This window comes from Phaethon aethereus (assembly GCF_964289735.1).
Source record: "Phaethon aethereus genome assembly, chromosome: 3".
NCBI lineage: Eukaryota > Metazoa > Chordata > Aves > Phaethontiformes > Phaethontidae > Phaethon > Phaethon aethereus.
In genome coordinates, this window is record NC_138576.1 from 74,246,458 (window position 1) to 75,331,246 (window position 1,084,789).

The window sequence follows — 1,084,789 nt, forward strand, 5'->3', positions numbered from 1 at the left end:
CAGAAGGGAGATGTTTCCACCTAGAATTTCAAACAAGCAGCAAGAGCACAAGTGGTCAAGACCAACAGCTGAAGACCCAGTCATGCAGCCACAAGGGCTGTACTTAGACCTTTACTTTCTAGGGTAGGAAAGCTTTAGATGGCTGGAACTTTTGCGGCCTCTTCCTTGACTGCCAGGCTCCCAACGCTTCATCCCACAGCAGAGCGGCGGCACCGCATGCGGTTTTCTCCAGAGGGCATCCGGAACCGGGAGGGGTTGGAGCCAGGACTTCTGAGCTAGCTCTGTTGTCCTCTCCAACTCAGAGATTTCAGTGCCAACATTTACATCTATATTATTGTTTTCAAAACTTCTAAGACATTCTGTCCTCCTGGAAATGTAAGAAAAAAAAGAAAGAAAGAAAAAAAAAAAAGGCTGGGGTGGAAATCACCACTCTGTTGCACAGAAGTGGACTTGATGATCTTGAAGGTCCTTTCCAACCTAGTGATTCTGTGATTCTGTGAAGTGCCAGTAACCTTTCTTGAATTGCTGTGGAGGTCGGCAGCTCAGTTTTACTGTTTCACTCTGAAAATGGCACCTTTCAGCACTGAGGCAGAAGACGTGCTCTGTCCCGAGCAGGAGATGACATCTAGTGAGCCGGCGGGAGGAACACGGTGCTCCTCCATTTTTCTGATGCCTCCTGCCCGGCTGCTGCTCTCACCTCCGGCGCTTCAGCAGATGCGGCTTTGACATCACCGCTTAACAAGGCTGGCAGTCTCCACCTGCCGAAGACAGTTTTTCACTGTGTGATTTTGACCATCTGGATACAGCATCCTTGCTTTATTTCTTTTTTTGAAATACCTCTTTTCATGAATTCCCAGGAAATTGGGTTTTACTCTTCTGCTTGATTCAAGCTGACAAAATCATCTGTCGTTTTCTTCCAACCGGTTAAGCTTTTTCCTTCAAATTCTTTTGGCTTTGGGACAGATCATTCATCCCAGATTTTACTGGGTCTCTCCTCAACAATTTATAACCTGCCTTTGAAATAAGCTTCCGACACTTTCTCTGCAGACTACCTCCTTCCTACACAGAAGGTTTAATAAAACAGAATGCAAAAGCTTTTTTTGTTTACATAACTTAAGTTGTCACATACTGTCTAAACCGAATGCCCAGCACTATTGCTTACAATGCCAAAAGTAACTGTAAATGAGTTTGGCATTAGCACTCGAGCCTTAAAAAAACATTTTCATCGCTAAAAACACCATGAGGAACACTATTTCTCTTGGCAATAGATGTTTTAGTATATACTGTGAGCTTCAGCGACGAAGAAAATGTAAAGACATACCAAGAAGTGGTAAGGCACACATGGGAGGTGGAGATAAGTTGCGTAGGTCACTAATGGAGAATTATCCAAACTTAAAGAAGTGCCAAACTATACATGTAGGAATGTATGTGTATAGTATGCATATAGATATATGTATTCTATATTGGATTATGCCATCTCCTTTCTAATGAAAAAATTTACTAGTTACAAAAGTGTGTTTGACCCCTGTCAGCTTTTTATTTGCATGTGTCACTAATTTTTTTTTTTTTTTTAGGTCTGTCTCAAGTTTTAAATGGGGATGGGAGAAACACTCAGCTACAATAAAACAGAAAGATTCTTTTCAGAAAAGGATCTAAACATAAACCAGGCCAACAGGTTAGTACTCATAGCAACTCCATTTGTCATCCTACTCCATAGATTTTCCTGCATTATTTTCCTTAAAGATAGCATGCTGCTAGTCATCCTGAACCCTTATCTGCTTTTCCACCGCGGAAAAAAACAAATCCAACAATCAAAATTTATGTTGATTTTACTGAAAGTTTCCTGAACCTGGCTTTGAATCTGGCTTTACTCCTACACAATGTACAAAACTCTGCAGTCTAGTGTATTCACCTCAATTTGATCCAAATGAAATATATTCTGTAAGTGTTTTGCATTTTTACCTGGGCATGTTTAATCAACAATATATGAGAGTAGGTTAATTTTCCAATATTAGACATGGTGATCTGGGTTTGCATTGCAATATTGCTCTATAACCCCTCTTTATCTAGATACAGCGGTCCTGGGGATGAAGGACCTCTTCTCAGGGGACAGAAATACGTGATTTTCCCTAAGGTAGGAGTCTGTTCCTGCACATCTTCTTTCACAGAGTGTATAAAGCATTTACTCAGGTAAGGAGAAGAGAGGACTGTCCTCCAGCAAGTGTTGGATCATATGGGAACCCCAAGGAATTCTTGCACCACTTACAATGTAGAACTGGTGGTCAAGAAAGGTAAAGACGGACACTTGTGAACATCAATCTGAAAATATCACGATCAGCATTTTGGTCTCTGCGTTTAGACTCAGGTACACCATATGATAAAGATCATGGATTAAATCTCTTGTTCAGTTTGCTATACTGTATGGTATCTTGCATATGTTGTTAACTTGTGAATATGGTTCCTCAAACTCTATTAAATCCAGCACATGACTATAAGCATTACAGAAACTATGCATTAGATGTGCAAATCGAGTAATGTGCAGACATTTCACAGCTGAGTTCTACCCTGTGAAATCTGGGCAACAGGTCATGACAACACCATTTAAAGTATATCTATGTTGATCTATATATTCAAAAATTCATAACTCCCGGAGGGCTTGAGTCTGGTGTTGAGATGAAAAGTCAGTATGATTATAACAGACAGTTCAGTACTTTTAGAGAATAGCAGTCAACACCCTAAAGACTGAATTCCTGTGGTTTTCCATATCTAAGATATGGATGGTGTCATTCCCTCCAAACTGCCCTACCAACACAGCACTGCTTGGCTTTGGAGAGGCCCTTGGCAAGAGTTCTGGGCAAAAATTTTACCAGCACAACACCGAGACTTGGTAGCATGACACAGAGACAACCCACTAGCCTAGGTCAGGACTCAGCCAGGAGCTGTAACGCCCAGTGCAGAGCCAGACCAGAGCCAAAAAGCTTGCCCAGTGCCATGGGGCTGGCATGCCTGCCTGGGCAAAATGCTCTCACGGAATCACAGAATCATTAAGGTTGGAAAGGACCTTTAAGATCATCAAGTCCAACCATCAACCCAACACCACCACTCTCGCCATTATCCATGCTTTTTCACCATGCCAGTCTCTCTTACTGGGTAGTAACACCTCTTGGTGGGGTAGAGGTAGCTGTGTTTGGAAATGACTTAGACATAGTACATATAATGTAACGGTGCACAAACACAGCATCTTGCACTCTTCTGTAAGGCCTTGGCGGCAGGACAGGACCATGAAGCGCACTAGAAAACACGTAGTTATTCAAATGGGTACTGACTAGCTCCTAGATACTGCGGGAGTCTGTCCTCCTTGGTGTTATGCCCTTTGTTACTAACACGTGCACTTAAAAAAACCAAACAAAAAAAGAGCCCTGAAACCGCACCAAACATGAGCTCTATGGTAACGTTCAATAAACTCCAAGCCAAGACATGTACATTTTGTATCTTAATACTAGATGAATGCTGCAGGTCTTCTGCATTCTTATGAAAGCATTTTTTCACAACACAGAAAATTAATAAAATATTCTTTCACAGAAATAACTAAATGAAAGCTGTTGTGTGTTGGCTTATTGTGTGTGTGTGTCTGAAATCTTCAGTGGGAGATACAGAAAATTCACTAGGCCTGTTCCACATTCCATGAAAAGAGCTGCTTGAAACGTCATAAAGTTCATGAAGCATGATGATAAGTGACAGATGAATGATCTTGGTGGTTGCCAGTAGAAGATTGCACTTTCCTGAGGTGGGAAAGAAACCTGTGATGCTTTTGGCTTTTTTGGACCCCATTAGATTCTGAACAAGTCTGTTAATTACAGTTGAAAGCGAAGGGAGAAGAGAGCATCGTTTTTACGCAGTTTGTTACTCAACACGCCCATATGGGAGAAGGGACTTTAAAAAAAAAAAAAAAACAACAACAAACACACAAACAAGAAAACCTGCTTTCCTTTCTATTTTTAAAGAACCGCCTTCTTAAAACATGTCAGAGGTTCCCGGCGTTGAGCCTGCCCTGAAGAGCGCTGGCGGGCGGGGTGGTGGGGTGCGCGGTGCTGCGTGAGAGGGGGTATCGCCCCCGCAGCCCGAGTGCCGTCTGTGCGGGTAGCTGGCAGCACTGAGGCCTGGCAGAAGCTGGTGGGGGTGGCATCTGCCACGCGGCTCCACCCCAGGGGACCGCGCACGTCGCCAGGGAGCATTCTGGCTCTGCCAGACTGATCCTTTTGATATCCTAGCCCATAGATGCTGCTGTGAAAAGGTAGACGTGGACGGCGTCGGAGGAGTGTATTTGCTGGGCAGCTTTGGAGGTACGGTCAGCGCCGCAGAGGGAGCGAAGGAGAACGCTACGGTTCCCCCGCTGTTCGTTCCCTCCTCATGTCCCGGCCTCTCGTTTCAGCAAACGTGGTGTTTAAGCACATCACTGAGCGGGCAATGCAAACACCACGTTTGCTAGCCAGGCCCCAAAGCCGTCCCACCAAAAGTCAAGCTGTTGCAGGGCAGGAGGAGCAGGATGGAGATCGGTCTCTCTAGTCCCTCCGCTCTTGCTGGATTCCTGCGGCTGCCCGCAGGGACCACCCTGCAACAGCGCTGCGTGCGGGAGGAACAATTCCCGCATCATCATCTGTTTACAGGTGCTGTCACTTCTGTGCAGTGACTTAGAGAAATGATGCTCTTGTAAATCTTCCGAAGGTAAGGGATGGTAGAAATTACAGCCACCGGTAGCTCAGGTTAGGCTGAAGCCAACGGTCTCGTGCTCCCTGGAGCTATGACAGTCATAAAAAAAAACCAACGAGTAGCGTAGTCTTCATCCATTTTGTGACATTCATTTCCCCCCTCTCCTTTGGAAAAAACCTCCCTCTGACTTCCACAGCACAGAGAGAATTAGCTGCTGGTGAGAACTAAACCTCTTTTCCCCTCGTGCTATTGGCAGGGGTGGACGAGAGGCTGGTCCCCCACACCTCACAGCCACGTGCCTCATCCTCATTAGAAGGCATTATCTTTTCTTTAGTGGTATGAACTGTCCTAGTCTCTCTTGCCTTCTGCCATAGCTGCCAAAATTATTTTTCTTGTTGTAAGCATAACCCTGTTTACCGAGATTTAAGTGAACGGGAAACAATATACTTATATGTGTACTCCTTAGACCCATGATAAAGGTTCAGTTGCCTCTTAGCCTCAAAAGAAAAATAAAATCTCTCCCTACAGGTTCAGCATTGTGCAAGAAGTGTGCTTGCATCACCACAGACCATCTTGAACCCTTATACCCTGAAGCTGTAGCAGCTGATAGGTGATACCTGCCTTCCTAAGGGAAGAGGGAATGGTTTCGTTTTTATAGCTTAAAGATGATAATGCATTTATTAGTCACACAGCGATTCTTTACATCGACTTTGACACTTAAAATAATTTGTGACAACACGCTGATGGCCTATACAAGGCAGATTTCACCCCCTCTAATAAAAGACCTCACCCATTTTAAAAGCATAACTGCACTGACACTGATTTAATAACTGAAACAGCTGCCAACTTTTTTCCTCTTTAAAGTGGACCACTTAAAAATAGATGGGCAGTTACTCAATAAAATAGTTTATCATTCTGCTAAGTGACAGCACAGATCAAACCAGTCCAGAATAGGAACATTTAGGCATGTTTGTAATGCAAGGAAAATTACCTTGTGTTGCAAAGCACAGAACCCTATTACTAGCATACGCAGAATCACACAAGCATGGGTGAGAGAGAAACTGCCACTGGAGGGGAAAAGCAGATTTACAGGGCAGAAACTTAGTAGGAGAGAGCATAGACAAGAGGAAGAGGTCATTCAAGGAGTTACACAAGAGAAATATAAACCAATTACAAAGGGAGAGGAAAACATGCTAAGAGCTCTCCACCGCTGCTTGGACAACCAGAAGGAGTCAAATTGCAGTGAAAGCTTTCAGCCAAAGCTAGAAGACTCTAAAGCTGACTGATAATCGGTTAGTTTAAGAAGTCAAAGGACAGGGTGGGAGGGAAACACATAAAAATAAAAAAGGGAGAAAGAGGGAAGGAATGATCCTTCTGCAGACACAGGCTGAGGACTCACCCCCAGGGAGGGGAGCCAGCAGTTACCCCCTGCAGCACACCTTGCATCAAGCGCGTTAAAACAACAGCTCACACCCCACCTCAGCTCACCTTTGCCTTCCTGACAAAACACAATTTCATTTTTTCAAGGGTAAAGTACAAAAGTTTCCCCAAGACATACAGCTGAGCACAGATAACCGTTGCTGCTGCTGGACCCAGCAGCTGGCGAACACCTGGGGCGCATTTGGTTTGGGACAGAAGAGCCAGCATGACCCCGAGCCGGCTGCTTCCGACGCGCATCACCGGCCGCCGGCCGCCCCCCCGGTGCCCGCCCTGCCTGAAAGCGGGGACCCCCCCGCCCCGCCGCTGCTCTAGGTTAGGCTGCAGGTCTGAACGCTGCTGCAGGGCTTACCTGGCCGAAACCAGCGCAGGGCTCCCTCCCTACTTCTGACAGAGCCTCTGAGTTCCCTGCAAGCAAGAGCTAATTAGCAATTATCAACTGAGCCACACCCCCCCTTTTTTTTTTCTCCTTTTCTTCTCTCTTTTTTTTTCCCCCCCCACCAAACTGAGCGCAGCCTGGGTACAGGTGCCTTTGTACCCTCTGCCTGGCTCCTGGGGCTTGCTTCAGCCTTCACCCTCCCTGCTCCGTGCTCCCGCCTCTGCATCCAGCACCCGCATGCCCTTCCCCACGGATGATTTAGTATCTCCCCAGCCCCGAACTCTCTGCCGGCAGAGCCCCAGCATTTCCTGCAGATAGCCCCGGCGGCTGGCGGCGTTGGGGCCGGGCCGGCGGCTCCCTCGGTGGGACGCGCTCCCCGCGGCCCCGCAGCGGGCTCAGCAGTTCCCCCGGCAGCCACGCTGCCCCGCGGGGTCCTGGCGTTTTCCTGGTGCTCCAGAAAGCGATGGCATTTGTCTTCTGAGATGACTTCCCGTTATAAGTTTATGAAGCCACATTAAAAAAAATAAAAAATAGGGTCGCTTAAATTATCTGTGCAGACCAGTTCTTCCCTCCGGCGGGATCTTGCGGTTCATGTAACGTAACTGCGTTGTCCCTCCTGAGGAGCGCGCTGGAGGGAAAGCCAGAAACGTTGTGAAGAAGCCGTCCCACCTCGTTAAAGGAAGAACAGTGACCTTTTCCATTAACTACATGATGGGCGTGCACCACCTCTCACCTCTGCTTTCGGGGTCCTCGGCACAACCTCAGGTGATTTCTGGAACGTTCCCGCTGACCAGCGGGTTGAACGCATTCAGCTCCTACGTAAAAAGAGACGGTTTATAAGGCTGCCAGCCCCGCAACGCCCTCCCAGGGCTGTGAAAGACAAGCTGCGCTCTTCCCGGCGCCGACCGCCTCACCCGACCCCAGCCCGGCCGGATGCCTCGCAGTCACGGTGCAGCTGAAGTCTGGGAGAGCCGGGTGCAGCTGAGCACCGGCAGCTAGAAAAACCGTCTTTTTTTATTTTTAAATGAGCAGATCTGAGGTTTGAGTGACTGAAAACCAATAAATACGGATGTGGTTTTTTTACAGACTATCTTTTCAGAGTAGAGCTGGAGTTGGAGCTCTCAACTTCAGAAGCTGGGATGGAGCCATACCGTATATGCTTATGTGGCAGTACAGGAAGAAAGATTATCATGTTTTCATTAACCAAAAAGAAGTTTAGCCTGAAGTGTTAACTTTGTGCTAAACCAAGCTTCAGCTCCCTCTCCTCCCCTTACACTGTAAAGCAATTTCACACCATAAAAGTGAAGTTTGAAAACACAGCTGCTTGCCCTGACTCCCTGGTCAGAGTAGAGCCGAGCAAAAATAAATCTGGAGGAATTTAAATGTTATCTTTCTTCCTATTGAAAATTGCACTGAATACTCTAGCGGAGTCCTAACTGACCTCCAGAGCCAGCATCTGCGTGTGGCCGTCCGTTTTTCCCCCTCCCTGCTACCGAGGCATCGTTTTCCGTCGCCTACTTTGGCTCATGGGGATCTCTGGCAACGCTGCTCTGGGAACAGCACATCTCCAATAGCAAATCCACAAGCGTCTTTTATCTGGACACAGCTGTCTTCCTCCCCAGCTATTTACAGAATCCCAAGAAGTGTTAATCAGGAAGTTTCAAATAGTAAAGTATTTCCAGCTAAAAACAGCCTTGCCTGCAGGGGTAACTATTTGGGAGACTTTGGGAGCATCAACCTGAGAGCTCAAATTTGGAGTGAGCACAAAATCTGTCAGCTCATTTAGTTCATCTTTGTCATCCTCGAAACCCAGTAGAGTGGGATCTTTCAAAAAGAATGCGTTGTTGTTACCAAGATCTTTTGAGATAAAGATTATTAAAACAAAGACCCGATTCTCGTTGTAGGTTGTTTCAACTGTTTTGGGCTATCAATTTTATGGTTTTTCTGGAGGTTTTTCAAACTCCATGGTGTTCCATAATATCAGGTATCACATAGTAAGTTTTATATATTTCATCCTTATTTACACAGAATCACAGAATCACTTCAAGATCATCAAGTCCAACCATTAATCCAGCGCCACCATGTCCCCTAAACCATGTCCCGAAGTGCCGCATCCACACGTTTTTTGAACACTTCCAGAAATGGCGACTCCACCACCTCCCTGGGCAGCCTGTTCCAATGCCTGACCACCCTCTCAGTGAAGAAATTTTTCCTAATATCCAATCTAAACCTCCCCTGGCGCAACTTGAGGCCATTTCCTCTTGTCCTATCGCTAGTTACTTGGGAGAAGAGACCAACACCCTCATCGCCACAACCCCCTTTCAGGTAGTTGTAGAGAGCGATAAGGTCTCCCCTCAGCCTCCTCTTCTCCAGACTGAACAACCCCAGTTCCCTCAGCCGCTCCTCATAAGACATGTGCTCCAGCCCCCTCACCAGCTTCGTTGCCCTTCTCTGGACACGGTCCAGCACCTCAGCGTCCTTCTTGTAGTGAGGGGCCCAAAACTGAACACAGGATTCAAGCTTGCTTGTTAGTATCACAGTTTTGCAGATTGTTCGGTGCAAAATTCCTTCTAGGTTTTTTCTTCTTTCTGAACCTGCCATGCAGGAGTAATTCAGCTGATGAGAGGACTCGAAGGCAAGTTGTGTTCTGCTTCCTCATGTACAAATTCTGGCGTCAGCTCAGCTTTGACAAGCGCTTTCCTGAAAGCTGAAGAGTGCAGGACTTCAAGGCACAAGTGTGTTGTTCAAACAGCAATAAGTGAGATACCACTGCTACGGAACAAAGTTTGTCTGGCATCTGTCCTGACACTGGCAATTTGAGCAATAATTTCCTCCCCAGATGCTGTGCAGTTTGAGAGAGTTTGGCTCAAGAGGTTAAAAAAATAACAGTCTGGCAGTAAACAGCTTTTTAGAAATATTATTTGGAGACTTACTTAAACTTGTGCAATGCTTTGTCTACAGTAATAGGAATTGCAGCAAGTAATGGTATTAGATACACAATATGCATCTTTAAATGATCTACCTGAAAGAGAGAGCCCTGCTGGACTTTGGAAACTTTCTCTTAGGATGTAACCTCTTCAGCTTCTTTCTTTTTATCTTGCTTGAATCAGTGGATAACATAAGTCGAACACCCACAAACTTTGGGAAAACCTGAATCCGGGTCTAAACGTCAGGTTTTGGTTCTGTTCTACAGATCTGCACATTTATTTGCCTATAAAGAAATCTCACAGCTAATAAATAAAAGAAAGAAATGTTTAATGATCCTCCGAGCGATAAACAGCAGTCAGCTCCATTTCCTTCCTTCCCATCGAATTCAGTCACTGTTTAAAACCTGGTTTCTTTAAAGTCAATCAGCAAGAGGCAGACTTTTCCCCTACGAAGATGAACTATTACTCAGCCTGTGCAACCTGGTTTTCAGCCTAGCGCTTGGCCTAGCTGTGAGGCGAGGCGACAGCGGGGGGATGAAGCGTTCTTCAGCTCCTCGAGGGGTCCAGACCACCGAAAAGGTCAAACAAACAAAGTTGAAATAACCAAGAGACTTGCCGGCCGGCCAGCGCTCTGGGTCCAAGATCAGCAGTACTGCTGCTTGGTGACTAATGCAATTAAATCAGCTCTCGGTCCCCTTCTGCAGAAACAAACCTTATAGCGTAGCGTACTGCTGCCAGATGGATTGCTCAAGCTTGGAAAGCTCCCCCATGCACACATACTTAATCACGACCGGCCCCGTTCGTGGAAAAACATGGCACTGATGGAGGGATTTTTAGCCACTTTCCTGTAGAAAACAATGGCAGGGAGCAGACTTCGACGCGCCCGCTGCGGGCGGGGAACGCGGGCTCTGTGGGTTGCAAAGAGCTGTTTGTTTGTTGGGAAGGGCGTGCTGGGACGACTTGCTGGAGCGCGGGCCAGCGAGCGCTGCAGGGTGGCCACCGGCGCCGGGGATGGTCTGCCAGGGCCCCCTCCCAAGCCGTGGCAGCACCCAGCCTCGCCCAGAGACGGGCGCTGGAGGGCTGGTGGTGGCTGCCATGGTTGGTTGTCTCTGTTTTGTGCAGTCGCTTCGACCCTGAAAAATAGTAATTGGAATAACAGTGAGAAAGTAGATGTCTGGAATTTGTAAGGACATGTGAGCAAAGGTAACATCCAAGCCACGTTTATGTCACCCACTGCACAGACCAAAGTCTCCCCGTGGTGACCCTTGCAATGAAAACACTTCTGCTTCCTTTCCTTCTCATCAGGTACTCCTGGCTTTGTCACAAGACTCATTATCACATGGAAGGAGAAAACAAACAGCTGTTTAAGGCCATATATTAACACTAACCTCCATAAGCTGTATATGAAAATGGAGTGTCAGCGAGGAGAGATCATTCCTTGGCTGCTGCTGTTGGCACCAACTGAAGTTTGAGAAGTCCTATGGAGTAGCACACTAGTGAGCTACCCAGTTTTTGATGGAAAGGCCCCTTCCTATTCCATTTGAATTCAGAGTCATAGAATCAATAAGGTTGGAAAAGACCTTTAAGATCATCAAGTCCAACCATCAACCCAACACCACCATGCCCATTAAACCATGTCCCAAAGTGCCATGCCTACACGTTTTCTGAACACCTCTAGTGATGGTGACTCCACCACCTCCCTGGGCAGCCTGTTCCAATGCTTGACCACTCTCGCAGTAAAGAAATTTTTCCTAATATCCAATCTAAACCTCCCCTGGCACAACTTGAGGCCATTTCCTCTCGTCCTATCACTAGTTACTTGGGAGAAGAGACCAACACCCTCGTTGCCACAACCCCCTTTCAGGTAGTTGTAGAGAGCGATGAGGTCTCCCCTCAGCCTCCTCTTCTCCAGACTGAACAAGCCCAGTTCCCTCAGCCACTCCTCATAAGACTTGTGCTCCAGACCCCTCACCAGCTTCGTTGCTCTTCTCTGGACACTCTCCAGCAATTCTCACAAGCTTCTGGACAATTAAACTGGGATTTGAGGTACTGCAGATTGCTCTTAGCCAAAAGAAAAACGATCTCATATTTGACCACTGTGGCTAAATCCATGTTGTTACCGCTAGTCCAGACTACGGAAAAAAATGAGATACAAGGAGGAAAGCACAAGCTACACCTTCTAGTCTACCAGTTAGTCTCCCAAATGCGTTAACATAGGAACAGTTGTGTTAAGTCAGACGAAGGGTTTATTCATCTTGGTATCTTTCCTTCAGATGCATCCTAAACTATGTTTGTGGGAAGAGAGACCTTTTCCCCTGCACGCTCTCCCAGCTGTCTGTGGCTTAAGCGTGCCCTGTTGTAAAGCCTGCATTCACACCATAATCTTTTTAGCAGCCATAAATGAAGCTAAATGAAGCTATATTCCACAATCTCTCCAATTCCTTAATTCTTGTGGCCTCTGAAGCAGCTTGCTGTAAGGAATGCCACAATTTAACTACATGGTTATGAACAATTATTTCCTCTTGCTGATTTAGTATCAGTGTTTCGCTGTGTTGTGAAGACCCCGAGCTCTCCGTTCACATTTTCCTGGGCCATCATCATTTCACCGGCCTTCATCCTATCCCGCCTTGGTCTCGCCCTTCAGACCTCAGAGCTATATAGTCTCTCTTTGTACAAAAGCTGTGCCGCACTGAACATCCCTGCCCTCACCCTGTACGGCATGTACATCGTTTTCTGAGACAGCAGTAACCCTAAGGACATCCAGTAGGTAAGATACAGATTAACACGTAAACTCCACAGCTATTCAGCTAGGAAGCAAATGATTCAATTAAATATTACTAACTCAGATAACTGCACTGAAAGAACAGAGTCCCCGAGACCCGTATTTGCCTTACAGCAAGCCCAGAAGTGTCCTCTTGGACTCTTCCAATGGTGCCAAGGCACTCCTGGACTTGCCCTAGTGCAGAGACGGGTTTGCCCAAAACACGTGCCGCCCCAAAGAGGTGCCCCTCCAAGGGCACGAGACGGGCAGGGGCAGCCTGCTTGGTAGGACTAACGCTACGGCGAGGGAAGAAGAGGGGCAGTCACCAGGGGTAGGAACTTCGGGCGGTTAATTTTTAAGACAGTGGAGGCTAAAATAGGGTTAATATTGTGAAGGGGAAGTACTAAAGGCAAGGGTAATGATAGTAGCGGAAAAGAAAACATCTAGGGTCGCTGGAGCCCCTGGAAGACTTAGACGAGGACAGCATATAGAGAAATAGTGTGTTTGTGGATAAGGCAGGCTGAATATGCATATTTTGGGTAGGAAAAGTCTGTCTTTTTGTACTGAACACACTACTGAAGGCAAAGGATGCACAGAATAAATAAATAAATACACAAAACCATGCCTGGGTGACTATACCAAGCTATATGCTAGACTTCATTATGGCACCAGGGCCAGCAATAGGTTGGTTTATCGTTCTGATGAATCAAGACGGGCAGAAGCGCGTGCCTCCGTTTAGGGCAGCCCATGGAAGTATATCGCAGAATATCACTACTTTTGGTCGTTGTGAGGAGAAAGTAACAAAACTTAAATAACGTGTGAGCTTGGCTGTAGTCTCTGAATAAGATTATTAAAAGGTTTTGCAAAAAATAGTTCACAGGCTTCTCATTCTCCCACTCCCTCTGCAAAAGGCTTCAGCTTCTATGAGACAGAGCCGGCTGCCCGGGCAGCTCGCTTCGCTGTCTGTACCGCAGGCGGAGGCACGGGCTGACTCGGGATGAGGCAACGGGGCCACGAACACTCATTTTCAGACAAATATGAAGCAGCCGCTAGCAGCAGGACACAAAATCGAGAGAGCGATAACCCGCTGCTAAGCCCAGCTCTCCAGATCCGGGGACAGGGGAGCGTTCAAGCGGACACGGGACTTGCCCCGGTTTCGCATCTGCGCGTCGAACCGGGCGGCTGACCAGGCTCTGGCCGAGCCAGGAACACCGGAGGGCAGGGGGAGAGCTGCCGGCGGTGGGACACCCCTCGCCTGGGCACCCGGTGGGAGGGGGTCACGGTGGCACCCAAACGGCCCGGGCAGCGGGGCTGCGGGCGGCAGGTAAAAGGGCATGGCATGGCATGGAGCTACATGCAACGCTGTTGAACAGCAGCGAGTCACGGAGCTTTTTTTCTTCTGATGCCTCTCAGAAAATTTACTGGGCTGAAACACAGCACTATTTCTGAAGTCGGTGTCTCTTCCACACCGTCTCTCAGAGCTCTGCTTGGAAACTTCCCCAGCTCCCCACCCTTGTTTGCCTTTTTCTCTTTGTTTTCAAGAAATACGGTCTCATTGAAATAGAAAAATATCCAAACTGCTGCACAGAAAATTGAACCAATAGACCGATCTCCTGACTCGGAGCCTGGAGGATAACCATACCAATAGCAAAGTGATTTTTTTTCCCTCCCAGTCATACATTGCTCAGCGCTGAGTTTTACCTCTGTCTTAAGGGTTGCTACAGAGCGGAGAATGATCAAACTCAGATGGTGTGGTAGATTTTCTTGAGAGATGCAGCGTGCCCTTTATGAGAGGCAGAGAATAAACCCAATGACGTGCTTTGTTTTCAAGGAAAGGAGATTAGCAGAAACGTACTTTCTCCTGAAAAGGAAACCCCCAACTTAATGTGATAAACACTACTCTACTAAGTATTAGAGTCCAGCCCTGGGAGGACGGACTCCTCTGGTTATGCTGCAGACTGATCTGCTTTCTCCCCTAAGAAAAAACATTCAACCATTTAAGAAGAAGATTTAAGGAAAATTATATAACAACAACAACCACAACCCCTCAACTGTACTTATTCCTCTTTTGTCACTGAGCCCTTGCTGCCTCTTTGCTTTAGGATCACAGCTATTGGCAAAATCTTGGTCTCATCTCTTCTGTGATTTTTGTTTACTTGCTAAAAACTAAGTTAAATGATGAGAAGATTTTTTTATTTTGCACTGAGAATGGTCTAGCTTAGAGCGAGTCTTAGTGCTGGCTGCAGCCACTGTTCAGCAGAATTACCGTAAAGCTGCAGGATCTGAGCGGGACGTCCTCCGAAATGCCTTCCTTTCTCCTACGGCACCAGTTGAGCCTCGGCAGCAATGAGCGACTAAGTTGTCTTGAGTGAGATGCTCGTGTCTGTGGTGTTCAGCAGAGAGGAACAGGCTGGAACAAGGACCCCATAGGTGATCTAATGACAAGGTAAGCAAGGAGAGGTGATGAGGAGAAAAGGGGGAGTGAAAATACGGGATTGACACAGGACAGACGTAAAGATGGGGAGGAGGAAGCGGTGTAGGTGGGCAGAAGGACTCAGAAGAGCTGTGGTGGATGGAGAAAGTTCTTTTTGAAACACAGACAACCTTTCACTAATCTTCATCTGTCTTTTTAAACAAAGTGTCTGGTTTTTTCACGTTTTCTGTGTTACAGGCGTGACTCAAACCAGCCTCGACTGACACAGCCACGGAACCATTCCTTCTGTTACTGTACGTATCTGCCCCAAAATTCCTCAGTAATGCAGTCCACAGTCCTATAGATTTTTTTTTTTCTTTTAAATCTGCCACATGGACTGTTTCCTAATGTGGAGTCAGGTTCTGCAGCCATTGAGAGGAGCATCCTGGAGGAAACATGTTCAGCTCATCAAAGGCAGCTGTAGAACATGTGGTAGGGTGAGCTGAGGCTGCCCCACCAATTTTAATTCTTCTACTTCCTATCTTCTAAGAATATTTCACTTTATAGTATTTTTTTTTCTAATTGGAAGGCAGCAAGAGATTACTGTATATTAATAGGCTTAAACGCACAGAATCATTACACAGGCAAAAGGAGATGGGCAGAGGGAAGAAGCTTTAGATACTTAGTTTTAATTTGCCTTTGGCATAAATTCTGCTAGTAATAATTTTATCTCTCAGCAGTAATACTATTTAGCTATCCAGTAGCCATTCTTACAACTGTTAGACCACAAAGGTCACACAAATACAGAAGTTCAGGACTAAGAAAGCTTTAATCCTTAGCAATATTTTTTGCTGGCTGCTTATCTAGTAATTCCAGCTCTAAATGGACCATATATGCTCATTTTGAAGAAACATTTTTTTTAATTTTTGCAGTGCCTCACTCAATAAGTAATATTTATGTGGTCTAACTTTGAAGATAGTGAACACCAGAGGTTGCTTACCGTAACAGAGAAACAATTTTATAGGCCATCGCAGACTTCGATTAATTGTATAAAAGCAGGGAAAGTTAAAGCCAAAAATGCACAGGCAATATACTTCCCTACCATGCAATTATCTGTTTATTGGATTTTATTTCTTTATTCTCCAGTAGATGGCAATCCCGCACTTGGCCAATAAAACAATCATGTGAAGAGACTTCTCTGTATACAAGTCCGTGGGGGCTTTAGTTATATAGTCCAAGTGCAACCTCGGACCACAAATGTTATCCAAGTGAATCATTTGACTGGTGTTTTATTATATTGCTGGCCAGCACAAGACAACACCAGAACTAATAAGACTTGAGAAGTGCGTGTGGAAATGGCAGCGCCTTTCAGCAAAGGGGAAGGTGGTTGGACCTGATGATCTTAAACGTCTTTTCCAACCTTAAGGATTCTGTGATTTTAAAGGCTGCTGGTTGTTTTAGTGATGACAGTCTCCCACACTAATGTTTTTAGAATACTTGGGAGGTAAAAATGTAATTTTTGATGTCTACACGTTTGGAATTTTACTTGCTCTGGGAGTGGTGTAAATCCATTTCTTGTGTTTAAGAAAAAATTGCACAGAACTCCCTGAATCCTCTCCCTTCTGTTTGACCTTCTCTCCAGACCGTGGCTGTGTATCATACCAGTGTCTGTGCCCCTTCTGCTTGTTTAGATTGCTCCGGGGCCATTTCACAGAATCACAGAATCACAGAATCACTAAGGTTGGAAAGGACCTTCAAGATTATCAAGTCCAACCATTAATCCAGCACCACCATGTTCCCTAAACCATGTCCCGAAGTGCCGCATCCACACGTTTTTTGAACGCTTCCAGGGATGGCGACTCCACCACCTCCCTGGGCAGCCTGTTCCAATGCCTGACCACTCTCTCGGTGAAGAAATTTTTCCTAATATCCAATCTAAACCTTCCCTGGTGCAACTTGAGGCCATTTCCTCTCATCCTATCACTAGTTACTTGGGAGAAGAGACCAACACGCTCATTGCCACAACCCCCTTTCAGGTAGTTGTAGAGAGCGATGAGGTCTCCCCTCAGCCTCCTCTTCTCCAGACTGAACAAGCCCAGTTCCCTCAGCCGCTCCTCATAAGACTTGTGCTCCAGACCCCTCACCATCTTCGTTGCCCTTCTCTGGACACGGTCCAGCACCTCAGCGTCCTTCTTGTAGTGAGGGACCCAAAACTGAACACAGGATTCGAGGTGCGGCCTCACTAGTGCCGAGTACAGGGGCACGATCACTTCCCTACTCCTGCTGGCCACACTATTCCTGATACAGGCCAGGACACTGTTGGCCTTCTTGGCCACCTGGGCACACTGCTGGCTCGTGTTCAGCCGGCTGTCAACCAGCACCCCCAGGCCCCTTTCCGCCGGGCAGCTCTCCAGCCACTCCTCCCCAAGCCTGTAGCGTTGCGTGGGGTTGTTGTGGCCGAAGGGATTGTCACTGCAGGATCAAATCCACAAAACATGTCAGATTTGGCATGGACCCTGCCTCAGCTGATAGCCTAAGCTATTCACCCATCCCACCTGCCCGGGTCACTACAGCCTCTGGCAGAATTTGGGGCAGGTGAGCGTGGTGGTATTTCCCTCCAGAGCAAGGAGGTGTGGGACGTATAGATTTAGGGCCACCAGAAGGGACATCAGGGGGATCTATGCGTTGTGTGACACAGGGGTGGCTGAAGTGCTCCTCACCATCCCACAGCTCAGGGCTGCACGGGCAGGGAGAGCCGTAGTCCAGCTAGGTTACCTGAAGAGACGGAGGACACGTCCTTCTGTGAAAAAGGGCGACAAGTCAGCAACAAAGTGAAGGGAAGGCAGTGAATCAATAGAGGTTCAAGTGTATCTTGCCGATGTTAAATAACCTTTCCCATCTCTAAGTCCTCATAGGGTTTCTTCATCGTTTCATGTATGTGTTTGTTTTGAAGCTTTCTGATTTCTAAAAGTATGGATTGATAGAGGCAAAAATGGCCTTTTGTCAAATATTTGACCCTTCCATAAGAGAGATGAAAGCAGCAGCACTTGCAGAACAGTTTACATTTTCGGAGTCTTGTACCAACATCAATGACTGCTTGTCTTCCACTTTGGATCGAAGAGGAGCTGGAAGCAAACTGTAGCTTTGCATGGGATGCAGATCGCGGGCAGCAAGTGGCAGAGCTTCCATGCAAATGTGGTTCAGAGATGCTCATACTGTTTTTTGGCTAATTGGCTCATTAGCAACAAGTGTGGGGTTGCTGATTTGGTGTGCTCTCATTGTTTGGAGTTTGTTTTTTAAAAAGCCCTTGGGTTTTAGAGGTGGTTAACACAACGGTGATGACAAACCTTGTAGCTGCTGCTTTCTTTATAAGTCGAGCCAGGGAGCAGAAAACTGTATGTCTGGGAAAACTAACAATCTATTTTGTGTTCCCAGTGCTATGTGTGAGAAAGGATGAATCAGATGCTGTTGTGATCCAGAGTCAGCGACAGCCTGCTAGAAGAACATAGAAGAAGAGGACAGCGGTCCACGCTGGGAGCTGGACGTCTCATCTTGTCCAGCAGTAATTGTCCTGAGCCATGGGATGCTTGTTCTGGGGGATAACAACCGTAGTTCCCACAAGCATTTAGAAATAAATGAGAGCTTTCTTCTTTTCCTTCAATTCTTTATATATTTTTAGGTAGTTCCTCTTTGAAAAACATTGTCTTAAACTAACTCATTAAATGCATGGCACAGCCTTGTCTAACAGACACCAAATGTACGCCTGAGGATGCGAGACCTCCATGTTCCCAGCAGGTAGAGACACCGCCTTTTATTTTTATGACATTCACCAGCTTTCCACTAGTTTCTCCATCCAGCCCTTCCTTCTCCCCCTCCTCTCTCTCCCAGCAATCCTCACAACCACCTCGGCTGTTCCATGAGCAGCTTGATCCGTTTCCCTCCCCTCCGTGCCCCTAGCACAGCCAGAGCAAGCAGATGCCAGGGATGCTCCGGAGCCGGTTTTTCGCCCAGGCTGCTCGGAGTGACGGCCGCGCTCGGGTGGCGCGGGCACAGCCCGACGGGCACGAAGGGAGAGGAGAGGTGCCGCCCATAAATGTTATTCCCATGGCGCGCGCAGGGCTGAACAGAGCTAAGGAACGGGGATGATACTGGAAATAGTGGAAAACAAATTACAGAAGTCAAGTGTTTCCTACTCTGACGCGGTTCAAACCTCGCACAAGCGTCAGGCTGCAACCCGGCAGATTTTTTGCAGTTTGCTCTGAATAGGATTTATCTAGATGTACTTCACTTATATCAAAAAGACGGTGTCTAGGGGATGTCGCTGTCACCCACCCCACCCTCCTGCTCTCCTGGGCCTCTCACTGCTTGTGCCTCAGGACTGAACGCTCCTGGTAAAAGCAGCATTAGTCAGAATTAAAGAGTGAATCTGGCCTGGATGCTGCTCACTTACCCGGCTGAACTGAAGGTCTCATCTCCAAGTAGCATCTTGACCTCACGGAAGTTTACACAGGTGCTCAGCAAAGTAGATCCACCTGGAAAAAGGAGCAGAAGTAGTTACCAGCTCAGAGGGTCTCCAGCTGGTTGGTTTGTTTTCTCGCCTCTTTGCCATGTGAATGCGGGATTTTTGCGGGGCCCTGAGGAGGTACTGGCCGAATCGGTGTTGCGCTGGCTGCGCTTTACACCTCCGGTGCTCCTTGCGCGAGGGATCACAGAGCCGCTTCCGCTCGTGCGCACACCCGAGCAAGCACCGACCGATGAGCTGGAGACCAGAGCTTGACAAAACCTTGGCTTTGGTCTGCTCACACGCCGAACAACAGATGTGACAGCAGGATACAGTAGGGTGCTGCTTGAAAAGGTGCGAGGAGTGAGGCCGAATCTCTGCAGACAAGCTCGGACAAATGTGTTTCTTTTATGTGTTCCTGGGCACGAAACACCTATGGTTGGGAAGCATCACCCGCAAGGTTAAACGCTGTGTGTTACTGACCCTTGTCGGCTCCAGGGGAGGCGAATCTACACGCTGACAGGTACCGCGTGGGAGCTCGGGCCACTGCTTTTAATGTTAACTTGCATGAACCCTCATAGAATCAGGCGGAAGCCTCCCATATTCCTGAAGCAAGACACAACTGACCAAATTGCTAAAATGCACACAGAAGAAAAAAAAAGTAAGTTTTTTAGCACCTTCCGGAGGTTTTTTACTATGTGCCAAAAGCCACATTTTTGACTCGCACTTGCATGTATATTAGAAAGCAGCCTGAAACCCGCTCCCGCTTGGTCATCAGGTTGCAGAGGAGAAAACTGAGAAGGCAGCAATTGGTCCCAAGGAATGTGCTAAATCCAGCCTTTGGGGGATAAAAAAAAGTCTCTCTCAAATGGAAGAGGCTTAATGGATTGCGAGAGCCTCTCATCTCTCATCTCATGACTTTATTAAACACGTTAAGTGCTTATTTGTGCAATTGAATTTATCTAAGCCGTTTTTCTGCTCTTCAGAAACCGCACGCCGCTCCAAATCCGAAGCACCTTCTATTATGCTCATGATCTTGATGCTCATAAGCAAGTGCAGCCTGTGCCGCCCCGGAACAGCGGCAGACCTGAAGTGGGAGCAGGAGGGGAGCAGTCCTGCTTGCCACTATCAGCAAATAAGGTCTTCCTCATGCAGCAGCTCCTGTGGATGGCAGGTGTAATTTGGTGCTGCTAGGAGAAAATAAAAAGGTGTATAGAGTTTGCCTGTAGTTTTAGTGTGCTCAGCAGCATCACTAATCTCATTTTCAGTTAACCACTGTGACCTATAAAATTGCTCGCAGCTCAGGGTGTAGTAGGTGGTCCAAAATATTGCCAATTCTTCTCTTTTTCTGGCTTTGTGGAACTGCTAAGACCTCAACAGAGCTGGAAGTGGAACTAACCTCAGCTCTTGGTACCAAGCTAGTTTTAGTGGGGACTCTGGCACGCAGACATCAGAGTGAAAGGCAGGTGGTTTTAACACTGCTAGTGCTATACAGGAAAGGCTCACCGTATGGTTGAGGCGGCATTGCATTTTGTTTTGAGTCAACATTGACCTTGCAAGAGAGGCAATGCAGTTTCACCCTTCGAGGCTGAGAACTGTTGGGGGGAGGGTTGTTTGGCTACACTTAAATCAGAACTTTAAAAGTGAATGCTTGTATTAGGTAATAGCTTACCCGTGCTTCGGTAAAACATAAAAAAATTCTAACTTTCATGTTTAGTACCTGGTGAGTATATATTCAGGATCACAGGAGCCAGCAGAGCCAAAGAGCAAAAGAAATAGTAGCAGATTGATAGTCCAACTCTCAAGCGTGTCCGCTTAGGGCAGGATTTGTGGAGGTAAATACGGGTCTTGTTTTCGTAAACTTGCACAGCTGTGTATGTTTTTTGTGGCTAAATGGAGAAATAGAACTCGTTGGACTTTCAGAATAGCATGTGCCAATATAATGAACATAGAACTTGTCAGGGAAGCAAAGCACTCTGCCTACCTGGGATGGGATCCGCCTTGGAAAAGCCAAGTCTAGAACCTCCAAGCCTATGCAGGACTCGTCTCAGTGAAGTCAAAAGGCTGGATTCAATAAACAACAAAGCTGTTTGAAGTGCAAAATGGTAATCACAACTCACCCTTCTCTCCTACTCAAACCTGTCTAGTCTTGGAAGCAACTAATCCTACCAGGTGTCTTTCTGTTTGACCTTCGGCACCTAGAGTTTTTACAAACTCCAACCACAGCAGCCTAAGCATCAAGGTTCCCTTGAAAGAAGACCTACGGCTTTATTCTAGTCTGACTCTTTTTGGGAGCGTACCAATTCTGTAAACGTCCTGAAAAGTTTTTGAAGATGTTTTTGTGTGTGTTGAAGAGCACTATAAATTCACTTACCTGTATGCGTGCAAAATTTCTTCTACACAGAGCCAGGCCCAAACCCACTGGAAAGGATAGAATCTTGGTAGTACCAGAGCTTTGGGGTCAGGCCTTGAACATCACCAGTACGCTCACATCTGTAAGCACGGTCATGCAGGCATGGGTTCAGCATAAACTAACTGTGTTGCAGTCGAAGGAGAAAAATAGTTATGTCCATTCAAGCAATGAAAGACTGCAGTGCCTGCAAAAGGGCGAGCTTAAGAGCTAATAAGACTATTGCTTTATATCACTTCCTGAATGCTAAATGATTAACCTTCAGTAGTCCCACGAGGTGGCTCTGGTGGTATATGTACCGTTACACTCATAGCTTTTAAGTCTCCATGGGCTTACACGTGAACCTTCTGCTCAGGCATAGAGTTTTAGAAGCCTTAGTAGCAAGAATTTTAACACGTTTCTCCCACGTCTCTTTTTCTGGCGCAAACACTTCCTTGCGGAGAGAGAACTTTTAGAGCAAGGATAGGTATGCATGTGGCGGGGGGTGGCGGTGTTTGGTTTTGGCAGCGGCAATGGTGGTTAGCACAGGCTTGGACCAAAGGCCCTAGCAAAACGCTGAGAGCAATTAGATAGGGGCTGCGTGGTTCAGCTGCTCCCAAAGCAATCCTGGACCAGAGCAGTCTTGGAAGGGAAGCAATACTCCTTCCAGCTGCAGAAATGGCAAGAGCTCTGGCTTTTCATGTTGTGCAGTGTTTGTTTTGTTTTTATTTCTGTTTTGTTACTTGAGAGGCTCTTGGAAACGGCCTGTATCGGGCCGGCGGAGGCTCCCCTCCAGCCGGCGGAGCGGTGCCCTCTGGTGCGCGAGCACAGCAGCGGCCGGGTCCTCAGCTGAACCGAAAGATATTAATAGAGGAGAAAAAGTCCAAAGTTCCCATCTGACACACCACTTCATTCCCATGAACCGTTAGCCACGTTGTACAGTTCTGATGGGAGCGTTGCCGAAGCGGAACCTAAGATTCAGCTGTCTGGATCCAACCCAAGCGATAGATTTTTTTTGTTTGTTTTCTCTTTATGTCGTTTCCAGAGTTAAGCATCTGGTTAATGACAACTAATGCAGGCAGAATCCACCCTTGTTACTTAGGGCTAAATCCACAAAGGATTAACTTCTAGCTATGGTGCGCTGTTGCTATGCGGACCTGCCAGCACTCTCTTAGGTAGCTAAGTGTACCCCTTAATTACACAGCAAATTTAACCAGACCAACAAAGGCAACACACTAAGCAAGAAGTCACTAAAGTGGGCTAGAAGGCAGGCCGAGAGTCATGTCCTAAGGCTCCTTTGCCCTAAAACCTAGAGGACATTGGCGTCTTATTACTGGCTGCAGAGATAACCTGACGACTCAGGAGTCACAGCCGCCCTTGCCAGCCCAACAAAGTGGAGCTGCATTTGAAAACCAGGTTTGAAATCTCTTCTTTCAGGCAAGAGCTGCAACTACAGCTCCAGCGCGTTATACTCGCACACTCTTTCTCTGGTCCCACCGATTTTTAATTATTCCAATGCGAAGTGGAAAAGCTCCCAAGGGGAGACCTGGGAGACCTCCTGCACACATCTTCCTGAGCCCAGCAGCTGGACATTCATAGGATAGAAGAGACAAAGTTTGGACAGTGATGATCCACATCCCATGCAATCACATTTTGAGGGCTTCTTCTAGTCCTGGATTATCAGGGTGCTTAATCTTCTCTTCCCCTCCCCCCCCATTTTTTTCTGCTGTAGATACGTGTTGAGAGTGAGGTGGGGAACTACAGACTTGGTAAGCTGGAGGGAGAGGGCCCAGGATACAAGCAAAGAAATTAAATTGCTGGACACTGCTACCAGACCAGTAAATAGAAGTTAGCTAAATTAAAAACAAGCAAAGAAAGAGAGAGATCAAGGAAATTTATTTACTTTTTATCTATGAACAGTATGACATATAATTATAGACAAGTTTTGATACACAGGAAAATCCTTTTGTCAACCATTTTTTTTGCTAAATGAAACAGCACAATAATCTTTACACATTCATATTTTGTTTTTTCTTTTTTTTTTCTTTACAATACACAGCTCTCTTGGGTTGAAGCAAACTGCAGGACATATTGAGTACTGGTATATTACAGCTACTTACATCATTTAAGAACAGCAAATGGAGAAAAATAAGTTATTTAAATATTGATTTCATATACAGAAAGTGCAACTTTGTTAGTTGTTACATAACTTGCTTGACAGTTTTGATTCCCCAGAGGGTGTCAATTAAAGATAAAAGTATCTTGGACCAAAAGTATTATTCATTCTAAAAATAATATAGTACAACTGCACAGCTGTGACTTGGTGCATCGACCACTGTTGCTGCTCTTAGAGATGATGACCTGTTTGAATAACGCGATGTTTAATGCTTCTGATCGTGCTCCCAGTTCTCATCCAGAGCCAGGCTCGTAAGAGAGCACAGGGAGCTACGGCGTCATTGCCACCTGGGTCGTACCAGGGGGCTATTGACAGAAGCTTAGGGTTACGAAGGCATTCAGTCATAGTTTGGGCTTGCTGCTTCTATTGTTAAATAGCTGTTCTGTTTGAGCTACAACGGTACAATGGATAGATACTTAACATCGTTAGCCTGAGCAGAGCAGATTAGGATTCCAGCAGCAGGTTTCTTTTGTGCTTCCCAAGAGTCCACAAGCGAACTTTTGCTTAGAGCGCTACACAGATGCGAGGAAATATAAGAGGTTATGGCTCTCACCGCACCGCCTCAACCTGCTCGGGGAACACCGCAGGTCACTGAAACCACAGCTGGGAAGCTCAAACACTGAGAAGCTTAAGGCTTTTTTAGATTAAAATATAAACTAAAATTGTAATTCAAGTAAGACCACAGAGCATAGTCTTAAAAACAAAGCAACTATTAAAACTCACAGATCTCACACGGTTCACTCTAGTCCTGATGGGTGTGATTTGGATTCCCTGGGCTACATAATCATTTAAAAATCATGGATTTACAGAGAATGTTTGGCACACAGGTTCATCTTATTCCCATAATTCTCCTTCCTTTATTAAGAGAGGGGAAAGTAATTAGAGAGCACTTTATTATGTGACTTGACTTCCATGCAACACAAGGAAATTTGTTTCCATTTTTATTGCATATAGCCAGCTTGGACTTTCCCCTTGCTCCAATACAGCTGCTGTCTACTTGCTTTGACTCAGTTCTGGCCCCTGCCAGCAATCCCAGGAAGTCTCGATACCCTTTACATCTCCTGCTTACTGATAGTCACCATGCAAGCCTCGGAGACCACCACCACACAAATCATCATTATTAAAAAGACACTTAATTTTATCTTCTTTTTTTAAACTTTTTTCTTTCCTTTTTTTTGATTTTCACCAGCTGTGCAAAACTCCTATGCTGTATGTTCCCTGACGCTGTCACATTAGAACATGCTGATTATCCACACACCAAGGAGAATGTTACAAAAACAGATCCGGAAGAGCTTTGCATGAGAACAAATTCAAGTTACATCAGTGAACTGGTTGCCTTCACATGATGGTGTGCAGTAAATAGTGGTGAAATATGAAACAAAGAAAGTAAACCTAACACCGATCAATTCTACCAGCAGCCAAATTAATTATCATCTGTACTAAAACGCGCAGTTCATTTGACTTAAAGCATGACCATGAAGGGACCATATATAGCAAGGAATCACGGGGCACCCACAATTTTTCATTCATTAGCCTGACAGCATTTTATCAGGAAAAGTGTCATTATCTCAATGTGAGGCTGGGATAACTGAGGCACCAAACAGTGAAGTGCCTTGTCTGGTTTTATACAGTAAGTTGATGTCAGAACTGATACTGGAAACAGCCACACATGCTGGCCTGTGCCCAGGTTTCTATACTACCTCCCTTTACCTGCCACAGTAAGTTTGCTCTGTCTTCCATGAGTGTTTGTGCTGCAAGAAGCTGAAGGACACAGCATATCTAGACCCCAAAGAAAAAGTTAGTTATGCGCTATTCATTATAATCTGTATTTGGTATATAAAATGTGTACCCATATAGAAAAATAAAATCTGTCATTAGCCACATAGGAGAATGGAACATTTTACATAGATTTAGGCAGAAAAATATCATTACATCATGGAAAAGTGGTTCACCACATATGCCAGAACAATGGTCTCTCCCAGTGAGAGGTAACATTTATGCACAGTCATGAGGGATATCAACTGTTGTAAAATCACAGTGTAATTCAGAAGACTATATAGGATTTTTTTCATCCATGCAATGGAATTACTGGATCTCATGATTTCTATGGGACACAATTTGCTTTTTCGATGCATTTTATCTTCCACAAGTGAATTTTCTTTTGCAGAAACCCACTGTTTGGAATCAATATGGTCAGGATACCAAGTCAAAGCTGCAGCATAATGATTGACAATATAACACCATACACAGAATATGATTAAAATGAAAAGCAGTTACATATATACAAGGCAGGATATCTTGGAACAGTTTAGTAACAACAGTAAATGCAGACTGTAGTGAACAAGAAGTTAGCCTGGCAACTGAAACCTAGCATAACCCTGCATTTGTAAAAGCATTTCTACAACACAGAAGGTGTTACGATGAGGCATTTTATAGAAGCTACTTCAGCTGGAAATCACCCTAAGTGCAGCTTAAGGGTGACAGGCCAAAACAAGGCTTGCGAAACATGAATACAGGTAAGTGAACACTAGGTAACTGCTTAAAAGCTTATTTTAAGGCAAATAAAAAGCTGATTGCTAGAAAGCAGTTATAAAAATGACCTCAGCTCTGTACAAATAAAAAGAAGCTTTCTGACTCTCCGTGGGTTAGTTGCATTGGAGTGACAGAGATGGACCATACTGAAAACTAATTCCAGTCCATTAACTTTGGCCTAGCTAAAGGCTTTGTGGCATACTGGGACCTATACCACGCAACAGCGAAGATGACTGGGGGGTTGGTGTTTAGCTCTAGACTGCTAAAATAAACAAAAGGCATTTGCCAAACAGCTTCTACTGGAAGTTGCACATTGGCTTGTACCTGGTCTTTAGGACTGACTCCAGGTACCTGGAACCTACGTGTACAGAAGACCCGCAACCTAAGGAGCTCTCCATAGAAACAGGGCCTATCATTAGTATTACTTCCACAAACTTGAGGAAAATGTGCCTTAATTCTGTGAAGCTGTCTGATTCTCAGGCCAATCCTGTGCACTTTATGAAATAAGAATACTTTACAGGGGAATGAGGGGGAGGGAAGTACCACATCTATGTTAACCTGGTGGTTGCTTCTCTTCTCCTTCAGTTGCCAAAGACAGCAACAGAAACATTTCATATCCTTTGAAGAAGGAATCTGCCTGTCCTTGGGAGCCACTTCCTTGATCCCTTTAGCTATGTGAAGTAATTATAGCAATACTGGTGCAGGAAGAAGCAGTGGATTCTCGACCAGGCAATGCCACATTAATGGAGCATGTTAAACTGCTTCTGGATCAAGAGGTTTGAAGAGTCTTGCTGCTGCCAGGAGCTTGCTTATGTGCCTTTCCTCTGTGATGCCAGCTTCTTGTAGGCAAGTTTGTGACAGAGAAGGCACTTTGCTCAGTGTGTTGAATCCTGCTTCTGTGAGCAGGCTGCAATACATAGGTAGACCAATGGAAATCAGCCAGTCAGATACAGAGGTGATAAGTCCTGGGGATACAGGTTTTCGGCAAATTTCAGTGAGCCCTCCACTTGGAATCTGGACAGTAAAGAAAAAAAAAAAGAGAAAACAACCCTTAATTGTAAACGTAACTGCTTGTTTTACAGCAAGTTGTCTTCTGTTTTTTTCCAAACTGGTAGAATTTCATAGCAGATGTTTCAACTTCTCTCATGTCACATTTGTCAGCATGAGAGTGGTATGGTTTGAAAGGCTAAGATCCCTTGGCACAAGAGCAACACCAACAATTCTGGCAATGCAGATGCAGTGGGCAGTATCCAGTTGCTTGGGCGACCGTCACGTGCTGTTCTGAATTAGTTTAAGATCAGTAAAAAAATACCCAGCAACAAGACTTTCTAGGGTGATCCATTTAATTTCTCAGTAAGGCAAGAGAATACCAGTTTTGCCTATTATGTCCTCAAGACAGACCAAGTTCTCTTACAAAAAGCCATGAAAGCTTTTGACGGTTTCCCCCTTCTGCTTTTGCTACGGAAGAGCAGACTAGTATAGTATCGTTTAAGAAATAAAAAAGGAGTGTAAAAACTTTCAGATTTCAATACAGAAGCGTTTAATACATGCCACCCTTAGTGAGTAGGTCTGTCTTACCACTGCTTGCAGTCTGCTTAGGCTTTCAAGACTATTACTGAGTCAAAAGAGACGGCAATCTGCTCTCCTTTCAACTACTAACTGTACTCTTTTGGGACAGGGGGAGGTACCTCCTGCCCCTGAAGTACCCCCATCTACGTTGTACCTGGTGGGTGAACACAGGGAGCACTTTTATACCAGAACTTTGCAGGTATCTCCCTTTACCAGAAGTCAGTCCTTTTTACGTTTGCTTGTAAATAAGAAAATTTACTTTATGGAAATACTCACTGCCATGCGATGCTGCTTCCTCAGCTGCTTTACCCGGATTTGGTCCATGTTTGTGGCAACATCCTTTTCAGGCTGGTCTAAGTCTTCAGAGTACCTCTGTACCAAAGCCTCAGGAATGCCACAGCGACCATGCTGAATGTTCCCAGCCAGACACAAAGGAGAGAGGATAGATGAAAGAAGTGTATCAATACAGAGCAGTCAGTGCAAACACATAGAGAAATGCAGGATGGGAGCAAGAAGGAGCTTTCCTCGAGATTCCATGAAAACTGAAAAAGCAATCCCAAAAAGAAGGACTGCACCTTAGGACTCCTTCCTTCCCCTAATCACTATGCTGTCAATTCAGTTTTTCTTGGAAACATAAAATCTAATCATGACTCCCTTTTTCAGCTCTACTTCCCCACACCAGCAGAGAAAGAGACATTTCCATGCCCAGTGCCACCAAGGTACTAGTGGCCTAAAAAGATGAAAGTTCAGTATAAATCTGGGATTTCTCAGTCCTCTCACAACACAAGCGTTACTTTAGGCATCAGGCCTCATAGTAAAGACAAACATAGTTATAGAATGTCTAACGTACCAATGACTTATGGTTTATCTAGGCTGCTTACTCACAGAAACACAACAAATACAATAAATGAAAGACCATTCCTTGGAATGCTAGTAGAATAAAAACGTTGAAGCAATGTCCTCCACTTACCTTGTCAGAGTATGGTTCTTCAGTAAGATCAATGTCTTCAGACTGCAACTTGTTTTCTATTACCATTTCCAGATCCATTGCCCTGCTACAAGAGACTTTCCTTGCTGAAGCAGGACCTAGCTTTATCACATGCTGCTGAACACTAGCAGTCTCTGGGAGCTCTGACAGCCAAGGAGGCAGTGGGCTAGGAGGGGTACTGGGCTCCTGTTCAGAAGATGTCCTATGGACAGGTACTCCGTGACAATCAATGGGAGTGGATGAGCTGGTCTTTTTTACTGGCAAGCATGGTGCTTCTACACTTGAGTGGTTCCCACTTGCGGTCATGGGAGGATGATATAATCCATTAGAAAGGCGTTCTCGGCATTTTTTGGCAGGAACGGGTGGAGGCTGAGAAGGATTTTTTGGTTGCATTCTTGCCTCATTTGTGCCTTTTTGCTCAGCTTCTAGACCTCCCTTGAGGACTGGAGCATAATCAGCCTGTGCAAGGTCATGAAAGCTTTTACTCTGTATTTCCAGAGGCGTCCTTGTTGCAAGATGCATCACTAAGGCAGGCTGAGCATCACAGTTTTTCAGGGGGAATGGAGCAGGCTTTCCACCTGCAGTCGCCATTACAGAGCAGTCCAATTCCCTAGGTCTTCCCTTCTGAGAACTAGCAGCTCCTTTACCCTGCTTAGCCATCAAGTCATCTACCATACAGCTGCCTCCATGAGACTGAGGTGGCAGGGCTGAGCCAGTTGCCTTTTTTGCTATACCAAATGAATCCTGAGGAAAAGAACCTACTTCCTTGCTAGCATCCTGTAGGCTAGTACTGGATTCTCCCTTGAGATCATCCAGCGAGTGAGATCTTGGCCATGTATCTACACCTTGGGGGCCATCCAGAGTTTCATAGCTCCGACAGACGGCAACCGGTAAACTTCTACGGTTCTTCTTCAAACCTGTAACAGCTGGAGGTTTGACAGAGCTCTTCAGAGGACGATGTGCACAACTTAACCGGCTTTCTTTTTCCCCTTGCTGTAGAGTTTCTATTGACTTGGTCAGTGGAAGGGTAGGATAATTTGATAGCTGGTTTCTGCTGAAGTCTTTAAAGCTATGCTCACTTGCTGATTTTGAGGGCAGAAGACAGGTCCTTCGAGTTTTACCTAGAAGCAAATAAATCGTAATCCACCATTAAAAAAAATAAAAATCTGCAGTGTAAATGACAGATCACTTCTACATGTCTTTGAAACAAAATTATTTACTCTTTTTGTTAACTCTAAATGTACAAGAACTCAGTGCCAATTTAAGCATATGAATTTGTGAGCTTCAGCTTTATTAATGAAGAACTAGTAAATGTGACCATGTGGGGAAAATACATTTAAAATACTTAACATCATTCCCACTCCCCAGTTTGCAGAGATCTGAGCTTTAGCTCATGTAAACCTTTTTCAGTGTAGAAATATCCTAGTTAGAACTGATATCCTACACCCATTATATGAACTGGATTGACCTCACACAGAAATAATTCAGAAGGCTTACCATTGTTTTCTACTTTTCTTAATTTGTTTAGGATATTGATAATCATCTTCACTTTCTAATGAAATTTAATAGATTGCTGAGGAACGCTTTTTTTAAAAAAAAAAAAATCCTGTTTATTCATTTTATTTACAAAGCCTGCCAATAGTGTTATTCCATCTTTTAAATGAGCAGAAACTATCTGCAATGGCAAACCAGAGAGCAAAGTAGTGTTGGAAAACTGGTTTTGCACCAGTGGCTTTGTAAAGTTACTTTTAGGGGCAGCAGAATTTTACGGAAAAAGGTCTGATAGAGGTCCAGGAAGTTTTGCTGACTTCGTTAGAACTCGATTAGTCTGGTGTACATTTAAGCAATGGATGCTTTCTTCTCATACAGCTTGCCTTCAAAGCTTTATCCTGAAAGAAGCGCAATGATTGGCTTTTGAATAATATACACTGCTCGCTTTGAATATGAATGAAAGAACCTATTTAACCTGTAAGAGAAACAGTTTTCTTTCTCTTGCCTCTTTCTCTGTTCAAGGAGTCTAAAAGACAAAGTATCCAGAAAACTAGCAAAGAAAACGGAGGTTACATTTAAAAAGAAATAAGGAAAACGTTCCCCTCAAAAAAAGTTGGTTGTGTTTACTGGTATGCCAGCGAGGTTATTCTACCTAAAATCAAGGTGTGCCTACAAGGATGAATGCAAGCATACAGGAACTCCTTTCTCAGAAGCTGTATGGTTCACAGTTCAACTCAAGCTAAATATTACCATTTCCCCAAAATGCTAATAAAGACACATCACACATTAAGCTGGCTCCCTTGCTACTACCTTGATTCAGATAGCTCACAGAGGCAGCAGAAAAACTCTGCCCGCACCTTTCCATGGAGCTAAGCTACGACCTTCTGAAAATAACTTACAACCACATTAAAAAGACACATATAAGAAACGTTACATTCATTTTTTAGTGCCTTTAGGCACTAATGTCAATATATAATGAGTATGGAAAGGAGTGTTCTCTTTTCATTATTCATATTTGCTAGTACATGTCTGACTTGTGGAGTAATTCACCGTATGGTCTGGGGCTTGCTGTCATAGCTCGTAACAAAATCCATGTACCTTCTTTTCAATCTGAAATATTGATCAGAGGTTATACTGGTTTTAGGAAAGAACACTCAGGAACCTCCACTGAAAGAAAAGTTGTGAGAAATGCTACTACCGTGCAATATAAGTGGTTACTGAGGCCATCAGGGTATCTAGTAAACAACATTTCATTTCTTTCGAATTGGGATATATCTGTGTAAAGCCAGTAGCTTGGGAATGGAAAGAAGAAGAAATGGGGAATAGGAAAAGGAAGAAGAAAAAAAACAAGAAAAATGAGAAAAGAAGGATTTTGGGAAAGTAAAATCAAATCTTTAGTTCATTCCAGCCCTGTTTTGCATAAAAATACAAATGTGGAGAGAATGGAAGTTTAAAACATTTTTTCTATAAAATATATAACCTAACATGCAGTCTTTAAGCAGTCTGCTATAGAATGGTTTAAAAAAAGTGCTGGGTTCAATGCTACGGTTTTGTACAAAGGACAGGGGTTCATCATGTAATGTCTCTTACATAGATTTAAGTCAAGAGCAGTAGCAGAAGGGCAGCTGTGATTTCTCTTTTTCTAACTATTCCTTCCTTCCCTGTGACTGTCAGGTGTAATTTCATTATGCTTCTGAGACTTTCAGAAAGGAAGGTAGTATTTCCTGAAAACAGACTTTTAAATACCTTTTAAAGTGGTTTTCATAAAGTGAAGAGCTATATAGACAATGTCCACAAATGTAACATTCCCTCCCTATCTCAGAAAAAAATGAAAACACCTTGTAGGTGTATTAACTTCATTTTGGCATTGCTTTCTGTGGCTGTATTTTGCATGCTTTTCAAACAGCTCTGCTGATACAACCAAGATGATGGCATGGTAGACAATTCTAGCCTCATTGCTTTTTTAAATGATTACAAAACTATTAGAAATGCACACTACTAGTACAAATGGCAATGTGGCCACCTGTTCCACTGCTTCCTTTTCTGGTTAATTAGCACTGAATGCTTAAGTGCTTAAGGATGCCCAGTTGGCACTGGGGAAATCTGGGCTTCAGTTTCTGAACAAATCAGAGAACACCCTTCCCCCACCTGGTAAAGCCATGGTTTGCCTACCTCTTCAGCTCTGTGCACTGCATGTGCAATTCTCATCTCCTCACATCCCTTCTCTCCTTAAAAAAGCTATACAGCACAACAAGAAAAGTTTCAAAGAAGCCAGGCATGATCAGGGATGTGAATGACCTACAAGGAATAATTAACAGGCCTTCTCAGACTAGAAAAGAGATGACTTGGGAAGGAGTACGACAGAGGTCTATATGCAGACACTGTTAGGTATGGAGGTTGTAAGGAAGACTTGGGATGTTCATAAAGAGAAACAGTTTCAGGGAAACGGATGAATGCCAGGAAACAGTACCCAATTTTTGAAATCCTTATGTCCTTAAAGAGTCATTCCCCAAGAGTTCCCTGGGAAAGCATCAAATATGCTTGCTCAGTTCCTATACTGTTCTCTAGCTATCTGCTTTTGGCCAGTCCTGTGAGAACTTCATTTCCGATACGGTTTCCAAATGCATCTCAGACAGATGACGCCTGCACACAAAACAAGCCCAGTAACTGCACCGTTGTCAGAAGTCTAAAGGAGAGCTTGATCTCTCTGCCTTGTTTCAAACCAAGGACTGGACTATATGGACTAATAGTCTGATCATGGATGGTTGCTTTCTGTTCTTATGTTCTTCCTGTCTAACACTGAATAGGTCACAAGCTGTATGTTCCTCGCTTTCTGTAAACTGCAGCAAATTCACAATGCTGCTCTAAGTATGTTGTGAATACCTATGAGAATACCAAAGTATTTCTGCAGTGGGACCCTGAGAGGTACTTACAAACCACTGCCATAGCATGTAGCAGGCAATTTTCTAGCCAAAATGTAAGAGCAGTTCTGAAATCTTGAACTGATGCCAAAAGGTCTAGTATCAGCCCAAAACAGGACACTATACTAGTCATCAAAATATTATGCATAATCATTCCCCAGAAAAATCTGAAGACCAGTTTTTCAGAATGCAGTTCCCCTTTATGAAGTACAGTTTATTATTGCTGATCTGCACATTACGATGTTTACACTAGACAAATGACTGTCCTTATTTTTAGATGAGAATCCAATGTATTTTGAAAACAATACGCATATAAACAACTACGGTGCATGACATTTGCAAAGAAGGTGGAGCACATTTCAGATTAACCAGCCTTGACAAAATCTCTGAATGAATCCCATACCAAATGTTATTTTCATAATGGTTTTCAAAACAAGCACTAAATGCATTTGTGAGCAAAAATGATGCAGAAATGCAGCAAGGTATACACGAAAAGCAATAAAAAAAAATCATCAGTGGTATTTTACATTCTGCAAAACTCAGATAGAAATATTAGTTTAAATGTGATAGTAAGTATTAAAGCAGACAGGCAATGACAATTGCTTTCTAAAGATTTTATTATATTGTTAAAATAAGGAAAATGTACAGGGAGCAATTTAGCTTCAGTGCTACAGCTATGATTACAATGGCACTTAAAGATAAAAAGGAAATAAAATTGTCACATATGCCATATATTTAGCTATGATTATATTCCAGCATGCCTACTGTACGAAGATTCAAATTCAAGAAAAAAATACTCTCCACTTTCAGGCATTCAGCTTCGAAGCAAATAGCAATTTCTTCAATAAATGGTTATTTCTGAGTGGCAGGCTGACAGAAAATGCACATACTAAGAAAAAGGTCTTAAGCTCATATTTTAAATTGGAAAAACAGCCACTACAAGGGGCATAGAGTATCTCTATTCTGTTTTTGGTTTCCTGTTTATACTGGATGTTAGCAATGAAGCCAGGCAGTCTGAGGCCAAGCCATGGCTCAAATGTTTGCAGTCATAATGCCAAACTCAAACCGACTTCATCTATTTTAATATTTCATTCCTAATGACAAGTTTACACCAATCCCTCAAGTCAGCACAACCACCTGATTTCTTCAGAACAGAGTAACCTTTATTATTATGTGTCTTAGTAATTTTTCAATGCCTCATCTTTCACTGATGAAAGACAAGGTAATGGGAATTGATATCATAAGCATTCTTTTTCATAGTTTATTTCCTTGACAACTCAATTAATTTAACTTGCTAGTGTTCATACACTAAAAAGTCCTAAATCTCTGCAACTGGCTTCCAGTCAGAGGAGAATGCAACATGCAACCTCAGCAAACACAAAAAGATGGCCCAATTTTTTCTAAACAGTTTTTGCATGGGTTTAGAAGAAATTGTCCTAATCTCAGTGGCATTCAGTGATGTCTCCACTGCCAGTGGTCCCTTAGACATGGGCTGTTGGGTGTAAGTAGCGCAAGCCTCATGAGGCATGGCTGCATGAGAATATGATAGGGAGTGGAGAAGGCTGGGAATGGCAGTGAGAGTGCCTGTTGCCTTAGGACCACAAAATAAAAATGATTTGTGAAATGTGATCTGTTTCCTACCAATACAAATAAATAAATTAGAAATAGTAGCAATGAAAACCAATGGCTCAAGCCAAGAGGGGAAGAGGCAGTCAGAGCAAAGGAAAAAGTCAAGTATGAAGTAGCTGTGTTAGCCAGGAACAGAAGCAGAAAGTATACGAAGTTATCTACTGAAAAAAGGCTGCAGGGATTAGAAGGCTCATTACTGTAACCATTACCATTCTCCAGGTTTTCACTGCTTTCGTAGCAGCCAGAATCCCGAGGAGAGCATCCAGTTAGGCCTTGGCCTTCAATAAGAAGTTTCTCCTGAGATCCTGACTGGTCGCTGTTACCTAGAGGATGCAAGAATACAGTCAAAAACAAGCAAACAGAAAATCCGCCTGAACTTCTCAACCTTCCATTTCCAACACCATTATCTTCCCTATTGTATGAATTGTATCAGATCACTTATAAAAGAGTGCGCATTAGGGACAGCCATCACAAATGTTGGAAACATTCATCTTGTTTGGTAAAGGATTAAGCAACAGCCTCAGCACGAGTGTGAGGGAGCCATGTGGCATGTAATGAAAGCAGAATGGACTGCGTGTGTGCCTCAGCTGCCTTGGGACCAAGTCCTGCAACTTGCAACCATCAAAATTTATTTAAAATGACGGCGTCAAAGTTCTAAGACTTAAAGAAACCCCAACATCCAAAACAAATGCAGAAAGCACTGAAAAGAATCAAATCAAGTAAAAAAGCATAAAATCCTAACCCTGACCTACTTTCCAGAAGGGACCAAGAGGAAGGATCAGAAGTGGGTCTGGAAAAGTTAGATTCTGTCCCCCAACAACGGGGGAAACGACAAGGGAGGGGACTAGCAGTAAAAATTCCTTCCTTGGTGTGTGCAAAGAGCCAATGCTCAAGTGTGGTTCACCCAGGCTGCACAGGCTGGATTCCAGGAACTTACCCAGAATGTTTGGTCAGAAATCATAATTTTGTAAAGAAACTAAATCTAGAGCTGAAGATATAGAAAACCAACTTCAAGATGCAAGGATACAGTTTATGGTGTGTTTTTTTTGCCTGCAATAAAATGTCAGAAATGGCTATTCCGATTCCTATTCTCAGCACATGAAAAGTAATTATGGGGTGGAACTAAGTGCTGTTGCCCTTCCCAGGTTCCAGCTGTCTGGTCCCCACTTCTCTTTCTCCTCATCATCCTGACTTGGAGCTGGCATTTATACTTTCCAACCACCACATCACATAGTTCTTCAAGTTTTTAAACCAAAATTGAAGGTCCCTAAAAAAAACTATTACTTCATGGATGTAAGCATTCTAAATAGGTCTGCAAATAATGAAGAGAAGCTCATATTAGGTGATGAGAAGCTCCTCCGATATAAGTGAAAAGAATCTAATTCTGCAACTGCAGTTTTATTGGGGGGTAGAGGAGGGCGGAGAAAGTGTGGATGCCTCTTTGGGAAATGACATGAACAAGAAAGCTACATGTCAGTGAAAGCTCAAGCCAAACAGCACTGTTTAGAAATACTAGCCACACATCTTTCTACAACAGAATTAAGCATTGCCCACTTAATAAGCAGCTGTTTAAATTGCTGCTATGGCAGTTTAAGCTAAAACATGGATTTTGCACAGAAGCAGCTGAGAATGCCCTCACACAATCCATTTCACCGATTCTGCTCAGTGGGATACTAAACTTCTGCTGACACTTGGGGACAAAGGGGAAATTCAGTACTGTCTTAGGTTGCTGCAACTAGGTATTGAGCACATCTAAGTTCCTGTCTCAAGCCACACTTGCTTTTCACATGATTCTCTCTACCGTGACTCTACCATGACTACTGCATGGACGGTACAGCCCTGCTTCCCCCTCTGTGGCAAAGACGCCATCCAATTTGACTGACATGGATTACTCCGCTTTCCCTCATTTTTGCAACCATTTGCCTGAGACCATCTGTACAATGGGCAGAATTGCACTGCTTGCACCTTAGATAGTTGGGTCACTGTCTTTCACTCTTTGCACTGGACTGATATATTCTCTCCCTTTGAAAATTGCTGTGTTGTCATGTGTACAACCTGAAGCTACCTGTACAATCTTGCATGTCACAGTCCAAGAATCATATGCATGTGGAGGTAAAATAAGAGAAAGTTTAATTCACATTACACTTCTCCACAGCTCTCTGAGCTTTGATCTTTTTCTTACCCTTGATAACCTCAATCTCTTCTCTCTAGTCTAGAAGTTTCTTTTTTTCCTCAGCTTCTTATTTTGAGTAGGTTACCTCCAGATTTATTCCAGAACATCAGTATTCTAAAGGGTAGGGTTGTACACTTAACATCACTTGAATAAGTTGGGTAGCAGGGCTTACATGAACGAAGAATCCTGGCAGAACAAATACAAGTCTTAAGTCACTCCTCAAAAATCTACATGTTGTTACACAGGACTACCCTGGAAATAACTAGATTAGGGGGGAAAAAAAAAAAAGATCAAAATCCTGGAACCAGTTTTCCGCTTTAAGGGATTCACTAGGTTGTTGGCAGAGCTCTCGTAAAATTGAAAACCTCAAACATCCCACGTACTATCATATTCCTGTAGAAGTTCCACTGCTGTGAGGAGAACAGCTCTGTGCTCAGGATCTCGGATGTTCAGTTCATCCAAATCTTCTTCTTCTAAAAGCTTAAAGGTATCCAGATCTTCATAACCATTGAACAGAAAAGTAGGCATGTGCTCCTACAAAATGAGAAAGAAAAAACAAACAAAAAAAAGAGCAGCTGTAAGACAACATAGTTATTCAACTTAATTTGTCAATAAAGATACTAAAAGAGATTTTCACAACAAGCAAAAAAAGCAGTATCTTAGCAAACGCAAACCACTGTATAACAGCACAATTATAGGATTATAGCTTGCATAAACATTGCTCAGCGTTCATGCAGGTAGCTGTGCCAGAACTAGAATGCTGCACATACTTCTGTATTTGGAATCCACTATATTAAATGGCCTGGGTAGCATGCTACCCAGAAACACAGTATGGCACAGGTCTGTATGAAGGGAGAAGTACAAAGGGTGAACGACAGCCACACCAGTTTATCCCTAGCTCTTCTGAACAGAAATGTGGAAGAGATTCCTCTTTAAAGACAGGGTAACTATTGTTACTTTACATTTTTGCTTGCTTTTGAAGTGTGTTAGCTAGCAGCCACACTATGCAATGATTTACCGTCTCCACGTGCATACAACTTGCAGCCTGTAGCACTTCCATCAAGCCTGACAGGCAGTTCTGCATGGCCCCACATGTTTACACTCTGCAGCTAAGACCTGATTTTGCTAAATGGGATTATGAATCTGGTGTGAAGCTTTCAAAACTAACAACTCCAAAGGTGTGCCTCCCTTCCCACAAGCAAAACTGAAGGGTAAACAGAAAGACAGAATTTGAACCTTTAAGTTGATGCGATCCAAGAGATCCTCAACTGACTTGGGCTGGGGTGGTCTGCTTTTCCGGCGTCTCCTGGTGGGCCGCTTTGGCTTCTCTTCCTCTTCATTTAACACGTCCACATAGATAAATTTGAAAGTGCCAACTTTGTTGTTCAACAGGCCCATCCAAGTGCCCATGGGGGGTTTGCTGATTATATCAATGATGTCACCTTTCTGCAGACCAAAGAAGCAAGAAGCCATTTAGGCATGCTTTCCAATGGATATTCAAGCAAACACACCCACGTTCGCTTAGATTTTCCTGTACACAGAATGGACAACACTCTTTAGTTTTCGAAAGGTTAACCACAGCTCTAGCAAAAATATCTGATTATACTTGTTTTACAACTGGAAGAAAAGGGAATTAAGTGACATGCCTAACACCACTGAGCAGGTCAACAACAGAACCTGGAATGGACCCCAACTGTCCAGATTCACGAAGCTGCTTACACCCCAGTAGTGCATCACTGCTGTTTCGTACAAATGTCTCCAAGCTGTGCAACTACCTGAAATTGGTGCAAATAAGAACATGCTCAGTGTATATGGACACAATTTCACATCATATCTCCTGAGGAAAGGAGATGTATGCAGAAGGAACCATGCAACACTGTTGCTTTTCCTAATGTGCTCCTGACCATAACAAAGAAATGGACACACAACTGTTTTTGTATCCTTAAAGAGATTACCTTATGTACATCTACTTTAATAGGAATTAGCTGCCCACGCAATTTTAAGTAATGGATGTGATGAGTCAGATAGTTTGGATCAAATATGGGACAACTAAAACTAGTAAAAGCTGATATCCAGAAAAATTAAAGGGGGGGTGACAGCTCACAGTCAGCAAAGTAACTCAACATTAGCTCAAAACAAGTTATACTAACTGAAATGTCTTTAAAGAGACACTATGTGTAGGCGCATCCACATTTCTTCCAAGGACTTTGAAAATTTTTCCATTGATGGATTAATTTATTGTGGCAGACAAAGTATTTTTCCAATCTTTCAAGCAAAATCCTTGCAAAATGGAAATGAATTTGTGGCACATTTTTATTTTTCCAGAAATTAAAGACACAAGTGGCTTTCCCTGGATGTGGAGAAATACTAATATTTACTTATATTCTATAACATTTTGCTATAATTCAGGCAAATCTTAAATGTATCAAAATAAGACAGGTTAAAGGGCTTCAAAAAACACATGTAAACACATTAAAAGAATTATATAAGTTCTTGCAAAGAATTATATAGTTCTTGCAAAGACCTCTTAGTTAAGAATTTTGCCAAAATAAATGTTTGACCCCTTAAAAACAGATATAGCTAGTACCTTGAGCTTCAGAGAGTCTGTATCATAAGGACTTGGAGTAAAATCCGTGTGAACCCTGGCTCTTCCGCAAAAAGGTCCTCTGTAAGGAGGCTCTTCATCATCACCATCTTCTGATTTCACGCTCTCCCTGTTGCTGGTTGAGGAATCTGTTGTGCTCACTGTCTGACCACCTGTGTGAGAGACACAGTATCTATCAGTCCACAAAAAAGAATCTCTTTGTGAAAAAACTTCAGAAACAAAGGCAAGACAGAAAATGGGTCTTCTTTCTACAAAACATGCTAATCAAAATTAAAAGTCCTTAAATGCCGCTATTTCTAACATACACATATGATGGGAGAGTTAGTTAATCTACTTTGCACTCCTCTTTTCCCAAATTCAGCCCCTCAATATTTAACTGAGAAGCTGTTTAAGTAGTGTCTCATCTACGGTGCATTACAGGAGATGTAATTTTTCTGGGAAGTTTTGCCTACAAAAAAGCATAGTGGTGTGAGGAAAGTAAGCTCTGAATCCTGCATGAGGGTTCCAGAATCCCCCTCAGGTCTAGAAATTTGGTTTTATGGCAAGAATTTGTATGGATATTAAAAAAAAAAAAAGCAGCAGATGGTTTTCAGAATATACTTCCAGTTATTTAAAAATTGAGCTTTCTCTTCATTTTTTTCCCCCCGATACATTTGTGGTTTCTACTGGTCAGTACCTCATAGTGAAGCAAGTTCAGACCATGTGTGTCCTACTTAAGCTCTGTTTTGTGTAGACACAGTCTTAACCAGAGAGGTTTTAAATACTCCTCCTCTAAATAGTTAATGAGAGAACCTCAAGGTCTCTCTGGAGATGGGGTGGAAAGCCTCATCAGGAGTGCCTAGGAGAAATCTAGTGTAAAGATTACTGGCCAAGGATTGTAATTCTCACTCTACTCATTTGTCTTATAATAGCAGGATCCATCCAGAAAGCAGGATTTCACTTTTTCAGGGCTCTGTATAAACACAAAGGAAAAAAGACCATCTCTGCACCAAATAGCTTACAGTTCTTTGTAAGCCCTTAATGACTAACCTATCAGCCTTTCTACTTTTTAACCACTGCTTCTGCTTTGACATTCTCTGATTCTGCTTACTGGGGAGATCTCTGCTCCCTGAAGCCACAGTAATGGAGCAACGCAATTACAACCGAACTTACTCATTGAGCTCTGACCGCTTAAGGAGCTCCTCAGGCTCTCTACTGAGCCACCGGCTTTCAGCTTGGGTTTGTCCAGGGAGTCAGTGTCTGGTGGTGGTGACTGTGGAGAACCCGGCATGACCCCAGGGCTGGACTCCTGGAAGGGATTGAATGATTTCAGTTTGGTAAACAAACACAGGCACTGACAGGAGCTGCTCGTTCATCTCCAAGGAAAGATATTCTGTTTTCCTGCTCTTTACCAGACAGGATGAAACCTTCTACATTTATCTACTTATTTAGTGGTACTCAGCTGTGGCAGAAACCTCACTTTATTAGGCATGATAGTGGGGACAGGAGCAAATATTCCAGTCTGAAAAAGCTAGTAAGTAGAAAGAAACATTACACAAAACTGTCAATTCAAAGGTTTTAATGACACAATTACGTTTTTGCCAGCAGTACTTGCAAAACACCTAACATCAAATTCAGCTTTCTGAATCAGGATTTTGTACAAAGATGAATACAAACAGATCAGACAATGCAAGCGAGAAACACAGCAATGTACATTATTTTTGCAGTGAGTTGTTGACACCTTGGCTCATTTACCCTGAAGAAAAAAAGAATTAACCAGAAAACGCAGCCTATGCATAGTATAAATACTCATAAACATAAACACAGATATAAAAAGATTTTGCTACATGTGCAGTAGGTGAGGCAATTTCTCTTTTCATTCAGTCAAGCATTACAGAAAATCAAAAAGGGCCTTTACTAAATTGAAATTCTGTCAGCCTCCGTGAAGCACAGTTAAAGAAAAGCAGCAGATACTTGTGGCCAGAATAGCTTTTGCTTGTTTTTTTGAATGCAGAAAGAGTTACCAGCACATAGCTTGAGTCATGATGCCAGAAAGGTATAAATATTCTAAAAGAACTGTGCCAAGAAGTTCAAAAACAAAAGAACTGTAGCTTGCATACAAGCAGAGTTTTTGTGCAGATGTGTGGTCATAAAAATTTTAGATGAAAGCTATTATTTGCATGCTGCAGAATCATCAGAAAAAAAAGTCATCCCAGCATATTACTTCAGAGGTCATGTGAATCTTGGAGAAGGCTAGAGAGCAGAATCATTGCTAACTCACTGTAAACCCATTTCTCAGTATCCCTTTCTTACGCAGACTTTGCAGAGGGACACAGTTAAGGCCAGTCAGACACCAAAGCATCTTCTCACCAATATCAAATCATGTTAGACCTTAAAATGTTTTAATTGTAAATTTAAATTAAATAACTGCAACTGTAGCACTGCCCCTGGTTATGAGTAAGTATGGCTAATAGTCCATCAGAAAAAAAAGTCATCCCAGCATATTACTTCAGAGGTCATGTGAATCTTGGAGAAGGCTAGAGAGCAGAATCATTGCTAACTCACTGTAAACCCATTTCTCAGTATCCCTTTCTTAGGCAGACTTTGCAAGGGACACTGTTAAGGCCAGTCAGACACCAAAGCATCTTCTTACCAATATCAAATCATGTTAGACCTTAAAATGTTTTAATTGTAAATTTAAATTAAATAACTGCAACTGTAGCACTGCCCCTGGTTATGAGTAAGTATGGCTAATAGTCCTACAGGAAAGGGATTCTAATGTTACAAAGCATTGCATATAACTGGTCATGTTTCTGCCCCTCTATGCTGTCTCCAGATTCTGCAGTTCGGGGCTGTTATTTTGAATGTTACGAACTGCTCCTTTTACAGGCACTAACGTTTTGCATTAATACCAGAAGGCAGATCTGGTGGGGCATGACTCCCTTCCTCTATGGCCACAAGCATCCCCAGCGATCCAGCTGCCGGTACGAGGCCACTCGGGGGCGGCCGTTTGCCAGAGAGAGCTCTGCTTTCTCAGTGGCTTTCTAAGCCACTACTTGCACATTTCAATTGGCAAGATTGGTTTTCAACAAATGCTGAAGGATTTTTGACACTGCACCAAAGCAAGGAACCCAAAGAATACCAAAAGGGAAAAAGACAGCAATTGTTCCTAGGCCACTGAAATTCAAAGCCTAATTTACAACTAATGCACTTCAGGTCTGCCTTTAAGAATGAGCTATAAAAATCTGTAATGAAAGAATAATAGGAAAATCTTCTGTGGGATGCTGCTTTCTGACTACATTGTGCATCTGTTTTAATGGGCTACTGGAGAGGGCAAGCTATGATGGAGAAAAGATCTGTAATAGCAGAGAGGAACCATGTATATGAAGTTATGCTGGGAATTTAAACCAAGGTGTAAATTGCAGATTAAATATATTACTGTGACCTTGTGTCACAGATTGGTTCCCTTAATAAATAATGATGATAGATAAAGAAATGGAAATAGAGAGCAAGATGGGTAATGCTATCAACTACAGGCTTCTGCTGATGAGCTACTTGAATGAAAATCTGAAAATGCATTTTCATGGTTTGGTATCTATAGGAAGCTATTTCACAGTGAGGGATTTTATAAGAACATAGCAATAAGCCACACTACATAGTCTTGTTAGAAATTTCTTCAGAGATGCCTTGAAGCATGGGAATCAATACTGATTATCACTTCTACACTATTAAGTGGATTCTACTGCAGACTTTACATACCTGCTCGGACAGAGAGCTGCTATATTTTTTAGACATCCTTTTCTTCATGGTTTCTTTTACAGACTTCACTTTTTTGCCCAGAGATATACGGGAGGCAGAGGGTGATTTGATCACTTCTTTATAAACAAAGTCTCCTTCTTTGCCCTGCAAAATAAAATGGGGTTTAAGCCTATAAAATACAAGAGCTGTTTTTTTCCTCAGCCAGCAGTCACTGCAGAGGTATCCAGGCAGACACAGGATGGCAGTATGGTGTCCTGTTTACTGCTCTAAATTCACTGTTGAGACCCTGTGCAAAGCACTGTAGCAATCCACTGTACCTTACTCCTAAGACCTGATTTGTAACCTCTTCTGCAGGTATTGTGTGTAGATGTGCTGGGGTCTGTTAGTATACCTTTATCCCATTGAGTTTCAGGCAAGTATGTGACCTGAAAGGAAACTCCACAGTTTCAGGCTAAGCCCTCCTGCAACAGTAGTTGCGGCTCATGTTGGTCTACAGTTTACTACATACAGTTTAACAGGAGTAAAGGTATCTCTGAGATCCTAGCCAAACATGTATCTGTGTGTGTATATATATGGATACCTACATTTAGCTACCCAAATTTACTTTTTATCGTCAGACAGGCATTCAGCTAACCTCTCTTGATGACTGCCTCTGTGGTTTTACTGTGGATTGTTTATAAAAACAAACCACACATAAAAAAGCTACTAAATCCATCAACCATGGTAGGTTACACTTGCACAGCTATTCTTATGACACCCAACAGGTTACTGCCAAACTAAATTAGCTGGTCCATATAAAGTGGATGACAAAGGCCAGCCGCTTGGAATGCATTTAACCTTTTCTAAACCAGCTTAAGATACCTGGCATTTACTTATGCCACAAGCACACACAAAGAATTAACATGGATCAGCTGACATTTTGCCAGACTTACTTGTATGACTCAGCCCTTATTCAGATTGTCCAGGCAGCACGTTAAACACGGTCTTTCATTCTACAGTGTGTCAGGAAGCACAGCATAGCAGCTCTATTAGAGCTACTATCAGCACCCTCCGTTGGCAAGGGTGCATCAAAAAACACAACAGAAAAAGGACCAAAAACTGTTTGGCCAAATAGAGTGACTACTGAATTTGGTCTCTGACTTGGTTCAATAATCTGTCTGAGGAGAATTTAGGTTCGTAAGACAACAAACACCAAATAAGTGTACACTATATTCTAAATAAAATATTTATCTTTTTTTCTGAATTTATGTATGTTTGCTACTTTATTAATGTTCTCCCAAAAAGTTTCTCTGAAATTCAGCTGATACTTCATTTCGGACAATTCTGTATTTTTTCGTTTACAAGTCATTTGTGATTACAACTTCTTTGGTAACTTCTGGTCTTTTAGCAGAAATTAAGGACAGCTCTTTGCCTTATCTTTTTGGAAAAAAATTTCTACTTAATGGAGTTAAATGTTTTCAAGAAAAAAACCTCGATCTGCATACATTATTCTAGCACACTGCATCTCTCCCACTACTGATGCTAGTAGGGAAAAACGTAACATCTAGATTTCACATTTTCCTACATCAAAACCAATCTGAACAAAACATACCAAAGTATCTATGTTTAAAGATAAACACTGTAAGTTTGGAAGTTAACTTTTTGACTGAGTTGAAAATTGATCAATAAAATAACCACCCACAGTTTTGGCCAATTTAGGGGTAATTTATGATGTTAAAAAAAAAAATCAGAAAAACAACCCCCAAAAAACCCAGATGACATAAAAAATAATATAATGCTGGCATATAAAATGTTTCACAATTTAGACTTAAGTGAACAGAGAAATTATCAGATCCCATGTTGAAAGAGAAAAGAAAAACATATATGGGCAAAAGGAAAAAAAATGTTGGCAATTTCATTTGATATAATGTTCTGGCTCATTTCTGTTCTGTTATTTTTGGCCGCAGGCTGACCAACAGTAACACTGGGATCAACATGAGTAACATAAAATGGAATTAATACTCAGGGGAGGTGTTTTGGTTTTTTTTTTAAACACAAAGAGCTCTGAGATCAATTGCGTAGCATCTAGCACAATGGGATTCTGGTCTACTCCAGAGCTCTTAGATACAACGACAAAACAAATAATAAATCTCTTACATAATGACTTCCACCCAAATAACTTGCAGTTCTTCAGCAAATAAAAGTTTGCCTCATCATTCTGAACAATAAATATTTTTACCAAGAAAGTACAGTAATCATATGTTTTGCCTGGGGTGATGCTCCGAGGAAGTCAGACATAAGAACAGCCCACAGATGTGCCCCCAGGTCTGTGCTTTGATCACTTGTTCCTGTGTCTTTCCACATATGACATATAAATACTTATACATACATGGATATGGGTGGGTATGTTATTCTCAAAGCTAAGGAAATTTGAGGTTAACGAAGATACTCTGCTTTCTTGGATTCCCAAACTGTTATTACAGACCTAAATTACACTTCAGTCTAGAACAACTCTACTGCGCATTTCATTTTATGCTATTTCAAGTCTGCGCCTTGTCTTAAACTCACCATTTGGTCAGAACTATTTCCAATATGAAGGGAACGATTTGTCAAGTCAAATCCTCCAAAGCTACAGGTTCTCTGCAAAAAAAAGGACAAATACAGTTCTATCATAATGATTAGCTCACTCAAAATATCTGTGATTTGGAGAACACCAGTGAAAACACAAATGTCTGCAAAAATGGAAACAAACAAAAGGATGGGAGATTACAAATCAAGAAATCTTGATCATTGCTATAAAGGAATTTGAGTCATTTGTCTTTTCCACAGACAACTCCTTGGCCTAAGGTCTGCTGCTGTTGAGTCATCTATTGCCTACTCTTCTTTTTGACTTTTTGGTCTAAGGAAGCTGTTATCTTATGTATCAAGTTTTCCAGGGCGCTCACAACTCCACCTCAGCAATCCCATCTGCCTTCATAAGTAAGTCCACAGTAGCACTGAAACAGAGAACCTACCTTCTGGGAACAGCTGCACAGACTCCATTTCCCCTGAAATACAGGGAAACACTAGAGGTCTTCTAGGGCAAGCCCTTGGTAAGAGGAGCTAAAAACCAGCCCAGCTATCCATAAGCATTGTGCCCCCACAGCCTCAGCAAGCCCTAATTCCAGACTCGGTATTTACCATCACACCTGTGATAATACGTGGCAGCTCTGCTACTTAAGGGAGAAAGTATGCTATGTTTACGGTGCCACAATCACCTAGTGCAGCGACTTAGTTTTGGCTGAATGCACAGATGCAGTTTATCATAATCATCCTGAATAAAAAAAGAAAATCAGCACTATGACACTGCTTCCCTCCCAAGAGCAGAGGGCAACCAAACACAGTACAGTTGCATTTCCACAGCCAACCATTGTTTAACTGCAGCATATGACTCTCTGCTAAAGCTTTGGTATCAGTTGAAAAAAGACCAGACACTTAGGGGGCTCACAGAGAATCCAGCTTTTGCTTTGTAACCCAAAAGGTAAAACCTTTGACTTTTTATTTGGCCACTGAACAACCAGCTGTACAGTACTCAATTACCTGGCCCTGCTAGATGTCACAGGGCAATCCAGGGAAACGCAGTCATGACAGTTACAATTTACTTGCACAACTTCAACTCTGGCCTCTGAGTGGGTGTTGCGAGACAGGCAGATTGTCTGTTAGAAGTATTGTCTTCAGAGTTAGAGTTGAGACAAACAGGAGGCAGATGACCAACGACTGGCAAACCATAAGTTCTTAGGGCCTGAACTACCCAACAGAGTAACTTCAAAGACACCTTAAGACTCAGCTAAACATCAGATCAGACCTACAAAGGATTGTCCCATCAGTACCATGAGTGTGTACTTGGGAGTCAGTGAAAACCCACCACCCGAGAACTATCAGTCTGCTTTGACACTCTTATTAGGAAGAAGCAAGCTCTATAAACTGTGCCTATTAATAAAAAATTGTATCAATTAGTTCTATTAAAGTAAACAGTCTTCCTGCCCTGTTCACTGCTAATCACCATACATATTAATAGCTTTTAAAAAGTCTTCTTTCTCTAGCTTTTATGTGGGGTGCTGTGTACCTACAGTGCTTGGATGACAGTTTTGTACTCACCACAACTCTACTAGAACTCAAAGCCAGCTTTGTCTAGGCCCTACACATTAAAAAGTGTTGTGATGTAGATTTTTTTTAAGTGTAAAGCAATGTGACTATGGCATAGCTTTTAAAAGTTGTTTTTGGAAAGCATTTGAGACCAACCACAAGTAATAAGATCAGTTTTTAAAGCACAGCAGGTTTAACTATGAGTAATGTCATCCTTCTGTGAAGAGTCCATTGTAACTAATCCTACAGCGTATGGTAATCCCAACAACGAAGTGAGGACATCTGCAACTGCTCTGAGTAAACTTGTCTGTCAAACCAGCCAGAGCTCCTCCTAAAGCAGTCTTCTCACAAAGCAAAATGTCTATTCGTTGAAAACTTCTGAATAAAGGTACCATATCAAGGATGCTTATTGTTTCATTATGGACCTCCCCATACATTTAGCGTCTGCCTTCAGATTCCAGTAGCAACCCTGGCAATACTGTATCAAACAAAAGGTCTGTGGATGAGGAGAGGGATATTCAATGGAATGGCCATGCAATCAAAAGTATTATCATTTTGGGAGAAAAGAAAAAACTGATGCAATTTGAAAATTTCATGCATGTCCAGGTCACTGAAACAAATATAAATGACAAAAATGAATGGCAAGGCAAGACAGAGTGACCAATTCCACTGAATACATAGGCATTGCAATTTCCCTGAGGTTGCAGCAAACAAACATTAAGAGTTTCTAGGAAGGAGGAGTGGCATCAGTTGAAGCTTGCCAGCTTTTTTCAGTTTCAGGAAGAAGTGTGTTGAAAAAGCTAGTAAGAGCAGCAAGTCTCCACCATTTATCCCATTCAAATGAGGCTGGAGGAGCAGCTGACTGAAGAGTTCCTCAACAACAACAAAACATTTCTTCTCCATTTGTATCTCTGTGAATAAGCAAACCGTCCAGATGGTTTTCATAATGAAATTACTATAGCGAGATTACTTATTAGAAGAACTGAAAAGCTTGTTTCTGTCATCTGTATTTACAAAGACAGTTTTAGAGGGTATTTTTAATTATGGGACATCTCTAGCACATACAAGTATGCTCTCTTCCTGAGACACCCCTATTGTTCAACTCAGAGAAGGACAAGTAAGGTTTCTCTAATAATTGTAACATCCTTATGGGAAAACAATGTCTTTTGAATATAATGTCTGTGCAAATAAACAGTACCTTGTGAGTGGCAGGGCAAGCAGTCAATGCAGAAGAAATACTGAAGCAGCCAAGAGAGAACATTCATGGTATTGGGTAGGAAAAAAATGTTTTCTGTCCAAAGAGCAAAAAGTGAACCATGAAGGCCTGGTCACGTCCCACAGGTTATTCAGGGAGAACAAAGCTGCGACTCTTATACTGAGAATACCTCACACCTGAAGAAATGAAGCTGAGATGTCTCAAAATAGTAGTTCAAGAGGAAGAGCTGTTTCTACCGTATTGTTCACTGGAATATCTTGCTTAATGTTATGTGTGCACTGCTGTTTCCACTTACTGAAGTAGGGAACATACCTACATTGTCAACTAGACAACAGACTAGTTGGCTCAGCTTTTGAGATCTGGCTGGCCCCAAAGGCAAGTTCCTAGGAAACTCAGCATCATGGTTAAGGGAACTGTCAAAACTGGGTCATATAATCCGGAAGCAGCTTTGGATCTCTCTGGAGTGCTCAAATCACTTAATTTGCCATTGTACAGCACAATTTCCTTTTTTGGCCACCCCTTGTTCCCTTTCCACAACGCTCTGAGGGAAGGTGCCACATTCACCCCACGCTAGAAAGGAGCAGTGGCCAGGGACAGAGCAGAAGGGGCACTTCTGGTGGTGGTGAGCAGCAAGCAGGAGGGCAATGTCTACATAATGTAAAAATCCCTGTCTTTCTGCAGCTTGTGTGTGTAACGGAGAATACTGAGCTGGGTGGGTGAATTGATGAGATGCAAATTGAGAAGCAGAAGGCCAATATGAGGCAACAACAGAGAGCAGGAGAGAAACAGAGCACAGCTGACTAAGGATGCTCTAATCCTCTGAAAATGTTGTTCATCTCTCAGTATGCCTTTAAGAGAATATCGACTTCCAAAGCATCGCAAAAAACATTTTTATAGCATCTCAAAGCTCCTCTATTCATCAGTGATCTCAATTTCTGCACTAGATGAATTTAAAAAGCAGCATTTTGTTGTATTTGCTCTCTCTTATTGAGTTATTCTATACACATAGAAACTGCAGACTCAACAAAACTCTTGTCTGACAGGATTATATCAAACTCTTCCCTCTGAAGAACTCTTACAGCTGAATTACAGTGCTTAAGAGTTTCTAACTGCAAGGAAAGGAGAAGCACTGAATTTTATTTAAAAGTATAAAGCAGAAGAAGTGTTGACTGCAACCTCACAGAAACTGGAAGACCACCTTCATGGCAATTCTTTGACTCACAGACTTTTGATGGATTCTCAAGAGAACCCTTTTAGTACAGCGATCCACTGTGGCAGCCCACTTCCTCTTGGCCTCCTCATCCTCCTCCAGCAGGCATCTCCTCAGGTCCTGCTTGTCGGCCTTGCTCAGGGTCCTGTCAGTAACGGGACGCACCAGCTGTGAGAGGTTGAGGTGACTGTACAGGCTTCTCTCCACCACATAGGTAATATTGAACTCGCTGACAGAAGTGCGCCCTCGCAGCCTTCTGTTTGGGAAACCACAACCTCCACCCCCTTTCGTTTTGTGCCGCAGTAATTGTAGATCGCAAGTTGCGGGGGATGCTCCTTTCCTAGCAGGGCGCTGGCAAAGAAAAGCTCTGGAACAGGAATAGTTAGTATCCATTTTCTTCAATCGGATCTGCTTCCTTACACTCTGAATCTCCTCCAGGGACACCAGAAGATGGTGCTTGTGCCTGTTGCTGTCATAAAAGCAAATGCTTTCTGTACTTACCCCATGGCTCAGTGAGCCAAGGCTCTTCTTCATTTCCCCATCTGTCAAGGAGCGGCAAACTTTCTGGGTCTTCTCCTCTTCTGGGTAAGAGAAAAATGTCCCGAGTTTCTTGGGAGGCTTGATAAGGCCACGGCTATCAGTTTTGCTGAAGGTCTTCACCAGCTTCCGGTTAGCTCCCCACGTATCAAGACTGCTGGATGAAGGAGAAGTAGTAAGTGAGTCCGAGTCGTCCTCTGGCTGCTTTTCGCAGGAACCGTCAAAGTAGAATTGCTTCTTGTGAACTCCAGAGTAAAGTGCTGATCTGTCGTCCAGTATAGGAGAGTTGTCAATTGAGTGCTCTTCCACACCTATAGGGGACAAAAGCAGCACAAAGCGTGTCATCGTTCATAATTCTCCAAGATGTTTCCCTGTAGAGCCTTATTGTATTTATTTAAGATATCACCCACTTAAAATGGAAGAAAACTCTTCCTGATATAAGCAGTCCAGAATGTATTTGTGAGTGGATAAATCTGAAGCAGTTCCTTCCATTTGTGAAGTCAGAGCTCTGGGATGAGTTAACAATAGACAGACGACAGCATCCTGTAAGTAAACTCATTGTTATTTTAAGTCTCTCTCTTTCATCTGCAGCTAAGTTAGACCACAGATGCTCTCACTAAGAACTCCTTAAAAGCAGGAACTGGGATCAGCTTCTCATGTTTTCCTTCTGATACTTGCATATGATGCTCAGCTCTAGTGAGATTACAACAGGTCAGCAGCATACCCACATATTCAAAACCAAACAAGTAGCTCTCAAGTCCAGTTTTCCAATAGCCAGTGCTGCTGCTGCAAAAAAAAGCAGTGTTTTTCCCAGAAAGTTATGGAGCTGAGCTCCAGGATGAAATTAAAAGTTTTGCGTTCTTGATGCATGAAGAGGCACCAATTTTAATCACAGAGAATTTACTTAAACAGATGCAAAGGAAAAAAAGTAGGTCAAATTGCGGGTGTGCCAATTTCAACAGTGTCCTGGTAATGACAGAAACACTTGGTTTTTACTAAATACATATTTCACAGAAAGGGAAGAAGACTTTTTGCAATGCAAGTACTGGAGATGGGCAAACAGCCAGGTCTCCTTTTTGGAGTGGAGAGGAGGAAATAAAGGACCTGAAATTGCAATTCCTTTTCACATTTATCATTTAAGAAACTTTTCCCAGGTGTTTTCTTCTGAGAAAAGTATAGGCTCAGATATTAGATGCAGTAACAAGGGAAGAGTCAAACAAGAGTACACATCCTCTTCAGTCCTGCCTGACAAATTTCACAGCATTCGTAGGTATCAGAAACACACACAGAGATGTGACTGTATTTATTTCTTGCCAAAATAAATTTCTTTCCTGACCCAACATTGCCTTCATCTTTTATTGCTTCTACAGTCTTACAGCAGAGATAAATTTGAACCATTACCAAAATACCTATGATTTACTAAACCCACTCATTCAGTAACAGGGGACACATTTCAAGATGAAAGAAGATTCGTTGCCCTGTACAGGCTTCCTGTCTCACCTTCCATTCACTCTGTTTGCAAAATGTATTTGACGTATTTGCTGAAGCCTAAGACGCTATTTTAACAAGATAAAACTCACTGTGCCAGTGAAGGGATAGTGGATCACATCTGACACACAACACGCACTCTTGAGAACTTCTCTGGGGTAGGTTTGCAGATCGGAGTCTGATTTTGACAGCACTTTCACTGGACTGTCCCACTTGCTCTTCTTCCCCTCTACTTCTCAATTTGAACAGAAAATAGACATTCTCCTGGGACTGAATATGTGCTGATAAACAATTTTAGTCCTCTGAGTAAATATGTTTTTTAAACAGCTTGTAAAATATGCATTGTGTGTCAACACTGTAACAGATGTTATTTGGAGTGAGTCCATGACACAAAGCCATAATGACACAGATGTAGATGTGATTTGTTTTTAAATGCTATGTAAGAATGGTGCCCAGGAATTAGGAAGCTTCAGTTATTTAGCTCACTAAGACAAAACACAGAAAGATGCAGACATTGGCACATTCTAGTGAGTATCAGATCATCCAGATGTATATTTAGTGTGATAACAGAGTCAGTAGCGGAAATGTGGGAGAAGGATCTGGGACTGGTGTCCCTTTCTTTAAAAACTACAGGAATGTATAAGGGAAAGTTGGCAAAGTTGTTCTTTGTGAAGAAATTTTTGAGGAAGATTATGAGGAATCTTTCTTCTGGGGAACTGCACGTCAGATTTCAAACCAAGACTACTCTCACTTTGTTAAAGGCTGTTGAACACTGATGAATCTATTGAAATTTTACTGATGTTACTCAATCAAACTTTATAGCCAACTCCCTAAAACCTAGCCACCTAGCATTTCACATTACTTCACATTCGTAACACGGATTCAAATAACAGCAGCAAACAGCTCAAGAACCGATCCAGTCAACTGCAGGTAACTTGGAAGGCCACAGAGCAATCCCCAAAGCCGACCAAAGTATTTTTTGTGGTCTTGCAGAGCCCTCTGACATATCCAAACAGGAATACAGACCTCCATTATGAGATATGGGGATGGACAGCACATCTGAAGCACTTTTAATTTGCCACATAAGAACTTAGCTGTGGTAAGAATTTACTGAAAGAAAAGTCATAGATATCTACTCCTAATGTAGACTTGGCTACTTAAGGGGTCTTCTACTTATGTAGAAGTTATGTGGAAATAATCCATGTTGTTATTTAGCAATAATTGTTTTTGCTACAGAGTGTTCCCAGAGCCAATCTACAGAGGAACTCCAGAGTGCTAGATAAAGCACTAGATAACTGCTAGATAAAGTACAAACTCAGAGTTATAGCTTATTTAGAAAAGCATGGAGTTAAAACAGAGAATACAGGCAGGAGATGGAGAAAGAAGGAAGCACAGCAAGTTTTTTTTGGAGACAATTATTAATTCAGTGATTTTTTGGGGGAGGGGGCGGCAGGGGTGGAACACTGTGGAAGAAAAAATCTGGAAGGAACTGGGACACTTAAAGTGAAAGACTGAAGGAGAAAAGGAAATAAGGAGGTGAAGTGCTGTAAGAGAGGTAATAGAGAGCAAACCAGACAGTTAATGTGCTGAAGAGAAAGTCTGGTCAAACTGCAGGAAGGTGTCTGCATGCCCAGCAGCCCCAGGGCTGCCTGCTCCTGCAGCTGCTCCCACCCCTGGAGCCTCCGGCTGATTGCTCCCTGCAGCGTTTCCCAGGCCCACAGGGAGGGAGGGAGGGAGGGGGTAGGACAGGCCTCTCTGGGGTCCTTCTTTCCCCAGAGCAGCGATAAAATAGCGCTGCTTTGTTTGCCCCTTCTCATACACCATGCTGCTTCTTCCAAGGTAACCTTGCTTTATGCTCACCCTATGAGGTGACAAAACCTTTTCAGACCAAGACAGCTGCCTGGTCCAGAGCTCTAGACTGGCCATGCCTTTCACGTGCACCAGTAACACCATCATCACACAGGAGAGAGGCAGGCTACATCATAAATCTGCCAACAGCTTCCTGCCACATACCCAAGATGATGCACACGTTCTCTTTAAATGCACTAGGAAGGAATCACGACATGTCTCAGCTCACTGCAAAGCTGAAGGGAATCAGCATATGATGCCAGGAAGGCCACTAACATAGAGGGGTGCCCACAGTTCCAGTGAGGACTCAAGCAGGGCTGTGCAGAGAGGCTGCTGAGGCTCGGGCTCCATTAATCTGCCTGCTCACACGCGGATACAGGTCATCCGGAGTTAATTTTGCAGCATGGCGTTCCCAGGGGCTGAACTCTAGCTTCCCATTTCCCCACCCTCCTCCTCCTCCTCCCTTCCTTCCCCCTCTCTTGGCAGCAGGGCTCATTCAGGAGCCAAACTGCAAGCAGGCTCCCCTAGAAGTAGGAGTTAATATTACATGAGGCAGTCACTATCCCACAAGAATGTCTGATAGAGTTTCTGTACTTCTGCCACAGTATGATGCCATGTGGTGCAACTGCACCACCAACCAGCTGCTACCCTCCTAAAACTAGCGAGAGCTTCACCTGCATGCCGTCCCCAGCCTCAGAGGAGGGAGCAACGCGGTGGTGGCTCTGCTTACCTCCTTGCTGAGCCTGTGGGGCAGCCGGCTCAGATTGCTCCTAGTCTCGTTCCCTTCCCAGCACAGGGCATAAAACATAAGCCAAATTCTAATCTCTTAATGAGGGGCTCTCCAGTGCTGCTCTGGGGATACCAGGAGATCAGCAGTAACCACATCCTAGGCTGTCACTCTCCTCCTTCCATGGTCTCTAAATGCAATTACTTGGGTCAGGCATGCACCATAGACAAGGCAGTCTTTCCCACCGTCCCTTAAGAACACTCCATCCCTCCCTCCCTCAGCCATCCACTTTCTGTCCCCTCTCAACAGAAACATGTATTCACACATGCAGTTTTAACCATATGCACATTGCTTTTTTACCTTCTGTGCTGGGTTTTTTCATTTCTTCCACTCTTATGAGTTTCTTCCTGACTCTGCGAGTAGAATTCACCAGCTTGTGCAACCTCTTGAACTTCACCGACTCCTCTGTTTCATCATCGGATTGTTCTCTTGACTGGCAAAGAAACAAAGGGAGTATTAATAAAATAGTAGTTCCACGGCTTGCTCCTTCAAGTCAAGTTAACCCAGCTCATCTGCTGCGCTGTGTCAATGCAGCTCTGTAACTGGTGTTATATTTTCAGCCGAGGTCAGACAGAAACATTTAAATTACTGACGGTTTTCTTTTTTCTTTTTTTTTCTTTTTCCTTTTCTGAAAGCATGACATACCATTTTGATTTCTAAATCTGTGCAACGTAAGATCCTAGGCATTGAAATGCATTCCTGCCCTTGTCTTTCTTCCCATGCATTGTGTAATAACTACTTCCACGTCCTCTCTCAGTACGTTTCACGCAGGGCTCTTTCCCAGGGCTCTTCTTACCATACCAGTTATGCTCCTGTGGTTTGGGTCAGTCACTGGTCTGTCTGGCATCTCAGAAGTTGCTGTTTAAACCTGGTTATAAACAGCTCCTCCACACTGAAGCTCTGTCATTGACGACTTCTCTTCCCCCCCTCCCCCCCAGTCTTCCCAGAAAATCAAAAACAGCAGCACAAGAAAGGGTTGGGAAGGAAAAGGAAGGAGGAGACCTCATCTGCCTTGCTCACGAACTGCCACAGCTACAAAATATTCCTTTCCTCCTCCCTGCTCCCTACACTCCTCCTGAAGGCTCTCAAGGCTGGAATTAAGACGGACACAGCATTCCTCCAGCACTGACCAAGGGAAAACTCTGACCTTTTCAGATATACAGTGCAGTCCATATTCCCCAGCATCCCGTTTCGTTTTGCATCTGATCCAGTATGCTCAGTTCCAGCTGTTTTCCCTCAAGTATCAAACATTACAGAGACAAAAAAAAATTCCCCTCTCTCCAGCAGCAGTGACACAACAAGCTGAAACAATCCATTCCTTGTGAACGAGAAGACGACTTCGATTTTCGAGCCAGCTCCAACGTTCAATGTGCTACTTCCTCTGTTTTAATCAGTTCAGAATGTGGAAGGCAGTGGGGGGAAGGGAAGGGAAGGGAAGGGAAGGGAAGGGAAGGGAAGGGAAGGGAAGGGAAGGGAAGGGAAGGGAAGGGAAGGGAAGGGAAGGGAAGGGAAGGGAAGGGAAGGGAAGGGAAGGGAAGGGAAGGGAAGGGAAGGGAAGGGAAGGGAAGGGAAGGGAAGGGAAGGGAAGGGAAGGGAAGGGAAGGGAAGGGAAGGGAAGGGAAGGGAAGGGAAGGGAAGGGAAGGGAAGGGAAGGGAAGGGAAGGGAAGGGAAGGGAAGGGAAGGGAAGGGAAGGGAAGGGAAGGGAAGGGAAGGGAAGGGAAGGGAAGGGAAGGGAAGGGAAGGGAAGGGAAGGGAAGGGAAGGGAAGGGAAGGGAAGGGAAGGGAAGGGAAGGGAAGGGAAGGGAAGGGAAGGGAAGGGAAGGGAAGGGAAGGGAAGGGAAGGGAAGGGAAGGGAAGGGAAGGGAAGGCAGGACTCTGACTTGGCCACTGGCACCGTGCATCACTGCACATTCCTGCATGCGGCACAGGCCCCAGCTGGAGCGGGGTGTGGATTGCATACCTTACTTTGTTTTCACCCATGGTGCCAGCCAATTAGCTGCATTCCTAATGGTCAGCTCTAAAAACCTTGATGCAACTTCCTGTTGGCACAGTTATCTGGGTTTCCACAGCATGCTCATCCTTGTTTCTCTTTTCCTTGTTTCTCTTTCTCCTTCTCCTTAATTAAACTTTTAAAAAACCAAAAATCCCCAACAAATGTAGGCCAAAACAAAACAAAAAAAAGCACGCCACCCTCTCCTCTTTCCCAGCAAAAATGCTGTCTACTTATCTGGAGGGCTGAATAAAAGACAGGCCAAATATAAAAACACTTTCTGCTTTTCTAAGGCACTTAAGTATCAGGATGTGGTAATAATGGTAGATGCCAGGGGCAGGACACCAATTAGCAGTTGCACGGGTACACTTTCAAAGGCACAAACAGTGCCTGGAGGAGCCAGGGCAGCTCTGAAAGCCTACCTCGCAGGCATGCACCTCACAAGGCCAGCAGAACCACACCAGAGCAAAACTTCAGCCACTTTCTGCAAGGGCACTGTCAATTACCTACTTCCCACAAACTTTGTGCTACTCCAAACCAAGAAGGAATACCAAACGGGACACATATGGCAGTAGGAACTGCCATTCTGCCACCCGAGAGCCACAGGAATGCATTTACTATGGGCACAGGCTGGCTAGGTAATGAATAATCTTTCTTCAAGAAAAATAAGGGCTGTAAAGAGGAGTACCAGACTTGTTTGTATCAAGATAAATTAAGCAGCAAGATCAGCATTAATTCAGAGATTATGGCTGGGACAACTTCGTGACATGGCAAACAACAAGACAGACATATTTAGATAAGATGACGAATGGATTATTGACTGTAATCAAGAAGTTCAGTAAAGACTTCTTAGGCCATTAAGTGCATCCTGGCAAGCAACCATCATGCATACTCTCCACCCAAGATATGTTTATTTTAAATGCAACTACTCTAAGTCATTGCTTCCCTTCATTACTCTTCATACAACCCTGGTTTGTAAGACCGTTTGTGAAACGGTGAGCTCTATAAGACTTAGAGAATGGCTCGTACCTTGTCCTCCCACCCAGGATATTATCAAAGAATAAACAACTAGTCTTACTTTTGCACCACTGTATCCGATGAAGAACTGTCCCTCTCAGGGTTATGAAGACTCAGCAATGACAACAAAAGCTTTTACAATGTCTGACATTTGCATTCACGACTACCACCGCGAAAGCAAGCGCCAAAATAGCCTCAGCGCAAGGCACTGACGTCAAACCTGAGTGGATGGTACAGGGGTTCCGCACCACACTTCAAAATAAATAGAGTCCCACTGTAATCAAGTGCCAGCTGGTTTTCCCCACTGCCTCAGGACTACCGGCACCCTTTGAGCTGGGGTCCTCCATAGGCCACAACAGACCCTTCCTAGCACTGGTGCTCAGCCAAGAGAGGCAAGAACAGCTCGTGCTTAACAACAGGAGCCACTAGGTAATGACTAAAAACAAAGTCAGTCCCCCTCCAGCAGCCTATTTCCTAGTAGCACGTGGCATGGAAAATCTTCTGTAAAGGAAAAGGATGGCTAATAAGTTTATGCAGAAAGGCCTAAAAACATAGGTGACTATGTCAGGGGTGCTGCTCAGGAAACTTTCTTGTCAAATAATGCCGATTCCTTGAAAATGAAACCGTTTTGAAAAAGGGTTACTTTTGATTCACTTCCTCTTTTTGAAACATGTTTTTTTAAAAAAGGCCTTGAAATTATCAAAAGTTTCCATTTTGGCATATGGGAAACAGAGCTTAATTTTCCAGCTGAAGCAATGTTTTTTTTTATGGCTAATATTAAACAGAAAACAGAAATGCAAAGCATTCCAGCTGTAAGCGACATATTTGGAAATCATTGAACTTCAACGCTTTGACTTCCCCGACCCACTATACCCTCCCCGCTTCCACGGTGACAGAACTGCTTTTTTTGGTGGCTGTCCCTGACTTCAGATGGGAAAATCACCCCAATCTCCCCAACGCATCGTGGGCCGGGCAAATGGCTTCCTGGACTGCTCTGGCGGCTAGACCTTGGCACGGGGCTTTGACGCAGCCAGCTGCCAGCCCCGCTCTCGCCCTCTCTCCTCCCGTAACAAGCGTTTCAGTACGCTGCAGCACTGCAAAAGGGTAGACGTAGTCTGTTGAAGGGGGAACGATGTGTCTGCCAGAGGCTAGGCCGGAGGCTCCCCAGCACGGGAAGAGGCCATGCTGTACCCCCCCCTTCACCAATGCCTCCCACCCCCCGGCACACAGCCATCCTGTTTGGCCAAGCCTCGGCGTCGTCAGTGCACCAGTAAAACAGCCGGGGCCCCTCCATCTCCCTGTCCCCCCGCACGCCGCCGGAGCAGGCCTCTCCTGGTGCTCCAAGGGGAAAACAAACAGATTTGCAGTACTGTAAATAGGAACAACTTAACTTCCATCTCCTCTGCTCCAAATTTTTCCATCCGAAAGCCCATATGGCTCAACTTTTAATTATTTTGGCTAATGCTGTATGTAGTAATTCTGTGGTGAACGCTTAAGTGTTTCATTTCTGGTTTCCAGGGCAACATTACATCAGATTGCAGACAGCTGGCTCCGCAGCCTTAAACCATAACAAACTGGCCAAGCCAACGCACAAAAGTCGCGCTTGCTTTAAAGAGAGAGCGCAGGGCTCGGCCGGGCGGCCGGGGAGCTGCCGAAGCCTGCGGGGCCCCCTTGGCGGGGCCGGCCGGGCGGAGCCGCCTCTCCCCGCGCCGCTTGGAGCAAGTGCATCCCCGACATCTGCAATGCTCTCACGGTGCAGAAACCCGCCAGCTTGGAGAGCTCAGCCACACAAACGCGTGAAGGACTAGGGGAAACAGGGGCTAAATTAACAGCATCTGGAAATACCAAGGACGGCATGCAGAGGACTGCAGCCACCACGTACCACATGGCTGGAAAGCTACGGAGAGGCCAAGGCCCACCCCCACCACCCAGCTCTTCACTGCTAACAAACATGGCCACAAACCTATGAAGATGCTATCACATCCAGGAGAGACCAATCCCTTCTGCCATCTCTAGCATCTCTCCTGCCTGGAACGCCTTTTGTGCACCTCTAAAGGCCATGCTTTGCATCATCTCGTACGTAAGATCAAAGTCAAAAGCCTTTCGTTCACGCACAAATAGGAAATTAGCACATGTGCTTTGATATTCAGGGCGCTCTCTGTAGTTCTGCTCCCAGCGCCCTCTTTGCTTTCTCTCCCACTTTTCTCACGCAGGCTCTTTGCTGCTGCCTGCTCTGGAGGCAAGGCACATGCCTTGCTCTGCTGCGCTCTAACATCCAGCCCATTTCACACGCCATAGAAATAGCAATCCTAACCTCCCCCCTTGAATTAGTGCTTCACACATGCGCGCGCGCGCACACACACACACAGAGAAAACTAACATTTCTTAGGAATTAATTGGCAAAATGTAAACCCGAATTAAGCAGCTAGCTTTTGGCAGCACTATGTTTGGAAACACTTCAGGGTTATAGCAGCAGCCCTTAAAAAACACAAGATAGGCAAAGCCTGCTAGCCAGGTCCTAATAAAAGCGTTTAAGAAACACTAGGACAATATCCAGTTAAAGCTATCATAACTGATTAATCTGCTTCAGCTCCATAAACAAAAACATACATGATTTTTATATGAGTTGTGTGAAGCCATTTAGAGAGACGTTAAAATTTTACAATTTGCTTTATGCTCATTAATAGTTCATCCCAAAACCGAAATCTCTAGGAAATCTCCCATCTAAGAAACAGGGAAATCTCTTAATATCTGATTAAGTCCCAGCTGCAATTATTTTTGGCTATCAGACAATTCTTGTTCAGCAAAGTGGGCAAAAATACACATTCAGACTCATGGGCATATCAGATCACATCCCCCAGCCCTGGCTAGCTCACTTCAGAACTATGAGCTCTATAGTAAATGCAAAGAGATTTTGCTGTTCCCTTTAGGAGACGTGGCTACACGTGTCCTTTCTTCTTTCTCTCTAACAGGATTTACATCCACCAAAACCCACAACCATTCTAACTTTTAGAATTTTTTTATTAAAGATGCCTGGATAAAGTCAGAGGCAGGAAAATAGAACAGAAAAGAACTTAAAAGCCCAAGGAAAAGAAGAGTAGAACTGAGAAAAGCTATGCATGCTGTGCTGTGCCTAAGAATAACCACAAAAGCCTCTTCTCTTTCTCCCTCTCTGAAACAGGAGGCACATCCTCTCCACATCACACTACATGCTCAGTGACTTACCAGCTTCGGCATTTATAGGCCTAAAGCTCTGTTTCGAGTAATTCCCCCCGAGTTTTCAACTGCTGTCAGCTTCGTAACCCTAAAATTTAGGAGCAGACCCTTCTTCTTAAGTATTGTATTCACTCTGAATCCTGTGCACAAAATGCCTCTTCTCTGGAGTTACATTATCAGACACCAAACTGGCTCCGATTCCAGCGCTGAATATGTAAAGAAGAAAAAAGCTTGATGCTGGACTCAATTAGCTGTTTTCTGCTCACTGACTGATTCCCCCAGTTACTCGCTAGCTGCATAACTTGCAAGAAAGGCATAAGTCATCAGCTCTAAGCAAATCTTCTATTCACCACAAGGAAAAAAGGGAGTGTTGTACATGGCAAACAATCCCTGTTTTCACTGACGAAGGCTTGCTGACCTCTTGCTGGCCTCCAGTTCCTTAATTACTGTCTATGGAATTTCAGTGAAAGAAAAAAAATACAGAGAATCTCTGCAAAGCCAGGACGAAGACTGACCCTCAAACACCGCCACTAGAGTGGAGGCTCTGTCTATAGGAAATATAACTTAAGCCCTTTACCAGGCTTTTTTTTATTTTCACTTTTTAATTCTTTTGACAAAGTGTCCCCCTGAGAATTTCCCTTTATAAAGGGCTAATTTGACAGAAAAATAAACCTTGCTTAAATGTTTTTTAAATTAGTGAACTTATATATCTTTTTTTTTCTTTCCCCTTGGTTTCAGTGCTATAAAAAAGAACATCACTAAGAACTGGAAAGGCCAATGATGTTTCAGAAATCTCAGACTGGTCTAGAATTAGCCACATTGTGGCTTTATGAAGCATTGTAGCATGCTTTCCAACCTCCCTTCCTAATAAACAGACTCTGAGATGCTCAGGTAAATTGGCACTCCTCTTATAGTAAACCATACCTAATTCCAAACCTTGGGACAAATCCAGCGTTTGGACAAGAAAACACGGACCAAAACCTCTACTACCTAGGAGCACTGCTAACCAGTGATGGAAAGCAGTAGCAAAGGCATACCACAACAGCACCCTCTTTAAGCCAAGAAAAGATACCCCTTACTCAGGACCATATCATCAATAGCCAGTTAATCTGGATTTGCCGCAGATCAATCACACAGTGAAATCACAGCAGGACTAAACATCTACTTCCTTTTGATGACTGGTTGACTTTAATGAGCCACCTAGTCAAATATCCTTTTTCAATTTCTCCATCTTTGTACTAGTGACCGTACACAGCTTTTCTACTCCCTAGCGGTCATGTAAACTAGATTTATTGGTGTGTTGTAGCTGGGTTCTTACCCTTAAATTACTTCAGCCCCAAAACCCTGATGTAAAACCCTATGGAAAATTCTAACGTTCAGATAAAACCAGCTAGTGTTCTCCAATTTCAATAACATACCAGCCCACATCAAGTGAAACATGACAGCAACTTCCTTGAAATGTATCCCAGATTCCCTTAAAAGTTCATGGCCATGAGCAAAACTGATCTAAGTTTGGTCTTTGCAACTTGAGTTTTGAAGGTTTTGGGTTTCATTAAGAAAGTTTTGCAAACCTCTAATCCTTGCAGAGGCTGTTTATAGAAAATTGTATGAAGCTCAGATGTGATAATCCGCATCATACCCTGAGGTTACAAATAAAGGCCTCAAAAATTTTTAAGAAAATTAACAGACATCATAAATGTTTTTGCCACTTCACATAATTAATTGCAAGAGTATGAATTACAAAGGCTGTATAAGTCTAAAATGTCCGGTGGTAGTGTCAGCCCCCGCAGGTAAACTGAAGGAAACGGCAATCTCATGTCTGGGTTTGGTCTATGATTACTTACAAGGAAATCAAAGGAGCATCCAACAGCTACTTTAGTGAAAGATATATCACACATTAGCTGGTGACGACACTGCTTGCTGAAATTAGTGGGAAATATTTGTCATAAGTAATGAGAGCACAAAAATTTAATTCTCCCCGGAGGTCTGTCTTGATACTAGAATAGCTGCTTAGGCAAAATCCTAGATGTTAACTGTTTCCACGTTTTAGTTAAATAATTTTGAGAAGCACATTGCCGATGTTTGCATCTGCAAGCCAGACACATTTCCTCATGGCGAAGTGTTTCTCTCACTGATTAGCATAATTATTTTAATGGCAATACAACTGTACTCATGTACCACTTGTCATGGGTATATGCAGCAAAATAAAGTTCTGCATTACATTATTGTGTATACGTTATAATACAGCATTCCTTTCCAATTCTCCTGCATACTCCTCTACACATGGAGTATGTGTAGAGTCTCTAACAAGGCGCTCTCAACTGTATCTTGTGTTTTGGCAAAGCTAAGAGGGCCTGGGGAGAATCCCTATTCTTTGGTGTAGGCTGTACTATTAATGAATGGAGTACACCACCGGCGCTGGAAACCAACCTCCCTGCATTTTGGAAAACCAAGGGTGGAACAGCAATACATTAAACACAGTGAAATTCATATCAGAGGAGAAAAAAAAGGGAAAAAAAGAAGAGAATGAGAGCCCTTTAGTGAGAGTGTAGCTATTTAAATTACATTCTATACAGTATTTTCAAACAATCACACTATTAATGTTACTGTCCTAAGCGTGAGGAAGGAAACACCAGCGGTGGGGAAGGGGGGCAAGTGGTAACTGACAGGAGCACAATTAAAATTTTCTATTGTACCACAAGTAAAGATTATTCAGCCTGGGTCTGCCAAATAGGGCAGTGAAACACATGGCTTTTGAGATTCCTAATTCTTGAACTGAGCAAGGCTTTGTTCCAATTTAATAGGCTTGGTCTCAGAAAAGATGGGGGCAGGGAAACCACATTATGGATTACAGCATCTCCTGCTGGCTGATGCATGCAGGGAGAATAGTCATAGGAAAAAGCTGTTACCACCATCCCCCACCCTCTAGGTAATAAGCAGAGAAATTAGGCAGTTGCCCAAGGACAAAAAGGTATAAAAAATCCAAGGAATGTGTTAGAATTAATATTAATTTGCCTTCCCACCTCCCACCCTCCCCAAATACATGGCCAAACGTTTTGTGGTAAAGTAAGTCAATAGGGGTTGTCTGAATGCAGTCAAAACAGAAGTGGCTATGAACACGCTTAATTACCATCCCTGCCTGCGCGTTACTGTAAGCTCTCTTCTCTGAGTCATGATAGCAGGAAGATTTTTCTCAGAGACCTTATGACAGATTAATTACATCCAGCCTTTGCATCTGCAGGGGCAGATCCTACTGGCAGTGAGGAGGAGGTTTACTCAGGCTCCATCACTGCCAGCTGCTCACTACAATCCTGGGGTGACAACGTTTAGTCCCATTAGGGACACATACCTAGCCAAGTTGTATCTGATGACAACGTGGGCAGGTTTTGCACAGTAAATAATACTTAAAGAAATGATATAGTTTTTTTCCTAAATAAATTCATTTCTCCTGCAAATTCTAAAGCATTCTGGAAAATTTCAGATCAAATAGGTAAAAAACTCCTTACAGAGTTCTACAAAACCACATATAAACAAATTGATGGTCTTTTGCTCTGCTATCATCACTCGACAGCGCTGACCTGACTTGAAACTTTGTGTTGTGTCCTGGGAACTGTAATGACGATTTGCATTTCTCTCATGAAGGCTTTTGTATTATTATACCCATGGGAAACCTTGCTTTTATGCATGGATAGAGAGGGGGGAAGGTTCATAACAAAATATGCTGTAATTCTTTTGCTACTAGCTTTCACCGAGAGGTGCTGGACATCGTCCCTGAGATCAGTGGAAAAGGCACCTCCCAGGACAGGTCCCTGTGGTAGGCACATAGCGTGGGAATTTAGCACTATCATTTTGAAGCCATGTCTTACTATTGGCCCTTTCTTCATCATAACTGTTACTAAGCACTGACAGCATTGTAGAAGCTTGGACAGTAATAAGAAATATACCATCCAATACAATGGGGCACATCAGCGCCTTTCGGGAAATCAGGGTCTGCTCTTTGGAGCAAAGATGAAAGCTCTGCATTCATTCATAGCCATGCTCAGCATCAGCTCCCCTCTCTTACTTCAAAGAGCGTGCAGGGTCTGGAGGCAGCAACAAGCTCTCCGAGAACAACTGAAACACAGAAACATCCTCTTCCACCCTTTAGCCTTTCATGCAAAAAAGTATAATTTATGAAAACTGGTAAGTCCTGTGATAACAGCAAAAACCAGGCTAACATAGTGCATAGCTTTCAAAATGCTCCCAGTACCTATGCTGATTCAGTTTAAACACTACTGTTTAAAAAAAAAAAACAAAAAACACACAAAACCTCTCATCATACCCTAGTCACCACTGATATCCAACTCTGGTTCCCAATATATGTCAACTTTGAGCTTAGTTCTAACAAGGTAAACTGGCCATACCAAAAGAAGGGCTTTTTCCTGTTTACTATGAGTCCTGTAGTATGGGCAATAATAACGTTAACAAATGGTTAAAGATTTTAAGAATCCATCAGTAATATGAATAAAAATAAATTTAAAATTGCTGTATTTGGAAAGCGTCCACAATCTGAATCGCTGAAACACAGTATAACCCTGAATAACGTGGATTTGCTGTAGTTACAGTTAGAGGTAACAAAAGATTCTCTTGCTCCAGCTAGAGCTGTTGCTGTGCCGACGTAATTTGCTGCCGCCTGTTACAAAGCAGATCGATAGAAGACGGCGAAGAGCAGCAATGCAAGGGGGAGTTTTCCCCAACATCAGCCTCATGGCAGATGTAGATGTGCACGGCACACCTCCGGGTCTGCACAGCTGCTGGGACCATCCTCTGTGAAAACAAACAGGGTGCCAGTTTCCTACTGGTACTGGTGCCACGCCGACAGTCCTGGGTGAAGAAGTGTTGCGAGGGCAGGGAGGGAGATGCTGTTTTTGTTCTCCCTGCTCATAAATTTTATGGCCTCTCTCCTGAGGCTGCTAAGGCCACGTGTGGCAGCTGGGGAGGTCTCAGGGGAGCATGGCACAGCTCCCTAAGGCACCCTTCAAATGAAGGCCAGCTACACTACCTGGAAGCTCGTGTTAATGAGCTCTGGATGGCTGGCCATTATCTGCTGATCAAAACCGAAACACAGAAGCCTGACGAGACCAACAACACAGTTCAGCCCAGAGATAATTAGAACTTCATTTAACTTGCATCTACAAAAACTGTCAGAGAAGTTAATTAGTGGTTTGTTTCAGTGGCAGCACACGTATGATAAACACTTCTGTCACACCCTCCTGCTTCTCTCCTTTCCCCCACTCCCGCATCAAACATGGCAACTGGTACCAACCAGCAGTCTTTCAGCAGACGGCACAGGAAAGGATTTACAATGGTTTCTCCTGATGCTGGTCCTCCAAGCTGGGCTGGAGCTGTACCAGCGGGGCTCTGGGGACGAAGCAGCCCTGTTTTAGACGAACTGAGAATTTCAGCCCCCAAAAGTTATCAAATGAGCTTCTATCTTTAAGAAGCATAAAAGGCACCTCAGTGTAAAGAAAGAATGTGATACAATTTTGAAGTCCTGTCTTTCCCCGGACTTTCTGACTCCTGAGGACAAATAGGCCCTTATCTAAAATCCAGAAAGGGATCCATTTGTAATCTGCACCTGCTTTACATCCCAACGCTTGGCACAAGGCAATGAAAGCTTGTCTAGTGTTACTGTGAGCAGCTTTTATTCCAACAGAGATGAAAGATAAATATTCATAAATAAATTAGTAAAAAAATGACGAGCATTTTAGACTTTTGATACCTCTGACTAAAAAGAAAAACAGTTTCAACTGCATTCCCACATTAGCAAATAAATAACACACATACTTTGTTGTGAAACAAAGGGACCACAGTAGTGAGACTGAAAGCTACCAACTGCTCAAGTGGCAGAGAACCAAGTCACCTACTGACTTGGAAAGGCCTTTGTTTGTTTGTTTGTTTCTTAAGAGCAAACAAACAGGACATACAATTAACAGCACAGCAATGACATCAGGCTGCCTCCCTTTGGATCCCTGAGATGACAACCCTTCAATCCTTTGTGGTTCATCTTCAGGGTTTAGTTTTGTAAGGGTACAAAATGCAAGTTTCCATTTCCTGGTACAATAATTTAAAAGAGGAGGAGTTGGGAAAAAGAATCCTTAAATCAATCTTTAAACTGAGTTAAGGATCAACAACAGTGATGTTAGTCATAAACACATGATAGTTATACATGTTTTAAAAAAAAAAAAGTGGTCTTTTTTTTGTTTTCCCCTGAAAAGGAAAACAACAACAATATTTGCCCCTTAGATGTTATTTTCTAGGTGGCTGTTCTTACGCTGTGGATGGAGCTGACTTGAAGGCAATGGAGTACTAAGCCCTTAGAACACTCCAGACATTCTGCTTTCATTTTCAGATTCTCTGATTGCTTAGATTCTTTTTTTTTTTTTTCCTGAAATGTAGTCATTGGGCAAAGCTAGACCAAGATTGTTCACAAAAACCTAGTGACTTGTCCTCCCAAGTCCTCCTAACTACCAGCAGGTCTCTTTGCCTGGGAAGATAAAAGGAGAAGAGGGAAAAAAAAAAAAAAAAAGCCATTCTACTGGAGTCTTGGTATCTCTTAAATCCCCAGGGTTACCGAACAAACGTATAGCAAGGAAACTAGAAATTATTCTACTTCTAAATTCCCTCAATCTGCAATTATCCTGCAATTTGATTTATCATTTGTGCATACAAAATGTTTACAAAATGATCAAGTATGATGACAATGTTCCGTTAAAAACTGCCTAGTAACAAATTGGCCATGAGACTGGAAAAAAAAAAAAAAGAAATCAGAAAAAATGCCAACAGAACCAGAAGAGCCATTGCCCAAGGAGTTTTAATTCAAACCAGAAACTTCAATTTCAGTGACTCATTTTCAATTACTTTCTGAGGTTAGAAGGCAGTGGGCTATCTAACAAAATGTTTTTAATATATGGAAAAACAACTTTGCTTCATGGCCTCTATAAAATGAGCAGGATAGTTTTAAGTTGAGATGCAAAATTTGCAGAGTACAAATAACACAAATGGCATTGAAAGTCAAACCATTTGGCAAAGAAAGGGCTTGAAAACAGAATCATCTTTGCACCTCTCAAAAGCTGGTCATTTTAGATTAATAGAGATGTCCTTTGGCAAAACAGTCTGGGTGAACACACACCATATCTCTAGACATATCTGATAGTTTGTGCTGTTTGTTTTTCCCTCTTACATGTCAACTATAGCCCAAAGCCTTTCACCCTAGTTAACCCTAGTTTCTTTCTTGTGCACAAAAAAAGCAGTCAAACTGACTTTTGTTGTAACATGAAGTTTTATTTCTGCAGATGATCTGCTTTTCCTTTGAAGGCAAGCAGCTTCACAGCTTCTGTTAAATGTAACCAGGATAAAAATTAGGAGCAAGGGCAAAAATCCTGAGAGGTATCTACAGTGATGGAACAGAGAACTCCCATTGATATTATCAGGAAGATCATTCAAGCCCAACCAGAACAGCAGATAGAGGGAACAGAGCGCTTGTCTCAAAGTGCAAAGATGGCTGAGGAAAATAATTTTAGAGAAAAGGTGCCAAGGCCAACAGCGTCCTGGCCTGTATCAGGAATAGTGTGGCCAGCAGGAGTAGGGAAGTGATCGTGCCCCTGTACTCGGCACTGGTGAGGCCGCACCTTGAATACTGTGTTCAGTTTTGGGCCCCTCACTACAAGAAGGATGTTGAGGTGCTGGAGCGTGTCCAGAGAAGGGCAACGAAGATGGTGAGGGGTCTGGAGCACAAGTCTTATGAGGAGCAGCTGAGGGAACTGGGGTTGTTTAGTCTGGAGAAGAGGAGGCTGAGAGGAGACCTTATCGCTCTCTACAACTACCTGAAAGGGGGTTGTGGCGACGAGGGTGTTGGTCTCTTCTCCCAAGTAACTAGTGATAGGACAAGAGGAAATGGCCTCAAGTTGCGCCAGGGGAGGTTTAGATTGGATATTAGGAAAAATTTCTTCACGGAGAGGGTGGTCAGGCATTGGAACAGGCTGCCCAGGGAGGTGGTGGAGTCGCCATCCCTGGAAGTGTTCAAAAAACGTGTGGATGTGGCACTTCAGGACATGGTTTAGGGGACATGGTGGCGCTGGATTAATGGTTGGACTTGATGATCTTAAAGGTCCTTTCCAACCTAGTGATTCTGTGATTCTGTGAAGTCATTCCATTAGGGAGCAAATACTGAGTCATGTTCGGTCCTCAGAGGTATACACAGCTTTCAGTAACTTCAACACAAGTGTAAACCACTATCAGAAGATTTAAGAGAGAAATTCAGTATCCTTCTGAGATTTGACTAGGGTAAATGAGAGTTTTGAGACTTTTATGGTATAGGTACCTTAGCCAAAGGCCTTAAGAAAGTTCAGGCCATAAACACTAATTAGGAAAAGATCAAGACATATTTCAGCCGGCTAAACAATCAGTGCAGAAGAGTAAGGATCCTTCCTTCTCTCTTCCTTGGACATTGCTGATATATCAGAACAGAGTATAAGGCAACATCAGTCCCTCTCTGCTCCCATCTAACTGAAGATGGACAATTTTTTTTTTTTTTAAATACAAACAAGAAAATCTTTTTCCACCACAAAATATTTTAAACATCTCATAAAATGACATAGCATTCCTCTTTTCATTTAGGGAGGAGAAGCTAACTGTGTGCTGCAGTTAGCAGGAAATTCCATTGACAATAAAATAAATAAATCAATCAATGGTCTCAAAAGCCTATAATTCAATTATATGGGTTACAAAGAGCTTGGATTTGACAGCCGAATGCGTTCTTCTCTAAGATTTATCTGTGAACTTTCAATTAGAGAAACGAAGTGGAATAAACTACTCAGTGAAAATGAAGATATTTGGGAGGAAAAATTAATTAATTCAGTATGGCATGACACAAAGACTGTCTGGTGCCCATAAAAACAACAGAAGCTACACAGCTCAGAAGTAAAAATGAGGGAGGAAAGCTGCCTTACTCCTTATGGGACGGGCAAAAGCTGAAAACCCTCTGGGCTGAGAGTTAGCAAATGTAAAGATAGAGCTGTTTGAATGAGGCAGGCAGCTAGGACTTAGCCAGACCCTCATCTAGAATGTATCAACAAGGGTTAGGAAGGCCTAAGAAATGCAACTTCTCAGTTACTGTGAATCAGCTAAGTGAAACAGTTCCCTCTAAACAACCTAAAAAACCTTTTCTGTGCATTTAGGAACATGGGCATTTTTGCCTGGGATCACTTGTCCTTCAAAGCACAGTGACAAAGGGCCAGATTAAAAAAAAAAAGAGAGATTATACAATAAGACCATTAAAGTCTATGACAACAGACCTTGAAGATTTAAAGTCCATGTTAAATATTTTCTGCAGACAGAACACAGCATCACAAGGTCAAATGATACATTTGCTACTAAGGAAATCACCAGGCAAATCAGGATATTCTGCACTGCAACAGAAGAATTTAAATATTAAATGTTATTGGGGAGCTATATCAGAATGAGAGGTACTTACATTACAATTGGAAGACCCATCAAATGTTGAGTAAGAACCATCAGGCCATTCTGTAGCATCTACAATGCTTGATTGCCTGTGCTGGGCTTCATACTCCTTCAGCTGAAATTTGAAGAGACAGACAGAATATTTTCCAGCGTGAAGCAGCTATCAATCTTCATTAAAATAGCAAGAGTTAATGTTCTTTCAGGTTTTTTTTCCCAATATCATTGTGGAACTGGGAAAATCAGAATTTTTGCACTGCATGTCTCACTTGTTCAAAATAAATTAATTTGGTTTAGAATCAGATGTTTTAATGATGAAATTTTTTTTCTTAAAAAAATCTGTAAAAATACTAAATTTTGATGAACTGTCATTGGTAAAATATAAATCACACATCCCCATCTCAGAGGCACAGTTTACACTGGACAAACTAAATCACAACAGCCTGACAATTTCCTTCATAAAGAAAATGATCCGAAGTAAAGACTAGGAACCATCTTTTATAATTTTAAAACAAAAGACCATCTTTCCTGTTTTCCAATAAAAGCCTTAAGACATAAAAACAATCCTACTGGAGTCACAGTCTTGAGAGGATCATCAAAACCTGATGATATTAAAAAAAAAGTATCTCAGACCACTAGACAGAAACAGTACCAGCACATTTATGAACCATACAGAATAGGTACAACCCTCTCCCACAAAATTTTTAACAGCAGAGAAGCAAAAGAACTCCCAGTACTACCACCCAGTAATTTTAAAATTTTGCATTTTTTTCATGATATGATTCCCAGCAAAGCAGTATTTTCTTCAGACAGTAATATAACCTTATATTCTAGGATAATCTATTTCAAGATGTAGTATAACATTATAGAAATTTATCTGAGTGCCAATTCATAATCTAAATAATGTTTTCTGCAGCTCTAATGGAGCCCATACAGAATATCCTGTGTTCCATCACAGTGTTTTACACAAAGGTACAAACTCAAAAGTGGTGTGGAAACTTAATACTGACCTTTTGGCTCCTGAGAATTAACATCTCAGCCCTATTGCTGCACAAATACAATACCTTACAGTTATTTTTCTTGTGGTTTATTAACATTTACATTTTATAAAGTAACACTTGTGACAGCCACCGTACTTATCAAAAAATACATCTGCATTGATTTTAACGTCAAACGCCCAAAACGGCTGAATATGTTTTCTTGAAGGCTATTAAAACAAAACATCATTAAAGCCTTTGACAGCGTCTCCCACAGCATTCTCCTGGAGAAACTGGCGGCTCGAGGCTTAGACGGGTTTACTCTTCGCTGGGTGAGGAACTGGCTGGATGGCCGAGGCCAGAGAGTTGTGGTGAATGGCGTTAAATCCGGCTGGCGGCCGGTCACGAGTGGTGTTCCCCAGGGCTCGGTTCTGGGACCAGTCTTGTTCAATATCTTTATAGATGATCTGGATGAGGGAATCGAGTGCTCCCTCAGTAAGTTTGCAGATGACACCAAGCTGAGTGGGAGTGTTGATCTGCTGGAGGGTAGGAGGGCTCTGCAGAGGGATCTGGACAGGCTGGATCGATGGGCAGAGGCCAACTGTATGAGGTTTAATAAGGCCAAGTGCAGGGTCCTGCACTTTGGCCACAACAACCCCATGCAATGCTACAGGCTTGGGGAGGAGTGGCTGGAGAGCAGCCCGGCGGAAAGGGACCTGGGGGTGCTGGTTGACAGCCGGCTGAATATGAGCCGGCAGTGTGCCCAGGTGGCCAAGAAGGCCAACAGCGTCCTGGCCTGTATCAGGAATAGTGTGGCCAGCAGGAGCAGGGAAGTGATTGTGCCCCTGTACTCGGCACTGGTGAGGCCGCACCTTGAATACTGTGTTCAGTTTTGGGCCCCTCACTACAAGAAGGATGTTGAGGTGCTGGAGCGTGTCCAGAGAAGGGCAACGAAGCTGGTGAGGGGTCTGGAGCACATGTCATATGAGGAGCGGCTGAGGGAACTGGGGTTGTTTAGTCTGGAGAAGAGGAGGCTGAGGGGAGACCTTATCGCTCTCTACAACTACCTGAAAGGGGGTTGTGGCGATGAGGGTGTTGGTCTCTTCTCCCAAGTAACTAGTGATAGGACAAGAGGAAATGGCCTCAAGTTGCGCCAGGGGAGGTTTAGATTGGATATTAGGAAAAATTTCTTCACTGAGAGGGTGGTCAGGCATTGGAACAGGCTGCCCAGGGAGGTGGTGGAGTCGCCATCCCTGGAAGTGTTCAAAAAACGTGTGGATGTGGCGCTTCAGGACATGGTTTAGGGGACATGGTGGTTCTGGATTAATGGTTGGACTTGATGATCTTAAAGGTCCTTTCCAACCTAGTGATTCTGTGATTCTGTGATTCTGTGATCACCATTTTTGCTAAGAAACAAGCAAAATAAATTTTAATTTAAATGTTAGTATTTTTTAAAGTTTTAATTGCTGAAAATGGAAGGCTTCAATCAAACTGCCCTTCAGCCATTAGCAGCAGGAAAATAATAAGAAATATATGCATTCTGAAACAAATAGGCAAGCTTAGCAAAACTTGAATAGTTCCTTTTAGTACTTAAACAAACCTATGAACATACATGATAAATAAGGGCTAGTACAGGTAAGATTCCTGTCTCTTACTTTAGACAGCTGCAATGAAAGTGTCTACACTTGAGCTTTCTCTGATTAGTATCTTTTATTGCCAATGGAGAGAAACAAACGCTTTTAGGACTTGGTTAATTTATCAAGCACTGGACATCTATTTTTGATTGAGCTAAATTTCACTTTTCCTTGTAAACAAAGGAATTGCTATCTAATATATGCTACCTAATGCAATGGGACAAACAGGCAGGCTTCCTCCCCCTTCTCCTATGTTTTCTGAGCAAATGAAAACTCGGAATTGGTATACCCTGCATCCTGAAACATGTTTCTCAAGGAAACTGAAGTATGTACACATCATACCCTCGCAAGTGCTTCCTCAATGGTGATCATCTTCTCTTTGACCATCATCATCAGCTGGATCCGTTCCTCATCACTCATTGTGATCTCACTGGCCACGTACCCTACATCCTCTCCTGCAGGAAAAAGCACAGAGATAACAAGTACGTGTAAGAGGTCATGCACAGAGCGGGGTACATTGGAACTGAATTTTACCCGGTGCACTGAAATCCGGTGGCCATGTGGATCTGGCTAGCCAGAAACAGACCCTCCCCAGAGCAGACTCACAGAATGATTTCAGAGGACTGAATGATTCGGAAGTAACTGGGCAAAAAAAGAAAGTGAATTAGGGCTAGAAAACTAAGTCTACTTTGACACCGAAAGCAAGAGTGCATGACAAAGAGAAATAAAAAGTGACTGTCATCACACAGTGACAAGAATGACAAGAATCAAAAGAGAAATTGCTAATGCCAGAAAAGTCCTGCCCTCAGCCCTGAGGAATACTCTAGTCAGCTGCCAGAGCAGATGGGAAGCCCGTCCAGGAACAGGGTGCTGGGGCCTTGCAGCTGTCTGCTGCAGACAGCCACGTCCCCTGATCTATCCAGGCTATCTAATCGGCCACTGAGCTGCCACATGGTGCTAGATGTATTGGAGCTCTCAAGCCCAGGAGTTCTCCTTTTGGTATGTGCTTAGCATGTCAGCATAGACAATTAGAACTTCCCCTGAGAGCCAACAAGGACCCACACTTCACTGAGAGTATAAATGTGCCCCTGTTCAACCTCCTAAGTGGGCTCCTGTCATCTTTCACAATCTGTCTGAACACAGACATAGCGACACGGGGAAGCATCTGTTTGCAACACAAGGATCTAACAGATACACATAGGGAAAGAGAAATTTTCTGTGGGAAGAGAAATACTTTAAGCAACACACAGCTGTGTCTTTTGGAGAAGAACTAGAGAAAGACACCTGACAGTTTAAGTGGAATCGATCCTTCATTTGCACTAGTCACCAGATGCACTTTTACTACTCCTTCTTGCAGTGTCTTCTCCTACAATGAGAGGTTGGATTCAAGCCTAAAGCAAACAGGTCAAAATAACCAAAAGCCAAAGAAAGGAGAAACATCCTTCTAATTAAAAGGGAGCAGCATTTCTCTCATCAGATCAGGATCAGACCAAAAAAAAGCATCTCGTCTATTTACAGGTATTACTTATATCTTAACTGCACCACTTTGTGTGTGTGTGGGCCATCACTGACAGTCAGGACAGGAGGTGTCCCAGGCTCATGTAGATGCAGTCTCACAGAATATGACTCGTCTTTCTGAGCCCTGTCATGATGAACCAAACCTGCAATGCTTCCAGATCCACGCATGCCCAACTGCCACACTGTTGCAAAGGAATTTTACTCCTTTGTGATGCTGGCTCCTTCTATTTTATATGGATAGGTTCTGTGTCCTTAAAAAAGACTTACCTTTTGACGTCTGCCTCATTAGTCCTTTCTGGTTCTTTCGGAAATTCTGCCAAAAAAATTTGTTTTTCTTTTTCCAGTCTGCTTTCCCTAAGAGGAAAGTGGGGAGGGAAGATGAGGGGAAAGGGAAAAAGAATTTCAGAAAGAAACATTAGTTAGTAAATGCTAGAGAAGCTTTCAAGCATTAAGTTGCATCTTCTAAGGCAAAAACAAGAATAAAAAAAATCTCAAATTTTCTGTTTCTAGAACTATGCTGATGTAGCTTTTTCAGGGAAATTCACATTCTTTTAAAATTGCCAATGTTATAGAGGACTAAGATAAGCCCGTAACTCACATATTTTGAATTATAAAGAGAAAATATTTTACATTCATTTTGATATCTGTTCAGTTGTTAATGTCAAGTCTGGAAGTGTTTTTGACGTATTTTCTTGGTTTATTCTCTTTAACTGAACCACAATTACGCAGCCTAAGCCACAAATCAGATAAGCTATTTTCTAATACGTGTATGCATATCTATATAGAAAATAAATACTTTACATGCATGTACACACATATCCACAAACATACATGCACATTCTGCTACTTGGCATGAGAAAGTTTATAAGACCATCAACTCGTGCTCCCTGTATGCCTGGGCTGTACAAGGCTGGGTCTCCATGTCCACTAATATCAGATCTGCACATGGCTTGATGACCCAGAAGTAAATCATTTGTTCTGAAAAAGAAACGGGATCTGGCTCAAGGTAGGGCATATAACTGTGTTCTGTTGAATTAACCAGGGTACATGCTATAAAGTTTATGCCATCTGCAAGAGAACACACTGTGCCCAATCTGGCAGAAACGCTACTGATAAAGAGCTACTGCATCCCTCTGCTTTTCAAAAAATTCAAAGGAACACAGCTTATACTGTGCCGCTGAGTTTCAGCATGCATCTACAGTATTTCGCATCTCTCCTTAGAAGACCTAGAGCTTGGGTTAACTGACTGTCTGAACAGCTTAAGTTTACACTGTGTAGAAATGCCCCTGGAAAGAAAAAATTAAAAAGAAAGAAAGAAACAAAAAAATGCCCAAGTTTTGTTTTCCTCTCTAACAAGCAAAATGAAACTTGTCCAGAATTATATCAATATAATATAGTTGTTATATGAACTAATTATAGTAAATTGGGTGGGGGAGAATGTGAAAGACAATGGAAAGCAAATACATATTTAAGAATGCAAAATATTTCAGAAACAAAGGAAGAGACTCTGGTGTGACATGAACAAAAATAACAAAAACCCCAGTTATTTGCTGGTGGTGGTAATTTTCAGAATATAAATGGATAGGGTAGCAGTGATGTAACATGCAGACATTTGAAATTCAATATAACAAGTCAAAAGATGCATATTTATCATGTGACAGTGCTGGTTGGGCAGTCTCAGTGATCACTGAGACACCCAGCATCTAACTTAAAGCTGCTGAGTCTCGCCCGCGCCATACACACAAATGCTGCTGACTTCTGCCAGCATTGTGTTTACTCAGCTCTTCACAATCCAGCACAAGTCAAACTCAAAACCTGTTTAAGAATTCCATAGGAGTATCAAATAAAATGAAATATACTGACCTACAGAGCCTTCTTCCGAACTTGATTTATGAATGGAGAGCCTAGGACAAAAAAGAGAAATGGACTTATTGATGCAGGCTTCTCACATTTCATGGGAGCTGTCTGATTACAGTAAATTATAGTTTCCAAACAATATATCATGAGCTGTTTTCTCTTCCCTTTTCTTCCCAACACAGTAAGTTGGAAACAAAAACTGAACCCACTGGTCTGACCACAGTAACTGAGTTCCCCTCTTCAACATGCCTTTTGTGAGCAGCATAGAAAAATACATACTGACAGAAACCTATAGTTAAGCAAAGGAGTCTAGGGATCCCTCAGAAAAACGCTTTTTCACATACTTTCCCCCTGTCCATTTGTAATACAGTAACTTGGCTACCTTAGAAAATGTAGCATTGGGAGGCTGTATTTCTTTAGCTGTTTAACAGGTTTCAGCCTATTTGGTTTTTATCTGAAAATGTTTTATAAATATGCACTCATTAAACTTTCAGAAGCCACTGTGTGGAAGAGAGGAATAGAGATTTTTTTGAAGACAAAGTGAAGGAAGCTTGTCCAGACCCTATGAAACACAACCATACATGACTGCAGACTACAGCTCCTTTCTCCTGATTCTGTTCTGTGTGCTTTCCCACCAGTGTATACTCCCTTCCTCAAAAGCTAGCTAGAGAGACTTACTTTAACAGAACATGGACTTTACAAACAACCAACTAAAATAAGCAAATCTTTTGTTCTCAGTCTTTATGTTCATTGAACTAGTTTTCCATAATGGAATCCAACTCTGTGCCAACAGTTCATTGTGGGATCTCTGATGGGACATCACCCGCCTTCATTGCCTTTTCTTCTGTCTGTATAAATGGAGCTAATAGAAATTACCAAATCTTGTGCAATTCTTTGAAGCCTTCCTATGGGAATCACTATTTAAGCAAGCTGCGCCAAGCCAGTGAAATGACTTCTGCCAGCTTCAATGGCTTTGCTGGAGGCTCCAAGTGCAAAGCGTTACTGCAGTGTCTTTGCCGAGAGCTCGGCCCCGCGACATGACAATGCTCTATTGTGCGGTGGCTGTACTGCAGTCATGTAGAACGGAAAGACGTGTACTCCAGCATACCAAGAAGACCTCAAGCCAAATCGTTCTTTGAATAAGGCCATATAATAATACATGTATGCCATACTTGCTGTCCACAGTGTTTGCACAGGCTCCTTGCGTTTTCTTAGACCCCCAGAAGAGGGCAATGAAGAGTTTTTGATCTATTCAGTAAACCACTTGAAGGAAAATTTTAGTTCAAGGCAGTTCAGTTTAGAAGATGTAAGCAATTACAGGCCAACGTTTTGTAAGCATGAAAAACATGCTCATCAATTTGCAAAGACACCATTAAAAGGGAAATGAGACAGTGTGAAGTTTCATTTTGATTTAGTAATTCATCTAGACAAGGAGGGTTTGGCACAGTGAAGCTCTGAAAGTAACCTCTTCAACCTCAGACTGAAGAGAAGTTGAATCCAGCACAAACTGCAAACCCATTGAAACAACCAAATTTCAGATTTGTAGTGCACCAGGCGGAGGGAGACATTTAGTGTTTTCCTTGCTGATAAAGTTTACCCTTGAAGGGGAAAAGTTAATGATATAGGTGATATGCCACCAAATGCTTATTTTTTAAGAAGCCTGAGTAACAAATGCAGGATAAAAATACAAACCCGATACCTTCTGGGTAAAAACTCTAGAAAATCCAGTGTCAACATTCAAAGACTTTTGGCAGGGCCAGGATTTCATCCAGACACTTAAAAGTAAAGTTGTCAGCAAGTATTTTTCTAAATAAAGGTAAATCAGATTAAAAGTATGTGGACTTGTATATGGAGAAAACCAAGTAAAAGAAAGCCAAGTTCTGTTGGAACCGACAGAATTAATCCACTACATGTTTTGCACCTGAGCACAGACCTCACCCATTAAGCAGATATTCTATTTATCTTAAATGAATTTACTATCCATGAAATGCACCAAATTACCATCCTTTGAAAATGAAATCTGTTAACGATCAGAACTTTGCCTGACTAGAGAAATCAGCCTCGAAGTGGAGAGGCAGTCTCTTGTGCTCTTTGGCCTCCAAATCCATTTTAATCTTTCTCTTCTTTTGCGCAATTGCCAACAACGATGCAAGTAAGTAGCAGGTGTAGCTGCAATGTTTGTGATGTGGACATCTGTTCACTGGGAATTAGCGTGAGGCTACCAACTCATAGTACACTTGCCTCCAAAGAAGGGGAAGAGCAGTAGGAACAAACATCTCACGCACCTGAGATAGAGGTGGGGAGCAAAAGAGTAGGATCCACAGCAAGCAGAACGCTTTCTCATTTATAACTGATTTAAGAACTACGCTAAGTTTCATCAGAGGATGCAAATTCCAATTATAATTTCACGCATCCCTAAAGAGGAAATCTTCCATGCCTGGGCTGACCTTGAAAATGCTAACAGCTGGTCTGAAGAGATGGAAATGCCAACAAAACCTACCACATAGAGCCTGATAAGGCACTTGCTTTTTAGTTCCACCAGACAACTCTGACGCTTAAAAATCCTCAGTGAAATCAATCAAGCGTTTTACTTCCTAGATGTCTGGTGAAAAATTCCAGAGTACCTCGGAGTCACTGCATGTTTGATTTGCCAATTACACTCCCTTACTCTGTTAAATCTGCAGCTCCTCTGTGAACGTGCACTGAAAGTGATTTGTGCTCTTCCATTCATAGACTGATAACTTGTACTGAAAGTTAATGATGCAGTGACACTTGGCAGAAGTTTCAGCACTGCGTGTCTGAAAGGGAGCCAAATGCCATTACTCCACCGTGGAGGCCTTCATTTTTGTTGTGGTCTGATGTACAACTTCATTAGCAAGCGTTCACATGAAATGTACTCTGTCACAGCATATAGCAGAAGAAATGTATGGGTATATGTTCAGACAAGAAGGAAGAAAAAAAGATTTATGGCCAGAGGGAAGGAGTACTTTCTTATCAACCCATAATCTCTGGAAGTGAGCTGGAGAAGGGGTCAAAACTTTAATCCATTAATATCACAAATTCAGTACCATCTCTAGGCCAATACTCTGGGCCTCTTGGAGCTGAACTGCTGAAATAAATAAATGAAGGGGGGAAAAACAACAACAAAAAAAAGGCATCACAACAGCAAATCTCAAAGTAGAGCTACTTTTGGGAGTAACCAAATATTACTGCCTTAGAGAGTTGATGGGTTTCAGTGGAGTTTAGTAAATTACATCAGATCACTCAGTGATCAGTGACACAAAATTTAGTAGCAACACACAGAGTGGAGAACCTGGATCAGGAACTAGCTGATTAGAAAGACTGGCTTAACAGAAATGAGTTTGCATTAAACATTAAAATGTGCAAGTACACAAACTGGATGGACACAAAAGTCAGTCTTTCAAATGCTGGACGTTTGCAAATGACAGAGTACCTGGGGATACCAGCTGAAAAAGGATGACTGAGAAAAAAACAACACGTTAATCCTAAAAGGTGTAAGGATGGGAAATTCCAATGGCAGTACAAAAAATGAATATATATGGGAATAGCTGTACAACCATCATTACTCATGCTTAAGAAAGATGAATACAAACCAGAAGCGGTAAGGAGAAAAGCTGTTAGAATAGTCAGGGAACCGGATACCTTATCTTATGAGAGAAAGCTAAAAAAGTTTTGCCTGTTCAGTCTGTCAAAACTGAAAGCTGCAAGAAGATTTAATTTACTGCCTATTAAGGAACAAGTAGACATAAGCTGGAAAGAAATTAGAAAAGAGGGGTTAACATTTCCTAACTATTTGGACAAACTTCCAACAGTAGGAAAAGGGAGGGAAGATTTAGAAACTAACTGCTTTTAAGAAAGTGCTTGAAAGATAAGAGACCAGACCAGACATCTTTGACAACAAAGATCTGGACACGAGGACTGCCTCTGGAGGGCACTTCTGGTTCTTCTTTTGCAGCCTGTGGATTTTGTATGAACAATGGCAAAGCCAGGCATCCAAAGAGGTCTTTGAATCTGTCTTTCCATAAAAGTGCTGCAGTGGGGATGACCTTGCTATACCTAAGCGATCCCTACCTTCTAAAATGAACCCTTGAACCCTGGAGGTGGTCTTCAAAACTTGGAGCGCAAGAGAGAACCAATGCACACATTCGCGTCACAAGCCAAGCGAGACTGTATCCGATTATTAAGGTGGGTTTTAACTAGGCTGTATTGAGCTACTAGGCTACAGCTTTCCCTGTTAACTTTGGATTGATTCTGATCTCAGACTGAAAAACACCAGGGCTTATCTCGCAGACAGAGCGGTTGATTTTACAAGAGACACAGTTATACGTGCCCCGAGATGTGAGTGTGCTGGTATACCACAGAACTGGGAAAGGAAACAAATGACACCATGTGCTGCTTCCATGAATGCGCCTGTTGATTTCTGAAAGCTCATCATTCTCGAAACAGAAAAAACATGGGACCCGAGGATGACGGGATTTTTGACGGGTTTTTGTTTCAGCACTAAGTATTTTAAATGCAGATGTGCTTTAAAGCACGGCTGCATCTCATTTATGGACCATAAAATCCACAGGTGCATTGCACCATCTGATAACGAAACCACTACTGTTATCATCTTCTATAAACTGATAGTGGCCCTCTTATTCCTTCCCAATGACTATTTATAGCCCATTGAGGAAAATGCTTTGGATGGGATTTTCAATCTGCAAATATTATGCACATTCGTAGTGGTGAATAAATCAATGCAAAAGCCCAGGCAGGCTCTGCTGCAAAGCCATTTGGTTATCCGCGTGCATTAGAAACGGCCCAGTCACATAATTAGTATGAAAAACTGACAGACTTGTAACTGCTCCTGACTGAATACAAGATAATTTACCTAACCGGAGCTGGCACAGCGAAGAAAACAGGCCTTTGGTATTTTTATCAAATTTGCATGAACCTGAAGAGAAAGCAGGCCTGCAAGGTTCTGACCTTGCTGGCACCAGTGTGAGAAAGGGATGGAAAGCAAAGACGTTTCATTCAATTATCTTCTCATTAGGTTTCCATAGCAATGGCTCTTTAAGCAGGTCAAAACTTTCTCAGTGGAAACAAACACTGAGCTGCTCGCGGGCCGTGGGTGCATACGTGTGCCTGCTGCCGCCACCAGCACAGAAGCCGCCACGTTGGTCCCACGGGCTCGGTCCGGGGACCGGCAGCAGGCAGATGGGGCTACGTCACGTATTTAAGAGCTGACTGGTGGATCCGGGCCAGGAGGCAGATAATTGCCAGCTAAAAACTCCTTGGCGGCAAAGAGCAGGGCCCAACGTACCGCACGCAACGCGCCCCTGTCCTGCGCGCGCTGCTCGCTCCGTGCCGCCTCGACTAGCTGCGACAGTCGGGCTTTCTCATGAAAGGCGCCCTTCATGCTTTTTCGTACAAATCTACCAGGCCTGAAATCTTCTTCCAGCTGCTCAAAGGCGCACTGGTTTCCCTCCTCACGTGTCCCGGGCAGCGTTTGGCTGGCCTCTCGCTCCCATTGTGTGGGTTATTGTGGGAGTTTCCTGCCCTACTTCTCTTGAGGAGGCTGTTTAAAGGCAGCATGAATAATTTGGCTTTGACTAAATCAGGCCTCAAACAAGTGAAAACAGGGCCGTACACATTCACTGATTCTTTTCGATTCCTGTGAGCACAGGGTATAAAACCACGTATCTTAAATGCAGACATCTCAAGTACAGCGAGCTCTTATTTCTATTACTTCCAATCTTCCTTTCCATTTTTAAACTACGCAAAAAGTAACAATTTATTCTGTTAGTAATTAAGTGCAGCCTTTAGCATCCTTGGTTTGAGGGCCTGTTCGTTTTCTGCTTTGTTCTTCTCGGTTTCTGCCCTCTCTCTGTCTCATATCCTCTGTCAGAGCCACGCTGCTGTTTCTTTGCGGGTGAGCTTACAAATACCTGCCAGAGTTAATTTGGGCACCTTGAGAAGTTGCCAGAATCAAACATGATGGACTATTTAAGCCCCCCCATCCATGACCTGGAAGGATGATTTAATAATGTCCTTCATTCAAAGCTGGACTTGCAGTTTGGATGCTGTAGGAGAAGAGGATTAAAAAATCTAGTGTTAAAAACTATGAGCAAAGGCCAGTAGATGAGTGCACCAAAGGGGGCAGAATTGAGGCTTACATGAATCCTTTTGCAAAACGAAAGCTGTTTTTAAAGAGACCGTTGCTTTCACTGAAAATCACTGTGGAAGCTAGGAACACTGAACTCTCCCAGCCTTAGGCCGATTTGGAGTTCAAGTTTATACCACAGGACAGTGACTGGCTTTACTATGGCACATCCACTGCAGAAAACCCTTACAAATAGATTCAGTTCTTGGTTTCTCCTGCAGAGACAACAGCATGCAGATAGCAGCCGCTTGTGCCGTGGCTTCACTGGCTGCCTGCTAACAACCTCAGGGAAAGCCTTAAGGCCTGAGCAGCCTGCAGCTCCTCCTCTGACATACCCCACAAGCCATCAGGGATCTGGCCAAACTGTACGGACCCAATGTGTGAGGGGCTCAGTTTAAGATGTACATCCTGCACTCGCAGAGAGGATGACAAAGACACTCACTCTCAGGAGCAGCTGAAGCAGGGAGCTGAGGACACAGCTGCCAGAGGCAGAGCAGCTCCCCCACGCTGGGGGAATGCAAAGCCCCCGAGCAATGCTGCCCTGTGCCGCCTGCACCCCACACGTGCGTGCTTTTCTCCACCACCTTCCGCTCGACAAGTCTGTTTCTGCCCAGCTCCCTGCTCTGGCAGAGTCTGGGATTTACCTCCTGAGGATGACACGGTTGAGAAAACGTAAACCATACTGTGCCGCAGGCTGAGGAGTACAATAGGATGAATCGGGGTGCTTAATATGAAGTATGACCATTTACTTGGTCAGGAGTGTGCCTGAGTGGTACAGTTCAAGAAACAGCGGGTGATTCACGTAGGAGGTGACAATTTGTAACACCCACTGCCACGCGAAGGTGGTGGGAATGCCTGAGAAATGCCAGATACAGCCACAACTGCTATACCATGCGTTGTTTTTTGTCCTTCCTTTCTCTAGCAGCTGCAAAGAAGAAAAAAAAAAAAAGAGTATATAGCAGTGACTGTACCTCATCCTATCTGTATGCAGTGCTCTTAGGTCTCTCACCCACTTCCTTCTCTTTCCTGGCAGCTCTCTGATACACCACATTTGAAACTTGCCCAGAGGCTGCTGGAGCAAACAGTGACAGCAAACAGATCTATTTCCCAAGAGGGAAAATATACAACTACCCCTCTGAAACATCCCCAGTTCTTCTAAAAACAGGATGAGAGTCAGGATGCAGAAGCCTGAGTTCAGGGGACTGGGTTTAACCTGGATTTCCTGGCAAACATGCAGAGCTCATCAGTCTGTCATGTAGACCTGAATGCTCGAAAACGGGAACAGGCTAAAAGTTGGATTACATTGTTTTAAACGCTCTGTTTATAATTATGAGAAAACCCTGCTCAGTCCCCTGCCTGAGTAAACATCCTTGGGGCGTTGCCATCACTTGGAAATAATAGGGATTGTATATAGAATACCTCCCCAGATCAACATGGTATGGGGACAAAGAAGCAATAGTAACTGCTAAGAACACATTTACTGCATAGTTGTTACATTGATGAATCCTCCAGCTAAAGCAGAAGTCAGTGTCTATGTAGAAGCACCTGCGGTTCTGAGGAGATTTTTGTTTAAAATTAATAACATCACCATTAAAGATGCTGTTGCCACTTTGCTGAAGGCACACGGAGATTCTGCAAAGTTACACTAGCACCAAAACTGACAGCAAGACTGCAGTTTAAAAAACAGGAATTTTGGAAAGGGCAGAGGGAAGCGAAATTTATAATTCAGAGAAGAAAGCAACAAACATCTCAGTTCCATGCTTTGCGTTATTTGCTGAATACTGTATGACTCTGAAGCCTGACCCACTGTTTCAATTTACAGAAGGAACGCCAGTATGGCCAAAACATCAGAGCAATTGTGAGGTGAAGCTTGAACAAACATGACTTTGTTTTCTGTTGTTTACGGATAGCTTTTCAGGCCGCATCAGCACCCTTGCTGTTATTCACATAAATCTCAGAGGCCTTTGCTACAGTGACGATTCTTCTCTCTCTGTCAGAATCAAGCGAATGAAAACCATCTTTGGTAGGGCATTTATAATGCACAGAGCAGGTTCATATGTGCAGTCTTTTTTTGTAGCTTCATCTAATTAACAGGAACAGCGTTGTCAGCAACAGAGGAAGGTAGTATTGCCCCAAAAGCCTTCTGGAGGGACAATGACTTGAAGTGACAAGCAACTCTGCCTCCAGGCTTGTTTAACCCCTTTTGCCTGCCCCCAGGCACTACGACTGCTCTTCTGCGTTGCAGCACATCACCCACTAGACAAGATACTTGTTCAGCAACTTGCTGGACTGAGGGCACAGACTAATTTCACATTGGCTTTGAACAGGCTGGGCAGCAGAGTTAGTAAGGCTCAAGGCAAGACTGAACATAGATTGCTTGTCCACACAAACAGGATTTTTTCCTACGACGCAGCACCAAGGCTAATCTGTTTCCAGTGCGGTGTACAGTGGGGCCGGTCAGGCGCTCTCTTCGGTTGGGCACCACAGAAAAGGAAAATCAAACCAGGTGAAAACAAACATACCTTCTTCCAGACTCCCTTAGAGCCTCTTTCTGTCTGAAACCTCTCAACTCTGGCAAATTAAACAATCATCCAGGTGTGTTATTTTAAAACTTTAGACCTTGGTAGCATTAAGCTGCAGGGTGTGCAGGCAGCAGTGCTGGGTGAGGGAGCTACTGAGAGTGACCACGTTCCAGCCAGCCGCTGGCTCTCTCCTCCCCATCCCAACATGGCTTTTTCCTTGGGAATGCTTTTACTTTCTTAAGCAACCCACCCGGAACACCAGATCAGAAACAACTTGCCTCACCTCACCCTGGGAAAACATTTATATTTTCAGTATGCAGAAATATAACTTTTTCTTGGGCAAGCTTTTACTTGGTCTTTGGAAGAATATTCAACATCAGATTTCTCAGCTCCTGAAAATGTGGATGGCTATTTTGGGACAAATCTTTCCTTTTGTCCCCCAAATCTCTTTGTGAATGTGAGAAAGCAATGCACATCTGCATGAAGTTTCAGGTTTGGCAAACTGAGGTCTTCTCACAACAAAAGAATTTGTGTAAAAGGTTTACCCCAGATCTGTCACGCAGCATGAGAGGGCCACAAAAGCAGCATCCCCAAAGGGATAAGCTTTCCTGTCTCATAGCATGCCCATGCAGCAAATTCAGACAAAAGCCATAAACTAACAGTGAAACCAAAAAACACCTCTAGGGCCAACATGCCATCCTCCCCCGAAAAACATAAAATTCAGTATGTTAGTAGCATGTACAGATGTATTGGATGGACTTGAAGTGGTCATTTTTCTGCAGATCAATTTTATAGACTCTGCCTTCCCTGGAACAGGCATTTCCATGACAGTTCAGCCCTCCAAGCTAGAGGGATTAAGCCAGTATTGATGCGGCAGGCTGTCGCTAATAGGCACAGGCCTGTATAATTTAGGTTTTGAATAGTTTGTATGGTATTGACTAGATATCATTTATTGTTTTCAACACCTTGCCCAATTAGCACGCATCACGTTGCCTTGTTTCTTATTGCGCAAACATTTGACACAACCTGCCCTGCACCAGTTTCATGCATCGGATCAGCTTAATCACGTACGCCCTTCAGCTGACAGACAAGTCCTCAAACAGGACAGTTCCATTCTTGCAAGGTCCACAAAAATCTCAGGTCCTTTCCACTTGAACTAAGATAATGAGGTTATCTTCCTTTCAGTGAGGTAAATGGGGTCTCTCAGAATACAGTCACTCAAAAGATGTTTTTGTAGATACTGTCTTCTCACTCAGTTTTTTGTGGTACCACACCTACACAGACACACATTTTAGGAAACTGGCTAGAACTTGTACGAGGAGTTTATTCCCAGTTGTGTGTTGTCCTCCTGCAAGATCTTTATCTCATTACCACCTGAGGTGGGATGATGATATTTACCCATGGGGAAAGTGCTTTGAGACTGAGAGAAAAGTATGATGATTATAGGATAACCTTGGAGGCTTACTTCACAGATTACAGTTCTCTTAACGTTCTCATCCACTTGGCACTTCTGGTTTCATTATAATGTTAGACAGGGAGATACCCTTGAAGAAAACTTTTCCATGTTTCAATAGCTGAAGCACCACTTTTAAAGTCTAAGCCTTCTAGGCTTTCTCTGTTAACAGCATGTAACATGGGGGCAGTGATGATACCCAAAGTAAAATGCACCTTGTCTGTCTTGAGCTGTTTTGAAAATGAGAGTCTACCTCAAGCAACCATCGCTACTTTCTCTGTGAGCGACAAAAAGTGACAAGGCACCTCTAAAAGATAATTACTGCTTTCCAAGATCTTTAGCATAGATCAGCTTTCAGATGATCCCACAGGAAGTCCCCTAAGCAGCTGTTCCCTACCATACACCTGACTTTAACGTGGCTGGCACTCAGGCGAGTCCCATACCCTGCACCCACCACAGCTCCCTCTGCGACCGACACTCCTTTAACTGAACTAGCAAGAGCAAGGGTGGCAATTTCTTACAACCTTCCTATTACCATCCAGTGTTGAATCACTAGAAGATAAGTCAAATGTGGGACTGCAGAACCTTACAAAAGCACATCACATCATAACTGGATTCCATGTACTCCCTCTGAGCTAGTCCAGCTGGCACTACCCCATGAACTGCAGGCACTTGGAAATACAGTGTCAGTTGTCTTCATGCACTGCTGCACGTTACCCTTAGCAGTAGGGATCCAAGATCTTGGGATCAAAGGAAGGAGGCGCAGAAAACAAGCACACACATGGCAGCAGGAGGTGACAGTAAACAGAAACCCTCTCAGTCCTCACAGAGAGGTTTTTATTAAGGACTGCTAAAATTAAAGTTCCTTTTAACTTGGTTTTAAATACTTCATTCCCTTGGCACCTTCTTCAAAAGCACAGTTACAGGAGTGCACAGGAAAAGGAAAGTGATTTAAGTTTGTAACTCTCCCTTCCCCTTGCCTATCTCCTTTTGGCTGTATTTAGCTCTAGCCACAGAAAGTTGGGGGGTTTTTTAAGCAGGTTTAATTTGCAGAGAATGTGAAATAACTGATGTTCCTCAAAGATGACTACCAGTCATACTGGTGTATGCACACCACAAGTGCTCACAGAAGGGAGAAAAGATAACCCTCTCTTGATCTAAAAAACAAAATAATAGAAGGCCAAATGAGAACAAGAGACAGAGCAGGTTCCAAAACAGGTTTCATTAATAGCAGCTGGATCTGAAATCTTGAAACACCAATACAACCTAAAATGAATTTACTCCAGGGAAAAAGAAAATGCAACAAATTCCCCTCACCTCCTGTGCCTTTACTTACTTTCTTTCAGTGTCAGGTGTTGATGCGGTGCTGCTAAGACCAAGTGACTCCTGCAAGAGAAGACACATTGCTGTGAGAGCAGATGCGAGAGCAGCCTTTGCCCAATTTATGCAGAATATCAAATTAAAGAACAAACAAACAAAAATGGTTGATCAAAATCAAAGTGCTAACCTCAATCTGGGACCGCAGCTGTAGAGATGTGGGGCTGGCATCAGGTTTCTCCTAAAACAGAACAGATGTCAGGTTAATGAAATATCCAAACACTAGAAAGAAGAAATCTGACAGGGAGAAAAAGGGAAGAGGAAACAGGGTAACAGAACCTAGGACTACCTCCAAACTGTTCAAACGGGAAACATTAACCTCTCTAGAAGGAACCACTTTCAGAATAAATTCTGAAATACTCCAGTAAAACAGGTAATTCCATTATTATCACATGAGAATATAGAAGAAGGTAAAATTGCCAGACAGAAGTGATTTAAAACAAAACAGAACGAAGAATGTGTTATTTTCACTAGATCATCACACAATTTGTTAGATAAGTTCAAGTGCAATCTCCCAAAATTGACCTTCAAGAAGAATATACAGGGAAAATCTGGTATTAAAAGAGCATTCTCTGAGCTAAAAATGCTGAGAGGATTATGATACATTTCAGCATGGCCTGTTTCTCCAACAGAAATTTGGCAGCAGGACAGAATTCAAATCATCTTCCTTCAAACATCTAGGATATAACCATCTACTCCAGGATGCAGTCACCCAGGCTCCCTTTGCAGCTGATGGAGAGACAGGAACTCTTACAGAACAACTCACCCGATGGGTTTCAGCTGCCTCACGTTAAAGGAGGCGAGTCCCACTGGTGGTATCTAATTTAAGATTGCAAGCCAGCTGCCTAAAAGGCACCTACTATTAACAACAAGTCTAGCTGCAGTCAGTGGGAAAACTCCAATTAGAATGGAGGAAGAAATTATAGTTGTCAGTACTGAGAACTACACTTTGCTGGTTGATCTGCATGTGAAACCACGGGAGAACCTACTTACGGCTATTTTATTCTCAGCCAGTCCTACACCTAGTGAAGTTATTGTAAAGTGAGTCCTGTAACTGAAAGGCCATCAGAGCTGAGTAAGCAACCACAGTAGTATACGTGCTCCAAAAAAATAAAAAGAGGACGTGGATTTATTTCTCAATACTGGAGGTCTTTTTGTTCATGCATTCCTCAGCCCACATGTAAATCTCTTATCTCTGTGAAATTGTACTTCCTATGCCCTTTGTTTACACAAAGGGTGACAAAATGTTCCTAAGATTTAATACAAAAAAAGAAAACCAGACACAATTTTCTGGAAATGCATCCTTGTAATACTTAAACGGGAAATTACCACTGACTGCCACGAAGAGGTGTTGGATTAGGCTGCCCAGAAAGTTTGCAAGATCTGGAGTAGAGAGTAGCCTCCTCTGCCATCACGCGCCTGAGTCGGCTTGCACTGCTGGCCACGGCAGCCAGGAGGGCACAGGACGGCTCGTGGCCACGTGCTTGCTAATAAACAGGGCTGACACAGGGTTGTTGCCTAACTGGGGGATTTTGTCCGTCTATGTGTGGTCTGCATATCTGCTTTTGCTTTTGCTGATTTTATAGCACGAAAAGGGAACTCAAAAAAAGTTCTTGAGTGGAAGTCAGCATGAAAAGACAACCACGTTCTCTTACTAACAGATCCAACAGGACTCCTCTAGTCAAGCCGAAGCTGGACCGAGCCCAGGGAAATTCCACAGATGTTCACAGATCAGGAGAGTGAAATTAGCTATTTGGCACCAGGCACCCCTCTCTTTCTCCACTAGCTCTGTCAAAATGGAATCTGAGAAAGTTCTGCATCTGGAAAATACTGCAGGCACATCGCTGCGAATCCTCCTCGGGCACTCTCCCACCCCCGCCCAGCAGTCCGCAAGGAGGGAGGGAAAGAGAAGGCCCATGCTCCAAACACTCCCTGTTCATGAACACCTCGTTTGTCCACACACTGCTGCACAGATAAAAAAGGAGCATTTTATCAGCTATCCCATCTTAAACTTTCACTGTAGCCAGTCAGGAGAATCCACTGTGTCCCCAACATGTCTTTAGATCCCAACTTTCTGATGATTTATCTGTTGCCTTAAAGAGCTGCTTCCTGTAGTGTTTTTTTCAAAAATATGCTAGTCTTTGTAAACTATCATTCACAGACACTATCTGGGTTCCCCAGGCTTTACGGAAGTCTTTTGCTTGAGCAGTTGCTTGGGAAGTTGTAGCCTAAGATTGCAATTAGATGGAAAGTTTCTACTTTCAACCTAAAACTATTCAGCTGAATAGCCAGCTGCATCCCGTGTAACAAAATCCTAAAGAAGATGACTGTACTTGCTTTCTTTTTTCTCATTTACTATCAAGCCCACCCTGTTAGAATAGGAGTTTCACAGGATCAAGATGACTGTGGAGGACAGAAGTGAGGATAACTCTCCTTTCCCTCCTCAAAAGTGCCACATGCAAATGCTGCCTTGCAAAACACCTGGTAGTCCTGTACTGTTGTGATTTATATACCTACCTGACTTTCCAGCAGAATGGTATTTTTTCCTATTGCTATTAGACAAGAAACCAAAGGAAAATACTTAGGGAAATACTACTCTCGACTGAACCTCTGGCATGGATCTGTAACACAGATCACAGAACTTTTATCAGCCTCGGGCAATTCTATTTATTTAGGTTAAAATCCATTAAACCTCACATTAAATCTCACACTAAAATCCACAGGTTGTGTTGTCTTTAATCCAGCAGGGTCAGAGCCTTTTTTGTATCAAGGGCTAATTCTAGAAGGTTGAGTAAATGTTGTACCATTGGCATGCTCTCAAGCACGCTATAACATCTTTTCAAAAAATATTTTTAAAGATTAGTTTCATATATCTTTCACCCTTCTGAACCAAATCTTAAAAATTAAATAGAGGAGAGCTTGGGTTTATAAAACAGCCACTGCAGTAACAGACGTTCCTAGCCTGCATTTCCAGGTCTCTGGACTAGACAGAGCAGGCACCAGAGCTATAGGTATTTTTGTCCTAGCAGTTTGCTGCCCCAGAGAACTGCCCTCCACGTGTGCCCATACAGCTCATCTGAGGCGCACCAGACATTCACACCACCTACACGCTATGCAGCGTTGGTGCAAGAAACACAACAGTCTGACAAAGTACCCGAGGAATACAGATTCCTTAAGCTATCGGATCGATTCCCAAAATCTATTTTTTTCCCAAAAGCTATTTTGATTCCCAAAAGCATCGGATTTACTCACATGGCTTCCAGATTGAAGGGGCCCCGAGTCATCTGTTCTGTACCCAGACACTGTCAGTGTATATCACACACGTCTGATACGCTGTTGAATTACAGCAGCTAAGATCTGAATATTCTGGAAAAATTTGAGATATTCATACATAAGAGGGAAGGCAAATGGTGGATTAGCACCAGCTTGCCCAGCTCCCCTCGAGGTCCAAGGTTAGTGCAGCACAGAAACTCAAATACTCATAATAAAGCTAGAAGGAGCTGTTAAAAATTAATAATGCTAATATCCTGTAGAGTGAAGCTCACTGAATTTAAACTCGGGATTCCTCCATCAAGTCACCTACAGCCAATTTAAAACAATCTCAACTTGCAGAAGCATTTTGTTACCCCAGCTTTAAAGCCATATTCTTATCAGTGCTATCTTCTTGCTGTCTCCTCCTTCACCCAAAGCCGATGCCATGAAGAGGACGGCTGCAGGACAAGGCTCTGAGGTCCTGGCTGAAGCAGCTAGAGGAAGGGAAGGTCCGCAGGTATCGCGCTGCCCAGGTGCTGCCTGATATCACCAGCCCTTCTGCACTGCGGGCGCTGCAGAAAGCGACTGCGGAGCCGAACTAGTAAGGCTTGGGAGCTCTGGTGCAGAAGGGCGAATCGGCTAAGTACTTTTTACAAATCTCTCATTTTGAAAGAAAACGCCAGTTGTAAGCTTAACAAGCTGGATTTGTGGCTTATACTTCAAGCCTTAAGTTGTTCGCCTCAGGGCTCAAGAAAGAAGCTTCCTTCACAGGTAGCTTTTCTGCTTACTTTGTACACTGTGATTTATGTGATCGTTTTGATACATTTTCTTCTCAAATTATTGCAGACTTCTAAATACTGTGATTTTGGTTTTATATATTACCTTCCTTGTAAAAATCTTGCAAACAGTTTTACAATCATTTATGAGCGAAGCCTGAAAAAACGCATACGGGGAGAAAGTACAGAGCACAAAATACACGGGGAAGAAGCTGGAAACCCATTTGAATTCATGAGGGACTTTTCCTCCTGTGGTAACTTCAGTTCAGTTGTTCTGTATGTAACATAATAGATAAGGAACATCTCTGCCTATCTGAGAGTGTTGCTGTTCTCCTCCTGAAATACACAAGTATGGTAGAAGAGCATCCAAAAGGAAACATGGGCACCCAGGGTAGGGCTCACACGGTCTAGGGGGAATGCTGTTTTAATTAGCTAAACACTAAGCTTCATCTGTGCTCCACGACTTAGCTTAGGAAATTACATTCATCGAATGAATCCATTCTAATTAGAAATTCATGAACCTCTTCACAGCCTCTGCCACAGGAGCTGTATCCTTTTGAATTATAAATTTAAACACTCCTCTGCAGATCCCAAGACAGGATTAATCTCACTGTGCAGACAGCAACTGTGCAAAGTGAGACTCAGGTGAGTGCTGGGAAAATTCAGTGACATAACCACTGGAAAAGGAGATGGCTAAAATGCTTATAAATTTATAAATAATTTTATGAAACCATTTCAGCAGGTTTAAGTAAGGCACCTACAGCAGAAAACTTCTGAGAGAAAATTCTGCCAGTCTCTTCCCCCAAACATTTCCCCTGCTTGCTCCAAACACGTACTGCATGTTCTAGTCTAGCTTCTGAAATGATTAAACAAACCTATGTCTGAAAGGTAGCCGGAGCACCGAAGGTCTCTAAGAGTATGTTTTACTTTGAAAGCAATCATTCTGCCCCAAGTTCTCCACCACAGACCATATTTCAGTCTCTGCAGAGGTTCTGGAGAAGGTGAAGAGAAGCCCCTGTGCAGAGACAGTGCAGGTACACAGGTGTGTAATGGAAGTTACCTACAAGTAACTAGCTACGGTTCACACATCAGTATAAAGAAATAAAAAAGACCTATCCCTGTGGCAACCCCCTCAGTAAGCGTTTGAGGGAATTAACCAGCTCAGTGAGCTTCCAGTGGTACAGATTAGTATAAGTCCTATTTTGAGTTTCAAACTGCAACCTCTGGACCATCCCCTTAGTCATTTCAGCAAAGAGTGAAGGCTTTCTGCTCCATTACTCTCGCACCTTAGAGCCAGAGCTGCCACATGCTGTAACACCTCCAGCAGCAGCAAAACCCTGGATCAAGGAAATGAGCTGTGAGGGAGGAATGGCTAAAAAAATAGGATTTCAAACAATAAATACTTCTACACATGAAACAACAGTCCAAGTGTCTCGGTGCCTCGTACGGCAGCGCAGACATAGGTAAACACTTAGCTTAACTACTGATGAAATGTAGTTTCAGAGAGAACACGCTGCTACAGCGCCCGCGTGCCTGCTTTTAGTATTAGGCATGGAAGAAAAATCCTGCCCCTCAGCTTGACGCAAATGCTGGAATCTATCGAGCGTTAACACGTCACGGGGGAAGTGTTTGACACTCTCCCCTCTGACAACAATAAAAACAGAAGGGTTTTTTTGTGCATCTCAAATACATTGCATTCAACACTAAGGCTGGAAGCCACAGGGGCTGAAAAACATTCCACCATGATTTGGAAATACATAATTCATTAGCAATTACAAAGAAACTGCAGCTTTTGTAAAGCTCTGTAACAATGAAAAGTGAGGCAGTGCTAACTCACAAATCCACTTGTAACAAACAGGGACTGAATCCAGCGAAATGATGACACACAGACAAAAAACAGCAGCAGCAATTTGAGAGAAAGGAAAGTCGATATGGGAACCTGCCGTTCTGCAGCGGGCAATTCAAATATCTTCTGATCAATTTTCCAAACAAGATGAAGCAAGAACTACCCAGAACTATGATAGCTGTCTCTGTGCTAAAAACATGATAACATAAAGGTGTATATACACGACTGGAACACAGCAGGTCTTTGATTGATGTATTTTAGACCCACTACCCAAATGGTAAAATAGTAAAGCACTCTTGTGCTGGCACAACTACATTTATACTACAGCTCTTGCTGGTACAAACAGGACGAGTAAGACCTGCCATTTTTGCCTAAAATGCCTAGGTTTGTCAGCATCAAATGTTATTGTACAGGTAAGGCCAAAAGGAAGTTATGCAAAGGGAAATAATGACGGAAAACACAATGAAAGACGTGGGTTTCCAGGGAGGACTTGAAGACAGCGAGGGCGTTCGTGGCATTGGGAAGAGCTGCAATGTTTCAGAGTGATGGAAAAAAAAAACCCAAAACAAAACAAGAACAAACAAAAACCAACATCCCACCAAGAACGGTTAGATGTGAAGCCAGAGAGGGCTCAGGACACGATGCAGGCGAGGGAGGTGTGAGGCAAAGCCCAACTGGATGCTGCCCAAGGCAAGGGGCTCTTCTTGTGCAGCAGCTGACAAGGGGCCCAGGGAAGTCTCATCACTTCCCCCAGGGAGAGTGTTTTGGCATGTGGGAAAACAGTGCAAGGAAGGGAGAAAATAAATTAAACAAACAAACAAACAAACAGCAGTTTGTTACAGTGTACTCCGGAGTAGGGCCAGGCTGGTCAGTCAAGCACAGACTCCTCGCCCAGCTGCTGGCCCTTGGGCGAGGACGGCCATGGCAGGGCGCCGCACCTCAGCCTCAGTGAACCAATAACCTTGAACAATTAGGAAGTCAGCATCTCTCTGAATCCCCCCACCACCCTGCACCGTGCTTTCCTGTAGCCACAGGGTCAGGAGTTTGGAGTGCTTGTGAAGTGAAGAACTCATGGCATCGCTGGCAAGATGAAAATTATCCCTTGCCTTGAAAGCCGTGGCAGGATAGGCCAAACTTCGTTCTGAATATTGACAGTCCTGATCTCTTTTTATGTGCTCTTTCAATTCAGAACACCCATTCCTCAGGGTCGGCGACGTTCTCCATTTCCCCATGTGAAACATTTTTCAGATCTTACCGATTTTTCATTTTCACATACGCAAAGCTGTACTAAGCTTAATACAAAGCTGTATTAAGCTTATTTGCCATTTTCTCAATTTCTCTTCACTACTTTCAAGACCATCAAAAGATGCATTTTGTTTCTGAAAACTGGCAAGGAAAGAGAAGGAGAAGCCCAGGCTAAGACCAGTGCCTCCATGAAACTTCTACAGCTGTGCCATAAATCCTTTAAAACAGACGTACCACGGAAACACATTAGTTTACAGCACAGGTCCACTGCACACTGTGGATGATACTGTACAGATACTGTATTTGTGCACCTACAAGGCAATACCCTCGCCTCCAGCACATGACATTTCGGATAATCTATACTGCAAATGAACAGAAGCTTTCGTGCCAAATCAATCAATATGCTCAAGGCTCAGCGATTCTTGTGAAATGGGTTGTTACTGTCATACTGGTGAATTTTTACAAGTACACTCCCTTTCACATCATTGTTTATCACGCTAGCTAACATTTAAAAACTCTTCACTGTTTTCACTTTATATCGCGCCAAACAGGAAGTTACTAATGACTTATTCAGAAGATCTATAGCAGAAAACACAAACTACAGCTGACTTTGAGTTACTGAGGCCTTAAAAACCCTGGTGAAATTCAGGAGTAGGTAAACCAGAAGAAAGCATTACTCCTTAAGGAATCCACAAAGCAGGGGTTTTTTTTATTACCACTCAACAGCATTGTGGGCAGTGGAAGTTTCTCCACTTCGTAAGAAACCAGCCTTGCTTCTACAACTGCTACCCTTTGGGCGGCCAGTTGCTGCTATCAGTGCATCCTCTTCAGAGCTCATGACCTCCTCTTGCCTTCATCTGCCTCCAGGAAAATCTGCACCTGTATCCAAGTTTCCCATTTTAAAAAGTCAGTATGTACAGAGGCGCATACACCTTCTCTATGTTTTCTTTTAAATGTGAAATGAAGCCCTTTAGAACAGGACTAAAACCTTTATTTAATTAAAGAAAAATCTAGCTGATATAAGACTTTCTCACACCCAGCACAGAATTTCTGAAAGTGTTAGTGCTATTGCTCAGGAAATAGATTTTTCTTTTTAATTTTTAGAGAAGTGAAAGAATCCAATAGAAAAGAGGAAGAGGCAACAGAATCATGTAACAGAGAGTTAAACTGAGCCAGGACCTGAGCCACGTTATCCCCATTCTCAACAAGTAGTCTTATATGAGGCTACGCCTACATACACTTTTACTGTTTTTTTTCATCTTTCCATGAAGAAATTCAAAGAGCCTCCTGTTGCATCCTTTCATGCAAAAATAATTATGTCAAAACCTTACAAACATTTGGGCAAAATGGATTCTTGCTTTCCAACTGACAGTAAAACTGCACCTCTTTTTTCCTCTTTCAGAGGTTAAAAAACATAAAGAGCTGCAAGCTCAAAAATGCAGACATCCTGAACTCAGATCTTCGTCAGCAGAAAGCCTTGCAGCCTTACCTTTCAATCCATCCATTCTCAGTGTTTTAGACTCAGTAGGCCTCTTCTGCTGACTTGTACTTTCAGTTTAATGTTTTTAATTCAGTTTAGTCACCCCCCTTAGTGACTCCTTGTGTTCATCATTTCATGAGAAGACCCCAGTTGGAAAGCTGTAACGGCATGGGATACGCTGTGTATGTCATCACTTATAAACATACAGGACTGGTGAGCTCCAACAGTGGAAACAGCAGGAATACAAATGAGAAGAGGTTTTGAAAAAGCCTTTCTATCAGACAAACTTGTGTCAGCATATGGAGAACTGATGCTTTGCTAACATTTTTCATTACAATAAACTCATTCGGAAGGAACAGTTTCTTTCAGGATCCTTTTCAAGGAGACACACTGGAAGCAGGAAAGAAACTGACAATACTGAGAAAAGTTTTTATGTTGTGGGTGTTTTTTTTTTTTTTAATCTGACTTTTATAACCATTTAAAAAGCAAAATCAATGTCTAACTTGAAATCAAACTGGTTTGGTTTACTATGTGGGTATGTGAAACTGAACACCTGAAAATTAAGGCAGATAATATGAATTCATTCCCTAGAGCTAGGCACTGAACTGCTCACTCTCAACCTGCATAAACGCACTCCAGGAATGCGAGGGGGTGAGGGAAGAAAGACAAAGGTGGATAGTTGGATGCTAACTTCAAAGTCTCCTAGAAAGTGAGGGAGAAATTAATTTCTTGAACAAGAGAACTGCAAACAAATTAACCATATTAATGCAAAAAAGGATTAGCCCGCAAATTGCTAGTCTGTATTTATACATCCTCCCTGCTATAAGGACTGTCTTTGATAAAGAGACTTTTAAATTAGCCACTCTCTCTTCACCTTTGAAATTGAAGCCTGTATTTGATGGATGCTTTGGGACAGATCCATACTTATTTAAATCTTCATCACTGACCATCACATGATGATTATTACCAAACTGAATTTCAAATCAACTCTGATGCATTGTTGTATTGTATTGTATTTCTTAGGCCGAAAGACAACATGCAAGGTTTATCCCAGCAAAGGGAAGATTATTGAAGGCCATTATACCATTTGGCACAACTCTATGTATTTATGAAGAAGATGCACAGCATCCTTGTTTCATGATATTAAGAAGTAATTATTGCCTTCTACACATTCATGAAAGAAATCTGTGTCAACACAACTATTGACAGAAATAGTCTTAATTTTCTATTTGCATTTAAAATAAGACTGGACTAGAAACTCTTATGCCGTAGATGGAGTAGTTAACATAGGTAATGGCCAAGTGGTGGTGTAGCAAATGGAAGCTGTGATCTATGGGATTACTACTGCAGCAAGTTTTGCTTTGAAGGGCAATGGTGCAACAGTGACATCTGACAGCTCCAATACTAATCAGCACAACTGCTGGTACAGGGTTAAATTAAAGGCTTCAATCACACCATTAACAGCTCCTGCTGTTGGGACAGGCTCCAACCCAGCTGCAAACCTCAGCTATTCTGCTGAAAAGGTACAGGTGGGCTCCTGACACATAACCAGCACTTGGGATAGAAGGTGAGTTGCACCAACTCAAGTTGCTCCAGGGGAGGTTTAGACTAGATATGAGGAAAAATTTCTTTACTGTGAGAGCGGTCAAGCATTGGAACAGGCTGCCCAGGGAGGTGGTGGAGTCACCATCACTGGAAGTGTTCAAAAAACCATGTAGACATGGCACTTCAGGACATGGTTTAGTGGGTGTGGTGGTGTTGGGATGACAGTTGGACTGGGTGATCTTAAAGGTCTTTTCCAACCTTAACGATTCTGTGATACTGTGAATTTTGCCCTGGCACACTGGCCAGACAGCAGAGAAGTGGTCAATACAAGTTTCAGCGGTTCTTAACTTTAAAGGGCAACAAATCCAAACTCTGATGATCCATGAAATAACTGGAAAATGCTCATCCTTTCCTTTGTTCAAAGGAGAAGGTTGGGAGATTTTCCCCAGGAGAGGACAGTGGGTACCAGAACTCTCTTCCCAGGGCCACAGCAGCATCCTGGCGAGATCAGGCTTGTGCGATCCCTGGGGCTGACTCGTGCTCCCTCTGGCCCAGGGGCATCACACCGCTTTCAGGCTAGTGCAGGACGGTGATGCACAATTTTGCTTTGCCATGTGGTGTTTTTATGTGGCACGGTGGTTATCCCATCACAGACCGAGTCAGGGTCTTCTCTGAACAAAAGGCCAATTGCTGAATGATGAACAAACCTACTACCAAGAATGTCTGCAGACAAAAAATAATTATTTTTAATTACATTATGTGCTGCTTACAGAGAAAGCATTTGAACCTCAGCAAACAGTTGTCCTTCAGTAATCACAGAAAACTCAAACCTGTGGAATCTGCAAAGAAAGCTGCCACCACTGCTCCAAGCAAATCATCTGCAATCATCATCCACAACTATTCACCAGAGAATTAAGAGTGCTCCAGTAAAGCCTTACAAATTATACTCTCATGTAACATTTTCTCCCTGAGCAGTTAGACTACATACTCGCAATTCACCTGCTTAGACCATTTTATTCCAGAAGTGGCAACTACAGTGAGCTACAACTACAGTCCCAAGTTCCACTTGCAACTTCAGCCTTTCTCTCCACCAGACTGTGGGTCACATTTGACTTTAAGAAGGATGCACAGAATTGGCAATGCAGAAACAAACAAAGTACAAGTGCAGAGCAGTACACTCCAAGAGCCACCCTCGGTTTTTCAGTGATGCAGTGTGTACAAGTAGCACATTCCAGCAAAGCCTGTATCGCTTTGCACTCCCTCGTGCACCTTCTTATTTACCCTATCCACCCAGTGCCATATTTTACTATTAAAGGAGTATTGCAGTCACAGTTAATCAAATTATGGCACTAAAAATGCTGGCATGCATTGCTCTGGATTTTTATAACTTGTCTTCCAAACACACATAAGGAGAAACAGAGCCCTGAGCAACCAGTAGCTATTTCTGTTCAGAGGGTCATTCAAAACCCAGCCGCTTTGCTAACAGCGTGAACAGCGTGCTTGTGCAGCAGCACGTGAGTTGGCCATAAGTTATGGGGATGCCATGACGAACTAGGTAAAACCAGAGCATTAAGGGAGTATGCCTCATCTGTACTGCTGCAGAGGAGGTTCAGCCCTCCACATGCCTTCACAGAAATGAAAAACTAAGTAATTGGAAGGAGGTCACTTACAATGAATGGTAAAGGCAAGAAATGCCTTTGTAACCCTGGAGGCCAGCTAGCGCAAGCGTGCTCCATATTACGCCCAGTTGATTTAAGGACAATATAAAGGCCATCTTTTCCCATCTTCCTGCAGAAACTTGGGACTTCATCATCACTCCTACTTCACATAACTAAGCTTTCCCAATCGCCTTCTAAACAGGTGTGTACACTGAACAGAAATAGACCAAAACCAACCAACCAAAAACCCAGGGGGTAAATTAAATATTACGGGCAATAAAATAACAAGACTAGAAGTGACAAAGAAAATGTTGACAGCTGGGATGCAGGTATAGTACAAGAAAGAGCAAAACAGACTGTACACTGCAATCCTCAAAGTAAGAAGTGTTGAGCCAGACCTCATCCTGGAGACAGATAAAATACCTGGAATAAAGAATCATCAGCAAAACCACTAAACACCCCAACCAATTGCACAAACCCCTCAAAAGAGAAAGGCAGTAGCAAAGGTACAAAAGAAACATAAAACTCACAAACACCTAGTATATCAGACCTACAAGTCTAGAGACCCTGGTGCCTCTTAACAACATTGCAATATTGCTGCGAGTGATAACAACTCTCAATTTCAGTCTAAACCAAATAGCATTCAAAAGCTTTAGACTGGGAAAAATCTACTGAAGTCAAGTCATTTCAGTTAATAATTTGCTGCCAAGCACTTTCAGTGCTGCTTTGTCATTGCTGGCAAGCCCACGGAGCAAGCGCACCGCAAGCTGCCTGCCTGCAACAAGCAAAGGGATTGCTGTGGGAAGGGAGCGTGCTGCGTCTTGTCTCCTCTTCCCTCCAGCAAATATAAATTACGCATGCAAAACCCGGCGAACAAATGACCAAACACCCCGTCTTTGCAAATGTCTTTGTGTAAGCGTTATGACTCAGTTTGCTGGTAGGCCCTCCAACTAAATTAATTTACTGTGGTAAGGAAAATCAGAACAAAGTAAAATTTAAGGTGCACAAACACCTGCAAGAGTTTCTAAACGCCTGGGGTTCTGCAGGCAAGACCTGCTTGTTTGGGCAGGTGCTGCCACTGTTATGGGAGTGTCCATGGTACAAATTCCTCTGCTCAACTGTCTTCAGAAGGAAAAGCTGCCCTGGCATCTTGGAAACAAGTCTGCTGTAATCATGACAGCAACAAAATGTCTTGACCAAAACCTTCATTTTTTTCTGCACATACTCCCCTTAGTATTTTCCTTTTCTTCCCCCCCGGTTATGGCCTTAACAGGGTTTATTTACAACAGCTTGAGGCTCTCATCAGTGCATACAACATTTCTTCAAAAGTTTTTCTTGTTTCAGATGCAGCTCTAACACAAACTGCTCCTCAATAATATTTTCAGTCTCTTACTCAAGGTTATGTGAATAAGTGCATGCCAATGGATACAGAACGGGTTTTCAGTTACACAATTTTTTGTTAAAAACAAGTGAAATAAAAATTGTACATTAGTAAAAGTAGCTGAAACTACAGAACAATCTCCTGTATGCTACACTAGGCTTTCACAGATACAAACAGGTCCCGCTATACAAATTATATCAAGTATATTGCAATATCCTTAGGGTTCTACTTACTGCTATAAAGGAACTATGGTTTTATGTATTTCCACTGGCTTTCAAACCAGAAAGATACACATTGCAGTTCATCAGCATTGAGTTATCTTCCCTTTCTAGTCTGCTCTTCAGTTAGCTTAATCTATGATCATTCTTATATATACACGTTTGTAATACCAACTTCCAGAGAAACTGAGCGGTTATGACAGCAAAGTATTTAAGCACATGCCTGGCAACAGTACTCATGTTTAAATTCTGGCATGTTTTTGCATGCTTTACTAGATGGAGTCCTGATCCCACAGGACAGGGTACAAGCAGTAAGAGGAGGGTTAGTAAGTGATACAGGATACCTTCATTTTTCATAGAAAGGAATTGCAGCTCCCGTAGAAACTGCAGCTTTCTTGTTTCACCATGCATAAGCTGCAGTTTCTACACAACTAACCAAGCCCTTAGAAGACAGACAGGTCTTTTTAAATGTGGAAAAAGACTAAATCACTCACTGTACAAGCACATCCAGAGGCTGCTCTTTGACAGTTGATCGGATCACTCAGGAAAGAAGACAAGAGGCTGGAAATTGGTCAGCACTAGGAAAGAGTCGGGGCTGGAGCAATGAGATTACCTGAAGCCAGTTTCATTATTCACTATTCTTCACAAATGCACTGAAATCCTCACACCCAGGTATATCCTCATGCACTGAAATTCTGAGCAGGCTCCTATGACTGCTAAATTGCAAAGGCAGATGTAACATAATTCCTTAGACATCAGAGACCTACCGGTACTCTGCACTTCTGAAAACAAGCTCCAAATCTTGACGAAATTACAATGCCAAAACCAGATTCATTTCTGATTTGAAGCAATGCTTGACAAGTACCCAATTCTAGCTCCCTGTAAAAAATGTATGGCAAATGTATATACTGACACAGAGGCTGCATTTCAAATCACATGTAGCTTGCTAGAAGTTTAAAATGCCAAAATTTAAGCTCAAATAAGGGGAGAGCATTGATTTGCAATGATCTTTATCTTTACACTTTTTAAACAATAACTAAATTGCCTCCCAGATGTCAGCTTGAATTAGACACTATTAATTGTGTACACATAAACTCAATTATTAGCCTTTTATATTAACAGTTTTGTTTGCTCACTCCTTCAGTACCCTTCAAGATCTAATTAAGAAACAACTTTTAACACCACAATGTTGCACGTTTCAGAAGGCGTGCATTGAATGGATTCTTACAACTCTTCTGCAGCTGCCCTCCTTGACAAGGCCTTGAAGTGCGTGTAAAGATTCAAAGAGCTGCTGCTGTTGTTTAGGTACTAAAATGGGATGTTATCTCAGTAGATCACTCCCACTCCAGTCCCTTTGCTGGCTACGCAAGATATCTGCTGTAAAAACTGTTCTTCATGGCCTTTGCCTATTTGCTACTAAATTAATCTGTTTTCTTTGCACGTCCTTGGCTTCTCTAGCACTGGCAAATGCTCGTCTTTTATACCATCCCTTTCTATCACTTCAACTCTCAGTGTTAGAAGACAAAAAGACATTTTGCAGTTTACTCAAAAAAAAATGTTAGCTGGTCAGAATGAAAAAGGAATGATCTATTTGCTTTAATATCTTGACAATCAGTTTCTTGGTAGCTGTAACTGTGCTTGTAATCATTATTTTCAACACACTTGAAAGCAATGAAACTGTTTTGGTTAGCAGTCCATGTAAAATAGGAGGAGTTACAGAAAGAAGACCACTGCAGTTTTAGAGGCTGGCATGCCAGGCTAACTTGAGCCTGTTTCTCTCTTTCCAATTGCATTTCCCATCTCTCTAATTCCGGGCATACTGCAAGTCATAAATTTTTATGCCCTCCACATCAGGAAGAAGGAAGTTAAGAGTCTTCAAAGACAAAAAAAGAGTCTCCTCCAGAGTTTTCTTCTGCATATTTTGCACTTTGTACTGCCTCAAGCAAAATAATTGCTTTTTAGAGCTATTTTAACTATACACTGTCCTAGTCTCTGTGGGACCTGATCCCAAAGGATTTTTCCACAGCTACAAACTTAGAGAAGTGATTTATGTGGTGACGATGAAACACACAATGCACTGCTGTGTCCCCAGGAAGAGAAAAACTAAACCAAAACCTACTCAGCCTTGAGGCTATACCTCCCACCAGGACAGCCACTGGGTTCACGTCTGTCATACTGCTTTGAACTCTCTCATTCGTACTGCTGAAGAGCAGATCAGCAGCTCCATAGGCAAAATTGGGAAGAGCATGGTATGATGGTCAGAAGAGAACGCGGCACAAAGCCCAACCACACAGGAGACTGCTTCACAAGATGGCACTCCTTGGGGGGAAACAGCTTGAGACAAAATCAGCAGCACAGTGCTGATGTATCTGTAGATTACACTTGACATTACTCAGACTGCTGTGGTCTTCCAATGGACAGCAAAGCTCCTCACACCTACTGCTCCTCCTGCAATAAACTAGCTCAATGCAGCGCTGGGTGATTCTACGGTAGTTTCATCCAGCAAACCTACAAAGAAAAAAAAAATGCCTCTCTTATTTTCATGTGCTCTGGCTGCAAATACTCTGAAGAAACCTCTCTAGGATTTAGGAGCCTGAAATGAAATGACCCAGGCTATCACATCAAAAAAAGTAAAGGGTAGCTATTACTGCTGCCTGTTCTGCCTCAAATTGCCAAAAACATACATAACATGCCTTCTACAATGCCCAAAGACAACACAGAGAATTGTTTGTTACAAGCATATCCTCTGGGGGGGGTGAGACCCCAAACCCACCACTAACACGGCACAGAAACTAAAGCATTTCCCTTCTCACCTTCTGTGAATGGCATCCTCAAAACACTAAGAGAAAAACCTAGACATTAAAAATACCCAGCCCCTTTTCCAGTTCTGCTACAGTGCTTCTGCCTGTGTATTTTTATTAGACAGGCTAGATTTTAATCAGACTTGATCACTAAAGGCAGGGGTAGCTATCTCTAGGGGTCCAAGCAAGCAGAAAGAGACAACACAGGAGCTATTTTACAAATAGCCTTTGTGAAAGCAAAGTTGGCAAAGGCTTCAGCAAACAGATAAAGTTTTGTTGAGTAGGTTAAATAGTTCATCCTACCTTATTTAACTGCATGGCTATTGTCAGGTCCTCAGTTTTTAGAGTAAATAACCATTTTGAAAAAATAAAGGGGGTGGGGGGGACACGGACAGAAGAGTATAACTACGTTTTTATGACAATCCAATTCCCTGAAAACCCATTCTTCTCAATTTGCTCTGCTTTATTAAAAGCATGCATGCCAAGTTGAGATAACATCTCTTACCGTTATAATTTTGATCTACGCAGCAGTTCATGATTTGCTCTTTGTCAACTTTGGCTCTGACAGGATACACACACACGAGCAGCCCTGCAGACTTCATGTACTGCAACTATACTTCCATCACTCACATAAAAAACCCGAGTTACCCAACTTAATTTTTTTTCTCAAACTTCCCATTTTGAAAAAAACATTTAGTAATTGTGCTTTGAAAGCAGACTTTCAGGAGAATGTGCCAGCAGTTAGCACTCTGCCCCTAATTAAACCAACATATTTACGGTCTCCACAAATTCCCTCTGTAGCCATAATTTCACAGTATATGCAAATATTTTCGTATTATCAGCACTGCCTTGCTGACTGCTTAAGATAAGGTCCTCATCTAGCAATGCAAAGGAGACATAAGCTCTGTCTGCCATGTATTAAGGAGAAATGGGAACCATCCAGAGAGAGCCTTCCACTCCTCCAGCAAAGTGTCTCCTGACTGCACAAGAATATCACCTTTTCTAGATTATTTAAAGAGACAGCATTATGAATATACCGTTTTTTCCTTCTTCTGACCTAGCATCCCTTAAACAGAATGTCCTTCATTTTTGTTGCAACTCTTCAAATGCTAATTTATGTCCCTTTGGGACATAAACCAACAATCAGTTGGTTTCTGCACTCGAAGAGCCTTTCACATATATCTGAATGAACATCCTGAAATTTTCATCATCTTCAGAGAATGAACATTGCTATATTCAACACTTACAAGCTTAATTTATTTTCTTGCAATTTTGAGAAAATTTATCTTGGCAAATGAAAATCCAGAAATGGCCCACAGCCAGCTGTCAAGAAAAATGTGGAAACCAAAAGCAGCAGAACATCCTGTATGCCAAACACCAGGAACACCCGTTTGCTGTGTTATTTCTCAGTGTTGCTGAAGAGGCATAATTTGTCATTAGTCAAATCCAGTCACTGTCCCATCGTAGGCTAAATCCACACTCAATGAAGAGAATGAACTTTGTCAACAGGCACCAGATCAAAACCAAGTATTTCCAGCAAATTATTTAACTTCTGTATGCCTCTGCTTAACCAACTGCAAAATGGATATTCTAGCATCCATCTTTGTGCAATGCACAGATGCAAATCATATGTAACGATCATCTGCATACACAGTAATACCATGGCACAATGAAAGTAACCCCTCACAGTGCTTGAGGTACAGTCTGTACTTTTCAGGGCAATTATAAGCCACCACCTTAAAATGTATTTTCAGAAAGAGATGTCATGACATTGGTGAAGGACAGAAGCTATTTTACATCATATGCCCTCATACCTCTGAAATGACTTTTTACGGACAAATCAAGTGAGCACTGCAGAAGTCTCTTTTCCTGCATGGTTTTAAACTTCTTTTTGGAAAAGAATGGTATTTTCCACAGAAAAAGCAGGAGGGAAACATGAAAGTAATTTCACAAGCAGTGTTTGTGAACAGGGTACGATTTCATATTAATAAAAACCAGATCGTAAAATAGTCTGTGAACTAAGAAAGTGGCAGAAAAACACCTATATTAAAAACAAAAGAGCTTTCCCAATCACAAGACGTGTTCAGGATATTGTTTTTGAAACAATAAAAACTAAATCAGGATTTAAAATACAATTACATAGAACAACAGAATGTCTGACAATGGGAAACAAGTGACACAAATAATTGTGTTTCACAAAGCAATTATAGAACTGTAATTCTATACAATGTAGTTTGTATTTGATTTCAAAGTCATCAGGCACAGAGGAATGCAGCTGTGTTTGGTTTGCAAACATCTCAGGAAAATTTAAAAACATACCAAATTATCAGGTATTAATATTATAGAAAATTGAGAAAAAACAACAAACAATTACTTTTACAGCTCAGTTCTATTGAAAGGAAGGCTGGATGGCAGTCATGTTACTGCCTGAGTTGACCTCTTGTTTTTTCTTAACTGTAGCAAGTAACAAATAAGGCCTTCAGGGTTCAAGATCAAGTAATTCATTACTAAATTTATGGAAGGCTCCACTACAGAAATCTATAAGTAGTAGCTAAAGAAGGCATTATGAATAAAACAACTTCATAATACTGATAAGTCCACTTGTGAGGATGGCAAAAATTTTCTACATTGTAAGTAGATAACAAATCAATCCATGGAATATAATTTGCATTGAAGAAACTATTTAACATTTTGCACATGACCTCAGTGTTGAGACAGGTTAAGTTCTCTCCCAACTTTTTGCAAGGTCACATGTAAATACAAGGGGTTCTCTGGACCCTTCACTGTCACTCTTACTTACAGACTGACCCTTTTCTACAAATATCCCCAGTGGCATGTGCTTTTCAGGAGGAGTTGAAAAAATAGCGACATCAATTAAGACAACAAATGGAGCACATAATGGGACTGCCCAATTAAAAACTTCCACCCCAGAACCTTGCCTAATTTTTGCCAAAGTTAGCGTGATCAATATAAATACACACATATGTATTTTTTATATATATACACACATACACATATTAGATCAATAAATATATGCTTGATCTCTGCTGATAGATCAAACGAGAAAGGTGCAAAGACAGACTGTTGTCTACTTCTATTACCAAGGAGCAAAGGGCTGGAAGGTACTGTCACTATCCATTACACAGACAAAGGTTGTTTTCATGTAAGGCTCCATTCTAGAAAAACAAACATGTCAATCCACCACCACTGCTAGGGAAATAACTGATGAAAAAGCAGGTTATTCTGGCCTAATGTTTGGAAATCAGATGCTGTTCAGTATGGAGAACTGAAAGGTACTGCATTTAAACAGAATTACCCTGGCAAAGAGATCCAGGGTGGGGAACATCTGGAGAGCTAACAGGTTGACAGAAAAGGATGTAGGGATTACTATGAATCATTAACTAAGCGTGAGTCTTACTGTCATGCTGTTGCATAAAGAACCACCATTGTACTACAAATATAAACAAGATAATGGTGTGCTACCAACCCTTCTGCTCTCATCAGTCCTGCTAAGGCCTCACGTACAATGACGTGTTCAGTTTTTGGTACTGTTCAAAAAAGAGGCAGCAAATCGATCGAAGTCCAGAAAAAGAAACAACGGTATTTGTGAATGGTCTAAAAAAATAGGTGGTGTTGGAAATTAGCATTATTTAACCTGACGGGAGGAAAAAAAAGGAGAAAAGGGACAGGGAGGGAAAGAAGAAAACATAATGCCCTTCATAAATATAAAAAAAAAAGTTGCTGTGAAGAAGAACATTTTTGGCATCCACAGAAGACAGCAAAAGTTAAAGACAGATGTCTGCGAGACACCAATAAAAGCACTCAGTGGTAAGGACTATGCACACTAGAATAGTTTGCCTAGGGAGACGGTGGAACTAACATGCTGGGGCAGCTTTAAGGACAGGTCAGATCAACGTCTGTCAGGAATGATAAGCAGAGCTGAATCTGTCTTGGGGCAAAGGATGCACCAGGTGATTTTGCAAAATTATAAAGTGAAGCCAAGGTAAATTCTATGGAGTACCATGGTATTAAAAACCAGAGACTGAAGCAGCAAAAAACTTGAAAGAATATGTCTGGTAGCCCATCGTCAACCACAACAACAACACAAAAAAATCAGAATTGTGTTTCACTTCTGGTTTATACATTTCACACACAACTACAAAGAGAATTTCCACTCCTCCATTTGCAATGACAGGCAACTTTATCCCAGAACAGAGAGTTGCAACTTTAATCTGGTGTGGTTGAGATGCTTACTGTGATGCCTAATCCAAAACTGGGAGAAGCTAAATATACCAGCTTAACTTTACATTCATTTTGTGTTTCAAGAGACATTTTACATTAGCACCACCCTCAACTCATCAGTCTTCAAGGGCAGGTTTTTGCACAGATTTCTGATCTTTTACATTCTTGCTATTGCTATTCTGCAGGAGCAGCATAACTGCTTCCACAAAGCTCCAGCCATCCAACTCAAGGAGGCAATGAGAAAGAATAAGGAATGCAGAAGAGTGGAAGAAAAGTATGGTGCAGGAGGCACTCAAGGAAAAGAGAAAACAAAGCATGTGGCACAAGTGAATGGAGAAAGGGTGCTGCAGGGACTCTTCTACTCTGAGTACTGAAGTGAAAAAGGGCTGTGAAGCTTTGAAAAGATGCATGGATGAAGTGAAATGAGGAAGGCAAGAGGGCATAGGCTGAGCTGCTGAGGGAAGGGATGGAAAAGGAAGATGATAGGGACTAGTAGAAGAATAACAGCCTTGAGAATAAATATGGTGCCACAGAAGGAGAGTTATTACAGATAAGAGATGGAGGCTCCTCCCATAGCTTGCTACAGGAGTCTCCTGTAGCAAGGCAATACAGAGGCACTATCTGAACTATCACTGAGGGACAGACATGTGTTAATTCTGGAACAGCACTGCTTCCTCAGGTATTTTATACTACATTCGCTCTGGGAAAGAAGCTGACAAATCCAGTGTTGGTAATCAAAACCTTTCATCTGCCACTCAGCAGCTCTGTAACAGTGGTGGAAATAAAAGTCTTCTGCTCAAACCCAGAGATAAAAACCATTAGAGCAGTATAAATCCTTAACACGTGGTAATAGCCTATGACATCCTCCATTTTGAACATATCTTGCTGCTCAGCATAACTGCATCCAAGTCACTGAAGCTGTGGGTAACGGAAGGGATATAAAGATTGACATGCTTAGGTTTCAAGAAACTTTTTTGTGCTTGTGTGTGAAACCCCTTTCTGCAAGCTTATAAATTCTCATTCAAAAGGAGTTTACCATGTTCTGAAGATAATGAACCAGGTTAAGAAACAGGTGTGCCTTGCTCACCTATACAGTCCTCAGATAAGCAACAGCAGCTACTGACACCAGGATAAGCAGTGTGATTGACGCCAAGTAAAGTTCATTTTCTTAGTATGATACATAAGATGAATTTTTTCACACACTTCTTATAGATACCAAACTCCACCAAAGCTGGAGACCTGGACAGTCAAGACAGTCAATAGGTACCTTAAAAACTTCTAGTAAGCCACTTTTAATAAAAAGAGATATTAAAATTACATTAAATACTCATGAGTCACACTTATTCTCAAGAAGGCTCAATTTAATTTTCATTCTACTTTTCACAGAGCTGAAAGACCAATTTATGTAAAACACCCTTTTAGCTTTCCAAACCTCCTTTGCTGTTTCTATTAGCTGTTAAGTGAAATGTGCCCTCTCCCTCCAGTTAAAGAGGTGAGACAAGACGCAGCTCATCTTGTATCATTCCATTCTGGGTGTGTTTGGGGTATGAATAATGCAAGATTCTACGTGCTTCAGGGTCAGCATGTCTGTGTTACAAGTGTTACGTTACCTAAAGCATTGCCACAATAGAGTATGTGTTCATGTAGAAAAGGAATTGCATGAATGTTGCCATCAAATTTTTAGGTTTTACTTATTGACAAGATGTCTCTCCCTGCAAGTAAATGAAGCTGATAACTTTCAAGGTGTCCCTCAGGTAACAGAGATCAACCAGAGGGAATTGCATTAGCAGTAAGAAACAGAATGGCTGTGTCTTACCTATAAGATTAAATTCAGATTTTTTTTAAGAAGGAAATTGTTAGGCCTCGGGTCCTGGCAAACTGCTGTGACCTCATACAGGAAATACTATACTACTGTTTTCAAGCCTGCTAGAGGGTGAAAAAAGGCTGTGGTCATAAAATGATGAAAGGGAAATGGTGTCAAAAAAAACCCCATACCCCAGAGATCATGAAAAACAAAAAAAATCAGGAACTCTAGTTTTTTAAGAGAGTCAATAAGCTTATAGATAGAGATTTGAAAAATGCTATAATCCTCTCTAATGAAAACTTTAATACTTGAAGCACAGTTCAAGAGCTGCTACTGTACAACTAGAAATATCCTATCAAAGGAATCGCCTCAAACTATCTCAAAGATAGTGATAAAACATTCTTCAGTGCTAGGAGGACCCCAGGAATCAGCAGAGAAGAATTAAAGAAGCCATTTACATCAAAAGCTGAAAGGAAACAAACAGTTCATTTCCTATAAGCCAAATTATCTTGAGAGCCAATTGCAATGTCTTGCCCTAATTATACTCTTTTTATTGTCAAAGGCCACTATTGAATAATTCGTGTTTTAGAAATCTGAATAATTTCAGTCCGAAGAACCTCAATGCAACACTACTAAGAAGAGAAGATTAATTGTGTTTGCACTATTTAAAGAAAACAATAAGTATTTCCTCTTCCATGTAGCACAGAAGAAAAAAAAAAGTCTCTCCTACTCTACTTTGCTATGCTTCCCATGAAAGTGACTTTTGGCAAAATGCCTATCTCCTTAAACTTCATTACAGACCTTAGATTTTTGATATCACTAACTCAGCTAAACTATCTTCCTGCTTTCTTCTGCATTCGCTGCCTGAATCGAAATGTCAGGAAGAAATTTCTATTTCTGTAATTTTTAAGAGAGGAAGAAATGCATTAAAGATGCAAACTCTAGGGATATTCATGCCCTGCCATTGCTCCAAATGAGGCTATAATGCAATAAATACCTTTTGTATTCCAGGATCTTCTTAGGTTTTCACTGAAATTGTGCAGTTTATTCTTAAAAGTTAATAGTTTTAAGTCCTCCTGCCATTTTATGAAGCTGGACTAAGGTACGGCTAACTTCAACTTTTTCCCCCCGCCTTCGTTCTTTCAAGTGTGTAAACCACTCCACGAAGAAACTGTTCAACCTTTACATAATTCTATTCTTCAATCCTTTCATTTATCTTCTCTCATTTACTTAATCTTGGAGCTTGCAAAGTTTCAGAGCAACCTTTTGTGGGAATCAGAGCCTTGACTGTGGCTCACCGCTTCTCCTGCAGTACCTATAATGAAAAGGTCAAAACTGCTACTCAAAATCTCCTCCTTCGACCTCATGCCTCATCAAATCGAGCCCACATTATGGCCAGTGACCATGACAGATTCACAGAAAAAAAGTGTGCCGCTGAGTGATGATGTTTCTGGCAAGCCATGCCACCCATTCTAGCTCTAATAACAGAATTGCAACATTCTTCTATAAAAAGTGCCTTAAAATAACTGAAGTTTGTGCTGCGTTACTGTGGTTTTTTGGTTATTACTTATTATGATACTTTAAAATCATAGAATAGTTTGGTTCGAGGGGACCTTTCAAAGTTATCTAGTCCAACCCCCGGCAATGAGCAGGGACAGCTTCAACTAGACCATGTTGCTCAGAGCCCCGTCCAACCTGACCTGGAATGTTTCCAGGGATGGGGCATCAACCACCTCTCTGGGCAGCCTGTGCCAGTGTCTCACCACCCTCACTGTGAAACATTTCTTCCTTCTATCTAGTCGAAATCTACCCTCTGCATCTTGCTTTGGATGCAGCCCAGCATACAGTTGGCCTTCTGGACAGCAAGTGCACATTGCTGGCTCATATCCACCTTTTCATCCACCAGTAGCCCCAAGTCCTTCTTGTCAGGGCTGCTCTCAATCCCTTCATCCCCCAGCCTGTATTGATACCAGGGGTTGCCCCGACCCAGGTACAGGAGCCTACACTTGGGCTTGCTGAACCTCATGAGATTCACACAAACCCATTACCTCAAGCTTGACCAGGTCCCTCTGGATGGCAAGCCATCCCTCAGGTGTGTTAACCACACCACTCAGCTTGGTGTCATCTGCAAACTTGCTGAGGGTGCACTCGATCCCACTTTCTGTGTCATTGATGAAGATATTAAATTGGTCCCAATACAGACCCCTGAGGGACCACTTGTCACCAATCTCGATCTGGACATTGAGCCATTGACCACTACCCTCTGGATGCGACCATCCAACCAATTCGTCATCCACCCAACACTCCACCGACCAAATCCATCTCTCAAATTTAGAGAGAAGGATGTTTTGGGGTACCGTGTCAAAAGCCTTACAGAAGTCCAGACAGACGACATCTGTAGCTCTTCCATTGTCCGCTGATGTAGTCACTCCATCATAGAAGGCCACTAGGTTGGTCAGGCAGTTACACTGTTATGGTATCCTGACCAATACAGCCAGTTCAGAGCTCACATAAGCAAAAATAGCTTGCTGCTTTCTGGCAGTATTTTTCCCTTGCAGCCAGAGTGCATCACGTTTTTTACTTTACCCCACCTTAGTTTTCTAATAACCTACCCACTGAACCTTCTAGCATTTTTGAGCAAGCAATGATCAAATTCCCTTCCTTCTTCTTCTTCCACCTGATAAACACCATGAGAGGTCTCAGCTCCAGGGACACCTGCTCCAGACTCTCTTGGATTCCTTATTCTGCTCTCACTTGCCCAGTGCTGAGGCGCCTTTCTTCAGCGCTCATCACTCCTGTACCTGAAGGACTAATCTTAAGTATCACAACAAAACCTACAAGAGTGCAAAAATTGAGCAGAAAGCTCCAAAGACCGTGTCTAATTGCCAAAATTTATGTTCACCTTTCTCTCCTCCTAACCTCCTTTACTCCTTTTGCACCAATATTCAGTGGGACAAATTCATGTGGCTACTTAGCTTCTGTAATAACCATTTACCTTAGCCAAACTGTAATATACTGAAAAGTATATATTTAATTTTTTTTTCTACATGTTTCTAACAACACGTGTTCCACATCTAACTACCCCTTGCTATTCAGTCATGGCAAGCTTCCTGAGATACTTCATATTTCCACGTTATCAAAGACAAGTCTAAGAGTTGATGCGAATCATGGCATTTTTCCATTTCCATTGTTTAAAGACATTTTGAAGAACATTAACATTTCTTAGCAAACAGGATGACTGCTACATTTCTGTATACAGAATGTATACAGTACAATACTGTATATTTCAAGACCAAAGGTGTAAATTTACAGGTACCACCTGCAATTCAACAGCCACAACAAAACTAATGCACTAAGGCTAAACATAACTCGGTTCAAAGGAGGAAAAAACAAATAGAGTTATCAAATCTCCCAAAATGCTTATCCAGCCCAGCATTAAGCTAAGTTCTAGTCCTGCTGTTAACTTGGGATGCTACTCATAAACAGAGAGATCAAGTGAGATAATTTGCCTGCTATTGTCTGTCCTACAAATAAAAAGTTATCCAAATTAGTTACAGAGTCAAAAACAGCAATCAAGAAGATAAAGTTGAATTTTGCTAGAGGGTCAGCAGCTTGGCTCCTTTTTAGACCATTATTCCAATGTGAAGTAATCAAAACATGTAAAATAATAAAAAAGGAGCCAAAACCATTAGGCTGAGATTCATATTCCTACTCTGTTCCTAATAAAGCTGCTGAACTCTGTTTAAAATATTTAAATTATTTAACCTGCAAGTGAAGAAGAAAACATTCACTAGCTTTGTAGAGAAGATGTCTACCTGGAAGATGAGACACTAGTACTCCTATTGCTACACCAGGAACCGTTTTATATCTGCGAATAGGGTTGATCAACAGATAAGGTTAAGACGACTACAGAATATTAAATTGCAGAACTCTCTCCTTCAAGATAGGAGATAAGAGTTCAAGTTTCCTCAGGCAGAGGAGAGAACCAAACTTTGGTTTTGTATACCGCTGGATGAAACCATCCCTCCTACTGCTTCGCCCACCATGCCCGTCATTTCTCATACTTTCCCACAGGTGTTAAAAATGAAATATTTAGATTGGGGCTTAATGAAATAGCATTTTTTTTCAGCCATCACCAGCTAATGGTATTCCAGTGAAACTAATGCATTGTTGAAGAAATGTAAGCCTGCTCCACAGGGAAGCAGCACAGCTCTCCACCTCTGCATTTATATTAATATTATCCCTGCTGTATGTCAGACAGTTCTTTAAAGTAGAGGCAGGATGGTAGGAAGAGATGGCTGGCAGCGACCTATTGACCTAGACTCTTCACCAGACCTCCCTACACCAGAGCAGAACAGGACAGTTCTCTGAAAGACGCTAGATCAGGAACGCTATAGTAGTCTGGCACAATTTAAACGTACACTTGACTTCTGTTTTTTTGAAGTGTGGTCTTGTAGACCGGACTTCACGCTTGAGCTGTGGGTCACCTAGACTCGTCTGTCACTCACTGGTCATGCACTGCTCAAGTAGTTCTTGCGGCCAGTATGTTTACAGATACACTGGGGCAGACCCAGACCAATGCCACTGTCTGTTATTGTGTTGTTCTGAAGTCACTACAAATTTTGTGCTACTCTGTTAGTAGTAGCAAACTTAGTTACCAAGGAGGAATTAAGGAATTAAGTAAGTAATTCTTCACCAACAGCTGACTCTCAGGGAGGCAAGGCCTAAAGAGGGATAATGGTACTCAAATTATCAACCTCAAAGGACACAACAAAAGCTAATTAATGTTTTTAAAGGGCTTATGAGGGTGGAAAGTGCTACACAAAAGCTATTTTGTGAGCTTCTGTGCAGGCTAGCAACTGCAGGCTCCAATTATGTGGCTTTCAATAGTTAACCACACGCACATAATAAAGCAACTCTGATGACTGACTTCCTTCTTACTTACATGACTTTCAGCACCTCCTGCATGCTGCAAAACTTTAAAAGCTCTCTCTTCTGTCAAAATGGACTTGAACTATGGCTTAACCTTTGCTGGGACACCAGAATGAGGAGAAACCTGAACAGGTTTGTGGATGCACCAAGACAAAAAGCTGACCGAAGCCTAAAACATGTGACCCTTGGAGGTGAACGGGAGATGGACTTCTTTCAAATTCTGTTTATCAGCATAGTTTTCTTAAAGGAAGCTTCCAAATTCTGATTCTTCTTTTGCTGGATTTTTAATCTTGCGAATTTATCTGGATGGTTTGTGAATAAAGCTTTATACGATGAAAAGCTTGTCTATTCTTCCACAGCTATACCCTTTGATTTACTAAGACATTATTCCTGCAAACACTGCTTTCTTTACATCCTTAAATGAGGCTGGGTACACAACTGCACTGCTACTATTTTCACATGGAGGCTAAAGCAAATGATCATAACTGTGGTCTTATCAGGAACTTCAACAGCAACAAGCAAAAGACACAGACGTACAAAGAACTACCAGTGTTTTGTAAGGAATTTATGAATTCCAAATTTTGCTAATCATTTCAAGTCTTTCTTCTTTAGTTTCTAATCCATGACTGATTTTGTTCATGATGCCCAGCAACACAAGAACTTCATCCCTCTGATAAGGTACTGATTGAATCCATTTGCAAAATATTACAATTCACATACAAAAATATTCATTCTCATACATCTACTTTTACAGAATTATTGCCTTTCCCAACTCAATTTGCTTGAACAGCCAAAAAAGACCTGGAGTCAGGGCAAATCTGGATGTAGTAATCCCAAATTACTTTGTTCCCTTATGTAAGATCCAGCTGCAATCTATACTGTCGGGGAAAACTTACAAGTATAAATCAAGAGGGATATGACATATGGGGGTCAAGAAGAAGGGTTTCCAGCTGATAGCCATTCCTTTTTATTATTTTGTGGCAAACAGATTGATCAATCACGAAAGAAATCACATCTCTTCAAACTGCTTCAGTTCTCCTTCAAACACAAAATTCACAGACCATCTTGTCTGAAAGGGAGCATTTCTGTGTGTGCTTCAGGCGACACTGCTGAAACAGGAAACCTACACAACCCTGATAGAAGATAAAGCACGGAGAGATCAAAGGAGAATAGCTGTGCAGCATCAGAACCTACATCACGAAGAGCAGGGCCAGGCTGGCAAAGGGAAAAAAAAAAGGAAAGAAAAAGAAACCAATCCCTTTGAATTCACAGATGGAGGCTTTCCTTCCTCTGGGCATCTTTGCTGGAGGAACGTCCTTCTGCTGTGGAGAAACAGATGTTCCAAAGCACATCCAGATGTGCACAAATACTCATGCTGTGTGTCTCATTCTCATCACAACATGCTCTTGATTTATTCTTGATTAAGACCTGTTTGTTTTCTCTGATGACCTGCAAGGCTGTTACGGTTCTTACAGTGCAGTTTTTGAATACCTCACTAACTTCAAGACTTCTGTCTTGAGCAATGTCCTTACTATTCCTTGAGGACCCAGGTTGGTGTTCCTCTACCCAAGGACTTAGAAGTGCAAGCTAGTGCAACAATTGACATGCAAAGTTGCCATCAGCTGTCTTCACACCACAGAAACTGTTCACCACAGAGTTTGGGTGTTTTGTTTTTCTCCTCAGAGATGCATCTTCTTAAATGACAATTTAATTTGCTTTCTTTTTTAACAATTGTATCTTTTGCAATGAAATTTACCCAATGGTCCAGATAGCATGACACCGTACGTTTCCATTTTTGCTGTCATTTTTAAATTCAAAGAGGAGAACAGAAAAAAAGAAAATACACAAAGGGAGCTGAAGTTAGTCAACCAACTCGCCCCTCCCCGCAAAGTCCTCAGGCTTCGATGAGATTAAATCACAGTTAATACAAGTCTAGTCTGTCAGTTCCAGCAGACAGGCATTGCTTCTAGGATAAAAGAACAGCACAGTAAGAATATATTCAACTGATCTTAGGTTCAAAGTAAAAGTCCTACTGAATGTAAAGGGACAAGAAAATCACTACAGATGGTGCTAAAAGATTAAGAATAGCTAGAAATTTTTTTTTCATCATTTATAACATTGTAACATTAAAGGAGAATGTCCCCCCCACAATTAGCAGTCAGACTACCAGAAGCGAGTTATCTTTTCTATTTATAACATAAATATTATTTGTAACAGTATTGCCAGTTCAGAAAAAATAACAATTACCCTTGACAACATGTTCTTCCCATAACACATTGCCAAAAACGCAAACATTTTCAGAAGACCAGAAGTGTTAAACTGAAGATCCTGCCCCAAAAAGCAAGGACCCTCCAAATGTATGACAGGAAGATAAGGTCACCCAACCCACCACAGCCACGCAGCCTGTTGAGTCTCCAGCCTGTAAAGCCTCCCTATTCACAGACAGATTTTGCTTAAGGGATTATTCATAAATGGGCTTCCAACAAAAACAGTGGTGAGACTGCAGGAGATCATTAACTTACAGAAAGTTGAGAGATTTCTACTCAGTCTGCTAGTACTAAGCGGACTAAGAACTGTTTAAGAATGGTATTCGCTTTGCTGTGTATGGAACAAGCCTTGCTTTATTTTCATGTTTAATGCCAGCTCTGTGTTTAAATGCCTTTGCTGTCTTGGTGTGCGTTACATGAGATACTAAAAATAGCCCGTCTGTTCCAGAATTTCCATTGTGTCTACCTTTGAAAAGCTCTACTAATGATGAAAAAATTACTATGAATTTAACTTATGCAGATAAAGCCTAAAATGTTGAGAGACTGAGGCTGTACACATAATAAATCTCTATTATATTTTTTCTATGTAAATCTACTTTATGCACCTCATATTCAGGCAAACCCCCCTCTATTTCAAGCTATACTGGAGGGGAAAAAAATAATGCTTGAAACTCCATGTCTTTTACTGCTACTTTTTCTTTTTGTGTGTCTGCCTGATAAGGCCTGGAAATTCTCCAAAATTTAGGAAGTCTTATCTGTGTGTTTTCCAGCTCTTTTTTTTTATGCTGTAGATACCTTTTTAATCCAACTCAGATGTTGCTCATACTTTGGAGGGCCTCTTGCAGCCAGCAAGACAAAACAAAACAGTGGGATCCTGTTCCAGCAAGATACAGACGTGTCCTCTCAGGACAAAGGTAAAGCAGATAGCATTGCATTTGCAAAGCAGAGCTGATCATTTCATGGCAGGGAATAAGCAGTCCATTTTACAATCCTGAGATTTTAATGTATGTACGATGTAAGGAACAGCGGACGTGGCTAGAGTGGCTGTAGTGGAGGCACAAGGCAGACTCCTCAAAGACGTTCAGCATCCTAACTCCAGCTTCAGTGGCTAGAGAGATTTCTTAAATACACATCAATCACTGACTGCAACAGTTCTGGGTATTTTTGTCTCCTTCAGTGAAGGTTGGCTGGTTTCTCAAGTAGTCTTATGATATTGCCAACAAGTAACACAGTATCAGCCAAATACACTTCTAAAAAGGTTAAAGCCTAATTAGTCTATCACTTTAATTACTAATTACTCTACTTTTGCCACTTTTCCTCCACTCTGCCGTGCTGGATACGTGCCATTTATACAAGATAGCATTATCTAGGTGGTCAACTCCATTTGTGATCAAATAATTGGTTGCTGAGTACCTTTCAAAACCATGCACAGCCCAGACCTCTGAGGACTACATACATGCTGGGCAGCAAGGCAAGAAAGTTCTGTTGATTTTGTGCTCATTTCTATTTTCCGACTTCGCATCTGTACATGTGCAGATGTGTAAATGCAGGTACTGTACAAACACACAGTATTAGGCAAATTTTGATTGTTGAAGTTTCACTTGTCAAAAAAATGTGCTGTACTTTATCACCATGTATATAGAGAGATTCTGAATACCTCCTCTTTTACACAAGGAAATTAATTAAATGGATGGAGAAAAAAAACACCAAACTTGTGTGCCTTTTAGCTTTCCAGTGGCATTCATTTTAAATTTATGTAATTTACAAGTCAAAAGAGTGGCACAACTTTTCAGTGCCACAACCGTAGCTGTCAGAGTCCATCAGAAAACCTCAAGCTGTTCTTTGACTTCAAGATCACCAGCTACAATACAGACCTTGGCAGCAGCAGTTAGCTGGCCGCTGTCAGTGATGGACGAGACAACAGAATGCAGTTTGCTCTTTCACAGCTATATGAATGCCGTCGTGCCCTGCTGACAGGCAAGGCGAACCTGGTATTGTCAGTGAACCAAGTAGATATGATCCCAAAGACACAAAAGGAAGCAGATATGAGCAGTAACAAGGTGCCATCCTCACAGAGTCACTTTTCTGGCCGTAACTGCATTTTAGCAGATGTCCAGCCCAATATTACCAGTGATACATCCATTATGGGCCTGAAAACCCACTATATCTACTCTGACTGCAGTTTTTCCTCAGCCAAAAAAACACATGGTACACAGGAATAGGCCAAATGCTAGGAAATGTGGCCAACTCCCATGCTGTTCACAAACATTAATGTCCAAACCCAAGCACATTCTCCATTACAAAAACAGAGGCAAAATTCCAAATGCAAAACGCAGTTATCGTGGTTAGGGACAACTAACAATCCTTGACGGCACTACCATTTGGAAAAATACTGTGTGTTCAGCTCCATCTGCAGCTACTGTTTTGTTACAAAATACGCTACTCTTCCAAACAATTTTACTAAGTGATTTTTTTTAAAATTCAACTCCAGAGCAGGATATCCAGACTGAAATGGCAGTGGTCTGATAGGAAAGGTTGGTGAGCTGATTAGAAAGTACAATATACAATCAAGATATCAACACTTGCTCCCAAACAGCTTAAAATGATTTCAAAGTATACAGAAGCAGCAATAAACAGCACATATTTCTGTCCTTCTAGTGGACACGCTACAAAGGGCAATCTGGGCGAGCCGGTGCTAAGTACGTGTTTCTGGCAAAGCTGTGCCAGCTCAGGCACTTCTTTCTTAGTGCACTGCTCCTCCTGACGCAGCCTCTCTGTGCAACTTTCGGAGGACGCTTCGACCCTCGGGGTGACCCACCCTTTCTCTTTGTTCAGAGCATCCAGTAAAAGCAGCTCCAAACCTAATTTTGGCCTTTCGTGTTTCTGCTACGTGTTATTTATCACTCATACGGCATTTCAGAGGAAGACATCAGAACTGCCATCCAAAAGCGAAGCTACAGTCTCCCAGCTGCTGATTGCCTGATCTTTCATGATTATAAAAATCTAAATACGTATCCCAATACCTTTTGATTTATGAAATTTTTTGCACAAGCGATCTGTAGTTTGAGATAGCTGTCAAGAGGGACTCTCCCTCCCACCCCTTTATTCCTCACTTAGGCCTGATCTCAGTGCAGGGATTGGGTTTATCCTGTGGTACCCGCTTCTCATGATTCAGTAACCTTCACTCCAGCAAAACCCTGGAAATTTTCAGTAGCACTACATGCATATCAGCTCTGCTATGTTCTAGTACTTTGCTAAAGCCAGGGAGAAGCCAACTGAGGCTGGGGTGGAGGGTAAGAACAGCAGAACTACTGCCTACCTCCGGCTCTGGCACAGCCCCACTGCTGGGAAGAGAAGGTATGTAGACAGCACTGTTCCTCCTCACCTCTGCTAGGAAGGCAATGTACGGCAGAGCAAAGCCAGGCTAGACTAACAGACTAATAATACTGGTGCATAGTAATTTTGGGGCTGCATATATTTGCTATCTGGTGCGTATATTTTGCTATGATAGCACATATGGGATATGTTGTGAAGCTGGCATTTCCCCCAGCATTACACCCCATTCACTATTCCAAAACCTCTGCAAACATGCTACCTTTCCTCAAGCTGTAAAGAAAGGAAAAGCATCATGACAAATGAGTCACTCTTCTGTTCTGTCTTGCACATTAGTACTTTTGTGGTCATTTCAGCAGCTCTGCTGTTTAAACCAACTCCTGTTTCTGGAGCAGATTATAAACAGGCGTACTACTCTACCACACTGAAAACACATTCTAGTCAACATGACCATTTCCCACTCCCTGCGTATCTAAGTCAAGCCTGCCTACTTGTTGATGAGAGCAAGTTTCAGCTGCAGTCAGCACTGTTTGGATGCTGCTGTTGTGGAAGCATGCTAATATCTATAGTCTGATGCATTATCAGCAGAATGGCTACCCAATGTCCAGAAACTGTATTATAGTGGTGATGGTCGTAGCAAACACTAAGCACTAATTTCATTTTCAATTGCAGTATCTTTTCTCTGACCTGACAGTTCAAGAAGTCACGGACTGGACTACTAGAGTGAGCAAACTCAATATGAGAGCCACTGAAGAGGAAATCTCCAGGATGTCTTTTCACACAGCCACTTTCTCTGACTATAGCTTCTCTTGAGCAGAATGAGCTAGTGAATCACTCACTGGTCTGTCTTGGGTTAGCTCACATCTATTTAAATCAGCGTGAAGCTCCACACCTTTGATGTGAGTTAATTAAGCTCACATGGCTTTCCCCAGCCTGGCTTCTGCAGCTTCAAAAGTCAAGGGAGCCAAATTAGGCCCATCTGTCTAAATGGAAGGGAGTCCTCTCCCACCATAAGGCATGCTTCGTTACCCAGCACAGGAGCTACCTTCCAAGAGCACCAGGAAAGAGGGTTTTGTTGCTGCCAACAGCTACCCAGAATACCAGGTATGTTGAGCATGGGGGTTTTCACAAGAACCATGCTTCTGTGTCATCAGCTTCTTTGCACAGAAGCCTCAAGGGTCTGTCTACAAAGGGATTTCCTGAAATAACCTTTTGTTTAATACTTGGAACTTCTTGGCAGCAGTAGATCTGTAAAATATATTTGATTTTTTTTTTCTTTTAAAAATAAAGAAGGAACTAGTAAACTTCAGTGGGGCAGAGATGACTCTCTCCGCCTTGATCCTGCAGCCATTCATTGTGTAACTAAAGTTCGCAGTCCGTACAAGCTCTGGAAGCCTCTCAGTTGCTGAATTGGAATCCCAAGAAGAAAGAAAGTAGCCTTAAGCAATCCATATCATCAGGTAGAGCTACTAGACAAAGGATGCAAACCACTCTCTGCTGCTAGTCAGTGCTAGGATCTGGGGAAGCAAAGGTAGCAGACACAATTACGCAACTTCAGCTCCTGAATTTGCCTTAAAGGATTTGATCTTGTAGAGGAACTGCAGAACTGGGATCAGATCCTATGCTGGCTCTGCCACAGCACTGTGCCTCAGTAGCAGTATTAACCACACTTTGGCTATGAGTTTCTGTATGTGTTATGCAAAAGTTACCACCACAGCAAAACCGTAAGTGACAAAAAGATAATTCCTTCAGTAACCTGTTTTCTGCAAGACAAGACTTGAAAGAAATATCTGTAAGTCTGTATGCAAAAACACACAATACTTTTTGGAAACACAGACTTAACACTGAAAACCTAACAAAAACAGACCTAAAAGATTTTTTCTCTGTCACAGATGGTCTTCATGAATGTTATGAAAACTAGCAAAGAAGTTTACAATGAAAAAAGCACAGCAATCAGCAGTACATACCTACATACCCTAAGTAGTGACAAACATTTACTAATGTTACAGGACAGTAATGAAATTGTCCAACAAGTGAAAACACGTTGATTTTTTTTCTGAAAGGCCTCCTAAAAGGTTCCTTCATAAACCTAACAAAAAATGAGGTATGGAGATGACCTGCATATATATTAGTTTCGCCTAAACTGGGAGCCCCAGGAGTCTATGCAACTGAACAGGTGAAAAAACAGCTAGTTGGGCTTTCAGAGTAGTATTCGATGTGCTGTACTTGGAGGACAGTTAGAAGCAGAGTAGTGCAGGGGCCTATCCTGTTAGATACCTGAGGAGGAAATAAGAGGTAATCATCAAGGTAATGGATGATGTCCACCTCAGACTGCAGTCAATACGCTTGAGGGCAGGGCTGCCATTCAGAGTGGCCTGGCGGGAACCTCAGGAAATTCAACTTGGACAAATGCAAAGTCCTGCTCCTTAAGGAGGAGCAAGCTCATGCCCCAGCACAGGCTGGGGTCTGACTGCTGGGCCAGCCTGCTCTGCAGAAAAGGCCTGGGGGGCAGCAGACTTAGCACGAACCAGCAGCATGCCCAGGCAGCAATGACAGCCAGCAGCATCCCGCACCGTAGCCAGGAGATCAAAGGAAGCGATCCTTCCTCTTTCCCTAGCACCTGTCAGACCATGCTTGGACCACCACCTCTGGCTCTGCAGTCCTACACATTAGGCAGGCATTGATAAACTTGACTAAGTCTAGGGGAGGGCCTCCAAGATGCTCAAGGACTTGAACCCTTGCCCTGTAAGAAGAGCTGGGAGATTCAGCTTGGAGAAAAGACAGCTTCAAGGAGACCTACTGACAGACTGATGGTATTTCTGGAGAGGTTATCAAAAAGATGGAGCCTAGTTCTTCACAGTGGTGCATGGCATGAGAATAAGAGACAACAGGTATAAATTGCCATGGGGGGTGTCTTATAGCCTATCAGGAAAAAAAGAAAAGTTCACTGAAGACAGTAAAGCAGTAGAACAGGTTCCTCAGAGAGGCTGCAAAGCCTCCATCCTTGGAGGTCTTCAAACCCGATCAGATAAAGCCCTGAGCAACCTGGTTTGAATTCAATGTTGACACTGCTTTGAGCCGAATGTTGGATTAAAGACCTCCTGAGGTCCCTTCCAGCCTGCAAGACTCAGTGAGTCAATGTCCCCTCCCACAGGTTCTGTAACGTGTAATAATGAAAAAGGGTTCACAAAATTGAAGACTGCTTACATGCAAGAGCCTGAAACCAGTATTTGCACCTTGGAGTTCTGAGCAGTAGTACTTCAACAGTTTGTAGAGTGCAACTGACAAACAGCACACAGTTTCATTGTGCTCACCCTTGGAGGAAGAAAACAAGGCTTTTGTCAGACACTATCTTGCCTCTAAGAGTTGAGGTTTGCAAGCAAATGTGTGCAAGCAAAAGGTACTCTAATTAAAGAAGATCTAAGAAATGCAGACTCCAAGGCTTAATGAATCATAACAAATACCTAGAAAAAAAAAATCCTGCTAATTGAGTTGGCTAAAATGTTTGTGTGCGTGAACACAATCACATATAGTTATTTCCCCGGGTAGAACTCTTCAAGCTGAAACACTGATTCTTCATCTGGGGCATGAACAGCAATCGTTTGTTCATAAAGTCGTAACTCCTCTACATACCATATCAAGGTCTTGGGAAACCCTCCGTTTGCGCAGCTCTTCCATCCTCTCACACACATCTGTGAAGCAGGTGTTATAGTAGTCTGCATACTGCTGTGCCAGGTCATCAATGTTTCCCAGTGACCCATCCTATGGTAGAGATAAAGGGGAAAAAAAAAGTTTAATCAATTTTAAAATTCTGATTTAACAGTAAAACCACAATTGTGAGGGAGACTCTCTCCCTGCAGCACATCCAGCACACAGCTCTTGGGTCATCCTCTTAATCCCTAGCCCTGAGCACACAAGAACAGTTGGGAACTGTAGTACCACAGCAGCTCTGCAGAAACAGGTGAGTCCTTGCTAATTCCTACACAGAGAGAGAAGGCAGGGGCAGCAACACACAGCATATCCCCAGGCACTACCTGCTTCAATTCCTTCCCACCCACGTATATTCATATTCCATCTGGTTCTCCCCAGCAGCTGCCCACTCATCCACTAACCAGTCATTACATATGTTGCATTGACCTTATTTACTGGGAGTAGCCCTGCTCTCCTTGACAATGACTAACAGCAATTTAAATCATAAAATTTCTTGCTTACAAGCACAATCAGCCGGACTGTAAACAATTCCAGCCAAATGACTTTAACGGGTGAGTTTATGCCACCTACAAAGGTACTCTGCCAGTTGGTCTTGTAAGATATATCGGAGGTTGAAACATGGTTTGCTCAATCCCAAATGTCTGCTTTGCAGGATTGCTGCCCTGTTAATAAAATGGCTATAGCTAGGAATCTAATTCTAATAATCTGTTAATTACAGTCAAAATTCATACTTCTAAAATGATGGATAAATAAGGAAAAAACCCGCAAACCAAACCAAAAATCAGGCTGGATTTTAAGTGACATGAGAAATCCTTCTAAACTTCAGATATATATGCCATAGAGGGCTAGGCGAGGGGGTGGGCAGGGTGAATTAACAACAATATGCACACACTTAAAATAGATCCAAAAGGTGGGAAGGAGTAATTTTGTTTTTCTATTTGTCTAGTTTTTAAAAGAGCATACATGTTATTGTATACATTCTTTAAATGGTAACAGTCTACACTTTGTGCATATTCTGAGAGAAGAACAAGAATACACTGCAGTGTGTTATTTCATTGTTGCTCTTAGTAGATGTGACACATAATATTAAAGGCATAATTTTATATTTAAGAAAAAAGAAGCAATCAAAGAATCATTTAAAAATAATTATGCTAATAATATACTTAAGTTGCAATGCAGAGTTTTAGTATATGAGCTAGGAGGAAATCTTTTAATTAGAAACCACACCTTACTAAAACTGCTGCCATTTGGAAATAAGTACATGGTCCTGCTCTCAGGGTTCTTGACTATGCTGAAGAGGCAGAGCCATTTTAGCGAAGTATGACTTCTAGAGAATTGGAAAAAACATTCCAGTTTAAATCAAAGCGAAAGCCTGTTAAACCTCAGACTCTGTTTTTTTTAAAGTGCAATTCCACATGCACAACAGTTTTCTCAAATTCCCCAGAAAGTTTTGTAGAGCTCATGGTCCCAAAATACAGAACAGCTTGCAGTTTCTTTAGAACTACTGTGTACAGTACAGGTGGAAAACAACTTGCACGTCACTTGGTGGAGCACCAGAAGCAAAATAACTACACACACCCTCCTCTATACATACCTATGCATTTTTTACTGTATTCAACCTGCCAAAGATCTCAAACAGGAGATATTTCAACCATTACAAGACTGGGTTCCTTAGTGCAAACGCACTTCTGGGAACTTCAGACTTTCCAGAGCTTTGGACAAACAACTTTCCACACCACTAAGCGAGCGTGTGGTTTACTAGGACAAAACAACGGCATATTTGAGAGTGCGCCAGAGCTACCCTGCCTTTCTGCCGCCGCAGCAGCGCTACCGGCTCAGCGGGCAGCGAGCACGTGTCTTCCTGCAGCTGCCTCCTCACCATCCATCTCTCCTCAACAAGCTGGGGAAGAAACTTCGAGTCTCCGCCTGTGCCACAAACTCCACACCTCTGCCTGGGCAACCGGACACTGTCCCAGTAGTTGCCACAGGCTTGGCTGCAGGCGCGCTTGCTGATCGCATGACCCAACAAGCTGCTTTCACGAGGTTTGCACGCTCAGTGGGGATAACTAACACCATGGTGCTGGGGCGGGGGGGGGGCCCATGGAAAATGAACAGAAAAAGCAACCCCCGAACTTAACCTCCATTTACTCGCTGTTGCAGGCAATAAGAAAACCTGTGTGACTTCCAAAGAAACGATATGGCATCTGAATTCCAGCCACTCCATCAAAACAAACATCCCTCTCCAAGGGTTACCAAAAATTCCCACTTTGGAGTATCTTCCCCAGCCAGAGTCAGTTTATTCCTTGATAAGCTTTGCCAGTTAAGAGTATTGGAGCTGGAAACAGTAATGATACAAGGGCAAGACAGGAAACCATCATTTTATTAGAACAATATGAAATCTGCCTATTTACTTTGTCAGTCCCCCTCCTCTCTCAATTCTGGAAACCATTAAGTTTCACATAGTAAACCTGCTCAGAAATAGGTGAAGGTGTGAACTTACGAAGGTAAAGTCATGACTCAAACTAGAGTGACATACTCCAAATCCAAACATATGACATCAAGTTCAGCTTAGCAGAGAGGCAGGTGGAGCCAAGGTGAGGATCGCGCACGCTCCAGCGCTCCTCCGCACACCTTCCCACGTCCGCGGTCACGGGCCGCTCGTGGGATAGCGACGGCACTGCACAACGGATCAAACCAAGCGGAACGAGTTCTCGTTTTTCACTGATGTTGGCGCGTAGTTCACGGTGCTTTTTTTAAAGGCGGTCTCTACGAGGCTGAAGGCTTGTGACTGTCCCTAGAGCAAAATTAGCTCGATTGCAGCACCCCAATTACAGCCCGCAGAACGCGGGTGGCCGCACCGCCAGCGAGCACGTGGCTGCAAAGAAAGGCCTATTCACAAGCGACCCCGTCCGCCAGTGCCGTGGCGTCGAGAGATGTTGAGCTGCAGGCACCAGCCTGCCTGCCTGCCAGAAGGGACCATTGTCAATGCTCGGGGCTCAAATTAGGGTCGATGCTCCACGTACAGCTCATGCCAGCTCTCGGGGGGAAGACCACTCCTGTGTGAATGCAAGCTTAACGTCCAAAAAGAGATGACAGACCAGAAAAAACACAAGACCTTAGGGATGAGATTTGGTAACCAAAACATGTACTCATTGCAACCCTGTCATATGCTTTTGCTGGGTTACCAGACCGAGGGCGGCTAGCTTTACGGGCTAGCCACTCCACAAAAGTAGCATGCAACCTCCCAGCTAGGTGCAGCCAGCTTTGGGGTTTGAAGTTTCTAGCTTCAAAAAGAGAGAACAAAAATACAAACATTTGCACTTACATCTCAGCTTGCCAGGAAGCTGTACGGGAAGATTCAAGTTGAATCGTTTGTCTCTGGGGCAAAGAGCTTCTTTTATGAGTTCATGTGTGTGGGTATCCAGAAAACATTGATTTTGTCAAAGAAGAAACAGTTACACAAATCAACCCAAGCCAAAGACAGCAAGTATTTCACATCCTACAGCATCCACTCATGTTACACATAAGCAAATAACATCATAACTTAACAAAGGATTGTATATCTGATTCATATTACCTCAAATATTATCCCTACATATAGTAATCTCCATCATCCTCCTTTATTCTTCAAGTACTATTAAAAACATGGCAAAACTAAAAAAAAAAAACGCCAAAAAAACCCAAAAAAAGATGGTTCATTTTTCTACTGCACTGGTAATGGTCACAAGGACCTACTTTAGATATCATCAGACTGCAAGTACAACTGATCAGAAGATGAATTTTGAATTATGGTATTTTTCTCTGTCTATTCATTAAATTGACCCCCCAACTTCTCCAAACAGTTCTAAACTGTCTCACACAAAATCACCACCACTGTGCTTTGTATTTCTATTTTATTTTCAAGTTAATTATTTTAAAAATATTCATGTGCAAAACTTTAGCTCTAGCTTGAGAAGTCATTCATTCCCTTACAAAGCACAGTCAAAAGCATTGTCCGAAATGTTTAAAAAAAATCCCTAGTATTATTACTCAAATAGAGTAAAAGCATTCATAAGTAGTAATATTTTAAAAGGTCTCACTCTGATGCATAAAGAATAAGAGCCAATATTAATTTTCATAAAAGTTCCTTTCACTTTCTTGCTTTCATATGCAAGCCAAAACCTGGAGGATTTTTAAGATAATAGAAATAGAAGTCTAAGCCCATCAGTTTCTTCATTCCTCTTCTTCCTTACACATAGCCCTACATTATGGGCTTGGTTCCAATCCTAATACAGCATGGTCTAAAGAAACATGGACTGCCATTTTAGTTTCACAGGTAGGAAAATGCATACAGCTACTTGATACCAAAAATAATAAGCCAATGCAATTTATAACTAGCCTTCAGTTATGTGCCACTATGCCCCATTCTGACATAGACAGGTCCCATATTTGAAACAGCTTATGCGAGTAATGTAAAAAGACACAGCTTTCAAATTTATTCTTACCGATGTATCAGTAATTCAGTAGCCACTGATGTGCTCTTAACTGCTTTAGGTCAGTAATATTTTTAAAGCCAAGACCTCATTAATAAACTCTTTCTCATTTTGTTATAAATTTAACAGTTAAGTGAAGCCCTACCACAAAGACTGCTTTGCACCAGTTGTGTTTACTGCCATACAAACTGCAATGTTCCAGCTATATAATCCCACAGATCTTCTCTGGTGGAAAAAAATTCATAAGCAACACAAATATTGAGCAGAAATACCATTCCTGAAACGCTTTAATTTATTCATAAAAAGTTACAACATGCTTCTCCTAAGACTTCACTACGGGCTGAGATCCGTCCATGAAATACTCTGATAGCCAGGAAAGTAAACACCACACTAGTTTTAAAAGGTTAAACCTAAAATGAAGATTTAATAAAATATTCTAATGAAAACAGAAGTTACCTCAGATTTCTATTTTTGGTTGTCAAATACGTTCCTGAATTTCCATCTTATAATGCATGCGTGCAACATGTTTTGGCATCATAAAACACAGAGTAAATGATTAATTGCCTTGGAATTCCCAGAGAATTAGTTCTGATATGCATGTGAATACCAAAGGAATCCGTCGAGATTCCCGTTAGTGGAGTGACTACAGAGAGAAGTTGGAACGATTTGACACTTATTATAAAGTTAGGACTTATCGGTCACTGCACATCAGTTAGTTTAATGCGCTGGCAGAATCCTTTGTATTTGACATGTGAAAGCATAAAGGAGAAAACTGTTTTGTCAGAGAACTGTGCTGGCAATAAAATGAAGTAAAAATACATTAATATTTTAATAATAATAAAATAAAAAAACTATTAACACATGACGAATAATAGACTTTGCTAAGTAATGTATATGTTTCATGAACTTGCATATGGACGTAAATACTAGGCACTGGCACAGCATACATACTTTCTGCAAGTTTCCATGCAGAATAAGAGTTTTAGAAAAAAGCTACCAAAAAATGCAACTATTTGAGTTTGTAATACTTTGTGAGAATCTGAGATAGAAAAGTACCAAGGCTGCATATTCCAGCATATCCTCCTCCTATTCCAGCAGATGTTATGAATGTCAGGAAAGAGGTCTTGATTATCAAGATGTGTGTTCACTCTCCAAGCCACTGGGTAAAATTCATGTAACTGCATGAATCTCAAAAGTGTAAAAAAAGATGTCCATGCAACAAGCCCGTTTGGTCAGCAAGACAGACGGGTCTCCACCTGCACATGGCAAGGCAGATTACAGCACACAATGCAGCTACACAAGTTCCTTGCACACTTAAAAAACAAGTATACTTAAAAAGCACTCCAGCTATGGCCACAGCACGTGCATGAACTGGGGGGTTAGGAACTGGTCAGAAACTGGGGGGGGGTGTGGAATAGGACTTCTTCCTATTGAAGTATAAATGTATGTGAAAAGGGCACAGACCAAGAGAAGATGCTCTTTCACAACACTCTGCAATCATGCCCTGGCAAAGGCATGTTTTTGACCTTCATAGCCCAAGATGGGGGGGGGGGGGGGGAATCCATTTCCGTGCCTGAAACACAGCACTACTGTGTGGAGAGTCACTGTAAATATTAGCAGCTTATTTCTGGCAGTCAGATCTTAACAGGGACACCTACCAAAAATCTGTGGAACCTGACCCTGCATTTCAATAATACCTTTGGTTTGGATAGCTGTAAGAAGTATGTAAATGAAAGCCAGAACGTGGGTCAGAGCAAACAGTCTTGTTTGGGGAGGGGAAAGGGGTAAGAGGGAGGAGGGACCAAAAAAGTGATGAAATGAGAACATCTGCTGAAGGGAAACATGTTTGTGCCTAATAAACACATTGTTTTCAACAGGACTTTATCTCCATAGCATACATCCTACGAGATGTTTAAAGTTAAGCAGAACTGGCTTACCTAGAGAGCAAGGGATGCTTAGATTTCCCTGGGACAACTTTGAATAAGACACCAGTCCTTTTTAGGTATTTTTCCTAATGCAAGCTCATAGAAGTTTGAGAAACTTGAGCATCCTTCCCTAGGCAACCTCGGACTGGCAGTGTACCTCCCTGCACTACAAAACATACTAATACATGATTAATCTGAGAGACGCTGCATTTTACATTCCTCCACAGTTTTTTCCAGAGAGGCAGATCTAAAGCAGTTCCAAACCATTTCAGAACAGAAGAGTTAAACCTGTGTGCACCTCTCTGGCTAGGGCTTGCATCTCAATTTGCTACAGTAATACAGGCTGGCACAGAGAAGACAGGCACCCCTAGGAAAACCTGCAGAGCTTCATGGTAATTCTATCTGTTACACATTTCTGACCCCCTTACCTGTCCCTTACTAGCAATGTATTCCTGCCAGGAATAAGGCTGATGTTTTGCCTTCTGGCTGAGCTTCAAAATGGTTGCCATTAAAAATAAACTCAACAAGCTGCTAGAGAAACGTTCCTTTCTTTTCCTAGGGCTCGGAAAAGACAATCTTCCATTCAGCAGAAGTAACAATTCCACTATCCATGAAGCGACAGGTTCAAAGTCTGTCTTGACAGTCAACAGGGTCAGAAATGTGACTGAGACACAAGTGCGAGGACAGGCAGCCCAGCGCTTGCCTTCGTATTCAGGGGAAGGCATAAAATACTCAGTGTAGAAGTCATGACATTTTTATATTGAGAACAGCTATTTTAGAGGATGCTGAAGGGTTCTCATGGTTCCCTTGACCTCTATATAGCTGGACACTGAGAGAACAAAGAGAACATACAGATCAGACTGATTCAATAGGAGACTTTCCATTAATTTTTATGGCATCTGAGGGTTGAGTCATTAAGCTATGCGTCTTTACAGAGTTACAAAAATAGACCTAATAAAACTGTGTCAAGCTCTCTGCAGCATGGTTAAAACAGTTCTAGATGCTGTACAATATGCAGAATGTACAATAAATAGTACAGTTTGATATAAAAGCTTTTGCAGCAGTTATCTGAAATAACTGATACAGCTCACAGAGTTCAGAGCACAGTCACTCTAGACCCAGAAACTTTGTATTAAGCCACACACCTATGTAAGCTTTTGCTAATATATGTTGAAACCTTGCCCTATCTTTACCTCAAAAAAACCTCTTCCCTTTTTCAAAATTCTGCAAATCAAGTGTTTCCTTCACCATCAGCACCATCATCTTTTTCCCCCTCACTTTTCACTGTAAAGCCCTAAAGTCTTTGTCAAGAAGGTATAACAAAACATCTCTGGAAAAGCATTCTAAATGTGATTTACATTTTTCCCTTTGTAAATTAAAATTAATTTGAAAGCACACTACGGGGATCACTCTCTCTGGCATGCAACCAAGGAAGTCCTCTATGTAAAAAAAAATAAAAGTGTGTATGTATATATATATATGCATGCTAATGAAAAAGTTGTATCTATGCAAACGTACATTCCAACATACTTAAAAAGTAGGTATTTATCACAAGTAGAACCAGCTCTTTCACATGCTCGTTATGTTGACAGACAAGATTACATGCAAACTTTATTCAGGAAAAGTTAGTTCAAAGCACCCTTAATGTCCAGCTTCCCTAATAACAGTATATTATCTTCTATCCTCCTTTCCCCAAGGTGATCTGCACTAAGCTCATCAAAACTAACTCCAAAGTCTGGTCTACTCCGATACCTGCCAGGCCACCACTACCCACCAGGCTGGTCAGCAGTCAGGCACAGGTTATCATTGCCAGCTTGTAAAGCAGAATAAGTTAACAATTCCTTAAGCCATGTAATGGCCGCACCTGACATCACCTCTCATTAGTTTTGCTTCCCTTGCTCTTGCTGCTTCCTCCTTTTGCACGCTGCATGTGCTGAAACTTTTTCTCAAATTGAGTGGCAATGTGTCTCTTCACGCACGCCAGCTGCAGTGGGCTTCTATCCTGACACTTGGAGCAGAAACAAAATGGTGAACAGAAGAACAGCAAGAATTAAGAATTAAGCATGTGTGTGATTAAAGCACCATTACAGAGATGGAGATGAAATTCTTGTTTCAGAATTGGGAAATTTAGCATATGTTACAGGGTGGCTTCATGTTTGAGTTAAGTTAGAATCTAATGAAATAGATATGCAAAAGCCTGATCTCGGTGAACTGGTCATATCAACAGTAACAGTGAAGGAGATATCATTAAAACTCATATCCTTTATATATAATAGTAACACAATATGACAAAAACAAATCTTCTGTGACAGTTTAGGTCTACTCAACTGAGGTGTGAGCAACTCATTAAAATAGTAGCCTGAAAAAAACCCAAACAGGAAACATGTAAAAAAACCCCAAACAAAAAAAACAGTTGGATATTTAAAGACAAGACAAAAACTGAGAAGACAACAGTATCTCAGGACAACTGCGTAAGCCCAGCACATGTGGTTTACAGTATTTCCCATGGTGCTAGAGTTGCATGGTACATTCAGAAAAAGCAAACTTTAGTCACATTTATGGCCAAGTTTTGCTACCAAAAGCATAGTCAAAACTGATTTCTACTATATACCAATAATGACTATGAGGCATTCCCTCATAGATGGATGTATTGGTGAAACACAATAAAATGATAAAATGCACTAATCTAAGTCAATGAACCAAAAGGCACTGAAATCCTATTCAACAATGATTCAGCTGTATCAAATTCTGTTTTCACTTTCAACTGAGGAAAAAAAAGTCAGAAACTACTGTAAAATAAGGGTTTTGCTATGAGCATACTCCTAGGAGTATGCTGGCAAGTATTTGAAGGGTGATTTTATTTTCAGAATAGGCAATCATTTTTCTACTTGTTTTGCAACTCTATTTGTCAGTAAGTCAACCTCCATACATGAACAATAACCTATATGGGATTTTATTCTAACCTAATCCTTTTATCCTTTAAATGAAGTATCTTATCAACATCATAAAACAGCACCTACTAAACTTTGGATTTGTGAATCTCTATTGCACCAGCACATGGCAGTAAAACCTTTATAGCAGCCTACGTATTTACTGTGCAAGTTAATTCTTTCCCAAGACACAATATACACAGGTTCCTAACAGGTATATGCATAAGGGGCCTATACATTAATTGTCACCACACTACCCAAGGCAAAACAATTGCTTGTTTAGTAAAATAATGCTTTATCCAATTTGGTGGTCCCTAAATAGTTTCTCCAAATAGAACGCACTAAATTTGTTTTGGCCTATGAAATGTTTCTTTTTCTTTTTTTCCCCCAACACTAAGAAGCTCTTACAATCCATAATTTCTTTGTGGAAGAAATGGTATTTTATTCTGCCTTGTGCTAGGTGCTGTATAAAAATCCCAGTGACAGCGACAAGTATCTACTCTGACCTTTGTTCCTCTCTACTCATGTATTTTTCCAAACATCACCCTCTTTATCTTTAACTTTTCTACGCTTTTCAGTTTGGACAAGCAGGACATAACTTGGCCCAGAGAAAGGAAAGTTCACTCAAATAAATTTCTTACCCTTCTTTCTCTGTTCCCCCTGCCCCTTTCCCTGGCCTCTTCAGTGTACCATTGTGTGGTCCTCACCCCTTTATTTCCACTTATCTAAGTGGGGGAGGTCCATGTGTCGTCCCCCCCCGCCACGTTTTCAAGAGCCAGGCCTGAGATCCTGGAACAGGTCTCCTGCCTGGCCCTCCCGAAGGGCCACAGCTTCCCCTGGCCCCCTGAAACCTGGCACTACTGGCGTTGGGGATGCACCAGTAAAGGAGGAGAGCCCTCCATGCCTTCCCGAATTTCTCACCGCCTCAGCAGCCGAATCATGCCCTGGCACCTTTCCCCCCCCAGCTACAATTACTGGAGAGCAGAGGAGAGAGCACAGCCCTCTCCCGCTCTGCAGGGAAGCCAGCGCCCAGGGAAGCCCGGCGGGGACGCAGTCGCCCCGGGTCCCTTCTGGCTGGACCATCGCCTCATCTGCACTTAAACAGCAAGAGCTACGGGGCAGGACTGCGCCCTTAGTCACGCAGCTCAGCAAGGAGCATCCCGACGTTTAGAGACGCTGCTACGCAGTTACGAAGTTGGGCGTGACGGTAAGCACAACTACTTCTCCCTCCATGTGCCATTTCAGAGGCTTACTTCCAATAGACAGGCATTCTGCTGTCCATCTGAAGCCTCTGGAACAGGGGAAAGGGAATCTTGGCGTATCTGCCTTCACCCCCAAATCCAGTTTTTACAAAGCGTGAAAAAATACTGTTCTGCACACCAAGGCACGATAGGGTCTCTCCTCTGTTTTGGGAGCAGGTACAGAAATGAGTTATCCTGGCTGCCGCGCCCAGCGGTACAGGGCACCGTGCGCCCTACAGCCACAGCCCATCATTTGCGGCTGCGAGCGCCGAGGCAGCCTGGCTGTTAGCTGCGGAAAACGAGAACGCCAACGTTTAAACTGCTTTCTCAAACTCCGCTATTCTTCTGGTTTGTTTGTTTTGTTGTTTTTTTTTTTCCCCCCCCTGCTAGAAATTCAGCAGCTTGCAGCCTGGAGGATACACCCAACACTTCTGCGTACCCAGGGACTAACCTCGCCTTCACTCCTACCGCTTCCTGACGGGCCGCCTTTTACCAGGAAAGGAAACAACCGTAATTGGGCATGGCAGCAATCCATGTTTCCCCTTAGCAGCAGCAGAAATTGTTTCCTGTAGCTCCCGTAAGCAAGCTGCGCCCAGGTCCCCCCTCGCCGAGGCGGCCCACCCCACCTGCTCGTGCTCCCCCCCCACATCCTCGCTTCTGCAGGGACCGGGTGCCCGCCGCCAGCGCGGCGCAGGGGGGATTCCCACTCCTTGGTGGCCTTAATAAGCTCGCTTAAATAGACAGCCCACACTCATACAAATACAGTAAAACCAGAAAGACTGACGCTGTCTTGAAGCACTTCAGTGAAGTCTCGGCTTTTGGCTCCAGCAGAGGTACAGCAGGGCTAACACACACACTCAACCACTGCAAGGTGACATACAGAAGAACTCAGCACAGAGCTGCTCAGGCAAAACTTCCTAGTGCTGGGCTCAGGTTTTTTATCGCCTAAACTAAGCATCTTGAAGTCTCTTTGGAGAGTGTTTTATTTAGGAGCAGTAATGCAGAGTTATCAGGGGGTTTCGGTTCATTTAATTAAGTTGAATACAATTACACTCCAGTGGGTCTTAAAAATGCAAGAATCTATTAAAAGATACGCATCTAAATAATATTTAAACTACCACAGACTGCACAGGGCTTCATGTTTATATCAATTAGGCGTATCAACCTAGGAATAAGAACTCTATCTCTTGCCAGCTTCTAATCCTTTCTGCTCTGGGATCTCGTATTTTATTTGCTCGTTTCCCTTTATCTGTGTACAGTGAAGATGGGCTTTTTGCGTTCCTGTGTGCTCACATTGCTTCATCATTGCCAAAGTGCTTCCTAATTAAGCTAAATAGGCCTCTTACCCAAATAAAAGAGAAATATTTCTGCTTACCTCCAGAGCAAATCCTACAGAGTCTGGGCTTGAATAGCTGTGGTTGCCATATCTCCCAGGTGTTTCAACAACCTATTTCTCTAAAGGGGCAACATGCAATTTATCACTTACAGGATATTATGCGCTTGGTTCAAGAAGTGCTTAAGCCCGTGGGTGCTGTCAGTCCAGTGGCTACACTGGTAACAGACACAAGGACATGGAATGAAGCTGCATGAGGGGAAGTTCAGATCGGCCGCTAGGAAAAGGTTCTCCACAGACAGGGTGGTTGGTCACTGGAACAGGCTCCCCAGGGAAGTGGTCACAGCACCAAGCCTGTCCAAGTTCAAGGACCATATGGACAACGCTCTTAGTCATATGGTTTAGTTTTCAGTAGTCCTGCAAGGAGCAGGGAGTTGGACTCGATGATCATTATGGGTCCCTTCCAACTTGAGATATTCTATGATTCTATGCTGCTTTTAGAGACCGAACGCATTACTCAAGTGTTGCACATCACAGAGATACACCTCAAATTGAAGCATGAAACAATTTGAAGAGCCCCATGTGGCTAAAGAGATCATAAAAAGCAGAAGCTGGCAGAACCCCAATGTCAATAAAGCTTGCAAAAAATTGTGTGTCGCTACAAAACTCAGTAGCTGGTTCTGACCAAGCCAAGCCCCTGTACCACAGATTGAAAGACAAGTACAGATAAAGACACTTGGACTTGGAGGGTAAGCAAAGTTCTCACTTGAGCAACTTCTCTATGCATAGCAACTTGAACACCAAAAGGAAAACATTCTGCTAACTAACCATTTGTCAGGAGAGTTGTCATGCCAAAGAAAAACATCTCACCTAGGTGTAAAAGCAACTGTAACACAAGAAGAAAGAGTCCAATGGAAGGAGTTTCCTCACAGACTCTGCTTCTGAGATGAAAGAAGAGACTGCAGTGCCAGGGAACACCAAACCATGAAGCCAGCAAGAGCGGCGGGACAACCTACATACCGGGACACATTCACGGTATGTACCATTATCAGTTTCAAATCAAAGGATGTAGAGTAAATAAGCTGCCTCCTGCATAAAGAATCAGGACTTGAAAGGAAACAAAGATTTTGCTGTATGACTCTCAAGGAGAGAAGAGAATCACGTGTTTTCAGATGTGGAGATCTCTTCAAAGCTTGAGAGGTAGAAGCCGAAACACAAAGGCTGGTTCAGACTGAGTTACGTGTGACCAAGGAGTCAGGGCATCAGGCGGTCTCTAGCAAAATAGTAAATAGTGCTCTCATCTTCAGCCTGTTTGAGCTAACCAGCTCTCTGCTACAAATTACCCATTCGAAGCATCTGCTGGCAGTACTTGAATGGCGTAATTTTACATGACTCATGCACATCAGCAGTTACCCACCTATAGTCTGTGTTTGGCTTTAAGCAAAAACAAAACAAGGTGCAACCAACGAGACACCAAGACTTAGCTTTGCCCCTCCGATATCCCTACTCAGCACCTGGAGTGAACCCTGTCATGTCTGACCCAGACTGAAATCTCCAGTATTTGCTTCCCACGTGCTCCCTGCCCATCCACACCGCTCCACCACCTCCTCTGGGCCTCCCCGAAGCCGGCTGCGTGCTGACCTTCCCTGGCCAAGGTCCCGGTGCGTGCTCCGGCCACTTCCTGCTGTGAAGGTGGCAATTCTTCCTTTCACATGATCCTCCTAAATCCCTCTTCCTAACAGTTGCAAGTTACTCTTCTCGGCTGGGACTCTCTTTTCACTTTTCTAGCCACAGAAAAACAGTTCTGGATACTGAGTCACTGCACCTCCATCCCTTGTCATCCTCTGTTTCCTCTTCATATAAGAGGTATTTTCCTAAGGCATGAGTCTGGAAAAAAAACTTACTGCTTTAAAAAAAAAAAAGTTTTTAAACTGCTCAAACCCATACAGCAACAGATCTACCTAAGAAAGGCAAAAGGGCCAGAGAGGACCTAACATACCTTTTTACCCCTCTCCCCTCTCTTTTTCATGGCAGTTTACAAAATAACTAACTATCTGGAAGCATTTTGCAGTAATCCTAATTAGGTTTGGCAGATGAAAAAATGAAAAATTGTTCTAACTTTTGTATTCTAAGTACATTTGAGACAAGGATTAAAAACCACAAGTAACTTGGCAAAGATTACTTAAAGAAAGTATCGTTCTGTCAGAGAGAGAAAGTAACATTAAGAACATCCACCTCTTTCTTTTCTCTCAATTTTGGTAATTAGGAACTCAACCTCCCCACTGACCAAATCCAGTGAGACTCATCACGGCCAGGTCTGTAACAAGGACATGCAGAAGCATCCCCTTCCCTTCTCATTTATGCATGAACACACACCGTATGTGGTGTGAAGCTATTCTTCACCGCCATGCCACTATTTTGATTAAGTCCTTGACCTTACGTTCTCTGTTAACTTCCTGAGTTTAGACAGCCATCATGCAAAGCTTAGGTTTTACAAAGTTTATTCATCTGCACGTATATACCCACTCCCGGACGCAAAATCTAAACAATACATTGCTGGATCTGTGCTGAGAAAAAACAATATGCCTCACTGAGCTGACACACTCCCGTATCCCTTCAATTCAGTACACAACTGAACATGCCACCACAGTGGAGAGGGATGACACAGGATTAGACAGGATTTCATGCCTCATTGCAAAACGCTCAAAATTAAGGTAGCAGTAATTAAAGAGGAAAACAGAATTTTTAAGGATCGACAACCATCTTGCACTACCTACAATTGAGCAGTCTCCATTGACGAAGCAAGAAATAAAATAGATCTTTCCCCCCAAACCTCTCCAAACAACTGAACAGGACACATAATCACAAAATAAAATATAATGAAAAATATGCCATTTTTCAATTTTAATTTGTACAGTGCACAGCAAGCAAGGTGGTAACCACATAGAAGCTGGAACACTGACAGAGAAATTTAGATAACTAAGAAGAGACACCGGGAATTTGCCATTTTCCTCTATAAGGAAAACAACCTCAGAGAAACTTTAGAGAAGTATGGTATGTAAAAACACAGAGAAAAATGTCCAAAGAATTTGCCATGTATGGAGATTCACAACATGCCCCGCCAGCAGGAAATCTGCTTTTACTCAGCCCTTTTTCCCCAGTGAAATGAAAACAGACTTAAAGAAACGCGTCTGGGGGGCGAAGAGAGGTTTCTACCTGCTATTGCAGCCACACCAGCGCTCCAGCCACGCCGGAACGTCAGTGCCTGCACACCTTCACTGCAGTACCCAGAGGTACCTCTGCTGTCAACATTTTTCAAGGGATATAAGCAGCCTGTGAGCAACCTGTTCTTACTTCCACCAAAATCAGTGGCAAATTGCAAGGGACCTCAGGGAAAGCAGGAACACAAACAGCTTCTGCGGTGGAGATCCCCCACTGTGTTTGCCGTACTAAAAAAAACGTTTATATGGCAGAGATACTGCAAAAAGCAAATACCTGTTCTGAGTCTAATTAGTCCTCAGTCTGACACAAAGCATCACGTAAATACAACGAAGAACAGGTCAGCAAATGGCCAACGTGACTTAGTGCCACAGGTACCAGCATCCCTGCTCCACTGCCCATCAACTGCTGTATTTCATGGTATCCGCAATGTGACAGTTGACCATGAGCTTTTGATTGCTTGCTCGACTAGAGATTTCCTCACCGTAGCAGTTGTTTTGGTTTTGAAATACAGTATCTTTATTAGTCCTCCGGTGAAATGCTGCACGTGGAAATCTGTTCTCCCCAACTTTTGTGTAAAACGCGACATGTTCCCACAACACACTATGAAGCATTCAGGTTTTGAGGCATAAACATACAGTCATCCTGAAGATGGAAACTTAAAGACAGAAACCACAACTGACATACAATGTGCAGTCTGCCCCCCGCCTTTTCCCGTTTTATAATGGTTATGAATTCCAAGGTGGGAAAGAAGCGTAATAATGGAGTGGAAATCACAACCTGCAAGTTGTGCTGCATATTACGTATGAATACAAAAACACTCGTATAAAACAGGATTTTTCTTATTTTCATCCTTCCAGAGTGTTGATAAATGCTTTGTATTTAAATACAAAGCATTTATTGTCAGCTTTCAGAGGTACTGCATGAAGCTGGCCAACCACTGAAAGCTCCAAAACTCGCAAGTATTAAAAATTGTTCTGTATAAATGAAGGTCATGTCTAAGTCTACACTGTGATATCGATAACAATATGAAATATGTTTAACAGGGATGGTGAAAAAAGATGAGCCTCAATTTAGCAGTAGAAAATAAGTATCTTTGATTTGCACTTCACCCCTAGGACTCCACTAGGAATTTCTGGTGTAAAAAAACCCTTTCAGCTGAGTTGGAATATATGGGAAGCTCCTGCTGGAGGACTGCAAGCAGAAAATCCAAAGAGGATGAATGTGTTTCAGAACTGTAACAGATACAGATAAACGTTGCCAGAAAACAAGCATCCTAACAACTCCCCATTTGTAAGTGAATAAAACACAGAGATTCTACAGCAATGACATATCACTTCTAGAGGTATACATTATGACTGGTAAGATATTATTCTGGCAAGCAAAATACCTTAAAAGCCTAAAATGCTTTTTTCCTGAAGTGCAATGTAATGCTATGCAATCAGCCCTAGCACGTGTTTTCACCCAAGCTCCAGCTTGGAGTGTACATCCAGTGATGTACACTCACTGAATGAACTTTTAACAGGGCCACCAGGGTAAAATGAGCTCTCATGATAAGCACTCTCAAAGCCGTTTTTTCCTCCATCGAGTTAGGCTGGGGTTACAATCGAGCTGAGAGTGAGCTCTGCTCAGCAGGGTCGACTTGGTGCCAGCACTGAAAGGACCAGGAGGCTCAACTCATCCGACCTTGTGAAGGAATGACAGAAGTTGCTTTTTCCTTTCTTGTTTAAAACCCACGGGACAAGACAAGCACCGCTCCGGTGTAAATAAACTTTGTGCCTTAGGCTCACGAAGTGTTCATGTAAACAGGGTAGAAATTAGGGCTTTTATCTTTTGTTCTTTTCTTCATCTTTTGTTTCCATCATACCCATCAGCACTACACAAAGCACCTTCAGTTGCGAGAGGGTTAGGAACATCCAGCAATCAAGAGATCGCTCATGTGCTCTTGATTTAATATTCTAACAAGCATGGTACTGTCTTCACTCTCATCATGCCCGCTGCAAAGCTTTCGAAGTATTGCTTTTATTATTGTATTAGATAGTTACCTCATCTCCTTCACACACACTCTCCCACACACAGAGGACATACTGAAGATGGAGGACACCACAATAGAAAACATTAGTATGTTGTTACCAAAGAGCAAAAAGCCCTGTATATCATCATAAATACAGTGACAATAATGACAGAGATGTATTTATACTCCTGATAATTATATTACCATGCTTGTAAGCTTCAATGTATCTGTTTACCCATGCACATAAGAACAAACTTTTTTTTTCCATCTGGAGGCCTCATCATGTAAACTGATCTCAACAGCATGCCCCTGTGTTCACACAGGGCTACAGGGAAGTCAAATCAGCAAAATTTAATGGGCTTGCAGCAGAGCAGACCTGCAACGGCACTCCAACCACATCGCACCACGGATATTAAGAACCAGTTCTCCAAGTTATCGTATGACTTTCCATAAGAAAGCCTGAAAGTGTGATTTATAAATCATTGTTGCATTACATTCTTAAGCTTGTCCATCTAATTTTCTAGTTATACCCTGCTTAAAAGTGTTTTCCAGACAGGTTATACAATCCCCACTATCAATTTCAAAATCATAGGAAATGTGCCTCTAAATCTAGTAGCTCAAAAATGCTTATCCAGGTGTCATAAAAACTTAATGGTTTAAGTATTTTATTATACTAATCTCAGTTCAAATAAAAATAGCACATTACAGCTTTATGCTTCAAAACACAGCAGCAGACAAGAAAGGTCTGCTATTACCGTAAGCCAGGAAAAACGTTCCTCTCCTCTCAAACAGATCAAAGCAGAGCTGGCATGCCCACACCTGACCCACACCACAGCTCCTGCACTGCGGTGGGGGCAGCTCCTTTTATTTTTAGAGGAGCTGTTTTCCATAATGGAAATCTGTGTTGTGAACTCCTGGGTTTGAATGTGTTTCAGTGAACTGCGTTCTAACTTTTTCCTGCCAATGTTAAGTCTCTTGATGACACTGAGAAATAAAAGCCCTTTGTATCTCTTTATTTAATCACACAGCACGTGTCTATGCACTTCTTTAATGAAGAATATGCTTTTATAGTAGAAACTTCATTTTTACAGACTTGCACATATTAGACCTAGTTCCTTCTTTTTGTTCATTTCCTCACGAAACACCTGAGAATCCGAATTCTGGCAAAGACACCATTTCCGCAGTCACAACCACCACCTTCCTTCTCCTCCCACCGCCAATAATGGCAACAGGCAACGCAGCAGGTTCACTAGTCATTGCCTGCATCGCCTAATCGCAAAGGGGAAAATTATGAGCTGCACTTATGTTAAAACAGGTATTGTGACAAACCGCTTTACCGGGTCATTACAAAGTAATTCTTAATTCATCCTGCGTTACTGAACCTCCTAAAGCCTGAGCACAACGTCTGCTCTACAACCACTAATACCGTGACAACGAGGTAAGCGGAAAAGGAGAAAGCTTGTGCAGCTGCACCAAGGAAAAGCTGCCACCAGAGACTCCAAACGACGGAGGGAGACCCGGGAAGGCGCAGGCAGCAGGGCCGGGCGCATCCGCACCCTCTCCTCCACCGCACCACCTCTGGAGGGGAAAAAAGTCCTGAAGGAGCTGAGCCCGGGGCCAAAGCTGGACCAGTTCAACCAGGGTCCGGAAGGAGAGGGAAGTCCTTTCTCTCCTCCGACTCAAACTCCCCTGCCCGGGGCACTCACTGCCCGTTTGGCCCACCCCTCGGCCCGGCGCCACGTCCAGCAGCAGTCCCACTCTGCTACACCCGGTCCCTCCGCTCGCCTCGCGCGGCTTAACTCCTCTGTTTGCACAGCATCTGGTGCGGCCAGCGCTGGTTTACATCGCTTTCTACAAAGCATGAGAACAAGTTAGATTAATCATTATCTAGTTCCATAAAATGTCATTTGCTCTGAGATACACTAAAAATAGGAGTTTTTCACCTGACTATAGAAAATGGTAACCAGCACACATAGCATAATACATTGCATTTCACATAATAAAATCCCTTTAAGCACTCATTACCCTGCATGTGCAACACTTCATCTTCCACACCACTTTTCACATTTTCTTTCTATTCAGAGACTGCCATTTTTTCATGTCCACAAAAGGAAGGAGATAGACTTACAGGCAAAACCCGGCAATCTGGTATTCCACTGCTCTTAAAAGACAGAAAGCTTGGTTGATCGACTTTCAAAACATGAAAAAATAGGAGGTAAAAAAGTATTTCCAAATATTAACAATGGAGCCGGTATTCACAGCAAACCAGCAACACTCTGGAGAATAGAATTTATCATCAAGATTCCAGTTTACCTTAATTTTATAGTTATTCTTTAGTAAACAACAGTTCACAGGCGGACAAGGAACAGCTACATAAAAATCTTCCCTCCTTTTTCCTCTGTAATTCAAAGTCCAGGGAAACACAGAGTTTGCTTTCAAGGAAGAACGAGGAGGGCACCAGAACCAAAACCTCTTATCATTCCTGACTGCGTAGGGTCTTGTGGAGACTAAGCTCTCTGATGGAGACATCTGTTTTATGTGACCTGATGTGCAAGAAAAAACCTAGACCAAAGGTTATCTCTATGAACTGTCTTTCTTCATAAAGGGATTAGCGTTGCTAGGCGTAACACTGCATGGAGACAAGACAGAGGGAAGGGAGATGCAACAGGTTAAGTTTAAAATATAAAATCAAATCCAACACCTAAACTGACAGTCATTTTTCCATTTTGATTCCCTATCTGAAAGCAAAATATACTCCACTTTTTGGTTTTGTAAAATCGAAAAAAAACCAATACTTGTCAGTTTGAAAAGCAGAGGCCAGGCCTTCTGGGTTTATAACCGTTATGGCTAGGATATGCTTTAAAAATGCACTCCAAAGCAGAAGTCAGAACAAAAATGTTTTGAATCAGAATGTCCCAAAGTGCTTTTTGAGCTAATCATACAGTGCCGCAGACATTTTGCCAACGCATCAATAAAAATCAGGAAAAAATGAGTACACTTCCTTTTCAAAACAACATTCTACCTGGAGCAGCTACTCTATTGCCTGCGCTTTTCCGTAGAGCCGTGTCGTGTGCCGAGGGCTTCAGCTGGCACAGCCTCTCGGTGCCAAGCAGACATCAGCAAAACAGTCACCCGAGAGACCGGGAGGGAGATGGAGTAGAGAGATTTCCACGGGACGTCACAGCAAACTAACGATGGTTTAAGGAAGAGGAACCCTGGGAGAAGTCTGCAGCTGGTGTGAGCTGCTGTAACTCCTCCTGGCAGTCCTCTGACTGCTTTTATCGGTTTGGGATCTACTTCCCTGATCTCTCCAGATATCCAGGCTCCCTGGCTTGATATCAAATTCTTCTCCACAAAGTATGTTAGCCAGTATGTAATTACGTGTTATCACAGCAGTATTATCAGCTGGCATCTTTCTCTCTTTCAGTTTGTTTCTTTATTACTTTGATAAGAAATTCAAATAGTCACTGAAACACAGAGCGCGAGACAGATTATATATGTAAATATTAGGGCTCCCAGTACAAACCCAAGTGAGCTTTATTGTCCTCAAAAGACTTTGTTCTCTTTAGCTAACAGCAGATAGAGGGAAAACACTGATCTTCTCTTAGCATAATTGCAAAATACTACTAAAAATATTCTTTTTTTTCAACTCTTATTATTGATCCAATAGTTTGAAACAAGAAACTAGCTATCACTTTGAAACAAAAAGCTGGGAAGACTTCTAAATTCACTGCATCTCTTGCAAGTTCCTCCGTATCTTTTGCATCTTGGCCCTTGAAGACAAGAGCCCCTCACACAAATATATGTTTTCTTCAGTAAAATCCCTTCTCTATCAGAACTGATCACAGTTTTGCCAGTAATTTCATTAATGTCAGGATTTGATCAGATATCTGGTCCAGCTGTGATATGCAAGAAGGAAAAACATCCCATTAACAAGACAGACACCAGACTGTCTTCCCCATACTGAGGTCAATAGCCTGTGTTCTGAAAGCCCATCTTTAAAAGAATAAAGTTCATGATTTTCACTTCATATTACGATCTGTTCTCAGATCCGATTACATGCAAACCTGCAGACTCTTCACAACAAAGAGTTTGCTATCAACACATCAATGTATGATTCTATGCCAAAAACATCCCTTTTTATGGCGGTGTTTTGGGGATGCAGAGAATTTCTGTATTACTACTCATGATCCACCTACTGCAATCTCTAAAACCTTAATACACTTCCACCATCCATTGTTACTTTGAGACACTGCAAATTATAATTAACCAGTACATTCCAACATGTGCTTGCTACAGACTAAGCAAAAGCTTTTAAGTATAATTACGTTATCTAGTGAGCTCCATTAACAGCACAAATAGCTTTGAGGTGCTTACACCACAGCTGCAACTACGGAATATTTCATTAGAATAATGCAAAAGGGAAAAGTCTCATTTATTCCAGCAAAATCTCAGTACAGCTGCAAGTACACTCAATATTCGTCAAGTATAGAGAGAGTTATTATGTGACTTCAAAGTCCATAAAATATGCTGCTTACAAGCAGCACTTGAAAAGTATTTGCTTCCCCTCCAGACGTGGGATCTGCCATCACAGGTTCCTACTAATGAAGTCCTATTTTAAGGAACCTAACTAAATGTACACAATGAATGAAATATATTTATCCACCTGATTGAGGGGGGCTCAATTTGTATTTGAAGTAACTGCAGTACTGAATTTACCAGCTGGGCTGCCTTCCACAGCCTTGCCTCCTAAATCTGCACCTAGAGGAGACACCACCACAGCTACCACCGTGCCCCACAAGGCTCCCAGCAGGGCCAGCGGGAGGAAGGCAATACCTTCCCCTCCTCCTCCCCACTGCTGTAACTCCTCAGTATGAGGAGGACAGAATCAAGCATTTCATCATTTTCATGAAGAACATCTTTTTCACCGTAAGGACAGTGAAGCGGAAGAACAGGCTGCACAGAGAAGTTGCACGGTTTCTGTCCCTGGAGGTTTTCAAGACCCGACTAGAGAAAGCCCCGAGCAACCTCACCTGGCCTCAGAGCTCTCCCTGCTTCAGCTCAAGATCGGGCTAGATGCCGCCTGAGGTCCTTTCTAACCTGCATCATCCAACGATCATTACTTAAGAATGCAATTTTCTCTCTCCCATTCAATCAACAAACTTCTGACGATTACCTTCTTTCTTCATTTCATTCTAGTTTTCCCCTCCCAAGATCCTGGTTCTTCTCTCCTACCTCTTCCCCCTTGCTAGTGCATCCCTTTGGTAGCTTTCAAGCTGTTGCAGGGACAACCTAGCCAGCATACCACTGCACCAGCTTCATGGTTCATAGAGACGTTCTCAGTGAATCGCTCCAGCATCTCTTTTCATATTTATAATTGTGTTGGAACACAAAACACTGCAGTAAGGAAAGATAACAGTGCTGGGTGATATTTGCAACCGGTACCAACCAGCAACTTCATTGATGCAAGATAATTCCTTCCTGTAAAGCAGACCACTGTAAGACAAATGACTTGAGCTTAGTTTTATTAGAAAACGAATAATAATTAAATAACTCTCTCTTCCCAGGAAGGAAACTGGCTTGTACAGCCAGAAGAAACCTATTCAAATTATTAGTTGTGTGAGAATCAGATCTTTTTCTGCACTGAGCTCCAGCATGCTAGGCTGTTGGTTTGGCCTCCTCCAGCACTCCTTCCCAGGCATCCAATAGCACTTTTCTCTTACTAAATGCAGTACTGAAACCTGCCAGAAAAAGGAGAGAAAGAGGCTGTTCATAAAGTACCAACTGTGTGCTCCCTACAAACTGGCAGAACTGACTCTGCTTGCATTCTTAGATTAAAATCATTAACAGTGAAAAAGCGTACACAGCTGGGTGCTATTCAACTGAATGCCATGCCAATGGAGAATTTCTGTGAAGAGAAGGAATGAGGCAGATTTTTTAATCTTACTTTGAATATTAACAATAAAGTCCATGTGGAAAAAGCTGCAGCATAAAATACTAATTAAATTCTCTATTCAATTATATATCACTTCTGAATTAGACCCTACGGGTCTACCGTTCAGTATATTCCACAGTTTTCCAAAAGGTATTTCTCCTAATATTCTTTAATGTCCGTTGGTTAAATGTTAACAAAAATGAATACGCATCAAGCCTACCCATTTACTTTTAAAATGAATAAACAGGCACTCCGCTGTTGAGTACCACATTCCTGCGTCACTGGAAAGCTGCCAGCTCCCGTACGTATATAACATTAGTATTTGTTTTTTTGCTGAGTGGCAGTCCTCTGCGGTAATTATCATCTAGCACCTAAAGTAAATATTATTCTCTCCCTGCAAGTAGGAATCAAGAATCGACTCTTCCTGTATTTTTACTGTTCGCCATCCAGCCCGCCCTGTCGGCACGCTACGTGCCCAATAAATATAATTCCTTGGGCCCTCGCTACCGGGGCCGTCCCTTTTCTTTGTAACCCGCGAATGACCGGGATCAGTCCCTCCTCAGAAGATCACCAGCCCAGAAACTCCGCGGGTCGTAACCGAGCAACTCGCTTCCAAAAAAAACGACCGGGGACAAGAGCTCCAAAACCGGCATCCGAGAGCGCAACAGGGCACCGGGCAGCGCTGCTGGGCGGGCGGGGGACCGGGCCCCGGGCCCACGGGGCCCACGGGCGGGCAGCGCCCCCCACGCGCCAGGCCTCACCCGAGCCTGGCGCAGGGGACGCCGAAACACGTGCGTGGAAGATAAAAGGCAACAACAAACCAGCCTTTCGCCCAAATTTAACTAACTCCGCCAGCACGCCGGAGCAGCCGGCAACAACGCGCCCATTGACCAGCCTTGGGCGGGCGCTTCTGGGTGGGTCAACGGCCGCGGGGGCCGGTCTGCTCCGGTCAGCAGCCCCTGCCCCAGCCCCTGCCCCTCGGCCGTGTCAGGGCCGTGCCTCGGTCTCTCCTACAGCGACAGCCGAGAAAACCTGGAGTTTAGAGAGCTGACCCCGAACTGCGACTACAGCAGTCACCGACACGGGACGTGGAAGTTTTCCCGGGACGCACGAGCCCATACGGCGAGGACACCCGCCCAGCTCGGGCCAACTCCGCAGCAGGTGCCGGGGGGACCCGGCGTCCCGGCGAGGGCTTCGCGCCCGCCACCCCCGACGGGGGAAGCAGCGCTGGGGAGCGGCGCTCTGCACCCCACGCCGTCCCACGGCAGGCTCCCCCCAAACCCGACGCCGCCCCCAGCTCCCGTCCCGGCCGCACTCACCAGGATGCCCATCACGTCAGCCCACAGCTGGGCGAACGCCTCCGACGTGCCGCTCTCCGCCGCAGCGGCGGGGCCGCCCGCCCGCTCCCCCTCCATGCCCCGGCCCGGTCACCGGATCAGCGGCGGCTCCCCACCGCCGCCGGCCCGCCCCGCCCCACCATGCCTCCCCCGCCCCGCTCCCGGCCCGCCCCGGGACACCGCTGGCCGCGTCCCCGCCGCCGCCCCTCAAACTTTCGGCCCAGCGAGAGGAGGGCCGGCGGCGCGGCGGTGGCGCCCACCCGGCGGCGGGGGGGGGGGGGGGGAAGCCCCTCCTACCTCCGCTGCCGGCCGGTCGGCCGCCCCGCACCCCCGCCTGCCCGTGGGCTCGCCCGGCGCACGTGGCCGCCCCAGGGCGGCAACAAAGGGCGCCAGCGCCGCCCCGGCGAGGTCCCGGCCGCCGGCGGCTTCCCCCACCCCAAAAGACGAGAGCTGGGGCCGGGCTCGGCCGGGGAGGCTTTGCTGCTGACCGGGCCAACCCCCCGCCCCGTGCCGGCGCCTCACCTGAGCGCCGGCAGTGGAGTCAACGGCGTTGTCTTAACGCCGCGGAAAGATTAGCCGGGAAGCGGTGTCAGCCGCCGCGCTCGCTACGCGGCCGGCGGGGGAAGAGGCGCCCCGTCAGTTCACAGAATCATTAAGGTTGGAAAGGACCTTCAAGACCATCAAGTCCAACCGTTAATTCAAGAGTTTTAGTCCAAGTACCGGCGCCGCACCATGCTCCTGTGGAGAGATCCGTCACCAATGGCATCATGAAAGGCAAAACTCTCCTTGGGGAAGCACTGTGGGAGCGCTGCCTCCATCCATGTCTCCTGCTTCCTGTTGCTTCCCCCCCTCCTGTATTGCAATGAAAGTAAATAACGACTAATTATGGACAGCAGTAGGGATGCTCCTGCATCCTTCCTAGGAAACGGCCGAGCACCCGTGCACACACACTGGAGCCGCTTGCTGGAGGCGTGTTAAGTAATGGCGGCCAAAGCCCACTGCCCATGGGATGGAAGGAGTGGGAGGACGAGGCCCGGGAGTACGGTGCTTCTCCCGGCCTGGCCACCACCTCACACCTCACCCCCGGGACCAGCAGCAAAGAAATCCTTTACTCCTGGTGCTCACCCCTAAGCTTTGAAATGGTGCATCTGGCAAAGCTACAGTTTCAGGCTGTTGTTTGTTGCAAGCACCTGTCTGCACAGGGAAGGGGGGGAAAAAAGGGATGTGTTTAATGGATACCCAGCTGTCATGCACTGGCCAAGCATTTTAAGAGCTGACATCCCACCAGCCCCGCTTGCTGCTGGGCTGGATACCGTGTGCACTGCACCACCCAAACACAACCCAGGCCCTGGCCTGGCACCTGGGCTCCCCCCAGGCTCCCCGCTCAGCCTCGGGGTCCCCCCAGCCGGCCCCACAGCTGACACGGCTCGCACCGATTGCGCGGCGCTGGCAGCCTGGGAGGACTGGAGCAACAAATGACACCATTTGCTAGCAGAGCTAAAAATAGTTTCTGGAGAAGGCATAAAGCAGAAGTGGGATGACTATACGCTCCTCATCTCCTCTCCACATTCCCAGTGATGCTCTTTTTCTCTCCTCAAACCTAAGATTGCTTACTTTACTTTTCAGGCTAGCATCAGAGAGAAAAGCTGGTTGAAACGCTTCCTTTCTCGGCAACTGGCATGCAAAGAAAGGGTGAGACTTTTCTAAGCACTGTGCTACTGCAACTCTTGCTGGAGTGGAGAACAGCACACACAGAACAGATAAAACGAGGTGGAGGGCACAGGTACAAAAACTAAGAGTTATGCTGAAAGTGGTAAAGAAATCACCGATGATGTAGAAATATGCACATTTTCATCGACCCTTCTTTAGGATGCACATGTAGGATACACGCTATGTAATTCATCATATTATTGACTAGTAATGAGAAATAATGCAAGGCCAAAACCAGGTATAAAATCTCTACTAATTGACCTTTAAATTGTATGTGACTATGAGCCTATGAAGCATGAGGATCAAGGCGTGCCAGTGAAGTCTCTCTGTACTCTGAGAAGGCTTGCACAACTCAAAACTGTTTTAATTAGTCAGGGGTAATTTACTTAGTGACCCTCTGAAATCCATGTCGAACCACTTACAATAGTAATGTCAACCTACTTTCAAAATGTCTGAGTAAGACACACTGTTGATCTCCGGATTTAAATATGCTGAGCTCCTCTTGTGCATACTGTTTTATGTACGTTGTCTTTTTTATATATTGGAGGCATATTTAAAAAAAACAACCAAACAACAACAAACAAAAGCAAAACTCTGCAACACAAAGTCTAAAAACCCTCATTGTTCTGACTCCGGCAGCAATAGATTAAGATCAAGTAGATGCAAGCGGCAGCACTCCCACTTGCCTTGCCCCTCCCTGCCAATGGAGGTCATTGCTCCTGCGCAGCGATGACTACACTACTTACAGAAGCAGGTCCTGAATATCCGCACTTTTCAGCCTTGCAGTACAGGTAACAGAAACTAGATTATGAATTGTGGTGGTCCAAGACCTGCTTCCTGAGCCATTATGTCATCCCTTTCGTGGAGGCAGCGACTTTCATCAGAGGAGCATGACACATGGCTGCAGCAGTCTTCCCCTCAACCAGTTGACTTTAATTTATCTGAGACACAGCCTTTGATTTTAAAAAAGGAAGACAAGGAAAAACAGATCTAGCAAGATCACTTCACTCCAGGAGCAGTCATTTTAAGAAACAAATTGACATAAGAGAATTGCAACAAATCCATGGCAGTTTACAATAGCTACCATCTTCTATGGTCTTGGAATTACAGTATCTATTCATCTTTAGACATTCACAAGATGCTGTTTTCCCAAGACATTCAATGACTATGGCATGCTAAAATATTCCCTGCTCTCCTTCCCTCAGATAGACACCCCTCCCCCCTCTTCCAGATATCACAGGTTCCTCTATTTTAATGATGCCAATGTCCTGCAGTAATAAATCCCAGGGGCATTTTACCAAAAAAAAGCTGCAACCAGCGTATGGGATGTTTAGAACAAGCAGAAACTCAGATCTTACAAGGGTTTTGAAGCCCAGCTATGACTGCCATATTTGATTTGTGTTACAACTGCTGCTACAGAATTACAAATTAATTGCAGTTTAACATGTTACAATACAGTTTTTGTTTGCATTTTTATCTGTAGTTGTCTAGACGGTAACTCAAGCGCCCACAAAAGACCACGCTCTAGAAGCATGTTGTACTGGACCTCTGTAAGCAACTGGGAAGAAATAAATCTGGTCAATTTTTCTGAGACTTCTGGGACATCTCTCAGGAGCTCTGACCAGGCACTTAACATTTAGAAATCTTGGAAAAGGGTCACTGTGCACCTACAGGGCAGCACAAGGCAGTGGGGCAGCAATCCTGGTACAGCTCCTCGGCGTGTCGCACGCGCGGTGCAAGGGCTCGTGGTTGCTCTCACATACGCTCCAGTGCCCTCTGGATGGAAAGTCCCTCCACAGAGCAGCTATGAAACTCCCTGCAGTTGTTCTCCTGCAAATCTCTACACAGGAGACGGAAACGATCAACATGTATGCGGTGAATCTAGTTTCGCCCAGTTACGGCAGATGCACTCTGCATGTGAGTGTATCACACCACCAGCTACGTGTGGGCGTGCAGTTAATAAGAGTTTCCCACATCTACACACCAGGCAGGATTAGGATTAACCAATTTGGAGAGCACTTTTCTGTATTACAGAGAGAAGGACTTTCTTTCGGAGGGCTACTTGGAGCAGGATCCCAGTTCCAGGTTAAGGTGACAATACCAAAGCTCACCTTTCTCCTTTCTTCACTGAGGTTTTAGGGAGATTACCTTCACCAGGTCATACTCTTTCTCTGTGAATACTTCTTTACAAGCACAAACCTCAAACACAAACCTCTGAGATGACAATCTTTCTGTCCCAAAGTAGCGTGTATCATCTCACCAGTGTCACACAAAAGTGACACAATGGTTTCAAGAAAAAAACAAAATAGTGAAAAGTGGAAATATGCATCAAAATAAACTGGAAAAGCTGACAGGCACCATCAGAACGAGACTTTCATAAGTGCTGGCAACCACGTAAAAGGCATTTAATCCAATAAATCTATATGACAAAGAACCCCAAGCACTTTGATACCAATTTTAAAACACATGCAAGAGGCCGGGAGAGATCAGGTTGCCTTGGAAAGTGGATCAAGCCCCACAGTATAATGGACACCAAACTTCATGGGTTCCTGATAGATGACCTAAGGGAAACGCCTTCCTGCTCAGATGCCTGGTAATTAACTCTGCGTGCGTGAACAAAACACATGAGGTTTCTCAACATCACTAACAACACCCTGCCCAGTATATCAAGTCTAAATCAGAATATCAAAGCTTCGGAGAAATAAATAAGCAAGCCATTGTATGCACAGAGGGTGCAGGGAAAGGGAGAAATAAAAATTCCAGCTAGCCCTTACAGGTGACCCGCAAAAGCCCTAAAACTCTTAACACAAGCAAATTACAATGCAACACACTATTAGCGGTGATTGCGTCTCCTTTCAGCTCTTTCCCTCTTTCCCCTTGGTGGAGGTCATGAAATTGAGGCATGCAGAGTTTCACATCACAGCCTTTGATTGGACCTGCAACCCTTAGCCATCTTGTAACAATTTTACCTCATTGTTCTCACTACATTTTTTGGAAATTTCTTCTAAAATGTCCTTTCTTTTAATTCTCACCCATTACTTAATTTTTAAAGTATTACCCTCAAGAATTATTGAAGTATGATTATTATTTCTGGTAGCAGAGTGGGGTTCTCTGCATCACCCATATCAGCCAAAGGAGCCGGCAGCTGCTCTCCGGCAGAAAGCAGATGTGCCAGTGGCTGCCCCAGAAAGCCTCTAGCATGGGGCAGGATGGCGACCCCCACACCCAACCCATCAGCCATTCTGCCAAAGAGGCTGTCACTCCGTCTCAGACACTCTTGGTACGTACAGGCATCGACTGTGAGAGCGCGAGCTCCATCAAGTGCATTTGCACATCAGACTGCTGTATATTCCTGAAACGATCAGGTGTCAGCATCCTCTGCCAGCTAGATAACCACAGAAAATACTCCCAATTTTAAGAGTGATGAAAACATATATGGCTTTAAAATAGTATTTAGACCATACACTCTCTGCTGTACAGTCAGAAATCATTATTTGTTCTTCTAGAGGCTTAGCTGTGAGCTCCCAGTCTTATTGCCAGCCCCTTGACTACAGAGTACCACATACCACACCACAGCGAGAGCAGTACACTAATATGCCCAACACGAACCAGATGGAGTTAAGTATGTTTAATTCTATGAGTAGAAAGCAGTTACGAACAACTAATTGCTTTATTCTGATAAAAGTCCGAACTCTCCACATTACACCCGATCCATCATTCCCCTAGATATCAGTACCCTACTAGATTAAAAAAATAAGAAGGAGGGAGAGATGCATGCCCAGGAAAATCATTCCAGCAGTCTTAATGCTTCAGGCTAGCACCACGCTCAGCAGACATACAAATACTGCTAAGCTTGGCAGGCTTCATTTTAAAGTACGGTGTCTGTGACTTTGCAAGACAAATCGTACAAGGAAAAGCAATCTAAATACAGCACACAGTGAGTATCACAGCCCTTCTGGAAGGACACCTTTTGACTCATAGGGAGAAAGGAAAGGTTCCGATCCTCCCTTCCTGCCCGCAGATGTGCTCCACAAAGGCCTCTCATATCCTGCCCAGTTCCCCTCCCCACTGTGGAGCAAAGCACCGCGGCTTTTAACTGGGAGGCAGCAGCACTAGCTCAGCCAGCTGAGGGGCTCCAGGAGCCGGAGCGTGACCGGCGAGGAGCACACATCCCCACGGACAGCACAGCCATGATCCTGCTTAGGTGCACAGGGATCTGCTCCAAAACCACCCGCCGATCAGGACTCTATTGGCCTCCCATGGTGACAGGCGCTGTCTGAACAGCTTCCAAAATACACTAAGACTCTTGCTTCTTCACCTTACTTACTTCTGCCTTCTCCATCCAAACTCAGCATATCCCCTTCTCTAGCTGCATGGCAAAGCTAGCTTTGAAGCTTTGTTATTTCCTATCAACATTTAAATAGTGTTCATTTTCTATTTGTTTTCTACATCACTTTTTACAAAATGTTTTATAAACCTTAATTAATTTTTCAGACAGGACTTCAACATCTTTCAGGCTGTCTGGGGGTAATCTTTACACTGTTGGCCACAGGAGCTTGCTCAACTTCTTGCATGGTTTTTGTAAGCATCTGCTAGAAAGGGTGCATAAAAATCCTTTTTGTAAGAGGCTTACAAAATCCAGAGACAGAACTACTTAGCTCAGCATCCTTTGGCTGCTCTTATCCTAAATAATTTTAGAACTGGGGAAGTGAAGAAGGAGAAAAGCACGCCTCAGAACTGGGAATAGAACTTCAGCCTCTCCTTTTTCCAAACGCGGTGTCCTTTGATTCTTTTGTTGAAGCTCTTAGTAAATTACTAATAAAAAGGAGTCTGATGATCTCATCCTAGAGTGCATCATAAAACCAGCCAAGAATAAGGTACAACTTAGTAGCATGTGATAGCCGTATATTCCAGAGACGCTCAGTGCTGATGTAAATATCATGCCAAGTTGGCTGTAGTAAGGTGGGAGGGGCACCAGAGAGATGGCCAACTTCACGCAGTGACTGTTTCATTACTACTCACTTCATGGCCAGCTCAAATTTTTAAAATAATAGTGGATACACCTCAGAGAAGATGTTTATCACATCTCCCTTTGAAAGGAAAAATATCTTCCCTGAAAGTAATACTTTATAGAAAAAGAAAACCAAGAGCTTTCATTAATTGTATCTTTGCAAAAGCAGCCAATTATGAAATGTAAATATAGCTCTTAAAAATAGTTATCTACTTGCTATCAAGGGAGAGATAAAAAATTGCAGAGCTGCCCTAAGCAAAACATTACAGCAAAGTATACAACACAAACACGCCAAGGGTAGAGACTTGCAAGAAAACAAGAGAGGAAGGCTTGCTCAGCTTCTCTTCCAGAACAGACCACTTCCACCTAGAAGTCACCTCCTCTACACTCTACCTAACATCCACTCCCCAATTTTCAAATTAAATATTGTCCCAAAACAGAACACAAATTATTTCCTCCACTGTTTCTTTAAAAGTGACCCTTCTGAACAAGCAGCAAACAGCACCTACCAAAGCCTGACTTCCAGTCCAACAAGGATTCAGTACTGAACTCAGACTTTGTTCTTTTTCAGCCTGTGTCCCAAGTCACATAGATATATTATTAGTGAAGGAGTAGGTGGGCCTACTTAATGCAGAAGCCAACCAACCAAAGAAACCTGCTTGATGATCTCAGCTAGCCACAGGTGAAGGTAATAGACCAGATGGGATTATTTGATGTTTGCGTGCAGATCCTGTCAGCCTAGGGTCAATTCTCTCTGCTACTGAGAAGCATGTGCTGACTTCAACCTCTTCTTTCAGATGCTCCATCACCAGAGCTTCGCCTCTTGCCTCTGTCCCTGGAAACAGCTCTCATCAGCAGGCTCTGATGGATACAGAGCACTCAGTTTTCTCCCAGTTTCCAAAGAGCTGCCCTACCTTTCCTTTTAAATGCTTCGTGCACATTCCCCGGAGTACCAGATCAGACCAAAACATGGGTGTCCTCCCCATCTCAGAGTTGTGCCCCTGGGTTATCTGTGCACCACTCAGCAAGCCCAGACATGTACATTAAGGGATAATTTATGGAAAAACAAACAGCAGTTGACTAGCAAGCAGTTGTGTTACACATGGTGTTGCAATTTCTGTTGTAATGATAAGTGTTCAAAACTCACAGATGTCAGGCACCTGAAAATTATACTTTCATTTAAATACAATGGAATTTTAAAAGTAAGACTTTTGGAGTGCTTCAGCTTCACTTGTCTGAGTCATCAGGGTGCACTTAGGTCACATTTTTGTGCTTTTATTGGAAAATAAAAACCAGAATTTACATTTCCATTATTAAAGAAGCAGCAGCAAATTGAGGTTTTTACAACACTTGGCTCCAGGTGGTAGGATGTTAAATAAATCATCAAGCCAGTGATGAAATCAGGAGCATTCACAAGACTGTGACAATGCAGTCAAGATGATAAGTATTCATTTCAGCTGTGGCTGTAAACACAGGCATGAGTTTGATTCGCAGAGCCTGTGCTCTTCTGGAGAAGCCTTACTCTTCACTACCTTGCAAGCTGTACAATCATTCAAGCCTCTCCCTCTCAAATCAGAGTTTCAAATATAGTTAAAAATATATTAAAACCTGCCCTATGCTCACTAAACAAGAGTTAACAAGGAAGTGGAGAATCATATCCAATCTGTACCTTTCATTTTCCCTACATTGTTGACATGTTTCACTTCATAAAACTTCACTAAGTAATAGAGAAAGGAAAGAAACATCTTTCTACAGCCAGGCACACCTGAAGCCCTGGAACTGTGCATTTTATGTCCACAAATTCATTGAAGGGGCACGAGACACTACTTTTGTAACACAGCTAGGAGGGGGAGTAATTCCAAAAAGCAGCTGCTCCCAGTTAGGGCAACTCAGCTGGAAAGCAGAGGTGCCTGTCAAACTAATTAAAGCAAGGAGAAGCCGTCTATCTGAAACTCCAGCTTTTAAGTACTGGCCAACCCACTCCCAAAATATAATTAAAAAAAAAAAAAAAAGGCAAGCAAGAGAGACAAGTGAAAACAGGCTTAAGCATTGCTGAAAACATACCTCTGAGCAATTCTCTCAATAAATATTTTGGGAAGTTTGTGAACAGAAGGATTATTGTGACTGTGGTGGCGTGAGTGGGAGGAATTTACCCTCCACAACTCAACTAACTGCATCGATGATGATACAACAGCCCTTGAGGGCAATGATCTAACTGCATTGGCTCCGTGTCGACGAAGTTTTACAAGGAAGTAATTTTGTTTAAGTATATGTAGAGTAGGCTAGTATCTCTAGCTCTCAGAAAAATGAATCTTCATTTGCAAGGATTTAATAATTAGGCAATTTGGTTTGAAGATGGCCAATACGTTTCTGCAGTACAACATGTATCCTGTAGCAGCGTATGCCTAACAAAAAGTAATTGAGATTTGGGGTTTGCAAGTTATTAATACACTTGATTCTAGAAGTGCATCACATGTTCCTTTTGACTTCTGTGGGAAGATGTGATTTATGAGAATAAATGTAAACAAACAACTGTTGCTTGGCTAAATGAAGGTTAAACAGACTGGAAAGGATGCGGTGATTATCTGAAAGCACGAAGGGTGTGTAAACACCAAGGGGAAAGTCAGATTGCTGCAGAAAGCTCAAGAGGGTGTTACTCGGGGCAATGAGATAAATGTATGTGTTTTTAAGCCCTGAAATATTGGCTCCTAAAATGATGACATTATTTGTGTACACAAAAGAAGCTCTGGTCATTTCAGGAGTCACATATTTGTCACTGAGGACAAAATATGTGAAAGTGGACTAGAAGGAATGAAAGAAATTTGCTGTACTTGTGAGGAGAATATGAGAAATAGCACCAGTAACTCTGGACTTTCGGGGCAAGCCAGGTGACCTTCTGGAGTCACTTTATATTATCTGCCATCTCCACCACGGGGGAGGCAGCAGCAGCGGTGGGTGGTGAGCCCACAAGGCTCTGGGCTAGATATGATCCATGACTTAACTTCACATGGCTTGCAGCTACATTAATTATTCTGAGTTGTTTTTAATGGGTAATTCTAAGGGCTATGCTACCTGGGCAATTGCCTAAGAAGTCTGAAAAGTCTGTGTGGCCCTTAGGTTACCCATACTTGTTGAACATTTCTCAGCTAATCTTGATTACATATATGGCACTTAGGGAATACATACAAATGCGCTAAGATGCCAGCATGGTATTGGGCCTTATTTAGACCATTTTCATTACTCACCAGCTTTCATTTTTATAGGTAGAAATTTAAAACTCCTGGAGATAAAAATAATTACTATATTTATTTTTTATTACTATTTATCATATTCACGTATGTAAACTGCATAAGCAGACAGAGCTAAGAGAAGACTGCATTTTGACTTGTCAAAGAGGCAAATTCCTTAACTTCCTAAAAGTATTCTCCGAATGTTGTGGTACCTTTTTATCTTGTAGCATTTTCCAGCACATGGACTTCTTATGTTACAAAGGAAATAGAGTTTTTCTCTGGAGTTGTTGCTTAAAACAGCTTTCAGTGTATCAAACATGATTTAAACTTACGCCTTCTATTGCCTGTACTTGCCCAGCTATTGTTCATGTTTGTCTGCAACCAGAAAGGAATTCAAGGGACTTAGTTATTCGCAGCACCCCGTAACACACACAATGTTATCCCGATCCCTAACAAGTTCAAATGCATCCAAAGGTTTTGGCAAGGGAGAAACAGTTTTAAAATACTCCAGCACCTACTTTTTTTTTTTTTTTTAAGTGTATATATGTAGGTAACAAAGGTTACATAGCTGAATTGTTTTTATATGGATGTATGAGAAATTACTGTAACAGGCTCCACATATGACAGACAATTCATGTCAGTGTCAAAGGGCTAAACAGTATTAGAGGCTACTTAGCGTGCTTGGTGGTTTCAAATAAGCTTAACCTGTCCACGTTCATCCAAGAATGCCCAGGATTGGCTTTAAGATACAAAGATTTTGGCAGTAATAATGACTCCTGCCTCTGCCTCTTGTTCTCACTCCTGCACCCCAGTAATTACAAATGAGGGCTCATGAAGAGAGGAGTTCAAGAAGGCTAAGGGAGGGCAAGCATGGGGCTGGAAAGATACACGGACGAGTTATATAACATTTCTTTTTCCACTCTATTATCCTGTAAGTGTTTAAAACATCCAAATGGATTTGTCAAGAATTAATTGTGTCAAATCAATCTAATTTCCTTCCTTGGAGGATAATTGGTACTGGATAAGAAGTAGCAGCAGATGGAATACATATTGAATTTAATAAGGTTTCTACCTTATTCAACACAGTCAGCTGATACCATTATAAAGTGGTACACAACTGTTTGAAAAAAACACTTTCAGAGATTAGTTTTCAGTGGTTGGCAGCCAAAGTGAAAGAATATATTGAGTGGGGTTTTGCAAGGATCTGTTCTTCAATATTTTAATTAACAGCTTGGCTGGCAGAATAGAGAAGACGCTCACTAAATTTACAGATGACAGAAAGCTCGGAGAGCTTGGAAATAACTACTGAACATGAAACAAACAAGTCATCTTGTTGCAGAGCAGCAGGTTTCATAGTAGGACATACCCAGTGTAGCCAGTAGGATATACAACCACGTGCAAGATGAGTAGCGATCTATACTCTGCCCACCAAGCCCAAGCCGTCAGCTGGAGCACTGGGTCATGTTTTGACCCAGCAAGCCCCAGACCTCAAGGCAGTCATGGACTAATGGGAGAAAAATGTAGAGAGCAACTACATGAATGAGATGTTTATGAGCAGAGATTGAAAGGATGGGGATGCTTTATCCAAGACAAAAGAAGACTGCCACAGAATGGGAAAAGAATTTTCAAGTATGTAAAAGATTTGCTTCACTGAGAATAAATTTCTCTATCTTCTGGGGATAGGACAAGAATGAACAGGTTTAATTGCAGCAGAGGTGATGTTAGGTTAAACACTAGAAAAAGCTTTCTAACTGCAAGGTTTGTAAAAGTGGTGGAATTGATTGCCTGGGGTCAGTGTGGAGCCTTCATCACTGTTTAACCTGTTCTTGAGAGCCTCTCAACATCCCATTATTTTTGTACAACTGATTCTGCTCTGGGGCTTGGGGTTGGCTAAATAACCTCCTAAGATTCTTTCCAGTCTTTTTTTTTTAAACACTTTTTTGTGTTTTAATTCTTAAAACCAGACTGTGAAAGCCCTATGTACAGCAGCCAGCATTTATTCAAAAAGATATCTGAATGGCATTCATGCCAAAGGGCCAACATACAATGCCACAAGTTAGAATTAGGGCCTACTGGCATAAAGGATGCCACAAAGGGCTTGAAATGCTTTGTGTGCCAGTGCCACAGGAACAACTACAGACAACTGGAGAACTGGAGAAATTTTATGCAGGTTATCTGAAAATCTTGTGATTTTGATAGTGACCTGAAGATCTATCCCAGAGTTTGCTACCACCTGGCCTGCTTTTAATACTAACATTTGCACAAGATGTTTGAGTGGCTGTGGCAGCATGTAACTGATATGACTGAGGATGACAGTTGCCAGAGGGACAGGCTGCTGCACAAGGAAGCCAAGAATCTCAAACTCAATACCCTTCATAAGGATAATCCTAAACATTACAGCTGCTCAAGGGCAAGGGGTTTGTTAGTTCATTCATACTCCGACTGAAATGCATTAAATATTTGTTTGGGTGTTCCTACCCCTCTTGGTCATATGCAATGACAATCACACAGTCTAGCTACCTTTCCAGAAGCGAAATCATCGCCTGGTTTCTTTAAAGATGCAATTTCTGGGGAAGCATATGTGTCTATTGGGATTTAAATGCCGGAAGCACATTGCAAATGTGGTTTTCTTGTGTAAACCAGACCTGCAGAAGAGCGTACAACCTTTAGCAGAAGTTACACTCAAAAGTTATTCTGTGTTTTTCATATGAGACATAAGTATATGCAGGAACTGAGCATGATGGTGGCAGGCCAAGATTTGCTGAAGTTATTGGGACAGCTACGTTCTTCTCTGAGACCTTCACAGTCACCAGCCTTTTGGAAGTCAGACCCTCACTGTGTCTGGAATCCCCAACCGGACTTTTGCAAAATCCCTCCTTTGGGAACCTTAGAGGGTGAGGAGACAGGGGAAGACATGTGCATTCACCCATCTCCAGAGACAGCATTTCACAGACATCTTCATGTATTCTACACATATTCATATGTATGTCATTATGTGATTGCATAGACAGACAACATTGCTATTTACATTAAAATATATGCACACAATAGTATCTGTGGCTGCACATATGCATAATACGATGTATGGTAGCCAAGTCAACAGCAAGTGACCAACCAGCCAAAACGGCAAATTCAGCAGGAAAAAAATAATTTCCCTGGGTTATGAATTCCCAAGAGGCTTCACAAGCCAGTTAGCAAGTTATCACTCTGGCTCTTCACCTGGCAGTTAAGTGAGTTAAGCAAGTTGCTGATGAGGAAAAAGCGCTCTCCAAGACTCCACGGCCCACACTTTCCGAGGCAGGATGCACAGAGAGAGTTAGTAACATTCTGTCAATTAGATACAATAGTAAAATGGCATCCCATCTGCTCTACAAATGTCAAAGAGCTTCATGGCACCTGTCTGGGGGGAAAAAAAAATGTGCAAGAGTTTACCACAGGTTTGTATATTCCTGTGAAACAAAGGACTCTTTGTACTTGTGCTTTCTGCAGCAAAAGTCCTTTGGAAAAGCTTGGAATATTTTTTTACAGTAGTATTTTATATCAGAGGGTGAAAAAAGAAAAAACATATACATACCCTTTCCACACTAAATGCCTTACCACAAAAGTCAGAGTGAGTTTTGTTGTAACTTTGAAGGTGCAATAACTGTAGTTAAAGACTCCACTGGTAGGAAAACGCTCCTCTCCCTCAGAAACAAAGGTTGAAAGGAATGAAGTTGGCAACATACACTTTAAGTATCTCATTTCCCTGACAGGACAGAAAGGTCTAAACCCATTCCTTGTAAATTCTAAGTTTGCACATTGCAAAAGGTACAATGCCAATTGTAAATCTCCCACTCACTTCCCCTGGAACAAGAGCAGTTTCTGGAAAGGACAAGAGAGCAGCAAGAAGTTTCCTTTCTCCCTCGTAATCCAGGCGGGACCGGGGAGAGCCAGTCTGTTCTCCCTGTTGCACTGAACAACGTCTCCCCTGAAATCCCAGAGCTCCCTTCCTGCAGCCTCTCTGCACTAGCCACTGACTCTCGATTTAAAACTTCTGCAAACTAACCCAATTTGCACAAAACCCAGAAAATGAATGTCGACATGACTATAAAGTAATAACCAGAGCTTCTGAAAAGAGGGTTTTTTTTCTCCTTGGTATGACTATCTTCTGTGTTAAAAAACCAAATTCAATCTAAAATCATCAGTGCTCTGGCTTTATCATAGCTGACAGCTATCTTGGCAACTGTGAAAGGGAGCTGCCTCTTTTCTAAGCAACTTACTCTTGCTGCCTGAACTGCCACGATGCCAGCCATCCATAGTTCGAGATATTATAACTCTTGCAGTAATAATGAGTGCCAATGTTACCAAAGTTGGAGTTACCAAAGTCAGAGCAACATACAAAGTAAAACGGGAGCTTTTGTCCACACATAAGGTTCTGGAAAGTCTAGAAATACATAATGCAGGAATAAATTCAGGACCAGGAAATGACAGGTTTTGGGATCATGATGAAAATTTTCCTGACAAGTGTTTGCACAAATAGATCTTTTATGTTGTTCCAATTTCTGAATGTTTTGTTACTTCTTCAAATATTATCTAGCATTTAGTATGTATTTAGCGTTTATTACAGAAGCATCTGGACACCTCACCTAAAGAACAAGATCTTTCTTATTGTACTGAACACTGCATATAGATTATGGGAATTTTCACTCTACATCTGAGTTAGAAATAGTGGGTGAAGATGCACAAAGATGGAGTTATTTGTGCTGGGAAACACAACAAGTAAGTAGGAGAGCCAAAAAGGAAATCAGGGTCTTCCTGAATCGCAGTCCAGGGTACTGCTGACTGGACCTCACTGTAGTCTTCATGCTGTAAATAATCATGCACCAGTCCAGGCTGCACATCACATGTCCCATGACTCTAAGAAAGCAAAGATATCTTAGAAATTATCTGTTTTGCTGGGCAACTTTTATACAATGAGGCATAACAGAAATAAACCTGTTAAAAACATTTCAGCAACAATGACAGAAAATAGGCAGCTGTACGTAGACACTCTTGTAACTGGGAAGGGGAAATGCTCTGTAATGAAGTCCCAAACCATGTGAAGATGTGGGAGTGCTCGCTGGAAGGTAATACTTCTGTACTACAAAGTGCATGCAAAATGCAGAGTTTCACAGGAAACTGAACTGACATGTCAACAATTTTAAAGGCTTTCTTCAAGGAAACTTGGTATAGAATCAGAATCATTAAGGTTGGAAAAGACCTTTAGGATCATCAAGTCCAACCGTCAACCCAACACCACCAAGCCCACTACACCATGTCCCAAAGTGCCACGTCTACACGTTTTTTGAACACTTTCAGTGATGGTGACACCACCACTTCCCTGGGCAGCCTGCTCCAATGTTTGACCACTCTCCCAGTAAAGAAATTTTTCCTAACATCCAATCTAACATCTCCCCTGTCACAGCTTGAGGCCATTTCCTCTCATCCTATCGCTAGTTACTTGGAAGAAGAGACCAACACCCACAATATACACCATAGTATCTTAGAACTAAAAGCATTACAGTCATCTGAAGAACTTTATCAGCACCATGATCTTTCTGGAAGGGAGCACAGTGACAGGCAGTCATATTTCAATTGTATTTTCCCATGTAAAATTATATTAATTATAATTATAGAAGTAGTAGACACTATAGCATAGTGACCCATGGTCATAATTTGCTGACACAGTACGAAAAATGAAGAATCATGGCGCATTTGATTACAACCACACGAATCTAGGTTTATAAGAATCAGCAGAGTTTTATCTATCTTGATTTCAGGCTCTTGCATCTTTCTGGATTTCATGTTACCTCCTCCTATTGAAAACTATATGCCAATATGGTGGAAGGGGAGAAAGAGAAATGAGACATTTAGACTAATCCAGCTCCTGAAGTCCCCTCCATATTACAGCTTTTGAAACCTCTACTGCTAATCTTCACTGCTGAAGTTGACAGCAGATGCCTTCCTCTTATTTACTAGCAGAAATGCAGGTAACAGACACCGTGAATTCACCGTTAATTCCTTTCTGAAGCTGTGGTTTTCAGCTTGTGGTTCATGGACTTCTGAGGCCTTACTAAGTATCTTAATGAAGTCCTTATAAAGTAATTAAGAAAATTTCTTAGTTTTTAATAGCCTTAAATTCACCACAACGATTTCCATCTATGCCTAGACATCTTTAGGAATACAGAAAGGCTGTAAATCACTTTTGTTGAGTCTGAAACTAACTAGGTGAGTTACAGAAACAGATCAATGGTTAAACAGGCAGAATATACCATTAAATTATGGTATGTACCAATGGAAGCCATGGCTAATGTGTAGGAACTGTTGCAAGCAAAAAGTACGTGAGATAATTAGTTATTCTGGGGCAGTTTAGTAGTCAGTTCAACATGGCAAAGCCCTAGCGGTTAGGTGACTAAGTAGCACAGAGGCCCTCAAATGCACGTAAACTGCACTAGACTTCACAGTCTTTAAAGGAAGGAGGAAGAAGCAACCAAGAGGAGGAGGTGGCCACAACGTTTTCAAGGAAACGAGAAACTCCCTTTCAAGACATCGAAGCCCTTAGGGATGCAGAGTTTTTCTCCCAAGCTTTAAAAAAAGTACTTAGAAGTTTGTTTCCCTTTGTTAGGGTCTTGAGCCTCTTCCCTTGCCTGTTGTTTGCCCTTCAATTTATCAGGAGCGCAGCCCGAGCAGGAAGTGCTCCTGCTCCACTCCAGGTGTTTAGGCACCTTAGTGACCTCGCTCCATCCATACTTCTGGCCTCTTTCAGGAGGCCAAAAAGGTTCTCTTACTTCAAAAAACTGAGGAGGAAACGGACAGAAACAGAACCATGGATTTCTAGGGAAAGCGGGATTAATTTAGACAATAATTGGGCATAAGAGAGAAGGCACAGGGGCTCCCGAAGCATCACCTTAGACCCTACCAAACTAATGTAAAAGACCAGGCAGAGAAGAGGGGCACACACGGATGTGCATGCACACACGCAGACGCACGTTGGGGCTGTGCAGAGGCTGTGCAGATGATACTGCCAAGAGTGCTTTGACTTCTTTGATCATGGGATAATGGCTCCACGACAGATTCCCTGCTATTCTGCTGTTATCCATCTAGCAAAGAAAGACAGAAAACAACAAAGTGAACTAAATTCTCTCCTCTCAACCAAAACAATGCAGACAACGGTAAAAACCCAGGGAAGTGATGGAAAGGAGGAGAAAAAAGAGCACAAACTCTGAAGAGGGTAAGATAGATACTGGGGTTCACTGTAAGGTCACAAGAGGGACAGGAACAAATAGCAGCTCAGTCTGGCGAACATATTAATAGCTAGCAAAAGAGCTATGAGGAATAAAACAGGAGGAACTGGAAGTCTTAATGCATAATAAATGCATATGAGATTTAACTGGCCTAACAGAAACTTGCTGAGAACTCACACAACTGAAATATTAATACAGAAAATGTACAGCTTGTTTGGGAATGACAGGCAAGGGAGAGGCCTGCATTTGTATTTCAAAGGCAACCTACACTTGTCCCAAACTCTGGAAGGACAGAGCAGAAAGCCCTGTTGAGAGTTTTGGGGCATTAATAAGAGGGAAAAATAACAAAAGGGCTGGTACTGTTGAACACCTTCTATAGATGACTAAATCAGGTATAAAGCAGGGAGAATAAGGGTTATTTCTGAATAGTATCAACAAAGCAGAACCTGCCGGTGAGCAGAAAGACCAAACTACCAAAATGCTGCCAAGACACAAACTCCAGAGGCCACTAAGCATATCTTGGATATGTCAGTGAGAGAATGTGGCTAGAGGTGGCCACAGCAGATGGAGCCTGAGTGTGAAACAGGGAGAGAAAGTGAGCCCTACGCACCCCAAGAGAGGTGACCTGAGCAGTCTGGGTCCCCACAGACCCACCAGCCCCTCGCAAGGGCTGCCCCACGTAGCCGCCCTGCCCCACGCAGCCCCTACCCCCTGGCTGCCTCAGCCGCGGGCACTAAAATATTCCTGGCACAAGTCTGGCGAGGCCAACAGCATAGATCCAGGCACAGTGACACAGATGGCTAACGTTGCAGGAGACAGAAGAAAGGCAAGTGAAAGCTCACCTTTATGGGCCAAAAGTAGGGGGGGGCCCATCGACATTTCAGTCTGATCTAAATTTGACAGAAAAACTGCTTGGGAACAAAGAATCACACCTGCTATTTGTAGGTGGTGCACATAAAGATTTCAAGGTCACGTGCCTCTGTGAGAAACTATCTAAATTATTGTCAAATAAAGCTGATTTCTGTTCAAGAATACAATGATATACCTTACAAAGAAGAAGGAAGCAGATGAGATATATCTCCATTTCCATACGGTTCCCAATGCCGCTTCACATGGCATATTCATGAAGAGAACAGTCTACATGAAATTGTCACTCCCTGTTGGTGCATGACAGGGAAACCACATCAAAGAGTATTTATCAGTAGCTCAAGATGTATCAAGACATTTTGACACTATTCAATATTTTTACAGCATACTTGTTTAGGGGCTGTTTGCATTTTGAGAGTTGTGACCAAGATGCCCATTTTGAGGCTCTTCCAGGGCCAGTGACCACCCTCTCCAGACCGTGTTGCTCAGCAGCAACCTGCAAAAAGTGCATGAGCCTGCAGAGGCCAACAAAAAGCACTGGAAATCATGAGTAAGACAGGACCATGTGGTAGGCTAGCCTCTGATGTGGATGATGCCACCTCATTGCTGAGCTTTCAGATTGCACAAAGCTACAAGGAGCTGCAGACATGTCGGAGAGCATGATTAGATACACAGATGGGTATGGAAATTGGAGAAATGGGCTAAGAGAAACAGGAGGCAGTTTGCAAAAAGGACATACTGTTGCAAAATACTTCAGTTGGGAAGAAATAAGCTAGGAGGATGAGCAGGGGATGGGAGACAGCTGGCCCTGCGGCAGTTCTCACAAAAGGATCTGCAGGCTGAGCATGAGTCAACTTCTTTCTTGCTGTCATAAAAAAGCAACTATTGTATAAAGATTTACTAACGGACGGCAGGTAAGATAAATCTTTTGCTCTCCTCAGCATTGCAAGACCTCCATGGGCTACAAGACTCCTTGCTGACACTGCACTTCAAAAAGGATCTGAATCAATTACAGAGGGTCCAGAGAAGAGCACCTTAGATAACCTAGAAGCCTAGTTATTAGGTCTACAAAATGTGTCCTTAAAAAAACCCAACTGCCTGGGTGTTAGTGCTAGCTCAGTTGCAAGATCTTCTACCTAAGAATTTATGAAAGCTTGCATTTCCTTGCCCCTCTACAAATACATGAAGTTATGTGCACACAGTTTTTTTCTTTTTAATGGAAATGGAGATTAGGAGAAGGAAGTGGGAATTTTTAACCCTCTTGATTTTACAGTGCATGAAAATATAATTTCAGCACATCTCAAATACTAAAAAAATCCCCCCACCTGGTGTAAAAAGATACTAACAATTTATTGGGGAGAATTGCTTAAAGAAGAATTCTCATTATTCAGGAAGCTTGAGCTTGAGACCTAAGCTTGAGCAGCTGAGACCAAGAATACAGCCTATTTACAACAGACTATAAGAGGAAACAAATAGGAAGTATTAAAAAAAGATGATCTTCGTATTTCATGAAGAAAGAGGATAAAGCCAAGTTTCTTTAATTTTTTATTATTTTATCTTAAAATAGACAATCTACACTTAGAGATATATAATCCTCCCTGCATAGTGATATCTTCATACCATATCCAAGTGATATATTTCAAATACATTTAAAGCAAATGTATGGAGACACTACATTGTATTTCCTTTCTATTTACTTTGTCTACTCTCTCTGTTCAGAGAAATACATGTTTAGCTTCAGTCCCTTTAGGGTGCAGCAGTTCCAACTCATACAGCGAGGGATGCAAACAGCCAAGTCTTCACCAACCAGAATGACTCAAGTCCTATTTTTGTCAACATCGTTTTTCCCAGTGAGTCTTAAGAAAGTGTAGGGACTTGGAAAATGTATTTTCAATACTTCTCGGTGGGGATGCATTCTGTATTTAACACCACTGAAGGAACAGTAAAACCGAACAGTCCAGATTTTTTTTTCTTTCATCTTAAATTCTTATGTGCTAATATAATACCACAATATGTGAGATGATTACACTTGTGGAAACCTGCTTATTTAGTTGGAACAAGAGTATCTTCTGGAACTTTTAAAGTAACTTAGTTCAGTTTGACACATAATTCTAGGAATTAAGAATCTGAAGCTTGATTTTATACCATCTATTACAAAGTGTATATACTGTAAACTACTATATACTATAAAGTATACTTTATATGTTTAAAATTTTTAGAATTCATTTTGCTGAAGCATAGTCTGCAATTTTTTTGCAAACAGGGCTTCTGAGTTAGTTACCACTTGCTTATATAAAAGGCACTGACACTAAGAAAGTAGTAACTCCTCATCTCATTGCCAACAAAGAACTACACTTTCACAAGCTTTCACACAGCGAATTTGTAAGTCACGTAAGTTCCAGCTGAAACCCAAACATTGTCTGATTTTATTTTCCTAAAGCCCTTTGGTTTGATACCTAATTTAATTCCCAGAGAGCAAGAAGGGAATATCCTGCTTTATTGTGCTCTGGGATCTTAAAGCTCAGCGTGTTGCTAACATCCGTGCATCATTGGAAACAGGCCTTGCATGCCCCCAAGCACTTTTTTTCGCATCTTGACTGCATTTTCTCAACTGAATTACCCCCACCCATTTGGCAGACAAAAGGCTCAGAGGTACACTCTGATTCAAAGGCTTTACTATGTAAGGGAAAGTCACTCTTAATTGAGATTTCATTTCTTGTGCCATCCCTGGGGAGTACTAACAGCTTCAGTCACCCAATGAATCACTGAAGTTTTATGTTCTTGATATGGGCGCCCTGAACACAGAAGTGTATCTAGACCAAACGAATACATAGGAGGAACATTCAGTTTCTGTTGGCTCAAAATCGATGTGAATAGGTGAGTAATTAGGAAAGGTAGCAAGTGAGAAACAATCTGAATTCAAGCTGAATTCAAGAAGCAAGTTTTCACTAGTATTTAAAGCAGAGAGAAAAAAAAACGCAACGCACGACTACCCTTTATCCACATCCTGCTGTGCCTCATTTGTATTTATTGGTCTCTTTCCTTTCAATTTAAACACTCTCCGCCTTCATATTTATCCACAAATTGTATTTAAAGGGAGAAATTAAAAATATGAACCAACACTAAAATCTTACCTGTAATTATAACTAACTGTTTAATTTAATTTCTAGCTTTTCTGTAATTAGGAAGGTAGCAAGCAGCAGAACTGTTCACAAACAGAAATATCAGAAGTAACGTTTCTATTTGTCAGGGTGAAACCAGTTTGAAAGTAACTACTTATTTTCAGTCAAATATGCAATGCCTGTAACTATTAAATTCAGCTATAATTAACCATATAATAACTTTGTAAAAAGCATCAATGTAATCTGAATGTAGTTTGGAAATACAGGTAAATAGCTATAGAAATACGAGGATGGAGTGATCTAAATGACTTACCATCTGACATCAACGTAATAGCAACTGCCTCAATAGGGATTATTAAGCTAATTCTTCTTTGTAGCCTAGACTATTCTCCAAAGTATCTGTGCCACTCACTTCTCCACCAACTTCCAGACCCAGCAAGGGGAAAAAAATATCAGCCATCAAAACAGCACTTCATACTCCAGATGAAAAGCATCAGCAAGCCAAACGATCCCATTCGCGAAGAAGAGCCATACCTGCTAAAAACACTGGGTAACCACTCCCTAAAATACGAAAAAGGGTATTGACAGGTAGATACAAAGGCTCAGAGGAGCTGAGCCAAAGGCGTTGCTGTCTCCCCAGCACTACATGTCACACAAAGGCAGAGCCACCCAGCTGCAGTTGTCCAGCTGCTGGCCTTCCTTTGACAAACACCTTTTTCCCTTTCTGCTAGACATGTGTCATTTCCACCACTGCGCGCCGGCTGCCCGCTACCGCCGACTGCCAAAACACCAGTGCGGCGGGGCTGCGCATGGAACGCAAGGGTTTGCGAGAGGAGCGGCCAGCCCTGCTCCATAGCATCACCCCGACATCACCCGGGCATCACCCCAGCATCACCCCAGCACCACCCTGGCATCACCCCGAGGGTGCCCCTCACCCAGAGGTCGCAGTCTCGGCCCTGGTGCCCAGCCCAGGCTGGTCCCTTCGCAGCTTCCGCTCCAGCCTGGACCAACCCGAGTCCTGCCGGTTATGAAAACCGCTGATAAGGGTTGTATCGCCAATTTGTCGTGGCCCTCTGAATCTTATCTAGGACTAAATACAGAAAAAGCTTTGCAACTGCGCAAATGAAAGTGAACTTGCAGCACGGAAAGCAAGCAAATGTGTTGACAATTGTGACTCGTTCCTATATATACATATACACACAAATTTCTCTTAGACCCATGCACGCACACACTCACAGGAGATTTTAAATATTAGGCCTTTAGAAAGATCCCTGCATATAACTTTCAAAAATACCTTTCTAGTTCTATTTAGCAGCAAATTAAAAAATAAAATAGTCTATCAAAGACATATATCACTACGAGTTCAAAAGGGGTAAAATGATTCTGAGATGGAGTGCCATACATCAAGTCCCTCCCCACCGTGGTAAGTCACTGATACTCCTAGACTTTCCCTTTTCAGGTTAAAAATGTCTTGATTTCTTTCTCATATGACCATTGCTGTTTTGGAGGACTGGAAGAGCAGAACACAATTTTCTACAGATGATGGCGATTATGGTGATTTTACATAATTCCCCCCCACTCCATTACTTTCATTAGCTCACCTTTGCAGCTCAGCAATTCCTGCGTTTGCAAAGCAAAGCTGTGCTCTGGCAGCAGCAGCGGCAGCAGCTCTTTGCAGTTGCTGGAGGTGGCATTTCCCTCTGCAGCTGGCATAGTGGCGATTCCCGGAGGGTCTGGTTCTCCTACACTCCCAGGAGGAGAAACAGCGCCTGACCTCAGTGTTACAGGGACAAACAGCGTGGGCTAGAGCTGCACACCGTTCCGACCCCACTGACCATCCCTGCTGCTGGGCAAAGAGGAACAAGGGCTGAGGTTAAGCAAGATCCATGTAACAGCCACCATCCTCAGGCTCTGGGACAGGGATTTACACCCACATTTACACCCACTGACAATGGCCTTGGGGCAAAAGTGAGCAGAAGCAGCCTTAGCCCATCTGAGCACACCCCCGAATGTCCAAGGGGGCGAGAGGCAGGAGAACCGAGGGCAAGGGCAGCAGGTGGGCTGAACGGGGGTGCAGGGGGGTCGGGGCTGTGCCCAACAGCTGAGGATCCCTGGCAGGAACAACACGGGAAGGAAGCAGGAAACATGCTGTCGCCTATTCTCAGGATTTCATTTCAAGTGTTGAGAATCTCCTGTTTTTATTAAAAGAAAAGAAACCCCCCTGTTTCCCCCTTCTGGTATCAGAAAAAAAGATTAAAGTGAGAAAATTTTAAATGCTTCCTTACACCTCCACAGAGTTTAAAATTTAGAAGGTAAATACAAAGGCTTTACTGATCTATTTTTAACCTCAAGATTCAGCCTGATTCAAGTATTTCAAATGTTTGTATATGGCCATGGAGGAAACAAATCCTTCTTAACAAGACTTCCATATGGTTAATGTGTGTGTGAATTTTATATATGTTTAATGACAAATGTCCAATTAGACATATGCATGCATTCAAAAACAGGGCACAACTACCCCATACTAAGAAATCAAAAGCAGGAAAAGGACAAAAGGACAGTATAAACTACAGAATTTGTAAGATAGTGTCAGACAGAGAATTTTTGGTTTTGAAGTTGATCAATTTCCCCACTGAAAGTAGAGCTTTACAACCTCTGCTGAACAGCCACTGTGCCAAAAAAACAAAGGCTTAAGCTTTGAAATTTAAACTATGAGTGGGAAGTAAGCCAGTGAATTACCTTTGGCTGTTTCTCCCACCTTACACCCATTGGAAATAACAGAGGCACAATATATTTCCTGAGGAAATTTTATTGCTGTCAATCCTGTGAAGTGCACTGCTGAGGACAGTGTCACTGCATATGCTGCCTCCACCATGCATCGAATGATAAAAACGTGAGGAGAAAGGACCTGAGCTTCTCCCAGGGCCACACAGATTGTTCCTGCAGCTGACCATAGTGTCCCCATGCCAGCAACTGTGCATGTACCTCACGTCCTCCCAGTGTTGGCTTCTCTAATGCCTCCACACCATCCATGTCCCAGGTACCTTGTGCCTCCATCCCTTGATCCTCACTGGATGCCACAGCCTGTTCCAGATATAACATTTGTGTCCTCTCACATTCTCCCTCCATGGCTCCTGCCCTCTTGTACCAGGGCCTCCATCTCTTCCCATTTACCTCTCTCGCTAGATGCCTGTCAGCTCTCTCTTCCACATTTTTCCATGTCTCTTGGCCAAAGATTTTTTTAACGCACCTGGTGCAGCTGCCAGACTTCCGCATGCTTCCTCTTTCCTTCATGCACCCTGTCCTCCTCACTGCTTGTCTTCTCCATTTTTCCACCTCCCGCTGCAAGAGAAGAGCACTCCCGGGTGCCTGGGCATCAGCTTCTCGAACTGTAGCTGGTCACCATTGATGACTCTCAGCCACTTATTTATTTATCTGTCAACAAAGTTATTCTGTTATCTGTTATCTGTCAATAATGGAGAGAGATGTTCTGTGGTTTCCTTTAATTCCTCCACTATCAGTTTGCTTGCTTCAGGACAAAATCCCCAATTATTTATGTTTAAGACCATGAACTGAGGTGGTCACCCAATGTTTAGGCATTTAAACATAAATTTATGCATTGTTTATGCATTTAAACATAAACACATTAAATGTTAAATGCAGCGTTTGAACAGTCCTGCAATGTTTAAATGCGGCAGATGTGTAACCAGAAATGGTGACTAGTTGAATGAAAGATCTTCCAGACTGCCCACTTAAAATGAGGCTTACACATAGTCTTCAAATTGGAATAAGGATTGACTCCACGTCCCTCCCTGAAAAATCACAAGTGCAGACATTAAAACAAAAATGGCATGGAACAACCCAAGAAATTATGTCTCTAACAGAAGCAATCAATAATTTCAACAAGCAATTTTCTACCTAAAGTTCTCAATGTGCTTTTTCCAGGAGTGGGCTCAGGATAGCTAATCTGCTTATGATAACAGTGTATCTCATTTCATCCACAGTGGCTTTATTACTTGTCCCTTGCTGTGGCTGCCCAGACTGGAAAAAGGCAGCATGAGGAAAGCCTGAGGGTTTCAATAGACCCTCCCTCAGCTCTCCCACAGGCACGGCTCCCCGCAGCCATGCCTCCCCCAGCCAGAGGAGCGCCCAGTTGTCGTCCGTGACCAGGCGAGGAGGTTACCACCACACAGACCAGACAGACTCATTTCCCCTCAGCGGGGAGCTCAGGTGCTTTTGGGAGTGTGGGGATCCAGCTTCTCTTGATGCAGGTGTGAAATGTCTCCCCCCTTGACGCTTCAGCAAGCTCAAGGGCTGTTTCTCAGGCACAGCCAGCCTCTGCTTGCAGTAAGAAAAAAACCCCACATTGTTCCCAGGATCCATGCTGGCTTTTCTGTGTCCAGCAGACAGTATGGACTTCCAGTCCAAAAGATCAGAAAGGGCTCAAAATTTATATAATAAAAACTTTTTGAAGCTTTACTGAGTGTAAGCCTTGCAACAAACTGCTCTCTGAAAGTCCTGACAGCTTCATGCACCTTTCCAGCAGCCCTCTGGCCATGGACTCCCCCCGGACCCCCTGCCCGGCTGGCCGGGGCAGAAACCAGCGTGGCAGCCCACTGCAGGTGGGGCTCACAGCTCAGCATGCCCAGGCGCAGCAGCGTGCATCCCAGCTGCAGCCCACCGAGCGTCCTCCAGCCTAAATCCCACCTCGGGCTGAGACGGAGAGCGCAGTAAATACATGCACACATGCAGATGTCCTACTCTGTATGACTGTGTGAGCCCTGTTGTCCGGCTAGGAAAAACTCTGTTGTCTGCACGTTGAATGATCAATGAGCTGGTCTCGGTAAGCGATTGCTTATTGCCTCTTGGTTATTACTCTGCCCTCCGCGTAAAAGTCTCAGGCGTAATCGATCACGCAAGCACATAAGACTTTAGGGCCCGACTGCTTTAAAAATAGAGCTGGGTTAAGGGACCTGGTTACAAAATGGTTCCAATTTGTAGTGCCAACAGGACCTTAATAGTATCCTATAGGCAAGCACAAGCCCTAGGCTGTCTCATTTGTATTATTCCTTGTTCTGCTTTCTCTTTCTTTTTAAATAAGGAACAATACAAAGAATGAGAACTCAAAATCCAAGTCATGCTGTCAGGAAGAATAATGGATCTATTCTGTACAAAAATGCCTGTATTGTTGGTTTGTTTACTTCAGCTGTTTCATGGCCATGCTGCTGTCAGACCTCTGGAGACAAAGCCCCAGCTCTGAGCCTGCTTCTGGGTGCTGGGCAGGGAGATCTTCCCCCTCGGCTGCTTTTACCCGGGTGGCAACAGAAGTCGGTGTCGGAGAAGCACACTCCACCCACTCCCATGAGCCGTGAGATAAATCAGAGACATCCAGGCTTCCCATTAAATCCAGCCCTTCTACGAAGATCCAATCTCTCAATGGCAGATGGGGATTTATAGGCAAAAGCCTATTAAGCATGCAAGGGAGTTAGGCATGGCTAGTACAGCTCTGCACATCTGTGGGGAGGCTTAAACCTCGGTGTCTTTCACTGGAAGGGCGTCTCCAAACACTCTGCTCTGCTTCATGTCACCCCAGTAGTGACTAATACATTGTCGGAACGTCTGTATTAGATTGATGACAAGGAGGGGCTTTTAGAGAGTCCCAATTCAAATAAATAACTCAAGAAAAATAGTCTGTTCCCATATAGCTATAGCAACCACAATCTGCTAGGAACTTTCTAAACAAAACAGAGAGAGTTACAGTCCTACAAGAAATCTAAACAAGGATCTAAATAAGAAAACAAAGATGATGGGTAAAGGGAAGGGTAGATTGCACAATGTACAAAGAAAGAATCAGTACGGTGGACTGACATGCCTATTAATGGCTGTGTATTTTTGTTTTTGTGGGTTCTGATTTCTTCTAAAATCTATTTTTAAGCAGTTTTCTCAGTTTCTGGAATGATGAAAAAAAAAAAAAAACAAAAAGAAGTTTCAGTCATGGCTTAGAAAACTACAAGAAGAATAATTGCATCTGACTGGCAAGTTAAATCCCAGAATAGAGAAAGAGATTTCCACATCTCAGAACAGCCTATGGAAGAAACAATCCTGCTACTTTATTCTGATAATTTTTAAAGAAGGCATTCTCATACTAGTTAAGCAATCTGAGCTTCTTAAAGAAATAGCATCACAGCAGGCCGTTTTGACTAAAATAGGAGTAAGTGTATTTTCATAATCAGTTTCTTTAATTGCCAAGAAAAAGTCTAAATCTCTCCTGCCTGCAAGCACCGAAGAATTAGCTGTGCTGCTGCCACATTTGTGAAACAATACGTCAATAGAGTGGATGGAGATGCTCTTTCTGCAGCACAGAGCGTAACACAGCGGAGCTGTAAACAAGGCAGGGACCCAAAACAAAAACACCAAACATTTTGGTGGTAAATTTTATTTAGCTGAGCCGGCTTCGTGCAGTGTTATTTTAATTCAGTGTTACAAAAATACGCCTTCATGTGAAGTAATTTCAAACGCCTGTGACAATGTTAGTGTGAAAATTTCTTTAACTCATCCAGTTCATTCCTAGACGATGTTTCCTGCCAGCTACATTCACCACAAATGCTGTCTGGTAAATAGCAGCTGCAAAGGAAGGATAAGGATGCCAGGGTACACTTCAGTAAACACTCCTCCTCAGTAGCCCACTATATCCTGGGCCAAGCATGCTGATATACATTCAGCAGCCGTGTTTAAAAATCCTCAAACACAGCAGGACTTTGCTTTCCTAACTCCCCGAAAGGTGAGGCTAGGAAATCAAGGGTAAGGGCATGCCTGTACTTAGCGCTGCCTTTGGGTGAAGGGACTTGGGCCAGGGGCAGCGACCCGGGCCTGCAGCCTGCCCGTACCGCGCTGCAGCTCAGAAGGCGTTGGCCTCACGCGACGGCGGTTGCGCTTGCAGCACCTTCTTGCAGCAGCACATTGCAGGCTGGCCGCACACCCGGGGTGGGCACGCTCCCCCGCCACCCATCCCGGGCCGTGCGGGCTGCGCCCTGCCTTTTTGACTGGCAACGCTGAAATGCGAAGGCCTGGAATCAAACCGAGCTGTGCTCATGCCTCTTCTTGTTTCCTCACCTCGCCCGTCTTGTTTTCGCAAGCCGACACAGCTTTCCCCACGCGCTGCCAGGCAGCAGGGAGTAAACGGGGTGAAGAAGGCCGGGGTGGGGTGAGGAAGAAGGCTGTAGTGGGGTGAAGGCTGTGGTGGGGTGAAGGCCATGGTGAGCTGCAGCCAGGCTGGCTCAGCACGTGCCCTGCTCAGCGGGGCCGTAATGGCACCTAGGAAGGACGAGGCTGCCATCGAGCAGTGCTGCCCCAAGATCTTGTCCAGAAGCGGCTCCCCGGGGAGGCCTGCTGGAGCCGGACAAACCGCGGTGACCGGCCTGGGACACCCCTGCAGGCGCCTAGCGCCAGAAGCAGAGGCAGGGTTTCCAGGAGCCACACCTGTGGGGATAAACACGCACGCCGGGCAGGCAGCTCTCCCGGGGGAAAACATTACTGCGGGCTGGCGTCACCGCCTCCCTGCCGGGAGTTATCAGCCTCGCAAAGGCACTAAGGAAACTGCCGGTGTGAATGGCCCTAATCTGCTTCTCCTGCAGCCCCTGATAACCCCGGGGGAGTGGCCGGGCAGACAGCGCGCTTGCCCAGAGCTGCGAGGAGCTGAGGCAAAACCGCCTCTCACCACTGCGGAGGATGCAAAAGAGCAGGACCTATCCATAGCCCAACGCAAAGTTATCCTAGAGCTACGGTGACTGAGTGCCCTGTGGAGCACTGGCTTAAAGCACACGTATAAACCCCCCCTCAGTGGTTTTAGCTGACCCCGACTTAGGCAGGAGCCAGCTGAGGGGACGCTAGCGGGCGTGCAGCGCTATCCGGGAGCTTGTTCCTCCCACATCGCTACTGACTTTCCACTGCTGAAACCTTCCCTGCCTTCTCCCCGCTATCTTCAGCTATATAGTTGTTTCCCAAGGTGACTGCACGCCAATTTGTTTGATGAACCAGGCAGCAAGCAGGGCAGGAAAATTGTGGACTGCAAGGAGAAGAGACAAAAAAAGTAAAGAGAAATGGCATAATCAAGAAGTTGCATGACAGCTTTTGTCATACAAAAGCAGACAAAGGTTGGAGTGGGCAAAGGGCCTGGTCTGTAACAGAGGCAGAAGAATGAAAAGAAATTAAAAGAATAAAAAAAAAAAAAATCTTGTTGCTGCCCCTCTTCTCCCATTGCTCCCCACTCTGCCCCTCAAAGAAAACGAGGGGGAGAAAAGCAGACACACCAGCAACACTTCCAGAAGCTCACGGGGAGGAGAGCACACCTAATCTCCTCGTCGCGGCATGGCTGTAACCAAGTGAACTGCACTGAGGGGACAACAGATGATGAACCTTCGCTCCAGAGCACCCTGGTATGTCAAACCTAACGTGAAGTGAACATCACTGGTTCCACCTTCCCAGCAACAGTCTCGGACCATAAACAAGAGGTGTCAAAGGAGACCCTGTGGTTGCTAGTACAGCACCAGTATCTCTATGGCCTGAGGTACCCCGGTCATCAGTATTGCACTCTGTTAGTTAAACAACCTAAACTCATATACAAAAGAAACCCATGCTCCATGGCTTAGAAGCTTTTTAGCAGTGATAGCCACAGTCATCACTGGCACTGCTTGAATAGTACCTTGTGACAGAGATTTTAAAAGCAATTGACAAAAAATAGATAAATAACACAAAATCTCTGTAAATAAGATCAAGCTTTCCCACACAGAGCAAAGCAAGACTCTCACTGATAGGTACTGGGGGAAAGGAGAGAGGAAAATGTGGTGATATCATCACATAAAATAAAATTACTTCTACGCTGCAAAACTTTCAAGCATTTTTTTCTCCTTTTCTAGCTACCTCTCATATTTTAGGTTGCATTACTTATATGGCTGAACCCACTAAGGACTCAATTTCTAGCCATGTCACCTTCTCCAATAGTTTACTGACATTTATTACCTAAAACATAAAAGTCCAAACAGTTCAAAACAAAGAAAACACAGGTCAGGAGAGCTGAACAAAACTGAGAGTGTGGGAGGAAAACAGTCCTGTGAGAAGCTGCTTCAGCACTAGACAAATAAAATCCCCTCTCTCTAGATACAAAGACATAACTCTTATTTATGTGAATGGGAAACATGCTCATGCACTGAGGGGGGAATAACTACCATAGATCAGCAGAACGACTGCACTGGAGATAGCTAAAACCAGACTACATGTGCAATGAATGTGAAAACCATTTCAGCCATCTGGGCTATGTAATTTTTCACAGATGCTTTCAGAGCTGGATGGACCTTGTTGCCTCTCTTTTCCCTGACATTTCTCCAACGTTTGCAAATTGCTTTCTGTGACCTGTAGGACCGTACTCCATAAAAATTTAGTCTGTTCCTTTCTGCCATCATTCCAAGTGTTCAAATGGACCTCTGTAGCCAGTTTTCCTTCCAGAAGGGTTCTGCAAAACGCCCCGTTCAATCGGATGCAGCCGCCTGGCAGGTATTCAGTCCAATAATACGTCCACACAGACTGCAGTTACAACCACCTCCAGAGGTGGCTTCAAAAACCTCAAATTGCAAACAGCTTAACTCAAGCTTTTTCTTGAGTACCTAAAAAATACACCCCCCCAACAACTCTTTAAGATATAGGGATGCTGCTCTCTATAGCTCTATAGCTTAGTTGCTATAGCTACCAAAATTAACCATCTCCTCCTCCGTAAGAGAGGACCACCATGAAAACAAAACAAGAAACTGTTCAGTCATCTGCCTCAGAACAGTTCTGCAAGTCTGAGGCATTAAAAAAAAGTAGAGAAGACTGAATGCTAGACTTCATGAGCTACTGGCGTTTAGAGTTTGTTAGCTGGATTTTAACCAACTGGATTTAGCTGGGGAGAGTCTATTTTTTCTTTTTTTTCATTCCTTTTGTAGCTCTTCTGCAGAATATCAGGTTGTTCTCACACGATGTGGTGACTCTGGTTCTGGGGCACATAGTACCAAATAAAATAAAATCTAGCTATTTGACATAAAGCACTGAATCTGCCCAAACCTATATTTCTGGTTCTAATTTGTTTTAAAGTATTTCTGAAGGGTAACTTTTGTTCTGGCAAGCGTTACTCCTGACTAGGAACTGTCTGTCCTCTGAATCCAGAATAAACAGAAGGCTGAAATACACGCTGTTTTGCAGGCTTGGGCTAATTGAGTAACCATGTGCCCAAGTCTGATTCAGGACACATCTATGTTGCCAGTGGGTCTGGATCTGGTGTTGCGTAGACCTGATCTTAAGGGCGAGGTAAGCAGGATGGGTGCCTGTGGGACCACAGCGCTAGCACCACCCGTTCCGATGGTCACTTTTATTTACATCTGGAGGTCGCTTTTTTAGAGGCACAAAGCTGCTTCTGGATGGTATCCAATAACATCATGTTGAACTGTAACCAGCGTGGTTCATAGCAATGGTGCACAAAAGAAACAGATTAGGGTGAGTCTCATATTTGTACGCAATGGCTTTCCAATTTTGTAGAGGTTCTTCATGCATGCTGAAAGCAGCTGGCAATCTAGACCTGTGCTTTTGCACGTCATGCAGCTGGGACTGTGGTTCTTGGAGATTTCTCTGATGGCAGGTAGAGTTTAAACAGCCCTGTCTCACCTTCTTCTTTGGACATTGGTTCCCACCCCACTCCTCTCCCTGCACTCTGCCAAAGCCAACTATTTATGCAGCTGTGTGGTGAAATGTATCAAGGAGCTGATCTACGTGGGAAGAAAAGAAACCTGAAATAAAATTCTAGGCTATTTTTCTGTGATCAGGTGCATCAGGAAGCCACATGAACGCTTTTGTTGGCATAGCCTGGGGTGGGAGAGAGGGATGAGGGAAGGCTGCTTTATGAGAGGTGTTATTCAATCAGCACTGCTCCTGGATATGGAACAGCCAGAGCACTCTCCTAAGTCCCTGAGAAGTGGGATTTGTGTGCACAGTTCAGGCATTCATTAGTAATGGCTGGGCCCCCTCTTTAAACCTTCCTTCCTTCTCACGGGTGTGGGGGGAAACAGGCTCATGCGGTTCTGCTAGAATAAAGTTAAAGCCCTGTAAAGCTAAAGCTAGGCACCATTTTTATAAGCTTGGTAATAGTGCCCTGTGGAAACAGGCCATGATTACAACCATGGCAGTTTCTAAACGCATCTTTAAGCGGCGTCCCAAGTCTGTCACACTGATACTTTCAAAGGGCTTTGAAGCAAGAATGATCACTGTTGTTAAGACTAGGCAGTTTTATATCTTTTAAATTCCAGCCATCAATAAGACAAAACTAGGTAAGCATTTTATATAAATCTGCAGGAAACTGAAGAAGTTGAGGCTTGCTCCGTGACCTATCACAGTTACTATTAATCTTAATACACAAAACCAACTACATGTAACAGTTAAGCTTGACTCATTGCTCTCCCTCCCTTTACTTCAGAAAACTGTCTTGTGTCTACTGTTACATACACAAAACCTAGAAATTGTCGAAGAAAGAAAAAATCTTTTCCCCAATTCTAAAACCTCAACTTACAAAATCACTGTTGTTTGAAAGAACTAGAGCTTATCAGGAATAAGGCTGCTTGTGATGCCCGAGGTTAGCCAAGCTCCAAGAAGCTTCATTTCAAGCCTCTTCTCCCACTGTGGGGAATACTGCAAGCTAAAACTTCCTGGTATCTCCTCAAAGAAGGGCTGTCTCAATGGCAGGAACTGTTAAAAGGACGGGGTGCTTTTCTTGTACAATGTCAGAGGCCACATGACAAAGTACAGCTGAAACCTCAGCAACAAAAAGAAAAGGTGGAAGTCCAAATTTCCGTTCATTTGTGATATGGAAACACACTTTATTTAAAGGAAGCAAGAGGTGTTGGACAGTCCAAACGTTTTACAACTAACTGAATCAGCTGGTCTCACCCTTTGCATTGTGTATCGGTTTTGCAGATGGGAGCTGGAAGACTGTGGGAAGAGAAGAGCGGCAGAGAGATGTACCATAATGTGACAGAGATCAAGGCTCCTCTAAGTTGTGCTACAACTGTTTTGAAGCCTGTTAAGCAGCAAGACCATATAAAACTGAAGAACTAAATACTCGCTTTCCTCCTCCTACCACAGTTCACAAACAGAAAACAATTCACAAGCACTGCAAGCTCCTGCTGGGTGATTTTTAACTTGATTTTGTTTTCAGTCCAGAAACGATCACAAGCATGCGAACACAACACACAAAATTCATTGCTCCTCATGTGCTGGCTCTCTTCTTACTTAGAAATAAAATACTTCTCTCCAAATAAACCATCACTCCTACAATAATCTTAGATGTGTTGTAGCATTTAAGGACTTCTGAAGGAGTTTAAAGATTACATATAAAACTGACATTTAGACATGATAAAGTGAGACCACCACATTCAGCACTGAAACCTAATCCTGGCCGGGGCAGAATGCAGCGACTCTTTCCCAGCCGGAGCAGCACCACACCGGGCCTGATAAAAACATGTAGGTAAAAGCCAGCAGCGACCACTCGGAAGCGTGCGGGACGTGGGCCAGAGGTAGCTGCCCCACGATAGTTTATTTAACGCGGAGCAGCAGAGCATGTGTTCTCCGTGCTCGCAGCAGCACAACCCCTCGGCTCGCAGATGGTGAGCTGGAGGGAGCACCACTTTTGGCTGCGCAGGGCCCCCTGGAGCACGGGTTCAGAATTGGGACAGAGGAATATTGCTGCCCAGGCTCCCTGCTGCGGGCCAGTAATTCCTGCTGGATTTTTGAAATTGCCTTGCTCACAAACTGGCCACGCTCACCCACACCACTCACTGCCTTGAGCCTGCATTTTAAGATTCATTTTTTTGGTCTCGTTTTGGTCCTAGCAATGCAAACAGATAGGACCTCAACTACATTATGTTCCCAACTAAATCTTACACGCTTAGCATTTAAATGTTTGGATTCCTCCATTTCTGAAAACAGCACCACCTTCTGATTTTCCAAGCTGTTTTAAAAGAGCAGGAGGATGCTGCACATCACTTCTAACATGCATCCGGTGTTATCTGGAAGTGCCTTGTCCCCCAGCAACTTCATCTGTTCCCGCCTCACTCGGCAAAATAGGGTTTGCATAGACACAGCGAGTTGGCTACTCCTGTTTTATGTGCTACTCTGAGAAGCTAGCAAGGAACAACTGGTCTGTAATGCATATACCCTAGATTGTGGGTATCCCACTCTCAAATACTGCATTTCCCAATGTCCTACAGTGGCTTAAATTCATGTGTAAGATGCAGATTTCAGGGCTCTTTTTCCATTTGGCATTTTGCACCTCCAGAGTATATGTTTTCTAAGTCTTTGCAACAGCAAGGGCTGAATTTTACCACTGATGAAACTTCTCATTTATTTTATTTTAATGAAAGCTGTCTTGCTCATGTAATCACTATATTGAGTAACTACAGATTAGCAAAAATACCAAATGTCATGAGAAATCTAATAAAATGAAAAGAGACAACAATATTCACGACTTGTTCTACACTCCCACTATTGCTCTTGCCAGTGGATCTGGGCCAACAATTTAGATAATGGAAAACATTTGCAAAGAGGTCTTCATGCATAAAGAACACTTAACTTTTCGTATAATGGAATTCAGCAATATTTTCCTGACAGTGTGGGGCAGTGCTTCCCCAGTGAGGTTTGCTCTGAGTGCTTGCACAGCCTTACGTGACTGACAGAAGATCTGCTGGCTTAGAAAACTACTGCAGTAGCCAAGTGAGTCCACTGCATTTTTGCACAACAGGTAGGAACAACTGTTCCAAAGGGGATTTTTTTTTTCTTAGGGATGTAATTTCCAGTCCCCTAAGAATGAAGGGTAGTATCAACCATTTCAAAAAGAAACCGTGTTTTTTCTTAGGTTCCTTACAGAATACCTTTATAAATTTATCTTGCCAGATGAACTTTGACATGTGAAGAACAACAGTAAACAATCATGTATACTGGGCAAAAGTGAAAAGCTGTGGGTTTTTTTAAGTAAGATTCAGAGATGCATCAGTCAAAATGTAAATTACTCCATGGAGTAATTACTGTCTTAAAACTGGGCAAATACCTTCCCTGTACTTACATATCTTAACACTGAATCAAAGTGCAACCTGAGCTGTAAACTTCCTGTCTTTGGAGGCCTGACAAGAAAGTACAGTAGTTTAACTGTAGGGGCCAGGAAATGCTTTGATCCACAGTTCAAGAGGAACGTAAAGCAAACATGCACTACAGAGACCGCTAACGCATTTAAAGATTTTGTTGTTTCTGTTTCACTAACAATGTTAACTGTTATCAGGTGACTGACACCAGTAAGATGAGTGACAAAGGGGTGAGAATTCACATCAGATTAGGAAAAAGAAGAGGTTACAGACTACTTAGATAAATTGCATGTTTTCAAACAGGCTAGTTCAGGTTGAAGTTTACCCTAAGGAAGCCAGAGAATTGTCTGATGTGAGGTCGTTAGTGTTGCTGCTGGACCCTCCTGAGCAGAGGCTGGCATTACAGAGACCGTGAAAAGGCACGGTGCCTCATCTTGGTGCCTTCCCTTTAGACAGCACTTTGTTATCTCTCTTTCTGTCATAAACTTTAAAATGTAACCATTAATTCCTTCAAAAGCTCTCAAATTTAAATTCCCCTTGGGTTTGATAGTCTGAAAAAGATTACATCTCTTGCAGACCAGAGAATTTTTGATTTTGACAAAGCAGTAATTGCAGTGATGCTCATAATAATGGTAAGAGAGAGAATAAATGTAACTTCTTATCTTCTATATGCATTCCCAAATGTATGTACATTCTGAACTTTAAAAAATTGGTGCATTGCCAAGCAAGCAGAGGTTAAAAATAAGAGACTCTTAAAGCATTGCAGAATACAATAGAGTGTATAATTTACACCTGAGTTCTTGACACTTATTTGTCCTTCATATCATATGGTCTATAACTGAATAAATGAAAGAAAACCTTTTTGATAGCTGCCTCTAAGGTACTAACCTGCTTGCAAATAATTTGGCATAGCTGCTGACTAATAAAAACACAGAGTATTATTCAATACACATCATCCATTTCTCTTTAGAAATGCTGAGATGATAGAAATCCTTCAAAAATTATATGTAAAATACATGTCCATTCCTGAAGTTAATCCATGAAAAAAATAAGCACACAAACCATATGTCTTAATATAAAATAAATATTTTCCATTGAAAATGAGGATCTTATTTTTTCAGAAAAAAAATTATAATCAAATCAGTATTCCAAATATTGATATTGACTGATATACAGGATATAGAAAATCTTGGTGATATGGTCAATAAAAAGTCATGATCTGGTTTATTATCCTTATTCTTCTATGTTACATTCCCCAGTCAAAACTAGAAAGCTACTCTTTGTTGAGTATCAACTTTTTGAAAAGTTGAGAGAATGTACATTGTTAGTACTGGCAATACTACCTTTGGCCGTGGAAGGAACCCCATCGTTGAGAACAGTTACAAACAGAATTAAACATCAGCCGCTGTACTGTAATGGTGTTTCAACATGCATGAAACAAAAATTCCTTCAAGCAGCCAACCAATCAACGAAGAAATAAAAGCCCCATAATGGTGGACAAAACCAGTAGCCGTATAGCTGGATGTCCCGATATGCTTACAAGTGTAGTGTAGACATACCCATACATGTTTTACGTTACTTCGTTTTCCCAAGTAATAAAACAGTGTCTGGTTCTGACAAGATACAGGAAAAGTGCTGTGGTGCCAGTCCAACAGGACAATTGTACACGTATTTAAGAACAAAACCGTGGGTCATCTCAATTCAACTATTTATGTGATTACAATTAAATTCATGCTTAAATGCCATATCTTGTAAGATTGTGCTCTAGTTATGTTAGAAGAGGAAATAAGAGTCACTTGAGTACGTGGTTTAACAGTCTGAGCAAATCAACTGGTAGCATCCACAGCAGATTTCTCAGGGCTTGCAACAGGTCGTTCACCACTGCGCCCTGGGCACAGCCAGTGCAGCCAGCTCACTACCACTAAGCAAAAATTCTGTAAAAGTTGATGTATTTTTCTACACAAAAGCTTAATTATCTAATCTTATAGATGACAAATGTAGATTTCTCAGGGAGAACTTAAGGAGACAGTGCCCTTCCCTGATCTTACAGGTACACAGTAACACTGCTTCATGTGATGGCACAGCAGCCTCATCGTTGCATTGTTCTTTCTTCCTCCACTAATCTATGTGGCACCTTCATTTGGTCTGTTAGTGAGAACATATTTCATGTTAATAATTTGTACCTGAATAATTTAGTAAAATGATACTTACACTTTTGGCTATTTGTGTGCTGACTATTTCTCCTGGTCTCTATATACAGAGTAGAGATGATTAATGCCTGATGACAATCTGCAAAGCATGCAAGGCCAGAAATAACTTGTGAAATTTTGGGGATTTTGGAAATATTTTAAGTCAAATTCTATGAATACCAGATAATCTTACACACACACACACACCCCCTTAACTGTAGAGAGAAAACAAACAAAATAAATGTTAGAGATTAGTTAAATTTTTTCTCACAAATGTTGTCATGTTTCTTCAGTAACAGCATACATATAAGCATAAATTAATAATAACGGTGCAGTAGATTTTCTGCAAAAATACAGCTTGTGCAGTGGTAAAACATTCAAATAACAGTTTTCTTCCTTTTACATAAGCACTGCAGAAAGATTTAGAGGAGCGCAACAGCACATCCCTATCTCACCCCCAGGACAGCGCTCTCTCTCTGTCCTTTGTGCTCCTCTGCCACGAGATTGTCAGCAGCAGTGCCAGTGAGTCAAAACCAACGAATGTGTACTTAACTTTGATCAAAAATTAATTCAAGGAGAAGATGAATACAACCATCAAAAAATAACTTTCCATTCCTATTGATCTGGAGTGATCTGCATTTTCGGAGAAGGAAGAGTTGTCCACTAATCTACTTCCTTAACTGACTCCCAACGACCCATTACTCAAATGGTTTGAGCTATTGGTAATCTGTTAATTCTACCAATCAACTTTTTTGGTCCTTCAGTGTTAGGTGAAGACAAATAAGCCACCAAAAAAACCAAATAAAAAATCTGGCTGATCGCAAGGGAAAGATGGTCCCATGGCAATCTGCAGTCATTTTTGGCATACACCAAAATCTGACATCATTTAAGGGACGCTGGCAGGTTCTCAAAACACAACAAAATTTTGGATCCTCTAAAGAACGCATCACCTCCTGGCCAATACATCGTTACTTCAGTTATGGGAATCTCATGTAACATAATTTCTCTTAACACCATCACAATATTTATGGTCAGTGGACTTAGAGAAAAGAAAGTGGTAGCTGACTAGATCAGATTTTGCTCCTACTTTTCCGACAGCTCTGAAGGAAAGAAAGGAAGAAAGTTTCCCAGTGACTCTTACCCTAGCTTTCCAAAATCTTTTTAGCTTTCATTATTTCTCTTATAACGAAACAACAAAAATCCTTTTTTCCACTTTTGTCAGCTATTTGGCTCCCTATCCCTCACGTGGTTTAGTCACTGGATGTAACTCATACCTCCTGCAGGGAGTCAATCTTTGATTCACAGCCTCATTTCCTTAAAAATTAGGCTTATTGCCTCTCACAGTCTTGTCCTGTCCCAAGCAGACAGTCCAAAAGCAATCAACAAAGTGGTTGTCCGATCTCTCTTCATGCTAACCACTTTTTGAACTCAACATATATCTAGATGATTCAATTTTAATTTTTGTCACTGTTGTCCCAGATGCCAAGAAGAGACTTCATTTTACATGCTAATGCCAAAACAATGAACTAAACCAGCAAAGCAGTATAACTTTATTCATTAACTTTTTTAAGGAAGGGGAAACAGTCAGGGGCAGCTTCAAAGTGAATGACTAGCTACAGCAAAATGCTCTGTGCTTTGCTCAGCCACCTCTGGCATAAGCCGGTCCTTAAATACATCAAACTGCTGAGAAGCAAAATAAATGAGGAATTAGAAAAGCCAAAGGACTTAGATAATAATTATCATATGCTTTATATAGTTTTTAAATTTTCAGATACTGACATATTGCATTTTAATTTGCTAAAATGAGGTTTCCTTTCATGAAAAAAAATTCGGTCAATCACACATATGCTTAAAATGAGAAAGGATTATGAAAAAGCTACCTTGCTACTGGATTTTTTAATACATTTTGATGGTTACCAACAGGTAATACTGACCACTGTGTTCTGGTTACCTGAGAGGTAAAAATGCTCACGACATAAGTAATTTTTTGGTTTGTAGTAATACCAGATGAATCTGAGTCAGAACTGTACTGTATGAATTACAAATATGGGTTGGATCTACACAGTTGTAGTCTCTTGCACAGTAAGAGCAAATCTAAAATACATATTAAAGCCTGATACGAGGCTAACGAGGCACCAGCATGGCTAGAGACGTTAGGCCGTATTTTCAGCTGAAGGAGGAAGCAGCAGCGACCATTTAACTGAGTGAACATCTACCGCTTACGTGGGTGAGGCTGAAGAGAACAGTTCCTGATGCTGTGCAGCACGTTTCCTTGCTACCTGTGTAGTCCACTCTTTAAGCACATTATTCCTATCTTATTCTCCAACTAACAGTGTGAGGTGTTTTTAAAGAACAGAACGTGTATCTCGTATATCTCTCTTACTCCAAGGAAGAAGTTAATTGCTTGTAATTCCATCATATTTTATTTGAAAATGTACTTCCCAGCTGACTCATTTCTAGCGTATCAGCAATACTGATGTAATGCTCTTTAATGCAGATCTGTTTGCAATTCAGGACAGACGCATGCTATTTTTTTTTTTTTTCAGCCACAGGGATAGTCAAATCACTCTTAGTACAGTGTATAAAACAGAGCAATTGATTCCCGAGGCTTACTTAGCATTCCATCAAACTGTCAGTAAGCATGCGGAAAAATTAAGGCTTACAAACTAACTGATTTTAAAGAAAAAAATGTGGTTTGAAATGTATCCTCTTAAGAAATAAACAAAATGTTATGCTCTGCCATTGGGTGCCAGCCACACTGTACATTTTAAACATGTTCTAACTAGATGCTGTGATTCTGTTGTAGCGTAGTTGGAAGGCAACGTGTTTCAGAAGGAGTTATACGGTCTTGCAACTCAAGTCCTATCTTCAAAATCCATTTAAACACTAACTACTGGAGTTTTGAAAATCTAGAACGGAGCTCCAAAGGCACTGAAATCCTGTTCAGCAGTTAGGTTTCTCTTTAGCTTGAATAAAAGGCAATGACTCAAAAATTCCCGTTTATGAAAACTGAAAAGCATTATATATTTTAAAATGCGCTTGCAGTAATAAATATAGCAATGCTGACATCATACTTGTACAACAGCATCCATCTACAAAGCAGTGCTTTCTGCCTTCCTCCTGTACAGGACTAGCCATCATGCCTCATGGTAAAATATGTGTGAAAAAAAGTTTTGTGAAAAATGGTCAGAATTTCTGAAATGTTGCATAATACTTTCTGATTTTTTAAAAGCAAGCCGGACAAATTACTAATAACTAGTATACACTGAAAAAAGTCACACAAAAAGGAATATAAAAAAGTAAAATTGAAGATGGGTCCATTTCTCTTTCTCTAATATGTAAAAAAATCATCATTATAAAACTTTATAAATATAAAAATTATATAGCCACTTAATTGACTTTCCATGCTTAAAAATAAAACAATGAATGTATTTTTTAGATTACATGAGTAATTGAAAAAATGGCCTGTCTCTTCTAAAATTACGAGCAATGTGCCACCCAGTTCTTTTTCTTTAAAAAAAAACAAACATGCCAAACCCCCCCAAACCCCAAGTTAAAACGGAATGACGATCTCTTTACTTAAGGCTGTGATTTTTGAAGCCCCATTCCCTCTGGAGCGCAGGCTTCAGCCCCGCAGCCCGAGTCACGTCTCCCTGGGTGGAGCCCTGCCGCAGCCAGCGCAGCCTTGCTCCCCATCGAAGGCAGGAGAAGGCTACACGCACGCTCACCATATGGCTTCAAGACGTGCTCGCTTTTCACAGCTTCCAAAAGGAAAGTGTCTGCACTTGTATCTTACTCACCGATGCACATGACAAAGTTTGTTTCCTTCTTGGGATAGTCTTCTCTGCACCAGAGCTGGCCTTAGTCTTAAATTTGCTATTTGTGAAGCCCTTCCTTAGTGAAACCAGGATTTCTCTGGATAAAAGAAGTATAAATAAAAAATATTCTTATAGTATTATTTACTTGTGCAAATCCATGCTAGCCTTTATTCCACAGGGCTGGATCATGGCACTGAGGAACCTTTTCCCCAAACATTCACATCAAAGGAAATGTGGACTTTGCGAAGTGAAAATTTTAATGTGGTCCAGCCACGAAAACCTCAGTGTTTATGCACTGAAACAACAGAGAACGGCACTCGGCCAAAGACTGGAGAAGAAAGCAGTTCCAACATCCGCGCTGTTAGATTACAGATTACTGTTATTCTATCATTCACCTTTTTGAAAACACTGACTAGTGCCAGATCTTGAAGCCCCAGCATCCAATTTTTCTACTCTGAAAGGCTTTTGCCTGCGCTGGAATTTGCAGCTGGGAGGAATGGCCCACGAGCTAAGTCTATACGGCGAACTTTGGCATAAGGCAAAGGCAGGAACATCTGCTGCCATCATGAACAGCTTGTTGGCCGAGCTCAGCTGCAGAGGAGTGCCAAGCAACTGATCTGCTTTCCCACCTCTCCAATTTGGCTGGTAGACCCCATGTGACTTAATCTAAAACACTCAATATACTGAGCATAGCCTACTTGGTCTGGGAAGGACTGATCACAAAGGCATTATTTAGATTGTTTTCTCCAGAAAGCGAAGATTGAAGGATCTGCCTTTGCATTCTGAGAACCACATTCCTCAGATCACAGCTGCTTTCTCTGTCTTTCAACTTTACCTTTATTGCTCATTTTACTGCTGTTTGTGGGGTTTTTTTAATATACTTTTGAGATAAATTGTAGTCATTGTAACACTGAGAGCCAACTCCTACTTTCATTTGTGGAAATGGAAAACATTTTCTGATTTTATGGCAATTTATAGGTATACCCTGTCCTAAACATTTTTTTCAGACGGAAATAGGAACCATTTGGTTACCTTATCACTTCAATAGGCAAAACACTCATGCATTCCTCAAACCGTCCTCAAATCATTTTTACTGAAAGTGTAAAGATATTAGATTTAAAACACACATATAGCATAGCTTAGGTGACTGCATTAGCTACATTGCTAAGGAGAAGGATTGGAGAGTTTTTGTTTTGGCTCACTTCATGACTTACTGCATGGACCTCTGGAAAAAGCTGAAGCATTGTGTCTCAGTTTTTCTATCCTCAGTATAGTGGTCGTAATGTTCATCCCCCTCCTTTGCTGAAGTATTTGGAGGAATGCTTAATTAGCATACCCCTGTGCTGTGCATTAGATAATGTACATGGAAAGGATGCTTAGCATGTTTTCCTCATCTGTATAAAAGACAAGTTTTATGGGTGATGAAACTTTATACGTTTGTGTTAAATAGCTATATAGACAATGAATATGACTTAGAGGTGAGGTTACTTTCTTCCGTTGATTGCATTAATTCCATAGACTATGGGAACTAATTTTCCTGTCTATCCTCACATCGCCATTGCTTCTTAAACAAAAGTATGTGGAAATCTCGGAATGGTTCCTTTTTTTTTTAAAATAAAAAACAAAAAAACCCAACCCACTAAAAAAAATGACCCATCAATATACTGAGAGACCGAAGGTGGCACTGATACAGCCTGCCCTGCCCTGCTAGCTAGCAGCCTTGCAGAAAAGCACTGGGGGCTCCTGCTGGATGTCAAGTTGAACGTGGGCCAGCGATGCACCCTTACAGTGGTGGAGACTTGCTGTGTACCAGGTTGCATAAGCAAGAAAATAACCAGCAGGTCTAGGGAAAAGTTTTTTTCTCTTTTCTCTAGCACCTGAAACCACATCCAAAGCACTGTGGCCAGTTTGCTCCCCCAGCACAAGAGAAATGCAGTAGAGGCCAAAGAGTTGTGAGGCTGGACCCAACCCAAACACTGCCATGCTTTCTTACCCTGGCGAAGAGAAGGCAGAAAGGCAACCTAACTACGGTCTTCACCTACCAAAAGCAGGGTCATAGAAATGATAGAGCCAAACTCTTCTCAGAGATGCATGACAACAGGACAAGAGCCAACAGTCACAAATAGCAACAAGAGAAATTCTGATTAGATACAAGGACAAAATTCTCCACAGCGAAAGCGGTTCACCACTGGAAGGGGTGGCTGTGGAGGTAGCAGAATCAGCCTCCCTGAAGATAGCCAAAAGTTGACTGGATCTGATGTACCAGTTAAACCTGAAGTTAGCCCTGCTTCAAGTAGGCAGTTGGGACTAGATGGTCTCCATAAACTCCTTTCAACTTAAGCTATTATGTGATTCTATAATTTATGACTAATAAGAGGCATCGCTAATGTTCCCATTATTTGCTCTCTCTTCTCTCTTTCTCTCCCACTCCCTCCTTTCCCTAAGGGGGACATTGGCTCGCCAAGATGCACATAATATTCTAAAAGTACACACTGTCCATGTAAGGTGTCAAGTATGACACATTGGTGTTGGCAAAGAGCCAGATGCCAAAATATAAACTTCTAGAGCTCAGCTGGATTTTTCACTTGTCAGATCTGTGTCATAATTGCTGTTTATCCACATTCTTCTTTGCTGACACGTATTTGTAGTTTTGCGGTCCCACTGATTTAGCCGGTCATTTTGTGTCTGTAAGGAATTGTATAATTAAGTACTGTGATTTAAACCCTTCAAATACATTAATCACAGAATCATTAAGGTTGGAAAAGACCTTTAAGATCATCAAGTCCAACCATCAACCCAACACCACCATGCCCACTAAATCATGTCCCGAAATGCCACATCAATGTTACTTGCCAGTAAAGTTAAGCATGGGAAGGATGACATTTTCAGGGTCTGTTTTTATGTATTAGCTTTACATGTTTAAATGAATCTAAGCATCTTTTAGGGCCTGTTCCCACTGGCAAGTATATTTAAATTGAACATGATTCAGGAATAACTCAGTAGAAAAAATTAAATTCCAAAATAGGAATGCCTAAGTTTTGGAAATTACTTAAACACACTCTCCAAAGTATGAAAAAATCAGTATGAAGATGATATTCTTACTTTGAAATAAGCATGTCTACCTGTAGAAAGTTAACCAGGAATATTTTATCTGAAGTAATTTCTCCTTAATTATTACTGAGACAGCATTATTATCCAGGCAGACCGTGCAGGATCTACATGAAATTCAAGCAAAAAAAAGCCAAAGTTCGATTATGAATAAGATAATCATATTACTATATTTTAGAACAATGCCCAATTTCAAAGGTTAATAGCCTGCTTCGGTCCCTCTCAGGGCAGGTGGAGGATGCCTCCTCCCGTTGACTCCCAAGACTTCTCAGGCATTTCCAGCTCTCTCGCGTTCCAGCCTAGGAAGACACATGACTTCTTTGGTGTCTTACGATTGCCAGATAAATGCCATTCCACTGTTAACGAAGCACAAGGTAGCCCCAGACAAAGGTGAGAGTTAGACCTGTAATAGTTATGTTGCTTTGAAGAAACCCCAGTCTGATATTTTGTATTCAAGTTTCAGCTCAGAAGTAGGCAAACTTTTATGGCGGAGTTATTAACTCCTGAAAATAGAGTTCTGTAATGGAAATGCTGACAGTCGCTTTTAGTACAGCAGTGCTATTGGGCACTGCTATAGTCATCAGTTTTAATGAGAGCTGTTAATATCACCTCAATCAAAATGGTTGCCCTGGGCTGACGTCTCGGGCTGTGCACAGGTGCTCTCAGCCAAAAATGTAATGAAGGTTATTACATTATCAATGAGGCACAGATGTACATCCCATCTGAACTCAAGGTGGTGTTACTGCCAAGCAGGCATCTCTTTCAGCAGGTCCCAGGTCTGTTTATATCAATATGCTGTTCCAGCTCAGTGAACCCAAGCACAGCCTTCTGCTTCTCCATGGCATCGCCAGTGAGAGAAGGAGCAACTTTTAAGAACGCAAGAAGGATTTACCCCTGACTTGCAGGTGGATCACAAAAAATAAAACCACAACAAATCAAACACCACCATAGTGGTGGTTTGTGACAGTCTTTGAACTTGGAATTAATGCATTAGGGTCTGGAATGCTTCAGCATTTCAGAGGAGCTCCTTCTTTTCACCAAGCACAGTAACAATATTGGCTTGAGGGACAACACTTTCTCACATCTGTGTTCCCTCTTCTTTATCTCTTCTGAAATCAGATGTACTTTTCATTGGATTTGCATGCTTTCCAAGTCATGCTTCACACTTTGCTCATTAGTGCTTATGTTCACTTTGCTGTACAAATCACACAAGCAAGTCACATTTCTATTTTCTTAAAGCATCTCTTGCATTTGTAGTAAATATACACAAAATTTTCAGTCACGTCCTGAGTAATAGGATCTATACTGGCAGATGTGGATACTAGAATGGCTTACATCTCTACTGAGATAACACCTGGGCATTCAGAAGCCAATCTGAAATGAGCCATAACCTCTGCTGAAGCCATCCTTCTTCCTTTGCCCTCCCAGGACCCCGAACTGAGGGATGCGGTACTGCAAGAGAGAGCTGATGAAAATGAGAAATGGCATCTCATCAGAACAAAGAGCATGTTTGCTTTAGCAGAGGAGGACAGCTACTCACAGATCTCAGCTGGCACAGTGATGTTACTGTGCTCCGCAGAAGCATATGTTATACCTGGAAGGACTGACGCAAAGGTAAAGGAGCCAAGCGAGCATCACAAACTCTACTGTATCAAAGACTGAGTGTGTGGGTGTGTATCTGTGTGTGTATGTGCACATATATACATATATGTGCATGCACACAGGGAAGAGACAGAGTTGTCCAAGAAAGCCACTATTGCTTGGGCATCTTAAATATAATTCTTGATGGATTCTGCCTGGAGCACGATGAATGTGCTGCCTTCCCCCTAGCCTTCCTCTTCATCTTTGTCCACTTCAAACTTTACAAACCAATGCAATCAAAATGCTGCTCCTTATGATTTGACAACTGTCCCTCCATAATTTAAGGGACTGACAAAGATGAACGCTTTCCACCAGACTGCATCTGGGATCCCTAGCGTTGGTCCAACATAACTGGCAGGTTGAATGAGCTCTGTGCCAAAATCCCTGGCACTGTATTGCGCAGGTGATACCAGTGACTGCCTGGCATTAAAATCTGCGCTCTAGAACCACGCTGGAAGCTGAGTCCCCGCAACGAGAGGACAACATGGAGCTGAACAGTAGAGACAATCAGAGCAGAGCACAGGCTGCAGCGTGACAGCTAAAGGTAGAGGTAGGTACCCTGGAAACAGAGGTAGTGGTTACGGCATGACTGGATCATTCAGCTCTGGTCCTGGACCAGAGGTGCAAAGTAAGCACTGGTTCCCAAATATGCCCCAACACAATGTTTGGAAGGGATCTGACAAGTCAACCTGGAAACACAGCAAGAGAAGAAATCAATGAGTTTGATGGTTTGAGCTTTGAAATAAAACTGCTTTAGGTAATTATTTTCCTTAAAAAATACCAGCCTTGTTCTTGTAAAGGATTAGATGACTGTGATAAGCAAAGCTATATTTAGGTGAGAAATACTAAAAGTGGAAGGAAACAAGATGGGAGCTATTGCTTCAGCCAAGCAAAAGCAATACTGCCACTGAGCAGTGTTTTCAAGTCAGGAGATGCAGGCTAGGGCTGTTTTATTTCTAGCAAGAGTAAAGCTGCACTCCCTTATGCCTCCCTAGTTGAATGCCTAAGTGGATAAATGTTATGTGAATGGAGATGCTCATGTTCTGCATTTCTCCGCAGCAAGTATAGAGTAATCTAGTTTCAATTTATTCTGGCTACCTTAGCATGCTCCTGTATTCTTGTTACCATCCAGGTGGAAAGAATTCAATGTCTTAGTATGCACACACCTCCCCTCTGACAGCAGGCAGTCTACGTACACAGGGCTACATGCCTTAAGCTCTGTCTCTGTGACTATGTACACACGAATCCTGCGTGTGTACTGGATCTAAGCCTGAAAACAGACCACCACAAGACTTTAATGTTCTTAACCCATTTATACATTTCAAGCAAGGCTTCACAACAGACAAATAGCAAAACCCACTGCAAGTGACCCAGTTATATCCTAGAGGAAACTTATGTTGAGAGCAATTGTTACAAAGGAAACGTTCAGCTATCACGGTCTGAGTGACTTTGAACCTGGGGCTGAAGGGATAAGGGCAGACCTTTGCTGCTGGCCCTTCTCCACTGCTGCCACTTTTCTTTGTGCCACAAATCCCGCAGTGTCCCAGGAGGTGGCCACCAAGGGGTGCGAAAGCACAGGCTGGTTCAGGAGGAAAGTCATCAAAACCTGCCGAAGCTCCTTTTCCCTAATCGTTACATACACGTGAAACAGGCAACCCCAGACTTTACGTACAGCAAAGGCAGACAAGCATTTCAAAACAACAGTAGCAGCAGCAGTGAGAGCTCCCTCCCCACCCCAATATAATAAAACGCTTACCAGGAAATTAGGCTGCGATTTCCCTAAATGAAATATAATAACCTGATTAGCAAACAATCCTCGGTTTAAAAATGAGGGATTTCCGGCTCAATTTTTTTCAGTAATAATAAGGTATGCTGTAAGAGGATGATAACACATAGTAGTGTCAAGAAAAGCAAAACTCCTGGTGTTGCACAAGGAAACATTCGTTGAGAGGAGGGGCAGGAGGTGAGCTGACTTTCCTAAAACTTTTACTTTTTTATTTCCTTCCATCTCTCATGTGCATGTCTTCCTCTAATAGTTTAGAAATAAAGGATGCAATCTGTATTCCAGACAGATTGCATGAATAACTTTCTCTTATCACAGACCAGCCACGACTGTCCTTGGGTAGCTAACAAGAAACTACAGGAACTGCTCCAACTCCCAGCTGGAGGAAGCGTTAGGTTTATAAATACATTTTAGCATTTTAAACTCAACTGCAATGCAACCTCTTTTGCACTAATACATTGAAAATAAGCAGTACCTTCGTCTGTATCTTAAACGAAGACAAAAGACCTCACAGTGCTCAAGAATTTAGATCTGTACCGTCACACAGTAGAGCGGTTTCTATGAGTATCCAACTGGCACCAGGCTTCTCTTTCCTGTGATAACCCCTCTTAAAACAACGTTCTTCAACAATGTGCTTTTGCTGAGAGCCCAGGCGTGTCCCTGGGGGACTTCATTCTGCATGGGGCCTGAAATGCAGAATGATGCTGGAACCTCCTCTTTTGTCCCCCTGCAGCTCCTTGGGATCTGTGCCACCAACCTCACTGGTGCGGGTGTGCTCTGGCATTTTACTGGGAACAGAAAGGGGTGCAGAGGGAATGGAAGGAAAGTGTGGCTGCCCTCAAACCTGCCCCCCAGAAGCAGGGGCTGCCCTCACCTCCCCAGAAGGAACAGCCAGGTTGGCATCAGTAGCACCATCACACTTTGGGAGCAGAGGAAAGCAAAAGAAGAGGCACAGAGAGGGTGAGGAATGCATAATTCACTGATTTTTTTTTAGTTTTGTGAATGCCATGATAGTATTGGCAACTCCTAGTTTCCATGCTGTCCACCAACTAAGTCATGATACTGCCACGATATTTATGTGTGTCCGTCAAACTGACAGGCTGTCCAACGTGGGTAGTCCATAATGGTTCATTAAGAGACTTCTCATGGGTGCCCAGGACCTGGCAGCTTTCAGAGAAACAAACTTTGCTGCCAATCCTGAAAGAAACAGCAATGACTTTCAGCTGTGTCGGCTAAAACTAGTAACTTTCGTGTTAGTGTAAAGATTCTTAGAATGAACAGCTCTATGTAGCTATATCAACAGTGGCTGAGGAACAGCTTTTTCCTGAACTGTGGTCCAGGAAGGCATCAAGAGTAACACTAACCATTGCATTTGATTAGTTCCAAGTTGATACTGCATTTGTTTGTGCTAGTGAAATAAAAAAAGAGCAAGACGGAGAGAAAGACTGACATCTGTGGAAATTCAAGAGAGACAGCTATCATGAAATCTAGCCACCCAAAGAGGGAGCTTCCACCTACAGACTTATGGTACTAACTTACTTAAGGTACTAACGTTTTGCCTTATTTACGTTTTGCCTTGCCAACTTCTGCAATCTTCCAATTGCATTTTCTTTTAAAAATATAGGTATTTCTCCTACCCCACTGTTGTCTGAAAGACCTGTATAATCCAAGAACTAAAAACCATTTCAACAGGGCTATGTCATTAAACATCAGGCCTTTTACAGTTCTGTGTGAGAGTGGTTTAAATTAGCTGGCAACTGTTTCAGTTGCTGGGAGTTAACACTGTATTAATTTCATGAAAAAAAGCATTATTTAAGTATGAATTAGCTATCCAAGAAAATCTGTAATTCCTCACAATACTTTTCTGGTGCTGTTGACAATACCGCTTTCTATCACTCCAGCACCCATTTGGAGGTTGTGTTTGATTCCTTCACCCTTAGATACGTTGAAACCATCTCCAAATCCTGACACTTATCTCATTATCATCTTCAAAATCAGCCCTTGCATCTCCATCCTCCGAGTGCAACCCTTTGCTCCATCTCTTGCACGTATCCCATTTTGATTCCTGCAGCCTCCATCCCTCCTTGCTGGCTTCCCGTGTGCACAAAGGCATACAAATCAAAGTGCTGCCAAATAAACATGTGTTTCTTGCCTGGAAGTTTGATTGCCTCTTTTCCTTCCTCCCCGCCCCCGGCCCCATCCCTTTCTTAGCTTCACTGTTGGCTTCCCTCCAAAATCATAACAGACGTCAGCACCTTCCAAGTTCAGTGTAATTTTGGGTCCTTTTCATTTATCTTTCCCTTGCTAAGCTTTATCTTAACTTCTTACCCCCTGCCCATTTCCTCTGGTTCTCCCCAGCCGTCCTGCCTGCCAGGTTTTCGGAATTTGCTTGTCTTTTGCCCCGTATAACCCCTTTTGTTCAAATTTCACCTAAAGCCCTGCTTTACCTGAACCTGGCAGATCTCCTTGCGACATGCTGCTTATAAAAATACATTGATTTTTAAGCTGCTGAGTAATATTATTTCTTTTTGCCTTACCAGTTGTCCAAGCTGCCATCCTCAAGTGCTTAGCATCAAGCATACAGCTGGCACTCCTGCAAATATGTAACAGCAGCGACCCGGGCACAACACTGAAAACTGATTAAATGATATGCTAGGGGATACAGAAAACAGCTATCCCCAAAATGCTGCCAAATGTGTGAAGCAAGCAATTTGGAAGAAATGAATAGAAGAAAAAGTACTTCATATGCATTCGGTTACAGAAACTTTTGCTTCTATTTTTATGAAGAACTGCCGTTTCTTTTTCTAAAGAGCATGAATGTGATAGAATCATAGAATAGTTTGGGTTGGAAGGGACCTTTCAAGGCCATCTAGTCCAACCCCCGGCAATGAGCAGGGGCAGCTTCAACTAGACCAGGTTGCTCAGAGCCCCGTCCAACCTGACCTGGAATGTTTCCAGGGATGGGGCACCTACCACCTCTCTGGGCAACCTGTGCCAGTGTTTCACCACCCTCAGTGTGAAAAATGCCTTCCTTATATCTAGTCTAAATCTGCTCTCTTTTAGTTTCAAACTGTTACCGCTTGTCCTATCATTTCTACCTCCTCTGTTTATCTAGCAAAATCACTGCATCTATCACAGCAATTTATTTTTCTTCCATGTCTTAACCAACCTTCTTCAGTACACGTTTCCCTTTTACACTCTGGTAAAATTTATGCTAAAGACACTGTCTCAAGGGAGTTACTCTGGATTTACAGCACCGCAAGTGTTAACACAAGCTGAACCATACTCTTACAGGAATAGGAGAATATATCTATGACTCAAAATACCTACCCATCACTTTATTTAACAATTAACCTTAAACTGCAGCAAGTCCATCTCAGAAGTTGCCCGTTTACATCAATACAGGCATGAACATATCCATGCATGTGGACATTCAGACTTCAGCCTCTCTGCCAGACTCCTGTAAGGCTGCTGCTTCTGCCTGTGAGTAGTCTCTAGGAGTCGACCCTGTATCGGTCTAATTTTCGACCGTCCCTTCTAAAGGCATTATGGTAAGAACTTAAGCCATTGTAGAAGAGAAGGCCTCACACGTCTTATTTTTATAGCTGTTTAGTGTCTCAAAGGGGAAAAAAATCAGATTTGCTAAATGATCTATTTTCCTAACTATTAGCGGACACTTCAAAAAACTCATTAAAAAGTCACCTTTAGATGAACAAGCTTAAAATACCTTAGATTTGAAAATCTGAGCCCATGTGCCAATATCACATCACTTCCGTCCTTTTCTCAACATAGCTTTTCAAATCCTGTTAAGCTATATGATTTAATACCAAAGAGCCATCCACTTCTAAGACCACTGAGAGCCCACATAAGGTACCATCCTTTATTCAAGCAAATAAAAAATTTTAGGGTAGTTCTTCAGCCCCTGACTGTGCCAAGAAATGAGTTAACACTGTTTGTGTTGCCAAAGGGGAGAGATTGCATCAATCCTCCAGATTTAAAACCTCAGGAGCTTTCAGTATTTCTTCTCTTAAGCATGAGGCAGCTGTTTCTCCTGGGAAGGTTTCTGGAAGACATCTGAGATGAATGCAGAAGGTTGGAATGTGGGATGATGAAGGAATGCCAGGAGGGGACTTCCACTCTCAAGCAATACCCCCAGGTCTCCCTTTAACAGCTTTCACAGCCCTCCCAGCTGCTCAGCTTCAGCCCTTTCGCACCCTGACCCCCAGCAAATTGGAAATACAGCTGATCCTCCCGTCAAGGGGCAGACCTCTTCATTGTGCACCTTCCTCCAGCGGCCAATGGGCAAACACTGAGGGTGGCAGGAGGCCAGCCTTGGCAAGAGCCCCGCTCTGACTAATCCTCACGTGGTCACCCACTGCAAAGCAACTACCCAAGGCCTCCATGAGGAACCGCATGGAGGGGATTTTTCAATGAACTCAAGACACCCAGTTCAGAAGGTTCAGGGGTAGAGTTTATACGCAGGGACGTATAAACGTGCGTCCCTGTGTGTACATGGAACACAGCTACACTGTTGAAAAGCCACAGCACACATTCTCAGGTACATTTAGATTTGGGATTCTTTTAAAACATATCTAGAATGACTTAGAAGGCTAAAAGACGCAACTAGTGAGTTCGGATTAAAATACGGTCTTTTATTGTAACAGCATGCCTCGTGCTCCGAGCGGATACTGCTGGCAAAGGGGTCCGTAAAAGGGAAGTATGCGCTCTATGGCAGCGGTATGTAGCTGTAGGTCATTTAGTTTCAGGGGAAAAGCAGAAAACCTATGAAAGGATATGACTCCGTGACTGGAAAAATACAGTATTTAAAACAACAGGAACAACTGCTTATAAACTCGCATCCTAAAATGTGACTCAAACATTTGCCGCCCAGTTCCATAAGCAAGGAGCTCGCTCTGCCCTGCAGCAGCTTCTGGGGGTACGGAGCGGCGGCAGCGGCAGCGGCAGCGGCAGCAGCGGCAGCAGCGGCAGCAGCGGCAGCAGCGGCAGCAGCAGCGGCAGCAGCGGCAGCAGCAGCACGCCTCCTCTGATCCACCGCTAGAGGGGAACGGTAGAAGTGGAGAGAGATGGATTGTTAAAACAGATCGTGCTGTGACAAATAATAAAAAAGCCCTGAGCCAATTTTCTTTTTTTTTTTTTTTTTTTAATACAGGTGTGGAAAAAAGGAATCTCTCCCACTTTTTTGTTCCTTTTTATGTTTTGGGTCGGGTTTTTTGGGGGGGTGTTTTTTGTTTGTTTGTTTTTCTTTTTTTTTAAAAGCATTGCATGGTGGTAACAACAGAGGTTTATTCACGTGGCACACTGATAGTCCAGAGTGGTCCAAAGAACAGGTCTCCTCCCTTATCCCCCTCCCACACCAAGGAGAAAAAGCCTTCATCAGAGGAATCTGATGTCACCTGCTGCCAGACACATATCCTAGAATTGAATGTTTAGGGCTGATCTGGGTTGGTAAAACTCTGTAATTAAAACTAGTTTTCACATTCCCCCCCACCCCGCAAAACAAAGCCTTCCTCCACATCTGAACGGGTGGATTGTGCTGGCAGAGGGACGGGGGGAAGATCCAGAGAGCCCACTGGAGGCATGAAGATGGGAATATCTGTACAAAAATGACTTAATAAGAAATTGCCTCATTGTCTCACATAACACATGTAAGAAATTCCTCCTGCAGCTTTAATGATGGAGTGGGAAGCTAAAACCCACAGGAGTTCCTCCCTCTGTTTACCAGAAAGGCAAGATATGGGCTCCAGTGATGAAGTGTTCCATTAATATTAGTGCTACAGGAAATAAAGTGACTTAATTGTAAACTAACGACCTCATCCTAATAACCAAATTCTAAACAGAAAAAGCAGGAAAAAACCCCTACTTTCAGCCGTGCTGCCAACTCATAAATTAAGCAAATGACATTGGGATATAATTATACTAATTAGTACTGATGCCATACAACCACTATTTATGGATATGCATTCACCCCACTTCTAACCCTAGAGCCTAAATCTGAAATAGTAGCTCAATCAGAGCACACTTTGGAAATTCAGTGTAATTGTTTATGCCATTGTAGATCTAATTTAATCAATACCATATTCTCATTAAAGGCAAGCTCTGTTAAAGATGTTCCTTTCACAGGCCCCACAAATGAACTCTATTGGATTCGTCTCATTACATTATTGCTCTAGGCTTAACTATGCATCATTAACAGAAACAATATACAAGTTAAGTACAAGGCTCTATAGATCACCTTAAAACGACAAAGTCACACATGGTTATGGTCATAAGTGATAAAAGCTGGCCTCTGCAGTGATTGTCAGATGCTCGTTGGCTCTTTCACATCAAAAAGGATATCTGAATTCCCAGTGACCTTCATGGTGACAAAAGGGAAGATAACGGAGGTTGGCTTACTGTTTCCCAGATGCCATACTGCATGGGTTGAAATTTTTTTGTTTCCTGCTACCACTGGAAAATGCTGAGAATGGCATTTCTTACCCTGAATTTACCTCACAGCTTTTCACGTCCAGTCACAAAGAAAGGACTGTAGCACTATGGTGCAGTGAGTTTTAAGTGGTCAACACAAAGGTATCTCTATCATATATCCTGAAGAGATCAGTAAGCTCTATATCTTGAACTACTAAAAGTAAGAGTAGATTAATTTCTTCTTTTACTCCTTCCTAATTAATACCAAGATGCACGTTATAGACATGAAGAGTATACCAGCATTATTTAGCTTTGTGGGCTGCCTCCCTATTTTTTATTGCTTTTAGATATGACTGTACTTTTGTAGGTGCCATACCTACTACCTCTCTCTTAGTCTGTGTCCTGCTCAATGGCAGAGTATAATATACATGACACACACGGGCCTGTCAGGTTTACATTTGAAATAACCATTCATAGAAGAACTGCCAATAAAACTTTTCATTCATTTTGTTACGATGTTAAGAGACATTAAAGCTTGTACTGCCTTGCCAGCATCCAGTCACTTAAGTATGCGCTTAGTTGCAGACCTCTAGCAACTTCATTGGCTTCACCAGGTTTGGTTTTTTTGTTTGGTTTTGGTTTGGGTTTTTTCCCCTTCTTTTTCTTTTCCTAAAACTGGTCAACAAAGTCTGTGATTGTCATTTAACTGTTTACTGGAAACATATATATGTTTATATAGAGAGAGAGTGAGCACGCACAGAAAACAGCAGAAAATGCTGCCTGGTCAAAATTCTTTTCTTGATTATTTCTGCAGACCATTTCCACATAGAGTTCTTCACTGATTGTAATAGCTAGAAAATTGCATGTTTTTGCTTGTCCCTTTGGACAAATGGGCTGAAATTAGCGGTTGCACATATCTGCAGCTGACTGATATTACAACATAAAGCAGCCGACTGCAGGGCTTGGGGTTTTTTTGGATCTGTTATTTTAGGATGAAAATTGCTGAGTTGGCAGGCAGTCTGACCATATAAATCAAACAGCAACAGCATACTTTTAAAATGACATGGTGCATAATCAATTTAATATGTGATGTTTGAGGGAAAACAGCTTTATTGGGGAAGTACTGCTAATAAAAATTCAACCTATGGTACCTCTTAGGTCACTAAGGGCAAAACCACGGGCCAGTATTTATAACTAGCCTGTCCTTTGGATTGCTTCTGGATGAACAATAGCACCTAACAGGATTGATATAGACAGCAGAAAGAGACCACCGGTATCTAACGGAGTTACTGCTTTCATCAGCACTTGAGAAGGAATATGAGTATTATTAGAGTGCAAAACCAGCATGGATAGTTTTGCTGTGACTCCTTCTTGAAGACTTTTCCTCCACTTTGCAACAAGAAATCATGACCATCTCTTCAGTGTCATTCCCCAAGTCTTCCAGTTCCAAGGTAGCTTTTTGATTAATGCCTTACAGAGAAGCAGAAGGCTGGGAGGAAAGATGTATCATTCCCTTCTGCCCTGTGGTGGAGTGGCATGAACTGCAACTTCTATTCCTCCAGAGAGGCATCCTGAGAAGAGGAGGACTCGAGAGGGGCCCTGTTCATGAAGTCAAGGCGTCATATCGCACTAAGGAGCGACAATTGTCAAGTCTTGGGACAAGTTCACAACATTTTATGCGTGGGGAAAATTTCAAGCCTCTCTTTCACACAAATACTCCAGGGCAGGATTGGCATAAATCTTCTTAGGGTGGCCCCTTCAGGAGGCTGGAGTAGGGGATGGTCAGAAACAAAGCACTGCAAGATTGTACACAATTTTGTCAGTTATGGCTGTCAGGACACTTTACGAGGTTGGAAATTTTTGGATGGAAAGGTATAAAGATAAGGGGACCAGGCTGGGGGGGGGGCTGCATAATGGGACCCACAGCTCTTTCAACACCATTACCTGGAATGGCTAACATCCAGTAGGGCTCATGAAGCTCCCATCATCTGTCTCGCTACCTGGCCCTGTATTCAACAGCTGTTTAATGGAATTGCTTAGCCTCATGTCGTAGAAAAGCAAAAATCTGCTCATATATAAATGGTATATATGTTTTCTACTCAGTTATTGACAAACAAAACTGGAAAAATTAAATTAAAATATTATTTTTCAAGTATGACTGAAATTGGCAAGCTGGCCTAAAATTTGCCAAAGAAAAAGAGCAGAGAGTTAACACATAGTAAAAATTTTTGTTCAACAAATATATTTTGAAAACAGAACTGATCAGTTTAAAAGTACAGGGGACTAGCCCTTTTGTTTTCTATTAATCCGTGCATTATGGAAAACGTAGGGGCAGAGAGAAGACAACACAAAATTGGCTTCTTATCATGGAGAAACCGAGGTGTTCAGTGCATCCCACTTGGGTTTTTGACATCAGAAGCATCTAAGTTGAACTGATTAGATACAACCTATTTCTTGAATTCAAATATTGGAACATGGAAACAAGACAAAAATCTTGCAATCGTCAATGTATTTGACTGAAATGCTGCAAAGGCTTAGGGGTGGAGGAGAGGGAAGAAAAATCGAAGGCGCCCTGATTCCTGACAGGAACAGGGTAAGTGGGTCTGAATTAAAAGAGACAAAAATAAAATGGATAGATTTTGAATTTTAAAATATCTTCTGGAGTAATTTATTTATTTCTAACACTGATTTAACTGTAAGAGAAAAACATTCAAATATATAGAGATGGTTATTTGGAGTCTTCTGGTAAAGCAAAAGATACTGGGAAAAACAAAGAAGCAGGAAACCAACAACCCATTTAACATTAATAACTTCCTTTAAACTAACATCTGCTGTAAAAAAATAAAAATGAAAAATCCTCACTTTTAAGCAAATGAAAGTCCTCCTAAGAATCAACTATTTACTTTCATTCTGCAGAGAGCCTCATAGAAAGATACAAAATACGTTTTAAAGAGGAAAAAAAGGTTTCTTTCTAAAATATAATTCCCACTTTGGCATTCATTTTTAGTGCAGGTAATGGACATAAAACAAATTAAATGTTTAGAAAACGGCTTCTAAAAATAAAGTGCTTGTGCATCTTTTCTACTTTTTTTTTTGCATTAACAACATTATTCCCTGTTAATCAGAAGCAAAATTTTTAACATAAGGGGCTTCATCCATACTCTAAAACTAAAAGGAAGATTTAAGGGAAGATTTTCCAAATGCTGTGGGAATACAGCCCTGACTGATTTAATGAAAACTATATAGTTAGTAGCCTTTGGAATGGTTTGATGACATATCCCCTGAATAGGGTGTGATTAACAACATACCACTGATATCCAGGAAAAGAACTGTTACCGCACACAAATTCTAAGTCTGTACAGGAGCTACTAATTTCTCTAATTCTTTTTCCAGCACTCAACAGTATTGGCTTTAAAAACCATATTATCTTGTCATAGCAGTCGTTTTGCAATGTCTATTGCTACTGAGAATATGTGCCGTGAAAAAAAAATGAATTGGTAAAATGAATAAACTTCAAGAATCCAACGCATGCATATCTTGTTCTTAGAACTGTTTTCATCTTGGTTATTTTAAATCAAAACTTCAGAAAGACAGAGTAAGCAGTACCTGTTGATCAACACTTGCTGACTCTACGCAGTGCAGTGGAAATTACTACGCATTTGTCACAAACCTGACACTCCAGTTCTAGGACTGTAATTAAACCTGCTATTTAAATTACACTTGCTCAGTGCATCAGCTCAGTTTCTGCCCACTCTACAGGACCAGACATGTATGTGTATATGCAAGAAAGCTGGCTCTTGCTCACCTAGGTGGAGAATATTTTTCTCCAAGTTCAAAGGAGAAACTCAGGCAAATCATACTCGTCGTACCTGCTTTTAGATGAGATTTCCCCCCTGCCAAACTATTGCACTGATGATAGATGCAGAATTCTTATTTGCTACAGCTGTAACTCAACATTCACAGATTTTTTCAAAACCTCTCAATTGAGTTCTCAGGATGTCTGGATTCAGTAGGACCAGTTTTACAGTAACTGAGTGTATATATCGAAACCCATGTATTCAGCCATAGGCATCTATTACAGAGGGAAGAATAGCAACTATCACGTGGCATGAATACCTCTAGTGGATCCTCTTGATTTTCATACCTCTACAGCTCCAATTACTTTTACTTTGTAGACTCACATCATCTGTATTTCTTGTTCTTGGAGGACAAATTCTTCAGAGTTCAAACATTTTGAAGAACTATAAAAACCTAAATGCTATTTTCATAATTTCTACCATTTCATAAAAAGAGAGTTTTTATCCCCAAACACCCATCAAGAGAAGAAAATTGTTTGGTACCAAAATATTATTTAAGGAGCAACAGGATGCAACTTTCAGTTTTCTGGTGAAAAAAGATTTTGTCATGTCTGAGTCTCAGATTTCAAACATACATAGTGGTGCAGCGTGCAGGCCAGCCCCACGGCAAAGCTGCACTGGTGAAAACGCCCTGTGTGATGTTTTCTCATCGAGCAGACTCAAGTAACGCAGCTTAGAAGGTGCTCGGGGGAAGCAGCCTCTGTCATAAGCTCAGCACGGTGTATTTGGATACGTCTTTCTCAAGGCTTTTCCCACCCACGCTAAGGACTGCGAATTTTCTATGCCATTTCTGTGAAAAATGAGCTTTAAAAGATCTGAAAGGAATGTATCCATGCAGTTTAAAAGAGGTGTTTGGCTGACATGAGACTGTCTGGACCAGTGATTTCAAGGGGGAAGAAGTGGGGGGAGAGGGAAGGGAAAGAAAAAGTTCTCAGGGTCCCTCATCTTTCTTCTCTAATTGCCTCAGACTGTGGCTGGCTGTAAGAGGAAGGCATTTCCTGGCTTCAGTCTATAAATTGAGACAATAAAAAAATCCACATAAACTGAAAAGTGTAACCCAGCTGGATAGGTACCCCAATTTCTTAGGCCTTGAAGGAAGTGGTAGCAGGTAGCTCTCCCTCCTTTTTTCATCACTGTTGTTATAAAGATGGATGAGGGAAAAAAAGCTGGGGATGGAGGGAAGAGGGGAGTAAGGGATGGGAAAGGAAAACTAAGGTTGTTCTTGCATGCACCAAGGAGCACAGACAATCTCTGTAAGTCAAGAATTAGAGTGTCATGGCAAGCATCCCACCATCAGACAGGGGACTTATAGCGTTAGGGGGAACAAACATGAAAAATTGATGAAAACTGATGTGTGAAAATCCATCAGGGTTAACTATTTCATCTTCTCAGTCAAAAGGCTGATTTCTTTCTTCCCTGTGCTTTTTTGTCTGGTGAAACAAAAACAGGTCCTAATCATTACACGGACTTAAACATGAGGATAAAATATGAGGACTTAAAAATGAGGATACTGTGTTGTGGGTTTTTTTTAAAGTGTTATTAACTAATTAATTTCTGATATATCTTGTGATCCAGCAATCTGAGGCAATATTTTCACTCTCAAGAAAAAAAAAAGGGACCACATCTAAAAATTTACAAATGAAACAACAACAACAACAAAGTGATTAAGAAATTTAAAAGCACTGGCATGGGGAAAAAGAAAAAAAACAAACAAAACAAACAGATTTTCAGCTATGCTTTGAAATTAGATGGTGAACAGATGCTTCAGAAAGATAAAGGAGGGCTCCTTTCAGGCAGCACAAGTTTTAGGCAGCCTTTGGTAGGACCAAACGGCCTCTGATGCTAGATGAGAGAGGTGAGATCAGACACAAGCTGTGCGAAAGCAAGGTGACTTTGAAAGGGAGGGCCTTGGAGGAGAAAGAGAAATCTTTTGAGGGAGTTGCTGCGCATCTGTCCTGTTTATGCAGAACCACCTGCTGCCCACTACCACCTCCTACTACTGCTAGCAACGGAGTAGATGGAGGGTCTTGTCTTTGTCTGGCTTAACTTTCTTGTGTTTCCCTCATCTGCACCGTGACAGCTCCCCGTGCTCCACAGTTTCACAGGAACCGTATCAGAAAGGCACCTTTTGTGTCAGCTGCACGTGACAAAACCTTTCCAGCCAGGCAAAGCGATACGGCACTCCCCTCGCTGGAGCACGGGCAGGGACGACCATGCATCAGCTTCCAGAGGCTCCACTCTGCTTGACCGGTGCTCAGGCTAAAAACATCTGCTTGACATTTTTGTACGCTGCATCCAAGAGCTAAAATTTAAATACAGCTTTCCGGATGTTTGAAAGCTAAATGAAACTGCCAGAAAGCCTATAAAGATGAAAAAAACCCCCAAACCCTCTTGAAGTGATGATAATTTTTTCTCTTACTTTTCATTACACCATTACATTGCAAATAATGAAGTTTATCGCTAAAAGATAACCGACGGCAAAGAAATGCTAGGAAGAAGCAACTTGAGCCTGTTCAGCTGTTTGCAGGAAGTGAATTTTATAATTAGTTCAGAGCAAAAAATCCCCTTTATTAGCATATTAATCTTGTTGAATGATATTCATCTCTTTCACATCATTTTACGGTGTGCTATTCCTTTATCAATCATTCAATTATGACACAGTGAGATTATTGGAATTTAATGTAGGCACTTAACACAAAGTTTCTTTCCTCTTCCTTTCCCTCCAGACAGAGAATTTAGAAGAATTTGGGCCACATGCTATACAAATCAATGCCATTGCTCAACCCAGATTATACTGTAGCCTAGTCAATGTAACAGGTTTTCACCTTGCATCCTGAGCCCATGGGACCCAGACTCCTTAACCGTAAGTCCAGGGGAAGTGACTTCTAAGTGGGATTTTATCCACATTTTGCATGGATTTGAAGGGAGTGTTTTCAAGAGTAGAGCTAACTGCAATTTTTTTCCAATAAACACGTCCTATATTTATAAAAGATTTTAATTTGCCAAAACCAAAACTGATTGCAAAAGTCTGTATTTTCTGTGGCAGTACTTTTTTTGTTGTTTTGAAGGATTAGTAATTTTAGAGAAAAAAAATGGCAAAACAAGGTACAAAATGGAAGGGGAAGGGACAGAAAACAAAAAGAGATGTTGTGATTTATTTTTTATTTAGTTATTTTTGGTTTGTGAATTTATGCTGCTTCCCAAGATTTAGGCTTTCCATCCTACATTGAGAATGAAAAATGTGTTGAAATACTATAAATTCTCGCTGCATTAAAAGATTGCTTCTCTACTATGACCAGTGAGAAAAAACCCTTTCTAAGTTCAGAAAGGTCTCAGCTGTGTTGCAGCAACCCATTAATGCAAACCTTGCCTTATTTTCAGGTACTGGTAAGAGGGTCAGCCCTTCTTCTGGTTCACCGAGTACTTCTCTCCCAGCAGTTTTTGGAAAGACCTGTTGGGGACCACGCTGCCGGCTTCTCTTTCCATTTCCCAAGGGAACCCTAAGCTTTGGCTTTGCTTTGGTCCTTCGCTTTGGCAAACGTTTTAGGTGAGCACGCCATCACATCTTTCGAATAAAGATGCCAACCACGCCTAAGGGTGGCCAGATGTGACATGTTAATTGCAGCTGAGGAGTTATAAAGGGGTGGGCAAGATTTAATACAAGCTGTGACTTCACTTGTTAAGCTGACAGTGAGGAGTGACCAGTACGTGTGGTGACAGAGCGGTTCTGTCATCCTTGGCTTTGACTTTGTAACAGAACAATTTGGAGAGAAATACTCAATGAAGTCCAAAGGCAGGGTACGTCTAAGAAGGCAGAGATACTATTCTGATTTACAGATAAGAAGCATAGCATGACATCTTGTTCTCTGCTTGAGTTTCAAATGCAACACATCATTGTAAGGGGAAGTTTCAGCTCTGCATCACTGAAAATAACAAATATAGAGCTGGAAATGGATAAGCAGATAGTTTGTTCTTTTTTTGCTTTGTGTGGCAATAATAAAAGGCATCGCAGTGTTCTTGATGAGGTGAAAATTTACATGAGGTATGGGATACCTTCACTGAAGACAGCACAGAAATTCAGCATGTGTGGGATCACAGCTCTGCTTTGTACAGCGATTGCTGTTCAACAGTTAAAAAAAACCACCTACAACTGGTAGTATGTCTTGTCCCAGAGAAACGTCTGCTGCAGCTAGAAGAAATTAACTGACTTATCCCAGCACTTTCTTGCATATCAATATCTAACTTTTTAATCACAACCAGCCTGTGTAATATGGAAATTAAGAACAGCATAATTTTCCAGTAATTACCAGAAACATGCACATTTTCCAACAGGGTGGCATTATGTCATGAATTCCCTTGTCAAGAGGAAAAAAAGACAAAACATATCATACTTGTTTGAGAAGGCAACGTGATAGATTTGTCATGAGGGTAATCATCTATAAAAAAAATTTCCACTATTATCAACTTCCTGGATTTCTGAAAAGGGATTCATTTTTTTGCCTGAGCTAATAATGAACGTTTTTCTTCTATTCATCATCTTCAGTTATTTTCTCTCTTGAGATTCATTTATCACTAACTACTGAACCCAAGAAATAAAAAATAGGCAACATCCCCTTTTGAAGTAATGGCTTAGAAGACTACTAAATGAAGAGCCAAAAGATGGATTTCAAAGATATACATTAGAAATTCTTGTAACAGCTGCAGGTTTTTCACAGGGGATCTGCACCAGCGGTTTAGTAAAGGTATTGGGGAAAGTAAGTTCATCCTGTGACAGCAGAAAATGGTGAATAGTAAATTGTTTGGTGGGTGTCGGGGGTTTTTTTTGTTTTCCAGATAGAAGTCCGGACAAAAGGAATGACATTGCAGAAATAATGAGATCAATGTCACTATAAAGCGCAATTCATGTGCAGGAATTAGTCTAGTATGATAATTTAAGCACATTTTAAATCTAAAATAGCCCGTCTTTGGTCTTCCTATGGCACAGTGGTGCCTACAGCTCCGCCGAGGATCTTGGAGTCCCGGTGTTGCTGAGCTTTCCCTGCTGTTGGCATCCCTGCTCTTCGGCAGAGCTCAGAAACGGGACATTTCTGGAGAGGAAAGGAGGAAGACACGGAATTTGCACTTTAATTCTTCTCTTGTAAGATTCTGCTGTTGCATTATCTTGTTATCCCTAACTTGTATTTTCCAACAAAAAAGAGCCCTCATACCATGAGCCTGTAGAAACACGGGAAAGATGATCCCTTACAGAGAACAGATGGAAGAAGCAGGACTTTCTTCTTTATTTTTGAGTAGGATGGAGAGAAGACCTCCCCAAATTCCTGCTTACCTCATTCCCTTGCTCAACCTTTTCCGGCATGCCAAGTAAAAACCATACGAACAATCGCTGTTGGAGGCGCTTGCCTGATGCTAATGGACGCACTTTCGCAAGGTTATTGCATAAGCGCATTCAGATCACTCACTTGGGTCCTGGCAAAAATCTCTGGGCAAATCAACGAGTCTAACTTCCAGGAGGAGACTTCTGAGAGGTGTGCTTCAGCAACTCCAGGACACTAGGATTCACATCAAGGTACAGATTTCTGACATTAATTGGTTCCATACTTTCCATGCTGTCTCACTGGGATGCTGTCCAAACACAGCTTCTTGCTTGAACTTGCTATGCTAAAGCAAGCGTATGGGATTTGAGATAATCACTCTCTTAGATTCTAGCTTGTTGGTCGGAAGCCAAAATGCAGACAACACCTATGAAGTCCCAAAGCTAAGCAATTTTAGTATGCAAGGCTGCCTCTGTGCAGGAGAGGCTCAATTTCACCGGCTTGCAAGGCTGACAGCAAAGCACAGACCCTCTGCAACTTACTCCTATAGTGTTTCCAAAGCCATGAGGCAGCAGGAAGACATGGGTGTAAATTCGGTCTCCGCATTTGGACAGTGTGACAATATGCTTTTTGTTTTTATGAAGTCAACAGTTCATATGGATGTTCCCTTAGTCAAGCCAACACAGTGGCTTTCCTCTACAGATGAAGCTCATGGATTCCCTGCCTAGGAACCAGAGACATCTTTCAATAGCAAATTCTCATCTCGGTGTTGTATGAGCTAAGAGCAGGACTGGAGGAGGAGCAGAGTCTTCAACATCTGGTATTAATGGCATCAAATCATGTCACAGGTCAGCAAAACAATTTTATTCACTAGGTGATTTCTTGACACTGATTGCTCTAACACAGAGCTGCCAACAAGTCCAGCTATCCCTAGGCAGCACCCTAGAAGTAAATACTCACAGCTGTTTCTAGAATTTTGCACAGTGGGTATTGAAATGGATTCTCTACTTAACATAGCAGACAGCTAGCAAGAACAAAGCATGAAATCAAATTCCATCAATCCCTTAAATTTGTTTATGCAACCCATTGTTACTGCTCACAGAACAGCTTTGGCAGGCAAAGGCCACGACAAAACGTAGCCTCTGTTTATACAGAGCAATTTTTCCCATCTGCCATTTTTGTTGTCAGTTGTTTTATATTGATTTCTCTCCATGCAGTTCCAAGTTTAACCCGGGCACAGCCACATTGATCCAGGAAAGCTGAAGTAATTTGTCTCTTCTAGTGAATCAGAAACGGGGCAGGAGACGGTACCTATCACCATTTTTCTGGTAGGAATATGTTAGAAGCTCTTTCCTGTAGCACTGATGTAGATTAAGCCTGCACTTATGGCTTTTCATACAAATATTTCTGGTAATTCCATCTTATGTCTGGCAAGCGAGATGAAATTCACACCAAGGAGCATGTTCTCAAATAACTCCTTCCTCCACATGGGAATGAGCTGACTCAGCACATGAATTATGGAATCTCAACTACGTGGTGCCATATCACAGCCCTTAGATTTATAAAGGAGATTTTTCATTAACTATAAGCAGCATTGCTAGGGCTCTACAATAAAGGGAATTAACCTGCACCTACCTGGAGCCCCACTTTATTTATTTGCTGAGCTGGCCCACGGGATATGCCCTACAGGTCATTCTCAGTGGTCACAAGTGCCTATTTATTTCTGTGGGGTCCCTTCTTCAAAACCCTTCTGGTCACTGCACAGCCATGAAAGAGAAATTGTAAGCAGCCAGCGTAATTATGGCAACAGAGCATCTATCTTTCGTAGGTGAGGAATGGAGCAGAGGCTGTTGACCTTAGTAAAGCGGAGTCTGAGATGGAGACCTGCTCACACCAAGCAGAGGGAAGAAAACTACTTAAGTAAAAAACATCTCTCTGTAAAATGACCACAAAGGCATCCAAAATTAAATGGTTGTTGAAGCACTGAGGTTCAGGGGTGCCAGCCTAACTACCAGGAAGGCTCAGAAGGTTCCTCTCAGTCTTTTTGTTTCTGTGGTAGCTGTAGCCCTGACATGAACAATTCCCAGTGGCACAGGAGTACTAAAGATACATTTAAAAAAAATACAATGTAAATGATAGAAATCATTATATGCTGACAAGGAATTAATCTGGCTTAATTTTAAGGCTTTTCAATGAGAAGGCTCCACCGTGATGGTAAATGCTGTTAGAAAATGTGATCACTTCTATTCATAACCACCTTTCAATGCATTCTGAAGTCAGATGAAATCCAGTGGGTTTTATTTACCAGCAAAGCTTCACGGCAGATAAAGCCAGAAAGAAGATTTGCAAGAAACCTGCAATTCTTTTTTGCTAATGAGCATTGTTAGATTATTGTGTGACAGGAAGGATATGCCCAGGGAATACCCCCCCTGAACATTTCATACTCCTTGGAATATGCTTTTGCAAGATAAGTCGTAATAAATATAATGTGCCTGTTGTCTAACCTATTGAGAAAGAGCAGGTACAAAATCAACTCCGTGCAAATATGAGAGAACCTGCTGACAGGCACGGACATGGTTTAAATGCCATTTTCAATCAAAGCACTACAGGTGAAGGCCAGGCATGGAGCCCAATTGTATAATATCTGGAAATTGTCCTCTTCTTGTTGACAGGAATGACTGACAATGTTAAGTCACCTCTTACAACACCTGAAACAAAAATTCAGGAATTATCAAAATGGCCAGCAGAAAAAGGGAGGCTCAAACAGGCAACTGATAGGAGCCCAAAATGACTGATACTAGCTGAGAAATGCAAAATGTACCTTTGTAATATGGAATTCCAAACTTTAAGCATGCCATCAATGAGGGGCATGAAGTGACCCACATTTTAAAGGTCTAAAGACTACCTGGTTTATGCTTCCAAGTAGAAACTTTGAATTTATTGATTAAGAGAGTCAACTGATTTTTATTTGAAAAGGGTTAAGAGCATGATTCACATTTTCATTTTGCTGAGCACCCAATCAGCCTGTCCTTCCTTTCTCCCATTTGGATAGCCGTCATCAGACACAGCTTCTCTATCTGCTCCCAAACCATGCTGTCAAAGCTCTTCCCATTAGCTAAGCATATAAGAAAAAAGCTCCGACAGTTTCCAAGAGGAGAATGATAGAGAGGATGTTGAGTGGTAGATGAGGGTATTTGGAATACATCTGTGGACATATACTTTGTCATTTGCTACTCAGCGTATCTCCAGCTCAGAGGAATGGATTCTCTTACGCAGCAGCAGCTGTTATTGTTTGGATTGTAAATAGTCATGAGCCATATGGTGTGGCAGAAGAAAAAACTTCACACTTTCTCACATGGACAAATATTATTATTGCAAAGCATAAACACATCAATATATGTGTCTTGTCTCCGGGGAGGCATATAGTCTTCAACCTGATTCTAAAAAAATTATTGGCTTCCAGATGTGCAGATTACCTGTAAATATTAGATTTAGATTTTTAGAATTTGGATGACTTGACAGAAAATAAATGCAGGTATGCAGTAGATACAGCGCTTTCAGTTCCATGGATGGGATGAAAAAGAAACACAAAATATAAATTGAGGTAGTAAAATGGGGGTGAAAATGAGGAGGAAGGGAGAAAAAAGACATTCTATATGCAACTACTATGGAAAAATATATCTCAGTACCTTTAGCTATCTCCTACCTAACTATACAAAAAGCAGCAGGACTGTGACACATCATGCAAATGGATCAGCAGTTTCTTCATGCATGTGAACTTGAACTTTCCACCTGGTCAGTGATGCGTAAAGCATTTCAGGTGTTGGTGGACTGTATGCAGACAAGAGCTGGCCTCTCAAAAATGGTGGGATCTCTGCTTGTCAAGAGATGCTGGCCATAATCAGCATTCCCAGCACTCGGAACAAGGAGAAGACACAGCCCACTCCCTTGCTGTGCCTGAGCTTGCAAACCAGGCTTTCCCCCGTCTACACCTGAGACTGCAGAAGACCCACTGAGTTCAGAAGAAGGGTTGCTTTTTTTTTTTAAACCATGATTTCTTCAGTGTTCACGTATAAAACCTACTAGTGCTTTTATTGATGTTATTGCTAAAGCACATTTTGGCTTATCTTTTTACTTTAAGCACTTTAATTAAAGGAAAGTGTGATCACTCTTTCCATTGTGTGATGAAGCTGGCAACACACAGAGTTAACTCACAGTTTTTCAGAGCCAAGTTTCTGAACAACATCTCAAAAAATCTTAGCGGCGCAGAACCGCACTTCCCAATAGCACACACTGGCACATCCTATGCCTATGGTTAGACAGACCCCATGAACCTGCAACCCAGCAATTAACAGTTCTTCTCTTACGCTCTCCTTCTCCCAGCCTGTTTCAAACTCTGCCTTGACACCCGCTGGCACACCACAGCAGTCCTGAATTTATACGAAGAAAACCCTCTTCACTAAGGGATTTTGTTGGTGACTAGCTGCACCCCAGACGAAATAATCCAGCAGGTAAGGACGGCAGGGCATGCCGGAGCCCGAAGAGCGATGCCTGGGCTCAGGACACCGGCAGCCACAAAGAGACCTTCCACGTTCACCAGCCCTCCTTGAGAGTCACCGTTCAAACCCGACCCATAGATACAACCGAGAGGCAGCAAATCAGCGTCGAACAGGAGCTGAGGAAAAAACCCCAGTCTTTCCACAGGATTTGGTTGCTCCGCATCAAACAGCCATTTTGCTCTAATGGGCTCCCTCCCACTCCCCAGTTTTCAATGTAAGACGACTATAGGGTAAACAATTTCTGCCATCATTACACTTTCTATCCTGACATCATTAGCCACACTCCGGTTATCATGTGTTTCTTTACCCAAACTCAAAACTGGAACTGAGGTAAGCAAAATGCCTGTGATCAGGAGAATGGGTCCGCCACTGCCTTTGAAGCATTAGTGTGCCTCACAGTGTTTTCTTTTTATCTTTGACAGGGGACGTGGCTCAGTCCAATGATCCGATACAGACCAGCTATCCTGACTCACTCTCACCAGGCTGGCTAGGTAACCCCATCCTCAAGACGCATGGGGATCCAGCTCGCCAGCTTCCAGCGTTGAGATACTCTGCGGAGCGACTTGAGAATCCCCCCAGATCTCAGCCGAGCACGGCAGTGTTTCTGCAAACCTCGGTAAGAATGCGGACACCCGCATATCTTCTTTGTGACAATCAGCTAGCTTCTCCCACAGGAATGCAATGCATTTGCCGTTTTCTTTTGAAATGACAACCAGTATTTGCAGGCACCTTTGTTTTAAAATCCTTCCTGAAAATGACAGTTTTCAGACAACCATAGTAATATTTTTAAAAAAATAATTTTTGCTTCTTTGGACATTTTAAATGTCCAGTTTAATGTCCAATCCAGCACTAAGCCATGTTTAAGTGCAAAAAAAAAAAGAAGAAAATCGCATTGTCCTATAAAACAATACTGTGTGACAGGAAAACATTAGGACACGAGGACGCTTATTTGAAAATTTGATTTCAAGACATGGCAAATCCCATAGGCAGAAGTTTTCATTGCATCTTCTTCATGTAGTGTTTATAAAGCTCAGCTCTGAGCGCAGGGCTCTGCTCTTGGCAGAGAGAGCTCAGCCGAGAAGAGAGTACAGTCAGGTGAAGGTGAAAGTGCTACTATTCTGGGAGAAAGGCAGTAAAAAACCCCAGTCACTGCAAAAAAAGAACAAACTGAGCTGCACTCTCAGTTTTATTTTTAAAGAAATATTTCAAGCAGTTAGCAAATCATGAAGGAGACACTTTCCCAAAGCCACCACTGGACACAAGCTCATCTAAAATTCCTAAATTGCAAAGGTGACTTCCATGCATGGGAACTCACTCAGTTTGTGTGTTCAGACAACCACAGAGGTTGTCGTTACCCACAGACTCTTGGTTTACAACCAGACCACATGATCATAGCCTCGAGGTTCAACAGGATGATCATTTGCAAACCACTGTCATGAGCTAATGACGTTTGTACAAATCGTATATACAAGACAGCAAAATGAAGAACTTCATAGCTTGCAAACTTGAACTGAAATATCTGGAAAAAGATTAGCCTAACTCACACATCTCTAAAATGCAGGTTGCTTATGTACTCCTGTATTTTCAGCAGTTGGACAGCCAAACGGTTACTTCAGTTGCCTGTCTTAAAACAAGGAAATACATGTTAAGTCCTCGCAAATTTGAACAAGTTTTATATTAATCACTCTCTCCCAACTGCAGTGCTGCCTATGGAGGAAAGATCTAGAGATGGCTGAAACCGTGTCGTCAAAGACTAAACACACCAATGGAGTAAGAATCATAGCAGCCCTGTGAAGGAGACAAAAATTACTGATATTTTAAAAATATGGAATCGGAAAGATTTTTCCGGGGCACCTTACTGCATGAATAAAGTACAGTTCACCTTATAAGCAAGTGTAATAACGTTGGTTGTATGCTGGCTTCCTCAAACCTGTCTAAGGCTGCCTGTGGCAGTGCCCGAGACGATAAGCCAGACACACTGATTATACGCTTTACCAGCTAGATCACGCTGCCTCTCTCCCTCAGAAAAAGAAGTGTTCCTTAAGTTACTCTAGAAAACCTCTGGTTGATTTTCTCTTTTCATCAGGCTAATATGAATGTCCTGATTACCATCAGCAACAAGAGAAGGCACAATAAAGTTTACTTGTCCTAACCTGCAGCTATGCATATGGTTGCCTCCCTATACTTAAGCAGCATTATTTTGTCTGGCCTCTTTGCTCTTGTGGCCAAAACTTGGACTTAAAAAAGTCACCCCCTCTCTTTGGATGAAATCAATAATTCAACGACTGAAGTCTTACATGCATTTTGATGGTAAAAAAAAGAGAAAAAAGAAATAAAAGAAAATGGCTACTTACAGAACATGCAGAATACAGTTAACACAGAGAATACAGTTCCCAGAAAGAGAACAATAATAATTAGTCATGTAAAGTTTTCCCCCATCGAAGATTAAATTAGGTTTTGATTTTATTTTTCTTTCTTTTTTTAAGTAAAATAAATCCCTCTTTAAATATCTAGATAGCAATTCCACAAATTATTCTGAAAATCTAGGTTACTACTATGTAAAAGCAGCTGCTTAGACAAAATGCATCTATTTAATGAGCTGACATGTTTCCCTTTCAGAAGTAGTCAGATGAACTAACTGTGAATCAAATTTGTATCTTGATATTAAAAGAGAAATCGCATTCCACTTTCCCATGGAACACGACAGCAAGCGTGCCTGTTACTGTCTCACTCCTTCTTTAATCGTTATGTTATGTTTTCCACTTAATAAAAACCATATAACCCTGCAGTCAGAACACCAAAATCACTTCCATCTTCGTTTTCAGAAACTGCCGAGTGAAACTCGGAATAAAAATAATCCCTCCTTCCCCACTCGCGTGGTTTACTCACCATCACTTTATTCCAAAACTCAGTTTCACTTGAAAAATGATCCATAACAATGAAATTATTTCTTCCTTGTCAAAAGTATTGCTCCAATCATTTAAATTACTGAACGAAGAAGAGGAAACATTGTGCTCCACGGAGCACTCTAAACACGCACTGTTGTTTTCGCTGATGCAATGAGGCTTCTAAGCAAACGAGTTTGCGAGCAAGCTGGGTAGTGGCATTTTCCTTATGATTCAAAAGTGAAGCATGCCTCAGCTAACTGAATGCTTGCACAACGTGTAATAAAGGAACTCAGGGATTCATATATGTCTCTAATATAATCATTTGCAAAACTTCAACTCGTATTACCATCTATAACTCCGCCACACCTCAAAAATGACGTGCCAGATACGAACTTTTACTGGGTGCGATGTGCAGCCAAGAGAAAGATAGCTTCAAGCCAGAGGCTTGTATTTAAAAGTCTCTGAAGTGTAAGTCCCTAAGGTGGATGCAGTTACGTTCTGCATGTGGAACGTAACTGTGGATTCCTGCTTGCTACGTATATAAATATCATAAAGTTCATCATAAGCCACATGTTAAGAATATCGAGTCTGCCACAACGCATTACTGGACTAATGCACAAACCCGTTGCAATAGGAAGAAGTTACAAAAACATATTTAAATGCAGTTATAATTGCCACTTTTAACAATTAACGCTTCCCCTCCCCCAAACGCTACGAAAAACACAGAAGATTTTGCAGTGCATTTTTTGAGAAACGGGGATAACAAGATCCAGGGACAATCTAAATGCTGCGCCTTCTTTTCCATAGACACGCAGACCTGTTTGTGCCCGAGAAGAGAGGCTGGGGAGTTTAGTAACAGCTCTCTGCAGCAAATGGAAGGGGGGAAATACATAACAACCTAACAAGCGCCTGTTAGTCTGGAGAGTCCAGTGCAAGATCTGTCATTTATTTCATCTGCCTATCTTTAAAGCTTTCGGTCAGCTGTCTTCACAGGTAAACCTTGTGAAGGTTCAAAATCTTTCAAGTCCCACACCAAAAATATAATTCCAAGCAAATAAATGCTGTTGCAGACCTTTACATGACCATCAAGCCTTCACCAGATCCATCAGATGATAATCGTTTCTTCTTTGGCAAACTTGCCTTTTCTGACACATTGAGGTGTGAGGTAGTATTCACCCTAGATCTCTTGATGTTTCCTAATGAGATGGGACAACTGCAGGTACCGCAGTCCTTACTGGCTTGAAAATTGCCGAGACGATACAGATGAGCTTTGTCCACGGCTCTGAGTTTTACTAGTTAAAAGCTTTTGTTTCCTGCCAGGCTCCTGCCTTTAGCATCCTCCTACCTTTAACACCTCCCTCTGATGCCCTTGCCATTGCTCGTGGGCTCTTGGAACCACAAGCAGCGGACAGGCAAAACCAAGCAACAACGTGGCCGGCAGTGGGAGCAGTCCCCGGGGCGGCGGCGCACCCTCTGCGAGGGACGAGCCAGCCCCCGCTGGGGCTCACGTTCGTGCTGACGGCCGGAGGGACCCCTCAACAGCTGGGGTGCGGAACACCTACCCAGTGGTTTTCGCTGGGTAAGATAGTAGTAATGCCATTCCCCCGATAAGGCATTTAAAACGTAGGAAAAGCCTTCTGCCTTCTTATAGCTTAGGAAATTCCACCTATATTTATAACACAATATGCATATGAGAGTGCAATATCTATGCTATCAGGGCCTGAACTGCTTAAGCACTTTCTGACAGCATTTAATTAGATCAGTGGGACCAGATGAAAAGGGGAATTGAAATGCCATGTTTTCACCCAGTAGAGTTGCCCAGGCTAGTACAACATCTCTGCTGGACTCTGCATGCTTTGGCCTGGGCTGTGCTTGCGCTATTTAACACACCGATCAACATTTACCATCCAACGATCTGATTTCAGATTTCCCGAGCCTACGTCATCCCCAAACAATATGGGATAAATTTAGATGTGCCTTTTATCAGCACTTATTCCCCGTTAATCACTTCAGTGTTCTACTTATACAAACAAAATGAAATAAAACAGGATGCCGATCATCCTGTATCTGTCCAGAAAGAAATAATTACAAAGGATGTTGTTCAGCAATAAATCTATTATTAGTGCTTCTCAAGCTCCTTGATTTGCAAAAACTAGCAAACCGTTTCTTATCAGCATCTATGTTTTTCCTGCTTTATTCTGTGAATCCTGCAACTTGGCAAATGAATATAATTCTGGCCTTTTGGGAAACACAGACATCTTTGTCCTATTGCAAAGGATCCTTAACCCTCTGGGCTTTCCAGTTACAAGCAGGATGTCTCCAGTACTTTATCTGTTGTTTTGAACCATGTACGTTGAACCCAGTGGGTTGGAAATATGTCCTGTTGCTGAGCTCCACTGTAAGCTCTAAGGAATTTTTGGAGATCCATTACTTTACAATGATAATGGTACTTTATTTTACTTAGTCATTTTATTTTGAGGAGCATTTGAATTTGTGTTATGAAATTCAATTGACATGGAAAATGACCTCATGTTAGATTAGTTCTTTCAAAAACCAGAAAACAATTTTGACAGTTAAAAATACTGTGGTGAAAACGCTAAGTGACTGACTGCTTCGTTTCGAGCTAATATTTGAAGGGGGAGGGTGAAAAAGAAGAGCAAAGGGCGAGTGATGGCATCTTGTGCCTTACTGGATCTTATAAGCAGGAACTCGGGATAGAGGTGGCAAGGAAAACCACAGAGGTGAAATGGCACACAGTAGAAACCAACTTTAAAAGACCATTTTTTTTCTTTTTTGTCCCCTGATTTTCATACTACACAGCATAAAATCTGCCATCAGGATCATAATAAACATCTATCAAAGATCTTTCTCTGCTACCTTAACAGAAGGCCAAGTAATTCAGAGACCAGTTGAAGTTCAATTACATTTTTCTGCAGTAAGCTAGAAAAAGGTGAAAAGTAAATCATGTTTATGTACTCTTCCTGAAGTTCTTTTATATTGATCCCCCCTAGAAAACACGTTCTGAACATGTCCATCTTCTAGCTCCATGCTCCTGCCTGTACCAGTGAGACCCCCGCCCAACTTTGTATTTTAATTTCAGTACCTATATAAATAGATCCATATTAAAATCCTTATACTAATGTGATTTGTGAGAAAGATTCCCAAGGTTTGGCTTCTGTAGCAATGACAAGTAGATTCTGTTTTCAAGGAGCTGTTTCCGAAGCAGACCCGGGACCCACAGTCACACTCTAAGGACCCATCTCCTCTCTCTCGGCTGTGCAACCCCAGCGAGTGCCCACCTCTACCTACTGCAGGTTTCCCTTAACCCGTGGCTGATTAGGACAGCCCTCGTGACACTCCTGTGCCAAACATGACATCCACATGTGTCTTTGTCCCAAAATTTAAAGCACACCATTCTCGAGCATCAATCAGCCACGGCAGAGGAAGATTTCACTTTCTTTCACCCAGGTGAAAGACCTGGGTGAGGTCTGGCTTTTGCAGCATGAAATAAGGTTGCGGATCAACTTTTATTGACAGATGAAGTCTTACGCTAGCACAGAAGTCCGCCAGCCTGAATGTTAGGATCTAAAGTGAAATTCGTCTAACCGCTGACACAGGTATACGCATTGGCTAATATGACAGTTAATCATTTTGGACTTCACTAAAAGTAAATCACGTGCTCTTGGAAGGCAAGCAGCTAACCTGCAACAGAGGTCTACGTCCCCTGCAGCTCTTTGGAAAAAAACCCTGATCACCAGCAAAACTATTTTTAACTGCTCCAGAAGTATTAACAAAACGGAGATTTCTACTGTAGAAAATATGCTCTCTCCTATTCCTACACCACTGTGGCCTCTGAACTTGCTCATTCAAGTGGTGAGCAAGTATGGCTTTTAAACTGGTGGCACCACAAATATTTCTAGATATATTCTAGCTGAATACCTATTTTAAAAAAACTTAAAAACACACGTTATTGCGCATACCAACCCAACCACGCTCACGTCCCGGGCACAGGCAGAGCCTCTAGGGAACAGAGCAACACCCAACCCTGTTGCTAAAACCGGCCGGACAAGAGCTTTGCCATACGCCTGTGACCTGCCAGCATCTTGCTTCCGACTTGCAAGTGCCTGTTTGATGACTGCTGGGCGTAACCCCCCCCAACAGGGCTTGACGAAGTTATTCCTGGATGTGGCATCAGTAGTTTGATATTCTTTGTCTTAAGGGCCTTCAGCAACTTGCAAGCTAGGGAGCACTGCGTACCGGGAGTCTGGCTCGAATCAGCAGCATCCGAACGTGGCACACTCCTTCTCCCACTAGCGCCCGGCCGAGTGCTGTTGGGTCAAAGCCTTATCTACAGCAACGCAAGGCGCGTCTCGCTACGTCATGCAGAGAGGAACGTGAGGCACGTTGTGGCCGTCTCTTCGCTCAGGTTTGTAAGAAATGCCAGTTCACAGAAGAAGAGATTACGGATTTGGAAATTATATGAAGTGGCTGAACCCTTCCAAAGTACGCTTTAGGGGAACTGTAACATAAATACAGAATATTGCACAGGAAGAACTGAAAGCACAACTGAACTATTCATAACCTGCAATAGTCATTTAATAATCAATCCCTTATAAAAAAAACATCTAACACCAGCTGACACTGGGAGCTGACAGCACCTCCCCAATCAGTGCTAAATAATGTATCCGTAACAATTGCCTCTCACTTGGTTATGCTAATGTAGTTGATACTAGATGCAATTCCAAGATTATTGAAGTCAATGAGTGCTCTTCATTAATGCCAATGGAATTTGGATCAGACTCATCAAGTTAAAAACAGTGTGGTAGAGGCATAAGCGGCAATGGTGGTTCTAGACCTTGGAGATGAAAAATTATTGTATGCTGACTATGTATCATGGTATATAGTTGTTTTGGATTGTTCGTGATGAAGGTAAGTGGTCCAACACTACTCTGCTATAAATCCCCACTGTTAAGTGTGCAGATGATCTCCTTTTGACACTCCAAAATAATCTTTGAGTCATAAAATGCCAGGAGAGTTTTGACCATAAAATCCCACAGTTCTGAACTCGACATAAACTCTCCATATTGGATTCAATATTGAAATTGTAACAGTTCTAACTACAAAGTCTGAGGGATGAGAGGAATTCTTTTTCCTGTTTATTGCAGAGCAGTACATGAGGATACAACAGAAAGGACTCTGGTAATTGATAAAATAAAGAGGAAATGGGGCAGAGAGGTCTTTAACATATCTAACAGCAACTCCAAATGCAAACTATATAGTAAATTGGTAAATCTGGACATAGCTGTGCTAAGGGAACCTTCAGGGTCCTGCACTTTGGCCACAACAACCCCATGCAACGCTGCAGGCTTGGGGAGGAGTGTCTGGAGAGCCGCCCAGCGGAAAGGGACCTGGGGGTGCTGGTTGACACCCGGCTGAACATGAGCCAGCAGTGTGCCCAGGTGGCCAAGAAGGCCAACAGCGTCCTGGCCTGTGTCAGAACCAGTGTGGCCAGCAGGAGTAGGGAAGTGATTGTGCCCCTGTACTCGGCACTGGTGAGGCCGTACCTCGAATCCTGTGTTCAGTTTTGGGCCCCTCACTACAAGAAGGATGTTGAGGTGCTGGAGCGTGTTCAGAGAAGGGCAACGAAGGTGGTGAAGGGTCTGGAGCACAAGTCTTATGAGGAGTGGCTGAGGGAACTGGGGTTGTTTAGTCTGGAGAAGAGGAGGCTGAGGGGAGACCTTATCGCTCTCTACAACTACCTGAAAGGGGGTTGTGGCGACGAGGGTGTTGGTCTCTTCTCCCAAGTAACTAGTGATAGGACAAGAGGAAATGGCCTCAAGTTGCACCAGGGGAGGTTTAGTTTGGATATCAGGAAAAATTTCTTCACCGAGAGGGTGGTCAAGCATTGGAACAGGCTGCCCAGGGAGGTGGCGGAGTCACCATCTCTGGAAGTGTTCAAAAAACGTGCGGATGTGGCGCTTAGGGACATGGTTTAGGGGACACGGTGGTGCTGGATTAATGGTTGGACTTGATGATCCTGAAGGTCCTTTCCAACCTTAGTGATTCTGTGATACATTTTACCATTTGACTTTGCTTGTTATGCTACAGAGATTTGTAAGGATCAGGACAAAATTTGGCTAGGAAAAACTCCATCACCCCTTTACTGCATTTTCTTCAGTCCTCATTTTCATTCACTTGAAACACTGGAAGACTTCAGAGGGGTTGGGACACTAAGTGAGGACAGTAAAGTTCATGGCTGGTTTGGGGATTCAAAGCAGAGGTCACCATCTTCACCCTCTGGGAACCCCTACACAGGTCTTCAGCACCAATGAGTACCAAAACTTTGTCATGTTCCCAGATACTTCTGCCAAAATGGAGGAGCAAGGAAATGCTGCTTTTAGTTTTCTAACTATTTATGCTTTTTTTCCTCTGCTTCCTCCTCCTTGCAGGAACAATGCTGCCTTTTGAAATCAGGGCGCTGACAGGAAAAGTTCCTATTGCTCTTTTTCTCTTTATAGATCCTGTAGCAGAAAACCCTGGTGTGAATAAAAATTTGCAGCAGCAGGTGTCCTTTCACTGCTGAAACAAAGCTGGGACATCAAAATCAACTCCTATGGGAGCTGTGAGAAACATTTAAGAAATATTGCAAGCAGAAGAGCACAAAGGCATTCCCCTGGATCAGATCTCTGGTCTTTGGGGCTGCAGGTTGGACGTAGCAGATGGTGTTGCTCTCCATCTGGAGTCAGTCTAACTCAAGACATTTATCTGTGTACACATATCCCATGCACAGATCATGACACTTGGACACTAACACAAGCAAAGCAAGGGATTGCATGGTATGAAGGAGTGCGCAATAAAATATTCACTGTTTTAAAAATGCATTTTTAGCTACTTTCCAAGGAAGTATTCCTTTCTTAGCAGAGCTCATCAGCTTGGACAGACTGACAACAGCAACCATCTCCTCTTAAAAATATTTGATGTCTGCTAGCTGCTTCACTTTCACCCGACCTAAGTTTTGTGTACTTATGCTGTTGACAATACACACTGTGCTGACAGCGTACACAGAGTGCTGCCACTCCGGAGGGGAAGAGAAAACCACTGGGCAGCTCTGCTACCTCCGCAGGAGTGATGCCAGCCAACTCTGCGAAAAGTGGGTTTGTGCCTACATGAATTTCTTATACAGTGCATTATTCTACAATTTGCCCATGCTGGAAGGTAGGACAGAAAGCCACTGATGCTCTTTGTTCAGTCAGGTCTACCCAGACATGAATGTTGCATGTTTTCTGTAAACGACGCAGTGAAGGTTGACACTGGTTCTAAAAACAGTTACCACCTCGTTTATCAAAAACGACAGAGAGAGGAAAAAGTTGTCTTACTCTCAACTTTCCAGCAGCTCCATAAATGATGTTGGTGGCTTCCTACACAATTTTCTTACCCATTCATAGGAGGCTGCTACCCAGTTACTATCCTAAATCCTAGAAGCTAAAGTAGTTTTCAGTCAACAGATCTTGGCTGGTAACAAAAAAAAGTTGATTTGTTCTTGTATAAAGTCCCCCAGTAAACAACAGTAAACAACGCTCTTCCTCTCTCCAGTTTAGACTTGCAAACAGAGATTTTTAAACATCGTTTCCTCGTGCAGCACCATTTTCTCTCCACCTATGGCAGACAGTCCCTGTGTTCAACTTAATGCAGCAACGCAGCAGCACGGGAACAACATTCCTAGCCGAAGCGAGGTTGCAGCGCAGACTGATATGATTATCTGTCAAAAATAAGCCAGAATTATATAAAGTATATACAAAATCTGCAAGATATTTATCAAATATCAGGGTCAGGGTCTGATAGCTGATGGGAAAAAAATGTCCAAGGTGAGAAGTCAGTATAGGCCTGACCTGGCTCTTAGGAAATGCAGTGGTTGTATCCCCATCCCTCCCTCAGCATCTGGCTTTAATAGAAGAATATTAAGCAGGGTTGTTGGTCAGCTTCATTCCTGGTTATCTATATATAATATCCATAGATGCTTTGATAACTAAAAATGATGCACAAAACCCCCAAATAACAATACTATTATTTTATTAACATAACATTGAGCTTTCTCAAAGGTATATAACCATTGCTTTCTTTTTAAAGTTTCAGCTCCTGGAATCATGTTATTTATGAGAAGCCCAGTTTTCATGAAGAATATCATGATGACCTTAAGCACTCAGGGTTACAGAGAAAGCACATAAAGTCTGATGCCTGAAAGACAGAAGTGTAATAAGATAAACAAAACTGTTTAAAAGATCTGGCATGAGCAATGCAGAAACAAAAATCTCTTAGCACCAATGGAATCCTTTAGCGTTTTGTTTCGATCCACAGTTCTCTATCATAAAACACAAGGGACTCAGTTGCCTCATCTATTTCTGTCCACAATACCATAAACAACCCAGAACTTCCTCTCTCTTCCAATGTGCTCAGTTCCATTGATTTTAGAAAGGTGGTGTGGCATAGCAGGGAAGCACACGAAGAGACAACTTTTCTGTGCTATATACAGACTACTGATCTTGCAATGGTTAATACCAAAACCCAACGCAAGTGCTAGCAACCTTACAGGAGTGATTTTGGATATGAAGTGACTGTGAATGGCAAGTAAGTCTGTAGTTTCCAATCTAGGCCTCGAAAAAAAGCCAAAGGCATAACTTCATTTCAATGAACAGATGCTGGATAATTTGAGAGAACAGTTTGAATGGCTAAATTATTTAAGCCACATCATCATCCTTATCAGAAATATTTAATTTTTGGAAAAAAGCCCTGCAAGTAAAATTACGGTTATGAAGTCAGGACAAAATATATCAGCTCTTTCTGCTATATCATGTTTAAGTTGTGAACTTGCACATCAGAAAATTACACTTTCCATTCTCCTTTGTCCTGTTTTAAGTTGAGTTGTCCTACGGTTTTCTTCCTTGCTTCTTCATTTTGTCGGGGCTTTGAGGGGGGCTGCGGGTGCAAGAGGCTGTTCGGCCTGGACTTTTCGGCAGACACGGGGTATTCCTTCAGCAACCGTTTACTTCTTTGGAAATACAAAAGCAAACGACAATGCCGATCCCTCCCCTGTTACAGATATTGCGGGAGCCCCCAAAAGCCCCTGATCCCCAAAACCGGGCAGCCGGCTGCTCTGGGTGTCCCAGAGAGCACCGCCCCACACCTCCCCGCTGCACCCACCGGCGCCCGAGAGCTGCAACCGGGGCCGTGCCGGACCCCGGCAAGCACACGCGCTGCCCGCGACACGCTGCGCGGGTGGAGCATTCACCACCCTGGGGGCTTGCTCTCCTCCCCGGGCAACCGATAACCAAGGCCCCAGCCCCAGCTGCAGCCCAAAAGCCCTACCGTGTAAACCCGTTTAAACATTCTATAGGTTTTCTCCTTTTCCTTTTCCTTCCCTTCCCTTTTCCTTTCCCTCTTTGCTTTTATTTTCATTTTTTTATTTATTTCTTTATTTTGGTTTGAGGTTTTTTTTGTTTTGCTTGTTTGTTTGTTCCAGCGAGGAAAGTAGGCTACCGCCGCCGGAGGGACGAACGCCCCGGCCCCGGCGCGGTGGCCGCCGGCGGCCGCTAGGTGGCAGCCCGCGCTCGCGCCGGAGCTGCCCGGGGCGGGGGAGACCGGCCCGCGCCGGGGCGGGGGGGAACCGGCCCGGGCAGCCGTTACTGCATAAACCTCTCCCCAAATTTACAGGGACAGTCGGTGCAGTGTATGTAGTCACCTCCGCAGAGGACACGTGTGGGTACAACTTGCTACAGAACTTGCCCGTGGTCTGAAAGGTCGTTGTTTATAGCCCATACGGCGGCAGAAATACCGCGTCCGGGCTTGGTGCGTGGTTTATTATTGTTTTTTTTTTTTTTTTTTTTTTAAATCTAACAAAGGAAGTTTTGAACAAAACGTCCCCACCGCCGCTGTTTAGCCCAAGGGAGAGAGCAAGGGAGCGAGCTCCGTCACCGATGAAGGTGCACAGAGCCGGATCCTATGAGGTGCTGCACATACCGTGCGCTTTCCCCGAAACAGCTGCGGCTGCAAAAGCATCTCAGATTTTATGCACATGGCAGTAGTGCCTATCGGGTCGGAGACCCTGTCGGACTTCGCCAGCCTGGGCTGCCTCTTCACAAAAAAGCAACAAAGATCTGTCGGCGATCCGAAAAGACACAGCGCTGTTTTGCTTTGCATGTTGAAAGAAACAAGAATGAAATATTCCTGCCAAAAATCAGTCTCTGCAGAGTAAGAATAAAAAAAAAAAAAAATAAATACTCAACCAGACACAGCTTTTAAGAGAAAACAGAAGTGGGTGAATTTCAGCTGAGTGCTGCTCCCTAACCCCGGGAGGAAGGGAGGAAGGGAGGGAAAGCCAGCCAGAGCCTGGGTAAGGAGAGTAAGGAGAGGGGCTGGACCCGGCCGTTCCTACCCGCTAAGTCCATCTCCATCACCCTGTCCAGCAGTCTGACCAAGGACCAGACCAGACAGGTAGTGCAATCCATTTACGGTTAAAAAGCTACGGCTTGTCTCTCCTATCACCAGACAGCTAATGCTGAGAAAGTGGTATGGCTGGAAGAGGGAACAGAGATGACTACAGATAAAACATTAGCCTATCCCTTCATTTTTATGTCAGGGATATTGTATGCCTACGGTCACTCAAGTACACACAAATTCTGGAACACGGAAGGTAGGTTTAACACCAGCATCTATTAACGTTCATGCAGGTCTCTCTCTCTCCAGAGTGTACAAATCACAGCAGAGCACTTCCAAGCCTGTTGTAGGCCAGGGGGATGACTGCCAGATTATACCGTAGAAATAAATTGCCATCTAACTTCCAGTGTTGCGTTTGGATGCCTTTTTTGCAGTTCTTTATGACACAAATTTGAGGGTATATAAAGACGTTTGATTACCCTCATCGTATATCCTTGAGCTAAACTCACAATCTGAATTGTCCCATTTGAAATGAAGTACAGAAAAGATTGAATAGTAGGATTCAAACAGCTGCTTTTAACACCTGTATAATAGAGTTCCCACACATGATAGGCACTTTTTTCCCCCTCAGAGATAGATTGGTATAAGACAAGTAAGAGCAAATTATGCAAGCTGATGAACACACACAAAATATTCAGCAGTTCAGGAACACCCTGCAAAAAACACTAATCAAATAAATAACTCTGGTCCAGACAAGGCCAAGCATAGGAGTCTACATGTGGATGATGAAGAGATGAAGGGCAACCTAGTTTTAGCACAGATTTTATGGTTCCCTCCTCCCCTCTGCCCCCGCTTTTTTTTTCTTTATCTTATTCAGTATCCAACATCCAGTGCTGCCATTTTTTCTGAACCTGTTGTTAGCAAACATTGACAGTAAGAGCAGAGCCTGTCCCATAATGAACTGTGATAGCACACTGAAAAGTCAACTTCTTTATAATATCGCTCTGAATGAGATTTATCTTCCTCCAGCCAAGTCTTTGTAAGACAAATGACCTGAGAAGTGTTGTGAACCTTCCTACTTTAAAATCAATTATTTCTTCAAGTTGTAATAATCAGAGGTCACAAGGGTTTTTGAGGGGATTTACCCCGTTTTAGAAAGCTACTTTTTAGTGCATTAATACAAACAGAAACCTGCTTTGGGCAGTTACGGCTCTGGAATACTGCTCAGTAAGGGAAGAGAAGGGAGGGAAAAGTGGATTTGCTCCAGAAAAGCAGCCTGGCTGGGGAACGAACAACTTTTCAGTCCCTATCTCCTGGGAAATGCAACACAGCTGAGATAGTGACCCGACCTCCCAGCCTGTACAACTGGTGCAACTCATCTCTTCTCTGACGTTGTTATCACAACTCTTCGCAGAGTCGCGGACGTGCTGCTCCTCACCCTCGCAGGGCACAAACCAAGCCACAGAAGGACTGTCTTACCCAAGACCATAACAGAAAGTCTGCAGCAAAGCAAGGACTTAGAGCCAGGTCACTCATGCTTCCAGCTAGTCACCTCATCCCTTTCCCAGGCTTTCCCTCAGTCAGGAATCGCTCTGCAGCCACAGGAAGGGTGGAGAAAAAGAGGGGTGGTAGGAAAAGGGGTGGTGAGAAACTGAGTTAAGGATCAAAATCAGAAGCCTGCTGAATATTAACAGTTAAACTCATCTTTTTGTCAAATTGAACTGTGAAGGAAAGTTGTGATAGGAGATTTTCAAAAGCAGCTGGAGCTTATATACATAGGGAAATGATTTGACTTATGACTTAAAATGTTTATTTTCAGGGCGTTGATGGGAATGTGTGTCCTGCCTAAGGCCCTGGCACAGCTCGGCATTTTTTTTCACCATGAGCAATGCTGTCCTGAGCCTCTCAGATGGCAACCACCTGGCACGCACCAGCTGGCAAATGGCCTGGCTGTACTTGTATGGCAGCACATGGCCACGGTTACTCTGGTGTAAACTCCCTGCCCAAGCACTCCTCCTGAAACAAGAGTGACCAAAGGAGGAGTTACACCTGTGTAACTAGAGCAGTGTAATTACACTGGCAGATTTTCCCTGCAGACAAGCACTAAGAGAGCTAATTCTGACACTTTTCCAGGAGAAAATCACTCTGGATGTCTCTGCACCTTTGTGAAGTCCGTGACAGCTTACAGCACCTTCACCTGTAGCAGGAATAACCTGCAACCCTGGACTTTCCAGTTCCTATGGTTTTGGTTCAGAACACCCGAGTTGCCTGTGCTCACAATTCTGCAATAAGTATTCTGTATCTCTCAGAATACAGCTATTCGTTAAGAGATAATAACAAAAATATTAAAAAAGACACCCCCCCCGCAAATACCACATAAAACCCGCAGCAAATTAATGTCATTTTTTCACTACTGTTGTTGTACAAGGCTTAATTTTATTACCTATTAAAGCTTTTCCGTTCTCCTTGGAGAATTTCTGGACGCCAATAAAGAAACTAAGCCAACTGACCAAAAAAAAAAAAAAAAAAAAAGGAGACCGCACAGTACTAACCAGGAGCGTGCACGCAGCTTTATTAACAGCACGCTTGATGAAACGCAGCCCCGACTACTTCTTCTCTTCCAGCCTGGCACTGGTCCAAAGCAGACTCAACCCCAACAGCATGTGCCAAGCTGTGCCACAAGCTCATTACAAGGTCTCAGCCAGGTGACCTCCTGACACTTCCACTTGTTCCTGCTGCTTTGGAGGCAAGAGACCGAACACATACCTCCAGATCTTGTGCCTGAGACTTCAGCATCTTTCTTCACGATTTTAGAAGCAGCCTAAGCTAGACCTGAAGAAACTTAACGCTGGATGTCATACTGACACTAGCATTTAGGTTATGACCTAGGTTGTGACAGCTCCCCAGTCAGCAGCTTTCAAGCAGTACTAACCAAAAACTTGGACTTCCTAAATTAGACACACCTTATGTATCAAAGAGCAAATTTGATCCAATCCCATCCAATTAGATCCCATCTAAATCCATCTAAACCTGTGAAAAATTCACTTACTTGGAGAATTGCAACTTGTTATTAACCAACTCTAAATAGCTAGTAAAGGCTGAGTTAAAGGGAAGGTATCAGGTTTTACATGCAATAACCCTCTCAACTGAAATTCAAAGTATGAACCCTTAATCATGAATATGTGCAACACTTGGACTACTTGTCTCGAGTAACAGAGGTATTTGTGGGGGAGAAAAGTGTCGATCCCCATATAGCCTAAGAGTTTGAGCAAGTAAACTGCTTATTCAGGGATCAGAGTTCGCTGGCACTATTCTTGGCCCAAGATGATGGTTTCTGTGCTATGAAAACATAGGTGAATATTTGCTTTCTCTGGAAACGAGTTAGGGTTTGTGGACAGTCCAGTCTAAGGAAGTGTTACGGGATCCTTTTCCCTGTTTCTGTGTTCTTCACAGGTGAAGAAAAAAAAATCTGCCACGACTCAGCGCTAAAAGCGCGTTTAGAAAGTAGTGGAAACAAGAGTGACTAGAGCAAACCTGAAGGAAATGGCAACACTGACTGCACATGCTGTACGCTGACAAAATTACAAGGGCCTTACATGGAGTTACCAAAAAACTGCAGAAATACTCAGACTTTGGGCCAAACCATGATTTACACTACAGTAATTCTACTCATTTCATTAGATCAGCCCAGTTCCAAAGAAAGTTTATTTTAAGGTTTTTACATTTCTCCCCTTCATTATAACTTTCACGCATCTTCCATATTATAGCAACAACTTTAGACATAAGTCTTAAAAGTTCTCAACTCTCTGACATTTTCTTTTCAGAATAAAAACTATTTTGGCAAGAGTAAAAGGAGCTGAGATTTATGGATATAAAGCAATGCCAAGTAAATATCATCTTCTTATGATAGAAAGTAATTCTTCATGGTGAACAATGGTCAAACTAAGCGTTCACCTAATACTTGCCTTTCCAGAACCAGACATTCTTGACTTTCTCACAGAGGTTCACTGATGAATACAGTTTTCAAGATGATGCCATTATAGAGAAATGCAAAGTAATTATTCCTTTTGAACACACTTCTGCTGGTTTTGGCTTTGGACTGGAAGATTAAAAGATTCACCTTGTTACAGCAAGGTGAACAGAAAATGCACGTGCCTGCAGCGGGGAAGGGAAGCAGAAGGGCTGCAACCACGACCTCTCAGATGCCTCTTTGAATTAGGGAAGGAGTTACCAAAAAGGAGTAAATGAGCTTAAAACTAACAAGCTGTTGCTGCTGCCACTACACCCTCCACACAAAGATGGGCAACAGATCCTTGTTAGCAGGTTTAGCAAGGGGTGCCTGAAGCTGCTGGAAGGAGCCCAGCATGAGCGCGCTCCAAGGGGCTGTCCCAGAGGGCAGCTGGACAGCCTGCCAGCTGGGAGCTCTACCACATTTTACATACAGCTACAAAGCCTATAACTCAGGATTGCTGAGCCTGGAGCTATTATGTGCACGACTGGCAAATCTTTATCAGGGAGGAAGGCGTGACTTCTCCAAGAGATCTTGAAGCTTTACAGGGAAAAAAAGCCCCCACTCCCACCCCCCCCCCCCAAAAAAACCCCAAAACCAAACCACTGAAATTTTCTGGAGTATCAAAAAGGAGCTTGTGCTTCCCGCTGCTCATAGGGACTGTAAGACTTTGGTCTTGGTTTAGTTCTTCAAGCATCATTGTTTAGTTTTTCTGTGTTTCACTTGTTCATCCAGTGTCACTTTTATGTTTGCTCCTTTTCACCCACAGCCTGATTTCGTGCACAGATTTTAACACGTTGGAAGTGGATTCCTGTCATATGGGAACATGCCATTACATCTATGTGGTGCTGTTTGTGTGATTTGTGATACTTTTATGAATACGTCATCGGCAGCTGAGAACATGTTTTTTCACTAATTCTCCCAATATATGTGTAGAGAAATTAAAGAGGGAATGGTCTGATTCTGCATACGCTGCCTTCAATGCAGTTACCATTCGCCCTCTGCAATCAGGCTGCTCCGTTGTTTGAGCAGGCACCTGTTGGTCTGCTGAGTTTATTTTCCATCAGAAGAGCTTACATATGTATAATCCTGTTTCTTGGAGGTGTTTCAGTGAAACGCTGAAGCCGAATTTCTTTCCTTTTCAATGATGTTAAAAGTGTCTCCATTAGCTAAAGATGGAAAGAGCGAGATCCTGGCTCCTCTCTTTCCCCAAAGTCAGCTGGAGTTTTAGTATCAATCAGCTTCAATAACACTTCATCACTGTCGGGTAACAATTTTATTCACAGAACTGATTCTACAACAGAGCTGCAGCCAAACTGTTCTGTGCATTCTTCATTAGCTGATCTCAGTTAATGACTAGCAGAGATTACACAGGCATTTCATTGGTGTTTGAAATGGAAGAATTATTTGCAATTCTTTAATTTGCTGTGTTCATTGTTCTTCTAACATTGCATTTCATACTTCAATGACTTTTTAATAATAATTTTTAAAAATGTCTATTTTAATAGGGGGTCTAGTGTTTTTAGATAGCTGTCCCTGCATATCAATGCATTGTCACTATGCCTGGGTCGAGACTGTTACCTAAAGTAACACTTTGTGTTTCTCAAATACATCTAAGCATCGGTCCAGCAGTTTAACAGTCCCCACCCATTTAAGACACTTTTTTTGGGGTTTGGTGGTTGTTTGTTTTTTTTTTTTTTTAAATTTTTGGGTTTTTTTGTCTGGTTTTTAATCAGGCCTGCAGCCACTCCACAAATACAGTAAGAATTACAGTAACAGCTTCATTCCTAGATTAGGGAACCTACAAAAAGTTGCTTACAATATACATAATTGGAAGATAACTGGGTTTTTTTTCGGTGACCTCTTTACCTTTGCTGCAGCAGAGCGGAAGGACAACAGACAGGAAAGACTTAAAACATGAGAAACCAACAGCTCCAGCCCGTGCCCACCTGAACCACGCTGTAGGGCTCTGCTTTTTTGTCTGCAGTTGCGCCGGTTCATCTTCACACCTCTGATATTCCCAATATAGCTTCATGAGTGCATTGGCATGTCTTCCCCCTGGCCCCCCTCCTATTTCCTTGCATTACAAGTAGTAACTGGTTAGTAGATCTACTGTCTAGAAGAAAGACAGTAAACAGAAAATGGTTTGTAACTACACTCTCCTTGCTAAAACCACCTCAACTATTCCAACAGATATTCTCTAGACAGCCTCTGTCTCTGCTCTCTCCACTAATGCTTTTAACCTTGTCTGCCCTACCAAAAAACTGCCATTAAGTTAGTCCCATTCAGTTTGTTAAAAGAGCATATATATCAACTTTGGAAACTCTGGCTTAATTCACTGTAAAAAAGGAATGAATTTTTATTAAGAGAAGAAATCCATTTTACTGAGATAAAACTAAAGGCTCAGTACTTAGAATAGTTTTAGATATCATTTTAGTTTGCAGTGTTTGCAGGAGCAGAGTTGCCATATTTCTTTGCCCAAATCACTGTAAAGCACCGTCTTTGACAATGTTGGAGCTAACTTCTCTTTCAAGAGATTTCTTCTGGCGCGTTGTATCGTTGTATCATCACAGAAAGGTTTGGGTTGGAAACGACCATTGAAGATCACCTAGTCCAGCCCCGCCCCCCCGCCTCGAAATATTTTGTGTCCTCTCCCAGAAGTACTTCGAGGCACTTTCAATAACATTGTGCACAATGCAAAATACATCTGCAGTATGTAAAATAAAGTTGCCACTGTAAAGGAAGGATCTGAGGTGCCTGCGTTCGCAGTAACCTCTGTGAGCACATAAAACATCCGCAGCTCCCAATACAGTACGTGCACCCTTCTAACCTGCTGGCTTGGCCTGGCATTAGCTCTCCAGCACTGCTGCGAGCACGAGGTGTCCTTTTCTGCAAGCTCGCTCTCTGCTCGGGGTGAACCACCCTCAGATACACAGTAATGTAAGCAATTAAATGGTCTGGCTAGACATATGTGAAAGATATAAAAATATATATGTTTTCTTCATCTCAGCTTAAATATTTTGCAGTCTGGGAATTACAGAGAACTGATTTACTATATCTAATACCTGAATTACTATTGATAACAGTATTAAAAAAAAAAAAAGAAAGAAGAAGAAAAGCCTAACAAGAACCTTTAATCCAAACCTTCTCAACTTCATTGCCCTGAAAGTTCAAATAAAAACAAAACAAGGAAATTCTCTTGGAGATTTTGCAAAACCAAACCCTGACTGACAAGGTTTTACGAACATAGAAGCTCCCTTGGGCCATCTTTAAGTGCTCTGATTTATTACAGCTTTGTAGGTAATAATTACTTTCAGAGGGAAAAAGAAAAGGTAGTTCCAGTTTGTAAATTGTTGCTTCATGATGTGGAAGGACAGCAATAGCCAATATGGCTCACCGAGGTGTACTGCTTTAATAAAATGCAATGTTAGGACCTATAAGGGAACAGCTTTAACCCTGAGCAAAGCCCTCAGACCCCAGGCAGCCACTGGGCCAACAGCAATACTGCGTGCCTCACCGGGGATGCACGCTTGTGGGTAAGGGTGACAGCAAGCTGCAAAACGAAGATTAAAAATTACAGGTGCTAAAGGGATCCATCCAGTCCATCTACTTCTAACAATTTCTGAAAATGCAGTGCACGTCACAGACATAAAATCTGCATCCAGATAATTTTCTCAAATATTGCCTTGAGATATTTGTCAACTTCTAGACACTAAACATAGCAAAAACACAGGCAGGGGAAATGGACTGTTGTTAAATGAATCTGATCTTCCTCCCCCACATCAAAATAGATCATCTTCCTGAGTAATAGCTATGGAGTTAGCAAGGTTTCGTACTTGGCCATCGAACATACCAGGAAAGGACATGGCATACAATGGGCTCTTTGCAAACACTGTTGTGCTTTGGGCTATCATTCATTCTCCTGTATGACGAGAGTGATGGTTACACAGCCAGAACCATTAACAATATCACACGTATGGGAGTTTGGCTGCAACCTTCCCACCGGTACAGAGCCACTGACAAATGCAGTATTTGCGATTTTTTTCTGGTATATATAGCTTGCTGATTTTAGAATAACTGAATGTAATGCTTTGTAAAACCCAATACAGAGGCTGCTGAAGAGGGGTGCCTAACTAACGGATTTATGGAAAAGCAACTGCAAGAATACAGATACCACTGAAAGCAGCAGCCTGTTGTTTGGTGCTTGCACGTCTAAACAGTTTTAAATTGCATGAATTAAAAATAAGCCCATAATAAGCCCAAATACCCCAAGCTGTAAGGACATTTATATTCTTGATTTACTGTTTTTGAAAACACATGATTTGTATCAAAATTCTTCAAAAGGTTTATAGTTTTATACTTTCCATAATGGCTCTTGATATAACCTCTCTGCCATCCAGTACAACACGATCACAGAGAACATTCACGAATCACTGGGCAGCCTGTGTGTATGTTAAGACAATACTGAACTGCCTAATTGCAGCAATTTCCAATAACTCCAATAAGAAAGTGAAAGAAAAATTCTTACCACTAAAGTAAATATTTTCTTCCACAAAAAATAAAGCAATCATCTAATCGCTCGAGGAAAGACAATAACTGTTCTGAAATAACACTTGTTCCCTTATTCCTTGTTAACAAGTTGTTTATATTGTACAAGAAAGAGGTTCTAATTCTTTTCAGATACACAATTCTTACAGATCCTCTCTCACAATGCTTGTGATCATTATTAATTTGCTTATAAATGAAATTATAAACATTAGGCAAAAAAGCAAATCGTCATTCCCGTTCCACAGAAAAATATCAGGAAAAAGTCCAACCAGACCAAGTAGATGAAAACATGGTGAGAAAAGAATATATATCCCATGGAAAACATACCATCATTTTATCCTTTGCCCTTCCTTCAAAGGCTGCAACTATGTAAGTTTTAAAATTTCCCCTTACATACAGAAAGCAACTAATTGTAGGACATACAATAATACACCACAAATAAAGTTCTAACACTTTGCTATGGGCCAACTGTTTGCAGCTGGTATTCCTAAAGGGATTGCACCAACCCAACCAGTAGATAGAAATGAGGTATGTTTATACGATCGATGACTACTAGCTAATAAAGCCTGCAGGCTGAATATAAAATATTTTATAAGCAGAAATTGCACACAACCCAAAGAGTAAAAAACAAAACAAACAAAAAACAACCCCGCTAAAAAAAAAAAAAAAAAAAGGCCAGTAATTCTAAAGAATACCAAATTTTCAGAAATTACAATATGGTTGAGGACATTTGGTGAGCAGACACAGAGGCGAAATTCATCAAGAAAATTGTTCACTAAGCATTAGCATTACAGCTGTGTTTTGCCTCCCAAGACTTTTGCCTTTATTTGCAGTTGTGTTGATTATGCATATGCAAAATATTTTATCTGTTCTAGCTATCCCTTTTCCCTCTAAACGACGCACTAATCTGTAACGACAAGCATGGCGTGGCACACAGAAAACTCATCTTCAGGGCAAGCAAGTGCACTTGGTTCGTATCTAGCAACTTTCAAAAATCTGAATGCAGAATGAAATGGATATAAATCTTCTCTACCGTATAAATGTGCCGTGTTATACAAGAATGATGCTCTGGTTTTAGGAAACAGTTGTGGTATGTCAGTTGAATTCATCACCGATTATTCTGAAAGCATGACTGCGGCAGCAAACCGGCACTTCAATTTTAATTTGTGAGCCTTGTGCAGGGTGACAGACATTTGCATAAGAGTGACAGTAACTTTAATCCCCCTATACCCTTGACTTGTGTCTTGGTTTCTTTGAATGCATTTCTAAATAAGCAAAGCTTCAGTCAATTATGAATTATAATACTTCTTGGGAAAGAAAAAACGTTTTCAATCCCAATACAATTTCCTTGAAATAAATTATTTGCATACAGCACAGCCAGTGCCGGTAACTGTATTAAAATGCCATTGCTAATTAAATTGTATCCTTTAAAGCTTGACAGTTTTAAGCAGTAAAGGAGGGGAAAGTGTTAAATATATGTATAATTTCAAGCAATATTCTAAGCACACGTTACTTGACAAATATTTGCTGGATATTTCCTGAATAAAAACGCACAGTGATAGCTATTTCCTACTCCCTCGCACCAAAGGGCAGGACGACAAAGCAGCTGTCTGATTAGGGGCACTGTTGTCCTGAATCAATTACATCCCCAGCAGACAGCCCCGCTTAGGCACCTGTTTTTAAACAGAAAGCTTCTGTAGCTCCCAAGCCTTGTACAAGGGAGGTGGAGGAAGAAACCGTGAGGGAGAGAAACAATAATTCTGCTGAAGGTCAGCCAGGGCATCCCGCATCCCTCGCTCTCCACACTCACCGATTGCCTCCGAATAGGAAATCTGCCCAAATTCTCTGTTAGGATCAAGAAGGGAGGGGAGGAGATCCGTGTTGAACATGTGCCACTGTCACTCCCTTTTGAAGGAAAATAGTTATTGCGCTTAACTGACTGACTACCTCTTTGCCAGCGCTTTTTGAGCTGAAGCGGCTGCTCCTCCGGGCTGCAGCGTGCCTCCAGGTACCCACCAGCGCGTCCCCACCTCGCTCCCGCTCTCCCTCACCCTCCTGGCCAGGGCTGCTGCGTCACACTCCGCTCACAGCGGAGGGACCCTGCTACTCGCCCGCCTCTCCGCGCTCCAGGCCCACACCCACGGTTCCCGTTTACCTTCTAGCCGTAGGTGCTGTGCCCTAAAAAACGGCTGCAGCCCGAGAGCCCACAACATGTTTTTTTTTTTTGATGACCTCAAATCCAAACATGGGACTTTAATTAATTCCGTCCCGTAGCTTCTGGTAGACACCTTTCTACAAGAAATTCTCTACCACGTAGCACCTGGAATAAAAAGACTGTTCATTCAGTCTTCTACTATATGCATAAAGATTTCCATATAACATGCAATGTTTCTCCAGAGCATTTCCATTTACTACCTCTGACCTGTCTAAGCACGGGTTTTTCCTTTAATATTAACAAAGTCTTAGTCTTTCCTTCATACATATTTATTTTTTAACAGGATGAAGAAATTAGAATACATTGTTTTCTTGTTATCTGAATGCATGAAGAAAAATGGAATCGAACTGATGACGAAGAGTGGGCTTTGGCCAGGGCATCTGTTCTGCAGCTTGTGCACATACTCTGTTTTCATTTCCACCATTGACGTGAAAAGACCCTAAGCCCCTGTCTCCTTGCGTACACAGACGAGGACAACCAGACAGCTACCTTCACAAAAACTGCCGTATAAGTACTACAGAAGGAAGACACCCCCCCCCAATACACATAGAAGTATGTATTAATATAATTTCTGAATGCTCTTTGGTTTTCCATTTTGCTTTTACATGCAAAAAGGAGTCTGAGAAGTCTTTTGGACTTAAAGACCAGCCTTATGGGTTTTGTACTAAATATGGACAATAAAAATAGGGGCTGAAAAATTCTTAAACGCTATTTTATAAATCCTTTCAAAAATTTAATTTTTTGGGCCCGAGATATTAAATTATTAAGTAGATACAATCGTGCTATTTAGGCCCAAATATAAACATATATTTAATGATGGCAGCACTATGCAAGCTAAAATTGTACAGGGCACAAGCAGTCCAGGAAGTTTCTGGATTATATTGAAGAATTCACTCTGTGGTGGATCTGTCTTTCTCTACTGATGGTTGGAGGAATCTAGGACACTCCCTGACTACATGCTAAAGATGACTAATGTTGAGACAGGTAAAGTATCATGAAGATAGTTACCCGGCTGCTTTTAACAGTCCCCCTGCTTGCGTAAATCCTTCAGTACCTAAGGGGCTTTAGAAACACCACCTGCCTTATTGGAAAATGGAATTCAGTCAGTTCTTCAGTATTTTGGCATCAGAGACGCAAGTTTTTGTGCACACATGTACAGACACAGTGGAGTTTCTTAACTGCAAAAATTACATTTGGATCCCTAAACTGTGATAGTTTAGAGACTGCAACTACTTAGACATGAACTTTTGCTTTCTAATAGGACTTACCTGGACAGGATATCTGTAAGGACGCATTTAAAAATCAGCCTAAATGGAGTCTGCCTGAAGGCAGTTTCTGAGGCTGAAGGATGGCCTTTTTGAAAGATGATGCTATGAAAACAAAGCTTTCCTTTAGACTGTATTATAAGTTGTCTTTATAATTAATAGAGATAATTTCCACTACAGATACACATTTTTAAAAAGCCTAAAAGAGGGTCTGGCACAGCAAATTATTACTTATTGAACAAACGATGAAATTTTACTATTCCTTTCCTTAATAGTCTCTGCTACCTCTTTCATTAAATAGCAAATATCACTCATTCTGATTTTTACTCAATAAAACAAAAGTGAAAGGCCCCTCGTTAACAGAAGAGATTCTGGTCCAGTCAGTCAAAAAAGAGCTGCTTCTAAAATTTCTGAAGAACAGGGGTAAATGGTATCAGCAAAAATCATTTAAAATAAGGGAAACAATATGGATATTTTAGAAGCATAAGGCCGAATAAGGAAAAAAGTGGACACATTGGACTTCAGCGAGGCTTTCAACACATCTCCCACAATATTCTTGAACCCATGTTAGGATGTTACAGTCTACGTGGGTACAAAATTGATTGGCTGGTTGGGCTCAGAGGGTGATAGTCAATGGGTCACGGTCTGCCCGGAAACTGGTTATGAGCAGAGCACTACAAGGGTCTGTCTTGGGACCTGTCCTGGTTAACATCCTTGTCAGTGACCCAGAGGAGGTGGTGGAGCTCACCGTCATCAGGTTTGCAGCTCAATCCAAACCAGTGGAATCCATCAATACGCTTGGGAGTGGAGCTGCCATTCAGGGGGACCTAGACAAGCTGAAGGAGAGCACTGACAGGAGCCTTATGAAACTCAAGGACAAATGCAAAATCCTGCACCCGGGGAGGAATAACCTGCTACAATAATACTGTCTGGGGAGCAGCTCTGAGGACATTGCCCTGTGGGTGTGAGCAGAAGCCAGCAGTGGTCCTGGCAGCAAAGACGGCCAGTGACACCCAGGGCTGCGTGAACAGGAGCCCCACGGTCACAGTCCCCCTCTACTCAGCACTTCCTAGACCACAGTTTTAGGTCCTCCAATACACAAAAGGCACTGATAAACTGAAGCAATTTCAGAAGTGAGCCCCTAGTCAGGGCCTGAAGCACTTGCCTCATGAGGAAAGACTGAGGGAGCTGGGTTTGTTCAGCCTGGAGAAGAGACAGCCTTGGTGAGACCTGACAGCAGCTCCTAGTACTTATGAGGAAGTTATTGAGAAGATGGATTCAGGCTCTTCACAGTGGTGCATGGCAGAAGAACAGGAGACAACAGTCATAAGTTGAAATAAGAAGTCCAGACGGGATATCAGAGAAAGGTTTTTTCACAGTTTGGACAGTGAAGCAGTGGAATAGATTGCCCAGAGAGGCTACGCAGTCTTCATCCTTGGAGGTTTTCAAGACCAGCTGGACAAAACCTTGACCAACCTCATCTGAACTCATGACTCCTAGTTCACCCTACTTTGAGTAGGGGGTTGGAGTAGATGCTTCCTGATCTTTCCTCAAACCTGAATTATGCTGTGATATGTTCAAACCTCAATAAAGGAAAATGAGACCAATCTATTCTTGAATATTAAAAACCCCCAAATTTTCTAAATTATTGATAATAACTGCATAATTTTCTATTCATATCTCTTGATGATAATACCCGCCAAGAAATTAGGCACCTTGCTAACTTCACACCAACTGCCATGCGAAATCTGTTACTGAGAACATGTATAACTTAGGCCAACAGGCAAGAGAAATGCACTGCTTGGAAGGAGGAATGCATATTGACTCTTCCAAAGACTCATGATGAGATTATTTTATTCACCTTTCTTTGCCTAGTAAGGTTCAGTAAAATTGAGACCTTTGGTATGTATTAAGCGCCACATATTATAAATTTGTGCAGCATATAAAAACTACATGTCAAATTAAATTACAGTAGGTTTCTCAAAGCACCCATTATATTAAATGCAAATTGAAAGTGAAAAATCTGCTTGATTAGACAACGATAAACAAAGTATAAAAACCTATGCTTTTATACAGCCTGACACTTTAAAAAAAAAATCCATAGGCATTGTGCCCTGTAAAAGATTTAAAATATTCTTTGCCTTATGTTTCTATGCAAGAATGTTTTTTTTTGCAGAGTGGGTGTTCAGTTTATTTTGTCATTTGCTAAGTCAGCCTTAAATGTTGAAAGTTACGTGTTTGAGACTATGAGGCAGCATACAGCCAAGAGCAATATGCACAGATCAGAGATAGTTAAAGTACTGTATTGCTCACTCTCCCACAAATGTGCCTAAGAGGTAAATTGTACTGCCCCTATTTTAACATGGATGATACCACAGCACTGCTGTATTTAGACATAATGTCCTATTGCAATGTAAGTCCCTAAATCACTCAAAATCTAGAACTGTACTTCAAGAATAATACATATTTGTAGCATTCAGTTACTGGAAAATGAACAGCTTTGTAGCTCTCCGTAAAGGGAGACTTCCAGTTGCCTATTTAGACAATTTCAGTACCAGTCTTCCTGGAAGATCAAAACTAACACTCACTACTAACCTGTGCAGTCTAAATTAAAAACCGTGAGATTATATTTCCAAGACAACCATTTTGTATTCTATTCATCTGTGTACACCAGCTATAATTCATAAATACTTTCAAGAACAGAACAAGTGATTGACAAATCTATAAAAAAAGTGCTAGGGATTTAGAGGTCTAAAATATTTTGCAAAATCTATTCACACCAATCCTTAGGTGAAAAGGATCCCCGTGACACAATAACCCAAGTATTATTACGGGGTTTTTTCTAACTGGGACACACAGCTTGTATTCCTTTATACTATCTGCCAAGGGAGCAGCTAACACCATCAGGAAGTACATCTTAAACAGTAAGTGGCATATGAGATGTTCAATGACTCTTCACCATGTTAGTGAAAGGAAATGAGTAGAATAATATTTTTCTATTCTAATTATCTGTATACAGTAATTATTATAGCAACTGTGCTACTACTTACTTTCATGGTAACAATGATGAAATATGTCACGATGAAATATGTCACAATGAAATGGAAATAAAATTAGCTGAAAGAAGAGAGAGAAGAAATAGAGGAAATAACCCTTGAAATTACAGCTTGAAAGAAATACCTAAAAAGTCAATACCTAAAAAGTCATTCTCCCAGTCAGGGGCTCTGAAGCTGGGTGCACGCCAACGGCAGTACGTGCATCATACTTGCTGGTCTCTGCGCTTTTAAGGTTTGCTTAACCCGATGAGGTTGCAGCAATATCTGTATTTGACCTGCAAGAAAACGGTGCAGGTGCGTCCTGCATGTCTTTGCTCCGGCACAGCCAGCGTGAATAGCCTTTCTTTTTAATTTCAAGCGTACCCTTGCGGGAAATTATGCCCGAGTCACAAAATAAACCAGGCAAACTGGTAGCAGGCCTGCACCAAGGGGCAAATTAACATGAATAGAGAGTTAATAAGGTTTCATATTGCCCTGTTATTAAGCCTGCACCACAAGCCCCTGAAATTTCGCTGGAGCACAAGGTATGTCCACCCAGGTTGCAGCACAAGTAGTTGTAGTCAACTGAGCATTAGCTCAGTCAGGAAGCCGGTCGGCTTCGCTAGCCAGCGCCGCATGGCCACTGCGGCAAGCGGCTGAGCGTGGTCTAACCGGCCCGTGTCCCTGAGCAGGCTCACCCCAGGCGGCTGCCCGGCTCCGTGAGGGCGCCTGCCCCCAGGGCTGGTGGCCCAGCAGGCCTGTGACCCTCCCAGCCACCCCCGTGGAGGGGCGAGGCTGCAGTGCAGACACCAGAGAGGTTGGGCCGGGCCCACCGTCAGCGCGGGACTGCTGGCTTGGCAGAGGCGTGCCCAGCCAGGGCTTGTGTTCTGGATCTGAAATGCTGCTACAGGAACAAAACCCAGAAGTTGCCAGGCTGGGATTCAGGGGTGACGATGAGACCCTCTGCAGCCCGAAGACCCGTTCCCCGGCTGAAAGCTTTTTCTCCTCTCAGGCTGCTCTGGTGGATAAATACTACCGTGCTCAGGCACCATCTACACCCACTTTTCACAACTTTTACTTCTCCCAGACAGCACCTCTCTTCTTTCAGTGATATATGGGGATGGAAAACATCAGCAATAAAAGATGATAAGTGCAATGTCTCAGCCCTGACAAGGTTACATATTTTCAGCAATTCACAGCGTTCCCATGGGAGCCCAAAGCAGCTCGTACCATCGTATCTCCTTTCCTTCTCGAGGCAACAAACAAGTCAGGTGGCTGCCTCCAAAATCCGAGTTGCGTTTCCAAGTCCCTCTTCTCCTATTCTCCATGTAAATGTGTTATGCCCTGTAACTCTCTGTACTCTTTTCAACTCTGCCGGTTGCAGCTCCATTATCGCTGGAAGATGCTTTAACACCTGCCTCCTGCGCCAGCCAAAACAACACCATCTGTTGCACAGCCTGTAAGATCTATGAGCCACAGCGTTTCTCAATTTGCCTAAAATATAGCTAATTTCTCCCCAAGCAGGCCAGGCCCAGCAGCCTTCCCAGGGCTCTGCCGGGTGCTCGTTTCGCTCCCCTGGCTCCCTCCCGGGCACGGGGGCCGAGCCCCACGCCAGCTCACGGCGCTCGCTGCCCGAGAGGTCAGAACAAAACCTCCCCGAAAACAGCTTGCAAACACGTGCCAAATCCACAGCCAAGGCTGCATGAGGTTTCTAATTGCGGTCTGTGGGACAGAGCGTGATGTTTCAGACTCCTCGTTACTGCCCGATTTGGTTTTCCGACAGATGTCAAGGGAGTAGGTTAGCGACCGGCCAGACCTCGCACATGCGGGACTTGAGGCCCAGGCTCACCGGCACTGCTCTGCCTTCCCACTCTCCCCGTGCTCTGCCCCGCTCCCTCCTGTGTCCTTTCTAGTCCTTTCCTTTGCTCCTGCAGTGTCTCAGGCCTTCTTCCTCTTCTCACTTTAAGACTAATTGGCACTGGAGTAATTAATTCATTTATCAAGACGATAGAGAAGGATGGAGGTGGGATGAGGGAGTTGATACTTTCAAGTACTGTGCTCCAGACCGTCAGGAGGAAGATGATCCTAAACCCTTGCCTCAGGATTGTCCTTGTATTACCTGAAGATTTATCCTTTGTCTTACCTTAAAATTTGCACTTGCTTTACCTTCAGATTTGGGAAGTTTAAATTCAGATTTCCTAGCAGCCTGAGAAACGGTAGTGTTCTGTGGCATACAAAGGTTCATAAAGAGCACCTGGGTATTAAGGAGGAGTGAGCAGTCCAATCCATTTGTATTCGCGTCTCTCTGGATATTTTTATTTGTTGTCTTTTCTGCCTATTCACCTCAAACTAAGGAGAAGAGGAGAACTGGAAGCCAGCCAGCCCGCCCAACTGCCTACGCTTTGTTTCCTGGGAGGAAGCAGTCTAAGCAAAACTGGAAAAAGCTCAAACAAATATGAAAGGAAACAATAATTTTGCATGTTCTAATGTTTGTTTGAATTTAATGACTTCACTAAATCTCAAATATTACATTTAATAGAAACAAAAATTAGCTTTCTGGGAATCAGCTTGGCTGAACAGGCAACATTCAGATTAGCATAAAACAACATAAAAACAAGACTTGTCAGAAATCAGCACTACTTTCAAAGGAAGGGGGAGTCAGAGGGCTCAGATGAAAATCAATAGTCATGAGCAATTTTTCCAATAAACAGAGTCTTCTGCTTTCTCCCTGGCTAATGCACATTTCTCATCTGAAAGTGCAGGACTGTAAAACTTTGCATCTTTGCCACAATGAACGAAGCTCCCAGCTGCATGTAAGAGACAGTAATCCTTAAACACCCGCAATTATCAAGTAGGTAATGCTGCTGTCACGTACCATTACTTCTTTCCTACCTGTAATGTCCAGACTTTACGTTAAACACAAAAGGAGACCACTGAAAGCTGCAGGACTCCTCCCAAAGATCATGCAATCTGTGTGCATCAGTACTTAGGGATGAAGAGGTCTGCAGGGAGACATTTGTCATTTATGGAGGCTGCTGACCTGTCCAGCTGGCACACGTTGGTGGTAATGGGGAAGGCTCTGCTTCAGCCTGAGACAAATTACTCTTTTATAAGGCTAAGATTCTAGTTTACTTTACAGCTGGCCCTGATTCTCTACTGCTACCCATACAGGTGAAATTTAAACATCTTTCTCACCACAGCTTTCTGTCGACATCATCTGTGATTAGTAAACAGCAATCATTTTTAACGGTCTTTGGAAAATGTTTTGGCTGCATTTCAAGTGTTTTTATGTATTCTCATCATGATCTTTTCCCATAATTAAATTTAAGATAATTAACATTTTCCTTACAGTCTGTATCTGCACATCTTCTTACCCATGTTCCAGAACATTAAATTACATTTAGTAAAACCTTCACTGCATCCTAGAAAACAACTGAATCACTGAAGGTCAAAGTCTTATTTTTATTCCATGTAAATAATAAATGATAGTGCATACAATAATGCAATATTTACTCCAAATTCTCAAATGGCATTTGACTGGAAATTGTTTTTTTATAGCTATTTACTTCCCTTAATATCTAAGATGTACCAAATGTACTTTATAAATACTGAAGGTGATGTGAGTCACTAGCTCAACAGAGCAACCCACTGCGGATTTGATGATAATGCAAATAACCCTGGTACGGCTGTATTTATTCTTTTAAGTGTTAAAAGATCAGAAGAGGAAAATTTAATGTCATCAAAAAATCAATAGACACATCAGGAAAAACAAAAAATGCAATTGCAGGCTCTAACATTTGCATATTTCAGGCTTAAGATTTATCTAATACATATTTAATATGTGTATTTTAATGTAATTTCAGCTTTAACAGATTGCAGCATTTCCAGAAGAACTATCAAGAATTGTCTTTGTTGAAAGAAAGCTTAATTCCTACATTAGTATTTAAATTCACAGACTTCACCCCGATCTTTACAAGTCTCGTAAACTAATTCTCTGGTCCATCTGCATTCAACAAAACACTAAAGCAAACATGGAAAAATTTCTACTAGTAATTTTAAGAATAAGAAGTTTATAAATGTGATATATTTTTAAAAGAAATTAACAATTTCATAGCGCTGGTGCTAAGATTATGCAAAGAAATAATCTGTATAAACATCACTGATAATTGTTGATATATATTTTGATAAATCTATATTAAAAGAAAAAATAACCTGAAATGACTTCAAATAGCTAATGTTGCAGAAGAAGCTTTAGTAAAGAACCTTTAGTCAAAGTGATTACAGCCAGGAACAAAATTAAATGCACAAAAATTTGACTTGTCTGTGATAACAGGGTAACTCAAGTATTTTTCCAAACTTTTCCACAATATTTAAATAATACACAATCGTCACAAATATTTTACACGTTGAAGAATAGCCAGTAGAAAGAAACTTCTTTTTTGCCCCTAGAAAGGCAAATTGATGCTTCTTTTTATAGCAACAATTCAAGAGCTTCTGGATTCCTCTCAGAATTCTGTGTGTCAGTTTATAACCAGAACTTCAGTCATGCTGATTTTATTTTTTTTCAAAAGTCATGAAAAGGAGGAAATAATTTGTGCTCGTGTCCTTTACTGAGCAGAATATGCTCTAAAAATTGCTCAGCAACTTAAAACTGAGTAAAAGACCAACTATTAAGCACAACACTTCCTATATATTACAACGTAGGAAGTACTTATATTTAATGAACTACAAGGCACAGTAAAAATACGGAAAATATAAAGAAATGCAGTATAACTCTGTTGGTCCCTCTATTATTCTTATGCTGAAGGTTAACCATTACTAGAACTAGGGAAATAATTTTCCAGTCTGTTTTCTAAATAGTGTGACAACCATCATCTGAATTTATATGAATTCATCGAATGAATATTCAAAGCAAGCTGTTAAAACCCAGAACATCTTCTAGGGATTTTACACACCAACTGCAGCACAGCAAACCCACCCTTTATCAAGGTGTAGGCTGAGCAGCAGTACAGTCGGAAATTCCAATTGTGTTTTCATGGAGAAAAGGCTTGTCTTTCAACCCTTTACTTTCCAAACACACAAAGGCAATTTACTTGCAGGCACCGTATTCTGCTGAGTTTTTGAACTCACAAATGTTACTTGGTGTGTAATTATTTAAATAACTAATCTACAGTAGATAAATACGTAATTCAGAAAAGTTCCAAGTCACTAAGCATACTTAGGTATAGCTCCAATAGTTCCTCTAAAATGGAGGATTTTATTATTAAAACCACAAAAGCTTTTCTTTAAATGTTTATAACTGTGTAAAGTGCAAATAATTCCTTGAGCTCTCTAACACTATCATAGCTGTTCATAATGCTGAGGTATTCATCCTCCTGTCTTTTTATGTCCCTCCCCTTTTATTTTGAAGATGATTTTTTTTCCCCTAAAGTTGCAGGCTTTTGTAACATCAGCAGGAACGCAGCGGAAGATGGATGCCTCTCTCTTCCCCTAGCTAACACTGGGCCTGCCCCCCTGCCTTTGTGAGAGATGGGAGTCCAATATGCCCTGAACATCATACCTAAGAAACACAGCAAAAATCACATTAGAGCCTGCTGATGAGCTGATTGAAGGTGCCTTAGCCCTGGGTGAGATACAGGCAGGGCTTCTGCGGAGCCTGAAATCCCTCCCGTGCACGTAATCCCACCTGGAGCACCGGCTCGTACCGTTCACCCAAGTCCCACGCAAACCGCAGGCGAGATAGAAAACTAAATGCAATACTACAGAAGTTTGTATGTAATACCCAACTTCCATCCTCCTCTTTGTAAAACTTCTGTATTCCTCCTGACTAATAAGTAAAATGTAGTTGTGTATTGACACAGAGTTGAGATAACACCTGTCATAACAATCTGCAACTGATTTCTGTTTCTCAGTATTTGCTGACTTAACGTTTGTGCCAAAGCTCTGTCTCAGTACTCGGTTGGTTGCAATATTTAACACTGCTCTAATTCATCATGGGTTAACATCAGCCCGGTTCAATGCATCCTTAGCGTAGAAACGTTTTTGACGTTTTCTGCCATGTGATCTCTTTCTGACCCCAGAATTTTCACTCCTCCTTGTCTGTGGGACACAAGGGTGTCCTTGCAGGTTTATTTGTTCTACCCCATCCAAAACACACCCCTGCCCTGCAAGTTTCCAGTGTTACGTCCTCACATAGCAAATGTGTCCACAATTTTGAAGAAAACTATCAACTCATACAAGACAGCCTTTTAACGTTAATAAAAATAAAGGCCTTCCTTTCAAACATGTGGAACATTTGGCAGCTTTTACTAAATGCACGGCATGCTCCTACACTGAAAAAAGATCCTGCTACTTACATAGGAACCTATCTAAGATTAGCCTTTAAAAGCTTTTTTTAAGAATAAGAGAACACCTTTCTGAAGCACAGACTACTTACGTGACTAAATTAAGAGCATGCAGAAACATCTGCAAAATCAAGGCTTTTAAATAATGTAAGATGCAGTGGGTCAGTAACAAGCAGGAGTACCAAGGCAAGGTGCAAACAGTGCTCATAAGCAGGCGTGCGCAGGTTGCACCTCTGTCAGTCAAACTCTCTATGAAACTACATCATGAATCCAGCTGTTGAAAAACCCCAAAGAATAAAAACAATCCCAACAACATCAGGGACTAATTTTTTAAAGTGAAAATCCTATATGAAGTGGTTTTTAATTTCCATATTTACAAAGCAATTTAAATGGGCTCCTGCTAAGCAGCAGGCTGGCATTGCCCTTGACAACTGGTATCCATGGGTAGAGGTCACTCAGAACAGAACCCTGAGCAGGGTCTGCAGGAAATTGCTCTGTGGTGCTGAGTATAACACTTTATGACAGCAGGATAATAAATGGATCAGAGATGTTCTACATTTGGACCCTCTTTTACTTGCTTAAAACAAAGTTACTATCTGAAGCTTGAAGCAAAAGCAGAGACCCGTCTTTCTGAACAAGCAAGACTTCCAAGGAAAAGTAAACTACATAGAAAAGCATTATATTAATGAACTTTGATCATGATTCTTTGGTTTCTAAATCATCTACACTTACCTGAGTCTTTCTTCTTAAAAAAAAAAAAAAAAGAAGGAAGAGGATGAACAGAAACCCTCTGCTGATATCGCATGACAAGTTCAGCCGTTACGACACTTCTAAAGAGGTAAAAAGTTGCCCCAAAGAATCCACGTGGTGTTCTGGAGGAAGACTCATTTTATCAGTTTGAAGGATCAGACAGCTGGGCCACAGGAATCAGTTCTCAGGAGGAGAAAGTCCCAAACAGATGTGTCCTCTAACATCATTCCTGTAACACCAAGCTAAGGACTTGGTCGAATCAGTGATGTCAGAAATTGCATGATAGAAATGAACTTTCTTGCAAATTGGTGATAAAGACTTCCCATCCCCAAGGCTTGCTGTGTGCTCAGTTAGTTGGCTTCCTACACACTTTTTGCTATGGAAACAAATGAACCAGTAGTACTAGTAAGCAGCAGCTTGCCATCTGCTGACACATTTTCATCTGACACTGTCCCTTGCACTATATTTCATCTTGCATTTGTGTAAAAACATCTAACCATCCCCCCTACTAGACCTAGTATGACAGTTCCATGAATCTGCCTGTATGCAATGTATGAAGTATGGCAGTAAGTACTCCTTTAGCAATGCCTTGGTGCACGTGCAGTCAATCACATACTCTTGGGATTCTACCACATGTTTTCCTGGCTAGAGAAAGCAAAAGGTCATTGAAGCTGGAAAGCCATCACTTGAGTTGAAGTATCTTACTGTAAGATCAGAATGATCTTGAGCTACAGCCAAAGTAATGTGTTTAGATGATGAGGGGAGGGGAGGGAGACACTGATGATTGGAGCAGTGTAATATATTCAGAATAACACAAAACAGTAGTTTTTAGTAGCAGATTTAAAAAACAGAATTCAAGAGCACTCACAGACACATGCCATTCAGTGAAAGAAAACCAAGGAGTGACATTTTAATGTCAGAAAAAAGAAGCAAGTTGGCTGTATGTAGGCAAGAGCAAGAAATTAAAGACACACTCTATGGTCTGGATGAAAAGGCAGGTGCAGAAGTCTGATCTAAATGGCTTGTGTTGGGCTGATGAGCTCTGTGCCACTCTACTGATGTCTCACAAGGAAGGAGTTCATGGTCTCCCCTTGGCACAAAAGCTGGAGAACTACTGACTTGTTTCTACTATAGCATGGATACAACCTCCGAGACTGAAAAACCCCCCTTAGGACGATGTTATAGTGGCATCTTAACACGATAACTGAGTAACTGTTCAGCTGGGGGAATTTTAACAAGACTGTAATAAAGCTCTTACTATTGTTCAGTCTGATCTATTAGAGAGTCTTTTCTCCATCCAGCTTCATTTAAGCTTTTTTCCTCCCTGCCCCTCCACCCCTCTGTCCTCAAGTAAATCCAATCAACTAAGTAGCCATTTAGTTAAAATTCTCTCAGGGTCAGAGCCCTCAATTCCTTCAGGACTCACAGTCCTATCATCATTTCTTCAACTCTGTTTTTCTAGATCATTGATTTCCCTTCCCACCCCCCCCCGCCCCCGGGCCATTTGAAACTGCTCCTCTGGTAGCATTTGTGTAATAGCCCATTGTGTGGCAAGCACTGCCCAGGTCTGACACACACAGTTCCACACCAGAGTGTGCATCTGACAGTCCATTAGTCCATCTCTCTACTGCGGAGAGAACGGCATCAATTTTGATTGTTTTATTTAATTTTTTTTCCACCTTTCACATAGAGATTAATGCTGTAATTCTCTAAAGTCTGTTGAATAGCCTGGAGAATGTGCATGGGTCTAGCTGCTATCTTATAGCTGACAGTTGACTCTCACAGTAATGCAGTGTGAAACTGGAGGGTCCACTTAGCAGAAATTCACACAGATGTTTCTGGCACTTCAGTATATCTGGGATCTGCACAAATATCTGATATAAAACATGGGTTCTCTCAAAAGCCATTGCATTTTGCTCAACTGAAAACTGCAAGGACAAGACACGCACTGCTGGAAACCAACATCAGACCCAGACAGGACTTGCAGTAGCTAAGGAGAGAGAGAAGGCAAAAGCCAAACACCATGTGGGTTCTGGAGGCTACCATGAAAACAACAAGCAGCTGTGACAGGAAACTATGACCACAGATAGCAGGACATCACAAGAAGTAAGGGGCATTGCATGAAGTTGTCAACTAAGGTAGGCTCTTTTTATACAGAGGTAGGTGGTGGTATCAACCTGATCTTGAAGATCAGGTTTGAGACCACCTGAGGAACCTGAACATGCTCAAGTCTATGGGATCTGATGAGACGCATCCTAGAGTCCTGAGGGAATTGGCTGATGTACTTGCAGAGACACTCTCCATGATATTTGAAAAGTCATGGTGACGTACCTGGAGACTGGAAAAAGGGTAACATTGCACCCGTTTTTAAAAAAGGTAGCAAGGAGGACCCTGGGAACTACTGACCTGTCAGCCTCACCTCTGTGCCTGGGAAGATCCTCCTAGAAGCTGTGCTAAGCCATATGGAGGACAGGGAGGTGATTTGAGACAGTCAGCATGGCTTCACCAAGGGCAAGTTCTGCCTGACCAACCTAGTGGCCTTCTATGATAGAGTGACCACATCAGTGGACAAGGGAAGAGCTACCGATGTCATCCGTCTGGACTTCTGTAAGGCCTTTGACACGGTACCACAAAACATCCTTCCCTCTGAATTGGAGAGATACGGATTTTATGGGTGGACTGTTGGGTGGATGAGGAATTGGTTGGATGGTTGCATCCAGAGGGTAGTGGTTGATGGCTCAATGTTCAGATGGAGATTGGTGACAAGTGGTCCCTCAGGGGTCTGTATTGGGACCAGTACTCTTTAATATCTTCATCAATGACATAGCCAGTGGGATCGAGTGCACCCTCAGCAAGTTTGCAGATGACACCAAGCTGAGTGGTGCGCTTGACACGCCTGAGGGACGGGATGCCATCCAGAGGGACCTGCACAAGCTTGAGGCATGGGTCTGTGTGAATCTCATGAGGTTCAACAAGGCCAAATGCAGGCTCCTGCACCTGGGTTGGGGCAACCCCCGCTATCAATACAGGCTGGGGGATGAAGGAATCAAGAGCAGCCCTGATGAGAAGGACTTGGGGGTACTGGTGGATGAAAAGCTTAACATGAGCCGGCAATGTGCGCTCCCAGCCCAGAAGACCAGCTGTATCCTGGGCTGCATCCAAAGCAGCATGGCCAGCAGGTCAAGGGAGGTGATTCTGCCCCTCTGCTCCGCACTGGTGAGACCCCACCTGGAGTCCTGTGTCCAGCTCTGGAGCCCTCAGCACAGGAAAGACATAGAGCTGTTGGAGCTGGTCCAGAGAAGGGCCACAAAAACAATCAGAGGGATGGAACACCTCTCCTATGAGGACAGGCTGGGAGACTTGGGGTTGCTCAGCCTGGAGAAGAGAAGGCTCCAGGGAGACCTTATTGCAGCCTTCCAGTGCTTAAAGGGGGCTTATAAGAAAGATAGGGACAGAGTTTTTAGCAAGGCCTGTTGCGATAGGACAAGGGGTAATGGTTTTAAACTACAAGAGGGTAGATTTAGACTAGATCTAAGGAAGAAATTTTTCACAGTGAGTGTGGAGAAACACTGGCACAGGTTGCCCAGAGAGGTGGTAGATGCCCCATCCATGGAAACATTCCAGGTCAGGTTGGATGGGGCTCTGAGCAACCTGGTCTAGTTGAAGCTGTCCCTGCTCATTGCAGGGGTGTTGGACAAGATGACCTTAAAAGGTCCCTTCCAACCCAAAGATTCTATGATCTTTCTATCTGTGATATCATCTATTCTATGATCTTTCCCATATCCCAGAAGAATGGGATGCTGCTTTGCTTGAGAAAGTCGCAGGTGAGAACCACAGCAGGTGAAACTGCCGAGTTTGAGGCACAAGCAGAATTACCACAGTTAAGACTGCTCACACCCTCCTTTTACCTCAGGATAGCCCCATCAGTGAACACAAAACAGTGAAGGACCCCTCAGTGACTGATTATACATTGCCTTTTAGTTAGAACTGATGGATTGACTATCATTGTTTTCTTGTGTTTTCCAGTGGTATTACTGTTGTGTTTGGCTGGGAAATAAAAATGGGAGAAAGTGCTGTTAATAGGCCCTGGCATGCACTAATTGGAACAACATGTTATACAATACTGCTTATTACACTGCACTGCTCAGCCTGATTTTCTGGTATGGCACAAAGGACATGTGCCAAGCACCTTGGTTCCAAGTAATTATCCCCTAGCATGAGAACAAGAGTAGCCACAGCAGAATTGGATACGCTATAGCACATCTGTAACTCCAAACAACCCTCTCCTCTTCAGCTGCCCTCCTGGAGTGGCATTAAACAATGAGCTACAGGTTAAACTTTTGTCCTCTCTCAGAAAGAGCACAAGAGATTGAAAACCATCTATGTTAACAGAAATGGTGTTTTACCATCATAATTTAATAATCCAGGTATTGCGGGGTTGTGATGGTAGGCAATTGGAACTGTTTGAAGGCCAATCTTTAAAAACTAAATTGCCTTAAATGCAGTCCTTAATTTGGGATGTTAATAAAGTTGATTAATTTTCACAAATTCACATGAGGAAAAGAGTAGCTGAAAAGGCTGTTTTAAAAGCAAGGATGCTATCATTCTGGCCTCATGGCCATGTACAGATATACTCAGAAGTATTAGGTTGCTGAAATTTACTGCCCATAACTTCTTTCCTGTCTTGACTATGCTGCATTTAAATGCAACGATGAGCTAACATCTGTATATTCCACATAGGAGAAGGCTGATAAATATTAATGAAATTTGCTCCTCATGTATCTTATGAATTTTTATGTATTCTTTCATCTAGGGGCACCATTGTACAACTTTCACATAAATGATTGCAGAGATCCCATTTCAACCTTGAATTTCCACTTTGCACACAGGCCCCTGCAGAGGGAAAGCCAACAGAGCACGCACTTGGCTGACAACTCTGACTATTGAAGAGCCTCTAACCCTCACAGAAGAGGCCTTTTCTCATGTTTAAAGAACAGTGGTAAGATGAAGTCTCTCCCTAAACAGAGTAACTTAAACGCAGCAGCAGCGGAATGAGCCCTTGCTAGATTGCCTTCAGATAGGCACGCTGCTCCCTACACCTAACCAGGCAGCTCGCCACCATAACACCGACGCAACAGATCAACACTATTAAGCTACATTTCATGGTGTGTAAGAGGAAAGGAAGTAGAAAATCTCTACTGGTAAATAAGAACATTCTTGAATACACCAATATCTCTCAAATGCAAAATGCTCACTCTTCTCCTCCTTTTCCCCATTTCAAATTCATTCTGTAGACTCAGCGCTCAAAAGCCTTTTCACAGGAAAACAGGAAAAACTCTTTTTGATAACTGCAACCCACTCCAGTATACTGTGGGTGTCTGTCCCCTGCAGAAAGAAGCTTATACAAAAAAATGAAGTTAACTTTTGACCAATTGCAGCGTGTAGCTTGTGGTTTTTGCTCTAGGCATCCAAGGTTCACTCCCCACAGAACAATTTAATTATCCAAGAAAGTATGGGGTTTGTTTTTAAGCTTTTAAGCTCTCATAATTAATAAAGAGGAAAGAAGCAGCTATGTACACTATAAAATACAAAAACTATCTTGTGACAATTTCTACAGTGTCTTCTGAAGTTACAAACTGATCTTAGCATTTAATGCATTAAAATATGCAATCTTAAAATGACTTTTCCCAAACATATATGCATACCTCAAGATTTATTCCACTGAGTATTGTTTGCTGTTTCCAATCTTTCCTTAATCACAACAGTTGAACTCTTTAACCCTAGGGATCAGAACTTGTTTTGGGGTGACACTAAGCACACAATGCCCCCAACATGCACCACCTCAACCTTCAACTTCAGTGATTCCTTGGGATTCAGCCCTTTCATAGACAAGTGAACCACATGATGCATATGATGGAATCATGATTCTCTTTTCTTTCTTCATTTCCCTAAAGCTCCATTGTATTTACTTACATTACTGCTTTGCTATTAACAAATTCATCATTTATCCAAAATCAAGCTAAGATCTTGAACAAAATCTCAGTCATGCTGACCTGCACTGAAGTAGCTCAAACACACAACTTGGAAAACAGTGCACACACCAGAAAAATTGACTAAAGCCTACAGTAAAAGGCCACTCACGAAGGTGATCACTCAACTTCCGACATCAGGAGCAGACCCACTGAGCATGGAAGAGTTGGAGCAGACAACAGCATAGCTCTGTAAATGCATCTGCAGACACATGAGGAAGACCACAAGGGTGACTCACACATCTCTAAAATACATGCACTTGTACAGCACTCGCTGGCTCAAAAAGATGTTATTGTACCACGGTGTTTTCAAAGGCACAATGAGCCTGAAGAAAGTGGAAGCCAAACATATATTTTTTTTAAAAGCCATGCTAATAGCTATAGAACAAAAAGGTTTCTTACAAAGTCATGACTTTCCAGCTGCTTAAATAACTTATACCCAGATTCAATACTTGGACTATTGGACAATTTCTCTTTTGATGCAGAACTCTGTCTCTTCTAAAAATGCAATTCAATGTGACTGTTTAAAATTGCACTGATCTCCACCCCTGAAACATATTCCTCCTTTCAATGGAATTATATAAGAAAAAGAACAGTTGACTTACTGCAGTGTTCACCGTTCCACTATAAACAATTTATTGAAAATGATCAGCGCATAGGCAAAACCCATCAAAAGCCTTTCAGAAAATTCTACCCAAGATATTTTGATCTCTAAGTCTTCCAAACTGAGCAAAAGATACTATCATAGCCCTTGTTCAGATATTGTAGTAATAAAAAACAATTTGCATGAATTTTCAGCAATGGCATCATCATAAAGGCTGAAGTCTGCCATACTGAGATGACCTTTTTTTCCTTTTTTAATAAAGTGTTGGCTGTACAGTTGACATTGCAACCTCTCTCAATTAAAAAGCAAATAAGTAATACATTGATACGTGTCTGCATGACTTCCAGTAATAGCTGCATGGTATGTTGGGAAAGCAAAAGGCCTAAGAAGTCAACTATACTTCCACGCACAAGATGTAGGCAAACCCAGGACTGCTCTCACCTGTAGCAGAGATGGGGTATTTCTTTTTCTTCTTCCATTAGCTTGCTCTCTAGGGTAACTGAGAGCAGAGAGGTTACTGTCAGACAGCTATTGTCTTTTTCCTATTATCACTGATGCATGCCACTGAACTGAACCTCTAAATATTCCTCATTTTCCACAGAAGCTGTGGGAAGAGCCATATTACCCCAACACACTTAAGGGACCTGATAACCAAAGGCCCTAAATAATGGACTTTCTATCTGCTTTGAATGATTGAACAGGTCAGATTGAAAGAAAATACCAAACTGCCCAAACATTCTTATCTGCTGACATTTCCCAATATAGACTCTCTAGTTAAAACTGCATCCAGATTTCACGGAAAACATGATTTTGCTTGATAGCCACTAAAATGTTTCCTTTTGTTTTGTTTTGATTTTTCCTAAGCTTTAGATTCACAATTACTTTGGTACTGTGTTACCATAGAGGATTTTTGGTCAGCTGATTATTCAGCTGGAAAAGGCATTTTAGAGATGAGTTTGACTTTGAAAAGCAAACTCATTTCAGAGTTGAAAGGCCACAAACTTTATACAACCTTCACGAGGGCTGAGAAATCATCACCACAGACCCAATCCTACTAGCAATGAATTTGTCAGCACGCAGCCTGCACAATAGGCAGCATGTTCAGAAGCTGAATATAAAAGAACTGCATTTTTGCCTAAGACCAGTATGTAACAGCTGATTTAAACATACTTACAGTATGGGTAGTTCTGTTTGGAACATATTTGTGTTTTATAATGAAGAGAAAATAGATTTCTTAATATAGAACACATACTGTCCAGTTCTTTCCTTACGATGTTATATATTCATGAGAAAGCAGTATCAGCACTACCAGAGTAAGATTTGTGTTAGAAAGAAAAATCAAATCTACAGCATCTAAACTATTCAGTGTAACCTCAGAATATGGATGATGGTATTTTTCACCACCTTACAGTACAACATAGATCTCACTGGTAAGATCATTAAAAGGTTAAACAACACCCTCTGCCCCAGTCTGGGAAAAGTGAAGCCAATGTAATTTTATTTTAAAAGATTGCTTGTGTTTGACACCATTATACAAGTTAAACAGTCTTTCAGGTATGCATTCATATTGAAATTCTTCATAGGATTTAGCCTTGGAAACTGTGCCCAGTTCCTGCCAGTTCAGAATCTGTGGGAAGTCAGACAAAAATTAATATTCCCACAGTGTGCCCCTACGTTGTCTAATCCAAGATGACTACTAAACTAAAATCCTAGTAGATTAAATAATGTCAGCATTATAAAACATATAATTTATATCCATTTGAACTTACGATACCCTTTTGATTAATCATTCCTAATGTATTTTACATCAATAATTAAACGTCCTCCAAAAATGTCAATGCTTATCAGAAAATTACTTAGTTGGGAACACATTAGCCTTATAATTTACCTATTATTTATCTTTAATGCTTCAATTTATGATCCTATTTCTTAAAAAGATTAGTAGTGAAGTACATGTTTAAAACTTAGATCATGAACCTGCAGGAAAAAAAAAGGTGTAGGATGCTCTGAAGACCATCTGAGGTATGTTGCAAAGGATTATGGAATGAGTGTTATATGAAGAATTGTAGAAACAACTGGAACAGGTAAATAAAAAATAACAACATTAAAAAGAAGTGTCAGGAATATTCTAGCAGCAACATCATTTATTCAGTTGCCTACAACCAGGGTGAATAATCATTCTTGTCTTTCAACTGGCATGTAACAGGCTAGCCATGAAGAGAAATATGGTTATAAATTAGCAGTTAGATCTTTGTCCTGCTTTGAAAACAGAAAGAGTCTCTTTTTTTTTTTTTTAAGATGAATTTCTACTTCTTTTGAACAGCCACTACACAGAATTGACTTTTAAAAGAGCTAAGCTTGCAGAAGGATTAGTAAAGGGATTTGGCATTTATAGGACTAATATGAAGATCTACAATTACATTAAACAGAACAGAAATACTTCAAGGTATCCTGGGGTTAGAAAGGAACTTTCCCTTAGAGCAGTTTATTCCATAATTGTCCACTGTGGGAGTTTTATCACTTTTCTCCAAGATCTAATACTCTCCACTGCTGGAGATGGAAACACCGGGACAGGTATAAATTGTGCTTGGAAATACTTTTTTTTTAAATGGCAAAGGCTTGTCTACCCACTACATTTTTTGCAAGAATTGCTCATACTTAGTTTGAGGACTCAAACCAAATAGCAGCTCAGCACTGCTGAGCAAGCTGTAGGCGTAGCTGCCCTCCTAGCCGTTGCCATTAGTTGAAGCCACCTGTAAGCCAACTCTCCATGAAATGGTTCCATTCAACAGGATGTTTAAAACAAATGGCACCAGTTGTAGCTGGCCTATACCGTTTACACACAGAGCAGATGAAGCTTTAAAAATACAGTGGCTCTCATTATCAGAAGTTTCATGTTTCATTAGGAGAATACACAAACTAGCTATGTAGAAACATATTTTTAAAAACTTGGAGAGAGCATACAAATAGTATTTGCTGAAGGGAGAGTATCTCCGAGAATGTAATAACTTCCTCCTCATTTATTTCTCAAGTGTATTTTTGGTTATATTAATCACTTGGAAGCAGAAACAAATCCTGCCACAGTCAATATACTTTTTCCTCCTTCGCTGTTTTTCAACCTAAGACACCTCAAGTGCAGTCAGTATTTTTTGCTGTTGTTGCTGCTGCTGAAATTCTAGAGGGTATTCATCAGAAAATGTCAGGACAGGCAGTGACGTAGCTAATGAAAATGGAAGTTATTATTGTCTTGTCTGTATTCTCATAAAAAATAAACAACCAAAACTCTAGCGCAAGCATCCCTGTTTTGTAAAAGGAACCCAAGACATTAAAACCACTTGAGAAATAGAGAGAGATATAAACACCGCACCTCCTAGCCCCGGGGATTAAATATTCTAATGCTTGCTGGGAGCACATTGCCATTTCTCTCACTTCTGAGCATGAAGTACTTCAGGCACTGAATCTCCTTTATTAAAAAAAAAAAATCACACAGCATAGCTGCCGTCCACAGCCCTGACGAAGGCTCAGGAGACTAAGGCTCATTTTCAAGAGATCCATGCAAGGTGTGTGAGTAAAATATAGAGTGAAGGAATAGGCTTCAGGAATGATTACTAAAAAACCCCATGTTTATTAAAGTAGTAAGCGTAACTTAAGGCTTTATCTACCTTTACGTTACTACTAGGGCAGTCCAATGCTAACACTTTAAACCTAACACTAGCATAAACCTGTTTATCAAGTAGGAACTGTGACAGGTCTGAAAAAGGGATGAGGATGGCCAGAGATTAGAAATGCCCTCATCTTCCTCTATTCTGCTTTGTCCTCTAAGACAGCAGTTTCCAAGCCCAGGAAAATCAAATAATTGCAGAAACAGCAATATAAAATGTGAGAGCACTCAGACCAAACCCAGTCAGGGTCTTCACATCACCGTCCCTGATATACAGAACAGGCTTTGTGCCTAGCAGAAAGAAAAACTGCAGGAGAGTCTGGAAATACAGCAAAAGGCATTATTCCATAGTATAAAGAATGCACATAACAGACTTGAAGAGAAAGGTCGAGGGTGTATTATACACGATTTTTACAAGACTTTCATGGGAGATTAGAAGGAAGCTCTGCTATCTGTGGAACTAATGCCTGTTTGAATTAGAAAATATTGAGTGACATTCCACTACTGATGTAGTTTAGAAAATCTGTCCTTGATCGTGGTACATTTTGCCAGTGTTTATCACTATTAGAAGCAAGAACTATATTTCTCTCAATTTTGTCTAGGTTCCAGTTGTTAGATTTGTCAGCTGATTGCAAAGCCCTCTAACATCATGCTGCTGTTCTCTGCGTAAGTACTACTAAACTAATAATTTAGTTCTTTCTTGACCATTTTCTTGACCAACTGAACTAGTTAAGATCCTTTAGTCACCAACTGCAAGGCTCTTACCCAAGACCTTCCCAACTTGCTGGTTTCCTTCTTGTACCGGGGACATCAGAACTAGACACAGTACTCCAGCAGCAGTCATGCCAAGTTCAAAATCTAAAGTTGGTGAGTATCCACAGATCACAGATCATATTAGTCTCACTGTTGCCTTGGGAGATTATGTTAAACAGATGTCTGCTGTGATTAAGAGATGCAGAACTGCAGTTTCCCCAGATAACATCACCCAACCAGAGGACAACTGCTTATGTTTCTTCTCTTCACCATTTGAACTCCACCTCTGCAAGGGGAAGGAAGATTTCATCCTATTTACTGCAGTCACACATTCCTTGGTTTGCTGACCTATCAAAAGTTTGTTTTGGTAAAGAAAAACCTAATCAGCCCAAGACTCAAAAAGTATGAGGATACGTGAAATTACTTGTCTCACCTTGCCTAACCCTGTCATACAGAGAAGTCTCAGGGCTCTATATTAAACAGCAAGACACTCGCTCTGCCCTGGTAAGGCCAAAATACTCATATGAAAGAGGGCTCTTCATGAAAAGAGCTAAGAAGACAGAGGAATGGAGGGATAAGTGGGATTAAAGGGAGTTTGTCAGCCATGCAGAGCTTTTCATCAAATGGCTGAATGGATGTTTAAAGGCTAAAGAAAAATTTTTCTGGAGGCAAGGAAAAACTTCAGCAAATTTCACAATTAAATGCCATGTAACTTGGAAGTTGTAGACAACTGCCCAAATATTTTACAAACAAAGCAAAATGAAGGCATCTGCTGTGGAGAAAAACCACAGTGTTATGAGATTAAGACAACTCTCTAAAATACATTGCGCTCTTCCCTCCATAACGCGGGTGGCAGATTCACAACCTAAAGAATTACTTACTGCTAGGCTGCTGACAAATTTATGGCCATTGGTTTAGCACAGCCAGGCCAGAGACCAGGTACAACCCAAAGACCTGCACAGGGGTGGTAATAAAGTGTGTACCCACAAGAGAGAGAAGCTGAATCCACACCCCCACCATGACACTGGCCATCCAAAGCCAGGAAATGTCCACGCAAATACTTGCAGCTTTTGAAAAGCTGAATACCTCCTGAGGTTTGCTGTATATATGACTGATGTTACTTTGTACCAGGACTCACTCACTCACTCTCTCTCAAAAAAAAAAAAAAAAAAAAAAAAAAAGGACCAGTCTGAGGCCCTTGACTCTCAATCAACCCATCAAGATCGTGTGGATCAGCCTGAGCGGTGCGGAAAGCGGCAAACCTCATCCCTGATTTGGAGTGCTCAAAACTGGTGAGAAGCACTTTAAACCCAAGAAAGAAAATACACTGAGGAAGTACTTCACGCTGAATTGCAACATCTTGGCGGTTCAGAAAGACTGCAAATGGACATGCTATAGGGTTCTGCAGGCACCTGCTCAGGAAGGGGTGTTTCAAACACGTGCGCTCCTCTCCTAACTTTATGTACACAGCAAAATACAGTCCCAAGGCAGTCCAGTTCTCCTCTTCTAAAAAAGGAATTCACTAACAGTTTGGATACTATCTGACATTTGAAAGGCTGGCATTTCTCCTTGAAGTTTCAAAGGTAAAGAAAAAGCTGGGGTTTTAAGTTATGCTATTTTTCTGTCTCTTCTTCTACATTATAAAGGAACTAAGCGGCAGGGGCTATACTGTAAGTTGTTTGTGCAATTTCTTATTTGGCTGAAGCATGATTTTTTCCCAAGATATATTATTTTATATTTATCAGCAAAAGAATTTTAGCATGCCCTACCCCTGCAGAGAAAAAAACCCTATATATTCAATACTGTCCCTTTTCTCTTCTATTCCTTTTTAACCAACCATCATTCATTGTCCTCAGGGTGCTCATTAATTCTGATTAAAAGATATCCATCAGTAGTATCATAAATTCATAGATAGCTACAACAGGAATGTCTCTCTCTTTAAGCATGACTTTTTCTTTTATAGTTTAACCTTCTGTGTCTTGTAGCATCTTGTATGCAAATGGAAGAATTTCTTAGAGAAAGACCTTTTCTTAATATTTAACACATCCTTCCATGTCTCTCATCTCCAGAGCACAGAGAAATCACATTGTCTAACTGGCAGCACAGTAATTGTGCATGTGAATAGCTAGTAAAACACCTAAAAGTGCCTATATATTGGTAAAGTTTCAGTGCCATGTCTGGATTAAGCAGGGTAGGAGAAGATTAAAGCTTTTCAAAAACAGTCTGCGAAGTTTTAATTAACCCATGTTTTGAAGCCATCAGATTGTGACTTACAAGATGAAAATACTATTTGGAACATGTAATTTTGCCCCCAACTTGAAGAAAAAATGGTTTGTATAGGAGACTGTAAAGACGATTAGAATGATTCAAACAGCAATCTAATGAAAAAAAGATAAAACATTCTGTCATTTTGTAGACGCCTGTTAGGTTTCATGAAGTGAATAGTTTTCTGCTTCTCTACCCTCAACTAAAACCCTGCCCCAATTCACAGCCCAAGACTGTTGCAGATAGAAGGAGCTTTCTGAGTACTTAGTGCTTATCATCACTCCTTGAAAGTGAGCCCAAACTGCAACTCCAAACCATTTACTTCCAACTACCAGCATCTGCCAAATTCAAAGAGGATGTGTCAAACAGTGGCATTCAATATAAGCGATCTACAAATTGCGTAATCACCAATCCATTTACAGAATGTTAGTATAAAATAAGTTTACTTTTCCTGCCAGTTGAGCCACAATTTCAAATTCTTGTTAGCAGAGATCACAGATGGTGGAGCAGTAATCGTATAGCGTTACTGTAAACTAAAGGTGTAGCAACATAATTATAAAAGCGACAACCAGCATCTATGTTTTAGCAGCACTAATGGTATCTAAACAAAAGTGCAATTTCAAGTAGGGTAATTATTAAATGCCCATTCAACAGAAGCTAAACATATGAAGGAGCGGGAGAAGCAATTCCAGAGGCTCATCCATATTTCAAAATTACCAGTATGCCATTTTCCACCTCTCAGTGCTGCAATGCTTTACTACATACCATTGATGAAAATTGTTAAAGAACATGAAGGCCTAGCTCAGGTACAGTGAGGAACTACTGAAAGCAGTGGTGTAGCTGTGTAGCCAGATTTTCCTGAAAATTTTCCCAGATTGCACAGATTTCCCCTACCTTTCTGTTTACTTGCAATTTAATTTTGGAATGCTAAATTCTTTTGAGATACCCACACATGACATACACAGCTTTCCCAGCTTGAGACCTTAGGCTGAACAGCTTGCTTCAGTTCAATTATTATTCAAGCACTGATAGCCAGCATTATCCTAGATGAAATGGAAACCAAGTGAGAAACAGATTCCACATAAAAAATCTTGCGAGCTAAAAGAAAATGAAATCAATCCTCAGCTTTTCAACTCCTTAAAGTGATAGGCAATAACAGGGCTGCCAAACCAGACTAAACCTGAAAAGAAACATTTTGCGGCCCGTGATTGAAAGAGAACATAAAAGGATGTCAGGTAGATGGATGCTTTATTGCTATTTTATATTTGAAACCAGCAAACAAGGCCAGGTTGTAGCTGAAGACATGAAATTGCAACTCTTCCATCTATTTTAGGAGACCTGGCTAATATTGCTAACCTTGTTGTCTGATCGTGATCACACCCCTTCACCTTTCTTATACATTGATCAGCTGTTTCCTTTGGGAGCAACTTGTCACTAACACTTCTAGAGATATATATTTATATGCACATCCTTTTGTCCCCATTATATTTTTATTGCAAATAATCTACGAATACAACAAGTATGTCAGTAGTAAATATAGGTGCATAACAGGGAGGAGCTGATACCAAGTTCTTATCTCCAACGGGAGAGACTTGACCTTTTCCATTATTTCCAAAGTTAGGTCATCATAGACTGCGGTGGGATGATGCTGTCTGGCAGCTAAGCCCCCACTCAGTCCACTCACTCACTCCCCCACAGTGGGACGGGGCCGAGAATCGGAAGTGCAAGAGCAGGAAAAACTTGCTCTCACTCTTGCAGGTCGAGATAAAGACAGTCTAAAAAGTGACGAAAAAACCCACCAAAACAAACTAAGTGACACAAAGGCAGTCACCCACCACCTCCCACCAGCAGACTGACGCCCAGCCAGCCTCTGAGCAACATCTACTCTGGAAAAACCACCCACCCCCGTATTATTGCTGTGCATGATATTACAGCATGATGGGCTGCAATATCTCTTTTCTCAGTTCAGGTCGCCTGCCCCAGCCTCTTGCCCACCCCCAGCCTACTCGCTGGGGCAGCCCAGCGAGAAACAGAGGTGGCCGTGAAGCTGTGCGAGCTCTGCTCAGCAATAGCTAAAACATTTCTGTGTTATCCAGACTGTTTTGGCCACAAATCTAAAGCACAGCACAGTATAGGCTGCTCTGAAGAAAATTAACTCCATCCCAACCAGATCCAACACAAAGATCCATCCTGCAGCATCCTCGTCTTCTAGTTGCTCGCTCCCTCATCTCTTTCAGGAGAACAGATATTCAGACAACTCTCTGCTATGTTTTCCCAATTCTAACCTGTATTTCTCCAACCAGTTAAATGTTTTGTGGGTTTTTTTTTTCTTTTCCTGAAAAAGAGTGTGCTTTAATATTTCAAATACTTCTAATTTTAATTTAATAGGAAAAAAATAATAAAATTAACAAAAAAGAAAGAAGCAAAATATGCATGTTCCTGACTGCATCAAAAAGCAGCCTGCTGAGTGAGTCTACAAAAACATCTAGAACACTGCTCTGTAATCTCTCCCATTTAACTGAAGAGCCAAATAAATCAATCCTCTTCCAGTTCAGTTCCATAGTGAATTAATCAGGGAATTAATCACCTATCTGCACCAGAACTTCAAATTCAGTGAAACGGGAACAATCCAAGCTTCTTCCTTTTTGACCTCTCCTAGTGGAAATGGGACGGAAACTTTGACACCGAAGAAATGGGCCATGTGTGAAGTGGCCACAAATGCCACTTCCCTTTGGCCAAGGGATGGATTCTCATATGTTACAGACTGATTGCTGTGTCAAATGACTGAGAGCTATGGCTTAGCAAGGATGAAAAAAATGAAATCCTCTTCTCCTTGAGACCACCATGAGAGGAAGCTTTTTCCCCTGAAGATAAACAAGCGCTCTTTCTTGAACAAAAGCAGGCATGCTTATTCATCAGAGGTATGACCAGAAAATTGTCTGACCTGAGCGATAATGGAGGTGTGAACTTACATCTGTGTACACGTGGGTAACTGGTGACCATGTTAACCTGGTTCCTTTTATTGGTGCTTCCTCAGAGCGTCTGAGGTAACACGAGGACCTTCCAGTGCTGCAGAAGGGCCTTTGAGAGGATCTTACCATGAGTACAAATAGACCGAGCTCTCCTAATGACATATGACTGCATTAACAATCAGTGTCACAGGTTGCACATAGAGCTGTATTGCATTAGCATACTGTATTGTTGTACCCTGGCTCTATTCTGCCTTTTAACCTAGGCAGTAATGAAAACCATTTTTTCTCTTACGCAGTCTATAATGCTGACCATTTCTGAAGAGAAGATGTAGATGCCTGCCTGTCTGGGATGCAGTTTTGTGATCAGCATAAACCCCGAGAGTAGTCCACCACATGTTCATGTTGTCCTTCTCATGCTTGGGAACATAGTGATGAAAACCATTAGTTTCTTTTTCTTTCTAAATTAAAAAAAAAAAAACAAACAACCACCAACAAAAACCAACAGCCAAGTTATCAGATGTGAAGCTTTCAATTTTGTTTAACGTTTCCTTTTTCCTCTCTCTAGATGACTCTCAGCTCAGCATACTGGAGAACTGGTTCACTTTCAAAGCTTAGCACTTCTGAGTGTCAACTGAATCTCTCTACCTCTTGCTGCTACAGTCAACAGAGTGTTACCCATTGTTTTTACTGGGAAAAAAGATTTTCACTTTCTCTCTTTGGCATATTGCCCAAATAGTAATGTGAAAAACAAAAACAACTTAATGGATGAAAGAAAAGACATAGAAAAGGGTCAAATACTAAAAAAGAAGGAAAAGTTCATGAAAATGGAAATTAAAATTTTAGTTAGGAAATTTTGCAAGACTTTTTAATGAAAATTCCTTTTCAGAAGGAGGTAAACCTTTATCAGACAAGAGCTCTGAACAAGTACAAGCTACCTTTTATAAGGAATCAACAAAAAGAGCCTCTCTTGACAGTTTAGGAAGCCCTAGATCAAGCTTTCAGATAATAGACTAGGAAGGAAAAAGCAAAGCATGGCTGGATATCACATCTTTTATTCTACTCATCTAAGGCAAGTAGGGAACAGCCAGTGAGTCTCCAGAATCGGACTGAGACTTGGACTGGATTTCTAATGCTAAATTGATAGGTGTTCAGATACTAGCGTGATAAGTAGGCTATAAATACACAGAGGCTGACAGCTTAAATAGTTTGCTAAAATAGACAGCTCTAAGAGCTACTCTGGATAACCATTTATCTATCCATCCATCCAAACTCTCTCTCCAAGCTGTCAGTATGAGTTTTCAGACAGGATATTTTAGCAGGATAGCTTGTTGAAATATAGCTATAGTAGCTATAACAGAGAGATAGATAGCTAAAACAGATATGAAAGCTAAATTAGATACTTGCTAATACAGAGAGCGCTCCAGGAATCATGGAGGGGAATTAAAAAAAAAAAAAAGAGGATGAGTATGGACAACTGAAAAACAAGTTTGCACTTCAGAAAAGAAATAGAAATTAAAATCCTACTGATGGCAACTACATGTTCTCATAGTTTTCTGCTTTGGAAAGAAGGTGCCTTGAATATCAAAATTCAAAACAATCCCAACCCAATTCTCTCAGTAGTGACTGCACTGCAGGTACAGCATTTCCACCAGCATAGGTTTGTATGGAGTGTACACCTGCACTGGCACTCTCATTGAGCGACAGGGAAAATTGTTATCTCAGTTATTCCCCTGCTTTAAATGTTCAAGATTCTCATCAGCTCCAAAATTTATTTTATTTCCTTTCAACTATGCTTGTTGTTTCTGCAGTTTGCTGTATTTTATCCTTCTTTAATATTTGCCATGTAGCTTCCCACTCACTAATGACAGTGCAAATGTGTCCAGTGAAATATTTCTGCCACAGTTAGGAAACTGAACTTCCAGAACACAGTCCGTCCCCACTCCCTTTCAGCTCTTCACAGACTCATATCCCCACAGAAACCTTAAAACAATTAAAGCCATAACTGGATTTTACCAGCTAATTGGAGTTCTGGGTCTTGAATAATTTTGTGCATTCAATAGCAACATTTTAAAGTAAGTCACACTGCATCACAGCTAGATAGCAGAAGACATTTAAAGGTCTTTTATATAACAAGTTGCTAGTTGCCAGCTGTTTTGCTGATCTTTATGGTAAATCCTGCACTGACAGATTGCTGCCTAGAAGGCAGGAGCTGACAGTGATTTGAATCTACTAGCCATCTCTGTAGATCAGATGCCATTAATAGCAGTGGAATCAGTATTTCATTCACGTGCTCTTATTTTTCCCCCTTGGAAAATGCTTTACAAGGAATAATATGGAAGTATACATATTGACAGACTATGGTTACATATGCTGTTTATCCATTTACATGTTTCAGCATAGCTTTCTACTGGACTGTATATAGTATGCATTCACATTCTGTATCCTACCATAACACATATTTTTTATATACCTATCTTTCACCTAAATGATTCAACGAAGGTGTTCATTTAGTGGATAAATACTGCTATAGTCACTGGAATTTTGTTCCTCCTTTAGCATTTCTTTATTATCTTAAATATAGAAGAGCATTATAAATATAAATTATATATAAAGTAACGGCTATTCTGGTACAACTTTGATACATTGGAGATGACACATCAAGCAGAATAGAAGTTTTGAATTAGAAAAAGACCAATAAACAATTTTTTCATTTCTTTTTACATGCCAAGTTGCACCAGAATACATTGTCTTCAATACCTTGACCACCCACATCAGTGAAATGGAAATATGGAGGTGCTGACCAAATTAACCTCTCAGTGAGAGGTCAAAATTTTGGAATTAGCCATCGTAGCTAGTTAAAATTAAAAAAAAAAAAATTTGATCACCATCCAGGCACAAGGCAAGGATCCATGCATTTACACAGCCCAACATAAAAAAGGCTTAATATGATATGTACATAGTTCAGAGTGAGTTAATGCGTTTGTTTCAGCTCTTGGCTAAAGCTTTTGATGAGAGAATCTTGAGAGAGCAAAGCATGTGTGCTTTGACATAAATGGTAAACATCATACACATAAACATTAAAAGAAACAGGGAAAGGAGGTAAAAAATATGGAGCAAACAATACAATGATCAGATGTGTTAAAAATTAATCTTGCAACATTAAAAGAAATACAAGTCACAGAAAAAAGAAACCATCCTCTTGAAGACAGCAAATCATTACAGGGCACTAAAGATTTCTTAGTATGTTTGCCCACCCTTAGGGCTTCTTGAACATAATCCATTTCAATAACTATTCTCTTCTCCATTTTCTAGCACAAACAGTATTGCAGATTAGATCAAGCCAATTCTTATGGTAGCAGCATTGTTCTCCCAATACCCACTAAGGCGTACAGCTTAAGAGCAGGAGTGAGTCACAGATACGTTGCACAACCTGCTCATGAATTCTGCAATCTGCGGTTTAATCTGTTACATTACGCACACAACAGTAAAAGAAGGACAAAGCTACAGGTTAGATGCATCACAAAATCAATATTGCCTACTGGAGGCAGTGGAATTTGCAAAACCAGAAGTATTTAACATGTTTCTCTGCCCTCCCCAGCGGCTCCTGTTCAACGCCTTTAATTTTGCCTTCAAGTTATCAAAAACTTGGCATCTCAGGTCTGTTGCTCTAAGGCATTACGTTGCTCGCATCGCTACCCCTCTGCATCATGTTCATGCTCTAGTACACTTAAGAACTCTGCTGCTCCTGCCTTGGCTGCTCTCCTCTGGCACCACATCATTCCCCATCTCTTCTTCTTTTAGCAATTCTAGACTTCGTTGTACTTCTCATATGCACTTTCTTTGTGCTTCACATTCTTACTGTCCCTCATGGATGAGGTGCCTTTCCTGTGTTTAACTGTAGGACCATGGACTTCTCTTCCTGCAAGGCCCACTCCATCATGCCAACATACGGCTGTAGGGTGAAAGAGATGGCTGGCACTCAGATGAAACCTTATTTCTGTGGTTTAGGTTAAACAAGGTATACGGCATCCAAGCGCCTGAAATAATATTAATAATGCTACACATATTTGGGTACAGGGTGTGACGAACAACAAGGGTGGAGGGAAAATAGTGTTTCTGAAAGAAAAGCTGTACCCTGAGCTGGAGTTCACTTAACTGCAAAAGCCTGACACTTGTCACCTGCAGAGAAGACATATGCAGAAAGTGTTGTGGAGCAGCATTGTAGAACAAGCAGTAGTTCCTTTAAGAGACATCTACAGCTACTACTCTTCCTCTAGAAACTGGACTTTGTAACAAAAGTTTAGCAGGAAACTACAAGCTGGAAAGCTTCAACTGGTCTATACATATTCCAGAAATCAGAGATGGAAGGACATATTATGTCAGTCTTTCATTCTGTGGCCACGGGCAGATTATTCCCTATTACTACTCCTGAGCTCTTTGTCCACTGTAGTTTTAAATGACTCAAGTGCTTGGACTTCTACCACTTCCCTTGGGAGACTTACCTATTCCACAGTCTAATAGATCTCACTGTCAGGAAACGGCCTCCATTTGCCTTTGCTCAATCTTATTCCATTACTCCTAGTTATGGTAGTTTTTTCCTGTTGTGCCCTGAAACACCCTTATAATGGCTCTTACCCCAGAATCAGAGTGGAATAACAGCCATAGATGGAAACCTCTCGCCTTCCGTTAAGTGCTCCCTCGTCCCCTCGCTCCTGCAGCCTGGCACAACACACTGGGAGAGACAGGAGCAGTTGCAGCGAGCAGGACCTGGACTAATGCCACCGAGACAGGCCATTGCACAAGGCTCAGCCGTAATTATGGCACAATGGGACAGAGGGAACAGCGCGGGATAAAAGCAGTGTCAGCGGGCAGGGACACTTGCTTTTAACCCAGGCAGTCTTCAAGTTACGTGCTCAATTTTGTAAATAGCCCAATTTCGCAAATGGGCATTAATCATCTTAGCGAAATGTCTCATCAGCATCAGCGCTCCCGCGTGGTGTGCCTGTCTTGCTGCCTCGCTCCTCCCTTCTCATCTTTTTGCTGAACGGTAGCCAAACATTAGGCAGCGAACTGTACGACTAAACTTTCACTATTTTGGGAGCTCCTGTGAGACTGAATCCAAATGCCAGCACCACTTGCTTTTCAGTATGGCAAAGGTGAAGATGTGCATTAATGTAGCTCCCCAGTCTTACGCAGCAGAGATATGGTTCGTGTTAGTTAATGATCACACTTTAATTTAAAGGCATAAGTTGTTTGCTTTAATCTCTTCTTGGTCTTGAACAGTAATGACAGTAATAGTAATGTAGAGACAATGCTGGATGGCTACTAGCGCATAGAACGCCCCCAAACCAGCGGAGAAAAGCCCAAAAACATTGCCAGATGAAGAAAAGAATGGTGTACTCTAACAGATATAAGCCTTTCATCATCATGTGAGATGAAGATACGGTGTCACCTGGGTAACAAAGATATAAGCCGTTGGTACCAGCCAATCCAGATGTAACTACCAGGTCATGTTTTTTCCTGGACAGATTTTAGGCAGCAAACTAGATACAAGTTATTTTATTTACTCCACAAAAAGAAACTATCAGAGAAAAATGAACTTTACACAGATTTCTCAGGAAATCCAGATGCGGACAACTCCATTTCCTTTGTGTTTTTCTAATTTAAGACAGCTTCAGTCACTTCTGCTGCTCATCTCTTTCACGCATTATGTTCCTTTTAACTGTTTTGCTGAGATTATCTTACTCTGAAGCTTGGTTATTTTCAATGGGGGTTTTTTTTGAGAGTTTTTGTTTGTTTTGATTATTCCCTACCATAGCCCATTTTTATTTCTCCGCAACTTTCCCTGTGGTGTCCTTTGAAATACTCAATCTGCATATTATAATCTGGGGACTGATAGAGTAAAGAAAAACATAAATATTGGTGCCGAGTTGTCTGTAACGTATTATACCCTTTTTATAGACCTGGCTTTTATCAACTCCGGCACTACTTTGCTGTTTCATGTAAGAAAAATGAAGTAGCCAAGGGAGAGCTACTGGAAAATATATCTTCAAGTTATATTTTGGCCCTGAATAAAAACTATCAAAGCAAACAGTTTATGTAAGGGCGCTCTCTCTCTCTCGTACACAAAGAAATGCAGGTTCTTTCCAACAAACTCATTTCCCATCCACTGGAAGGTGTACAAAGTCTTTGAGTAGCAGGACAGATGCCATGTTATTAATTAAAAAAGGCCTCAAAATCTTTAAAGAAAAAGATGACCAAAAAAAGCACCTAAAATGCATAAAGAAATAAAAGCAGGAAAGGTCCAGGCCAAGATGTCTTGCACTTGAAATGCTGTGCAGGAAAAGGAAAGCAATACTCCCACACTCCACATTCCTGAATATTTTCTTAGGTACATTAAGGGACAATTGAAATTAAAGTAAAAATTTTTCTGCTCTTTCATAGCTTGTTTCATGGAAAATGAGGTGTGACTGCAGATAAAAGTAATCCACAAAAAGTCCAAAAGAAATTATTAACACAGAGCCACAAAAACCCCCAGCATAACAACCTCTCCTAATAAGTGGCACAAATGACTGGAAATACATAATTCAATTCCTTATTAAGATGAAGCTTTTTATGGCTACATATTTCACATCATGGTGGTGTTCACTGATGGTCTGAAACGTCACATGTTCTCTTCACCTCCATGCATCAGAAAGCCCTTAGTTTCCCTGCGGAGAAGGCAGACTCGTGTTCCTACCCAGATCCAACCACTAAACTCCCATTATTTTTACTGGGCATAAGGTCAAGCCCGTAAGATTCAACAAGCAAAGCCGGATGTTGTATTGGAAAAAAGATGCAGCACGACCGCTTAACGTTTTGGCTCTTTAGCTCAGCATGTCTGGAGGGCACAGCTTCACAACTGCTGTCCCCTCATTTTCATTCATTTACAGCCTTGCAGGCCAGAAAAGTGACAATGTTGTTGTTTGAGCACCCTGTTCTGCTTCTCTGGAGCACGTAATAAGGAATAAATACAACCCTGGTCATCCATGTATTTCTAACTGCGGTAAACACGTCTGATATGTACAAGATGTACTTTAGGCACCATTGCCTTGCTTCACTTTGCTCGTTACTCCACAGAAATTGGGGTTACCCAAGCTCCATGCCTGGCCCCCCAAGGCAGGGTTACGGTGTAGGGTGGGATCTGCACTTAATGCTGAGGCTGTACCAGTGCAGAAAGTGAAGCTGTTAACTTAGTGCCTAAATACCCCTTCGAGGATTTGATGACTTGATGTGTGAATTGTCTGTCATACCATTCACCTAGGATTTGCAAACCGGCTGTCTGTTTTTGACAAGAAAAACTGGGAGTGTAGTCCAAACTGACAGGAGAAGTGTATTTTTTTTTAAGCATCATTTTTTTTTTTACATTTAGTTGATATGTATAAATAAACATGAGGAGAACATTGCGGTAGACTTCATTATTAGTCTAGTGGAAAGTACTGTATTGCAAACGTAACCTTCTTTGGGGAGATTGCTCCTGACTGGCCAGCAAACCCAATCAAAATGCAACTTTTGCTTCAGCTTAACCATATTACACACTTTATCACCCAGTGTCTTGTGTAATAAATGTTACTGAAAAGACTAATTTAGGATCTGAATTTATTTTAATTAGTCTTTGTACTACTGCAGCAGATGTTAGCCTGTATAAAAGCAAACCTGCACTTGTGAGGAATCTCAATGAGAAGGTCCCCAACATTTGATATTCCCAGACATGCTGCCTCAGATTGCAACAGCAGACAGGAGGGGAGAAAGGAAACTAAAGAATGAACAAGATTCATTTTGTTATAAACATGTCCTGTTATCAGTCACGGCACTGTAAAGGTGAGGCTGCAGAGCACCATTAATAACTGACAGTTGTTGTTAACTACCAGGGAACACTAGATAACCTTCCTGAGAATATCTATACCCCCATCTTGGGCAGCAAAGTAATGAGTCCCAGTGGAAAGAAAACACTGGCCGTCTTTGTTGTAGCTATTGATCTCCTGATGTGATTTAGATAACGGAGGAAGAGATAATGGCATTGATTATTCTATTTAGGAGCCAGACCGAGACTAAACTCAAGTATAATACATAAAGACGAAGAATCCACACTCAATCACTCCTTGTCTGTTCTTTGCTGTTCAAGGCAATGCTAGGTGGTCACAACAACAGGGACACACATCTTCATAAACAGGTGGGTTTGGTTTCTGGGACAACTTGATGTAAATGAATACATGATGGGGGTTTTTTTTGTTTGTTTGTTTCTTCTTCCTTATTTTAATGAGCCTGCATTGTTTTCATAAAGAAAGCACAGGCAGAGTAGGTTGTTATCCTGCCAAGGAGGTTGACAGAAGCCAATGATGGAGATCTCGGGCTGACAGCAGGACACGCATAGCTGATTTTACTTTACGCTCCTCTATTGTGAAGGGTAGTCAGCTCAGGTCAGGCGGTTTACAGGGAAGAATCTTAAAAAAGACAAGAATGCTTATGCCCATCCACAGCAAGATGTAATTATTCTGACAAGCCTTAAATGCAGGTCACCTGGAGACATGGGCTAGAGCCTCAGGCCTCACCTCAGAGTTAAAAAGAATCCCTGTTGCATGTAAAAGCAGACATCAGTGAGATTTAGCAGTGCCTTAAAAGAACCCCCCCAAACCCAAACAAACCCGTTTCCAGTCTTTTTAAAACTGCTGAGCTTAAACTGCTTCTGAATATGTTAGCAGGTTACAGAAGCCACTGTTGTACCAAGGGCACCCAGTGAGGGGTAGGGTGGATTGACAGCCATACTCTGTTTCATATTCTCTTCAATACCGTCCTAGACCCGAAAACCAACATAAACTTGTACTTCTGTCCCCAGTGGAGGTTTCCAAACGTGAGAGTGAGGTTCTCTTAAAACCATGCGCGTTTAGACTAAGTACAAATTACTCATCTTGTACTGGTATGATTGATAGATTATGCTTTGTAAAATATAAAAGGAAAACCAGATAAATAAAGTATAAAATGTAGAAGCTAAAAATAAAAGCCTGTGTTCAGTTCTTAGATGCCACCATAAAGTTTCTGCATATGATGAAGACAGTACTTTAAGACAGTACTTTCACCACTCTGTGGCCCTGCCCTTGCCACTGTCATAGAGCTGTAATTCACATCAAGAAGAACTGGCCTGAAGATTTTTCAGGGAAGCAAGATTTATCTTTTAAAAATGAAACTTTAAAAAGTTAATCTTCACAGACTATTTACTGCTTTTTTTTGTGGAGTTTTTGGTTTGTTTGTTTGTATGTTTGGGGTTTTTTTTAAATGTTTTGGCTTTCTTGGACACAAGTCTGTTTAAGGAAAGCATGCCTGGCTTCCTGATGGATTTCCCTAGGCTGAGTAGGGAGAAAGATGATGGACGTTCCTGTACCTGCTCTAGTAAATTGGTGTTTTAGAGAGAAGCTAAAGAATGGACTTGAGGCATCCAAGCCCAATTTGATGTAAAGCAAGTTTTAGGTCCAAGCTGAAGTTTCCCACAAACCAAAAACCTTGTTTTTCTGACAGTTTTAGAGTGACCCTCTAAGATCTCAAGTCTTAGCAAGAGCGCAAAAGATTATTGTACAAAATCACAAAGCTCTCCAACATCTTTGTGCATTGCACTACTACTTTTTCACTGGACCTCAGCAAACTGAACGTGACTGACAAGCAGCTCAGACACAGAGGCTACTGGCACCATTATGGAGAGCACTCAAAACCTGCTCTGTACTATTTCAACACAGTCACTGGAAGACACAACACAACACAGACACAAGGTTGCATGGAGTACTGCACAACTGGTGCGAATCTGTATGTCAGGTCCTTGAATCACTATGAAATAAGAGAGCAGAAGTAGCGAGAACAACCAGTCTCATGTGGGCAGAAGCACAAACTGCAATGCTAAAACCTTGAAGGATTAATTGTAGTATGCATACCTCAAACATGAACTGCAGAGCAAACAGTCTGTGTGGGTCTAGTTGGCTTATGGGAAAAAAATCCCTCTAAATCCATTGCTATATATCACAGTAGAAATACTGACAGGTGAAAGAGGTACAGGTTTTCCTTTTCAAAAGGAAATTGATTGAGCCATGCAGGAAGGATGGATTTACTCATTTCTTTAACACAGAAAATAGGATCAGTAGTATTAGCGTTTGAAATAAAAAGCACCTCTATACTTTTCCCTGGACTCCAGGGGTTGTGCCAAAGAACAATGGAAGATTTAATAGCAGGGGGAGGAAATGCCTGGTGTGAAAAAAATACAACTTGGAATTTCATTACTGTGAATGAAAAGAAGAAAATACACAAAATCATTGGCACAAATCCTTTTTTCCCCCCCATGTATAGCCATAAAATACTATGACTGAGAAGTGATTTATGAATAGTGAGTGCATCCAGGATTTAGATATAGGCTTAGGTGGCCCCACAATCAGAAGTCATATTCTATGGCTCTTGTGAAAGACCATTAGGATAAGCCAAAATTCCAGGCATAAAACATGCCAAAATTTGGTAGGACCTTGTATATCTGAAATTAAATAGTTTTAGTTCTGAATAAGATGGAACCCTAATTTCAGAGCATCTTTAGAGTAACACTACAGCATCTGTGTTGGTCCAAGCAACTCCAACCTGATCTGCTGAAGCATTTAATTTTAGCCTTACTTTTCTTCTGATACAGAAATTTCTGTTCAGGTGAAAGTTGCCTTTAAATGTTCTTCGTGCTTCTAGCAATTTGGAAGATGATATTATGAAGTGTTAAAACAAAGCTGTGGCAGTTGACCCGTCTGTCAGCAGACATAAACCAAACCAAGTCATTAGATTAAACCAAAATCCTCCCCAGTGGGATCTTTAATTCCATTCAATTTTTTTCTTGCTCTAAGGCTATGGTGTGTGTTTTGACTGTATCACCACTTCTTTTTCTTTCATTGTTTGACAGATCTTTCAGAGTTAGGTGAATTATTAAAGAGATAATAATTAAAAATATTTGCAGAATCATTAAAGGAAAAGGTGAATTTCTTTACTACTGCTTTATAAATAGATTCATACCTTGCAGCTATAGGCACTAGAAATTTTAATATAGATTGCCCGTTTATACCATGATTCTCAGCCACTCCTAAGTCAAGTTGCTGTTTTCAATACAAACTGTCAAAATAAGACACACAAATCCTAGTGGAAGTGATTATGTTTCTAGCAGTATCTCTTGGGAATTATATTCTAACGGTTCTTTCATTTCACAAAGAATAATATTTTTCCCCGCTTCTAGATTTTGCAATTCTTTAGGCAAGAACTCTCAGATATATGGTTAAACACAAACTGGGTATCAGCTAAGCTTCACTTAAAGTTAACCGATGCTCTATCTTCTGCTTAATTGCCAGCTAGGCAGAGTTTCAGTTCCTCCAACTTCTACTTCATGCTACTGAAGTGATACTGAATGGTCCAGTCTGACGATAATTAATCAGTCTGCATAAGTTTTTCAATTAGTTTCACAGATAGTTAATACCCAGAAAATAATTTTGTTGCCAGGCAAATGATAAAGAGTTACAATGGAGCTTCCTAGTCCAGTTTGATTGTAGTTTTCAAGCAAACAGGGGAAATGCTATGTTACCAGGCACCTTTACTAGCTGTTGGGTTTAATTGGCAAATGTCCTTTAGGCCAATTCCTTTTGTTTAATGTTCCAGCCCTTTCTGGTTTCTAGGCAAGCTGAACAAACACTGAATCCAGCACAAGAAATGTCCTTTCATGCAATTCCCTTGGGCCTGCCCTCAAGCCAGCTTGAGTCCATGGGAACAACTGTTCAGTGCTCAGTTGAGTAAAGGTTCTGATCAAAACGCTACTACATGATGGCATTCATTTTTAAATGCATGGTTTGTTTTTTAGGAGACATATGTCAATTGTGCTAAAACCATTTCAATGGGACATGAGGGAAGTCATAACGCTATGTAAAATAAACCCAAATCTTGAGAGAAAAGAAACAAAAGTACATCTTTCTCACTTTAAGAATTTTTGAGAGGGAGGGAAATTGTGCTAGATATACGTGTATTCTTTCCACTTAATCATTCTTTGTCGTAAATACCTGCCTGCATATAGAAAGGATGAAAATAATCAGGGAACAGACATTTAGTTTCCAAAAGAACCATATTTTTAGTTTATCATAAAATGACGACTGAATAATTGCAATGCTAACATTTCTTGAAACTTAAAGGCCATACAAATGACTAGCCCTACAGAGAATATTCCACACATTATATATGCATGTGGTAAGGGCAATTGCAAGAGAAGATCACAAGACGCCGTATCTTAAGTTTAATAACCCATTTAATATTGCCTTTCAATTCCATTTCATGCTCAGTAAAGCAAGAATAACTGAACCTTTGACTGATGTTGGCCTTAGATGAACAGCTTTTGTTTTGAGGGCTTTGGTTGCAATGTTGTATCATGGTTGACAGTTATGGCCTTGTAGCAAGTGCCAGTGATAGTGTTAGAGGAACTGCTTCTGCACCTGAACAAGGATACTTCTTTAATGGGCTATTTTTCTTAACTAGGGTCATGCTGGCTGCTCATGTGCCTAGAAAAAAGGTATGGCATCCTCTGCCTTTGTGTCCTTTCCCCAGCACATTCCCCCATCCTTCTTGTAATGAAATATAGCGCCTGCAAATGGGCGAGGGGTGAAAACGTGCATGACATGCTGAAGTAAGCAAAACACAGAGCACTGTCCCATCAGAAAGGTTAATGGCAAAAAGAAGCAAGACATCTAAACTCATGACATGCTAAAAAGCCACTTTAAAAAGGTTAATGGTTATTGCTCCCACTGCTTGCTTAAAGAACAAACTGTGTTGGGACTCAGCCAACCGAGAGGGAAAAATATAAAAAGAATGAGCAATGGCTTGAATCAAAGATTACAAATTGAACCCCTACCAGAGCAGACAGCAAAGGTTTATAGCTCAGTTATGCACACAGTACAACATACCATTATCTTATACTGCTCATAAACAAAATTATTCGATCAGTAGATTAGGGAAATTGTACAGAATTTTGTATTTTGGGCCTATCTATACACCATAAGCAAGATGACAAGTCACTAATTCATCAGGAAATTCATAGCACATGGTTTGGTGTTTGCAGTATAAACTGGCTCCAGCTGTGCTACTCTAAAGCCTTTAAAGAACGGCAGGTGCCATATTTGCTTTCGCCTTTGTATAACCTACTGAGAAATCTTGTGTTTCACCTTGGAAAAGTGTCAATAAAATTATATGAAAATATATATGTCATTAAAATTCAGACAATGTAATATTATAAGTGTCTCAGCCATCTCACACTATTCTTATTATAACCAACACGAAATGGAAAATTAAAAGACTCAGTGAAGCTTGCTATAAACAACTACTAGAAATACAAAAAAATATTTCCTTGTAGACATGCAGCCTAGCTACAGATTTCAGCAGTTTAGAGACTTTGCATTAAAGTTCTACTAGGACAGAGGGGTAACCTACCTGCTTTGTAAAAGGCTGAAATTCTTACAGGTCATGTGTACCTCAATGAGTGACTGTTCCGCTTTGGTTATATCAGAGATACACATAGACTTCAGAGCAGTGCAGAGAAGCCGAAGCAGTCTCAGAGAAAACAATTCCCCCATTACCACCCCAGATGAATAAACATTTGTCTTTTATTTTCATGGAACCCTCTCATTGTGCAGTTTTGGTGTTTTTAATCCCCACTACTTTCACCAAAAAAAAAAAAAAAAAAAAAGCAAAAACCCACAAACCAACCAACAAACAAAAAACCCCCAAAACCTTTTTGACTCTATCTGTGCTTGTTACAGTGTTTTTTCCCTTTTTCTGGCACAGCTCTCCTCAATGCCTTTCCCATAGATGTTGCTCCCCCCTCTCCTCCTACACAGTTTCACATTCCTTTGCAGTCCCAGGACGTTCTGAGAAGACAACAGTTAATCTGACCATGTGTTCACATTTCCCCAAAATGTGATGGTCCACTCAACCACAATGCAGTAGTGCAACACTGCCACAAATTCCCCCCAAATTAGTGTGCAGACTTGTAGGTGGGATCTCTAGCAAAGGACTGGAGAGGCCATAGAGATTCATCAGCTAAAAAAAGATGAGTGTGCATCAAGTCAGAAGGGAAAGGGAAGATTATCAAAACAGAAAGTGATCAAGTTCAACTTTACAATCACAGGTTCTCTTACTTCTTTTTGATACAACCGCCAATTACAATTGATAAATCTGTGCTGGGATAAATATACCACGTTAAGGCGAAATCACATCTGTGAAATTGCCTTTAAAATATGAAGTACAATATTTGGAATAGTTAAAAAAGGGCATATCCAAGAAAATTTGGTTTGGAGAACATATATTACTTCACATGAAAAAACATGCTATTTGAGTCTACGGATAAAGCGGCAACTGTTTTCTCGCTGCAGTGCTAGTACTGCCTCTATTTGCAGGAGAACTGAGTTCTAGGAGGGGTGCCACCTTGAAACCTCCTGAGTAGCACAGGATGGACAGGGTTTAAAAAGCTCTTGTAATTCTATTTCCATGCAGGTTTTTTTTTTTTTAAACTTTTAGCTTCTTGTCATTCTTTTATGCTGCAACCCTAATGTCTATAAATTGCTTCAAATCATGTAAGACCAACCATCTCAACTTTTGAATAACATATAAACCATAATCATGTGTGGGGAAAAAAAATTAAAATACCAACTGATATGATCCTGTAACACGATAAATCTCCCTGATCTAATCTGTGCTTTTGAGAAGTGCTTGACAATTCTTATTTGCTCCGAAGTAAAGCAATCTTCCAACTAATTTGTTGGAGCAAAAGAAGGATTATGGGAAGGGATTTTGCTGCCTGATTTTATGGAGCCATTAATACTTTACATTCCCTCACATTATACGGAACTGTTTTGCAACACCAACCGTATCAGATGTGACAAAGCACCTATTCTTAACGCTGTCCTCCTCCTCTGATAAATGGCTTAGGCTTCTCAGAAAAAAGGTGACCTTCTGGTATTTTATTAAAGGCCTCTCACCTCAAATTAGTGACAAATTTGAAACTAAAGCAGTTGAGAAGAAAGGACAAACTTAAAACTAATATTCTTCCTCAATCCCACCAGTATCTCCATTTTGTTAAAACGCATTTTCAGTAACTAGTTTGTTACAAAATTGAATTCAACTCCTGTGCAGAGCTATTATCACTGCTGTGCGACTGTAGGTCTTCACGTAATTTTTTTTTGTTCTCTCCAAAAAAATACAAATATGTAATTTAATGTACAGATACACTTTGTGAACCTTCCTGTTTTTCTTCATAAGTTTACTAGCTTACACATTTGAAGTTATATATTTTTTGAAGTCAAGAAATTAAACCAAAACTTCCACAATAAGATGTTAAGATGATTGACACTTACTTTGTAAATCAGAAATGAAAGCTATTAATGCTGATAACATCAACAGGTAAAGAAAATACCATGGTCAAGAGAAGAAAACAAAGAAGTGCTCAGCAATAGGATCATTTAAAAGAACCTTCTGAAATCATGCAATAGTTTGGGAAATAAAAAAAGGAAAAAAGTGTTTATATATTTTCAGACAGAAGCTTTTTCAGATTTGTAAAATCTGTTATAAATCCAGAAAAGAGTCAAAACTAATCCAGTGCAAAGGGATTTTCATGACTATTCCTTGCTTCTGCACCAACAGTTACATACTGTATATATACGATGCTGTTTCCGTGTTGAACGATCCACTGCAGAAATCGTGAATCTTGAGTAGTTCTGCTGTCCAGCCCCCCCCCAGGGCGCATCGGTGTGGCAGATCTCAGCTGGGTCCCATGTGTCCCCAGGAGGGATGGCGAGGTGGGCTCCCTCCCACCACAGGCAGAGGAACAACGGAGCAGCCTTCCCCGGCCTCCCCCACCATCCTTCTGCTTTGAAGAACACAATCTAAGACAAAAACCCGACGAAAATAAACCCTAGGTATAATCAATGTCAGAGGGTCTTTTTAAAATAAAAATTAGTTTTTCCACAAAACAATAATTGTAATTAAATAAATTTAAATAAATAAGTAAATGCTGTAAATAAATCAGGTTATTAAGGCGCATGTTTTTTACTTTTGTACCTGAATTGCACACTGGGGCACTGTTTTCCTTCAGGTGTTATAAACCATGGTCTTTTCAACAGACCACAATCCTATGCAGCCCATTAGGCCTACATATTTTACAATAAAATTTGGAAACAAGACTATCTGTGAATTCAGAGGTTCCCATGAGCACATGTATGTGTCATCTGGTTATTTTTCAAGAATAAAAATTAAATCCTATTGCTGAAAAGGAGTCCAACTTTTCAAGGGAAAACAACCCATTTCAAAAAGCATATGAAATAGCACAGAAACAGGCAAATGCCTTTCACAAAGACCCACAGACTACAAGACATATGATAATGTGAATGTGGCTATTTATACTGACTTCTCCCTTAGTTGTTTTTTCTCTATAGTTTGATATTTCTTGGTGTTATAATATGAAGCTGAGATCTTTAGGGAAAACACGCATCATCAAGCATAATTATATTGACTTACGGTTCTGGCTGGTAACAAGATTTATTAGTCTTTCAGATAGAATAACGTCATGGATTTGCTGAAGTCAATATCTCTCATGCCAATAAATCTTGATATTGGCAAGAGAAGTCAATGCCTACTTAGGATTCTTCCAACCATTGACAAAGCATCCTGTTAATATCAGATCTGCAATCATGCAATAAGCAGTTCCTCTGATACTTCATTCTGGCAATGCAATCTGTTTTACTCAAAAAGCAAATTTCTTTCCAAGTCCCATCAGTGGCTTAGCTGATGATCAGCTTTCAAGCATACAGTCAAGCAGAGAGACACACAAAAGAAACATTGCTTCTATACCTGCAGAGGGGATGAATAGCGCATTCTTGTTCTTAAGCAAGGTGGACAGTACATCATGGTGCATAGTTCTTGGCAGTTCCTTACAAGTTGAACTTAGTGAAACAGTTTCTGAGACAGCTGCTTAGCCTCTTGGTATATAAAAATACAGATTTTTTTTTTTTTTTTTAGCATGATGTTTTGAAGGTGGAATACTCTTGTAAAGATTTGGAAAAAAATATTTATCCGGGTACAATGGCCAAAAACTGGAAGAACAAATTAAAGCTCTTTTTATTTGATAATAGCGAAATCTGAAACTCCTAGATACTTTTGCTGAAGTCATACTTGTTTGTTACAATTACATTTTCTTCAAAAATGCCATACTGTCCTTCCCCAATGACAACAGTGATATCTTTGATGTGAAATAAAATAACAATAACAATAATAATTTGGAATCTTTAATGTTAAAGCAACTTCTCTAACTTATTTGTTCACACTCTCTATTTCACTCCTGCTAGGTTAGTCCATCATACAACTGGTCATACCTTAAAACTAGAATTTTCCCTTATCATCCAATCTCATGCACCTTTTCCTGACCATATAACCTCTTTGTGAGAAGGGAATGCATTTTAAAAATAAAATCCTAACTTTATTCAAGACTAAAAAATATAAAATTTGTCAAAACACTTCAAATATTCCAACACTGGTTTCTGATTTAATTCTATACTTATTAATCTGTGCAACAATATACAGTGAAAGTCAATGTCTTGATGGATCACTCATGGAAAACTGAAGTAATTACCCTCATTCTAATATTCCTATTTAAATGCATGGAAAAATGATTAGCTGAAGGTTCTTTATGTAGCAGAAATGGCATCTGCTTAATATTTATGCTAATGTGAAATACCTTTTACCCTAAAGGTTAGGGGTGATGCATAAATGAAAAATGAAACCAAATAAAACCAAAACAAATACAAATTCCTGCTACATAATGGCACTTTAAAAAAATTTTTTTTTCCCCCTTATAGCACAAATTTAACATTCTTTCTTGGGAGTAACTCAGATTCTTGGAGATTTCTTTTGCTGATACAAGCAGAATCCTATGAAGGCTGTGTTTTGTTTTGTTTTGTTTCCCCCACCCCCCTCCTTTTGCTGGTAATACCTGTGAGACCTGAGTTGAGTTTAATCCAATGCATTAGGGAGGTCTGACAGTCTCTTTAGGGCATATTATTCAAATCCATTCCACATATGTGTGTGAGGTAAGAAATGGCTAACACTACCTGAGTATTGGATAACTCTCTACCTGTTCCGTGTCATACAAGCTCAGCAAAGAGACCAAGAACTACGCCAGCATTTTCTCTGTCCCATGTCTATCCCAGCTCATCCAAGGATTTGCACTTCAATGAACAGTCCTGAATCAATTCACTCTCCTTCTATAGATTGTAATGGCAAAGTATAAAAATGCTCACTTAAAAACGTTAAGGATGTTTCTGCCAGTCATTACAATTAGTAGGGTGTTCTCTTCCTTTCTCTTTCCCCCCGCTTTTATAATTTATATTGAGTTAAATAAATGAAGAAGTATTAAAACTAACAACTTGATCGTAGTTTTCAAATAAAAGTTTGACAGCTTAAGATAAGAATCTTATAGGTTGAATTTTAAACCGCAAAACATTTAAGAGGTGTAGGGAAAAAGAAGACTCCCTCCTTCCTCTTCTCCCCAGGCAAAACACCGGACACAGGCCCACTTCAGGTGCATTCTTGCCTTGATCTCAGGTGTTTCCTCCCTTTGCTCACAAATGACCCAGGACTTTTTTTCTTTTAAGATAAGCCCACTATTCCTAGTGTTCTCTTTGATAATAAGTTACAAACGGATTAAAACAACTTCTCTTAAACATAGCCTCCCTTTAAGGGCAATATGGTTATCGCACATAACAAAGTAAATTACAACTAAAAGAACCGAATTAAAGCCTGTGAATCCTTTGCCATGAGACCCACACGTTTATTCTCATCCACAATAGGAAAGGAACACGATCCAGCCCCAAAGCTCACTTCCAGTCCCAGCTTTCTCTAGTCCAGGGCTCAGGAGGGATGTGGGAGACGGGAAAAAAGAGAGGTTACAACTTCAGACGCAAGAATGGGCCAACATCTCATGGAAAATTTAAACAGTGATGAGAACAGTGAAATAAAGTAAGACTAAAAAAAGTTTACTGAAAGAATAATATTTTTTGAAAGACAAGTGAGTTTACTTGAATTCTCAGTTTATACAAGGTATTTCATGAGAAACGAGGGCTAAGTTTTACTTCACACTACGGGAACTGGCTGCTGCTTCTTTCAAAGACCCACAGCCAGTTTTCCTCTGGGTAACATCATATTTTTGACAGTAGGAACTTCTTTCTCCCATTTTAATACTGTTTCGATTTATGTGCATTTGTTTACTAAGAAAAATAAACTAAGAAAAAATTTTTCTCTTTTTTCTCACCAGCCACTGAATATTTTATATTTTGGGGGAGGAAGTGGGGTGAAAGATAAAAATATTAATTAGCAATGTAACAAGAACAATTTCCTTCAAGACCCAATGAGAAACCACTTCCTTGGGAATTCTACTCTGTTTACACGCACCGGTTCGCAATTTTAAACCTCTTCTGTGTATACCATATTAATTTTGAACTTTTAACCATGTAATTTCAAATCAAATGCCATGTAGAAGATTTAATACTGAATCATAAAAATCACTAAATGATTTAGGCTGGGAGGAACTTCTGAAGGTGACCTGGTCCAACCGGTTCAAAGCAGGGATGACTTTCAAGTTTAGATGCGATTTCAAAGCTAGACCAAGTTGCAAAGGGCCTTGTCCAGCCAAGTTTTGAAAATCTTTAAGGGTGGAGAGATGACAGCCTCCCTGGGCTTCTGTTCCAGTGCTGAGCCCTCACAGGGAAGATTCTCCTGCCCCCATATGTCCAACCAAATGTCTACTGCCACTTCTCCTTTCTCTGTGCACCTCCAAGAGGAATTAAATTTCTTTCTCTAAAACCTTCCTCCCTCACATGTTAACTGAAAATTGCAATTATATCCCTGATTATCTTTCTCTTCTTCAGGCTGTAACCCCCACCTCTCTCAGCCTCTCTTCTTGTATTATACTCACGAGCCCCCTAATCATTTTCATCATCCTCTGGGGTTTTTTTGAGCTTTTCAGTATTATTATTGTTTCATCTTTGAAGTGGAGTGTGATTAACAAGGCCACAGCTGACTTCTGCTCAGCAAACACCTCCAAAGTTTCACTTTGGAATTCAGTGTCCTAGAAGCAAGAGCCCTGAAGGGCAGAGCTGTTTGGTCTCCATATCTAGTGAAGCTCCCTGTAAAAATCTTCACAGAATCATTAAGGTTGGAAAAGACCTTTAAATTCATCAAGTTCAACCGTCAGCCCAACACCACAATGTCCCCTAAACCATGTTCTGCCACGTCTACACGTTTTTTGAACGCTTCCAGTGATGGTGACTCCACCACCTCCCTGGGCAGCCTGTTCCAATGCTTGACCACTCTCGCAGTGAAGAAATTTTTCCTAATATCTAGTCTAAACCTCACCTGGTGTAACTTGAGGCCATTTCCTCTCATCCTATCACTAGTTACTTGGGAGAAGAGACCAACACCCTCGTCGCCACAACCCCCTTTCAGGTAGTTGTAGAGAGCGATGAGGTCTCCTCTCAGCCTCCTCTTCTCCAGACTGAACAACCCCAGTTCCCTCAGCCGCTCCTCATAAGACTTGTGCTCCAGCCCCCTCACCAGCTTTGCTGCCCTTCTCTGGACATGCTCGAGCACCTCAACGTCATTCTTGTAGTGAAGGGCCCAAAACTGAACACTTCGAGGTGCGGCCTCACCAGTGCCGAGTACAGGGGCACGATCACTTCCCTACTCCTGCTGGCCACACTGGTTCTGATACAGGCCAGGATGCTGTCGGCCTTCTTGGCCACCTGGGCACACTGCCGGCTCATATTCAGCCGGCTGTCAACCAGCACCCCAGGTCCTTTTCCGCCCGGCAGCTCTCCAGCCACTCCTCCCCAAGCCTGTAGTGTTGCATGGGGTGGTTGTGACCAATGTGCAGGACCCTGCACTTGGCCTTAATAAACCTCATGCAGTTGACCTCTGCCCATCGATCTAGCCTGTCCAGATCCCTCTGCAGAGCCCTCCTACCCTCCAGCAGATCAACACTCCCACCCAACCTGGTGTCATCTGCAAACTTACTGAGGGAGCACTCGATCCCCTCATCCAGATCATCAATAAAGATATTGAACAGAACTGGCCCCAGAGCCGAGCCCTGGGGAACACCGCTTGTGACCGGCCGCCAGCCAGATTTAACGCCGTTCACCACAACTCTCTGGGCTCGGCTGTCCAGCTGGTTCTTTACCCAGCGAAGAGTAAACCTGTGTAAGCCACAAGTCACCGGTTTCTCTAGGAGAGTGCTGTGGGAGACAGTGTCAAAAGCTTTACTAAAGTCCAGGTGGACAACATCCACAGCCTTTCCCTCATCCACTAGATGGGTCACCTGGTCATAGAAGGAGATCAGGTTGGTCAAGCAAGACCTGCCTTTCATGAACCCATGCTGGTTGGGCCTGATCCCTTGGTTGTCCTGCACATGCCCTGTGAGCACCCTCAAGATGAACCGCTCCATGATCTTCCCCAGCATGGAGGTCAGGCTGACAGGCCTGTAGTTCCCAGGATCCTCCCTCCAACCTTTCTTGTAGATTGGTGTCACATTGGCAAGCCTCCAGTCATCTGGGACCTTCAAATTCCCTACCTGAATTTTATTCTTTTGGGGGCTGATGTTATTGTAGGCTACATACCACTAAACATGTGCTTTGGTGTTTTAAGAACTGCAAGGGATGGTTTTAAGTACTAGCAACACTGGGAAGTGCTAGAGAGAGCTTCTTTTAAAAAGCTTGGTACTTTTTCCGTAATGCATAGTTGTTTTATTTATATTTGCTACTATTAACCTACACTTTTGTCTATTCCTTTTAACTAGCTTGTCCTTCTGGCGATCTAGACATACAAGGTTATGGGAATTATCTGCTACCCACAGTCAGGCGGCGTGTAGGCTCTCCAGCATGTGACACGTCTCTAGACAGTAGGTTTGATCTCTGTCAAAACTTCTGTAAAATACTAGAAGCCCTTACTCAAACCCTACTTTACAAGGACTGAATACCTCAAAAAGAAGGGATATCAGAAGAGAAGATGCTCCCCCACAAAAGACCAAATAGGAGGACTGTTGGGAGTAGAAGAGCAACATCAAGAAAACCAGAGTGCTCAGAGATTGAAAAGAGCTAGGACTCATCTATAGACTCCACTGAAGAGATACTTGTGCAAAGCTTCAAGTTCCAGAAGTGAGCAACTGGGCTCAGAAAGAGTGAAAACTCAATGATTTCCTAAAATATCACAGGACTGAGAACTATGGAAGCACTATGCACTAAGTCAAGATGAGTTGGGCCGTGAATTCTCGTGAGTACATTGAAGACTACTGCATGAAATTTGAGCAGGTGGAGCCAAGGCTGGAAAAGGAAAACATGACAATTTTTTTGACTAAGCTTAAGCTAATGATGATGACACAATGATGACACAACAGAAGATTTAATGACAGAATCAGATAATGACTAGGAACAAAGATATAAAAAAGCTACTGAAAAACCTGGAAAATCTAGAATTAGGAAAAAGACATGGAGTTGTGTGCAGTCCTTCAGAAACAGAAATGCATGAAGTGTCTGTAGAGACTGTGTCTGTATATCTGACAACTAAATATAGAATCTTTACAATATTTCCAGCCCTAACATTTACACGATCACCAATGACAATTTTATAAGAAAAAAACTACATAGATAAAAGTTCCGTAAAACAGAGGGTGCCTAGTGGGGAGCTAACATCTACTGAATTACTGTATGACCACGAGTTGAAAATTAAAAGGAGCTGGTAGAATATTTATTACTGTTCAGTGCTATACAGAGTTTTAAAAATACCAGCAGAAACATATACCTTAAACAATCCATTGTGTGTCCTTCTGCAATTAAAAAAACTCATAGAAGAACCAGTGCTGGCACATAAGATAACATTAAGGTTATCACCTGAACCAGGCATTAATATTTACACACTGAGGTTACATTTTACTATTAAATTATTACTTGTATTTCCAGAGATTGCACTAAAGAGAAGCCTCACATAAAAACATATCTCGGCATGTATATGCTCAGTGAGCTAGAAATAGTTGTACCTGACAATGGCTTTCAGCTCAATGACCAGGACTTACAGAAATTTGTGATTTTAAACCTTCACCATCAAGTCCTAGACAGCTTCATGCAAAAGGTCTGAGGCATAATGGAGCTTAGATTATTTTTTTAAATTGCTAATAAATGAATAAAAGTATTTGAAATCCAATGACAGACCCATATTTGCCTATATTTGACATACAGTAGCATTTTTAGAACAGACTGTCAACTGCCAAAATTTGGCTTTGATCTTAAAGTCCAAATTCCCATCCTCATCAGAGGCCTAACAGAAACTGGAAACGAACTGAGTAAGCAGAGAACCTGTTGACTGTCAGAAAGAGCTCTTGCACATTATAAAAGTATCTAATTTTCAAAAAACATACCTACATAAAACACCGAAAAAGAAAAGCACAAAACAAAACATATTTCCCCCCTGCCCCATCCCCCAGCTAACCACTAGTTTTTATATAACCTTCTTTCTTCTAAGTCTTGCTTCTGCACATGCTTTAAGGCACTAAGTCCTTTATCAGAGCTAGTACAGTGGTTTTAAAAAGCACTAAAAAAAACCCCCAAAAATCAGAAGTCTTTCCAATCTTTATTTGTATTTCTTCTTTAAAACTTCTTTCTCTTTGTTTTTCTTAATAATTTATTTTAGTCAGGTGAAATTGGTCTCTTTCAATACTTAGAATTAAGTCCAAACCACTAACAGCACATGAGAATTTTAACCATACAGACCTAATTATTACTAATTTTTGTAAAGTGAGGAATTTTTTTTTCCAATTTCTTGTTTGTTAAAATGAGATTTTAGATGGACTTTATTGTTAGGTGTAACACTGAATTTTAGTACTGGAAATCAAAGTCTGGAATTTTTAGAAACAATGTTTAACACACTAGAATATTAGAATACTAGAACACAGAGCAACCACAGTCCCTCTGAAGTAAAGCAGTCACAGTTGCTAGCTAGTAGCTGCAATAGAACTGAAACGTATAGCTCTGTAGAATATAAGCAAAATGGATTAGTATTTTATTTCCACATAGAAGAAAGAATTCACACAGTAATAAGCATCCGTAGAAAGGATTCCATTCACTGGGAAATACCTTCACAGTTCACATGGGAGATGCAGTGTTGTTGAGTTATGAGAACTTATCTCACTTCAAATCCTGGGTGTGCCCTTTAGGTGCATCTACAGTTTTTATAATCTTTATAATCCTTTCAGTTTGTTAGCAGGCAATAATCTCATAGATTTAATACTGACACTATAGTGGTAGGTCATGTCAATCATTATGCCTGATGCACTGAAGAAGTCTAAAAACCTGCATTTTTAAATTCAAGTCTGCAATTTGTTAAAATTATTATATTTATCACTGAACATTTCTGTCAGCCACTGACTTATGAGGGTCCCTTATCACGTACATTCTACCACAGGCAGGTTTTTGAAGGGTTAAAAAGGCTGTCATATAGGTGAGGATGTTGCTCTATGAACTGTAAAATCAGTATTGAAAGCAGCTTGGCAAAGGATCTTAGGCCCTAGCTTAATTAAAGTTGAGCTTGTTGTGCAAGTAAACGGCGCACAGTCGGGATTTGCTCTCTGCATAATTTACACATCCCTTGTTGGCTTGCTCTCAAAGCAGAAGAAGAGGCTAATTCTAAGGCAAGCCTTCTCTGATTTGATTCAGGGATCATGTCACTGGAATAAAAAGAAAGAGAAATCATGCACTGATATGTTTAGGAAAGCTTAGCTCAAAGTTTCAAAGGCCTACACATTGTTAATCATAGTACGCAGAAGAAGTGACATATGGTTTAACAGTCTCTAGTAAAAGAGTTCAAGATTCTGCCCACAAAACAAGTGAAAGATTTGTAATAGTCTCACTCAGTTCAATAATAGCGTACTCTGTAGCAGAGATTTTTAGAGTGAAGTGTTATAACTACTTATTTTTAAATTATTATGGTTATAGAACCTTGAGTGATCATCTGAATGTAAATAAGAAAGCTACTGCAAATGCATTTTCATATTAAAAACTGTATACGTCCAACTGTACTTTTCACATTTCGTGGGTCAAATGAGATCTTAGATTCCAATTTCTCTAGTGAAAAAAAAATGTATAGTTCTGTGTGCTCTTGGGCCCATATGATAGTTTCATGCTTTTTGGCTTTCTACCAAGATAGTAAAGTTATTATGCTCTCCATCTGTTGTTCCTTACACTGTTGAAGTTTGGTAACTGGCAAGCCTCTTAAATACACGGGGTATTTAAATACAGAGGGTCTGTAAGCTATCTGCACTTGCTGGCAGAAGAAAATGTTTTCAAGTACTTGAAGCACAGAAGAATGAAAAAACTTGGAGCATAAACTGGGCTCACGTCACGTAAAGGAAAGTTACAAGTTTGTAATGTCATCGTGTTTTAGACCTGATCCATGCTTTTAAATCATTTGAGAGTCAATGAAAATGAAGTTTTCACAAAGACTGCAAACACCTATATCCTTTACTTACAAAGGACTAAATCCTACCTTTGATACAAAACCCAGGGGAGAAACACAGTTGCAGTTGTATCCGGCAGTAACTCAAAGGCAAGGGGCATAATCAGTGACAGCTTTACGGTGGTCCAGATCATTCCCACCTCTGTGTCAGCTCAGGCACACTGACTAGAAGAAAAGGGGCAGTGAGGAAGGGTGTCTCCCTCACTTCTCATCCATGCTTAGCAGCACTGGTTTGCTCCCTGCTAAGTTTAACTTACAGCTCAGGCCAGTGGTGCAGAAAACTTTGGGATTCTCTGTATGATCCTTCCTCTGGCAATAGGCATTGGCCACAACCTGGGTCAAAAATAAGCAAGGTGATACTTCGCTACTACGTGCCTAGTCTCGTGTTTAAAATATTATTGCATGGACGCAAATGTGAAATTCTATAAAGAACAAAAGAAAGAGAAAAAGCTTTTCTTTTTCTTTTAAAAGGTTTCAGTGTAAAATAGATACTTGGAAAATATGCAAGCAAAGATGTAAAAACTATTTAAACACAGATAAAGAACAAAGCAGTAAAGCAATTTAAAAGTATAAAAAGAAGGCCACAGAAAGAATACACCACTGAAAAAGATGAAATTTCCCTACTATATGCTGATCACAATCACAAAATGAATCTTGATTTATAACACAATCTTTGCAAAGAAACATTGTGCATTGGATTGTTCTAACAGGTCATGTTTTTTTATATGAAAGGAGGATTCTGAAGTCATAATGACAAAACTTAATGTACAGGCCTCGAGATTACTACTTGGTCATAAAACAAGGTGATTCCACTTGCTTAAAATGAATTAATCTTAGAAAGTCATTCTCCTCAAGATATAAGACATACTATTGCCATAGATTCTACCGCTCATTCTTTTGCCCTCTTCTCTGCAGGTCATTGCTCAGGTGGAATTTCTGTTTTCTTATAAAGTGGCTGCTGTGAACATATTCATAGGCAACTTTTATAATATATTTTTCACATGGCAGCAAGGGACTCAATGGGAACTGCATGTAGACCAAGTAGCATGTTAAAGGAAAACATCACAGAAAATGCCACATAATAGTAGCTCTCACCTTGGAAAATCTGCCTCTGTAAATATACAGTAATAGCATCATATATATTGTCATCAAATTATAAATTATTTTCCATAAGCAACATGCTAGACCTTGATGACCAGTATATTTTGCAACCTCCTCTATCAATACAGGCTGAAGGATGAAGGGGTTGAGAGCAGCCCTGCTGAGAAGGTTTTGGAGGTACTGGTGGATGAAAAGCTGGACATGAGACAGCAATGTGCGCTTGCAGCCCAGGTGGCCAGCCGTATCCTGGGCTGCATCAAAAGCAGTGTGGCCAGCAGGTCAAGGGAGGGGATTCTGCCCATCTACTCCGCTCTGGTGAGACCCCACCTGGAGTCCTGCATCCAGCTCTGGAGCCCTCAGCACAGGAAAGACCTGGACCTGTTGGAGCGGGTCCAGAGGAGGGCCACCAAAATGATCAGAGGGCTGGAGCAGCTCTCCTCTGAGGACAGGCTGAGACAGTTGGGCTTGTTCATCCTGGAGAAGAGAAGGCTCCGGGGAGACCTTCTTGCAGCCTTCCAGTACTTAAAGGGGGCCTATAGGAAAGATGGGGCAGACTTTTTAGCAGGGCCTGTTGCAATAGGACAAGGGGTAATGGTTTTAAACTAAAAGAGGGCAGATTTAGACTAGATCTAAGGAATAAATTTTTCACACTGAAGGTGGTGAAACACTGGCCCAGGTTGCCCAGAGAGGTGGCAGAAGCCCCATCCCTGGAAACACTCACAGTCAGGTTGGATGGGGCTCGAGTGACCTGGTCTATTTGAAGCTGTCCCTGCTCGTTACAGGGGGGTTGGACTAGATGACCTTAAAAGGTCCCTTCCAACCCAAACTAGTCTATGATTCATATAAAAAAACAATGAAATGGTCAGGTATATTCATATACTTGAAGTATTTTTCCAGTAGCAATTTTGACCACAGATCTTAACAGACTTTGTCTACCCTTATTTAATCCTAAATCTATAGAAAATCCAAAGAATTTATTGTTTATTAGACAATAGCTTCTAATTTCAGCAACAGCTCTGCTCTTAAAAGAAAAATGAGAAATACAGCTGAGATTAAAAAAAAAAATAAAAGAAAAAAACCACAAAAAAACAACGCAAAAAAGTTTTCTTTGTTTTATGAAAACATTCGTAAATTTTACTTTGCTAAAATTTGACAATGTGCACTGATAATCCCCCTTGGGAACATCTTTCTAGAGTTTAGCGCTCTATTTTAGATTCTAAAACAAATCCCAGATGTTTGAAATTAATAGAACTAGATGTGAAATATCATTAGTACCTTGATTCTGTCAATTACAGTATTTCTAATGCAAACCTTTTTATTAATACCCAGTGTTAGACATTAATGCTTTCTGCCATTTAAAGTTACAATTTCACTGTTACAGACGGCAGACATTGGTTCCATAACTAATAATTCTCCAGTTAACAGTCATCAACTGCATTAGCTTGCGAAGAACAGTAATAATCAGAGCAATAGAATTTTTTATCAATACAGTCACTCTTGGCTTTTTAAAGACATGTAGCATACATTGTTAGTCTCAATGGTGTGGAAGACATTAGATATACTTAAAAACAAACAAACAAACAAACAATGACCCATCAGGTTATAAGTTTTTAGGAACTAGTCCAGCACAAGCTCTCATGATTTTCTATCTTAATTTAGCATATTTATTAATCATAGAAAGGTTTCGGTTTGAAGGGACCTTTCAAGGTCACCTAGTCCAACCCCCTTGCAATGAACAGGGACATTGTCAGCTTGATCAAGTTTCTCAGAGCCCCGTCCAACCTGACCTGGAACGGTTGCAGGGGTGGGGCATCTACCACCTCTCTGGGCAACCTGGGCCAGGGTTTCACCCACCCTCATTGTCAAAAATTTCTTCCTTAGATCTAGTCTGAATCTGCCCTCTTTCAGTTTAAAACCTTTACCCCTTGTCCTATCACTACAGGCCCTGCTAAGAAGTCCATCCCCATCTTTCCTACAAGTCCCTTTAAGTACTGGCAGGCTGCAAGAAGGTCTCCTCAGAGCCTTCTCTTCTCCAGGCCAAACACCCCGAACTCTCACAGCCTGTCCTCACAGCAGAGGTGTTCTATCCCTTTGAGCATTTTGGTGTCCCTCCTCTGGACCTGCTCCAACAGGTCCACATCTTTCCTGTGCTGAGGGCTCCAGAGCTGGATGCAACACCGCAGGTGGGGTCTCCCACCCTTCTCCAGTCTTTCTCCAATCTTTCTCTGTAGGCCATTACTTATATATCATTACAGGGAACAGACTCAAAGTCATTCCAGCCAACACAAACAATTGTGAGGATAGATGTGCTGGTTTTGGCTGTGACAGAGTTAATTTTCTTCATAGTAGCTAGTGTGGGGCTATGTTTTGGATCTGTGCTCAAAACAGCATTGATAAGAGACATGTTTTCATTATTGCTGAGCAGTGCTTACACAGAGTCAAGGCCATTTCTGCTTTTCACATCACCCCACCAGCAAGTAGGCTGGGGGTGCACAAGAAGTTGCGAGGGGACACAGCCAGGACAGCTGAGCCTGACTGACCATACCATGGATATTCCCTACCGTATGATATCATGCTCAGCATATAAATCTGGTGTGGAGGAAGAAGGAAGGGGCAGGGGATGTTAGGAGTTACGGTGTTTGTCTTCCCAAGCAATCTTCAGGAGTGATGGAGCCCTGCTTTCCCTGGAATGGCTGAACAGCTGCCTGCCCATGGGGAGTGGTGAATGAATTCCTTGTTTTGCTTTGCTTGTGTGCGCAGCTTTTTCTTTACCCGTTAAACTGTCTTTATCTCAGCCGATGAGTTCTCACATTTACTCTTCTGATTCTCTCCCCCATCCCACTGGCAGGACAGTGAGAGAGTGGCTGTGTGGGGCTGAGGTAACTGAGGTTAAACCATGACAACATCTATGACACCAAATAACAGAGATTTCTTGTTTGATCATTGGTCATGTCCCACTGAGTATCTGTGTCTCTTTCTTTGAAGGAAGAGAAAACGTTCAGTCAGACACAACTGAGGTGAGGTTGTGGGGATTTGCTTCAGCATCTCCTTCCAAGAGGTAGTATGAATGAGGCAGCACCACTTAATGTCAACTTCTGGCAGGACCAGCTCTCCTGTTGGAGAAGTAGACTACTGCCATCTGTCATGCCCTTGACATTATGCCATAAACCACCAGTCTGGTGGGATGTGACTTAGCCTCCTCTCTATTTAAAGGTTACAAACTGAACTTCTCCTCTTCAGTCCCACACCCAATGCTCATATAAGTATGTCTAGGAGTGACAGAAGTGCCCCATGTAGACCAGGGGAGACCAATGTGTACATGGGGGGAATACCATCAAGTCAGTCCAGAGAGGGTTAATGTGAATGCTGTGGACTAGAGGCACTCTGGACCTCTTTATTCTGCAAGCCAGATTGCAGAGTAACCAATGATTTACTATTGTACGTTCAACTTATGATTTCCTCTTTCAGCACACATCTTTCTAGTGCCAAGGTGTGCAGCTTTGATGCTGTTGCACCAGATCCTGATAGTGCAAACTATATCCTACAAAGACATCCCCACCGTGACAAGATTTCTTTTTAAGTTAAAACGGCATGTTTTTTCTTACCTGTGCCATATAACAAATCTAAACTTGTTATTGCCTGTCTGTATTAGTAGTCTCTTCGCACTCCATTTCTTATTTTCTCTTCCAGTTTAGTAGAATCAACATGTTTTAGAAATACATGGCATCTTTCCCAAGAAATTACTACTGAAACTCTTCACTCAGTGTAAGCAGAGCTGCCAACAACCAGTGATGCCCTCAATGGATCCTCCTTCCTAAAGTCAGTGCACTGTCATTGATCATTCAGTAGTTTTGGATTATTGCCTGTCAGTTTTTCATCCAAAGGTTATTTAAATGTATGTCAATTGGAAATATATTTCCAAGTGACATTTTATATGATCTCATAGCAAATGAAAATTCATTAAATCTAGATAACTGTCTCCTAACTACAATGATGTGATCAAGTGAAAGAATGTAATGAAATAGAGGCCATCACTCCTCCTCTGTGTGGTTCCCATAGCTTGTTGGTGACTGAACAGATTAATTCCTTTCAACCTTATGACTTCATCATACTAAGAACTAACTTGAAATTTCTGGAAAGAACATTATACATAATGTAATATTTGGTAACTTGTGACTTCTCAGTTCCTTCTTACATTGTCCAAACACAAGACTGTCACAATTTTATTGAAATGCTCCACCTTGTTAAAAGCGTGCAAGAGTTAAAATTTTAACAGCAAGGTCACCAATTCAAACCAAATTTATTTCCAATAATCTGGTCTTATCATTATAGGTGTATGTAATAGCTGTAAACCTTCAGTGCAAACAGTTTATACCTGCAGTCTCAAGTTTCACTGTTAATGTGTTGAAAAAAATGTCTTAAGACAGCAGTCAGGCACGGAAAACTCCAAACCAGAAATTTAAATCTGGTAAAACTATAAGCTACAGGAAGTAGGCTTTAATAATGGAAAGCATTAGGCAACCTTATTTCCTTGCTAGCTTGCCTAAAATTATTCTGTCAGAAACGATTTGCCTATTTCCCCTTCAATACATATCCTTTAGGGAAGAAGAAACAATTATTTTACGAAATGCAGTAACACCAGACCATATTTTAGGAGAGGATATAATTACACTTTACAAGAATTGCAACATAGTCACAGGACCATTATGTAAAGTCATATTTGGTCTGGACATCACTAGTTGTCACTTCTGAAAGCAACTTACGAAAAGTAAAATAGAATACCAAAATCTTAAGTGACCAAACCTCAGATTTACAACTGTTCCAAGAGAATAAACTTTATGTAATGTTTTCTTAATGCAATCATTTACCCCCCCTTTGCCTTCACCAGCCAGAGTCCTTTGAATCATCTCAAGCTCCTGATAGATTTACCAACCAAGCAGGGACCAGCCTTCACTCTCACCATGATAAAGGGCTAGGCAGAGAAGACAACAAAACAATATGGCTATAATATACTTTATTTTCTGTAACATTGACACGGACCAGTAACGTTCAAAAAGCAGTCCTCTGACCAGTGGTTGAAGAAAAGAACAATGCATCTGCCTCATGTACTAGGCAGGCACTCAAATACCTCACAAAAGGAAGAGTCTTGTTATACCATGTTCCTTTACCCTTATTTAAGAGAAAGTGCCATAGCAAAGTCGTGTGGCAATGTCCCTTCTAACCTCTTGGGCTGCCCAGCTCCTCCCTCATTCTGGATTCCTCTAAGCCATAGCTCTGGATATGGAGCAAAGTATTTGCTCTTATTTTGCAACCCCTCTTGCCCTGCCCTGGTACAGTGCCATTTAAGCATATTTCTTTGAAACTGTTACCATTGCCCTAGTCTGTTTTTTTCTGAAAGTGCTCCTTCAGTAAAATGGTTTGGCTTGCAGACAGGTATGTATCTGCTCTTTCTCTGCACTTACCCCTATTTATAACGCAGGTGTTAGCAGCTGTGCTCTTGGAGTCATCAGACACAGCTACCTTAAATAATCTGCAGGTCTGAAAAAATACTGCTTCAGTGAATTCGCTGGCAAGGGGAGACTGATGGTAGGGTGGACAGTCACCACAAGTGCTTTATTTCAGACTTGCTCCGTTTTACCTACTAATTCTTCTTTCTTATAACCTGTCTCCAGGGAGGAATAAAATGCAAATCTTTTCTTCTATAGACTGCAGGTGACACTGCAACGGGAAAGAAAATTTCCCACTGTGACCAAGCACAGTAATTGGAATGCTCTCTGGAAGTTTATTAATTTATATAAGAGGCAAACTAATAATTTCATTTAATTTGTAAAGGCCCACCTAACTGGGAAAAAATAATAAACAAAAAGATCCAAGAGCTGGCTTCAGGTCAGCTAAATTTACAACTTCCTTTTACAAAAGCAAATTCTATACATACATCAGAATTTTAATTAAACCCAAATATGTTTTGTAATATCAATTAATGATATACAAGTATCTACAATACTCAGAAAATCTGATGGATTTGTAACTTGCTGTTTAATGATCACTTGGTGATCCATCTCCAAGTATATCAGTTCTCTTAAATGCTGGCTGTTAGATATAAAGTCTATAAGGGAAATGCTTAAATACTGGTATAAAAACGTCTGTGATAAAACCAGAAGCTCTGAATTTCATGGTATTTTAATGTTGCCTCTGAAGTAATGGAAAAGCCATTTTCCAGCACTTGCTTCAAGGACTCCGCTAATAACATTTTTCACAAAGGACCTACCTTTTCTTAAATAAGATATTGTGAAGTTATTCTAAAGTATTTGAAATCGTGCAACTAAATTAAAAGGATGAGAAGTTCTGATCAAATTCTGTTTAATGAAAGATTTCTTAAATGATTTTTCATCACAGTTTCTATTGCAACTTGCTATGCAGTCCAATAACAAGAATAGTATTACCAAGTTATTGCTTTAATATCATCTATGACTCTTCTGTACAACTTACTCTGCCAGCCCATCACCACGAACTAGTTTAAAAACCCATTTCTGGCCAAAGCTGAAAATTGATTTGGTGGCTTCAGACAAATCACTGTCATCTAACCTCCAACACACAAAAAAGATAAATTGTGCCGCTTGATGTTCAGCGGCTATTGCAAAGAAATAAGGGGGGCCTGCACAGGCCAAAATATGCTGACAGAGCTCTGCGTGAAAACACATACAAATATTCAGTGCTTGTCTGGAATATAGAGAGAGGGAAACCAAGTATTATAATGGAGAGTGCAGCAACTCGTCAGCCGCAATATGCATGTCCTGATAGCTCTGCATAGAGGATACACCCCGCTCCCCACCTTATCGCTGAAAGAGTCATGCTGCAACTACGTAAGTGTCGGCTCACCTTCAGCAGCCAATTAACTACTAAACCAAATTTTATTTGTCAGACAGCAGTGAAGACTATGCCGAATGAATAAAAAAAAAAAATGCAGACTAGAAATATAATTAAAGGGATTCTTCAACAAATGCTGACTTTCATTTTTCAAGAGACAGCAATTTCTTTTAATTTCTAGCACTGAATACATAAATTTATTTCCAGCCCAACCCATAAGGCCTGAATCTAATCAAGATTTAAAGTCTTTGGGCGTGAGGACTGTGCTTTCTCAAAAATAATTTGATGCAAAATTATTCACAAGCTGCCCTAACTGCTTTCAGAGACACGAGACCTAGACTGTTCTGTCTTCCAGGAATTTTAACAGAAGCTTAAGGGCCTTTGGATGTCCCTCATTCAATCTACCGAAAGAATATAAATCTGTGCTGTTCCTTCTTCTCATTTACAACCCATAACTGCATAGGTAAAGGCACCTTCCTATGTACTCTTCCAAATGAAAGCCTTAGAGCGGACAAAGGAGAAAACTGCAGAAGCCCGCATTTGCTTGCCTCCTGCCAAACGCGGTCTCTTCCACTTGAGCTTCATTCCCTCCAGCCCACAGAGGAGTGTTTTCTTGACAAAAGAAAGAGGTGCAGCTTTTCTCCTTCTCTGGGGTGCCAGGACACCCATTCCCTGCATACTTTTAGCTCCTTTAGTCTGAGAGGGTTAAAGAGGGAAGTTATTTTGCAGTATCCTGAAACACCAAAAGGCGTTTCCTTTACATTCTCCTTGTTTATCTAGCAGGTGGAACTCCAACAGTTGCCATAAAAACTGGCTGAAAAGATTCAAAACCATTAAAAACCCATACCCAGAAGAAAATAAACATATATTTTTTTAATAAAGTTTCAGAAAGTCTGAAATTTAAAGCCTACATCAGGACCTCTTTCTATCAACTGAATACTCAGACACAACGTTTTCATGAGTTTATTCAGTTTTCAAGTTGAAGAGCAGTTGAACTAATTTCTGATTTGCTAGGCAAGAGGTTTACTCACTACAAACATAATCAGCATTTACCATAAAGTGGGAGAAAGACAAAGTGACCATTTTCAAAGGGGAAAAAAAGTTATTTTACAGAGATTAATATCTGTATACAGTATCAGTTGCCCAGAAGCCCACCACCAATCTTCCATGACTCCATACCTTACCATTCTGTCCAGAGGAGACAAGGTCAGTGTGAAACAGAGTACAGCAAAAGTACTACATTGCAATTCAGAAAAATACCTTGTCAGCTGTTAAAAATGTAATGCAAGATTTTAATGTATTATGGCTACCAGTGAAATGTTGGGGACTGAAGTGAGTTGGCGAATCCTCCAGTTCATTATTGAGTAGCTTGACAGGTATAAAATTCTTTGCTATCTTGGGCTGGAGTGGTTCAAACTGATGACTGTTAAATGGTCAACACCACACAAAACAATAAAACATTACAGGATTATCTTGTGATTATTTCTTAATATATTCAGTCATATTCAAATTTTTAAAATTGCTTCTACATTTAAATTTATTCAATATGGAATAATATATTTGTAATATCTCAATCTATCTATATAAATATCTAGATATATTTTGTTAGCCTCATTTTCAATGAAAAGGTGAACCAGAGGTAACATTGGTAATACTAGAATTATATGGACAAAATGAGAAAGAGCCTCCTACAATTTTTTAATGGAATCTAAATCCACAATGAACTGATTAAAAAGAAGTCATAGTTTACTAGTCTTGCTCATGAATAGAAAAATTATAGCTATTTAATTTCTTCACAACAAAGCATGCTGATGTAATACAAAGGCTAAATTATTTCTTACCTGCACATCCACTAGCAATATTAGCTTCAAGTGTACGTGAGGTCTTTAGCTTAAGAGGTAATATACATATTCCACACAGGATACTGGTCTAAATTATCTAGGCACAGCATGGGTACCTTTGAACTTGGGGCCTTTGAGGTCTGTGTTTAGAATACGGATTTGTCCTCCACATGCAATTAACTAAATTCACATGGCATTCCCCCAAAGTATTTCTTGCGCTCCTCATTAATCAGAGATTAAAAGCCCTGAAGCCATATTTTCCAACATTATCAAAGAGAAACATCTACAGACGTAAAATCAATTTATGTGTAGTGTCAGACAGGTACAGCAAGCCAATATACACAGACCTTCAGCATAACTATACGCTGCTAAAGATAAATCTGAGAATGAGCATTTCTCTGCTGCAGCCCCAATACCGTTAGGATACCCCCCTGCCCGGCTACCCTTCCTAAATCTTTAAGCCAGTCTGGCAGATCCATAATTTTCTCACTAATTCAGAAATGGGCAGCACTTGGTGGCAGTATGACAGATGCAGGGAAAGGTCCGAGATGGATAGTTAGCCATATTTTTGGTGCTGCTAAGATAAACTGACCTTGCAGTAACAAACAAGTTTGCTTATCAAAATGCTACCAAGGAGTACCTGACCTTTAAGGGGCAGGTCTGCTGCATAATAGAAGGCGGAGGGGAATAAAAAAAGACACAGAAAAGTTTTTAGTTGAAGGTTGACATTATTAACATTTTCTATTTAATATATTACCCTATGACAAGGGGAAACTTCCTTGCCATATAATAGGCCACACTAATAGTGATGCGTTCAGTCTGACAAAATGACATTTTCGAATGGGGCAGACCTAGAGCTGAACTGCAGGATTTCCTGCAGACAGTGGGTGTTCACACAGCTCCGCAGGCGGCTGGGGCTGGTGGTAACTGCAATTACAGTCAGTGATCTTCTGTGCTTGCTTACTTTGGGGAAACTCCAAAAGCACATGCTATGTTAAAGAATCTGTGAATATTGACTGTACAAGTGTTCTGACATATCATATTAACAATGAGTTCCTTTAGGTCTGAACAGACAGCCTTTAGCTCCAGTTACAGAAAGGCACAGCCTTGTGAAAACTTGCCCTTGACCTAAGTGGAAGTCACAGTCCCAATATTCCAGGAAGACACAGTGGAAGTGCTGGCAGAGATGTGCCCTGGAGATCAGAAAAATCATTTCTTCCTATGGAAGTGACACTTATGGCCTTTCCGGGCTACTCACATACTGAAATAATAGTGTAACACCTACACAAAATGAAAGGTGTAATTCATATCTCTAAATATTACACTTATTGCTAGAACATGGGAAATGGCTCATTTGACTAATAAGGCTCCACTGCTATCCAACAGTATTAGGAGTACATTATTAAATGCTTTAACATTCTTACAGCACGCAGCAAGCCAAGAAGGAAGCAACACCCAAATAGAACAGAACCTAATCCAAGGAGAGAAAATATCTGGGAGTAACTATATATATATATATATATTAGATTTTTAATGAGTATCATTGATTTTCAGACAGCTCCATGAAAAGTTTTCTCTACACTTGCTGCTCTCCAGCACTATCATACTACATTTAGGGCTGCTTTTGAATGTGAGGGAGGACTGAAAATTTTCAAATTGTCAAGCTAGCAAATAATAGTGCTGATAAAGGAAAGTATTTAATATCATAAGGAAACCAATAATTATCAGGTTTCTTAATAAAAGATATTCCACACATAGTTCACATTATAGTAATCACTGTTTTGAGAGGAAATTGCTGAACAGAAAAATCAGATATCATACAATACAAATTAATCCATGGAAAAAACCGACATATTTGATTGCTGTTTTCAAATATTTGCTGGAAGTTGTTTATTGACTGAAGGTGCATCATTAATATAAACCAAAGTTGCAACTGCAAATCATCATTAATAATATAGACAGAATAAATAAATTCATCCAGAAATTTAAAGTTTCATGAATTTGGTTATTATTTAACAATGCTGGAAATGAAACATCCTTTAATACAAACACAGTATTTGAATTAGTCTTCAGATGTATACCACTTTCTAGCTAATTCTGTGCTATGTACAGAGAAGAAGGATCTATTTTAGTGTTCATTTCTAATTTTCAGATCTGGTAATCAGGCTTAGTCTACCCCAACTTATTATTTCTTGTACCTACCTAAAAGCAGTCAGGGTAACTTGAAAAGAAATTATGGTATTAAAAAAAAGAATTACACACCCAGAGCTTATGTAACTTTTTTCAGTGCTTTTGTTATATTTAGTTTCAGCGAAAAAGCTTTAAAACTTTCATTATGTGCTACCAAAATTTGATTTCTTCTTGAAACGGAAGACAATATATCCTTATTTGACTTGTCTGTATGGGCATAGGCTATTCAAAAAAGACTGAGCAACTGTCTTCTGTACTGTACTTCAAGAAGAAAAAAACCAAACCAAAACAAACCACCACAAAAAACCCCCAAAACAACACTAAAAACCTCCAACCCAAAAGCAAGATCCACTCCCACCAATCCTTCAGTATCTTTCCTTTGACCTGAAAAAACCAAACAACCCAACTTTCCATTACTGTTGGGTGGGTGCTCCGTTCAGTCAGTCGTCATTTGTGGGTAGTCCTACAGTCTCCATTCCTGACAATGATGTAAAGCAGATAATAAACAAGACGTGTCACATCGGCTGCTAACTGCATTAAATATCTTTAAAATTGACCAGATACTGCTTTTCTTCACTCTATATGTGAAATATGGTTGGATATCACGTACCTCCCCTTGAGGATGCCTAAAGATTACCAACACCCACAAAATTCTTCTATCATTTGTTTCAGGCTTGGGGTTCCCCCTGCCCCACCGAAAGCTGGAGAGATACTGCAGATTTAAAAAAATAAAATAAGAATCATGTCTTAAGGATGTTGCTATTGTTACATATTCACTGTGTGAGAAGTCTGAATACTGGACACATCAGAATCTTAACTTTCATAGATGGTTGAATGTTTGAACTTCACATTGTCTGGGTTCTCAGCTGAAGAGTCTGGCATTTGTAGAAGTGATGTAGGTCCAAGCTTCTTAGCTGTGGATCCAAGCGTGAGCTATATTTTGAACAAAACAGTACCCTGAGAAGCACGATTCCAGACATCTTGGATCAGGCAAATAAATGTAATTGCTATTTTTGACCATAATCTATTTGCCTCAGTTCCAGACTTCCTACTGCTCATAAACTAGCATTTTTGATGCTTTCTGTAATAAAAAACTCTGGAAAAACTAATTTTTATATGAGGATGATGATACCTATACCATTTCACAATTGTATTGTTGATAGTTTTATTACCATTTAAATGCTTGGACTGTGTAATGATAAAACACCTTAGAAAACTCACAAGGATATAAATTGTTTTATTTGAACAGGAATTGAATAACATGCAGTAAAGCAGGTACAGGAACTGTGCACAAAGAATGAACAGGAGAGGGGAAGAAAGGTGGAACAACCCTTCCCTAATGAATTAAGAATTTGGAGTTGAATAAAACAGTGTGTGCAGTATAATTACAATATACACACACAAGGAGATTAAACAGAGACCATTAAGAAAAACCTTCACAACATCTCCTAGCTCCTGAAAGCTAAATTTTATGACCTTAATAAGGCTACTTTAGCACTGCTTTTGTGTATGATATTATATAATCTTGGTTTATCTATGACTTATATGACGTCTACACACACACATTCATTCCCCAACAAGCATACCCTCACTTTATTATTTCATAGCACATATTTTATTATTTGTTTCACTTACACCTGGAATATTCTGGTTTATGCATCTGCCAGGTGCAAGAAGAACAGCAGATTACAACGCATTACATCACAGCATTTAAAGCACACTCATCTGTTTCTATACTACACTGCATTAAAAGTACGTGGTGCAGAAGTGCAAATCAGTCTAGTATCAACGTTCTCGTAGGAAGCCCTTACTGTCACCGTTACCTCCTCCTTCAGCTCACCTCAAGCTGACGCTGCCATTGCCCCATTCATTTGCACAAAGCTGTCCAGGCAGGGCAGCGCCTGATCTACGGGGCCCAGCAGAGTCCGAGGTCTGTTAGCCTGAGCACCCCCAAATGCTGCTGTGCTGCACTAGCACACTGGTGGGGAGGAGGGTGCTGTGCTGCGTCCTACCCTCCGTAATCTTGTGTTTTTCCCAGCTCTGCATCAGATCTATGAATGACCTCGGGTACCTCCCTCAGCTCACCAGAACACCAGCTTTACTTATAGTCTTTGCCTGGCCTATTTGTGATTTTTTTGGAGGACAGATGCTCATTAACATGCATAATGTCAAATACGATAAAGCCAATTTTGAAAGGAGCCTCTAGGTGCTACTATAATACAAAAAATAAATCATTTTTTCTCTATTCTTGACGAAGAGAGGCCAGAGCTCTTGATACTCTATATGCAAAGCCCCTGAGAATTTACTACGAATATCAAATCAGTTCCCCTCCTTTACTACTATTGCTAAAGAGAAGTTTTGGGGTTTTTTAAAATGTCTTTCCCTTTAACGACAACATCAAAGAACTAAAGAAAACAAATTTTGCATTAGGAAGGCTGTGACAAAAACATTTCACTCCAAACAAGGCACCACACATAAAGCTGACAAGATGAGAGATTTAAACACTAATTAGTATCAATTCCTTTATTGAATTATTATTTCAAGAAAATATTGTGTGACCCTCTGATTTAAATACTGTTTTCCCTTCAAACACATTTCTCATTGCCAAAATGGGTTCTTAGATTTATAGGCACAGACGGTACATTTTGAAAGTTTGATTCTCACAGATTAGCCTATATTTTGACATTTATAGCCAAAGGCTGTGAGGACTGTATTAATCACAATACGCATATTCAAGACCAGAACTGTTACAGAGTATGCAAGGCACTATCTCTTCATCACATTTCTATGTGAGAAATAAATAACTTCTTCATACACACTAAATGGGCAACAGAAAAGATGCAGTCTTTACTCTTTTTAACTACAAGACCCACCTGATGAGTAGGCAAACATGGTCTGGACTCCAGACTTCTCCAAGAAGGCTCTACAGCAATGGCAAAACTGCACATAAGTGGCTTCTCTTTTCTACAGACTTACCACAATCACCCATTTGTCTCGATGATCACACAGACGTAGATGTTCACAAAGGCGTTACAGGTTAATTCACATCTATCTCATGTAAATCCTTTTCCTTAATATTCATGTGTGAAAACCAGATTTAACGGATGAATGAACTTAAGGAGAAGTGGGAGCTATGAATGCTTCTTTCTGTACAGCTTTCCCACGTGTAGTGAGAAAGGAGATTTACACAGGGTAGATGAAAACCGACCTAAAACAATTTCATGATAGGAGGCCATACACAGAGTGAATGCTGGAAGTCTCAGTTCATAAGGATTACAAGCAGGTGTGTTGTGACTGAGATGCCAGAACATCAGAAAGGCACCCAGGGGACTAGCTCACCTCTATCCTAATGAGGTTTCCTTGACAAAGGAGAAATACGATGATACTGGCAGTCCATATATAATTTATGAATTCTGGGCATCATTATAATGTTGACATGTAATTGCTTTAAGGAGGAGTGTGTGTCTGTGGGAAAGGGGGCTGTAACACGCCTCTGCGGGAAGCAGGATCAGGTGAAGGGGTTAACTCTAACGTTGCTGCCCTGGCCCAAGAGTGGGCAGGCTAAGCAAGCTGCCGAGATGGGCATCCAGTTTGTCAAAGGCCCTGTGCAAAGGGGTGCTGATGGGGTCAGTGGAGACAACAGTGGTTTATAGCAAAGGAACTGAGCCCCTAAAGAGCATTAGCACAATACAGAAAGTGAAAAGCCTGCCTTCGTCTTAGCAGGTGGAATCCTGACTAAGTACAGGGTCAGACAAAGGGTGAAAGCAAGTGGGTTTAATACAGGAGAAGGGTTCCGAAGGGCCTTGAGGCAACTGAGAAAATACACTAAAGGGATTCCTATTTTTGCATTTCTTGTGCGAGTTAAAAAAAGTTATATTCTAATCCCATGCAACATAAACATATCTGTAAGTTACACCTTACCATGCACCCCTGAACAAATAAATTCTGAACATGGAGCATTCAGGGGGCACAGTACTAGACCATACAAGTTATTTCCAGGTCAGCCTGAAAGCACAGTTCTCATGAAGGGAAGGCAAGAACTTTTCCTCAGCAAACATGCACCACCACCACCCCCCAAACAAAACCAAAAGATAACACTTCCTCACTCCCTCCCTCCCCCCCCCAAAAAGGGGGGGGGGGGGCAAATGAAGAAAGAATCCTGTCATTTCATACGCCAAGAGAAAATTCAGAGCGCAACAGTCCAGTAAGTGAAGACGCAAACCAACAAACTAATGGTGCAACATTCAAAACACATACAACCCGTTTTCCTGCAATACTGGGCTGACTTTTAGATCTCAATGGCTTTAAGGAAAAGTCACAAATATAGTATAAACCAAAAACCAGGATGTAAGATCCTAGCTGATCATCCTGTGTGCTAAAGTGAATATTCAAAGTTTATAGAAAGAAGTAAATGAGAGTTTACTGTCTACATTTCCATTGCAGAAAAGTTAACTTGCAAAATAAAACACTTTATATATTTCATATATACTAAGCAGCTAATTCTGTGCTGAATTATGCCGGCACACCCTAGTATGTTTATCCAGAGGCACTAGAATATCTCCCTACATTGATATTCAGAGTAAGATACATAGAGAGATACTGAGGATTGCTGTGGTCCCTTCCCCACTCCACTTGCCTTACCACAGTTGGTAGTGTTATGTGCTTGCTGCTCAATGTCTTTTAATCACAGAATGGCTGTTTTCTACCCTGTGTATAAGGTGTGCCTGGCCTTTTAAACTAGCAATCTGCAGAAACAATTAGAACACTGTTTACCAGATCACATAAAATGTTCAAATGATACAGCACATCTATGCAAAGCACAGGCCTTGGAGATAAAAGGATTATTTCAAATTAAACAATCATGATTCTTTCTCCTCAATTTATACCACTGCATTGTGTGTTAGAATATTGAAAGCCTGCCTCAGCACTTTGGTCATAATGAGCTTTAGGACATAGAGGGACACATCTGTGACTTGTTTCAAAATATACAAGTTCTATTTTGCTGAACGATACCATGGTTTTATCCTCTGGTTCATTAGGAGGCACGGAAAAAAAGCCAATGAAAAATGTTTTGAATAATTTCAAGCACAAAGCAACAGATAAAAAAATCAGATGGCAAAATGCCAACAATTGTTTCAGAGGACCTGTCCTTCTGGAATGATCATAGATGTCTAGACTTGCAAGGAGACCTTGTATTATAAAAAAATAAAATATATTAGGAATGTGAATGGCCTCAATCCATTTAAAGTATTTTTCAACAGAGAGCTGAAGCGTATGCTAAAAAGTCAAAGCTATTGTAGAAAAATCAACTTGATTTTCAAAACACATTCAAAGCCCTAACCTGCTCTTGTTTTTCAGGGAAGAAGAAAAAAAAAAAAAAAAATCAAATCACAAACATCCCTGTGTGTGCCCTGTGGAGGGTGATTCTAGTGTTGTGGATTGCCGAGACAAAGAAGCAGCTAAATGCAGGCATTTATCCCATACGAAGTTAATGTTCCTTTTATGAACTATTTGTGTTCAGCTTTCACTGAAGCTCTAACAGATTCAAAAAGTAAAGTTGCCCAATTTATCCCAGAAATCCCAAGTGACAATACTATCATTCAGTGAGGCAAGAATTCAGCAACCTAAGAAACGCTCCTACCATGGAGCAGTACTGCAGTTTGAGGAAATTAATGTGGAAAGCTTAGGACTACATTCACTTTTACTTTCCAGAGCTAGTTTATACCACTCAGAGTGCAAATCCCAATATTCTAGCCCTAAATGACAGCAAAAATATCCAGGGAAGGTGTCCGTTTCCACTACTACAAAGTAGTGTAGTTGGCCACCGTATTACTTTCCCTGTGTAATGGAAATGGATAGTGAGTGACCGTACATCATCACAGATGGAGAAGACGGGTCAGGCTGTCAACAGGGTAAAATGCAGCTATGTGCTGCCAAATCTCAATATCCAGGATTGTAGACAAATAAGGCTCAGCTTTGCACACATAATCCCTGATTCTTTTCCCCCAGTCCCAGGCATACAAATCAGGTGGAAATTTCTTAGAATTACTGTAGTCTTGCTGATTCTTAAGATAAGCTTTATGGTACCACAAAGGCAGTGTAGCCTGCTGAGTAGAAAGACTTGCAGTTATTTCTTGGTGTTGATGGGTGTGCTTTTTCAGTGGATTTTTGGGTTTTTTCTTTTTTTTTTCCCCCTTCTTTTTTTTAATGTAAGAAAATACAGTCAGCCATACAAGAAAACTCATTTGATTTAACCCGAAGGATGGTAAGTATGAGGAATGTATCAAGATCATCTGCTTTCAGAACTGCCAATACAAGTAAATGAACACTTTATGTGGTATTTTGCTTTCATATGTTAATTTCAGATTCATAGTTGATAGCATATATTTGAAACTTAAATAAAGCATAAAAAGGTTAAAGATACAGACTCCACTGAATAAAAGCCAATGTATCTATCTAGTTAAGCTACATGAGATAATAAAAAAAATGACATCAAAGAAACTACCTCATTCAGGCCTTTCAAAATACTTGTCATTAAAAGATGGTTTGTTGAAACTTCAGACAGGCTAAATGTATGCCACATTTTGAGTGAAAGAATTACCCTTCCAGGGTTGCAATTACAACTGTACTTAGTTGTCATGGCAACCTGGCAACATATAGATGTTGTCAGATGAAGACATCAAGGGGCAGACAGCTATTTTCAAATCGCTGCATGCCAAGTATCATTTTTCACGGGTATATCTGTGCTCAGTTAGGAAAAAAGAGATTAAAAATGGAAAATTAGCATTTTAAAAAACAATGTTTAAATAGCATTCAGATTGCAATACCAATACCCCATTTTTCTGAGCTATTTTTGTCTGCTTTTTCTTCTTTTTTCAGTTATCAAGCTCCCAAAATATGAGCATGACATGGAGGTTGAAAGGCAAAGCTACGAAGGTTATCATGCTTTGGCGATTGCTTAAGTCCTGATATTATCTTCCCCTTTTCTTTCTGTTTTAATTGTCCTGCTGTCTTGACTTGGGTATTTTCAGTCAGATGCTCTTTTTGACCTGTACTCCAACTCCGTTTGAGACAGCAAAAGAAAACTGAATCTATACTAAAAGCCAGTATTGAGCGTGCCCCAGTGATGCGAAGTTCTGCAAATACTCCAGCTGTGATCTATTTGTAAAGGTTGAGGCAGAACCCAGAAAACATCCAGTACAAACACAGCTTTCAGGTCTCTTCAATAGGCACCTCATACTGTGGTGCCGTCACCTATACTACTATTTGTACTTTTACTGACCAAAGTGGCTTTGCTCTGTTGTATATTAAAGGTTCCAACAACAGTTTCTGGAGTTGGTGGTGTGTATTTACATGGGCTTCTCGTACCATGACGCTGTACTCAATGCCACGCCATATAGTACCAGTTTGAAATGGATAAAGCCTGAAGATACACTTGTGCATCCTTCCATCTAACCAGAGCGCATGCACGTGTTTATGCTGTAGCAAAACAGAGGCACCATTCCAGCATAGTCTTCCTGGATACCAAACAGTGTAAGCAAGCAGAAAGCACCCCACACAATCTGAGTCTTCTTTGGACAAAGTTATTCTTTCAGAGCTTTTAAACAAATTACAACTGAAATAGATTGTTCAACATTTACATGGTTGAGATGTTTTTGATCTAGTACTAAATCGTCTCAAAACCCAAATTCACCACCTTATCAATCCCCACCTTACTATAAATCTGCCCGGCTCTTTGAAACAGTACCCACACAGTACCAAACTAGACACTGAAAATGCAGAGTTGAAGCAAAAATTTGTTTAGCTCATTAGGTAAGAATAATTCACAGTTACTACACTTAGTAAGTACAAATTTGTTAAGACAAATGTCAACATGAGTTAGTTTGGTTTGATTTTTTTTTTAAACGAACTCAAAAGCACTTAATTTTGTTATTCCAAAACCACCTTCAGTAACCTGAATGATGTAACAGAACACTTTTCCTCTTCTGCAAAGGAAGAGACAGTGCCTACAGCAGAGTTAAATAACAAATATAATAAAAATTTAAGTAAAATGGATACAAGTACACACTGAAAAACAATTTCTTTTAATAGGAAATAGTTTTAGTTAGTATTTGTAACAAAAGCTTAGACTGTTCAAAGTATCTAGAAATTTCTCCATAAAATTATATGCTGATTTACATAGCGAGATGACTGGTTTTGTGCTTTCTGATTTTTGCTGTTAGAGTGCTGAAGAAGGATCATCAAGAAAGGTAAGAAGCACTCTCCCATATGTCTTTTCAGAATTGACTCAGTAGTTTTATTCCCTTTTTCTTAACAAATAATTCAGAAAAAGACACTAGTCTTATTGCCAAATTCTATCTCCTGCCAAGCTTGTAGAAATGAAAGCACAGACAAATTGAAGTAGTGAACTTTTTTCCTTCTCTTGTGCAACAACAATCGTATTAGTTCAGCTTCACACAACAGAACAATAACAACAAAAGTAATCTAAGGAAGACCCCAGAGCCCAAATACCCACTGTGTTGATACCATCATCAGAAAACAGAACATGGTCCATTCCTTACCAAACTCTGCATAAGAGAAAAAAGAATGACATTGGAAGTATGCATGCATATATGTACAAAGAAAGAAGTAAGCGTCTTTTATTAGTGCTAGTTCTATATGTGGCCTGCAGTGACATTTAAAATTAAAATGTATTGGGGATTTTCCCGACACTCAGCAAGTTAAATACAAAATCTGGTCAATAATTTGAAATTCCAATCTGAAAGGCCCTTCAGTCTTTCATTAATGAATGTTGACCAAGTCATAAGTCTATACGGCTTTTTTGAAATGTTTTTCTGGAATTCATACCTGTATCAGTTCTCCTCTAGCATTCCTGATTTGAAACAAAATAACCAACCCAAAATTTAACGAAATATTTGGTTTGTCCAAAGAATGAAATATGCCCTTACTTATGATCTTAACATGAAGACAATTTACATCAACCCTGGCTGAGTTGTGCCTTTGCCAACAAAAGAATCCACAGAGATATAGGTATTTGTCAGCCCAAGTTTAGCTTGAAAGACCCACCTCATTTTATACAAGCTCTCAAATAACCATCAGACTATAATACCCTCAGTTACTACTAACTACAGTGGGATACAAGTTGTCTCTGTATGGAGTTACTTATTAAGAGTTTATGTGCTTCCATGGTCAATCAAAGGTCATTGTTAAACTGCAGGTTGCCTGGGATTGCATTTATAGCTTACATCATTTGAAGCACCGTAACTTTCCCAGAAGATAAAATAGCATTTCTAAAAAATCTTACCAATCTTTCTTAATTTCTCTCCATCAGGAATTTTAAGAGGCAACACCAACATTTTTGAAAACAAGCAACCTTAGCATGCTAGCACGTTTTAGCCACAGCCTAAGACTTAAGGTACAACACAAAAAGAAGAAATGTCAGACCTACCAGAAAACTCTTTTTCCCTAGCTGGGGGACACAGAGGAAAATACAGCTGATTAAGAGGGACCTATACTTTCCAAGTAGGATCAAAAATTATCCTCCTGTACCAAGAGGGAAGAGTAACTGCAGATTACAAAAAAATTGCTCAAAACCCCTAATTTTTCTGAAATTAATAGGTGATAAAAAGGTACAGATGCAAAATTGAAACAGAAATTACTAAGGGCCAGCAAGAGTGCAGGCTAACCCTCTAGGAATGAAGCAGAAAGCCCTGCCCCCTGCCACCCCATTCATTTGCATAAATAAGAAAAAAAAGGACTCCAAAACCTGCTCAATTACAAAACAAGCTAAGATTTTAATGAACTTTCACACGTGCTCTTTCTCTCACAAGTAATGTCTCTTCAGTTTGACTTCAGAATGAAGCATGACTATAAAAGAGCACAGAATATGTTACATGAAATCAGAATACAAAGTACCAAAAGAATTTGCAAGAAATGTTTAAAACTTGAGAAGTCTACTTTCTAAAACATTTTTGTGCTAGAAAAAAGTGTCAGTATCTTTAACATTCAAGTGCTATTCATTATGGATATAATTTAATAGGTCAATCTTAAAATGTTGAGATTGGCTTTGATAGTAAACACTTCAGAAGAAGTAATAAGATAAGGATATCTACAAAAAAGTTCACAGAGTGAGTTACGGTAGTACTATTCCCAGCCTTAATATATATATAAAAATATATATGTATGGGAATGTTTTACACAGAGAGCAAACATTTCCAGAATGGATTAAAACCAAACATGTGTTCTATAAAGCAGTTTTTCCTCTTCCCAAACAATCATGGCCCACCAGGTCCCTAACAAGTTGTTCCTACAAAGAAGAAGAATCAGTCAGGTGTCACTAAATCAACAGAAAATTAAGTTCTACCCAGTTATCCCAGTATGGAGCCAAGTATCTTGCATTTGACTTAAAGCTTGCTCTGGAAGCATGAAAAAATACTATGAAGACATTTTAGCTTATGTACCACCAAGATGTCCGTAACCTGTAGGTGCTATCCTGAATTTCAACCTGCAGGATCTGGCAGAAAACTAAAGGGGATTGGAAAAGCTTCTGAGATTGAGCCTTAGAAATTATACTTAAATTTATGCTATGTTCTCCCCTTCTTCCTTCTGTACAAATCATAAAAATCATAGAATAGTTTGGGTTGGAAAGGACCTTTAAAGGTCATCTAGTCCAACCGCCCTGCAGTGAGCAGGGACAGCTTCAACTAGACCAGGTCAATCACAGCCCTGTCCAACCGGACCTGGAATGTTTCCAGGGATGAGGCATCTACCACCTCTCTGGGCAACCTGGGCCAGTGTCTCATCACCCATCACTGTGAAAAACATCTTCCTTCTATCTAGTCGAAGTCTGCCCTCTTTTAGTTTAAACCCATTATTCCTTGTCCTAACGCAACAGATCCTGCTAAAAAGTCTGTCCCCGTCTTTCCTATAGGCCCCCTTTAAGTACTGGAAGGCTGCAAGAAGGTCTCCCCGGAGCATTCTCTTCTCCAGGTTGTCCAACTCTCAGCCTGTCCTCAAAGGAGAGGCGTTCCATCCCTCTGATCATCTTTGTGGCCCTCCTCTGGACCCGCTCCAACAGGTCCAGGTCTTTCCTGTGCTGAAGGCTCTAGAGCTGGATGCAGGACTCCAGGTGGGGTCTCACCAGAGTGGAACAGAGGGGCAGAATCATCTCCCTCGACCTGCTGGCCACACTGCTTTGGATGCAGCCCAGGATACAGCTGGTCTTCTGGGCTGAGATTGCACACTGCTGGCTCATGTGCAGTTTTTCATCCAGCAGCACCCCCAACACCTTCTTAATCCCTTCATCCCCCAGCCCGTACTGGTACTGGGGGTTGCCCTGACTCAGGTGAACCTCATGAGGTTCACACAGACCCATTCCTCGAGCTTGTCCTGGTTCCTCTGGATGGCATCCCATCCCTCAGGCATGTCAACAGCACCACTCAGCTTGGTGTCATCTGCAAGCTTGCAGAGAGTGCACTTGATCCAACTGGCCATGTCATTGATAAAGATATTAGAGAGTACTGGTCCCAATATGGACCCTTGAGGGACACCGCTCATCACTGATCTCCATCTGGACATTGAGCCATCAACCACTACCCTCTGGATGCAACCATCCAACCAATTCCTCATCCACCCAACACTCCACTCAAAATCCATCTCTCGCAAATTTAGAGAGAAGAATAGTGTGGGGGACCATGTCAAAGGCCTTACAGAAATCCAGATAGACAACATCAGTAGCTCTTCCCTTGACCAGTGATGTGGTCACTCCATCATAGTAGGACACTAGGTTGGTCAGGCAGAACTTGCCCTTGGTGAAGCCATACTGACTGTCTCAAATCACCTCCCTGTCCTCCATGTGCCTTAGCACAGCTTCTAGGGGATCTGTTTCATGATCTTCCCAGGCACAGAGGTGAGGCTGACAGGTCAGTAGTTTCCAAGGTCTTCCTTGCTACCCTTTTTAAAAATGGGTGCAATGTTTCCCTTCTTCCAGTCTCCAGGGACTTCACCTGACTGCTGTGACTTTTCAAATGTCATGGAGAGTGTCTTGGCAACAACATCAGCCAATTCCCTCAGGACTCTGGGATGCATCTCATCAGGTCCCCAAATGTCACACTTGCCTGTCTCAGAGCTGCATACAAGATTAACTAAATGCTTTTGAAGTATACTCAAGGTCAAATTAAAAGCATTACATGTGTAATTGTTGTTTTGTGGTGTTTTGTTTTTTTAAACATGATTTCCCCACTTTCTTCATGCATCAGAAACAGTCACAACTTTCATCTGTTCTCTAAATATTGTCCGAGATCAAATCTGTTACTACATCCACAGGAGTTGTGAACAAGTAAAGTCCCTATGTCAAGTCTACACTTCTCTTCCAAGGCAGAGGTGGTGTTGGGAGGAGCCAAACTCAAGAGTCTGAAATATCACATGAGGAACAGAAGTAGTGCAAGGAGAAACCACAACAGAAATGAGACTTATGAAGATGAGATTCAAATTAGTACTTTGCAGAAGAGAGAACTGGTTTTATAACTCCAGGTGCAAGCAGCACATACTGCCATGAGCAGGAAGAACTAGTGAGGGGAAAAAAGACATCCCTTTCCTCAACACACATTTAGAAAATTAAGGTGTAGAAATTCTATTAATACTTTTTCTGTCAGCATCTTTTTTAAGCTTTCATTCTTTTCCCCTTGCAAGCCACACTGTGACTTTGGAAGTCATAGGGGTCTCTGGTGTCATTTACAAAGACATCTTGGCATAGGAAGTTACAAATCATCTACATAGGACACAGAAGTACTTACAAGAAGGAGAGGAATTTACTCGGCAATCTCTCAATCCATTAGTCAAAGTACCTCCAGGACTCATTTGAAGGCAGGTGAACTAAGAAAACCCAGCAAAGCAGCCATCAAGAGAGTGATCTTTCTTACTATAAGGATTTGTAGCCTTCCCTCCCATCCCATCCCCCATCAAAACATACAGACTTTAACTTACTGGCTCTTATCTCTCTCCCTACTATAATAAATCAGAGGTTGGAAAAGCTATTGGAGAGCAGAACAACAGGGTTGGAAATCATGACCTTTGTGTGTAGTAATTGAAAACCACAGAGAGTTCAGAGTGTAGAATGGACTTCTGGACACATCTATGCTGGGAGCTTTGAAGCCTGAAATTAGCCACTGTTATAACTCCAGGCTTACATAGCAGTGTTGTCAAATTGTAAACTGGGGGTGGGTTAAATAATTATGTTTCACAGCATTAGTAGGTAATTACAGAATCAAAAATACTATACAGCTATACTATTCTCTTTTTCAGAATAGCATTTTTTTTTTCCTTATCCTGGGCCAACCAAATGTTTGTACGACCTGTTAGGATATATCAGTTGTAGAAGTGTATACTGCAGTGTCTCTAAATAGCTTCAGAGGGCAGCTGTGTCTTTCTATACCAATGCTCCCACCATTGCATTTGTACAGACAGAAATAACACTGGGAAGATTAAAAAAAAAATCCAAGTGTAGTTAAAGACGAGGGTAACAATCAGAGTATTTAAAACATAGTTCTCTGTTAGTACCTCATCCTCTCTAACTTTGTTCTCGAGTAACTATCCTACTACTGCCCAGGCACAGGTTACACCACTCAGCCATAAAAAACTCTTGATGCTGCAACTTCTTCTATGTTGCCACCATAAGTGAAACAATGGCGTCAGCAGCTTCTGATTCTGGCTTAACTCACTAATGTATTCCATAAGATCCTTATTCTTCACTGTCAGATCACTCAAGTTAAAAGAAACGTAATTGTCTTGGCAACCCCACAATTAGAAGCTCACAATCCCTTTGCCTGTTACACCTTTCAGTGTAAATATTTTATCAATGCCTTTATCTTTTGAAGAAATGTTGTCTGACTGCAACGAGACAGACTTTTACTTTTATCAGTAAAAGGCTGAATGCCTTTTTATTTTTCAATAAGAATAATAAATTTCCTTTAATTGAAAAGACACTGTCTTCATAGGCAAATGAAATACTCCCGGGGAACACTTCTGCCTTCCGTGCTGTTCACCAGGAGGGTGCTGAATTTGGTACCTGGCTTTTTTTACATGAAGCAGTGCTAAACTCCAGTCTCTAAAGGCCTTAAATTTTTTTTTTAAATTACAATCCATTAAACTGCAAACACACACTGCAAAGGAATTAAAAGGCCAATAAACAAATTTAAACAAAAATATATTAAGAGAAAACATTTCAGGTTTAGATCACTAAATCAAAATGTTAAGCACAGTAAAAGAATAAATCTGAAGTAATATTTTCAGAGCAAAACAAAATATGATTAATTCTAAAAACCGCATTATTAACATTTTAGTGGAAATAAATATCCCACCCGCAATAACCTCTATTTTTTCTTTTTTTAAACACATAACTTTTCAGGAACAGTTTGGGGATGCTGCCACATCACACAATATTGTCATAGTTATTAGCTTGTGTTAGAAACCCATTTAAGCTGCATTTGCCTGAAATTGTTGCAAATCGATGCTAGTGCCACTAAAGTTGGTGCTAAATTTCAATTTCTGTAAATTAAAAACAGAGATGGTGCTAGAGAAAGATAATGAATAAGGCAAATCGTATCTAACCTCTGCAACCACAGACTGCAAGAATATTTCTCTTCTTCATTGTGCACCATGAAACAGAGTCATACTTGTCCCTATTAGCTTTCTTTTCCTCAGCATCTTCAACAGGAATTATTTTCCTCTTCCAGGGGAAACACTTTTCCCCCCCCCCATCTCAGCCTTTCCAAGTAAAAGCTAACAAGCCCACCTATCCCAAGTACCTCAGCTTCTCCACTTATACCAGTTTATTTGTCTGTAAACCCATTCAGACAGCCTGGCCATGTGTGCCACATGCTCTTACCAGTTGAGTTGAGAACGATGAACAAGGCTTTTTTGGACAGTAGACCAAGAAACTGAAATACCTATGCTATACAAGCAGAAGCCAGGAGTGGCATTTTCTTAGCTTCCGAGTTTCAATTCGCCTTTCCTCCCTCAAGGTGAAGGCTCCTTTCCTTTTTCTTCTCCTCATCAGTATTTCCCTTCACTTTTCCCGAACACTTCAGAAATTAACCATTTGCTAGAATAAACCATCTCAAACAGTTTTCCCCAGGGACAATTATGAAAAGAGAGCTTGGATGCAGTTCTTTTACACCATCAGTATCCTAGCTTTTTATAGATATGTCCAAACATGATTGCCTGATTATTCTTTTAATGTATAGTAACACTAAAATTTATAGACAAGTAACTTGTTTAGATGTTAAAAAGAAAAGTTTGTTTTAAACCTGGAATCTTTATATCCTCATATCAGTATACAGGCCCTTCAATCTGAGGTTCAAAAACGTACTTCCATTAAAATTTGAACACCATCTTTTTTCAAGACGATACGCAAGAGGAAATAAATTACACCTGCATCCTCTGAACATCATATTCACATCGGCATTTTATTATGCTTTTAAAGACTTACCCAATATTTGTATTTTATTGCTATGGAAAAACGTAGAATAAAAATAAGAAAATTTAAGTCCCTCAACTAATTTTTAAGTTGAGACAAAAAAACCCTTTTGATTTTAAAACCCTTAGCACAAATGTAGTTTCAGAACAAGGAAACAGTCAGGAACAGAACTGTACAAACACGCTGCCCATCCTTTTCAGATGTATCTGTGAATTCACTTTTGACAGACAGAGCTGATTTTACTTCTCTCTGCTCTGCTTATGTGTAGCAGTAGTTGTTACATGTGAAGGCTACAGTACAGTGATAATGTAATTTAGGCTTCTGTATGTTATCTGAGGCTGGTACGATAGCTGTCTCCACATTACCATCTTAGCACCATTAGTTTTATACTTTAAGACCTAAGAGCAGGCGCTACTTCCATATTTCCAACACTTCGCAGTTGCATTGAATGTTGCTTGCTAGATCACCTGAAGCAATTTTGATTACAAATTATTACAAGGTAATGACAGACTAGAGTGTAATGTCTGTAAAGTGTAGCATGTCTGTGCAAAGCTTGTGAACAACAGGGAAGCTGGAAAACTACAGAAACACAAAAAAACCCAATCCAAAGCACTGAGCTTGGGTGGGCTCATTTCTATTAGTACAAAGAGAAGAACCAAAAACAAGCATGAAAACACAAAATCCTTTGGGGGTAAAAAATTAAAGAGAAAAAAATGTCAAAGGAAAAATAATATAGCTTTAAAGACAGAATATGGCATAAGCTGGGCCCCCAAGTGCAGCAGGCAGGCACACAAGTAAAGGGCAGTTGTCAAAACCCTGACATCAAAGTAGGGGCAGGAAACCAGAAACGCTATGTTTAGAAATGTCATTGATACAATATCCATATCATATTTTATATGCAATTTAAGACATGCCACACAAGTTTAAAAACTGATATGGGACACACAGCAAGGAATCAAGTTCCCTGTAATTTAAGAAAACATAATTATTACAGAACAGATACTAGACTCTGTTACTTCCTCAGACTTATGAATCCAGTTCTGCCATTTTTCCCCCAGATCTTTGTCGGCCTTTCCCACAACTTAAAAATTTTCTCCTCTCTGGAAAGTACACAGACTGTGACTATAGCGGAGCCAGCCATGATTTTGGGGGGGGATCTGATCAAGTATTTGAAACACAGGATAACAGTAGTTTTGAAAGAGCCAGCCCGTGCAATGCAAAACAGAAAGAAAGTAAAAATGGTTTTAAATGCAGATGTTGAGGGTTCAGCTTGCTAGAAGTTTTAAAGACAGCACAACAGTAACTGCAAACATGTACGTGCAATAGCATCAGGATATCCCATTTCTTATACAAACATGCATTTATCTCACTTAAACGAAATGTCACCCATGTCAATGATAGATTAATATTTTTCTAAATAGTATTTTTATTTTTTGCAAAACATTCCAGTGGCTAAGTGTGCAATGCATTTCCCTGTGAGAAATATTAAATAAAGATCTGACAGAGAAAATTAAGTCAGCTGTCACTTCAATTTGCAGGACTGAAGTGCACCAAAGATAGTTTTGCTAGATTTCCAAGTGAAGTATGAATATAACTTCATTTTCAGCAACACACATCTGCTGAGCAAATACATTTGGTGGAGTTGAGTTTTGTTATCAGTTTTCTGGTGGTGCCTACTAGCAGCAATGATGTAGCTGATTTAAGGCCAACATCTTTGACTCAGAAAAGAAACTATGGTTTTGAGCATATTACATAATTTACATAGACCTTATTGCCGAAATGCTGTGCTGTTTCTATGTTTGGCCTTTTGAAAAAAAAAAAAGGCTTACTACAAAGGAATAATAAAGGTTTGAGGGGTTTATGATACTTAAAATACAGAACAGGAAGATCTCAGCAAACAGGCATCTTGCTTCTTTGACCAGCTAGATAGAAGACAGGCTGAAAGGATACACAGCTTTTACACAACTCCTACACAACTCAAAATGTAAACAGATACATATTCATTCTAGCTGTTGTTGCATTCCTGTTGGTTAGAGCTTTTTACCTTGGGAGTAAAGTTTATAAACCTTCTGAGCAGTTTAATAACTGCTTTAATTAGAGAGGACATACATTTTACTTATACAACATATTCTTGATGGTCTTCAGATTAATTTAAGAGTGCATTGCTCGTTAACCTTCAATAACATTTAATTTCAAATTACTTCCCTATTTCTACATAGTTTCACACTATTAAAAATACAGATCTATTACTTATTAATATTTAAAACTTGAAAACAAATTTATTTTGTCAGAAAAAAAAGAGATGACAATCTTGTACACCAAACCCTACATATATACAAGTTTTCCCATCTTTTTAGTACACTTCTGTGGCAGGCAAAACCTAGTTCAATAGTTAGGCTTAAGTCTCATCCAGCAAATGCATTCACAAGAAGCTTTTTTAGGACTGAATCTTTACTTCACTGAAATCAGAAGGGACAGCATAGTTTCAAGAAAGATTTATTCAAAGTCATGTGACCAAGACAAACAGATACTCGACAGATGAAATTTCTGCCTGAAAGAGAGTAATAGGCTGTACCAGCACTATCACTAACTCACTCAGAATAAGATCAGTTAGATATCATAGCTCTTTTTAGTCAGCATTGTTTTCACATTGATTGTCTTGTCAAGTTGCACAAGATTTCATCGTACTCTTAAAAACCCCTCTTATAAATTTGCAATTTTAGTTCTATCAGGATAAGGAATTATAGAGTATATTTAATTTACATAGATTTCTTTGAATAATAGCAGTATTATTATGTGCTTGATGAAACCTAGAAGTACTGAACCACTTCTAAACTTCAGGTGGATAGCTCCAAAGGCTATTAATGGCTCCGAAGTTGGCAGTTGAAACTGGTGTCATTAAAGGGCGCTAAACAGAATCACAGAATCACTAGGTTGGAAAGGACCTTTAAGATCATCAAGTCCAACCATTAATCCAGAACCACCATGTCCCCTAAACCATGTCCTGAAGCGCCACATCCAAACGTTTTTTGAACACTTCCAGGGATGGCGACTCCACCACCTCCCTGGGCAGCCTGTTCCAATGCCTGACCACCCTCTCAGTGAAGAAATTTTTCCTAATATCCAATCTAAACCTCCCCTGGCGCAACTTGAGGCCATTTCCTCTTGTCCTATCACTAGTTACTTGGGAGAAGAGACCAACACCCTCATCGCCACAACCCCCTTTCAGGTAGTTGTAGAGAGCGATAAGGTCTCCCCTCAGCCTCCTCTTCTCCAGACTAAACAACCCCAGTTCCCTCAGCCGCTCCTCATAAGACATGTGCTCCAGACCCCTCACCAGCTTCGTTGCCCTTCTCTGGACACGCTCCAGCACCTCAACATCCTTCTTGTAGTGAGGGGCCCAAAACTGAACACAGTATTCAAGGTGCGGCCTCACCAGTGCCGAGTACAGGGGCACAATCACTTCCCTACTCCTGCTGGCCACACTATTCCTGATACAGGCCAGGATGCTGTTGGCCTTCTTGGCCACCTGGGCACACTGCCGGCTCATATTCAGCCGGCTGTCAACCAGCACCCCCAGGTCCCTTTCCGCCGGGCTGCTCTCCAGCCACTCCTCCCCAAGCCTGTAGCATTGCATGGGGTTGTTGTGGCCAAAGTGCAGGACCCTGCACTTGGCCTTATTAAACCTCATACAGTTGGCCTCTGCCCATCGATCCAGCCTGTCCAGATCCCTCTGCAGAGCCCTCCTACCCTCCAGCAGATCAACACTCCCACTCAGCTTGGTGTCATCTGCAAACTTACTGAGGGAGCACTCAATTCCCTCATCCAGATCATCTATAAAGATATTGAACAAGACTGGTCCCATTGATCCTTTGTACAGTTTAAGCAACTGTAGATAACTCTAAGTTAGGAATAATAAATGTAGGTAACTCTGCAGATAAGCAGGGACATTAAAATAATTTACTGCTTCTTCCATACTAACTAATCATATATTGGTAAAAATAAACTCAGGAGAAGTACATACACAAACACATCTGATCATGAAGATCAATAAAGCAGGATACAAAATAGTAAAAGCTGCCAGTAAAAATTCACAGTAGAAAAAGCAAGTATTAATTTGCTTGTGGGAAAAAAAAAAATCTCTTAGCCACTGTCGTCTTGATGGAAATAACGTGGAAGCAACAAATCTGCAAATACACTTTAAGCTCCCTTACACACTTTCTACATGTGAGTGTGCAGCAGCATAGCAGATGGCTATCAAGGAAATGAAGCTGAGTGCAAACTGGTTGTAGGTGTTTGTGAAGTCACTTATATCTTCCACAAAATTTATTCAAGTTTTCCATACTGAAACCCACAGAAGCTGGTCATATAAATAAACTTCAAGAATCTGGGCTTTAATGAGTAACCAACATTATTTGTAGAAAATGCTAATAACAGGTGCAGCAATTGATCAGGGAAGTAATTTCTGAACTCCTGAAAAATATCCTCACTACCAGCTGCCTTCACTGAGTGCTGATAGAGAAGCCCACCTTGCCACCCTGGGCACCCTCAGAGAGCCCAGCACTTGCTAGGCAATGGGAAGGTCCCCAAGCATCCTCCCAAGCCATGAGCAGGGAAAGGCTCTTCTAGAGGGAAATCTGGGGGAGAAGCCGCCTAGGGACAGCTACAAAAGACCACCACTGTGGTAGTTAGTTTATGCAAACATTTCCCCGTCTAAACACCTTCTAAGTCAGTTTCCTATTACCTTAAAAAAATACTCATCAGTACAACCAAATCCCGAAAGGAGAAGGAGGGAAAGAAAAGTCAAGATTGTTTCACAGGACACACTGTGATCCATGACAAAAGGAAACATCCTAATGGAGATGTACTTTCTGAGCTTTGAAGAGTCTTCAGCTAAGGAAGTTTTGTTAGATTAAAAAAAAAAAAAGAAAAAAAATCACAACCACCACTTAAATGTGCCAGTTCAGTCTCTACCATGTTGTTACAATTAAAAGAGCCCCAATACCAACACCTTTTTCCATGACTAGCAAAGCTGACAGAAAATCATACATGCTCACAAAGTGCTTGAGATAGGTAGATTAGATGGATTCAGTTTAGCTAAGTCAAACTGGGGAGATAAAAACATGGTGAGGGGGAAGGGGGAACTAGATGAAAACTATTATTCCTGAAAGTGAGGCCCAGGCCAACAGGTGAGGCACCAAGAGGTTTGACAAAGCTTCCCTTACTCCTCAAGCCCAGAGCCACACTTCCCTCACAAGTGGCTTCTCTCACACTGGTGAGTTTGTAGAAGTATTTCTAGATCACCCTCAAGAAATTCAGCCAGAAAACTGGAAAAAGCTTAGGACTGATGAGCTGGCATTTACCTACTGCATTTTATCTCTATGTAGAAGCAACAGGAGTTGAAGTGTTAGCAGCTGGTTGCCTCCTTCTGATTTGATTAATAGCCAACACCGCAGTCGGGCAAAGAGCATTTCAAGATAGCAAAAAGTGCCTACAAAATTCCAAGGCTGAGACCCTGAGCTCCTAAGAGGAAAAAAATACTCCCTTTAATCTTTCAGACCATTACTCTGCAAAAGAAATTATAGACCACAGAAGTAGAGGCAGACTCAGAAGTTTTGCTTCTTGCTTTTCAGTAAACTGCAGGTGGAATCAAAGATGCAGAACTGTTTGTAAGTAACAAGCTGACAGAGGAAAGGTCAGATTGCTAAAGAATAAACCTGCTGAGACTTTTCCTTGTCATTGAGATTCAGCAGAGAGCTTTATATCTTGGGAATGCAGGAATATATAATCACAGATGGGAAATCTGCCAAGAACAAAGTCAAGAGGAAGGGAAAAAAAGGAGACAGTCACCAATTTTGCTTGCTGCTTTTGTTTATTTTTAAATGTTGGTTAAAAGCAAATAGAGTATCTAATTCTGTCACCATATAACATCTATATATGGGGAGATTAGTCAAAGGCAGTTTACGTCATTTTGGCTAATGTTAATATCTTTCTTTTATGTGCCGTTCTTGTTTTGAATTTGTTATAGATTCAGAAAATTATTAAAAAATCCTGTCCTGAGCAGGAAAGCAAGTGTTTATTCATTACTGAGAGCTTCCTAGTTTTCAAATCAAATAAATATAAGAAGAATTCTCCAAAAGACTTACTTATTCTTCTAATGTCTTTTAAGTCCTGATATTTTACATACAAAGAGTCAAAGCGACCCGAGGTAAGCACCATTAACTAGGCAAAAAGACACATATACCCCATCATGTTATCCACTTCGTGTTGGGGTTGCATGAAAGTCATATATTAAATAAGCATATAAAGAAACTTATAAACACTTATAGACTGGTTTAAAGATTAAAGCCAGGAAAGTTCTTCCTTATTGCCGGATCTTCCTGAAGCCTACCCACAGAAGAGGGGCTGGGGAGTGGGAGAGAGGAAGCATGATGAGACCAGGGCAGCCTTGTTCTGCCATTCACCCCACATGAACAACAGTCAGGTTCTCTGCTCCTTTAATTCCTCTGCTTCCTACAGCAATGCTTCTAGAAGCGAAGCTGAGAAGGCAGAATAGAAGTGGAAGCAATTAACCTGTTTAGGGATGGATTAAATGGCATAGAGGGAAGATAGGAAAAATATGAGGTGATGGCCACCTACCTTTTCACATCACTTCATGTGCTCAAGGACCTGTAACTTCTCAGCCAGATGGACACTGACAGGTTTGAGACAGTGCGCTGTCATCAAAACTGTTGATCCACCTCATTTCAAAAGGCAAATGAGACAGCTGGGTAACAATCTTACCAGTTATTCACAAAGCTGAAGAGTAAGAATCATGCAGTAAGAATCATGGAGTCTTCTGGTGAATGTGATACAGATGAAAGACAGTAATAATTTTTTTGAAGAAAGCAAGCAGGGGATGGTGGTGTTTGGTTTTTTTGGAGGATAATTGGTCATTTCCAGCAACTAACTCAGAAATGTCCTATTTTTCAATTAGACAAGAATCTCATTTGCACATTCTCAAAGACAACAGGATGTTCTCCCTATGGCTTTTAAATGGTGCGATATTATCCATATTTGTCCCTGCAAAAATATTTCACTTACGTTTTAAAACAAGTTGCCAGAACTTCCCTGCAATGGAACAAGGTAAAAATATATCAGATACAGGAGGAGAAATGATTGCAATCTCCAGTCCTACACTGAATTTAATTTCCTGCAACAGCTGCAGAAGAGTATTTGGGATGGGGGCAGGCAGTGCAAAGGTTTAGAGTTCAGTGGAAGGAAAAAAAAAAATCTATCCAGTATCCAGGTTTTGCTTAAAATATGTGCATATAAAGCTTTATATTTTATACTTAAAATTCAGGATTTCAAATGCAATAGCCTCTGATGCCAAAAAGAAATTCTGTGTATGTTATTCAAGTAGTAATTGTGGATCACAGAACCTTTAAGTCACGTTTAGCCCTTCCAAAGCCTAGGGCAGCTCTAACTCCATAATCATGCTCATCCTTGTGCTAGCAGTAAACAAAATCATGTGCCTCAGTATTTCCCTCCTCAAAATAGCACATTTGAAATACACACCAGAAGGATGATTCAACAGGAAATTCCCCTGCCTCCCCATTGCCAAGACTTGGAGCGGGGGGGAAATCACTTCCCTGCAGAGATACAGACACCGCGTGAACTTACCTCATTGCAGCATTCAAGAATGTCCTTGTATTCTATCCTAAAAATCACGTGAATCAGAGACCCAGAGCTATGCAAGAATTTCTCCCCTTTTTCTTTTTTAATCTCATTAGCATTGCCTTCACCATCTCTCAGAGGTGCTACCCTAGTTCTCTCAGGTCTGCTTCAACTCTTCTCTTTCTTACAATGCTCTGCTTTGAGCAGAAGCATTAACAATAGTAGTTATTCATTGCATTATAAAAATACATAGTTATGTCATGTTTAATATGTTGTTTGATTCTCCCATTATGCAAAGTTGCTGAGTAAACGGAAGGGAAAGAAGGGGGCATCACCAATAAATTGTCATGCACATGTTAAGAAAAACAACAAAACCCACCAAACCATGATTGTAAGGTCCAACAGGTTTTTGTTCTGCTGAACTGGGACCTATTTAAAACAAAATGATACATTTAAAATGATTTCCTAGTGGATTTGATTAGAGAAATAAATTAATGACTGCTATTAAATAAAACATTTTGGCACTGAATATTATGGTAACTTGATTTGCATAATTTAACAGTTGCAGGGACTTCGGGAAATAACAATGTAAATGAGTGCTGCAAGTGTGTATTAATGAAAGAGCACATTTTACCATGCGTAAGACTTTCCCCCATAATTTTATTTTAAGGTTATCTTTTCAATTCTTAATTACATTTGTAAATAAAGGTTAAAACAATTTATTGTCAACACCTCTGCTGTCACTTCATTCTGGTGTCATTATAGATATTTACAAGTTTCTCTTCCCTCTTTTACACAAAGGAAAAATTTAAGTTCTGAATACAGAAGAATGAGAGAAATCCTCACAGTTGGCAAAATTTAAAAAAAAATAAAAGCAGCTATTACTAACAAGCTATAAAATAGTATTTTACTGTTTCCTGTCAGACAAACCCTGAGGAAAATACATATTTCATATAATTAGGAAAGCACTCATTCAAGTAATAATCACAAAATAACAAATGTTTCACTTAAAAATTTCATAAATCATTTTAAAAATATGGATTTCAGTTGCAGTTCATAAATTCCACTTTGTTTCAAAAGAAGTTTCATGGCAGTAAAAGGCATAGATCAATACTTATGTGGCAATCCATGACATGATTGTTAATTTTTGCATGTTCTCAGCAATTAAATACTCTGGAGTTATTCTGCTCCATAAGCAATACCGTGATTCCTTTTCAACATCCGATTTTGATTGCAACACCAGATAATTTGACTTTCAGTTTGTCCTAACTAGCTGATGGAAAAAGTACAAAAATATCAAGACATTTTCAAGGCTTCATAAAATGTTTAAGGCTAGCTGGCTGCCCCATCAACACATAAGCAAGCAGATGCTTAGTTGCCATGTCCTGCTTTGACTGGCGTAAATAAGGGCAGGTAAACGTTGAGCTAAGTGCTCTCAACAGGATCTCAGTCAAATCTGAACGCTCCAATTTAACAAGAGAATGTGCCACCTCTAACTTCCTGCACACTGGGTTTGTACAAGGGACACCGAGCAAGCCAAAACAAGTACTCTGAAACCATATTGCACAGCGGCTCACTATTATTGCTGCCCGTAGCGCTTCTACTCTCTCTGTAGATCTTCTGGGACTGTACTATTTCCATACAAATTCACCCTTCACTTTCAAAGTTAAGAAACCAAAGACAAAAAAAGCTGCAGCTACATGCTTATTATTAAGCCTTTTGAATTAAATTTAATAGACTAGAAAGGACAATGATAAGCTTCTGACTGCAATCGCTCCGGACTGGACTTCTGAATTAACGCAACTAATGCGCTTTTTGCTTTATGGAATGCAACTCAGACTAATCCCACCAGGAACGTGGTAAGGTAAAGATGAGATCATGGACTACAAGAGATCACAATGCAATACAAAATGCCTGTGTATAAAATCAGAAAAGTAATATAGTTCTGACTGTCAAAACAACACATGGGAAAGTATAGTCTAGCTAGACTGCTATTATAAGCCTGCTTTGTTACATACAAGTTTACGCATACATGCATACTTATATCCACATGTATACAGTTTCAAAACTTATAGATTATTAATTTAATGATTTAGTTTAATGAAAGACACTGGGTCTTTCTCAGTGGAGGCTGAAGTTTCTTTGACAGATAACCTTAACCAGCCTGCTGCAGAAATAAGGCTGCTTAGGAAAATTTCAATAGTATGATCACGATAAGCAAAGTTAGATGTTACTTAACAGATTAACACAGTGGAAGGAAATTTATTAGGAGCAATGTGTCTTTGGAACAGATGTGAGATTAGCAAAGACAAGTCAGGGTGGTTTATTTGGTGAGAGTTTTTTTGTTAGTTTTGTTGGGTTTTTTTGGTGTCCCCCCAACACCTTGTACTGTCAGAAGGCTGAGATTTCATTTGCTTTGTTCTTAGTCATGAAACATCTTGAAATGCAATGATTTATCCTTTAAGATAAATGCTTAAAAAAGCGCTTTCTGGGATAAATTTTTTTTTTAAATCAATTTTGTTAATAAATATACAAAGAGTCTAGCAAAAACATTTTAGTAAAAATAGTTTGAGAAATGTAGCAAGTGAGAAAAAAACCACAACAACAAAAAAAAACAGAACCAAAACCAAAAAAACAGCACATCACCACAAAAAACCCCAACCACTCAACACTCCCCACCCCTAAAAGGTCATCAATCCAGGATTTTTGCTGAAAGGAAAGTTATCCCCTTAGCCAGACGGCAAAACTTTGTGATAGCCTTCATCCACCTAGGAATACATGCACTCCAGGCATGCCTCAGAATCATCTTCAGCTGAAGTAACCTGCTGAGCTGTTTGGAAGTGTTTTCGCCTCCCATATATAAGTAGCAAACTTCACAGGTCTAAAGCAATTGTTATGAATACCAAATCCAACATTTATTACTTGAAATGTTATTTTGAATAGCTGTTTTGAAACATAAGATTTTTGGTGTTTACAAGTTTTTTATAGTGTAATTTTACATTTGGTGTCTGCTTTGAGCAGCAGCAAAAGACACAGCTGTTTCTTTTGATGTTTTAATGTCTTTACTGTAGCCTTTGACTTCGCTATTAATGCAAGAGAACAAGCAACATGGCAACAGAAGCTGTAAACTAAAGTTTTTTTTAAAAAAGTTATCTGATTTCCAAAAATAAAACTAAACTTGATCAGTAAGACTGTAACAAGTGATTGAATATGGAAAAGTGACACTAGAAACATTCACAACCTACAATAATGATGACCAAGAAAGCCTGCGAAGCCAGATTAATTTAAATCTTGGATCGCTTATACACAGCAAACATTTTCCTTTCCCAGTTTCTACAGTACTATTTCATTTTGTTAAGGTTTCTCTACAGAAATTTAACAGTAACCTGAGCTTCAAAACGAATTGGAAAGTTTTGAATAGCTGCACTAATCCCAAATTCAGTTCTTCACATTTTGAAGATTGCTGAAGTACAATGCAAACTAAGAATATCTATTGCTGCCAGAAAAAAAAAAAATCTTGGTATCTAATGATTTTGAGTAAAAATGAGGACCACTTGGGGTAAAAAGTAGTAAAAAAAACCCCTATGACAAACTGTTAACTGCAGCTTTTACAGTAAGCAGTTTAAGTGTCAAGAACCAGCACTCTCAAATCAAACACCAGAGGAGAGACAGGCGTATCAGTACACCATTAACATTTGAAATGGGGTGCAGCTGTCCAACTGTGGGACTGTATAAGGTGATGAAAAGCCACAGCACAGGTTTGCCTTGACACTGGTGTGATTTGCTCTGACCAACCTCCTTTGAGGTAGCTCTTCAAACATCTGGATTTGTGTGCCCGTCGTTCTTAAAAGGGTTCAGAGCACAAGCATGAAACAGCCTACACAAGCACAAAACCTGACCTTATTCACCTTCCCATTTTTCTATTTTCTAATCTTTCTGGTCCTGTTTCTTTAATAGAAAAGAACGCTATAACAGGGTTTGAAACAGCATGGGGCATGGACCTCAATGTAGTATCTAAAGTAAGATGTGCTGTCCTTAGTACATTTCAAGAAAAAAATATTTGTCTGCCAGGAATTAATTTTTAAGTGTTTCTACCCAACAAGGAAATAAAATTTAAAAGCTGAAAAATAATGTGTAACTAGGCTCGACACCGACACAACTACGTTCTCAACCACACACTTTTCTTCATGCATAGACCACTGGTAACTCATCAGCAGAGTTTCTATATAATGTTACGCACACACACTGCTTCCTTCCCCCATTATGATAGGTATCACCAGCAGGAGAGTTTCTGGTCTTTCTAACCACACAGACAACTCTCAACTAAAGCAACAGGGATGACAATTTCCATGAGTTTGTTTATTCAACTTTGGCATGAAATGTTCTCCCATTTGGACATTTTCTACTGCTTAGAGTTGTCTGTTTTCTCCTCTACATCACCAGGCAATAAAATATTATTTGTGTTGGTAAGGAGTGACTGGATTTATTATTTTTTTTAGTTATTTGAATTTTTCTACCTGTCTCTTTGGACAACAAATTTAATCTTTTTTAGTTAGACCTCAAAAAAAAAAAAAAATCAAATATTTTAGCAAGTATTCAGTGAAAAAAGTAGGTGAGGAGAAAGGACATTTGAAGCAAATAAGTATTTTCCCATTCTAAACTAAAAATTTTAGAAAAAAGAAGCAAACATTCTTTATCAAGTCACTGAATCTTATTAAAAATCATTTTAATACAACCTACTTAAGACTTATATGTTATTGAAAGGTTTGTTTTGTGTTTAAGTTACTTTAAGCACTGGAATATTTTTGAACCACTGGACATTTTTAAATAAAAAGTTAATATGCTTATATATGTACATAATCACACATGTGTTGTGATTTTGTCTTCTGTACTAGCTCCTCCTTCACCCCGGTATTAACTCTGCAATTGCAATAATCTATAGTCTTTAATTTTTTTTTTTTTTCCACAATTTTAATCTAGATATAGTGTTGAGCAAGAGTTTCCCTTAAGCAAGAAAAAAACAACCACCAAAAAAGCGCAACTGGGTATCCTCCAACTAATTCACAAATTCCTTGAGTAAAACCTGAATTTTACAAGTACAGGCTTAACTATACAATGATCTTTTCCCACAGAAAATTGCCACGCCAGTGTAGATGGACTGTGCCAATCCTTTGTATGATCATTTTGAAGCAAGACATATTACAGCTCCACCACTTTCATATTTAATAACCAATTAAGTGTCACTATTGTTACCTTATACAAATAAATCAACCTCATTTGGTTAAAAAGGTGAACTATACTTTTCTGTTTTAGTGTACAAACTGCACACCTTAAAAAAAAAAACCTACTAAAAAAGCCATTTTAGTGAAGAGCTATTCTACACTAGCATAATCTTCCTTATCTGCACCCAAAAATACCATCAATATAAATAATGTTGTTGGCAAAAGGTTACGGTGCTGTATATGCTTAAAATACTACCACTTTAAGTAATGCATTTTTTAATCCAATATATAAATGAAAAACACATAGGATGAAGATTTATGGTTACAAAACCCCCAAGCCCCTCCACAAGAAACCAAAATCATGCAGGGTCATAAAATTTCATTTCAAAGCCACGACTGAATAGATGATGCTAGAATGCGAGATTGCAGTCCTTTCAACAGGAGGATTACACACATATTGTCATTCCCTGGACAATGCCAGAAACACAAAAGGAGGTTTCTCCCTCCTACAGTCCACTGCCTAATTGATCATGCACCTGCTTAAGCAAAAACAACTGTAGAATTTGCATGCCTCAAATAAGAAATTCCCCCCTTACCATCTAAAAATTAAATTCCTAAAAAAAATAGTCCATCCATCCTTCCCTTTCAATCAGCTGCAGTATATCAGGAAAAGTTACTGCACAAAAGCAAATTTAAGTATTCATTTTTACTTTGAAAGAACTCATGTTTAGATGTTCAATTATTTTTTTTCTCCTTTCATACACACATGCAACTTATAAAGTAATTTGCAATGAAAAAATGCATACAGCAATAAGTCTGAGACACTAACAATCAGAACTGTGCTACCACAAAGCACTGTGAAACAGTGCTAAAGGAGGTGAGGAAAACAACTTTTGCTACTACAACTGAACACATGAAATCTGAGGGACAAGTAGCCAAAACAGAAAGACAGGTAAACCGCTTCAGCAAATGAGCTTCCGTATTGTAAGACCAAACACAACATGACAAGCTAATGCTAAACCACAGCTACATGAATAAAACCGAGTGAGGATACCTGTGAGCTGTACAACTGAGCAGCCCTGCAGAGAACAGCCCATCTTCTGTATTCAAGCACACAACAACTTCTGTAAGAGAAGCAGCACGTGTGTGTATATATATGCAGCCTTCTTGAAACCATCCACTGCCACTTGTGAAGCCAATTTATGGTGTTAATTTACACACAGCAGATTTCTATGTACATGTGATGGAGACCACTTACCACAGCAATTGAACACGTCCCCAAGTCATTAAGAAAAAGCTTCCACTTACCTAAAAATAGAAAAAAAAAAAAAAAAGATTATGAAAATAGCATATCAGGAAATCTGTGTTACAGATCTGACATTTAGGGGAGGGAAAGAAGTTTTACTTCATCCAGTTTTGACTCTCCCTTCTTACCCCTCCACAAAAAAAAAAAAAAAAGGTACAATATGTTCTGCGGGGGGTAAGAAGCTATAGCAGTCTGCATGTGTACTACAACCAGCACAGACTTTTAATAAATACACATCATCATCAGTATGCCTCTTATCCAAAATGGTGCAGAAATTCAGAATACTGGGAAAGGCATATATAATTTAGGATGAGAGGGAGAATTGAGGTGAGGAGACAAACCCCATCCGACAGGGATGGACAGAATGGCTGCTCTGGGCAACTCCCTGCCCGAGCCAGCCCCCCAGCTCACCTGCCCACTCCCTCCCAGGGCTGCCTCGGGACTAATCCGTTAGACTTGATGATCTCGAAGGTTCTTTCCAACCATAATGATTCTGTGATTCTGCCTGGAGCAACAGCCAAAGGGTCACTCAGTTAAGGCACACCTGAGGCAGCTCCACCCCTCCTGAATGGGTTGAGATGGGTTAAGTGCTTTCAGTGGCCTTACTTGAGAGCAAGTGAAAACTGAACTCATGTGTTACTATAAAACCAACAACTATACAATTGGCATAGTATTTAATCCAGTACGCATAAAATAGTTCTTAATAAATGGATTCGTGTCAGAACAGAAGTCCTCCATAATTCATTAGCTTTGTAAGCAAAAATTGTGATAATAAATATGAATTTAGTGAAATCTGAAATGAGGTGTGTCCTGTTTCTGAAAGTAACTGGAACATGGGATTTTTAAAAAATAGAACATATTGTCTTCACTGTAAATGCGTATATGGACATTCAAAACCTTTCTAATTACTTGCATGTATTATCAAAGAAGGGGTAGTTTGAGAACACACCACTGTCAACCACATGAAACATGTAATGTATAAGGACACTTAAAAGAGTGGTTAGGAGGACAGAAAAAGGAAAAGAACAAAGCCCCTCATTTACAATTGATACCAACTTTGAACTGCACTGCTCCTTTTCTAAATTTGTCATCACAGGAAGTGTTTGAATCATTTAAAACATGATGTTGTGCATTTAAATAAGGAACTTTGAAAGCCTGTTAAGGAGAAACAAAGGATTTCCTACAGAGTATAGTTGACTATATAATAAAGCTCTAATTCTCAGATGATTTTAAATAGTTTGTATGCAGTTGTGCCCTTCCAACATGTATTTACAGTTCATCTTTTTTTTTTTAACACAGCAAGAATGTTCCTGTTATTTTGGAGACAGAGATGCCATCTACTTAGCACAAGGCTGTGTCACGCAGCACAGTTGCAGAGCCCCTGTCATCATAAAGCTGCAGAGAAAAATGGATGATGTGCCGCTCCCAGGTCCATAGGGACTGAGCTGCCCCTCACCGGAGCCTGGGCAGACCAGGGTACTTTCTCAGCAGCTCCATGATGGACTGCTCCTCCACCGGGACCTCCTGGCTGGGCAGCAGGGTACAGATCAGTGCTGGCACACCGTAGATGTTTTCTACTCATACCCAGCATTTGGCCGATTTCACCTGTTACCCCTTCATCCCTTTCACCTGTTACTCCTTCACCCCAAGGGAGAGAGGGGAGGAGGCAGAGGGAGGGGGTACTACACACAACACCAAAAAAACCCTCTGTCAATCTACATAAAGCTCTTTGTTAACTCTCATTTTTTCTAAAACTTGTATAATCTTTAACTAAACTAAAACCTTTTAAGAAATACATTTCCCCTCAACCTTTCACTTAATGCTTGCATATTACTCATAGCTAAGACACTGCTTTTCTCAAAATGGGCCCTAAACAAATGCTCATGTTTGGACAAAAAATTCATATTCATAATACATTTGACAACCCAGGATTTGGGACATTGAGCACAGGTCAGATACTGTTTCTAAGGTACCTCTTATTCCTACCACTATCTTATCACTACAGGATACTTAGAAATGCAGAACAACAGTTGACTTTTAACAAACGGGCAGATCGGGCAGTATCTGATACAGTTATCTGAATTATCTTACAATTCTGCTGCTGCTGCTCCTCCTGGGCAGTGCAATGCAGAGAGTGCAGAGAGCTGTGCTTTCCCCCTCCACATCACCCCACTGTTAGGTCACCTAACGTGCTGTTAGAAAAATCCCATATTTTACTTTTAATTAAAATAGTAAAATTAACAAAAGCAAAAAAGCAAAAGCATCTTTCTACACATTTTAGTTCTAGTAGTTCATTACAAAGCTTATTAACACTCTGTCCTCCCTCCAAACTATGACACACTGTGTATATTACTCCTATGTCAAATGTCCTATTACTGCGTATATTTAACATACAGACTACTCTTTATGAGACCTTGTATCATCATCCTATTCACGACTCTATTATTTTAAAAAAATCACAAACCAAACCCACAGTGCATAGGTACTGAAGGTGCTACCATCAAATTTATTAATACTAAAACAGGTATAGCTGTATCCAGAAGAGAGAAGCTGTGCTGCAAGATAAGCCCTTGGCATGGATGGCTTTCTGCCAAGTTTCCAGACTTCAGTCTCAGAGGAAGATAAGGACACCTTGAAATCCCAGCTCAGAAAAACTTGTGTGTAAAAGTTAACCTCGCTTCAGAGTCACTTCAGCTTCAAGTCTAACATGTTTTACCAAACTGAGATTTTAGAAAAACATAAGCTTAGTATGCTATGCAATGAGAGCTATCTTTTATTTAATTCTACTTAAAAAGAAAGCTAAATAACAGAAAGTTATGGCTATTGCACGTACGCAAGCACAGTTTGTTTCAGTCCAGAAGCAAAATAGTGCAAGCCATAAACAGGGAAAGCTTTTCTTGCCTTGAAATTGTTCCTATTCTACTGCCTGTAACACAGGTAAACCTGTCAACACCTACATATATTTTATTTTAAATAAAAACTGAAGTATCCTGAAGTCAGACTATTCCTCTTCTGCCGCTTCAATCCCAAGCAGTCTAGGCATCAACACATAGGACTCTGCTTTGCTGCTAAGTACTGCACACAAGGAAAACACCACAAACAACATTTTTCTTTCTAGCAAGCATATTCAGGAACATCTATAAACCGTTAGTCTGTATTGTAACCATCCAGTTTTATTCTCTTTCATTAGATTCAGTGCAAGGGGATTTGTTTCTGCACCAACTGTGGCGAACTCACAAAAAATGCCTGTAAGATGGAGATAAGCTACGACCACAGTTGCTGCTCTATTAGTTTGCTTGCATGGTGGATGTTTTTGTGATTATAGTTACTCTACTATTTAACGGTAGGAGGCTAATGGAAATGTTACTTGCTACAGTAGCAGGCTAAATCAGCTGGGAAAAGGAAAAGAAATGTGTTTACACTTGAAGATGTCACATAAAACAGTGGGATGCTCCCACCCCTGACACCAGCACTGGCATGCTCATTCAAGGACTCATCTGCATTATTACATGCTCCTTCACACTTAGAAATCTATTAATTTACAATTAGTTGTATTGATTTTCTAGCAGTTTTGAAAGTTCTGTAGTAATTTACGGACCACTGAAGAAATTAACTATGCCTCTTCCAAAGATAAGCATTATTGATAAAGAGGCCTTGGCATGAGATACTGAACACATCACTGACAGTCTGGATTTTCTGCTGTAAATTCTACATTAATTACAGCAGAACTGATTGGTAGATTCTATCTGTCCCACCAAGAGTTTCTTCCCTCACTCCTGGCAGTAATCCACCAGCAGGAAATGTAATCAGCCACTGGAGATAATGTCAGCTCAGCCTCTGATGCCTTGTTAAGTTAGAGAGACTTAAAATAATGTAGTTATTTCGTATACCATCTCACTGGCAAGGGCACTGTGTTCTCAAAAAATCCCAAACCAACAAAAAGGCAAAAAAGAAAATCTGAGAAGAAATGCTGTATAAAATACAATTTCATCATATTTTGAGAGCTGTAGCTACTGTGGCGCTGAAAAAACTGACAGAGACCTCGTGACTGAGAATGAACTACTTTTATACATACTGTATAAAACACAAGAATATGTTTCCCAGAACAATGCCTCTTGCTCACTATTTCATAAAATATTTTGTAAAGTTGGGGGTGGTGGTATTTGTATTATTTTAATAAAATAGTAAGCCATTTTATAAAATAGGCTTGGGAGTATTAGTTCTGGCATATTTTTTGCAATTCCTCCATAAAAATATGAAAAAAATTACTTCCATTAAAAATCAAATATTTAATTTTTCTGCTTTGCTCAGTACTTCACTCAGTGACAGTATGAACAGAATTAATTTCAATGTTGGGTGAATCCCTTTCAACAAACACTTAATGCCTGATTCATAAAACCATGCTACAGAAACCCCATACCAGTGCTAATCATAAAACCTCTGCCAAACATTGCCCGTCTTTGAGAAATCTTGTGGTTCTGTGTATATCTTCTTTAAAATAAAAACTCTCCTTTTCACTGACAGGCTTTCAGTAAGTTACTGAATATAACTTTGTAAACTCTTTGCATCTTGGCACCTAAATGACCTATTTATACATATAAATATAAAACCAAAAATAAATACCAAGTAGATAAAACTTGCATACATAAATATCTTTCACAACAGTAAAAGTATTGGTTGTGCAAAGTCAGTGCTGAAACCTTTATCGCCATGCAGCACCTGCTCAGTGGACAGTCAGAATTTATCTTTGTGAAATTGTGTGTTAGCTCGAGTTGTATTTATGGCACCCCAACCAAATCCTGGCAGAAGTGTTAAATTGTACATGGTTAGTCATATACTGTCCAATCACAGCAGAATCTAAGCGGGGCACAAACTCTGATGAACTTATCTTTGAACACTACTAAGAGGATATATATACATGCACACACATACTTAAGGTAGTTGTGCAACTGAAGGCATTAAAATTGTGCATATGGGTTGTCAAACTTCTAAATACGTGAACAAACAAGGCAGGTGATCTACTGTCAATGGCATTAGTTCTCCGTATAGCATTCATCAAGATCTTGAGTACTAGATGAGGCAGTGGCTTTCGGGGAGCAGGAAAAATAGGGGACGGCATGCTGCAATTCCAACAGACCAAGGAGCCGGCTGTAAGCTGCACAGACAGCCTGGGCAGCTGCACTTTTCACTTCTGAGCCCCTGACTTTGCAATGTCACTATGTTCTTTAAAACAGACTTTGTAAAGCTCTAGAGGCAGGGACCGACTTTTTGTTAAAATGTAGTAATGCATTAGCTCACCGGGGCCTTAGAAATACTGTACAGTGCAAACTGAACAAAACAGTACATTTTTCAATTATCTTAATATTCCTTAAAGTTAAGTATCACAACAAGTTCTTTGCTGTAAGAGAGCTGCTTGAAGATGAGAAAATGAACGTCTTAGAGTTACAAAATAATTTTTCCTGCAATATTTAGGGGCTTACCAATTAGCAATGTAACCCAGATCTTGACTGCCACCTGTGTTTCAAATGCAGTCCCACCTGTCCCCACGTGCCTGCTTTTAGCATATCTTTACCATAAGCAGGGAGCACACTCATAAACATGATAAAAGGGTGGAGAGAAGACATCACTTGCTTTTCATAGACCATGTCAATGTGCTAGACAGAATATTAGAATTTGTACAACCCCAAGAGAATGTCACCAAAAGGAAATCAAAGGAAATCAAAGGAAATATTACAGACAAGCGAAAATAATGTCTAACTGGACATCAGATACTATTCCATTCCATGTTCTTTTGACATACGCTAACAGCTGTAGACTGAGTGCACCTATAGGCAGCTTATAAATGCCTTTTATTGAAAGCATTTTCAATTTTCTCTAATTTTCATTAGAGGCATTGCCTAAAAGATTTATTTGAATAGTTTAGGCAGAGACATTCAGTAACCCAGTACTAACACATTCCAAGTGCTACTGGATAACGCCAGGCACTTGCTGTATATGTGCCTTGTAAAACCTCATATTATATTTCATGTCTGAAAATTTGTGAAGTGTAACATTGTTTGACTGTCTCATTTCTTAGCAGCACACAGCCCTGCTTTCCTCCATCATCGCCTGTTGCCATACTCTCACCTATCTCAATAACAAATGAGCCCTCAGTGTTTACTCTGATGAAAACTCATAGCTACAGCTAAATGCTGTGGCTCTGCACTCATCTACAGGAGTAAAACAGGCTGTGGGTCTGATTAGTGATCAGCTGGGCTATACATTGCTACTAAAAAATTCCACGTTGCTACTGACAGTCACAGTTCATTTAGGCCTCATTGTGATAGATGCAAAGACAGTCACGAAGAGAAGGTCGGGAGCCACTTACACATACTTAGACCATTAAAATGGTCTATAGGTAAATCAGAAAGAAACATGGCGAACAAGCAATATCATAAAACACTAGGTTTACTATATGGTAAAACATTATCATATGTCAAGGTCATCACACTTAAGAAGACAGAGTCTCCTAAAGACTCTCTAGATCAGGACAGAGACAGGCAGACACATAGGCAACGTGTTTGGTCTGTACAGGGGAGCTAGAAGTGACCTAACAGCCATAATCTACCCAAAAGCCAAGGCAGGAGATGGTTGCTTGGCAGGGGAGCTCAGAGGCACGCTTTCTGCTGTTGCAGTTCCTCCTGACCACTCTGCCAGTAGCTACTTAAAATTTTGGCCATCCTAAGTAATTTCATCCATTGCTGTTAAAGGACATGTCTCCTTACTGTTCTCATGATATAGGTCATAGAGTTTATTTAACTATCTGCACCAGTTTTGGCTGGGAATGAGTTAATTATCTTCATAATAGCTTATATGCTGCTATGTTTTGGATTTGTGATCAAAACAGTGTTGACAACCCAGGGATGTTTTACCTAGTGCTGAGCAGTGCTTACACAGAGTCAAGGCCTTTTCTGTCTCACTCCTCTCCCTCAGTGAGTAGGCTGGGGGTGCAGAAGAAGTTGGGAGGGGACACAGCTGGGACCTCTGGCCCCAACTGACCAAAGGGGTATATTCCATACCATGTGATGTTGTATTCAGCAATAAAAGCTGGGGGAAGAAAGAGGAAAGAAGGACATTCAGAGTTATGCCATTTGTCTTCCCAAGTAACCGTTACGTGTGACGGAGCCCTGCTTTCTTGGAGGTGGCTGAACACCTGCCTGCCAATGGGAATTAGTGAATTAGTTCCTTATTTTGCTTTGCTTGTGTGTGCAGCTTTTTATTTAGCTAAATAAAGTGTCTTATCTCAACCCAAGAGGTTTCTCACTTTTACTCTTTGGATTCTTTCCCCCCTACCACTGGCGGGGGAGGGAGCGAGTAGCTGTGTGGGTCTGAGCTGCGGGCCAGTGCTAAACCACAACACTATCCTAACTTAAAACTCAATCATGGGGGTCTTCTAAGGGACAACAGAGCTACACTGTGGTCAGAAAGGTGTCTAGAAGTGATACAGGGTGTTGCCCAAACAGACAAGGAGGTGGATGAGAAGTCTGAATCTCTCAGAAATATGATATATCTCCAGGATATGTTTGGTTCGGAAGGAGGAACAAAACACATAGCTTTAGGAAGGAAGGAATGCAAGTGCTCCTTGCACAGAACAAGTGTCCTTGCATATAAATAAGGACAGAAAATTGAAGAACATAAGCAGTTACATAATGAAGAAAGTTCAACCTCGAGGAGAAAATCTGCACAACACAGTAGTTAGGATCAGGAAAGAGCTGGAAGGCTGGATCAGCAGAATATTGTTTTCAGTGCAGGGAGCTATTTACACACATCACATCAGACTGTGATGTTATCTGTGAAATGCCAGATAGCCACAGTAGCAGTGACCACACAGCACTCTATTAATACAAATGCCTGTTCAGCTCTGCATGGGCCCAGACGTAACAGCTCTGCCCAGAGGGAACAGACCCATTTCTGGAACCAATGCTAAATGTGTATCTAAGGAGGGCAATATTGAGCTTCACTGTAAATATCACAAACACCACTTAAATGGTTTCTTGCAATGTGACTGGAATGAAGATCACGAAAAAGGAGGAAGAGCTGACTCTGACACCAAGAAAACTTAAGATATCAAGTTGCTTAAGCATTGTGGAAAAACAAACAAACAAAGACCCCAAACCTACCTCTAAGAAGCTATCACAAATTTCCTTTTCCCACAACTCAGGCCTGTCACCTGTCACCTGCCCATATTAAAACTACAGACCAGCTCATTAATTGCCTCAGCTCTACTCTCAAGAACAATAAATCTGTATGTAAATGGAAAGCACCTAAAAGAAATTATGAATTACAGAAACCCTCAGAGGTATTGCATTTTTTGTCTAATTTTTGTGTAGTATTAATATGCTCCAAACACTGTTAGTTGAAGCCAAAATGCAGCTTGTGGAATGGTAAAGGGCAGATGTCTGCAAAAGAAAACCTGCACAACTCTAACGTCTTATTGTCAAGAACCTCCACTGAAGTTATCCGCTGTAAATGTAACAGCATTATATATAAGCTTGGTATTTAATAAATCAGTGTGTGCACACATATACATACGCACACACACAAAACCACAAAAAGTTATTTCATTTCCTCACTTCAATTTATTATTTTAAAATTATACTAGATTTTTAAAAATTATACCTAAATGCTTACTTTAGTCATGAGAGAGTAAAAATATTGAAAGATCAATAGGCTCTGGATGTGCAAGACGAGTCCATGGATGATGTGGATGACGGTGCAGCTACACCAGAGATGTTGCCAAGGTCAGAAAGGACTACCCTTATATCATGACCACCCCCACAATGAAGAAAAGATGGGTTATAGTTGTAGGCGACTCCCTTCTCAGAGGAACAAGAGGTCCAATATGCTGAACAGATCCTCCTGTTATGGAAGTCTCTGCTTGCTGCCTGGGGCCTGGGTTAAGGCCATCACTAGGAAGCTTCCTAGCCTTGTGCAGCCCTCGGACTATTACTGACTACTTCTTTTCCACGTGGGTTGCAAGGAAGCTGCAACTCATAGTCCAACGGCAATCAAAAGAGACTTCAGGGCCTTGTGACAGCTGGTTAGGGAATCTGGTGCACAGGTTATTTTTTCCTCTTTCCTTCCAGTCACAGGCAGCGACATAGGAAGAAACAGACGGGCCCATCTATTAATACATGGCTCCGTGACTGGTGCCACTGCCACAATTTTGAGTTTTTTGATAATGGGATGGTCTACACGGCACTTAGCTTGCTGGCAGCAGATGGGATTAACCTTTCTCAAAGGGGGAAGTGGGTCTTTTCTCGCAAGTTAGCACAGCTTATTGACACGGCTTTAAACTAGACTCAAAAGGGAAGGAGGATAATATGAGGCTTACCCATGACAAGCTGTGGGATGACACGCCAAGGTTAGAGGGATGGAGTGCTAGCAAGGGCACTCAGCTTGTTGCTCTGAGATGTGCTGCGTACACTGCAGCACACTTGAAGTCTTATAGGGATGAGGCAGGGGCTCCTGAGATAATAGGAGCCAACAGGGAAACACAGGTGAAAGACCTCAAAGGAACTAAGGGGTGTTCCTTTGAGATGGTGACACAGCCGACAGCCCAACTGAAGTGCCTCTACACCAATGTACGCAGCATGCGCAACAAACAGGAGGAGCTGGAAGCCATGACCTTGTTCCCATTATTGAAACTTGGTGGGATGAATCCCACAACTGGAGTGTGGCTATCAATGGCTACAGGCTGTTCAGAAGTGACAGGCATGGAAGGAAGGGTGGAGGCGTTGCCCTCTACCTCAAGAAATGGACAGAGTGCAAAGAGCTGCCTCTGATGATTAGCCACGAGCAGGTCAAAAGCTTATGGGTAAAAATCAGGGACTGAGGCAACAAAGGGAACCTTCTGGTTTGGTGTCTACTACAGGCTGCCTGATCAGGGGGAGTCTATTGATGAAGCCTTCTCACTCCAGCTACAGGAGGCATCATGCTCACAGGCTCTCATCCTGCTGGGGGACTTCAACCACCCCAATGTCTGCTGGAAAAGTGGCACGGCAATCTGTAGGCAATTCTCCTACAGACTCTCTCCAGAGACTCCTGGAGTGCACTGAGAATAACTTTTTACACCCGCTAATAGACAGCCCTACCAGAGGGGATGCCATACTGGACTTGTTGGTCACCAGTGTATGTGAGCTAATTGGTGATGTCAAGATTGGAGGCATCCTGGGCTGCAGTGATCATGCACTGGCGGAGTTTGCAGCCCTGAGGGCTATGGGGCAGGTGAAGAGTAAAGTCAGGACCCTGAATTTTAGGAAAGCAAACTTCCAGCTCTTCAGGGAGTTAGTCAATAGGAGCCCTTGGGAAATTGCCCTCAGGGACAAGGGAGCAGAACAGAGCTGGCAGATCTTTAAGGACACTTTCCACAGAGCACAAGAGTTCTCGATCCCCAGGTGTCAGAAGTCAGGAAAGGACGGCAAAAGGCAAGCATGGCTGAGTGCAGACCTGATGGGCAAACTAAAGGGCAACAAGGAAATGCAGAAGCAGTGGAAGGTATCCTGGGATGAGTACAGGGAAGCTGCCCGGTTGTGTAGGGATGGGGACAGGAAGGCCAAGGTGTGGCTAGAGCTGAACTTGGCAATGGATGCAAAGAATAATAAGAAGGGCTTCTACAGGTATGTCAGCCAGAAAAGGAAGGTCAAAGAAAGCATACCCCCCTGTGATGAGCAAGACTGGCAGACTGGTAACTGGATGAAGAGAAGGCTGAGGTACTCAATGACTTCTTTGCCTCAGTCTTGACTGGCAGTCTCTCTTCCCACATGTCTTGAGTGGATGAACTGCAAGACGGGGACTGGAGGAGCGAAGTCCCTCTCACTGTAAGAGAAGATCAGGTTTGAGACCACCTGAGGAACCTGAACATACATAAGTCTATGGGACCTGACAAGATGCATCCCAGAGTCCTGTGGGAATTGCCTGATGTAGTTGCCAAGACACTCTCCATGACATTTAAAAAGTCATGGTAGTCAGATGAAGTCCCTTGAGACTGGAAGAAGGGAAACATTGCACCCATTTTTAAAAAGGTAGCAGGAGGACCCTGGGAACTACTAACCTCTCAGTCTCACCTCTGTGCCTGAACAGATCCTCCTAGAAGCTGTGCTAAGGCACGTGGAGGGCAGGGAGGCAATTCAAGACAGTCAGCATGGCTTCACCAAGGGCAAGTCCTGCCTGACCAACCTAGTGTCCTACTATGATGGAGTGACCACATCACTGGTTGGACTAGATGGCCTTTAAAGGTCCTTTCCAACCCAATCTATTCCATGATTCTATGATCAAGAGACCACACAGTAAAGAAAATGTCCCGCTTTTATACAGAATCACACTATGTTTCTGAATATTCACAGTTGCAATTGGTGTACCTTTCAAAAGCATTCTAGGTTAAATAAATGAAGCCTCATGAGTCCTGTATGTCAAAATGCACAGAGCCAAGATAAACAGCTTCTCACTGAAGATTGTTAAAGCCATAATTTGGAATAAAGGAAAGCGATATATAGAGATTCATTATATTTTTTTCCCATAAACTCCAGTTTAGAGAGAACTGAAAACACAGAACAAGAATACAATTTTAGAACTGTAGCATATACTATAAATTAAATTCTTGCAGCTCCTTCTGTTTTCCCTTATTCTGTCAGCATATGCACACAGACTGTAATACCCAACAACTGAGGTGTATGAATTCTCTATCAGTCAGTACGGTAGCAACATGTTTTGGAAATACTGTTTTCTAAAAGCAGATGTTTTGAGCTCACCTTTGCTGGTTAATACTTCACAGTAAACCTCCACCCTGAACTATTCTTTTATGGCTGATAAAGATTTTAAACCACTCGGTTATCATCCATGTGCCTGGAGTATCATTTTGGAAATGGCAGAAATACCTTGGTGGCGTGAGGGATAAGTAAAAAGTGTACCGAGTAACTTGCAGATGTACAAATAGTGAGGGCTACAGACAAGAAAACAGGGAAACAAAAAAATGAGGCTGATAAAACGCTGGGTAAGAGAACAACAACAAAAAAACCCTAAGCCCTTACCACACCCCCACCATTCCCCATAATCAAGGCTCAAACATGTTGAAAGCTACTATTCAGCAGAATACTCAATTATCAGCACACTTTTGGGATTTAGTGTTCATTCAGCAAGATTTTGGTTTGCATTGTCCCATCTGTGAGCCAAAAACCTCTATAAAGGGAATAGTTGGGTTTACTCTGCAAATTCTTTGTTAAAGACAGCAAGGTTCACCTAAGGAAACACAAGAGGAACTGTGCGGTGTTGCAACAATATTTCACACTGAAGAATCTCCAAACATCAAACCAAAAGTCCCAGTGCCAACCAGAAAACAGTATTTAGGTACCTGCAATGCACAGGTCACACTTCTACTAAAATACTCCCAGCTTTATATCTTAATACACAGCAAATGTTTAAAAACAAGTTTGTTTTACCAATAGTTGATGCCTATAAAGAATTTGTCTTTACATGATACCTCACAAATGTGTCTTAAGACTTTTTAAAAAATGTTTGTACAACTTTTGGATGACAAATATACAAAATTAGCAATATTGCTTATTTTAATCAAATATACTCTTCTTTTACATAAATAATGAAAAGCTGCTTTGACACTTAAGTAAGTTCTACACATTGTTTCCTGCACAGGAAAATGCTGTTAGCACACAATATCACACCGCTTACGAAGCGATTTATGCCAGGAACTCAGGTCAGGCTTCTAACACGAGTCACCTGATGACTAATTTAAGGTGTCCACATGGAGTGGAGTGAGCAGGAAGGAGGTTTATTGTCTTCACTCAAGGAACTTCAAAGCAAAGAGGAGGCAAATAAGTTGCTAAAGACCATACAGAGCTGAGAATAGTGCTGCAAATCCCCCATATTCTCATGGTGCATTGCCTGCAAAATTCTACACTAAAGGTTGTATTAAGGTGTTGTGATTTTGGGGCTGTGCTCATACCGGGAAACAGAGCTCTTCTGGTGGGTACTAGAAGGTGCTGGCACAATGAATCAAGGTATCAGTTTATATCAGAACATGATTATTTCCCACATGAGTAGGCTTAGAAAAGGTGTGACTTTAAAACGTGATTAACCAAAAAATTTTGTAGGACATATCAGCAGCAAGAATTAAATCTTTACAGAATGGATTCTACAGGAGCATTTTCCAATTGAGATGTCCACTGTGATTCAAATAAGGACTTCTAAACTTGCATTTAGAATTTTCTCAATTTAAATATAGTAAATAAAACCTGCCAAATAAAACAGCTCATTGCAAGAACAAAAAGCCACATCTTCCTAAACTGTTTATCTAAGAACCAACAGGCATAGTTTTATGAATCATCACAGAGTCCTATAAATTATAACATTATGAGAGTTTAAAACTGAAAAAAAATCAAGATTTGAATTGACAAGCCAAGTCATATTAAAGTGTAAGGGGCAATATTCCTGAGGCATGATATTGAAATAGATAAACACTGCTGACTCACATAGTAGAAGCCAGTATCTTCAATAAAACCCACTGAAGCAGCAAGTATAAGAATTTGTACTAGATGGTTAGATCCTATCTAGTCAAGGGCATATTGGCTGCTAAGGCAAAATAAAGCAACTGTAAAGATGGCTTCATGCTTTTCATCTAAATTTTGTTAGTCTGTCTTGCTCTGGTGGCTCGGATTTGTTGCTTTTGAGCAATGTGTTTTAACCATCTTCTAGAAACCACGTCGGAAAAATTAATGTGCAAGGAATTATCAGGAAAAAGTAATAGCATGCTTTACATATCTGCTCATTAAAACACAACATTTAGGATGCTGGGGAAGTATCACTTCAGCAGAACACTCTAGAATGATGCAGCACTTTGGAACAGAGGGCAGCAGTAATAAACAATTACTCTTCTACAGTAATGACAAAAATCACTAGTAATTTATAAGGAGGTCACAAGCACTTCAAACAATGGCGTTCCAGTTCACACTTGTTCTCCAGTCAAGAGCACTCATAATTAGTTATTCCTACAGTCATTTCCCCATTTTCCTGCCTAAAATCTTGTCCTCAATGGTGTCTAAGTTTCCCAGTAACTTAGTCAAATGAATATAGAAAATATGCAAAGGTGATGAGTACATGACTTCCTCCAGCTTTACCCAGTTTTCTGATAGCTTGCCGTGATCTGAGTAGAGCCAAGTATTTTAGTTCTTCATATTCCTTCAGAGAAAGGAAACTGGATGAACTCTTCCTAATTTCCTACATATTTGTTAAATATTTCATGATATATATTCACAATAAGTATAAAATACCCCAAAATATGTGCTATATTGTTGTGCTTTGATATTGGTGTAATGGGACCAGAATTGGGATGTATTTCAGAAATCTCATGTCAGATTTTCCATGAGGGGCAAAAAACGTAAAAACATCAACTGAAAGAGATAATAGGAAGGAGAGGGAAATAGGGAGCCACTTGTCACCTCTACCAGCTTTAAAAAAATCAATATTTCTTATGAAAAATCTCATTGCCAAATCCATAATGTGGCATTCATATACACTGAAACACACTCTTTAGGTCCACTGTAATTAGACCTCTTCCACAAGCTCTAATTTAGAGCTTAAATTGTTTGGGTTCACTGGCATTGAAATGCTATCCCCAAGTGTATGTTACCCAAGGCCTTCTTTGAATTTGTTTGGTTTTTTTTTTCATTTTCCTATTTACATTTTTCCCCCTCCTTTCGGAAACACTGTCACTTCCAAGGGGTATTTTACAGAACTTGACTAGGTTAACTTTTCTATTAGTCATAGAAAATCTTGTTTGTATGCAATTTCTAGCATGCCTGTTGCAAATTGAGGCCTTTCAACAATATTGCCCTTTCCTCGTATGATTTGGAGTTACTTAAGGAGCAATTCATTGTGTTCTCTGGTTTGATTCAATAGTTTGTGATATGTCCCAGCAGTGGTCCCTCCCGTGCTTTAATAGCTAGCACATTGATATATTTGCGTTCAAAAACCTATGATTCTAAGTTATCAAAACTTGTAATTATAACATCTCATGTAGAACATGTAAATCATGCCTAAATCATTGTTTTAAGGTCAGGAATAATTGTCTTATGTCAGGAGTGATTTCTCTTTGTTTATAAAAGAAAAAAAAAAGGAAATGTAAAGAGAGGAAGGGCAAAGATTAGGATCTGTTTTCATTAACTTTTCAAGAATAGAAAGAATTTTGTTGGTTTATTTACATTTGTCAAAACTTTTGTCCTTCAAGTAGAAGCATAGCAACTAAAGTAGTACTAAGTTGATCTAACATTTTCAGAGTGCGTTGACCCATGAAGTACAATACAGCTAATTCTTACTTGCAAATATGCTTTCAATCGGTTGGTTCTTATCTACAAGGATAACCAGCATACTGCATCATGTGGTAATGGTCTTGCATTCAGCTTGATTTTCTAGTGCATCCAGGATCAAATCAATCATAACCTTTTCTCCAGTTCCTTGATCCTCAGTGCACAGGTCATCAGATTTTTCCCTCCTCTTACTTTTTATCAGTTATTTGAGTCAAGCCTAGGAGTAAAATAATTCCTTTTATTATTTCCATTTGTACAGCTTTATAGCATCAGTATATATTTGGAAGACATGTACAAAATCCTGTTGTTGTCTACCCTCTTATTTTCTTGTTTATTGCTAAGGACATGTCTTTCAGTACAGTTATCAAACATATGCTGGTTTCAAATTCTATTTTCATTTCTCTATTTCACTCTGTGGTGCTGATATATGTCACCAGCACTGATGGGAATATACTTATAAGGAACTAAAAAAGACCCCAACAACCTACAGCCCCGAATAGGATGAATCCATCCCAGTTAGAATTCCTAAGGGATGACAAAAGAAATACTAACTTGAGTGCTTAAATGGGGACTTTTTCTTCTAGATGAAAAAAAATGCATAAATTCAGCTGTAAGTTGCATTTTAATGTCTTTTGCGGCTGGATCCAAACTACAAAAGCATACATTCTAAAAAATAAAAAAAAAAAATTTACACCATAAACAGGTGGGATTGATGTGAATGAAAAAAAAATGGTTAGCATTTTGACCTTGTTCTTGCTTTGCTGCTAATTATGATTAATTATTCTGAATAGTGATTCTCTTTGAGAAATAATACACATACACAATGCAGCATGACACAGCCCTTTCACAGGATCAGTGGTTGTAATATAATAAAGGAGGCTGCTGCAGCTTAGACTGTCCTTCCCATGGCTCACATTTTACAGGAGGACACTACAAACTCAAATATAACCATACAGTTTTCAAAAGGAAATTTAAAACTATCCATAGCTGCACACATGTGTAGTCCTTAATAGAGCTGTATAAAACACAGGCATTTATGAATGAATGAGGAAGGAAGTGCATGAAGGAAAGAAGATTCTCAAATATTTTCAAATTAAGTGTGTGCAAAGTATTACAGTTATTTTACAATAAATCCATTGCATGGTGTAACATTCGTTGTTAAAAATGTAGTCAACCTTTACTCATTATCTCATACAGTGAAACACATCTGACGGTGTTTTGCCAATTAGGAATAAGGTAATTGTACTAAACCTTTACATATAAGCCATAAGACAAAGATGTAATAAATTGCACAGTGCAAGGAAAGAAGAATTTTATTATCATCTCAACTGTATTCGGGTATTTTCCTCCACAAATGGATTTTTGATCTGTCTAGCTTCCCTCATATTTTGTTCTTTCCTGTTGGTTCTGTGGACATAAAGGGATTTCACAAAAGTTATGAACATTTCAACATCACTTCAAAACAAGGATTTAACTGAAAAGGTGTATTTAACCGGGGCTTTTACAGGTGCTTTACTGTAATACTTGCAACAAATTACCAGTATCTTATTATTGAAGGTAACAATGAACATTACTTCAGAACTTTTCCACTAGCATCTCTGTACTGTTTCTTTGAACAGAATTAAATCCTGTGGGATACGTCCCCTAATAGCCCTGAGCAAAGATTCAGTCAGGCCAGCAGAATCTCCTATTAGCAGATGCACTAGTTTCCACTCTATGTCTTTTCCAGTTTAAACTTGCTTATAGCTCTTAGTGCTCAGCAGCCAAAAGAGAGGCTTTCAAAGTGTAAAGGGCTGTTTTCACACAATAGCATGGCAGAACTAAAAGAGCACATACAACTTACACTGATGCTGCTGGCTTTAGTCCCCCAAATTAGCTGCCTGGATACTGAAGAATATCCACAAGAGCAACAAGGAACTTATGACAACTTGAGGAACTTAACTTAACTTATATGACAACTTAAGGAACAATAAATAGTTACTTCAGCAGTCATAAAAGTGAACTACTAATGCAGAAGGCTATTAAATCCTATGAGATCAGTGAGGCTGATGTGTTGAATAAATTAGTAACAACAACTTTCCCCCCTCCCCAAGCACATTTAGAGAGGAATCTCATCTTCAAAAGCATTGCTGTGGAATTCTGCATAGGGAAAGACCAAAACATTCAAGAGGAGGAAAATTTGTCTTGAGCTCTTCACACAAACGTACTCAGAAAAAAAGTGATGAGAGAAAATCGTGCAGTGAGGATGTATCCAGCTATTGTATTGAATACAGCATGCAACAGCAAGAAATTATCTTATGGGGTAAATCCTAACAGCTGCTTTTGTGGCCATCTATTTTGCAGCTGAATTCTGCACTTGCCTTTCAGGTTTAAAAACTTCTTAAACTAAACTGAATTTGCAATACCATCTACCATGGCACTCTTTCTCTTTTCCCTGGCAGGGAGAGTTCAATTCATAGGGTACTTAGACCTCTCTTTTGATCCAGATTTTCCTGTCTGCCATCATCTGCCATTGAATCTTACGTAAAGAGGCAAAGTAATTTTCGGTGTATGAGACAATGAGAAATTTTTTCTAAGTTACACAAGTGGCTTAAAAGCTGCAAGTTCCCATCACTTTCAGAGTGCCTAAGGTTACAGGATGGTCAAACTGTTAAGTAGCTGCATCTTTGCGTAGGCTCCTCCGTCCACATTGAGTTTCAGGATCTACCCCACAAATCAATAACATTCAGATGCACATGACTCCAAAATCCTGCCAGGCATTCACTGCATCTTTAGGCACCCCACAATCTTGTCCTAATTGCTTAAGCTAGTTTTTAAGAAGGAACATGGAAATGCTAAGTATCAAATGATGATTCTTAAAACACACAATCATTCTCGAGGTAAATTTCAATCAAGTAACGTTGACTTAAATTTCATCCAATGTAGTCAACATGCTGTTTTTAGAAGTTGCCTATAATTCAGTAGTAAAACAGTTTCTTCTGCAATGCACTTTAAAACATTGCCAGTTCTCGTATGCAACAAATTTACTTCAGTTATAGTATAGTAGCACTTCTAAAGCTGCTGAGTATGAAACCGATGAAAGTTAAAGGTTTTGGAGACCAAGGACACATTTCTAGCTCTCTACATCAGCAAGCCTTAATTCTGATGGTTTATATTTCCTTTTTTTTTCTACACTCCACTCTATTCTCATAACAGGTAAGACGACATAACTAACAAGAATACCTTGCTTCTCAGGCTAAATCTCTTTTCTGTAAGTGATACACATTTTTTACATTACATTGATGAAGACTGCCACCTGCTTTGAAGGTACACATGGATTGTCTACTTAGAGGATAATACATATTTGCATTTCAAAATTGATAGACATCTTCCTAAGCACAGATTTATACACTTTATACAGCATATGCAAATTAACACAGGAATACTATGAAGACATTGGACCATATTTAAAGCAGTGCAATTCCCTACTGTTTTATCTGTGTAAGAGAACACCGTTTTTTCCTGGCACGTATTCCTTTGAAGTTCTAAACATCAGCATGAAGAACTGGCTACAATAAGCACAATTCAGAAAGCTGTTCTACATCTGCTGGACCACCACCCAAAGCCACTCAGACAGTGTGGGGGCAAGCCTGTGAATTTTATTTCATCAGACGACACAGAAACCTTACATCATCTCTATCCCTCTTCCAAATGAAGTATCTCTTTACTCATATTTTCTTCCCAAGGTAAAATGGAATTTACTGAAAACAATTTATATGAACCATAAAAACAAACAAACAAGTAAAAGTAATTTGAAGAAATTCTGTGGAAAAAACCCCACAAAAATTGCACAAAAATAAAGACAAAAAGATTTTTTTCCACCAGCAGTTCCCTTACACCATGCATTTAGCACTGCAAACCTCAGTAACAAAATACTGCATATCTATACAGGATAGGAAAAGTGACAGAGATCACAAGGACCCTACTTTTTATTTTTCTGGCCTCTATGTATTTACATTTTTATCCATATCCTAATGTTTGTTTTCCATAAAATTTCATGTAGCTTTCATAAAATGAATCAGAGAGAAGGAAAGATATGAGGAATAATTCAATCGGAACAGAAAAAAAATAATCTTTCTTTGATTCATGTTAAGACATTTTTTGTGCACCAGTTAATAATTGAGTAGATTTTGCAACAGCAAAAAAAAATGTATTTATGTTATACAATTAGAGAGAAGGAATTGTATTCCATACATTTTAAAGGCATGAATATTCAAATAGCTAGTTTAGATCACTTAAGATTTGTCAATTCCCCAATTGTTAGCACTCATTCTCCATAAAAGGGTCTCCTTACATAACCTCAGCTCAAGCATTAGAAAATGCAATTCCCCAACGCATTAGTCACTTCTTAAAATTTAGGTCAGAGAAGATTTCTACACTTCAACATCAAAATGATATTTCTCTGAAAACTCACAGGGATTTGATTCGATTTCCTTGAAAAGTTCTACTGAATACAACAGAAAGCAAAGTGCTATCATCAAAACTTCACCGGGGCCTCATGCCTGCACGTCAGAGAAAAAGCTCAAAGAGAGAACTGGAAGGATGAGACCTCTCAGGTGATGTATGTGAAGTGTGGAAAAGTATCATACTTATTTTCATCAACTAGACTCCACAAGTACTTTCTTTAATTGCAGAGCATGTCCTCTCTACTTACCACCCTAGAAAAGCTATAGCTGGTTTGATATTTGGCTGAAGTATGGTTTCTAAGAGCATATCAGAAATGCATATGAATAAAACCAAAAATACTCCTCCCAGCCATTCCATGACTCCTCTGGGTCATGGAAGTTACAACCTTATGGATTACATACATTATAAGCGAGTGACCCTTGTCTGTTAAACCTCCCTTCTAAATCAAGTAAAAGTTAAATATAGATGCATGGGGGGGAAAGCTGAATTTTGCTTTTTATTTTTAAATACGTAAGTAACAGGTGAAGGTTCACAGAACTCAATGATAAGTGATATCACTGCCAAGTTCCTGCTAATAATGTGCAACTGGTAAACCACATCATTAAAGAAAAAGAAACAAACAAACAAAACCCCAGCAGGGTGATGATAATCTCACAACCTAGTGCTGTGGCCTCATGCAACTCGGCTGTTATATCCTTTCTCCCTCTCCCAAGTAAAGCAATACTATCTACATGTGCTCCCACTTTACCTGTAACCTTCAACTTTGTTTCTACCTCTACAGTCTAAAATGTGTGACTTTAAAGAGGTGAGGGAAAGTATGGAAGTGTCATGATCGCCACCTTTAAAAATCTATTCTCTCACTAAGAGTTTGCTACCTTCGCTACCAAGAAATAAGACCCAGAAAAGTATTTTGAAGGTCTGGGTTTTAGTGCAGATTTTAGAATCCTTTGTTAGGACTTCAACTGAGACTTTTGCCATCAGACAGAAATTTCACTATCCATCTATGACTCTGTTTCTAGCTTGAGAAAGATCAGCAGAGACTAAATGAAGGTTAGTCTGCTCAGTTATATAATTACTTAAGGGAAATTATACTATAAAGACAACTGAGAAAAAAGAAGTCTATCAAAAAAGTGAGTGAAAAGCCCAAATTATTGTTCATTTTAAAGCCCCTCTCTGGAGATACACTTACATAATCATAAAATGTATAAATTAAAAAAATAGTGTCAGTAGATCAGAACTGAGTTTTAAAAAGCATTTGCACACTAGAGATACTGCAAGTATTTAACTATGACTTTAGTACTTCTGCTGCAACAAACGTAAGAAAGATGTGCTTCCTCACGTGGCTTGTAATATCCACAGAACGCAACTGTGGAGATTACAACTTCTCCTTGTAAACCTTAAAGGAGAAAGGAATGTGATATTAATAACCTTTTTTTCAAGAACTACTGAGGGATCAAAAGAAGGTTTGCAGATTAATATGCCATCTGAAAATTAATGTGCTTTTTAAAAAAAAAGTCACATGTAAAACATGCATTTTTTTATATATAGAATGTAGCTGCAAATCTGCGAGAGACTCCTGATGAAGTTCATACATTTTGAAAATTGATCCTTCTTTGTCTGGTAGCAGCACCCTTGCATATTATTTCCTGAACCCAATTAATTTTTCTCCCACCCTTGTGCTCCTTGAATTGAATTGCCTAAATTCTGGCTTGCTTTTAATTTCCACTTGTTCCAATCAGTTAACTGTGAGTAAAAAAGAACAGCCTCTATTTAACATGGAGTTTCCATTTCCTGCTGCATTGAATCTTTATCTGCATAAAGTCAGAAATTCACCTAAATAACCAAATTATCCCACCCATTCATAGAATCACATATCTGACTAAGTTAAGAGCAAACAGAACTATTTTTCTGCTCTTATTCTCCTTTGGTCTTGACATTTGAAGGAGGAAAGCAACTATCTTTTGAGTGTTTTATTTTCTTCCTCAGAGTTATATTACAGTACTATCAGAATGTTCTTCCTTCACACAATTCAGTGACAGATATATATAACTTCTATATCCACGCTGCGATGCTCAAGTTGAAAGCCACCCTAGAATCTTCAAATTATGCCCTAGGAGGTTACAAACACCACTAATAAGTACTAGTCCTGGTAGCTCTCATGTACTATTATAACATGACACTGCATACAAACATTAATAGCTCCCTTTTGTACACTGGAATTACTTTGATGAAAACTTTTCTGTGCTATTTTTCTTTTTTAAGGCATAACTAAAAAGTGCAGTAGCTTTTACTGTAGAGCTTGCACAATATCAATTGTTTTTAGAAGTAAAACATACCTGAGGTAAAGAAATGCTTTGAACTTCCATAACATCTCTGTCAAAACTTTTCTAAATTAAGCCTTTGGGACACTACTATCTATAATGATAACATCAGCTAAATTTAATGTTTAATGTGAGAGGTAGTCTGGCAAATTTTCCTGTAAAATGCTGTATCACAAACACCACAAAACACATCGGACAAAAAGTTCTCTCTTAATTTTAGGATACTGTGGATAATTATACTGCATTGAAAACAATTTTCTTATGTAAAAACATTGAGATGTACAGCCTGAATTACAGTCTACTTTCATATTACGTATGTGTGGATAACTTTATATGGTAGAAAAGTATAGGTAGTTCATAGTTTGTGCTCCATTTACCCCTCGAATGATTTAAAATATTTACCTGTGGAGGCATTATGCCTGCTTGTCCCACACATACATATTCTTTATTAAAAACTTTTTCTTTGTCTTCTAGGAGATTTTTATCTGCACACAACCAAATTTAAGCAGGCTTTTTTTTTAAAAAAACAGGTTTTTCACTTGATACTCTGTCACATTAAACAAACACAGAAGCTTGTCCTTTATAATTCCAAGAAAGATTGCATTCTTCTGTCAGGTCATCAAGCAATTAGGGCATAAAAGACAAGCTTTCTCCAAATCTATTGTAATTCTTTGAAATTCCTGACAGAGGTATTCCACAAAATCTTAGGTAAAGTGTGACACCAATAAGATCCTCCACAAAGCCTCACGAGAAGCAGTGTGGAAAATTATGAGCCTCTGCCAGTCTCCTGCACAGGATCAGAACAAAAGCCACTGTCTCCTTTGTGCCCCCCGCAGTGGCATGATAGAGGCACGGCTAATGATGAATCAGAGCAAAAAATGTTATATGGTAACTATCTATAGAATAAACTGCATTTTTTGTGCAGTAGACCCACTTGATAAATTGCTTTTGCTGTGCACCTTGGGCTATCTTCACCTGCCCTCTGCCCAAAAATTCTTATCTCTCTCTGCTATTTCTGACATCCCTAGGTATCAAGCCATAAGGCACAGCTACTATTTAAAAATTATCACCCATCTAAAAGCAAATCCTTGGTTTCTCAAAACCCACAAGTTTTCTTCCAAAAGAACTTAAAAACCCCACAGCAATTAACTTGAGCACATGGAAGCATCACTGAACCCTCAGCACACAATGCTCTCAAACTCGGTATTTCTGTACACTTTCCACAGCTGAGGGAATGGTTGACAGAAATGCCACTTAACTTTACACTCCTAGGGAGTGACAATTTCTAGATGACTTTTATTGTCAGTGGAAAGAAACAGACACTTCTGTTGTATTTTTGGCTCTAACCTTAGGATGATCTTGACAACATCCTAGAAAGGCCTTTTTCTCTTCACTGAGTCCAAAGCAGTGGTCTACACCACTGGTTCACTTGTGGATGCCTACGTAGGGAATATTTTATGTTAAGTAAGATATACCCTACCCTCAGTGTAAAACAATGAGGCAGCTCTGTCCTGTTTAGCATTGCTGTGTTACATAATACAGAAGAGTATATGGATAAAATATAGTGACTGCTTTGCTTAGCAACAGGTAGAGGAACACAATTCACATACCATGGCTGTGACATACAAAACACTTGCTGTGTCTGGAAGGGAGTCTTACAACAACTGATTATTGAAAAACTACAGCTTAAAAAACCAAAGCTGTCATCTTCAACAAGAGTGTTATTTCCACTTTCACACAAAAAGGAGATCTACAGAAAAAACAGATGCTTAAGTACTTTCAAATGTTGCAGGAAAATATGAAATATTAAATGGTTTGTAGCAAAAGCAAATATTCTAAGATAATAACTCCTCACCATCATTAATCAAAAAACCCACAAAAAAGCAATGCTGGACAAGCATAAAAATTCTGCTCTGAAAAATGTATCCCTGTACAGAGAAAAAGAAATAAAGAAAGAATAAAAGACAGCAGATGAAAGCATTTCTCAAATAGCACCTAGGTCCTATAATTCCTTTCTCCCTCTTTCAAATGCAAATATAGTTAGATCCTTGTTTGTACTCCCCATGTTGTTTAGCAGGATGAGGAAGGCCCAGAAAGGAGCCAGAAGTTTATTTAATATAAAAATGCCATTAGTAGAAAACAACAACTAGTAATAGAACTAGAATGGAGATAAGAATCAAACTCGAAAACAGCAAGTTTACGTTCTCTAAAATAACTTAATTCAAACAAAATCATCTTGTTTAACATCTGAAGATAACATTGATGCAGTACTTCATGTAATGCTGCTGCTGCATAATTTTCAGGGGACAACCTTTTACCTGAAAAAAACTCTTATCCATCCCTCTTCATGCTCACAATTTAAGTAGAGCAATGGTTTTGTAAAGCTGACTTAATAACATGCAGCAGAGACTGAAAGACCAAGAAAACAGAGCCAAAATATTAGAGAGAAGCCTCCTCCCCAAAATCTTATCAAGCAGCCAGCTGTCTGTAATAAGGGTTGTAGAGAGCAAACAAACTGAAGATCATCGTGCAACAGCAAGCTTTTCAGCACCAGCACAAAAGCTTCAGTTTAATGTGTTGTAAAGCTAGCTTCCCAATAAATGTAAGAAAAGGTCATTTTTGATTGAAAACAGCATTTTGATAACAAAAATTATCTAATCAACTTCTGAACATGCTTTTGTGTTTTTACCAAGATAATAATAACTAATAAGCAAAGGACCATTTGTAGAATGGAGGTTTCCATTTAACAGATTTTTCGTAAGTTATATTCAAGGAAGTGATCCAGCATAGTTTTTCCTACCTCCTGTTATGGTGGATATGGCAGAGCTTTGACTGATAAGTAGTGAAAACTAAGGAAACATTTTCATTTTACATGCATTTACTATCTGCAAAACCTGAAAGTGATATATTATGTAATGCATGTCAGCAGTTCTCTTCCCTTTCCCTCAAATTTATCACCTTTTACCCATATTTAAAATAGCAGTGTAATGGTTGTAGCTGAGCTAGGGTTAATTTTCTTCACAGAAGCTAGTGTGAGGCTATGTGTTGGATTTGGGATGAAAAAATGTTGATAACGTACTGATGTGTTGGGTTGTTGCTAAGCAGTCAAGGACCGTCCAGCTTTTCATACTGGCCTTCCAGTGAGGAGGCTGGGGGTGCACGGGGAGCTGGGAGGGGACACAGCCAGGACAGCTGACCCAGGCTGGCCAAAGGGATATTCCATACCATATGACGTCATGCGTGGTATATAAAGCTGGGATGAAGAAGAAGGAAGGGGTGAGGGGACATTTGGAGTTATGGCGTCTGTCTTCCCAAGAAACCATTACGCATGGTGGAGCCCGGCTTCCCTGGAGATGGCTGAACACCTGCCTGCCCATGGGGAGTGATGAATTAATTCCTTGTTTTGCTCTGCTTGCATGCGTGGCTTTTGCTTTACCTGTTAAATTGTCTTTGTCTCAATGCATGAGTTTTCTCACTTTTACTCTGCCGATTCTCTCCCCCGTCCCACCGTGGAGGAGTGAGTGAGCGGCTGCGTGGGGCTTAGTTGCTGACTGGGGTTAAAACATGACACACAGTGTAGTATATAATACAATTATATACAATACAATTCACATTCACACAGAAAACTCTGCATTATATAAAAAGAACCATTAAAAGCAAAAAGCTACCACACCAAATCCAGCGTATTTTTTAGGTTTTGACAGCTGGTTCCAGCAGACACCACAGCTAGTTTCCCAAGTCACCTGCTAAAGACTGTCTTTTGCAAACCCAGCTCCTTGCTCCTGCTCCTTTCTTCCTCCCACACAGATTTCATAGATGTTTCTCATTGAGACTTCTGTGCAAGTCTCTGCCCTACTCGCATGTGAGCAATCCCAGGCCATGTTGGACCACTGCCTTTTGGCTCTGACTGCACAAACATCTGATTTTTCTCCAATACCATTGAATTACTATTATAGAGGCATAAAAATAAATACATCCGTATAAGAAAGATCTACACACATAGTCTTGTAGGCCTAAATGATAACAACTTCTTTTAGAGGGACTGATTAGATGACTATTACAATAGAATATACTATTAAAGAAGTATTTAAAGTTACAAAATTAGCAATTTCACTCAATATTAATGTTATCACGGGACAAATTCAATCTACATTTCACACAGTTATGCCTATACCAAGGGACAGGGAGAGATTTCTGCACCAAAACTAGGCCCAGGCACATGCCACAACACAGGCCTGAAGAGAGTTACAGAACGTATTTCAAACCAGACACCACTGAATGTTTCACATATTCTGGTTCATAGATACTTCTATGTAATTTTTTAAATTAAATTTTGAATAGAAGTTAATTTTACAAGCCAGTCAAAGGAGGTTGTTCTGTAGGCTGAAGCAAACTTCATCTCCTTCTCCCCTCATTTCCAACTAATACTTTCACAGAGCTTCCTCTGACAGCACCTCCCAAAGAGGGAGAAAAGATCGCCATGCAAACTTACAAACAAATACTGTGGAAAGAAACATTAGTGGCTGAAGAATTATAGTGTCAGAATATCTGGGGTAAAGTTATATCAAAGGGGAGGTGAATGGCTTTCGTGGTGGGCAGAGGACATGGATTGCACAGAAGATTTCCCATTAAGTCTTCACTGTACCTTTTTCCAGTACTTCTTACTCCTCCTCCTGGGAATTCTCACGAAGGTCTGTACGTCAGAGACACAGTTTGAGCACACTGAAAGGCACTGAAGAAGAACTCTCAGGACACAGAAGTTGGTCTAAGATACTGGCTCTTGGGTAAAGGGGGGAGAGAGCATTAGCTGTTTAGTTTTTACACATGAATTTTTTAAACAAAGTTCAGGAAACTTTGTAATGGTTCAAGTCGCTACTGGATGACTGCCATCATGTAGCAGAGACCAGGCATGTAACTGTGCCTACTTACAGACCAAGTGTAATCTACCAGATGATGTGGATGTGCACAAGTCTGGCAGGAGCCACCAAGAAGCATCACCTTGAGGGGCTCAGTACAGGCAGGCTTCAAAAGCTTTATTTCACTTTTTAAACATTTCTACAAGTGCACCAGAAGGCAGTTTAAAAATTAGCTCTGTTTTCCACTCTAATGAAGCTTTTAAAACACTGAATATTGGTAAGCAAATTCTTCACATACTCAGAGCCAAGGAGCTACAATATGCTAACCTAATGATGTGAACATAGAGTATCCTGAATGTGTCTTCTGAATATGACCATTAGTTTTCCAGAGTAGTTTATTATGCAGGTATTTTACACAGTACCTCTTGTGTTTGACAACCAGCAGTAAATGAAGGCAGAGTCAAGAGTTTCTGGAACAGACTGAATTATTTCCTTAACTACCAGTAATCACGGATACTGTATTTCCACAAAAGCAGCAGTAGAATTTGATATATTTCTATCCACAAGTTGATGCAGTGTTATAGCAAGGAAGTGTGAGACAACCTTTCAAACTGCTCTGCACACTACAATCAGGATGAAGTGAAAACACCACAGCTCAGATGATAGCAGTGGCTATCTATTTGCTAATTCAGTGTTTTTCAGCCTTCTCTGATTTGTAGATACAAAAGAGTTTTCCGTGGAAGATACAGCTCCTTTTAAAAGATTAATATACACGTATCTCTGAACGCACTATGTTCATTTGAGTTTTGTATTTCCCAACAGACAGGCCTCAAAAGCAGCACAGGGACCCCCTCGAGGCTGCGGACGCCAGGCAGGGACAGCAGCGCAGGAAGGGCAGCCGCTGCGCTCCGGGGGAGGCGAGCCTGCTGCTGCCTGGCTGCCTGCTCCCACCGTGCTCCCTCCCTCCCGATCCCATCTTCCGCGTATGAGCTTCAACAAATCCCTATGCCCAGGAGGTATTTGTATACGTCTATACAATGTAACAAACTTTAAGCCATGTATTTGCAGAGACTACAGCGTAAAAACAGAAGATGCACATCATGTCAACACCCCGCATGGCAGTCATGCCACAAGAGAAAGGTGGCACTGCCCAGGGCACAAACCCCGCACCCCCCCCAACTTTTTGGGGCCACCCTTCCTGGTCGTTGCGGAAGCATGGCCTGCCTGGCCAGCAAGGTCCCACTGACCACCCGAGGCAGGGCTGCATGTCTGCTCCAGGCCAGGCCAGGCCACCCTCCTCCCAGCCGTAGGCCAGGCCCATTACCATAACCCCCACCCACTCAGCCCAAACCCACATTTCCAACCCTTTCTATGTACCCAGCTCTCCCAAGGACAACCTGCAGCCTCTCCCCACCCCAAAAGTACAGGGCTTCGCTTCAGCCCCTCTTCTTTGCATGTGGGCCCCAGAGGCAGAGGTGGGCTACTCCGGAGAAGGCCACAGATGGGCGACGTAGCCGGAGAAAGGCACGTGCCTCCACGTGCACGTGCCTCCACGTGAACGTGCCCCTGGGGTGGCGGAGCGAAAGCCGGGTGCGCAGGGGCATTCACAAGGCCTGTCTGCGCTGCCTCTTCACCGGGGAGAAGGCGCGGGCAGAAATATGGCCAGCTCAGGTGTGACCAGAGCCCTCCTCCCTGCCAGGCACCAGCAGCTCTCGGGCTTCCGAGGGATCACCTCTTCAGGAGACAAGTCCTGCATTTCATCTACCTTGCTGGGGGAAAGAAAGATTTTACCACTACCAAACTCCAAGAAAGACATAAACTGCACAGACACCCCCCCCACCTGAAACGCCGCACCGGAGAGGAGGCACAGCACGCACCCTTCAGCACAGCGTGACTGCTCCTGCATGCTACAGCCCCCCTCTTTTTTTTTATCTCTCATTGCCCGATTTTACATTTCTTGCAACCCCCAGCAATTTAATAGCTGTTTTTGCAAACAGTCAAATATGCAAACCCTGCTTGAGTTATATGGTATCTCCTTGTTTTAAGATTCATCTCACAACTGCAGTGGGCACTTAGGATGGTTGTATGCATCTAAGTAATGATTTGAAATATGAGAGAAATACAAAATATTATTTAAGTAGATTGAGAAATGGTCAATATTTTTCATTTTAGTAACATTCTTAGTGAGAATGACTAAGAAATATATGACAACACAGTCTAATGTTTTGAAGACGGCTCTTGTGGTTTTGGGTTGGGTGTTGTGTTTTTTTTTTTCCCAGACATAAGGTAAAATAACTGGATGGTATCTATTTGATCCAGTTGTAAGAATTGCTCTGAAAAACCATAAATCATGCAAATCAGCTTAACTTACTTTCAAACAATTTCCCAGGCTGAATTCACCTATGATATAAGCAGAGATTGACTCTTTGAGTGGCATCAGCACAGGATTTTACTATTAGTTGTCTTGATAGCTCCTCCAACGGGGCAAACCAACCACCTGCTCTGCCCCCGAAAAATCTATGCAGCAAATTGAGATGCATTAACACTAGACTAACACACAACAAGCTTTATAATTAAAAGCTCTTTAGAAAATGACGGAGGCAATCTAGCCCTGGAAGGACACCTATCTCAGCCTTTATAGACTCTAGCGCAGGGAAGGAAACTTGGGACTGTGTCCATCACTACCTGATGCTGGCTCTCAGCAGCCAGGCTCCAGTGAGGTAGATCATGCTGACTTCTACTGGCACCACTGCCTCTGCCCTGCATCCTTCACATCTAATGGGTCATCTTGGCAGAGGATGCTGTTCTGCTAGACTCCACATTCAAACTCCTCCGCTGACCTTTCAATTTGTCTTGAGAGACTCACTTTACCATCTTTTTCTTGTTTATTTTGATTTTAGGACTTTAGGCAGAGACTATTTCAGTGATGTCATGGCACATGTGGTTTGATGCCATAGCCACTGGCACATAGCAGCAGCTCCTACTGCCAGAGGCACAGGAGCAACCATCACTTCATCACATCACAATCAGTTCCTTCAGAACAAACTCAAAACAGCAGAGTGGACTGCAGCAGGGTCACAAAGCTTCACACAGAAAGCAGAGCAGCCCCTGCAAGGCCAACAGCTCGTGTTTTGTTCGGGTGCAGCTGGAGGAACCACGCTGGCAGCATCAGCTAATTTGAAACCCAGGCTCAGCTTCAGGCAGGCACTGGGGCTGTGGATGCTGGAGGGAGAGAGTGTGCTCCTGTGATTCCTTCCAGCGGTGCTGCTGGAGCTGCTCAGGGCGCTGACCTCTCACGCTGAGGAGGGCAGCAGCCAACTAAGGCCTGTCTGCAGGGCTTTGCCTCAGCGGCATATGACGGCTAGCTAAGCTGTTTTCTGACACCTTTCTCACTTTCTCACTCAGCTGCACTTTTCTTACATCTCTTTATGTAGGCTGTTTCGTTTTTTCTACAATGTTGAATATTTTAGCTGGGATCCTTAAATAAACTTTCATCACATGGCTGCAAAGAGGGGAAATTGAATGAAAGTTAAAAGAACCACAAGATTTTGCAAGTAGCTTTGATGTTCCCTAGCTTTTTATTTATAGAATACAGATTAACTTCCTTTTGTTAACATCTATTGTTGTTTTATAATGGGCGCTGCAAATGCTTTGATAAATGAATTGAAAGAGTTTGCTGCAGCTCCTGCTAAGTGCCCTCACTTGCTAAAAATTGGGTTCTGTAAAAATGTGTTTCTGGCTGAAAAATAGAAAAAGAAAATTTCATCTGATTTTCTATGGTTATGAAATGAAGCAACTGCTTTGAAGCTGTGAAATGCAATTTATTTACTTACACGTAACCCATAAAATTCAGCCTCAACCTAACCCACATATCTGCGTTGGACAAATGCGATCAGTAAGTCTACTCTTTAGCTATTTACCCTTCTTTATATAACTACATTGTTTTGCTAAGACTCTACACATCCCTCCTCTTCTGCCTCTTGCATCTCTATTATCAGTATCTCCTTATAAAACATTGGGATATTTTGCTTCTGAGGTGGATGTCAGACTCTTTCTTCATTAAATATGGACCTGTTTGAGATTTTCTGCAGATGGCTAGAATCAGCCCAAAGGTAGCAAGTATTCTGAGACCTCCTAGGATCACTAGAAAGAATTAGTAGTGAAATCTATTATGAATGAGGCCAGGTATGTGCACCCTAGCAGTAGTGGCTACTGGGTGGCTACTGCTATTTTCCTTCTTATTTCCATTCAGCCTCATCATGTTGTTTTCATACTCATTGCTGTCCTCAGTGCCACTGTTCCTAAAACAGTGCTTTGGTCAGAAGAGGTTTTCAATTCAGTACTTTCACAAACTGACAGATAAACTCAAGTGACAAAGGTCTAAAACAGCACAAGCGCTGAGGCACTTAATATGTAGTTTAAGTGGAAGATAGTGGCCCGGATCCACGAAGGATGTTTCACAAACTTCCAGCTGTCCTCACAAGGCATATTTGTACCAATAAATTAAACAGGCATAACCTCAAGGTCTGCTAGTAGGTAGGTAGTAGTTATTTATAGCAAAAAGTCAGAAAGCAGTCATAGATAAAACACCCTTTTCAGTCTGTATGGTGTTCAAACAGCCATCTCCCATCACGAAGCCTGCAAATGACTTATCTTTTCCATCACTCTCCCTTTTGATTGCTCATTTTCTGGTATCCCACAGCTGCATTCAGCACAATGGTGCAGCTCCTTTTACTGAACCCAGATGTCCTCTTGCAAGGTAGCAAGGTAGCAATGTACATTTGAGTCTTCTCAGGCCATAGAGGAAACTGAAGCCATGGCTTGAGAGCACTGGATGAGTCCTCCAACTGCAAGGCTAAACATGTAAAGGTCAGCAACTTGACTGTATAAAAGAAAAAATTAGGTATTTGTCCATACTCAAAAGGACCACTTTCAGGGATTAATTCCAAATCTGGGGTTATGAATTTCAACCTTTAAAGTTCCCAACTCAAGTGTTGAAGGAGATATCTAATTTGTAAAAAATACCTCCTCCACAGCTTAAATTGGTAAATTTTCTTATCAGTTTTTTTCCTCATATTTATACGATCATATGACTATAATCCTTTGTTATTTGCTCTTCTCACTAGCTGTAAGTGCAATAGCAGTGTGATTCACCGCTTCATCATCCGAAGATACCACTTAATGACATACAATAAACCTTGGGTTACTACAATGCCCAGCTTACTTCTCTTGTTTTTTTCGAAAACAAGAATCTCTCCTTCCAGTCTAGTACATTATTCTCATTTAGTTGATTTCATCTGCAGGGTGATTTCAGAATAGAAAAGCATCTTGCCTTTTTAAAATTTGTTTGTAGGTTCTTTAAGCTATTCAGGGCTCCTTTCTCAGCCACCTCTTCTATCTAATTGGCCAGATGAGTAAAAGGCACTCAAGTAATTTGCACATTCCTTTTATTCAAATTTAACACCACGTCATTTTCAGTATTTAATGATTTCCAGCTCAGTTTTGAGAAAATAGTATTTGGGGAATTGGACATGCTAGTTAGCTGCCATTCCGCTCCTCTTTCAGCTGCTTCCTGCTCTTTTCTGCAGCAGAACACTCTCTTTTCATCTCAGCTTTTTAACCCCAAGGACTTGAACTCTATTTTTAGCCTTTGTATGAATTTCCAATCTAATGCATTTAAAGAACCTAGCACAGATGTCTAAAACCTTGGAAGTAATTAATTAAGTCCTGCTATTTCCAGACTACACCAAAACAATTTGTCATTGCATGTAAAATGGTATAATCGAGTAGTATAAATGTTTTCAGGCCAAGTCTTGCTATGAATTATTTAGTTCATCTCTCCTAATTAAAGACCTATTGGAGGATTAATGTCTCATAACCTGACAAACTACTTTACTAAGTAACAAATTATCCATATAATGACCTCAAACTAAATTTATATAACTCGAGTAATAATTTGCATAAGTATACAAAATCCATTAAAATAGAGGATATTGATAGAGGATAATAGAGGATTTCTTGATATTCAAAACATAGATTTTCAATCTCCATTCAAGAGAAGAATTTGGACCAAATTTAAATCTATACTGGAAAAAAAAATTCACTGGATGTCTGTTTTTTTTAGCATCTACATAAATATCAGTTTATAAGGACTGCTTCTATGAATACAGCAAGACAACATAGTTATGCTGTGAAGTGAAAGCACATATGCCCTCATGGAAATATGACTTATTTTCCTTTGTAATGCATGTAACATACATTTCCTGGTTATAGAATCTGTATTATAAACCTACAGCATATGCTACTCACCTGAAAGTGGTTGTGAAAAGAAAACAATGTCAATGGTTCAAAAAGGTAGTGAAAGATGAAATAGGTCAATACAGAAATATAGGTCAATGTAGAAAGATGAAATATTGGGTCAATATAGAATAACTGCCCATATTAATAGAAGGAGGAAAGCAGGATGCAATGCTATGCTTCCACAAACAAAATATTCAGAAGTGTTTAGTTGCCAAAAATTGATAAAGCTAAATATCAACAGCAAAAAAAATAGCCTATAGTAAAAACAGACAGCGATGCTTTGTAAGCTCCCCTCTCCGTCTCCTAGGGCCCTGGCCGCCTGTGTTTCCAGGACTGGAGGCCCAGCTCTGATCCAGCCCAACTGTGTAACTGTGTCTCCAGTTTCTGAGAAAATTACTAAGTTGGGAGAAAGAGCTGTGTTAAAGAGCAGAAAGATAAGAAAAGAAGAATTACAAATGGGGTACAGTTATAGAGATGGGGCCTGTTAGTAGCTCAAGGATTCAAGAGGGAAAGGTAAGCCAACTTTCAAGAGGGAAAGGTCGACCAACATGGAAAGTATGAAATCCTAAAGGGAAAAGCCAAAGCTTGCTGGTCAAGCGAGTTGGGAATCATCAAGTCACCGGTCTGAGCTGCCAGCAACAGCACTGAGGACAGAGCTGGTGGCAGACGGCAGCTCAGCAGCGCTGCTGAGCCAGTGCTGGGGGCTGCAGAGGCTGACCCTTCCCCGCCAGGCTCATGCTGGCCAGAGGTGCTGCATGCTTAGCCTAATAGCTAATGCTAATGCTTACGGACTGATGCTTAGCCTAATAGCTCATTAAATCCCATCTGTCTTCTGTGTACTTGTTAGACAATAATTGCTTTATACTTCATGCTATATAGACGTCGTATCCTACAGTTTTTCTACTGGCTAACGACACCTGAACAAACTGATCCAAACTGGCAAAAATGTCTGCCACTTTTATATTTCTTCCCCAGAATACATGACCTATTTCTGTTAAGCACAGCAGACCAGGCTGTGACCGGACAACTTCTGACTCTCAGATTTTCAGACTCTAAGCCCAATTAAACCTTACTTCTGGTTTCTTTTTGTCCTGCTTTCACCAGGACACAGTTCTCTCTTAAGTATTTTGAGTAAAATGAAAAACAAATGTCAACCCTTCTTGTCTCCCTTTAGCATCTGCAGAAGAAATTACAATCAACATACATATTCCAGTCTGACTGGAGACAAATAAGAGCTTAGAGTGCAGAGAGAAGAGAATTTATTAGATCTCTCTGTCTTTGATCCTGCAAACTCTGCTATAATACACATAACAGACAACGCTGAGCAAAAAAACCCTATACTCTTATATATACCAAATGCCTGCAAGAAAGATGAAAAAAAGCCAGTCAGAACATCTTACTTGGTTCGTAAATAGAAAGGGACAAATGAATGTGGAACTGACTTCTGCAGTTTTGGAGAGAGCACATAAAGAAACATTTTTTTACTGAAGAACACATACCAGGGAAGGCTAGCAAATTCCCCAAATCCACAACAAACATGATTTTAGTACTCACCCAAATCCAAAAGTAAAACAGAGAAAAAATCTAAAACAGAGTGAAATTTAAAACAGTCCTCCCTGACCAGGCGTTTAACAAGCCTCTGAATTACCTAACCTTAGGTAAAAAGGTAAAAATTGCGTCTTAGGAGGAAAAAGCCCTTAAGGTAATAGAACAGATGCCTCTGAAAATCAGGCAATAGTTAAAATGCATAAATGTTAGCAAACCTAACAGAGCGGTCTTTAGGGTTTGGTTTGTTGCACTCTTGAAATCGAGCATGGCATTACTTCCAATACATAACGAAGGATTTTAAAAATTCCCATATGAAAAATGGAACAGAGGAAAAATAAAACACCTGTACCATATTCTAGACGTGAAAAAATGTTACAGCCTGTTAAAACTACTGGAGAAGTCTATTTTTAAAAGTCAGAATAATCACAATGCAAAATACACTGCATTTCTTTGAGTTAATGCTCAATAAAATGTAGAGAATACCATGGAAAATATAGTGCCTTCAAATCAATTATAACTGTCTTTGTGTTACATATTCCCTACTTAGGAATATCTACACTTCTATAAAAATAACCCGTCCATCTTTAGAATTCAGGAAGCATCAGCTTCACTGTAGGTCTATGCTCTGTGTTTTGTATAAGCTACATATGCGCACAAGCCCTTCTGCAGAGTTGAAGGCAAAACCCAAAGTTTTGCAGGGTTCACATTTCTCAAGGTCCCGCTCTTTATATATCTCCTATACAACTAGTTTTTATAAGACCCAGTGCCTGACCTCTGTGCCATTCAGTTTGGCTGAGGACGGTGACAAAATGCACACCTGCTACCTCAACTGGCAGTTAAAACCTACTTATAATACAGCCTACTCTATCTAGACTGCTTCTGCCCTATCCCAGTAATCCCCACTACCAAGTTCAGCTTGGCACATGGCACAGCTCCTTCCTAGACAGAAATTTAGGGAGATGTGAGGCTAGCAAATGGTGCAAATGAGGACTGAAGAATTAATTTTGATGGACTGCTGTATTATTTTAACTATTTCCAGAAGGATCACATTGAGTTGTATAATTGGTTACCTTCAATACAGAGATTGTATTTTAAATACTTCCATGGTGTGTTTTGGATATATTTGTGAAGGTTTGATCCTAGAATTATGGAGGGCACAACAACTTCTTGAAAACAGCATGGGAAAAACATGACAAGACACACTCTTGTGTTTTCTACTGAGAGTTGCAACGTCAATGCTGATTTAATTGAGATCTGGGGAGCACAGCTTTACCCAGAGGTATAAAAGAGAAAGATGGTACAAGGAGTTTTCTTCTCACGAAATTTTCAATTCAATCAATATGAAAACTACACATTTGGATCAAAAATGGCAGGGAATCCTCAAGGACTCTTCTTACAAAGAGCTCAGATAATCTTGAAGCAGCCTTTGATAGCCTGAGAGAGATCATTTTGTGGCTCTGAAAATGTTGAAACGTTTGAAAAGATATCAGTGTTGCTGGGATTTTTACTTTAAAATTAATGCCAGGCAGAGACATTTCTAACTATTTTGAGTACTTCCATGCTAATTTCTTTCTTCGCCCATAAGGCTCTTCACAGGCATGCTATGAGTCGTCTAAGTCGTAATGAGGGTACTTGAAAGAACATGAGGCAAAGGTGGAGTGCCACCTTAGGACAAGTCAATATATTTTACTCCGATTAAGAGTTTCTGCTAGAAAAATGTTTAGCGTCCCAGTATGTTTAGTGTCTCTTTCTCTCTTTTTTTTTTGCAATATGTATTTTAAAGAAAGTCCTGACTGATTTTTGTCCTTCAAAGGCTAAATTAAAACAAAGAAACAAACAAAAAAACCAAGCAAAGGTTACTTAAGTACCCTCAGCAAGTTTGCAGATGACACCAAGCTGAGTGGGGCGGTTGACACACCTGAGGAAGAGACTGGATGCCATCCAGAGGGACCTGGACAAGATCAAGGAATGGGCCCATGTGAACCTCATGAGGTTCAACAAGGCCAAGTGCAGGGTCCTGCACCTGGGTCAGGGCAACCCCCAGTACCAGTACAGGCTTGGGGACGAAGGGATTGAGAGCAGCCCTGCTGAGAAGGGCTTGGGGGTACTGGTGGATGAAAAGCTTGATGTGAGCCAGCAGTGAGTGCACAGCCCAGAAGGACAACTGTATCCTGGGCTGCATCCAAAGAAGTGTGGCCAGCAGGTTGAAGCAGGTGATTCTGCCCCTCTACTCCGCTCTGGTGAGACCCCACCTGGAGTCCTGTGTCCAGCTCTGGTGCCCTCAGCACAGGAAAGACATGGACCTGTTATAGAGGGCCAGAGGAGGGCCACCAAAATGATCAGAGGGATGGAGCAGCTCTCCTCTGAGGACAGGCTGAGAGAGTTGGACAGCTTGGAGAAGAGAAGGCTCCAGGGAGACCTTCTTGCAGCCTTCCAGCACTTAAAGGGGGCCTACAGGAAAGATGGGGCAGACTTCTTAGCAGAGCCTGTTATGATAGGACAAGGGGTAATGGTTTTAAACTACAAGAGGGCAGATTTAGACTAGATCTAAGGAAGACATTTTTCCCAATGAGGGTGGTGAAACCCTGGCACAGGTTGCCCAGAGAGGTGGTAGATGCCCCATCCCTGGAAACATTCCAGGTCAGGTTGGACGGGGCTCTGAGTCACCTGGTCTAGTTGAAGCTGTCCCTGCTCATTGCAGGCGGATTGGACTAGATGACGTTGAAAGGTCCTTTCCAACCCAAAGATTCTATGATTCTGTGATGATTCTACCATGATTCTATGATTGTCATTGCTGTATTGAAATATTTCCATCTATAGCATCATTTCAGTTGGCTGTGTTTTCACATAAACTTATGAACATGTATATAAACATATAAACTAATACTAACACCAAAGCTGTTTCCTCCTAACCCCATTTTAGACCAAATTATACAGCTCTGTATCAAAGCAGGCCTCATATTAGTAGCTGCACTCGTCTGAATATTGGGAATTTTATTTGAATTTGACTTGCAGTTTTTTGAATCAGCTTACAGTAAGTGAAAAGATGTATATAGTGTACACAATTTTTTATTACATTCTTATTAAATGCATTGTATATATTTACATTTATAGTTTATATTCTAATTATTTATCACATTTTTAAATACAAAAAAGTGAAAAATCCACCTAGAAAATAAAGGAACAGTGTTTAAAATTAGCTGAGATTTGTGAACTACAACATTAAGTGCATTTAAATCTTGTTACTGAAACATATTTACTTTGCTTTATTTATATCACAGTTTATTTTGGAGTGCAGCAGCATTGGTAATCTCTTTGAAGAGATATGTGCTCAAAATCTATCACTCAAAACCCAAACCATTTAAAATTAAATAACTGTCGGGGGCATGTGTAATAAAGTGAACATTAAAAAAATTCTAAGATGATTCTGTGCTTATTTATACATTTTCTTTCCCTGTGTGGAATAAATGGATATGCAATTTGCTTTGGATTTATGTTTAGATTTAATCTACATTTGAAAAAAGGTTGCTTAATGCATTTCTGGGATAACTAGAAAATCAAACCAAATTAAACCACTCATTGGTCTTACCAGATTTGTCTACTCTTTATACATATATATGCACACACAGACACAGTTATATATGAACCCTCCAATTCATCATTCACTCTGCTTTCTTGCCTCATTATGATACTGTCAACTCTGCATCCCACAAAATGGGTCTGTTGCATCTTCCGTACCGGACTGCAGTGAAGTCACATGAAAAGGCTGTATCACCATTGGCCAGGTCACCATCACCAGTTACAAAATTTAAATTTTTTTTTTTAAAAAGACTGTATTTTTCCAGCAAAAGCATCTCATAAGTGGTAAATAACTCATACAGCATAGTATTATTGCCAGATACTGCGTGTGTTTGAGTCTGGATGCAAAAGCCTGAGAAATAATGGATCTCCATTGTTTGGCAGTAGTGCCACCATTTGCCACTTCTTAAAACCGTGACATTTACTACCAGGAAAACTGCATGTACATATAGCTGAGTCAAAATAATGTAGCTCACATGCCAGGGGAGAGTAAAACAGGAGGTACATGGAAGATCTGGGAAACTGTTATTTTAAATACAAATATTTGTTGACTTCATGAATTTACCAAGCTCTAACATTTCTGACTGCTGTTGATTCAGAGGATACTAGTAGGGATGGAGTATATATGGCACCATAACTTATGGATGTGACTGAAATAAAGCAGATACTGTGATGGGGCAGAGACCTAATATACTTAATTAAATAATGAAGAAGAACCTCCCAAATAACTCTTTGGACTTAAACTTTGGTCAAAATTTAAGAGTCATTGACCATTAGAGATCAAAAGTATTATTGAAAGACTGTAGGACAAGACAGATAGATAAACAATATAGATGGTGTGAGATTTTAATTTGACTGACTGACTGCTTGAATGAAATCATTAACACTTTGTCACTGTGAGAGAAGACATAAAAGCTCAAGGCCTGACAATGAAAGAGAATATAGCTACAACCTGAAATGCCAAATAAAAGGGAAAAAAGTGCCTTTGCTTGTACTGGCATGGAAAGTAGCTCCCCAAAAGTATCACCAGATTTAAAACATGACTAGCAGTAAGTGACCTACCTTTTATTTTAACTATCATCTGAACTTTTCACAGCCCCAGAGGCTAAGCATGAACTTTCATGCAACCAGAACCGAGTGCATCGCACACACTTCCTAAAAGGCAGTTGTATAAAAAGATAAGTAACAACCACAGGAAACCACCACAGAAAGCCTCTCCTTCCCCAAGCAAAAAAATGAACCTTGTTCTGCACTGTAATCTTTAGATGAGACCAATTTTTGCTACCGATCAGTCAGATCCAGGCCTTTCTCATCCTTTCTTCTGTCCTTCCAGATTTATCAATTTAGCAATTTGAAAGGTTTAAGAATCAAGTGGTTTATTCAGTCAATTCCAGTCTCAAAAACCTTCTTGTAGAGGCCGAGACCAGCGTCATGTGAAGAAACTGTATCTGTTCTGCAGAAGTAACAGAAATAACTGAGGTTCAGAAAAATTAATCTCCTCCTTTTACTTCTCTGTAGGCATGAAGTCACACACAATCTGTGTCAGCCACAAAGCCAGGGCACTTGGGTCAATTTGATGTCTTAACATCTCATTTTGGGGAATATTCACCTTAACATTAACATGGGACAATGAGGAAGTAGAAGGACTAAGAAGCAGGGAAGACTGAGGCAAATACTCCTTGTAATGACTTCTGAGAGTCAATCAGGAGTCATGAAATCATACATATAAATTCAATAGCCATATTAAGAATAAAGTATTTGTTCTCCACTACAAGAGTGGTTAAAATTTAGACATTTGTAACTGAAATCTAGTGAAGGAGCTGAAACAGCTGCTTTTGATGTTGGGTAAGATGAATAGCAAATGTTTAGAGGAAGATTGTCCTTCCTACTAACATAATTATAAGTTTCTTATATTGGACTAAGACTCTCTGGACACCTCTGATGTTTCATTGCCTCTGGTGGCTCTGCTAGCCTGCACCCCATCATGTGCTCTCAGAATTGTCCCCATCCATGTTAGTGGTGCAGGGAGAAGAAGGGCAAATGCCTCCAGTTCATTCAAGTGTGCCTCCTCTCCTGGTCCTGCACCAGCAGAATAAACTAAAGCACGAAAGAACTGAGAATTGGTGATTGGTGTGCTCTCTCTCACACATCCATCTTTTTTGTGCCCAAGATCTGCTAAATGAAGTGGAGAAATGTCCCTTCCTGATCTGTCACGTATCTTTTCAGTGTGAGAAGATTCAAGATTCTTTTTGCATTTAATATTATGTGAAACTATGCAAGAGTTATAGTAGAAGAACATTAAACAGTGAGAAAAATTGGAAGTGAAACACGTAGAATAGGGAGCAGGTCATCATCTTGATCCTTAATCTCTAATTGAGCCTTACTACTACCCCTAAAAATAATGTTAAGTCATGTAGAATATTATAGAAATGTCACCTAACAAAAAATAAAATCCTTTTAAGATTTTCAAATGGCAAACGCCTTGAGCAATTGACAATAGGTTTGTCCCAGAGAAACAACTTGGCTAGACAGAGGAGTCAGGATTACTGGAGCTAGCTGTCAGGCAGCTCTGTGAACTTTCTATATTTCTGTTAGCTGAGGGTATTGGCCCGTGCTGACCTTCTGTACTCTGCTTGAGGCAATCACATCAAACTCCCTTTCTGATGAGCCAATGTGAATGACACTCTGCTAATGACCCTTCCTGCCATGTTTCAAGATTCATGACAGTTACAGCCAAAGGAATTATGGACTCCATATCTTTTGCCTGCAATTAATGAAATCCTTTCAGTTCAAAGACCCTTAACTTTAATGCTAATTCAAAGGATATAAAAGTAATTGATAGTCTGCATGAATAAATCTGTGTGCTTTAAAATACTTAACCTTCAAAAAACCCATCAATTTATAATCATGGTGCCTTAAAATGGTAAAATCAGTAATCAGAAGAAATTCCTGAGCATTACACATACAGTTGGTTAACCCATATTAGGAAAAGGAGTTAATTTCCTCATCATCTGATTTCACAGAGGAAACTCAAACAGCAAGTAACTACATCCTGCTTCTTCTATATGGGAGCTCTTACTTGACCTCTGCTCAGAAAATTTCTGCTCAAAGCCAGTTCCATAGCTTGCATTTCCAGTGCTACTCCTGATTAAAAAAATCCAAACTAATTAGCATGTAACAACCAACATTATCAACATATGCTGGGACATAAACGAACTCCTAATTTGTAAAATGTTCTCAAGGATGCTGTATTATTGATTAAAAATTAACATTTTCTTTTGCTCTGGAGCAATTAGTGAAAATGTAAGATAATGAATATTTATAAAGCTAAGGTAAAAACTTGATCATACTCTAAGACACCGATTTGTGCTTAATAGAAACCAGCAAACTGCTGGCAAGCAGATCTTATATATTAGGTTTTCAGGGCAGAAGTTTGTTTATTGCAGTCTGCTGTACAGCTAGAGCTGAGAATGCAAGAAAAGGGCAATTTCCCTCACAAAAGCCAATAGGCAGCAGCAATAGCACCAAATAAAGCACAAAAAGTCAAGTCAAGCTAACTTCTAGTGCATATTCCCAAGTGTTTGTCATCAGAAGAGAAAGGTCAAACTGTCAAGTTAGCCTTCGATAAAGTCAACAGCAATGCTAGTTACAGCTTTGCAGTTTCAGTTCAGGAAAACAGCATGTGCGTGCTGCATTGCACTGATTTGCTAGGACTCCTTTGATGGAGCACAAGGCCACAGCTAGACATCTTTACTGCGCTGACAAAGGTGAGATTTGGCCTATCCTTCAGTCTTAAAAACAGCAGCTTATTTTTATGAGCTAGCTGTTCAGCTAGCTATGTACTTCACTCTAAACTCATTACAACAATTATAGCTATTAGTAGCTATATAGCTACTAGCTATTATATATGTATATATAGTGCAAATATAGCTATTAGCACTTTGTCTTATATCAACTTTCCTTCCCTACAAGATTTAATCCTTCCATAGCCCAGTCTGGGTTGTCAACAAAACCTTTTTATTTGGTATTTTCTCATTCTGGTTCTCTTAACCCAGCAGATTTCACATGTACCAAAAACTCCTTTATACTTTTTAAAGAGATTGCCCCATAATAAAAGGATTGACATATCCCAGGTGATAAAACAAAGATGTAAAACCTTGAAGGCATATATATTTCAGATATATTCAACACTCAGAAATTAGTTATATTGGAAGAAACACTTCAAAGTAGTTGCTAAGGCTAGAGGTGCTAACTTCTGGGAATTACAACAGAAGAAAATACAAAGGAACAGCTGTCACCAGGGCTTTTCCTCGAGATCAAGAAAAATATTATTGTTGTGTATCCCATAGTCTTTAGAAACAGAGATATATTAGATGGCCACCAGGCAGGGAAAAAAATCTGCCTGTAAAGGACACCATATCCATTCAAAATTATAAATATATCCCTAGCAAACCCTCATCTACAGCCTGAATGGAAACCTTGGTGTACAGGCAAGCAGGTGAGTATTAAATTTCTTGCTTACTCCTTTTTCCGACCAGATGGGAATTCAAACTCTTTTTGAGACTTGCCATCTCAATCTTTCCATAGGCAACTGGGACTTCATGTGTCATGCTGAGCGCTCAAAGTATTAAGTTCTTCATCAAAACAAATGCATTTCTCTTTGAAGAAGAGTTTTACATAATAGCTATGGCAGCAGAATCTGCTGATCACAGCTGTGGCTGCAGTACTTGTCTAGCTGCAGCCATCACAGAAATGCTTCTGACAGTGTGGGAAAGGTTGTTCAAAGCTGTGTCTGTCACAAACTTAAGCACTGTAGAAAGAGGGTTTTTTAATAGCTTGAACCGTTCTGGAGCTATTGGAGATGGTTTGGTTTGGGTTTTTTTCTTGCTTTTTTCTATAATGAGTAGGTTATATCTATAAAAATAGAATGAAGAAAAATCCTAAAATTAGGCTGCAATGTTCTCTCTCCTCCTTATTTGCTAACTCCATAGCCCTGCTTCTCTCAGGTGAAGCCACAGGTTCATAGTAATTAAAATATTAACACCCAATTCTGACAAAAAGGAAAGATTCAATGCTTTTGTAATGTAACTCAGAAAAAAAACCTTTTATCAGCACTTTTTAAAATAGTATTTACTTCTTTTTGAAGTATTTATAATGTATGTTAATATGAAGGTTTTAAAAATTAAGTCCTTGACTGCAGAAGGGCTGACTATAGCATTACCAATCACAAAGGAAATGCTGAATGACAGAAGCTCACTACATCATATGCATTTCCTCTTGTTAACTTCAGTAGATGTTACCAGTATTCAGTAGACCTATCGAAGGACATTGCTTCATATTTCCTCATTCGGAAGGAAACAACTAAATCTGTTCTTGGCAGACTATAGTTTTAGCGGAGAAGATTTCTTGCTTTCTTATTTATTTTTTTATCACAAACCTAGTGAACTCAAAATTAGGAAGCAATGTCTCATCCTTTACTCGATTTGGATAGAGAAAATCTGAAAAGTTGTAAAGCAAGGCTGAGCATCCATGTGCTCCAGTATGAGAAAGAGTGAAACCTCCTGTTAAATCCACTGGAGACCTCACCTGTGAATTACATGTCTGTTGAAATCCCAAGTGTGTCAGAGATGATACTCAGCCACAAACTGTGATGTGCGGGAAAGAAGTGAAGCTGTTCAAGATGAAACACAAACGCTGCTTGAAGAGACCCACAGACTATATCTTTAATCAGGCAGAAACACTATAGGCTCCCATGGTCTCTGGAGAGCAGCCTGGAGATGGGTGAAGAAGGGAGCTCCCCAACATTGCCCTGCCCCTCCAGCTTGGAGGAATCGTGCCTCTGCTCCTTCTAGTGTGTATGTAGTCTTGTGCTGCCGTGAGCTCAAGACCCTCAATTTTTTTGTCTGGTCCTCCCACAAACTCAAAACTCCTCCCAAATATTATTTTGTATTGTTGTCCTCTGGTGTTAGGGGTCATATTATAGTTAATTACTTTCTACTCTGCACCTATCCTGATTTTGTAGCAAATGGGGAAAAAAATTGTTTTCACTTGCAGTCAGGCAAGCCTCAAGGGACTGACTATCTGATTGACATTACAGCCACAAAAGTTTTGTTAGGATAATTGAACAGTTTTGGAAGAGGAGGAAGTACCTGGAGCTCTTCTGTCTACTTCAGTTGATCTTATTGAACGATTACCCTTTGAACACACCGTTTGTGTCCTTTATCCACCTGTTTTTGTCAGGCACTTGTATAATTCTTCTAGGACATTCTCTAATTTCTGATCGTACTAACTATTGCAAATGAACATCAACCAAGGTTCTAATGTATTATAGAGATGAGTAACTGAATTACAAATCAGAAGCTAAGAGACTTAAAAGTATATCCTGTGATTTTCTTTTCTCATGTCAGAATGCAAAACTATGTGTTCAAAATCATGTAATCAAAGAAAAAGAATTCTATCTTAGCTTCATAAGAATTACAGATAAAATGATTTACAATGATATCTTGTATAGGACAAGTTAATTCCTAATACAGCTGTCTATTCCAGATTAGGTAAACATAAGAATTTTAATTAATGCTATCTTTATAAACTTCTTACAGTTTTAATTATTGTTTACTTACGTGTAAAACCAGCAAAACCAAGAGATATGTAGCCCTGCTGCCAGCAGTTGTTATTCTTTAGTGTTCTTGATGTAGTTTTCACCACATGATAGGTGAATCCTTCACTGTGGTTTCCAATTGTCTATAAATTGCTGTTCTACTAGGCTTAATTTTCAGTTACCTCTCCCTTAAGATCAGCATGGCAACTGGGCATCAGCAGAAGACGGCTTCAGCTATGTCCCATAGGGAACAAATTGGGTAACTATAGGGTAATTCTCATTTCAGATGTTTTATTCTTAAATGAAATTATTAAAGAGAAGATGTAATAGAAACCAGAGGAATGTCTGCAAGTCTTGTACTGCTCTAATTCACCATAGCTTTACACCTGAATTTAAATTTAATTTAATGGATTTAGTGCATGTCACAATATTATTGTTACTTAACCGAGTTATGCGATGACCATTAAGATACGATGAAATATTAAACATAGAAGATAGACACCCAAACCTTTTTACGATTCTTTAACTCAGAAAAAATGGGGGAAACACATAAGGGAAAAACATTTTTCATCCAAAGGACTTCTGCTATAAAATTGTTTCTTATATCTTTAGTGACTTTTGTGGTAAAAGACCTTTCATACACTTATGCTTAGTTTCAACTGTGCAAACTACATGGCTAATTTGAACCATTAAACTTAAAGCAGTACAGACCAGCAAAATTCTTTTGCCAATATTAAGTAATGGTAGAAAAATAAAGTTTAACATCTTCTATTAAGCATTTTAAGCTCTAATGTAATGCAATACTGATAGCACTAACATATGGCCTTTGCCACTATGTCTAAATTAATCAGAGCCCATGTTCTTAGTGTTTTTACAGTTGAAAAAAAGAGGTTTTACGGTTTCTTTTCCTTTAAAATCTTGGTGATTCTAACAGAAAAATAAGGAGCCAGGAAAGGAGGGTGGTTATCACAAATAAAACAAGAACACACTTAGGCAACAGGTGAACACTCGAATAGTCAAGCGGTTCAAGACATGAATTACCGCTGTGATAATTAACATCATTACAGCCAAGTCAGGTATAAAGCTGAGGCCACTCTGTAAATATCCTAAGATGGACTGAACTGAATTGTGATTGTACCAACTACTGTTCGCCAGTATTGCTCCTCAGTTACCAGGATACACAGCCACAGTTTCTGTGGGTTTGTTTTTGAAAGGAGCTGAGTATAAGCTATGGAAAATCCGTGTCTCCAGTACTCTGCAGTTCCCTGTGAATTTTGATGAAATTGGGAACACCTTACACCTTGAAAAAGCATTATGTAGTTGGCAAGTTAAAGCTCCTGTTTTTAAGAGTGCTCAATACAAACCACCAGGGACAGAGTTGCAATTAACTGGTAAATTTGCAGGCCTCTCTTCAGAATTAGTTGTCAACTACAAACCTAGAGAAATTCAGTGCTGTATTTCAAGTTCCATAAGCTAGAATTTATTGTGTAATAAGAGTTTCCCAGCAATACAACTTAGACTGTTGCTTCTTAGTTTAAAAAAAAATCAAGTGTCAAACCAGAACAGAATCTGCGCAAGTTTTCAGGAAAGGTGACTTGTTATATTTCCATTATGTTCTAAATCAGCATTGCCCAGGCTGACTCAACCCAAGGGTTTTGCTGTCTGACTCTGACTGAAATTACTATCTTTTTTTCACTAATTCATGCCTAGAAACCTTCTGAATTAATTACTCTCTGGCCAGTGTCAAAGGTGTCATATAATATAAACACTTGCTTAGAGTTATCACTATTATCCTTAATTTATTGAGATAAATAAGGAATCCCTTGGCACAACTACTATTTTACACCATAAAGAGCAGACTATTTTGACAACAGTCAGCATTATGGGTTCATGAGTAATTACTGACATAAATCAATAGATGTTGGAAATATTGATTATACATTCACAGTTAATTTTCTGTCACCGTATCCCTAGGATACAATATCTTTCAAGTCTTAAGTCTTCCAAAAAAGGCTAGAAATAAATATAGAATTTCAGGCTCTGGCAAAGATTAAATAATCAGTTAATGACTCTTCAGAGAAAACCTTTGTATGTCACTGCATCATCAGACTTTGAACGATCCATGAAGTAATTTATTATCTCCTTCTCAATTAGTGTAAGATGTTAATAGGGGTTAAAGGGAACTTTCCAACAAAATGAGAGAAATATGATAACTGTCATAGGGTTTCCTGGTTGCACTTTTCCCAGTTCTGGTGAATGGTAGTTAAATGTCATCTCCACCTTTAATGTGTTCTACTTTGATTGAATTGGGCAGGAAGAATATGTTAAAAGATGAGCATTTTATATTACTTCATGAAAGGAGAGTTTTTTAGCCTGAGTTCCTAGCATTGGGCAGTATAATTTCAGAAAGCTTAAATGGGTTTAAATGGGAAAGAGGAGGATTTAATTGTAAGGGATAAGAGCAGAGTGATTAATTATAATGGGCTTTTTTTGTGAATTAGGGTATGTAATATATGACATATATTTATGTCAAGGAAAATTCTGCCAGATGAGGAAGGTAGAAGCTAGACTGGACACACAAATAATATAAGGAACCAGAGGGACACTTGGGAGCACAGGCAGTAGCGAAGAGCAAAAGACATCAAAGCAAACTGCTCATGTTGGCAAGAGAAAAAATGAGTATAAGATAACTACAAATAAATTTAGTCTGGGAATTAAAAGGAAACTACTAGTCTGTGTACGCAAGGGAGGCAACTGTTCTAATTAGTTTTCAGATGGAACTTGATGAATTTATTACCAATAATCCATCAAGCTGTAGCTGTAATCACTGGAAACTGAAATCAGTTTTTCCCTGCTGAAGCACCTCCCCTAAGCTTGCTTTCCCCAAGCACAGTGGTCTCCTGGATTTTCACCCTGAAAATGTGTAGTTCTATTTTGTGTCTGCAAGCACCACCAACCCTCTTTTTCTAATGAGAATTCTCCTGTCTTAGAGAATTTCTTAGCCTTTTCTAAGAAATACCAGCTGTATTTGCACTGCCACCGTTCAAGCGTCTGCCCTAGGTCAGGCACACACATTTCTGCAGAGTAGCCACCCATAGCTTTTCAGAGCAGTGTTTCTTAGCAAGGCTGCAGCAGGACCACCTCAACAGGAAGTACTTTTGATCAGATCTAATAAAGAATTGAACTGCTGAGAACTGAAATTTTAGTATTGTAGATGCTTTGCTTAGTCAGACCAGACCCGGGGCCCTTCCAGAGCCACTTCTCACTTAGGTAGACCCTGATGCAGCCCTGAGCTGGGGCATTTTCTTAGTATAACGTGTTTATTTACAAAAAGTTATTTACAAACTCTCTCAAGCACAGAGGTTACTTAGGATGTGTATAAATGTGCTGGTGCAGGAATACACCCTTGTGCTTTCTCTCTGATTGTCACAAGGCTGTTAAATAGTGCTTATCCCACAAAAAGAGAGGTCACTCTCTTCATCGTTGTAAGAAAGCTATAATGATCACTGCCCTGGTAAGACAATGGAGAGCAATGCAATCCCAGTCTCCAAAGTCACTCAGAGCTGTGTGTAGCACAACACAAATTAAAATTCCCATGTAATTCATGCAATGACCAGGCAGACAAGAGCCTTTAGACTGAAAATGGGACCTATAAGATTTGTCTGAATCTGAATCATGAATATGGCATGTAATGCATACACAGTCAGATGCCTTGGTTTAAAATATATTGTCAGACTGCATATTAAATTAATTTTACCAGATTTATTTCATTCATTTTAAAGAACTGTATACTCATCTCTGCTACAAAGTGTACATCTTCTTTGGCTATATTGTACATGCTTTAAAAGTAATAAAATTAAACTGCAGATGATCTCTTTTTGATTCTATTGATTCCTTCTTAAATCTGGGAAAAACGTGTTACATAATGTTTTATGTCTGCACTTTGAAATGATGACTTTCACTACCTTTTAGTCTGTGCACTGCAATAAATGAAATTTTAACAGTAGACCAAAACTGATTAATGCGATCCAGTTCATTTTAAAATACAAGTAAGTCAAGTTCATTCCAGATGACAGCCTGATTCGCTGTCTTTCCCTTGTATTTTTGCTCTACTTCACACTGAATATGGCAGGCTATCCTTTTTAACTAGGAAAGTAGATGACATCTGTACTTCGTAGAATTTACCTCTGGCCAAATACCATCACACCTGCTTTTGGCGATGTCAGGTTTGACTGACAGTGACAGTCAAAGGTCTGTCCAGAAAGGGACGGCAGCAACCCCATAGCCCCAGCTGTGATCTTCCAAAGGCAACTAGACATGGATGGAAGGAGGACAACTTGAGACATGAATTATTTTGTACACTTGCACTTGCACCAACCCTCGAAACACCAGCTTTTCTGTTTGGTGCTGGAACCAGACTAGAATTGAAAACCAGTTACCTGGCTATTTATAATAGCCTATTGTACGAGGCAGCCTATTTTTACACGTGCCAAGTACATAAACAGGCTGCTTGTCAGGTAGTATCTCTCAAATACTAAAAGGCTTCTGGGACACTCCTTGCAACTATGTTTTTTACCAAAGATGAAGCAATCCTCTAAAGCCAGGTAAAAAATGCCCCATGTGCATATATGCTCATGTTTTACTTCATGACAGAACCTCTGTAGAAGAGCCAGCATCTGCATAATCAGCAGCTGTTGACCAAGAAGTCTGTGCTCTTGCAACAGATGGGACTGCTAATGACAGTGAGCATGACCTCCTCCTCCTCCAAAAATACTTATTTTACATAGGCACCTTTTAGACTTTTCAAATCAAAAGGTACAACACAGAAGTTACTCTGCAATTCTTACTTTGCAGTTAAATTTTGGTCTTCGTGCATACAGCCTGCCCAAGAAAACTTTCTTTTTCCTTTTTTAATAAAATACATAATGTATTTGGTATTCATACTCCATTATTAGATTACAGTTGGCCTTTAAATTACACTTTTGAAGAAAGCAAAAATATCAACATGGGCTGTTTCCAAAAAAGCTATTACCTTCTTGTTTGTTTGTTTGTTTTTTACAATTTTTGATGTAAAATAAGAATGTCTATCAAACTGTTAGTTAGTTATAAGTGCCTACACAACCACAGGAGTGTTATGATTGCTTCCACAGAATTCTGCTAAATTCACACTGTCTCACACGCTGCTCATTTCTGAAATACTCCAACATAAAATGGTTTCAGAGAAAGAATGTGGTCCTAGGTAGCAGATTCAATCCAGCTCCAGAATGTTTTGAATTCTTCTTTTGGGACCATAAATAAAGTTGATGCTGGGAATTGAAAAATTGTTGACATATAATTTGTCGCTGAGATGCACTGTGAACTGACTCAGCTGTTGCAGCCACAAAACAATAAAACCTTCTGATGTAACCTACCCTGCTTTTGGCATCATGTTTCATACCTCTCTCTAGAAAATCTCACTTAAATCTAAGATGTTTGTGGATTTTCTTCCTTCTCAATATGGGAGAAACATCCTTTCCCCCGTAGTCCCAACCTCAGATCAGTTCTAAAATCTGGAACAGAAACCACAGACCTCACTTTAATGAGGAAATCTAGTCCAATTCCCATTTAGACATAGTGCCCTGGCTATATTCCCATCATGTTAACCACCCTATTCATCTATATCCATCAATCTCAATGGATGAAACAAGTACTGACACTAATAACTTTGCTTCCAGTTTCTGAATGCTGCTGAATGGAAGGAGAGTAAATGCGGCTGAACTCTTCTGCGGAATGTGGGCTTTATCCTGTTCTCCTCCCCTGAAAATATTTTACAGTGTTTTTGACAGAAGGATTCTGAAGACGCTGCACTGATGTTATTTAACAGTAGGCATTATAATCACCTGTGTTCTCAGAAATTTTCTGATACCCATTTTCTATACAACATGACATTGCACAGGCTTCTTGAAATCAGCAAAAGAGGCTGTTCTGACCTATGAGGTAACACCTTCTGAAACATCATCTAAAAGTCCTGCCTAGAAAGCTTCAGGTCAGTTCTTACGCACTTTGCAAGAAGACTAACTGCTATATTAATATATTATGAAGAGGTGGAAGACTGACTGAGCTCCCGCCTCGCTCTACTCTCAGTCATATCATTAACAGTTCTTTCTTTCTTTCAACACTATCAAGTCTAACTATTTCCAGCTTCCCATTATATATATTAATATTATATATGTAACATTGTGTCCTATGTACACTTACATACATCCTATAAATACTGGTTAATCCCTATCCTTGGCTGTCTTCCATATATCATGCCTATTGTTACAACCTTTCAAGGCTCAAATGCTGCTTGTAACAGTAATTATCATTTTTTTCAGTCACAGATCAACCACTAACAAAGTCTAACTGCTTTCCTAGACCAGCTGAGTGAGACCTTATTAAACAAGCAGCATAACTTTGGGCAAAATATTTGCATTTGCTAATAAAAAACCCAGGTATTAGACTATCTCATTTAGCAGAATTTGGGCATTATCTGCCTCCCTCTGCAAATTACAGTATTTGATCTTTGCCAAAAGCAGAAGTACACAGTTTAATATGATAATATAGGACCTGTTGTGAGGTAACACAATCAAAAACACTCGTAAGGAAGTCATGAAAGTTAAAATGCAAAAGGAAGGAAATGCCTGTTATTCATCTTCCAGGCAGTATTCAGACATTCATGAAATTGAAAGTTAATGTACCAGGGACTTTCATTATCTGACCCATTCTATGCTATCCATTAGAATCCCATAGTACTGGAGACAGAGGACCAATATGTCACTAATACAAGATGGAAAAGGTCACAAAAACTAAGCATCAATAAGACATTACTACTCTATTAGATTTCACAACACTCAGCAGAAAACACACTTGCTCAAACCAGAATATTTTGTTATGTAATGCAGGTAAACTGAGAGTACCAAGGCAAGGGCATAATGATTAGTTGTCGAGTGAAAATAATGACTTTTTTTCCTCCATTTCCTCATTAAAGACATTTTGTTTGTTTACAGAAAAAGAAAAGTATTGCAGGGTTTGTTTTGCTTTTTAAGGCTATTTCTTACAATTGAAATATATTGTTCCTTTGGCTATAGCAAAGGTTTCCTTTCACGCCACTGAAAATACAATATTTATTGGTATGTTTTGAAGTCAAAACAAATTTGCTTTCCGTTTCCTCTAGTGGAATATTTCATTTATTTAGAATAGCTTTCAGTAAGAACAATATCACTACTACCGCAACATCATTTTCATGTAGAAAGATGATGTACTGATTCCCTTGAGCTTTCTCCATCCCATTTCTCCCCTAATGTTGTTGCCCATCCCCTCCATACACATTGCTCTTACTAGACAGCTGAGAAAAATGCACAGCAGAAACTGTGATGTGTGATTAAATTATTGTGAAGCAACTTATAAAAACACTCTAACTTTACCATTTGCTATTACAGAAAATACATGAACATTCAGAATATTTATTTTAAGTGCTGGAACTAGTTTGTGAGGCAAATCTCACTGTCAAAGACCTTGGGACCCACTTAGATGATAACCTCTTTCCTCATGCCAGTCTACCCAGTAATGGGTAAAGAGGAGGAGTCCTCACAGTAGACCACTCATCTATGTAAGTGAAGAGCATGCAGGCAGGTGGTTATGTGCTGGTGGACATTGGGCCATAGGATTTCATTCACCACTTTGTGACTTTTGGGGAATGCCACATGAACAAATGGTTACAGCTGGCCAATTTCTATCTTGATACATTGGTTTAAGGGTGTTATGATTTTACAGTATCACCAATAAACACCTGGAGACTGGGATAAATATTTTATTATTTGAAAGTAAACAAACACACCCAACTCTCTCAGCAAAACAATCTCTATTAAAATTATTTGAAAAAGGTATAAAAGCAGTCTGTACACTGACTAGAGTACTTAAGGTGTTATAAAGAAGATAGATACAAAAATGAAAATAAGATGACATTAAGGAAAGGAGATCATAGGGAGGAAATTTTAATTTGAGATTCCTAACAGTAGACTGGACAAAGTGACACAACATACTACAGCATGCCTGACTTAAAGAACGACTCTAAAGTGGGTGGATAAGAGGACAATAGATCACTACCGTCTCCCTGCCTGACCCCCCTACCCTCGTCTGTCAGGATGGTTTGAATTTCAGGTTAATGGTGCAAACCAGCGAGTGGATGAAGAAAAGCCTGACATAATTTCAAGTCAGCTTCGAGCCCTGGAATACAACTTCCTCCCTCTTTCTTTCAAGCATCCTTAAAGACACCAAATATTTGCACTCTTTAAGTAGAGATTTGCAGTCTCTAAGACTTTTTTTTTTTTAAATTGAAGAAATACTAGGAAAAGATAATTGCAGCTAAAGAAATGCAGAACTGCTGAGTGACAAAAGGTAAACAAGAAGGCTAGAGGATAAACTATTGTCTTGCCTTCAGCTCAGAAACTCTCAGTGTCTAGGTTTAAACTCTTTGCCATTGTATCAGAGGGCACACGAAAGCCCTGCTTCTTTTCATCAGCTTGGGGACTGCGCTTCCCAGTGCCCACCATGTTCCAGCCTTCCCTGGGTCTCTGCGGCTGTGCCACAGCTGAAGCCTCCTTCTGGCTGACCTGCTCTACTCTGCCATGAGTGACAAAAGTGGAAGCTTGATGGCTCTTCGGAAAGAGAAACCTTGTCCAGAATCCTCTCCAGAAGCCTAACCCAAGGAACGGTAACCAGCTCAAAGGGAGAACCATCATCCCTCTCTCCTGTCTTTCCTTAATGATTTAAAATTTAGTATTTAAACAGTATATATGAACAAACATCTAAAAAGTTCTACTGCTTATCAAAGAACACTATATCCAATTATGATATTAATTATAGGGCACATTTAAATCATCTGCATTTATTTAAAATTAAACCCACTGTTTAAGGAGGAGACAGAAGGGCACATTTTAGATATTTTTCACTCTTGCTTTGGTAAACACTTTGCAATGGACTGTGACACAATTTTTATTTACAAAGTTGTCTTTTTAACTGTGCCTGAAAGACAGAATCAATAGTAACACAGACAAGGTTAGCAGTTACTGGCTAACCTCTCTCCAAGCTAGCAAGCCCCTGAGGCACATGGAATTTATGCAAAATCAAAGTTAATAGTGCTGAAAAAAAAATAAATCCGTGAATCCCTGCTACTTGATGTTGCCTCCTATCCAATGTGCTCAATGTGTTTGAGATAACAGAGAAGATAATGCAACAGTCCTTTCCCATCCTAATCTCCTAATCACCATTTTTTTTTTTTTTTTTGGCAACACATTATTATATAACTGAAAGCCAAAATCACAGAAAGAAATTATGACTGAATTTTGTTAAAATTAACTTGGGAAAGGCAAGAAAGGTTGTGGGTTTTTTACATTATTGGAATGCCTTGAAATGAAATATCTGGATAAAATGGTAGTTGCATCTCTGTGCCCACTAACCTTTAATAAGGGCTAGACTGAACTGGAGCATTACATGACGTGACTGCTCATATAAGAATCAATCTGAAGTTTTAAACTCTCCTTTGAAATAAGGCTGTTTTTCACATGACATCTGCTGCCTGTGAGTGTGCTGTTCTGGAGTGACCCCAACACATAAAGACAGAAGACTCTGAATTGCAGCCCGAAGATTTTAAGTTTGGTGATACAATTCCTTACTAATTTATTCAGCCTCTGCTCATGACAAATTTAGAAAACTAAGAGAAAATGTCCAAGCACTGCAATTCTAAAGAATTGCTTCTCTCTTAGTAGATTACAGTGAACCCATCCCATATGTCTTTACATAAAGACATCAGTATTATGGTACTAAGCATCAGAACCTGGAATCTATATTACCCAAAAGAAAATGACAGCTAAGATAACTCAGCCAGCTACACTTCAATAATAGGGTAGGCCATACTGTTTTTTTAACTGAGAAGAAAATACATAAAAGTAAAGCTTTGGTTTAGACTTAATGCGACTGTACTCCCAAAAATAATTAACCATGACCAAAAAAAAGAAAAATCTCTTAAAATAACAAGTCACTACACATCATGCAAAATACAGCGCTGCACAATGTTACAGCTTGAACAGGCTATAAAAAACATTCAAGAAAGTCTCTCGAGATACCTATTTATTTATTTATTTGACATGCTTCCATGTATTACTGCCACCATTTACTACTATTTACTTTAATTAGATACTCCTGCCAAAATTTATTATAGAACGATCTGGTACAATGAAGAAGAAGAATAAATTTATTTATTCTGTTCATTTATATGTCTTTAAATTATTTTGCTCCTACAGAGCAAATTATTTTGTTTTACAGAACAGAAATATATTTCCTATCTTGGCTGCTAGTTAAGAGAGTGCAAAACCAGTCACAACAGTTCTTTCAAAATCTTCTGTCAGTCATAGCTGACTTCACATGATCTATTGCTAGAATATTACTTGGGTTACCCTGGCTCCCAGTGATATCCAGGGTGATATTGTTTGAACTTTCTCACCAAATTTCCACCAAGAGTAAATGGAAATATTACAAAAATTTTCAAGGAGGTTAGAGGATACAGTGAGCAAAGATGGGAATCTCCTGTTCTACTTTAAACTAGACTCTTACTCCAAATTAATTCCTGCAGGAAATGTCAGGATCCCACGGTGCAGGCTGCAGCCCAGAGCACTTAGGGGACCCTCTCTACATTCTCGCTTCCCCTTAGGTACAGGATTGCCTCCCTGTGCCAGTTCCCCGCCCTGTGACAAGACAAAAATGACAGCTCTCTCTGTAGTGGGTTGACCCAGGCTGGGCACCAGGTGCCCACCAAAGCTGCTCTATCACTCCCCTCCTCAGCTGGGCAGGGGAGAGAAAATATAATGGAAGGCTCGTGGGTCAAGATAAGGGCAGGAAGAGATAATTCACCAATTACCATCAGGGGCAAAAGAGACTTGACTCGGGGAAAATTAATTTAATTTATTGCTAATCAAATCAGAGTAGGATAATAAGAACTAAAACCAAATTTCAAAACACCTTCTCCCCAGCCCTCCCTTCTTCCTGGGCTCAACTTCACTCCCAATTTCTCTCCCTCCTCCCTGCCAGTGGCACAGGGGGACGGGGAATGGGGGTTGTGGTCAGTGCATCACACGCTGTCTCTGCCGCTTCCTCCTCCTCAGGGGGAGGACTCCTCACACTCTGCCCCTGCTCCAGCGTGGGGTCCCTCTCACGGGAGACAGTCCTCCATGAACTTCTCCAGTGAGTCCTTCCCACAGGCTGCAGGACTTCATGAACTGCTCCAGCCTGGGTCCCCCCATGGGGTACCATCCTTCAGAAACAGACTGCTCCCCCTGCTCCAGGGGTCACACATCCTGACAGCAAACCTGCTCCATCCTGGGCTCCTCAGGTCCTGCCAGGTGCCTGCTCCAGCACAGGCTTCCCATGGTGTCACAGCCTCTTTTGGGCATCCCCCTGCTCTGGCGTGGGGTCCTCCCCAGGCTGCAGGTGGAGATCTGCTCCAGCGTGGAGCTCCATGGCTGCAGGGGCACAGCCGGCCTCACCATGGGCTTCACCAAGGGCTGCCAGGGAACCTCTGCTCCGGCGCCTGGAGCCCCTCCTGCCCCTCCTGCTGCTGTGACCTGAGTGTCTGCAGAGCTGTTCCTCTCATATTCTCACTCCTCTCTTTGACTGCAGTTGTGCAGTTTCTTTGGTGTTGGTTTTTTTTTTTGTTTGTTTGTTGGTTCCTTCCCCTCCTTCTTAAATACATGATCCCAGAGGCACTACCACTGTCGCTGATGGGCTTGGCCTTGGCCAGCAGTGGATCTGTCTTGAAGCCGGCTGGCATTGTCTCTGTCAGACATAGGAGAAGCTTCTAGCAGCTTCTCACAGAAGCCACCCCACTACCAAAACCTTTCCACCCAAACCCAATACACTCTTCTGGCACTTCAAGAGAAGGACAACCTTCTACTGGCTAAGAAAAAAAGGACAGGAATATGGCTCATCACCAGCCCCTCTCTCCCTCCATTTACGTAAAACTGCTCAGCTCCTAGGACACAGGTGGAGCACAGGTGGAGCACAGGTGGAGCTGTGCAATCTCAAGGGAGCATTTCCTGCATACCAAATTGCAGATTTCATACCACACCCTTTATTTAACTTTATTATTGTCTTCTACCACCATGGAAGAAAAAGATAAAACAAAATACTAAGACTTCTTTTTCCTGCAAGTCATGAAAAAAATAAAATGCCTTGCTATCCTTTCACATGATCTCTGTCTTCCATCAGTGGGCTGCACTCCAAGAGCAAGCATGGGTAGGAAGAGAGACTAAAGGTACAAAAAAAGAGCAATACAGAATGCTGCTAGAGATAGAAGTTAAAGAAAGAGAAGAAGGAGAAGTGAGGAAGCAGGTATATTCCCACAGTCTACTAGATGAGAACAACGTTTATAACTACCCTTTGTGCCTCATCCTTCTTCCCGGGCATGGAAAGGCAGTATCAAATAGTTTCTGAACTGCTGAGAAGAAGGGGCAGCAGGCTTAAGTAAATAGAAATAAATGGTGCCCTGGAGGCCTGCTACTTATCCAGGGCGCAGTTTCATGTAACAGCAGAGAAGACCTGAGGAAGGAGTGGAGGCCAGCATTAATTAATTTGATTTGGCCAAGATACTAGAATTAACTGACTTCATTTGGCTGGATACAATTCACTTACAAAAGGGTTAAGCTGATTATTTTGAACACAGAAATTATTTATTTCAGAGAAGTAAAGATATATGGATGGAAATTAACCACAGAAATGCAGGAAGGGGAACAGGTAGCATCACAGAATTTCTCATCCCCTTTTAGGTAAACTGGCTTAATACTTTAACTCTTGGGGTCCAGGAGATTTTCGGAAGAATCCTTAGAAAACAGCATCTATAAATACTTGGCTTGCTTAAAGTCTTGGCAAAACACTTTTCTAAACAATCCAGCTAAGTAAACAAATGTTCCAATTTTGAGTCAGTCTGAAGCTGGGCACCAAATGGTACACATAAGGATGATTGTGTGCACAGTCACCTAACTTATGCATGGCAATGAATGCTTGTTAAAAAGTACTTGAATAATTTCAGATGCCTGAGACCCTTCTGAAAATATGGCGTCCATATTTTACTGAATTGCTTATTTTTCCAAGTAGATTTAATGCCAGATAACGTCATGTGTGCATGAATTTTTCACATGTAAAACTTTTAATTGCATGGCACCTATATTATAGAGCAGAATAAAGGAATGCTGTCTTGAATGAAATACTCCAAATGCCCACAGGTTTGTTGGAAATAATTTCCTCTCCCCTCTTTGTGCTTTTACATGGCAAAGATAAAAATCAGCATCAATCATACACTGGCAAACAGCTCAGAGTATATAGTTTGAGCAGACTGGTAGGACTCATCTCAAGTGGATGTGAATCTAAGTGCACGAAGAGTGAATAAGACACTCTTGTCGGCAAGTGAGCACGAGGGATGCTGGCACCTTTCTCCGTGGTGGCAGTAGGTGTAAGGTGGCAGGCAGTATTAATTCTATGGGGTGTGACTTTGTTTCTCACTTTCAGAATTTGCATTTTATCCAACGTCTGTATGAGAATAGCTGCTGCTTACCCAAAAGTACTGTATATATATAAGAAGCTTCCACAGTGTTAAATTCAGACTCTGTTTTCTGTTTAGGGTTAATGCCAGAAGAAAAGCTAACATTAGTTCTAAATATACCTTCCCTCACCTTGAACTTGAAGAGTGGGATCCTTATGTTCCTGAGAACCAATTCATTTCACCCAAACAAATCAATCTCTGTTTGCAGTCTGAGCTAATTTGTCACAATTTCATGAAATGTCTTTATTTGTCCTAATTCTTTTAGCTCATGTCATTTTCTCTTCTACACTTTTCCCTGGCCAAGGAAGATGATCTGATTAAGACTCCTGTTAAAAGTAGCATGGTGTTGGCTGAAGCCTTCTTTTGTACCCTTGCCAGCAGAGAATAACCGACATTAGTAATAACCCATATTGTAGCTAGTCTCAATCATGAAAGCAAAGCAATGGCTGATGCAAAGACAGGACCAGCATTTTGAAACAGGCAGGGAAACAAAATGCGGCCACATACCTGGGAGCAATAAGAGTCCCTTTACTGATGGATAGGAATAAATATAAAGGCTGATAGCACAGTAATAAAACAATGATGATAACCCAAAATTATTTATTACAAGGCTAGAACACTGCTGCCTGCTCATGCTCTGCAGTAAATGGAAGCCGACATCAATGGATGACTCTTGGCGAGAAAACATAGCCCATTTTAATTTGGGAAGTGTCATCTAATTTTTTAACGTGAAAGCCATTATCAGAGGTGACAATGATCTATAGTGAATAAAAAGAAACAATAAAACCCCATACTTAACCCCTCAGTCCAGTACATTTGCTACCCATGGCGACTTCCTTACAAAAACCAAAATGACATCTTGGGAAGTTGAAAACCACCAACACCTTCTCAGAAACCAGAAGTCCTATCGGGTTTATTAAAGAAGGACCAGAAGTGATACTGATAAACTATTTTCTTTGAAGATAATACAATTGGCCAATAGTATTCAGAGAATGACTACCACTGAAAAATAGGATACCCCATCAGAAATAATGAAAGAGCACAGAATAAAAACCTGGAATAAAGTAAAATTCAGATGAATTGTGTTTAGTAACTCTTAGAGAGTCTAGCCACCAAGGGAAACATTTCTTCTCACTTACCTGCCTTAATTTAGCTAAACCTATACTGACATATTTAAGACAGATAATGCGCAAAACCAGCCTTATGGCACATCCTGTATAAGTTCTATGGCCTCCAGTAAAATGTAACCATAGAAACACGTGTTTTCTATGTCAAGGTGTACTTTTGCAAAGGACCTGGGGGTAAACATTCAGATTCCCATGGCAACTGTTGTGTCCAAAGGCTGCAGTACCATGTGTCAGTGTCTTTTCGAGCAGCATGCAGGAGAAAGAAGAAAAAGAAAAAAAACCCACCCAATATTTTCTCCACTGGAACTGGTAATCAGAGCTGGTAAACGTTCAAGGCACCTACCTGAAGGTGGAACAGCTACAGACAGTATCTCAAGTTAAAAACTGTGTGTGAGTGGGGTAATAAAGCAATGGAAAAATAAAGGAGAAAAGTGGTAGTGATTAAAATGGCAGTGAATAATCTGAAGCACTCTCAGTGAGTAACACCTGTTGGGACTTTATGTTTTTTAAAGTTAGAAGAGGGTCTCAAAATGTCCCCAGACATGCTTAATACCAAAAGAACTACAGTACAAAAAATATCAGAGTCCTTTTTACCCATCAAATTATATATTATATAAAAATATATAAGACAATAAATTATTTTCCTGTCATGCATGCAAACACCACTGCTTGGTGGGAACAGATCTCAAAGACGCTCCTTGACAAAGGTGAAGAGTAAGACTATGCTGAAGGAGGGCTACACATTTCTTATACTTCAGCAGCTTGCTTATCAGGTAATCTAGAGCAGCCCTGTGGAAATCCTAGCAAACAGCAAACATTTATTAAAAGGAGACTGCCAGATAGTACTTGTATTTTTAAATGACGTTAAGTCCTTCTCCCTTCTACTGACAAAACAGAAGATATTTCTGAGAACAATGTCTCTGGCCATCCTGCTATTATTTTCTCAGGTTCAGGTGAACCAAAATTATCAATCCTCCTCCCATGAAATCTAAGAAATCAAAATGATCTACATTTCATGTACGGCTAAATAGGTCTTCCCATGGGAACCGTTTCATTCTCTTTCATTTTTTCCCCCTAGTTAGCTATACATTTGGAGTACTGTTAATAATTATTTAACAAATTGTCCTAGACACTCTCTTGTTAAAAAGCATGCTGAACAAGGAAAAGTATTGCCTTCACTAATGTGGATATAGTGCTCCATGATCCTTTATAGTGGGTCAACGTTACATCTTGGAGTAAAAATATACAAATGAGGGAAAAGGATAGGTTTTTTTCTTTTGTTAGAGTCTTTTGTGATCCCTGGTGTGGGTTTTTTTTTTATTCATTTCCTCTGTTTTGAACCTTTTAAAATATGATTGCATGTTTTAGTATTCTGTGTTTAAGTGTTTTAAATGTGCTTTAAAAGGGAGTGACGTTTTTATACATCACCTGGATAGAGGACTAAGACTCACATAAGTGTCACCTTTTTTCCTGAAAGTGGAGGTATAAAGAACATTTTAAGCAGCAGAAATCAGATAGGCAACCAGTATGTCTAGAACTCAAAGCCAGTCCCAGCAGCAGATGAGTCCTGCCCAGCTGGGAAGATAGCAAATGCTGGAGGAGGAAGAATGGGTGGAGAAGTCTGGGAGAGCAGAGGCAGGAAGACAGGGATTGTGAGGATGTAATAGTGCCATTCATTGAACAACTTGTATTTTTCTTCATCTCCTCACTTTTTTAAAGTGCCAAGTGCAGAAATGCACTGAAAATATAGAAGCCAAGGAACAAATTTATAAAATTGAAACATTGCTCTTCTTTGCCCAAGAACCAGCCCTGTTCTTTAAGTGAGCAAGGGTAGCCTTGTATGAAGCATTACATGCACTCAAGAAGTTTTAGCTATATAGATTGAAAGTAGTGGACAGTGGTTGGCGGTACCTACTAGCCGTAATTTTTCTCTTCAGTGATAACTGTTGCATTAATTTGCTTCTGCCAACCAAAGTTGCAGTCAACTAGTGCAGTTGTGAAAATCCTAGAACAGAGAGAGACAGGTAGATGTGTTTTAATTCCAACCAAACTTTTTACAGGATAGAAAATCCTGGTTTTGGCCTGAGATCCACAGTATGCAAAGGTAAAATGTGCACATAAGGATTCCAGGTACATAACCTGTCAATACATGCTAACAGTATGGGCCTACTATAACTGTTAATAGGAAATGTTTGAATAGGAATTTCTTTTTTAAAAAAGTCTCCCATCTCTAAATTTATCAAGGGTTCAGAGAATAATGAAAGTGAAATGATTAAGTACAATGTTTTCCTGCTGGAATTCTCTATACTTATTCTTGCAGACTTAGTTTAAGAATTTGGGAATTAGTTTAAGAATTTGGGAAATTACAACATGCTGAGGAAAATGATCCAGAACTGGAAGGAATATTAAAGAATGCTTCTTCCATTGAAACCCAAAACTTCAGAAAACTAGGATATGGGTACAATTAACAGTACAGGAACACTAATGTATTCCTCAGCTGAATTTTGAAATCTTGTCCTTTCTGGAACACAATAAAGGTCAGGTTCTTTAATGAACTCCTTACTCAAAAAAATGCATATTTTCTAAGGTTGATTGAGAAATACAACAACGCTTATTGTCTGGAAGGTAAATCGCTCAGTTTCTTGTCTTGAAGCCTAAGATATGAATGTCTAGAGTCTGAGAGAAAACTGCTTGTGGATGCTGAATTGGTATCTGTTAAAACTCTAATAGTAACTGAATTATTACCTTTCTGTGAACTGTCTAGGGACTGTTATTCTCATTTTTATGAATCCTATTGGATCTGGTAAAACCTCTGACATTTTTTGTTCAGATATAGACACTTGTAATTAGTCGCCTGTTTTCTGAGGTCCTTGAAATGATCTTTAATGAGAACTTGGAAAGTAACCAGCATTATATCTGGTCACTGTCAAAGTAAATGGAATTCCTTGAGAGCAAATACTTAGAACTTCTTAGAAAAAAAGCAATGGGATTTTTTTCTTTTGTACCTGAACTAAAACTAGGAATATTTTTTTAGAATAGCCAAACCTGGGCTGAGAATAAAGGAACCCTTCCTAAAATGATGAAAAAGCTGAAAAGTGTCTTCAACTGAAAGATTCTGTCACTACACACAGATGTTATCATTATCAACAAGTTGCTTATGCATTTCCTGTCACAATCTAGACACATGTTGCAGACAGAAAAAAACCAAAGAGGACTAAAAGGCATTGCCTGGAATCAGTCTACACTATGGCAAAGTTCAAGAAGGACTGGTGACTCAGATAAACTAATACAGAAGAGCAAGCTTCCTTTTAGGATTATGAAAAATCATGAAACTCCAGGACATAAATATTTTTAGTTCCAAACCAGGGAGGCCCAGATTCTGTGAAGAAAAGGTTCTTCCAATAAGCTGGGAAGAGTCAATACTGTGCAAAACTCTCCTTCTGTTACAAAGAAACTTAAACACAACACTCCAGAATCCCTTCTGGGGAAAAAAAAAAGGTAAATATTTCTGGCAAAATCAAGTCCCAGCTCTATCCTTCACTGCCTCTTTTGTAAAGGTTAAATAGTTGTGAAATGCATCTCTCTGATGTGGATTATTAAATTTTATTTTCAATTCTTGAAATCTTAAGAGCTCTCTTCAAAGGAAAGCATATACTTGAAGCAATTTCATGCCATGAAATCTAGTCCCCTGCTATACCAGACAAGCAGTTGTGTCACATAATCGTGTTTATAACCTTATCAAGTGTCATCTTAAATCTGGTTAGATTTCCTATTCCCACTGGAAAGCTAGTGCAATGGTCGTCTCAGCACTTGCAGAAATTTTCTAGGCAAGAGGTACACAGAACTGGCTGAAATCCATTTGTTCTTGAACAAACTTGTCCTTTCCATGATAAGCTGCAATCCTAGGAGTCCTTATTTGCAGTGATTTCAATATCATTTTCACACTTCTTGAAGACAGACATGTCCATGGCATTTCAGAAGGAACCCCATCTAGATTTTAAATAGTTGATACTACTCAGTACTAGGGCTAGAAATACCTTACCCTATGCCTCTTGCTACTTTGTTTTGCACAGACAAATCTCATTAGTATTTCATAAACATCCTATGACTGCCTAATGCACTTAAGTCTTTTTTATTCTAACTGATGAGAGCTCAGAATATAGCAGAAATTACTACCTGCTTCTGATGCACAGCTTTGTCTTTTCTACTATTAAAATCCATGTCTTTTTATTCATTTCAGCTCTCGATATTACTCAGTTCATCCTACTTGTTATTCAGCTCCTCCTCTGCATTGAGATTGACCCCACCTCTGCTTTATCAGCAAATTTCATTCATGAGTCAAGGTCATTAAGGAGACTATTAAATAAGATTGTTCACTTGATGAACTCCTCTAATATCCTTTTTCCCTGAAAAACTTCCACTTTCAAGATAACCCATCATCCTGGGTAGATAAGGAGCATACATGTAAAAGATAAAAGGTCAGGAATGAACTTGATTGCTTGGAGCCTCTTCCTGGAACAGCAATAAACTGAAACCTGTTAGTATTATCAAAGGTATTACGTATTAATGTTACTGTGGTATTGATGGTACCAGACCTGTGCCTCATTCTGTAGTCCCACACACAGTCTGGCCCTTCGCTAAGCCATTTTGTTATGCCAAACTCATCTCAGCCTGGGCCAAGCATGGGGACAGTACTGCAAGCACGGCTTGTGCATGCCAGCAAAAGGGGCTTCTCCCAGCAAAATGCCATGTGTGGGGTCAGGGGCTGCTGAAGGGACCTGGAGGCAAGCTGGGGGGGGGGAGCACTGATGAGAGAGAGGGAGTCCTCACAAGCTGCAGCAAAAGAGCTGATAATATAAAGCAAAATCTCCCATCGAAATGTCTTCATGTCCACAATAAAACCAAGACTGTCTGAAAGACAGAATGTTATTGAGGAAAGACAGACCCCCAGACTCTTAAAACATAATCTAAATAGTTTCATAGCATCATATATTTTGCAGTATCATGATTCTTACTTTTAGTATCTATATTATGAAAGGTTCAGATTATATTATGTATCCTAGTACAGTAACATTCCACAATTCTTACAGCTTTGCTGAATGATTTTATAGCTGTGCAACAAAATATTGCCCTCTTGTCCTTTAGTGCTGACAGGTTCACAGCCATTCAGCCAGTCCACTGGAGCTGGCAGGCCAATGGGGTAAGAAATTAGACACGCTCAGCAATGTTCCTTAGATAAAAGCCATTGCTAGGCTTAGTAAGATTGCAGGCTAAGCCAATCTGGCACAAATAAAGAGGAACTGGAAAGAAAGGGGAAAAGAAAAAAAAAGGTTAATTGAGCCTTTTCAAGCATATTCCAGTTACTTTTGTGCCTATTGGCCTATGAAGACTGGCAGTACAGGCAATGGCAGTAAAAGCAGGTGTAGAGACGAGATGGTCCCCCTAAGCCCAAACGGCAGCCATGCAGGCTCACAGACCGTACTGGAGCTTTCTGGGCTGTAGTTGAACCATGAGGCAGAAAATGAAGGAGGGAAAAGCAACAGTAAAATGGAGAACTGAAGTAGACTGATTGTATGAGAGTGACCTTGATTCGAGCACACTGCCTCATGATATATGGAAGTACAAATTGACTTTTGAAGCATGTTGGTCTATTTTATAAGAATTTATTGTCAAAAATTGTGTTTCAGTTGCAACTAGGTTACTAGGAGTTCACGCAGAAACTTGATACAAGCAAGTAAATTCTTGCATGTCTTGTTCCTCTGCTGAAGCACAGAAACCCTCAGCTGCCGTACAGATACATCCCAAACAGAGATAGGTTGTCAGCTTACTTACAGAAAGCAAACTTACAGAACAGCCTGATGGTATGACTCAGGTTTTTGGGTCAGTTTGAGGAACTTACAATTTTGAGTTCAGGCTAAGCTTTGAAGAATAGTTATAAATTGAGTTTTAAAAGCCCAAGTACCTCTAAGAAAGATACCTGTAAAATCCAGTTAAACAAAATTTAATTTATTTGAAGGTAGACATTAATAGTATAACAGAAAAAGAGCTGTGCAGTCAATAGCCAAATGAATCAAGATTTAATGTGGGATTTTCATAGGACCTTGAAGAATTAGGTGAGCCTCTGAAATCTCTTTGAAAAATAGATAAGAACTAGGCCTTCAAAGAAAAGTCAGTTGTCAATCAGTCTCCAAGATGTTGCATGCAAATACAAAATGTCAGCATTCAAGGTCAGGGTTTTAACTAGATAGTCTCATTCATTATCTATTTTCCTTGGATATTAATCAATGTGAGAAAGCCATAACAGATGTCTAGCAATGATCAAAGTATGATCTGAAATAAGTTTCTAATGAGAGCACCAAGAGCAGTATCAGCACTGATACGGTACTTGATTATAAAATCCTTATGCAAGGGAACTTTAGATTCAAGGATACTCAGTGATTAAGGATTCTACCAAAAGTCTGCAAGAACAGGTTGTAAAGATATGCAACATCTCTCAGTAATTTCATTGTTTTAAAAACTATTATACTGATGCTCCTTCCTTTGGGCCTTCATTGGTTACATATTAGTACTATGAAATAGATAAAAATGAGAAAAGTTCTCTGTTTCACTTCAAATGTAGTCTTGCACAAGTTTCTTAGAACACTGTGGCTGGAAAATATTGTACGTATAAAAAACCAACCACCCTCAACCATCAAAAAAACCAGCAGACGTAATTCACAGGAGGGGGGAGATATTAGGTGCTTTTTAGAAATGGATATGGATTATTGGCTGTTTTAAAGGCAGTCACATCATCTTACAAATCAGGACACAGTTGCAAGAATTCTTTCTTTTCACCTGCCTCATCCTGCATTTGGAGAGTGCAGTACAATGGAGAGGACCTGTAGCTGTCCAAGTAAAGATAAGTCATAACAGGGAAATCACGTTTGGATAAAGTAGGGGCAGAGAAAGAAAGGCTGGAAACTCTGCCTCCCTAACAGAGGTAATCAGCTTCTCACAGAGCGAAACTGAAATGTTCTGTTGTAAGAATAATTACCAGTTCTGCAACATAGCATTCAAGACATAATATTATCTCGGTGTACTATTCTTATTTAAGTTCTTCCTGCCACTCAATTAAAGAAATTAAAGCATGATTTTATTAATCAATATTTTAATTTCATATGCTGCGACCTATTCCTGAGACCTATTTTAGAGCAAACTACTCTTCCATAGTAGGCACCATTCTCCAGGTTTTGCAATTTTCCTTTTCTATGTCTGCTATTTTTACCATCTACGTAAATGTAGTTACAAGCACACAATCTATTGACCTCTTTATGAGAAAAATCTAATGTGTAAATTAGTAAGACATCCTAAGGTTTAGTAAGTAAAAGTGACATGAAATTCCCTTTTGCTTTTTAAGCTAATTACCTAATTGATGCATTTGCTTCATTAAGCTTTAGGGTTTTTTTCTTTTTTCAAGTAGCCAAATGCTAGCTACCATGCATTTTAAAAAGGTATCTGTTTCAACTGAATGGTTTAAGGCACATTTTAAAGCAATGTTTCTTAGAAGCTTTCAGCAAGTAGGAGTTTGATTATGATTTATAACAACAGCATACAGATCAATGTTTAAAAAGTTGCACAAATACTATTCAGAAGAACACAAACTGCGTTACCCACCTTGAATGTCTTGACACTAGTTGTGCACAATAGAAGTTCTTTTCCTGTTGCAAGATGTAGGGACTTTTAAAGTACAGCTTTACAAAATTAAGAAGTCAGGCAATTCAAGTTAATATACATACACACAAAAATTACTATGCACATTTTTGCAAAGGAGAAAAATTAGTACCAGATAAATGTAGTTATTAAAGCCAGTAAAAGAAATTGAACCATGTGTGAAAAGCCTCTTTTCTTGTAACAGGTGAAAAGTCTTTTCAACATGAATTAAAGTTAATCATATCAGGATACGACACATATTCAATAGAATAATGGTTACTTCCTTATTTGAGCTGTCATAAGGGATATTATTGCTTTTCCACAACACTGTTCTTTTTGTTGAACTTTATTAATAATAGTATTGAATGCAATCATTAAATGTCATTAAATTGTATAGTAGCACCACACAGACTATTGAATCTGCTTCCTAGGTTTAAATCCATTTTTTAGGTAAGAACAAAGCAGCAACACTATTTTACATAGGTTTGGAGGCATGTGTTGTTTGTTCTACATGCAACTCACTATCCACTCTGCCTGTATCATTACAGAGGATTATGGCTACTTTTCGTTGAAGTTTCTGTTTCAGAAGCAGATTAGAACACAGAACAGACTGCAAAATATCTTAGGTTTGTGAAGGTAAAAGTGCTCACATGCAATTAATGGAATTTTCAATCAGCCTTGAGTAACTACTAGTAAGGTCTATCTAAATGGAGGCAGACAGGCTTCCAGCTACAGCTGCTTTTTCCAGTTTCCATAAACAACAATATAATCACACAGGATGGAACAAGGTGTCTCTTCTATATTAAAGCAGCTGGAGAGGTAAGACTGGTGCTAAAAGATGTCAGAATGCAAAGGAATACTATTTTGGAGGTGTGACAAAGAGAAAGACTGTCTATTTGAAAGATGCATTAACTGTTGAGCAAAACCTACAAGCAAAGGGACAAAAATCTGTTTTAAATTTTACTCTTGTCAAACATCCTCTTTTCATCTACACGCACATGTTTTTCGAGTGTCAGGGTGAAAGGCAAAGCCCGTATCTCTTTGGTGTGCAGACCAGAGCCCATTCAGGAAGGTGGGTGTTCAATCCACAACATCCTTCCAGCTGCAGCATGGAAGGACCCATTGCCTGATTGGAGATCTGTGTGCAGCCTTCTTTGAGCAATCTATCTTATTAGCAGAAATTAGACTTTTATTGTGAAGTGTCCTTACTCTGATTCAAGTTTCCTTAATAGGTCATGTGCTATGGCAACAAATCTGAAATCCATATAAGTAAACATTTGTTGATTTATTCATAACTGATTTATGGATTTTACTTTGAGGGTCCAGAAGAATTCCATTAAATCCATCATCTGTTTTACGAGATTTCATTATATCAATGACTCTGATGCCCCTCCTTCTTCTCCTTTGATTTCACAGACAGAATGAGCAGAGAGTATATGGAAGGGAGTATGTACCTGAAATCTCCAAGCTTCTGCCTCTGCAGGCTTCCAAAGTCTGTTAAAAAATGCAGATACTAATAGGATGCTCCAGCGCATGGCTTTTGGAAAAGTTAGCATAGTGTTAAAACGGGTGGTGTTGAAAGAACATAAATGTCACCAGATATGTCATTATCTTGACTTTTCTCCTTCTGTAGCGAGAGCACCTTTCTGGGGCACCTCTCAAGTATATACTATGGACTGGGAACAATTTTGTCTGGATTAGAAGGGGGAATGGTATCATTGGGAGTTCAGTGAGCTACTGTGGAGGAGGTTTCTGCTATTTCTGAATAAATTATCAAAAGTCCAGGAGTATTTCCACCCTGCATTGCAGCCTCCTTTCCTGTCTCATCTATAACCCATAGCATCTACACAGTTATACAAGATAGAACTAGGTTTTGCCACTATATTGAGTAACTAGAAAAGTAAGAAGGGTCCTAAAAGATGTCAGAACATAACAAAAATTTATTTTGTTTGGACGATTGGATGCCTGATAAAAGCTTGCACTTCAGTTGAGTGGCTGAATCTGTGTTATGCTTAGGAGAGCAGAACATTCAGAAAAGCCTAAAAATGACACACAGAAAAGACACAATAAGAAAAAAAAAAATCTGGATTTCCTTCTATGCTTTGTGGCTGTCTTTAGAATAACAGGTTCAAGGATACACAGATCCACTTCTGAAAAGAAATTCTCAGTCTGTGAGACCCAAGAGCTAAGTCGTTAGTCTACATCAGCACGTATTTTGGACATGGTCTTTTGCTCATGGCTTTGGCTTTCCTAAACCCATCCCTGTGCACTTGGACAGTGTTTCTATATCCCTCCTGAGTCAGCTATGCCTGCTTCCACCTCTTGTATGCTACTTTTTTTATGTTTGGGTTCTGTCAGGACTTCCTTGTTCATCCATGCATCCATGCTAACATTGCCTGACTTCCTGCACATCAGGCTGGACCATTACGGAGCTTGGAAGAGGAGATCTTTGAAAATCAACCAGCTCTCCTGGACTCCTCTTCTCTCCAGGGCCATATCCCATGGGATCCTTCCAAGCAGGTCCATCCAAAAGCCTATTCTCCTGAAGCCCAGTGTTGTGATCCTGGTTTTTGCCTTGTTACCTCCTTGCAGGATCCTGAACTTCTCCATTTCATGATCACTGGAGCCAAGACTGCCCCTGGCCTTCAAATTCCCAATCAATTCTTTCTTGATTGTAAGTATGTGGTCCAGCACAGTGTTTTCCTTTGTTGGCTCATTGATCATTTGTGTCATAAATGAATCTCTCTTTCCTTCAATTCACCCATTTTTCCTTCACTATGTCTCTGCTCAGGAAAACTTGCAAGGCAAAACTATCAGAATCATAAAGAATGAGAAACAGAGGTTGAGATGAATTATAAAGCAAGTCAGTGGTATGGTTTCCTATTTAAGCATTCATGCAGCTTTTACAGAAACAGCATACATTAAAATGCAGTCAGATACTTTCATGGAGAAACTAAGGCAATAGACAAGTTCATCTCCAGCTGTCCAGCAGGCTTAAGTTAATTTTTTCCAGCATCTCCTGTGGTGGCTACTCTGCTGGTATGCCTAAATTAAGAAATAGTGCAATGGAAGATTCAGTGATCTGTTTATGTCTGGTTATCTAACACAACATTGCATGGTGAAGGTGTTTGTCTCCTGTTCTGTGTGACAGGAGCACCCATTCTTTGCCCTGTCTCTTGGACAGGTTTAGGAAGTGAGCTGCAAAACTCACTGGCACTCAGTCAAATTCTGCAGTGGACCAGACGGCAAAAAATAGTTCAGAATTCAGTCAGGTTTGCAGTCTACAGGTTTAACTGCTATACTGTGTCACTGTGCTCAGCAAACCACTTAAAATGGTCCGTTCAGACTGCCATTACATTTCTCATTTTGATTCCGCACTTATAATACCTTCATTTACAGTCCAAATTATGCAATGCATTAAAACATCTTGAAAGTGGGAAACAAACAGGCACCAAAAATTAGTTTCAGTAACCCTTGCTGTGCGGAAATTGAATGATAACACCCCCTGCAGGGGTGCAGAGATTTACAACTAATCATATCTGTTCGTACCAACTATTCAGATCCTGGATGAAATGTAAATACCAGGCTCCCTATAGTGTATATAATAATTTGCCTATGCTCACTTTCAGCTAATAGTTTCTTCTTCCCCAAAACAATTTTATAAGCTGTAAAAGTTTGGTTCAAATCAGATTTGAAGATTTGTGGATAGGAAGACAAAGGATTTGGGGTTTAGCCCTACACACAACATAACTAAGTACTTTAAATAATCTCTAATTAAAAACAAAACAGAGAGAAAACCTGTACTACACAGCACGAAAGCCTTTAAAAATTCATTAATCTATCACTTAACTTTGCTGTATGTGATTTCTTTTGACAAATATGAACTTAATAAGAGAAAACTTGAGAAGAATTTGGGGCTTTGAAGGATTTTAGCTACATTGTGCAATGCCTCCCATACATGGCATGATGGTAAGTTGTGGGTGCTAAGATCAGACACAGGTTTGTAGTTCAAGAGTTGTGTGTGTACAAAAAGTATATATTTTATTGATGTGGTAAGGAGAAAAGAGACAGTTACCATTAACCATTTGCCTACCCCTTTGTGACTCTAAATCTCTCAGACTAATACATAATGACAGAAACTCCAACATACTTTTCCTTTTTTCCCTCTTTTTTGCTGGCATCTCAACCATTGATAATGTCCATGGCTTTTTGTTCACTTTAGATAAAATACAGTTTTAGCAACTTTGCCTTAGAAAGAAGCAGATCTCTCAATCAAAAATACGTTACTTAAAGACACACACACACACACCCCCCCTCACCAAGACAGAGCCACCGCATCTCATCTACATGAACAACCCTGTCATGACCAGCTTGCTCACTTGCAACTTCTGGCTTCTAGCTTCTCCACTTCCAGGGGAGACATTTCATGCTTTCACATAGGCAAAAGAACTTTCATACAGCTTTCAGGTTTTCTTTGAAAGATTCCTCATCTTTCACTGACCGAGTCAACATAAACCTTTTCCTGAAAACATTACAGTCTTTATCCCTGCTGGCTCCATCTCCCTTCTGCCTACTCACTGCTAAACACAGCCACTTCCAGGTAAGTTTGAGAAAGTGAAAATAAAGTAAACCCACATGTTGGCATGCCGTGTATCACTTTTACTATGCAAATGATTGTTTAGAGAAGAATAAAAAGCTGTAAATATTTTGAGAAGTGGGCCCCCGGTGCCTCTTCAGTATGCCAAATGGCACTGTGCGCTTCATAATTATGTAATATAGAGAATACCAGCTGGTTTGAATCGTTCTCAGGGGCTTTGGATGATATCGAAATGCTCAGCTACCCCAGTGAGAGCTATAATCAAGCAAGTAATACCGTAAAGTCAGACCAAATTGACATTGAGTTGTTGGCTCTTACCACACTTTAAACCAGATGTTAATGCTGTACACTGTGATTTTAAAGTTTTTGGGACTCTTTTTTTAGATAAAGCATTATTTCTATGACAAAGTAATATTCTGGTATGTAGACAGTCTTAGAAGTTGCATTTTATATTTTCTGAAGAGACAAATAGCCAGATGTTTATTTTCCACTGCTAGGGCAAAGAATGGAAGGGTACTTGTTTTGTTGTCACAAAGTAGTGTAGGGAGGCAGCCAGCACACACGTTGTTATGTATGCGGCATTACAACTGCTTAAAGCAAAGTCTTGGGAGCAAACTTGTCAATTCTTGATAGTGGCACTAACTGAGACACGGTAGCTTCTTTTTGTTAAAATGTAAAAATACGTAAGCGTCTCCATTTAGAAAATTTTTGCAATTGGTTCTCTAGTGCTTTACGAAGTAATAACCACCTAGTATTTCTCCAGAGCTCGCGGTCTTTAGCTCTTTACAAAAATGTAGTATGAAACTAATAAAAGAACTAGAGTCTATAAAATTATATCCATTTTGTGCAATCTAATATAGAAGCAGAAAAAGCTCTCAAGTTGTTGGTACAACTACTCCCCTACTGAAGCATTACAGCTAACTCACTTCCTTTCCACAGAGATTATGTCTTCATCATATTCTTAATAATTTTTTACAGCCGTGCTGAGACAACTTTCAATTTTTATGGCAGGGCAAAGAGCTCCTTCCCTTTACATACCACAACCCTCCCAGGTCAAGGACCCTATAAGCCAAAGAATAAATCATGAACGATTTAGCATGTTTTCTATGCCTATGACTGTTAGTGGAGCTGAACATAACTGGAGAGGCTGCTCTTCTTTCTATTTACAGTAGCAAGTGAAGAAACCACATCTCCCCTCCTGCAGGTGTCTGATGCAATAGTATGATTGTCCTAACAGAAAACTCCACTTTGCAGTGTGGGCTGAAAGCCCAGCAATCAGGGCGCAGCCCACTGCCCGAGTGCTCCATAGCCAACCCTCCTGCACAACCAATGAATATTTTACACAATGCTCACGCAAATCCTGTTCACAATTTATAATTTTCTCACAGTGTTAGCCAAAAATCTGCCAAGTCTGAAGGACCCAAGGACCTAAGCATGGCTGCCATGTGTCACACATGATCATGAGATCAGTCCATGTTCCTCTTCATCCTTCCTCCCCTCCTCATAGCCTTACCAGTTGGCCACTCTGATCCCTTGACAGCCATTCCGCTGGTTTTAAGCTGCTTTGCATGCTGCTGTCTGATCTGAGATGTGGGAAACAGAGAGTGCTAGAAGATTACAACTGCTGTTAAACAAAGCTGCTGCATGAGCGATAGAGTTCAGCAACTGCTCGGCTGAAAGAAAATGAGAGGAATGCAAAAAATGTACTGACTGCCTACTGTATATTATAATATCCCAAGGTGAACCATAGTGACATTTCTTCCCTGAGACACTAATATAGCACAGATTTTGTATAAATATGTAGCAATTCTCCACCAAAAATCAGTATAATACCCTTTTATCCTCTTGAATAAGCACTAAATAATGTTTTACATATTATCAGTAGCCTCCTTCCAGACAGCTATGTTAAAACAGCAATTAGATAAGCCCTTAGGTAATAGGAATAAGCATGAGCAATTATGTTATCAATTATTCAGATGGATAACTACTTTAAGGAAGACAACACAGCTGCTTTAATAATTAATAATATTTAGGACACTAACAATGTCACTTAAAAAGATTTTTATGGCCCACTGGGCAAATATTTTTTTGAGGAACATGTAAAAATAAAGGAGCATTTGAGAGACTTGGGTTATAGAAAGATTGTATCAACATTTCTGGTTAGACTGCAGTTTTAAAGTTACTTTCCACAACAATCTTCTATCCCAAATAAACTGTTCTAAAAAAAAATGTGGTAGTCTTTTACTTCGATAGTTAATACTTTGTTTTCTACTGAGTCTATCTTTTTGAGATTCCTTTTTCTTATCAGTTACATTATTTTCAATATATCAAAAATTGGCTTTCAATCCTTCTTTTCCCAATGGGAGTCTGTGAAAAACCCATATCAAAATGGAAATTTGTTGGGAATGGGTGCTAAGATAAACCTGTTGCTTGGAGTTTGCTGGAAATTTAAGAAAATAAGAACAAGAAAATATCCATTCAGCTCTTGTATTCATAAAAAAAAATTATTTTTGAGGAGCTTAACAAAAATATGCAATTGCATTTTTGTACCTAGGATACTAGCTCTACTTTCCTTATCTGTTCTATTAGTTTATGTTAGTTCCATTTATCCGAGGTAGAGGAAGGAATAAAGGGTTTTGCTCTGAACAGCACTCAGAATTTTCTTTACAGCAGTGCCTAAAGATAGGCTCCTAAATCTATACTTGGGTATCTAAGAGGTTTGGCTTTTGGGCATGCAGCACAAACAGCTCTCTTTGAAGGCATTCACCACCTTTTAAAATAACTGAAGGCAGGTTTTTATTCAATGTCAATTAAAGAATTGAAGAATATCTAATTTAGTAGGACAAGTCTTGTATCATTTAACATTAAAATTGTGACTACAGACCTGTGCCTTTTTAAGACCAAGATACTGTAGCAGGTTCAATACACGTAATTTCAAGAATTAACCTGCAGCTGATTGTGGGATCAGAGCTACAGTTTTCTTGTTTACATTTTCCCCTCTAAAACGTAGCCATCCCCCAGCTTGCTTTCCCAGAATCATCTCCTGCAACCACGCTTCACTGATTGCTTATGATTCAAGGACATGACTGTGCAGGCATTTCGTCACAGCAGGCTGGAGGGGTGATCCATTTATGTTCAAAAAACCGCAGGCTCCATGGTAATATGTCTTCAGACTTGCCCCAGCACAGTAACAACAGAGCAAACAGCTTCTCAGAAAATATCAACACCTGACTTCCAGAGGGAGCAAAAAGCAACGTGGTTTTTGATTCACGGTGTGACACCTGGCCCACTGATACAGGCTTATTTAGAAAAGGATCTGCACATGGAAATGATTTAACTACACCGAAGTTTAAAGTAATAAAAGCTTGTTTCAAAAGATACACACAATCTTTATGTCAGGCCTTAACTATCTGCAAAAGCAATGTGTGATTTCTTTGGCTAAACTGATAATTATGGTTACTTTCCTAAATTTTATTTTACATCTATTTTTGATATTTAAAAAAAATCCTTTACTTCGGGATTATTTATTACATCTGCTTCTCTCATGATTTTTAGGAGCTCATTTAATATTAATCAGAAAATTCTATGCAAACAACAAAATATTAAATATCTCACTGCTTTGGTAAACCTAAAAATAAGCAAAGATTATCTTTATTCAAATGCAACTATACAGGGACTGAATTGCAACTACTTACAGGATTCAACTGGTTGGTATTTCTCCCTTTCTACCCCCATCTCCCCAAGGGCTGTAGCTAATGCCAAATGCATACCAGAGATTTTGGCTTGGAGAATGATAAAATAAGAGGGAAATTATTTACCTATCATTACCATTGGGATGGATGTTATTAGAAACACGAGGATGAGATCAAAGATCAACCAGAATCAAATCCCAGTTGGCAGGTATACAGCCATTACAAAAAAGTCTTTAAAATATAGTAACAAGAGAAGACTTAGCAAGAGTAAAAACTTCAATTATAGATGGAAATAATAAAACTTCACAACAAGCCGATGATACTTGTATTTGCAAAAAGCAGAATGTGGTACTCATCACATGAGAATGATGAATGATTTTGCCATCATGTGAGTAACATAGATGAATAAATACCTAACATGGACCAGGGATAAGGATTACTAAATCAGCTTCTTTTTCTAATGACCTTCCAAAGCTCAATGGAGATGGTTGGAGAGATATTTCAACCACTATTACCAGCTTTTATATAAACCTTGTAATACTTAGGAAACTTAAGAAATTTGGAAGCATGCCAATATTTCAGTATGCAACGAACGCAAATAAAGAAGTATGAACGCTGTGCATGATAAAAGAAAAGATTGCCAAAGATTTGGTTTCTAGAGGACGGGAGTACAATTAAACACTACATTTGGGTTCACATAATGAAAGTCTTGGCAGACATACTAGTTCTAGTATTTTAGGTGATTAGAAATTGCTAACTATGAAGTTGGGATATTCTTAGAATTCTGTATTGGTTCAGTTAGAAACAATTAGTTAACTAACTAACCATTAGTTAACTACTAATTAGAAAATACTAGTTTATAGTAAATTTGTCTAATTATAAACACTTAGAAAAGCATATATTCAGAATACTAATTGATCTAAAATTATCTAATACTGAATCATTCTCAAAATGCTGAGTGTGCAATTTTGTAATGTTGAGTACCAGAGACAATCCCATTAAACATTTAAAAAATAATCTAGGAGTAAATAACTTTTTAAAAATTGCTAATTTTTCAAATTGCACATATACTGCTTGTAAACTCTGATATGGAGAAGGAAGCAGTGCATAGAAACCAGTTACTGGGAAGGTAAACACACCTAGGAACTGAGAATACAGGCCATGCTAACAGAACAGGACGTTTGAACCCCGGAAAATCATAGAATCATTAAAGTTGGAAAGGACCTCTAAGATCATCAAGTCCAGCTGTTAACCCAACACCACCATGCCCCTAAACCATGTCCCGAAGCGCCACATCCACACATTTTTTGAACACCTCCAGAGATGGCGACTCCACCACCTCCCTGGGCAGCCTGTTCCAATGCCTGACCACTCTCTCGGTGAAGAAATTTTTCCTAATATCCAATCTAAACCTCCCCTGGCGCAACTTGAGGCCATTTCCTCTCATCCTATCACTAGTTATTTGGGAGAAGAGACCAACACCCTCATCGCCACAACCCCCTCTCAGGTAGTTGTAGAGAGCGATAAGGTCTCCCCTCAGCCTCCTCTTCTCCAGACTGAACAACCCCAGTTCCCTCAGCCGCTCCTCATAAGACTTGTGCTCCAGACCCCTCATCAGCTTCGTTGCCCTTCTTTGGACATGCTCAAGCACCTCAATGTCCTTCTTGTAGTGAGGCGCCCAAAACTGAACACAGGATTCAAGGTGCGGCCTCACCAGTGCCAAGTACAGGGGCACAATCACTTCCCTACTCCTGCTGGCCACACTAGTTCTGATACAGGCCAGGATGCTGTTGGCCTTCTTGGCCACCTGGACACACTGCCGGCTCATGTTCAGCCAGCTGTCAACCAGCACCCCCAGGTCCTTTTCCGCCCGGCAGCTCTCCAGCCACTCCTCCCCAAGCCTGTAGCATTGCATGGGGTTGTGACCGAAGTGCAGGACCCGGCACTTGACCTTATTAAACCTCATACAGTTGACCTCGGCCCATCGATCCAGCCTGTCCAGATCCCTCTCCAGAGCCCTCCTACCCTTCAGCAGATCAACACTCTCACCCAACCTGGTGTCATCTGCAAACTTACTGAGGGAGCACTCGATCCCCTCATCCAGATCATCTATAAAGATATTGAACAAGACCGGCCCCAGAACCGAGCCCTGGGGAACACAGCTTGTGACCAGCCGCCAGCCGGATTTAACTCCATTCACCACAACTCTCTGGGCTCGGCCATCCAGCCAGTTCTTTACTCAGCGAAGAGTAAACCTGTCTAAGCCACGAGCCGCCAGTTTCTCCAGGAGAATGCTGTGGGAGACGCTATCAAAGGCTTTACTAATGTCCAGGTAGACAACATCCACAGCCTTTCCCTCGTCCACTAGTCACCTGGTCATAGAAGGAGATCACGTTGGTCAAGCAGGACCTGCCTTTCATGAACCCATGCTGGCTGGGCCTGATCCCTTGGTTGTCCTTCACATGCCCTGTGATCTCTCTCAAGATGAACCACTGCATGATCTTCCCCGGCATGGAGGTCAGGCTGACAGGCCTGTAGTTCCCAGGATCCTCCTTCCAGCCTTTCTTGTAGATGGGTGTCACATTGGCAAGCCTCCAGTCACCTGGGACCTCCTCTGCTAACCAGGACTGCTGCTAAGTGATGGAAAGTGGCTTGGCAAGCTCCTCAGCCAGCTCTCTCAGTACTCTTGGCTGGATCCCATCAGGCTCCATAGACTTGTGGGTGTCCAGGTGGCTTAACAGGTCCTTAACTGTTTCCTGTTGGATTATGAGGAGTTTATTGTGCCCTCCATCTTCCAGCTCAGGGGGGCAAATACCCTGCGGATACCTGGTCTGGCTATTAAAGACTGAGGCAAAGAAGGCATTAAGTACCTCAACCTTGTCCTCATGCTTGGTGACAATGTTCCCTGCTATATCCAATAAGGGATGGAGATTCTCCTTGCCTCTCTTTTTGTTATTAATATATTTGTAGAAGTGTTTTTTGTTATCCTTTACGACTGAGCTCTAGCTGGGCTTTTGCCTTTCTAATTTTGTCTCTGCTTGACCTAACGAGATCCTTGTACTCTTTGTGAGTCGCCTTGTCCTTCTTCCAGAGGTGATAAACTCTCCTCTTTTCCCCGAGTCCCAGCAAAATCTCCCTGTTCAGCCAGGCCGGTCGTCTTCCCTGCCAACTCTTCTTATGATACATGGGGACCGCCTGCTCCTGCACCGTTAAGATTTCCTTCTTGAAGACTGTCCAGCCTTCCTGGACTCTTTTGCCCTTCAGGACTGTCTCCCAAGGGACTCTCTCCACAAGTGACCTGAACAGGCCAAAGTCTGCCCTCTGGAAGTCCACGGTAGCAGTTTTACTGATGCCTCTCCTTACTTCGCTCACAACTGAGAATCCTATCATGTCACGGTTGCTAAGCCCAAGACAGCCTCCAACCACCACATCTCTCACCAGTCCTTCTCCGTTTGTAAACAGCAGGAGGTCCAGCAAGGCACCTCCGCTGGTGGGCTCACTTACCAGCTGTGTCAGGAAGTTATCCTGCACACACTCCAGGAACCTCCTAGACTGTTTCCTCTCTGCTGTGTTATACTTCCAGCAGATGTCCGGTAGATTGAAGTCCCCTACAAGAACAAGGGCCAGCGATTGTGAGACTTCTGCCAGTGAAGTATAGAATGTACAGTACAGAATGTACAAACCACTGCATTTTTATGAAAAAACCTAAATGCAGATGGGTTGGTGGGGAATGGACTGTGACTGTTTATAAATTGAATTAAACTCTGAGGTAGCATCCATTTTAAAGTTTGCCTTCCACTTTAATCTGTTTCTACTTTTGCACACAGAAAGCTTGGTGAAAGTTGGAGGAATTGAAAAGAACCAGCACAATACACATTCATTTCAGACTCCTGTATGCACTTGGCCTTGTTGAGCCTCATACAGTTGGCGTGAGCCCATTGAACCAGCCTGTCCAGATGCTTCTGTAGAGCCTTTCTACCCTAAAGCAGATCAACACTCCTATCCAACTTGGTGTCATCTGCAAACTTACTGAGGGAGGACTCGATCCCCTCGTCCAGGTCATTGATAAGATATTACACAGAACTAGCCCCAATACTGAGCCCTGAGGCTCAAAAACATCCTGTTTGTTCAGCTGTCCCCACCATCTATGAATGCTCCAACCTCACTGTTTTAGGTTTTTTTCTTACTCAGGACAGCACAGTATCTGTGGGGTTTGTCCTTTGTATATTCATAGGACTGAAAACAGTACCAGTGAAGCAACACATCACAGATTTGTCAGTATTACTTATGGCTGCTTGTGAAAGGTGCTGGCAACAGTTCAAAAGCTCTGTCTGCCAGCCAAAGATGGTTATTATTCGTTATCTGCTAGTACTGATATAAACCATGTTTTGGGACTGTGAGAGAGAACTATGATTGAAATAATTTTTAGGGCCATTTTAGCTCCTTCACTTTAACACATAACACCTTGGGCCAGAGCAGAGTTTTGTTCTGTGTCAAGGAGTTCCATGACTGGTGAAAAACTGACCCCTTTTACTGTTCCAGACCTGCCTTCTGCCAGCTTCAGTTCAACTCCCTCATACTTATAGAGGAAGATGTGATCAGCCTGTCCAGGTCACTCTTGGTTCTCTCGAGTATTAATGGTGAGCTCAATGCCTTCATTTTCTGTATGAAGTTCAGACTTTTTTCTATGCGTATCACTTGGTATCTCTTTACATTGCATTTCATTTGGCATTTCACTGCTCAATCACTGATTCTTATAAGTTCATCTTATAGTTTGTTACTGATGAACCTTGTCTTTACTATGCTGAGTTAAATTTAATACCATCAACAGACTTGGTCATATCTATATTAATTCTAGTTATTTGCATTCCTTGGTTTCTGCCTTTTGATCCACTACCTGTCTGTGCAAGGAACTGTATAGGCAGCAACCCTTTAGCCATTTCATTTCCTTAAAACTTTTGGGAAAGAAGTCTTGTTGAAGGCCGCTTGGAAATTATGACAATCACCTTTACCCACGTACTTGCTGACAACTTTGAAGAATTCCAGTGGCTTTGAGAGTCAAACACTCCATTTAAAAAGCAACCATGAATGTTGATCATATTTATCCATGTGTCCTTTAATTCTATTTTTCCACAGTTTTTATCCATTTCCCTGAAAATTGTATTTGTCTGTTACCGACTAACACCTGTATAGATTACAGGTCTATAACAACCCTGACTTCCCAGAAAGCCTTTTTAAAATCTGGTGTCACTTTTACCACCTTCCAATCCTCAGGTACCAGAGTGGTGTATGTGATGAATTATAGGCTGCTGTTAGTTACACAACAGTGATGAATAAACGGCTTTTAAAAACAAAACAAGTAATTTTCAGCTAATGATGTGTCTAAAGGATTTAGAGCTGTTGCTCTACTTTCTCTCAGCTGCACCCAACTGCTTATGTACTTTATCCACTTAAAGTTGAAAGTACTATCCCTCTCAATTATCCAAAGATAGATATTTTCTGATTTACTGATTATGGCCAAAACCTGCTTTTTTATGCAGTACTTGCTAGTATGTCTCTCTCACTACTGGCAAAAACAACCACAAGAACACAAACCTTAAACAGCATCCTTCCCAGGAATTCCTGCTTAAATTTAATTGGATATGATGCCTTCCTGTTGTTTCCAGACTTTGGCATAATTAGGTTCATATTTAATTGTAATTGAAAAGAGCTAAATTTCCATTTGAGAGTTGTTTAGGTGTGAACTTTTGGCATCTTAAAGCCCTCAAACAAAAAACTGAAATGAATTTAACAGAACTGAATATCTCTGATGTAGATACCCATCATCTATATCAGTGCTTCTCAATAAATCCATCTAAACAGTTTTGTTCTCCTGCCTCACCAGCAACTGAAGTCATCAGGCAGTTGGACTAGATAATCATTGTAGGTCTCTTCCAATTGAATCAATATTCTATTCTATTCTGCTCTATTCTACTACCACTACTCTGGATTACTTCTATGAAATACAAACTTAAATTATGTACAGAAAACATGCATTAGCCACAAATGCAATGCTATCTACAAATGTTCATACTAGGTTAGGTTACTCTTTGTGCAAAGAACATTTGTTCTACTATGCAATATATGAGGAAAACATTACTGTAGATAATATATCCACATAAATGACCAAATGATGTTTAATATATTGAAAATAGTCTGTACATACACAATCTCATTTTATTCCAGTTACAAAAGTTGTCTCTAATAAAGACACAATAAATGGCACATGACTGAAACATGAACACATTTTCTTCCAGCCCTGATTTGAGGAGGGTTCTTTATGCTTCACCAAGCAGAGAAAGATGGTTTTCTTCCTTGCATCTGACACAAGCAAGTAGAAGTTTTTGTACATTTGTCTCATGACAACATTTCATCTTAACACAATCTGGTCACAGCAGCTACTGCAGAAAATTGCTCACAGTTTGCTGGCACCTTGGGAGACCATCATTACTGACAAGATTGAGAAACCCATCAATGACAATTCAGGACTCCATCTAACTGTGGCATCCAAGCGCTGTGCTTTTCTATTAGAACTATTTTCTTGCATCTCTTTAATTCTTATTCATGTCCATTGGTCCTTGACTCACATTGCGATTCAATGCAATAAAGGCTTCAGCTTAACTGAATTCAATCTCAGAAATCATCAAAAAGTAAGATTTATGTAGTACTTTTTAGAAAACCTTATGACAGACACCAATTCAGGTGAGGAGATGTAAGCTCTTCTTCAACAGTATTATGAAGACGTTCACCTATCTCCTTCACAAAGGAATCACACAAGGCATACTATTCTGTATCATGTTGTGATGACATAAGTCACTTTGTGAATGTTTGGCAGAAACCAGTTACCACCTGTGCCAGCAACTTTGTTTAATTGAAACTCATCTATCATACGGTAGTTTTTTACAGAAAAAAATAAATTCACCTTTCATCTTCATGATCACTAACTCCAAATCTTACTAAAGCCATCACTGCTCCTAAAAATTATTTAAATAACGTACAGAACTATTCTTTTGAAAACATATGACTTGCTGAGCTTGCAGATGTCATACAACAACCAGTAGAAAGCAAGAACCGAAAAACACAGGTCTATCTGATGTAGTTGAAGATGTCCCTGCTCATTGCAGGGGGATTGGGCTTGATGACCTTAAAAGATCCCTTCCAACCCAAATATTCTATGATTTCTTGTCATGAATATGGCATAAGACACAAAGATTCATACTGTCTTCAGCTGAAGTTGATGCACCTGTCATTCTTATGCTGCACCAGTTCTCTGGTCTTCATCTGCAGTACAAATTTGATTTCATAAAAATCTATCATTCCATACAGTGGCAAAAATTTACAGCTAGCTTTTCCCAAAGCAGAGTTAATCAAATCTGTAATCAGAATCTCATTTGCAGAGGAAAAAAAAAAAAAGAAAAAACAAGTGGGATTCTTCTTATTTATTGTTTTCTTATACTAAGCTTCAGTCCCTATTTGGAAGATCACTCAAAAAAACTACATTCCCAGTCTCTCACTGGTAAGTGGTAGGGTATTCTAGCTTTTGATTTTCATCAGTTACAGGAAAAAAAAAAACCTTTAAATACACTCAAAACACCTTATTTACAAATGTAAGGTATTTAAGTAGTAATAATAATTAAAAAAAAATCTGGCTGACCTTCTTTTGTAGCTTAAAGCTGGTTCCATCCCAAGTGAAGTCATCACAGACTAGGTTCATTATGGACATCACATTAAGCTATCATGTAATTAAACAAGCAGAGTGAATTAGATCAATGCTAAGAAACAATTCCTCTCTCTCTTTCATCATTACATTACACAGATCCAAAAAGAGATACCAGACAGATCATGATCCAAAGCCAGTATTGGCAAAACCACTAGCAGCCCAGCAAGACACAGACAAACTTTCATCTGGGAAAGCGATACTGTGCAAATGGAAAAACACATCTGTGTGCTAGGGCACGATGACCTGTTCTGAAACATATGTTCAAATGACTCTCAAACAAAGCAGGTGGCAAGACCTATTCATTCTTTACGTTGGTAAAATAAATGTAGAGAACACAACAAATAAAAACATATCCGGCACTTAATTACAGTCAGGAAATAGAATAAGTAGACATACAGTTAAAAAAAGCCAGCATTTTTTTTTTCCCCAGATCAATTTCCTTATGTGATTTTTCTTCTTTTTCTAGTCCCCATCTGTTTTTAATCTTTAGAGTGTGAACTGTCCTTTTGCCTCTTTACATTCCTCACTATGATCTTTTCTTCACTGAAATCTTTGAGTGATACAGTGGAATAATTATTACTAATAATATACATAAGATTCTTTTTTCCTTCTGGTACTTCTGAACTATTCAATTTTTACTAATTTTTAGGCTGTGATTTCAATATTCATGTGTTTGTTTACTTTTTGAAAAAAATTATACTGGGCAAAGATAATTTCACTTAGCTCACAGGTTCCTTTTTATCAGGTACATTTAAACTTGCAGTAAACGGTACTTACACTGAAATGGTGGAAAACACAGTATATATATATATTACTATTGAGTTTTGAAGCCTCAGATTTAAGTATAAACTAATACAAAATTGTCAGCTTCACATACACACACGTGTGTATATGTACACACACATTTTTAATTGTTTTATTTGAAACAGAATATACACGGTCTTAAGTAAAGTCATTCTAAGAGTTACTAGGAAGATCAGACTTTTGAAAGGGATATTTTTCCCATCATTAAAGACTACAACTGTGATTAAAATCAGGGGCATGCCCCATTAGAGTTTCATCTGTAGATTCTACAGGTCTTCATTAGGTGAACATCTAGCAATAAAATCAGAAAGGAAAAGAAAAACATTTTTCCTTTTTAAAAAAGCTTGAAATTTATGTCACTGATTCTTGTATCCTATGTTCACATGAGGATTTGCAAAGCAGAATAAGCTTACTCTTGTCCTAACTAATTTTGCATCCAGTTTTCAAATAGGAAGAAGTGGATTCCACAGGCTAAATACAATGTTACTATTTTAACTATGGAAAAAGAAAAAAAAGTAATCAATAGACTGAACAAAAATCTATTAGGTTCCAAAGTTACAAAATTAACTGTTCCTTAACCTGAAGTACAATGGAGCTGTATGAATTTCCCCACTGGAAAGACCTAGTGTTTTTTTAGTGTGAGATGCGTATTTATATGGCACTCTGTTGAGGGAAAAGTACTCACAGAAGCCAGTCACAGAGAAGGGTGAAGCTAGCTGTATTAACAGTGGCTTTAGATAGCAAATGTACTAACTATGATGCAAAAACACATTTACACTGCATTTCTGTTCATCGCAGCAAATACCATATTTGTAAAATGATCAGATTGCACGTGACAAATCTGTACAGAAATACTACAAGTCTCTTCCAAAATACAGTTCAACATACTCTGATTCTTTTCCCCAAATCCACTCTGCAGCACTGGGGTATGCACATGTGCTTCATCACAGATACACAGAACTTCACATGTGCCCATCCCAATCAACTATTCCCGGACACAGGAAAATAGTGATGTAACCTAAGCTGTTCAGGCTAGACAAATAACTTATGTAGAAGATTAACAAAATGCTGGAATATATTAGGTACTTGTGGAGTCAAAGTTAAAATTGGATTGCTTGAGATCCTTTTACATACATTGAGAATATGAATAGAAAAGAATTTGCTGCCCTTAAATGTCTTTAACTGCTCACGCTTCCTCATGGCAACAAAAACTACTCATGTGCAGGACATTTTTTCCTCATTTTGTTAATCCTTTCTAGTCAAAACAAAAGCTCTGGAAAAATTTTGTCTAAAGCACATGTCTACTAAAAAGTGCCCTGCCCACATTTGGAGGAATTAATTGAAAGGAAAATTATTTGATTGGTGAAGCTATCCTAAGTTTTAGGTAAATCTTAAGTTCATTCACTCTTCAGGTGTTTCTGGGGTCAGTAGTTTCCTGTCAGATGAGAATCACATCAGTGTCATGCTGCTATTGCATGAAGCTAATTTTGGTTGTCTTTTTATAATTTGGAAAAAGATAATAAATAATCACACATACAATTAGAGCAGTGAGAGACTGCCATTATAAGTATTCAACATATGTCTAGTTGCTCAACTAGGATAAATGCAGTCTCTCTTTAACACAAATCTAATTAAAAACAGCTTACGTTGAGCGTCTCCAGAGTATGCTGAGACAATATGGAAAATATGCACATTTAAAATCCCTGGATTTAAAAGTAGCAGAGCAAAGAATGCAAAAGAACGTAGAAGGCGTACTTTCAAAGAAATTTAGAATGCCATGTATTTTTTTCTATTTTGCAGGTAGGATCTTAGGTTATTTGGGCACATTTGACAAATTTATCTTTGGTCTATAAAACACGTTTTCCAGCTGGGTCTCAAATTCTGTAGACAACACCCCAGATGAGTAACCTGTCTATTATCATCACAAATATTATGTGATAGAAGAACTGGAGCTTTACATAATTCTGGTCATTCTTTGGAAGACCCAGGAAGATCTTGTGAAGAAGCACATTCTCTATTAAGCATAAGTGACTGAAAATGTACCCCTAAATAAGGGTCCCTCTCTCAAACACTGTGGTGCAAAGCAATTTCTGAACAGCATCTAGCACCAGGAAGAAAATAAAATTACAGAAAATCGTCTGAGCAGGAAAGATGAAAACATCTGGATATATGGAAGGCATCTGCAAGAGATCTGAAACACATTCTGTATTTTAAGGAATGGGTGCTGGTGAAAAGAAAAACATTCAGAGAATAGTCTGATAGCAGCAGATTCCTGTGTTGTTGATGTGTTTTGGTTGGCAGTCACGCAGAAGGAGCTAACTATGCAAGTGCTTTGCATGTAGCTGTGAAGAGTCATATCTCATGTAAGACCGACACATTTGTTTTAAAACATGTAAGTTTTAATCTTAAGGACAGAAGATAAATTAAACCTTGAGAAAGGTTTGTGGCTGATCTAAGGCTGAAAAGCTATTTGCAACTCTGAGAGGATTAGCTGAGATAAAAGACCAACTCTTGATCAGACTACAGGACAGAAATCTAAGAGGGAGATTTCAAGGAGACTTAGAATTAGTCCTTCATTAGGTGATTCTCATTTTCCCAGCAGCAGCCACCATGTTGACCATGGTGAAGTTTCAGACCCTGTAGGCAAGAATAAAACTGCAAAGGTATCACAAGGAAGGGCTGGAAGCAAAAAGCAAGTGGAGCTGGTTCAATGTATATTTAATAATACCTGAAGCTTGCACAAAGTGCGAAATTGGGATAATGTAACGAAGCAAAAAAATACAAGGAATGTCATTTATTTTTAAGACAGGGTACCAATATGCAGAGTCAGATGACATACAGAAGGTGTGGTGGCAGCACTGTGACTGTATGACACCATACACCAATCGCCTACAGTCCATTAGGGTCTCAAAGTAGGCACACTTGGACAGTTTACTCTTATGCTCATTTTTCATTTTCAGAAATGCAGAGTCAAGAAACAATTTCCTAGCCACAAAACAGATATCTTTGCTTATGGAGAAGGACCTTATTCTGTGGAGAGGCATCTATCTGTCATCTAAGCTCTGGTGTACCTACCTCCACCTAAATTCCCCAAAGAAATAAAGTCAGTAGATGTGTTTAGAACAAATCACTGGCAAATGACTAAGGCAGCCTGCACTGACTGAAACAGGAAGCTCACACTGGGCAGAAGCAGCCGTGCCTACCTCTGTGGTGCATCAAGTAGTTAGCACAGTTGCTGACAAAGGCATTCCCAGGCTGAGAGTATTTGAACCCCACCGCTCAGGAGTGCCCTGCTCATCTGACAAGAGGCAGCACAAGAGGGATCTGTCTCCTCTCAGAGCTGGGAAGCCAAGAATGGAAGAGGCAAAGGGCTAAAGAGAGAATGAGTGTGAGAAAGGCTGATACAGTAGCTCTGGTCCCATTCAAGGATCATTGCATACACCTTAAAAATGGGTTTGAGAACAGGGACCAGCATCCTGAACTCCAGAGGAGTTTGTTCTTCACTAGACCGTATGTTGCGTACTTGACATTTAACTTTAAATTTTATAGCCTACTATTTCGGTAGACTATAGTTTGCAATTTGCAGCTACAATTTCCTGGGAAACCATCACAATAACTTACAGAAGTCTAAGCAGCAGCTTAAAGTGCTCATAGTCTGGTCTGCCTGAGCACTTGACTATACCAATGAAAAAACAGCAATTTATGAATGCTTAAATACATAGGTAGAAGAAGATGGGGCAAGGTCATACAACTGTAGTTTGCATTTCTGATTTTATACAGAAGCAAAATATGCAGGGCAGCTCTCCGAAGTTTTATATGTCATTCAGTTCTGCTGCTGACCTGCTTAAAAACTTGAACTTTATTCTCATGGAATGACTGAGAAAAGAGTGTGAAGCTGCATTTTCCTTGGTAGTTCAGATCTCATCAGGAAATGTGCAGTTGCTGAGTCAGTAAGTTTTTTAAAAAGCTTCTCCATAAAGCAGCTCTAATACTGGATTACTTCCAGTCTACTTTTTTGTCCCCTTGTTGAATTATGGTGCATGGACTTTTCAAACAAAGCCCTCACTGCCTGCCATTAATCCGTTTGGGTAAGCAAATCAGCAAGCCTTTTAATCACTGAGATTGATACAATCACTCCTAGCAAAGCATCACAAACCATCTGCCAATTTCACAACTATCAGATCCATGAGTGAATGAAAGTACAAGATAAACAGCATGGTACAGAATGCCACAGCTGAATAAAAAATTAGAACCATCACAGGGGAGATGGATTACTGCTTTATTGTACTACAATCCACAGAGCAGTTAAATTTCAGCATATCATTCCTATTATGGTAGTCTCTGCTCCAAACTGCAAGTCTAAGGATAAACACATTTCTGTGTATTATGAGAACAGAAGAATGCAGTCACATACCTAACAAATATGAATATAATGTACTTTTTCACAGGCTACCTTGTTCCCATTGCCTACAATCATGCTATATCTGAAACAGCACTTCAAAATAAAGAAAAGTCTTTGTACCCTTCTCACTCACAAATGTTGCAATTTGTGGCCTATATATAACCAAAACTGCTCAATGGGATTTGAAATACTGTTTCAGGCCAATCTCACAGTAGAGTAGTTGCTAAAACTAGGTGCAAAACAAAATCCAGGGCAGGTCTCTTTTGAAACAGTCAAATCTGAAGGATTTCAGGGGAGGGGAGGGGGAGAGAAGGAAGGGTCACAGTTCTCCCTCTGCACATTTGGATTGGAATAATTTATCCATTTTTTTTTAAAATACCTAATCCTTCTAGAGAAAATAATAAAGGAGGAAACCACCTAAACTATGTTGAAATCTAAGCTCACTGGAAAAAAAAAAAAAAAAGAGTATGTCTAACCACCATCACAACTCATAAGAATCAATGCTGGCTCCAAGCAGAACAAAGGAAACAGCTTGGAGCTCAGGTCAGAAACACTGCCAACCAGTCCTCTGGGGCCCTTTCTGAGCCTCTCTGAACCTTGTAAAGATCAAAATACTCACCTCAAGCCTTTCCAGTGTAAGTTCAAAACTCAGAGAGCCAACTGTTTAACAGTTACAACCAGAAAAAAAAAAAGCCAGCAGCAAATATAAACTGTAAAAATTGTAATTGCTGTTTCTCTTCCCCTTGTCCCAGGCAGAGATTTCCACCTCCATAGACAGCAGTTGCATCAAAAGTTTAAAACAGCAGTTGATTGGGCATTAACCACAGATTACAATTGACAGGTATAAACTTCCAGTGGGAAGAGAAGACAGTGAGAAGGGAGAGACTCTCCTGCACTAGTTTGGCTGCACCTCCCCAAGCCTCTGGCACCGCAAAAAGCAGCCGCTCACCCCCTTGGCTGAGTAGGCTCATCCCCAGTGCCGTTCCTCAGGGCTGAGGGAAAAGCCACCACTGGCAGGGCGGAAGCAGGCAAGAATCTCTTAAACTGATGCTCAACCAATCACAGCTTATGAAAATGAGAATAAATAAGGGAGCTGCTGGTGAACAGCTCTGGCCAAACATTGAGAAGAGAGTCAACCTGGACCCGCAGATCCTGGATGAGTTCCTAAGGCTAAGGCAATCAGTAAAAAGGCAGAAGGTCACACAGACCTGTAGCCCAGTCTCCACCAGCAGCACGTGGTATCTGCAGCCGCAATTACATGAGGTGCTCCACTGGCCGTCACTTGTTTGGGATCTTCTGCGGCACTCAGTGGATCAGGTCCCTCTGAAAATTCAGGGAGAGGATGGCCTTCTTTCCGTACCTTGACTTAGAACAGGCACCAGATGAATTAGAAACACAGGTTCCCTCCATGATGCTGAATACAGGATGGTCAGAAACTGCTCCATTCATGTTCGCATTGCTCAGGACCCTCCACCACAGCTGCATCTGGGGCAGAGCTAACTGGAGAGGCTAAAACCATGCCTGGGGCTGTTCCTAGGAGCAGTGTGGAGGCCCTTAGACAAGGTCATGTCCTTGGCCTCTTTGTAACCTGTATCAATGTACCCACAGAGAGCACAACAGACATTCTTACTGAGAAAAAAACCCCAAAGCATTAAAACTGATTGTTTTTTGTTTGCATTTTTCCCTAAAAAGCACCAAACCATTGCTGGCATGATGTAAAAGTTTGGCCAGTGCTTTCAAATTTGCATGGCCAAGTTGTATGAAAATGGAAGCAGACTGACTTACAGAAATTTAATTAATTACATTTCTACAATTTGGAACCTTGGGCAATCAACTTAAGTGTTACTTTCTCATGTATAAATGTGGACTTAGACACCTTACTTAAGTATCTCAGTAAGAAAATGGCAGCATGAGTATACAATGTCCAAACAGAAGGTCTTCATTAAAATTAGTTTATCTAATTCCAATTCTTGAAGGACATTTATCTGCAGAACACATGCAAAACCTATTCCAATTAAAAATTGATGATATTAACTTAAAAAACGTCTATGACTTCAGTGGCAGAAGTCAGCAGGCTAAATGGCAACATTAGTACCACAGAGAGTTATCCAGAAATGTATTTATTTATTGTCAGCTGTGTCTGAGAAATCAGAGCAAATCACTCAAGAAGAGAAAGAGTTACTAGGTGCTGACTGTCTAATACTGTTGAATCTATTTATTGCGCACAACTACAATTTTTAATAATACTTTGTTATATTTTAAGTTTAAGGCTTACTTGGTTTACATTATTTATTTATTTATTATCTGAGGAGTCATTACTGGATGCACCGTGCCCTTCCTGGAAATTAATGACCAATGAGGTAAACAGAGACTACAGGGAGGTATTAACCTTTTCAGATGACAGAAGTACCCCTTTGAGGTAATTTACAGAAATTTTGCTGCTGTAAGAAATTCAGAGATAAAAACTTTCTGCTTTTTAGAAGAACTATATTTGAGAAGAGCTACAGTTTTGTTCGTTGCTACCCTTTCCTAAAGCCTTAGAAAGACCTTCCTGATGTGCTGGGTCTTTCTGAAGGCTTTAGGCTCTGAAATTTAGCACATTCAGCCTCAATTACATTTTCTAATGTTCTGCCAACTGAACCTGCAGTTTTAAGCATCAGGGTGGATATATGCTTTGTTATGTTGGGTCAGTTGTCTTGCTCCTACTGGAGCAAAGGCTTTGGTATATTTATGGAAGGACCAACCTATAATCTGGCTTCAGGTTTACTATTATCTCTTGAATCTTAGAAGTCATCATTATTGTTAGATTCTGTGAAATATTTATATAAGTAAACCCAGAAAGTTACAGTCTCCTACAGGCAGAGCCTCCCAAACTTCCAGAATGGTCCTTCTACCCTCTATATATTCTACCTTTCTGACATTTTCTCAGTGCCTTTTACCTTCCACATCCCCCATTCAACCACCATCTCTTATCCTCTCTGCAAAACAATAATGGGGCCATTATACACTCTTCATTATTTGAATTTTCATAGTTTTAAACATATTTCTTATTTAAGACTCTTGTGAAGTGTAAGGAAAAATGAATACGTGTTGTAGAGTTCAAGATTTGAAGAACAAAAGGGTTGAAGGCCAAATCAGCTAATACCCAAATCAAAAGAAGACTGATTACCCTTGTAGACATGGACCAAAACGGTATTGCCTTCACATTGATATTGTGCCATTGCTTTAACAGTGGAATCCAGGCTGCAGAATAAGGTGGTTTGCTCTATAGCGATTGTAACGGTTATATAAATTGCAGAGGCACTAACCTTGCTCTATTCTTAACCCATACCTCAACCAAGCCTTGTCCTCAACTCTGACAGGAGGAAGGGGAGACAAGTACTCCATGTGGCTTCATGACGTATCCCAGGTTAAATCCGCTCTGCCACCCAAAGCAGCACTCCTGCCCACCCCACACATCTGCACTCCTTTTTCTCCTCCTTCCCTTGGATTAGTATATAATTTTTGCAAAGGTACTAGAACTTTTGGGGAAAAAAAAGAAAGACATAACAGTAATTCTGATCCAACTTAAAAGACTAGAAAAACTGGAGGAAGAACATCAATTAAAGTGAGCATATTTGCTGGCAGGTTTATGTAAAATCCCTACGTAGTCCAAGACACAAGGAGCAGAACCCGAGTAAGGATATGCAGGAAGCTGCCCAGCACAGCCCATGCTTGCATGCAGCCTCCTGGTCTATGTCACTTGTAGTCTCAGCACTTTCTTAAACTCATCTAAGTCCATGCCAATCCTGAAAAGGGCAATTCAACTCCTCTCTGCACTCTCTGCTTAGGGTATCTACCCTCCCCTCCAGCCAGCCTCAAAGCTTGGGCAATCGCCTACAGGTTTTGAAGGGGGAAGATGCATTTTCACTGTATCAAGTCTTGAAGCATTCACCTAAACAAAAGTCACTGCTGCAACATCAGGTTATTTGTGACTTACTTGAAAGATGCTGGACACTTCCAGGCACTTAGATAAAAATAATACATATAGTTTGGTATTCCTGGTTCCTGTAGTGAACCACTACAAAACTATGATTTACAATCAATGTCTTCACATCTCAAGAGAGTGCTATGCCTTTTACTGGTGATTACTACTGAATAAAGTTACTTAGATGCTGAAAGGATGCATAAAAAACAATACAGTTGCTTTGTGAAGTCTGAAGCCCTATTGTAAAACCATGAAATGCATTTCCCTACAGTTATTGTGAATATAGTTGAAAAGAACGCAGTTTATTTTTTATGATAGAGTATTCCATGCCAGAAATAAGGAAGTGAAGATGAAAATTGCTATCAGATTAGAATCCCCACAATCAAGCACTCATTAGAAACTCAAAGGTACCCTATATGCAGATATACATGTATATTTCTTACATTTTACATCTTAAAGACTACTCAGAGGATGAATTTTGTGTATCAACTTTGAATCCTTTGAAAACTTTCAAACACATCCTTACAGTAATTGTATGACCTTGTAGGTTTGTTCCATTTTACATTATAGCCATTTGCAACTGAAGACTAGACTGAGTGAAAGAACCATCAGTCAGTACAATCTTAGAGCATTTTAGAGCACTACGTAAGCAGGAGTAAACTTTCTCCTTTCATTAAGCGAACATGAATAAGAAGTGACACTATGGCAGCTGCAGTATACCGCCTTTATCTTCTTCATCAAGGCTTTCTTCTCAGTTTTTCTCCATCAGTTGTGTACTTCCATAGACTTTTAAGCAGGCTATTGTAAAACCATGGTAATGACCTAGTCAGTACTCTCTTGGATGGCCAGACCTCTAATACATGGCCATACCTATTGCCTCACACGTGATCTAAAGCCCACTGAGTCTGTCTAGTGACTAACAATACCTTGTGGTCCTAAAGTTCTCAAACACACTATCATTTCTGGCATCTCAGAAACAATGGGGATCAGTCATCTTTGTAAGTCCAGCCAGAGCATCTTCTACTTTGTGACTTAGATGTTTAGATACATTCCCCCAAAATGTATGGATAATAGGGCTGGGAATAGGCTCCAGCACCACTCTGTGATCACTTATTGTCAAAGTTCTAACTAATACCTTGTCTGGTGCTTTTGGCTCACACCAGATAGCACTGGTGTGACTGGGTAAGGGCCTGATAGTAGCAGAGCCCAGAGACTGTTCTGAAAAGGCTGTGGTGGATGAGGCCAAGATATTTTTTTGAGGAAGAAAGTTAGCTATATGGGGGTAAACTCTATTGTGCCACTTGAGCTTAGGGCCAGGGAATGAGTCCTTGTCCATAGACACCGCCCCTACATAATCTACTTCTCTGCAAATGAGTGAAACGTCCTGGAGTAACATGGCAAGAAGGCAAAGAATGGAGTCTCAGCAATCAAGTTTCTGAACTTTATAACACCTGTGTCTGAACAAAATATATTGGTGAATTATCAGACTGACAAAGAGCCATGAAAAGTGTATACTCATTACGTGGCACTGATCCCTTTGCTAATGAGTTTCATCAGGCTATGCAGCTAAGCCTGCCTGTGAGGATCTGGCTAGCTATGATTACTTCTCATCAGAGATTTTCGGGGTTTTACCTTTTCCATACTCCCTTCCCTCAAACACCCACACATACATATTCCCCTTTATTTTCTGTGAAGAGTGATTAATAAATGAGAAACTAACATTGTCATAGGGAAATGTCTTTCAGTCAAAGGCCTTTTATTGCACAGTGACCGCTTGGAGCCTGTCACTCCACTAGCTGTCAAGCATCTGTGACAAAATTGTTGCTGTAACCCACCCCAACAGTGAAGATGACACTGCAAAGGGAAGACTGCAATGCAGAGAGCTAAATGCTTGAAACAAAATGGCAGTTTACCAACCTGACACATTCTGACTACAGCAGGGTGTTACTTTTTCGTATTACTGGAGGTTTTTGTTCAGAATGCTGTTTTCTTGATCTAAGATTCAAAACTCTTAAAGTATTGTATTTTCTTCCTTACCCTTTCTTGATACATGTCCCTACTCAAACACATGATTGTGGATGGTTTATTGACCACCTTGCATATGGGTGGCATACACTATCCTCTTCCTTTTTGCTATGCTTTTTAAAAATATAAAATCTTAAGATACTCTCCAGAAGAACCAGTAACAAAGAAGAATCCTGTATCAGTCTTATGAGTATGACAGAAGCCAGAAACCCATTAGCGTGGTGAGAAAGCTCTCAAGATTGGGCTCTTCTTTTAAAAAGTCCTCCCAATTTCTTCTTTACCTTCTTCTTCTTCTATTATACTTCTAAGTAAACCCTTATAATCAACACATCACTCTTGCATATGAAAAACTACACATCAGCTGTCAAGGAAAACACTTATCAGCGTGCTTAAAATCCTCATTCTAGAGCAGCTACATTTCTGAAAGTGTGCATATACACTAACCTAATAGCATGAGCAAAGAAACAGACAATGTAACTTCAAAACCTTACCCTTCTTTAAAAAAAGGAAATGAAAAATCAAGCTCATACTCAAAGATCCAATTATTTAACTATGTAATGTAACTCAGGCAAATGTGGTCATCAATCCTTTTCTTCATTAAATGAATATAGACTTTAAGGATCAGATGTCTATTTTGCCTAGCAAGCACCCACAGTAATTGAAGATGCTGCTGTTCCACAGCAATGTGTTACCGCCTCGATGCTGGAGGTTATTGCATTGCCCTGCATTCGTCAACCACTTAGCGTGAAATCCAGCAGCTTAGCCCAAGCCACATTTCCATGACAGTATAAAATAAAACCACTTAACTTTGCACTGGTTGAGGAACTCTCACATGGCCTGTTGACACAGCTATCTGGCAGGAGCAGGTAATTGGTAGGTTGTTATTAAGCTTTTGCAGCTGATTGCCATGTGACATGCTTAAGACTTTAATTGTAAAAAGCTGAGAATTAAATGCAAGCTTAAAAGTTGTACCCCTAATTTGCTCCTTCAGAAGCCAGGCTGCTCTCTGGAGCACTTCTTGGTCTAGTTTGCAAGTAGGATAGCTCACAAGTCTAGAATTGGTGCTTCAGACCTTTCTACATCCAGCCCAAAATTAATACATAGGTTCTCATCTTCCAACAAGAAAAAAGGGTTTGGTTTTTTTTTTTTTTTTTAGAATACAGTCAGTGTATGGATTTCATTACTCAATCTCTTTCTGCTACAGACTCCAAACAAGCGACTTCAAACAAGGAAACTTGACAATTATGGTTTGCCCTGAGGCAAAAGCCCTAAAGAGATATGGATTGCAGAACTAAAGCTGTGACAATCTGTACAATATACATAACTGTAAAAAAAGTGATTGAGTGAAATCATCAAGCATCTGAAAAGCAAAAAATAAAATTCCATTCTTTCCATCACAAGTTATCAGTACAGCACTACTACTATACTACAGTATACAAAGCTTACATGATTGAATTAAGCATATATGACATTCAGACTGATGGAAAAGAAGATGCTTATAACCATGTCCTATATTGTCTGAACAGTAGTTCGGGACACAGTTTTCTAATAGTCACAGTGGAGAAATATGCAAATGGCAGGGGACCTGAGGAAAAAATGCCATTTTCAATAATTTATTTGGTCTGCTCCTACACTACACAGCATAATCACTTCTATAAATTACGAAAACTTTACTCTTGTTGTAATGACTTAGTAATAAGCCCAAATGCATTGGAGCATGATATAATACCCAAACCATTACAAGACGTGTAAAAGATCATTACCTGGTTCAGATATTATTATTGTAAATAACATCTTGTGCAAACAATTAACAATCTCCATTGCATTTGTAAAATGACAAGTCACTTTCAGGTGCCCTATACATTGCTTCTCTAACATTTGTGTATTATTGTGAATCAAAGACACCTTTATAGTTAGAGCCAAAACTCTTGAAAATTTGGAATGTATGTGTTTGAGGAAGAGAGAATGTGGATATCTTCGCTGGATGTTGTCTGTTCGCAGTATGTGTTGAACTTCAGGATGCAAGAACCTCCGACACTCTCTGAACTGGATATACATTTGATAATTTTCTGCTCAGCAGAAAATAGTCTAGATGTAGGTCCTAGCTATCATATGCTATCCACATGCTTCTTATCTATAATCAAAACATAAGAAACTAGTTTCATCATAAAATAAACTTGTGGAATTTGGGGGAAAAGGCTTTTAGATCAATGCATAATGAAAGCTGTCTTCTCTGCCCTCTTCCTTAGGGGCACAGGACAATTTCAGTTTTTAATACCACACAGCTGGAAAACTTCTTATAAGATTTCTGGGAGCACAAAATCCATTTTTATTTTGATACTTTATGGTTTTGGAATCTAAACCATCAGTGTTAGTATTTTTAGTGAAAAGATAATATGACTACAGTGACAGTGTCCAACTGATGACAGCATGGTCCTCTTTTTTAAGATCATTTATGAAGTGAAACATTGAAAAACCTAGCATTTTGCAACCCTTTTATGTTGAGTAAAGTAAAGTAACCAAAGTGACAGTTCCAATCTCCCATGCTTCACCAAAGCACCTCAGTAATAAAAAACAAGAAAGGATTTTCTCCAACTGGAGGAATATCTGCAGCAAGTTCTGTCCTTGTCTTAAGGCCAGGAATGCACTACTCACAGGATACTGCACAGGTGCTCATTACACTGTTACTGCATTTTAACAAGTTTCAGTAGCTTCTTGGTCTGCATTACTTACTTTTCTACCCCCTCCTTTCTCACATCTCTCCATCTTTATTCTCAGTGTATAGAAAACACGCTAAATGCAATTACACTGACTCTTGAGTTTTCGTTCTGTATTTCAAGATTTGGGCACATGTCTGTTTCTGAAACAGAATCTTGGTACTCTAATTATAGCCACAATCAGGGAATGTTACCTTATTTCTTTAAATAAATTCATTCACGTTACCATACTTTGTAAGTCAGACACAAAATGCAGATCTGTGTTCCTAAAGAAAAATGGGGTGTTTATATATCTATATGTGTATATGAGAAGTATAACCCACTGCTCCTTAGATCTTCATAATATATGACATCTAGAAATAACAAGAAATCAGATGAGCAGCAAAACCAGTCTTGACAACAGAAACTATGTCCTGTTTCCACTGCCTCTTTATCTAAAATCCAAATCACAGTCAAACTGAATATTTTTTGAGCTTTAAAAAACTTAGCTAGGTTTTTCCCATCAGCATTTTCTTTTTCTATGATCTCTAGATCCCAGGAATATCAGACAAAATGCAGAGCTTGTGGTCGGACTGATGAGAAGCAGAGAAGGTTTCTTTTCAGTTGTGCTGGGCTGGTTTGTGGAGTCAATATGTTCAGTGACTGAATGATCTTCTAGTTTTCTGCAAACATATTAAAATTGACATTCTCCCAGAATAATAGGACAGGCAACGCTTGAATTCTATCAAGTGCCACTTTTATTAGCTAACAGCTCCATTCAAAATCTGTGAAGAACAACAAGACCTGCTTTACACAAATCCACAGCCCAAACCACTAGCCACTGTTCTTATAACCAAGCAGCTATTCCAGAGACTTAACCAGCCTTTTTAATATGTAACATTGACTGTTACGAAGATTGGGCCAAAGCCCCCTTAATGTCTTTAAGGCATTTCTGGAATGCTAGTTCTTACTCCTATTGAGTAAATAACTGCAGTACAGCTGAACAGTTCCTGGAGGTGCAATCTGGGAAGCCATTCGTTTATGACCACAGTCTTAAAATCCCTCTGACAGGGCCACACGAGATGCGTGTGGAATACCAGACACATTCAGTATGCTTAGGCAGTGAGATTTCATGAGAAAGTATGCGACTGAACTACATCCCAAAACAGAGATTCGCTAAAGCAAGGTTGTGAAGCTTTGACACATAGCTGATATATACAATCAAGTCAGTAGCTTTTCCAGATTCTCCTTTCAGGGTGGGTACAGACACCTTGTGAGTGTCGTCTTCAGTGAGAGCAAATAGAAAAATACTCCAAGATCACAGTGTGATCCTGGTACAGGTAAGCTGGATAATGCATCACCTCATACACAATAATTATTCTTCTACTCTATGGATCTACAATTGTAGGTGCCTTCTGAATCACATACCACGCTGTAATTTAAATGACTAACTGTCCACACCATATAGCTCATTAGTAAAAGAGCAAAGCTGAACTCACTCCAACTTGCTGTTTCCTTAATTAGAGGAAAATCTGCTCTCTCTCACTGCTATAATGTATATTAATGAGATATATTTAATTCATTTACTAATTTATTACAAGATTTTTATTTAAAAAACTGGATTCTGAAAGGAAGAGTCATGATTACTGTTGTTTTCACTGTTCAGTTTTTTGATCATCTGATAGTTAGGAAACACAGTAGGAGATGCCTTTTTTCAGGGAGGTAACAAGGGACTTACCAAATCAGAGGATTTATCTGTAGTTAGTTGTGCTATCAATAAAACAACAGAGCTCCTGCTAGGGAAGCAGTTTGTTGGGGGCATGTAGCACAGTAGGAACACCATGTCTATCTTTAAAGGTGACCTAAAAAAAATTATGTGATACTGCTGAGCTGTTTGTTATGGGGCCTGTTCATTTTACAGCAGAAAACCTGTCACACTCAAAAATTACTCCAAAATGTTACTCCAGAAATACTGGCTTGAGAAAACCTGCACAAACTGCACACACTGATGAAATACATATTTAATTGCCACAAAAAGTAAGGATAAATACAACACGATTTTACCAGGAGCTACAATGCATGTCTTTAACTTTTTATTTTGGCAAAAATGTCATCTGTCTTTGAAATGGAAAAATAAAAATGTCTGGTGAGAGCATATCCCACCTAGAATGTGGCCCTCTGCACCAAGGTCATACAGTTATGAAGATGTTTTTCCTCCATTAGAGCACAGTGCCATTATGATTTATGACTGCAAAAACCTTGTCAAATTAAGATTTGTTTGATTGTCTGTTTCCATTAAGGGTATTGTAATAGTATTTTTCCCTTTTCCAAACAAATGTTCTACACAGCCTAGCATCCACAAGACATGCACAAGGATGTGACAGTGATTAATTTCTGTTGCAGAATTCTTTATTTCCAATAACTAATTTAAGATAGTCACCACTTTTTTATAACTAAAAGATATAAATTCTGCAGGGTATTTTTGCTTAGGTAATTGATAAAACATCTTCATATTAATGACTGTAAAATATGACTGTATTACATAAATCTGTCTCCTCGGAAGTCTCCTGTAGAACACAAGCAGTATAGGCAGTTGCTGTGCACTGAGGTATAAAATTTATAGTATGGAAAAGAAAACATAACCACAAGGCCAGAAGTTGTCTGAACAAATATAAATAAAAATAGTTTTTTCTGCTTGAATTTTATCTGGATGATGAAGTTCTGATGACAACATATATAACTGATATAAGTTATATATACGGTTGTTGAGACTCATTGAATATCATCTTACCATATGAAATAGCAAAAGCACAATTTGTTTTGGGTTTTTAAAAGCAAATTAGACAAACTACTGGAAAATTGCCTGTGGAGAACAATGGTGCAGTGGCAGACAGAAGGACTGGTAACAACAGAACTTTCCTATTATCTAAGAATTTTTCAACCTCTGGTCCTTCCTTATGTAAAACTATAATCAAATATACACAAATTTGGATACAATTGCAAAAATAAACGGTAAACTAACTCTCCATTCTTAAAGCAAGCTCATAAAAAATTTATCCTTGCTCCCGTAGGATCCTTTCTTAAAGCTGAGGTCCACATTAGAAGATTAAAAAATTTTCTTGTGTAGTACCATATGTTATACATGCTGAAAAACACCTCAATGTTTAGAAGACAATTTGGTCCTATGACTTCTGTAGGTATACCCAACTGTTTCTGAAGAAGCTGTGTGAAGTTTTTCCAGACAGTGATGAACCCCAGTCATAGTACAGATGGATAATAAGACTTGAGAGAATAAGAAGCTAAGTTTGGTTCCACCAGTTCATTCATCTGTAAACCACTAAATCCTCCAGAAATAATTTAGCAGCAGTCAAAATATTTTGATATTTCATCCTATATTAGTATCCATAGGTTCTTATTCAATTTTATTGTGCCTTACAGAAAATTATAGTCCAAATATTCGGGTTAATATAGGTCAAGATGATTTCCCATAGTGAACATAAGCCTAAGAGAAAGACATGTTGAACAGAAACCCATTCATATGAAATATTTTGTCAAATATTCTCTGCTAAGAACAACGTCTCTCTGGGCATTTGACCAGACCACAGAGGAGAGTAAGAAGTAGTTCTTCAGATACTCAACATCTATTCTTTGTTGTTTATTTTACTGGGATTCAAAGACGACAATATTTCAATAATGCATATAATCACAAGTACTGCATCTATGCAGAGTGAAGACACGGTTATCATTTATTCGTACTGCACTATCTTTGGTTATATTGCAGCTATCCTTTATAGTTGCACAGAAACAGCAGGAGCTATGGAAGATACAAGGACACTGACACAGTTACTTCATCATACCATACTTGGACACCTATATTATACTGGTGATTAAAATCTCTCTAGACTCTCTTTCCGAGAAACATATAACTTCTATTCATGCTACTGCCTGCCATGTTTTGTGTGTATAGGATTTTATGGATTATCAAAAAAAACCCACTACGAAGTTCTGGCCAAACAACTCCTCTTGGACAATACACAGGACAGCAGAGACCTTGTGTGTGAATATGCAGCTGAATTTTAACATCCATGGAAGAGACAACAGAGAAAGGGTAGCAAAAGGGAGAGGACCCAGTCTACAGGCCAGTATACAAAAATATTATCCTTCAAATATCTAAGTGCTTCTCAGACATGCTTATAATAGCATTATTGTCTTAGTCAAATTTAATAAGAAAGAGAATTCAGCTGATGCTGTGAGAAGAGACTATTACTATTTTTTAGCATTCTGTCCTTTTAGCAATATCATGGGATTTATTCAGTGCCAGTCAGTCATGTCTTTCAGGGACTGAAAGTCTTCCTGTAAGCGACAAAGGCATTGTGTTACATTATTTTTGTACTGTAAAGCAATTTACCAGGCATGGAGCAGCATAATAAAAGAAAATTACAGTAATTCTCAAACTGACCAGGATGAACGTGCTCCTACTTTAAGTACACGGTGAGTACCACTGAAAGGAGAGCTCTGAATTCCAAACAAACCTTGACATGCCTCAGTCTGCAGCTGAATACACCCTCCTTCCTCTTCACTCTTACTCAGAGGAGCTATGCTGGAGTTACCCCAGGCTAGACGCTTTGCTGGGGTCAATTTTGTCTTACTCCAACAAGGCTATTATGTAGGAAAATTTTAGTTTTCAAATTGCTGCAAGTATAAACACCGCCCTGTTTTTGCAAACAATAATGTAATTAGAGGCTATTATAAAATAATAAACTCTGAACCATAATTTTGCATGTTTTCACTAAAAGTGCACGGACTGTAATTTTGAAGTACTGTAATTATTGCTTTTATCATTCAAGTAATGTTTCATGGAAAAGCTTCACTAGAAGCAAATTCTGAAAGACCTGATACCTTGAACAGTCACAAAGTCATAAATTAACTAACAGTTCCTGCCTGTACCTTAAGATTTTACAAAAGATTTGTGCTAAAAGCCTTGAAAAAGACACAGATGGTGTTTTGTATCAGTATGTCTCAGAAGTAACAAAAAAAAAAAAAAAAAAAAGGAAGAAAAAACCCCCATAGGTTAAGGAGTAATTTTAGGAGAGTAGCAATGCTCCTTACACTGGTAATAGGCATCTTTTAACAGTTTCTCTCTAAGCAAAACCTTTGGTCTGACAGTAGACAAAACTCTGAGTATGTCATATCATACAGAAGATTCAAATTAGTGAAAACTTTCTGATAAACCAATCTTTAAAATATGTAAATGTATGCTAATGTATGCCATATTTTACTTTTGCTTTTAAGAATTTATTAAAGAATGGACTTCCATCTCAACATCTTCTTTTCTTGCTCAATCCAACACTGAAAATACAATGGAAGATAGGTACCTATTCCAAATCCAAGGACTTAACTGGAATGAAACTTCAGGACAGACAGGTACCTACAGCTGAGGAATGAAGCAGCCACACAACGTATCATATGGAAGGAAATACTATCAAAATATGAAGTTTCATAAAATCCCCACAAATTAGCAAATTCTGAATCCTTCACTTTCTAGGAAAGCCTAACAAAGATACTCAAGTATCCTATAATTTCCACCTATTATTTAATCTAAATTTAAATATCATCTACATTTACCTTAAAGACTATATCTTTAATTTTAATGTACAAATATAAAAGCAGTCCAGAAAGGTACTACTCCACAGTTAAACCCTAAACCTTCTGGTTTTAAGTGAGAATTGAACAGATGAGTACCACAGTCTCAGAATCCTACAGCCCAAGGCAGATCTCCCCAGGAAATGATTGCCACAGGTTTTCCTCAGCTGACAAGTGGCCAAGAGAACAGTCACCATGAATAAGTGGAAATGGACTTGAGATTTAAAAGAGAGATACATGAAATATTTGTACATTTTATACTTACAAATGTACCACGTGCATTGAAAATAATTTAAAAATGCATAAGCAAAATTAGAGAAGGTAGATTTGAGAAATATGGCAGTGAGAACTATGAAGATTTGAAGGGAGTTTTGCCATTCACTTCAATGGAACTGAAAATGTTATCTAATTAAATTAATAAATGTTCCCTTTAAGTATTAAGATCAAAAGCACACCACAGGGTAACAGTTTTCCATCTCTTTTTAGTAGCAATATCTGGTAGCAGCATGAATGAGATGTTTTGCCACAACACTAGGCTTTATTTATTTATTAATAAAGTAACTTGTCCGCAAGTATCTCATGTTGCGATCAAAAAAGCCTGATGGCTTGCCTACCTCTGACAATGAATTTCCTTCAAAATCTAGGAAAAAAACAGAAGACAAGGTAACACAGATGAGTCTGCCTAATCCTGGTATAGCAAGATGAGTTCTTATAATACTTTGATTTGTATGTCTGATGGCAGCAGACAGAGAGAGCTATCAGAACAGAAAAAAAAATGCTGTGTTAGGCTACTACAGTGCATCAACCTTCTAGAAGGCAGCAAAAACTGCTTTTAATGCCTTGCTGTGCTTTGTTTTAATAGTCACTTGGAACATTTCATAACCAGTAATTTGATTTTAAAATCCTAACACCTCATGCATTTATGATGTACAAACCTTAACTAATATCCTTGGTTTAATTAAAAGACTAGCCAAAAGGTAAGTTCTCAGTATAACTAGACACTTGGCTGCCAATACAATCCAGTCTATGGCCACATGGAAAGAATCAAGCATGGAGTAAACAACACACCCTCACTCGCTTCCTCCTGAAAAGGACATTACAGCGTGACATGTGCTGCATGCACAGAGTGACATGTTGCGTCTGCTATTATTCTGTTCCTCTTGGATGTTACGCCTTTTCCCTGCCTTAGCTTTTTCTGGTCAATATTGCAAGCTCTGAAGAGACCTTCTACAAAGCATTCACAATGAAGCTTTGGATAAGACGACTGCACTGATTCTGCATTTGGTTTGACCTTAAATGCAGCTTTATCAAGGAGAAATTTGATCACTAGGCAGGTAGGAGAATTCGTTTAGAATAGAAATTAAAACTGGACAATGCAGAACAGCTGTTCCACATCTCCTACAAATACTGCCACTGCTCTTATTGTCTTTATGTGTATCCACACATGCCAATTCAACTTGCCACAATCTTTTTTCTTAAGAACCATTATAGCTAAGAGATGTTCATTAAACTATTTTTACATAAAATGTGGGGGGAAAAAATGCGTTTAATTTCCTGCACATTTCATTTATTTTTCTCTTTTTAATGTCTATCTTATTAGAAATCTTTCTCCATTCTAACCATATTATTTCCTTTTCTTCTTATTTTCCTTTGTTATGCAATCCTTTATTGCCCCCAACTACCATTATTTCCTGATGTTGCAATTGCTGTGCCTGTAACTAAAGGTATTTCAGTCTCAGTCTGTGTCTTTCCTGAACTACCCTTTTCTCTTATCTAGCGTCTGCATGGTCCAAGTCCTTCCTTTCTTCCATTAGTATTACTTCCTAACACTCTGAAAATATGATGCTACTTTCACATTATCATGTATTTTTCCTATTTTTCAGTTCTCCCAAGTCTAAAACAAACATCTCTAGCAAACTTCAAAATAATCCCTGAATTTCTTGCTTGTATTTATGCTTGCCCTTACCATGTGCTAGAATTTAACTCTCTTCCTTGTATGACTCACATAGTGGCTACATCACCAAAGAAAGGCACCATTACAGATCTCCCAGCAGAGTTAAGAAGAAGAGAAAGGCTGAATGAGGCCTTCTCTCAACATGCTATGCTGGAGCACATTCTGTGATATGCCATGGGGGCACAGATAATTAAAGCAATAGACAATTCTGTAGGACACAACAGGGAGCAAATAAAGTAGCATGCATATTACTCAGCAGGCATTACTGAGTGTGCCCCAGAGAAAGTATTTTGGGATACAGACAGGAAACAAAAAGGGGACACCCACTGGTGTACACAGAGAAAGAATTTATTTGAGTATGAGGGTGCCTTCTTCCAGTTGTGGAACATGACATGACACTAATGGGCAAGAGCACACCCTGTCCTTGTCAGATTTCCAAACTAAAGGAAGAAAAAGAGCTTTCACTTTTTTTACTGCTTTTACTGCACTGACCATCACTGACATAATCTGGAAAAAGACAATTTGTGAGGGCAGTGTCCTGCTATATTTTAACTGCTGTTCTCATGTGATTGATGAGAATAATTTCCTATAGATACAATTGAAGATATTTTCAGAATTATTTGAGTAAGACGCTGCTGCCCACACAATTCTCACTCCCAGTTCACAGCATGAGCAAAGTTCCTTGAGATAAGCTCAGAGAAAACACAACGCTCCCAGAGTTCACCTTGTGGTCTGGCAGAGAGTTAAAATTTGCTAAGCTTCCTGTAAGGACTTTACAACTATCATTCAATAGTTTCCATATTTCAGTTTTTACTATACAAAGGTAAAACATAAAAATGAAGGATAAATTTGGGTTTTTACAGGCTTTTCAGATCATGAATGTTTCCGATGTTTCTAGAAATGCATACTTACCTACGCCAAATACACATCTTTCCTCTCATGTCCCTTCTTATAGGTAACTGAGGAAGAATGTATGTTTCTCCTGCTAAATCTTTCAAGTACATGTGAAAAAAACCTTTTCAAATGCTATAATACAGTACATGGCTATAAAGCACTGTAGCCTTAAAACACGTAACAAGACAAGAAGAAGGAAAGTATGAAAGGTATGGGTTTTGCTTTATTTTGTTTTGTTTCCTTCAAAGGACAAGCACAGGAACATTTACAGGTTGGGCCATCTGACTTAATTTCATTTCTTGTTGACTAGAAAGAAAATTGCTTTATTTCATTTCATTTTCAGCAACCTAGCATTTAATGTAGAAGATCATAGAAAAGCTGCAGCACAGTCAAAGATAAGCCTTCAGCTTCTAAAGTGAGGTCTAAAAATGTAATGAGTCCTTCCTTGTAATAAATTTATATTCCCAATTTTGAGTAACTAGCACCACCACGAGAGACTATATAATACATAGTTGCATCAGAAGAGGATCAGGTTTATTTCCTTGCATAACTTACTTCAGGTAAATATAACGGACACATGTTAAAAAAATAAGTCTAAGATTCTGTCTCAAAACAGAGATGATCTGTGATACAGTCTGTGTGTGCACAACTAGGAGAAAACAAGCATGCAAAAAAAAAAAAAAAAAGATAGGTATCCAAGCCAATAAGAAAAGAGATGCATCCTGGTGAACACCAGCAATAACATTCATGCATACAAAGTGTAAAATGTTCATTTTATAACAGTGTTGCATAGTCAACTTAATAGGGTGTTTTTTTTTATGTCATGTTATTTCCATACAATATTAATAACAGTTACTTTCAAAATTCAACTTTTTTTAAAGGGCCCCCAGGAGAAAGTCAGATTTAAAGTCTGAGACCTTGAGCACTGGCTACCTCACTTTTGGATATTGGCCTTTGAATAGATTTTAGAGCCAAAACAATTCAGTTTCTCTGCATTCTTGTGTCAAGGATTCTTGTCTCTGCCTTGTGTCAGATTTAGTGAATTATGAAACTACATGGTGAGTTAGTTCAGTTGGCTCATCCTGTGGAAAACTAACTCTGCCAACACAGAAAAATAGAAGGAAAGTTTTCTGATGGATAAACAAGATACATCAACTCACCTTCTAGTGATAAAATCACTCGATCCAATGCAAAGTAGAGAAGTGGGAACATGGTATTGGGGTAGGAGAGCAAACAGACTGCTCCTTTAGTAGTCGCTTGCCACAGGGTCAGCTGAACCATAATACCCTTCACGTGTCCCCACCATATGGGTCATTCCTTAAATTTTACCATTAGAGATTTCTTCCTTGGCTGTAACCTAGCAGTACTGTCTACTCCTTTTTCTGGGGAAGGTGAGATTGTGCCCAATGACTTCAGTGTGCTTACAGCACTCTTTGTCAACAGATGAGTTTTTCTAATGTTGTTGTGTGTATGTTATTAAAAAAAATTGTGATACCTCTCCAAAATTATCCATGATTATTTATCTTTGCAACTAATCCTTTGATAAGTTCTTAAACCCTAACTTAGGAGGTGGATTAAGTGTGGAAAGCACCCTGTGAGGAGTGCCTCATAAATCTGGAGAGGCACCATTATTAAAAAAGGTCTTCCTGTGACGTACTCCTTGCCTTCTAGTGACTGACACTGAAAAAATAGAGGTATGAAAGGCAACCATGTACTTCAATTCCTCTGAGAGAGACCTTGGAATAAAAGGATCATTTAAAAGAACTTCCTTTGAAAGAAATTCACAATCCAGTGAGACTTGGACATCCAAGGCCTATAGGGCTCCTGAAGAAGCTGAGAATAGATGATCTGTTGCTGTAAAGAAAACGTCCCCTTTTTCATCTTCTGAAAATGGCCTAATGTATTGCCTCCTTCTATGAGATCTGTGATGGAGAAGTGACTGGAGAGAGCACCCTGGCTTCTTTTCAGAGACAGATGAAACAGAGACAAATTCATCCACTGAGGGCCTGGATCTGCAGAGTCCAAATTTTACCTCATGCTGTTGTTTTAAGTGGAATTGGAGCTGGCAACTACCTGAATATCATAACTTTCACATGAAGTTTAGGAGTGCAGATTTCAACACTGAACTAACTCAGAAGCTTGACCAACATCCTGAGCAGCTTCAGTGATGAGATGTTCACTGCTGAGCTATGTGGCCTGATGAGTGATGACTGGTGCTAATACCAAATCTGTGGAAATCACAGGTGTCCGTGTCTGAGATGCTGCAGAGGGGAAAACACCAGAGACAGCATAACCCTTTGAGACAAAGAAAAGATTCATGCTTATAGGCATAGGTCTTGGAATAATAAGCCTAGGATCAAGAACAGCTCCTGACAACAGCAACCTTGAAGTTTTTCCTGGCTTCTCAGAAACACTTGGTTTGGAGCCTCTAGCAGCAATAGCTTAATTGTTAACTGTCTTCAGAGCTGAAGAAGCCACAGAAGTGTTTGCATGCTGAAGAACATGGCAGGCAGGCTTAAAAGCCAGGGGACTAGTGATCTGCCACAATGACTAAAGTAGCCTCTGAAAAGGGCAGTCAGAACGGAGAAGCCAGGTGTACAGCTAAATGTAAAGTTAATTATTTTCCTTCCAAAAAACAAATTTATAGAAGCTCAAAGAATAGGAGAAATAAAATCCAATCACGAAATGAGAATGCAACTGTCCTTCATGTGAGTAAGCTCTGTCACAGAAGAAACAGCACACGCAGACAGCACTTGGTCTCACATTAAGCTTGACTTGTTGGTCTTTTGTTGTGGTCAACAACCATTTCTTCACTGTGATGTACTCTCACCATCTATGTGAACATTCATGTGAGAACAGACAGACATTTGAAGAACAAACACAATTACAAGTCAACTAAGCAAATTAACACAACTGAAAGGTGGTGACTAATTCTCTTTGAAGTTCTTCTCTCTCTTGAATGTATACTTCACCACAAACATTACGGTAGTCTCATAATTGATTTGTTTTCTCAGCTCAAAGCCTCTGGTTACTATATGTGGACACTGATTTAACAGGGTTAATTCAAGGGAGCATTTTAGGATCTTCTTAAAATATTTTGTAGTCTCCCCTGCAGGACTACTTTTAATTATGCTGTCCTTGCATAACTTCCTCTCCTGAGCTGATCAAATATCTCCAGCTTCTCTTTTGCTGCTTAGGTAACTGGCAGCAAAAGTGACTTTTGAGAATCCTAGACTTCCTTCTTCTGTGTATACTCAGCCCAATGCAAATGAAACCCTAGATCACATCCAATACTGAAGGTCATGACAGTAAAACTCCAGAATCCAGTACAGGCTGTGCTACTCCCACAGCTCAAGATGTTGAATATAGTGAATGTACAGAATCCAAGACTCATATTGAAATGCAAAAAGTATAGTCCCATTGTATGTCAAGTGAAGTGAAAATGAGATCTGTATTTTTCCTCACAACTAAAAGATTAATTATCTTTGAAAGTCAGAAGACAGATTTCATTGTCATTTTCTACTGATCTGAGTGCAGCCAACATACATAAAGCTGGTGATGAGTTTGATCCTTTTTCTGCTAACTAGTGGTGGCACAGATGACCTGGGGGAGATTGAAATATGCCTTCAGCTTCTCTGACCATGAGACTGAAGTCATTGAACAATGCTGATAAGTGGTTGAAGATATGCTGCACATTTTCTGTGGGGTGTGCAGCAATTTCACAACCTCCAGCAACTAAGACCATCTCTGGATTTAGATTTATCTTCTGATGTTGGTTGTTCACTTCCACAATGACCAGCGTATGTTCCATTTGACAGCCTGAGAATGCTGAGGGCAGCATCACCAAGAAGAGCGAAAGGATCAGAGCTGCTGATGAGAAAGTTCTCTGGATTTGACTACATGATTATACCAGAACCTACAGTCACTGAGGTAGCAGATGGGGTTACAGAATAGTGCATATGAGGACAGACCAGTTTTTTGAGGATCTTTCCAAGTCACTGCACCTTCTGTCAAAATACTTATCTAGGACTATCTTATCAACAATTCTGCAGCCAGCACATAACTGCTTTTGCTCTGAAGAAGTACTTTGTCAACAGAAAGCAAGTTTTTAGATAAGCCAGGAATTTTCAACAGCAGCATCATCCATGGCCACAATATTTACAGTAGTACTCAAAATAAATCTAGTCTCCTGTACATGAGTCACTCATGAACCAAATATAGAACCTTTGTAGACATTAATTCAAAGAAGAAACAACAGAAGAATTAAGTTTTCCATATAGAGGACCACAAACATCAGCCATTGGTTCTTAATGCTAAGAAAAGAATTAATTCATACTTTCTCCAAAAAAAGCAATATTAAAAATAGCCCAGAAATTTAAAAATGGAACAACAAAATACACAAGTTTAAAATAAAAAGCTATGAAAAATTTGGATTGAATATTCAAGAACAATTTTTCATTCAAAAATACCACAGGGCTGCCGCAATGCTGCCATAGACATTAGCGTGGATATACAGCATGTTCTGACCTTTAAATTGAAAATGATCTAAATCATTGCTAATTGTATGTCTACAAGATGCTCCTTTTCCTATCCTACCACTTTCCTGAAATTTAAAGTAAAGAAAACTTAAAAAAAGGGAGCAGGATTTAGACTTGGTAATTTTGTTTGCTATTGGTCTTTTCCATACTTCCTTCCATGCTCATTTTTTAGTATTTGCATTTTTGATATGCAATCTCAGCAGACCTGAACGCAGGGCAGAGAATTATGGAAAGGAGAGCAAATTACACAAAAAGCAGAGCTATACACAATAGTTAAGGGAAGAACAAATATTGTAATCATACTACATATTATTGTGAAACTATACAGAAAAAAAATCACCACGTAATTTTCCATTATATCAAAGAAAGTATCTACTTTCTATACAATAAGTATGGTTTTTATCCAGAACTTTTTCTCCTAAACAAACCCCAACTTTTTAACAAATCATATACAATTCCACAGGAAACAAAAATCTGTGGTTTTGACCAGTTCTAGACTTGCATAATCAGTGCTGCTCTGGAAGCACAACAGAGACTACCTGTATCTCCAACAGTTTGAAAGGGCATTCCTGGCATTCCCCTCATGCCTCCTATCAGAAATACTAATTGAGTGCTGCAGGTAACACTGTTAGATAAAACACGAGATGGTTTTCCTGTTGCAGTCGAAGTACGATGGTGCTGAACTTCTGCTTTTTACAAGGCAATATCTAACTATGAAGGAGGTGAGAGTAATGGAATAATATGACTAAATAATGTAGATGTGGCTTCTTTATTTTGAAAGCCCATAATATTCAGCAGAGGAACAACATACTTATGGAGGGAAAATTCTGTTCATTAGAAATGTCAATACATCTTATTACAGTGACAGCACAATAGCATGGCTTTGATATTATTAAATTCACAGCTTTGATAAACAGCTTACAAATTACCTCTTGAAGGGAGCTGCATAACAATACCTGAAGCGTAAAGAGAGGAAATGGAGTTTAATTAAGTGTTGCCCAGCTAAATCACACCGAGAAAAGCGTAGGGAGGTGGGGAGAATACTGAGGACTTCAGCTCTGCACAGAGGTGGTAAGACAGAGCCGTCAGGCTAAAGGCTGCATCTGAAAACATGCTGAAGCTAGAGTGGGTTACACATCAGCGGTTTCTGATGAGCAAATGCACCCATTCACACTCCTCTCCACATAGTCCCTTTCACCATACAATATTCATTTTCCCTTGTACACAAAGGGAGAAAAGCAGTATTATAAAACAAGGGAAAATGAGTAAGGCTGAATTGCATGTGTTCTAATTCATATTTAATACTTCAAAAAATACAAAGCTCTACTGCAATGTGCATTTAGTAGGCCAGCAGGAAAGTCCTATGTCAGAAAAACCATAAAGGCAGATGGAACCATTGTACAGAAAAGCTGCCAGTATTATACTGGGGCTGGAAAGTGATGGTACTCAAACACATGTAGCAGAATTGCTGGGTGTTTTAGATTAAATGGTCAGGATTGGCATGATGCTAAATACTAGCATTGAACACTATTTTCCTTAGGTATCACAATTAATACTCCAGGATTACCACTGATCACCTAGAACTATCTAGCTGCCCACTAAAATCAAAAGCAACGTATTCTAATGCATTTGGAAAGTATACATTATTATCTTTAGTTTTTTAGGACTCCAACTTCTGCAGGAACAGGTAGATTCACCAAAAGCATGTTGCCACGGTGCTCCAGTACTTACTGACATCTCACAGATTAAAATGAGTTTGCGTTCAACTTTGTCTCTCTACCGATAATCCTTGACTCAGAACATTTCATTTTGCATTAATGTTCTATTCCCTAAATAAATGAACTTTAAGAAGCAGACAACAGATTAACAGTGTCCTAAATTTAGTGGCATTTTTTAAAATTCCCTTTGTGAGCAACAATTCAGCTATTTAATATAAATTTCTAGGATTTTATGACTGTGAGAAATCATTCCAGCTATTTTTCTCTCCCCACTCTGATCTCTAAATTGAAATGTGCCTTAAATATATATGAGAGTACACACAATGTCTGATAGTTCGAAAGTGGAGTCCAGACATGAATTTAATATGTAACTAACTTCATAGAAAGACCATCCCAATTGCAATGCACACTAATAATCCAAGCAAGTTCGCATTGAAGTCAAGGAAAGTTTTGCAGCTCACTCCAGAGCAATGCACTTGCCCTTTACAAACAAGCACAGGCAGATATTGTAACATCTCTTGCAGTTTTGCCTTTGCTTAATCAACGAATGAAAGTTCTTTGAAGTGTTTTATATAATTTTTTTTATATATATATATATATATAATCCCACAGAAATATTTATTCACAGAAATTTCACATTTCTTGAGAACGTCCATTGGCCAAGTGCTAACCTAAAGCTCCGAGAAGGCAACCGTTACACTGCTTGTGCTTCCGTAGTGATGCTGACTCTTAACTGGAGACTGAGCAGCTGAAACAGAAAAGAAGTTCACCAGCGAATTGCCTGTGCTAATAATAGACACAAGGCATCATCTACTAATTAACACACCAATAATTGAATATTGATTAGAGTTTGTCACTTTTAAAATAATTGAATCCATCTCAATTCTAAGAGCCAAGAGACTCTTAAAGATTTGTAATAAACAAAGGATCTTCAATCCAGGCATGCTTTGTCAGCTTTCCTATTGTGCTCTCTACACTGAAAGATGCATTCAAATATTTCCTCCTATTTGATAATTTTCCCTATTTTTCAGTTACCAAAGAGAAGACATCTGGGATATTCTGAGTGCATAAAATTAATGCAGAGCATTTTGTTCCCAGGTAAAAAAGTAGATCCAAGTACAAAGGAATTAAGAGAAGTAAGACCTGGTGATACTGCTAAATGTTACACAATTTACTGGAAATTTAAGATAAAATTGTAAGGGTTGCACAGCAGCTATGAAAGGTCAGTAACACAAAACAGAAGGGTTTTTTTGTTGTGGTTTTTTTTTTCCTCAGTTATTTTTTTGGAAACTGAATTTTCAAAGAGATGGTTAAAGTATAAATTGTGCATCTACCAAAAGCTCCATGTGATTCCATGGAGCTATTGAATCCTGAGAAATGGCAGCACTTGAAATAAACTGGAAGAATAATGTCTAGGAAGGTATCTGCATGGTTAACAACAGTAACGAGTTAAGGGTATAATCCTGTCCCGGGAACAGAAAGGCCATCAATCTTCAAATGTTTTCTTCTTGGGAGTGTGAGGAATATAAGGATATAAGACAAAAAAGCCTAAATAGGAGAAATTACAGCAAATGGAATGCTGTTCAGAAATACCTCCTTTGAGTGCTTTTAAGTCTTCATGAGTTCCCTCAGTTTCAAGTGTCTGTAGTCCTTAACAGTAAGGCCTCACAAAACACAAGATTGGTTCTAAAACAGTTCCTTTTAAAATAATACCCATGACCTTATCATCCTTCATCTGTTTTTCACCATTTCATGTTTTCAAGAGAGTTTCCTTTCTTTGTAAGTTAAAAATTCACTTCTGAGAAAATATATATACACACGTGATTTGCCAAGATAATTTTTAAATGAATGAATATTAATTTCATTCAGTACTAATTTAATTTTATTTAAAAATTGAGGTTTTTCTACAACAGGGATTCAAGAAATGCATTTATTAAAAAAAAGGTCATCCTGATTCCACCATTTTGTACTAAACCAAGTAATTATGTGATATTTGCTTCCCAGATCTTGAAGTACAGGGAAACTGGTAACTGAAACTGCCTGTTTACACTAGTGACGTCTCAGATCTGTATTCTCCAACCTGAGAGTAGCGCAGGGGCTTAACCAAACCATAATGCATGAAAAGCAATTTCTATGGTAAATGGTACTTTAGATGTAACAAAATGAGGTGTTACTGGTCAAATAAATAAATAAATATGTTTTATCATGTTTAACTACTGCATCATTCCATAGGTATTCCTTTGCTATTCCACATTTCTTACAATACTGAAGTGAGGGGCCCTCTGCAACTTACGCAGCAGTTGAGGAGAAATGGTGACACATATCCCGCCAAATACCCCTTCCTCCCTCACAGAAGTCTCTTCTGTGCATGGATTTTGGGGGAGAATATTCTGGATGAAAAAGTCAATTTTTCATTAGAAGTCACCGAAGCTCATCTTTATATTGGTGCCAAAAATGGCTCTTGCATTGTGACCTTTTGTGTCCAGATTCATCACGTAGGGAATTTTTACAGCAAATTCCACACCTCCTGGAAAGCATGGTTTAAAATGGAAGCTCCGACATAACATTAGCAATGGCCATGCTATGATAAGAGAGAAGAGAATACAATAATTGTTATCGTTTGCTAAGCTCCACCTGGAGGACCTGGTGGCTAAATGGATTATTCGCTGACTTTTCACCTCTGAGATTCCAGCCCTGATTGGAGTGACTGAAAATCATTCTGATCAGTCAAGCGAAAAAAGGACCAAAGTGAAATTAGACTGGTGGTTTCAGCTCGGTTCCCCCAGTGCTGTACTTTCAAATCACAAAACCACAGCACGTTGAACACTGCTAGCAGGGGAGAAAGTGAGAGGCTTTGAGGCTTAATGAGGATGAATCCAGCTGCTTATCCAGCTTGCAAACACCTTAACATAGGCTATAACCACCCCATACAAACAGGCGCACAGTAGAATAAATGGCTGTGGATTACCATACAAATTAATCAGAAGCAACCCTTTGTGAATGTGTATTGAAATGTCTGCACTGCATATCACAACAATACAACTATTAATGATAGTAGATTAACTCTGACAGACAGATTATACTTCGGTAAATGTTTAAAGAAAGTCTAACAGTATTTCAGTATTTCTATTTACAAATATATGCCTTTCTATTTTCATTGCACTCACAAACACTAAATAATCCCAGCATATCCCATGACCTATGTGTGCAAGAATTATTTCAATTTAAAAATGGAGAGACTGGGGAACAGAGAGGTTGAAGTGCTTTATCCAGAGATTTTTGAGGCCAGAAAAGGACATAATGATCATCTAATCTGACATTACGCTTCCCATCGCCTCTGTACAATGCTGGACAGTGAGAATCAATGAAAAGAACTGCTGTTAGGATGCAGGAATTCAAGATTTCAAAGCCCAAGCTCAATTCCCTATTAATTTATAGAAATAGCCATAGAAAATTTGCCTTGAAGCCAGTGTTTTACTGCAGATAAAACAGTCTTGCCCTGTGCTGCTGTCTTTAGCTGTAGCTCAAGCCAACAAAGACAAAATCCCTCTTGCTCCAGTGAGACAATTTAAATGGGAAAGAGAGCTGGCATACATTAAAAGTGTACGGAAAGCACCTCATTAAATTACTGCTCAGAAATAATCAGGAGAAAGATCTCTGTCATAGTTTGAATAATTCAGGGTTAGTTTTTTTGTTTGGCTGTTTTATTTTCCTTATCTTAAATAATTTTATAAGACTGCTGTTTTATGGCAGAACCTGCAGAAAATACTAATTTACTACATGAATATGAGTGACAGTGTAGGTATAGAAGAAACTGTGATTTTGTAGGCTGAAGCTAAGATGTCTCAAAAAGAAGTCTCATAAAGAATGCTGCCTATAAAAATGAACATTTTTACTTATGAGATTATTATTTGGAGGCATCTAGCACATTGTCACGATTTTCAATAAACAAAAAAATCAATTGAGGAAAAACAGAGCCTGTGAATTTCTCTAGGGGATCGGGCATTGTTCCTCACTCAAAAGCGATGTTGGTTTTGCACTTCAGAGCTTTCTCAATTCTCACATCAGAGCAACAAACAGGACAGGAGTTCTTATAAAACAGCCACAGCAGCTGAACTTCTGCTCACAGAAGTCTCTGACATTATTTTCCTCCCCTACCTACTATCCATCTTCCATGCTCTGTTTAATGTGATTAGGGAATATTAGCAAATATGCAACATTGGACTGTTGTGAAAATGTGTAAGAAAAATTTAGAAGTCGATTGAAACATCCTGTGTACGTGGAGAATTTTCAAATATGGCTCACTGCAGAAGGCTTGATTAGCTCGATATGATTGCAATCACTAATTCTCTTCTTTAGGGTCATATGACTGCTCAGATGCCCAGGAAATATCAACTATAACACAACGCTGTGTGTGCTCCACAACTGTTTTGCTAATATAATACTGAAAAGCTTTCTTAAATACTGTATTTGCCCATAGCTTTTACAAAGAATTTTATGCTTTGGAACTATTTGTCTTTATTTATTAATAATTGCTTTATAGGATTTTCTTTTTGGTTTATTTTAAAACGGTATACAATGTAAAATTGCTCATAGAACTTTTGTAAAACTTACATTTAATGAAACAGTATGCTAAAAGACGTTCTAGAAGCCTGAAAACAGTTAAAACACCTGATAGCTACTTGGTTATTGGCAAAATACACAATTCTACAAATTAATTTATTTCATGTATTGCATACACCTTATACTGCAAGGCCTCTTAAGCTCGCTGCCTGTTACACTATTAAAAGGAGACTGTATCCATATAGCAGACTTTCTTTTTTTGGATCAGTCTTTGACAACTGGGACCTGAATTACTTACTGTAGTCTATCGAGTTAGGCTGCTACTGAAAACCATGTGACATTATTTTTCTCTGGCAAGTCATATGCATTATAATAAAAAATGGTTCAGTGAGAACGTCAGTAAAAACTAGTCTGAAATTAATTGTTCTCCATACAGACACCAATATGAGACAAAGGACCTGATACACTATCATAAAGTGAAGATCAGATTTGCTAATGGCATTTACTGCTATGCAAAATTAAGAATTTAGATGCAAGTTAACTGTATCTGATGTTTCATCTATTTCTTCATAGAAACACTTCATGTGCTCTGCCTTAGAAGAGCACCAGTATAGAAAATGATGTTATCTTTCTTTTGATGCATCAACAGAAATTGAAAATGGCTTTTTAAAGAGTCTGTTGGGGAACCAACTTATTTTCCACAGTTTTTTCAACCTTTATTTCCCCAAAATGGATTTTCTTATTGATTTGGAGCTATCATACATTGTAGTTCACAGTAGCCTGGCACACTGAAACGTTGCTGGGCACGTCTATTTCTTTTGCTCTCTGCTATTTAGATTTTGCATTATATAGCTATTCATCTCCCAGTGTGCAAGTCTACATCATTTCCATCTGGGAAATCTATTAATAATTTTTAGCTATACTTTCACATCAACCCTTTTTCTTACCAAGGTTGGTAAGTCTTAATTAAAAATAAAAATCTAAAAATCTACTCAAAATAGTTTTAAATAAACCTATAACATTTTGTTTCACGTCAAAAGGAACATACTCATTTAACTGCTATTTTGCTATTTTACACTTGCAGCAGTATCCAACAAAATACCACTGCTCTAACAGTTACAGCTAATATAAAAAAAAGTTCTTCCAAAATATTGCTTCCAAACACACCGCCTCTTCAGAATGGCTATCAGTAAATCAAGTTTCATTCAAGAGCTAGTAATGAGTCAGATGCATTTTTCTCATTTAAATGCATGCTTGCATAACGAATCATTAGCTGTCTACATTTGTACAGAAAATGTAGCGCTTGGAGCATGAACAACCTGAGCTTTGAGCTACTGCCTGTGAATCAGATGGAAGGGTATACCTTAGAACGGGCTAACGCTACTGCAGGGCATTGCTAAAATGTTAAGACCTAGTTACACATTCTTCTTCCCGCCTGGATGTGAGATTACAACCTGATACCACATCCAGGTTTGCGTTTCTAGAGGTTAGCCCATTGCATTCAGTAGTCCTTCAGGGATATCATTAAGGCATTCTAACTGACCCTCTTCTGCAGAAAAGCCATGGAGGGAGGAAAATGCAACAGCATCCTTGGCACCCTAGGCAGGTTTGGACACGTAACAAAACCTGCATCTTCAAATCAGGGCTCCACTCAACAAAAAAAGCCTAGGAGAAAGAGTCTGTATTAAGACTGGATCCCAGCTGTGATGTCATGTAAGTGTCCTAACAATGTGTAACAAGATGTAACAGAGAGAAAAATATTTCAAATTAATTAATCAAAAGACCAGGAAGATATGAGCTTGATTTGCCTGTATTTTGTGATCTCAAATTCTAATACGTGTGTTAATAATATATTTACCACTGTCTTAAGTATTAACATCTTCATTTTATGTGAACATCCATCTTTCTTTAAGGATGTTTTTCTAATTCATCATTCCATACCTACAGCTATGGTTACTTGGGGAATCCACAGCTATCACAGTACCCAACACCAAAGTACAGTAGTCAAAAGCAGGAGGGCTCCTGCGCAGAGTTGCCATGGCTGATGTGGCTACAGAGAACTCAAGGCATCATTCAGAACAGAATGCCTTCCAACAGCCAGCCTCGGCCAGAGAGGCAGGGAGAGTGGGAGAATGCCTAAACCCCTGTGCTTGTAACATTTTTCCTAATGTTACCTAAAAGGTAGTCTTTTAGTTTATTTACAATTCTTTGCAACATATATTAGCTTTTCGCCAGCTTCTTTGTACAGTGGGGACTGTACACAAGCAATGGTTAGAAGCTCCCATTCCCTGAATCTCTCACTACTGTGATGAGGTGCTTCAAGTGGAGGCATAAAAGTTGGCCCCATTACACTGCAGTGTCACTACCCCAGGGTTTCTGAGAGGCATAATTCTCCTCTCTCACAAAAAACCACCCCAGTAAAACACATTTAATATGCCAAGAGGAGACCATCTCCCTACCAGCTATCTTTGCCAGAAGGGCCCTTGAGCACCCTTGAGTTCATTTATGCTGCTGATACTGGCAAGGCTTTGTTTTCCTCTTACTGGTGATGCTACTTTAGGGGAAATGCTGTTCGAAACAAAAGCACTTGTAATCACCGACACTTCATAAAGTGCCCTCAGGCACAAAAGCAGCCAAACAATGGATGCCTCTTCATACATTTGCATATATTGGATCTCTTTATTCAGAGGAAAAGTTATTAGACATACGTAATGTTTGAGAGTGCCAACATATAAAGATAATTGCATGATATATTTAAATTAGCTTCCCCCCCAGTAATATTGCTTGGAATGGGTATTTTTAATATAGCACAAACAGAAATTTCACAAGACTAGACTGTCATGAACAACTGAGATTATAGCAGCATATCCTACAAATAACAGCCCAGGTTGGTAGATGTCTAGACACGGTCACAAATGAATCAACTTTTCCACCACTGGTAACATTGGATGTACAGCCCCAAACCCCCAGGTGCTACCCTGAAAACTCTTAAGTCTCTCCCACTAAAATAACAAATCTTTTTTTAACATAATAGCAGGGTTTTTTTTCCCTGAAGAACAATACATTTTTACTCTATTACTGACCTTCTTCCTCTAGAATTTGCCCAGTTATCAGATCATTGTACAGTAAAAGGAGACCATAACTGGTCACAAGTTCTCTAAAAGCAAATGTTCCTAAATCCTAAATACTCCCCTTCCCCAAATAGTATCTCCAAGAGCTGCAAAAGGTAGCAGCATCCAAAATAAGACTGCCAAATTAATTGTGGCATTGAGTATTATTGTGCTACTACAGGTTGGGAAATACTTTTGTTTGGTAAACTTTGGTTAACCTAATATTATTCTTTTTATACCTGAAAGAACTTCAGAAATCACAATCCCCAGAACTACTGTAAAATTAAATAAAAAGGCGAGGGGAAAATACAGCATTAAATATTCCTACGTATCAAATAGGCTCTCTTAAAAGAACACTCTAATTACAAATACATAAAATATTAATCAACTTTTACAAAAAATAAACCCGCAAATTGTAGCCAATTTATATCACACATCTCATACTCCCTATAAAACCATTACCATTTTGTAGTTGTAATTAAGACCATATAGGATTTATGCAATTAATTTCAGTGTGAACACACAAAGAATTTGAATTTTCTTTAGGAACATAAGCTCATGCTATATCCTAGTTAAAATGAAAGAAACATGAATTCTTGGGGATATTACTGGGTTTCCATGGTATGAGAACAAATAAGCTTAGATTTATTTCAAAACTACATTTCACCTTTGAAAAAGGTTGGCAGTAAAAGTGGGAAGACACTGGCATTTTATAGAAGGTACTTTGTGTCACTCAAACTTGATTTTTAAATCACAAAGATTTCATTAATAACTAAAATATAAAAAAAAGGTTATTTGCATTGTTTTCACATAATTTGTTCAACCTGACGTAGACAGAGTTTTTATTCTTTAGCACTAGAGGATCACTGAGTGTTTTCAGCTTCTTCTCAGTGCAGCTTCATCTGAGAAAACTAAAGACTACTGTCAGTATTGTCCTGAATGTTTGATGTTCATGCTTATTTTTCTTGCAATGGCCAAACAGTTTTGCTCATTCTGCTAAACAAAAATAAGATGATAAACCTGTAAGGAACAGCCCAGGGAGCGCAAGCAATTCCATCTTTCAAACTCCTGTGCTGATCACTGGTCCTTCCACAAATCGCCACTGATCCATTGTAAAACTAAGCATTTTTTTTGCTCCCTCTGTTGCTCTTGGCAGGTTGCGCCAGAACCCTATCTGTCTCATGGTGAGAAATCTCCTGCCCCAAATATATTCAGGGACAGTTACATTCATTTTGCTCTTTTGCTACCACTGCCCTTTAGCTGAAACAGTTATTTCATTTCCTACTCTGCTGTCTGCCCCTGAAGGAGTAATCACAGTCCTCAGCCTTAATTGTACTACATTTAACAAGCCAAGCTCTTTTTGCCCCCTCCACATGGCAAACTTTCCATTTTCTTAATTACCCTAGCTCCAGCTGTCCCAGTTCAAATTCATTTTTCATGAACACGGCTAAACAAAACTGTCAGGTGAAGTCTCTCCACTGGCCTGTACAACATCACTAATGCTCCCCTCTCTCTACCAAAATGCACTGTTTCCCAGTGGCTAATACTACAGCCTGATTTACGGACTCAGCATGCAAGTACCTCTGGTACATGGAGTCTAGCAGGTCTTTTTTTCTTACATGTTAATTTGCGATTGAAGGGGGCACCTCAGTGCAGAAACTGGTAGCCTGTAAGGCTAAAGAAAACAAGTCCCAGGACTTCTCTACCCCTAAAGCCGCATACACACTAGACAGCATTAGAGTCTAAGTCTGGGCATATTTTGGTCCTCTTTGGCCCAAGGACATGATGACGATGATGACGACAACAGTGACTATAATTGTTACTATTAGTATTATTACTATTGTTGTTGTGTGAGTTTTTTTCAGTTTAAAGCACCTGAAATAATGAGAACCACATGTTGTAGCCCACCATTGCAGTATTTTTATGGCACAAAATGGAGGTTATGTATACTGTGCAGCATGAAAATATATGGGAACATTCGAAAGTGCAAAGCCTGTGAGTGTTAAGTGGTGTCAACGCTGATAATGTCTTCTCCAAGCTGGCTGTCAGGAATGGTGTTTGGACCGCACTATTCCCTGAGCCATAACTGACCACTGTCATGAAGAGGCCTAGCTGGCATGGCCTAAAACCACATCAGGCGGCATGCTAAAAATTAGGGACCATGCTAAAAATCAAGCAGTACAATCCGTAGTCACTGCCCTATCTCATGACCTACTTTATTTTATTTAGCAGTCTACATGTAATCTACAGGAATGATCCTGCATTTCCTACAACTGAATTTAATCATATTTTTGTTATTATAATCTTCAAGTTCATCCGGTTCTTCCCATCCCACTATCTCAATCCTCTTTCTCTGTTGACAATCCCTCCTAAATTTGTGTCAACTGCAACAGCAGAACACTACAACTTGCTACAATATTATTAATGAAAATATGAACAAGTCCATTAACTTCTTAATCTTTGGGAAATTCCACTGCTTCTTCCCCCTCAAGGCAGCATTTTCTTTTTCAATACAATCCATGGTCATGTCCCGTTAGTCAGCTCTTCCACTTCCTAATATTTCACATACTAAGTCCCATCTTCCCCAGTTTTGTAAATAGTTTTTGTCATTCCCCTCTAAAAATAATTTGCTATGCTTCAATATTATTCCTGTCATTGTAGATTCCTTCAAAATTATTATTTCCAAACTAGAAATCTTATTTGAAAATTTCCTTAGAAGTCTGGGGTATAACGTATGCAATTCTCCAGAACTGAGCACATTAAGCTCTGGAAACTCAGATGCAGTAATTCCCATTCTCACACAGTCCACAGCTCCTTGAGCTTAATCTCAATGCAGCCTTATAGTGCAGAAAATCCAATTCTTCATTATACCTTTATTTACAGAGTTGAAAAACTTATTTCTAAAGTTTTATAGGGTTTTCAAAAGTAGTGTGAAAGTTCCAAAATTAGTCTTCTACAATACTCCAACTTCATTTTTATTACACCTTCATGGCAAAGTCTTTTCAGTGCTGTCTTAATACTCTTCAATTAAATAGTTATTTAAACATATGCTTAGGTTCAGAACCTCACAATAATGGTAATGTAGGTTCACAGCAATTAACAGATGAAACTCTTTGAGCTTTTCAAATCCTGACCCTACTGATGAGCTGCTGCTGAGTCCAAATTGTACTGTTAACATAAGAACAAAATTGAACTTGATTTTAACTTTACATTTATATTGATATTATTTTAAGCATCCTTTAATGAAGCAACTGTAATACCTACTAGCAAGGAAGTATTTAGGCTTAAGAATTCTTGATTTGATTAAAAGTGTTCTTTCCCTTAAAAGTAAATGGTATCAAACATAATGCTATCAATTCTTTATAACCTGTTGCTGAAAGGTATATTTTCTTTCTATCACTTAGGTTTTGAGCAATTAAATGATTACTTTTTAAAAATAAACATTCTACTTCAGTACAAACTTCTCAGCTATTCTCCCCAGCTACTTGCAAGAGCTCCTAAATTTAACATATCTCTAACACAAGTAACTGAAGAACCAGAAGGTGAAATAGCGCATTTATCAGAGGGAGAGCGCAGAGGTTATATACTAATAAGATGTTTCACTATTTTACATCTGTAAGCTTGCCAAAGATCACTGGCTACAATGAAGTGGTGAGCTCCTGATTCATTCCAGGATGTACTCTGCTTTCTGGCAGTTCAGACTGGTTATTTTTTTCAGTTATTTGCTTTGTGGGAAAAAAATCATATTTGTTCCATTTTTTCTACAAGGGGAATGGGTTCAACAGTGGCATGTCTCCAGGAAGCACCTCTCACCTCCAGCAACTCTCCAACTGGACACCAGATTCAGTGAAACTTTCTTCCTATCTTAAATGCATTTGTGCCAGATACATTCCAAAAGAGACTATACAAAGGTGAGTTTAAAGAGTTTTGTGCCTCTAGATTGTGGTGCGGCTTGACTTTTTTTTGTTTGTTTTTGTTTTTAACAGGAGGAAAGGACTTGCTTTTTCTTCATTCATTGAGATGTATAAAAATCCCTCTAAGAATACTTCTTCTCTTTTCTTTGCCTCTTGTTCTCTCAACTAAAAGACACAGTATAACAAAAAGCATATTCTGATTAGTATTCCACAAAATAACCAGCCCCCTGAACTTATTGTCCTCTCAACAGCTGAAGGAAAAAGATAGGAGCTAGAGCCTTTTTATCATAAAAAGCTGTCTTTCTGTGCTAAGAGGCAGTTTATTTATTATTTGTACACTCTTCCATTCATTCCAGCAGCCCCTTTGACCATAAGAATTATTTACACCTGCAAAACTAATTCTTAAAAGTTGTTTTTGGTCCCTCCTCTGCCAGTACCTCCTGACCCAGCTTCCTCTGTCTCTCTGAAATTAAATGAGAGCCATATGCTGAAAACATGTAACTTGAACTCTTTCAACGTTAGAAACCTTATGACTTGCACCATCAGAACAATGCTTAGAGGAAAAACCAGCTACTGCAGTATCGTCTTTTCAGAAGTACTGCACACATCCTGACCTACCGCCACTATGTAGAAGCACAGAAAAATTGTTTTTGGAGACAGACCTACCAAGTAACCTGATGGATATTCCTCCCCTCCTCCCAAAGACAGCTAACTGTAGGATTCTTCTGCAGGAGAAAAAATATTCCCATGTATATAGAGAGAGGTAAAAACATAGTCTATTTACGATCTGACTGAGAATACCTGCGTAGACAGAAACACATAGTGCACCTTGCTAGATTTATTTTCTGACATGAGATGCAAAACAATAATGTGTGAGCATGTGGTTTGCACAGGAGGATCACTTTAATAAAAAAGAAGAACCAACAAATGCTTCAATATGCTCCATCTCAGCAATACAGTCCAACAGCACAATCATTTCTGAGAAGTGTGTTCTCACACAGAAGGACCAAGGAAACTGATCCTTTTATACCAGAAAGCTCTGGTCAAACCGAAATCCCTCATTTCCAGGGTGGATTCTATCATAAACAAACTCCTAAAGAGAAGTCATACAAGAGTGAGTTGTGGCTTTTAGAACATTTCTTTCCTATTTTAGCAGACAGACATTTTAGGTCTGCTACATGTATCATAAAACTAAATTCAATTTTTTTAAAAGCCATACTAGTCTATAGAAAATGGAAAATAAACTCCTATCAGGTGCATAAATACTTATTCTTTTGGAGTGCCGTTTCCTAAATAGTGAAGATTTGCACATACTCCACTTCTACTAGAGGTGGTGGTAATCCTGGTGATACTCTCAGAAGTTTCATCATCTACATCTATTTTTAAAGAATATTAACAACTTCCATATTATGGTAACTCCAACAAGTAAACATATTTTTAAAAAACAAACCTTTTTTTCCCAAAGATATGACTACAGAAAATGAGACTTTCCTTATATGTTGGTGTTAATGATTTTGCATAAGTATATGGTCATTATCACCTACAATTCTTCCTCTGGTGGTTCACTGTATTTTAGCTACAGTTCCCAACCTGCTGAGAATGGATGTAGGTTCACTTCCCCAGAAGGTGATCAAAATATCTAATTTTCTTTCAGTAGGAGCTTTTCTCACAAAAGATTTTTTGCCTGAATGCCCTTCTCTAAAGTCTCAATAAAGCTTTTCACAGGCAAAATGATCTTTTGCCATTTATAGTTTCTTTTCTTTTAATTAATAACCCAGGATATAATTGCAATACGACATTTCAGAAAGTGCAATTATAGTTTAATAAACCATGCAGGACATTTAAAGGCAAAGTGCCCCAGGTTTTCAAGTACTCTGCATTATTTGCATACTCTTTGACATGCTTTGTGGCTTAGTCTGATGTGGCTTTTCTAATTAGAAATAAACGTAAGTTAATCATTCAGGAGGCAATAGCAAAGGGAGAGGCAGAAAAATATATCTATTTTGCAGTTACATCTTAATTCCATGGAGTAATTTAGACATAATTTATCCTTTCTTTCTATTTTTTTCCTAATAGACTGAAAAATTAGAGTGAGACTGACAAGGGCGGATGATGACACACCAAACAGATAATTTACAAACGTTAATGCAGGAAAAAAGTTCTGTTAATATTTATTAACACCTCTGTCCACACTGGGTTTTCTGAGCAATACTTTGTAGCATTCTTCCATAGGGAACAATAAACACAATTAGTTAACCACATGATTCAGAAAAGAAGAATTTGATAAGGATACCACCCAGGTTGTAAATGGAATCTGCATGACTCATTTGTCACTTAAGAAAGTCTATGAGTATCATTCCATTACTCATTTCCTAATATTTTGGGACTGTCTAACTCTAGTGGAGATAATTACTTGGGAAAAAAAGTACAATCAAATTATCTATGAACAAGGTCAGATGTCCACACAACCCAAAGACTTTATTAAATAAAACAGCTGTTCAGCGGCTGTCTTGTGGAAGCTCAGAAAAGATAAGGAAGCTGTGTGCATGCAAAGAGTTTGACACACTTCATAGTACTGAGTGGAAAACACTTAAAATAGTCACCCTACCGACCAGGACTGCCTCAAAATTACTAACTTTGATGAACAAGTCCTCCTGAAAATATGGTCTCTTTCTACTTCAGATTACTTCTGAAGTCAGCTATTTTTACAACACATTATTTGTGATGCATCATGATCTGAATGAGGAGAAAATGAAGAAACAGGATCAATTCACTAAGGAAGCTCATTAGGAATCTGATCAAAATGAGAAATTTTTTTTTTATTATAGTCCTGACAGGAAACTATATTATTTTTTTCAGTTCTCTACTTACCCATCCTGTAAAAGCTTACCTTCAAATAGATTTTCAACTATTATCCAAATAAATTTCTAATAGTTCTTACTAAATGTGTGTAAATTAGCAAGCTAAGGGTTCTGTGAAGCATGCAGTGTGTCTTCATTCTTGCCGTACGTATATATTCCAGAAGTGTTAACTTTTATTTATTTGACTACTTCTTTCTTTTACTTCTTGTATATTTAGTATTGTGTGTGCTTAAGTGTTTTTCCAGAATAAGCCCTCAGGAATAACCATTATTCACTTGAGCCCTTAACATTCTCACCACTAATTTAGTAATCTCAAAACAAAGAATTGCAAGGTACGGTTAGTTATGTTTAGGACTACACGTATTATTCAATCAAAAGACACCTCATTGTGATATACCAGAGCCTTGAAAGAGCTTTGTTTCACTTTTCTTTGTTTTGTAACTCTCATGTAATACAGAATCTTTCAAATGCAGCAATTTTAAATCCACAGCTGCTAGGAGGACTATAGAAAAGCCCCTGACCACCAGGTGCCTACCTTATGCTTGAACTGGGAGACTTTCCTTTGCTAAATTCCCATGGAACTTTTAATGAAGTATTTTGGTTCAGATGGTGGTCCAAAGTGGTTGGTATTTTTATAATGAGAGAACAACCCCCAGTTCCAGTAAACAGAAACTATTTGCTATATGTCCTCATCTTCCCAGCACCTGAGGGAGCTGCTACCAAAGCAGATGGCTAAGAGGAGGCTGAAAAGACAATGGATGAAGGAAAGAAGGAACCAGACAGACAAGCCAAGATGGCATTTATCTAATTCTTCCTGGTTCTTTTCTCCTGTTTCCTCCCTTCTACCTCTCTGTCTGTTCCAGTCTGAAAATCAGTTGACCTTCTTCAGGACATTTTACAATTTTACAAGCACACTAGATGAACATATTAATTCTGCTTTTACAGGGCTCCAAATAGTGAGCAAAATAAATGTTCATTTATAATAGCAAAAATGCTAAACAAAACAGGTGTTTATGCCTGCAATAAAATGGCTGATTATGTGATTCTCCCATCATATAAGCAAAAAATGGTTTCACAACAATTCAAAGACATTTATAAATTTATCTTCCTCAATTCCTATCTGCCCCTGCATTTTACCTCTGTTTCTCAACCTCCTTACTCCATTCCTGTAACCTGTTCTAATACACGTGTAAACCGTTACTAAAAAGCATATAATTAGACTTAAATCAATAGCTGGATATCTGGATTGTGCAGTTGCAAAAGTCAGGCAATTCCACAGAAATAGCCCCTGAGGAATATCCTCTGCTGCTCTATGTGGTTTTAGATTTTACTTTCTGCATTTTGACTGATTAACACAAAATGTACCTTGGCATTTTTGCTGCTTATAATGCAAAAGGTTTGCAACATTCTGCAAGATATACTTCTATATTTGCCCAATATTTCTAATACAAACACTGCCTTAAATTTTCTGAATTACAGCAGCAGATTTTTATTAGGCTTTTTTTCCCCTCTGTTGGTAAAAGCAGTAGCTATGCAATTTTTTTAAATGAGAATTAAAAATCTGTTTATTTGATTTAATCAGCTCATTGAGCATTCTCTTTGTACCTCTAATCCCTTGAATAGGGATGTCAAGGCATGTGATAGCACGTAGCTGTAACAATAATCTCAGGAGCTTTTCCATCGCTGCCATTTATAATAAGTAATGCATTTTAGTACTAAAGAGACAGCTATACTCCTTACAGGGGAAATCTACTCCTCCCCATGCATAAAAGCAGCAACAGCAGCTGGCTTTGGGCAAGGAATTATGCAGGCCTTCAAGGTACAGAACCCATTTCCAAAGCAGGAGCTGGCTCTGTAGCCCTCCACAAAGGCCCTGCTACTCCATCGCCTTTTTTTCTTCAGCCTCTAGACTAAGGAGCAACTGATAGTTACCTCTTACTCAGTTTACCTCCAGAGCTTCCTTCTGTTATACCACATTCAGAGGATGCCGTGGATCCACCACTCTACTTTGCCACTAAGTATGAGCACTATCGGACCTGCCAGCAAAAAGAGCTTTCCATATCAAGTTATGGATGGCCCTCAGCATATACATGTATGTGGTATATACAGCATTAGACCTTGAATGAATGGCTGTGTGCATAAAAAACACACCCATCTTTACTTCAGAATTGAGCACCTTCAATTAGCCATCCCTGCAAAAGTAACTGTTTTCAGAGGCGTTGAGTAATGGCTCTAGCAAAGGCTGCGAGAAAATTAATGGCAACAAACCAATTTCAGCTGTTTCAATAAAATTTTAGTTTCTTGCACTCAAAATGTAATATTTTTGGCCACAATCTGTAGATACACATATCTACAAGCTAGGTTAGAGAAAAATATGCTGCAACAGCAAAAATTTTTCATCTGGAGATGGAAACAGTCTGTCCCACTTATTATGTGCAAAATTTTTTTTTTAACAATCAGTTTCTTCCCACTCCAGTCTCCCATTCACTACAATCATTTTTCCTGATACTCACCCTGCTTCTCTTTACAAACTCATCAGTGCCTGAAGTTGCAGTTCATGATGGAAAAAAAAAAATTAGTAACATGCTTCAAAGGACTGTGCAATGTTGACTAGTATTCATTTGAACGACATGTCCACTCAACAAGGCAGGTAAAAATAAGTCAGTAAGGTTATCATGATTGCTCAGTCATTCTGTCTCTGAAGAACTACACAATCATTTCAAGTAAGGCAATTTTTACCTCTTTTCTTAACTTACTGAGATACGAACAGTTGAGCCATTACCCCTTCTACCTCAAGAGAGAAGATGACTCGGTTTTCCCACCAAATTTCAGCTCTGAACTTTCGAAGAACAATGAAAAACCAGACTGTTAGTGCTAGCTTTGAAGGACCATGAAGTCTTCCAGGGTTTATCACTGTCAGGTTTGAACTGCATTTTGGTGGGTGTTTTTCGAATGCAACAGTTATTTGCAGCTGTAACACTTTTATAATTCTTTTACGCTTCGTCTTTATGAGGGACATGTGGTTGCCTTTAACTACAAAACTGAAAACGCTTCTGGGATTTCTACTGAACCTTAAGTCTGCTGCCATTATTTGAACATGTATATTTATGTTCAAGCTTTACAGCTGCAGAAACAGTGTGAATATCAATCACAAAATTCCCATCTCAAAGCAGCACCACCATATAACCTCTGTGAAGCGACTAGACCCTTACTAATTGTCAGCTTGAGGTAGCAGGACCAGTTCTGTTCAGCTACGTGTAGAAGAATAATAAATTCTTTAAATGCAGCAGAGTTACCCGAGAGTCTTACTCAGTGACACCGAGATAGCAGCAGATGAGACAGCACAGTATATGGTATATGCAGTGATGCTTATCTGTTTGTGCTAGAGCTGAGACTGATCTAAAAGATGTATTAGTACAGAACTATGCTATCCAAATTCCCATTGACTTCTAGAGATAAATCTCAAAGGCTGCAGAGTCAGACTCACGTTTTATGCAATAAATGGATGTTTTTAAGCCTTCATTTACTAACCACATGATCATACAGAACAAAGCAGCAACCAAGGATACTACAACGTATTTTATAAAGAGAGGATAATTTCCATACCACATTTTTTGAGTGACATTTAATGGCTGCTCAGTCATCAGACTGAAACTTGACTTTGATCTGGTGTTCACTCCAGTGAAAGCATCTTTGAAGAAAGCATCCCCTTCCCTCTGCACTGGCAATTGCACTCACTAGAAAGAACTGTAGCTCCCCACGAGAGCTGGTTCAGGAATTCATTCACTATAACAAGAGGTAGGTTTGAAATCAGCTTGGGACCCTGACTCACTCCACTAACTGAAGTAAATACTCCTCCTGGTAAAATACTCAGGGCTTCTTAAGGAACAGAAAGAAATTATGAAAGCAATTAAAGATGGCTCAAGTGTCAATTTAACCATGATACAGTCTAGTAAGAATGGAGTATCTCACAGATACCTGTTGTACCCCTTCAAAAGAACCCACATGCACAATAAACTTTAAGGTAACAAATTCAGGTAGGTAAAAGTGACAGACACCAGGGTTGCCTTGTGCAGTGAAGCATGCAGAGAAGAGGAGCTTCTTCCACCAGCTGTAATGAATTCTGTGTAAGCACATTAACAAGCCACTTGCTCCTATTCCGATTTATCTTTGCCATCAATTAGATAACTTTTATTTATGCCTTAGGGCTGTGCTGTGTTGGCACTTGCTGTGCAGTCTTTCCCCAGTGAATTTATTAGCCAAAGATGTAATTTAATCAGTGATTTCAATTTAGCACTAGCAAATCACATTTACCATCATTATTTCCAATAATACTGTTTTTAAACAATGCGGTGCTTTGTTGTGTCTCATTTTTAAATAGTGTCTTCAGTACTGTCAATCAAGTCAACATGCATGTCAAAAATATAATCAAAATTTAAACTAATGCCTCAAGACAGTTGCTTGTCTACCTTTTCCTGCCCTGTTGACATTTATCCTAAAAAGCACTCACATAAAAAGGACTGAATCAGAACATCATATGTGCTCTGGTGAGACCCCACCTGGCATACTGCCTCCAGCTCTGGAGCCCTCAGCACAGGGAAGACATGGACCTGTTGGAGAGAGTCCAGAGGAGGGCCACAAAAAATTATGAGAGGGATGGAACACCTCTCCTCTGAGGACAGGCTGAGAGAGTTGGGGTTGTTCAGCCTGGAGAAGAGAAGGCTCTGGGGAGACCTTCTTGCAGCCTGCCAGTACTTAAAGGGGGCTTATAAGAAAGATGGGGACAGGCTTTTTATCAGGACTGTTGCGATAGGACAAGGGGTAATGGTTTTAAACTAAAAGAGGGCAGATTTCAACTAGATATAAGGAAGACATTTTTCACAGTGAGGATAGTGAAACCCTGGCCCAGGTTGCCCAGAAAGGTGGTAGATGCCCCATATCTGGAAACATTCCAGGCCAGGTTGGATGGAGCAATGAGCAACCTGGTCTAGTTGAAGCTGTCCCTGCTCATTGCAGGGGAGTTGGACTAAATGGCCTTTAAAGGTCCCTTACCAACACAAACTATTCTATGATTCTATGGTTAAATTATTTCTATACCTCAGTTACAGTCCTGTTACTTTCTTGGATATGGATCTCAATGGTCTCATCAAAATAACTCAAGATGCAGCCACCAGATCAATGAAACCTGTTTGAGTAGGTAGAGGAGCTGCTGCTCTGTTTGAGCTCTTCCTCAGGCACCTTTTATCATGACTTTGTGATATTAACATTCCTTGTGATTCATGGGCATGCCTAGGACAGAAGCTAAAGTAGCCAAGTACCATAATAAACATACCATCTGATTTCCATGGATATCTGAGTTTATTATGCCAAAGAACCCCTCAAGTGGCTTATATTTTGTAGTAACTGCAGCAGGAAAGACTTTGTGAAGCTCCCACCTGCTGACACTACTAACAGCCTACCATGGGGAACAGACTGCAAAAGGTGAGAAGGGCCCTAAAGTCACAACAAAAGAAGTCCCTAACTAGGGATCCTACAGGCTCTGCAAAAATGGCAACAGACTTCCTCAGCGATTTTCTTCGTCTATAATGTTGAAAGCCTACGTGTGTGGCTTAAGGGTAATTACTTGCCATTCTTAAGGCTTTTAATTCCTTTGTTACCCGCTTTTCTGTGGCATGGGGAAGCAAGGATCATTATGATTTTTTTATCCATAAATAAAACAAAACCAAGGGAAGACTGAAGAGCTTCCTCCAAATAAATGTGACATTTATAATTTTTAAAATGCAGGCCAATCTGAATATCTGATAGTTTTGCAATAAGCTCAAGGCACCGAGCAAAAAGGTGCTGCAACAATGATCTTCAAAAGAAAAGAAAGAAAAAAGAAGAGATGAATGGTGAAAGATGAACAAGTAATGAATTAATTAGCAATTAAAAGATGTACTTACTCATTAAAAATAGGTTCTCTCTTTCCAATCATTCATGATTCTCTTTATTTGATATTAAAATGAAACCATTAATTACAGATTATTGTTTCTAGATTATTTGGTATGTGCATAAACTCATCAATTCAGATGTTGAACATCAGGCTGTTACTGAAAAGTATTTTGTGTTTTATTGGTTGTGTAAACATAATTTTTTACTGTGGTTTTATATACTCTGCTTAGGGTTAAAAGTTACCATTTTTTCATTCAGTACTAGGGAATGTGGACTTCCTTGAAATTACTAGCTGATATGGTTAATGGTTCTCAAAAATCTCATATGAGAAAAACCTCTGAATAGCAGTATTTTATACCCCTTTTTTAATGAATAAAAACTGTAAATATCAGCAATGAACTCGATGAGTGCAAGTATTTGTAGATATTAGTCTTTTTTTTCCTACAATTTAGTTCTTCAAATGCACATTTATAATCAGCAGGAATTATGGAAAGCAAAGAAAATCTAACCCCTTAGGTATCATTGAACTGGAATATGCTTTTCCTGAGGTTCAAAAGGCTTCTTAACATGGTGAGTGAGGATGCAAAATCTGAATTCTTCAAACTAAAGGGACAGGTATCTCTTTATCAGCAGTCCTGGCTAACTGGGGAAGTCCCAGTTGATTGGAAGTTAGCAAATGTGATGCCCATCTACAAGAAGGACTGGAAGGCGTAACCAGGGAACTACAGGCCTGTCAGTCTGACCTCAGTGCTGGGGAAGGTTATGGAGCAGATCATCTTGAGTGCCATCACGTGGCGTGTACAGGACAAGCGGGTAATCAGGCCCAGTCAGCAAGTCCTGTTTGACCAACCTGATCTCCTTCTATGATGAGATGACCTGCTTAGTAGATGAGGGAAAGGCTGTGGATGTTGTCTATCTAGACTTTAGTAAAGGCTTTGACACCATTTCCCACAGCATTCTCCTGGAGAAACTGGCTGCTCATGGCTTGGATGGGTGTAATCTTTGCTGGGTACAAAACTGGATGAAAGGCCAGGCCACCACCCAGTTGTGGTGAACTGAGTTAAATCCAGGTAACAGCTGGTCACAAGTGGTGTTCCCCAGGGCTCAGTATTGAGACCAGTTCTGTTTAATACCTTTATCAATGATCTGGACAAGGGGATCAAGTGCACCCTCAGTAAGTTTGCAGAGGACACCAAGTCGGGCAGGAGTGTTGATCTGCTTTAGGGTAGAAAGTGTCTACAGAGGGATCTGAACAGGCTGTATCAATGGGCTGAGGCCAACTGTATGTGGTTCAACAAGGCCAAGTGCTGGGTCCTGCACTTGAGTCACAACAACCTCATGCAATGCTACAGGCTTGGGGAAGAGTGGCTGGAGAGCTGCCTGGTGGAAAAGGACCTGTCAACAGCTGACAACATGAGCCAGCAGTGGTGCCCAGGCGGCCAAGGCCAATAGCATCCTGGCCTGTATCAGAAATAGCATGGCCAGCAGGACTAGGGACATGATCGTGCCCCTGTACTCGGCACTGGTGAAGCCCATATAGCCCAATAGCTTCACGAGGCTTATTACTTTAAATAACCTGGGTCAAACCATCAGATGCAACAACCTGCCTTTTTGGCAGGTCAACAGGGACAGATTGTGGGCAGATCGTCCCACCTGGCATATCTAACCTTTACCTCTCTATCACCCAATGTAACAAATACGCTAAAGGAAATAAGATAATATGGCCAGGGCTCTATTTTACTGAGTATTGTAGTCAATTTATGCACAGAACAGACTCAAAGAAAGACTGTACTATGCCCACATTGGCACAGGCTTTTATCAGAATCAGGAGCTGTAGCCAAGCATTTTTGAGTAGCTAGAAATCCAGGCCACTGTCTTTTTTTTGGAAGTAGCTTTGGTTATCTGCCTGCTGTCATCACCAACCTGCAGCATATTCATAAAATGAATTAAGGTCCCAGGTTATCATTCTGTGCAATAATAAAATGAGATTTCAGTTGCAAGGATACAATCCCATGGAAGATCCTTTAAAGTGAACTAAAGCCAATGGGGCAAGAACAAAAAACCTTACAAGCCCTCAGAGGACAAACCATGATGCTTTCTGAATCTTACTCCTTAGTTCACAGCATAGTGTAATGGACTTGTGGCTGATTTACTATAAATTTAATTCCTTACTTGACCTTTTCTTTCATCTGTAACACAGAAAAAATTAAGTTCTTCACAATATATTTAATTTATGCTCACACTCATCTTCCTATTGAAAAACTAAATAATTGGTTTCTAAGTGAACCAAAGTTTGAGAACACTGAATTAAACAAACAAACAACAGAATCAACAATAACAACCACCAGCCTCAGAGCTTTCCAGATATCCAGACAGGACTATGAGTTGGGAAGTGAAATTTTCCTGCATTATGTGCCTTCAGAAGTCCGAAGATAGAGGCATACTACCACACAGCATATCCTGAATCATCTTGATGCTAACAAACAATAAAGATTGGGCATTAGAGACTTCAGAGGTATTACCACAAAAAATAACCCTTTGTGCTTCATCACTGCACTGAAAATAACATCCAAAGAGACAATTTAGGTTTGCAGCTCTCAGAAGAATGGAAACAAATTATATTGCATTCTCAGGAAAATTTGTCTGAGAGAGTCCACTCTTGATCAATGGTCCTATGTATTTAGGGTTTGCATATACATTATGAGTTATCTGAGGGACCTGTGTACAATGCTAATTGGGCCAATAAAGTGTGGACTAGTATAAAGTTATTCACTTTGATACTTAAAAAATGAAAATGTTTTAATCAGAAATCATCAAAATGCAAAGCTAACACACTAACTCAGCAGCTAAACAGTTAATGACTTCCACCTGTATGCTGCCCTTTTAACTTACCAATTTCCAATACAGTGGTTAGAATAATAATGCATTGCAGGGCAGCACAAACTTTTTGAGGGCATGAAGAGCCCACTGAGGGGAGTGGGAGGCAGCACTCCGCACCTTGCAGGATCAGTCCTGGAAGTTTCACTTGAAGCTAGTGGGAACTCCTTGGATGGTTAAAATACAAGGCATCTTTGGATAGGGATGCAGTGAAAAAGCTCAGATCCTTTTTTGATGAGAAAAATGAGGGGGAATGAAGGGAAGCATCTGTTCAGATGAAGACCAAACACCCTCAAAATACATAGTCTCAGCCTGCCAGAAACAGAGAATATATGAAGACAGCACGCTGGCTTCTACATTACTTTTTGAATATGTTACTGCAAAATGAAAAACTCAGCAAATTCATTTCCTTGAGGGGTATCCAAAAATTTCGGCTCCCAAAGGATGAGATCTACAAAACAATAAATGTCCTTTGTAAAAAGTTCTTTAAAGATGTATGAAAAGGAAGCTCAGCCTAATTCACCATTTAGGCTGTTAAGGAGTGTGTCCTCCAAGGACTCCTCTATGGCTTATGTCAACCTCATTATTTTTAATACGATAAGGATGCCTTGATACATGTTTCATTTTCTGTAATAGTCAAAACTGGTGATGCTGGAAAAGCTTTTCAGGCACATGACCTTCCTCTACATAACTGCAAGTCAGCTCTTGTTTACAAGTGCTGGTATTGTGTTACGCTGGTATCGTTAGCTATATTATCTAAAGCATAAATTGCTCTACAGAACTCATTTGTAATGACTTATTTTTTGGATGAAAATTCTGTTTGGATGATACCACAGAAAACTCTCCAGGAAAAACAATATTGGCAAGTTTTAATTTTTCTATTTCACTATTACTAATAGTGCTTCATATTTCTGCCACAAGTCATTCAGTGGTACCCAAGTGCTATCTAAACGGTAATTAATTAGGTTTCTCAACATGCTGGTGAGGTACCATGGCTATTATTTCCGTCATACCAAGAGATTAAATGACTTGTTCAAGGACACAGAAACAAATCAGAGATTCACGTAGAAGGTTTGAATCCTATGCTCCTGCTTTTAATGGTGACCAGCACTTCCTCTCCCTTTACTGGAGAGAAGTCATCATAAAAATTTTAATGAGTAATCTGTTAAACATCTAATAGTGCATTACGCAGACTATCAGTATCAGTGCACATAAATATATGGTCTCCAAGCACTTCATCTTCACTCCAAGACAAATAACCAACAATAACGAAGAAGGAGATGTATCAGAAAAAGAGATCAGAGGTTAATTGTTATCACATTAAACTCTAAAAATATGCTCCCCTTTAATACCTCATGACAGATGCCAGAAAAGCAGACAGAATCTGTCACAAGGGAACAAAAGATGTTAATTTGCAGATAAGCCAACTATAGTCTACAGTAATAAAGTCAGTTCTTGTTTCTTAATAATGAGCTGTCAGATGTCAGGATTATAGTGTGGTTCGACACCAAACTACTTCTCACGGAGAGCCACAGCATTGTGACGACACTCATTTCTTACACTCCACTAGGATATTTCAGTTCCATTAGTTATAAAACGGAAACCAATCGCCTACATAGTACAAACCAACTCTGAAACCTTTAGCGTAATTCTGTGGGGTGGGTGGGCATGAGGGAAACCACTTCGTAGGCAAACAAAATCACATTACTAATTACAATTTCTCACAAATCGACTCCCTACTCTGCCTGGTACCCTCTCTCTTTTTCCCCTTGCCCCAGGGCCCAACACAGTACTGTGTAGCATATTGCCTTATGAATCTTCTTCAAGTACCCAATTATCCTTGCGCGCCAGACTTGTCATTACCATGACAGCTGTGTGCAGTATGCAGTACATGCTGTCAGAGGTGAAAGATTGTACACAGGCATCCTGCATTTCCATTACAACGTGGAAAGTGAAGGGGAAGGAAAAGATAGACACAAAACACCCCCCCCCCCCAACAAACAACTTTGCTAAAGATGCTGATTAAAAGCAGAGGTTAAGATCTTTTTTAAGTGGTAATATAATTGCCAGACATTCTGGTGCTGTCTCTGCCTCCAGCAAAATTCCCCCTGTGTATTTTTTGTCATGATAATCAATGAGGTCGTGTAAGTACATTTTGAGCACTTTTAACAGAGTTGAATAAAACAGTCCATCAGTCTGCAGTTCCTCCAGAAGGAGAATTCAGGTTTGTATTTTCCTCCTCTGACCAGTTTTCTTCTTTTTGAAAGCTAAATAACCCCATCACCACGCACAGAGCCATCCACCCACAAAACCCCGAGGGCTGTCACCGCAGTAATTGAGCTGTGCTGGCTGAAACAGGCTCCCACGTACACGAAGGGGTACAGAAGCAATATAGGACACTCACCCTCTAGATGAACAGTACTAGCTGAGCCCAGAGATCTGATCCAGGACACATGTGGGAAACTGCATTGTGATGGATCAAAGCTGGCACTTGCATGGCAGGAGGTAACTGCTGTTACCCTCTGAGCATATGTTCATTCAAGTTGATGTATGCCCTCAGTTCCTACTAGTATCAATGAGAACTGTACCCTGCAAGCATCACGGTCAATCTCTCACAAGATCAGGCCTTTAAGGACAAATATGTGGTGCAGATGAGTGGTCACAGTTCGTAAGAACGTGCTGCAGATTTTCTAATTAAACAGTGTTCGGCACTTACGTTCTGCGTCTCACTTCCTCCTTCCTGAACTATCCCCAGCAGGCCCCTACCAATTCTTCATGTGATCATGCAGTTCATTACAGCTGTAAGTATAAACGTCCTTTTTTCACAACCTATCATTATTAGGAAGCCAGATGGGAAAAAATATCCAGACTAACAGTAGACATACTGAGATTTCTTCTTCCCATAGTAATGGATTTTCTGTATTAAAACAATGAATAATAAGCTTGTAGAAAACAATAATTACAGTATGTATAGCTAAGACAGTTAAGGATGTTTTCTAAAGGCAAGCAGGCAGAAAAGGCTGTGTAATTGAAATAACTCATCATTCAAAATTAATTTTATCTACATCAATAGAGACAAATGGAAGCAACCTGAAACCTCTGGTCAAGTATTCTAATACCAGCACTCCAGGAGATATATCTTCACAGTCTGAAATGGAGAAGGAGAGCAGCTGTGGAGAGAGAAGGGAAGAAAACAGAGAACTCCCACATCTCCTTTGCAAAGTGGGAATGAGGTGTTTATTACTCAGCATCATCTGCTTGCTTTTCATAGGATGATATAACACACAAAATTACTGAACAAGATCTAGAGTTAATAACCTGTGCAGACACTCAGCACATTTGTCTAGCTAGAGGACCTGGGAGGCTGAGCTTATGGGGAGTGAGTGTTGCCTAGTAAGATGCCTTTTGCTCAGCTCTACATATAGCTAAAGGACAAACTTTGGTTCCCTGAAAGAGCTATACAAAAGACTGCTCTCTGTAATCAGTGTCCTATGATGAATCGTGATCCATGTTGTTCTCTTGTTTGGTAAACACCACTGCTTACAGGACAATAAGCCATCAGATAAGCAATCGCACTTTTATTTCAGAGTTAATAACACAAAAGACATAAAAAATTGGTACACAAGGCATAATCCCTGAAAGGTAAGGATTCAGAGAAATGTTAAAAAATAGGAATTAGAACACTCTTCAGTATCAAATATTCACCCTTTCATAATTTTTCTCCCCTGCAAAGGTACAGGAGCATCACTTTATCACCTTCTTCACAGTGTAGTCATGCCAATTTTGACAACAGACTTAAGCCTGTTTGAAAAAAGATCTTTGGAGATAGGGTAGGAATGATTACAGCGAGATAATGGCGTGGAAAGCAGGGAGGGGAAGAAAGAATAAATAACAGTAGCAATAACAGAGCAAGCTCTAAAAAGATGATCTTAATACTTGTATCTTATCCTGGAACAGCAGCTCTGACAAAAACCTAACCCAGCAGTTAATCTGACAAATATAAAATAAGCATAATTTTTACTAGTTATGAAAAGTGCAGCTGTTTTACAGCAGAAGGTTATAAATTTCGATATGGTTTAATTATTATAATTTCCTTAAAATTCTACAGCAAACTAACAACCAAGTGTAATTCTCATCTCTTTGATAATGACATTTTTCTATGTAAGGCTAATTGCTTTCATTTTAAATGCTACGCTATCTTTTTTTTTCAAAAACTAATACTTATAAAACTTTACAAACACATGGTTTATCACACTTTCTTAAACTAAACATCCTCTTATGAAGCTGCAAGGTCAGAGGCATAAAATGCATTCATGACCATGTCAGTGGTAAGACAGAGCTATAAATATCTTAATTAATTTTATTACTAATCTTCCTCCCAAGCTCCCTTCAATTTGTTGAAGTTAGTGAATCTTCTTCATGTTGTAGAAGCTTTGTAAATGGTAGCACTACATGGCCGGAGGATGTAACAACTTTTCAGTTATAAGGATATGCTTCATAATACCTGGACAGCACCTATGTGAAGGTTGAAGGAAGGCAGAGAGCTCTGTCTTCAGCTTTTTAAGGTCATTTAGTGTGACAAAGTTCCAGTACAACTTAGCTCTACAAAATGACTGTCAAGCATCAGATTTGTTTTTTCTTTTCTTTTTTTTTACATCTATTTTACCTCTTGGCATTTTGGTACTTCTGAATCATCTGTAATTCTGGCTGTCAAAACCAACTTTGATAGCCTGGGATTAACACTCTTGAATGACATTGTGCATTTTGCTAAACACATAAAAATCTCTTCCTAATGTGCTATGTAGGAAACCAGAGACGCTAAATGCAACTTCCATGCCAAAAACCAACACTGTAAAATTAGGGTATATCTGTCTGAATCTTGCAGAAAGGCAAAAATAATGTACTATTTTGATTAACAGAATGAGAAATTCAGAAATATTTGGTGATGAAAAGATCAATTTCCTTGAAAGGAGGAGGAAATTGCTCACTGAATATTTAGTCCCTTGCCTCTCTGCACACAGTCTAATCCCAACAACAGAAATTAAAGATACCGCTCTGTTAAGTTACCAGAACGCATGGGAACATTCACAGTCCATGAACCACTGATAGCAGCAGCTCTCTACATGTATACCAACAAAGACATATCACAGCTCCCTTTCAGGAAGTTTTCTTATTTTAATTCTGATTAAAATCGAGCTTATGATTTTGAAGGCAAGCATATTATCCCAAACCTGAACTTCCATTACTATTACCATCATTCAAATTGCTAATGAAATTGTCAACATCTAAAGCTATTCTTAATGTATACTTTAAAATTACTTAATACAACAAAAGCAATTCAGCAATGGAAATTATCAGTTTTTTGATTTGAAGAAGGAAGGGGAAAAAAAAGCATGTATGATTAAATTTAAAAATATTTAAAATAGTATTTCCCCATTATCTCAGTATACCTGTAGGACTATGTTGTATTCATACCTTGTTAGCTGTAATTATTATTGCTGTCAATATTAAAAATTACACAAAAACCTAATAGAGGTTAGTGAAAGAGGACAACAAATTGTAACTAAGATGTTCTACTTCAGTAAAACTGATAGTGAATACTCTGCTTGTGTAAAGAATTAGTTGGAGCCTTTCAAAATCCTTCTGTAGAACATGCAATGCTGGCAGACCGTGGTGCTATTCTGTGTGAGATGTCAGCTATTCCCGCTGATCTTGTACTTCAACAACAGAAATGACTACCTTTTGCTGACTTCCAGGTTTTGTCCCTTTAATTTGCTGTTATGTTTTATTTCAGTATTAGGCCTCCCCTACATAAACCCACCCAACGGATACCTGCAGGTCACACTCAGGAGACTGAGAAATAGTTTGAGGAGTGTTTGTAGAACCAAATATTCTAACAAGCTGTGTATGTACAAGTGATAAATTCTGGCTGATTTATAGCAAGGTTCAAAACATGGAGCTCAATGGGTTAGAACTCAGCCAGAGCTGCTATTTGAGCAGTCAACAGAAGGTGCTCTATACTGTGACAGTGTACACCTTCAAACTGATGTAGCCACCTCGCACTACAGAAATAAGGTGGTTTCGTTCACTAAACCTATGGTGAAACCAACCTGAAGGTCAAAGCCTTAAAAGAAATTATTTATATACCTGTAGGGGAAGCGCTGCTGCAACCTGCTGCTTGGGGTAACGTTAGGCATTGAAACAGTCTTCTTTTTTTCATCACAATATTATGATATAAATTGAATTGGCAGAAGTTTTTAAAAAAATATCAAATGCAGCACCATATTAGAAAGGTTTGAATGTATTAGCAATGTAAGTCTTCTGGAAAATTGCCTTCACGCATAGACAGTCTTGTAATTTCCAGCTTTTCTGTTCTTCTCTTAAGTGCCTTTTAATAATGTGGCATATTTAAACTGCCACGGGACAAAAACATTTATTAGGAGAAATACCTGATAGTAATAAAGCTAGGATGAAAGTTATCTACCTTCCTTAACTGTGTTGCAGAGCAGCAGCCCCTTTCTTTCTCCCATAGAATAGTTTGGGTTGGAATGGACCTTTTAAGGTCACACTGGTTTATAGGATTGCACAGACATGCCTGAAAAGATGGTCTGTTCCTTGCAGGTACACTCTCCATAAGATCCCCGAAATATTTTAGTCTTCCAATGCAGGAGCATAACACAGACTCTTACCAACATGATCAAATCTGGCGGTGTGAAAGAAAAAGGAAAAATAGCTTTGTATGCAGTAGAATTTCACTCTCCAGGCTATGTTCTCAACATTTCTTTTCAAAGTTTTTTTAGTACATCCTTCTGAGCAAAAATATTCTGCATTTGTTTCTATCAGTCTGACATTTAAGAACACTTACAGAGGCAAAAAATGCAACCCCGTTTGGTGCAACTGATAGACAACAGAAATAAAAATTATTTATGAATTTTGAATCTAATCACAGCAAATTGCATAGATGACTGACATAAACCAGGACACCGCTTGCTTGGCTTTTAAAGATTTTTTTTTTTTCCCCCCACCCCATTTACAGTAAACAGCAGAAATGTTTTTAGCATTTAAGAAATGTTAAGGTTGTCTGGGAAACTGTTCTCAATTTAAATTCTATCACCATTTAAAAAAAGGAGAGGTAGCGGTAGAATATGAATTCTCCGTATCAGAGGAATTACATCCAACAAATGGCAAAACAAATTGTGACATGTAGCACGCGTTGCCCAATTGCTTTTCAGTCACGGCTTGGGGCCAAGCATCACTTGTCTACTTGTTTTGCACTAACAGCTGGACACACTTATCCATGGTAAACTGCCTTCCTAATGAATTACGTTTAACAACATAATTTATAGATCTTCTCCAAAACCAAAATGGAGACACTACAGAAACTTAAGATGCATTACAAGCAGAGACTAACTTTCTCTCTTACAAGGGCCCACACAAATGGAGGTGTGCACGGTGAGTATTTCTGATCACGTAAGAGATGGGCTGTGCCAGTCCTCTCCAAATGTGGGGAGGGAAGACAAGTAGCCTTCTAGCAGGACTTTCTTCAGCATGGGGCTATTGCTAGGAAGCACACACAGCTGCAGTACAGTGCAGCAGTCTCCAAGATAAGAGGCAGATGTATGAGCTTCTCTCTCTGGTATGCAGGGTCACACACTGAAAGAAAGGCCAGTGTCATCCTTCAAACCTGCAGGATATCATCCTAGCTTGGGAGAAGCTGGACACAGAAGCACATCTCACATGTACTAGGTTGGGCAGGACTGAGATGAAGCTGTGCATTTAAAAAAGTTTGCAGCTGATGTAGAAATGGTGCTGCAGAGGCCTTGTCACAGTGCCCATGCAGACACCGTATGTGTCTTAGCCACAGCTCTGAGTGACGTTGCTTCTGGTATGCAGTTCCTCTTGTGGGTCTAATACCCTCTCTCTCCTCCTCATGTCCATGCATGCTCCTACTTCACTGCAGTCTGTAATTTAAAGATGCATTTTAGGACACAATATCTGAGTGTAGAAGAATATGGCAACTATGTCCCAAATACATTCTTCACATTTCAGAACTTTAAGCTCAGTTATACACTGGGAGCTGGGGTGTAGCTTCTACTCTTTTGCAAGAAAGTCTTTCATTAATAATTTTAAGGATATAAAAAGACAGCATGAATATTGAGACCATTACTGTCAAAAGAACCTGAAGTTATCAAGGCATCTGTTTTGGTCAGAGTACTTAACTCTGAGTCCTTTAAAAAAATTCAACACAATTCATTAGCCATCTACTAGATAGCAATGTTGGAAAGTTCTCATAGCTCGAAATCTCCAAAGAGGACAACTTTTTTTTTTTTTTATACAATGTGCACATGAGTTTGAGTCATGTGTGTGCTCTGAAAAAGGGTAACGCTCAGTGAGATCTCTTTTTCCAAGCAATATTCTAAAAATAATGCAGAATAGAGAGACAGCAGTAGCCTAGAAGAAGACTTATTAGAGGTACTCCTTGGTTACACTTACAGTAGTAAATTTTACTGTGCCAAGGAATATTCCTGGGTACCAAACCTTAGTTGCCCCTACTATTAAATCACCAGCATACGCTTTTGGGCTGTGATGACCAGTATGCTCCCTAACAATTTCTTGTAATGGTTCAGGGGTTAGTATACACTAAAGACTGTTCCTAATAGGCAGTCTGCATACAACCACGGTGCCTCTGCTTTGGAGGACATGAAAAGAGTGTGAAAAGGTATTATGAATGTATTGATGTGCCATAACAGGTCTTGGCATGTTTAATTGAGTAATCACAGTGTCTGTCAGTTATAGCAGATTCCAGCAGTTGACTGAGCAAGCAATACTATGTTCAGCAAAAGATAAATGTTTTAATCTTTTTAAATACATGTTTACCTTTGCACAGCTGGTATGTCTAAATGGCCGCCATAAAAGAAAACAGGAGACATGAACCATTACTAAAGAAGTAAAAATTACCAAAAATTTGCATACATTTACAGAAACAGTAAGTGTATTAAACTATGTTTCTGGGCCCAGCCCATGAAGTTTATTTGCAATCATCATTTCAGGGTAAAGATTTTTAACAGAAAGGAGCTTCCTACAGTAGCAATCTTTGTATATTGCAGATACATAACCTGAGAAAAAAGTGCGTTGCTCTTGCGTGGAATAAACCAACTAATTTAACACAGTAATTGTCATGAACTTTTTAAAGGTCACTGCTTTGAGCACTGAGTGAAAATAACCAATGTGAAAACAGAGATTCAAGTATACTGTCTGCATTGGTTTTACTTGTTTAGGATATAAAGGAACTTTTGTTCTTGAGAAGAAAAGAGAATTGGCAACATTTCACCAAACGTTCTTATGTGCTCCACCTCAGGGGTCCGGCCAGTAACTTTATTTTGCTTTTGTTTTGTCTTTACATAAGGGTCTCCATATGCTTTACCAACATATCCATATGCCTCTTCTTTGTGCCTCCAAATAAAGCATTTGGGATTTTCTTTTTTTAACTAACGAAGATGTTAACATTTAGCTGATGTGAAATGAGAGCATGAAATGGAAATACATTTAAAAAAATCTAACCAGCTTTCTTTTCACCTCTGGAAGCCCACAAATGGCGAATCTTTTGCTACCATTCTCAATACTCAGAAGTCAGTTCTAATACTTGGAGTGTAGCCCATGATCATGTATTTTAGGGAATTTGGGACAGAGCCTCCTAAACAATATCTCCTCAAAATATATGGCTAAATTCTGCTTCTCAGAACATATAAACAATTTGAAAAAAGCATCTATTTCAGAAAAAATATGGTATACAATTTTGCTTGAATGCCTGTCTTTACACATATTGGTTTTGCTAAAACTTTAAAAGCAATGGCCTTAAAAAGTTACCAGTAACTACTATATTGCAGTTTATTACATGCAGTGTACTTTTTTCCAGGCCGTGCATCTGCTATTCCTCTTTTTTTTGTAGATTTGTGGACTACTACTACATCAAAAGATGGAACAGAATAATCACAAGTAAAATTCCATTCTCTTTCAAGGTCTCTCACTTAAGTCCATTCAAATAATACTAGTTTGGACATAGGGGACGAACTGGCAAGTGTTTACCAAAACATAATTGGTAATAATAATGGGAGATTTTAGAATTTAATATGAAGAATAAAGACACAAGCCAGGGAGACAGACCTTCTTGTATGGAATAACTTCTCTTAATTTGGGTTTCTGTCTTCCACATCTCTAAGTCCTTTCTAATATATCATCTCCTGTTTCCTATCCATTGTGGTTTGGAGGGGGGAGGGTTGTTTTGTTTCGTTTTACAATTCCTATACATACAGCATTTAGCCATCTTATTATGCAGTGACATTTTAGGTATTTATGTATATATGTGTATAGACACTGAAAAAGCTGAAAAAGATTGCCTTACTCATACGTGGTGAACATCTGCAGCTGGTCACCCATACACTTGACATCAGTAACACTTGTAGACTGAGAAGTTAAAGTACCAAGGCTTTTTCTCCTGAATCTTAATAATACGGGACCTGGACAAGCTCTAGGAATGGGCCCGTGTGAACCTCATGAAGTTCAACAAGACCAAGTGCAGGGTCCTGCACCTTGGTAGAGGCAACCCCCAGTACCAGTACAGGCTTGGGAATGAAGAGATTGAGAGCAGCCCTGCTGAGAAGGACTTGGGGATACTGGGGGATGAAAAACTTGACATGAGCTGGCAATGTGTGCTCACAGCCCAGAAGGCCACCTGAATCCTGGGCTGCATCAAAAGAAGTGTGGTCAGCAGGTCGAAGCAGGTGATTCTACCCCTCTGCTCTGGTGAGACCCCACCTGGCATACTGCCTCCAGCTCTGGAGCCCTCAGCACAGGGAAGACATGGACCTGCTGGAGAAGGTCCAGAGGAGGGCCACAAAAAATTATGAGAGGAAAGGAACCTCTCCTCTGAGGACAGGCTGAGAGAGTTGGGGTTGTTCAGCCTGGAGAAGAGAAGGCTCCGGGGAGACCTTCTTGCAGCCTGCCAGTACTTAAAGGGGGCCTATAAGAAAGATGGGGACAGACTATTTAGCAGGGCCCGTTACGATAGGACAAGGGGTAATGGTTCTAAAACTACAAGAGGGTAGATTTCGACTAGATATAAGGAAGACGTTTTTCACAGTGAGGGTGGTGAGACACTGGCCCAGGTTGCCCAGAGAGGTGGTAGATGCCCCATCCCTGGAAACATTCCAGGTCAGGTTGGATGGAGCTCTGAGTGACCTGGTCTAGTTGAAGCTGTCCCTTGCTCATTGTAGGGGGGTTGGACTAGATGACCTTGAAAGTTCCCTTCCAACCCAAAGATTCTATGATTCTATAATAACTGATCCTTGCTATTGTGGAAGAGCCTTTACGTTACATATCACTGTTTCAGTCTGCATTTTAAATATTTACTTTTCAGAGCTTAAAACTCCTGCATATTACATTTACTTTGTAGAAAAATGTGAATAATTTGTAAGTTCACAGAATATGACTTAGTATGACAGATAGATACTTATTTCATTCTGAACTTACAGCCATTTCCCTTGTGAGTTTTCCCTTCCCATGTTGTCCTCTCCAAGATACTTCCATGGAAAAGGAATATGAACCCTACAATGACATCATCACTGAATAACGTGACTTTGTAAACTGAAAGCTGGATTATGTAATCAGTAGCTACACTGAGAGATAAGAAAAAAAAGTGAGTTAATAATGCTTAGAAATCTTCACTGTGCATGTTTGAAAGTAAAGAAATCACCATCACAAGGAAGCATCTGCAAAACTACATTGTTCTTCCAACGAAAACACATGGTGTATCTGTGCAAATGCTTTAAGTTCCATCTCCCCTTAAAACACAGTTGATGGATATTCACAAAGTCTCTGTAACCTATCAAAATAAAAACGCAACCAAACATGTTCATGTTCAGACTGGCCATAAGTCAATACAGCTCCTGCCCTCTAATTTTATTTGCAGTAACTGCCAATGACTCCCAGGAAGCCTGTGATTTATATCACGACCTCTCTTTCCTCCCTCTGCCTTCATGCATCAGATACTCTGTCTTAAAGGAAGTTTTCTGTTAGTCCTGTCCCACTCGCCATTAATTGCTGTGAAAACCAGCACCTTCTAGTTACCACGAGCAAGTGCAACATGGAATTTAAGGCTGCTTGTGCCATTACAGTAGAGAAAGGGTTATCTTGTCTCTTCCATTACCCTACCTTCAGGGTTACGTTTGTGAAGTAATGTGAACTTTTCTACTTCTTAAAGCAGCAACCCATAAACACCCAAGACAGCCAGAGAGAACTGTAGTACATTTCACTATGAGAGCTTAGACAAGAGATATGCTGCAATAGCAGGGGGAATTAAAAGCTTGTGTGAAAGCCCATAGTCAGGGAGAGAATATTTCACTCGTCTGACATTCAGTCACCACATTATTCGGATGGTAATATAAAATAAATAGATGTGTTTCATAAAGCTCAAGGATAAGAAAAGAATCACAAAAAAGACAGGCTGGCAGACCATAATTTTTTGTTATGCAGTGAGACTGGTTAAAATCATCTGTGATTGGCTTTCCATATATTCTTATGTTGGCAACAATTTTAGACTATCTTTGATATCTCTTATCTGTTAATATTTTACCTGTTAATTTGATTTTTGTAGGATTCTTTTTTTGCTTTCTAAGCTTTTTTAATAACATGCACAATTATAACTTGCAACAGAATAATTTTTGTGACAGACTTCATACCCTGTAAGTTAAGCAAGCAGGAAAAAAGGTATATGGAGAAATCTGGAGAAAACAAACACTTCATAATTTTCAAATATTTGTCTGACATTAGCCAAGAAGAAAGAGTCCCTCAGACTTCAGAGAAGCTAAGAGGTGAGATACAGGCTGATGAAATGGGCAACTTCTCATTGGTACTGCCTCATAATTAGATGCCCAGCCAAAGACAACCCTTCTGAAATTACTTGGTTAGAAAACCCTCCTGATAAGAGAGAGTTGTGGCTTTGAAACCCAGTATTCTATTAGGATGCTTCAAAAAAATCTCCTTAAGCCTTGACTCCCCACTCCCAAACAAACAAAAAAAATCCCCTAAAAAAACCCCACAATCAATTACAAGCAACAAGAAAAAATAACTTCTAAAACTACTATGCTGCTGTGGTTTGTGCCAGCTCTTTGTGTTTGGTTAAGTCTTTGCGCCTCAGACAAGGGTGCTTCTGGCAGCACATGGAAGACAACTGAAATATCTTAGAACTTTACATGAGGTACTAAAATGGTTTTGATTGCCTTTGAGTTTTCTATAGCCCTTTCTTCAGACAGAGAGCCTAGATTTCACTTGAACACAGCTTCTCTGTATCTCACTGACTTCTGAGACATGAAATGAACTTCTTCCCATCAGTAAAATTCATGTGGCTTTGCTCTTAGTTTTTAACCCAGTTCATGGTGAATTAAATTTTCTTTCCTAAAATCCTCTTGTGTTTTCCACAGTGTACACAGTTCTGCTCTGCCCTGTTGATGACTTCCACACAGTGGAAGATTTGCCTTGTGTCGTTGTCCTATATCCTGGAAAACTGAAGTGAAAGACGTTGCAGTTCCAGCTTTATTTTTCATTGTCCGGTTACAAAGTACATGGATATTATATAACACTGTTGCAACAGTATCCACATCTTTCCTTATAAACATTTTGTTTCCACCTTTCCACTTCTTTATGAAAGATGACAGTTCAACTCATTTCACCATCACTTATACTTGCAATCTCAGAGTTAATTTCCACTTTGCTCTTCCCTCTACCACGCAGCTGAGTCACACTCCAATTGTACTGCTACTTCATTCTTAACATCTCCAGGATCCTGCTTGTGTTTCCTATAGACAAAGTCTCTTACTCTGACCCTCATTATATCCCACCCGGAGCACTGGTAAATCCTGTTACGTGACTTGCCAAAAGACTCCCCTCATTCCATGCAAAACACAGCTGCAACAGCCATCTTCCTCACCTGTCGATTTGATCACGTCAAGTTACTCCCTCATTGAAGCCTTCCACTTCTATCACATCAAATTTAAGCTTGTCATCACCTTCAAAGCTTTAAATTGCCTGTCACTGTCCCCCTGTTCCCCTGACCTGTTTTCCTTATGCTGTGAGTTCCCTAGAGCAAAGAATGTCCTCCTTGAACACTTGTAAAGTGATTAGTTGTATGACAGAGGCTATTACCACAAATAAACCACAAACAATAAAGATTGCACCAAACCTCATTTTTTATTTCACTGTTAACTTCACAAGCTAATTCCTACAGCTCAGACAATAGAGAGACAAATTTCACTTTCTGGATGACATCTGCAAAATTTCTAAATTATTGGCCAAAAAAATCTCTTCCCCAGAGTGACAGAGAAAATTGCAGTGTAGAAACAGAGAAACGTGCAGAATGCAGGGAAATTTTTTCACTAACAAAATTGAGGACAAAAGAACCAATATAAATTCTCCTCAAAGGAGGTTTATGCAACAACAAATGCTCTTTTACTTCTAAATAAAACCCTACAGAAGAGTTTTATGACTCTCTATGCACATTACATCACATCATGAACTAATTGCTTTCCTACATGCCACTCTGCAGAGTAGTCCCCTTTCTCAGGTGTGTCAAATGTGGAAGAAAATTTTACACCTGCTTTCACTGCTTTATAAGATCATTCTGCATAGTAATATAGCTACTTTATGTGCTTTCTGATCTACTTTAATATAAAATTCATACCTGAGTAATACATATATGGTAGTAGTACACTTCTGTGGTGCATGATAGACTGGAAGCAAAGACTTCAAAACTGGGAAAGCTGTGAATCTCCTTGCTATTTCTTCACCATTTTTGATTTCCACAGTTTTGCAATAGTTTGCTACAAATATTAGGCACAACAACTTCTTTACAAATGGGCTTTTTGTGGATACACAGATTCCTTAACCTTAAATGCTGAAAAAATGAGACAATTGTGCTTACTCACCCAACTCTTCTGTCCAAAGGTATGTTTGTCTGAATTTGAGATGAGAGCAAGCTGGCTAACTAGCTGAAAGATTCTATATCTGCTCTGAAGAACTTTCCTCTTTATGTTTATTCCAGCTTTCTGTGTGTTAATTAAGACAAGCTAGATTTCCACTTGAGCTAACTGCAATATGTCAACATATGTAACAGATTTAAGCCTTTTTCTGTAGCTGCCATTACATCAAATGCATGCTATATTTTGATCAATTCCCTGCTTACTCATAACAGAATCAAACACCCATGACAGCTCAGCATAAAGGGAGGATTCAAGCTTTTGAGAATTCCAGCAAGTGCCACTGGGAAACCTCCTTAGGCCCCCACACTACCCTACAGCTTTCACATTTCCTCTGTGTCAGTGAAAGTACCTGATGTTCTTACCACTACACACTCCTCTCCTTTTATTATTTAAATATTTCATTCACACACTGAAATTATCCTGTGATGTTTATTTTGCATAAGCAGCATCAGAATCTTATCAGTATCTGTAATGTTCATGTAAATATTTCAGGGAAGGCAGAGGAATTCAAATGGGAAAACATCCAGTAAAATCTATTGTGCTTTTTTTCTGTAGCAGCTGTAATTTTCAAAACTCTGCCACAAGTTCACAGAGATCATAAAAAAGTGCAATGATAGCACAGTCTGGCAGGTGAATGGTTCCTGAGCTAATTCTCAGCTCTCTACTGCTACTGGCTTCTCTGTACCTCTGTTTCCTGGCCTTGGCTTTACCTGCTCCTCCAGTTATGGTGCTAGGGAGAAGTGACACATTATGACCCAAGCTGATCTAAAGTATGCTGCTACTGAAGAAGGAGCTCCCAGAATTGCCAGCTCTTCTGCCATTTTCTCCCTTGATCCCAGTCATTTCATCTGCCCCTCATCCTCCTTTGCACCACATCAAGTGCTTGTCCAATTTTGCACTGGGTAGAGTCATTAATCAGAAAAGAAGCCTGAGAAAAGAAACTGAAGAACTTTCTGCTGAATTTGCAAGTTAAACAAATTAAATGAAAAGCTGGTGAGAGCCAAAGCTGTGGCAAAAGAGATGGGTAGAACCGTGTGGTTAGCAGTAGACAGGAGGAGCAAGGGAGGACTCCTCTCTACACCTCTAGATGAGCTCAGCTGTAACATGTAACTGCACCTCCAGGGTGAGGCTCTACGGCAGGCTAAACAAACCAGCTACCAGCTACTTGGACTAGTGTTTTACTGGCTTGGTGTGGTTAAATACAGGTTTGATGAATACAAGAATTGGCACAAGTGAATGGGATACCGTGCAGCAAAGAAAGGAGGAGAATGGGACTATGCAGCCAGCAGTGAGATCAACTTAAATTCCATTAGGTGCTTACAAGTACTTCAGTTACTTTTCTGAGACAGGAATTTGTCTCATCTGCATTCATACAATACAACTTCAAACTCAATGAGGCCATTAAGTGCAATCACACTGGAAAAATACAATAAAATAGATAAAATAAGACGACATCAAAGTGAACATGCTGCTTGTAATGTTTGCTGAACTGTCCATATTCTTAGTCAGTGATAGCATCAGATGCATCACAGATTTTGCTTGGAAAATACCTCAGTATATTTGACAGGCCTCCTACAGACATTGAAAATGGCAGAGTCCAACATGAAGTGCTTTCATTTTGGAAGATCTATGGGCATTAGAGAGTCATAAATTCTTTATTTTTTGTTTCCAGGCTATTTTTTGTAAGACAAATAGGAAAGATGTATCAAGTTAAATATACTGCACTAATGTAGCAATGTGTGGGACCTTGTTTAGCAAACTGATGCTCTTTCTGTGATGATTTCTAACCCTTTTTAAAGGCTCTTCAAAGTTTAAATAAAATCTGACAGTTTTCTTCCTACCATATGTAGAGGTAATGAATCTATCAAGTCTCTTGAGGCAGCCAGCAATTATCTCTGACATTAGATACAACACACTTGCATTCACCCACACAAGCATAATTTTAACTACAGGCAAGAATAATTAAAACTTTGGAAGCTACTCTGAAGTAAGAGCAGAACAGCTGGTGAAATGGAAGAGCACTGCAAGTATATTTAAAAACTGCAATGTGCTGAATTTCTCCTGATTACATTTGTGTCAGTTAAGGATGTCCATCAAAAGATGTTCAATGTGACAGTTTGGCCCAGTCCACCACTGAACAGCTAAAGCATCTGCAGACCCATTAGCTCTTAACAGATCCAACTCTCTCCACATCTGACATATACCTCCTCTGAATATTTTGGTGCCACTTTGAACTCACTCTTCCTCAGTCCTTACCCTGACTGCAGGCTCCTCTTGTTCCTAGTTTTACCAATTCTGGCTAAAGAGGAGAATTATTTAATCACAGCCACTATGTTCTGAAGGGTTTGGAAATTCTAATTCAAACCATAATAATAAAGGTACTGGGCTTGCCCACCCTCATCTAATCTCACTGTTCCCCGAGTCTCAAAATTTCTAATGTTCTGGGGCAGGGAAAGTGTCTCTTGTTTTCTTGTTCTCCAGTCATCTTTGCACAGGGATCATCAACTAACCCTTGAAGTCTCTCTCTGTTACATAGGAAGGCTGAGAAGTGTCAGATGTTATTAGTCATCCAGTGATGCTTCCACAGAAAATTCACCGTCCCTGTTAGCTGGGCCAACTTTTGAAAGACAAGCCAAATTGATGTCCAGGATCACCTTGTGACGGCCCTCAGGGACAAGATGTCAAGTGCCCCTCTCAGCAGGTAAACTGTCTGCAATACACTGTCTTGGGCAAGGCTAGATGTGTTCTTGCTGTAAATGCAAGATGGAGATCCTAACAGAAGGTGGAGTGACAGTTTGACACAGATGTATCTTACCGTCATTCTTGGAAATTGGTAGTTTCAGGCCTAATCAAGTTACAGCTAGACAGTGATTTCCACTATGCAACCCAGCGAGAAGCTTCACATTTCTTACTTTTCATCTTTATCTGGGCTATCAAGTCCTCAAGCCTGCATCACAGGAGAAACTTGGACTGCTTTCTCCTTTACTGCAGGTAAGCAGAACTTTGTTTCCAGACAGCTGCATATACTAGCCAGACTTCCTTTGTGCATAGCATATATCCTGTTTGTATATGTCAACAACTACCTGTGAGCAAAGAGATAGAAAAATTAAAGATATTTTATCCTTAGAAAGCTAAGGATAAAATGCAGCTATTGACGTGCCTGCTCCTGCTCATGTCACCTCTGGCATCCTTCAGCAGTGGTACAAGTCAAGCACTAGACCTCTTCCATAGCAGTGCTCAATCCTGCAATGAAGTACTGTGTATGCATATCAGACAGTGAAGTCCATTTTCACTGTAGTGCTCACATCTCTGTATGGACACATTATGCCTTTGGATATACAGGGTCTATTGTATAGGACAGATACAGATCAGGAGCCTGGCATTGCAACTGGGGGGGAAGGGAGGGAGAGTAAGACGGTGACTATTTTCATGAGACAGCATGTCTACACTACAGCTGAGAAACACAGCTCTATTTTTAAATTACTTTTAATTTCCTTCACCCACTCCCTGGAACTCATGAATGCTAGAGACCCCTGAAGTCAGAGTTTCCTGGCACGGAACATCAAGCCTGCCTGGGTTATGCTCACTTTGGAAAATCCCTGTTGTCAGCACCATGGCAGTTCTTCAGGCTCGCTTGAAAAATGTTGCTTTTACTCTCCCTACAAGACAGACTCCCCCCCGCCCCCACCACTGTGCAGTTATAAACCCACCATATGTTTGAAATAGACATGGGTAAATTAATATTTGCCTCATAAGCTCACTAAGCCTTCAGAATGGTTATAGTTAAAATTTATTTCGATCACCCATACAGCTTTCCATTGTGAGAGCTTGATGAAAATAAAACAGATTTGATGTATATTATGGAGGTACATGTTAACTTTTGTACCTACCTGACACAGCAACTGGAGGGAGAAGCGGAACGGTAATTAACAAAATATCTGGATGTTGTGGCAGTGTTAATTAGATACGGCAAAAGCTGATTTACCTCCACAACAATTTTCACTGAGGCAGTCACTTCAAGCACTTCTTAAGGGGTCTTTCTGTCAACCATATGAAGAGATTTCTGATTTGCTTCTTTTTTTTCCTAAACTGTCATAACATACTTAAATTGGCACACAAAAGAATAGAGATCAAACTATGCCTCATCTCATTGTCTCTACAATAAAAACAAACTCAATACTTGACAATCCAGGCTTATTTAACTTGTGCAGAATATGTTCCAGTGCAGCCATATTCAATTGTGGAATGATTTAATATACCGGGCCATAGGGCAAAACAAGTTCAGTCACTGCTTCCACTCTATTCCTCAGAGGTGATCTACATAAACCCCAAAATTTTTAAAGAAATCTACATGTTTTACACTGGAAGAGAAAAGGAGGCAGATCTAAAAAAGCAAGACAGATTTTCTGTGAGAGAATAAAACTGTCAGGCTTGTAGTTCTAATGTACCAAGCACGCGAGACATGTCATGTCCACAAATTGTTGCACTTGTAGCTGGCATTTTAGAATGAATTAGGTGGGTGGATGGTTAAATGACAACAAGTACTGTATATCTTTAGCCCTCAAGGAAGAGAGTACTTCAGATCCCCTTACAAGTCTTTTTTTTTTTTTTTTCTCTTCTTCTTTTAGGTAATAAATTTTTCCAGGAAAAGGTCAGGCCAGTGTGACAGAAAATCATTCTGATTTGAAGGCTGTTAGGAGTCATGAAAGTAACTCATCCTGCTATGTTCAGCCTGGCTGGATGTGTGCAGAAACCTGCACAACACAAAAACATGGGGTGGGGCGGGGGGAAAGAAACAAAATCCCTGCAAAGAAAATTTTATCACAAATGCAACCAACAAGGGCAGAAAAGAGAGACAACGGTACTTGCTTTTGCACACAAAGCCTCCTGTATCTCTTCCAGCCCCATTTTCCACATGAAAATAGCTATTTCTTTAGAGTATTTTGGAACAAGTTGGGCTAAATGCATTTTTGAATGGCAGTAAAGCTTTCAAAAAGCATGGAGGGCCCAGCTGTGTGGTGACTTGAATGTCTTCCCTTAAAACGTGTTGACCAGAAGAGGTGAGCTAATGCAGCAGGGAGATAAGCAGTGGCAGGTTTAAAGCTCGTGATAACACAGTGATCTAACTCCAAGACACGTACAACAAAGCTTCTTCGAAGACTTATTTCACTGCATTCTTTACCAAACAAGGAAATCTCCTCTAATCTGCAAGTAAAGGAAATGACAAATGTGAACAAAAAAAATGAGCTGGTTACAGACTATTCAACCTTAGATTATATTACTCTGAACTGTTAATTAAACTCTTTTTATAACTCTCTCCTGTGTCTGCCTGGGGCTATACCTTTAAATTACCTTTTAATGGGAAATTGATGTGAACAGCACGCAGCCACAAGACCACGGAAATGTGTCCCCATTCTTAGGATGTCTGCTGTACACATCAATGGGCATGAGGGGTCTATATACAACTGTTACCTCTATTCTTGGCTGCATGAAGAGCTGCAATTAATTGGCTGTCAGGAAATGCACACAGCACTATAACACTCAGATGGAAAATGAGAAAGAGCATACAAATCAGTAAAAAAGAATACAAGATAAGCAGGTCACCTATCACAAAAGTGTGAAAAGGAAAAATAGCTACTGGAAATACATGAACACAGTGGCTCATTCTTTCAATTCACTAGAGTTATACTGAGATAGGCTTGGCCAACATGTTTATGCAATGACATATATCATGCTGTGATATATTCTGGAATATTTCCAAAAGCTTGATTTACACCTAAAAGATAACCCCTGGTAGCACATGTCAGATGAATGGTGTAAATGAGATTACTGATATGATAAACTGTTACAAAAGAAAACTGAGAGAAATAGCAATGGCTTTATTTTATAGTTTTAAATAAATATTAGGAATATAGGGTAATGCTAAAGGTTTGACGGGGTTTTGTTTCATTATTATGGCCATCTCACTTTGCAGAAAATATAGGTCTGATACAGGCAGTAGCTTTAGCATCTCAAAGCTCTTTTGTCAAAGGCAGCATTTTCCATTAGGTCTATCCTTAGAATATCCAGGTGAAACGCAAAGATATAAGACACAAGGTATAAATTTATATCTATACAAAGGCAAACTGCAAACTGTGTCAAATAGGTCACTGTTAGAAAGAAAGGAAATCAAGCTAAGTTCTGCCCTCATGTTGCATCACAGAAAAATCAGCTTTCACACAGAGTACAAATGCACTCAGGGAAAGACTTTAACTCAGACCAACAGGACTGGTAGAAAACGCTAGGAACTCCACAACTTAAAGAAAGTCAACGGTCACCTTTTTTGAACAAACTACCTGAAAAAAAATCACTACATGACATATAAATGGTTGAGGTCTTGGTTTAGCTTCAGCAGCGATATAAATCAGAATAGCTATGATGGGATCTGAATTCATGACAGAATTACAGGTCAGGCCAGTACTGCACTGCCCAGACATTCCCAGGACTGAGGAAGCAAAAATAAAATAGCTCTAAGGAATCATTACTGAAACAATATTTTTTAAATATTTACTCAGCTTCATTAAATACTCTTATCCTTAACTGACATACAACGTACAGTACAAAAACCAAAAACCAAAGCATTTTTTCAGAGTTGCAGGGCAGGTTTTACTCTTTACTAAAATCAAAACTATAAATCTAAAAATCTTGTTAAATTTTGAATCTCATAGTTGTTGATATTTAGACAGAAATCATAGTAATAATTTCATCATGCTGCATCAGTGCAGCATCATGCTGTGCATTTCTGTTCTTAGTCGTTTCTAAATGAACACCACAATTTTAACTAAGAAGCATGAAGCTAATCACATGCAGTAGAGCAGAAACAGGCCTAAGATCACAAGCCTGAGAATCTTGGTTCTGCAACAGCAATGGTTATAAGACAGCATTAAGGATAGATTACAATAAAAAGTCTGCTTCATTAAGCATGTCTGAAATAGGGCTCATATCTTCGGTTTGAACACACAAGGGCCGATCATCAGATAAAAAAGGAGATAATTCAGCATTTCACATTCAACATCTTATCCTCTTTTTTTTTCCTCTTTAAGCAGAGCCAGCAGGAGAGGGAGTAATAATTTGCTATTCCAACAGGTTATCAGCTAATTTCTGTAGTCTTAGAGGTAAGAAGGAGCAAGGAGGGAACTGTAGGGATGGACCACATCCTGCTGACTCAATGCAGCTTGAAGAAAAAACCCTTTATTTGAAGCAGGAATGCAAACGCTCATGATGGATAAATTCCTTGCCATTTCCTCAATGAAAAGAAATGTGATATTCACATGCAAACGGCATCCTCATGAATGATCCTTTCCATACTGTATTTCAGGATGTTGACATGCTAACTGATCTTTAAAATTCCTGAATATGACTCCATTGACCCATATCTGTCTTTACTGACATTATACTGCAATTGCCAAGAAACTGCATTTCTCTTGAGAGAACCTCAGCAAAGGTAATCATGTGGCACACAATAAAAAGTTAGGGGCCAAGTTCCCCTCCTAGGAAAGATGTATCTTTCTTGAGAAGATCACTGACCACCCGAAAAAACACAATAAAATGTAGACTCAATAGGCTGAGGGTTTAGCCGACCTAGTCATTTTGAAGCAGATAAGTGGAACATTTTACTGCACAAAATCTACAATGAACAGCTGGAAGCAAAAGAGTAAGTGCACACCATTTAAACCTCCAAGTGGTTAAAGGCATATGGAGACATCAAATAGGATGTAAACAGATTTTGTTAGAATTTAAGAGAGGTAATCTAAGAAGCATCCTTCTCATGGAGGGGTTATCTGTAGTGGAGTCTAACTTTTAAATGGCATGATTTTGCTCTTTACTGTCATAGTCACTAATGCTGATAAAATGCCACCGCAAGGAGAAAAGGAATCTTTACAGCAGGCAAATGGCTTTGCCAATGGCAATGCTGAGAAAGTAACTGTTAATAGACAATCAGTTATAATTGTAACAAGTTACCAGATTTTTTTTTTTTTACTCACTCTAATTTCAGACTACTTTAAAATGTAATCAAGCATAGTTAATTACTTTCAGTTACTTTTTCTTACACTGTGCATTGGTACCTGTTGATCAGAAAGATTGCTAACACACATGGATGCTTCCTCACTCCCTCCCCCAGGAAAGAGGAAGATTCAAGGATCCAGGGAAGAAGAGAGGCTGCTGCCGGCCACTATCTCAAATTGCACTGTGTCACTCTTCCATTCACCTGTATAAAAGCAAGCTACAAAATGAAAAACATTACTGATAATCCCAGTGCACCTAAGTAGAACATGCATTTTACTTCTATACATTTTTCCTGATTTTGAATGCTGATGTCCACAGAGCCTTTACAACAGAATTTTCCATTTGTATTCCTTGTGGGGAGAAAGACTGGGGGAAGGAAAAGGATACACAGACTACCTACAGAAATAACAGAAAACCCTTCAAACTAAAAGCTCACCATTTCAGACAGCTTTTAGTCAGGATAAATACAAAGCACAAGAATATTTGCTCACCATTTTACTTAGGAGAAATTTCTTCAGAAAACTCTACCTATTCTCTTCCCTCTAATCCCCTTAAAATCCTAAAGTCACATCTATCAGAGCTTGATAATGGTGTAATGCATTAGTGCAGAACTATTCATAACCTTGAATTTTACAATTTATCACAGAATGTAGGAATACACATTGATTCATACATATTTTTCCCTATGCATAGTATTCCTAACAGAATTTATTTTAAAGCATGATTTACAGATACACACAAAACTGTAGAAAGCATATTTTTAAAAATAACATTTAAAAACTCTAGAACGCACACAGCGTCAAAAGTCTGCCTTCAGAAAGAGCTGTGTGCTGGCATGAATGCAGCCACAGCCTAACAAGCAAGGAGGATATCCATCCGCAGGCATCTCATGTGGCATTCTCCCCTCTCCTCCTCCCAGGTGCTAGCATAGACCCCACCTGGAGTCCTGCGTCCAGCTCTGGAGCTCTCAGCACGGGAAAGACATGGACCTGTTGGAGAGGGTCCAGAGGAGGGCCACAAAAATGATCAGAAGGATGGAACACGTCTCCTGTGAGGACAGGCTGAGATAGTTGGGGTTGTTCATCCTGGAGAAGAGAAGGCTCCGGGGAGACCTTATTGCAGCCTTCCAGTACTTAAAGGGGGCCTATATGAAAGGTGGGGACAGACATTTTAGCAGGGCCCATTACGACAGGACAAGGGGTAATGGTTTTAAACTACAAGGGGGCACATTTTGACTAGATATAAGGAAGAAATTTTTCACAGTGAGGATGGGTGAAACACTGGCACAGGTTGCCCAGAGAGGTGGTAAATGCCCCATCCCTGGAAACATTCCAGGTCAGGTTTGACGGGGCTCTGATTGACCTGGTCTAGTTGAAGTTGTCCCTGCTCATTGCAGGGGGGTTGGACTAGATAACCTTGAAAGGTCCCTTCCAACCCAAACTACTCTATAATTCAATGATTCTGTAGCTTACACTCTCTTACTAAACAGTGTATATGGCTGTCTAGATAGTTCAGGCATTTCTTTTTTCTACACAGTGATGTTATATACCGGTTTAGAACACATCACATAACTTTAGCCTGCTACCTTTAATAGCCATATTAAAAACATCAGCTAACAAAAATATCAAAAAGGGAACAATGACCTGAATTTGAGATTAGTGTCCAGGTACTTTTTTGAGTCCCTCATGTTCCAGGTACACAATGAATCCTCCTTAGGTTCAGAAATGATCACAAATACCATAGTTTTCCAAGATGTTTAATCTGAAGGAACAGTTTACTGACCTGATAAGCTATAAAAAACCCTTTATATTCATTAAAATAATATATTTAGATCAACTTTGCCATATGTTTTATCCTAATGCACTATCAGACTTCCTCTGCTACACACAATGGGAAAGATGCAGAAAGGCATGCAACACTAAAGGTTTTATCCCCATGTCATATTACCCATTTTAAGACTGATACCTGAGGGACTCAAGCAACTGGATAGTAAAACATGGCAGAAAGCCCAACAAAGCTACTGCCATTACAACAAAATAGTCTTAAGCACTAGAGGGAGCATCTGCCTTTACAGTCACTGAACAAAAGTTTCTATGTGCCTACAACATATTCCATGTAATATGCAAAAGTTATTTTGTATATTATATATAAGGTACAACTCCTACTTTTCTCAAAAAAATAAATAAGGAAATACCAATATTACTTAACCATCATTTTAAATAAATGCACTTTCTCATCAACTTAACTTACTGAACCATCATTTAAAATTTTCTTAAAGTTCAGACTCTGAAAGTAAACTTTTTTGTGCAATTATCTAAATAGCCTAATAGTGTTAGAATGTCATAGCTTGCATTGTTCAGGAAATGAAAGCAATGACATTTTATTTTAAGGACACAGCTTCAGACTTCTGCAACGCAGACATTGACATCTTGGCTAGCTGCCTAGACTCACCATGAGAGAAGGGCATTTCTGGGCTGTGATTCACCTGACCAGCTCTAGACATCTGTCAGAGGATGAATGTGTGAATCATTTTCTCCAAGTGTCACTTCTATGAACTGCAAAGGTAGGTGAATTCACATGTGGATGTGTACACCACAGATGGTTAGCTCATAGGATCCCCACCCAAAAACATAAACAGAACACACTAAGCAAAAATATGCATAATATTAGTGACTATAAAATGGGGGGAGGGGGCAGTGAGAGCACATATAATATTAGAGCCATTAAGACTAACTAACCTTCCTGAATTACCAACACTAAGGTGAATCGTTTAAAATGGAAATGAGTTACAGGTAGCACTGCTACTATGAGAGAGTCACAAAGCCTTAAGAAAACATAGTGGCAACTAAAGAGTATCATTCTCAGCAGAGGACTGTATCAGCCAGTTACCTGGAGCACACTGGCACCATGAACTCATTGTACATTTTCTAGTATTATGAAACTTTTCATTCTTGCTACATGCAACAGATTCAGTTAAGAAAGTGAAAGGAAGAGACAAACATCAGAAATTCTTTATTACAGCCTGTAAGAAATAAGAGAACCTATACACCTACCAAGGTTGTGTACAGGTCCATTTGAAACGTTATTTTTTCCCCTGAAAATGATAGAAAACAAAAAGTATCTACCACCATTTGAAATATCATTTTTTCCCCTGAAAATGATAGGAAACAAAAAGTATTTACCACCTATGTTTCTCTTTAGTGCCTCAGCCTTCTTATGAATTCCCTTGCTGACTGGCAGGTATACATGCTCACTTCAAGATAGCCCTCAGCTCTCTGCCTGTCTAGATGCTCATACCTGAAACACTGCTGAGAATCATAGCTTACTTTAGGCAGTTTAGTAGCCATTGTTTTAATATCAGTCATTACGCTCCCAGACTGTGTGCCAAGCTCTAAGACAGGAAATTCTATTTTCAGATCCATCACATTGGTACTGCTGCAGTCAAGACCATTAAATTATGTAGTTTTAGTTTGTTGTGTGGTTTCTTACTTTTGTCTACAATCATTAGCTACATAAGACAGGCTGCAAATTTTGGGCAGAAATATAATCTCCACTTATGTCCTCTGAACAAAGTACAGTGACTGTGGTTCTCTGGAATTTTCATTAGAAAGCTCCTTTCTTCTTCCCCTCAGCATGAAGGTCCTTGCTCACTTATAAACAACGAACACTGCACAGTGCAAAGGCAAAGCTGCAGTGGTATCTTCAGTTATCCATCCAAATTAGCAAAGCAAAGTGATCTCCACATATGACTTCTACTGAAACAGCATAAGATACCAGCAGCCTCCAAAATCTTAACTTTCTAATACTGCTAAGAACATTCAAAGCTGGAAGATCTTGCAAACCCTCTAGTTTGGGTTCTGATAAAGCTGACCAGAAATTAGTTTACCAAAAGGATTCTGAGCATCTGAAATTTCAAATCTCGTTTAAAGCGTTTCTCTTTGCACTTCGAACATTTCTGCAGTAGCGTACCAAAGCCTCCACAGAACTAATACAAGCACTTATCATTAAAGTAGTAATAAAAAGAATATAGAAAAAAACCACAAAAATAGAGGTTAAAAGATAAAATTTTCAAGATGTAGCAGATATACAGGGTTTCAGAATATAAAAATCTCTCAATATACAATAAAATTTGCCTTGTAGTCCTATGGTTAGCTCCTTTGGGGCTGCAGTCAGAAGGCAGATGGAGATTCCCATCAGCATTGGGGCTTGTTAGTCACAAAGACTGTGTCTGAACTGCAGGACACCTGACCTGAGCATGTGTGGGTGCAGGGAAAAGATGAAAAAAAAGGGCAACAGGAGTAGGAGGAATTACTGTGTGGTCTAGACTTGTCCCAACATGAAGCTGGAACATTACAAGACTCATAATGTAGAGATGAGCAGAGGTGAACAAATAGGCTTCCATCTTTCTCACCTTCTCCATTCACCCAGTGTGAGCTTCAGCACAAACAAAAGTGCCCAGTTGCCTCAAGTTACATATGCAATATATTCATCCTACAAGAAGAAAAGCTGTTCTTAAAATGGTACGAGGACTTATATTCATTGGACAAAAGATGGTTATTCTGAGCAACGAAGATGCACAGTAATCCAAATCTTTGACTAACTACTATGTGGGAGACATGCTGTTGGTCACTGAACCTAGCCCTGAGGCAGAGATGATCACACTCAAGCATGAATCAACCGAGGAATCAGACAATCTCATTTTTTTCCCTTGTGGAAGTGAAACACAAAAAGTTACAGTGACAAGTAATATTATGCTAGGAAGGCAGAATATTTTAAGTCTAGGAAATGACTCCTTCCCATTGCTAGTCCTTCCTAACCAGCCTAGTGGCCTTCTATGAGGGAGTTACCATGTCAGCGGACAAGGGAAGAGCTACTGATGTTGTCTATCTGGACTTCACAGAATCACAGAATCGTTAAGGTTGGAAAAGATCTTTAAGATCATCAAGTCCAACCATCAGCTGGACTAAACCATATTCTGAATTGCCATGTCCACCGATTTTTGAATGCTTCCAGTGATGGTGACTCCACCACCTCCCTGGGCAGCCTGTTCCAATGCTTGACCACTCTCCCAGTGAATAAATTTTTCCTAATATCTAGTCTAAACCTCACCTGGCATGACTTGAGACCATTTCCTCTCGTCCCATCGCTAGTTACTTGGGAGAAGAGGCCAACACCCATCTCACCACAACCCCCTTTCAGGTAGTCATAGGGAGCGATGAGGTCTCCCCTCAGCCTCCTCTTCTCCAGATTAAACAACCCCAGCTCCCTCAGCTGCTCCTCGTAAGACTTGTGCTCTAGAGTCTTCACCAGCTTCATTGCCCTTCTCTGGACACGCTCCAGCAACTCAACATCCTTCTTGTAGTGAGAAGCCCAAACCTGAACATAGTATTGGGCAGGGTACAGGGGCACAGTCACTTCCCCACTCCTGCTGGCCGCACTATTTCTGATATAGGCCAGGATGCTGTCGGCCTTCTTGGCCACCTGGACACACTGCTGGCTCATGTTCAGATGGCTGTCAACCAGCACCCTCAGGTCCTTTTCCACTGGGAAGCTTTCTAGCCACTGTTCCCCAAGCCTGTAGCATTGCATGGGGTTCTTGTGACCAAAATGCAGGACCCAGACTTCTCTAAGGCCTTTGACACAGTCCCACATAACATGCTTCTCTCTAAATTGGAGAGATAGGGATTTGATGAGTGGACTGCTGGGTGAATGAGGAATTGGTTGGATGGTCACTTCCAGAAGGTAGTGGTCAATGGCTCAACGTCCAGATGGAGCTCAGGGGTCCCAGTACCGGGACCAGTACTCTTTAATATCTTCATCAATGACATAGACAGTGGGATCAAGTGCACCCTCAGCAAGTTTGCAGATGACACCAAGCTGAGTGGTGTGGCTGACATGCCTGAGGGATGGGATGCCATCCAGAGGGACCTGGACAAGCTCGAGGAATGGGCCCATGTGAACCTCATGAGGTTCAACAAAGCCAAGTGCAGCGTTCTGCACCTGCATCAGGGCAAACCCAGTATCAATGCAGGCTGTGTGGTGAATGATTGAGAGCAGCCCAGAAGGCCACCTGTATCCTGGGCTGCATCAAAAGAAGCATGGCCAGAAGGTTGAAGGAGGCAATTCTACCCCTCTGCTCTGGTGAGACCCCACCTGGAGTCGTGTGTCCAGCTCTGGAGCCCTCAGCACAGGAAAGACACAGATCTGTTGGAGAGGGTCCAGAGGAGGGCCACAAAAAGTGATCAGAGGGATAGAACACCTCTCCTGTGAGGACAGGCTGAGAGAGTTGGGGTTGTTCAGCCTGGAGAAGAGACGGCGCTGAGGAGACCTCAGAGCAGCCTTCCAGTAACTTAAAGGGGGCTGATAAGACAGATGGGGACAGACATTTTAGCTGGGCCTCTTGCGATAGGACAAGGGGTAATGGTTTTAAACTACAAGGGGTTAGATTTCGACTAGATATAAGGAAGAAATTTTTCCCAATGAGGATGGTGAGACCCTGGCACAGGTTGCCCAGAGAGGTGGTAGATGCCCCATCCCTGGAAACATTCCAGGTCAGGTTGGACAGGGCTCTCAGCCACCTGATCTAGTTGAAGCTGCCCCTGCTCGTTGCAGGGAGGGGTTGGACTAGATGGCCTTCAAAGGTCCCTTCCAACCCAAACTATTCTATGATTCTATGATTCCTATCTGCTTTTTAAAAAGCAGGCACAACTCCTTCCTGTAACAACATCCTAGGGATGTGACTTACTGTCACATCTTAGGGATAAGACTTACTGTCTTAGAAGCAATCCATAAATATGTATTAGTAGTTTATAAATATGTATTGTATTACAAACGAAGAAAACAACTGAATAGAAGACCTCATAATTGGTACAATCCTTTATCTAAAAATAAAAAAGAATTACATAATTCCACAAAGAATTACTTTTCATGTAAGCATAGAAAGATAGTATAGCAAAATAGTCTCTAGTTCTTTGTACTTTCATGTAGCATTTGCGGGTTTGGGGTGTTTTTTTGGTTTGGTTTTGGGGTGTTGTTTTTTGGGGTTTTGGGTTTTTTGGGGTTTGGGTTTTTTTTTTTTTTAGTTCTGTGACTTACAAACTGAGGTACTAGTGCAAGTCAAAGGAGGCAGAATGAGCTATCAGGGTTGTTGGAAGAAGGAAGGAAGATAAGGTCTGGTTTGTATCCATCCACATGGCTACAATGCTCATGCAAGCCCATAGTATCTCGCATCTTGATTATTTTATTAACTTTTTTTCTAAGGCTGGTAAATGTAACAGTGCTCAGTTGTGACTGTTTCCTCAAGCTATTGCTTTCAGTATGCCATCCACATATTGCATCTCTCATTTTCTATTGCACTGAAAGAAGCAAATGTAGAAACATGACTGTGATTTTATGCAAGTTCTTCCTATCAAGCAAGCTGATCAGCTATTTGAAGTCAGGCCATATACTTTGAAGTTCATAAATACCAGAGAAAAAAATTAGTTGGTTAAACTTCCCTTAGAAAAGTATGTGTTTTGTCGCATCTATTATGTCCATCTAAAATATTCCCAATATAAAAAGGTATTCACAGATCAGCCAGATACTGCACACCCCTCAGAAAATGCTGGGCAGAGTCACTGGTGAAAGAATCCCGAGCTGCTGGCTCAGCTGACTGGGTACTGGTGTGAGCTGTCGGAAGAGATGCACACAGGTCCATTAGTTTAGGCTGTTGAATCCTGGACATTAAGTGAAAACATCATGAATCTGAATCAACAAGAGAGGAAGAAGTTTGAAGCCAAAGACTAGCCACCTAGAAAACTAAACTTAATAACATTCTGCTTTAGTGCAGAATTAGAAGTCATAAGAATGTACTGTGTATAGTTTTTTAAATAAAATTAACCAGTGGTAATACCAGTAAATATGTCAATTCTTTCCTATTTTTAAAAATAGAATGAACAAATAAGGATTATAATGAATGAATGAGACTCATTATTCACGGGCAATATCATCTGTACATCAGTTTATCTATTAGACATTATCCAACTGCATGAAGCTGTATCAAAAGCGTGCTTTATAGATATTGAAGCTCTCTAACCAATTGTTAACAGATGTGTTGCAGGCTGGTTTTCCAAAGATCAGAGTGTACAATTAAGATTCATAACATAAGCATGGTACCTAGACAGGGATATAATTAGAATCACCTCCATGCCTAACAACATGATCTTCAGACTCTATCTTGTGTCTGATGCCATTTGCAAAGGTAATTCTACCTCCAATCCCAGGGTTAAGCCTAAAGAATTTCAAACCCACGAGGCAAGTTTTGAGCAAATGTGATGCTGCAGCCTGACGATCCAGCTCAAAGTGAGCTGCTCTACTCCAGAAAGAGAACCAGAAAAAAGCCAATCACTTGAATTACAGGAGAAGCTTGTGAATTGTCCTAACACCATTGCGCCCAAATCATCTTGCCTCCATGTAGCTTTACAGAGGAGAGGTGAAATTTCGGAGAGAGGTGTCTAATACTTCCATAGCATCCATCACTCTTTCATTAATTCTCATACATAAAATCAATGCAGATTAGGGAGCTCTTTAGAAAAGCATGTCAAAGACCGGGCACGCTATGGAGAAGGGCCATCACCTAGAATGTTACAAAAAGTGACACAGTCACAGAATGTGACCGTATCTTCCATGTAAGGCAACAAGAGCATAAAGGAAGCAGGGGGCCAGGGCGGAGCGGGGCCCCATCTTTCTATGGGACTATCTATTCTTTCGTAGCAGAGGAAGATCTGTGTCTTGGGCTGTATGTCTTCTATTTTCAGAAAAAAAATGGCACTGCCATCTGAGTATAGCATATCACTGTTGTTTAATGTTCTGTAATTTAAATGAAAACAAAAGCACACTTTGCAATTCAGTAACTTGAGGTTCTGAATTAATGAAAGCGAGATGATGAGAGGGGAATATAAATGAAAGGGCTCAGTACTAGAATTCCCACAAATAAAGATCTAAAGATTTGTGAGAAGCAATTTCCAAAAAGATCTGATTATTTCAATGTTATCCTTCAGTAAAGGCTAGAAATATAGTGCCATTTTCTAGCAATCCACTAATGTGTATCTTTATTGAAACTAAGTGTTTTATTACAAAATGAAAAGATAATTTACTGGGAGTTTATGAGTAAGAAATTATTTTACACTTTCTAATCTCCCTCCCACCCAAATACCATAAATGTCTCATTGTTCTCCCGAGAGCACATCTCTAGTGGAATATAAAGATGGTGCTTACAGCAGCATTTTGAGAGAGTTAGTAGTTAATCATATGTAACACTGTTAAAAACCAAGGGACCAAATAATTTTTAAACCTCCCTCATGCATTCTGTAATTGTACCATGGGAGTCTGACAGCCTGATGAATAGTGGGTCAAAGTTTTGCGGAATGCACAGTGTTTAGGTGACTGAGTAGGTAACAGAGTAATAACATAATGGAAACTACAAGGGAAAAAAGGTTTCCAAAAAATATGACTACAGGAAATGTAGACACATTTAAGCATGTTCCTCAGGAAATTCAGGTCTTGGGCTGGCAAACAGAACCAAGGGTTCTAAAAATCAAATGTCTGTTCAGAGTTACAGCAACACAAGAAGAGCAAGCACTGTATGTTGTATTTAACACACCTCCTTACTATCACACTGAAATGGGTTGCAAGAATTGTCTCCAACATCTCATGAGATTTAAGCCTTTCCTTCATTTCCCTTTTTCCTGTTCACCTATCAGGACTGATTGCCACTTCATTTTTTGACTCTTTGGATTCCTATTTGACTCCTGTTTTGGGCTGATTGTTCCACTCAAATACATGCAGTGCAGCCTGCATTTCTTATGTATTCAGGCCCCACTGGAAAAGTAAACTAAGTGAAGTTTACCAGAAGAGAAGACATTCTCTCATAGAAGTACATGCGCTATGGTGACCAGAGGACCCGTGTTCAACAAAGTTCAACAAGGACAAGTGTAAGGTCTTACACCTGGGGAAACATAATCCAGGAGTGCAGCACAGGCTGGGATCTACCTGGCTGGTGAGCAGCTCCATGGAAAGGGACCTCAGGGTCCTGTTGGACAACAAGCTCAGCATAAGTAAGCAGTGTGCTGCTGCGGCTAAGAAAGCCAACAGGATGCTGGGTTGCATCAGCAAGGGCATCACCAGCAGAGATAAAGAAGTCATTATCCCACTCTACTCAGCGCTTGTCAGGCCACATCGGGAACACTGTTCAGTTTTGGTCTCCGCTGTGCAAAAAAGATGTGGACAGGCTAGAGAGGGTGCAGAAAAGAGACACAAAGATGATCAAAGGACTGGGAAGCCTGCCATATGAGGAAAGGCTGAGACAAGCCTTGAGAAAAGAAGGCTTAGGCGAGACCCTATCACCATGTTCCAGTATTTGAAGGGTGGCTACAAAGAAGGTGGAGACTCCCCTTTTTACAAGGAGTCACATGGAAAAGATGAGGGGTAATGGGTACAAGTTACTCGTGGGGAGATTCTGATTGGACACAAGAAGAAAATTTTTCACAACGAGAACAATCAGCCATTGGAATAATCTCCCCAGGGAAGCGGTGGATTCCCCAACATTGGACACTTTTTAAGATTTGGCTGGATGGTGTGCTAGGCCATCTTGTCTAGACCATGCTTTTGCCAAGAAACATTGGACCAGATGATCTTTGAGGTCACTTCCAGCCTGGTATTCTATGATTCTATGTTAATCATCATTAAAGGATGACCTTTATGTTCTGAACACAGTCTCTGGAAAGTATTTTGTCCCACATAGAGTCCATCAAGAAAAGTTTTTCCCATTTCCCTCTGCCAAACAATAGATTTAGGGACTTATCCATTCCCAGCCTCAACAGGAAGGCAGGAGACAGGCAACCTAGCATTAGCCTGATCGTCTTGTCATGAAAGCTGTTGCTCATCATGTAATTTGTTGTAGGGGAGGGAAATCCCTCAACTGATGATCCTGCATCTCATTAAAAAAAATTTCTCATCTTTCTACAGTAGAGTAACAATACTCAAAAGATGAAAAAAAAATGGGGCCAAAGTCCAAGGATGCGAGCTTCATAGGTTGTGAAAACAATGGGGGTGCCACACCACAGGAGCTACATTGCACTCCCTTTGGAAAAAAAAAGAAATCCTGCAAAGCCCCACAGCCTATACTCCATGCCCATTTCCACCGAGAGAAGCCAGCAGAGGTTGGGTTTTGTTGGTTTGCTTCTAGCACACCATGGTTAGCAGGGCAGCTCCATCAGCTCACTGTGAGCAACCTTTGACTTCTTGACTGCCTGCTCCTTTCAGACATGCAAAGAATTGTATGATTTCAACAATCAAAAAAGCCTTTGGAAGCCACACTGATTCCCTTACCACATCAGGCAATAAAAGATGACACCTCAGCCTCCTCCTGAAATCACCTATATTTGAGCACAATTTGTTTCTAACTTGTCTTCTAAGACTAACTTGTTGAAATCAAAATTCCAACATTTTAGTATGAGTTACCTATAGAGACTGTGAACCACATTCACTGACTTGCTCAAGAAGGAAAAAGGGGCAAAAAGAAGCCTAAAACCAAAACTAATTCACCTGGATTGTTGGAAGTCCTGTCAACATTACAGTGTGAGGTTTTGCACTTAAGTAGCATGGCTATACACATGAAGCTATATAAATGTATTTTCATTTTTTCCATATTATATAGTAGTATTTTCAAATGTGTCAAAAATAATCATCAAATTATTCTTCCTGGACCTTCAGTAAGTCTGATCATCTTTGCACAGTACCTGGCTATTAAATGTGGAAACTACCTTTTCACCTTGTACAGCACTGAAAAAAACTGTTAACACAATTTATTCTTTACTTTTCACATTTCGGGACTAAAAGGAAAGAAAAATATTAATAATAATATTCAGAACAGCATACTCAGTACTTTGGAAATGCAAAAGAGAACAGCTCTAAAATCTGGCCATGTCACACAGAAGTGAAAAACGTGTCTATACTTACTACTCAGCTGGCAAAGAAGCTGCTTGTGTGAATGCCAAAGAAAATTAAATAATATTCATTTGGAAGCCATTCAGGATTTAGTTTCACATGATTATAATGAATTAAATGCAGCCAGGATTCACAGCATCAAAGCACTCAATCAAAATAAAACAATGAGAAAATAGGCAAGCGAGCTCTATGATTTAAATATGAACAATTATATCACAGAACAAATATTTTTCAGTGACACAGCTGGGGGAAAATAGGTAAACCCCCTACATTATGCATTTTGCCTTTTGGTATTTTTGCACCTACTGTAGAATGAACAGCATTTGTTTGGAAATATATAATACTACATTAAAAAGTGAAACAGACTTGATTGACAGAGAGGGACAGAGACTAAAATCCCCAAGGTTTACTAGCCTAAAGGCAGCCATGACAAACTGCTGCCAGTTGCCCAAAGCCTGCACAGCTACTCGAGCACACAATCCTCAAAATAGTCATATGTGGCTGAGGACAATCCCTGCTGTGCAGAGCTGAATTTCAAACTGGGCTCAAGAGAAGGGAAAACATCAACACAATCACACACCAGTCACTCACATCTTACATTCATTATCAGGTTTTTCAAAGGAATCCCCAAGGCGGCTATATTTCACAGAATTGAAGATTTAAAATAAAAGAAAAAGAAAAACAAAGCAACTCCTCTATTCAAAACTGTATTTATGCTAGTTTGTAAACTCACAATAAAACATACGACATAGAATTTTTCAAATAGATTTTAAGACAAAAAGAGGTTTTGGAAAGTGAAAAATAAATACTAAGAGTATAGGTAACAGGAATGATACTGCTACCAGGCAACTGAATGCCATCCAATACACAGATTCTTAGCTGAATGCTATATACTTATAAGAACCTTACTTTCCAGGAAAACTGCAAAGAGATTTTGATTTGCTGTACAGAAGGCATAGCTACTGATCTTGCCCTTTCCTCTGTAAAAATTCTATGTAACACCGCAAGTAAATATAATGTATCAGCAGTAGGATGGGATATGTTAATGTGCACTAATTTCCATTACTTCAGCTGAACTGATGTGTGAAGAAATTTAAAGTCTGTGCATTAGACAGATTAATAGAGTCTAGGAATGAATAAAATATGCAATTAGAAAATTCTGTTTAAATTAAGAAGAGAATTTGCAGAGAGAAAGGCACATTATATTAATGTGAATTGTAATCTACTGAGTTTTTTTGTGCTTTCTGGTGTGACTTAAATTTTCTTTACTAGGGTACCCTGAAAAGAAAAGGGTGGGAAAAGATTAATATGGATTTCAGAAGCATTTATATATACTTTACTGATGTGGGTATAACGTACTTCAAGAAAGCCAGTAGTAGTCAAAAATAAGGCAACATTTACCAGTAGCTCCTGCAGATAGTAATCCAAACAAACATACATCTCTTATTGATACATCACGTGTATAGATGACAATGTTAAATACAGACTGGGATTTGCTGGTTGTTTTTCTCTTTGTTTTAATGTGAGACATCTGTAGCCCCCATACAGCACTGCACTGTCCTAGTGAGACCCCTTCTTCCACATTGCCCTTCTTCACTAGTAGGAAGTATTTAATAAGAAAACCCTGAGATAAAACAGATCAGAGCATTCAGTGAGACTGATTGCAGCCAGCAAAGTCATTGTCACTACCCCATCCTATGACTTGCCCATCACTGTCACAAAAGAAATGGGGCAACTGGCAAACCCTGGTTGTGTCAGGCACAGATGGGAAAGCTCTCTCCATCTGCTAATTGACTGGGAAGAAAACTCATTAAATAGCATTTTTCACCTGTCACAGTCCAAGAGCAAACTCAGCAGCCCTCTCGGCTGCCCACCTGTTGGGAAAAGCATCACTGATGCTACACTGGATTCTCTCCTGCTACTAAACAAATGCCTTGCTGCTCGACACGAAAGAGCAACAGATCATCCCTCTGACAACTAAGCTCCTGTAAACCACAATGTCATATGCACCATTAAGTTCCATCTCCACCATAAAAAAATAATCTCCAAGTTTCATAGGCAGTAAATAACAAATAAGCTAGAGGATGAGTTCTGTATTTTGTTAGGGCCTTTCCCATCCCCTTTAAAGCACTGTCAGCACAATGAAGCCTTATGAAAAGACATTTTACTTAAAAAAATAAGAAAATGCATGAATTGTTTCCATGTGACCTTTCCTTTTTTCATAAAACAGGTTCACCACTACTATTTCCACTTATTAGAAAAGAATGTAAAAAATACTACTAAGAGATTTTATTTCTGCTTTGTGTTCTATTTTATTAGTATGCTTAATGTAATAACAGCACAACTTTGCAAAGTCCAAAGAACCAAGGGCATCTATGGACACTAGTGTAAATCCATGCTAGACCGGCAAATCCTTAACTTCTGTGTTACACTGGTATAAAACAGAACAGGATTTGGCTTGTGGCATTTGCTGGAATAGTTAAAATAGTTCCTAGACACTTGTGCTACTTCACTGGGTTGTGAAACTTGCCAAGTTGGACTTAAAGAGCAACACGCTTAAATACCGCACCTAAAAATTAATATGTGATTGTAACGTTAGGTTCAGAGTGGATATTGACACTCTATAAAGGAAGAACCTACCACCATAATGATATATACTCATAGATAGACAATGCTAGGGAAAAATGAAAAAAAAGGAAAAACAAAATCAGAGCTATAAATCTCACAAGAAATAATACATATGGTTACTTCAGAGTACAACAGCAATCAGCAAGAACATGCAGTTCTCATCGAGGGGCCAGTGGAGAAAGGGTAGTGAAGGGTTTTAGTGAAGGGTTTTAGTGAAGGGCTTTGTGCAACCTCAGAAGCACCCAGGGTGCCCCATCCCAAAATACAGTTTTAAAGGGAGTTCCACCAGTTTCCTGTCAACCAGATCAGCAAAGTGGGAGAGTGGGCATACATCAGATCTATAATCAAAATTTCTCCCACTGCTGCTCTTCCCCCACTTCTCCTACCCCAAAGAAAACCCCACTAACTTATCTGTACAGCTATATATCATGGCTGGTCCTTCCTGCGCACAAACCTATCCTCGTATGTTAAATGAGCAGGGTTGCAGGAAGAACAGAATTTTACTTCAAAGCAGTGCTGCTTTCAAGAGCTGCTTAACTAGCAGTTTGTTTTAATTTTAAGATTTGCATGCCAACTTTAAACGACAAAAGAATTTTCTCTCACAAGAACTGGAGATAGATATTTAGGGTGCTGACACTGAAATTGAAAGAACAATGAAGAGAGATAGTCCTGAAATAAATCATATTGTAAAGAACGGTGCCATGTAGCATTGGTTCTAAAAGGACTGGCCCTGATACCTCATCCACTTTTCTAATTTAGCACTTTTTCTGAGTGCTGTTCTCCTTATCACTCCACTCTGTCCTTCCTTAATGCAACATGCTAACAAATACAAGTAAGACGACTTACTTTCTGCCTTAGCCATGGATCAAGATCTCACTGTTGCAGAAAACAGAATGAAGAACAAAAGGATAGTCCTTCCTTTTAGTAAAATCTTATCCATAGAATAATAGGGAAGAGGGATTTGGAGAGATGGAAGTCCAATAAAACAGAAAGTGGAAGCAGTGTGGGTCAGCTCAACAGTCACCTACAAAGTCTGTTTCCATAGACCTCATGGTGAAGGACAGCTTAAAGGAGGGACATAAAGGAGAGCAATGAAGTAGTTATGCAGCTCTTCATGATGAGCTCCAGCCAAATATAGAAAGCTGCATGTGAGAAACTGCAATGGCTGTTCCTTTGAGAATCTCTTTAAGTAGGCAACGGAGACAGAGATCATAGAGTAACGCAAGGGAGAAGACGATGAACCCAAGAGCAGTTTCATGTTAGACCTATCCAGTGCAAGAGCAGGCTGCTGCCAAATGGGAACAGATCACAAATAACAAGCAAAGACAAGCATCTACGTAGTAGAAAAGAAGGACCAAGTGCACAGACTCAAAGAGTAGCACAATCAATGCAACAGGCCAGGAAAAGGACAAACCATGCAGCAATGGTTTCATTACTGAAATGAAGACAAGCAAGCTTCATTTACACAGGCAAAGAGAAGCATGAGTGCCTACAGAGGAGACAGGATGAATACTAAGTTTGTCCTCCTTTTTCCTGCCTGCTCCAAGAGCTGTTGAAGAAGCTATGAATAGAAAACAACTAAGTAAAATATGAAAAGATATGACTCAAAATGTCATTTTTGGATTCACAATTCACACTTTACTGTTTGCCCACAGAGTAGAAAGGCTACAGGACTAAGCTGCTTTCTCTCTTCTTAAATTTCTTTCCATAAGATATGATGGCAACAATCATCAGGTTAGGCCAAATTTGCCGCATAGACTAGTTTTCCCTATTTTTCTACTCTGTGTCCTACTTTAACTGACAATGCTCCAAACAAAACTATTGTGTAAGCTCTTTGGTTTGGTTGGGCTTTGTAAAGATTACCACAATGTTATAAAACATCTAAAAGAACACAAACCAATATTGTGCGGAGTTATTCGGTCATTGCCAACCTATTTGAAATGCTTTTTTCGTTCCTTCCTTGACTTCAGATGGAGTGGCCCCATTATGTTTTCAGATGTCAGATATGGTTATGGAACACAATGCTGTCGAACTATGATGGACAAAGATTTATTTTTTTTTTCCATAATGTGTTTTGCTTGCATGAAGAACTGTGCCAAGGATCTGCTAAGTTGTATCATTTCCTTCAATGAAACTAACTTACAAGGAAAATGAATCATGGGAAAGGCAAAGAAGATATCAACTATTCTACATCCACCCTGTTCCTTCCTGTATCTGTGCCTGGAAAAACTGCAACAGAAGCACAATAGGCTGAACTCAGATCTGGTGTAATGCAATTGAACTCAATGATGTTACGGCATGAATGAATCTGGCATAGTATCAATTTAATTTTTAGCACTGCTGAAACCAATCCTAGCATGTAAAGGTCTGCCAATTACTTGACAACATGAAGACAACTTTTGTGTTAAAAGGACAATACACTGCATCCATTCTGACTGGAAATTTGCAAGTAAGTGGAAGGCATACCATATACTTAGAGCTAAGTTAATGCTGCAGGAAAACAACAAAATAACCGCTCTAACAAGCTGCATGAAGGATTAGCAGTAACAGCAGCAATGTATTGCCACAACCAAACAAAATCCAATCTTGTTTGCTACATCCAGTACACAGACTTTAGGATTGGAGGGTCAATGTCATAGCTATGACTGAGAAGCCATTTTTATCATAAGTCCCCATGTCAGGCATTTACATACATTTCCTTAGGAAGGTCATCCTTCGGGATAAAATTTCTTATGCTTGATTTGTTCCCATGATTTCTGAGGATATTTGTCATTCTTGTAAAATTGCATATTAAAAAACAAAACAACAACAAAAACAACAGGAAAAAAAAAACCCACACCAAAAAAACACCACAGAAAACACCCAAGCATAAAAATCCTCTATCACCAATTTAAGAATTATACAGGTGCTTTTTTCTCCCTGCTTTAGTATCTCAAATGTAAAAGTATTTTAAAACTGAAATTTAGTCTTAATTACAAAGATGAATCACATAGCAAAAGCCTACATAATGCCTCTTTGACTTATTTTTTTTCCTCCACGGTGTGTCACTAGTAAAAAAACTAGTTTTGTGTTAAAAAAAAAAAAAGTGTGGACATGGTGCTTCAGGACATGGTTTAAGGGGCACGGTGGTGTTGGGTTAACAGTTGGACTTGATGATCTTGAAGGTCTTTTCCAACCTTAATGATTCTGTGATAGTAAAATGCTCACCAAATGCCACTAAAGGCAATGATTTGCCATAGCTTGTAAGACGGTGCAGACAGAGATGATACAAACATTGTCGCAAAAACAGATGAGAGGTAGGTAGGCCTGGATCAAAAGTTATGCTGATGGACAATTTATGAAAGTTTTTTTACTTACTCTGGAATTATTTAAAGATTTTTGAAGTGCATGCTCATGATGAGCAGCAATGAGACTAGTTTGGTGTTTGTTTTTTTACATCAGTGAAGAATACATGGTTTCCCAGACTCCCATCCACTCCTCACACATTCCCTTTTGCAGCATACTGAAGTAAACTCCATACCCATGTAGATCATACCCACCACTTCAGTTTCAGAACAATTGCATGTCACCTGCCTTCAAGTCCATATAAATCTAAATGCCCATTTGAGTATCTCTAAAAATCTTGTCAAGTACTGACATTATTTAATTTGTGTTCACAGGGCTGTATGGGGTGTAATATTACATCCCTGGATTGCCTTCCCTGAGCAATGTCACACGGCAAACAGATTCTTTCATCTGAGCTGCAGCAACTGTGTTTGCCACTGCTATCAATGACTTAAAAAAAACACACACACACAAGACATAGCAACTTCTAACTCCACCTTTTAAAATTAAGCTTTTATACCCTTATTGTTGAAAACTGATTTTAGATTAAGAATGTGTAAGCATAAAGACTATTATGGAAATACATCAACCTTTGTCAAATGGTAAAAAAGTTTGAAAAACTAACTGGTAAGGAAGAAACAGAGATGGATCAGGTTAAAAATGAAAACAGATGGCTAAAAACACAAGACAAGAACTGATTCCTGAATATGACATATATTTCACAGCATTAAAGAAATTAAAAAATCTTTCATAACATAATAGGAACAAACAGACCATTCACACAGTGCTCTTATGTATCCAAAGAGCACTTGAATCAATCCCACTTTCATTGACAACAGATGGGCCAAACAGAAGTTAATGGCCTATTGTACTGTGTGTCGGGCTGACATGGGGGACTAAGACCTGCCACTGCCTCACTGACCTAGACATATCACTTTGCCACTTTGTGCCTCAATTTCCCAGTCTTCAAAATGAAGGCCATTGGCAGTAACATTACGGAAGTGCTTTCAGATTTCCTCAGGACAAGCACTACAAATGCTAGGAGCTGGGTGTTGTTGCAATTAGCAGTATGTCACATGTTTTCAATCATACAAGCTTTACTACTTAGGACTAAAATATAGCCTCATGCAGGAGAGTTCTGCAAATAAAACCACTCTGGTCCCTGTTAAGTGCCTAAAATGGCTTTTTTTTTTTTTTTTCTAAATTTGCAGTCAATGCAGGTCACAAGCAAGTAGGACTCAGTTGTGCAGCCTCAGAAACAGTCTAAGATGGAGTCTGGCTTAGTTTGTATTCCTCTCCTCCTTGTGCTCCCAAAGGGAGAAAAGTGTACAAAATCCGCATTGTTGCAATATATGGTCCCTAACGCTCTTCTAACGCATTGCATTGAGGGGAACACAGCACAAACTCATCTGAAAGTATATACTACATTATCCAGTTCCTTAGGTGGAGGGCTGCTTTCTTTTGTAGGTCCAGTTTCTATTCTTGTTTTCCTACCAGCAACTCAAGTAAGAGTCAGCTGTAAAAGGACATCTCTATCCATTCCCCATGAAGCCATTCCCCATTTCTGAGTGTTGTTTGCAGCGTTTCAAAAAACAAATCTGAGCCATGCACTCATTGCATAAAAAGGGCTGTAGTCCACACTTCGCTTACTGTGATACCACAAAACTTAGTGATTGTACTTCAAGAAAAAGATTGAATTTAAAAATTGTACATAAAAAGAGCAAGAAAACCTTGAGGAAGGGAGATAAAAGAAATGGAAGAAATACATATAAAAGAGAGGAATAAACAGGAATAGTTATGGCTCCAGATATTTTTTAGGGACTACCAAATATAAAAGAAGTAGAAAAAAAAGTTTTTAAATTGATTTCATAAATGTAATGTGGTAAAATATACTATATTGCCAATGAAAAAAGGCTACAGCTTAGGATGTTACTGTTAAAATAACAGTAAATATACTCCTTTCAAGTCTCTGCTAAAACAATATTTGAGCTACAACAGCTTGATTCCAAAGTATAGCACTATTTGTCCAGAAACTTATCACAGCCACAAACATAAAGAAATGAAGTAAGGCAGACAGCCAACATTTACTGAAGAGAAATAAGTAACAGTATCTAAAACAACTCCAAATATACACAACAATATAGCCTTAGATCTAGGAAAAAAAGTAGCTAATCAATGCTTACAAACAACTTCAGCTAGAAATATTGGTATTTACTTTTTAACCAAATAACATTCGCATACATGCACATGCAAAAATAGTTAATAGTACTGAAAATATAATGTGTTTTCTTGAACTTGTACAGTAACATGCAATACCATCTTAATCATTCCCTAGGTTTGTTGGCAGCAGGGCAACACAAGTGGGAGTTGCAATTGAATTTTCTTTTGTAAAGACTAAATCAGCTTTTAAGGGTTTAGAAAGGAGAAGTCCTGAAGCAGCTTATTATGTATGAAACTATTTGTTCATCAACAGAAAACAAAACAGGTTCCTTTTTATTTAGAGGCCATTATGGAACACAACCTATTAAATTCATTTTTTAGAGGTTTACATTTAATTAAAATACTCTCTTAAATATCACTTAACGGTGATTTTTGCAGCATTATGAACAGTAAGTTCACTTTACTGAAATGAAGCATAGACACATACCGAAGTGATAACAAGAGTACATGTATTTTACCCCCCCGAAGTAGTTATGCATTCCTCACTAGATTTTTCTTCCCAGAACACCACACACAGAGCGAATGTTTACCTCGCTGAACTCCCTTCTATATACTTTTAATACCATTTAGATTACCAGAATGACACATTTTTCACATTCACTGTACCTATATTTGTTAAGTTTAGGAAATTAGCATTATTTAACACTATACAGAACATTATCATGTAGTATATTAGGCATAAAGCAAGCATCTACCTACTTGCCGGTGACTGAAAACCACTAGCAAAATTATACTACCTTTAGTGTAAGATAATCATCCAGAGAAATAATTTTGACCCACATAACTCATTAATCCTAATCAGCCTTACTGCTAAATTCTTTCACATTGGACTAAACCACAATGTTTAAGGGGTATTTCCTACAGTATAAAGCCCTGCTATGTGCACTCATTGCAATTAGCTCTAAAAACACAAAAGATCTCATCGAATTCAGTTCAGGGGTAAGCATCTGCACTGCTCCATACTGTTAATTACTCCACACCAACAGGTCCAGGCCCTTACTGCAAGTTCCATCAGTCCAGAAGAAGAGACTCCCACTATTGTATCTGAACAGCACTGTTTTGCAAAAAACATGCAAAAAAACACCCAAACCCCATAAAGAATTCCAACAGGATTCTCTTCTTTTTATTTTCAAACTGAAAAAAATGTAATACATTTTTAAAAGGAGCACTTCCAGACTTGCTTGGCTTTTGATGACAGATCAAATTATTTCACTTTTACTCCCCCGCCCCAAAAAGCAAGGAGGTGGTCTGCTTAAAATAGTTACTTAAAACAGGCTATTGTTTCCTTCCCCTCCGAGACCACCCAGATTTTCAATACTGAATCATCTTTGCACTACACAGATGAGACTACTACCACAGCTCTCTGTGCAAAGATCTGCTACTCTGCAGTATCTTTATCGCTATTTACCACCATCACTGCATAAACAGAGCATACTGTGCTGGCTAAATGCATACACATAAGAACAGACAGTAAAAGTTGGGGGAGGGGGGGAATGAAGTCTCAGCCGTTTGCAGAGGGGAGAACCATGACTAAGGCCCTCTTCAAAGCTCAGGAGACTATGTTTAAAAGTAGGCTTTCCTTTAGAGACTGGATGTAAAGCCCTTTATTTTTCTTTACACATTTAGAGTTTTGAGTCTTATATGTTCAAGCTGGGGTTTTAATTAAAATTTAAAAAGGAAATGGAAGTTATAACATAATAACCTAATTCCAAGCTCTAGCATTTCTAAGAACCAAAAAATAAAATATCGCTAAAGGATTCATGTTACAGTTTGTCCTAGAGGTTAGGGCAGTACATTAGGAATTAGAAAATACAGATTCTAATTATGGCTTTCTTGTTATCTGCTTCGACTCTCAGCTCATGATGCTTGTTTCCTACCCAGAAACTGGTATATTGCTACTGGTCTCCACTGTGTTTTGAAACCCGTAAATGAGAGGTAGATGGTATGGAAAGAACTATGCTATTATGAAAATGAAGTTGGGAATCACACAAGGGATAGATACTGCTTAGGGGCAGGATTTATCTATCTAGTTTTGGCCAGCTTTCTAGAAAAAAAAAAAAAAAAGATAATCCATCCAAGGCAACAAAATAAAGCAGAATTATATACATGAAAAACATGTCAGGCATTTGTACTTGGCTCAAAGCACCACACTGGCACCAGTGTTGTACTGTATTTTATCACATTTAGCATAATGAATTTTTACTGTGATCAGCTGTACATATTCATTACTAATCATGAACTTGCCACCCCACACTTTATGTAAGCAGCACAGAAATGATCCTATAAATTACAGCAGCTGCTCAGCAGTGAAGTGGGGCAGGCAAAGGACTGCCTAAAAGGATAATCAAGAGAAGGCACTTCTTTCTGTTATGATATGTACCAAGGAGCATGTGAAGACAAAGTTATGTTTAAACTGAAGACATGTAATTATCAAATGTAAATAACTAGTATCAACACAGAGTTAGACTGGAAATTGTAACAAGGAGGAAAGGTATACACTAGACTGCTAAATGTAATGACATTTAGAGTCTATCTGGATGTGGGTTACATTTTAATATCATATTAAGATATGCATTTTTTAAACCAGGGAAAAAATCAGATAGAAAATTCTTGCTCTGTTGCTACTGGTATTTAATATGACACATAAGCAAAATGCTGCACTTTAGATGTTGTTTCTGTATTCTTGTTTTCTTGTTCTGAGTCCCTGCAAAACTGAGTCAGAATGTGCAGCTCCTCTTGGAAACAAGGCTGCTTGCTCTTTCTTTCCATTACAGTCAGCATGGATACAATAACATGGCAACATAAGCTAGTTAAATTGGGGGGTAGGGGGAAGGAACAGGACACACGTGACTTTTCTGAGAAACACACAGGGGCAGGACGAGTGACAGTGACTCGGGCTGGAATACAGGAAATTCCAGTGAGGTATTAGGAAATCAGTTTTCACAATGAAACAGCCGAGCACTGGAACAGGGGCCCAGTCAAGTTGTTGAATACTCATCTTTGGAGATGCCCAAAACTGGTTTGGATGAGGCCCTGGGCAACCTGCTGTAGTTGGTCCTGCTTGGAGCGGAGGACTGGACTTCAGTCTTCAGAGGTCCCTTCCAACCTAAATTACTCTGATTCTAAACCACCTTGAAACATCTTTGCTTTTAAATGGCTACTATTTCTAGGCTGTTTAAAACGGCTACAGTTAACAACAAGGTACTGTTGCCAGTGTTTCCATCACATGTATTTCTGCTTCTCAGGTGGGCAAACAACCTGTGCACCAGTGACCTAGGAGGCTGCCTTGAACACCTTAAGCTTGCTCAACAAAAAGTGATTTGTTTCTCACAGTCTTGGCATGCTTTGTTTCCCCTCCATCCCTATCCCCAGCTGCGGCCTACGATGAATTTTCTGCCTGTAAAATAATCAGTGGCGTTAGTTCTTTGTGATAACTACATCACACTTTTGCCAACTTACAGTTTTTAACAAGGTTTGCTGCTGTCCACTTCCAGCCTGGGCTTTGAACCCTCCACATGCAGACAAGAAAAAAAAAATTTTTGTGCTTCTGTAACTCAAGTTTAACTGCTCAGAAATAAGTTATTTGTTGGGATGGGCTGTGCCCCAAAATAGATGCCTCAAAATATAATGGCATATAGCTCAAAGGAAGGTGGTTGATAGGCTTTCTACCACTCCCATAGCTACACTGGCTCATACTAACTCTCCAATAAAATCATACACACATCCAGAATCTATGCAAAATTTCAAAATAGCAGTATAGTTTCTGGGAAGACAGTTGTTCCTCTTCTCCACTTTAGTCCAACATAATTTCACAGAAATCAGCCCAATAGTAAAAGGTCAAATGGCAATGATATTTCACAAATATTGAAAGTAGTTTGACTGAAAATGTTCCTGCCATTTTTTGCCAACCCTCAGTTTACTCCTAACTTGGTAATATGGCAAGAAAAACAACCTCACAGGCGTCTGGCATTGACAACTGCATCAGATTAGGCTTTGGACAGTAATAAAGTAGTCTTCATTATCATCATGATTGTTGTGATGCTGTATATTCATCAGCTACTGGGCTTTTGCACACTTCAGGGCAGCACAAATATTGGTAATGTTACCAATACCAAACCCATCTGCATGAGCAAGGAGTCACAAGAGGAGCAAAACAGAACACAGGGAGATATTTAAACTATGAGAAAATGCTCAAGTGGAACGCTGGTTGTTGCTTTGAAAATATTTTAGGGCTAGAGCATATGCAAACTTACATATTTATGGCATTGACTTTGTCAATTGAATGTTAGCAGTTTTTTCATGTCATTCATAACAATTTCTTCTTATATCTAAGAAATATAACCTTACCATATTTTTCCCTCCATTCATAATTTCCAATATGAAAAGCTAGCTTAATACAATATTAATGCTAGATCAAGTTGGAAGTGGTTTTGCTGTCACACAAAATTTCAATTTTTTTTTTTTCAAACTATGAATAAAACATAAAAAATCCAAACATGGCCTCAAGCCAAAAGTACTCCTAAATCAATTGAAATGTTTTCTTTTGATGGCTGCAGTTTTTTTTGTTTTGCTGAAAATTATTATAGATTTTGAAATAAATACCAGAGTAAAGCAGAACTGTTTCATTTAAATGGTGCGAAATTAGAATGTCACAACAATTTGAAAACTCCATCAAAAACATTTCAAAGCAGGAAATTCCTGACCACTTCCTATTAAGGCTGAAGCCAGGAAAATTCTGGTATAGTTTCCTACTTAGGCTGGCCTTCGTGCGTATGACATGAAATATTTCTATTACAGAACTGCAGTAAAGAGATAGCATTCCAAACTCAACCATTTTAGAAATTGGAATGTACTGTGAAGCACATTCTATAAACTATATTTACATAAATGAATTGTCACTGAATCAGAAGAGCTTAAGAAACAAAAGAAAAACCAGAAACTGTCTGTATATAGCTATGAGAAGCAATATTACAGTGCTTTATGCTTTGATTTTTAATTCATTACTTTTATCATTGCAAAAAGTATTTGAAAAATGAATGAAAAACTAATGAGCTTCTGTTGTATACTCTGGGTAGTGAGTCAATCTCACACACTAAAACATCCACAGGCATAATGAAATACAACAGAAAGGGATGCAGTAGATCTGTGGCTCAGCATTGAATGAATTATTCTGTCCCTGGATCACCACATTTAATTGTCAGATGTGTTACAGCTGGTCTCAAGATTTACTGTAAATTCTTCAGATGTACAGGAGTTAAAAGTCTTGCTATATTTTAGAGAAGACTATCTGGAAAAAGTAAAATCTCTGGCTCTTCAACCACCATGTTATCATAGAATGGTTTTGGTTGGAAGGGAACTTTCAAGGTCATCTAGTCCAACCCCCCTGCAATAAGCAGGGACAGCTTCAACTAGACCAGGCTGCTCAGAGCCCTGTCCAACCTGACCTGGAATGTTTCCAGGGACGGGGCATCTACCACCTCTCTGGGCAACCTGTGCCAGTGTTTCACCACCCTCATTGTGAAAAATTTCTTCCTTATATCTAGTCTATACATCTACCTTCTTTTATTTTAAAACCAGTACCCCTTGTCCTATTGCAATAGAGCCTACTAATAAGTCTGTCCCCACCTCTCCAATTTAAAGAGAAGGATGTTGTGGGGGACCATATCAAAGCCCTTACAGAAGTCAAGATAGACAACAGCCGTAGCTCTTCCCTTGCCCACTGATGCAGTCTCTCCCTCACAGAAGGCCACTAGGTTGGCCAGGCAGGACCTGCCCTTGGTGAAGCCATGATGGCTGTCTTAAATCACTTCCCTGTCCATGTGCCTTAGCATAACTTCTAGGAGGATATGTTATATGTGGACATGTTTAGCACCCGCTGCCTCCTTTGTCCTGGTACTCTGCAATTTTCAGAGGGCTAATGTTAATTATGAAGTTGAAGTGTTTAGGTAGGCTGCAAATCCTGACTTACAAATGAAGTTTGCAGGTTATTTTCTTTTGGACAGAGAATACAACTTGATAAATAGATACAGCTCCTGTGCAGCTGAGCTACCTGCTGCCTAGATTTCATTGCCAAATTTTCAGGCACCATCCTTACAGTCCTGAGCTGAGTACCTGTACACAGCACTTTGCATTCTCAGGGAAAGGAGGTACCTCACAAGACACTCTCAGAAACCAGCAACCTCTCCAGGGAGATGCCACAGTTAAATAATGGGAACCTAATGGTACATCTTCAACCCAACTCCCCTGTGTGTGTTGCAATGTGTCCATTTAAACAACCTGGAATGTAGTCCAAGAGATAGATACACAAACATTAAAAAATATAAACTCTTTTTAGGTAAGTTTCGTATCTTTGTGTGTGCAAAAAGCAGTTTCAACTGAGGACTGTCCCTCAACCCAGATGAGTGTCATCTGCAAGGCAGGACACTTTCCTGCAGAGTCTGGGCTAGCACATTCCCAGATGGAAGAAAGAAATGATCTTCAATCTCTCACATCCTTGCTGAGCTCTCTAAAACAGACATGGGAAGGCTGCCCGCCCCCCCTCCCCTCATTTTTTGGTGTGGTTGTTCTTTGGGGTTTTTTCTTTTCAGCCCCATTGTCATTTTTTAGTGTAGGACAGGAATAATCATGTGGATATGGCAGACCCTTTAATGCCTAGGCAGAAACAGAACTTCCAACTCTCAGATAACGAAAATCTGAGCACTAATTGACTTGAGACATGTGTGTGGTTAGACATATCTTAAGAACATACTTAGGCTTCTAAATTTCTTTTCTGTCTAGTTTTGGGCCCACTCAGGCTTGGATCTCAGTACTGGAATGGATGCAAATGGAAACAGATGGTGTGAAGCAGCAGAAAGTAGTTTGTCAGTGAACACTTTGAAGTACGTATGGAGCGCAAGATGCCCCGCACTGTCCAAGAGTAATGAAGGACATTTTCTGTCGCATGATGTCCCAGAGCAGAATTTTTTACATATTTAAAGTGTTCAGCATTATATATCCTTCCATATATAGGACTGTTGTCCTATATATCCCAAACACAAATGCTTTTACTTGAAGCCTGACACAGTCACGAAAGACAGAAATGGAGGCCCAGGACTGCACAACTTTCAAAAGTCCTGTAGCAGAACTGGGAGGCCATTCACAGATTAAACCTTCCTTAACAATCCTCAGGTGGTACCTAAGGTATTAGGTGGTTTTACAGAATTCATAATATCTTAGCTATTAAATACTCAACAGGTTTATTACAGCCGGAAAAAGAGCAAACAACAGCTTTTTAAGAATCTTCACGTTCTGGAGGAAACAGCATTCTTCATACTTGACAGATCTCTGACATGGGCTTTTATTTGCTTCATTTTGTCAATGAAGTTGCTAGTTCGTAGGCATCTTTTAGTGGTAGTCGGACTTGAGAAATTAACTTCAGTTGTCTCAAGGTACTAGTAATGAACATCAGTCCCACCTAGTTTTATAGCAGAACAAAAGCAGCATCTATGGCTACAGGAATTTGTTGCAATAGAAACACATCGCTGGAGTGTTCACAGCAACTAACACACCGTGCTCCTACTATTTTCCCCAGAAAGTTATTCCCTTATTAGAAACAAATAAGCAAACAAACAAACTACTTATTCCATACCTCTGGAACTGGCGGGGGTTTTTTGGATTTCTTTTTTTTCCTAGGTTGTGTTTTGGGGAGCTCTTCCCCCTTGTTTAACTACAGCAAGGATGAAATAGGTAGTTTAAACTGCTGAATAGCAATCTCAACAGAATTGCTGGTTCATGTAAATTACCTACCCCCTGTGGCATGTTTACTAACCAATCAAAATATTTTCTTCAGACAAAGCACTGCAATAAATTTAAATGACAATAAGGACAACCACAACCCAAGACACATAAGAGATTTGTGCAGAGCATGGAAAGTATCTTATAAGTAAGAAAATTATGTTCATGCATTACAGTGCAGAGTTTTCAGAATAATATAGCATATTTATCATTTGCTGCAGCACAGTTATTTCCAACAACTTAATGAAAAAACTCCAGTTATAAGTTGCTATTGGACTCGCTGGGAATAAAAAATTAATCTGAGCAAAGCATTTGAAAAATCATGCGTATTCTATCAGAGCAGGTCTTTTGTCATAGTCTTTACTATAAAGAACACTTACTGAAATGCACATTGGAACCCTGCAAGAAAATTCAGTCCGGTGATTTCTGGGGTTCGTCACAAGTGCAGATGGAGTATAATACAGCTCTCATCAAAAATTATGGGAGAGGGGGCAAATACCAGCTGAACAGCAAGGATTTATAAATACCCTGCAAAATGACTTCACAACCCTTCCACAGACTGATGTTAAAGACCTTCATTGCTAGCAAGCTCAGAAAGTCTGTTTCTTGGTTTTCATCTGCTTATTATAGAAATGCGACACCCAGAACAGCATACGAAACTACACCTTCGGAAAATGACATTGATCCCAACACAGGGTGGAAAGCATTGCATAAAATACCTCTGCATCTTCTTCTAAGAGGTACAGTCCTTTGGCCTGCTTTGGTCTGTGAATTGACAGTCCCAGCATCTTTCCATGCAGCTTTTCCCTTTGGCTTAATTACTATGTCATATACATAAATATAAATATACACACACACATATATATAAATAAAAGAACCTATGCTGACATCTCAAGTGAGATTTCATCCCTCTTCAAATCCCGTTTTCCAACGTGTTAGCATTTGGCAGAACTCACCTGCTACCACAGCGCAGGGCTGCCTCTTTCAGACTTCTTGTCATGGGACCCTCTAACGTGTGCAGCTGAAGTAGACGACTGCCTACAGCGGCGGACTGCTGGGGGCAGAAAAATAGTCCTGCCCTGCTGCCTGCTTTCCCATGCCAGGTCTCTGAGGAGCCGGAGGTGCTGGCGGTGATGCCGAGGAAGGGCGCAAGGCATGGCAGTGACTCCTGCCTGGGGTAGAAAGAGCCAGGCCTGCCCTCCTGGGCAGAATGCCTGCCCAAGCTCCCTCGTCTCTCTGTCTCTCCAGCACTGCCCCTCACCTCTAGGGGAGGAAAGTTTGGATTTGCTTGGAGGGATGATCCCGTTAGACCTGGAGACCTGGACCTTTGCAGGCCCTGCAGCTGAGGCCGAGGAGCCTCCCACATCGCAGCCCCCGCTGCCCCCCAGCCTACCCACTGCGCGTGTCTGACAGGCCCCGGCCCGGCTGGGTCTGTCAGGCTGGGCCTCCAGCTGCCTGTGACAAATGACCAACTGCAAATCCATCTTCAAACACAAGTAGCATTCACATTGCCTCTAGAAAAAAAGGCATTTCGATGTGAAACTGTTGATAACGCAGAGACTGACTGTTGTCCACAGGTAATCTAGGAAAGGCCTCAGACGAGCCCCGCCAGCATCCCAGCTTGACTCTCCAGTTCCCCTCAGCAAAAACAGTCACACCCTCTCTTAAGCAGGCACCTTCCCTCAGCTCCCCACCACATTGCCACTTGCCCTGTCCTGTCGCTCTCCAACGACAGTTCTCAGCCATTTGTACAGAAGCAGTTTACTTTCTGATAGTCATTTGCGTTACTGCTTATTTATCCTCCAACAGCTCCCTGCGAAGCTGAAGCTGTACAGTCAAGCAGTAAACATATCAACCAGCTACCAATATACTTAGTTATGCAATCCAGGCTCACCAAAGAGCAGTTCAAATTCAAGGCCGAACGTTTGAGATACTTTAAAACAGAGAGGACATGATGGACTAGCGGGGACAACGCAGAGGCAAATAAGAGGCATACGCAGCTGGGTGTCATGCGAAAGGGAAAAGGGAGAGGCCTTACATGCAATGATCTGTCATGGCCCATCCACTCACCTCACCTGCACCATTCTGATGTAGGGAACTGGGAAAACCTGATAGCATGAAGCTGAAGAGGCTGACGTGTTCTTTTTGCTTTGTTCAAGCAAGAGAGTAAGAACAGCTAGGATATGAAAGTAAAATACCAATTGCACAGAGACGTTAGAACCAGAGTCTCCTGTCTTGCAATACAACAACGAGGAGTCATGCAATGAAACTGAAGGCAGAGAAATTCAGAAATAAAAGAAGTGATCAGTATTGTTTTACAGAAAAAACGACAAATCAAAATAAGAGCAAGGATGTATCTGAAGTTTTGACAGCCATATCTAACTTGCACAGCTGTCATAGATACTCAGATTCAGATTTTGTGAAACCGACATAACATTTTGAAAGGCTATTGAAGTTTCATGGTTTATGGTTTTAAACCTGTCTTTAAATATCTGTAATCAGGGTGAAAACAGTTGTGAAAAAGAAATTATCTGCCTACTGTGCCATTTTTACAACTTCAGTTATCTGATGCTGTCAAATGCACCGTCAGAGCCAGGACACCAGCCAAGGCAGCACTGGGAACTGGTATTCCCACAAACAAAGGGCTCATTCCTCATCACTGAGATTTCCCATAGCCATGGTTCTGCAAACTCAGTGGTTCTCAAATAAATAGGGCTTCACAGCCCAAAGGAGCAACTGGATAATGATGATGGAACTGGATTCACAAACACCAGAAAACTGGAAAGCACTGATCTGCACGCTGTACTTCATTAAGTATGCTGGATTTTGGTTAAAAGTTTAGACATGAAATTATGGTATACAGAATATAAAAAGGATATATTTTGAAAAACAAAACCAAAAAACCCTTATGTATGCTTTTAATTCCATCTCCTTTTTTTTCCCTGAACTGGGAAAGGGTTAAAAAAAAAAAAAAGCATACAACATCTTTGGCTTAAGTAAGTATTACAACATCATGACAGCTTTAGCTATTCAGTGTAAAACAAGAGCTGTATCATCCAAACTCAAAATCAAGCCCAGAGCTGAAGTGAGGAATTATGCCTTGGAATGGTAAGAAAAAACAACAAAAAGACTGATTCCTGTCAAGTCCTGAGGTTTTTATTTTTTAATATTATTCTTTTGTATGGAAACTTATAATTATCCCAAGCATCTTTTAAATACTGCAATTTGTGTATTATCTCCAAGTACATATACAAGAACAAACCATTTCAGTCCAGAAAATTAATGAAAAATAAAATAAGCTCTGACCTTTTTGTATTACCAATAGTTTAATGTTTTTACTGAATCTTGGCTGAAACATCCTCACCTCCACAGAGACAAAAGGTTAACTTGAGTCTGGATATCTTGAATCCTGACTAGTTAGCACAGCTGGCAGTGTGGCTTAGAGCCCAGGATCTAGTTTAAACCAAGTTAGCACTTGCTCATTTTGTAGTGAGAATACAAACAACACTAAGAATCCTCCAGTCCCCTCCTGCAGTCCCTGTTTCCCCATAGGAAAGGCTAGTTTTCCACATCTGGCTGGGATAACCTTAGGGCATCTCAGGTCTGTGGCATATATTTGCAGACATGTGCTCAGTCCACACAGTTCATCAACCAGTACAATAGCTACATTTAAAAAAAAAAAAAAAAAAAGATAAACTAAAGCTTAAGGTTACAAGCATAGACTTACCATAGCTGAAATCTGTGTGTCCCGCTCTCCATCACCTTGGATGAACCAGTCTGGCTATCTGTATATATAAGTGTTTCTGATTAACTCCATGCATAGGCACCCCTATTGCGAGGGTCTGGATGTGGAGCTGATCAGACACAGCTATTACACTCTAAATTCACACTCTGCTATAATGGGAAACATTTGGAAAGGGAGCTAAGGCTGAATTTTCAGAAGTATTGAGGCCTCAGGTGGCTGACAACTGGGATATGACTGAGATCAGCCAGTGGGAGCTCCACAGCTCTGAAAATTACAGTAGCTGGTCAGCTGTATCTGCAGACATGGAAGTGGGCCGGCTGGTCAGTAAGTGGAGATCCTACACAACCTTTCCCATGGGCAAGATGCCCTACAGCTGGCAGTGCTGGGGAAGCAACAACGCTTGTCCACTTCTAGAAAATCCATGCCTGCCTAGAGGCTTTCCAAAACGGGCACCTGAATTTCCATATAGGTCCATTCTTCATCTGTGGAGCTCTGTGTAGTGCTTGCAGCATTCAGCCTTATCAAAGAAAAAGTAGTAAGGTAGTCAGTACCTTTTCACTTTTTACTCTCCTTTTACTAACACTGTTTAGAATTGTACATGTTCCTATTTCAAGTCCTCCAGTGGCTTTTGAGGGGTAAACATGGAAAAACCTGACTACTTACAGCACTACACTGACTTTAAAAGGGGAATGAAATCATACAAGCTATAAACGTACTAGAAAATGTAAAACCTAAGAAAATATATAAAATCTCAACCATTTCTGTTGTTTAATATGCTTATTAAAATAAATCATTTACAGTAGCTTCTAGTTTTCATACCAGTATTTACAAATGACTTTTCACCTTCCATTCCCTTACCATGTTTTAACCTCTAGTTAAGTGCAGCTTCTCATAACCTTCAATAAACTTTTCCTTCCAGATATCTGGCAGGCAGGCAAGTGCTATTCTCCCATGCTTCATAAATATGGTGCCTGGAAACTCATTATTAGAACCATTTTTGTGAATGCTTGAGTTGTAATTCATGACTTCTCTGAAACTATTTAATGAAACCAAGATGTCTGATAGTCAAGAAAGTTCTTCCAATGGGCATGAGCAACAGATCTTTCACAACCTGTTAGAAGATGTGCCAAGACTAGTTCCTTTCCTGTGTAATAGAAGCCACAGGAATCAAAGTTTCTGATCAAAGTCCAACACCTCAGCACTGCCAAAAGCTGACAAGCCCTTTTTCCCCCCCCTCTTTCCTGAAAACAGCTCTGTAATCACACTGGATTTTAATAGGATAACTATCTCTTGGACTCAAGCTGAACTTGGTTGTATTAAGCTATGATTAAACCATATGACGGTTGCTACATATAGCATTACTTCATATATTTATTTTTAAAATGTGCTGAGATTCTTATGCAACCTACTACCACAGTCCAGGGTATTTGGGTTTTTCTATACAAAGATATTTTTCCTCTGTCGGGGACATCGTATTAAGCATGAAACAAAATATTCAAGCAGTGAAGTGACAATTCTGCTGTATTCACTGAATGCCAGTCCAGAATATACAGGCTGGATTTAATGAAGCTATTTTGTTTTGATCAGCATATGTGTGAAGAGATTTTAACACTTGGAAACAAATTCTGCTGTACATTCTTCCACTCTGTGGAGCAGTGCAGAATAACTACTAACCTTTTCATAGCCACAGTTCTTGGGAAATTGTCCCGGCTACAAAATTCCCGCACCAAGATTTAGGACTGAAATAACAAACTGACCATGCAGAAAACCAGTACAGGTCTGGCAAGGTTTACTTGCTCACATTTTGCATTGCACCTCACAAGCAGTTTGTTTCCAGCTCACCAGTGAGGCACACCCCACTGGTGGGAGACGTAACCTGAGGCCATGTGAAGTTGTCTTTAAAATGTGAAAGTGGGGTAGAACTGTCCCTGAGTAAGAACGGGCCTTACCAGGGTCTCATGTAGGCAAAAGAAAGGAGATTTATATATAATATTCCGAACAGCCATTTCATACTCAAGCCATGCAAAGAGTGGCGAGGAGGAAGGACATTGAGATCTATGCGCGTGGCCGTCCACAGCTATGCTGATGCAGCGCTGCTCGCAGAGCAGAGGCACAACCACACGCAGAGACTGAGCAACTCAAGCCTTCGTTGAGGAACTCGCGTGGACAAGTGCCGCGCCAGCCCGCCAGCGTCCTGCATCAGCAACACACCCGATTTTCTTAACTAATTTCATGCCACTGAGATCCTTTAAAAACTAAGACTTCTGCCAGTTGTTCTCATACAAACTGGTAAAACTGCTTACCACTTTTGGATGTATAGCTAACCTTTAGATGTTATTTAATTAGATGTACTGGAGGAAATAGTTCATTAGTAACTTACGGCAGTCTGAACTTCTGAATTTCTCTCTCTTTGTATTACTGATTTGGTGTACAGCCACAGCAATACCCCAGAGCTTGCTGGTGCTTCAGTTACCAGGAGAAAGTAAACCACTGTCCAAAGTGTAACGTTTAATTAACATTTGCAAACTACCTTGACAGCCTCGTTGAAAGATTCTCTGGAACTGCAAATTCCAGGATAGTTAAGTTTGTGAGTTTCTGATCACTGAAAAGGAAGCGTACTGCATGTCTTGAGTTTCATTCTGGAATTTAACTGTAAAAATGCTCCAAAGTGAATAGTCACAAGCTTCAGCTTAAAAGCTTGAGCTCAGCTCCTTGAGTGTGCCCAGCCATAGCAGTTATCCTGGCCAAACAGTGTGTCTGGTGGGAAGGGGAGAAGTATGCTCTGGTACAAAAAGGTCTAGTTGTACTCTAAAGGAAGGACAGTAACCACAACATGTAGCCTATGATGAAAAGTCAGAAGGACTTCAGTACGCAGAAAGCTGCTATTTTCCTCAGGGGGCAAAGAAACAGTTCCAGTTCTTCTGTTTGAGTCAAATCACTGTTAAATGTGTGTGCCAATGACCTAATTCTGTTTTCTAAAGATGTATTACTTACGCAAGAGAGACCATAACAACCTCTTCACAACTCTTCCCAGTCAACTGCGGAGTTACATATTTGCAATATGTACAATTCATAGTGAAACTCAACAGTAAGAAAATATGCAGAACCCAATTTAGCAGAGGGATTATAACAGGTCAATAGAGCCTCAGTTACATCTCAATTTGGTAAAAACAAATCTATCCGATTTCACGCCACACATTTATGGAAATTTTAGCACCTACAGAGAAAGTGAGTTAGCTTCCTGAAGCACTGATATTTTAAAATTTAAGATGTTATAGGAGCATAAAAATACCACCAATAAACGATAAAATAAACTTCTAATTTAGCATCATTTTTCTTTTAAACTTACCAGATGGGGAAAGAACCTATTTTCTCTTACGGCTGTCTTTGTTCAATAGTTACTTATATGCCCACAATATTCTTCAACTAAATAGGATCTAACAACTTGCAATAGCACGATCACCACAGTTAATATTTTGAGAGAGTTTCTATAGGAAAGTTTCTATAATTTTCACTGTATGCTTGGACTTGTATTAAGAATAGTTCTTGTGAGTCTAATATTTCGTGTTGATTCAGCTGCAAAATGCTGACATAAAGCCCTACAACTAGTTTCATTGGCTAAATTCTCAGCGAGGACTAAATCACACTGAGGTATAACAGGTTTGGCTATGACATACCATTGTCTTGAATTGTAATTTTGTGGCAGACCTAGTAAAACTGTCATTGCAACCTAACCTAAAGATAAACAGACTTCTTATGCCTGCCTACACCTACTCACAAGTTGCTTCTTATGGGCAGGAATGATGGGAACATGCAACAGACTCCTCTGTATCTGGTGATACGTAGGTCTGTTTGGAGCAGTTCCAGTCAGCCCAGTGCTTCCAGCATGCGGCTGACACATGCAGCCTCCCAGCAGTCGTCGTGCGAGAAAATGCCATGGACTTGGACACAAGTGGAACCAGCTTGGTGTCAGAGCATGGTTCATTTTTTCCTACCCATTCTTGGCCTGATACTCTTCCCAGACAAGTTCATGGGTTCTTCCTACTGATTTCAGTGAGAGGAGAATTTTAATCCAAAAATACTCTCATTATTTTAAAAAACCTTCACATAAAACACCCAAGCACCATAAAACTGGAAAAGGGAGTGTTTCTCTAAATGCAGAAACCTTATATTCACAGAAACAATTTGAAAAAAGCCCACTCTGAAAGGTACCATTTACAATGAAAAAGTTAACATGCATTGCAAACCTCAGTGGGTTTTACTCCACACGTTACATCTAAAGTGTAGCTGTTCACAGTCTTGGCACAACCCAACCAGCCAGGAAAACGTCTGTGCTTTGCTGTTGTGCCAACAGTTACTTTATAGCTTGAGCAGGTATTTACATTGCTTCCCATTAGCTTGAGTGTTAATTTAGCTGAAAAAGCCAGCAGACAAAACTCTTCTCTTGCTGAAACCGTCTTTACTCCCCTCACCCCACCATCACAAATAGACACACGAACCCACCCCTTTCCCCTTCCTGATGGCTGACTTCGCTTGGAAATTCTTCATGGTGTAATCCTAGCGCGGGAGAAGGAATGCGCATCCCTCTGTCAGCCTTCCTGCTTGGCCAGGGCGCAGGAAACAGTTCCCTTCGCGCTGCTTCGGAGGAGGCAGATTATCTCACGTTATTGCCAAATGCAGGACGTTAAAAGTCACAACAACTGATCATGTGCCTGATAATGTTTGTACACATAAAGATCACACTTCCTAGTAAACTAATTAGGATATTTTGGCATGCTTACATCCATAAATGTGTTACAAGACATCTATGCTTAGAAATTTATAGGAGAAACTACCTGCCATCATGAAAAACACCCATACGGCTAGAAAGAATTGAGAAGTCAGGGAGCTGTTTTCCACGTTAGTTCTGTTAAGAAACAGAAAAGGTTAAAAAGAGCTAAAATTTAGGTATGCCTTGCTACATACTCGCCTTGCAGCCAGGCAGGAATAATCTACTAACCTAGTGGACAGTGTAATCCTATAATCCCTGTGCTGCAACCCAAAACCAAAGTGCCAGCAAAAGTACGTGGCTCACTCAGAACAGAGGACCACTTGGTTTTCAACATGACTGGATCTTTCTCCTAACTACTCCTTTGTTGCAGTTTATTACTAAAATAATGCTTGAAAATGAGATGTGAAAATAAAGGCTTTTTAGAATTCTCATATCGAGTGTTAAAAGCCCAGACACATTCATTCATCACGTCTTGGAATTAAAGCTACCATTATTTATGAGGTTTCAAATAGTAAAGTATACTGGTACAGTAATGAACAAGGAAGTGGATAAAGACTGCCAATTTGATGTACACAAGAAAAATAGTAAAATTCATATTGTAGAATTAGAAGTGAATAAAACAAATTTCCTGCATTTTTCTTCAACTGCATGACAAGAAGAATAGCAAAAAAAAAAAAAAAAAAAAGAGTTGAAAAATATTTTTTTTTTTGCCAATTCTAGAGACCAATAGACCCTAAGAATATCTCCACATGTTTAGGCAAAATTCTGCCAATGCCAAACCATAATATGTTGTTTTTCTTCTCTCTTGCTGGAAGACACACAAATTTATGGTGAACAGGAAATGTTTACTGTACCTCACATCACATACTTCTGAGATTAGATGGGCAGGGATGAAGGAATATTCATTCAGAATTACAATTTTCTTGAAACCTTACTGCCCCATAAAGCAGCAGCAGCACTGCAGTAAGTCTTTCCTCACACACATATTAAAAACTTCCAGATATAAAGAGATGAGCTCGTTAACGAACTGAAGACAAGGAAAATGGAGCATCCCAAAATGCTTATTTCCCCATTAATTGTTTTGACATTACAAGATAAAAAAAAAAAAAAAAAAATCTGTGAAGAGACTTTCACAGCAAAGCAGTGTCTGTAAAGCATTTTGTAAAGATAGTAAGTCTTTAGACATCAGATTTTGGTCTGGGTCCCCAAGATGCTACCTATTTCAGTTTGTCAAATAAAACAGATAACTAAATAGCTAAGAAATTAAATCAGCATTAGTGTATGCTTAAATTTTTAAGCTCTGAGAATTGTTATAGATGTAATGTCAACCATATGCTTAGTATCTGGCTGAATTATTATCAGTTTATCTAATGGTAATTAAGAATTCCCATGCACATGTTGAAGAAATCTAACTATTTGCATATTGCATAAACCATAGTGCATTATGGCTTAATCAAAAAAGAAAACCCCACGCATTCATTTTTTTCCTGGCTAAACTGAACTAGGCTTCTTCAGAGAAATTACCTCATATCATGTGCAGCTTTTTAACTTACATCAACTACTTCATAATATGCCTGGTTGAAATACCAATGAGTGTTGATATTTTGTTGCCCAGTCATTCTAATTTCTTATCTCCCCTATCAAGAGAAATCAATAACTCATTGCAAAAATGTGTACTTCACATTAGTTTCCAGCAGTCATTACACTGCCACTTAACTAAACTGGAGATGGCCATAATACAGTCTTGACAAGTACCCATCTCATTAATGCCTTTTTAATCATCAAAGATGACATCCCTGTCAAGGTCCAGATAAATTATGTCAAAACACATTCAACACAAAAGCATCATTCTCTCATACATTTGAGTATAAAAGGGTTTATTACAGAAACCTGAAATTAAAAAGCAGTAGGCCACAATATAGGAAAATAGTAAAAGAAAACATGTAAAAACAAGGGTTTTAGTGACATGTTGAAGAACCGAGGGGTTTTTGTTTGGTTGGTTGGTTGGTTTGGTTTTGGGGTTGTTTCTTGGGATTTTTTTAGGTTTAGTGGGGTTTTGTTTTCTCCAATCCCTATCTTCCCCCGTATCACAAAAAGATACGAACTATCAGGATTACTATTCCTTTTTCCTCCCACTGCCGATGTTCCACCGCCACTGAAACGCTTCAGCCCTGCTCCTTCCCTCCTGCTTTGCACACTCCTGTCTGACAGCTTCTTCCTCAGCATCGCCTCAGGGCCAGCACAGGGTTCACCACCAGCACAGCAAGATGGGGGCTCTGATTTCGGTTTCAGTGCTAGTGCTTCAGCCAGGAGCAGCAACGGCAGTAAAATGAATCCAACTTTAATGATGTAGCTCCAGGCTAAAGCGTGTTAAGTATCTCAGGGGGGTTGATATGTGTGCAGACCGGTCAGCACTAGGAGAACTAAAAGGTGCAGAAAAATGCTCACACACAATTTTCAGAGAATTCAGGAAACCTTAAAAGGAGTATTCACCAGGGCTAACTTCAGTCAACTGAGTTTTCTCCCCCTTGACTTCCTCCAGAAGTAATGAAAGAAGAGGGCAACTCAGCAGGAACCTAACTTTGATCTTTTGAATCAGCCCTGGAAGAACTTGTCTGCCATTAACTACAGAGAAGATTAGCCTTTTTCAATACCTTCCTTTTGTCTCTATTCAGCCCATGCAAGCAGACTTTCAAAGTTTGTAATTTGGCAAATGAATATTGAAAGACATACCCCTGACAAAAAGGCCACCTGCTCTGAAATTTCAAGGCTGTGCTCCTAATTATGGAACTTGGTAGACAAAGCCACTAATAAAAGCTGATGGAAATACTTTAAGTGTAAAACATTTTTTTCTCCTCATCTCATTTCCAGAAACTGTGTAGCCATTTTGTCCAAAACTTTAAAAAAAACACTAAAAATAAAAATTCAGCTGTAACAGAAAGTTTAAAACACACATGTATACACATGCAGTGCTCAGTCCCATGAAGAATATTGTGTCTTGGCTCCCACAGGTCATTCCAGTGAGGTATAAAATTGTCTTAAGCCAAACAATGGCAAATTACCACACCTCCAAATACATGCCATATTGAGAAAAAACCTACAGGGATTAATTGAGGATTATTACACACTACATTATAACGTCATGCAACACGGAGGAGTCATGCAGAATGATCTATTCACAGGGGCCACTCTGCAGCACTACTAAATGTTATCATTACTAAGCACATACAATACTTTTTGACCCAGACCCTTATCTTTAGAAAGGAAACTAAAGAATGTGGAGGCTGAAAGCTCTGCTAAGTGTCCATCCTCAAGATCTGTCCCGATAAAAATATGTCCCTCCCCATCAAAAAAGCACCCCCACTAAAGCCCCCACACATACCCCTCCTCACTTCCCCCCCGCCCCAAGAAAAGGGAATAGCATTGCAGGAACAAACACTAACTTAGCTGCATTTCACCAGATGCTTTTTAGGTAAAAATCTGTACCTTTGATTACTGCTGTTATCACAAAATGAGACCATAAATATATTCAGACCGCACAAAATTGTTACTCAAGCCTTAATTTTAGCAATTTCTGTATTCAAAAGTTTAACCAAGTAAACGCATTTCATGAACACGTGCTTTTTACTGTTTTTCTAAATGGATTAACTGACCACATCGCAAAATTTTCATTACAAAAGTCTCTTAATATTTTAAGATCTTTAAAATGTATTTTCAAAAAGCTGTGTAGACTAGTCAAGGTGAAGTAAGACAACAAACACACAACTGAAGGAAACTTCAAACTGAGTTTTCACTTCTTTTCTATATACCACCTGTTTCAATAAAGTGCAACTAAGATATAAGTTGACTTTGTTGATAATAAGTCATGAAACAAACTTTCTTGTTATTATCTGCGAGTGGCATTTGGAAAAGTTCACGGGGAAGCTGACAGACAAGTGGTAGCTTTAATGTATTTTATTTTTTGAAACATTAAAAAGAGTAAGATCATTAATACATTCATATTCACTGAAGGCTTCTAGGCATGCCTTCAAAATAAAGTTTTGAACATCTGTCAGACGAGTGAAATTGCGTATCTTCATCTGACTCATATTGGCTACATATCTACTCTTCTCACTAACACTATAACTGGAATTCTATCACTCAGGCTTTCTGATTATCATCCACAACTCCCCCTTCCCTCTGTAAGAGATTATAGCCCTTTCTTACATGCAAGCTTTTGAAAATAGAAAATATTATTTTCTTGTATTTCACAATGACCAGGAGAAAAAGAAAATCCAGTGAAATATGTTGATACCAAAAAAAAAAATATCAACCCTAAAGAATTCCCGCTTTTCCAGATATCACCCCTTTTGGTGTTTATTAGGTTCTGTCTTCTGAACTTAATGGCATTGCATGAATGTATCTGAAAAGAGAATTTGGCTAAGAGTGGTTAGAAAGTATGGCAGTGGGTCAATATCTAGTCTTCTCTGCCAAGGGCAACACAGTGTTGAATATTATAAACATTCTGCTGAGTTTCAGTGTCGCCGTATGCCAAGTTGTTCCCTTCCCACATATGGGCCATAAACCTCTGGAAGCAGAGGCGGCAATCGGGGCTCTAAAGCAGCTTACGACAGTTACAGCCACTGAATGCCCCATTGACTGGGCATTTAATTCCTTTTACTCCCTCTAAAAAGCTCAGCTTTCTTGCTCCTAACATAAAGCATGCCATACATATAATGTTCCCATACATCAGATTTCTAAAGTTATTCAGCTGTCTCAGTGCTTAATGGGATTGTCAAAAGCACGGAGTAATTTAACATGTATTGATTTCAACGGAGGTAAGCATTCACATGATTATCTGCATCTGTAAGTATACAAACATCTATAATTTAAGTGGACTTATTATGAGATCACCTAATTGGATACTCTGATTTTGTCACTGCTAGTGGTGTGACTTCCAAAGATGCTGAGTCTTTGCAAATCCATGTGACTCAGAGCTTTGTCGATGCTCAGCACTTCTGAAAAGGCAGGCTCTAAGCACACCTGCCCTAATCAGAAGTGGAAGGCTACCTTTGATCAACTATGCCTGACACAGCATGTTTATTTAAAGTGCTGAAGTATCATGCACCGTATGCTGAGAGAGTCTGCCTAAACAGGAGACTAAGGGGCCCTTCCTCTTTCATTCAAAACTGACTTGACATTCCAGGAGCTGTGTGTAGGTAGGCTGGAAGAACAAAAAGTTATTCATATTTCAAGGATCCCTACCACACGCATTAAAAAAAAAAAAGAAGGTTCAAACTTGGTTGCCTTTAAAAACTTGTCTTTGCCAAACACAGGGTTGCCTCCATGCTGTCCTACTCTCTGAAGAAATGGGACCAAAGGTACAAATCCATTTCTTCGGAGTTGCCAACCAGTTCGGAAAGCTGGCTGGCACGCCACTGTCTCCCAGCTTTCAAAAGGATCTTGTTATTCACATAGCAAGAACCTACTGTACTCGTGACCATCCTGACAAAGTAGAAGTTTGTCTAAACAATACAAATAGCTAGCATCAAAGGAATGAAACAGAGCAGGGTGGTGAGAAACTCAAGCGCGCAGAGGAGTTTGGCAGGGAGGTAAAGACTACCATTTCTTGAAACAATCTCACCTTTGAGGTATGCTTTTAACCTATGCTCTTCAGAGAGTTCTGAACCCTAGCTGAAAGTGGAGCTCATTGCAACAAGTTACCTACTTTGTCCATTCTAGAAGGAAGTTTCTCATTAGTTGTGGAGATCATAAAACTGTATTTCTTCAGCACTTAATGTGGAAATCTATAATAGAGAACAGATATAAACAAGATGGGGAAAAGGTTCTATCTTAGTAGTCTTTATTAGTGCTACTGTAAGATGCAGAATAATATAGCAGTAATAGCTATGTGGTGCTTTTTTTTGTAAGTAGGCTAAAGAGATTGCAGTAAATGTTACAAACACAGCTTTGGTTAGGACACAAAAAGGGGAAATAAAGACACTAACAGAGCCAAGATTACAAAAGGACCTTTTGATTTCACTGCCAGGAAACAATTTCAAAGGCACAAAATACAATTACATGCTCCAAACTGCCTTGTAGATCAGCAGAACTTGGATAGGTCTTAATTCTGACTCTGAAAACTTCTAGACCCAGGGTTTGGACCGCTCTGGTTATCCTTGAATTTGAATCCATGAAAACAGTGAGGCTGAGGTTGGATAGCAAGATTTCTCAAATGCTTTTACACTGTTAAGCATTAAGACTGTGTCTTAACATATTCTTATGTTTCTTAAGCATATATACTTCCTTTCATAGGCACAGCTAGCTTTCATTTTCCATTCACAAGTCATATAATATCTTTTCAATGACTATATAAATTGCTCACATAAGAGAGAAATATTGGCAATGTGGTTTTGTCTTCCTTCTAATGCAATTTTAAAATTGAAAATGAAGAGGACAGTTAAAACCATACAATTAGCTAGCTCTCTAAGGATCAAATACTTGCCATATACTTCCCAGACCACCAATAACTAGTGAACCACAGAGTGAAAACCTCTATGATACAGTGGGAAGTCAAGATACAAGTAGGCAAACAGTGAGTTTTGCTCATTTCACTTTACTAATCAAACAATTCTTAGCCCTGTTGCCTTAAATCCACACAATATATAAGGACAAATACAAGTCCTTGCAAGTGGCTAAAATTCTACAACTAGGTAACGAGTTGAGCTTAGCAGGGTGTGTGTGCATGAGAGAGACAGAAACTTTTCCAGTTTCTGATCAGCCAGATTCCAAAGATTCTTTAGAGAAAATATTCAAGGTGCAACTATACAAAGCTCTCCAACACCACTATGATTTGGTTTAGGGGAGGTTATTCTTCTCTATTATATGCTTGCATAGTTAAGGTTTTGTTGTCAGGGTTTGTTAGTTTTGGCTTGGGGGGGAGGGGGTTAAATAATCAAGGAATGATTTTCACAGTTCTAAGAATACAAACATATTATACAAATTACAAGAAAAGAAAACCCACAAAATACTACCTGTTCAGCTGCCACTGAAAGGTTTTCAATTAATGACAGGACAGATTTATTTTTTAAATCCCAGCAAAAGAATTTAGAGCAACAGGAACACTGACTTTTTTTTTTTTTTATGTGAGCTAAATAAAACTTTTGCCCTTGAAGCACACTGAGGCTTTTCCTAATTCAGAAGAATTTTGTAGAGCTAGGTTTTCTATTTTCTTCCTTTAATAGAATCAGGATTTATTTCCTCGGCTGTTCAGCATTCTTTCCATTTTCCAGGTAGTCCCCTTTGCTTGGGTTAGCCACACGCAGACAGATATTGATACAGTGCAACCGTAGGGTTCTGCACAACACAGTCCAGACAAACACTTAGCAATTATCTCTAGCTCAGTCTATAGCTAGAAACAGAATTATACCCCTGCTCAGTCTTCAGTTCCCAGAACTCAGCTGGAAACTGAGCCAATGTAATCTCAAAGCTCCCCAAAATATCCCTGTTAACACTAAATTAGATGGACAGAAGCTGAAGGAACCTGAACAAGATGTTTCCTGAGTAAAGCCAGTTTCACTCAGGTCTGAGCTCCTACTAAGTTTTATTTAAAGTAGTTGTTTCTTGTTGCCAATAGTTTGCATAAGCTCAATGCCAGCTGGCAAAACCCAGCCTGTCACCTCAGTAGAACTACCTTCCCAAGCAGCACAAGCCTCCAGCAAAATGTCACTACAGACAAACTCCAATTGAGAACATACACCCTCGGCTCTTCTGACACCGTCCTTTCCCAGTGTAGCACCTTGCTCAGCAAGGACGCACGGCACTGGGAAAAGCGGCCAACTCTGCATGTCTTCCAGTAACACAGCAGCGTTGGCAGCTGTGGGCTGGCAAGTTCTGGAGTCTTATATTCCTGTGTTGGTGTGCATCAGAGGTGTGGACTGCGTCCTAGGATTTTAATTAAAATGAACACAATTTTCTTGAGGCTTAAATTCCTCCTCCTTAGCTCCCTACCTGATAAACGAAGGGGGAGGGAATTCTAAGAGAAAGGAGCGAGAGGAGAAATAAAATAGGTCCTTGTCTGCGAGGGAGACAATGTGCTAGCAAAAATGCAGCCGTGGCAGCTTAGCAGTTACATTATAGCCTGTTGTACGATAATTAGAACTGACGAGGTAATTTATACTTTGGCTTCTACAGAAGAGAGAGGGAAGCATGATCACCAGTTTCATTACTTTTAGATGACTAAGATTTCATTACTGAATAAACTGAGAACTGTTTTAGTCCTGAAACAAAAGAATCGAAATATCAAGATGTAATATTTAATTTTGGAAACCCCACTTTTTGAAAAGAATTACAAACCAGGCAGACCAGCAAACACGCGCAGCACACCCTATGTATTTCAGTAGGCACAGAAACTTTTTTTTTGTCAAACACGTGCACACAAAGATTTGCGTAGTGGGTGGTCAAAGCACTTCCCATTCCCACAACAGTATCTGTCAAATTAATCCAGACGACTTTGCCGGACTTGACCCAAACGACAGCCTGTTTTCAAGCCGCACTGCAAGAGAGCACGCTGCAGGTACGAGTACGCCTTTGGGAATGACCCAGCGCACGCTGCTTTCAGACAGGTGGGTCTCCCCGTACCGACGACAAAGAAGGACAACACGTAATCTCTAGGTGAAAGCAGGCGTAACAACTTTCCCCATCCTTGCACACGTGTAATTTGAAAGGGAGAAGAGATGAGCATGTGGGAGGGCTGCTGGCAGGTTCACCAGATCTTTAGCAATGGCTTTTTGCCCCAAAGTTTTGAACAAAATAGTGACCTTGGGCTCAGCCAGCATGTTCCCATTCAGTAGTAAGGAAAATACCAAACAATCCAAGTAAATGCAAGAGTTCAGCAGCAGGCGTATTGTGGTAAGATCATGACTTACTGGCACAAGGTTAAGTTGGTTTTTGAAATTGAAAGCAATTAAGCTATTCGCACGTTTATATGGCAACAATCATTTTTGCAAGAGCTTTTTCTGGGTCATTGGAAAGAAGGCATTTGAATAACAACCCCTTAGATTTTAATCACATATTATCTATTCACAAGTATGTCAGGTGGCTGAATGGAAAAAATAACCAATGATAATTAAAAACAGATTTTTACTCAGAGGAAAAGACAAAAAGACAACTCTCGTACTTTAATAAATCCAGCTCCTGTTTAATACACAACCAAACAAATGAAAGATTCTAGTTCTTGCTTTACAAAAATTCAACAACTAATATTGCTGCTCAAGGGACAGTATCTCAGTAGACATCTGGAGAACCTACTGATTAATTAATAGATTCATTAATTAGACAGCTGTAGTGCTAGAAGAGAATTTAATTGTTTTGATTAATAACCCTACTAATTAGTCCTAAAGAAAATAATCATCAACCCATAGAGTTGAGAAAATGCTGACTACCTAAATGCCCATCTACATGATTAACTTTACGTTTCTAGAACACGTTAGCTAACTACTGACTGACTTATAAGACCGTATGTGCTATGGGAACATCCAGAGCAACTCTAAAAGCAGTGATATTTCTGGTCTCTAGCATATATACCACTGGAGACAAATGCTATTAAAATTCATTTACCTATTTCTTGATACTAAAGTATGGCACCGATGTGGGAATCAGAGAAAAACAATTATAAAAACCAAGCCTGCGAGGGGATACATAAATCATGAGGTAGCTTATGAACGTTACTTAATGTAAAATCATCAAGGTACGCAATCAATACACAACAGCAGAGAAGCCTATGCAAAACCGTGACAGGGCTGCAGTGTTTGTGAATAACCTTATTTAATTGTCTTGCCAATTAAAGAAGGTGAGCACATCCCCTTTCCACAAAAGAAATATTGTAATTTTATGAGGTATTTCATATGAACCATAATCCTCTACAGTGTGTGACAGCCAGCTTAGACTGCTGTCTAGTAACGAGCTAAAGACCTCATTCAAGAATGTTCCTGTCATCATAGCTGAATCTGACCGTATGTCTATACGACGTTAAATATGCTAAAAATTCTGACAGTGGTTTGCCTCCTTTGTGTCTAAGTTACCCAAATGTATAATGGAGATAGTACATCAAAGGATACCGTGAAAATAAATTAATGAACTTTGCAAAGCACAAAGATGCTTCACTGACATCCACCTTAAAAGCTCACAGATAAATGAATAATTTTGCATTAAACATAGTTTAATTAGCATACAAAAATGTACTAGGGATATAGTGAGGAAAGTAACACTTAGCACCTCACATATCCCATGTGATGAAAAAAGTTTATGACCAGTTTAAAAAAAATAATTTTCCATGAAATAGCATACACATGGAAGGAGAGGAGAAAGTGTAAAGAAGTTAAAACTGCACAGGTAGTCACAACTTGGTATCTTCTCCATTCTGAGTACTTGTTTCTGCAGCCATAATATTTTCTTCCTGCATTCCTGAATCCTTTAGCTTCAGTCTTTGCATGCTGGTTTTTTTTTGAAAACTAGGTGTATTGCCAAAGCCCAAGACTGAAAGAAAACACTCCACATCAGGTTTTAAAAGCTACTTAGTAAAATAAAAACTCACCGAAGTGCCTGGTAGAATCTCAACAGGTGAGAACTACCAAGGATTTTATTAAATCCTACTGCATCACTTCATGCTCAACTCCCTGTGGCCCAGGAATTCAAAGAAAACTCTTCATGAAGGAGTGTCACATTATTATACCAGACTAAATGACAACAGGAAAGAAATCTAATTTATAACTGAAGTGAAACTATCACTTAAATATATACATATATACAATATATACATATCTATGATACTTGTCGTTAGTTTTGGTTGGGGTGCTTATTTTACCTGCAATGTAATGCTTGGATATTACTATCAAACCCCAAATTCCTCCTCACAAATGCCCCAAAATTCTGCAGTTGTATGATAAATAAGAAATTTCTTAACAGAATATCAATGAAGTAAGTTTGGCTGATACTTGCCATTAACTTAAGCCCTACCAAGTAGCTGCACGCTTGTGTGTACTGTAAGGCCAGGGTTTCTAAAACACATTACATCTCACCAAGAACACAATCTGCAGAAGGAGAACTGAGTAGATGGCAGGAAGAGTGCTCAGAGAAGCCTTCAGAGACCACTTGGGTAAAGATGGAGTAGAAGCAAGTGTTTCAGTTTTTGCACAACATGAAAACAAATAATGGTAGTAATAATGTAGAGGTTTGGTAGGGAAGGGTATTTTTGGTGGAAAATACTAGTCAATATACCGTTATAGTTGCAAGACTATAGAGTTGAAAGGGCAGCAGATGACCTGTGACATCTAAGATCACACACCCAAAGAGAATCTGAAGCAATGCAGAAACTATACCCTTCCCCACTGCTTGTATGTAATACATGGTCCATCTTCTAGTTTTCTCCCAGCCTGGGTCTGGGAATTTTAAGAAATAAGTCCAAAATATAGCAAAATATGCTCAAAGGAACATTGTCTTATGGGAAACCACCTCCTTGCCTTCTGTAAGTATTCCAAAAGTTAACAAAAACACTCTAGACAAAACCAAACATTAAAACCTATGGCAGGAAAAATTCTCTAAGTAGATTTACTTCAGGGATAAAACCCACAAATTCCTATTACATGGTGTTAGGAAAAGACAGATATCCATTTAGATTGCTGTGACTGCAGTCAATAAATGTATTTCATCACTGCTACTGCCAAAATAGTCCGTACAGAAATGCGTCTGAAAAGCACAAAGAGAACTAATTGAATGACTTATTGTTTGCATGACATTAATAACTGAAGTGTCGGGAGAAAGATGGATCAAATGGGATCAACTGGTTAAAAATAAATCATCAATACTGCATTTTTTAAAATAACCTTTAACCATAACTTATATTGTGACTTTTCATATTACTTTTTCCTCCGCATTTGACACCCTTTCCTCCTGATGCCTATTAGAAAGTATCATGTACAGTCAGTAAGTCTCTTTCCCTGACTCGCAGAAAAAAATCCCTAACATAGCAGTTACCAAATAATACATTTAAATTGCAAACATCAGCTAGAAGTAGATTATTTTCTGAGCATGGAAAATCCTAATTGAACAGAAAAGTAATTTAAAGGAGAATGTCTTAAACCAAACTACCGGAATTAAAGCGCAGGAACACTATTGGTGAATTAAGTAGCACCTCTATGGTCCTTCAGCTTTCCCTTTTTCCTTCTATTGTTTTGCATTTTAAAAAATATATAATTCAAACTACGTAATTATTTAGGGTGGTACAAATTAAGTTAAAAGATTCTTTTGTTTTCCCCTTCAACTGAAGCATCGGGAGGGAAAACTTGAACTTCTAGCTATGTTGGAATATAACGGCATTCAGCCTTTAGTAACTGGTCAGCATCAGCAGACGACAGGTGATCCGTCAGCCAGCAGATTAAGATAAAGCTAAATGTCCTTGCTACTATTGCAAATGCTTTCTGTAATGACCATTTTTTTTCTAAACATATTTAGAAAATATTGTTACCACTACAGTTGAAGTTATTGGAATACCTCTTGTAGCTGAACTAATTATTATTAAAACACTCTCTCCTTAAATTGCTTGCATTATTATGCTGTATTGAGAATAGGAAGGCGCACTAAAACCCAATTCACCAAGCCAACAAACATGCATTTGTTTTAAGAGAGGCTAATTTTTATGATGGTAGAATATACGAGAAAGGAAAGGAAGTTTATATGAGGGAAAAACAATGGTCACACAAAATAAAAATTTTAAAAGACTGAACACTCTACTATGTGGGAAAAGAGAAATATGGGACAATGATGTTTTTATACCTGTACTTGACCATAAAAGTCTTGTGACACCAGTATATTTAAATGTGATTCTCACGTCTTTGTTTAGATATTACTAATGGTTGGGATTTTTTTTTCTTGTTTTTTTTTTTTGTTTTTAATATGCATGTCAGCCAAATAATTTAGTGTCAAAATATAAGAGTCAAAGTTAGCCTGCCTTCTCTGTCAAGAATATAAGAGGGGATATGAGCATGTTGCCAATTTCTACAACACTGTCGGAAGTGCTATCAGCGCTTCTTTTTTTCCTGAGGCATATGGTTAAGTGACAATCCAACGAGCATCCACTCTTTAATAATATGTTCTTTGTAGCTGGGTGAAAAGCTTAAAAAGCTCAAAAGCAAAAACAATAGACAAATTTCAGACGAACTGAAAGAACATGAATTGTTCTCATGATCTTCAGTCAATTTTCTTACTTCTTTTTGAGTGGTAATACAGATGTGGTGGCCTGAAGAGCAAATAAAGGGCTGCTGCACTCTCAGTAAGATCTGTGGATGGCAGTGCCCTAAACCTAGTCAGGGAGTTGAAATAATGAAAAGTCACCATCAAGAGGACACATACCACCAAGGTGAACATGGCATCAGTCTCCAGTACGTGCACCTCCTGCAGATAGAAAAACATGCCAGCTCCTCACCCCATCCAGCATCAGAAAAAGGGGGGAAAAAAAAGGAAAAAAGAGAGAGAGAGAGATTTCCTGCAGAATCCACTATGTCCCTCATAGGTAAGAATGAGGGTGACAAACCAAGTCAGGTTTTTGAGCAGGTATCTAAACAGGCCTCTGCAGCAAATAGCTTCCACTGCCCAGAGCTGGGTTAAATTATGCCCACTGCTGGACCGGCACTCCTATTCTCGAGAACACAACTGAGATCTTCTGGCATGAGCATATGATGATTTAGCAATATTGTTGTTCAGAAACATTTAGAGGCAGATCTATTACACATACCTATATACGTGGTAACAGGGCTGGGCTTTTTCCTTTTTGAAAAAAACCAAACAATTGTACTCATTGCCATTATACAGTCCCTGGTTCCCAAAGAGACCACAGAGAACGGAATTAAAACACAACCTGTAAGTCATGAGGATAGCACCCTTTCCCCCAGTTCACGTCATCTTCCTCATGGCATGAATTCTCTGACTGTGCTCCGGGCAACAAATCTGGTCCTGCTGAAAAGTAATACACATTTCTGTATTTTCACTTCTTTATACTTACTGTATCCCAGACAACTACCTCACGGGTTTCTATAAATAAAGCTTTAGAAAGAAAGTCACTGCTCTGCAATGGATTCTTATCTCAGAAGTCCCAGGTCTTTCTATGGGACTTTCTGTCAAGGTATGTCAATGGAAAATAACTAAAACTGCACCAGAAACAAACACATCCACATCTACACAATGCCGAGGGTTCATTTAATGTGCACATCAAGTATAACTACACTTTCACCGCCTGCTCCATCTTCAGATCACAAATGCATGAAAATATTGAAAACTATCATAAAAAGTAGCAATTATGGTTCTTTAATGCTTGCATTTCTCATTTTCAAGGGGGAGGGCAGCCTGCATTAGCACTTTCCTGAAACAGAGCAGCATTTTTCACGGCTCTGCAGTACGCTCTATTATGGAGTATCTTATAAATCAAATCAAGAAAATGTATACATCAGTGTAATATAGATACAATTCCTTTTGGATTAATCTCTACCATGTAAAAGACTGTCTTTACATATATTCACTGTGCATTAATTAAAAAAAACAAACAACAAAGAACAAAACAGAAAACCTGCCACGACAACAGGCTAGCTTTTAGGAATAAATGTGTTCAAGTAAGGTCACAAACAGCCAACATTTAATTCTCAATTCCCTTTTTAATGGTCTCAAGTTACATGATGCTTGCTAATTAAGTAGCAATACAAATAAAGGAAACAAAAACACATTGGAGAGAAAAGGTATTGCAATAAAAAAGTTCTGAAGCAACTATTACATTTAAATGCAGTTGCCCTGGAGTTATTTCAATTCAGCTGTGGACAGTATTGAACCCTCTGGAGTCCTCTACTTCTTGCCATAAATTTCAGTCTCTACATCTGCAAATCAGCTTGCTGCTGGAAGTACAAATAATGAGATTTATGGTACACGGGAAAATAGCAACAAACATCTCCAAGGCCTTTGAATCAGCAAAAGTATTCTCTTTTTTCAGGAGCTACTAAATGATATAATGAAAAGGAATGGAAGACATCTTTCTGAGTATAATTCCAGCCATTTACATTTTCACTTCCAAGAATTTGGCAGAACATTTCTTTGCATTCGGGCAGCGGATAATACATGTAAATCTTCCACAATATTTGCACCAAAATATTATACTCCACATGCTGTGACACTTAAGCCATGATAATTTGCTGTATCATAGGGACTGGTAAACGTTGCAGCCTTAGGGTACTTTTCTCCCTCTCAGCAAGCCATTGTTTTCCATTTGGTCCCATCCTTGTAGGACACCACACCATTTTGGGAATGGTAGCCAGAGTGGTCCCAGGTTCTGCTCCCCTCCTCTTGTTAGAGCTCTTCAGTGTGTTCTACACTCATACAGCTCTGTACCACCCAGAGTCAAAAGATACTCCTCAAATCACACACACAAACCAACCCCAGACAAAAGATCCCAACCCAGCGAAACAACTCATATTTTTACAGCACCGCGTTTCTAGGTTTTGGTTTTGGTCTGTTTCATTCTGGTTTTTATCTCCCCTTCATTTTGTGCTTCTCATGTTTTGGAAAAGCACGAGGCAAAAACTATTTTGTCAGGAATTCGTAAATCCTCTTAAAATTTTAATCTCTCTTCCTCCTGCCCTGGCAACAGCCCCCCCAATATGGGATGATGGCTGTTCTTCATATTGCAGCATGCAGCTGGGAAAAGGATAGATTTACAGACAAATCGTTCTATTTCTGTACTACAAATTCCCATTATATGTTATTGCAATAATTTATTCTTAGAAGCAGTAACGCACAGATTAAATGAATAGACACAGTCACTCCCCGGTAAGACACAGCATGTAAATTTTAGTTCTGAGATATTTAAAAAATCGTAGGGTGCTCTGTATCCCTCTGAGCTGATTTGTGATGACATGGGAAAGTAGGTCCAAACCGGGAAGCACGTCTGAAATCAAAGCAACACGCCACTGTGTTAACTGCTGCCAACAGCGGCTGCGAAAGCGTTTGTGCAGCAGTCATAGGATTTCTGCGTAAACAAGCAAGGCATGTGCCCTCTCTCAGCTGAGCTGGCTCATAAGCATCTGACTGACAGCTTGCTGCCTTTAATGAACTGGAAAACTGTACGTTTCCTGCCTCTGCAGATTTGGGCAAATTCAGCTCTCTGAGAAATTATGAGCCGCTTTCCTTACCTTTGCCCTCTCCCTCATCCCACTCCTTTCAACAGCACACTCTGGGTAATTAAAAAGACAAAAGCTTGTTTTGCATTTCGTAGGTTTTCTTGACTCCTAAGACATATCACTTTATCTTCACTGTAGCTTTATGTCATTCAGACAGAAGATTCACGTATGTTTGGAAGCTACAAGGCCTCACTGAAGAAAAGCTTTTAGTCCCATATGAAAGGGGGTCTTCCTTTTTCTTCTTAATATATGTTTGTACTCATTAGCAAGATGACATTTTCCACAAAACTGCATCTACAGAATGGAGCATATCGTATTCGGGGCATGAACGCCCTACAAATAATCACGCTGACTCAGGACTGCTGGAGCCAATATTCACATAGTGTGCAAAAAAACATTTTTGCACATTATGGAATAAAGATAACGGACTTGCCTATCATCTAATTTTAACTCCAACTTTTTTTTTTTTCTCGTTATGGTTATTGGAAGTAGGAAAGGCATTTTGATGTAAAAAAATGGTGGGGGGCGATGGGGAAGCTGCTTCCTGAGCAAGGCACTGCTAGACAGGACGTGGAGGTTGCTGCAGTTTTTGCTTGCTGTGAAATTAAATTAGTCTCAATTTAGAGCTGACTAAATGCTGCAACTGGTACCACTTAACTGTGCGGCAAGAACCTAAAGTTCATATCTCGCTCTACCTTTTTGTAAAGTTGCTTTTAATTTCTATTCTTCATCACTCCCTCGCTTTTGTGGTTTTCACCATGTGTTCCCAGGTAAGTGTGCCTGATTTCTGTCTGCAGCGGCCCAAGGTAGGTTTTGCCTCACAAGGCAGGGTACGCCGCTCCTGACGCTCCTCCTCGAGATGGAGCACCTCGCACGAGAACTTGCGGAGGGCCACTGCAATCCTTGCTGGCGTTTCATTGCTGCCGAAGGAGGAGGAATACTGTTTGTGATGGAGGTTTCTGAATTTGTGCGCCGACACTAGAATAAGAGTAGAACCTGCCACTCTTTGTAGCTGCAAGTCTCAAAGCCTCCGAGTTCTACTTTACTGGACCTCAGACCACACAGCCCTGGACTTCCCCTCTTTTGGTAGTTTTCTAACACTGTCGGTGCATGGAACAGCCATTCCCTCCAGAGGCCCCTGTGACATCTGCTGAAACATCTGCTTCATTTTCTATTCTGTAAAATATCCATTAAAGAAGCACTCAAAAAAACCCCACAATAAAGCATTTTCATTTTTTACACTTCTAACCAAAGCACACAGCGTTTGTAGAACTTTTAACAACTTGTTCTCATTTTGAGTAAGATAGTACCGTGTTTTACAGGGAGAGGAGGGTGCACTTAACACCCGTATGCCCAGTCTATCCTATGTCATTTACTTTATCAGTTCCAAGGAAAACACACACATATACACTGCACAACAGAAAGTGGAAAAACACGTATCTCATCATGAGTCTACATTTGCAACACTGCCAAACTAAACATAATCAAAGGTAACCGAACACTACTACTTTCATCATAGCCTGACTTTCTTCCCGCACTTGTCCTATGCTTATTCCTTTAGCACACACAAGGACAAGAACTCAAGGATTTTTCAGCAAAGGTCTGTAGCTCTCTGTGCTCTGCTTCATCCCTAGAAATAAAAATCAAACCAATTAGTATGCTTATTACACTCTTATAAGCGATTCCTGTTTGTGAAATTTTAGAAGTAATGCACTGATGGGAAATCATATTTATGTATTTTAAAGCAAGAGTCGTAAGAAAATTTCATAACTGAGGAAGTTCAGGGTTTGTCCTTGTTCTTATAAAAGTCTTCTGTAATAATGAATTTAGTACTTAGAAAAGATTTGGGGTTTGCAGTTTTAAAAATAGTCTATTTATCGAGGGAAAAGAGAGAACATAAACAAATGATGCATGTTTTTAAACTCAGCCCACCCTAGTGCAGAGGCATCATGCCTAGGCTGCGAAGGGACATAAAATTAGGTTTTTTTGTTGCATGGATAGAGGCTACTAAAAAAGTCACTGAGATCCAACATCCATGTCGTACAGTTCCTCAAATGTGTCCCTATCCACTAGTACTGACAAAGATGAACTTGCGACCTCAAGGTTAAAAACTTTGTCTTACTGTTGACAATCCCTTACTTCCCATTTTCCCTGTACGTGCACAGGTGAACGGTGTAATCTGCCATAAGAAGGTTAGATGAAGAAACAGCTTCTCAATAAAACAAAGTGTTTTAAGGATAGAAATATTAAAAATTATTCTCAAAAAAACACTGTTCAAATGAAGTTTAGCCCAGTGGAGCTTAGGAAAACAAGCTGCCTTCTTCAGCTAAACATGTGGGTTTTTTTACACTGTTCTTCAAATCACACTCTTCCTTTTCCAGACCTGCCAAACCCCCAAGTTTGACCCGGACCACACAAGTTTCAAGGAGCTTTTCAGGTACCCAAAGTAAGCACAGCCCATGAAAAACCCACATGCTGCACTTGTATCACCTGGACATGGCCTCTTTTGGGGACATGACGCCAGGGGACATGCTCCAAATCCTCCAGCTACCTGAACAGCTGCAGTTCAAAAGCATCTGAGGATGTCTGGGCACCAAGCGGAACAGCTCCGAAACAGGCCACGTGCCGGGCTTCCCAGAGCACGGCTTACAGCACGAGACATAGCCTGGTGCTACCCGGACGGGGGTCCGCACAACCCAGGAAGCCTAGTCCTTTGCACCACCCCGTTCAGTTCACCTTACTTGACCAGCCAGCATCTCAAACCCTTCATCCTCCCGTAACACTATTTTGAGGATCGTACTGTTCAATGCAAAGGGGGTAAGGTGGAGTCTTCTCCACGCCGACCAGCATTGTACTATATAAAAAACTTAAGAAAAGCAACGCACAAGGTCTGCTGGGAAATCTTGGCCTTTTTAATACGGCCAAAAGTGCTTCTATTTTAAAACTTAGCCAATGTTACACCTACCCCTCCTCCTGATTTTGAAAACAAGACGTTTTGAAACAGCCTCAGGAAGAGCAAGTTACAGTCAGCATAAGGATCCTAAGTCATAAGCATAAAACTATGCACTACTCCATCCCTGTAAGTATACACGCATGTTATTTTATCCCCAAATTCTCAATGAAACTCATTTGCAAGTGCTAGCTCTCTTCCAAAACGGTATTTCCTACTACAGAGCGTACTGATTTTCAAGGATGAGGATTCTGAAAGGAGAAGTAATTTTGTTATTTTTCAAGTTCTGTTGACAGAAAAAATTTGAAAAGCAAAACTTGATGAGCTGTACCTCATTTCTAATGTATCAACCCTTATTAAACTGATGCAGGTATTAAGTAGCTCTTTTATTCCCAAGCAACTGCTCATCTCAAACAAAACATGGGATTACCATACTAAGTCATTTAACGCAGCTTTTCATTTTCTAAATTAACATTTTTTGTTAGCTTCACAGAAACAAACGGGTTTTGTCTCCTTAAAGAAAAATTCAATTTTCACTATTAAGAAACACGATGTGTAAGGCATCATAATACAACATGAAATAAAATATTAATTACATTGCAAGCTTCCCTAATAATTATCATCAACAAATCCTTAAACTAACCTGTCAGGATTCTGAAATCTTTAACAAAAGCAAATGCCAACTAATACATTTTGACAAGTGGTAGACTGGAAGAAGAACATTTTGAAGTACTGTGAGAAATAAGAGACCACATAAACTGTTGTGTAAATAGCTGTATTTCAGAATGCACAGATTATCTCTTGAAATACCATCTATTTAATAGACCTATTAGTTTGATGCATTTGATTTTTAATAATTTACTTAATATTGCTGTACAGATCTCCAGGGTCTCTCTGTTCTGGGCTATTTGGACACAGAATTTGAGAATTTTAATTTAACTTCCGTTTTAAACATATAGCCTTTTAAATATACAGCTATGCACATTATATTTGTTTCATGCTGCAGCTTGACACGACATTCCATTTGCTTTAAAAAGGTCCTTTTATCAAAGTTGTTGCCTTGATTTTTAATGAAGTACACAGCTCAGAAAAGAGTGAAATACAGGGTTTGCAAAGAGTCCAAGCCATTGTTCAACTAGATTTTCTTCACTTAGTGTAACACTTTGTCTGTAACACGCAAGACTGAAGTAGGAAAGACTTTTTCTTATTTTTAGCAGCTTAAGTAGACAATATTCAGCCACTGCTTTTAATACCATTCAGAAGGACACTGTAGGCAACTGCAGTTTGTCATGTTCAACTGCATCCTGCTTTCTGGGACGGATTTAAATTCAACCACACAATTTTGTTTCCAATTTTCTATTAAATTTTATCTTATTTTTAAGCTAACAGAAAACAAAGAACTACGATCAGTTTATTCAGGGCAACACAGTGTTAGAGCCACCCACTAGAGTGTTTCTGAATATATTTGCAATATTACACCTCAGCGGAAACATTGAGCAAAATGGTTGTATGTTATATCCATTGAAGCAGACACGGCTTGGTATTAAAACTTATGATCCTGAATAAAATCTTGAGAGGGCGCAAATATAGGAACGACTTCTGGATGAACTGAAGGAAAACAATATAATAAGCAGAGGAGCTAAAAGGGCAAGGTAAAATGATGGAAAAGGAAAGCGTACAGTATCCATGCCACATAAATTGATCAGTGAGACACAGGAATGATCTACAATAACACAAGACAATCCAATTTAACTGCTCTTAACATACACCAGGAGCCTGAGGAGAGATCTAATTATACCAATTGTGCTACACAATTGGTTTGGAAGAGCTGGTGGCTTTCACGATAAACATTGGATGCTAGGATGGCTGGACCTCCAACAGACAAAAGTTTCCTTTCTAAGTGAGAGGACAAAAGATCCTCATGAAGGTAAAACCTCACAAAATATTCCATTTTGTGTTTGTTGTGGGGTTTTGTGAGGTTTTTTTTTTTTTTATTTTACACAAACTCTAGTTTCACGTTCAGAGTCATGTGATTTTTTTTTTTATTTTCTTCTTATTTTTCCTACATTTGTAGGTTACTGAGTTTTTCACATCATAAATAACATAGGGAAAAAACAACCGATCAAGATACTTTAGGTAAGAGAGCTTACACAACACAGGAAGGCGTAAATGGAACAGCAAAGAGGCACCTGCAACACCTGTGCAGAGCAGTCCCCAACAGCAGCCTGGGGTGGTAGAGCCCACCCCGCCTACTGCCAGCAGGTCTGTCTGCCTCTGGTTGAGCTAATCTCAAAACTGGGTAATCTGCCCCGGGTTAATCAAAACCAGACCACAGCAAACCAAGACACAGAAATAGCATTTTATTTCATTCAAAGCCTGGGTAGAGGGATGCAAAGATTGAGCAGGGGAGGGGAAGACTTTCAAGAAGAGTCAGCAGACAATATTCAAACTTTTCTTTCAGCAGTCTAACATCTGAACGAAATTAATATTTTCTTCTCCTGAAAACCACGACCCAGTTCCTGAACATCATCTGAAATTGTTCTTTAATTACTGTTATCTTTTACCTAGTATTTATAGACACCATTACACTGAAACTTTTTTGTAAAAATAAACTGTTTCATTACCTTAGAAGCATGAGTTGGTTTGGTTTTTTTCTTTTTTCCTAATTAAAAACACTGAAAATAATGTAAGCAACAATTATTTTATATTTGCTTTTGATACAATAACCTCCTATATGTAGTCCAGTTCAGGAAAGAAATGAACATAACTTCACAAATTCAGTATTAAGACATTTATACATTTTTTCCCATGTTTGTGCTGATTATATGCTCACCCTTAATTACAAAATGCACACTGCCCCTAAGCAACCTGAAAAATTATTGATAATCACATTTAAAGTTTGTTCAGGGCTTCTCCTTTATAATTAATCTTCTTACAGCAAATAGAATATTAGACATATAGTAGCATGATATTTGATTGCTTTTTGACTTATATGAGGCCAGACCTTAAATTATCTCACTAACATAAGATTACATAAACCAGTGCATTCTGCAAAACTTTATTTTTCTGAAAGATTAAAAAAAACTATCAAGTAACCTGATTTGTAACTAGCTATTAACAGTCATAAAGATAATGACTACTTCCACAGAGACCCCATCATCTTAAAAGTTGTTTTTATTTGATGCTTACAATTCATAAAACAGTCAAATTCTGATCAACTAATACAACCAAGTGATTAGAATTTGGTATTTATAGAAATTACTTGTTTTAGAAACTGAATGTATAGATTTAATTGAAAATCTTGAATTTTATCCAGCTAATAAAGGTTACACTTAGTATGGCTAATACAGAACAAGCAAGATTAATCCAGGTTATTTAAAATAAAAGCATCCAATCTGGTGGAAGGATTGTCAGTATGGGAGCTGAAGGCTGTAAAGGTGAAAAGTCAAGGCCTATCACTTAAAAATCAATCACATCCTAATACATGCATTTCAAGAACATTAACAAGTTAAACTCATGCAGAACCACCTGTGCTAGGTTTCAGATCTTTTTGGTTAAATTCTCATCTCAAAGTAACACACACTCTTTAGAGCTTATCATGAAGTGCTTCAACTTGTTTCTACAGCCGGATTTTCTCCTCTCATCTGTTTCAGTACACTGGAAGGGGATGGGAAAGGAAGTGGCATGTAAAACAAATATTTGAATGAGACTGAATTTATTTCGAAGGTACTTTTCTACTCCAATTAACAGTAATTTGACTAGATCGCAAAATACATTCATATGTTCTTCAGCACATGTTCAAATTTATTGAATGCATTAACTATTTTCTCCCCTTATTTAACACACTCCTTATGGAGAATATGTTAGGTTTTGTTGTTTGCATATTGCCTCCCATATTTCTCATTTCTGGGGCTTTTAGATGCAACTCTCCACGCTCTTCTCCCCTCAGTCTCTACCCCTTCCATTCAGAAGGCTAACAGAATACATTTACCTTCCATTTTTCCAGGGGCATAGACTCTTCAGGTTACTGAAAATATTTAGAATTTTTTTTTTAGTTTTGGTATTTTGGGGGGTTTTAGTTTTGGGTGTTTCCTGAGTTTTGACCTAGTGAAGCTTCTGGCACCAGACTGGAAGGGAAGGATCCACAGATGCATCTACTTGGGTAAAATGTAGTATGGAGCTACAAAAATGAAAGCCTGGTAGCAAATCATCTCACAATGTCTTTTGAAACAAAATTGTAACTACACAGGAGCATGCCAAAGCACGTAAAACTGCAGCACATTAAACAAAATAAAATGAGGAAGCCACTATTAAGGCAGGTGATTGCAAAGCAAGGTATTTTGTTTTTATTTCTTCGTCCTAATTGTAAGAATTAAGGATGGCTGTTAACATAAGTTTCATGATGAAACTGACTGTAGCTATAGCTCAAGCGACAGTTTTAACTCCTTTTTATTGAAAATTACCATTTTGCTTGAAAACACTGTGGTTTACCTTTAGTTAAAAAATAATTTATTTATGATAGGCTCAGTAGAATTCTTGGAAGATCGTTTCAGTGTAAGAATGGGAATTGTGTTTTTACCCTCTTTGTACGTCCCAGATACTGCACATAAAGTATGTTCCTTCCCTGCACATGCAATCAGCTAATTTAAAAAAAAAGACATTTTATTTTTTATTTTTAAGTTTCACAATGGACTATGAGAACTCAATCATCTATCTTTGACTCTAGAAGGAGAGGCCTCAATTATCTGTACACCTGTGATTCACCTTGTCCCGTCAGCATTTTACATCTTCATTTTAACATTTGACAAATTATACCTTTTTGTTAATAAACACAAGGCCTCCCACATCACTGTCGGCTGGAGCTGGCACATAGCTGCAGGCCATTCCCACCAGCCTACACCTGCTTTGCTCACACTTAGTCACAAGCATGATTTGCTTTCAGTGGCAGCCCAATCAATATTCAAGAGAAAACAACAACGGTAATCACCAAAGATTTCTTTTCCTTTCAGAATATGAGCCCATTGTCCAAAGCTTGGAAACCAAATTTCTGTATACAATTATCTCCCTGTTCATTGAAGATACAGAGGGTCTGAGAGCTGCCCAAACCATGCAGGTTCTTTCCAAGGAACAGTGAGGGACAATTGCTGCCATCATTGGACTAATATGTTGATCTTGCAGGAATAAAAACTATAAGCTACGAAATTCTTCAAGTCATGGTAAAACTAAAGTTATTCAAACTATCTGAAAAGTTGTGCTTCTCGTGTTGGTTTCTCTAGACGGACCAAGTTTCAAGATCCTTATTCTTATGAGTAAGCAGCTTATACATGGAATTTGGAAATACTTCAAGGACAAGGTGTTACTCAATGAAAATAATGCCATCAAGTATAGTTCTACTGCAACCATAGCTTTAAGTAAAGAGACAGACAGGAAAAAAGAACATATTTATGCTGTCTAAAAAGACTAAACAAATTGCTTCAGATATACAAGTCCTTCAAAAAAAAAAAAAAAAAGCAACAGGGAAATACTTTCAGGACAGTATTTAGGTAAAACTGAAGACTCCACACACTCTTATGTAAGCACTTGCATTGTTGAACAAGCCCCAGAATGATTTTTCAGGGACTGGGCAGATTTCCCTGTTTTTAGAGGATTTTAGTGAATTAAGCCATTAGTATATGAACTAGCTGCTAAGAATGTTAAACACTTAGAACCATTAAAGCAAATACAGAAAACAGTGACACGCCTGACATTCGGTCCCAGGAATGTACTATTTTATCCTGTACATATTTGAAAGACTGTTTGATTTTTGAAATAAATGTTGTCATTTTTATAAAAGTCATGATACAAAATACAACCATAAAAGATTTTTCCGGTCTTAAATTATGTTTAAAAGTTTATTTCCTTCCTAATGTTCCAGTGGAATGACTTTTTGGCAGAACTAGCTGGAAAGTAGAAATCAGATTTAAATGCAGAGTTTAACCCATTTATTTCTGATCTGAAATTAGTATTAACATTCATAAATTTCTGAAGTCTTCCCAAAGGTATAAGTTACAGGAATATTTTTTTAGTCACTTAGTTTGCCTTTTGATACTTATTGCCCTGAGAAGTTCAGGGGAGTTTACTTGAGAAACTAGCTAGAATCCAACTGTCCTTTTTTTTTTTTCCCCCTCAGCTGTTTGACTTGTTTCTTTGTATGACTCTCAATAGCACTTTTGAGCAGGAAAAATTACTACTGGCCTGATTCTGTAGCGTACGTTAATGTGCACTATCCATGGCAGCACTATAGTGTTTTGTCTTAAGAACTGCAGAAACAGGAGTAAGAAATAAATATATGCATTTATCAAACATATGTAGAATACACTCTATTCCATAACTCGAGTTGATCACTGACTGTGGCATACAGGTATTGGCCCAAGACCAAAGTGGAAAAAATTGGAATTAATATTGTCCAGTTTGGTATCACACTCCACAACAAAAGTGAAGATGCCTGAAGCTTAATGAAAAAAGAAATGTCAGTTAAGCATAAGCAACACATAAAACAGACATGCTCACAAAAAGAATATAAACACACAAAAGCCCCCAAAAACTCCACCCCAGTCCAAACCTTCTCTTCGGAAAAGCACTTTCTTGTGGGATATGCAAAAATGTGATAACCACAGTTTTATACTAACTCCCATTCCAGCAAACAACCTGCACGGGATTATCACTTCAAACAGTTGACTATTTCCTTAACTTTAGACATGAGTGAGAAATAGTTTTTCCTTGAGTGGAACAGCTCACTTGTATAAAACCAAGCTAACGTCATTAGTGTTTATGGACCCTTGCTGTACAAAGCCAGTTAACTGCTCAGTGTATCAGTTTTATTAGTGGCTATATCCTTCACTAGCTATATCCATTCCCACAGCAGTATATTTCACTGTAAGTCACTTAGACATTTCCAAAAGCCTATGCATCCATCGTCCCTACCAACTGTTCCTTCTACATTACAGAGGAGTAAATAATATAAATTGTAAAAAAATCCTTCTTATATGCAAGTAATAGCTGAAATGCACCCAGGATTTTGCCGAGTTTTACATGGCGGTCCTGCGGCATTTCTTGGAACTGTTTAGCACAGGGATCTGTAGTTCTAAGCAAACACTTTGGTATTAACTAAAAAGTAAGCCAAAGCTCTACTGTAGAGCTTTCATCACATAAGGTTGCCATTTGTTTATTTTGAATTAAATGCTTGTAGTTTTACAAAAACAGGTGTGTCTTCTTTCTGTAGAAATAGTATTAAAGTGAAACATAGAAGTAGCAATGATGAACTTCCACAGAGAGACTGAGAAAATACCAGCCAGGTTGCGTATGGCACTCAGCTATTCAGGGCACAGTAACCATCACCTTTTCTGCCCTCAGACGCTAATGTGGGCAGAGGAGAAGCGAGTGCCTTTGCCCCATGCAGATTTAATTTGGACACCCTTGCTATGTCAGAAAGTTGAAAGTGAAATTCTTTTCTGAATTGCACTTTCAAGGCAGTATATAAAATGGGTTATTGCCTTCATAGCGGGTGTAAACTCTCCCCAGCTTCATTTGTTCTTTTTTATGCGCTCCTACAAGAACGCGACTTACCAAGAGCACTGCAAGCTCAGCAAGTGGGTTCACACGTGCTACTGATGAATTTCAACTTGCATCCCATCGTCAAACTTGGCTTTACTGTTTCAACTAACAGTATACTAAATACAGCTTCAGGATGGACAACAAAGAGCACAGCTCTCAAAGTGATGGAAATGATGGTGGTTGACACAGATAAGCCATTTATTACAGTAAAATTGATTCTTGGCAGAAACTATTGTCTTACAGTTCTGTAAATATCATGTGTGGATACGTGTATGGACCAGCATTTGTAATAATAAATACTGAACACTTCCACAGCATCCGTGCAACTTCTACAACAAAAGTGACATGTTATCACTATAAATCCCTCCTATCATATAGGGTCGTGTAATTAAATAGTTCAAGCCACTTAAATTGCAATACTCAAATAAAAGGGAAATGGCACAGAATACTCCGTGGCTAGTGGCAGCTTTAAGTGTCTTCAAACAATACTCTATTCTAGTTAAAGCCACACACACTGACAGAAAACAAATTATTTCTGTATGCGTGATTCTCAACAATTACTTCACACATTTCATGATCATTTCTCCATTTAATTACTTTCCTTGGGGATTACTTTATACTCCAATACTTTGTATTCTATTTCATTTCAAAGACGGATTTTGAAAGCCAGACCTCTTACATCATTGTTCCCTGCTTCTAGGCCTTCTGAAAGAGCCTTACCAAGGGCCCATTCCTCCTACCTTCCTTCCAAAAAAAGGAAAGTGACTTAAATACAGAGATATTTTCTTCTAGAAAAATACGCATCACAAACATTCCTAACTGATAATGAAATTCACTTCTACGTTGCACTCAACTAAAAGCAGCTAAGCTAGCGAACACAGAAATCCACTGTATCATATTTTATTACTGAAATCCACCAAGGAAACGCTAAGCATGCACTGGAAAATGTGTATATAAGTTACATAATTTTATGTGCTGCGTTATCACGGCATAGATATCCATGGCACTGTAATTAATAACCAGCTGTCAACACACTGGAGTGGCTTTGGAACACATTAAACATAGGTTGCTTAAATACTTTTAAATTCTTTTTGTTAGCATGCTGCTTCGAAGAAGCAGGAGTTTTACATAAGCACTGTATTATTATGAATGCCTGAACAGGATTAAGAGGCTTTCTGGAAACGGAGAGAGCCAGTGGATTTCATCTGCCGTGTGGGAAGCCAGCGCTGTTCGGGGGCTTCTCAGGTTTATATTACATTCATTATCTTCCAGCACTGTTGGGTGTTGACAGTTTTAACTGCCTTCATTGGAATGACGGCCCCTGCAAAACTGAAAGCGAGCCCAATTTACGATTTACCGCCCATCCCTCAAGGCTGAAAGTCAGCCCTTCAGAAACGCGCGTCACTCTTCGGGGGGAGGCGCGAGGGGAAGGGGTCTGGGGAGAGGACCCCAGCACTCCCCATGAGCTATAACTGATCAGCCACACTCGCCTCGCTGCAGATCACACAAACTCCCAGGCATCAACAAAAATATCTTACCGAGAGGCTGACTAATAGCTTAAATGGAGCGTAAGCCAGTGCCTCAGTTTGCTGTTCGGGAGGAGTCAGCATGAGCGTACACTTTGATAAAGACTTCCAGTAGTAGAGGCACAGGTAAAATCGGGAGAGATTCCTTGGTCGGTGATATGCAGATGTTTAGATGATCGTGTGCTCTGTTACTGCCCAAACCCCAGGAACACCTTCCCCTTATTTTACTATTAAAAGCCATCCAACATATTCTGAAGTATTCTTAGACTTTTTTAATTCCCTCCCCCATCAAGAACATAATCTTTGTCTATAGACCGCATCAAGTTTTTTCAAAGCACACTCAGATATATTAAAAAACTATTTTTCTAATTTTCTTGTTATATTATTGTAAATTGCATTAAACCAACGAACAATTTTTAGGGATCGAAAAAGTCACACTTGAAATAATTGCCTGCTGGTGCCAATATGTTAACTATCAGGCTGTTATTAATTGAGCTGGTATCCTACCAAATTATGTAGTGCAACCACAAAATGCTAGATGGATTACAGTTTCACTCACGCGTCTTTTCAAACTACTGCTTATGGCATTTAAAAAATATATATTAAAATACTGAACTAAGGGAAATTTAAAAAATAAATCAATGTTTTAATACAATACAAAAATGGCATTCTGTTGTTCCATACAAAAAACCCCACTATCCATCTTTTGCTAATGAAATTCATTGATAAGGAATGAACTGTAATATTTCAAAGACACAAAAAATAATGTTTTATCTTAAGTCACATTGATAGCGAGACAAAAGCCAAATATGAAACGTAAAACTTAAAGAACTTGCAGTGGATGTCTACAGCACACATTGTTGTATTTAATTTTTTAAAACATGTAAGTGAAACAACAACAAAAAAAAAGCCCTGATGTCTGCTCTTGGGGGAAAAAAAAAAAATAATCCTTTGAAAGGGCCCTCCAGTACCTGAGAGCTTTTCTCTAGTTCTGTTCCGTTCTGTAACTATCTTAGAAAGAAGACTCCTGCATAAGCATACACAAGGTAAGTAGCTTTGAAGTCAAAAGAACAAGTCACAGCCTATGTTAGGTATTTAAGTAACTGATTTAAGTGCAATCCAGAAATATGATCCTGTGAAGGCCTATAGTTATGCTTAACTCTCCATAATAAACACGCTCCTACTGCTGGGCTGCTCACAGCATGCATCAAGTCAAACGTTTTCACAGAGGATAACCCAAATTTTGCTGTACCAAATTCATCTTAAACACAAATCTGGAGCTACGAGTGACGAATGGTGTTTCATTGAAGAAGCCACAAATAACAGAGTTATCTCAATAACTGAATCTACCACATAGAAATTAATGAAAACATAGAACTAGTAACAGCAAGGCATAGTGGCTAGAAGACATAGAAAACTGATTCTTTTCATCAGTCATTAATAAAAGTTTTGGGAGGACGGTGTTTAAATTTAAGATATGGACTTCGTCTCAGTTTTCAATAGCAGAGGATAGAGAACATGAGGGCAGGAGACATGAACAACAGAGGATGAACTCCTAGACTAATCGAGGCAAAGGTTTATGCTTGAATTTGGAGAACTAGATGATCTGCATTCCATAATTGCGAGCAGGAATTAAAGTTATCAGGTCAGTGGGAAGATTTTTGCACAAACCTCACAGATCACTTGTGGCAGAACAAGAAAAATGTCCCAATGGTTCAGACCACTGGTCTGTTTAGCCCCATATTCTGTCCCCAGCAGCCGCTATAGGAAAGGGGTATTGAGGGACCACGCATGGGAACGGCCACTTCCTGCAGTCCATCTCCCTCCCTGTTGTGCAGACAGGCAGTTTTAGAACTACTTGCTGTGTCAGAAATGCTTTCTTTATCCATTTTACACCCACCCCCTGCAAGTTTTGAGTCCACTGTAGTTTTCATGTCACAAGATTTGGTGACTAGCAAATCCACTCTGTCATGTTGTGATGCCCCCGAGTTGTAACTAGCATTTCCAAGTTCAGAAACGGGTAGACCTGGTTTGAACTATTCTTCCCCTCAATGCACTACTTACATATTTTTCTACACTAAACCTACCTGTTGCCTTTTTGCCCACTTGGTTCAGTGAAGCTCCTCCTGCAAGTCTCCAACATCACCACGGCATTTTACCATTCAAGAAAACAACAGTCTTAACATCATCCCCAAGATTGGAGATTTTACTGTTTCAGCTCTTCTTCACGTGATTGAAGATGACACTGATCAAAACCTGTCCCAGTATAAATCCCGGTGTGAACCCCTATGACTTCTCCAACCTGAAAATTGACTATTAGCCCCCAACTCTTTCCTTCCTGCCCCTTAACCCATAAAGCACCTTTCTTCCAATTCCACAACAGCTTGGCTTCCAGCGTTCGGTGTGGAACCACAGAGTGTTTCTGAAAGGCCAACAAACTTATGTTCACAGGATCCCCTCCTTCACACACCACATACACATGCAAAATCCTTGCTGGATTTCCCTTTACGGAAGCTGTGCTCACCTTCTCCCCAAAGTATTTTGCCATCTTCTCACTGATCTTACCCTTTATCACATGCTCTACCATTTTATGATGGATACAGTCAGACTTACTGGTCCCTAGTTTCCAGGACGGCCAATTAAGCCTTTTTTGTAGGCAGGAGCCGTACTGGGAATCTGCAGAGCGGCCAGCAGAAATGGGATGTTACTCAGCTTGGCCAGCGGCTCAGCAATTTTGCATGTCGCAGTCGAGTCCCTTCAGTACCCTTCGGTGCACGGCATCTGGTCCTGGTGAAGTGTTCACACCTCATCTGTTCAGTCTCACATTTTCTCCGTATTTACATCAAATCCATCTAGGTTCCTACAGGGACAGCAGGGCGACTAGTACATGAATTTGAAGGCAGTCAGAGACATAGCGAGGTTATAATGAAAAGGGAACTACGCAATGTAAACAAGGTTGTTGCTGGTGTTCTTCAACGATCAGTCCCAAGACTGATCTCATTTAGTATTTTCCCCAACATGAAAAAAGGAGCAAGTGGAACTTGTGAACCTCAGGAAGCAGGGGAGGTTCACCAACACACAGGAGAGTCAGTCTCACGCAGAACTGAGTGATCTCAAGAATTACTGTATGGAAAGGGGAACAGCTACAACACTACAGCGTGCAAGGTCAGTTTACATCAAAACATTAGAGGAGGAAAGACCTGAGTATATACATCAAACCGAATTGACTGTGAGTGTCAGCAGGGCACCACCCCCCACAGGAAAAGCAAATATAATCCAGTGATGGATCAGCGACATATATACAATGGAAATATTCAATTTCAGCTGAAATAAATCCAATTTATGCATAGGGGGCATTCATGTTAAGATGGAAATAAAAGTTTAATCCCACTTCAGAATGACTTCCTTTAGTCTGTGCTGGAGGCCAAGAAAACCAGTCTTAGAGCTTTTTCAATAAGGCAATACTGAGACCTCTACTCAGTCTTTAAAAAAAGAAAAACCCAAACCCAAACTTTACAGAAAAAGAGATCAATCTCACTTTATACTATAAACCAAACCCCCTGCATTTTTTTTTTAAACATTCTTTTAAACCATAAAGATTGATGTTGTCATTGGAGAAGAGACAGCTTTGTCTGACTGAATTTAAAAATGATATTAACATTTTAGATAATTAGGAATATTAATGATACTTATATAATAAAATATGACCTTGAAGATAATTATATTAACCTTGCAGATAATTAGAATAATTAGTGTTTGCAAAGAGCCATGAGCAGGCAAGCACTATATATAGCACTATACGCACACACATATGCTACCTGTTACTATTTTTAGTACCTGCCAGCTATTCTTTTCAGGAAAAAAAATGAAGTTTCAGGAAAAAAATGGCTATACAAGGACTTATTTTTTATTGGAAAGAAAACAAGAGAGAGTGGCACAGGAATAGAGTTTTTTATTCCCAGATCTTCAACAGATCTAATGAGCACATTCAGGTGATTTATTTTGCTACTATTCATAAGTTTCATCACCTGTCAAATGGTACTTATTTCCATTGTAAAACACTTGAGATCTACTGATGAAGAGCTTTACATATTCAAGTATGTTCAGTTCAGTAAGTAGGCATCTAGGTCAAGAGATTACAGAATCTACAGATTACAGGAACCAAAAAAAAAAAATTCTCATGCAATATTGAAAAGTATTCCCACAGCCTTGAGAGTATCACTGCTGAAGTAATACAGGTTAAAAACAATCCAAAACCCTACTAAAATAATTGTTCCCTCTTTGTAAGAAAAGCATTTTGTTGGAAAGTGATTAATTTCCCAAAAGTCATCTATCGTTTTCCTGAAAAAGAAAAATAAATCTCTTAATGCAGCTAAATATTAATTTAGATTTGTATATATTTTTTCTGCTTCAGAAGTATGACTGCACTGGCTGGAAAACCAAGAAACTATGCACTGGCCCTTTCTCAACTCCCGTGAAACCCAAACTGCTGGAACATTAAACACTAACTTGAAACCATTGATACTGAGCAACAATGTTATTTAAAATAAAAAACAAAAAAAAAACCCCCAAAAAACCCAACAAAACACACACACCACTATTTATCAGAAACAAAAGCCAACAGTAGCACACAAAGTAGTTTGTAATTCTGTTTTACAGAACTACTGTATTGCCATCTCTGGGGACATATTACTAAATCTTTGCTTACTTGGAAACAAACATAACAAAGGCATTTTCGTCGATGATACTATTTTATTTACGCCCAGGTTATTCAATCACTGGAAACAGTGTGTACAACACTCGAAAACTTTACATTTGCCAAGTGAGAAAATTGGCTCTGCCATGGAAAGGGTTGGAAGCATGAAGCAAAGTGACACTGTTTGCAGGGCGAAAAGGAGAAGCAGAGGGGAACTGGGAGGCTGCCCCCCCGCTCATCCAGCCACCGCTGTTACCTGCGCAAAGGGGGAAACAGGAACGTTCCCGGGTTGTTTCTGTATACTCCAAGCAAGATAAAACACTATGTCACTTGGCACAATGGCAACACCAGATCAGACTATATCCCATGACAAACCATCAGGCTTCATACATTAAGAATCAGCCAAAAAGAAGATTCCTGGAAGAAAAAACACGGGACTGATAAACCAAGGACAGGAGTAGCTAGCAGAATGGTCCCCATTTCCCTTTATCAAGAGTTAGTATGGCTTTGAAGATGGGTTATCAATCTGGAAAATCTTGTCCCACGTCTTATATTCATCAGCTCTTCACCTTTTTTTCTGTTTCATAGTTCATCTTGCCTATTCAGATGCTAAGTCCAAGCAACAGTCTCCTCAACATATTTGTAAAGCAGCATGGAAGCAAGTGCTAACCTGGTACAAAGATAATTCTCATTAACAAATACCACAAACACCCTGTACCATACCAGAAACGTTTCAGCCTGCCACTTCGGGTCGTAGATCCTGTAGGCTACATTGGAGCCTGGATGATACTCAAGTATGGAATAATAAGTTCAACAAGTCTCCACTAGCTTGCAGGTCAGTTCTTTATCAGTAGTCCCCCAAACCACTCACTGTTGGCCAAACTTGGTACATTTAAATTATAAAGGATATGAGAACTATCTAAGATTTACTGCAGCAAAACACTCACCTACAATAATTGTACCTTAATGAATCATGGAGGTGGTTTTGTCTGGACTTTTTTAGGTTTTTTTAAATGGCAGTAGATTCCCCTCTCACATTGATCACTCAGTTCAAGCCCAAAAAGCTTCCTATGAAAGGCTGGTCCACACTTTAACCTCCAGTTCCTCCTTCTACCATCCTCAAAAATTTATCTTCTGAGAGCTGTTGCTTCTAGTTGGAAAACCAACACACGATGTATAGAACAATCTTGTGCGGAGGATAGCATAAATTCTGTGCACTGATTAACTCTGAAGTCCTGGGCTGAAGTAGTGCAGAAGAAATTTTAAAAATGCATAGAAACCCACATTACACAAATACATATTAAACATCCCATTCAATTGCACTTACGTATCTATTTTCCTGACTCCAGCTCCAGGACTTCAATCACTTTCTTCAGTTATTTAAAGATGGAACACTGCAGCACCTTTTAGTTCTTAAGTAAAACTTGGAACGCTTAAAACTAAAGAATAGTAATTTTTTTTAAAAAGCAATGTCCACTTCAGTAAACATTCCTAGTGTTGGTTTTTATGACTCAGGAAACAGTCTTCATTCCCAAATGCCTTGCTTTTTCACATATATGGCAATGGGGAGTTCAACCAAGTCTGCTATTTGAGAAGATTTTATTTTTTTTAGTATAGAATTTAACTGCATCCATTTATCTCTGTTACAGCCCTTCTGCCATCTGTGGCATATCATATTTCTTGAATTCATCATCAGGAGATGACTTATTTCATATGTTACCTCTTTATGCTGCCGTACATGCATTCCAATCACTGATATTTTACCACTAGGAAAATAATCTTCTGATTTCAAGACGCAGAGGGAGACTAATGACAGAGCCCTCAGCAGGACACTGCATCTCCTCGACACCAATCAGAGATTACATTTCCTGCCTTCCACTGCAGCAGGGAAGCACCGGCTGAGCAGCTCAGAGGAGATCCAAGTAGCTTAGGAAAAAAACCCCAACAACAACAACCAGAGCCAATCACAACTGCCTACTGGACACAGCGGTCGCAAAGAACTGGATTAGTATGCAGAGCAGGATGAAGGTGCAAGATAATAAATAACTCAGTCATCTGGGTGCCTTATTAAACAACTGGAGAGGAGGCAAAAGAGAGAGAATGTGATAAAAATAGAATGTTAGAAAGAAAAAAAAAATCCCCCTCTCCTATGACAAAGATTAAATTGGTTGGCACAGCTATTCAAATATCAGTGCTCTTAGACTAATGATACAACTACTCTGCTGTCTTATCTCCACATGGATTTCTTTGAGGGCCAGGAGGATCCAAGAGTCAGCTCCCCTCCCAAGTATGCCAACCTGCAGAGAAAGGGCAAAGGTTGGAAAGACATGGGCCTGAGACCCTCAGCTAAATAGCCTCATGATCAATAAAAGGTCATCTTGTCCAGACAAATGGAAATCTAACCTGAGGCAGGCACCATTCTTAGGTTGGGATGCGTCCTTCATAGTGTATCAACAACAATAACCATCTGCAACAGGTTATCAAAACTGGCATATATAAAATGGGAGAATCTCATTCCTGAAACAATCTAGATGAGGAGGTGCAACAAGTAGAGTTTCTCTGCACATCACCTACACAAGTCAGCCTGAACAGCTTGATGGTATAAAGAAAACCAAAGTTCGCAGTATAACTTGAAATGTTGCTATAACTAGAGTAATTTGATTAGAATGGAAATTGCATCAATTGAGATCCCACACAGCAGTCAAGGTCTGATTTAATTTCCGAGTTGTAGGAACATAATGAGACCTGTTCCATGCAAACTTTGTGTAATGTATTGTATGCACAACCTGGAGTAAAGACCTGGTTTGGGACGTATGTGAAGGAGGAAAAACGACGGGGAAAAAGTTGCTATCTTTCATCACAGATTGGAAGGGAATCCAGAAGCAATCAATTGGAACAAATCATGATCAAAAGGAGTTTAGGATGTCAGAGACACAAACAGTCATGTAACGCCCAAGTTTGTTTTGCAATAATGACACGCAAACCTTGAGGGTAGAAACAAACACACAGAGATGTAGATATGCTTTAGAAGATTCCAGTTATCTCAACCAAGTCAAATATCCTTATCCGACAGCATTTAGCTATCGCTGTTCAAACATGCAGCAAGGATGCATCAGTTTATATGGTAGGCCACAGCTTTATTTAATTCCCATATGATGAAACAAACTCCCTCAAAATTCAGCCATACTCAGGCACACGCTAGTTTTGGTACTATGGCATAGGATGGCTCTACTAACCTATACTTCCATCTCAGGCTTCTTTGTATTCCCTTTACTCTGCAACATTTCCTTCTCAGTTTCCAAAAGAGAAAGAATAAGCTTGCAATGACTCTCCTGGGTGGCTTCCATCCTGTCATATCCCTTACTTCCGTCTCCCACATTCTTCAGCTTGCAAGTCTTGCATCAGCACCAGCTAAGTTTCTTTATGTCAAAAGGAAAAGAACTCTCACTTCCATTTTCCAGAAAAGAATCTCATCGTTTCCATAGGGGATAAAAACAAAACAAGACAGACCCTCAAAACACAACACATTCATTTGATGTCCAGGCTTATTCAAGTAAAATGAAGTACTCTGTTACAAATTGACCACTTAAAGTCTTTTTTAAAACTGAAACATTCCAAAAATGCTACAGGATCAAATCCCATATACTTAACCAAAAAAACCTGCTTCACTAGGATATTGCCAGAAAAAAATTTCAGCCAGCTTTACTGTACAATTAAGTATAACAGCAGCTGGTTTTAAAATTTGGACAAGAGAAGCCACAGGCTTCTGAAGTTTTAGGATTATAACCAGGTGCAGAAAACTCTGCCTAAAGAACAGAGGACCGTAACAACAACATGTAGATTCCAAGGAGCTCATTTATGTGTCGGTGACAACTAGCAGGACAAATAAAACTTAGCTGCTCACAGCACTATACATTTGCCACAACAAAAAACCCAACGCAATGTCTTCCCTGGTCCTTGTGAGGCGGAGTAGTCTGTTTGTACCACACTTCTCTGCCTCATTTATATTTGGGACAAGAGAGTATTAAAGTTGCAGTCTGCTTTTTCCTCAGTCACTGTATTGCCTCACTGTGCACTCATGAGATGTCCTTGGCAACTAGTGATTTACCTCACCTGTTACAGGAACAAGCTGATTGTAATAAATTAGTCTGGACTTCAACACTACTTCTCCACCGATATGGCCCCTAGTATGCACTCATCATTTATCTACAAGGTTTTCCAAAACAAGCAGTGCTGGTGATGGAAACGCTCACACAGTAAAATAACATTTCCACTTATTTAAGAGGCAAGATTTTGAATGAATAATAGATGTTCACTTGCTAAGCTTCAATACTGAACATGTCCTAGGACTGATCAGTCACCTATGTCTATGGTTCCAACTGAGCCTCTAAAAGTGCACCTTTTAATGTTACTCTTAGGCCAATCACTGAAATAAAGTGTTTACTACATATTACTTCACAGACAAGTGACGGCACTACTGCTGTAGGACCCAATACACCAGGCATTAATGATGTAGACATTTACTATGATCACAAGACAATTTCAATTTCACACTTGAAATTATCGAAGACCATGCCAGCTGCTGCCACTTCACACATGTACTCAATTGCTCAATTTCCCTATTTTAATAATTTTGAAAACCTCGTAAGTAAACAAAAATATAACTTCGTCACAATTCCTTACCTCCCTTTCACACCTTTGCCATATAAGCCTCATATATCAGTCGCTGGTGTAATGTGTCTGCATGCTTTGGCACTGCCTGCTTACTGAAAAACATACAGTAGAAGTTCATACATTGCACAGACAGATCATCTGCAATGTAATAAGAGGGAAACCAGTAAGAGGGAAAGAGACTGGTGTGAGCCATCATTTTTCTCACACTTCTGCAGATCATTACACAGATGACTATAAAAAGATTACTATATTTTACAGAAGTCATGCTAGGACAAAGAAAGTAAAATTCTGATTCAATAAGAAACAGGAGGGATGGCTGTGATGCAGTGCTATGACTATATCCAGAATAATTAAAGAATTAGCCCAAAAGCAATTAAGGCAGTCCTTCAATTTTCAAGTCCCCATAAATCTCTCTCATGACAGTATTATTTACCAAACATCATGCCTTAAAATTTACAGTATCTAAAACATAAATATACATTCGTTTTACTGAATATTGTTCATCCTGCTACTACTGTTTTAAGGTTAAAAGACACACAGGACAAAACACACCAGATTCAACTCTGCAGGGACTCCACAAAAATTTTGTACTTTACAACAGGGACTGATCCTGCCTCTCAAGTTTTGTCAGCGGTCAAGCAAGAAAAGCCATCCCTATATACTGTCAGCCATACAGGTACACAGACAGAATACATCTACATCTCTCCAGAAGCAACTAGGAAAAAAAAGCACCAATCCCTTGGGTAGCCTGAGAGTTAGCATGCACTCGTGCGAGGTCACGGCAGCCTGCTGCCTCCCGGTTTTGCATGTGTACTTGCTGTGAAAGGGCACGGAGCCCCGCACAGTCTCAGGCTGCTGGTGTGGAAAGCAGGGTACCAAAGCTCTCCAACTGCCTCAGGTGTGATGCTCTTCAACATCAGAGACTAGATGTTCCTCTACTATCAGCAAACTGAGCCTGCCCAGACATCTGAACTGCAGCAAACATGGCAGCTTCCGCTGCTGGTGCTCCTCAGGGCCCTGACTGGTGTTAGCAGGTACCCAACAGAGCTCCCAAGCAACCTATACAGAATTTGTAATGTAAAGAAGTCATAGAATTATTATGGTTGGAAAAGACCTTTGAGATCATCAAGTCCAACCATCAACCCAACACCAACATACCCACTAAACCATGTCCCAAAGCGCCACATCCACACATTTTCTGAACACCTCCAGAGACGGCGACTCCACCACCTCCCTGAGCAGCCTGTTGAAATGCTTGACCACTCTCTCAGTGAAGAAGTTTTTCCTAATATCCAATCTAAACCTCCCCTGGCACAACTTGAGGCCATTTCCTCCCGTCCTATCACTAGTTACTTGGGAGAAGAGACCAACACTCACCTCACCACAACCCCCTTTCAGGTAGTTGTAGAGAGCGATAAGGTCTCCCCTCAGCCTCCTCTTCTCCAGACTGAACAACCCCAGCTCCCTCAGCCGCTCCTAAGACTTGTGCTCCAGACCCCTCACCAGCTTTGTTGCCCTTCTCTGGACACGCTCCAGCACCTCAACGTCCTTCTCGTAGCGAGGGACCCAAAACTGAACACAGGATTCGAGGTGCGGCCTCACCAGTGCCGAGTACAGGGGCACGATCGCTGCCCTAAGTCAATATAAGTGACTGGAACTTTTGTTGATAAGTTATATTAAACTATCCCAACAAGTTATACTCCAATCTCATATGCAGTCACTGTAAAATAGTTCAAACTTGTGTTTTATATTTGCCACAAGAAAATACGTTCAAATAAAGTTCGTGTAAGTCTTCACACAAGAAGACTCTACCTCCTAGCAGACTTAAAGATCTCCTTTAGGCACAAAGACTAACCCCACCAGTACCTTCAGAAAATTCCCTATCACCTTATATTACTTCTGAGATTAATAAATAGTCAGTTTATCCCTGTCTACACCAGTTTAGCCCAGGTGCTTCAAGCACCCTTTCTGAGCCCAAAGGCTTACCCAGCAGTCTACCTCTGCAGAACAATGAAGATTTAGCTAATTATGCTAATTAACTAAACTAATTAGGCATCATCAGCTAACACACATAAATGCAGCTGATTTCAGAAAATTTCATCTTAAAAGACTAACGTAATCCAACATGACTGAAGGCAGACAGTCACTTTTATAGTAAGTGTTAACAAACAGCTGGAGCAGGTTGTTTTGCACAGCAAACTTGCTGTACTCCCACAGCGAGAAATGCTCCGGGGACTCAACAGTACTTAGCAAACAGAAAACACTAAGCTTAGCTCCAGAACAGCAAAAGTGTAACTTGCACATCTACCTAGCGTACATGCCTTGCTGCCCAGAAAATTCCCAGCAGAATTTCACAGTCGACACTGAAGTCTGAACTGCGATATTACTGCTATCATCTAGCTAGCTTTAATCTGAAAAAAGTCTGATTTTGCCTATGTGTTTGTTAGAGAGCCATGGGTCTGTTTTGCCTTATAGAGCGCAAGTGCCTTATTTGAGCTTCACAAGCTGAACGATCAATATGGAATTAGCATGATATTATATACTCTGGGTTTACATATTCAATCCCTTTTGGAACAGAGTATCACAAATACTTCAGTGTTAAAGATGCGTTAGCATGTCGTTGATTTTGCTAACATAAAGATTAGCTATGGATTACTACTGTCCCTTGAAGGTCCAAAGGCCTCAAATGTAATCTCTGTTGCTAGGCTGAGCTTCAAGTAATAGAGTTATTTGAAGTCTGTCCATTTTACATTTTCGTAAGCCATTTGCAAGTGCAAAGTATACCTCTTCCTAATCTTGCTGCATAAAAGCATTAAGATGACATTAAAAAAAATAATATCAGTATTAGGGTGGATGATCATAAGGCTAGAGAAAATGAAAGCAGCAGAAGAAACATCCAAACTGAAACTCTGACCTATGTTCACTTCGGGTGATTACTACAAGGATGGAAGACCAACAGCCTTTAAGACTAGAACCTGAGACCCTATATTTTGGTAGAAAAAAGGCACTAAGATCTTAGCAAGAAAGAATTCAATGCGATAAGTGACAGTTACGATTAAATAAAACCAAGAGCGGCAGCATACTGGCAGTCTATCCCACTTTTGCTTGCTGTTTATCTTATTTCCTTGTCATTAAGGAAATACCTCTTTTCCCTACATGGAACTGTAGTGACATTTGACAAAGTAATTAAGAGAAGGATGATCATGATCGGCTGCCTTTGCCCCGTTACCAAACACAGTCAATACACAGTTCATGACTCCAGCAGATGTTCGTGCTTTACAGACTTATTGGGAACTTAAAGTCTTACTTTTTCTGTCCTTCCTGTATTACATGGAAAACAGAGTCTAAACAGAGAAATCACTGAATTACTAGCAGCAAGTATTAACCCATCCGGCACAATCCCCTATACAAATCGACAAAGAATAAACTCTGTCCATCAGTTTTATTTCTGCAAATCCACAACTATTTTGAAACTGGCAGGCTTGAACTCTCTTGACAAATGGAAAAAAAAGCTAGTTGGAGCAAAGGACTCTGTCAGGGCTGTTTGCTGCTCATCCATCACTGGCCACCCCTTCCAGTTAATACTTGCCTGAAATAATCCTGCTCACAAAACATGAATCTACAGCACACAGGATGGAAGGTCACATATTTTAAGGAGGCAGAGGCAAACCCTGACTCTGAAAAAGCATTCATGAATTCCCCCCATCCCTCATGTCCTCGTTTCCGCCTCTATTCCGTCTCCTAATGCTCCTTATGCCACCTGTCTTTGCATGATCGTAGACCTGTGCATACCATAGGAGTAATCCATGTCAAAACTAATCCTTCTCACACCAAGAGGAGGTTTTGTGTGTGTGTGTACAAGAGAGGAAGGCAGCACAGATTTAAAGTCAACTGCCCAAGAAAGGAGATTTTTTTTTTTTTTTTAAACACACATCCAGGTTAAACTGCTTGTAAAACAAGGGCCTAATTCTGATTCTGACTATTTCAGCTAATGCAATGAAAGTACAGTCATTAAAACCTGATTTGGCAAAAAACCATCTCCAGTTATGCAAGAATGCAATCCCATTGAGTAGCCGTGAGGGCTTGCAGGATACGTGGCTCCTGGGCAACCTCTCCCCTCTCCCTGACAATCAACTCCTGGACTTCAAACACTGAAGTGTTGGCTACACAACTGAAACCCGCCTGGGCTTCAACAATATATCAGAGACTGGCTGCAGAAACGGGCCAGACACCAGCTAGGGATTCTCAGGTCCTCCAGTAAGGAAGAAGATGAGAAGGAGCAATGAACAGAGGAGGCTTTACAGACCAGAGATTCTGCTGGAATCCTGGGCCAAGTTTCATCAGAAACCAAAAGTCCAAAAGTTCACTCAACCTGGAATAAACCAAATGAAACATTTCAGACTCTTAACTTTAATAAGAAAATAATCTGACAATCTCTAGACCTGAATACATCATGGTGAAAAAAAAAAAAACCCAGAAAACTACCCTCTTTTCAGCTGACGATTTGTGTTTCATCTCACCTGCTTGCTTTTACAAATGCTTAAGTCCTTAACCACTATAAAATAAAGATAAAATCTTGCCATTCTAGTTTTCTGGTACACCTCATCTCACACTATTCTAACTACCTACACAAGGTGGTAAGGTGGAAAGAATCTGCCAGTGTGTGCAAACCCTAAAGCAACTAGTACCAAGGTGGTCTCTGCTGCATTTCAAAACTCTGTTTCAGACAAAGAATTTTGACAAGGAGAATTTCCAAAGGCCAGCACTTAAGATATTTTGCAAACAGTAAGATGAATACAATTGTTAAAGCAAGATACTGATTAAACTTTAGTCAAGTATGGATTTCACATAAAAGACAAACTGAAGTACTGTAAGTTTATTCTAGTAACACCATTGATCAAAAATAAATGGGAGCCTTTCCATGCAAGCTTGTAGAAATAAACCACAGTCATCCAACAGTTCAGAAACTTCTCTAGTTTTCAGTTTTAGAGTCAGTATTTCTAACAAAGAGCTATATAATCAGTAACTATGCCAGTATGTTTTACATCGTGACTTGACTGCTAATGTACCCGATCGCTATCTTATCTTAGTTAAAATCCAGGTTTAAAGGAACGGGAAAGCGCTGTTCATGCTAATGCTTGAGAATGTTCTAAAGAAACACGTTATTGTTAAAATAGCTTTAACTCTTATGGTTTCCAAATGCAAAGCCCAATCCAGAAATAATATTTCTTAGAGGTGATAATCTTTTCTCCTTGAGCTTTGAAGCATGAAGTTATTGGAAAAGAGGAAATATTCAGGAAAGGAAGAAAATGGACAGAAAGGAGAAGCGTGAGCAAAAAGCCTCCATATTCTTACCTTATGCCAAAAGTACTTAATTATTTGCAGGTAAAGTGTGCCGTCCCTCTTTCTATATGATTTTGTATGTTCACAATTATAGTTTATTAGCTACCTTTTTATTAAATGATACATACCTAGATATGCATTTGGGGTATGGGAGAGGGGTGAAGAACAGGACTTATTTACATTACTTGCTAGACAGAAATGAGTCTGGCAGCTAACCCTAAAATTCTTGGACTGTAATAGAAAGTAAAAGGGAAAAAAAAAAACAAACCCTACGTGACTCTGGCTGTTGTAGTCCAGCTACATTTTAGTTGTAATTAATTTGCAGCAACAAAAGAAGATACAAAGGGCTACATATGTATTCTTTAATGTACAAGATTATAATTAATATAATGTCTGTTTTAAATTTACTGCTATCATCTATTAAAGAATAAATAATTTTACAGCTTTCTAACGTGTAGCTCCTGAGCTCTAAATCACTGACCATAACTAATAAGCAGTGTAATAGCATGAGTATCTGAAGTAAAACCACGGACTGCAGTTTTGCTGATTGTAAATCATCATCATTTTTAATGCAAAAGCAACAGCAAATCTCTGTAATTACTGGGTGCATTTTGAATCACTTTTATGATTACTGCTCTATACCCATTAAAAATCCAAAACAGTGAACTGCACAGGGTATAAAACTAGAATTATGATACACTACAAGCTATAATTGAAAACCATAAATTTCCATACTAGTGTTCAAGATTATTTTGTTGCCAAGAATTGCAGCCCTGCAGAATTAACTTTAAAAACATTTATTTGATCTAACAGAGTGGTAGCGCCAGGGACAGTAGTAGTTGCTTTGGCATATTAAAAAAAAATAATTTAAAATGTTGAGGATCAGATTTGGCTCTCCCGCTTGTTTGTATAATACATTTGGCCCTCAAAATCATGACACTTAAAAAAATTTGCTCTAAGTGTTATAAATAAAAACTGAAGAGGCTAGCAGTGGTATACATATAGTTTGGTCCTGTAATTACAAGCTTCAAGACACAGCTTATAACACCTGGTATGACTTACCACCTACAGCACTGCCCAAGTACATTCCTCAGAGTAGTAAAACACTGTAGATTAAATTTTAATTTTTTTTTTTAAAGTGCTCACACACTACTTGAGCAATCTATTGCATCTCTTTGGTAATAAGAAGAAATTTGGCTCCTACAAATACATTTTTTCTAGGAGCAGTGGAAAGGAAATGAGAAAAATCAAATACCTCATTACAGGAAAAGTCTGTAAAGTATATGCTAGAATACTAGAATAAAAATTAACCTGGAATAAACCCACATTAAAAAAAAAAAGCGGTAATACAAACTTAGATGGCTGCAGGAAAGGGATATCAGGATGTTCATGGATTTGGACAGCCCAGTTTACAAGGAGACACTGGAAGAGCTTTCCTTTTTGAGCTATCAGAATAAGGAGAGAGAAGAGAGATGACTGGTCTCATCATGCTGGTCAGTCTGGGGTATTCCTTGAATGGGAACTACTGTGTGGGTGCAACAAAGCTCTACTTGCGAGGAGATACAGCCATATGGGAGACTACACACAGGTGGAGGGGCACTGTATTGTTCTTCTTTCTACACTGTAGCCTACTTAAGAGTCATCACTAATTTAAAAAAAAGGAATGAAAATAACTAACAAATATGGGTCAGAAATTAGAAGACAGTTCTTATTTAAAAAAAGAAAGGAAAAAACCCACAACAGTTTTGAGGATCTTGAAGCGCTTCTGTTCAGAATAATAGGAATAAATCGGTTTCCTAAATCAGAAAGATTCTTCCATGCCTATATACTGATGTCATTGTCTGCTTCCACTGGTCACCAACGTTTTTTGTCACATAGGTAACAATCGTTTTTTCCTAAATTAAAGAGATGGGGGTGTGGGTGTGTGGGTGTGCGCGTGTGTAAAATCAGTAAGAGACAGTTTGCATTCATCCTGCAGAACTTCCAGGGACGGAATTTGAACAGAACAAAGTAAAAACTATAGTTTGTCCTCCCTCTCCCCCATAACTTTAACATGGAAATTTCTACATGACCAGATTACAACACCCTATTATGAGCCACAGTCATGGTTGAAGAAGCATTCTCTAATCTAAAAGTCCCTTTTCCACTGATTTATGACCTCACTTAAATTACTTCCTAATTTTCCCAAAGCTCCAAGTGAGGAGCAACCATGCAAAATATTTCCCCTGAAAGTAATATATTGAACTGTTTGTTTTCAGCAACAGTGTGCTGGAAGTGGGTAACATCAGCATTGTTTGAGAATGATTTCAGCTATTCAAAAATAAACTGTTGAAAATGCCAAACTTCACGTAAGTATATGTACACAAATGTGCGGTTCAGTAATTAAGCATAATCTCCAGTATGCTGCAGCTTGCCTCCTTCGCATTAAGATCAGCATTTGCGAATCAAAGCATATTCAGTCCATTAGGAAGATAATGCAGACAACACTTAAAGACACTAAATGGGTTCCCACTGTATTAACCAGAAGATCTGCCAATTACACAGGTAGGGAGTAAGATATACAGCACTAGCGAGAAGCAGACACGGGGATGCAGATGCTGCTTTTCCCCACTTGCCCCTTCCATTGCTAAGGCTTGAGGAAAGACAAGAGTCACTCGGCTCTGGTTTGGAGAGTTTAAATGCCCAGGCAAGAGCAGAGCTTTTCCACGAACTTCATTCCTTTCGGCTATGTTTCAGGATGCTGTGCGTGCGACTGAGCACTTGTTTTAGGGTCAGGAAAGGATTTCTTCTCATTAGGCCAAATGCTTAGGGTGTGATAGTCAACTGCTCCTCCTTCTGCCTTTTGCAACATCACAGCAGGTAGACCCTCACAACGTACGGCCGTTATGCAGCGCAATCAATGGAGGAAGAGCCGTTCTTTAGACATAATGGTATCAGAGATTTTGTTACTGGACCACTGTTGACAGAAGAGGAGATTTACAATAATCCTGCTGCGACTCTCCCATGTAAGGGGCAGGTTAGGTGGGTTTAAAAAGGGATGGAGTTCCTAGGGATTAGAAGCACAAATCATGAATTCCTGGCAAAACTACACCACGATGCACAAACAGGAAAGGAGAAGGCAGCTTTTCTCTGCACAGAATGAAGGAAAGCTGCGATGTAAGTCTGCTCCTGTGTCAGCCATTCAGTTGCTCATAGCTGTACAGCAGGCTACCCCGGGGCCTTCGTCCCCGATGTGTTGTGTCAACCAGAGCAAACTAATCAACTGGTTTCTGTTGGTTTGGTTTTTAGTCTACCCTGTCTAAACAAAAAACCCAAAACCCACAAACAAACTGCAGGATATCTATCTGCCCACTGCCAGGCCTACAAGACCTTGAGGTTTTGATGTAAGAGGAAAAACTTAGAACAGCAGATACTCCTTAGGAAGGACCAATCTGCAGGTTATCCGGAGATAGAGAGGAAGGGAAGAAGATATCCTTGCAAGTATATAGTAAAATCCCAAAGGCCCACAATTAAAACCACATTAGTCGTACCCCTAGTGACCCCCCTGAGTCAGGTCAGTATGTCTGCAGGGAGATGTAGAACAGACATTTATTTTTACATGACATGCCTGGGAGGAAAAGTGTTTCCTACAGTTTATACTTTTGAGTCAGACTAACATAGACTAAGGATACGTCAGAGGGTTGAGAAATTCAATCGTGATTCATGTGTGACCCAGGCACGTTATTGCTTTCTTCAGCTACTTCCTGAAGGACAGAACGAATGCAACACAGCATTCAACACACATCAGGCCGGACCCTTGGCCGTGGCCAAAACGCACGCAGCGCTCCCCAGGAGATGATTTATGTGAGTGTCTCAAGGCCTTCCTTTGCAGACCCTGCTTTTGCACGTGCACATTCCTGTAGTGCCTACAGACAAACTCCTTGGGCACAAAGTGCAGCACAGAGTTGTCCTCAGCTCCCTCCCGCCAGAAACCTAGCAGGAGCTGAACTGCAGAGGACACATAGGTGTCTGTCAATATAGACTTGTCAAGAACTAATTATGTCAAATCAGCCTAATCTCTCTGTATAACAGACAACAAATCTCCAGGAAAAGAGGAAATATGTAGATGCCAAAAATCTTGACTTTATTACATCTTTTGATACTATTTCACAAGACATTTCTATTAGCAAACTAGGGAAGTACAGCCTAAATGAAAATAACAAATGACTACAAAATATGAGGAAAACCATATTTACAAACTATATATGCCAAAATTTGAAGAGGTATCAAAAGAAGGTTTGCAGAAGGCTGTCCTCAGTAGAGCAATAATCATTATTTTTAGTACTGATCTGGGTAGTGAAACACTTTTTTAAAATATCAACAGGCCACGCTGGCTGGAGCATTAGTGCACAGGAGTACAGGCTTAGACTTCAAAATGGCCTTAAATTGGAGGGAGAGCCTGGTAAATACAGGGATGTTATTCATCAGGTATAACAGCAAGAAAGCACACCTGACTGAATCATTACATACACCAATAATGGGAAACAAATGTCTAACTCCGCTACCTAAAGGTCTCAGGGCATGAGTCTCCAGTATCACAGAATCACAGAATCGTTAAAGTTGGAAAAGACCTTTAAGATTGTCAAGTCCAACCATCAACCCAACACCACCATGCCCACTAAATGTCCCGAAGTGCCACATCCACGTGTTTTTTTGAACACTTCCAGTGATGGTGACTCCACCACCTCCCTGGGCAGCCCGTTCCAATGCCTGACCACTCTCTCGGTGAAGAAATTTTTCCTAATATCCAGTCTAAACCTCCCCGAGCACAACTTGAGGCCATTTCCTCTCATCCTACTGCTAGTTACTTGGGAGAAGAGACCAACACCCACCTCACCACAACCTCCTTTCAGGTAGTTGCAGAGAACGATGAGGTCTCCCCTCAGCCTCCTCTTCTCCAGACTGAACAACCCCAGTTCCCTCAGCCGCTCCTCATAAGACTTCTGCTCCAGACCCCTCACCAGCTTCATTGCCCTTCTCTGGACACGCTCCAGCAACTCAATGTCCTTCTTGTAGTGAGGGGCCCAAAACTGAACACAGGATTCGAGGTGCGGCCTCACCAGTGCCGAGTACAGGGGCACAATCACTTCCCTACTCCTGCTGGCCACACTAGTTCTGATACAGGCCAGGACGCTGTTGGCCACCTTGGCCACCTGGGCACACTATCGGTTCCTGTTCAGCCGGCTGCCAACCAGCACCCCTAGGTCCTTTTCCACCGGGCTGCTCTCCAGCCACTCCTCCCCAAGCGAGGAGGAGTCATATCATAACATGACAGAAAGGGTAACAGCCATATGGGGATAAACAAACCCAGTTATCAACCGCAAAGACAAAGTAACTTATGTTCTGCCCAACACCAGCAAGGCCCCCGCTGGGGTACCATGTCCAGACCCCTTCAGACCAAGGAGGGGAAGACTACAGAAGGGACCAGCTTCAAAGAATGAGAATTGGTCTAGAAAGCGTAACCTAAAAGATGACGGTTCATCAGTTCTCCTTTATTTTAGCAGAGACATTTAGGTAGGACTTATTAGTACCCTCAGTGGTACCAGAGGAGAAGGAAAAACCTGCTTTTCTCAATTACACTGAGACACGGCAAGAAGTAAGCTAAAATTGTTGCATGGAAGATTTAGGTAAGATACTAGGAAAAAAATTCTAATGGCAAAGACAGCTTAGCATTGTAAAAAGATTAATAGCCAAGATTAAGATTGCCAGTAATGCAACCTCTGTAAAGTTAGACAACTGCTAGTCAATCAGTAGTTTCAAAATCTAGCTCACACTTGAGGAAAATGCTTTCCACTACACCATCTCTATTCAGAGGTATTGGCCAAGTATTTCAATCACAAAAACAACTAAGGGTTGGTACTACCAATTAGCCAAACATCAGAAGGACATTTAACTCCCAGGGTGGATCTGATGTCACGCGAACAGAATTATTTTTACAACTTCAGCAATATGCATTTAGTCAAACCTCAGATATATTGACAGGGAACACATGGAAAACTGCTACACCAATTTCACTACTTTTTCTGCTCTTTGGAGATACGCGGTTGCTTCAGTTCCACAGAGCACTACCACTCATTTGTACAGCGGAAAAGAAACTTGAATAAAACTGCAGGAGTCTTTTTCTAAAGATACTCTTCAGCTGCAAGCTGTCTAAACAACATCCAGAGCTGCGATTTAAACATGAACCTATGAAAGAAAACAATGCTTTTCTCTTCCAACTTTTTCTTGCCTTTAGAAGACACTGACAGTATTTGGAAACCCAAGGTTTAAGTATTCTTTATACAGAGTTTTGGGAATATAGAAAGAAAACCCCGTAAGGGTATTATTCAAATACCTTTTTAGGCCTTCTTTTTTCCCCCCAGGCTGACAAAATGGTCTACATGGGCTAACAGGTCTGGAAACGTGTATGTTTTTCAGGAAAGGGAACAGAAAGCAGAGATTCTGAAGAAAAAGTGAGGGAGCGTATGGGCAGCCAGCCAGCAACTCCTCTGACACATCACTTTAAATTAAAAAAAGAACAGGAAATTAGTTACAGTGTCTGCCAAATTTCTACCTTTAGGATTGACTGAACATGCAAGTACACCAATCTACCTGTCTGCAAACAAATCCCACCATTTCAAAGTCAAAGAGATCTCCTCCTTGGGGCACAGAGTTCCAAAACAATGTGATACAAACTCGCAGCCTAAAAACTTTTTTCTCAGCCTGGCTGCTCTTGAGGTTTCTTTACCACAGCTCATACCTCCTTTCCAAGTTAAGCTCCTCCCAGACAGTTTAAGCCCAGTAAGGCACCAATAATTAACATCTAGGATTACTCTTAAATAGTTTGAAAATCCTTTTGAAAGGGCTATGCAGCATCAGTAAATAATTATAGCACAATTATCAACTTTTTCAATGTCTGCCTTCTAAATATTTTTCATGTACCAAAAAGCATCTCATTCTTACTAATTATGTTTTCTACTCCCTTACTTCTAGCTGAAGAATGGAAAACCACCCAGAATTTCACCACACTGTTTGACAGGCTAGGACGTACTTCACAAGTCTCCAAACTGCAAAAAGGAAGGGGGAAGGGAACAAGAGGAAAGCAAGAAAGGAAGAAAACCCAAGAGAGAAAAGAGGTACAGATCAATTTGACAGTATTTGGATGGCAACATTACCTGGGAGAGTGGGGGGTTGGACACAGACACACACACCCACAATCTCAGCAGCTCATTCCAAAGAGAAAGGACTTTTACCAGCTGATGAAAATAGCACCTAGTAAAAATATATGTAAAAAGCCACTTAAATCAAGGCTAGGTTTCAACCAGAAACCATAACAGCCACATTTTTTGATACAGTACTTTGAAAGCAGAATTGTAGGTCCTTGGCAAAAATCTCAGCCTGTTCACAACAAAATCAATAGCAAAATCTCACCGACTTTCATGATAGGGGGTAATGGAGCCAGAGCCTGACAGAATCTATTGTATGGTTTTACTTTTGAAAATTGTACTATAGAAGAGGCAACTGATAACACTTGCTGCTTAAACTGCAGAAGTTTCCTCTTATAGAGCTATTTACCTACCAATGTACATGTTTCAATTATATATTCTGCACATCTCCCTTTCAAGCAGCTAGCAAACAGGCTGCAGGAAAATACACAAAGACAAAAATTCAGTGCTGCAGTCTGTTTAGAAACCATTACAAAAATCCCTAAAACTAAAATCTAAATATTCATGTTGATAACAATTCAAATACCATGCTTAATTTGAAGGACAAACAATGCTACCACTTCAGTTAAAAATAGCACATCTTGAAAATTTAAAATTAGACACTTATGAACTGAAAACTATCAAGTACATGAAGTGTATATTCATACTGCATAAACTGTCAGGGAAAACAATAAAAAAAAAGGAAGATCATGAAGTTAGAATGTGCTAAGTAAAATAATGAAATTGGTTTTGTCCAGGTGTATAGCAGATTCAAATTAGAAAATGACATTTTTTCTGTGGTAAATATGACGAGAGGCAAGGAGAAGAAAAGGAAAATATGCTCTTGAAATTCCTTCACTACCTTTGCCTTGAATTTAATTCATACTAATTGTACATAGGAAGCAATTTCTTATTAAGATGATGGTGCTCATTTCCTTATCCCTATAGGAAGAAGTGTCCTCAACACAAAGGAATTGCTCCCTTATTTTCCATATTCTAGATCAATACTATTAGCCATTACATCAATTCGAGCCACTGAGAAATCTATAAAACAAGTTCTCATAGAAACAATTAGTTCTCCTGGACAAATCTGTGCTCCTTCCAAAACCAAAACCATCACACAGACAGAGGAAGGATATACTGCAATGGCTTATTTCCTGTTAGACACCATAGGAATTGATTTAATGAATCCAGCAGTTGCATAAGCAGCTCTTTTTAATATACACGAGTTTAGAATATAAATTCTCTTCTAAGTAAGTTTCCAGCTCTAAGATGAAATAATTCCTTAGGGAAACACCTCAATCCTTTACAACTTCCTATATAGGTGAATTAATACCTGCTACTGAAGGCTCATACGAAAACCACATGATTTCGTAAGTGCTATAATATTTTCACCCACACTATCACATACTTGCTACAATATCAAGCCAACTTCAACAAAAGATTAAGACTGCCTCCAATTATGATAATCTCTGCTTTCAGAAATATGCATAAAACTTACCTCTGACAAGTGGTATTGCAGATTATCTAAACTCCATTGGAAAAATATCCCAAACTGGTTCAATCCTACACAGTGCTACTCATCCTTACAGAAGTAAACGAGCACTGAGGCCAGTAGCCTGGGAGTACCCAGGAGCAAGCCTGGCTCAGCTGATTTCCATCGCAGCCTGGCTCAGATGATTTTCATTGCTACCTGATAGCAATTAAGTTAGTTCCCTTCCTTCCACTTTGCAGCACGTGCATGTGTTTCTATCAAAAAGAATAAAGTCATTTTCCTGGGGAATTATTGCATCAGGACCCAAAGTACTACTGAAAGGAGAATTTTTCAGCATTGCTTCAAGCACTGAGTTTTCAGACCACAAATCTGGGAAATATAGTCAACTTTTTAGGAGAATTCTGCCATAACCTTTGCCAGGGATACCAACGTTACTTCTTGAAGAGATACAAAATGAGTGACTGTGGGTTTTGTTTGGTTTTGACATTATTGGCACACACACATTTTATTCCTTCTAGTCACTGGCTGCATGAAGCATGTTCTTATTGCAATTTTTAGAGCTAGACAGAAGCCAGCTAATAGTATTCTTGTCAAACTTCCTCTTGCTCCATCCTACTCCACAAGCTACAGAGCATTATTTTTACCACTGTGTAAATACCAAGTATATGTGAAAATCCTCTCTCTGAAATACTCCCTTGGCAAAAACTTATTTAGAAGTTATCACAGGAAAGTCCAATAAATTTTCTTCACATGAAAATAACAAAGCAGGTGAAATCAAAACTACTCTTTTTCCAGATCAGTACTTAAAAGGGGCCTATAAGAAAGATGGGGACGGACTATTTAGCAGGGCCTGTAGTGACAGGACAAGGGCTGATGGTTTTAAACTACAAGAGGGCAGATTTAGACTAGATCTAAGGAAGAAATTTTTCACAGTGAGGGTGGTGAAACACTGGCCCAGGTTGCCCAGAGAGGTGGTAGATGCCCCATCCCTGGAAACATTCCAGGTCAGGTTGGACGGGGCTCTGAGCAACCTGGTCTAGTTGAAGCTGCCCCTGCTCACTGCAGGGGGGTTGGACTAGATGGCCTTTAAAGGTCCCTTCAACCCAAACTATTCTATGATTCTATGATCTCTTGGTATATAGTTTCAGTCACACTTCTTTATTTTCTGTTTTTCTCCTTTTTTGTACATTAACACCTTAAAATGAACAAACCTTCTTGGTTAGTAATTTCCACATTCTCTTTATTAACCCTTGAGTTTCTTCAGGTTAGTGTTTAAAATGAGATTTCCTTGTGATGGTCTGATATGAGAGAGAATGTAGACTCACGGGCTGAAATAGTGACTCATTCTTATCTTTAGGTTGAAATTTTTAGCCTAGGGACTAGCACATGAAGATCTGTGACAGACCTTCTCAAGGGCAAATCTGATTCTTGATGATTCTTTATTCTGGTACTTCTCATTCCCTAGCTATGGAAAAACCCCTGCTAAACTAATAGCTGGATATTTTGGGGGAAACCTTAAGTACAAGGTATAAAAAAGATGAGAGATGCACTTGTATAAAAATTCTCAATGCAGTACAACACAAGCAGTTATCAGTAGAGCAAATTTAAACAAAATTTGTAGAAAAACATTTTAGCAACCACTAAACAATTGGACAAGAATTCAAAGATACTGCAATTAGAAGCAATTACCATGATCACATGATAAGCACTAAAAAATTATGCCAAAAAAATATTTCAACATTTTTCCACTGAACTCATAACTTTTTATGAGGTTACAACTTATTTTTTTAACAATATGTTCAGTCTTGCTTCAAAAAGACCAAGTCAGTCCCATAGAGACACTCCACAGCTATACTACATCCTCCTTTTCTTACATCGATCCCTTCTTTCTGCCGCAGAACTGGGGCTGGAGGGACTGTGGATAACTGCAACTTGTGGCAGTTTTAAGACTGAAGTTTTTAAGATCGAAGTCTAGAGCTTTTGAGAACTACTTGGGCTCAGCCACCTGTGTTGGTGGATGGGAAGGCTGCTGGGGACACTGAGCGCAAAGGAGAGAGAAGGGACAGCCCCACTCTCCCAAGTGGGAGAGAAAGCTTCTCATCAGATAGGGGGGGGGACAGAGAAGGACCCAACTTACAGCCCAAGACGCTGGGGCAGCAGGAGAGAAAGATGCAATGGAACTCATACAGGGCTTGGGGTGGGATGGGATTGGGTGGGGTGGGATGGGATCAAGTGAGAAAGACACAGCATTGTCTCAAGCTCTACAAAGAGGTATTGCTGCATCAGTTCTGTCTTCCCACCCAAACAGACCATGGTTAATGCTCCTCAGATTTGTTGAGTGAATGTAGATTGGGGGGAAAAATGTTAGGGAGACCTAAGGCAAAATATGTACATTCTTGAGTGGGAAAGAGATTGCTCTTAGGGAAGAAGACAGAGTGCCTTGAGGCAGACTTGGGGGAGATGATTTAGAAGAAGTCGGGGAATGGGTACACAGAGGGCTCTGGGACAGCAGGGCTGGGAGATGTGGAGCCAAGGGACAGGAGCTTGCTAATGCAGAAGAGTCACTCCCAGAAACATTATCCACAAACCAAAGGCACTGATGCAGAACTGGCTCCCACTCCTAGTTTTGGTTTTTGAGTTGTTGTTTTTTTCTCTATGGAATATTGACTTAATTAAGTTTTTGGTTTATACTGGCTTTTGGCCGCCTTCACAGCATGAATAGCCTAGCTCCAGCTCTCAGCCACTGAAGTTCTCAATGCCTTTTTCTGCTAATAAAAATACTTCCTTCCGTGCATGTGAGAGTATGGCCAAGTGGCCACTTAACTAACTCTGGGAAAAAAACAGTACAAGCTTTTCTTAGTCCCTGACTGAAAGGCAAGGTTTTTTCCAGCTTTTTAACTCTTTCCTTAACCACACCAAATTTACCGTGTGGTTTCGGAGGCACAGACATCAGAACCAGACAATTTTCCCATAAAGTTCCAACTGACATGATATGCAGCGATAGCACCACATCCCTGCTTCAGGCTATGGATCCTCAAAATCAACACAATTCTTCTTGGGGAAAAAAAGAACTTGTGGAAGGCATACATTTGTACCCAGTTGTAAGTCTTACTTGCTATATATTATTGCCGTTTCTCCCTGATTTTAAGTTGCTGAGAGGGCAGCTGTAAATGACTGTGTACTTGACTCCAGCCAATCCACATCAGTGGCGATTTCAGAGAATATTTACTAAACATTTATTCTAGCACAAACCTGTAAGATCGATGCTCAGAAGTCTGCCTCGCTGCTGTTCAAGCTGCTAACGGTGATATTTAAATCCCTGAAAAGTTCTGATTCTTTTTTTTTGCATGCTACTGCTGGGTTTATCGTTCTCATCTCATGTCATCCTGTTCTCAACCACCACCACTATTGCAGTCGGTGAGGGGGTGCTTGTTGGCAGACTTAAATTCGAACACTTCACGCCAAACCCAGCAGCACATGAAGTCACTGGCAAAACCCCCACTGACTTCACTGGGAATGCGACCAACTGGAGGAGCAAGGCTCCCGCGAGAGGCATGCGTCACTGCCACGCACCGTCATTCGCATCCTGCTGGGTTTGTGAGAACCAGGACGGACGAGATGCTGTTTGAAGGCCCTTCTACTTGTGTTTCACGTGACGCACCACTTCTCTTTTGTTCTGCAAAATCGTAAGAAAAGGTTTTTGCTATCTGCAAGTAACAAACCGAAGAGGCTGGATGAGGCACTGGAGACAGTTTTGGGCCAGCTCGGCTCGCAGCCTGCCAGTGTCAGGGAAGGTTCACTCGATTCTCTCCTTCCTTCTGCGCAGCCGGTCCCAAAATAACGCGGCAGCGCTAAACATAGCGCCGCCGTGCTCTTTTAATAAACGACAATTCTTGCAGCGTGTACAAGCCACCACGTTTGTCAAGATAAGCACATCAATACGAGATGTCATTAGCCTAGACAAGGAGATTGAACCAGACAGCTTTGTCAAACACCAAGCAAAAGGGCTCATTCAAACTGACAAAGCAAGAAATTTAAAAGTTGAACCTACCAGTCTAGTCCTCTCCTGCTTTGAATGAGTCTCAAACCAGTAAGCGAGCTCCTCTAACTGATATAATAAATTCATTCCTAATCTGCAATAACAATATTCCTGTCACTTCAAACCCCTCTGCTGCACTTTTCAAAAATTCTGTAATAGCTGTTAGTATGTTTCAGATGATACATATGGATCTATATACCTTTAGTGGATAGGGACTCTTCATAATGGCATATGCACATGGGGTATGATTAACACGAAAAATTAGCAGGCATAACTAATTGCCATATAGCCAAGTAACTGGTAATTCCTCGATAGCTCTTCTGTTGCTTACACGTAAGGGAGTTTACTCTTAACTGTAAGGCAACGGACAAAGATGCTGCAATAGTGGGTCCCAATGCTTCATCTGTCTAAAATTTTTCACGACTTTAGGCAAATTTTTCAATTTCGAATCTGAAAGCAGGGACACAGCTGCCCTGTATATTATATGTGAGATAGTGGTATTGGTCATAAACAAAACTAGAAACATGGTTCACAAGATTACTTTGTCGGTGAGAAATTATCTTGGGTTCTTTGGTATTCCACACACGCGGTTGTGTGCAGGGGCTTCATCATCCTCCATATGGCGGAGACAGAAGCTCTGGGGGTGGAGGTATCAACAGAAATATTTTCCTTAAAATGGGTTTTTGCCTCAGGAAGACCAAACTATGATCACTAAACTTATTTAAAACAAGACAGGTTTATTGGTGTGCGGGAGTGAAACTGGTAGCTAGACTTTTGCCACACCAGTGGTGGTGTCCATGTTGAGGGGCAGTACACACACAAAACCCCACATTATGTGAGAAAATTCAGTGCAGCTTTGCACCACAGAGGTCTGACTGAATCATGTTCTTTGGGGGAAGAAGAAGCCTTCAGGGAACCACCAGAGGCCAGGCATTTCCCTTGTGCCAGGGACCTGCAAGTTTAGCTTTCCCTTCAAACTTAAGGCGGTGTGGAGGACGAAGGAAGGATGCCCCTCGCAGCCGCAGGCGGCTCAGCCCCGCACAGCTCCTCGGAGCTGGGAGCCACACGCTCCCCTTCTCCTCCGCCAGCCCCACTGCCACCAGGGCCGAGCAAAGACACCGACCATGATCGCAGAAAGGGGATGAGAAGGCTGTGGAGCTGACACCATCCTCCCTCGGGACTCCACCTTTAATATACCCTGATGAGATCTTCCTCCCCTCAAAACTGAGAGATAATGAAACCCAGAAAGATTTACATTCAACGTTTCCAGAGGAGATTGAATACACTTTAAAATATTCAGGAACAAGTCAAATGTAAATATGGCACAGTAACATATTATTCATATTCTGCAACGTTTCACCTTAATGGTCTGATTGGAAGAAGTTCTTTTCCAGTTTGTTTCCTGTGTGGTTAATAAACTGGGACTTTGAAACAACTGCTCAATAAACGAGGTGGTATATTTTCTTTAAAAGAAAAGAGAGTTATGAAGTCAAAGGCAAATTCAGTGGTTTACTTATATAAAATACCTTTTCACTTCCTGAACATTGCCTGTAGCTTTGCTAATTTATTGCCATGAAAATATTGTTACTACTTAATGCACTAGTACTTCTGTCAATAGGCAGCCTTCCCCAAGGCATATTTGAGAACGCTTTGCTAATCAGAGTTGATGCAGTTATTCCAAAGCAGCCAGGTCTTTAGAAGAAGGTTCATGTTTAATTCTAGTACGGGTGAGTGTTGCCATTTCTTCAAAGCACAATATTTTTAATTCGCTGAATTCACTTCTGTAGATATCTGAAGCGCTGACTACATTATCCAGCCTCAGACTCAGCTTGAACCAGTATATTTCAAAGCAGCATTGCTGGCATCTCTACCTCTTAACATTTAACTTATGTGAAATATTCCTCATTTTGTGGTGGCAAGGATTAAACAAAGATTTAATCACAACCACAAATCTGTGCTATATTATTAGCACGGAACCTAAAAATATGTGGTCGGGTATCTACGCAGATGCTCACTTGGAACTGACTTCCTACTTTTTTTACATCTGCTTGAACTCTTGAGATCATGACCTCAAATGCAGCTGAATTTTTAGTCTTTGTTTTCCAAGCATGCTGATAATCATGAACAGCAGTGAGTGACAATGAGGTCACGCACACATACATATGTCACACTACAGTTTTATTCTCTCTAATAAATATTGAAACCTACATGAGTGTAGCTTCACTAAGGCTAAGCAAATTGTCTTAATTGGTGTGGGAGCTTTTAATGCATGTATGTTTTTAGTGATTTTTAATGCATTTGCAATTCTCTGCAGATGAAAAATTGAATAAAGTTCCTCAAGAAACAGGTCAGGCCATTTATTTCAATTAGAAACAGTAATGAAATTCCAGTAAACTATTAAATGTCACTTAATCTATATTTGAGATAAATAGAATACTTAATTTCTGTTGGCATGTTCCACAACAAGGTACCTTACTTGTCTTTATATTGACAAAATTGGTGCTCCTCTGCTTTCCCTACCACAGTGACATTTAGTTGACATTACTCCTGCTCAAACCCAGCATGGACATAATCCATTTTGCAACAAGCCCACCAAGGCAAGAAGTGTCTCCGTACGGAGGTAAAGGCTCTAATTCCTCTGATCCAGCTGGTGCAGGTCAGTGCTGCACCTTCCTTCATTCATCTTGACGGGAGGCGGGGGGGCTGCTCATTTTGGTTTCCTTCTGCCATCAGTTCATCCCCCAAAACTTCTACATGGCAAAAGAACATTAATGCTATTCCTACACTGGACACAATTAAGTTCCTAATTAAGGACAGAATTACAAGGATAATTTTTTAAAGCAGCTGGATGTTTTGAGATGACACAGATGTTTCACTTGACTCAGAGAGGTACCACGGGTTCTTGTTCGAAGGGCATGCAAGCCCATCACCTCCTCAAGAAGTTTCTTAGATATATGAGACTTCTGAGGCTACCAGCCAGCAACAGCAGGAGTGAAACTAAAACAGAAGGCTTTGAGTATTAAGGAGCATTACCAACATGGAACAAAATCTGACTTCTGTAGAGTTCTCCTCAGTTACAGTCATATTCCTTGGTTGATACCTGAAAAATATATAAGATGTAATTTGAGGAGGTGAGGCCTTGTTCTAATTCTCCATGGAAATAATCAAGATGGCTTGTGATAATTCTCCATGTCTGAAGTCGCCCACACACATGGCTTCAATTCAAAGTTTGCATGTCTAAGAGATTTATAGTAAGCTCTGCTAAGTAGTTGTTAGTCATTTCTGCTGACTGCAATCAAACTAAGTTAAACTAAAATTTACCATGCCAATATATTTCTATCCTTCCCACTCTGCAGTTTCACCCTTCATCTGAAAATACAGCAACAACACTGGAAGGACAGCAAAAGGACGCTTTTAACACCTCCACAGCCACATCCAATACTCATTTTTATCTTTTGACACACCTACAGCTCAGGCAGCTAGCAAAAGGCTGTAAACAAGACAGAGGAGGAGCACTTCCAGTTCTCAGGGACTTTTTCAAACAAAATTCCAAAATTGTCGGAGAACTGCTAACCGAACAAATGAAGTTTTCTTCAGGAAACAAGTAAAATGCATATACATATATACATACCCACACAAACATGCTCCTCCATTCATCGATACTACTTTCCATTCATAGACATTAAGAGAAAAGATGATGGCATTCTCTGTGTAAGCCATGGAGGGAAGCAGAAAGCTAGTTAGCTGCTCAGCAGCACCAGAAATCCAAATACATGTCAAATAGGTCAGTGTCTAGTGTCCTGCTCCAGAATACCCACAGGACCATCTGTAGATGGACATGTGATAAATGCATTCAAAAAACTTGACACAAACCTCAAGCTGATTCTTTAATCCTGTGCACAGCAGAGAATGCGTCCAGTTTCTTTTGACATGCAGAAGTCCGTACACTGCATATTGTATACGAAAAGTATAATCCAGGTTGCTTTAATTACATCCACAATTTTCTAAAGTTCTGGGGGTTTTTTTGGTTTTGGTTTTGTTTTTAAAGACACTGTTGTTATAATATGGGTCTTTCCCAAATGAAAGAATACAATATTTCATTTTTCTTTCTCTAAACAACATCCAATGAATAATGTACAGTGACGTGATCTTTGGCTATTCCCTTTAAGCCATTTTGGAGATGGATTGCTACAGTGGGTGGCATTCAGAATAACACATTTGCCCAGCCAAAGCCAGGACACACATGTTGAGCAACACACACTCAAATCTTGCCAGCTTTATGGTTTCTTACAACATGCTATGATGTGAAGTGATTCACACTGAGGAGATGGAGAAAGTTTTTCTATTACTGTAAAAAAATGATGTTATATGCATTTATCATCCAAAATAAATACATTGACACCACAGGCTGAAATAAAACTAGGAAAGTAAGCTTGGTTCCTCTTTCTATTTCAAAATACTGCATTTAGATTTAAACCAATTAAAGCTGAGTGATGCTTTCTGTGTAAGACGAGCTTGCCCTGACAGTTAATCTACACTATTATCAGACCCATCGAATTAAAATAAGGTGAGCTAAAGAAGAAATCAACGCCAAAAATTTGAATTTCCTTGATGTCATATGTTGGCATCTTAGAAATGTTATAATTCCTATGGAGGAAGTATAGAAGGGAGAAGGCAGAAGATCCACTTGGTAAAACAGAATTGGTGACTATGAACAAAGTCAAAAGGAAGAAGTGAAATGTAGCTATGGAGGTGGGTAATGTGCTGCAGGCACGCGGACAAGCCAGAACTCCCACCGAAGTTCTTTCATAAAAGACATGTAATGGTAATTTCAGAAGGGTATCGGTCCAGACTTCAAAGGGAGAGGAAAAAAAATCTCTCCAAAATGATGCATTAACTTTCGGAAGATGCTGTACTTAGACTAGATGTTCATGGATGTTTTGTTAGGTTTGGCTACTGCCCTATCAGATACCATACACTGTCTCTGACAATGTCATCAGCCAGATGTTTCAGGAAAGGAGAACAAATAAATTACTCAAACCAGTCAGCTGTGCTGTGCTTGTGAACTGACTACTGGCCCTCTACCACCAACCTGTTTAAAAATTGAAGTCCTGAAACTTAGTGTCCTACCAGTCTTACTATCTGCACTTCCACATTGTTATCCAAGTTGAATTTCACTCATTATCCTCACACCCAGGTCCCCTACTGCAGATAATTCATTCTCAATTTTAATTCCTCACGTTTCTGTAAACCCAGACCTGCAGACTTCCCCATCACCTTGCTTCCATACCTTCATAAGCTTTTCAGCGGTAAAAAGTACCCAGAAGCTGAAGGTCAACTGCAACTGCTCAGTCTTGCTGAAAAATCAGACTTCAAATCATTAATAAAAATAAAGGCAACCTGGGTCATCAAACAACTTTGAGGCACTTCATTCTGAACTCTGAAGCAACCATGCATTATAATACCTTGTTTTCTTTCACAAATCATTTTCTCCCCCATGGTATTACCCATTTAATTCTGTCGCTTTATTTATTCTGCGTATGATGTTTTCAGCAGAAAACGTACAGAAGACTTTCGACAAAATAATTTCCATCTTCCAAACTACATTAATCTCAGGTTTTAACCTTTTCAAAGGATAAGAATTAGGTAAATATTGGGGTTTCATCAAATTGGAATATGGAAACTTCTGAGACCTGCACTTCCCTGGCCTTTTCGCAGACTCTCTGTTCTGGATGTAGACCGACCCGCGCTGGAGCGGCTGAGGAAGAGTTTTGACATTCACCAATCACTACTCTCCTCCAGTAAATAAATCCAGGCAACAGAAGGAGCTGTTCCTCAGCCACATTACCGCTTGTTTCATGAGCCATTTCGCCAACAGAAACTGACACTAAAATATGACCTTTAAGCAAAGATGAGAGGAGCCATCGCTCTCCCTACACAATGGAAAAGTTTCACAGAAAAGAAAAACAAACAAACAAAACCACAACCATTAAGAAACGTGTCAGTTTCTGCCTTCATGCCCCAAAACTAGAGTGGAATAAAAGAACTGGTTAATGAAAATAAAAATTGAGGCGACACTGAACCACAGCGCAATGCTGCCAAACCACCCTCTATGTCCGCACCAGGCCAACAAGCGTTGGTGGGTCTGACCTGCATTGGCCCCGCTCCTCTTCACACCTGGCTGGTGATAAGTCCCGAAAACGGCAGGGGCACAGCTGAGACACACACTGAGGACCCCCTCATCTCCAGCTGGAGGTCACCCAACCGCGGCCCGGCCCGTGGGAGGACTTGTCCAGCTGCTGCCACCACTGCCCCACCACGCTGGGACCACGGCCCCTCCGGGGGCGCGGCCGGCGGGGCCCCGCTTACCTTGTTGGAGTAGGGGGCTTTACTCAGGTTGATGCCGTCGCGGATGAGCTTGTCCCGGATCATGATCTTCAGCTTCAGCCTGGGGTATGCGGCCAGCCCCCCGCCGCCGGGGCGGTTCCGGGGGGTCGCGCCCCGCCGGACCCCCCCCTGCCCCGCCACCCGGCGGGGGCAGCCCCCGGCGGGGGGCGGCGGCGGCGGCGGCTCCAGGGTGAAGTACAGCCCCGCCGCCGCCTCGTCCGCTGCCCTCAGCCGCCGCACCGCTTCGTGGATCCGGCGCCGGTGGTGGGGCACGGCCACGCCGATGGCGTCCAGGTCCGGGTCCCCGATCTGCTTGCAGACCTCCAGGTCGTCGTAGCCATTATCGACGAAGGACTCGGCGTACTGGGGGAGCTGCAGGGTTTTCAGCCACTCGTAGACTATGTTGGTGCACATGCTGGCTCCAAAATAATAGTGACTGCAACTTTCAGCACCGTAGCCAGCCTCCCCCTTTCCACTCCTCGCCGAAGGAAATAAAAACAAAAGCCAAAAGCTGCGATGCAACTAAAAGGTCTCAAAATCAAGGTCAAGAAATCAACATCCACCAGGGAAAAAAAAAAATAAATCCTTAAAGCAGATCAGTAGGGCATCGCAAGCACTGCTGAACGAATCACTCCTGCTTATTCCTCCTTCTGTTTTCCTACCAGCAAGTACAGCCGCTTTCTGCCACCGGAGAAGGGAGGCTCAGAGTAGAGAGAAGCAAAACGTAAGGGTGCATCCCCTAAAATCCCAAGCCGCTGCTGCACAACATCCACCCACTTTCTCTGGAAGTAATTCGCAGTCGCTGTCTCTTTTTTTCCCCCCCCTCTTCCTTTCAGTGTTAGTTTCTCTTTCTGCTTCTGTCTCACCTTCCTGCGCTCTGTCGCATGATGAATCTGTTTACTATGCGTAGCTGCTTTGGTACCCGAGCACGCTGGGGGAGAGGCGAGCGCAGGATCCCGCACCCTCGCCCGGCACGGGCCCGCAGGGTGCCGGTGTGCTGCGCCCTCCGCTCCCGGACCCCACCCGGCTGCGGGTGCGCCCGGCGGCTTTTGCTTTCCTTTTAAACGGGCCCTTTCGGATTGGGAGGAAAAAAACAAGGAATTAAAAAAAAAAAAAAAAAAGACTCCCACTCACTTTTCCGAGTTACTTTCCCAGTTCCCCTTCATCCCTGGGATAAGGATGGCTAAATGCGCTCCGCCGGCAGCAAGCCCAGGATCCGCTTTACAACCCCACTTTCTTCGCGCCGATGCCGGCGCTTGCCCTGCGGCCGCTCCGGGGCACGCACCCTGTGCCCGGCTTCCCCCGCTTCCCCCTCTCGCCCCGGTCCTCCCGCCGCTGCCCGCAGCCGCCCTGGGCAGGAGGCGACGGGGCGGGGCGGCAGCCGCCGCTCCGGGCACCCTCCGGCGGCGGCGGAGCCGGTCCGCGGCAGGTCACCGGCGCTCCCCCCGCCTGCCCCGGCTGGTGTCGGTGCTTTCCCCTCCCTGCCCGCCGTATCCCGGAGCGGTGCGCCCCTCCCGGGTCCTCCTTCCTCCCCTACCCCCGAGGCGCCTGACGCGCCACCGGCAAGATTTCCTCCGGCTCCTCCCGGTGCGGCTTCTCCCCGCTCCTCCTCCGCGCCCGTCACCCCGCTGCCAGCCCCCCCTGCCCCGGCTCTCCCCAGCGTCTTCCCAACTTTCCCCGCTGCCAGCCCGCGGTCTCTGCCGCCGGCCGCCTCCCTGCCCGACCCACCGGGGGACAAGGCAGCCCGGCCGGGCAGCGGCAGAGGGGGGCTTGCTCCCCTCGGAAAGCTACCCGGAGGGAGTGCCCGTCCGCATTCCCCCGGCAAGGCAGAGGCACCGGCGCCGAGGGGTCACGGCCCGGGGAGTTGCCCCCCAGCGCCCTTGGGACGGCGCGACTGACGGTGGCAGCGGCTCCCTCCGAGCCCCGTCGCGGCCTAAAGGCGACCCTTTCGGGGAGGGGGGGACATACACGGGGCTGTCGGCGGGGCGAGCGTTCCCCCGCACCTCCGGGAAGCTGTGAGGAGGGGCGGGAGGCGCTGGCCCGGCGCTCCCAGCCGCCGCGGGCTGCCCGGGGCCGGCGCAGGTCCCGCAACGCCGGGCTCGCAGCGCCCCCGCCAGGCCGCCGCAGAAAGCGCCGCCCGGCCCGGCCCGACCCCGCCGCCCCACCCGGCCCGGCGGGCGGCGGGGCCAGGATGGCCGGGGCTCCCCGCTCCCCTCGCCGAGCCCCAGAGCGGAGCAAGGCGTGGACGCCGGCGCCATTTTCATTTAAAACCGGTTGAAACTTGTTTTCTTACGAAAGTCCTTCTCCCACCGCAGATCGGTCAGCCCCGAGGCATGGGGTGCTCAGGGCGCCGGAGCATTTCGGGCTGGCTCTGCCTGTCGGGTCCCGTCGGAAGGGGCAGAGGCGCGGGGGCGGGGACAGCCTTACTGGGGCTGCGGGGAGCTGGGGACCGACGGCGGGGACACCCACCCTGCCTCCCCGCAACACAGGGGTGCCGGGGGGAGGGACACGCTCTCTTTTGTAATTTGATGGGGTTTATTTGTAACAGGTTTCCTGAAGGATCTTTTTTAGCCGATTTGTCCCCACATTTGGGACTTCATGGTAGTTCACCACAGGATTATGTAGCACAGCAGCATTCTCACAAAAAGCATAATACGGCAAGGTGTTTTGAAAAGGTTAGATACTCAGAAGTGGTTAAAATGCAGCCTCGGGGTGTAAAGCCTAGAGACCAGAGATTCATGTGCTAAAAGGAGAGAAAGGGAGGAACGGCATTTTATTCCTTCTAAAATCTCCTTCCATTCCTCCTCTTTTTCTGCATCTTATTCTTCCTTCCAGGCCACATAATATTTCAGACCCTCTTCTCGGGCCAGAGACAGACATTGAAGCAGCAGTTATCTTCTCTTCACAGACCTGGTGAAAGACTGACAATGCCAGAGAAATTAGCAGGGAGGTTCTGTGAACTGGAGTTGGAATTGATGGTGTGAGGGATAGCAAAACCTGAATGGTACAGCCCATATTCATTGGGCTTATTGATGGTACATACAGAATTATATAATTTTGATGTGTGCATTTTTAGAAGAGTCTTGGAAGATTTTTAAGGTATTGCAAATGTTATGATTCAGATGTGCTTGGTAAACTGCAGGTCTCCTGCCTGTAAAACGGAAGGATCTTGGCTTCTGAGGTGACCGCTGGAGGAGAAGTCGTGCACCCCCACGGGAGCGTGGAGTTTGGCATTGTGAAACTCTCTCTGGTTGTGTTTGTCATTGATTTTAGTTTCACAGAATGAGTTCATCTGGTGGCAAATACAGCAAAGTTTTATGTGACTTTGAAATACAAAAATAAACAACAATTAAAATGAAAATGTTATGACTACTTCTAAAAAGGACAATCAGAAGGCCAAAGATCAGTCCACCTCACCTCAGTCCCCAGGAAAGCTTTGGAGCAAATCTTCATGAAGCTTTGGTGGGTGGTTAGAAGGGGCATTCCTCAGGGGTTGATACTGGGGCCAGCACTGTACAACATCTTCACTGATGCCCTCAGTGACAAGGTGGAGTGCATCCTCAGCAAGTTCCCAGATGACACCAAGTTGGGAAGGGTAGTCAATATGCTGGGAAGCTAATTTGAGAGTGAAAAAGGAGAAAGGTCACAGAGAAGGGGTGCAGGAAATGGAGGCATGTTCTGAGTGACAATAGCACACTCAGTTTGAAAACCTCCTTTACGTGCTTTTATTAAATGCAAAATTATTATTAAAAATTATTAAATGCAAAAAATGTTAATTTCTGAGACATTGAACTGTGATTTCAGTCCAGCTGAAACCTAAGACTGTGCTTGCTGATTGTAAAGCCCCACCTATCTTTTGTATCTATTTACTCCCACACCTATCTATTGTGTCTATAGAACTATTAAATCAATAGGGCAGTATCACTCTAAACAGTATTTCTGTAAATGAAAGGAGCACAAGCAGACAACTAGTAAGGGTGAGATAAAGCAGGTACAGGTAAGTCTGCCTTCAAGTTCCAGGATAAACAGCAGAAAGAAGCTATGATGAGTTAAAAAGTAAATATATTAGCGCCACACATCCTGGCTTTCTTCATTTAGCATCATACTCTACTCGCATCGCGCAAATAATCATCCTCTTTCCTAGGATTACCAAAGCCTGTGCACAGGCTTATGGAAGGGTCTGTTGTCTCTGACCTTGCCAATGGACTACGTATGGAAAGATAAGCCTCCCAGAAGAAACCTGAACTGCATTGTCCTAGGAGAGACATGCAGCATGTAATAAATAATATTCTCTTACCTGTTATGAACAGGTGAAAAGAGGACACTCCGCCCCGCTTTCCATACTTTGTCATTCAAGTAAAGACCACTTCTTTCCAAGTTTATCCAAGCTTATGTTAATCAGTTCACAGTTTGATTGGAATCTATTTGAACTGTGTGGACTGTTGAATATTTGACACAATGAGCCCATAATTTCTGAAGTGCTCTGCATGGATGGATTGTCTCCACTATTTCCAAACTCAGTCTTGACTTTCTTTTTCAAATTCAACAGATAAATAAAGGTGGGAAGATATATTAGAAGTCACACCGATGATACGGGATTGCTATGTTGCAGCCACAATATATATACACATGTATGAAAAGTAAGTACAGAAGTGTTTGATATGAAGTCGCTGGTGGTTTTTACGTGTAAGCAGTTTGGTAGTGGAGGGTAAAGGACCAGATTTTTGCATTTAAGGGTAGCTTCCAGCAAAATGGATAAAAGTTATTTCTAACTTGTAATCAGAAGAATCAAGTCCAGATGAGATGCATGGCAGAAAAAAATACTGTTTTTCCTGAGGATTTTTTTCTGCTCTGAAAGCTTTGCGGGCCCACTCTGAGGAAAAACTGAGATTCCTGGCAGGTTTCACCATGTCAGACTATATTATTCATGTAATACAACATAAATGTGGTTGATACTGCCAAAAAGAATACAACACAACAATGTCAGATTTGCTTAGTAAATGTAAAGGATATTTTAAATGCATCATTGATTTAGACACCCTTTAAAGAGAGGGCATCCTACATTTACAGTGTACCAAGAAATGAAAGAGTTTAATCCTTGAAGTTCTGTTCTACTAAAATAATGTAATCCAATAGATAATCATGTATCTGACAATAATATGTGATAGATTTTGCAAAGCTATGATCACGTATTTTCTATACCATGAATATAGTATAGAAACGTGTGTGTGTGTATATATATATTATATAGTAATTTTGCTTGGGATGAGATAAATAAAAATGTAGCTGAATGCTAACTTACACTTAGGTACAAAATATATTCAGGAATCCTTAGAGCTGTTTATTTTTTGCCACCTTTATCAATACTTACTCGATTTTTGACACATTAAGGAAGCAGTGTGGGCCTTTGCTCTGGATATGTAAATACTTTTTAGTGTTTTGAACCATACATCGATGTATTTCATGGTTGAAACAAAGATAGACAAGAACACAGACACTTAGAGGAGTAATCACATAGTGGGTGAATGAGAGGAAGACCCTGAAATTAATACAATTCTGTTAAGATATTTGTGAAATTGTTCAGCTAGAAAAGGAAAGTCAGATTCACACGCAGAGTGAGGGAGTACCACATGATTGTGTTGCAATGAATAATGTGCAATGAGTGACTGCAAGCTAATGCTTCTGCACTTTTCTGAAACAACAGAAGCAGGTTCTCAAATACTTTTCTAGGTTTTCCACTAGGGCACGAGGTGAAAAACTCACACGAATGAATGGAACTGCTCATACACAACAGCAAATATTTGCAGAATCAGGCTAGTAGTTCAGGTAAATAGAGCTATTTATATGTCTGTGTAAAATGTTGCAATTATCTGACTGTACCTGGAGTACCTTGGCAAAGAGTCCAGAGGAAAGTAATGATGATGGTGAGAGAAGGTATGAAAATATCTCTCATCTAAAGTGTAAATCCTAAAGAATACATAGCAACAAAACTCAGCATCTAAAGGAAGATTTGCTTATCACAGAATCACTAAGGTTGGAAAGGACCTTCAAGATCATCAAGTCCAACCATTAATCCAGTGCCACCATGTCCCCTAAACCATGTCCTGAAGTGCCGCATCCACACGTTTTTTGAACACTTCCAGAGATGGTGACTCCACCACATCCCTGGGCAGCCTGTTCCAATGCTTAAACACTCAGTGAAGAAATTTTTCCTAATATCCAATCTAAACCTCCCCTGGCGCAACTTGAGGCCATTTCCTCTCGTCCTATCACTAGTTAGCTGGGAGAAGAGACCAACACCCACGTCGCCACAACCCCTTCTCAGGTAGTTGTAGAGAGCAATAAGGTCTCCCTTCAGCCTCCTCTTCTCCAGACTGAACAAGCCCAGTTCCCTCAGCCGCTCCTCATAAGACTTGTGCTCCAGACCCCTCACCAGCTTTGTTGCCCTTCTTTGGAAGGACTATTGAAACTCTGCAGAGAAATAAGCTTATGTATAAAGCTTAGAACTTAAAAAAATTGGTACACATCATGTCAACTGTACTAACATGAGCTGTACTAACTCTAATGAATAGTACTGACTGCTAAATATGCTGGAGATTTACTTTTCCTCATTAAAAAAACAGATTACCATTATTTTAAGTACTCTTTCATAGAAGATTAGGAAAATTTAGTTTGGAAAGGACCCCTGGGGGTCACCCAGTTCCATACCCTGCTCAGAGAAGGGCTAACTGTGAACTCGCATCAGGTTGCAGATGGGTTTGCCCAGCTGACTTCTGAAAATCTGCAGGGATGTAGATTCCTCGGCCTCTCTGGGTGGTCTCTTCCAGCACTGACCTACTCTCACCAAGAAGAATTTCTTCCTCCTGTCTGGTCAAAGCAAGTGTGACCGTTGTCTTGTGTCTTTTTGCTAAGCACTTCTAAGAAGGGCTTCGCTTTGTCTTCTCTACAGCTTTCCCCATGGATAGTGAAAGATAGCAGTTCAGTTCCCTTTGCCTTGACATCTCTAGGCTGAACAAACCAAGTTTAAAATATACAAAACTTTAAAATATACAAAAATGTGACCTCCTGCTCCAAATTTACTCACTACATTCACATTTGTAATAATTTAATGTTCACTGAGACTATCTAACTGGGAATGTAAAAGGGTATAGCTGATGAAGCATTTTTTCTCTGTCATGAAGATAGATAAAATTATTTTGGATACGAGAGTGCATTTGAAACAGAGTGGCTACTTTATTTACTGCGGTGCTCCTTCCCCATTAAAAAAAATGCAGCCATTAATTTAAGATCAAGTCTGTGATAACTAGAAGATCACTTTCTGAATGCTAGAGAAATAGAGAAGCAAATTGAATAGAAATGGGAATAAATATCCAAATCAAGGCTGTTCTTTTCCTCAGACCAAGTCCTGTAACCAGAATTCAGTCTAAAAATGTGGCCTCTTTTTCCTCAGTAACAGAAGGAGAAGATATAAGAGCCAAATTTCTTCCATGGAGCAGACAGCTCTCTATTCACCAGTCAACCTCCAACATTTTTTTTGTATGTCACTGTCAATAAGAAACTAAAACCAGCTTGCACAAATACTAGCTTCTTGGCCTTTCATGGCAAAGACTCTAGCCTGAAAGAAAACAAAATGAAAGAAAACTCTCTGAGGGAAGACCTTATCGCTCTCTACAACTACCTGAAAGGGGGTTGTGGCGATGAGGGTGTTGGTCTCTTCTCCCAAGTAACTAGTGATAGGACAAGAGGAAATGGCCTCAAGTTGCGCCAGGGGAGGTTTAGATTGGATATTAGGAAAAATTTCTTCACTGAGAGGGTGGTCAGGCATTGGAACAGGCTGCCCAGGGAGGTGGTGGAGTCGCCATCCCTGGAAGTGTTCAAAAAACGTGTGGATGTGGCGCTTCAGGACATGGTTTAGGGGACATGGTGGTTCTGGATTAATGGTTGGACTTGATGATCTTAAAGGTCCTTTCCAACCTAGTGATTCTGTGATTCTGTGAAAATTATCCTAAAGCAAAACCAAACCACATTATTTCCCTAGAAATATATTGTGACTGCTATTTTACCAGCTGCTGCGAGACACCTATTTTCATAAAGAAACAGTCCCCTACAATAATTCAGAGTGGGTTTGTCTTTACAAACTTAAAACACTGACCAACTCTCACTACTATTGGCTTTGAGCCAGAAGATAATGCTGATATGGTATATGTGCATGGTTGAATTTTACCTGTTATTCAAAACATTTTGCTTCATGCTGAGTGCTGTTTAAATGCACTATTTGTTGCAGGTAAATACAAGAAGAAATCCTAAATTACTAATAGTAATGTTCCTGCTACTACTTACGTTGTGGAAGTCCCTAGAAATATCAACTGAGTATCAACATAGTGGGTAGAAATCTAGTAATTATTTACCTCTTCACAATTTACAATCTAGCACTTCCATGTGATACCATCTTGGAATCATAATGAACAAAAAGCTGAAAACTTTGCTCACTTGGACATTCACTGTTAGCTTCTGTCTCCTTCCTTTCTATGAACTTCCACATACTACTCTTCACGGAGAAGAGCTTCTTCATCAGACACATGCACAAACCATGAAACAACAATATTTATGCAGCTTTCAAGTTGTTTTTGGTTTTTTTTCCAGTGAGAAATTGAATTTAGAGCATACAGCTCCTGCCTAATAAAATTGAATTCACTTACAGTCAGCATAGTCATATGTCTTAAACAAATACATTTTGAAAATTCACAAACATCAGGCACCAGGTTTCCAGGACACCAAAGTATTTTCTGGAGGAGAAAAAAAAAAGGGGGGGAATTTAATAAAACAGATCCATCATTTCTAACTAGCCTGTGAAGCTTGCCCAAAAAATTGTGTCACTAACTGTAATTACCAGCTGTAATTACCGTGGGACAGTAAGTGTACGTCAGGGAAGGGAAGAACCCTTCAACCGTTCAGAAATTATACTCTCCATTCCAAGAGGGTCCTCCAATGTCCTAGGACTGCAAGGTACTATCTATCCTGACCCCAGGGGAAATTAGGGAAAAAACACTGCCATTCAGTTCAGAACAGCTGAGGCTTCTGTGCACTCCTGGAGCAGTGTCACCCATTTGTTTTACAGAGCTATCGGAAAAGCTGCTGTGTGACAGCCAGGCCCTAGTTTCTCCCATGTTTGTTTCTACTCTGCCTCTCTTCAGCAGCATATAGGAAAAGACCCAGATTTTTAAGGTATTTAGGGAAAGATGATAGAAAATCACGATATTTTCAGAAGTACTCAAAACCCAGACTCTCTTAAGTACATAAGCATTAAAACTGTGTTCTTAAGCTCCTTTCTATTATGTACATAGCTGACAGTAGAGACTGGCTGTTCTTATTACCTGCTGGCATATGCTTGATTCCCGTATTCCATAGGCTCTTTGTCTAACTGCTCCATTCATCCATCCTTCTTCTATGTCTACTATCCCAACCAATTTCCTGCAGCTCTACCTGCCTCGACTGTGTTTTTCATCATCTCCTATTTCCACAATTCTCCCCTTTTCCTTCACGACTTCTCTGCTTTTTTTGTTAACACTCCTCACTTTCAGTTATTTTCTCCCTTGCTTGCTATGTCCAGATCTGATTCTTTCCCCCAACTCCTCCAACAAAAATAGTTATGTTGGAAAATTTCCTTGTAATGTTTGCTCTGTGTATATACTCATTTTTCGCTTAGGCACCTGCTACCTAGACAGGATATTGAGCTAGAAGGATTGTCTGATTCAGCATGGCCATTGCTATGTATAGTTTTTGTGAAGGACAAAAGCACTATCCTAGCTTTCCCTTTCCCTCTTGAGCTCAGCTGCTGTAGATGGTATAAACACACAGATCTTCCTGAACAGCACTTGAGACATAAAGCATAAAAGCAGGAGCCATGCAAGGTAGAAATCAGCAAGAGTAAAGCAGCGCATACTTATTCTATTTCTTGAGGGTCATCAAGCATAAATGCAGGAAGAAGTCAAGATTATCATCCAGGTGGCTATGAGGTAAATATTCCTGGAGGCAAGCAGCACTGCAGGTTAGCGGTCATGATTTTTTCTCTTAGGGCCAGAGCCCAACACATCAGCAGGACCTCTAGTGCTAGAGGAGGAGGAGGAGGAGGTGGAGGAAGAGGAGGGGGAGGAGGAGAAGAAGGAACTAGCTGTCATGAAAGGGTACAGCATGACCCAAGTAAGTTAGACCCTCTGAAGCAGCTAAGGATTTGGCTGCTGGCTGTGACCTAAAGAGTCCTGATAGTGCTGAGACTCTGAAGAACCTCCACCAAGAAATTAGAAAGCTCCCGCTGTGCTATTCCAAAACAAAGCCAAGATAAAGTGTTTGGATTTATGCAAAAGCTTCTCTCCAAATAATCAATGTTTGCAAGAATCAAATATTTCCCTGAATTCCCCCCAGACAGTCCTATTCTGGATGAGTAACGAGAAATTAATCATCCTGTCAGAATATATGCTGTGAGACCTTTTAGTCATACTTGCCCCTTTCACCGTAATAGAATTTTGTCAGTCATTCAACTAGGTCTCCCAAAAGACAGTTCTGCATCCCAGCTCCCGCCTTTTGTGTGGTCTTTTTTTCCAGCTGGGACCCATTCCGCCATCCCTTGGCATGTCAGGAGTCAATCATGCATCACAGGAGGCCGGCCCACCATGCCCGCCTTGCCTCCGCTGACTGCCGCGCCGCACCGACTCTTCATTAAGTCAGTGTTGATTCCAGTCCTCCTGCAGCTGATACCCAGTACCTTCCTGACACAGGCAGTCACAGCTGGTGCATCTGTGGGGCTTTAACTGCTTAGGTGGATAAATAGAAGACTAGCAGAATGTTGTAAGATCAGGGAATTAACATACAGAAGTTTTTTTCACAATCATATGAATTCATTTACACCACACATTATTTCTGCTAAAGTTGATATAACAGTATAATTAGAAATGCAAGGAAGAAAAAATGAAGTAACATGTTTCCTGTCCTTCTGAGACACTTTTTCCTTGTTATAAGGAATCATGCCAGCTAAAAGAACCCAGAGTTTTTCCATAGATACAAAATCATGATGATGGGTTTCATCTCCAGGAAACATATACAATTTTATATTTTTCATGTATTATTTTTTAATTCCTTTTTCAACAACCAGTAGCTCAACAGAAGTTTTTTATCATTGTATTATTGAGTCATCATTTTTCTATATCAAGAACGCAGTTTTCATTCATGTCCAAACACTTTCATTTGAGTGAACCCTCATCCATCTTTAATCATCAGCTTATATTTGAAGTGAATCTGGGAAGACTGCTGAGGGGTAAAGATGTTGGCTGCAGAAAGATAGACAGATCTGTGGGTTAACCTCTGCACCTCTGGTGGGAGAAGATGGGAGAAAGCAGAGCTATAAAGCAAATAACTCTCAAATTTCAAAAATACTGTATGTGCAGATCGCTAATGCATGTTAACCCTGGAAGTGTTGGTAGGGGAGAAAAAAATGCTTTCTTTCCTTCCAGGCTTCTGTGGGCTTTCATGTCTCACCCACTTCAGCTGAGTATGTAATGTAGAGTGGACGGTTGTGTAAGTGAAAAGGGGCTGCACATGTGAGAAGATGCAAGCTGTGACACCAACTCTGATCTAGGCATGGGTCAAACCTAGTCCAGAAACAGCCTGATTCACACCACCTTGGCACTTGTCAACATCCTGATTCTTGTTGCCATTTCAGGTTGCCAAATTCAGAAGATGCAGTTCCAAGTCTATAGCTCTGCCTTTTGAGTGTCAGAGAAAAGCTGTATTTGAGCTCAGTGGACAAAGGACATTTCTGAGCTCCCAGGTATCCAGTTGAATTCTTTATCTGTGTCACAACCTCTTACCAGACTAGAATTTGGGGGTCCAGGTAGTTATCTTTGCATTAACTCATGCTAAGAACAGCAGTCACACAGCCTGGAAGACAGCTATAGCTCATGTCAACCAAAACCTTGATGGTTGAGAGACCAGGACTCAGAAGTGTGCCATGAAGCACAACTAACTTTCCATCCAACTGCAGCCTCTGCGTTTTAGTCTTCCTAATGATTTGAGAGAGGTTAAATCATGTCCTCATCAAGTTCAAGACTCTGATTTGGAATTAAGATCCAAGGTTTGATCTAAATCTAATATTAATAAAATAATGGTGAATTAGCTTAATTTGAATTAGTCAAATATTAGGGCAATTCCTGTTTCATTCAAGCCCAGCTGAAGACGCAGGTAGAAAATTAACGCATCTTTCTCTCTGACCAGTCTTAGCCTCATAGAATCAGCATTGGGTCAGACTGGTCAGCTGGAATGTCAGAATTATTCTGCAGAGATGTGCTGTAATGGATTATTTTCCCTCTCTCCAGATAATATAAAAAGCCAACTCTTTCTAGGGATGCCAGTCAGTAAATTTATGGGGCAATCTGTAGTTTACCCTTCCATTAGCAGGCATATAATTTACTGTTGCAGACATCCCCTGTCTTTTTACAGCAAAATCTTACCTTTCTGATGGCAGCAAAAATCAAACTGAACAAATCTTCATCATCTCCAGCCTGTGCAAAATGCTCTAATCCCAGTGCAGGGCTCATGGGTTTTGGGTTACAAGCTTTTAGCAAAATTCCATCTCACCCAAATGAGCTCTCTTTTACTTTCAGGAAAAGATAGTCCTCTACAGATGCTTTCAATCAGAGCTTTTAAACTCCTAAAGTCCCTATTTCATAGATGTTTTCTCCTTTACCCACTGCTATGCTGAGCTACGCACTGCACGCCTACTGTAATTGTAGAAGGGATCATTGGAAGTGGCACATCGTTGAAGTTAAGCAAGAGCAAGACAGATGCTAAAGATTTTTGTGAATTAGGTAAGGAATACAAAATGGAAGATCCTGTCAATGAGATGAAAGAAAACTGTGGAAGTGAAACAAATATGTCTCTGTGGTCTGCCTAGTAATTCAACCTTAACACAAGAACATAATTTTTAATGAATAATTAATTTAATTAATAGTTTTTAATGACATTTTGAAGGTGCTTTTTACAAAGCATGTGCATAAACCTTTGCTATGCTAGAAGACTTCATTGAACTTCTAGAATAAACTAAATTTGAACACTAGCTTACTCATAATTGTGGTGTATAGCAATGAACAGTATTTATAGATGCCAGGCCAAGGATGTTAGGAGTTTCAGAGCTCTGAAGAGTAATGATGGAATGCCGTATTAACTTCGTTTTGCCTCTGCCTGAAGTACAAATAGAAAACTCTGTCTTTTTCCATTGCAAACCACAGATATTTAATGCTGGTCTTTTAATATTGGCTGATCTGACCTATGCTCCAACATTCTCTGCAGCTCCCCTGAGGTGAGACAGAGGTGTAACACCTCTAAACCATCGCAGTGGTCATCAGTCAAAGATGTGGTTTCTAAAGTGCTAATTCTGATTGCTGTTTAAAGACAGATTTCTCCATTAAAATATCACAATTGCTTGTCAGACGTGGCTTTTTTGTTTTGTTTTATATACTAAAATAAACATAAAGAAGGACATGTTGCTTTATTTACTTACTTTCCCCTCAAGGAATGGCAGGCACCTCAAGCTCATGGAATTGCACATCTATTGGAAATCTTCCTGCAGAGGTTGCAGCAGTATATGTGGTACCTATCTATTTGCATTTAATGTAATTGTATTAAGAGATGGCTGTAGCAAAGCCTTATTACAAAAAAGTAACACACTGAACAGGAATATTTACTATAATTTTGGCAGTGCACAGTTCAACTTAATTTTGGAGATTTTCATTTCATGAGGCAGAATGGAAAAGCTTCCTTATTTCCTCAAGTTTTTGTTCCTAGACTGAAGAAGGAAGAGAGAGGACTTGTGGCAATCATTATTGACAGCAGTGCACTGTAAAAATGATGATAATAATACTCAGAAACTGGTAATGGCAATATAGTTTTATACTTTACAATGGGAACACCACAAATACATGGCTCTATTAATATAGTCAGCTCTGCTAGTAAGCCAAAGCAAGTAACTATAAAGTGTAGCATTCTGAAGATCACTTAAATGAACAAGTCTTACGATGAGTGATTGAGGGAACTGGGATTGTTTAGTCTGGAGAAGAAGAGGCTGAGGGGAGACCTTATCGCTCTCTACAAAACACTTAATAAACATCGATAAACCAAACTTTAGCATACTATTGCTGTATACATGAAAAACAGTTAGATATTACTAGATTAGCAATTGTTTCTGGACTTCTTTGCTTCTCATTTGAATGCCAGAATAAACACCCAGGGACCCAAAAAAGCTGGAGGAGGGAAACCCTCTGGAAATTTGATCCTGTCCGTGGCAGTGGCAGGCTGCGCTAAGCCAAGGCTACCCCATGGTTTCATCCCTCTTTCAGCTCTGACCCCCCGGATACCCAGCACAGGCACGGGGCTTTGCCTGCATAGCTGTTCCTGGGAGAGGACAGAAATAACCATTACTGTTCCCCTGCTTTCCCTCCACCACAAGCAGCCCAGCAGTCATCTGAGTAGCAAGGACTTCTCATGCTTTCCTTCATCAATAGTGAAATGGAAATCTTGATTGCCATTAAAGAAGATTTTTTTTTTACATTTTTGCTAGGCTGTAACAAGCATTTCAACTGTTCATTCGTGTTAATGTTGCAAGATAGGGTGTAACCTGTAGACTAACTAATTAAATGCTCTTTGATTTTGAGTGAAGTGTTTGGTATAGTTTAGACAATGGAGTCTAATTAGCGCTGGATGTTTAATGGAACTAAAGACCCATGAAAAGCAAAAGGTGCTGAAATAAAAAGCCAGTGAGAGAGATGTGAAGATAAATGAAGGTAAAATAAGGAAAAGAAAATAACCCTTTGCTGTGCTAGAAATACCATTCCCTCAGAAAACCCTGTATTAATTATGAAAAATTGATAAAATCTTATCAATTCAAATGTCCAGCTGTTCAGGGTAATATAATGGAAAGATATCCAAAACACATTACGTCAGCAAGCAACAGATTAAGGTATTTCACACTACCTCACTACATTTCATTTATTCCAGGCATCAAATTCACCCCAGTATTTTTACAATAAAATAAAAACTTGTACGTATTGCTTTGTGCGCTATGATTCACAGCCTCTCAGTAGGAAATAGAACGTATGCCTTAGCAGCACCTTCTTCTGTCAGTAAATGTAGCCAATGTATGGTTTTCCTTGGCTGAGAAAAATGTGTATGCAACTTTCTACCAGTATGTAGTTAAGCCCACAAACTTAAAAAAAATAGAAATCTCGATAGATGGGTCTACAGTAGAGCTTTAAAACAGTAAACTTTTATGCAATGCATGTGTCCTTTCTAAGAAGGGATTAAGCTGAATAGTTTAGAAATAAAGTCTAGACTGCGTCCTCAGCTCTGCACTAATTCCTTGGTACTATCATCTGCTGAAGACCTGGGAGCAAGGTGTACCAAAGCAACTCTAAAAGCCATGGCCCATTTAGTTTTTCAGCACCTCTGGTTCCCAGGCACCACCTTTTTTTGTAATGGGGAGTTAGTTTTAATTTTAGGTTTGATGGGGCTCTTGGGTTTTTAATCTTTTAGGGCTTTTCAGTGTATTTTCAATTCATTATTCTGAAGGAAGGAAGGTGAACAGCCAAGTCAGGAGGCTGCTGGTACATTTATGTTTACACTACCACCACTAGTCCCTGAATAAGGGTGGTTTAAAAAAAAAAAGCACCCAGAGTAATTGCAGTACAGACACAGATGCCTTAATCCTGCAGCAGCAACATATCAGTAAACATAGAACACAGCCCTCGCTAAGAAATAACATTTGCCTAATGATGTGCAACATCCGTATCTGGTGGTGTATGGTAGGGCAAGGATGCCTACAAGGGCAAAGCTTCCCAAGGAGGGACATGTGAGCTGTGCTCTGCAGCAGGCTGCAAGGGAGCATAGCTGTGGTATGGCTTGGTGCAATGCAGAAGTGGTGCCTGGCCCCCATCAGACATGGGGACCAGTAGCTTGAGCAGTTCAGACCTTATGTGTAGCTGTCATGGGGCAGGAATAAAAATGGTCCAGTGGTTCTGGAAGCCTCTCTCTGCCTCTGATCCCTATGCCCTGTCTCCTCACACCTCGCTGCCCACATACAGCGTCAGACAATGTTTGCCTTTTACACACACACACACACTGTACCCTCTTCTTTCTCTTCAAAACACAAAAATCAGGACAAAATATTCCCCAGGGCTGGACTCCAGTGCAGCGGCGAGGCATGCTCTTTGGAAGAGGCTCCAGAAACTTTGGCCAATGTTGCTGGGCAGGGCTTGCTCATGGTCCCCGGGAGGTGTTCCAGTCATTGAAAAACTCGCAGGGGAGTTTGGAATTGCAGCCTCACACAAGCTTATATGGAGCCCAGGCCCAAAACCCAGTGAGTCACGTATGACCAGAACGTCTGACATGGGCTCCATACCAAAGATCTCCATGCAAAAACAAAGGCAGTATGTTCTGCTGTGCTATGGCTGTGTTTTTCTTCCTGGGCTTCAGGTAGGCTGCCTTTTTGTGTTTGGATTGGCATCCTGCACCGTTAGAGTGAAAGCCAGCATCAAGCAGTTGCTGAGCTGCCTTCTTACACTGCTGCTTGAAGCAAGATCCAAGTCACAACAACTGCAAGCTAGAACGTTGAAGTCACCGAACCCCTGTGGTCCTTTGGCCATTGGTACAGAAATGACTGGCTGCTTCACAGCCCACCACAGGCAACTTTTTACAGCACGATGTCCATGTGTGTCGTATGGAGACTTGTATGTGGCTTATGAGTGAAAGAGGCCACAAAGGTTGCTGGGATATTTTTGGAAGATTACATCAGTCTTAGAAAGCCAAACAGTTTTGTTTACATCTGCACTGCATCTACAGGCACGGAGCTTGGCATTAGCAGCCCTCTCATCACAGCCATGCTTTCTTGCCAAAGGAAACGGTTAGTTCAAACCCACTTCAAAGCCAGGGCATGAATTAACAATTCACAGTTTGGACATCTGTAGGAAAATGAACCGGATATTAGATTGCACACTTTGCTACAGACAAGAAGTTTGGCATTTATAGGGTGTGCTTACCTTTATTATCTCACAATTTTTCCTGCTTACCTCTTTGATAAACTTGATAGAGATTTGCAAATGCTTGGTGGGCATCACAGAGCAGCCTTGGAGCACAGGAGCTGGTTTCCATCTGGTCAAAACTAAACAAAAATACATGCTCCGGCAACACATGCAATGTGCTTCATCTGCTATTCATCTTCTGCTGGGGTTCAGCCCAGGGGACCAGAATCAACCTAGTCCAAAGCAACCCCCCGACTTGGGTATAGTCTGAAAGTCAGATCTTTAACACTGGGCGTTTCTCTCTAGAAATATCTTTCTATTGGGCAATACTATTTTCTAATGCAGCTGTAGCCACAGTGCTCTGACACCGGGTTAAATGTTTTCACCTTCCCTACTTGTCAGTCTTGGAGCTACTGCCATCGCAGAGGAAAGGAAAGAACTGACTCAGCAGTTAACAGCAGCAGGGTTTTATACAGATCAGCATAGCACACAAGGTGGCACCATATGTTCCTGCCCTTCAGCATCTAACAAATATCAATTAATTCCAGCAGGCACCAACACAGAAGCAAATACTAATTAGAGATTTGGAGAAAGAGGTAGTATTAGCTGTCTGAATATTGGGGAAAATTCATGCTATGCTTAGAGGCACTTGAAGGAGGACAAACTGAAGGTCATTTGCGTATTTGCATTAAAAAACTGTGACAGCAGTCAGTCCCCCTCCCTCCACTCCCCCCTACATACTAAGCCAGAGTTAGCTTGGTCAGAGTTACATTACAGGAGATATGGAAAACAGGCATAGAAGCTCATATTCGGTACAATGAAGAACAGCAAATCAGTGAAGGCTCTCATGTGAGTGGCTAAAATCAATGAAACATTGAGCTACAAGAAAGATACCTCCTTCCCTCTGGAGTTTTGTGAATGTCACAGAGCACCTTGGTGCTAGTGATATGTAACTAAGTAAGAAAATAACAAACAATAATTTCTCCAAATGTACAAATTTATGTAATTTTAATTATTTTGGGGAATCCATCACTAGTTATAAGTACATTAAATTTTAACTTGGATTTACTGCAGTCTTTATAAGGCATTTATTCTTAGTGGCTAGGAAGCTTTCATGGTCACAAAGAAGAAGGATTTACTTTTAGGCTTAAGAGCTCTTTTATCCTCTGGATAGTGACAAAGCAGAGTTCTATCTTTTTTTCTTTTTTTAGGGGCCACGTGTTATATATACAAGCAAAATCTGCTGATTTCTTTAAAGTCTTAAGTACCATGACTTGGTAACAAGACTCTACTGCCAACAGGAGAGTGGAAGTTGCAGGTAGGGGCTCTGTTTAGGTGAGTTCTAGCAGTGGATGGAAACACTTTAAGGACAAAGTTCAGCCTTAAGATGTTGGATACCCAAGTTCTTTCAATGATCCCAGTCCAGAGAATTAGAATATCATCAGCAGTGACATCCTCTTCAATCTAGTGCAGTTGATTTAAAAAAAAAAAAACAAAACAAACAAACAAAAAAACCAAAACCCAACACAAATTTAAATGCAAGTCCATATGTTGAAAGGCAGCAAGAGGAAGAAGGGACAGAGTGCCCAAAGCCATGGGAAAACGGCTTTCATAACAGTGACCACAACTTAACAAAGTCATTGACTTTTATGAACTTCCACCACATAATGTGCAACCTGTCAGACCATTTCTATTGCAATGTACGCTGGCAACCATAATTATTTGCACAGAAAAAAATAGAAATAATTACTGAATTTCCAGGTGCATTTTCATAGAACTTAGAGATTTTCTTTTCCTCCAGTGCCAGCACCGGTGAAGTCTCTGGAGGCCAACAATACAAGTATTTCTCTTGGAGCAGAGGAAAGTGATGCCACTGGTGGCATGTCTGTCTCCATCAACTATTGTTTTCTGAGGTAGGTAAATGCAGTTCTTTGTTTTTCTGGGTTTTTTTCTGTAGTATCTTTGTTGATGCTAGAGGGCAAATGATGAAGAGGTAGTTCAAGCTGAGAAGACGAGAAATGTGGAAAACTTTACTCCAAGGCTGGTTTTCATGATTGATTAAATAAAAACAACTGGAGCAACAAGGCTACTGCTAGGTCTGCATGTCATCTGCTATTCACATGGATTAGTGCTGAGAATGAAGAAATTAAATGGATGAAGCTCAGAAATGTAGACAGTACCCTGGAACACTGCTCATGTAATTTGTTGAAATGAAAGTCCTCAAAGTTGAATTAATATCTGGTGCTGGGTGTTGTTTCTGAAGTCACAGCTGTTGCTTTATGAGCAGGGAGGCGAGGGGAGGGAGACTTCAGTATTGCTGTTTGTGCTTAACTTGCTGCAGTAATACCAGATCTGTGAAATTAAATCACAGCCACAAACTATGGCCTTTTCACTGTCCATCAATTCATATTGCTTTGAAGACTGGGAATGGCACAAGGTCACCCAACTTGAAAAAGCATACAAAAAGCCCTTTAAATGCTTACAAGAGGGAAAACACTGATGTTTAGGAGAGAAACTTTTGCACCATAAAGAGCATTCACAAGAACACACCATCTCCTAATCCTAAAAAACTGAAGGCCGTGTGAGACATGGCTTCAGGCCAGTTTAGTGGTTAGACAAAAATGGAAATAAAATATCAAAACAAATAGTCATTATACCCAACGTGGACTACAGTTTCCAGTGCTTTTTTTTTTCCTTCCCCATTGCCTTTCTCAGCCCAGTGGCTCCTTGAAGACTTTACACATCAAATCATCTACCTTAAAGGCAGGTAGGGCCTGGCTTTGTGCCAGTCACTACCAGCAGTTTTCATATTCACTCTAATAGGCCAGCATTGACTTTCTGCTAGCTTAGGTCTTTCCTTTGATCCAAGGACGCCAAAATTCCTAGCACTAAGCTTTGTTGGTCTTTTGAAAGAGCGGGTAATATTCAGGTGGTTTACTGAGCCCAACCCTACTGTCTAGAAGAAAAGACAATATTCACAGGATGGCCAGAGCCCATTTTCCTTTCAAGAGACCATTTTATTCATGATCTAGACCAAGGAAAATTCTGAGATCTTCAAGGAAGGTTAAGTACATAGGCTTCCAGGTAGCTGAGAAGTTCTGTCTCTCATATGAAAACAAATCTAGAAGACAGCAATGGATGTTAACCATGCAGTACAAACCAGTAAGTACACTTGCAGTCACACATTATGGTGTTATAAACACCTAAAATATAAATTGGGCTTTCAATTCACATTGCAAACCTCACTGGAGGGGGGTTAAAAATCTTAAACTCCAAGCCTGGCCTCCAGGCATGTTTTGTCCTTGGTGGAAGACACTGGAGGTGTTTGAACTGTCAAAAGACTCTTAAGTAACGAATGGAAAAATTTCATTTGTATGGATATCCTGCTCTCAGGAGGATGAAATTCAGTAGCAGAAAGTAAATGTTTTTGGTTTTTTTTTCTTTCTGAAAAGACTCATAATTTGTGATAGAAATTCTAAAATGCTTAATCCTAATTAAGATATAACTCTATGATATTTGGTAAATATGTGATATGGAAAGAAATGGAATTACTGCATTACTTGTCCAGGAAAATTCTTAAGATACTTCGGGCTTTGAAAGAGTCTCACAGGAGAGTTTGGTGGAGAGTGATGCTTTTCTGATCCGACTGACAGCTGGAAAGGCAGCAGCAATTTTCCTATTGAATTCAGACTGGGGTATGATAAATGCTGTTTTAAACTGAAAGCTTGAAATATGACTGTAAATTGATTGCATCAAGAAAAGCATTGCTGACCAAAGGACATGTGCAAGGCAGCACACGTTATCAAAATGGTATCACCCCCATCCTGCTGTCTTTAGCGATTCTGTATCTAACAAGAAATCAAAGGAAAGGTTTGATTCATCTTGTTTTGTGAACAAATTGTAATTTGCATTTGTATAGGCCAACAGATTATGGAATTGGGATTTGTAATTAGATCAGAACAATGAGTGCTCACCTCTGTGGCAGAGGCACTGGGGGAATGCCTGTGTTTCATTTTGTTTCCTTACCAGTTGCTTCAGGAGTCTGAGGTTTGTAGCTCACTACAACATGGTACTGAGATGAACAAAACATTTGCCATATTCAGGGCTAAATACACAAGCCACTTCTTTCACCTCCTGTCTGAAGAAAGAAGTAAATGGAATTTTTCCATACTCAGTAGTTCTGAGAGGTGCTGGGATGTTAATCATCTGTATAAGGACCTCAATCAATAAATTGCAAGACAAAAGCAAAAAGGAAAAAACCCCCAACCACCTAGCACAGAAAGCTCTGCTGAGGCTGCACTCAAGGTGCCTTTATAACATAAATAACAAAAGCAATTTTACGGCTTGGTGACTGAAAGGACATGACTGTATGGAGCAATTATTAAAGTGGACAAAAAGCAGATTTTCCCACAGGGGCCAGCTTAGACCCATCACTAGGGCTGTGCAAAGAGTTGGGGTGGAGGAGGGGATAGAGCATTTTACACCTGGCAGCGGGCTTTCTGGTGAAAGGAGGGCTCCTGGTCTTCAGAGTGAGCCTTAGTCATTCTTCTTGGTGTTCAAAGGTGGGGAATCAATGAAAATAAAATTATTTGCTAAAACTTGCCCATTCAATTCATCAAATGCTTATCAAGGTTTGTTTATTTTCAGGCAGAAAATTATTGGTTCAACACTTTTGGGGTTGAAGGAGGGTTAGCTGGGGCTGGGAAGCCAACACCAGACTATGGAACTGGAGAAAAAACCTGAATATTGCAGGATCTGAAGAAAGTCAGGTCGGCAGAAACTATAAAAGATTGACAAGATGGGAGACTAGAGAGGGAGCAGACTGCCCTAGAGAAAAGGGCAGGGCCTAGCAAGGGTACAGACACTGGAGATTTGGGGATAATCAGCAAAGCAGTGTTAATAGGATCCTATCTGGACCTTCTAAGGTCCTCCTGGTGTGAAGGCAGGAGAGATGAGAGCATGGCTGAGAGGCATGAGGTGCTGCAGTGGTAGCTGGTGAGATGAGCTGCAGGGCAGAAGGAGCAACAGGATGGGTATGGTGGGGACAAAGCGCTGCTCCGGTGAGGGCCCGCAGTCCCCAGCAGTCTCCAGACGGCTAGCCCAGGGCACTCGGGCAGGCCGGGGCAGCACTGGTGAGGATGGGCACTGGCAGAAAACCTGGCGTGTGTGAACAGGGCAAGAAAAGAAAACATACATACAAAGCAAAGCTATTTTGTCTTAAGTGGCTTAAATTTTCACTGCCCAAAATAGGAACACAAGCTGTTCTGACCTGTTTGCCATGTTTCAGGTTAGCATAAAAACATATAAAACATAAAGGATTAGCGTAATTACATCTAAAGTTCCACTTTCCATCATAGCGGTCTGCATTTCAGTTCTAGCTTTGAAAGAAAAAAAAAAAATCACTCTGTTTTAAGCCAGTTTGTTTTCCCTCAAAGGATTTCCTTCATAATAAGCTGTGCTGACCCATCTGCCCACTGATCTTTGTGACCTGAAGTGGCTTAACTTCCCACCTATCATTATACCAGCATTTACTAAATTTCCTAGAAATTTTTGAGAGCAGAGAAAAAGGGAATGGCAACTAGGAAACCTCCAAGCACTTATCCTGGATCAACAGATTCTGGGGGGAGTTTGAAGGAAAATGGATAGCAGGCACAGCTTCTCTATCAACATGGGTTTTTCCTTCCTTGGCTTTTAATTCAGTACAATCTTTGTTAAACGCTCTTTACCATTAGTTCTATTTGTCAAGATTCAAACTACAGGTGTACGCTCCTAATAGCTGAATGAGTAATTATAAGTAAAATAAATAGTACACAAGCTTGGGCATGGCAACCAGGCCATGGCAACACAAATTGATAAGAAGGATTGCAAACCCTTCAGCCTGACACAAAAGAGAATTTGCTGATGAGTGTGACAAGAAGGGTTGTGAGTGAAATGAATTGAATCCAGACTCCCTGTCTCTGTTTTGCAGAAATCTGAAGTAACTTGTCAGATAGAAACTGTTAGGAGACAGTATGATCATAACAATACATTGAAGAGAACTCTAAGGAAAAAACCTCTCGTCATACAACCAGCACATTCAACTCTTGGGTTGTTGCTCATAAATACTAAGTGCAAAGCAGCTGTATGACCACCACAGGTTGACAAACTTTACTTACCCTGGGGAAAACTGTATTTTTCAGAGTTGGTCCTACCAGGGGTGTACGTTCCAGCACAGAGTACAGCATTTATGCCACTGTGGCACAGAGGTCTTGTTCTGAAATGCAGGGAAAGTGCAAATGAAAACATAAAATGTCTGTACAGTCATTTTCCTGGGGTCACAAACAATTGCTTTGCTTGACATGAAGACTTAATGTAGTCCCTCAAATCCAGAGAAAGAAAAGAAATGGAGGCTACACAGGGTATTGTGGGGAGCTGTCTCTAAAAAAAGTTCCTGATTCTGCTTTTGCTTTCCAGTAATGGCCTTTGATTAATTTATTGCAGTTTTTAAAATTGTTTTTTTCCTTTGCTTATAATAGCAGTGATTATACCACAACAGGGAGGAAAACCAGCCATGTGTGGCATGGGGTGTGCTGTCCTTGGCTGGTGGTTGTCCTTTGCTGGTGGAGGAGGAGTGGGGCTGAGCTGGCAATGGCCCTGTCATCCCCGTCTGTGTGGCAGCCCTCCTGTCCAGGTCCCCATCTCCCTGCCCACCCTTCTTCTCCAGGGAGGGAAATGGAGCACCTCAGCCTCACCAAACCATCCTGTGTCACCCCACGAAGCTGGCTCCATCACTGCCTGGCTCCCAGTGAGACCGCATCTACCATTTCAGATAGCAGCTGTGTTGGCACTGCAGTTTAAGCTTGCAATTAAATTGCAGGTTGAGGTCTTTTATGAAAAAAAAAAAAAAAGAATGATCACAAACAATCATATAAGACAGACATCTCTAGCACAAGGGGGCTGCTGCTGCTTGTTGGTGTGTCAGGGAAATTGTTCAAGTACTAATCAGCTGTGATATCATTTACCTCTTGTGATTTAATGAGATCATAGCTCCATAAGCAAGAGTCTTAGTGATATGTAGACACCCAAGATATGTAGGCACCCAATGGGTGGTGCTCAAAATCCTCAGTTCACAGCTGCCAGAGACAGCTTTGAAAATTCAGTGCTTAAGTGCTTCTGAAAATTCCCCAAGAAGCAAAGCTTTCCAGGTAAGCACGACCTAATATCCACTAATTTCAAAGAGCATCAAGCAGCCAAATATCTTTCAGGATCTGGTCCTAACTGCTTTATGGCATGGGGCATAAGACAAAGCCAGACTCTAAGCTTGTACTGCTTTGTGTTTTCCTTAGCAGTGACTAGTTGACTGGTTTACATAGGGGTGCTCACAGGAGAACTCCAGAATGATTTTACATATTGCCAAATGTTACGTAGATCACACTTGGATTGATTGGTACACTGTTCTCGTGTGTTTCATGTTCATAATATTTTGTCATAGAATTTGAAGATCTTTTGCTAAATAGTCTCTCTCTGTCACATCTGCACTTCAAGAGAAACATCTAAACCTCACTTTTTTTATGTACCAATAGAACTGAAACTAGCAAGTTGCTACTTTGCGGCTGGCATTAAATGAATCTACACCCTGTATGTCTTCTACCAGCCAAGAAGCTCTGCCATAATGCACAAAACTATGGAAATGTGATTGGGATTGCACAGGGAGAACTGAAATAAAAACAAGCAGCTCTGGGAGAACATGGTCTGTTCTAGAAATGCCATGTTAGTAAACAGGATCTGCAACCCAAGTAAAATGCCTGAGTAGACTGAAGCAAGGATGAGACATGATACAAACTCCACTGGCCTCTGGCTGTCCCAGGGGACAAAGTGTGAGTTGTTGATGCCCACAGTAGCTGCTTGCGGCAGAAATATGTTAATGAGCATTGCTCATATGGAAACTCAGCAGATCTCCTGTCTCAGCAAAATCATTTGAGAATAGGGTTTATCATAAGCCACTGCTGCTACACACTATCATATCAAGACATTGAAAGGCATTAATTTCTTTTCTTTAGAACAACTGCAGGAGACACACCTGATGGGTAGATGGCCTTGCTATGTGGGAGGAAAAATTCATGTGCCTCTTTTGTCAGGAATGCATAAGTAATTATTTGCACTTGCTCATTCTGGAAGAGAGAAGTTGTTTGCATATGAGCAATAATAAATAACGCATTTTAAATATTTGATCCTCTGCTGTCAGAAAAATGTCAATACAAAAGCAGTTTCCAGTAACTAAGATTTGCAATAGAAATTCCAACCCTGCATGGGAAAGGCCTTGGATTTAAGGATCTCCTCTTTTTCTGTAGTGGAAAAATAAGTAAGAATATTGTCTATTTAGGTAAATCTATACGCTTGATAAAAACTTTATAGGTTTTCCACTGGCTATTAGGTTTAGAATGAAGCCATTTAAACATTGTTATTCTTCCCCTTATCCTTAGCTGAAATGCTGGATTTTGCTAATGCACATGGCTGGTTAATGGGGTCACCACAATATTGAAAGAGTAATTGTCAGAAACAGGGTAAATTGTTTTCTCTGTGGTTTATTGTTACCATTACTGTTTTGAGATGTATATCAAAGTTACCTAAATTGCCTCTGAGAACCTCATTGCAACATGATGGATTCCTACAATTTAGCTGGAAGAACAGATTGCCTTGTGGTCCTAACACACTGCTCTGCTTCCCCCCGCCTCGACATTTTGGTTTAGTTTCTGAATAAAAAGTTACAGCTGTGCTACTTTGCCTTCATCACAGGGCTGTGACTATAAGTACTTCAAGCAGACTTTCTATATTTTTTAATAATTTCCCAGGGCAAGAACAATAATGGAGGTTATAATCATAGTTTCTACAAAATACTTTATAGTAACCCTTATGAAGAGGGTATCCATGTAAAACTGAAGGAAAAGTACACAAGACTTAACTGAGTCCTGCAGTAAAAACTTAAAGAATGTTTCTTCTGGAGTGCAGTTATGTAAAAGTGACTTCTGATTTCCGACTGAATAGATCCTTACAATACCCAGCCACATCTGCTTAGTTGTTTGACGTAAGTGACTTTTATTGCCTCTACCCCTTGAGATACAGTATGTACCAATGCTGTTTTAACAGTCTCTTTTCAGCGCAGAACTGCGTCTCACAGCCAGAAAGAGACAAAGACCCCAGCAAGCCCTTTCAGACCAGCCCGGCTCTCCTCTCCTCCTGCCTGGGCACACTCGCTATAAAGATGATCTTTCTCTAAATTTCTTTTTTTGTTGTACAACTTGTAATTCATTGCAAGTATCCAGAGAGGTAAATTGACAGGCAGCTGCATGTTAGGGTGATATTTCTCTCCTGACAACGCTAGATGGACCCAGACATAGGAAACAACGTGGTATCATGAGATATTTTTGCTGAATATGATGCTTTCAACTGAGCATCTTCAAGACTGCTTCAGCTTTAAATCTGAATTTACCAGATATGACAAGGATTTGACATAGACCCTTCACCTGACAGTATGTTTTTTATCTTTTAATAACATACAGTAGTGTTGTGTTGTGATTTCAGGAGGCTCTTTGAGTAAACAAATCATATTCATTGCGTGGAGACTAACGTGTCTTCCCAGGGTCTATAAAGATGAGACATAAGCTGAAAGATAGGTTTGCAAAAGTTTTTGGCCAGCTAACAGAATTCTTCTTAGGCGTACATTGCTGCACCACTTAGAAATTAATGTTTAAAATGGTATTTTTTAAGGTATAGATAGCTATATGATCTCTTGAATTGATTTCTTGATATTGTTTGATCCAACTGTACTGAGGATTTCAAACTGAGTCTTTAGCTCCGTTTCTCAGGAAAACAAGTTTTATGTGGTCATATAGTCTAGCTGCCTATGCTAAGCAAATTGTTTTTGAACTTCAATTTACAATTTCACTTAAATTTCACATCACGCTAAAAGCAATTCCCTCCAAATTCTGATTCATTCTCTGTTCATCAACAGTTAGAAAGAGAAAAGCAGACTCTAATATCATACTCCCCACCCCATGGCAGAAATGCTGAGGCGTGGATAATTTTTGGTCTGGTCTGGGCAGAAATGAGTGAGGGTGGGGAAGGTCAGTATTACAGTGAAATAAAGCTTTTAGACAGTGATGCTTTTAAACAGAAAATGAAGACTGCACCAATAAAATTGAGGATTTTTCTTCAAAAGAGATTCTTGCAATAGGTTTCCAGGGGAAATTGCCATTGAAGTGCAAAACCAACACAGGCAGCAAATGCTGCACCTACCTCTGGGTCCTCCCAGCAGAGAGCAGCACGGACTTTCCTCCAGATCCAATTTTGGATGACAGCTGCCACTTACAGGAACTTTGGTTGGCATCTGGTGGTAGGAATGAAACATGGACATGCACAGCAGGACGACAAAAAATTAATTAACTGTGGGCTAGCTTAGGAAATCAGCTGACTGAGGGGAAGCAGCAAGATTTGTCTAAAGTTTGAGGAATAACAGCGAAATATTTTAGAATATGGGAGGGGGGGCAGGGGGGGCATGAGCATACTGGCCAGCTGAGAAGGGTTTCCAAGTATGTATTTGGAAAATGAAGGCAGAAAGACACACATAACATTGAAGAACTGAGGACTGAGCATCACGCACATTGTCTACATATATGTCTTGAAATTTCTAATGAGAGTTTTGAAACTGTGTTCAAACTGGAAGGGAATATTTTTGTGTAACACAGCGGAGAATAATTACTGACAGACTGGAACAACCAGCACGCGTATTGTACCATTTATTTTATCAATTGAACTCTATGATTTGTTCCTCATCCTACAGTCTTGTAATGGCATTAAGTGATAATTGTGTGCTAGCATGGGTAATCAGAATGAAAATTAGGCTATTTCAGTTGAATTAATTGTCCCTATTTATTCTGCTTCCAATTCAGTTTTTAGCTATTATTTATAGTCTATTTAAGAAAGATTGCATCTCTTCTGCAAAACCACTGTCTTCAGCAAAACCACTGTCAGAAATAAGAGCAGCTTTACAAAAACTTAAATAACGCAGCATTTCTCATTTCAGTTGGATGTGCCTTCCATACTTAGTTTTTGGCTTGAAAAGCAAGCCATTATATTCAGATAATAGTTTTCCCAGCCAAAAGTGTGCACTCATATGGAAAAGATCGACTGTTAAACTCTAGCAAATTCTGTAATCTACGCACAATGACATTTTACAATAGCAGTCTGTGCTAAGTAAAGGCATTTTGTTTTTATTTTTAAAAACTCCTGAGAAACCACAGGGTTGACGTATCTGAACCCAGACCAGGAGCCTAATGTCTCATTGTGCTCTTGACAAAAGCTGATTTGTTCAGTGCTAGAAAAGACTGGGACAGTTGTGTCAGAGTTGTTGCAATACAGCAAAGGTTGCTATCTGTAAAACCTTCATCTTTTGTAGGAGCTGGGTACACTAATTTGTGAAGTGTTTATTATTGATCAAGCACAGCAATTGCTAAATGGCCCAAGGCTCACTTCATTACAGTCAGACCTAGGTAAAAATCCACACTGTTGCCTTCATTATGTATTTTGAGGCAAATCTTTCCCCTTGCCCTGACTCTCTGCCTCCCCCAGACAGGCAGTAGTCACAGACCTGTGTAAAGCACTCTCCAAGAAACAAGAATTTCCTAGCAAACACAAGTTAGCAGTGAGTAGGATTTATACAAGGTGCAGCATCCACAAGCGTTTGATTCAGTCAGATTTTGGGTGACCCACGTGCTGTGCTGTGGTGCCTGTCCTTGGGGGATTTTCTCAAAGCTTAAGAGAGGTAAAAGGCTGTGTGCATAACTGGCCCCTCTATTGTACTCCGTTGGTTAGAGGATGAGTTTAAATTGAAAACAAATAACATGAGTCGGAAGAGTCAGAGAAGCCAAACTGCTTCTCATGAGTCTCCAGTGATGCCTCATGTTTGCAAAATAGGACACTAGGTCCCGGCAAGCCAAGCCCCGTTCTGCTCTGCAGTCATGGCAGCGACTCTCCCCACGCAGACCTTTCTCTTCCTGTCGTTCTTGGCCCACCTCCCCCAAATCCAAACTCGCCAGCTGCCTGCCGCCATGTTGGCAATCCACAGGCTGCTTCTCGTCTCCCAGTCATCCCGCACCTGTCCAAAGCACAGCTGCTCCCTGCCTGGGCTCCAGCAGAGACAGCCAGGGCCCTGCCCAGCCCCTTCCCATGCTTGAAACACCACCACGGCCGAGCCCGGGTCCCTCCAGCTATTCCCTTCCTGGGCACCCCAGCACATCAGGGACATGTCGGCATCCTGCCCCACCTGAGGTGTCCCCTCCTGTGCCTGGGAGGGGACCTGGCCAGCATCAGCTGCGCAAAACCTTCCCCATTCTGCCATGCAGCCTTTCATCTCTCTTTCTCCTCCCAGTGTAAACACCGTGCTCTTCACCCACCCGGTGGGAAAATGGCAGCTGTTCCTGAAGAGAGAAAGTCTCAGAGGAGTTTTCCACAAGGTTCCTCTCCCATGCCTCCACCCCATGGCCCGGCTGCATTTATTTGCCTGGCACAATGAGCAAGGAAAACCCTCCACAACAACCTGTCGTGCTGCTCCACAAAAAAATGGAGCACAGCTTTTGGGAAAGATTTTACTGTAGCTCACACACAAGTAGGAAAAGTTAAAAAAAAAAAAAAAAAGAGGTGTGAATCTTAAGTGACCCTATCAAAGCAAAAGTTTCTAGAGACCCATATTTTAGTTATATGATTATATGGGAACTTTTTATGGGAAGCTTTACTACGGCGTATACTAGTTACTGTATTACAGAGATACTCAAAGGACTAAAGGATAACACTATTGGGAAGACATACAACTCACGATTGCCTACTCAGTAAATCTTCCAGTGGAGGGGAAGAGGAGTTTGCAATTTCAGTCATCCTTAGTGCCCTGTGATGTACCAGCACAGCTTTTAATTAAAACTATGGAGCAGGAGGTGTTTATTGTTCCACTCCAGAGCAGGACAGGTGGCAATGATGAGAAGGGGATGGCTCTTTACTGATTAATTTGCAATATTACAAGTACCCCTCCTATGAACATCCATCTGGTGCCCGAGAGCCACAGGGCTTATTACTTACAGGGCACGTTCTCTGCTGAGCCTGTGAGTTTGCTGCAGATCCTGCTCACAGCAACCTGGCAGCAGAAGCTCGTGAATTTGGCATGCCCACAAAGCCCCGTCTCGTGAGTCTTCAGCTGGAATGTGACACTTCTCTGTAAGCTCTGGGAATACATGAAAAAAGATGCTCCTGTTACGTGCGTTGCCTTCAGGGAGCAGGAGTCCCGAGGTGAGGCAGACCTGCAGAACAGCAACTGTGAAGCCCCAAAGCTACTTGAAGGGCACTCTGCACCTCACCGTTTCTTCACAGGAGAGGGTGCTTGCATCTGCAATGCCCTATGGACAGATGTGGCCAGTGCACTGAAGGAAGCTGCACACGTTGTGCCTTAGTTACATTAAGCAACATTGGCAGTTAATTTGGCCCAAAGCAGTGGTTTGGGGTTTTTGTTTGTTTGGGTTTTGTTTGTTTGTTTTTTCTCTTAAAGAAAAATATCTATAAAATCAAAGGCTGATTAATTTTCACCTTCCCTGCTAAAGAAACCCTAAAAGAAAACCTGTCTTTTAATGTTCGTTTCAGAGCCACCTTGGGAAGCCTCGGGGGTCAAAGCCCTGGTGTCAGCATAAGAGCAGCCAGCAGGGCCACACAAGGGGTCCCGACTCACCTCCCACCAGCCGTGAAGGGCAAGGAGCCCACTTGTATTGCTTTGAGGAGGACAGGGATCCTGGTCTGGATGCTGGGGAGGAGGCAGCAACGTCAGACTCTTGCTCTCAGTTTCCTCCCTGCCGGCAGAGGAGCACTGGGTCCGTGCTCTCCTCGCCCTGGCTGCCTGACAGATCCGAGGCCCGTCACTGCTGGGCTGTCACAGGCCGCAGCGCCGCTCCAGGTGCGGCCGCACTGGGAAACGCGCGGCCCAGCCTGTATCTGGCGGTGTCCGTATGCGAAGCCACGCCTGGGATAACGTGGGTTGTCTGTGGGGTCAAGCAGGTCTCTCCTCAGGCATCATTTCCAGCTACTCTCCCCAGGCAACGGGGCTGCCTGCTGTCTCACAGGCCCTTTTTGTGCACCGCGCCTAAAGCGAGGCCTGTCGCGTACGTCTCCGTGACAAAGCTTCACAGCGGCGCTCGTTTAGATCCTTTCCTCTGCCTCTGACAAATGCCACCCTGCAACACACAGCTGCAAAGACCATTTCGGAGCCTGCTGTGTCCTGCTTGTTGCTTCCCCCTGCGCTGCCTTCCCTTTGCCCCCCTCCCTCCTTGACAGCAGCAAACACAAGCAGCTTGTCTCCACGTTTACCGCCTTCTCAGCACCCCGTCCCCTGCAGAGCTATGGCTGAGCCTTTAGTAGGATGCCAAACCTCATGACTGGTGAACTATGCCGAACATCATCAGTCCTGGTGAGATATTTCAAACAGTTCCCCCTCACTTTTTCCACGCTGTTGTTTAGGTCAGATAGCAATTCCCTGTAAATGTCCAAACAGCCACTTCCATTCATTTTAAATGCATTCTTAAAAGCTTTTCTTTGCCACAATAACTGCAAAAACATGGCAAGACGAGAACAGGTGTTGTGCCAACCAGCTCAGCCAAACCTTGATGTCCCTGTTTCTGCCCCCTTGCCTCTCTGACCCACATCAGTCTTCCTTTTACCAGGCTGAAGCCTACGGGGCCAGGCTCAGATCAACTTTTTTTTCCCATGTCTTTACACCGCCTGTAATAATAAGGTAGTAGACCATGAGCAGGGCTCTCAATAGCAATACATGCAGCTCTCACTCTGACCAAGAGCAAATCACAACCTTATAGTTTATAATACAAATGCAAAGAAATTCCTTTCAACAACTACAGGAGAAATTTTAGGTTATTGCTTGCCATCAGTCTGATGGAGGACTATGGCAAACCGCCATTATTGACATCGGCTTTGCCTTTTCCCCAGGTTACATCACAAGGCCTGGGGTTTTCAGGCTTGAAATTGGTGCTCGAGGATGTGGTACGAGGCCAATCCTTGTCACTGTTGACAGTGGAAGACCACATCTATTCTTTGCTTGAAGGTCTGTATTAAAGCCCTCAGTAAACTATGCATCCACTTTAGACTGGCAGCCATTTACAATTCCCAGTATTCAAACACAGTGAGATAGCGAAAGGCCTCGTATGCAATGCTCCCCGGTTCTGATGTGGTATGAGCCCTAAGGCGTTGCACTGTACCCTGCAGAGGGCACATGGGGAGATTTTTGGTTGGCCCTGAGGGCATAATCTGCTAAATACATTCAAATAGTTGTGATACCGGTATCAGAGCCTCCTAGCCAGCAATGCTTAGATATTTTTCAGTGACTACAGTCCACAAGCTACTTGCCAAAATTGGTGCACACAGGATGACTGGACTACTGGAGAGCAGGTAGCTGCTTCCACAAGAATCCCAAAAAGAACAAGCAGTTGCACGTTAGACATTTAGAGCCAAACCAACTACTGGCCTTTTACAACCAGAGGAAAACCTCTAGAGGTCAATGCATCTTCCATGGATCCTGCTCTGGCAATAAATTACATTTAAAAATGTATTAAATTTTTCTAAAGGGGTTTAACTGGAACAGTAGAATAGAAGAATTTATTTCTATCTTCCAGGTGCCTCACAGGTTTCCTTCAAGAGATGCTGGAAGCTCTAAAGAACAACCAGAAAATGCTGTGCTTAAAGACAAAATGGAAAGTAGGTGAATATGCGGGCCTCCTACATTCACAGGTAGAATTGACTCTGAATTTGAGCATATTAGACAGAAAACCTGATACAATGACCTTGATTAGTCCTCTTTTAATAATTATTAAATTTTGTCATCTTTAAATCCATCCCATTCATAGGGGATGGATGTAAAAAAGTCCCAATCCTTCCTTATATTAATTAGTAGTATGTTGTGATAGAGATCTTCAGCAACAGGCAAGCGCATACTCAGTCTAAAGACATTAACTGCAATGAAGAGAAGCCTCATGAGGGCCTGGCCCACTGTGCTATGTGCTTTGAGATCCCAGAAGAAAAAGCACCATAGCTGGTAGGTGACACTGACATTCAGATAAAAGGTACTTACTGAAGTGGTGCTGAGACACTTGCAGGTACCCAAGAGAATTAGGAGATACCAGCATGAAATTCTTTTCTGTTCACTCCCACACAGGAGACTGCATTCCGTATTATTTTTTCTAGGAGTCTCTTGTGCCGCAGAAATTGCAGTTATATAAAATTTCTCATTATGTCTGCTTAATTAGGCAGAGGAGTTGGTAAACTTATCAAAACATAAGCAGTCTGACATTTTGATTGCAAACCCCTTCAAACGATCAACTCCCTGTGAAGTCCTGCTTACACTGTGACTGCAGCAAGATGGCAGAAAAGCTGTTATCTGCTCCAAAACAGAACATCAGTCTTACCACTTACCTCTTGACTGAGGCTTTTACTACAGTTCTCCATCACCCCTTCTGAGTAGTTTTGGAGTCAAACAGCTCTAAATAAGTGTTTGAGGCTAAAGGACGGCTCCCCAGGTCTCAGCCAGCTGGAGGGTACAGCTCCCACCCACCCGCCTGAGCAGCCTGTGCACAAACCTCAGTCCAGGCTGTCTCCTGTCCCTGAAAAATGCAGAAAACTGTTTGCTAGAGCAACTGCACAGAACTCTGCTACTCTAACGCGTTGCATCTGCAAGCCCCCAAGCCATTACTAAAGGAGCATTAATTACATGTTATGAAAAATCAGCCAGGAACCTAGAAAGTAAGAAGCTTGCGGTTGCTGGCATTCTGCTCTCAGGGGTTTATCTCAGTGCAGGACCGTGGGGAAAAAACATCTTATTTCCTTAGGCCAGACTGGGATGTTTCTAGCAAGGCTGCTACCCTTTCTCCTGGAAGGAAACAGCCAGTGCCTCTTGCTTGGCAGCTGCACAGCCAAGGGAGCAGCTCAGGTGCACCGCGGCAGGAGGAGGGAGCAGGCAAGACCAGGGCTAGGATGCCACTGCCACCCGCAGGCCAGGGGGCAACAAGGAGGAGCTGATTTGGTGACCCAGCCTGGATGAAAAGGCTGCCTCCAAAAGCTGGGACACAAGCCTAGTCCCTACATCTGTACTCAGTCCTCAGCAGCGCCCAATTTACAGTCATTCTGTACTGGACCTCAGCTGCCTTGTCTTTACGGAGCTTCCTAGCCTCCTCCCAGGCAGACTTGGCCAGGGACCATTCCCAGCAAACAATATGTATCAGGAAAACTTTTGGAGGGTGGCACAGTTTAATACTAAAGGGCAAACTGCCATGTGTCTGTAGGTTCTAGATGCATTTAATTTCCAGCACATTGGCACTGGAACTGTTGTAACACATGACATGCAAAGGGACCAAGTTTGATACAGGTCTCATCAACTATCAGCTTTCACTAAATCAAAGTGCTTCACTTTGCACCCTCAGCCTGACAATCCCCTCCTCTTGTCAGTCCATCGATGCTGTGTGCAGCCCTGCAGCCCCCGCAGGGAGGGAGCTATTCTTGCCTTGTTACTAGCAATGGCAGAGATGGCCAGAGCTAGTGAGCAGCTGGAGGCAGTGCGACCATTCCAAATACCTTTGATTTAATTGGAATGAAGTTAAAACAATTTTTTATTCCACTGCATCATCCTCTTTACAGCTCCATGTGCTGCAGAGCTTAAAGTTCAGAATGCATAACTATCAGATATTAGAGAAAAAAAATGGAAGGTGGGAGAGGTCTGGAACCAGCAGACTTTTCCCACAGATCAAACTGCATCCTCACTACATCAATCACACACTAAAACAACCAGCACTGAAATATTTTACTACTTGGCATCATGAGATTCCAAACATTTTCACTGAGGTGCAGCAATTTCAATTCTCAGAATTACTGTCTCCCAGTCTCTCTTCAGGTTCAATATTTTTGCATCATTCAGAGCATGTTTACAAAGGTGTGGGTTTTTTTTCCTCCCACAACAGCAGAAGACAGAAAATTTAATAGGCTGCAAGCTAGAAATTGGTCTGTGGCAAAGCTGAGCCTCAACCAAAAAAAAATAATACATCTGCTGTGTCGCAAATATGGCAAAGAAAAAACCAAAAACTTCATCTCTTCTCCTCGTGCACCTTGGATTCTTACCTTAATGAACACTGTCAAAATGCAGCTACAGAAAATATTTTGCTTTACGGCGTCTTTGCAGTATGAATGACCTCAACTTTTCCAATAGCTTAAAAGGATAACAGGACTTCACATTGCCACAGAGACATGCATTTCAGAACATTTTTTAGACCTGCTTGGGACCATCACCACAGACAAACCTCTTTGCCTTTTGTGCTCCTCAGGGGCTACTCACTGTCAGCCTGGCTGCTAGCGCTTCAAGTGCATACTGCTCCGCTCGTGATGAAGGGCACCTCACGAAACCTTCAGCAAAATGAAACAGCCTCTTTTGGCAAGGAGTCACTGCATGCTCCAGCCAGCAGCAAAAGAACTGCTTAGGAAGAAAAGGAGTAAGCCCCACTCGTTTCAGGAGAGATTTGAATAGTTTATTTTGCCCAATCAGAGCCCTTCAGCATAATGACACATTCATATACATATATATGAACATTTTTTTCTGAAACATTAACATATAATACATTGTAAGTTTAAAATACCAACTGCACAGGTGTTTTTATTTACAAAAATATTCCATACTTAATTTTTTAACTTTGTTATGATGACATAGTTCAGTTCAAGTACATGTAAGTAAAATAACTCTATGCAATCTAACATAGTTGTGTCTGTAACAGTACAGTTCGCAGTTCATATGAAACTATATTTGTAGACAGATGGATTTGCAACCCTACCTAAAATGCATATTCCAGTAATCACCCTCAGAAGAGCTAGTGGGGCTCAGCAAGACTTAACTGAAGAATAAGTTGCAGTGAACAAAAAGAAAAAAGGAAACACACATGTACACACTAAGATATACATAAACAAGAACTGCTACACAACAAGCATGCTTACCCACAAGTGGGCAATGTTAGAAAAATTTATTCATTTTTTAAAATTATTTTTTCCCCCCATGGTGCTGGTACAATGAAACAGTAGCATAAGTAGAAAGCAGCATCTTTTCCTAGTTCTAACCACTACAAATAGCAGAGCTCAGGTCTAAAGTAACACAGTATTGTTTATTTACAATTCTGTTTTAACAGGGAATATTTAAAACATGTTCCCACCCCTCTCCCTTTGCATCACCTATTACTGAATGCTAGTGGTAATCCACATACAACTCCTTACATGTTTTCAACTGAAACAGTTTAACTTCTAGTTAGTATTTGCCTGGTAATAGGTAACTTAGGTACTAACAAAAACAAATACAACTGTCAAAGAAACCTACAACTGTATGACAAACATTTCTAGGCGCTTTACAGGAAAAAACTAAAAGGAAAACTGACTGACATCTTTCATTTGATTGTTCTACATTTCTGTCGTCTTTTTTTTTTTTAAATGAATGCCCACATCTTTAAGCCTAAACTTTCGAAAGTGTAAACACGGAACCCAGAAACACAGTAGACTCATCTGGCTTGAAACAGTAGTAAAGTAGATGATATCCAGCACATCTTTATAATATGCATAAGAGGGAGAAATAGGCCCAGTTTAACTTAGCTTTTCAATGAAAACTGAAATAAAATCGGTTTAGCTGATTTGCCTACACTACACATCTTTTTCCTGTTTTACTTACTTCCTCCCTTCAAACATCATTAATGGCTGTCTACAAAGTATTTGAAGATTTTGTGGTAGTAGCAAAGCTATCAACATCCATCCAAAAAGATTCACATATGTTATACAGGAAATTGGCTCGAATGAAGAACAAGTTCAACTGACAAGTTACCCTGCAACTCGGAGACGGAGGCAAGGCTTTGCACTCCTTCTCCACCTCGAACTTCAGCTGCTATCAATGCCCACCTGGGTATGCTAAACCATGAAGAAAAAGAGGGCACTGCAGCCACAGGCTGTAAGTTTTCCAACACACATTTGGTATACAAAAAAAAGTTGTTGTTTTACATGTAAAGAGCTGATGTATATAATCAAGATTCATACATTACTCAAAGAAAATACTTATTGGACAAACTTCACTTCAATTTTGAGGAATTTTAAAAGTCTGAGGAATAGAGCTGAAAAAAAACTCTTTCACATGTATACAAAAAAAAATCATAGAAACCCAGTCAGCCACAGACTGCAGCTATTGAGAAAACTTTTACATCAGGTTAGTTTTCTGAATGTACTATCTTCCCTCCCCATACTTAGGGAATTATCTAAGAATGTTCAAACTGGGAAGTAAAAATAAATGTTTATTTTCTGCAAAGCAAAATGGGCTATTTTTTTTCATTGCTTAGAATTGTATCATCTCGATATGAGATATGAATGTATTCATAAGCTTAAAACAACTTCTTCTATGGATAATATACATACTTTAAGTACTTTGACTTAAAAATTGAACATAAGTCTTTTTAAAATTAAAGGTAGAAGTATACATATAAAAATTATTTAAAACTGAAAGTATATTCTTAAGCAGTATGTATAAATATAACAGATTTCATTGTATTATCTAGTAACAAATCTGAAAGTGTTGCAGTAATTTATAAACTAAATGCTGACACAGGATACGTGCCTTTTGTTAGATTCTATATTGTATATACATATTTTGCTAAGAAAACACACATTCTAAATGATAGTCACATAATTAGCATATGTGCCTGAAAGCAATCTGTTCTAAAGTCTTTATTGAACATGTGTGTTTATATACAAATAATGAACCTGAACTGCACAAGTGTAGAAACAAAATTAAGGAATAAATACCATGATTGAATTAAAGTGCAGGAAGAATTCAAGTTTAAAAAGTTCAGGTAAGATCAGTGCCATTAATTAAGCAAAAAATCCAAGAAGATAAAAGGAAAACAAAAAGGAAAAGAGGAAATGAACCTGTTTCCGAAAATCCTCCTTTGGACATAGCTTTCCAACATCACCTGCCATGCAAGTACCACCTCAGGCAAAAATCTTTGCATAAAGACAGACGAGGAACACAGCTATATATTACTATATTTTATAACTGACTGTTTGCTGAAGAACAAATCACTGGAGATGCCTGTGGTGTAACACTTTCAGATTATTTGGAATACACACATATTTACACATATCAACATTCAAAAGTTACAATTTGGCAGGACTAAGGTGAAGAAAAGCTTCAGTTTACAGTTCCTAATGAGACACACTACAAATAAACAGATAGTTAGCAGCAGTTTCTTACACTTCCATCAAAAAAATAAAAAAGTAATAGCTCAATTGTATTTTATAGTTTTCTAGACACTCTAAAAAAGTTTCACACAACTAAAATGCTAGCGAAAAAAACAGGGGTGCTTCCCCCCAAGAATTTCAATACACTTTGCTGTACAAAAGGTGCACCACCAATAGCAGAGTAAGATGCAACAAGGTGTGTACGATCAAATTCCTTCCACAGAGAAGGAAAAAGGAACGTTTTAGACTAAAATTGTACATAGCCCCTTTTATTGACCAAGAACCATTTGTGTATTCATCTCATGAGCAATCATTTTTTTAGTTTTCAAATCTAGAAGCATGCTCCGAACATATGCAATAGAAAAAAGATTCAACTATGATAAATTCTATAATACCAAATAAGCCACTACTCTTCTTGTACTGGCAGATGGTCTCTCGCTGCCTCTTATTTTTTTGCTTGCTGGTGGTTGTCAAATGTTTCTTGATGGGAAAGTTAAGTACGCTTCCCTTTCAAGCCAAGGTCATCTTCCATTGAACCGATACCACGATTTACTGAAGAGTACTTTGGCCATCCTCTCCCCCAGAGCCTGACCAGAACAACTTTCCAGGATTCTGTTGCTCTGAAATATAGTTCATCTTCACCAGGTCAAATAATAACCAGTCATCTCAATTTATAAATGTGAGATAAGGAAGGGGACAAGTGTCAGCTAGGGTGTTTTATTTTTAGAAATGGTAGGGACAGCAATTTATCTAGTTTTCTTCTACCGGATTTTTAACAAGACTGTATTTGTTTGTATGCATTAATTAGACATTAAAGAAATTAACATGCCAAGGCAAAAATTGCATGGCAAGCTGAGTTAAATAACTGGAGTTAACATGGCCTCAGTAGGTATGGGACAGTGCCATCAAGAAATCAGGCTGCTTGTTCAAATTGTCATGCTCTCATCTGTCAAATTCTTTGAACAGGCATGCCCTCATACTGGCAACAGAATTCACTTGTCTTTTTTAATTAAATGTTACTATATGCAAAATAAGAAAATTTATCAGTCTGTGCTACAAAGCCCAAACATATTTGCCTTTCATTTGAAAAGTGAATTAAAGGCTGCAAAATATTGAAGTTACTGATGGTCCTTAAGTGTTTCGGAAGGTTGCCTTATCCATGTACCTGTAACATCACTTTACAATACATATATAACCAAGGTTTTGCTTTGGGAACATTCAGAAAGTGTGTGAAAAAAACCACACAGAATGTGATGCTTGAAGAAGCAAACCCAAATGATTTATTTTAAACAGTGTGGACCTAGCAGCTTCTAAGTACTCCCTTTTATTAAAAAAAAAAACCCAGACAGTAACTATTCCTGCTTTGAGGAAAAAAGTCAAAATAAATTTTTGAAAGCAAACATTTATTTTAAGGAATCCTCTCTTTTAAAAAGAGCTCCAGTCATTCCCACTGTTAAAGCTTTAGTGCAGCAGCCATTAACAATTTAACTCAGCTATATTATTTACCTCACCCAAACTGAACATTATTTCACCAATTCCTAAAGTTTTAGTGGACACTTACCACTGCCTACACTGAAAACACTGCTTTAGAGACTAAATCCAAACTTTAGCCCAACTGCCTTTAGTGCTGGGTGGGGCTGAAATAGGCATTTGTAAAATAGCTTTACTAGCAGGATTTTGAAATTTGCTAAACAATATACTGACAATTATTAAATATTCGATGCTTGCCATTATTCATGCATCAGCACCTCCACGGAGTGTAAAACTGTTTGAAAACCTGAGTCCAAGATTATCTGATTTCACAGTAAAGGACTAAAGGGGCATCTAGAACTTAAATTTTGAGCAAAATTATCTCAGCTATTTTAATTAGTGGCTGTTAAGCATTTATAAAAGATCACAGCATGAATGGAACCCACAGCCAATTCTGAATGTTATACAAACTGAACCAATAACTACTTTTGGCAAAAAATAGTATCTAACTGAACAGAAGTTGAAGTATTCTTACCACAATGAAGATGCTGCCACATTTCACATTGCACAGCCATAACACAAATGAAAACTCACAGCATGACACATTCCAGTCATATTATTCACTCGACTTTTTTAATGCAAAAATTGTGTATTCTCTTGTTTTGCACTTCACAGAATATGATGTGAATACAAGAATACTAGATTAGGGGTCCAAGAAAAGACTATGCACACATCAACTATGTATACAATTTTCAAGAAGAAATCTTGCAAGCTTCCAGCTTTTCCAATGAAAGAAGCAACAGAAAACTTCAATTCTTCTTCGATAATGGTAAATACAGTGAGTCCTAGAGAGGGTAAGTGTAAGTCAGCTACAGTCCAGCAAGACAAACAACTTTGCTCCAGCTCTGGGACCCCTGATTTATTGCCTCTCCTCACAGGAGGGTATAACACTGGCAGAAATCGCAATAGCACAAAAACTTTTGGCATATGAAATATTAACACAGGATTGACCCTGCATTGCCCCTGCCCATCTCACACTATGTTTTCCCTTTACTCTCTTTTGCACATGTTCTAGTTACCTTCTCTGTTCCAACTCTCAGCTAACCCACAGCTAAGAAACACTCACGTTTGGGGTTTTTTTATGTGTGTTTCTTTTAAATATAAAGCTCCTCAGTTAAAGCCACAACTGAGGTAAAACAGTGTGTGATTTGTGCTAGGAAACAACAGTATCCAATGGTGAATACTTCTTTAAATTTCAATGGTCCTGCCAAAATTAATGAAAAACCAAGATTTTTTTCATCAGAACAAAATTAAACAGCTGTAATTGATGAGTGTCATCAGAATTGGTACCACTTCTTGTCTTTGTACTTCAGCATCATCTAAAAAAACAAGAAACAATTTCTAATTACTGTGTCTAATGTGCCAAAAAAGTACAATGATAGAAACAAATTATATGCCTACAAATCAGCATGAGAAAGAGGGACTTTAGGCTTGTCAAAACTGCAACAACATTGCTGAACAGTGAGGGTTTCGCATGATGCATTTTGTAATGGTAGCATCACTGCTGATGACCTGGCCTCAGACAGAAGAAAAAACATTCTTGGGAGAATGGGAAGGTTGCACAGGAATTTAGGGGATGGAAAGAGATATGCATGCACATGGAAGAGAACAGCCAGCCCATGTAGTTACCAAGGAATAAAGTTAACTTGGACTTATGGGGTTTGCATACAACAATTGGATCTTTCTTAAGAACCACAGGAATCTCACACAGAGCACTGCTGCTCTTGTCTAATTCAGTGACAAATTCTTTAAGTAATGGGAAAGAAGCTGCACTTTTGGAAGCCTATATGCCACTCAGACAGAGGGTATGCTCTAGGCCAATGTGCCACAAGACAAAGCTCTTTACATTAATACTTAATTATTAGGACTAATGATTGATTATTGAATTGTCCTTTATCAATGATACTGGATTCCATCTAGATATCTCAAACATGCCTTTGCAGAAGTCAGTTACTTACAAACTTGCATTTATTTGATAGAAAATCAGTTTAATGTTCAGTTTAACATGCAGACTCACCTCATGAGCGTGTTTAGAGAAAGAATCAGCACTATAAAGCATAGCTGCAGTTTTTTCTTCCAGTTCTCCAAGTTTCTGTCCTCTTTCATCTAGTGCCAGCCGGGCTCGTGCTAGTTCACCAACTACACCAGATGCTGCTCCTTTGACACCTTCAATACCCCCAGGCCCTGGAATATGCTGGGCAAGACTCCTTGATGCCTTCCCAGATGCCGACTCTCCAACTGAAGGCATTTGGAAAGCAGAAAAAACAGAATAGTAAGGTGTTCTATCATTATTACACAAATACCAATGCAACTAGTTTACAAGGAGGTGTCATTGCTTTGCATGGACACCAAACACCTAATCATAGGCATGACTATAAATAATACTCACTACTCAATGCTACTAGATGTTACTATTTGATAAAATTGAGATTTTTCCAACATATTTCCAAGCTTCCAGGCAGGTTATGAAATTATAAACTTTTCACAGCTGAAGTGTGAAATTAAAACACTTGAGTGCTGGCATCACAGCCATCAACAGAAATGTGCTGGTGAAGTGGTTTTTAACAATATAGCTTACTTAACAGGGAAATTGTTGGGAGTTCAGCAGACAAAGCAAGAGAATTTTGAAAACAGTTCTGGAAGTGCTTTGCTGGTGTAGCCAGCCAGTATGACTCCACCAGCAAAAGTTTCCTTTGATGGAAGTTCAGTTTTAGATGCAGATACTTGAAGATTAGGTGCCTATACTCTCATTACTGTAAAAAATCTTGTAAAAAAAAAAAAGAGTAATGTAAGTCATGAAAAGGCAGTACAGCTGTAAGAACAAATCAGCTCATCCTAAACAACTCTCTAGACTCCAGTGACTGCACTGACTACATCTCCTTTGTTCATAATGGGGCGTCAGCCACCTAGTTCAGCCTAGACACTTAATGGACATGTCAATCTCATGCTGAATTGTATACTCTAAGTGAAGGCCAAAACATTTTTGGATGCTGAAATCAAACCAAATAAATAATCTTTATTTTTTTTTTTAAACAATGAAATGATGGTTTAAATATTTTCTTTTTTTCACGTCTAGGAAAAATAATATTAACTTATTTAACGAGTTTTGTTGCAGTATTTCAAGATTTTCTGATTTGATTTTATGCTTCTAGTAAGAACGATTTAGACTTCAACTAACACTAAAAACATCTTTCTGTGAATTCCCAAGAATAAAAAAGGAAATAATTTCACTTATTGCAGATTCTGCTGTGACCCTCATGTTAAATGTGACTATTTTAAAGGCATTTTCAGATGTCTTTTGAATTGTCACTGAATTCACTTTCAGGCTACAATTCATTAGGCTTTTTTCTCCCATTCAATACTATCTTCCTTCTGACGATCAGAGCCAAAACTTGATAGTGAAGACTTGAAATGATGTAAAGAAATAGCTTCTAAAGTTACAAGAGTGCTTTTCTGTTGCTGTGAAAAAGCAGTTTTCCCCTGTCCCAGTCATACTAATTAAACACCTAACTTGTGCACACAAATTTCTCTAATAGAATACTTGATCAACCTTTCAAAGTATTACACATATAAATACAAATGGCATTTTTAACACAGAAAGTGACCTCTAAATATTTGATATTTGTTCAAAATGCACAAGCACAAGTAGTAAAGGGTAATTTAATTTTTACTGGACAGATCAAAAGAACCAATAAAAAAGAAAGGATTGCCAGGGAGCCTTGTCTGTTTTAACAGCTACGTTTCATGTCAGAAAGGAAACTGTTCTTACAAATAAAGCTGCATAATATGGTGTTTCATCTAGCAAATACGTGAATAAGTGGAAATTATTTTCCTTAAATATATTAAAATGCTGCCTGCCACCACAGTAAAAAAAGCTGTAATCAAAAAACAATGAGAAAATGATAAAGCAATAAAAACTTCGCCAAATCTGAAATTTACTGTGCTATAAACAGAGGACTGAATTGAACTATCATACAGTTCTGTCCTTGCTCTCATTCCTAAGGCATCTCTGCACAAGTTGAATGAGGAAAAAGAATCTAGCAAGTGAACTGAAGTAGAATGAAGTTTTCATTTTCTTACTGTCCACAATAGTGCCCTCCAGAACCAGCTCCTTTCAGTTTAATAGCATTATGAAAATTAGTCAGTACTATACACTTCATAAAGATGAAGAAAAGTCAGATCAGTTGTCCCACTTCTTATTTTATAATATATTCCGAAGTGAGGTAAAGGAGCCTGTGAGAAAACAGTACCAAACTTTTCTGATCTTGCTGGTAAGTCGTACAACACATAAAAGCTATGAAAAAGTATGTCATTCCCTTTTTTACTTTCTTCTTTCCAAATGTAATGTTCTATTAACGCAGATAACACATTTCTCAAGGACCACTGGCTTCCTTAGGTAGAAATACAAGAAAAATAACAAATACTAAAAACTTACAGAGTTCTTCTCTGTCAAGTGACTGTGCCCCACCTCCAAATAGGCCTTTAAAGAACCCCCTGTTCGGTGCTTCTGGTGTTTCTACAGGAGTGAAGAGCTCACCCAACATTTCCTTTGCAATGAAGAGACAACAAGGCATACATTATTTCACACACAAATCAATGGAATTTCACTTCTTTCACTTTAAAGGGCTTATTTTGTGGATTTGAATTTCAAAATGAATATGCTTTAATAGGCATCTGCCTTTGCAAGGCAACTTAGGAAATAAAAAAACCCCACATATTAAGAAATCTGTCCAAACCTTCTGTTTTGATAGTTGTAAGCTTATAGCTCATGAAATTCAGTAGCAAAGAAATGGGTTCAAGTTAAGCTGCATCTTCCCTTCAACAACTTGGGCAACACTCCTGATTTTGTTCTGTTGAAACTGTATCTACAAATACTCTTATCCATTCATGGTACCAAAGTACTGCTATTTCAGTATTCTATACAACTTCCAAGTTGAAGCATGACTGAGAATCTTTTCAAGCTGTTAATATCCCTGAAACATAATAGCTTCCTTCAAGTATCCTAAGTTAGCATTCCCTCCTTATGTCAGCATGTGCGTCCAACCAACATGAATCGAACAAGGGAGTTTTGTTAACTACACATGCTAAACAAGGAATTTCCTATCGATCAAAAAGGAAATTAAGAAACTGTTTCAAATACAAGAGGATGGATGAAACAGTAAAATTTAAGAGTAGAAGTTATTCACCCTGAATCAGACTCTACAGTGAGAAAAACAAAGCATGAAAGCCAAAATGCTCAGCTTTATGACAAACTTAATCACTCTAAGTATTGTGAATCTAGAAGCCAAGAACCTCAGAGTATATCTAAGAAAATAGTAATTATTTTTTTTTAATTCATTACCTGAAGATTTTCACATGTTTCTTGACTGTAGGTGAGCCTCTGTATTTCAGTTGGCGAGACGAGATAGAGTGCTTGTCCATTATTGGTGAAGCAGAATGTTCTGGCTATTCGCATATTGGTGAGTGGCAGGTAATATACATCCAACAATGGCCTTAAACTTGGCAAACTTAAGAAAAAGAATGAAAAAAACCACCATTAAATGTAGCAGGATTGTCTATTATTAATCAAATAGCTAATTTTTAAACTGCAATACCTTATTTTTCTCTTCACCATCTGCAAAAAGTACCACATAAACAGGGTATCATGAAATTACAAAATCTCAAAACATGAGAGATTTTTCAAGGTAGCACCTCCAAAGTGAAATTTAGACACCTGTATCACAGATGTGTTTAAAAGCATCATTTAAATGACACTGAGCATGTAAATCACAGATACACTTAATGCATTATTCTGTAATTACTAACGAAGTATTTTGATATGTATCTAACCAAAGGTTTACAATTAAACATCCTGCCTCTTCTCTCAGATGAAGAATTTCTCCTTGACCAAAAATACAAGTCTAAAAGATTTCTCAAGAAAACTTAGAAATTTGTAGAGGTGTGCTTTCAAAGCAAAACAGTTCAGTAGCCTCAATCTTATGAATTACGTCCACCTTTTTTGTCTTGACTGCATATTTAAGAGGAAGTCCTCTTAGAGCAAAGTTTGCTTACCTTGTATTTTCTGATTCTGCACATGTAACTGCAGTACTTACTGCATCAAGCTACTGAAGAACAGATGCAGCACACTCAGGCTGTAACAATGCTCTTGCTACCAAACATTCCTCTCCCTCAAAGTAATAATAAATGCAAGTAAGAAGTGACTGAATACCTGACATCTTGATACACAGAACCAAAAATAAACCACTGTGTCAAAAACATCACCTGTGAAATTATTGTAGAAAACATAATTTACGCAAGATGTTAGCTGCAAATGCACCAACAATACATTAAGCAGCTTCCGCTGCAAATACCATCTGCATAAGATTATTACTTCTAGAAACTAAAAAAGCAAGTCAAGGGGCAAAGAGAGCCAAAAGCGATGAAAAAGAAAGTGGTAGTAACTGCAACACAATAAGTGGGTTCCCCCCCCCCCGCCCGGTTTGTGTTGGGTTGGGGTTTTTTTGTATGATACTGAGATTTCTAAATGTTAAGTTTGCATTTTACAGATTGTGGATTATCTCTTAGCAGAAAACTTCATCTATGACAAACAAAAGGAAGGAGAACTAGTAACATGACTTTGGAGACAAATTCTACAGGTAAGAAATAAAAAGCAAATCTTCTCTTGTAAGCACATCACTCAGAAATGACACTTCTGCCGTACACGTATCTAAAATAAGACTATTCCTAAAAGTGAGTTAGTAACAGGGAAGTGCTTTGCTTCAGACCGATGGAAGCATAAAACATCCTCACAGCTTCAAGACAAAAGACAAAAACATTATATCAGATAGAACAAGCATGACATTCATGAGAGCATTTTCATAGTATCAAACTAATCTGTTACAGAATCGTTAAGTCCTATCTAAATTTATATCAGTAGGTAAACACTGGGCTTCTTGGGTATCATATAATACTGACAAATTTACAGACGTTAAATCCACTTCCCAGCAGCAATTCATGTTTATGAAATGGAGTTAATCCTTGGGAATTCAACTTCCCTACAAAATGTAACAATTCAATCTTTATAATTTAGCACCTACCTCTATGCAAAGTTCATTAGAAAACAAAATGAATCCTGAGGAAAACAGGATTTGTTTCAATGTATACCTGAACATTATTAAGTTCAGTTTTAATCAGGGGAAAACAACAGTGCTTGCCCTGCAAGGTAAGCAGCATTTTGTAGAGAAGTTTAAAATATATGTTGGGATATACATCAATGGAGTTAACAGACCTAACAATCAAAACTTATTTTTTAATTGTAGTATGCATCAGCTTTAGTTTTGTTCCTCACAACCTCCTGAAGGGTATCTTTTTAGAGAACTGCCCAAGCTGAGAGCCTGTCTTCGCAACTTTAAAAATAACCTTTTAGGAATTTTAGTGGCACAATTTTATAATGCCATGTTCCATATGTATCTTAGCATTAGCCATGACTAAAATATAGATGCAATGGTATAGGTATATAATTCAGAATAAAATAGCATTTGGAAATGTTCAAGAAAAAGGACATGTTAAAATTACACACGTGACATGTAAGTACATTCAAACACTTTTACACATTTAAACTCATAACTTAAACCACTTTAGATGACTTATTTCTACACTACAACTGCTAGCAATTAATCTTGCCTTTATAGCCTGAGTTTAAGGCCTTTAAGACATGAGCAAGCTAAACAAAATGGTAAGCTTGAGGCAGGAGAGTGATGCAAAGAGCTGCACAAAAATATGCAGAGCTGTGGTAAGGTACCAGCTGAAGGCCTGACTCAACACAGTTTTCTCCGTCAGGGAGTAAATTCATCTTTGAGACAAACTTCATCAACTCATGGACCTACATCACACGTTTGGAACTATTTGTTGAATCGGGGTAGCTTGAGCTTTTTCATGGGTTAAAGGCATAACTAATAGGCATGCATAATCAAAATTATCCAGGCCCAAGTGTAAGAGGTTCATCAACAACGAATGAATGTACTTTTTTTTAATTCATATTCTTATGGAAATGGAAACTTTTTATCTAGCAGAAGATTATGTTTTTCTTTTTATATTTAAGTTACTATCAAACAGGTCTTACCTAAAAGTCATAATATGTCCATTGGCACAGAAACATGCAAGGCAGATACTATTACTCAACGACACTATGTCTCCACGAAGAACAAAAGAAGTCTCTGTTATGTTTTGCTTATAAATACAGTTCTGGGATGGCAGCGAGATAACTTTTGCTTGCTTTTCTGAACATATCACTGCATATTGGTTTTCACTGATTTCCTGAGAGGAAGAAGGGGACACTGAAACAGGTCGCCGCTTTTTCGATTTATCTTTTTCATCTTTATCTTCAGGAACATTGTGTTCCCTCCAGGGTTCATGTGCTGGTGGGACCAAAGATCCTGTGGTATCCAGAAAAGCCATTCTTAAGATTGCCCCTTTTAGCCTCAGGATGGTTCCTAGGGAAAAAAAGAAGTTGAGCACATTTCTAAAACAGTTCTATTAAATTGTCTTTCAAGCTACAAAATATTCCTTTAAGAAGTTAGCACAATGAAATGAAAACAAGAACTTAGGCTTGCCTCTGTAGCAAAACAAAGCCTTTGGACATTTATCTAAACCAATAAAGCACATATGTGTTCAAAAAAATGTTAAACCATATAAATTCATTAGGAGAGACAAGCTGGAATGCACATTTGTATTCAAGTTCGGTGTCACAAATGCAACTCATTCCATACCCTCCCAAGGAGTACACAGTATGCTTAATACCAACAATAAATGTTATTAGTCAAAGGTGAGCACCTCCTTTTTCTTCAACACAGACAGGTTCAGAAGCAAGGAACATGTGGGTTTTTCTGCCACTGCAGTTCACGCTTGAATCCACTTCTCCAGCATAAAATGAAAGAGGAAAAGTTTCCCCTCCCCGCTGTTTAAATCACTGTCTCTGTAGGCCCAATACAATTAAGCTACTGTATGTCTCAAGCAAATAAATTTCTTATTTTACTTATATTTATTGACACATAAGTAAAAGCATGAACATCTGCTAAGTACACAAAAATCATACACATGGCAGTATCTTTTAAGGATTATGCTGCAGATCCAGTGATTACACGTACTGTCTAGTCTGCAGCCTGGCATTTACAATCGATTATTACCAAATCTGAATCCTGCTGCCAATACCAGACTCGATAAGCACAAATCACATATATGGTCTAGAGATGACATTATTCCTAATCACTATTTCAATCAAATAGCATTGCAATTTGCATGTCCTGATACCATCTGTGTGAGCGAAGTGGAACAGAGCAGCACGTTCTGCACAAGACAGTGGTAGCAGGAAAGCCAAATGTATGCCTAAAAACATATTCAGCATACCATTAATACATAATTGCAACAAAATCAGTTGCTGTGGATCAGAAAAACAAGCTACAAGACCTCTCACAGCAATCCAAAGGAATATTTTATCACTAATATTTAAAGCTAGTTGTTCTGTATAGAACCTTTAATTTGTATTCCACTTTCATGATGCAGGAAAACTGAAAGTTACCAATCTCACGACTGAAAAAAATAAATTGAGCATATGAAATACTCTTCTGCTATCTGTGTCTAACAATTGCCAGCTTAGCAAACATGCTTTTCTCAGAAAGTATACTTTAAAGTGGTATTTTTATATAATATGATATTTTCAACTTTCAACTTAAACTCTGGTAAAGAAGTAACCAATCTAGACAGTTAACCTTAGTAATCAGATTAATGGAGTGTTTTTTTTTAATTAATCCATAATTGAGAAAAACAGTTTCATTAAAAATATAAAGAATGACAACAATACTTTACCAAAGTACACTTTAGCCTGTCTGCTTTGTACATACCACTAGGAGAAACAATTACTGGCTGAAGAAGTCTTTGCTCTCCTCCTGGGGGTAAGTTCAGTACAATGACAAGCACTGTACCCAGCGTGGTCCCAACCCACAGGCATGGGGAAGGTGATGTGTCAGCCTTTCTTGTGAAAGTCTCACAAAAATGAAGAGCTGAAATTGCCTCACGTGACTCTTTATCAATGCTAGTTACACTAGAACTCCGGGAGCGACTGACAGAGTTGTCTTTGACATCTGAAAATAAATCAGTATGAATTAAAAAAAAAGAATGGCAAAATGCAGGGATTAAGAGAATTCCAATTTTTTTTTTTTTTTTGGTTCTTTAGCATGAAGTATTTACTAACTACCATTCTATTGATTACTACTCCTGTATTCTTTCTCAGTCGTATTTCCTTTCAGCCCACGTCCTGAACAAAGTGCCCAATCTTTCTGTCTTCTTGGGACAGAGAATAAGTCAAACAGGACTCCTTTAAAAAAAATGAATTACAAACCTCTCTGCCAATTAGTTCATTGATCAGATTAAAAGACATTGGCTTCCATGGAACACAGTTTAATAATCTTAAGAAGATGCAACTATTTTACTTTAAGAACTGCAGTGACATCCAGACAGCATAACATGTAACCTGAAATGACTCACAATAATATTGTCCCATTTTAGGAAACTGTATGGAGGAGGTCTAACAGGCTATTTACACACAGCCAAACTTTTAGTAAGAGAAACATCAAATGCTACCAAATGCCACCTGGCACTGGTATGCAAAGCTGAAGATTTCCATTTTGAGTAGTGCAGTGCCGGAAATGGTAATAAAACTTTTCAGGACATCTTGCTCACTGCTTAGCAAATAAGGTTCTTGTAACACAGAATGAATTCTAATATTAACAAAAGCTCAAACCAGTAAACATGCTCCCCCATTCTAGCTGTGCGCTGTCTCTACTTGTGGCAAAACTTAACACATCAGCATGTTCAAGTTTACCTGTGCATTCACAAATTAACGCTTTACTTTAACTCATCATTCCAAAATTTTAGCACAAGACAATCCTTACAGGTGAAAGTTTGACGCAATTTTTATCACGACTTTAAAAAGGTATTACAAAGTTATTGTTTTGGGTCTTTGGGTAGGGTATAGATGCAATTGGCATCTTTAAAGCAAGATTAAGAGCTAAAGAGCAACATTTAACCACATACTTCCTGCAACTATCACTATGCTAATTTCATTGAATTATTGCAAAACTTCCTACAAAGAACATCTAACATGCATTTGAAAAGCATACAAACTGGATTTTAGATTTCAACCGACTAAATACAGACATCTACTCAATACAAACAGTGAATCTTCTCAGGAGATATTTGTCTCATTCCAACAAGGATAGAAAAATTATTGTCCTGCCAAATTTTAGCTAAGTCAAATATAAAACATGGATTATAGAAAGAAACTAGGTCAACTACTCATCAGATGTTGACATCCTAAGTTTTCATATTTTAAAAAAAAAATCAAATCCAGAGCAAAACAATGAAAACAATTATTTGTTTTCACACTTCTAATGACCACAACCTCTTAAGGTGTTTGTTTCTTCAGGCTTGAGTATTTACCAGCTTAATGTTTTTTCAACTCTAACATGGATTAATCAGTCTGAATATAATCATACATTAATTGCAATAGGCATAAACTTAAATGTGCATTTGTTGAATTGCAACTGGTTGAATATGTGAAGAGCATGTGTAACAAATTCCAGAAGCATTGGAATGGACATGAAAAACCCCATAGAAATTAACTTGCCAGACAATTCGGGCATTGTGGAGCGAGCTGATGGTAAAGACTTTAACTGCTTTAGTGCATATTATTTATCCTGAATTCAAGGAAGAATCTATGGTTTCTTAATGGATTAGTTTCAGATGAAGAGGAAGGAACCACAGTGTGATGACTGACTACACAACACTTCATCAGAAGAATGAAAAGTTGAGGCTCTTTTGAGCAACTATGACAATGGTACCTTAATCATCTGGATTACAACATTGAAAAGCAATGGTATAATGCAGACTAGAGTATGTTCAAGATAACTTCTGTTTTAGAAAATGGAGAATAAATACAGAAGCACACGCTCTAGATTTTGTTTTGGCTATTTATGGAGGAAAAGGGGTAGGTTAAAGATCTAAAAACAGAAAAGTAATTTGAAAGAACAAGATCATGGAAGAGTAAGTTTCAAGAAGCCATGGAAAGAAAGGAGAGAAAATGATAAGGATAACGAACATGGGAGAAAGGAAGTTCAGCTGTCTCCTAGAGCCAGTAGATCTGGCCACAAAAAGATACAAGCAAGCTGACAATCTTTCAAGAACACTATGCAAAAGCTATCCTGCTAGGAGAAAGGATAGAAGTAAAATAAAAAAAGATTATAATTGCCTAAGGAAGTTATTTACAGACCTGAAAACCTAGAAGAATTTTACACAGACCAAAATGAGGCACTGAAGTGCAGATAGCCACACACGTGCAAAGTCAAGTAAAACCAGTCAAAGACTATTACAATTCAGAAGGTACAAACTATTTTATGAGCATACCAAAAGCGAGATGACAAAAGAAATTCCCATTATTTCAGTAGAAAGAACAACAAATATTAAAATGATGTAGCAAATGCTGTAACTCTTTCAGGATCAGAAAATACTGAAAGAATGTCAGCATTGTCTTCTCTCCAGCCTTCATTAAAAAAACCCAAACATTTCTAAGTACTTATTTGTATCAAAGAATTGGGAGTAAAACAACAGTAGAATTAAAACGAATTGCATAATATTTAAGTACAAATGTGTTTCAGTTTGCAAAGTATGATAATTCACCCTAAACTGAAGTCATCCCTAAACTATTAGTAAACATAGTAAGAAAGAACAGAAACAGATTGAAAAGACAAATAAAATTTTTCTGCTCTTTCATGCCAACAAGGCCACAGTTCTGTGCACAAGAGTTTTAGAAAGATGAGGAAGAATTCCAAGTCTGGAGGAGATTAACAGAAGCTACTCTAGATTTATACAGCATACCTAAAAAAGGAGAAGGAACTGAATTTTGTAAAAAAAAAAATCCGCAAAAATTAAGGTTAGAATGATGACAGCTTTCAACAGCATAAAAGATGGCTAACAAAAAGATAGGGAACACTTGTTATCCCTGTTCATTGTGGAAAGGACAAGAAAAAGTTAATAAGGCAGCAAGGAAGAGTGATTAAATAACAGAAAATGTGCCTAACACTCAAACATTGAACTTTCTTTCTGGGATTTTTCTAAAAACTTATTTATTGGAGTGTCATGAATAGACGAGAGGTTAAATTGTCAGACTTCTGGATCCTTGCCATAGCAATGGATTAAAGGATCTCTGAGGGTTCCTTCCAACTTCACATTTCTGAGTGGAGCAAGCTGTAATCGTAAATTGTAAATCAGGGTGGTCCAGCTCAGTTTCAGGATATCCCAGTGCCATGGACTCTTTCCTTGCCAATAGCAGCAGTTGTCAAACACAGTTCCACAGCTGCCAGTCTGATCCTGGTCTGTCTTTTGCAGGGCTGTGGTAGCAATTCTGCTGCAGGAGGGGGAACAGGCTGTGGCAGGCAGAAAGCAGATTTCACATCCAGGCTGCATCCACTGCTGTAGGTCTACAGCTGTCCCCCATCATCTTTAGAGAACAAGGCAGGGGAGCTGGATCTGATCTACAAGCTGGCAGTCAAAGTACTAAAAAAATAATAAATCTACCCATTTGGATGCTGTTGTAGTTATGCATTATATGCATTTAGTACTACAGCCTTCACAACTGAACTGTTTCTTATATAAAAAGGTACTATGGTTTTTCAAGAAAAATTAAATTCCCAGACTGGTCATCCATCCAAACAGCTGTATATTATTTTCATTTAGAGAGAGTGGTCACAAGACAATTAACATTTGTAAAACTATGTCCAACTATTTGTTGAGTAGACCTCAACATATTCTGTTATTCTTTAAATATTTCATTTTTCAATTTAAAATGTATCAGATGGTTCTAAACAGGCAACAATTTTCCTTACATTCATGCTTTTGCTATCACAGCACTACTGCTAAAGTGAGTGACAGATGCCTAAAAATTATGACAAGTGTGATAAGCCACGTACAAGATTTGCAGGCTTACCTTATGATGACAGCAATGACATTTTGTGCCTGAGTGCCCCCAAAAAGAGTGGAATTAAAATTTCAGTTCTACACTTCAGATAAATGCAACAAAGTCATGATAGTTTACATAATTTAGGACTGTTACTTTAATGTACTCACATTCTCTAAAGCAGTTGTAGTAACAATAAAATCAACTATGTAAACTTACCTAAATCAGGCTTTAACTCAGTTGGCAAACTTAGCTTCCTGGACATCTTTGCTGAAAAGTGAAGTATATCTTTTTTTTAAAAAGAATAAACATGATTCTGCTGGCCTTTATTCTTTCCCAATATTTAATATATCATTGTTTATTATATTAATTGCAGTACTTAACAGGATTTCTACTAAAGCAGAGCCTCACTTCCACAAGGGAGGGGTGCAAAGTAAAGCATGGAAAATACCAAAACCCCTAAATAGAGCATTTTGTGACTTTTGCCAAGCTTCATTACTCCTCAGGCTTCAGGCAGAACTTGATGGATTGGATGAATTTTCTTTTGGCTCAACCTCAAGTTTTATCTCCTCAGGTAAGAGGACAGAACACAGACTCTTGGCTATTACGAGAATGTGCACTGAAGTTTACAGAAAGTTAACATCCCATCCCTTCTTCTGCCCTACTTCCTGTTCAAACCCGAGATATTTAAAATAGAGAAAAGATGAACTTTTAATCATGCTAAAACATTAATGCACATGTGTAAAAAGCTAGTAATCTGAGCTGCAATCTGCAACCTTAGAAGAATGAAGACATTACAGAGAATAATTATAAAATCAGCAGCATACAAACATTTGCAATATTGTCAAACAAAAGATAGTATGATTTTTATAATATTGCTGAAGCAAGAAATAGCACTTGAACTCATCCCTGACTTGGAAAGTTCTCTTGACAGTACTAACAAATGTTGCTATAATACAAGTCACTATAAAACTAGTAGCCATACATCCCTCTTCCATCTTTCAACAAGTACTGGAGAAGGAATAATTTTGGTGTAGCTTAACTACTAGACCAGGGCTAGGCTCTGAATTTATTTTCCAGACACGTGCTTGAATTTTGATGTATCATTTAATTCTTCACTATCTTGTAAGGGTAATAGTTCTCTACCTAAAGTAGATGTTGAGAACAGCCTTATAATTCTAGAAGTACCGTGTAATGGATACCAGTCATAAAGCAGCCTGAATCTTGCCGCTTCTCTCAGCTAAAAATGGAGTTAACTCATTCTAATTATCGTTTTAACAGAAATCATTTCATTTTCTACATACCGTGAAGCATGTGATTTAAAGTTCCACTCCTTCAAAAAGTGAAATACTTCATTGTATCATCAATTATGCTCATCAATATTGCAAATGCTAGTTACCTGAATAGCTGAACAGTTTTATTCCTGTCATACATTATAAAAATGTGAGAATAAGACTCCAGAAATAATCTTCTAATTTCCTTCATGTGTCAGTGTTACAAAGTATGTCCTACTCAGATTAAATTGAAGTGACTTACTCTCAGACTGAAACGCTAGTCACTAACTTAAGTGCAGGCTGAAACCAAAAAGGGCAGTCTGACTACATGTTTTCTACCCTCATCCTTGCACTGGCATTTGCCCGGCTTAATGGTGAGGCCCAAACTCATCTAAATGAAGTTTCTGCAAAGTTTTCAACAAGATTAACTCCTGTTTCAGGTCAGAGCTCAGCTATACAGACAGAAAACCAGGAGCCCATCTTTTTGCTGTCAGCTTGAACTTAACATCAGCTTGAAGAGAGATCATATAACCTCATTTGGAATTGTGAATTACAAGATGGGTGTTCCTCATCGTAAGACTTGTTTTCTGTGTTAGACATATAAATCATAAAAGCTGAGATACTGAACAAAAGCTCAAGAATGCACACAGAAAATAATCTGAGTTATTTTTGGCCTTTCACAGCTTTTCCAGGTGTGACTCTCAGCAATGATTAGTTAATTTAGTCACTTTGAAGAACAGAGAAGTCACTTTTGGCTTTTCAAATACAAGTGTTTAAGACACAATTTCAACAACTTGGAAAAAACTGACAAAAAAGGTAACAGGTAATATAGCAGGTAATAACGAGTACAGGCAAGTGTGTTGGATTTTAAGAGTCAATCCACAGTTTTAGCCTTTTGCTCCTTAGTGAAAGGCCAGCTGTGTGGACTAGGTTGATAAGGTAAAACAAATTTACCAGACATAATTTTCTACAAACACTAAACTATGCCTCATTAATAGGACATGGGGATATGTGAATTGTTAAAAAGGATGCCATTGCTAAAAATCATGAACTAATGTGCTATGCAAAAAACCCATTTCAAAATATTCATTGTGTCAACAACCACAACACTTCAAATGTAAACAGGAAACAAGAACCTATTGAAATAGCAGTAGCACCACCTTGTGTTTAAAGAAAAAAGTGCCTACAGATGCAATAAGAAAATAGCAATATTACGCCAGAGAAGCTGTTTTAAGCTAACATTACCTAGTATAAAAAAAACCCTCCTGCCCTGCCTGTATTCATATCTGGCTTATGGTTTACAATAGTTTTGGAAAATACAGTTTTGCTATGCCGCAGATGAAAAAGTAGCCAGACAACTTCTACAACACACAAGAGAAATCCGAAAATGGAGAAGATAGGATGGAGATTTACAGAGGCAGCACTCAATGTCAGGCTTTTTACTCCAGTTGTACAACAGGGAAAAGGTGACAGTGACCGATCCTCCTGGGTGTGGCTGACTTCAAGCAGTAGCTGTCATGTCAGAGTTTAATACCTCTCTTGGTGGTGGTGGTGCATTTACAGCCAAGACCACCCTTCTGCAGCTGGTGGGAGACAAGGAGACAAGAGAGTGGGGAGCTGTGTTGCTCCTCCTAGCACACTGCTCCTCTAAGGCAACAATGAGTATTTTGCCTGTGTTTAGACCTACGTTCAATACTTCTCTAACGTAGAAAACCTAGAGTCACACACAGGTACACAGACATTCTTTCTTTTGCTAATACATGTAATTAATATCATATGAAAGTATGTTATTAGAGAACTGTCCAAAACCAACATTCAGGATTCTTGGAGATTTCTCATAGGTCAGGCTTGAGGGGCCGGGTGTTAAAATATGAAAGGTTACCTTGGCATAGTGTGTTGTATTTCAGCATAGCAGGCTAAACAAATTCAATGAAGAACACCTGAAGACTGAGACAAGACTGAACTATCAATAGGAAGCTGTGGCTTACAAGTAATAGTTACATTTTGGTTGCAATGGGTTATACTGAGCTGATAATGTATACAACATCAGTTTGAAAGCTATCGAGTGATTTCTTACCCATTCCTTATTTAAGAAAACAACTCTTTAAAAAAATTCTAAAGATTATAAAGGAGACAAGTGTCTTAGTGTTTTGACAGACAAGAGAACAGTTTACATAAAGCCTATTTAATTTAGTATTTCACGAGAAGTAACTAAGCAGCTTAGAGTTAGCTAGACATACTAAAGTTCACAAATTATTCATCTGACAACTACATAGAAGTTAGACTTACATTACTGATTTCAAGATGCTTAAAGAATTGAATATTGTACTGGTGACAGTTCAGTGAAATAGATTATCAATTATGAAATCTCTAAATTTGATATAAGAATAATAAAACCATTTTACAAGAGATTGTAAGAAAAGTTGTACTTTATATATCCAAAGTATTAAAAGGATATTGGATGAAACAGTCTTACTTTGGCATTAGGGCAAATAACAACTAACTATGAGCATCTTAAGATTTTTTAATTCCAATAAAACCAGCATTAACAGTCAATGACTTTAGCACTGTTTGAAAAATTTAGGTGTACACTTAGAATATAAAAGATGTGAGAAACCATATGTCAACTGTAACAGCAGGGATTATAGAAGTTTGAAGTTAAAGCTGCTCTGCTTAGATCTGCTACTAATATTGTTTGCAATTGTTTTTAAATTTATAAACGGCAGAAAATAAAACCAGTTTTCCTGAAAAGTATTTGACAGGTAGCCTACTAGAACAGTTATGAAGGTCTTTGAGTCTACAATACTTTGCATGCACCTTTTAGTTAAGCTTCTTCCAGAAATGGACATTACAATAACTCTTAATTTCTGACCTGATTTGTAGCTATATATATTTAATAGCATGTATCTTCATGCCAAACAATTAACTGAGCAAAGTATGAGTAAAACAGCTTAAGATTTTGCTTCCACTGAAGTTGGATCACAAAACCTTTCTATAAAAGTGACATGGCCTTAGAAATTAAATACTTCCTACCATTTCTTCTTCCTATAAGTTCACCTACATTTGGTAGACTTCTCAGTAGTACTTCACAGCACGTTATTCATACTTTCAAATATTTGCTCTTCCTAAGAGAAATGGCTGGTTCTAGTAATGGCCACAGTATTTTCTATAATTTCTAGAAACAGTTAAACCAAGTATCTCCATATATCCAAGGTAACAGCAACTTTTCCAAAGTTTATCTCTTACGCAAATAAAAGGGAAATGTGACGCAAAAGCAACATATTTGCAATAGGTCTTTAACTTGATTTACTATCCATTCCTTAGCACAGAACATTCACAAGTGAGTAGAAAAAACCAGAAGACCAACTGATCCTAACAATATATATGGCAAAGCTGAAATATTGGTACATGAAGCATTTACATTTTATTTATGCTATTGTTGCAGCCTTAGATGGTTTTTGATCCTTTAACGAAGCAAGGATCCTTGTCTGATACTGTCACTAATGATAGAAAACTGTAGAAATGAAGATGTCTCTATATAAGTTTCAATAAAGTGATTGACAGTGGCTTCATGTATTATGTTAGACCTTACAGCCCTATGACTGAAATGCAATTACTTCTCACTTTGCAGGCAGTATTCCCTTACTCACTGTTCTCATGTGACAAAAAACACAGGAGTGCTATCAACAGCAACTGAAATTATCAGTGTAAATAATTCTTGTTCTGTTTTGCAATCCATTTGACAGGTTATATTTCACACATTAACAAAGAATGGAACGAACTTGAACTGACTGCACTATATGCCAGTGCAAAGAGCTACAACCATGCTACATACATCAAATTCATCCATATGAACACAGTTGATGGTAAACAATTTGTTTCATACAACATGGTGAAGTTAATGACAGTAAGTGACACACACTTTACAAAACTCATTGTCCATTCACAGTTAGTTGGCAATTCAGTTTAAAAAATGAAATGCAAAACCATGCAACTTAACACAGAAGAAGAGGTATTTCAATTATGTGGAAAGGCTTAGAATGTAAGTTCAGAAAGAGCCATGCAGAATAAACACGCCACATAAGGTATAGAAAAGACAGCAATGAAAAAACATTCAGTGCACGGTATCAAACCACTCAAAACATTAACAGAAAGCAGATGAAAAAATTAAGTTTCTTTAAACCTCCAATAAACTCTGCAAGTTACACAAATCACAGTATAGGCTGACTGGGAGGCGCTTATGAATTACATGTCAGATGCATTAGTGTCTCAATTAACTCTGCATTTAACTTACACCCTGAAGAATACAGTACTTGTAAATAAATGCTTTGCTTTTTTAGCTGTGAAAAACATTCACAATACTTTCAGTTGAAAGGCTTCAAGCTGAAACAGATGTCAATAGTTTTACAGAATTGTCATTAGCATGTTTTAGTAGTATTGTAATATTACTCTTCAAAAAAGTGGAAAAAAATGAAGTCACACTCAAACTTACTATGTTTTTTGCCTAAGATAGTCTGTCTTAAGTTCAGCAAAAACTGCTTTGGGACAAAAGGGAACATTAGCTCATACAACCTGCACAAGGTTAATTGTTGGTTTTTCCTCATCAGAAGTGCTGAACATAAATTTCTAGTTAGCCTGAATTTCCTTTAGGAGAATATGTTAATCAATACTCATGTAAATGATACTCAATTTTTTTAATTACCAATGAATTGACATAATATATTATTGACGGGCATTTGCTTTCTTGAATTATATACAGGCTTCCACTGTCTCAGGACTCATCTTCCCTAACCTTTCTGTTACCACTGCAAGGAGGGCTCAAAATAGTACTGAGAAAAAGGCATATTCTTGCTCTTCCACATTCTGTACCTCAGATTCCAAAGACGATTTCATCATACTCATATTCATCTCACTGAATTTTGAATTATTCTTCTTCTCAATTACTGAATTGCGGTGAAAGGGATTAATGGTTTAGGATAAAAGTTAAATTGCCAACAGCAAATCGAAGTGAGACTACAGGAAAAGTAATCTCTTCCTCCCTAGTCTTAATCTATGGTTCCACACAACCTATGAAACAGTAGTTTATCAAAGAGTTTTACTACATAGTTTCAACCTTTTGATCCGACTAAAGAGACAAAATGAAAATGTCCTACAATGATATACTAATGTGCTAAATGAAAACAAAATGAACTATTAACACAGTGATTCTTAAATGAAAATAACCATATCCCAGTTAAGGAAGAGTCCCTCTCCCAAAATTAAGTTATACAGCCTCTTGCCTTCATTTATTTAATAACCCAGTTGTCAGAAGAAGAGTTAATTTCCATTCCAATCATAAAAGGGTTCAATCTGCCTGCATACAACATATTCCAAGGCAATTTTGTCACCAAATTGTTAAGACACAAGTCTGGAGCAGGTAGGGTACTGCGTCACTGTTAGATGCAGAAAAGTAAATACAGTTCTGGAACAGTCATGGGGTGTACACACACACACACACACATATATATATATATATATATATATATATATATATGACCAAGTCCTCTTCCAGATGATTAAATGAAAACATGATACTACCTCTACCTTGACCATAGTCATATGGAAATCTGACCATATGGCTATGAATGCAACACATAATAAGAAATTACATGAGCCACATGTTCTCAAAAGACAGTGTACCTTTGCAAGAGTAGAGGAATAATGTTGTGACTTGCATAGACTGAACTCCTAGTACGGATTAGAATTTCATCCATCCAGAAAATAGAGAAGTACAATTGTAAAATCAGAGAATTCAAGCCACCAATATCATTGATTTTTTTTAAAAATTATTGTGCTCAGTGTATTTAGTACAGAAGCAGCCCAAAGAATTACCAATTAGCATAAAGAATGAATAAATTAATAACTTAATGCATTGAAATTTGAATTTTATTCTGTTTTTTTGCTCCTGGGTTAGTGTTGCATAGAGTAAGGCACTGGATTAGGAACAGAGCAGAATTTTTCTAGTTCCTACCTATGTCATTGGCTACCATCTTGGAAAATTTTCTGCTTTTGGTCTTCACTGTAAATAACATTTTAATAAAAAAAGATCAATCTAAGTGTATCAAAGGATGAACTGAAAAAAAAAGACTATAGAAAAGAAAAATACTGTACCCTTTTCTATAAAATTATTCATTTTTTGATCATCATCAGAATTGTTTGGTGAACCAGAACCTATGAGCGAAGACAGAATGAAATGGATATACAAACATATATCTGACACAAAACCAATGTACTAATACAAGCTCTGAGTTTATGGCAGATACAAAGATGTATTAAAATATCAAACACTGATACTGGTATTCTCTGTAGCTGTACTAGATACTATAAAGTCCAATTTATTTTGGTCTGACAGGAATTCTGCCATATTGAGATTAACCACAAAAATTATAATGCAAGGTACAGTGTTGCACAGTGCAGAAAGCTTATTGCTAGAAATATTACCCTCACTGAATAAAACGTTTACATTGAATAACTAGATTGCTGTCCTAATCATGGTTCTAGACACAAAGATGAACCTAAATTATGATTCACAGAACACTGCTGTAACAATAAACTCAAGTTTGGAAATTTGTGTTTTTTTCCCCAATGCAGTAAGTCACTGTTGGGCCACAGTTCTTCAACTATTCAGCAGAAAACTCAGAGCCAAAGCTGCCGACTGGGATTTTTATGAATCCTTAATACTGAAAAACCAGTGGTGGCTATAGGCCACAACTTGAGGCTTATCATTGTCATGAAATTAAAACATAGTTCAACTAAAAAAAAAATGTCAAAATAATTGGATTTTATATTGTGGAAGTGTAAAATAAGAACAGAACGCAAACATTTGGACACTTGTGAACACAAAAACTTGACACTGTATAGCATTGTAAACTGTCTTACAGGTCTGTATGAGAAGTTGCAAAGTCCTTGACTTGTTGCTGAGCAGTGCTTACACTAACTGAAACATTAGTGTTATCAACATTCTCATTCTAAATCCAAAACACAGCACTATACCAGCTACTAGGAAGAAAATTAACTCTATCCCAGCTGAAACCAGGACAATTCTGTTGAAAAAGTAGGAGATAAAGTTATTATTTCTCTTGCATTTTCACAGTATTTCTATAGATCTCTGTATCAAAACTGTAGGATACTCTCCTAACTTGCATAGGCAGGTAGTCCATTTCACAGTCCTCTCAACTGTGTAACTGCCCACTGGAAGAAGTCTAATGGAAGTTAGAAAAGCTAGAAGAGGTAGAAGATTTAGATCACTTGAGCAAATGCAGACTTCAGCCCAAACAGTGGCTGGTCTGTTTTACAGATCATATTGTAACAATCAAAGCCAATAACACACTCAATTGCCAATCCCATCTTCCAATCTTAAAGCTGCAAACTTTTTGTGCTACTGTATTTTCCTCTTAACTAGAGAGCCTGTAGACTTAGTTCATTTAAATGTAGCCTCTGTCCAGCATCTCAAGCTCACCAATACTATGCAGTTCATTTCTCCAAAATGTCTTCTTATGTCTCTGAAAAGAGAATGCCATTTTTTCTTTAAAAAAGCCAAAGCTTCTTTCCAGTCTTGTGCTCTTGCCCAGAAAAGACATAAAACTTAAACCAAACATAAGGAACTGCAGCTCTTCTCTCTTCACAAGCATCACCAAATGATTTCCGTATCAGGGAGGTGCCTCCTGCTGAGTACCTTTCTCAAAGGAAAGCTAGAGAAGCCTGCCATGAACCTTATCTCATTCACCAAGAGCTGGGAGGAGAGGACAGAAAAAGGGAAGCAAGGCACAGTCCAGTCTCATTACTTCAAGATTTTATTTTACAGGGGAACGCAATAGTCGTTTTCCCCCTTCATCTTTTGTCCATTCACTATTTTTGCTACCTCAGACTTATTTTTCTTCAGTATTGTGCATGTACCTAAAACATTATATACTCTTTTCACAGAACATTCAGTTCTCCAAACTTCTAGATTTTATTCTAATATGAACTAAGTTCAAAATAGTTTCTCAGACAGTCAACTGAAATTGGAGATTGATTCCTACCTCTATAGGATTAGGAATTTCCCACAATTCTGTTTCCTTTCAGGACAATTGAATCCATCTGTTCTAAGTTGTCTCCTTTTTCAATCTTTTAAAGAAATATCCAAATTGCATTAATTTTTAACGTACTTCAGCTAACACAACTCAGTCAGGAGGGAGGGGAGGCAAATTGTTAAATTCAGGATTTTTCCATGTAAATCTTGATTTTAATCTTTGGGCTTGCTTTCATTGCACTGTTAGTGGAAACAGTGAATTGAGTTTTATTCTACTTCAACTCCAAATTATGAAAGGAACCCTCTAATTCAAATTAAATAGTGTTTTAAGTTTTAGTAGTACCAGTTGGAAGTGGTTTGGGCTGACATTTGAGTGATGCTGGAGCAAGGGGGAAAAAAGGATACAGATTACAGAAGAAGTGTGACGAGTCATTAGCTGTTCATTGTACACTCTTTATAGTGGTCTACCAGAAACTAGACTTAGCCCATACTTTTAAAGTGGGTCAAATTCAAGTAATTTGGTAAGAATTATCACCAGCCTCCTCAATCTTGACAGAGAAAATGATTTACTGCAATTGCAGCTGTACACAGCAAGTTGTTACAGACATTACAGATATTTAAAAAAGAAATAGGAAAGATGCACTTTATTCTGAACACATTCTAAAAAAATGCTGGCATTAAAAATGATGCTGAAGCTCACAACTTCAGCTTGCCAGTACTTAGCATTACATGGGTTTGTCATGAAATCATATCTTAAGACTTTTAATTAAAATTTCCAGCCAAATTTTGTTTAATTATAAATAAATCTAATTTACTCTAAGAAAGGGTTAGTAAAAAAGAAAATAACATTGACTAATCTAGTTAAGGGTTTTGCTCAATTTAAAATTAACATAAAAAGACAGCAGTTGTCAAATCAGAAATTAAAATTTATGTTAAAATTTCTACTAGAGCTACAAACAGGATACTTTGTTTTGTTATGCTTTCAACTTGGCTTTGAAAGGTACAGGCTGCAACAGAAAAGGAATCTATCTTTAGATTCCTATATCGATTACTATTTTGCACTACAATGCAAAGAGTGCACATACCACTTTAGGTGCTTGAGTAAACCTCCAATTTTGTCCTTTAACTTTGAGTACAGCCTTGAATGAAACAGATAAAGTGACATATTGCTTTAACAGTTTTCTCAAGAGTAATGGTGAAGATAAATGACAAATTATCTACTACATGAATTATTAATCTCAAATACTATATAACAACAGGTACTATTAAGTATTTACATGGCTATAGCCTCAACTAGCCAATATTAAACAAAATTCTAAATAATATTACATATTCAAGACTGGGCTCTGAGCAACCTGATCTAGTTGAAGATGTCCCCGCTCATTGCAGGGCAGTTGGACTAGATGACCTTGAAAGGTCCCTTCCAACCCAACTATTCTATGATTCTACATTGCTAAAGTTTTCATTTAAAATAGTCACATACAGTAGTGGCCACCTAAAAAAAAAAGGGCGTGTGTTGCTAGCTTCTGAAGACCTCTGATTCAAAAGTAATATAGCAATTCACCACTTATGAGGAAGTAGAATTAAACTAGCACTTTTTACAGAAATAATTTTTACCGCTTTTGAGGGCTCTGAAACAGTCACATGAACTATTAGAAGAATTTGTGCATCTCTTATCAATGTTTCAAAATTCCATTGTGCAGTATTTTCCCTGAGGCATGAATATTTCAGATTATATCTCTTCACTCATCTTTATGACATATTTCTATTGCATCTCTTAAATCAGCCTTCTTTTAAAAATGCAGATGTGCAACACAGCAAAATTTATGACAGCTCAAACAATTTGTGAGAAGACAACAGGTTTTATATAATTACTTAACTAGTAAATGTTGACTTAAAGCATGCCATCTTCTGGGCAAATAAGAAGGTGAAGATCAGAGAAAGTTATGATTACCTGAAGTGGGTGATTTGCAGCGATCTTCTGGCACCATTGTACCTTCATTAATATCACAAAGACCTGCTGGAACACAAAAACAGCGTATAATAAATACAGCTGCTATTTTACCCTTTATTCCACTGCAGTTAGGAACTTCATTGCTTATTAGCTACAAACCAGCCAGTTGCGACAGAATTTCTGTTACGTATTACTTTTTTACTTTTATTTGGACACATTCAAAATAGCCCACAGTGACTGTAGAGTCACTTACTTACTCCTACCAATGTTTTCTTTACAAAATACACTTCATTAAATTTTAGTGAAAACCACATTTTCAGCAAGGCAGACTTATCAAACCAGTGAATTATTTACATGCTACAGATAGGTATTAAGTACAAGTTATCATTTCTCTTGAAAAAATTCTTGTTACATTAAAAATGTAATTGTAAAAGAAAGTCAGATGAAAGAGGATCTTGAAGATTACAGACATGTATGCAGTATGTTGTGTGAAACTACAGTGCCTTCTTTCAAATTATTTTCCCATTATTATTGTGATATGCTTTGTATTTGCTATTGTATTGACAAGTTCGTTTAGGTTCTAGGGTGCTTATGAAAAAACGTCCTTCCTTACATGGGGGAATTTCCCTAGATTCTTACATTGTCAAAACTGATCACTTGAATAACTACAATATGTTATTACCTAAAAGCTCACTTCTCCCATTCCAGTGAAAGAAATAAAGCATAGGAGTCCACAATCAGATGCTAAAGATGGAAGCTGCCTCATAAGGGTGCTAAATATTATTCCATAGCACTAACTAGAAGTATACAAGGAAAATTTATCTATTTTCCTTTTTGACTAGAAATTGCTGTCAAGACTGCCCATGATTAAGAAAAGTGAATTTTATTGATATGTTAAAGCTAGTAATGCATCTTTAGATTTATATAATAAAGTTTTCCTTCAGAAATTTCATTATGTGACACTAATGCAAACAACAGTGATAGTTAAGAAATATTTGTTGAAATGAAAGGTTTTTGCATGCACACAAATATTTCAAATAGTCAAAGAGCTTGATAGGTGTAATGGTAATGGCTAAGGCAACAAGGGCTCACACTTGCAAAGTTTGTCTATTCAGTGGTATTCTACACAGTGCATCTGTACACATCTGTTAACAGACAACAAAAACATATGAGAACAGCACTAATCTCCTGTGACAGCTTTAGAATTTCCAAATACTAAAACAGAAGTTAATAATTTAAAGGAAAAAGGTTCTCCTGAAATGTCATATCAAAATGGAACACATTAAAAGTCATATTCACGCAGAGTTTCATTTACGCAAAGTAGTCTTTTTCAAGGTTACTAAGAGCATGTACTGCTTTAACCTCGAAACTCAATGACTAGAATTGATGTGAAATTGTCTAATGACTGTAAGGCTTGGTTAAGCCTACATTTAACAGTCCAGGAACTGATTTCAATTATAAAATGTATGATGAAATTCCAGGTGGAAGCTACACCTTTCCACTACACAGGAGAAAGAAAAAACCAATTTACTCATCTATCAGTAAATCAATGAGCACTATGGGATAGCTGTGGTACATATTCTCTAACACAGTATGATTTGACCTCTGAAAGCAGCAGAGTTTTAGACACATATGGGAGTCTAAATGTTTTTTACTAGACAGGTTATGTAAAAAGATTTTTTTCAGAAATCCAGGTGCTGCTCTCTCAACAAGCAATACAAGCTTTAGACAGTAGCACTGCTGGCAGGACAAACCTGTACTCTGTTTTTAGAAATAGCTGTGTTTCTAGATCATGCTCCTTTGGGAGCCAAACTGTACAAATCAACACATGCAGTTGAGGAACTTAAGTTCTTCTTCCCATAAATGTTTTAACTCCTCATCTTCACAGGAAGGGTTTAACTTCTTACACTAGTTTTCCTATGAAAAGTGAAATCCTGCATTGACAGGGATAATCTTTAGCCAAGAATGAAGTCATATACCTACATGCTTGATTTCTTTGTCAGAAGTCTTGAGGCTACAATTTGATTAATATACACCTTAATGAATAATTCTCATCAATTGACCCAACAGAAAACCACCAAAACGTTCTCTCATCAGAAACCTATACACTAATTTTATGCATTGAGAAAGATCTATCTCACTAAAGAGTAACTGTGATTTATGACAATCATTATGGCACATAAACCTTGGAAATCTAAGCATAGCCATCACTGCTACTATTTAAGAGAGAGAAGAAGGGAGAAGAATATATAAAAATTAATAGATAAAAGTTACTGTATTACTGATTAAACTAAGCAGAGGTTAACAAGAGTGACCTGAGTTAAGTCTGATCTATTAGGGTCTGTCCATGACCAATGAGAAGAAACTGGTGTAACAATCGTTATTGCTGCTCATCTTAAAACCACAGGTACCCTGATAGAAGCAGTGTGTGCATTTACAGTAAGACAGCTCTCCTGGAAATGTTCTCTAGTTTCAGGCTTACAGCGTATGTGCAAATTTCTATGGCTTACAAAAACAAATTGATCCAAGATTTTTCTACTTCAGAACTGAAGACTACAGAAAGACTACAACATGACTAGAACACAAACATATGGAAAAGTGATCTTCTAATAAACTTTTAGCTTCTCTTTGAACTCAAGTAGAAACCCCCCAAAATTAATTAAAAAAATCAAATGTCACTAAAATTACCATGACACAAAAGTTACCATGTTGCATTAAAAACTCCCTAGAATTACAGCTGAAATTAACTGATGTATAAAGCAAGTTTCATGAGACATTTATCAGTTTTACACATAAGTTTCAGGTAGATATATCTCTGAGGAAACTACGAGTGGACTGGAAACCAGCCTAATTAAAAATTACAACTAGAACTAGCTTGATGTGAAGATATAAAAGTTAGAATTAAAAACAATTAACCTGAAAAATGGAGAAAAGAATCCCTAAATCCAACAATTAAACTTCCTAATTCAGTTCTGGACTTGGCTTAGCCACAGCTGATGTTGGCCTCGTTTAGTTGACATTTAATTTAAAAAATTCAAATAGAGTTCACATCCAGATCCAGCTGAAGGAGAAAGGGTATAGAGAAAACAATTAGAACAAGCAACCCCAAAAGAGTTCTAGGTACCTATTTTCTGCAAGTTTGACTCAACCTCCTTTCTGAAACCCTTGCAGATTACATTGAAAAAAGGCTTTTTGATGTATAATAAAAATGTTAAAGAGTCACATGCATGCAAGAACTGCTTCTATTTTGTCAGAATCCTAAACTGCCTCTGGTAGAACTACGAAATACTAACTTAGAAGAAGTTGTATTATATTGTACCAATTGAGAAGTCACATAAAACCTGGTAACTCCCACCAATAGTAAGTTGCAAAAGAGTTAAGATTGGTGTCCTGTGTGAACTTAATTATGGCACTAAGCAAGGAAAAATAACAGCTGTTCATAAGGTTTGGTGTTTAGTCATAAAATTACAAATTGTTTGATAATTTGATACCAGCATCAGCTTTCTTCTTAATGGCTCCTGTCATATTTAGTAAACAGTATATCAAGCAAAGGTGTCTAAACAGGGTAAGCCTCCACTGTGTATAGAGTTTTCACACTACACAGCTTTTACTCACACATGTTGTCTCTTTTGGCACATGGCCAAGGTTGGTTCCCCCCCCTACTATTATGACCTGAAGGCAATAGTTGACTTTGTTTTTATCTTTGATAAGCACCTGATGACACTGTCTAGAAGGCCTTCACAAAACACAAACTGCATGCTTCACAAACTATATATTGCCACCCAAAACATGTGAGTAATATACCTGGTATGAATCACTGATAAATTCCAAAACACGATCCCAACTGGGAGCTTGTATCTGTTGAGCTAGCCTGAAATGACAGTTTACAGTCTAGCTAGTGTAGAGAGCCTTGTCTCTAAATAGATGCTGCTTTAAGACGGGAATCTGAATTTCTTTTCTGAGTAGAAAAAAAATAAGATGACAGAAACATACATCATATTCTTGCAACACAAGTGAAGGGAAAATCTTGCATTTTTTATAAAGTCTTTTTAAATTTTCAATTGGTTGACTCAGGACATGCCATTTACTAAATTATAAATATGTAAGCAGATACCGATGATCTATTAAATAGGCATTTATGCTGGAACATAGAGAATAGCAGGGTTCTTAATGAGGAAGGACCAATTCTTGCAGTGTTTTTTTGGACAAAACCTATGGAAGTGGTTGAATAACAGCAAATGTTTTTCTACTCCCCTCTATATTGAAACAATTTATTTTTTTGGTTCTGCCAATCTGGGGATACAATGTACAATAACAATACACTGCTCTGTTGCATGCTGTCTGAACCTGAACTTAATGTAATTAAGAACTTGTCCGCATGCATAGGCTAGTAGAATTTTTTTTTGTGGTTGTCTCAAAGAGAATGCAAAATAGACTCAGTTTCCCTAAAACAAACACATTAAGTAAGCACTTTTTCTAGAAAGATTTAGAAATTAAGTACTAATACTCTCTGAAGGTTATTAGAGATGTATAGTAGTTAAAAATGTCTTCCTCACAGAAAACTAAATTTAGAAGTATTAAACAACAAATGTATTAAAAATAAAGATTTCAATGAAGGCATATCTTTCAAAACAAAACCAAGGAAGCATAAGTCCCTTGCATCTTTGAAGACACTAAATACAGATATTAATGTTCAAGAAAGGGAGAGTGCCAAATCCAAAAGTGTTCTAACACTTACAGTTCCAATCCTTTAAATATAGCAAAGGATAGTTCTTTAATGTAACAGACTTATTTGTGGAAAATTACACAGCAATAATGCTTTATTATTTAAGCTATTGAAGTCTGGGCAACACATTACATTGAAAGAATTACTAATAATGAGAAATACTAAATGATAACTCTAGAGAAATTATTTTCAGTTTTTAAAAAGACAGTAGCTTCAGCTAATCAAGATATTGGAAGGATGGTAGAGGGAAAGAGAATTAAATACATTGTTGAGAAATTAACTCTTCTGTACAGAACCTGTTTTAACTTATTCCTAAATTAAATATTCCAGGTAAATACAGCTTTACAGTCATTGGCTTCAGAAACCAGTTTTGGGACCTTTGCCCATCTTTTGTTTCCCTTCACAATAATAAATCAGTGGCAAATCCTGGTTTTCAGTTCTGTGTCATCCTAAGGTGGAAGCATTTCTTTTATGCCTAGCTCTCTTTCTCCCTTGGGATAAGATGGAAGACTACACAGAAAGCAGTATTTGGCTATTGCACCTACCCTCTCTGAAATGTACTTTTTTCTTCTTGGGGAAAAAAAAATAATAGCAGAACTAAACAGCATTGGACCACAATCTCAAGACTTTTTTTTTGTAATTAACTCCGGGTCATTCTTCCATTAGTTTAGTCTACTCTCCTTCATTAAAAAATGGGGTGAGATTACCTACCTCTGCCCAAGGGCTGGAGAAAACTGGTATCCTAGGGAAAGGAACAATGTTATGCTTTTAAAAAAGTCAGCTTTACGTTCCCCAAATTCTTGGATGCTGTGAACGATGGAATAAGTCAGAGAAGCCCTCAGTAAATCATGGTTCTGATGGGCTACCTCCCTTGCACAGGCACCTGAACTTCAGAACTGCTTGGAAACCCCACAGGGCTGTGCAATACAGAAACACCTCCACTCAATCCCTAGGAATAACATCTTTGTAGAAGCAAATTTTCATTTGTAATAGATAAATCACCATCTTCTACAGTGTTAAATATTATTATTAATAACCATAATGTAACACTAGAGTTCTGAAGCTTTTTCTGCCAAAGGGGACCAAGCAAGGGAAGCTTCTAGCCGCCGATTTCAAAGCAATGCTAAGTTTGGTGAGCAAGATCTTGGGTCTGTAGACATCAGTAACTTCCAAGACAGGATCTCCTTTTGATTTTGATATTTATTTATTTAAAAACACAAAATACAGAGACTGTTATGATTTTTTCCTTCAAGTTTCTTTTAAAGATGCCATGAACAAGAAACACAATAGATGCGTGATGAAATTAGAAATCTGTTTCTAAAAGTAAAACAATTACTTAAAACAGACTAACAAAAATATTTACGGGGAGTGAACAAGTCAAAAAAAACCAAATTCAGATGCTCAAAAATATTTTATTGCCATGAGATGACTTACTTATATAAGAGGTGCGAAGCTTTTTCACAGACTCTGAATATAAGTTAGAAAGGCCGCACATGCAAGAAGCCACAGTCAGCATACCTTTACGAAGCAATGAGAAAAGGAAAGACGGAGACACTAACAGTACATTTGAGACACAAAAGCCAGCAGAATAACTAGTATAACCAAGTTTATAAAATGCTCTTGCCATGCAGATCGTTAGTATTAAAATATACAATGAAAAAATACATGATTTCATGTAACAGCTATATTCATGAGCAAAAAGGATTTCATTCATGAACATCTTACAGACACAGTTGTAACTCAAGAGTTATGTGGATCCAATACATTAAAACAACAAAAGCCAAGAAAACAAAGCAAATCATGTTTAACACTCCAAAAGGCAGTTTATAATCTAAATGTGTGAAGCAGAATTTTAAGCCCTTTACTCCCAAGAGGAATTAACACAGTCAAACAGCAAAGTTATTTCTTTGTCTCTTCCAAAGTGATTTTTTTTTTTTAATAAAGTTTTTATTTATTAGAAGAAAATACTTTGACAGGCTACCAATTGTGTATGTTCTGTTCTACATTAATAATTTTTAGACAGTTTCCTCAGTTGAAATAAACTGACTCGGGCTAACTGGATCCTTCTCAAACTAATGATTTACTAAAATACATCTTAGAGCATCCATTTCAATTTGAATAAAATATTATCTAAAGAACTTACCTGGACTTTATTCCGGATATCAAAATAAAACAACCAACACTAGAGCATGAAGAAGTTTTTTGAAGTTTATTTCCTATTGAAAAATAATAATTTGGGGCAGCAGTGACATTGTTTATCACTCTGTCTTTATCCATTTTCCAAATTATATTAAGAGTATCCACTACCTAACAAGAAGGAGAAAATTACTTAAAAATATTAAATTTTCCTTTTGGCAATAAAAAGGTTGGAATTTTGACCAAAATATCACTTTCTTCCTCAGCTGCAAAGAAACACCCTTCTTCATTATATTTTTAATTCAAAGTCCTTTTTTCAAAAAAAGATTTATTTTACCAGTTTGTATTTGGAAATTTATTTGGTTCATTTAAATCAAAGGCTTCCTCTCAAGCATAACATAACAGCATAGACAACATGGTTTAGCTCATCAGGGACATTTCTAATCAAAGTTTAAATTTGGAAGCCGAAAGATCCCAGCAGATACACTGGCCATCTGCAAACATTAATGGGTTTATACAAGCATGTGATATGGTACCATGTTTATCAGAAATACCAGAATACTTCTACTTCTTCATCCTGTTTAAGTTAAAATTTTGTGAACTGCATAACTCCATTGTACATTTATGCTTATATCTATTCACACAGATAATGTTTTCCCATTGAAACATTTTTTCTTAAGCTTTTTCTTAAAACATACATTACACTGAAAAAATAAGTAATGATATTGGGCTTCAGTAGATTCCACTGAACAGTTTTGAAGGGAACAGGAAGTAACAAGCTTGCAATAGTGACATTAGGGACAGATCAAGAAGAAAATAAGAAACCACAGTGGAGAAAAGTATGCTTGTATTCAAAGGATATACACTAATAGACCAGCTAAGCTCAGAAGAAAGGCACAGTTGGTTAAAACAAGTTTTGGGTTACTCACCTCCAGATGGTTGCCGAGTTTTTCGGGGAGATCGTGGCTCCCTGCGATAAGGATCATTGGAGCCATACAGTTCAATAGTGCCTAGATTCAAGAGCACTGTCTTCTGGAGGTAATCAACCATGGCAATACCACTACAGTTTCCAAAAACTACTCTGGAAAAAGAGAAGTGGAAGAAAATGTGGTGTTAATCAAATGTTGGTAAAGTTTCATATCTGTATTTTCTGCTGTTCAGAATTTTAAGGCTTCCTAATTTTTATGAATTACCCTAAATTACACTTATTTATAAATTACTATCTTAGAATGCAGTATTGTTTAATTGTTCTCTTATAAAAACACATGACACTGAGTAGAACAGATCACCATCACTGTACTTGCCAACCTATCTGACAGAGTCTTAAATGTCATTTACCATTGGCTGTACAGTTCCAGGTGAGGAAATGTGATGCTGACTTGTTTCTGATGTTAGCATCATCGGGATCTGCTATGACCCAAAAAGAATTATCTTTTAAGCACAGGAGACTGATTGCCTTTCTTGTGTTGCTGTGCAGGTCATGTGAACACACAGAGACTTAATTTTTAATAGGCAATTTTAAACCACTTTAACAGAATAATGAAAAAACTCTGTAGAATGTACTTACAGGCCATACGCTGAGTTAACTGCTAAGCTGGTTATCTGTTGAGGAGGTTCTCCACTCACCCACACTAGCTGGATAACTAGCTCAATTTGGTAGCCGGGAGACTGCTTGAGAGGAGAGTTTTTAACTCTGCAAAGTAAACAAAACATGGTATCTTTTTATGATTCTCCACAGTCTCAATTTTTAGTTTATCGGCTCAGAATTCATTAAATTCTACACCACACTGGACATTCTAAAGTTGGAAAATTGCAAAGAATCAAACACATAAAAGAAGAAATCCACATTGAAACTGGCCATTTGCTTCTTTGATTCATTACCTAATTGAAAATTGAGTGATGATCACAAATATTTCATGCCTCTTCAGAGCAAGGCATAAGAGCATTAGCATGCTGTATAATGCTAAGGTGTTCAGTGTCTAAAAGGAAGGTGTTACCAATTCTTCTCAGAGTTCCCAAAAAACCTCTGATTTAGAGAAGGAAGGGGGTGAGAGGTGCATGTGGAGAAAGCATAATGAGAAGGGAAATGGAAGCACAACGTATTGAGACCAACACAAACAAAAAGCTGACAATATGGTAGAAAGAAAAAAAATGAAAGGAAGGTAAATTGTATCAGTAGACCAGTTGTATAGAAGGAACCTGGGAATGGCGGAATTGAAGCTCCTGGAAAGATTTTGTGTGCACATTCATGAACAAGCTTATGTATACCCTGCAGAAAGGATTAGGTCTTTCATCTTTTAAGGTGGAAAAGTTCAATAGAACATAAGCTCCTCTAGTTCCTGAATTACCCTTATTTTACTGTTCCCATTAATGCATATTTTGGTTTGCCAATATTTTAAAATTCATAATCTTCCACTTTTTCTACTCAGTTCCGTTTTCTTTAGAACTTCCTGTCTTTAGAAAGACACTTCTGCAACTCATTACAACCTATGAGACACGAAAACGCCCACCCAGAGAAAAAAAAAACCCATCAGAATTAGTTATTTTGTTATTTTGTGGATGAATGCACTCAGAATTAAAACTTCAGAAAACAGAAGGTAGATACATATCTTAACATTGTACCTGAAAATGAAGTTCAATGTACATTTTGTAACTAAAAGGTGATCATCTAGAGGCCTCATAATGCACTCTAGTAGAAAAGTAAAAGACTGTCTTCTTTTAGCCTTCATTTCTCAAATGAGTACAAGTTCACATGTGAAGAACCTTAAGAAAAAGCTCCCAATTTAAACAATCAGGAAACTGCTCAAAGACCTACACTGCAAGCACCAGGAGGCATCATGCAAAATGAGGATCCATGAGAATGGGACATTTAATTGTTTTCTGTTGCCAAAATACAAAGTAGTTCCCTTAGAGTTACGAAAAAAACATGTTTATAACCCTAAAAAGAGTTACCTCTCAGTTATGTGTAAGCATTTTCATTGCTTTCGATTTGGCTCTAAACATCTAAGGCTCTGGAAAACTAACAGGTAAAATCTACTCAGACATACTTGGCCTAAAGGTAAGGAGAGGCACAAAAAACATTAAGCTGCCTATTCATTTCAATAGACAATAAGATTTCAAAGTAACTATATTGCTGCTATTGAAAATGTTTACTCTAAAGAATGAGCTTAACTGCACTGACATCTATGCCAAAACTTCCTAAAGCAAGCAGCAGTCACAAGGTAATAATTTTCAGATTTTTTAAAAAAATCAGCTTAAGTTTAAAGAAACTAAGATTGCAATATTAATTTCTTAAAACAGAACTGAACTTTAAGATATTTTTACCAACAATTACATTTCTGTAATAATACTGAAGTACATGTATTCTCATCACATATTCTTGTAAACTTTCACATTCAACAAGAGTATAACAGAATATACTTACTTTAAACATGGGACATTATCACGAAGTCCATCAGATGAACTGCTACTAGTAGATGGATGAGACTGAGGAACAACGGATTGAGGATTAGAACCTGTGCCTGGAGTTGGTAAAGGTGGCACCTGCTCACCATCTGGAGATTCAACATCATTTATTTCATATAACAGACGCACTTCCAGCATCTGTAAATGAAAGAAAAAAATTATCAGTAAATTCTGCTTTCAAAAAACCTATATATGAAATAAATGAAGTGCAACTGAAGATACTAGTGATAGAAGTGACATCCAGGACTTTTCCATGTTTTAAAAGATAGCAGTAGTTTAATAAACAATGTAACCTAAACATACGTGGTCTTCAGAAATACAGAGTCATACTAACTACTACAGACTGAAGATTTGGAGATTGTTAAAACTTGAAAATCTAATCTATTTCCCAATATTTAAAAATTTGATGCTTAATATTGGAAAGAAATTAAATAGTGGATACAAGGCCCATTTAATTCTCATTCCGTGCACATAGCTTCTCAGTTATAAAGATGACTTGTTTTATGTAGTTCAGGAATGCTAAAACTACGAAGAGCTGAAGGCATGTGGACAGCTACACTTTATACTGTTGTAGCACTTAGTTCAATGTTTAATGTTGCACTGAACTAGACCACACATTTTAAAGAGCTAAGTTCATCATGATTTCAGATTTCCTTCTGCTGGGTCTATAACAATACTGGTATTAATTGTAGTGAAGTGTAAAGACAGTTTTCTGCTGTTTTATTCTCATCATCTGCAAAGTAGAACTTAATTCATGGACTGAAAGAGAACCATACAGGTTTTTTTAAAGCATTCCTAGTACTGAAGAATAGTTAGCTAGGAACCGATTTGTAAAAATCATTTAGAAAAACTATTCTGTCAGAAGGGAATGTACTTGTACATAAGAAACACCAGAAGGAAAAAAAACATGCCCAATTTTACCTTTGCAACAGCCAAGGTTGATCCATTATTTGCGTTGATAGATAGAACAAAGAACTATTGCCTGCAAAACCTGAAAAAGCTAATGAAAACCAAAATCTTCATGTGCAATTTTCACTTTTGCTGCATTTCTTAATTTATTATTTTTCCTCCACAAAAATACATCTCCTCATTTTGAGGCAATTGTTTTTGTCCATTTTGAAAGACGACAATGAACTAAATTGCTACAACAGTCTTATTACAGGTAAATCCTACAAAGTTAAAAAATGGTTATACTAATTACCGGAATAACTTCTGTAGTGACTTCCTGCTTGCTGAACCTGTAAATAATGACATGTGCAGAAACTCCAGCTATGCACAGCATTCTACTTTCTGGACACCATGAGATGATCTGAATAGCATATGGATCTTCATCTACTATATCTGTGTTTGGCCTGTCATCTTTATTCCGTGATTTTTCAAATACTTTGGCTGTTTTTAGCTTATAGAGTACTTGCAGCGTTACTAGGAACAAACCAAAAGAGATAAAAATTAGTTTTGATCTAAGCAGGTATTTTTCTCATTAATTTTTCTAATTTAGAAACTTATCTTCATAGATAAAACCACTACATTCAATAAAAAGAGAGCAGAATAGAAGCACTGAATATGTTCGTTGACTCTGTCTGTGCAGTGCACCACTTGCCCAATGCAGGATCAGTTATTATAAAAAAAAAACCCCAAAACAACACTTTCCCTGAGATATACATGAAGTTTCAGTTATTAACTAAGCCCTCAGATTCTCAAGACTTAATTGTACTTAGGGATCCCTTTATAACAGTAACATCTAGTTACATGTGCCACACCTACAACTTAAGCCTACCTATGGCAGAGAAAGTGAAGCCCCTTTCCTTTCTCCTTACAGCATTTCAAATCCATGGCCTCTCGCCTGTGTTCTCAGACTTAACAACCACAGTACCTCCAATTTTTATTTTGTCCTGCCTGATCATTCAAAAGCACTGCCCTCTAAGTCCATATGCCTCTTGATAGCGTGTTTCCTAGAACTGTTTTAGTTCTGAGACTAAATTTAAACTTGAGGCATTGCCACAGTTTAAAATTGTGAAAGAATTACTCCAGGTTGGTTTTACAGATGTTCTCATTTATCCCAATGATTTTTTTTTTTTGTGCAACACTGACACTGTAATCCATTAGACCTCCAATTTTTTTCCCCCCAAAACTTAAGTTCTGAGTGTAAATCATTGAACCTATATTCAAATAAATTGTCTTGGATGCTATTCAAGAATTAGCAATACCGTTCTCAATTGTAATTCTTTCTTATATTTTCTTTAAACTGTCTCGGTGTTGCTTTAAAACTTCACAGGCCTATTCTCTAGTCAACAGCCAAAAATGACTGCTACAAACATTGTATCATTAGGAAAACTTATTTTATAGCACTCTTACTCCTCTTCCATATTTCAGTGGTTTTACCTGAATCACACTTCCCCAGTTCATCTGTTAGACTGTGCTATTAGAGAGATTTAGAAGTTTTAATATCAAGATACAGGATATCTGCAGTTTCTCCCTTAACAGTTTTGTTTATTTGTTTTAGAAAGAAACTAAATGTCTTTAACAGGATCTCCTTTAGACAGATCTATGCTGAATAGAATTTTTATGCACACTGAATCAATCAGGTTTGTTTTATTCCCTTCCCTCTCTCCCAGGTTCCACACCCATCCCAAACTGAAATTCACGATCTACAACACTCCAAATACTCCTCCTTCCAGTTTTTAAACATATACATCTGTTCCTTTCCACGCCCACACACTCCTTAGCATTTTGGAATCTCACAAGTCTTCCACAAGTTTTCAAAGACAACTGATAATGATTCCAAGATTGCTTCAGACAGCTTTTAAGTACCAAGAGTAAGGTTAGGCAGAACTAGATTTAATTAAAACATCTAACTCTGTGTAGTCCATTCTAATTTGAATTCTAACTGCATTTCTCACTGTTAGCTCTGCAGACCAGATGCAATTGACCCTTTAACTGAAATGTAAAAGGGTATCAGACTCTTCAGGCCTGTTCAGTGCTCCAAAGAAACATGTCTTTATTTTACTTTTCTACTGCATTTCTTCACAAATGCCTAGATCATTTTATTAGCACAAACTACTACTTGTTCCAATTCTCATATCTTTAGATACTGTAATTTATGATGGGCTGATGTCTTACAAACACAGGCCTCTCCTGTCTAAAAAGACAGAAATAACTTACTGAAATTCAAGTGTACTAAAAAGGAATGCATTTGCCTGTCATGCATCTCTATGCTCAATAAAGTTCTGAAGATGCTCCTAAAAAATTTTAGAACTCTTCCATTCTCATTGACCGTTGGACTACCAGTGCATTTTCACCGGAGGTGGTAAAAACAGTGAAACAATTAACTTTGAAATAATGTTAAATTTTATTTAATTTTAAATCAGTTTCCTATGGAGTTACTGACTCTATATGAAGCAGGAAATGAGAATGACTAGTCTGCAATTACATTCCATTAGAGAAATCAGTAAGTTTAGAAAACTCTTACTGCACAGGCAAAAAATCTCTACTGAAAACACTTACTTGCTGAGGCATCCCAAAACTTGATTGACCCATCAGCATGCCTATGAAATATTAAAAAGTTAAGATGGTAAAATGGTTAGTTGGTGTGTTAGACCTCTTTGCTAGTTATTAGAAAATATATGGCTAACATTCTACTTTTATTAGTATTCCTAGTGACACTTTCTTTCACAATTTATTGGAAGCCAGTATTTTACGAACATGTGTCCCAATTACTTTAGAAAGAAGGGATTAAAACAACATTTGGAGGCTAGCTCCCTGAAAATACCACTGTACTAATACTAATTTACCATTTTGAACACTGCTTTAAGTTACCTGTGTTTCCCATAAGCAGTTTGGTGTACCTTCCCATGTGTTGTTTCTTAAAAGATGCCCTTTATTTGGAGTTACACTTGTAAAGGAGATGCCTAAATATACTGTATTTCAGTGTATGTAAATGAGTCAAATAACTTGTTTATTTAGCCTCGAAATTGAGAATCAGATGACTACATTTTTTTCAGGACTGTCTCTCAAAGTCTCTGCAATGTGTAGTATAAAGTGTCAGTAATCCTCATTAGGGCTAAAGGGCTGCTCTAAAAAAAACTTTAGCAGTGCTCTCACGTTCAGTGATACACACTGCATGGTCGTAAATTAAATTTTGTTTATGCTCCTTAGAGTAATATTAGAAGGACCAGTCTCAAGAGATCAAAATGAACAGATTTAAGTATTTGGTTGTCCTTTTGGAAATAAACTTGGCTTCCCTTTAAGAACTGAACTCTAATTATTTAATAGACTTACTATGTTTTAAAACACTATGCAACCATTTTCCAAAAGTTAAAGATAAATTTCATCCAGGATATGTTTGATAGCAAGCAGGCATAATCACAATATCACATCATAATTATAATCCCTCTAAAACACCTGCTATAATTTTGTTCCTACCTTCTCTTCCACATTTTGCTTTACTTTCTTGTTAAGCCTCAAGAATATTACACAAATGACTTGCCTAGTGAACATAATTTCTGCAATCATTCAAACCACTTGTAGAACATTGTTTTCTATATAAGGAACACTTCTACTTAATCAGCTAAGAAAGTTATTGTTATACTATGGTGTCACTTACCCCGTAATAATTATCTCTGGATAGCTCTGAGTGATCAAACCCCAGTTGCCTCCACTGATAGGCCATTCCTGGAAGATTAACAAATACACTGAGGAAGAAAGTACCATACAGCGCAAAGTTAAGCCATTGAAATTACTGCAGATACTGCAGATTCCAGTATTTCACATGACTTCACAAAGTAATTAGACATGTCCACTGCAGAGGAAAAAAAAAAGAAATCAACAGGACTATAAACACCACCCCTGCTCCAGGAAGTCCTGTAGCGTCCAGTGATATGGCAATTGATGGGAACACATCAGGAAAGCAGTACTATAGGCTTGACATATGCTATATCATCTATAGTCATCTGCTATTAGCCACTGCCAAAGACAAGATAACAAATTAGATGGAGCTTTGGTCTTAGTATGGCCACTCTTACATTGTTTAGAGCTGTTGACTTTCAGTGTTTTCAAATATATATGTATGTACTAGGTGTTGTACCTTCTTACTGTAACCTTGACGTTTCTGTCGAGCGCCAATTGAATAGAGTGCAGGTATGAGGTCCACTGGACAATCCGCAAAATATTCACAACAGGTAACCGGAGATTCATGTATAGTCAAAGGATAGGGATTCTCAAATATAGGGTACCTTTAATGGATGAAAGGGGAAGACTGTTAGTCTAAGAAAAACTAGTTTTTTTTTTAAATGCAAACCACAAGTAAAACACTGAAGACTAAGTTTGCATTCTTTTTGTACAGAGGAAAATAAATGCATATCAAATTAGATGATGAACAAATATATTATGAAACTTCACTGCTTATCCAGTACTCTATCAAGATACTATAGTACACTAGATGGAACCTGAAGTTTGGACCGTTTTTAGAATATTTCTAGAACACCGCTATTCCCTGTAGCTTTATATTTTTAAAAGCTTACTATTTTAATGGCCTGGGGAAAAACTGAAGTTACCAAGTCATAATTGTAGTAATGTGGAGCTATGAATTTATTTTTAACTCTTCAGTCTATTCTTCCAGGTAGAAAGACAGGAAGACTCCACTTCTCACTTTGTATTATTATACTCTTCTTAGACATAAGTTTGTCCAGCATTTTTCATAATCTACTTGCAACTCCAAGATCACTTTCTGGAAGTTATAGGTAGCAACTCTCAGTTACCAATTAGAAGCAAACACACACACAAAACTCCACCACTACCTCCATCAGAAAAGTGACAGAGCCTTAATGAGGAAAAAAGCCAATAATAACAAAGAGATAAATATATGTGTTCAAAGAACATTTATGTCCAGTAAAATGCACACTATGCATATGCTTTTTTTTGCCCCCCTTTTTTTGAGGTGCAAAAAGGGACACAGCTTCTCATCCCACCTGAAGGAAAAGCAAGCAACAGATGAGAACAGCTCTGTACAAAGTTATTAGTACGTAGCATATCCGGAAAGCTTAAACAATCTTCTAAAAATTGAATGAAAAGGAGCCTTAATTTTAACAAAATTAGTAATTCATATGACACAGGGCAAAAGGAAACCTCCTGTAGCAAAAATCTATTAATTTTTTTGCTTTTTCTCAGGTGTGAAACCATTAATACTTTGCAATTCAATCATAACAAAGACCATTTTAATCTTCTAAAAACATAACTGAAGATTTTTTAACAGGAAATGGAACAAGCCTTAACATAACTTTAAATTTCAGGCATTGCAAACTATTTCACTTAAGAAAAAAAGCCTTGTACAAACCTTTTTAGTTCAAGCTTATTAAAACTTGTTTTAATCTTTCAACATGTTGGAAGCTTAATGCCATTGGCATATCAGTAACAAGTTTTGGATACAGCATGTGGCCATGTAACACTAGGAAAATCTAAAAGAAATTGCTCAGTAGCTACAGAGATATTAGGACTAAACTTGACCTCCTTCCAAATTCAATAGAGTCTTCAGTATCTAAGGTATCACCGTTGACTATGAAAATACATATTTACAGGTTTTTGTTTTGCCCTAGAAGGATGTACTTCACAGGGTGTTTTTTTTCCTTCATTGACTACTAGTGACTTTTAAACAGGAACACTACAAAGATCTTATCCATCAGGTTCCTCTGCTACTAGTCCCTTAACAGGTAGTTGTTGCTACCAATGCTAATTTCAAAACCCTTGATAAAAAAATTTGGAGGATCCAGAATTTCTAATCACCACCTAAAAAGAGTACATGGACTGTTCCACGGACAAAGTAACAACAGACTCAAAGTGTGTTAGGCAAGTATTAATTGTGAAAACTGTAACAGGATACTACTTTTAAGCACCTCTTACCACAGTAGTAAACCAGGGAGTAGATGTTACCATTCCAACTTTATGTATATGGTATTTATTGCATCAGTATTGATTTACTTTAAGCAATACAGATAGCAATTCATTTGGCAATAAAAGCAGCGAACACTTAAGTGATGACAACACTCGGTATCAGCCAAAATTAACTGGCTTATCTGAACAGTTGCTCCCCCTGCTCCCTTCCCCAAAATTCTGAGCTCCCCTTATAGCACTATCAAATTCAAAATAAACTGTGATAATTAAAAAGCAGCAGTGATCTATGAATAATTTCTGTCAGTCAATCAAGCCTAGAAAAATATCCTACTCATCTACTACATACAAACTTGAGAAAAGCTGATCTACAAGATTCTCAGTTCTGCTGAAGAAATATTCAATATTTAATATTCTGGACATGGTGGTATTATGGTAGGTTAAAAAGCTACAGAGCAGAACAATAGGCTGATGATTAAAAAGACTACATAAGATTCTTACCCATTTTGTGCAAGGTCAATCAGTACTAAGTCCTTTTCTAGGAGAACAACTACAGCATATGGTTCCTGAAAGTCTGAAAACAAGAAAGAAGTTACTTATTGGTAAATGTAGTTATTGCATGCACAGCCGCAAGAATGTGATCAGTCCTTGCACTCTATCAGCCAAGAGTAGAAAGGCCACTTAGATGATTATGCAGTTTCTGAAGATATTTTATACACTCACCCCCTCAAAATACTCAAGTTCGGAAAAGCCATGTTCTCCCTTTAATTCAGCATTCTCAACTCTCTTCCAATTTGCTAGAACCATTTAAACAGCTCAAATAACAGGAAAAGGAACAGGCAGAGGAACTTGTATAAGCAGTATTTTTGAGAAAGAGCCAATTGCTGAACATAACATCCTCCCACCCACAAACTTCTTTTCCTTATATTCAGTGGGGTTTAAATTCTAATTGCTTACAGAATGGATTGAAAGACAGCTGACTTGAAACTAAAATAAGAAAATTGAAAGAGTTCCCAAAGTTTATCTTGCCCTCTTTCAGGCAGACCTCAAATTCTGAGCTAAACAGTTTTATACACTCTGATGGAAGTTGACAGCTAAAAACTTTGGAGCCACTAGAAATGTAATACTACTAATCTGGGACAACTACCTAAACCATGATAAAAAAATCCCCTTCTGCAGAAGGGAGATTACAGGTTAGTGATGAACTTCATGTGAGTATTGGAATGAATAAAGTCACTAAAAGTTAACTGTACTACGCAAATGCTAATCAAAACTTAGCATTGACTGTAAAGGTCTTATGTGCTCAAATAAGTACTGATGAACACACCTGCTGCGGTAACTACAGCTTAAAATTGTAGTGCTACCTTTTGTCTGCACATGCTTTTGGGATTAAAAAAAGGAAAAGCCATGCAACCAGTAATCAACATTCTTCTAGAAACAAAATCGGTTTTATAATAAACTATTCTATTATGATGCTTTGGGAAGCAAAACAGACTTCAGACAATAGTGAAAACAGATGCTGCTGCTTGCAGCCTGATCCCCAGAGGTAAAACAGAAAGGCAATAGTAAAGAATATTCCGAGAGGATAACACTCCAGAAAGAAGAGGTCGAAGTATTGAGAAAAGTCTTAAAGAGCCTACCATTAGGATATGGTGTTTCGCAGAGGGTTAGAAAATCAACAATAGAATAATCCATTTCTAGCACAGCAGTACTTTTCCCATGCATAACTGTTAAACAGGGTCTTCTTCCTACAGTGTCATATGATAAGCCTCCTGAGAGAATGATGAAAGGCTCCCTGGAATAAAGCAGAGGCATTTAGGATCAAGCCAAGATAATACATAATAAGAGACTGGGCAGTTTTTGTAACATTATAATAAAGTTCAATGAGATATCATCAAGCAGAAATACATTGAGAATAATGCAAACTACCTCTCCATGCAACATGTAGCTTGGGTAAGTGTTTCAAAACTTAAAAACCAAGAGTTAGAAGACTACAACTCAAGTCTCTTCCATCAAAAGACATCTCTTCCAAATCTTTTCTTCTATATTGCTTATTTAACCAATCTTTGCAACAGTTTGCCAAGGTGAGATTTTAAAAATTTTATTAAAGTTTAGAATTGTTTCTTTTCTACTGAACTGTGGATTAAGATTTGCCAACAGCCTCACTTATCCGTAATATAGAATATTCCAGCAGGATGAGGAAGAAAGAGTCCCATTTACTTCCTGTACAGAATTACCCTAGAATTTGCAGGATGAACAATTTTGCAAACAGTAAATAATCAATAAAGTAATTTTGCAGTCACAATAACATGACTACCTTGGAGAAAACCAGCTGCTTTATAAACTTCAAAGACCTAACACCTTTTAAGAAGCAAGGACATAAACAAATGCCCAAAGTTCTCTCATCACACATTTACTCTAGATGTTTTATCCATTTCCTGCCCTACCGTCATGCACAAAGTTGAAGAAACTACTTCTATGTCATAGACGACTACTACTGCATAAGTAAATGGCCAAGTACAGCAAAGCAAAAAAACTTCTAGTCTTGAGAAAAGAGAATAGAGTTTCCGTTCAAAACTTTTTAAAAGTCTTTATGGAAACATTTTTAAATACATCCACATCTTCTCCATTATGCACAAAATATACAGTTTAGTATTTCATTTATTGAAAACCACAATGAAGTAAATATATTCATTTAATCAGGAAAGAAGAAAATACTTCGTTATGAGAAGTCATCACTCATTTTAATACTGTTTGTTTTTAAAATAGGACATAATATCTTTTAAAGAGCAGACTGGCTGTTTATAAGTCTACATTTCAAGAATTTTCAGCCCATTATTGACTATTGCCTCAAATTCCACATTATATTTCTGGAGGAAAAATAAGGCACTTAAAGTGCGAGATCCCTCTAATCTACTTTTATGCTCACTTTAGGTAGGAAACCTACTCTTTGTTTGTGTATACATTGGAAGCAGCTAGTATGTCAGTATCTGGAGAAAATTTGTAGGGGGGAAAAAAGCCATCCTGACATATTGTGAAAAGGAGGCTCAAGAGATCTTTTATTTTTTGTCTTTTCCTATAATACCATCTTTCCCATACTGTCTAAATGGCTTTCACTAGTTAGCCTTGAAACACAAATATGACAAATTAGGTACATCTTTCTTCTTGAAAACTGTGCATGAAGGGTTTAGTTTATGCATATGCTGCCCTTCATGAGTTTAAGGCTTGGCTGAAACGTGCTCTGTGTAGCACTGGAGGTAAAGCAGACTGAGATAAGCTTTTAGCTTCTACAATTATTTCAGAGTCTACCTGATCCTTTAGAAAGCCCTATGACTGAAGAGTTGATAGAATCAAAGACTTCTGCTGTCTGAGGAAGAGACCCCAAAGAATGGCCCTAAATTAGACCATGGTTCCACTGAGTTCAATATCCTGCCTCCAACAGTAGCTGAACGTGTATTTCTAGAAAAGGAGTAAGTTTTCACGAAGTTTTCATTTAATCTCAATTCTTCATTCAGAACTTAACACAGTCTTTTATGGACAGGCCCATGGAGTAATTTCAGGAAGAGGACAGACTGTAATTTAACCTGATATTTTTCAGGAAGTCAATGAAGAGAAAAATACTGGTGTGATGTACTCGCAGTATCACATTGTGCTGGAATGATTTATTGCAGTATTTTTCATCTTCACAAAATCATTAGTTTTAAAAAAAAATAATGCTGCCAGGACAATCTGCAGTAAGTTAGACTTGCAGGTTCACCAGGATCAACTGACAATAACAAGCGACAAATTTCAGTTTCTAAGTTCCATATATCACAGTGAAAATTGTATGCTGATTTCTCCTGGTTTTATTTCTCAAGGTAATTGGCTTGCTTTGGGCGGGCTTGCCAGAGTCTGTATCCTTATGAAGCAAACAAAGGAAGAGCTAAGAATAGATTACATGGATCTGTCACACTGGTATTTTGCAGATGAGTCAAAGATTAAAGTTGACTTTAGTCTGCCAGAAAGACTAATACAGGCTTGTGTATGAACTTTTCATATTTTAATGAAACCATGGACTTAACGATGAACACAAGCTGTGTGTTTTCTAATTAAATACTTAAAGTGCTGTCATACAGTTGTGACACATATTAAAAGGTTAGTGCACATGAATGTTAAATAGAAATGCATAATTTAAAAGAAAAAATAGTGTACTTTACATAATAGATGAGACTGATCCCAGTTTGATAGTTACATTTCACCTACCTCAAACAATGGAAAACATTTAACAAAAAGCAGTGCTCAGCTCTTAGAGAATTGATATACAGTATTTTTTTTTGCAGCTGCTAATACAGAGATACTTCTTTGAAACAGTTCTGCTTCAGCAGGTACGGAAACACTCCTTTTACATTGATTTCCTCATCAGTTAAATACAAAATCTCTTGGGGAACACCAAAAAATTCACTATGAAAAGGGGCAATGTTTCATTAAAAAAAAAAATATCATAAGACACAGGATTAGGACTTCCAGTGTATGAAAACATAATACAACTGAGAGATGAGTGGTTCACATCCCTGGAGGATGTTTCTGCTCAATTTCAGAAGTGAACTGTCAAACGTCAGCCAGTTTTTGGCAATCTAGATGCAAGAGAACAGTATATACGAAGACAGGCCATTGGTACTGGTTGGCTTACTTTTCAAACCATGGGTGAATTTGTCAAGAAGTTAATCCCTAGTCATAAAGGTGGAAAAGACTTCAAGAATTAGTCTGTCTTAAGACTGGAAATCTTGAAGAAAAATTTGTGAAGAAAAATTACAAATTAATTTTGGGAAGAGTGCTTTTGAACTGACAAGCTCACACAACAAAATAGTACTATTCAAACTAAATTAACAGATCGAGAACTTTTACTTAACTAGAGAACTCATTATTATTGTAACCTCTGTGTCCCAATTATATACATCCATTGTTAAGAGGTACTGCTCTACAGTTAATCAATGAGAGCTGCATTAGCTAACCAGACAATAACCTTTCAGGTTATGTTTTACAGGGAGACTTTTGAGCTGTAATTTCTATTATTGCAGAGCTCTAGTAGCAAAGAATAAGTTTGGGTAATTTTACCATAATGCTAATATCAACCAGAGTAAATACTATAAGGGACTGAATCTGGAGGGGTGGGAAATGGCATTAGGAAGCTCAAAAGCTTCTCTGGATTCACTTTAGACAGAAAAGTACGCATAAAAGACAACATGGAAACCATTTCAGCAAGCTCAAAAGGTAATCTACCTTGGAAATCATTGCTTCAAAGAGATGGAGTATTTTAAATGAAAATAAATGTCTGGAGAACAGTGACATTATGCTTTGGGACTGGAAAATTATGCCAGTTTGCTCTAGCAATACACCAAGAACTGGCCTTTTGACCCCCTATGCCAGATACAGGATGACTGTTAATAGTAACCTTTCTGCATATATTCTGGCAGAAATAAAGCTACAGACATATTATTGTTGTAGGGTAAATAACTTTGGCTTTGGAAACTTCACAGGCACTATCTGCAGTAGACTTAAACCCCAAAAAAACCAGCAACAGAAAAACTACAAACTTAAGACAAATAGATAGTCTGTAAGAACAAGAAAAAGTCTTATGTCCCCCTGTTTCCGTGGCTCCAGCTTCACAATATGGAGAACATAATGGGAGAAAAAAGTGAGAAGGGATTAATAAGAGCTGCAACAGAAGAAAGAATAGTTTCCATAGCCCCTACTACAACCCCTAGGTTGCAGTTATGTTCCTTCCTTCTGTGTGGTTCTGGACACCTTTCTCAAAATAAGTTTGTTAGAAGCAGTAAAGCAAACAAGATCACATCAGTGAAGTGTTTTCCACATGAGGAGATACTGTAACAAACCTGGATCCTAGACAACTCTGAGTACTGGAGGAACAAGAAAGAAAGGGTGACAGAAAGATGTTAGAGTTCCATATAAAGCATGGAAAAAAAAGTGAGCACAGAACAGTTACTCACTGTTTTCACAATAAAGAAGTTAAGTGAATAAACTTAAACGTACATTAAACAGTACCTCAAATATGTTGTAAGCTTCTTGGTTTTGTTTTCTTTTGTGGTTTTTTGTTTGTTTTTGAAGAACAGGTAGAAGCAAGTTTATTTGTTTCTTGTATTCTTTCACTAGCTAGAAAAACTTTGGTCCTGTCCAGGAATGATTCTCCTCTGTGCTACAGACATTAAACTATGAACAACAAATGCATCAAAATGTTCCATATGGATGAACACTGGAAAATGAGAGGTATAACAGAAAAAAAGCCCATACTAGGAAAAAGTAGTCTTCCCAAAGAGCTATGTATTCTTAGAAATTATACTACAAAAAGCTCCTCTTTAAGCTGTGTGAAAAGTCAACTAGTTTTCACATTGTAATATAATTGCATAGAACAAGCCTCAAACTAATCTTTTCCTTCAGAATGACTATTCATAACAGAAGGCTTTTGATTGCAGAAATTGTAAGTGGCTGAAGCTAAGACTACCCTTGGTTATCTGTATCTTTAGATCAGCTTTTGACATTTCAGTTGAGAAAGGAATATGCAGACAGATGTAAACTGCTGCAAGTAAAATGTGGCTTTCCAACTGATTATAGACATTTATACATTGGGGAATTAGCACAGTCTTAAATTTCTATTTACCTCACTTTTAGCAAGCAATAAAAATACACAAAGCCACTGATATTATATGTATGGGTATACCAATATATAGTACAAAACTATATTACATCAATTAAGTAATCATCTTCTATAGATCTGAATGCCTGGAAAGCAAATGAAAAAAAAAAATATATAACCCACCCAAAAGTCAATGAAAAGAAAAAAAAAAACCAGTGTTTGCAAATAGCTGAACAGGTTTCCATGAATATTTTATCTTTATATTGCGCTTCTTAAAGAGTTTAAAACACTTTAGAACCATAAATAAGGAAATTCCATACAGTTCCTGAAATCCTTCAATCCTAGTTGGAGTCTTGGTAAGAAAACATGCTACTCAAAAGACTAATTCCATCTGAGCCCCTTTGTTGCAAGTACTGCTTTGTTACATTCTCAATGTGCATAATTAGGTACAATTCACTGCATAAATTACTGCACTCTACCAGCAAAGCTTCTATCAGTAACACTTCTGAGGGAGGAACACGTATTCAGAACTTAGAATATTCACACCAGGCTACTAGTTGTCAAAGTTCAGCTTTTCTGATCTGTGCTTCAGTGTCTTCTGTGCCTCATGAGTCTTTTCTTCTTCAATATTCTCAAAAATTTGAGCAAAAAATACACGAGTTCAGTAGCATGGAAGAAGTAGGTAGATAATGCATTAGCAGTATCTTTACCTAAGTTAAGATTTGTAAATAGCAATTTGTTCACATATGTTTTTGTAGTTTATTCAGCAATATCTGATTTACCAAAACTATTTCAGCTGTTTTACCATAGCTCAGTGCCATCAGGATATGTATCCCAACAACTGGGAAACAAAGTACAAATCCCAGAGAGCTGCATTTATTTTACATATGTTAATTTTGCATACAGAACAAGTCTTACCCAGCTCGAGTTGTTTTATATTCCACCTTAAGGATAGGTTTGCAGGGTTCTGGCTTCTTTCCATCCTTCAGCTGCTTTCCTAAAGTGAATTATTTTCTTGTAGTTAATCTTACAGTTTAATTTGAATTAACAACAGAATTATTCATCTTACAGTTCCATAACATGATGGCAAATTATGACATTCACTATGCAACTTGCAAAGTAGAACATTCATATGAACATATATTCAACACCTCTAATTATAGAATATGCCTTGGAATAATATCATTAAAGACTTGGTAAAACTCTCAATACACTAACCTAGAATATTTAGGTTTAGAGTTTTCTTTTCCTTTTTTTTTTTGTAGAAAATTTGTTCTAAAAAAATATAATCCTCCCATAAAAAAAAGTTGGTTTACGCAGCACTGGGAGATTTCTCTCACGTCTACCATTTTGCAATCAAAATTGGTCATCTTACAAGTAAAAAGAGGTTCTGACTGTTATCCTTAAGGGCTAAGACTGGAATTTGAACATGAAGGCCTGCTCTTTCTCTACTGTGCAATACTATCAACTAAAGTTTCTACAGATACAATTAACCATGGAGTCAGAAATTGAATACGGTGTAAATAAGCATCTTTTCTATCTGAGCATTGATAAAGTCTGATACAACCATAAACCTCTGCAGAAAATTTAATTTGCAGCCCAAGATCAAAAATATATATTAAAAGAGGCCAAAACATATTAAAAAGTTAGTCTTGTCTAACTAGTTTTACTACTACAGTAGCAGTCAGGGTTTTTTTTTTTTTTACTGCTACAGGATCATATAGAAATCCACAGTTTCCTTTTTCCACTCTAGTCCACAACTTGCTGGAGGCTCAGATAGGTAAATCAGAATGCTTAACTACAGCATCTTGTACTACAACTGTAACCCCACAGATTATCCCCACTGTTACATTTACGCTTAATCTGAGGCAAATAAGATGCTAAGACATGACTTAGACACATGCACACCATGTAAACCTGGCATTTGTACAGAACTTTTTTGAAAAGTGGCAGCATCTTTCACAGAAGAACAACATACAATGTTAATTTTCTAGATTAACATTAATGCAAGATGTCTCAGAAGTAGGAACATCTTACCAGATGCTAGTCTTACTCTGCTGCAAACCTTTCCAAGAATTTATATCATACTCCACACATTTATACATGAAACAGATGCTTGCTTATATGTATTTTAAATAACATATGGGATTGTAATGTCAAGCAAAAAGCAAACCCTGCAAAACATGCATTATTTAATTTTGAGATCAATGCCATTGTGTGAAAGGCCAGCTTAAAGTTCAGAGATTTAGACAAAATTGCAGTGATTTGAATTCTTACTTCATAAAGACCAGGCTTTTTTTTTTTTTTAAATGAAATCTGTCAGAATTTGATATCACAGAGAAAGTTTCTTACTAGCACTGCAAGTGCATTTTTAATACTTGGTTTTGCAAAACACACTTCTATTAAAAATAAGTTCTCTGTTTTAAGAGCTGTCAAACACAGTGGGTATCCATTTTCATCTTACCATGTGGAGTGATTGTCTGGAATGGTTTGGTAGGAGATTTTACATTCCATATGGTCAAGGTACCATCTGAGTGACTACAAATAAATTGTTTTCCTTCGTGATGCCAAGCCACTGAGTGTATAGCCTATGCAAGAAAAGAGAAAAAACAGAACAGTCAAGTATCTTAGTATCACTTTATCCTTACTCCTTCCTCAATGACATAAAACAGCAAAAGAAAATTAGAGAAAGTACTATTAAATCATACCGCTCTTAGTAAGTCCTAATTTACCCATGGCAAGCTTTCCTTTTTAAGTACTTCTTTCAGACACATTTATATCCATCAAAAATACTGTCTTCATTGTAGCGACATGTTTAAAGGGGGGGAAAAGTCCTCCTCAGAGTATAGTATTAAAGTGTTTTTCAACAACAGGTAGCATGCAGAGAATAACTGCAAGCACTTACTTGAGCTTTGCTAACCAAAATTTATTATTGTGAAAAATACACTGTCCATGCAAAAAATCCATGATGTGATTAAGTAAAAGTTTTAAATGGCATTTTGAGATGTCTATGTGGATATGCACAGGAGGCAAGCATGGGCTGAGAATGTAAGTAAAATAAGAATCAAAGTAATATTTTTTGGAAATGATGAATGATGATGAAAATGAAATATTAGCTTGAATAAGCATTGTAATGTTGCAACATCAGTTTTGAGGTACAGGAAAGTGTAGGAATCTGCTAGTAAATCTTTCCATGAATACAGAAACATCTTTATATTCATAAAATTAGGAATTGAATGATTAAGCCATGCCACATGAAATCTTACTTAAGGTGAGAGAAAAGTAAGCAACAAAGCAAAGAGTACAAATAAGGCAAAGAGATTAACTAGTAAGAAAAAATTGGTGCCACTTCTCTTTTCCGCATCTCTGTTAGTACATGGAGACATGATGAAACTATTAGGTGATGTTCCAGGGAATTTTAGTTACAACATGAAAATATCAATAATGAAAACCCAAAGTATTTCTCTACTACCCAAAAAGGTGCAGAAGGAAGTATTACCTACTAGAAGTATGGAACTTTGATATTACTGAGAAGGTACATTTGCCTAATACTTATGGTAAAGACATTACTCTAGATAAACTGAAAGCAGGACCTGAATATGTGAAAGCTGATGGGCTGTACAATACCATCTTTTGCGTGGATACCCTCAGTAGAGTTTGTCTGCAAGCAGGGCTTAGACTTACTCCAGGTCCTCAGGTGCCTAGGGATTTCCTCCATGAGGCAACCTGGGCATGTGAGTAGTAGGGAACCTAACTACTAGTGAAAGCTAAGGCAGTAAATTACTAGGTGAAGAGCAAATCACACAAGACCGCTCTAACTAGCTTTACCTAAATTGATTATACACAGATCGGATTGTCACAGCTCATGACATTATACAAAGACAATAGTTTCCAGCAATACGACTCGGAGAATCCAGAAATTGACAGAGGAAAACATTAAGTGACAGACTATACTACATGAGTGTAGAGCCTCCAGTAATAATTTTTTCAACTTTTAGTAGAAGATCAGGATGTCTGTAAACTACAGATTAAGTATGTTTATTATTACTTAGTTTTAATCTTGTTCCCTATGTACTGTGGAATCACTATAGATATTGTTAGAAGACAGACTCCGTGTACCAATATCACATCTACACATATGTAGCTCAAACCTAGACATCTCACAAAGTCTCCTAGAGTCAAAGTGAAATAGTCTTGCTCCTTCTGTCTGTAAGAAATTTTTATGTAGCAAATAAAAACAGGTATTATAAAAGAAATTTTGCATACATACTGAAGATCTGTTTTTATTCATCAAGGTAGTACCAAACAAAGCCAGGGATCAGCAAGTTTGAAAGTGCACACTTGGTAAAACAAAGGTTGCATTTCAAAAAGCTCTTTTCACTAAGAAAAATTATCTATACTATGATTATACAATCAAATTATATATACATATATACAAAGTATGTTTTAAATACTCTCCCATGTCTAACCTTGAGTCTAACCCTGAGAACAGTAAGTAGCCCATAGTGTAAACTGAATAGTTCGGGATACACATTTATGTAGAAATAGGTCTTAAGAACTAGTAAGAAAGCAAGCTTTATAGAAGGAAGGCTAAATCCGAGAAATTAACACTTTTGCCTTTTCTTGCAAAAGAAGGTCAAGAGGAAGGAAGTGCAACAACCCATTAGTGTTGAAATGGCATTAATGCTTATGAAGATAAAAAGACCTGATAAACTGAGCACAAAGGAGAAGGAAGACTGCTATCACTTAATTTCTGCAAGGAACTTGATGGAATGGAAAGAATGCTGAAAGAGAATGAGGCCTTTGGCTTTATGGCTATTTATTGTCTAGTTTTACATAGCATCTGGTTATATTTAGCAATGCTGCTAAATATTATTTAAAGTATGCCAAAAAAACATGTTTTATGTATTTTCAAAATAATCCAACTAACAATTCTGTGGGCTGAGCGTGATAAACTTTGGTACAGAGCACTATCCTTTGCTAGTACACAATTCACAACTTTTGGTGAGCCTGAAAAATAAAGCCAGACATGTAAGTGGCTGTAGCATAATCTCTAGGTATAAAACAGACTAGTATATCTACAGTGACAAGTCAGTTACAGTGAAAAAAGTACAGTAACTTTAGGTGGCACTAGTTGGTTGATATCAAGAGCCTCAATCACCAAAACAAAACTGATTTCTGAAAAAATATCCCAATACTCCAGAGTAAGACCTTTGACATTTTTCCATTGTTAATATTAATGCCAGAATTTGAAGGAAAACATAATATCCAAGATAGAAAAATCAGGCAGAATCCACTGAGGCTGCAAATCTGAACACCGTCTCTTAGACACTAAAAAGGCCCTAGGAGTAATACATTTTTTCCAATATTTTTTACACAAAATTTACTGGTCCAGAAGAAAACTCTCCAAGTTTTAATCATAAATCTCATCTTGATTTAAAACTTCATCTGGTACCCTTCTGGTACCATAATGCAGCAGTATGCTTAAATCAGCTGGTACTGATTCAGCTGTGTCTCAAATATTTTTTTGAAATATGTAACTGGTCATATGGATCCCAAACAGACAGTAATCCCCTATGACAATACCATGCACTAGTACCACAGAGGACTGTTGATATATTTAAGGCACAAGGCATTTGTATCCTTAGGAGGAGTTGTCTGCATAGGTAACCCAAGTCCTGACCTCACTAACATTCTGAATCCTTCCATTTACAAAGATGCACAGAATACAGGGCATCTTTACATGAACTTACACACAGAATGCTCTCTAAAATACCCAAACAACTTTATCTAAATAAATCTTTACGTTTACTTAATTATAACTAAAGGTTTCTTACTAAAAGTATTCCTACTACCCCCCTCACTTTGATTTGAAATCAAGGTAGCTGTTTGGGACTACATGGAAGTTTGTTTCAAAACAGTTATGTGTTTTTTAGGGGAAAAAGCCCCACCAAATCTTTTTTGAATAACAAAGCCAGCATGGTTGACTGTGCTGTCCTACATATGCCAAAACTTAACCACAAATATAGAAACTAACCCTCCTAGAGTATTATGTAGAGACAGGCTGTGCACAAAGAAGCCTCACTTTCACCAGATGTTCCAGAAGGATTATCCTGTGTGGAAAAGTGACTGCTATACTGACTGCAAAAAAGGTGAATATACCTGATTTTCAGAAGGAAACATTCTTGCAATGACTGCAAGAGTTACCTGAGGGAGACTGGAGAACTGTGAAGCACAATCACAAATAAGAAACTGAAGAAGTCTGAGGAACAAAATTAAATCATTTATATGCAAGTATCTTACAGAAATATCTTAAGTAGATCACTAGCTTTTAACGAGATTAATGCACACTTAAAAACATTTTATGAAATGCAGTTTTACTGCTGCAATCACTTAATATCCCTGGAAATCACTATTATTTCTTGGTTCTTTAAAGAGGTACAAAAATTAATAATTCTAAACACAACTTTACAACTTAAGAGACAAGTTCATCAGTAAAGACTGAAGTTTTGATTGTATTTTTCCACCAATGGGATTCAACTGTTTCAAGTCATAGAATACATATACAATAAAATACCTTTCTTTTCAATTTCTACACACTTATTTTAACCCTACAGCTGATTATATGCATACCATTTCATATCAGGTTGAGACTGCTCTTTGTATCCTATTTTCCTGCAAGACAAGATACATGCAGAAATTTATCGATACTTTGATGTGAATACAACAGCTACTAATTTAAGTAATGTCCCCTGTTTCCAAGAGATTTTTTTTAACCCACTTTTCTAATACCAACTTTAGACTACTGCAAACACAGTTGCTATAACTCAGAACAGGAATAAAAATATTTAAGTAAACTGGCCTTTTTTTTTTTTAACAGTATGCACCTCTGTTTGCTTTTCAAGTATTACACAATCTTTGGCAAAATGTTTCTCTGCATACTTTCCCACAGGAATGCAGCAAAATCATGGAGAATTCTTTTCATCATTCTTTGCATTTGACCATGACCCTTTACTCTTTTGTACCATTAAATGAGCTTGAAATACATTGTGCATGACTGGTAAGGTCCATGATATGAGATAGTTATTCTGAAAACCAGACTGCTTATCATAGCCTGTTCAGATTTCACCGTCTTATTACGGTAGTCCTCCATTTCCACACATGGACAGTATTTTCTGGTAAACTTGAATGGATGGTGATACTGAGTCATTTCATACGGGTTTACCAAAATATTCAAAAGCAAGCATAGTAACTTGGCAGTACCTATACTAACACTCTTGTCAACAGCTTAAGAAAGAAAGGGTAAAAAATGCTGCAAAAGGGAAAAAAAGAACATAGGTACTAAGGCTCAAATGGCAATATATCATGAAGATCGTTCTGATGCAATGAAATGTGCAAGTGCCTAACGACTGAATTGACATGCTGTGGTTTCTGGCAAGTCACATATCAGGGTTGCTTTTTTTTTTCCTCCTCCTCTTAATCCCACAGGCTACTTTGGCATGTTTTTAATGCTGTAAAATAATCTCTTACACTCAGGCATCTACTAGAACATTGAGCCTAAAAATAGTAATCTATAATACATTTGCTGAGTTAATGCTATCAAAGCTTACTTTAGATCAGAACAAAATACTACTTGAAGAATGGATTTTATTAAAAAACCTAGTTTTAGTTTTCAGAAGTTGCACTTCCTTTTTTTTTTTTTTAGAAAAAAACTAGTAGTTGAGAAATTTGTTTTATTTCTTTCGTGGCTGAAAGTATAGTATAGGAAACATTTGCAGTATAAACTGTATCCCACATAAGAAACGCATAACTTTCTTGTTTTTAAATCCCCAATGTTTGAACATAAATGGCTTAAAAATGGTGCAAAAAGAATTTACAGTCTTATTTTTCCACCGAGCCTGCCCAAGACAAAAGGGACATTTTGAGGAAAGGGTTTCAAAGAAATTTTCTAAAGAGGAGTTCATTCACAACTGCAGTTCCATTATGTCACAGATAATTTTCTCGAAATTCTCTGAAAATGAACGTTACATTTGTGCATTCTTCTAAATAATTCTCAAATTGCAATATATTGCTATTATAATAAAAATTATACATTACTGGAAGTTCAGGATCTCATTTGTAATACAGAAGAAAAGTCAGGAACAAATTCTAAGTAAATTCCCTGTTATGAACTAGAACATTGTAGAGGGAAGAATATGCCAGCAGCTGGCACTGATACTAAGTCATGACCAAGAGCTGTCTCCCCCAGCCATGTTTAAGCAGAAATATGATTACAAAGGTTTTAGGGATGGTGGTGTTGCCCAGCCTACAAGCATTCCTGTCCTTGGGATGAGTGCTCCTAGTGTTCTTGTGCTGCAACTATCAGAGCAGGGTGTTGGGCAGGCAGACATGTTCAGACAGGAAAAAAGCATGGATAGTGTTCCATGACTAACCTTCAGGTTAGTCTAGCTAAGTCAGGTTAGTCAGTCAGACTAACCTCCATTGACCTAATGCGACAAATTATCATGCAACAAATGAGACTGCCCCACCACAACATGGAAATTTGTTTCAAGAAAGTCTCCTAAAGGTCAGGTAGTTTGGAATGAAACCAAGCAGGAAGTGACAAAAAGATGTAACAGGATTCAGTTTCTTCTGGGGACACCACACAGGTATCTTCCCATAAACCTCTGGTCATGCAGGAAGTTTTGACCCTTACTGTTCCTTAGCAGAGAAAGATCATAAAGGATGGGAGGGCATTTGGACCCCTTGACACACCTGAAGTTTTGAGTCAAAAAGTTGCATGAAAGGGTGGCAGTAGACTGCACAGCCCCTCAAGTTACATGTTTTCAGAACAACATCAACTACAAAGTGATGAGAGAAGAGGAGACTAATTCAATGGCAAAGTTTCCAGCAGTCTTTATGGTCTCAGTGTGCCTGGCCATCCTGTTCATGATGCCTGATGAAGCCTAGTGACCCATTAACAGCCACCATCACTCAAACAAAATAGATAAGTGTGTTTCACACCACTGCTACACAAAGAAGACTGCACAGTTGGAGAGGATGCAGTTCCAGGGTCCTGACAGCTACATCTTTTGCCTCGACATCATGCAGAACTACAGCTGTGCTGTAGAAATGAGCTCTGCTGATGTCAATCCTATGACTCCCAGCAGCAACAAACCTCACATGCCAAGTAAACCAATTTCTAATAGGTACAGAATCAGCCACCACCTTTGCAATGACTGGTGACGGATTTTGAGACTGACGGGACTACACAATTAAGCAGTACCAGAAGTATTTTTTTTTCAATAAAGTTAGAACCAGACAGCATTTCCTGTGTTTGATGAACAGCTCTGCACCAGATCTCAAGTGTGACAAGAATAGACTAAGTTGCTCTCTTCTTACTCGTTGTCAACTCCACATTCAGAAGAGCTCTCATCAAGAACAAGTGGAGAACCAAGGATATAAACCCTGAGGTTTAAAAACCTGCTCTTGCTACAGGGGAGAACATGCATTACCCTTTGAGAGGTGGTGAAACCTGTTCATGAAGAATATGCCTTTCATAAGGCGTATGAAAGAAGCCTCTGGCAATGCCACTGAACCAGGAAATCAATAAGAAACAAGAGCTAGAAAAATTCTGTCTACGGAAGTATTCAAATTTACAAGGTTTGCTAGCAGGAAAGAAAATGGCAGATAGCTTTCTCTGCTTTGTGCCACACATCACAGAATCTTTAGCTTGAAAGGTCCCTTTCAAGCTAATCTAGTCCAACCCCCCTGCAATGAGCAGGGATATCAGAAGCAGAGGAGAGATGTCATGACATAAGGCATTATTCCACCGCTGCTAGACTCTGTGTATGCACAAGGTAAGTTTCTTGAGCAAGGAAACCACTACATTGCCAGAAATTTTGAAGATTTTTCTTGAACCTTAAGTTTTCATGTGCAATGGGTCTTTCTGACTGATACTTTTCTTGGGTGTACAGGAAGAGGGTAAGAGTTAATTATACTGTGACTTGTTGTCTTGTCATACAGCCACAACTAATAATGGAAAGACACTGCTGGGGTGGTCAGGGTAAGACTGCCTTTGTGGGCAGCAACACAACCTTAGACTAGACTAAGCTAGACATTAAAGGTCTTGGCAAGACATTACAATATTTCAATAATTATGATATGTCCCCCTACTTATTTGTTATTGGGAATAGAAGGGGAGAAAGAGCTAAATAAGGAATGAACACGGGCACCAATTTTTTAGGCTCCTTTATAAAAGGGAACAAATGTCTTAGCGCTCCAGTCAGCAAGAGAAGATATTCCAGAAAACCATTCAGGAGCAAGCTTAACTCTAAAAGTTATGAATTGTTACATCCTGGCTACAACATCCTTTTAAAAATACTTTGGTTACTTTTATTACGTATCTTAAAAATCAGATTGTGTTGCATCTTCTTGACCAAAGTTTTTCAACTCTGAGGTTAGTATTACATGTTAAGAGAACAAAACTAATATCAGTCTCAATTGTGGAAAAAAAAAATAAAGATGCAATCAAATTTAGAATGGACACACATTAAATTATTTCTGCTTAGAACTGTCTACTAGCTACTCTTCTCGTGCCCAAAACCTTGGTTAGCTGAACCTTCCACGTGTCCCACTCAACTCAGTCAATTTCCCTGGTTTCTTATTTTTCCATGCTACCTTAAAATCTACACAACTGTACTAGCCTGCCACTGAAAACAACTATTTGCTTGCTATACATATACAGACGTTTCATTTTTGGCTAAGTATTGGAATTGCTAATTTATTCAACTAGAATGAACAGGTTACCTTATTATCAGAATTCCAACAATGCCAGTCAGCATTTTTCACAGTATCAGTTATGCTGTTACTTATCTAAGACTCAAAAAGTTACCCACCTTTCCACAGTAAACTCTTTCAGCACTAAGTGAGGATGCTTCTCTCTTTTCTGTTAAGGAAGCAGCAAAGTTTTTATTATCTGGCAATATGATTTTGTTCTTGCAAAATGCAATTAAGAAACCTATTTCTTCTGAATTTCTTAACATTTTACATCCACTTAACTTGAAACTGTGCTAGCTGAAAAACAGCAAGAACAGTATATTTATATAGGCCACTAGTTAGCACTGATCATAATATGATTAGAAAGATAACGTTATGGAGTTATTGATAAAGAAATAATGAATATTCCTTTCACTTACAAACTGAGGGAGATCCTCCATTTTTGCAGCTAAATACAAAACTGAGAGGCACTGAAGAATAAAATGAAAAAGAAAGATACAGGAGAAGCCCCATCTCACCTGACTCGAACTAAAAAAAAGGAGGACAGATATATATAGCACACATATAATCATCCACTTTATGCAGCTTTCTATTCATTATCTTTTCTGTATCTGATAGGATCTTCTCTCAAGGCCATCGGTCCAGAAACAATTACAGCACTCTGCAACCTTTCAAGAAACACGTATTTTTCAATTCTGTTAGACAAAACAAATAATTTTGTTTCTATGCCATTCAGGCCAGAATCCAGAAGAACTTGAAACTGCCTAACTGTATCAAATCCAAATTCAAGAAACATGACATTATTCTATTCTGCCTTTCTCCTTAGAAGATTAGATCCAAATAACTTGACCATTGAAGAAGAAATTCCTTGACATACAATGTTAAATGGATGCGAACCAACAAATTATTACTGAATACAGTTAATTCTTTTTCCAAAGAGTATTTTCTTAAAGGGCAATCTGAATTCATTGAAAAAGCATACTTCAACTTCTAAGACTTGAATGGCCAGTATTTCTTTTAAGCAACTTTAGTGTATGTTCATTCTCACTGATGAGAACAGTTAAACTCATCAAGTTCAGTCCATAGATCTTCATTTTTTTTTCTCAAGTTCACTCCATAGATCTTCATTTTTTTCCCTCATCCTTTCCTATTTGTTCCCAACTTATGACAACACACATTTCTTTACCAAAGGATCTGACCCAAGGTATTTCGTTACCTCTTCTGCAATCAAAAAAACAAACCAAACACATTCACTTGTAAATTCTAAAGGAAATCAAAGATGAAACAGCTGGACTATTCACTGCTGTTTGCAACTTCTCAAATAAGGTTTGGTTCAGGAAGATAAGGTGTAGAGTCAGTTTTTAAACCAACGGACCACAAAACCCAAAGAAAACAGAATAAGCAGCATAGTGTCTTCCCTGGGTAAGTTTCTAGAAACTGCAGCAAAACTTTATTAAAGAACAGATATCAATGCATGGATGAGTATAATATAGCAGGTAAGAGAAGTCAACATGCTTTTGTAAAAGGAAATCATATCCAACAAACCTCCAAAAATGTTAACAAGCATGTGGCTAATGGAAACACCCGTTAAGCTGCCTACACAATTTTTAAAGTCTTTCAACAACATCTCTCAAAGGAAACTAAAACCAAATAGCCTAAAAATCCTTGAACAGATGAATAATTGGTTAAGGTACCAGGAAGTAAAGCAAGCTAGAATAAATACAGGCTGGCAGTAAGTGATTAGTTCATGGATGAAGGTAATTGGTACAGACCCTCAGGGATTTGTCATGCTCAGTTTATTCATAACTGGGAAAATTAGAACCAGCACATTAAGGTAAGTCTGCTGACAGTACCAAAACTTATTCACGGTAGAAATCAGGATTCCAGTGAAGAACTGCAGAAAGACTTAAAAAATCTTTGTTGTCTAACTATGTAAGCATGAAGCTATGCGTAAATGCAATAGACTTTGAGCTGACAATTGATACTGAAGAATGAGTTTTATAGTAGGTTGCTCCAAGGAAGTATCTGCTCAATGCTTGCAGCATCAAAAAGTTAATCCAGTATCAAGGTCAAGAGAGAAAACAAAAAAACCCAAACAATTATTCCACATCATAAATCCAGCATGCCCACATCTTGAATATACTGTGTTGTTTTATGAAAAAGAAACTCAAAGATAAAATTGAATGGTTAAAAAAGTTAGAGAAGAGCAAGAAGAATAAGAGATATAGGAAGAACGATTAAGGCTAGAAAAAGGTGATGGAGATATGAGTAAGTTTATGAAACAAAGCAACAAAAGGAATTAATTTTAGGTGCATGCAATGACACTGGAAGGTAAAAAACTGACCTTCACATATCATGCTTTGAGGCTTATACAGACAGTTCTAAGCACACAATGAAATCTCATTTAGCTCTGATGTTCTAATACAGCTCTGATCATCTAAGGCTTAGACTACTTCAGAGACTCCCCCTTCAAAGAAACTTTTCATTGGTAGAGCTAACAAGCATGAGTAATGAGCCAGAACCACCACAAAAAAAACCTCAGAACCTGTCTTGTGAGAAGTTCAGCACAGAGCCAAGGAAAACAACCCACTGTGATACAAGAAACAGGCCTAGCTGGCACTGAACCATGATACAGACATTTTACAACCAATGAAATACAAATCAAGTCCAATTTTATGTTGTTTTAAATAAAATACGTCAACTCGCATATTATGTTGAATGATTCTTCTTAATCTCAGTCTTTCAAAAAGTCTACATTCTCTGAAGAATAAAGTTTTAAAGAAATAATGCCACTGAATGCCATTGTTTTTTTAAAACCTCCCTGATTTTATTTCAAAACTTGATCTTATCCTACAAAGAAAAGATGTGTTTATAGAAGTGTCCCAGCAAGACTATTTACCAGTTTCTTTTCCCACCCCACACTTTTCAGAGTATGTAAAAGATTCCAAGTAACAGAAATTGCTAAGCCATCTTGTTTCAATTGAAGACTCAAGCTCTTGACACAGGTGAAAGTCATGCTACTCAGTAACAGAAAAAAGATCTGAAAGCTTCCTCCCCTCAGCCCCTGGAATCAGTAAAGAAATCCAATCCATGGCACCATTCATTCCTCCACAAACTTCAACTCAGGGAATACTTATTCGGTCTGAAGCTTCCATTATTCAAATTATGGCTCTTTTAGAGAGAAATTAAAGTACTTGTGATTTCAAAGAGACCTATTTATTGATCCACTGGTAAGAGAAGCAGGAGAAGAAATGAAAAAAAAGAATAAAAATTGCTATTAGAAGAACAAATGATATCCTCTTAATAAGTAATACAGATGAAAAATGTTACCTCATCATGTGTGTATCTGTAATCTGCCTTCTTTGACTTCAGATCCCATAGTACCACTGTTCCAGACTCAAAGCCAATCAGAAGCTGCAATAATAAGCAGATATATTAACTCTTTATAAGGGTAAGTAAACTAATACCATTTGCAGTCCCTCTAGTTCTTGCCCCCATCTACATGGAGATGCAGCATACTACGTGTGGTAACTGCAAGTAATTATGAAGACAAAAATTAGTGAGAAGTGGTAAAGACCTCATGTTAGAGGTTTACTTTGTACTGGTCATTCCCCTAAACTTCCAGCTAATAAAACTGATAATAAAGGCATTCTTCTGAAGAGTCCTTTTGAGTTCCAGAAAGGTCAACATTAAACTTTCCTAAGTGTATTCCTTCCTGAGTGAAATGGGGGGGATGGAAAAAAGAGAACTTTTTATTGTGCATTTTCTTCACTGCAATTTGTTCTGCTTAGATTTGCTGGAAGAACATACTATCCTTCCTGAAGTTCTAGGTAATGGTTCGTTGTCTATAAAGAAACTATGAAATCTAAGTTTTCTCCAGATGTTAAATCACAATTGAGATAACTGACTAAAGGAACCAAGAACATTAATTGTTAAGAAGAGGAAAGCTAGAGAGAAGTTAAACAAGATAATTTTCCAAATAATCTTTTCACTAGAAGCAAGATTAAACCATTTCTGCAGGGAGTGAAGATTCAAATTGCTTGTAATAATTGGTCTAACACATTGTTGAATATCTAAGTGTTTTGCTCTCCCATCTTAAGTGACACTTCTCTTAATGAAAAGAAAACAAGGCCAACATCAGACAGCAGTAACAGCCTTGGCATTTGTTATATAGAAGGTGGCAAAGCATCTTCATCTTTCATAGCTGCTGGATCTACTACAGCAAGATCTTTCCTTCGAGCAATGTTGGTACAGGAGAAGCAGCTCCTAGCATGAAGTAGCATGCCTTCATTCCCACTTCTTTTTCCCAGCATGGACATACAATAAAGGAGTAGTTGGCTGCTGGGATTTTCTCGCTGGTGAAACAGCCTATTTCCTGTGAGCAAACAGAAGTTCCCTGAGGAGTGTCCTCTGTATTACAAGTTAGAAAACACTGCCTTCACACACGTGCCATCGTAGTCAAGGACAGAGATCTAAATCAATATGGTCTATTACCATACCTAGAGTTTTGACTGGACAGTCTTTTCAGCATGTGAAAATTTTCAAGGTTATTTACAGTATGAAAAATAACAGAGAATCTCCTGGCAGCTTACACATAAAATACTTGATCCAGTAAAAGTGAATATTAGATTTTTTCCTCACTACAGCATCATGTACACTATTATTTCAAATCATCTTGCTTATCATAAGCCATATTTTATAATTTTTCTATTTTAACTTTAAACATTAGAAAAATCATAGTATTTGAAGGCTCATAACACGAATGAATTTTCTAAGTGAGTACACAGGAGGTTCTTGCAACTGCACAGGTTTTTTTCAGCAGTATTTTTGTTACATGAAAGAAGAGGAGTGTAAGGTCAGATTCTAAAACACTGACTGATAAGAACAGTAATTCTTAAACTTTAATTGACAATAATTAAATGGGGAGGGGAATACACCAGAATAAATATATCATTTGCCTTTTCTGAAGTTACCATAGCTTCATTGCATTCATATTCTAGGGTCCATGATTCTGGTAAGTGATTTAAACCTAATTCTACAGAGAGACCCATTAGTTATGTACTTCTTGCAGTGAGCTTCATCCCAATGAAAAAAACTCTGCTCATGAAATTCTCCTTGTTGGACTGAAACCCAAGGTGTCTAGGATACAAGCCTATAACTAGCTATTAAAACATTCAAACAACTGGTGAGACAATAGTATCATTCTGTCTCTCCTCAGTTTCATCCACCACTAACATGTCAAATGAAAAGCAAGTAAACAAAAAAACCCTATTTTTCCCTGCATATGTGGAACAGCAGTAAGGAAAATTATTTTCTCTCCTTGAAGATTCTTCACAAATGGGAGTTCAAAACTCTAGGATATTTCTGAGACATTACACTGAAAAAAAATAATAATTCAGACTTCAGTTCATCAATCTATTCAATCACTTATGCCTTATTAATCTAGAGTGGAGTCATTAATGAAAATCTATTTAAAGTGGCATCAAGGTCGCTCTGGTTAAGTTACAACCATACTTTTGTCAGGGCTCTACAGACTTTTGGAAGAGACTGACATTTTCAAATCCTTCATTCATATTTTGCTTTATTCCTATTGTCAAAATTAATGAGAAATCCCTCCTGCTTACTCACCAGTGTGGACCAAGGGATCTGAACAAAAGTTGCAGTAGACCACTGATCTGCTGGATAACTATATGGGGCACGCAAGCTAAAGCAGCTGAAGATTCTTCATAGAGTGGGTGAGTCATGTGATCCCATCTACAAGTCTTGTAAAGAGGTCTGTTGCCTGAAGCACAGACTTAGTCTTGCAACCGTGACTTAAGTGTGGAAGGTATGATCTGGTACTACAGTAATTGCTGCCACCTAGATAAGGCATACTAACATTTTAACTCCTTGCTTTCTCTTTTAATTCATGAAGCCTTCACTGTGAACTAAAGTTATGCATTCTACATTGGTTTTGCATGAGCCTCATAACAGATGTCCCAAAGCAAAGGGTAATACCTGCAGACTTACTTTAATAATACAGAAGGAACTTACGACCATTAAGTTCATAGCTTAAGTTCTTTGTGGCTGCTATGTCACAGGACAAAAATTGTTGTCCTGTGAGGACTTCAAAAATGTGTACTGTAAAATTTTTTGTCAAGGTAAAAAAGATGATTATGTTAACACTATCTCAAAAGAAGGAAAAGACAAGCCTACTACATAGCTCGTTCTTACAAGTTTTAGTTGAGTTGACTTTTCTGAAGTATCTAGTTGTTCTACAAGCCAGTTAGGTTTTAAAGCAGTTTATTATAATCACTAGATGCTGTCTGCTAAATGAGACTATGTCAGATAGACCTCAAATCCCATAAAAACTGCTGCCTTGAATTAGCTAAAAACGAAGTACGCAGCACACTATATAAATACGCTATCTAAATAAGCATTTTAAAGTTGTGAAACAGCAACATCCAAGAGCATTACAATGTTTATTTAATTTCTATCCCAGTATTTCTGCACTCAAGATTATGATTGGGTTTTTCTGGTAACATCTTAATTTTTACCGCCATAAGTAAAGTTATTTGCTTTTGTTTTTAAGAATTTTCACAATTAACCACTTTCAGCTGTGTTTTCAAAAGTTGCTGATTACAAGATGCATTCAATTATTCCAGTAGTGTGTCCTACAGTCATGTCTGTACCTTGCATCATATTATTTTCAGAGCCTAAAACCTTGATTTAGCCTTCCTTTATGCTTTCATTGTCCTTATCTACTTAAGCCTTCCTTAAAAAGCAGTAAGACATTTTTTAAAAAAAAGACTTTTTAAAAAAAGTCTTGCATGAAAAATAACATACTGAATAGTCTTTAAAAACATCCTACCTTTCCTTCATCCATTGGATTGTCACTAATGTGGACAACAGGTCCTGGGTGAGATTTGGATGACCTAAACAAGAAATACTTCCAATTAAAAAAAATAATGCCCCTGCCCAAAACTGCATCTGAAAATGATTGCAAGTAGTACAGATTCTGCAGATATAGACTTCGTGTAAGCAAACTACTGACATTTCAGCATGCAGTCACTTTTATCTTCAAGCCCATACTTTCTTTGTATTTTTAGGCACTTAGCAGTAAATAAGTCTTTCCTTCCAATGTAAAGATAGAAACTTATTTGCAACACAGGAAACAATTGCCATTAACTTCACAATATCTAAATGTTTGTTGTTACAGAATTGACACAGTTGGATAAAATGTTTATTTTTATGCTGAAAACAGGTCTTGCAACATTCATAAACTGCTAAAGCTGGACATTGTTAAAACAACACAGAGTTAAGACTTAATATTGACTTCTTGCTATTGAAGATGGACTAATGAAGAGCTGTGTTTGTTTCAACAGCCTTTGGCAAGTGAAGGACTTCATGTATGTTTTGAAGATAGACATAACATTCTGGGAACAAAACAGCATGGGAACAGCAGCACACAAGTATATGTTTTCACCCACAAAACACTGTATTTGCATAACCAAATCTATTATGGAAAAAGGAGGAGCAACAATAGCTGTAAAAAAATATACTTCACTCTTGGAATAGGCTTATTTAAGTTTACACTTTCAGACAGCAATTTTATACTCAGCATGCATCAGCCCTCTTACAATGCATATCTTTATACTTTGGGCTTTAACCCCAAAACTCTAGAAGTGACATGCCTGCCTAAGTACCAGCCACATCATATTTTAACGTATATTATTTTTAGTTCTTTATCACCACAGATAATGATTTTTATATCTATTTTTATATTGCCTATTTTTATGTCTATTCCAGTCATAACATATTTCTGTCTATAACACTTTTATTGTAAACCTTAACACTTCACAATTATGAGAATAAAAAGTATTTACATCACAATTTATGTACTTTGTATATTTGGTGTAGTAAGACAATATGGAGGCCACTCTAGGTACCAATGACATTTCTGCAACTGATGTTAATATCTGGGACACTTCTCTCCCCTCAACAGACAATACTTGATTAAACTCACAGTTCAATGGCTTTATTCCACATGATGACATAGCCTGAGAGAGCAAATGATTCCACATTGACAATATGAATGTTTCCTCTTTCAGTGCCCACATATAGCCATTTACTTTGGAAAGGCAGATGACAAAATGTTATCCTGAAAGAGAAAGCCACAAAAAAAAAAATTAAAGAACAGTCTTTTAGATATCCTACACTTCAAGGTCTACTTTGTCAAAAGGTAGAAGAAAGGCAATAGGCACACAGGAAGAAATAAGACAAGTTACAGGTAGAGAAAAGTAGTAAAGCCAGTACATGACAAAAGCAAGAGATGCACAGGCAATGTAAAAAGTTAAGAGTGAACAAGAAATATAAAACCAAGGTATTCTAAAACTATTAAGTCATTCAGATAAAAAGCACACAGGCACCTTTGAATATTATATTTAATGTATTTGCTCAAGATTGCCATCATTTCAAACTCAAAATACTCCCATTTTATAATCTATAAATTTCCCTTTGAAATCTATCTAATTTCAAGTTCTAAAGAACAAAGGATTTTTAGAAGTAGCCTTTTGCAGATTAATCTGGTTTCAAGTGAGGAGACAAAGGCAGAAAATAAAGCATAAGAAATGTAAGTTTACAGGTAACCCAAAGTATGCCCTAAAAAGCAAACCTAAAACCAATTCTAAACAATTATAAAAGTAATTTTAGAAGTAGGTAATATGTGGGGCTATTTTATTTAAACCACATTTTAATTTTCTGCCTTATATTTTTCTCTTCTGCTAGAAGGAAGTACCTGAACAAAACTCAAAAGCTAATGACTGTACCAGCAGCAAACTCTTCTTTGACCATAGGTCCAGCACAAATACTAGTATTTTAAAACTTTGTTATTTCTGTCCTCTTGGGACCTGCTTATTGTTTACTATTTCTTCAAAATTGATAAGGAAATAATGTCTGTAGGAACTGAAGCTTCTAAAGTATCTGATTTTTCTACACAACAGAAATACTAACTTGCAATTAGAGTCTGGAAACTGTAAACTCTAAACCATTTTAATCTGACAGGGTACAATATTGTTAGAAATTGCCAAACTACTTGGACTATCAAACTTGGACTTTCAGAAGTGTTTCAGTGATAAAAGTAAAATAATTATTCAATGGAAATTTGTTCTGTTGACTCTAATCCTTAGCTTTACAGATTTTTTTGTTCCCGTTTTCTCCCAATTGGGCTCCCTTCTTGCCAAATCCATGCATCACTTCACATGCCTGTTCATTATTTATGCAAAGCAGATGCTTTACATTAGATGCTGTATATACACACTAAACTTCAGTACAAAAACAAAGGCTAACAGCAGCAATGAAAAAATTGCTAATGGCTCAAAAGATGTTAATTTGTATTACACATTTCAAAAGCTAAGACTTCTGTAGTAATACTACCTGGATCAAAAGTGTACCACTTCATATATCACTAACTTTTTTCTAGTTAAGGAATGCAGTTTGCTCAACCAAATCTTTAATTTATCCATTTTCTAACTTCCTTTATTTCTTGTACTTGAATACTTAAGCTAAAAGGTTGCACTAACTTTTTTCATTGTTTTTTCACAGAAAAAAAGGACTATATATATAAAGATTTAAAATGTTCTTCCAACTCATTGAGCTTATAGAGGTTGCAACATTTTTACTAGGAACAGTAATCTGCAGACACCACAGGTTAAACACTCAGTTTCCCCAATGTCCTTGAAAAAAATACTTTATTGGAAGCTAAAGCACATACATCTGTACATGCACTTCCTAGACAGGCCCCCAAACCTTACTGCCCTGTAACAGAGCTCTCCCACTACAAGCAGGTCATAGGGAAGGGGAAAGAAATGCAGCATGAAAACATAAACCCTCAGCACTCTGCAACACCACAGCCACTTTTTGTGCCAGGATTCCACATGCCAAAAGCAGCTGGCAGCCAGATCAGTTGGATCTAAAAACATGTCCTAGCAGCCAGAAATAATATTCAGGGGCAGGGTCATGGGCCTATTTGTCTTGACCCGTGAGTTGATATTGTCAATTACAGTTGTCCAACACTTTCATTATAAAAAACAATCTATTTCATACCATTTAAAGGTGGGAAAAAATATAATTTGGGGCTTCAACTTTGATTGCTACAGCAAAAGGGCAACACTTAAAGAAGTGTCCAGCTCCTCAAGACTCTTAATACTCTTCTTGAATATGCAGCCATATTCAATTCACTGTCTCGTCTGTGCAAGTGAGATTAATTTTGTCAAGCTATAGCAAGCAATTAAATGATTCCACACCAAGAGTAAAATAGAGTTGAACAAGTTGACTTCACAAAATATTTACAAACTCTCAAAGGCAGGAGGTTGAAGAGACTTCAAAATTGTTATGTATAGGCACATATAAAACAGGTTCTTAACCTTATCTTTCAAAGTAAGCTTTACCAGTCTTCTACAATCAGAAAGTCTTGTATGATTTTTATATAACCTAAAAAATATTCTTAGAGCTTTTATGTTTCACAGAACAGCTGATGACTAGTTAAATCCAAAAGGAATTTGTCATGTTGATCCTGCTATACTGCAAGAATCACCATTTCACCTTGAATGAGGTGTTAGTCCATTTGCAAATATAATTTTATTTGCTATATCTTCATTTTCTCAACAGAAAAAGTATGACTTCCAACTTTCAGAAATTCAATTATATTTTTGTCTAAAATAATTCATTTCAGATAACTGCATTTACTTTAGCAATTCACAGAATAACATTTCCAACATTAAAGTCCATGTACTGACCTTCTCTCTTTTCTGTGATTAAGGATTCACATTTTAAACAACATTGGAAATGTTACAGCCCTCTTAAAAATTGACCATCTGAAGGACCAGGGATGACTTACTAGCATGTCAACATACAGACTACATTTGGTGGCCTCGCTGGCTCCATTGAAAATTGGACTGAGGATTAAAGGGATTCAAACTTGTTTTGCAGGATGCAAACAAAAAGGACAGGGTCATCTTGGTGGTGAGGCAATACTTGCTGTGGTGGGCTGACCCTGGCTGGATGCCAGGTGCTCACCAAAGCTGCTCTATCACTCCCCTCCTCAGCTGGGCAGGGGAGAGAAAATATAACAAAAGGCTCATGGATTGAGATAAGAGCAGGGAGAGATCACTCACCAGTTACCGTCACAGGCAAAACAAACTTGACTTGGGGAAATTAATTTATTACCAATCAAATCAGAGTAGGGTAATAAGAAATAAAACTACAACTTCAAACACCTTCCCCCCAGGCTCAGCTTTACTCCCAAATTCTCTACATCCTCCCCCTCAAGCAGCACAGCGGGACAGGGAATGGGGGTTGTGGTCAGTTCATCACACATTGCCACTCGTTCCTCCTCGGGGGAGGACTCCTCATGCTCTGCCCTGCTCCAGTGTGGGGTCCCTTCCACAGGAGACAGTCATCCACGAACTTCTCCAAAGTTGAGTCCCTCCCACAGGCTGTAGTTCTTCATGAACTGCTCCAGCCTGGGTCCCTTCCACTGGGTCACAAGACCTGCCAGCAAACCTGCTCCAGCATGGGCTCCTGTCTCCACAGGCCACAGATCCTGCCACGAGCCTGCGCCAGCGTAGCGCTACCACCATTGCGGATGGGCTCGGCCTTGGCCAGCAGCAGGTCTGTCCTGGAGTCAGCTGGCACTGGCTCTGTTGGACACAGGGGAACCTTCTAGCAGCTTCTCACAGAAGCCACCCCTGTATCCCACCACTACCAAAACCTTGCCATGCAAACCCAATACACTTGCTTATTTAATGCTTGGCCAAGGATAGCATTTTTTTTTTCTGAAAAGCGCAGATTTTTTCCAGAAACCTACCTTTCTGACACCACTAGATTAAAATAATATACTCCATCCATAACATATTTTAAGATCAACAGAAGTGGAAGTTGCCATGTAATGCTCTGGCCATTTCTACAACTCAAGCATTCTTGCCCCTTTCTCCCTACCCATAAATGGATACATACATAAATGTAGAAAATACAATCAATTGTTGGGAATCAATCAGAAGGACTACAGATGCATTCAACCCAAGTAAAAGAATTTTGCAAGTCTTTCTTGCACACAAACCCCCGCTGCTCAAAAACAATGTATCAGTCAAAATCAGAGTACCATACTCTTCCTCTCCTGTATCAATACTTTCCGGCCAAAAATACTAGAACAGAAGCATCTATAAAAAAGACCAGTTTTGTGCATCTAAAGAGACAGCCTGGGACTGTTTGAGCCAGTGATCTCAGAAGGCAGGCTTTTACAGGCAGCTCTTTCATGGCACAACAGATTCCTCACATTATCTGCAAGGAAATTTCATCTACCTCAGTAAATATAGTACATTTTGTGAGGCAGATTGATCTTTAAGCATAATGCAAGTATTCTGCACAGCACTTTATTCCAAATATTTCACATCCCATACCTGTACAAAGAAAAAAAATCCCTTTACAGAAAAAAGCAATGCTTTAAAGAGGTTTGGTTTGCTTTTTTTTAATCTGAATCTTCAGTATGATTTTAAAGTATGCTAACATCACTGCTAAAATGAGGTAGTGTTATGCAACTCTAAAACAGTCAGGGTAATTCTAAATTCTACTGTAGCTCTACTTTTTCCTAAGCACAAAAATCTTCCTCCTCACTGCATACATCTTTGCAAAGCCACTCCTTCCCCGTCCCTATCCTCCCCCCGCAAAAAAAACCCACAAGAAATTTCACTTTCCTATGAAATAAATTTCTAAGAGTTGAACCAATAGTTCAAGAAAACAAAATTATATACAGAAAACCCAGTGGTACATAAGCAGTGGAAAACACTGATAAAAGAAAAACCCTGACAAAACATTTCTTCTTCTGACTGTACTTAAAATATAATTTGTGCTATTGCTTATGGGAGAGTATTAGCAGTGACAGGAAAGTCTTTAAGAAGCAGTTTGTAAACCTACTGAAAGGATTTAATTTAACTGCAGATCACGTGTCTCTTCTAATAATCTGTCAAACTTAGTTAAGAAAAACCTTAAATGCGATTGTTTCACAATGTATATCAAAATAATTATAGCAAGTGATAGTATTTGCTAGAAGAATTTAATTACAGAAATATCAAGGAATACAATTTACTAAATTAATATGCAAGTCAAAGAATTAGGCTTTTAAGGGAAATAGTAAGTAAAAGTGACAGGCTGTTATCTTGAATGTATTATGACAACAGAAATCCTTCTAAATTAATCTTTACCTTTCTTTAGTCTACCGCATTATGAAGTATTATAGGTTCTTCAGAATTTTACACTGCTTTAAAGCACAGTGACAAATACTTTGATGAATGACAAACACTGATAACAGGTTTTATATTTAAGGCGCCAAACTATTTCTAGAAGTTCAGGCTACCATTATAGGTTTGCAGTTACTGTAATCACACTAGCTGCTCACATTATTGTATATGCAAAATAGTTTTTTTCTAAAAAGAAAAGTGTTAAACTACCAAAGTTGTATTCTTCATACTTCTATCTTCAACTTTTCATGCATGAGATAGCCACCACATAAAATTCAGATGCTGACAAGTTTAATTCTTATGTTAGCCTAGACTCCATGTCCATGGCCTCTTGTCTTCAATGGGCAGAAAAAGTTGAGAGCCAGTGTCAGAATGACATACTGATGGAAGCAAGCAGTGGCTGTGACTTTGCCCGACTGCTGCAAGGGGTCTATTTCCAGATCTGGTAACTGCAATAAGCTTAAAATACCTACTTGTATGAAAAAAGGCCTGAAGGGGCAGAGGAATTCTTCTTCAACACATCCCAAAATTGTCCCCCCACAAAGGCCATGTGGATAAATGCAGTATATCATAGAAACTGGACCAGGTACTTCAATTCCATTTATACCCTATAACAGCACTCCAAATGATGCTTCTCCAAATATGTTCACTCAAAGGGCTGCCTCTAAAGGCAGCTGAGAAGTACCTATGTTCATTATCTGAGTTGTGGTGACACTAGTAGTGTCAAGATGGAGTAATGGGGAAGGAAAAAGCCAAGAATGGCAGCAAAATTGTCACCGCTGATGTGATCAATACTAGGGTCATGCAGATGATTTTCCAGAAAAAGGCTAAATTTTAAAAGGTTTTTTAGGTTGCTGCAGGTACTTATATCTTTACGATGATTTGTAAACTAAGAAAAATTTTTAATATTTAAGGAATTCACACCAAATGCCCTAAAGATGCATGAATTTCTTACCACTGATAAAATCCTCTGCACTCCGTATTTATGAGCTCCTGTTGGTGTATCTGACATGACTCAAAATGTAACCAGACCTTTGGCATCAAAAGACACTTGGGTAGCTTGCTCTAACACATGCAGTTCAGGTTGAACATTCCATTTGTGAAGTCACACACTGCAACTTAAAAAAGCAGCCATGTCAAAGACATAGCTTTCCCATGGGAGACAGAAGAATTATGCCCACGACTGATGGTGAAAAGTCTGTCAGATAGGCACGTCTTAAAGACTTGAGCTTGAATTCTGCCCAGGAATGCAGCACTTGGCCATTATGTGCCTCACACCACTGTGAAAGTCAGCATGCAAGGAAAACAACTAACAGGACAGCAGAGACAATTTTTAAAAACTGTTTCTTAGAAACTTGAAATCTCAGAAAAATAGGGCTCAGCACTTTGGTTCTGCCTCAGTGCCAAAGGCAAAAGAAGGCAACTGATACAACTGGAGTTCCATCAACTGCACTGACACGTGGGACTCTGCGTGCATGTGCGGCCTCAAGAAAACATTTTTTCAAAGGAACCTGATCTTGCATGAAAGAGACATTCACATCTGCAGCAAATACACAGAGTCAAAAGTTTATTTTCTCCTGAAAACTTCTTGAAACAAGATAAAACTCCTTCTAAATACATCATCTAGTGGATCATCATTGAGTAACATTTTTAAGCCCATCAGGTATGAGAAGGCTTTATACGACACCATAAAGGCAAGCAGACCCAATGATCATTTCCTTTCATTCTTAAGAAAGCCAGTTTAAAAAGTGTAAAAAAAAAAAAACTTGTGTCATACCTTAAACTTGTACTTGGTATATCACTGACTCTGCAAAGCCTCCAAATATTTAACTTCTCAAAAGTACTGTTTGGATATATATCTGTAATCTTGTTAGTTACACTATAATCCTACCCCAAAAAAACATAGTGCAAAGGGAGAAAAGCCAGTCCTCAAAGAACGGCTGGAAGTAAGACATACTGATACACAGAAAGGGGAAGTAAAAAAAACGACACAACGAAAAACCTATGAACAATGTCTATCATCACCTGCTCTCACAGGCAAGAAAACCTGTATGTCCCCTCCTATCCACAAAGTGGCAGAATTGGTCAGTTTATAAATTCAGTGAGGTAGAAGGAGAAATTCCCTCACAAATAATGGCTGCTAATGCATGGGCTGGGTAGAGTTACAGTATGTCTCATAAAAGTTAAGTCTTGTTTATTAATAAGTAAATACAAGTGGGATTTTTAACTCAATCATTGCAGACAGAGTTTGTGTTTTAAACACAATGCTAAAGTTGCATTTGCAGCAGGATACAAAACCAGCAATACTAAAAGCATCATTTTGCAACTCCAAATTGTGTAGTTTCATGCTGAGGGAAACTATTTAAGTCCCACAGCACAAAAGTTGGCATATTAAAAATTAAACTGCTATCAATGCATTCAGTGATCAACATGCAAAGAACTCACACACTAAACACTCAGTTCTACTTTTATGCTATGATTCTGGTTCTTGTCTTTATGCTAAGTCACAAAGCAGGTAAACTATTTCTTTTGTCATTAGAACAGGGAATCCCACTTAGGAAGGATGCAAGTCTTGGATAACTAAATAAATTTTTCATACTTGTACGTAAAGCTGATTGGTTTGCAGCAAAGGAGACTCAAATTTGTCAACCCACACCACTTTTTTTTTTTTTAAGTTAGTCACTTCACCCTTTCAAATTGGTTCTGTGAAAGTCCCTGGCTCATTAGTGATGTGTGTTTGATGTGTCACACCTTAGATCAGCACAAAGTTTAATAGTTCCTGCATGGCAAGAAAACTAAAGCCAGCCTGGATATCTATCTCACAACATGCTTTCAATATTTACTCTAATAAGAAGCATTAACTATGCTTATTTCAGAGTTAATCTAGTCTAACATTAACATTTGCTATGAAGTCCAAAGAAGTTTGACATGAGGCTTGCATTACTTGTGAACACGTAACAATTTTATTATGTGTAGGATATTTACACAGGTATGTAGATGACAAAGAAACTACATTGTAATTCACTGAAGAGGTCTTAGCGAAGTACAAAACCTAGTATACTAAATATGTTCACAGGCTGAATTGCACATTCTGCAAAGATGTACTACTTACACACTTTTAACTTGCATGACAAGTCATGCAAGCAACATCCCCCCATGTAAGCATCATTATGCTCTTTTTTATCCTCACCCCTACACACCGCTTCCTGCAGTCAAGGAACAGTGGCCGAGCATAGCATGACATTGGTTTAATATCTTCTAACTTTTGACTGGTAACTAGAATATGAAGCAGCTGCAAAACTCACAAATGCAACAGGAACAAAAGGCTAGAAAACTTGCAAAACTACCTTGTTTTGCACTATGCTTCCAACATCTGCCAGTAATTTCAACTCACAGATTTGTAATACATCAAAAACTTTAATCATCAGTTCAGAAGACTTGCTTCAAATTATGAACCATCACTGGTACAAAAGGCAGCGAAGAGCTACAAATCTAGTAAATGGCCGGTTTCTTATCTACAGATACTCAACTTATTAGAAGTTTAACAGAAAGCAGCATCTTTAAAGACTCTTGGCCATTACGTTAAAGAAATATTTTGCTCAAACCAAAAAAGGTGCAAGCTACCCAGTGAAAACTTTTTCCACAGCTCAGAATGAAGTCTGTAATAGGCATAGAATTATTTTAAAAGAAAGAGCAACTCTTTCTCACCACTCCCTGTTCTTAAAATTCACAAGTAGAAAAGCAAGAATTCACAACATTTGACAGTCATATACTAGGGGCTGCATTTCGAATTAATTTACAGGTAATTTAATACTCTAATTGAATTTTCAGGTAAGTATACAAAACACTTAATACATGACACAAGCATCTATAAACAACCTATGTCTGTTTTTTATTCCTTATTTGGAAGACGTTCAACACAGGCCTGAAAACAAACTAGCCAAACTAGATTACTAACAGGAGAAACAAATATGAAATCTAGAAATTGCGTTGTTAAACATTGGGCAGTAATTCTTCCATATGGCTAAAAGCAGAGAATTAGCCAGAGCTGATAAAAGGCTGTGCCAGAAGAATAAAGAATCATTAACAAATCATAGCCCTATCATTTATTTTTTTAATTTTATTTTTTTTAAACATAGTTCAAGAATAGTTTTCAAGACTAGAATATCCTTTAATCTCGGTAGCTAACTGCTTCAGTTAGCTTTCCATGCTACAACCAACTAGTTCACATCTAATCCTTACACATTAAACTCTGATTTGGATACAGAATCTGAATAAAAATTGGCCTGTGACACATTGACCTCAACTCCTATTAAACAGGATACAAATACTGCTTTGCCACAGTGTCAACACACTTCAAGGTAGTCCCAATCAGGCATATAATTTTAAACCTTAGCATCCACAAGGTCCTACAGCAAATACTGATATAACTGTAATAGTTGCTTCAGTCATATAGTAAGATTTGGCATTGTTTCCCCTCCAAGGACATTTTTTCCAGTTTAACTTATTTATTCTTTTACTCAAACTGATTTCCAAGATATTGAAGTTCCCTACACAAGCGGGCAAATTAAAGCATTATTAGAGAAGATATTGCTGCAAGGCTCTGTTACAGTATTTAATATTTTAAATAACTCCTGTTTGAGAAGTTAGTCGTCCTTATGAGCAAATCTTAATCCCACAACATAAATTATTTCAAAGATTTTATTAATTAGGTATCCAACAGCCTGGAGCTTGCGAATTGAGCAGACCCTGTTTTATTCATGAACACTCTTCTCAAACTTAGTAGTTAATATACTTCATAAAACTGACCTAAGCAAAGGCCATTTACTTCAAATTCGCATAACATCAAACCTATTAGGCCTAATTAATTACTAAGCACTCTAAGACACCTATTTAGAATTACTCAACAGTGAATTTGTACAATTCTCTGAAGTTCAAAATAATTCCCTAGTAATAAGATTACACTTTGTTTTATAAAGCTTTGTTTTATAAACTAGTCAAAAGAAAACAGAATATTTTAACACAGTTAACAGTCATCCAGCATAAGTTAGTAAGTGGCTATGACAATGTACAGTTCTGGGATCTTAAGTGTTCTGTCTACTTCTATATGCTATTAGAATGGATACTGTAAGATTAAAATTACCAGAAGAGTAAGCCTGTGCCTCAAACTATACCTTCACCACTTTTGGTAACTATGGTGCTCTCATTACTTATTTTAGCAGGACACAGGCTTTCTTGGAAAAACCTCAGTACTCTGACCAAAATTAATAACAAGTAGCACCACTGAAGTGATCTGAGCGACCTAGACTCCTTTCCATTCTCACCCCTCTTTCTGGTAAGAGTACAGAATCACAGAATCACTAAGTTGGAAAGGACCTTCAAGATCATCAAGTCCAACCATTAATCCAGTGCCACCATGTCCCCTAAACCATGTCCTGAAGCGCCACATCCACACGTTTTTTGAACACTTCCAGAGATGGCAACTCCACCACCTCCCTGGGCACGCTGTTCCAATGCCTGACCACCCTCTCAGTGAAGAAATTTTTCCTAATATCCAAAGAAATTTTTCCTAATATCCACACACAGTTCAACTCCCTGTGACAGGTTTTGCTAGTCAGAACACCACATTTACAGGAAAAGGATGGTTTAAAGCGTCCAGTCTGTTTAACCAAAGATATCCATACATCTTAGACTCTACATCAGCCTCCAATAGATTTGCACACAATCAGAATCACCTCCTCAGATATTTATTTTAAAGCACTAGTTAGAATCCAATGTCCAAGTGTGGTTTCAGGCTGCACATCTGTATTTTATATTGACACTTAAGTGCTACAGGTAAAGAAAAGCCATTTAAGAAAGAAGGGGAAGGGAGAGGGAGAAAGTTTGGTTTGCATAGACCACTGCATCTCCTATAGTTGGACAATCCTTAAACTAGAGGTTGAGAACTACATTTCTCTCCATTTGACTTTTATGCTGCATGCATAAAGGAACACCATCACTCCCCCGGGGCAGAGGATTTTACTCTGTCAGAGCTTTGTTTTGTGCGTAACAGTTTAGAATCACAGAATATTTGGGGTCTGAAGGGGCCTTTAAAGACCACCTAGTCAAATCCACCCGCTGTGGGCAGGGACATCTTTAAATAGACCAATGTTGCTCAAAGCCTTATCCAACCTGACCTTGAACACTTCCAAGGATAGGGCATCCACAACTTTTCTGGGCAACCTGTTCCAGTGTCTCACCACCCTCAAAGTAAAGAATTTCTTCCTTATACCTAATTTAAACCTAACCTCTTTCTGTTTAAAACCACTACCCCTTGTCCTATCCCTACAGGCCCTGGTAAAAAGTTTATGCATGGTGATCACAGAAACAACCTGAAAAGGGACTTAGAATCACTTCATCTTCTACCTCCAAAAAAATTTAGTAATCTGCATTTATGTTACTGCTGACAAATTTGTTTATACCCTGCTCTTTAAAACCACTAAGTTACTCCATAACCCACCTGACAGTCTGTTTAGCACTTTGTATGACATTACATTAGGTTTTTACATAAATATTTACCTTACCTCTTTTTGTTGCTACCCATTACTTAAAGCTTATTATTTCATGCCCTATTCAGAGCTACAAGTCACAGATTGTTCCGTGTTCTTGCTAGTATCATTTGAGCTCCCCAAGCAATCCATCTCTGAAGCACACTTCTCAAAAGTAGACATAGCATTCCAGTGGAGACTTTACCCATACTGAAAAAAAGGACTACTTCCCAAAAGGGAAGGACTACTTGTTATTAAAAAAGGCACACTTTTCTTGCGGAAATTGTTTCAACTGTCTTTTGGAAATTTAATCTAAAACATCTCCCTAGCTTGCTTAAAACACCATTACTTCAGTCTCAAAATTGATAGTCGGAATGCATGTTGTTTTCAGCTTCTCCGATACACACAGAAGCTCTAACACTGTAGAATTCCAATTTGTCATTGAGGGGACGAAAAGCTTCCAGTTAGAAAATTGAACTTGTTTTCCTGTCGTTTTTTTGGTGCACACACATACACCCACTTTCTTTTGTTCCAAAGCTCCTCTGGAGACATACATTGAAAGTCTTCTCTCCCCTCCACATTTTAAAGATGGGAAAATGGATGTTGAGCAATGCAATATGCAAAGTGATAGAAAAGTCATCTCAGTTTAGGTCACTAGTGTGTCTACTCACAAGTTCTCTGGGCCACTCAAATCCAATGTAAATCTAGTTTCAATTAATTAACAAGTTATGAATTGGACTGCATTAATAAATCTGATCTTAAAATAGCACATAGTGTGATGGTAAGAGGTAAATCAATGATCTTCCAATCCCTACCGTTCTCGGTTAAATTTGAGTGAATGAAGTATAGCAGGTCTCTTCTGACGTAAGTTCCACAGGTGTAAGGTGTCATCAGCCAAGGCACTCACAAGAGCTCCCTGTGAGAAAGAAAAAATTTTAGTCAACTTCTTTTCATAACCCTAGTATCAGCATATCATTATTATAGTGGAAATATATTACATATTTGCTACCAGGATGAAAAAAATATTTATAAGCACACACATCAACAGCATAGCATAGATAAGTTTTAAGTAGTAGTAATGAGATAACTGATGTGATCACACGTCACTGAATGCTCACTAACGTTTGCTTCAGTGTTATACTGAGAGGTGATGGGGAAGAAGGTGTTTCCGGTGCGTGCACATCAGTTCCCTCACGCTGAACTCTGCAGAGACGTTACGCAAAGAACTCAACTGTTATTATCTATGTGCTGACAAAGCTAGTGAGGTTTGACTTCGTTGTTCCTCTGTCCCCAGCTAGCTGAAGAACAGCACTACTGTCAGATCTCAGTTGCTACACCCCTAGGAAAAACACACCTGAAATTACTGAGGGATCACATTAGGGATCATTGCTCAGCTCATGTCTAAAACAGTAATTTCATTTGATAGAGTTAACTATGTACTGAAACTGTTAGTACTGTTGAAAACATACTTTACTACTTCAAGAGATAACTTGCAATGTTCAACAACATAAATGTTCCTAGCAAAAAATTCTTGCTTATAGCAAGAAGAGTACTCTAGACAAAGATATTTTCAGCAGTTAGTCAAGCATTTTCTAAAATTAAGAAATTCAATGTATTTATAATTATTACTGTTCGCCATTCATGTTAAGAGTCACTTGTGTTAGCTTATTTTGATACTTGCTTAATGAGAAGTTGAAGAATTTATCTTCTCTGAATTATGGAATATGTATATAATTTTACTAACCTCATTAATCAGGAACTGAAGCTGGATTACTGCAGCTCCACTGTCATGTTGGCAGTAGCATTCAACTCCTGGCCGACCAAAGCTGGAATCGGTACCATTAAGGAATAATTGTTGTATGTAACATAGGAAAAAAACAAACACCATAACCAACATCTTCACTATCACTAATAACACATTTAAACAAGTTAACATTCTGCTTCTAGTGAGTGCAGTCAACATATTTAACCAAGTAGATTTTGAGTGATTACCAAAAAAAAAAATTTATAAACAACAAAGTAACACAAAGAAGTTAAAAAGCCAATCTTATTTATCTCCATGGAAAATGAAAGTTATGTATTTCTGCTTAACTTATATAAGGAATTCTTCATCAACAAGAACATAACAGAATAATGAAGCAGTTACTTTAGTAGTGTTAACTATCATGACTAGTATAAAAGGAAGTTAATCTAAATAAGCATCATAATCAAATGATCACTTTTTTGAAGTGCTAAATGAGCTTTCTCTCCTTTTTAAACATTGCTTGAAGATGAAAGAAGAGCTGAATAATGCAAGGCATGTTAAAAAAATCTGCTGTGACAGAGATAAAAAGATCAGTAGCCAAAATATGGACAAGTCAATGGGAAGTTATGCACACTGTAAATTTCCAGGACCTCTGTATCAAGACTTCCTGGATTCACACCAACTATGAGATAACAAAAGCTTGTTTGTTTTCCCTCCCACATATAAATCAGTCCTGTACTTCCATAATGAATATCAAATAGAAGCAGCAACACAGATTCTTTCAATTCTCCATACTTGATTCATTTATTAGTTGCAAAGATTGTGTACTTCAAATGTGGTTATTGCCTTTCTTCTGTTATGAAATTAAAGAAATTCTCCAACCTCTTGAACACAGAGCAGAAATAACACAAGTCCAGATGAATTATGCAAAGCAGTCAGTGTTTTATCATTGTAGTATGCCCAGGGATTCTGGAGTATAATTTTTCAAAGAGCTGCACACCTCTTGTTTTAAACAGGGCACCTTAGTTTTTAGAAGAAAGGAAATCATTCCAAAGATGTATGAAAAACAGGGAATAGAATGTACAATTAGTTGTCTCAGTACACACTAGAAGTTAATAAAGCAGTACAATTCTCACCCATTCTGCAAGTTTTCTATTTATGGAGAAATTGTTGATCAAAAAGAAAGTGGACATAATACTCTTAAAAGAACGTATGCATTCACACTAGAGACAGTTGAAAGGCTGAAAAGACTATTAGGTTGCACACAAATCAAAACTCAAACGCATCTCCTGCTCAACCTCTAAGCTGGAAAGATGGAATGCAAGTATAACTACAATGGGATCAAGCCTGCTTCAACACACCATAATATTTTAATTTTTAAACTTCAATCACGTTCTTCTAGACTAATGAATCTGCACAACATCCAGCTAAATAATGAGAGATACACTAAACAGATGTTGAATAATTCAGCAAACTTAATACCAGCTTTCTTCCCCAAACAGAATTAGTAATTTAATTTTGTTCTGGCATTGAAGTGCTTAAAGAGCCAGCTTGCCTCACCTGTTTTTTCCCCTTATATTTTTAAATGCTTATCAACATGTTTCCTGTACAAAGAAGTCACTTGTATTCCACTGACAGTTTATAGCTCTTTAAAAACAAAAAGAAAAGAATGACAGAGCTTAAAACTTGGGGGGTGGAGTAGATTATCCCCATAAATGACACATTCTACACAAACACAGAATACTTTTAATGTAAAATCATTGCTTTTGCTTTGGCTATGGATTGACTACACAAATTGCCAGATTGGGAAAAAAATATCCCCACATAGAACACCAGAAGTTTCAGAGCAGATTTGCTCCAGCCTTGCTCATGCTTCTGCATTCACTTGAATTAATAATTATTTGCAGAAATAGACAAAAAGTCCACTTCTGAAAGTGAAATTCAGATTCTTAAAGGAACTGTATTTTAAAATTTGTTATTTATCTGCACCGACACAGGTAATTTTCTAACAAAAGAAGATTTCCCCAGCCCCTCCCCTGAACATCAGCTTCCAACATAATTAAATGTAACCCTTGTTCATCCACCCACCCACCCACAGTTTATTTGGAATCGAGGCTTTACAGCTAACTTGCCCCAAAACAAGAGGACTATGACCCAGAAAAACAGAGAAGCCTGTGGATTCCTCAAGTTACTCCAACCTTCAAATTCTAGGCCTCAAAAGTTTTCTTTAAGCACTTCTGATACAAATATTTCTGGAAGCACTGTTATAATTAGTCAGTAAAAATTTCAATATTAAGAATACATGAACACTTCTTTAAACAAAAAAATCCTTCTGCATTTTCCAGGACACTTGAACCAGTTCTCTCTCCAGAAGTCACTAAATATGCAATATTCGGAGTAAGTTTGCATAAGCTTCAAACATTCAGAGCAAGTTTCTTTTTGACAAATTAGTGGAAGGCTCATATGCAGATCTGAAAATAAAGAGTTTGGCCTCCTTTATAGTGCTTACAGTTATAAAAAAAATGAAAATAGTCGTTGAAGCTAGTCCCATTTAGTTCCTTTACCCAAGGATTATGTCATCTTCACTTTTTCACCTAGTAGCTAAAATTATTCTTCTCATCACAAATTAATATCCTCCTCCTAATCAGCATTAATCTTCTTTTCTAAAGCAATGCAAAGCCTCCCAGTTTTGTGGGGCATGCCGAGTTGAAAAAGCATGTCACTTAAATACTGAATGTAGAAGGATAATAATACACGCCCATTTCACTACATGTTAAGCATTTCTCATCCACACAAACCAGGCAGCATCCCAGGGAATATAGTTCAACCAAATCCTCTATGCTTGCATATGTGTGCTTAAGGCAAGACGGCTCACTGTACTAAACAGTGATCACCTACCTCATCGTAGTTCCCCAAACCAGGCAAAAGTTATAATGAATAATGACAAGATGGGCAAAGCATTTTAATTTTGTAGACAGGAAAAACTCCCTGCCAAAGACCTAGGGTAGCTCTAGAGGAAATAGTCTGCTCTGAGCGGTCTTCTAATTAAAGACTCATCCTTCTTCCTTCATTTCCAAGCATTTCTTTCTACTATTCCTGCTTCATCCCCTATTCCAAATATTAACAAGTTCCAATCTGTTAATTAAATTAATAGCTTCTCAGCTGTACCTTTGAATATTGCTTCTGCATTCCCCCCTGCCATTAGGAAATTAACCCTGGAAAACCCTAGTATTTCATTGTCTTCACTGCATGGTTGTTTGTTTTTTTTTTCCAAAAAGCAAGTAAGAGACAAAAGCTGTGGCTGAGAGGAGGAAGAGAACATACTCATGTCTTAACATCAGTGTTCATTTTCATAACTGTTAGAAGTGCATGATGTTAGAAATGACGGTGAGATTTCCAAATAGTAAGAAGAGAGACTTTTAATCTTTATATACTTAACATACTCATCATTGCCATCTCTGGATACAATCCAACAACAGATTAAAAAAAGACATAATTTACATCAAGTTACAGAACACCATAAAGTCCTGGTGATACATCTAAGCAGGACCAAAGCAGTAGAAGAGCAGCTTCACACAACTTTCCCGTTTGTCAATCTTACTTGCACTTAGACTAATCTGTACTATTACTTGCACATAGAAAAGCATGAGCTCTCACAAACAACCTCATAAAGAACAATCTATCAAGATACACAGCTATTTAGCAAGAGTTATTCAAAAAGTCAGAAAGTACTACAGTCAACACTGTCTACAAAACTAACTTTGACCTTTCACACCCATGTAACAAGATAAAAATCCACAAAATACTTTTAGACTTCATACCAACCCTGATATGGTATCATATCACTATTGTTCAACAACTTTAGGATTATAGAGTTTCCTTCTAAAGTTTTAGGCCTGCATAGCAACTTGCTATGTTTATATCACTTAGCTAAGTGGGTCTTTATTCCTCCCCATGTCTCAATATTTGTCTGCAAAAGTATACAATATTTTTGTCAACATTACAGATCCACTTTCCTATATGTAAATAACAGCACCAAGCAACAACAAACTAGGGCTTTAAAGCTGAAATTACAGTTCATCAGGTGGAAATACTATCAAATTACGGGTAACATCTTACTACGGGAATTCCAGCCAGACCATTGTGATGCATTCTCCTTCTGCCAACTAAGAAGAGTGAGAAGGCAAGAAAACTGACAGTAAGAAAACAGGATAAGGAAGCAAATGTTAGATACAGACAGTCAGAAGACACTGGCTGCAACTTCCATGCAAATATAGCACTTGTGAATTAGCCAATACTTAGACAGTTTGACCTCAGCACTTGGACAGAAAAGTCAACATTACATATTATACTTGGACACCAAATCAAGCGTCCCCTAGAGAGTAAAGAACTAACTTCCAGTCAAAAGAAATAATCTACATTCAGCTTCAATCTTTTAGTCATAAGGATGAACATAATGCAAGGCACCTCAGAGATGAAGAGGCTAGGATTTCAGTCCTGGAAGGTTTCCAAAAAGGTTTTTCCCAAAGGTCTTCCCTTCTCTTGGAGAAGGAGGTGGGGGAAGACAGGAAGATAAATTGGAAGAGATTATTTACACTCCAAAATATTGGAAAATACATTATTTTTCTCATTTTCCAGGAATCTTAACATGATACGAAGTTCCCAAATATTTTTGAGAGCACAACAGTATTGACTGTTCAGTGTTTTAGTTTTTTAAATCAACTTCCCTAATAATTCACTTCATTTATAAAGCAATGCTCAGCTCCTTTAAACATCAGAAACCAATTGATTCAATGTTAACTTAAAAAAAATCTTAGACTGATAGGATGAAAAAGGAGCTCTGTTTTGAAAAATACTAAAGTACATAGATCTCAGTTAAAGTTCATTAACTAGTTTCTGCATACAGGAAGTTGCAGCAATTTTAAAGCACAAAACCACTTTTTTTTTTGCTCAAATTAGTATAAGTTATATATTTTAAAATTAAACAACTATTGAACTAATTTGCAAGGAAACAGATAGAAAATGGATAGTGAGCAGATATTTATATCTGATCCATTTTCTAACAACAATAATAGCTAAGATATACTTCGACTCCTAAACTTCCAAGTTGCTTACATAAATATGCACAAAGACAGTATTTCCCAGGCAGCTATGAAAAGTGCCAGCAAGTTTTCTGTAAAGGCTGTATTTGGTAGATTTTCTCATAGTTGCCAGTGAGAGGCAATCGTCATTAGAACAAGATCTAATGAAGTATTACAAATGCCAACAGGATTAAAAATCTGCAATTCAAAATCAAACAAGAAACAAAGTCATTTTTCTGTATGCACAATTCACAGATAGTAAAGCATGCTGTTAAATGAAGAGGTAAAAACATCAATTTAGACTAAACATAGTATATTCAAAAAGCTAACAAGGCTGCAGTCTTTCCTTTATTCTACTCACTTGGTTTTCTGATCCAAGTTCTACTACTAAGTCTAAAAACTGTATTTCAGCACTAACAATGCAAACAAGGTCACCAATATGGTACTTTTTCGGGTGGGATGGAAGGGAAGGAGAATGGTAGAACACAAGGGGAAAGAGTAGGAAATTGCTACAAATACATCTGCATAATAGGCTCCTCTGACTACATAAGATGCAGTGAAATGGGTGGTAGCTGCTAACTGACTAAAGTTTTTTCAAAGACCATATACAGAAATTAAACCCAGGAAATAACTCTGTATTTTGAAAGTTCTTCATCAAAATTCAGAGGTAAAATTCTGTCGCATACTTACAAGTCCTGATCATCTGTCATCCATTTAAATGAGTTTAATAACACGTTAAAATTTGACATTAAAATTACAGACATCCTACTTCACCCATCTGTTTGGTAGCACATACTACATCACAATATTAATTATTAACCAGGCTTTTCCTATTATGTCCATAGTTTCCTATTTGTAAATAGTTCTTTGCCTAGAACTAGGGAATACTTGGAATAAGAATGATGTCTTTCCAGTGGCCAAAGATTTTGTACAGACGTTGCCAACAGCAGCATTAATAAATGTAATGCTGTGAACTAGACCTTAAGTGAATTTGTATACCTATTTAATTTAACTTCTGAAAGCATAAAAAACTCTATGAACCATAACCATAAGAACTTATTATGTTATCTAATAAGAAGGACAACTCCATATTTTCAAATAACATAGACAATCCTTGCCCAATCAATTATTGTCTGTCAACACTTATTTCTGACTGCAAAGCAACTCTTTGCTAGGTCGAGAAGTCTCTCTCATCATTCACACAGCATGATCTAAAATACTTCCCTTAACTCTTGCCCACCAAACAAATACTCTTTATTTATTTTAAAGCCACCGATTACTGGATATTCGTGACAGAAGACATTAACTATAATCTATAATATACTATAATCTAACTATAATATAACTATAATCTAACTATAATTGAGTTATTCCATCTCAATTTTTCTCTCCTTTTACAGAAATTGTTATTCTCACATCATCTTTCCTTTTGGCACCAATGCCTTATTTCTCAAATTGACTATTAAACCCTTTTAACTGTTCTTTTATCCCAAACCAGGTTTTGCTCCATCCTTCACCTTTGCTATTCAATTTACCATTCTTTATACATCCATTATTACTCACTTGCTTTGAGAAAGAAGGCATAAAAAGCAGGTCACTAAAGCAGACTGAACTAAAAATATTATCAACATTTGTTGGCAGATGTGGATGAGGAAAAGGTCTTAAAGACCACTTTAAGTTAAAATTTAAGTTGGTCACACATATGAATTTCCCCCAGATTTTGCTGTGGTCTCTCTCTCAGTACCGATATTAGCTCCTCCCTTTGGACACAATCCTTCAACACTTAACTTGTGGATGAGGCTTAAATTCACCCTTCTGCTTCCCCACACCATTTTGCCTTGTACCAATGATGGAAGTAACTCCCTCTTCCAAACACTCCTTTAGAGAAAGTTTAGTTCATCACTAGTTTTACCAATACAGTGGTATGGTACACATCGCAATACAGTGATGCAGATAAAGCATGTTTTTTGCTTATGCAGCTTTTTGAAGTATTTACTAGCAAAGTGTTAAGAGGGTCACACATAAGAATTACCAACACTTCCATTATACAGACAAAAAGTAAAAACTTAGACCCCAAATCAAGGCAGTAGATACAAGTTTACCTCTCTGTCTATACCAACTTGACATGACAATCTGGGCACAGTCATAGTGGTAGTGGTCACAAGCTGGAATCTTCCAAATACCCAAAGTGATGTTCACAAGCAGTACTGCTGTTATTGCTTTTTAAGTATTTCAGCTACCAGTACCTAAATCCTAATCCAAACATAATGCAATAAATGGGTCTCAGGAGAGAGTTTCCTGGAAGTCTACTCAAAAGCATTAAGCAGAGAGACATCTTAAGTCTTCTCCATTCAAAAAGGCACTTAAGACTTTTAAAATCAGCCTCAAACATATAAGAGCCACCAATAACTATCCTCTTATTGCTACTATATTTTGCAATAAAGTCTGAGAAAAATGTTTTCGGTTTTATTTTAAGCCTCCTCAGGTTCCACTATAGCATAATTTTTAGTTTTGCAAACCACCAAAGGGGCTGAGAAACTTACTATTTCAATACTTTCAAAATGGTAGTGACAATTTTATAGGTTTGCTCAAAATTACTGCCACAAATGAAACACTAAGGTACAACTCAAGCAATTCAGTAGATGGCACTCTTCCACCAAAAGAGGAAACCATGTTCTCACATAAACAAGGGGTACCTTGGAGATGAAATTCTTATTTCTAATATGCAAAACCAGTTCCTACTCATTATGGTGCTTTTCATGGAACTTTGAAAAATAGTTTGTCGCATGACAAAATATTAAGAGGGATTACTATGTTTTGTTGAAATACCTGTGATTTTACTTAGCTATCTTATCCAGCCATTTGTGCTATTACACATAGCTCCATTTCACACCACAAAAGCAACTGCATATCAGTGTTGCATGAAGAGGTATTTTTGTGGCTTGTGTTTACCAGAAATCCAACTTGAGATGGACTATTAAAAGGTTGACATTGTCCCTAGAGGTTGCTTACACAACCTTAATTCCTATCTCAAGTATACTATGGTAATTCATTTTTAAAAGTTTATGCACTATCTCAACATCTCCATCTGGAGTACTGGGTCCAGCTCTGGAGCCCTCAGCACAGAAAAGACATCGACCTGTTGGAGCGGGTCCAGAGGAGGGCCACAAAAATGATCTGAGGGGTGGAAAACCTCTCCTGTGAGGACAGGCTGAGAGAGTTGGGGTTGTTCAGCCTGGAGGAGAGGAGGCTCTGGGGACACCATACTGCAGCCTTCCAGTACTTAAAGGGGGCTTACAAGAAAGATGGGGACAGACTTTTTAGCAAGGCCTGTTGTGATAGGACAAGGGATTAACAGTTTTAAACTAAAAGAGGCCAGATTTCGACTAGATCTAAGGAAGAAATGTTTCACAGTAAGGTTGGTGAAACCCTGGCACAGGTTGCCCAGAGAGGTGGTAGATGCCCCATCCCTGGAAACATTCAAGGCCAGGTTGGACGAGGCTCTGGGCAATCTGGTCTAGTTGAAGATGTCCCTGCTCATTGCAGGCCTTTAAAGGTCCCTTCCAATCCAAACTATTCTATGATTATATGAACATCACTAGTAAATGTTTTGCATTATTTAGCTTAAATTTTATTTTAAAATAGTGTCAGAGATATAAATGGCCATTAGAAAAGCCTAAAATTAAGTTGCCAGATTAAAAAAAAAGTACTAAAACATGCAGTTCTTCAATATCATTAAAATGAGAAGCATAGCATTAAAAATAACACTGCCAAATCCATCTTAACTCTTCTTTTAAGAGTTGTTGCAGATGACACTTCAGATCCTGTAGTTTGTTCTCTCTCGGTGTACTTGAGGACTTCAGATTGGTCATCAGTGCTAAAGAGTTCCCATGAGAGTATAAACACAGAGCTACCGTTTGGTACAGGCTGTGGATGTCAGAAACAAACAGCTTTTATTAGCACTGGGAAGGAGATGATTCAGACAATGTTATGAGGTTTCCAAGTACCCACAGCACAGTTTAAGACTGCAAAAGGATGGAAAACAGTTCATCAACAGAAAACCACAGTCCAAGGTAGTTCTCCTGTGCATCTTTCCTGCAGTTTTTCTAGTAGGCACTTTAACTACTAGATGGACAGAAGGTATTACTGTGCAACTCTAGCCTCAGTGACTTTTTTTTTGATGCTTTAGAGAATCTGCTCATCTCAGCCTTGTGTACTTCCACTTCCTGTCAGATTCTAAGTAGTGTCTGATACTTCAGGCAGTGCTCATCTGCCCTGCTATTATAAGAACATTTTTTTTCCTTGTTTGTCATCACTAGTAATTTCTGAGACTGAAGAGCTGTTTTGATCAACTTTGACAGAAGGGAAGAAGTCTTGCAGATAATACTTTGCTGTAAGTTTTATGAAAATTGGAAGCTAGGAAGAGGGAAGAAACCCAGGTTAGGTCCATATCCCATCAAAAGGAAGAAGGTAGCAGCATTACCCCCACATCCTAAAATAGAGGATCTGTATAAAATGCTGCAATCACATGAAACATTTCAAAAGTTACACCACACAGGTAATTATACTACAAGATAGAGCCATATGATAGCAGGTTTCACAAAAATGTCTGTTTCTTTCCTTTAGATAAAAGTATCCAAAATAATGAATATCCATATATTACAACTCAGTTCCTATAACTGAAACTGTTCCAGTTCCAAGGGAAGGGGAAACCCCTTGGAACCCCTTCTCTTCATATGACAGCATGAAGGAAGTTTTATACAGAAAGTCACGGTTTCAAGCCCTTCAAAGATGCACAGCTATGCCTCTTTATGCCACTCCGCACTTCCAAGGTTCCTCCACAATCCTGTAGCTTAATTAAAATATCTAACAATAATGCTGCAAGAATGAGATTGTCTTAAAAAACACACCCTGAAATTTAATAGTTCGACCTCTGATTTATTAGAAGCAAGGAAAGAGGAGGGGGGGTAAAGCAAGCTGAGCATTTGTCTACACTTGCCGCATAGTCAAGGAAAGGCTCCAGAAAGAATACAGGTTTTCCTTCCCACACAGTGCTGCTGTCTCCACTACTACCCTGCTCCCCAAATGCCAAGAGAAGACATTCATATTTCCACTTTTTTAAATGGTAAAAAGGCAGCAAGGTAAAGAGCAAGTCTGCACAAAGATGTACTTGAAGAGAAATACAGCTGGATTCCTCAGAAAATTACTACCTTCAAAATAGCTGTTGTTGAAGTACAAAACTAAGGAAGTTTGGACTTCTTAAGCAATTTGGTTCCCACTGGAATCCTCAGCAACTTATTTACACATGAGAACCACTCCAAGAGAGTGAAATGGCTCCCGCTTACTTAAAAGTATTTCAAAATCTAGCAATCATGTATCTTCCAAAAAAAGTAACCTCTATCATCACTAGCCACAGTACAACCCCTGCAAATAAAAAGTTTAAAGAGACATTAAAAAAAAAAAAATCAAACACTCACTGTTTGAGTTAGACTATCACAGTCCAGAGCTTTACTGAGGTTTTAATGTCAAAGCCTGAAGTTACACACATCAAATAGACAGGGCTACCCACCTTCTCCAGGCAAATCTCTAGCTGTGGAAAGCAGTGCTTCAGAAATGCTACAACATGAAACTATCCAGCGGCTCAGACAATAGAAAAGTATTGTCTGGAACAGGACTCTTCATCCAACCTCAAGATGGTTTTCTAAGCAGAAAAATCCAGATTATTAAAATTAATGTGGCATTGTAGCCTAGTCAGGTCAGACCTGCTTTGAGTCAGGCAAACCTCCATTGATACAGTGTAATTCACTGCTTAAAATGTTTTGATTAAAACATTTTAATGTTTTGAGTGTCAGCTTTTTTTCCCTCAGCAATAGAGAAGATGAAATTAGTTTTGAAAGTTCACTTCTGTAACACCTTCTTGTCAAAAAATACAAGGGGAAACCAGCGATGTAACTCTCAGCCAGCTACTGCAACTCCTTAGAGGTTGCAACATGTGGAAGTTTTACATATGCTCTGCATGATGAGGAGTAAAAATACAGAGGGCTCATATATAAGCTGGAGTAGTAAGCATTCGAGTTTATACCTGTCAGACTAAATCACTTGTGATGTTCCTTTTTAAAATTTACTGGAAAGAAAAACCAACCAAAACACAGGGGAAAACTATCGATTCCATGGTTTGGCTAGAAAAGCTTGAAGAGAATAAATACTATCATTACAAAGTACCATTCAAAGTTTATTTCTTCTTTTAAATGTTAGCATAGCAGAATGGCAATCTTAAACAGGAACAAATAATCATCTCGTATATTTACAGTGGTCAGTAGCTCTGGGTGAACTGAAAAAACACACACACACTTCAAGAAAAGCTTTAGCCTAGTATTCCAGAGCTAAATTCAAGTCACATATGGTCTTAAGAGAAAAAGCTACATGTATCTTATCTTCCGTTACCAAAAGAGAATCTTTACTGACCAACTGCATGCAGATTCACTTTAATGGTCTGAAGCATTACAAGTCTGGAAACATGTTGCTTGCAAAGTATCCCAACATCTTTTGCAACAAAGGACTTAACCCCCCCCCCCCCGACATATATGCTAGCACTGCAACCTTAAGTCTGATTACTACTCCTTTTTCCCCATGAATGTCCAGGTTCCCAACTTCAGCCTCCAGGAAAGGCTGGAAGAAGTAGGCTGTTTAATCAAGAATCACCTACAAATCCCCACACACATTCTGAGTCTGCTCGACCCTCTGAACTTGGTGAGCCTGCAGAGAACAGGTAGGCCTCAAATTCACTGTGCGGTAACAAGGCTGCACAGTCAGGAAAAAAAGAAACATTTCAACAGAATGAAGCCCTATCCCTCCTCAGAAGCCGCATACATACACATACTTGATCCTCTTGAATCAGAGAAGGAGGAAAGAGTTAAACCATTCCCTCCCAGACCACCTGAGATGGCCTCTGCCATGATGGATACATTCTTGGAAGCTAATCATGGACAAGAGCTACAATTAACTCCACCAGAAGCAGCACTGTACTAAAGCCCACCTGAAAACTGTGGAAGTATTTTTGAAGAATCATTTAGTGAGAAATACATCAGTCACGTACAGACACCAAAAATTGCATATGTTTAAGATAATGACAGACTAACTAGGTTTCAAAAGACAAGCAGAGATATTTCCATTAACCCATAATTCCCAATAACTCAAAATAGCAACTATAAAAGGAACAATCTCTTCAAATAATCTCCTCAAATACAAGTGAAAGAAGGAACATTAACTAGTGGCCTGTTGTACAAACCCAGGATGAAGCCTGTTTTACTAAAACCCACCACAGACTGATACATGCATTCCAGTCAAACATCAACAAAAATAGTATGCTGAAAGGCATTTATTAGTAGTCATCTAAAAAAAGACAGACAAGTAACATAACAAATGATAGCTGTGACCAGCACTGAGGTACTAAGATATTTTACATTATGAAATATTTTTAAAAGTTCTTATTAGGAGCTGAAAATAATATATTTCTAATGATTTACTCATACAGAATGCACTCGTGATCATTTTAAAGAGCCTCCATTAATACACTAAGACAACACTAACAACAAGCACCCCTAACAGTTTAATTTCATCAGAAGTGAACTCTCCCCAAATTAAGTACGTTTGTATAATTTACAATTCTAAGCTTTTAATGTACTATATTGGTCAATGATATGTTTCAGAATACAGAGAATTCTCTACTTTTTTTTTGGGGGGGGGAGTGTAGAACAAACTATGTGGACAAAGTTTTCAAACTATTCTTTTAAGTATTTTACCTGTTTTGTAACTGAAATCTGCTAATTTTAAGCTTGACACTAAATATAATTTCAGGAATATTTTACAAGAACATTCTCTTTAAATGAGCTTTCCTACAGCAGGTGAGATTATATTCTTGAAAGTGACAATCCATTAATCTAGATTAGAACGGCAAGCATTAGTAGCATCATCTTTGTCAAATTGAATATGACTACTGTAATAGCACACTATGATATCTGAAGAATGTCACAAGGTAGTTTTCCCCCATCAAAACTTACTCAAGGCCATTGTTTTCTGAACTTGCCCACCACTCTAACTGCAACAGTAAGCTCCACTGCAGACAAAAAAAGCAAAGGCAGAGAACATTATCAGATCACAGTGCGATTACCATACTTGAGTTTTCATACCAGCTTCCTTGATATTAAAACTCACCTCTACACCACATCAACACTCTTGGCATCGTACGTTTTACTATACCATAGAAACTGTTTCATCAGCTGTTCAGGCATCTGATAAATTTTGCTTAAGCAGCAAAGATTATTTCCTTGCTAACAAACCACAGAAGCTGAGAAAATTTCAAGTTGTGTTTATAAAAATGATTACAACATAAAGTACTGAGTTGAAATGAAGAAGTCTGTACAAACATACTGTTGAACAACTTCATAGTTAAGGAATTCTTTCCTCTGACAGTCAGACTAACAGCAGAGGAGCCACCATAGATGACTCAAGCCAGAGGTCCATGCAGCCCAGCACTACCTCCTACGACAGCAATCAACGTTATTTAAACTTATTTAAGTAGAGCACACAAGCCCGGCCACTTTGCACCCTATTCCCTTTCCACTCCCAAACCAAATCCTCTTAGTGGATTAGGTATGATAGAGGACAAATCCCACTCTAGTCCCTTCAGCATTTGCTGATTGAGCCATTGTCCACAAGTTTGTCCATTCCCCTCCTGACTGAGCTGGTAAGGCCTGCCGACACCACCTCCCACACGCACAAATTCTAGAATTTCACTACTCATTATATTCAAACTAAAAACTGCTTTTTATCTTTTGAATCAGTCGAATGGTACTTTAGTGAATGCCCCCTAGTTTTTGCACTGCAAACTTGCGAAATGACAGCTCAGCAGGCATTTTAACCAGTGTCCCCTTGATTTTGCAACCCTTGATCATATTTACCCCTTCTCCTCCTCTCTAAACTGAGGAGACCAAGTGTTGTTAATCCTCTTGTAAGGCAGACACTCTATTCTCAATAATTCTAGTTTCCCTCCACTAAATCCATGCCACTTAAGATGCAGAAACCAAGAAAACACAGGACTCAAATGTGGACGCACCATTGCTCTATATGACAGCGAAATGATGCTTTTTTGTTCACCATGCTCTTCAAAGTTTGTTGGGCAGATTTGGTACAACAAATCAAACAGCCAAGTTTTAGGTGATTCAGAGAAAATACATACCCTCTTATCCACCAGTCTGAAGCTTTGTACTTTGACTGCTGTGATCTTTATTCCTCAGCAAAGACCTAGTTTAAGCTAATCCTATTTTTCTTTAATACACTGTATTTATTACGTACAGTACATTAAATACATTTCTAAACATATAATACACTATTACATATATATGTATCAAGTAAATATCAGCTTAATTCACCTGTCTGAATTCATGAAAATATACACAAAACTTACAAACTAAACATTTAAGTAGAATTCTGGCAATTGAAGTGGTGTCTCCCAAGTTTCTGCAGCCTTACTAAGAATCGAATCTTCCCCTCTCAGGTCAATTTTGAAAATAGAGGAAGACTACATTTGTAAAGAACGACCCAACTTTGAGTTACGAAAGCCTGTAGGTAGGCACCAACTAGATACTTCCCTCCTCCCAGTTTTATAAACTATCCTTCTTTAAAAGGTTTTCACTAGGGTAAGAGCTAAAGTCTGTATGTATTCTGCCCAGGCCAGGGTACACTAGACACAGACAAGTTAAGGTCACTTCTGAGCACTTAAGGGAGAAAAGCCTGTCCATAACCTTAACAAAATAACAAGGATCTCTACAGCTTCTGCCTACTGAAATGAAATACAGGCAGCTCCTATTTGCCAGAGGAACTGGTGACACTGATCACCTCTACTGCTTATTATGCCAAGGCAAACGACCTTAGCTTCAGGTGCAAGAGTAATAACAGTCTCATTTTTAGCAATTTTATAATATAGAAAACCCATCAAGACAATTTTTTTAGTGACTACCATATACTCACATTTAAACCACACTACCACATTTCTGGCTGCTTTGTAGTTGTAATTTCTGGTACTAAAGTAGAGCTAGCTTTAAAGTCTGCTACAAAGTAGGGGACCAAACAGATACTGATGCATTCAAATATTGATCACTTAGCTCTCCAATTATAGCTATGCACCAGCTGCAATATCTATGTACTTGTAGATCTGTAGAAGTTAAGGTTTTATTTCTGTAGAGCTGTATCTGCAAACTGCTGTAACAGAGGCCTTTAGGGCTGTTAGCACTAGTACTACACTGAACATAATGCAGGAAAGTTACCTGTAACAAGAAATGTGTTTACCAAGTTTCAGTCAGTTTATCTACAGAAAACTACAGGAGGTAAAAGAGGTCACACAAGCGTCGTCAAAAAACCTGGTCTGGAAATGACAGAATGCACTGTTAGTTATGCACAACAAGACTGTCAAAGTACCAGACCTGCTTCTGGTTACAATATGCTAAAACACAAAACTGCAGTTCCTAAGTATTTTGTAACCAAATTTCATTGTTAGCACCTTCTGATGTGCTGCTTCTCTCTCTGGGAATTGCCAGCAGAAAAAACAATCATCAAAAGTCAGTAAAGTTTGCTCAGGAAATGCCACCTCCTCCCCACATTTTTTTTTTTCTTTTTATCCATAACAGCATTTATTTGATTTGGAAATTACTGGCAGAGTTCATGTAGTGGGGGGGAAAAAAAACAAACCCACAGTTCTTTTAAACTGCCATAGTTCAAAAGTTAAATAGTTTTCCTCCTTTGCTACTCAAGTAAGAAAAGAAACAATATTAGAGAGTTAACTCCTCCTGCCTCTTCCTCACAGCATCCCCTAAAGGCTATATAAATCCCATTCTATTTTACTTTTTTCTTTTACTATCCCTTTGACTATTAACATAATTGGGGCTATATTCACAGTACTTCCATGGGCATACAAGTGTTATGTTTCCCACCTAATTATTTTAAAGAATGAGGGGATATTCACCATGCCAGCAAGAAATCTCATATGTAATCACTTAAATGGAAGTCTGTTGGGGGCTTTTTTTGGCAACTTTGCTTTTTATCTGACATTTAAGGGCAGCTGTGAGGCTACTCACTGGACCTATTTACTGCACAAGTTTGGAACACATATAAAAGGGAATGCCAGACAAGTTATTGCTCTGCAGCCCATTCTGCATATTAATAAGCATCACTAAAGCTTAGTAACTGTACTTCTAATATCAACACTACAAAGTTCAGTCAAGAATGTTTTTCAACTGTGAAGAGGAACATCTGCTCTTTTTAACAAGGTAGTAAGACTGGATAGAGCATATGCTCAAAAAATACAGGCAAGCTATTCCTATCAATTTAACATTAAGTGATCACAAAAAATTAACATTCTGTTCTATCTCTGTAATGAGAAAGTAGAAAAATGCAAATTGCTTTTGTCCACCTGCTGCTGAATACAAGTTGGTGTTACTAGGTGGGAAAGATGCAGGACCTTTAGTAGAAAGTTATCAGAAACATTGGATACCAGCTGGATTACCTCTTTGGTTGGCTACTCCTGAAGTGTTAAATATATCATCTTAACATAACCAAAGATATTTGTTTCACATGTTCTAATTAGCTCAATCAGCACAACCTAGCATTTGACAAAGCATTTAGTCCTGCACTTTGTTTCCTATACTAGCAGACACACATTTTACATTTCATCTACTTCCACTATTCTTGACACTTAAGATAAAATGCAAAGCAAAGGAAAAATCTGTAAGTACAGAACCACTGATGCAGAGTAGAATTACTGTGGACAAATGACTAGGGAAGGTCTATTCCTGAACTGCAATGAAAAATTTTTACTACTACAATATCAGAATCAATCTTAATTGAGCAATTGATATAGCTGCCTCAGTGCAAGTGCTATCAATAACTACTTTTTTTTTTTTAAGAGAAGCTGAGGTATTCAAAACAGACTAAGTCTTTGCAGGAAGTGATTAAGTTAGAACAACTAGTATGCAGACTAAGGCTGTCACCAAATTGTACAGGTTTCAGATATAAAAGCAGTTTTGGAATCTCTTACCCAAGGAGAGATTTTAACTGTAAGACAAAATGGTTCTCATTTGTGGCAGAGAGTCTTAAATTGAACATCAACATACCAGATCAGGCTAAATGATAGCCACAGAAGCAGTAATTTCATGAAAGCATCGTAAAAATCAAAATGAATCAGGATTCAGTATGAGTCTCCAGAGGCTAACAGAACTGCTACATATTTCAGAAATCTACTCAGTAAGGAATTCTACCACTCTAAGACAGTCCTCACTAGTGAAATATTTCAGTTTTAGCTATTTCCAAGTCCTTCATTGTTTTAAACAGTGACTAAATTAAGTGATAAAAATATCACTGCCAGAGATTTAATTTAAGTCATTAGACCGTCACCTGTATTTGCACTGGAAGTCAAAAGACGTAGTAAGTTAGTGCTCCCTTTGATAATCATGTAAGCTGTATTATTATCAAATGCCTATGATAGAAGTGTTGACATGAAAAAGGTCACTCAAATTATCACTAGTTGAATACTAAGAGGCTATGCTTGATTAGCAATTCAAGTACCAATTACGATACCATGATTTAAACATGGTTCAGCAAAATATGGTAACTTCAAAAACTGAAAGACAGCACACTGGCAGTGGGTAAGCAATGTGCTCTCATATGTGGTTTTGGTTCACAAGCACCACAAACTTCTTCCTTGGGCTGGCAAACAGATAAATATAAAACATGTCTAAGAATTTGATCTCCGGAAAAGTCTCGTCTACTCAACTAGATATATTTTGCAGGATTAAGAATCTGGATTTTTCCCAAAAAAATGTAATGATCAGTTTGATGGTACACTCCAGATGGGCCACATCAAGAGTAGCAACAGGAAAAGAAAAGATCCAAGAGATAAAAGATAAAGATCTATCACAGTATTAACCTCTCAAAACTCCTAAGGACTCTATTTTTTCCATATGTGAAGCCATTACCAGTTGGCTAAGATTAAGAACAAAGTGAACTGTTCCCAAAATCCACATCCTCCAGTTTTGACTTCATATAGAATGTAATAATTCACAAGTCTTATTTTCATTGAGCTTCTATGTAGATAACCCTACAAAAACAGATGTGCTATGGGAACCCTGATAAATAATGTGAGTTTTCACTGTTCCATTAAACTGAGAAACAAAAAACAGTTCTAGAAGAGCAATAGGAAATACACATATAACAACTGAGGGCACTGCTAGTGACCTTAAAGGTAATGTGTAAGAATGCTTATCCTTCCCTTGTAAAGAGAGACCTCGACACTTAGAAGAAGTCTAATGCAGTTACAAAATTTCTGCCAAACAGGAAGTTTTGTTAGGAAGGGTTTGTAATCTTGGTTTGTGCTTTCAAGCTGTCTTTATCACATCTCAAATTGTGAGCTGCTTCTACTTTCCCAGACATGACTTTACTGAAACTGCTCATTTCTTCTCCTGCAGCCATAATGCTACTTCAGTTCTAAAAGCCCTTCCACAGTGACTGAGAAGGAACGAATCCCGTAAAACGTCAAATTAAGAGCCCAGTGAATTGAGCACAGAACTCTGAAAGCCTAATTTGTCCAATTGCCTGTTACATTTTAACACCATCAGAACACACAATCCATACCACCCCAGTGTTTCACAAATAGCTACTAGGTACAAGGAAACAGGTTAGCCTAGTGCTACAGTAACACCTGCAGCCTTGCAAGCTTTGCACACTTCCAAAGACACTTCCTTCCCCAAGCTCAATATGACGCAGCAAGTTTGAAGCTTGCAAGGCTATATCCATTAGGCTTCTACTCTCCCAGTAAAATACCTACAGGGAAGAAAAGTTTTCCTTCTAAAGTTCATTTTTATAAGTTACAGTACAAGATTTAATACAGTTATGCATCAGGTATTTTCAACAAAAGCAATTACGACTAAAAGCCATTCAGTAGAATTGTATCAAAAAGGTCAAAGACCTACTGCAGCACAGACTTATCCACAGCCACAGTTCCTTCAGAAGTAAACCTGCTCCAACATGGCCTTACCCATGGCTGCAGTCCCTCCACAGGTATACCTGCTCTGTCACGGGCTTATCCATGGCCACACACTTTGAGGTGCGCAGCATGACCCCATGCACAGCCACTGATGCTTCAAGATGTATGTTCTCCCACATGGACTTATTCTTGGGCTACAATCCCTTCAGAGGTATACCTGCTGCAACACAGACATAACTGCAGCCACATGAAATGTATCTGCTCTGGTGTGGGCTTATCTGCAGTCACAGATGCTTCAGGGTGTCCTACTCCCATACGGGTTCATCCACAGGTCAGAATCCCTTCGACTCAAGTTCACACTGGAGTTCCAGCCTGTCCGGTACAGCAGCACAGAAACAGCAGCGATGCCCTGTCCATCTGCCAGCCCAAGGCACATCACCATGGCTGTTACCAAAATGTTCCTAGGCACAGCAGTCTGAAGATAAGCAGCAGAGCAAGCAGGGAAAGCAAAAAGCAGCCACTAATGAGCACTACACTCTACTATACAGTAAGGGAAGCAAGCCCCATGGCAAGCACAGGAGCCTGTCAATTAATAGCTAAACAGTAATAACAGCTATAAATTCAATCTAGCACATTCCAATCAAACCTGTCATTATCTCAAACCCTTCGAGTCCCACGTTGGGCATCAAAAAGGACTATCATGGTTTAACCCCAGCCAGCAATTAAGCACCACACAGCCAGTCACTCACTCCCCTGCCAGTGGGATGGGGGAAGAGAATCAGAAGAGAAAAAGTGAGAAAACGCATGGGTCGAGTTAAAGACAGTTTAATAGGTAAAGCAAAAGCCGCGCATGCAAGAAAAGCAAAACAAAACAAGGAATTAATTCATCACTTCTCATCAGCAGGCAGGTGTTCATCCATCTCCAGCAAAGCAGGGCTCCATCGCACATAACAGTTACTTTGGAAGATGAAACGTCCTAACACCAAACGCTCCCCCTCTTCCTTCTTCCCTCAGCTTTATATGCTGAGCATGACATTGTATGGTATTGAATATCCCTTCGGCCAGTTGGGGTCAGCTGTCCTGGCTGTGTCCCCTCCCAACTTCTTGTGCACCCCCAGCCTGCTCACTGGGGGGGTGGAGTGAAGAGACCTTAACTCTGTGTAAGCACTGCTCAGCAATAACAAAAACATCCCTGTATTATTGACAGTTTCCAGTACAAATCCAAAACTACTATGAAGATTAACTCTATCCCAGGCAAAAACAGCACACCAAGTCTCCCAACAAGTGTAACCATGGATTTAAAAAGTACACCAGCTTACTTATTATGAAGAAATCAATCATAGCTTTCTCTGTGTAGGACTGACTTGCTGTAATTCCATACATTTTTAAGAGTTACCTGTCTCAATGGCATTTTGGCCTTATTTCATTTCAGAATATCCAAAGGTAGTTGATTTTCTTCATTAAGGAGTGGGGATTTTTCATTGAAAGAGAGTTAATGATACCCACATGAACTAAGTGTTGCAAGATATGATAAAATATGTGGTAGTGTTAAAAGAAATAGATATGTGATGAGTAATGTATGTTTTAAAAAAACTACTTTGCTTAAACTACTCTGTGAATTGGGTGGCAAGGTAGCCAATAAACATTTTCTTATTAACAGATAATCAGAGTCTCTCTGGCATGACAGTATTGCAGTATTTTTAGTAGCTTTAACAATGTACTCTTCCCAAAACAGGAAGATTTGTTCAAAGTCCAGACGAATGTTGGCAAAGGTTGAGACTATTCTCTTCAGTGTCCAAATGCCAAAAAAAACCCTAACAATCCACAAAACAGTAGTGTAGTTCAAGATGGTATAGAATAGACAGGCTCACAGAATAATTTTGGTTGGAAAGGACCTCCCAAGTTCATCTGGTCCAGTTTCCCACTTGAAGCTGTGCCAACTTCAGTCAGATGCTCAATTTGAAAAACTGAAATCTCTGCTCTGCATACTGTAAACACAGTTCCAGCCATTGCCCTACTGCCCTTTCTCCAGAAGGGAGAAAGAAAAGGTGTAGAGCTACTTCAACAAAACAAAACCAACAACAAAAAAAAACCCAAACATCATCATCTCAAGCTGATGTTTCCATGAGAGGGATTAAAAAAAACAATCCAACAAATACATCCCCAGTCAGACTGCCAGACTGGCTTGCATAGTCTGAATGATCCAAAGGAAAAATATTTCTGATGGATATAAATCACATCACAAGTTTGAAATGGAATTTTGTTAGAACTTCAGAGAATCCACTAAGCACTTGAATTTGTTGGTATACATCTACAGCTAAACTATCCATATGCTGCAACATAAACATTTCACCAGAAACTGACTGCATGGAACCACACATCCAGGCTTTGAGTTATTTTGATCAAAGAATAACAGTTGTGAGTTCTGCTCACAAAGGCCAGAAAATGAAACTCACAAAGCAAGTTTTACACACCTCAAATACATGAAAACTACTTTTATGTAAGCAAATAGCTGAAGTTTTTTACTACTGAAAAGAATGGGGGGAAATGAACAGATGCTGACATGCAGAATAATTGGGATTTTCAGATATTTAGTGATAGAATGATGAACTAGTTTTTCTTCTTCCTGTGAACTGTGTTTGAAACAAACCACAAACTTAGCCTATTCTGCTTGGGAATAAAGAGTCCTAGGGACAATTTGGTCTGTGTGGAAGACACAACACTTATGCTACAGGTATCCCCTATAGTCAAGAATTTCTAGTGGAAATGGTCTTTCTTTTTAGAACTCCCTCTATCAAAAGCAGGGCTGAGCTTCAAGCTGTAAATGAGTATTTTTAAGGCATGAAGCACCAATAAAGGTATTGCATTCATGTTGGCAGACAATCAAAATAAGTCTCATTTGACATACTGTCCTAGTTTAGCTATTGAGAAATTAAAGCACAGAAAACTGAAGAAACTTGTTTAAGATGGAGCAGTTAAACAGCAGAGAGCAGGAGGATTCCTTCAATTTTTCTGCTTTAGCTTCAAAGCTTATTCTACCTCCTATAGAAGCAAACAGAAAAGCTCATCCAACTATTAAGTCCAGGGCCCTGTACAATTAGTAATTTAAAGTTTGGAGGAAGCAACATCATAAGGACAGACAATTCCCAATAAAGTCCATTTTGCTTTTCTCAAACCTCTTTATAGTTTAAATGCTACGCTGTTCAGATCACATTCAACTTCTAGAGGGACTTTAAAGCAGAAGAGTGAAAAAAACAGACAGCACTGAAGCAGTACTCTTACCTATGACACTGAATGCTGTCAGGATGCCACAGGGTAAAGTCTACTCAATCACACCATTCAGGTAAGTTAAAACTTGAGTACATATACTCAATTCTAACTCATTAGAAGGTTTTGATATCTTCTGGGAAAACAAAGCACCGTCAATCATGCACAAAACTTCCTAAAGACTATATATAAAGACTTCCATAAGACTATAGTCTTATGTGTCCTGCTGTAATAGTTCAGGTATGCAGAGGAAAGAAGCAAGGCACAGATAAGCTTTTAACTACTTGATATCCAACACATTTAGGATAGGAGATCAAAAGGTGAAAGCCACCCTGGTAACAATGGCCAAACCCTTTTAAGTATGGATAAGGTCAAAGATACTGGCCTGCAGTGACAAATGAGGCCTCCAGCAGCTTACACTGACTCTTGCAGTTTGAAATCAATAGCAAGCACAATTGCTCCTTGTGGGGAACACATCCACAAATACCCAACACTGTGCAGAAGGGTGAGCCTGAGGCAGAATTGCCACACATAAGAGCCAGGCCACCAGCCAAGACTCAAGCACCTCGAGGAGCTGGAACAAGTGTCCTCCGATCAGCACCACAAACTCAGAGCAACAACTCTATCAGCATGAGCAGATGAGTATGGGTGTATGTGAGAAATAAACTTAAGATTTTATGTCACTCAGCACTCTGCTTCTGCTCTTATGCCTACCTCATGACTCAATTTCCCCTGCAACACAGAACACAGAATCAAACAGCTATTTTCAACAGAACCTAACGTCAGGGAGAGGGTCACATCAGCTGGCTGTTCTACAGTCAGGAGTAGCAAGTGGGTCCAGCATCTGGCCTCTTCCCAAGGTTTGTATTCTACTTCCTAACTTTTCCTTATACACAGTAAAGGAACCAAGTTGCTGTCCATAGCTGAAAACAGAACAGAGCCTTTGTTATTAATTGTTCTGAGCGTTCCTTTCTATGGAGGGCACAAAATACCTCTCTAAGGATAATACCTGAACAGTAGCAGTCTGCTTGAGAAACCTTTGCTTTTAAGTCTCCTAGCTAAATCAGAAATATTTCTAAGTAACTCTGGGAATAGAATCGAGGTTTGTTTGTTTGTTTTTTTTTTTTTTTTTTTTTTTTTTTTTAAGGAATGCAAGGGATACACCGCTCAAGTTAAGCTAGTAAATAATCCCAAACTGTAACTCCGGTGACTCATAGGGCTTAAGTTCCACACTAAAAGCAATCTCTTAATATTTTTATGGACTTCTCTTCCTCTTAAAGCTGCAAAGTCTAGAACCAACTGCTGCTTATGGGCACAGAACAGCAAAGTCCTGCCTCTGTCACACTAAGTCACCAACTTCACAATGCTCTCAGATTTTAACCCCCAGGTTTTAACGCCTAGGATCAGGGAAAAAGAATATTAACAGAGTAGTAATTCTACTTCTAAACCCATTAGTGAAACATGCTACATATAGTTTAGGTATTTCCATTTTCACAATTACTTCGTGGATTCAGAGAATTCAATACAGTGTTGATGTTATTTTGTCATTATTTACCTCTAATTGGTAAATATACTAAGTCAATGAACTCCCAGTATATTCGTATCCACAGATTTTGGTTCTTCAGAAGAAGCTTAGTTCTATTTTTACATGTCGTTGTACCAATACTAGAGACAATATTTAGTATTTGTGTATTAGAATTCTCTGTGTTCCTTCACAAGTGGTTACAGAGCCCTCAAAGAAGAATGAAATGGAAGTGTGGTTAAGAAAATTCCTGCTCATATTTATCTGTTCCAATCAATACTGATTTTGAAATTAAAATACCCAAACTGCAGACTGCTCAAATACAGAGAGCATGTTCTGTGAAGGGGTTAAATAATAAATGGCCCAAAGTCAATCAGGACTGTAATATTAATTTCTTCACATATTAATAAAATCTAAAACAGGTTAGCTCATTCCTTGATTTAAGAATAGCTTATCTTTAATACCCTTCCTAAAAGGGAAAAACTTGCTTCACAATTCATTGCAATAGGAAGGAAGTGAAAGCTTGACAAGATGCACCTCTACTTGAAGATGCAAGGAAAACACTTATACCCAGCTCCCACCTGCTGGTAGGCAATGAAAGAAGCTTTATCATTCCTTTACTTCTATACTTTCACAACATGAATGCAGAAGAAAACAAGGATTGACTTTTCTCCCACTTTTAGTATTTACTTCTCAATGAATACCTTTTTATTGACTCTCAGTCTTTCTAGTCCACACCTCATTTCACTTAAAAACACTTTTTGCAGTTCTAAAGAGTAAGTGGCTCCCACTTCAACGAATCCTTGTGCGTAATTTATTGTTCCTAAAAACCTTAGCAGGTAAAACATCCTGTAGGTCAACAAGCACTTTTTGGTTGTGTTTTTATCTTTGAGCAATAGAATGAAATAAGCAGTTCTTACAGGTTTGACTCCTTACCAAAGAGTGCTTTTCAAACCCGTTTCACTAGGCAGAAAGCAAGAGGCTGGTTTTACATTGAGAATGTGTCCATGTCTACCACTTCTGCCTACACTACTCCAGCCCAAAGAGCAAGGAATCACAGGAGATGCAACATCTGCACTGTCGTTGGGTTACAGGACTAACCTATCAGCTGAGCTGAGCGCCTTTAACCAGTTCTTCCGAGAACCAAGACCTGTATCAAAGTATGGAGAAGCATATTCATCTTCATCAAGTTAGGGGAGCACCAACATCTCAGCCTCTGCAGGAAACTTCTTCCCTTCCCTTAAGAAATACATTTTCTGTCAATCTTACTGCTTCCTCTCACAGTAAGTGTTTCTTCCCTCACAATCTTGCAGTACTTCTCTCGATTATTTAGAACGCAATTTACACTCTGAGAACTCACAAGTGTAATTATGGACGAGTGCCAGTAAAAAGGTTTTATCAAGTCATCATTACCCAAATTGCAACATCACATTGCCCAAAATTACAGGCAAGTAAGGTCTAAACAGGTGCACTTTGATCTCTCCTTTTCCTCAAACCCAAATCCTTACTTTTAGGTCTCTCTGTTTTCTTAGTCTACCAATATGAAAGTAATTAACAGCACCACCCAGCCACACTTCATTCTTCATTTAAATTAACATTATCACCTTTTTAAAACCAAAATTTATGGAGTTAATGCCATATTTGAAACTACCCTTAAGAGCACTGCATAGTCATTACTATTACTCATACATTGAATTAAGAGATCTTGGGAGTTCATAATAGACATCATTATAGATACCATAGAAGCTACTTCAGCCTCTTCGTAAAGCCTCGGATTTGATGCTGAAGTTCTAATTCTTAAACTTGTAAAAGACAATCCTCGTAAGGCAATTAACCTTACAGACAGAGTAGTGATGTTACAGAAGAAAACAAAAAGAGAGGTCTACTTGCAGACTAGAATAAGCAGAAAAGGAAAAGATGAGATTTACCTACAGTTTAAAGAGGATTAAGTCATTTTTTCTCTAGCAAGATAGCCTAAGCCTTCCCCCAAAAAAGTCAGAGTTCAGTCCATTTCAGGACAACAGAGAATCCAATTTATTCTCTTCTCCTGAAGAGTAAGATTTGGGTGATGGCAGTGTGGATTAAAGAATCTACAGGGCATCATCTTTTAAAAATAAAAGTTTAAACACATATGTTGTTACATGGCTTGGATAGTACCATATGGCTACGGTACCATATGGCTACGAACATATGGCTAGTTCACTTTTTAGTGAACAAAAAGAAGCAGGGTTACTAGTACTTTATTCCACAATTTCGTTCTGCTCATCTCAGTCACTTGGAAACTATTAGTGAGATACAATTCCTGTAACCTTTAGTATCCCCACTTGAAACCATCTTTTGGCAACACAAAAGCAGTAGCAGGTAACTACAGTATTACAAAGCTTATATCAAGAAGATGACCAGAAAAACAAAACCCCCCACCAAGAAGCATGGAATTTTTCCATCCCAGAGCACACAGCAGAGCAACAAAACAGAGCTCAGCCCATGTCTCTCTCTAGATTTGCAGTCAGCTGCTGTAAACTGTGAGCACACTAGTAACCCTCTACAAAATGTATATATTAGAGATAATGGGGACTGAGCAGCCATACCTCACATCATTAACACAGCTTGAACTGATACAAAGAACAACCAGAACAGCCAAGCCACCCACCAACAGAAAACAAAGCTTTTTTTCCCCTCCCTTCCCCTCCTGCATACCTGGTTCCCACCAGACTTCTGAACGGTTCCAGCAGCTGAATCAAAACGGCACTTGCATGAGGTGCACTAAATCCTCTTCAGAATATAAAAGGATACAGCCTTAGTGCTCCAGTCTGAGTCCCGATGGCCAGTATTTTCTGAACAGGATCAAATGCCAAGGCTGAAGGTTGATAGGGGAAACCATGGCGTACAGTCTAACAAGTCAGAGGATAACAGTAATAATGGGTCAAGCAGCAGACCAAAACCAAACAGAATCAAAAATCATATGTTAGGGAACAGGCTTCAGTGTTAATCACAATTAAGAAAGAAACTACAAAGAATTTTAACAGATTGAGAAAATCAGCTGTCTTAAATGAATCAATTATAAAGGATGTTTTTAGTGAGACAAACTTAATTTGAATCTTACATTTCTTCTGTACAAAGACTGTATCAACTCAGCGTTTTATTTTCTCATCTACCTAATTCTCTGAGTAATCTTACTTTGAGCTCTAGCAAAGACACCAAAATACTAAAACCTGAGATGTTCGTAGGAAGTTTGGCTACAAAGACAGACTTGACATTAGAGCTACTACAAATTACTAGACCTGCTTTTCTGAGAATCACTTCAGTTTCAATCCAACAGGCCCCCCATGACATTGCAACCTCTCTCAGCACGTTATGAAAAAATCCCAAAAAACTCAAGTGCCACAGAACCAATCTCTCACCCTCCGCTTCCCCCAAAGAGAAAAAACAGCCCCCAAAATACACAACACCAAAAAACACCCCACCGAACAAAGCAAAAAACCCTAAAGCATGGGATTCCTTCTTAATATGAAGCTATTGGCACACTTAGCTTTCTGGTTAGCCAAGACTAATTTGGTAATTGACCAAGCAATAACTCCACTACACTTCTCGGGCTGCAATTAATCAGAATCAAGAACATTTAATAAAAGTGTCACCTACTCTTATTTCCATTATAAACATACACAACATAAGCCACACAAAGGCTAGGTTTTCCATTTCAAAACCTTTAGTTTAAAGAAGAGTTACTTTTGGACCTCATGAATGCATAGTAAACTTCTGATATACTCCTTTTACTTCACTGAAGTTGCAGGCATACCCTACAACTCTCAGAATTTCAGTGAATAAAATCTAACTGGTAACACCTCTGCTCTCTTCCACGTCCTTCATGAACAACTTGCAGAAGTGGCAGAAACGCCTGCAATACTAGATAAAAGAAGCAGAAGAATCCACAAACAAGCTCATCCACATCAAGCTAGGCCATGGGTGCTTTGTAAAGATAAAAATGGGTATTGATATTCAAATCAGTTTTTATTCCTCTTGGTACAGCTGGTGGATTAATTCGCTGCATCATTTTTTGAAGCGTACAGACACGAACTGCAGTTATTGTATCACGCACAAGCAAATTAAAAAAAAACAGGAACTTTTCCTCTGTCTCTGGAGAACACTTGCAAATAGCAGCATTGGCAACTTGGCAACACACTGCAGCGAAATCACCACAAACGTCTACAGCCTCTTCCAGGCGCAAAGGACCAGGATAAATGCATTTCCAAATAATGCAGAGCGACAGATCTCCTGTCCTTCGGGCCCACGAGCAGAGGCTTCTACTCGGATGCCGCGATAATCTGATCTGCACTACAGCTGGGTATCACTCCTTCCCTCATCCATCCCGCTCTTTCTACGATGCCTTCACGAACACGGCCAATATTACACGCGTGAAAGCACCTAGAAAACGACAAACCCTGAAAGTCTCCAGGAAAGATGACTATGGAAACCCAGTAAGACCTATACAGCTACACCCACCGCTTCCCCCCCCCCCCCCCGCAATAATAAAGCTAAACAAGTAAACAGGAGCGGGAGGCAGGCTCGGCGAGGTCGGCCCCGAGGGGCGAAGCCCGCAGCGCCCGCCGCGGCGTGCGCCCCCTTCCCCGGCCGCCACCCGGCGCGGGGCTGCAGCACTCGTTCACCTTGCAGAGCTGGAAGTGCTCCGACTGGAGCGTCTCCTGGATTTCGGTCTCCCGGTTCCCCGCCTGCTGCTGCTGCGCGGCGGACGACGCCGAGGCGGCGGAGGACACCGCCGTCAGGCCGTCCAGCACCTTCCTGATGTTAAATTTCCTCATGGTCTGCGGCGGCAGCGCTCCCCGCTCCCCCGGCCTCGCCGCCGCGCCGTCACCGCCGCCCGCCGCGCCGCCCGCCCCGCAGGCGGCAGACGAGCCCCCGCCGTGGAGGGCGGTGCAGGGGCGGCCCGCGATCGGGGCGCCGCGCTCTCCGCCACGGGGCAGCCCTCCTCCTCGGCCGCTGAGAGGGCGGCGAGGCGTCAGTCCGGCAACGCAGGGGCGCTCCTCATCGGGGCCCGCGGGCTCGGAGACGGAGACTGGAGCCAAGCAAACAGGAGCCGGTCAGACCACCGGCGCCGCCACCGCCGGTCCCACGCTCGCCGCCCGCGGCCGCTCCGCGCCCCGCCCGCCGGGGCGCACGGCTCGCCCCGGGCCCGGCCGGTCCCGCCCCGCCCCGGCCGCCCCTCCCGCCGCCGGGGCTGTGCGGTTTGCCTGTGCTCTCCGCGGAGCCGCCGCGTCCCCCCGCGCAGCCCGCCTCACATCGTGACAGCCGCGACCGCCGCTGCCATCCGTCTCTGCGTGCGTGTGTGTGTGCCGGCCCCCTCCCGCCGCCGCAGTCTCTCCCCCCTTCGCAGGCGCCCGCCCCGCGGCGCGGCTCAGGCACCCTCCGTCTCCTCAGAGCTGCGTGTGCCGCCAGCCAGTCATCAGCGGGGCTTCTCCCGGCTGTTGCCAGCGGCTGCCGCCGCCCGCCCCCACAACCATCCTCCTCCGCCTCCTGCCGCCGCCACGGAGGGCGCCTCCCCCGCCTCACGGTCGCTCCCCCTTGCCTGACAACGCGGAAGCGCAGCGCCCCAGGGAGGAGGAGCGGCGGCGGCGGCACCAGCGACTCCCGCGGCGCCCTACCTCGCAGCGGCGGGGGGGCCGCGCATGCGCCCTAAGAGCGCCGGCACCCGGATGTGGCGGTGCCCGTTCCCCCCCGCCGCGCCGCGCCGCGCGGGGGCCGGGGCGGCGTGAGGGGTGCCTGGCCTGCGGGTGGGGCGCGGCGACGAGAGCACACTGGGTGTTGGCCTCCGGCCAGGCGGAGGCAGGAGCAGGTAACAGGTGGTGGCGGCGGCGGCCGGAGGCTCCCCGCCGCTAGCACGGCGCTGGAGGCGCACCGAGGCTCTCGCTGCCGTGGCGAGAGCCGCGCGTCCCGCGTGGTTACAACGAGGAAGATCCGCCAGCGGCTGCGGGGCGGAGGGGCTGCGCCTCGTCCCACGGCGGCGGCCCGGACGCCGTGGCGGGTGTCAGCCAGGGCCGGTGGTTTCCGTGTGGCGCTGCCTCCCGGTGCGGCGGCGGGGTCGGCGTCGAGGCGAGGCGAGAGGAGCGTTTCCAACGGCAGTAACGGTTAACGGCGGGGTGCGATTGCCCCCCGTACCCCTCACCCTAACCACCAGAGCCGCGCAGGTGGTGCGGCCCCGGCCCGGGAGCGGTAGCTGTGCATAGCCGAAACCGGCTGAACTGAGGGCTGCGGGGAGCCAGCCACCTCCGGCTGAAGGGGTCACCGCGGCCCTGGCGCTGCGAGGCGAGCCGCTGGGGTTACGAAGGTGCTGCCATTCCTTCCTATGGCAGCAAAACTAATGTAAGCAGGTGGCAGAGAGTTAAACGTTGCTTTCTGCTAGCCGCTGTTATATAGTATTATGTATTCTGCTTTTGTTTTTCTTTTAGTTTGCAGTTTTGGATTATCTAGTCCATGGTCAGGTAATAGATATTACTCGTGTCTCAGTTGTTGTTATATTGCTGAAGGTAGTTATTATTTGTGACACTTTCCTGAACTTTCATTTCAAGTAAAATGAACTGGAAGATCAGTCATCGCTTTTGGAGGGAAAACTTGTAGAGATGTGATTCAAGACGTTGGCTCGCATCTCCTGGCTACAGCATGAATGCCTTAGCAGTAAAAGGCTCCACACACAGTAAAACGGTCCTCTTAAGTGATGTTTTCAGCCTCATAGCCAGGCGTGCTTTATTGGCACAGTAAATGTAATAGTGCACAGAGGGGTAAGCGTAATCAGAATGCAGCAAGCTGGTTATGGTGCAGCCATCGTCATAACCTCAAAAGTAAAAATGCCACAAGCTCTTCTTAGACCTGTAACCCCATGTCAATTTACAGCCATATTCCTGGCAGATATATGATGTATAAGCATTTGCAAGGAACCAAGACAGTTTCCATATTCTTACAAAGCGACTCAGTCATGAACTTACAGAGCTGTTCCCCTGTGTTACCAGGACTGTTGGACACTTCCTCAATTCATTTTGGTAAAATGTGAAAGAATGCTTCCAGAGATGGCAGAAGTCCTAGAAATAAAAGAAGAAGATGTAAATAGGAATCAGTAAATATCTGAAGAGAAATGTATGTATTTTCAGTATGTCTTTAATTATCCGTTACATATTTTAGCTAACAGTTTATAAGTTACAGAAATAATGTCTGATTTTTCCATCTATTCACACATGATTATTCTAACACACTAGACTGGGAAGAAAACTTCTAGAACTTGGCCATGCTTGACTAAATAGTAAACGCAGACTGTTACAGGTAAAGACATGTGTACAGGTGTCACTTTAAGAATAGAAATTGTAGTCCATTGGAGTCCTGTTGTCAGGATATGTTAGGCAGGGCCCTGCAAACACTCCTAGTTATAACTTTTGTAGCACAATTAGCCTCATTATTTATGGTAATATTAATCACAGCCAAAAAAACCCTCAAAACTGGATGAGGGATTAAAGGCCTTTAAAAGCACTCTTTGCATACTAGTCACTTTCCTTTTCTTACCTTCTATGTGTGTGGCTCTTGAATCAATTCTTTAACTGGACTATACATTTTTAGAGGAGAGATTGGAATTCATTTTCTGTTTACATTAGCACCTAACACAAGGAGAACCTCATTCATTATTGTAATGTTGTACCCATACTCACAAACTTTTAGGAAAATGGTATAATATACACAAGGTTGGGACAACAGCAGTTCTCTTCCCTCACACTTTCTAGTTGATGCCATTCAACAAATCAACGCTTTCTGGGACTTGAGCTCTGCATGTAAAAAATTAGTGGCAACCTTCCCTCTCACTGGGACATCAGTGGGAACAGTAGTAGGCCTTTTAATTTCATAATTCAGCAAACATCCCCCTTATCTTTCAGGATTTGGGTGCTGTATTTCAGAGCTTCTTCGGGGCCTTCAGCTCTTACCCAATAACCACATCCTGTTTACAAACAAGACTGATTCTGTGTAACCTCCTTATTTCATGTTGCCCACTCAGACCTTCCGGCCTCTGATGTCTGAAATCTCTTGCCAGTGTTTTATACCCCAGTCCAAAGTCCAAGTGTCTTGCACAGCTGGGGAAGAAGCAATCAGACCCAACTAGCTTGCAACATCTTTGTACTCAGCTATGACAGTCCAACTTTCAGAGCCACTGTTAAATATTGACGAGTCACTTAGGTCCCAGCAGTGCATCTTCACTGGCCACACAAATTCCTCCTACCAAATGAATCCACTTGGCTTTGGTCTTCTTTGCCCACCTTTTCTTACTGTTCGTGTTACTTACTGCTCCAAGAAAATGAGAGAAGAGGTGACCTGCTCATTTTTTAATCAGTATTCTACAGATACAACATAGCAACCACTATTCCTAATAGGTATTTGAGGCAATGGAGCATGTAGCATTGTCCTACACACCAGTGTGATCCTACAGACCATTAGTTGGTGCAGGTCAGTCTTGTTGGGTCTTTTGCTTCAAGACAATCACAGTAATTTCATGGATAACTGCAGAGTGCAGCCATCACTCTGCTTATGGGCTTTAACTGCAGAGTGCAGCCATCACTGTGCTTTTTTTTTTCCTACTTTTTTTTGTCGGGTAGCATGAAGAAGAGCAAGCATGATGGTAGTTCCACATGAGCCAGAATGCGTAAAAGCCCACCCAGTTACAGTGCATGCTAAGATTTGGTGGAATAACCCCAAAGCAGCGGGTAGGTAGTGAAGTGGCAGGTCCACTCATGGTGTTTGTCATTAGTTTGTACATAAGCCCCACAAGTGTTACAGGTTGTATCCAGAGAAGGCGGTGTACTCCAAGTGATTTGCACACCATAATAATTATTGCACTACTCAGCATGGATGGGAAAAGGACCATCTGAAATGACCTCAAGATCTCTGTTTGGCCTCTAACTGCACCAAAGCTTTTGACAGTCAGTCAGTCCAGGCTTTGAAGACTAACTCAGATGCTTAGCTTTCCTGAGAACTTCATGGTGCTTAGTCACTTACACTGCAGAGTCAGAATCGACTGAGCCCTAGCCAAACATTTCCTTGCCATAAATAGAAGGAAGCTGGGAAACATTTCTGAACTAATCCTATTCAGGTTGTTCTAACTCAAATGTAGAGTAGAACAGCTCCAAGTGAGTTTTGGAATCTTTCCTGGCTGCTGGGAAACTGCTCAAGCTTTCTAGACTCAGAGCTGTTGCCAAAAAACATCTGTGATTTTATCCCCCCCAATAATACGCAGTGGTGACAAAACCTAAGGAGGACTTCTAGCTACAGGTGAACTTTCTGATATTTCTGCAGCTTAATTTGAATAAGCTGTAAACAAGAAGGAAATGAAGAGCATGTGTCAATTAGCTAGTCAGCTCCTGGAAAGAAGCTATGCTTGTACTTACCATAACCTTAATTGTAGATGAACTGCCTGCTGTTTGTAAATTCACGCATTTCAGAACATCCTGATTGACCATGCCTGTACTGATATGATGAGTTCCTCCATCGGGAAGCCTGTGTGGTCTTTGGCAGGCTCACAGATCATAGGCATCTTTTAAAAAAAGACACATAGAACAGCATGACCAACACTCTATATATGGATGCCATTAGGCTGTATGGACATGCATGGCAGAGAGAGGGCACATCCTACTGCTGCAGAGACTGCACCGAGATTCAGCTCAGGTCAGCAAGCACGTGACAAGTGCATACATTGGTTGTTGAAGTATGAATTGGAAGGGCTCTGCAGCATTGACCTACACAACTAGTATAGATAATAATACACAAGTGCCCATGTAGCTGTTGTGTGTTGAGGTAGAGCATGGCAAAAGAAAAAGGCATGACTATCTTAGGAAGAATTTAAGGAATTGTTACCAGCTGACCACTGTGGGTCTCTGACTGCTGGCCACTACCAGTGGTATGTGACAGGAGGTGAATAGCTACAGTGCAGGAGCAAGGGAGAGCACATAAGGCAAAAGGAATGAATGACAACAGCACTATGCAATGGAACTGTGAGACTTGTGGAAGAGGTTGTGCACCATCCTCCTTTGCTCACATGCCTATTTGCGCTTCTGTCCCACCACTGTCGTCTTGGACCAGGCAAAGGTGGTGTCAGCTATTAAACTGTACACAAAAAATTACTGTATCTAATGAAAATACATTTATTGCTTATTATATTAATATATTAATATATTTATATATATTTATATATATTAATATATTATATTATATGAGCTATTTACATATTATTCGCATTGTCATTGATGATACACAGTCCCTTCAAAAAGTGTTGTACTTAAGCATCCATCTGTCTTTTTTTCATGAGTTAAAGACTCTTTAAATAAAAAATAAGTAAGACCAAAGAAATATTTAAGGAGGATGTTAACACCACTTTTTTTGTTTTCAAATTTTCATTATTTCCATCTGCGTCTTCAGTACCTAAGGTTATGTTATCCTAGCAGCATGGTCTGACTGATTTGACTCCAGCGAATCCTTTCCTTTTGCCACTCTCTGAAGGAGCAATTTATTTTTCTGCTTATCCAAATCTTCTTTGGCCAGTGCAGGCATTTAATTAATTTTGTTCTTATGCTGTACTAAAAATGCACAGTTCTCTTTTGTTCATGCAGTCTGTTGATTTCTTCTGCTTTCCATATCACATTTTACTTGAGCCTGGGCCAGCTCTCTGTTAAGAACAGGCATATTTCAACCCTAGCATCTACTCTACTTTCCTGCTTCATGCTTTTAGTTACAACAGCTTACTCCGTTGTCCTGTACCCTTTAAGTTAATTTCTCATGCAATCAAAACAGGCAGTTTTGGTGGCAGAGTATTTCTTCTTTTTTGTTCATGATTTTCTAGGGTATAGCTGATAAGCTGTCCTAGGAGCAGGGTTCACAATTCAGGATGCCTCCCTTCCAAGCCGATACTCTGTAAGCTGCAGGGATCATCTCCTTCTGTCACTTACTTTCTTCTTGGAAAAAAATCAGTAAGTAGAGGATAGATTCTCTTTCCAGGATATTTTCCTCTGGATTGTGTCTACTCATTAAGTGGAAAGTGGGGTGTCTGAATTAAAATTCTCATTTCCTTGTCACGAATAAGCACCACCAGGACTAGGTAGCCACAGAGTGAGCAGTTTTGAAGTGCAGTGTTGTGCTTAGGCTCCTAAAATCCACATCTGTTATACTTTGGATCTGACCCTTTGTCAATTTTTTCCATTCCTAACTACTTATGTTCTTATGGATGCTTTCTTGTGTATGGATTCATCTCATAATGTTTCTCTCTCACTTGAAGTGTTTTGGGGTTTCAGTCTCTGTATACTTATATGAAAATCATTGCTCAGGTACTGCTAGTGGATTGTAATGACTTACAGGAGGAGCGTGTAATATGTACATTCAACATTTAGGTTTGCTTAGTATGTTTTAGTTGTTCTTCAGATACGGAAGCAAAATTGCAAATAATGATACTAAGGAATTTCTAATTTTAACGCAATCCATTCAACATGTAAATAACCTTAGGTTTCCTTCTATGCAATCTGTGCACCTTTTTAACAGTATGTGTAAGCTTAAGCCACATCAGGAGAAAACATGACTTACTCAACTGATAGTATGACGTACTTGTCATCAGTGCAAAACTTGCATCATTACTTGCCTTATATCTTATTGCATCTGCAATTTGATCTATTCTGATGGATACTTGAAACATATTAATGCAGAATCATATAAGCACAGAATAACTGAGATGAGAAGGCATGTCTGATGGTCACCTGGTCCGTTCTCCAGTCAGTCATAAATTGGATCCAACTTCAAAGTCAGATCATGTTGCTCAGAATCATGTCTAATTTTTGCGTATTTCTGAAGATGGAGAATCTGTAACCTCTGCTTTTTGCATTGTTACAAAATAAAATTACAATTTCACATCCCATGTGCTGCCTTTCTGTTTTCTCAGTTTTACATTAATAGTAGGCCTAAGCTAGGACTAAAACCTCAGACATACAATGCTAGTATAGTCAGAACAGGTTTTAAATGAGGTAAGACTTTTATCCATCTAGAAAAATATGGCTGATACTGAATAATAAATGTTGTTTCATATGAATTTATCATACACATTTTATGGTATTCGGTCAAGTATAATACAAGTGCTTCTTATTACAGTGCCACTTTAAGACCTGCATAAGAGTGAAGTAAATATGAAACACAATCTGTCTCCATTAAAAGGCAGCAAAATATTACAAGTGAAATCAACACAAGCTTTTTAAAATAGCCAAATTAGGATGAAGTATGAGTGTCTGCCAAGTGAGGAAGGATTTTCTTGGACTAAATAAATTAAAGCTAAAATATGATGGACAAAACTCATTTATCCATTCTTAAAACAATTATAGTGCTGCAATTTAAAAAATGTCTTTCAAATGTGGTGATCTGTTTATATACAGTATTTCGTACGAAGTGTAGCATTTCAGACAGGATCTTTTATCAATGGTTCATTTTAACTGACTGCCCACTACAAGAAAAAAAAAACCCTCACATATTTTATTACTGTCATGGTAATTACAATGCATTAGTTGGAAGGGGATTCCTGTTGTACAGTAGTTTAACAATCTAGACAAGTACTCATTTAGACCACAGAAACGTTAGGCCTTTGTTGAAAATGGCTACTATTGCTACTGGTATTTTTTCTTCTTACTTGAAATTAAAAGCAGTGAATTGCATGAACTGGAAGTCTAAGCATGCAAGCAAGCCAGTGGACAATCCCTTCAATGATGTTGAAGCTAGAAGATCCAAAATGCATGTATGTTTCATTTAATTTTAGGCTTTTTTTTTTTCCGTGCATTTATTTTCGTTCATGTTACCATTTTTCTGTGAATGTAAACCTTTCTTGTAACACCAGTTCAGAAATAGTAATACCAGATACATATTTAAATTTTCTGATTAGCTCAGTTGTGTGAGAAAATTTCATATTTCAAGACAATTAAAAGATTTCCCATAAAAACAAGAGTATTCTATTCTGAGCATGGCAAACAGTACCTCTTTCCGCATGTTCCCCCCTCCCTCCCAACGAGTGAAAGAGGAGGTGAAATGCAAGGACTTTCCAAAGAAAATGTTCGTGCCCTCCAATTTAAGAACACCACAATAATTTGAAATAATTGTTTCAGAGAAAGTAAATGCGTAAAGGCAAGTGGGTGGGAGAAGCCTAGACTACACAGGACAGATTCCAGTTTATTAAAGTCAATAAGGTTGACTATTCTCATTTCTCCCATTCTTTATTTTTTTTTAGGTTCTGTCCCAAGACAATAGTCAATGAGCTTCTTGAGTAGGCTTTAGGTCCAGTTGGTGACTTAATCTAAGACTTTTTGAAAACCTAATTGAGGCAATTGAACTTTGGCATCTAGTAACTGATTGAATTAAAGCCTAGAGGAAATTGTAAGTTTTAATTAGACCAGCTTAGCAAGCCCTATAGGGTATGACATTGTCCTGACCAGAATTTAGACTTACTGCTAGCATTAGGTTCAGCAACTTGATATATTATCACAGTTTTGAGCTTTGCTTCAGGCAAGGTGTGTAAGGAGTCATTAATATCTGCTCCTTCAAATCTCCCTGTGAGTCACCATCCCTTCTGCCATAGCATCCCAGTAAGGGCTGGGTACAGTGCCAAGTTAGGAATAGCCAACATTCATTAATTATACCTATGTTTTATAGTGCATTACCATGTAGATGCTCAGGCCAAAAAGACGCTTTCTGAGAAACAGTGAGAGAAAGGCTATTGGCACAGAGGCCCACCTCTTTATGCAAGACGGACAGATTAATGGGAAAAAAGAGATTATCTTCATTTTAGCAACTGGAAATTGAGACGCACACACAAGTAAAGCTGTGCTGGCTTAGCTGTGTATCTGGTACAATTTGTACGGCTTCACAGGGCTACACCTAAATTACGATCTGCAGTGGAAGCTGTTTAATTTTTGTGTGTAAAAGTTCAGCAAAAGCAAAATTTTTTAAAGAGAAAAATATATCTCATAAATAATCCTTGCTGTATATTTGGTGTGGACATACATTCTTAGTCCTAGAAGGACTTTTTTTGGAAAAAATACATAAAGTTGCTCCAGTCACAAATTTAAAACTGGAAAATCTGGCAACAGCTATGTAATGTGAGTGATATTATTAAAGTTGTTTATTTTGTTTCACTTATTGTGAAAATGAGTTTAAGATTTATATTGTGCAATGTCACTTAGTTCCTATTACAGATGTAAATGGAAAGATCTTTTCACTCTCAGTCTTCTAACTCCCAAGAAAGGGAATATGTTTTTGTGGGAGCTGATTTAAGAATAAATAAAACCTGGGCTTTTCTGATTTGCATCAGTTAGCCTGTCTGTCTCACTTGTTGCCTATTTTCATTTGACTGCATAGTTTTTGCCTCCTGCTTATTTTCAACACTACGTAGTGACTTCACAAGTGGCAATGAAAGGAAACAGAACTTGTAAGGGGTCATCACAAATAAGTGCAAAAAAGCAGTTTTCTTTTATTTGCTATTTATTTTGCATTGTAAGCCTAACATGGATTTGGAGAATTATCTGTGTGCATCTTAAAATTAAAGAAATGCTGTATGTTAGGGAGTGCTTATGAAAGATTTCCCAAATCCTTTTTGCTACTCTTGCTCCATTGCCCTCAGTCTTACAAGAAATAGTGTGTAGTCCCTAGAACTAGCTTTTAGTATAGTTTGTTCCCTTGAAATTGAGCAAATCCATCAGGGACTACCAATGGCTAGGCTAGGCTAAGCTAGGCATCGGGTCACTTACATTTCCACCACTTGCATGTTGCTCAATTCCTAACGAGGTATTTGGGAATTCTCCATATATGAGATGCTATATCCATGTCTGCAGGCTTCGTCCGGGCTACTCCATTCAGGTTTGGAGGCACTCATAGACACACTGTGTTTTAGGAATCCCCTAGAACCACCACATAACCAGAAGCCACCACATGTTTAGAAAAGTCTTGAGGCTGCTCTATCTCTTCTTAGGTGCTTTGACATACCTTTGTCTATCCCACTGGTCCTGCCCTAAACACAGGTTTTTTAGATCCAAGAGTTTAGGCCATTGAATAGTATTTTCAAGGAATTATTCTCATTTAAGCATAAAGTTGGATTTAAGCATAAAGTTGGTAAACATATCTCATCTGGATTCATAACGCCTGTGACTTTGGAGCTTTTGGATGTGGACAGATGTCGTGGTTTAACCCCAGCCAGCAGCTAAGCCCCACACAGTTGCTCGCTCACTCCCCCATGGTGGGACGGGGAGAAAATCGGAAAAGTGAAGAAACTCATGGTTTGAGGTAAAGACAGTTTAACAGGTAAAGCAAAAGCCACGCACACAAGCAAAGCAAAACAAAGAATCCATTCACCACTCCCCATGGGCAGGCAGGTGTTCAGCCATCTCCAGGGAAGCCGGGCTCCATCACGCATAATGGTTTCTTGGGAAGACAAACACCATCACTCCAAACGTCCCTCCACCACTTCTTTCTTCTTCGTCCCAACTTTATATACTAGGCATGACGTCGTATGGTATGGAATATCTCTCTGGCCAGTCTGGGTCAGCTGTCCTGGCTGTGTCCCCTCCCAGCTCCCCGTGCACCCCCAGCCTGCTCGCGGGCAGGCCAACACGACAAGCTGGACTGTCCTTGACTGCTGAGCAACAACTCAAAACATCAGCACGTTATCAACATTTTCTCATCCCAAATCCAAAACATAGCCTCACGCTAGCTTCTATGAAGAAAATTAACTCTACCCTGTCTGAAACCAGGACAGCAGATGTATTGAAAAGGCATCTTCTCGGGAAAAAAAAGCATGTTAGAGTTACACTATGATAAAACTTCAGCTCTTCCCAAATGCAACATATAATCATTAACAAACATTGCCCCCAAAAACCCTGTACATGAAACTGTTCACATAAAACTGTTCACATAATGCTGAAGAATAGTGCTTTCTTCCTCACATCTTTTGAAAGCATGGTATCTTTGAGCTAAGTAAATGATTAAGTGAAATAAGAAGTTTATTTTGTCTCCCTATTCTGTTCTGCATAGGTTCTTATTACCACTGTCGCCACGGTCGCTGTTGAGGGAACATCAGTTCTGCATTCAGCATTGTAACTCTCATCTGTTGTATGAAGCTTGTTTTCTCACAGTCTCTAAGGAAAACTATGTGAGCAGTATAATGTTTTCCTTTGGTAGTTTTCTTTGAGGTGGAAGTTGGTTGCACATACACACTGCTGGTTTTTTATGCAAGAGGAAGTATGATCAAATAAATGTGCCTTACAATTCAAGCAGAAAATGATAATGTTTGTGACAAACCGTATTTCATCAAAACTGTAAATTAAATTAGTGAAAAAATAGAACTTTGTTTAAACAATAAAGAAAAAGCTTTCATAAAAGTGAAAGCAGAGAGACATATTTCTTCTAAGAACATAAATAGAATATGTGAATACTTAAAAAATGGGAATGTTTTTTAAACAAACTTTCCCCATGGAACTCTTGCTACCCAAAAACTGCAGGATAGTTCAAACAGTGAAACTCACGCAGAGTAGAACTAAAACATTCTAAAATTTAATAGTAGCAAAACATGCTCATGTATTTTCATGCTGGAAAATACCAAAATTAAACAAATTAAAGGAAAGCATAAATGGGGAGAAGCAAGGTTCTGCTTTGCTTTTTATCTGCTTTGAAAAAATAGTAATCTACCACTGCCTAACATTTAATTGCTGAAGTAATTATGGGCATTGCGTAGTGTTTGTGAAATAAACATACAACTTGAAACAGTGTTAAGATATCACATCCTCCCCAGTCAGAACGAGCTGTACAATTCTTTTATATAATACGAATTATGTAATTGGGTAAAATACAGTGTGACCCGGAGGTCAGTGACTTCCAGCACCAGTGGATTAACAGAGAAACACATGCCAAGATTGAAGATCCTTTGGTGGAGATCTCTTCCTTCGGCTCCTGCCTGACTGAATGTGGAATTGTGAGTATGAGTGCTTCAGCTGACCTCAACTGTCACACTATTACATGAGTAAGAACTATGCAAACGATGATGCAAACCCCCTCCACCCCATATTTTTATGCATTTTTCTCTTAGAGTTGTTTTCCTCAACGCTCGTGCCCCTCAACTGTTCCGTTGTTGCTCTAATGTAAAGGTATAGGTGATACTTGGAAATCCAAGGGAAAAGTATTAAGAAATTACTTTCAGTTCTATGAAAATCTTTGAACCAGAAAGGATTTTACAGACATAATTTATTGTGTTGATAAAATCTGAGAACTTTCCAGTAACAGGGTAACAAAAGATTCAAAAATATTATTTCAAGTGTCTGAGGTTGCTCCAAGTCTATTTGCTTTCTTGACATTCAGGGATGCTGAGAACAGCCTCAAGGTGGAGATGCACTTACTTTACCTTTAAAAGTGAAAAAAACCCCAAATAAATCCAATAAAAGCATAATAAAAACCCCAGCTTCACTATTTTGAATATTTTAGTGAAATGCAGATTGTCAAAGGAACTTAGTTTCTCTTAGTCTTTACTGACGTCCATCTCAACAGCTATTTATGTAAAAAAAAAAGTCATTGAGTAGACCGGCATGAAAGACAAGAAATGAAAGTAAAAAGAAACAGAAGTAAGTAGTAAATTAAAAACAATAATAATGCCAACAGAATAGTCCACGATATGCTTAATGTATTTATTGATATATTAGATATTTATTAATGGTATGGAAAAGACAGTTTATGACATCTAGGTGAGAGAACTAGTCAGAAGACTTCACAAAGCTAAGAAGCATCATATGTCCAGCAAAATAAAATGCTGGTAAATTAATATATAAAGTGGGAAAATTTCAAATACAAATATGAATATTTATTTTCACGTTTTAAATTACTAGCACTGTAAGAAAGCTCAGAGATAATCTGTGCTTGGTAATAGCAAACAAATAAATTGTTACTGTGCACAATCAGTGGAATATATTTCTAAAACAATACTAATGGCATATTGAATTGAGACTTAATTTTGTCTTTCTAAACATTTTTAAATGAAAATAGGTAAGGAGAGTGTGACCTGTTTAGGAAAACTGTACTAGAATATTGGAGAGTAGATCTACTTCATTCAGGAAAGAGATGAATTAAAGAGGCATCAGTTATATATACAATAATAGTGAAAAAGAGAAGGTTATGAGGGGGTATGAGAAGAGAATGAGTCTATTTTATACATGGTCATGCAAGAAAAAAATGACAAATCTTTAGCTAAGTTTTTAACAAATTAAAAATTTTCAACAGGGAATATCTCTTATACTACACAAAATGAAGTGTTGGAGTTCAATGCAAAAATATTAGTCAACAGCTTTGAAAGATTTTAGAAGAAGCTATTTGGATGGTTGATAAGAACATCTACTGATAATTAGCCGACGACTTTGAAAAATATTGCATATAGGCATTCATGGCTAAATTAATCAGAATTTAGCTGAAGTAAGGAAGGAATTTCCTCTACAGTGAGATCAGTTGTATTTCTCAATTTTGGAGTTTTTTCTAACTTCCTGTAACTATCAAATATTGTCCACTGTCAGAAACAGGATTATATGGACTACTGATTTAATTCCGTTGGTAAACTGCTGTTCTCCTCCCAGCTAAGGCAGCATTTATTTCTCTTGTGATAGCTTTTTACTTATGACTGAGTTTCCTTCTGCTTGCAATATTTATAAGCATCTCACTTTCTTTATTGTTAGCAGGGACTGAACCTCTGTGCAAGAGCATTTCTGTTTCTGAAATTATTCTCTGAATTCTGAAATTTCCCTTCATATCTTGGAACAAGCATTTCCTACACTCTAAACAAGGTTAATGGGAAGATTCGTCACTTCATAAGTAATATAAATAAGAAAATTTCCCTGTATTGTTTGTATATGTTTGAGAAGCCACGTTAAACTTTTTATACATTTGGCAAACACAGTATCTGACATTTAAAACCTTATTAATATTTGGACAAGAATCCTGGAAGACACTTGAAATCCAAGCAGCAAATATGCCCGGATATCTGTAGGAAATTTTCACTGCACATAAAGAAACTGCTTCTTCTATGAAACATTTGCAGTGTTTCAGGATTGAAGGGAGTTACAGAGAATGTGCATTTCTGACTCGAAGTAAAGATTCTTTACTATATTATAGACTTAACGTGACTAGTGACATACATAATTTTAATACCGTGTGTCTGTTTTTCAGCTGTGTTGAGCTTTGAGAGTGAACACTAGACTGGTTATTTCACTTACAAGTTTTCATATTATCACAACGCTTTTTTACCCCAAAACATTGCAATGAAATTCACCCTTGAATTATTTGTTTGAAAGCATGCAAATACTATCATTATATATATATATGTATATATGTATATTTTATATATACTTTTTATATATTTTTAAATGTAATTTATGAGCATTGGTTTTGTTGAATATTTTTATTGTGGAGATTGAAAATAAAAACAAGAAGGAAAAGAGTGAATCAAATGCTAATCTGAAAAATCAGGGCATCGTGCCCTGGAGGGTCTGAGATTCGGGCCTTCAAGGGCAGCACATCCCAATGGTAGGATCACTGAAGTGAGAAATTCCTGCCACTGGATATGACTGAATTCAACGTTGATAAGAAGCAGGAGTAACTCCATAACCGCTCAGTTACTAGAGTGGCAGGAGCTCTATAAAACCCCTAATTAGGGAGAGAGCCTGGTGTTCGACACGCGCGTTGACTTACGCCTGCCGCTGGCTGTGCGCCGTTCGGCGGGAGAGCTGGGAGCCCTCCGGCTGCCCTGCAGTCGTTCTCGGCTGCCAGGGCTTCAGTCATCCTCAACACCCGCAGCTTGGAAACAACTCCTCTCACCCTGCAAGTAAAACTCGGTGTGGAGGTAAAAGCTAATACACAAGGAACGGGGCAGAAAAAACTTCTGCCGGCTCCCCTAAATGCCTTTCTACCACCAAACTTCACTCTGGACTGAGCTGTCCCTTGCTGTTAGATCTGGCAAAGGAATGGGAAATTCAGAATTTGTGTTTAATGAAAAAGCATTGGAGATATTAGAGGCACTATGGAAGTAGGAATCCCTTTGGGTTTTTTTCATAACTCACCAGAGAAGAGTCAAAAGAGAGTACAGTCAGTTCTTCTGGAAAGGGTTCAAGGAACAAATCAATTCTCTAGCAGTCTGGAATTCCCTTTCAAAGTGAAATCCCTGAAATACATCTGCGTAGGCCAGGAATACATTATGGTCAATGGTGAGAAGACCTAAAAAATCAGGACAATTACTTCTGATTCTTGCTGTGAGGAAACTTTCCATCAAGCTTAATATTCTGTTAATCTGTACGGACTGATTAAGATAAAATAAAATGAAGTCTCTATATCATAGAGTCGTAGAATCACAGAATCGTTTAGGTTGGAAAAGACCTTTAAGATGTGTTTATACTTAGCCACCTCACACCATTTGAGATAGCTCTCTAAAAGGAATAGGTGCCAGGCAGGACAATAATTTGTGAATGTGTTGCTATCCAAAGATAGCTGGAAAGAAGATACAACCATTGCATGCTTGAGCGTGGTCAGCAGCTTGTCCTTATGAAAGGAGGCATTAACAATTCTCAGCAATAATATCTTTCTGATTATTAGTGTGTCTCTGCTAACTTTAGTCAGCCATGAAGAACATAGTTAATGATGGTGAGATGGTGCATAATGATGTAGGTCTGAAATTTTTAACAGAAGTTCTCTGTGTGACAAATGATGTATTAACTTTAAGTTGGACTGGGTCTTTAATATCCTGCCCGGTGAAAGAATTTCAGGGCTCTTATGGGTAGGACCAATTTTACAGCCAACTTTCTCATAATATGAAAAGATGACTTAGTCTTTAGAGTTTTCTCAGTTTGGTCTTGCATCTGGTAAGGAAATTAGTTAATTTTGAGGGGTGAACAACCTCCCAAATTTGTGTGTATATGTTTTACTTTCCTAAATATACCAAGAGACCAGGGTAGTAGTTGTTGCAGTCTCTGCACTGTGAATTGTACGTATGTGCATTTGAGAATAGTATCAAAAGAAGCTTGTTTGCATAAAGAAACTTCCTTTCCTTGCATGAAATACTAGGAGGATGCACTTCTCAAGCAGACAACATGAACTTTACAAAACTGGTGCCTCTTGATATTCAGGTGATAAATGACATTTTTTAAATATTGCATTTGCTAGGCTTGTGTTCAAGTTTGTTGATTCTGTTCTGAAAATTAGAATTCCGTGTTTATTGACTGTCTGTGCTTTTTTGGTAAAATTTGCCAAGTTTATAGGTAAAAAAGATTTTTCTATTTGGCAGCAAAGCATACTACTTTAAGAGATGTGAAAACCAAGATTGGTGTTTTAGTGACTCACGTGTCATGCTAACGGACCACCCCTTTGGCACTCTAAGCATATTAGAAATAGTTGTTTTGCCTCTAATTACACTGTTGTAATCACACAGTACATAAGGAAGACGGAATAAGTGTTTTGCTTATTGGCAATATAGAATCTGGTTCACTTTCCCATTGTCTTGTTGGATCTGTGACAAAACTAAGAAATAAAACGTCTATTGTAAAAAAATTGATGTGATGTATCTGACTAAAAGCAGAGAGCACAGCTGAAGTGATGCCTCATGTTATGCAGCAGAATAGAGAAGTACACATTAAATGCAAAACCAAAATCTGAACCTAGCAAGTAAGTGTTAGTATTAGGCTGTTGGAAAAACTGAAAGTTTGAGTGTCTGTTCCACGTATGGAAAAGGATGCAAACATGCTTAAATTTACCTCTAAAACAGGAAAAGCCAATCCTTCCCAAGAATTATTTTTTAACGGTACTGCGTAGAAATCATTAAGTTTGTTTCTAACTTATGCAATGTAAAAGCAGAGTTTATGTAAAGAGTAAATGTAGGGACAATTTTGCCACAGGCCATTGCCAAGCCTAATAATAACCCTAAAGACATCAGCCAGAATCATATGCCCATGATACACAAATTACAGGCACCAAACCCATTCTCACTATAAAACTAGTAAGTTGTTTGTCTTGAGCAGATTTTAAGATGTCAGAATTTTTTTTTTATGCGTGTGGCTTTAAGGAAAATGGTCTAAATGCCAGCGGATATAGTGTTGCATTCATCAGTGCTTTAGCCTAAAACAATAGCTGTAAGTTGTGTTATTAGCTCCATTTCTCCAAACTATGACTTATTTGTAAATACCATTATTTCAGAATACTAACATTGACAATGTCGTTAGTAGACTCCAATTCTTACCTTATGTGGTTGGTTACCATAGCAGTCAGAGAGGCAACAGATTAAAGGTATTCAGCTGCTCAGTTTTGGTGTTCTCCCTTTCTTAATATTACTTAGCAGGTGCTGCACTGTTCTTGTGGGAGGTGTCAAGGAAGGAAAAGTGGGGACAGTAGGCACAGGGGACATCTTATGTGTCCTGGATGGGCTGAGGCACTTCTTGAGTTTTGTCTGCTGTGAAAATACATTTCAAACTCTCAAATATTACACTTCTGAGGGAACGGTGACTTTTGTTTGCAGCTGCCAGAAAAAAGTGCCCTTTGTTTGCAGCCTGTCAATAGAATGACCTTTCCCTCTTGCCAATTTATGCTCAAGAAATACACGTGATTGTTTTCCCTTTGCTGAATGTTTCAAGAATCTTCCAAATTTGTTTGATCAATGGTTCAGAAGCCTTCAAACTGACATGAGAAAATACACATTTTTGCAGACTCATTTTCAGTTGGACCTGAAGCAGCTGAAGCTAGAGATCAGCTAGAATTAATCTGCACTTAGTGAAGGAAACTTGCTGAATTTCTGTAAATGCTTGCCTATGACACATATCCAGAGTTACATAAGAGGACTGCCATTTATGCAATCTGCTTTGGCAATATTTATATTTGTATTCAAATCTTTTCCCTTGTGAAAATGAATAAATCAAAACCTTGTAATTGCCTTTCAGACAATTACCTGCATTTTGGAATGCATATGGCTACCTCAAAGGCAAGAACAGGCTTCAAAAGCCACTTTCGGGTTTTCAGGGTTGGTCTAGCCAGCAACGCTTACCTCCTGCTATGTTCAAAGCAGATGCTGTCTTTCTCTTTAATGAAACAACGCAGATGCACCATAATTTTATATAACTGCAACGAAAATTTAAAAAGTAAATTTAGATGCATTTTTGTCCGTGTGCCTATGTGGCAGTTATAGATATACTCAAATGACTTTTGCCTGTACCCCAGGTTCTCTGGAAATCACATAGCCATGTTAGAATGGCATTGTACCCAAGCTGCAAATCTCTGCTAAAAAGAGGCATATGTTATCCTGCGCACATGTTGCATGTTAACATTGTGGTAATGCGGCTGATCTACATCTGATCCACATTCAGCCTTCTGGGAGCAGCGTAGAGCTCCTACTGAGCTCTCTTCCTTCTCTGAAGGTAAATGAGATGCAAAATTGGCATCAGGTCCTCTTCCTCACTGCACCATACTGGCAGTACATTTCACGTCGGCAGTATCAGTTAGCTGCTATTGCACCGGGCCATGCCCGAGGCTATCGCAGTGGCAGCTCATACGTGTTATGCTCTTGCACACAGACAACCAGTTATGCCAGTTCTTTATATCTTAAGTCCCTTTAAGAAAACAAGTCTTAGAAATGGTTGCCTGCACTACCACGCATGTTCTTTAGGAGGCAGGAATTGCGGGGTCAGATTTTTAGGAGATTTTTTAAAAGACTGCTTGTTTGGATGGGGCCACACCTCTCCACTAAGCTGCCTGATTCCTGATGGATTTTAGCAGGTACCATGCTAGCTAGACTCCTGTGCAGTGCACGGGACAGGTTACTTGCCTAATTTGCCGAGTAGGAAGCCATGGTTGCATTACCTGCATCATGTACTAATGGATTCGTACTTCCCCGCTGATCTTAAATCTAAAAATCTACATTATGTAAATTTTATGAAAGCTAGGGCACATGCAGAACTCGTAAATCTCATTGACTCAGAGGGGATGGGTTATGCATCAAAGTCAGAGCCGTGACAAACAGTGGTGAAGTCCCCCAGCCTAAGCCTCAAAGAATGAAGTTGAAGTGAATTTTTACCAAACAGTAACATGCATGAGGAGCAAATGCAGGAACGGCTACAGCGGAGGAATTTGTTCTGTTGTAGTAAATTTGGATGGTGTCTCTGAGCCTGTAGTAGCCTGTGACCAGAAGCTGAATTCCTCTTGCCTTACACGTGGTATCTCACAGAGGTGCACTGTGCCTCTCAGCTGTGTTTCGATGAGAGCCGTACTGCTCTTCCACCCTCTGGCAGCTGCAACCGGACCTCTTCCAAAAGCATCTTAAAATATTATCAGCTTACCCAGTAATATGGAGGTCTTGACATTGCCATTTACAGCCAAATATGTATTTAGCATATGCTAAGCTAACCTGTGCTTTCAGGCAGTAACAGCTTTGTTGCACTAGTATCCTAACTAACTCCCAGCTGTTCCTGACTGCTCAGTGGTCTTTCGCTGCTGCTTCTGCCCAGTCTATTCTCAAACAAATGGTAGCCTTAGCTGCATAAACTCTTAGCTGAAATTGCTTCTCTACTGCAAGCACTGAATCATGTTGCTCCTCCAGGTTTGCCCTGGAGAAGAAGGCAGCAAGCACTCCCACAGGCAAGGAAAGACCTTTCCTGGAAGGTGCACGGAGCACCCTTCAGCTTTTTGTTGTGGCCTCCCAGGTGAGAGTGCTGCCCGAGTTGTGCATGTTTCTCCTTCACTGCATTTCAGTGCAAAGTGCCAGTGATTTAAGGCCAGCCTTTGAGGGCACAGCCCTTAAACAAACATGGCCTCTTGCATTGGGAGGCAATTCAAGAAGTTGCTCAACTGTTAGTTACTGGTTCCCGGTGAGAACTGATAAAAGATAATGCAAGTATTCCTAGTCCCTGAAGCTGACTTTGCCTTAAACAGAATGGATTACTTGGGCAGCTACGTGGAAAGGAACAGTAAGCGAAGAGGCAGTAAACATCATAATCTTAAACACCTCCTGGTTGCACTCCTCAAGATTACGGTCTTATGCCTCCCTTTCAGCATCCACATGTCAAGACATGCATTCTCGGGACAAGTGTTGGTACAGGTGATTATTAATGGCATTTGCCCATATTGCTACTGAGAACTACATGGCACTGGAGTGCTGCCACGTTTGTACCAAGTGTCAGGCCTCAGAATGAGGCTTTGTGCCAAAATGCGAGGGTATGGGACATGCCACAGGTGCCAGGTATGCCCTGAAATATGCCCTGAGCTGCTCTCTCTACCAACTTACAATCCTTTAGCATCTTCAGGGCTGTGACGTGAGCTAAGGCTCTGAGCAGCTTGCAATCTGGGAGGTGGAAGCATCATTTAGTCTGCTAGCAGATGCCATCAGATGGAGAAAAAGGATATGTCTGTAGTGCAAAGGGGAGCATGGTCCACACTATAGTCATATCATCACAGTGTCATCCCAAGCTCATTAGGCTTGCTGAGATGTAAAGCTTATTAGTTCATGCGCATTGGCTTCCTTTCACTGCCAGACTGCTTCCTGAGGCTAAACTAGCATGCTGGCACATGTGCCACACCATATTGTCATACAGCTCATTTCACAGAAGTTCAGACAGCTACGCACTCCTCTCCTTGTGCACTGTAGCTCTACTCTCGGTACCTGGGAGGGTAAGTAGGGACTGAACTGTGGCTTTTGACACTAGTACTTGCATGATGCTGATAAGCATCTATGATCCTGCCCTTACTGTCTTTAAAAGTCTAGTCCTAGATGTATGTAGGTTTCCAGACTCGATAGCTGATACTAGCCTGATGACTGCAGGAATAGTCACTTTCGTCAATACAAGAGATATTTTTGTGGGCCACTGGTATAGCTTCCTTTACAAGATGTGAATCATTCTTTCCCAGCTCACATTGATGCTCACAACAGAAAGGTGTGAGTGCATACATCTAGACAATATGATCTTCCATCAACACCTCTCTTAATGAAACACACATATTACTGGTAGTCTCAGGACAATGTACACTTTTAGAACAATTTCTGGACCTTTGCTTTCCTTTATGTTTCTTTTTAACCTTGTTTGTGTTCAGGTTAATTACGCTCAGGCTTCTTCATTTGTTAGACATCACCATTTAGAAATCCATATCCTAGCAGCTATGACTTTAGCAGCCACTGCTCGATGACCTTCCTCTTAGGAGCTAGCTAGAATACCTGCCTGTTTAGCAAGAGCTGATCCTCTTTCTGCCATAGCAAGTAGGCTGGGAGTGTGCTGTCCTTCAGAGACAACTAGCCAAGTAAATAAAATACATAGAGTCAAAAAGCCACACACTGTGCCACTAGAAGCTTTCCCACATTTCATAAATGCTCTCCTTCCAGTTCCCCTCTGCCTGCTTTGAAGCCCTTCTACTTCAGCCAGATAAGTTGCACTCCTACTGCCTATTTCCCTTGTTATCCTCAAACTAGCTCCAGTAGTTCCATGGCAAGATGCCATTTTGCCACCCCCAAATTGAGCATTATTATTTCAAAGTTTTCCTTCTTACTACTACTGAAAATCTAGAGTTTTGGATGGTGAATAGGGTCAGGTACAGGTAATCGTTGTATCTAGATCATAACCACAATACTGCACCATGTAAATGCTTTTCATTTATTTTGTTACTTTTTGTTTTCCTTTTTTGTTCTCATTATTTGATCTCTTTTCTTTCCTCTTCTCATGTAAAAGAAAAAAAAGAGATTGCTTCAGAACTTTTAGAAAACTGCAAAAAACCCCCACTCTAAAAATCCTTCCATACTGTTAATTTCACATCTGCAAAAGTATGAAAAACCTCTACCACCCACCTTTGGTCAATAAATATCATTACTGCAAACAAGCATGAATTGTAGGAGCTGAACAAATCAAGATGCGCTTTTGACAGGTTCATTTGGCAGTGTAGGAGGATATTCTACAATTCTAAAAATATGTTCTATTTTCACAGAGATTTTGAGATGTCTCTGTAAGTTCTCTTACGGAAGATGGCCCAGGGCCCATATGGTGCAAGTCAATCTGACAGATGTTATATAATAATCTTCCTTGATTAAACTGGTACAAGACATTCTCTTCTCACCAACCAAATAAACAAGAAAAACCCCATCTATTCTGAAATCAAACACCACCAACTAGATAGACATGATAGAGCTAGAGGCCCTGCTGTAAGGAACGCTGTGGTCATGTTTGGGAAAACCTTGACCCTCTATTTCACGCGAAGAGTCTGTTATCAGATGAGGTAAAGTAACAAACAGGATTTATTAGTTCTAGAGGTTATATCCATGTTACTAGTTTGAAAGTCAGATTAGGGAATAGCAATATACACCAAAAGGGACATATTACAGCACTGATAATAATTTAATTACTTTGCACAGAGAAACTGAAAAGCACCTCATTTACAGAGAAAGTTTGCATGATATTTTGTGGGAATAGAAAGGTTCTTCAGAGATTTTGTATCAGACATTGCAGGAATAGGAATCAGATATCTTTTGAAATAGGAACATTCTGTTACTTTTTTTACCATATCCATGCATATAAAGGGCACATTGGGATATTTTCCCAAGGGAGCTTACTGAAGTCGCCTTAGGCAAGCAGCATCTTCTAGGAGTTCATTATAAATATCACAAAATAAGTCTTTAAGCTTTTCTTCAAGTTGCTCAAAACTGCATCCGAGTGTCCAAAGTTGTTGATGAGAGGGAAAAGGATGTAATGAGACCATGCCTATACTGCCAAAAAAAGACAATTTAACTCTGAAACATCTGTGCTGATCACCTAAATTAAACATGCAAGAGAAGTTGCATGTCTTTAACGACTATGGCAGAAAAATCTTCAAGCTTTTGCACGTAGACATTTGATTTTCTTATACCAAATATGCTCATGGAGGCTGCAGTTTCTAGTTTTCCCTTGTTTTTTGAGCTGTTAAAATTGTTTTAAACATTTCAATGTATTTTATGTATGTTACATGTATTTTATGTATGCAGAGCCTCACCATATTGTGTTATGATTTGGACCTATTTTTGCAAGCCTGCTTTTTTGGTATTTTATTTATATTAGTAGTCATGTGGTGATGACTATAATTCATTACTCTCATGAACAAATCTGTACAGAATTGGATCTTTAGTCTAGATCCAGTAAAACTGAAATCGACGGGCATTTTATACCATAATGCTTTTGTGGATCTAGAAATTTGTTACTTTTTAGAATTTCTTTCTCTCCTCCTCCCTCTCAGAACAGTTAATCATCCTATCTTGTTTAATTGCTCAAAACTGTATGTTTATGTTTACAGAGCAACCTCAGAGACTGAAGACAGGAAAAGAAAACCCTCTGGTCTAGTGATATAGCACTATATCTTGTTCAGCGTTGTCAGTCAGCACTCTCAATTTCATGCTATTTATTCTGATGTAAAGGCATTTAAACATGTAGGAAGACTCCCGTTCACTTTATTGGTCTTGGCATGCTTGTCTAAGTCTCAGCTAAAGCAACAATCTTCTGTTCATCTTGTGTGAAATTTGACTTCATCTTATTGTACCAAAACTCCTGGGAACTAATTACGAGTCTATTTTTATGGTAAAACAAACATATTAAAAGTTTACAAATGGGTGTATGTTTACTCTCCTTAGCTCACATATTGTGCTCTGGATTATTGCTCCCATATGTAAACAGCACTGCAAATATAAATTGCCTGAGTGGCTCCCTGTTGTCAGAAACAGCTGTTCAGTGTGGTAGTTTCTTCGTATTTTTTTCAAGAAACAGACACTAAACCCCTGAACTACTATATTCTCCTTCAAGTGAGTTTCAAAGTGGAATACTGTAGTCATTATTTTCTTTACTGACTTTTTTTTAATTGGAAAGTAAGTGTCCATTCATAAAATGAATATACTAATGTTGATTGAGCAAAATATAAAATCATGGGCTTAAGTTTAAGCACTCAAGGGTGTATGACACTCATGTGCTTAAAGCTGAGCATGTGTTTTAGTATAGTCATAAAGGGAGTTCTAACGCATCAGCTTTCCCCACCTCCTTGTGAATGGATGAGGATAAATTTGATTCTCATAGTACTCACAGACTATGTTTTGAACGTTGAGGTATGCTTTTGTCATTCTTTGAGAGGTGGGTGGTTTTTTCTCAAATGCAAGGGCCAGGTATATTTCCATTTGTTAAAATAAAAAATTTTATTTGGTAATACCAGGTGACTGGATTTAAAAGAAACACCAGACACTATGAGACTCATGATAAAAATATGGCTTTCCAGAAAGGGAGAAGGAAGTCACTGCTACATTGCAGATAAGGGGACAGTGCAGTTGTGTGGATACTCATATCTCTGTGTGCGACCAGGGTAAGAACAACACACCAGATGCACAAATGCTAAAAGACACAACTTCCTTGATATCTTTGTACCTCTCTGGCAACACTCTAAGCCGGTAACTGCTTTCACCTCCTCTAACATTCGATGCTATAGAGATCATAGACAGTATGCAAGAACCATCAGCAGCCACCACCAGTGGAATATTAAGATTTAAGCACTTTGATACTGTATTATTAATCTCAGAAATCAACTTTGGTATTCTCCAGACTAATTCTGTGGAAATAATGACTGTTCATTTTTGGTACACTTATTCTAGCAGAAGTCTCAGCAGGAGTAGTTTTTATCTAGGTGGGAATTTCAGAGCTGAGACCACTGAAAATGAAACGTCTCACAATGAGATCATTGAATTGATGTTAATGGGTGCATGTGTGGTGACGGAGTAGCCCAGTGTATACTGTAGGTACTATGACACCTATACATTGTTCTGAGCAAACTGGAAAACCTTAAGTACTTTGCAACAAGTAGCATAATAATTAAAACATTAGAAGGATTAACTGACACAGTGGAGCAGGGCCTTCCCCTTGATATCGAGGGTGTGGTATACGTATTTAAACAGGCACTCCTTAAAAACAGTCCCAGTTGTACCTGTAGTGAACAAACAGGCTTGACTGACCAAACCTTAAAAACCATGTCAATAGTAGCACGGATGTTGTACGTGACTTTCTCAGGAGACTAATTAATACTAGCCACGAATGTTAATTCCCTTAGTTATTGTTGCCTAGAGAAGTATTCCCATAGACTTACAAAGATTACATCAAGTCTGGTAAGAAAAAGCATAATCGAAAAAGCATAATCAAAATACCTGTTTTTTCAAAAAGTTATTGTTAGAGGATGATCCAAATAGTGACCAATGGATGAATCCACTCCAGCCTAATTAAGGTTTTCTGCTACAGGCTTAAAACAGATGTGGAACAGCCCGGCATCTGAACGCCTGTGGCAGCCGTGTAGGCACTGGGAGCGGTTCAGGAAGGGCCTCTGGTTTCCAGCCTGGAAAAGCAGTTGGCTCCACCATGCTCCATGGATAGTGCTAGGAAGGGCCATTATTACGCTTCACGTCGGAGCTACACACAGAAGGAGTCTGCCTTTACAAGAAAACAAATCTCAAAATAAAATACACACAACGCTCTCTGTCATTTTTCACTATTGTTGTTTCCAGTTATTTATCTGGCGAGGTATATTTCAGGTTTTAATGCCTTTGGTTTGGAGCTCTCTTCCTTTCTGAGGAAGACCTGTGCTGTCCATATGTTTGAAAAGTCCCTTGAGTATTGGGGCCTCCTTTATTTGGCCTCTGGTTTGGACCCTAATACAAGTCTGTGTAAATAACTGAACTGAACCACCATAAATATACACAAATAAAATCATATAGACATAAATGTATTAGTAAGTATTACATGTTATTCATAATTTTAATACCACTACAAATAAGATAAACTGGTAAAATCTGTTACTACAATATTTAAAATTTATTGTTATAAATAGAGTACAGTATATATAAGTTAGTGAAGAAATTTATATTAATGCTCAGAAAACTACAGAAAGAGAACTAGTGGAGCTGTACAGTGATCAGAGTAAAAATTCTGAGAGCTATAATTAGGAGAGAAACCTTAATGGATGTGTCGCTTTATCGCTTTATCCAGAAATCCACAGGACTCTCTTAAAAAATGCCTTTTAGAGCCATCTTGGGGAGCAGGCGGGAGATGTAATATCAAACAATAAAATAAATGCATATTCTTTTTGTTCATTAGTATGAACAATAAATTCCTAAAATTCACGAGTGTATTCAAGAATAACTAACTTCCCTGAGAGCGAAGGACCCTCTACAGGCTCTGTGCAGATGCCTAAATGGAGTTGTATTTTCGGGATAGAAAACCTCACTCTGTACAAACCATTTTCAGCGTGGCCAGTCCGGGGAAAAGAATAAAATCAGCATGATTTATCAAGAAGAACAATTTCCTTTCTGAATGATAGCTACTTTTGACCTCTCATTTTGAAGTTGGATATCTTCAAATATTAATATGTTTTTCGGATTTCAGACTGAAAGCATGCGTGAAGGTTTCAGGAGGTGAAAAGCAAATAAACGCTCGGGTGGCAGTGGAAGCAGTTGTTGACAGTGCTGCATTGTCTGAACGTAACTGCAAACGAGAGGGAATGGCTTACAGCATCGCCGGCCGAAGGGGACATGCTGCTGTCCCCAAAGGCAGGCATGCAGAGGTTAGTTGTAGTGATGTGCCTAGAAGATTTGGAGCAGAGTGAAGCGTGAAACTGAGACCTGCCAGTGCTGCTCCTATCTAGAGCACAGCCACGTACTTGCTACCAGAGAGTCTGTGGCTAGCATGCAGTGAGATGTGCGCTGAGGACTGAACCGATCATTTGGGGTCTTAGGTCACATAAGTATCAAGATGTACAATTTTAAGACCAAGACACCCAAAAGGCAAGAGCCCCTTTAAATACAAAGGTGGGTCTAGGCAGTTGAAAATTAAGGAAAATTTGGAAACGATGGAAAAGCACCCATGTATCACATACCCCATGTATCACAACAGATACTTTTTAATAATGAAAAGAATGGAAAAATTCTGATACTTATAGAGGTTTGCAAATTTTTAACATGCATTTTTTTAGCATTTGACATTTTTTAAAAAGGCAGCTTTTCTGACAGTATATAAAATACAATTAGAAGGCCAAACTGTGTATTTACCCCGTTGTGATGAGGGCCTGTTTCATCCATGGATGCAGAAGTGGGACAAGGTCATTGTTTTATGAACTACTACAGGTGCTTCCTGGGGAGGGGAAAAAGAAAAGCTGCTTTTGCTTCTTTTTTCTTACCGATATCAAGCTTATGCATTCTTAATCTGGGACTAACGGAGATAAAGTGAGGAGGAACCAGTTTTGGATTGGCAAAGGGATACATCTTACGATTACATTTCTCATGCAGAGACTGATGTGGAAAAATTGCTGAGTAAAATGCTAAATGCTAAACAGATCTCATTCTTCTTTCACCCAGGCCTTCCTTAAAGAAAATGTCTTCTGGGGCTCTGCAAGGAATATTTGGTTTTCCTTGTCGATTCATTTTTTAAAGTAAAATCTGCAAAGTTTTACTGTTACTAAGGTGTGAAAGTTTTTGAAACAAAAATATAGTTCATTTTTAAATAGAAGCTCTGCCTTAATCATTCTCATTCATAATTACCTCAGATTTTCATAAACCATGCCTGAGATTATCCCTAATATGGTTTTTTCTTCCTGATGTCTGGGAGGATTGCCTCAGAGTACCTCGCTGCAGCACTGACTAGGATACCAGTGATGTGTTGTTTTCCTCATGAGTTTCTGAGACAGAGCTTGGTCCTAATTCAGTGACTGCACATTTTCTCTTGTGAGGCCTAAATCTAATTGGGCTGCATGCAGTTCAACCCATGGAACTGATCAGAACGCAATTTCTTGAAACAAACCCAGATATTTAAACAGCCTGGAGAGAGGAAAGAAGATTGGGTCATCACCACCGAGGATGTGGACTCCTCGCTGGCTGAGGCCGCAGCAGAAGTAACCTTCAGTGGGGGATGCCTGAGCAAGGCCCAGGCGAACTTTTCTCCAGTAACACCCCGCTATTGGGATGTATCACCCTCAGACTGGTTTGTCCATGCAGTTCCATGCCCAAGGTAACAAGGTAAGGAGTACGTCAACGTACCGGCGCAATCCCACGGAGGCCTGCCAGGATGATAAGGGGGCTGGAGCCCATGGTGTACAAAGGAGAGGCTGAGACAAGGCTCAGCCTTAAGAAGAGAAGGCTCAGGGGAGACCTTTCTGCTGTCCAAAACGAGAAGCTGACTCTTCTTTGAGGTACACAGTGGAAGAGTAAGAAGCACTGGACCCAAGTGGAAACACAACAAAATCTTACTCAATGAAAGGAAAAAGATGAAATATAAACTTCTGCAAGGAAAGAATTGCTGACAGTATGGTCATAGCATGTGTATGGAGATAGATTAAAATAAAATACAAAAAGCATTTAAATAATTTCAGGAACATTTCAAAGGTCTGAGGGATGGCGGAAGACGATACCTTTGCATAACATTTTAGCTTGTCTGGCATTTTAGAGAGGTTTCTGGTGGCACATCCCTCTCTCATTCTGTAAACCATGTTCATTTAGAGCAAACCAAGCCCTGGAACTACCAAAACTCTCCTTTAAAGATTAATTTCTACTACCTTGTTACTTATGCTTTTGTGACAGAGGAGCACATTCTGTGTTTTCAAACATCAAAAATATCTGAAAATCCATCTGCAGAAGACTCATTATTTCTGCTTAACAACCTCTGTATGCAATTTCTCTTCGAAATTCTGTTTCAACTCTATTTTGCCTACTCTATATGCCCCAAGTTCAGGTACTATTTTTTAAAAAGAGTGATTCAAATGTGGCATTAGCATTAAAATATTCAGTTACAGGGTTAGAAATTTGTTTTTCACAAACTAGTTCTAGCATTCTCCGAAATATAATGGTTTTCTGAGAATGAAATACTGCTACCTTGTGATCAAGGGTATTCAAGATGATCCCAGGAATGTAATTCACTGGAAGGAAAAATGAACAATGAAAAGACCCTTTTCCCCATGTTCTCCAACAGGAAAATATTACGACTGTTTCCAGTAATGGGAAAAGTACCTTGATGCTTTTTATTTTCCCCTCATGATGCCATCTTAATTTCTATTCTTTTTCCTCAAACCTAATGCTTATTGTGCCTTTCCCCTATATTTCTGCTACCATGCTCTCTCATTCACCTACAGTCAAATGTTCTTTCAATCAATCAATAGGATTTAAAAACTGTTGTGAATTCAGGCTCAGCTCCATTTTGAGTCCCATTTGCATCGCTCCTGTCACAAAAGGAAAAATGAAAGCTCTCATTGTATCAGGGGTTCAAACCTGTCCTACTACTAAGGATTACTCAAGCGCTGTGGAGCTCTATAGGTGCCTTCAGGATCATGCTTTCATAAGTGTCCCGTCTTTTCAGACACGTCTGATTCGGTAGTAGTGCACCCTTAAAAAATGGCAGCCGATATCGAAATTAGGTACACTTCAGAGTGATGCAGACACTACTCCCCAAACTGTTAGTGGTAGAGCAAGAAAAAAAAAAGAAAATTTCCTTTAAGAGAGTCCTAACTAGGACTCCTCCTTTGCCCCTTCAGCCTTTATCAACCAAAGACGCTGTTCCAATCCGGAAGAACGATTAAACCAGAATTTCAAAGCTACTTAGGCATGCAGATGAGGAGAGTTTACGAAAGTGCCTGAGTGATTATGTAAACTTGCAGATTTTCCTGGTGTGTCTCTGTATCCCTAAATAGCTTTGCTAATCTGAGTCTAAGGAACCAGTTTGCCTATTAAGCAATAGCAATATTCAGGTGGCTGTGTGATTAAAATTTCATTACTGCTTACTTTATTTCTCATGAAGTTTACATTTTCATTCAACATTAATGTGAGCTATCTAGTCTAGGCAGAATGTATGTGACCAAGTGATGTTATAAAGCATGTATCCTGGATTGCTTCATATGTAGACACCAGTTGACAGCAGTAAGAGATAGTAGTACTACAGGATAGTGCATGAAAGACACAGGAATTGACTGCCTTAGCAAATCTTGCTGAATATTTTTTCTCATTAGGCAGCAGACATTTTCAAAAGGAATTTAGCAGAAACCAAGTAGTATCTTTATCCCCATTTGAAAATTGGCCATGTGTTCATCCAGCATGTTTCGATTCATATTCTTAACCTAATAACTCTTCTCAGTTACTAGTTTCCTCATTTAATCTTTGGACCAACTGCTCTGCTACCTCACCTGTTATATGAATGCAGAACATTTTCTCCAAGCTGGTAGTCTGAAATACAGAATTAGAAATAGCTCCTGCCTGTTATTCTATTTTTAAAAAACAAACATTAAAAAAAAAAAATTTGCTGTCAGTTGGACAGCTCTGAACTACAAATCTGAAGCATAAATAAAATTCAAACACCCCCATCTCTTCTTTATTTCAGAATCTCACATGTACACATCATCTTGACCTTACTATATGAAATAATCAGTGTTGAGCTAGGCTTATAGTGTGGAGGTTCTATAGTGTGAAATTAATGAGCTGGATGGGATCCCTTATATTCGGGAGGCAGAAGGAAGTTCTGTGGGGAGGTGTGAAGTCTACTCATGTCAGTGGAAATGTGTTGTGTGGGCACTGAGGTGCCTTTAAGAGGAGTTCCGTAATCTGACATTTTCTTGCTTTCAAGAGTTTTCTCCGCATGGTTGTCATACTTACTCAGCCTTAACTGATTCAGATGAAGTTCTTCTCTATGGGAATATGCACAGTGAGTAGGGAAGACGCAAAGTAAGGCTGATGAAACCAGTCGTAGGTTCTGACGCCACAAGAAGCTAAATTCAGCACTGGTGTGAGCAAGCTTGCAACATACCGAACCTAACCTAGTCTGAATTTGGAGCAGAAAAATCCCATTAGTCAACATTTGGACACAATATAGTTCCTGCTACCTGACAGTATAGTTAGTATGAATGGGATTAAAACTGTTCAAAATCCTTTATCATCATCTGAAAGCATGCAAACCTTATCTACCAAGGCTGCATTTTTTGTGTTTTGGTTTGTTGGCCTTCTTCAGCTTTGGAGTCTGTTTTCTTATAACCTTGAACATCAACCTTACTTTGGCTTAAAGTTCATGACACTTCAGAACAAGCGTGGGTCCACTAAGGGTATGTGCATGTATCAGCAACATGACTGTTGAGAAGCAGATTTGTGCTTTCTGGATGGAAGTTCATGTAGAATTTTTTACTTTGACTTCTTTTTTGTATTGCTGGACTTTGATGCAGACTTTATTTCAGGTGATTTATGAATGCAACATGAAGAAAAGACCAGGAAAAAAGCTCCTAATTAGTACCACTATAGTCAGTACATTCCTCAGCCATCATCTCTCAACTTTTACCTTCTCTTTAACCCCCAAAGGGAATACAATAACCAAATATGTGTTTGAAAATAAAATAAAATAAAAAAAAATACTACTGGGTAGATATCAAATTAATTTTGCCTTGTTAAACTTTTCACAAGAACTAAAGGAGAATTTTTGTGCTTTTGTGCATTTCAGCTCAGCATCTGCAAATAAGTGTTGAATAGGCAGGTACTGCAACTTCGGGAATGCTTTGTGCAGATGTCTGCAGCATGGGTAACCCTGCCCAACAAGGAGTATAGTAACTTTTAACGCTGGGTTAAAATTATACTTTCATAAAGTCTTACATTTAATTCTACCTCTTTTTCCAGTGAGCACATACTACAGGTAGTCTCACTTTATTATACCAGCCTGTTATTTGATTATACTGCCAACTAAAGCTTTGGTTGAGGCAGCATAATCATTTCACTTTTTACTCAGTTATTCTCAAACTCAGAAAAAATCAACTTTTGGCTGGAGTATTCCTTGCTTGGTTTCTACACAAAAAGATTTTTGAAAATGTTTGATCAGAAATTCTTTTCAGAGTATGAGCATGGGAAAATAGACAGACATTTCTCATAATAAAAAAGGCAGTGGTGTTATTTTGAATATCTGTACAACTGTAATGGAGAGACATTAAAAGCTGAAATTGAGTGAAAAATTGTTTTGATTTGCTTGAGTTATAGGCTTTTGAAAACAGGATTCTGCATTTGGTCAAAGCAATTTTTTTTTTCACTAACATAGCATGCTGAGATGCTTTTATGGCTAATATGCTAAAGAGCCAGGGGCTGAGGGAGCATTTCTGTGCATTTTTAGCTGGAGCTGACAAAAAAAAGTCTGCAAAATGGGAAATGACTTTCAACAAAAATGATTTGCCCTTCACTGAAAATGTTCATTGAAATAAGACAAGTCCAAGTGCAGTCATTTTTAATCTTTAAAAAAAAGAGGGGGTTTTGGGTTTGATTTTTTTTGGCAAACATCTGAACTACTACTAAGAGGAAAAAATCACCTTCAAAATGGAATGGGACTTCTGTGCTACTTGTCATATTTCAGGAGTCCAAGAAGCAGTACTGCTACTACAATCAATTCTTTCTGTTTACCAAAGGTATACACAGCTAGGTCATCCAGTAATGACGGCTACTATTTAGGAACATGGGATTGGTGATGCTGGAGCAGATCTGAGGTGTACTGCACACAAACTTCCATCTGTCAGCCGAGGTACAAAAACCACCAGAACAGGCAATTATGAAACATCCCAGTAAAATTATCCCATACTCAGGTAACTACAGGTTATACCCAGGGGCATGGTTTTAAAATTAGATGTAGATTGTATCAATCACCCTTACTTCTACTGAATTTATTGAGGTGTTTGCCTTGCAACAGAGCACACAGGGAAAATTTCGGTATAACATGTAACTTGGTGTAAATAAACTAATTTTATTCAAAAGAAGGCAGAGTTGATTAGGACAACAGAGCATAAGGTATGAAAATTTTGGTCAGGATATAGGTACTGGGTGACAGAATTGTTTTGATACCTGGACTTCTAATGAGTCATCTGCAAAGTAAAGTTGTGCTAATAATATGAAAACAGAATGTTGCGATCAGTGCTGACTTCAGCTGCTGTAAGTTGAAGTCACTAATTTGCTAGCAGTATACAAAATGGTTAAGATGTACCTAGGACATAAATATGAAAAGTAAATAGAAGAACATAGTAAAAGAATATTTAGGAGAAATAGTCATTGGTGGAGGAGTTAGCTTTCTGTAGTATGATGTGTCATGATGTTAGGCTGCACTAAAATAAAACATGAACAAGATTTTGCACATGGAAGGATATAACAAAACACCTACAGATTGCTGTGGAGGGTTTGATGGGAGATAACTGTTGATATTAGCAATAAAAGAACATTAAACTTACCAACAGCTCTCTGAAGTAAACCTGAGAACTTGTAATTATTTGTAAAATATTCAGAGACTAATTAACAGAAAATAAAAACTACTGACTCTCATTAATTTCAGTCTAACAGGGTATTCAATGAAAAGCTTTAAAATTTTGTTTCATAAATTTTTGTTTCATTAAAGGAGAGTAAATCCTTTTTCTGCATTTTGTGCAAAAAAAATTCTGTGGGTGGGGTGGACTGGATTATAGGATGATGTTAGCATATCTTCTATACAGTTTTCCATTCCATTTTGACTTCCTTTTTTACATATGTTTTATTTTAAATACATGAAGATTTCCATTGATTAACAATGTATTGTTGAAAACATACTGAAGAAAAAGGAATCTTATGATGGAACTCTGATAAGTTTCTGGGTTTTTATGGATGTAACCATTTACTGTGATAAAAAAGACTAGTTGAGTTTTACTCTTTTCTTACTCTCATTTATTTCCATAATAATGTATTCGCTTCTTGAAACATCACTATTTCTCTCTCTTCCAAGCACATTATATAGTGTCACTGCTATTTATGTCTTATTTGCTTTTAAATATAAATTACGGTCTGATAATCATAGAGTTATTTTGCCCCTCTGAGTCATGATATCTTTTACTTTAGTAAAGGCATTTTTGTGTGACACATTGTGGGATTACTTCCTTCATTTAAATCAAAATAAACTATTAATAATTTGTCTGAAAAACCTTTGCTTCTTCCACCTATATTTTTAGATACATCTACTTAAAGTTCAGCACTGTAGCTCTCACACGAGAACACCTTCCAACTCTCTCACCTACAACTGCAGGAAGAAAACTAAAGCTATTGGCTTCTATCCATGGGGCCTCTAATTGCTTAGCTGCTTAATGCATGAGGGTTTTATTCCTTTACTTGAAACTCGACCCTTCTTGAAGTAGAAGAATAACTGGCAAGAGGGTCAGAAACTTTCAAAGTTGTACCAGAGCACTTTGGTAGAGAAAGTTAGGGCTGGCCCCCCCAAAAAAAAGTAAAAATCAAGGTCTTTAATTGTTTGTTTACAGATGTTTCCATGAACTAAATATTCTGTGTGAGGATAAAACATAAAGGCTTCACTTATGTATTAGGTCATCTCAGGACAATCTGTAAAGTATTATGTTCCCATTTCAAGATCTTCGGCTGCTTATTCCAATTTCTTAATGTTCATAATTACACCAAAGGAAAGCATCAACTTTATATGGGCATGCTTGAAAATTACTGATTCATGTCTATTGTAATCCACATAGTCTTAAAGTGTACATACCATTCCTCACCATACATCCTTAAAAAATCAAAAGGGTGTAGATTAACTGGTTTCAAGAAACAACTATGATTTTTCAGGCTTTGTGTTTTGGGTGGCAGTTCTATATGACCATAAAAAGCCTTTATATGGGAGTATTATTCTTTTAATTACTCCATATAATATATAAACTCCTAGAAGATTAATCCTCCCAATCATATACAACGCATGCCTATCATTTAAAGAACGATGGCTGGAGGGTCACTAACACCATTGTATTTACAGGTATGAAATTAATTCAGGTGCCACATCACAAGTGGATGTGAGCATTCACTGGAATTACAAAATTCCCCTCATCTACTTTAGAAACACACAGCTGCTTTATGAAATTTTAATTTGCTCCTTTTTATTCCAGGCTTTATAATTGCTCTGACATTAGCCAAAGTACTATACAAACAGGAACAGATTACTGCAATATACTCAGTTTATCTTTAATTGTCCATTCTGGAAATGGGAGATTCTCCAAATAAACCTGCAGCATTACAAATGTCATGAAGGTCATGTTTACTGTGCTGATGTAAAGGAAACTACAAACTTCCCCAAACCATAAGAAACCAAAAGCAACATCCAAACCCCTATAGAACTTGATAAACTACTAGGTCTCAATCTTTCATTCAAAATATGCCCTTCAGTCTGTGCAGAATGCCACTGATATCCACGGGAAACTTTACCCTTCATGCCTGCATCTCTGTGTGGGATTCTCACTGTGAATAAAGGCTTGGTGCATTATTCCTGGGGAGCTACACGTATGAAGGTAACTTAGGGACCTGTACGCCATGGTGACCCGCAGGTTACTGTGCAAGATCAGGGGTGAGGAGGAGTTTATCAGCCACCTCATTCCCTGGAAATGCAGTGCCCAAAAGCCAGCAGAGATCAGAGAAGTGCTCTGGCATCAAGTCCCACACTTTCTAGACCTCACTAGGTTTGTCATTTTTTAAGGACAAACCATAGAAACTGAACTTTCCCTTGAAAAGGCATATAAAAGGTCTTTGAACTTAGATGAATTTTGCTCTCATTGTGGGGGCGGGAAGTGATGTACATTATTATATTGTTGTTGAGAAAACTCTTCCCATATTGTTTTGCTATTTGAATACAGAGCAAGAGCTGATTTACAGTGATGAGTTTAATTACTTGTCCTGGATAATAGTAACTGCATTAGCTCCTGGGCTAATATATTAGACACTCTGTGTTTAAAATAAAGATGTGAACAACAAAAAATGAGGTAAGTTTGTAATGAAGTCAAGAGGGAGTCACGCAGAGTAACAGGAAATTACAAAAGCTTCCAAATTAATTGTTATTCTGAATTCACGTATTGACTGGCACAAGTAGAATTCCCTCTTGCGAATATACAGCCCCTGGAGTTGAGAGCAGGCACAGTGCGCTGGCCGTTTCTCCATCCTTCTCATTCATCCAGCTCCACACACAGTTGGTTGAAACCATAATTAAAACAGGGTTTAATATAAACCCGCTAGTCCCATTGAAATTTGGGATTAGCTAATCTGCATTAGCTAACTGATGACATGATTACTGCTGCTTGTGTGATCTGCTGATGTCTAACCATAAGGTCTGGGAACATCATTTAGAAGGCAATTACACATAGTGTAACACTACTTACATTCTTCACTGATTTTTCAAGGCATCAGCAGCTTTGTCTAAAAGCCTTTCTGACTTCTGATGAGAGGACATCTAAATCCCATGTGTTTGTCTTGCTGTCTTCCTATGGCTGGCTTGAGCCACCACTTATTCTTGTGTGAAGGTTCTGACATTGCTGAAGAGAGGTTTTGTAAAGAGTTTACAAATTATGATTAATTGATTGTGATTTCCAGTCAAATGTGCCAAGAATTTGTGTTTGGATATATATAATACACAGCATATGCAAATGAATAATTATTTAATTGAGTAGAGTGCTAGATCTGTTGGCATGGGCTCTCCTTGTTGGTATGCATTGTTGTCATTACCGTATTACTCACATGTTTACTGTCTGCCAACTCTATTTTTTTGGAATAGAAGATATACTCTCTTTTACAGTTTAGCATTTTTTAAACAAGTTAAAACAGTCATCTGTGAGGACTGGCTTCTTTTTGATTTGGTTTTTGTTTGGGTTTTTTAATTATTTTATTTTATTTTTAGAGGAAAGGCTATTTTGGAGTTGGTTGATTTCAAAAGAAGCACACCCAAAAATTTCACAAATGAAAGTAATTTTTCATACTCTAGGATTAGTCAGGAAAGGCCAAGTGGAATTTTATCAAATTTTATAAAAATTCACTTCCAAGCAGAGAAAAGTCAGAACAGAAAAACTTTTTTCTCCTCTAAAATTATAAGGACTTAATGATAGAGGTTTTAATGAAGACGTCTCATCAACTGTAAAGTCTTTTAATTGACAAACTGCTTGATGAACTCTGAAGCTATAGAACATGCAAGGAGTATTAAATTGAGGAAGGGTCCCTAATGATTTTACAATCTTGCAATCCCCAGCTGAAGTTATAACTTTAGGAGAGATGACCTTTGATCCTTGGGGAAAAAGGTTCTCAAAAGGCAGTTTGGATAATTTTCCTCTGAGAAGAGTGATAAGGATGCCGATTAAATAAAGACCTGATCTCTTCAAGCAGACTACAGAGACCTTCATAAGGATCCTTTCTGCCAAGAGCATATTTGTTCAGTTCACATGTTCCAGGTGGTCACAACAGAAATTTGGTTAATTAGAAATAAATTACTTTTTCCCCTAAAATCTTAGATTAGACTGGCAAGCTAAAAATGAAAGGAATGAAATTGGGACTTGCAAGAAATGAGCTTATATTTGATTAAATACAACTCTAATAATCATGGATAGATTTATTAGTTGTGTCTAGGAATGGTAATTATTCTTGGGCAGAATAAAAATCTCACCTCCGTTTGTACATATGACACCAAAAGATTGGTCCTTGGATGGTACATCCAGCCTGACTTACTTACTTCGGTGATTATTTATGATGCATGTGTGACCAGAGGCAATGATTTCTCATTATTAGTATTAGCAGTATTTTCTCTGTTCCTTGTTTTTGGGAGATATGGACTGAAAGATACAAAGGAAAAGGGGAACATTGAAATAAGTAGAGAAGATAGAAAAATATGAAAGAAAAACAAGGAAAGGAGGAAAGAAGTATAGATCTTTAGGAAGATATATTTATGGATATATATCAATGGAGGGTAAAAGGGAGCCCAATGAGGTCCATTTAGAAAAAGAACAGCTGAGGACAGTAAAGAGAAAAAAAAGTATCATGAAAGAAATGACACTGAGGAGAACATTCATACTATATATAACACTTTGAAAATGATGCATTGGCAGCAGATGAATGGTGCAGATATTTGTATTTCCTGAATGGCATTATTTCCGTAACAGATTTCCCTTGCTCCTATGTAAAACAAAAGACCTGCTCCATTGGTTTTATGAATGCTCTACTCAATGTGCCATGAAACATCACATTAATTTAATGTTGACTCACCTACCCCAGCAACTGGCAACTCCTTTCTACAGGTTTTCCAGCAAACCTCTAGGCTGGTACTTGGAACATGCTAATTAACTACTTATTTAAAATATAATACAATTAAATATATGGCTCAGGACATTCAGATTTTGGAAATAGTGGGCTGGCTGGGATAAACCGGTCCATTCTGAAGACTTTTACCAATTTGCACAAACCAAGGATTTGGCCTATAGAAAGGAATAAACTTGCTTCATTTAATGTGTATTGTTTTATGTTTAGAAGTGGGGTTTTTTTTTTCTTTTTAATACAATTGTGTGTTCTACAAGAACAGCATGGACTCTCCAGAGTAGAGCTTTTGAACTTAATTTCCAAAGATTTATGTAAATTCTCTGAGGGTAAATCATTTTAATTTGAAGGAAGAGCCGTACCCAGCTGTGCTGCAGATTTTAAGTAAATAAATTTTTCCAGGGGTAGCAAACAAACAGCTCCCAAAGAAAGTTGGAGAATTAACACCATAGAACAAATACTATTTCTGAGCACTCTGATAAGGCCCCTGTCCCTATTACTTCAGAATGAAATCTTAGAAGTCATTGTAACTTTAGATATGTTTGATCAAAAGCAGAAGAGACTTGCCTACCAAGTGGGAAAATTGTTGAATCTGGAGAGGTTGATAAACAAATCCCATCATAGGTAATTATGCAGATTAAACACACATGACACTATTAAACAGGTACAGCAAGCAGTGCTGTAGAAAAAAATAAGGTCAGGAAGATGTAAACTATGTCAAGACATAGCCTCCAAATAAACCAGTCTGATGGTTTCATAGTTCATGATTAACACAGGCCTTTATCCAGCAAACTCTGAAGTACATTCTTAAATGTGCAAGTAGTACATTTAAAGCACATGCTCCTATAGTTAAAGTTAAGAATATACTTAAATAGTTCGGTGGATCACTGTTATTAGTAATTCCTTGTGTTGCTTTTAAGCTGGTGGTGTGTACTAAAAACTTGAGCAATGGGGAAAAAAGAAACTCTGTGATTTACTGGTTAGCAAGCTTTCTTCCTTCAGAAGAAAGCTCTCATATATATATTCTTATATATTATTCTCCCACTTGCATTCTTCTCCATACCCGCTCTGTTAGAAGCCACATACCTGAAAAGCCAGCCAGTCTTTCTCAGCTTCCCATATAGTTGATGGAGAGAGAAGCGCTCTCATAGGGCAATTTGCAGCAGGAGTTGTGTCTGGGAGGGTTGCCTTCTGGAACAGGGCTTTCTGCCCTCTTGCTTACAGAGGTTTATGAGATTACCAGCCAACAAAGATGACTACACTTGAGTAGCTGAAGTATGTTCTCAATACAGCTTGAAACCTCAATGAAAATTGTAAACTATTACAAAAAAAAGGTTAGCACTCAGCACTATGAGAATTTAACTCATCTCTTTCTTGAGTTATGTAATTTTATGGAATTTTATGTAGTGCAAACCCCATGTGAACGTAACAGGACCTTTGCATTCAGTGAGTTTGTGAAGCCACATGGCTTTTTTTTCTAAATTTGGTGAGTTTTGCTAGATTAAATTTGCTTTTTAAACCCAGTTTTTTGTTTTTTATGTCTGTGTCTATACTGACAGGTTGAGTAACATGGATTTTCATACATATGTGTAGTATCTGCAGAGATCCACACTGCATTCTTGTGGGTTGCAGTGCCCGACAGTGAGGATACATCATATTCCTGAAAGGGGACAGAATGTGTTTCCTGGATAAGTTACACTTTGGCTATTTACAGTAATTTTCTGCCTTTGTGATGATAAGGGAGGGTTTGAAGGCTGCCTTTCCCCTGCTGAGAAGTTCAGCCAGAATGAGTTGCTGCTTTTAGCAGTCCTCTCCACCTTTCTTCTTGCCCTCACACTGAACACCAACTTTTACTTTCTCTCTTCATTACTATGAAGATACAGTGCAAGATCCCAGCCTTCCCTTACCCTCTATGACAAATACAGTTATGAGTCCTTTCCCTTCATTTCTGGACATGAAGAAGAAGGGTGGCCATGACCTCCCTAGGTCCCTATGATGCTAATCCAGATGGAGAACTCACACCTCACTCTGACAGGGCAGAAATGCATGCTTTTTTGGCTCGTTACCTCAGTTAATAGAAGGATTGCCTCAAAGATTTAGTACCGATTTAAACATAGAAGAGTATCCCCTTGCTGGCTTGTGCTGCTACCAACAGGCAATTTAAAAATTGGTTCTTAATCATCAACTGGTTGGATGGTTCATTTACTTTAGTTTACACCCTTGTATTGCCATCAGGACCCCAGCATTCCCAGCTGTTACATTCTTAAGGCAAATACCATGGTATCTTCTCCTTGGGCTGCAGTTTACCACCTCAGTACTTCTGTCCTAAGTACAGCTGCCTTTGTAGCAGAAGTGCATTTTCATGGGTCTCCATCAAGTAAAATTCTTGAACAGAGGACCAGACCAGGGAAGTGTACACTTTTAGGCTAACATAATTACCCATAGATAGACACAGACCACCTCTTTCCCTTCCTACTCTAATTTCTCCAAGTGACTTCAGGACTTAAATCTTAAGAAAATGGACTGAGAAAAGCTAAGTGTTAGTAGGAGTATGTCATCGATACATGCTCTCCCACAAGCTCACTCTTCATTTCTTTCCCTTTATCAACTAGACCTTTCTGTTCTTTGGTTCCAGAGTCCCAGAGATCCCAGCCTGCTTGCTCACTCTAACAACATGTACAGGACTAGCTGAACAAATCCTTAAATCAATAAAATCACTATTTTAGAGAAAAGCAAAGAAAAAAATTGTCTGGGAAAGCAAGAAATATTAGAAAAATGCACAGGGAATATTTTCGAAACCTTGCTTGATTCAACTGTTGTTCAGCTGAGCTGAACTTGAACTAATTACTGAACTAAATAATTTTCAAAGAACGTCAGAATATATCTCGTACCTCAAACACATCTATCTCCGAATACTTTAGTCTGCAGATTGATGTAGAGGCTCCAGTAGACAGAGACATAGAATTTTTAAGTAGCAAATGGCTCAGCTGTCCAGACCCAAACTTACCTACTGAATGCAAACACTAAGTGTTTAGCTATTAACCCAATTTGCCATTTATCTGCTGGTAATATGTAAAGGGTGTTTTCAGCCACCAATAAATAAGACATTATTGGACCAGCAAATATCATTAATGCCAAAACAGAGCCTAACATAATTAATCCATCAGCAAATGCCATTTGACCAGATCTACTTACTATCTGTATGACAGCCATCTCCAAAATTGTATGAATGGCACAATGGCTTGCAGTATAATATGAGATTTCCTTGTAACATTATTGTGTTCTCTTGAAAGAAAAAAAGGCAGAAAAAAACCTTGCTGACTTGGCTTGTATGGCCACTCATGATTACCTCCACTTCACCATGCAAAGATTATTGGGAGAGACCATTTTTTCTAAAATGAAATACGATGTATTGCTCAGTAAGCGAGATTCCCATGGTCTGAAGTTCTTTGAAAAGCTACAAAACCCGTTACCATATAGACAGTTTTCAAACAGTGCAGTGAAATCATATGGATGGATGTGACATTTTCTACTAAAAGCTCACATTTATTGGATGAGAACAGGATATCCATAATTTGAAATTGTTTTCATGAAGTCCATTACCAGACCATGGTGCTACTGAGTATCTTACCAGAATGCCAGAAAGTCAGTGTTTCTGCCATTCTGTATGGTTACTTATGATGAAGTTAGGAAAGCTACAGCCCAAATGGAACTGAATCTGGCCAGGGATGTCAAAGGCAACAAGAAGGGCTTCTGTAAGTACATAGGTGGCAAAAGGAAGACTAGGGAAAGTGTGGTCCCACTGCTCAGTGAGACAGGAGACCTGGTTATGCAGGACATGGAAAAGGCTGAAGTACTGAATGCTGCCTTTGCCTCAGTCTTTACTAGCCAGACCAGCCTTCAGGAATCCCAGGTCTCAGGGGAAAGGCTGGTGCAAGGAAGGTGTACCCTTGGTTGGAAAAGGATAAAGTCAAGGGGTACTTAAGCAAACTGGATACACATAAATTCATGGGCCCTGATGCAATGCACCCACAAATGTTGAGGAAGCTGGCAGATATCATTGCAAGGTAATTCTTGATAATCTATAATCAATCACGGTGACTGGGAGAAGTTCCCAAAGACTGGAGGAAAGCAAATGTCACTCCCATCTTTAAGAAGGGAGAGAAGGAAGACCCAGGGAACTACAGACCAGTCAGCCTCACTTCAATCCCTGAGAGGATGATGGAGCATCTAATCCTGGAAACAATGTCCAGGCACGTTAAGGACAAGGAAATCATCAGGAGTAGTCAGCATGGCTTCGCCAAGGGGAAATCACACTTGACCAACTTGATAAACTTCTATGATGAAGTGGCTGGCTGGGTAGATGAGGGTAGAGCAGTGAATATTGTATACCAAGACTTCAATAAGGCCTTTGACATTGTCTCCCATAAGATCCTCATAGACAAGCTCTTGATGTATGGGCTGGATGAGCAGACAGTGAAGTGGGTTGAAAACTGGCTAAATGACCAGGCCCAGAGTGTGGTTATCAGCAGCAAAAATTCTCATTGGAGGCCAGAAACTAGCGGTGTAGCCCAAGTAGGTACACCAGTGGTGTATTGGGTCCGATCATGTTTAACATCTTCACCAATGATCTAGATGATGGGACAGAGTGTACTTGCAGCAAGTTGTTGATGACACAAAACTGGGTAGAGTGGCTGATATGCCAGAGGGTCATCTTGCCATCCAGAGGAACCTCAACAGGCTGGAGAAATGGGCCTACAGGAACCTCACAAAGTTCAACAAGGAAAAGTGCAAAGCCCTGCATCTGGGGAGGAACAACCCCATGCACCAATCTATGCCGGAGGCCAACCAACTGGAAAGAAGCTTGGCAGAAAATGATTTTGAGGGTTGTGGTGGACACCATGTTGAACATAAGCCAGCAATGGGCCCTTGCAGCAAAGAAGTCTAATAGTATCCTCCATTAGACAAAATATTTCCAGCAGGTCGAGGGGAGTGATCCTTCCTATCTACTCAGCACTGGTGGCCACACCTGGAGCACTGTGTCCAGTTCTGGGCTCCATGGTACAAGAGAGACATGGACATACTGGAGAGAATCCAATGAAGGGCCATAAAGATGATGACAAGACTGGAGCATCTCACATATGAGGAAAGGCTGGGAGAGTTGGGACTGTTTATCCTAGGCTCAGAAGTGTCTTATCAATGTATATGAATACCTGAAGGGAGGGTGCAAAGAGGAGCCAGCTGCTTTTCAGCAGTGACAGGACAAGGGGCAATGGGCACAAACTGAAACACAAGAGGTTCCCTCTGAACATCAGGAAACACTTTTTCACTGTGAGGGTGACCGAGCACTGGCATAAGTTGCCCAGTGAGGTTGTGGAGTTTCCATCCTTGAAGGTATTTAAAATCCATCCGGACACAGTCCTGGGTAACTGGTTCTAGGTAACCCTGCTTAAGCAGGGGAGGTTGGACCAGGTGATGTCCAGAGGTGCCTTCCAACCTCAACCGTTCTGTGATTTTGTGAAGTTAAGAACGTAACAAATTGTATTTGAAGCAAAGTATCAGTGTATTGCACTCGGGCAGCCTAACAGAAGCAGCACCGGGCAGTGTTAAACTGGGAACTTCCTGCGGGTTCGTGTGTGCTTTGGGCTCCTGCCAGCTGAGAAGGGTGGAAAGCTCTTAGCGGCTTCTGAAAACAAGGCTAATTCCAGAGGGCACAGATCTGAGTACCACATTTGATCTTTGGTTCTGGAAAAGCTTGCTGTATTTGTTATTTGTAAAGGAGAAGGAAGAGATATTTTTATGTAAAGCTGTTTTAAAAAGAAAACATGGCTTGCCTTGGAAGACATTCGTGGGTTGGGATTATCAAAATAATAGTGGAGTTTGCCTCTCCCTTTGGTTTGTGCAGGCAAAAAATGAAAAATCCACTTAAGATAAAGATAAGATTTTTATTCAAGAGTGCTCGATTCTTCCGCTGTGAATAAACTTTTCAAATTTAGTGTTTTCTCTTCCTCCAGAGAAAGGTAAATTTGCAAATTCAGCATTATGACTAATGTCACTTGTGAAGCATTAACTTAGTCCTCACAGTTAATGTCATCCTCAACCCAAGATGTCTTTGACCCAGTCACCTATAAACTTACCTTTATCCTTCATTTACTCTCTCTTCCGATGCACTTGAGTGAGGTCACGTTGTTTTTCTCCATGCTGCCTGGACATGAAAGCAGAGACAGCTGCTTTCGGTTCCTCGTATTCCCATGGCTCCCGTATTCCCGTGGCTCAGACCAGAGCCACGCACGACAGACGAAGAACAAGCTCAGGCATTTCTCTTCGCCCAAGAGTCCCGAACTGGTTTATTCTCAGTGTGACAGAATCGTGGGGGTGTTTAACTGGAATCCTCAAAGAACTTTCCATTGAGCATGGACGTTTTGAAAGGCTTTTAATTTCTATTTGAGCAGAGTTTTCCTAAGGGACAGCTCCTCTGCTCCTGAGTCGGCTCCCTTGTCAAAGAAACACAGTGGTGTCGGAGTTGCTTAACTAAATGGTTGAAAGAGTACTTTGAAAATGGTAGAGCACGATATTTTCTTTTAGTCCCACGGTCAGAAACAGCTGATTGATTTTTTTCCTCCCACTAAACATTCATTCAAAAGCAGACACCCACATTATAATATTATAGTTTAAAGGAAAAAAATTGGCATGCCTGCAAATACTTCAAGGCACAGCCTTGTTCCGGAAAGTATTGGGCAACCTTCACTTTGTGATTACTGGTAACCTTATCTGTTATATATATTTCATGCCAATAGTTTATTATGTAAACGCATGCTTACCTCTAAAGCCTGGAAATATCTTTTAACCACAGCAGTACTTATTTTAAGTTTAGTGCTCTTAATTCAGTCAAAAAACAGGCAAAATACTCATGTTAAATTACGTACATGTTTTTATCTGGTTTCTGCTAGCTATCATAGCTGTAATTTAATTTTTAATGTTTTTTTCATATTGACCAAAACTCTATTGCAAAACAGTATTTCAGGGCCCTCCAGCGTACCTATTGCATGAACAGACCCAGTGATTCACCCGGGCTGCTCACGGGTGTGAGGCTGCAGGAGGGCTGTACGCAAAACGAGCTGTGCGGCTTATCTCCCTTTACTGTAGGTGCCCTCGTACTCCGGTGCCACGAGATGGAAAGACTGCTGGATTGATTCTCTGATTTGCAGTGCCAGCATCCTTTAATACTTCTATAGAACACCAAATTAAATGTCAGTAAATAATTAATAAAAATAAAATAGCAATTGTATTTTGATCATAGCAAGGGTTTTGTGTGCCAAAAAGAGGCAAGAAGTCTCTAGGAAGAGAAGGATGGATCCTTGCTTCTGAATTGATGGGTTTGAGAGGTATCAGCCGAGTTTTACTACTTTGCGTTCGGCATGGTGGGGGGCCGGGGGATGGCGGGGGGGTGCAGGCCCTGCATGGAAAGGCGGCTGTGTCTGAGGAGGTGGCGGTGTTGTGTAACCACACTGACAGAGTGCGTCACAACGTGTGACATGTGGCAGCAGAACAGCCTTAAATAGCTCTCACCGTCTTTTCTCCTCTGGAGGTTTTGAGGAAAATTTGGTTTTCTGAGTAATGTTTTATCCTTCCTAAAATCACCTGATAATATGGCTCAAACTCCTCTAGAGGACATCTTCCTGTCAGAGAGTTTTAGCGTAGAACGGGTGGGGATCTTGGTCTTTTAAGTCCAAATGTTAAAAGAATATTCCTGGGACTACGGGATGAATACATGTTCATTAATCCTGCTGTTAAAATTGATCAACGTCCCTCCATGACCTCTACTGTAACAGAAGCTAGTGGTTGAATTAATTCCTGCTTGCACTGAACTCATTATTAGAAAAGTGTCTGACAATGACTAAAAAATTTTCAGTGATAAAGGATTCATTACAAAATATAAAGTTTTGTTTTAACAGTTAATTATCTTTTCTACTGAAATTTAAACTTTGTTCTTGAAGGTTCAGGAACTTATCTGGATTCATCACCTGCTCAGGATTTTGTTATTTATTGGTCTGCTAGACTTCAGAGACTTTATTACCACATTTCTGTTCTTTACTCTCGTACTTACAGACTGCGACCAAGTCACTGTTTATCTCTGTAAGCTAAATATATTGAGTTCCTTCACTCTTTCTCTCCAGGAGTTGTTTCTGCATGATCCTCATTTCTCTGATCTCTCTCCAATTTATCTGTGTAGTTTCTGATCTGTAACACCAAGTCTGGACTAAGTATTCTGTTAGCGGCTCTGCAAATGAGGAAAACCGTGGAAACACAATGTGAGTAGTGCTACTCAATACTCCCCTTTTATTCTCCCCAGAACTATACTGATTATATAGGTATGCTGAGTCCTCGTGTCCAGTTCATCAGTGCCCTGAATCTTTTTCAGAGCCATTGTGTCCTGGGACCTCCTTCCTGTAACCATGGCTTTCATTTTTCGTTTCTGGTTGAATAACTTTGCGTGTGGCTACTAAAATGCAGGCTGTTGCCCATAGCCAATGGTCATGTGTTCCAATGACCTATGCCCTTCCTGCTTTACTACACCTCAGACTTTGGCATGAACTCACAGCTTCTGTAAATTGACTTCCTTCCTGATGTACAGAAACAGCCAATAACCTCCCCAAAACCTGCTGGGAAGCCCAGACCTCCCAGGGCTCAGCCTAGAGCCCCTTTCCCCCCTGGAGCTGTGCTCCTCCCTTGCCAGAGGGAAAACCCATTGCCCAATGTACTGTTTCTCCACGTCTCAGCCTGAGCCAAATTCACATCATAGATCAGCATTTATTACTGATCCTCAGCAAGATATCTTCTATCTCAAAGCGGGCTCTTGCAGCTGGCCTGCCAGGCCTGCTGAGACACAGCCTTGTGAAAGATAGTTCAGTGCTGGTTAGACCCATTCAGAGTTCATGTTTCACAAGCATGGATCTTCTTATAATGAAACTTATTAAGCTGAGACACAGTCTTTCAACATCAAGTGTCAGAAAACATAACAGAAGTTGGACTTCTCATCCATGTTCAGCACTCAGCATCACCAGGCCAAGGATGGGGCATAGGCTGTGGCTGTCAGTAATCTGTGGGGTGGGGTCTAGGGCGCACAGATGGTCTTTGGGATTTAGGGTGAAGGCGGGAAGGTAGAAGCCACCCTGGAGGAGTTTGCTCCTTTTCAAGCTGCACAGGCAACAAGGTCATGTGGAATATTGCTACTGAGGCCATGGGTGACAGCTAGGAAGAGAAAGGCAACTGCTGGATGGGTGAGAACCATCATGAAAGAAAATGTTTTAAGGGGCAGGAAATCAGGAATCAGTGACTGTGAGCTGAGAGCAGAGACTGAGGCAGCTACAGAGCGGAGATGAGCTTGGGCTCCCCCCCCCCCTTTCTCTTATTTCCCTCTCTTCTAACCCCACATTAGCAACTTTTTCTCCAGGCACTCCTTGCAGACAGCATCAAAGCTGTGCATCCAGAAGGAAAAGGACTGCTGGAAACAGCCTGTAGGTAAGCTATCCTGGACAAATAAATGTATTTTCTACACATGCTCTGGCCATTCAGCTACTTAGGGATGGTATTTGTCTATTTCTGACTCTTTCTTTCCTTTTCCCTCTGACCCGTTCTTTCCTGAAAGAGAAAGAAGATTGGCTTCAACACAACACCACTGTCTGTCATAGCAAACGAGATACATGAAAGGCAATAAAGGAAGAAGGCAGTATCCTCCTGTTTGCTTCCAACCCTTCCCACCACTATGCCCAACTTCATTTGCCACGCAGCAGCAGTCTTTCATAAAACTTCTCTCAATATACTGCTCAGTGAATAAGCATTAATTAAAAGAATAAGAAGATGGAGGTCAATATTGATTTATAGACAGAAGACAGGGAGTTAAACTTGCATGGATAAATAGCTCTGAAATGAAATCTAGCTCTAGAAAGTGGCTGGAAAGAAAAGAACGAAGTATCTGTCAGGTTCTTGTAGTGGAAAAGTACGAGCCAAATTCTGCTTGGACCCAGAATTTGCACGAGTCTGATGAAAAGGGCCGGACCAGACAGTTTGCAGGATACCGCTGGCAATGATGAGCAGGGTGGAGGTACATCAGAAACAGCTGGTTTCTTTTCTGGGCTACTTTTTTTACTTCAAGTTAAGAAAACTTTTTCCTCCCTGGTGTGCTGTCATGCAGCCTGCAAAATGCTCCCAGTGATTTCTGAAACGTGTTCCTCACGAGAACTTTCTCTCCACCTTTGCCCCTACAGGTTCTTCCTTTCAAACACTGAAAAAATTTTTATTTCTAGGATTCCCTTCTCATCACAAAAATATAACCTGATTGCTTCCAACTTCTCCACCCATGTCTTTCTCTCTCTCTAATCCTGAAAAGAATATGACACATTTCCACTGTGGTATATGAATGTCATACAGAGGGCAGTGCTGCCTCTTCCCAGGCTCTCCTGCTTCCAAATGTTACACTGCTCCCTATGATATTTTTTTTAGCAGGATTTGCTACTTTTTAAGCCAAAGAGGGATCCACTGCAGGAAAGAATATACGCTGGCCTTGTGCCACCTGATCTTGAGAACCGAGACACGGAGTTCAACGTTTCTGAGGCAAACTGTACTGTGTTAAAGGCAGTAGCTTAACTTCTAAGGAGGGAGCGAAGTTGTTTGAATGGCAACAGTAAGTAGTGGAAGCAATATTTTAAAAAAAGACCTGGGCCAGCTGAAACAAAACCACCCCCTCTTAGAAAGCGGTGGCAAAGATTTGCATTTTGCCTTTCAGGAAAGAGTTTTTCAAATGACAAAATGTTCCAAATTCTGCTTCTCAGTCACAAAGCCCATGATTTGCACCATGATTTGATGCTTGGTGCACGAACATCTGTGCATCTGAAGACTGAACAGGCATAGCAGTGAGTTCCAGTAACTCTGAGTGTTATATAAGTGCAGTTTCTCCAAGGGAAATAAGACTTTACGCTGCAAGAGGTCCCCCAACCACTGAAAGTACAGGTTGCTGGAGGCCCCATTGAATTGCTATTACAATGAACCTTCAGCTGTGCTGTTCTCTACCCTGGCTCTCGCGTCTTTTGTAGCTCCTCAGCAGGCTCCCTCATTATTTTGGAGGAAAATGCAGTCAACAGATTGAAGATCAAAAAGAGTCAAAAGCAAGATGCGAAATATCAGCCCAGTCAGAACTGAACAAATGCCATTTGATTTTCTCTTCAGAGGAAGCAGTCTAGCGACAAACATACAGCTGTGCCTACTGTTTGGCACACGTTGGGAAGTGTTTGATCACTTCTTGCCCATCAGCTGTTAGATTTGTTTTCAGGGTAGTGATAGGTGAGGGGAACGTCAGTGTCACCCAGGGCTGTTCCAGAGAAAGAGCAAGGGATGGACAGAGATGTTTCCTCGTCTGCTGACTATAATTGGTTTCCTCTGTTCAAAGCTAGAGTCACTACCCTCCTTCTCCTTCCTTATATTTCCAGCTGCTGTCACATTGTGTTCCTGTGTGCCATTCTCATGGTGGAGTGTAAAACAGGTGTTCTGGCCTGAAATTAGACAAACAAGAGAGGTGCAGCCTGCCCCACAGTTTCAGATATAGCAGAACTGGCTCTGAACAAGTCTTCAAGGGCTGTGCAGCGATGGTAAGTAAGCCCTGTCCCCAAACTTTCAGTCCAAGTGACACCACTGTTATGGCTGTACAGGAACCCTTTATCTGCACTGACAGGAGTTTCTGATAGCTAGACATGACCCCACTGCAGAGCTGCTGCAGCCGGACTAGGTGATCCCAAGAGGTGCCTTCCAGCCTCCGCTGTTCCGTGAGTCTGTATCCCAAAAGAGAAGCCAGACTTGGTGGGATTTACTGTTCTCAACACACTTGACAGGTACCCAGCTTTGACAAGAGATACTAGCAACATTTTTATAGGAGCAAGTAAACAAAAACTAACTGCGAAAATCAAGAGCTCAGGAGTTTTAACAGGCTTTCCCATTTAGTAATATAAGCGTTTAATTTTTCTGCTTGGCAGCTTTGTACAAACAGGTGGAGAGGAAAGCTCTGGGCTGGCTTAACTTGTGTTTTTTGACACAGCCAAATGTCAATAATCAGAAGTGTGTTGTGCAAATCAAAGCCTCAGATCTGAATGGCTCCAGTCTTGAGGAAGTTTGCACAGACATCCAGATTTTACAGATGGCTTCTATCTTTACGATGATCTGGCAAAGGCCTCGGGGCTGAACTTCAGCATAGTCTAGAGCTTCATGCTGCACACTGAACTCATCTGAAAATTTATGGGTGAGGAAAGAAAGTGGTTATTGCTCTCAAATACAAAAATAGCCTTTCCTTGCACTGAAAGATGATGTTGTCCTAGTAGCCAATATTTCTTACAATAAAGTACATATTAAAATGGCATTCAGCTGTGCCCAGGACAACATACAATGAACAAAAGGGAAGATGCAATTCCAACTTCTAGCTAGTAAATGTACATTGAACACATGGATTCATTGCATATGGATTTTGAGGCATAAAGTCATGAGCGGTCCAAGTGAAAAACAATCATAGCAATAACAAAGTAATTCTCCCTGAACAGTCTCGTGAGCAACACTGAAAGCAAAAGGAAGAATATGAGCTACATCAGAGGCGGCTCAGAAGCTGAAACAAAAATCCAGTAGCCAGAATCTACTACAGTTTCCTGTGAAACGTTCCCATTCATCTGCATGAACCTTTTACAGAGCAGACAAATGTGAACAAACCTTTGTGGAGTTCCTGGTGCCCTAAGGCCAAGCGCATTAACAGCAGGCTTTGCATATGCCAAAAAAAGAGAGTTTCTCTGCCATTACTGAGCTAGGCTTCTGCATTAAAGACTCATTCAAACACAAGGTTAGTTTCATTCCACTTCATAGGTTTTGAAATGGATAGAGGTAAAGTAACACAAGCACATGCTAGGACACATATGCCCAGAAACAGATTATAAGGATGCGGTTACGCGCCTAGGTTAGTAATAGCTTTCTATAAATTCTCTCAGGCTAGGTCGCGTACTGACTTTACGGTCAATAGATAAACTCATCTCCACTCCTGACACTAAATATGTATTCCCCTATAAGGAGATGAATACTGAGATAATGGAAATAACCAAGTAGGGACAAAGACTGGATCTGTAGTTAGAGCAGGTACTGGGAACAGTTCCCCTGATCCCATATGCCCCTGTGGTCGCCCTACACAACCTGTTTTAACAAAATCTTTGGGGGTATAAATGTGCCTGTGTCCTACTGATCTAATTTTTTTCAGGAGGGGTTATTTGGAATTAAGTATCTAAATATGCAGATCTTAGCCTTCCAATACATCATTTTCTCCACTAATAAATAAGAGCAGCAGCACTACATGTCCTCACAGCACAGCTAGAGAGCAATTGGTTTAAAGCTTATGAGGTTCTGAGGTGGAGGTAATGGACACTGCACAGATATCGCACATTGAATATATAATGGTGTGTATTGCACCCACTTCCTACCTACACCCTGAGGGGACTTTTCACAGAGACAGCATGGAAATTATGTCATATCAATCACTTGCAAAAGTCTGACCAGGCAAATTAATATACTTCCTCCTGGTGTCCAAGGAGGTAGGCACAGGACTTGTTACTCTTTAATTTTGCATGTTGAAAATCACAGCACTGAAGAGAAGGTATCTTGGCAAAATCTGAGCCCTGATGTCCATTGTCATTATTCTTGGTGTTTTGGGGGGTGAGCTAAAGAGAAACAATCCTCCTCTGATTTTCTAGCTGTGAAAGTCTGTGTGGCTACAGTCTCACCAAGAATTCTCTTTGTTTTCTGTTAACCAGAAGTGTGTCATCACTGGCTTACAGCTGGCTAATCTTTTTATTTGCAAGTTATTTCAGCAGCTTAGAAAACCTCTGAATAAGGGCATCCTGTGGCCAGCTTGGCTGTGTCCATTCCTGCTTGGCAATGCCATTTTAATTATTGCATTGCCCTGCCTCCGGGCCATCCAGCTCCTACCATGAGAAAGCCAGAACGTGAACACTGCCTCGGCCTCTTGGCAGTTTCCAATGTTTCATCAATTAGGATCCTGTGTCATTGATCTATTCATGCATATGGATTTTAAACAAATCAAGCCTAAGATATATTTGTAACCCAAACAAAACATTTTAGAAGAGCATACATTAGCTTTTAGTCATTCTGGCTGCACTGTGTACAATCAATGTCACAGGGAAAAAAAATCTAGTTGTGATTAATTGTGAGGTGTGACAAGCCCTTGCGTGTGTCAGCAGCTAAAACAATTATTTCGGTAATAAGCAAATACAGAAAGTTAAAGAAACAGGGAGAGTATCCTTCTAAACAGTTTCTAATAGGAATGTAATTTTAGCCAGCGTAGCTGACCTCTCTTTCTTCCATCTCTCTCATTCATTCATTTGATCATTTCTTACAGATTGAGTTTATGAAAAGAAAATCCTCAGAGGGATTAGTGGTGGGAGAGTGCATTTGAAAGCGAGGGCAGTGGTATAGAAAGCATAAGAAACCTTTGTTCCTAGCTTGGATGCTTTTGCCTGTTTTCCCTCACTCCCTCTTGCTACACTGTATTTGCAAATAAGCCCTCCGACTGATTCTTGCTATGAGGAATAGAACCATTTTCTTTGTAACTAACCTGCTTCCTCATTCTATAATGAAAATGGGTTAGCATAAACATGCTAATGGCCTTACCCGAGGCAGGCATTTCAAGAAAACATAACTGAGCGTGGTGTACAGTTTGAGTTCAGAGCTTCCTGTTTCAAAGCATGCACAGATTTCTATTTTTGTAAAGCAAAGAAAAAACTAACGAGCTTTAGACGTAAAGCATTTGGTAGCATCATGCAGCTGCTGTATGCCAGAAATGCTGACAAACCTGTTTGTAAGTCTGCAAGAACCACATGACAGAGTATGATTCACATTCATGTTGACCTTTGTCTTGTTTGTGATTGAAAACAATTAAAATTACCAGAGTCAACAGAGTGCAAACAATGTAGAGTAATTGGGTTTGGTTATCTATGCCTTTAACTGTATTTCTGTGTTTCATCATTCTGGCTTTCATGTACACAGAAGCTACTGAACCATTCATGCGTGCTCATGCGCAGATGTAGATTCAGCGTGTTTGACAGCTCAGGAAAGTCATAAAGCAACGTTGTCAAACAATTGCACAGAAGATGCAAGAGGCATTAGCTAAACTGTCAATAAGCTACAACATTAATGTAAATTATCAAATCAAATTTGTTGAGCTAAACCCAGTGTAAACATGCATTTATCTTAATGGAACAGCATTTGGTATTTGATGATGAAGTTCTCTTCTAAGACAGCAGGCTAGAAGTACATATTGTATTAATGTTTCCCTTACAGTGTCTTTAAGTATTTATTCAGGAATTATTTGTCTAGGATACCTTATTTTTAAGGAACACCTTGATCACAGGGCAATTTCTTCCTTGCTCACATGATTTCCTTCAATTGGGTGTCCAACACAAATACACGGTGGGGCCTCCTAGTGCTGGTGGAAGGTGATAACAGCCCCTAAGTGGGATTCAAACGGAGACATTTTTGCCAACGGGTAACGAGAACGACTAGGTGTACATCAATGTGCATGAATTAGAACAAGTTGCTGGCATTCAGGTGGCCTCAGTCATCCTTGGTGCATCCTTTCCTTCTGTATTTGCAAGATACGCAGAAGATCCAGGGACCTATCCCTACTAGGGATTCACAAACTAGCCTGGTACGACATATTAATAAGAATAATCATATTCCTTCAAGTGGGAGCTTATCTTCTCTCTATCAACAATGGTTTCAGGATTCAGATAGTCTCTCTTCAGGTAGCGTTGCTTTAAATGAGAGCTCAAAGGCCTTTTCTTAATTGCAGCTATTATGTGATACGAAAAACGCAAGAAACAGCATGTCTGAAGCCTTGTATTTCCCTGAGCAGGGACACTGTGTTTCCCTGAGGTGAGCTCAGTGCCAGAGTTTGCTGCGGTGAGTAAGCAGACGGGCAGCCTAGAGTCTTCAGATATTGTACCTCTGAATGTCATCTTACAGTGTCAGAAATCTCAAAAGGAAAGTGTGCTGCTATTGCAATTATCTAGAAAATAAATAACACTGGCCAAATTAATTTATGTCAGTATGAAGGGGTTTTATTAGCACTTCTCCACAGCAGGTTATCAGATTGTATGGCATAGTCAAAGATAAGACCTCTAGCTCAGGAAGTCCCTAAGCTCTTCTTATCTTAATGGTGTAACCCTTCCAAGAACTTTACACATGGACAGGTTACACACATGTGTTAGTCAAACGAGGTTAGAAGCTTCATGTTAGGAAAACATAAAACAAAATCAGTGGGAGGAAGATTATTGACATGAGGAAGTTCAAGAGCCCTCAGCTTTTCTGAAAGTACAGTTAAGGAAAGTAGCCTTACAGATTTCTTTCTTTTTCAAGTATTTGCTTCTGCTTTGTTTTCATTGCTCTATGCAAAGACATTTCTTCATGCTTGAGCACTTTTTAAAAGGGAGTAAATTTGCACTTTATGTTTTATACCTCTCTAGTTTCCATTAATTGATACTACAGTGAGCGAATTAAGAGACATAACATACTTACAATGTTACACATTACACAGACACAGTAAGTGATAGTGTCTGTAAATATAGGCTTTTAGCTTTGACTTAGAACATTTTTTCATAGCAAACCTGTCATTTATTTGTCTTTTTGTTATGTCCTTTTCTTTCAAGAATGTCTCTACATATGCTGACATTTGCATTTGTCATCCCTTAGACCTAGTAGTCTCTTTATTTGCTTCCTAGTGCCACCGAGTTCATTCATATAGCCATTTCTTTTTATTGCTATACACACTCAGGCTTTTCCATCATGCTTCTCCCTGTAGCATTCCATTGACTTACAGAAAAAAAAAGAAAATCTCAATTTTAACAAGAGTTCTAAGCCATCATTGCCTTGGGTAATTTTCTCCTTTTCTACCAATGACTATTCATGTCATGAGTAGTTTTATCTTTGACTTTATCTTTATCTTTATCATCTTTATCTTTATCTTTATCTTTATCTTTATCTTTATCTTACTTTAACTTACTGAGCTTATCCAGTTTAATATCACTGTGTTTTTGCCATTACTCCTACTATTTTGTTGGTAATTAATGTGCACCTTATTTCCAAATCTCTGTTCTAATATTTCTGTTCTTTGCTTTTCCTAATGAGAAGAGATGGGGGAACATGATGAAACGTATAACAAAGATTATGTTTCTGGTTTGTTTTCTTTTAGTTGTCTCTCCCTCTAAAATCTCCAAAGCCGGAACTATAGTCATACATAAAATAACTTACAGGAAGGATTGTTTTTCCTTTGAGAAAGTGAGTGCTTTTGGATCTTCATGCTTCAGCATATAAACCAGTGATGAACTAATAGGATTAAACAAACTTTCTATCATATTTTTTACATAATTCTCCTCTACAGAGTTTTCCTAATCTTCCCCTGAAGCAGCCAGCAGTTTTTACAGGACAAGACAAACTGAAGTCTGATGTGGAGGAGGATTTCCTTGGGCATATAAAATAGAAATGTACAATGGGAAATCCCAATGCAAAAGTCAATCGTGGCTTCCTTAAGGCTTTACCATGAAAATGCCCTAGGACACATTACTTCCTAATTCAAGCTTCTGAAATCCTGCTTATCTATCTGTTTCATGGGTAGAGACCTACTCGTGGGGAATACAAGTTACTATTCAGAATATTATATTATTTAGGTGCCTAATTCATGGACAAAGACCCATTGTCCTTGGCACTACAGAAATAGGGACCACAAGTCATTCTCTGCCTCTGAGAGAGCTTAGGCTAAGTGAGGAGACTAATAAAAGAGTAAAGTAATAGTATTTATTGATCAACATAAGCTCTGAGCATGCTGCTGTCAACAGTTTAGAGGCATCAGAGCAAAGGAAAATTTTAAGGAAGATAGGTAAGAAAAATAATGAGGTAGCTCTGTGACTAGTTATGGACCTTTCTTGTAGAGTAGGAAGGGAGCCGGAGAAAAGCACAAAGACTCTGTGTTTGAGGGTTAACAAGAGAAGTGGAGGCTGGCATTGTATCTGGCCAGAGATTAGGATTTTTAAAAGAAATGAGAATAAGTGCATATGGCTGGGATGGGCATCAGCAGTCTTACAGAAGGAAACCAAGCAATGTCGTCAGTGAAACAGAGGATGGAAGCCCAGAGATGGGGTGGACAGGGAAATCTCGATGGTCAATGTCAAAGGAGAAAGACCTTTACAGCATGTGGGGTGGATGGCAGTAAGGTTGAGACCGCATTCCACAAGGAAAGAAAAGAGTGTTGCAGTAATTGATGGGTGAGATAAGGGCCTCGCTTTAAGGAGGACGAGAAAGGTATTTTCTTAGAAAGGTAGCGTAGGAATAATTTCTAAATTTTTTACGCAAAGAAGTGTTAAAATTTTGAGAGAGCGCCAAGTTGAAGATGACATACTCTTCACAGGCCTAGAAGACAGGGTTTTAGCCATACTAAAAAAATTAAGAAAGAAGTGGCTATTTTATATCATGACCTGTTAGATTAACGTGGACTTTTTGTTGCCTGCTGTGGCTAATTTTATTTTCTGAGATGTAAATGGTGTCATCGCAGTGCAAGCTAAAGACGAAGAATTGATAATCTGTTCTTTAAGAAGCATACTTCCTAGGAAGAAATGTTCCAGAGATTATTAGCTATGCACTGATTTAATTGTTTTGGTACCTTCTAGCTGATGTTAGACAAATCTTCACATCAGTGCTGTCACATTAATTATATTAACATCATACATTTTTTCATTGTTAGAGTTTTATACTAAATAGCTGCCTTCCTATGAATAGGTGTTAGTCCATACTTCTGCCCAGCATGTACCTTAGCTGCATGCTGGTAATGCTGCCAGAACATATATGAGAACATAAATATATAGATCTCATCTATATATTTTAAAATGTATTTATATTGTTAATAGTATCCAAGACAAAGTACATGAACAAAAACTTGTTAGGGATTCCCAATACCTAGAGTACATCTGTACTATCCTGTCAGCTGCACTTCCCTCATTAGGTCTTCAGACTTACCAGGTCATATTTGTTCTTGTGTCCAAATTTATAACAAAAGGCTGTCTTGAATTTTTCAGTTTGTGCAAATGCAAAGGTCAATGAATGACAGATTCTGGCGGCTGTGCAGATACAGGAAAAAAACCAGGAAAGGTTTTGATAAAAAAGCAGATGTCACTTGGAAACAGTCCCATTTTCATACTTGTGAAATTAGACAACTCTAATGATACAATAGAGTTTTGGATCCTCCCTGCTTACTAATTTTTTATATAGGACAAACAAAGGGGCATTCAGTAGCTCACATAATCAGATTTTTAAAAATGGAGTTTTGTTTTGTAAATCCTTGAAGGTACATCTGTTCAAAGGACAAATAATCAATCAAAATACCTCATTTACTGTGTTCTGCATAAAATGAAATTATACATGAAATAAGTAGCGTTTCTTAGGCATTAACAGAAGCCATCAAAAAGCAATATGGGCGGAGGGGGAAGGAGACTCCTTGGGCAGCATTTACCAGCATGACATGATGTTTTTTTACAGAAAGGTGTGAAACACCATAAAATAGTACCAGTTTTCATGCATGATGATTTACTAAGTATATCAGCATCTCAATCTAGGTTTTTACTTCAGAAAACAGGTTTTGTTTTTGTAAATATTTTGGAAATGGAGCAACAGAAAAGACTTAAATTTAGAGGAGGAAGATAATTTTCAGCTTCAATTATGCATTATTCTAAACTTAACAAAGGCTCTGAAATACAATACTTAAGAAAACGTAGTCCCAAAACTGCAAACTGTTTTTTTGTTTCTAGAATTGCAAAATTGCAAGACTTTGCAAGGCACTAGAAGAACTCTCCTAAAGGTAAAAGTTAATACTTTTTTGGATGTAGTTTAAGACTGGAAGGGTAAAGTGCACTCCAGATCCTGCAAGTTCTCATCTCCATTGTTAACTTTAAAATTATGGTCAATTTTGGAGAATTTCATGAGACTTTTCAGGGGAGTAAGGTTAAATAAATGCACAAACCCTGGCAGCACAGGAGTGAGAGAGATGACAGCATTGCCTAGAACAAAAGACTGTAAGAAAACTGGAATTTGCCATTTTCAGTGGTGTTTCCCATCAGCTTTGGTTTTTGCCATGCTTTCAGAACATACCAGGGAAATGCAGGCTTAAGAAATTCTGGTGTAGTCCCTTTGTTTTACAATGCTGGTATGGTTGTTAAAACATATGTTTAGAGATACATTTTGACAAATGTAGAAGCTACTTTTGAAGGATTATTTTTTGGCTCTCATTTAAAATAACAAATTTATTTAGCCTGAGTCTCTGATCCTGATATCACGTCCAGCTGTTTACCGAAAGACTATGTGCTTTTCTTGCTGCCTCTTATTTTACATCTGTTTATTGTAGAATAATAATCAGTTCTATCTTTCCTTTCAAAAAGCATAACACACTCAAAGCTTTTACTATAAAGTACTAATAAAATAAAGAGAACATACCAATAAAACACAATGAATAATGGTAATGCAATAAACTAAAAAGTACCTTTTTACTTGCTTGCATTAAGGTCCAGGAACTTTAGCTAATTTTTACACATGCACGTATGCACAAAATAGTTTTCTGAAATGCTGAGCCATGTAACAAAGAATTAATGGTGTCTTCCAAATGAGAGTTGTCAGGATTAAATATTTTTGTTCTGACACGGTTAATTTTCTATACTGTCTTCATAAAAAAGTTATCAGCCATTTTCATTTCTCAGAGCAAACGTATACAAATCCATATTTGCTACATCCATTCAATTTTTTTTTTCTGAAATCTTTAAGAGGCAAAACACTAGCTGCTTTTGTCTCTCCCGTGCTGTTTCTCTGGTGGCACTCATATTGTGCTTAGAAAATATTAAGTCATCAAATACTATCTGAAGTGTCCATAAAAACTTGAGAAATTCTTCGAAATGGTCCTTACGGACACTATTTCTGCAGGTTTCTACATTTCCTGGAAATAAAAGTCATCAGCCTCCACACGTGTGAGGTATGTACAACAGCGTGCCCTTGCTGACTTCAGTGGGGACAGTGAGCCTTGCTCTAGGTAATGACCTGCCCAAATCTAACCCTGTTTTACCTGGAAAAAAAAATAATGGAAAGAATGGAGAAGAAATACATTATTTACATGTGCTTGTGGACGGCAAGAGGAGTATTGTCATGAGGAAGAGGTACTGAGTCAAACCTTCTTGGTATCTGTTCAGTTGTCTTCTACATAAGCCTGGCAAATCAGCGTTTCCTGAGCTCCACATCTTTGTTGTGGTAACACCTTGCCTCCGGCCATCCTTCCTGCCTATTTTAACTGGACACCCTTCAGTGCAGAAACTCTCTTGGCTGTTTGAGCAGCTTCCAGCTCGATGGGGGCTGATGCTGCCCCAGGGACTGGCCTAATAAGCCATTTACGTACCACTTGCCACTCAAATTGAGCTTTGTCCACCCCTGCTCTGAAATAGGCAGTGAACTGGAGATGATGGTTTTAAGAAAACTGTAACTGGTAATTACAGCTGACAAAACAAAGCCGATCGGCCAGGTCTCTTCTCTGCCACTGGAGGATGTCGGGGTAACTCAATTAAGCATAACTGAATTACACTGAAGCAGAGGAATGGAAAATAAGGACGGATGCACGCAAAAAAGAATGTTTGGCAGAGGAGCAGGGACCCAGACTGTGTCTGAGCTAAAGATTGCTGGCGAAGTGGCTGTAAAGTTAGTTGAGAGGGGATGTTAAGTGTGAGATGAAGGTCAAGCTGAATCAGCGTATTTGCAGGGAGAACATTAAATACCAGTGAAGTGGCAAGATGAGGACAATGCAGATTAGCCTCTGGAGACAAAATTAGTTGTGCTGTTTTATCTGACTTGAAAGGGTGAGGGGGGGAGATGATAATACTGCATTAGAAGGACATAAATAAGATGGTTTCTTCACACTACCAGAAAAGCCCAACACATCCAAGCCAAATAATATACAAATGCTGGTAGTATATTGGGATTATAGGCTCACATTATAGACCTCATTTTTGTGGTATCACCTCTTTAGTTTATGGGCTTTATTTTAATAGAAAACACTTCTTGTATAGCTATGCATATGCTTTCCCCTTTCAAAATGGCAAGCTTTCACCTGGCTCTGATTTCACTCATTGTCATAAAAAGCTTATTTTTAAAATATATTTCCAAAGCTATCAATGCTTCATGGGGGTGTGAAAAGCAGCTAGTTCAGAAGCACTGTGTATCTTGTATCAGTCTGTCCAGCTTGCCTCTGCTCAAAGGGTAGAGCATCAGCATCTGTTGGCAGTGGTACCCAGGGCGAGCTGTGCCCACATCACAAAATGCAGCATCTCAGACACCAAATATTGCTTCTCAGGCAGATCTGTTGCTTCTTAAACAAGAGCCCATGGAAAGAAGAAGGGGGTCTGCAGAAGGACCTCAGCCCCAGCTTGTTGGTGTGCTCAGGGGCAAGCAATGCTGCTGAGACGCGAAACCTCCCCTGGCAGTTCCTCCACCCCAGGAGGTACTGGGCCTGCTGGGGGGGACCGATGCTTTTCCAACTGGTCTTACAGGCTTCGCTAGGCTGTGGAGGAAAGGCTGTCTTTTCATTTATGAAAGAGAGTTTTTTTGGAAGGCAACCATCTCCAATGTAAAGTTTGTTCTTTGTTTGTTCATTCGCTTTTTCTCTTTCCCTTTCCAACCAGAAACACTCCTCAAGAGAGCTGCTGTCTCAAGGGCAGCTCAAAGGTGTACAACCCCCAATCTCCCACCCCATCCCAAACACACACAGTGCTCGCACCGTGTAACACTACACATGCCAAACACCACGAAGTACTGCTTCATCAATAGCTCTCTCCACTGGGGCTGAGCCCTCACGTCTGTGTTTGCTGGGTGTTTTAATATAAACCAGGAATTTGCTCTGTGTCAGCTGTTTTAATACAAATGCTGGTGGCTGTCGAAGGTGCCAATCAGACTGACAAGCCTACAAGTGCAGGTCTCACTCTTCGCAACTTAAGTAGTAACATACTATTTCTGTTATTGTATTGAGGCAGCTGTCAGAAACTAATCCTGCACGCCGGCCTCATCCTACAAGGTAGAGCGCATACCTTACATAGGAATTGAAAACCTGAGTGTAACAGAAGTAATGGAAAATGTCTGCTGAACCAGGAGGGGGTACAGGGCGGTAACGATGGCTCAATACTAGTTAGCCTGAAATGAAGTAACTGCAGCTTTGCTGCCTGAATTTTAACAAGCATATGCTTTTTGTCAACATTAAGACAAGAGGCAGTTTTGAAGGAGTTTTTGGAGGCCTCTTCTTACATGAGGAAAACACAAGACTGGTATTATTGGCAAAGCTGAGGAAGGGGTTGACAACAGAAAAAAGGAGATAGTCTAGGAAGGTATCACAGCAGAGGAAGAGAAAGATTTTGTACTGGATCATAGCTGAAGTGACAAGTAGTGCTGTGATAATTTTTTTTTTAGATGAATAGTTCATTCTACCAGTGAATGCAACCTCTCCGCCCTCCTCAAGACAGTACTGACAAACCAGCCAGAAAAAGGATTGTTGCAGCAGCTTTCTGGTCATAGCAGGGTAATAAGAAATTTCTCTGTGAGGGTGGAGAGGAGAGGTAGCCAATTATCAGAAGGTTATGGAGGGACTAAGGGGAAAACTTCAGCTCTGATGCAGCTTTAGGATCAAGGAGAGAACTATTGCAAGGAGCAAACCAGCAAGGAAGATGGAGCGGTTTCTGCAAAAGAAAAAACAGACTTGTCAGGGAAAGATTGTGAGCTCTGTTTTGTGCCTGTGGTGGCAGGACATCCATGAAGAGACTTAGAGACTCAGGCCAATATTAAGACATGATGAAACAAGGATTAATTTAAGTTAATCAAGGTAAGCAGAAGAAATTACACAAACTACCTCTGTGCCCAGTTTCAAGGCTGTGAGTGTCCGTATCCTGAGCTGCATCATAAGAAGTGTGGCTAGTAGGTTGAGGGAGGTGATTCTGCCCTGCTACTCTGCTCTGATGAGACCTCACCTGGGGTCCTGCATCCAGCTCTGGAGCCCTCAGCACCAGAAAGACATGGACCTGTTGGAGAGGGTCCAGAGGAGGGCCACCAAAATGATCAGAGGGGTGGAACACCTCTCCTATGAAGAAAGGCTGAGAGAGTTGGGGTTGTTCAGCCTGGAGAAGAGAAGGTTCCACGGAGACCTTCTTGCAGCCTTCCAGTACTTAAAGGGGGCTTATGAGAAAAATGGGGACAGAGTTTTTAGCAGGGCCTGTTGTGATAGGACAAGGGGTAATGGTTTTAAACTACAAGAGGGTAGATTTCGACTAGATATAAGGAAGAAGTTTTTCACAGTGAGGGTGGTGAGACACTGGCACAGATTGCCCAGAGAGATGGTAGATGCCCCATCCCTGGAAACATTCCAGGTCAGGTTGGACGGGGCTCTGAGGGACCTGGTCTAGTTGAAGCTGTCTCTGCTCATTGCAGGGAGGTTGGACTAGATGGCCTTTAAAGGTCCCTCCCAACCCAAACTATTCTACGATTCTAAGTGAGTTGAAGTGATGTAAACAAGAATATTGCTGCAGTTACCTTGTTCCATGTCTAATTTGTCAACTGCAGTCATTACTCTCCATGGCACCATCACAACCTCCACAGCAAATGACTGCAGTGTTACAGACCGAGGTGTTTATGAGGAATAAGCAGCAGGAAAAGATTAATCCATCATTAATAATTTTGTCTCTTGGAGTGTGTGTGCCCTGAGAGGAAGAAAAATTCTACTCAGAAGTTGTCTTTACATGTCATGTATTTTATATTTTCAGGAAGGTTTTGTTAATTTTTTACAGGTGTTAGTGAAGGTTTTGCCTTTACTGTCTCTCAGCAACATCTGTTTGACTGTGTTCTCTGAGTCCAGCAAACCTAAGCTCAAGCTGAAAGTTGTATCCTCTGCGGTAATAAGGACCATCAGTCGAAGTGTAACTCTTACCCATGAATCGCAGTATAGCTCAACTCACCTTCCTATCGTGGCGTTGGTTTTACAAATGAGAATGTTAGTGAGAACTTTTTAGGCAGAAAAAATATGCCAATGGAGAAGACTCATTCAGCAAGAATTACATACAAATAGTACCAGTTGTTTTCAGGACCATAAACAGACTCTTTGCTGTACACGTGATCAGTGCAAACACAAAAGAAAGACAAAGGGCAAAACTTACATGGAGACTTCTGCCATAAAGGACTTCAAATGCCGCACTAATTGCACCACCTGAGCAGGCAGTGAAGGAAGTATGATATTTTTCAGGAGAAATTTCATAAATCTGAAAAGTAGCTTTTGGTTTTCTGTAGGAATTTTATTTCTTTAGAAAAAAAATTATGTTTGTGAATTTTTTATGCATTTCAGTTGTGGTCCAACTATCATGTTATGAAAGAGGAAATTAATCAAAATATCTTATAATTAACAAAACAATTCTTCCAAAAGACCTTCAAAACATTTTTTTCTTCTGTATATTGTCTAGTTAGTGAAGGAGACCACTTTCAAGCATAGGGATACATTTCTGCAGAGGAGCTACCACTTAAGTTGTGTGCAGCTCTCACTGTAACTCAGTGATTTCTACGTCCTTGAAACAAATTGTCTGGCAGCTGCTTGCAATCTAGCAAGTGTGTCAGCAAAAGTGACCCATATGTCAACCTTTCACTTTGCAACCCTCTGCTGATTGTGAAAGAGGTGTGAAAAAATTCCAAAAGGTTCCATTTCCCTCACTTTAAGGACTACCACATGTGGGTGTTTCAGATCTACAAGTTCTGGAGTTATTAAAAAAAAAGTGGAAATTTTCATAAGGACAAATGTTTGCAAGATTTTGTATAATTCTCCTCCTTCTCAGGAGGTGTTTCATATCAGTAACCTTACCGAAGGTACAGTGGGCATCTTTTAATGTGTAACCTCTATCTTCTTCATTACTTATAATGTTTTAGGATTCCTTGTAGCTAGCAAATAGCAATGAGAAGTGTGATTTTCAAAGGGTCCCCTTGTACTTCAGTGCTCAACTCTTTCAACTCAGTTGAAACAGGACCTGAGTGCCTGACATCTTTTTCATGGTTCTACTGGCATTTTGTACTGGCAGGTACTGGTTGTACTAATTCTAGTCCCAAGTGTGACCAAATGAAAAGATACACAGGAGCTAAGGGAGGAAAGACAAAAAGATAGATTTTATTTCTCAAAATTCATGACCAGTTTGCTTAGATTCTTTTACATACTTCTTCAAAAGCAGATGGTAAACTTTTTAAACTTTTATGCCATTTGACAGTAAACTATTTTGTGGTTATAAGTAGGTAACATGGCTAGTGCCACACTAAAGTTAATATCTCAGAATAAAACAATGCCAAAAGTTAACAGAGATCACATAAAAGCTACTTTTCTGTTGAGTAAGACAGTTTTGGCTTGTTAGGTTTCTTGAATAATTACTGTGTTATCTTTCATTTTGAAGGCTGAAGTTCTAAAAAATTTCAAAACCTTGTTCAGCCAATTTGCATGAAATTATTCAAGGCCTTGTTCTGAATCCTTAAAAACCCACTGAAACCAGTAGGATCCTCTCCATTTCTGTGTTTCTTTGTTGGTCTATGTAGGTTTTTCTTTGCAGATGGCTTTGTAGACACTACATAATCTCTTTACAGAAAGTACATTCAGGGCACCGCATTCTGTCAGCAATGTTTCCTTGGCTCATCGGGTTAGAGGGTGACACGCTGGCTTTCACACATGCACATATTGGACCAGCATTGCACGCAGGGCACCTCAAGGTAGAAACCAGACCACTGACCCAAGGAAGAAGGGGTCACTGAAATGATGCATCAGAGATGGTACTGCACTCCACCTGATATACAAAACCAATCCAACATAATAACGTGCTCCTGTGAAAAGACACTGCCAGTGAAGTGGCACGTGAAGGAATCACAATAACAGGGTGAAGTATAACTATCATTTTGTCAAAGATATTACTAGGACAGTGTGTATGTATTGTTGCCTGACTCTATGCATGGCACTTTCAGGGACTGCGTGTTATTTTTCATGGCATGAGAAGACGTGTAAAGTACTTACAAGTAATCAGAAGACTATTTTCTGCCAGCATGATGACAGATGCAACTTTTCCTCCATGAACTTTGGATTCTTCCTGTAAAGCTCTGTTCTTACTACGGATAATGCTGGATGTGGCGAGACTAGCCACAAAGTTGCTGCCATAATATATGCAAAACTGAAAAGTTACTCACCCCTTTCGGGTCTTTTCCACAGCAGACAGGAGAAGCTAGATTTTTTCCAAGAGATTTTATCCTCTTTTTTTTCCTGGAGCTTGTTTTCCCCGGAGCATTTATTTCCTCTGGCTGTACAATAGTAATCATTCTGCATGGATACATCTGTGACCCTATCAGAAAGGTGAGTGCAAAATGGACAACCATAAATTCTATTTAAGGAACAGTGGCCAGGAATAAAATGAAAGTAACAAAACTGGCCAGAAGGCACTGACATTAAAAGAGAGTCTTAATATTCTTCCAAATCTCACTGAAGTTTTAAAGTCTTGGAAAATGTCCTTCAGGGTAAGTTTAATGTGCAGCAAATAAAGGCTTATCCACATGACCCTCATTAGCATTTATGGAGAGTTGTTTTGGCTCTCGTTCTGGGAACCTTGCTGTTGGAGCCCGCAAAGCGTTGCAGGGGAGCACGATTTATGAGTTACAAGCACAAGTTACAAGGATGACAGAAGCTTCTCGTTGCCTTTCACAGGGGAGAGTGCTGACAAGCAGGCATGTAGGAGAAAGCTTTCCTGGAGTCACTGCCGAAGAAGCCACCATTTAGGCCTTGTAGCTCTAGACCTTTTTTTCCTGAAGAGCAGCACCTGCCATTCAGAAGGCGATGGAGATTTCCTAGCTACTCCTTTCTAAGATACAACTGCAGCCCATGTAAACCGTATTTGAGGTAACCACATAAAATAAACCACGAACAGAATAATCATGAACATAATGTAGGATGCAGAGATTTGCTGGGTAAGTACTTGGGGGTTAGGCTCGCTCTGAGCTCCACTCCATCCTGGTAGCACTGCTACCTTCTAGGTAGCCCAGCTCGGCCCGAGGGACAAGAGCAGGGAGAGAAAACTGCAAGGTCGGCTCAGGGCAAACCCTGAAAGCAAAAAGAGCCAGCAGGACCAGCATCTTCTGATGGGAAGGTAGAGGTGTTTGGCCTCTGAGATGGGTAAAGAAAAAGTCGTCTGAACGCCGTCCCAGCTCCCCCTCTCCCTGGCATCGCCGTCGCCACCAAGGTCTGCCTGGGAGCGCCCGCAGCGCGCCCTGACATCCCCATCGGGGCGATAACCGCGCGCCTGCGCAAGGCGGCCGGGCGCTCCCTCAGCATCACCACTCTTCACACCTTTTAACTAGCTTCCTTTCTTCTGAAGGGTTATGTTTTACGAGCTGAAGGCAGGATTTGGAGTATAAGGGGACTTGAGATACCAGGTTTGGTACGGAGAAACAGACTACCTCCTTTATTTGCATTCTGCTGTAGCAACAGCCTCTCACTATGCAATGGATGAGAACAGAAGATGAAAAGTCCCTTTTGAGACTGTGTCTGGAATTCACTCTACAGCTGTTGCTCTTAACATACTGCTTTTAAACCAAATCAATTTTTTTTTTCAAATTTCACACTCATTCTACCTTGCTTCTAGAGCTTGCAAGTCATGATTCCAGCTCAACAAAAGATACAATGCTATATCCAAGAAAAGAAAAACTTGTTCAACTTAAATTTTAACAAGAAGCCTGTGCAACAGGCTTCTTACAGCCCAGTTTTTCTGACTAAACCCAACTAACACACACACACTCACCTGGCGAGAATTTAATAGATGTAAAAGATACAGCAGTACCTTGATTCGCAAGCAGCAGCCAGGATAAAACTTTCCAGACTGGTTTGCGGAACTATATAGTTCCAGGTATTTTGGGAGTCCCCGTGGACATCCAAAACTTACTTACATTTTTATGCATGAAGACGAGTGACATTTTGAGATTTCCATTTACGATTATTTGCTGTGCTTGCATATGTAGCTCTCAGTGGTTGCAAATTAATCTAAAATTTCATGGCATTACTGGGATTTTTGTTTTTAAGTTTGTCCCTTAAAACCAACAAATAGCCATCAGCTTTGCAAACTCTTCGTTTATAGTGCCCCATGTGCTTTATGACTCCTTGAGACTTCAGGTTTTTTTCCCCAGGTATTTAAATATTTGTTTATTTAATCTTGACTCATTCCACTTCCTTCACTGAAGAAAGAAGATATTGCAAAGTCACCTTATAAAATGCATATAAAAAATATTCCAAGGGACTGGAAGGTGCCTCCCTAGTTGCCCCTTAGGACTTGGGGTGGGATGTGAACCCCTTGGATGTCACAGTTTGCCGTTCTGCTTGAAAAAGGAGTATTGGTAGTTTGATATGTGACAGTAGAGGCGATGAACAGCTGCAAGGTGGCAGAGAAGGAGGAAAACCAAAGACTCTGCAAGCAGCCATGCGGTGAAAGCAGGCACCAGCACTGGGGCTGGCAGGGGGGACCTTCTCGCACCCTCCATGGGAGCAGCGGCGGCGGCAGCAGCAGCAGCAGCAGCAGCAGCAGCAGCAGCAGCAGCAGCAGCGGCGGCAGCTCCTCTCAGGCAAAGGGGGTTGCTGGCTGGCTCACTGGCCAGACTGCCCTGGGCTAGCGGGACAGCCTTCAAAGCCAGTGCTGGCATTTTTACCAGTTGCTGCTGGGTATATGACTGGTTGGAAAATTTCTGACAGAATAATGTTTCCATTAAAGAGACAGTTCTATTAAAATTGACACGTTTCACAGAAAAATGACAGCATTGATTCATTTGGACTCTTCTCATTTGAAAAATGACCCTTCTCATTTCGATTCTACATTATGAAAACAGCTCATCTCAACTTCACCACTTTGATTTACTGTGCATTTAAATACTAAATGAGCTGTTACATACACATAATACAGATAGATAATATATTGACATTAAAGTGACCTAGTGATTTAACTTTATGAAAAAGGTTTCACCGTATCAAAAATCAAACATTTTGACAGCAGATTCACACCGCAGTTTCCACAGTCTCTATTCATAGGAAGTGTGAAAGATGAGGTTTTACAGTACAAAACTAGACATCAGATTTGCCTATGCAATGTGGTTTCTGACCATGGGAACCACTGTCTGAAGCTGTCATGTTCTGCAGGGCAGATGCTTGGAGGAGTCTCCTGATTTCCATGGCTTGATCATTGCCCACAGCCAAGCTAAGGAGCCAGCAGGACTATTGCTTTCTTTCCTCTCCACTCGAATCTACTGCCAGTACATTCTGCTCTGATGGAAGGCCAGCGAGGCGCAGGACTGACCACAGCTCCTCTCATCAACTAGCCCTCAAGTCCTTCTCCCTCCACTGACTTTCAAACTGGGATGCAACCTTTTAGTTAGTGGCTGGCCAAACACAGCTGTTAGAAAGGCGATGTCGCAGCAAGGCTGCAGGACCCAGCGACGTGGGTGTAATTGAATAATAATGATTGAGGTGTAGGGCATTTCCTGGGGAACTGATAACCAGCTGGGAGGAGTTAATGGCCCACATTGTGCTTTGGCTCATTAACCACTAGCAGATATTAATCCTCAGAGAACATTCCTGATGGATGTTGGTGTTGCTGTTTGAAAGGAGGTGAGTCTGTATTTTGTTTTCTTTATGCCTACCTGGGGTTTTTTTGCCACCTGTGTTATGGGTTTGATGGTTATCTCCTCCTCTTTGTTAGAGAGAGCTGTAGGGGTCCTAAATCTCCTCCACGTGCCCTAGTAAGGGTCTTGAAGTCACCAGATGGTAACGGGCTGTTCCCACACAGCAATGCCTGTGGGGTACCCAGCACTGTCCCCACACTAACTGTGCTAACTCATGGCCTGTGGGCTGACCTCAGATTCCGTTACTGCAAGGGAACTGCTCAGTTCCACACTGGCATGGGTGTTTTCTCCTTTTCCACAGGCAATGCAATAGGAGTATGAGAAAGGGAAATGGAGAGAGAATGACTTATGTTGTCTTCTAACTTATTCAGGGAAACTTCATGAGTCCTGTAATTTATAAGCTAAAATTAATTATTCTTTAAAGGGAGCTGTCCTGCAAACTGTTTCTGAGAAGGAAAAGGTGTGAAGCAAGTAACCAGCTATTTTTAGAGGATATAGAAATATAATAACAGGAGTTATTGATGGGTGTACTCTTATCAAAAAAGCTCAATAACATTATCAACTAAATCACATCCCTAGTCTTTTACAGCTTCCCAACAGTAATGGAAGCTAGCCTCTTACTTTTACTTAGTCCAATAAAAGAGATTGCATACAGTTTTATGTCACTTTTTGTACATTTAAAAATTATTTTATTTTCTACTCAGAAGGGAAATACTGACTGGAAACATCATACTGAAAAATCAAAACCCTTTCCAGTCTCTCCCCTAAAAAAAATCAGCATCAGTGTGAAGAGCTCCTGCTGGCTGTCCACTGTGAACTATTGGAAAGTCATTTCTTGTGGAACTCTGTTGACCATGATAAATTTACACCAAAAGTGAATTTGGTCCTGGCTACAAGGAGGAAAGCCAGAATCACTGTGGATACTGTGGTACTTGGATCTGAACATTTGGCTTACTGTTGTCTTTGTATCTGTGCCGGGAACATGAGGGAAAATCATTAATGATAGGAGGAATTAAAATGACAGAGTCTAAGAGCAGCTATCCAGTGAGATGCAGCCCGTTATCTATGTACCCAGAGCACTTGCTGTGAACTCATTTTAAAAGACTTCACGGTTTTATAGCTGGTGCTAGAGAGAAATGCTCATTTGGATTACTTTGCAGCAACAGTGCTTTTCATATTAAAGGTCAGATAAACTTAGGCTCCTGTTGCAGAAAATTTCCACTCAATAACAGGGCTGTCTTTGAAAGACAAGATGTTTGAGAAGGGTTTTTTGTTCAGTTTCCTTGTACTGGTTGCCTTGGCAAGGCAGGGTTGGCTTTATTCAACAAGAGCAAAGTGGTTGTGGTAAGGCTGAGTGAATTCTGGGCACCTAGGTTGTGTTGGACTGGAGAGGGTATGAGCAGACAGGAGAACAACCAGCCAACCTGATCTGGTCTAACCGATTTCCCAAGGGAAGCTGCAGATGCACAAGGAATGTTTTATAGGTAGAGTTTTGACCCTCAATAAGCCAAGCAGTTATTAAGACTGGGACTGTGGGGCACTCTGCTGAAGCAATGGGTTTTGTTCCCTTTTATATATACAACTGTATTGTATTTTTTCCAAATAAAGTTGTTTGCCATTTCATCTTCTAAAAGACTCTCCTGTGATCTTAAAAGGTTGAAGAATACCTGGAAAGCAACTAGGAAGGTCATAGCTTCAGTCCCTGAACCATGAGAATAGACACATTTTTGGACAGGCAAGATTTAAAGCAAGACCATTGAGAAAACTGAGTCTGACTCTAGCAGTAACCACTGACATCTGGTACAAAGTCACAAAATAAAAAGGGAGAGAGACTGAAACATATGACCCCAATGAAATAACTGTTCCTGTGGCATGGTGGATGGGTGGAATAGTATGAGATAAATGTACTTACAGTAAGAAAATGGATTGACCACTACTCTCAGGGTGTTATAAAATGCAGTAAAGTAGTATTCTTCACTCTTAAACTTTGTAAGTGTATTACAAATAGAATGAGCACTGAACTTTAAACAGAATAATACTTTAAGGGACAAATAATAAGAAATTGGTTTCTTTATTCTTTTTGTTATATTGTCTCATGCCACTTTTATTGTTCCTCGTCTAAAGTGCAAGAAGGTCTTGATATGTCCATGTGATGCCAAAATACATTTTGGATTTAGAATTAATATTCTACCCTTACAGCAGCAGAACAGTAATTTGAAAACTATCATAAATGATATACCTAATACCATAAAGCACTTCTGAGAGTGGGTGAAGTGAGGGCTTGAGGCTTCTTTTTTTTTTTTGTTTTTTGAGTGCTTATAGGTCTCCCACTGCCACAGTATCTTAAACTCATGATGTTAAGAATTTATTCTTCTCGTACTTAGATGTTATTATAAAGTCCAAGGAGCAAGTCCATGAGAAGTGACAACTTGGAATCCTAGAGTCTTGATGGTGCTCCTCAAGTTGTCTGCTTACTTCTTTGAGAAAGTTAAAAACAATAGACATCTTTCATTTTCACCGATTTTTTTTTTTTTTTTTCCCCCCCCCCACTGATTTTCACTTTCACCCTGAAGTTTTGCTTCTGCTTAACTCTAAAGCAAGTTCTCCATCTCACAGTCTCAGCAAATCTATTTCATTCCCAAAATTGGACAGGTTCCTCAGATGTTTCTTGGCCATAGTGAACCAGACCTAGCAGCCATCCTCAGCACACTCTTTAGAAAACATATACATTACATAAGTAGGTTTGATTCCCCAGTCACAACAGTGCTGGAAGCTGTATTTGTTCAAAGCTACAGAAAAAGAAAGAGGAAAATGACATTGAGTATCCCTTCCTCACCATATAAACATGTGCATACTTACTCCCTCCAGTAGTAGGGAGTATCCTAATTATGAGCTAATTCACATTGGATTTGCTGTCTCTAGCCTTGGGATACACAAAAAAGGCCTCAGCTGGTATAGTACTCCCATCCTGACTCTTGAACATAGCCTTCCATTATACAGATGTTAAATCCCTAGGCAGTAAGAACACATCTTTCAGAGTCTCAAAGTACTAACTTGAGTTCAGTCCCCTAATGCCTGTTAATGCTTTTCATTCATTCATTATTTGTCATCCAATATATGCCTGGATGAGGTTAGTTCATACTAGTAGGACTCTCTCAGGGATGGCTGTTTTAAATAAAGAAGAATTATGCCTCCTGAGTCTTTTAGGGTCCCAGCTCTGGGAAGTGATTTGAACCTCCAGACCACAAGGCTAAATAGTCTAAGTAACATCTGGAGTCCTGTATCAAGTGAAGCTGTATGTGATTCAGAAGGGTAAGGTTTAAGATACAAACTTGTGTCTGACGCATTTCCTATTTACACGTTCAATGCTCAAGCTATTGCAAAGATCCCATCAAAGTACTATCTTCCCAAGGGAGGAGAGGGGATTCAAGGTTGTTACTGTTTAAGCACCAGATTCAAAGCTGTGGTTTCAAATTGTGAATTGGAGTCATGGAAACACAGCAGGTGAGTTCTTTTTCAGCTTTAGCCCTATGTGACTTTTCAACTATCCCAACTATGTAGGGAATGGAAAGAAAGGCTGCAAAAATGGCTACTTTAAGATGGAGCTGGGTCATTCACACTAAGGAAGAACCACCTAAGTCATGGTTAGCCATAATAAAGTTAGATATCTACTATTGTCATGTACATAGCTCCTTAGCTGGTGGAAGAGATAAAGGCTGAACAAATTATTCTTAAGAAGTGCCTGCATGGTTTATAGTAAGAGCCTAGGTGAATGACCTGGAGTAACTTTTTGATGACTACAGATGGAAAAGACAGATCCCATTTCTTTGTGATTAACATTATCAAAAGGAGATGCTAAGGCAATGCTGTCAAACACCTGGTTTTCATCAGGAAGAAATCTACCATTGATACATCAGTCATATGTATGCTTACTTAGGCCAATAGCCAAATGACGCAGCCATAAAGTCAGAGACACCTCCCTAGCACGAAAACAGTCTTTGTTTAGAAGTGGTGATAGGTTAGATAATAGCACCTGGCCTAGTTGAAATCTCACTGGTTTTTTTTGATTAGGGGACATACAAATGCTTCTTTGATAAAAGAAGAAAACCTGCTTTAGGGAGCTTTTTGTTTAAAAAAAATTGTTAAAAAAATACATCTCAAAATGTGTGCAATAAACCCCCATGAGCCTCCACCAGACAAAAGGGGGGGCGGGGCTTGTGTTGTGCTTTCACACATGGTTTGCATATAATGTGAATGTCAATGACAGTATTTAGCTGGTTGAAAGAATGTGTTTTCCTGTGTCGTCTTCTAAAATTCTGTTTTCCAGCAAACTCCTTAGATACAGTCTCTCAGAATAGAGCCAAAGGATTGCTAAAAACCGTGAAAACAAAATGACTGTCACCACTGATTAATGAAAATAATATGGATGCTGGTAGGCGCATACTTACTAATCACATTTTGCGTATACAAGTCCTAATCTTATATTTACATTCAAAAATACTTATTTTGCATAAAAGGGAACAACAAAAGAATCTAAAAGTAAATACTCTGTGGGAGAATACAGTCTGCATCTCCTCTACAACAGTCTGTGTCTGAACTGAAGATGTGACAGTAGCATTCTCCAGCTGATACCAGATCCCTAGTGACTGAATGGGGTTATACAGAGAAAAGATCTTGATCTTTCCTACACATCATCACAGTCTTGAGTTCTCCAGACTAGGAAAATATTGCTTTGATAAAAGTGACAGATAACAAATTGATGAAAGCTAAGCATGAGGAAGCAACTCTTTCTTTGATCTTTTCACAAAATTAAACCCTCCAACTCTCAAAAATAAACACACTCAGAAGGACAGGACTGATGTAATTCACTGCATCATGCATGTTTAGACAGTACAAATTTTACCATGGAAAAATTCCAGCCACGTGCTTTCAGTACCAGGTTCTCCACCTTTCTTCTTTCCTAACAGTCTCAGCAACTTCCAAAGGCTGAGCATGTCCCATCTGTAGCTAGGAAAACAACAAAAGCCATGCACACAGAACAGTGGTCATCCTCTCCCCTTCTCCATAGTTTAGCCCTGAGTCCAGTTGGCACCAGCCACCTCATTGTGCAGATGGTGGCCTTCCCACTCCTCCTGCGGTCTTTTTTCTTCCTTGACACTGACTGCCAGCTTTCTGGTGAGAATTTAAATTAATTTATCTAGTGGAGTGATGTCACCTCTTTAGTCCTATGGTGAGGCCCTGCTGAATGAAAAACAAAAGGAAAGGAGTCGAGGCTTGAGGAACATGGTGGGTTTTTTTCCTTTCATTCTCCACTTTCTGCTACAAGGCTGCAGGCATAACAGCCTTTGGAAAATGGATTAGGTTTAATGAGAAACCAACCTTCAACCAAACCTGTATTTGTATGGTACATCACAAATAGCCTTTTTTGTCTTTTCAGTATTTCGCTGAAACTCAGAGCATGTGGAAATGACAAGTACTAATAGCTGAGCAGCTAGCACTTCCATAGCTGGCTGGACCTCTCTTACATTCAAAATCTTCTGAATTCCTGTCTCACAGTGTACCTGAACCAAAATCTCAGATCTAAACTTCTTGAACTTTGCAAAGCTAAAGTCTGGTGCTGAACTGTGCAGTGGTAGACCAACGTCTGCAAATGGGAAGGCACTCAAAATAGCTCTAGGTGAGAGGCCTGGTTTTCCTGGCCATTATAAAGTATCTTTATCTCTTAATTACATTTGGGTAACTGGTTCTGTGAGTTAGAAAGGAATGCAAACAGCCCTCCTGCAAAGGAGTCACAACACCTTCTCTCCTATGTGCCACGGTTTCTGCCCCCACCATACAAGCCAGTGAGACACAGCTGTGGCACCACTGAGGTACTTCACCGTAACTTCAGATGTGAGATGGGAATCTTGTCGTTTCCTCTGCCTTTGCAACGTGATAAAGTGAGACATGAAATGGCTAGCTAGCAAGCAGGTTTTTCTCCACCCTTTTAATAAACCTATGTGTGCACTCGGTGGTTTTTTGCTATTTGAGGAAATTATTCTTTCTCTTTGGCCCCCAGACCAGTATGGTACAGATCGCAGTTTATATCCAATCATAAACTTGACCTAAAAGAAACTCTGAGAGCATATGATCCCACTCAGAGTTTCTTTTAGGTTGGTGTATTCATCCTCCACTAGCGAGCACAGCAAACCCAAAGTTTTCATGAGGGAAGTATCTGGTTTGGCATGGACACAATGGGAGTGTTGTGTGGTAAGTTCAGGTGTCCTTTGGCCACACCACTGAGGAATGTACTCTCGCTTCATATAAATATATATATACAGTCACTGACCTCTTTCCTAGCGTCCAGGTTGTCTGAAATCAAACTATTGAAGGAAGACCTGCATTTTTGCTATTGCTGAACGCCTGTCAGTCATTTATAGCCACTCACTTCTGGCTATAGCAGAAAACAAGGGTCTGCTTTTTTGTAAATAACTCCCTGAGGTGTGAAGCATCAAAGAAACAGGCTCTGTTTTACGCTGCTAGCTAGTCATTGCCAGCTATTCAGCCATACAAAGTATCAGCTCTGTGAGAAATTATATAATTAAGTCTGCTTTTAAATTTGCATTTACAGAAGGACTTGAAATTCCTCTGGTTTTAGTTTTAAAAAATTATTTTATATTTCGCACAGTGGTACTTATTTAGGACAGATTTTTCTTCCTTTTTGAGGAGAGACATGTTTTTCCCTTTTCTTTGAGTTCTTCTAACTTCCAAGATAAATGTTCATGGATTTACATTTCAAGTGACAATTTTTCTTTACAATGTTTTTGACCCAGACAAAAAGAGCAGAAATATTGAAGTTCTAAAGTTATTGCTAGCATTTTTCATAGGTGAGTTTCTAAGGAAAGCCAATATCAAGTAAAGGTTCTTTATTTCTAACAGCTTGATTTTGGAGCTGCGCTCCTGATGGAAATTGTACTGAAGAAATAGTAGAGACATTGGAAAGGGGAGGCCGTAAGCAAAGGAAATAATTTTGAATAGGAAGGAGATGGAAGAGCCTGGGTCATCCAGGGACATTACCATAGAAAACCTGGAAAAGAGTGAAATTACCCATAATCTGTCATTTTGTCTTTTGAATAGACAGCGGTTAAGACGACAACATTGATTTGGTTTGGCCTTAGAAAGAACGCTGACTCTTCTTTTGCAAAGAATCACCCATTATCAGTTCATTAAAAATCTCATCAACTCAAGCACCAGCCAGCACTCTGAGGGCTGTACATGTTTAATTGCAAGCTGTTTTTAAAACTATCACTGAAGTCCCATTTTCCTCTACATTTTGGTAAGAACTACCATTTTCCCAAGACTTAAGATTAATGCATTTCAGTGAGATTAGGGACAGTCTATGTGCACACACCATGAGAGAAAGCAGGTGGGAAAGGAGTGGGAATTGGATATGGAGGACAATTAATGGCCTGGACTACATGTGGTCACTACACCTTTGAGGAAGAGTAACCAGGAGCAATATTTACTGAGGTTGGGAAGATGGGAATGCTTTTTGGGTTTGGTTGGGTTTTTTGGAAGTTAACAAGCATATCCATATGGCAAAATAGAAAGCATAATGTAAAAACTTGATTTGGTTACTATAAGAAAGAGCCTCCTCTTCCTGTACAAGAAGTAGATATTTTTCTTTTTTTGTCAAGAATAATCCATTTTTTTAGCTTTAGATTATGTAATCCTTTAATGCTTTTCTGGTCTTTTAATTAGTCTGTTATCACTATCTTTCAAGTAGCGTTTCTGAGCAATTCTGCATGCCTTTTAATCCTGTCTGTTCAGTGTCGCCTCTGTGACTTGTTTTCTACACAAGTATTTTCCAAATGAAAACCCTCCACCCTCCTTTGTGCCTTAAATATCCCCTCTGCAGCAGAAAGAAGATACCAGACAGTAAGTGCAGCAATTCTAACCTTCTCAGGTATTTGTAAGTCTGTGAAATACTGCAAAAAATCAAAAGCACTTGAGCAGAAATCTTAAAGGCATGTGGAGAACGTAAGCTAGTTTAAAAGTTTTCAGTGATTGGTACATCTAACAAGCAATACCCTACCATGACCTTTTAAAAGCATCAAACACCTAGTGAAAAATACCAAGCAACAAGGATGCCAATTTTTATGGGTTTTGTGTGTGGCCTCTCTTTGTAGAGGAGGGGCAAAGACAAGTTCTTACCTTAAAAGCACTCTTTTAAGAGGGACTCTGCAGCTGTAGCTGTGCCGTGTCTCTCCCTAAATTAAACAGCAAATTTCTGCAATTACCTAAAGTGGTAAATGCTGAATTTTAAACCTTAGCTAGGTCTTTTGTAAACTACTACTTTTTTTTTCTGCTTTCAGGGAGCTCTGGCTTCTCTGTAACCACCAGAGCACAGAAAGAAAAGCAGAGTATAAAGGTGAATTCATTAGTTTCTTCTCCAACAACAAAGCAGTACTAGAGCTGCAGCTTTTGGAGAAAGAAAAGAGATACAAGACGAAGGGTAGGCTTAAGACAGGTTCCTGGGAAAAGCCCTGTTTTTAGCCTTTCCATTTGAGACCAAGCATTTGTTAGCTGGGTTACTCTGGGCTCAGTTATGACTACTGTAAAGATCCAGACTTTCAAAAATCATTTGCACCGGGAACAGGAATTCTGAAAATCACTGCAGGAGGCACAAGTAGTGAAAATATTGTCTGTAACACAGTGGTCCCAGGTGACTGGAGGCTTGCCAATGTGATGCCTATCTACAAGAAGGGACAGAAGGAGGATCCTAGGAACTACAGCCCTGTCAGCCTGACCTTGGTACCAGGGGATATTATGGAGAGGTTCATCTTGAGGGTGCTCACAGGGCATGTGCAGGACAACCAAGGTATCAGGCCCAACCAGCATGGGTTCATGAAAGGCAGGTCTTGACTGACCAACGTGATCTCCTTCTATAACCAGATGACCCGCCTAGTGGATGAGGGAAAGACTGTGGACGTTGTCTACCTGGACTTTAGTAAAGACTTTGACACTGTCTCCCACAGCATTCTCCTGAAGAAACTGGCGGCTCGTGGCTTAGACAGGTTTACTCTTCACTGGGTGAAGAACTGGCTGGATGGCCAATCCCAGAGAGTTGTGGTGAATGTAGTTAAATCCAGCTGGCGGCTGGTCACAAGTGGTGTTCTCCAGGGCTTGGTTCTGGGGCCAGTTTTGTTCAATATCTTTATTGATGATCTGGAGAGGGGATCAAGTGCTCCCTCAGTAAGTTTGCAGATGTCACCAAGTTGGGTGGGAGTGTTGATCTGCTGGAGGGTAGGAGGGCTCTGCAGAGAGATCTGGACAGGCTGGATCGATTGGCAAAGGTCAACTGTATGAGGTTTAATAAGGCCAAGTGCCAGGTCCTGCACTTTGGTCAAAACAACCCCATGCAACACTACAGGCTTGGGGAGGAGTGGCTGGAGAGCTGCCTGGTGGAAAGGGACCTGGGGGTGCTAGTTGACAGCCAGTTGAATATGAGCCGGCAGTGTGCCCAGGTGGCCAAGAAGGCCAACAGCGTCCTGGCCTGTATCAGAAATAGTGTGGCCAGCAGGAATAGGGAAGTGATAGTGCCCCTGCACTCAGCACTGGTGAGGCCGCACCTCGAACACTATGTTCAGTTTTGGGCCCCTCACTACAAGAAGGACATGAGTTGCTGGAGCGTGTCCAGAGAAGGGCAACGAAGCTGGTGAGGGGTCTGGAGCACAAGTCTTATGAGGAGTGGCTGAGGAAACTGGGGTTGTTCAGTCTGGAGGAGTCTTGAGGGGCGACCTCATCGCTCTCTGCAACTACCTGAAAGGGGGTTGTGGCGAGGTGGGTGTTGGTCTCTTCTCCCAAGTAACTAGCGATAGAACAAGAGGAAATGGCCTCAAGTTGCACCAGAGGAGGTTTAGATTGGATATTAGGAAAAATTTCTTCACCGAGAGAGTGGTCAAGCATTGGAACAGGCTGCCCAGGGAGGTGGTGGAGTCACCATCACTGGAAGTATGGTGACTAGACGTGGCACTTCAAGACATGGTTTAGTGGGCATGGTGGTGTTGGGTTGATGGTTGGACTTGATGATCTTAGAGGTCTTTTCCAACCTTAATGAGTCTAATGATTCTATAATAACTCTCTGGAGCAATTAGCATACATACATAACCGTATCCAAGTTTGCATCTAACCCTGTGGTTTACTTGGGGAAAAATCTGCCCTGTTGCACACACACACTGAGCCCTGCAGACCATGCTTGCTGCAGGGCAGCTGTAGACATGCAGGCTATAGGGGCTGCCCCATAGCTGTGGCTGCGAGCCAGAAGGGGGCATGGCTGTAAGGCACAGCCCTTGCTCCTATGTGGGCTGGCACCTATCCTCACCAGTAAGGATGGTTTCTTCTTAGCAGTTGCCAGCCCCTTCCCACATGCTACTCTGGTGCAGAAGCAGCAAGCTGGTTCCTTTGCAGCTCCAGCTGAGTAAACTCCATTCTAACAACAGTCATGGAGCTAGACTGTGTTTTTTAGTGGGTTGCGCTTTGTTTATATGCTTCTTTTGCTTGCATATGTATTTTAAACTTTCATCCTCAATAATTTTTTTAAGCTGTTTTATTGAAGTAGCTTTCTGCTCTGCTGGTTCCCTATCAGCTGTGCAGTCAATAGTCCTTTTACCATGTGAGTCACATACACGCTGTCTGTGAGTTTGTGGCCTAGGAGCTAACCTGCTTCTGATACTCTATAGGAAGACTCCAGTAAGACTAGAGTTCAGATTGGTGTAAAGCACTGTGGTCTGACTTGCTCCAGGTTAGCGCATTCTTCCCATTTTGAAGTCCATGGCCTGTTTGTCCTGTATTAGACATGACACGAGCACCACTAGCCTCCCCTCCAGGCAGTGCATCAGCTCAGCGGGCTGCTGGCTCGGCTTACGTCCTATGTCACATGTTTGATTTGCTGCTTCGGGTCTGATCCAAGTTTAAAGGTCAGGTCCTGTGGGTTTAAGTTGAAGGCATTTTGTTGTTGTTTGTCAAGTCTGAAATATTTTCTTTCCTGATACTCATGAACTGACTTCTTGTCAGCATGTTCTCTCTTTACTTTAAAAGCCCACAATCCCTTGCTAAAACCAGTGACAACTGTTTAAAAACATTGCTAATATTTTTTTCAGAAATGTGGTGTATTTTAATCTGGATCTTTGTATGTAAGTGAAAATTCATGGAAGAAACCACTGCTTCTGGATGCCATCAATTCTGCATTCATGACTTGTCGCACTAAGGAAGCTTGTTTTTCCCCAGCATAAACGCTCAGCACTCTTCGAGAAGGTAGAGATCCAGAAAACCTCTAAACACATTTTGAAAGTTTCAAACTTGTCAAACTTGTTTACATTAAGATCTCGGCCTTACAGTTCTTTATCAGAGCTCCCTTTCATTTTAGCCGATGTCTGATACCAAGCCGGTTTTGCTTCCCCTCCTACCTTCTGCAGCTATAACGATTTTAAGCTCTTTGGCACAGGACCCATCTCTCCATGCTCCCATGCTGCCCGTAGCACACTCCGAGTGCTGTGGCTGTAAACAGGGCACAGGAACAGAAGTACTGATCTTCGTCTTGCCCGTGTCCAGCCTTCACTGTACCACTCCAAATTCCAGCACCCTGCTGCAAGCTTCAGCACTGAAGATACAGGTCTGACGTTGCAGGGGAACTAAGATTTTGGTAGGAGAACTACCAGCTGGAGCTTGGAGATACAAACTCCAAGATGATGAATTATTCTTCCTCCAAATTGATTTCCTCAGCCTGCTCTACACAGAGGTGGTTGTGCAGCATAGCTCCTTATGTTAACCCCTGGTAAAGCTGTTGTGTGGTGCTGTAAGCGACTGACAGCAATGCCAGCAGGCAGCCAGCCGGCTTTTCCATGGCACCACTCCCTTCTCTCCTGCTGTTTCTGTGAACGTGGTAGAGCTTCATAGACCCGCTGGCAGCGAGTACCTGCAATATTACAGCAATACGGCTCCCAAACCCCCACCCCAGCTACAGGGACAAAGTTTTGGCTCCAAGAGGTGTCAAACGGAAGAAGAGACACTACGTGCTTGTTTTACAGGATTACACCAATAGACCTTTTTAATAGATTTTCTTTGTGGGATCAGTGGCTCTTTAAACCGTATGCCTCTCATCGGCGCTGTGTTAACACCAATGCCCAGGCTCGTTAATTTGGCATCCTGTGCATCGAGGCACTGAGCAGGTTTCCTCTTCAGCTGTGCTACCTGACTGTGTGGAGGAGTGGCAGCTGGACCTGGAAGGTGCGATGTCCCTTGCAGACTGCCATGAACCAGCTCTCAGGGGCCGCCGTGGCAGCATGCTGTCCCTCAGTCACTGCCCGGAGAAGCGCTTTTTTTCTGTGCTTTTTTTTGACTCAGCAGGGCGGGGTGCAGGCAGACAGTAGCCCAGAAATAGTAGAAACTATTTGCTGCAAGAGAATTTTAAAAGCCGTTGGAAACTTTTGAAGCTGTATCATGCCAAAAATAAGACAGAATAGACTAGTACCTGGAGAAGATGACTTAGAGGAAGCCTGTACCTCTCCACAGATTTATCCCTGATTCAAATCTCATTATTGCTCTCCTTTTCCCTCAACATCTTCGCAATCCTTCCTCTCGGCAGTTTTCTGGAGATAGGGCATGACCTATGCGGATGAGACAGCAGAAATCCTCTTCCCTTGTTAATAAGGCGAGACAAATATTGGAAGGCCTTTGCTGGGTACTTGCCACCTGCAAGTCCTCCTGCAAGCATCAAGTACGGGGGGGTGCAAGAGACCTAAAATGGCAGGGCATCAAAGAAGCCAGACCTCCCGAGGCCGCTCCTGTCTGCGAGTGCCAGAGTAGCTAAGGGTGCAGCAGCTCTTCCCTTCAGACGAGCAGCTTGACTTTAAGAAAGCGGCTCTTGAGGAGGTGTGGGTCTAGCCGACCCCTTGCCAGGGGACGCACTTGGCCGCACGGGCCTGCAGGTGCGGCCCAGGCAGAGCAGCCCCGGCCGCACTGCAGGGAAGGGCTCTGCTCACCCCCCGGCTCAGCAGGGCCACGCACCAGGCTGCGCCGGCACCCGTGGCCATGCCTACGCCCCCATCATCCTTCTCCGGACAGCCAAATGCTGTCGGCGCCACTTGCCGGGTGGGGATCACATCCTGCTGGCTCACCACGGTGGGCAGGGACCTGCCGTGTTACTGCTGGCACCTGAGCGTAGACAAACGCCTCCTAAGAGTTTAGGGACCAGAGAAGAAACCTGCGCCATCCTTACCCCCGAACACATTTTTCCTGCTCTACCTTACAAGTCACAGTGTCAGAGAAACCCAAGCATCATTTACTCCTCTCATCAGCCTGCTTGCACGGAGCAGCTTTGTGGTGGCCGCTAAACCCCCAGCAGGCTGGAGGGACAGGAGCCCACCCGTGCTCGCTGAGGCACACACCAATCCCCAGCTGTCAGCGAGCGGGAAGACATGGCCCCTGTTTGAAGAGAATCTCATATCTGAGCAAGTCATGCTTTTTTTTGCAGAGAGCACTCAAAGACTTAAGCCAACCCAAACCTGGGTGGAATTTTCCCACTGAAGCTAGGGGAAGGAGTAAAAAACTCATTTCCTGTGAGTTAATCTTAGGAAAACCACAGCTCATTATGGGATTGGAGAGGTGCTCTTAAGAAACGTTCTCGGTTATATTTGTGTCAGATGCAGAGTGGGGAGGTAGAAACTCAGAGGCACAGCTGGTGGTCTTGCCTCAGGAAAAAAAGTCACCTGTTGTTAATGAGCTGGTGAAATACCAGTTACCCAGAAAGGTTTGAAGATAGCCTCTTTTCCAGGTTTGTATTCTGATGTTCTTGTTATCTGGGAAGCGTGTCCTAAGAGATCAAAGACTACCATTCTTTCAAGCATCGAAGCGGAACTGAAAGCGAGTCAGAGCCGGGATGTTACTGGACTGAAAGAGACAATTCAAAAACAATAGTAGAGTTTTTTCTGAGAAAAGCCTTAATTTTTACTTATGGAATATACTTTTTTCAAGGATGAGAAAATCTTTGTCCAGAAATCCAGTCTTTTCACCAGATACCCTGTTTGTGATCTGCGAATAGTTACGTGCTGCTTTGATTTATACGGATAATGCCTGGTATGCGGCACCTGAGGTGGAAGAACAGCCACGTCCCTCCAGCTCATCTGTGTGACGCCGCGTCAAGGCGAGGCAGGAGAGCAAGGAGCAGCAGGCAGCGATGCTTCCAGCGCGGCGACCGGCACCCATCGTCAGCTGTTATCCCTTGAGCCCTGAATGCTCAGAAGATTACATCTATGACTAAGGGTCCTTTGGGCCACAGTTTAATGATCTTTTAAGTAATTCTGGATCAGTCTTGATCATGCTTTCAGTACTGGATAGTCATCCGAGGCCTTGATTGTATTTAACTAGCCATTTACCTGTCCCCACCAAAATATGAATATTTTCCAAGTGTTCAAATATACATACATGCATCTGTGAATTGGATCTACTTTAAATTCCCAGCTTCCTTTTTTTTTCTTCAATATAATGTCAACACACTGAATGTCTGCGGATGTACTCAAAGTTTGCTAGAGAACAGTCAATTACACTCAATTCTGAACATAAAATGTCTCCCCTCTTGTTTGAAATGGAAAATAACCTGAAAGCCTTCCCCTGGTAATAAACTAAGGTCCATGACATCCATTTTTAAAATATGAAAGAAATTATGGAGTAGTCACAAAGAAAGATACTTCATCATGATATCAAAAATAATACATACTCCTAAGCACCGGTTATAACAGTATTCTCTCTGATTAATAGGAATTGCTCCATTTTTAAGCAGGAAGCACCTAATGAGGAGACACAGGCCGGCAAATCAAACTCTTGGAGTATTTGCATCACCACCTCAAGCTGCCAGCAGGTTTTACCCACACATTGTATTTCAATATACACTCATGACTGATTAGTTCAGATTTCTCTCCTTGACTAGCATTTTATCCTTGTTCTTCTTTATTTATTGCCTTATTTAATTTAATGGATCTTTGGTTTATTCTTAGACTGCAGTACTTAGTAGGGGGAGGAAGAATTTTGTTTTTAATTTAACAAAGCAAAACAATAATCATGTGAAAATGTGTGGCACATTAAGAACAGCTGTCTGCAGTCTTCTCCTGTTCCTTCATGCATCCTATTCTCTCTTTCAGCTTGGGAAAATTTCATTTGAATTTAATGACAACCATCCCCCTCCAGCCCCAAACTAGAAACCACGTTTTGTTAGAAAACCACTAAAGAAGATGGTGTGGCCATTTAGAATAGACTTCACTTTTGTGTGAAGAATTCAGGACTCCACACAAGCGAAAGAGGCCAGAGGTGTCCAACAACCTGTAGACTGCTAATTTCAGCATTAATGTTGCTTTAAAAAATTGGCTGTTCCTTTCATGTAGCATCATCAGGTTGGCTCTGCTTTCATTAGTTGTTCTATGAAATGGTAGTCCCCCTTAAGTGACTAGCAGCAATATATGATTACAGCAGTCCATGGGGGTTGGGGTAGAGGAAGAGAGCTTTAGAAAACAAATCTACACTAATTAAAAAGATGAAACAAGCAATTCTTTGCTAATTAAACATGCCTAATTTTTACTTAGTTACTAAAACTGGCTGGAAAATAACAAAACCAAACAAAATCTGATGTTGTTGGATGGCAGGGTTTTAATGAAACTCAAAAAACAAAAAGGTGTCAAATCACAAGGCTTATAGTTTGAATAAAACCTTCATTTTAAGGCAGAGCTATTAAAAATAAATGCAAAATTTTCTACAACAACAGCAGCCCCCAATGTATTTCCCTTTTCACAGCACAAGGTCAGATTCACAACACAGTGCAAATACACTAAATAGATAGAAAAAAACCAAAATGTGTATGTGACTCAATCAAGCATATTGTATCTATTATTCCTTATTTTTGACATTTCCAGTTCCCACCTATAAGTGCTTTTAAGGCTGTAGAAGACCTCATTCAATTTATGTGTCTTTAGAGGCTTCCTTGCCATACCTAATTTACACATACAAACAGCTCATACTCCCTATACAGACTGTGCCACCTTGAGAGGGAGCTCACCAGCTCACCACGAATATAACGGAGGTCTGATTCATTCTTTAAAACAAGACTTTTTCTCATGACTAGCTGTATCAGAAGTCTGTTTCCTAACCTAGGTTGTTCTTTAGTGGACATGATTCTACAGTTTTTCTTTTTCCCAGGCTGTCAGGGAGCACCAGCCCTGCAAGAGAGCCCATCCTCACATGTGCTTGGTTCAGTTCTGCAGCCAGACACCCTATCTGGAGAGCATAGGCTTTGGTTGTGACACAGATTATCTTCCTTACTCCACTATGCTTTAATTATATATGCAGTTCACCAGTCTCAAGATGACAAGAACACATGAAACCAATGGCATTTTCAAGGAAACTTGATATTTGTAAGGAACGGACATCATTATTTTTCTGAAAAGTCTAAGTTGGGCTGAACCAGAGGTAGACAAGAGCAAGGTAAGAATGAAAAGCCTGAGCCCAAACAAATATTTGAGATAAGCTTGCAAGTATTTGTATACATATCCAAGATCTTTTAAAGTTATTATGCTCATTTTTAACTCCCGATATAAACAAAGACAGACGTGATTGTCTGATACTCTTTCATGAACTGGAATTACTAAAGCATTTGTGCAGCCTTAGGTCAGGTTAAAATATGAGCCTTGCAGGCCATGCAAGTAAATTAAATTAATTTCTGGACTAATGCTGCTAAACGTGTTTTTGTTAGGGGTTTTGTTTGTTTCTTTTACGAGGTTCAACTTACCTTGATTCAATGTGAAGTTCTGATTTCTCTCTCTCCTCTTGATACCAACAGAAACTTCAGAAACCTTACCATTTCCCTGTCCTTTTAGGTAGATCATGTCTTGGCTAAGGGAAGATGAAGGTAGTAGTCTTCTGTTTGTTTGTTTACTTGTGAAGCTTAACTAGGACAGCATTCCATAACTTGCCAGTAATAAAGAACAGAATTTGTTTTTCCTCTCAAAAACTACTGCTCATCGCACCAACTGTTTCAAGGTACAGCAGTTTTTATCAGTGTTATCTGAGCCACAAAACCTATGCAAAGAGGACCACCACAAAACCTTTGAACTCTGTTGCCTTACAAGTTCTTATCAGCTTCAAGAGCCTTTGTCAACTTTTAGAAAGAAAGGCATGTGAAATATAGGTCAATTATTATCTGGCTTTAAGAACAAAGCTATACTTCTGTTTTGCACTGAATGAAAAAGAGTGTTTCTAAACTCTTCTGAAATCCTAATATTGTCAAGGGGAATACTTTATTTTATGAAACTTAATAGTTATGAAAATGTTTTATAACACAGCCCCAGTATCAGGCTTTTGGAAACAGCACCACATTAGGGCCAATGTGGTTTCTGTGGATGCAAATAGCTGGAGATAAAAGAGATGTCGTTTTAATGCCAGGACTGTAGGCATCCCAGTGACACTGAGCAACTCACAGACAGCAGAGAAAAATGGCATGCCTCTCTTTAAATGCAGAGCCTCATAAGTAACGTGTGCAATGTGAATAACAAGTACTACCTTCCCCCTCAAGCACTCATCAACTGATTTCCGTAATCAGAAAACACGTCTCCCACGCCTATACACACAAGGCGTTACATTGCCCCCGTGCACACTCACCCAACTTCGCACGTGTGGCCTGGGTTATTTAAAGTCAAGGAAATGGATCCAGTCATAACTCCCCTGTGCATCTCAAGCCAGACTGTTTGTGTCTTCACAGCTGTGGAAATTTGCCTTTATAAGGCAGATGTAAGAGGCACCTGCATGTACCTCCTTTTCCAACCAATGCTCAAAGAGAGGCTCAGTGAAGGAAGCAGCAGCCCACCACGAGTGACACCCTGCTGCCTTCGGCACTTGCTGAGGGCTTGCAAACCCCACCACTTCTGCCCCCAAATGGGACTGCTTGGGACAAACCTTATCAGAAATCTCTCCTGAGCTTATTCATAGTAGCATTTGAGGTAGCTCCCTTTAGCATATTTGGAAAGAACATTTTGCAATTAATTTCCAGAGTTAGTTGCAGCACATGCTCAGTAACACTCAGGTAAAACACTGCACCTCCAAAGCTGCCTTGACTCTGCTTGACAGTCCCAGCAGAGCTCCACAATTCAGCTATAATTCACCAGCAGCCACAGCTTGATGATAAGATTGGGCTAAATTTCAATGAACCTTGACCAGGTTTTCTGCAATATGCTTCCAGGAACGGCTATGGTTTATGACCGAGAAGAATTGGTGACCATAGCTAAGTTTTGATGCAAGTTTTTGAGTTTTCATACTGAGCCGCAAAAACAAAGTACAGACTAAAATACTCAGTGCTTCTTGAAAGCCAAGGTAGCAATGTTTCTACTAGAGCTAGAGTTTCTTGTAGCATGTGAAAGAGACCTAGTATCAGCAGGGTGCCTTCTGAGGTGCTGTGGATAGCCAAGTGTCCATTTCATCACACAACGGAAAAAACATTTTCCGTACACCTCCACAAAGTGTTTCTACCTTACTTGATCGCCATTCAACAGAAGCACTGATGACAGCTTAAACTAAGGTTGCCTTTCTCTACCTAAGGCCTCAGAAAGAATGAACCACACAGAACGTTCAGAGAATAAATAAGTAAATGTATCAGACAGGGGAAAGTCAAGATGTTTGAGATTTTGAATGTTGCAATATTATAATTTAAAGCTAACAGTGAAGTAGCTCTGTCTTATCAGGGCAAACTTTCCCCTGGACAAGTCAGACTATCCGTGTGCATCCCACTCACCTCTCCTGCTCTGTACTTGCCTCCATATAATTGTTGTGGCACAAATCTTGCATTTACACTGTATTAGGTCCTGTGGATTATTTTACTTTCAGACTCACAAAGAGACAGTATGATGGGTCACAGTGTGAGGTTTCTTAGCTTGTTAAGTACTGATGTATTAAACCCTCGTGGAAGACTAGCGAAACATTTTTATCTCTATCACATCAGAGTTCAATTTGGCCTAGAAATTTCAAGCAATTTCAAGTCTACTGAACATTTTTCCTCCAAACTCAGAAAGCTCCTAGCAATTTTATATCACTGATCACTCCTTTGCAAATTTGTTTCTATGCACATAGTCCATGCAGGAATGCAGCCTTTTGCCACTTCCATTAAATTTTTCATTCCAATTTTCTACAGTGAAGGAGTATTCTGACCATCCAGTCTGCTCAGTCAAGCAGAGTAAGCTCTTGTAACTGCTGACAAAAAGGTCACTTTGCTAGCACATTGTTATTCAGTGTCTATTCTAAGTCTTGATTTTTAACTCAACACTAAAATAAGGCGTTTTGTGTTGGCGTTTTGCCTCAAAGGTTGCCAAACTGCTTTTGGAGCAATTAGAATAATTTATTTTGAAGGTGATGGCTGAGACTTTTTGCATGTACTGACAATACTGAATCGTGGTTATTCTGATGTCTGCCCATGGAAGAATGTACATGCTCTCCTCTTCCTATCATACTCTAGACACAGGTTAAGATAAAAATAAAATGTAAGGGGCTACTTTTATTAAGTAAAATCAAAGATCCCATAGGGAACCAGAGTTTATTCAGAACTGTAGTCTTATAAATCAATCTGACAGTATTTTTCACAGAAGTGAGGTGCTACCCTCCACCACTCTGGCCAACTTCTTGGTCTTGTCGATAATGTTTTTTCCAATCCGTTTCTTAATCCACTTTCTATGGTAAAGCCAGTCTTCACTGCCCATCCCAAACCACATTGTAGTATTGCAATTAGGCTGGTAAACAATTGCAACATGATCTCCTCAGGCAAAGTGCACAGAAGATCAACAGTGCAATCTGTGCTTATTGTCTTGTATATCACGCTACATCACTGAAGCTTTTTGCTTCTATAGAATACGGGTTTCTAGTAGGAGCCTGCAGGTCTTTTGGCTGTGCTTGCAGTACCATGAATATAAACACACACTGCTAGTGCTTGTTTTGATGAGAAAGGAGCTCAATTTGCCCTTCCAGTAGGATGTCAGAAAGACTGTCCCCTCCCCAAATGGGGACCATCTTCTTGCCCAAAACATTGGGCAAAAACCCCCCAACAACTTCTTTTTCTTATTTATCATTTTAATTAGATCACACATAGTCTAAATGCTCAATTTATTTCAGATTATTCAAGCTGAAGTAGGTTTTACAACTTCTCAGGGTACTATGCCTTACTTTTCACTGCGAAGCACTGCAGACTTCTGCCCAGAACTCTGCCTGCATGAGTGGGACTTTAGAGCACTAGAAAAGATACAGTCTCTACTGGTTAAATGCTGGAACAGATTCCAGCTTCTGCTTATGCAATTGGGGGAAAAGAGTGAACTGCAGATTTATTTTTAGTGGCACAGACGCATCTACTGTCTCTCATTGAGACTGGCACGAAGACACAATGGCACATTCCCAAACTGAGACAGCATCTGTCCTCAAGTGTTTTTCCTCTTTAAATCAAGAGGACTCTCTCCTTTTTCACCCTCTGTCTTTCCTATATTTAAGGCTGGGAAAGGTCAGCACATGGGCTCTTTCCACCTACTAATCTAAGCAAAGTTTGCCACAGATACTCCTCTAAAACTGGGCAAAAGCAGCAGCTGATGCCAATTTTCAGGTTCAATACCTTCATTCAGCTTGGAGTTGAGAAAGAGAACCTCCTCCACCTGTTATGGCTTTTGCTGAATTCAGTTTCCTCTAGGAATCTCCCCCAAGAGACATGCTATATAAATCCACCAGCTGGGAGTTCTCCCTTCTGCTGACTCTGGGCCTACGGGGTGTAGCTGCCTTCCTGAGCCCTTACAGGACCCATCCACCCTGCCAGAGGGACATTTAGGGTAAAGCCATTTCAACTATGGTCCCAAAACACTAAGATTTTGGTTCAGATTTGCATTAAGAAAAAGCAAGAATGGGAATTATATATAGAGATGGAGTACCCACAAGCCAGGTACAAGTGAAATTCTTGAAGAAACCAATGCATTTGAAATGAAGGCACAGGACAACTCACTCCCCAGAGTTTTGGGGAAAGCAACGAATGACATGCCATGTTTACATGGGAAATGGGGGTCAGCAGTGTTATCTGACTGGAGATTAGCAAACACAATGCCTTTACCTAATAAAGGCACCACAAATCATGTTAGCAGCAATGGAGCCATTTGTTGGACCTCGCGTCTACCAAACCTTAAGTGAATTTTAAAGAAAAGAATCATTATAGACATGGAAGGAAATAGGTAACAGCAACTGGGACAAGACACACTGTGAATTTGCCAGTGTTAGATCAGTTTAGACTGATTTCTTTCTCTGGTGAGATAATTAGTATTCACACAGGGAAATATATGGCTGATCTAGCATCAGAAAATTATTTAAATTGCTACCACATAGGAATTTATTAATTAAACTGGAGAGGATAGGGAATACCTATGAGAATTGTAACCTGCAAGAAATGGGCTAAAGAGGGTGACTTGGAAGGGAGGATCAAGCTGGAAGGAAACAAGGCACGCAGTTCCTCAGCAGTTGGTCTTTTGGTCTCATCTTACATTATGTTCTCGTTAGTATTTGGAGCGTGCTGGTGAAGTTTGCTGACCCTGTGAAGTTGGGAGGCGTTACAGAGATGTAATAGGGTTAGACAATTGTACTGGAAGAAATGGATGATGTTGCAGGCTACAGTAATAGAAATTGTACGAGTGAATGTCATTCCACATATAAAACTTATTCATTTCAAGACAGACAGCAAAAATTTCTGCTTTAAGGGACGGATATCAACAAGAAATGATAGGAGAGGAGAAAGACCTGGTTGTTTCCAAGCGTGGGATCACCACTGTCCTCTCTGATGACAAGGAAAAGCATTTCTGTAACGCTGCCACAGTCAGCCATCTTTGCAGTAGGACAGAGTTTTTCGTGCCAGGCCTTTTCCATGCACTCAGAGGAGCGGCGCATTAGGAGGCTGGCGTTCAAAACACGGTGACAGGGCACTGTGGTGAATGGAACACTCATACCTTCGCAAAGCTATTCTCTCAGGTTCCTGAAAACGCAAGCACGCATAGTACCCCACTGCCACTACTCAGGTTTTAGAGCTTTCTCAGTCACCATGTTAGAGACTATTTAAACAGAAAGAAACCAGATTCTTGGGAACAAGATGTCAGTGAGAAAGAAGTGCCAATATGCTATTCTGTGTTAGATCAGCTGAATGCGACCTTGGAATGAAACCATATCCAAACATTTTATACATCTGGCCAGCATGCTTACCTTGAAACTAATTCTTCTTGGGTTCCTAGCTTTTTTATTTGCCCTGCTTAAATTCAGATGAAATAAAAGCACAGAATGTCAAAGCAAGGTACACTGCAAGACAAGACTTTATAAATTATTAAAGATAAGGGTTGCCACAGCAGAAATCCTGTCTCTGTACTTTCTAAGGCTGTCACATTAAACTTTATGAAGGGCCAGTTGGAAATTGGGGAAGACATTTATTCTGAAATGAACTTCCAAAAAAAAAAAAAAACAACCCAACAACAACAACAAAGTGCTGCTTCCAAGCCACATGGAAGGTACATCTCTTGAACTTGGTCTTCTGTAGCATAATCACATAGTTTTGCAAGTATTAATTCAAGTAAATCTAAAATACCCCCACAAAATGCAAGAGAACTTTTTCCTTCACTTCAGACCAGAGCAGGACCCATCCTGCCAAAATAAGAAGCTTCCTAAACACATTTGTGTCTCAAGGGAGGCGATGAAAAGACAGACACTCAATAGGCATGATCACATTGCTTAATACATTATTAAAAGGGTGCTCAAAGTGAAAACTATAGAATAAAAAAAAAAAAAACAAACACCTTCAGAAACACAACCAGAGACTGTATTGCCACCTAGAAAAATATGTACAAATGGATAAGATTAACTAAAATACATTTTAAAGATTAGTGAGGGAAAGCTCTTGATTTCCTAACAGAAGGAAAAACGTGAATTATTAATGGAGCTGGAATACTGACTGCTGTTGAAATTGAAAGTAGGCCTGCAAACTCAGACATTTGGCCCTGAGCATGGCTACACTCCAAGTCTGGGAGAAGACAAGAAGAGAGAAGCTTTGGCAAACAGACAAATACACTTTTCATTGGAAATACTTCCACCATAGCAGAGGATCAGTTCAGTTCCCCAGTTCTGTCTACCCCAGGGTCGCCCTATGACAAATGTCCCATGAATTACTGCATTTTTCTAAACACTCCACAGCTAGATGCGTTTGGGAAGGATGGAGTCTGGTGAACTGATCAATCAATGAAAAGATTAGTCTGGTTCATAACAAACATTCTTAAAAGAGAAAGAGCTAGAGAATAACCACCGTGTTTGATTACCAAACCGTTTATCCGTTAGACACACTTTTCCCAAAACTCCTGTTCAAATTTTGCAACTTAAGCAGATCTGAGCAAATAGAAGGAGGATCAGGCGTGACTTAGAGCTGAGCTCTGCTCCTTCACCTGCTGCAAGGTGTCTTTGTGGGCAGTGGGACATCACATCTCTGGGCATCAGAAGAGTACATCTCTCCAGACAGCTGGAGTGGCAAACCAGCCTACCATTCATTGCCTGCTTTGTCATTGCAATAGCCCTGGGTGGTGGGGCTGGTATCATCCCTACTGCTAAGGAAGGGCTCAGGTTATTGCTGGGGTCTGTAGCAGCAGTTAACTCTCCCCTTCCTCATTCAGCCTTGGAAGTAGCAGTAGGGCTAGATCTGCCAGCACCTCCCACAGCCACCTTCCATCTCAGCCCTGCTCCTCTCTAAGCCCCTGCCTCCCCATCCTCTTCCTACAGCAGCAGTTGCCTGGCCCTGGTCCCACATCCTTGTGGTAGCAAAATTCAATTTTGCCTCTTCTATCTAAAAGTCCAAATGAGTGCTGAAATCTGCAAGGCCTACAGGGTTTGGTACCGAGGACTAGTACTGGTATAGTTTAATGACGTTTTGCATTTCAAAGAGGAGGGCATGACTTTCTGAACATATGCAACAATAGGGCTAGATCAAGTCTCAGTGAAAGACTGCAGGAGTCTCAGATATTCCTGGGATAAGGAGGACTTGAGTCAGAGAAGGAGCAGTTGTTGGTTCCAAAGGAGGTGGCATTTCCTCTGTGAGCTTTGTCATGATCACTTGTGAGTACACCAGGTATTTCTGGGAGTGCTTTTCGGGTCAGAAAAGCCAGAGGCTTCAGAGCCCAAATCACTGCTACTTTCTGTGGGGCTACAGGGCAGAAAGGGGAAGTTTCCTTAGGTGTCCCATAGAGGTAAAAGAACCCCCATGTATTTCTGGCTATTAAAAATGATAGGGAGAGAACCAGCCTTACAGCAAGATACCTACAACCTAAAGCATTCCTTAAAAGATGGAAAAGGTTGAGGGTAACTGGTAAGACTTCAGTTTTCAATGCCTGAGTTTCACCCCTTTGGGTTTGGTGGCAGTGCTTAGTTCCAGAAGCAGAAAGCCTCTGGAGCCCAAGTCACCCCTGCCGAGGCTTTCAAGGGTAGAGAAGCAGGATGGGGATTAAAACGAAGTTGCTCTTATACAGGACTTCAGTTATTTAGTGGTGGTCCCATGACAGATTATGTATATCTAGGGTCTGAACCCCTTCCGATTTGAGCATGACTGTATTACTATTTTGAATGCCTTGTGCCAATTTAAACAGAGAGAAAGAAAATATAGTCAAGCTCTAAGGTCACTTCACTGCTAAGGTGTGTTGCCCTCCCCTCCATACGCCAGTGTGGTACCCCCTTCCACTTCTTGGTTATTCCCTTACATGGTGCACGCCATAACTTGCAAGCTTAGGGAAAAAATGGCATCTAGAAAACAAGGTTTCTGCAAACCCCCCAAAATTTTGCAAGGCATTTGCATTATTGCTGTGATTATGGAAGAGTTGCACCTGTCATTACAGGTGGTCATTAGGAGAAAAACAGTGAGTGAAAAACTGCAGCGGGGTAAAGCACAAGAGTTGAACATCAACAAAATGAACAAGGAACAGTGTATGATTTCTGTCTCTAACCCTCTGCAATGTAAACAAGTTGAATAGATACATTTTTCAGATATGCTTTAGTAAGTTGTCATTAAACAGAGCAACCCATGTCAGGGTTGGGTCTCGGAACAAATAGTTTCAGCTTCATGTACTGTTGTACAAGGTAGTAAAAGTTGTACAATTACCAGCTGTACAAGGTAGTGCAGAATAAAACTGAACTGTTCCAGCTCACAGTCAAACTTCTGATCAGGATGAGGTTAAAAACTAGAATTAAAGACAGATCAAATTTGTGCTTAAACTTCATGCAGCATGTTGAAAACTCAAACATACTGAAACAGCTCCTTTTCACCTAGAACTGAGAAAGTTGTGTTCTTTTCACATACAGACACATAAATGATCTTCAACATATGCAGAACAAAACACCACAGTCAAGGTGAGTAAATGCTGATTTTAGGAAGCCAGGCTTCTCAGATGCATCTGAAAAACCCAACTAGCATTTACCTTCCTGTCTACACAGCATCATGACTTTGAAAAATCTGACCTCACACCTCATTTGGGACTTAGGTACTTTGAAAGTTTTACCTCTCAGCAGCACATACCAAATTCAGACATTCCTTCTAATCCTGTTGTTGCAAGTTTCACAGAAATCCTGGTATCACTGCCATTTATGATCACATTTGGCTTGAATTGAGCTTTTTGAGTTTCCCCTGTAGCTTGGCAGCAGAGCTCAAGCAGCAGAACAAGGACTGCAAAGTTGATACGTGTGAATAGACATTTTTAGGAAAGGGATAAGAATACTTTGCAATCAATAGCACACTCACCTGGATCTGGGGTTTTGATTATACTGAGATGCCAAGTGATGCGAAACACAATGTGTTTCTGTTCTTTCCCCTCAGAGACCTGCACTGTATGAGTGAGATTATAGCAAAAGGCTTGGCGTGTGAATCATTTATTTGAAGGATATCATTAACAACTTGCTGTGTTCTCAGTCAACTGGCTGTTCCTATCCACCTTGATATTTGTTAAGCATTGTATATTGGTTTCATTTTAGAATAGTCCTTTATGTAGTTGTGTGTAGGAAATGAATTTGTTATGCATATTACCCAGATTCTTCAGCATTAATATACATTAGTTCCAACTTCTTTTCTAAGTGGAGTGTGACAAGTCTTTTCTTCTCCACACTCTTTCGGGGGGGCTAGACGATTCCTTAGTTTAACTGGATGTAATACGAGCTTTATGACAGTTCTAATGCACAAGAAACACCTTATACTATATGCAGCAGGTAAGAGGGATTTTCTTGCAAGAGTCCTCAGCATTGTTATTGCTGTAACACGCTAGTAATATCCAAACTCTTTTTGGGTGAGTTCAACCATAAAACAGTTATTTTCAAAAACAAGTTTTCCCACCCTGCCCTGATTGCTATTGTTGAGGAGATGCAGAATCCTAACACATCTGCATTTTAGTTGCTGATACATAGAGAAGTCCCTTGGTAGCACATATTAGCTAGAAAAGGGGTGGCAACTCTTTAAGCAGAACGCAATTCTTCTGCCCTGCTTATTTTTTAAAAAAATTTTAAACAGAAACCATAAAATCTAAGATAAAAGCAGTGTACAAGGGTAGGAAGACCTTGCGTATTTGCACACGGTTCATTTCTGGGTGTCTCACTGCAGTAAGAACTGCAACAAAAATATCACCATAAACCCTAAAAAAAGTATATTGCCTAAAGCATGTTAGCACCCAGCTCTCAATGCAATGTACTTTTCGGAGTCAGAAAAAGATCATGAAGAAGGAATCTGTAAGTCCTGAATATCCAGCTGCTCTAAAGTTACACCAGCCATTTAGCTTGTATAACTGATGCTGCTATCCAGCCCATACTTGGAGGGTTTACTACCGGCATACCTTAGTAGTAGTAAATGGCAGGTGAGATAGCAACCGTGTTTAGCTAAGCAGGTTTGAAATTCTGCTGTGAATCTCACCCTATCAGGAGGTGTAGTAGTACAACAAGCACGTGCCTTGGAGCATCACAAAACTTTCTTTGCTGCTGGAGAAAGTTCAACTTGAATATAGATGCTTATGTAGCCATCTGAATACTTTCAATATGTCTTCATAAAGCTTTAACTCTATTGCATACTAAGAGTTATTTGAATGTATGACATGTTGCTTAGCTGGCCTTGTACCAATACAGATGCATACAGTCTTAGAAAGAATATGGTTTCTGCACACAGATCACAAAGGACTTCATAAATAGCAAAGGAGTTATGCAAGGGTGTGATACATGTGATTATATCATCACAGTGCTGTTCACCTAGCATTGCCTCTATCAGTTTAAATGCACACATTTCCAAAACTACACAGCTATTGCATCATTATGTTTAACGTCATAGTACTTGAACATATTTTTCTTCTATTTACAGAGAAAGGTGGGAGGAGAAGTAGGGTACTTTAGAGGAAGCGAAATACAAATTTTCTGGAAATGTTTATGGAATTTTTTCTATCTCAATATCCTCTCTGTAAAGTGGTAAGATGAAAAAAGGATGCTCCTTATATACTTCCTTCATGACTGCAAAAAGAGTTGTTTAGCTTTAAAACGTCTCTCCAAAAACGATAAATGGATTTCAGTTTATCCAGTTGTTAACAACATAGCTTTTGGGAACATGCTATTTTCCTGAATTATTCTTGTATTGGATTGGACAAAGGGAAACCAAATAGATGTGTGATACAGTACAGACAGAAGAAAATAACACTCTAGGGGCTGCAATTCAAGAGGCCTGGCTTTGGTTTTGGATTTCTGAAGTCAGAAGCAAGACACGCTTGTATGGAAATGCACTGTTGCAGACACATTCTCCACCAGCCTGATGCCAGGCGGTGTCTTCCCTCTGGGAGAAGGGGACATTCAGGATCAGCTTTATCCTACAAAAACATTTCTGCTACCCATAGATGCTATGGAGGGCAATTAAATATCTGCTTCAGTTGCACAGTGGACTAGATAGAAGTTGAAGCTCTTCCAATTGCCTTTGCATTTTAGACTGAAGGACCAAGCCTGAAAATTTCTGGCAAACACAGGAAAACAGAAACTTAGTGTATTTAACAGCTCTGCAAACAAGCTGTGGATCATTCATCACTGCTTCAGTTTAATATGTCATATAGGACTACCGAAGCCATACATGTATTCATTCCATCTGTGATGGGCTTAAAAAAAAAAAAAAGTAGAGATATTGCAAAATGAAGACCAGTGATTCTATGTGTACCAACTCAAGTGAAATTAGGGAGGAATTAGATTTGTTGTATAAAACTGTTGGGGGAAACCCCTAAAACAAAAAATCCAACCCCTCTTGACCACCTTTATCCCTAGATATGATTTGAGCCAGTTCAAGTAGCACAATTGTTAGTATTGACTGTGGGGCTGATCATATTACTTACTATCAGGAGATAACACATCTCAACACATTCATCTGTGCCCTGTCCCTTACACAGATAGCCCTTCCTTTGGGAAAATCTGGTGCAGGAAAGTGTTGTCTCAATGCCAATAGCAAAACAACCATTACCTTAATCTGGGTCAGGGCTTCACCAACTGTCTACCTGTTGACCTTAACTGGCCAAGACAAGGTCAACTCACAACTTCAACTAGCCTTTGGACAAATTTATTTTATACAAAATGCTACATGGTAAATTGCAAAAACACAATGCGTAAGGGAAGGGTGAACAGAACTCCAACCCAGACAGACTCCTTGCACGGAAAAGACACACTCATCTTCTCTGCACTGGTGAACACAGAGTCTGAAGTTGTGCTGAACCTTAGCTCCCAATGTGAAAGTTTTTTGACTTTGTGTGTGGCAGCGTTTAAGGTATTTCCAACTCTACAGCATCTTTTTCATCGAGTATAAGTGCCAAAAGCCCCACCAGGCTGAAGTATCACCACTTGGAACAAATCCTGGTGGGAATCTCTGGGTTCCCAAGTAGTCTTCTGACTGTTGGTGCAAAAGAAATGAACAGCAAGTTCAGCAGAAAAATGTGCACAAGGTGTCGGCCCATGTGCAGGCATATGCACACAGATGTGTATATATATACACCTTTAGACTATAGTTAGCCTTATTCATGACATACCTGTTTAAAAGTGATTCCTACATTATTATCATATTTCTTGATGATAGGTCTAATTTATCAGATCCAGAAATAATCTGCAAAACAAGTCAACTTGGGGACTCATGGTCCTAGTGCTAATCCCATCAAACTCCCAGACTGCTTCCAATTAGGAAAAATGTTAATATGGGAACACAGGATCTAGAAAGCTCAAATATGAGAGAAGATGAACACTGCCTTTCATTAATTGATTAGAAGCAAGTGCTTGCCAGCTGAAAGAAGTCTGACTCTGTACATACTGAGCCATCCAAACAGCCAAACAAAACCTGAAGCCATAAAAGAAACTTTGTAGACTTCCACATTAAAATGTTGTAATTCCTCCACATTTTTCACGTTTTTTAATTGAGAACACATGGGTATATATTTCATTTTTTAATTAATTTGAAATAAATACTTGAAGCTTTTTTTTTTAAAAAAAGATAATATTAAATGGTACATAATTTAATAAGCACAAGAAATAACATAACAGGGTGCTTACACTACCTATTATCCAGAAGTGAAACTCAAGGAGATTCAGTTACTATTCTTACAGAGTTTCCAAGTTATATATGCCTGCCATATTTGTATTACATCAATAAAAGTAGTTAAACCAGGAACAACTAGGAGATTAATATGCCACAAAACAAGTCGCCCTCTTCCCTAGAAAGTGAGGTAGGGAACATGCACACATTCTTTTACTGTGTAAATATGAATAGTGTAAGTAAGCCAGCTTCAAAATGTTACTGAAAAAACCAACTGGATTGTAAACTTGAATTTCTAAAAACCATTTCTTTTTGCTTGGCTTCCCCCGCAAACTGGGTACCAGAGCTCGTCTGTGGTGACTTGTGAAAGTTTTCAGCCACAACAATCAAAGAGAAAGCTGTTGCATTAGGCAATATAAAGCCTGTTCTCCGAAATCAATGACATGCACTTCACCAGACCATGACGGTAGCCAGTGGCAGCTAGAACGCCTCTCTCTTGTACAGAGTTATTTTCAGTGGCTTTCAGGTCCTCTTGCCTTTGTCACAGAGCAGCTCTGCCAAGTTTTCCAGGACCACAAGCAGTTGTTATTTAATAGGAACTGTAAGCTGGCCAAACACGAATGCAAGCGCTATGACTGACAGCAAGATCAAGTTTTCCAAGAACAATCTTCCTAATAAGCAAAGAGTCTGGGAGCAAGCGGGTGCTCTGTGCAACTCCGTTACGTTGCCTCGGAGTGAATGGTTTTGGGGCTGTTTCTACAGGCCAGGCTGGAGCTGCACGCTGGCCTGCCCCATGGGCTACGGTGATGCCGTATCCGTTTGCCAGGCGGTTCCGCTGCGCTGCGATGGAGCCGGCGGCCCCACTCTCGCAGCAGCAATGTTCTGTCTTAACTCTGGGGCAAGCGATCCCCTCATGGAGGCAAATGTGGGAAAAACTCACGTGCCAGGCTGCTTCGATAGCTAGCTGCAGGCAGAAGGAGCAAAGATGCTATTTTAGCTACTGATTCAAAAGATTACCTGGCTGATGGGGATATGTTTCCCTTAAACTTCGGCTGGAGATGTTCCCATTAGACTCTAAATCCAGAAGACTGGCAGTTTCTTGTTTCATTAGAGTGATCAAGAAGGAGCCTGAAACTCTAAAAGTGTATTTTTTTTCCCCCCTCCCCCTTCATTACTCTCAGATTGCATATCTCCAGTATGCGTATTAAATACAATGTGCTTTTAGATGCTCGTTTAAAATTTATTTTGTGGGTGGGTATTCTGTGAACTTAATTAGCTATATACTGTATCTGGACTCAGACCAGCCAAATCTTGTTCACTTTTTCAGGCAAGATCCTCTGAATTTGACAGGAATTAACTTGTGAAAAGTGACTAAATAACCCAGATTTTATTCATATCAAATATATCAAGCAGTGTGTGGAAAATTAAAGGTCTTTATTACAAATGTTTTTCTGCCTTCTCAATTGTCTTGCACTTGTGACACCAATTATTTAGTTAAAATTGAAATTTTGAAATATAATTTAGAATTTTACTGTCAGTTCATAAAGTCTACTCTCTTTTCAGTTCTGAGTCATTCTTCCCACTTAGTAATAATCTTGCAAGAGTGACTTGAGTCACAACTGAAATACAATTTAATTTACATGTAAATTAAATTAAGTCCAATTATGTTTCATAATTACCAACTTGCAACTGAAAGTGCCTCTTTCAGAAACTCAATAGAAATAATTTCTCAGCAATTTCTTCTTTGTAGTTAAGAGAAACTTGGTTAAAAAAATAATCCTCCTGGCTAGACATCCCTTGCAGACAGTACTTGTGTATGAAATGGTATCATCTGCTGCACAGCAATTTAACTCACACCATTTTACACTCTTCTTTCTGCTTTTGAGGTTTCTCACCAGTTTGCCTCAATTTTGAGATGGCTGTATACAGGAAGACACTACAGATGCTGGGTCCTGGGATTTGGGGGGGGGGGGTGTTTGTTTTTGGGGGTTTTTTTCCAAACTCATTGGCAGTGCAGTTGGCCGTACCAGCTCTTACCCAACAGGACTACTTGGAAATGATCACTTGTTGCGTAGCTGGGATTATGGAAGAAGGTAGGCGGGGAAGGCATTTTCTGCTAATGACTCCTCACTTCTGTTACCATTTCAGGCCACAGCAAGTGATAATCCCCAGAGCTGGCAGGTGCTGGAAGCCATTAGATTTTCATTGCTGGAGAAGGAAGTCTTCCTTCAGCTTTCAGATGTTCACAATCCTTCCTAAAGGACATATTGGTGCCACATCAAGGGGGAAGCAGGAATCACTTTGAGCACTGTAATCCCTGCTGGGAAGAAGCTGAAAATGCTTTCACCTTTCTGCATAACCAGGTGTAAGTGATAAGACAGTTAGATATCTTCTGTCTCCTCCCTTTCCAACCTCCAAACTTATTTGCTGCATTCTAACTTTAACACTCATAAAGTGATTTCACCACTAAATAGCTTGAGGGCTATAGGGCCAGGAGATAGAAGTATAATTGTAGAAGCAAACTGTCAGGTGCTAACATTGCAGTGCCATTCAATACCTGAACATGTTTGTATGGGAAGCTTATGTAGCAGAGACAGTCAAGGTGGGAGTGAGACTCCCTTGGGTGCATTTTGTTTTTTCCTCCAGGGTGCCTCCAAGATGATATAAAATGTCTTTGACTTCTTTTCCCAAGAGGCAGCCTCTAGCCATATATTTAACTCACCAGTCCACATGGTGAGAGATAGTTGCAGTTCATAAAAAGTTTGAGATGTCTCCCATGATTTTCCATCACAGTCTCTGAACGCTTTGCTGTCCCTTTGCTTTGTAAGGGAGAGAAGTTTTTCCTAGTACTCCTAGTAGACGTATCCTCAAATCTTAAGTTACTACCTCAGAAAGGCCATTCACTTGGAGAGCAGAATCTTCCTCCATAAGCAATTTAGCATTTTATGAAGAGAAAATTATGAAGAGAAAAGTGGCGCAGTCATACATTGGGAAAGATCAGACATGATGTATTTAAAGAAACCATGCACGTTAACATGGATGGACATTTTATATTCAGCAAATAGTAACTGTTTGCCTGTTGATAAGGCTGATACAACAAGATGCAGTTTGTAAGGAAGTCTGTTGTGGATTATAGATTAAGAGCAGTGGACAACACTGTTTTTGCACAGATCGAAAGTAAAAAGATGGCATAGCATTACCCCATGCCTGAGAAAACATCATGGCTTAGCCAGCAAATGAAAGAAGTAGAGGTCTCTTGACCTACCCGCACAGATTAATCCTATCAGAGGATTGTTGCAGTCCTAATCCTTCAACTACACCCCTGATTTTATGTGCCCAACTTAAAGCCATTTATAAGCTGGACACGTAGCCAACAGAAAAAAAGAAAGCTTACTCCACGGGCCAATCTGTCACATCCAAATGGAGGCAACTTCGGCGCATGAGAAGAATCAAGCACTGGAAGTACTTTCCTCTGTGCATCAACTACAGACATCCAAAACAACTTGCCTAGACTAGTTTCAGAGAACAAAGTTCAGGCAAAATAAATCCTATTTCACCATATGCAGTGCATCTAATAAATGAGCAGGCAAATTTAACTTCACTAAAAGTCATATTCAAGTGGCTGAAAATACCATCACAGTTTCTCATTGGTCTAGCAACAGCTGCAAGCCATTAAGGCATATAACACAAAATTAAACCATCTCACTGAAAAATAAACTATTACTTGCAACAGCATTTATGCTGGTATTAGAATTAGAGCCCAGAAGAAATGTTAAGTTATGATTCTACCACCACTGAAAGAGATCAGAAAGTCCTTGTAAATCAACATCTGATCAAGGGAAAGAAAATGAGAATAAGACAGTGATTGCAAAGTTTTCTATGAATGCCTACACACTGTATTATATAATATAGTGTACGTACTTGCAAGTGCTGGTCATACTATGTCAAGACTTATCTACAGGGAATGATCATATCCCCTCTCCTCGGATGACAGCAGTAGCTGGAGGGACTCGGGCATATTCACTTCGGTTTGGCACTGCTCTCAGAGGGGTGCCCGCAGTGGGTGTCCTCTGCACGACACCCTGCCTGCTATTCTGGTCGCAGCACAACACAGCATTAAAAGCCGGTTCAAATACTCAACGTTAGAAATTCTATTTTAGTGTAAAAGAAGAGCTCACTGGATAAAATTGAACTAAAATGTCTCAACCTTACCACAATTAAATTGTGTTTTGACCTTCCTGAGATTAAGCATTTCAACAGAACCTAAAAAAAAAAAAAAAAACACCCCAAACAGTTGAGTTTGGCAAATAAACCTTTTTGGACTTGTTTGGTGACACATTCTGACCACTTGCAGTGTGCAGACAGGGCATAACGCTCACTGCTAATGGCCCAGTAGGATCAAAGCATTAGATGCAAAACCTGTCATTGCTAGGAAGATGACAGCATGTCTTCCTTTACTCATCTCGTTACCAGGCATTTTCCTCATCTTTCACAGGAAGACGAGGATTTATGTGTAGCACGCAAGAATGTGCCCACAAGTCAGCTAGACTTGTAGCATTAGGAAAGCAGATATAAACTGAGAAGTTTTTAATTACTTTTAATAATTACATTTAAAACTCTGATGCAATTCTTCTGCTGTTTTAATCAGACTTAAAGATGTAACTGCACAGGACTGTTCTGGTTCAAATACATGGCAACATTTCAGGAAGCCCACATGCATAGAGCTGTTACCAGCAGATAATATTGCCTGTGTTTCTTAGTAACTGGATAAAATTGTTAATTTACAAGCAGGAAGCCTCACTGAGTACCCTTTGCTTTATGTTAAGATCCCCCTAAAGATATGCTCTAAGACAGGCCATATACAACCAGAGGAAGCAAAGCTCAGGTTAGACCAGTACTCTCCCTAACTGCCTGTTTTAGAACGACAAAATCAAATAACTTCAAAGCAAATGATGCTGTTAGGGATTAAAATAATTTCTTGTGTATTTTTAAATTCTCACACTTATCTTTTCCTTTTTACTGAGAAGGCCTGCTTGGTGCTTAGCAACTATGAGCTATCTGAACTGTTCATTGCAGTCACTGCTATCCAATGAGAGAGACTTATAGAAAAACATTAAAAGGTTATGGAACAAGCCCATCAGGAACTTGTTTATTATATGAAGTCATAAAAATGATCCAGAATTAGCCAATTCATGCCATGCGGTGCTACTGATTCAGAACACAACACAAATTCCTTTTTATTCATGTGTATGTATATTTTATTTAAACATAAAATATATATGTGTATATATATGGGGTGGGTTTCCCCCCCCCGCAGTGTTCAGTGATTGTATAAAGGACCTAAGTGGCTACATAATTATTGCTGATATCTAGAACAAGTTTTAAGGTAAAAAAGCAAGGAATCCCTGACCCAGAGCTGAAGAAGTGAAAACTCTTCTTCCTCTTAGCAGAAAAATTACTTGCGAAAAGTCAATATTCTATGTAAAATTAAAGAAAAACTTGTTAAAGACAAGGTAGAGCTAAAAGAATTACATCCATACACTCAAAGTTGTGTAAAGCCACCATATTGAAAGCATGGGTCCAAAAAATACCATCTGCTGAGAAAGGGAGCAAAAGGAGTTCAATATTGCTACTTGGTACATTAACAGAAGCAGCCCTAAGAAAGCTGAAGAGGTGTGTCCAAATGAGCTGAATAAAAAGGATCATGAACTCCTGCAGATTGAAACCTAAATACACAGTGAAGCAGACAAAAATACCTTTTATCAATTGTGCCTCAAAGTATCAGTAATAAATCTACTTTTAAGTACATGAGGAGCGGAAAACCTGTCAAAGATTACAAGGAGACAATTGATCATAATGTAAGAGCAGAAACCTATGGAGAGAAGACACGTTATTTCTTGCATAGCTGTTCGTTCTGGGAGAAGCTGGCAAAATTCACATGTCAAAACAAAAAAGTGGGGGGGGTCTTTTTTTTTTATTTTAATGAGCAACTCGGAGGAGCTGTCTGAAATTGAAGTGACTGTAGAATAAGTTTTGTCAATTTGGCCCACCATGAACTTAACAAATTGACAAGACCAGGTGGTGTTCACCCAGGAGCTCTAAAGGTACTCAAGGATGAAATAACTGAATTACCAAGGGTAGCGTGCAGCCTGTCATTGCATCAGTACCTAAGGAACGTGACAAATGTGACAGGAATTTTTAACAGTTTCAAGGAAACCCCAGGCCTCTTGACCTGGTGTTTGTAGTGGACAAGTAAGTGGCAACTTCAATTAAAAAAAAACAAATTAATAGGCATCTGAATGATCAACTTCAGGAGTCAACCTGGCTTTGATGACAAGTTATACCTTGCAAAACTATATTTTGAAGGGGACAAGAAACTCTATGGATAAGAATGATAAAGCTGATAACATCTACTTAGATTTCCAAAAAGATACTTTATTAAAGTGGTAGAAACAAGCAACTACAGCATAAAAGAAGAAGGTGTTAGCATAGACAAATAATCACTTGAAAGGAGTGGAAACAGAGGTTGGAAGTAAATGATTATTTCTTGCTGACTACTGGTTCTACCTGGACTCATTCATGCTGGTTCTCATCCTGCTGAAGGACCTGAGAGAGGCTGCACAATGCAGTGAGAACGTCGTCTTATTTTGTAATTAGTTATGGCTGAGGGCCAACAGAAAAACAGCAGGACCAGAGAGCTGAATGGACAGTAAAGGAGCAGGGGAAGTTCAGTGTAGGTGGTAATAAAGGCTACACAGAATAAAAAGCACAACCCCAGCTTCACATATAAATGATGGCCCTTACCACTGAGCTGACCATTACCACTCAGAAGTGGAATCCTGAGACTATAACAGGAATAGGAACATAACATAAAACTATATAAATTTAATAGGAAGCTCCATGAAAACACCAGCTCAATACTTTGCAATGCTTAAAAGCTTAAAGTTTAGGCACTACTGGGGGATAAACAGAGAACAAAATGAGACCATTGTTATGCCATGGTTCATTTGGATCAGGAATATTATGTGCAGTTTCCTCATCTCCCATGGGAGCCTGGAACAGATTCAGAGGTGGGAAGCAACAAAGAGTAAGGATACAGGATTGGACTGCTCAGTCACAAAAAGAGATGACCAAAGGGGGATATAGCGGTGGTCTACAAAATCATGAAGGTCATGAATAGGTTACAAAGGGATCACCTGTTTGCCCTCTGCCAGTAAAATAAATGAGGCATTAAAGCAAGCCATTTGGAGTGAGGTTCAGAGCAAACAAAAGGATAAGAAATGTTGCATAATGAACCTTAAGACACTTATAGTTGTAGCTGGGAGAATATTTGGGGTTACCCATGTTTGCACTGTTTTCACTTTTCCACATGCCTCCATTTGTGGCCACTCTAGTAGCTAGGATAGAAAGATAGAGGGAACCTTAATCTGACCTGTAGTCTCTTTTCTATTGTCATATTAAGTTGAAGATGCATAGCACCTTACTTGTAGATTAATTCAGATACATCTGAACTACACATCAAGAACAGCAGCTTATCTGGATTTCAGGATAAGTATGGACACTGTTTACCACAACCATCATCTTTTCAAGGAGGAGGTATCATGGATCTGAATATCATCTCTATAACAGCATGCATGTAACAGATGAAGATACTTTAAAAGGAGAGGGATCTCTTGAAATCTAAGAGATAATTGCTTTACTGTGCTTTCCTCTTGGCAATTAACTATCAGATTTTCAGTAGCTAAATATCAGTAGAGCTTCTGTCATTTCACTGCAGCTCCCCAGGAAAACCCAGCAAAGAGTCTCAGAAAAGGAATACTGGTGCTGTCTGTCCTCATTAATTAAATAATGCTTGAGATTGTTCCTGGGAATGGGAATGTGATGGTCTATACTGTTAAGTTGTTAGTAAGGTCCTATCAAATAGCACCATGCCAAAAACTCATAGGCACACTTCTAAACCTAAGATGTTCCAGGGACCCTTGCCAGGTCAGTTTGCAAGAGGACATCCTGCTTTGAGGTCAAGGGAGAAGACGGGACTTTTCCACCAAAGAAAAGGTGGGGGCAGGAGGAAAGGAAGGGAGGCAGGAAGGAGAAGGTGAAGAACTTCTTTATTCTTTCATTGCCATAAATCTGTGCTCAAATTTCATGCTACTGTTTCATTTCCCATCCCACATATTTTTCTCTTGCCTTCCTGCCTTCGTATCCTGGCAAGCCCTATTGCTCAAACCCTTTGGCCTTTCCCCTTCAACTGGTCTAAGGGCAGCAGCCCTTCACTCATGTATTGTTCTGCTTGGAACCCTGACATCCCCTCTCTTCCCAATTGCCACGTCACCTGCAGCCTCCCCAGTGCAGGAAAAGCTATCAGTATAGGAGAGGAGGCCCGTTTGGTTTCATTGGTGTTCCCTGCACAAAGGCTAGAAAAGCTGGCAAATTTCAGGAATATTCCAGTATTTGTAGACATGAAATAGTAGGAAGCCATGTTTCTAGGATCTATATCTATTTAATGAACTGTGTTTTCAATTTCCTAGTGTCCCTTGCATTTGAGGTAGTATGTATAGCAGAACTCTACAGTGACCTACAGATGGTATTCAGCTTGCCCACTTTTCCAGCTGAGTATATTTCTGGCTTGCCTTTTTCTGTCAACTTCCAAAGTGGCAAAAGACTTAATTGAGACTATGTGCTGCATAACACACGTGCTATGTGCCCAGAACTTGTGTGGCCATGGAAAGGCTGGGTGTACAGCTGTCACCCACTCCAGGAGAGAGCTACGCAGCTGCGAGTAGTATGTCACTGGTATGTAGTAGAGAGACAAGAGATCAGCAGTTTCAGTCTGAAGTGCATTTCCTTTTGTTATAGATAAGCATTACATGATCTGTCAATATAAAGGAGCTTTCTAGCATCCTTACCACCCTCCACAATCCTCTAGAAATCCCATTCGTGAAATGTGTGATTCCTCCAAAGCCAGTGAGAAGCCATGGATGAGGGAAAGTGTGTTTGTCTCATTTACACTCTCCAGTAGTTTTGGCAACTGATTTGATCCTACTGAAATCTTGACTGTGATGGAGACCGAAGTCTTTATGCTATTAATATTTCTGTTGCTTACTTAGCAGTAAAACAATAATATACCAACTTTCATAAATGGGTCAAAGGGCAGCAAGTTCAGTTCAGTCCAAGTTAACCAAGTAAACTTCAGGAATAACATCACACACCACAAACACCACATTAAATAGCTGAAGAAATACATTTTGTCTCCAGATATAAACCGTGACAAATATCATCCCAATAAAACTTAATTATTGCTTATTAAAAAAAAAAAAGCCAGTCTAAGTTCTGTGTACGGACCCTACAATTTTCTCTCATCTCATTAGAGGATGCTAGAAATCTTTCCCTCCTTTCAGCCACATTTATCTCCGTGCCTATTCAAGCCTCTTGGACATTGACTCAATACTAGCCCAGCTGAGCCTTCCTTCCAGCTCTCCTGTTCTCTGTTCTTGGGAAACTCCACCCAATTAATATAGCTCAGTTTATGAGCATATGAGGCCATTAAGAGTGTCGAGCTTTTTGTAGTTCTTATGCGATGAAGTCTGGCATTTACTTGTACATGATGAAAGGTGCTTTTACACACCACTTGAATACAAATATTCTAGCCAAGTCATGCAGAACTTTTGGAGGTAGCTCAGAAATAGTATCAATTACTGATTCACTCCTAAATTGTTATGCTATAGGCACTTGTAGAAATTAAACTAGCCTGAGTAAAAGTGATTTACCTTCTTCCCACATATGTCAATATATTAAAAAAAAATATAATCCCACATGTAGGCAAGACCTCACTCCAGTTGCTCCTTCCACTACCACGAGCAACCTGCTCTGAGCAAATCTGTTCCCTCCTTTATTCTCTGCAGCACAGAAGAGCACCTAGACTTGGAGTGGGCTGGAGGTCCTTATCTGACACACAGTGGAGGGACTCATGGCAAGACAGCCACTCAAAGCCTCTTCCTAATCTTGTGGGCAGGGAATCCAAGGGAATTATCTTGCTGCCAGAGGTACTGCTTTGCATTTATACAAGTATACACCTTGAATTATGGTTGTGGGTTTTTTTATTTCCCCTGCTTGAGAGCTGAAGAATCCACTTCTGCCCAACCTCTTCCCCCCACAAAGACAGCCTGGCTAATCTCAGGGCAGTCTTCACACTCTATTCTGCATCTACTGTTCCTGAACAGAATGGGGACCTCTTGGTAGATGCAGTTTAGTCTGTCAGTTTAAGGAGGGGAAAAAAAACCCCAACAAAAATAAAAGATTATGCTTTACCTTCTCAATCAAATTAATTTATCTGCCAGTTTGCTTACATTAAGTAGAAATGCTAAAATGAACCGATTCAAATAGAATTATCCATGTAACAGACTTCAAAATCTGTTAACTCTGCTGTAAGCATAAGAACCTATATATTTACCTTCGGAAGTTTTATTTTTTGCAAAGTAAACAACAGTTGGGCAATTTAATTTCAAGGGAAGTGACATTTGTTGGTTTGGTTTGTTGTTGTTGGTTTTTTGTTTTGGTTTGGTTTTGTTTTTTGGGTTTTTTGTGGGGGTTTTTTTTGTTGGTTTGTTTTCTTTTTTTTTTAACAGAGATTCCTGCAACAAACTGAAATTTAAAGTCAACATTTTCTTCTTGGCAAAATGCCCTGGAAAAAGATGAATAAAATCTGGGCTAAGAATAAAATTGAGATCTGCATGGAAAAGAGAATACCATTCCCTGTCAAAGAGCTTAAAGATTCCCAAATCAAAAGTAGTCTTATATAAACAGAGATTTAGATAGGAGGGCCAAGTATCTACTCTGTTCTGGGAAAGCACTGTAAATCTCTCTTAACCAGAGACTTGATGCCAGGAAAAAGACATTGTCAATGGCAGAAACGAGCACTGAGAAAGGATAGAAAAAATTGCTTTGAGTACAAGTGAAGACTAGGTCTTTTCTAAAAATACTCCTGAAGAAAAACAACTCACCTCCACATCAGCTGTATGAGTCTTGAAATGACTGAGCATCCCTTTTCTTTTGAGAGCAAAATGTTTTGTGTTTTTGATATTGTTTTTAAAAATAAAATGTTGACAGATTCTGGCACGCAGTCATTCTACCATATTAACTTTACAGTAAAGTTAATGTGAAGAGACTACAAAACCACAGAACTATGCTGAACATTAAGACAGGTCAGGGAAACCATAATTTTGGAACGAGCAGCCCCTTCAGTAAATAAAATAATTTAAACATAATCAGAGAAAAAAACTATTAACTTGGCATCATCCATGGTGAATGAGGTTCAGATAGATCCAAACCCTTTTCTTCCACCTGTGGAGGAAGTGTCTTGGGGTAGCATGACTTTGAATAATATCATAAATATAAAGAGCTTCCTCATTGCATCACGATTTTTGCAGCAGTGCACCACTTTGCTTCTCATACGCGTCAAAATTTCTGTCCTTGTTACCTCGTCCCAGCACTTGCCAAGTGTTTAAAAACCAGAAACCTCTTCCTGGCCTATCCGGTCCCCATGGCTTGCAGCAGTGCAGCACCAATGGGGCAGTTGCTGCACTACCCACCTGAATCACAAGCATTTTTGCAGGGAGCCTGAGCGTTTCCAGCTCATGTTCACGGGCACAGAGAAAAGCCTGAGAAATGTTTGGGAGGAAGTTTAAGAATTAACCCCATTGCAGTGCCTTCTCAGCAAGGTGATAAAATGGGGTGTGATAATTATTGACCTTTCAGAGAAAACAAACTCCACCCCCTGTCCCAAAACTGCAATCATATCCAAGTTGCTTAGCTGTATTAGAGAGCCTGGGCTTTATCTTCCAAAAGCTTTCTGGGCACAGCAGCACACATTTAGGTGCCTTTTCATTAAAGCAGCAAAAGTCTATTAGCATATCTGTCCCACTGAGATTTTCTTTTTGCCGGAGGACAATTACGTCCCACATCTCTGAACTGTCATCCAGCTTTACAAAAACAGCTTCCCACATGTGTCCCACAGAATTTTCTAAGGGAATAACTCAGTGTGGGGAGGTCAAGCCATCACTTCAGTAGAGGATCAATTCACTAGAGTAATTATTTTCAGACAAAGTACAGAGATCATATTCATGTCAGCTGAGATCATTGTCAGTATTACAAGAGGTCCTCCTAGGATTTGTGGTCCCACTGTGCAGGATGAGGTACAGAACAAGCAACCCAGGAACACCTCAGCATAAATGGGGTCCCTGTAAGGTACAAGAAGCAGGGGCCTGAAAATAAACAAGCGCTTTTATTTCTGATGTCTGGGAACTAACTCTAAGTTGCATGTATTAATAAAGTATGTGATTTTGAAATGTCATACTATTGGGGTTATACTCACTAAAAAAGAAAGCAAGAAGATATTAATGAGAGGTCACCTGCCTACACAAACAGGAATTCTGCCTGGTTTGGCCCAATGCTATTAATGAAATCAAGACAGGAAAGACTGGAATGGCATATGGCTGACAGATGCAAGCATGTAATTTGATGGTGCAGTGGAAAGAATTACTCAGTACATCATTATCAATTTAGTATTTTCCAATTTCTTAGGAGAAAAAGACCTCACTTCTGGTTCAGCTATTTAGAAGTTAACCTTTCCATGAAGGCAATGTGTGTGTTGCTTTCCAAATGTAAGCTTCATGCATAAGTTACAGCACTATCCAATAAGATGGTTAGAAAGGACTTCAAAAGTCACATAGTGTGTGCCCAGGACCGTCTTCAGTTTTGTAAGTTCTGATTTATGTTTGCCCAACCTGTTCTTAAAGAAGTTCCACAGCTTCCAAAATCTAAGACAGTATCTTATTTACTTTTAGATCATTGTTTTGGTTTGATTTTTTTTCCAAGGGCCTGATCTCTACCTCTGTTGTTGCAATTAAAGCCCACTGAGTAAAATGCTCAATTAACTCTGAGGTTTTTGCTCTATTTTCAAAAGGTTGAGATCAGATTATTCCATCATGTTTTGCAAAAAAACCCCACAAACCTAAACATCCTTTCATATGAAGAAACCAACCTGATACCTCCTTCTATTTTGAAGCTGAAACATTGATAACCACATTCAGAGCACAGCTTATCTGGAGATAATAAATTTTTCACCCAACCCAGTTTCTAAAGACCACGTTTCCCTACTTAATTCACAGGAATTTGATGTGAAATAATGTCAAAATATATCTTTCCTTTTAGGCCATCATCATGCTGTCCAGCCAGAACTCTAAGTTCACAGACAAATATTTAATGCTCTAGCTAAGTTAACTGCAGGCTATGGGAAGATGGCCAATAGACCATTCAAACTATTTTTCATTATTAAAAATTGTAGGCACTGACCCTGCATGTCTTCTCTTTCTTGCTCCATCTTTGTTTTACAGGATGCATCTCTTGGAGAAAAGCCCAGAAAGATTATGGGATGGTCATATACAACTAAACAGGTCCACTACACTTTTTGGCCAACATATTTCAGTCTAATCCAGTCTCCCCTCACATCACTGAAGTTGGTACTTGACTTTCACTTGGCATTGCAAAGTGAGCAGCAGCTTGAATTTTGAATCATATGGCAGGGATACTCTCCAAAACTGTTGAATTCAAAGTTTCATCCTCTCCACCTTTCCTGTCTTTCTCCCACCCTTTTAAACATGGGTGGTTGTAGAAGACTGAAAGAGGAATTCTTCTGTTCAGAAGTGAATATACTGCAGACATTTTGTTTTCAGAAGGGCATGAACTGTTCACTACATTAACAGCTTTGATATCAATCTCAATAACAAGTATAGGTTTTCTTGCCTGGTAAATCACATACACCCTGGAATATTAAATTACAACAACCTGAAAGCATAGGGAAATGGGATTTGATACCTGAAGCCAAGGTCCAGCCCTAGTTTCCTTAAATTTAAATTACCTTAATCAATTATTTTCCAAAGACAGATTCATCACATTTAGCTGGTTTAGCTGCAAGTATTGCTTCACTGGTAGCTAATATACACTTTTAATAATGTGGTGGGTTGAGCTTGGCTGGATGCCAGGTACCTACCAAGCTGCTCTCTCACTCCCTTCCTCAGCTGGACAGAGGAGAGAAAATATAACTGAAAGATCGTGGGTTGAAATAAGGGCAGGAATAGATCACTCAGCAATTACTGTCACCGACAAAACAGACTTGACATGGGGAAATTAGTTTAATTTATTAGCAATCAAAAATCAGAGTAGGATAACAAGAAAATAAAAACTAAATCTTAAAACACTTTCCCCCCATCCCTCCCTTCTTCCCATGGCTAACTTCACACCCAAATTGTCTACATCCTCCCCCTCGAGCAGCGCAGGGGGACAGGGAATGGGGGTTGTGGTCAGTTCATCACAGGTTGTCTCTGCCGCTCCTTCCTCCTCAGGGGGAGGACTCCTCACACTCTTCACCTGCTCCAGCCTGGGGGCCCTCCCACGGGAGACAGTCCTCCATGAACTTCTCCAGTGAGTCCCTCCCATGGGCTGCAGTTCTTCACGAACTGCTCCAGCCTGGGTCCCCCCACGGGTGCCGTCCTTCAGGAACAGACGGCTCCAGCGTGGGTCCCCCACGGGGTCACAAGTCCTGCCAGCAAACCTGCTCCAGCCTGGGCTCCTCAGGTCCTGCCAGGTGCCTGCTCCAGCATGGGCTTCCCACAGGGACACAGCCTCCTTTGGGCATCCACCTGCTCTGGCATGGGGTCCTCCACGGGCTGCAGGTGGAGATCTGATCCAGCATGGAGCTCCCTGGTCTGCAGGGGCACAGCCGGCCTCACCGTGGGCTTCATCCCAGGCTGCAGGGACATCTCTGCTCCGGCGCCTGGAGCCCCTCCTGCCCCTCCTTCTGCACTGACCTGAGTGTCTGCAGAGCTGTTCCTCTCGTATTCTCTCTCCTCTCTTCGGCTGCAGTTGTGCAGTTTCTTTGGGTTTGTTTGGTTTTTTTGTTTGTCCCCCCCTCCACCCGCCTTTCCTAAGTACATGATCCCAGAGGCACTACCAGGGTCACTGATGGGCTCGGCCTTGGCCAGTAGCAGGTCTGTCTTGGAGCCGGCTGGCACTGGCACCATTGGACATAGGAGAAGCTTCTAGAAGCTTCTCACAGAAGCCACCTCTGTAGCCCCCCACTACCAAAACCTTGCCATGCAAACACAATACAAACAATTAGAAAAGCACTCTACTAGATGTTAATTACTTGGTTTTTTTTCTCTACTCCAACATGTAGCTCAATTAGATATTTAGCTGTGTTTAGACCAAGTAGTTGGTGTATCCATCCAGAAGCTTAGCTGTAAGCAACTAAGAGGTGATTCTGCAAGATCTGTTCTGTCTGTAATCGGACATATCTAAAGGCAGAGTTGCAGCTCACATATCCTTCACATCCTGAGGGAACCAGATGAGTCCCTACACATTTTTCTAGATTGAAGTGAAATTCAAACAAAAGCAAAGGGGCACAACTCCTAAGGATTCTCTTTATTCTTAGCTGAACCTATTCTAACTTGCCCATCCCATGCCTTTACTGCATCCCGCATCTGCTTTTTAATCTGATTTCAGAAACATGGCTTCGGTACGTGACCTCCTGCGCAGGTGCACACCACCATACTGCTGTAGGCAAAGCCCAGTGATGAGAGGTTGTTTCACTAGCAATGCTTCCAGCCCTTTTCAAGCAGGGTATACAACTGTGTGACCTGTAGTGAACTTCCCCGTATGATTCACAGGCTTAATTTCCACCCATCCCCTCTCCCCCTTCCCATTGACAAGCCACCCCAGAGGGGAAAAAAGTAGAGAGGGAGAAGTGGCAACGTTTCTGCCTCGCTGAATTCTGCACATGCCCCGACTCAAAAGCATTAATGGAGAAGGAGTATGAGAAGTGCTCTTGCAAAGCTGCCTTTTTGCACTGGTTTAGATTGCAGAGAGATGGGTCAGGTATTGCTCTTGTTAGCTGTTACACTCCCTGTGCTGAAGCACAACATTTTCTGACCACTGCTCACATTTTGGCAGCTACAAAAAGAGGATATGACTGGAGCTAATGTCTGAATCTGAGGAACAGCCTTGAAGGAATTTGCTTGTTTTGCCTTCCATACAGCAAATCAGATTAACTCTAGCTTAAGCCTGATGATTTACATTAACATGTCATTTGTCTACATACCATGAAAAAAATGTTCCTTAAGTTAGAGAAGGGCCATGCTTGGGGTCACTAGTTTCAAAGTCTGGAAATGAATCAGCAGTTTTGAAATTACACAGACAGACCAGCCAAGCACTGCAGCAAATCATGGCCTGGGACAGCTCTTCTGCTTGCCTCTCCTGTAAAAAAACACCATGAGACAAAGCTCTTGTCTAAAAACAATCCTTGGGTATTTCAGTAGAAAGGAAGTGATTCAGGATCACATGCCCTTAGGCTGAGGTTTGCAAAAAATCTGATGATACATGGTTGTGCCAAACAGAACAGCTGTGAACAAACCTTCCCCAGGAAGGGAAGGGGCTGAATCGCAGAACAACAGAAACAGGAGTGAAACCCTGTGCCTTTATCCTAAATTTACAGAATACCTCTGTGAAAGATCTGGGTTATTATTCAGAAAGGTTCTTCCTGAGCCATCTCCTTGGATGAGATAGCCCTCTACTTTGCCCAGTTCCAAATAATGACATCTTTGAAATCCTAATCAGAGGTGTTGACAGAAGGAGACAAATCCCATGCCAAGCCCATAAAAGGGCTACCAGTGTTTAAACAGATGTCTCCTCCACCAGCACAGCTTTGATGAAAATAGTGTCTGGAGGCCCACAAGGGTCATGATGCCACTGGCTCTCACATACCGTAGAGCTGGGCATCCACACCTCACACAGGGAACCACGTCCTTCAGTTTTGTAGTGTCCCAGGGCCTGGCCAGAAAGGACTCCCTAGCTAGGAGACAACAGTCCTCCTGGCAATATGTGACACTTCGACTCCAGCCAGCTATGGTGTGCTATCTAGGGACATTGGTGGAGAACAGCAAAATCAAGTTCAAAAGCACCGTCCCTGTTCAACTTCTTAACTGAGGCTGCTCAGGCAGAGAGGTATGGCTCGGTACAGAGACAACCCTTGCAGCTAAAGAACTGAATTCTCATTTGTATCCTCTTACATTCAAAAGCTTTTGTCCTGAGTGCTCACATCATCATTTTTACACTTATTGTGTCATACCCTCTTTAAATGTGGGGAGGGATAAGAAGGAGGTCTCCCTTTTAAATTGCAAGTTGGCTTTGGCCATGAACCATTCACATTAACCCAGAGATATCTGGTACGCATCCAGACAAAGCCTTGCTAATAACTTATCCCAACTCTTTATTGCCCAGCAAATAACAATCAATGATAAGTACTCATTTCTGGAAGTAATGCAGATATTCCCCCTGAGCTACTGCTCCATAAACTGGCAGCTATGATGAAAGGCCAAATAACTAGTTGGGCTGGGTGCTACCAATGAAACCCTTATAAGGCTGAAACAATCAAGTCCAAAAACCAAGCATCACAAGAAGAGAGGTATACACTCCATTGTCTCCAAATTTATAACCATCCAGGTGATAGCTATCAAATGGCTGCCAGACAATAAAGACATGCCTTTTTTTCATCTGTTCCAAATCATAGACTGAAATGTTTAAGCATTATTACCTTGCAATCCTCATCCAAATGAATACAGAAGAATCATTATCTACAATAGTACTTCACTCTGAAAATGGGGGGTTTCCCCCCAGCCCTCGAGACTGTGGCCTCCTCCTTTATACACAGGAAGACTGTGTTTCTTTCAACAAAAATTATTGAACCTACCAAAATTAGGTAGGAATACAAACCCAGAACTGGACATTGACTGAACAGGATTTTAAAAGGAATTTTGTGGCTCTTTGTCCATTGAAAGAGAAGACAGAGATGTTGAGAGTTTAAATGTGTAATTGCCTAAAGGCGGATGAAGGAAGCCATGCAAGTGACTTGTTTCCAAATGATTTTAGCAGGTCTTCAACCTTGCAGCTCTTATTGAGCATATGCTCAGCATGTTGTACAGCAGCACTCCTCATATAATTTAGTAGTCTGTAGACAGGGATCTCTCTAGCATCCAGTTCCCACTTCTTAATTCCTTGGACACAGTTTTCTCTCATTAATTCAGCTAGTAGTTAAACAAAACCTTACAGAGAAGCTAATGTAAGAAAATATTAGCTCGGGTGCAGAAACCCACAAATAAAAATAGAAGTCTATTACACAGTTGTATTTTTCTTCCCTTTTGTGTATTGCAGCTCAGTCCATGTTACCAGTTTCCCTTATAGTTCACCTCTGCCCTAATCAGTGATAGGGCAAATATGAACTAGCGCAAGAAAACCTAGGACAGATGACAAGCAAGCAGCAGATTGAGAATATAGCTTGTGCTTTTCCTGCAGCTTTAAAGGTCTTTTTTAGTCCTTTCAATGTAATAAATTTCATAGCCGATGAACAACTTGGCTGCAGAATTTAAGAAAACCAAGAGCCTAAAGCATAACATTAATCAACTCAACCATTATAACAGTCCTTATTTACCTTTGTCTTTTTTTTTAAACACAAAAAAATCTACAACATAACTTGAAAACTAGAGAAAACCGTGACCACCATGGTAGCAACACAATAGATTACAAACAGACTATAAATAGACTGTTATTTTTAGAGCTCTGTGTTTCTTAATTGCCTATAAACTTACCCAGTTGTGAGCACTTTGTGAAGACTCTGATAAAAGAGCACACTCTCCAAATTTCCACAGGGCATAGAAAGTCTACATTATATCCTGTGGATAGGACACTGACATTAACTGACAGAAGCAGAAACAGCAAGACAGATATTTTTAAATGAGAGAGGAGAGGAAGAAGGAGCCCTATTAGTTGTCCCCCCACCCCCAGCTCTGCTCCACCTGGCTCAGCTGTGGTTCACAGCTGCAAAGAGCTGAGGGTGCCCATCAGACCTCAACCCTGGCTGAATTTCAAAGTGCCTCTGGTGGGACCTGCATCTCTATGGATTTGCATGTACCAAAGAGAACTGAAGGCAGATGGGAACATCCTAGTGAAAATTCCTAGAAACCAGCTTGTGTCCTCACCAGGCATAGACCCCACTGATGATTTATGCAGCACGCAGCCTCAGTCAAATAGTAAAATCCTTTTCACCTTGGGAACAGTCGTTTTGGGACAAAAAGTGTCTGTGTGTCTGCTTCTGTATGCCTACTCATCATCAACAGACACATTGAAGTGACCGATGTCACAATTTTAATAACAGAAGCCAGAAACACCAGCAAAACATTGACAAGTGGAATTTGTTTGCAGAGGTTTTACAAGACCCTTGGGAGAAAAAACAACCTTAACAAAGACAGATGCAATTATCGAGAAAATTACTGGGTGTTATGTGCTGTTTCTTTCAGTCCATGGCACCAGCGAGGTGAATACTTCAGACTGGACCAGCAGTCTTCTGAGAGGTGCTGCTTCTTCCCGGGGAACGAATAACCACTGCTGAGTGGCCCGTGGCCCTCCCTTGCTGGCCTCCTCTGGGCACACTTGCCTGCCCGTCTGCTGTACCTGTCACAGCCCTTCTCATTTCCCTCCAGCCTTGCTGCCCCTCAACACTCCACATGTGTTTCTACCTTGGCTTTTCAAGTGCTTCCACCATTTTTTCTGCTGGTGAGTCTCCTTTTGTTTCCAAGGCATTCTCCCTGTCCTCTAAAGTTCTTCAGCTTTACCTCAACTACCCTCTTCACCCTGGTTTTGCAACCTGATGACCATGTAGTTTTAAAAAGATATTTTTTTTACTAGAACTGAAGCACGCCCTTGGTTTGTGTGGCTCAGGTGGCTTTGCACACATTTGGTCTTGTAGTGCCCGTCTAACCTCTCCAACAGCGCTCATGGGCTCTGAGATGGACTCCATGTGGCCCGTGCACCAGTAACCTTGAAAGCATCAACTGCTCAGCAGAGCAGTCACTGACAAAAAAGCATGGCTATTCACTTTAAAGTATTCAATTACTTCGTTTTTGCAACAGATGTATTCAGACAACGTGCAAACAACCCTCTTTCTCAGGAATTTGAACAGTTCTCTAAGGCCAGATCTGTCTCAAGTATTTTCTTTGGTTGGATAGGTGAGGTGGGGAGCCAATGCCTTGTTTTTGGCCAGGGACATTTCACTAGAAAATGAGCAGCAATGCAGAATTTATTCAAAGATGTAGCAAGCTTTCCACAGCTGTAAAGAGAAGTTTTATCACTATGAGTAACAGTGCCATCTGCTGACTCCCGCTATAACCATATTGGGAGGTTTCCATAATAGATAATTAAGCAATAAATTTTTCCAAAATCCAATCTTTTCACAGAAAACAGCTGCTGTTAGGGTTTTTTTAAGTCATCTTATAGGGTTCCGGGGTAAAAATAATTTTCAATATGACTTCTGAAGTCAAAAAATCCTCAGCTCTTTTCCTATGGACCTAAGAGACAGCAGAGTTTTTTATTAAATATTACTCTGACGTCTGTAGGATATTTGAATTACTTTATTACACAAATCATTGGAAAGCTTTGCACAGCTCTCCCCAGTTTGCCACCTCTCTAAGTGATTTTCTGGGCCTGATGAACTGAGTGCCTACCTTTCCAGATGGAAGCAGGACCCTTGAGGTTTTAGAAACTCAAAACAGCAGTGTCTGAGCTCAGGTATTTGGAAGAGAAAATGCTGTCACATTTTGCAAAATTATAAAAACAGAAACAAAACCAAAAATTGTTATGTACACTGAGCCTGCCAGTCTCTGGAGGCTAAAACCAAATTATTAGTCCCAAGGGATCCAACACAGTGGGGACTGATGCTGATGAGATCCACTTTTAGGTGCCAGTCTCCAAAGTCCTGATCACAGCCTTCTTCATGTTCAGGCACATTAGTTGTTTTTATTATGATTTTTAAGCTAGTAATCAGTTATTTTTCAATCAAAGTGTGCCTGATGGAGCATTCCTTTCTAAATAAGGAAGATTACTTCCATACTTGTATCATCCTTGTTCTTGCCAGGGGAAAGCATTTGTCTACCGTTCACTTTGCCACAATTAGTTTCATGCAAAAGATTTTGAAGATGAACCCAAAAGAAAAACAGAGGTAAAAAAAATGATCCTGGTGTGGGGAAGCAGTATAGCTGCAAGACCTGCTGAGTCAACCCAAATCCTCACGTAAATGATGCTTTATCACATATTTCTTAGCAGTCGGGAAAAATTTGCCACTATTGCTAGGCTGATGTGGGCTGACTGCAAACAGAAGATGTGATTTGCTGCTTCTTCAGATGTTCCTTTCCTGCCACCCCAGATGGCTGAGTAGCATCTACAGCTTACACACTATAGAGACCTTTGCTGTGGGGCTGGCATCACTATATACTACTATCATCAATTCTAAAACATTATCATATCATCATATCAAGTTTGCTAGACCCAAACTGGCAGAAAACACAAACAAGGCAGATTTACTTGTCTAACGTTTATTCTGTGTTAATGTGACAAAGCTTGGATGAGCTAAGCATATGTAAATTAAAAGGCTGAGACAAAAAGAGCAGAAAATAAAGAGCAGAAACTGCATACAAGGTCTACCTTAGAGATTAGGGATAAGTCTCGGGCTTGTACAGTGTTGGGCTTTGTGTGATACAGCCAAATTCTGAGATTACGAGGACCACAGTGGTGGCTAGGGGTGAGTGTAGGAAGGTAAATAGCAAGCAATTTTCTGGCTGCCAAGGAGGGATTTCACTGAAGGCTTTGGCAGAGGTTTTTGGAGCCCTGACTGAGATGCTGTTAGAGAGTTTATACAAAATAATTAAATAAGAGAAGATTGAAAATAATAATCCAATTGAAGAGAGACCTTTGACTATGCAGCCATGCACACTAGCCTGCAAATACACTGGAAGCGGTTTATGTGGTAACCTCTTCTTCTGGGTCTGCTCCACTTGAGTCAATGAGCATTCTGCAATTCCTTCCAGAGGGTGCAGAGCAAAACTGACACCGGGCCAACGTTCGTATGTGTACATTGTTGCTTCCATCTGGTAATGTGAGAGGAGGCTGTCTGCTTTTCCTTCCAGGCTGGAAAAGGGAACTTAGGAGGTAGATTGAACTGTCATAATCAGTTTGATGGTAAATGAGGCAATAACTCTATCTCTGCCTTCAATTTCTCCCTTTTCAGTACTATTTGCTGTGCACAGAATTAATCTTATTTATCAGTTTTTCTCCTCATCTGGCTTGCTCATTCAAACAAGAGAGAATGGAGGATTTTGATGCTTAGAAGAGGCCCAGTTGAGTAAATCCTACTTGAACATCCACTGCCAATCCAGTCAAGTGTTATTTCATGTGTCTTTCAAGTTGTGCTCCAGTAAGCACATCCCAGCATGAAACATGCTATTTTGTTTTCAGTATGATGTCTCTGACTCCTGGTCAGCTCATAACCCTCTGAAATTACTAGCAGAATTCATCCCTGGAAAGCTTCTACTCATGCAATTCATATGCATTCCTGTATTTCTGCCTTGGCCCACCTTACTCTTCCATATCTTGTGTCATTTTGAAGGGGGTCTTCAATTCATCACATTTTTCAAATTAATTTTGAATTATCATTCTGTTCTCTGGCATATCTACAGTTCTTCCCAGGCTGGTGCAACCTGCAAATTTAATACACTTATGACGATGTTGCCTGTGACAAGATGTTGCTGTCTTCTGTGCTGGCACTTCAAAGATCCAGGCTGGACTGCCAGCCCATGAAATCACTTAGAGAGTTGTGAAAAAACATAATGCTAATTCTGGAATTTGTACCCGGGCTTACTGGGTAAATGAGGTCTGTTCACAGAATCACAGAATGGTAGGGGTTGGAAGGGACCTCTGAAGATCATCTGGTCCAACCCCTCTGCCAAGGCAGGATCACCTAAGGCAGGTTGCACAGGAACACGTCCAGTTGGGTTTTGAAGGTCTACAGAGAAGGAGACTCCACAACTTCTCTGGGCAGCCTGTTCCAGTGCTCCGTCACCCGTTCAGCAGGATGTAGTGGGTAGGATCCAGTGCTGCCCACATAACCATACGATAGATACTGGTCTTGCTGGGAACTGTGGCAGGGCACCTCAGCTAGTCCGTGAGAGATCCAGGAGAATGGTTCTGGAGTTCCTCCCAGGAATGCAGGAAATGCCACATACCTGGACTTTGATAAAATCCAGCCCAGACTTATTCACAAAACATATATACATCATTCTGCTCTGTATTATTCAGCAGTGACCCTGTGACTATATAGCAGTGTGTGTGGGCCAGGTGCGGGGTGGCTCTTCCAACTATATTTGTACATGAAACGTTCAGTGTGTGCCCCAGAAGTTGGACAGGTATCCACAGAGGCTTCCAAAGACTCTGTCAGTGGCATGGAGTCTATCTCAACACCTTCATTTCTGTGATGAGCATATGATGCCTCTCATTCATAATTACAATTTTTAATGTATTTTGATAGGATGAAAGACAAAGTTAAACACTTGTTAATTTAACTGCCCTCTTTTAATCCATCACAGAAAACTCCTTCCTGCTAGAGCCACTTTTATACCAAGCAGCTTCAATGCTATCTTAGGCATGACAGAGCCATTATCAGCAACTCCTGAACCAAAGCATATGAATCCTTTACTCTTCAAAACTTCCTTTGTATAGTAACCTTTATAGTCATCCACTTACCTTCTCATAGCAATAAGATGTGTTCATGTCTCCTTCCTTACCAATACTCACTTTTGTCAATCCATCCTGTTTAAAGTCAGTGTGCAGGACATCATTGTGTATCAATTTACATTAACAAGAAACTGGTGAGCAGTCACAGTGGTTTTAGGTACTGGTAATAATTTTTACTCATTGAAAGAGTTCCTTTTCCTTGAATGAATTATAGCTGGGATTTTATCATGATCATTATCACTTGAAAGCTAATAATCCTTTTTTAACCAGAAATAGAACTCCCTGTGGACCTACTGCTAATCTGATGGCAGGACTGCTACTGGCTGCTATGCATGAGGAGTGAAATCAGTGTAGTCATGGTACAATGAGTCCTACTACTGTAATACAAAACAGGCTCTTGTGCAGATACCTATCTGCAATGTGAGCGGCAATATTCAGTACTGTGTGTACACAGTGGCAATTTTTCTGTGGAACCCATATAGCAAAATAAATTCTCTAATTTCTATGCCAATCCATTTCTCCACTTAGAGGCAAAAAAGTGCTCAGAGAACAGGTCAGTCCTAATATCTATTGCCTAACAAAATATCTATCTATCTGATGTCTTTTGATCTTCAAAGTAGACAGACTATTAAACATACAACACATCCTAAAACTGGAAAGTCTCACCTGGACCCAGGAGCAGATGTTGGAATCTCCTTTCACAGCTGTGGTTACCCTATATGCAGTAGATAGAAAAGCTAAGGCTTGGGGGTCTGAAGTGGGGTCGCAGTCCCATCACACATGAATACTTTGATGCTGGATCATAGTTTTGCCCATCATGGAGATAAAGGAATTTGGAGCTAGATCTACAGTCTTTGTTTATGATCTTTATTTTGATGACTGACTTGTCAATTTAGATTTATCAGTCTGCGAGGACCACAGATTCTGAGTTAAGCCCCTGTACTATTATCTGGAGTTGTCTATTTTTTTTAACAGAATATTACAGTGGAGAGAATACAAAGGACAAGGCACCGGTCAGTATGCTGCGGAGGTGCTATTATTCTGGCACAAGTTTTTGCTTTATTTTTGGCTGTTCACTGAATTCTCCATTTTGCACGTCAGATTATTCAACACAGAACGAATCAGCAAACTGACATTCTTCTCCTTTAGTACCTGAGTGTGAGTTTTAACCCCCAAATTTCTATTTATAAAACTGAACACAATTTAGTCAAAAAGAAGAGACTGCATCTACAAAGATTAATAAATTATGAAAAGCTATTTCAGCTACTTTGACTAAGAAACTACTCAAGCTAGGAACTACTCCGCACTTAAAACTGAATCCAATGTATTTACTTCATGCACAAAATCCATTCAAGACTATAAAAACTAACTGCTTATTCTGGATATTTCAAAAAAAAAAACATATAGTGAGTCAGAAATGTTTGCAACCCCCTGTTGGCTCACTACAACCCACGAGTTCGGGATTTTTCGTTTGTTGGTTCTTGTTTCTCCATGCCACCTTCTGTAGCAGAGCTTGGCTGCACTGCAGGCAGCACTCAGTGCTTTGCAACCCCTCCCCCAGGTACAGCGGTACCACGTCCCCACATTCCTGGGGGCTCCATCCATTTGCCATGGTAGCAACCATCCATGGAGCTGGTACTGCTCCTTTTTAAGTCAAACCTCCCAACTGGGAACTGTGGGGTGAAGTAGGAGACCCTGGTGGGAAGACATGGAGGCAATGCTTATAGCTACCAAACTGACCCTGTTCTTTCAGTGCTCTTCCTACACTGAAGGTCAGCAGCATTATCCACGTGGGGACGTTATCCAGCTGCTTAGGTCCAGTGCTGCATGCAGAAGGACTCATCCTCAGAGCGGGACCGCATCTGAAGTCGGCCATGGTGCTCGCCAGCTCCTTGCTGCAGACGACTTCAGCTGAGGCCCTGCTCTGAGGCAGCTTGAGCCTCTATTTTTGTCCCTTTTCATTTGCTAGTGAAGTCATGAACACAAGATTGTTTCTTCAGATGTCAGCAATACATGTCAGTGATTATTCCCTTGCTCGCTTATAACTGTTTAGTAGCTGAATCACTTCCCAGCCAGCAATTGTGAGCTCAGAGATGGAGGCATCTGTTCACACAAACTGAGGTGTGGGAACAAATTAACTCTAGGTTTGGAAAGGGGAAGACTCATTTTAAATACAAGCATCTCAGGCAGGCAAGACAGTGCAGAAAAATGCCCCACACTGCCCTGCAATGCTATTTCAAATGGACTTCTCAAAATCACACAGAATCAGTTTTTGAGCTTGCTAATAAAAAAGCCACAAAAAGCACTAAAGCTGTAGGGTTGCACCTTATTATTGTCTGTTGCCAGTCCAGTTCAGAACTTCATTTTGTAGCTTGGCCCAAATAGTTTACCAGATTCTGTTGCTATGCGTGGCAAAATGATTTGATATTTATTCTGGTGCAGAAAAGCTTTCACCGGTGTGAGATGATTAAGGACTCATCACTCTGGAATTGCTGGGTTGTGCTGGCTGAGGTGCCCCTAAGCCTTTGAGCCACTAAACAGAGAGCCCTGTTGGCTTTTTCCATTTCTTTTGCTCTCCTATATAGTTGTTCTCTGTATTTCCTAAATGCAACAGACCGCCTCTCAGCATCCGAGCTGGCTTCCCACCCCTCCTTCTCTGGTGGAAGCCTATTCAAGAACAGTCCGCACGAGCTTTCCCCAAAGCCGTTATGTGGTCTAATAAAAGCTTCATGGACAAACACACAATCGGCCACTTAAAAGCATCTTTTCCAGGGGAATACTCTGCCTTCCTGATGGCAGTTTTCCTGAGGTTAATTAGAATATGTCCAATTTTCATTGTATTTCCATCACCACAGCTTCCCTGCGAGCCGCTATAAAGCAGCACAGACCTTTACAGCTCTTACCTCTCACAGTGACAGCTTTAGACTTGGCAAAGTATGAGCAGGGAGGAGAAAGGAGAATGGCCAAGCCTGAAGGAGAAGCAACGGTGAGCATCTGTAACCTTGCAGAACTCACCCCTGCAGCCTTTCACACAAAGTCCTTCCCTTGGAGACTGATGCACGCGCACACCCCCCCGTGCACCCCGCAGCCGGCGTTGGATAGCAAAACAGACCAAACCCCCAAACAAACAAAACCCCCGAGGTCCGGCATAACTTTAAAATAAAAGAACGAGGCCTCAAAAGCAGATTTTGCAACCTATTTCTTGCAACGTGCCTGATCTGGACAGCTTCAGGCTCTTTCTGAAAGAGTTGCCACATACGTATCTTCGGTGTGTAATTGCCCTCACCAGTGGATATGTGCCAGTGTTCCTGCAATTTTTTATATCCGTGTGCATTAGCGTCCGGAGCTCTGAGGGATGGTTAACGATTTCTTGCCTCCAAATCCACAGACGCAAGAAACAGAGACACTTCGTTGTGCGGTTCGGGCTGCGGTGTGTGCACGTGGTGCTGTGGGCCCGCGTCTGGTTAGGTTCCACGGGCAAACGGCTGCGCCCTCCAGCACACGCGCGCTGTGACGCAATCGACGGTTACCGCCTTCTTCCTTCCAGGTTCAGAAGCGGAAGCAGAAAATTAAATGTTGCTCCACTGCTGCCACTTCTAAAACCACGGGAAGACTTGCACACGCAGCTGACTCTGAACGAATTCTCACAGCAGCTCCCGAAAAAGGGGGAGAGCCGGGGGGGCTCTGGCTGTTCATCCTGGTAAGGGCTCCGGAAACAGGGGAGCTCTGCAAAGGCACAGGCCACACTGCTGCACTTCGCGGGGAAGAGAATCGGGCCTGGGGCCACTGGGATCCCAAGGAAACACGTAACAGAGGCGCCGAGAACCTTCTCACAGAGAAACCTCCGCTGGGGCCTCACTTGCAGCCCATGCTTCAAAGCAAGATGGCGCAGCTGCAGGATTTGGCCTCGGACAGACAACCCGGTGAAAGGCCGGGATTTGGTGTGCATTAGGACTAGAGATGACAGGTCACTACTGTGACTTACTGCCTTCTTTCTTAATTAACTGGCTTATGAGTAAAATGAACTAATGCAAAAGAAAACCAGACCCGCCTTCCCTTGTCAGTAGGTTGTACCTTCAGTAGCGGTACAAACGCCTCTTTCCCTGTCTGACAACTTTTGAAAGCATAGGGAAACTGCAAGTTTTGTGAGCTCCATGCTTCCAGCAAATTTGGCCAAAACTGGCCAGGCAATGAAAAGGCGATGGGCAGAATCACTGGCCAACCTGCAAGGCATCCAGGCCTCACCGCCACAGAAAACTAGTCTCAAGAGCTCTTCTGCCCAATGCAGGTATTCAGGTGAGCTCCAAAACTGAATCAGAGCATCTCTGTGTCAGCCCTGTCCTCCACTTGGGCTCAGTTCTGCAGACAGACAATTTCAGACACCAGATGTAGGGTGACTCAGGAGTTTTGTGAACTAGATGGGCTTGAAATGACATCCTCCAGAAGAAGACTTTGCAAACAGGCAGCTCTGAATTCCCATCAGCTGTTGCATGTCTGCTCAAAGGTCAGGCACCAGGGCAAAGTCAAGGGAGAAACACAAAACTCTCTTAAGAGGCTTTTCTTCCGAGTCAAAAATGTAGGTAGGGATTCACAGAGGATTGGTATTATGATAAGCAAAAATTATTACCTTACTGGCACCCAGATACTTAGGTGTTTATTCATCTTCCACTCTTGATAAAGTTAATTAACAGATCTCAGGATAAATGGTTTAGTTATTTACTGGAGAGCTGGCTATTTATGTGATAATCACCCTCACTATTCGTATTCAGTTGATTAATCTCTAGAATAAGCTGAGGCCCTGTGTGAATTGATAACTGCAGGTCCTCATGCTGGGTGGGGTGCTCGTCAGCCCAAAATGTCAGCGGCTCTCCAACGTGCCAGCAATCACAAGGTGAAAAAAAAGAAAAAAGGGTTTAGAGAATGAGGAAGTCAATGCCTTGGTAGACCTCACAAATCTTTTTCCTCAGGAAAAGAAGAACTATGATCTCCCCTTGTTATCTTTGGAAAGGTTAGCAGTTAATGAAGGCGAGCAAATTTGTGCTGATAAGCTGAGCTGGAACAGTACAGCACTACTGCAGTCAAAAGAGCAAGAAAATCTTTATCGGTTCTCAGGAAGCCTGTTGTTTGTGAGATTGCTTTAAAACAAAATTATATCAGAAAAGTGAATGGGAGACTTTGGGAGTTAAAGCCAAAACAGAATATAAGAACTTCCTGGCACTTGCCTGCTCTGCAAAAATGCTGTGGTTTCCTCCGTCCAGACATAGCACAACTGCTTCAGCTGCACCTAAACCAACACCACCACCACAAAGGAACAGTGAAGAAAGCCGTTCTGAAACGTTCTGACATTTTGAGTCTGCAGTTGGAGTTGCAAGAGATGATCACTGGGCATTTGCAACTGTTTCTGGAGGAGCCGTTTAAAGAACGTTCCTCATCCAGCATCTTAGCTGTGCAGAGTTGGGCTGCAAAGTTTAATCCTGAAATATCCCATGATGAAGAAAAGTCTCAGATGATAATAAGCTGGCAATTAAATTTGTATTGACGAAAGTCATATTGGATCACACATACATTACATATTAGTCTTCAGAGAACAATAGAGACGAAGGGATTTAAACCAAATTTGTCAATGTATTTTATTTCTGCATTTAACAACATTGTATATTTCAATACATTGAACCAAAATTTATGCACATACCAGGAAAACTCCTCCTAAAACTTATTTTAGTTGTTTCTCACTGTCTTCTGTTAGTCCTTTCAGGGAAACAAAGACCTTCTGGGCACTATAAAACAGAACATAGCAGTCATTATGCCAGCAAACTTTGCTAGAACAAGGAATTCCACCAGCATGGAACTAGGAAAGCCTACGTTCCCATAGATCAGTGTCAGATAACCCCTGATTGCTCTGGCCATAATAGTTCTTGCTTTCTATATCTTCCCAGTATTCCCATTATGGACCATAAATATTTCCCAAAGCCATATATATTTTCCCACTCCTTTCGTGCTTGGAGGTAGTGGTTTGCATCTGCCCATAAGACATTCCTCTCTGCTAACTTGGCATCAGATATCACTAGCTCTCAAAATTGTCCAAGCAGCTCAGAGGAAACAATACTCTCCTGTTCTTGCTAAGTCAAAACCACAAGTTGCATGGTAGCTAGTGCAAGTCCACCTTATCATGCAATCACCACAGAACATCTCTTAACTGAATCTGAGATCACCTTTCATTGTTATAAACAAAGAAAATTATGCCAATTAGTCAAGTGTATTTTATCAAAGCAAGTGGTTAATCAGTTGAATAAAGAATTGGAAATAAAGAACATTTTAACTGTAATTACTTATCCTTCCTTGGTTTTGAGACTCATTTTTTTCCCCTCTTCTCCCTTGTTTTGCTTAAAATGTGTTTCCATTGCACTCCTTAGAAACAATTTGTTACGGGAAACATAGATTGTGAAACACCTCATTTGACTCATTGCTTTTAATTCGCTCTAAGTTCTGCACAGAAAATAGATAAGATGACTTAATATTACAAGCAGACTTTTGTTCTTTGGCTTCCCTCTTCTCATCACTAACTTTAGGGGCCCTGCACTCACACACACTGCAATATCCTCAGTCCTACCTGCAGTGCTGCCAGTTCCCCAGCTCCACTTCCACCCCTGCTGCAGCTCTCTTGCTCCTGCACCCAGCATCCTGCAATCCCTCTGTGCCAGCACCACCTTACCGGCCTCTGGCCTCTCGAACGGACAAAAAGCAGGAAATAATTGGACAAAAAGCAGCAAACAACTGAAGCAACTGGGAGCGGTGTGTGTAATGACTGGCCAGCGAGCGGCTGTCTCAGGGCGACAGCTAAAGCCTGCCTCTCCCTCAATGCAGGCTCTAGTAGGGTCTCTGCCTCTGATTTTGGCAAAAACTGTGGGAACTTAGTATCTCTGTGATATTGCCCCTCAATTCCTTTGACAAATTTGACTGAGGTGATTCAGCTGATGAAAAAGAAGGGGAAGGGCAAGGGGAAGGAAGGAGAAGATTGGGGAAAAAGAAACAGGCAGAGCTGTCACATCATCTTCGCTTTGTTAGGAAAACAGACTACCGCTCCCAGCCAACTCCGAAAACACTGTATCCTCAGATGCTGGGCTGTGTTCTGTTTGTCCTCTCCTTCCCAATGGTTTTACTGAGAGTGAATAACCAGAGGAGAGGCAGTTTAATCATCCACACTGAAGGATGGGAAGAGAAGTCTCTCTGAAGCAGAATGTACGTACGTTCCTCCATTCAGCCAATATCCATCCTTGCAGTATCTGAATGAGATGCAACAACGACTGGACCTTAAAGTATCTTTCATACATCCAAATTATCACAGCTTGATTCCACTCACCACACAAGTGGTTTATAATTTGAAAACAAGCTCTCTGGTGGCATGACAAAGACCAAGATGTCAGATTCTGGTTGCACTGATATTCATTGTTGTGTTGCCATTAATACTCCTAACCTATGCCAGTGCAAACGATGCCCTTGCATTAACAACAGATGCAGCAGACAACTAAGGGGATTACTTCTAGCAAGGCAACCGCTCCCTGCCCCCCACCAAGAACTGCCTGTTCTCCTGGGGAACGAAGGGGTCCCAGAAACATCCTTCAAGTCCGCATGGAGCGCTTTTAGCTGTGGTGCGAGCTGAGGCAGAGTAGAGAGAGTGCTTGGAAATATGAACTATCCCAGCATTTAACCACATTGATCTGGGTTGTGGGTTTTTTCATTATGGGGGGGGATAGGTAAAGATGAAGGGAGCCAGCTAAGTTCTTCGCAGGCACATGAGGAGGGAAGGCCCTCATTGCCCTGCCCAGTTATTGCTCGGAGGGCAATGGGCACCGCGGCGTGTGCAAAGTTCTGTGCGGCTTTCTTCTCCCGTCACGGCTGGTTTTCTGTGCTTGTCCTCTGAACTTCTTCCTCTCACCTCTGGTCTGGTTCTCGCTGAGATGAATCACACACTTTTTGCATACTGCACATCCCCAGGCAAAATATCTCATGGAAATGCAACCACAGTTTAGTCACAGTTTGACTTAGATCCACTCAAGCACACACTGGGGGGGGGGTTGTTGATTTGTTTGTTGCATATATTATGGCTGTTAATTTTTATTGCTTGTAAACTTTCACTCTACAAAATCTGTGTGAAAGCTGGACTACCATGTTAAAGGAAAGTTACCAGATGGGGAAAATATGGTTGATTAAAATGGCTGTTTCCATGTTTGCTCAGTGTTGTGACACATCTTCACATTAGGCAAGGTGATTGGCAGAGGAACAACAGCAATGAGCACTGATGAGTGTATGCGTCATGTATAAATGCCTGGAGCTCAGTAGGGTTTGGGTTTTGCAAACTTCACAGAGCTCCCGAGTCTGATTTATTGTAGGTTTGCTGCAAAAATGAAGGAAAAAAAAAAAAAGTGTCACCAATCCTGCTTTAGACTACTGAATGCAAAATGAAGAAAAAGCAGGGAGGCTGTCTCAGGCAGGGAATTAAGGTTATTTTAATACTACAAGTAATCTACGAAAGGTACAATCCTATTTATTCCTGTGTATTAGCTTCCTTCTTTCCATTCCCGGAAGGAGGGATTGTTTTCTTGTTAACCCTGGGGGTTTAGGCTGATTTCCAGATTTATCATCACAGATGTTGAGTCTGACCTGAAACCCATGTCATCTCCTGTTCCTTCAGCACCCATCTATAAAATGCGGATAACACTTCTCCCACCTTAGGCTTGAACCTTGCATGTTTTGAGTGCAGTTTATTCTATGTATATGTGTGTGTGTGCCAAGATACATATACCAAGATATAGACAGAAGTATAGAGCCTGGTCCCAGTCATCTCAGGGTCTGATTTTGCAGGCCTCCGGCTGGTATTATAAAGTGAGAATAAATGGCGTTTAGTAAGGAGCAAGTATGATGGACAATCCGTTAACTCTACAAATGGACACCAGTTAGACCTGTAAGCACTGGTTTCCATGATGTCCTGCAGGTAACAAACAGAGACGCGATGGACAGGTTTCAAGAAGATTTACACCTTGAGGTATTTAAACATTTTAAAAGGGCTTGTTTTATTAAAGAGGGGCATCAGTGTTAGCCATCTCTAACTGCTGGGGTAACAAGCCCAAACACATCCCTGCCTAAACTGCTCCCTGCATGCAGAAGCCACTGCGCTGGTTACCCGGATGCTGTTGGACACCTTGGCCCCGTGACACAGAAGGACACTGGCAGCTGGTCCCATTGTTACTGCATTGCTTATGGCAGGCATTGCTTCAGTCCCTGTGAATGCTGTACCAGCTGCTGTTTGTCTCATCTCACACTCATCCTGAAAGACTGTTCTTCAGACTTTCAGCCTGTACCCAGTCATCTTCTCCCTTCATCAATAGCCTCTCATAGTTTAACTCTTCTCTCAATTCCTTTACTCACAGCAGCTAACCTAGAGCTGTCTTTTCTTCGGCCCCAAATATACCTTGATGCCAAGGCAGAAGCCCCTGAGGTCCAGTTTGTATTTGCTGCTGGCCTGAGACAAGGCTTAGTTTTGTGCAGTCCCTTCACCAGGCATTGCTCACTTTCTCCATTCAGCTTTCTTCCACTAAGTCCCAGCTTTTATGGAAGGTCCTAACTTGTCCAAGGATTGAGGTTTTTCTGAGCTAATGTCAGGACAGAGGTCCCAGAGAGGTTTCCCCCTCCTGGCTGGCACATCATCGCATGGGGCAGAGCAGGGATGCAGCACTTGGGAAGCAGAGCTGGGGCAGAGCAGGGAATTAAGGAAGTGTTTAGACAAGAGTTTCTTCTGAGCCAATGGACCCCAGGTTTGTATGGAGGAGGGTAAGGTAACCATTTGAGCCTTGCCTGACTCTAAATCTTGGGACCAGCGTGCCATGAAATCCACTCATGCAGCACCAAAGCCTGTGAGCTGCTGGTTACAGCTTCCCTAGCAGCACCTGTGCATTGCCGAATTCACGGAAGGGCTTTAGTTAGGTTGTTATATGGGGAATTAAGTGCCCGGATAACCCCGTGGGGTCTCACTGAAAACACGGTCTCAGTGAAATACTCCCCAGTCTCTGCATTTGCATTCAGTTATTGCAACTGCAGCTAGCAAAGCTCTATGGGGGAAAAAGTCAGCTGAAATGAAAGAAGAAAAATGTTTGTAGCTGTGCAGGGAACACCTGCAGGGAGGGAAGCTGCTCTCCAATTGCATCAAAAGCTGTGCCGGACTGGTATGTACTGTGCAACAAAAAGCTCTTCAGCTGGGCAGAACAGGGGAACAAGCTAAATCTAGGTGGTGATGAGCTGTATTTCAGAAGAATTCCCAATGGTGGTGATGAAATGAAGCTTGGCTGAAAGACTATGGGAGGGCAGGACCAGCTTCCGAATTTCCCAAACAAAAATCAAAGTGAAATAAGGACAAACAACCCGAAGTTTATCATAATGTTAAGCTGATACGATTATTTGTAGACCTCACTGTATAATATGAGAGACTTTTGCTGTTCAGGGAAAATGGTTATGCTGGTGGCTGGGTGACGGTCCCCTGCCCCCAAGCCCCAGAGGCAGCAGAAACACCAAACAGCTGGAGGCCAAAAGTGGGCACTGAGGTTGGTGCTGGTGCAAGGGACGTTTCTGATGAACACAACTTTCTTCCACTTCTGCCACCAATGTTTTTGTCCACCAAACCCTGCTTGAGACCCAAACAGCCACGCTGCCTGCTGAAAGGTTTTGCAGCGCATACTCATTTATAGAGAACCAACTGTCAATGTGCAAACTGTGGTGAGGAATTTTATTTTAAATATTCTTATAAATGGAAGAATAATCAGACTTGCTTTGGCTTGGCATGTTATGAGGTAGCCGACAGGCAATAGCTTATGTCTTCCCTTAGAGGGCATGAAGTGCTTTCTGCCAAAATCATCAGTCCTTCAGACATTTTTTAGCTTGTATAAGCTAGGATTTTCCTCTTGGGCTTGTTAGCAAAGGATGCCTGCCCATTCTAGGCATGTTCCAAAAGGTAAAATATGGTATGGGATAATTTCTGTGCAAGAATATGAAATGCAATTTAACTTGGCAGCAAGATGTCAGGCAAAATAATTCTCTTCAAGGGAGGATTTGCCATCACAGCAGTTCAATATTCAAATGTAGCCACTGGCCAAGAATTCAGTCACCAAGGTGTCTCCTTTTTGGGCTTACCTTTCAGGGCCTGATATGGACAGACACCCTTCCTTTGACAATTCTCCCTCAGTCACTCTGAAAATCTTAGCTAAAGCTTTTGTTTTCAGCACCACCCCAATGAGGCTGCTTCTGTCGGTTGCCAGCTAACAAGAAGAAAAAGAAAAAAGGGGGAGGGAGGAAGCAATTTTTGGGATTGTTAAATAATAATTTGCCACTGAACTTTGCAGAAAATTTGGAGTTATGGAAAATGTGTATCCAAAATTAAGTGTATGTCCAAAAAAAGCAAAACATGTTCATAAATTATTACAGTGTTTGGTTCTAGATGTGGAGACAGTCTTAAAAACAAAAAAACCTCATTCTGCACTGATTTTGCTCCCATGTACGAATAACATAACTGATGGGAATGAGTTATTTCACCTTTTTGCCCAAGTTCAGAGTAGAATCTGTTCATTTGCCAGGTCTATTTAGGCTACAGAAATAGAGATTTTGCAAAACATCCTTGACCTTACCACCATGTTTTCCCAATATTTGCTGAATTTGAGTGAAAAAGAGACATAGTCTGCTGGGGAATGACTGGGAGAAGGAGAATAATGCCGCTCTGGTGCTAGCAGTGGGTAAAACAGTGAAGCAGATTAAAAAATTTCAAATTAAATTTGAGTTTTACAGCACCACAGGAATTGATTAAATGTATACCTTCTTCTGATACCGTATTCTGTTTGCTCACTCTGCTGACGAGGGAGGTACCAGGGACAGGACTCCAGTCTGCTGCTGCACGGCGAATAACACTGCTCTCATCGCCTGGACCTCCCTTGTTTCCAGTGAGACTGTCTGTGGCATGGCCTCTCCTCATTAGCACCGTCCTCACGGGGAAAGAGTGCTTCAAATCCTGGCCAAAAAGTGTATAACTGAGCACGTGTGACAAGCAAAGCTTTCCACTTTTGCTCAGAAGAGGGAAAGCCTGCACAGTGCCCATGCAGACCTGAAAGCATCTGCAAGCCCTCCCTTGCCCCTTGCCACATCTCATCTGTGGACAAGGGGACAACCCAGCCTCTCAGCCCACTCATTTATCTTTTCTGCAGCATAGCTGAAAGCCATTTGCCTTGTGGCAACTTACTCACTACAGCCTTGAGCCAAACCCTGCTGAAATCCCAGGGAGACCTGCTGCTGATCCCATGGGTCCCCACGACTGGGATTGAAACAGCCCCATCCTCCTAAAAATACACTCCCTTCTAGCCTGAGAACACCCTGTTTGAGCTGTGTTTTTTTTTTCCCTGATCTCATTTATTTCCCATCACTGTGCCTGTGATTACTCTCCCTCAAACCATCTCTCTCCCTCTCACCAGCATGCCTTGCCTAATTCCTCCCGAGACGTTATCAGCTGGGATGATGAGCAGCTGAGCTCCCGGTATTACTGCTGACGCAGGCGGGCTGACAAATGAAAGAGCCTTTACAAGGAGCGGGAGAGGGCGGCTGGCGGGCTGGCAAATGGCGAGAGCCGGCGGCTCTTGATCGCCCTTCCCTTTGAGGCTCCAGGTGCCACAGGGCAAAGACCCATGTGCTTCATTGCCCTCGGCTTGCCAAGAGGCCCTGACTACCCGGCTGACCCGAGCCCTGCCCAGCGCACGCCGTTACGCAGCCAGCTGGCAGCTTTGCAAAGGGATTTAGTGCTTTTTATTAGGTTGTTTGTTGGGGCTTTTTTTTGCCTTGCATGCACCTCTAGGATAAAGAAACGTGCGTGGCGTGACTGCCCAAGGCCTGCTCTAGCAGAAAACGCTGTGAGGCAGTGGGAGGTGAAGCACCATTTAAAGAATGATGAAGCATGCCCTTAGTTCCCCCCCCTAGAAGAGGGACTGGATCCTCAAATTTTCACAACACAGTCCCTGTGACCACAGGAGCAAATCAGCGAGCAGCCAGGGACACGGTTTGATTCTGCTTGTTCAAAAGCTCTACTGCAAACTGGTGTGTCCTGCACGATATAGGATGCGCCGGTGCACAGAGCAAATCTAGGATTAGCCGTGTTCATCTTTGTGCAGCACAGAGAGAGCGTGGCATAGTTCAGGAGGAGGAGGGTGATGATCGGGGAGCCCAGGTTCTCAGGTTCTTGCACCTTTTTCAGTGCTGTACTGGCTGCTGGCAGCAGCGTTAGTGCTACCATACTCACAGGGTGAGCGACCGGGCGGGTGGCGGCAGGTCAGCCCCGACAGATACAGAGCCACGCAGGGCTGTCTGGTTAAAGGATCTGGCATAAAAGAAAGGCAACAGCACCAAGCCAGGAGACAGGCTGAGGACAATCCTAAGAAAGGGTGAGAGGGAGGAAAGGAATACTTCTGCTCTGGGAGAAGTCCTTTGCTCTCTGTGACTAGAGCATCCTTTGCCAATAGAGCATCCTTTGCTCACAGCTTCAAGTGCAGAACAAGAAATGTGCCTTTTCTTAAGCACAGGAGTGCCTCTCTGGCACTGAACTGATGGCAAGACACATGGAACAACATGGTCCCAGGGATCAGAGGGACCAGCCATGCTTCTTCCCCTGCAGGTTCCAAAGGGCCATTGGGCTCTTGTCATTTTGAGGTGTGATTCCTCCTCAGAGGAGCAGTGGAGTTAAAAGGGCGAGCATAGGCCTGAGTCTTTTCTCCATTGATACAGCCCACAGACCTTGTTCCAGCAGAAGGGAAGGGTGGTAAGATGCTGTGATCTTTCTGTTCATACTGTCCATGGTGGGACCAGGGCTACAAGGCCATGTAGCTCTCCTTCCTCCATCCATCAGTCCCTACACAACTCTCCTGATTTTAGCACTTGGGATTTTTCTTAAGCCTCAGTCCTTGGCATCAGCTGAAAATATGGGAAGTTCACCTCTGTCCTAAAAAAGAACGGTTTCCATTTCTGCACTTGAAAATGTGCACAGTACACGCACTGTGTAAGTAATTTTACAACACGATGATTTCTAGGTGACTTGTGGGCATTCAAAGTCAGCTTTTCCTCAGAAGACCGGCACAACACCTTGAGCTGGTCTTGTTGCATTGCAATTACTGGGATGAACTGCCAGCAAGTCAAATCAGGAAAATTATACATAACCATCCAGTATTTCTCCAGTCCGCTTTGTTACCAGCTCAGCCACCTTTCCCTGTGCGTTCCTCTGCTAGTGATGCTTCTGTTGAGAAGGTGTCTCTTCTTTCATATTTGACCGATTTAAAGAGAATTATGATGTTTATGCTCTGCTTCACTAATGAATCTGGTTTTATGTGTGAAAGAAAGCAAAAGCATTTGGGAAAAAAACTACTCTAAAATGCAAAGATCTTGAACGTCTATTCGTGCAATGGACACGTTACACAATATAACAAGTAAATAAAGCTTTAAACGGTCCTTTATCCTGTAAAATTCTCACTTAACTCCTAGGGAGCAAGGCTGATGCTGGTGGTCACTGTACCCAGACAAACAGACCCTTTCTGTACCTCATCACAGGGACAGAAAAACCTCAGGCAGAGAGCCATTAGTGCCTGCTCCTTGCTTAACTGTGGTCGACTCGTATTGTTTTCCATTAGCCTGCATAAAATAAGTCCCACAAGGACAAAAGCTAAAGTAAGCGTGACCACATACATTCTGCATTAAGTTGTTCGAATGCAGCAGAAACAAAATGTGTGGCTCAATGGTCTGCATGGAAACCAGTGGGCAGATATGGTGGCTCTTGGGGTGTGATCGAGTGGGTTTGTTTCACCACTAGATGACACTCGTGTTTCTTGAAAAGCATCCTGCCGCCCTGCCGCTGGCTGCAGGTAGCAGCAACGTTGAAATCTGAGATTAACCTGGTGTCTCCTCTCCAGGTGGGAGCTCTTTGAGTGCCTCTCAGACAGAGTCACTGCCTGATTAATGCAAGTGGTTGCACATTAGGAAGCCTCACTTTTTATTTTGCAAAAGTAGGGTGAGAAAAAACAATGAGTTGACTTCTCAAATTTTGGTTTCCCTCCCAACAGAAGGAAGGTAATGTGCACTCAGCAAGAAGATTTCTCCTGAGTTGTGGAGCATGGCTATGGATTAATGAGAGAAGGCATTGATCTGGTTGTCAAAAGCATGGTGTGCCCACGGCCCAGGTCCTGCAAGACCCCAGACGCACCATGAAACCATGGCCATGCTGCACCTCCCACCTAACACCGCTTTCAAAAGGCCGCAATGCTTATGTGGTATTACTGCTAATACCCAAATTACTCTCTGCAAAACTGGGACAACTCCTTGCCACCCAGCGCTCTGGGGAGACAGAAACCATTCCTGTCAGCAACTGCTCAAATACTGTAGGGTGACATGCTGTAGCCACCACTATGATGGAAAACTTTCTGAGTGATAGTCTCTGTCCTGTTTCAGTGTTTGGCTATAAGAATTTCATACTGCATGTTTTGGAAAGAGGAGCCAGTAAAAAAAAGCCTGAGATTAAAACACTGGTACAGCTTTAGGTTAACACAGCCATCGTGTAGCAGAGGACACAGGAAAGCGTAGGACATGGTGTTGAAGGACAGCTGTAATTGTATTTCTGAAAACTCTCCATGAAGAAATGTCCATATACTTCTGATTGTGGATATATGTGCTCACTGATGCCCAGACAAATACTGAAAGGGTGAAGACCCCAGTTCTCCCAGAAATGAGTGAATACAACAACATTCAAACACAGCCTGAGAATGCAGCCCTAATGCCATCCTCTGATCACCTCTGAACGGGCTGGTAGGGCTATGCAGAATCCCATGGGATTGTACTTCCACAGATCTGCTTGTAAAATGAGAGATTCATGTTTTTTACAGCTTTGAACATGATTATGGAGATAATGGGGGCAATTTGTCAGCAGGCTAACCTTTAGAGAAACTTCCTAACATGAAGATCTTCCTTTCACATTGTGCATCTTAACATGAATAATGATAGTCTCATGAATTTTGCTGTTTCAGGTTTTCCCCGGCTTAAGGTCTTTGTTTCCTCTTTTTCTACAAAAATGGAAAGCTGCTTCCCAAACATATTTCCTCAGTTGCAGTGCTGGACAAGCAATTAACAACTTCACCCACAATCAATACACAGAGTTTTTCTGAGTATATAATGCAGTAGGTAAGGAAATGAAGATAGATTTTTCCTGTGTAAGCTTTCCACAATAAACCTGAGTATTTACTTCTCTTGCAGTAAATCTACTTACCTCCTTTTAATCATGATAATGAAATCAGTTAAAGATATTTTACTTGACTGTCCAAAACCTAATGAGGAGAAGATTTACAGGCAAGCAGGGTCTTCTTGATAGTGAATTATTGAATAGAGACTCAAGAGACTCAAGCTAGCCCCTAAATCTGCCAGCCCAAAAAGTCTAGTTAAGACTTTTACAGTGCTGGACAAGTCTGAGAATACTCCAGACCACTGCTCCCTTAAGCCTTACTTTGTTCCTGTGGCAGAACAAAGCAAAAGCTGTATGTTTGATTAGAGCTATTACCATACAAAGGGGAAACCAGTCCATATTAGGGAGCCAATTTACAGGAACAGATTGTTTACTTTCGGACAAACAGTACTGCCTATAAGAGCCCCGACTCAAGTACAGCTCCTGCTGACTTCAGTAGGAATCTGGTATGAGTCAAAAGTGGAGGCTCAGTGGTGCTCTATAGAGAAACATAATCATAATTATAGCAAGGATTATAATTGGAGACTTTCAAAGTCAATCAGACTGCTTCTGTTAATATCAATAGCTGTCTGGTGGCTAAATTGCCTAGTCTAATTCTTTTTTAACACCTCAGCCATAAGACTCATCATTAGACAAATGCCGTATTCTAATATATACTGCAGCTTAAACACGAGAGCTTCAATCTGTTTTTTAATCTCTGTGATATTCTGTCTTGTTGCCCACATACTGTGAAAAAAAAAGTTTATTGTAGGCAGAAGACTGCACAGACTGTTCCCCATCAGAAGGTTCTTGCAGTCTTCTTGTCCCTGAGAAATGATGGGCTCCTGCAGACCTCTGGTGCATGCTGACGTTTGAAAAGTAAGTAATAAACAAAACTTGAAGCAGATATAAGTGGTTTGCTGCAGCTCTCAGTGCTGCAACTCAAAAATTTGCTGAAAGAAAACAACATACTAATATCTATCGGATTCATCAATAGAAGGAAAATGTCAATCCGCTGTTCAAAAACCTCAGCAGCCCCTGGTATGATTCAACTTACTTGTACACAGGAAGCTACTCAGTCTGTGCAACAGTACTTGGAGGGCAGAAAAACAGATCCTCGCTTATCCCAGTCCCCTATTTCCCTCTTGTACAACATGCAGAGTGCAGATTTGGTGTCCCAGCTGGAGGACTTGTCCAGGGTGAAGCAGGTGCACATCCAGTGGAGATGGCACTTGTATCGTGCCTTCATTCAAGGTGAGGGCCTTCAGGTCATGCTCCTCATTGGTGCAGGCAGGGTCAGTGCCAATCAGTAGTACCCTTGAAGTTGTCTGGAATATTTTTATCCTTGTTCATTCCCTGGTTCTGTGTTAAAAAGCAAGTGTTGTACTCGGAGATGGCAGCCCGTGTTTTCAAAGCTAGACTCCACCAGCAGTTAATTCCAACTGGCCTGATTTTCAGTGCCCCAATTTGAAGGAAGTTCCTCAGCTCCTCACAAAATCAAGGCATTTTTAGTTAGAGACCTACCTTTTGGTAACTGATTGAGAACATTATGACCTGCCTTTAAAGTGTAATGTGTTACAAAATTAGAGGGACAATTTATGGAACAGCAGATACTTCCCTTTGCAAGTTACCGACTCCCCCATGCATTATACCCATATAATGAGTCAATAAACCAAGTCACAGCTGCAGCACAATGAATGTCAAGAGGCGCAATGGGCAGCAGGTATTTTTAATGATTTACTCTGTCAGCTTTCTGAAGAAGCACTTGTACTTTTCAGAAGTTCACTGTCCTACACTGTACAAGGCAAGTGACTATCGGTATTTCGGCCGCACCTCTTGTACTGCAGTGAGATCAATACTGTGCACCGCTGTCAACCTTGCCGGAGGGGACAGGTCAGCTGAGCAGTCACCTGGCCTGAGGACAAGCACTGAAAACAAAAAGCAGAAGAGTCTTCCAGGACTCAACGGCTTGAGGCAGCTAAAGCTAGACACACGGGCAGCGTCTGCATTCCGGGGGGTTGCAGCAGTGGAGAGTCATGCACTGGTTAGCTGAGCTGTGTTTGAGATTTATGGTGGAGCAGCTACACATACGGTCTTTGAATGGGCAGAGGGATTGAAAGCCAGGCTAAATCCTTCCAGTTCACAGAGATTCATTCCCCTTCACAAGTAGAACAGGGCAAGACAGGGCACGGATTTGAAGCTGAAAACACTAAGCTTTTGTTATTTTGCAGACCAGTGCCTTTCAGTTGTTTGTGGTTTGTTTTTTTTTTTTTTTACTTTATTTATAGCACTGCTCAAAACTGAGTACATATTTTGCTGTGGGGTAAATAAGAGACTAAAAAGATAGCTATCCTCGCCTGCAGTCTCTCAGAAATAAGCCCAGGTCAGCTAGAAATTCAGCATTTCTCTTTTGCAGCTGCGAATTGCTTGGAGACCAGGCTTGGTGGAGCCCGGCCAGGACACGGCCCTGAGCAGCAACTGCCCTGGGCTCCCCCCGACCCCCCAAATTTGCAGTGCGGCGGCTGGACAAGTGTGAGGGACAAGTGTGAGTGAAGGGGGGCGGGGTTGGAGGCGCAGCCCCCGCAAACGCCGGAGGGCCCGCGGCCGGGCCGGCAGCCCGCTGAGGCCGGCGGCAGGCCCCGAAACGCCTCCCTCTAGTGAGCAGATCCGGCAAGCGCTGCCGGGCTCTAACGGGCGGTTGCGCCACCCCGCGGGCTGCGTGTCGCCTCGGCTGCCCAGCGGGCCCTTTGGCCTCGGTTCGGGCGCAGGCAGGCCCCGCAGGCCCCGGAGGCCCCGCAGGCCGCTGTGCCCGGTGCTACCTCTGGCAGCAGCCGGAGCTCCCGGTCCCAGGCCGGAGCCTCGGCCAGCTGGGCTCTGCAGCAACAAGCAGCCCTTAGGGGCGAGGGGGTCTTAATAATTGACAGATTCAGGAGAAGAGATGAGCGCATCTGGTCCAGGATTTTGGGGAGCTTGTGCTGGGATCTAAGGTAGTGGTGGAAAGGCACTTCTTTCTGCAACCGCTCTGGAAAAAATACATCTTCGGTTTGGCAAAGAAGCACTGAGAGTGCACTCAGGTGTTTGCCTGGTTTGTATTTTTATGAGGCCTAGAAACACCTGATAGGGGTAGAAGGTGTTAGGCTCCTCAGAATGACTGTAAAGCTGTTACATTTTGTTTTAATAAATAAAACATTTTAGATTTTTACATGAGAAAACAGCATCAGGACTACACAAAAAATTACAAGCCATTTAGTAAGCTAAATACTCTCTTAATTACCTTATTCACAGTGTATATTACCTGTTGGCATTAACACAATTCATATCTCGTTTTAGAAATTCCTCCAGGCAACAATCATCATTATGAATTTTTAAAAGTGGCTGAATGACTCAGCCTCCAAATTTAGTTGGCCAGTTCTGCATTCCCTCTATACTATCTGTACTATCTTTGATAAAAAAAATGACTGTGGCACAACCTTTCTGTAGGTTTCTATTTAAGTGAAGTCCTGGCCTCTAGCAAAACTCCAGCTGAATTCCACTGAGCAGGGACTTTATCTTATAAAATGTCTCACACCTGATTTGCAATTGTTCTGCACTGCACGTCGGCATTGTTGTGCCAGTGCTGACTGTGTGTTAAATTATATAGATGATATACTCAGCACACGTGCGCTGATAGATACATGGGAGAAAATCTAGCTCTTGCTAAGGTCAGTGAGAAGACTGGAAATAGAATGGCACCTCATCTTGACTTGCTTTTCTGTGCATCCAATTTGTAAATGGTATGACAGGGAAGTACATTCTTCCCATCTTAGCCAGGTTTCCAGATGTAGATATATTTTTTTTTTTGGATGTGGTGAATAAATCAGAGTCTTTAAGAGAAAGCCGGTATGGATATAGGCAGACAAACACCCTAAACAGCAGCTGAATATCTCAGTCTATACATAAATGGTATTTCAGAGCATCAGTTATCAAAACAGTTTCCAGCTGCAACATCGGAGCTGCAATGTGTTAAGCCAGTGATATATATGGGAGAAAAAACAAAAACAAAAAAGCTAAGATGTCAGTGAAGTCTTTGGAAGTGTTAATGCTGAATAGTTTGGGTGAAAGCCACGTAAGCAAGTCTAAGAAATGTGCTTTTGGGAAACCCACCTTTTGCACTGGAATAATAGAAAAGCATTCCCTTGCTTTTTGTAATGCTTTTGATGATGACAGGATGTGCTGTGAAACTCCTTCTATGAAGAGTAAGGACAAGGTGAGAGGAAGTAGCTTCTCATTCCTTCCTTAGCTGAACCTCAATCCCTTCATGCCACATTTCTGTGGTGTAAGAAGAGAAGAGTATGAGCATTGCTTTAGGCATTTGTGATTAATTTCTGATCTCTTATCTTTCATCAGTTCCCAAAAGTCATATTTTTATAGGATATGTAAAACCCTGTGACATATAAGTTTTCATCCCCTTGTCTACCCAGATGGCTGGGAGTGGAGCTGCTTTAGTCTTTCCTGCATTTCTAGATCGACAATTCTAGCCTCTGCCAACAACTGTGTCCAGAGCCAACTCAAGGTTTCTCTGTTGTGGAAAGGAAAAAAAAAAAAAAAAAAAAAGAATTTTGAGAATTTTGTGGCCTTAAAGCTGAAGAGGTGGAATTGCATTGTGGTCTCTGGCATGGGCAGAGTAGAGAAGAGGAAGGATGGATTTTTCACTGCCGCTTTGTGTCCCTTTAGGCACTTTCCGCTTTCTGTGTGTCTGAAGTAGTTCTGGTTGCTGCTAGCCATGCCACAGCTGAGTGCTTTGACTCCCTCGGCACCCTGTCTGTAGCTGATGTCATCTGGGTTTTGCCACCTGTAGAATGTCAAGCCATGGGAAGGAAATTAAATCTAGGACACTCCAGGCCACAAAACAGTGGTCTCTTTTTAGCAAGACACTTCCTTATTTGAGTTATTAGCGAGGTAAACCTTACCACCATCCCTGAACATCCAGCAGCTGTATTCCTGCTTCTTGCACGTTCCAGCTTTGCAACAAGTTGGCTTGTACGCAGAGTCAGGCTCTCTCTTGCTGTGCTCTGTGTCTTGTGAGCATTGCATGGTGGTCCCAGCTCAAGGGTAGCTGGGAAAGATATCTGTGATGCCCTGCTGAGTGGGACACCCACTTCAGCTTCCTTAGGCTGAGGGTACAGAAGCCTGGCTGTTGCCTTCCATGGATTGGGCTGCACCCACTGGGCTACTATGTGCAAGGCAAACACCTCTTTTGTGTCCTTGAAAGAGTGAGCGTTTTGGTGCTTGCCCTTAGGGAGAAGTCCAGGTGTCGGGCAGAGGGAACCAGGATTCAGGGAGGAGTGTGCACCCAGACCTGACCCAAAGTGACATGTGTCTGTACATGATCTCATTTTCAGATGAGCCTGCCAGTCCCTGAACCACTGGCCCTAACCACATTCATTTTGCCACAGAAATCAAAGGTCCCGAGTCTGACCTGGCCACCCCCATCTCTTTTCTCTTATTTTAGCTAGTAACATCTTCAACACACCTTTCTTTTGTGCTATTGTCTCACTTCATACAATGCAGACTGTTTCCTCTCCTTCCCTGACTACTTTCTACTTCTTTCCTGTCTTTGTCCTCCTTTGAGACGGAGGACAACAGCATCTTGGTTTTCTGCAAATAACAATAATATTTAAATCACTGAAACATTACCTGGACTGTGAATTAGGGCCAATTCAAGAAATGAATGAGAGGAAAAAAGGGCTCTGAAAGTGAGATTTCTTTTATTCTGCAAACTGCTGTGTGATTATGCAAAGCTGTTCTCTTATGTTTTCTGCCAGACAAAATATGTAGACACTTTTCTTGCCTTTTGGAGGGGAAATGCTGTGCATGTGCATAAATGCTGTGTCTGTTCCTTGAATTAAAATGAGACCTTACATAGCTGCTAAATTGCACATTGCCGGGGTGAGCAGACTGGCAGCTCTGAACTGAGCCCGATTTCGCAGCACATTGCTTGTCTCAGCAGCGAGGCATCCTGGAATGGGCTTGGTCTGGTTTTTGGTCTGTAACGCATTGTGTAAATGCCAGCCAAATTAAAGCAAAGCAGATGGGACAAGTCATTTGAAGATTAATGAAGCTATTCGCATTAAAAAGCAACTTTAGTTATGTATTTTACTGAAAAAGATCCTTTCTAGTTCCTAATAGCTGGTCAAAAGAAAAGGATCAAGCAGTGAAAACCGCTAAAGCTTAGCAGAACACACCTACAAAGAATTATTAGAAGTGATTAACTCTTTACAGAGTTAATCCCCATTAAACTGAATTATCAAGTCAAAGACTTAATTTCTTTCTCAGGTACCTGCATCGCTTTGTGAATGCCACTTTTTCCCTAAAATGTAGCAGTAAAAGCAAGCAAACTCTAAGGAATTCTTTAAGGATTATTCACAATACAGTCTAACATGTTGAAAAGTTTTCACTCTCCTGTGGCATTTGCAGTTTCCATCAAAACTTTGCAAAGCTTCTGCTGAACAGTGACATTTTCCTTTGCATAACTGGCTATACTTCATATGAAAGAGAAATGAACATCAGGAATTAGTACAGTAAATGAATTCTTTTTGTTTTACCACTACAAAAATGCAGCTCAACATTAAAGATGCTCTGAAAGATGTCCTCCTGCTCTAAAGAATCTTTAACTCTTTAATCAAAATTCCAGCCAATCACAAAGTGTAATTGTAAAATATTTCCAGTATTGCCCTGAGCTCTGAGCTCATCAGGTCTCTCAAACTGCATAGTCAGTCCACAGGAGGAAAGCCAGGCTTGTCTCTCACATGCCGCTATGCTGATTCCTGAAACCGCTTCTCCTTGTGCAAGTCCTCAGCAATGACCAGATACTGAGAGACTGTCCTACGGCATTTTAACCAGAGATAGAAATTAGCTCTGCATTTGGCTGATGAGTTGGAAGTACTTAAGTTGTGAGAGAATCGCACAGAAAGAAAATCTTATCAGACTATTGGGCACTGGCTCTCTAAGAAGCACACAGTCTTCTGCCAAAGACAGATCAGGATTTCTAAGCTGTTGGAGTACCCCATGCTCTTCATCTATGTAGAGATGGCTATTGCCATACTCTTCTTCAGGGGTCATACTCGGCATTTCAGGGGAGAAGTATGTAACTCTCCAAGGCACAAGACAACTAAACTCCAACATTTAGAGTTGTTCTTCATATACAGTCTTCCATGAACAAAAATTATAGGCTGTGTAAGTAAGCGACAAACTATGCAGACTTTCTCAAGGATGATTTTCTGTAAGAAACGTTAGAAGGCAACTGTTCAGCCCTTGCTTCCACTCCCCCAAACTCAAACCCTCTCTTCTGTGACTTGCAGCCACCAGATACCGGGTAAAGTATGCTTTGATGCAGCCATTCCTCTACTGCACCTCTAAAACGACTGTCATCTTAAAAGATGGAGCAATCATCTCTTGATTCAGAAAATCTTTGCCTATCTATTCTGTTCTGTAAAGGGCTTGACCTCATGTTTCAGTCCTTTGCTAAAGTCCTGTACTGAACACGAAAGCACATAATTTAAAGCTTGTCCTTGCGCCCCTACTGAATCCGGCCCTGAATGGCCAAGCTGAGTATAAGCAGGAACAATGACTATCCAAATTCCAGAGCTTTTATTACCAGAAACCCTAAGAAAATATGAATGCTTGATGCAATATGGCATATTTCTGAAACGTACAATCTGTAAAAACAGAATTTGAGCAATTTCTTATCCTGAATACAGGCAGTAAATTCCTTCGATATAAAGGCTAGTTGAATTTCCTAAAATTATGGTGCTTAAAAGCTGTCTTACTCCTAAAGGGAAAAAGTGCTTTATCCATGTGAACACACAATTTGACTTTTGGACAAGCTTGGTCTACAAACTCGAGGCAACAATCATATCTATTAAACCACAACATATAGTTTCACTTATTTGTTTTTCTTACAGTAAAGTGCTAAACTTGATGGCTCCTTAAATTACTGCAAATGGCTATTTTGAAATACAGTCACATTTTGCTTTACTTTTTGTACATCTTTCTGCACTAACCTAGCCTGTAATATAGTGCACCATGTAAAAAGCTGCCGTGTTGATGTAAAAATGATGCATATAAAATTTCATCAGTCATCTGTTTCTGGGTCCAGTGTATGTAAGTTCTTTGGCACAGTCCGAACAAGGCCTTTTCTCTCCCAGGTTTCATTATGAGGTAAGTGGACATTTTGCTCTTCTGGAATATGCATGGGAATTTAATAAAAACTGCTACTGTGTGTCCCTTGAAACATTACATACTCCAAAGTACATGCAATTAAACAATGTGACAGGAATTAATTCCCTCATCATATCTGTGTTGTTGAAATGATAAATAAGCCAATAGAGACATTCATAAACCACAGAGCAGATTCTGATGATGCCACATTACTCTTTACAATGAGGAAATTATGAAACTTGGAATTGTGTATAACATCAGAACTAGATTTGATAATGTAGATCCGAGTACACTGTGTCTGAGCTTAAGTCTGTTTATAGCTGATTGCATGCAGGGATGGGTTGTGATCATGCAGATTATTAGCTGAATTTTTGACATTTAGATGTCGATTATGCTGGCTTTTGGAATCGGAATGATTTTACAACAGAATGTCATTATAGCGCTTGCAGTGACATCGAGAACAGAACTTCAGCTTGATCTTCCTCTACAGAAGCTCATTAGAGATTCACACAAGAAGACAACCAACACGTGCTATTGCCATGGAAACAAGATGGAATATTATGAAGCAGTATAGCCCATATTCCAAAATAGAGAGGACAAAGTCAGAGCAGTTATAGCACAAGACTGCCAGGCTTTTTATTTGCAGCCTGTATGGGTCAAAGCAAAACTTAGCTCCTGCTCTTTGAAATGAAAATCACCAGTGCAGCTTTAGGACTCTGGTTTAAATTCCTCCTTTTCAAAGATGAAAACTCAAGTCAGTTAGTTCAGTTTATGTTGTATGGGAGGAAGGAGGCCGAGTGGAGGCAGAGGCATCACAGCAGGTGTGTAGGTGTGATGATATACAAAGAACAGATATCGCAAAACTGATAAGAGGAGTGAGTCAAGTTCAAGCCAAGCAGTGAGGTACTGATAGCACAGAGGTGAGCAAAACCAGCAGAAACTGAACATCTGGTATGTCATTAAGATGCAGAAGAAAGGCTAGTTTCAAATGCAGTGGCTAGCCAGTACCAGTGGCCAGAATGCAAAGGATAACATTTCTTGTGATTAGCATTAAATAGGCAAGTCCCGTGGTTTCTCATGTTGCCTAGACAATGAAATGCTTTTGGACATCCTGGACATACTGTATGTATACAATATGTAGGTAGTCTAACTTCCCAAGCTTCTGTTTGTGACTGCATACACAGGAAGTTCTTTAAGCCATTTACAACAGCTCTGTCTGGTCTAGAGAGAGTTTTCATAATTTTAAGAGTTTTGACCATTGTCTCTGAGTACAGAGTACTAGCTAGTGAGTATGAATGCATGTATTTTTTTTTGTGTTAGATGACAATACCAAAAAAATACAAATCCTATGCTAATGGAAGCTTAGAGGAAATATTTTACCCTTCATGTAGAAAGCCTGTGATTGCCACTTCATTCACACACTGCTTCTATCTTTAAGAAACATTTTTAAATTCCAGCCAAAGGTCTAGGAGCCAAGGGTACTCATTTTGGGCAAAGCCACCATTGGCAAAACAAAGCTTAGGAAAGATAAAGAAGAAAGAGAGTAACAGGGTTTTAAGGAGTATTCAACAAGCCTTGGAGGGTTGTGCCATGAGTTTGCCACTACAGAGAGTTACTGTGAGATTCAAAAACACTTAAGAGAATGATGAAAGGGAAGAATAGTACAGTACACAGAAAGCTTGTGAGTGCCTACTGAACCAGGCTTTGGGAAGCCTTCCAGTGCCTGCATATGAATAGTGCGGTATGCCACTGTTTAATTATTATAAATGCCATAAATTGTCATCCACTTAAGGAGCTCGTGTTTCTGCCAAGTTAAATGACTTCAAAACTGATAGGTTACATTCACTGTTTCAACTCCGATTCATTCTTGTCTGGTTCTGTTTTGACTGGAAAAAGAGGACTAAACACACTGTGATTTTGGCAGAAGAATCTGAATTGAATATGAATTTTTGTTGCAAAATTTTATTCCAGTAAAACATACAAACTTTAATAGTAGTGAGTACCTTTATGAGAAGCAAAATACCAAACACTTTGTTAAAAAGAATACTAGATCAATTTTTTCACTAGCAGCAGGCAAAGAGATAAAATGTGATATAGTTGACAAAAATACTGGAAAATAACAAACATTCTTCCTCATCTTTGCATATAAACTTTCTTTCCCAAACTGTAAATACAATTCAGTAGTGCTAGCAACTACTTTTTTTTCCCTAAGCCCTTTCCTTGCTTCTTTTTGTGTGCATTCAGTGTCTTCGTCTCTTGCTCTGCTTGCAGGACTGCCTCATGAGCTGCCAGCTCTTCTTGTTTTCTGTGCTCGGCCTCTAGCAGCGCACTTCGGTATGCTTCCCGAATGCTGTGAACTCTGCCTCGTGTTTCATCTAAGGATGCCTAGCCACAAACAAACAGCAATACCCCCCACCTACACATGAATCTTGATTTTATCACAAGCAACTGCATTCTATATGTTGTGTTTCACTTTATTACTCTGTAAGTACAGGGAGGGCATCTCTCCTTTTTATGTGTATTTTTATTGATTTGTCCCAGTGACACAGCTATATGTCAATCTGTTCACCACGAAGAAGAACAGAAAGTTCATGAAAATCCTTTTTAAATTGCTGGCATAATAAGCTAATTGTGTGAAAGGAGGATAGGGCAACAGACTAGTTACCCATCTGGGTCTAATCCCTATTCAGTTACTGGCTTGCTTTGTTGTCTTAAGTCCCTTAAAAACTAGTTTTCAGAAATGCTGAAATGGTTTAGAAGCTCTAGTCTTCGAAGAGACTAAAGGAGCCTAGATCACATTCACCTTCAAGGAGACTCATGGCAAGTGGGACTTGGACACTTCTGAGAACTTTTTCCTTACATTTCCATCCTGGAAAATGGGGATACCTGGATACCTTTAGATAGTTCTCTGTGGTCTGCAGATGAAAAAACTCTGAAAGTGCTAATCAGCACAGTATGCATATTCACAAGTAACTCTCATTTTAAATTAGTACTGTGAAACATCTTTAATGGACATACTTTATAGAAAGAGCCAGGGAACTACTCTTAATAAAAAATTTCCCTTCTAATATATGATATGCTAGGTATCCAAAATCATAGCAACATCTGAAAACTTGGACATGCATTCTTATCAGGGATCAATCAGTCACTGGTAGAGAACTATGGCTCCTTGCAGACTTGTAGTCTAGTAGACCAGTATAAGTAATATAAAACAGGCTGTCTGGGAGCTTGTTAAGGAGATGTTTTCAAGTGATTTCTGTAAGTAGGTTGGTTTGGTGTAAAATTATTTTTACTGTCTCTTAGCCAGTTTTAAGAGTCCTGAATAGTCATTAGCTGATTATTAGTGGTTATTGTATCACTACTGTGTAACAAAATATTTTGTTCCTGTTTACACTCAAGGATTAAGACAATTTTGTTAAGATATTTGTACCAATGTCATGTGCAATGTATTGGCTGGGTTAATCCTAACAATGGATCCTACACTAATGCTACCAAATTTGTTATTTATAGACATACTCTTTTAAGGCTTAATAATTCTAATTTTTTGCTTGTTGTCATCATGCATATTTCAGGAAAACTGTGTTCTCTAACTTTGCTGTTAAGACACATTAGGAGCAACTGATCCTCCTATGTAAATTATCTTGTTCTTTGTTACTTGCCAAAAAGCCCTATACAATTCTATAACCAACAAAATAGCCTAACCAGACATGTTTTATCTAATATGCATCTGGTCATAAATATCAAATGTTCAAATTATGCTCACTTTTATCTATCTTTTGACGGTGACATTCTTAAGATAGTATTTTTGCAAAGAGCTGTATGAAGAAAGTACTAAGAATATCATATTGTGTAGTACTATATTTTTCCCCTAGAACCTTTAGTTTTAACATTTGCCCAAGCGAAAGTTCAAGCTTATTCACTGTTTCTAACTACTGGTACTGAATACAAAAGTCTTAAGAATGGTTCATCAAGACACTCATACTAGTGGTGGGTATTACAGTAATAGTTATTGGAAAGTAATCTTGAAAACCTACCTGCAGATTCTCATACATCTCAAGTATATTTTGCTTCAATAAAGATCTGGCATTTTGTTCTTTTTCTCTTTGTTCCAAAGCCAGCTCTCGAAGTTCCCTAAAATGGTTGATTTTTTCCGTTTTACGTATCTCTTGCTGTTGAATGATAGACTCATTTCTTAGCACAGACTTAGACATAGTTTTTCTGAAGGAAATACAAAGACATTTGTCTCATTTCAAATACAGTTTGGGGTGGTATGTATTTTGCTTAACACCTATATGCATATATTTGGCTTATATACTGCAATGTCACCATCGTATGGTTAGATATGGTTAAGGAGATACTTTTCTTCTGCCTGTATATAACCCCGATGAGAAAGTACATTCCTGAGTCCAGGTCTTCTTATACTTAAGTGTTTATTTTAAAAATATTTGTAAAATCATGCTCATCTTTGAGCATATGACACTTATCTTTAATTTGCAAGAAATATCATATTTGCGTAAGTTTTTGATACTATAATTTAGCATTGAGACAAGTGTAATTTTTTTTTTTTTGCCATTGGCATAATGGCAGCTAAGTGCATCATATATTTTTGTAATTTGACTTAAATGACTAGTGTAAAAGTCAAGCAGTTGAAGACAAAATGCTTACAAGCCTGTGGAAGCTATTTTGCCATATTTTCTACTGTTTTAATCACTTCAATATAACACCAGTTTCCGTTTCAATTTAAAATTCAATTTGGGGATTTTTTCAGCATGTTCTAAGGTCTTTTGAAAATCAATGAGCTGCATAAATGCCACACTGAATACAAATAGACCTAAGCATGAACCGGGTTCTAGCTGTAGCACAACAAACATGCAGGTGCATGTGTATTAGCTAGATAGATAGGTTCATATCAACACATGTAATAAACAATACAGCTCTTTTGAATACAGAATATAATTAATACAATTATTTCAGCTATTAACTATTATTTTTAACTCAACTGCATTTGTTAAGGAAAGTATATTATTTGAATCTAGCATCACATCCTGACAAACTTTGTATGCGCTTCTTTCAAGATGACCACTGAAATAAACATATTTGCCTGCACATGCATTTTCTGCAGATTTTTATGTCACATTCTCATTACATGTAATGCAGTGATTCAGCTCCTTTGACATGTATTATGTTAAGGAAAGGATGTAAATTGTAAATGGATATAGGAAAGCACAGATTTTAAAACACATCCATGCCAGGAAAAATCAAAGCTGAAAACTGTATCTTGATGCCATCTACACTTCTGCATTGACTACTGCGTAATTTTGTGTACACAGCATAAAGGACAGATAAAACACGGGCCAGGATTTTCACAGCAACTTTAACAAGCATGTGACAGAATTGTAGCTTACTTCAATGATATGTGAAGGATAAAGTCTAAATTCATGTCAATCATACAAACGCATTAAAAATATATTGCATTTACTAGTTCCTATATATGAAAAACCTTAGGCAGTCTTTCATTTTGGTGTTTCACTGGGACTTAATTGATCTTGCTGCAGTTTACCTCATGTAAGGACTAAGGTCTATAGGATCCCATTTTTTTTGCTGTGTTTGTAAGCTTGAGTCCATAGCTGCTTGTGATGCTTTCTTTCCTGTGATAAGAGAATCTACAACAGAACAGATTAAACTGGTTATTCAGTTATGCTAGGAGGCTCCATCTAAATACTTCTATATTTTTTTTTCCTCTCTTGTCTCAGCAAAATACATTATTAAATGAGAATATGGGTTAGAAAGGATATAATAGTTCTGCCTTTTTATTTTATTTTCCAACGCTAATGATAGAATAAAAAATGCTGCCAAACCCCCACGTATGCTAGGTTGAAACTAATTTATGTATTTTAGCTAAATCCACAGCACTTAAGAAGGTTTGTAAACCTAAGCAAGAACATTCACTTTCAAGTGAAGATTCACTTTCAAAGAATGTAAGAACAACTTCTAATCAGCAAGGAATCACGTTCTTTTATTAAAAAAAAAAAATCAATAAAAATCCAAGTGTCAGTCCTGGCTGTATTTTAAAAAAACTATATTCACTTTTGGGCAGAAATTTAGTTTGGGAAATGCCAGTCTAAAGAAAAAAGATGCAATGACAACTTAAAATTGTCATTCTTAAGTCTTAGATTTTTTTTAAACTATGTGGATAGTAACCATCTTATGCTTTAGTGTAGCATTCTCACAATACAATGACATATCTGATATTTAGCATGCCACTGGGCTAAGCTGTGTTGTGATTATTCCACTGTTTCCTTCTTTCAGTTCATCTGCATGTGCTGAAAATGCGTGTGAAATTTGATGAGATTTAACAATGACTGCAGTAATTTCTTACAATAAAAACTCTCTATTACTCTACTTATTGTAATAATCAATTGAAACTTTTAAAAACTATTACTGGAATGTTCTCACCAAAAGTAGGAAAGAGGTTTCTGAGCATTAAAAAAATTTACTGTCTATATATTTACTGTTTATACATAGACAAATATAGCAGCCTTCTCTCTTGGTCTAGAAGGGTGAATGGACTTTGGAACTGCCTAAGACACTGCCCATCAGAAAAGTATTATCCAGAACATAAAAATTCTCATTAAGATACCAACTATTGCATAAATGTTCAAGCACATTATTGCCTATTGCTGCACTCTATGGAACCGAACCATTAACAACTTAATGTCACTGGTGTATCACCTCTTGACTTCATGAGTCTTTGTATTTGACTCCAAATGCTTAGTTTGGAACAAAGCTCCTGGTAGACAACCACTAATTTTGAAGTCCTTATCCAATAATTTAAAGGAAATAATATTTTTTCAAGTTCCTTTGGAATGCAAGAAGTAACTAATGATCTGTTAGCTTATGGCATAAGGTCTGCTTGTGTTCCAACTACGTCTGCTTTAAGTTCTGAAACATTCCCAGCATCGTTACTTACCTGACTGGAAAAAATACTGATCTTAACAAGTTATGTACTAGTCACAGGTTCTAGTTCCATGCACATGAGCCATGAACAGATACTGTCACAATCAGACTGGGTACTATACTTTGTTTTGTGATGTCCTGATCTCAGCATTATTATCAGAAGAAAAGAAACAACAAATACCCGTGCAGCCTTGCACCCAGTCCAAATTTTCAGCAGAGTCCGGTGGTTGCCAGGGAATACAAATGAAGAAACCACAGCAGTTGTAACCACTAAATAAAATCAGACAACACTTACGGAAGCTGATGCTACTCAGTATGCACTTCTTGAAACCTCACTTCCAGAACACTGTCCATGAACATTAACACAAAATGGACATTAGAAGTGTAAGTGTCTTACTGACATGCTACTTCAGCTGCTAAACAATTTTTAAATATTTCTATACTAATGACCTCTGGTACCCAACTTGGAATTGAGGGAGCAGGTACTTCCAAAAATTTCAGGTTAATTGAGGGTTAGAATTCTAGTACAGAAGGACTGTTTAAAGTTTGCTTAAGGGTAACTATTGGCAGCCTCCAAGAGCTGTGAGGCTATATCTGCGTCTGAAAATACAGCAATGCAACAATTAAAGCAAAAAGGGGATAGAGAACGTAGAAACTAAACACGCCATTGTGCATCCAGACACCTTTATCAGGGCTGTTCTATCCATTTACTACCAGTATGTAATGCAGAAGTCTTTTCTAAGAAGCTGAACATGATGAACATGAACAGATGACATACTTGACAGAAAGTTATACCCTTACCTCTTTCTCCTGAATCAGGTGTTAAACTGTCAGTCTCAGCCCCAGCTATGGGCTCCTCTGAATCTCTCACAGCATACTTATTAATAAACCGCATGCGCTCCTGAAAAGCCTAGAGATCAAAGTTTTAGTCCAGATAAGAAAACTTCTACTGCACACTTTAAATCCCAAAGAATTTTCAAAGCCAGGAATCTCGAAGTGGTCAATAAGGCAGTAAATCTTCAAAGCCAGTGCATGTGAGATATGATGCTACTTCATATTACCGGTAAGTGTATTTCACTGGTTTGATCTATGAAAACATCACCTCTAACAACAGGAATACCATTAGCGAGTCACTGGGGAGAAAAAAAGATAAATATGAGAGGACCACATTCCATGTCAGAGTCATATTCAAGCCATCTCTCCAACAGGTATTTTTTTTCTGAAGTAATAACCTGTCAACATTAAACATGCAATTTTTTTGAGTAAAATTTTGGAACCTTTATTTGTTTCGTTTTAATGTGTTGTATAAGGGAGAAATAAATTAGCAGTAGTGGTTAAAGTTCATTTTTAATTTATATCAAGTGTGTCTTGAGTATATGAATAAGAACCCCTAAGTAAACCTTTGTGAGAGGGTAGTTCAGTGAAATGAAAAGTAGGCAGTATACTTGGAATGGTTTCAGTCCACTTAATGCATACTGGCTATATTTAGCACTTATCCTAATTGAGAAAACGATGCCTGTCAATAACAATCCTAACACCAGAGTGCAGTATGCAACTCTGCCTGGGGCTGGAATCCGAAAAGATGCTAGGGTTCCCAGTGAAACAGTCCTGAGATGCTGCGTACTTACACTAAAGATCATCAAGCAGTGAAATACTGGAAAATCACCGATCTCTGGGCAGTTTAAAATAATCTTTGGATTTAAAAAAAAACCAAAAAACAAACAAAATACCTGAAGTGCAAGGTCTGTTCCCCCATAGCTGAATGTATGGTCAAATAACATTCAGCTACTGCACCTCCTTAGGGGAGTATCTCTTCCTCTTAGGAGCTCCTATAGCCTGGTGATTTAGACTTCCTCCTGCGCAATGGGAGCTATGGGTGCAAACCCTTTCAGACTCAATTGCCTTTGATGCCAAAGTCTTTTCTACCTGTCTTTTCAGAAGGTGCCTTGGCCTCACTGGACTTTCTCTTAAGGGCTCAGATTGCCAGAATGGATGGAGAAGCCAAAAGTCAGCCTGGAGTCAGGCACCTAATTCCCAGAGTCACAGGGCATGTGACCCCTGCAACAGGCCCATGTTGGGGCAGGGTGATCAGGAAGAAAAGAGGGAAGCTACTTGGTCTGGATATCAGACCCACAAGTTAGACCTTCTATTTTTTAGCATATTACATGTAGTTGCTGCAATTTTCTTAACGATTGCCGTTTTGGAAAAATGTCACAGACCTAAGGGGCTTTTAAAATGGAACCTGCAGCTGTAATTCGGTTGTTTTTCAGATCAAAAAAGGCAACGGTGATAGAACCAGCGCTCTGAAGAGACTCTTTACACATCAAAGGGGATTCATTTCCAGCTAATCTTTAGGATGCTGTACTTGCATTTTCAGTCTCAGCACAGCCAATCAAAGCTGCAGAGTAATGCATCTCTCCTCAGATCAGAATTTAATAAAGTAGTGTCAGAAAAAATTTTGAGCTTTGGGTACACTGCACAGAACTGAGAAAAATCTGAAAGTGTAACTGGGAAGACCTGTGTCTGAGGTTCATTTCTGAAAGGTAATATAAAAAAAGGCAAAATGGTTCTGAGCTGGGGTTTCTGGCCAAATACCCCTCAAAGGTCATTGGTGGTGGTGGTGATAGGAGATGACTGCTAGATAACTTTTAAGATTGCATTTTCTTCTTTTATTTTCTTTTTTTTTTTTTTGTAATGATGCTTCCAATTCTCAATCAGTAGCTTAAATTTTTGCTTTGCTAGAAAGAACTTGTATTATTTTTCCATCTTAAGCATACCTCATATCAAAAGAGCCCAGCTACAGCTGACATCTGAATTAGTATTGCTTCTCCAAAACCGTGAATTCATACAGAGCAGCATGTACAGGTTCATGGGTAACCTGCAACCCAGAATGAAATTGGGAATCCTGGCTGCAGGGCACAATTTGAGTGATGATATGGCCAGGTGCCAGTTTTTCAAGAGAAATCTTTTTGGCATGTTTATAGCAGTGTGTTTCCCACTGGAATCTGTTCATGCTAAACATTAAACTTGTCACAAGATGCAGTTTTGCAATTGAGTAGAGGTAGTGGGCTAAGGAGAAACTCTTCTCAGTTTGGCAGAGTGGAATCTAAAGTCTCAGTGATCTACAGAAGTCTAAAGGAGGTGATTTGGATTCCTGCCCAGAATTCATGCACATGATCACTTTTGATTCTTTAACCTGTGTAAAATTCCCTGTCTTCCACAGAGTGGTGAAGGGGACAGCCATATGAAGTCAGGTCTCTGTTGTGGCAACTGCTCTACCATCACAGCAGCTCCTGGAACTTGTGAAGAAACATTACTGCAAAGATTGCACTCTGATATTACCTTTACAGCTCTTCCTGGCTCTGCAGACTCCCATGCTTGTTTCATGGCTTTGATCTCATCTGCTCGCTGAGTGTCTTTCTTCACCTCTAGAACGTCTGCCTCTCTTTGTTCACTAACTAGATGCAAAGTCCAGTATGGTTTGTTTGAAGCAGCTTGCTGAAAGTGAAGTACCATAAACATAATGCATTGATTGGTATGCATCTACTGCTGCTATTTAGGATAGTTATGTTTCTGTATCCTGGTGATTTTCCTGATTGATATACATTATACATTGGTAGACTTTAACATACAGTATTATACAGTGGCTGCCAAAGGAAAGGAACGTATTTTGTTTATGTGCTCCCCCTCAATCCCATAGAGCATGCTCCACACTCCCAGTTCTTATCAACAGTCTGTGTGAACAGGAGTATTTTGTAGTGATTATTGTCTTATCTTCTTGTCAAGCTTTTTTCTTTTCCTTTCTTCCTTTCCTTTCCTTCCTTCCACAAGTTTTTTTTACTAGAAATTTTATTATCTTTAACTAGGCTTTTTGTGTACAAATACATCTTAGTCTGTCTTATGAGGCACCCGTTTTCTTCCAATCACTTCCCAAATTCCCTAAGCCACCTTAATGCATAGCTTCTCCAGAACCACAGGGTACAAGTAGTGCCTCAGGTGTAGGAGACTGTTCTGCTGTCTGACCGATGAATGAGATACTGTGCTGCATATATTCCTGGAAACCATACCATCCACAGAAGCTTTAAGCCCAATATTTAGAAGTAGAGATAGGAGCTCAGCTTTTATTTGAGACTAAAGGTGGGCATCTTCTTTATCTGCAAGCAGTTCCATCTTGAACCTTGCATCTGTTTTAGTGGCAGACTGAAACTGAAACTCCCAAGAGCTATCATCCCAGCACTCCGAGTGTACCCCATCACTGGAGCTGAAAGCAGAAATGTGAAACAGCCTGAAGCTGCGTTGCATTTCTGTGGCCAACAATCTCAACTGCAGCCACTCAGACTGCTCCGAAAGAAGGGTTAAGACACTACTAGTCCGGAACTCTATATAATTAGATGTGGATGTGAATCAGAGGCTAGTTTGCTGTGCAGCAGGTTTAGTCAACAAAACAGTTCTTCAGAGATTTCTTCATTCAAAACTCTTTGGAGATGCCCTCCCCTTGAACTACCTGCCATGAGGCAGCAAAATTCCCAGCAAAAGCAATACCATTAAAGGAGGAACTGCCAGTTTCTTCTTTGCCTTCCATTAATCTGTTTGCAATCCATAAAGTCAATTATTCCTTTTCAGGCATACAGGCTGGCAGTAGCCTTTTGGTCAACCACAGAGCACTCAGATCATCCCACCACAGATGAGAAGAATTTGCAAGTAGGCAAATAAGTACCAATTTTTCTGCCACTAATTTCTGCTTGTGTGCAAGCTAATGACAATTGCGACATATGAAACAGGAACTGACTATAGAAGAAAGACCTACTTCATCGTCCTGGGAGCCCATGAAAACCATTACAATGAGTGACTAATGGGACATAAGTATGGTGAATTCACGGAATCTAGTAAAGCTTCAGCAGAGACAGAAGCTAGACCAAAAAAGGAACAACCGGTAGTTGTTCATAACATACATAAACAAAGAAATGAGCACATTACATCTCTCAAGCAGGATGCACGTCTATTACATGTGTAATTCAATCTCTCTCATGTATAAAGCTAAAAAGGTGGCAAAACAGGGCATAGAGAAACACAAGGGATACATTAGAAGTGCTAGTAATACTGACCCGCAGACCTGAAAATATCTTTACACTCAATAAAATGACGGCACATTCAGCAAATCCCGTTTCTTGGATTTGTTCTCACCTGAGATTCAGGTCGAGATGCAACAGATACAAGTGATCCTCGTTCTTTATTGGACTTTTCTTTCTCTGACTTCTCAGATGCTTTATCTTTTGCTCTTTTGCTTGGTTTAGGAACACTTGCAGACTTTTGTCCTTCAAAATAATTGAGCATTAGGGGAAAGCTGTGCTCCTCATGCTTTTCCCCATGTACTGTTCAGATGTAGTTATGATGCATGATGAATTAGAGGATACCATTGTCATCCATAAATATATTTCCCCATATAATATCCAGGGAGGAATAACAGCACAAAACAGCCATGCAGAAAGACAAAGAAAAGTCAGTTAATTAGTTGACACTTTCAAGTACTACACTAACATTTATTGGTGGACCAAGAAAGAATTTAAGGACAAAACAACTTTTAAAAACAGACTTACAAGGTGGACACACTGTGACAGCCTTATCTGTCCTAAACAGCACTTCACCCAGGGCTTAACTGCGAGTTTGCCATGGTCCCTGCACATCAGTCACCGCACCGCTGCCTTGTGTGTGAGTCAGTCCAAAGATTGCAATGTACAGAATCACAGTCTGACTCTTATTTCCCTTGTATAGTCTCATACAATCTCTGTCAGTGTTCTGCACCAGGCAGGCGAGAAGCTCAAAGTAGGTAAAGTCATTGTTCTCACTGTCTCATATCCCTGTAAGCCTGAAAGTCTGAAGAGCAGAAGGAAAGACAGGCCCCACCAAAAGTGCAAGGAAGTTAAGGCAAAGAAACATATTTGAGATTTGATGCATGTTTAAGACATTCAAAACTATCATTCTCAGAACTATCTGAGAAAAACCTGGATTAATTATTTGATTAGTACATCTTTTGAATTAAAAGATGCTGAGAATTTACATTTGTAACATTTATTCAGCACTGTCTTATCCGATGGAAGCTGTTAACAAGACTTTTTGCATGTCATATTCTTGTTAAAATAAATAAATATATAAATACTGTAATAGCATATAGCTTTACAAGCATAAGGAGCATGTCAGTTGAAACAACTTGGGATGGACCCACAACACTGTGAAAAAGATTGAAAATCTGAGTCTGAAATCTCTGTTTCCCTCCACCTGTATACTGCTTGAAACATTAAAACAAATGCTGAAAACCTAGATTTAGTCAATACAATAAAACTGGGGATTTCTCTTAGAAAAAAGAGGAAATGAGTGACTCTTACAATCTGCCAATAATAACAAGGTACCTTTCACTTAATGCTATGCCTTCTAACCCCTTTCCACTGAGGACAAATCACTGTGCTGCATGATTTGATCCAAAGCCCACTGAAGAGATTCCACTGGCTTTAAGGAGCTTTGGATGAGATCTGCAATGTCGTGGCTGAGGTTATATGGATATATGTAACTGTAACTATTAAATATATATAAACATATTTGTGTCACACATATACCTACACATACAAATATGTATTATATGACATATATGTGTATTACATACATTATACAAGTGTTTTTGTATAAATTGTATTATTATCATCTCCTCATGCTACTTAAATAATGTACAATGGCACCAAAGTGCTACGCTTAAATTGATTCAGTGCTACCAAAGCATACATCAAAGAATGAAAGCAAAAATTACAGCGGTCTCCACAAATATTGAAGATACTGAAACAACTCCAGAGGAAATGCAAATATAAAATAAATAGTGATTAAATTATTTGAAGTTACAATATCATTACATAAATGGCTTTCCATTTAATTTCACATTATCGTAACATTATAGCACCATAAATCAGGCTGCTGTACATGCATTATTCAGTGAATTATTAATTTTTAAAGATAAATTATTTATTGTTTATACAAACACTCAAGAGACATTCAGTGTCATTAGTTACATGATAGATTTGTCTTGATACAAGACAAAGACTTTCTGTGTCATGGGATAGCACAAGCTTTGTCTGTCTTCTATAAATATTTTACAACTATAAATTTTAGTATTTTGATGCTCTGGACTTCTTGCATACACTGAGAAGTCAGTAAATAACAAGCAAGCGTATGAAATGACAGTGCTACAATCAGGTATCCTGCTTTAACCCCTGATACAGAGGCTTAGGACAGAATTCAGTTAACACTACGCTGCACTGTCCAGGTTCCCCTGGCCCTTGCCTTCCCTCAGCAGAGGGGGCAGCCTCCCCGGTTTTGGGATCAACCTCCAGGTATTCCTGGAGGGGCCTCTGGCTGCAGTTTGGCAATATGGAGTGCATCCCACTGACAAGAAGGGAGACGTGAGTAGTTCCTCGGGGCTTTTTCCAGGGATGTATGGGATGGGATAAGAAGAAAGGTGGGGAGGTGGTGCAGAAGGTAAAAAGGCCATGGCTGAATTCTAGCGCAGAACTTATGCATCAATCGTCACAAACTCTCAGCAGCAGAGAGTTTGTGACTTCTGGCACCAAGAAGAGCTTGGGCATCACACCAATTGAGAGTGATGACAAACAGCTGATAGCAACTGTTAAAATTAGCTTCTCTACTGCTTTTCAATCATTTACTCAGAGATTCATTTACTGTAATGCCAGAAGGGACCATAGTGATCATCCAGTCTGATGTCCTGTTTATGACAAGCTAAATAATTACACCAAATTATTCCTATCTGGAACTCATAACTTCAGATTGAGATACAACAGTTCTCTTTTTTTAGGCAAGATAGATAGCTAGTCCTGATTTATGAAATTCAAATTACAGAGAATGTATCTTATTCATAGGTAAAATACAGAAGAGTCTTTTGAAGTTTTCTTTGAGAAGATATCATGCTCCTGCTATTGAAATAGGCTCTGAGCATTTAGTGGGATTACCCAGTAGTTGTCAGAAATGACTGTTACTTACCCCATGAGAGACTTTCAGATTTGATTAGGAAATGACCGAGAAGTTGAGATGTTGCTTTTCCTGTCTCTGCCTGGACCCTCAGAAGCATTCTTGAAAGATAGCAACCTCAAAAATCTTTCCAAAGTTGGGCTCACCCAGACACTAAAGTTGCAGTAAAACTGCACCAGGATAGAAGAAACCACCAATATGGTTCAGTGGTAGGGTGGGGTTAGAGCATGGCTTATACCATGCAGGTATTTAAAGACCATACAGGTCTTTAAACTCTAGCACCATCACGTATCCTCCATGACCTATTTTCTCACTGAACACCAGGCAAATGATTAATCACTACAGACAGGCAAGGTGGGAAAGAGATAAAGAGAGGGAGAACCGAACATCCTGTTAAACATCCTGCCCTTGGCAGGAGCCAGCAAGTTCTCCTGCGTGAAGAGAAAACCTGTCGGAAAACCTTTCCCAGCTCTGGAGAAAAAAAAGGAATATTCCAAAGGATACTGCCTCTCCTACCCTTTCAAACCTACCTCTACTACCTGGGTTGGGTGCCCTATCTCCGCCCCGCTCTCCCAGTTGGATAGACAGCCTTCTCTCATCATCAGCTAACACTCTTGAGTTGACTTAAGGCAATATATAAACTACATACTGCAGTCAGCATTCAGTGCACACTGATGATTCAACAATGGGTTGTGACAACTGCACAATAAAACTTCTGATCTCACTGCAAGAAAAGTAAAACCAAAGAACCCAAAAAGGCAATAGCTGAAAGTCATATATAGAAAATTAATCTTAGAATAATTTTGTTTGCACAGTCAAGCAACTTAAATGGTATTAGCCATTGCAAGATTGCCCGCTAATTTTTCCCCTTTTACACAAGAATTATGATCCAGACCTTACTTTTTTTTTTACTATTTTTCCATTGAAGTCTTGCCCCATTAACAGTTCCCAGTGGAAGGAAAAAAAGAAAAATAAAAAGAGAGAAAAGAATGAAGACTATATAATACACTAGCTGACACTTCCTAATTTCTGTGTACTTGGGTTTTCCTGGTTAATGCCTTTTTAATGTTTTGTTTGTGCAATGTGCTCTTTAATAAAGCATTTAATGAGATTTCATATATAATAAATGTGACTAAATATTAGTCATGAAATAACTTTTGCTAACACAGTTCTTTTTACAAGTATGTCAAACGGAAGTATTAATGATCTTGAAGAAAGAAAAGAATAACAAACATCAACAAATACAAAATACAGAATTATCATAGCATCTGTATGCTGGAAAACTTACTTTCTTCAAAAATGTTCTTAATAAATATTTATAATAACAATGAATATTGATAGCACAATAATATGGGTCTTCGTTTAAAGGGAGAGTAGCTTAAAAGACTTTAGTAAATGCTAATACAAAGCTGAAATATGCTTTTGCTATGATAAATTAGCTTTAATATAAAGCTAACTCCAGATGGCACTGTTGGCTTACATGAAAAAGTGATATTTCACCTGAAGTGGTGAAAATTTGCTGCAGGAATTTTCCACCTGGCTCGCTGCAGCTTTCTTAAAAATCACATGGTGAGAGGATGCCACCAACATTGCTATTAGATTAATTGTGTGTTTGATAACTGGTGCTGGAAGCTTTAAATGGTAAAGCTCAGTTTTCAAATTGGTTTAGGACTAGTTCACAACCAGAAAAAGATTCAAAGATTAAATGTTGTTTTTTCCAAAATACTTACCTGTAGTAATCACTCTAGATAAATATTGCTGTTAATAGGGGTACATAAAATAAATGCTAAGTAGTAAATACAGGAAGTGTTGGTTGTTTATGATATATGTTGTTTTTGAACTTTGTTGGTGGCCTGGGCAATCTGTTGGTATCCTTACATAAACAGAAACACCCAGTTAACATGAACTGTGAAATGGATTTCTGTTACTTTGAAAGGCAGCGATTAGGAGAGAACACAGAAATCAGAACATTTAAAAAGAATCCTAAGAGAAGAGTGCTCGTTATCACTGACTGTGGCTTGAGGCTGACTGGAAATGAGCCACAGCATCGGTTCGCATGGGGAAGGGAAGCCATCACCTGGAATACTGCTACCTTGAACGAAACATGGGAAACTCATGACATTGATGTGCTTCAGTAGTAACAGCTGAGAACTGGTGAGGAAACTCAGAGGTGAGGTGACCTCCTCTGACCTGCAGTTTTACAGACCATGGTGATAGCCGCATGAAAGGACAGACACCGGTAGCATGGCTGGGGTGTAAAGTGCAAGCTGTTACTGCGTAGACGATTGGGAAGGGTAAGACAACGTATAGGATGCCTGTCGTAAGAACCAGTCTATCATTAAGGGGAAAATGAGGAGAATAAATGGAGTAATCTAGGAAGAAAAGACAATTTTGTGAAGAATGCAACAAGCTAGAAGCAGGTGAAATGACCACTAGAACCGCTGTCGTCGTACAGGCCTGTAAGGCTACATGACATAGCTCCTCAAGTATTACTAAAACTGACTAGGGACTACAGTAAACCAACAAGATTTTTCTTTGTAAAGTTCTGTACCGCTAGCTGAAAAAAGACTGCAAAAAATCTCAAATGTTGCACTCAAATACAAGAAAAGAAATAATGTATGTCAGCAATCACTGCTGATGAATCTAACTTCAGTCCAGGGTAATAGAAACGAAAAAAAACCTGACAACCAGACATTAAAAAGAAATATGTAACCAGAGTAAAAGGTGAGAAAATACCACTAATAAATAAAGATCAAATCTTCCTAAGAAAATTTACGGGTATTAGCAAGTGTATATATGTGAGGAAGGATAATGCAAATAATTTCTCCTTATCTCATATTTTAAAGATTGAGTTATAGAATTTTAATATTAATGACACAGGAAATTTACGGAGCGGTGGAACTGGGGCAGAATTTTAGGTTCTGCAGGAACCTAGGGGTGAGAGCACAGGCCAGTCAGCTACTGGACCTGGGAAGTCCTGATCAGCTGCGTGCATGTGTGCGCGCGCGCGTACGTGATGGTCTGCGCCAGCAGCTGGAGTAGGGCTGCAGCCTCAGCAGCTCATATGGGGTCCTGGGCAGAGTAGTGTCCAAGCCCAGCTGCTGGAAGGATCCACCTTATACATACACACACACGCACACACACACATATATATATATAGTTTCACTAGTGGACTTCTGTCCAGCCGGAGAGGGGAGCAGGATGAGGCCATTGGTGCTTTCTGTGTTTGTGTGAGTGCTCTGAGTGTCTGTCTGTGATTTGTGTGGCTGGCAACGTATGTATGTATATTCGTAGTGCGTATGTGTGCTCTGTGTGGGCGTGTGCCTGCTGGCACTACATCTTCAGCCTGGCTCCTGGTTGGACCTGGGACATGGAGTGGCAGCAGCCTCGCCTCTGTTGGGCTGTTCGATCCAGCATGATAAATTTTCCTCTAACATTTTTGAGACCGAAATCATTACCAGTGGTAAAAGGAGAAGCAAATATGAGACATCTGTCTAATTTCTGAGACACTGACTAGCATTCTACCTGCTTTTAATACGTATTGGGGTTTTTTCTGTCCATTAACAAGAAATGTTAAGAGAATCTGGGGAGAAAAAAAAGAAAAGTTTCTGTAATTTCTCTGTCCCCTTCCTGGCTTGAACGCACAGTCTGTCCTTGGGACCTTTCCTAGTCTTGCCTCCTGCCTAAACTCTTCTCCCAGAAGTAATACATATCCCAAAACAGGCCTTTTTCTCCCCTCCTGTCAGTGCATGTTCTTAAATTATCAGCAGGTGTGTTTCTCTAGTTTTGGTAGAAACTTCTGGGTTTGGATGTACTTTGTCAGGGCACCGTGCCTTTGTATTACACTTCATAGGTCTCTCTGACTGCAGAAGCAGTCATACAACTGTTCCACATCCCTACCTAAAGTTAAGCCCTAACAAGCTCAGGTGAGTTTTGCAGAATATTCTCTGCTTTCTATATAATTTGTGAACTGAAGGTACAGTTCACAGCAATCAAACTTCATTTCTACAAACCACAGAACAAAGAGCTTTGTTGCTTAATTATTTCACTCAAGCCGTGAATAAAAGAAAAAAATATCATATGGTCTTGGCTTGTAGCAATATAACATTTTTTTAAAAAATCGGTAACATGATGCATTTGACTAAATACATACTTAGATCGAACCAACCTTTAATTTCATTTTTCTCCATTTCTTTCAGTGCCTGAACAAACAGAGACTGACTCTCAGTAAGTGGCCAAGTATTATATAGCACCAATGCTTGTATGATGTACTTGTGAGACTGTGAAAGAAAATGCTGTATGTTAACATGCTGAAGACATAACAATTATAGTAAGCGTTCAAAAGTCTTGTAGGTGAGTAAACTGCCAGCTATTGAATTCAGCAAATAAAACACATAATTAATTTACAAGTTTGCACATTATAGTATTCACAAGAAGCTTAAAAAATTAGTGTTAATTCCACAGATTTTGTTTTAATTCCCATGAAATTAAACAATTACTCATGTATTTATCAAGTGAAACTAAACTGGGCTATACAATAAGGAGCTACATTCCTTTAAGATTTCCATGTAACTTTCCTATGTATGCCATGTGCTAAAACAAAGACTTTTGTCTTTGAGTTTAAGACTTACTAAAGAGCTTTGAGCCCTAATACTAGCACTCAATAATGTCTTAATTTGAGGTAGAGGTAAAAGGGTCCGTGGGTTATTTTAAACATTGTCTATACTGAACAAGAAATGATTTCTCTTTAAAAATTGTTTTCCAAATTCTAAAGCCAGTTCTGAGTCAAAGAACAACCCTGGAATTTATTTCTCAATGAATTTTTTTTTTTTCCTTGGAATATTTTGTTGCAATTGAACTCAATTATCAGGAAAAATCACAGTTAGAGTAACACTTGGGGACAGACAAACAAGAACTGTTTTAGAAAATAAATGTTATTTTTCTAAGATATACAAATAATACTAGGTGAAATTAAGAAAAATCCACGTTTTTGACATCCCTCTCTGAAAAACTCGGCTCAAGTAGCAGTTGTTGTTTTTGTGTGTTACTAAAGCTTTCAGCTGACTGGCAATAAGTGTTTCTCTATTAAAACTATTAAAGATGGCCTTCTCTTACATCGTATTTCAAAGAAAACTCGCACTGAAGCACCAGAAGTTTAACTTCATTACTGGTAGTTTTTGGCCCTTAGCTGAAAGACTGTACTTGAACTGGACTTAGCAAATGAAGAACATTTAAAGATTGAATATATCACCTTGATTTGAAAACAAAAATGATCCCTTGTTATTTGGTTATTAATATATGTACATTATCCTTTCTCCATAGCCTCATTCAGAAGCTACCAACAGTCTTAATTTTGGATTCCTTGTTCTTGCCTCAGGATATCAGATTTCCACATGTACCAAAAGAATTATCCATACCCCATCATTGTTTAGTGGGTTTTTTTCCCAAGTCCCAATGATTTGAAATGTCTTACTTGTTGTGGACTTCCATCATTATCTTGAAAGTTTTCCAAGAGAAAAGATTCATCTTCTAATATAGCTGGATCTTCTCGTACAAGTCCGGGCTTGAAAGAAGTTTTGGTGTCCTTTGAAGATGAAATATGACCTTTTTTTTTGGATCCTGCAGTTTCTGATTCCTTCTTCATACTACTTTGAATAACCTGGGTTTTGCTTGCTGCAAGATGATAAAAAATGTCAGTGTTAACTTCAAGAAATTCTGTGAATTATTGGTATGAGGTAAACAGATGCCTCCAGAAATACAAGAAAGAATTACCATAGTCAATTTTCTCATGCTGTATTACGCTCACTAGGTTCCAATTAAAATGACACTTATTCCAAATACTATCCTGATTTCATTTGGCATGCAAATCACAAATCTCTTCAAAGTACATAATGAGAAATTTGAAAGACTGTATACATAACTGTTGCTACTGTTTATAAAATGTGTAATTTTTTCCCCCAAAACTCCACACTTCTTTCCAGCACTAACTACCACAGCGCCATGCTATACAGTACCTAACACAGGTAGGCTTGTACACTGTAAGGTGGGATCTCTGTGTAGCTAACTTCTAATTTTAGAGGCTGTGTGCACCTGTGGAAGGCAGGGAGCAGTGCACTGGCCACAGTTCTGGCCACTCCTACCCTTCCAGCAGTCTCTTATGTTAACTTGCCACAAAGATTATGGCTGACTAAAGTTTAAAAAAAGCCAATCTTGAAAAGAGCTTTAGAATTATTTGTGGTCTATCATTTTTAAAGTTATATCATTGTCTCCTAGGGAAGGAATTGATGTGGAAAAATCGTGAAACCAGGAACATGCTAAAGAAGAGCTGGAACAGAAGTATTAATCCAGAAAACGTAAACTTGTTAATTTTTAACGCCACTGATATTTATGATATTATCTCACCCGAGTGTCTACAGGGAAAGGAAAGAGAATTTTAGAAAGGAATATCTCATAGAAAATTGAATAAGGGCAAAAATGACACCTCTGGGGAAGCAGCTTCACCTGTGTTACACTAATAATACCTGGACCATCAACTGGAAAAGAGAGATCTTTTTGACTTTACTGGAGACAAAAGGCTTCACTCTTCCCAAGGTTTACTGTAGAAGCAAAGGATGATACTGTATCATTGCAACACTTCAAAACAAAAATGTACAGAGTTTCGTGTGTGTTGACAAAACATCCAGGGAAGTTCACAGGAGTTGACAGGACTGTTAGACCAGATTCAGCAAATTTTACAGGTGGTGTGTAAGTGTATAAATGCCAAATAAAAGATTAAGTGTGCCACCAGAAACTCAAAGGGAGCCAGGAAGTAGTTTCTTATGGAAGTCAAATGCCACAGAACACTTGCTATCCCACCTTTCCTCTGCATAAGGCAGTGTTTCCTTTTTTCCTAAGAAAATCAGTAGAAGTCAGGAAATGAAAACAAGACCGTGCACAGATGCTTTCTTCAAGATGTCTCAAACTCCTCATCACAAGCTATGAGTTGCTCTTCTGCATGACATTCAGAATCTTTAGCACCTGAGCTATCCCTGTTGCTGTCCCCATGGTAAGAAGGGTAAGCCTGTGAGAGAGACTTGAAGGAAGACAACACTTGGTTTCTTCTAACCCATTTTCTTCTAACACACCACTCCAAGTGTTGTTTTGTAAAAGATATGCCTAAGAAAACCTGTATCTGTGGAATAGTTTCTCACTCAAATAGAGCCTGCTGAGCTTTCCAGGTATCGGTTAGCTTCCCATTCTGTGAAGGTGAGAGAAGACATAACTCACAGTAGTTAGATTATCAAGTCATCCACCAGAGGGAACCAAAATCATGAGGCTTTCATTCAAGAGAAGTGCATTTGGATGAAGAAGAAACACTATCCAGGGACCAGAGTCTTGCACATTCTTTTACATCTGTGTGAAAACCTGCAGCAAAGAAACAATTTGGATTCCAAATGGAAAAATACCTTTACATACCCATATTTTCCACTTGGGTAACTTGTCTTTAGAGTACTATTTAAAGTTTCTAATCAGGAAGGATCTTCAATACCTGCCTGAGCACTGTTATCAAGGGGCAGTGCAAATCATTTATAAAAAGGCAGCTTTAAAGAAGTGAGGCCAACTGAATGTACTCCTCCTTGTAGTCAACAAAGAGGTGAGCTTCTCTCCAGGAGGTCTGATTTCTGGGCTTTACGAGCTGTGCGCTGCCCTCTGAAAGAGCCTACCTCTACCTACCAAGGTAGGTGGGCTTCAAGGGAGGTTGTATTCATTAGGTTCTAATTAGCTTTCATGAATGCCTCACTATTCCCCTATTCTCTCTCTCCTAAACCTGAAGAGCGTAAGTATTGAAGAATTCTATAATTGTTTGCCGAGAGGATGATCCTGCCATGAAGATAATTCAGCTCAGAATGGTGGAATCCTGCATAAGACTCATTCTGCCCTTGCTGGAAAGATGACTCGGAAAGTTCCCAAAAATTCACACATAACCAAAATAATAGTTCTAGCAATAGTCACCAGGCGGTGCTGTGACACCAAGTTTCTCTTCTTACCGCATAGGTAAATACTCTCGTTTTTCCTAAGCAAAGCTCTGCCTAGAAGGGACTCGTACTTACCTTGGTTCCCAATTCAAACAAATATCTGAATGAGATTTTGATACTTTGAGACTGGACTGTATCAGACTGCTACTACGGAAAATAAAAGGATTATGAGCATTCACTTGTCCACCTGTGCTACAGGACTGCTGTGCTTGTATCAACAAAACAAGTTGCACTTGCAACATGTCAATATTTAACTCCTTTATTGGCAAGCGAATGTTCAAGATCCATGTCATCCACTACATCTCAGAAGAGGTACATATATTAAAAATCAACTGAATGTAGTTTTTGAGCTATAAAAGACATTTATAAAACAGCTGTGACTGGAGATGAATTAGCAGATTGTGGGTGGGAAAGGGGAATAACGTTTTATGGGTGATATTTGCACAATAATTTCACTTAAGAATACCTCTGTCAACACAGTGATCAATTCTATGAGAGGCAGAACATGTGCGATACTGAATAGGTCTCAAATGTGAGGATTGTGTCTTGCCTAACTAACAAGTTTGGTGCTGGTGGTATAGCACTGGTTTCTGATTATTCCTATTCTGTGAAAACACACTTTTCTAGAGAACAACTAGATCCTGATGGTATGAATCTTGTATTGAATGTCGATTGTACAAATCCCCACCTGAACTTGGCATCAGTATTTATGGAGGTTCCTATATTGTTATTGTACAGGCCATAATTTCCTAACACTTTTGACAATGCCAAAGAAACGTGCTTTTGCAATGCCATAAATTGCACCTCCAGACACTCAGCAGGTTGGGTAATATGATACTGTCATATTGGTTATACTTCAGTACATTTCATAATGTTTTCATTGCATTTGGATGGTCAGAAAGATCTGGAACACTTACATAAAATGTCATCTTTGTGATATACAGGCTGCATATAGATAGAAAAAGAACTTCATTGTTAAGGTCACTTGGTCTAGTATTGTAAAAATAATAGTAATAGTAAAAAAAAAACCCCCACACAGTGGCAGCTTCACAGTCATTCCTTCCAAATGACAGCTCTCTATACACTAAGACACACTTAAATGGCATCAGAATACTCATTTCACTTTCAAATACGGTCTAAAATCATAACACTTTTTTTACAGTCAGTTTGCTGGGTCTAGAAACTCTTTGAAATTCCCTTTGAAATAAAGTACCTTTCATCACCACTTTTTCCAGTTAGAATTCACTGACTCCAGTGCTGAATAGGAACCTGATACAACAACTCTCCTATTTTCAATCAGGTTAATATAACAGATATTTAATTGGATGATTTGCAATGTATTAAAATAATATAGCAGAAATTATTTGTATCACAGCACATAAGAATAAGAGATAAAAGCCTAATGTGTGTCTGATTTCTGAGGGTATTTTGAAAAATTGTTCTCACCTACATCCCCTGCTAGTCTGGCAAAGACAAAAAAGTCCTTCTTAGTTATTCTGCCCCATCCTCTCCCTTCCAGCATGTATTGGAATCCATTTGTCTCTTCTTTCATGTGATTGTGCCTTTTACCTTATTTCAGTTTTTAGACTGTGATCTTTGCCAACAAGCTGATCTCCTAAAAGAAAGTTTCTTCTTCACTTTACTGAGGGTAACTTGGCAATTTATTTCAAGTATTTGTGATGCTCACCCTAATCTGAGCTATCTTACAGCTTTCCTGCTTCTATTTCCACCAGTCTACTATTAAGTTTACTGACCTATTCCCACATTCCAAAAACAGTAACCAAAATAGCTACTGATTATCTTGGCAACTCGCTCACAGAATCATGACAGCTTCTCCATAACTTCCTTTAAAACCACAACGTTATCAACTGATGAATTACACTTTAAGAGCATGGTCTCCATAGTATTTAATTTTACATTTCTGGTAATAACAAGGTGCAGTTGAGACAGAAATCAAAATGTTTCATAATCATGATTAAATTACTTATTTTCCACCCACATGTTGGAAATTTAGATAAAACATTTTTTTAAAGGATGTTGTTAGAAAACTACACAGTTCGAAATATGATGCTATTTTGGGCTTTAGCAAAGCAGTAATACAGTATTTGAACAACTTGTCTTTGCTTCAGGTTCTGAATATGCTCAAACAGGCAGAAACTCATTGATTTACAGAAGATTTATTGTTTTAAAGTCTTCATAAAAGGACTGAAGATTTCAATATCTTACAACTTTGATGTAGAGTGGTATATGTGGTATATATGCATATATATATGTATAGTCTCCATGGAGAGTACAGTAGCTGACTTGGTTTCCTTATAAACAGCAGCTTTATTTAAGCAAACTTGTAATGCTTATGAAGAATACATATTTTTAAAATTAAACCCATAATGAAAAATTCAAAATAGTATACAATCTTACAAATAAAATGGAAATAGCTTGATTAAGAATTGAAGTTAAGACGGCATGGCAGCAGCATCTAAAATCTATTACATATAATAAGTGTTGTGGGAGCAGGTAGAAGGTACTTCATTTTTGTTAAAAATGACCTGAGCACTACAGAGCCAATTTTTGAAAATATGCCTAAGAATGAGGTACCTCATTAAGCTGTATTTATTGCTTCTGAGCAGTAAAATTAAACATCACTTAAAAATCAAGTGTCAATCAACTGGCTGAGTGTACTTTCAGACGACAAAATTTTCATTCCAGTTTTGTTTTAGCTTCTTTTGTAGCCCAGCCCTGCTGTTATCAAACAATAAAAATGCCAGTAACAAACAGCTGATGTTGTCTGATTGTAGCTCTTGAATACAGAGTGTGGCAGAACTCGTAACTTCCAAAAGCCTGGAAGTGAAGCATGAAAGAGGATGTCCGGATAACCTAACTCTGCCCTCTAAGATGGTGCAGGAAGTTATCTTGCTGCATCAGAGGGGGATGATGGCAGAGCACTGCCACAATCTCAAGCTGAAGGCTCTCTCTATTAAGTCCGGTTGTAAATGAGAACCTGTTTCGTTGGACAGCACATCCAAGGAAACTGGATTATTTGTGTATCATTAAGAAAAAAACCAAGAAACATAAGCCTTAACTACTAACTGGTATCACAGGATCACAGAAGGCTGAGTGGTCCTCGCAGAGGCTGGAAGACGCCTCTGGAGATCACTTAGTTCAACCCCATTGCTAAAAGCAAGGTCAGCTAGGGCAGGTTGCTCACGGCCATGTACAGTTGGGTTTTGATTATCTCCAAGGATGAAAACTCCAAAACCTCTCTGGGCAACCTGTTCCAGTGTTTGGCACTCTAAGAGTAAAAATGAAACCAAAAAACAAAACAAAAAAACCTCTTCCTCCAAATTACCTTTTCTAATGCTTAAATTATATTTTCTATATTTCAGTTTGTGCCCATTGCCTCTTGTCTTCTCACTGGGTGTCACTGAAAAGAGTTTGGCTTCATTTTCTTTACTTCCCTGTCCCTTCCCCAAGTATTTATATACTGCCAGGCTTGGGCATACATTAGATTCAAAGTGGCAGTGTGCTGGACTACAGAACATCAGTTTTGACTGATGCCAGCTGGATTTTTGTTAGGCACAATCAATAGTTTCAAAGTACTTTGAGAGAATACATGGATTTTAGCATACTTATGAAAGGTAGCCTTTGAACACACACTGGTTCTCACCTTTAACAAAAGCTGAGCTGACAAGACTGCGATGTAACGAATGTCAATAAAATTTAAAATTAAAAAAAAAAAAAGTAATTTTGAGGAAATAAACTTCTCAGATTCAACTGTTTAGCCAAAAATGAGTGAGGTGTTTGCTGTAACTTTCAAATAAATTTGTTTCAAAAGAAATGTTATTTAAATTCATATATTCCCATAAGGGATAATTTTTCTCAGTATTTCAGTTGCTATCGTAAATAATTGACAATGGCATAATGGGCATTTATGAACTTTGTCTGGGGCAAGTAGCTCTTCCTTTGGTGTCTTCTATTTCCATGAATATCATTGTGAAGCAGTAGCAGAGGCAGAGTCAAAAATGGAGAGTTTTTCATAAGGATAAACACCATATCTTTTATTCAAGAGGCTTTTGCCTTGTACTCTGGGGCTCATATGATGGATAGGAAGCCAATAAAATGTGTGCTTCTGCTAAAAGGAGTGATGCTCAAGATGATGCATTTAAACCATAGGGCTCATTGTACTCTGAATTATCTACCATGTCTCATGGTCTGAGCATCAGTTTCCTAACAGCCAAAATCTTTTGAACTTTAAGATCAAACTAATAAAGGCAAGATCATGAAAATAAAACATATTTCAATTCTCAAGGACAAGACAAGTATACACATAAAATTGTCAGAACTGAGAAGCTACTTCAATTATCCACAAAAATTTTTACTCAGTTACAAAACAAGACCAAAAGGCAGGGGAAGAAAATGAGGCTGGACACCTCATTTCAATCAATCCTTTTGGTACCTTTCCTCATTGCTGAGGACCAAGGACTCGTGTTGATTGCTCAAAAACGTAGCTGATTTCACTTAATCACAAAGCAATTATGGATTCATTGAAAAAATAGGAAAAAATAATATCTTCTGTGATTACCTAAAGTTACTCTAAGAATGTATGTCCCTCAGTGAATAAAATTATCAAATACAGAATACAATACTTACAGTGGGAACTCAAAAGCATTTCATTACTCAAGAAATGAAAAGCAGGGATGACTGCATGGCCCTTTCCAGTGACACTCACAATTTCTTCCTCATTATCTAGGACTTGAAGTTTAATGAACACATCTGATTTAGAGGTTTGTACCTGCACTGTAGCAATATGTGATGCTGTGACTTTTACTGAATACCTAAAGAGGAAGAAAAAAATCATAGCAATATAACCAACTGTGCCAGATCATTCTTTTTTAGGAAAGTACCTGAATGTTGTGTGGACCTGGAAGCAATTAAAACTGAGTTTGTAGTCAACGGTTTTCCTGCAATCTGATGGGCTAAGCTTCCTGTAGTGAAGTTTAGTGCAGTGAATCTATGATCAAAGTAAGTGCTGCTGCTGCAAGAAGGGGTGGTCTTGCCGTTTCTTTTTTTTCACTGCCTTATCAAATGACCAGATTTACATTTTCCCTCCTGCTGTACTAGTATGTGTTGAAAAACATGGTTAGCCAGATGAGGGAACTGTTTCAATTAAAAAGTAACTGAGCAAAAGAAAAGAAAAAGAAATATTTGCTTTCAAAAGAGTTACCTCGTTTGATAGCAGCTGCTACTCTGGTGAACTTAAAGTCTGTGGAATTAGAGTCTTGGGAGGAAATTTAAATAATATTTCTGTTGCGAGTCATAAATTTATATATTATTTGCTTTTTGTCCATAAATTCAACATTTTTAAGATTGGCAACATCACAGGGGAAAAAAGAAAAAAACAACACAAACTCATATAGAGTGTACAGAATTTGAGACCATTTGTTATATTTCCATTATATGCTTTCTTCATTTATATTGAACCTAATTCCTATTGTTGACTAGACCTCTATCCTGAGAATAATCCATTTATTTGAAAGATTGATAGAAATTGTCATGAATCAAGGCAAAATGTTCTAGAATTAATCTTCAAAATATATATGTGTATTCAGCTCTCAGCACGGGGCCTGTTTTACTGCAGTATGTAGTCCTTTGTGTGAAAACATAAGCATAGGGATTTAGTCAGGTCAGTTCTGAACTCAAACTCAACTAGAATAAATTGAATTTAATAAACTTCAAACAATTAGAAAAGCATTAATAAAAATTGAATTATGATGTTTTTATTAAATATGTTCTCCTAAAAGAATCAGCATGCTAAAATAGAATGTATATAATTTTTTCTGCCAGCACTGCAAGATGGAAATTGGTCTGATATATGAGAAAAGACAGTGTTGTATTTCTAGATTTTGTTTAGAGCTTTACCTGAATAGCTGAAAAAATGCATCAAACTTATGTCTCCTCCCCACCTGCAAAATCTCGATACTTAATCCCCAAAAGTACTATGGAATTTTGGTAATTAATGTACACGTAAGATTTCAAGATTGCGCCTACAGAACTGCAAAATACTGTTATTAGGATTTTAAAGTTATAGCCTGTGTACGTCATATCTGTTCTTCATTAAGCAGTGACCATATTTCAGAAAATAACATTTTCATAAATGAAATGTTAAATTTGGTATTGCACATTGACGGCCCATAAAATTCAGACATTTGCTTTAACACCTTCCCCTTCTAAGAAAGAGGAAATAACATTTTTCTGTCAGGGATGGTCCATATAAAAAGCAGAATTTAATCATTCTTCTCTCAATATTTACCTGAACATTACATGCTTGTCATTGGGTATGTAATACTCTTTAATTTCTTTAGTAGAATAGACATTATTTACAGCCTCACGAGAGAGAACTGGGAGCGGACTACGAGAACCGATGAGCCGGAGCTTCCATCTTCCAGCTGCCATAGGTAGGTCACCAGTACATGCTTCAGCCATAAATGTGTATCCTTTCTGAAAGGAGAAAACATGTCATTTTTACTTGGAAATAACACTACTCAAAAAGCACTCTATCACTACATGCAACACACTTTTTGTCCACGTTACACTTACTAATGGAATCAGATGTCCTTCATAAGCAAGGAGGACTATAGTCCTCTTACTATAGTTCTATTATAGTCTATAGACTATATAGTTCTATTATAGTCTAACTTATGAAGCATCTCATATTACAGGAATCTGCATGTGGCAAAAAGTTACACAGCAAGTCAAATCCAATCTCATCTAACTTCAAAGTTGGCCTTATTTTTAAGGGCAGGTACAATCAAACTCTTGAGGTTACTTTCTAATCAAATTACTTGATGGCTGTAAGTTGTTCAAGAAAGTCTAATTTAAGAAATACTAATGAGTTCTTACTCTTTTATTTAAGCACGTGCAGTATTCTATTCTGAAAAGTCTTATAACGTGACCAAAGTTCAGTAAAACATATTCAATGTATTTTCTTGCTTTGTACATCATACTACTACGCAAACACATACTACTATGATGTACTTTGTACATCATACTACTACTACTATCCCAGATCAAACACATCTATACATCTCTAGGTTCTGTAATATTACCATTCTTTTTCTTGTAAAACCATCAGCAATAGTATCAATCAAAGTCTTTTCACGTGGTACAAAATATTTTTTCCCTGTTGTTATCCGAACAAAACTATATGTGGTGGTAGTGGTGGTGATAGTAGTAGTAGTAATAGTAGTAGTAGATATACCGAAGAAAGAGTTAAAGACTGGATAAGCCAAGAACTTCCACGCCAACTCTGAGACAATCACATCAAGCCCTCTTCTCTACTATTGCTGGGAAACATCTAGCCTCTATGCCAGATGTAAGAAAGACGTGTATTGTAAAGTATTGATGTGTTTGAAAACTGTGCAACAATTTTGAGATTATACATACTTGTAAGTCCAAAGGTGACCAGAGCTGAAGATAAGGAAACTATTATTTTGGCAATTCATGCCACATTCACAAGACATTTAGCAAAAGTTAGCAGTCCTCACATGTAAGAAAACTAAATTAGATAAAAATAAAATGTAAACATGAAAATAACTGCATTCACTGATAAACCAGAGATTTAAAAATGTCTCTTCATGCTGTAAGGCAGAGTGAAACTATGGGTGAATGCAATTTGCTGCATCAAAATCTAGAGATCAGATTCATTCCGTGTTAAAATTTGAGGTTAAATTAATATTGCCCTTACTTTTAATAATGTCATTGCAAGTACAGTGTTAAATATCAGGATATTAATCTTATTTTTATGATTATGTTGATTTAACAAAAAACATATTTCTACTATTAGAAAAATCAAATTAAACATTAATGAAAAATGCAACATGCAATAAGCCTGATGCAGATTCAGCCGCTCTTTATGAATCCTGAGAAGAGGAATATGGGAAACCAAAATATAATTTAAAAGGTTTCAAAATTTGATTTTATTTTGTATTTGAAAAAAGAAGGCAATATGAATGTGATTACCTGAAAGACAGGGCAGGGGAAAAGGGATATAATGAGTGCAATGGCCAATTGCAATGTAACAGGGGAACTCGGGATGAAGTCCCTTCTTCAAATCCTCCATACCAGCCCTAGCAACTTGCTTTTTCAAACATTAAAATTTCATGTTCCATCCAAGTAAGAGTCCTGATGAAAATTCTTTGAAAGGTTTTCTCTCTTTGTAGTCCTCTGCTAAATTTCAGCTAAAAGAAATCAGTATTTACCTGTAAAAATGCTTTGTTGAAAAATTCTTGTAATAAATACGGTTGTGCATTCAGCACTATCCGATAATGCAGGGCTGTGACTCAGGACTACTGAATATTTAGAATGAAAGTAAAAGAAATGATTCATGTTTCCAATTTGTGCAATTGTAACTGTAAAGCACTTTATACCCTTTAATCACTACAAGGTAATAGCAACCATTCAAAGCTATGATTCAACTGAACTCACTTATTTAGATATCTATTTAAGCATACAGTTAAAGTCCCCCCGTTCTTAACAAGTACACTTGGAAACTAAGAGGGGTTTAGCCAGATACTCAAGTGCTTTCTGACAGCATGGTGTACCTGAGAAAAACACTCTCTGTTGTATACCTGTTTACAAAGATAAGGTTATACAATCTTAATGTTCACTATAAATATGCAGAAAATTTAGATTTAAGATTAAAAAATTGTTTAAGTGTGCACTTTCTGAATACTATAAAGCAATTGGCACAATAACTGAATTTTGTGGCTGGTAGGAACACAGAGTAATCATCAGTCACTACTGAGAAATAAACCTACAGATCTAGACAACCCCATCAGTTTTATGTCTCTGTCTTAAAAATCTTCGAAAGGTTTCATTACCTACTTAGGTATCTTGTTACAATTCACTGTCTCTAAAATCAGAAAGGGTTGTTTTCTAATATACCACCTAAACTAACTTTTTGGTAAAGAAAGATGGTTTCCTTATGTCCTTCTATGACTAGTCAAGAAGATAACTAATCAGTGTCCTTGCTCAAATAGGTGTCTACTTTCTAGACTAGATGTGTTGTTAGTGATGCTTTCTTAACCTCTTATCTTTGTTGGTCAGCTGAAGCTTGAGGAATGCTTATCTTTATCGTTTTCTACAATCTATTCAAAAGACTTGTGAATAATAGAGTAGAAGTAAAAGAAAACCCAGACACAACTGTATCTGTCAGTACAAAGAATTACCATGAAAGAAGAAAATTTAATGCAAAAAAAAATCCAAATAATGCAAAGCAAGTAGCTAGTTTCTCTCTAGATTGTAACGTCTGCAGAAAGAAGACAGACATTATTGCCAGTGTGCAGATTTTATCCTTATTGTCAAACATTCTGAAATGAACAATAATGTGTTCCAGGAGTGTCTCTGCAGCAGAATTACAGTATCTGTTGATAGGATTTCTTTTTAGCTCTGTCGTAAATTGCTGACTCATTGTTTTGAATCAGAATAACTAACTGGTAGGTTTGTTTTAAAAAAAAAAATTTTTTTCTTTATTAGTATGTATATTTAGGAATTTGGGCATACTGTACAATTTCTTACTTGATGCATTACATTATTGACTTTGTCTTTTACAAAATACTGTTAAAAAGAAAGGTAACATTAAAATACCACCACTGTATTCTTTGTTTCATAATAATTGCATAATGTCTTCTCAAAACATCAATAGAGCTTTCAATAGCTTTTGCAGGTCCACTGAAACATTAACAAACCATTTACAAGTAGGAAGAAAACAAGCTAAATTTTACAGTATGGGGTTATGTTCTTACTGAGAAACTCAGCAGCAGTGATTATGAAATGTAGTAAGAACAAGTAGAAAAATATAGCATACCTGCACAATTCTGTTGTAATACTCTTAAACCAAAATCACTCTTTTCTGATATTAACCACGTTTAATATTTTAAAATGTGCATCATTAGTCTAAAGAATAATAACACAAATGTCTGCTTTAGAGTGTGGACTTCTTCAATAAGGAAGGACAGGACTAAAATAAAAAGGGCCATTCTCATTAGTTAATGACAGAATCACTGAGGCTATTGTGCGGTACCCATGAAAAAAATAATATTATGGAACATACCAGGTGGGGTAGCACATAGCAATACAAGCATTTCCAATATTAAAACCACTGTACTGCACAAAGTGTTCATAAGACCTTATTTGGAACATTGTGTACAATTCTGGACATCTTTATTCAAGAAAGGTATCTTAAATGGGAGGAGATCCAAGAAAAAATTAGTAAAATAATGGAAATGGAAAACCTGCCTTACAAGACAGAACTGGACAGCTGTATCCTGCTAAGCAGGACAAATGCTGAGATCTGAAATAAATCTGAAGTTGCGATTGTCCTTTCCACAACCCATCACTTTCCTGAAAACAGTAAGTAGTGTTCACCACTGAACATTACTTTTTGCATCCTGACATTTGCCACTGTTGGATTCTGATTTTTCCTGTCTGGTGGAATCCAGAACCCCATCTGTGAGGATCCCAAATTAGTTTTGAGAACTTGAAAAGTTTGTCTGCAACCCTTCTTTTTAAAGCATATTCCTCCAGCAGGAACAGTCCTTATCTGTCACATTCAGCTAACATTCACTATAAACACTAGATAAGGCAAGTTCATTCTAGTGAAAAAAAAAAGGTCTGATGAAATTGGAAGTTACAAAACAAAGTCAAGAAAACTACTCCTACAGTGTTAGACTGTAACTAACTTCAAATTCCTTGTTATTGACAGATGAGACTGAGAAGACTAAAATGTGAACCTGTCTTCATGAAAAGGTCAACTGTGAACACGTGGCTAGAATAGTTAATATTAGGGGTAATATTAAAGAGGTAAGAGGCAGGCCAGCATAGGAAAAGAAGTAGTAAGTGATTATATAAAGTTTTGGATTAGTTAGGTCTGATGAACTTCTGAACTGTCTGAAGGATAATTAAATAACAGGTTAAAACAACCACAAAACTTTAAAATTATATTTGACAACTGATGGTGGACAGATAAGGTACTGGAAGACTATAGAACTGCAATGTTGTGTTTTTTTTAGATGGACAAAGGTGTCTAGAACATTATCACTCAGCATAACTCCAACAGGAAACAACTAATAAAATGAACTCCTTGCAATGTCCTCAACATAGCAAAGGGACTGCAAAAACCAACGCCTATCAAATCCCTCAAGCTTCCTTCTATAGGAAAGAACACTATGGGAATGAAGGAGACACCTGACACTGTCTCTCTGATCATTCTTCTAAGCCTAAGGAAATGCTGTCATAATGAAGAAACTAGGATGGCTGTTGGACAGTCACATCCAGAAAGTACATACTCATGGCTCCTTTTGGAAGAGCAGTATGCAATCATTGAGATTTCAAAGATCTAACCTGAACCTGACTTCACTCAATATTTTTATTAGTAATGTGGATGGTGGAATGGAGAACATATATGTTTAATTAGCTGATACCACATACTAAGAAGGATTGTAACTTTAGAGGAAGAGAAAATAAGAATTCAAGATTATTTTGAACTAGGTAAATTGGTCTAAAAAAATAGCATTAAAATCAGTAGTGAAATGCACTAGATTTAGTCAAGAATAATGAGCTACAAGATTCAATTCTTCAGGAAAGCACTTAGGGTTACGGAAATACATGAGTCAACAATGGTGTTGCAAAATAGGGCAAGCATCACAGTTGGATATATAAGCAGAAATAAAGCCCACAAGACATGTAAACTAATTGTTCCTTACTCATCATTTGTATGGCCACAAGTTAATCCTTGGGCAAAGTTTACTGTGCTCAGTGTTGTGCATGATAAACAAGAAAAAAACCAGCAGTGATTGGAAAGACTCTAGAGGAGAGAGTAATCAAGAGTGTAGAATATGTAACATGCAAGGAAAGACTGAGCAAACCGTCTTTTTTAGTCTAAAGGTAAAAAGGCAGGAGGAGAGGAAGCTGTGATAATTATTTAAAATTACAGTTATTTTTTTAGAAGCAATTTACAGTAATGCTTCTGAGATAACATACAGGCTTTGAGGGGGAGCATATCTAAAGCTGTATTTGGCATCAATGTTGCAATTATCATTAGCACCTGAAGATACATGTTAACTTAATTATTGTCAGCATGACCTATAAAAGGCTATTCAAATTCATTCTTAGTTTGGCCCCTCGCTCCTGAAGGTTGTTCTGTCAGATGAACAGCATCAGCAGCAACCATATTGTCACTGAGTAGCACAGCACAGGGAAGTTGGATAATATTCCTCCATTTAGTGACAGTAAAAAATATCAAAGAAAATTAAGGCTATTCCTTCACTGCAAAAAGTTTAGCACAGAAGCAGATCAGTGATAGTCTCTGTTCAAGCTTGCTAATAAATAAGGGCACACTTCTAAGTAGAACATAATGACATAGCTGAAAATGTCCACAGAATTTATTTTCTTATTAATTTAAAAATTATACTTTTCACGACTTTTTGCATTTACCTTATTTTTGGGATAAACACAAGGTGCCACTTTGAAAAAGACATGTGGCATTTCCTCCAGTGTGTCATTGTCAATGACATGAAGTCTACAGGAAGGGATAGTGGTATACATCTTTGGCACTACAAGCATGTCTTCTGGAACAATAAATATTTCTCTAAAGAAAAAGAAACTAAAATTATATTAAAATTATTTTCACAAAAAGATTTGTGTAACATGAAGTAAAAGTATACATTAAAATTTAAAGAAAGTATACTTATGTACAATTACATTTTTAAAGCAGGTTAGTGAAAAACCACAGTGTATTAATACTACTTTCTCGTAAGTGTTACACAGGGCTGTATGAAACTCACCTAAAAACGACAAACCACACATTTGGTGGCTGATCGGCATACGTTACAGCATAGTCAGCAAAAGAGATCTTACACCATTCATCTCCATAACAAGGAAACTTTTCAATTGACTTACTGTTTCTTTTAAACATTTCTCTGGAAGCAGAAAACAAGATAAATACTTAAATCTAATCAGAAGGGCACACACTTCTTGACTTTAACTTATGCTAATCATGAAGAAAACTGCTTTGTGCATGAATGTAAAACAATGATATAAAATGCTGTTCACTCTCAAAAAATAATAAATCAGCATAACTTATATTCCTTTATATGAAGCTGTCATCTTAAAGCTGTGTTATCATTAGGAGATTTAAAAAACCTTTATTTTCTTTTCAAACTTTTTTGAACAAGAAAGGAATAAAAGCAAAAACAAATAAATTTAAAATGAGATGAAAGACATTCCTTTCACCCAGGAAGGAACCTAAACTGCATTTCAGAAGTTATTTGTAAGACTAATAAACTCACAGGTGTTATGAAGTTCTGTGAAAGTAGAGCTAACCTCACTGGCACCTAACTGACACCATGAATTTTTATTTATCATATTGCAGCATCAAAAATTAATGTTCCTCTGGACAAAGCAATGTGAAGACTAGCACAAAAAATTCACCGTTCTGTAAACAGGTTGTTGGGTGAAGGGCAGAAGAAAAATGACGGGTCTCATTCCATCTTTTGGCTCCATCCAGTGATTTTCTCTGGAGATTGTGAGTGAAAATAGGCCTACATAGAGGTGAAGGAAATGATACCCTTCTCTCTGCCACCCCCTCTGTCTTCCTTTATTCTTTAACTACCTGCTTTCTGCAGTAAGTAAACAATATATCTTTTCTGCTATCTTTTAATTCCTCTAATTCAAAGTTTGGTTTATATGGTTTATGTAAGCCGATAGTCTAATGAAACCTCACAACATCTATTGTCGGTGATACCTGTTTTCTTTTCTGTGTCAAATACGAACATGTTCAGGTTCTTCAACTGCAAAAGTTTTGTCCACAGAATTTGGACAATGCTACTCTAATGTTCTGTTATTCCTATATAGTAATTGGAATTACAGAAAAAATCTCCACATTCATGTTTTCAGCAACAATAATAGCTGACCTTGACATTTAATTAAGGTGAGTCACAGAATGAATGCAAATATTGCCAGAAGTAATTTAAAGCAGAACAGTTTGAAATCTTAGTCCATGAAGCTTTGCAAAGGTTCCTTCCACCGCTGATAAACAGCACACACAGAGACAGAAAAAGACCCTCACAAACCTCCAATTTTTAATTAATTGAAAATTATAGTAGGGACAAACATAGATGAGCTTATATGCGATGTATAATAAGAAAGAGGTGGCAACCCTAGCACAAATTGAGAGGTTTTAGGTCATTTTAAACTGGTGTTTGTGTTGTAAAATGGTACTGCTTCTGGCCTCCAGTAAGTCTGGGTTAGAGAACGGGAAAGTTGAACTTCCAAAATTCCTCCACATTACTTTATTGGCCAAGGTGCTAACTTGTTTTATTGAATGCAAGTCTGTCAGCTGTTAGAAAAAAATGAAACAAAATCACATTAGCATGATTTTAACACTCAAATGTATCTCTTGGAACAATGCCTAAGAATCAGTCCCATAAGTCCTGATTCCATCAACATAAACAGGTTTTGCAGGACTAGAAACACTGAAAAGTGAAATAAAATTATAGCCCATATGAGTGTTCCTCCAATTGCTGGTTATAAGGAGTGAGGATTCATACCCACAGCCAGTAATTATTGCCACTTCTCACTCCTCACCCCTGGCAGGTGACCTGCTAGGTCAGTTGTGTGAACCCTTGCAGAGAAATTTTTGAAGGACTTAATGAAAATACATGATCCCCGAAGAGTGTCATGCTTGCAAATGACTTCCGGAACACTGTTGAAATTAGAGTAGCTATCTTGGCAAAAGCTGTAATTAAATACCAGGGAAAGCATCTACCTAGAAATACACCTACTTTCCTTCAAGCAACTGCTACAAACAAATGCTCTGATGATATAAACTGTAGTACAGTTAAATAGCATGGTTATCTCCTTTCTAAGGCCAACCAGGGTTCCTTAACAGATAGCATGAATCAAAATGCTTCTTTAAATCAGCTAGTTAGCTCTTGAACCAAGGAATCAGTATCAGATTTATCCTTATGAAACAGCCTACAGGATATTGAAAAATTAAATACAGGAGAAAGGTAATATTCTAGCTCAGGCTGTAGGAAAAAACCTGTAACACATACCTAAAAATTACATTTGCTACAGTTTTACTCATGTAGGGTACACAGAATAAAGCATAGCATATCTTCACTAAAAACATCTTATCCCTTCCAAAAGAGATTTTTGTAATTTTAAAACTAGTAATGCTCTTACAATATTTATTTTGCAAACCAGTAATTTACAGCAATTCTATGGTACTGGCTGCAATAAAATAGTTTAATTTATTACATGATTACCTTAACAGCATTACAGCACACTGTTCAAAATTTAACTCAATCGCAGTCCATAATTTTTGCAAGGTTTCTTTGACATTAGTGTTTTCTTTAGTACCTGGAAATAATAAAATAAATTAGAAAAATATAGCATCTAACTTTGTATTGTTCTAAACATAAATCTGCTAAATACATGTGAAAAATGCCACTCACGCAAGTAAATTGCCTTATGAATCACTAGTTTTTATTTGGAATTTTACAGAAGTCTCACTGAGCTGAAAACTAATTTCTCCTTTGACAAGAGGAAATTCCCTTCATCATCACCTTTGTACTTTTCAGCATTTCTACACCTGCAAAAACGATGTGATCAACATTTTCTCTGATTTACAGTTTTTTCACTGTAACATGTTGTAGTGATAGGAGGCTATGAGGTGATCTTCGTCCTTGGAGAATACAGTGTTTAGCTCCGAGCACCTTTTATTTGCAGACACTATGAAGGGGCAGGTATGTGCCTGGGCAATCTGTGTAGCTAAAAAGAAAAGAATTGGGCAGGTCCAGCAGGTAATTCATCCCACCCATGTTTAATACATCTCAGATGACAGGATGTGTTGTCATCTCAAGGTGTCTACTTCTATCCACAGAATACAGATGAAGACTAGGCAACTCGTTTACACCTGTTGTCTAACTTTCCAAGATTAAAGTTAGGTGAAATCCTTCCTTATTGCATAAGCCATTAATGACAGAAATAGAGGGGGAAAACAAAAAAAAAAAAAGGGGGGGGGGAGTAGTAACACTTCACTGTATTGACAAGTAAGAGAGAAAAAAATTATAGCTAACTGGGGAGAGGATGAGAAGAATAGTATGCCTGAAAAAAACCCAAAACCCACAGTAAAGCACTGTAAAGAAAATACCAGAATTAAAGGTAACGGAGTATTGATAAATCAGAAGAAGTTAAGAAAGACTTTATAGACAGTGGAAGAAAAGTCTGCTCAAGTGTCAAAAATCTAAAATCTAGAATTCAGAAAAACAGCTTCTGGGCTCTGGGATTTGTAGGAATTAATAATACCAGTGAAAATTTACAGAAATTCATAATTTACAGGGTATTTCATAAACAAAAATAGGAGGTTACTAGACTACTTAGTAGGAAAGCTTAAGCAAGACTGGACTACCGGCGATAGTTTGGGAGAGAGGCAGCACCAGATTTACTGATAAGGAGATGAAGGTGCAAAAGATAGCTTGAAGAGATCAGCTGGTGCACGTAAATACAAGGCAAAAGAACCCCAGCAATGACAGTAATTCAAGAAGGACCTTCCAGCAGAATGAGTATGACTTACTAAAAAGGGAATGTATATCTCTCAATTGGAGCAGTTTTCTTTGTCACAGTCCTCAGGCATTCATATACTGCGAGGCTACAAGAAATCATTGTGATCTAACTTTCTGTGTAACAGTCCTGTTAGCATATTAATTGCTATTTCATCATGTATGAATGATGAATTAATCCTCTTTGAATTTGATGAGTATCTGTTTGATTTTTAAAGTTTTCAGCAGTACAACACAAATCTTAGTTTATTCCAAAAAATACCTTATCCTTTTAAAAATGAATGCCACTTTTTCTAGCTTGAATGTGTCTGGATTCAACTCACAATCTCTGAAGCTCAGACTAAAGACCTTCTTGTTAACCCTTTGGATCTCAGACTAAAGTACTTACAGATTACAATGAAGTCATTCTTAATCTTAGCTTTTTTAAATTACAAACTAACAGCCTGCGAGTACAAGACCCTTCTTTAATCCTGATCATTACAATTCTACCCAGAATTTCTCAGTTGTTACCTGTCTTTCTTATTGGACTGTGGACACCGCACTCAGACACCATATTCCAGCTGAGATAATAGAATTGCTGAGTAAGAAATGTAACACAAGTCTTCAACTGCTATGTAAGATTCCTCTATTTATATACATAAGAATGACGGATGGTATCAGCACAGTATCTTTTGAACACAGTATCAGGCTTTGATGTTGTGTTCTGCTGATTATCCGTTATGACACTTAGGTTCTTGTATGGACTTCACTTACCTTTCCAGAAAAAGTAATTAGAGCCCAGCTCTAAGCTAAATCTACATTAATGCAGATTCTGGTTTAATATCTATGAAAACCTAGGTGAGGGTGTTTTTGCTCTACTTTTTAGTATCATATGTGCTAATTGAGTGGTTAGGTTGAGCGCTATTCTTAATTTTATATGAGGTCAGCGATTCAACTATAACATTCTATTGCATTTCAGTTCATTTTTACTAGACGTTAATTAGTACCAAAATCCTGACAGCGAATATTTGAATAAGGTAAAGTATGAAACATTTTTTAAAAAGGCTTTTTTTTTTTAAGGACATACCTGGTTTTCTGCTGTTCATTACTTTCCTAACATAGGTCCCTCTCCAGAAGGCTTGAAGTATAAGAGCTGCTGCTGCTGCTTCAGAAGTGGGAGTTTGGTTCTGCCAGTTGCTAAGGGAAGTCTTCTCACAACTCTCTGAAAGAAGGGGAGGAGAATGAACAACATCAATAAAGCTGGAAGTCCTGTAGCTGCTTGCAATGAAGTTAAAAAAACAACACAAAAAACTCACAAAACAACGACAGTGCTATATTCCAGAAAGAGTGGTTCCTGCATAAAACTTCCATTTATGACAAAAATACCACTCTTAAAATTTTGCTATTATCATGATAAAATTAGACAAAATATACTGCGTAATTACACAAAGTCAGCTTGCAACTACTATGCTAATTCCAAATACTAAATCACTGAATTAATATTTCTCTTTACGGACAGCTATTGCAGTGCATTTTTTAAAATCAAGCCTCCTAATGTAATTTCAAAATATCCTTCCAAATATGAACCAACAGGATTTGATACATTAAAGCCTGTCTCTGAATACAGCTTAAAAGAGCTTCAGAAGATTTTAAGTGCTTCTGTCTCTCAATCTGATCATTTTATTAAGTAATACCCTAAACATCAATGTACCAAACATTTTATTCAACCTTTGCAAAGGAGCCATAGGATAAGGATAAGATCTATGATCATAGAATCACAGAATCATAGAATCATTTAGATTGGGAAAAACCTTTAAGATCATCAAGTCCAACTGTTAACTTAGCACTACCAAGTCCACCAGTAAGCCACGTCCCTAAGCACCACATCTACACATCTCTTAAATACCTCCAGGGATGGTGACTCGACCACTTCCCTGGGCAGCCTGTTCCAATGCTTGACAACCCTTTTGGTGAAGAAATTTTTCCTAATATCCAATCTAAACCTCCCCTGGTGCAACTTGAGGCCACTTGCTCTCGTCCTATCACTAGTTACTTGGGAGAAGAGACCAACACCCACGTCACCACAACCCCCTCTCAGGTAGTTGGAGAGAGCGATAAGGTCTCCCATCAGCCTCCTCTTCTCCAGGCCGAACAACCCCAGTTCTCTCACCCGCTCCTCATAAGACTTGTGCTCCAGACCCCTCACCAGCTTCGTTGCACTTCTCTGGACATGCTCCAGCAACTCAACATGGTTCTTGTAGCGAGGGGCCCAACACTGAACACAGGATTCGAGGTGTGGCCTCACCAGTGCCGAGTACAGGGGCACAATCACTTCCCTACTCCTGCTGGCCACACTATTCCTGATACAGGCCAGGACGCTGTTGGCCTTCTTGGACACCTGGGCACACTGCCGGCTCATGTTCAGCTGGCTGTCAACCAGCATCCCCAGGTCCCTTTCCGCCGGGCAGCTCTCCAGCCACTCCTCCCCAAACCTGTAGCGTTGCATGGGGTTGTTGTGACCCAAGTGCAGGACCTGGCACTTGGCCTTATTAAACCTCATACAGTTGACCTCAGCCCATCAATCCAGCCTGTCCAGATCCCTCTGTCGGATTGTCTCATATTAGACAGTGTTGTATTAGTAGATTGTCTCATTATTGTCTCATTTCTAAACCCAAGAAAGCCTCTGTAATATTTAGTGACTCTGAAATGTTACACAAGCCCACTTCAACAGACAACAGATTAAAACTCATCAATATAAATGGCACAACCACTTTTATAAAATAGAAGCCTGTAATCACAGAATAATATAAGTCTGGAGGAGACCACTGATGGTCATCTGGTCCAATCCCACATACAGACCAGGATAAACTTAGAGCAGGTTGCTTACTGTCTTGAGCAAATGTCCAATTCAGTTTTGTAGTATCTCCAGGGATGGAGACTCCACAACCTCTCTGGGCAATCTCTTCCATTTTTTTACTAGTCTCATGGTGAAAAATGTTTTCCTAGTATCCATATGGAATTTAACATGTTCTAAGATGTATTGTGTCCCTCTGCACCTCTGAGAAGAGTCTGACTCTTATCTTCTCCTATTTATTCATCAAAAGAATCCATATTTCAAAATGAATTTGTCTCATCTACAAGCTTGTCTCTTTGCTAATTAAATAATCCAGTGGAAAAATGTTGTGCTTTGCCTTTTGGCCCCACTAATCATGGTTTTCAAGAAAAGGAAATAGACTTCTATTTTCAGTAGGTGTTTTAGCTCAGAAAAATAGTCTCCGCTGCAGAGCTAACAGCCCCCATTTAAGGCAAAATAATATATTATAACTATGTATATAATATACAATATAAATATGTTATAAAGTAAGTAAATGTTGAATACTTTTTATATGATCACACAGTTACATAGACTGACCTAGCAAGTAAGGAGACCCTAACACTGAACCTGAATCCATAATATATAAAATTGTGACTATGTCTAACGTTACTCCTAGTTCATCTAAGCATCTCTTGGTCTAAAAAGATCAGAACATGATCTGCATTTAATCAATAGCTTATATTGTATTTCAGTATTTGTATTGCCGGCAACAACACTCATAATACCCAGAGAATTGTGAACTGCCTATAAGCAGTTCTCTATAAGCAGCAGACTCTCAGGCTCCATAAGTGACTAAAATTGACTTAGATATCATGATTCTTATTTTTTCTTATTATTGGGTTATGTTTGCCAACTTAGCAGGCTAAATCAGCCAGCACAAGCTTTGTTCAGTGCTGGAGCTGCAGGAAGGTGTGGGGATAGCACTGCAACAGCCTGCAATTACACTGGTTGAAGCTGCTGTGGAAAATCAGCTTCAGGTTTGCTTGGGAAGGAGAGTAAGTATTTATAGCTGCGGTCAGCAATTACAGAGTTTTACTCTTCTACTGTAGAGAAGGTTATTCAAAGACAGAGGAGCTGAAAGGGCTTGCGTTTTCCGAAAGCTGAAAATCAGAGCACCATAAGCACTTATAACAGCACTTACATTTTCATATACTGCTATTGATTACAGAACTGTTCACCTATACCAGTTTAGATCTAGCCCAATAGATGTTACCCATCTGTGTGGCCTTTGTATGAGACCAGGCTGATGAGTTCAAATTCCAGCTCACCTGTCACTGAACCAAGACCTCCTTATCCCTATTACTCTCTCAGAACAGAGCTGTGAAATGCTGATAGGGGAATACACACAGAGTGTTGGCTTCTCCAGAGTCCTCTGGATGGCATCCTGTCCCTCAGGCGTGTCAATTGCACCACCCAGCTTGGTGTCATCCGCAAACTTGCTGAGGGTGCACTCGATCCCACTATGTCATCGACAAAGATATTAAACAGTACTGGTCCCAGTACAGACCCCTGAGGGACACTGCTTGTCACCAATCTCCATCGGGACCTTGAGCCATTGACCACTACCCTCTGGATGCAACCATCCAACCAAGTCCTCGTCCACTGAACAGCCCACACATCAAATCCATATCTCTCCAGTTTAGAGAGAAGGATGTTATGTGGGACTGTGTCAAAGGCCTTAAAATATTCTTGCCCTCAGTAAATCTTGAGAGGAATACAGCACACAGTTCAAAATGAATAAGCTATATAAAATGGAGGTAGCATTGAAACAAAAAAAAAAAGCTCAGATTTGACCCAATCTACCCTCAGACAAAGACAACAAAAACATTTCATTCATCTGCTATGGTAGCTTACACTGATGACTGTTAGGTCCAAAGGGTTTTAACTCAAGCCTTGACAAGGTCTGAGCAACTAACCTGATAATGCAGCACTGCTAACGTGGGCCAGGCAAATCAGGTGATGCCAGTCCTACTTGGCCTTCCTACAATGCATTTCTCACCTGTCTTCTCCTGCTATCTACCTATTTTTTCCTGACACTTAACGTGTTGTATGCTTTTTTGAATTCAGCTGTCTGCATTCCTTTAGAGTTCTGGGATGGAACCGAAACAAAAGCATGCATTTATTCCAATGCAACCTTTATTAAGCAGTATAAGTATTATATTAAGTATATCCAAGGTTAATAAAGCCAAAGGGAAACAATACACTTTCCAGTCCAATAGGAATCTTTTGTAATTTAAGTCTGGCAAAGCAACTAAATTGAAAAGATATATTGGACACTGAAGGAAATCAAACTGAAACAAACTCTTTTCCTCCATAAATTTATTCCACTTTTTTGATTTTCCCCCAAATCCTAAAAAAGTTCTGCCACAGTGGATCTCATAATTCAGTAATATATATGAGGTCTTTGCTACAACCTTCAACTGTGCTAATTATTCAAATCTAATTAAAAAATACCTTCTCTTCTATTGCTGACAAGTATTAAAGGTTTTTTTGGGGAATACAGAAATCAGTAGCACAGTCATCTTGAAAAATGTGACAGGTGTTGTTGACTTCAAGTTACAAATGTCAATATGCTGACCCTTATAAATTATACGTTTGCCACAGGATATAATTCTGTGAAAAATGCAATGAGTTGTTCAGTCATTCTAGATGACCCTTTATGTCTGACATCTCACAGAAGACTAACCTTCAGAAGAGAGATTTGGAGGAAAGTCCCCATTAAAGAGAGACAGAAAAGTATATGTGCTTTCTTAAAGAACAAGAGTATTACATCATTTTGTCAGTAAAGATATTTGTGTAAATTTTAATGAAGTTTGTTTATACTGATTTTCCAAAATAAACTGACTAATGAAAGGAAGTTAATAACATACTGATTGACGTAGGAGGAAGACTTTATACTGTAAGTTCATAACAACAGAAGGAAAAGCTAAGTCACCCTGAAAGAATGGCCTTCAAATTTTTTCAGGTGAATTCTTTTTCTGTCATAATATGAAAGCATATACATAAAGCTTCTATTAATATATTAAACATTAATATTAATAGAATTTACAGTTACACAGACTGCAAAATAAGTCTTTTAAAATGGAAAAGAGACATATATTTGGATGACAGGCAAACTTAATTCTAACTGCTTATGCCTCCAGCCTGCATACAAAATGAGGCAAAGAACCTGTGGGAAGAGAATTACCCCTGCTCGTAATAAATCCATTTGTCTTCCAATGGCTCCTCCCATAGTACCTTCAGGTATAGAGCACACCCTAATCACAGGCTGGAGAAGAGGTGGATGGTCCTATAGCTAGTTCCCCACTACATGTGTGTGACTAGCCAGCTAACTAGCCAGCCAACATGATAATTTGCCACATAACAGGCTTAAAAATCAATCAATCAAGCAAGCAAGCAAAAAACAAAATACCCCCCACAAACAAACAAAAAACCCTCAACCTATCACCAAGAAATAGTTGAACTTTCAATTAAGGTACTAACTTGAGTCTTCCTTCACTCTCATTTCATGAACCATATATGCATTTAAGGTCTTTGCTGCTGCTAATTTGAACAAAAGCCATGATCTGCAGTACATTAAGTAAAAAAAAGCATCTGTAGATGCTTGTTAATGCTTGTCAATACTAACAAATGCAAGCCAAGGAAGACAAAGGTCAATTTTATAAATTTTATAAATTAACAAAACATGAAAAGACTTTCTGGAACAAAGAAAAGGATCATTTCTATTCTGAGATGAGTCTCAGACATGCTGTCAACAGTAGAAGGCTTAGCCACGAACCATGCTTCCTTATGCAAGAAAGCACAAGATTAGTGAAGAGTACGCTTCCTTGAAAATAAGAATGGGCATATATATTTGAAGTAATTAGCAATACTAATACAGTACCTGAAGACACAGTGTCATCCTCAGAAACCTCAGTGTCTTTAAAATCCAAAGTGAAGGACCTGAAGGCAAATTTATAGCTGTAAGGAGCCTTCTTGCCTAATACATATTTGATCAAATGCCAAAATGCACCGTTAAAAACCTAAAATCAAAAAGAGGAAAAGCATTCAAAGAATGACTGATTTTTAAAATCTGATTTATATTGCTTCTCATTATTGTTTCAAAAACTGTTTAAATCTTTTCTTTTTTTCATGTAAAAATGAAGTCTTTAACTTCATCTAACAAATACAGTACCTGAAAATTAGTCCCAGCTGTAGGAGTATAATGCTTCGAGCCAACAATCAAGAGAAAACCTGTTTCACGCCTGGCTTATTAAAAATAGGACTGATTCTACAGTGTAAGTTTTTATTTGGTATCTTAGTAGTTTATGTGAAGCGAGTTGATGGTCTCATACCAGAGGGCAGAAGAACACATGATAATCACCATCATGACAACGGACATTCTAATTAGAGGCTTCAGAACAGAGACCAACAACCTAATAGACATGCTTACTGATTTAGGAGGTGGCACCACAAGGAAAAGTAGGAATTTATTGATGGGCAAAAGGGGAAGATTTGGTGTCCTACTTGTACTAGGACAAAACTGATGGCTCTATTTTTATCCTTGGCATATTGGTGCTCTTTAAAGGGCAGAAATCCAGTCTCTTTTTCCTTCATCCAATAGATGGAAATTTTAGAGTGTTTTTTCAGAGCTTGTTTCATAATTTGAATTGAAGAACATAGTAATAACTCAATGGAAAACAGGTAATTTTCCCCTTCATTGTCCTTATTTTCAGATTTTTCTGCTTTCTGGAAACATTTTATCCTGAGTTACGTATTTTAATATTAATAAAAACTTCCTTTATTTTGAAATATTTAAGACTGGTGAAGAAAGAATCTACTATAATACATGCTTATGTTCAGAACAATTTTTCACTCTTTGTATTAAAGATAGATCATTTATATATTTTCATCCTTGAATCACTGTTGGCTCAGTGCCTCTCATTTGTCTCATTTCTGGTTTTTTATTGCTTTACAACTATACACTGGTCTTCTTGGAGGGGGAGACACAAGAGATATGTATGTTCATGCTTACTGAATTTTTCTTAAAGTTCCTAAGTTTTACACATATTTCATATGAACATATACATTTCAAATTTGTATTTCCCATGCCAGAGAGGTCAAATAGATTTTTTCTTTACATACGTGTTTATTAAAATTGTTTGTTCACCTTGAAGTGTTCTTTAGCCATTCCAGTACTATGGAGGCCAGGAGGACAGTGAGTTAGTTCCAAATCCTTCAGGGCTGTATAAAGTTCAGGCTTACTGCTGAAATTATTTATCACATTTCCAACAGCTTTCAGGATAGCTGTAGCCTGTTCTATAAACCGGTTGCTCTCCTGGAGAGAGAGAGAAGAAACACAACCATTGTTAGAAAGATTGCTTTAAGATTTTAATTTGTTTTCTTTCTAGGCTCTGACAGCATACAAGCATTTTTTATGTGCTGAAGTACAAAACTTTTCCTAAGTCAACCAACTGTTATTAATTTTACAAACTGTAAAATCAATTAGGCTTCTGGTATTCAAAAGCATACAAAATTTTCACTAATTTTAGCCATTGAAATAAAAATGTTACAACACTATAACAGGCAGCATAACATATATCTGTTAAGGATTTTATTTTTCCTGTATCATTAGCTGTAGAACATTTAATAAAAAATAAGATTCACACAGAGACTTTTTACTGCTGTGATAATAAGACTCTTGTTAGCTGAAATGCACAGCATCTCTTCTACTATGAAAGGACAGATGAGTATTTGTATCCTGCTGAAAACAACATCCAAATACACGCTGTTTAAAGCATCATTACTCTTCATCAGGATTTCTGTGCAAGAGTGTGGACACTGTCCTGCAAATGACACTCTGCAGAGAAATTGCAGTCTTCAAAAAAAAGTGCAGAGAAGACCCCAGAATATAATTCTGCTTTATTTCCTTCAACGAGGAATAGCTTTTCATCCACAGTCTGAAGACAAGGGGATAGTACAGCCACAAGACGTTTTTAATGACGCAACTTCTTATAATTAAACTTCTTTGCTACAATAAATGTAATAAATTTGCGTAAGCTGCTTTAATGTTGCATTATTAGGACCTTGAATGTGCATTGCTATATAAATTTGCTGTTACACTCACCTTTCAAAATATTTTTGCACAATTGTGCTCTAGAAGCTATACTTCCTCCCCCCAGTGCCCATGACAAGTATTTGAGCCTACTGCTTGCCAGAGAAGTCTTGAGAATATGGATGGCGCTGATATCTGTCTGGATTGTAGGCAACAAAGAACAAAAGCTATAGTTATTACTCCCCTGAGCCTCCTACCTGAGCTGTGAAAAATTGTTTAAATGAATTGTTCACTTTAGGTATAAAAGCTGCACTGGGACCCAGTGAGTAATATGTGACCTCATGAGACAAACCAAACTTTACTGATGTGACAGCTTATTTTACTAGGCAGGTATTTTTGAATATTAATTAATATCTGTACATGCATTTTATCACACGCCTCAAAAAGAGGGCTTATACACTACCACTGGCATATGTATTTCAACAAGAGTATTTTTAACATTCCATTTTATGCTGCTGTTCTACATAAACCACAATACTACCCAACGCTTACTTACAGTTATGTAAGACAATTATTGCAATATGCATCTCAGTGCCTGCTGTGCTGTAAAACACACTTCTTTTATGTATTCATCCATTTCTTAGTGAAATTAATATTATGCCATTAAATATAATAACTCTAAATGAAGATCCAACAGTACTTCACTTTAAAACCAAATAATAGTCAGAAACATCTTTATCACAACGTTTGACTAGTTCTGATTGTGCATACCTTTTCAAGACCTGGCATCACAGTATCCTCTTCTCCAAAGACACATGGCACCATGCTACACAGATGAATATGGTGCCCTATGGGAGAACTTACTGTGAAGAGCAATATGTGTCGCCTACATTCAAGAAAAAGAAAAAGAAATCAAAAAAGCATTTCTTCTTTTTTTTTTTTTTTAAATCACAGCAATTCTTAAGCTTTTCATTTTATACATTTGGCAAAAATGAAATCCATTCCTACCAACTCTTAAAATCCTGCATTTCTATCTCCTTGCTTCTCAAAAACCTCCAAACAAAGGTAGTAGGTGAAAAGAGAAAAGTCACTATTATTTTATTTTTATCTGATTTGTTCATAAATAAACATAGCAAATTAATTTGTTATTTATTTATGTATTTAGGCTTTCTTTAGCAAAATAGATAGTTTCACTATTTCAGATGGATACAAACTAAAATTTTTTTTTACAGGATTATATTTAGCTACCTTAAAAACATATTTGCTCTAGAAAGCTTAGAGAAGAAGTGTTCTGGTCATACATTACTTAAGTCATAATTTCCATGTTTGCATTGACAGAAACCAGAAAAAGTTACCACATAATCGTGTCAGGCTAGATGAAAGGCACAGAGTGACCGTTTTATGGAGCAACTGTGGGCCAAACCACTCAACCGTAACCTCCTAAGGTGGCAAACAACAGAAATTCATTATGTCTTATTGAGATACACTCATCTCTCATGGTTCTTGTTTGCCTGATTGTATTCTATTACAGATTCCCACCATAAAAGAAAACATTCCTAACTATAGTTATACAACACAGGGGGTTCATCCTCTTCTCTCCAGTCAGCCATGTCCTGCAGACCTACTGAAACACTTGAGGAGCTTGCTGATATCAAATGGTGAAGCTTCACAGTCTTGTATCATGGTCAGAATGGCATTTAGCTGGAGAAGTTCATCAAGGCCACAACTTCAGTGTTAACCAGAGATCAGGCAGTGACAGTAAGAAAGGAGAGTTGCACACACACTTGCACTTTTTTTAATTGCATCTTCTCGTGAGAGAAATTTGAAACGCCCACTGACCACCAATGGGCAGAGGGAAGAAAGTCCCTTCCTGGCTTAGCAAGTCATTTCTCATTTGGAATGAAATGGCGGAGTGGTTAATAAGCCCATTTGTCTCCCACACCCACTTCCTGAAAGCCTGCTGGCTCTGGCAGGAGTAGAGAGAATCAAAGGTGAGAGGCTTATCAATTTGAGCTGCCTCTACCTCTGGTAGCTTTGAAATTTGCAGGTGCAAAAAGACACATGCTTCTGGCTTCCCTACAGGACAGAGATATGCAACTTTTGGAAACTACACTAAGAATGTGGTGGCAGAACTGATCTATAAACACAATAATAACTTTTCCATTTCCAGTTTGAATCAAAACAAATAGAGGGCACTATTATTTCATTTAATAATAATGAAATTATTATTATGAGAATGAAATTATTATTATTATTAAATGAAATTATTATAATGAGGGCACTTTCTTTCATTTAATATCAATGTGCTAGTATCTGGTATTTTCTTTCTATGCCTATTTATTTGAAACCTTATTTGATATTTTTAAAATACATCTCTCTCTCTGAGATTAAACTGGTGATTTTCTGTTTTTGGAAGAGTAGAAGGCCTCCATGAGTAAGTCAGCAACTTTATGCTTATGGCAACATATGAGGACGTCATCTTCCTTGTTTCACTGGAAGCATTTTCAGAAACTAACAAATATCAAAGGCTCTTGCCTTTTATCTATTTATTTATTTAAACAATCAAGCAATGCTCTGCACTGAATATCTAGAATTATATGCAAAGAGAAAAAAAGGTATTAAGCACTACATGAATACGAAGTAAGAGATGCAAGGATGCATGGATAACCTCAGAATTTCTCCTGTCATGTTTCATAAATCCCGTTTCACGAAAAGCTATGAAACCTCCTATGGTATCATCATTCTTTTACAGTTCCACTAAAAATCCTAATTCTTTAATTTTTGTTGGTAGTCCAGGAAACATCTCAAAATCATTCTAGTTGTAAATTCCCACTTAAAAGTGTTTCTATTCTAGTTTATTTTTTAGAAAGTCACTGTGATTTTTCTTGCTAAATGTTTTTCAGTAAGAGTAAAGTCGTCAAAATCTTTATAAAGGTTTTGGTAAGTATTTTAAATTCATAGCAGTTTTGCAGTCTTACCAAATCTCAGCTATCAACCAATTTGATATTCCAAAAACTTATGTTTTAGTATATAAACTCTCTGTTACTGTACAAAGTAAAAGATCATCTCAAGCCTTAAGACTGAAGTGTTAGGACAGAAACGAAGCCTCATACGTACCCAACAGGAAGATTTAACACAGTAGCTTTGGTTGCGGATGTATGCATCTTTAACAGAAGTTCTCCGGGAGTCACACATTTCCAAGAGAAATGTTCAACCATCAGCACACCCTTTGAAATACTAGAACATTCTCGTTTAGTACCTAGATTAAGAAAGAAAAAAACTCACCACAATTGTGGGGAGAATAACAGCAAAAGTAAGACAAATACATTTATGCAGAATTTGTATCTACTTCACAATCATTGAAGTCTTCATTTAGGCTTTGATAACTCAGAGAAAAGAGCCAGTCATTTAAAATGCATAGGTGGTGTAGAATATGGCTTATTTGTAATATTTACAAGAAAATAATGGTTGAAAGAGTGTGTTAGGAGGATGTGTAAATCAGACATCTTCCAAGTCACTTAAGGCTACTCCAAAAATCCATAAAAATCCATTCTATCCACATGCAAAGGAAGCAAACAGTCATACAAAGCTTGTATTTATATTATAGTTTAATTATTTTAACAGGATGGTCAGTTTGGGTTTTTTAAGCTTTCTTTTGGTTCTATCTACTTTACTCTAGATACACTAAAATTATGTTCATACCCAAAGTTTAAATATCTGTTCAATTTAAGGCAATTGTCATAACATTCATTAGCTTTTCTGAATACCATTCCATGTATTCTATAAAATACAAGTGATTTTTATTAAATTCATCCAAGCTGTTGGATCTTGAAATACGCCAGCTGTAAATATACTTAAGAGCTTACAGTGTGCACCAGTTTAAAAAACACTTCAAAAATAAACTTTGGTCATATTGCTTATTTTACTGCATTTTGATCAGCTAAGGCATAAAGTAGTTTGCAAGAATCGAATTTGTAGGAAAAAACCCAACTAAGAAACACAAGGAAATCCATACTAGAAATATATTGATGAAAAGCTTGCAGCAAATCATAATAAACAGTAAAGGGAGGGATGCTTTCAAGAAAATATTTATCATCAATATGAAATAACAAGGAAGTATTGCTTGAGTATTAGTGTATTTCACAAAATCAATTTTACTATTTAATGCTAAACTCTCAAACTGTGCCAAAATACACCACAGCCAAACACAACAGTATGGACATATTCAAGAATGGGAAAACACAACATTAACATACACTTTCCTGTGTTGGCCTTACCTCCAGCATCATCCCAGTGTACTAATGCAGAAAAGCTAACCAGGATTTCAGTGGGCATCAGGCTGTCCACAAGTAAATAATAGGAGACTCGATCATCAGTAGACTGCACAGAAAAACAGACATTTGTTCATCTTTCATTTGCGTTAAATGCTGTCCACCTGGGCTTATACAAAGTGTGATCAAGGCTTTGGATACTGTGACCCCAGATATGGTATGGGAAGTAAGTAATTAACTGTTCTACTTCTTACAAATTTCAGACATGTCATTTAAGCCCAGAGCCTCATGCTGTATGTATAAACCATAATGTCCAATTAAGAGAGAAAAGGAAACAGAAAAGTTTCTTGAATGAGAATTTATCTACCTTTATATTACATTCTTTATATGTACCTCAATTTAGTAGTTCTACATGCCAAACAGCATTCAATGGAAGACCAAAAATTTTGTTTTGTGCCGCAACTTTCTGATTCTAATTAGTTACACTAAGCTTGAAAGAAATAGGCACTCTCTTAATTTGTAACACATGACTGATTCCGCCTCATTAGGGTTTTTTTCCTACAAAAATATATGGAGGAAGCATTTTTCACTCTCAACTTTAATGCCTAATTCCTGTGCCAATATTAGAAACTATAGAATGATTCTACTGTTCCTACAAATTCTTCAAAATCTGTAGATAAATGAGCTGCTTTGCTTCAGAACTGTTTAATACACACTGTCTTACATTTTCCCAGAGTCATATCAATACATTTTTGGTATTTGATCCTGGAATACCATTACTATTATCTTCATAGCATAATATAAAAGTTTTATTTCACAAGTCTGATACAGAATTTACCTAACAGTGTAAACACCTCAGCTGTGTTCCCTTCCCGACTGCTTGTGCACCCAGCCTACCTGCTGGTGGGGTGAGGTGAGAAGCAGAAAACGTCCTTGACCCTGTGTAAGCACTGCTCAGTAGTCACTAAAACATCCCTGTATTATCAACACAGCACAAATCCAAAACATAGCCCCGTACTAGCTACTATGAAGAAAATTAACTTTATCCCAGCTAAAACCAGCACACAATGTAAAAACATAGAATGGTTTTACAGCAAAGGATTAGTTTTTCAGCACACCACCACACAGGCTTACGTAGTCTTGATGCTGATTATGGCTTCTGAAAGTATATCATGCAGTGATTGGGAAAATGTCTTGTGATGTGATTACAAACAGAGAGGTGTGAAGTTGCAGCTATACTACAGTTATGAAGCATAATCCATGTAGTTAACTTTCTCAATACAGGACTTTACGTAAAGTTCACTCCTGGAGTTTACGTTTCAGTACTCTACAATTACACTGCAGTTACAGTATGAAACTAGAGCTGGAACAGCATATTCAAGCATATTGAATAACCTTCTGATAATATGAACTAATGGCAGGTTTGAAGAAAAACTGTAATTTCAGTGTAACTAACTGGTATTTCTAATCCCTGCAACAGAATCTTGTAAGCTACTAAAGGACTTAGCAAATAAAGAGAAAATGGAGGGCTACACTATACAGACTCCAGATTTGGATTTTAGGTGACAGGTTAAGATGAAGGAGAATTGAAGGGCAGATTCTGCAGCTGAATAATCATTAAATTTAATTTAAACTCTAAACTGTTATAAGGTAGATCTAAGTCAAGATAAAGAGAGGATGCAGATCTGATTCACTGTAATATATACTCTCACTACCAACTTTCATGATTTACATACTCAATTTTTTTATTATCATAAAAGAGCATTCCGTAACATTTTTTTCTTGTCTTAAACACAGTGAAATACTTTTGGATATTTGCTAGCAAACATTACCTTTATATTAACTATAGTAATCTTAATGCATTATTATTTTTTCAGTAATAACAGTTTTAGGTGATGTGCTGATATAATTTAGGATATATGTATTATCTAATTATGTAAGACGTGGACAAAGGTAAAAAGAAGCACATGAAAACTCAGTACAGTCATATACCTTAAAATCCGTCTTCTGATAGTTATAAGCATATGTATGTGGCTTGTGGAAAACATACAGGTTCCTAGGAAGAAAATAAAATAAAAATACATGTAGGAAAACAAACTCAGTAAAAACGATATATTTCAGGAAAATGTCTATTTCATAACATAAGATACTAATTTTATTTTCATAAATCAGACTCCCAGCTATTTCTCAAAAATGGTTCATTTTTAGTTTCAAAAAAGGTGAATAAAATTCATCTCCAGAGAAAGCAGCTGACATTAATTTTGATCTTTGCTGAACTTCTACAGTTTTCCATTGGAGGTTAGGCCACTAATTTGTCCAGTTTGAATCTATAAATGGTAATAAGCTAATATTACTCTAAAACTTCCATGCCTACCTGCAAATTACTGTAATAAAGTTATCTATAAAGTATCACTGTAAGGAAGAACTCTTTTGTATAGTTTATTAATGTGCTTTTTCAATTCTGTTTGCACACCTTCAGAAAGCTACTTAGCTCCTGACAACAATTTTTTCTAACCTTGATTTAACCAAGGGCAACATAAATTACTTCAGCTTTAATTGAGGATGGAATCAGATGCTAAGACCAATGTTGTTCTTAAAATAAATGCTTTGATTACTCAGAAACTTCACAGGGATCCTGATCCATTGCTGATATATCAACCCCTACAATGACTAAAATTTTCCTCATTTCTCCAAGTTGATATGAACTCTGAATATTCATCTTATTTTCACTGTATCTGAGATACAGGCATTTCAGACAAGAAAATGCTTTCAACAGAACTGACTGGTAAAATGAAAATCTTAGGTGTCTAATTTCTTCTGAGTGATAAATTCTTCAAAGGTCAATCAAAATGCTTTGTTACCAGCTACTTTATCAGTTCACTGTGAAAATAAGTAAACTCTTGCCTGTCTAGGGACAGGAATAAGAAACTGAAAAATGCTCTATACATTAACCAATATTACTGCGGTCTACAAAAGATCAAAAGTACTTTAACATTTGGCTGACAAGTTAAAAAGTTCGTATTTTACATTCTCTCTGTATGACACTGTGAGTAAGACTTTAAAAGGAAAGGAAATTAATTTGCTTGTGATGCATCTTCTGAAGGCCCCATATTCCTGGACCCGGGTCTCCCTAAAATTAGTCAGGCAAACCTTAACAAGGTCTACAGTGATCTATGATCTTTTATTCCTAAAGTTCCTGTAGTGGTGCTGGGATAAAAGTTACACATTCTCCCTCAGAGAAGGAGAGAGTTTAATATCTGCTCAAGAAAACACTAATTTATGAAAATACAAGCTTCACAAAGAAATCTCAGTTACTACTTCAAATGAAAAAAACCTGGGTGAATTTTCTCTGACAAAATTATTCCCCTCAACAACGTCAGATTCTCTAAAGGACCTATATTGTACCAGGCTTCTTAAAGCTGAAAGACAGAAGCTAAAGATATTATGCGACAATTACACCTGCTTTTTTATGTTTGCAGAGGTATAAATGCCTTGGAATCATATTGAAAAGGGAGTGAAAGAAAGCACCTAGCTAACCAAGCTGAGCTATGCTGCTGGCAACAGAAGATTTCCACTTCTTTTGCCTTAGAATTGTGTTGTTCAGATGCAGAGTGTGTCTGTCCAGTGGCTGATGGGTTGGGCATGTGAGCGCCCTAATGCTGCATGCTCCATGACCTACCATCTTCCACCCACATTTCAGTCTGACAGATGCTTTATGAAGCTGGTGGTTGTGTTCTCCGCTGTAGTCTGGAGGACATACCCAAGACACAGCGTGGGGCTGCACCTACAGACTCACTGTCAACAGGGATAGCAAGTCTGGTCTGAAGAATAACCTTGGCACTGCTCTGAAAGGCAAGATAGTTATACAAAGAAGATATGTTGAGAAGATACAGTTTTTATATAGTCACATTTCGCATTTTACCATTGTTACATAGTATATTTTATGGAATAAGACCCAAAACTTCTGTTCCTTACTGGAAACAAACACAGAAGTCTTCAAAACTAATCCAGGTTTCCCTGGAAACAGAAGTCCTTTCTGACTCCATTTCTTCCTTTGATTTATCCACTCTCTGGCTGTTCATACCAGTATCAGCTGTTTCTGACATTCGTTTTGCATTAAAACTGATATTTTCATTTAATTTTTCTGCAGACGTAAGAAGACACACAGAGTCAATACAGTGACAATATGCGCATTAAACTAGTATCATTCATATATTGAAAAATTATCCTAAAATTACCAGGATATTTTCCATACAATTCAGAGTTTAAAAATAAAAACTAAACCACTAACCTAAAAAGCTCAAAAGGTGACTGAAACAACTCTGTATAGGTATTTGTTGTTTACATCTGCAACTGCTTAAGTATTCTGCCTCAATATACTATCACATATTGAACTGTGCACTAGAACCTTGAATATGAGCATGTTAGGCGAACATAGATACGAATTCTGCAAACCTAAAGTCATCTATATGGAGAAAAATACAACCCCCTAAAGCTGCTATTCAGTGAAAAGCTGATGGGGCAGTATCATAAAATTTTTACAACCCACATAATGTAAAAAATACACAGAATTGTGGAGGACACAAAGACCTATCCTTGCCTCTGGTGCTTACATAGTACCCCCTGTGATGCTATTCATACAAGTCAGTCTAACTACTTGTAAACAGAAATAGATTTGAACTACATTATATGAATTTTCTTGTAGGAAAATCAGAACTACTCTCAGATTCATACCAACATATAAACACGCAACTGTAGACACATTTTGCAATCATTTAATAACTTTTAAAGTTGTGTGTAATGTCACTTTCTCTGCCTTTATTGTGTGAGATTCATATAAATAGTTATTAAAGATGTTTAATCTGGCCCAAAAAGAAGTTTTGAGAATAGCTCAAAACAGCTGAGAACAGTCAAACAGAACAGTTCAAACATGAACAGCTATTAATTCAGAATGTTTGCTGAGGAAAAAGATGAGGTAATATCCAAACAGGTAAGGTATAAGAAAGCTAATAAGAAAGCTAATTAGAAAAATACATAATTTATATTTAAATATGTGCTTTGTAATATTGCACAATCAGCAAGACACATAGTGATGTGCTGGATAACTAATGACCTTACAAGATGTAGGTGTCTCTAAATTAGTTTGCAACTATTTTTCAAGATTTGAAAGAAATGTAATGTTAGAAAATGCACCAAGGACCTTTTCCTCTTCCATACACTATGGAAAAACTACCTGAAAGCTATAAAATCTAGGCTTTTCCTTAGATTTAAGTTAGCGTGAGTTTTAGGCCTCCACTGAAATAATCGCAGTGCTTGGCTTACAAATGTGCATAACACAAAGAGGATGATGAAAGGGTCGCCAAAGCAGAACTATGCCCAATGTCATCTTCCTGTGTCTCAGTGTTGCTCCTCTTTGTTCATTTGGAATGTGAGTACTAGAGTACTATCAATAGACCCTCTTCAGGATCAATAAGGTCAGTAGATCTCTGCAGCCTTCAAATAGAAGATATACTCCACCCTAATTAGAAGCCAATATGTAAACCTCTCTGATGATTATGTATGCAGGCTGGGGTCAGAGGGAAGAAGCAAAACCAGTGTCAACAAACTGGCTGAAGTTTCCCCACTTCTCTTTGAAGAAGTAATAAGAATCTTGTGAGAATGTCATCAAAAAGCGAATTTTATTCTTTTTGATCTATGCAGTCCACAGACAGTGCTGTTCAGAGCTTCCTGATAAAATTATATGAAAAAAGTAAATCAAACTGCTAACTATAGTTTACCTTACATGCAAGAAGTCTAGCTATGAGAAAGTGCAAACACCGCGTGACATAATGAAGATATAATTTGTGGCTACAAGGTACTACTGTTTTCGGTGCTACCATTTATTCATTATCTGGACACTTTGTTTCTGGCTTTTTTTAGTCATGAGCTAGCTCTTTAGGAAAACACAATAATAACAAAATAAGACATTTGCTAGCCAAGTAAATGAAAAAGCCCAAGAAAATACCACCTTGTAAAGAAAATGTTCAAAATGGTTCAAAATTGAAGTGATTCCCCTGCCTCAGTTTTCAGTAAGAAGGGATAGAAAGGCTGGCTTATTGGAATAGAGGTACAAAACCAGAAATTTCCCATTTACAGCAGAAATGGCAAGAACGTAACACACTGAATATGGAGGATGTAGCTAATTTCTGTAACAGAGCACGCAGACAATGGCACAGCAACTCTCCAACCCACAAAATGGTACTTAAGATATCTTTAAATGAAGTTTTCTACCATGAGTTTGAAGATGAGCAAGTGTTTTACAGAAAATATGAAGAGTGATCTAACCAACTACAGATTATGTAGTCCAACGCCAATAAACTAAACTTCCAATGCAGGCAAATGGGTAGACGCATTGAAAGACAAAATAACTTTATCCAGGTAGAACATGTCAGACTATCTTAGGGTTTGGGGTTAGGATTTTTTGGGGAGGGGGAGATTTTTTGATTTAAAAGAACATACAAAGAAACAAAAATATCATACATGCTCTGCCTTAAGATGAATTCCATTTTCATTATGAAAAAAGTGCTACATAATGCTGCAAAGCTGAAGGCAATCAACCTATGAACTTTAGGTCCACTTTAACAGAAAGTCAAATTCTAGCTACTTTTATGGAAAATATAAAGATTGTCCATCTGATCAAAGAAATTTGCCACCTTACTGTGTACTACTACAATATATCATCTATACATTGTATAGTAATGTCATACTTAATCCTAGCGTGCTTATTTGAAATTTCACTTTCTAGTTTTTTCATTTTCAGCCTGTATTTTTGCTTCATTATGTCTCTGGACAAATACTGGAACAGCAAGATTTCTGTGAGATAACAGATGATCATGGGAATAATGTGATACTACAAACAACTTCATCAGATCCAGCATCTGCACCAAAAGCAATTGGAAATCACAGAAAAGCACTTCATCTAGAGACTACAACTGCTTTACTATAACAAAAACACAGACAGAATAAGTGCAAATGTACAAATTTTCATTTTACAACAAAGCACAATTAAGTGTGATTATATATTTTAGGACAAATTTTTTGTTCTAGTGGATTTGCAAAGCTATGATTTCCTACTCAGGACATTCTAGAGAAAGACAGTGATGCACTATACTTTTACAAAAAAATTTCATTGCATTTGGTAAACTTTAATAGCACAAAATTTCAACAGACTTTAGCACCCTAAGTAGTTTAATGAGAATATATTAAGCTTTTTTATTTTAAACTTTTTTTTTTAAACAAACATAAAAGGACAGCGATTCCTAAACCAAAAGGCTGAAATATTGAAAAGCAATTATTTATCCAGGAAATAATTTGTTTATATGTGTGAGTTTACTTATAAAATATCACTGTTCTCAATAGGAATGTGCTTCAAATCTGCTTCAAGTGAACAGAAAGAACTTTCCTTACATTAGACTATTCTAATATTGACTATAGACTATATAAGACTATATATTGAACTGTCTAATGACCTGTAAACAAATTCTGAAGAGATAAAGTTACTGAATTCTCATTCATGTACTTTGCAAAATTTGAGCAATTTTCAGCCATGTTAAAAAATGCATTCAAATCCCCATACGTATAAATAAAACATTTAAAAAAAATATTTCTCTGTTTCTCTCAGTTTTGGTTCATGATTCATGCTCTCAGATATTCTGTGGAGTTGAAAGACTCACAATGAATCGTTTTGAAGTAACAGTAATATGAAGTAACCTTCATAACCTACAGTGTATGGCACCATGCAAAGCATTAAGCCAAGATATATTACTAAGCCTCCTTTCCCACTGATTTATTTTTTTAAAGATACTTTTTTTTTTAGTTCATAAAGAAAAGCAATCATACCTGCACCACCTAATAAGAGCATAGAGCTCCAGTCTTTGAATCTTGTAACAATTAGTAATATTTTCTATGTAAAGTTGGAATAAATGGGTTTTGCATAGAGAAATGACAACATATGGGTTGAGATGGCCTGGAGATTGTGAAGAGAACCTGATTACAACACATTTTCTTATAGTAGTGATGTGAATTATTAGTACTATAGGACACAGGATGGAAATAAGTCCACTTCATCCTTTTCCTTGGTTGTGGTATGGCAGCTTTTCTTTAAGTAGACTTTTGAGTGAGCAGAAAAGAGGGCAATCTGGCTAAGATTAAGATACACTGACTTCAGAATTAATTAATAGCGACAGCTACAAAAGTACTTCAAGATCTCAACACATGCAGGCTTAAAGAGTCACCTACTGCAAACTACTGTATTTCTACTAGGTTTTGGCATTGAGCTGTGAGAGAATAACTGGATATATTTCCAGCTCATTAACTTGTAGCATTTTGATACAGTGAGATTCTTTTCATTTGGTTCTTTTTTTTTACTGGGATGTTATTAATAAAAATAAGACTTTATAAGAAAAGACATTCAAGCACTATAGTACTTGAAACCATTATCACTTCTTAAAAGTATAACCTCAAAATTATATCCTTTGCCTGTACTGAATATATGTCTATCAAATTTGTTTTAAAACTATTTATTAGTATAAGTTTTGGAGAAGTATGATTTACATTTCCTTCGAGATATTTAGGAATCATAAATGTATTCTTACTCTTCATTATACTTTTAGTATGACCCAGGTTTTTGGCTGTTTTTGTTTCCCTCTCTCTTTATGACCTTATTATGTATTACCCTATTTGGGGGTTACTATAGATGGTTAATAGGTTGCACATTTTTCCAGAATAAAGATACTGTTAAAAACTGTGAAAATATCTAAACATCTTGGGCAAAATTACCGGGTTTAATTACTGTATAAGTTAGGAAGTTGTGCACATGCTTTAACTGAGAGGGTATTTATTGTATTACTATTAGAATAAGGGATCATAGATATTTTACAGAGAACAAAATAAAAATTTAAAAATGTTGTTAAAAGATGTCATTCTATGCCTCCCCCCCCATGAGAATCAACCTTCAGAAATGCTTAAAAAGCAAAGGCGCATTGCACAGGCTTCTACAGGGACTGAAGAGTTGACAACCAAAGCCAAGATGAGTGTCACATCTATGAATCATGGTGTAAATAAAGCATGAAACCTATTCACAGGTTTAACATGTTCTTCAACTCTGAGATTCACTTTCAGAACTCTGGTAAAAGGAAAGGTGTTTCCTAGCAGTCAGTTTTAGGAGAGGGTCATTGTGCACCAAGCAAATCTAGTCACTTTTAAACAGAAGGCTCTTACTAACTTCTCCTGACCAAATCCTTAAACATTCACTTAAACAAAGTAGTACTCATTTTGAAAAAAATAATCAGTTTGAATACTCTTCAAATATTTATCTAAAACACATTAAAAAAGTAGCATTTATTAAAATGGCAGTTGTCCTTTATGCTTGCCTTTTATTTCAGGAAAAAAAAAGTGTAACTCACGTGAAAAAGAGCTCTGCATACAAAATCCAGTATATTTTACTGGAGAGTAACTTATGAGAAGTGTTATTTTTTTCAAAATATTCTCGTAAACTAGGGATTTTTAATACCAATCTGAAAATTCTACTCTATGTAATTATACATGCTATCACCAGTTCTTCAAAATTTTTTCCCATTAAAAAAAAACAACATAAATAAGTAAGACTGTTGATATTTGTACACGAGGACTAACACTGAGGCCAAACAATATGGGAACAACAGAAGTCTGAATATAAACTTTAAACACTCTTACCGTTATTGGATCTCTCTGCATTTTGCTGCCGAAAGAGGGTGGTCTCCTATACGGTGAAAAAAAAAACAAACCACAAAAAAAACACAAAAACCAACAATGGTGATTACAAACTTGCATTATTTTGTTAAAGAAAATACTTGGGTTTGGGGTAGTCCTTCCCGAGATGGAGAAACAAACCAGTAAGTTATCATTGTAGTATTACTTTTTTAAAAGAAAAATAGAAATAATAACATTTACCATAATCCCTACATATACATCACCAATAGACAGATTGATATTTTTTCTAGAGAAGCGTATGGTATCTGGAGTCTGGGATAAAAGCCTTTCCACATGCCTACTCCTCTGCTCTTAAAAAATGTTCTTTGATATTACTGTTCTTTGACAATAAAATAAGTTCTATTCTAAGATCTAATTAGTCCTATTGTATAACCAGTTCTGTTCTTTTATATTCTAAGTTTCCATTCTTGGAAAGTATATGGAGGGTTCCTTTTCCAAAAAGCATTTCTTGCTGTGCAAGTGTACACAACTGTCACTGGAAACAGCATGCCTAACTGCTACAGCTTCTTTTGTTTTCTATCAGCTGAACAAATAAAAAAGTAGCCTGCTCTTTTTTTTCATGTTTTTGGCAAACAACTTTATCCTGGTCAGTCCCATTTCCAAGCTAGAGCTGCTGAACTAATATTAATGCAATATCTACTTACATTTGAAGTTGAAATCAAGTCAGCCAGCCTTTCAGAAAGTCCACTCATCAAATTTGCAAGGACAGGGTCCTTTTCTCTGAGAGATTCAAATCTTTCATACTGTTAAAAATGCATGCCTAGTCATCCTTCCTTCTGACTGCCCTCTTACCTGCAATATGACACACTCTGCTCAAGACTCACTTGCACTTTTTTTTCTCCTTTTTTTTCTTTTTTACAAGGGAGGGAGAGCAGGAGAAAGACATTTCACAGTTCCCAGCTTATTTCCTATTTGAATGTGGTACTATTAACAGGTTAACTGGACTAGCTTTGCCTTTGCAAAGATAAATATTAAAGCCTAAAAAAGCTACTGCAAATAAATTTGAAAGCTTCTTTTCATTCCAGGTCTCCTTTTAACAAGATTTGTCATGCCTCTCCCCACCCAAACTCCTCATATATACACCTGCTGAAACTTGATAGCATTGAGCTGGCCAACATCTAGACACACACAGTGATTTTCTGTTCTGTGTTTCAAAGAGGAGTTGTGGGAGCTATACTGGCTTGGAGCTGCTTTTATACTTTCTCAATACAATCTACAAACATTTTTTGAGAGGCAGACTGACATAATTTAGAGAGTCTGAGTAAGTTAGACTGGATGTCAGGTCACAACGGTACCTAAAGCTTGCACAAGGTCGCTGTGCTATAACTCCAGGTCTGCCTCAACCCTCCTGTTACAGACTACCCTGCATACACAATATGCAGGAAGCTATGATTGCTTCCTTAGAGGAAAGCCTTATGGCTTTCTACCTTAATTCCTAGCTGCAGAAAAATTCTTCCTGCAATGTTTTACAGCACTTACACGGGCCCAGAATAGGCTCAGGAATCTCACCTCTGTCAAAATTTTAGGTGTTTGATCTTCTCTGACCTAACTAAAGGAAAGAGTTGAGAGAATACACTACAGATGTAAGAGTCTCTGTTCCAAAACAGGAAGTACCAAATAACTTAATACTTATAACTGCAGTATTTTTAATTGAGAGAATTTGAAAGTCCCATTTTTTCACAGTACAAATCCTAGATTATATTCCAAATCTGTTGTGGGTTTTTTAAAGAATGTTCATGAGTCAAAGCTGGGGACAGATCTAATATAAACAGCAATTAAGAGAAAAATACATACATTGCTGAAATTGTTAATGGTTGAACAATTTGGTAGTTGAATATACTATGCCTTACACCTCCCTTTTTAGATTACTTTCTTGCTTTTCTAGAGTGAGCTGAAAAGGACACAATAGGATTTTGCAATTGCCCGTGTACTTCAACTCCTGTTTTCAGACTTCTCTACATACAACTGTGCAAAACAAAAGGCAAGCTGTGATCACTTGTCACATGACATTGACATTCATGCCTCAGCATTTGATGTAAAAAATCTCTAGTAATACATGGACTATCTCTTCCCTTTAAAATGTGACTTCAGAAGTACTCATGCACACAGCTGTCATATTTCTGCATGGCAGTCTACAATGTGCAAGATTCCAATATTGCCAAATTTCTTGTTTGAGTCACAGGATCTACCAAACAGGTACATGTCAACTGTACAATTTCTCAAGTTTCTTCTCAGAAATCCTGGGCATGTCCAAAGTATAAAAATTATCAGATCTGCTGTCCAAGCCTTGGAGACTGTAATGTTTGCACCATGAGCCTAGAACTTTCTGCTAGACTTACTGTTCATGGACAGTACACACGAACCATGCTTCTAGTACAGACATGTGGCAGCTTACTACAGAGCTACTTATTTGGTATTAACAGCTGGAAGCAGGAAGGCCTGTAGAGATACAGAAAATTCTCAAACACTGCTTCAATAGAATTTTCAGGAAAGGAGGAGAACGTACCCTGGAACATCTGGATGCTTAGCAAGGTTACTTTAGCCAGTTTGAGCTGTGAAATCAATCTAACCACAGCTGTGTAGAGTCTCCTGTAGGCTCATTTACTCAGTTTTTGGAGCGCAAACGTAACAGTCAAAAGCTGTCTGCTTCTCTAATGGTGCGGGATGTGTCCACCTACTGAAACCTCCAATTCTGAGAGAACTGGGAGTGTCAAGGAAGTTCTCATTCTGTTATGCTATTGCCTCAGCTACAGCAACTAAGACATTGGCACAGAAAGAGAAACTAAAGGCATTTTTCCTCCTTAATGAACATACATTGTCTGAAAGGTCAACTCTGCTGCCACAGCATCTGATAAAGAAAAAAATAAAGACAGACTTGGATCCAGCTGTGAAACATGAAAGGATGCACACAGTTAGGTTCAGGGAGGATTTATTTACTTACTGTTCTTCCAGTAATCAATGGTGTGCTGGTTTTGGCTGGAATAGAGTTAATTTTCTTCATAGTAGCTAGTATGGGGCTATTCTTTTGAATTTGTGATGAAAACAGTGTGAATAATTTAGGGATGTTTTAGTTACTGCTGAGCAGTTCTCACATAGAGTCAAGGTCTCTTCTACTTCTCACTCCACCCCACCAGTGAGTAGGCTGGGGGTGCACAAGAAGTTGTGAGGGGACACAGCTGGGACAGCTGACCCCAACTGACTAAAGGGATATTCCATATCATATGACGTCATGCTCGGTATATAAAGCTGGAGAAAGAAAAAGGAAGGAGGGGATGTCCGGAGTGATGGCATTTGTCTTCCCAAGTAACCATTACATGTGATGGAGCCCTGCTTCCCTGGAGTGGCTGAACACCTGCCTGACGATGGGAAGTGGTGAACGAACTCCTCGCTTTGCTCTGCTTGCCTGTGTAGCTTTTGTTTTACGTATTAAACTGTTCTTATCTCAACCCATGCGTTTTCTCACTTTCACCCTTCTGATTCTCTCTCCCATGCCACCGCGAGGAGTGTGCATGCGGCTGTGTGGTGCTTAGTTGCCAGCTGGGGTTAAACCACAGCAAATGTTAAATCTTAACACAAAATCTGAGGAAAATTACTTGTTTAACTTAAAAATCACAAATCTAATTTATTGTCTATTATGTTTTATAATAATTAACATATAATTGCAAAAATAATGGTAATTCATAAATATATAGCTATCTTGTTACTTTTGCGGCTTCACTTGTATTTTTCAGCCTCCTGACATTAGCTATGTCATTATTTTATTCAAATCCACCAAATAATATGTTTTAAAATCCATCTGATATTTTTATAAAACCAGTATCCTTTTCTATTGTAGAAATGATGCATGGCAAAACTTTTCACACCAATTTTTCCGTAAAAAACACCAGTCTTCCAAAAATAAGCTCTCTGGATATAATGGCACATGAAGGCATAAAGCTTCAAATACATAATTTTTAAGATCAGAAATCCATTTTAAATCTACCTCCAAAATGACAAAGATGACCAAAAATATTTCTTAAGATCCGACCCTGTATTAAATTTCCAGGTTTGATGTTGACCTGAGAGTTGTATCATCAAAGGGCTTTGCATCTCTAGTCACTTGGACACAATCTGTTCTGCCTGCTCCTGAGTCACTGTTTTCACTAAATGGAGTGTCAGTTCTCGGTTTAGCTGTGATGTGGAAGAAGGTAACAGAGGTGGCTTTTGAAAAAAGGCAGTGGTACAAAAGAATAAAACAGCTGCAAAGTTGTGCACAGACTAAGGTATAGGAATGGCTTAAAAATACTGGATTACCAATTCGGCTTCTTTTTTATTCAGTCTCTAGTGTTGGAGCTGTCCCAATCTATAAGCAAGTAGATATTTGTGGGCACATCAGAAAGATTCTCTATACCACAAATATCTAAATTTGTGTCGCCCTTCTTAAGTCCCTCTTCTAATTCATGTGCCTCATATCTCATGTATACTTTTTTCCTGAAAAAATAAGCAAGGATTTTTCATTTTGTGCAGATTGAAGTAACTTTCAAAAAAAAATCTGTAAAGAAAATAGAATTTTTTATTTTCTACCTAGCCCTCCTGTTGACTCAATACCAATGCACTGGGCTTATGAAATATATCTTAAGAAGGAATAGAATAAGGAGAAGAAAAATCTTGTTATGAAACAACAGTATGGAATGTTTATGGGGAACTTGAAAAAAAGTACACAACTGAGCATGCAAACTAAATTGACTGGTGTCAACTATAAAGCAGAAGGTAAGACTGAGCTTGCATATATAAAAGGATGGCACTGAAGTAAGAAAACTGAGGTAAATATGAACTTTAAAGAAAAAGTGTATTGTGTTTATGTCACTGGGAGAGAGTGGCGATTTTAACCTTCTGCTCTAGAAAGCAGCATTGCCAGGGAGCTGAAGAAGCTGAAGAAGCCACAAAGAAAAATCAGAGTGTTCTGCTTCGGATTTCTGAACATCACAATCAGGTCAGTCTATTAAAATACATAGTAGCCATTGCAAATTTTGATGGTAAACGTATTTGGATTAGATTTTTCTTGTTTTGTCACTGCTCAACATTTCCTCAAACAGAATGCAAAGAGCTTTCTTCTCAATGGAATTGGAGATAACTTGTATTAAAGAATTCATCACAATGAAGAATATTCAAGTAGGCTTTTGAATGGCAGAGCTACAAGGAAACACTATTCCAGGATAATATTTTTCTCAAAAGAGTTTTCCAAAATTACTGTTCCAGAAAACTGCAAGACACTGTGCAATTTTACATAGGATGACTTTTTTCCTGACCACAGAATTGTATAAGCCATAAAAATGGAAGGAAAAATCAGGTTCTGAAAACCTTCTAGTTCAAGAAGCCATTATTCCACAAATAATTTTTTCCAACCAAATGGCACAAGCCAAAAATCTACTTTCAAAGGCATTCCAATGCATCTTACACATATAAATTACTTACCTTCCTATTGAAGAAGAATAAAAAGAGAGCCTCTTCCTTACAGAACTGGGCCCTATTTTACAGAGGTTTTTAAATGAAAAATTCACAAAATGTATTTTCTTAAAAACATTTAAGATGATTCAAGATCATTTTAACTATCAAAAATACATGTTTTTAAAGATTTTTTTTTTTTTTTTTACTAATGCAAATCCACAAAGCTTTTAGAACTGTAAAATCAGAGGGAATGGGAAATTCAGGGGAAAAAAAAGTTTGAAAAGATCAATAATAAAGCATTTCTATTCTTTGCCATGAGTACTTTGGGGACACAAGGGATAATGCCATGTCTTTCAACCTGATATTCTTCACAGGCGACACATCCAGCTCCTAAAATGTTATCTTTCATTTATAACTAGTCTCTGTTTCTGTGACAACAGACCTTAGGAACAGTGAATCAGATATTCAGTAATGTACCTTCATACAGTTTACATTGGAGTGAATTGAAATATGCCAATTTAAACTTGCTGAGGATATCGCACAGAAGCTGACTGAATTTCAGTCAGCTTAAAGCATAGAACAGCTGCATCCCAAAGATTTACCAAATCTGTATCAAAGTTTTTAAGGAAGACATCTCATGAATAGCAACCACACATGGAGACAGTACTATTCACACAGTATACTACAATACAAAATACTACAAATTAGCAATAACCTAGTGAGATGGGGATATCAAAGTTTCTCTTTCAGTGTTTGCTTATTTAATCACTAATTCATTTAATGAAAAAAAAGTACAGATGTATATTGTTATTTCAAGTTTTAAAACTATGGAAAGAAAGCTCTCCCATAATGAATCTCACAGAACTATCTACATAATTTTGTTGATTGAAAGATTTAATACGTGAAATAAAGAAGATTGTTCTGCAAGTTAAAAAGATTTTCTTTTGCAATCCATGCAAATGCAGTCCTACTTACGAATTGCAGCTATTAATAGGCATAGCATTTTTCACCTGAGATTTAAATTGAGGCAAAAGTAAGGTTCAAGTAGAAATCAATTAGTTGCTCATGACTTCCTACATTTCATGTCTGAATCAGACTGTGCTCAGACTAAGTCACGCTCATGTCTTCTTCCAACCCTTCCAGTTTTATCAATGTCTGTCTCTCTTGTATTTCCTTACTTGCCCTTGGCTCTCCTTGACTGCAAGTCACAGAATCACAGAATCACTGAGGCTGGAAAGGACCTTCAAGATCATCAAGTCCAACCATTAACCCAACGTCACCATGTTCCCTAAACCATGTCCTGAAGCACCACATCCACACGTTTTTTGAACACTTCCAGAGATGGTGACTCTACCACCTCCCTGGGCAGCCTGTTCCAATGCCTGACCACCCTCTCAGTGAAGAAATTTTTCCTAATATCCAATCTAAACCTCCCCTGGCGCAACTTGAGGCCATTTCCTCTCGTCCTATCGCTAGTTACTTGGGAGAAGAGACCAACACCCACCTCGCCACAACCCCCTTTCAGGTAGCTGTAGAGAGCGATAAGGTCTCCCCTCAGCCTCCTCTTCTCCAGACTAAACAAGCCCAGTTCCCTCAGCCGCTCCTCATAAGACTTGTGCTCCAGACGCCTCACCAGCTTTGCTGCCCTTCTCTGGACATGCTCCAGCACCTCAACATGCTTCTTGTAGTGAGGGGCCCAACACTGAACACAATATTCAAGCTGTGGCCTCACCAGTGCCGAGTACAGGGACACAATTACTTCCCTACTCCTGATGGCCACACTAGTTCTGATACAGGCCAGGACGCTGTCGGCCGCCTTGGCCACCTGGGCACACTGGTGGCTACATATTCCGCCGGCTGTCAACCAGCATCCCCAGGTCCCTTTCCGCCGGGCTGCTCTCCAGCAACTCCTCCCCAAGCCTGTAGCATTGCATGGGGTTGTTGTGGCCAAAGTGCAGGACCCAGCACTTGGCCTTATTAAAACTCATGCAGCTGACCTCCACCCATTGATCCAGCCTGTCCAGATCCCGCTGCAGAGCCCTCCTACCCTCCAGCAGATCAACACTTGACCCAACTTGGGTCATCTGCAAACTTACTGAGCGAGCACTCAATCCCCTCATCCAGATCATCAATAAAGATATTGAACAAGACCAGGCCCACAGCCAAGCCCTGGGGAACACCGCTTGTGACTGGCCGCCAGCTGGATTTATCTCCATTCACCACAACTCTCTGGGCTCGGCCATCCAGCCAGTTCTTTACCCAGCGAAGAGTACACCTGTCTCAGCCACAAGCTGCCAGTTTCTCCAGGAGAATGCTTTGGGAGACACTGCCAAAGGCTTTACTAAAGTCCAGGCAGACAACGTCCACAGCCTTTCCCTCATCCACTAGGTGGGTCACCTGGTCATAAAAGGAGATCAGGTTGGTCAAGCAGAACCTGCCTTTCATGAACCCATGCTGGCTGGGCCTGATCCCTTGGTTGTCCTGCACATGCCCTGTGAGCGCCGTCAAGACGAACCGCTCCATGATCTTCCCCAGTACAGAGGTCAGGCTGACAGGCCTGTAGTTCCCAGGATCCTCCTTCCAGCCTTTCTTGTAGATGGGAAGTCCTACTGTGACAGACCAGCTTTCTACAATCATATGGTTCTAACACTCTCTGACTAGGGGGGAAAATCAAAGTGATGTTCCAAACTACTTTTATGCTTCCAGAACATAAACATGTATTAATTTGTAACTAAGTAAATCTGTACTTGTACAGCTAGAGAGACTGAAGTCATGCAACCAATAATTATTATATATTTTAAGATGCTACTTAGAGCTCCTTTTTACCCTGCTGCTTCTGTAATGATTTTCATAAGTTGCAATTATTAAAAAGACTTTTAAAGAAGTACTAATAAAATACTAATCAAACTATTGTTTATAAAATGTTTATAAACTACTGTTTATAAAATACAGAACAGTTAAATATATACTCTATTGCAAAGAATTCTCCTTCACTACAGAATTGCCTTATTTTAAAATCATAAATACCCAATAACTATATCCACACATGTACATTTTCTATACGCACAATAGATATAGAACAGTTTAAAACAAATGAGTTTCAGATCTGAAATGTAAAAATGGTGTAACAGTATGCTCTGAAGAGGAAACATATAAATAGGCACTCCAAAAATTACATAGAAAATTATTTCCCTTTAACTTCAAAACTTCCCAAACTAAATTTTGGGTTGTTTGTTCATGAAGATACCTCATGACATACTATCCTTAACAGTATATCTTTGGTCTTCAAACACATTTTATAACACTACAGGCAGTCACTATACATGAACCAAATACCACAAATGTTATCCCCAAGTATATTAATCAGTTTGTCCCAGAAAAGTACAATAGAAATTTTAAAATAATTAGGTTATCTTTACTACAGGATTGTGTGGATAAGGACTTTGTTACTGGTTTTCCTTTACACAGCACTATGGATGGACACATTTTATAGGTTCTTTTAAATTATTTTCTATATTGTAATCATGTTGAATGTAACAGATATGAAAGAAGTACTCATTCTCTACTTGGGATAGAAAATAAATGTAAAGGGGAGAACTGCAGTAAACATTTGCAAGTTGAAACTACATCTTCCCCAAAATATAATTGGTTTATTGAGTCAGATCCAGATTTTGAGTGTAATCTCATTGAAAGCTTTTGTATTGCTGCCTAACTGCTTTTTCCCCTCAATGTTCTTAAAGTCAAAAAGATAAATGCTATCAGATGCTCTTATGAGCAGTGTTTGCTGCAATAAGTATGAAATGGAAGAGACACTGGCGCTGCCATGTTGGGTTCTTTTGTAGGTGTTGAGCAAATAAAATAACTTCAGTGGAGCTCTGTTTGTTTGAGTATTTAAGTCTCTGCTTCTCTATGCTGTGTATTATTTCCCCATACAAAATATTTTGCATGAAATAGTGTAGTCCAGAAGCTCTTTGAAAGTATACTTCATTCTCTGTTCAACATTCAGATTTAAATGTTACAAGGAGCATTTTGTTAAAGGTTTATCTGAAAGCAGGCTTTGGTAGCACATGTAAATAACAAGGTACATACCAATTTAAAACAGCAACAAGAAAAAAAACAGTAGTTAGAACTGCACAAAGTCATCCTGGTAATATGTTACTGATCTTCAGTAAGATTCATCTTGCCTATCTTGGAAAACTACAGTGGAGACTACCTTGTAACCAACATTTCCTGGGCTAGCTTGGGCAACCTGAGGTCAGCATGCTGCATCTAGTGAACCTGTAGGGAGGAGTGTCACTCTCTTATGGTGTCACTCAGGAAGCTTGAGCATCTAATTCATGGCTGAGGATTCCATTAGAAGGCAAAGCTTCTGAGATATAAGAGCAGGCAAACTCAGCATTGAAGCCTTAACTCTTTTTCTAGATCTAGCCTGAAGTCTTTCAATTAAGAACCAAATGAGGATGCCGTTTTAAGTCAGGTATTTATAGAGTTTACATTTTTCAAGCAGCCATGTGCCTAGGTACATCCTTCCCTATAGATGAAATACACAAATCGTAACATTGATGAAATCATAACATAAATGAAATAAACATTTATTTATAAAGATCCCTGACTATCTTCTTAAGACTCTTCCATCAAATTGATTTTAAAGAGCAAAATCAAAATATTTTATAGTGTTAGCACTAGGACTTTTAGAATCCGAGAAATAAATCATGAAACAAGTTTAAAAAGAAAAGCATTACACCCAATACACATGAACTATGAAGTGGAAAGAGCATGGAAGTTATTTAAATACCAGGGGAAAAAAGCTCACTGAAAAGTCTTTCTATTTTGCTTTTCACTATCCTTTGGAATATGAAATTAGGTCAAGTTAAAAAAAATTAGGAAAATTGTTACCCGGGAATGATCTTCTGCATTTGAGTGTCTCCCACTTTGATTCATATCCACATTACTGTCATTTATATTTTCATCACTTTCAGTAACAGAAGGGAGACAGGATAGGGAATGAAATCCTTTTTTGATGGTACGCTGTGGAAAGTAGCTAAATAATAAAAGAAAAATCAAACATTTTACTCCATACATTTACTTTCAAATCACAAGTCTTCATAACTACTATTTTAACAGAATTTTGTCAAAATAATTTGTGCTTCCTTTATTTTGACAGATTAATAGGGCGGCACAAAAATCTTTATATATATACATTTCTTATCATTACTGGCTTGACACTACACACATATCAATGCTTGAAAGACCTGAACTGTTGCACTCTTAACGATCCCTCAAAAAACCAAAACCCAAGTCAGCTGAGGAAAACTAGATGATAACACCAGAAGTGAATAAATTGCTATGGCCCCTAGACAAGAAAAAAAAAAAAGTATAATGTGCACTACTTAAATAGAGGTAGGGCAAAAAAAGTGTTCTGTGTCAGAATAGTTTTTTGTCTTTTCTCTCAATATGGGTCTCCATAGCTACCACACAGCTAAAACACACGATAACCAAGGAAACCTGTGCAAGCCCTATTCTGGCTATAGTAAAAGAAAGCTGTTGCTGACTTCAGTGGAGGCAGAAGTAAAAACTCATGGGAATATAAATAACTCTGCTTGTTAAGCGAACTAGGAGAACAAAATCAAAACAATGTTGCACACATGCCAATTAAACATAAATACATAATTGTGTTATTGCAGCAATAAAGAACAGAGAAAACTGTAAGCACGTGTTATCTAACCCCTTTCTTAAGGATTGAGAAAATGAAATATCAAGATCTTTAGCAGTAACGCAGTCACAATTATTTTCCCTTTGAGTGTTTCAAAAGATTTTATTGAATAAAAACAAGTGATTAAAAACAGTTTCAGTCCCAACTGTGTATCTAAGACCCTTATCTTATTTAGGCAGCTGTATTACTTTAATGAAATGCTAATACTTGCTATATATTTTTGGTTACTACCTGTTAATTAAACCACAGGAGATTAAATTAGCTGATTGTCATGGAAACTTAGCACATTAAATAAACTGTCCTTGACAAAATGGGCTAAGTTGACCATGAAGCAATCTATTAAATATGAAAACACAATATAAAATATGTTAACATGCAAATACTGCAACACCTTTTTTATTATTATCTCATTCTTTTAATAACCTATTAATGGATATTGCTTAGAGCATTTTTATGTATTTCTACTCCTACTCTTTGGGGGGAAAAAAAAAAAAAAGGTAATTTAATGTCTTTTTAACCAGTAAAATGCAACTGTATCAGCAAAACAATGATATTCCAAGAATATTCCAAGGTAATTTCTTCCACGGACAAATGTTGCTCTACAAAAAAAATAAAAACCTAACTGGTTTATTATCAACCCATCCAATGATGATGATCAAAATGCAGAACCTGTCAAATGCATAATTTATTCAGTTTACATAAAGATGTACTTATCAAAAGGTGTACACACCTTAAAACATACACACACCTCCAACAATTTACAAATTGTTGTTGGACTCAGTCTCAGGATAAGAAATATCCTCCAAAGTAACATAAACCTTTTGGTGCTCACTTGGTATGTGATACATTCAATGCTTCCTCTGTCAGGGGTTCAGTCAGAATAAAAAAGAGGAGATTAATAATTTTAGCAGTTGTCTACTGAATGTCCACATCGAAAGCTGAAGCCTAACAGTCATGTATTATGCAGTGGGTCACAGGAAAAACAAAAAGGCCCTGATACCCTTAATGGTGGTAATCCCTTTTTTGTCAGTGAGCAAGTATTTTGCTGAATATTGAATATTGACTAGAAGTGGTGTATATATCAATTTCTGAAACTCCTTCTCTAAGATACCCTGTTTAAAGATCCTGTTTTTTGAGGGTTTATAGGACTTTCAAAAAGTTTCTAACACAAGGCTTTTATATAAAGTCATGTTTTGAGCATGAGCTGCTTCACCTGCACTCTCAGGCTTCTTGTAACAACTATAATGAACAAGGAACAGCCTATTTTATTCATAAATTTTAATTATTCCATGCCAAATATGTGGCGCCAATGACAGCACTGACTGTCCAGTGAATGACTCCCTTGTTATATGCAAGAACTGAAAGAGACGAGTAGTTTGAGGAAAAAATTGAAGGATATAAAAGAGAATTCCTATTTCTGATGGAAGTGATCTACTGAATATTCTGCGTCTGTGGGCCCACTAAGTAGAGAAACTGGGAAATATCTTTCACCTGACAAAGCTCCCTGCCCTTCACTGTCGGATGCCCTGAGAAGTGTGCATCCAACTAGGGGACTGTCCATACAGGGTGTGACAAGTAGGGACCCACTTCTCAGGTGTTTTCAGGCCCACCTCCTGGTGGGCTTTCTCAACAGTGTGTAGATTAGCAGTAGTATGGAGCAGCATATAAAGCTTAGAGCGCCCTAATTTGCACCTCCACCAGGAGGTGTGTGCAAGTAGAAGAACCTGCACTCCCAAAAGAGGTGTGCTTGTAACCCACAATGCCAGGAGGGTGCATATATGTGTATGCCTTTGTGTCTGAGGTTAGAAATCTAATCTAATCTTGGGATTAGCCACAGAAAGGTATTCAGAAGTTTGTAGATGTTTATTAACATTTTGTAAGCATCTAGTATAGTGGCTTATCTGTTGTATTGTTGATATTGATCCTAAATGTACGATTCATTGATTGCCAATTAATTATGTGACATCAATAAAACAATATAGTGCTCTGATCCTGATGTGCTTTAAACTACACGAACTGAGCAGTTTCTCCCTGTGACAGAAGTAAATATAAGCCATTGTGCTTTCACACTGGAATGGACTAACAATAGGACGTTAATGCTGAAGCTACATTGAATACTTACATATCTGTGGGTATTGTGATAAGATTCAATTTGTAATTCAAAAATAGGCTAGCAATCTCAACATGTTCTTCATGTTTCTTTACCACAGGCTCTAGAAAAAAGCAACTTGTTAAATATATATTCATAAGAAATATTTAATACTATAATTTTGACAAATAATTTCCATACGGAATTCATCATCACCCTTTTAAATAATTCTATTCTCCAAGTATCATCACATACACTTGAATGGAAGAGAAAAACCAGGTGTGACTTTAGGTGACATATCATGAAAAAATAAATGCTTAACACTCCAATCCTCAGCCTGCAAGGTATTACAAGTACGCTTAACCTATATGCAAAGGTTATTCAAGGTAGCTCAGAACAACTATGGCAGCATGTTCTGCCTTTGCTAATTTCCTTCCTTTCTGATCCCAGTATATTTTGCCAACATGCCTGTAATGCTTTCATATTCAAGCTACCTTTTATGCCTTTAACTCCATTATGCAGTGTTGACAAGCCCTAGAACAAGTTTACCCCTAAAACTATGAGTTATTGCAGCAGGACTAGTCACATACTTTAAAGGTTTAAAAGGTGTTCAGAAGCTTTCATGGCTCAGCATCAGAGAGCTTCTGCATTGCTTTGATAACACTCCCTCTTCATTTTCTCCAGCAGAGTAGGAGAGAGAAATTAAGACACTTCTCAAAGCATTTAAGAAATAATAGGGCGAAGGGGAATTAATACAAAAGGGGGGGGGGGAGGGGGGCGGGGGGGCGAGAGAGAAAGAGTAATCCCCTGTGAATTTCTATTGAAATTAAGCTAACAGATGATAGGTATGGCTCTGAAAATGTTTATAATAATTAAAATGTGATTACAAATTTGTTTTGGAGGTTTGAGTAGACAAACCTTGAGGTTCAGATGTCACAACAGTTTCCTTTTTCTGACGGAAAAGCTTCCAACGAGGAACTGGTGGTGGTTGTGGCGGTGCTACCAGAGGACAGGACCTAGTTCTAGTGATCAGGACAGGGTGGCTATAGATGTGGGAAAGCCCGTATTGCCTCAGCTTCTCTGAAGAATCGGCCTATGAAACATGCAAAGATAATCTGACTGTGGTCTCATTTCTCATCACTCTCTCAAAAGAGAAAAGTATGCACACAGAAGCACCTAATGGCTTGGATAACAGATGAAACTAAAATAATTCACCTGACAAAGCTATCCAGAAACAGTCTAATCAGGATTTAATATTCAGAAGTAGTAGTATAATGGAATAGAAACATTTAAGTGTAGTTTACTTTTCGTAATTCCTCAATTCTTTCAACTTACTTACATAACCATATTCTTTTAGGTGCTACAGAAAACATGTAAGTGAAGCAGAATGAAGATGTAAGAAAACATCAGTGCCAACATTTTGTTTTAAATAAGCATATTTAAAAATACTTTTTCTGAGGAAAAAGTCCTTACTTCATGCTGCATTTATAAAGTGGCAGAATTCTAAAAGCCACTGGCCTTGTAGTTAACTTGTGAGATCTCCATAATGTAATATCACTTTGAAGCAATACATCATTAAAGTTAAGCTTTTTATCTGCTGGCTAATTTAGAAAACACATTAAAGGCACTACAGCTGACCCATATACCAAAGCCATTAGCAATAGACTTAAGAACAATTTTAGATGTGGACATTGAGTGGTGCTCTTTCCATTAAAATAACAACGGTCCAGTGCTTAACATTTTTCACTACTGAAAATTCTGTTACAAGATTTGTATATCCTTTTGATTTTAAAAATACAGCTTCTTTTGTTTGCTAATAAATCAGCTATAACTTATTTCTTTAATGTGTACATCAGCAAGTCTCTGATTGCTCCTGCTCATTGTCAAATGTTCCTGAGGTTCTATGATTACGAACTGCAGAGAAGAATGTAGTTGTGGTTATTTAAAGGGAGAGGATCACATTAAACACATTAAGGTACATAAGCAATATATCAGCCTCATTTTCAGCCTCTGAATTTATAAAGATACATTACAAGAGTGGTGAATGGGTACACACGTATTCAAACAACTTAAAAATGCAAGTTAATACCTTCAAGATTAGAAAGGCATTTGAAGACAACCAGCTAGGTGCCATAAAGGAGAACTTGTCAGCTGCTGATTAGGAAACACACTTGAATACCTCAACTATTGATTTTTTTCATTTTATTTGACCAAACTTAAGACAATTAAATTCAAGCCACATCAATCCAAGGACATACACACTAGAAAGCACAGCTAAAAGGGCACTGCAAAAATTCTGGAGGGAAATTCTGGCACAACTGCAGTCAATTACAAAATTTCCTCCAAATTTAGGGAGCAACTCTTATCCCAAACAATGAATCCACACTTCCAAACTTTAATTATTTCTATTGGTATAGTACTTCTCAGCCCTTAAAGAAAGCTTGAAAATTGGCCTTTTTTTAACTGAGACTCACACGAAATCCACTACACTTCTACATTTTATTTCTGTCAACTGCTATTTTTCTATCAGTCTTTACTAAAATACTCCTACTACTTGGTCTGCCATGCCTCTTTTTGAGTAACATCTGTACCCTAACAGACTGAAGCCAAGTTTGAGACTCAAGGCCTTATTGGCAGGAAATATATAACCCTGTTTCAGCATTTCCAGTTTGCTTTTTGGTGACTAATATTAGCGACTATTAGCAAAGAGACAGTATTGTCTGAAACCTGAAGTTTATATAAATTAAGATAAAATCACAGAGAACAAGCTAGTTGTCAAAACAGCATAAAATACACAGCACAATTTTTAAAAAGAAAATAGTGCAAGAATTAAGAGCAGTAAATCATAACACCTGCCAACTATTTCTGGAAATTTCTTTATTTTATGAAGCCTATCAATTTTATGAGAAGACAGCTTGAATTTTAATGTTCTAATTATGATAAATATGATTTAAATGCACAAAAATTAAATCTAATTAATAATCAACTCAGGAAAGCCAGCTCTGACATTATAAATAGCTTTCTGTAGAGTGTGAATGACTAAGTGGAAAGTTAAACATTGTTTTTAGCCCAGCTGCATTGAAGTGCTACACCCTCTCCAGCTGCTTTCACCAGTTACAACACAAATTATAGAAATGGATATAAACATGCTATTTCTTATAGAACAACATATCAGAAAATGTGTATCAGAGAAGTCATTAACTGTAGTCTGAAAAAAATTGAAATTCATGTTTTTCAAGTATCCCTTAAAATAATTAGTCCTTCCATTTAGAAATATCTCATCATGATGCATTTTCTAGTCCACATCTAACCTCTCCCAGGAGACTTCAGCTCCTGGGATCCAAAAGAAAGTGGAATAAAACTGAAAAAATGAGCAGAGCTGTTGCAGGAAAACGAATGATCAGAATACAGAAGTACCGAAATATAAATTTAACTGACAGTCATTACCCGGTGACTGTTTCACTGTATTAATTTTTATTATTTTTGTTACAATGTAGTTGCTACAAAATGAAACACCTTGGTAATAAAATATGTAATGCTTTCCTCTCCTGAGAGCATAGAATCTTACCATCTGCCCTAATGAAAAAATATCCTCTTCAAACAAATGTAGTGGTGTATAGCTAGCATACACAGCCATTTCCGGCTGGGTTGGCACAGAAGATTCTGCAGAGAAAACATTAACATGCTTTAGAATAGGGTAAACAGTAAATAAATGTTGTTGTCCCTCACCCTAAATTATCCTACTTTCTCTGCCTTATTTTTATCATTCTTTCCTTTGTCTGACTGTTATTTCTATTCAAAACAAAAGCTCACTGTAAAATTCTCAGAAGAGAAACCACGGACGGAAAAAACACTGTTTTAATCCTTGCCTATTTCAATCATCAAGAATTTTTTCATATTTTACATCTTTTACACAAATGAGTAACGGAAACTACAACTGAGAAATGCAACAGCTCTCACCATTGTTCTTTTATTTTTCTTCACATTTAAAAAATACTAGATACTAGTATGAAGAACACCACATTATCTGGGTAGATGAAGTAAAAATATACTGTATGGTCAGTACTAGCTAGAGGCTTCTCACTAGCAAAAACAAAATTTTATCTTGGCAGCCAAAGGATCAAAAACCAGAGGTCTGGCCACTCCTACCAATGGATATGGACATTGAGAAAAGTAGTTTGAGAAACATAGTGCTTGTAAACGAGGGTTACTGCTCTTACTTCTGTCAAGGAGATGGAAAAATTGAGGTAATGACGGCTGCTTCAGAAAGTGTGAGGGGTTGACCGCATAGCTTTTACCACACCCACCTTACAGAAGCCTGTTTTCTTGTAATTCTGCCATAGGCAAGGCATAAAAGCAGGGGCATGTTCACTTTGTTACCCCTAGAAATCTGTTGCACTAAGCAACCATGCAATTGCCTCATACCTGTGTATCTGACAGAAGCCGTCATTAATTCCTGAATGATGAAGAGAAACCCAGGCTGTCTGGCTGACAGCCAGTTCACTCATGCTGAAGGGAAATTAAGAGTCTAAAAAACATAAGTATAGGTCTGTGGTTTGACCTAAAAGTCAGCTCAAAAAGAAGGATATCTATTTCTCTCTATTTTCCTTAGCCATTTAAGAAAGCATGTGAAGATAGAATTTCAGTACACAGGTTGTGACATCTGTTTTTCAGCAGAATATTTTGTCTTTGTTCCCTTCAGCTCCACCCCAAACACAGGATAATTGCTTCCTATGTGTAGTAAGTATTTAACTAGAAGTTGCTCTAAGAATAGGTATTTTCTGTGAAATGGAATAAAACAATGCTGTCTACCTACAAAGAAAAAAGGAAAAGGAAAAGGAAAAATAGGCAAGTGGCTGGAAAATACAATTTATCAGCCTTAAAATCCATTTATTTAGATGGTATGCAATGTTTTTTTTCTTAAAGCAGTAAGATATTGCTGCATCTTAAATATTCTTCCAGAAATTCAATTACTCAAACATAAGCTGATGGTAGGTCAGAGTTACTTTCTGGTGGATTCTTAATATTTCTCACTGCATGCCTGTGATTCCCATGTTAACCACAGCTCTTGTGTTCACTGTGGGTTTCACAGTATTCAAAAGCAAGGCTATAATTATAGGTTTGATCTCAGTCCCTGCTGACACATCTGATCTGTTACAAATACAGCAATAGTAGCTACGATGTACTACGCATTACAGAACAGTACGTGCCCCAAGGCACACCTATCTCATTGCTTGTGAGAAGTATTTCTCAAATAAAAGTATTTAATCAAATACCAGGTGGAATGTAAAGCTGTCACAGATGTCCAAATGGGTTGTGAAATAAAATGTCTGCAGGGCAGACAATAAATAGTAATGAACAAATTATCAGAGCATGCAAATGATTAACCAGGCACACCACATTCACTTTAATAATACTATTACAATACTAGAAAGATTTTGTACATGATGCCAGTACCTTTGAAAAATAATATATAATTTGATCCTTTTTCACTGTACAAAAAATGAGGATGTATGCAAATTATTTGCCACCAAGTGTACTGTTGATTAGCATGAATTCAGCATCTGGGGAAACTAGTTAAAACCAATAGGCTCGATAAAATTGTATTATTAGATGAAAAATGTTATAAGATATGCTACAACAAAACAGTTAGATTCAGCAAAGCCTATTATTTATATCCATCAGTGTGGATTTAAGAATTCTGCAGTGCTTTGTTAAAGATTTTTGAATCCTTGTAGCTGCTTACGTTTCACATCTGCAGCTTTGCAAATTCATTTACAGACACTGAGTAATACACAACCTGAATGAATGTTTGAGTCCCTGGAGAAGGGCAAGTATAATTTGAATTGATCCCTGTAATATATACATCCAGCCACTTAAAAAGAAAGGCCAGGAATGAAAAATATTGGGTTTAATAGCTCTTAACTGCTTTTATTTTTAAAAAAATCATAGGTTTTGAAGACTTGCAAAGAATTTTCTCACTGTATCTTCATGTTTCTCTTAAATATTTATTTGCCAAATAAGAGCTGATGCTGAGTTTTAACATTCCAAAACACTTCGGTTGCCTGTCAATATCCTTCTTATCAGGTGTGCAGCTTATATGTTAACCTCTGCTGTTGTGTTAGGCATGGACTAACTTTGTGTATTACAGAATCTTAGAATCATTTAGGTTGGAAAAAACATTTAAGATTATCAAGTCCAACCATTAACCTAGCATGGCCAAGTCCACCACTACACCATGTCCCATCTATTGGAGGGTATTTTTTTAGTCTTCAGAAAAAGTGACCTATGTGCTTCTTGGAATTGACATAAATATTGCAGAATGTTAATGTGCATTTGAAAATCCAGAACAAAATATTAGGCTCCAGTCCCTGTCCCTACTTATAAGTGAAAAATCTTTTGAATATGCAGAAGGAAAATGAAAATAACTTTACAGTTATGTGTTATGTATCTCATTGACTATGATGATTAACATTACAGATCTACTTGTATAACTTCAGAAATTTTTAAACATAATAATAATCTCCGAACACTTCTGTGACAGAAAGTGACATAGAAAATATTATTATCTCTAATTACAAAACTGGTATCAAGGCACAATGAGACACGGCAAAAATAAATGGCCAGTTTGTAGAACAAACTCCCTTACTCCTGGACAGTGCCCTCTTCAGTGGAATAGCACTACCTTTCCATCAGTTCAGAAATTATTAGGAAAATCATTAGTCTAGAACCATAAATGGAAAGTGGAGCAACGTCTCTTTATAGGAACAAGGTATCTAAGTAGCTTATATCATCATGAAGACTTTATGGAATGAATGGACTCCCTAGGTATGAAAAGAAAAATAGCTACTAGAAGAAAAGACTGATGAGTGGAAAAGTGCAGATTGTGTGCTAAAAGAGGCCGGTAGGAACATACGAATCGTCTACAAAAGCTTCCCAAGGACTGGCTGGCTGATAAGCCACGGGACCAAAGAGCTGCTTGCTCTCAGGAAGAGCCCTGGATGATCAGGTGAAGGGTTTGTTATTCTGCTGGGTCCACACAATAGGATGAATACAGGAACAGATTCAATGCTTCAGGGATCCTGCAACTCATACTGTATCTGGAGCGTGCAGCAGGCATTGGTCTGAGCACGCAAGTGCTTCAGAACTGTATTTATACATTTGTATAATACGAATTCATCTGTCTGGGATGGAGCTAACTTTCTTCAGAGCAGCCCATGCAGTGCTGTTTTAGATTCGTGACCAAAACAGTGTTGGTAACACACCAATGTGTCAGCTACTGCTGAGCAGAGCTCACAGAGCATCAAATCCTTGTTTCTCACCCTGCTGCCCCAGCGAGTACGTTGGGAGCGGGCAAGAGGTTCAGTCCTTCTGATTCTCTCCCTCATCCTACTGGTGCGGAGTGAGCAAGCAGCTGGGGGGGGCGGGTTTTGCTGCCAGACAGCATCAACCCACCACAACATTATAACCCACACAACATTAAAAGCCTGTAAGAGAAGTTTCCAAATACTTCAAAGTAACTAATACGTCAATGTGTATGAAAACTAAATGAGGTAATGAATATACAAGATAATGAATACAAAAGGTTTTGTCATTTTAGAAGTAAAATACAAATTATATCAAGAGCTGTTAAATACTTCTTTAAAAATAATTCATGTTTATTAGAAGAAAATTCCCCTAAAGTCCTCACACTCAATAGGTGGAGTGAAAACTTGCAGTAGGGAAATAAGCACTTTTATGGTGGTAGAAAGGAAATACTTTTTAAGCCACTTACATTAATTAAAAAAAAAAAAAAAAGCTGTAGCATTAAGTAAAGTCACTATTACAAAATTCCCAAGAACAATTCAGAAACTTTTTACAACTACTGCCTCTGGAGTCTGACTTTGAACCTAGCCCTAGTTTCAAATATTACTTTTAGGCACAAAAATAGTTCTACTGTCCCAGGTCACTCTCTGCAGACCACCTGTTTCATAAAGCCTGCAAGCTTATTCTCTTGTGGCTACAATCTCACAACAAAAATGTATTTTAATTCAGTATTATTTCAAATCACTGTTCTCTTTTTTTTTTTTCAGTCTAATGATCTTAAATTTGTTCCACATCTTACACCCTCTGACTTTACAATGCCCACATTTACTTCTATTAAAATTCTTATCAAGTTTATTAGTCAGATATCTACCTCTTACTCTTTTTCAAAACTCTTCTGGTTTAGACCTAGGCTACAAGTTCTCTGACCATTGTATATGAGCCCTGAACTAATAATCTTTTTAAAGAACCTCTTCACAGGCCACTAACTGTCTTTAAGAAAACAGCATAAACTATGCTTTAAATGGCAGAACAAAAATCAAAATGTCATGTGGTTCTTCATACAGAAACATTGCCTGATGATTTTTAATGCTCCTTCATTTCACACAATTTCTAGAATTCATCAGTTGGATCCTGATGCTTCTCCTTTGCTTTCTTTTCCCCACAATGTGCTTGAGTACTGGGCACATTCCTTACATTCATGTGAATGCCTCATTTCCTATTCCACAATTACTACCACTAAAGCAAACTATGTTCCTGCAATACGTTTTAATTTACTGCTGTTTAACTCCTTTAGTATCTAAGGTAGGAATTCAAATGAATAGATTTGCTGATGTCAAACAGCAATATTGGTTTGATACGAATTAAAATTATTTAAACTACCAACTTTAATCAGGTTTTAAATCAAGAAGCGAGAATCCATTTTACACACTGAATTTCATTCTCATTATACATTTTTACTTTGTAGTTATTTCCCCAAAGAACGATGCTCTACCTATTCTTACCTGTTGATCTGCGACTAGATAATATTCCAGTTAATAAATATGTTTCCTTCTGCTAGTCATATGGAAATGCTACATGTACACAAATACAAGCAATGACAAGAGCCAATCTGTATGTACCTTAACATTTTATGAAGACTTCCTATACATGACATTTCTTATGACTGATTAGTTCAACAATTAGTATTTACTTGTGGTTTGTTTAAACTGTATCTTGTTTTTTTTTTAAATAAATTCAAAGGCACAAAGCAAGAATTTATTTAATTTTTAAGCTATCATGAATGTATCAATAGAAAAAATAAATTCATCAAAATGTATTTCCAGGATAAAGTAACAAATTTATTAAACAATTAAATAATGGAGTGAGTGCTAATGAATATTTCTGGGTCCCTGCCCTTCAACAAAGAAGCATTCCTGCTTTTTCCAATTGGAATTTACAGAATAAAGTAGATATTGAATTAGAGAGGAAACTTTTTTTTTAGAAAAGAGAAAGACAGTTTACCACTAGAACAAGGCTTGATCCTACATGACTGGCCAGCAACTTCCAAATATTCTGCATAGCTTTACTTTACATTTTGACATCAAACAGAAATTACTGCAATACTGTTCTTAATATAAGTTACAGGATTTTAATAGGTTAGAATGACTTCAGTCAGTAATGCAACCTGTAAAGAACTGCAAATTTTAAACAAATTAATATATTTAACCTCCCCACAATTAAATTCAAAAACACATAAAAGCAAAGCCCTTTGCTTTACATATATCTCCTGTTTGTATTTTTGGCTTCAAAAAACAGGACTTACTTTCAGTGAAGGCCTGAAGAGAATGCTGGGCTTCTGCCAACATTTGTGAAGGCTGAACTGCAAACTTGTTTTTTTCTTTCTCTCCTTCTCTGCTTTTCTTCTTTCCAATTTCTCTCTGTTCTACTTTTTGTATGACAAAAAATAAAGTTTAAATATTTTTCTTTTTAAGATACAAACTTTCGGTCATAAAGTCTCACACTGTGTAAATGGTAATGACATTTTAGATAAATTTAAAAAAATAATCAACCACAAAGTCAGAAGAATTGAGATATAATAAAGAACTAATGCCATTCAGTTTAAAAAAGAATAAAAAAAAAAAAAATCTTAAGATGTAAACACAGATTTACTGAGAAGGGGCCAGGAAGACTTCCATCCCACCTTCCAGTTAGTGCTCAATTGTCATACCCCTACTATAATGTTTGCAATTCCTGAATTCCTGGCACTGTTTCAATTATTTCTTTCATGTCCCTGCTCCTATGCATCAGTAATTTCCAAAATAATCTAACACAGATGAGGCATAAGTTCCCAATGGACATGGAAGAAGAAAGATGAAGTATTTGGGATTCAAAGTGGGGAAGGCAGGGATTTTTTTTGAAAATCTATGAAGAAACTGAAATTTTAGTGTATGATTTGTACCTTCCAAAGACATAAGAAGTATCGTGAAATTGCATCCACGTCTTCAAGCTAAAAACAGCAACTAAGAAAATCCAGTCTCAAATATAAACATTGAAGAATAATATACTGGAACAAGTAAGTTTCTAAACCTAAGCTTTTTCATTTAAATGTAGATAGGATTAGCAGCTCTTGAAGAAGATTAATACCTATACCTAGTAGCATAAACAGAAAAGTTGCTATGAATAAAAATGCAGGTAGACATTAGAACGTACTTGTTAGAACACTCTGCAGGTAATCACACTCTGTAACACCCATTATGAAATGTATCATTTATTAATCGCGAGAGTAGAGTTGCCTTTGGGGAAACTGTAACCTCTCTGACTGTTATCCCTCTGCAAGGAACCAGTCTTTAGAGAAATGGCTGTGACACAGAGATGAACAAATCTCTGCCATGAAATGAAGCTGTTTTCAGAAAATAAGAGACTAGCACTGCTTCTAATGAGATCTACAGTTAAAACAAAACTTTTTTGAATTTACACCATTGCAACATGTTCAGTGAAACAACAACAAACCCACAGAGCTGCATGTGGCAGCATAAGGACTTAGAAATACGAAGCCAGAGGTTATGTTAGCTTCATTTATGCTTGGCCTACAAAGATAACGCTACCTAAAATTACAGACCTTTGCCAATTTTATCAGTTTTCTCTCCTTTCTCAGGTTTATCTGACTGCTTATTCACAGATGAAACTCCATTTTTTAACTCTGAGACTTTGGTCTCCTTAGGCTTTGTAGCTGACTCTGGAATATCAAGTTCTGGAGTTTTGTTATTTGGCAACTTGAATTCTGGCACAGTCTCTTTCAAGAAGCTCCAGACTTTGTCCAAGTATCCAGGCCTTTAAAAACAAACACATTTATATGTCAATGATAATGATATTTGCAATAAGAAAGTGTGATTTTCATTTAGGCAACACTCTACTACAACTGTAGAAAAGTTACTGGGTTATTTTAGTAAATAAAACACGCTTGCCTGATTTTGTGTATCAGCCAATTTGTTGAGACAGGTTATGGACAGATCCATAAAGAAAGAGACGGTGGTTAGCAAAGCACGTAAAGAAAGTATCCTTTCTAAAGGTTTTTAGTAGATAAAAGTGGGAGCAGGGAAATTTGCAGGCCACTTTGCAATTACCCCATATAACAACTTGATTTTGGCTCTGTACATTAAAAACCTTATCAAAGGTACTTCCAGATTAGGTTTTCCTAACTGTTTCAGCACCAATAGGTCCATGCCTCTTCCACTGATTCCACCAGCTACAGTAGCTTTCTTACATGACATGACAGTTGCAACTGACAGGCAGTTTCTCCACAGAAACTTAGTGATTCCAGAAATAATATAAAACTGAATGAATCATTCAGGGCCATGAATAAGTTCCATGCAAGCTAACTGCATGCAACCTTTTTTAACAAAAAAATAATGAAATAATTGGTTGTACAATAAGCTATAGCTATTTTATACTAGGATTGAAAAGACCCTGCGGTATTCACATTTTCTTATTCCAGAATATAAGTGCCAGATTCATTAATACTATTTTTGCTGTTGCAATTGTAAAACTAACTACATAAAGAAGCAAAATTTAGGTTACTTAGATTTTTAAGGCCATATATAGGCTACATACACTTGACTGTAAGACACAAATATATCAAAATCCTAAGTTGCAAGCATAGCTTGGGACATAAAAATTGCTGAAATAAGGGCTAAAATAGCCCTTGACTGAACTTATTTAATACTGAAATAGTTATAAATAAACAATTATACCTAAATAAACTACATATAAACCAAAACTATTTGTTATCTATGTATTCATTAGAATGCTGTCGTGGTTTAACCCCAGCCAGCAACTAAGCACCACACAGCTGCTCACACACTCCCCCCACGTGGGATGGGGGAGAGAATCAGAATGGTAAAAGTGAAAAAACTGGTGGGTTGAGATAAAGGCAATTTATCTCAAAAAGAAAAGGGGGGGGAAAAAAAAAAAGCAAAAGCTGCATGTGCAAGCAAAGCAAAACAAGGAATTCATTTGCTACTTTCCATCAGCAGGCAGGTGTTCAGCCATCTCCAGGAAAGCAGAGCTGCATCACACAACATTTATTTGGGAAGACAAACACCATTGCCCTGAATGTTCCCCCCTTTCTTCCTCCCCCAGCTTTATATGCTGAGCATGATGTCATATGGTATGGAATATCCCTTTGGTCAGCTGGGGGCAGCTGTCCCAGCTGTGTCCCCTCCCAGCTTCTTGTGCACCCCCAGCCTACTCACTGGTGGAGTGGGGCGAGAAGCAGAAAAGGCCTTGACCCTGTGTAAGCACTGCTCAGCAGTATCTAAAACATCCCTGAATTATCAACACTGTTTTCATCACAAATCCAAAACATAGCCCCCTACTAGCTACTATGAAGAAAATTAACTCTATCCCAGCCAAAACCAGCACAAATGTATAAATCAAAAGGCAAAAAGGTGTAATTTTTTAAAAAGTCCAGATATTTAGAGCCTGTATCCCCGTCATTCATTCAGTAAAAAGAATGTCAAACTGGAAAAATAGAATGTCTCTCCTTTAAAATCACAAAATGGACTTAAACACAGAGGAAACACACATTCCCCACCTGGAGTCCTGCACCCAGCTCTGGAGCCCTCAGCACAGGAAAGACATGGACCTGTTGGAGTGAGTCCAGAGGAGGGCCACCAAAGTGATCAGAGGGGTGGAAAACCTCCCCTGTGAGGACAGGCTGAGAGTTGGGGTTGTTCAGCCTGGAGAAGAGAAGGCCCCGGGGACCTTATTGCAGCCTGCCAGTACTTAAAGGGGGCTTATGAGAAAAATGGGGAGAGACTTTTCACCAGGGCCTGTAGAGATAGAATAAGGGGTAATGCTTTTAAAGTACAAGAGGGTAGATTTCGAGTAGATCTAAGGAAGAAATGTTTCACAGTGAGGGTGGCGAAACACAAGCACAAGTTGCCCAGAGAGGTGGTAGATGCCCCATCCCTGGAAACACTCAGGGTCAGGTTGGGCGGGGCTCTGAGCATCCTGATCTAGTTGAAGCTGTCCCTGCTCATTGCAGGGGGGTTGGACTAGATGACCTTAAAAGGTCCCTTCCAACCCAAAGATTCTATGATTCTATGAGATTCTATAAAACAAGAAAAAAATGTTACTTTAGGTTAGAAATACTCTATTTTGTTGGAAATAAAAGTATACCAGCGGTTTCAAATTAAAAGGTGAAAACACCATATTAGCTGAAGTTGATTACTTCCAAATTCATGAGGTATATTTTCTATAGTACATTCAGGTATAAAGTTATTATTATTACTTGCAGATATTTTGTATTTGTATACTAGATGACACAGATTTCTCTAACCCTGTTTTCACCACAGTGTTTAATATTAATTAAAAATAAATTAATTTTATAAAGAATGGGCATCAGCTTAACATGTTAAATAGCTTTACAAGCAACTGTATGACCTACAAAGAAAAACCTAATAAACATAATTGCATTCCTTGAAGGCACATTTCTCAAATACCGGCAGTAGAAAATGTACACTTCCTAAATTTGATGCTGAAGGACTTTTAGGGATCAGCTTTATTTTCTGTAATGTCTTATAGAATTAAATGTTAAACAACTAATATGTAAATTATTCAATAGAAGAACTTACTGGAGAGGAATAACTTCTGGTATCCATCCAGTCAGTGTATGTAGAACTGTAAATTCCTCCAGCTCTCTTTTTCCAGTTTCATGTATACTATAAGACAAAAACAGACATTATATACAATTATAATATATTCAACTCAAGTAAACTCTGTAGTCTACATTGCTTTCTGTAGGAGCAAGACTATACACAAACAGAATGGCTTGCTGAAAAACAAGTTGTTATTTGCAATTTTAGGAGTTTTCCAATCCACTGCTGACTACTAGCCTAAAAAGTCAAATTTGCTTTTATGGCTTATGCATCAGGCCCATTATTTTAGTGTTCGTTCTGGTACCATGGCATAGTTTCAACATTGTTAGCAAGCATACTATGTATATTTGCACACAGTAAAGCCTCTTTTTGCAGAGTTGGAGATTTGGGTTTGAAATCCCTTGTGCTAGAAGAGGGATATGAATCTAGAACTTCAACTTCCTGAGCAGCTGCTCTAACTCCCAAGTTATTATGCACAAGTTGGCTGTGTTTCCAGGGTAGCACATTCCACTGTTTCAAACTGATACAGTCTCCTACTCTCTGGAGAGATTTCCATGTGTAGATCCTGAGACGACCAAGGCTAAAGAGGCCAGCACTTGGCCATGAGTCACGATTGTGCTCTGGAGAAACGCCATATTTCAAACACATTCCTACAAACAGAGTTTCCCAATTGGCAAGTACTTTAGATCACTCTCCTGACAAACATAACTTGATATGACCAGAACAGGGAAGCTTGGCTACCCAGATCAGTGTTTTGAATTTTTTTCTGAGGCTTAGTCATTTAAACACTTGGTGCTCATTGCTCATCTTATAGGAACCTGTGGCCATAATTGTCAACTGCACCATAGGCCACCTTCGACTTTCCGACTCAGTTTTAGGGAAGTGGATCACCGTACAGCCCACAACAGTATTGTAAGCTACAATACTCTATTTTCAGTACTGGTTAAGGCTGACAATTAAGATTTCATTAACACTTCCTGGACATTTCCATTTGGCAGAAAACCACATGTGAAGCTTTTTAGGAATAATGGCAAACAGATAAAGCTAACAGGAAGAGTACCCCAGTTTCTTTGCCAAGATTCCTGTGCATAAATTTACAAACACATCTAAGAAGGAAACACTGCACTTTCTGTACCTACAGGTGACCTTGCTTTTATGGATTTACAGCGTCAGCTTTCGGGAAAGTGTATATTTGTCATGATAAAATTTTTAGCAAAATATATTTCCCATGTATACTAAACCAACTGTTTGCAAACTCCATGTGACTTCACAAAACAAACTGAAAGTGAGCTCACTAAACATACCTAGTATTTGCCAGCTTAATGATAGCTTTGGACAGCAACATTGGCCAAAGTTCAGTTTGACAGGTTGTAGCTGGTAGTAACAAATTATCCTCTTCACTGAAAGGCATAGTGTCATCCACAATGATCTTTCTCCAGCACCCCTATGATAGAGGGAGGGGGAGGAAAGAAGAAAGAAAACACTGAGTTTGTGGGCTGGAAACAGAACATGTATGTAAGAGAACTTTTAACGCCTTCCCAAGAACCCAATTCTACTGTAATTTGATTTACATTACAGATGGCTTTAAAATAAGTTCTCATATAATATCTGAGAAACATGGAAACAGTATTTGTAGCATTTTATTACTGCTCTGACTTATTTATTTCAGATAGTAATCTAATTGCAGCTATTTCCAAATGTATTTCCTCTGATATGTGTAGTCCATCACGAGCATGCATTCATTGCTGTTTCTTCAGCTGCCATGACAGATACCTGAGAAACAGTAATGATTAAAAAAAGGCTCAACTAAGATATCAGTTTTGCAAATGCCTCTTTAAGGTCTTAGTCTGAAAAATACTTGTGGTATAAGCAGTCCCCCTTGCTGCCCAAGAACTACCTGGGGATGTTGGCTGCAGTGGTTCGTGTCCTGGAAATCATTAAGACTGTATCTTATAAGACACTATAGGAAACACACAAAATGACTGAATGTAACAAATATCCGTATTTCCAGAATAAGAAATAAATAGGTAAGACAAGATATGGATGTCTCCAATACCAGATATTTGATTAGTAAATTGAGCTAGTATCCCACAAAATAATCTTGCCTACCATTCTCCAAAAAAAAGTCTCTGTCCTAGTGATTAAGATATAATAGAGAGGCTAAGGAATTAGTGGGGCAACAGCAAGTACTTCTGTCGAGTCACCCACAAAATGACAAGGAATGACCAAATCACTGAAATGTTCACCGTATGCAATCAGAGAGGGCAAAATTACTGCTCTCTGCTTGTAATTAGACTGTGGCTTCAAGCTGAAATGCCTGTCAATTAACTCTACATGAGTTCTATAGGTTTCAGAAGAAAATAAATTTAGGCCATATGGCAAAGATACCCAAAAAGCATAAAAGAGGCTAATATTTTTTAGAATAAAAACTATTTCCTGACAGCCAAAACTAAATTTTTAACATTTCCCAAGTTTGAAAAAGACCTAGTAAGTGAAACGATCACATATTCTTCTCCTCATTCAGCAACTGCTGAATGTTCATAGAGAGAACAGTACAAGTTGAAAAGTAAAGGAAAAGATTGCGGAGATATTTGGTTTTCTATAGCTCAGGACATTTTTTAATTCAGAGTAATAGTTCTGTGCATGTAATTCTTAAAAGGCAATAGCATTTTCTGCATATGTAGTACCATTAAAAATTTTTTTCTCCTCCTCACCAATTGCTCGCCTGTTAATAAATAATAGAATCCATATCGTAATTATTTTGCATCAGTGATAGCCTTTTTATAGCATTTCACTATTAACTCTAAAAACAATTATGCTGGTTTAAGGAGATAAGACACCAAAACAAAGAGAGAAAAATACGTGCAGCAGAAGGTTTATGGATGGAAAAGAAATCTATAGGTAAGAAAAAGTGGAAATCAAAAAATAAATTCAATAAACCTCAGGAATGCAAAGCTAAAGTAGGATGCGGGGTAACTGAAAGAATATTGTGCCAATTATTTGAAAAACTATTATCCACAGGTTTGATCTGGTGGACAATCCCCTCAGGACTCAATACAGCATTTTACTGAAACTAGTTCATTATACTTCCACTGCGCTTTCTTTCCCTTTTCATTTAATTTTCCATTTTCTCCCGTGAAATGTTTCTCCTCTATCTCTACTGATATTTGACTTTTCTCATTTGCATTTTCTTTAATCTTCCACCATTTGACCCTCTTTTTTTTCCTCCTGTTTTTCTTTCTGTGAAATACAGCTGTGCAACCAGAGGAAGAGAAACTAAATAAACCCAAAGGCCCAAAACAAAAGTTACAAAGAAACTAAAGCAACCTGATAACTCTTACAGATGCTTTAAAATGCAGTCTTTTATCACATGAATACACAACCTCTGCAGCATTAAATTCACACACAGAATAATGTCCTCTGCTGAGGAACCTGGGCAACATCATTTCTGCCTTCTCAAACTCATGCAACTCTTACTCCTTATACGAATATAAGTCATTCTGTACGTGCAGGCAGTACTAAGGGATGAGGAGAGCATGGGCATGTAAATCAGCTAAGTGCTCCCCCTTACAGGAAAGTTATGAGATTCTTCCAATTTTAACTGCTTGCCTATTTCTTCCTCAGGGCTGGCTAGCTGACATTTATCAATAGCAAACAGCATGAAACTTCCTTTTAAAATACCATATTTCATCTATACTGTATTAGAACTGTAAGTTTTTTGTAATACAAATACATGGTATAGTAATATTTAAAAACAAAATTAATATGCTCAGGGTTTTATTCCCTCTCAAGGGACACATATCAAGCTGCAATTTGCATAGGTGCGGCCATTCAAAAGTCTCCACAGCTTTGTTTGCATTTATATTCATTCCAAAAGATGGACAGATTTATAAACAATTTAAGAGGGTGATGGAGAAGTAAAAGAAATCCCTCCTTACTTCTATTCACAGGAAGTTTTTAAACCATAACCAGGAGAGTAATGGTTTCCAGCACAGAAATATAATAGAAGCAATTTTCTAAGGGTCATGGAAGTGTTCAAGTAATTACTTTGTATTTGTAACTGTCAAGATTTCTTAAAGAACTCTGCGCTGGGATGTTTCTAAGTGACGTGCTGCATGCAACTGCGAGCAGCTCTCCACACGTCCAACACGAAACATGGCCAGCTTATCCATCTGAGGCACTGACCTGCTTCTGATCCTCTCCAGAACCATCATCTGCTGCAGATGTCATGGAAGTTCCTTTACTTTGAAATTCTAAAAACATTGTGAGATGGGTAGTTTGTGCCCTCTCCTTTTGTAGGGAAATACTAATTATCTCAAATAATGGTAAACTGGAGACTTGCCATAAGGACCATTAGGAAAAAAAAAATCTCTTCACTCTTCACCAAATTATACATATATTCTCTTCCTCTCCTCTGATGTATTTTTCTGTCTCCTATCACAGAATCACAGAATGACCAAGGTTGGAAAGGACCTTCAAGATCATCAAGTCCAACCACTAATCCAGTGCCACCATGCCCCGTAAACCATGTCCTGAAGTGCCACATCTATACGTTTTTTGAACACTTCCAGAGATGGTGACTCCACCACCTCCCTGGGCAGCCTGTTCCAATGCTTGAACACTCTCTCCTTAAAGAAATTTTTCTCAATATCCAATCTAAACCTCCCTTGGTGCAATTTGAGGACATTTCCTCTTGTCTTATCATTAGTTACTTGGGAGAAGAGACCAACACCCACCTCGCCACAACCCCCTTTCAGGTAGCTGTAGAGAGCGATAAGGTCTCCCCTCAGCCTCCTCTTCTCCAGGCTGAACAAGCCCAGTTCCCTCAGCCGCTCCTCATAAGACTTGTGCTCCAGACCCCTCACCAGCTTCGTTGCCCTTCTCTGGACATGCTCCAGCACCTCCATGTCCTTCTTGTAGTGTAGGGGCCCAACACTGAACACAGGATGCAAGCTGCGGCCTCACCAGTGCCGAGTACGGGGGCACAATCACTTCCCTATTCCTGCTGGCCACACTAGTTCTGATACAGGCCAGGACGCTGTTGGCCGCCTTGGCCACCTGGGCACACTGCCGGCTCATGTTCAGCCAGCTGTCAACCAGCACCCCCAGGTCCTTTTCCGCCGGGCAGCTCTCCAGCCGCTCTTCCCCAAGCCTGTAGCGTTGCATGGGGTTGTTGTGGCCAAAGTGCAGGACCTGGCACTTGGCCTTATTAAACCTCATACAGTTGGCCTCTGCCCATCGATCCAGCCTGTCCAGATCCCTCTCCAGAGCCCTCCTACCCTCCAGCAGATCAACACTCCCACACAACTTGGTGTCATCTGCAAACTTACTGAGGGAGCACTCAATCCCCTCATCCAGATCATCAGTAAAGATATCGAACAAGACCGGCCCCAGAACCGAGCCCTGGGGAACACCACTTGTGACCAGCCGCCAGCCAGATTTAACGCCATTCACCACAACTCTCTGGGCTCGACCATCCAGCCAGTTCTTTACCCAGCAAAGAGTAAACCTGTCTAAGCCACGAGCCGCCAGTTTCTCCAGGAGAATGCTGTGGGAGACGCTGTCAGAGGCTTTACTAAAGTCCAGGTAGACAACGTCCACAGCCTTTCCCTCAGCTACTAGGCGGGTCACCTGGTCATAGAAGGAGATCAGGTTGGTCAAGCAGGACCTGCCTTTCATGAACCCATGCTGGCTGAGCCTGATCCCTTGGTTGTCCCGCACACGCCCTGTGAGCACTCTCAAGACCAACCACTCCATGATCTTCCCTGGTATGAAGGCCAGGCTGCTAGGCCTGTAGTTCCCAGGATCCTCCTTCCAGCCTTTCTTGTAGATGGGTGTCACATTGGCAAGCCTCCAGTCATCTGGGACCTCTGCTGTTAACCAGGACTGCTGATAAATGATGGAGAGTGGCTGGGCAAGCTCCTCCGCCAGCTCTCTCAGTACTCTTGGGTGGATATCGTTATGCATGAGAGTGTTATCCTTGAGATTCTGACCTGCACTATTACATTCCGACTTCCGAATTCTTCCATTAACCACATCGGTGCTTTTCACAAACACAGCCCTCACAAAACCTTTCTCCCCAAATTTAAGAGTTTCATTGTTATACTCATTGTTGCTCTTTCTTTTGACTGCATCTTATTGGCTGAGAACATCTTCTCAAGAGACCTCTATTTTTTAATTTTTTTACCATGGGTTAAAAAAAAAAAACCCTCCAGGTTGTTCTTTCCTGATTCTCCTTTAGTCTTTGGTGATTCCTTTTTACTGTATGAGGTTTTTGTCCATGTATATATTAATAACATATTCTCTCAGAAAGCAAAATGAGCACAATTTTTTTTTTAATTTCTTAATCACATTTTAAGGATATGAAGTAATACTGAACATACCATTTCCCTCAAAAATTCTTTTAATACTTAATTGTCTTTTCTTCTAATTAATTATGCCATATTTTGGACTGAATTTATCTAATGTCAAATTCTAGCTGTTGGATCTTTTTGTATTTCACTAAGAAGTTCTCCACTAGGTTTCTTTTCTTTTCCATTTGTAACTAACTATATGCAATGCCTTTGTTACCTCTATCAAGCTGGAAGAGACCCAAGTTAAACACATGAGAGTCTAAAGTCTAAATGATGCTGAAACATTGGAAAAGAATCCAGGTCTCATCCTTTGGTTTTTGATCTCATGACATACATTTTTGCAGAGCAGTCAAAGCTGTAGTCATGGAACTTCCCCTGCAGAAACTGGGAGTTTTATTCCTTAACAGCTGAGAAGGGAAGAATATTCTGTTCTTGCACTTCCTAATAAGTGCTCTAACCATCACATTTTATGCAAAAGGAGAGGTGGCAGCCATCTGATAAAAGATATGAGCTCTCTATAACTTTCCATGCATTCTCATAGAATAATCTAGTGCTTAGTATCTGCATAGACAGATGTACCTAATACAAAGCCCTAAGTCAGCTGCTTGACCTCCAGGAAAATTCTCAGAAACTCTGAATGTTTGTGTGACTAACTGACAGCTCCTCACTGAGTATGAGACAACTTAATCACCCTTGGAAAAAAAACACACCTATGCCCATTGACCATAACAGACCACTTCACCACCTAAATTCATCTGTTTAAATTCTACTTAAATTTTGCTGCTGGAGACAGTTGGTGTGGTGGTGCCTAAAGCAGGTATCTCAAGCAGGCACTCCGAGTATGTCCATAGCTTATCTGGATCTACTGATATGTAACCAGAATAACCCTAACAACATAGACAACTTCTAACTTTTAGGTCAGTTATTTCTTTGTTTATTAGTAAGAGGTTCAATATTAAATTAAGTGTCCCCTGTTGACTGCAAAATGCATTAAGAAGCTATTGTCTGTTATCTTTAGAAACTCCATGAGATGTTTTGGTTTCACCAGTAGATCTTCAGTAAATGGTTCTCACACTGGAAGTCTTTAATCACCTTTAAATACAATGGGATACAACTAGCTCTGTAAAGCCAGCCAATGGAGTTAATCCTAATTCTTAATCCTAATACACCAGAGGTGTGGGCCACTTGTCTGACTCTACTAAACATTTGCATCAAACCTCCATATTCTATCATTCACTACACAGGAACAGAAATATTTTGCATTTTATTTCAAAACAATTAATGCATGCACACACAAAAATAAATCAGCAGATGAAATTAAGACTGAAACAAAAATGGGGTAAAAGTTACTGAGTGAGAATTTAAATCATACAGTTTATAGTGCAATGCAAACCTCACAATCAGTCTTCGTATTTTTCTCCCTAGCAAAAATGAAATGAAACATACCTTTTCATTTAGTAAAATCCAACCAACACTGAGAATTCAAGTGATGAAAGGAATTTCCATTCAGGTAGCACACACATATGATGCTTAGGATCGTCATAACATTTTGAGACACAGAGTAAAAAAAACCCAAAAACATCAACAAGAAGTACTTTCACAAACCAAAAAGGTATATCAAAGAAACAAAAGAAAGAAAATTTCCGTAAATGTGCCAAATCAAAAACAGTTTACATTGGACCATAAGATTAGAAATCAAACCCTGTAAAAGTAGCACGCAGAGTATCACATGGAGCTCAAAGAAACTACAAATGGTGAAAATTAATACTTTCTTAAATAATCATTATTTTAACCACTCACTATACGATAGAGAATGAACCAATTATTTTTTGTCAAATGTATTAAAATTGTGCTTTGAGCTAAGGAATGACATTGAAAACTGCTGTTTGACATACACACAAAAAATCACAGGTATCAGAAAAGTTATTTCAATAGATAGTTTTAAAATATGCAATATTAGCAACTGCCGTTGTTGGATCCCCTTTCTACAATGTAATAAACAAATGAACTCAAACATAGTATCTTGTTGCAGTGCCCAGAGGAAAAAAATCTCCTAGCAATCAACAAAATTGTACATAATATATGAGAAAATAATATTGTTTTTTCAAGTAACAACTCTGCTTTATCAAGTTTTAAGTTGTACAAAAATCACATGAACCGTAAAAGGCATTTTTATTAACATGCATCAGCAATTTGTTAACACTTCCACTCCTACAAATCCATCGTTCTCCAACAAAAATAAATACTTACCCTAACCATTACAGTTTGCCATGCTAGGTGCATATTATTTATATATTGTTGGAGGGAAGTACTCACCATCCAATAAAGTTTCACTATATATTTTCCATAGCTATTGTACAGCGGCATGTGTCCCCTGGTAGCTTTACATAAGGCATAAATGTGTTCCCATGGTTTCCAAACAAGTGTGGATGTTCCATTAGTTAAGGCCTTGTCATTATATATCCTCCAAACTGCATAAATTTCACTTATAATCCATCTCATCAGCTGAAAACAGAGAAAAATAGAAAAAACAAATTTTTCACCTTACATCTTTTAGAAAAATAAAGTCAACTTTCATCATAACGATCAAAGAATAAAAAAAGATCCTGTTTTAAATGAAGAAGTGACATAAAAGTATAGCTATGGTTTAATGCAAAAATTATTTTCACTAGTACAACTTTTCTTAGAATCACCATAAGATCTATCTATAATAATACAGAACTTCATGAAACTAAGTAAAGGCACAACATGAATTATGTTGTTCATCATTTACTGAAGAAAAATAAGGACATATGATTTCAAAACAAATTACGTTATAGGACTTGTGAACTGTCACTTGTTTAATTGCTTATTAATAGATATAGCTGCTAAAAATCAGTGTTGGCTTTAATACTTCTTATTTGTACTCAGTAAAAAAAAATTCCAAATTATTTAAAAGTATTTAATAATTTTTTAAATTTCAAATAGAAGCTTTAACTAATCATGCTTTAGTGCATGTGTTTTTCTAACATGCAGATTTCTGAAGTGTGCTATAGTTTCACAAATATTACCAGACTGTTACAGTGATTTATATAAACAAGAACGAGAATAAGATTTTACTACAGGAAACTTGTTCTTAAATTAATTACTGGTTCTGTGGACAGCAAAATCCATATAATTTGTTTTCTGGTACTTCTCCCATACATTTTCTTTGGTGCTGAATTTTGAATTTGCATCAAAGCACTAAATGAAATAGAAATTATGAAGTAGTATTATATTCAGTAAGCACTCAGATGCCTTGGTTCTACCTGCTTTATATTTTCCCCTGATCTGTAGAAATTCAATGAACATTTATGCAACTCTGGAAAGAAGGAAAAGACTGGCTGGGTGACAGAGATTTGCAAATACATCCAGGCACACTAGGAATATGACTTCATGAAAGCTTGAATGAAAAATATAAATCCTTTCTAATACAGCTTTTATTTTCTCTTATCTTTAGGGACTATTACAGAATCACAGCATCATTAAGGTTGGAAAAGACCTTCAAGATCATCAAGTCCAACCATTAACCCATGCCCACTAAACCACGTCCTGAAGTGCCATGTCCACACCAGTGATGGTGACTCCACCACCTCCCTGGGCAGCCTGTTCCAATGTTTGGCCACTCTCTCACTAAAGAAATTTTTCCTGATATCTAGTCTAAAAGACCAGATTGTATATTTTTTTGTAAAAAATACATGGTTGGAAAATCTCTTACCATAATTGATTTAATTTCTCAAAATCTAAAAGAGGTAAACACTAATTTAGATTACTAATCTAGACTACTTCTTGCCATTTTATTGCCATCATTCTTTTTGCACTTAAATTTTTCACAACTTATTTCTTCATGGTAGAAATTTGGAGTGAAATCCAAAAAGTTAAGAAGAGTTAAAAAGAATTAAAGAAAATAATTTTTAAAACGGACATTAATGTATTTCTACCTACCTCACTACAAAATATATGCTCATTTGCTGAAAAAAGATCAAATGAGGTTTCATTTTTGACAACCACAAGAATCTAGGAAAAAACAAATTAGTTAAGTCCACAGATGAATTATCTGGAAAAAAATTAAATTAATACTTATGTTTACAAATGTTAAGACATTTGGCAAACATTTGTTAGACGTTTGCAAACTGAAGGCCATCCGTTTGCAAATGTTGTAGCTGCGTTGGTATTTCTTAATAAAAGTGTCTTAAAATCTAGATGTTCAGAATTTTTAAAGAAATCATTATTTTTACTAGGATACTTAAAGAGTATCAAATGAAATCATTACATAAGTACATAGACATTCTCTCAATTTATTCATAATATTTGCAGCTCTGCATTTAAATCATGATCATAACACTGTCTCATACTTTGAAATTTCCTTGGCACCCCACCAAGATTCAAAGGGATTTGTTTCTTCATGGTCAGTTAGTGGTACTGTCAGTATGAACATTGACTTTATCAAACCTTTGACTGTATTACATAGTTTTGATAACTATTACCTGTTTATAGAGTCCATTTTCTTTTTGTAAGCAGTTTAGAAATGACATACTAGGATTGTAGTTCATTGAACTAAGTTATCTGTGCTGCTCATCACTTACAGGTGATCATTGCTTGATTCTTTGCTTACTGCAAATAGGCTTCTAAATAGTAATTATAAAAAGAAAGTGTAAACAAGCCTAATAGATTAGGTAACAATATGTATCTTCTTAACAGCCTTTTCATAACTTCACATTTACACTAGTTTTTAACAACTTATAAAATTTCTAATAATCCTAGCTTCTTGATCCAAAATACATTAACCAAAACAAGCACCGAAGTTTTAACCAGGTCTTAAAGAAAACAGATGCTTTCTTCATAGTGCTCTAAAGATAGATTTTAAAAGCTATTTTTAATACAGATACATGTTTCCATAGCTTTCTGGGCTGCCAGCTCTGTTGCCCTCATCTTTCAGATACCTCTACTCAATTCATGCATTTTGGCAGCGGTTTCTCATCCAATCTTTTGCTCTTAGCAATTACTCCCCTGACCTCCCCCTCTCCTTGCTCCATTAAAAATTAAACTTGGACCTGTTTAGTGTCTAGTTAATAAAAAATGGAACTGACAAGCTGACTAATGGAAAACTGACAAGCCTGAAAAAGTTGGAAGAGTGGTCAAAGTGTTTTAAAATTTCAGCATTTCATCTGAAGCAAAAACACTTTAAAACTTAGATTAGCAACAGCATTGGTAACACTAACCTTTGAAATGGTAAGCTCTTTATTTTCTTTGCAATTAATTTTAAAAATAAACAGAATAAGTGTTTTGCATAATTTTAAAATGTTATGGTTACCTTCCAGACAAGTAAGATGTGGACACGTTCTGTATACAGACTGGAGAAATACAGGATTTGAAGTGAAAGTACTATATTTCTGGTAATGCTAATTCATGGTTTCAGAATAGATATTTACTTCAGATACCAGCTCAAGGGAAGCCTTAGCTGGAACAAACAGAACTTTTTTTTGCCATGACACTGATTTTTAAGGGAGAAAAGAAGAACACAAAAAAAGAAAGAGGAAGGCATCTCTCTGTCCAGGTGTCTTCTAAATGAATGTGGCATCAAAAAGCTGAGCAGACTTGGGAGGATACACTACCATGATGTTTTGCAGCAGAAGGTGCTGGTCCATGGTGATCCTGGTAAGAAAGCACTCAGACTCCGTAGAGTATCAGTTAAAACACTATTATTAGAGCTAATTATCAAAAAAAAGATTAGTATAGATAACCTTATCTCCTTTTAGACACTGGGAACCCCAAACTGTGCAGTATCAATCAGGCTTCTGATCCATGCGCAGCATTCTGTGTGGACCCCATCCGTAGAAAGGGTTACCCCATTTCGCTATTATTGAGTCATGATAGGATTTGAGCTGTTACAGGACTTCATTACAAGAAAACAACTCTTTTCACCATTTCTACTGTAAAACAGAAAGGACGTTCACACAAGAACTTCCTGCCACACTTTCATAAAGGCAAGGAGATGCAGTTGGCGTAACTGCCGGTAACAAGGGGGAGCTGCCGGCAGGCTCCTCCGTCACAATGAGTTTACGCGGTGGCCCGGGATCCCGCCCCACACCGCACGGGCCTCAAGGACAAGCTGTGTGTGCAGCACAGGTTAGCTGTTGTATGTACCACTGACTGCCCGGTGTACAATGGTCTCCTAGACAGGATGAGTATGCACGGTCAAGTGCGTTTTATCTGTTGAACTGATTTCCTCTACTAATTTTCCTCTACTGGTGACATCGCTAGGCGAGTAGCATTTTTTCGTTACGATCTTGCTTGTTTCTTACCTTATTTGTTAAAAACTCATGTGGACGTTTCCATGAATGCACTTGTAAGGATGCTGGCAATTCTATTTTCCCTTCAGGATCCTCAAAGAGATTCTACACAAAGCACGCAGGAACAAAAATGGAACATTTTTTATTAATTACAGTATTGTATCTTCCACAAGATTTAAAATAATTTATTGTTCACACGATAGTTCACTCAAGGGGAAAAATAGCACAAAAAGGAACTAATAGCATCTATAACTCTGAACTAAAAGAGTGCAAAGCCCAAACTAAAGATTCAGCACAAATGCCACTTACATTGTTCAGCGAAGTTTATGTGGTCCCTACTGTTTAAATAGGTCTATGTGAAATGTCCCCCTTCCTTTCCACCATTCAGAAAAACCTCCCAAAAACTGTTTCGAGCTTTTAATTCAGGCATTCTTCTACCAGGTTGTTTCTAAGTGCTTTTTCTAACTCACTTATTTCTAAAGCTTTTTAAATTGAAGACTGAAAGTAAACACCTAAAGTGGTATTTAGACACAAACAAAGCAGGTTCCATGCATTTAAAATTGCTATAACAAACAGAGCACACTATAATTATACAGCATCATGAATTAGAGATTCTCAGAGAGAGAGTCTCATATAATTTTCAACCTTTCATCTCCGAAGTGGTCCTTATTCTCCATGTGAACAGCAGGTGTCAGGATATATAATATCTGTTTACTTAATAGCACAATGTAGGATGAGGAGATGCCTCTGATACTGCTCATGCTGACCGAGAAACTAATTGGTTACATGGTTAGCGCCTTCTATTTGTGCCTGGAATTTTAAAAAGCTTTTAGGCATATTATAGATTTTGGTGTGTTTCACAGGCCAAAATGTGCACTATTTATCTTCTACATACTAACCAAAATAAAGAGTTTCCCGGAAAGAAAAACTACAATGCTTTGAGTACTTACTGATTAAAGGAAGGCAAAAGAAAATATATTACAAAAGCATAAAAAAGAAACCCAAACCAACCCAGGTATTTTCCCTACATTTTTTTCTTGCTTGTGCCACAGTGTAAGTACTTTCAACATACCAATCTGCAATAAACTATTTAAAGTACATGAAGGAAGCACAATAAGTTTTGGGGGAAAAACAAATCTTTTAGGAATACTTTCTCTTCTGAAAGCTTAAAGAAAGCCTTGTAGGCTGGATTGTACAGAACTGTATTAATAGAGTTTATTTTCTGATTTCAGAGACATCCAGCCCTGCCTATGTGGTGTGACAGGGAAGTCACAGAAGCACAGAATCATTAAGGTTGGAAAAGACCTTCAAGATCATCAAGTCCAACCATCAACCCAACACCACCATGCCCACTAAACCATGTCCTGAAGTGCCACATCCACACGTTTTTTTGAATGCCTCCAGTGATGGTGACTCCACCACCTCCCTGGGCAGCCTGTTCCAATGCTTGACCACTCTCTCAGTGAAGAAATTTTTCCTAATATCCAATCTAAACCTCCCCTGGCGCAACTTGAGGCTATTTCCTCTCATTCTATCACTAGTTACTTGGGAGAAGAGACCAGCACCCACCTCACCACAACCCCCTTTCAGGTAGCTGTAGAGAGCAATAAGGTCTCCCTTCAGCCTCCTCTTCTCCAGACTGAACAAGCCCAGTTCCCTCAGCTGCTCCTCGTAAGACTTGTGCTCCAGACCCCTCACCAGCTTCGTTGCCCTTCTCTGGACATGCTTCAGCACCTCAACATCCTTCTTGTAGTGAGGGGCCAAAAAAATTTAAAACTTATTGAAAAGAAATTATTGAAAATTAATATATTTATCAGTAACAAATTACTTCGATGTCGTGACAAATACCCCATTAAATACATGTACAAAAAATGAAGTGGAAATAATATATACGTGTCACACAACTTACTGAAATGGGACTTTTCCCAGTTTTTTCTTTCTCTTTTCCAACTCTTCCAGTATCCCATTTTTCTGCATTGATATCTGCTTCATTCCATTCTGGCCAAATAGGAAATCTCCACTTCTCATTGGAAGCACCTACATGGGATGACAGAGTTGCCCTGGGAAACAGAGGCATTAATAAAAATTAATAGTATATTAGACAAGGGAGTAGGAAGACTTTTATCTCATATAATATCCTTTTTTAAATGTACTGTAACAAAAATTTTAGTGGTAGTAACTACAACAACTTTTTTTCACTAAGATAAGCAAGCCTATAGAACTGCTGAATGGCATTACTAGGTGTAAGCCAACAAAATATTTAAATGCATTTATATGAGGAATCCTGCTGAAGTTAATGGGACAGCTGAAGCACAGAAGCAGAATCCGAGGGCACAGTTTCCTCCCTATTCCTCTTCCCTTGCTTCAAGGCATGTGGTTCTCCTCCCTCTCCTGTGCCAGTCCTAGCATTGACAACCCAGTTCAACTCACTCACCCATCTTGAAGGCTTGAGAAGACCTGAGACATCTTGACAGACCTGAGAAGCAACTTGGCACCAAAAACTGAGCAAAAGAGTTTAAATAAATCCTATTGCAGAAAAAACATATGGGCTTCAACTAGTTGGAAAAAAGGACTAAGGTCAGAATTTCCTCTTTGATACTTAGCAGTGTCCTACAGCAGAAATACAATATTAAGAGAGAGACATTTTAGTACTGCAGCCTTAACAATATACTTACATGATACTTCTATTTCATTATATACATCAGGTATAAAAAGCTAAAGATATAGTAATTTTCTTTCCCTTCCTTATACCACACCTTTTTTTTTTAACCCCCCGCCCCTAGTCAGACATGGCAAAATTCCTACAAATATGTCCAGGAGATCAAGAAGAGAACAGTGTTTTGGGCTACAGCTGGAGGGCTACTTTTACAAACTGGTGCCAAGAAGTACTTATTTTAAAAACAAAAGCTTAAGTTCTTTAGAAACTGACATCTTCAGGAGATTTGAAAGGGAAAACTTCAATTTTTTTTGTATTTTTTTAACTTCTGGCCACACACTGCATATCTTATCATGTGGATATTTATCCTGATATACAAATCATCACTGATACTATATAAAGCCATAATCACATTTTAAGTTTCAGAATTATAGCTTCCTCTTGAGATTTTGGTGACTCCACCAAAAAAAATATGAACCCCACTTTTGATTTACAGAGTAACTCAGATTGCACAAAGCACCTGACATTTCAGATAAAATGGTCACAGTGCCATAATTCACACATGCTGTTTTTCAGTTGATGTACAAAATATTCATTCAGTGTTCCTATACAGGTGCAACATTAATTATGACTACATTCTAAAGACAAACACAGACTACATAAATTAGTAGTCTGACTAGGGGAAAAGGGCATGTACCAAGTGACACCTGAAAATACTATTAAGTCCCATCTCCCAGAAGGTGGAAGCAGGGGCAAGTCACTTGGGAGAAGAGACATTGCTCAATTGTAGAGCAATGAAATTACAAAAAGCAAAAGCTCAGCTGGCGTCAAAATAATCGAAGGACATTAAGGGCAAGGAAAAAAGCTTCTATAAGTACACTAGCAGCAAAAGGAAGACGAAGTATAAGGGAAGTGCATGTCTGCTGCTTAATGGGGCAGGGAACCTCATGACAAAGGACACAGGAAAGGCCAAGACACTCAATGCCTTTTTGTGTCTTGGACTTTGTTGGCATATTTGGCTCTCAGGCCTCTCAGTCCATGAGTCTCCTAAGGGAGTCTGTTGGAGTGAAGCATTATCCACGGTAGAAGGTGGCAGCTAGGAGGCACTTAAGCCAAGTGGACACACACAGGTCCATGCAACTAGTTCAGATGTGAGCAAAGGTACTGAGGGAGCAGACTGGAGTCACTCCAAGGCTTCTGTCAATCATATTCAAAAGACCATGGCAATCAGGCAAAGTTTCTGATGACTGGAAAAAGGCAAACATCACACCCATCTTTAAAAATGGTAAGAAGGAGGATCTGGGGAACTACAGTACTTGGAGATACTTCAAACTCAAATGGACAAGGATCTAAGCAACCTGATCTAAGCTGGCCCTGATTTGAGCAAGGGGTTGGACTAGATGGCTTCCAGAGGCACCTCTCAATCAACGTTTTTCCGTGATTCCATACTGCTTCATTGTTAGCAATAAAAAGATCAAAGACATAGGGAAAACTAAAGATTTCTCACTATCTAGACACTAACTACATTCATCCACACTACCAGTAACTCTTACTGGAAAACAGCTGTGAAAATTCAATACCATCTGTGCCTTCTGCTGTGCAAATAAAAAATATAGCTTCTACCACTCTAACTAGAAGGAAGATATATTCTCTAGAGTGATACCTTGCTTTTTGTCATCTCACTCATCTGTAAATATCCTCAATCCTCTCTCTATTACATTTGATCTTTCATTAATGGTATCATTTTTTCTACAGCATTTTCTTGAAGACTCAAATGATGCTTCATTCTATATTCAATGATACATAACAAGCAATTGAAAACCCTGAAGTGTTTAATCACTTTCTTCAGATGACTAGGAATACCTATATCAGTTCCAGTTGTTTGAAAGAATCTGCTGTATCAGCATTAACGGCATGCATGAAGAACAACTAAAAACACAATACTAGCTGTACCAACAGCTTCAACACTTGTATTTAAATAAATGTAGAAAGGGACAAAATATCACAACTCCTGGCAGCTTCTTACATATGCTTATAAGCAAAAAATGGCAAGTTAAAACTCTTACTTTTTCTACTTTTTTTCTTATTTCAGATTAAACATGAATGATGTATGTAGAAATTTTAAATATTCAAGGACTACTTCTAATCTTTTTTATCTTCTTTTCTCCTGCTAAGACTGCATTTGCTCTTTTAAATATTTATAGAGAAGCATGGAAGTTTCACTCAATAATGATATTAATGATAATGATAAAGATGTTCTGAAGCCATTTACAAAGACAAATAAATAATAATTGCAATAATTGCAGTAAGATTTCTGATTGCTTTGGGACAATAATGGAATAATAAAAAAGCATATTTTTAAAAAAACAATGAGATATGGAAAGACTTGCCTAGCTTACTATCACCCTAAGACAGAAAATGACTTTACAATACACTTTGACATAATACTCTCAACACTAACAATGTGGAAGACACAGAAGCAGTGCTATCTATGTCTAGATGCCTAAACTAAGTCGGGGAAGCCCAACGCTCCTGCTTGTCAAAAACAGTGATTCAATAAGATTTTGGAAAAATGCATAGAGAACTGCAATTTAATTGGTCTCCAAATATAAATGAATAAGTGAAAAAAGACAGCCGAATTTATTAAAATACTGTAAGGCTATGAAGATGTTCCTTTATTACAAGCATTGAATAATAAAATTCATTGAGAATTCTTTGAGGCAAACTAACAGACAAAAGGACAATGCAAAGCATTACTGGTATTTTATGCTGAAGCTGGATGGCTTCATTGTGCAACAGTATTTTAAACACCAATTTCACTGGCAGACTTCTTTTTAATCCTGTGCTAAACCATAAAGGAGAAAAAGGAAGAATAAATTGCCAAATGAGTGAAACACTATGAAGTTGTCACTAATTCACCTCTGACCCTCTAAGCAGCTTCTCCAAGAATACTGGTGTAATTGATTTAGTGCCAACAGGGGAAACAGGGAAGAGCCGGATAGACAAACACAATGGGCAAAAAAATTGCCAACAGATTACAACTTAAGTTTTTGAGAATCTTTAGATTTAATAGAGAGACAGAAAACAGGCCCACAAGGTCCTTGGAAGTGTGCTCTCTCAATTTAAACATAGTCATTTAGTCTGTAGACATATACACGAGCTACTCATCCACTCTGTAAGCAAAGGAAGATCTTGTCAACATGGTCAATGAAGTCTAGGGAGCACATATTTTCTTCTTTATGTAGATAAATCTACCTGTAAACTATCTATGACTATTCCTCACAGAGGGAATCCAGCAACATTGAAGGGAGTCTTCTCAAGAGAATTACAGCAGTATTGATATTCAGTTTCAGAACAGCATGGCTATTCCACCTTCCTTTCTCAGTACTCATACCATTCCAGATCACCAGACAGTAATAATTTTGTGACACATGAAAACAACTGGTGCACTATGCAGGTTTTTTAGAACTTGGGAAGACACCGCTCTATTTCATTCTTTCCTCCAGATAAAGATTTAATACCCTGTATCCTAAACCCCCCTTGCAGAAGTTAGACCTCGCTTAGCATTTTGATGCAGTCACTTTCCTTAACAATGAAACAAAACCGCAAAAAAGTAAGGAAAAAGAATTAGTTTTTCACTTTTGCTTAGATGAGCAGATCTGAGGACGGGAATGGGACATCTTCTCACAGTAATTTTGACTGGGAGTATTTGAGACAGATAGAATTGTTTAATAGTTCAATAATAATGCCAGCACTGCCTTCACAATGACACTGGGGCTTTATGCAGAAATCTGGTTGGAGCCTTGACACATAAAAGTGCTTCAGCTTTTTCTGTCTCCATGTCTGTACTTTGGAAGTTCAGAAAAATCCCCAGGGATTCCACCATATTGATGACTTCTTCAGGGTTTCTGGTGAGTTATTTGCATATGGATACGTCCAGTCTTTTTTAGTCTTTCTGAGATCCTTGTCAGACCTTACGACAGAGGTTGCAAAGATGGTATTTTTTGCAGCTAAATCCTTTTCAGTTTCTATTTTCATAAGGTTTCATTTGTTTATTTCGATTAAACCTACTTAAGTTTAAAAGTAGAAGATCTGCTTTATACTATCATTCTAAGAAATCAACATAGGGGTTGTCATGGACTTAGGACATAGTACTGGGATCTCTGCCTGAGGACTGAGAAGCAAAATTGAAAGCTGAGTTTTGATTAACTTAATGAATTGCTACTTAGCAGCTGAGCTACAGTTACTGTCTATGCATCCGTTCTTAGCTAACTTCCAACTGTGGAGTAAAATACATGTTTGCTTAAAGCACATTTTGGAGAATTTGGTATCTGTAAAAACAACTGTTTAAACAAATCAGCCATTTTATTTGCAGTATGACACATGTAGGTGGTATGGAATGATTAGGTATTTATATGCTAGAGTTTCTGTAGACACAAAGATTGTGAATTTGGTCTTCATTTGATTCACTCTATTAAGAATTTGTTTACCTCCACAAGCAGGGCATTTGTTGCTAAGTAAGTGCCAACAGGCCATCACTTCATTCCATCTTAGTGCTCCCTGTAGGTGTTTTAAATGGTCACCAACATTACCCCATAGCATGTTTGAAAGATTAGAAAATAAACTGTGAATTTGCTCATAACAGTACCCCAACAGAAGACAAAAGTCTACTTGATGCTCATAATTTTCACCTTGCTTCCCTGGATAGTGTTGCCAATCTTTTATCTTTCATTAAATACTACCTGTTCTCTCTATGAAATGTCTGCAACCATTACACTGTTCAGCTTAGTTTCATTCAAACCCCAGAAAATACACTATTAACATATATCTGATGTCACACTGACTACAGTTCTTGGGATGGCAAATAATTAACAGAAATGACTCAGTAACAGGACATGATATTTAGGTAACTAATATCTGGCAGGTCAGTAAATGAGGCTCAGAGCTAAAACTTTTATCCTTCTTTCCTCTTTCAATTCCTCTGGATGCGCTGAACTCCTCTATATGTACAGAAGTGAGAGCAACCCAAAGGAAGAGATGGGAGTGGGGAATCTCACATTTCCCATTGGATACCAATGTTGGGACAAAGGGAGATGAGAATTTTTGGCTTTTTCCACTTACCAGGAAGCAATAAAGAAAAATATGTTCCTGCCCTTGGATTGTTTGAGCAGTCAGAAGAAACAATTTGTGGCCCCAGTAAAGGCTTCTGTATTAGGAAAAGAGGGCAGAGAACAAACAGATGGCTCAGCTTCTCCTCCAAACGTGTCCTCGGGGTAAGCTGCTTAACTTTTTCCCTAATCTTTTCAGAACTCAAAGACAAAAGACCCCTTTGAAGACCTTATTACAGAAAGTTCTGTAATCATCAAAATCATTTTTCAAAGGTAGCATCTGAATATCTTAGAAACCTGCAGCAGAAACCATAGCAACACTCAAGTTCATAAGAATCTGGAAAGGATATGAGAACATTTGACCACGTATCAGTAACTCTGCTGCAAAATGATTTGCTCTTTTTCTTCATACCTAGTGCCAGTCTTCAGAAGAGGAATGAACAGAATGAGTCATGATCAGACAATCTAATAAGGAGCTAAGGCAATACAGTCATTTCTCTGAGAAGTTCATTCTTGGTTTGCTTTCCAGGTTATAGAATGGGGGGGGGGGGGAAGCTACATGACAAATCCCTTGGCCAAATTGTGCACAGTGGTGTTTCCTGGACTTAATTTCAAAGAAAAATTGATGGAAAGTACTGGCCTAGAAGCATAGCGTTTTTTAAAACTTTTTTTTTAGTTTGTTCGCCTTATTTTCAGCCAGATTCCATTTGTTGCCCTATAAATATTGTCTGAATTGTTGTCTTTATAATTTTAAAATTCCAGCTAAATTTTAATATCTAGCTTAATAATTTTGGACCAGTTCTCATGAACATAATTCAGACTTTTTCTATTTTGATCCATTTACACCAACTGTACCTTTTTGCTATATAAAAATTTGAACTGACAAAAAAGTCAGAAATTTAATATAAAAAGCAGAATAGAGTAATAGACCGGTGCCATGTGTTAGAGAATAAAGATGAAGATGCATTCAAAAAACTGATGACAAATACAATGATGAGGCAACTGAATATTTCATATAGATCACAATAGATTTGTTTTATCTTGTATGACTAAATCTTAGCAAAGCTAAAACAAAAATACATTTTTTCATGTATTTTTGGGAGAATTAATGTGAAATCCAACCTTCATGCTCATAGCAAGCTCATGTACAATGTTAGAATTCTGTACTCTTTCAACCTTCTATGTTTGTATTCCAGGAAGAAGAATGGTTTTTATTGCATAAACTATCATTAATAAATGGCTCAAAGACAGAAGCAAAATCGGGTGAACTCATCGACTTCAGAAAGAATAGCATGGACACTGCTGCTTTCAATGGCAGCACAAGTCAAGACTCTGTAGCCCGTGAGAGCTATGCTAGAAAAGCTCACCTTGCCATTCTTAGTGGCAAGAGCCAGCTATAGTAAAAATACTCTGCTCCTGAGTCTACAGAAGCAAAGGACTGCTCTCAAAAAGCTTTTAAATACAGAATGGAAAAAAATATATTTTACATATTTGAAAAACAGTCTTGACAATGGAAGGTATCATATGGACTAGGGAGTCATTCATTTGCCAGCCTTTCATATTCTACCACAGTGGAGGCCACTTAGACTTTTAAAAGACATACTTCAAAAAAACTTTTTTTCTAATTTACATTCCCAAGAGCAGAACACTGAAGATTATTCCCAAGAGACACCTGCCAAAGCAGAAACCTTTTAATATTTAGCTATTAAATGAGCACTTTTAATCTATAGAAACAAAAATCATTTACAGAGGAGGGCTTTATACCCAGTTTTACAGGTAGAAATATGATATACCAAGACCTAGCTAGAGTCATAGCAAGGGTCTGGAAAGAGGAGTGCCTTTTCTGGTGATTTTCAGGTGCTAATCTCAGGCAAGAGAAGTGACCTCTGACTGGGTTGTGCTCCAGGTGGTACTGTGGTCAGCTGGCCCAAATCCTTTATGGTTACCTGGTTTCAAAAGGTGGAGGTGACAGGCCAAGTGAACAGAGTACAGACTAACATAGGCACCAAGGGGTCCCAGCTGCATCTCGTAGTCTTTCAACAAGTCACAGGTCTGACTGCAAGCAACATCTACATCCAATTTGCAGACCAAGTTTATCGTTGATCACTGCACTGTCCTTCCAACTAGCAGAAAATGACTACAGGTTATATAGCTCTCAGTTAATGATAACACATCAAGATCAGGAGCCATCTGTCATTATGATGGATCAATTAATATCTCTGTTCAAGTACAGTCAAGGAAAGCAAATAAAACACTAGGACATGTTAAAAGCAGGATGTCCAATACATGAAATTAGTACAATGCCACAATTCCATTTTAAGTCCTTTGCATGAAATGCTATGTTTGGTTCCAGTTGCCCTAGCAACTCTGGAAATTCAGTGACATGCAACAGTTTAGAGCATGGAGAAATAACAAAGTGTATATGTACAAAATACTAAGTAGTACAGATAAAAGTGTATTGTTTATCTGTTTACATGACACAAGAAAAATAATGCATCTAATATAAAACACAGCAAATTGAAAACCAATAAAAGGAAACACCTGACCACTCAGCACATCATTAGCCCGCAGAACATTTTACATAAGATGTGACTCAGGTGCGAACAATGATCTATAGCTTCTGGAACAGCCTATGTCAAGCAGCACATACCTTTGTTGAACTCAGGACAAAAAAAAAGGAATGTGCCACTCAGGGGATCTTAGTTCCACTCCACCGAGCTTTGTGTGAGAAACTGCTAACAGCACAGTCACAAAGCATCCATTTGTTCTGGTTTTCCTCCAAGGCAGGAGGTTGAGGATCTCTTTCCAAATCCTTCTTTACTGCACCTGATTCAAAGATGCAATCTGAAATTTCCCCATATAATTGTACAGCACCTTAGAAATTATGGAACCAGCAACTTTTCTGAGTTTGTTTCTCACAGTGTTTCCTGCTAAAAAGATGGAGCTGGCCTTAAATTCAACTGTAAGAGTGCTGGGAAGATTGCAGCACTTCCTTCTATACTAGAGTTTAGTACTCCAGTGTCTTTTAAGAACATGGCTTGTGTTTTGCTCCTTTCTTTGGCATTTCTTTCTTGTTGGCTTCTGTAACATCCTTTTGTGCCTTCTGTATGGCACCTGGGTAATTAACTAAGAACTAAAAATCTCTGCATGGCTGAGCACCTCATGACTTCTGTGGATTTAGGTCAACTCATTTACAAAGCACTTAGCCTGTGCTGATAAGAAAGGTAGGAAATCCCACTTCTTCAGTGGTGGTTACACAGAGCTCACAGAAGAAGCTAAAGACCATTCTGCTTAAGTAGATGAATAATCCATGGCAAACAGAGTCTCTAACATGATATTTTAAGAATGCCTTCCAGTTTCAAAGAACAATTATTTTTCTTTAGACAGGGCTTTTTCTGCTATATAGTTCTGCCGAAAGCTGCTTTTCTCTATTACACTGTTCATTGCAATAGAGGTCTAGACTTCTATTGCACAGTCTCCAACCAACGGCTCATGGAGAGTGTTTGCCTGCAAGATCCCCTGACATTGCTTTGAGTTACAGGGAAAGAAAAAACTAAAACTACAATCAGTAGGGAGCACAGCATTTAGTGTGATATTGCCACGTGTATATTACTTAATGTTTTCATGCCCATGAGTCCATGAAGTTTGAAATCTACAGATCAGGGTAGGCTGAGCTCTCAGGGGTTCATTGTTTTAATTAGAATTAACTAGGAAAACTAATTTGAATACATAATTTCCTAATTAAAATGTAATCTAGTTAATCAAAAATTCAACTTACTGGTTGGCTTATATGCTATTTTAATATGTTTATCATATTTACTTGGAAAAGAATACATTGTCTCTTCACAAAGCATGAAACAAAAAAAGTTAAAGGCAGAAGAAATAGAAGAAAAAAGGTACTAACAAATTGACTATATAAATTAAGGTTGTACTGCGTTTACACACTGAAACATTTCAATGAATGCAGCACAGGTGCTGAAAGCAAGATCTTCATCTTTCTGGACAGAAAATTCTAACACTAAAAAGTCTAGGTGTGCTTAACTTTATTTCTGAGACTAACAAAAATACTGGCCTTGGAAAGATGAGTTATATACAAAACAAGCAGACAATAAAAGACAATAAATGAAAAGAGGATATTTTATGCTTGGGAAAGACAATGCAAACTCTCCAGGAATGTCTCTAGTTTTTGTTAGGTTATAGTTTAGGTATTAGTACAATAGTACAGTAAAAGAGTTTGCAGATACACATTGATGCAATAAATATCTTCTGAAGAACAATCATGAACCAAAGAATTTCACCCAAATTGAACCTAAGATCATAACACATTTATCCACTAGCATTACTATATCTGGGGAAAGTATGCATATGCATGATGGTACCATTTGCTCAGTGTTTCAGGTGGTTAAGTTTTAAGCTACATAGACACTTCTTCCTTCAATTCTGCAGCTGGACCTCCTGGAATCCTGGGCCATTACAGATTTATGTTGCTTCTGAATTATTTGAGAGAACAGGAAATGCCTTGTCATATTGGTAATACCAATAAACCCTTCCAAAAGGCTCTGGACAGCCATTCAAAACAAAATAATTCTGTTCATTTTCAGAGTGATTGCAATTAACAGCCTGTTAAATGAGACCATGATCTCAAAGCGCCTGTTCCTCAGGATTAGCGGGACAGTAGGTGCAAACTGTAAAAAAACCAACTGCTGTAGCTCGAATACACCACAGCTCACTCCCAGACTCCTGTGAAGCCTTAACTGGCTTTGGTGATGCATATGGTTAAGAAGAATATGAATTGAGATATTTGAGACAGAAGAGCTTTCTGAGTGATCCAAAACCAGCTTTGTACTATGGGTATAATATCTTGTAACATGTTACCAGTTACAATTGTAAAGAAGGTTATGAATGCAGTGAAGGTTTACAATTCTTCATCTAAATCTTCTTTCCCTTGTGAAGTCCAGTCACTAGCTGTACTGGTTTCGACTAGGATTAAGTTATATTTCTTCACAGTGGCTGATATGGGGCTGTGTTTTGGATTTCTGATGAAAACAGTGTTGATGACACAGGGATAGTTCAGTTATTGCTGAGCAGTGCTTACACAGCCTCAAGGCTTTTCCTGCTTATCACACTGCCCCATCAGCGAGTAGGCTGGGGGTGCACAAGAAGGGACCAGAGGGATATTCCATACCATATGACATCATGCTCAGCAATAAAAGCTGGGGGAAGAAGAAGGAAGAGCAGGACATTTGGAGTGATGGCGTTTGTGTTCCAAGTAACCATTACGCGTGATGGAGCCCTGCTTCCCTGGAGATGGCTGAACACCTGCCTGACGATGGGAAGCGATGAATGAATTCCTTGTTTTGCTCTGCTTGTGTGCACGGCTTTTGCTTTACCTATTAAACTGTCTTGATCCCAACCCAGGAGTTACTGCATTTTTACCCAGATTCTATCCCCCATCCTGCTGGGGGGAGTAAGCGAGCAGCTGTATGGGGCTGAGCTGCCTATGGGGTGTTAAACCATGACACTAGCATGCTTTGAACTCAAGCACCGTGTTTCTCATAACCTTGAAACCAGCTGTATTTTTAAAGACAGCCCAGTTTCTAACATACGGGGCAGAATTAACCATAAAATGGATATGCCTAATCAAAAAATTACAAAAATCAGGACTAGTATCCTCAACGTCTTTTGTCCAAAATTTTAACTCTGTTTCAAGCCTCTAGCAGAACTTAGTCAGAACCACCAAGCCAGCTCATCTCTCACTGAAGCTCATGCAAGGTCAAAAACATGCATAAGCATCTACATAGGAATCTAACTAGCTTTTATAATTATAATATAGCAACCCCTTCTCTCAAGAACATATATGTTGCAACACATGTTGCAAGACCAAAGATATACCCCTGGGCTACCCTCTTGGACCACAAACATAAGAACAGGAGTACTGAGTCATAGCAAGGGTGAACTATAGCCCAACATCTTGTCTCGAGCAATACTTGCAATTGAAAGCCTACGGAAGAACATAAAGGCATATACAGTGTATTTCTCTAATACTGTCATAGTCTCTAACCATTTTTAGCTCAAGCACTTCCTGAACTAGATGTGGTTCCCACGTATTTATATAATCTTCAATGGATTTCTTTTCTGCAGACTTGTTCCATGATCCCATGTAATGGGGATTTAACGCCCATTAAAACTTACACTAACCAGCACAAGTACTCCAGTACAACACTAAAAGCAGCTTCAAGTTCAACCACCATGCTATTATACACAAAACATTAGTTCTTGCCATTCCCAAACTTCAGTCAATATAGTGAGTCCCACCCAAAACACCAAAAAATTAATCTGTTCAGTCTATATTCTCTAAACCACTGCTGTAGCCTAAACCTTAAAAATACTTACCTGAGAAACACGTGCTGGCAGTGGATAAAACCTCAATCACAAGCCTTGGCTGAATCCTTATCCTAGGCATATAGGAAATTCAAGTACGAATTAGCAATGCAGCTATTTTTTCTGTTCGTACTGTCCCAGCCTTTAATCTTAACAACAAACATTAAGTAACCCTAGCCTTTGGTGCAGCAAACCACAGTACAACAGCAGTGCAGCAACCTGCTACTCGTTGCAATCAATCAGGCACACAGCCAAACTTAAATAGTTTCTTCCAGACAGTCCAGGCTTCAGTCTTTCTCTACCCATCTGTAAGGATCCATCAGCTGTAAATACTGCTCTTAGTTACTGCTCGCCCTAGAAAGAACTCCAGCACCACTCCGACCTTTCCCTGTAAATCGGTGGCCTCTGCCTGTGCCACAATTATCCCTAAATCATTTGCCTCTCTTGGCACTGACCATTAACTCTTCACTTTTGTCCCTAATAACCCAAGCCCTAATTCAGATAGATGCTGATGACTCAAGTTTAATTCAGAAGATTGGGCTTGATGGCATATAGCTTCATCAAAATCATTTAAAAATCATTTTAATTCATTATCCATTCTTGCTAGCCAGAATCTCTTTCAGTGCCGACAAAGACATCAATTCCTATTCATTATAGCCATTGAAACCTAGGGAAGATCAGATTCTCAGTAGCCTCTAATGGTGCAATTAAGAAAAGCTGTAAGGACAGCAGTTCTTTTGAGCTCTTCAGCCTGTCATCTCTAGCAATTGCCTCGCTCCTGAAGGGAATTGCTACCTAATTGGAAACCAGTAATGAAGAGAGACCCAAGGGAGCATCCTGCAGAGACCCACGCAAAGTCTGGCTTAGGGAGTCCAAAGGAATTTTCCTGCCTTCTCCATATGCTTCTGAGGTCCCACTCCAGCATCGCAATATATCCACCAATAATCCCCATTGATTTTCTGCAGTGCAGATGTGCTGTGCTGACTACTGTAAGCGTTTATGGGGAAAAAAGAAGCCTGATCTCATTAGAAATCAAGCAAAGTAATTTTAAGGTGATCAAAATATATTGCCCAGATGTTTGTACACATTACTCTCAGAGGGCTTCTGCGTTAATGTTATCCACAAGAGTTGAAATAACACTGTAATTCTTTGTGGAAAGCATTGACAGCTCTCAGGCTTTTTTTTACAAATTATTTCTAAAAACTATTAGCCTGTTTTCTTTCTTATACTACTGATATTTCTATTCAGTATTTCAATCATTAAAGACATATAAAACCAAGGAGCATTACTATCAGAAAGGCAATATTAGACAAAAGACAAAATATTTTTGACATTTTTACCCCTGCAACTGCAAGTTGTGTTCAAAAATAAAACTGAGATCCTCAGGGAAAACCTCCCTTGCAATTACCACAGAATACTAAACTGACGGGACAACATTTTGTCAGGCAGCCTGCAAACATCCATTCCTCTTTGTGATACAGGGACTTAAGTTCTCACAGACTTACAGAAAATTTGTACAGTAGAAGTTGTCTCTGTCTCACAAACACACTGAACAAGCTGAGTAACAGAATGAATTGGCAATTTTTAGATAAAGATTTAGATCAAGATGGGGAGTTGGACTTGATGATCCTTATGGGTCCATTCCACCTTGAGATAGTCTATGATTCTAAATAAACGTCAAGGAAATATCTAATAAATAATTGTCATATCTCCAACGAACACAGCTTCAATCTTACACTGCGTGTTCTAATCTCCACAACCTGTTAAAAAGAGACTTGGTAAACTGCCTTTGATAAAACATTTATGATCATTACTAACATTTGTCTATTAGGAGAAAATCATTATCTGAGGAAACAAACCATTTCTGCAACAGGGATTGCCAACCAAAATGAGGACTGTCACAGGGTAACACAGTACAGTTGTTTTATCACCGTGTTCAGCCATTTTTCTCAACAATTATAAATTTTAAGAGCAGCAGTCTTAATCATTTTACGCCAGCATAGATTCCTGCAGAATCAGCTCAGTGCTCTGCTGATTTTTCTTGAAAACAATGATAAAGATCTAGCCTTAAATCACAAAATTGAACATTCTCTGCATTTGGGGCTATAACTGTACTTCCTAGTAAATTAATGAGATGTGCATCTTCTTCTCATGGACCTGCAAACACAGAATATCTTTACTGTAATATAGATTTTCCTTACTATACAGCATCATTCCATTTCCAAAGAAACATGTTGATCTGTCTGCTATCAAGTGGATTCCTATCACTCCAACATCACGAATCCTATGACAAAGGGGAAAGCGCTCTAGAAGCAATGTTGAAAATTGAAAAATGAAACATAGTCTCCACTTTGCATGTCACAGCCTGTAGTTCTAAGTTTTGATGATAAACCTGACCCAAATAAAAAGCTCCCTGTAGACTTTAGCAGACTGTAGTTCCAAACTTGAAACTGCCTGGTTGCTTGTCCTCTCCATAGAAATTCTATGGCTTATAGCAGCAGTCTCCAAAGTTGGGTGTGTGCACAAGGAGGAAAATATTAGAGCTTCAGTAGTGCATGTAAATAATTTATAAATAAGCAAATATACGTATATTGGGCATGTGTGATCAATTTTTTTTTACTGATAAGGGTGCACTATCAAAAAAGTTTGGAGACCGCTGGCATATAGTATGACTAAAGAAAAGAAATACGTTTCAATGTTTCAGTCCTTTCAGAGGGACTAAAAATGCTAAAATATCTTTTTGACATTGGGTTTGGGGTATAAATTCCAACCTGTCTGGGAAACAAGGGCAAGCAAGAAGAAAAGCTATTCAAGGTGTCAAAAATGTTCTCAAGGGTAAACTTTTAGCCACAGTATGTTCAGTTCCCAACTATCAACAATTTTCACCGATTTCAGCAAAACCAGATTTTCACCCAGATTTTTAACTAGAGAATACTAAGATGTGTGTGGGTTTTCATCAGGATGAAGATCTTACTGAGACTAAACACTGTAGTAGAACAAAGCCTTTAATCAACTCTGAAAGCACTTACAGCTTACAGAGCAAAACAAGATGGTTGAAAGTATAGCAAGTACTGAATTTAAATTTTCAAATATTTTGTAGCACCATTCTCTACTGTTTCATGAGAAAACAGGGCTACTTTTTCTGTAAATATTTGTTTCAAGACAAAAAATTATTTATGCAAAAGCTCAGAATAAGCTGTCACTAGCTTTCCTCGATTTAAATTCATTATCCTCAGCACAACAGATGCTGAAGTAAAATCTTTCCTGACAGCTTAAACAAGAAGGTTTATCACGTCATCTGCTGAACTTGGCATGACATACATTGTCCTCAACCAAAATTTTTTCATCTATCTCTCCAAAATGGCTTGGTAATATTTCAGAATGATAAAAAGTGAGCAGGGATAGCTTAGTCAGGAAATTAGTATCAGAGTTGCTGTAACTTTAGATTTCCTCTTTTCCCTTTTTACACTACCAGCATTTATGATAATATACATTAATATAAATATTCATTGATAGAAACACAAATAGAGGTAGTTTTGTATACTAAAAGCTGTTCCACCAAATCAGTTTAGTTGTTGGTTTATTTTAAAAGTCACTTCATCTCTTCATGTGCCTGAGTATTGTTCAGGTGAGTAAGACATCACACGGAAAAGTATGAGGCACATACACTAAAACACTGAGATGCTCACTGCTGAGACTTACTCCTGTTTGCAAGGTCACTCAGAATAACAATGGCAGAGCAGATAAAACCAGAAGAAATGCTACAATTTAAACATAAGTTATAGGCTGAATGAAAAAAAATAATACAAGTCATATATTCTGTGTTACGAAGGTTCTGCATTGCAATCAGGTTATTGTAACAGTTTCCTCTCTAGTCTAGTAACATAAGTCACTAAGCCACCACTACAACATCTTCAAGCTACTACACTTTATGTAAAATAGCCTTAGTGAAGCGAGTAAATACTCCTGTCCTCTGATTCATAACTAACACTGAATTAACATTGGCATATGCTAGACTTTAGTTCCATTGCAATTAGATAAATCATGACTCCTGTCCTTTAGGTCTAACATGAGATTTCTAATATAATGCATGTGTATCTCCTAGATTGCATTTCAGAGGTGTTTCAGCAAACCTTAATACCATTCAAATAGTTTGTAATTAAAATTATCTAGTCTCAACTTCACACTGGGAAAACAATTTTCTGATCTGATTTATCCATCGTGGTCTCATTTAATAAAGCTGAAAGTAACAATATACTAAAGAAAGAGACAGATACTGTTCTAGATAATCTGATACAAATAACTCCTTTCATAAGAATTATTCTTTTACAAGTTATTATGTATGATATAGGACAGAATTAATGATTTTACTGTATAAGAAGTACATATTTTTAGATTCTCCAAAAAAAGATGTATCTTAATTTAATGGAACAGCTGAAAAATTCGCCCACTGTAAAAATGCCCATTAGGCATCTGAAATACTAGACAAAATCTTTTGGATGACAGCTCATTCCATTTCACATACCCTGGAAAGCAAAGAAATAGTTCTTTTTCTTTAACAGTGCTAAAAAATAAAAGTGTCCCCGACAGCTTAGTTATCATCAGAAAATTTTTTATAAACTGCTTGAAGCAGCAAATGAGGGGCTGCATGGCTGTAGCCAAAACAAACAAACAAACAAAAGGTTACTAAGCAAAGGGATGCAGTGAGGAGAAGGAAGGAATTAAAGATACTGGATGCCTGCAACAACACAAAAGTTACCAAAATGGGAAATACAAAAGTTTGAAAATGTGAAATAAGAAACTACCTTGTAGCAAAGGCTGGATGACTGAATATGAAATAAGAACAAAGGGGCATTTGAAGATTGATTTCAAGAGAGAAGTTAAGTGATACAAGTGAAACCTTTTTTTATGGCAGGAAAAAGAAGAAAAGGGCATGAGCACATATATCGGACATCTTTTTCCATCTGAATCCTATCAGTGCCATGCGTGCAGGCTTACACACTTTAGGATGAGAAAGCTGCTCAAAACATAGAAATAGAACTTGCAGGTCAAAATAGCAACAGTGGAAGAAAGTCAATGTTTTCCATTTATTTATTTGTCCTCGCAGGAATAAATACACTTTTTCACAGAAATATACAAATTCACACTAAATACCTAGCAAGTACTGAATCATTTTAAAACATCTCAAGACATGCTACTTGCAGATAAATATTTAAGAAACTAAGGGGAAGAACGCTGGGGTTTTTTATACTTCCTCAGATTCATTACAAAATAAAGCAAACATTCAAGGCATTGGGAATCGTGCTTCCCTTCCATAAATGAAACGGATGTGCTACAAGAGTCGTTAACCATTTTGCCCCGAAAACTTCAGCTAGCTTAGTTCCTCTACCTGATGAAAATGGTGGGTGCGTATTCCCAACATTATCGCCGTGATTCACAGCTTCGAGGTTCTTCTAAACCCAACCATTTCGCTGAACACTGTAACGCCCGCTCCCGACCGGAAGTGGAATGCTTCGCCCCGCGAGCGGCGGCCAGCATGCTGTCCCTCGCCTACTGAAACAGCCACGCCGCAAAGCCGCCCTCCCGCGCACCACAGCTGCCACGGTCCCCTCGTTCCTGTCGCTACCCTCGAGGTGCGAGGCACCCTGTCTGCTCGACCAGGTAGGGCGCGAGGTACGCGCGGCGTCGCTTCGGCGGGACGGCGCTGCCGGACAGGCGCGTCAGAAGTACCACAGCAGGTACAACCCAAGAGAGCGCAAATTCTACGCCGAGCTGGGCCTCCAGTTTAAACACAGAAAATAAAACAAACAACAACAACCACCGAACCCCACCTTGTCTACGGAAGCCACTTTTAATTAAGTACCCGCCTGAGCAAGTACGCTTTCTGAGCCTGAGTTATTCGCAGGCGCAGGGCTGCGGGCAAGCGCCTCCTCCACACCTGTGCCCAGCCCGTGGCAGCGCCGGCAAGGCCGCGACGCGGGCGGGCGGGCGGAGGGCGGCAGCGGGGCCGCCCAGCCCCGCCGCCCGCGGGACCTAACGGCCGCCCGGGCCCCAGGACGGACGGGCGCGCGGCCAGGAAGCTCCGGGGAAGTTTCCAGAGGGCGGCGGCCGAGCCTCCGCTTCGCCCCCCGTGGCCGGCCGGCAACCCTTCTCCCGCACCCTCCTTCCTTCCCGGGGCTCTTACTCTTTGGCGGAGGCGCCCAGCAGCCCGGAGCTGTTACGACTGCCGAGCTCCTTCTTCTTGCTCCCCTTGGAGGCCATGGCCGCGGGTCCCGCCGCGTCCGCCGCGTTGCCCGGCGACCCGCCGCGCCGGAGGTAGCGGCCCCAGCGCCGCCCCGCGGCCCAGGAAGCCTGCGGCCAGCCCACCGCCGGCATCGTCCCCGTCCTCCGCGGGAGAAAGGGCCGGCGGGAGACGCCCCGGCAGGTGCCAGCGGCCGCGCCGGGGGCAGGAAGCGGGAGGAGGGGCCGCCGCCGCAGGGCAGCGGGCCTCGAGTGAGGGGTGAGTGTCGCCCGCGCCCGCCGCCACCCCGGTGAGCGGGGGGAGCCCGAACACGCTCCTCGCCGCCGCCTTCGCGCTCAGGGAACCAAAAATCCGGTGTAACGTGCCTCTGCGGAAAACGGCTTGGTGTTGAAGGGGGTGAAGTACTGCTTTCTGAGATTATGCAGTAGCTTCGAGGATCTTTGCGAAGGCAATCGTTTGAAAAAAGCTAAAGACATTTTAAAAGTGCGTTTTAACTATAAATATTCTAATCGCATGACTTAAGCTTCTGTTGAGCAAGTAAAGACCAAGAGTAAGAAGTACCGATTTGAAGCGGTAGGAATTTTTTGCCTCTTTTTACACCCGTACATACAGACCACATGAGAAGGAAGCAAAAAAGAATTAGTCCTGGAGGCTGGAGAGATTTTAGAGCTGGGAAGTTTTTTGTGGGGTTTTTTTTCAGTTCAAAATGATGCAACTAATAAATTCTTGATATGAAGCCTATGATTACAAAAGTGAATGGAGTTCTACCAAGGTCAGGTAAACCTCATATTAATCATCTACCTTTGCTTTCAGCAGATAGGTGGCTTCAATTAAGCTAAGCAGACTTTTTCAGATACATCCCAGAGATTCCATTATTGCCAACAACTCCTATTTCTAACTCTTAACCTATTTGCTATTTCCCAATCTGTAATGCATGATGAAAAATCCATGATAAAACTGAACGTACTTGCTCACTTATTCAAGCTAAGTCTTTTTGAAATATGAAAATCAATGAAAATTTGTCAAGTTGCAGAGGGCATGAGTAGATAAAAGTTGCAAGGGAAAATATGCAGATGTTGGTACATATAGAGGCTTTAGACAAATCACAGAGACACTAGGTTGGAAAGGACCTTCAAGATCATCAAGTCCAACCATTAATCCAGCGCCACCATGTCCCCTAAACCATGTCCTGAAGTGCCACATCCACTCGTTTTTTGAACACTTCCAGAGATGGCGACTCCACCACCTCCCTGGGCAGCCTGTTCCAATGCCTGACCACCCTCTCAGTGAAGAAATTTTTCCTAATATCCAATCTAAACCTCCCCTGGCGCAACTTGAGGCCATTTCCTCTTGTCCTATTGCTATTTACTTGGGAGGAGAGACCAACACCCACCTCGCCACAACCCCCTTTCACATAGTTGTAGAGAGCAATAAGGTCTCCTCTCAGCCTCCTCTTCTCCAGACTAAACAAGCCCAGTTCCCTCAGCCGCTCCTCATAAGACTTGTGCTCCAGCCTCCTCACCAGCTTCATTACCCACGCTCCAGCACCTCAGCATCCTTCTTGTAGCGAGGGGCCCAACACTGAACACAATATTCAAGCTGCGGCCTCACCAGTGCCGAGTACAGGGGCACAATCACTTCCCTACTCCTGCTGGCCACACTAGTTCTGATACAGGCCAGGACGCTGTCGGCCTTCTTGGCCACCTGGCCACACTGCCGGCTCATGTTCAGCCAGCTGTCAACCAGCACCCCCAGGTCCCTTTCTGCCAGGCAGCTCTCCAGCCACTCCTCCCCAAGCCTGTAGTGTTGCATGGGGTTGTTTTGACCCAAGTGCAGGACCTAGCACTTGGCCTTATTAAAACTCATGCAGCTGACCTCCACCCATCGATCCAGCCTGTCCAGATCCCTCTGCAGAGCCCTCCTACCCTCCAGCAGATCAACACTCCCACCCAACTTGGTGTCATCTGTAAACTTACTGAGGGAGCACTCGATTCCCTCATCCAGATCATCAGTAAAGATATTGAACAAGACCAAGCCCAGACCCGAGCCCTGGGGAACACCACTTGTGACCAGCCACCAGCCGGATTTAACGCCGTTCACCACAACTCTCTGGGCTCAGCCATCCAGCCAGTTCTTTACCCAGCAAAGAGTAAACCTGTCTAAGCCACGAGCCGCCAGTTTCTCCAGGAGAATGCTGTGGGAGACGCTGTCAAAGGCTTTACTAAAGTCCAGGCAGACAACATCCACAGCCTTTCCCTCAGCTACTAGGCGGGTCACCTGGTCATAGAAGGAGATCAGGTTGGTCAAGCAGGACCTGCCTTTCATGAACCCATGCTGGCTGGGCCTGATCCCTTGGTTGTCCCGCACACGCCCTGTGAGCACTCTCAAGACCAACCACTCCATGATCTTCCCCGGTACAGAGGTCAGGCTGACAGGCCTGTAGTTCCCAGGATCCTCCTTCAGGCCTTTCTTGTAGACGGGCATCACATTGGCAAGCCTCCAGTCTTCTGGGACCTCCCCTGTTAACCACAACTGCTGATAGATGATGGAGAGTGGCTTGGCAAGCTCCTCAGCCAGCTCTCTCAGTACTCTCAGGTGGATCCCATCAGGCCCCATAGACTTGTGGCTGTCCAGGTGGTTAACATGTCCTTGACTGCTTCCTCCTGGATTATGAGGAGTATATTGTGCTCTCCATCCCCATCTTCCAGCTCAGGGGGCTGAATACCCTGTGGATACCTGGACTGGCTATTAAAGACTGAGGCAAAGAAGGCATTAAGTACCTCAGCATTGTCCTCGTCCTTGGAGACAGTGTTCCCCGCCATATCCAGTAGAGGACGGAGATTCTCCTTGCCTCTCTTTTTGTTGTTAATATATTTGTAAAAACATTTTTTATATCAAGGTGACAGAAGGCCAGATATGTACTTTTAAATTTCTAAGTGGAAAATTCTTCCACATCTTTGCATTTGTTTCAGCATTATATCCAAGAGCATCCATTTTAAATAAAGATACCTTGGGACACTTCTCACTTGAGAGCCAAGTAAACATTTCAGGTTTATTGCTTTCTTTTCAAACTGAGCAGCTGGTCCCTCTTCAGACAATTACACTATCAAATATTGATCAGGGTATGCAGATGAATAATAGCAGAGAGACGCGAGTTCAAACAGCTGGGTACCGCTTCAGTACCAGTGCAGGACCATTAACCTCCACGCCATGTGGGTTTTGGCTGGGATTGAGTTAAATGGATGCTGATGCAAACTTGCAGACTGAGGCTGGAACTCACAGGACCGAGTTTGTGACCCAGAACACAGATAAAACCACAACAGATAACTTGTGATTTCTGCCTAGTCCTCTGAACCCCCCTATGCTCACTGGGCAGAGAAACTACTATGGAAAAGTATGAAATGTAGGTGTAAGAGGCACTTGTGAAAGTTTTCCTAGTAGGAGAATTTCCATCCTGATCCCACTGCAGATCACCAGTGAGGTTTGCAGCATCCTAGCAAATGTGTTTTTTGTAATACAATTTTGTGAAAGACAACAGAAAAACAACGGAAATTTCAGTGCATCTGCCTGTAAACATTTTTTGGGTGGTGAAGGAAGGAGGACAGAAATTAGAAGAGAGTATAGATAAAATACAGAGCCCTTCATTCTTTGCTCTGTTAAATCATATGAAGTTCAAAATGCGTCTTGCACCATTAAATTCTACAATACATTTGTTTGCAGAGCGATGGCATTAAAAGCACATATCTAGGTGCTTTGTGAAGAAAATAAAGTATCTCAAGTTTTGCATCCATCAAGTTACCTTTTTTTATTTATCCAAGAACTTTAGAATTACATAACCTAATAGCAATGACAAGGTCAGCTTGTTTGGAAAGAGAAGTTAATTTAAATTTTAAAAAAGCTAGTTTTCTCACTGGCAAAGAATCTGTAAGGTCAAATCAACTGTTTCATTGGCCTAGTGTCTCAAGCCATGAAGTATATCTGACAGACGCTCCCTGAAGGGAAACGCTGTTAGGGTAGAGGCAGCCTTACAGTTGGAAAATGTGAGATAAATGTACAAGACAATAAAACAAGAAGAACAGTTCAGTTGTATCTTGGGAACCCACTGGGATGTAGTTAAACAAATACTAAGATAACAGGTACTCATTAGCAATGGATGGGTGGTATTCTGCTCACCATTCTTCTAAGATACCATTCAAAATACTGGCTTTCCCCCCCCCCCCCTCCTTAAGCCATCCATCGTCAACCACCATAGCACACACAAGTCACAGGAAAACAGCCTTTTAGTCCTAAATATTTTGCACTTTTTTGTAGCTACAAATACTAGTTGGAAAGAGCAGAAAAAGAGGAACTATGAACAGGAATACTACCAAAGCTCCTCTCAGGGGTCTTGGAGCTCAGACCACTTAGACTTAACTCTCTTCTGATTTTTACACAAGGCACAAGGATTCCAGAACGAGACAGGAAAAGTTTTCATGTTAAGAGAAGGCCTGGGAGTGTGGTAGGGGGCAAATCTTCACGTGTAGAAACTTGACTGAGAGACTAAAGACACTCATATTCTTCTCACAGGTGCCCAGTGACAGGATTAGAGACAATGTGAAAAAAGAAATACAGGAAATCCCACTTAATTTTTTTTTTTTTTTTTAATTACAGCAAGGGTGGTCAAACACTGGAACAGGTTTTCCAACAAGACTATGGAGTCTCTATCAAACTGGACATGGCCATGAGCTACTTGCCCAAGCTGACTCTGCTCTGGAGTGTTGGACTTCATGATCTCCCAAAGCCCCTTCCAACCTCAGCCATTCTGTGAGGCTAGGAAGTTTTCCATGAAAATAAGATTAAAGTTAGTCACAGAAGCTTGTACAAGAACAGCTGCTGTATCTTCAAGCATGAGATTGCTACAAAGTTAGGAGATGAAAGGGAGGTAGAATGGATTTTAATTTTCTTTTGTTTGGGTCTTGGAGTTGTGGGGGTTTTTTCCTTAATTTCTTTTATCAAAGAAGAAAAAAATTTAGGTTCTGAAATTAATTTGTTTAGTAGAGTGAGAGTGGAGATTGGTAATGCCTGAGAAAAAGGAAACTCTGCAGTGCATGATAGAGCTTGGGAGGAACAGCCTCCAGAGTTAAGAACAGTCAGCTGCTGAGGTGACATAGGACAGGGAACTGAACTTAAGCAACACCGTCCTCGAACAGAGTGAAGCTGTTCACAAGCAGCTGTACTCCATTAACTCTTAAGTCAGCCTGAGGTTAGGGAGCAAAGTGGGGAAATGTATTATATGAATATCTCAGGTAAACAGATGGAGTAAGACAGGGGAGGTGAAGAAAACTGCAACCAGCTGCGTAACAGAAAACAGTCTTCTAAGCACAGGACCTTCTGCCCACCACCACTTCAAAATATCTTAGATACTGTGTCTCATCTGACCTTGTCAGGAACATGCCTTTCCTAGTACTCTAACCTCCCTTGAATTTCACATAGTGCTAGAAAGGATTTTGATGAACCCCAGCTGTGCTACTATTTCCCCTTACCTTTTTGTTGAGCTTTTTCTTTGATAGAGCACCTTTTGATCACATTGCCATGATACAGTCTCATTTTGGAGAAAAACAGCCCCAAAATATTCAGTAAAATACTCAGCAGTACCATTGAGTCCCATGGGCACATTTAACTTTTCGCCAAAGTGTTTTCATGAACTGGGTCCCACCACAACTTTGATCCTCTCTCCACTTAAAGATTGAGGGAACAGAGCACAGGCAGCCAGAGCAGGCAGCAGCAGAAAATTAAAGTATCTCAGAGAACTGGGCAGTGCCATTGCCTTTCTTTTTCAAATTTATATTTGATGATTCATAACAGGATGAAAAACTTCCTGGTTTTGATACTGTGTGAAAACCCCTTTCCGAAGTTTGGAGTTGAGGGCAACTCTTGCTATTGGAATTGTTAAGAAATGGGGATCCTGACACAGGCAGTAGTATTATCTCTTTAAAAAGTTCTAAATCTTTGGCTAAAAGATATGATGAATTTTCACGGCAGCCTGAGGGATGGAAGGCTATTTCTGTTTTTAAAATGAGAATACACAATCTTAATGCAGAGTTAACAACTGAGCTGTAGAGACTATTAAATCTCTTAGTACACCATTTTACTTTAGTATTTTGTTATTTACAATAAAGCATGTAACTTTTTTGCAGGAGACTTAAAAAGTTAAGTGTTGTTCTAAGTCAAGGCATGCTGCAGCTCATAGCAAATCCTTTTTAACAGTGATTAACTTCAGTGCAGTTTTAAGTGTTGTTCCAGTTGTGTATGCAGGCTAAAAGCAAAAAGTTATACTCTTTTAAAAATGCAAGATATAAGATTGTTGGATAAATATTTTGTAATATAAATATGGTTAACATTCTTCAAGTCAGGAACAGGTATACCTGTAAGATATCTTCAGACTTGGTTTTTTCCAATCTACCAAGTAAAAACAAGTCATCTTCTGTAAAAAGATACTGCAACACAGTTTACATTCTCTAACTTCTGTCATTTTTACATGTTTCAGAAGTCATTATGACCGTTGTGCCATCATACATATGACAACATGCCATCATAACTACTGCAGCTACAGTAAGCCTTATCTAATAGTGCTTAAAACAATAGTCCAATGAAAACAAATGGCATTCTGATGGACAATCTGATTCGAAGCCCTTGCTCCTTAAACTACTACATACTAGAAGGCAGTGACTATGGGTACCTTGAGGCAAAGCACAATTGAAAGCAGCAATTCTTTTGATTTCAAGCAAGGTAGTTTGCCTGTACATAGTTTGCTTCCATAAAAGCATTAGCATTTCAACCCGCCAGATGCTGTCCAGGGAAAACAGACTAGAAGTAATCTTTGTGCTCAACACAACTATTTCAATCTTATACTGTACTGCATAAATACTGAGTATAAAATCATGTTTGAGGCATAGTAATTTAAAGCTAAGACTGAATGTATCTTGGTGAGGCAGACATTTTGCTACATCAATGCTAGGATACCACTGTCAATTAAAATTCACTCATTATAACCAAAGATGCTTTGAAATATGAACAATGGAAACAGATAATGCAGCCCAAGTGCTATACCACAGAGTAACCTCCAATACCACAATCTACAGGACACTTTTTAAATCCAAAAGTTGAAAACCAAACCAAACCCATCTGAATGCGAGGGGCTGAAAGTCCATTGTTGTGGATGGATACTACACACTGTTCTGATACATACCAGGAAGGGCAGAGGAATTTAGAAACAGAGTGAGCGAAATGCCCATGCTATCTTTAACCTTTAGGGATCCAAGAGCTTTCCAACAGGACTGATAATTATTAGCGTAATTTGAGCTTTCAGAAGGCTCATGATAATAAACCAGTTGAAAGTTCCCAAGTTCCAAAACAAACAAACCAAAACCAAAAAACAGGATGAGGCAAAACAGAAGCAGCATGAATGTTTTATCAATAGACTGAACACTTTGTTGCGTTTCCTAGAACCTGGAAAAGATAGACACCATTAGCATTAAAATACCACATGACACATAAGTTGTAACTGAGAGTAAAAAGTAAGGGCAATAAGATCAGGATTCCTACATATTTTAATTTCATTTAGAGTTATAACGCCAGAAATCTTGCTTATTTTAATTTAATTTAGAGTTCAGTCCAAATGGTGGCTTACCAAGTGATAAAAAGATGCAAAATCACTATATTCATCTCTTCTTATCTTTGCAAAAGGATGAAGCAACCAATATTGAGATGCTGGCCCTCTACACCTCCCGAGTCAAAGCTATTCAAAACACCATCCCTACCTAAAAAAGGAAGTTTTTCTTAAGGTACTTGGGGCACAAGGATTTGTATGTACATAGATTGAAATGATAAAGTAACCATCTAGTAGTATTTATTCATACGAATGTGTGAGCCACCTAGGATGTCCAAGCTAGAAATTTTCACTGAATGAACACTATTTTAGGTGGTGATAAAAAAGTCCATAATCCTGTATTTAAAAATACACCAAGTATTTCCCCCTACCCTCCCCATTTAGACACAATTTGAAACAGAGAAGTGAGCTTACAAAGAGAGCTTTGTAATGGTCATGCACAATACAGGCACAATTTCTTTCAAACAATCTTTACTACATAGTCATATCTGAATCTAGTTTGTTCCTCATTTTCAATATTATTCTACTGCAGGGCAAAGAACTGTCTGAAGCAACCTTTTGTGTACTGCCAAATAATGTTTTTCAATTCAGAATCATTATTTATCTCACTGGCATTTTGTTAATATATTTTTTTTTCCCTGAAAGAATATCACTACCTCCATTTCTTACCTTCTTTAGTATTTCGTTATATGAAGGCATACACACACTTAGAGCGCTGTGTTTCTGTACCAGATAAGGTGTTCTGTAATGGGAGACAGAGGTAGCCAGTTCTGTTTTGGAACCAAGGTCACTAGCAAGATGTTAAGACTAGAAAGATGAGGGAGCAACACTTCAAGAGTTAGAAGAACACAAGCTACATACAGAATAAGGGAAGTGCTTGAACATAGCAGCAATAGGACTTTAAGCAGAAATTTAGACATTCTTGGAACTAATCTGCATAGGATGTCATTGTCAGGACCCAGATGAGATTAATGCATTCAGGTGCAGTCCCAAAGCTTCAGACTCTGGTTTTCATTCTGCTGTTGAATCTGAAAACTAAAAACAAAAAAAAGCACAATGGCTGTTTGGGAAAAAAGTCTACCTCCATCAGCAGTTTCCCCAGTAAAGTAGGTATTTAAGGAACTAGAGTATCAATGTAGTCCGACCTTCTATACCATACTAGGCAGACTCAAGAATTGGCCTTTTTTGCCCATTAGTGACAAACTTCATGTTATATTGCATAGGCTCAGTAAACTTACAGTTGAAGACAAGCAAACATCAAATTGCATCTTGTTTGACTAGTCATCAAGATTTATCTTGTTTTGATCTAGTCAAGAAGCATCAAATAAACAGGCTATGCACATATTCCACTGGCTAGTTACTGGATTTGTGCAGCTATAATCAAAGTTTAGAAAAAGACAATACACTAGAGATTAAACAGCTTAAAGTGTGTTTACAGTCTAAATGGAGTTCTTCTGCAAGTGACTGAATAGGAAGATTATGGTAGTTCCAGGTTAGCTAGAAAGGTTAACAACTCAAACAAGCCAGCAAGCAAGGAAAATGGATGGGGTGCTACAGGCTTTCAAAAAATTTTTGAAGTAGCAGTCAAGCTTTAAGTGTCAAAAAAAATCTGCATGAGCCTAATGACACATTTGTTGTAGTGGTGCATGGTTGGAGGATGACAGACCATGGACATAAGTTGAAGTTAGAGAGGTTCAGACTAGATAAACCTCTCATGAGAAGTGTCAGGCATTGAGACAACTTTCCCATACAGTCTCTACTGCTAAAGGTTTAAGAGCAGACCACATGAAAGGCTGAGCACCCTCATATGATGTTGCTTGGAAAAGGATATTTGCTTAGAAGACTTCTTAAGAACCCTTTTATTTGAATTATCTTATGATCCTAAGCTAGTTAAACCCAGTTTTAGCTTATGCCAAACCTTACTGTGGTAATTTAAAACAAGCCTTTAACATAGCAGCTACTAGATGATAAAGTTCTTTTCAAATGTCAACAAAAGCATTTGTGTATAGGGTGGGACACATGTGAAGATTCATCTTCTCAAAAGCATACACCAACAACATACACAAGATGCCCAAATATATTTATTTGTCTCTTAAAAAGTACGTTACTCTCTAGAAAAAAAGACAGCCTAGGAAATCTCAATACAGATTAAAGTATATCCAATCAGGCACTTATTTCATGCTGATGTTTTACCTAAACATCAGCACCACCAGAACAAGCAAGATAAGACTTCTGAAGTCAATAACAACGAGGTACCAAGACAGAAGAAATACATAAAATAAACAGGAGCTTCAAAAACCTTTCAGCCAAGCAGAGACAGAGTTCCAGAATGTATTCAAGAACCATGAAATCTCTCTAATCCTTTTGTTCTTCATTTGCTGCCAGAAATACATATAACAGAAACAAGCATTTTGGTATACAGTTACAAACTGGTAAGCCAGTTTACCAGCTCCAAGTAGTCAGAAGAGTGCAGCACTGTTCTAAAATTGAAAACGTTAGACCTTGGTGGGGGGGTTGATAGCTTAACTGGTTCTTGTTAGCGTATCTCCTTAAAGAGCTCTCTCCTCCCTCATGGTATTCAGAACTGTTTCAAGACAGAAAGGAAAAGCAGCAAGTTCATTATCACAGGATAGTAAGATATTTACTTTTTGCACTCTTGGTAAAGTTTTCAGTGTTAGTGCATGAAAATGTTACTGGATGTGCATATGGGTGAGATTACTATAACTATGTGCCAGCAGTACAACTGTATTCATTAGCGTGTTTCATATGTAAAGTATTAACTGAAAATATTCTGCCTTCAATGGCTGGAGATGCATTTTTGTTAGTATCCCTATAACCATGCTTTTCCCCTGTTAAGTACAATCATTTAACCATGTTGTTCTTACTCAGTGGTAAAAGCCATCTACTTCACTCAGTTCTAGTGAACACACTAAGAAAGATACCTCCCCATCCATCATTGGCCTGCCCCTTCAAGATTTCTGGAATGTCTCAGTCCAAGAGAACTAGCAATGAGACAGATCCTCATGGTGGAGTATAATAAATAGGGACAAGTGTGTAGGTGAGAAGTCAGGCTGAAGTGGGACATTACTGGTGACAAAGGAAAAGTTTACAGTAAAGGTGCAAGTGTCTATTCAGCTAAAACCATGACAAGTGAGTCCTACTTAGAATGTAGTATACATCCTAGAAGCAAACTAGACACTGAATGTTGTCTTTGTTCCTTTTTAGTAGTGTAAACACTACCTTATGTTGTCAAGTAAGACACTGATCAGACTTCGATACAGCCGCTCAAGCAAGCGGAGTGATAACTCACAAGATATTCTTGTTTAGCATGAAACTGAGTACGTAAACACCCACAAGAATCATTTATTCAGATAATATCAGATACCCCCTATGGATTGTCACAACGCAGCACCATAGCAGCAGTTTGATTTAAACAGTCTTGCTGCTCACCCCATCATATTTACTGAACAGTGGTAGCATTAGCAGCACTGTGATTTACTCTCTGCTTTCAATGGGTCTAGGTCCAGTTTTGGTTTCCCCACATCATTCTCTTCATTAGGAAAGGTTTTGTAGTTGGCAAGGATGTTTTCCACCAAGAATCGAGCAGCTTCATCTATGTTGATGTTGTCCTAAAAATGTTGAAAGCAAAGAAGTCAAGAGATTTTTTTTAAAATAGTCACACATTCCTATTAGAAGCTGGCCAAATATAAACACTCTTACAGTCTCATCAGCATGACACAAACAGTTTAGATGCATCAGGTCATTGCTCATACACTTGCTTGCTGAAAAACTTACCAGAAAGGTTTGAGACAGTTATTCCCCCAGATTAAAAATAGGATACTTCAACTCTAATTTAGTATACAGTCAGGGGATAAATGTCACCTGCATTTGGAAGACTCACAAATATTTCTGCGTCAGGAAAGATAATAGGCAATTACATTGTTCATAGTAGTGTTGTACCTTTTGGGGCCTTTTTCTGCTTCTGTTGCAGTTTGGATGCACTTACTCATGTAAAAGGACCTGTTCTATCAGCCTCAAAACCCAAGCTAAATCAGGGTGCCTCATCTAGCCACTCTAAATTTTCTTGTGCATGCTTTGAAAAGTACCTTAACATACACACTAAAGAAGTTGTGCATGCAGGATACCTAGAGCTGTATTTCATCAGGGTATCTCAGTTATTGACAGGCAAAACTGGCTAATGCCAAGGGGCCTTTGGCCACAGCTTTGAGCTGGCTGGGCCACTTGTTAGCTCACCACAGGGCTGCCACATTTGGAATCACTCGTCTTTGGTTCCAAAGGAAATACCACCCCAGGGCACTCTTCTGTCTCCATAACTGTAGATCCAAACTCTGCATGAGCAAGTTTAGATCATGAGAACGTTTGACCCATCACTACTGCACTTCACAAGCTTGCGGCTGTCAGGCACAAATTGCTTCTGGCAGTTTGCGGATAGGCACTTTTCCCTGCCCAGAGCGGGGAGGATTCTCCTCATTTTAGTGTAAAAGTTTGGTTCCTCACAAGAGGAAATGGCCTCAAGTTGCGCCAGGGGAGGTTTAGATTGGATATTAAGAAAAATTTCTTCACCGAGAGGGTGGTCAGGCATTGGAACAGGCTGCCCAGGGAGGTGGTGGAGTCGCCATCTCTGCAAGTGTTCAAAAAACGTGTGGATGTGGCGCTTCAGGACATGGTTTAGGGGACATGGTGGCGCTGGATTAATGGTTGGACTTGATGATCTTAAAGGTCCTTTCCAACCTAGTGATTCTGTGATTCATAAGTTATTTCCATTAATATTTATAATCTCTGCAGTTATTCTGCCTGTAATATTCTCCTTAATCCACAGGGAGTGGGCCTTATATTACTGATGAGGAAACTGAAGATTCAAGTATCAGTTCCAGCAGAAAGGCAAAAGCAGATTATCAGGATATTTCAGTGGCCCAGACTTAAAACCATAAACTGACTTGGTATACATAGAAAACAAAAAAGCTCCTCCTGGATTTTTGCTAAACTATTTTAACTACCTCTTCAGAGTCCTAAACACGTCAATTCATAACTGAACTTGGACTAATATTTTCTGGACTTTCCTCTGTACCAAGAACCTTGTTTTACATTGTCATGTCTTAAATGCCACCCTAAAATGCAAGCTGTCACTACACTTGCACGTTAGGTTTTGTTCCAATGCTACTTGCATTTATTTTTAACTCAACTTTGTTATAGACATGTGAAGCTTCAAGGAAGACAACCCAAAGCAGAGTCTTGGTATTCTTTTTGATTATGAAGAGCCTTAAAATGTGAGTTTTTAGGAACAGATAGGTGGGTTTGGGAATTATTTGTTCAAATGCAAACAAATTGTTAGCTAATTTAACTAAGTCCTGTCACTGTGTACTTTTCTTCCTTAAAGTAATCAGGAAGAAGCTTGTTACTTTATTTCTTATCATATTCCTCCTACAGACTTTTTTCTTGAAAAGTGGTCTAAGCATCACTTTGTGCCAATCCATCAGCAACAGTTAAAGGAAGTAGGCAAGCCAAAGGAAAAGAGGGACTTTGAGGTTTAGCTTACAATATAAAGGAGTATTAACCAGACCAGTAATTTGGCCTGTCAGCCACATTGTCTTCATCTAGAAGAACCTTTGATTTTAAGGATCAGTTGGGTTTTAAGGAACTGTTGGATCCCACTTTCAACTGAGTTACCACAAGCTTATCTGTGCATTGACCAAGTCTGTAGATTAAAACTGTACAATATATGAAGCTACTCAAATTTATCTCTCTGAATGAAATAGCCATCTGTCTTAGCTTAAGCTAATATATAAAGCAATTTGGTTTTCTCCAGTTCAGTCCTGACACTGCCTGATAATAGGAAAGTGCTTTAGTGACATTATCATCTGGGTGCATAGTTAACAAGTGAGCAAATAGCTTGTTCACTTCTGGAGTCTTACCACTTCCTACATGCAACAGTGAAGACAGAAGCTGCAATTTAAAAACCTGCACCTAAAGATTACTTATATCTTTTGGACAGTTTGATCAGTGTTTAGTAGTACTAACATCTGAAGAATGACACTGATCCTGACACATGCAAGGAAAAATGTTAATCAAGTTTTCCAGTTAGTTTTAAGGTACTCTGAATTTAAGATGCAGTTCTAATCTAAATCAAATATGCTGCAGGTCTTCTAACTTTTGCTGAACACTGCAGACTTGACTGTCACTTCCTATACTTAATGATTTTTTTTTCTCCACATGGCTATATTCATGCATTCTTATGCCAATACTTAAAAGAGTTAAAATACGTTTCCTTTTTATGTTCACCTTGGCAGAGGTTTCAAACCATCCAACAAAGCCACCTTCTCTGCAGAACTGGTCCATTTGAGAGGGATTCTGGCTGCCATCTTTCTTCTGGTCACACTTGTTTGCAAGAAGAACAGCAGGGATGGGGCTGCCATTAGGAAGTAATACTTTACTGTCCAAATCATGCTTCCATTTTGAAACAGCCTCAAAAGTGGAGCCTCTTGTGACATCGAAGACCACAAAAGCACCAACTGCCTCTTTGTAGTATACTCTGGTCATATTTCCAAAGCGCTCCTGGCCTGAAAGAAAGGACAGTGAGAGAGTATATTTATATTTAAGCATGAACTGTAGACAGCATAAATGGGCTTCTGAACCAAGTTAGTACACACATATTTGGCATTTAGGTCTAGTCATCTAGCTCATACAACATTGCTTCTTCTGTCCTATGTTACCTCACTGTAACAGCCACTATGTGTATCATACAAGTCAGATGCTAAAAGCAGTTTGCAATCACAACTACCACTGATTTTTTTTTTTTTAACTTATTTGTTGAGTAGTGTTCTTTGAAAAGCAATGCCTAAAAGTACCACCAGCTCAGCTATACACAAATTCTTTCCTCAAAAAAAGCATATGTAAGATTTAGATATAAACCAAATCACTTCAGCTAGAGACTTAAGCATACCCAGACACTCTTTCTGGAGGGTGAGCAACAAGGGTTTCTATAAGCTCCAAGGCTAAAGCCTTGAAAGCATCTTCTTCAGAAGTCACCTACAATATAGATTTTTTTTCTTCAGGACAAGCTCAAAAGGACCTAGTTTAACAGTTCTAGCTACATCTGTTATCTTTGACTTCATCTTTTAAGTCTGAGACCTTCTCTGGAAAAATTTACAACTGTAGGAGTTCTACAGCAATCCCAGGATTTGATACAAGATGACAAGAATAGTTGGAAGTTCAATCAAAAAAAAAAAAAAAAATCAAGAAAACCAATGGTCAGAGAGTATAGTCAACTAAAGCCTTTTCTTATTAAGTACAACTACTGTAGTCAGTATATTTGAAATGTAGCATTAGAGTGCCAGTTCAGTTATTGTTCTGTTTGGAAAGTCACACCATTATGCTGCATTTGTACTGGAGTAGTCATAGCAGTGTCAAGTGCAAGCATGTTGCTTGGGAAGTTCAGGCTACTAAAATAGCTTCCTGCTTTATTCGGAAGACATTGGGAAACACTTCAGTTTTACAGTGTACCATCACTTCAGCTTTTAGCATTTAGTGCATATGCAGTTTTAGAATAGATGGAGGAAAGTAAGAATTTTAATTGGAACATAGTTATCCTCTGTTTATACATATTCGAATCTGCCTTTGATTAGCAAGGACAAACACTTACAAGAACAACTGGATATTATCATCTTCTCAGAAAGAGCCGGAAATCTATTAGGTGAAGGAACTTGACAAGGGGTCCTGTTCAGCATCATGCTTTTCTGGCTCAGTTGCCTCATTTTAATGTCAGCACTTCAGTATACCAATTAGCTCATTCCTGGTAGACATTTTCAGAAAAGGTTGACTAAGCAGCTGTTAGAATTGCTGGAAAGCAGCAACAGTGAAATTCCAGACGACTCTAAAGCTCTACAAAGAGGACTCTATTTCTGGCTGTTCAACTTTAAAGTATGATGCCGCATAAGACAGCATGACTAGCCAGCATATTCCAAGGAGTAGAAATTACATACTCATTTCTTCACTACCAGCTCATTGTGAGAACAGGGAGCATGCAAGAGGAGAACTCCTTCCTCCGTATTCAAAGCTCAAGTTTTAAAGCAGCATTTATGCTGTGGACTCTAAGGCCAAGAAGCCAGGCACCAATCTGCATCTCAGTGACTATGTCACTAGGAGAGGCACATTGCTGACACAAGTCTCCCAACATTGCACACAGAACTTGTATACTAGTAACTCACATTTGTCTCCCTAAGCCCTTCCAGACTGGATTCTTATGCCTAAAAGGCAGTTTTAGTATAGCCTTACTGCAGTTTGTCATACCATATGCCCACTGTTTTCATTAATCACATACCAGTAGGAAAGATCTTGGCCAGAAGGCTTTTATTACTTCTGCAGATCAAATATGCCACATCTAAAGAAGCTTCACCTTTAGATTGTGGGGATTTTGTTTTTTTAAATCCAGGGTCAAAATTAGTTATATTAAGCCAGTCACTGCACATGGCACCACACAAGCCATGAGGACCTCCTCCTCAGCTTCCCCATTTGTTTAGCTGTCAGCCTCACCATCGATTCCTGTTACACAGGGACACCTCCAACTGTGCTAAAGCGGAGTCTTGTGTCCAATTCAGGCAGTATATCCCTTCACACCATAGGACAGGCCCACAAAAAGCAGTACAATCTCAACGTCTACAGTGCTCTGTACAAACTTCAGTCTTCTACTAAAAGATCTCTTCAAGTTTGGCCCTGAAATGGTCTAGAAATAGACATCACTTGCAGTTATTTACATGAAATTGCACATGAATCTGAAGCAGTGAGGGGAACAGTCCCATTAGTCCTCCTGTTCAATTGTGGAGATCTGTGGGGATTTCAGTCTTTTTAATTTAGGCTATAGGTTTTCAGAAAACTTGATGGATGTTTACATAAGAAAAGTTGTACTGATTAGTTGCAGAAAGGGTTGCTAGACTGTTACCAGCAAGGAAGAGAGACAGCATAATCACTACATATGAAAAGTAAGTTATCTGGAAATTGTGGAAAAGGTTATCAAGCAGTTATTTCCCAGATAGCCATGTTGACCTACTGCATGCACAGCTATGATCTGTTACCATAGTGAAGGACATTACCATTGACTGCATTCTTTCCTGCCTACTGCTCTCCCATCCAAAAAAAGGTTTAAAGATAAAGAACAGCTAGCAAGAAGGCCATACTAGCCTCCTATTGCTGAAGCCGGCACAACACAGTGGATCTAAGGTGTAGGAGAGAGGTTGAACTAGTACAGGGTCACATATGTGCTGGTTTCAGCCGGGAGAGTTAATTTTCTTTCTAATAGCTGGTCTAATGCTGTGTTCTGGATTTAGTATGAGAATAACATTGATAACACACTGATGTTTTTAGCTGTTGCTAAGTAGTTGTAGGGTTTATACTACGTCAAGGACTTTTCAGCTGCCCATGCTCTGCCCACGGGGAGGTGCACAAGAAGCTGGGAGGGGGCACAGCCAGGACAGCTGGCCCAGGCTGGCCAAAGGGATATTCCCCACCATACAGCATCATGCCCAGTACATAAACTGGAGTCAGCCGGGAAGCAGGAATCGCTGCTCAAGGACAGGCTATCGACCACCGGGCGCTAAGCAATTGCTGCACTGGGCTTCAATTGGTTTTGTACATTCTTTTATCAGTATTATCTCCTCTTCCTTTGCTGGCCTATTAAATTGTTTTTATCTCAACTGACACATTTTTTTCCCCCCAATTCTCTCCCGTGTCCCACCTGGCAGGGGAAGGCAAGCAAGTGGCTACGTGGTGCTTAGTTACCAGCTGGGGATAAACCACAATGTGGTTTAGCTTCCAAAGAAAAGAGACAAAGTTACAAATTATATCTCATAACCAAACTTGAAGAGTCCTAAACACCACCAAATGTTTTTTCTTGGAGAAATAACAGGGGGCCTAGCATTGGCCAGAAAGTCTGGTCATCACTCCGGTAAGTTCATCAATTCCATTTCAAAGAGAATTCCCATCACCTTTAGTCAGTCTTCCCCACCCACCTGGCCCAATGCTTTTACATACAATGAGCTGGAGAGCTGCACTGACCGGTAATCACCCAGAACTGCCTGGCAGTTGCTTCCTTGGCACTGGTGACTCCACATGCCCCCGTGTCCCCCAGAGTACATGAAGCTTTAACACCGTGGCAGCCCCTTCCCCTGTTGGTAAAAGCCAGATGCGCTATACCAGAAAGGCAATGACTGTCTCCTAGCAGAGCAGCGGACTAGCTGCATCCCCTCGCGGGGTCCTGATCAAGGGAGAGGCCACTGCCAGCGGGGTTGTGTTAACTGGCAGATTCAGGAGCTCTGGAATAATGCAGAAGCCAAGGTTAGCTTTGCGCCGTAGCTTTTCTCATTGCGTGAGAAGACAGCAGTCCTGGTAGGAACATAAACCTGCACTGAACTGTACTTTACTTTGGACTCCATAGCAGTCACTTAGAAAGCGTGGGCTTCAGCTGTCCAGAACAATCATTTCAGTATTATTTCTAGCTGGCTTTGACTTCTGTCAATAAAATTTTTGCTCTCACAGTGTGAGTTTTGGATTTGGAAAAACATTAATACATATTCTTCTGTAATTTAAATTTGGGTGAAAGTAGACAACTGATGTGCGTATCAGCATAAAAGCCTCTATATTTACATAATAGATTTAAGCTTTACATTGGGAGTATTTGATACCCCTTGCCCCTAAAAATACACACAAGCTCGACACCACTGTAGTATTACAGATTAATGCCTTTTAATAGGTCAAATACACTCCAGTGTGAGCGCTGCCCTTTCCTAGAGTAGCCCAAACTCCAAAACAGTTTATTATACAGCTGCTTTCACCTCTAGGATTCACATCCACTAACAATAAATCTGACCTGCATACCAGTTTATGACTACTCTATCCTGTCTATAGGTCTAACAAGGATGGATATATTCTTTTAATTCCACAGAAAGATGACAGAAGCAATAACACATGGCCTGCCTAAGTAGTAAGTGTTTTGTTGTAAAAGGTATATGACATGAGGCAGGAAAAAAATTCAGTATAAACTGAGTAGACTTTCTCTACAATCCTGTTATTACTGACAATACTCATGCTTTAGGCTGAGCTTCTTGTAAGGGACACAGAGCATTCTAGACAGCCTTTTGAAAATTTAGCAGGACTTTCAGGCAAAGCTTTTGCAACCGCTTTTCTGCTTGCAAAAAAACTCCTGCAGAAAAAGCAAACTGCAGAACACAACACTCCTCCAAAGTCTGGAGTGTGAACATCATTCTCTATGTAAGTTATTAAAACTAAATTAACTCAATTTTTGCCATGCTCAGTTCAGCCAGGGATTTGTCATTCCCTTTCCAAAGTCCAGCAGAATTTTTGCTGTAGTCATTTCACCATGTGTGACAATAGTGTTGAGCTGTACCAAAAGTGCATCATACCCCCGGAGGGGGCAAAAGGCTAAAAGTGACCAAATGAAACTAGACTTAAAACCTCCAGCACGTATAGTCATGGAAGGAAGAAGACAGGAAAAGTACTTGCTTACTACAGCAGTATGGAAAGAACATCAAAGGATTAAACATTTTGGTAGTTCTAGTGCCTTGACATAAACCTGATGGTACCACAAAGTTATCCTTTCTCTGTGCTTTAGGGGTCCAGGTGTAGATGAGGAGCTACGTTACCGGGCAGTCATCGTGATCAGAGGTTTTGTCTGGGGGTATGGAAGCGGCTGCATGAGATGCAAAGTTCTGCATTCTCTAACCACAAAGTTTTCACATCTAAGTGACTCGGCACATATTGTCACCATATTTTCCAGTAATTGCAACAACATTAAGTGAAATACTTGCATAATGTCATGCACCAGGAACTAATACAGTTCCCTACAGCAGCACTATGGGAATTAAGTTTAGTTTAAAACTGTATCAGAGCTTGGGAGCTATTGTTGCTTCCCAGTTTACAACGTAATACGAGTAAATCTGTTAAAAACAACATGAAAAAGTTAAAGCTTCTAATGTCAGACCTGGCTATATCTTTGTCCTTTACTTCACTGCAAAAGATAAGTTATCATCATAAGATTCAGACACTGCCAACCTTGCCTTGAAGTACATTTTAAAGAATTTCTACAGCAATCTTTCCCAGCGTGAGGTATAAACAAGAGAGTCCTGTTTATCAGCAGTATGACTTATTGTGGCAGTTCTTGCTTTTCATTAGCAGGAGTTACCCTACACTCCTGCCATTATTTTTGCTCTTAACTCCTCCTACATGATGGGAATTGAGGCTAGAAAAAGCAAGCTAAATGTACAAATGACCGCTGGATATGCATGATATTGTGTTTGTCAGGGTTCCATCTCCCAGACTACTTACCATACCTAGAAGTCTTAATACATAGTTTATAAGAACTAACAGAAACCTGGTCAAGGAGAGTAAAATGAAGAAGCTTCCCCAGCCATACTTTTTTTGCTGTGAAGGTAAATTCTGTTTTATCTCTGTCACTACCAACAGTATCGCACGAGTTCCCCTATTCTGTAAAAATCTAAGCCTAGTCTTTTCTGAAGCCATACAACTCAGAAGTCAGAGTTGTAACTGTTGCATTTAAACCTTTAATATCTCATCCAGATTACAGATGGACAACTGGACAAAGTCTAACTTCTCTTTCAGATGAGACTAGCAGTTCTGACTTATTCCAAAAATTGTGTCATTAATGAGGAAGTTATAGATGTAGATAACCAAGTTATAAAAGCCTGACAACTAGAAAAATGATGAAACAAATAGTTTCTTTTGTTGAAGTAACATTAGTTCAAGTAATCTTTGACAGAAGAATCAGCTTAATGGGTGTCCAGAGCTCAAAAATTGATTTTAACAAGTTTGGCAGTTCCACATCAAATAATCTTAAACTAGAGATGCATAGTTTAGACGAAAGTCATCCAAAAGTGAATGCACAACTAGCAGAAGAGTTTATTCCAAAGCTGTTCGCTGCTAACTAGACAACCACTGCAATGAAGTTTTACAGTCTTTCCCTGGACCCAACAATACAGAGTTGTCAAGTCTGATAAATACCAAGAAGTCCTCAGTTTATTAATAAAGCCAAGCAGCTCTTGCTAACATTACCCTTCAGAATGCTGAAACTCGGTGTTCAGTTAGTTTAAAAGGCAGTTTAAGTTCAACAGAAAGAAGCAATATACTACACAGGATAAGTCTAATCTATAAAGCCAAGCCAAAAAACTATCCAGCAATACTCCAGTAGTGAAGAAAATAATCAAGAGACCCAGTGAATCAAATTAAGAGTTCAAAACGCACAGAAGTAGCATCTTGCTAGTGTGTTTCAGTTACTCTGCTTTTCTATCAGTGAGTACTATACACTGCAGTGAACTCAGGCGTCACAGGATGCTTATTAAGCTATAGTGAATCGTTGTAATCCATTTTAGTCTGGGAATACTTGAACATTCTCCTTCCATTGTGAGAAGGGTTCTTAGATCAACTATTTACCACGACCACTAATAATAAATATTAGTAATATCAAAATTCAAGAAGGGTCATTTGTGACAGCCAGACTAACTCTAATTTGACTGCCAACACCATGGCTCTTAGGTCCCTGCTATCAACTTATTAGCCACACAGTGTGCAAGCACAGTGCCAGACTAGTTGTTTCAGACAATTTCCTGGACCGTAAGCCATTCATGCTTTTATTCATCTAGACAGGAAAAAAAACCCAATTCAACAGTAAGTAAAAACCCTCTTTCCAGCCTTCCTTCTGACAATGAAAGGCCTAACCTAATGAGCACTCTCTTCCCTGCTCCAGTTCTGCTGCTTTACAAAAGATTTTCTCCAATGGCCTGAATTTCTAGGATCAGGCTTAGCATACTAACATCAAGGAACATCTGAGTCGCAGCTCCTTATTTACAACTTCATTTCCCAAATTCATGTCATTCAATGTGGTAGATTTAAGCTAAAGCACCATCCAAAACAGCTGGGCATGCAGCGCAGTCCTCTCACTGAGTTAGAACCACTGTCCCTTTCAAAACTCACCCAAGTCCCTTCAGGAGCCACAGGCAAGAACAGACTACACTTTGGATGCCTGTTGGTCCTACAGCTGGATGTTTGGCACAATACAGCAAATATCCAGAAGTGCTCTGAGGATGCATCTCCCAGTTCTCCAGACATCTTATGTACATTTTAGCATGACCTGGGTCAGGTGTGATCCGACTGAGGCTCCTTTTTGCCAGATATATCAATATGCTACTGGCAAGCTACCACTGCTGACAGCGTTCCCCCTCTCCCCAAACCAGCACAGCTTGTCCCAGGAGTGTCTTACCCAATTAGATTGAATCTGTTGTTCAGCAAAAAGTAGGTTAACCAAGCCACTGTCAATATTACAGGATATGCTCAAGTGTTTCTACTTGCTTTATCACATGGGTAGCAGCCATAGATTGAGAGCAGGCAGACTCTGAGATGGTCAGTGCTAGATGTCACTTCCACTCCTTATTCTAACCCATTTAAGCTATTAGTACAAAGTTGCCAAGTGTTTAAACCACAGAGGTGTTGAACTATACTAGCAGCTCTAGCAGATATTAAGAGTTAAAAGGCACATCTAGCCTAACTTTTACTTTCCACCACTGTGGAAGTAATATTTGGTATTTGCGGGTCTGGTGACAAACACCATGATGTTAAAAAGCAAGAACTACAGGAATATATCATCCTGTATTAGACAGGACTACAAACAGTTTCACTGACTGCAGCTTTTACAGTTTCTAACAGACAAAAGCAGCCTCGGATGATTTTAAGTGAATTGCTAGTGTCCTTTCTTACTAATGGTAGTGTGGGAAAGTTAGCTGACCACTGGATGGACCTCTTCCTGACAGAAACTGCCCCAAACCGTTCAGAAGAACAGTCTTCAGGGAAAAGGTAACCAGCCAGTTAATACTTGTTCAATTGACTCCCACTTTAACCATAAGAGAAGACCTTTGGTGCTCTGGTTATGTCTACTTTAGACAGCTGCAGGGTGCAGTCGAGGCAGTTCTGTTGAGTGAGACTATCAGAGACCTGACATCCACAGTATACTATATATACACCATGTACAAGAGACTTTGTAGTCATTAAAAAAAAAAATATCACTGAAGAGTATCAGTTCAGGTGCAGCAGTATTTTGATTGTTTAAATCATAAAGTGTTTTCACATGTTCTTAGAAGTCACTATTTCATTCTGAAAAGGTAGGAAGTAGTTTGCTCTAAAGCTTCATTGCACAACAAAGCCAGTTTCTAACCTAATAATTTGTTAGCTACCTGAATTCAAGATCGGCGAGTAGTCTTTCCATTCACTGTTTGCTCTCATTATACTTTATTCTAAATCAGGACAATCCTGTTCACTACCAGTGAAACCACAAGAGCACCGATAAGCAAGTGCTCGGAAGTTAAACACTTGATTTCCATTGGGAACACTGACCACATCTATCATCCTACTAGATAGAAAAAGCACAGCATTCTCTTTCACAAAGACAGAAAGCCTTCCTCAAACAATTGCACAGCTCTCTCAGGCAAGTCTACAGCAAGACTGAAACTTTTCATTGCTGCCTGTAGCCTTGGGCTAATCTAATGATTTAAGATTCTCCAAAATGACTTTAACAGCTTACTGTTTTTAAGAAGTTTAGAGGCAATATCCTGCACTTATGGTTCAACTGGCTTTGTCCAGCATCAAATGTATTATATGTAGAAGTATGACAGTCACATTTGTATAAGGAAGTTTCACCTGTTTTTTGCTTGCAACTTTGATGAACAGCAAATTAACAAGAGGAAGTCCCTGACTAAGCACTAGATTTCCATCCCCAGAAGGAGCGTTCAGCCAAGCTAAATGAGTTCTAACTAGCTGTCAAATGCAGCATGTATGGAAAAAACTCTCCCTGCATTAATATTCAGAAAAAGTTGACATAGTCCACTTAGTGCCAACAGCAGCACAATTTCCTACCTTGCTTTAACTAGACTTAGACAAGTCATCTGCCAAAGTTAAGCTATTTTCATGCCTGACACCCTTTTAATCCATCTCCTTTGGTGCACTGTCATGCAACCAGAACTGTACTGTATACTTAACAGTGATGCTGCATGGCACTACAGTATTTCACAACACACAGGAGAACAATTCTGAAGTCAGTTTGTCAAGAACAACTTTATCACGAGACTGAAAAAATGTTAATCTCTAAAATGGTCAGTGTGTCATGGCACATCGTGTGTGATTGGAATTTTGTATCAAATAGCTGCCACTTTGCTCCACCCAGCACTCTAGCCTGGGAGCATTTAGAAAACAAGTTCCCATAAGCTATTTGCAGTGACACTCAGAGGCTTCTTTTTAATCTATTATTTGAAAAGCAGACAATAAGGAATATTGGTTCTCATTTGCTGGTAAGCTAGAAGCCACTACTACTGAAAGTTTGCTATGCTTTCTCTAGACAGTGTCAAGATATTTATTTCTAAACAAGCTCTATAAACCCCTGAAATCCCATCATTTTTCAAAGCATAATCTTACCACACCATCTGCCTTTGTTCCGTGTCTCCACAGCCAGAGGAGAACTTTGAATGTCTAATATTCTACCACAGGTAGCTTGAGAAGCATGTTGTGCTTTGTAGTCACTGCTTGCTGCTGGCCATGCTAGCTTTAACACTTGCAAGAATTTCACAAGAGTTATTCCTATCCTTTCATACAAAAATATAAATAGAAATTACCTTACTGCAAATCAGTTTCTTCTGACATGGCATACCATACTTCAGAACTTCTGAAGAGAGTATTTGGAGGGAACAGTTTACAACAGACTACAAAGGCAAGGCAATGGTTACCACTGGAGTTCAAGGAAGACATTTCCAGCAGCTGTAAGACTGAATCCCAGCGGCCTTGCTCGCTACTGAAGGGAAGAAACTTATTTTGTACAGTATGTCGGAGCCATTTTTAAAGCCAGGCAGCTAAAATTATTTTCTTTACTGCATTTTTTAAGACAGGTAATCAGTTTAGAACAACCCCAACTCCAGTTGTACTTGTGTCCACGCACTTCAGTGACACCCTGTCCTGGTGTACATATAAAGAAAACCAAACTGGTAAGAAGCAAAGTAGTGATGTAAATAAGGTGAAGACACCAAGACTCTGAAGCTGCAACACTGATGCAAGGAGAATTGATAAAGATCAATTTACATTCCTGTAAACTCCATACATTAAGAGAAAAGTCTATATTTAATATTGTCTACACCAGTTTGTCTCTGAAGGGTAATGCACTTGACTTGTCAAACCAGCTTAATTTCTGACTACTCAAGTCAGTATTACATGAAGGGCAAGAATTTAGCCAATATTTGCCTCAAAAAAAGCTTATGATCAACGTAAGTTAGTGATTTCTGCAAAGATTTCTAGTTTGTTTTATAATTTGACCCAGAACTTAGTTATGTTGTGTGATACATACTATTTTGCCTCTCATATGCTTTATTGCACATAAGAACTTAGGTTATCATTTCCCTTTAAGGTATTTTCCCCCCTCTGCCCATTTGATGGATACCCATCCATCCTTTATTCTCTGTATCAGAGTGCTAGGGAACTATTTTTATTGTAAGCTTGTAGAAAGCATAAAGCTTCTGAGCAACTGCTATATACGGTATGAACCTTATCTATTTGAAAATAAGGCTGAAGCTCCATCTATTCCATAGTGATTAGAAGCTCAAGCACCATACAGTACTTTTAGTTGGTATATAATATAGCACTAAGCAAAAGAACCTTCACCAATATGAAAACATGAATGATTCAGTACTCCACTGGTAAAAGAAGGAAACTGCTTCATCTGTTAAGACCTATAAGACCTATAGCTGTTAAGACCAATAACTATACCTTGCTTGATAGCATCGCATAAAAAATTACTTAAATAGAAGAATTCAAAAAAAGAAAGCATGTTGACATCCAGAGTCTGCATTCAGAGATGTCTGAAGGCTGGAGACACGCCAAAAAGAAACGAGTTTAACATGTTCAGCGCTTATTTGGATACTTGGCTGTAGAGCTCCAAGTACAGCAAGTCATTCTCCACTGAAAGCTCCTAACTCTAGTTCAGCTGTTCCAGAAGAGTGACAAGAAAGGACACCCACACAACATTTCCCACAGAGGGGTGGTTTCTAGAAGGAAACCTATAGTACGCCTTCAGTTCTGTTTCTCACCTCTACTGCTTCTAAGTGTTTAAAACCTTTCAGCATGAGCAGGCCTTCTACTTTCCCCTCCTCAATCTTTATCTGCTAGTCTTGCATGTTTCCAGCCAACATCATCCTTATGTACTTTTTCTCATATGAGATTTATACTTAAATGTGTGCAAGCAGGAAGTATTCAGAAATCAGTCACAGGTCTTTTCATCAGCCTGGACTTAATCACATTTTCCAACCCTGACTGGGAATTTTCTGACCTGCCTCAGCTGTTACCAGAATAAGTGCTCGTATCTCCAGACGAAGGCAGCTGGAACCTCCATCACCATAGAAACTAGGAAATAACCTCAGATCACTCACAGTTTCTGAAAAACCTCTGAGCTCCGAGTTCTGTATCCATTTCTGATGCAGTTATTTATGTGCACATTTTTCACTCTTCCTTCCTCATCATACTAATTAGGTATCTTTACAACAGTGAGGGAAAACACACACAGTTGGGAGCAGGTTATGCCTAGATTCTCTTGCCTCCATTCTATGCTCACTTGTGTAGAGCATGTTTAAGATACCAAAGTACAGTAATTCCTCCTCTGCTTGGCCAATTTCATAGCCATGCTCTTCCAGTTAGAGCAGTACTTCAGTTTTAATAAACACTTTTACGAAGAAATTCCAATACAGTCCTGGAAGAAGGGTGCTATTACACCAAAGTTAATGAGAATTGCTCAGTCAAAGCTTTAAACACAAAGTTGTCTACCAGTTATTAATGACATTCTTCAGAGGAAGACAAGCTCTCTCAGTCATCTGTAACTTTTACCACCCCTGCTCTCCAGAGAGTTGCATGTTCGTACAGGCTGATGTTAGTAACAGTGATAGTCAACGTGATCATAAAGCAGCAGCTAATACTACTCAGTTGCTCACCTTATTAGAGCAGATCAGAAGTTTTTATGATACAGAGAGTCCTTAAAGTCTTCTTTCAATGATATTTGACATTCATCAATACGCTATATTCACCTCCTACACTACCTTGTGGTCAGTACAGTATACTTACTGAAGCAGCACGCTTATCAAGTAGGACTCACTTGTGTATCGAAATAGACTTTAAAGCACTTCCCTATCATTAAGTTTCCTTTGTTTTGAATCTCTTTACCACAATGACTCACTCCTATCTCCTATTTATGTCATCAATTATTTATGTCCTTTGATCAAGGGGGTTAACCTGGTTCTAACACTTTCAGAATTTATCCAGGAAGAGAGATTTATCATAACTCCACATGTCAAGATAAAAAAACAAGAGTAATGCCTAAGGGCAGCTAACATTTAGAAGTTTTGCTCCTGTATGAACATGCATGTATCTGTTCAGCTTCTTTCAGAATACTTCATGCTGCAACAGAGACAATTTGACAGTGACTGATCAGTCTTACTCCCAAGCTCTTTCATCTCCATTATTCAAGAAGCTACAACTTGTGTCTAAAAACTAAAACGCCTGAGTATCTCCAGAATACACAAGTCTACGCACAACAGTGCCCTTCTTTCCCCTTCACTATTTCACACCTCCTTCCCTTTGATTCTGCTGCAGGAATTTGCATTACTTTGTACCTTTCAAGAAGGCTATTTTCAGCAGAAAAAAAAAGCATAGGCAGTGTAACATTGTCATGGCCTATTCGATAGAACTATCTAATCACTAGAAAAAAAACATCAGCTAGCACAAAAAAAAAAATTGAAGTCACTCAGGAACCTGCTGCATTGCAATACACAGCACAATCTTCATCATGTTGGCTACAATTACATCGGAAGCCAGCACAGCATCTGCATTATAATCTTTAGCTGATGACTGAACTATATGGTTAGTTCTTACCAATGATTTAGGTGCAGAACCTTAGACTGCAGCACCCAGCTCTTTGAGGAAAGCTTTTTATGATGAACTGTTAAATACAAGCTTTGATCTAGTGAAAAATAACATGCCTTACTATGCTTAAAGGTTAGACTTTAATTCAGAAGTCTTTTTAAATGCATCAAAATCAATTCAGAATGCCAGCACCATATTGCTTGCAGGGAAGTCACATGTAACATTACTTACCATAAGATTTAGATCTCCTCAAGAGATCTAAAGCTGTTTGTCCGCACACACCAGCAGACAAAATTATCTACATGAGCTGCTGAAAGCCAGAAGAGAGATGGGCTCATGAGTTAAAAGGGAATGACTATCACATGCTCAGATACTTTGTTACACACTTCAATAAAGTGCTTTAGGGAATATGAGCTGTGACTATATCGAAGCTATCTTCAACTTGGTCCTCTAATAATTTCTATATAAACCTGTTGACCTCCCCAGGTATTTAGAAATATTCATGAGTATAGACATAGACAGCCGCAGAACACATTCCCAGGTTAAGGACATTAGTAGTTTTAAGACCATGAAGCCACCCTTATGGATACTAAAATCCCATTTATTTTAATGACTAATGCTTAACTTCTACAGGAGTCTGAGCTGTTACTCTCACACTGGCTAAGCACAGCCCAGTCAAAAAAATCACTCAGATTACTTCTCTTCTTGGTCTTGTTTTTCAGTTGGGGGAAGGACCCCCAGCCCCTTGGAAACACAATAGCCTGAACTGCAGGCTATTAGATTAGACATAAGAGTTCAGAGTGCAAACTGCAAAACAGTTGTGGGGGTTTTTTTTCATTTTTGCTAGGGAAAGATGAGTCAGGAGTTTCATACGAAAGTACACCACACTAAAATAGGAAAAATATTTCAGTGTCAGGAAAAATTTTAATTCTTCCGTCTATCAGCAATATTAGCACAAGCCTCCAGGTATTTATCAGCAGCTCTTAACTCAGCCTTCACCTAGCAGTGTCCAAGATACATTAAGGGCAATAATCAAGAGTGAAAAACACTATCTTCTAGATCTTGAAATTAATGCATGGGCATATTGATAGGACTTCCCATAACGTAAATAGGTTCTGTCCAAACAGTTACAGCTAAGTTTTTGCCTAGCCTGTTGAAACAGATTGCTTTGGCAAAGCACACAGCCTACCCCAGTCTCAGAAACCAAGGGTTGAGAAGTTAAACACAAGCATGGCAGCCTGCCAAACCCCAGGATCCCGACAGACTCCCCTCTTCAATCTTTGGAACCCCAGACTTGCCAAAATATAGCCAGAGCATTGTAGCAGCTTGTACCCATACTTCTAATTGAGTTACAGAAATTTAAAACTGATCCGTAAAAGGAACACATCACAAGAGAAAGCTTGCCAACGTTTTACTTGCTCTCCAAAACAGCAAGTAGAAAATATTTTCGTTTGCCCTACAGGCCACCAGCAGGAAGTTCTATGGTGTGTTTCAGCATATGGCAGTAAGAAGCAGGCTTTTTAGTTTGAGGAATCGTATTTGAAGTGTTTTAAGTTAACCTTTAGAGCAGAAAGGCCAGAAGCTGAGGTACAGCTGGTCTGTCACAGGGTTACAGCAGCCACATGTTACCGCTTCCTCTTTTCCGAGCTTCCACTTGACAAAGTGTAAAGCTCACAGAAATGGTAGCTACCGGTTGTTGCCCTAGTGTCTTCCAGTAGCATAAGTTTAAACAGTAGCATCTGAAATAAAGTCTACTTTTTCATATCCAAGGAGATATTCTGAACATGGTGGAGAGGGATGAAAAGAACTGCAAGGTAATACCTGGGCTGCACACAAAACTAGAAATGCAATACCAGCTTGAGATGATTAAGGAGTTGAGGGGCCAGACTTCTTGTAAGATCCCAGCAAAACAGAGTTTGTTCTGTGGCATTTAACACCGCAGCATAAGCAAAGTCAACCAGGACAGGTATACAGTTTGGAGTTTTTAAAACAGAAGTATTAAAGAACAGTTTTGAATTACATAAAGGAAAGGAATGACCTGTAGTTTGGACAAGTGAACAGGGCTTTTCTGCTTCTGTGTGCTCAAAGTACCTTTTTGACACACAAACCCATGATTTCAATGTAGAACTAAGCACAACGCAAGTCCCATTCCCTCACTCCATGTTGCAGGGACACAAATTGCTTTTAAAATTAAGTAGGTGACTCGAAACATGCAAAGTTTGAGGGCAATTTTAGCTATTTGAGTTACATTTAACGTGTAAAGTGTATAACCTACTTGGAAAAGATATTTATTTCTTCTAGAAGTGTTAGGGAGCCATAACCAGGAATGAATTTAAGCAGTAGCCATAACCAAGGCCACAAACACCTGAGCAAGCAGGTCAGAAGGAACAGCAGAAGAAGGAACCTGCCGGGAGCCCTGGAGCCAGCAAGCAGAGCAAGGCAGCTTTTTGAGGACTGCTGTAAAACCCTGGGCCAAGCCAAGAGTCCCACAACATCAGCCAACAGGAGCACACACAGCCTATAAAACATGAAAAACTTCACTCCCACATCGACACCTCCCTCAAACACGGACAACAGGAGTTGCAGGTCATAGGGGGAAGAAGAAAAACAAGAAGACAGACTGTACAGCCGAAATACACTCTCCTCCGCAGAGGCCGGGCCCCGGGACCCCCCCAGACAGCCGGGTGCACAGGCCTCTGCCCTCTCGGGGCTTGCCCAGCAGAGAGGCGCCCGCCCCGGGCCCTTACCTGCTATATCCCAGAGCTGCAGCCGCACCAGCGTCTTGCTGTCCCAGTTGATAACTTTGAGCGCGAAATCCACCCCGATGGTGGCCCGGTAGTGCTGCGAGAAGAGCTGGTGCACGTACCGCTTGATAATGCTGGTTTTACCCACGCCCAGCTCCCCGATCACCAGCACCTTGAAGAGATGCTCCCGGCACTCCGGCACGCCGGAGCCCGTTCCTTCCCCGCCAGCCATCCTCGGCCTCTCCCGCGGAGCGGAGCGCTGCGGGGTCCGGCGGGGAGGCCGGGCTGCCCAGGGCCGCGGCTCTCCCGCCTCTTAAAACTTTCCCAGCCGGTAACTTTATATATATTTTTTTTTTTTTTTTTTTCCTTCCCCCCGCCTCCACCACCCCCTCTCCGGAACAGGCTGAGCTGGGCCGGCCCACAGCGGGCGGGGAGGCGAAAGACGGGAGCGGGATGGAGGGGGAAGAAGGGACACCCCGCAACCACCTGACTCGCAGTCACAGGACGCGGAAACTCCGCGGCTCTTATAAAAGCCTGAGGGAGGGCGGCGGGGAGGGGCAAGGGGAGGATCCGTGGGGCAGCCGGTCACGGAGGGAGGTCCGCCGCCTCAGCCCCGCTCGCCCCGGGCACTGGGGTGCCCCGGGGGAGCGCGCGGGGCGGTGGCTTTATCAGGGTGTCAGCTACGAGGAGGACTCCAGTAACCGAAACTGGCATCCACAGTTCCCAGTGCGTTACCGGGCTTGCTGTTGCCCACCTGGAGCCAGCTTGGGACCCCGTGAGCGCAGGGGGTTTGCACCCCGGCCGCCTCCCTGCAGTTGCACACCCTGCAATAAGGCCCGGAACGATATAACCGGGGAGGGGCGGTGCCGAGCTCACCCTGGGAGGAGGGAAGAGCAGTGACGTTGCGTAGGCCGTCATGTGTAAAAGGCTCAGGTAGCCGAGGAAGAAAAGAATCGCCTCCTCGTTTGACAGGATTCCTACCAAACACCTACAACTAAATTAGGTTCTCTACTGCTCCTGAATTAATCTAGTAATTTTTTTTTTAATCACTCTCTGGTTATTTTAAAAAATATTAACAGACACCTTGTTAGAACCCAACATAAAATAAGTTTCCTGTCCCTAGGACTACGTAGTACCACATGTGCAGATTCTGTTAGGGGGAAAAAAAAAATCTTTGCTAATATGCTTTCCAAATGAAACACCCCAACCCCAGGCGACTGTCCTTGCGACGAGAGGATGGAATTGTGCAGTTAAGTGGTACCGTCTTAGTGCTGTGACGTTTAGGTATCATGTAAATTCCTTAACACAGCTATTTCGTGCCGGAGAGCAATCAGGACTGCTCTGCACGGGAAATGTTATGTGACTGCCTAGTCAACATGTGTGCGCACAAATTAGGAGCCCATGTGAACATCTAATTAGGAGTGAAAGGATGCCTTCAATGGGAAATAAAGTTAAAACATCTGGTTAAAACTGATCTGGCAGACAATCATCACTTGCTCCTGATTTTATAATAGTTTATTGCATTTAGTAATTACTTTGTCATGCTTTAAATTAGTGGCTTCAGTAAAATAACCCAGACTTTCTCAGTTGGCTTGGAGCATAGTTACTTCCAAGTGACAGAAAGGCAATGCACGCAATGTAAATTGGAGTGGGTGAAGAGAATAGGTGTTCGGCAAAATGAGGCAAAAAAGCTAGACTTCTTGGAGAAAAACTGTATTGAGAGATTTTGGGTTAAATTAATTAATTTAAGGTTTCATGCTGTATTAACTTCAAGACAATGTTCTTGTTCAATGTTCTAATCATTATTTACTTTCCAGCAGAAGTAATAACATCAGAATATAAACTAAGGGAAGACTGTTACTCAAAAATTATACTTTTTTTTTTTTATGGAAGGTAACACAGGTTCTCTGGCAAGAGATGAGATAGACAAGAAACATTGTCATTAGTTGGGAGATTGAAGATGGTTGTGGGATACTATTTCAGGTACACTGTGGGTTCTGGTAAACCCCTCTAACTGTATCTAGACTGATGTCTGTCTATCTGTGTGTACAGCTACGGTCCATTCAGGTTGGGGATTTGTCTGGTGTGCTCTGAAGATCTCTACCCACATAGGTGCTTAAGTTTTTCTCAACCTTGTAAAAAAATAAGGTGGGATGGAAATGTATTGTCACATGCTTACGTAAGGATGTGTCTTCGGTCTAATACGGATGCAGAAGCCTAGTTCCTCAGGCTTAGACGTGTCTTCATTCCTTACCTGTCAGATGGTGATATAGTACTTCACTACTTTACAGGAGAGTTATGTTAACCGATTACTAGGCACAGTCTGCTATTATATGGCAGGGGGTAGAATGCTTGCTTGTTCTAATTGCAGGCTTCTGATAACATTAGATAAATTGTTTTTCCTTGCATAGATGGGGTGGAAATTTTAGGCATTTCCTACCATTTGTTAGGCCTGCCTACTATCCTCTTTGTTTTACATGCCATAGAAATTCATTACTCCCATTACTTTCTTCATTCCTCCTCCTCGTTTTGTAGGGGAACATAGATCGTATCAGGCAACTAAATGAGCAACTATACTATTGTCAGTATACTTGAAGTTTGGTATCAACAGTACAAAAGAAGCCAGTTGGTTGATTTATTTCTCACATACTGATTTTGACCAATTAGAACCAACACAAAAACCAAAGAAGTCTATAAAAGTCATGACCTGTTCACAGAAGAGTCGCTAACAGAAACAAGGGTAAAATGTGACTGATAATTTTCCATGATTAATAGTTTGATCAGTTCTAATTACATTACAGCATGCCAAACATATAGCAGTAGATCTTGCCTGAACTAATAATTTGCCTTAATTTCATTATTATTAATTTTGCTCATGCTGGCTGATATCTGTGTGGAACAGCTTGGCAAAGTTCAGTCATTTGCAGTCCAGTTATTGCTGTTCTGTCTCTCTGTGGTGCAGTATAATCAACCATGCGCGAGGTTATAGAATAAAGTATAATCACCGCCCGCCTAGCTCAGGGTAGATAATCTTTATACTGTGAGGTAAATTTTGGTGTCGCTTTGTCTTTTGTATGCAGTTCTGCTTTTTAACTGACTCTCCCTTCCCAGCTGAATGTCAGCAAAAATCCTCTATTGAACAAGGGTTGCTGGCATCATTGTACAGTAATTTGAGTTACATTATTAAATTTTACCTTCAGTTGCCTACCCTGGGAGACTGGGAGAGGGTTATTACTGTGCCATTTTAACTACCTTATCTGGTTGGTTGCCTTTAAATAAGATGCCTGCTTGATATTTCAAATAGCAATTGTAACAGCTATTTGTTTTTTTCTTTCCCTGCACTGGAGATATCAGGAATGAGGAAGAGGAAAGGTAAATCTTACAAAACAGGCTTTTGGTATCTTCTCAACCTGAAGGCTGGAGGTTGGTCTGAATAAAAACTAGCTAGTTTTTACAGTTGCTGTTTGCTGGTATTAGCCTGTCCACCCACTGGGGTCCTTTGCTAAATTATCAGTTTATCCACATGTCAGAACATTGGCTTCCAACAGCAGCTGGGCTTGAGGAACTGGCTGCTCACTGGAAATGTTTCAGAACTTTTAATAGTCTAATGATCGTTACATGATGAATACCAAAGGACTGGTGAAATAGCTTTGCTTGTAAGATAACGTTGTAGCTTCCTTTCTTTCTGATCCTTAATGTCTTTCTGTATCTCTCTTCCTTCAAGAGTGCTTCTTCTAATCTTTCCCAAGTTAGTCTCTTCTCCACTTCCTCTACAACACCATTTTGCCTTATCTCCTTCTATTTTTATCATACCAACTGTAATTCTTTAATCTTCCCCTTTTGTCTTTTGTTTTCTATTTTTACTTCCTTTTCCCCTGGATATTCTCCTTCACCTTGCCTCAGTTTAGGCCTTTCGTTTTTTGGTTTTTTTCATCATTTTTCCCTCTCATACTCACCTGCCCATCATTCTGAGCTTTTTCTTCTCCGAAGGGAATGAGGGATTGGTTCTTCATGCTTCTTCTTGTCAGACTGCGGTGAGGAAGGGACAGCAGCAGGTTCAGCCGGTTAGTCAGGCCAGGAAAGCTGCAGGAGGTACATTATTGCCCGAAGCAGAGGGATGTATTTCGTTCACTCTTCCCTGTAGTTGCATTAGAAGTGAAATTCATAGCTGAAGGGCTGGTGTGAGTAGCTGGAAAAGCGCAATGAGTACAACACATGGAAGATTTCTCTGTATCTATGTGAGGAAGCACAGCTGCTCGGACACTATGACTGAGCAGATTTGCACGCCGTGTTCTGTATCTCCATGTGCCTCTCTGATCAGGTGGAGGAACATTTCCTCTGCTCCGCGTGGCATTTCCCAGCAGTCAAGGGGAAAAAAAAAAATCTGTGTTGTAAAAGAGTTGTTGTTAAAACAGACAGATTGTACTGCCCGGAGCAGCGTAAGTGACTGAATGCTTTCTGTTAACAGTGGTTTTCTAGGGAAACGTCCCTAAGTACTGCTTTTAGTGATATTAACATACAAACAGTAGAGATCAAGGAAAGCATGCAAGGCTGTTGGAAAAATACTGCTATGGTCAAGTAAAACACGGGACAACAAAGCATATACACAAGAGGACTGAATTAATGTTACAAGAAACTTATATATGAGTTTATAGTCCACAAACGCATGCTTAGTTTTTGCCCACTTAAAATATTCTCCATCAGTTGTATGAAAGCACCCATGAACAGAAAGCTAAGATTATATGTTAGTATTAGCCTGTCTGAGGCTTCACTTCCTACAAGGCAATATGATACACCGTTGCCTCCTGACCACAAATTTAACTGTATTATGTGGACTTGAACTTGTAACATACACACAGCCTACATATAGGACAATTCTGCTGATACTTGAAAGATGTGCTTGTGGAAATACAGATACTGTCTCTGTGTCAGTTGTAAAACGTAAATTGGATGCCTGCATGCAAAACTATCATTAGACAACCATAAATACATATTGCAAAACCTAGAAAAATAAATATTAAGTTTTTATTAAAACCCATAAAATAATGGTCTATACAATGAAGTAATGGATGAATACTTTTGTCTGGAAGAGGAAGAGAAACCAGCCATGAGGAAGTCACATCAGTGACGTTTGCCAGTCTTTGGGAAACGTCCGGAGAGAGCCCAGATGATCACAGCCAGATGCCTCTCTCACAAGGCCTGATCATCTTGCACAGAGGGTAGGGTGGCCTCCCTCAGACTAACAACTCGCTCATCTGTAATCTATGCAAATAAATGGTGCGGAGCCTGGGCTGCCATCTTTACAAGGCAATCGAGATTACTTGTTCCCCATTTACAGGCTTCCTGTTAACCAGATTCTGGGCTGTGTTTGTCTTATCGTTAATTCTGTTCTTTTGAAAAGTCTTTTGTGCCTTTACAGTAATCAGGAGGTGAATGGATATGATACTGCTGGAGCTAGAAGAGGGACTGAGAGACACTCTCATCTTCTAGCTGTGACCCCAACACACAATGTGGGGGCAGGCAGTAGTGAAAGTGCTAAAGACCTGCTGAACTCTTCCTTGACTTCTTTTGGTAAACCTACATCTAGGTAGACAACAGACTGAGAGAAACAGATTCTGAATTCTCTCCACTGCAAATGTGGGGGGTTTTTTCCTTTTTGCATATGAGAATGGTAAATACTTTGCCTTCATTATCAGCACTCTGAAGAAGGTAATAGTTCAATACTCTGGTATTGAACCAGTGCAGTGATCCCCAGGAGTGTTGCTGGCAGGCAGATTTGAAGCACAAGGAGTACTTGTAGAGCATCATTGCAAGTCTGAAGACTGAGGGCTAGGAGGGAGGAGCATGATTGACTGGGATTCAGGGAAGCAAGACAGAATAGTTTGTGGAATACTGAGGGAAGGGCTATTGCAAACTCTTTCTTCCCTTATTAGCTGTTCACTTCAGTTTCTATGGGGACCTTATTTCCTCAAATTCCCCCAACACCTTTTCCAACATTCACTAGTCATCCCCACCTTGTCCTCAGTACTCCCAAGCTATGTGCTAGGAAGGGAACAGAAGTTCTTCCATGTAAGGCACTTACTTTCCATCCACAGTGCTTCCACCTGACCTTTTCCACAAAGCCAGGATCATTTTGCTCTCTCATCAATACAGAAAACAAGGCAATGGCCTACGTGATGGTGATTAACGAATGGCACCTACAGCCAAATATCAAGGCTGTGAGCAGGTGAAAGCGGGGGTGAGGTGAGAGGATTCACTCCAGCAGCAAATGGTAGCGTCTCCAGCTGGGTGAGAGAGGACTCCGTAGGCACCAACTAGACATGAGCTGCCCTAGGCAAACTCTTCTCACGTGTTTTAAACTGGTTCTGAAACTGAAGTACTGGAAAGTTATGTTTATGTTGATGAGTCAACATAATGTTTTGTGTCATTCTTACTTAAAATCCTTATCGTTCTTAGCTTATCTTGGTTGACAAGTGTACTCTTCCTGCAAAACACTGAACAATATCTGCAGCACAGAAGTATAACTAAAGAAAGATGTGACTTGGAAACATAGATCTCAAGTTAGATAGATACTTAGATTGACAAGAATGAAAACTGGACACTACCCTAAAGAAATCCACATTGATCCACATATTTCATTTTAATTAGTTAAAATTTGTTTCATTTGTAACAACCCTTTAAAGCAGCAGCATTTGTTGTATCTTACATTATGGAGCAAAGTAGAAAAATTGAAACAAAAAGCATTCTGTGACCTTCTTTAGACTATACTAAGTCTAATTATGCATCTAAGCAAGCGCAGAACTACAGACACTGTGAGTCATCCCATCCACTCCACTTCCTAGAGGTTTTTCATGTGCGTGAGCTTTGTCACATGCAGCCAGCTGCTTAGTTTTTGCAGTGGGGCACAGAGTGAAAAAGATCAGTATCACACCAGACCTGAAAATAAAGCTAATATGCATGTAAGCATAAACATACATCATACTTATTCACTCATCGTGAGTTCAGCTGAAAATGTAGATGCCTTCCAGTGCATTCTTTACTGCACAGTTTCACAGCTATGACAGGGGAGAGGAAGATGCCCTTTCCTTTCTCCATTCCCATTCAAAAAGGCAAGCTTCTCTGACAAAGATTTTGAACTAAATTAACCATACTTACTGTATTTTGTGTTGGCCTCAGTGCTGTTCTGTGCCTTAAACAGACCATAAGCAGGTCATCTTATGACCTAAGTAAATAATAGTTTCAGTCTAATTTATGTGGAGATTATGATGGAATTTAGGTTGTAGCTATGTGTCCTTCTTACAGGCAATTTTAACTGCCTGTTGCTAAAATTAATGTTTGAACTGAGGTGTCTAAGAGGCCCCTGACCAATTTTGATAGTTTTTTATGGAGAAGTAAAGTTCGATTCGTGCTACCAGCAGCAGTTTTCAAGATCCTGCTGCCGAGCATGGAGGTTCAAACCTTTCTAGGCAAAAGGAAGGCTTTTTTTCTTGACCTGGGACAGTCATATTTTTACTCTAATTTATTACTGAGAAATGGTTGAACAGGTCTTGCTGACAAGTTCTAGAGGTTTTCAGCCTAAGGCAGACACCCGACATGGATAAGGTTTGCTTAAGTTTCATGCAGGCTAAAGAACAGTAACAGCAATTCCCAGTCTTCATCACTGGGAAAGCTAGTAGCTCCCACTGCAGTATTATCTCACCTCCACTGCTCCTCAGTTCTGCAGGTATTTGGATAATGGTTTTATAGGTGTGGCACCACCTCAAGTGTAAAAAAGAAAAAGCATAAAATAATGTCCTATCTGTTTCCATAGTGGCGTATTCCCTCCATTCAAATGTTCTATCTGGTGTTTTCTTCTTTAAAGACCTTCAGGCTTGGTGTATCTACATAAGCAAAATGTATTTTGCTAATCATATTAGTGTTTTTTTTCCACTCAACATTCTTTAAGGGAAAGTGTGGAAATAAAATATTTGGAATACAAATACAGCGTGTGACTATTGTGGCGGTGTGAGAATGAAGCTGAGATTAATTCCCCAATCGCTTTACCTGCATTTGCAGACCAAACAGTCTTCAGGTTCACCGTTCACTGAGAAAGGCACTTTTGCATTTTTTTGTGTGTGTGTTTGCAGGATTAGAGTTTTCTTGAAGCCATTTTCTCTCTTGAGTGTGTAGTTCCATCACGGTGCTCCAGTTCTTGACTTGCCCCCGGCTGTATGTGCCTTGTTTGCCAGATCCTCCCTGAGGAGGAGCACCACTCAGTCAGTGGAGAGCTGGCAGCCGGGCAATGGGGGCTGAGCACTTTTGCCAGCTGGCTGGTCAGCTGAGGGACAAAGACAATAGCTTATCTATCCTTGCTCTGGTCAGCTCCCAAGACATTCTTATCCTTCAGACTGGCATGACTCTTGGGTCAGTGCCCATGTTCATCACTGTACTGCTGATCTATGTACATTTTCCTCCTTTTCACTGTATTTCCAATTTTTCATAATTTTAGTTTAATTTGTGGTGATCATCTAAAACGCCGCTGCATTGTTAGCAACAAACAGTTAAACATGAACTACTGTCAGTTTGGTCTGCCTAAGGTGCAGCATTATTCCCTCAACTTCTATTTATTCTATGGAGACCTTATTGCCTACACATCTCTAAACTCTCTGAACATAAAGGAAAATAAAGAGCTCGCTCTAGGCAGAAGTCCTGGCAACTGAATAAGTGTGTTAATGCTTATGATATACTCTTCTAAAAGGTAGCTGCAGGACTTTAAAAAAATAATTGCACACTTATACCTAATGTTTCAAAATCCCAGGTTCATTGTTTTTTGCTTGTTTGTGTTTTTCATTCGTTAAGCTCCAGAGCTAGTGAGAGAGGTGAAGTAATTAAACAAATTAATAAATCCTAACCCATATCAGATCACGATCTTTGGAAATTTTTTGCAAGCTGCATAACAATCAAGCTGAACATTGGATGTAAATGTTGCTAATTCCATGAGCAGCAATGACCAAAGAAAAGATCATCTGGCTTATTGTGTGCTGTCAAGTTATACTAGAGATTGTTAATGACTGATTATTATTTGCTAGTTTTCAAACTACTGCCAAGAGAGTACATAAAACTGCCACTGGGCTTACATATTTAGGTCTTAGGATTGTTTTTCCAACCAGACAACTTGGAACACAATTATAATCTTTATCTCGCTTTCCATCTCACCACAGTAACATGAATTACATAGCAAATCTTTTTATTTCCGAATACTTTGTTTTGTGAGCACAGTCTGCTTATGCCCGAGATAATGTTTTCAGGCTTTACACTTTACATAATTCATAAGCAATTAATTCAGCACAGACATCTCACATCCAGTCATGATGGTTCCCTAGCAGCCTAGAAACAAGCTTTGATTTGCTATAGGATTTCCAACAGGCATTTGACTTTAAGCTTACTAGAAGTGACTCTAGGCTTACTAGATCAGTCTTGATTAGGCAACAGCAATTGCCTTCTAGTCTAGAACTCTGGAAGATGGCAAGTGTTTTCCTAGGGTTCTTCTGGATGAGGGGAGAAGCTTTCATCCCAGAGTACTTCAGCTCAGCATAACTGATTTTCCCAGGGCAGCTTAGAGATGCCGGTGAAATTTGAAAAGGTGGCAAGCATGGTGAATTCCTAAAATTGGACCAAGCAGTGCTGCAAGAAATGGGGTATATTCAATTACTGCCAATTTTCAAGAAATTAAAGACAGACAGACAAAAGAGGGAGAAAGAGAAGACAATGTGCACATTTGTGCCCAGTTTCAGAACCTTCCCTTTCAGAAAGTCATCATATCATGAAGAGAGCCACAAAACACACAAATCAAACTAGGCAAAACCACAGAAGAGACATTGACAATTGTCAGGTTCACACTGAAAATAGCAAGGCAACAAGGATTTTCTGTTACTCAGTGGACTTCATCACAGATTCCTCAAAAAAAGTTATCACAATGTTTGCCTGGCCCTCAGTCCCAAGTCATCTCTCATTTTCTAGGAAGGCACTGTGGTGTGAAATATAAAACCAACATCACAGAATCTCAGTTTGTGTTTTATTTCCAGCTGCTACTAACATGCTGCAATGCTAGAAAAGTCATTTGCTCTTCCTGGTCAAGATTCCCCATCTACAAAACACAAATAATTACATAAACTTCGGAAAACTTGAGGTGAAAACCTGTCAATTAAAAATACTTTTGTAATTATTAGTCTGATGCATGGCTGATGGCTTTAGAGTCCTTGGATTCATATCTAATTTTGATAAAGGACAAGAAAAATGTTGTAGCCTAAAATGAAGTATTTCTACTGATTTTCTATCAGTACCTATTTATCTTTCTTCAATTCCTCTTTTTAGTCTTTTCTCCTATTTTCTCCTGGTAATATATTGTACTAAAGAAATTTAACTTCTCTAAATATCTTTTTAAGATACTCTGTTAAGTTTACAAATCAGGCACTATTAGTTAGTTTGACATTTAATTTATAGGAACAAAAAGTTCCTGACTACTTCAGAAATGCTGCAGACTGCAGTTTGTTCCCTTTAATTACTGGTATTGATCTCAACAATTTTAAGGGTGTCTAACCACGTTTATCATATAGAGAGTTCTTCAGTGTTAACCTGGTCTCAAACATCCACACAGCAATTTCAGTGGGATAAAGTATAGCAGGCCACAAAGCGCAAACCCACTCCTTTCCATGCTGTTGCAGCTCTGTCTCTGTGATTTCTCTCTGTGATGGACATACTAAGTTCTTCACATATAGCTTGCAGATGATGGACATTTTCTTCCTGAAAACAAGCTGGCTGGTCATAGAGCTCAGGTATCAGCTCTTCTGAGCTACTTTTGCAGTTTCTTGCTGTAATAGATGCAAAACACCAAAGAATCCGGTTCTTGGCAGAAGGAAATTCACTTAAAGGACAGAAAGAGTTATGGATTGCACATATAGAAGTTCCATTTAGAACTTAAGGTGTTTATTTAAAATGTCCCATTAAAACATTACTACTTTTTGCTTAAGCAAATGCTTACTTTCTTACATGTTCTTGTATGCGTGCTGCAGATCAGAGAGCTTTTATTCCAAAAGTGGGTTCTCAGATGCGTATGAAGTTTTAACATCCATAAACAGTCTTTTCAAATAACAGCTTGTCACATGACATGTCACGGATACCAACCAAGGGTTTTTTTTTCTTTTTCTTCTTTTCCCCCTAAATGAAAACGTTTCTTCTGGCAGCCTCTTACAAACTACTTCAAAGAAGTCTTCTCAAGTCCTTTTTTTTTTTTTTTGGTTGACCTACTATTCTGCTTCTTCCCTCCAGAAAATTACCCAAGATGTTTGAAATTTGAGGAGTTTGACCTAATAGCAATTTTGATCTTTGAAAACAATAATAATGTACTTCAAGACTCCTGATTTTAGTTTCAATGATTCTTTAGTTTATATCTCTCAACTACAGTGAAGATCTGTTTATAAAGGGGTGAGGGCTAGAGCAAATTTAGTAGTTTTTGAAAACTACAAGACTAACAAAAAACAGTCTCAGTCCCACACAGTACTTAGGATATGCTTAGTTTCAAACATATGAGTTGGTGTAGGAAAGTTGAGGTGTTACTTGAGACTCATGCCTAGTGAGTGTTTGAATGCTTTATTAAATGACTGCTGAGGGAGGAAAGTCTACAGGTTACCTACACAGGTTGGCCACATGCAGCAGTGGGAGTTTCTCCCACCCCACTCACCTGCTGGATTGAAGAACCTGTCCAGTGATCTTTTAAATTCTTTGTTTAATATGCCACCAACTGATGCCCATTCTACATAATGCAAATTCTAGCAACATGGTGTCATTTTTCAAGTGGGCTTTTTTTGCACAGTACAGTTGACTAAAACTACGTTTTTACTTACTTAAGAAGTAGTGTTCCATTTGAAAAGCCAAGCATTCTAAGTTATGAAATGCCAGAAATGAGGCTGACCATCCAGCTTAATTTTGCACCGTATATGCGCCTGTCCTTAATAACACAACCATATCCTTCCCCTGTTCCCAGCTTCAGAATCACAGAATCACAGAATCACTAGGTTGGAAAGGACCTTCAAGATCATCAAGTCCAACCATTAATCCAGCGCCACCATGTCCCCTAAACCATGTCCTGAAGCACCACATCCACATGTTTTTTGAACACTTCCAGAGATGGCGACTCCACCACCTCCCTGGGCAGCCTGTTCCAATGCCTGACCACCCTCTCAGTGAAGAAATTTTTCCTAATATCCAATCTAAACCTCCCCTGGCGCAACTTGAGGCCATTTCCTCTTGTCCTATCACTAGTTACTTGGGAGGAGAGGCCAACACCCACGTCGCCACAACCCCCTTTCAGGTAGTTGTAGAGAGCGATGAGGTCTCCTCTCAGCCTCCTCTTCTCCAGACTGAACAAGCCCAGTTCCCTCAGCCGCTCCTCATAAAACTTGTGCTCCAGACCCCTCACCAGCTTCATTGCCCTTCTCTGGACACGCTCCAGCACCTCAACGTCCTTCTTGTAGTGAGGGGCCCAAAACTGAACACAGGATTCAAGGTGCGGCCTCACCAGTGCCGAGTACAGGGGCACAATCACTTCCCTACTCCTGCTGGCCACACTATTCCTGATACAGGCCAGGACGCTGTTGGCCGCCTTGGCCACCTGGGCACACTGCCGGCTCATGTTCAGCCGGCTGTCAACCAGCACCCCCAGGTCCCTTTCTGCCGGGCTGCTCTCCAGCCACTCCTCCCCAAGCCTGTAGTTTCATTCAGTGTAGTGAGGTATGCTCAGAGAATCCCAACATCTGTTCACTATTTTTATCCTCATTACTTAACTAGTGGTTACACCATGGAATGAATGCAGAATTATTCCTTTCCTTGTGATCCTTCCTAGAGCATTCCTCACAACAGCACACAAATGAATCATAAACTTTAATTATTATATCTCTGCTATGAGTTGAAATGCATCTTGTCACCTCCATTTACTGTCCATGTAAGTGGAACAAAATCCCTCTCTGGAGGCAGTGCAGGGAATCAATGGCAGAACTGGAGCTGGAATTTGGGGCCCAATCCAGTGTGCACTCTCCAGGATCAAACCACTTTCCCCTGGGAACTGCCAAGCAGCCTTGGCCTTCATCGACTTTGCAGTTTTGAGCATTCTTAATGCCTGTTCACACGTATAGCACTGGTAATCTAAAAAAGCTCAACAAGAAAATAAAAGCCCAAGCAAGCAAAAAAGGTTCTGTCCCTTACACAACAAAATCAAACACCTAAATTAAACAAGCTTTTCAATGAACAAATGAAACCGGATGAAGTTACATCTTTTCATTATCAGGTTTCCTCCTCACTTCAAAAACCACAGTTCTTCCTTGTGACTCCTACGGCATACCCACTGGGAAAGACATCACTCATGCTAGGGATGGTATGGAGCTACGCTTGTGCTGGCTGTCAGGCCAGAACTGGTGTGACCACTGATGGACTGGCACACTGCTGCCCAGCTGAACGTGGGATGGATGAATTTAATCTGCTTTCCTGCGGTGGGATTTGGGCATGCATCATGAATCTAGTTCCTGACTTTTTTGAAAAAACTTACCAGGTCTTACTTAAGGCTGTAAGCCTCTTACGTATGGCTGAAATGAACCAGCTTGTTCAATACCCAGTATGGGGGGGACTGCAGGTGAACATGCAGACAATGTAAACACATAGGCCATCTTTCCTTGGCAAACTAGAAGTAATATGTTTCCTACAAAAGATCCTCAACAAGAGAAGGGTTTCTAGCTCTGAGAAAGCAAAAATACCTGTAGATACATGAAGAGCTTTTGCTTTTTCAGCCACCTTTGCAGGAAGGCTGTTTAGATACTTGCAGGGATAAGAGCAGTATAAAATCTTTGTGTAGGTAAATAAAAGTAAAGTGTTTTCTTTCAACTCTCATGTTGTTAAACTGGACAACAGAGTGCTAATGGTTTTCAGACACAAAAAAATTGATGTAAATAACTAAAAAAAACCCAACCTAGAATCAAAAAGCTCTACACTTTAATACCAGTGCCTGGTCTTATGTAATTTCTTAAGTAGATTTTCTGATAAAATATGCTTGTTGGTTATTCTAATTTAGTTAAGTTAAACTTGTTAAACAATAAAGGTAAAATCTCCTATGATAATCTCTGTATGATAAATGTATGGTGAGCCTTCATTTTTTACTAAAATGTTTTCCTTAGTATGGCTGGGGTGCATATTTTTCAAAGGCATTTCAGAAAATGGACCCATTTCCTGGGCTTGTCTAGAATTTACATGTTCATGGCATAACAGCTCAGCCAGATAATTAGCCAAACCTTCATCTTTTTGGAAGCAGATAATTGGGTTTGGTGGTATATGCCCCAGAGATTTTTCAGATGAGACTTTAAAGCTAGATCATATGTGCTTTGCTTTGCAGGCATTTTGAGTAACCCTAATGGTTGCATACGGGGAAACTCTGGCCTTTAGCAGAGACTGGCAACACGTGAGAGCAATTCTGTGCGAAGGACATAAGAAGTGAAGTCACCTGGTCCTTCTCCCAGTTCATCATTGACTAGCCGGTCCATTTTCTGTCTATCTCATGCTATGCTCACTGTTCTTCCAAATAGTTCACTGTGATTAAAACACATCACTGAATTATCATAAAATTGGGTTCTGAATTTAAGTGCTGCTTGTGCCATTAGAGTTTGCTCAAGGTTTGCATGAAAACTCACTGTCTCTGCCTGCCTTAAGCTGTCACTATATTACAGCTGTGTTTTCCATTTTACATCCTCACTCCATGAGAACGCTGAACAGCTGTGAGAATGATCATCTGGGGGCTTCTTGTATCTGCTACAGTATTTTAAACAGCCCCAAAATGAAATGCTTAAATTGTTGTTTTTTAAGTTCATGCAGCCCGTGTATAAAGACTGGAACTAGAGACTGTAGCATATGTGTGGCATATAATTAAACCTCTTTAATGACACCCACAGAGCTCTCAGTGCAGAGGCATCTCACAGCGGTGGAAATTTTTGCGGTTACAAAGGGAAATTACTGCCATTGTAACTGCTGAGAACTTGCAGCTTACTTGCATGTAGAGAAGACACCAAGGCAGGCACTTCTATGCTATGAACTCCACAATCTAAACAAGGCCAAGGGACAAGTTGAGCAGAACCATACAATGATCCTAACATAAAGCATGTTGTCTATTAATCTATTTTGCTTTGTTTTGTTTCACAAAGGAATAAAAGCTCAATCCCTTAAGTGAATTGGGCTCATGGATATAATATTTGACAGGGAGCTCTAAAGAGGAAGTGTTGCCAAAGAATTTAAGGACCATATTATTTGGAGAGATCATACAATAGGCATGGAAGCATTTAAAAACATTTCCACACAGCATGACATGCTGCTAGGTTGTTGTTCTGTGACAGGTCTCCCTATTTGCAGTGAAAAATTCCATTCTACAACTAATGAACAAGACATGGTTGTCCTTTCTTTTCACCTCTCCTTTCTGCTAGGAAGCACTGGCAGGACTAGGAATGACTTCTCTTGTTGAATTACGGACCTTGCTTTATGTATTCTTACTTGCTTGACAATGAATTTCTTGAACTGTAGGGTTGCTGTGAAATGTAACGAGGAAACTGTGCAGGTATGAAACTTCATGCCAGAGAATCTAATTTCTTTATGTAATCATTCATTTCTACACTGCAAGATTTTGCTTGTACACCATGTTTCTCAGCTTTGTCACCCTTAAATTAAAAACAGGTTTGCAGGGACCTATTTCTATTTAATAATGATCTGAGTAAGACGAGTCTCATAAGGTATAAGAAGTCTATAGAAAGTGCAAATCTTTCGCACATTCTGGTTCTTCTCTGTAAACTAATCACATTTCTTTAGTTTACTTGTTAGAAGATGTAGTTATTTGAATGAATCAATTACTCCCTCAGTTCTAAAGAGTGATAATCCTTGTTCTTAATTTAAAACTGCTTACACCACAATTTCCACCAAACAGCATGGAACAGTAAGGTTATCCTGTCTAATTGCAGAGGCACAAATCATTACTTATATGTCTCAAGGCCCCTGTTCTCACAAGCTTTTTTTCACCCTTTTTGAAGTTCACTGCAAGACCAGGTTATGATAATTTTTCATTCACAGTATCTCAGTTTTTTCCAGTAATCTGACATCATCTTGCTATGACCCGACTTACAGAAGACTGAAGCGCCAATGACATATCTAATTATCATATTATAGCACATTGTCATTTCATTACCTATGTTCCAAGTTTATGTGCACAGGTCTAGCTGTTGAGTTGTAGTCATGAGCCAGGTGAGGAGAGCCATAATATTGTTAATTGTTTTCCATATTAGAACTGTCAGGCAATGATAAATTTTCAAATATCTAAAACAGGTGAAAGCAAACTTGTGCCTAAGCATTATGAAATATAGGAAATTAAAATGCATTTTCATTCTAACGACACTTACATACCTCCTGTTTCTGTGACTTTTTTTTCTCCCTAAGAGCATAATGATGTTCTTGCAAAAAGCAATTGTAACAGTATCCACACACCAGTTTTCTTCCATCTTTCCCATCTTTTCTCCTGAAAGTATTATGACAGCTTTTATCTTTTTTAGACTATTTTGAGATACTTTGAGTCCAGAGTTCAGATTCTTTTTCCTACTTATTGACAAGTTAGAAAAAGGGGTATACTCACCCACATAAAAAAACGACATAAGATCTCCAGATAGGAGAAAGGTTATGCTTTTATGATCAACTGTAGCAAAACCAACACAGTTATAACTTGCTATTGTACATGTCAGACAAAAAGTTCTTTGTCCTTTGTTTTTCACCATGACTTTCCTGAATTTATTTGCACAGCAGTATTGGTTTTGGAGAAAAAAAGGATGCCAACATTTCTGTTTGATTAAGATCTTTTCTAAACTATTATTCTGCCTCCCTTACCTCTCTACATTCCTTGCTATTGGCTAGGACAATGGGACAAGGGCGTCTTCTGCTGATGCGAGGTCAGCCATTGCTGTGCTAAACAGCTCTCGATGTAGAAGTATTTGAACAGAATTTGAATGTTTGAACGAAGCATTTGACTTCTTAATGGAATAAGTTCTAGTTTCACAGCAGTCAGGTCAAATACTTGACAATTATTCTAAGAATGACTAATCGATGACGGTTGCTGTTTTTACAGCTGACTTACTCTTTTGTTGTGAGCTATCAAGGTTAAAGATGGATCTGAATCCTATGGATGTGGAAAGATATGTCCAGACTGAATGCTGCTCCTTTGGAGCGTAGGCCTAGTGTGAGCTGCACAGGGTAGCACAGCTGGTGCTGCAAAGAGTTATGTCACCTTACTGGGTAACATCACGCAACGAAGCCTCCTTGGCAGATGTAGCTGTACAGAAGGAAGACAACATTTGCCAGCTCCACTTATGTTGTTTGTGTAGCTGATGTAACCAGATCAGCAGGGGAGCTATTCATATATGCTACGTTTCCACTCAGGGGATTTGTCTTGTTCACAATTCAAAATTTTTGGTATTGCTTTTCCCATCAAAATCTGGGTGTGTGAAACAATTAGGACTGTCTAATCACATATTCACAAAGTACTGTTTGTATACATCAAGCCATCTGTTCTGATAAGCTTTTTCCACCTATATGTCAATTCAGAGCAAGACAAGGTTATGATTATCGTTATTTATATTACCCCAGTTCTCCCTAGCATGCTGACATCCAATTGTTGTGGTATGCCTTCCCACGATGTAAATTAGTTACAGCAGTAGAATCTCTGTAGTGCAAGCACAAGATCCTTGCCACACCGCTCCCAAGTGATAAGAGGTGTGCAAGACCAGCTCAGCTGCCTCTGGCCTGCACATCTGGAGGGGAGCTTTGAGGAGCCAAGGCAGCAGTCTCTAGGTAGCCTGTGGGAATGAGGCAGGAGCTAGACTCAGTGTGGCAAGGAAATCTGACCCTGAGGAAGGCGTTTCTCAGGTGGGGCTGAGCCACACAAAGGTGAAAGTCAGTAATCTAGGTAAAGTTTCAGGTCATTGCCTTGGTTCTTGGCTCTACTACTATTTAAACTTTGTGAATAAAATTGCATACTGCTTACTGTGAGAATAAATATTTGAACCTTTTTATTTGTAAATTTCTCCTGGATTCAGAGGATACAACAAAAGTATTTTGTGACGAGAATAAGAAGATAATGTGCCACAGGCACTTTGAAGTAAAAAGGGGAGCTAAGAAAAGCCAAGAAACAAGTACCAGATAAATTAAGCTGAGATTGTCTGAAAGAGAGGAGTGGTTGAAAGGGTTCAACTGAGATTCAGAGTATAATCTAAAACCTATGCGGTCAGTCTTTGCAGTGAGCACTGAGCTAAATAAGTTTTGGATTATGCCCAAAGAGACAAATCGTGCATCAAGTCACCCTAATCCAAAGCTTTTACACAAGCATTTTGATCCACTTAGTGAATAAGGTCACCCTAGCAATGTTCTTTCCATTCCTGGAGTTTATTTCACAACATTACTGTGCATAACTTACTGAGAATTCACAAAATCCATTCTAGTCTACGGATGCTGCGGAAATTGCAACGGACACCTTGAAGAACTGGATCTCAGATACAGTCAACAAATACAGCACTTCACAACTGAGATGTTATCAGTCTTATCCTTTCACTTATGAATAGATCAGTGTTCGAAAAGCTAGGGCGATGTAGCAAAGATTCCAAAGAAAATTTAGGAGCAGGACACAGCTGTTGTAAACACTGGATGATCACAAGAGTATTCAAGGCGCAGCAACACTCATGTACTTAGGTGAGTATCACATGTATTTGCTTTCTGGTGCTTTTTAACGTTGCTGCTCTTATAAGATGTTTACTGCTAAAGCTTGTAGGCATGAACCACACTAAGAAACTGGAATTTTTAGTCAGTGGAAAGAATCTTAAAATTATTACATAATAAACTATTGCTCTGAGAACAAAGTGAGTTTAACATGGAAATATTCAGATGCCATTGTGATTCCTGTATCTTTTAACCTAAGGGAATCACAGTTTAATAAAGTGAAGACTCCATGCATTTTAATGAAAACCAATATGACAAATTCTTAACTGCATTATGAAAATAAGGTCACTATAAAGTAGTTTTAACCTGGAATGGCTGCTGCACAAGAGTAAACTGAAAGCTTTACTCAGTTTTAAAGATACTGAGAACCGCTATGAAAATACTTGATCTGGAGATTGAGTTTTAGATTCTCATCATTCACCTAATTATCAGACAAAGGAAAGGCTGTTCGGTTCCACTTCAGTGATACTAAGTTTATTATTGTATTAAGTCATACAGCACTTGGAGGATGGGCATTCCACTGCCAAGTGCCAAGTGTGATATCTGAGCGTAGTGAGTCCACCAAAGAGACAAAGAGAGAAAAAGGATTACAAAGAAGGACAGTTGTTCTCATTTGATAGAAGATAAACAGAACACCAGATGATGTTAATTGCAGAAATTCAGCTATCAACAGAACAAACAGTAGTAAACTGGATTTTCAATTAACCTGCAGGTTGGATGAATTGAAAAATGTTTTCCAGAAAAATGACAATATAAAGAAGATACTATTCTTTAGATATAATAATATACATTAAGGAAGATTTAATAATATACATTTTTTAAAAAAGCATTTTGAGCATTCTGAACATTTAGAAAATTAAGTAGAAGGAAATTTAGATAAAAGACCTTTACATCAGAAAGCGAAACCACTTAATTATCAGGATGTTAAGAAAAGTACTAACACTTAGAGAATTAAGAGTTTCTCTTGAAAAGATTATATACAATGCTTTGGGTTTGGGTTTTTTTCTTAGAACAAATAGCAAAGTAGTTAAACCTGTATGTGTTTGTATAACATGGCTATCTACCCAAATTATATATTTTTGAAGAAAAGACATGTATGTTTGTTTGTGAACAGGAGGTAAACTTCAGAGTTAGGAGCTGAATGCCACACCGGTGCCATACTGACCCTGGAGGCCAAGGCTGTCTTACAACCCTGGACTTTCACCAAATTCTAAGGCTCATGTATGTATTTCTGGTACTTCAGAATATTATTTTCCTGATAGAACTGATTGAGAAGGTATTTAAGCAAAGAGTTTTGGCTGGAAGCTAATTAGTTGAAACTGTAAGAAATCAATGAAATATGTCAGTTTTGATTAAACTTTCATGAGAAAATAGTTAAGCCTACAGTAGTTTTTCCTGTTCAAAATCAGGCTAATATCACTAGTGTATAATTGCCAGGGAGTAAGTATAGGCAATATAATAGAAAGGAAAACCTCTGGATTCAGAACAGGGCCTTAAATGTAGGTTTCTTGCATTGCTTCTTATCGCAGCGTGAGTCATAGCCAAGGACTCATCTGGAAATTGATACATTTTGTATAAAATATCAAATATTCAGTCACTGAGTGACTAGAGATAGGAAAGACAGAGGTTTCTCTACCCATTGGTATGAGTCTTACACATCTTGCGGTTGTCCTGTACCAAGTCATGTAGCCCATTGCATGATACGAATCAGAAGGAAGGAGGTGGCATACATTATGCCATGAACTTCAGCACGATATTCCTGTATGCCGAGTTTCTCATCCAAATATCTTGTGGGGTTCATTTAACATGAGAAACATCTCTGGGGGTGCTTTCTATGAGCAGCTCCTAACACCCACTCAAGGCGAGAGCCTTGGACACACTCCAGCATCTGTGTGTCTTTGGCCTTTACCTCTTTGAAAAGCAGGAGAAGCTGAAGTTACACTATAGAAACTAAAGACACCACTGACGCTGCTTCTTCTAGCAGAAAATTCCCACCTACTTATGCATAAGGGCATAAAATTCTCCATGTCTTCCCTCTGGCCCCACCTGCTCAGGTGCTCACATGGACGGGGCAGAGGCAGGGAGTGTGTGGCTGTGCTCCCCAGGAGAACAGATCATGGCCCAGTCTGGCCACTTGTAAATAACGCTGCCAAGCACCTGCCTCCAAGTGCAATCACATTTACAGGCTTAAATTCACACCACCGCACCTGGCAGTGAGGCTAACTGTGATTTAGTGTTTGGGTTGAAAGCTACATCATGCTGAAAATAACTGCGCTGAGTTAAAGGGCAGGGTAAAAACAGATGAAGAGGAATTGTTTTCTGCAAAATCCCCGATGGGGACTGCGGTGAGTGTTCATCCAAGCACAATGGAAAGCAGGAGGATACGAGAGCTGTTTTTCCTCAACAGCACGTTGATGCAGGCTGGCAACTGCAGTCAAGCCAGGCCCATGCGTAGTACTCCACTGCTGCTGGATGTTGCTGCTCTCCTGGCTATGGCACCTCCTGTCCCTGCCACATGTGATGGGAAATCTGTCGCTTTGTTTCCTGCACCTGCCTCCCGCTTTTATCTACAACATCTCCCAAGTCCAGGAGCTTTGTATCAAGCTGGCCACTTTTTTTTTTTTTCTGGGACTTTAACCTCTTGGCAAACTTTGACTTTTGTTTTGTCAACAAAAATAAATCAAAGTAACTGTGTCCATACATTAAAAGATTTACAGACTTTTAGGACAGTAGAGAATATCTGATCAACTCGTCTGGTCCCTATGTAGCACAGGTCATAGCACCCATTCAGTACTGAAGCCCAGTAACTAATTTTGATTGATTTGGGAAGTAATCTGCTTGGCCCTTGACATCAATTGATTCTGAAGTGTGGAAGCAAAGCACTGAAGTGTATGCCTCCACTAAGGAGAGAATAAAGTTTTAAACCAGAGAGGACTGGATAACTCAGATTTTGAGTAAGCATAATCTATAGCACTTCTATCTGCCTGACTTTTTTCTCCAGACGTTTGCCACTATCTAGGTCGTTCTGGTACCCTTGACCTTGAAAATGTTGTGAAATGTAAAAACTATTATTCTGAACGAAAATGATGCAAATGAGATAAGGCATAGCTAGTGCCTGAAACTAGGGCCAGTGCCTGAAAAGAGCAGGCTCTAAGCAAACCACCATCTGCACAGCCTGAAGAATAACAACACTGAGATGCTAATCTGTGGATTGGTGGTGTTATCTGCTGTGGTTTCCAGCAAGCTTTCATTGAATTTTTCACTGCAGCTGATACCCATTGTCATGTATCCTCTACAAAAGGCCAGTGATCGCGCAGAATTCATTTTTGGTTTTGTGGACGGTGCTAAATACACAGCAAACTCGAGAGCATCATGTTCCCTCCACCATTCAAGTACAGTCCTGTGCTCAGCCTACCATAGAAATGTTTGCATTTCTTTAGTTTGCCAATCTCAAACTGACCAATTTCAAGGAATAAGGAACTCCATCAACTGGTCTGGTCAGATTTTTTCTTACAAAAAGTAAATTAAGGAAGACGCCATTTCAACAACGTTTAATATGAGAACTTCTGGAGATTTTAAGAAAATAATCTTGGACACTGGACACTGTAAATTAAATATTTTCACATTGCTTTTCTTCTTTTCCTCTCCAAAGCAGTGTTCAAACAGCTCAAATTTTCTGTCTTGCAGGATCTGGCAAGGCTACAATTTGTTCAATATACTGTGAGAGTTTTTGAAAGTAAGCTGCAATGTATTTTACTTTGCACACCTTTAAATCCTAGCTGCTGTGGCTTGCTTGGCATTTTTAAAACAGAGAGGCAACATTGTACATCTGGAATTACTTCTTGACATTACTGAGCAGCAGCTGATCCTTCAGTAACTGTTTTTTTTAGCCAGACATTGATTTCAATAGGATCTGACTGGGGCTGAGTTTGTGCACTTTCTTAAGCTTCCTTTGGTGCTGCCTGTGCTGAGAGGCCTTAAGGTGAGACCCTGCTGCATAAGGGGAAAGGGAGGAGGAGAGCTTAAAGGGGAAAAGTCAGGAGCTTCCTGGGTCAGAGCAGGTGAGGGAGCATGTCATGGTTTAAGCCCAGCTAGCAACTGAGCCCCACGCTCTCCCCCCTGGTGGGACGGGGGAGAGAATCAGAAGAGTAAACATGAGAAAACTCATGGGTAGAGATAAAGACAGTTTAACAGGTAAAGCAAAAGCCGCGCACACAAGCAAAACAAAACAAGGAATCCATTCACCACTCCCCATGGGCAGGCAGGTGTTCAGCCATCTCCAGGGAAGCCGGGCTCCATCACACGTAATGCTTTCTTGGGAAGACGCCATTACTCCAAACGTCTCGCCACCCCTTCCTTCTTCTTCGTCCCAGGTTTATCTACCGAGCAGGACGTCATATGGTAGGGAATATCCCTCTGGCCAGCCTGGGTCAGCTGTCCGGGCTGTGTCCCCTCCCAGCTCCCCGTGCACCCCCAGCCTGCTCGCGGGCAGGCCAGCATGAGAAGCTGGACAACCCTTGACTGCTGAGCAATAACTCAAATCATCAGTGTGTTATCAACATTTTCTCATCCCAAATCCAAAACACAGCCTCACACTAGCTTCTGTGAAGAAAATTAACACTATTCTGGCTGAAACCAGGACAGAGCACCAGCAGGTCGTGGCACATGAATGGGACTATCCAGGATGGCAGGGATCATGCTGGCCTCGTTCATTGCCTGAGCATGGATGATTCCCCCGTTATCTGCCCTAGAAAACTGAGCAGAGCTAGCACAGTCTGTGCCACTAAATTGTTTACACAGTCCTTTCTCAGCGCATTTTTTGGTGCATGCCTATGAGGAGTCTCCCAAGCAATTCCTGGGTGTTGGTTGAGAGCCAGCATGGGCCAGGAGCCATCCCCAAAGGCAATCCAAGTATGACTACCCTGTGTTGGAGAGTAAGGGATTTTAGCCATAGGGATTCAAGCTGTGCTGCGCCAGTATGCCTCAGGGCCACAGATTAGGTCTGATTCATTTTCTTTAGTGTCCCTGCAGCCACCAAGGCTGCAGCATAGAGTAGCAAACGTTGAGCTGTCAGGTACAGAAGTCTGCGCCCCTTCCTGCTATGCAGAAGGTGCTCCTGCGCTGCATGCTGCTGCCTGACATTTGGACCTAACGACCGTGCTTGTCACATATGCTGCATGTTGCAGACAGTCTAACTGCAGCCGCCGTGCTCTGAACACTGCTGACCTGTTCCACGCGATGGTTGCGGTGAACATGAAGCGAAATTTGAAAGGCCATATGGTACCGTGTATCCTGAAAGCAAATTCCCTGGAATCAGTCATCCTTGTGCAACTTGGGAAGAAGCAAGATCTAAGCCACATCATCTCCTCGACCTTCCCATCGGAGACAAGATCTCTGCTGAGCCTTCTTCTCACCTGTGACAGGTTTTATCCTCACCCAAGCTTTGGTGCACACCTGAAAACTCAGCTTCCAAACTCAAGAAGAAATTGTCCTTTAGGGTGACATATTAGAATGGGCAAGTTCAGACTGCATTCCTCTAACAGGCTTATGAAAGCAGTTTGTGTGCAAAATCTAATGGCCTTTTTCTGTAAAAAAGACTTTTTTGACATTTACCACTCTGTGCTCTTTAAATCATGTTTTAAATTGTTTCTGTGCCTATGTTTGGAATAGGCTTTCAGAGACTACTGATACCATTAATAAAAATGGTAGTTCAAATGTCACTGTTAATTGTGTACTTTGATCTGTGACATTTGCCTATTAATATTGCAATCGGTTGAACTGACATCAGGACAAAAGCTTTTGACAGCTGATATTGTTCAGCTTAGATTCAAATGATACTATGTTTTATTAACAATCCAATGAGATCTGTTCCTCTTTCAGTCCTTCTGTGAAATTGTCTTGTAGTTAGCAGACACTGATTTCTGACGACTTCTGGTTTTTTTCCCGTTTTTTTTTTTTTAACTTAAACACCAAAATAGTGGAGTGGCTGAATTAAAAGTTGAATGCTTGAATTGTGGTCCAAATTACAGCACATAATTAAAGCACTCTCACCTTTAGTGAGTCTAGCATTAAAATGTAGAATGGTAATTTTTTTATTTTACTGAATGAGTTTTTGAATTATTTAATCTAAATGACATCAATATTTTGAAAGTTCATTTCTTAGACTAAAAAGAGAATGTAAAATGTATTTCTCTCTATTCATTATGCAGTCCTTAGACAGGTCATGTAATATATGCTTCAGTATCCTACCATCAGGATCACATGGCAATTTGGAAATACAACGAACAGTAGCTGGGGGTTCCACCAGTTCTAAGCTAATCTCCAAAAGCAATAAGATCATCCATCATTTTTTGTAATAGCCTCATGTTCAGTTCAGACTGACCATTTATCTTGTTCTTAACAGGTGTTCTAGCTAATACACTGTCAACAGTGTCAATTATAAATCCCAATTTCCAAGTGTTTACACCAAGATAGTAAATGTTTCACAGTTTCTTATGTCTCATAGATTTTATCTGAATTTTACCTTCTGCTAGACCCATATAGCCTCCCTGACCTCAGCACCAGCAGTGCAATAATATATGTTCCAACCTGGGCTGCCGTAAAGCAGCATACTGCTGCTGCAAATGGTTAGGTCCAAAAATCAGATGCCTCCTTTAATCTACGGAAAATGAGGAGAAAGGAAACCGTGGCATAGTGGGAAGATACAAGTCTAGCTACGAGGCTTTGCCTGCAGAGGATTAAGTAAACTCAAAGCATTCAAGCTGCAGCTTTCATTGGGCAGAGACAGATGCAGATTAATAGCCAAACAAGACGCTTCTATAGTTTCTTCATAGAAAGAGATGGTAGCTCCTCAGTACCGAAGAATATTCCATGTAGACAATTTTAATTCTGCTGAAAATTCATTTTCTTCGATTTAATGAAGATGCAAAGTTCTGAGCAGCTCTACCCAAAGATTATCCCCTATGCACATTCAAATTCTGGATAAATGTATGAAGTTTTACAATTAAATGTTTTAATGGAGTAGCCAGTGGTCTACTTGGTCTAGAGGCATGGAGCATTCTCTAGCTTACTTATCCTTTAATTTAATTTTTTAAGTTATGATATGTCCTATGATATAACAAAGTGGTAAATTATCGCAGTGATATTGCCAACTGTTATCATTTCACAGGCTGCTCTCAAGCTTCCCTTGAATTTGTTCTTTCACCACTCAAGGTTACAAAATCATCAAAACAGGAAGCCTCATTTTCTGTTTGTTTATATTTTAACCACAAACCTTCATCCAATCTTCATCAAAAGAAACCCTGTGAGACATGCTAAGCTCACATTTTATTTTTTGCCTTCAGTCACTTGTCCGACCCTGACAGAATTCCTCCAATAATCTTCCTGTGATGCTTTGCATAGAAAATCCACACCACTTAGCTATTTGGAATAATTTTGAGTCCTTGGAAAAAAAAAAAAAGCTTAAAAACCCTAGAAAATCTTCTCTTTCCTTCATCTGTCATTCCACATGCAGCTGTTGAAGCGTCCATTGCGTTCTCACAAAAGGTGCCTACCAATGCAATGATCTAGCTGGGCTGGTTTTACCAGCAACCTCTTTCATATTAGTGACTATGCTTAACAACAGAGGAGAGCTCAAACCTCCAGGCTCAATTCAGAATGCTGAATAGCATATTTGTTGAATAGTCACTGAATATTCAGAATATTGTTGGCTACTAAGAACATTCACCTGCAGGAAGAATTATTCTTATATTAATCTTAAATATCACATGCTGAAATTCAACCCTTCCTCTTAAATATCCTGTGCCAAAACTCAACTGTTTTTCTTATTTCTTCTCAGTCATTCTATGCAAGATACTTAGCTGGTTAGCATGGACTTCCTCCCTGTTTCATCACAACTTACAAGTAACTGAATGGCATGGAATGTTTAATGAAATATTCAGTCAGGAGGTAAAGATATTGCTTTGTCAGTTCCAGGTCCCTCCCTCCTTCATTAAATCCGTGTTTTCTCTCCTCAGAATCACAGAATCATTAAGGTTGGAAAAAAACTTTAAGATCATCAAGTCCAACCATCAACCCAACACCACCATGCCCACTAAACCATGTCTTGAAGTGCCATGTCTACACGTTTTTTGAACACTTCCAGTGATGGTGACTCCACCACCTCCCTGGGCAGCCTGTTCCAATGCCTGACCACCCTCTCAGTGAAGAAATTTTTCCTAATATCCAATCTAAACCTCCCCTGGCGCAACTTGAGGCCATTTCCTCTCATCCTATCGCTAGTTACTTGGGAGAAGAGACCAACACCCACCTCGCCACAACCCCCTTTCAGGTAGTTGTAGAGAGCGGTAAGGTCTCCTCTCAGTCTCCCCTGCACTCTCCTTGGTGCAGAAGACAACCATTTAGTAAAAAACAAGGAAGTGTGAAGTTAATGGGCATGACTGTCTGGCCACCTGCCAATCTCCTGGGCAGTTGCATATTCTGGCCAAAGACTGGTTTTGATTAGTTACCACAATTACAGTTACACTTACTATTTATCTTCATGTTTACCAAGAGAAGAACTATCCATGCCTTTAGACGGTATCCCTTTGCCAGATATTTATGGTATTTGTTCCCTTTTTGGGAAAACGGGATTTTCCGGATGTGTCATAGTAAAATGGCACCAGAAACTGGGTAGTGGTAAAAGCAACAGTTGACGTCAAACAGATATAGGAAACAAATATTAATTAATAAATAAACTCAGAGCAAGTTTCCAGAATTATTAAAAAATAACAGTTAAAAAATAGACTTACCTGTGTTTGCAGTCTCCCTATTAATGTTGTAGATAAAGTGTTGAAAGGTACATGGTGCCCTAATTCTGGAAAGGAGCTATATAATTCTTGCTGGAAGAGATGTCTCCTGTGCTGTGGCAGTAAGGTAGGAGGTGGGCTTTGAGCTTCGATTTTTACAGAGTCCTCACTCTGGCAATGTTTCCATGGACCTCAGACAGAAGAGCAAAACAACAGAATTACTGAGGGATTGCCGTCTTGTCTGTAGTCTTCATGGTTGTGCCAGTTTGAATCATTTCATATTATTTGAATAGGGTTTTAGACATATGTTGAATGTGTTTTTATGTGTGTGTTTATACAGATATTTTTAACTTACTGGAAACAATCCTTTGGCAGTCAACTCTGAAGTACTTTGGAGTGCAGCCAAGATATTACTTTCTGAAATCTTCTTGAAGTTCTTCTCTTAACTGTGAAAATATTTAATTAATATTTAATTTTTTTCACCTCAGACTACCAGCCTTGCACTATATAGCACCAAGCATGCTTTTTGAACTAACCCAGATGAAAAGAGGTCTGGCGTTCAACTGCATATGTGCTGTGGCATCCTATGGAGACGACATGCTCAAAGACTCCTTATGGATGACCGGCGTCTCTGTGCACCACTGCGGGATAATAAAAGACTAGCTGCTCAGTGATGTTACGAGACCACAGCATCTGATAATGACCTTTTTACAAAGACTACTGAATGTCAGTGATTTACCTCTATCTCCTGCTGACCCTATAGACCCAACGGTGATTGGATACAACAGTCAAAATGGATTCATACAAGAGACATTGTTTTCTATCTTCCAACGACAGCAAGCTCACTTATTTGTGCAGGGATAATGAGGTATGCATTAGTGGAATCCAAAAAAGTGCCACGTGCCCTGTCTATAGGTTAAAAGACAGGAGGAAAAAAAGAAAGGAAGCAACATCTAAGCAAAAGAGACAAGCACACCTTGCCTTTCTTCCTGATTACCCTCAGTATTGCCTGCTATGCTCTTGCTAATTACATAAAATACCCTTTTCTTCCATTTATTTTTGCTATTTAATTCTTTCCTATTGGTTGATATATACATTTTTTTAAGTTCAGATATGTAAAAGAGGGGAGAGTTGGAATATTTCTAAGCTGAGGGAAGGTTTAATTAAGATATTTAAAAAACCCCAACCTTTTTGTCCCTTATTCAGGTAGTTTGCTAAAGCTGTACAGAAATGGCCTAGGATAACCAGATTTTACAGCATTTTCTCTTTTGTTCCCCTGTTTTTCTTCAGTCTGATGCTTCGCTGTCTTAACAAACGCAGGGTATCTTTTATTCCATTTTCAGATTGCAGATGGAAAGGGTTTTTGCTTGCTGTGGAGAAGCTCACTGAATTTCATTTTGGATGTGAGAAAAGAACAAGTTGTCAATACCAATTATTTGTCATTTGTAAATGATTCATTAGGGACTCTTATATCATGTTACATCTATCTGCATTAGTTAAGTAGCACATCCTCACAAATAATTACCAGTTAAAATATTAGAGCTTTTTGGTGTCCTTATAAATCTGTATTTTATTTCACACCAACAGAGACAGCAGAGACCTGACAGCCCCCCTGTGGCTTCTTTCCCCCACCACTCAGAGCAGCTTACACCCCTTCTGCAGAAAGTGGCTCTTGAAATGCCAGGACCCCAACTGCACGTGCACATAGTTGAACCAAAAGAGAAACGGACACGCTGTCAGAGGTGGAGCTGAACAGGGCTGGATGTGCGTGGCTGCCAGTGTGCGTACATGTAAGGAGCTATGGGAAAAAAGGGAGCTTTCTCAGTCTTTGCTGCATATTTTACACCATTCATTTTGTGTCTTGTATATTATATCTGAGCATGTGACAGAACTGAAAGCTACTGCAGAATCTTCTTTGCTAAATTGATGAAAACTGGCCTTATAATGGGACAGAATATCAAAATTAGCACTGCCTAGCAAAGGAAGTTGCCAGATTTCTTGGTTGAACTATAGCATAAGCAAAAAAATGTGATTGTCTCTCATTTGATTAATTGTAGTGCCAACAAAAGCCCAAAATAACACCATTCATATTGTCAAGTGATTCCCAGATGAATAACTTTTCTTTCATCTAAATAGCACACAGTCACAATAAATGTCAGGGGATAATGAATGCATCTAGATTTTCAACAAGACAGACTGCTCGACAGTGGTTTAGAACTGCAAGAAATATCCTACTGAACAGGAATAAGAAGAGCAAAGGTGCTTTCCTGTCCTTCTGAAATTTGTCTGATGGCCTACCCCAACATGTGCCGCTGAGGGCTGCTACCCTGGCATTGCCTTAAAGCTTTGCAGGATCTCCTGCTGTAAGACTTTGCTTTCAGCTGCTTGAAATTTTGTTAAATTGTTCGGGCAGTGATTTTCCAACAGTTCAATCAATTTCAAATTTTAAAAGGTAAAGTAAAAGATTTCCTTTTATCAGTTAATAAAATAAATCCAACAGCTTCTTTAACAAGCGCTAGAATTCAGTCCGAATTGACTATGGGGATCGGGCCTGCAACATGTGTGCCAAGGGGGTATGAGGTGCTGGGCACGGAGGCTGGGACCCTCTCCCCTGAGCAGGGAGGTTGTAGGAGGTCGGTGGGGAAGCAAACACATCTGACCCAGAGATCACTTCTTTGGAGTGAGCCAGTGACCCCAACACATGCTGTAAACTGACTGGCAAGGCAGTCGCACTGGGCTGTCGAGGGGGTGAGAACCCCTTATTGCCACTCAGGTACTGCCAGGACTGTGCGGTGAATCGACACCGCCCAAGCCACGAGCAGCCGCCACGAGGCTGTCGCTGCTGTGCTGCGGGTGCCAACCCCAGGCTGTATTTCAGCTGGAAAAAGGTGGTAAATTTTGCCCACAGGAACAATATTAACATGCACCGTCTGCAAACTTAAACTCTTAAAAAGCATAACCTTGTTTTGTTCCCTTTGTAGAGACATGTGAAGACAGCTTTTAAAGACAGGAGCAAACACCTTTTTCCCATGGGCTACTTTTCTACTCAGTAACAGGAAGAACTTGTTTTAGGAATGAATCAGGTTCATGTGGTAAATGAAAATCATGTAGTAAATGAAGAGGGGGATTGAGAGAAGGCAGAAGACTGTCTTTCATCAGCTTAAAATACTAGGCTTGATTTCCAGCTTTGGGCAGTCATACGTGGTAACAATGTAATGAAGCTGTGATTTTATGTATGACTTCTATATGCTATTTGTTATGTAAATTGAAGTAGTTTGGCCAAACTGAGGATCCACAGTTATTTATTTGATCCTTCTCTCTTTGTGTCCCAATTTTATATACAGCTTTGTGGGACTAATAGTGTCTTCATGTCTCATAGGAATAAAATTTATAAAATAAAATTAATTAGATTAATTTGAATGATGCTTAGTAAAGAAAACTTGCTCACCTTCTCATCAGTGAAGAACAACAAAATATTGAGAAGCTACCCACTATCTGAGCACAGTCCATCCCCTGCACTGAAAGAGAGGGAGAGATCCTGTAAAAGGCAGATGGTTACGTGGGGATATAATTAAAGGCTTTGTCCTAATGGATGTCTAAAAAGAAATCGGAACTACAGATGAATTTGGCATGTCCTACTTCAGAATGCTAGATTTGGGGCTAGATGGTACCAAACGACATTAGTGTAACTTTTAATGTTCAAGATGAGTATTGATAAATAATCATAGGGTAGAAAGAGGAGAATTACTTCTCTTTATGCTCAGTGCCACAGGTCCCCACTCATGCTGCAGGATCCTTCCCTCGGAGCAATAGTTTGAAACATTTCTTCAGAAAGGCACCTAAATCCATGAGAAGTTAGATCAACAACCCAAATTCTACATATATGCTTAACATCTAATTTAACAACATTAAATTCAGGAGAAGATGAGAACTGAAACACACTTTATCTTTTTTCTTTAAATGTCAAAATAAGAACTTAGCGCTTTGCTTTAGGAAAATATTTGCAAATGTTGGTGTTAGTATACGATGTGTCAGCCTCCTCACCTGCCAAATGGGGAGGACAGTGCTACATCCCACACAAACACACTACATTACAGACAGAGTGAATCCACAACTATTTTATGCTCTGTAAAGCTCTAGGAGAGGAGTGATCGTAGCCTTCCAGAAGCCAGCCGTCGAAGAGCCCAAATGTCTTGTATCAGACTGAATAATGACATAAATCTCAGAGGCAGAAAGGATTTGGGACTAAGCTGTTTAAGTGTGAACACAGTATTTTGTAAGATGCCATGTCATCAGTTTAAAAAATCTTGGAGGTACTTGTGAGAGAGGATGTCGATATTTGTGAGGCTTAAATCTGTCGTCTTTGGTAACTTCAGTGTTTCAGTAAGCATGAGAAAGTAAGTTTGTTTACTCACTGTTATATTTTCCAATAAAAGTGCTACTTACCGACAATTAAAAGGTGGACTCACGTCTCTTAGTTATTGAATTAAGACCAGTAACTACTTTTCCTGGATAGCTTGAGGTGATTGTCAATGATGAAGACTGAACCATGAAATCTTTAGCAACTGGGTACTGTCATACATATCAGGCTTTCTGTCTAGGTGCAAAATTTCTCTTTTCCTCCAAGGAACTATTTCTTTACAATATTTCTTTCTTTAGGGCAAATACCTTTCAGTTTTTTAGCAACCTTTAGCAACAAACTTTAAGCAACATATTTCTAGGAAAAGATGCTCAGTAGAAAGTGTAACTTCTCTAAGGGTTTATGCAGGGCTTTCCTCTCAAAATAAAGGAAATAAATTAAACCAAATCTTCTGTTAAAGACTATTTTTCTTTGTCTGAACCTGTTTAAATAGTTATTAGCCACTCATGGCAGTTATGAGTTGTCCGTAAGAGAGCTACCTTTTGGAAAAGTTAGCAAAACTGGCCTAACTGGATGATGTCAGGCATTAACTCACTACATCAGGTGCTCAGCCTTAGTCAGGCAACATAGAAAGCCTGTATACTGCATCTTTAAATGGAATTGCATTAGTAGAGACTGAAACATGACTAACGGCCTTAGGAAAAATGCTCATAATTGAAGAATCGTCTCACTTTTCTTCTTTAGGTCAAGTGGTACCTAACATGTGCCCAACAGCTTATGTGAGAGCTGTGATACAATTTCTATATGTACCTGATGGTTTGCAGAAGGCTTATTTTTTGCAATATAGTAAAATAAATAATAAAATAAATATTTCAGTGCTTGAGTGAACATTTCCTGATAGGGAGTGACACAAGTTTCCTTTGAAGTGTTCTGCAAATGCTGTTGTGCTTTCAAATCTGGGTTAAAGAAGAAAGACTTTTTGCCACTTTAGCCTATAACTTTCATATTAGAAGCTGAACCCTAATTCCTCTGTCCTGGGCACTTCACATTAATCATCCTTGTGAAATTTGAGGGTGTAGGCACCACTTAAAAGCTTTTTTAAAAGAGTTCAGGTTTCCTCAAAAGAGCAGAAGATAGAGAAATCTTTTGTACAGTGTTATCACAACACTACTATAAGGCTTCTCATTTATTGACACCTTGCTAAACATTAGTCTTAGCCTTTGGTTGGACTGAGCATAAAGCATTACAAGGAAAATTGTGAAATAACGTGCAACATAAGTTCAGTAGCTGATATGTTTCTTTTAAGAATTAGCTCTTCTTGCTGAGAAATCCACTTGTTGCCCTGATGGGACCTCTTCTCTTTTGTGTTTTGCTTCTGTTGTCTTTTCCAATGTGATCCACTGTGGGAGTGCTCACAAATCCAAAGAAAATCCTCAACTGACAGGGATGTCTGAGCTTGGTCCATCAGGGACAAGACAGAAAAGTCTTTAGAGTGCACTACTTCTCCCATCCAGCCCAGTCAGAACTCTGGATTTTCATGATTTAGCCGGGATTTCACAGATGTCAGAGTGAAACAACTCACGGGGGCCATTCATGCAGCCTCTCTCCCTTTGTTTCTGTCGCTGTGTGCTGCGAGTACGACACCCACAGCCTTGCTCTCCCTTCCCAACCGGGACAGTGACACAGACCACCCGCTGGCTCCTGTGCCCCCAGGGGCAAGCGTGGGTTCCAACTGCAGTTTGCATTTCGCTTATCATCGCCTGATGATAAAAAGGCGTCAGCAGAGACCCCTGGAACAAGGAAACGAAGTAACCAGAGTCTCGCAGACGCCTGCAGGCACCTTGCCCCGGGGAAGGAGAGAAACCGCTGGGAAGAGCCAGGGCTGGAGCTCAGGAGGGCCCGGAGGCAAAGAGAGGCTGAGGCCTGGTGAGCTGCAGGCCGCTCCTGACATGGCAGCAAGTCCTACGCTCACATGGACACCCTGACCCGAGTCCCTCAGAGGAGGACAGTGAGGGGGAACTGCTTGCTCTTGCCTTTTTCAAAGCTCCATCTCAAACTGGTCCCACATTTGTCTTGGTTGCGTTGGTGAACAGCACCTGTGAAATTACCTGCGGCTTCAAAGGGCCCGAGAGGTCTCTATCGGCCCTGTCTGACAGCCCCGGGCCGCGTGCCCGCGCGGGGGCCTTGTCTCCCGTGTGCATGGGGAACCCTCCTGAGGGTCTGGCCTCTCTAAAACAGTGCTCCCAGGGACACCTGTCTGAACACCGAGAAGCCTTTGCACAGAAAACCGTCCCTCTTCCCCATTTCTTCTTTCAGGCTTGCTGCTTTCTGTCACAGGTGAAAAGTTGGTCGTGACGGGAAGATGTGGCACGTGGGTGAGGGGAAGTCCTAGTGACTGAGCTGGGGAATTGAAGTCAAAAGGTAAATGCAGCTTGCTGCGGTGTTTTTGTTCACGCCACTGGGAACAGAGGTGCTGAGGCTCCCGGCAGCCAGCAGAGCTGAGGGAGATCTAAATGCAGAAGGAAAACGCATACAACAGAAATGTTTCAAAAGAGTGTGCTGCGCAAGGAGCCTCCTTCGCTCCCTGGGTCCTGATCTTGTTCCGGCACCGCACAGTGCCCGGTCTTGCCTGGACCAGGCGTGCTTCACGTTGAAGAGGATGACACCTATCTTGAAAAACAGCAATAAAAAGAAAAAGGCATTGAATGTTTTGATGGTGGTGGCAAAAGAAGTAGGGAAAGGTCTGTGCACAGTAACCAATGAAGATGATGATACCTAGCTCAAAAAAACAGCCATAAGAAGAAAAAGGCTCTGAGTGTTTTACAAGTGGTGGTATTGCAGCTGACAACACAGCATTATGCTGGAGCTGGGATCCAAAGTCTGGATATTGCTGGGAAAATTAGTTCTCCTTAGACCTGCTGGCATTTCTGTCCTTCTGGGGGGTAACTGTGCTGTGGATCGTGGCCTTATTTGATGATTTATACGGCTGCAGCACCTGAGCTAGCCCCAGCTGATGTGTCTGTTGTGCCACCCATTTGCATGGTCTTTTTATGCCACAAGTTTTAACTGACCTCCGGAATCTTTCTTTAGCACTGATCATGAGGTAACTGGAAACAAGAAGGAACATGAGGTGTCCCAGCCAAAACTATCGAACTAGATGGTGCCGCTTCCACAGCTATGCCATATATGCTGTAGAAAGAGGCTGGAAAAGAATGACCAAATGTGAATGGGCATTGAGATGGAGCTGGGAAAGAGAATAAAAAGGCTATGGAAATCCTCATGTCTTTACACATCCCTCTCTTGTGTCCAGACCTGAAATGGAGGAAAAGACAGGCTGAGTTTTCAAATGTGTCTAAAGGATTTCCAGTTTTGACTTGTGTTAATTGTAAACTGGTACCCAGCTCCCTTATGCAGCTTTGAAATACCCCTGGGTAGATGAATGTCCCGAAGTTGCTAAATGAGTCAACAGCTGAACTGGAGACAGAGCTTGGGGCCAGGCTGTGATGCACAGAGTTCATCTCCAACAGCGTGACTCCCACCAGACTGCCCTATATGAGCACTGGGTCCATGGATCTGTGCACGTCCTGCTGTCAGGGACAAAAAGAGGGCAAAACTTTCTTATTCTGTTGTTTTTAAAGCAAACAACCATATTACCCAAGAGCAAACAGCGGGATGGAGGGCAGCACAGCCACTTCTCAAGAAGCGAAATAGAGCTCAGAAGGAAAATCTCTCAGCACTACTGGGGAATTACAGCCTGACAGGCACTTCCACCCCACAACTGAGCTAAGGCTGGTGCAAAGGAACCATGCCAAACAACAAGGAAAACAAGCAGCAGCTAAACCCCCACCCAAAAAATTGCCAAGACACCTACCAAATTAAAATACAGTTGAATTGTTTGCTTAAGTGTTCGCACAACGTGTGTATAATACATCCCAGGAAAACACATTCATTCTTGCCTCCTTCCCTAAATAAAAAGATGTCTATTTGCCAGTGAATTTTTAAGTCTAAAAGGCACATTAAACAACTCCTATACTGTAAGCTTCTGAAAACATTGCTCAGATTCAGCTTCCATGAGAGCCATCACTCCCAGTGGTGGTATTTAAGCATTTTGCTCTGATAATTTTGCAGTTTATCTATTTAAGTGATAAATAACAAGAGTAGCTAAAGAATGAAGGGCCAACTTTTTAGGTCCATCCAAATGCAAATTGCAGAAGTTGAAGGGACTTTGTCAGAAGAGAGGCTCTAGCTGAAATCTTTAGGGATACACGGCTGGCTCCACAGCACAGTCCTGCCTGCCTTTCTTGTAAGAGAAATAAAAGCAACTTGTTCTCTCTCTTTTGCTCTTTTCTTTCCCTGTGTCATTAAGGACAGTGAAGGCTACAGTGAGCCCTCTGTGCTATTCAGACCTCTCAGTGCCAGCAGCTCAGGGAGCAGCAGGAGTGACATTTCCACCGAGCACGTGCTCAGGAGCTGTACGCACACCACAGACGCTTGGCAGCACGTGCTGCTGGGCACTCAGGAAAGCAATGGTTCATCACCCCCAGATTAGGGCTGTAGTGAATTCTTAGCCATAGTGAGGGAGACTGGTCTCAGCTCAGCCTTCACGCAGTCTTTTGGAGCAGAGCTGGGGAAACAGCTCTTGTTAAAATATTGACGTCTTTCGAAGCTCTGCACAGCATAGAAACCCCATATCTCTAGGTGGTCCTTGCAAGGAAAATAACGCTCTCGGTGCTTTGCAAAGGCGGCCTGTGTAAGGAAAACAGGCAGTCAGAGGGAGCCGACCAGAGACTCGTCTACCCTGAGGCAATCCCCAAGGCACACCACCTTTCCGGCGAGGAGGTCTCACAGATCCCTGTTCCTGGTACAGTCTCAGAGGAGCACAGGGAGGTAGGAGTCCCATACGCCATACCGTGGCGTGGGTAGGGGAATGGAGCTCAGGCCACCTACATACTGCATGGTGTGCAATAAATAAGTGGGTGGATTGAATGTCATAGATACATACTACTCCTAAACTCTTATCTGTCTGCACTGGTATCTGTGCCAGCTGCTTCTCCACCTACCTAGAGGCCTTTTGGTTATAGAAACCCACAACTCACAATATTTTACTTCTGCAGAGATATACTGCTTGCACCCACCTTTGAAACCAAGTAGATAACAGATGCTCTTTCTTGGTACCAAACAGTGACCTGCTTCATCAGGTGGCAAGCAGTCCCCTTTTGTGTGATTGACTGAGAACTGGAAGTTGAATTAGCAAAGGCAAAGAATACCTTGCTTCTTGAGTTGGATAGGATTTACCTGTAGCACTGGAAATGGCAAGCAGTTACTCCTGCTCTCACCTACCATCTCTGTTTGGGATGTTGCAGGTTCGACAAAATGTGGGCCCAGGTCCAGATATGGGTCCTGTGGCAGTACCTCCCACACGGCTGCATGATATTCCTTATCTCTCTTTTTTCTAATATCCCTATTGGAAATCTTATGCAGATAGAAATAGGCCTTGATATTCACTACAGAGTCTGCTTCTCCTTCCCAGTGATTTACAGACAGGTACTTGCCAAGTGTCTAGTGACTCATTTATTTGGGAAAAAAAAACGACCACAATAATACAATCTGCAAAACCACGCTTTTCCCACTCCCATGTAAGAAACATTTTTAACAGCCTTGTGTAGAAGAGCTATTAGCAACCTGCTTCTCTCTTCTTCCCTAAAGTGTAATCATCACTTCCCTAAAGAGTGATGATTACAAAGTGATTGCTTTTCTAACTGAGTCCACTTGACCAACAGAACGTTAACTGAGACATAGATTGCCTAGACTTTAATTGAAAAGTAAAAAAAGAAGGGGAAAAAAAAAACCCCAAACCCTCTACAAGTAAAGAGACTAAACTTTCCATTGCCTTTTGCTTCTGGTAGCCACTTGCTCCTTCCAAAGTGAATGTGACACACAAGCCTGGGTCCAGAGACCCAGTTTAGTGAGCAGAGCTTGCGCAGGTAGGCGTGGACTCGGCTGGTGGAGATACCAACGCTCTGTCCTTGGCAGGAGGCTGGAGACTAAAGCTCAAGTACTTTAAGCTGCTTTGCTGCCCTGTAGTCCTAGACCAGTCATCTGTTTAGTCAGTGTAAACCTATTTTCGAAGGGCTTTTTTGGCAGGTTGTGAATATTATGATTATTTAATCTGACCCCCTGCATAGCAGAAGTCAAACAATTCTACCCTGAGAATTCTTCACTGGTTTGAAGACTTGAAGAAAAATTGCTTAAATCTCCCAACCATCTGCTGCAGTACTCAATTATCTTGACAATTCAGATTTGCTTATTTCTAATTTAAAGCTTTCATACTTGTCCCAACCTTGGATTTTGTTGTGCCTTTTCTTAGGTTGGAGTAAGAGAAATGCAGCTGAAGGCATATAACTCCATTCTCTTTCCACCGGTCATGTTATGTGCCTTTGGGGCTGGGGCCAAAGGACTCTAAAAAGACTCTACAGTACTGGAGTATTTTTTCCTTGTCACACCAAAGCACATCAAGAAATGCTCTGGAAATCTAGAGACTAATGAAGCAGATTTAACAGGCTGGAGCATCTGGCCTTCTACATATCTTCCTTTAGCACTTCCACCAACTGTTGTTTGCTCATATCTACTGAAGTCTGTTTATATAGATTTTGCCCAATCTGCTCTTTCTGGTAATGTTCATATTGTTATATGTTTGTGTGGAGAAATTTAAAAAAATTTAAAAAATGAAAAAGAATATGAACTGAAACATTTATGTAGTCTAGAATGACTTAAACTGAAATGATCCTCATCCATGCTGGAAGCTCAAAGTACAGCAGTACAAAACCGAAACTGCATTAAAAAGAAAGTAAAACTTGCTGGCCTCGTTATGCTAGTCAGACTGTTCGTAAAGTCATGCATAAAACAATTAGTACTAACCTCCTATGCGAATATGGCAATTTGTAAATGAATTCATTTGCACAGCATATGTGTAGCTCGTTAGAGACCAGGTAACAATTGTTATAGTATTTCTTAGATGATTCTCAGGTGTTACCATCATATTTATTCCCATGTTCATTGTATGATGTATCCCCAAATGCCGCAGGTGACTGCTGAGATGTGCAGCAGGCTCGGGATCAGATGCTGTGGGCTGGGTCCCACAAACAGGGACTGGTTGCAAGAATGGTGCTGGCAGCAACGCTGTGCGGCGTGCTCTGGAGGGGAGTAACTGCTGTGTTACCCTGAGGGTGCTTTTCTAACTGAGTCCACTTGACCAGCAGAACCTTAACTGAGACATAGATTGCCTAGACTTTAATTGAAAAGTAAAAAAAGAAGGGGGAAAAAAAAAACCCAAACCCTCTACAAGTAAAGGGACTAAACTTTCGGCACTTACCGCTGAATATACTGTCATTCTCTGTACTCCAGCACTGCAGTAGTTTTAGGTGGGCTGACTCCTCAGACGTGGGTTCTTGCAAGGCCGAGTTCAAACCAAGGAGCCACTAGAAACAAACCTATTCACAAGTGTAAAGAGAAAAAGAGCTAGATTTTCTATGTTTAGTGCCACTTGGGTCTAAAAATCTCATCAGCACTCCAGAAAAAGCACTTCTTCTCCCATCTCACTGAGTTCCGAGCTGAGGCATGCAGAAGTTTGGGAGTCACCAAAAAGCCACAGTGTGTGTGAGCTACAGAGCAGGAGTCAAGAGTCCCAGTACTTTGCTCTGTACAGAGACAGTAAAGGAAGGAGGCATAAGATGCCTGGGATGGACCAATGCCTATCACTTATAGTTGTCAAGAAGGTGTATTTGAGTTTCTCTGATGGGAGAAGCTGACATCTCAAAGAGGCAAACACATGGAGTACTTCCAGTGATGGGATGGCGTTTCCCCATGTCCTTGGGGAGCAAAATTTCCTGTCACTTCCCACTGAATTCTCTTCTACAACAAGTTGGCCCAAATGCATACCTGTGGTGCTCCTGATTTTTATTAGGTAGCCAAAATGCTGGTTTTTGTTTTCTAAACAAAAAATCTTCTGACTCTTCACCATCTCACCTACATGCCACATTCTAATCAATATTTATCTCCATTCGATCATCCCACCATCTCTCTCACATGATGCTGAAAAGCCCTGGAACAATTAATTGCTAGACACGGCTATTTTCTACCTGGGAAGCAAAAATTAACAATCTTGGCATTCTATTTTTAAATAATAAATAGAAAATATTTATTTTACAGCATTTTCAAGATCATTTTGACAAAAAGGCAGTTTTCATCAAGCATTTGACAGATCAAAAGAAAACTTTTACAGGAAGCTTCATAGATCATACAACTACATACACAAGGTGAGTTCTTGCTCTTTAGATATATCTATGCATGTGTATGTTTCCAGTTTTAACAATTACAAACTAAAAGCTATTATACTGAATTCCAAGAAAACTCCTACTCATGGTATAATTACATTGCAGTAATAAAATCAGTGCTTAATATGTTCAAAACAGACAGATATGAAAACAATAATACCTTGCCACATTACCAACTCCCATCTATACAAGCTCGTTATATTTCTTATCTATCTCATTTCTTCTAAGACCAGCTTCCTAGTACTAGCTCTGTGCTACTGACAACATACGTTTTTGGAAACAGCACAACAAATCTTATACTAAGATTCTAAGAAGATAGAATTCATTGCCAGTGCAGTGATCAGCAAAGAAAATATGTCATTTTTCTCATTGCTTTAAGGAGTAATCAGCATTTAAAAAAAAGAAACAACAACAAAAAAATCCCCCTAAAAGCCCCAAGCAGATAAAAATCAAACAACTGTCCCTCAGGTGTCTTTATGTTCATTATAGAGATGTCAATCTACTGACAAAGACATAACTGAGTCTTTGGGCAAAGTCAGTTCATGCTTTCCACATCGTGACGATGATAGCAATTGGCCACCAGTCATACTGAAAGGAGCAAACATCATGAAAAGAGGGTGAGGAAAAAAGGCTCTATCTGGTTTTGAGCACCAGCCAAACCTTCCAATACCACTACTATATAATTAGAGCAAAACAATGAGATTTGGATCTTCAGAGAAGAATTGACAACTGGCAGCAGGACTTCTTAAAATTCAAGTGAATTCAGAAAAACCCTGGTAGAATATTCATAAGAAGCATGGTTAAAATCAGGCTTTGCAGCTATATTATCATGAAAAGATTCCTTAAAAACATTTTTGGAAATAAAGTGTAGATCTGTGGGACAGATTCTTAGCTAAATTCAATAGCACAATCAAAGTTCATAGCAGGTAAAATCCTGTCCTGTGTATGTATAATATGCACATTTATAAATAGGGTAACATGCCAGCCACCAGGGAGCTGTGGATTAGGCCCACCTCTAGGAAACACATGAAGGATAGAGGAGGAGGAATGAATGACAGAACTACAGCTGCCTAGAAGTGGCCTTTAGGATACCATATTGTATATTAAATAGAAGAAGTGAAAGTGTATGGAAAGAACATGCAACTAAACATCATAAAGAGATTAAAAGAACTGTCTATAACAAAACATGGGAATTTATGCACACATTAAGCACTGATGAAATTTCCTGTCTGGACATGATTTTAAATGATCTAAAGCAACAAAATAGTTTAATTACTTCTCCTGTCTCACCTTTATACTGGCATGTGCAAGATTTCTAAAACAGACTTTTTTCTTTTTGTGTTTTCTTTTTTTTGTTAACCACACTTGCTGCAAACATGTAAAATAACAAGTTCTCAATGCACTGGTTATTAATACCATATGTCTACTTCATAAAATATCTGCAAAATAAAGCACCCTATTATAAGGGTAACAACTGTCTCAGCTTGTATATGAAAAAAAAACGTGTTAGCACAGCATACAAACCTCCAAAGATCTATCGAATATTTGTAACAACGTAATAGAAAACATGATTTAAACATAAAAATA

The 1,084,789-nt window shown here is 40.0% G+C and overlaps 4 protein-coding genes across 7 annotated transcripts; all 4 read right to left on the reverse strand.

Annotated features, from left to right (window-relative positions):
* Positions 1-26,891: 26,891 nt before the first annotated feature.
* On the reverse strand, positions 26,892-594,505 carry LOC309403160 (SAM and SH3 domain-containing protein 1-like; the record flags this gene model as incomplete). 2 transcript variants are annotated; one of them, XM_081997192.1, is made up of 21 exons in its annotated part: positions 26,892-27,239; positions 28,071-28,202; positions 28,765-29,903; positions 35,033-35,146; positions 37,380-37,530; positions 38,233-38,442; positions 39,584-39,753; positions 40,754-40,889; positions 43,340-43,483; positions 45,887-45,958; positions 49,882-50,717; positions 54,830-54,962; positions 70,268-70,369; positions 73,205-73,317; positions 74,648-74,734; positions 76,244-76,284; positions 87,715-87,764; positions 87,886-87,936; positions 124,169-124,297; positions 592,753-593,185; positions 593,637-593,656. In XM_081997192.1, the coding sequence occupies 21 exons, from the start codon at positions 593,654-593,656 to the stop codon at positions 26,979-26,981; spliced, it is 4,524 nt and encodes a 1,507-aa protein (XP_081853318.1). In that variant the 3' UTR covers positions 26,892-26,978. The 2 variants fall into 2 exon arrangements, with proteins under 2 accessions (XP_081853318.1, XP_081853319.1); XM_081997193.1 differs by having other exon boundaries at positions 50,371-50,717; positions 592,753-594,505.
* A 39,456-nt stretch (positions 594,506-633,961) lies between these two features.
* On the reverse strand, positions 633,962-742,814 carry STXBP5 (syntaxin binding protein 5; the record flags this gene model as incomplete). 3 transcript variants are annotated; one of them, XM_081997559.1, is made up of 28 exons in its annotated part: positions 633,962-634,003; positions 634,702-634,922; positions 637,120-637,231; positions 638,026-638,191; positions 640,786-641,155; positions 642,563-642,802; positions 646,891-646,941; positions 653,956-654,003; positions 654,096-654,155; positions 657,950-658,015; positions 665,741-665,892; positions 666,379-666,504; positions 668,236-668,414; positions 669,478-669,698; positions 671,781-671,821; positions 672,880-672,947; positions 673,360-673,507; positions 675,660-675,732; positions 676,799-676,953; positions 682,708-682,786; positions 684,254-684,377; positions 695,878-695,961; positions 699,398-699,461; positions 700,553-700,687; positions 713,164-713,264; positions 714,093-714,174; positions 740,791-740,888; positions 742,662-742,814. In XM_081997559.1, 28 exons carry the CDS (start codon positions 742,812-742,814, stop codon positions 633,962-633,964), a joined length of 3,459 nt encoding a protein of 1,152 aa, XP_081853685.1. The 3 variants fall into 3 exon arrangements, with proteins under 3 accessions (XP_081853685.1, XP_081853686.1, XP_081853687.1); XM_081997560.1 differs by lacking the exon at positions 653,956-654,003; XM_081997561.1 differs by lacking the exons at positions 653,956-654,003; positions 654,096-654,155.
* Positions 742,815-891,936: 149,122 nt separating this feature from the next.
* On the reverse strand, positions 891,937-1,012,666 carry ADGB (androglobin; the record flags this gene model as incomplete). The annotated part of the gene is made up of 35 exons (XM_081997158.1): positions 891,937-892,128; positions 893,778-893,961; positions 895,304-895,406; positions 897,502-897,610; positions 900,043-900,198; positions 901,885-902,072; positions 908,897-909,008; positions 910,202-910,401; positions 917,391-917,575; positions 919,051-919,238; positions 925,233-925,386; positions 925,583-925,717; positions 928,067-928,160; positions 930,429-930,563; positions 936,100-936,238; positions 937,366-937,533; positions 939,022-939,136; positions 941,368-941,509; positions 942,528-942,630; positions 944,514-944,577; positions 946,497-946,665; positions 952,254-952,299; positions 962,634-962,778; positions 965,573-965,663; positions 966,458-966,632; positions 969,108-969,202; positions 975,147-975,275; positions 976,443-976,654; positions 979,459-979,545; positions 980,787-980,926; positions 988,152-988,340; positions 989,799-989,870; positions 992,159-992,251; positions 994,056-994,206; positions 1,012,476-1,012,666. 35 exons carry the CDS (start codon positions 1,012,664-1,012,666, stop codon positions 891,937-891,939), a joined length of 4,851 nt encoding a protein of 1,616 aa, XP_081853284.1.
* A 10,993-nt stretch (positions 1,012,667-1,023,659) lies between these two features.
* RAB32 (RAB32, member RAS oncogene family) lies at positions 1,023,660-1,043,615 on the reverse strand (the record flags this gene model as incomplete). The annotated part of the gene is made up of 3 exons (XM_081997194.1): positions 1,042,911-1,043,615; positions 1,026,481-1,026,758; positions 1,023,660-1,023,809 (listed from the first exon to the last, which is right to left on the reverse strand). The coding sequence occupies exons 1-3, from the start codon at positions 1,043,137-1,043,139 to the stop codon at positions 1,023,660-1,023,662; spliced, it is 657 nt and encodes a 218-aa protein (XP_081853320.1). The 5' UTR covers positions 1,043,140-1,043,615.
* Positions 1,043,616-1,084,789: the final 41,174 nt, after the last annotated feature.